We start from the raw sequence: 1,142,582 nt of genomic DNA on the forward strand, positions 1-1,142,582 counted from the left end.
AAGTAATTTTGAGTTGATAGCTGAGAAATAAGAAGGAACAGCCATGTGGTAGTCCAGGGGAACAGCATCCCAGGTAGAGGGAACAGCCAAAGGAATGGCTTGGTTGAGAATTCAGTAGCTCTAGTTCTTTGGTTTATTCTCACTTGGTTAACCAACCAAAATGGGAGAGAAGGCACTATTTCATCTTTATGTATTTAGATACTAACCAAAGACTTTGTACCTGGCACTGTGCCAGATGCTGATACAAAGCTGAGCAAGAATGGTCCTCTTTCTCACAGAGTCTGCAGTCCAATGAGGGAGACAGATAACAGAATCAGTATGGCTCCAGGAGAAGTGAGAGCATCCCAGATAATGAGTTCATATTCTGAGAAAGTCAAGCAGATGATTAATACTTTTGCTGCATTATGACGTGAGCAACTATTCTTGAAACTATGCACAATAAAATTACTTGTATTTCTCTGTGGCCCTGCCTGCTTAGAATATCTGGATTTTGGGTGACATATTTGCACAAAGGGATATTGGGTCTGAGGTACTGCATAATGACTCTTTTTGGGGAAATAGCTTCCTAATAAAAACTAACATGTATAGCACACTTAGATTCACCTGGTTTGACTTGCAATTTTATAGTGTTCACAACGTCCCTAATGGGACTCCTGTTATCCACTTTTTTCAGATGAAGGAATTGGAGTTCAGTGAGGTAAAAGGACTTTCCTGAGGTCATTCAACTCAAATGTGACAATTTCCCATCTATGTCTGAATTTGGAGTCTCAGTTCTCGTCGGTACCTCTCCCTTGAATTGCTTAGTGATGCAATTGCTATCCTCATCCTAGTTGCCAGAGTAGACCCCTCTCTCTTCTTCCCCATCCCAAATATCCACTTGGGTTGTCTAAACCAGCCAGATCTACCTGCTTCTCCCTCCAGGGCCCCTGCAGTTGGAAAAGTGGAAAAGAGAGGGTTTCTTGTTTGCACACTTGGGGAAAAGTGGATGGGATAGCATCCAGACTGGCCCTTACTGGGCTGTCCCCACTGGCTGTCTATACTCAGGTCCAGTCTCCAGCGGACCCCTGCCCAGTGCCTGAAGGGTGGGGCCCAAAGCTTAGCACCTTGTTCCCTGCCCACCTGTTGGGGAAGAGAAATTATTGGGGCTCAGTGTCCAAAGTCTGCTTACAATTAGGGATTGGACCGGGAAAAGCAAATTGTTAGGCAAAAGGAAGTAGTAAGTCTGTAGGCACCTGCAGAGAGTTGGGTTGCCTTCTTACACTTAACGTTTTCAAACTCACTGGCTTGAAAAGATGATGTCCGGAGCGCAGGCTAGCCCGTTTGCAACTTAAAGGGCTTTCGCTCTCGCCTGCCCCGGGCCTCCTTTTATTTCGGACTTAGAGTGAGTCTGTGCGTGCGCCCGTCTGATGGTCTCTGGGTGTGTCCTTCAAAGAGCGCCTTTCCCTTGTTTCTGGGGCCGGCTGGCACCCTCTCCTCCCCGCCGCCTCCCCTCACTCCCTGGTTCCCTCCCTCCCTCCTGTGCGGAGGCTCTTGGCCCAGGTCCCTCGGCCCGGGCGGGTGCAAGCGGAGGACGCAGGAGAAGTGAGGTCACGTCTCCCTTGAGCCCCGCGCCGCCGGCTTTTCAGCGCCTCGCGGCGAGCGGGCTGCCAGAGCTCCGGCCCGCGCCGACCGTGCGCTCCTCCGCCTGCCTGCGCCGCCGGCCTCGCCCATGTCTCAGTACGAGCCCAGCTCGGACTTCAAGAGGGCTTTGGACAGCAGTCCGGAGGCCAACACCGAGGATGACAAGACCGAGGAAGACGTGCCCATGCCCAAGAACTACTTGTGGCTCGCCATCGTCTCGTGTTTTTGCCCCGCGTACCCCATCAACATCGTGGCTTTTGTCTTCTCCATCATGGTGAGTGAATTAGGGCCTAGAGTAGCCAGGGAGGGAAGACCTGGGAGGCGTTGCCGGCGCTGGGCACCCAGCGCGCTTTCCGCTGCTCCCTTACGCACTGCCCCGCGCACCCCGGGTTCTTGGTCCTTTCGCCTCCTCCTCACCTTTCTCGAGCTCTCAGAACTCTGCGGCTAACCACCTGCGCCGCCTCCGCGCTGCCTGCGGCGCGCAGAGCCCTGATCCAGCCCCTCCCCGGCCGGCCGGCTTTCCACCTCCTTCCAGCACCCAAGGTGCGCAGTGTTCAACACGAGCAGTTCTTCCGTGGACTCCCCAGCTTCTTTCCCCGCCTGCCTCCTCTGACATTTGTGGGCATTGGTCCGGTTCTTCTCCACCTGTTTTTCTAGAACCTCAAAGTGTGCTGCCTTTGGAGGCAAAAGCACGCCCCAATCTCTGAGTTCTACGGCCCCTTTCCTGCTGCGCGCGGGGCGTCCCCTCTCCGGCGCGGAGCACTTTTACCATACAGTCTTTGCTGAGCCTGGGCGCCGCCTCGGCCCCATTCTGGGGGTCCCCAAGCGACTCCCGAAACCTTCTCCTTGACTCTGGTCCTATGGTTTCTTAAGCATCCCCTCTCCAGGGCAGCAACTTCTTTCTATGCCAGCTCGCTCGCCACGGCACTCTCCAGCACCCCTTTGGCCCCCTCTTTCCAGTGCGCTGGCTCGCTCTCCAGGCCTTTCTTGGGCGTCCCCTGTGCCCCTCTCACCAGCAATGACTGCCCTTGCCTCTCTTTTACTCTTTTCTGCCCCAGCATGTCGTAGTTTTTCCCTGATTTACTGCGCGCGGACCCTATCTCCGCCGCTCTCGGCGATCCCCAAGGCTCCCCAAGGCTCAGCTCCGCCACTCCGTCCCGCGCCCAGGGCGCTCTCGGTGGTGCACTGGGGACACCGCGCGCCCTTTGCGCGTCCGCCTCCAGAACCGTGGCCTCTCTGGAGTAGAGGTTGCCGATGTTCCGGTCTCCCCTCCCGGAGCTTGGCTCTGCGGCCCCCTTCTGTCCCGGTAGGAACTCCCGGGCGAACCCCACCAGGAGGGCGGCGAGCGCCCGCGAGGCCTTCGCCTTATTGACTGGAGCAGCTGGCCCGTGGGGGGGGGGGGGGCGGGGGGGCGGCCGGGTGAGGTTCCGACCCGCACTGTCCGGGGACAACCCTTGCAGTGATCTTCCTCCCCGCGGGCCCACCCCGGGCAGCTAGGTGACCGAACTCCCCAGTCACAGCCAGAGAAAGCCTGATTCAGGTCAGGGAAGATCCAGTGTCTCCGCCCCCTTGCCCCATTCAAGTCCGCCCACACTGGCCCACGGATGGCATCATATTCGCTTCCTGGGTACACACAAAGACCTCAATTGCACACGCAACCCTGTTTGTCTGCTCTCAGCACCAACATTCAAGCGTGCCGCTGCTTACGTTCCCAGTGCTTGTGGTTCGGACCACAGATCGGCTGTATGATCTCTGGAAATCACTGCATATCTCTCAACTTCAGCCTTTTTTGTCTGTAAAATGTAAATAATCCTAGCCATAATTTCTTGAGGTCGTTGCATTAATGAGATGTTTGTAAAATGCTTGGAACAGTGTTCAGCATGATGTTATTATTAGATCTTTACTCAAATGTCACTTCCTGAGGCCTTCTGTGATCACTCTTCAAAATCAAAATCCCCACAAGCTCTATGCCCCCTTTCCTTGCTGTTTTCTGTCCAGAGCACTCCTCTCCATCTGATACATTGTTTCATTATTATGCTTACCCTCTGTGTCCCCTCTTTAGGGTATAAGCCCTATGAGGGTAGGAGTATTTGTCTGTATTCTTTGTTGCTGTTATCTTCAGCACCTAGGAGAGAATCTGGCAGGTGGTAGATGCTCCACAAATACATGAAATGAACGCATGTATGAATGAATGAATGGTATCAATGGATCATGATATCTGCTTCACTCCTGCTGCCATTTCCCCCCATCCTGGAGCCAGGAAAACTGTGGTATCAGGTTCCTTAGGACCAGCCAGCCAGTTTCCTCTCTTCCTTCCTCACCAGAGATATCCGGTATTGGGTTTTCTGCAGCGAAACTGGGAAGGATGCTGCAGCCAAACTCTCCAGGCAGCAGCAGACATTCTGGCTGGAATTGGTGCCCACGCTCTATCCTGATTTATTAATGAATCAGCAGCCAGTTCACCCCTTTCCCAGTGCCAATTATAAAACTGCCTGCAAAGGCTTTTTCCTTCATTGATCTGAGATGAGCTAACACTCCAGCTGGTGGTGACAGGTTGGATACTAATGATGCCACTTGGTGTGTCCTGGGGGATAAGACTGGTACATGCTTTGAATGGAAACCTTTTTTTCTGACCCCCTCATCCCCATTTCCTCCTTCAAGACTTTTCCAGTAGTTTTCAGCAAGACACCACTCTCACGTCAGAACACAGACACTGGACTTGGAGAGGTGACTATGTGCAAGTTTCATATCTTCTTAAAGCCTTGGTTTCTTCATCTAGAAAATGGGAATGTGAAAATCGTTTTCGGTGGAGCAAATCTGTTATAAGGATGGAACAGGATAAAGCATGTCCAGCTCCCAGTATTGTGCTAGGTATGTGCAATAATTGTTGAGCAGATGGATAGGTTTGGAGCCTGGAAACAACATATGTCACATATGAAAACCAATAGAACATCAAATGAGTGAAATCCAAATTCTAAAGTTTCCCACACCCTCCTCATCACATAGCCTCTAAAATGCTTTCCCATTGAAACCATGCAGATCTGGGCTTTACAAATTTCATGATAAAGACTCCAAAATCCAAAGAATAAAGAAGAGGAATGGTGTGTAGCAAAAAGGAGGTGGATCAACTCTGCTAGCTGTGTGCTTTGCCTACGGTGTCTTGTGGGGTCTGTTTTTTTTTTTAAGTCTGACTTACCTATAATTTGTGGTAAAGTGAGGATTGGTACATGGCTTGTCGTATTGGAACTTCAGTGGATCAAGCATTGCCAGTCGCAGAAACATGGAAATCTTTGCTTCTCTGTGTATTGAAAGTGCACTTAACCTGTACTCAACTTTAGGGATACATATCTCAAGAACTTCTCCCCAGATTGGGCCTCTTCTAGCCCATATCACATATTCATGGGAATCTGAAAATGGCACCCCTTCTCCATGCAGATGCAGCCCTACACCAGGGCACATGGCTTAGAAAATAGAGCCTAGGCTGGCTTTCAAGCCTCATTCCCCCATGCTCCCATCCATCCTTGGTTATCTCTGTTTATTCCACCTGAAAGGAACTCCGTAATTTCCATACAGCTTTTGACTCCAGAGAAAGAATGTTCATTTTCCAGTGGCAGTTTGTCTCTTTTGATTAAGACCAGAAAATTCAATTAAGAACAAAAGCAATGACAAGAAAATATGTCACTGGAATAAATAATTGTTGTAGCCTAAAAGTAAATATTAATACTAAATTGGGATGCATACAAATAAACAAGAAAGACTTTTGGTTCAGCATGTAATATTGAATAAGACTTTTTCTCTACTCTCTTCTGAAACCACTGAAGACGACAGTAAGTGAAACTAAAAGTGTACAAACACCCAAGGACAAATTAGGAGAACAGGTAAAGAGATGAGAGAGGTGATAAAATCTTGGAACATGGAAAGCAGCTAGTTGAGCATTGACCAACTTTACACAGTAGATAGTACCGAAAACTGAATCCTGCAGAAGGAGCTGACAAGAATAAAATCCATTTACCCTGAGCAACTCTAGAAAGGCTCAGAAATTAGAGGTACCAACTGAAGATATCACTTTTGAAGGTAGAAGCAAAGAGTAGGGCTGAAGAATGGAGGAATCTTTGACAGTCCATTTAAGAAATCATAAAGAGGGATCCCTGGGTGGCTCAGAGGTTTAGCGCCTGCCTTAGGCCCAGGGTGTGATCCTGGAGACCCGGGATCAAGTCCCACATCAGGCAACCTGCATGGAGCCTGCTTCTCCCTCTGGCTGTGTCTCTGCCTCTCTCTCTCCCTATCATGAATAAATAAATAAAATCTTAAAAAAAAAAAAAAAGAAATCACAAAGATCATCCACCAGCCCAGGCAGTAGGTACCTGACAGAAAATAGAAGATTTGCTCTCTGGTTAGATGAAACAGAATGGCTCTAGATACAAGGCACGGCTGAGGGTAAAGTTAAGGCATCATTGAATGAGAAAGTCTCTAGCCCCTGTCCCTACTTTGTACCTCTACCCTGGCATCCAAGCAAGAGATTGGAGAATTTTCTCACCAAAAGAAAAAAACCTACAGATACAAACATGTAGAAGTTCTCCAGAGAAATGATGAAAGCCCCACCTAATCATAAGTGGCTGCCCATCTGTTGACATGCCCCATCCTCATACGCAAAACTTCCAAGAAGTTTTTCAGTGTCTCACTTTCAATATGAACAATCAGACATTGGAGCAATTCTTCTGAATTAAGAGACCTGTGGTTTACAGAAGAAATGAAGTGTATGGAAATAAATAATGCAAAATCAGAAGAAAATTTAAGGATAGATGATGAACATCCTGAGGGAAATATGAAACTATGTGGTGTCCACAAAACAAGAACAAATTGGGAAAAAAATTAATTAGACAAGCAAAACAGAGGACTTGGGAATTAAAATTTGAGAGTAGATTAAAAAAAACAGTGGAAGGGCTAGAAGTCAAAGTTGAAGGAATCTCAAGGAAGTAATACAAAAATAAAAAAGATGGAAAATGTGGAAGTAACTCAAATATCCATCAACACATAAATAGATAAATAAAATATGGCATATACATACAATGGAATATTATTCAGCCTTTCAAAGAAAGGAAATTCTGATGCATGCTACAACATACCCTTGAAGACATTACGCTAAGTTAAAGAAGCTAGCCACAAAAGGACAAATATTGTAAGATTCCACTTATATGAAGTACCTGGAGTAGTCACATCCATAGAAAAAGGAGATAGTGTTTGTTAGCAGCTGGAGACAGAGGAATGTGGAGTTGTTTAATGGGTATAAAGTCTCAATTTGGGAAGATGGGAAAGTTCTGGAGATAGATGGTGGTAATAGTTGTACAACAATGTGAATGTACTTAATGTCACCAAACTGTATCCTTAAAAAATAGTTAATTTTACGTTACATATATTTTATCACAATAAAAAAATGAGGAAGGAAATTCCCCCCCCAAAAAAATGAAAGTCATCAAGAAAATATAAGAAAATTTGATAATCATTCCCAGAAATCCAATATTTAATCAGAAAGTTAAAAAAAAAGACAAATTCAAGAGAGGAAATTATCAATAAATAATACAGGAATAAAATGTCTAGAACTGAGTATCTGAGTTTCCAGATTGCAAGCATCCCTTGATACCCAATAAAATGAATGAAATTATATGGGTACCAAAGTACATCATGGTGAAATTTCAGGTATTTAAGGGTAAAATTTCTCTCCAATCCTACAAACTTGTAAGAAAAAAAAAAAACAAAACAAAACATGCCATGTATGCATTCATAATGGCTTTGGAATTCTTACCAGTAATGCTGAAAGTCAAACAGTGGAACAATGACTTCAAAATCCAAAAGGAAAATTATTTCCAACCTCGATTTAGACCCATCCAACCAGTCAAGGGAGAGAAAAGAATAAAGACATTTTCAGACATTCAAGATCCCTCCCCCAAAAACTCCAAACAACAATGCAACAAAAAATTACCTGCCATACATCTTTTCTCAGAAAGCTATGGGATGATGTGCTCCCCCAAAACAAAGCAGTAAACCAAGAAAGAGAAAGACTTAGGATCCAGCAAAAAGAGATCTAAACAGAAAAGCGACAAAGAGAAATCCTCAAAACAAGGCAATGGGTCTCAAAAACCCACAGAGGATGGAGTTGATAATGGATGGGTAGTCTAAAAGCCATTGTTAAAATCCCATTATCCGGTCATGGGTTGGCACAGTAAGCTATAACCCTGCCCTGCACCTGACCACACCTGCTCCAGAAGACAAAGGCTGTGGTCAAAAAGAAAGTAAATACCCACAGGATGAAAGACAAACCAAACTGATTGTTCTTTCCATCTGATCCAGGCTCCACTGGGGACTGCTCATCCATCAAAGCTATGTTTCAAGTGGCCTTCAATTAAGTTTAGAGGGAGAGTTTTTTGGGATTTTGCGTGTGTGTGTGTGTGTGTGTGTGTGTGTGTGTGTTTATGTGTGTGACCAAGGCAGAACTTGGAAATAATAGGCCTCAGTCCAGGCAGCTGACCCAGGAGATATAACACTGCTCACAAGTTGGAGCTCTAAATATTTGTAACTCACTGGGTCTCTCAATGTGACTTCTCTCAACCCTCTCTAGTTTTTTCCACATGATTTTCAGCTGAGAAAGGGGGTATTAATATTATGGACCCTTGTGATTTATTTCTTATGAATTCCTGCACATGAAGCTCTGAAGAGCATTAAAATGGTTCCAGATGATAAAGACCTTACCTGGAGTGTGTCACTGTTAGGAATTTCTGTTATACATACCCACAGCTTTTCTAAATATGCATGTCATCCAAACAGTCCCAGCTTTGTTGGCTAATATGTGGCAGAGGGTGGCCACTGACATCTGTTACTTGTGAATCTAGAATTTAAACTGCTGTCGGGGCACCTGGGTGGCTCAGTCAGTTAGGTATTTACCTTCAGCTTAGGTCATGATCCCAGGGTCCTGGGATCAAGACCTTGTCGGGCTCCCTGCTTGCTGGGGAGCCTGTTTCTCCCTCTTCCTTTACTGCCACTCCCTCTGCTTGTGATCTCTCTCTCCTTCTCTCAAATGAATAAATGAAATAAAATTAAAAAATAAACTGCTGTTGGAGTCCTTTTAGTCCTAGGTATGGACTGCATCTACTTCAAGATGTTAATCTGTGTGTTCCTATAAAAGGAAGTTTCAGGTTTCTATTTAAATTCCAGTTAGTTAAGGCACAGGTGTAGAATTTAGTGATTCAACACTTCCATACAACACCTGGGGCTCATCACAAGTGCCCTCCTTAATCCCCATCACCTATTTCACCCATCCCCCCAACCACCTCCCTCCTGGTAACTGCCAGTTTGTTCTCTATTGGTTTGCCTCTCTGAAAGAATATACATTTTCTTTTATTTATTTTTTTATTTTCTAAGAGAGAGAAAGAGAGAAAGCAAGTGTGCACAGCATGGGGTGAGGGGAAAAGGAAGAGGGAGAAAGAATCTTAAGCAGGCTCCATGCTCAGTGCCTGAGCACAGACAGAGCCCAAAACGGGCTGGATCTCATGACCCTGGTATCATAACCTGAGCCGAAATTGAGGTTCAGAAGCTTAAAGGACAGAGCCAGCCAGGTACCCCAGAAAATACATTTTAAATACAACTTTAGAGTCACCAAGGTGGCTCAGTGGTTGAGCATCTGCCTTTGGCTCAGGTCATGGGTCCTGGAGTCCTGGGACTGAGTCCTGCATTGGGCTCCCCTCGGGGAGCCTGCTTCTCCCTCTGCCTATGTCTCTACCTCTCTCTGTGTCTCTCACGAATAAATTAATAAAATCTTTAAAAAAAATACCATTTTACCTTACTGATAAAATGATATAATGGCTGTGTCATAATATGGGAAATATAGATAAAACAAGATTGGCTGCTAATAGTGAAGCTGGGCTATGGGAACATGTGGATTCATCATATCATTTTGTTGATTTTTTTCATGTTTAAAAAATTCCATTACAGTTTAAAAAAAAAGTCCCGCCAGAACCTGTCTCTCAAAGTCATCAAACACTGCCCAGGTAACAACAGCAGCTATTTAATGAGTTGGCAAAATGGGGCCATGGTTGAGGAGCAGTTTGCCATTAATTAATAAGCAAATTATTTCTCACTTATAATGTATGAATTTTAATGATGACTTTGGAGGAAACCTGCAAATAATCACCAAGGGGAGACCAGGTAGGAGGATTCACTTCCTAGAACAGTTCTTCACAAACTTTAACCACTTGAGGATCTTTTTAAATGCCAATTTCACACCAATTCAGCTGGAAAATCAGTGAGGCCTTTCTTGATTGCCCTCTCTTCCTCACCCTGGCTTGTGCCCATTATACTCTGAACAGATTTTCCTCACAGCACTTTTACTTCTTCACATCAAGTTGTGTGAACCACTTGATATGGCATTGTCGGCACCAACACCTAGTGCAATGCTGAGCATATGATCCATAAGTAACATATGTTTGATGAATGAATGAATGGCCACAGAGGCCCAGGTTTGTTCCTACCTTTATCTCTGAGGATTCCCCTCCCCTTCTCACCTGAGTTCTGGATTTCTGCCAAAACTCTTTTGAAAAATATCCAGGAGACCCAAGCTAATGCCATGGGTCTCTGAGAGATTGGTCAAGGCTTGGTTCATGATAATGACTTTCCTGGCTGCTCTGGAGCTCACCAACATCCTCACAACCCAACCCAATGGGTCCATGTTTGGAAATTGGTCTCTCTTCTCAACACACTAGACCATGGGATGACACTCTTCAGTTCAGAGCCACTCATCCAAAAATGTGATGCCTTCAGAGTGTGAACCTGAACATACATGAAAACCTAAGCCAGAGTTTCCAAAACGATGCTTCTCAGACAACTGGTTTTGCCCTATGTTAAAAAGTTAAAAAAAAAAAAAAGTTTTGCCAGAAAAGGGATGAGGAGGGGGTGATGAAATTAAGAGGTCAAATGCTGGGATCCCTGGGTGGCTCAGCAGTTTAGCGCCTGCCTTTGGCCCAGGGCATGATTATGGAGTCCTGGTATCGAGTCCTACATCGGGCTCCCTGCATGGAGCCTGCTTCTCCCTCTGCCTGTGTCTCTACCTCTTTCTCTCTCTCTGTCTCTCATGAATAAATAAATAAAATCTTTAAAAAAAAAAAAAAGAAGAAGTCAAATGCTAAGGTAAGCAAAAGTAAACTGTTTCCTTTCCTTTGGGGTTTCTCAGAACCTTTGGCCAAACACTGTGCCTTGTGGCTCTTCAGTGGAACAATAACACAGAGAGCATTTACTAAGCATGTTCAGCCTTTGATCCTAAGGCTAATACACCACAAAGCACACTCTGGTTAATACTGTTCATAACGATCATGGTCCTCACTCTTAATGGATTGAGCCATGGTTGACATGGAAGTAAGGCCGGGTGCTCCATCCCTAACATTCTTGCCTTATAGACCAACCTTTCCCCACCTTTTTTCCAACAGAAGTATTTTTAATGGGTCTCCCTGGCCAAACTTTTGCTGCTGTTCTGCCTCCTTCATTCTCTTTTTCTATAGGTGAAATTCAGAAATTCATCTTTGTTTACTTTTTATAGTATATGTTCTATTCTGCCAAACTGAAGGAGACTTTCTATATTTAACTCCCTCTTCTGATAACTCCATTTGTTCTTTGTTCTGGACAATTCGGATAGTGTAGTATTACCATTATCAACATTGTCACCATCATCATCATCTTCTTCTCAAAGCACTTTCATATGGACACAATTTCACTTTTTCCTTGCAAAACCCCCAGCAAGGTATTCAGGAAAGTTGTTTGCCCCATTTATCCATGAGGAAGCGAGGCTCGGAAAGGTGACACTGAGCAATGTATAACATTGTTGAATCACTATATTGTACACCTGAAACTAATATAACACTGTATATTAATTATACTAGAATTTTTAAAAAATATATAAGAAAGGTGACACTTGTGGACAAAATCAAACACGATAGTGCTTGCCCCCATGCAGTTTACAGTCTAGCCTCTTGTAGGGTTATGATCAAGTGGCTATCCCTCAGCCTTTAATAGGAATACAGCTTCGATGTCCTGAAAGCTTTCCCTTTTAATAGACGTGCCCCAACAATAGAAGAAGCATCATGTAATACTCTCAATCAAGCCTGACAGAAGTCCTCTCTAGCTTTCTGGTTTTAATGATAGACTGGCAAAGGGACAGTTTTCACTTGTCCTTGAAGATATTTATGGAGAGAAACGACCCAGATGTATAAGGAGATAGATAAGCATGAATGAATGAATGAATGAATGAATGAATGAACGAATGAAGAGCAATAGCACAGAAACATGCCTTGTGATCTGCAAGCCCCATCTCTAAATTCTCAGAACTACATTTAGGAAGAGAAACTTAGGATCAAGCAAAACCTAAATGAAAAATCCCAGTCATCTGAAAACCCAGACACTACTTCCTGAGTGCCCACATATATCAAGCTATTTTGATGGAGCCTTGCCATCGAGGAGTTGGAGATCTAAGACAATGCTGATCTATATAAAAAGAGTTCTTACACCTGAACAAAAGTATCTAAGGCTATGTTCAGGCATCAGTGCAAGTCTAGATAAATATGTGAGTCTGTGTGTGAGAGAAAGAGACAGAGAGATCGAGACAGAAACAGAGAGGCAGAGAGAGATAACACATGTAGAGAGAGACAGAGAGAGAGAGAGATAACCTCACTTCCCACTGGCCAAATATATCCTAGAGATAGGAATAATGAAGAGGAGGATGGCTTTGAAAGAGAGAAGAGTGTTTTGTGTTTTGTTTTGTTTTTTTAAAGAGAGAGCATGAATAGGGAGCAGGGGCAAAGAAAGAGGGAGAAGCAGACTTCCCACTGAGCAGGGAGCCTGACGTGGGGCTCGAGCCCAGGACCCTGAGATCATGACCTGAGCCAAAGGCAGACACTTAACTGACTGAGCCACCCAGGTGCCTCAAGAGAAGAGGTGTCTTAAGGAAAAGGCAACAGGTTCTAGAATTAGGATTTCAGGGGATCCCTGGGTGGCTCAGCGGTTTGGCACCTGCCTTTGGCCCAGGGCGTGATCCTGGAGTCCTGGGATCGAGTCCCACGTCGGGCTCCTGGCATGGAGCCTGCTTCTCCCTCCTCCTGTGTCTCTGCCTCTCTCTCTCTCTCTGTAATTGCAACTCAGTACATCAAACAATAGCAAACAAAAACTCAAAATACCATACTGTTTTCCATAGCAAAGCCTGCTTTTTGTGTTCTCTCAACCACACTGAGGGCACCTGATCCTCCTGAGGTACGTTCATCATGCTTTTGAAGGACATGTGGCTCATAATATCTCCTTGAGCAACACTATCTCCTAGGTTATCTACCCACAAAAAGAAATGGACTCTGAAGAAAATGTTCCAATATTTCAACATCCCATGAGCCCCTAAAAAAGTCCCTTCGACACTGGTGCTTGATTGTGACCAAGTCCAAAACCCATTTTCAACCAGAAGGAAAACAGAAGAGGCAGGAGGTGGGCATGGCAAATAGACATCTGTATGGCCAAAGACAGAGAAAGCCTGGGTCACCAGCCTTTTCTTCCAATTATGGCACCCATGGCCTCTACTACCATGGTAGGAAGCTAGTTGGGGGGCACTTAGCTTTGAGCTTCAAAGAGAAAGGCCGAGAAAAGGAATTCAGATAAGGGAAGAAAGTGTTAAGCCAACACAAAAAAACATCACTTGAGTATGCCTGGTTCCCTCAAAGAAGATGCCACAGCACTTGGGAAACCATTGGCCGCTTTTCAAGGGTAGGAAGTAAGGAGGGGGGTTCTCACATTCATTCACTCATTCAACAATTTTTGAACACTTACTATGTGTCAGACAATATGGTAACCCTTTATATCGCTGACATTTGGGGCATTTGTGAGCTGGCTGGTTCTCTAACTAGAAGAGTCCTACATGTTGGATCAGTGAATTAACCTCTCTTCTTCCCCTCAAGATTTCTGAACTGGTTAAGAAATAAGACACAGGGGGGCAGCCCTGGTGGCTCAGTGGTTTAGTGCCACCTTCAGCCCAGGGCATGATCCTGGAGATCCTGGGAGATCCCTGGAGATCCCTCCCTGCATGGAGCCTGCTTCTCCCTCTGCCTGTGTCTCTGCCTCTCTCTCTCTCTCTCTCTCTCTCTCTCTCTCTCTCTCTCTGTGTGTCTCTCATGAATAAATAAATAAAATCCTTAAAAAGAAAGAAAGAAAGAAAGAAAGAAAGAAAGAAAGAAAGAAAGAAAGAGAAAGAAAGAAAGAAAGAAAGAAAGAAAGAAAGAAAGAAAGAAAGAAAGAAAGAAAGAAAGAAAGACAGAAGACACAGGAAACAAACAGATCACCTGTTTGTTTCCACAACCAAAGGGATCCACTCTGCCCCCAAACTAGGTAGACTTTCCCAATGCTTCGTGGGCAGCACAGGACAACTACAGCCTTCCCCTGCTTGTTGAATGAGACAGTCAAGGTTTTGGCTCTCTAGAAACTTGTCTTAGTGGGAGAAGACAGACCATCCACAGGTTAGCACATAAACAAGATCATTTCAAAGAGTGGTAGGTGCTGTGAAGAAAATAAACAGGGGAAGTATGAGAAAGAAGGACTACTGGGGGCAGGTGGTAGAGAAGAGATTCTACTTTAGAAAGGATGGTTGGCAAAGGCTGAAGGATGAAAACAAGCTAGTCATGGGAAGATCTGGCCAGAGCCAGGAAATGCAAAGCCCCTGGGGTAGACTAAGTATAGTGTAATCCAGGGACACATAGGATGATTTTTTTTTTTTAAAGTTAGATTTGCTATGCACCCCTCAGCATGAATGTTCTGGTTTTCTTGTTTTGTGTACACTCCAGGGTCTGGCTTTATTTTTTATTTTTTATTTTTATTTTTTTTAAAGATTTTATTTATTTAGTCATAGACAAAGAGAGAGAGAGGCAGAGACATCTACTTAAAATGGACCTAACTCCCCCAGGAAGGAATCCCAGAATAGGCCACAAAATAGAGAGCTAGGGCTTCTGTTATCCAGTGGGGTATCACACAAGAGTTCTTCACAGATCATTACTTTGTCCTGGCCCCAAGCCAAACAGTTCCCACATTTAGGACCAATTCTTGTTTTACTTTTACTTCAACCTTCATTCCAAACTAGAACAATCACTCAGAACTGATTTGGTCACTGAAGAAGCAATATCCATTTTTACCTGGGTCCCAGTGACCTGTGAGTGCAAATATAACTGACATTAATAAATAGTAGCCCAGTTCTTGGCCCTCCCTGCTAAGTCAACTCCTGTAAAATTCCTCTCTATATTTCTAAGATGTGTTTCCCATGCACTAATACAAAGCCATAATGCACTATTAACACCCGCAGGGCCTGGCTGTTGCTTCTAGTGGACACTGGGGTAACCGTCAAATATCCCCGGGGCTGCTTCTAAGCCCTGGCATCATCTCTTGCCTGATACTGTCAACTTCTCTGGCCTCGGCCATTGATCTACTGGAGTCCTCAAGGTGTGTCACCAGGCCTTGCTTCTTTAAAAAAAAAAAAGTATACAACTCAAGTGATTGTTAGTATACTCACAAGGTTGTGCCATCATTACCAGTATTTAATTTCCATCACCCTAGAAAGAAATTCCATACCCATTAGTAATCATTTGCCATGCCTCTTTTCCCCAGCCCCTGGCAATCACTTATCTACTTTCTGTATCTATGGATTTGCCTATTCTAGACATTTCATATAAATGGAATCATACATTATATGATCTTTTTTATGTCTAGCTTCTTTCACTTAGCATAATGTTTTCAAGGTTCATCCATGTTCACGCATGGGTCAGTACCTCTTTTTTAAAGCTAAATAATATTCCATCATATGAAAAGACCACATTTTATTTTTCCATTCACTTGTTGAGCATTTGGGTTGATTCCATTTTTTGGCTGTCATCAGTAATGCTCTATGAACGTTCAGAGACAAGTTCTTGTGTGTTTATATTTTCGCTTTTCTTGGGTATATGCTTAGGAGTGGAATTGCTGAGTCACACTGTAACTCTGTGTTAACTTTTTTAGTAACTGCCAGACTGTTTCCAAAGCAGGTATACTGTTTTACAGTTTTATGCAGGGTTCCTGTGTTTCCACTTCCTCAATGAAACTTGTCTTTTTTTTTTTTTAAATATTCTTTAAAGATTCTTTTAAAGATTCTTATTTTGGAAAGAAAGAGTGTGTGCAAGCAGGGGAGAGGGGCAGAAAAAATGAGAGGGAGAGGGACAAGCAGACTTCCCGCTGAGCGCAGAGCCTGATGGGGGGCTCACCCCAGGACCCTGAGATCATGACTTGAGCCAAAATCGAGAGTCTGATGCTTAACCAACTAAGCCCCCCAGGCATCCCTTATCTGTCTTTTCTATTCTAGCCATCTTAGTGGGGATCTTGTGGTTTAAATTTGCAACTCCTTCATGACTAATGATATTGAGCATCTTCTCATGTGCTTATTGGCCACTTGTATATCTTGTTTGGAGAAATGTGTATTCAGATCCTTTGTCATTTATATTGAGTTGTTTGTCTTTTTGTTGTTGAGCTGTAAGATATCTATATATTCTAGATATAAGTCCCTTATATGATATGTAATCAGCAAATACTGTCTCCTCTGTAGTAGGCTTTCTGGCCCTTGTTTCTTTCACTTGCTTTGTGACCCTTGTTGAGGGGTCTATGTGTTGCAGAGTTTCCAATGAAACAACTCTTTTTTTTTTTTTTTTTTTTTGCTTGTAGCCTCTCTTCCTTCAGCCCCTAATAAGAACTGGCAACAGAGTCAAAGGCAGATACTGATGGTTCAGACTCTGCACTCAACTCAAGTTTGAATCCCAGCCCCACCCCTTCACCTAACTTCTCTGAGACTTGGTTTTCCCTCCTATACAATGGGAACTTTAGTGCAGATCTCTCTGCATTGTTTTCAAGATTAAGTGAGGTAATGCTGGGCCCTTCATGTGCATTACCTCAATTAAGCCTCACAAACTGCCTGTGCTGTAGACATTATTACCCTCATTTCACAAATGAGGAAAACAGACTCAGAGCCATCCCTACAAGGCCACATTTTTCTTTGAGGCCAGCTACTATCATATTAAAGATCCAAATGTCTATTGCATAATACTGTCTGTAATAAAATGAGTCATTGCACAATTCCCATACACATAGACAAGTATTGGGGTGGTGGGTTCCATTTAAGTGAAAAACTGTTGGTGACTCTGGCTTATGAAGTTAAAGTGGCTGAAATTCCTTCCTGAGCTCTTGACCTCAAGCCAAAAATTCCTTATTCTGGTCATCCACATGGCAAACCCGTGTCTGCCATTCTAAGGCAAAAGCCCATCCTTCAGAACTCTGACAAAGAAGTTAGATGACTAGGTTTACTCTTTGTTCTGCCAGTAGAAAAAGGACTGGTCACCTTGGTAGGAAAACTAAGTTGGCCAACTGCTTCATTTCAGTGTTTATTTGCATTGCTTGTGTTATTGGTTTGCTTTTCCATCAATTCAACGTCATCTAAAGGAACTAAAGGGAGACTAAGTGAATCAGACCCTCCATCAGGCCCTGGAAAGAGGGTAATGAGTAAAAAGAGACATGGTGCCCACCTTCATGGAGTCACAGTCAGGTCATGGAGTCAAACACTCAGTGAGTCAGTAAGCAACAGAATAAAATAACTGAGTTGCATCAAGAGGATGCCATGAAGGAAACAGCCCAAGACTGAATCAGCACATAGGTCAGGGGATTGACTGAAGATGGGGTGACCTGAGAAAGTAGACATGAAAGCTGAGACCGGAAGAATGACCAGGCACCGGTCACATAAGACATCAAGAGAGGAAGGCTCCCAGCAAAGGAAATGACCAAGACAAAGACCAGGGGGCCAAAAAGAGGGAAGGAGGGAGCCGGAAAGAAGGCTCCAAATGAGGCTGGAGAGGCAGGCAGAGGTCAGACCCTGCAGGGCTTGAAAGGCCACAATTAAGAACATGGGTCTCTTTCTAAGGGCAATGGGGAGCCAAGGACAGGTTTCCAGCCAAGGCCACTCAGGGCTCCCATCCCATCCCCTCCCCTCATACAAGTGACTTATGCTCTCTGATGGCATTATCAGACATCACGAGCTTTCCAGAAAAGCTTGACACTGTGGTATCCCTGGCTGCTAAGGCTTTACTTGACACTGTGGTGTCACTGGCTGCTAAGGCTTTACTGCTTACCTGTCCTAGGTAACAGAAATGTGCCTTCTACGCCCTACACAGCGGGAAGAGGACTTTTAGTTCTTACCCAGGTCTTTTTTTTTTCTTAACAATAGATGTAATCCTAAGGAAGGGCAACTGAGCAAGGGCAATGTGGAGCATACCAAAATATATTTAATAGCTCATTTGTTTTCATATTCATCAATCAGCATATGGCATAATAATAATATTGATGTAATAGCTACTGGCGCTATTTTGCAAACGCTGCTCAAAGCACTTTACGCGTATTAACTCATTTAATCTATAATGACCAGGAAACCAAAATATAAAACAACAACAGCAACAACAACTGACAATGTCTTCCATTGTTATTATTTTGTGTTTAGGGGCTAATTTTGTTTGCGGGTGAATGTGGGATTTCTGAGCACATTTGGTGGTAGACAAGAACAAAGAAAATGCACAACTTTCCGACAGGAAGATCAATAGCACAGATTAGAGACATGTTTGCCCTATTTTTAATATCAGTGGCCAAGTATTTATGAAACTGGGTTATCAACACTGTATTAAAGCTAGCTCTTAGGTTCTTGTGGACATAATGACGGAGTTATCGCTAAGAGCTTTGTCAATCAACTTATTATCATTTGCTAGCATTTGTAGCCCCCTTAAAAAGTTGCCTTTGAAAGCAGACACATTATTTGCTTCCCTGTACCTGAGTCTCGGGTTTTCTCACTGGATACAATTTTATACCACATGAGAGTCATGGTAAAGATTCAGTTATATGATGGTGTGAATGGTTATTCCAGGACCTGGCATAGAATAGGTACCTCATGAATATTAACTATTATTTTGCCATAATTCATTATAATTATAACTAACATAGCTCCTGCTTTACCTCCAGCCTCTTCTCATCTCTCTCTCTCTCTCTCTCTCCCCTCTTCCTTCTTCACTCCTACATTTCCTCCTCAGTTTTCTTAAGTACCTTCAATAAGAAAATTATTTCCTATCCCCAGACCTTTGCACATGCTGTTTTTCCCTCCAGCCTTCCTCTTCCTCCCCTCCCCCACTCTTTGCAGGTCTGGTGCCTTCTCCTCACGTGTCAGTCTACCTGCCCCCATCTCAGTGAGAGTTCTCTCCCTGTACCCCATTTTTCTTGCCTTAATAATTTTTTCTGTAATCATCTTGTTTATTAGCATGTTTTTTTAATTTTCAGTCTTCACCAGAATGTAAGCTCCATGATGTTGGGGAGCATTGTCTGGTGCATAGTTGGTGCTCAACAAATAATTTTTGGATGGATGGATGGATGGATGGATGGATGGATGTCCATCTAGGACGATAGCTCTTGCCTCTTCTTAAAATAAACTAGGAAGCTTACAAAAATGTACTAATGCTGGAATCCCAGCGCCAGAGATCTTGATTTGACTGCTCTTGGAGGGGGCTTGGGTATAGGAATTTGTAAAGTCCCTCCAGCTAATTCTAAGGTCAGCTGGGGCTGGGAACCACCAACATAGGGGAACATAAAAAGTATAACTTGGAAGAGTTGCATCTCAGTCCTGCACCTGGTAGCCACTCCTCAGGTGATGCTGTATTATCTGGTATCGTGTGGGATGTGACAAGAGTTCTGCTCTAAGACCAGAAGGAAAGGACAAAGTACTTTCCATATTTTTCTGGCTTAGGAAAGTGGTGCAGCTTTACCATTTGATGTACAGTGTCACAGATTTCTAGAACATTGGATCCCCTGGTATTCAACTCCAGTTAGCAACGTTTATGGAATTATACTGAGTCTCTCCTTCTTAGAAATGTGGATGCTGGGAGATTTCTGTACCTCTGACATGAAGCAAGGAGTCCTGGCTGCATAGCCTCATGACACACAGTCGTGCTGCTCCCTGCTGCAGGTTGGGCTTAACTTTTTTTTTTTTTAAGGTTCAGCATAGAAACAGTCACCCTCATTTCTGGTTCCTGACCAACTTTCCTTCTGCGGGTATTTGAGTATCATATGTCCATCCAGGGAGGAGATGTATAAATAAGCTTGAAATAACTTGATGCAGTGACCATGACATCATTAGTATTCACTACAGGAGAAAGGAACTTGCTCAATTTCTGTCAAACTGTGACCTTTGCTGGCTCAAAACCAGGTGACCAAGACCTGGATGCTCTCCTTAAGTTTTGTAATGACTCTAACATTTTGCTGGCATAAGCCAAGCTTGGAGAAAAGAGAAAAGGCACTCCGAGGGATTTGTTTGAGTGCCTTACAAAATGTGTGATAAGGCCTCATTTGTGCTATATACTGAGAAAGGTTCATTTGCCTCACAGAGGAAAAGAAAAACTAGAAGGAAATTAAAGGTCCTTCTTTTTATCACACTTTGCATAGTGCATATCACACTTAGCACCTTAAAATAAGGGTCATTGGGTTGGGAAGAGGAATACAGCTCAGAAAGGAACTCTAGGCAATATTCAAGCACCACGTACATGATGAGTTAGAAGACAGTAAACACAGACACAGGGGAAGGATGTAACACAGGAGGATTTCTGTGTGTGTGGACACTCCAATCTACATGAGACAAAATTTCATAGAACTATACATATACCAAAAAAAGAAAAAGAGTATATGTAAAAACTGGTGAAATAAGAATAAGATCTATACCCAAGTTAATAGTGTCATACCAATGATACTATTTCCTAGTTTTGACAAAGTACTATGGTTATGTAAAAGATCATCGGGGAACACTTTGTGAAGTGTTCATGAGAATTTTTGGTACTATCTATAGTTTGAAACTTCTCATGAACCTCAATCTGTATCAAAATAGAAGTTATACTTGGGGCAAAAAATGGATGGGGAGAAACTAGGAGAAAATTTTGTAATATATGTAACGGATTAAGGTATATTATCTACTACGCTATTCAGTAGTTGCCACTACCTATATGTGGCTATAGAGTATTTGAAATGTGGGTAGTACCACAGGTTTTAATATTATTTTGGACACATTGGGTTAAATCAAATTTATATTATTAATTTCTTCTATTTATTTTTACTTTTTTAATGGGCTACTGGAAAATTTAAAATTATATATGTGGCTTCTGTCATATTTCTCTTGCAACAGTGGTGATCTACAATACATTAAAAGTTCTCACAAATTAATAAGAAAAAGGACAAACTGATAGAAAACTGGACAAAGAATATAAATACAAAATTCATCAAGAAGAAATATAGTTGACAAATAAACATTTATCCATATAACAAATATTTATTGATTTCCTGTTTCAGGTACTATATTGGTCATCAGAGAGAGTTTTAAATTCATTCTTCTTAGAAAGTTTCTCTAAGAAGGTGGACATCTGAGCAGAGGGCCAAAGAACATAAAAATAGCTCAATCTCACCATTGAATCAAAGAAATGTCATTCTGAGATTCTTTGACACCTATCAGAATGGCAAAAAAAAAATAGATTGATAATACACAGTTTTGGCAAGGATATGGGGAAAACAGCACTAAAATACTTTTAGCAGCAGTGTAAATCTGTCTAGCTTTTTTGCAGGGCAATTTGTCTCTCTAAATGTAACCACATCTACCTTTCAATTATTTGATTGAGCAGTTCCACTCCTAGGAATCCATCCTAAGGAGAGGCTTAACCATGTACAAAAATATATGAATAAGGATGTCTACTGAAGCATATTATGTAATTGCAACAAACTTTAAATGACTGAAATGTCTACTGTTGAGGTGCAGCCATGGATGTGACTACTACTAAGCCACTAAAAAGAATAAGACAACTATGCTCACAACTTTTCTGTAAGTTTGAAGCTTACAAAAAGAAAACAAAAAGTTACCTAAAAAACAAAAACAAGCATCATGACAATCTACGATTTCCCCCCAAGGATGCAAAGATAATGCAACATTAGGAACTCTATATTTTAAATAACTCATTATTTTAAATCCTGCCTGGAGGGAAAAAAACAAGAATGAGACAGACCTAGAAACACTAGCTTGAAAAGGTGCACACCCTGTATTAGTGGAAAAATGCAAGTTGCAGAATAGGTATAATACTATCCATATTTTTTAAATAAAAGAAAACAAACAAAAATCTCTAAGTGTGTATATGCATGTGTGTATAAACACATACACTTTACATATAGTATTAAAATTAATTTCGCCTATTTTTTTATTTTTTTAATGTGGCAACTAGAAAATTTAAAATCACATACATGCCTCCCATTATATTTCTATTGCATAATGCTGATCTATAATATACAAAAAGTTCCCACAAATCAATATGAAAAAGACAAATAGAAAACTGGACAAAGGAAATAAGTACATCAAGAAGAACTACACTTAACCAATAAACATCACGTGTATACATACGTACCTTACAAAACTAGCTATGTGACTCTGAGCACTTTAACTTCTCTGTGCTTCAATATTCCCATCAGGAATATGGAAACAATAAAGCATCTATCTCATAGGCTTGTTATAAGGGCTAATAAAGTAATCCTTGAAAAGTGTCTAACACTGTGCCTGGCACACATAAAAACTCAATAAATGTTACCTGCTATCTTTATTAATTTTTCAAAGAAAAACTCAGAGACCAATACATTTAGAAAAAAAAAATTCACTTGGAAAGAAATGCAAGGAAGTCCAACTTCAAAAGGACCAGCTAACAAATAAAAAGCACAACACAAGTATTTAAAGGAAACAAATGCAAAATTGCCAAAGTTACCAAGTTTAACAGTAGTTTGTTCATGATTTTAAAAAAATTAACAAAGCAAAACAGTATCTTTCTCAAGGGATTACAATATCCACAAAGGAAGTGACCTGTGTTTGGGTACCAACATCGCATAAGCCGAGATGAAGTTGTCATTGCCAAGACTTATGGGAAATACTCAAGGTTTTAATATTAGAAGGATTTGGGCTCAACAGACTGACTCTGTATTCTTGGTTTATCTCAAGGTGCAAATTGCTGTTTCTTTATCTTGACTGAGATACATAATGTGCTTAGCCATAACAGAAGAAAGAGAAAGTATCAGTTTTCCTTTCATAGTATTCGTGGGGAGGGGGGAGAGGGAGGATCTAGAAGCAAGTGCACTAAACTGTGAACAATGGTTATCTCTGGGAAATAGGATGGGGAGAAGAGCTTAGTATTTACTGGATGTTTCTGTAGCATTTGAATGCTTTACATGTTCACAAGTTACATTTGTAATCTGTAAAAGAACTAAATAAGATCATGTAAATGTTAAATATCTAAGCCATCTCATGTTTCTTTTTAGTTCTTCCACAGCAGATGGGATAGTTTGCTTTCTAAGCTCTTCAGGAAAAGATTTATAAACCATGCATTTTCTCTACAACCCATTTCCACCACTTCAGTCTGTAGCATTTGCCAGGAGAGCCTTAGTATGCAGTTCCAATCGGGAAGGGAAAAGAATGGCAGGCAATGAATGGGGGAGGGAAGATTAATACCTTCTCTCTTCATTATTAGATCTCCACCCTAAACCCTGAGACTCCCAATCAGGGAAGTCCTTTAGAGTAAAATCTGGGAGTTCTAAAGTCTTTCATCTTCATCTTTCCATATCCTTATATTTACCCAGCAGATTTGCCCATGGGCAGCCCCTTCTTCAAGGACCAGAGGAGGAAATGGATTCATAAAAGAACTCATGGGAGGGAGGAGAGTCCACAGTAGATACTGCAAGAAGCTTTCATCTGTTTTTCAAGCAAATCATGGAGTCCTAAATGACTCCACATCTCCCTTATGAGCCCCAGCAAGATGGTCGTTTGCAGAGAAGAGGTTCACATACAAGATGCCAGACTGGCAGCAAGTGATAAAGGTTGAGCAAGACTCACTCATGGCTTGCACCCAAATCCCCCTCAGCCAGGTCACCAGCATGGTTCTGCTGATCTGTAGCAAACAAGTGGCTTAAGAAGCCTCCATCTCACCTGTGCTCATGGGCAGAGATGTGCCCCTCAGTATGCACAGACTCACTGTTCTTCCCACTTGAGAACATGAAACTGGCCTTTCATCCAAACAGCCAGGAGTTAACAATATTTGGGAAGGGGAAGGACCTCATCATTTCTCCTCTGGTTACAGCAACACAAGTGCATTGCCTTGACAAAGTGCATCTCGTAACTGGGTTTTCCAAAGTAGCACAATAGGATAATGATCACCTTAGGAGCATCTGAATAGACATAATTTTAAACTGGATTGCGAAAAATATAAAAATGTAAAAAAATAGTAAACTAGATTGTGAGCTCAGAATTTGAGGGTCTAAGATTCTACGCAGTGACTTAGATCATGAAGACTCTAAAACAAGGTTTCTCAAACTTGGGTCCTCAAAGATGCTGCTCCAGCAAGGGGCAGAGCCTGATCATCTATAATTCTGATAAGGAGCCCAGGTGATTCTACTGTACCCCAAAGACCTCAGTGTTGGAGGAAGAACAAGACAAACAGTGCCAATTCACAAGAAAAGCTAACATTTATTGAGCATATGCTATGGGCTGGGGCAATGCTAACCACTCTGTAAGCCTTAACTCGTTGGCTCCTCCCATTGTGAAGGAGGTGCTATTACCATTGCCCTCAATTTACAGATGAGGACACCAAGGCTTAGAAAACTTATAACTTGTTCTAATTCTCTTGATGGCTAACACATGGAGTTTGAACTCAGCTCTCTCTTTCAGCTTAGAGCCCATGCTCTGTTGCACACTTCCTCACAATAAATCTTAAGGTGATGGGCACCTTGACTTTGCAGGCATTAAATATAGCTGTCTAGACCAAAGGTTTTCAATCCTAAGAAGCTTTAAAAAATACTTTGGCAACAACCCAAGTGTCCTTGGACAGATGAATGGATAAACAAAATGTGACATTATACACACAGTAGAATGTTACCTAGCCTTAAAAAGGAAAGAGATTCTGACCCATGCTACAACAGGGATGAACCCTGAGGACACCGCAAAATGAAAAAAGCCAGAGACAAAGGGACAAATATTGCATGACTCTACTTACATGAGGTACCTAAAATGGTCCAGTCCATAAAGAGCTAGGGTTTAATGCGGACTGAGTTTCAGTTTGGGATGACAGATGGTGGGGATGGGTATGCAACAATGTGAATGTCACTTAATGCCACTGAACTATACACGTAAAAATAGTTTTTAAAAGGTAAATTTTATGTATATTTTACCACTTTTTTTTTTTTTTTTTTTTAAGGAAGTTAGTGTCTGGTCCCCACACCAGTATCTCTCCAGGACAACTATCTGTATTTAAAACAAACAAACAAAACACTAGTCAGGTGTTTCTAATAAATACTCAGGGTTGAGAACTCCAGAATTCAGGACTCAGAATTCTGAGACTGATCCTGCCAGAAGCTCTGGATGTCCTTGCAGATTCCTGCCTTCCCATTCACACCAGATGCCTGCACACAACCCCCCTTCACTGCCTAGGTCCACATCTCGTTGCAAAGGTGGCCAGAATCCAAGAATTCATGGAAGATTATGGAAGTGGAGAGTTCAGTGGTATATTGGGTGTTTCCATGGTTTGTAATTGTTTGCAGTGCCTAATCCCCCTTAATAACCTGGGAAGAGGAGGACTCTTACTGACATTCTGTGATTTCAGGATCAAGAATAGAGTTTCCCCACTGAAATCTTAAATTCACCTGCACTGATCAACCTCTGTCCGTAACTCACAAATGCGTATTTCCAGTCTTCTTTCAGCAGCAGCAGAACTTTTGAGGGATCCTCATCAGTGGGAATTATGATAAAGAGGGCTTATTATAAGATTTTTCAGCTGCCCTGGCCATCAGCTCAGCATCAAATATTCTCTGAGCACCTCCACTTTGCCCCCAAACAAACTCACATCCTGTAGGGAGGTGGATAGCTTCATTCACCTACTCAGCCAATACCTACCTCTTGAGCTCCTACAATGTACCAGACACTGCTCAACGTACAAGCAACAAAGGCAATATTTAAAATATTCAACAAGTATTCAAATATTCAATAAAGTATTCCATCAGAGAGGATGTTCTGCTGGGCCAAGTGGTAACTCTTAAGTTGCTGGATCATGGGGAAGTCTGCGGGTATTCAGAAGTTGGGGGGCAGGATGGCTGGGATATTGGGGAGGTGTTGCTGCTCTTTACCTGCCAATACAGAAGTAGTTCAGGATTTTAGCAGCTGGCAAAGTCACAAGAGTAGATACCAGTTGAATGACAACTTGGCTTGGGGACAGAGGTGAACAGTTCAGCCAAGGTCCCTAATCTTGTGGACTGAACTTCTAGTGCAGGAGAGGTGAACTTTTTCTGTTAATGGACCAAACAGTAAATATATCAGGCCTTGAGGACCATATGGTCTCCGATCCAGCTACACAACTCTGTTGTAGCATAAAAGTAGCCACAGACTATAGTAAATAGAGGAGTGTGGCTGTGTTCCAAATAAAGTTCATTTATAAAAATAACAGGCTGGATTTGGCTGATGGGCCAGAGTTTGCAAACCCCATTCTGCTGGATGAGACATGCATACCTGTTCATTATACAAATATTTATCAAGCATCTTCTACATGACAAATATGGCCCTAGGCACTGGTATACTGTACAGAAAAAAAGATAAATGGCCCCACATAGAACTTATTCTCTAATGGGAGAGGCCAAAACAATCCTTTAAATGTGCTATGGTAAATACTAAGATGAAGGTAATCGGGAAATCCAGAAGGGGAAGTAAGTCAGCCCAGGAGTCCAAGGAAGGCTTCCTGGAGAAGGTGATAACCATGTTTGCCTGCTCAGATCAGCTTAAGAAGCACGTGTCTTTCCCTAGGGGGTGCCTGTCATCACCAGCTCTTCCCTTGTATCCCCCCAGTCTCTGAACAGCTACAACGATGGTGACATTGAAGGATCCAAGCGACTTGGGAGGAATGCCAAGTGGGTGGCCATCGCCTCCATCATTATTGGCCTTCTCATCATCGGTATTTCTTGTGCAGTTCACTTCACAAGGAAGTAAGTAGGCTTCTTGAATCCCTCCCCATGTAAAATGCCTTCTCCCGAATGCCTGTTGGGATCTGTGAGGACAGGTTAGGTTATGTTCTAGTAGTAAACAATCCCAAACAAAAGAGTTTTCATTTTCATTTTCATTTCCACAAGCCATGGGGCTTTGTGGAGCCTCTCTCCTCCACCCAATCACTCAGGGTCCAGGCTATCTGAAGCCCCACTGTCCTGTAGCTGCTCTGTCTAGAACAGGGGTCAACAGACTCTTTCCACTAAGGGCCAAATGGTAACTATGATAGGCCTCTATTACCATCTCTGCTGTGACTACTTAACCTCTGCCATTTTAGCATACAGGCAGCCATATACAACATGCAAATGAGTGAGTATGGCTGTGTTCAATAAAACTTTATTGACAAAAATAGGCGTCTGGTCTAGGGGCCATAGTTTTCCAATCTCTGAGAGAGGAAAGAGGAAGACCAGAGATTCCCACATAGATTTTTACTGCCTCAGCCCTGAAGTGACAAATGTCACTTAGGCTCACAATTTATTAGCCAAAGCCAGTCACACAGTGCCACCTTGTTGTAAGACAGTGGGAAATGTGGGGGAATGAATGGGTATTAGGATCATTACTTGCTCTGCCTTACCATCCAATCTGCTCAATGATTTCATGATTTTGACTCAACTGGGCCTACCTGTTCTTAGCGTAAGGGCAGAAGGGTGACCACATATTTTTGGTATTGCCAACAGGCTCTCATCTCATTAAAGAGATAAATGCTGTTGCTATTTCTCTCTGGATTTGGACAAATTTATCCTGATTTCTCGAACCAGCTGAGATGCGCTGAATCTGCTAGAATCGCTGACATTGCCCATCGGAGACTTGGCAGAGGGCAAGGTCGTGTGACGGATGACTGAGACCCAGAAACGACAAGCTCAGATCCATCTCTGTCTCACTAACTCCTGGCAGGGCAGATAAGAATTCTGAGAAATCCTTTAGCTCTTCTGCCAGAGCAGCGCAGTTAGCCCTACACCGTTTCCCTCAAGCTGAGAAGGTCAGCCCCTCTGGCTTGGTTTCAGGAAAGGCTCACCTGGTGGGTGGGGGAGGAAGGGGACACCCTTGAGCCTGCCAGATGGGCCAACGCAACCTTGGCAGCCAAGAGGGGTAGTACATGTCACAGGAGGTCAACTTCCTATCAGACAAGCCAGACCCAGGAGCAATCGGGGCAGCTGGACAGAGGAGATGTGAAGACAGGAAGTGGCACAAAGGGAAAAAAAAATAGGTGGTTTCAACCAAAGAAAGGAGAAAAGGACACTAAAACATCCTAGGAAGCTCAAGGTTTCTTGTCTACAAGATGGAAAATGGATGATGTTGGCCTATAAAGAAGATGGTCAGAAAACAGATATAAACACAGACCCAACTTTATTCTTTAAGGAAGACATAGAGTGCTTGTGTGTAAGCATGGGGCTGTGGAGTGTAGAGGTAATGGTGCAGGTTTAGCACCAGATTTCTTGGGTGCAGCTTTCCCCCTCTGCCACTTACTGCCTGGGAGACTCTCAGCTAAGCGCTTTGCCTTAGTTTCTTCTTCTGTAAAAATGGGAATTATAGTTGCACCCATCGAATAAAGCTACAGTGAAGGTTAATTAGATGACCTGCATGCATATAACATGGTGTCTGTTCCTTAGTTGGTACTGAAAAAAATGCAAACCATTTACTAATCCTAGTATTACTACTGTTGCCAATTATCAACATGACTGGGAGAGGACCTCAGAATTTAAGATGCTACCAAACACAGTTCAAGCCTTTGTAGTCATGAGCTAAATTCAAAGGACGGTGTTCCAGGGAAATGAGGCTAAGTCTTGGCCTAACTCCTGGAGACTTGTGAAAATACATACTGCCCAGATCAGTGTTGAACTGGGTTATAATAATAGTAGCTGACACTGACAGAGAACTTAGCATAGACCAGCTCCTGTCTAAGCTCTTACATGAATGAATCCCCATGGCAACCTCATGATGTAGGTATTATAATCCTCACTTTGCAAATAAGGAAACTGAGACTTGGAGAGGAGAAATAACTTGAATAGCAAACCCCATGAATCCCCACAGCAACCCCATGATGTAGGTATTATCATCCCCACTTTGCAAATAAGGAAACTGAGACTTGGAGAAGAAAAATAACTTGTCTGATGCCTCACAGCTAATTAGTGATAAAGTCAGGGTTTAACCTGAGATCATCTGGCATTGAAAGCTGTGTTCTTAACCACAATGCCATACTGCCTCTAAGCCAGTAACTAGTATACTACATAACAAAAACCAGTAGATAGCACTCGCCTTGTGTCTACCTCTAGAACTGATTTATATGGGGGTGGTATGGTGGGGTTTCAACGTAAAAAAAGGGGGGATGCCTGGATGGCTCAGGGATTAAGCATCTGCTTTCGGCTCAGGGAAATTTCAGCATCTGCTTTCGGCTTTTGGGTCCAGGTCCAGGGATCAAGTCTCATATTGGGCTCCCTGCGGGGAGCCTGCTTCCCCTTCTATGTCTCTGCCTTTCTCTCTCTCTCATAAATAAATAAAAATCTTAAAAAAAAAAGTGATGAGACAGCATCAGGATAACAAAATCAAAACACTGCAGAAGGTAAGCAAGGAACATGAATGAAGCAGCCTGGCTGTGGAACAATAGGAGGTGGTGGGGACTGTGATGTTCAAGAGCATAGTCCAGCTGATGGTGACCACTTAGAATGCAGACCTCATGGAGCCTTTTTCAAAAGACATTGGAAAGCTAGGTTTTCATGTCAAATCTCCTTTAGATGTTGGCAACTCTTTTAGGTGTTGGCAACTAATTCACAGTTTCTAAGCACATAGTGAGAACCAGAACCAAAATGAAAACAAACAAACAAACAAAAACCACATCTCCAGCATGGACATTATCTACTTTGTAGTCTCTGGTGGACATTCAGCTTTCAAAAATCATGTTCGCCCATTAGACACCATCCAAGAAGTTTTACAAGGGACCCAAAAGTCTACATATGTGAGGACTTTCTCCATTTTTAATATCAATGTTTCTATCTGGAGATGAAGCATCGATGTGGATAGGCTTGTGATTAAGGTTTTGTTCGCAGTGATAAAAGATATGACAGGGAGTCACCCCTTCACCCCTTCTTCCTAAGGAGCAGTGTTTCACAGTGGTGAGAGCCTGGACTCCAGCACTGGCTTTCCAGGATTCAAATCCTAGCTCTACCACACAGATCACCCTGACAAGTTACTAAATTCTCTCAGCCATCAGTTTTCCTATCCATAAAATAAGAAGAGAACTACTTCCCCACCTGCCTGGCCAGGTTCCTTTTAGATACCCTTCCCACCAGGTTATCAAAGAAAGCAAAAATAATGTTTTCCAGTGTTAGAATCCCATGGAGAAACTCAAATGTAAAGGCTTTGTCATGTGTTGTGTGTGTGCGTGTATATATATATATAAGACAGAGCAAGAAACTAGCCCTTGGAGAATGAAATCAATTCTATCTTCCATTAAGACCAATAACAGGCCAATTTCTCAGTAATCCTTGGAAATAAAATTTCCCAGTCCTGGGAGGAATTGAACAGCAATATGGAATTACTAAGGCAGAGGTTCCCTAACTTGGAGCTGCATGCAAGTTACCTGGAAGGTTTAAAATAAGTTGACATCGGAGCCCGATCTCAAAAGATTCCAAGTCGTAAAATCAAAAGTGGGGCCCAAGATTCTGCATTTCCCAGCTCCCCGTTCCCGCCCTGGGGTTTAGATGCAGGTGGCTACGATAATACTCTTTGCCAAACGTCCTCCCTCCCAAACCCGCAAGGAAGAATGCACTCAACGAAGCTAGGCTTTAACAGAGTGACCAGTTTTCATTCCCACTAGCAAACTCATCACCCTAACTGTGTTAGGGCTCACTCAATGCCAAGGAGGGGAGTCAGGTTACCACCAAGGAGACAGACCCATTCACAGGGGAGGATCTTTTGTAACAATCCTCAAGGCAGCCAGGGCTTCCATAGGGGGGGCGGGGGGGGGGGGGCGGCGGCGTGTGTAGGGGGGGGGAGATGGGGAAGTCTGACTTTAGAGGAGCCCAAGTCTGGACATGAGACAAAAATCCTTGAATATGTGACTTCTCTGAATTTCAATCAAAAACCGTCTGAAGTAAACAACTGCCTTTTAAAAACTCATGAGGTCCTGCCTTTTTAAAGAAAAGTATTCTTTATCCTTATCAACAACACTGTAACGAATCCTGAAGTCCCTGCCTTTAAAAAAAAATTACTCTGTATCCTTATCAAGAGAACTGTAACCAATCTCTTCTCCCTCAGATGATGGAAATCCCAGGTGGACAGACTGGGGTCATGAGAGTATCCCAAATCAGAAAAAATGTCTCATTCATCCTAATTTTGCAGGATATCTCTGTAAGCCATGTGGTGGTTGGAGCAAAGAGTTTTGTGACACCAAATCCACAAGGACTGGGAATCACTAACAATGAAACATTCAACAGCTTGGTACAGAATGTAGGGCTCCCAGAAGAGAAGTATTCTGGTGCAGATGGAATCAGAAACTCACAGACTCTCCAGGCCAGAAAATTCGCTGCCCTCCAGCTTCTAGGAAAAGTAGAGAAATGAATCGCACAGAGCTCAAACATTTAAATATTGCTGCAGTCTATTTATTGATCGAAACATTCAAGTCCCCAGCCTAAATCAAACTATCTGAAGGCTTTTACTTTCTGCTGGTGCCTTGAGGATTCGAATAAAGTGAGGTTATTCCCATCGTATTTCTCAAAGTCTTGGAGCCACCTATGACAGTTTCAGCTGGGATGTTTGTAAAAATGCAGATTCCTGGCCTCGAATCAAGAACCCAAGTGACCCTGAAATATGCATTATCACAAGCAACACCCACCCAAGATAGTTCTAGGTATTCTGAAATTGTAGAACCACTGTTCTAGGGCTTCGCATTTAATGGAGAACATTCTTGCATGCATGAACATATGCCACAAAATAGGTCTTTTTTACATCCTAAGATACCAGGTAGAAGTTTCAGCTACTGCTGTTTCTTCCCTACTCCCTAGAAACTTGACATGCCTTCCAAATTTGTTCTTCCCTCTCTCCTCATGATCAAGCTGATGGTAACATATCTGATGCCTTGAAGAATTCAGGGGGAGTTCCTTAGCAGCAAAAACAGTTGACAAAGCTTGGATGTAAGACAGATGAGAGTTGTCAACCACAAATATGACAAATGACATTCAATGCACTTTCATCTTACTCGGGGGTGAGGTTCTAATGTCAGGACATCATGTGAACTTTGAGGGTAATCAAAATTCATCTTGGAAGCATCCATACAGGGATGCCCTATTAGAGATTCACAGCCTGTATCCTGGTCAGCTGAAGAGAGCCAGTGTTCCCACCAGTTTTGGAAGAGATGATGTTCCTTGGGTTGAGTAGAAGCTGAAATAGACACTGGAACCATGCTCCAAGTTCACACAGAAGGAATAGGAATCATATGCCCATCCATGCTCATGAGCATGGAACGTGGCGATGGCCAGAATCTCCAGCTCCATTTAAATGGTTGCTTTTCCTCTTGTTGAGAAACACCAATGTTTCATTCATCATAAGTTAAATGCACATGCAATGTAACTCCATTGAACTGACATCTCTGGATGGCCTTGTAGGCATCTAAATAGCCAGGCACACCCCTCCCATGTATTCAAAATGCTGTTTGTCATTCTTGCAATAAAATCCTCATGCTCTGAAGTTTCCATCAAGGAAGAACTTGACCTCCTAACTGGATTAAGGATCCCACGGTAGTCTACCACAAGCAGACACAAAGTTAGCAGATATTAACCCATTATGCAATGGTAAGGCTTATGTCTTACAACAACCTGGCATGAATCCTGTCCTGGCCTCAAAATATCCTTCAGTTGCATTAGGATTAGAAGTGAGCATATGTATCATGGAGGGCAAGAAGCAAGAAACTGGCCTCTTTGCAGAAACGTACAAGCAAATCCATCTTCTTCCCTACAAGATTTGGTTAGAGTAAAACTTCCTGGGGTTTGTTCTGCATAGATATGTCTTCAGAGAATTCTTGTGATTCCATGATGAAAAATGGGGAACACTACCTACTTCCAGAAGGTCAGAGGGCTTTTCTTTGTTGGTTCTGATAAGCTGGAGTCAAGCCAAGTCACACCTAAGTCATCAGTAACAATGGAAAGATTTCAGCTTTGTAAAGGATATAAACTGGCAGACTTTGACAAAGAAATCAAAATAACCGAAAAAGATGTTCAACCTTACCAGTAACTAGGCCAACACAAATGAAAGCAACAATGATATGTTTTTTTTTTTTTTGTCTGCCAGATTGAAACAATTAAAAAGATGGATAGTATCAAGGTTGGTGAGAGTGTGAAGAATTAGATACAACACTGTTAGTAGAAGAGTAAATTGGGACAGTCTGTGGGAGGTCAATTTGGAAACATCTATTAAACTTTAAAATCCATGTGTCCACCCACTCAGCAATTCTACCTCAGGGTATCCTCCCTAGATACAGGTGCACAAAAAGGATATAAAATGGTGCCTCTCTTCCCTAGCTACACATTAGAATCACCTGGGGAATTTAAAAAAAATGCCCAGGGCCCACCTTGGATCAGTTAAATTAGAATCTCCAGTGATAGGGCCAGGCATTGGTAGATTTTAAGGCTCTCCAGAGGATTCTAATGAAGCCAGGGTGGAGAACCAAGGATGTGCAGTGATTTTCATTCCAGCTCTGTCTGAAATAGGGGAAACTGTGAAACAACCTAAATGGCCATCAGCTGGAAAATGATTAAATATGCAGTTGTTTATTCATAGGATGGAATGCCACACTGCAGTTTAAACACAGGTAATTTCCCATACTATGGCTTTACAAGGCCCCACATGATCTGGTTGCTGCCTTTTTGTCTTCATCTCCCAGCGCACATCTCCCCTCACTCCTCCACTTTAGCTACACTGAATTCCTCTCTCTTCTTTGATCAATACAAGTATGCTCCTGCCACAGGGCCTTTGCACTTGCTGGTCCCTCTACCTAGAGTTTTCTTCCTCCTAATATCCACATGGCTTCTTCTCATCTCTCCTTTAAATGCTTGCTTCTATGTTAGCAGAGGCTACCTCTGAGCAACTTCTCTAAAATAGCAGCCCACCTTCCTTCCCTTGGTCCCCTTATCCCAACTTTATGTTTCTTCCTAATATTTGCCACTCCCTGAGAAACTATATATATATTTATATATAACTTACATAATATATTGATTCATAATTATACATTTTATAGATTAATGTACATATAATCACGTATATTTTTATGGTCTATCTCCTCCTACTGGGATGAAAACTCCAAAAACATTTTCATTTCTGTCATTGCCCATACTAATAGAGCACAACACCTAAGGGAGCACCCTTAGCTTCACTTTGAAGCTAAACTGGTGGGGTTTAAATGCAGGTTCTACCCCTAAGTAGCTTGTGTGCTCTTGGGCATGTCTTTTAACCAGTCTGTACCTTAGTCTTCCCATCTGTAAAATGAGAATAAAATAGTACCTAGCCCACAGGACTGTGAAGATTAAATTGTATAAAGCACAGTGTCTGACACATGGTACTTACCATGTAGCTGTGGGGCACTGTGTCATTACCAGCATCTAGAGCACTGCCTGGCATGTAAATATTTATTGAATAAATGAATGAATGAATATATATATATGTCATATATATCATATATATATGATATATGCACACCATATATAGGTATATCATTATCTCATTTATATAAACACACACAAGATGAATTTCTAAGTGCATAGTTATGGATTTAACTACAGAGAAAAACAACTGGAGGATGCACACACCAAATCCTAATGGTGCTGCTAGCTTTTGAGGAGAACAAGGTTCAGAAATGCTCATGAAGCATTTTGCTGCATCTGTATCATTTGTGGGTTGTTGGTTTTTTGTATGCACCAAGTGTAAAATCAAATGTTTCCAGATAAACGTTTCTCAAAAGGAAACCCACACTTAGTCTCAAAAGTATGCAGATGTGCTGGTCCAGACCCGGGCTTGTTTAATCAGAGTGATCCTATAGAGAATGGAAACCCTTGGGCCAAGAAAGCTTAGGCCTGCTCTCTCTCTCTCTTTCTTACTGTCTGTTTGTCCCACACAGCGCCTGAGCGGGCCAGCAGTCAGCCGCAAGCACGGAGGATGGACCTCATCCACACACAGGAGTTTCTGAGGAATGGGCCCTTGACTTCAGACTGTGAGATCTCTTCCTCCAGGACTCTCCAGAGGCAGGTCCCTGGCAAATGAACTTAAAACAAAAAAAGAAAGAAAGAAAGGCTAAAAAAAAGGAAAGAAAAGTGAAAAAAAATCCAAAATTAAGGAAAACCAAGCAGCAGAGCCAGATCAGCCAGTCGTTGACTTAAAAAAGAAAAGAAAAACTCAAATCTCGCTGTCTGAGTTTAGGGAAAGCCTCTGTGTCCATTCCTCTTCTGCTGAGATGAGCCTCAGGAAATCTCATTTCTTCTAATGGGGGGGAGGGGGATCCTAGGAAGAGCAATGGATGCTGTTGTCTGCAAAGCTGGGCACAAACATTTGCAGCATGTTTAAAGTTGTCCGACAGAGTGTAATTTGCACAGGGTTTTTTTTTTTCCCCCATGTATTTTACATGTTGTAGCTAGTGAGTCCTCCTCCATCCCCGCCACAACCCCCAAAATTCCATCAGTCACTAAAGAAACAAATGAAGGGGCTTTCTGGCCTTTTGTCTTCCGATGATCCCCTCCCTTGCTTGCATCCACCACTGGTCACTTCACTCCCCACTTAAAGACTCCGAGAATGTACTTAATGGCCAATTCTAGGTACAGAAGCACCTTCCCCATCCCAGTTTCGGAAATAAACTGGCTGTGTTTATGGAATGTGCTTTATTCCAAACTCTCCCTCTCTCTTTTTAGTAAGTCTCAGGCATGATCTTTGATCTTCCTGGATGCCAACCTAGAAGATGCTACCCACTGTATTTCTTTTCTGGCAAATGCAACCCCTTCAGGTGTGATTGTACTGGTTTAATGATGCTATAATTCTGCCCACCAGAACACGCCAACCCAGTGTCTCACAGAATGCAAGGTGTGTACCACTGGTGGTACACAAGGACATTTTTAAGTCCTTTATAGGCACAACATTAAGTGACGCCAGTCACAAAATATGTTTCCCCTTTTCTAGTCTTTTCCAATGCTGATTACAGCAAAGAGAAAGTCTCTGGTTAGTGCTCATGGGTCCTTAACACACTTGTGTTACTTTAGCTCTTTTCCCATCTTCTTAAAGAAAGAGCAGGCCTCATGTTCAAAGTCTTCTGTCTAGATAGAACTTTAGTAGCACAGTCCTGTTTTTGTTGTATTTCTTATATTAATTACCTTCCATTTACAGTTTCCCCTTAGGCATGTGATATATTGCTTCTATTCAAATAAATTTACTCAAGAAAAATAAGTGGACTCAAAGAAAATATCCAGGGATTAACACATCAGAGGATATGTATATATGGCAAAAATAACTTCAAGAACTCATTAGAAACACAGTGATAATGAACTTTCCTAAGCAAGAGAAAAGGCAGCTTATTCTAAGTGAATAAACATGAGGCTGAGAATCAAAATACCTGAGTCCCAATGCCTCTTTTGCCACTAACTAGCTATGCAAGCTGATTTTAGGCAAGTTTCTTAGCCTCTGAGTGCCTCGGATTTCTTCATCTAGAAAATGGACATAAGAACACCTACCTGCTACATACCTCAGAGCGTTGTTATGAGAATTAATCGCCGTAATAGATGGGAATGCCCCTGGGGGGAGATTCTAAGTGCTATACAAAGACAAAGCATTGTTCTTAGATTACTATGAATCTCAGGAGGTTGTTAAAATCCTGGACCCTAGCAAAAAAATAAACGTTGAGATGAACGTCAGATTCCACCTGTCATTTCACTTGGATGCCTGCCATGAGCCAGCACTTGTCCCAGGAGAAAACTGAAACAGGGCCATGAATTCTCAGCACGCAGAGATCCTAGCGTCATTCCAGTGTATTAGGTCCTGATTTCTGTTTCAGACATCTCGTTTCTTCTTTGTTTGTGTTTGGGTCCCCAATCTTTTTCCTAAATTAAATGAGAAGGGTTGCTGAGAGGCTGAATAAAAATGGTTTTAAGTAAGCCTGTTTATCATGGTGTGCAAGTTGTGTTTTCTTGGGGCTCCTAAATTTCTCCTAGAGACTCTCATAACCAGAGTGGGCTCCTGGATCCCAGCCTAAGCCTATAGGGAAGAACAAAGAGAGGCTGGAGGTGGGGCTAGAGAGGTATCAACTCAGAACCCATGGCCTGAGTTGCCCTCCCAAGAGGCACTGAAAATGTTCTTCCCACTGAAGTCACTAAATGAGATCCCTGGGATCCAGAGCAGGTCTGATTCTTACTGGGTCCTCAGGACCTGGCAGAGAACTTTCATAATGATAAAGTGGAATTATGGGCTACTCCAGGGCTTCCTGCAAGGCTGAGATCATCCTTGCTCTACTCCAAGAAGCAGTTAGAAAAAGGATTGACCAAGGGCATCAGCCAGGGGATACTTTCAGCAGCCAGTGACAAAAAAATTTTTTTAAATGTTTTTAAAGGCTAGAACAAAACATAAGAGTTTGCTGGTTCCTCTAACTGAAAAGTTCCAGAGATTGTTTCAGGTGTGGCTGCATCTTGGTGCTCAGCATTAAGAACTTCTTCCTATTTCTCAGCTTCAACTTCCTGAGTTCATTTCGGTTTCATGATGACATGATGGCTGCCAGCAGCTTCCAGCTTCTCCCACCAGCTTAGCAATGCCAAGCAGAAATGAAGTGTCTTCTCTAACAGCTATGGGAGCTGGCAAGGAGAGAGGGTTGATTTGAAATAATACAAAATTGATTCAGAACCAGGACTAATCTATCAGCATGGATACCAGCAGGTGTGGCTTCCCTTCTAACACAAATTGAATCTGTGGCCAGGGGTGTGTGGCACCCTCATTGGCCAGGCCTGGCTCACGATTCAGCCAGTGGAACTGAGGGGGAGGTCAGCTCCACCCAAACATTATGGATTGAGGGAGTGGGAAGGATGGTTTCCCAAAGGAAAACCAAAGTGCTTTTACCAGAAGAGGGAGAGACAGAAGCTAAACAGAAGAAATAACTATCATCTGCATTAGGCATGCTGCTTCTTACTATGCCTGCCACAAGCAGGGCAAAAGTAATGTAAAAGCTTTTCAAACAATTTCCCCAGCCTGTTGTCACTCTCATCCACTCCCTCATTCAATCGTTCTTTACAAAGCACCTATTCAACCATGGGCTAGGCTTTGGAAATTCCAATATGATAAAGAGAGACCCTGGGAAGAGTTCACAGTGAGGAACAGGCACATACACAACAATTACAAGAAAACGTGAGGATACTGAGACAGTCATGAATAGCGTTACACAGTCACGTTGCAGGAGGCGCCACTGGCTGTATCAGGGACTGATAGACTCAGGGAGCAAACGTCCCTGTCCCACCGCTCTGTGAATTGCTAAGGCTGATAGGGCTATAGTCCTTGAAGTTGCCCTATCTTTACCCAAGTGTTATGGGCAGAAGCAGATGCAGACATAAATTCGCTGGCCTCAGCTCCTGGATCAGCAAATTATCTTTGGCCTACACCAGGACAGCTGCATTCAGCAAAACAGCATTATGCATGTATCTTGATATGTAATCCTAGATCCAGGTTTCTAAATATAAGAGACAGTTTTGGGCCACTGATTAAAAAAAAAAAAATTCTAAGACAGCATCCAGATTCTTTGGCTACTACTAATCCTTAAAAAATACTCGTGGATATTGAATATTTGAGCTTGAGGAGTGCCCTATAAAAACAGGTCCCTGAACCAATACATTATGAATTCTGGTTTCAACATATGCAAAAAGAGGCATAAAGACTACCCAGGCATCCACCCATCATTCCTGGAGAAGCCACAGAAAGAAGAAATTCCCTTTCTATTACAGATTTATTTATGATTTGTTCCAATAGAGATTTCTTTATCAGGGGTCAGGAGAGGGAAGTACAGAGTTGCCCTTGGGTGTTCTTCTGGGTCAGGCATTTGAGTTTCATTTGTGTAGCTGGTTGCAAACCTCGGATGGGCAGCCAGGTCAAATCTGTGATGGTGACGACTCTCAATCCTTCTTCCTTCTTCCGGTCTGAATGTTCATTTGCCTGGTTCACTGTCATAAGCTGGTTCACTGAGGTACCCTGCCATTTTAATTTTCCAAAGCTGTCTGCTCCTGGCACCGCCACCACGTGTCGATTCCTCCAGGCAATGTGGAATCTCATGTATGAGGACTGGGTGTACTTCAGAGTGAATATATTGAGAGGAGCTCAGGAAAGGCCAAATCCTGCCTCTGCAGAGGTAACAAGTGGCCTGACGACCAGCATGACAGAGGGCCTAGCACAGTTCTCAACAACTAATATGGATGGTAAATAGATGTTTCTCGAGCCATTACCAAAGTTCATCCAAACAATTTCAGCAGTCTTCTCATAGGTCTTGCTTGTGTGTTTGTTGCTGATTGGTGCTATAACAAATACTATAAACTTAGTGACCTGAAAACAACCCACGTTTATTGCCTTACAGTTTTAAAGGTCCAAAGTCCAAATCAGGTCTCACTGGGCCAAAACCAAGATGCTTGCAGGGTTGTATTCCTTCCCACAGCTTCTCAGGGAGAATCCATTCTCTTGCCTTTTCCACCTTGTAGAAAATGCCCACGTTCCTTGGCTCCTGGCCTCCTTCCATCTTCAAAGTCAGCAATGGCCACTGGACTCTCTCTCACTTGGCATCTTTGTGGTTCTGAATTCTCAGCCTTCCTCCTCTCCATGTAAAGACCCTTGTGGTCACACTGGGCCCACCCAAGTAATCCAGGCTAATCAATCTCCTTATTTCGAACGCAGCAGATTAGTAAGCTTAATTCCTCTTGCTGTGTACCCTCACATACTCACAGGTTCCAGAGATTAGTATAGGGACATTTTGGGGAAGATTGTTATTCGGCCCACCACACCTGCTTTCAGAGCTGATCCTCCTCCAGCACTCATGGCAGCCTGGCACCAATCTCAAAACCTCAACTGAACCACATCATTGCTCGGCTGAAACAGCCCACCCACCTACACAATGGCTTCCCATGCAACTAAAACTCAAACTTTTAACCATGGCCCACAGAGCTCCACATGATTAGACCTTTGTCTGCCTCTCAGATCTCATCTCCTACCACTCCTGCTCACTCCTTCTGCTGCAGCCCCACGCCAGCCTTCTCACTACTTCCCAAACATGCCAAGATCGTTCCTACCTCAGGGCCTTCGTCTATGCTGCTTTCTCTGCCCATAATACCAAGTCCTGCCCATAACCTGAGTCCTGGATTCTCTCTCCCTCATCCTGCAGGTCTCAGCTTCTTGGAGAGGGCTGCCCTAACCTGCCCTGTCTAAGGCAGCCACGCCACCCCCAGGGTCTTCAATTTGCATGATCACATAGCCCCAGAGCTTTACTTCAAGGTCTATCACAATGGAGATAGATACAGTCATCAGTTGTATAATTATCCCATGTCTGTCTTTCCCAGCAGACTATCATCAGCCCCTATGAAAGCAGGAACGCTGTTTACCTTTCTTACCTCTGCATTCCCATGCCTGGCATAGAGAAGGTTTCCGGTAAGAATGAATAAATAAATAATAAATGAGAATGAGGGTATAGAGCAGGGAGAAATGGAAAAAGAGAACAGAACCAAAAGTTGCTCCATCAGCTTGGCCTTATTTTTACATTATCCGGCAGATTTAAACCTTATTTTTGAAGGAAGTGACTGACCAAGGAACTGGTTCAAAGTGCTGTCCCCAAACACCCTCGTTTATTCCTTTGTCACTCATCATGACGGTTTGGAAAGAGGAGGTTATGAAAATTCACATACACCCAAAAGTTATTTCAAGAAGATAGGGACCCCAATGAAGAACACCAGCTTGTGGGGGTGACCTCTCCCCCAGACTCCCTTTGGGGCTGGGCTGCCCTCTACTGGAAGCAATGGACAAAAGGCACTTCAGGATGTTCCTTTGATGGATGGCATATTCCTTTTTGCCTTTTCTTCTCTTTTCTTTTTTTAAGATTTTATTTATTTTATTTGAGAGAGAGAGAGAGCACAAACATGGGAAGGGGCAGAGGAGAAGCAGGCTCCCCACTGAGCAGGGAGCCTGACGCCAGGCTCAATCCCAGGACCCCTAGATCACAACCTGAGCCAAAGACAGACACACTTATCTGACTGAGCCACTCAGGCACCCCTCCTTTTGCCTTTTCTAACCCTCTGCATTTCTGTAAGGAAATCCAGAAATGAGCTGGAGGGAAATCACACAACTGTGATAGAGAAAAAAAGCAACAAGCTCCCGAGTAGCCACCTTTCAATAAAGTGGAAACAGAGCTAAGGCTTTTTAAGATCTTCCATCAGGCCAGGAACTGTTCTAAGTACTTCATGCCAGGTAATCTTGGCAAGACCCACCCGAGGAAGTCACTGTTTATTGTCCACTTCAATAAACAAGGAAACTGAAGCATGGAAAGGTTAAGTAACTGATTTGCCCAAGGGCCCATGACTAGAGAGTGGTAGAACTAGGGTGTGAACCTGGGCGGACTGGCCCCAGAGCCTGGGATCCCAACCATGATGGTACCTGCCAGCAATCACTGGTTCAAAGCACTAAACTATAGTCTGTTGCTATTAAGCTATATATTTTTTTTTAACTGATTTCTAGGATAATTTTCAGGCTAGCTCACTCTAAAATTTAGTGGTGGCCACAAAATTCTCAAAAGCAATGTAGATGCCAATATGCACATCTCTGTTCCTTAAAAACACCAAAGGTAGGTAAAATGCCTGATGACAAAAGAAGGCAAAGGTTGGCTCAGTAGGGCTTGCTCTTCAGTCTCTACATTCTGCAATTCTAAAATTGGCTCTTTTTCTCCCAAGATATAGTTTAACCATTCTTTAAAAAGTGTAACTATGATAACATTGAGGCAAATTTCATGGCTTGCTAGCTACCAAGGACTGTGCAAAGCCCTTAAATGGACTTTCACAAAATTGCTGTTAGTTACAACTACCCAGATATAAATACTATGATTAAGTCATCTTTGCCTCCAAGGAAACTGAGGCACAGAGAGGTTAAATAATTCGTTCAAGGTCACATTCGTTCAAGTCTGAGGATTTGAGCCCAGGCAATTCAATTCTAAAATCCATGTTCTTTTTTTTTTTTTTTTAAGATTTTATTTATTTATTCATGAGAGACACAGACAGAGAGGCAGAGACATAGGCAGATGGAGGAGCAGGCTCCATGCAGGGAGCCCAGTGCGGGACTCCATTGCAGGACCCCGGCATCACACAATGAGTCGAAGGCAGACGCTCAACCACTGAGCCACCCAGGCGTCCCCTAAAATCCATGTTCCTAATCACAATACCTGACTAACTCCCTTAAATCATAAACCAGCTCTCAGAGTTTAGTTCAGAGCTAGGAAACAACAAACAAAATGACTTTTTATACGCAACAGAACGAAATGACCTCGTTTGTCTATTCCCCACTTTCCCTAAACAATTAAGCTCAACATATATTTGTGCAGACTGAACTTCTGCAACAGGTTTACATTACTTATGACACATGGTCTTCTTAGAATTTTATCAGATGTTAAGGAAACTCTGAGGTCTCACCTCTGTCTAAAATTAGTTTTCTATGTGTAGTAATTGACATCAGTGGAAGACAAAACAACCACATGCCTACTGCTGAAGACTAGGAGCTCCTCTGATTGGCTGGTGTGTGATCTGGAATGCTGTTGGTTGCAAGCAATGAAAAATTCAACTAAAACAGTAAGAGAAGTTACTAGTTCTCAAAATGGAAAATTTCAGACGGAGGGCAAACTTCAAGGTTGATTTGATCCAGCAAATCACAAAGCTAGCAGACTATGACTCTGTTTCTCTTATTCTGTTCTCTTTTGCATATAATTCTTCATTGTTGTCAACTGACTTCCCTTATTGGAGGAGCTCCTCAGGCTATAAACTTCCTCATGGATGAGATGGAAGGCCTCTCCGCCCCAAATCATCTGACGAAAACCCCACACTTGTATTGTAGGGCCATGCCTGAATCCAGGCTAGCACAGGCCCAGGTTACATGCCCAGCCCTGAAACAAGTACCAAGAAGGGCGAGGTTGTCCAGTCAGGACCTGCCCTTGGAGCCACTCAGGAAATACAGGCTTTTATTGATTTTATTATTACAAGAAATGAGGTATTTCCATACCCAGGTATAAAGTATAAGTAGAATGACCAATAATGAAAAGTTGGTCTGGGTCAGTCATAAATCAACAAATACACAGTTGAACAATGAGATATAATTTTTACTAGTCAGACTGCTGAACAAAATTTTAAATGTATAATGCTCAGTTTTGAAGAAGGCGTGATAAATAGTCATCCCAAACAGAAATGCTACCACATTTTAAAGATAAATTTGGCCATTTCTAGCAAATGTTTTAAAGTATGTATTCTTAGATCTAGAGATCCTATCATTAGTAACTATTCCCACTATTTTACTCATAAAACTACACTAGGATTTATAGATTGTTTGGGTTATATGGGTATACAAAGGCCATATTATTTGTGAAAGGGCAAAATGAAAAACAAAATGTCCACCAGTGAAGACTGATTAGACTTCTGGCTTCCAGTTATAGCAAAATAACTTATGTTGGACTAATTGTCCTGTGTATGGCAGCTACCAGTGCTGGATAAGACATTTTTTAAAATGAGAGGCTATTGAAAACAACCAACAGCAGGCAAAAACTGTAAGGAACAGAACCCTTAAAAGAAGGGAATCATCCACATTTACCTGGATTTTCCTTTGAGGAGTCTTCAAGTCTGCATAACTCACAGAGAATAAATGTCAAGCAGAAACCAATACTCTCGCTGGGCTAAGGAATCACAGGTTAGTGTTTGGGGCTCCTAGGGGTACTTGGGAATTGAGGGGGAAAATCCCAAAAAGATAAGAGCACAGAGAAGGGACCCAAAAATCTGAATATAGACTCCTCTTAAATCCTTGGCTGACTCCTGAACTGCATATGTGGAGCCCAGCAGGAAAGACAAAAAAAAAAAAAAAAAGCGGAATGGAAAGGAAAGAAAACAGCTGGAAAGCTTAAGGAGCTAAGCAGAGATTTTAGCACATCCTCAGTGCTGGGAGACAGTTTGGGAATTAAGTTCCACCAAATTAGAGAAGCTGGTAGCCCCGCAGTCCTTCTGTTGAAACTCCAGAGGAATCATACATTGGTAGTAAAGACCATATCTAATTAAGGACTAAAATCTAGAATGGACAAAATAGACCCGCCCAAAAGAAACCTAAAACCACACCTCCGCTGGCTAAAGAAGAGTCACCAGTAATTTAACTGCCAGATAAATCAAAATCCAACACTTTTCTAAGGAAGATAACAGAATCCAAGTTCTCTGCAATATATCATACACAATGTCCAAGATAAAGTTTAAAGATCATTGAACACATTAAGAAGTAGTAAAGTATTATCATCAAGAGAACAAATAGCTTATTGAAACAAACCCAAAGATAAAGCAGATGTTAAAATAAGTAGGGCAAATGCATTAAAATAAGTAAAAGGATCTAGAAGAAAAGATTAATGAGTGGAAGATATGGTGAATTTCAGGAGAGATATGGAAAACAAGAAAAACTAGAAATTCTAGGTGAGAAAATTACAAATTCTAAAAAAAATTCCTTGTGTGATATTAACATATTGGACAACACAGAAGAAAAGATCAGTGAACTTGAGGACAGTCCATAAAAATTATCCAAACTGAAACAGCAAGAAAAACAACTTAAAAACAAAATAGAGCTTCAGTGACTTGTAGAAAAGATATCAGGCATCCTACCACATATGTAATTGGATTTCCAAAATAAGAGGAGAACGAGAGAGAATAGAACAGTAAAAATTTTTTAAAGAAATACTGACTTAAATTTTTCCAAATGTTATTTAAAATATCAGCCCATATAGTCAAGAAGCTCAAAAAACTCTAATGTGGGGATCCCTGGGTGGTGCAGCGGTTTGGCGCCTGCCTTTGGCCCAGGGCGCGATCCTGGAGACCCGGGATCGAATCCCACGTCGGGCTCCCGGTGCATGGAGCCTGCTTCTCCCTCTGCCTGTGTCTCTGCCTCTCTCTCTCTCTCTCTGTGTCACTATCATAAATAAATAAAAATTAAAAAAAAAACCTATTTAAAAAAAAACTCTAATGTGGAAATATTCAAAGAAAACCAAATTGCTGGAAACCAAAGTTAAAGAATAAAATCTAGAAAGCAGCAGGGGGTAAAATAGATTATATACATGGAAACAATGGTAAAAATAACTGACTTCTCATCAGGAACAATGGAATACATAATGCAGTGGAATGACAACTATAAAATAAAGAACTGTCAAGCTCTAGTGAAAATATCCTTTAAATACAAAATGAAATAAAGACATTTTCAGCCAAGAGTTAGTTTCCAGCAGATCTGAAGCACAAGAAATGCTAAAGGAAGTCCTTTAGGATGAAGGAAAGGAAAACCAGATGGAAATTAATGTCTATGGGGACAAAATTAAAAGTTCTGGAAACGTTAAATGTGTGAATAAATAGAAAAGACCATAATCTTCATCTGAATCTCAACAGGGCTTTTTGCAGAAACTGATAGGTTGAGTCTAAAATTTAGATGCCACAGCTCAAGACTAGCATAGCTGAAACAATTTTGAAAAAGAAGAACTGGGGCAACTGGGTGGCTCAGTGGTTGAGCATCTGCCTTCAGTTCAGGTCATGATCCTGAGGTCCTGGGATCGAGTCCCACATCAGGCCCCACATGGGGAACCTTCTTCTCCCTCTGGCCTGTCTCTGCTTCTCTGTGTCTCTCATGAATAAATAAAATCTTTTTTAAAAAAAGAAAGAAAAAGAGTAACTAAGTTATAGGACTCATACTGCCTGATTTCACAACTTATTATAAAGCTACAGTTATCAAAAAAGTGTGATATTGGTGATAAGATAGACATGGAGATGAATGGAATGAAATAGGGTCCCAACACAGACCTGTACATATATGATCAATGGATTTTTCACAAAAGCAATTCAATAAGGAGCAAACAAATGTTTTCAACAGATGATATTAGAACAATTGGATGTCCATATGCCAAAAAAATGAATCTCAACCCAAACCTCACATGGTAATATAAATTGACTCAAAATAGATCATAGATCTAAATGTAAAACCTGAAATGACAAAACTTCTGGAGAAAACATAGGAGAATGTGGAGAAACTGGAACCATTGGGCTCTGCTGGTACAAATACAAAATGGTCCAGCTGTGAAGAAAACAGTATGGCAGTTCCTCAAAGACCTAAAAATAGAATTAGGATCCAGCAATGCCACTTGGGGGTATACACCAAAAAGAACCGGAAGCAGGGACTCAAAAAGGTATTTGCACACCCATGTTCACAGCAGCAATATTCCTAAGAGCCAGAAGGTGGAAGCAACCCAAGTTAACAGACAAATGGATACACAATGTAGTATATATACACACATCAGAGGATATTATTCAGCCTTAATCAAAATGGAAATTCTGAGATAACTTACAACCTAGATGAACCTTGAAAACATTATGCTAAGTGCAATAAGCCAATCACAAAAGGACAAATGCTGTGATTCACTTGTAGGAACTAGTCAAATTCATTGAGATAGAAAACAGAATGGTAGTTGTGGGAGGGTGAGGGGAAAGAGGGAGAAGGAGATTATGGTTTAATTGGTGTAAAATTTCAGCTTTGCAAGAGAAAAGAGGTCCAGAGATAAATGGTGGCAATAGTTTTGCAACAATGTGAATTCACTTAATGCCACTGAACTGTACACCTAAAAATGATTAAGGGGGCGCCTGAGTGACTCAGTGCACTAAGCATCCAACTCTTGATTTTTGCTCAGGTCATGATCTCACAATCATGAGACTGAGCCGAGTCAGGCTCTGCACTCAGAGTCTGCTTATCCCTCTCCCACTGCTCCTACCCCTACTCTTGCTCACACTATTTCTCTCTCAATCTCTCAAATAAATAAATTTTAAAAATTTTTAACAAAAAAATAAAAATAAAAGAATGACTAAGATGGTAAATTTTATTTTATTTATATGTATTCATCATTTTTTTTCTTTTTTTAAACTAATTTATTTTTTTAGTAATCTCTACACCCAATGTGAGACTCCAACTCACGACCTTAATTTAACTAAGATCAAGAGTCACATGGTCAGGATCCCTGGGTGGCTCAGCGGTTGACCAGCTGATTTTGGCCCAGGGCATGATCCTGGGGTACTGGGATCAGGTCCCACATCGGGCTCCCCACATGGAGCCTGCTTCTCCCTCTGCCTAGGTCTCTGCCTCTCTCTCTCTCTCTCTCTCTCTCTGTGTGTGTGTGTGTGTCTCATGAATAAATAAGTAAAATCTTAAAAAAAAAAAAAAAGAGTCACATGCTCTACCGACTGAACCATCCAGGCACCCCATGTTTTTTCTTTTTTATATTCTACGATGCTTTGACATCTTGGGCCCTCAGTGACTAGGAAGAGTCTCCACCTCTAAAGATTAACTAATTTCTACTGGTAGCAAATGACTTGCCTGGAATATGCAAACCAATGAGTCTGGAGCCCATACTCTGAACCACATCCTCTATCTGTTTTTTACAATCCAGAAGGCAAAATTCTTCTACCCTAAACACCTGAGTGCCCAGTACCAGACCATCAGGGACCATCCCTATCTATAGTCTAAGGCCCACTGAAACCACGATAATGACTTTTTCCATATGCTTTCCCCTCACCTTCTCTACCTGAGGCCAACTTGAGTGGTGTGGCATATCCCCTCTTCTTGGGAACTGAGAGTAATATTTCAATGGCCATCATCTCCTGATCTGTTGGCCTAACCATATATGAATACAGAAGATCTGTATGTGCTGACATGGAAAGAGACACTGATGGGGGAGGGGGGAGTCCCCATTGTGTCAAAAATTTTTTTAGATTTTATTTATTTATTCATGAGAGACACAGAGAAAGGCAGAGACATAGGCAGAGGGAGAAACAGACTCCTCATAGGGAGCCTGATGCGGGACTTGATCCTAGGACCCCAGGATCATGACCTGAGCAAAAGGCAGACGCTCAAACCCTGAGCCACCCAGGTGTCCCCCACTGTGTCAATTTTTTAAAGAGTGATATAAGCAAATACTTCTTCTAGAAAAAGTTACACAATTATAACAAAATATGTACCCCCAAAAAGTATACCAGAAACTCTCAATAGGTTATTTTGGGGAGAAGGAAGTAGAACTATAGAAGAAGGTGTGAGGGGAACTTTTGTTTTTTTATTCAATATTTCCTATACTACTTGACATTTTTATCATGTTCGTCATACTTTAAAATACAGACATTTAGGGATCCCTGGGTGGCGCAGTGGTTTAGCGCCTGCCTTTGGCCCAGGGCGCGATCCTGGAGACCCGGGATCGAATCCCACGTCGGGCTCCCGGTGCATGGAGCCTGCTTCTCCCTCTGCCTGTGTCTCTGCCTCTGTCTCTCTCTCTCTGTGACTATCATAAATAAATAAAAAAAAAATTAAAAATAAATACAGACATTTAATTCTTTGGAAGATATTTCTCAGTGTTCTTTACTTCCACCTAGTGGATGCTTGGGATATTGTCTGCCATAATCACTGTCCTGAGGTTAAACTTACTCAACTATTTAATATGATACCACCTTCTTGACTTAGTATCTTACATCAAACAATTAAAAACCTCCAACTTTCAGATAATAATGAGTTTTGTGACAATAACAAACACAGATCCATATTTATATAAGTCAATAGATGCTAAAAATAAAAAAGAAAACCAAAAAAATACCTTGTTTGATTTTCACTGAATGATCATTCTGGCTTTATGATTATAATCTTGATTAACCAGTTCCATTGGCCTGAACCAAATGATACCTGTACCAAATTATCTGTCCACAATGATAAATTTCTATATCAGTATGATTGCCTGAGTTTGAATACTGGTCCCATGACTTCCTAGCTATGTGACCTTGAGCGAGTCACTTCACCTCTCTGAGCTTCAATTTCTTCTGTAAAATACAAGTGATAATAGTAGATCCCTCGAAGGACTCTTGGGGTCATTATGAGTTGATACATCAAGCACAATGCCAGCCACATGATAAGACTTGATAAACAATTTTCACTCGTACCACCTACAGGTTTCAAATTTCAACCCAATTGAAGCCTTCCCTGACTAGGTCACATTCCTCTCACTAGGTCACATTTCTCCTTCCTAGAAATTATCACAGATGCCTGTTGGATGATTATTTGATTAATGTTCATCTTTTCTAAGAGGATCATAAGCACAGGGCCTAGGTCTGATTTCACTCGTCATCCTATCCCCATCCTCTACCACAGTGCCTGGCAGATAGTTGTGCCATCCATAATTATTGATAAAGAAATGAATTAATGAAGTTAGAAAACTGAAGGCCTCTAAAATAGTAAATGTTAACTAGAACAGGTATAATGGACTGGTTAGATTCTGATGGGCAGGACAGGAGGCCTGGACTAGAGGGTTCATCCTGCAAGACAGTATACATAAAAATAAATCGGAAATAGGATAAGCTATATACCTCTAACATTTGTCCTAGGACCAGCCCTGTTTTTTCAGTTGAGGTGAAATTTATATAATATCTAATTAACCATTTTAAAGTGTACAATTCAGTGGTATTCAGTACAGTCAGTATCCTATAACCACCATCTATATTGTCCTAAAACACTTTCATCACTCCCAAGGGACACCCTGTAACCATTAAGCAGACATTTCCCTCCTCCCTCCAGCCTTAGGCAACCACTAGCCTGCTTTCTGTTTCTATGGATTTACCATTCCAGATATTTCATACGAATGAAATATGTGGCCTTTTGTGGCTGCCTTCTTTCACTTAGCGCATTTTCTTTTCTTTTCTTTTTAAGATTTTATCTATCTAAGAGAGAGAGAGAAAAAGAGAGAGCATGCAGGTGCAAGGGGGAGGGGCAAAGGGAAAGGGAGAAGCAGGCTCCCTACTAAGCAGGAAACCCAAGCTCTGGCCCTAGCGCAAGGGAAAGGTTTAACTCCCTAAGCCACCCAGGCGCCCGTACTTAGCATAATATTTTCAAAGTTCATCCACCTTGTAGCTAACCCCTGAGTTAACAGCAAAAGCCACAAGGCATTTATCTACAACCGCCCACCTTAATCTCCAGCTACTGAATCCAAGGCCACTGGCACAGAGGCTGCACCTGCTGCTCTCTGAGTCCCCAGGAAGGCCCTCCAAGGCCCTCAGCAGCCCCGGGGTCAGGACCCCTGAACAGGCAGGACTGCAGGTCACCCTTGCACTGATGATGGAGCTGGGGATGATCGGAGGGAGCCCCTTGGGCCGCAGGAAGGAGTCTGGGCTGAAGCAGAGGGACATGCCCAGAGCCCAGGGATGGGGCTGGGCAGGGAGCCTCACACCCTGGCCGCCCATTCTCCTCCTGGCGCTGGGGCTCTAGCTGCACCAGGCGAGGTCCCCTCCCTGATGTGGTCCCAACCCCGCGGCCTCACCAAGGCCAAGCACTCATGTGTCGCCACACCTGTCCAAGGCCACCAGCTGGTGTTGCACCTCCAAGCAGAGGGAGACAGCTGTACTGTGCCTCCAGGTGACTGTCGCCACCCCTAGACCCACCGGGTAGCTGCTGTCAGCAAACCAAGGCCAACAGGCTGCAGCCAGATGCCACCAAAGCCCCAATTGAGTCCAAGCGTTTATTTAGGAGCTGATCCCAAGACGTAACAAAGGAAAGAGAAGGAAGCCAACAAATTTAGTGCACCTTTATGATCAAGTCACTGCATTGGGCAACAGGGTTCCACTGGGGACCTCTGTAGGGACACGAGATGGAACATATCTTAGAGCTGTCCCACCCAGTGGGCAAGGGAGCTGAGGTATCTATTCACTAACTTCTGTGTGTCACTGGTGAGCATGGCTCACAAGATTTCCAATCTGTGGCCTGTCTGGCCTCCCCCTTGCACATGCCAAGAATGCTCTAGAAGGACCTCAGGCAGAGTCACACATTCTTACAGTAGGAAACCTTGGGCTTATACAAAGGATGCATGCAGTTTGCAGATGAAGGGCAGTGATCATCACAATGCATGTTAGAGGAATTATCAAACTCTGATCCTCAAATCCCTGGGAATTCACACTTAATTTTTTTCTTTCAGGAGCTCACATTTTAACGAGACAAATACAGACTTCTTTTTTTTTTTCCACCTTAGTTGAATCTTTGCCCAAAAATTGCATTAGTTTGCTTCAATCATCATCTCAGGAAAGGGAAGAGGTATACATCCTTTTCTCCTTCATTCCTTCAAAACTTCTTGAAAAAGAGCGGACTCAGGCTGAACTTTACTAAGACAGATGTATTACCTTGAACTGGGCACTATTCCCTGCTAGGTCTCAGTTTAGCCTATATGTGAAGCTATTTCTTTAAAAAAAATTTTTTTTTCTTGAAAAGAAAACAAAGATACAAATACAAAATTAATATGTGGCTTAGTGAATTATTATAAGATGAATGCTTTAATAACCATCACCCAGGACAAGAAATAGAATTTTGTCAGACACCTTGCAAGTCATAAAATGAGGCTATTTGCCAATTAAGGTTTCTTCCCTGGGAGTCTATGCTTTCAAAATTTCAACTCTGTATTTTTATGATCGGCTTATTTTTTTTTAAGATTCAGCCCTACCCCCAAATTCTATGATATTATAAAATGTATATAAATCATTATGTCAATCAGATAACATGACTCCCATACATAAACTCTCCCATGAATTCCCACTGACTTGGGAGTAAAATTCAGAAAGTTCACTGTGACCACCAAGGCCCAAAAGGATCAAGCCTTTCCTCCCATTTCCCAGTATACTCCAGCCACCATACAAATCACCTCTATATTTCTTCAGCATGTAAAACTCATACCCACTCAGGGCCTTTCCATTTTCCCTCTGCCTGAAATGCTTCTCCTGAATTCTTCTCCCATCTCTTTCTTGTCATTATGGTCTCAACTGAACTGTTACCCCCTAAAGAGGGTCCTCCATGAACACCTCATCTAAAGTAGTACCCCAGTCACTCTCTCACATAATTTCATTTGTTTTTTTCATAATAGTAATCATTCCAGAATTATCCAGCTTATTTATGTTTGTGTATTTGTTTGTGTATCTATCTGCCACACAGGGCCCTTCAGCTTTGCAAAAAGATTAACATTGTCCTCTTATTCCTTTATCCCCAGCACCCAAAACAAAGCCTGGTATAAATTGGCTCTCCACAAATATTTGTGGACCAAATACCATGGAATGAACTCATTTTACTTCTGTGTCAGTGACTACCTCTCTGTCACAATGACATTTGCATCTCAGAGGGGAGAGAACACAGGAATGTCTACCAAGAAAAGATGGACAAGTCTGGCCAACATTGTCAGTGTTATTTATGTTGGCTAGGCGAATTTCAGAAGGCCTGGTAGAAATCCAGGTAGGCCAACTAAAAAGTAAGCTTACAACTCTATCCCAACAGCTTTAAGGCACTGCAGTCTGTCTTCTTTGGCCAGGGTTACTATAAAAAAGTATCACAGACTGAATGGTTTAAACAACAGAAGTCTACTTTTCCATAATTCTGGACACTGGAAAGTCCAAGATCAAAGTTCAGGCAGGTTTTGCGCTCTAGTGAGAGCTCTCTTCTTGGTTTTCAGATGGCTACTTTGTCCTCACATGCCCTTTCTTCTGAATGTGCATGGAGAGAGAGAATGGGGAAGTGGGGAGATCTGGGGCCCACGCTGTCACAGGGCAATCTTATCCAAGCCAGAGCAGGAGTCTTAAAACTTTCTTCATGCATAAAAACATCTGCATAGCTCAGATAAAGTGTCCATAGTTCATGTGTTCTTTATTACCTCTCAAGTTGTTTGGAGAAGAACCCAAAGCTCAATATCCTCGCATCCATGGCTTCCTCACTGCCTAATGTGAGCAACAAAAAACAGCTCAAAGGATGTATTCTGGACTATCCACCAGCCTGTCTTAAGTCCCCCCTGGGCACCACTAGAACCGCTTGCCTACCTGAATTATTGCTTTCTGTGAGTCTGTTTCTACCTTTACTCTGTAGATTCTTTTGGGGTTGATATCACATCTTATTTATTTTTGTCTTTGAAAACATTTTTTTAATTGCAAAAGTAGTACATCCTCACAGTAGAAAAAATTTCAAACAATAAACAAAAAAGAGAAAGTCCCCTTTCAATCTGCTTCTGTTTCCAATCTCACTCCTCTCCCCAGACGGGACAACTATTAACAGTTTGTTGTATATATTTTCAGAACTTTCCATTCACAAAAATAATAATGCCAATAAAAGTGCTAACCTCTGTTCAATGTTTACTGAATCAGGTGCTATGCTAAGCACTTTCCATGCATGTTCTCAGTTAACTCTCAAAACAAGCCTATAAGGTCGATGTTATTTTATTTCCTATTTCACAAAAGAGGAAAGGTAGGTGACAGTTACAAACAAGGTAAAGCCAGAACTTAAATCCAGGTAAGCTGACTTTAGGGCTCATGCTCTTAAACTCTATTGTTCTGCCACTTGCTTTGGGATTTGGAATGCCATAGACATTTCTCCCCAGTTACTCACAGAATTCTATTTCCTCCTTTTTCAAAGTTGTTCAGTATTCTATAAAATGAATGTATTTAGTTCATTTTGTTATTCTATTGACACACTTTTTTAAATGTTGCAGTCTTTCATTGCCTTATTTTATCAAATCTAAGAGCCCATTGATTTTAAGAAGCACCCAGTTTCAAAGCGATTAAAAAGTGAAATAAAATATGCATCTTGAAAAAAAGTGCATCTTAGAATCAATGTAAAGTGGCATCAGACACCTTGCTGCAAATGAACACGCATCCATATAACTTGCATGTGTATATTTCTGAAGTTCCCTGGAAGTAAAATTGTGCACTAAGATGAAGGTGCATTTTAAAAATTTTGATAGCCACTACCAAATCCCCTCCAGGAGACCATTTCTCAGTCATATCTCTCCCATTTTCTTAGCACAGTGCCTGGCACTTTGGAGGTATCAAATAGATGGTTGCTGGCCCAGCAAGTACAAAGTATTTTTGAGATACTCACATGCAAAACAAAAAGCAAAAACAAGAACAAAAAACCCCCTCCACCCCCGAAAAAAAGCCATGACAGTGGCTGACAGCAAGATTAGAATATTTTAGGACCACAATGTGTGCTAAAGCACTGGCCACAATAAGTGACAAACGCTAGTAAGTTAATTTTATGCAGAATTATGTGACCAAAGTGGTTATAAAATATCTTCCAATATTATCTACCAAAAGGCTGTGCACTCAATTTTTTAAAAATATACTACTAAGGGCACCTGGGTAGCTCAGTGGTTGAGCATCTATCTGCCTTTGGCTCAGGTGGCGATCCCAGTTCCTGGGATCCAGCCCCCATGGGGCTCCCCACAAGGAGCCTACTTTTCCCTCTGCCTCTCTCTGTGCGTCTCTCATGGATAAATAAATAAACAAACAAATAAATTTTTTTTTTCAAATAAATATTTTTTAAATTAAAAAATAAAAATACACTAATAACTCCAGAGTTTTATGACCCTTCAGTTGCGAGAAATTTCCAAAACTCTTATGGTCTGTCATTTTCTCAAACACCTGCAAGGCTACTTGCCTCAGAATCACCTGGAGTGCTTATTAAAATGCAGAACCCACTCCAGAGCTTTGGAATCATAATTTCTGGGGCTTCGAGCCGGGGAATCTGCATTTTATGCAGGCAGCGAGTCTAAGGCACTCACAGCCCTGGGAGCTAGCGCATTAACGGGCTTTAATACGATGAGTCTCTTAATTAGATTAGCACCTTAACAACATTTTTGGCTGCTGAGTACAGAGTCAGCTGGAAGTGGGCAAAGATGGCTAAAATAGTTAATAGTAGGGTGCCTGAGTGGCTCAGTCCCTTAAGCCTCTGCTTTTGGCTCAGGTCATGATCCCGGAGTCATGGGATCGAGCCCCGCCTCCGGCTCCCTGCTCCTCAGGAGTCTGCATCTCCCTCTCCCTCTCCCTCTCCCTCTGTGAGCTCTGTCTCTCAAATAAATAAATAAATCTTTAAAAAAAAATAAAAAATATATATAAAAATAAAATAGTGAATGGCATCACTCACTTCTTCGCAGAGACACCCCGCGCTGGCACGCCCCCTGCCGGCCTTCAGCAGGCTGGTCCTGGGTCTGGCCCTAGCGGCCGACTGCGCCTGCGCGCTCCGAGGCGGGCGGAGGCCTCCTCAGAGCGCGGCGACCGAGCCAAGCCGGACCGGAAGCGGAACTGAGGTCGAGTTAGCCCCGTGCGCTTCGCCGGCCGCCACCGCCCCCACTCCGGATCCCCGGGGACTCGCAGACGCGCCGGAAGCGGAAGTTGCTAAGAGGTGGGGGGAGTTGTCGGGGAAGTGCCGAGGTATTTTCGGGAGATTTGGGTTCAGCGAGGTAGGGAAGCGTCGCCGTCCTTCTCACCCGCCTCGAGCCGGCTGCCGGCCCGGAACCCTCGCCTGAGGGGTGTGGCACTTGGGGCTCCGACTCCTTCCGCGGGGGGCGGGGAGGAGCGACCTGCTTGTGACCCGCTGGTTGCCGGAGTCCCCGGCCCCTTCCCTGGAGTGAGGCCCGGTCCGGCTTCCCGGTGTCCCCGGAGACCCCGCCATGGGCAACACGAGCAGCGAGCGGGCCGCGCTGGAGCGGCAGGGCGGCCACAAGACGCCGCGAAGGGACAGCTCGGGGGGCGCCAAGGACGGGGACAGGCCCAAGATCCTGATGGACAGCCCCGAGGACGCCGACCTCTTCCACTCCGAGGAAATCAAGGTGGGGGCGGCGGGGATCCGGCCCTCGTTGACTAATACTGAGGGGGAGGAGCCCTCTGCTAGAGTCCCCGCCACGTCCCCTCTTAATTAAAACCCATCGCAGGTGGGACGGAGGTGATGCTTCACTCCGTGCGCTTAAAAGCCAGATGGCCCTGTAAGAGCCCTCTTAGCAGTCCAGGAACCTGTGTCTAATTACCGATGAGACAGTCACCCCGAGGGAGGAGGCACTAACTTCGTTTAACATCATTAAGGAGAAAGCAGCGCTGGGACAGGCGTTTCAGATCCTTAATTAATTAAGATCGTTGAGCTAGCAGCAGGTGAGCCCCAGTCTCTGCTTTCCTCTTAGGTATAATTAGTTTCACAGCTTTGAGAAATCTTTCCTCACCTTTATTAGAAAAAAAAAAAAAAAGCCTGGCACTTTTTTTCTGGTAGCTGGTTTTGCAGTTTATTGTCGATTTCGGAGACAACCCAGAGCCCGTGTATAAGCTGAAAGTCGAGTTGCACAGCCCCCTGCGGGTGCCGGAGGTGTTTTGTTTTTCCCGGAACTTTTGGTTCAGGGAGCTACTTGAGAGCGGTCCCTATAAAAGGAATTCCACTTTGGGAGGTCAGTGGGTGAGGGCAGTGTAAGCCTGGAAAGGGGGCAGCCAGCTGCTGCTCACCTTCTCTCTCCTGGTGTGTAAGTAGGACTTCATATTTTAAACAGACCAAAGCAAATATTTTTGCAGGCCAGATTTGGACATCCTACCCTAATCTGCTTTAATTCATCAAAACTTTGAAGATGAGTCTTGACTCCTGCTTCAGCCACATCTCTCTTAACCACCTGATGGGGTCTTGTGTTTCCAGCTGCAGGGCCCAGGCCTGGTCACCAAAGCCAAGGACACCTAGTGGTTTTGGCAGCTGATAACCATGTGGTATATCCTAAGAAGGGAAGAACTGATCCCGTAAGGACAATGCCACAGAGTAGTTTTAGGAAGAATCAAGGTGTCTCCCCAGCCCAGTATATTCTCTGTTAGTACATTAATCATCAATCATGCATATTAGTCATCATTGCCCATTTGGCTAATTGCCTGGCAACTCATTCCACCTTTACTCATATTTTTTTTTTCTCAGATGTTGGGCTTGGTGATCACATTACTATCTTAAATCCTCACTTGGATTTTTGGCTTTGAGTCTCACTCTAGGGAGTCTGCTTTTACTGGGCCGTCTGTCCTGTGATTTGCACCTGCTTTGTGATTTTCATTGCATTCCTGAGGAGCTCCGTACGAAGTGAACTTTGGAATCTTGTTTCTCCAGTGATTGACATCCTTTCCCCTAGAAATAATTGTGGCCTAAGGACAGCTATTGAAGACACCTTAAGAACCAAACTACTTTCTTCGAGAAGTAGCTGTTGTTGCTCTTCCAAAATTCCTACGAGAAACGTTTAGCATACAGAGGATCTCTGGATAATTTCTTGATTTTAGATAGTGTCCATTATCACTTTTTCCAAAGTTACTAAAATGATGCAGCAGACTCACTGGATTGAATGCCTGAAACTCCCCAAAAAAGTTGTGGATTATTTTAGCTACACTACTTCACCATTTTGGCTGTGGTTAGTTATCACCTTCTCAGTGGCAGGGGACTCCAGTCCTTATTCTTTAATCTGTAGATCTTGTTCAATCTTTAAAGAATGCAAGTGTCATTTAAGATAAGCTCCAGTCAGTATTTGAAGTGAAGGTCTTAAAAGCTCGCTCAGCAACACCTTTAAGTGTCTCTCCCAGCCTGGAATTCCTGCTCTTTTAATGTCTTTGGCTTCTGACTAGGAAATATGTAAAAGATCCATAAGCACATATATTTCACCCAGAGTTGGGTGTGTTTATTTCTCTCTTATTTCGCAATACCTCAGTTACATAGCACTTTCTGCTCTAGAAGTTTCTGTTTGCCATACAGAGGGTCAGAGACTATGGTCTTACCTTTTTTTCCCAGTGTCTTGGACGTCACTTTAAATATTTTTTCCCTTAGAATCTAGATTTATGAGTTTTCCAGTTGACAGCTCTGGAATTGTCCCTGATAAATTTTCATGTACTTCAAATCTTGTTAATTAAGGGAAGAAAAATGAATGACATTTACCAATCTGGTCTTGAATTCATTGCACCCTCCTCCAAGTGAGTTCTGCAATTTCTCCTAATGTTTTGGTGTAGATCTCTTTAGTAACAGTATTGACAGCTCATAATTATTAAGTACTTACTGTGTGTCAGACACTACGCAGAGCGTTTTATATGGACCCTCTCATTCAGTCTTTCCCAACTGTAAGAAACGATTGCTTTTGTTAGGTCCGTTTTGCAAGTGGGGAGAGCAAGGCACAGCTATCAAGTTAATGAGCTTAAATATGAACCTAAGTAGTAATTGCTGCCTCTTTAGAATGAATTGTCCACATTAGAGTACCTATCTATTGTAGGGAGCTCACTAGTGGCTTCCTGTCCCTCAGCAAACTGTTCTGTTTCTAGGCTCCAGAGAAGGAGGAATTCCTGGCCTGGCAGCACGATCTGGAAGTGAATGATAAAGCCCCGGCCCAGGCTCGGCCAACAGTATTTCGATGGACGGGAGGCGGAAAGGAAGTTTACTTATCTGGGTCCTTCAACAACTGGAGTAAACTTCCTCTCACAAGAAGGTAATTGCCTGGGCAGTATTCACGTATTTGTCTTAATTCAGGGATACTCTGGTTTCTAAATGGGGAATAGAAAAGGATAGTTTTATAAAATAGATGCTGAATGGAAAATAATTTTGCTTAGTAATTCACAAGGTTCACACCCCACACCCAGTTAGTCTCTAGGTTTAGAGCACGCTTAGAAGAAAACATCTCTCAGTTATGAGTATTTCACAGACGTCTTTGACTTCAGATATGCAGCTGTGTGTTTGCTTAGGCAAGACTTCTGCTGTAGAAAGAGAGAAATCTGTTCCTAGTGCAGTGGAGAGAGAGCATTGAGCTGTGAATCTTCAAGACTGGGATTTGAGTCCACTATTGGCTGAGCTAACCTCTCAGTGACACCTGAGTCCCAGGGTTCCTATCTGTAGGAAGGAAATACCGAACAGATAATCTCTGAGGTTCCTTCTAACGTTGATTCTCTGTGTATTACTTTTGTTTGGAAGGGACCTGTTATATACGTATCATTAATAAAATAGTTGATCAGGAATCCTAGCATGGAACTTGTGTCTCAAGTTGTCACTATAAAAGGGTCTTCACTCATGAGTACTCTTGATGAAACAGAGGGAGAAATTGTGCCCTGCTAGGTCAGGCCTGATACTGTCACAGCCCACATGCTTTGCCAGAGGTGAGGTCAGTATAGGAGGGAGACACTCAGCAGTTACAAGTCATTGTAAGTCAGCAAAACAAAGCTTTCCTGGAACCTTATTCTAGTAGTGAAGCAAGTTTCTTTAGAGACCTATTTGTGGATCCTGTGAAATCGATCCAATCTCCTGCCCAAGGCAGACTGACAAAGAATAAAACTTTGCAGCATGCAGTTTATCTTGACTTGCTGTCCTCCTCTGGCATCCACGTTGCTAGGTGGTATTTTGCCTGCAAGTTGAAAAGGACACATGCCTGTTTGTTGACCTTTTGATGATAGGAATGGGGATTATTCCTGCATTTGAGCAAAGTGAATCCTCAAGGCACCCTCTTGCACTGCTGCTTCCTTACAGCTTTTCTAGAAAGAGATCATTCTACTGAATTGTCTTTAGTGGTTAAAAGTGTTTATTCTTCTGCAGCTGAACTCTTGGCTTTACATAGAAAGTTTTGGTTTTGTTCGATGGCTGATTTTGTAAGTAAGCTTAAGAGGGCAGCTCACCCAGCTAAAATCCTCTGCTTCCTTTTCCCTTGCAGCCACAATAACTTTGTAGCCATCCTGGACCTGCCTGAAGGAGAGCATCAGTACAAGTTCTTTGTGGATGGTCAGTGGACACATGACCCTTCTGAGGTACTCTACCTCCTGCCTTTGGTCCTCTGACTGCCTACACAATCCAAACAAATCATTTTCCCTTATCGAGTGTGCCAGGTCCCTTTGTCCTGCTGGTAAAAAGTCCCTGTGTGTGGCTCAGCTAGTTAGCAGTGCTGATGGTCAGACTTACGGGCAGACTTGATGGAGAGGAGCAGATTGGCTAGCCAGGAGGTGAGACCTTCCAGCCAGGAATTCAAAATCCTCAAAAGAATAACTCCAGAGACCTTCCATGTTATGATTTCTGCCTGTCTGTCTCTTCCCAGCCAATAGTAACCAGCCAGCTTGGCACAGTTAACAACATCATTCAAGTGAAGAAAACTGACTTTGAAGTATTTGATGCTTTAATGGTGGATTCCCAAAAGTGCTCCGATGTGTCTGGTATGAACAGTTATTTTATACCACGTGTGTGCAGGTGGGGGCTATGCAATCTAGAAATACTCTTATTTCTCTTGCCTCTCACTCTTGAGCTCAAGCTGCCCAGTCGGGTGGATGTTTGTAGCTCCCTGATGAGCCACAAAAGTAATTCCTAACTCTGTCAGGTCAGGTTGTTGAAATCTAGCTCCAAGGGAGCTGTAAGTCATTTTTTTTCCCCCGCGCTCATCTCCGGTATTTGGTAGGTCTGCTTAGCCACCGAGAGCAGACAGTGGAAACAGAACCAGAGCTTGATCTCGTGCCAGGGGCAGGGCCCAAGAGGCCCTGGAACATTGTACTGGGTTGGTGATGAGCCAGTTCAGGGGAAGCCTGCCAGCTCCCGGCCCACGACCCTCTGGGGGTGCCTCCCTAAAGAGTTTCAGCCTGACAGATGGTAAATGGACCCCTCAGTTTCCTCATGTGGTATGTTAGCACCTTCTTAGACTCCCTTTGGGGGAGAAGGAGGCTCACCACAGGAAATAGGCTAACTGTGCAGCCTGCTTGGTACCAGCCTGGTAAAACTTTCCCATCTTCCAGGAGTCAGCCAGTCATCAAGCTCTGAGTAAATTGCTTTCCATCCAGATCCACAGGAGGAAACAATACATACGATTCAGGGGCAATGATGTGTTGTAATCTAAAATGTCAATGCTGACTTTACTGCCTCTTGTAGGGATTTAAATAACTTCTGGACCCCTGTGGGAGGCAGCAAAAAAGATTGCCCAGGACTGTACCTGCTAATCTAACAAGATGGGTTCAGTTGTTTACAGAATAATTCTTTGTTGTCACCTGGGTGGGCCTGGAGTTTCTGCCACCAGGATCTCTTATTCTTACCAGTTCAGGAACCAGAGTGGTAAATTGACCATGGTGGATTTGCTGTGGCTGAAAAGCCAGCTTGTTGAGCAGGAATGGGAAATCCAAAAATGGTGTTCTCTCTGGATAGCTAATGTTTTAGAGAAGTCATTTGTTTCTTTCTCAGATAGGTGGGAATTGGGGTTGGAGGAAATGCCCAAATATCCCCTACTTACTGGTACATGTGATTTTAGGCCACATACCGTAGCTTTTAGTCAAGTTTCTGCAGCTTAGACCACCTGGGGAAAGAAAATTGGCCCCTCACTGCCGGTAAGCCAACATCCGGCTCTGCATAGACTTCATATTTAGGTACTCACTTTCTCAAAATATATATTTACTCCTAATGGCTCAGTTTTCTGCACTTAATGCTTTTCTCAGTTTCCTGCTGTCATATGGTTGGGTCGTGTGAAGGGAGCCTGCACCCTAGAAAATGACGTCAAGGGAATTGGCAGAACCCAAGCGTATCAGATTTATTCTGGAGAGTCCCAAGGATCAGGTGACCAGAACCCCTCCCAGGTGTCCATTGAAAAACAGCTCAGTCCCTTCCAGCTGGCCATACATCGCTAAGTGAGTTGCCTCTAGCCTTGTGGAACACTGCCTTCTAGAAGCTTCTTAATATATCTGTATAATCAAGACACTCAAGCAAGAGTTTGAAAAGAACCTAAGATGGTAGAGTCAAAGAGCCTATAGAGATCAGGTTTTCAAATTTTTTATTTTTGGTTTTAGTTTTGAAATGTCCTTTTGCCTCAAATAACCTGTTCTTTGTCACTCTGTATAAACAGTCTGCTTTATATTCTGTTTTATTCTGGCCAGTGGTGCTCAGACTTTGGACTTGGCTGCTTAAGCCTCACTTGAAGCCCTGAGCTTCTTTGTGGTATTTGCCAGCCCAGCCCAAGGCGAGGAGCATTATTCTGCAGGGGCCTGTCTGGTTAGGTTACTATGAGCAGCCTCCTTGTTAGCCTGACCCAGAATCACCAGCTTCGCCACCACTGCTGTCTGCCGCCAGGGCATCCGAGCTCACTGCTGGATTTTATGCCAGTCACCCAAATCCCAGAGAGTTTTCTCATTGCCTCTCCTCTTCACCCTTGGGGCCTGTATAGTCTCCAAGGGAGTATAACTCTACATTGAGGGGATAAGGAAAACTAGATGATGCCACAAATTCAACAAGACTGCTCCTAAAACACCTAATTTTCAAAGTAAATATCCTGTCACCATCTCCCAACAGAGCTGTCCAGCTCCCCACCAGGACCCTATCATCAGGAGCCCTATGTCTCAAAACCAGAAGAACGGTTTAAAGCACCACCCATTCTCCCTCCGCATCTGCTCCAGGTCATCCTGAACAAGGACACAGGGATTTCTGTGAGTACAGGCATCTGCCAGGACCATTCTCTGTGGCCCTGTGCTGCTGCTCCCCTTTCTGACCACACCTGAGAAAGCAGTTGGTAAAAAGGTTTCCTTGTTGCCCCTCGGTGTTAACTGCTGGGGTCCCCCTCCACTGTGGGGATGGGCACAGCCAGCAAGATGTTCCCCAAGTGTGGCTCTTGCTTTCCCATCACACAGAGCTTTTCTGAACTTGTCTTCCTTACGTTTCACTCCTGCCTCAGCACCTTCCTTGTAAATCGTAATGAAACACATAACCACCCCTTCTTGGTAAGCTACCAAATGGAACTCCTCCTCGGGCCCCCACATTTTAGCATTGAATCTTAATCACTTGCTTTCAAAAACGTCAGTGCTCCTGGTTCCAAATGTGAGGTATCTGGGTAACACACATTTTCTCAAGGAGATTGATAGTCCTCATAAAAAGAAGTGTATATCCTCCTAGATCCTGAGGAGCACCGCATTATTACCTTGTTAATTTCCCATTTCATTTAAGTAGATAAGCACAGCATGGCTCTAATTCTTGGGAATCTGGATGTTCTCGTGTTTTATCAAGCCACCTCCTAAAATTCACGTTTATGAGGTAATAAAGCACCCATGCTGCTCTGGGCTCCACATACAAGTGTGTACAGGTGTGCTAAGATAAAGAGCTGAATGCATACATGTGCAGGTGTTTCCCCCCCCCTCCCCAGCCCCCACGGCAGTCATGGCTTGTTCCCCGGGGATTCACTGTTCTCCACGCACCAGGTGCCATGTGCCCCTACCCCCCACCCCGATTATCCACTTCATCCCTTATGCTCCCCGAGTCTTAACAGACATGAGCTTGCAGTCCACTGCTCGGGAATGTTTAATATAGATTTATCTTGCTGCTTTCTCTAAAAGTGCATTCATTGGACAACTCTTTCTTCCTGTTTCCCTTTCGATCAGGACAGAGCCATGGCCCCCTCTATAGAGGCTAAGCCTGCCCAAGACGCATATTGGGAAATGCATCCAGCAAGCCCACAGGGAGCTCCCCTTAGTTGGAGCATGAGGCACGATCCCCCATCACCTCACCTCTCACCTTAGACGAGCCACTCACTGCCCAGCTTAAACAGAAAGGGGCATGAGAGCCTGCCTCCTTTCTGTTGGTACCCAGTGCTCTGAGATAAAGGGAGAACCTTCTTCATTGCCAAATCCTAAATGTTCACCGTCTGCTTTTGTGCTTCTCACAGTGTGATCCAGCTTTGCTCCCTGAGCCCAACCATGTCATGTTGAACCACCTCTACGCACTCTCTATCAAGGTAATGACACGTTTGTTGCTGTTAGAGCTGTGTTTCTCAAAGTGTGCTCTGAGGCCCCCCCCAGCAACAGAATTACCTGGAGTACTTCACTAAAGGGCAGCTTCGGGGACCTCATCCAGACCCACAGGTTCCGGTTCTGAAGACAGAACAGGACTCTGTTTTTATTCAGCCCCCTTGATGATTCACACACAGACTAAAGTTTGAGCCCTTGACTTAGTCCTGCCTTTGATCATTTCCACCCTCTTCCTCAGGATGGAGTGATGGTGCTCAGCGCGACCCACCGGTACAAGAAAAAGTATGTCACCACGTTGTTATACAAGCCCATATGAAGAGCTGGGAGCCAGCGGTGGGCCCCAGAGAACAGTGCCACCGGGCCCCACACGTGCATGTGCTCGACTAGAGGGAACAGACTGTATATTTCTCATTTCACACCCTTAATAAGACATTTCACCCCCGCCATAGTCCTGCTCATAGGTTTGTTCCAGGCCTGGCAGCTCCCAAAGCGCCTCCGTCTGTAACAGTCCTCTTAGCACCCAGTGACAGTGAGCCCCGGCGCTCACCAGAGCTGAGAACAGAGCGAGGGAAAGTGGAAAGTCTGCAGCCCCCACACTACAGTGCATGAGGACAGGTGCAGCTCTGAAGATACATCCTCTGAATTGGTTGTGGAGATTCTTCTTAAGCCAAAAATGAACACCAGCCACTTTGCTGGTAAAATCCAGGAAGCAGGGAGTGAGGCTACACAACTCTTAATCATACATGCATTTTTAAGGCCATCAGCTTGTCCCTCCCTGTTGAGGCCTGGCTTTGGAGCTAAGAGTAAGTGCCGGTCCTCTGAAATCAAAGCAATAGATTGTTTCTGGTACTTTGCTCCAGGGAGGTATGATTTCTATAGAAATTAGAACCTGTCTGATTTCCAGGTGAAGATTTACAGTTGTTTCTTATGCTTACGTGCACTGTGTACTTTTGTTTTCAACCAGAGGTGGCTGACTCTATGGCCTTCGGGCAATTTTAAAATCACCCCACCTAGAATATAGATCATGTGAACTGTATTCAGCAATAATCTGTTTTTAGAACAGACTTTGAAAACCGCTGCCGGATTTCTCCATTTAGCCAGATGATCCTGAGGACTGACCACTGTTCGCTGGAGGGTTGTCCAGCTTTTTATTCTAATCGAAATGAGGTGGCAGTGTTACCATGAAAACTTTGGAGAAGCACCCTATGCTAGCCTGTGCTGCCTTGCTCAGGACCTCTGTCTCTACCTAGCAGTGAAGGCTGTCGCAGTTGCTGTTGCTTACTCTGGAAGGAACTTAGAACTTAACAGCAGCCTTCTAAATTTGTGTTGGGAAGACATCCTTTGGACCAAAGCAAACCTCTTTATGCTGGGCATGGTTTCTGGGAAGATGCTGCAGATGTGCCCATTAGCACAGGTTCCTGTCCCCAGGTCAGCAGAAGCTATTGTCAGGCCCTGTGTTCCTGCCCAGAGATGGAGGAACACGCTCCCTGGTTTCCAGTATTTATTTGGTAAACCTGAGTCTGGGATACCCTTTTTTTGTTACTGTTTTCCAAACACTGAATTATTGTCACCTTGATGTACAGGTTTCAATAAAGCTTTGTAAAGATAACAGAACATGTGCTTGGAGGAAGTTTTGATTTTACTCCGTCATTTGGAGAAGAGACTGGAACTCTTCCAAGGTTTACTCAGTTTGGTGCTTTTCAGTCTTTATCACATATTGGCACTCACTGAAATGGTACCATCCTTGTAGTACTCTAGGGTGAGTGACAGGGCAGCTCCAGCTGCCCCCATGGCTGAGGAACATCCCCTTGACCTACCCATTCTGCGCACAGAATTTGGAAGGCTGTTAAGGAGCCTGTAAAACTGAGCTTTGAACCACTGAGTCATGAGGGAAGCCGAGGAGAGGCTCCCAGTTTGGGCAGGTTGGTGGCATCCCCAGGTCAGAGGTTCTGCTGCCTCTTGCTCATCTGGGAGCACCATGGGATCCTGAGATCTTGATACCTGCTTGGAAGACACCAGAGTTGTTCCCATCAGCTGAAAGGAGCTCTGTTTGTTTTACCAAAAAGATGAAAGATTACATATGTTCTTTTAATTAAAGCCTTTCCTTCCCGGGCATCAGGAAACATACATTTATGAGAGAAAGGGAACCTCTGGGTCATTTGGTCCACTTGAGGTAGCAAGTAGCCTAGAAAGCTTTCCTACCTCAGTAATTAGCTGTCTCACTCTGGGAACCCTAGATTTTAAGGACTTTAGAGATTCTTTGGTAGATGGAAATAGGCAAGAATCCTCTTTCCAAAACTGGGGAAAGTATTTTTTAAATGCAATTAAAAACACCTACCTAAGCTCGAAAGTATAAAAGGGGTCTCTTCAAGCACCAGAAATGTAGAGACCATGGCCATGTTAGTCATCTGTGAGCACAGCCCCTAGATCTGCAGTGGGGACTGAGGGTGCCTGGTGTGGGACCCCTGCAGGAGTTGGACCAGAACAGCTCTGCCCTGGATGTGAGGGGGATTAGAAAATATGGCTGCTAGCCTGCGTCAGCTCAGAGGAAGCGAGAGGCTCCAGGTTGTGGGGGAAACAGCATGAACTTGGAAATCAATGTAAAAACTAATTGGAAGCCAGTAAACCCTGTAAGAGCCCTCTGTAGCCCGGTAGCCGGAGGACTCTTGAGGGAGACAGCCACCACCTGGGATCATGGTATCTGCATTCTCTTCAGCTGTTTGTGCGTCTAGAAGACTTTCCTTTAAAAGGCAACACAAAGCAACTCTCCTATGGTTCAGAAGATTGCTCACAAACCCAAATGAAAAAAGCCTCAACACCCAAGAAGCTAAAGGTAATGGAAATGATTTCACGGATGTGGAAAAGGAGACCCAAATCACAGGGGCAAAGCCAAATGTAGAAGTGAAGTGTCCTATGACCCAGGCAATGCTTTCTCTATTTGCATTCCCATTATGGGTAAGGACTGGTCACATGGTTAAAGCTTAACCCAAATTGCTTTTGAATAAAGATGTATTTTTCCCTCTGGAAATGTACACACGAATAAATTTATAGAACCAAAGGAAAGGCCTTCCTTTACATTACTAACATGTAAAATGGTATTGGGTCAATAGAACCATATGTCGAAATACTGAAACCAGAGATCAAAGGACCCAGGCAAAGCTCTTTCCTACCTCAGGCTTCACTTAACGGTATAAATGTGAGAGAAGTCAATGGTGCTCTGAAGTCAGGTCAAGCCTAACTTCATGTTGGAGTCGGCTGTTCCCCCCACCATTCCCTCCCAGAGTGTGGATGCTGGAATGAGATTAGGGATATTGATCCAGTTCAGGTGATGATTAGCTGTGTGACCTTGGGCAGGTCTACATGGCCTCTCTTAATTTGACTTCCTCCCCTGAAAAATGAGAGGGGTTAGACTAGGACTGGATGATCTTCAGACTCTTTTCATGTTGGGAGCCACAAAGCCTTTCCAACATGGATGGGATACGGCCACAAACAGGAAGTCAAGAGGCCAGAAAAGAAAGACATGGCCCTTCACTCAAGTAGGAAACTTCCAAACTCCAGAAACCAAGATTGAAAACCCAGAACATTACAGTGATCTCATCTATGGCTGAGGTCAGAGACAACCACTTCAGGGAAGAGTAAAATGTCATTTGGTTCTCAACTCCCATTATTTCTAGATGAGCACAATTTTATTGCTGAACATTCGTTTGGTTCTCTGAATACCTGATTCTTCACCAGTGTTTACAGTTTGAATGAATGAACAAGGATTAGTTGTGAGCCACTCACCTCGCCACCCAGCTTCCGAAGAATCCCTCCTTAGCACCTCTCTCAATCAGCATATTAGTGGAGGAACAAGCCAGAGCCTTCTGACCCAAACACCAATGATAATTGTCTTGAGAAAATAAGTTATGAGTGTGCACACACATTTCTTCTAAAGCCCAGGTCATCCCTACTGTTGTAATGACATCTGCAGGGCCTTCCTGAGAGCCGTCCCTGCTGTGAGCGAGACCCTTGGAGAAGATGCTGAAAGCTGCAGGAGCCAGAGCCCCCGTGTGTGGGGCCCACCCTGTCTCTGGGTCAGCTCCACTCCTAGGCTTTTTTGTCCTCGGTACAGTGAAAGGCTTTTGCCTGGGTGAAGATGTCAGCCCTCACTGCTACCTTCTCTGCCAGCCCTGGAGTGAATTCACCCATCTCCTCTGGAAAATTGTGTGGACCCTGGGTCAACTTTCATTTTCCTTTGTGGAGTGCCCTGAAAGACAGCCTGAGTTGCATGTAGTAGTAAATTGTTTTCGAAGTTCTTTCCTTTACCTTCAGTAAGACCTTCGGGGCAAACAATTCCATTAATCATTGACAGACTCAACGGAAAGCCAAGTGAACGACACTGTACTAGATTTCCACTAGCCTCACCCTCCGCAGCTTTGGAAAATAAAGCAATATTTGGTTAGGCAAGTGATAAAACATTTGTTTCATATAAACATTGTGTGCCTAGAACCAGTCTCCATGCTGTAGACATCATAAGCAATATTTAAACCGCCCAGAGAGAAATCTGACTAGAACAGGCCAAGGTTGGCACTACTGACTCTTGGACCTGATAGAAGTTCTGTGGGGGCATGGGGGCTGCCCTGTACATTGTAGGACCTACTAGATGCCAGTTGTGACAGTCAAAAATGTCTGCAGACGTCAGACGTCCTTGGGAGGGGAGCAAAGTCCCATGATATAGAACCACTGGAACAGGCCTATCCAACTGCTGTATTATGAGTAGAAGCTTAGCTGCTCCCACTCTTGCAGGCCTAGTCTTAAAGCTTTAGACTTAAATCTGCATGGATGTTTTCTAAAGCAGATCAGATTCAAGAGGCCCAGTTCTGAAGAAAAACTTGAGCTCCATTAAGCAGGTTATCTCTTTTTGGCCTAGGTCTCCAAATCCTAGTTTCATGATTATGGACTTTGCTGTGCAATCAGCATCTTTAGTCTCATGAAAATTAAGTTGAAAGCACAGAAAATGTGATGTCTGATTCTGTTTAAGAAAAAGGAAGGGTGGGGCTCCTGGCTGGCTTAGTTGGTTGTGTCTGCCTTTAGCTCAAGTCATTCTGGGGTCCTGGGTTCAGGGCCCCACATGGGGCTCCCTGCTCAGGGGGGAGTCTGCTGCTCCTACTCCGTCTGCCCTCACTTGTGCTTTCTCTTTCCAAACAAAATCTTAAAAAAAAAAAAAAAAAAAAGTGGTGGCACCATGGGAGGTTGGGCCTCATTTTATGGTGTGGCTAAGTAATCTGTCGGTTGTTTCTTTGAGGTCATTCCTTAGGGTCCAGAGAAGCTTTCTGGCACATTCCTTTTGGAACAGTTTACTTACGCTTTTTGAAGTATTCCTTGGCTGCCAAGAATTCTCATTAACTGAGATGGTTGTTGGTATTTAATGGACTTTTCCAGTATTATAAGGAAAGAAAGGTTCCAATGTTTTACTTGTTCATCTTCTGGATTATTCCCCTTCTTATAATTATGACCTTTGGCAGATTTTTCTCTCCAATAGTAAAGTAGAACAGAATTGCAACTATGGTTCCTATAACAAGCCATGTCAGCTACAACTCTGAAAATAAGATTGTGACTGTGGTCAGATTACTTCATTGGAAATGAAGCATGAAAGAAACTGGAACTATGAAAGAAACCACCATTTGCCAAAACTGATACTTGTCTGGATCAAGCAGAGTTTATACTAAAAAAAAAAATCACAAAAAAAATTTACCTCGCAGACTCTAAAAATCCATCTAGTTAAAAATAGAAGTATTTACATTTTAAATTACCTTGATCCGAACTCTTCCAAGGAAATCTACATCATTAAATCCCCATGGCCTTCTAGTGGATGAGAGAAATTTTAAGGTGACTGGTTTTCCTGGTTAGCTGCATTATACGAGGACAAGGTAATCCATTCTCAAGTAAGTCTTTCAAAATGGCCTGTTTGCCTTAGGAGTCCCCCCAGTTCCGCAGTCCTATACAGCGACGTAACAGCCAGCTCACGGTTCACTGGAAATAACGACCAAACTTCAACAGTGTCTCCACTCTTGGAGAGAATGCTGCCAAACTTCTTGACGCCAGGAGAGCAGCATGCTCTGAGCCGTGTCATTCCCCGACCCCAGAGAAAAAGCCCTCCCTTGACCCCCCACAAAAAAGGAAGCAAGGTCCCGTGTCATGATAACAAACCTTGCTGACACTGGCGCAACACTTAGGATTTTTTATGGTCTCTCAAGAAAAGAGGAGGTCGTTGCACGAAAGCAAACATTTTAGATCATTGCTTTATTTCACTATTGTTTAACAACAAAGTTCATTCCTCTCCAGGTGGATCTTGAATTGTTCCTTGTGTTCTTTTCCTCATCCTGAATAAAAAAGGTAATGAAGAAAAAGCCTGTACTTTTGGAGACCTAGAATCTTAACTTATGCTAATAAGCTTTTGACTGCAATTTCGTGGTCCGATATTTCCTGCTGGCGTCTTGGTGGTCCTACGGAGCTCCCCACCCTCAATGAAGATGGCTGTCCACAAATACCACCATTGAAACCAAAAGTAAGTGTTGAAAAATGCACCTTTTACAATAAAAAAGTAGAAACCAATTCAATTTCCTTTTTTTTTTTTTTTACGAATATAAAGTTTCTTGTAAATATGTACAGTCTTTTGAGCTAGTTCTATAGCAGGAAGCATTTCACAAATGAGACACACAATATACACTTTCAGGGCTCAAGAAGCCCATTTCTCATGGAGATCCTAAATGAAATGCCAAGACTGAAAGACCAATTTTCAGTGACCTTTCCAAATACTTGTGGACCAAGAGACAAAAACTTCAGCAAACATTCAGTCTGATCTGCCCTGGGGGAGGGAGGGGATGCAGTATGACCCCAAAGACTCCAAGCAACACATAAAACACAACAGCATGACACCTGCCAAGGGTGCAACAACATGGAGGGAGGGACGTAGGCGTTTCAAACAAGAAAGCACTTAGGTTAAGAGACGAGCAGGAAGGAGCTGGGATTTGGGCCAGGTTGCAATCTGGAAAGTGATCTGAACCGGGGACGATGCGGGCTGAAATGTGGTCATGTTCACCTGCAGTGGTGGAAACAGGTCTACCTTCCAGCCTACCTAGGATGTGACTTGGTTGTTCGAGGCGTGCCTAAGAGTCATGGAGAATCTGAAGCAAGAGATGCCTTGTGGGAGATTAAAGGCAGAAATAAGGCCGCTAGTTAGCTTGCCAACTGCAAAGCCTCTAGGTTGGTTCTTTACCGGTTGCCAGGAATTTCGCATTCTGGTAGCGGGTAGAGAGAAACCGTGTGAGCCGCGCTGCACCTAAGGAGGACCTCCCGACCCCAGCAGAGGTGGAGGAGGGGCTGCGGCTCTCTCAAACTTCCTGGTCTTAGTCTAGCCCTAGGGAAAGGCTCACTTGGGAAGTCACAGTTTCATGGGGTAGAACCGTGCTGGATTTTGTGTGAACACAGAGTCATCCACAAGGGAGTTGGCAGGGAAGCGTGAAAGGGTGAGGTGGTGGTTTGCTGAAATCCTTCTCTGGTCGTAAGGCTTGAGCGTTTGGTTTGTTTGTTCAGTGCTACAGACTGCAGCTTGTTGTGGCCAGTGAGTTGGCAAGTGGTCAGAGGGTCTCAATTCAGCGGGAGCTATGGTATGGTACTAGTACATTGGCAGAGCAACCCAAGGGGGGCAGCCAGGTCGGGGGGCAGCACATGCAGTGAACCGCCATGCAGAACTCCCGGACGGGTCTCTACCCATCCCAGGGTGGAGAACAACGCACTGTCGTGAACAGGGGGTGGGTGCCCCCGGTCCCCTCCCGGACCTAGAGACTCATTAATGCTGGGCTCCGAGCAAGTCTATTGCATGCTTTCCTGGCCAAAGCTACATGGAAAGCAGGGACAGCAGGCTGGGGAGATGATGCTGAGGGGCAGGGAGGGAGAGGTCCTCGAGGTCCCTTGGCCCCAAGTCACTGCCTCCGAGCTGAGGCCCGATGACCTCCGTACATTCTCAGCTGGTGGGAGGGGAAGTCGTCAAGGCCATAAAAGGCAATGAGAACAGTAAACATTTGGCTAAGATGTCACCCTGGGTAAAACAGGGCCATCTGTGAGGATGGACTGGAACAAGAATGAACCTACATGAGTGCAGGAGGTTAGCCAACTGGTGGGGACTCTTCTACAATACGTTTCCGTAGCAAAGACCTGATGGTGTGTTCTAGCTAAAAATGACTACAACAGGAAATACATTGCTATTCAAATCTATTAAGAATTCTGTTGTCTTAAAAAAAAAAAAAAAAAAAAAAAGGAAAACCAACCAATCCTAGGATCTTAAAGTAGCTATTAAATAGGATTCTAACCACGCTGTAGTTAGTGCAGGTTGGTTTTCTTTGATGAACTGGTACAGGCTCGAGCTAGGTATAAAAGTTTATGAATGCTCTGAAAGAGTAACAAAGTGCACAGAGAATGACCGCAGGAAGGCGCCGGCGGCCCCTAAGAGCCTTGGCCCCTGCACCACCTGGATGCAGGGTGTCCACACTGAGGCGGGTCTGGGCCCAGCTGTGCCTTGGGGTGGCTGAGCAGATGGGTGCCGGGGGCCCCTTCAGCAGAGTTCCTTAGAGTGTTTGGTGTTTTCCTGCAGATTAAGATGAGGAGTTGGTTTTCCTGGCTGAGATTTACACTGAAGACTGGTCCCAGACCTAGGAACAAAACAAGGAAGGGTTTCAACTGAGGCGGCCAGGAGTCCCTGGGCTCACCCTGTACCAGCCCGGAAGGAAGCGTACCACACCTGGTCTCCGTGCAGCCAGGTGTGACACCAGAGAGCAGAGCCAAGCTGCTGAGCTTGGAGTTTATCAGGGAATGAAATTCACGGAAAATTCTCCAAAGCTATAGATATATCTCTGTTACACACACACTGGCCCCCATTTTATCAGTGAATCAGAGGCGATAAGAAGAAACATTGGCTATTCCTCTCTCTATTGGCAGGAATCCCCACAGTGACCTGCAGGTGATATTAGGAGAATGTGACCTAGGAAACCAGCCCTACTCTCCATCCCTGGGACAGCACGGTGGCTGTGCTGCCCAGAGGGGGCCCCTGGAACTGGCTAGCCTGCCTGAGGAGGCACCAAGCACTCAGACCTTCCCCCATGTGGGGGCCCCCTTATCTTCAACACCTCCCTCCATCTCTTCATTCACTAACTTAAAAACTACATAGATAATACATGCATACGATTTAAACATTTCAAAGGGCTCAAAGTTCTAGAAAGCAACCACTGTTAACAGTTCCTATGTAGCCTTTTGAAAAAATTCTTGATGTATGTATTTGTATATGTGTATCAATAAGGCCTAAATATTCTGGGTAGTATCCTATCATTCGTGTTTAAGAGGGGAACATATACATACATATTTGCTTCTATGTATAGAATATCTCTAGAAACTGCTAATGCTGGTTGTCTCTGGGGAACGATATACTCCTTGGGTAGCTATTACATTTTAAGGTACACATGTACTCATGATCCATTTGCCTAGAAAGGCCTCTTCTTTTTTTGAAAGGCCTCTTCTTAAATACGTTTTCTTCCTAAACTGGCTATATGTCCTGAAAAATCTGAATTATAATAAATCCCCCCACCCTTTTTTAACCACAGTGGCCCTGAAGGGCCCTCAGCAACCCTGGTCACTCCTTGGGCCTCAAGATGGTGCCTCACCTTGTTGACCTGGGACAGTGGGGTCCTGACGGCTCCCACAGGCAGGCGGCCCCGGCTGCTGTCTTCAAACAGCCTCCCAGGGGAGCGCTCCCTCCGCGTGCTGAGCATCCGCCCTGGGGACTTCTCCCGCTCCAGGGGGCGGCCCGGAGACTTGTCCCTGCGCAGCTCTGTCCGCCCCTCTCGGTAGCGGTGGGGTGTGCTTGGCTCTCGAGGGTGGCCAGGGCCTTCGGGTGGCGCTGGGCTGGAGGCCACACGCTTGGTGATGTGCTCGTTGTACGTTGGCGGGCCTCGCTTGTTGGGGCTGTGGGGCAACAGGAAAGGGAGGTGTGGAGCTGAGAAGTCACAACCCCACAAGGTCCCTTTCCTCCTGAGCCACGCCCACACCCCAATCTTTAGTAGAAAAGATCCCACCTGAAGCTCTTCAGGCTTTTTGTTTTCTTTTGGTAGTGAGGACAGAGAAAGAGGACAAAAGAAAATCAAGCTTCCTGGTTTTGGTGTAGGCTTTTCCTGAGCACCTACTGTGTGCCAGACCCTGTGCTAAGCAATTCATGTGCTCTGACTCATTAAATCATCATAACAGCTCCACAAGCTGGGAACCAGAATGACCCTCATTGTTCAGACAAGAACATGGAAACAGGCTGGGGGCCTGGCCTGGGCTAGGGGGCCACAAAGCCGGGACTCTGAACCGCGTCAGTCTGATGTCTTAAGGCCCACCCTGTATCCTACTGACCTAGTATTCTGCAGAGCCTAGAAAGCACAGAAGGAAGTCTTCATTTAGGGGTTGAGGCTGCCATAAGGCCTTTGATGCAAAGGGAGCAATTTTGAGAAAGCCTGTAGTTGGCACTGTCAGCTGCTGTATCTGTCCCACTCTTCGACCTGGTGTTCAGTCACCCCTCCTTCCAGGTGGCTTTCCAAGCCTCTTTGGCACCCAATACTGATATGAGAGGTGTAGAGATCAGGCCTGAGTTAGAAAACCGAGCAGGACAGATAAAAAACGGTACAGTTGGCTCAAAACATGTCCCTGGCCCCAAAGGTTGACGGTGACTGACCAAACAATTAAAAACATCAGGGCTTTTTTGTACAGCCAATCCAACTCTCCACTCAGCCTCTGTCTAGATATTTCAAATGAAGATTTCAGCAGATACAGCCCTAGCCACCTCTCTGAAGAAGTGAGATCCAGAAACAGAATGGAGAGTCAATTCCTTCCCACTCCGATGAGCAGAAAAAGTACTCAGTCTTCATCATCTCAGCATAATTAGAGCTAGGAAAAGGGAACCTACTTAAAATGGGCACATTTGATAGAGAATATTACTTGGAGAACATATTTTGATTGATTGGGGCTTTATCTCAGAAAATAAAAGTAGAAATCAGGAAAGTAAATTTATCCTCGTTATTTTTAAAACCTAAATTACAATTGGAATTACATGCTGATTCTAAGAATGAGCCAAGGATGAATCACATACTGATTTATCTTGCTCTAATTTTTGCAACAAAATTGTATGCTAATATGCTCGATGACATATTTTTCGTCCATGTCGGACTTCTGCATTAAAGTCAAAGTCATTTCTTCAAAAATGTTTGAGAGTGTTGCTGATTTTCCCAGAGGCCTATCTTAACCCTTGATGTTTAAATCCTTCTCTTTGAAAAGGGCCAAATTTGTTGATTTTTTTCCCCTTTGGTTATTGGTTTAATTGCCAGAATCACTTTTGTCAATGCCCATAATTAAAAGCAAATGAAAAGCAAAGATATCTACTGGGGAGGAGTGACTCTAGAGCAAGCTTGAAGGCCAAATCTGGACAGATAACCTATTTTTATAAATAAAGTTTTATTGGAAGATAGCCATGCCCATCTATATGCACTATCAATAGCTGCTCTCACACAATAATAGTTGAATAATTGAGACAGGCCATATGGCCCACAAGGCCAAAAATATTTACTATCTGGGCCTTTACAGAAAACGTTTGCCAATTCCTACACTATCATGAAGCAGAAAAGTAGAGATAATTTGATAAGTGATCAGTTCATTGTGAATATTTTCATGTGATTCTCTAGTTTCCCTGTGCAACTCAAACTGTAAAGATTCCAGATAACATGCCCAGAAAGCCAGAACCCCCTGGTGTTCCATGTACAGTGGAAAAGTTGGAGATAACTCAGATTTCAACATCTTGAAATAAAGGTTTATATTCCTCTCTAGTCATGTGGCTTTAAGATATGGAAGACAACAAATAAATAAATTCTAAGTAGGAGAATTACATTAAACCTATTTTTAATGGAAGAGAAATTATAAAATATGTCCACAGGGGCCCATCATAAAGCAAGTAAGAAGGTACTCAATGCCCAGGGGAAGAAGGATGGCTCCAGGAAGACCATTTGGAATGTCAGCTTAGATTAATGCAATGAAAGAAAATACCTATCATTCTAGGCCAAATGGGCAATCTCTCATCTCTGTATCCATTAATGACCAATAATCTACCATGCCAATTTTATGGGATTTTTTTTTTTTTTTTTTTTTTTTTGCATAGAGTTATAATTCCTGCTCTGCTAAACAGACCAGGGCAGTAAGGCCTGAGGTGAATCACACTCAGCCAAGCTGGCCTTCTACATTCTGACCTGCCAAAGCAGTCTGCATAACAAGACCATTTTAAAGCCAAGAGACAGGCAAAGACTGCTGATATTCCGACATGCCTGGCAACAGCATGAAAGCAACAGCATTGTTTCTGCCGCTCGTTCACAGGAACCAGCCACTTTCAACCACAGCATAAGTAACTTCTTACAGAGACACTATATAGTCTCAAAAGGAAGTTGCCTGCCATCTAATTAGTAAGGCAGTCGAGGAAAAAAAAAAAAATCTAATGACAGTACTTTGATTTGTTCTTGGCATGACTTGGAAACTACTTCAGAAAATCTGGACATTTTCAGGAGAGAACTATAGCCCTTTGAGCATTTACTCTTGAGGCAAGGTCAAGCCAAAAGTGTTTCTCAAACCTACACATCAACCTGGATCTGGCTCATAGACCTCTGTGTCAAGACAAGGTCCATCCCACTTCCATGTACTGCTGGTAGGATTACAAATGGATATAGCCTTTAGGGAGGAATACTCAGCAACATCTATCAAAATTAGAAATGGACATCTGATGTCACTCATCAATTTTTCTTCTAGGAATTTATCCTACAGATAGGTTCCTAATCCTGCAAAATGCCATAAGCACAGTCATTTAATTTCCTATAGCAACAGTCTGTGAACAACCCAAACATCCACTGATAAAGGAGCAGTGGATTTAAAGGACCTTTAAATAGATTAAGGTCACATGAAGGAATGCTATGTAGGCATAAAAAATAAAAATGAAGAAATACTTCTGAAACTGACATGAAGCAAGCTCCAAGATACATTAAGGTACAGAAGAATGTGCAGTGTGCTATCACTGGTCTTAAAAAGGGGGAAAGCACTTCCAGAATGGCACAGTAGGGACCACCAAAAACTTGTTCCTCCATAAAAGTAGCAAGTACACTGGCAACAACTGTCAAAATCAACTTTTCAGAGCTCTGGATATTAACCAAAGACTCGCAACAACTCAAACAGCAAGAGCATTCATGTAAGAAAAATAGCTGAATCTCAGTAAGAACAATAAGCTTTGTGACACATTAATATGACCTATTACCAACCCTTTTCTCCCAAGATCTGCAGGGGTTTTGAAACCAACAGCCCTGTAACCACAGTAGCCACTGGAGGGAGATCAGGATTGAAGCTCCCCAAAAAGCCCCAGCCCAGTCCCAAAAAATAGTCCTTCTCTCCCCTGTCCCCTGGGTATCATTCTCAGGACTTTTTATCTGACCTGGCTCAGGGTTTGCTCATGAGAAAGCCCTATTCCCAGATGTTTATCAAAAATAATCAGCGGCAAGTGTTTAACCTGGCAAATACCTGAGGCAGTGATACCAGCTGGGGAAGAGGCTAGCTAAAACACTCAAAAGGAAATCTGGGAATAAGAGGTCTATGAGGCATTCTGAAATAGTTCCATATATTTGTCAGAACCTAGAAAGCCACGCACAGAGGCAGGGCTCTGCAAATGCCCAGGAAAAATCTGAGAAGGCCTCAGTGTCTCAACTCTGGCTAACTTTGAGCATTGTGAGCCCATACACACACACACACACACACACACACACACACACACACACACACACACACACGGAAGCCCTCAGCAAAGGGTGAGAGACTTACTGGTTCGGTGCATTAAAGGAAATCTCTGCCCAATCATTAGCTGATGACTAACCTAACCAAGCAGAAACTTGAATGGCTACACATAACATAGAATATAGACTTTACAAGATTTAATCCAGGAGACTCAATAAATAGCAACAACAAACACAAGGGAGGGGAGGGACCTGAATTCCAGAGTTGCCACATTATATTATTTGAAATGTTCAGTCTCCAACAAAAAATCAGAAGACATGCAAAGAAAGAGGAAAGCATAGCATGGCCCCTATAGAAGGCCTTATTTCTTCTGGGAAATCTTCCCTGGCCCCCACGTGCAGGCTGAGAACCCTCCCCCGGGCTCCCAAGGTGTCTAACACTACCCCAGTGAGAGCCCCCATCCTTCTAGGCTGTGCTATAATTGCCTGATTGCTCATGTCTCTCTCCCACTGGGCTCTATCAGGGAGGGACTGCATCTGGTTTGTTCAGCACTATACCTCCCACAGCAAGCCCAACTAGCATGGCACAATATCTGCTAAAGCAATGAATGCATAATTCATGATCCATTCTGGTGCCACTGAAAATACCCAACAGAGAAAGACTAGACATTTCCTTCCACCTTTTCCAAGGGGGCATTTAAAAACTCCCCAGATACTTGTAAAGGACTGAGTCATTTTAATGCTATATCTCAAAGAATTGAGTGCCTGGAGCTTGAAGACTGGGAAACCTTTGATCAGTTTAGCAAAACTTCCTTCTATGTTACAGAAAAGCAGTCTGCCTCCTGCAGTGAAGAAGAGAAGTATGGTACCTGCGGGAGGTGGAGGGGCCCCGGTGGTGGTCAGTGCCGGACTCCTTCACGAGGTTTCCTTTGCAGCAAATGACCCTTAATTTATCCTGGTATGAGGACGCCAGGTAAATTGCTCCTGAGGATATTGCAGGGCCCAAGTAGCGTGGGTTTGGAATTTCCAAATATGCTCGGGCAGGAGTCCTGTGGAGTTCCAGATCAGAGTTTACCTCTGGTACGAGGTAGGATGGGAAGAAAACAGACACTTGGCCCCAACACCCAACCCCAACAGCTGAGCTTTTCAAAGCCTGAAGGGGCAATGCTTACCCCAGAGAGGAGCGTGCCTGGATCTCAATTACTTCAAGTGAGTTGAAGTGGGTCACAAAGAGATAGGGTTCTCTGTAGGCTGCATGGTCACCATGGAAGAGGAGCATGGAACAAGGAAGGGTTAAAAGAGAAAATCAAACCCAGGCTGTGATGTAACCTTGGAAAAAGGAATCCCACCTAAAAGAATTTATCCCACACACACATCCATGTGCAGACGTAATGAGGCATGTTCAAGTTTACTCACTGCCATGTTGTCAGAGCAGAAGATGGGAACCAAAGCAAGGGTACATTATAGGTTAAATAAATTATGGTATATCTGTGCAATTCTGCACAGCTGTAAAAATGCATGAAGCTCTCTATATACTGATACATAAGGTGTGCGGTTTTACTTAGTGTGTAAAACAAGATTTAGAGTAATGTGTGGTGTGGCACCACACTGATTTGTAATAAAGTGTGTGTGGTGGGGGGATAAGACTATATTTTCTTATGCATCTGTATTTGCACAAAACACTGGAACAGAACAGGTAGAAACAGAAGTTGTTCTCCCCCACTTGGGGGAATGGGGATGGAGAATTGGAGAGACCGGTTATATGGATGAGACTTTTCATTGGATACCTTTTTAAACTGTTTAATTCTGTTAAACTGTTGAAAATGTTGTACATTTTCAAAAAAAAAATTAGAGACTGGGTTCATAGATAATTAAATATTTCTAGTTTTAATACTAGGTGTCTATATCACAGTGTCAATTAAACTTTAGGATATGATGGGAGTTTTTCTGTCTTAAAAGGTAAAGGAGATTATCACTATTATCCCTTGTGGTAAACCAGGACTTTGGTATTAGACTGTTTGTCTGTCATGCCTCCTGTTACTCAGACCCTGGTGGAGCCTCCTTGCCGTGAATCTAGGCTGACCCCATGGCTGCTTGAACCAGTAGGATGTGGTGGAAGAAGGCCTGCCGACTTCCACTTTTGCACTCTTGGAAGAAGCCCACTTGAAGAGGAACTGAAGCCTCTAGCCACCAGCCCCAGCTGAGTTCTCACAAATTCTACCGATTGGCCGCCATTTTGCGAGGCCATTTTGCACTTTGTAGTTAATCCCACTGCCCCCATGGTACCACATGAAGCAGAACTGTCCAGTCAAACCTCAGCATCTTGGGCAATAATAAATTGTTGTTAGAACATGTTATGCAGCAAATGATTAACTAAATAGCCTTGACGGGTATTTTAGCCATAACAGTGTTTCAGAACATTCACATCAATATGTGTGTACATATTTGTATATATGTGTGGGTTTATGTATATGGGTATTTATGCTTTGACCCAGCAGCTCTGCTTTTAGGGCTTATGAGCAGCAGATACTACTTGACAAGTGTGCAAAGCTTAATGCAAGATATTCATCACAGCAATGATTACACTTACAAAAAGAATGAGCATGACCTATGTGCTCTGCCTAATTAGAACTAGTTTAATTGACAGGTGTTCAGCTATGCCATGGGATACTCTGCAGCCTTTGAAATGATTTAAATAAAAGGAGTGCTCTCCTTTCTTATCATAAGAGCCTAACAAATACTTCACAAGGCTGGTGGGTTTGGCTTATGCAGTTTTTCATCAAGCATCGGAATCTTTGCCCTGAACACTCTTCAGGTGACTGTGATCTGTGGCACTTGGTGTCTAATGTAATACACATAGATTCCAAGCACAGTGCTTAAACAATAAAGGATTCCACCTGCAATGCCTTCCCAGGACTCCAGCTGCTGGCAGAGTAGAGACCTCCATACCTCGCATCACTTACCAAAGGCCAAAGGTAAGCGACTCCACTTGAGATCGTCTGTGCGGCTACGTCTTCCGTAAGAGTCCACGAACACCCCAAATTCTGCAAGGAGTTGGAGCCCAGGGGCAGCAGCAAAGTCAGAGGGAGCAGTATCAATGACACACACTTTGACAGAAGAATAAGGGATTGAACCCAGGGGACCACCAGCCAGATTCAGCTGAACCTTTAAACCTGAGGACCTTTGCTGACCCACATCTCTGAGAGATGTGTTAAAGGAAGGAGACAGGGAAGAAGGAGCAAAGGAAGAAGGAAGAGAGAGGAGACAGGGAGGAAGGGAAGAAATAGAGACGCAGACACAGGGAAGAAGAAGACACTGGAGGACCCAGAGATTGGGCAGGGGTTGGAGGAGCAGGAGGAGGAATAAAAAGAATGAAGAGAAACATCAAAAGAAAGTCCAAGAAAGAAGGAAAGGAAAGGAGAGAGGAGAGGGAGAGAAAGAAGAGGGCAGAGAAAGAAGGAAGCGGCTGCTCTCAGGAGAGACTAGGAGAGAGTGGGCCCCAGTGAGAGCCCCAGTGGAGGTCCGGGGCTCCTAGTGCCTGCAAGCCCTCAGAGCAGTGGCAGGCGGTAGGCCCCAACTCACCGTGGAAGCAGAGCAGGTATTCCTCCCGCTGCCCTGCACTGTTCACCTGCACGATCGAGACAGGGAAACTGTTGGAAGAAGAGGCAAACACAGCAGGCGCCAAGGAATGGTCATTCTTATCCAGGAATTCTGTAAAGGCGGGTGAGAAGTGGGGTGTCAGGGATTGGCTCGAGTTGGCAGCCAGACCAGAGCAGAGTTTGGCCAGGGGGTTGGGTAGGGGGACACTTGAGGCCTACCCTCGAGCGTGTACTGCTTCATGTCAATTTCGTAGAATTTATTGGTTCCAATGAGGATACTGTAATTGGTGAAGTGAATGCAGCTGCAGGGCTCTGAAGTCTCTATCTCCTGAGACAGAGGGTAGAAGAAAACAATGTGAGTTAACACAGGGCAGCACCTCTCTACTGCTATTCTGTTTCCACCTCAGGCATCTAACCAAGCCTTGGAGACGGTCGCCTCTGGACCTGTTCACATTCTTGGCCACAGAAAACACACTCAATCCTTTCGCATCCCCCCATGAGGACCAATAATCCCTTTGCTACCTCTGGGTGCTTTGCAACCCCAGACTAATAAGGTCAGATAGCAGCCAAAAAAAAAAGTCAGAGACACCATTTCAATGAGAAGTTTACAGTCAAAGGCAGATCTTTAAAAATACAAATTCTTATCTGAGGAAAAAGACTGGAAAACACAGGGCTTATTAGAGGGAGTGGTTTTACTTTCTTCTTTTTGTGAGCTGTTTCTAACATGCATCTATATTACTTATATAATTATTCTCATCATCATTGTTGTAATCTCTATTAGTGATCAGCTTTCTAATTTCTTCTTGTTTTCAGGCCAATCCTAGTATTTTCAAAAACCTAGGCATGCTTATTCAAATGGTGGCCAAGAGTAATAAAGAAGCAATGATTTCTGAGAATTTTCCTAGAGCTAACAGTTGAAATCTAATCCACACTATCACCATTGAATATTTACTGATCACCTGCTAAGTATGAGGAAACTTTTAGGCAGCATGACACAGCGAAAGCAGGAAAAAAATCAAACTTCAGTTTTGGTTTCAACTTTGTAACAGGACCTCAGCCGGCCTCAATTGTCTTACCTAAAAATTGGGGATTACCACCCCTAAATTTAAGAACTGTTGTGAAAAGTGTTGGTAAAGTAGCCACTCAGTGTCTGGTACCATCTCAATAAAATAAAACAAACAGCCCGCGCAGAATGAAACTGTTTCCCTAACACATAATGACCCTTACATACCCCTTATTTCACTTCTGAGACTAATCATGAAGCACCGAAAATGAATTAGGCTTACAACAGGGGGAGCTTTCTTAGTCTAGGGACAACAGCCAGCCTCTAGGAGCAAGGCAAATGATCTAATGCACACCCTGTCCACACTGCAGTCACCATCACCACCACTCTGCTCCAAGGAGAATCAGCTTCCTCATTACACACAGGAACACAGCTAGCACTGGCTTTTCCAAAAGTTATTAATAGAAACATCTAGGATCTGACAAAGATTCTGATAAGTGTCGCCAGGGACGGCTGGCTTCTCAGAGAGAGCTCCGTCCTTTTTTACACTAATTTAAAGGAAGTGTCTCCTCCATCAGCCTGCTTCCCTTCTCCTTTAACAAAGGGCTGAATTCCCTGGGCTGGCTGGAGAGGCAGCTCACCAATAGGAGAAAGAAATCAAGAGGGCAAACTACAGCTACTCAGGGCTCTGGCACTTCCTCCAGGAAGGAAGGGTGTGTCTGCCCATCTGTCTCTCTGGAGGTCACCCTGGCACACACTGTTCCCTGAGAGGGCACACTTCCCAGGCCAGGTGGTGGGGACGGCAGGATGCATGAGGCCCAGGACTTACTTTCCGAATGCAGTACTTGCTGAGGTTTTCGTTGTAGCGGAGAATGACAACTTTGCTGGGCATGGCTGCACAAATGCAAAGCCCATTCTCAATCTGAAAGGCAACCAGGGAAACAGAAAGAAAGAAAAAGAGGGTCACTAGTGTGTATACTGGCTCCATAGCAAAACTGGGAACACAAAACCAATTTAGAGCAGGGTCTCTCCACCTCAGCACTACTGACACTAGCCCAGATAATTCTCTGTGGCAGGAGGCTGATCTGTGCATTGTAGGATGTTTAGCAGCAACCCTATGCTCTACTCTCTAGATGCCAATGGCACTGCCACCAGCTGTGATGACCAAAAATGTCTCCAGACACTGCCCAGTGTCCCCCATGGGATAGAAATGCCCCTAGATAAGAATCACTGACTTAACAAAGACCTCGCAAAGACCTCTGGAAATCACCTGACACCACACACTTTTGGTACATGTGCACCTTCTGCAGAGACAGGGTCTTTGGACGATCTTACCCCGAGGGAGGAGAAAGGCAGGAGACATTACCCCAAGAATTTAGGGGTTGTGGTTCAAAGAGAAAAGCTCTTAGCTAAGATTTGTGTATGTAGAGTTCTTTTTCTAGAATAGTCGAATCACTCTAATTTCACCTCCCAGTACCAGGTCTTTGTCATTTCATCAAGGGCGAAAATATGCTTCTCAAATCAGTGCTGACAAGGTCAGTGGTTGGCAGGGTGGGTGGGGTAAGATGGGATGAGAGAGGAAGAGATACACAGGATATGGAAAGTTTTAGTAATGTTCTAGTTCTTGGGGTGGGTAGTGAGTCTGGGAATGTTTCTGTAATCATGTGTTAGGATTTTATAATGTGCCTAGTTTTTCATATTTCCAACATTGTATAATGCCCATTTCTAAGTAACTTATCATTCAAGGAAATCATAAGAAATTTTAAAATCTGTGGAATGATAAAAATTTACAGGATGTGACTAAATTGTAGTTAGAGGGAAAATGTATAGCCTTAAAATGCTTATCTTCGGAAAAATGGCCTGAAAATTAATTAGCTAAACAAGAGATTAGAAAGAGAACAATGGAAGAAAGCCAGAGAAACCAAAGGAAGGAAAAATAAAGATTAAGGAAAATGCAAAACTTAATGATAAGTAAGATAACTATCATGGCAAGAAACAGCCCAAAGCTGCTTCCTTGTAAAGATGAGTAAAATCAGTATAACACTGATGAAAGTAAGACAAATAAGAGATCCAGCATGGGTTATATTAGAGATAAAAACATGCAGCAGCTAAAAGAGAATATACAACAAAGAACAAAAAGCAGGAAAAAAGGAGAGAGAGAGAAAAAAATGTTCTCTTCAAAAAGAAGAATTGAGGGACACCTGGGTAGCTCAGTGGCTGAATGTCTGCCTTCAGCTCAGGGCCTGATCCTGGGATCTGGGATCTAGTCCCACATCAGGCGCCTTGCGGGGAGCCTGCTTCTCCCTCTCCCTGTATTTCTGCCTCTCTGTGTATGTCTCTCATGAATAAATTTTTAAAAACCTTAAAAAAAAAAAAAAAGATAAAACTGAAAAGGTACAGCATTCCTTGCTGGATCCTTATCTAGAAATCCTGGGTCCCTATCTGGAAATCTGCAATGTCCTTCATCAGTCCCTGAAGATTCACCTCCTCTGAGAAACCTTTGCAAATCCATACCTTTCCAGGCCAGTATCCTCTTCCTTTATACTCTGTCCTCTTTTTATTGTTGCCACAGTTAATCCCAACCGTTGTGTAAGTGACTAAGAAAAGAATCCCAGCAGCCCCATGGCCAGAGTATTTCAGAAACCAAAAGTCCTCAAGAACAGTGGCCAAGGCCACGGTCAAGGCCCCCTCAGGAGGTTCCTGCGGCCCACAGCAGCCCTCCCTGCACTGGTCCTCCATCCCTCAGTGCGGATCTCCTGTGAAGGCTTGGTCAAGTACACAGGATGCACTAGGTAAACCCTGACCAAGTGACTAAATGGCAAATACCCAGTGAGCAGTCTTCTGAGAAGGGAAAGGCAGTGGTTTGGGAGAACTCCAGTAGCCTCAGGGAGTCTACAGATGCTTGATTCAGATTTCATTAGTTATATATGTTCATCTGCATGCATTCATAAATACTCTTAATTTATTTTAATAAAAATGTTTCCTTAAAGCAGGCAAGCAAATGTATTTACTTGCCAAAATATACCTGCCCTACGACCCAGCAATTGCACTGTTGGGGATTTACCCCAAAGATACAAATGCAATGAAACGCCGGGACACCTGCACCCCGATGTTTATAGCAGCAATGGCCATGATAGCCAAACTGTGGAAGGAGCCTCGGTGTCCAATGAAAGATGAATGGATAAAGAAGATGTGGTTTATGTATACAATGGAATATTACTCAGCTATTAGAAATGACAAATACCCACCATTTGCTTCAACGTGGATGGAACTGGAGGGTATTATGCTGAGTGAAGTAAGTCAGTCGGAGAAGGACAAACATTATATGTTCTCATTCATTTGGGGAATATAAATAATAGTGAAAGGGAATATAAGGGAAGGGAGAAGAAATGTGTGGGAAATATCAGAAAGGGAGGCAGAACGTAAAGACTGCTAACTCTGGGAAACGAACTAGGGGTGGTAGAAGGGGAGGAGGGCGGGGGGTGGGAGTGAATGGGTGACGGGCACTGGGGGTTATTCTGTATGTTAGTAAATTGAACACCAACAAAAAATAAATTTAAAAAAAAATCAGTATGCTATTAGTTATAAAGTCAGGAACTGACTTTATTATATAAATTTCATAAATCATAAATTTGTAAATTTTTAGTAATATAACTTTTTTCCTAGTTTGGTTCCATGTTAGATTAAAAAAAAAAAAAAAGACTAGGGGCTTTTGTGGGGCTCAGTCAGTTAAGCATGTGTCCCTTGATCTCAACTCAGGTCTTGGTCTCAGGGGTCATGAGTTCAAGCCCCATGTTGGGCTCCATGCTGGGTGTGGATCCTACTTTAAAAAAAAAAAGACTCCATCATATACACTCACATGCACACTCACACATACACACTTTTTTAAAACCATGGATCATCCTTTCAGTTTTGCTAATTTTATTCTCATTTTACTCTCTGATGTTCCCTCTAGACTGAAAGCCCATGCAAATTTCATGGCTCCACCAATTATTTCCTGTGCCTAAAGGAAGCAACAGAAATTTAACCCAAAGGACATCCAAGTTTCAAGGTTAAATCAATAAGCCCTGTTGAAGGAGGGCAGAACTGATTTCAAGAACATTCCACCCGCTGAGGCCCTGAGGAGACCTTACCTTGCCAGCAGCAAACAAGTGGCAGCCCTTCACGGCTTCGAAAATGTTGGGTGAGATGTCAGGCTGGGCAGGAAGGTGAGCCTGTGCTAGGGACTGCTTAACTTTCTTCACGTCAATGAGACACAGAGCCCGCTCTTCTCCTGAGGGGAAAGAAAGAGCCTCATGGTCAGTGTGAGGCAGGGAAGCAAAGGTGCAGGATGGCAATCCTATTTCTCTTCACAAACAGCCATGCAAGGCCATGCAAACAAACAGTTTTCCATGGATTCCTATGTGCACAGTTCAGGTCCAAGTTTTAGAACTACAGTGAAAAACATCTGGCTTCTTGGTCAAGATTCCAGAATGAAAAAAAAAAAAAATCCTGCAGACATAAAACCAGAGAACATGAACTGGTCTTTTAAACATGTTCCCCACCAAAGTAAAGATAAGAACACCAAGGACACGTTTATAAAACAACAGGCTTGGACTATTCCAATAGGTCAATGTCATGGAGGACAAAAGAAAGGCTGAGGATCCATTTCATATTACAGGAGACTAATGGAACAGGATCACGAATCGGGGAGGAATCCTAGAAAGGACATTATGGAGCCACAGGTAAAATCTGACTATAGGAAGTGTATCAGACTAGTGCATTACAGCAAGTATTAAGAATTCAAAAGCTGTGCCATGTGAAACTGGTGTGATACTCCAATGGCGGATCCATGCCATTACAGGTTCATCCAAACACAGAGAATGGACGACACCACGGGTGAACTTTAATGGAAACCATGGCCCCTGGGTGATGATGCGTCACTGCAGGTTCATCAGTCATGTCAAATGTCCCCCTCTGGCGGGGGTATTGACAGTGGGGACAAGGGACATACAGGAACTCTCTGCCCTTTCCATTTGATTTCGCTGTGAACCTAAAACTACTCTAAAGATTAAAGTGAAGAAGGGAGGGAGGTGGGGATGGAGAGGAAAGAAAGAAAGGAAGAACAGGAAAGGAAGCAAGCAAAGCAGAAAGAAAAAAAGAGGCAAAGAGAGGGAGAGTTAAAGAGACCACGAAAGGCCAGTTCCTGACTATTATTTCAGCCCCCAGCTCCATCCAGCCACACATGAAACAAGACCTGGCTGTGGATATTTTTGAACACTGAGCCAACAAATTACTGTTTTCTCTTAAAAAAAAAAAAAAAAAGACAGCCTATAAAGAGAGAAAACATTTCTTTGCCATGGTTGTGTAAGAGAACGCTCTTGTTGTCAGGTAATATGCTAAAGAATTTGGGGTCATAAGTCCCTGCAAGGGACTCTCAGATGGTCCAAAACTTAGTGTGTGTGCATATGCGTTTGTATAGGAAGAGAGTAAAAATATGGCAAGATGTTAACCAGTGGTGAACAGACAAAGGGTCTCCGAGAGGTCACAGAAATAAGAGGCAATGTGCTAACAGCAAGCAAGCTCTCAGGCCACAGCCCGCAGTGGCGCTGACGTCACCATGACGTTGGCATCAAAGGGTCTGATGTTAATGAGACTCTGGGGCTCACGACTCTTCACTTGGCATGACGGTGAAGTGTTCTTTGGGGGTCAGACTGTGCTATGCAGACCACCAGGGAATGGATGTGTGCAGAGAGCGCTGTCAGCTTGGGCAGCGACAGGAACCCAAGGGAAAGAGTTGCTTTGGCTCCCATCTGCCACCAGGAGGGCCTGCCTTTCTGTTTCACAAGCATGACACTCGACTCTCAAATCATCTCCCTTGACAGTGAAAAGAGAGCACCACATCCTTGGTCTACCACCTGCTATCATGAGGAGCTTCTCCAGGTCCTTGATGATATAAATTTGGAAGACCGCTCCAATTCCTGGGACATGGGTGAGAGAGTTTTTCAGGACATTCAGCGCGTAGAGCCCTTCCTCAGTGCCCACCAGCACCACCTGCAAGTACAGATCCACAGGTGACGGAACCATAATCACATCCTCATGACAAAGTCAAAGAGTAAAAGCAAGAGCCCCTTCTCTCGTGGCTGCAGGGGGCCACAGCCAGTGTCCAGAGAATAGCATTACCTGGTCGCTGAAGGGCAGTGTGCAGTTCATGTCTAGACGGTCATCACCTTCCAGTTTCAGCAGGGAGTTTCCAAGCAATTTCTTTACATATTGGGACAAAAAGAAAGAGAGAAAGAAAAGGACACAGTAAGATTGAAGTGTTCACGATCAAACCATCCAGAGAGACAAAAGCAAGAACAGGGAGAAGTTTGGTGCCAGGAAGAAAGGAAGGTTACTCCTGAAAATGCCAGAAACATACATTTGCTCTTGGCTTGCCCCATGTTTTGATCTGAGCTCAAAAGGCCAAACATGAATGTTACTGGTATCTCCAGGGCAGTTGTTAATTAGCATCAGAGTTACAGTTCAGCTTGGACGCAGAAATAAATGAGCAAGTAGACACTGAGAGATTTTCTGTGCTGGGAAATAAACTGATGCTAAAGGGATTTCACCTGCAGAGGGTTAATAAGCCACATGGAAGGTTCCTTCCCCTCCAGGCTGCAGCAAAAGTACAAAGCACAGTGTCAGCAGTGAAGCAGCTTCTGAATCTCTTTACCTGAACCCACGCAGACAGAAACTCGTAGGAAATACAGTCACAGTCCTATTGTACACATATTAATGTGGATTTCAATAAAAGCCTCACACAGGTAACAACACAACAAATCATCAAAACAGGTCCACCCAGTGAGTCAAGCTCCTCTCAGGAGGCTCATGCGTAAGAAGTTGGCCATTGCAAACACTGAACGTGTTTACTAGGAGCCCGGTGTTTGGCCTTTGGTTGAGAAAGTGCCAATGAGCAAGGAGCCCTGTTTATATCCTGGAACTTTCCAGGAGGAGTGATGCCAATCAAGGCACACCTACGACTCTAACGTCTTAAGGATAAGTAGGATCCTGAACCTGCCTACAGAAGAGCAGATCATGTGGAAGCTACGGAGAAGGTTATGAAAAACCTTCCCGGAGTTGGCATGGTTTCGGCAGACTTTTGTGCTGCTTCATGGCCAAGTGCTTGCAACTCAAGTCTTCAAATAAACTCATCAGGGTAAACAAGAGAGAGGATCTCCTTACGAGTACGTTTGCTGCCATGACCAAGAGCTGGCTAACGGCGCTGACACCCCCACGCTAAAGTGCTGCAGAAGGAGGGCTTGTGATGCCAGACAAGCCAGTGAAGAGCCCGTGTCTTGGTCACACAAGAGTCCCCGTCATGACAGTGCCAGGCCAATGCTCCTTGGGGAGGCAGCAACAGGGCTCCCACCACTCTGGTCAGCTCCCACGTCAGCCCACTTAACAAAGACAAGCTCCAGTGCCCGTCTTCATACTCACAGCATCGGCTTCTGCTTTTTCCCTAGAAACTCTCCCACCTGCGACAACGGACTCTAAGGCGGTGACCCAGCGCTGTTTGTCAGGGAAGCTGGGAGCCAGCAAATAGAGCGTTCTCCCAGGCCAGCAGGTGGTGTGTGGGTGAGACTCCATCTTCAGCACGTAAGGGACATCTAGGGCATCGGACAAAGAGCAGGGGTTGGCTGTGGCTTTCTTTCACTCCCACGCAGTGGGCGGGGGGGGGGGGCGCCTGGAGGTGTCAGCGATCTGCTCCCCCCCCCGCCCGCGCTGCCCCTGCCAGCCCCCTATGACAGGGGAGCCGGGGACAGCCCCTTCCACCCCAGCTGATTTACCAAGCCCAGCGTGCCCCTGGGGTGGGCTCTCCCACTCCCCCTCACCTGCTTTGGCTGTATTTGCAAGCTCAGAAGCACCAACGGCGCCATGAATAGATACATCCCCGTCGGGAAGGCACAGCTCAAATTCTTCCACCGGCCTCTGTCCAGCTTGGTGCAAAGAGGAAGGGCAGAAAGAAAACCAAAAGAACAGGAACAAAGAACAACGGAAGGAAAGAAGAAAAGAGAGAGACAGAGACAGAGACAGGGCAAGAGAGACAGAGTATGCGTGGAAAGAGAGGCGCACGAGAACAGAGGAGGGAAAAAGGTGTGCAGAGAAGGCGGAGAGGGAAGATAAAAACAAAATAAAGTGTGTCAGATGAGTAGCACAGTCAAATTTCTGATGCCGATGCGGATTTATGGGTTAGTTGACTGAGGCAGAAGTTCTCTGAAGGTGTATTAGCAGGTAGACTCTTCAGGGCAGCACCCTGCAGGTTCTTCAGAGGGGAGACCTATAGACGTGAGTATCGTACCAATAACCTTTAGCGAAGTCATTTGGCTTTGAATTTTCAAAAATGGAAAATCGTAGAAGGCTCGCAACGCAGTCTGAAAAACCAAAGCCTTCACGCCAAGACTGGGAGACCTGGGTCAACCACGTGCACAGAAACATCCCCCTGAATTATTAATTTACCTTCTCTGGCTTCATTGTCATAAATGAGGACTTTGGATCCCTCCAGGACAATGTACTTCCTGTCCCAACCTTGCTGTCCTCGTTTGTTATTCCTGGGGAAATAGGGATGAACAAGAACGAGGCTGTGGAGCTGGAAGATCCTCGGGGAGGAGGAGGGGGAGAGGGGACCATAGCCGAGATGCTTCTCTAGAAAGCATCCTGGGGAACGGGAGCAGTCGGGGCCTTCGTGTCAGGGGCGGCAAAGCTCCCTTCTACCCTTGGAGGGTCTGTTGCTGGCCCAGGAATTCCACTGGTGGCAGACAGAGCAACAGAAGGACGGCGTACACATTTTATTTTACATATATCTGGGTGTCTCCACCAGACAATAAAGGCCCAGAAAGTGGACAGACCTAAGTGTTGGTACACTGGCTTCAACAAAGACTAGTGATTATGAAAAGGCAACGAACACGTCGTGGGGAGGTGGAAAGAAGATAAGGGGTTACTTTAACAAGGTTTCTTTGCAAAGAGTTCTCTCTGCAGGCCTTGACTCCCTATCTCTGGTGATAATATTTCTTTCCTCCTGGATAAGGGAGGGCTGCTTTTATCTCCTACTTTTAGAAGAGAAAGAGGAGGTCAGAGTGTCCTTCTGAGATCTGCTGTTTGTCAAGTCCCTTTGGCTCAAAATAACCCTTATTCCAGAGTGGCATATTTCAGGGGTGGCGCCTTCACCAGCACCTGGCACCCAGCCCAAGGCACCCTGCCACAATACCTGGGCACTTTCATCCACCCTTCCAGGTGTAAGCCGCTGCTGGGCTCCTTGGTCTGAAGCCCCGGGGAGTTCATTTTGTCACGACAGAAGGCCTCAGTGAAGTGTGTGGCATACTCGGCTGGCAGGCCACAGGTGGCTGGCAAGCACGTGGAGCACTTGGGATGACACATCACCTGACATTCTGGGGAAAAGCAGCGAACAAGCTGAAAACACCTTGGCTGACCCTGGCCCGTTATTTCCTCTGCCAGCCAAGCCCCAGCCGGGCCCCATCACCCGGGGAATCCCTAAGCTTTCCCAGAAGCCAGGCCCCTACAGAGAGCCAAGTGCTCTCAACACGATGTTCCTGGATTCTCCCCAAGCTGCTACAAACAAGTGTGTAAGGGACCTGTTTGCACAGTTCAGTTGGAGCCAGCACACAGCCTAAAAGTAGGGAGAGAGCAACCTGGCAAAAAAGGGAGTGGGGAGGAAGGGAGGCTAGAAATCAGCAAAGCACAGGCATTTTGCAAACGGAGGGGGAGACATGAGCTGGAAACATGGATAAGCTCATTCCTTTAACAGGGGAAAAATAGAGGCCTCCCACTGAAACTAAAAGCTTGAAAATGAATGCACTATAGGATAAAAAATAAAAAAAATAAAAAAAAAAACAGGGGTGCCTGGGTAGCACAGTTGGTTGAGTGTCCAACTCTTGGTTTCGGCTCAGGTTGTGATCTCAGGGTTGTGAGATCAAGTCCTGCCTGCATCGGGCTCTCTGCTCAGTGCAGACATTGCTTAAAATTATCTCTCCCTCTCTTTCTACCCCTCCCATTCCTGCTGTAACATAAATAAATAAATCTTGAAAAAAGAAAGAAAAAAGAAAAAAAAAAAAAAAAAAACCCACCCCCATCAGATAGATCTGTTTAGGTAGAGACATGCAAGTGCCCACTGCAAATGCACAACTGCTCTTACCAAGACATTTGGATGCCTGGCGCCCAAAGTGCACAGTATCCAGACACACAGCACACTTTGTGGCTCGCATGTTCAATCCTACATTAAATCGGTGAGGAATATTGTGGTGCATGCGCTCCTTAAGACGCCGACTGAATTCTGAAGGAAAATTGTTTTTAAAAAATCATTAGGTGCTACAAATAGTTCCATCAAGAAAGTAAAAACATAACAAAACAAAACAGAATGGGAAAGAATATTTGTAAATCATATCTCTGACAAAGGATTTGTTGCTAGGATATATAAAAAGCTCTTACAACTCAGTAATAAAAAGACAAATAACCCAACTTTAAAATAGGCAAAGGATCTGACTAGACATCTCTCCAAAGAAAATAAATAAATGACCGAAAAGCACATGAAAAGATGGTCAACATTATTAGTTATTAGAAAAACACAAATCAAAAGCACAATGAGATTCTACTTCACACCCACTTCACTCCCATCTAGTGAAGGAAACAAGTGTTGGTGAAGATGTGGAGAAATTAGAACCCTCATACACTGCTGATGGGAACATCAAATGATATACCCACTACACTCTGGAAGACAGTTTGGCAGTCCCTCGAAAAGTTAAATTTAGGATTACCCGGCGATTCCATTCCTAGGTATATCCCCAAGAGAACTGGAAATATACATAGCCACAACATACAATGTTCACAGCAACATTATTTATAATGGCCTAAAAGTGGAAACAACCCAAATGATTACTAGTGGATTAACTGACAAGATGTGCTATCATACAACAGAATATAACTCAACCAGAAAAGGTGAAGAACTAATAAATGCTACAACATGGGTGAATCTGAAAAGCATTATGCTCAATGAAAGCCAGATACAAAAAAAAGATGATATAATTTCATTTATATGAAATGTCTAGAATAGTAAATCTATTTGGCTTAGTGGCTGCCAGAGGTCAGGGCAGAGGGGAGAATCCAGAGGGTCTGCTAACCAGAAGGGTGCTATAAAGGAGAGGGAAAGGTTGAGGCCAAAAATGTCAACATTACAATGTGATGACTGTACAAGCTTGTGCACTTGATAAAAAACATCATATGCTTCAAAAGTGTGAACTGTATGGTGTGTTAATTCATCTCAATAAAGTTGCTAAAAAACCATTACAGCGGATTAGGTAGACTATGAAACTATCTTAACACGAACAGATCCATCTAGATTTATATGAATCAAGTTAAAATCTCCATTATCCAGCTATTGGAAATTGAGTATTTTTAAAGAATGTATTACTGGCATAAGATAGGCTATATGATAGCAAAGATGTTTGTGAGCATAAAGAAACATGCTTTTGAGTTAAATGTTTGTAAATATTTTAATCAATCATCAAAGCTTTGTTTTCCAGATGAACTTTCGTATGTAGAAGTTTTCAAAATTCGGTTTCAAAATCAATTCTGAATTACAACATTTCTAGTTATTAGATATATAAACTGACTGAAGATTTCTCCCTTTGTGTCCTATTCTTTCATGAATAACCTCCTTTTAAGCCTTAAAAATCTAATTCTTACATTTATATTCCAGTCTTTAAAAGAACTAGGTTGCTCCCCCTCCCATTTTATGGCCTCTCTCTCCATAGTGACCTTATTAAAGACAGCTTTGAACAGAAAAGCTCAGAATCCAAATTTCTGAATCCAAATCAGGTTCTCCACAGAACACTGCCTCCCATCCTTTACCAGAAAGTTGTAAGGAATAAATGGCGTGAAAGCACTCTGACACCATGAACATGTGGCACATGGGAAGGAGGTGCCTGGGGTCTGAGGAAGCTCGCAGGCTGCTGCTCTATGAAGCCCTGTCAATGGATACTACGGTCGGAAACAATTTTCTTCCCCTTGCGTTACCATCACTATCACCATGATTCTAAGGGTAAACCTTTTGATTCAAAGTGTTATGGAAACATAGGAAACAAGAGCACATCATCACCAAAGAAAAACCATGGACACACCAAAATGCCATCGAGATTTGCAACTAAAATCAGTTATACTGTGGTGCTATGACACTAACCCACAGCTCTGCTCTACAATCCCCTAAGACCTTGCAAAACCACCTTCCTTGGCCTTTTTTTTTTTTTTCTTAAAGGCAGACTGCCATACACAGTGTCTCATTTGGATGTATCTGGAATCTTAGAAACTTGACCACCTGATGTTCTCCTACAAAGGGACCTTGAGAGCTTGTTTGGAGGTTCCAGCAGGGGAGCGTAGCTACTCATATACCCTTGACGGAAGAACAGCCCTCCTCTATCAGGGAAGGGCATCCCCTTTAACCGAGCGTGCACATAGAGCACTGTGGGAGGAAGGGGACACCTGCCTAGCTAGCCAGATCAGCCGAATCCACCCTGGTGATCACTGGGGTGACGAATGTCCCAGCCAGATCACCCTCACAACCTGGCCTTTTTTTTTTTTTTTTAAGTCTTTTTCCTCTCTAGGTGAACAGAGTACTTTTAAGAACACAAAGAAAACTTCCTATGCTGTTGGTAAGAATATAAAGTGGAAGACTACCAAAACTCGAAACGCAAATAATCTTTAACGCAGTGAGTCATTTCGCAAGAATTGATCCTACGACTGTAGCAGCCACAGAGGTGCAGGATTTCACTACAGGGTGCTCCTGGTAAGGAGAGACTGGAAACAACCTAAATCCCTGACAACAGGCATCTGCTTTCATAGGTTAACCATGTAACCACACCAGTGAATACCATGCAGCCCTCTCAAAGGACGAACTTGATTCATATGTATTTATAAACACTCTAATATTTTAAGGAAAAGAAAGAGCAGGGTACAGCATAGTGTGCTATGGTATTTGTAACAGAAAAAAAGGCTGAGGAAAATATACCTATTTTCTCATACTTTTTAAACATAATTAGATAAGATACATGAATAACATGACGTGTGTTTACATGCATGAACTATTGCTGGAAGAATATAGTGGTGGTCTCTGGCTAAGGGAACTGGCATTGGGATGGGGAAGAAGATGGACTTCTTACTCTTGAGTATTCTTATCCTTAATATTATTACTTGTCACTTTTACCACAGGTCTGCATTTTCTTAGTCAATTAAGTCAATTAAAAACAGTTTTCAACAAAACCCCAGTGGCTCCTTGAGAACATACCCTCTGGAGTTGATGACTCCTTTCTGCGGCTGGATGGTGGGGCAAGCAGGCTCATGGCACTGGGCTGGTGCTCAGGTGACCGCACGATGGCAGACATGGCAATCTGCTGCCTCGCGGTGGCTGGCGTAGATGGGTGCGGATGGTCTGTGGCCTTCCGGTGGGCAGCTGGAGAAAGACCAGTCCGATGCCTTCTGGTTAGCTGGGTCACCAAGAGGCCAAAACCAAGTGGACTGCCCCTGGGCTGTCTTTCAAGGACCCGAGACCAAAGGAACACGCATTGTGCCAAATGGGAAATGCCAAGGACGCTTTGAACTTTTCAGACTTGGGTCATCTGGACTGAGAGCTTCTGGGCCATAAGTACAGATGCTAAACTAGTACAACCTATCTGCTTGAGATGGGTCCTCTGCCTTTTCCACAGATGTGGCATAGAGAGTGCCCCTACCTTCCTCCCGGGCAGACCGGAGCTCGATGCGGGTCTTCTGGAGGGCTTCCTCTAGCTCTGCACAGCGAGCTTTCTCCTTCTCCAGAGCCACCTTCAGCTCATTGTACTGCAGAGGAACCTGTGTGGGCAAAGCAGGGTCCTCTTTCCGTCGACTAAATAAACCCTAGCAATGGAAACAGAGATATCTCCTAACTCCTGGAAACTGGCACTTTAAACTAGCTAAAGGAACTCTGTCTCAAGAGGAGCAAACCACGAAAGCCAGGAGCATACTCACTGTAAGTGGATTTAGTAAAAATGGCATGTGAAGGGGGGGAAGGGGGACTGAGCCACAGCCCATCCCAGCCGGCTGGAAAAAAATAGGGTTTCGGAAACTTTCAACAAGAGGGTTCAAGATGCTTGAACTGCCACCACCTCTTCCTTTAGCACTTCCCAAGAAGGAGAGCCATTTCCTGAGTCTTTACCCTCAAAAAGTGGAAGTGGAGGATGGAGTCAGGAGGGATGGTTCAGAAATCACTCTTGCTTTGCGTTTGTCTCATGACACTTGGTTACAAGACACAGAGGTGAATGTTTAAAAAAAAAAAAAAAAAAAAAGACCAAATACCTGAATACAGAAATGATATCAAAACAAGGGGCTTACTCAAAAAAAAAAAAAAAAAAAGGCAAATGGAAACATGGACTGCACATGAAGGGCAAAAGATAAACAGGGAATAATGTGACCAGGGGAAAAAAAAATCCAAAAATAAATGGAAACACCCTAACTACATCACATGACATAATCAGATAACAATTTGCTGCTAAGATAAAAAGATTCAAAATCATAAATAAAGATTCAATAATCATAAATACAAACAATCACATGGTGTACCAGAACATCCCTCCCCTGCAGCCACCACAGGAGACTGCTCTCACCCCTAATGGTCAAGACAGCGCAGGGAACACGGCCCACTCCAGCCCTCTCTCGGGTACTCCAAGTCACAGGAGGGCTGCCCTGTTCCCCCGGGGCAGGAATGCCTTTAGAAGGCAACTGCAAGCTCCTTAGAGACCTTTTCCAACTGAGAACACTTGGCCAAACCTATTAAGAGGGGCTTCAGTGGTTTAGGGAAGCATGTTTTCGAGGTAGTAAAAAGTCTTCCCAAGTGCATCTACATATGACCCTACCCATAGTTCCTTTTTGGTCATAGTTTTTAATTGGTCTACCATGATTTTAAAGGGATGGAGCAGCACTCAGTGGAGGGCAGAACTATCTAGTCAGGTACTTCTGGTGAGTCAGTCACCTCAACTCCCTGGTTGCTGGTCTCTTTCTAGGCCTTTGCCAATCAAAAGGACTGGGCCAGGTAATTTTAAATCTTTTCTAAAATCCTGTACATGTGCCCTAAGAATCCTTCTACAGAACTGAGAACACCTCTCTGTTGTGAATCCCACACACATGACCTATAATCTATCTCCAGCACTGTACCTGTGACCTGCTAATCCCTCTGGAGTCTTGTATAATGACCTCCATGTAAACCTTTCTCTGTGCTATCACCCTCACCCCAGCTGCTTAGAAAATGAAAAAGGAAAAAAAAATCACTTTCTTATCAGAGACAGGCACTACAATTTTAAAGGCCATGAACACAAAGTCATGAGTTACAGACTTGATAATGACATCCTTTCTAAGTAAGGACTATTCTATCTCAAGACCTATTTTCCACCCAATATAAAACAATAAAACCTGTATTTTGTTTTTTGATGTTTCTATAATTATCTATCACAACAGTATTTAATGAATCATGATCCTTGAGCAAAAACTCCCTGCTTTTCAAACACTAGGACTCACCTTTTTCTTCTTAGCGGGCTGGTCCATTTTGGCTTGCAGAAAGTCAATGAGTTTGGTTTGTTGAGAAATAGTACCTTCCATTTTCACCTTTTCATGAGAGTAGAGAACCTAAAAATCCATAAGAAAAAAATAAGCTCAGCCAAAGAAGGAAGGATGCTTTTAAATTTGGTACTTTATGAAAATAAAAAAAATGTCATGAGGATACTAGCATATGAAAATTCAACACAAACTCCCTGAGCCACTATTTACTTACTAGGTCCTATCCTTACAGCCAACAAAAAAAAAAAAAAAAAAAAAAAAAAACCACTAAAAAACAAACAGAGATGGATAAGTATATGGAAAAGTAAAAATAGCCAGGGGTTCATACTAGAATCTCTGAGCTAGTCATTATAGGGATTTTCAACCTCCCTGAAGGTTTGGAAATTTTCATAATGAAATATTGGGAGAAATACACAATAGTATACAATATAAAGATAGTGGCCATTTCACCAGGTGGCTTTTAGCCATCATGCTTTGTCTCCACAGACAATTTTTAAGTAAATTCCCTTTGCTGGTTCTCACCTGAATGTTTTCTAGCTGGTATTCTAGATCGCTCCTTTCTGTCTTCAGCAGATCAGCCCGGTCCAGAGCTTCTTGCAGCCCTTGAGTCAAACGGAAGATGTGATTCTTCTGCAGGTCCATCTGCTGCTGTAATTTGGCTTGCTAGTGGGGAGAAAGGCCAGACAGAGTCTCGATACTATGGACAATACAACTCATTCCCCCACTGTTCTTGTTACCAAACTAACTTCTGGCATGGTGTCAAATCTTGGCTTCTGAAATCATCTCGTTCCAGAATTACTGATTGTCTTCTGTCCTAAATGGATGCATGGCATGGTGAAAAAGAATTTGCCCAGAAGTCTCTCTGATGGCCAGCAGGTTACAGGATCCCCACTGTGAGAGGAAGGCTGGCGTGTCTGGCTTTCCAGTCAGTTACAGTTAAGGACATTTGGCCCATCTGACTGGACATCGAAGATGCTGTGACTTACTGCCATGACAACTAAGCTCCAATTTGTCCTTAGCTTTGCTTTGCTATTGTGAGACATCACCTGGTCAGCAGTGTGGATGCACAAAGGGGAATCATGTCATCTCTAACATAAGGAGTGCCTTGTCAGGGCAAGGGACTCCCAACCAGTACACAGATAGCCACAGTCACAGGAGATACTGTTGCAGTATGGGGAGGGAGGAGGAGGAAGGGCCCAGACTCTGCACATGAGTCAGTAAAACCTGGGGGCAGGGGGATCACTTTACGGTTTTAGAGAAATAGTTTTGTGCTGGAAATCTCTCTCCAATTTTTACAATGGAAGTCAACCAGAAAATAAGGCAAGCTATAAAGATGCTCTCTCTTTATGGCTCTCTTTCCTAAAATGCTTCTGTTTCCCAAAAAAAGTAGCAAAGAGCAGCTATTCTGATAAGACACTGCCTGATGTTGTCCGACCCCTGGGTGACAATCTAACCACCTTAGTGGTGGCCCTAATACTCCCTCCCCTGTTGGCCTAGACTCTCTGCAGACTCAAGGACACAGCTCCTAAAGAGCAGTAAACACCACGGGCATTTCCCAAGAGGCAATGGCAAATCTCTGTGCTCTCAGCCCCAAAAGGCTGAGTGCCACTGCCAACTCCAGAATTTGCTGACCCTCTACATCCCATCTCGCTTCCCTCCACCTATGTTTTGTTTCTCTTTCCATCTCCATTCCTCCATGGCCCTTCTTCTTCAGGGGAAGTGGATTCCTTGAGGCATCATGGTGTGATGAGATGAACATGGGCTTTGCAATGCTGCAGACTCTAGGATAAATGCTGGTTCTAACACTCAGCAGTCATAGGACCACATGGGCAGCTCATCTTGTCTCTAAAAGCCTCAGTGTCTTCATCTGAAAGTGGGGATAATCCCTCCCCAACTGGGTAACATACTGAGCACCATGCCCCAACCTACCAGATATATTCATTCATTCATTCTCTCTTTTTCTTTCTCTCTCTCTCTCTTTCCTTCCCGCCATCTAGTTCAGGCTTTCCTTTCTGTTCCCCACCTGTCCTCCCCTGCTCACCTCCTCCACCAGTCTCCCATCAGTCCTCTATAAAGCAAGAGATACTGTCAGCCACCAGCAACCAGAGATCATCTGGCCTATATGCCAACCTGGAATTTCTGAATCAAACCACAGAAATCTGGAGCACCGGGGGTCTCAGTGGTTGATCATCTGCCTTGGGCTTAGGTGGTAGTCCCAGGGTCCTGGGATCAAGTCCAGCATCAGGCCCTCCACAGGGAGCCTGCTTCTCCCTCTGTCTCTGTGTGTCTCTCAGGAATAAATAAATAAAATCTTAAAAAAAAACCACACAGAAACCCCTAAAATATGGGGGTGGGAGGGCGGCAGAGAAAACAGCTAAGATTATGTCTTAAAGGGAGCGATCAGCCCCCTACAGCGCAAGTGATTTCCGCAAATTACCCTCTTTAGTTTCTTCCCACTATTTTAGAACAACATTAATTACTAGGCAGGAAGCAGAGAAACAGGAGCTGGGACAAGAATTGGTTTGGTGACAGCCGAGCCCAAAATATTTCTCTAGAAGAAATGCATCAACTGTCCGTTAGCTTTCCAAGAAACAGGCTGCTTGTTTACTATAATAAAACAAGAGTGGCAGGTTGCTCAGTGGAATATTTTTCAAAGCCATTTACCTGCTTCCCAGAGAGACGCAAATGGGGGCTATTCACAGGTCAGTGTTAGACTGGAAGGAGAGCATTACCTCTGTGCTTTCAGCTGTCCAACAGTTTTACATGAGTGACAGGAGACTGGCAGGAAGGAGCTGGATCACAGAACCAGAGCACCAAACAACCCTGGTGGCTGAAAGGATGGACCAAAACCAACCAGAGAAAGTTCGAAAGGACAGTATTTTTAAAAACACCAACTGCTAGGGGTGCCTGGGTGGCTCAGTGTTAAGCGTCTGCCTTCAGCTCAGGTCATGATCTTGGAGTCCTGGGATCAAGACCCATGTGGGGCTCTCTGATCAGTGGAGAGACTGCTTCTCCCACTGCTTCTCCCCTGTCCTGCTCATGCTCGCTCTCTCTCAAATAAATAAAAACTTATGTGTGTGTACACATACACACCGACTGATAAACACAGAATATAAAGACATTTATTTTAAAAACCTATGGAAGGGTTGGTGGCGATGTAACAGGTCAGTGAGTGTCAGTGGTGTGATAAAACTACCCAAAGAGCCCAGGGTAATTGGCAGAGACTTACAGTCATAATAGAGCTGGTGATATCCCACTCTACTCCATGTTGTTCAGACCATGTGGACTTCTAGAAACTCTCTTTGGAAAGATAAATCTACCAGAAAAGAACATTTCAAATTTGGAGGGACTTGAAATGTTTCTCTTAGGAAAGAGAAGGTGGTATAGAATGGGAGAGCTACTTAGGTATCTAGCTGACTATCCAAGAGATAATAAAAGTAGTTATCTCATAGAACTGTTGCAAGAAATGTATGGGCCAATTCATGGAAAATATTCAAAAGGGCACCTGGCACTTGCTAATTAAACATTAGTTTTAAAATTATTAATCAAGTAATTTGATTATTAATCAGTATTAATCCCCTAGTTTGGTTGTAAATATCAGACTGCTCTATTTTCAAGTGTTTCAATGAAACAGAACCAATGGTTGGAAGTTACAGGCTTTAATTCAAAATGAGACAGGACTTTCTGAGAATTAAAGTTGCTGGAAAAAATGGGTTGGGATGTCCAAAGGCACTGTGCACTCAGGCTGAGGTTCAACCAGGCCCACTGGTGGGGAATGTTAGGCCTTAGGCAGCAGGTTAATTTGACCAGAATTTGCAAATGGGCTTTCATCTTTGGCATCACCTCCAATGGACTGATGATGGCTGTCAAGTGACATGTCAAAAAAGCTTCTGAAGCCATTTCAGGACCAAGAGGAAAGATTTCAGAGAAATATCCATTAGCAAAGTCTGCCTGGGGCAGGGATGAAGAGATCAATGGAACAAAGGCTGGGAATTTGGGCTCCATGACATAAAAAACTTCCCAACTCTGAGACTGTGATTCTGGCCGCATTTACAAGTCTCTATACCTAATGAAGAGGACACTTGAGTTAATTTCAGAAAGAAAACAAATGAGCAAATACAAAAAAATAAAGAAAGAAAAACCAAGAAATAGACATATAGAAGTCTCCATAGACTTCTCTATGGAGAACAAATTGATGGTTACCAGAGAGGAGGTGAATGGGAGAAATAGGGGATGGTGATTAAAGAGTACACTTATGATAAAACATACACACTATATCTTGACTTCAAGATGTGTTATAATCAGATGATCTGGTAATGAAATAAGCATAGACATGCAGATGGCTTTGTGACAAAGGTGTCAAGAAAATCTAATGAAAAAAATAGTCTTTTCAACATGGCACTGGAATAACAGGATAGCTCTGAAAAATAGTGAACCTCTACTCTCACACCATACATAAAAAGTAATTCAAAATACATCCTAGGCCTACATATAAAAGCTCAAACTATAAAACTTCTAGGAGTGCAAAGAGAAGAAAATATCTTCAACTTTAGGATAAGCATAGATTTCTTAAATAGGACACAGAAAATACAAACCATTTTTTAAAACTGATAAATTTGACTTCATAAAAAGGAAAAACATTTGCTCTTTGAAAAATACTGTTTTAAAAGACAAGGCAAACTACAGACTGGGTGAAAGATTCACCATACATACATCTGGCAAAATGTTATTATGAAGAAATCTTTAAAAACTTTACTCAGAAGTAACTACCCAAAAGATTTGAACTTACACTTCCCAAAAGAAGATAAATGAATGACAAACACATGAAAAGATGTTTATCCTTCATTATTAAAGAAATGCAAATTAAAGTCACAATGTGATACTGTAATACACACACTAGAAAGGGCAATCAATACAAACAAAGCATTGTGGGGTTGAAACTGCTGTTGGGCATAGCAAAATGGAGCCATTTTGCTACACTCAACCATTTTGTTGGGTGTAGCATTTTGTTACAAACATACATGTGACCCAGCAATTCTCCTCCTGAAGGAATGAAAATATTATCCACACAAAGATTTACACACAAGTTTTCAGAGCAGAATTGTTTATAATAACTAAAAACTAGAAACTATTTAAAGGTTCATCAACAGGTGAATAGATAAATTATGGAATATCCATACAACAAATTACTGCTTAGCAATAAAAAGGAATGAGCTGCTAGTACATTCACCAGCATGGATAGTTCACAAAAGCATACTTAACCAAAGAATCCATGGGTGCCTGGGTGGCTCAGTTGGTTAAACATTGGGCTCCATGCTCGACTCGGAGTCTGCTTGAGATTCTCTCTCTCCTTCTCTCTCTCCTCCTTCCCCTCCCCCCATTCGCACACTCTCTCTCTAAATCTTTTTAAAAATTTTTTAAAAAAATAAAGAATCCAGATACAAGAGTATATATAGTATGACTCCACTTCTAGGAAATTCTAGAAAAGAAAGTTATCAGTAGTGACAAAGAGCAGATCGGTGGGTACCTGGGGCCAGGGTCAGAAGGTATCAGCTAGAAGGGAACTTTTTTAGATGATAAAAATGTTTTACATTTTCACTGTGATGATGATTAATCAGGTGTTTACATCAAAAATCATTTTAAAAAAAGAGAACACTCAGGTTAAGTCTTGGTCACATGCTTATAAAGTGTACACCACAACCAAGGATCCTAACCACATTCTGGACAATAAGTATCATTCTCTGTTTCATAATGGTTTCAGCTGTCAGCAAAATCTGCCTCAAACTCAGTGTCAGCCAGATGTCTGTGCTCAAAAATCTATCTGTGAGGTGCAGACTGAGAAGCTAGAAATGTTCTTATGTCGTTTAGAAGTGAGAAAGAGGGGACTGAATCAGGATCCCAGCGTGCTATTCCAAGCCTTGTCACTGACTCACCATGTAACCTTGGACCAAAGTATTGAGCTGTCAGAACCAACTCTCTTTCCTCAGAAGGAAAATAGGACAGGCAAGATCATTGATTATTTCTGTTCTGTTTCCAACATGTGCCTAAAGCGGGGACATTGCCTATTCATTCCAGATAAAAGACCATCATTCTCTACTTGACCACCAAGTAGATTTAAAAAATTTTTATTACAGTGTTCTTAATGCTGCCTTTCGTGAACTTCCCGTGTAGATACAATTAATTTTATTTTTAAAATCTTTACCGTGATACAACATACATAAAGTTTACCTTTCTAACCATTTTTCAGTGTACAGTTCACTAGCAGTAAAGACCATCACATTGTTAGGCAACCATCACCACCATCCATTTCCAGAACTCCCAGCCATTTTTTTCAAAGTATCATTCTGTAAAATATTTCATAATCACCTGCAAAATTTTCATCACACTTTTCAAAGTCAATAACTTAGCACTATTCTTTCTATCAGCAGAGCTTCTTTGGAAGGGATCATATAATAAAACCTCAACTAACCAGAACAGGTTATCCAGTTAACTGAACTATCAGGCTCCCCATGGTTAAATAGAACACTCTTGAGATTTGTTTCTCATTAAATACCTCTATAAAGTATATTTGTCCTAGTTGGTCAATTCTAATGAACAAAGCAGAATCATTAGTGATTCACCATGTAGGGAGGGAGTTGGTTGGGAGCGGGAAATAGTCATCAACTTAAAGAGAGATTTTCAGAATTCTGTTAAAAGGGCCAGGAAATAATATGAGGGATGGGTTCGGAGATCAATTTGAGCTGTTCATTCTATATCTCAAAGGCAGGGCAAAGTTTTTGTAATTGAATTAAATGAATGTTCAAAGTCTTCATGAAGTTTAGTCCTCAGCATAAATCTGATCAAGTCCCTGCCCTGTGCATGAAGTTAATTTGTGTAGATATACTATCAGCCTGAAAACTTAATGTACTTTAGATATTAACTCTAAAAGAACAATTTAATGCAATATTCAGTCACCCGTATATTTAATAAACTTCCATTTGGCACATATTCATCTGTGCTCAACATTCTTTTAAGCATCTTGTGAGAGGATACAAGTGACAAAGACCCCCTGGGCTTCACGACACATTCCTTGGACATGTTAAATACCTTCAAAAAAGTAATAAGTGACCACCTTACTGTTCCTCGGAAATTCAAACTTTGAAATTTGAATGTCTAATCTGGATCTAACCACCCAAACACAACAAATTTTCACCTTCAGAATCCCCCCTGGCTCTATTTCTTAGATATCTTACACTCACCTCTTCCAGAAGCCTCTGTTTGAGCTCTCGTTCAGTCTCCAGTTTCTGCTGTAAACTTCGGGCGTTCATTTCAAGCATGGCATGTTTCTTCTCCAGGTCATTGAGCTGGGCATTTGGAAAAATTGGCCATGACATCATATTTAGGAATGTTAGATGCTAATGACTTATGAAAATACCCACAAACCTTCACATTAAAAAAATCAAGGTCTGAAGATCAGAATATAATTTTTTTTTTCAAAAAAACAAAACAAATAAATACTGTTTTCTAGGGGTGCTTGGGTTGGCTCAGTCAGTGGAGCATCTGCCTTTGGCTTGGTCCTGGAATAGGGCCCTACATTCAGCAAGAAGTCTGCTTCTCCCTCTCCCTCTGCTCCTCCCCAACTTGTACTCACTCTTACACGGCGTGCTCACTCTCTCGAATAAATAAAATCTTTCAATAAATAAATAAATATTGTTTTCTAAAAGTATATCACAAAGGACCATGTCACTGGTAAGACATATAGGAATATGATTACTTCTAAGGCATGGGTCACATAAAAAGTTATGACAAGTTCTTTTTTTTTTTTTTTTTTTTTTTTTTAGTTATGACAAGTTCTAAGACAAGGATGATCACTTTGGCCAAATTTAATTAAATAATCAAATGCTGAATGCTTACTATTTACACAGTAATATATTGGAGCTCTTAGGATGAAAGAATGGACAAACTCTCTTAAGAATCTTACTAAAGTCACAAACGCAGAGAATAGCCCATAACTATACATATACACAAACAATGATTGCTTTGTCACATAATATTTTTGATAAGGGGATAGGAGAAGAGAAATTCTTCCTGAATTTACCAGTTGTGAAGAAAAGATTATGTCAATGTCTGGAGTCCAGAGGTTTTTGTTTTATTTTTTTTTTAGTAAGCTCCACCCCAGCGTGGAGCCCACAATGGGGCTTAAACTCACCACTAGGAGATCAAGACCTGAGCTAAGATCAAGAGTTGGATGCTTTAACCAACTGAGCCAACCAGATGCCCCAATGTCTGGAGTCTTAAAGGATGAGCATAACTTTACTACAGAATAAGAACAATCAAATAAAAAAAAATATTCAAGTTAAACACAAAAGGATTCATTTACTTCTATATAATATATTCAGTTTCCTCATGAGTAAAAAGAAAAGAAATAGTAAGCCAGTATCAAAGAATTCCAGAGTGTTCCTGAGTGGCAAACTCTAGCCTTAAATCCAATAATTTTGGGCAGCCCCGATGGCCCAGCGGTTTGGCACTGCCTTCAGTCCAGGATTTGATCCTGGGGACCCAGGGTTAAGTCCCACATCAGGCTTCCTGCGTGGAACCTGCTTCTCCCTCTGCCAGTGTCTCCGCCTCTCTCTCTCTCTCTCTATCTCTCTCTGTGTCTGTCTTGAATAAATAAAATCTTTTTTAAAAATCCAATAATTTTATTTCTATAAGAAAATAATCATGGATATCCATAAAGATTTCTATTTATCACAGTGTTATTTATAACACCATGGCAAAAAACTGAAAGAAGCTCAAAGTTCCAACACAAGTAGAATGATTAAAATAGGTCCCTCTGTGTTGTTTGGGGTTTTTTTTTTAGAACTATATGTTCAAAAAACATTCAGTAACTGAGGAAAAGCCCTTAGTTCTATGTAGTTTTTTTTTAAAGACTGAAAGCTGTTTACATAGTAAGAATCTAAATTTATAAAAATGTGGGGTGCCTGGGTGGCTCAGTTGGCTAAGCATCTGCCTTCAGCTCAGGTTTGATCTCAGGGTCCTGGGATCAAACCCCATATCAGGTTCCCTTCTCAGCAGGGACTTTGTTTTCTCCCTCTCCCTCTGTGATCTCTCTTGCTCTTGCTCTCTCTCAAGTAAATAAGAGTCTAAAATATAATAATAAATTTATAAAATTGTGTGTGTGTATGCACAAACATATCATGCAAAGAAAATATCACAAATTCACTACTAGAACAGAGATAGATTGCCAGTCATCTTTTCCTTTTCTATAGCTTCTAGATCTGCCACTATGACCCCATATAATTACTTTTATAATTATGAAATAACAAAGAATTATACAAAATATGAAATTCAGATTCTTGCTTTATTTTATATGTGTGTTTTTGTGTGCGTAAAGAAGTGCATCCGTGTGTGTGTGTGTGTGTGTGTGTGTGTGTGTGTATGAGCCTGGGTATATACATGAAATTTCTTTGATCTTCATTCTTGTTTTTTGTAACACTTGGGGCATCTATTTGAAATCTCTTTCCAGACTTAGATAAATCTCCAGAACACGGGTACATCATTCTGCAAACATAACATGGCATGCCACAGGACAGGACATGTATATTTCCAATGTAAATAAAATATTGAGGACTCAAGTGGCCATCAGACTCTCTTGTGCCCTTGGCCTTGGAGAGAGGCTGAGCTGCCTATGAGTGCAGCAATGGAAGGAGCATTAGTCCTTGCCACTGAATACATCCCAAGAATGCTAGACATTAAATCTAGCAACCAATCCAGAAATTAAGTCTAGAAATCAGGTGCCAGAAAACCAGAGAGCTGTGTGCTGAGACCAAAATCCAGACCTCAGAGCCCCGGACAGGCAGATATTAAGAAGTTACCAGCAGACGGTGACACACCAGTCCCTACCACAACTCCCACACTATCGCCAACCAAGGGTGTCCCATTGCAGAGCCTAATCCTATGGCTTTACAGGACTGAGTAAATACATGTTCATGAAATATGCTGACCATGGATTGCACCTGAATTTGGGTTGAGCATGCCTTCTAAAAGAAGATAAAGATGTTCTCCTAAAAGGCAGAAGGAATGGGCACTGACCTTATCAGAGAGGCTCTCAGCTTTCAGCTTCTGTTCTTTGAGGGCCTGCTGCAGAGCAAGAATCTCAGCCTTGTGCTCCTTCACCGCCAGCTCTACCACCTGGCGTGATTCTGTGATCCGCTGGTCGGCCCTCGCTCTGTGGGAAAAGCACAGGCCCATTTCAAAAGCCCCACCATCACCAATCTAGGAAAAGTAAGTGGGCCCATCTCTAACTCCCATAAGCAACCAAACAGGCTACAGGGTGGAGAGATGCCCAACCTGGATTCCTACTTTCAAATTATGTCTTGCTTTCTGATTGCTTACAGAGCAAAGATTTGACCCACTTTAGACCATGGGTAAAAATACTCTTAATAGGTAATGTTCCTGTGAGTACTCACTTGGAAAGGCTGAAGGGGAAAAGGCAATTTTCCAAAAGCAACTAGATTGAATAGGATATAGCAAGACTGTCACTGCCTCCCATGGGACTGGAAATGGAAATGGGTCCCCCTGAAGGACCACAGGTGTAGAGGACCACAAGAGGCTCCAATCAAACAAACATTTCCTCTCCTTAAAGTATATGCAGTAAGTTAAGTGCTGGGGATGCTCATTTGGAAACTGAAACCCGAATCTGATGAATTTATCTATAAATAAGGTTAGAGAATAGAAAAAACTAGAAGCAAGATAGAAAAATTGCTGCCCTTCCCCATTTAGGTCTTTTGCTACTTCCATACCTGGGCTTATAGTCTCCTCTACTGGCTGCTGCTCTCCTCCCCCTATCTTACTCGGCCTTCAAGGATAAACTCAAAAGGCCATGCCCTCCATAAAAACTTGGTCAATTTCTCCTTTTACAAGGAAGCTCTCCTTGCTCTGTATCCAAAGCATACATATACTCCTCTCCTGGCACACCCCACTCACTATTTAAGGTGGTAAATACCCGAATGCATAATTCATCATCTCCATGTGACTTGCCTCTTGAGCACAAGAATTAAGAATTATATTTTACTCATCTTGGTATCCCACGTAACACCAAAATAGGGGGTTGGTGGGTAAGAAAGGAAAAGCCAAGATCTTTCACAACTGTCCCTGAAAGTATACATGAAATGTCTTCCTAAGCACAGCCCATAATTATACCTTCCATGTGTAGTTGTGTGTTTCTTGATGCTGAAGCTAGCTTCCGACCCTCAAATTGGTCTCTGAGGGATTCTAGAAACAGCTCAGATAGGAGCTGTACTCAAGGGCAGAAGGGAAGGGGATTGTGTGAAAGCAACCAGAATATACCATGAGGACTCAGGAGAAAGAAGAACAGGAGGTCTTAAACCAGCAGCCCCTCACATCAGCAAATACCCTGAGTGGGAGGATATCCAAAAAATGAGTATTTCTACCAGTGTCTTTTGAAATTTAAGGATTCTCATCTTTTGCCTCCAATCTTTTCTCATTTAACTGACTTAGCACACATTAAACACCCAACACATATGGTTGAGTCTACTGTGGTCAAGTAAATGTGGGAACATACCAAAATGAGTCTGACAGTGTCCAACTAAATGAGACACATTTCTATGTACAGTTTATCTCACTGAAGGAGTTCTGAGTATCCCAGGAAGGTCAATTTCAGAGGAAGGTGGTATAAGTGAGGTGACAAAGGATGGATATAACTCAGCTGTACACACATGAAGCCATGGGCTAACTCTGGCATGCAAGGTACCTTTGGGCACACTCAAAAACAGGACCCATTCTTCAAGACCAGTTATCTCTATCTGTTGGTAAACTGTCATAATATACCCATTTTGTTAGAAAAAAAACACTTGCCCACAAGAGCGATAGAACTGTCATAATCAATCTTTGCATCTACCATGTCTTCAGTGTGAACGGCACCCCCTAGAGGTAGGAAGTATACTAGGATGACCAACCCATTCTAGTTTGCCCAAAAGTCTCCCAGTCTTAGCACCAAATGTATTGTATTCTAGAGATTCCTCTCAGCCCTGGGCAAGCTGGGACCATTGGTCACTCCGTTCATAATGCTCAGGTGACCCTGGTGAAGACACCTATCACTGGCTTTCTACAAACAGAAAGTCCCACCTGCTCTGCTTCTCAGTGTCCAGCATTCTCTGTAACTCTCGAACCCGACACTCAAATTGGGACTTCTCGTCACCAAGGACACTCCTCCATGCCTCCCACTGCCGCTCTTTTTCCAGCAGCTCATCATTCAGGGCCTCCAGGTCCATGACCTGTTCTTCCAGCATCGTGCAAGTAGTCTTCAGCGCCTCCATCGTCTGCAAATCAGTACCACTGAGTTGTGCCTTGTATCAAATGAGGATTTCCTAGATGTTACTTTTGTTGGATCAGTGTCAGAAAAGCACAAGTTTCTAACTACAATCTGAAATATGGTATATCTTCTTCTACAGACCCAGGGAACCAGACAAAAATGGATAAAGGGCAATTTCTGCCACCATCTTAAAGGCAGAACCCAAAGCAAGGCAGGGGGAAGAGACTACACTTAAAAATGGCTCACACTAGACTTCCAGACCATTCTATTTTACTTTCACACTTTTTAAAATCAAAATTAAGAGAACACACTTTGAAAAGTTACTTTTCCAAACCCCCAAGCCCTCAAAACATAGACATGGTAATGAAACAGAGCCCATTTAATGGATCCCTTAGGAGAGGTATACCAGGTACTTGCTCTAAAATCTAAAGGAATCAAAGTGTACCAGGGATCTCTGACACTGTTTACTATCCTTACTTGCTTCTGGCTGGTGAGCTGCATCTCCCTCTCCGTAATCTCACGGCGGAGATGGTCCACTTCACTCCGTAGCTGTACTATCTCATCGTTGGCACCGGAAGCCTCGTCGAGTTGTTTGGACAAATAGAAATTTTGGTTGTTGAGCTCAGCGTTGTCCTCAGTCAGCTGGTTTAGCTGCTCCTCCAGGTCTGTGATTACCTAAAAGAGGAAAGGGACCTCGCTCTATATCAAGCAAGTCATTTTGAAATAAGACACTGCTTCTAGAGCCATTGATTTTAGAACCTACGTGACACTGGCAATCGATGTGCCACTCACTTTTGCTTATCCAACCCTGGCATCCAAAGCCAAGCTCCCATGCCTGTCCACTTAGCACTAACACACACATACTATGATGGAAAAAGAAAAGTCTCTGATTTTTTCTAACTTGGGGTCCATCTAGAAGATATGGCAAAAGCAAATCAATCAAAAGTGATGTCATGTGGAAGGGGCCACTTTAAATGAGATCAAGTTAACGGACAATTATATGATGTGGAAAATGCAAGCCGAGGAAAGGCATCTAACAGACCAGTGTCACAATCAGCTAATGAAGCTACTAAGCCCATGGCACCATTCACAGGACATCAGAAGCAGAGATAGTCTTAGAAAGCGAAATAAAGTTCTTATCAAGAAGGACTGACTGCGAAGGACACTAAGAGTTATTTTAACATCTCAGCAATAAATTTAATTTCATGCAACAAAAGAAAAAAATTTAAAGGAAGCTTAGAATAACCCTGAAAATACTGTACTGTGGCATCACTTTAATGGTTTTTATTATACCATTAGCTCTCAAAAAATGAAAGGGCATGTATATGAAATTGTCATTTTATTGAGAGAGATTTAATCTGGCTTTGCTACATTATTTCCCTTATTTCCCTGCTCAGTGGCAGAATGACTTCGATTTCAGTGCATTTAGCTTCCCTATTCTCTTTGCTGAGGTTCAGTATCAGCACTTGCAGAGAGCTTTTGTATATAATACTTTCGAAGTTTAAGGGAAATTTTCTAATAATAGTTGGAATGAGGCACACAGGCAGTATATTAAATTTTATGTAACAAAAAGAAGTATATTAAAAGGAAATGCCTTGAAGCCTACGGTTTATTAATTGATTCCAACTTCCAAACCTAGAGTAGACTTAGTTTATGAAATGTTGCCACTGTTTCCATGACTAATTCCCTATTTTAGCCCCCTTTGATTATCAATTTAAAAAAATCTTCCCAGGCACACAGAATTAAAGAACATCAATTTAGCACATTTGTTCAGTGTGGCTCAGAAAACAGAGCTCTTTGTTTTGTTAACTGAGCTGATAAGCTTTTAATGTATTAAGTGGTCTAGTAATTTGTATTTTAATGTCAAAAACCCCGTTAATTCCTAACATATTGGTTTGGGGTGCACTGTCAGCTATAAGATGGAGAATAAAGGTAGTGTGGTTAGGTCCTTAGCCAGATCTCTTCTTTATCAGGGAAAAGTGGGGAAATGGGAAAAAAAAAAAAAAAAAAAAAAAAACCTGCAAATTTGTTGTTCTACTGGGCAGTTACACCTCAAAAGGATCCCTGGATCACCCTTCTGGTGACATGGTTAAATCTCCTAAAACCAGAAACAATGAAAAAACAATGCCCAGTAGTTCAACTGGTCTCTGTCTTCTATGTAGTAAACCCATTCCTTAAGATGGCTCTCATCCTAGACTGTAAATGCCTCCATTTAACTATGATGCTTCCTTCCAATTTCTCTGCACCACTCCTCCTCCAAAAAAAACAGAGGCAAGCCAGCCTGGTAACTATACTCTCAAATGGAGTCTGTAACCCCAAATAAAGCCATCTTGAACTTTGCAGGGTTGGGCTCACCATCCGTGATACAGAGGTTAATAATATATTTACTACTTCCTCTGTTTCTATTTTTTTTTTTGTTTTGAATTTTCTTGCATACTTCTCTACCTTCATGTAGCCTGTGAAATACAAGGAAAAAAATTATTGACCAAGACAATGCTTCATTTTAAAGATTATAATGATGCCTCTTGCAGAGCAAAGAGACTACAGAAAATCTGCTCACATAAGAATATACACGTTGCCAAAATAATTTGCTCACCACTTGAAGATGTACCTAAGTCCTTGGGCTCCCACTCCCTTTCTCCGATTTGTGGGAAAACTGCAATTTATTTTTTTTAAACTGCAATTTATTATTAACCCATTTCTGCTAACTCTTCTCCTTTCAAAATAGATGATAAAATGCTAAGGAAGAAATATTTGAAAAGCTCAATGAAGTGCCAAGTTTATGACTCTCATTTCAGTTGAGATGGGCCCACTGGAGTGGGAAGCATTCTTCTATTTCCCTATTCTCATCCAATTTTAAAGGGGTCTCACATCTCTGATTTCTACTTACAGTTTATGATTGTTAGTTCTATATTTTATCCTATTTTGCCCAATTGTCAAGAGGAGGTTTATGTGTTTGTGTGAAGCACCCAAACACTCATTAGAGCATTTTAACTCATTCAGACCTTTTATACATTCTTTCTGCCCAAGTCATAACATATATTTAACTTGTGACTCTATTTTAAGGGGCTGGAGTTGTGGTGGTTAGTATTAGACACATCCACATACACATTATTGAGTTTACAGATACTGAACTGACTTGGGACATAGGCAGAAAATCAGTGGTCTCCAAGGTTTAAAAAAAAAAAATTTTTTTTTTAAGTATTTTGATAGGCAATCTGTGATTTTGAACCAGGTAATGTGCAAGGAGAATTCTTAGTTCTTCCATGAGTCCATGAGTGTATTCTCTCTATATCAAGAGCAAATGATCTGTTTACTATATTATAAGTCTGTTAACCTTTCAACCCTGAGGATATAAGTTAAAAAAGAGAAACTGAAAGGCTGACTCCATCTTAGCAGTGAGAAGAGGAGAGAGACAGCTTCCTGACACAGGGCCAAGAGTCTTCTTATAATGCTGTTTTTGCAGATAAGAGATCATGATGCAGTTCTAAGAGAAAATAAGGATATAAAAAGTGATCTACACTCAGTGTCCAAGAAGAAAAAGAGAGAGAGCAAGAGAGAGGTCTCTATTTGGAGTTATCTGTTGCCTTTCAAGCAAACCTCATAGTTCTGAGCAAGAACTGTTTACCTCTCATACTTAATGAGAAGACCAGAAGAGAGAATGCTACTAGGTAAATGTTCAATAGCATGCTGAGGGTGAAGAAACCAGTCAGATAATGAGCATCAGGCTAAAAAGACACAGGGCTAAAGTCCTACTGGAATGTCTGGTTCCGTTTTGAAGGCTGAAGTCCTACTGGAATGTCTGGTTCCTTCTTGAAGGTAGTTATTTGCATATTATTTATTTTTAATCTTATAGCTGACAGATTGATTCATAATTAAAACTGTGTCATATGTTTGCCCACCAACTCCCCTCCAAAACAGACTTAGGTAGAGTTTTAAGTGCCAGATTGGATCAAATACTTTTTTTAAATCTCATCAAAATATAGAAATGGTCTGAGCTGGAAAATCTTACTGTTCATAAGCTTTTGAAAAGCTGCTAACTGGGAGCTCCTATCAGCTGAGTTATTACAGGAGTTCCCACCAGTAATAAAGATGACATTTCCTTGCAGAGACAATCTCAGCACCAGTAAGAGAGAAGCATCCATCATGTCCTTCTGAAGTGTCTTTAAAGCAGCCTTTGAACTTGAAAAAGTGTAACGGAGATCTATTGCTGCCAAATGTGCTACAAGCAGTGATTTTCAAACTTTTTAAAGGGGCAGACCATTTTCTAAACAAAAGATGATCTCATAAAGCCAATATACTATGAATAGTAGCCAATACTGTTTAGCACTTTCTATGGACCAGGCCCTGTATAATCACTTGGATGTAGCATCTACTTCTTGCAGGACACCCATGATGTAGGCATTAGCACCAAATTTCTGATTCTGTGACTTAGTGTTTCTTAAGTTTTACTGTTTCCGAAATGTGAATGTGTATTACAACTAAGCAGCTGTCTCTCTGCCCTCACCAAGCCCCCAAAGAGCAGCTATTAAATGAATTATGCATCTTATAATTGACAATATACTGGAATGGGGAATATACAATGTCAGTGCCACTTTACGGGTAAACTGTTGAGGCTTGAGAGTTTAACATAACACAGGTTACAGAGGCTACTTTCGAATCAGAACCCAGTCTGATTCCAGAACACATGGTTGGACACTAGCAACCCAGCTGTTATAGATGAAGTGTGTGTGTGTGTGTGGGGGGGGGGGGGGGGTGTCACTCTTTCAGGTTCCCCCTCCCATTGGGAGAGTTCCCAAGGCTTCTCCACAGATACCAGAAGTAAAAAGCTAGGATTAGAAGTCACTGCTCCAGAAAAAAAGCAAATGTGAGGGATCAAGAGAATATAAAATTTACTTTACTTTAATATCTATTAAAAAAAAATTCCTTGGGGTGCCTGGGTGGCTCAGTTAAGTGTCTGCTTCAGCTCAGGTCAGCTCAGGTCGTGATCCCAGGGTCCTGAGATGGAGCTCCACATTCGGCTCCCTGCTCAGAAGGGAGTCTGCTTCTCCCTCTCCCTCTGCCCCTCCCCCTGCACATGCTCTGCTCTCTCTTGCTCACTCTCTCAAATAAATAAATAAAATCTATTTTAAAAAAACAAAACAATCCTCTAATTTTTAAAATCTGGGTGAGGGAGGATTACAAAGGGGCACATGGAAACATTTGAGAGTAACAGATACACTCATTCGTTAACTTGATTGTCTTGCTGGCTTCACAGCTGTGTACACTTTCAAAACTCTTGAAGTTACCATACTCCAAACGTACTTCAATAAAACGATAAAAAAGTTTTTTTTTTAAAGTTCTTAGGAATATATCATGCATGCGTGCACGCACACACACACACACACATACACACATATATTCTCAATGGAATATTATTCAGCCGTGTACAAAGGAGGAGATTTGTGCCATTTGCGACAACATGGATGGACCTAGAAGATATTAGGCTAAGTGAAATAAGTCAGATAGAGATAGACAAGCACCATATGATTTCACTTAGATGTGGAATCTAAAAAACAAAACAGGGCAGCCCAGGTGGCTCAGCGGTTTAGCGTCACCTTCAGTCCAGGACCTGATCCTGGAGACCCAGGATCAAGTCCCACATCAGGCTCCCTGTATGGAGCCTGCTTCTCCCTCTGCCTGCCTCTGCCTGTGTCTCTGCCTCGCTCTCTGTCTCTCATGGATAAATAAATAAAATCTAATATATATATATATACACACACACACACACACACACACACACACAGCAGACCCATAAATATAGAGACCTGATGGTTGCCAGAAGGGAGAGGGGTGGAAGGCTGGGTAAAGTAGAGGAAAGAGAGTGGGAGATACAGACTTCCAGTTCTGAGATGAATAAGTCACAGGGATGAAAAGCACAGCATAGGGAATATAGTCAATGATATTATAATAGCATTGTATGGTGACAGATGGTAACTATACTTGTGGTGAGCCTCGCATAATATATAGAGTTGTTGAATCACTATGCTATAGACCAAAAACTAATGTAATATTGTGTGTCAACTATACTTCAATTAAAAAAAAAAAAACCTGTTATGCCAAAAGACTAAAAAAAGAGAAAACTCCAGATGAAGGATTAACGATGTACACACTTAAAACATATCCAAGTTTATTTTAGGAAAAAATAGTAATATAAAAAAATCACCATCATAAAATGATCTATGTTTTATTCAGTGATCACTTATGAGCATGCATGTAACATAAGCAAATAACTCGTGCGTAAAATAAGAAACTGAGACAGTAAGAAACTTAAAAAGTAGGGGCACAAGAATATAGGAACAGAATGCATCAACTCCTCAAGGAATAGAGGCAGAACGAAGAAATAAGGAGATATTTGTGAGGCAGGCCTACCCCTGATGCAGCCATCAGCAATGGGAAATACCAAAATCTATCTGCCAGGTACCCACTAGAATCAAACAGAGGCATATTTCGTGACCTACTAGCTACTCCACTGTTGGGTATATGCTCTTCAGAAACAGGTGCTTAGAGCCACCAAAGGACTTGTGCAACAGTGCTTCCTGACAGCTGTGTTCCTAATGGCAGCAATTCAAATTCCATCAGCAGGAGAATAGATAAATGAACTCCAGTTCTACATGTCCACTGGCAACGCTACACCATAATTAATGAAAAGGAACACATTCTTGATGTTTTCAACCACACAGATGAACCCCATGGACAATTTAAGTTAAAAAAAAAAAAAAAAAAAAAAGCTAAGCTCAAGAGAGCACATCCTCTGTGATTCCATTTGTCTGAAGTTCAAGAACAGGCCAAACTGATTTCTGGTATTAGAACTGTGGCCACCCTTTGGGCAAAGGATGATGAAAAGAAGGGGACATGAGAGAGCCTGTTGGAGGCTAAAAAAAAAATGTTCTGGATCTTGAACTATGTTGTGGCTACACCATTGTCTATATGGTGTAAAAATTTCATTGGACTGTACCCATAAGATTAGTGCACTGTATGCATTTTACAGTGTGTTTTATACCTAAAATGGGGGGGGGAGGCACACACTCTTAAGACAACATCCCATTTATAGTAGGTAAAGAGTAAAGAAAGAGTTCATTATAAGACAATAAAATATGTATGTGGGGAGTACAGTGTGGTTGTTTCCAGAAATTCACAGATGCAAATAATACAAATGGAGACAAGTTCACTGAAGATCAAGAAGGTAATAAAGTGATGAAAGTACCAAAGAAAGGAGGTAGACCCACAAATAAGGACAACATCCTATCTCCTGAAGGAGCCTATTTCAATCCTTTGCTCCAATAGGAAACAGAATGAGCTTCTGCTGACCCTACCCTGTTACATAGCCCATGCATAATGCTTCTCTGCTCACCATTTACTTCTCTCCATATAAATGACATCTCCCAAAGAGCCACAGAGTTTTATTCTTCCCAGTAGTAAGTTAAAATTTCTAGGTCCACAGAACTTGCTGGACTTTCCTCTGCACAGCACCTGACTGGGACTAACATCTGGTTGGCACTAGCCTTGGAATCTTTACATTGGGGTGGGAGCTGCCCTGGCACTTGTGTTGCAGCTACTGAAGCCTATGCAGTGAGAATTATTTCCCCCACTCCAACTATCCTACCTCAAACATAAAGAATGGTTTAGAATTTTTAAAACTGATGAGAACCTAAGAAACTGGAGTTATCTGGGGCTCAGAAACTCCATGTCAGTTTGGCCACTGATTACTGCTTCAAGATGAAAGTTTATAATAACAAATCAGTCAGTTGATATTATAAGAGATGCTCTCTCTTCCCTCTCAGTTTTTAGTCTCATGTTATTTTAAGCAGCTTTAGGTTTAATACTCACAGTACAGCTGTTACGAAGGGCATCAAATTTGCGCTGGATTTCATCTCTATGTGCCTAAAAAGTAAGAAGTCGATTGTAAATTTTTCATAGTGTAGGATACAACTCTACATGCTATGGGTCAAATAAAGAAAAGAGCAATTGACCTAGAAAGCCAAGAATGCTGCTGAAGCCTCTCAAATATCTGGTTTTCAAAGAACTATTAAGTCATGTCCAACATCAGAAATTAAAGTTACAGAAATACATGATACTGTGTTAATAACACTTGACTACTTAGACCACACATGCATGTACAGACACTTAACATTTGTATTAATGCCCAGGGGGGCTTTGGAAGAAAAGAAAATTAAAGGAGGAAGTTTTTACTCTCGTTACTTTGTTTACTCCCCTTCTTAACCTTTGCCTCTTCCTTCCAGTTGACCCCTCCTTAGTCTACTCCCTGAGAGACACACACATGCAGGCAGATACACACACACACACACACACACACACACACACACAAAGGACAACAGCCAAGACAAACTAGAGACTTTTTTTTGTCGTTAATCAAAAGCTGCTGAGATTCAGAAACCCCACATTGACCTTGAAATAAGCAGAAAGCCTTTCTCCAAGGTAGAATTACTCTGAAACAGCAGCATTTGTTTAGCTGGCACTCAAGGACTTTCTGAACACACGCAATACACCATACACTGTGGCGCAATATGGCATATGTGGAGTTACCACCATTCAGTGAGGGAGTCTAAAAAGTTGATGAGTGCATGATTACCAACAGTGACAAATGCTATGAAAGAAACAAACGAGGTGCAGGAAAAAAGGATAAGGGGGATAGAAAGGAACTTACTTAGATGGGGTAACCGAGGGCTTCTCTGAGGAGGTGACTTACATTGACACCTGTAAGATGATAAGGAACCAGCCATGCAAAGAACAGGAAAAGGCAGAGGGCAAAAGTCTTGAAGCAAGAAAGGGTTTGATACATTTGATAAACAAAAAAAGGCCTGAGTGGCTATTTAAACTTCAAGTTGTGACCCAAGAGCAAGCGTGACAAGTGGACTTCTTTTCTGTTTTTTGTTTTGTTTTGGTTTATTCCATGAAATGGAATAAACAGAATGGAACAGAAAACAATGGGATGTACTGTGGATAGTGAGGCACTGTCACTATCTTCTATTTCAAATACCGTAATTCATCAAATTTAGGATGCTATCAAGACATTGCCATTTTATGTGACATTAGGGAAAACAGGGTGCTATTGACTAAACTATGACATGTCCACATGTTTATATGTCCACATGACTGAAGAGTCATATACCAACTATAAGATGCCTCCTGATTTGAAATACCTTAGAATCAATGAAGAGGTGTGTGTGTGCACACGATTGTAAGGTAAATGTATTTTTGCTGGGTAGTAGTCAAATAATTTTTGGCTAAAGGAAAAAGTGGCCCAAGATTATGGTAGAGAGGCAGGCAGGGATCAAAAATCTTAAAGGGCCAGAATGGAGTTTGAGTTTCATTCAAAATACATTAACTGGAAGCCAATGGAGATTTTAAGAAGTAGAGTGAAATGACTCGACTGTCATTTTGTGGATGTTGTGAGGAAGAGCAGATAAAAATAGGATGAAGGTTGAAAGGAGTAGGGAAACTACTGAGGAGGTTGTTGCTGTCCTTCAATGAGGAGAAGATGGTGGCTTGGAGGAGGATGGTGGCAAAAGACTGAAAGAAGTGGACTGAAGTGAGATCTCCTTTGGAAGTACAGGTAGTAAGACTTGCTGATAGACATTGGGAAAGGAAAGGAAAAGGATGTCCTCACAGACCTTTACTTGAGGGACAGGGTAGACTGTAGCACCACAGCTTAGCTATGAAAGCCCAGAGAAGAATCTAATTTGAGGTAGAAATAAAAGTGGTCCTCTTAAAGAAAAACAAAAAACAAAAATAGTCTCCATCATGTCTATAAGACAGTTAAGTCAAAGATTTTAGAGCTGTGATATATTCCTTAGTACACCTATCTTGCCATAAATATTATAAATTTATAACAGCAGATAGACACTGCAGGAAAAAAATGAGCTTGAATATACAGCAATAGAAATTACCCAAAATGAAATACACAAAGAAAAACTTTTTAAAAAAATGAATGGAGTATCAATGTGCTATCAGACAACTTTGAACAGCCTAATATACATGTAATTGGAGACCCTAGAAGAGGGCAGGGGTCAGACAGAAATAAAAACATTTGAAGAAATATGGCCACAGATTTTCCAAAGGTGATGAAAACCATAAACCCACAGATGCAAAAAGTTCAAAGAACCCCAAGCACAAGAAACACTAATTATGCTATCGCATAATTATCAAACTGCTTCAAACCAGTAATAAAGAGAAAAAGCTTAAAGCCAGTCAGAGAAAAAAAGACAAGTTACATATAGAGAAACAAAGAGAAGACCAATTCCTTACCAGGGGGTAGGTGAAAAAAGGGGAGCAGAGGTGAAGCAAGGTAGAAGACAGTAGAGTAGTATCTTTAAAGAACTGAATTTTAAAAAAAAAAAAATCTGGCAACTTAAATTCTATACCCAGCACAAATATCCTTCAAAAATGAAGGGGAAATAAAAGACTTTTTCAAGTATAAAAAAGCTGAAGGAATTTGTCACTTACAGTCTAAGAAATGGTAAAGAAAGTCCTTCAGTCAGGCAGAAGGAAAGTGACAACCAGAAATATAAATCCACACAAAAGAATGAAAAGCACTGGGGAAAAGGTTTTTTTAAAAAGTTGCATAAAAGAGATTCATAAACAAAAATTTATTGAGAATCAACTCCCCACATAATTAGCTCATATTTTTTATGGACTAATCTATCAGGACATTATTTTTCCCCAAGATCAATCTGCTTTTATGCCCAGCAATAATACAAGAGATTTACTGATTTAATGGGGCATGAATAACACTTATCCAAAGTAGGACAATGGCATTATCACTGAAGTCAGATGGCAATCCTCTTTGAAGGTAAAATGCAATGAAGTGCCATCATTATGGCTTTTATTACTGACTGTGAATTATACACACAAAATGTAGAACTAATCCTGTTATGATGGCTGGAGCATCTATAAGCATTTAACAATTACTCAACTGATCTCCGCAAGAAAACGTCAAGAAATATGTTTTTTTTTATCTGCATTAAGAAATATGCTTTATGTTTCTTTCAAATAAGTTGTGAAATAAATGCACAAAAAAGCAAAAGGTCACATAATAGTGTGTATAAAGATAGTAAAATGCATAAGACAGTCTTTAGATTCTCTCAATGAAATACCTGAGTGTTAATTAGGTGTCAGGTGCTACAGGAATAAATATTTACACTCTTCAAAGGACTTTACGAGCTTTTACGAGCTTTTGTTCATGTGGATTATATTTATCTATCTTTACCACTTAAGAAAGGAAAATGGAGGGATTTTTTCCCCAAGTATTTATTCTTTCTTTTAAAATATTGCTCTTGCACCATCAGTGCAAATGTTCACACAATTAAAAATGCCAAATGACATCTTAGCATTATTATGAAAATAATTTGAATTTGGGGAACCCCCTAGGAATCCACCAATCCCACTTTGAGAACCCCTGACCTAAGGGTTAGGTGCCAATCAGGGAGAATGCACAGGCTGCAACCTGAAGCAGCACTCTTTTTGGGGATTACTCATGTCTTCATTAGTTTTAAAGCCAGTTATAAGAGGAAGAAAGAAAAGAGACTTATAATGCAGTCTTGATGAGAGAGAAGTATCTGCATAACTAGAGAAAGGAACCCAGTGTTTAGACGTCTGACCATCTTCTGGAATCTATGGTCAGGGTTCTAGAACACTCAGGCTTCCACACATCCATTCTTTTCCCTGTGAAGACAGGCACCAAGCAAGACTGTCACCTCACAGGTCCCAATTTTAGATCTTGCTTATCGTACCAATGGCTTGCTTATTAAATACAGAGATTGATATTTATGTAAAACAAATGAAAAGTATGCATTGACCCATGATTTTAACAAATTGAAGAGGATGACCTTGGGATCCCATGGTCACACTATGCTGGGAGAGCTCCTTTCATTGGTGTCTCTAGTTTTAGACTTTTGATTATTCAGCATTAGTCATTTAACCAAATCAGTAAAGAGTGTGATGACAGGGATATGAAGAGTGTGTCGTGGGGCCATGCTCGTGTATACAGAGCCTATGCTATGCTTCTACGCTGTGGCCCCCATTCGGAGTGAAACTTATATCTGCCTAAAGTATGTAGACTCAAATTCTCTTCCTTAGGTAAAGGGATGGAGTCTTAAATATCAAGTCAGGTGGAAAATTCTTTCTCCAAAAAGCATTGAAGCACCTTAAAAGCATGGCTTTTTGTTTCAGTATGACTCCTGTGGGCCTCCAGCTTGACTCATTCTTAGCTTTTGAAGGCCAGTGAATCTCCATGCAAACACAACTGATGGGAGTGGGTAGCAAGAAAACATCATGGAGACCAACAAGTGGTTTCCCAAGGGACCCAGCCACGCTTCTTCAATGGAGAGTGTCAAATGAACTGTGCTTCATCTAATTTGCTCCAGTGGCAGAGGCCAGAGTAATTTCTCCCTTCCCTGGTTAGGAGGTGGTGGCCCCTGAAAATGAAGCAGTAATAGCCCATTTGACTATTCCCTTTTACTGATAAATCAGCCTGCTATGAAGTTCACAGACCTCCTAGGAGATCATTTTAGATCCAGCTGATTTAATGTGGCTGCTGCTTATGTGGGGCCTGAGCAATGAGACAAAGTCTGGGTACCACCCCTGTGGCCATTTCCTCTTTCTCTTGGAAAACAGTCTTCAGAACAAAGCCACTCAGGCAACAGCCACATACGGTCCAAAACCAGGGATATAATCCAAGGAAGGAGAGAGGAAAACCCACAGCCTCAAAACTGGACGAGGCAAGGTGATAGAGGATTTGGTTGCTGCATGATAGGCTACAAACAGCTGTGAGGTTTTTTTTCCTGCCATCACTTTGAAAAAGCCCTATTTTCCAAGGCATCTTCATCTGCAAGAGTGCTAGAGCCCTAGTTTCTAGACTTAGGGAGGTTTGTTTCTTTATTTTTTTCATAAGATGCTCTGAGGCAGTGATCTCATCTGACTAAATTAAGTCGTGACTTGCTGCTGTGAAGGCTTCCAGCAGCCATTAGACACAGCACATTCCAACAGGCAGCAATACAGGATTTAAAGACTAATTTCCCCACAGATAAACAGCAGTGACACATGCTCTATTTTATATCCTTCTCCTTCTGAATGGCCAGGATAAGATGCATAGCTACCACCACCCCTCCCAATTCCAACAGAGCAGTGAGATAAATGTGTCCTTCTCTCACGCTCCAAAGTAAAAGGATTTGAGGAAATAACAGGCCAATCTCCTGGGGAGAAATGGCTAAAGACACAATACTAGGCACATGGCAAGGACTCATTGAGTATACATTAGATCACTGATGTCTCCTTCTCCTTCTTTCAGAGTGTGGATGGTCTGGATGGTCTGGGGGTGGGGAAGATATTAATATACAAGGCATCCAATATAATAGTGGCTGAATTAGGTGCGTCCTTTAGCAGCTAAGAAATGTTATCTGGCTGGCTCTCGCCCCATCCACCCAATTCCAGAAAGCACATAGCCTTCTGGACATGCATTCTTTTATATTAATTTCATTCCTACCTCCATATTTTTCTTTTGTAGACTTATTTTCTCTTGCCCTTTTCTTTTTTTATCTTGTTGTACTGTTTTGTTTCAAAATGGATTCAGAGCAATTTGGAAGGATATAAGGCAGAGGATAAATAAAGAGATATCGTGACTGTTTCTTTTCCAAACCAAGTATTGGGGGCCCATGGTATATCACACAGTAAGTGTTCTCATTGAGACAATAGAAATTAAGGTTGCAATCAATATCTGACCTTGGCATAAGTCCTGGAAAATCTTGGATGCGCTTGCCCCATCTATATAGGAGTTACTCTATCCCCAGAGTCATGGAAGCTCCTGTGTCCTAGACTGGTCCATAAGGACCCTGGCACTAACAGATCATGTTCCCAATCTGTTTCAGATAATAGGCTTCCCAAAACCAACAATGGGAGGTAACTTCTAAGAATGAGATCAGTTGTTTTTTTTTAAACACATATATACTATTTTTGAGATGGGTAAATCATAAACAATGAATGTGTGTGGCCATCTGTGGAAGTAACCCCACACCAAAGACATACTTAGAGATGTTCCCTAGTGGAAATGAGAAGCATATTCAAGATGAATCAGAGTGAATAAGGTACCCACCAAGGTACCTTATTTTAGAAAACATGAAACCCAATCAGCTGCATTGTGCCCTGCCCATGAAGAGGGTACCCTGACCAGCAGGCATGACTGTGCCTGTCCATTTGGCAAGTACACTGTGTTACTATTAGCAATGTATTTGCTTGGCTGATATTAGTCATTAAACTCATTTGGCTTTCTGTGCCAAGTCCAGGTCCACCGAGCAGTCTTCCAAGAGAAATGAGGTCTTTAAGTAGACTTCTCTGAAGGAGAAAAAAATGGGAAGATTAGTCACCCAGGGGATCCTAGTCAACTTGGTGCTTGTAATCTCTACTCTAAGTTGATAAGTTGGCATTTTATATGTAAGATTCTTGTCAGATTTGTTAGCCTGGGTCAGTCCCCATGAGAAGGATCAACGATGGGAAACTGATCCAAAAAGTCATATTTTTAGAGTTCCAGAAAGAACGAGGATCTAAATCCAGTGACACCCTGGCCTACCCGCCCCAAGTTCTACTTTCTGAGAACATTCTTCGGTTGAGTGAACTACTGTCTCAGAAAGAGCAGAGAAGCCATATCCCTCTTAGAGAAAAGAATCTCTCACTTAGAAGAATCTTTTCTATCCAGAACATACTAAATGCATACATAAGACTTGAAGCAGAATTTACAGCTTAAAAGAAAAAAAAAGTAACACCAACAAAGCTAACCAATACAAAAATAGAAATGTGGTAGAAAGACTAAATATAAGATTATTATTTCTTTTAATGATCACTGAAATAAGGTTATTATTTCTTTTAATGATCACTGAAAACTAAGTAGAAGATTCAGGTAAATGGACCTGGCTCAAATTTTAAATACACTGATGATTATTTTTGAAAGAGGGAAGATATATAAATAAAGGAGAGACTTTTTCAAGACTCAGGAAAGGTCAGATGTTAAACCAGCTGATCTAGTACACTAATTCTCATGAAGGAGAAGCTTATGTAAGTCAGTTCTCTGGCCATTAAGTATTTCTAGGGATTGCTTTTTCTCTCTTGGGATTTCTATGAGTGAGCAGATCTCAGTGCCACACTCTTCCTGGCTGAGCCCTGGACCAGCCTGAAGGTACCTGTTGCCCAGACCCACCGTGAGCGCCTGGATCTCTTCTTCTGCCTCTGCCGTCGTCTCTTCTAGTTCCGTCTTGGCCTGGCGAAGCTGGCTCTCCAGGGCTGCCCGGGCAGCCTGCAGGGCTGTCAGCTGGGACTCACGCTCTTGCAGGGAGAGCTGTAGCTCTGTGAGCTGGCGCTTCAGCTCTAGTTTCTGCTCCTCGTGCTCTAGACTGACCTAGGAGGGGCAAAGAGAAAGAGAGACACACACACACACATACACACCAATGCTCAGTTGACCCTAACTGCAGAGGATGCAACTTACTAGTCTAATTAACTGACCCTAACCAGCCAAGGTGCAACCTGCCATTCAACCTGCATCATAAACATGGTCATGAATTCAAATTCCCAGCACTCAACTGAGAAGGAGAAAACAGGTCTGCTATAAAACAGATCTGACTTTAGGAGTCTCAAAAATGACCAGGAGCAAGAACATGCAAGAGAATCTCTGTACAAACCAATCCACACTTACAAATATCCAAAGGCCTGGGGAAGCTTCAAAAGAAAAACCACACGAGAATCGCAAATGAAAATTAACACAATTACTCTTATTAGAAAAGCAGTTTGAAAGTAAATGGCTGTAAGTAACATTATATTGGTAACAAGGACTTCTTTACAATCAGGATAAAAGGACTTCTTTACAATCAGGATAAAAATAGAACAACAGAACTTAATTCTATTTATTTTTAAATATTCCTGCTCTGGAGCACCTGGGTGGCTCAGCTGGTCAAACAGACTCTTGGTTTCAGCTCAAGTCATAATTTCATGGGTCATGGGATCTAGCCCCTGGTCCAGCTCTGTGTTCAATGGGGAGTCTGCTTGAAGATTCTCTCCTTCTTCCCCTCTCCTCATGCTCACTCTTAAATAAATAAATAAATCTTTAAAAAAAATAATAATAAATACTCCTGCTCTGATTTGTTCTAATTAGGTAACCCACATCAATGTCACATAATGAAGTAATCATTCTTCTCTCCCCCTGCCCCTCTATCCTTCTATCCACTCAATGTTTCATTCATTCAAGAAAAACTTGGGATCCCGGGGTGGCGCAGCAGTTTGGCGCCTGCCTTTGGCCCAGGGCGCGATCCTGGAGACCCGGGATCGAATCCCACGTCGGGCTCCCGGTGCATGGAGCCTGCTTCTCCCTCTGCCTGTGTCTCTGCCTCCCTCTCTCTCTCTCTCTCTCTCTATGTGTGTGACTATTATAAATAAATAAAAATTTTAAAAAAAGAAAAACTTAGCAACTTCCATATAAAAAGGAATATGAAGATGAAAGATAGTTTCTGCCCTTGAGTTGAAGGAAAAATGAAAACCAACCATTACCATATACGTGGTCAAGTATAATGGTCAGAATACATAGGGATACAGAGGGAACACAATGGAGGGTAAAGGAGGGTAAAACAACTCTGCATGTGTTTACTGAAGAATTTATAGGAGTCAAACCAGCAAATGGGAAAGAAAATTCAAAGTGGAGGAACCAAGACATCCAAAGGCATGGAGATGAGGGAGACCATGGCCTATCTACTGGCCTAACAAACACAGACAAGGTTGTCCTAGCAACCAGACCCTGTGCCAGTCATTGGAGATGTCAACCAAACAAAAGGTGCCTACTGCCCTCAGAAAGCCCACTAACAGGTACTGTCAACAGGTACACGTGATGACCTCAACATAGAAGGCTATGTGGACACAAAGGTGATGTTCCATCCAGCTTAGGAGGGTCAGAGAAGGGTCTCTGGAAAAGGTGACACCCAAGTCCCAAAAGCTGTAAGGGTGAAGAAAAGACTTATAAAAGATTAAACCTAGAGAAACAACAGGACTTGGTGGTTAATTTGAGGTGGGGGAAGAGATAAGGGACAGAAGATAATGCCCGAGCTTCGAGCCAGCTGAATTGCACAGGGACACCTCTGCAATTGCTATGCCAGGGAACACTAGGAAGTGCGAGAGGAAGAGACAGCTTAAGGAAAAAGATAAAAAGTTCAATGCTGAGGTGTTGATCTTGAGCAGTAAAGGAGACATACAGGCAGAGGTGTCTCAAGTCTACTGGGACAATGGGTCAGAGACTGATGAGAAAGGTCTAGATCTGTGGGCCCTTAGCCAGTCAGGAGCAGCTGAAGCCAAGGCTGTGCTCTCCCGCCAGCAAGGATGGTGGTCACATGACAGCAGCAAATGTAGTACTCACTTATAAGGTGCCAGGCACTCTTAGCTCATTCCATCTTCGTAACATTCCAGAGAGGGAGGCACCACAATCAACTCCACTGCACACACCAGCATGCTGTGGCACTGACAGACTCAGTGACCGAACAGATGCCACACAGCTGAACAGTGGCAGGGCTGGTTTCGAACCCAGGAAGTCCGGCTCGAGAGTCAACTACCTGCTGTTCGTCTTATTAAAAAGCCAGCAGTCAGAGCAGGCTGCCACTCTGCCAGCCAGCCCAAAAGCTCCCCTGAGGCCACTTGGCAGAACCAGGGGAGGCAGGTGACAGCAAGTCATGCGGGGGTGGGCAAGCAGGATGTCGTGCAACAACAGGGGGCCCCCAGAGCCCCGCACCTTTGCAACTCTGCACGCTTTGCTAGGAAAGAGCCTACAACTGCACATGCAGGGCACAGGAAGCCCAGGGGCCTCGAAGGTGAATCAAACCAGAGGCTGAGACGCCTCTGTCCCCAATCTCGGTAGCAGTAGGCAGCAAAGAGAGGTGGACCCACCTTGTTATATTTAAAGCTAAGCTCCAGAACTCCTGGGGAGTGTGACAGCCCTGAGCCTCTTACAAGCATTCTAACTTTCTCCTACCTTCCTTGACGGGCTAGCTGTACAGATTCAAGACAAAAAAGCAACTCTCTTTCCCCAGGGCATTTTAACTGCCCAGATGAGCAACAGATGCAGGGCAGGTGCCACGCTAAGAGAGACATTTGTGAGAAGGGAAGGCAAAACAGCCAGTCACAGTGTTCCCACGCTCAAAGAATCGGGAGTTATTTACACTCACACTCTTAAGGCTGACACTACAGGGAAATGTTGTTAAACTTACTGAACAGTAAAAATATAGCCTGGATAATAAAACTGAAACCACCACCTCAAGCTTTTGGACAATACAGAACCACTGTTCGGAGAGTATAAGAATCACCTGAAGATGGTCAAAAATGCAAATCCCTGTTCCTCTTTTTAACCCCCCAAAATCCTGTTTCATTTAAAAATGCTAAGAGAAGAAGATGCCCAGGAATCTGAATTTCAACAGACACACCAGATGATCCTAATGGAGGGGTCTACACCTGGGCCACCCCTGAAAAACACAAGATAATACATTTTCTGTTGTTTGCAGGACTGGCCTTATTTTTCACATTCCAGGACAAGAACCACGAGTATCCTCAAAGTTTAGTCCTCAGGCTATATCTGCTTCACAGTCTTTGCTGTTAAGAGAGATCACGTGCTCTTTGAAGAATTCCATCACAAATACCTGAGCACCTGCCTACAAGGCTCCAGGCACTGTGTCTTCTTGCCCCACCAGGATGTCACGCTTCCAGCAACCATTCTCTGAACATCTCTGTTCAACCAGCCTAACCCTGCCTGCTAGGTGACAGCCCCCAAGATCAAGGATGCAGAACCAGGCTACTCCCTGGCACACAGCAGGATTTAACGAATACACATGGAGTACATGTGACATCACAGCCTCACGTGTCTGTGACCAAATGTGTTGCATTTTCCTCCCAAAACCTTGGCTACCCTTTCCAGCTTCCTTACATCCCCAAAGCAACCACATCCCATTAAAATTTAGATTTGTCTCTTACTCTTCCACCGTCACTATGAGACCGCTGCTGCCACTGTCAACAAGCCACATGGTGGATCCAGGTGCTAAAGCCCAAGCATGGACTCAGGCATGTGACCCTCACTAAATCAGGATAAGGGAGGAATCACTCTGCCCCCCAATCTGAAAAATGCACCAATGTACCTAAGCCTCATGTGACCCTAGGAGGGAGATCTATCATCACAGTCATTCGTCCAATGAGGAAACAGAAGCATAGAGAGAAGGTAGGCTGCCCAAAGAGACAGCACTTGCAAGAAATAGAAGTAGAACCCCAACCTAGATCACACTGGCCGGGTCTGTACTCGTCACCACCATGCACAGTGTCTCTTGGGTATACACTGGCAGATACTTGACACCTGGCTGGTTTCAGAGCCCACAACCCCCAGCACATCCTCCTGGGAGAGAGCCCCTCCTGCTTACCTCCCTCAACCTCGTCTCCAGCTCCAGCAGCCGATTCTTGTCACTGTGGTCTTGGTGGCTTATTTTCTCCAGCTGCTCCTCCAGCTTTCGGTTCTGAGCCTCCAATTTCCCAGCCTGTGTCTCCAGGTAGAACTTCTGTTGCCTGAGTTCTGAAATCATCTCTTCCTGGGCCTTCCTGGTGGGGGTGGTAGAAGGAGCCAAACAAAATCACAGTCTCATTAGAGGGGAGCATGTTCCCCTAGATGGCCAGAAAGAAACAGACTGAGAGGTGTGTCTTTGAAATTGGGCATGGTCATTTCCAGGTTGGCTCTCCCTTGACCCAGCCTCATGTGCAAGACCCCAGCATGGAGACCCAGGACCGACTTAGCCCTCGCTGTTCAGAGGTCCTGGTCTCTGCAATTCAGTCAAGGGGAATGCAAGAGACCTGAACACATTTCCCTCCTAAGGTAGACCCTTTTTTCTGTATAATAGCAGAAAGGAGCCTCTGAAAAGTACAAGAGTGCCCTCAACAACTCACAGAATTGGGCCCTGGAGAAGAAAAGTCAATGAGGATAAGGAAGGAATGTTATTCCTTCCACTTCTTCATAGACCTCGCTCACCTCCCCACCAGACAGCTCACAAGCATCAGAAACTAGAATGACTCAAAGACCAAAAAGTGGCTCACTGAGCTGGTTTAAGTGAAAATGGGAATGTTTTAGAAGATCTCTGAAGAGAGGTACCTAAGCAGGGGAGGAATCCCAGAGATGTTCATTCTTTGGGGGAGATGATTAAGACCAAAGTGCCCCTGGAAGATGGGGAGTCCTTGCAAACCTCATGCCCCTGGACCTTACTTCACAACAGCAGGGTAGGTGGCCCAGCCAGGCACACACAAGATCACCTCTGGCTCATCATGGGAGGCAAGTCTGGGGAATAAGGACCACAGCTTCTCAAAAGCCAACTATAAATAGGCCTCATTAGAGAGAGCAAGAGTGCTCTGTAATCTGATGGCAATTTGAAGCTGTTAAGAAAACTCAGCTCCAAAGAAAGGGCATGGCAGAAGGAGACCGCTTAAGAGAGGGCAAAATTACACATGTATTACAGGGTCTGGAACAAACGACAGAAGTAATTAAATCTGCTCTGGCTTCATCGACAGGATGAAGTTTACGCCCCAGGAGAGAAGACCAATCTGTGATCACGCACACAGGTGGAATCTGAATACTTACATGTTCCTCTGAGTAAAAAGACTGCTGTTTGCCGCCAGTTTGTTGGCTTCTGAGAGTTCCACGATCCTCTGTTCCAGGGATCTGATCTTGGAATCCATAGCATTGATCATCTGAAACACAGGGGGAGCCTGGAAACCTCACACATGGACAGCTCAACCGGAGCAAGAAAAACTGGGGCTGTGGGGCCAAAGGCTCCCCTTGAGATAAATGGAGGCTCTCTGACCAGAAGTAACAGGGGAGTTAACTGGTCTATACCCCAAGGGGCCCAAGTCTTCCTGCCTAGACAGCAGCACATAGTTGTTTTCTCAGACAGAGATGACACATCCCCACACTACCTAAGTGGCCTGTGTTGAAACCACATAGGAACCCAACATTCTGTGAGTAAGCAGGCCCCATGAGCCCCCCGCATCATCTGCATGGGACTTGGGCCTGCCGAAGCCTGACTTGAATCTGCAAACTGGTGTGTCTCATCACCCATGGGTCTGTCATTTCTCTATCATCCTAGATTCTCTACACCAAAGTTTTCCCAACTTAATAAATCATAAAAATCAGGGAGGAGGGGGGAAGTTGCTGGTTAAAAATATAACTTCCCAGGCCCTTCCATTGGGGATTCTGGGGTCCAAAGACCCTGTTGGATTTGGGATCATAGGTGGATTAACAAGCACCACAGGTGAACCTCACAAGCAGAAAGTTTCTGAAACCCATGCCTCTATGGATGAGAAAGGCAAGAAGCAAGTGCATAGAAAGGAAGCACATAAGGAAGACTTTGGGCCACTGGTTGTTTTGTCAGGTGGCCTTGTGAAGGACAATGTTGATGGCAGCCCAGGATGAAACCCTCAAAGGAGAGCACAAAAGGCAAAAGTGGCCACCCTGAGCCACTCCCCCACTCCCCCTCCCCACTGCTTTTAGGAGACGAATTTGTTGCAGAGAGCCTGCTGTAGGCAACAAACTCCACAGGATCAAACAGGAAGAATTCATCGGCTGGAATGGGCTCTCCTTGCATGTGATTCCAGGCACATTTCATAAACCCTCCTTGGGAAACTGGCTTTGTAATTCCTTATACCTACCGCCTTCTGCTCGCTGAGAATTTTGCCCTTCTCATGGGCCTCCTCTTCGTGTCTCTGCATCAGATTCTCCAGAGTCTCTTTATCGGCCAGGTCTTTCTTTATCTGGCTGTCCAACACCTATGAGAAAAAAAGAAGTTAGTGTCCCAAGTAGCAAAGCTGAGCAGGGAAGACTGATCAGGGGCTCTTGGGAAAAGCACAGGCCAAGAAAACTCTGGGACAAAAAGACAGAATGGGAATCTGTTTATGAGCCGGGATGGGGGTAAGAAGTCAAGCATGACCATCAGAGATGGCAAATAACCAGTGGACTTCAACTAAGAACTTATTTTAAGATTGGCAGCCAGAAACACTCAAGAAGTATAGATCCTCAGTGGACGTAGACTCCAAAAGGAGAGAAATAAAAGATCTGTCCCCAGATCTTACAATGTGCAGCTGTTACCTAGGGACCACTTTATCGTAGTCAATGCACCAGTTTTCAGAACCTTGTTTGCTCTTAATTGGTTCAGAATTAATCTAGGTATCTCCAAGGCTGTGCACAGAGGGACAGAGAGCTAAAGACCAAGGATGTCTGTGTGACCAAGGCTGATGTTGGGAAACAGACAGGGGACAAGAGGGTTCTGCCCGCCAATAAAGTAGGCGGAGAGTCAATATTTTGAAAAGACAACATAAAAGAGAAAGGGGAAAAAAAGTGCCTCTTTCCTCTGATCTAGCTGGGGAAAAAAAAAAACAAAAAACCCACTGGAAAGAGATAACTTGCCAGAGCAACCTTTTCCCAGGGGAAGAGAAATCATGTGTTCTCAGTGCTGAGAACACCACTGCAAGCACCCTCTGTTCCCAAGGGGAAAAAATAAAATGGTAATGGTGTCACCATCACCAGCTTGATCTAATGTTCTGCAAGGCACACACAGCCCTACCAGTTGCCAAAACAACAAATGAGAAAGAAAGAAAGATAGAAAGAGGGGGTGCCAGGGGAAGACAACATCATAACTTGCCAGAGCCCTTGACTACAACCCTCCATTTCTCATCACAGAGAATCCACTCTACCTTTTCTGAATGACACCAACTGCTTCCAATACTGGGAAGAATCTGAAAGAACTGGGGTCACAGAGGGGGCTGAGATCTGCCCTTCCCATAATGTCTATTGTGAAGGGACCTTCATGGCTCCTGGGGACATCCTCCCTAAAAGGAGCCAGTCAGCAGGCAGGGGGGTTCACATGATAAAGAGAGGAAAGAACAGATTTCAAAGACGGCTTTAAACTAGAACTGACTGCTGAAAAAAAATAGATTGAGAGTTTGTGGAGAAGAACAAAAGGTGGTGGACAGGTCAAGGGAGGAAGGGAGAAGCTCAACAGGATAAGTGGCCCGTTCTCTAGGATGCTGGGGCGTGATTCTAAAATTACAAATGAGAAAAGAACAGAATCTAGGGTACGACCATGATTATTACTAAAATGGCCTTAGAGAGGCTGGAATGGAAGCACAAAGCAGAATGGGCTAAAAAGAAATGGTTTCATAAAGATTCCAGGAGGGAAGAAAGAAGAAAACAAGTCTTTTCATAACAATCCCTAGGATCTATAAAACAAAGTTCTTTCCATCTAGATGGCTGTGGAGACCACAGAGTATCTGGACCAGGCATGCTCCTTTTTATGGGGTGCTAAAGCAACGAAGTACATTTTCAGGGTGACTCATTCTCAAAATAAAACCTTGACTTTGGGACGTGATGATACCAACAAAAGGTAGAGAGGGACGGCCTCTATCAAAAACAGACACACCTCAGCTTCACCAGAGTTAAACTGGCAGAAGCACAAATGAGGAGATGCATGGGAGGGAAGCAAGGAACTTGAAATGAGAGAGCCACTGTAGACATTTATATCAATTTAAGACAGAACACAGCTTTTGGACAGGAAAGTCAATATACTCACCCAAATTATAGAATGAGTTTTATGAATGGCTATTTTCATTGTGCCATTTGCATCATAATTTTCTGGAAGTTGATTTATTCTGAAGATAAAAGTTGGGAAGTCAGTAAGATTTCAAATCAAAAGGATTAGCATATAATGTTTATGCTGAGTAGGGGGTCATGCTACAACACTTTGAAGTCACTTCTGGGTTATTTTTCTTTTTTTTTTTTTAAATGAAAAATGACCAAAAGTAACTCCAGGGGTTACAAAAAAAAAAAAAAAAAAAAAAGGTACCAGGATGGTGATGATGATGATGATGTTGTCTGTGGGGGCATGTACATGCTTGGTTCTCCAAAAAAGGAACACAGAATACCAAAATCTACAACAGGATCAACACGAAAATTAAAAGCCTCCTTCATTGTCTGATTTGGAATGGGAAAACATAATATTTAAGATGTAATGGCCAATGTCTGATTCTCAGGAACACAAGAATTGAGTTAAAGGCTTGGTCCAAAATCATAAGGAAAATGTGATGTGATTTTAAAAGAAAATAGATAAGCTGGCATTTTTTCTGATCACTGAATTTATTAAGAATAATTGAGCTGAAATAATAATTCTAATAATTGAAATAATAATTGAATTTAATATCTTATACATTGGGCTAGATTATTTAGTACAGCTCTCCTATGGAAAATGATTTAAAATGTTAGATAAAGTATAGAAAACATTCCCCCCAAAATTGGCAAGAGAGTAAGAAATTAGAGACTAAAATTCTAAATGAAAGCAGAAACCTAGACAGTTAAGATGGGCACAAAGTTGTTTTTAACTTGAGGCATTTGCTGAACCAAATAAACTGGAACTTCATTTTTAATAGCCTCAAAGGATAAGAAGACAGAGAAGTCTAGGCCCAGGGTCACCCCCAAAGGAGGAACACATTTCTATTCAGAGTTTCAAAGAATTCCCATTAATAATTTTCTAAGGAAGATGAGCAGCTGACCAAGCACACAAGAAGATAGGCACCATGAAAAAAAACAAAGAGAAATAAAAGAGCAGAAACGGACCTTCAGATTATAAATAAAGAACATAAAACAACTATTCCAATGTATTTAAAGAAATAAAAGACAAGCTGAAAATGAATGCTAGGAATAGAAAATTATTGTCTTAAATAACCTAGTAAACTTGGGAAGGAGCCAAATAAAATGTCTAGAAACCAAAAATACAGGAACTGAAATTTAAAATTCACTGGATGGACTTAACTGCAGATTTTACAGGTCAGAACTAGTAAACTGGGAAAATCAGAACTCACCCTCAGTGTGCACTGAGAGATAAAGAAATGGAAAATATGAAAAAAAAAATGCACACGATGCCTACTCAAACTCTCAAAAAGGAAGAAGGAAGGAAGGAAGGGACAATCTTGAGATACAGTAACCAATGATTTTCCAAAATTGATAAAAGATACCAAGATATTTTAAAGTCCTACATATCTGAAGCAAGAGAAATATATCTCCATTTAGACACATCACAGTAAAACTTAGAAAATTAAAGACCGAGCAAAATTTTAAAAGCAGCCAAATAACAAAAAAGAGCAATTACTTTCAAAGAAAACAATGGTTAGACTGACAGCTGACTTCCCATTGGCAACAATAAGTCAAAAGTCAATGGAATGATACCTTCAAAGGGTGTTCAAAGAACTGCCAACCCAAAACTCTATCCCCACGTAAAACACCTTTCAAGAATGACTGTGAAATAAAGACGCTTTCAGACACCCAGAACCGAGAACTTGTCACCAGCAGGTCTTCATTAAAGTAAGTCCTCAGGGATATACTTTAAACCAATGGAAAAATGTTCTGATCTGAGATGCAGGAAGGAAATTAGAGCCAAGAATGAGGAGTCTGTGGCTAAATCTAAATTATCATGGATATATATATATAAATTTATATATATATATATATATAAATTTATATAATATATAAATATATATACATATATATTTTTTGACATCACATATCAAAACCCCCACATGGTTTAACATCCCAAAACCTCCCACCATGGCCTGAGGACAGCATTTACCCCCAATAGGCCTTTGGTCTAGCAAGAAGTGGTCCAAAGTACCCAGGACAAGAGAGACGCTGTGTCGTGCCATAGGAAGAATGCCAGGGAAAATCAGAAAGTGTGTTTACTTTAATTTTTTCCTCGTAGTGCTGTTCTTTCTGCTTCAGGTGCACCTCTAGGTGCTGGGCTGAGACCTGGGCCTCGCGGTGCTTCTCTTCCAGCTCCTGGACACAAAGGAACAGACAGTCAGGTGTGCAAAGGGAAAGACAGAGCTCATGTGTGTTAGACATTCACGGGAAATGTGACTTTGGCACCACAAGCAACAGGCACACGTTCCTTCATGACTAGCCCCTGAGGCTCTTGGGAAGGAAACCACCACCGATCCTTGGCCCTGGGGTTTCCAGGTCCAAGTAGTCACAAACATACACATGCAGCCGGTAGGCTGGGATCAGAATGCTGTCAGTGTGACAGGTCAGACAAAAGCAGCTCTTCATCTGTGCACAGGGAAATGACAGTCACAAGGCAACATTTGAAAGTTTAGTGCAGCACAAAGCCCCTGACCACCACTGTCTTGAACCTTAGGCCATTGTCACTCTCATTATGGCCTTAAATGAGAAACGTGGTTTTAATTTCTTTCAAAACTCAAGTTATTTTATTATCCTAAAAAATGATTTTGTCTTTCTGATTATCAACGTGATTGCTCACCCTAGCCATGGGAAAAAAATTAATGTTACAATTCAAACACTTTGAGGTTTGAAGGATTTTATTTTTTAAGCTGGCTGGTGGGTGGAGAATGCAAGTATCTGGAGATGTTCATGTATCTTGTTTATAGGCTACAATGCTAATGGGAACAAAGTAGCACATAAAATACACTGATAATAATGACCAAAATATGTATGCAGATATATTAAAGATGGAAAGAGAGTTTGGAGTGATATAAATAGTTCAGATTTAATGTTCCCTCCATTCTAAGATTTCTGCTTTTAAACAAAATCGTTATTCATTTGAAAATTATATCAATTCATTTGCCAATGTATTATAAACTGATCTAATAAAAGGCAGCATCAATCCACTGAAACATTCTCTAAATGCAGATATCTGCATCCACATTAATTCTTATGAATCTGGACCCATTAGTTAATTACTAATATCAAAAGTCATTACCCCAAGTTTTCATCTCTTCACAGTTATGAAATTTTTCCTTGAAGTAGAAGTAATTATGAGAATTTTGAAGAATGAGGAAATTATACAGGATATGTCCATAAAGTGGGGAAAAAAGACTCTCAGATTCATATGCACATAAAATGTTACTGATTAAGCTTTTGAATTTCTAAAGCCTACAAGCACTGACTTTGCTTTGGGGGCCAGTAAAGTGTTCAATATTAAGACCAGGTGCACAAGATCTATTGCAGTCTAACAGATGTGATCTTGAAAAGTTGAATGTAAACAGGATTTTAATTAATAAAAACATACTTTAAGGGCTTTATGTGCACTAAAAGATCTCCTGCAATGAATTCTTTCATTAAAGCAAAAGACTTTGCTATAATGAGAACCCCAATTACCTGTTTTGAAAAGGTCTTATCAGAATAGCAAATATTTTAAAGCAAATGACATTTTGGGATCTGTTTCCAAGCATCATCATTATATGACAGGATTAAGGACCACCTCTGCCCACGTCCTGGGTATTTCATAGTCTACGCACAGGTTTCTTTAGCAAAAGGCACTTTCTGATAAATGAAGTCACAACCACAAAGGTAGGCAGGTGGCAAGATACCCTTGAACAAAGAAATCTGTTTTTCTTTATGTTAGAAATCACTTGATAATCATCTTTTCTGAGTTTCTGTCCTCCTAAGATAGCATAGGAATGGAAAGGAGGGTCTAAAACCAGGTCAAAACTCAGATACCTGAACCTAATGACTTTAAGACCCAATTTCTATATATGAATGGGAGTTTAGAATACTGAATCCCAGAACGCAGAACTCTATATCCCTAACATTTTAATTTCAAGTGTATCTTTGGAAAAGCAAATATTCTAAATCTGACTTCTTGGTGGTTTGCCATTTTTTGTTGTTGTTGTCATTTTTGTAAAACGTTATCTTTTCTCTATGTATTAGATCAAACTCTTCAGTCCTGTTATGCAAACATTGTTGTTCGCTGCTACGTTTCCAGCTCCTAGAACAGTGCTTGGCACATAGTAGAAGCTCATTAAATATTTGTTGAATGAATGAATGAACACATCACCATTAAACAGAGAAACAGTTTGCAACCACAAGAGACTTAACCACTTCGTTTGCACCAAGCAAGGGACAGCGGTGGTGGAATCTTGGTAGGATCTAATTTTACTCACGATAAAATTCACACACTTGACAATCGCCAAGAGAAACTTTGATGATGGAACAAGAGAACAGAAAGGGTAGACTAACAGTCACATTTGCCTTTGTGTGCAGACGTATATACGAAGACTGTGTGTGAAAGCAAAACAATTCAACCAGTTTCTCTTTCACCTGTTCTCCCAAGAGCATCCATATCTTCATGAATATATGCAAACACCGGTAATGTTTTGAAGGGTTTGGGGTGTTTTGTTTTTTGTTTTTGTTTGTTTGTTTGTTTGTTTGAAGTACTAAGGACAGGCCTATAAATTGGCCATTCTTGAGTTCATATAGTTGCAAGTGACCCACTTCCCAGAAGTGATACAGAGAGACAGAGAGAGAGACAGAGAGAGAGATGCCCTGCCCTGCTCACCACCTCTACTCCTTAGGGTGGAAAGGAATGGTCGACCACTGCAGGGTCTCTCCTAGGGGCAGGGAGGAGGGGGCTAGGAACAGACTCCATGTCATCGCTAAGACTCCCAGACGTGGCACACATTTCAGCTTTGGAACTGAGATCCAAGGACAGTTCTTTAAAAGTTCACCTGCCTGGGACAAAATTTCACCACATCCACAAGTACCACCCGAGCCAGCCTTCCCTGATGAAGTTAATTTGGTCACCGGAGCCAAAAACAGAATCATGATGATTTACGAATCTAAAAAAAGACCTGCTACATCTAAGGAAATTAAGGGGGGGGGGATAATACTAATAACCAACTGTAGCAGAGAGAGTGAGTGGGTGAATACGGATCTGTGACAAATACTACTCTGCAGAAAACAACCCTGCATGACTAATTTCTCTCTTCTCCAAAAAGCAAAAATCTGAGTTTTGATCTTAAAGGTCTAAATCCCCACTGTAATTGCCATCGCAAAGTTAACAGCCATACAAAACTCTGCTGATAGAAGTACGTAAATGCTCCTGTAGAAATGTATTGGAAATGACAGAGGATGCAAGTTCATATTTTAAAATGTCAGGCAGTAGCAAACAGAGCAGAAAAATAGTATTTACGGATCTGTTACCGGTGCTGAGACGTCCAACATTTGGTGATGGGTGCTATCCTAGCATGTGGCAGACACTGAAGCCACCTCTCTCCATTCACCTACTTGGTGACACCTCCCCTGGTGGCGGCGCTCCATTCCGCTTTTCACCCCCTTCCCTCTGCAACCTCTAACCTGTTGTCTTTTAACTTTTCAGCTTTTGTTCCTGCTCACCAGAATTTTATCAGCCATCTGCTGGATCTGTTGGGATTTTGTCTGGATGTCATCCTTCAGTCTGTTTTCTCTACGCTCCATGGTCTCTAGCCTCTTTACCTTGTTCTCCAGAGAATGGCGGCGTTCCTGTAGATCGTGAATCAATCAGAGAGTTTTAATGGAGTAACCGCTACGGGCACAGCGCCTGCACCGAGGGAGAGCACCCTCGAGAAGCATACGCACAAGGCAGGAAGAGAAGTCTCGGGCACCTGAAGCAACGGTGAGGCAAAGAAGATTCTAGAATCCAAGTACTTGGTTGTGTGGGTTATAAGAGTGCATTCATTCATTCAAATATTTACCAAGCACCTACTATCTGCAAAGTATCACACTAGGCATCACGGAAAATACGGAGAGGAAGCCGACAGAATTCCTGCCCTTGGAAAAGATAAGACAAACATAAAGAAACATAATATAGGTTAAGACGGGGAAGGGCCATACAGAAAATCAGTGCAGAGGGCAGTGGAAGTGAGGTCTTTTCACTGAACGAGCTAAGGGGAGAAGTCACAGAGATGTGAGCTTTGGAGGACGCTGGGATACCCAGGCTGGAGTGGGGAGGGTAGGAGGGGAGGTGGAAGGCCTTCAGTCAAGGCAGACACATTAGCAGAAATACGGAGTGGGGTGGGAGCGAGTGCAGCCCCAGGTGAAGCCTCCAGGGGCTATAGCATAAGATGCCTTAGGGGACAGAATAGGAGAGAAGGTAAAAGGGAGCTCTAGTGGGTTAAGTGGGTCAAATGGCTCAGAATTTCACGTACCAAGCTCAGGGGTGCACACAGGATACAGGGAAGCTCTGAAAGCTCTGGGATGGGCCAGGGGGGTGCCAACGAGCCTTGTGTTGAGGCCCGTGAGTCCTACATGGTATAAGCCAGAGAGGAGGAAGGGAAGATGGAAATCAGGGTGGGGGGCAGCCAAGAAATGAGCAAGTGCGCTCAGCTAAGGGAAAGAAGGCTTGGACCATGAGGAGGCCCACAGAAATGGCAAACAAGGGGTGAACGGGGGAAACAGTGGGGCTGGACTTTATAGGACTGAGCAGTTCACTGAATGGCAGGAAACGAGGAGAAGCAGATGATGTCAAGGTTTCAAGCCTGGGGTGACCAGATGGATGACGGTGGCCTGGATTGGCATGAGGAGATTAAGAAGGGAGCCCCGCTCATGGGGAAAGATACCGAGTTTGTTCTAGATTTGATGCACCAGCCACAGCACTGTGGCAGGGGAAGGCAGAGGGCCCAGCAATAGGGGGAGGTAGGGTGTGATGGTTAAATCAACTACGATATGTTGCTCTCTGGGACAATCACCAAGGCGGTGGGGGAGGCAGAGGGGAATAAGGGGAAGTATTATTTTTTATTCTGCGTTCTTCAGTACTGTTCAAGTTTGTCACAACGAGAAGACACTCATGTGTTTCCTGTATAATTGTATCAAATGTTTCAGCAACAACAACAACAACAAAGAATTCGAGGGAGAGGAGGGGGCCAAAATATAGGCCCAGGGGGCCATCGACACACGGGTAATAGCTGACGCCTTGAAGGTAACGTTATTCACTCTGCAGGGAGGAGGCAAGGAAAAACAAGGGTGCGGAGGGAGGAAAAAGAGAAATTGAGGGACAGCGTTATGATTCACCTATTAGAACATAAAGCCTCCCAGGTTAGTGAGGCCAGAGGAAAACAAACAGAAAAGCAAGGCTTTCCTCAGGACACCTTTCTACTGGCCACCACTGTGACCGGTCTTTTCTTCCCCTTTGGGGAAAACGTTGCCAGGCCTCCCAGGTTTCAAAGGGGTTTGCAGAAGGCAAAGTGGTTCTCTGGGGCCTTCTTGCTGGCATGGCCTCAAGCTGGTCGGCTGCTCATGGGTGGCCACGCTGGGACCTAGGCTCCGTCCACCACAGCCTGAGGACCCCTGCTCACCTCAGCCTCCACCAGCTTCTTTTTTATGCCTTCAGAGGAGTCCTCCCGGTTCTGCAGCTTCTCCAGCTCACGCTCGGCTCTCTCCTTTGCCTGGCGGATATTCTGCAGCAGTTCAGTGGCCTCCGTACTGGCTTTTACAGCCTACCAGGGGAGAAGGAGCAGGACACAGATGGCCAAAGTTATTCACAGAAAAAGATGGTGACAGTCTCCTCCATAAAAGGCAGGCAATACTAAGTATACTGTAGCAGATCCATTTTCAAAACCTATAAACATTCACTTTATTCTGTATTTCCTCCACGCTAAGACACACTTATATATATTTCAATGTCACTGAATTTGGAATGCATCTCACAGTTAAAATGGATGGCAATTTTTCCTTCTTGAGGTGCACAGATAAAGGTGTATCTGCTGATCATTAGTATCTTAGGTTCAACGCAACCTAGTAAATGCAAACCAAACGGTCTAGCAGGACTTATCCACCAGGTGTGAATGTATTTACCCTCAGAGCACTGTTTCTTCTTATTTAATTATCTCATTTGCTAATTTTCCTACAGGCAATCTGTACTACTTTTATTTCAAAATAGGATAAAAACTGTAAGCTTTTCTTCAACCTATCAAAGGCTACAGCAACCATAGAGTTCACTGGTAATTCACAATCTGTGCTTTAAACACACACACACACACACACACACACACACACACACAGCTAAACCTTTTGAAGTTAATTTTCATTTGGGTCTCAACTACACTGCAGCTCTTACAGCATCATATAGCAAAGATCTAAGTGTAAGAAACCAAAAAGCTCACACTTCTTTCCTTTGAATTATAATTTTAAAGAGTAAAAACTTCAAGAAAGCTTCGAGACTAGCACTGTCCAACACAGGAGCCACGGGACATGGGCAGCCCTTGAACATCCCCAGTGTGGCTGGTGTGACCGGAAAATTAATTTCTAATGTAGCTTATGTTTGATTCATCTAAAAACTGAAACCATGTAAATGTTTTAATATTGATAGACAATGCAATTTTGGCTCTATCAGATGAAGTAAACTGTGTCATTTTGGCTCTATCAGATTAAGTAAACGTATCATTCAAACAACTTCACCTGTTTCTTTTTGCTTGTTTAATGTGGCTACTAGAAAATTTTAAATTACCCCAGTAGCTGTGACATTTATGGTTTGTGTCACACTCCTGGTGGAGAAAAGAGTTCTAGATAGAAACATGAATCCTCATACAAATGGGTAGCTAAAACAGGGCAGGAGAGGCTTTCATTAGCAATCTCCAGGATAGGTGAGAAGGGGATGGATGAATGGATAAACAAAATGTGGTCTATCTACACAATGGAATATCATGTAGCCTTTAAAAAGAAGGAACCGCTATCCCATGCTACTACATGAAAGAACCTCAAGGACATTATGCTAAGCAAAGTAAGCCAGTCATGAAAGAACAATTACTATACGATGCTACTCATATGAAGTCTCGAAAGGAGTCCAAATCACAGAGACAGAATGTAAAAAGGTTAGTTTTACCAACGGCTAGGGGTAGGAAGGAAGGAGAATTAGCAGATAAAGAGTTCTGGTTTTGCAAGATAAAAAAGTTCTAGAGATCCACTGCGATGTGAATATATTTAACACTACCAAACTCCATACTTAAAATGGTTAAGATGGTAGAGGCGCCTGGGTGGCTTAGCCAGTTAAGCATCCAACTCTTGGTTTCGGCTCAGGTCATGAGATCAAGCCCGGCAGAATCAGGCTCCAGGCTCAGCAGAAGTCAGCTTGAAGATTCTCTCCCTCTGCCCCTCCCCCAACTTATCCACACAAATGCTTTTTCTTTTTCAAGTAAATAAATAAATTTTTTTTAAAAAAATAAAAGGGTAAAAGGGTAAATTCAACGTTATGTATTTTTCACCACAACTTAAAAACAACAACAAAAGAGTAAGTAAGAAGAGGCTCTACTAAACCAGGCCAGGACACACATTGACACTCTTGTTGTGACAGGCATGTCTCAAAACCACATCAATTCTGGACCTTTCATTAGCATTTCCAGCGTTCAGCTAAAGGGAGGGTCATTAGCACCCCCTGCATAGGACGCTATAAACCAGAGACCCCAGGGATCCCTGGGTGGCTCAGTGGTTAAGCGCCTGCCTTTGGCCCGATCCTGGAGTCCCGGGATCGAGTCCCACATCAGGCTCCCGGCATGGAGCCTGCTTCTCCCTCCTCCTGTGTCTCTGCCTCTCTCTCTCTCTCTCTAGGTCTATCATAAATAAATAAATAAATAAATAAATAAACAAACAAACAAACAAACAAACAAACAAATCTTTAAAAAAAAAAAAAACAAACAGAGACTCCTCCCTATCCCCACCAAGAAATGATGCCCCGGCTCCCCCAGACTTCCCACGGGCCCATAGTTTCTCATTGAAAGCAGTCTGGATCGTGCATAACACCTGATTCTCATACAAATGTGCAAAACGGGGAGCCTGGCCCCCTGAAGAGAGAGAAGCTAGCCTCTTGGCCTCTTGGGTCCTGTTGTAGTATAATTAGAACTTTTACTTGAGAGTCTCACACAGCTTGGGTTTTTAAAAATAAACACGGCTGACATGTCTCCAAAGGAAAAACTATATTCAGAGCTCTGATATTTTCAGGTAATAGCTCACTCCCCCCTTCATTCTCCTCAGTGCTGGCTAACTAAGTCTGTCTCTGTCATTTCTCAGGCTCCAGGACAAGGCAAAGAAAAGTATCTGGAAATGAGGGAAAAGTTCCCACAAAATCACCTCAGGCTTACCTTTTCCAGCTTCTCCTGGAGCTCCTGGATTTTGAGCTGTTGCTCAGCATTGATCTATAATTAAAGTCCCAGGAAATAAAGCAAAAGGTAAATTGGCATTAATGTATTACTACATTTAGTGCAGTGCTATTTTCTGAAGGTTCCTATGGGGTCTTTTTGTTCTGTTTTCCAGCCCCTCCTAATGGAGAGGAGGAACAGAGGCCTATCAGAGAAGTCTCTGAATGTCCTAATGAAAAGCTGCATGCTAATCCCCTAGAACCAGCAAAACACAAATACCAAGAGAAGCAAAGTCGCCCAGTGCCTTAAGACTACAGGAATTTTCACCTACGTTTTCCTAAGTGTCTCAGTTTACATGTTACTGTGTTCAGACATAATTAAAAAAAAAAAAAAATCAGAGTCTTTTACCCCTTTCAGAACCACAGCTAAAGCTAAATGTGGTTGCCCAGACATTAACCATCAAAATAAACCTGGAAGAGAGTTCTCTATCCATTGTAAGAGTATTCTTAACCAACGGCTGGCTGGCATGTTATTCGTGAAGGGTAACATTTAAAAGATTATCAGGGCACCTGGGTAGTTCAGTCTGTTGAGTATCCAACTCTTGATTTTGGCTTAGATCATGATCTCAGGGTTGTGAGACTGAGTCCCGCATCGGGCTCTGCACTCAGCTCAGGTTTGCTTGTCCCTCTCCCTCTGCTCCTCCCCCAGCTCCCACACACGTGCACTCTCTCTCTCAAATAAACAAGATTATCTACCAAAAATACAATAAAATAGCAATACCAAAAATGGAAAATACCTTCTCCAGTTTGGAATATTCTCCCACTTCAGGCTTCCCTTGATCCTTAGCCTGTAATTTAAGAGATAAAACATACTGGAAAATATCAAGAACCTAAAAGTCTTGCAGAGACAACACTGCCTACTATAATTTCTTGGTCTCTATGGCCAAATGATGATGATAAATAAGTTATCTTCTATTAAAAAAAAAAGATAGGGATCCCTGGGTGGCGCAGCGGTTTGGCGCCTGCCTTTGGCCTAGGGCGCGATCCTGGAGACCCAGGATCGATTCCCACGTCGGGCTCCCGGTGCATGGAGCCTGCTTCTCTCTGCCTGTGTCTCTGCCTCTCTTTCTCTCTCTATGACTATCATAAATAAATAAAAAAAAAAAATTAAAAAAAAAAAAAGATAGAAAGACCAGGACCTTGCAGAGTATTCCATGATACCCCAAACATATACTCATTAAGCTAGTATTCCCTTTTCCTTGCTAAGATCACCCAGGAGTCTATCCCCGAAACAGCCTTCTGGCAGGTGGCAGGTGGCTGGCTACCTTCATTAGTTTATGCTGACATTCTGTTGCTTTCCGCTTGAATTCTTCAGCAGCGAGCCGAGACTCTCTCAACTCCGATTCATAGAGATCACTCCGTCTCCTTGCTGAAACAAGGTCCTCTTCCAACTGATTCATCATCAACCTCATTTCTTCCACTTGAGCCTGGTACTCCTAAAGAGCATGCAAGGGAAGAAAGGCGAACTTTAGAACTCTTAAAAGAAACACAGGCAGTGAAGACAGAAGACCATGGACCACAGAGGAAAGATGCATGCTGAAGACAGATCAGCAGGTAACAGTCCTAGAGAAAAGATGGATAAAAATGGGCTGTAGGGTGGGCGAAGAGGAAGAAAAGAATATTAAATCCTCGAGGTATTTCAATGTAGGAGCACCTGGGTGGCTCAGTGGGTTGAGTGTCTGATTCTTGGTTTCAGCTCAGGTCATCCCCTCAGAGTTGTGAGGTCGAGCCCCATGTTGGGCTCTATGCTCAGCAGGGAGTCAGCTTGGGACTCTCTCCCTCTCTTTCCCTCCCCCCTCTGTCCCTCTCCTCTCTCTCAAATAAATAAATAAAAATCTTCCAACTGTTTTAATGTAGATCATGTATCATTAATAACACCAGTTAGAACATGTGTGCCTGTATCTAGTAAGATCCTTTGAGCAAATAATACTGTACAAGTAGCACAGAACCTTAAGGTATCTGCAACACAAAAGAGCTGAAAGTAATGCTCTTTGAACAACCAGGATAAACTGCTTACGTGCAGCTTTCTTCCAAGGGTAATCATTTATATAGATTTGTCCTTTAGAAGTCATGTGCTCCTAACACAATTAGGTATGGTACTAGTTTTAAAATTAACCTTTCAGACGACACAAGGGGGTAATTGGAAATCTCGGTGGAAAGAATCTTGGAAGGTGAAACTCATCATGTCGGTTTCTCACCATTAATTTCTCTGAGCCAAAACTGAATGATGAACTTAACATTGCTCTTGAAATGCAAGTCACCCTGAAATTTGGAAGAGTCAGAAACACTAGCTCTGGTCAAAATAACTTGGGAGCAAAACTCTGGAGAAAGAATTATCTTGTTCCTCTGAGCAAACCTTTAAAGTGATCCAAACAGCCTGACCTTTTCCAAAATGAATTTCTAAAATCAAAACAGAACATTTGAATTGGTTTTTCAAAATTGGATTTACCAGGAGAAATGGGCAATGATTTTGAAAACTTTGGGGCAAAGTATGAAAATATTCTGTTTGAAAAATCAAAGCATATAGGGATTATGAACGAGCATGTATCCAATCCGAGGTGACTGGAGGTGGGTGAGAGGGGGGCCAGGGGAGGATATAAAATGAAAAGAATAAGGAATGGAATCAAGATCATCTTTGATATTCACAATACACAGTGAACATCTCTAAGATCACTTCTCTCAAGAAATCACTGAAGACGTATCATTGAGCAAGGACATGTTTTTAACCAGTAAAAACAATAATTGATTTTTTTTAAGCAACAGGGTATAAAGCAAACCTTTCATCCCATTGTGGCAGGCAATCCCCCCAGATGCACACTAAAGCAGAGGTGATGTTCTAAAGAAAACTGGATACATTTCTTTTTTTTTGTACCCCCACCGCCCCACCCCACCGCCAGCGGCCCCCCCCCCCCCGAAAACTGGTTCGTTTTCATACAAGCACACCTCTCTGGATAATTGGGAAAGGAAAATAATGAGCCCAGAGTGAAGCACGGTCTCATTTTACTTCCTCCCACCAGTAAGCATACTATTATTGAAGATCAATCCCAGAAGTCATGGGGTACCAGGCTGTCTGGGTGGTGCACACAAAGTGGGTGATGCTGGGTTATATAACGAAAGGTCTTCACAACCTACGCACAATTATCTGAACGGACAGAGAGGAACTTGAGCTGAATTATGTGAAGTGATATATCCTTTTCTTGCATCCCTTTTTTTCTAGCCCCATTGGCCACAGTTGTTTTATGACTTTCATGGCTCTGGGCACTATGCCTCCCTGGGCCCCTTCTGCCATTTAAAAATACATATATATATTATATATATTTACACGTATAGTAAAAATCATATTTTACAGGGCACCTGAGTGGCTCAGTTGGTTAAGCGTCTGCCTTTGCTGAGGTCATGATTCCAGAGCCCTGGGATCAAGCCCCTCATCAGGTTCCCTACTCAGGGGAGAGTCTGCTTTTCTCTCTCTCTCTCTCTCAAATAAATATAATCTTTTAAAAATATATATTTTAGGGACGCCTGGGTGGCTCAGTGGTTGGGCACCTGCCTTTGGCTCAGGTCGTGATCCTGGGGTCCTGGGATCAAGTCCCACATCGGGCTCCCCACAGGGAGTCTGCTCTCCCCTCTGCCTATGTCTCTGCCTCTCTCTCTGTATCTCTCATGAATAAATAAAACCTTTAAAAAATAAAAATAGGGCTTCCCGGGTAGCTCGGAGGTTTAGCGCTGCCTTGGGCCCAGGGCCTGATCCTGGAGCCCCAGAATCGAGTCCCACGTCAGGCTCCTTGCATGGACCCTGCTTCTCCCTCTGCCTGCATCTCTGCCTCTGTGTGTGTGTGTGTGTGTGTGTGTGTCTCATGAATAAATAAAATCTTTAAAAAAATAAAAATAAATAAAAATAAAAAATAAAATAATAAGTAAATTATATTTTACAACAGCATTCATATAAAGACAAAAGCATTAGAATTATCTATAAAAACAGTTTCTTTGACCTAAAAGCTCAGTATTTTTCTTCTGATTAAAACAACAAACAAATGTGTAAACATTTTATGGGTCCCTAAAAGTACTGCTGGCCCTGCTCACAGGCACAAATACCAAGCTCTAGAGGAAGCAGAGAGCGGAGAGAAAATCTTGGGCAGCTTTTATCCTCAAGCTCCTTTTTCTGTCTGGAACTTCTGTCAGCAAGAAGGGTAAGTAATTTTTGTGTTTTGTCAAGAGCAAGGACAGAGCGTTGATCCTTCTCCTCAACATTTCTTTTTCCTGAGCTGTTGGTGCCCAGGGGGAAGAAGGCAAGGAATCAGGCAACATCTCTATCAGCAATTTGAGTTCTTGGGGTACCCAGCTTGCTACAAGCATCAAAAGGAATTCACATTCATCTGTTGAGCTGCTGTTATTATACTGCGTCCTTCAAGGAAATCCTATAAGTCCAACAGCTAACCAAATCCCTGCTTCGGGAAAAATCTGAGAAGATAATCAGGTCTGTTTCCAGGGAGAGATGAGAAACAGTGGCTATATCTCAGCATGGGATGGACTGTCAGTCAGTGTTGAGTGGGATCAAGATGGGGAATCGTGGACAACTTTCAACATCTCCCCTAAAGTAAGCCTTCTGAACAGAGCCTTGGAGTTTTGTGGGAAGAAAATAGCAGACATACTCCTATTCAAATAGAAATCCCAGGGACACCTGGGTGGCTCAGTGGTTGAGTATCTGCCTTTGGCTCAGGGCACGATCCCCGGATCCTGGAATCGAGGCCCACATCGGGCTTCCCACAGGGAGCCTGCTTCTCCCTCTGCCTATGTCTCTGCCTCTCTCTCTGTGTCTCTCATGAATAAATAAGTAAAATCTTTAACAACAACAACAACAACAAAAATAGAAATCCCAAAACAACAATGCCTTCTGTGTTTCTCAAACTTTCATTCCCTTTCCTGAGGAAGGGATGACGGGCATTAGCAATCTCTTGTAAGGGTGCAGGAATCAAGTTTTCATGTGAGACTCTTTGGTGTTTTTATTGTAAACTAAATGCAAACACTCTATAGGGGGTGGCTAAGCAGAAGCAAAATTTTGAGAAAATAAAAAGATGAATAGCTGTACAGAAATTAGCTTTTGAGTGAAAAAGTGGGGAATAAATGCCAAATCTGGGAGGAATCAACAAGCTGTAAACCAAACACGAGTTGTCTGCTGAAAATCAAGAAATGCTGTTTTCCTGGATTGCAGACATCCTGGTCTCCCAAAACTCACTAAAAGCCAATTTAACAAATCTATCTTATGATGAGAAAGAAAATCTGAAACTGAGAAGTTTTCTGCCCCCCAGTGGAACTTTTAGCAGTCATTAAATCTAAAACTCCACATGTATGCCAACTGTGGTATGAATCATCAGAGACATTTCTTTGAACTCAACCACCAGCATGTACCTTTTCAAAATGTCCTGATAATTCAGTTTCTATGGAAGTCATGGCCACCAGCTGCTCCCTCTGGTGGCCAAATGCGGCTTTCATTTCCCCAGGATGTCACCAAAAGCAAATCTCCAAAACACATTGAACTAATGGGAGAAAAAAAAATCCTATCTCTTGAAACTTTTAGGAAGAAAACCTATGTTGATAAAAGGCGCAATGAGTCAACTGTCAGAGCAGATTTTTCAAACTCTGTGTGTAACCTTCAAAATCTCTAAGATTAGTATCAGTGTTCAGAACAGATTGCAACATTACCTTTGCAGGTTTATTTATAACATCTTTATCAAGCAAGAGGATATTAACTAATCACTTTAAAATATTAAGGTGATAATCAGATTGAGCCAACAAAAAACCCCCATCCATTCTTTCTTTAAAGAATACTTAATGGATCAAATGATTTGCAGGAGTCTCTTGCCTTAGCACCACCCAGATGGCTAAGTTTGTGCTACCCAGAGACAAAAATGTTCATTCCCAACACTGCTTCCATTAGATTTTCTGAAATGAATGAGAGTTGCCTGGCAGCTGATAATTCAGCTCTCCCAATTGCTCACAGCCATCTCTTCATTAAAGTTTCTATTTACAGTTTCTTCAAAAGACAGAAAAATCCATGCTAAAAAGGAAACAATGAAGCAAAATAAAAATGAACCATCTAGAAAGAAACTCCTTTTAGAAAGGAGAAAAAAAAAGAGGGAGAGAGTAGGCTTTTTAAACATATTGATTCTCTTCTCTGAACATTCAAGTGATGGCTTTCTGCACTTAGAATCCCTGGGATAATTCTGACGTAGCCTTTGCTGCTCACACTCTTCTTCTCTATCTTTATAGCAGTTAAACTTTGAAATATCCTGCTTCTCTCAAAAACTTAAGAGTGCATCAGAAAAGCTATCAAAATATTAAAATTTTTTTTGATGGTCGAAAGCAGAGATTGGCAAACTTTCTCTGTAAAAAGCTAGATAGCAAGTAATTTCTGCTTTGTTGGCCATATGGTCTTTGTCACAACTACCCACCCCTGCCACTGTAGCACCATAAGCAGCCACGGACACTACAGAAATGAATGGGCATGGCTGTGTTCCAATAAAACTTTATTTATGGATGCTGAAATTTGAATTACATGATTTTCACATGTCATGAAATATTCTTCACTTTTTTCCCCCAACCAGTTAAAAACACGAAAGCCATTCTTAGCTCGAAGCCATGGAAAACAGGTGGTGAGTCAGATTCACCCCACAGGCCACTGGTTGGCCACCTTTGTTCTAAACCTACAGCTTTAATTGAAAAGAGTAGCCATGATGTGGTACACACTTCAAAAGGAGCAAGAACAAGCACTCCATCGTTTATATAAATCGTGGAGAATCTACAGTTTCCAAATGACCTACATACCTCCCTCTCTCTCTCCCTCTCTTTCTCTCTCCTCCCCCACCTCCTTTCTCTCTCTCTGCCCGTCCTGAAACACACCTCTGAAATCAGAGGTTCAAAGTGCAGCCCTGCTCCCAAGCAGCGGTCATACCTGCTCTTTGATTTCCTGGAGCTTCCGGCTCTGCTCTCTGATATCATGGAGAAGCTGCAGTGCTTTGTCATCCTCCTGGGACACCTCCATCCGTGCTTGCTCCAAACTTCGCTTTAAGCTCTGAGGAAAGCAAAAATTTTAATAGGGATGCCCTGTGGTTCCTGCTGTGTTTGAAAAGATTCATTAAGGGAGCTGCAAGCTGCTTCACAGACACCAAGACGGTTTCAGGTGACGGAGCAAAGTTGACAACTTCCAGTTGGTTGCTGGCTCCAGTTTTCTCATCCTGTAAAAACCCCTGGTTCGAGAAACATCTCAACCTTGTGTCCTTGTGGGTCCGGCCTGAAACTGCAAACTGATATCACACCCTGCCTCCTACCACCATCTACCTGTCCTAGCAGATACTTACTTGTACATTCAGGACTGAAAACCAATGAGATCCCTTAGCCTTTCATTAATGGGATGGCTACAAGGTCTTTTCTGGAATATCGGTACGGAATATCGGTATCCTCAAATTATCGGTAATTAGAGGACTCTCCAGTCTAGATCCCTCTTGCAAAGTAGCAATGACTTCCTTCTTGCCTAATTGCCATTTAAGACTCCAAGAAGTCTAATTCCACCTCCTGGCTTACGTTTTCTGGCCACCTTTCATCCATAAGGCTCCCTCAATGCTTCAGTGGCACTGAGATACAGATCTGAAATACATATCTGAATAACTTCACCCACCACTGAAAGGCAGCCAAATCTGGAATGGAAACATAGCAGTTATTCTTCATCAGCCACGTTCTATAGATTTCCTTTCCCTTGTGAAAAAAAACTTGAAAAATGTGTGATTCAACTTCTGAAGACTGTTTAATCGGCCACATTAAAAAACACCTGAATGAAAAATTTAACGAGACAATGGAGAAGACAGTCTACTCTCGTGAAGGAAAGGAAAAATTTTAAAAAAGAAAAGAAAAGAAAAAGACATCACATGGTAAATAATGACAGAGGGTCTGTTTGGTTTTGTTTTGTTTTGTTTTGTTTTGTTTTTTTAACAGGCTGAGTCTTCTTGTTGCTACACTGGTTCTAAATAATGGAAAACAGACCTCAGGCAGATTTAAAATACATGTTCCTGGGCTTATTCAGGAGTTGGGCTGCCGAGACTGCTGGTAGTGAACAAGATATAGACCAGAGAGGTGGGGATGGGAGGCGTTCAGACCCTGGGCCGCTCGTTGCAGCGATGTCTGTGCCTGTGTCCAGGCTCCTTAGCCTACCTGGACTCCTGGAGCCCAGTCTCACTGTTCTGGGACCTCCCGCCTGGCTCAGGCTACCCTGCCAATCACATATCTTGCCTCTGAACACTCCCTCTCTCTCTCTCTCTCTGCCATTGGCTGTGATGTGCCTCATGAAGCCATCATGAAACAGGATGAGACACACACAACAGGAAGTGCCGCCTCCAAGGGAAGGGGACTTTGGGGAAGGCTCACACTGCATTCTGTGATGTAGGTAGCAAGGTCCTGCTCCAGGAGGGATCTCTGAGTCTCAGAGGCCTTCAGCTCCACCTCCTTCTGACTAAGCACAGCCTCCACCTCTGATACTCTCCGATGTAACCGGGTCATTTCCTGCTCCATCTGAAACAGACACATCGACAGGTTAAAAGGGCCCGTGGAGGTTCGTTAGGAGCAATCAAATCTCAAGCAGCCTCCGAAACCACCTGGTGGTCTGGGCTGGCACTAATTCACCAAAGGTTGGGAAGGAAATACCATTGCTTCTTCGCCTGGGAGTGCACAGTTCTTCGTAAAGACAGTCACCAATGCTAAGTCACTCCTCTCATCCAAGACTTGGTTCACACTTGGTCACTTCTCTAGCCCAGGGAGCAAGGAAGCCACAATCATCATTTTTCACCTGTATGCTTTTTTGGGTTTAGTTTGGTTTTTGGCACACGTCACTTTAATTTTATCCCAAATCCATCTTGATCCCCCCCATCTCCTTGCAAAGATCTAGAGGACCAATCCAGGACAGGGCAAGGAGATATGTATTCGTCTGCACTCTTAGAGGAGTCCCAGGCAAGTAGTGGGTTTTATGAGCTTCCAGAGAGCTGTGCCTGGGCAGGAACAGTGAGTGTTAAGAGACGTTGAGCATAGTCAACACAGTGGCCGCAGTTACATAAGCAGGAGTTTTAAAGGACTAAGAAGAGAGACTTCGCATCACTCAAAGCAGATGGGATGCATCTCGGCCACAGGTGAGGACCCACGCCACCTGCCGGAAGAAGCAGACATCTGGCTGGGTCATGCCGAGGAACAGGCCGTTTTAAATCCAGGGCCTCCTCTGGTTAAGATTTAAAGGATTTACGGCAACGTCAAGGCCCGAATTCATCTCCCTCTGAGCTGCTGGAGGCGAGACTTCAGCGAGGGAGGGAGCGCCTCGCCCGCTCGGTATGGATCAGGTGGCTCAGCGCCAGCAGCGGCCCCAGGCGGATCCCTTGGCATAGATTGACGGGAGGATCCTGGAGCAAGGAGGGAGGCCGGCTGCGGAAATAAATACCTTGTGACACTTGTCCTGGGAGTCTTGCAGCTCTTTGCTTTTGATGAGAAGTTTCTTTTCCATGGAGCTAGTCTTGGCAGGGGAGTCCAGACTTGACACGATAGACCTGGATAAGAAGAAAGCCAGCGTCAAGGTGGCCAGTGGGTAGTTCTGAAAAACTGCTTTCAGGACCCACAGCAAAGATGACCGACCTGCCAGAGTTCTGTGGCTATCAACAGAGCTGGCTCAAGAAGCTTCTGATGACATCGAGGCCACAAAGCAGAGAGACAGAAGCGAGAGCTCTGGCAGACCTGGGCGTACACTCAGGCATTACTGACCAGAGGCAAGGTCTCAGCCCCTCTGGGCCTTTGGCTGCCATATCTATGAGGTGGGATGACGCAGGGACCTCCCACAAAGGGGAGCATGAGCATTAAATGCACACTATTGTACCTATTGTGCCTTCTTTCACTTTCTCACTGAATAGATATGCACATGAACAAGACAGACGGAGCCCCTGCCTATCCAGAGCTAACGTTCACGGAGGGCAGACAAAATGCATCAGGGAGACACAGAAACCAAAGGGTTGCTGATGATAGCAAAGGAGAAAACAGGGTGCTATGATGTGTGAGAGGAAATGGATCCAAGGCCTGGTATAAGCCAGGGGGACCAGGAAAGGCCTGAGTGTTGTCATTTGAGCTGGGACCTAAAGGGTAAGAAGGTGCTAGCCATCCAAAGCTCTGGAAGGAAACAAGCTCCAGAAAAGGGGAATGGGATGCAAAGGCCCTGAGGCAGGAGTGAGCTAGCCCAGCAAGTGCCTAACAAACATTAGTAACTATATCAATTGCATTACTGGTTCTTCCATCCCCAAGCTAGCCAATTTGCTTCTGTTTCGTTTTATCAAAACAGTTAATGCTCATTGTGGGGGCCAAATAATGTCCCCCACTCCCAACCTGTCCACATCCTGATCTCTGGAATCTGTGAATCTGTTATGTGAGGTTGAGGCAAGGGACTCAAAAGGGACTCTGTGGCTGGGACTCTGAACAATTCTGAGATGGAGAGATTATCTTGGATAATCTGGGCAGATCCCATGTTATCACAAGGGTCCTTTGGAGACAGATGTAGAGGAGGAGAGGGGATATGACAGCAGAAGTAAGGTCAAAGTCAGAGAGAGAGAGAGTTGAAGACGCTACACTGCTAGCTTTGAAGGTGGAAGAAGGGGTCTCAAGCCAGAGAATCTGAGTGGCTTCTAGAAGCTGGGAAAGGCAAGAAACCGATTCTCTCATAGAGGGTCCACCGAGTGCAGCCTTGTCTACACTGATTTCAGCCCAGCAAAATCCATCTAAGAGTCCTGACCTCCAGAACTCCAAGGTGATACATTTGTGCTGTTTTAAGCCACTTATTTGTACTTGTTACAGCAGCAACAGGAAACTAGTACACTTCCTGGGACTATACACGCACACACACGCATGCATGCACACACACACAGCTCGGGGCTAGAGCTAGATAGGTCTTAACTCTTTATTCTCTATAATTCTAGGAGGCAAATACAATTTGTTATCCCCATCTTATAGATGATGAGGTTGCCAATTATTTTTTTTTAATTTTTTATTTATTTATGATAGTCACAGAGAGAGAGAGAGAGGCAGAGACATAGGCAGAGGGAGAAGCAGGCTCCATGCACCGGGAGCCTGATGTGGGATTCGATCCCGGGTCTCCAGGATCGCGCCCTGGGCCAAAGGCAGGCGCCAAACCGCTGCGCCACCCAGGGATCCCTAGGTTGCCAATTAATAAGTGCTTTCTGCTGGTCTCAACAGAGAGCTGGAAGCACAGAGAGTGAGATACACCTGAGAGTGCACCCAGGATAGAAACATAAAGACAATGCAGCATGGCCTCCCGAGAGTGGGCTAAGGGAGAGGCACTCTCCACAAAACGGAGGCACTTACCCATACATGTATATATAATTCACACACTCTGCCTCATCCCTGGGAGCAGTGCCTTATGGGTGGAGAGGACACTTCTCACCCAGGGCACCTGCCCTCGGTGTTTGGCACCCTGGGCATGAACACCGGGATTGGTGAAGGGTAGGGCCGGAGAACTGCTGGCAAAGGTTCTGATGCCCCAAACTACTTTTCTGGCCTAAATGAGGTCCATTTCCTGTAGCAACTTAGACCTCTCTCCCTGGCCCAGTGACAAGGGCCGGCACAGCAGTGCTGGCTCACTGTTCTAGTGACAGCTCCCTACATACAACACTGCAGGGCAGCCAAGTGAGTTGACACTGGAATCATGTTGCTCTGTTCAAGATCTGACTCTGCCACTCACTGAGCCTCGGTCTTCTCATCTGTAAAATGGGGATAATTCTCAACCTACTTCAAAGAGTTCTTCCAAGGGTTAAACGAGATGAGCCGGTTATCGCCCTTGGCAGAGTGCCTGGCACATTATGAGGGTTCAATAAACGTCAACCACTACTATTATCATTGTCATCTCTATCAACACAGCCCATGCAATAGTGTAAATAAATAGCACATGCCTCGCAAGCCTAAAACAGTTGCTTGAAATAGTAAAACTCGGGGAGCTGAATGTGTTCTGTGCTATTATCTGCATTAAAACAAATGCTGATTATTCACAGAAATGGGCAAGAGGGATTGAAATCCAGAAACAAATCTTTCATATCACTTTTGGCAAAAAATTTTTAGTCAGGTTCTACAGCTCTACTAGCCTATTGTCTAAAATCTAGGCAGAACACACTTTTTCTTTTTAATCTGAGATGAAATGGGTTGCTTGGCATGACCTTGGGTTGCCTTTGCTACTTCCTTTATTCCTGACTTCACTCTGGGGGGTAGGCTCTAGAGAAGGAGACCCAAACCCCCCACAGAGGGAGGGATGATCCACAGATGGGGTCCCTGGTCCTTTAGTAATCAGGAGGCACCCACATATCTCTAAGTTACACAATGACCTAGGTCAGGGATGACAGCAGAGGCCATAGCTCTCTGTGCCAGAATACAGAACTATCCCCTTCTAAAAGAACGATTACAGGGGGTACATGATGTTGGGGTGGGAGGTGGCCCCAAAACTTGATGACACATGGAGGACAGGATCCAGCAGCATTTACTGTTTAAAGTGTGCTGCTTGGGTACACTTTAAGATGATTGCTTATTCATAAAAAAATAAATAAGTGTTTCTAGGTCACTCATTAATGGGGCCCAGAATCAAGGGGATGTGTGCCCCCCACCCATTCACCTGCACTCATGGGAGTCTGTGAGATAGCTGTCCTCATCACTGGAGATCCAACTCCCTCTTTCTATTTTGATAGCCATTTTGATGCTTGACAAATGTTCACTGTTTAGGTGTTCTAAGTACAGCAATTAAAAGCTCTTCAGAATAAAGGTGCTAAATAAATCTTTTTTTTTTTTTTTTTTTTTTTTTTTTAGAATAAATAAAAATCACATCTAAAAAAAGCTGTGGTAAGAATGCTGGTCCTGAACCCAGCTTGTACCTAAGGCTGGAGGAATGGAGGGGGGAGAAGGTCCTCACTGCTTTCTGGAACTTCCCTGGTCTTCAGCTGGGCTGCACATTAGAATCACCTGGAAAGCTTTTATAAAATACTGACATAAGGCAGCGAAAATACTCCATGTGATACTACGATGGTGGATCCGTACCATTATACATTTGTCCAAACCCATGAAATGCACACCACTAAGAGTGAACTCTAAGGTAAACCATGGACTTGGGGGTGATGATGACGTGTCAGTGCAGGTTCATCAACTGTAACAAGAATACCCCTCTTGATGGGGGACGTTGATGATGGGGGAGGCTGCGCACATTTGGGGATAAATGGGAAATCTCTGCACCTCTTGCTAATATTGTTGCGAGCCTAAAACTGCTCTTAAAAATATACTGTCTTTTAAAAAAAATAAAATAAAACAAAACCCTAATGTCCAGGGCCCAACTAGACCAATTAAACCAGAGACAGAATAGGAGGGCAGCCTGGGCAGCACCATTTTTATTAAGCTCTCAGGTGATTCTAACATACAGAGAGAATTGAGAACCAGGATGCTAAATAGAAGAAAACACTTATGATTTTGGGTCTAGGCATTTAAAACTCAGAGGATGATTGTCCCTAGCATTTGGTTTGAGATGGCATTTTGGCCAGGCCATTTGGTGCTGGTGCCTTTTGGTCACTCTGAGTAGGGACACAATTTTGAAGTTCATCATGGTGGGCTATGAATTTCAAGACAATGTACAGATTTCAGGCAGTGATTAAAGACTATTCTTACACCTATTTTTAATAAGTCAACTGCAATATGCCATTTCCATGAATTATTTCCGTAAGAGAAAAATATGGGAAACAGGTATGGCTCAACATATTTGTATTCTATTTGTTTTTCATGTAGACACCTTGTTAAGAAAGTCAGACTTCCTGTCCCCCAACAAGTAGCAATGAGGGAGAGAGAGTTAATGCCACTACCTTTGTCATCAATAATAGGGTTCATTTATTGAGCACTTAACTACACATCCGACACCGTGCTTGATACTTTACAAGTTACTTCACTGAACTCACCCATCAATCCTTTGAGGTGGGGTATTGTTATCTCATGGCACTAAAGCTAAGGGAATAGCTTACATGCTTTACATGCTCCTACCCCATTATGATGATGTGGGTGCAGGTATAGGGCAGTAGAACTGGGTTTGGTTCAAAGTTGAGCTCTGCAAACCAACAGCCATTGGTTCAAACCCCAACTCTGCTACTTTTTGGCTGGTCGATCTTGGACAAACCCAAGAAAGGCAACCCCAAAAAAGTGCTGCAGAGACCCACAGGAGCAAACTCATAAAAGAAAGGGAAATGGATCACTCAAGGGAAGGGAACTTGTATCCATGACTGGCTATGTACAATGCTGAGAGGGCAGCTCCAAAGCTGAGCCTAGAACGGCCCAGATGCCCAAGAATATCCATTCAGGTCAGTCCACAGTCACCCCTAGAAACAGCTCAATGCACACACAAGAACAACTCTTCCTCCTTCCTTTGGCAGCTCAGGGGGGTAATTAAATAGGAAACAGTACAGACTTTAGAGGCCCAGGCTGGTTCATGCTCCGGGCTCGATGAGATGCAGTACAATGAGGATGCTAATAAAAGAACATGCAGCCTGCCCACACATTGCTTGCCTACTCTTCTTGGCCACATCTCTGATACACAGCCAGTTATACCCATGGAGAGAAAAGGCACTTCTGAGCAGCGGGTGCATGCAGCCACCCACCCACACACAGCAGTGCTGTCTCTTCAAGCACGAAGCCAAGTTTGGGTTTTCCTCTTTTTCCCAGCTTCTATTTTCTAGAAAAATTTACTCTGAAATCAACGTCTCTTCCTGATATACACATCTGCTTTATAATTATAGGAGCCCAAAGAGTATTAATAGAGGTAATGGTATATGACACACAGAGGGAAGGTTAGGCTTAGTTGGTTCTGCTGTAGCAGAAAGAATATTTTCTTAAAATGTGTTAGATGTGACCTAAAAATTACTTTCCATGTAACTTCAACATTTAAGTACAAATGATAAAATGCAGTTTTCCCGGCATCTATAATAATCCACATGACTCAAAAAAAAATTCCTTAATAAAGCTACCAAGAGAACACTTCAGATCAAAAGAGAATACAATCTGTACTTCCATCCTAAAGAAAGTATATGTGTTGAGTACTCTCTCGTCACTATTATAATAATTAAGATCATGCTTAAGCACCAAGCCATCCATTTATTCCCTTAGGAAGATGATCCTAAGACTTCGGAAGATGCCACCAGATCACAGAGAACACAGATCACAAATCACAGATATTCTTGAAATAACCAAGAATGGATACTTGAGTCTAAACCCAGGGAATCAAAATTAGCTCAGCTGAGGGCCCTACCTTAATTGTGGCCAACAGCACTAAAAATACATGCAACTGCAAGATGTAATATGGTGCAAAAAATAAAACGCTCATCAGCATTCTGTTCCAAAAATATATTGGCTTTTAAGATTGAGCATTCTGAAATTTATGAACTAACTTTATAAGCCCATTTTAAAATACACAAGTGGTGTCCATCATGAACACTTAAATATTAAAAATACAGCTCTACTAAAATTTCAGAGTCTAGCTAACTTTGGGGCACCCTTAGCCACCCATACATACTACATATCCTTTCTCTTTCTCTCTCTCTCTCTCTCTCTCTCACACACACACACACACACACAGAGCAGTGGTCTCCAGCTGAATTAGAACATTTGCTTTGGAATGGTTAATATGTAACTCAAGAATCATTTACTTAAAATCACATTATTAATGAAAATGTAGCTACTCGTGTGATTTCTCACACAGTCCCCCCTCTAAGCTAGTGCCTCGCTCTGTGAGTTACCTCCATTGACACACTTCCACCTCCTACCTGGATGACTGTGGTGACCTAACTGATCTCCTTGAGTCCAACTCTTGTCGCCTTTCCATCCAGCACACACAGTCAATGAGAACCATGTATACCACATCCCCACTCAAAAGCCAAACCAGAAGGCCCATCCTACCTCAAAACTCAGACTATGCCCCCAGGCATCCAGAAGCTCCAACTACCCTACTGGGCTTTGTGCTCACTGGACACCCACAGGCTAATCCCTGCCTCAGGGATCTATTTGGTCATTCCCCATCCCAGGTTCTAATTTCTTCACAGCCCTCACCATCATCTGAAAATCTCTTCTTTATAAACATATTTATCCTCTGTCTCCCCCAACGGAATGCTAGCTTCTTGAGGGCAAGGACCTTGTCCGTCTTGTTCAGTTATGCCATGAGGAGGCCTAGAACAGTATATTTGTGGAGTGAATGAATGAGTGAATGAATGGGATGCCAAATATTTCTGTGGCCCAGCAGCCTCAATTTAAAGGTCACAGTGGACAAAGGAATCCAAAACAAGAAGCACACTGAATCAATGCTGGCACAATAAAGCTTTCTGGCCCTTGCCTGAGAGATGCCCAGATACATTGGTTCTAGGACAGCAGTGTCATGATGACACACACACTGTCCTCTCCAGGGGACACTCAAGCACTGGGAGGGTGGGGGTGTGGGAGTGCACGACATCCAGGTCAGGCACAGCACATTTTCCCAGCACCAAATTCCAGACCCCACTGGAACTAGATCCTACCAGAAGCCTCAAGCATGTTTTATGGAAAGAACCGGTTTAGCCAACATAGCATGGTCTCCATTCAGAATAAAAAATTGGATGGAGATATTAGGACATCTGTCAGGCACCCCACGTGGAGCATGATTCTCTCAATGGGCAGAAACTAGCAAGATGTCTTTATAAACTCAAGCAGGGAAGAAGAGAGAATTGAAAGCATCCCCAGGCCCATCCTTACCCCAAAATAACAAGAGCAAATATAAAATGGACACTCACTCCCCTTCAGGAGCTAACACTAAATGCTCTGTGTGTTCCCCCAACAAACTGCAAGTAGGCACTGTAACAACTCCAACTTCATTCATAATGGAATTGATGCTGGGAGAAGTTAAATGCCTCATTCACACAGGTGGTGAGTGGCAGACCCTAGAATAGAACCCACATCTACCTGATTCCAAAGCTTGGGCTTTTAATGAATATACCACGGTTTGTCCCCCAAAATAAAGAATACTCATGTCAACTCTAAAGTTAAAAGTCGGGGAGTGCCTGGGTGGCTCAGTTGGTTAAGCGTCTGCCTTTGGCTCAGGTCATGATCCCGGGGTCATGGGATTGAGCCCCATGTCTTGGGCTCCCTGCTCAGCAGGGAGTTTGCCTCTCCCTCTCACTCTCTCTCCCCTTCCCCGCTGATGACTGTGCACACGCTCATGCTCTCTCACAAATAAATAAATCCTTTTTAAAAATACATAAATAAAATAAAGTTAAAAGTTGGAAAAGTTGGGGGTGTCTGGATGGCTCAGTTGGTTAAGCATCTGCCTTTGGTTCAGGTCATGATCCCGGGGTCCTGGGATGGAGCCCCACATTGGGATCCTTGCTTAGCAAGGACTTCTCTTCCTCTCCCTCTCCCTTTCCCTCTCCCTCTGCTGTTGCCCCTGGTTGTGCTTGCTCTCCTTCTGTGTCAAATAACTAAATAAATAATCTTAAAAAAAAAATGTTGGAAAAGTTGGCCATTCTCTGCCACATGCAAGGTGCATGAACTTTAAGGAACTCAAACTTTGAGGTACCTGGGTGGCTCGGTTGGTTGAGCATCTGACTCTTGATTTTGGTTCAGGTTGTGATCTCAGGATTGTGAGATCCAGTCCTGCACTGGGCTTTGCACTCAGAGCACAGTCTGTTTGGAATTCTCTCTCTCTCTGCCTCTGCCCCTCCCCTAGCTCATGCACACACATGTGTGCTCTCTCACCCTCAGATAATAAATTTAAAAATCTTAAAAAAGAAAAGGTAACCCAAGCCTCATAATCAGTTTTCTTATCTATAAAACAATGGGTGCTACTGGGATTAAGCAAGAATGTTCGTCAAGCCCTTGGAACAGTGTCTGGTAGTGAATTCTCAGTAAGAGTCATTCTTTTACCTTTATTATTAGGCTAGCCCGTAGGTCTTGCACAATCCAGCGAAGTCCCAACAGTTAGAAGCAGGACATCATAGTGCTCCTGGACGCAGACAGCTATGGGCCTAAGTCTCAGATGTGTTACTATCTGCAAGACCCCAGGAAAAGCACCCAACCTGACTGAGGCTCAGTGTCCTCATCTGTAAATGGAGGTAATACCTACTACCTCACAGAGTCATGGCAAGACTGAGAAGACCCAGAGACATAAAGACCCAGATAGATAATGCACGTAATGCACTCAGCACAGCTCTAGGCACACAAGATTTGTAGAGGCCAGCTTACATTAGCACTTGTGCAGAAGGAAATGACATAATCCCTGGCCACTTCAGTGTAATTCAATTTGACAAATGTTCTTTGAAGACCTGCCAAGGGCAATGCGCTATTTCAGAAGAGAAGTAGAAGGCATGGTCCTTGTCCTCAACGAGCGTTGAGAAGCGTGCCCAGACACAGGGGAGAAGGAGGAGGTACGACTGAAAAGGCAGGCTGCGGTCTTGGCCTACCAGGCTTGAATACCAAGTTCAGGAGTGGCCATTAATTCTGTGCACACTGTGATGCTACTGAAGGTCTGAGCAGGAGAATGACATCATCTAACTTGTGCTTTGGAAGAATTCCACCCTCTGTGGAGAACACATCAGAGCTAGGAAAACTGGAGGCAGGGAAATCGGTTAGGAGGCTACTCCAACAGTCCAAGGAAAACTCCATGAGGGATGGCACTAAGGACAGAAAGATGGGTGTGGATGCAAGTGTCATCCTAGAGGTACAACTTAGAGAAAGGACCTAGCAAATGATAGGCTGGTGGGGGAGATGGGAAATAGCTTAAGATGACTCAGTTTTCTTGTCTAGATGAGTACGGAAAGTGGTAGTGTCTTAAATGAAACAAGGAAATCAAAACTGGCACCTATTAGCTCACTGAGTGAGCAGTAAGTCTGTCTGTGTTGCAAGGGAACAGAGGACAGGGGCGGACAGAAATTGGTAGAACATCCGGCAAGAACAAACACAGGGCACATGGGGAGGAAAGCCATGAGGAAACTAGCATGTAAGTCAAGGAACTGAATGAGATCAGCAAGACCAGGCTAAAAAGGCAACCAATGGAACTTGAGACAGTGCAACATTTCAAGGACCTGGAACAGAAGAGGACAGCCAAGAAGCAGTGAGACTAGCAGTCAGAGAGGTAGGAGGGAAAACAGAGTTTCCACAACATGGAAGAGAAGCAAGCAGAAAGTTTCAAGGCACACGTGGTAAGTGACGATATCATCTGGCAAGGTGAGGAATCACTGGCTTTGGTGGTCGGGTGGAATCAGTAGCTGCTTAGACAGCAATTTCCAGGGGGTTGGAGAGACTGGAAAAAAAAGGCTTGGAGCGTAGGCTACTCTTTCACAAAGCTGTTCAGAGAAAGGAGGGTGACAGAGGTCAGGAGACAAAAGACACGTAAAACAGAGAGAGAAGGGAAATTCACTTAGGCAAAGGAAGAGGTGCCAAACTGGCGCAGAGCTTGGGAACACATAGCACCATTTAGTCAATTACTGTCTTCTTAAGGGATCCGAGGCAACCATGCAAATTAGCATGTGTAGGCCAGCAAAAAACACACTTGACAGATCTTTTGGAGCCTAATCTTCAGGATTGGGCTAGGCTTGTTTGGATTATATTTCCTAAAGGTATCTTTAAGACAAACAAGAGGGCGGCAGAATGGTCCTGCCAGGCCCGCGAGGCAAGCACGCACGGTCTAAATAGAGAACAGAATAAGGCAAGTAGAACAAGATGTGCTTTGACTAAGGGAAAGAAGATATTGAATGAGAGGAGAGAACTCAACACACAACAAACAAAGGCAAATGTCCGCTATCTAGTCTGGATGATGGTGGAATGGAAGCAAAACAGAACCATCAGAGGGCAGGAACTGCGGGCAGCAGCTAATCATGTTTTTGGGTTTTGGTTTTTTTTAACTTATTTGAGAAGTTCATTTGAGGATGAACACCTTTGCGTACCAGAACACATTCTGTTGTTCCTGACTGTTTTGTTTTGTTTTTTAAACTCCAAAGAGAGAGATGAGGCTCGTTGCAGTAGGGATCTGGAGGTAGCATGCCCAATGACAAAGAGCCCTGGGCTGGATGAGGAAAAGACGACAGTTTTTAAGAGAAGACTCCCCACCCTCCCAAGTATTTCAGTAAAAGGGAAATAGGACTGATTAGAAAATTCAGGCCAAAAAAAAAAAAAAAAAAAAAAAAGAAAATTCAGGCCATCACCCGCTGGAGTAAGTAAGCCATCCCCAAGATAAATGACAGAAGGCATCTGGATGTATAAAACATAGATTTGCATAGACACTTTGTCATCAACAAATTGAAAGATGCAGCCATAAAAATGACTTGGGCCAACTCACCAAATGCTTATTGAGCGCCTTGTATATGATTGGCCTGAAGTCACAGTGGAGGGCAAGGTCAACACAATTCCCCATGCTCATCAAGCTTACACTCAAGCAAAGAATTTTCCGGAGAGAGAGTATATATGCATGTGTTTATGTACACACACACACACATACATACACACACACACACACACACACACACCAGGGAATAGTTTCTGAGAGGAGGAATTAAAAAAAAAAAATCTAAGACCACATAGTCTACCTACTCAAAAAACTTGCAGAGATTGAAAACAAAACCTAGCTATTAGACACCTGTCAGTTCTCATCTCATCCTGCCCCAACCCCACTGCTCATCATTCGCCAGAATGGGCCACTACTTTTGACAAGCATGTGAACCTGAGGACCCCACAACAAATCTCCTAATTTCTCCTGTCAGCAGCATTTATACCTGGCAGCACAGTGGCTAAGAAACTCTTGAGCTGCCACATTGTCTCGGTTCAACTTCCAGCTGAGCTGGATGACCTTGGGGCAAGTTGCTTAATCACTCCATGCCTTGGTTTCCATGCACATAAAATGGGAATAATGACAGTACCCTCCTTGTGAGCCATCATGCAGTTTAAATGAGCTAATCTGTGTAAAGTGCTTAGGACAGAGCCTGGTAGAGAGTTGGTGCCCTATATGGATGAGCTGTTGTTACTACTTGGATGCACCTGAAATGCTCTTTTCTCTCTCATCCAAATCCACTGTCTTCTGAAAAGTCAAATATCTTATCTGCCATTAGTGTGCCAACACACTCAGCCTCCAGCACAAATATTTACTGAGGGTCTACCATGCCCTGCACTCCAGGAGAACCAGGATGAATCAGACCCAGCCCTGCTCTTGAGACCACAGCTGACGGGGAAATGGACAGACATTCCAACAAAGATCATCACTGTAATTTGGCAAGAATCATGAGTTGGCATTACCCATTAAGTGCCCCCACGAGGGAGGCTGCCTTCCTCTGCTAACTCCTGGAGCAGTCAGATATCCCATTTGTACCATGATATTCTACAGGAAAGGTGTTTGCTCTCTGTCCCCTGGATGGTTTCAGACATATATGCCTGGACTTGTTCAACTTGATGGGAAGGAATTCATTCTGGGACTGGGCCTTCTAATTCTGCCCCCCAGGCCATTCCATCCCCACAACCACCTTTTACCTGCAGGTATCTGGCAACTCCATATTAACTTGTGGTTGGTCAGGACCTTTAAGCTTCTCTAGTAGAAAACTCTCAGGGTCTGGGAGGCTGGGTTTCTGCTCTGGCACAACTGGTCTACTTCATTATTGCTGAGTGCCTTCCATATCCTCTCGGTATAAACAGAGGACCGCTGTGCATATACAGACTAGCAAACTGGTGATAACAAAAATAATAACAGTGAACGTGTACTGAGACTTTTCCATGTGCCAAGTACAAGATCAAGCGCTTTATGTGTTTCATATAATCCTCCCAAAAGCCCTAAGAGGAAGGAATCATTACCCACCCCCCACCCCACTTTGCAGTTGAGGAAACTGGCATCTGACAGAGCAAGGAAGAGGTACCAAAATCTGGTTCCCTAAAATCCAGGAAGGCAATGGTGGAAGCCATTTTTCATTGCTCCACAGTATTTAGATAGCTGACTCCAAAATGAAACTTCTGATCACCCAGAAGGGAAGAAAAGAGCCCTGAGCCAAAAGGAAGACAGAGCCCCCCTTCCTAAAAACAGCCTATTCAGACACTGGCATCCCACAGATTCCAGCCTCAGCGAGATCTCTTTGCTCCTCCAAGATTTCCAAGTTCTCCAAAAGCATCAAACCAGCATGTGTAAAACTCATGCAAAATATAAAACCAACTGGCTTTTTCCTTCTAGAGTTTATACGAAGGTTTGCAGAAATGCACTGTTTCAGCCAGAGCTTAAATGAGGCAGTGTCTCAGATCTAGGAGGAAAAAGGGACCTAAAGAAATGTACCCCTGCTGACAGGGGAAGGAAAAGAGCTGGGATCCATTTTATTTTTAAACCTCTAACATACAGCTTTAACATATTGTAAAATTCAAGCAAACAGAGGCTCAGAGAAACAACCAGGCATCCAGAGCTTAGGGATGTGGCCTGGGTTATTGTCAGTTAAAAAGAAAAAGGGCTGTGAGCCAGACACTCCCTCACCCTCCAGCACCAGCTTCTCCAGAATCCCACCCCAAAGACAACCAAAACTGGTTGGGTAGAATGTCTCCTGCTCCCTCCAACTCAAGCTGCAAGGAACGCCCACGATACTTCAGATACAGAATGCTGAGATCAAGATTCTTGCTGAGCCTAAAATAATGATGCACTCCATGGCGGGCTGAAAAATTGTCTGGGGTCCCAAAAAAGGATCCTAAAAAGCAACCAACAATCACAACAATTAAAATCATTCTCACTACCAGAGTCGCCTGAAAACTCTCATTCATTCAGCTCCACCTCTGAACGTTTCATTCAATTCACGGGTAACAGATCTGGGGTCAATTTCCCCAGTGCAGCACGGCAGCATCTGCAATCTCCTCGGTGGTGTGAAGAGTGAGTAAAAGCAGAGGTAATCCCTGTGTGTAAATAAAAACCTGGGATGCTGAGAACAGGGAAGTGAGAAGGAGATGCTCAGGAAGAAAAACAGCAGGTCCCTGGTGGCAGTGGTGGGACCCCCAGAAAATGCCTCTTCCCACCTCTAAATGAATTTTGTATCTATGTCCGCAGAACTGCAGGGGCTATTAATCTCATCGCTGCATCTTTTATTGAATTTCTAAATAATAATAATGTGATCTGTCCAGGGTCACCAACATCCAACAGGTGGAGTGGATTTCTACAATGATGCTGTAGGTTTTACCTGTGGGGCTGCCCATGGCAGAAGAGCCAAATCCGACAGCAAGATCACATTAAAAGACACGAGATGAAAGAGTAGCTTTCTGATTCCAACCCCAAACTGCCATGGCAAAGACATTAAAGTCCCCCAAAGGCAGGTATACTCCAATCCCACCTTCCAGATAAGAAATACACAGTTCTGTTGGCATGGACTTGGGTTTTTTTCCTTTTTATGAGAATCTTATTAAGCATTCTGTTGGGGCATGAACAGATGCTCGTGTTATGCTCCAAAGATGTATTGTGAACTATCAAAGGTGAAATACCCTATCTTCAAATACAATGAGCAATACAAACACAATCTGGGGGGGGGGGGGGGGGATCAGGAGCAAATTAAATCAACAAATATTTATCGAGTGTCTGGGCCTTAAGACTGAGATGCATCCTCCCCCGCCCCCCCTAACCCCCCCACCATCAGAGAGCTCTCTTAACTGAGCTTTCTGTGAAGAGCAGAGGCAATTCAGGCTTCCTGAATGATAAGCCATTAATCCCACACTGCTTTAGATTAATTGCAATGCCTAAGAGCCCCCCACATCATTCTGCCTTTGCCCCCCAAAAATTGAATTCCCTCAAGTACTCCCTAAATTTCCAGATCACTGGTATCCCACGCAAGCTTTCATTCTGGGCCAGCCAGCCCACTGCTGACCAGAACTAGAACTCTCCACATCTCCCTCCAGTCCGATGTGTGACCTTCAGTATGCTGCGTTTGTCCATGGTAAGCTAGCTGCCCGCCAACCACGCATCCTTCGGCGTCAGGCCTCCACTTCTGCCCTGCTCTTCAAATGCCCTGCTGGGCCATTTCATATCCATCTGATGGCACATTCAACAGCTAGTTAGCTCTCTGCCTGTTCTCCTACCATCCAGCTTGTTTTGGAGTTGCAGAGAAAATTAGCCAGCAAGGCACTGCCAACGCGACCAAAATGCAACCCCAGATATTAAATCCAGACTCCAGGGAAGAAGGAAAATAGGACCACCTCCTATTTCAGCTTTTAACATAAAAATCTCTCTCTGATTCAATCACAGCCCACAATCCTATTTCATACCAAGTGCCCAATTCCCCATGATGGTCTGAAATCTTTTGAGGAACATCAGTGTCAAAATAGCACCCATGGGGAGACACCATCCAAGAACCAACACATGCCTTCAAATTGATCTCTAAACTACAAGCGCAACAAATCAGGAATGGATGCTACCAAGGAGAAAATCCAGTTCTGCTGTCTCCTAAGTAGGCAGCAACTAATTACCTAACGTTACCCCCAAGAGCCTCCAGGTGGGAAAGCCAAGGCACTGGGGGAATAACACAACCTGCTCCAAGACCTTCCCGGTGAACTCATGCCTCTGAACGCAGAATGTCACGGGATCGCAGAACGAAGCAAGACACCAAGCTCCTACATCCACAGAAGCTACTGCATTATCTACAGAAATTCCAGGAGGCTGGAAGCCAGGACCCTCTAGTCCCAAGTGCCATGTTCATGCATTTTTCGTGAGCTTTTTCAAGAATGGAGAAAAGACCTGTCGTGTCAAGAGGTTTATAGTGATGTTTATACTTCCATTTTCTAGTCTCCTGGTTTGTTGGTTTGTTTTCCATGTGAAGCCCAGTTTCTGTGAATCAGTGACTCGGCTACATCATACTCCCTCCTGGTGGCTCACAGTAACGGGGCTCTCTCTGGCTGCCAGTGCTCCGCCAGCTCAGAGAAGCTCAGCGGCCAGATCCCTGATCTTGCAGCAGACTTCTAGCGAGCTGAGCACCATCTATCTGTTAGAGCTCTGGTAGAGCCACTTGCAGCTCAGCTAAGCCGATCAGGAAACCTTTTGCTTATGAGATCTCGTTCAGTACAGCCAAGATAGCAACCTCCATCCACCCACCTGAGAGATGGATACACAGATGGATAAATAGATGGATGGCTCATCTGAACCCTGCATGTTTCTCCTTCCACCAAAGATCTGCACTGCTAGATATCCCCCACTATTTCCTCCCCCCTAAAGAAGCCCAAACACTGAAAAACTAACCCAAAGTACCCGACTGACAATTATGAGGCTAGGGACAGAAAGAGAAACCTTAAACACAGCAAAATGAGAATACTAACAGTCTACCCCAACAAAGTCCAGACAGGTAAACTGCTTCCCAAATGCAGGCTGATTAACAGCTTCCCTTCGCCGCACTCCCCCAACCCTACCCCCCAACCCCCCACCATCACCACCTTTGGGCTCTGTATGCCTCACATCAGTGCAGGTCCTTAGAAAGTCAAATTTTCACTTACTCAGATCTACCAAGAATCCCCAGTGCCTTGCTATACGAAAACCCCACAAACGGCAGTTCTTCGCCCGAGAAACCTGAGAGGTTCAGCTGGCGCGGAGAGGATGAAACCCACGAATTCTTCTCTGGTTCATCAAAATTGGAGGTGTCATCATCAGACTTGAGGGTGGGAACGAAGGGGGGAGGAGCTGGTTAAAGAAAAACAAGAAGAAGAGGGAGAGAAAAATTCAACCAGATTCAACACTGTTGCGGAGAAAATCATCTTACTCCCTCAGCGTTCGCGATGGCACTGCAGCGCCTGCTTTCAATCTAGCTCACACAGGCAGACCCAGCCTTGGCTCTTCCAGCAACAAGAGATTAACCCCTTCTCTGCCAACATGGCCACCAACCGGCAGACAGGCTGCCTTCCCCACTGGGGGAAACTGAAGGAGAAACTCAAACAGGTCACTTGGTGGAACAAAAGCACTTTGGGGAACTCATGGGAGCCAGCTGCTCATTCCTGATATTTCCAGAAGGCTTCGACAGAGCATCAGGCTGGCTGGTGCCAGCATGCCAGCTGACCCACACCTATTTATTTCCTCTTCTGGACAGCTCTAAATCATTAATATTTAATGTTAATCACTGAAATAAGATGGAATTTCTACATTTCATGGATTAACTGGAATGAGAGGAAGGAGCAGGAAAGAGGACCTGGGAGGTATGTAACTCGTGTTAGGATAGCACTGCAGTCTAGCTCATTCATAGCCAGATGAGTGTGCTCAGAGCTCTTATCAACCACTTTTTTTTTTTTTTAGTTCATTATCCCTCCTCCCCACCTCAATCATGCTGCCCAAATCCACCGCAGTTTAATCAGCATAATGAAACACCAGCCAAATAAAGTTCTTCCCAATGATTTACAGCACCCCTGTGCGCTGATGGTGTAAATGCACCGATGGACATCTGCGTCCTACCTCGTTAAGGCATGACTCCCGGCTAAGGGCATCTTACATCTTCTCCACTTTCTGCAGACCTACTAAGTTCTCTTGGTCAGGGAGGGGGACACTGGTCCATCAGTCACCGGGAGGCTGCTCATTGTGGTGGGCTCCGGGGGGTGTAGCGCGCCAGAAGCGTTACCATGGCTGCAGGCTGAGGTGTCTGTGACAAGCCGGCCGGTTGAGTTGGCGAGCCCGGCATCACGGCCCCCGCAGTGCAGGCTTCATGCTCCCCACTCTGTGCGTGCTCTGGCTGTAACCCCACCTGGCCGCCTGCGTGGCAGGGGCCAATGCTGATCCAAGTGACAGAGCAGCATGAGTCACTGCCAGAGCTTGCTACAGCGCCCCCTAGGACAGTTGTCACAGCCGGTCACAGTCCAGGTTTCTTTTTAACTCCTTGTTTTCTGAGGCAAGCTGTGCACCAGATAGGAGCAGCAGTCTGTTTTCGGCTTACAGACTCCAAAGAATCTGGCTGTTTCCAAAGTACCCCAATGACAACAATATTGAAGGAGCAGCTGGGGAATGAATGGAGTGGTGAAGGGATGGTATTGGGGGTGGGGGAGAGGGGGAAGGAAGCCACAAGGAGGAGGTGTGGCTGCTCCCGGAAAATGCAAAGGAGCATTCCCAGAGCTTCAGGTACCCTGAGATGAGAGGAGATTAAAAACGTGAAATGCACTACCAGAAAATTATTTAAGACCAAGCTCTCAAGAGAATTTAAATCTTCCCTGTTAGTATCAGAATCTACTTGCTTAATACTTTAAAAATTAGCTGATGGAAAGAAAAATTACACTGAATGCTTCAGCCCACATCTCATGTGTACTTCCATCAACACAGCCTCAAATCCAATCTGATTTCAATTACCCAATACTTTTTTTAAGGGGAAAAAAAAAATCAATGGAAAGTACATTTCGTAAGAATCAGAGAGTGAAGTTCTCCACCTCAAAAAACTTGGATGAAGACTGAGAGAATGTATGGAGATTCATAGATGATACGAATATGAAGCATTACGCCTGATGGCAATTCCTTTGGAATCTGAGTGGGTTCCGATCTCAGCTTCACCACATACCAGCTCTGTGACTTCAGGAAAGTCACTTAACCTCTCTGAGACTCATTTTCAACATGAAGATAACTTCCTCAAGGGGCTGTTGGGAGGTTTAAATGAAAAAAAAAAATCTATACAAAGTGCTTAGCATATTCCTTAGCATACAGTAAACATTCCATAAAGATCACCTACTATTGTTCCTGCTCACATGAGATCCATGTTTATGACAGGTCCTGCAGTTAATGAAGGCTAGTGAAATACAGCAAAATCTGTGTTGAATATTCTTCTTTCCTGTGCAAATCATGCACATACTTGTGTGGATGTTTGTGTTTATCGTATCAGTTCATTCCTAGCAGAAGCTTAATTCCCTTTCCACTATATACTAATTTATCTTTGGGAGATTAAAATAGAATCCCATTTCTGAGTGAAAAGTATGATTAATATAAGGGTAGGAGCAACCCTCTGTGAAATAATTATGATTTAGAAATTCTGTACAATAAAATAAGAGTTCTCTTGAAAACTCCATTATGCTCAAAAGCTAGTCCATATGGTCGAAATTAGAAAAAGGGCCAGACAATCTTCAATAAAAGGAAGAAGAAATCAACATGAAATACACCAGCTGGTAACAGGTGAGATAGTCACAGGATAGATTAAAAAAGCCAGGGATATAAACCTCCAGGTAGGTAGTCAGTTGAATATAACAGGAAAGTCTGAAAAGAAGGGCTTAGAGGGGCGCCTGGGTGGCTCAGTTGGTTAAGTGTCCAACTCTTCATTTCGGCTCAGGTTATGGTCTCAGGGTCCTGAGATTAAGCTCAGTATCTGGTTCTGCACTCAGCCAGGAATCTACTTGAGATTCTTTCCCTCTGCCCTGCCTCCTACTCATGTGCTCTAAAATAAATAAATCGAAGGAAGGAAGGAAGGAAGGAAGGAAGGAAGGAAGGAAGGAAGGAAGGAAGGAAGGAAGGGGAAAAGGAAAAGGAAAAGGAAAAGGAAAAGGAAAAGGAAAAGGAAAAGGAAAAGGAAAAGGAAAAGGAGGAGGAAGAGTACTTATAAGAGCCACACTTGGGGAGTAAGGAGCCATAGCTTCAAACTGGCAATTCTCTATCCACCAGAAAGTGACAAGGATGCTTACCCTTGGCCAGGACCCTTCAGGGGGAAAGAAATAGGCCAGTGATTATAATCCCAGCTAGGGTGTCTGCACGTACAGGATCCTGCATAGAGGGGAAACTACAAAGCCAGAAATTAACATTGGCACTGACCCAGGATCACCGAGTCCTTAGGGCACTCACAGATACAAAAGGAGAACTTGTGGAGGCACTTCCACAATCCAGTACAGACAGACACACACACACACACACACACACACACACACACACACACAGAGGCAGTCCCTACTAAGAAAGGAGTTGACAAAAAAAAAAGTAAAAACCAACAACTACACAAAACGAGGGAAAAGAGACCACCCAAACTACCACAAAGGACCATCATTACACACAAGAAATGAAAAAATTAGCCCTCCAAAAACCACAGATGAAAGAACAATCTAGGGGGACCTGAGTAGCTCAGTCTGCTAAGCATGTGCCTTCAGCTCAGGCCATGATCTCTGGGTCCTGGGATCAAGCCCTGTGTCAGGCTCTCTGCTCAGTGAGAAGTCTGCTTCTCTCTTCCCCTGCTTAAGCTCTCTCTCTCTCCCCTCTCAAATAAATAAAATCTTAAAAAAAAAAAAACCATAAATTTATTATTAAGATAAATGAGTATTTTTATTCTAATAAAAGAATAGAATACTCTGAAAAAAGAACCACACACACTTGAAAGAAACCAAACAACCTTAAAAAAATGAAAAGTATTGTTGTTGAATTTGAATTTTAAAACTCACTGAATGGGGTAGCCCCGGTGGCGCAGTGGTTTAGTGCCGCCTGCAGCCCAGGGCGTGATCCTGGAGACCCTGGATCGAGTCCCACGTCAGGCTCTCTGCATGGAGCCTGTTTCTCCCTCTGCCTGTGTCTCTGCCTCTCTTTCTCTCCCTGCATCTCTATGAATAAATAAATAAAATCTTTAAAAAATAATAAAATAAAATAAAACTCACTGAATGAATTAAATAGAAGATTAGACAGAGCCAAAGAGAAAATTAGTGAAGTAGCAGTTACATCTGAAGCAATCACATAGAACCATACTTCTCAAAGTGTGATCTACACTGGCAGCATCAGCATTGCCTGAGAGTTGGTTAGAAATACAGATTCTCTGGAGCACCTGGGTGGCTCAGTAGGTTAAGTGTCTGCCTTCAGTTCAGGTCATGATCTCAGGGTCCCAGGATCCAGCCCCACGTTGGACTTCCTGCTCAGTAAGAAGCCTGCTTCTCCCTCTCCCTCTGCCCCTCCCTGGCTCATGCTCTTGCTCTCTAATAAATAAATAAAATCTTAAAAAAAAAAAAAAGAAAAGAAAAGAAATACAGAATCTCTGGCTCTGCCCCACATCCACTGAATCAGAACCTGCATTCTAATGAGATCTGCGGTTGGAGAAGTGCTCACAGAGAATGCAGCACAGAGACAAAGAGACAAGACAGTAAGAAGTCAGGAGACAAAGAATGAGAAGGTTCAATGCATATCTTAACAGGTGTACTAGAAAAAGAGAGTGAACTAGCTCAAAATCTGGATCTCACATTTTGAAAGGATTATGTGATACTTGGTCAAATAAATCTAAAGACTACCAAGTATGTGACCTCATCTATCTTTGGGGCTAATTCTCCTCTTTCTTATGTCTTATGGAAAATGTTCCTTTTCTGATCCTCATAAAATGTAATTTTTCTGGGGCAGCCTGGAGGCTTAGTTAGTTGAGCATCTGACTCTTGGGTTTGGCTCAGGTCAGCCTGTAGTAGTAGTCCCAAGGCGGGCTCTGTGCTCCAAATGGAGTTTGCTTCAGATTCTCTCTCACCTCCTTTTCCCTCCCACTCACTCACTCTCTCTCTCAAATGAATAAATAAAATCTTTTAAAAAATGTAATTTTTCTCCTTTACAAAACGTTATTAATAGGCTGTTGGATTTGAGTCTATGTTGATAAAGACAGATGTTACATCTGAGAACACAGCAGAGTGCCAGGCACACTACAGGTGCACAATAAATATTTGCTGAACAGATGTATAGAAAATGACTCCTGAAAAGAGAGCACCTAGCATAATAACGGCCACGAAGAAAATTACTTGATGTTTGAGTTAAATGAAGAGGCTTTAAAAGTGGAGATTGTTCTGTCTGAAAAATATGTTAATGAGTACCTATATTAATATTTTCTAATACATGATTATGAAATCATCTCACCCCCCCATACCTACCACATTCAATAATGACAAATCAGAAGTCATGTATTAAGATCTACTGTTCATTGGCAAAAAATATCAAGAAAAACAAGAAAATCTTTTCCTATGTATTTTTAAAAATAAATCAGCCTGTGCTTGAGGTCATATTAGGGCACATTCCCCATAGTGGCAAGGTCTATGCAAGCAAGTGCTGGAGTGTTTTCTTCTCCTCCCCATCCCCAATTATAAGAGAGATGCAGAACAAGGTTTTCAGAGACAAAAAGCTATTTTAAGAGCTTAATCTCTCTCCCATAAATTCTCTTTCTTTTCTGTAATCCTGACATTCATTAGAAGCTTTTGAGGGGGGGAAATGTATTGCCTTCAAATTAAAAAACAAAAACAAAAAAACAAGGCAAACAAACAAGGAAAGGAGAACCAAATGGATTCATCCTCTTGGCCCTACTCATCTCTAACATGTTCCTCTGAGCTCCATTTAACCCCTTCCCACCCTTAATTTTTCAGCATATCACACAAACATTAATATTACAAATATAAAAGATTTTCTGATTTTGGTATAGTGTTTATTGCCTGCTTTCCCCACTGAAACATGAGCTCCATGAGGGGGAAGTCTGTGTTGTGTTCACCATCACACATCTAACACCTGGCTATCCTTATTCAATGTTTAATATCCATTCTGTTAAAGGAATGAATGAATAACAAGAACCTTGGATGTATGATAATTTCTTAAACCTAATGGGCTATTTCATGCAATGTGCTGCTTTAGGAAACCTAGAGTACCCGATTTAGTCATGAAGAATTGGCACATTAAAAAACAAGTATGACAACAAAAATCTGAGACTAGATATAGCTCATAAAACTCCTATGACTTTTAATCATCACTATGAGTTGCAGACACTGGTGCTGAGTTGCGTGTGGCAAAGCACAAGATGAGTAACAGCCAACACACACACACAAAAAAAAGAATAACAGCCAACACAGCGTCATAAAGGACAAAGGCACATAAATAAATATTGTGTAAGGATATAATGAATCGGGACTGTGCCTGGAACACAGTGGGCATTCAATATTAAATCAAAAACATTTTCAACTTCATTCTATCTACCATGATGTCCCATACCTTCAAAAAAAAAAGTAATTAATCAGATAGTACATTCAAACCTAAAAGGAAGAGCAACAGAAAATTAGCCATCTTCCAGTTCTTTAAAATCTGAAGCAACTAATGTGATCGCACTCATCCACAGTACAAAGGCAGAACTGCAAAGTAGGTGAAGAGGCTATTCATGTCATTTAGAGGTCAAGGTGTGAGTGTCAAAAGCAGAGATGCATGAACGGAGTGCTGGCACGTTCTGCCAAAGGGGATACAGTGAGTTTTGTGTGTTCCTGCAGGAAAGTGTCATGGAGGTGATTGAATGTCAAGAGTTGGTTAAAAGGTATCTTGGCAGGCTAGAGTGGGGAAGAGTACCACTTTAGAAAAACCACAGAGCAGCAGCCAGAGACAGCCATGGGTAATGAGGCTGGGATGGAAGTGAGTGTGAAATCTTGGCTAGACCTTGAAGCAGGGGGTCCCTGGATTGGATTGACAGAAGGGATTATTAGAGTTTTAGAGTACCAGGTTGATGTCAGTGCCAGAGACTGATACCATCACTGCACGAGCAATGGTTGGAAGAAGTCGATGCCAGAAACCTCTAACGGACAAGTCTACAATAGTCAACATGACAAATTCTACACTAAGGAAGTGATAACAGAAACAGAGACGATGTGGATTAACAGGAGACAGGCTAAGAAAGAAGTGGCAAAATGTGACAACTGACACAAGAGCAGAGCTTTTAGGAATGTCACCAACCAACTCTTAGGATGGGAAAACTCTGAGACAAAGAGGTTGTAATTTTTTTTTAAGATTTTATTTATTTATTCATGAGAGACAGAGAGAGCGAGAGGCACAGACACAGGCAGAGGGAGAAGCAGGCTCCATGTAGGGAGCCTGATGTGGGACTCGATCCCGGGTCTCCAGAATTACGCCCTGGGCCGAAGGCAGGCGCTAAACCGCTGAGCCACCCAGGGATCCCCAAGAGGTTGTAATTGTAAGAAGGGCAAGATATCCAGTATCAGAGAGATCATGGGAACCAACAGAATAAGTTAGGGGATAGGCAAATACAGCTCCTTATTAAATATATGTAACTAATTCAGCCCATCAGAACATATTCCTTCCCCCAGAGCCTCAGGCAAGTCCCCTACCCTCTCCCCTCTAGGCAGGAAGTGGTTAGGTGTAGCTCCTCCAGACAATGTGTTGTGTAAGAAATACAAGATGATGACAAACTAGATCCGTTTCCAATAGACCTAGGTAAATAAAATATTCTCCCATGTCTTCGCTTCTCAAAAGAGTCACAAAGAGACTTTAAGGTAATGCTGATGTGGCCTGTGATCAATTTTTACAATGGTGTCATCAAAGGAGACAAATAAGGAAGTTAGCATTATTCTAGTATGCTTCAGTCAATCAATCTGAAGGATTCTAGGGTCTGGCTGCCAACAGCTAAGCAGAGTCCCTCTCTGATGGCAGATCTGAGATCTTGATGGAGTTGTGTGCTCTGCCTGAATCTCGCCATTCTCAAAAGCCATGTTCCTACGAGGCACTTTAACATCAAGTTTTTGATAAACGGCTTACATTTTCCCACAGGATTACACTTGAGAGATGCGTTCTCTCAATTCTGCATCATACGTGAGCCAGATTTCTAATACTGTAACTTTACTTTGTTTGCCCCCCTCCCTCTGGGTCTAGGTACTCAGCAAACCTGCCAAATACCTACACAGGCTGGAACTGCTCCAAAGAGAACCCTTTCAAACTGCAACTGGCCATGACTGCATTTCCATGCCAGGTTAGGTCTGGATATAGCCATTGTGGGGCCCAGGTGGAAGCCCCCAGAACATACTTAAACAATAGTGAAGGAGCTAGTTCCTTGGCTTCCATTCCCTAGGACCAGATCGCTCTAGCACCCAACAACATTCTCTTTGGAGCACCTTCTCCCTTGAATTACCTACACCCAAGAACACATCACATTACACACCTTCTTTGCTGCCCTCAGAACACTACAGTATCCTTTCCTCCAACATTTTCAAATTTATTTGTAAATATATCTTCACACGCACAAAAGCAGTAAGGTATAAAATGAACTCCCACATGCCCTTCACCCAGCTTCAGCAATGAGCAACTCCCATCCCATTCCATTCATCCTTGTCTTGTTTCTGCATTTGTTGATTATTAAAAGCAAACCCCAGACATCATACCATTTCACCCATAACTACTGCAGTACATATCTCTAAACAGGATTTCTCAACTGTGGCCCTAGTGACATGTGGGAATGGACAGTGCTTTGTTGTAGGAGCTGCCAAGTATATTGTAGAGCATTTAGCAGTATCCCTGACCTCTCCCACCAGATGCCAACATTATCAAGTCATGACAACCAAAGAGGTCTCCAGACATTACTAAATGTCCTGTAGGGGGCAAAATCACCCCGACTTGAGAACCAATCCTCTAACAGATAAGGACTTCCAAAACACTGTTACCATAATACCTTCATCACACCCAACAAAATTAATAGTAACTCTGTAACATTATTTAATACCATATTGTGTTCGATTTCTCCAGTTGTCCCAAAAATGTCTCTTTACAGTCGGTTTCATTTGAATCAGGATCCAACCAAGGTTTACAAACTGATTTGGCAGGTCTCTTAATCTGTAATACTGACCTTTTTTTTTTTTTTTAATGCCATTTATTGGTCTAAGAAACTGGATCACATGTCTCTATAGAATATTCCACATACTAGACTTGGTTGAGTGTATCTCTGTGACATCATTTAATGTTTCCCTGTCCTCCATGTTTCCTATTAACTGGTAGTTCAGCTGAGGGCCTTCTGTTCATTCATATTCAATTCTTTTGGCAAGAATACTTCCCAGTATTCTGAATGTGCTGTCTAGTTAATGCATGAAATTAGAGGGCATACAATGTCTGCTTGTCTCTCATCCTGTGATGTTCAGAATGATCCATGGGTTCTGATGACATCAGCCTGATCCTTCCAGGATAAAGTCCCCCCTCCTTTCACTTAAAGGTTTCAGCAGACATTGATGAGCATTGCCTACAGCCATTACTTCATTAAGGGCTGCAAAATGGTGGTTTTCTAATTTCCTTCTACATTTATTAGCACATCAACAAACCCTGAAATATAATTCAAATAGGAAGGCAAGAGAAATGCTTGGTTCTTTCCCTATATTTAGTAACATTCAGAGTAATGACTTAGCAATTGCCAGAAGTGACCAGTGAGATTTCTTTTCAAATTATCATTTAGAACTCATAAACTGTTATGTATTTGTTGTGTTTCAAGCCACTGCAGTCTTTTTGGTGCTCATATTGTCCCATCTTAGGCCAGGAGAAACCCCTCTACAAGATATTCTTGCCAGAAAAGTCAAATTGGAATCTATTTTTAGCTTCTGGATATAACTTCTAGTTTACAAGGACCAGAAGAGCAAGTACCATCATCATCCCCTACTGAGGAAGTAAAGAGACAAATGTGGGGGTATTCTGTAAGCCAACAACCTGACTCCTTCATCAAGTCGATGGCATAGAAAAAAATAGTATTCATAGACATATGCGTGTATACCTGTGTTTGTGTGTGTATATATATACATACATAGAGATAGATTTTTAATTTAAAAAAATTAAGCCTATCTCCATAGCTGACTATATCCCAAGATATGAGTGACTTTGAATCTAACTATTGGGAGCATTGACAAGACATGGGGGAACTGGATCTCTCATTCATTATTGGTGAAAATATAAAATGGTACAACCACTCTGAAAAAGTTTGGCAATCTCTTAAAAAGTTAAGCATATACATCTATCATACAATCCAGACTTTCCACTCCTAGATATTTACCCAAGAGAAATGAATGTGTCAGTCTGTAGACTTGCACACAAATGTTCATAGAAGCTTTATGTCAAATAGCCAAATGTCTATCAGCAGAGGACTGGACTACCAAACTGTGGTATACCCATAAATGAACTACTACTCAGCAATGAAAAGGAATGGACTGTGACACATGCCAAAACATGGAAAGAATCTCGGAATGAATATGTTGAATGAAAGAAGGCACATGCCTTGCATGACTCAATTTATATCAAGTTTAGAAAATACAAGCTTAACTATGGTGACAAAAGGCAGATCGGTCATTGCCAAGGAACAAAGGAAGGAATGGGGAGGGGTGTCAGGAAAGGGTTTCAAAGGGGCATGAAGAAACTTCTGGGGTTGATGGATATGTTCTTGCTCTTGAGCATGGTGATGAATTCACAGGTATGTACATATATCAACACAAACTGTACATTTAAAATACATGCAATTACATGTTTATTATTCCTCAATAAACCATTGGGCAGTGAGAATATTTTGTCTCCAATCCTTCCTGGGCTAAGGAGCTTCCAGTCAGGCTCCTTCACCACATGAGGTGGACGTGCTGAACAAACACATCAAGCCTCACCCCTCTGCTCACTCCTCCCCCAAGAAGGAGCTAATGTGACTCATCAAAGCTGGACAACATCAGGCTATGTTTTATTGGAAGGCAGGGTTACCATGCCTGGAAAGCAAAGAACAAAGCTTAACACTTCCTGTTCCACCACCTACGTCCAGCCGTGGCAGTCACTCAGCCAACTTGTCCTCCTGGTTTCCCTCACTCCCACCGTGACAAGGCTGCTCCATCCCTGAGGGAAGGTCGTCCATTCTTCTCTGGGAGGGTGGTAAATGTCCTGGAGCCCTGCATCAAAGGGTATTGAGCACTTGCCTTGCCAAGAACAAAGTGGATGCTTCCATCCCTCCCTGGCTATCAGTTCCTTGCCTGTGTCTTTGGTTTGTCAGAAGTTTGAAGGACAGGAAGGTCTTAGACCCCAAATTGCTAATGCTGTGCAATGAATGCAATCCTTTTCTTTCCATCACCAGGGAGCAACTGGGTTGGTCACATTTATTTTCTCTGAAATGAGATGCTGAAAATCACTTCCAAACCATTGGTTGTGGATCACCTGAACCTTCTACTCTTTGTCCTTTGGCTTTTTAGCCTGTTTCAACTCCTGCCAGCCACTCTCCTTAGTTCTATCCAAACTTCACACTCAGAAAATGAGCATAAATGCAATCACCACACTTCACAGAACTGACTCAAAAGTTGGCTGCTGAATACAGTCCCAGATGTTTAATATAATTTTGAATCTTTGGCCAAATCATTTCCGTGTTTGCTTGGTTGTAAAAGGTTTTTGGGCAAGTGAGAATTTAAGGGTTGAAGACTCCAATTTATGGGTTTTCCAGAAAAACCTGTTCCCTACCTTCCCCGGGGGAAAGGCATTAATTTACCTTATTTAGAAAATGATTTTACTAAACTGAAATTCAGCATTGTACCATTGGTTTACCCTGAGAGGCACTATAAGAAGCAGCCATAGTGGGACACTTGGGTGGCTCAGCAGTTGAGTGCCTGTCTTTGACTCAGGGCATGATCCTGGGTCCTGGGATCGAGTCCCACACAGGGCTCCCTGCATGGAGCCTGCTCTGCCTCTGCCTATGTCTCTGCCTCTCTCTGTATCTCTCATGAATAAATAAAATCTTAAAAAAAAAAAAAAAAGGCAGCCATAGCGCAGTGCAGGGGTGGCTCACTCAATTGAGCATCTGTCTCATGACTCCTGCTCAGGTCATGATCTGAGTTGTGGAATCGAGCCTCATATCAGGCTCTGCATTCAGCAGGGCGTCTGCTTGAGATTCTCTCTCCCTCTCCCTCTACCCTTCCTTCTGCTCATGCTCTCTCACTCTCTAAAATAAATAAATAAATCTTTTTTAAAAAGCAGCAGCAGCTGTAGGGAAATCTTCAGAGCACATTTGGGAGGGATGAGGTTCACCATGCCACAAGGAGGTCTCATTTATGTGGAACCCAGTGATGAAATTCCTCAGGGCTTGGTATCCAGAAAATCAAGTCTTTCCTGAGCAAACCATTCTGGATTTTTCTGTCATGAGACTGCGGCTCTCATACAGTTGACCACTGAACAACATGGGTTTGAACTGCAGGGGTCTACTTACACACGATTTTTTTTTTTTTTATCAGAGTTCAATTTGCCAACATATAGCATAACACCCAGTGCTCATGCCATCAAGTGCCCCCCTCAGTGCCCATCACCCAGTCACCCCCACCCCCCACTCACCTCCCTTTCCACCACCCGTTCATTTCCCAGAGTTAGGAGTCTCTTATGTTCTGTCTCCCTTTCTGATATTTCCTACTCATTTTTTCTCCTTTCCCTTTTATTCGCTTTCACTATTTTTTTTTTAATTTTTATTTATTTATGATAGTCACACACAGAGAGAGAGAGAGGCAGAGACACAGGCAGAGGGAGAAGCAGGCTCCATGCACCGGGAGCCCGACGTGGGATTCGATCCCGGGTCTCCAGGATCACGCCCTGGGCCAAAGGCAGGCGCCAAACCACTGCGCCACCCAGGGATCCCTCGCTTTCACTATTTTTTATATTCCCCAAGTGAATGGGACCATATAATGTTTGTCCTTCTCCAATTGACTTATTTCAATCAGCATAATACCCTCCTCCAGTTCCAAATAAATAAATAAATAAATGAATAACCCTCTAGTTCCATCCACATCGAAGCAAATGGTGGGTATTTGTCATTTCTAATGGCTGAGTAATATTCCATTGTATACATAGACCACAGCTTCTTTATCCATTCATCTTTCGATGGACACCAAGGCTCCTTCCACAGTTTGGCTATTGTGGACATTGCTGCTATAAACATCGGGGTGCAGGTGTCCCGGCGTTTCACTGCATCTGTATCTTTGGGGTAAATCCCCAGCAGTGCAGTTGCTGGGTCGTAGGGCAGGTCTATTTTTAACTCTTTGAGGAACCTCCACACAGTTTTCCAGAGTGGCTGCACCAGTTCACATTCCCACCAACAGTGCAAGAGGGTTCCCCTTTCTCCACATCCTCTCCAACATTTGTTGTTTCCTGCCTTGTTAATTTTCCCCATTCTCACTGGTGTGAGGTGGTATCTCATTGTGGTTTTGATTTGTATTTCCCTGATGGCAAGTGATGCGGAGCATGTTCTCATGTGCTTGTTGGCCATGTCTATGTCTTCCTCTGTGAGATTTCTGTTCATGTCTTTTGCCCATTTCATGATTGGATTGTTTTTTTCTTTGGTGTTGAGTTTAATAAGTTCTTTATAGATCTTGGATACTAGCCCTTTATCTGATACATCATTTGCAAATATCTTCTCCCATTTTGTAGGTTGTCTTTTAGTTTCAATAAATCAGCACAGTACTATAAATCTATTTTCCCTCCCTTATAATTCTTTTTTTAAATTTTATTTATTTATTCCTGAGAGACAGAGACATAGGCAGAGGGAGAAGCAGGCTCCGTGCAGGGAGCCCAACGTAGGACTCGATCCCGGGTCTCCAGGATCACGCCCTGGGCCGAAGGCGGCGCTAAACCGCTGAACCACCGGGGCTGCCCATAACATTCTTAATAACATTTTCTCTAGCTTATTTTATTGTAAGAATATAGTGTGTAATACATATAACACACAAAATACATGTTATATGGCTATTTACATCATCAGTAAAGTTTCTGGTCAACAGTAGGCTGTTAAAAGCTTTGGGGGAGTCAAAAGTTATATGCCGATTTTTGACTATGCAGGAGTCAGCACCCCTAACCCTCATATTGTTCAAAAGAAACTGTAACTGTTCTATTTTCCTTTTTGCTTTGGCCACTAGGAGGCTAGGAGTCCCAAACTGGTCCTCGTCCAGCAACTTGACTAGAACTTTTTAGTTTTAACCCTGATTTTATTTCTTTACTGGGATACTTAGTCTCTTCAACCAGATTCCCACACTTATTTATTTTTAATCCTTTTGATATTGCAATTACCTCTAAAATAAGCCATCTCAATTTATCTTGGAATAAAATGAAATACTGCATATTTTTAACATCTCTGGATATAGCTTCTAAATTCAGAATGGAGCAGGGAAATCCCATAATCCTAATTTATAAGCATTTAGCTCTTCTTAGCCTATTTGCTCCTATCATAACTTACTTTCTAAAAAGCGAACAATCCCCAAGAGACACATAAATACTCGCCTGTATAGCCCATAAGCCTGTAAGACCTACTGACTACGTATCTTCATTACTCCTTGTTTATGTTGGAGGGTGGGGTGCCCAGATCCTCCTAGTCTAGTAAGCTGAATTCCTGCCATCACTACTATAGCATCCCTCCCACTTTCTTACCCCTCCCTCTGTCGTGCTGATCTCCCAACAGCCCAGCTCCCCTTCCTCATTTCCTCATGCCCCTGAAGTGACTAGGTGGCTGTCTGACAGGGAGATATATTTAAGGGCCAACCAGGGCAAACAAAGCACATCTACCAACCCCCAAAAACTAGCTTAGGAAACAAAGCGTGGACAGATATCTACCCAAATGATAGGAATCCAAAACAAACAGACCTGAAAAAGGCCCAAAATAAACCAACACCTATATGCTTCACAAGCCACTGCGATAATGCTATTCTAAACACAGAATGCTAAAACAAATAAGTGAAATATTCATGTTAAAACCATAAGGGGTGGGACGCCTGGGAGACTCAGTGGTTGAGCATCCACCTTTGGCTCAGGTCATGATCCCAGGGTCCTGGGATGGAGTCCTGCATCGGGCTCCCCACAGGGAGCCTACTTCTCCCTCTGCCTATGTCTGTGCCTCTCTCTCTGTGTCTCTCATGAACAAATAAATAAAATCTTTAAAAAAATAATTAAAAAAAAACATAAGGGGTTTTCATTTGTAAGGAAGAGAATGCTGCTCATCAGAAATCAATGCCAGAATAGTCCATTCAAAGGACAAATATGGTAGGGTTTACAAAGATCTCTTCATTTATATCAATGATGCAGGAAAATCACCTGACAATAAAAACTCCTGATTTCTTAGAAGGCAATATAATGAGGTTGTTAAGAGTATAGGCCATACTGGTGTTTATGTTAGAATATTCCGGAAAGTTATATAAGAAACTAACAATAGTGGTTCACTTTAGAGAGAGGCCCTGCGCATAGAGTGAGAAGGAGACTAGTTTCACTGTTTAACCTTCTGGGTCACTTGAATTTTTTTTTTTTTTTTTTAAATCAAGGACTGTATAAACTTTTCAAATAAATAAAAGCAAAGAGAACTTGGAGTCCTAGAGACCTGAATTTGCTTCGGCCACTGCCAACCACAGGCTCTGGGACCTTCGTCAAGCGGCTTCATCTACTTAGGCCTCAATATCCTTACATGTACTGTGAGACTAATCATAGCACCCGTCTCACAGAGGTACAGTGAGTTAATGGGACAATAATACATATAATGTGCTTTGCAGAGCCCCTGGTACATAGGAGGTACTCAATAGAAGGATGGCAATAAAATACACACCAAAAAAGTTAATGAAGAAAACTTTGAATCCATCCTTAATTAAAAGTAAATATGAGACAATAGTTAGCTGAGGAGGGATGGGGAGTGCAAGGCATAAAAATGCCTTCTTTACAACCACCTATTTGCTATCAGCAGGTGGAGATTAAGTGAAGCCACCATCTTGAAAGATATGAAAGCTGTAAAGTCTGGGGGAAAAAAAGCTTTCAATTCCTCAAAAGCAGAGCCTAAAATCCAGCATTTCTAAGCAGTTCATCAGCCAATGGAAGTCCTCAGCCAAAAAGCAGTCTCCCCTTATCCTGAGCCCAGAGAATACAATGAGGAAGCAGGATCCTGCAAAGATGAGAAAGAAATTCTAAGGCTCATCTTGCACGGCTTTGCAAATGCTAATATTCACAGGAATCTTATTTCTGGGGACCTTATTAAAGTGCCATTTCTGACTCAGCAGGTCTAGGGGGGCCCGAGTATCTGCATCCCTAACAAGCTCCCAGGTGATGTCAGGGATGCCGATGCTGTTGGTCCATGGACCACACTCTACACAACAAGATCCTACTGGCCCCAAACTATACTTCCATCATTTGTCAGCAATGACAGTCTTGAGTGATTCTGATCACTGCAATACTTTCTCTCCTAGTAACCACCAGGCCAATTCTCAATCACTGGTTCTCCATCAGAGGCAGATACAGCCCCCAAAGGACACTGGGCAAGGTCTGGAGATATATTTGGTTGGCACAAACTGCAGGGGGGAGGGTGCTGCTGGCATCCATGGCTAGAGGCCAAGGTGCTGCTAAATATTCTGCAATTCACACATCAGCTCCCACCACAAAGAGTGATCTGGTCCCATAGGTCAATAGTGCCAAGGTTGAGAAACGCTGTTCTAATAAACAGAAAATATAAATCAAATCCTGTCATTCATCCCAAGATGACATAAACCCCAATTTTGGAAATGAGTCTTCAATGCAACATTGTTCTTTCTCATGGCTAGGTCTGAGGCTGGGGAGGGTAACAGATCAGAGGAAAGAACAGGATGGTGTATGTGCAGAAGGAGTCACCAGGTCATAGTCCATATTTTGTTTAAAATCAAGCCTATGAGGGATGCCTGGGTGGCTCAGTGGTTGAGTGTCTGCCTTTGGCTCAGGGTGTGATCCCAGGGTCCTGGGATCAAGTCCTGTATCATGTTCCCAGCAGGGAGTCTTCTTCTCCCTCTGCCTATGTCTCTCCCTCTCTTTGTGTGTCTTTCATGACTAAATAAATAAAATCTTAAATAAATAAATAAATAAATAAATAAATAAATAAATAAATAAATAAATAAATAAATAAAATCTTAAAAAAAAAAAATCAAGCCTATGTGAGGGCATGGGGGTGACTCAGTTGGTTAAGTGTCTGACTCTTGATTTCGGCTCAGGTCATGATCTTAGGGTCCTGAGATTGAGGCCCAGGACATGATGGTTTTGGATGAAAGGGACTAGCATGCTGGTTCCTGTGACATCACTATGCCTGTTCTGGGTAGATATTTTAACAGATGGGACTAGAAAAGCACACCAGGCAGCAAAACTTCCCCATTGACAGGAACAGGTACGTAATACCAGGAAATGGAGGTATAACCACAAAGGCACAAATGAAAGAGGTGTTCCAATTGGCCTCAGCTCTCCAGCAGCACAAAAATCAGGCTGGGTACACCCAGACTCTTGCCCAATATAGGAAACATCATTGGGACTGCAGAGCCCAGGGCAGCCAATATCCTTAAGAAGCCTCCTACTAGAACCTGGAAAGCAGCCTTGAAATAATGATGATAATAATAAGCAGCTGAAAAACGCACACTGACATCTGATCATGTGAAGCTGGGAATGGAATATCAGGGTAATGGGTGTCTAGTGACCTTCATGGGGCAATAACTCATCACAAAGCTTTTGACTTGCTGGGAGAATCAGCATTCTAGAACTGGGTCAGGTTCCTGGTTCGCATAGCGTTGCCCAGAGCAACCCAAAGAGGCTGGACCCAGGAGGACACAGATGTTTCATCTGACTTTGGAATCAAAACCAAGGCATGTCCTAGTTCCCCCCTCAGCAGCCACTCCCAATTCTATCATTCATAAATTTGCCCAGACCCCTCTTAAACTGCATTTATATATCCTGCCAGGGCCACCTCTGGAGATAATGAGTTTTAGAAGATTCTTACCTGCTGTGTTAAGCAGTACTTCCTTTCTTTGGTTACAACAAGAAAAAGAAGAATTAGGGGTGAGGCAGCAGAGAGGCTAATGTTGCTTTCATCAAGGAACAATCTTGGGTGTGGAGGGTAGAAATATTTAATATGCTGGAACCATAAGGCATTTAAGTAGCAACCATAAACTCAAGAAATCCAATGGCTTCAAGTGTTTTGGTTGATCAAAATCACTCAATGCTTATTTATGAAAAATAGGACTGGACAAAGGCATAATTTCTGTTAGAGTTATGTAGTTAGGAAGTAACTCAAATAGCATGGAGTCCAGCAATGTTTAAATCACACAACCCTGAATTGATTGCAAATATGCAGGGAATGGAGGTTGGTGAAAAACAGGGAAATCTGCTAGGAGAAACAATAAATACCACGGCTCTCTGCATAGCAAGGGATGCCACAGAACCTTCAGGAAAAGTTGCTACCAGTCCTCAGTGGACATGAAGAGCCAACCCACCCTGGTGTAGTCCCATCCACCACAAACACTCTCATTGCAATATGGCACACCCTGGACTGATCCTGGAACAGAAGAGAGACATAAAGGAAGAAACTGGTGAAATCAGAATAAAGTCTCAAGTTTAATTAATAGTAATGTGCAAATATTAATCTCAGTTTTGACAAATGTGGCATAGTTATGTAAGATGTTATAACAGTAGGGGAAACTGGGAGAAGGGTATTGGGAACTCTCTGTGCCATCTTTGCAACTTCTCTATAAATCTATTCCAAAGTAAAAGGTTTATTAAAACTAAGAGAAATGTTTTAAGGCAAACATATTTCACAACACTTCAGAGCCACTATACTGAGAGTTAGAAGTCCATAAAAATCATTGAGATTTTTGAGAATCAAGACTTAAGGCAAAGTACATGAAAAGATATTTTTCTAAAGAAGACATACAGACAGCCAACAGGTATATGAAAAGGTGCTGAACATCGCTCATCATCAGGGAAATGCAAATCAAAACCACAATAAGATAGCACTACACCTGTTAGGATGACTAGTATCCAAAAGACAAAAGAGGGGCACCTGAGTGGCTCAGCTGGTTGAGTATCTGACTCTTGATCTCACTCCGGTCTTAATCTCAGGGTCATGGGTTTGGGTCCCACACTGGGCTCCACACCCAGCATGGAGCCTATTTGGAGGGAAAAAAAAAAAAAGACAAGTGTTGGCAAGAACGTGGAGTAAAGGGAATCCTTGTATGGTGTTGGTAGGAATGTTGTTACAACCACTATGCAAAACAGTATAAAGGTTGCTCAAAAACTAAAAATAGAACTACCACATGACCCAATAATCCCTCTTCTGGTTGTATACCCCAAAAAAAATAAATCAGCACCTCAAAGAGATATCTGTGCTCTCATGTTTATAGCAGCATTATTCACAATCAAGATACAGAAACAATCTAAGTGCCAATCAATGGATGACTGGATAAAGTTGTGGTATATAAACCACACAAGGTAATATCTTTCAGCCTTAAAACAAAACAAAACAAAACAAAAACAAAAACAATAAAAGATGGAAATCCTGCCATTTGCAGCAACATGGATGAACCTGGAGGACATTATGCTAAGGGAAATAATATAGGCACAGAGAGAGAAAAAACTACATGAGCTCACTTTTCTGTGAAATCTGAGAGTTAAAAGCATGGAAGCAGAGAATAGGATGGCTACCAGACAGGGAGGCAGGGGAAATGGAGAAATAGTGGTCAAAGGGTGTGAAGTTGGAGTTATAGAGGATAAATAAGTAGATCCAATACGCAGCATGATGACTATGGTTAATAACACTATATTGAACACAGGCAATTTGCTAAGAGAGTAGATTACAGGTGCTCTCAACACAGAAAAGGAAAAAATGGTAACTGTGAGAAGATGGATATGATCATTAGCTTGACTACAGTAATCACTTCACCATGTATATGTACATCAAATCATCATGTTGTACACCTTAAATATATACAATTTTTACTTAAAAAAATAACCTCAAAAAAAAAAATCAGGATGCAGATGGACGAGAATTCCATGATACAAAATGGTGGGGGTGGAGGTGGGAGTGGAGGGTGACACATGCACATGTGTTAAAAAATAAGGAAAAACTGGGCATCTCTCTGGCTCAGTTAGTGGAGTGTGCAGCTAGCTCCTGGCTCTTGGTCTCAGGGTTGTGTGTTCAAGCCCCATGTTGGGTATAGAGATTGCTTAAAAATAAAACCTTTAAAAAAATAAGAAGAAAAAAAAAGTGGATATGTATTAGGACATGGAAAATTCTAAGTAGATAGCCACAGGAGGCAGGGTAAGTATGAAAGCAGCAAGTGTGAAGATGACCAAGACTGCAGTGACCCATTACAATGTCATCTCACCCCAAAGAAAACCGGGACCTTCTAAAATATGGGCCTTGTTTTGTTTGTTTAAAGATTTTATGTATTTTATTTTAGAGAGAGATAGCAGGAGGAGAGACCCAGTGAGGGGGGAGAAAAACCCAAGCAGACTCTGCACGGAGCACAGAGCCCAACGTAGGGCTCAATCGCATGACCCTGAGATCAGACCTGAGCCAAAACCAAGAGTTAGATGCTTAATCAACAGCGCCACTCTGGCACCCCTAAAAGATGGGCCTTGTGATAGACAGCATGAGCCACAATCCACACTGACATGTATCCTCTACAGGCACTGTGTAATTTACAGAACAGGAGTTACACTTGTTAAACCCAATAAGCCTAGAGCCTATAAAACAGCCTGGAAGAAAAAGACTAGGACAAAACCTGGGAATTCGGACACAATATCAAAAACAACATCAAGGTGTACCAAAACTCAAAGTTACTGGGGTAATTCATCACCACTCACTGGCTCACTTGAATGGAGACAGGTTTTTTATTTTTTGTTTTTTGTTTTGAGACAGGTTTTTAAGACATAATCGGTAAGTTCATGCATAGAAACATTAACTGCTCATTTAAGAAGACTATAGAAATACAAAGGCAAGGCAAGAAAAGACTGAGTATATGAATTGTATCTATTGGAAACTGTATCAAATCTTTCTAAAGGCAGAAAAAGAAGACAGGCTTGAAAATATACTGTTGATTAAAAGCCCTGAACCTTGGAAATTTGGGGGCTGATGCCTAAAGATTAGAAAAATTAAGTAACATCCAGAAAGAAAAAGAATTGCTAAGATTTATAAAAATGTAGTCTATTTAAATATTTGCGCACATTAGAGAAACCATCAAAATTACTTTTAACTGGACAACACTGGATCTTAACCCAACTCATACATTATGACAATATGCCTCCAACTAGAAGCCTAGTTTTGACACCTTAGAAATGGATTCCACTCCCCACGTCCCCTCATCACCAAAGATAAAACACAGACCAACTGCTTTCCTACTGGTTCTACTGTGCTAATCACTGGGTCACATTCAATCAACAACACATCCAAAAATAAAAAAGGTTTAACAACAAATTACCAATTTGTAAAACAAACAAACAAAAAAAGCATTTGGGTTTTGTTGATAATAAATCAGGTCTCTGTTTTTAATGAATTTCGTTTGCACTAAATAACCCCAAAGAGACACGTATATGAATGACTCCACTGTGCGTCTACATTATAGATTTTATAAGCCTGTGAGCAAAGACAAATATTCTCGAGGAAAACAAATGAACACAGAGAGACATTTATGGTTCTGCTGCAGGCTTGGCCATTCGCAGAGCAACCTCACACTATGCCTCATTTTTGAGTCTTTTTTCCTAACCTGTGAAGGATATACCTACGCTTATTTTTCCTCTGAGAAGAAACTGTCAAAGCGAGTGACAACACTTGAACTCCATCAGTCTGCCCTTTTAACTCACTGAGGGATGATGTTCTGAAGGCCATGTAAGCAGAGAGTTTGATAAATAACCCCGGTCTGTGCAAACAATTTTGGAAAAGAATTATCACTTACCGACAGCTCCATCATTAGCCTTTTCTATCCCCTGTAGATAATTAAGGCCCTTATTTCTATAATTTATACCACCTTCTGTGGGACAGAACAATTGCAGATCATTCCTAAGTGTTTACACTCAATTCCAACACCGGAAGTGAAGGACTATGGCTCTACTTACAGTTACGAATGTTATTCCAGTCAATTTTAGAGAAGAAAGGGTGGCAGCACAGGCCTTCAAACTTCAGTCTCTCTCTCTGGCCACACAGCAAACTCTGAATCAGATCAAGTAATTCACCACTAACTTTGGGGTCATCTGGAAACTTCAAAAACCGCTATTCCAAAAAATAAAATACAATAAAATAGAATAAGCACCCTCTTAGCAGATTCCACTTCTCATGTTCCAAAGTTAAAAAAGTATTTCTCATATATGCAAGTTCCCCCCCCCCTTTTTTTTTTTGTTTGTTTAAAAGAAGGAAGTTTTGTGCCCTCTTAACTTTGGACCAAAGGCATGTTCCCAAAATAAATGGCCTGTTCACATCAATAGGCCTTGTTCCTTTGCAAGGGTTCAATATCCTTCATGATTTGACCCCGCTCCTCTCTGTCTCTTGTAGCTACACTCCCCATCTCGCTCTTTGCTGTCCAACAATGATGAGCTATTTAAAGCTGCCTGAACAAATCATGCTGTTCTCTCTGCCTAGAACGCCCTCCCCAGCCCGCACCCCTCTTCCACCCTATCACTGCCCCCACCATGCTCCCTCTGCAATCTACTCTGCACAAACACAGAGCACTGTGATTTCTGTGTGATAACAGGGAAAGAAGGCAGAGAGCCTTTTCCTTGCTCATCACTGCAAACCCAGTTTACTAACCATGCCTAGTGCAACTCACTCATTACTGAATAGCAGACTGAAATGAAGGAGATAAATTGGCCCCAAGAATCATGCAAAGGAAAACTTTAACCCCAGAGGAGACTCGAGAATAACAAGTAATATTATATGTATGTATTAAGCATATAAAATATGTATTATACACACGAAAATATGTATTAAGTATTCCAGAAAGATGAGATTGAGTTAGAAAAACCTATGAAGTTTCCCTTTTGCCTAAAACATACATATTTAATCATATCCTTAAGAAATGGGCTTAGTATACTGGAACATACAATTATTAGAAAAGAGTTTTAATTCCACTTCATATATATTCCTATAATTCTAATCCCTATACCCATATGATTTTACTAACATATTCAACAGCTAAGAGTACTGAGAAAGAACACAGCATAATATTAAAGGAAGACTGCCTGTCACTCTAGGTAAGTTAGTTACTTAACCATTTTGGCCTTGGTTCCTCATCTGTGAAATGAAAAGAATATCTACCTCTTACATTGTTTGAGGATTAGCCAAGTTAATGAACTATATTTCAAGTCTAAGACCCAGTTATTACCTTAACAGCACTAAAATCAAAATGCATTTTATAATCAATGAAATGATAGATTAATTGGCAACAGTTCTTTTTTAATAGTACCTAAAATAATGGCATAGGCTTACAATGACTGGCAGCTGAGAGTCAATAAAATACAATTACTAAAGCGTTTAGAGCAGCTTTTAGCCCAAAGTGCTTTATAGGTATTTGCTATTGTTATTATCTGGCACTGCTGATTTACATTACAAATGTTCACTCATACATTTTTAAATGACAGTTCTTGATATTACTTCAAAATCTCCTAATAGCTCTTTACCTGGAAATTCATGATGTTACTGAAGGTTCTGGCCGAAGTTCCCTCTGTGAATGGGGACCTTCCATAAACCATTTCATATGCAATCACTCCCACTGACCACCAATCACAGTCTAGACTATAGATGCCTTTCCCGTCCCCATTCATCACGGTCAACACTTCAGGGGCCATGTAATCTGGAGTCCCAATCGGGAGTTTGGCGCTCACCTGGAAATCCATAAATAAAATGAACATGGCAAACTTTCAATTATTCTCAAATAGATTGCCAACAACCACATTTCAGACACAAGCTGATTTGCTACTGATTACTATTCTCCCAGGTACTTAAGCCTTCTGTCAAGTGGCATGCTGTCAGAAAATGCAAACGATTTACTAATTAAAAAAAAAAAAAAAAAGCACATAATATAATCCAAAGGCAAAAGGGCAAGAGTTGATGATACATGCCCTTTGGTTGCACAAATAACAGTTGGATATATAACTAGAACAGAAGAGGTCTTTCCTGATATACATTCCACAAAGCTTCTCTTACTTATGAAAACAGCAAAATGATTAATAAATCCTAAAGATGAATCTATAAGATCAATCTACCCATTACTGAAAACCTGGCAGCTATAACTGGGGCAAAACAATATGGCAAACTCCTTGTATCTCAAGTTTAAATATCTGGAATCACCATTCCTACTTTGAGCCACCCACAGGGAAAAACATGATAAATTTCCACCAGAGGTCCAAGGTGAATGAGCTCATTTTCCTCACCCCCAACTCCTATTCCTGTGGTTCCCTCCCCACTGTTCAGAAATCCAGAGCCCTCCAACCCAAGGACACTCAGGCACCTGACCTTGGCAGAGAAAGGTTAGGGCAGTGTACTAGGTCTTTTTCTAAGCTAAATATATCCCATTTAAAGAACTGTCCTAAAAAAATAAAAGAGAAAAAAGAACTGTCCTTTTTTTCTGAGAATTTGTCCTTCTGTCGGGGGGGGCGGGGGTTAGATTTATTTATTTATTTATTTATTCATGAGAGACACACAGAGAGAGACAAGGACATAGGCAGAGGGAGAAGCAGGCTCTCTGCAAGGAGCCAGATGCAGGACTCAACCCAGGACCCCGGGATCACAACCTGAGCCAAAGGCAGATGTTCAACCACTGAGCCACCCAGGCATCCCGGTCTTTCTGTTTGTGTTTATAAGCCCTTTGTTTCTGAAATGATGCTGATGAAAGGTTTTCTGCCCCCACCCCAACCCCATCCCTTCCTAGACAACAGAGGAAGCCAGCAACCTTTTCAGCCTTGAAAATTGTTTTGAAGTCTTAATGACTCATGAAATTTGAAGGCTAAGGATCACCTCTCTGACTTCTCTATCAAAACAGACAGGGCCTGATGTTAGTCATATACTGTATTGACCAATAATCCTACGGCTGCCCAATAACCCTGCCTTTAAAAAGGCTTCTCTTGCATGAGCAGTTACATGGGCACTAAAGAACCTTCTCCCCATTAAAGAATGTTGAGTGCCCCCTGAGCGACCTTAGAGATTTTATAGGGATGGCCACACATTTCTAAGGCTGGGTTTTATATCCCTTCCCTAGAGACGGAGACTCAAGCTCTTCCAGACTGTAACTTTAATCTTGTCTATCCCTCTGCCCCAAAGACCCACAGTTATAGGAAACAGACCCATTCTCCCTACTGCTTCTCTTTTCACCCCTTCTTTCAAGCCCACTAGGCGTTTTTCCAAACCCTAATTCCAGATAGCAGTGTGATACTGGTGTTCTTGACACTAGTCATCCATTGCTTTGGGCAACAGAATCTCCACTGAGGGGCAACTGGCCAACTCAGTCAATGGAGTATGCAATTCTTAATCTTGGAGTTGTGAGTTCAAGCCCCACACTGGGTGTAGAGATTAGTTTTTAAAAAGAAAAATCTTTATTGAAGAAGAAGAAGAAGGAGGAGGAGGAGGAGGAGGAGGAGGAGGAGGAGGAGGAGGAGGAGAATTATTTTCATTGCAAGTACCTACTGGGAAAAGCTAGATGGTCACACTACCCAAGAAAGCCACAAGCCATTGCTGATGGACAAAAGAGGGGAGAAAGGAGACAATATCTGTTCTAAGACAGGGCACCTTAAGCTTGAGGAGCTGAAAGCAGCTTAAGTCAAGGGAAAACCTTGATGCTGGGGAGCCTATCCTAAGACTTCTTTTTATATGTGTGTAAATGTTAATGAGCTCAGAACAGGATTAGGATTAAACTACAGGGATTTGGTAAAAATCCTCAATACTGACAATGAGAAATAAAAATATTTTTTAAATATGAAAACAAGAGAAGAAAAACTAATGTCATCATTAAATGCTTATCCTTTTTAATTACCTTGCAGAACTATTACTACGCAATCCTTAAATATGCATCGTTTGCACTTGTTGGGTTTTATCATCACACTGGACTGAGAATATTCAGTTCTCCTTGTTTGCAGCACACAGGGCTTGGTCACTTGTTCATGAGCAAACAGTCAAAAGGAACTTGACTGGGTCGAGTTTATCAGCATGACCCAGCAAGGGGTGTTAAGCCATCAATGCCTCATTTTCAAACTCATGATGAGATTTATCCAAGAAAAGTCAGATAACTCCCTAATTCCTGCCCCACAACAGGTATGCGATTATACACATTTATCTAGTCATATTTCAGGAGATAGAGAGGTTAAGAAAAGAAACAATAAAGGATTAACTTAGATTTCTTTACAAGCAGAGAGAAGAAAACCACTGTCTGCGGCCTCCCAGTCTTCTTTCCATTAAATGCTTAAACATAAAACTATTTCAACCTAACTTTCCCCATGTGGCTACACAGGACAGAAACATCCACCTGCAGAAGCGGGGGTGAGATGAGGGGTTGGGGACCAGGAATGGTATCACTATGTTGTTCCTCTTGGGGAAAAAGGATAAAATCTTTTCACTCCTACATAAATCTCACTAAAGGCTATCGCCCATGGATTTTCAACTGCTCAATGAGGCTGATTAACACTTAATACACTATACTGCTCTTTATTTATAATCTCCTTACAAGTATTTGTGTGGGAGCTGAATGAGAAGGGTTGAAAGAAAAAAAAAGAGAAAGGTTGAAAGAGTTCCGTAGTTGCCACTCTGAGATTCTAATAAGATAAAGTGGGTACCCTAAGGGCAGACAGCACATAGCAGCAGGTAAATGGTATATCTCAGCTCAACACCCAAACCTCTAAGCAGTATGGTCCCCTTTATTAGTAAGAATACTTCAAAGCAACATGCTAAGAAGCTTAACATAATGACAATGGAAGATGTAAAAACCAACAGATCCAAGTGTCACAAATATCTAACATTCACAAATAATATTTAAGAGTGGTAGGGGAAAGGACTGATTTTGAGTGAGTCACATACGTGAATTTCAGTAAATGTAGATTATATTGTATATATTTTGAGTACAAAAAATATTCAGAACCTCCTTTAGGCCTATAAAACATTCTGTTTAAAAGAAACACATGTTGGGATGCCTTGGTGGCTCAGTGGGTTGAGCATCCAACTCTTGGTTTCAACTCACATCATGATCTCAGAGTCATGAGACTAAGCCCTGTCAACGGGCTAAATAAGCTCCATGCTCAGTGCAGTCTGCTTGAGATTCTTTCCCCCTCCTACCTCCCTCTCCCCTCCTCCTTTTGTGCACTCTCTCTCAAATAAATAAAATCTTTATAAATAGATCTTAATTAAAATCTTAATAAATAAAATCTTAAATATGTTTAACCCACTTCCATTGATCAAAAATACAAATAAAAAGTATGATTCTATATCCATATTTGACTTCATCCAGATTGTAGATTACTAATCTTCTATAATTAAAGGGCCTTTTCACTTAAAACAATACTAAAAATTCCTTCCTACTTATGTGCTTATCACATTCTGGCCCTAAAAACACAAAGTTCTGGAGGGGCAATTCTTTATCCGAGAAAAGAGGAGATGCAGTACTCTCAAGTATGCAGAACTCAATGCCCTATCTCCTTCACCAGAATAATCAGGGGATGAGTGCTAAGCTGCAAATAAACCTGGGTGACTCCGGAGGCTCTGTGCCTGAAGTGAAGGTTGTTCCAATTAGAAAAACTGAAAGGATTAGTCTAAAGCACTGAAAAGCAGAAATTTGAAATGAAAGTCCAGTCTCCCTAAGTCAGGACTCAAAAAGAGTGATTCCAGATGCAGAGATAGGGCCTTACTCTTTATTTCCATTTGTTTCTCAAGCAATGACTTTGGATCATAATCTAGTTTTCCAAGGAGGTTTTCCTGTTGCAAATATATAGTCCTGGCTCTCATTAACAAGCTTTCTAACGTTCCTCAACTGACATGCAATGGTTCTCAACCAGGGGTGATTTTGTCCCCCATGGAATACTTAGCAAAGCCTGGAGACATTTTTGGTTTTCACAACTGGAGGGGAGGGTGTTATTGGCATCTAGTAGAGAAAGGCCAAGAATATAGCTAAATATCCTATAATACACAGGATAGTCCCCCACAATAAAGAATTATCCTGGGGTCCCGGGATCAAGTCCCACGTCGAGCTCCTGGCATGGAGCCTGCTTCTCCTTCCTCCTGTGTCTCTGCCTCTCTGTCTCTCATAAATAAATAAATAAATAAATAAATAAATAAGTAAGTAAGTAAGTAAGTAAGTAAGTAAGTAAGTAAATCTAAAAAAAAAAAAAAAAAGAATTATCCAGAGCAAAATGTCAATGTAGATGGTATCCAGAGCTATGTACTTACACTTCAATTATCAGACAATGTATCTATGCTTCAGTTTATTTCTAGATGCATGAGGTTATTAAGGTCATTCATGCAAAGTACAAGTTTTTGAATACTAAATGATAAAACTTTGCAGAACTTAACTTTTTCCTGTGCTTTATTCCACTAAATTCGACAACTAGGTTTTTCATGACTATTTCTGAATTGCCTATAATTTTTAAAACATGAAATGCTCTGATCTTATAATCTAATTCTCATTGTAATGATCAAGTGGAATCAATTATAAGAACATAATTTGGAGTGGGGGGGAAAACAATGCATAGACAGACTTTTTCCAAGGATCTGAACACCAAGTAAAGTGAGCCTCAGGTCTACGGGCCTCAGTCTAGTTAACTCTAGAGTACAAGGAGTTAACATAACCCCAAACCTTTTCCTAATATCAACCTAACATCCACCTTTCCTCCAAGGAACTTGAGGGAAAAAAAGGCAATTTTACACATTTCCCTTTATAAGGACTTAACTCTCAGAAGTTGAGAAGGAGGGCATTTTCAAGAGTAACCTTTGTAACCTCTTAATTTGTGCATTTTAACTAGAATCAGTATTTTACTGAGAATGAATAAAAGGCCAAGTTCCTAAAACTTTGCCCAGGTCACCAAATGGTTCTGTTATAATAGAAGTCTTAAAATCTAACTTGATTTTCTCTTAGATCTTTTTTTTTTTCCCGCATAGTTGACATGAAAATTCCATTTTAATATATACCAATTTTATTAGGATTTTTAAATCTACATACATATTTTTACTTTGTCATCTTTTTCAAGTATTCTTGCTCTTAATCTCAGCAGATACCCTGTTGCCTTCCTATTTAGCATGTGGAATACAGCTTAATTTTTACCAAAGGTCCAGGACTTCGAAATGACATTCTGAGCAGTTGGTTCTTAATGCTTAAGGATATTTGGTTCAAATATGCCAGTGATTTGTTTCAATTTTGCTGAATAGAAAACAGAGATGTGAGATAAATAAGATTATAGAAGATAATCTATAATAAGCAAGGAAAATGAAAAGAAAAACAAAATAAGGGATCCCTGGGTGGCACAGCGGTTTAGCGCCTGCCTTTGGCCCAGGGCGCGATCCTGGAGACCCGGGATCGAATCCCACGTCGGGCTCCCGGTGCATGGAGCCTGCTCTCCCTCTGCCTATGTCTCTGCCTCTCTCTCTCTCTCTCTCTCTGTGTGACCATCATAAATAAATAAAAATTAAAAAAAAAAAAGAAAAACAAAATAAGCATTTTCCCTTTATGTTTTAACCAAATTATAAGGATGCTCCTAAAAATGTTTTGTACAGTGTTAACAGATAGGATGCCACAGTCAAGCAAGTCTGGGAAACAGCTCTATGTCTCCATCCCCACTTCCACCCTCAGAAAAACCATGTCATACACTGACAGTTGAAGATTCCAAAATGTCACTCAAAGCTAGCCCTTATTTTCCAAACTTATGAGGACCACAGAACACCTTGTAGCATAATCTCTACTAAGTTATTTTATTCCATTTTGTTACCATCTTATTTGAGTTCATTTTAGCCGCTGATCCAAAATCCACAAGCTTGATGTGTCCTGTTCGGTCAATGAGAATGTTCTCAGGCTTGATGTCTCTAAGAAAATCAGGGCCACAAATTAGTGTTGTCTTCTTCATGCCAATCAGCAAGCAACTGCTAACCTTGGATACTGATTCAGCCAAGAAACTCAGTGTCTAAATTCTGCTATACAGGAGTGCCTGGGTGGCTCAGGCAGTTAAGGGTCTGCCTTCGGCTCAGGTCATGATCCCAGGGTCCTGGGATAGAGCTCCATTTCCCTCTTCCCCCCACCCCTGCTCATGCTCTCTCTCTCTCAAATAAAGAAATAAATAAAACCTTTCTAAATAAGTAAATAGATTCTACCAAATAACCCTCCCTATTCATGGATATAAACAATAAGCAAACATTCTGCAAAACAAATTTAAGTAAGAAAAAGAAGGGGAAGAAGGAAAAGGAAAGGGGAGGAGAAAGGGATAGAGAAGGAGGCAAGAAGAGGAAGGGAACAAATATAAACTATTTAAAAATAAATAAATAAACTATTTAGATGGATTATCTCTCCTAGAGACACACATTTTACAACAGGAAAACTATCAAAAGCAACAAGGGGACTTCCCCAAGGTCATGTAGCTAGTGGAACCATAGTTCCATTCCCACAACATCCTCCAATGTATATAAAACATCACATGAGTGAGGATGTTAAAGAGATACTTTTCAACTGAGAACTTGCTAGAACACCTTTGTAAATTACCAATGGGTGAGGGCAGAAGTACAACTCCATGGTCTTTTGCTCCTATGTGGTATGCCAGTTCCTTCTGAAAATTGAATTCGGTTTTTCTACCATATAACTCAAAGAACCCATGCAAGAGTTCTCAGTCTCATCAGCTACATTAACAGGTCTTATTAGCAAACTTGAGAACATTGTAATTCTAGATCTATTTCACTGTTGAATGAGTAAGCTGAAATGTCTGCCACTTTGGAAAACAGACTTTCAGCCAGTTGCAGTTAAGACTGGTTAAAATTTGGATGGAGCATCATTTTGATGCTAAAATTCTTCATCTAGTCACTCTATTGGGGGAATTCTTAGATGATACAAATTCTTAGTATACTATCAGAGTCTCACTTACCGATGTACATATCCCATCTGATGAATGCTGTGAACAGCCAAAATCAGTTCGGCTAGGTAAAACTGAATCATATTTTCATCTAATTGGTCCTCATACCTATTCAAAAGTGACAGCAAGTCCCCTCCAGGCTGATACTCCATGACCTGTATAGAATGCCAAAGTTATTAATTCTTCATACACCCCAAAAAAGGGAATGTCTCAATTAGAGTCTCAAATACTGCCTGACGTGTTATAATTACAATGTCTCCACAAAGCAAATAAGATGTGTGAGACATATTGTAAGTCACGTAGGATGAGGTCCCTGCCCTAAGGAAATTACATCCAATACCCAAGAGAATCAATATAATGAAAGACTAGTCCCAGACACCATGCACAATGTTTGCAAGGCAAGCTTGAAAAGTTGGAATTAAATCCACCCACTCACCTGCCCACCAACCCAAGTCCACATCCCAGACATTCCCTAGGATTAGGTACACAATGTAGATAGAAATTGCTAGAGGGCAACAAACCCTCCGGCATCCTTTTTGCATGTCTCTCAGCACCCAGCAGACTACAAGAGGTGTGCAATAAATATGCTACAATCTTTTCCTACAAGAGTCATCTGGCCATCTCTATCAAAAATTTAAATGTGAACATATGCTCTCTGACCTCATAGTTCTGCTTCTGACAATTTATTTTACAGGAACTGATAGTAGTTTGTAGATCAATAGATACACAGATTCACTGTAGCATCATTTGTAACACAGGGGAGGAAAAGCCTAGAAATCACCCAAACATCCAACATTAAGAAACTACTGAAATGTGATATATCTAACTAATGGGATTAGATGTAGATATTAAAAATGAACAGACTCAGCCTATTCATACTGCTGTGGAAAGCTGCCCTTGGTAATACAAAGTGACATGCTATACAGAATAAAGTACAACCTCTTTTTTGTGATTAAAAAAAAATTATTACATTTGTTAATATATACATAGTGAAAAAATCTGGAAAAAAATATAGGGGTGCCTGGGTGCCCCAGTCAGTTGAGTGTCCAACTCTTGATTTCAGCTCAAGTCATGATCTCAGGGTCTTGAGATCGAGCCCCATGTTGGGCTCTGCACTCTGTGCAGTCCCTGCTTGTCCCTCTCCCTCTGCTCCTCCACCCCTCCCATGCTCTAATAAATAAATAAAATCTTAAATTAAAAAAATTTTTTTTAATTTTTAAAAAAGAATAGAAAGTACAGCCTCAGAAAAAAATGTTTGAATAGCAAAGGATTTCTTCCACTTCAGGAACTGAAATCCTTCTTCCTTCTGATGATAACTAAGTGTGATATTCTGAGTCAACATGCAGCTTTCAGGCCAATTGGCCCAGGTGGCTTCAAACTGCAGCCTAGTGACTTCAGCTCTCTGCTTTTCAGTTTCACCTGCTGTAAACTGGGGTGAGACCAACTGCCTCACAATACTGCGCCTGGCACCAATGAGGTCTTCCACTGCCAGTCAAGTGCCTTCCTTCCCTGCCCTTTCACTGCATGGTCCTTCCCTCTCTGGCTGGGAGAAGCAGGGACACACTTCGACCATCTTTGTAGTCATGTCAACTCTTACTCGGTTCCCTTCCTGTCCTTTGCTCTGATTTCCCATTTGGGGAACCAGGCTATAATTAACTTTTGTTTTAAGTTGTCTCAAATCCTTTCTGGAAAGAGGCAAGATCCAAATAAACATCTTAAAAAATACTAAATCTCTCCAACTACTGCATTCCAGAAGCCAATTTGGGATGTGAATTCTCTCCATCCTCCTCCAAACTCCTGTTTGCTTTTCGTCCAGAATTAGAAGAAAGCTCTAGTCAAGTGAGACATTGAGCATCTGCACATCCCGCAGAGGCCACAAGCTGGCCCAGTAAAGATCCTGCCCGGCATCAAGTTAACCCCACAAGAGAGACTCCTGGGGAAGCCAGTGACTAGCATGTCCTCCCCAAGGGCTCTGCATCCTCTGGGAGTCTCCCCCATTCACATGGCATCTCACACGGAGTAGAGAGTCAACCAGATGCTGGACAATTTGAGAAGTTAGGTTCCATTTGCCCTGCAATCACTGGAAAAAGACTTATGAACCTTCAAGAAGGCCAACATTAGAAGGGGTGGCAGCTAACATTCAGACTTTATTTCCCCCAACTTCACAACAGATTGAAAGCTACCAGTCTCAGTCCTAGAAGAGCCCACAGGAGCCACCTGGCTGCCTAAAGCTCACCCACTCATCCCAACCTGGTTCTCCACAGGCCCTGGATATGTGGGTGAATGCTAATTTTTATGTCTGTTTTAAATATATATTGCCATTAAAAAGGTCTTAAATATCAAAAAAAAAAAAAAAAAACAATTCACCGATAACAACAGAAGTACTCAGGCTTTTTAGAATCTTAAAATAAGAACATTGCATATTTATGATGACACATCGCAGTTAGAAACGTTCTAACCTGGCTTCAGTAGAGATGTGAAAAACAGAATGGCTTGTTAGTTTGAGAATGACAAAGTCAAACATATAGCATCAGCTGGCGACTTTTAAAAGCTCACAAACTGACCACCATTTAATATTTTGCAACTATTCCTGAAGATTCTATTTTTGAATGACCAGGAAAATAGTTCAGAAAAAGAAGAACCATCTCTTAAAAGGCAAAAAGATGTGTATTCTTTGCTCCTATTCAGAAGATCCAATTTCCTGAGCTGAAAACCCCCGCCAAAAGTAGATTAGTCTTTTCTGAGTCAAACAACTTTTCATTTCTTCAAAACCAGGGTTGATTGAGAAGACAAGTGACAAAAATTACAACAGCTGCTAGCCAGCAGCCTCTAGAACATGGGATAAAATAGATACGAAATGACAAACCTCTAAATAGACTGGGTCCTTATCAAAGAAACTAATCAAACTTGACCCAACAACATGATTCCACATTACCATACTAAAAATTCCAAGCATCTACCACTGAGAGAACTTGGAAATTTGCTGACCAAATTTAAATTTGGCTGTCCCAAGATGATATCCCGATCCCAAAACCATCCCACTGAGGTCAAGTCACTCATTCTGTTATGAATGGAGCCCACAGGAAATATGGATTGCATATAGAAACGCAAGCTGAATCGATCATCTTGCTGTTGAGCTTAGACATACAGTAAAGAATAGGACTTAGGCACTTTCAGAAAACACTTCTGGACTTTTAAAAATGGTACCAAGTCAAGAGGTTCCAAAAGCAAGAGGTTCAAAGGTCAAAAACTAAGAGTCTTGGGGCAGCCCGGGTGGCTCAGAGGTTTAGAGCCTGCCTTCGGCCCAGGGCCTGATCCTGGAGACCCGGGATTGAGTCCCATGTCAGGCTCCCTGCATGGAGCCTGCTTCTCCCTCTGCCTGGGTCTCTGCCTCTCTCTCTCTCTCTCTGTGTCTCTCATGAATAAATAAATAAAATCTTAAAAACAAAAAAGAAAAGAAAGAAAAGAAAGAAAAGAAAAGAAAGGAAAGAAAGGAAAGAAAGGAAAGAAAGGAAGGAAGAAAGGAAGAAAGGAAGAAAGGAAGAAAGGAAGAAAGGAAGAAAGGAAGAAAGGAAGAAAGGAAGAAAGGAAGAAAGGAAGAAAGGAAGAAAGGAAGAAAGGAAGAAAGGAAGAAAGGAAGAAAGGAAGAAAGAAAGAAAGAAAGAAAGAAAGAAAGAAAGAAAGAAAGAAAAAGGAAAGGGAAAAGGAAAAGGAAAGGGAAAGGGAAAGGGAAAGGGAAGGAAAGGAGAAAAAAGAAACGAAACAGGTCACAAGGCCAGCCCAGATCCAAGGGCAGGAAAAAAAAAAAGAAAACTAAGAGTCTTCAAGTCTCCATACCAGATGACTTGCTACAATAAACACAAGGGTCAGCAGAACACTACAAACAATTGAAGGCCAAAGTTACCACTGAGGCTATGCCAGACAATCCATTCATAGCATCTGATTTTGTCCAAAAGTACAAATCTGTCCTGAACTTTTACTATTCAGATAGATGCCCAGTAAGATACTGATCACCCAAAATGTAGTTTTTATATATATGTATATATAAACTTTTTTTATTGGTGTTCGATTTGCCAAAATATAGAATAACACCCAGTGCTCATCCCATCAAATGCCCCCCTCAGTGCCCGTCACCCCCACCTCCCACCCACCCACTGACCTCCCTTTCTACCACCCCTAGTACGTTTCCCAGAGTTAGGAGTCTCTCATGTTTTGTCTCCCTTTCTGATATTTCCTACTCATTTTTTTCTCCTTTCCCCTTTATTCCCTTTCACTATTTTTTATATTCCCCAAATGAATGAGACCATATAATGTTTGTCCTTCTCCGATTGACTTATTTCACTCAGCATAATACCCTCCAGTTCCATCCACGTCGAAGCAAATGCTGGGTATTTGTCATTTCTAATGGCTGAGTAATATTCCATTGTATACATAGACCACAGCTTCTTTATCCATTCATCTTTCGATGGACACCAAGGCTCCTTCCACAGTTTGGTATTGTGGACATTGCTGCTAGAAATATCGGGGTGCAGATGTCCCAGCGTTTCACTGCATCTGTATCTTTGGGGTAAATCCTCAGCAGTGCAGTTGCTGGGTCATAGGGCAGACCTATTTTTAACTCTTTGAGGAACCTCCACACAGTTTTCCAGAGTGGCTGCACCAGTTCACATTCCCACCAACAGTGCAAGAGGGTTCCCCTTTCTCCACATCCTCTCCAACATTTGTTGTTTCCTGCCTTGTTAATTTTCCCCATTCTCACTGTCCTTTGCTCTGATTCTCACTGGTGTGAGGTGGTATCTCATTGTGGTTTTGATTTGTATTTCCCTGATGGCAAGTGATGCGGAGCATTTTCTCATGTGCTTGTTGGCCACGTCTATGTCTTCCTCTGTGAGATTTCTGTTCATGTCTTTTGCCCATTTCATGATTGGATTGTTTGTTTCTTTGCTGTTGAGTTTAATAAGTTCTTTATAGATCTTGGACACTAGCCCTTTATCTGTACGTCATTTGCAAATATCTTCTCCCATTCTGTAGGTTGTCATTTAGTTTTGTTGACTGTTTCTTTTGCTGTGCAAAAGCTTCTTATCTTGATGAAGTCTCAATAGCTCATTTTTGCTTTTGTTTCTCTTGCCTTCATGGATGTATCTTGCAAGAAGTTACTGTGGCCAAGTTCAAAAAGGGTGTTGCCTGTGTTCACCTCTAGGATTTGGATGGAATCTTGTCTCACATTCAGATCTTTCATCCATTTTGAGTTTATCTTTGTGTGTGGTGTAAGAGAATGGTCTAGTTTCCTTCTTCTGCATGTGGATGTCCAATTTTCCCAGCAGCATCTATTGAAGAGACCGTCTTTTTTCCAGTGGATAGTCTTTCCTCCTTTATCGAATATTAGTTGACCATAAAGTTCAGGGTCCACTTCTGGATTCTCTATTCTGTTCCATTGATCTATGTATCTGTTTTTGTGCCAGTACCACACAGTCTTGATGACCACGGCTTTGTAGTACAACCTGAAATCTGGCATTGTGATGCCCCCAGCTATGGTTTTCTTTTTTAATATTCCCCTGGCTATTCGGGGTCTTTTCTGATTCCACACAAATCTTAAAATAATTTGTTCCAACTCTCTGAAGAAAGTCCATGGTATTTTGATAGGGATTGCATTAAACGTGTAAATTTCCCTGGGTAACATTGACATTTTCACAATATTAATTCTTCCAATCCATGAGCATGGAATATTTTTCCATTTCTTTGTGTCTTCCTCAATTTCTTTCAGAAGTGTTCCGTAGTTTTTAGGGTATAGATCCTTTACGTCTTTGGTTAGGTTTATTCCTAGGTATCTTATGCTTTTGGGTGCAATTATAAATGGGATTGACTCCTTAATTTCTCTTTCTTCAGTCTCATTGTTAGTGTATAGAAATGCCACTGACTTCTGGGCATTGATTTTGTATCCTGCCACACTGCCAAACTGCTGTCTGAGTTCTAGCAATAAATCATGAATGAGAAAGGAGAGATCACTACCAACACCAAGGAAATACAAACGATTTTAAAAACATATTATGAGCAGCTATACGCCAATAAATTAGGCAATCTAGAAGAAATGGACGCATTTCTGGAAAACCACAAACTACCAAAACTGGAACAGGAAGAAATAGAAAACCTGAACAGGCCAATAACCAGGGAGGAAATTGAAGCAGTCATCAAAAACCTCCCAAGACACAAAAGTCCAGGGCCAGATGGCTTCCCTGGGGAATTCTATCAAACGTTTAAAGAAGAAACCATACCTATTCTACTAAAGCTGTTCAGAAAGATAGAAAGAGATGGAATACTTCCAAACTCGTTCTATGAGGTCAGCATCACCTTAATTCCAAAACCAGACAAAGACCCCACCAAAAAGGAGAATTATAGATCAATATCCCTGATGAACATGGATGCAAAAATTCTCAACAAGATACTAGCCAATAGGATACAACAATACATTAAGAAGATTCACCATGACCAAGTGGGATTTATTCCCGAGATGCAAGGCTGGTTTAACACTCATAAAAAAATCAATGTGATTCATCATATCAGCAAGGGAAAAAACAAGAACCATATGATCCTCTCAATAGATACAGAGAAAGCATTTGACAAAATACAGCATCCATTCCTGATCAAAGCTCTTCAGAGTGTAGGGATACAGGGAACATTCCTCAACATCTTAAAAGCCATCTACCAAAAGCCCACAGCAAATATCATTCTCAATGGGGAAACACTGGGAGCCTTTCCCCTAAGATCAGGAACAAGACAGGGATGTCCACTCTCACCACTGCTATTCAACATAGTACTGGAAGTCCTAGCCTCAGCAATCAGACAACAAAAAGAAATAAAAGGCATTCCAATGGGCAAAGAAGAAGTCAAACTCTCCCTCTTCGCAGATGACATGATACTCTACATAGAAAACCCAAAAGACTCCACCCCAAGATTGTAGCTTTTTTTTTTAAGATTTTATTTATTTGGGGCAGCCTGGGTGGCTCAGCGGTTTAGTGTCACCTTCAGCCCAGGGCGTGATCCTGGAGACCCTGGATCGAGTCCCACATCAGGCTCCCTGTGTGGAGCCTGCCTCTCCCTCTGCCTGTGTCTCTTCCTCTCTCTCTCTCTCTCTCTCTCTCTAGTCTCTCGTGAAAAAAATAAATAAAATTTTAAAAATATATATTTTATTTATTTGAAAAAGAGAGAGACAGAGAAACAGAGATAGTAACAAAGAGCAAGAAAGAGCACAAGTAGGGAGGAAAGGAAGACACAGGGCTTGATCCAGGACCCGGGGATCATGAACTAAGCCGAAGGCAGACATTTAACCAACTAAGCCAGCCAGGTACCCCAAAAATGTGGCTTCTAACCTAATTAACCTGGTAAATCCTCCAGGGCAGGGCTTCTCAAATCTGCCTGCCCATCAGAATCAGAATTACCTAAGGAGGTGCTTTTTTAAAATAGATAAAACACATTCACTAACAAAAAAAAGAAAAAAAAGAGTACCTACTATGTGTCAGGCACTGCTCTAGATACTAGGAAAACAACAGAGACTGTAACAGACAAAAATCCCTTGCTTCTTGGAGCTGGAATTCTACTGGAATGAAAAAGAGTAAACATTAAGCACTATGACAGGGTAAAGGGCATCTCACTCCCAACCCAACCATTCAGGGAGCTTGTTAAAAATTCCAGGGACCCTGGGTGAGGTACAGAAATCTGCATTTTTAAGGAGCTACCCAGGTGATTCTGATGCAGCCAGCCCAGCACAGCACTGAGACCCAGTACAGATGAAGTTGTAGAGACAAAGTGGCTCCCTGCATCAGGCAGATGAAAAGTTTCTACAGCAAAGGTACCCTCAATACAGCCAACACTCCTGCTGCTTGACATGTTTTTCAGTGACTAACTGGACAGGACAGGATCTGCCTACCATGACAAGATCATGGGCAACAAAGGGCCAGCAACTACCCAGCCACTCCATCAGAATGGAGGCAACAATCCAGCATGGGTGGACACGAGATGTCCCTGCCCACAATGACCAGCTGCAGGTCGCCCAAATGGCAATCACCAAGGGACAGTAATCAAAAGCTGGGGAGACAGGAGGAGGAAAGAGCCCTACAGTGAAACAGTCCTCTAAACAATGTGATCACCCTGCAGATGGCAGAGAAAGCACAGCAGCTGACAGACAAGTCTGGCTTGGAGCTATAACGGACTTGCTCTTTTAAAGCAAAGACATTCAGGCCAACAGAGACAAACCCTTCTAATGGCACAGCTGCAGATGCTAATTAAAGGGCAAATCTTACATGTGTTCAGTTTGGAAGGAGCGGCAGCTTCTCTGCTGGTGTTCATATCTACACCCCAAGTACAGAGATGGCAATGCCCATCACTTGTATTGCAATCAAAACAAAGGACGTGTGTGTGTATGCATGCATATGCATACACGTGCACATACATGCAAGCTTGCACATATATCCCTATGTGGGAAGGGATTGAGTATTTAATAGTTCTTGTACTCTGTTCCAATTTGCACAGGGTATCATTAGAGGCACACTGTGCTGGCCACCCCTTTAGCAGCATGCCCTTGAAATGCTTGCACTACAATCAGCATGCCTGGAAGTACCATGGAAATACAACGATGGTACTGGCATCGTTATCTACCCTGGCCAGTGTTCCTAATCTTTGGCATCAGGGAAGAAGGAAAGGATCCTCTAAGCAGGATGGCCCCTGTTGGAAACACTCAATTATTCCTCTTGACAGCCAAGGTCACTAAAAGAGAAAGAGCAAAGACCCTTTATTTCAGAAAACATGAATCCCATCCATCTATTCAAGGATCCTCATTGAGCAACAAATCATCCAGAGTCTTGGCAAGACGCAGATAGCACATTCAAACTAGGTAACTGAGGGCATGTGTTAATGGAGCACCCTGCATTGATGAAGAACCCCAGAGCCAGTTAACAGCAAGGGGTAGGCACCACTCCTTGACCTGAAAGAGCAAAGTGCAAGGAATGGGGATCTCAGGATGGATCTTCACTATGGCTGAAGGAACAAAAGGAATAAACAATACCCAGAAATTAACTGGAGCCATAGCCACAACAGGCCTCTGGTTTTCAAAGTGGGGTCTCCAGACCAGCAGCAGCATCTGGGATCTGCTTGCAAATTCTTGGGCCCCATCCTAGACTACAAAACCAGAAACTGTGGCAGTGGAATGAGGTAAACTGGAACAATGGGACAAAACTATGACTCTTATTTTTTTTTTTAAACTATGACTCTTAAAACTCTAAATGCATTCACTTGAAATATGCCTCAAAAGATAAGGACACAAAACAACTGTTTTGAAGGCACAAAAGATCCCCCCAGGGCAATAACACACTCCGCAATCAAATTGGGAGTCAATAAGAGGTATTAATATCTCATTTCACCAATGAGAACATTGAAACTGAAAAGGCCAATGATTCCAGAGAGACCAACCAAGAAACAGTAATAAAACAAGAACCTAGATTCTAAAAAAAATTTTTTAAATAAATAAAAAAATAAAAAGAAAAAAAAAAAAGAACCTAGATTCTAGTAACAGCTTTCTTCCAACGGGCAGCCAGCTTCCAAACCCTGGCTTCCCAAGCGGCAACATGCGAACATGCTGGTGAGTTTTGAGACATGCCTCAAAACTGGATAATCTTATCCAAGAGATCAAAACAGCACATGTCTTGCTGTCAAAACTATCATAAGCTGCCACATTTCACTAAAATAAACAATGAAGTTATATTTGTTATCTCTCTCCAGATTCTCACTGACAACATGGGCTGGTGTTTATACAGGCCACAGGGTCACTGCCTAGAACCTGCTAACCTCCAAATTGTTCCTACACAGGAAGGAAATACTCCCCATGCAATTGCACAGCCTTCAGTGGAAAGTGAGACAGGAGAAATAAAAAAACTAATCCAAAGTAGGACCTCCGAACCAGGGTCAGACTAGCAGTGCTCTGGGATAGAACAGTGTAACATAACAGGTAAGAGTATGAAAGGTGAATCTAAGGAGTCTGGCTTCATAAGCCAGATCTATCTTTTATTGTCTATAAATAGACTATAACTTGTCCCCTAAATCCACTCTTCCATTACCTAGATATTGGCCATGCAGGTAGATGGTACAGATGTGAGATCATGTGATGAGTTCTGGTCAACAAAATAGGAAAGGAAATGTGTCCCTCTTCCATGTCATACTACATAAAAGGAATTTGCTTGTTCTGCTCTCTACTCCTTCCTCCTGCCAGCCAGGGGAAGCAAGAACATGAAAATGCTCAATTTTAACCATGTCAAGAGGACAGCATCCTAAGTGATAAGGACTTGTAAAACAGAAGGAACCTGGATCCCTGAATTATCACATACAACAGACCTGCTCCATCAGTCTGGACTGTATTTTGGTATCTTTTTGTTACAATGGCTTAGCCTGGACCTTTAACTAGTACATCCTATGTGCAACTGGAGAAGAAGAATTTGGAATGAACACAGGGAAGTTAATGTGAGGCCACCATAAGGACAAAAGATTCATGGGTAAGTTACAGGCTCAGAGCAAGGGCAGCCCCAAAGACCCATGGTATGAAAAACATCAGTACAAAGCCAGCAACTTTTAAGAAATCTCACAAAGCATTTAGATGCAACAACACTACAAGTAGTGAGCTGCAAAACAATGTTTTCTTTGTAAAGATCAGCTCCTTCCTGAAAGGACACTGGTGAAGGCATCTGTTATACAGAACTGAACAGATTTCATCATGAACCAGATTAACAAAGCACGGTTTCCATGGGCTGCCTGCCAGCATACAGAACTAGCCTTGTTATATAGAACCAGACATTAACAATACAATAGACCTCATTACAATTTTCTATATACCAGAAAATGGCAAGCTACATTCATTGGTATGTAATGACAAATAGGAAATTTTTAGCCACCAAATTTCCAAAGGATTCAAGTTCAACTTCCTTGTACCGCACTCCAAATTTTGAAAATCCTACTGGATCCAACTTGAATTATGTATGCTAGAGAATAAAACTCACACTCCTAATGTGTGATTTCCATAACACAATAAATAAATCTGTATGTAAATCAATTTGTATGAAATTAATCATACGTTCTTCCAATAAACGCTTCTTAAGCATTTACTTGGGAAAACACTACTAGAAGCAAGGGAGACATAATCCCTCCCTTGGTAGAGGGAGTACCTGGTGGGGGAGCCCAACACCCACTCACAAAGAGGAGGTACAGGGTGCTATGAGTACACACCCAGAAGAGCACCCTTCCCAGAAGTAGAGGGATGAGGAAGAGTTTCTGGAAGAAGTGATACCTGGTCCAAGCCTAGAAAGAGACATAAGAGTTAGCCAGGGAAAGAGGAAATGGCATGGAGAAAGGTCAGAAGCCAGTTCAAAGACCCAAAGGAAGTTCAGGACAAATGTAAAGTGAAAGGAGAAGGAGAGGGGTGCCTGGGTGGCTCATTCGGTTAAGTGTCCGGCTTTTGGTTTCAGCTCAAATCACAATCTCAGGGTAGTAAGATCTAGCCAAGCATCAAGTACCCCACTGAACACAGAGCCTGCTTAAGATTCACTCTTCCTTGGGGCACCTGGGTGGCTTAGCCAGTTGGACATCCAACTTTTGGTTTTGGCTCAGGTCATGATCTCAGGGTTGTGGGATCAAAGCCCACAATGGGCTCTGAGCTCAGCAGGGAGTCTGCTTGAAATTCTCTCTCTCCTCTCCTTCCCCCTCTGCCCCTCCTCCTCTAAAATAAATAAATAAATCTTTTTAAAAAATGCTCTATTCCTTCCTCTTCCCTCCCCTGCCTCTTATTCTCTCTCTTAAAAAAAAGGTGGGGGGGAGGTGGTGTCTGGGTGGTTCAACACCTGCCTTTGACCCAGGGCATGATCCTGGAGACCCGGTATCAAGTCCTATGTCAGGTTCCCGGCATGGAGCCTGCTTCTCCTTCTGCCTGTGTCTCTGCCTCTCTCTCTCTCTCTCTCTCTCTCTCTATGTCTGTCATGAATAAATAAATAAAATATTTTTTAAAAATTAATTAAAGTGAAAGGAGAGAAAAGGTAAGCAACAAGCCTAGAGATATATGTGAAAAAGGTCTTATAAACCACATACAAGAGTATGGACTTCATCCAGAGGGCAGCAGGGAGTCTTAAAGGGTTTTAACAGCAGGATGACTTGGCTGAAGTGTGTAGAAGACCTGGGGGAAAGGCAAGACAGATGGCAGGGAGAACTCTTAGGAGGTTACTGCAATAATGCAGGTAAGAAGAAGATGGCGGCCAGAACTCACCCAGTAGAAGCAGGAATGGAGAAAAGAGATAGCTTTGAGAAACATAGGACGACAATCCTACTTCTTTTATTCATTGATTTTTAAATCTATCTTCAATTACACTTCATTTGTATTACAAATGAACAATCAACTGCCAGGTAGCTTAGGATGATTTGTATGTTTTCCCAAACTTCAAAGGTTTAGAGATCTATAAGTAGTCAATAGGTATAATGGAATTCTGGAACTTCATAATCCCAATATAGATCTACGGTACTCTTATCTTGCGGCAGAATTTATTTCCAGACTTAGAAATGTTGAGATTTTAGAAAGATAAAATGGTGTGTATACTTTATATTATGTAACACCCTAAGGTAGGCCTTGGGATATCACCCTGTAATCAAATGCATTCACATTTTGAGGCAAAATATCTGAAAAGTCACACTAAAAGGATGGAAGAGGAGATTCAGGTCAGGTTTTGCTGCCAAGTAAGTAACAAAAGAACCTGAGGTTATTCAGAGCTTCTGGTTATTTCAGATTTGAAGATAAGGGATGGTAGATCTATAATCATATCTTAGTTCCTATGCTAAGTTTGGATATTTATAAGGAAAGTGTACCCTTAGCAAGCATTTTACTCCAAATTACCAACATACTTGAGAAGAGAATGCAGACAAGGAAATAATTACAAGATCCCATCAGCAATACCCAACTGAGCTACAAAGATGGGTGTAAAAATGTTGTTGCAGCCAGATATCAATGTGCTGAGGCAACTAGAACTCTGTACCAGGAACTAAAACTGCTTCTGGGATACTTTTTTTTTTTTTTTTTACTTTAGGAATCTAAATCCCCCAGAACCTAAACAGAACGAATTTTAACCTTGTATAAGTCATGCTACATGTATATCAGAAATAAATGGCACTGTTCAAAAGAATGAGGCAGCTTTGTATGGTATGTGCTGACATGGAAAGATGTCTGGGGTAAATTGCCAAAAGGAAAAAACAAGTTGAAGAGCAAAGAGTAATATATCAAAAAAAAAAAAAAGAGTAATATATCAATTTCATAAGACAAACTATATACATGTGTTCTAAATACAAACATAGAAATTTTTTTCCCATGAGGGTCAGGAAGAACATGCATAACAATTTATTAGGGAAAAGGATTAGAAAGAAAGGTAGGGAACCTTCCCTTCTATTTCATGCTGTTCTGCAGTGTTTGCCTTTTCTTAAAATCACAATGCATTATCACAATTTTTAAAAATTAAAAAATGTTCTCTAGACTTAGTGGTGATCATCTCACAACACAAATACTAACTCATTATGTTGTACACCTGAAACTAACATAATGTATGTCAATTATGACTCAAAAAAAAAAATTTAAAGCAAGATTCAACTCTATTAAAGGTCATATCAGACTACTCCCAAATAAACAACTTCTCATTATTGCCCTTTAAGCCATGGCTACAATACCCAACAGCAGATGGGGCAGTTTCTAAATGGACTGGCTCTTACTCTTTAGGACAAGGAGAACAGGAAGACACCTGAAAGTAAGGAAAGCAACTCGATGGATCATATGAGCAAGAAGCACATCTAGTTCTACGTCTGTGCTGAGTGTCAGCATTGGACTAATTGCAGAGAGAGAGAGAGAGAGAGAAAGACTCACCAGATAAAGGTTATTTTTGTCCTGAAAGGCATACTGTAGCTGGGGGATCCAAGGGCTCATGCTCTGAGATAATATGTTCCGTTCTTCCTCAAAAAATGAAACCTAGGGGAAAAAGAAACTCTTTAGACAATTGTAATAGCATTGGGGTAGGGTGGGGAGAATGTTCTATCCTCTCCCTGTGAGCCTAAACTGCTGTCCCTAGTTGAAAGAAAAGAAAAGAAAGAAAAGAAAAGAAAAGAGAGAAAGAAAGAAAGAAAGACCATCCTTTAGCCCAGCACTCCACAAATTTCACTCATTTGCCTACTTTGCTCACCATTTTTTGCCAGATCTGTATGTTATCTATCCAATTATTAACTCCTCTCCTTAAAGTCAATTCACTTCTTTTAAATCTAAATATCTTTCTCTTTCTTTCCTTCTTCACCTCCTCTCCCTGAACCATTCAGGCCTAAAGCCATTAGGTGGAGCAGAACAAGGTAGGCATCCAGGACAGGTGGTAGGGAGAGAGGGCCACAGTAGCCCAGAACAAGATGCCAGGCCCACGCAGGGTGGGGAGAGCACTGATCATGTGTGGGAGCAGTCCAATACCAGATATCAAGGGCCCACTAGGGTGAGGAAGGCATCTACACACAGGGATGGCCTGGAACTGGGCATTGGAGCCCACCCATGGGAGCAGTGGCAACAAAGACAGTACACTGGATGCACACAGATGTATAAAATAAGCTAAAATATTGAGGGAAGAGAAGAGAGCTATAAGCACAGGAAGGGTGGACACTAGAATAAACTCAGTGAAGTTGGATTGGACTTGACGGTATTGATGTGGACACATGGTTTTTCAATATACAGAGATAGAGAAATAAATATAGATGTAAATGGGTGTGTGTGTGTGTATGTGTGTGCAAGCATACTCGTGCACAGACAGGTGTATTTAATACCTGTATGTGTATTTCCTGGCTCTGTTCACTGAAAGGGGGGTCTGGAAGCAGTGATACCCCAACAGCACCAAGGGCACCTAGTACCTAGATCTCGGCGTCTAAATACCATCTTACACTGAAAGTTATTTTTCAAAGAGGAGATTATGAGGATCCCTAGGGGGCGCAGCAGTTTGGCGCCTGCCTTTGGCCCAGGGCGCGATCCTGGAGACCCGGGATCGAATCGCACACGAATCCCACATCGGGCTCCCGGTGCATGGAGCCTGCTTCTCCCTCTGCCTGTGTCTCTGCCTCTCTCTCTCTCTCTCTCTCTGACTATCATAAATAAATAAAAATTTATAAAAAAAAAAAAAAAACAAAGAGGAGATTATAGGTGTGGGGCAGACAAGAGCCTGAACATCTTGTACCATAAAAAGGGACAACTCAAGATAGGGAAGTGTCAAAAGACGCAAAAAACAACCCGAAGACACTATCATGGCCCAACATATGGGACAATTTGAGTAAAAATCCATAATGACAATAATGGCTTGTGACTCACTGACTTAAGCAGGAAAATGCAAGTCTACACAGCTATAAATTAATAAATTGGAAATTTTATGAGAAACAGGTGCTTCCACAGCTTGAAAACACTTCCCTACAGAATACTTATGAAATGGCAAAGCAGAAAGGGGCACCCCATGATGAGGCATGGCAGATACCTAAGTGAATGTCGATGTGAATGTGACAAATGGAAACAAAGTCACCCGTTGGGATGCAATGAGAAGAGCAGAGTGTCTTGTCTGTGATTTTCCTGCCAAAGATCTAGCACTTGAACCTAAACATGAGCAACATTAGATATATCTATATTATACAAAATAACTGGCCTGTAATCTTCAGAATCAGAATCACCAAGGTCATGAGAGTCCAGGGAAAACTGAGAAGCTGTTCCAGGTTGAAAAAGGCTAAAAAGACAAGACAACTAAAAATGCTATGTGTGATCCTGAGCTGGACTGTTTTGTTCTAAATGGCCATGAAACGACCAGTGCAACATGACTGGGTCTGAAGATTAGACAGCACTAATACAGCACGGTTTCTTTCTAATTTTGATGGTTGTATTGTGGTCCACCGGACAGCATCCCTATTGTAGGAAATGCACACCGGACATCTTCAGAGGGATGGGGAATCAAGTTGGCAACAGATTTTCAAATGGCTCAGGAAGAAAACAATGGTTCATACTTTGAGATAGTTTTCCATGACAAGTTGGCTAGGCTATAGCACCCAGCTATTCAATCACACACTCATCTAGGTGTTTCTGCGAAAGTATTTTGTAGCTACGCTCTATATGGTCAACATCTTCAATCCACTGACTTTAGTAAAGGAGATGATCTGGGTGAGCCACAGCCGTTCAGTTGAAAGAACAAAAGTGAGGCTTCCCTGAGAAAGAAGAAATTCTGCGTCGAGATTCCATTATCAGGTCTTGCCCAAGAGTTTCCAGTTCATTGGCCTGCCCTCCAGATTTCAGACTTCCCAGTCTTACAATCAGGTAGGTCATACATGTACACATTATCTATGTATTTCAAGATGTATAGGTACATATATTCAATGGGTATACATATATAATACATATATACAAAATATATATTATAGAACCTTATATAATTGCATAGAATTACATTCTATGATATATATACTGTACTTGCAACTTTTCTATAGATTTGTGACTTTCAAAATAAAAATAATGTAGCTTTAAATATACCTTCTTCCATTTAGTTCTGACAATAACACCTGTACAACTCCCAGGCATTGATATGCTACTTAATATTAAACCAGTAAACATTTCAAAATAGTTTTGTCCAGGTACTACCTAAAATCATCTTGCATACCACCAGTGATGTATGTAACACATCTGGGGAATAACCACACAGCTCCCATAATCTCCTGCACCTGATCTATGATCGCTCTGCTTTCCTTGCTCATAAAATGTATTCCATGAAGGTTGGCTGAACTGAAAAACCTACGCCTTTACTTGCTCGCCCGGGATTCTTCATCTGACCCCTGAAGCTTCCATTAAAATAAACAGTCTCTGAGGACTCATCTGGTTCTCAGCAGAGCCCAGGCAGGTGTGCTGACCTCTCCTAGTGTTGCTTACAGGATGTTGCCTCTCCTGTCTCCTTCTCCGGCATTTCCTTCCATTCACTCCTGGTGCTAGTTTTTCTCTTTTCATGCCCTTAAATCCCAAAGCCTTGCCATGGCTCAATTAAAGACTCTACTTTCCTTCCTGTTCACTCTCTTAAGGAATGGTTAGGTAGCTTTCATTAGCTCCTTGTGTGTCTGATTTTTAAAAGCCCCAAGCCCACACAGCACACCTGTGTGGCTCCATCGGTTAAGCCTCTGCCTTCAGCTCAGGTCATGATCCCAGACTCCTGGGATCAAGTCCTGCATCAGGCTCCCTGCTCAGCAGGGAGTCTGCTTCTCCCTCTGCCTCTTGCCCTGATCATTCTCGCTCTCTCTTGCTCTCTCTCAAAAAAAAAAATAAATTTTTAAAAATAAATAAATAATTTTTGTAAATAGAAAAATAGAAATCCCCAGCCCACACCTCACACAAGGTCATTGTAAGTCATTCACCTGAAGGAAAGCATACCTATGTGAGCATCTCTTTTGCTTGCCTAAGGTATAGTACATTAGATTGTTTTCTTTTCACATGCACTATTTCTCATCTAGAACATAAACACTGCAAGGTCAGGACTACATTTAATGCCTCTTCTCAAGGACCTAGAAGCACACCACACAGAATAGCTGCTCAGTAAGTACGTACTGATGATAGGTAGTTGCTTAGGTATTGGGAGGTTGAGTGAGCATCTCCCATTCCTCCCTTTCAAATGATTTGCAACAGCCTGTCATTTCTCCTTTCTGCGAAGTTGCTCGCATTTCACTGCTAAACACAGGCTACATCATTCTTGGGACTCTGACAAGCAGCTTCCTGCATTCTACTGCTCCTTTGACTGAAGGCCACTCAAAGACACTAAGTCCTTAGACTCTGATGCCAACCTCCTCATTCCAAAAGTATAAATGATCCCCAGCCACCTCACCAAGTAAACTGCCATTCCAAAAAACAGTTCTTGGAGGAATGGAGAGTTACCATTTCATAAGTACAGAGTTTCTATTTGGGATGATGAGAAAGTTCTAGAAATAGATAGTGGTTATGGTTGCACATCACACTGTAAATGCACTTAAGACCAGTGAATTGTACCCAGTGGCACCTGGGTGGCTCAATTGGTTAAGCATCTGCCTTCAGCTCAGGTCCTGATCCCAGAGTCCTAGGATCAAGCCCCACTTAGGCTCCCTGCTCAACGTGGAGTCTGCTTCTCCCTCTGCCTCTGAACCTCCCCCTAACTTGGGCACACACTCTCTCTCTCAAGTAAATAAATAGAATCATTTTTTTTAAAGGATTAAAACAGGGCAGCCCTGGTGGCGCAGCGGTTTAGCGCCGTCTGCAGCCCGCGGTGTGATCCTGGAGACCCGGGATCGAGTCCCACATCAGGCTCCCTGCATGGCGCCTGCTTCTCCCTCTGCCTGTGTCTCTGCCTCTCTCTGTGTGTCTCTATGAATGAATAAATAAAAGATTTTAAATAAATAAATAAGTAAATAGGATTAAAACAGTAAATGTTGGGCAGCCTGGGTGGCTCAGTGGTTTAGCGCCGCCTTCAGCTCAGGGCGTGATCCTGGAGACCCGGGATCGAGTCCCGCATCGACTCCCTACATGGAGCCTGCTTCTCCCTCTGCCTGTCTGCCTGCCCCTCTCTCTCTCTCTCTCTCTCTCTCTCTCTGTGTGTCTCTCATGAATAAATAAAATATTTTTTTAAAAAACAGTAAATGTTATGTATATTTTGCCACAATCAAAAAAAGGTTCTTCATATTTCCCATATTACCCCCTCCCCAGCCAAATGCCTTATTTCTCCCCATTTCCTAGTCCATCTGTTCTAAACTACTCAGAAGAAGAAAAAAAACCACACACATCTGTATAGCATTCTAGTACTCAAACCTCCAGAACATCACATACACACTTCCACCTGCCACGCTCCTGTCACGCCTCTCTGCCCAGAATCTACATTCCCTCTCAGCGGTGTGAACCTCCCCTGGCTGTCCCTGGCTCACCCACATCTCTCCTCACTCCATAGTTGGTGAATTTGCTAACTGCTCTCCCTTCTGTGATGCTTTAGCTGCTAAGCGCCTGCTTTATACATTTGCATTTTTCCTCCACTTTCCAAAGTTGTTTTTAAACCCTGTAACTAACAGCCATAGAGCTTCAATTCCTTCTGTGGGCTTCCCACAGAGCCGGGTACATTATCGGACACATGATGTGCGCTCGGACATCTGTAACTAATAAATTGCTCTGAACACCAAGGCTGATGACCGTCTCTCTAGAAACTCAGCAAATGAATCGATATGTCTGGAGCAGCAGCCTTGTTTAAAAGAAAGAAAAATACCACAACCAAAAAGAGAAGTTCCTACCTCTCTTAAACAAGCAATACCCTAGCCATACACCAATGTTATTTAATTTCTTCAAAAGCCTGTTTTAAAATCAAATGCATATGCCCACAACGCAAATAAAGAAAATGTGCTCAAAAGCAAATACTGCCTAACTCCACGATATGCATATCTTGAAATCCCCAGCTAACGATCATCAAAGGTCATCTTAAATTCATTAGTTAAAAGGCCACGTTGATTCTGAATAAAATACAACTATGAAAACATGATAAATAAATCAAGGGGAGCTTGTGAGCCTTCAAAATGAGTCAGTATCAGTTCAAGAAGAAAAGCTGAGAACCTGAGAGATCTTTCTGCAACCATAATTAACCAGAGCCACCAAGGAAAACTTGTGGGATCCCAGATGTCAATTCAGCAGATTACTGCCTCTGCAGTAAACATTCCGGCACAGAAAGGGGAAAGGGCATGGTGTTAAAATGCTCCTACCTGCTCTTGGGCCAACAAGGTCTTCTTCTTCATGACTTTCATGGCATAGATATCTCCGGTGGCTCGCTCTCTTACCACCTGCACTTCAGCAAAGTGACCACAACCCACAAGACTTCGGACTTCAAAGTCCTTTGCTGAAGGCTGGAGCTCCTGTAATTCAGCTATGGTGTCGGAATCTGCAAGAGATGGAAGAGTTGCTCCCAGGTAAGTAAAGCATTTCAAATACATGCATCTTTATGAAAGCAAAAAAAAAAAAAAAAGAAGAAGAAGAAAAAGTGTTCCTATGTGTTCCCTCACTGTCAAAAGACATTTAGTCACTTTCTCATCCGTCATGAATAATTATAAAATCAGCACAAAAGTGTTTTTATATGTTAAAATTAAGGGCTCCAGAAATTCCAAAGCAGTTTCCATGGTAGCTATAATTTGAATCCTGTAGACTCAGAAAATAGGAGGAGAACACAAATCATGCTTTTCCTCCTCCTCTCCGAAGGCTGTAGGGCAGTGTTTGGTCAAACATGTTTATCAGCATTTAGATTGGTTTATAATGTGATGTAAGCAACATGATTCCCATCTCAATCAACTTTGGAGCTGACTGCAAGATCATTCCATGCTAAGTGTGTTCTGCACAGTTTTATCCCACTAACCCATCTCCCTTGGACTGTGTGGGTAATACCTCCTCTTTCTCTTAATACATAGAGGTTCCACAAAACAAACAAACAAAAATGGAGCCCTGACATTTGCAATGTGGAGTTGACAGGGCACATGTCTAGAAGGGTTTACAACTAACTTTTTCTTAGCATATAGTCTTCTTTTTCAAGTGCAGTTTCTCAGTACCTTACTCCACTCAGGCTGTTACATCAAAACACCATAGATGAGGTGGCTTCAACAACAGTTATTTATTTCTTACAGTTCTGGAGGCTGGGGAGCCCAAGATTAAGGTACTGGTAGATTAAGTTCCTGGTGGGAACCCACTTTCTGGCTTACAGACAGCTACCTTCTCACTATATACTCACAAGATGGAGAGAGAGGGGACCCTGGTCTCGCTTCTTCAAAGGCCAACAGTTCACTCTGGGAGGCCCCACCTTCATGACTTCATCTAAATATAATTACTTCCCCAAAGGCTCTCCCTTCAAATAACCACCATATTGGAAATTAGAGCCTCAACATTTGAATATGTACGGGGACACGAACATTCAGTCCATAATAGGCGGAGATCCTCAATGTATGATGTGTGGATTTGGAATCTACCGTATATTTATTGACACTATTCTGGGACATCACTGGATATGCAATGACTCTAAGGATCTGAAAGAATAGAGCACAAGAGCTGTATCTGACTAAAAAATTCAATCCTTCACATTATAGAGAAACAGGGGTTACATGCCAAAGGAAGACAAGAGGAACGCATAATCAAAATTAACTTGGAGGGCAGCCCCAGTGGCGCAGCGGTTTAGCGCCGCCTGCAGCCCGGGGTGTGATCCTGGAGACCCAGGATCGAATCCCGCATCAGGCTGCCTGCATGGAGCCTGCTTCTCCCTCTGCCTGTGTCTCCGCCTCTCTCTCTCTCTCTCTCTCTCTCTCACTCTCTCTCTCGCTCGTTCTGTGTGTCTCTATGAATAAATAAATAAAATCTTTAAAAAATAATTAAAAAAACAAAATTAACTTGGAGAATCCCTCAGAAAGGTCCCACGATGAAGACCAAGAGACTCTTGAATTCCCATGTGGACACTAAAGCCCTCGGAGCCCTAGAGCGGGTTGCCATTTCTACAGTTGCACACGAGATAAAGCTGGGAGCTACATTCTAGAGTTACAGGGGCACCTGGGTGGCTCAGTGGTTGAGCATCTGCCTTTGGCTCAGATCATGATCCTGGGGTCCTGGGGTCCTGGGATCGAGTCCCACATAGGGCTCCCCATGGGGAGCCTGCTTCTCCCTCTGCCTCTCTCTCTGTGTCTCTCTCTCTGTTTCTCATGAATAAATAAATAAAATCTTTAAAAGAAATAAAATTTTTAAAAAATAGAGCTACAGTCAGCTTGGCAAGTTAGTCACACAATCAGAGGAAATGGGGGAAAGCCATTTCATACCTAGAGTTGCTGAGCAGCCTATTGATAAATTAGTAAATGCAATTTTAATTGCTACCCACCCTCTTTCTTTGAGGCATGGGTGGAGCTGAATTCACTTGGATCAAAGGCACACATGATGAACTCCACCGCACTAACTACCTTCCCACCCACAGACCATACCTCTCTCTTCAGCCAGTCACCCTGAGAAACACCTCCCTTTGGTCCCTGGGGGAATGAGGCAAAAGTGATGGGTAGATCTGGATAAATTCACCATGACCATTGTAAAAGATACATCTAAAGTGCCTTCATGGAGAATTCCATGCAGAAGGAAAGTTGAAAGCTGCACAATATTTTCCTTTTGCCCTGACATCCCTATGCCCTATCCTGTCTTTCTTTCCTGCCCTTCTTCCAAGTTTCTTTCAGATCAAGTACTTGAGTTTTGAATTATAATACCCCAAATACACTGGCTTGCAACTTTCTGGGTTGAATCTGATTTTATTATTGCTTGCAGACAAAGCCTCTCTCGATCCCCTGCTGGGCCTTAGGTCCCTAGGTAGTTTCTAGCATTTGTCCAACTTAACTATGGATCTGCGGCTGGTAACCACTAGGCATTTCAATCACACAAGTAAACAAACATCGATAGGCAAAGACTCCCACAACTTCCCTCCATACCGGTAGCATCTGTGACTGCAAAACCAAAGCACACTTCAGCCCTGCACACTGTTAGTTACAGCATGTAAGGACTGAATATTGAGGTGGAAACAAAGACCCAAAGCACTATAATGAAAATGCAGTCAAAGCACAGCCTTGTCAGATAAACATTTGGACCGAGGGGCAAAAGCCAACACAGCTGAGTATATCCCTTCCTCTTCTGAAATTCAGTCAATTCAACATCTCAATTTCTAGGAATTTGTCCTTCACAGAAACATGAACAGATGTGCTTGAAAAAGACACACACAGCAAGATACCCATCATGAGCACTGCTTGTAGGAGAAAAATAACCAGAAATGACCTAATGGTCCATGGGCACCTCGGTGGCTCAGTTAAATGTCTGCCTTCAGCTCCAGGATCCTAGGATCCTGGGGTCCTGGGATTGAGCCCCAGGTTGAGCCGACCTCCCTGCTCAGCAGGGAGTCTGCTTCTCCCTCTCTGCCTCTCCTCATCCCTGTTTGTGCTCTCCCCTATTCTCACCATCTCTCTCTCTCAAATAAATAAAATCTTAAAAAAAAAAAAAAAAAAAGATGACCTAAAGCTCCATCAACAGGAAAATGGCATCGACCTAAAGTTCATTCACATAAAAGAATATTAGGCACAGGGAGTAGCTCAATCTCCACTAGAATATACAATCTTTAAGAGCAGGGATTTGGGGGACGCCTGGGTGGCTCAGCAGTTGAGCATCTGCTTTCAGCTTAGAGCGTGATTCTGGTCCAGGAATCAAGTCCCACATCAGGCTCCCTATGAGGAGCCTGCTTCTCTCTCTGCCTTTCTCTCTGTGTCTCTCATGAATCAATAAATAAAATCTTTAAAAAAAGAGCAGGGATTTTTGTGCATTTTGATCATTACTGTAAACTCAGTACCCAAAACGGAACCTGGCACATAGCAAATGCTCCATAAATATTTGTTGAGTAAATATATTGCTATGTGAGCAAAGCTAGTAGCAAAATATTACATCTATCAAAAGAGTGATGTTAGAACATACATGGAAAAGGTTAATTGCTAGAGCTGGTTGACTGACACACAGGAGTTCATTACACTATTCTCTTTCCCTTGAGACATGCTTGAAAATTTCCATAATAAATATTTTATAAAGACAAAAAAAGCTGCAATATTATGCACTGAACTGGTAACAGTAGTTATCTCAAATAGAGGAGATTTTGAGGGATATTCTCTCATTTTGACCTTTTATATATAACTTTGTACTCTATTTACAATTAGGAAGAAAAAATTTTTAAATATATAATTCACCTATAAGCACTACAGTTGTGAACACACAGAAGCTTTTGCTTACAGTAAACATAGCTAAAAGAGCATAAGACTGCAGCTACTGTCAAATCACCAAAAATAGTCCAATTTCAACAATTATCAACACTTTGTGTGTTTAATATCAGTTTATTTTTTAGACAAATTCTATAATACAATGTTTAAGATTTTGCCACTTTGTTCACTTAGCAATGTAGTCATTTGACCAATATTTACTCAATATCTACCAAGTGCCAAACATTGTTTTAGGCACTGGGAATAGAACAGTAATTAAGAAACAAAAATCTTGAAGCACCTAGGTGGCTCACTCAGTGAAATGTCTGCCTACAGCTCAGATCATGATCTCAGGGTCCTGGGATCAAGCCCCACATCAGGTTCCCAGCTCAGTAGAGCGTCTGCTTCTCCCTCTCTCTCTCTGCCCCTCCTACTGCTCATGCTCATACTGTGTGTCTCTCTCTCAAATCAATAAAGTCTTCATTTATTGGAAAGGAAGAAAGAATCTAAATCTTTAGAAAGAGGGAGAGGGAGAAAAGGAGAAAGAGAGAGAGAGAGAAAGAGAGAAAGAGAAAAGAGAGAAAGAAAGAAAGATCTCTCAAAATGCAGGTTCCCTGCTCCCTGCCCTCCTCTAGCTGGGACCCCACTACAGGGCTATACCCTCCATCTCATTCCTCCAACAGTCCCCAAAGAAAATCTCCATCTCTATGACAAGATTCAAGAAACTTATGCAGTAGCAGCTGTTGGGGCCTTCTTCCCATGTGAAATCAAAATTCACATTCCAAAACAGAAACTCAAAAGAAGAAAGAAAAAAAATAAATAAATAAACAGCCATACTAATGTAATCACCCTTTTTTAATCCACAGCCTCTCAGCCATACCCTCCAGGAAGCCTCTCCAAAACTACAAAATAGTTCCTTACAAGAGAATTCTATTAGAAAAAGCTACATTTCTCTAAGCCTAAGCCCCTGATTACTGAATGAGTCTGGAAGATCTACTACTTGAAAGTAACCAGGGGGCAGGGCACCTGGGTGGCTCAGTTGGTTGAGCATCCAACTCATGCTTTTGGCTCAGGTCATGATCTCAGGGTCATGGGCTGGAGCCCTGTGTCAGGCTCTGTGCTCAGCGGGGAATCTACTTAAGGATTCTCACTGTCCCTCTCCCCTGTTCATGCTCTCACTCTATTTTTTTTAATATTTATTTATTTATTTATTATTTATGATAGACTTAGAGAGAGAGAGAGAGAGAGAGAGAGATGCAGAGACACAGGAGGAGGGAGAAGCAGGCTCCATGCCAGGAGCCCGATGCAGACCCGATCCCAGGACTCCAGGATCGCGCCCTGGACCAAAGGCAGGCGCCAAACCACTGAGCCATCCAGGGATCCCCTCTCACTCTAAATAAATAAATAAATAAATCTTTTTTAAAATAAATAAAGTAACCAGAGGGGCAGATCCCAGATTGATGAAAGTGCCTGTAGATGGCTTGATAAATTAGTTTCATAATTTCCCCTCCCCTCCCACTCCCTACTTGAAAATTTAAATACTCAAGAAAGGTAGGAGTTTATTCAAACAAATAGGGAATAATGAAAAGTATCCAAAATACATTTTAAAATTAAAGATACAAAAAAAATAAATAAAAATCAAATTAAATTAAAGATACACAATGTATTAAATGTACGTTGAGGTTGATGGCTATGTGGTGAACATTTATTATCTCTTATGTGTCAGGCCACATAAGCCTGGTCTGTGCACTAGTTCATTCAATCCCCAAACAACCTTATGAGATAAGCATTTTCCTCATTTTGCAGATCAGGAAACAGAAGAGACAAGGTACACATAAACCCCAAAGCTCACTGTGGTGGATCTACACTGATTTTTATCTACTCAAAACTCCCAGCTCCTTTGGGCCCTTGCAATTTCTCTCATTTCATCAGACCCTGGTAATCAGGGTGCACTGAACCCCTGAGCACCCAGATGAGATCATCAACTTCATATCCTAGCCCAGTACCTGATCAAGGGATAGACAGATGGTTTAGAGCAGAGCCAATTAGAATCTTTCCTGGGGATTGTATTAATATAGACAGTGGAAGATAAACCTTGCACAGGGTGTGGTAGCCAATCTCCAAAGATGGTGCCCAATGAATCACACACCTCCTAGAATTCACGCCCTTGTATAGTTCCCTGACACATGGAATCTGGGCGGCCCTATGACTCACTTCAAACAACAGAATGCAGCCCAAGAGATCCTAATGTCCCTTCCATGCCTAAGCCCTAAGAAGTCCTGGCAACTTCCACTTTGGTGCTTTTGGAAACCCTGAGCTGGGGATCCCTGGGTGGCGCAGCGGTTTAGCGCCTGCCTTTGGCCCAGGGCGCCATCCTGGAGACCTGGGATCGAATCCCACGTCGCACTCCCGGTGCAAGGAGCCTGCTTCTCCCTCTGCCTGTGTCTCTGCCTCTCTCTCACTGTGTGCCTATCATAAATAAATAAAAATTAAAAAAAGAAAAAAAAAAAAAAAGAAACCCTGAGCTGCCACGTGAGTCAACATCTCTGCTAGAGACCATGTAGATCAGAGGTCAGTGAGTTTTTTCTTGAAGGGCAAGAGAGTAAATATTTTAGGCTTTGTGGGCCATATAGTCTCCATCACCACGACTCAAACGCCTCATAATGAGTATATAAACACGTAGGCAAGGCTAACAACATTCCAGTAAAACTTTGTTTACAAAACAGGTCTCCCAGGCTATGGTTGGCTGACCCTTGACAGAGAGACCACATGGAGAAGCCACGTAGAGAGCAAGAGGCCGAGACTTCCCAGAAACAGAGAAAGGCCCAATCACCCCCCGAGTCCCAGCTGAGTCTAGCCTTCTGGGCAACTTGCCAGACACTGAGCAAGTCATCTGGGACGTTCTAGACTAGGAGAGTCCTGGGTGCCTACAATCTTAGCCCAAGTCACATGGAGTGGAAAAATCCTAGCTGTGCCCAGTCAATCCCCAGATTCATGAGAGGTAAGACAATGATTACTGTTTTAGGCCACAATAGTTCAGGGTGCCCGGTTACACAGCAAAGTTGTATAAGGGAAGGTTTCTCATACTTGGCACTACTGAAATTTTGGATCAGATAATTTTATGCTGTGGTGGCTATTGTCATTGCAAGAAGGTTAGCATTATCTCTGGCTTCACCCATTAGATGCCGGTAGCACCCTTCCCCTGCTAAGCTGTGACAACAAATAATACCTCCAGACATTGCCAAGAGTCTAGAGAAGGCGAAATCACCACTGGTTGGAAAACACTGATGTAAGGTAATCGAATACAAAACTAGGACTCAGACAGCGGCAGCCAACTCCTCCACCTCAAGGAAGACAAGAACAGGGTGTGGGCACAGCCAATTTATGCCTTTCATAGGGCCGGACACCTTTCCCTTCCTCAGCCCCCTCTTCCATTAAAAAAAAAAGTCAAGGGGCGCCTGGGTGGCTCAGTTAGTTAAGCATCCAAATCTTCATCTCAACTCAGGTCTTGATTTCAGGGTCAAGCCCCTTGATTTCATGAGTTCAAGCCCCATGTCAGGCTCCATGCTAGGTATGGAGCCTACTTAAAAAAAAAAAAAAGAAACTATGAAAAAAGTCAAAATTATATTTTATGATGACATTGTCATAAAGATGAATAAAATCCCAAATCATTATTATTATAACCATATTTTTCGTATTATTTCAAAATTAATTTAACTAGTGAAAAGAGGTTCAATTTATTAAAATTAAATATTGTGGGCTCTAAGCACTGTGCTTGCTATGCCTGTTAGATTATCAGCCCTGAGTGGGTATAAGGATGGAGCCAGTGGACACTGCTTAACAGCTGGAACCAGCTATACCAAAAGTTTAACCCAACCCTAGATTTCTCAGTTTCATGAGCCCTAAATTCACTTTTTGGCCTCAGCTAGTTTGAGTTAAGTTTCTGTCACCTGCAACCATGAGACCTAACTTATCTGGCCTCCTAACTGCAGCAGATAGAAACTGACCTTGAAACTGGGTCTGAAAAAAAAAAGAAAAAAGAAAGAAACTGGGTCTCTCTTCCTCCAAGCAGAGTTCTTACCCACTACCACCAACCACTAACTCATTTGGCTTCCAGCATCTTTGCAGTTTTCTCTGGCAGAATGGTTTTCAAGAAAAATTTCTCCAAACTTACACTTCCGGACAAAGTTGCTCACGTGCTTGATCTTCATCAGAGCAGGCTGACTGCATTCTCCAAAGAGAACGAAGAGGGCATCTAATATCCCTTCTCGGGAAAGAGGAGACATCTGCTGTTGAGTCAGAAAGGGTGGTTTCCCCTAAAAACAGCAAACAGCAGATGGAGACACTGTCAATAATGAAAAGCTTTGATCAATAACATCCACACAGAGTAAATTACAAGCCACCAACTCTAACTGCTCACGACACACGCTAACAGCACAATTCTGGGGCTTCATTCTTTAAAGCAACATCAATTGAGAGTCATTACGTTATCACTTGTACGATTCCATTACCGTGGATTTCTTCCACCAGCACCTGGGAAGAAAAGCTTCACAAGCATGCCATTAACAAGAAAAGGCTCTTCTTTCTTAACAGTCTGAGGCTCATGGGAACATTTACTCTGGACCCTGCTGGTTACGACATGCATGTTTCCATGTCTCTACAATAGGACACAATGATTGCTACTTCTTTTGAGTGTGCCTGGAGGCTTGCTAATATAACTGCAGTTCCTTTTTTTCTTTTTTTTTAAACGACAATGACCTCCCTTTTTTTTTTTTTTTAAAGACTTTATTTATTTATTCATGAGAGACACAGAGAGAGAAGGCAGAGACATAGGCAAAGGGAGAAGCAGGCTCCATGCAGGGAGCCTGATGCAGGACTCAATCCCAGGACCCCGGGATCACACCCTGAGCCAAAGGCAGACACTCAACCACTGAGCCACCCAGCGTCCCAACTGCAGTTTCTTTAATGCTCTCAAACAATCTAGAGTAGTATGGACAGAGTGACCATTCTAAAGCTGAATTTCTTCATAATCCAGACCAACAGTTGCAAACTGGCAGACTGCATCTAACCCACACAGACATGTTTTGTTGGGCCTGCAGCATTTAAAATAATTTGAATTATCTGCCAATATTGAAAAATAAGGAAATTTTACCCAAAAGAAGGGGTAGGATCTGGGGGTTCTCCTGAAACACTGGAGGATAGAGCCACATTGCCCCACATTCTTTTTTTTTTTTTTTTAAGATTTTATTTACTTATTTGTGAGAGACAGAGAGAGAGAGAGGCAGAGGCACAGGTAGAGGGAGAAGCAGGCCCCATGCAAGGAGCCCGATGTGATTGTCCCACATTCTTGTCTGGTGATAAACAGTGGCTCTCGGGTAGCCCTGGTGGCGCAGCGGTTTAGCGCCGCCTGCAGCCCAGGGTGTGATCCTGGAGACCCGGGATCGAGTCCCCCACATCGAGCTTCCTGCATGGAGCCTGCTTCTCCCTCCGCCTGTGTCTCTGCCTCTCTCTCGCTCTCTCTTAATGAATAAATAAATAAATCTTTACAAAAAAAAAAAAAAACAGTGGCTCTCGAGTGATGCTGCCCCTCTGTGTAGAGAATGTGTTCTGCAGTTCACCGTAGATCTGACTGCCAGTCTTCTATCGGGCCCATGTGACTCACTCATACTCACTGCCTAGCCCCCAAAGACATGAGTTTGCAACCTTTGGTCTAGAGCAATGATCTCCATGTGCATGGGGATCCCTGGGTGGCTCAGTGGTTTAGCACCTGCCTTAGGCCCAGGGCGTGATCCTGGAGTCCCAGGATCGAGTTCCACATCAGGCTCCCTGCATGGAGCCTGCTTCTCCCTGTCTCTGCCTCTGACACTCTCTCTCTCTCTCTCATGAATAAATAAAATCTTAAAAAAAAAAAAAAAAATGATCTGGGATGCCCGGGTGGCTCAGAGGTTGGGCGCCTGCCTTTGGCCCAGGGCGTGATCCTGGAGTCCCAGGATTGAGTCCCACATCAGGCTCCCTGCATGGAGCCTGCTTCTCCCTCTGCCTACGTCTCTGCCTCTCTCTCTCTGTCTCTCATGAATAAATAAATAAAAATTGTTTTTAAAAAATGATCTCTATGTGCCAGGCTATGGATTGTGTGGTGATATCTCTGCAAAGATGGCCCCCTACAGGCCCTTTATCTCTACATGTGCTTGCCACCACTCCATTAACAATCTATTTCCCCTCCCCTTGAATCTGTCTCTGTGACTTGCTTCAAGCAACAGGTGACACAAGTGACACTGCCCCAGTTCAGGGCAGAGCTCTCAAGGAGGCTAGCAGCTTCTGCTTTTGCTCTTTTGGGAAGCCAGTCGCCATGTAAAAAAGCTTAGGCTAGACCAGGGGTCAGCAAACTATGGTCCATAGGCCAATCTGGCCCCACTGTGTTTTTATAAATAGTTTTATTGGAACACAGCCAGACCCACTCATTTACATATTGTCTGTGGCTGCTTTTGTGCTACAGTGGCAGAGGTGAACAGTTGCAGCTACCCCAAAGCCTAAAATATTTATTATTTAGAAAAGAAAGTTACAAGGCCTGGGTCAGACTACTGGCTAATGAAAGGCCTCATAGAGAAGTCAGCTGGAGGGACACTGAGATGCACCAGCCAGCAGGCAGTGCCCAGATGTTCCAGCCCCAGCCAAGCTCCCAACACAATATGGCCCCTTGAGTGACCCCAGCTGATAACACGGGGTAGAACAGGAAGACTGCCTAGCTGATTCCAAACAACCCACAGAATCAGAAGAAAAAATAAATCGTTACTGCTTTAAACTTTGAGAGTGTTTTCTTACACTGGATAATAGAAACAGGCTGGCTACATTTGAATCACCTGAAGAATTTAGCTACAAAACAACAATAACAAAATACTCTGGTGCTATCCCTGACCTACTGAACAAGAATTTCCCAGTTAGTAGCTTAGAACATGTTTTATCAACAAGCTCACCAAGAGATTCAAGCTTCGGCCAAGTATGAGAAGCCCTGGGCCACAAGCCACCATACCTGTCACTTTAGTTATACTTCTGCCACAAACTCCCAAAAATACCACCATGCTGATGTTTAACAAAGTTCTCCAGTCTGCCACGAAATGAGAAAACATGACCAGCACATGATGACTTATCTATAAGGCTAACTATATTCATATTTTAAAGTGCTCTTTTATTCTGAAATAATGTCTCCTTTCTCTGCTGTTTCTTAAAATGTCCCTTCTTTATAATGAAAGGACCAGAACGTAATAGGCTTTTCTCTATATCTGTTTTTTTATATCCTTTTTACATCTCTTACTTGACAAAATAAAAAGTTGGTTAACCTATGTCAGCCTAGCAAATCTGTGAAATTGCGCTGGCTCAAAAATCTAGAAGTCTCTGACCGCTGACGCAGAACTCCTTGGCAGGTTAAGTATAATGTTAAGTAGAAACTAAGACCCAGTCTAAAGTCCTTACCTAGATGGAAAACAAAATCATTATCCTACCTAAACCTTGTTAAAATTACATTACATGGGAAAAGAACAGTATCCATACCAGGTTAGGCAAATGTTAGGTGTATGGTACGCTTGTGAATAATTGCTTTCCCAGGGACAGGGAAGAACTCATCATGAAAAAAAGATAAACCGGGGATTTACCCCCAACCCTTACTGTTATAATGACATTTAAATATAATACACACTTAATAAACTCTGACATATGCTGGCAGCGTTGCCAGTGGTTACATGCCCAGCCTCTGTTGTCAGAATAAAAATGGAACCTGGCTCTGTCACTTACAAGCTGCGTGATCCTGGGCAAGTCCTTGCCTCCTTCAGTATCTGTCTCTTCCTACTTAAAATGTAAATAAGAATAGTCCTTACGTCCGTTATGAAGCTGAAGTAAGATAATCAGGAGCATGCTGGTTCTGTACCCACACATTGGAAGCCACAATTATTATATATGGAGCACAGTATAATGCCTTTAGTCAATTTTGTAATAAATTGGAAAAGTTTTGGAGTTAAATGTAAAGAAACTAAAGCACAGCAGCACTCCAGTCACCTACAGTTAGGGACAAACTATTCATTTTTGAAAAATATCTCATGACTTAAAACCGTAACAGGAATGGTCCTAACACCACAACCTAAGCTTTCGATCTGTCTCCATTCTGAGCTGTTTGGACATTCCCCAATACCAATATTTTTGGGGGAAATGTCATCAAGAAAGTATCAGTATTTATCATTGTACAGGTATCCTTGCATAAACACCTTCCTAAATATAATTATTGCTAAGTAAACATAAATTGATCAGTATTATAACTAATAAGCGCTTAATATAAATTATCTCATTTAATCCTCATGATAACCTTGTGAATTTGGTGCTATAACCTCTATTTGACAGAGTGGCAAATGGATGCAGAGAAGGCAACGGAGTCACCCCAGGTAACACAGCTAACAAGCGCTGGGGCCAGGATTCAAACCCAGCTCGACACCACTACCTATGCTGACCGCCTGACTTGTGAATACATAAATCGAACAAGGATTTCTACATCAACGATGTTTCACCTACGTCAAAAACAAAAGAATTAAAAATCTACTGGGAATTATTTCCTGATATTAAGCTTTAACACTAGTGGGGGGATTGAAAGGCTCTATATCTTGAGCAGACTATGGAGTTTCACAAGTCTGGGTTGTTTTGGTTTTTTTCTTAAATAAAGATCTCTTAGGGGCACCTGGGTAGCTCAGCCAGTTAAGCATCTGCTTTCGGCTCAGATCATGATCTCAGGGTCCTGGGATAGAGCTCCACATCGGGCTCTCGGCTAAGCAGGGAGTCTGTTTCTCCCTCTGCCCCCTCCCCCCTGCTCATGTTCTCCCTCTCTCAAATAAATAAAATATTTTTAAAAAAACAAAGATCTCTTGAATGAAAAGAAATTCTACAGTAATTTTGGCCAAAAGACTGCCTGTGTTTTTCTTTCTTTAACAAAAGGACAAACCTTAATACGATGTGTAACATGTGAGAAATGATAAAAATTATCTCACTTTTTTTCTTAAGGATTTTTTTTTAAGATTTTAAGATTTTTTTTTTTTTTTAATTCATGAGAAACACAGAGAGGAGAGAGAGGCAGAGACACAGGCAGAGGGAGAAGCAGGCTCTATGCAGGGAGCCCGACGTGGGATTCAATCCCAGGTCTCCAAGATCATGCCCTGGGCCGAAGGCGGCACTAAACCGCTGAGCCATCCGGTCTACCCAAATTATCTCCCTTTAAGGCCAAGTTCAGCTACCCACTCCTAGATTAGCCTCAGCCCTATAATAAGAATAAAAGTGACAAGAAGGTTCCAAGGAAACAAACACAGATGAACAGAGTTGGCAGACTGTTACCTGGAAGAAATGATTCAGCCTGGAGGCCCGGCTGGCAATGGGTTCAGCAGCACCAGCGTCCATTTGATTCCGTGCTCCATACTTGAACTTCAACATCTCCCTAACAGGGAAGAGACATAGAAGGTCAAGTGTTTACTGCCAATTTGAGGACGAACAGCTTGAAAGATCCTATCTTCCTCAAGATGTCAAGGATAGGAAGGTGAAAACCAACCACTATGAAACAAGTCTTGGAAAGTTCAGTCTGGCAATGGACATTACAAAGCGGATTATTTGCCCACTGTAACAAGAGGTAATACACTCATCTGACATATTCTCTTACTTACAAATAAATTTATTATTCTGCTCCGTGGATAATGTAAGCTCCACAAGAGCAGAAACACAGAGCCTGGCAAGTAGCAGGTGCTAATGAAGACTTATTGAAATGAATGATTGAAATAAGCAAATTACACAGTATGTTAGATAGTAATAGGCGCTACAGAGTTCTAAAAAAGAGAGAGGGAAATAAGGGTAATTGGTGTGTGCCCGCATTTTTTTAACAGTGTAGCCACAGTAGACTACACTGAGAAGGTAACATTTGAAGCAAGTGGGTAAGCAGTGAGCCTTGCTGATGGGCGGGGGAGGCAAGCAAAGGGTGCGGCGCCCAGGAACAGCGGAACAGCCGGGGCCCAAGCTCCGAGGCAGGACCTGGGCTTCCCCGACCCCGCCGCGGAGGGGAGAGAGGCTGCAGCACCGGGAAAGGGGCGGGACGCAGGTGACTGCGGATACCGAGAGCGTGAGGGAGGACACTCCAGCAGACGGAACAGCGCAGGAGCACACAAGGGACCCCACCCGGCTTAAGACGGGTGCAATTCCTTCTGCCCCGGGCACCACCTGCAGACCCTTCGGCTCCCTAGGAGGGGGGCGCGCATCGCCAGCCGAGGGCCACCCCGCGCCCCCGCCCCGGCAGCCCTGGGGGCGGCACCGCCACCCACCCCGCCCACCCCACAGCGGGAAGGAAAGCCGGGACTCGTGTGACTGGAAGCGGCCCTCCCCCCCCCGCCTCGCAGAGTGGGGTGGGGGGAAATGGGCGTGCGGGATTCGGACTCACGCTCCGCCGACCCCGCCAGTCCGCGTTCTGCTCCGCCCCGCGCCTCCCGCCGCCGCGTTTGAACCTAGCGAACGGCATGGGCGGGTCTCAGCCGTGCCCCAGCCAATCAGAGTGCCCGCTCCTAGGACGACCCTCTGCGTCCCAGCCAGGCCCCACCCAAAGTCCTTAAAAGGAAAGAGGAAGTGGAAGGGAGAACCAATCAGATTGTGTCTTCCTCCGACTCGTGACCAATGGGAAACGGGGAAGGAGAAACCCTGCGGGGCAGCTCCTGGGAGTTTGAAATTGGCGGTTAAGGGATCCCTGGGTGGCGCAGCGGTTTAGCGCCTGCCTTTGGCCCAGGGCGCGATCCTGGAGACGCAGGATCGAGTACCACGTCGGGCTCCCGGTGCATGGAGCCTGCTTCTCCCTCTGCCTCTCTCTCTCTCTCTGTCTCTCTGTTACTATCATGAATAAATTAAAAAAAAAAAGAAGACTATCATTTAAAAAAAAAAAGAAATTGGCGGTTAAGCAGCATGCTGCGTTTAAGGATGTGTCTGTTTGGGTGTCCAGGATCCCTGGGGAGGTTACGGGGGGGGCCTCTGTCCTCTGCTTCCATAGCCACCCGCGAGAAGGAAGGCAGCCAGGCTGCTCTGGTCTTCTTTGTTCCTTAAAGTGGCCTAAAGTTGAAGTACTTGTTATTTCGGGAAATCAGGGAGCTGAATGCAGGACTCGATTCCAGGACCCCAGTGGGATCATGACCTGAGCCAAAGACAGATGCTCAACCACTGGGCCACCCAGGTGCCCTGAAAGGACATTTTAAAATCAGTTAAACGCAGGAGATGGAACTATAAATTAGCACAGTCTCTTAAAAAAGTTTGGTTCTATTGGATAAAGTTGAAGATAAACACATTCCATGTCTCATATGCACAGGAATGTACAAATAGTATTGTATGACATAATGGCAAAAAAAAAAAAAAAAAACCTGGAAACAACGCTAATGTCTATCAGCAGCACAAAGTATAATTTTTATATGGTGGTGTTTTCATACATTAATGAAAAGGAATAAATACAGCTAAACATAATGATATAATGAGTTTTGAAACAATGCCGAATGAAATGACAAGAGAACAAAGTATGACTTCATTAATATAAATTTCAAAAGCACACCAAAAAAAAAAAAAAAAAGAAAGTGAAGAGAGTGAGGTATGTGCAGGTGGTAAAACCATAAAGCAAAAATCAAGGTGCTTGGGTGGCTCAGTCAATTAAGCGTCTGCCTTCCTCTCAGGTCATGATCTCAGGGTCCTTGGGATCCAGGTCCACATCATAGGGCTCTCTTCTCAGCAGGGAGCCTGCTTCTCCTCTCCCTCTGCTGCTCCTCCTGCTTATGCTTGCTCTTTCTCTCTCTCCCTCAAATAAAATCTTTTTTAAAAAGCAAAAGTCAGGAGAGTAGTTCCTTGAAGCTAAAATGGAGGCCATTCAAGGTGTCAGGGTGCTGCTGTGATCTATTTCTTAACCTAGATGGTAATACTATGGATATTTGTTTTATAATTATTAAATGGGGGATCCCTGGGTGGCGCAGCGGTTTGGCACCTGCCTTTGGCCTAGGGCGCGATCCTGGAGACCCGGGATCGAATCCCACGTCGGGCTCCCGGTGCATGGAACCTGCTTCTCCCACTGCTTGTGTCTCTGCCTCCCTCTCTCTCTCTCTGTGTGTGACTATCATAAATAAATAAACATTTTTTAAAAAATTTATAATTATTAAATTGGGTGTGCATGTGTATGTTCTATTTATGTATATAAAATGTTCTATTTATGTATATAAAAAATTTAAAGAAAGAGTCTTGTTCCCTTCTAATTCCTACACTACATAGACCTAGAGATGTGTTATCACATGCACGTATATACACATACACCTGTGTACATCAATACAAAACCATAGCTACAGACTTGCTGAATACACTTTTTTTTTTCCCAAATCTAACTTGCTCTTCCTCCTTGGGACAATAATGATAGCTACTATTTATCAAGCCCCGTCCCCTACCAAACACTTTATCTCATTTAATCCTTACCACAACGCTAAGAGAGAGGAACTATAATCCACATTTTATAGATGGAAAAACTGAAACTGAGAGAAGTGGGGTGGCTAATTTTGGGACATTCAACTTTAGGAGGTGGAATGGAGTTTGGAACTCCTGGACTAACTGACTCCAAACCCTTTTGTCTATACAAAACCCGCTTCTCAGAAAACATTGGAAATTCTCCCAGCCTCTGCTTTTGTCATATTGTAAGGGCTGACCCAGTATAGAAAGATGTAAAGCAAAATTAAATGCTTTTAAATGGCATGTTGGGGGTGGCAAGGTGAGAGGAGATGCAAAGTGGGTTATAGCCAGCTGTTGACTTGATAAAAAGAATCTCAGGTCTGAATGTGGATCTAGTCAATGCTTCTGATTTTTCTAGTCCAGCCAAACCTGTTAGTTTCCTGGCATCAGAAATAGAAGCCTTTACCAGAATCTTGGGACTTGTTCATCCTAAATTAGACTGCAGTGTTAGCAGCACTGTTTTGCACTGCCCTGAATCTTGCCTAGATATCCTAATTTCCCGTTAGAACAATTACTGGCCTCTGCAAATCCTTTGTGAAACAAGACAGAGAATAAAAAACAAATAAAATGAATACAGAAATATATAGTCAAAAAAAACACATTAACTCCAATTTTCTTTCAGAAGTAGTGGCTAGCTGCACAGAACATGTATGGGGAGAGCAAATAAGAAGGGACCAAGAGTGGATATGAAGGTACTATAAAGGATAAGACATTGCCAAATAGAGCTGTTGTTAGAACTAGGCAGGGGCACCTGGGTGGCTCAGTCCATTAAGCGGCCAACTCTTGATTTAGGCTCAGGTCATGACCTCAGGTCCTAGGATAGAGCCCCACATCAGGCTCTGTGCTCAGTGAGGAGTCTGCTTGAGGATTCTCTCTCCCTCTCCCTCTGTTCCTCCTCCCTCCTCCACCTCCTCTCCTCTCTCTCTCTTTCAAATAAATAAATATTAAAAAAGAAAACTAGACAGGAAACCTAAGACTATGTGTTTGTTCTTACACAAAATGAAACAATGACCAGTCCTATCCTTACATGAATCCATGATGATTATCATAATGAAGATTCCCGAAGAACACCATCATAACTGAGCCATAATGAAGGAATTTATGACATTCCTGCATTCAACCATTCATTTATCCAAAAAAACATTTATGGTGCCAAGCACTGGGGGTACCAAAACAGAAAAGACCCTTCTTGTCTGGTTTTCAAAGCCTGAGTATGGTGGGGAAATGGAGCTGGTAGCAAACAATTGTGAAACACTGTGACAAGTTCTTGTAGCAGTGGAAAGTATAGAATGCTGGGGCAACCCAGATGGCAGAGGGCAGGTGGTATGTGGCAGCAAATAGCCAAAACTTGAATGTGGAAGGAGAGTGATTGCCTTTGGAGTGTTCAACTAGGAGATAACACAATCCAAGGCACCTGGAAGACTCAAGCCAGACCTAGTGGAACCTTAAGAATGATGATACATAACCATCCCCCAAAGGACAAAAAAATGTATCTGAGAAATTAACCCCATTCTAGATACAAAGAGATAAATCTATTCTGGCCCCTTTGGCAAGGAAGACTTCCTCAATCTATTTTAGCTGCAGGTAACTTCTAAATCATGAAACCAACCACTATTAACGAGTGTTTTCTAACAGCAAGCCATAGCCAACGTATTACCTGTTTCCCACCACTGATATGAGGGATGCTTTCAAGTCACAGACAAATATCACTTATTTTTAAAGTTCTACATTTTACTGTATTAGGAACAACTGTAACTAGTTCATCAAACCAGGTCTTGTAGGATGTTTAGCAGTATCTTGGCTCTCACCCACTAGCATCCACTCTTAGTGGTGACAACCAAAAATGTCTCCAGACATTGCCAAATGTCCCCTGGTAGGGGGAGGAATATTGTCCTGGATAGAGAACCACCCGTTATAACTAGATGATGTGAAATTTTCCAAATAATACATTAAATATACTTTACTTAAACCAACTGAACTCACAAACATAACAAAATATGTTTTCCAGATTTTAAATATTATGAAAATATTAACTGACTTAGAAATTTCATTCTGATAGTGTTGCTATCCAAATGTTTTCTCTGAATTTGAATTTTTTTGAGTGAGTGATTTTCAGTGTTTCCCTTCTTTGACCTTAGACAAAGTTTCTAACAAGGAAAGATAAATTTTCAAAGATCCATTAAATGTCATTTAGAATTCCTGCCATTTGATTCTAGATCATTTTTTACGATGCTTTGGCATGTCAGTTCATTGTGTTTCTTCAAAAATGAAATAAACTGTTAAATATACCTCTAATGCCTCAGAGCACTGGTTTCAGGAGTGTCTTATAATCTCCAGTCCAGGGATCCCTGGGTGGCGCAGCGGTTTGGCGCCTGCCTTTGGCCCGGGGCGCGATCCTGGAGACCCGGGATCGAATCCCACGTCGGGCTCCCTGCATGGAGCCTGCTTCTCCCTCTGCCTGTGTCTCTGCCTCTCTGTCTCTCTCTGTGTGACTATCATGAATAAATAAATAAAATCTTTAAAAATAATAATAATAATAATCTCCAGTCCACTTATAATGCAAGAAATACAGGCACCTGATAAACAACTGTTTCCTAAAAACAGCTAGGGGAAAAATGTCATCAAGTCCCTACAGAGTTCAAGAGAATAAAAAGAGTAGCCACAGACTGGGAGAAAATATTTGCAAAATACAGATCTGATAAAGATCCAAAATATACAAAGAACACTTAAAACAACAATCAGAAAAGAGCCAGATGTAAAAATGAGCCTAAGACCTTAAAGGAAACCCCACTAAAGAAGATACACAGATGGCAAAAAACAGCAAATGAAAAGATACTCCACATCCTATGTCATTGGGGAAGTGCAAATCAAAACAACAGTGAGCCATCACTACACACCCATTAGAATGACCAAAATTCAGAACACAGACAACACCAAACACTGGTGATGATGTAGAGCCACAGGAACTCCTGTTCATACCTGGTGAAAATGAAAAGCAGTACAACCACTTTGGGAGATGGTTTGGCAGTTGCTTACAAAACTAACCACCCTTACCGTACAATCTAGCAGTTACTCTCCTCGGCATTTATCCAAAGGAGTTGAAAACTGCAAGTCCACACAAAAACTGTACATGAATATTTGTAGCAGCTTCATTCATAATTGTCAAAACCTGAAAGCATCCAAGATGTCCTTCAATAAGTGAGAGGATAAATAAACCATGAAACATTCCAGACAATGGAATATTATTCAGTGCTGAAAAGAAATGAGCTGTGAAGCCATGAAAAGACATGGAGGAAACTTAAATGCATATCGTTAAGTCAAAGAAGCCAATCTGAAAAAGGCTGCACCTTATAATTCCAACTATGTAATATTCTGGAAAAGGAAGAACTATGGAGACAGTAAAAAAAAAATTAGTGGTTGCCAGGGGTTGGGAGAGAGAGATGAATTGGTGGAACTCAGAGCATTTTTAGGGGAGCACAGCTGTTTTTTGATACCATAATAATGGACACATGTCACTGTACATTTGTCCAAACCCATAGAATATACTATCCCCAGGATGAGCAGTGATGTAAATTGTGAACTTTAGATGCTGATGACGTGTCCATTCCATATAGGTTCATCAATTGTAACAAATGTGCCACTCTGGTGGGGGATGTTGATGGTGAGGGAAGTTTAGGATGTGGGCATCTTTGTGGGGGAGGGACCCCTACTGGGTCTACCATAACCAGCAAGGTTGAAGAAGAGTTGACGTGGACAAGAATAGCGTGAGATAAGGTCAAAGATACTCCTTTTTAATGACTAAAAACATACTCATTAAAAGAATTATCTTTGCAATTTCATTCTTTGAAACTAACAGGGTTGGCCCTTTCCACAATAAATTACATTAAGTTGCACTTTTCTGCTGTTCTGCTCTCAGCCTGCCTTTGTAATGTTCTCGTTCTTACTCAACGTCTAATAAAGTTAAAACACTTGGAGAGACTACAGCAGGAATTACTTTAGCTTCATGTACGTGGATGTTGAGAGAGGCTGTCCGATTCCCAAAAACAAACATAGCTGAGAGAAGCTGGGGAAGAACTGGGGAAGAAAGGAAACACAAAACATGGAGTGAGTGGAAGTGTGCATTCTGTTGTTCATTAGCATCACTTTGTAGAAAAACTCAAGATCTCTACTTGGGGGCTTGTGTACATCGAGGAAGACCCTGGCCAGTCTTGCATAGCTTTTTATTTTTTTCATTTTTTTTAAATTATGATAAAATACATAGAACATAAAACTTACCATCTTCACCATTTTTAAGGATACAGTTCAACGATATTAAGTACATTCATATTGTTGGGCAACCATCATCACCATCCATCTCTAGAACCCTTCATCTTGCAAAAGCAAAACTCTACAACCATGAAACACTTTCTATTCTCTACTTCTCCAAGTTCTCTGTTCTTTCTGCTTCTATGTTCTTTCTGCTTCTATGAATTTGCCTATTCTAGGTAACTCATGCAAGTGGGATCATACAGTATTTATTTTGCGTGTGTCTGGTTTATTTCAGGGAGCATAATGTTTTCAGGGCTCATCCGCATCATAGAATGTATCAGAACTCCATTACTTTTTATGACTGATATTCCATTGTATGTATATTTTGTTTATCAATGCACCTGTGGGTGGACCCTTGGGTTCTTTCCACCTTTTGGCTATTATGGAATAATGCTGCTATGAACATTGGCATCCAAGCATCTGTTCGAGTCCCTGATTTCCAATCTTTGGGGCACCTTAGGAGTGGAATGGAATTGCTGGCAATGCCACATTTAACTTTTTGAAGAACTGCCAAACCTGCCAAACTGCTGTTTTCCGCAGCAGCTACACCATTTTACACTCTCGCTAGCAAGGCATTGGGACTCCAATTTCTCCACATCTTCACCAATGCTTGTTATTTTCTGTGCTTGTTTGTTTTTTGTTGTTGTTATTGTTGTTTTAATAATAGCCATCCTCATGGGTATCAAGCAGTATCTCACTGTGCCTATTTTTTATTTTCCTTGCTTAGTAAAGGAATCTTTTATATGAGATGCAGGCATTTCTCCAGATCACATTCATTGCACATTGTCTAATAAACACCTCTACTTCACTTCCAATAGACGTTAGGTTCCCGACTTCAAAATTACTGGAGTCACTGGCTTCCTTATCTTTAAAGCACCTAAAGCACCAGGGCTCAGTTTGCATTTTGCCTCACCGAAGCCGAGGCGCCATCTAGTGGCCCAATCGGGTAACTGCAGACGCAGCCCCCTTTCCATTCCTGCCTGTGCGAACGTGGATAGCATCTTTGCTTATATTTTATTTTCCTGGTGATGCCCATCTGATAGCACCATGAAAGGTAAAAGCCAAATCCGATTCAGAAAACGATGTTTTTACAAAGATTATATAGATAGCCTTTCACCCCAAATGACAACCCCTTCTCCAGTGTCCACTTAATTGTACCCCTTCCTAAAATCGGAATCATAGAAATGCAGCTGACGTCTTAAATACAACTGGTTTGTTGAACAAGCATTCCAAAAAAGAAGTAATTTAATTTTCTTCCAATCTCTTCCTTCAATCATTCTATAGCAAACTTCCCTCTCGCACCCTTCAAAGATGTACCTAGCAAACCAGGTTTCTTCCAGTTCCCACAGTTTCTTGTAGCTCCATCTGATACTTCACCTTCCCCTCCCCACAATAAGCCAGAGTGAAGAGGGTGGTCTTTGGAGGTGGGCTTCTCTTTCATGCTCTTTCCTCTCTCCCTTCTTCCTTTAAAACTCCTTTGAATTGGGGGTGCCCGGCCGACTTGGTCAGTAGAGCACGGGACTCTCGATCATGAGATTGTGAGTTCAAGCCTGATACTTGTCAGGTTTAATCCGGTTGGTAGTGAAATGGAATAGACAGGCCAGGCAAAAAAGTTGGTGGAAACAGGCTTTAATGGGACGTGCTCTACGGCGAGGTTCCGTGTCCCCACAAGGGAGTGAGGCCAGGGAAGTCATACCCAAAGGAAGTACATGCGAGCTTTTTAAGGGGGGAGGGGGAAAGGGTTGTGTCTGTATGGGGTGATAGGTATTAGGGCATACTACTGGTAGAATCAGTATGGGGCAATAACTGCCCATGGCCTTATATGGGGGTTGGGTAAGGTGCGGTTCAGGTTTCCTGCATAGGTCCTGTCTCCCCCTGATGATGTGTCCCCAGGTGGTCTGCTGGTGGTGGGAAAGTTCTGAGGTGGGGGCCATAAGGTGAAGTGTCCACTGCCACTTTGTTGGTACCTCCCGATCCCCCTTGATCCCACCGGCCCAACAATACTGGGTGTAGAGGCTACTGAAAAATAAGATCTTTAAACTCCTCTGAATGGACAAAATGAATGAAGGGGATGAAGAGGTACAAATTTCCAGTTATAAAGTAAAAGCCCACAGAGATGACAATCGTGGTGAGCAGTTCATAATGTATATAATTGTTGAGTCACTATGCAGTACACCTGACACTAACTTAGTATTACATGTTGACTATTTTTTAAATTTATTTTAATATGCTAGGAAAAAAAATTTTTTTAACTTCTCTAGGGGTGACCTGGGTGGTTCAGTGGTTGAGCATCTGCCCTTGGCTCAGGTCATGATCCGGGGTTCTAGGATCAAGTACCACACCAAGCTCCCCAGGGAGTCTTCTTCTCTGTCTGCCTATGTCTCTGCCTCTCTCTGTGTGTCTCTCATGAATAAATAAATAAAATCTTTTAAAAATAAAAGAATTATTAGGACCAACAAAAGTTACAAAAGGTAGTCCAATAAGATGAATGCAGAGAAAAAATCAATAGCTTTCCATTATACCGGCAGCAGTCGTTGGGCTAATGTGACGGAGAAAAGATTCTCTTCCAGTAATAGCAAAATATCAAGTTCCTAGAAATAAATTCAACAGGAAAGGACCAGAGGCCACATACAGAAAACTATAAAGCTTGGCTACAGACATAAACACAAGACTTGAGTAAGAAAATGGAGAGGCTTGGCTTGCTCCTAAATAGGAAACATCAGCATTGTAAGAAGTCCTTTTCTTCCCAAATTAACATGAGAATGAAGGATAAAGAAATGGTGGTCTACCTACACAATGGAATTCTACTCCCGCAGTAAGAAAGAATATGCTGTTGATGTACGCAACAACATGGATAAATCTCAAGACCATTATGCTGAGTGAAAGAAGCTAGACACAAAAGAGTACACACTGTAGGATTGCATTTATATAACATTCTAGAAAGGGGAAAAAATGAAAGCAGCTGGGGTTGGGGGTGGAGAAGAGGATTAATTGCAAAAGGACATGAGGGACCTCTTGGAGGCTGATGAGAACATTCTATATCTTGATTGTACTGGTAGTTATATAGTGTATACACTTGTCACAACTCCTCTAAGTGTACCCGGGAAATGGTGCATCTATTGTATGTAAATTATACCTCCATGAAGTTGAAAGAAAGGAATGCAAGTCCAATAGAAATGCAATTCAAAAAAACCCCAACTTTAAGGTTTGGGGGAGAGGTGTGGCAGAGACTTAAGAAACTAAAATAAAATTCTTTGGCAAGGAGAAAGGCAAGAGATCAGCCAAGAAAAAAAGCATAAGCTTAGAGAGCACATCAACAAGTTTCCTGCCCAGATAGATGGCCACCCTGGTCACCCTGGGAAATGAGATGCTTCTGGGTCCTCCTTTCTGGCAGGGACTCTACGTCCCTTCATCTCTGAGGAAGGCTCTCCACAAAGAGGGTAGGGAACAATGCCAGACCTTCCCCTACCTCCACTCCCCAAGCAGCCTGGGGTGGAAGTCTGAGCGAGGCTGCAGATAGCAAAGAAGTTTGGTCCCTTCTTACAGAAGAGGGGCACCCCAATTTTTCCTTCTCTCTTTTAAAAATAGAGTCCATGAAGCTTTTGTTGTTATTGTTGTTGTTGTTGTTGTTGTTCTCAACTTTGAATCCCAGCTGCCTCCTCTGGAGTCACTCTATTACCAAAGGTAAGCAAGAGGTTCAAACTCCTTTACGATGCTCCTTATGTCATAGATGTCTCCAAAAGTATGTTGTTTCATACATAAAAAGAAGGCCCATCTCTAAGCCAAAATAAGTTCTAGGGATTTAAGAGGGGAAATATGCAAACATTGGGTAGTAGATTCCAGTGCACATTAAGCAGGAAAGACGAAAGTAGGAATAAATTGATTTTGTAAACTCCCACAGGTTTACTGTTATTAGCATGAAATGCTTGAAAAGGAAGAACAACGGATGGATTCATCAACATACTTTGTGTTCACTGCAGACAAAAGCAAGACAGCGCCTTAATGTGACCAATTTTTCTGGGCCTAAAGATTCTCCACAACCATTAAGACACTTCTCTTTCAATCGGTGCACTTAGTGGTATATTTTTAGTATTGAAATTTCTTATTAAGGGGTGATGTGGTTTGAAGATGATCACTCTTCTGAGTTAGTTTTTCTCTCCATTCCCCATTAGCGGGTCTAAAAAGAAGACTTTGAAAATAAAGACTTTGTGACTTCAGGAACATAATCCCCAGCTCACTTTCCTTTGCCAAGTAAAAACCATTTCTAACACTAACACAAAGGCATTACATCTGAGATTCTCTACCAGTTTTTCACTCTGCGGAGCTAAGATTGTTCAAGGAACAAGGAATCGTTAAGATTTGAAATTTATTAGAAATATTCATGGCAGCCATCCAATGACAGAAATTGGGACCTAGCTCACCATGGTAACTTATGGAGATACTCTTTTGTCTTCTGAGCCATTGGAGTGTCTTTCTATTCACAGCTACTCAATAAAATGAGAACAGCCCTATAAGGTACTTCTGAATACTTGCTGGAAATTAAATGGAGCACATCATTCAGGTCTCTCTGTATTAGTTATCTAATGCTGTGTATAAATATTGCCACAAACCTACCGGCTTAAAACAACACACATTTATTATCTCACAGTTTCTCTGAGTCTAGGCACAGCTGAGCCAGATCCTCTGTAAAGATGCAATCAAGGTTTCAGCCAGGGTAGCAGTCTCATATCAAGGTTTGACTGGGGAAGAATCTGCTTTTAAGCACATGTGGCTGCCAGTACATCCAGTTCCTTAAAAGCTGAAGCAGTAGTTTTTTGCTGGTTTACAGGAGAGGTCGCCCTCCGTTTCTTGCCTTGTGGCCCCATCCATAAAGAAGCTCACAAGACAGTAGTTTGCTTCCTCAAATCAAGCAAGGGAGAGTGTTACAGCAAGACAACTTACAATCATAAGTAACTTAATCACAGACGTGATAGCCAGTTACTTTTGCTATATTCTCTCAGTTAGAACCAAGTCACTGGTCCCACACATGCTTAAGGGGAGGGGATCACCCTAAGACATGAACATCAGGACACAAGGATCATGGCAGTCACCTGAGGGTCTGTCTTCCATGTTGTCTAAACTGACCACCAACATCACTGTGGTATAGATGGTGATGGCTTGGTTTAAATGAGGATGATTTCATCCCTCTGATTGACAGATGGACTATCCTCTGTCATGAATCCTCTAATTCAAGAATAGCATTTATCACACAATTGAAGGCAATCTTGGATGATTATCTTATCTGCTCCTTCTTTTTCCTTTTCACATCTACCTCCCTTCCAAATACTGAGAATCCACACTGCTACTCTACAGAGCACATCTCCCTGAGTGCACCACTCAGACACCCCCCAGTGGGGACACACCTGTGTACACAGAGGTCTCTACCATCACCACTATCACTGGCTCAGCTGCTAGTGCCTCTGCCAGGCAAAGCACAGTGTTAACCATAAATTGATGATGCGAAGAATAATGAGGCACAATCTTAAGATGTTTATGACCCAGATGAAAACTGCTCCACAGTCTCACCCAAGAGAGGGTAAAAGGATCATAAACATCAAGGACATAACAGACAGCTTTTGTCCACCTTGCTTGAATTTTTAAATAATGTGCATGCAGGAATTGAGAGTACCCACTTCTTATTCTACCTTCTGGAACCAAAATCCCAAATATCCTTTGTAAGAGCCCCCTCCTTGCTACGCTTCTCAGTCAGAAGCCTTGCCTGGGGATTAATCCAACCCCTCCTCCAGAGATTGGCTTCTACCTAGCATCAGCCAATCAGTTTACCTTTCCCTACATGCCTTTCCCTACAGCAAGTGGTTGGTTCATAATTGAGGCAGCAACCCCACCGAAGCCAATGAGAGGTAAATTTACTGCTGCCCCTGGAGAAGAAAATCCCCTCACTTGTGGAAGTCTTCAGAAGAGTCTCTGCCCCTGCACCAGTGCTAGCCAGTAGAAATAAAATGTGAACTTCATGTGCTATTTTCAATTTTCCGGGAGCCACATTTTAAAATGAAAAAAGAAAAAAGGGAAATTAATATTAATATATTCTATATGACCAATATATCTAAAATATTATCATTTCAATATGTAATCAGTATGAAAATTATTAATAGACATTTTACTTTTTTTTCATACTAAGGTCTTTAAAATCTCAAGTATGTATTTTACAATTATAGCACATCTCAATTCAGACTAGACACATTTCTCAAGAGCTACATGTGGCTAGTGGCTACTGTACTGCCAGTGCACCCTGGGCAATAGGACATGAAGATGCAAAACTAGATCTGTACTCATGAGAGCAAGCTTAAGATGACACTGACCACATCTAAGGAAAAGAACTGGAAATAAACTGGGTTCTTGGTGACATCATTTGAGTCACCGGATTAAGCATCACTTGAAATTAGCATAACCTCAGAACATTTCAGTTATGTAAGCCAATAAGTTCCCTTTACTATTTAAATTAATTCAAATCAAAAGTTCTGCCACTTTCCAAACAAAAGAACTGATACAGAGGGTAATTGATAAAGTAAAACAATCTATTATGTGCCCAAACCGAAGAAAGGACAGTAAGTGTATAGTGTTCTGAGAAGGGAAAAATCAACCTAGTGATAGTAGGGCTTCTCAGTCTTGGCACTTTTGACATTTGGGGCTAGATAATTCTTTATTGTGAGAGGATGCTCTCATGATAATCTTAACATTATCTCTTATCTCTGGCCTCTACCCACTAGATACCCTCCACCCTCCACCTCTAGTTGTGGCAAACAAAAATATCTCTAGATATTGCCAACTGTCCCCAGTTGGAAGCCAGTGAGCTAGAGGGGGGATCTGTAATAAATCTGGAAGAATGGGTCGGATGTTTTTATGTGGGAAAGGCATTTCTAGTGGGTACAATGAGACGAATAAAGGAACCAGGAAGAGAGAACAGAAGGCTCATGAGGAAATCAATCAAATTATCACTGCTAAGTCCCAGCTGTGGCTGCCAACAACAATCAGAGCATTAAATTTTGTCCAAAAAATTTTTTTCAAAAATTCTATCATACACTGTTAGTGGAAACCTAAATCAACACAACCTTTTCAGAGGGCAACTTGACAGTATCTATAAAAATGGAAAATGTTTTTTACCCTTTGTCTCCACAATTCTTCCTCTGGCAATTTACAGGAAAAAAAAAAAAAAAGAAAAGAAAAAAAAAACTTTTACTTAACAGAAAATAATGATAATAACTGAAAAAGACAAAAGGCCATTTGTAAGGGCTTGGTTGAATTAATTACAGCAGAACCACACCATTAAATACTACATATCCATTTTTTAACAATGACTTTTTGTGTACACAAAGGAAAATATCAGAGATACCTTGTTAGATTTAAAAAACAAGTAAGAGGGACGCCTGGGTGGCTCAGCGGTTGAACATCTGCCTTCGGCCCACGGCTTGATCCTGGGATCCGGGATCGAGTCCCAGTCGGGCTCCCTGCGTGGAGCCTGCTTCTCCCTCCCCCTGTGTTTCTGCCTCTCTCTCTGTGTTTCTCATGAATAAATAAATAAATCTTAAAAAAAAAAAAAGAGTAAGATACAGAGAAGATGTGTCATATAATCTCATGCAAATAACATGAGTATCTGTTATCTATTTGGAGAAAATGAGGGATACATATATTCAACTAAATGATGGTTATCTTGGGGAGAATGCATGCTGTGAGGGGATAAAGAAATGAGTCAGTTAAGCATCTGACTCTTGATTTTAGCTCAGGGCATGATGTCAGGGTTGTGAGATCAAGCCCAAACAAAAATTAGGCTCACGGCTCAGTGCAGAGTCTGCTTAGGATTCTCTCTCCTTCTCCCTCTGCCCCTCCTGCTCGTGCTCTCTTTCTCTCTCTTTCAAAATAAGTAAATAAATCTTAAAAAGAAAAAAAGAAGTTAGAGTTACACTTTCTATATACATTATATATGTAACAATTTGGAGAAAAGCTCTTATTTTCTTGGCGTCAGAAGTTATCTTCCACCCCCAACCCAGCCTCTGGCACTGCCTCCTGCAGAAGAAAACCTATTTTTGTTTGGTAAAACTTTTATATGCGTGTTGCAGGGTGGATCCAGTTGTGTGCTGGTAAATGTTTAGGAACTAGCTCTTTGGGGGTGGGGACCCTGATTTATAGTGTTTGCCAATTTCTGTGATGTAAATACTCCAACTGTAACCCATTTCAGGCTACCAATGTGATTTCGCTGAATGCAGAACTGAGAAGAGAAACACACCATCAGTTCTTCCAAGCCTGAGAGTGCCGGCTCCAGCCTCCACTCCCAACCATTCTTGACAAATAATTGATGGATATTGAGCCACCTTCTTCAAAAAAGGATCAGAGTAAGATGAGCCATCTACTGAGCTTTTTTGTCTTTTTTTGAGTGGAATAGGCAAGTAGAGAGCCAGAAGTGAGTGTTCTAAAAATTAAGGAGGATTTCAAGCTGTAAGAGGGACCAAAGACAGAGAGACAGGGAAGGAGGAAGGGGAGGAAAGAGAGGAGGCTGACATTTAGAAAGGAAACTTTAGCAGAACAAAGGTGTTTACAGGAAATTACTGTAAAGTTTTGCCATGTGATATGTGCGGTAACCCTTCTTCCCCCACCTTCTCAAAACATCTTCAGCCAAGCTCTATCATTTAGTGATGTGTTACCAGCTGGAACTGGTTTCCTAGGATTGCACTTAAGTGCTGAATGCGGCCCCAGAGTGGATGCAAGTCAAGAGCTGGGGCTCTCTTGGGAGATCATTACATCTGGGTCACACATATTTTGGTCATGTTTGATTTTTTTCAGTAATGAGCATGCATTATTTGAGTTATCAGCAAAAAATACTTTTTTAAAGCTACTTGTACATAAGAGCATGGAGTTGAGAGTTATTTTCTTACCTTACTCAGCAGAACATGGCATAAAGAACTTTGCACTTAGGGGAGGCAATCGAGTCCCGCCATGGATTATAAACCAGTTGGGTCAGTTTAGAAAAGTGATCTCTTACAGGAAATAAGCTCCCCAAAACTGCCTGTCTCCCCCATTGTTTTGATTACAAACTTTTGATAGAACTTTTTCGCATTTGTTCAGAAATCTCAAACATACTGATAAGCCTCCCCAAACCGGCTGTGTAAAGAGAAGACACCAGTGCACACTTGCCCTGTGGCTCAAGACCCTGAGATAGTACTGATCCTGTAGACTAGGAAGCTGGAAGGAAGACATTCAGGTGTCTGGTGTGTTCCTCCAATGGGATGTAAATATGGTTTCCTGTTACAGCTCAAGTGGGAAAAGTCAAGGTCCATGCCTGGACCTTTGAACAGCAAGGTTTTATTGAGGTATGATTCACAGATCATAAAATTCACGCATTCTGAGTACTTTCTGGTGAGTTTATTGAGATGTGTGACCATCACCATAACCCAGTTTGTGAACATTTTCCCTCCCTCAATAAGCTCTCTTGTGCCCATTTACAATTAATCCCCAATCCTACCGCCAGCCCCCAGCAACCGTTAATCTACTTCTATCTTTATAATTTGCTCTCTCTGGGCATTTCCCATAACTGGAATCATATAGTTTGTGGTTTTCTTATTGGCTTCTTTCAGTAAGCATAATGTTTTGGGGTCCATCCACATGTAGCATATGTCATCACTCCATTCCTTTTTATTACTGAGTAGCATGGATAGAACATATTTTGTTTATCTGTTTGCCAGTTGATAGATTTTGAGTTGCTTCCATGCGGTGGCTATCACGAATACTGCTGCTGCTGCTGAACATTCACACGTGTTTCTTTGCGTGGAGGTATGTTTTCATTTCTCTTGGGTAAATACAAGGAGCAGGATTGCTGGTGAGGAGTAAGGTTTTAATGCATGGTGAAATGTTAGACGTAATGTTATTTAAATTGCAGGGCTTTGTTGTCATACATGACTCTTCTAAAGGCCAGGGATGTAGTTATGACTCCTGTTCTATCCGGCAATGCTAGTTCCATGAAATCAGGGTTTCTTGACCTCAGAGCTATGGATATTTTAAGCCAGATAATTCTTTGTTGTTTGGGGGAAAGGGGGAAGTACTGTGCTCTGAAGAATGTTGAACAGCATCCCTGACCATCACCCAGTGGATGCCCCTAGCATGCTCCCCACCCCTGCCCCAGTTGTGATAATCAGAATTGCCTCCAGACATTGTCAAGGGTTCCCTGGGGAGCCCAATCACCCCCTGGATAAAAAAAACACTGTATTAGATTTTACTTAATAAATGGAAGGTGTTCCAATCCTGATTCTGACCTGAGGGTACTCAGTGGCTGAGCACATGGCCAGTTCTGGCTTCCACACCCAGAGTAGGTGTGTGGGTCCTGTCTTGGAATGCTCAGCGTTGACATCCTACATGTTGCTTTATTTAATTTGTTCTAAATCAGTAGTTCTCTTGTGGTTCGGTGTGTATGTGTTTGTTCTCAAATTGGGCCAAGAGAAGAAGTAGAGGATCGCAGATGGCACAGCCTGTAGTCTCTGTCTATTTAATTCAGATGAGTCTGTCCTGATGGAATTTATTCCAAAAAGTATGAGTTTAAGACAACATTTAATAGGTACTCAGAGTGTTTACACAGTTCTGCTTACAAGAAGCACAATACAAAATGAAGTGGATATTTGTTGGGTTTTTTGTGGGTTGTTGTTGTTGTTGCTGTTGTTGTTTTCTGGCAGGTATATACTTCTCTCTTAACACACAGCACTCTGCTTGCATTTTGAAGAACTTCTCCGTGACAGTGGGCAGCTGGCAGAGCAGAAAATCCAGGATGCATTGTGGAAGCCCAAAGCAGTTCCTGCAGCCGATGCTGGCAGATTCCTCTTCTCCAGCTCCAGGGTATGGGCAGTTTCATTTAGCTATTGCTGTGCAACAAATAATCCCAAGGTTAGAAGCTTAAAACAACAACAATCTATAATTTCTCATGACTCTGTAGATTAACCATCTGACAGATCTGGTCTCACCTGGGCCCATCCACATGGCTGCCCTCAGTTGGCTGGGCTGGACTGGGCTAGATGATCCAACGTGGTCTCATTCAATAATTGGCAGTGGGTGCTATCATCTGGAGAACTTCAGATCTTTTGCCTGTGGCTGTTCATTGTTCAAATAGGCTAGCCCTACAGCATGGTAGCTTTAAAGTTTGAGGAGTATAAGGGCAAAAGTTGCCAGGTTTCTTTTTTAAAATTTATTTATTTATTTGTGGAGGTGGGGGAGAACACAGAGAAAGAGTGAGAGAGAAAAGCAGACTCCCTGCTGAGCAAAGAGCCTAACATGGGACTCAATCCCAAGACCCTGAGATCATGGCCTGAGCTGAAGGCAGATGCTTAACTAACTGAGCTACCCAGGTGACCGGTTGCAAAGTTTCTTAAGACCTAAGCTCTGTAGCTCACACTGTCATGTCTGCTGCATTTTGTTGGTCAAGGGAAGTCATAAGGCCAACTTCAATTCAAGAGGGCAGAAAAATAGACTCCTCCTCTTGAAGGGAGGAGCAGTAGCATCACATTACAAAGAGGGGTGAACAGAAGAAAGTGTGATTCATTTGAGGGCCAAAATTATAATGATCTACACAACAAGTGACCCAGCCCACTCCAATTAGACACTCTCTCCTAGGACTTCAGAGCAAGTTTGCAGCCTGTCTTGGCACTTTAAAGAATATTCACAAAAAAAAAAAAAAAAAAAAAAAGAATATTCACAGACCTTCCTCAAGCCCCCTCAGATTGTGTGTGTGTTTGTGTGTGTGTGTGTGTGTGTGTGTGCATGTGTGTATTTGGCTTGGGTTGGCCAGCATTGATTTCTGTCACTTGCTGCCAAAGACTTCTAGTAAAACATGTATCAAGTCTATTGAGTTGAAGACCATTCTTAGATATTGGCATATAATGGCATATGTTCATTTTTCTGTAGGTTATAGGGGGCTAACACCACATTCTGGAGAATGTCTTGTCCCCATTCTCAAGTCCAGTGGTGATCCCCTTTGCCTATGTCTGCACAATGTGATCCCAACTCCTTGATCGTATTTGTTGGGACCAGGAGTAGAAACTGACCCTGCTGAGCCCAATTGGATTATTTCTCCCAGCACTAGAAATCAGGACTTGAAAGTCCATCAAGCTCTAACCTTGAATAAAGCCATATAAACTTAAAGACTAAAGATGGTTACCTTCCTCTCTATGCAGAAAAAGAGAGAGCAAGAAAGAGATAGTTGACATGCAGAAAGGAAAAAGCAGAAGTACTGACAGGAGAGAGTTGAGAGACCACGTCGCATCTGAAAAAAAGGAGCCTGAGAGATGTTTGACTCCTGAGAGCTTTCTAGTCCCTGGTTCTAGCCTTCTGGCCATAGTGGTTGGTTCAGAAATCAGCAAAGGCTAGATTCTGGTCAATAAGAGAGAGTGAATTCCAAGATTCATGTAAGAGACATCAGAAGGTACATTCTTTCTTCTCCTGGATTGTGTGCCATGAAGATGTGAAATGCACTAAAAAATAGCAGAATCTGGAGCAGTCCTAGGACCACTTGGTAAACTCTGAAGATGACGCCAACACTACAGAAGTTAGAATGAAGTGAGAAGAAAGCGTGTGCTTGGTGACATCCTAGAAGCCATCGAATCGAGCCTTATCTAAAGGCAGCCCTGCATATAAGCTTTCAGTTCTATGAGCAAATAGGTAACAAATTCCCTGTATTGTTCAAGCCATCTGGAGTTAGGCTGAAGCCAAAAGCATCCTCATTGACAACTTGCTACTTTTTCAGGGAGTAACAAATGGGGGAAATTCAGGCCATGTGCCACTGAAGAGGACCTAACTCCCAAAGCAAGCTCTGCAGGTTCTCTTGGTACTTTAAGGGTGCTACAGATCCTCCTTGAGCCTCTTCAGTTACAGAAACCACATGTGTGAGTCCTCCAACAGACCCTATTAGATTGTACCACATACGCAAAAACTCAGTAAATTTGCTGATTGATTGGAAATTTTCATTTTGATTTAGTCTTTGAAAATCACTCCTATGGTTTGGGTCTTTAAGTTTGAAAAAGTAGGTGAGAACAAACAGAGCAAGGATCTTAGGGCTCATTCTGGGCTCTCACAACTCACATAAAGCTCAGAAACTCATTTATTTTGCATTTCTGGCCATTGATAAACTCTCCTTGCACAATGTTGACCTAAGGGCAGGATTCAGAAATGATTTGGGACCTCCAAATATGATCGGAAGAGTGGCTGCCCTTGTGGGAACTGATCAGATAATTCATTTTAATCTCTTCCTGTTGCTAACTTATGATAAGGAAGTGTGAGCTCCATTTTGTGGATAAGGCAAATTGAGGCCTATGGTGGTAATAGACTCAGCTATGGCGTGTCAGGCACTAGCAAGGGTACTCACATTTCATGCTGTGCTGAGCTCTTAGATCACTTCTGTCACATATTATCTACCTGCCTAGACACCTAAAAATAGAACTAGAGACTCCTGAGGGCTTAGGAGGGGCAGGCCAAAAAAAGAGAAGGAAAAAAAAAAGGTCAGGGTTTTAAAATTATAAATCTAGTTTAAATGATCAGGACATGCATTATAGTGACACAGTGCAGGCGCTCAATGGTGACTGACTTTTAAAGAATTATTAGAGTGGTCCAAAACAAATACTGATCCTTCCACAATTTTATGGGTAGAAATCAAATATCATGAGTAAGTATCCAAATTAACAGGTGCTCACATGCCAAAGGTCTAAAAAAAATAAGTCAAGAAGTTATTCTAAGATAACCTGCAATAGATTTTGCTTTCTCCTTTATTAGCATTTGGTTCAGTTTAGTTTAATAAATATTTATTGAGTACCTTCTCCATGCACAGCACTGGGCATCATGTTTCCATTTGTATGATGGTCAGCTGTCACCTCAATTTTCTCACTAAGCCCTTCCAAGTAGAATACTGTCTTTGTATCCTAAGGCTGCCATCACAAAGTACCACAGACTGAGCAGTTTTAACAATAGAATTTTATTCTCTCATAGCTCTGGGGGCTAACAGTCCAAAGAGAGGTGCCTACAGAGCCATGCTCCTTCCAAAGGCTCCAAAGGAAGAATCTTTCTTGGCCTCTCTCAGCTCTGGTGGCCCTGGTGTTCCTTGGTTTGTGAGTACTTCCCTCCAGTCGCTGCCTCTGTCTTCATGTGGCCTTCTCTGTATCCATGTCTCTATGTGTCCCCTCCTCCTCTTCTAAAGATCACCAGTCATTGGACTTAGGACCTGCCTAAGTCCAGGATAATTTCCTCTTGAGATCCTTAAAGAGTTATATCCGCAAAGACCCTATTTCCAAATAATGCCACATTCTGAGGTTGTAGGTAGATATGAATCTTTGCAGGGGAGGGGGTACTATTCAATCCACCATAAATGCTATCTCACAGAAGTGTGAGTGAACAATGCCAATTTCACCAAAGCTTTTGGAAGACAGGAGGAGGAGATTTAGATTACTCACTCAACCCACGGCAGATACCTTGAAATCTCATTGGGTTCCCAGGAAGCAGACTCTAAGATGGAGATTAATATAGAGGATGTTTATCAAAGAATGCTCTTGGGGTCTCAACCCTTGCAAATGAGGGGAAGGACACAGGGGTTGGGTGGTGATACAGGCACATCAAAGGCCTGAGTCTGTCACCAGCTAGATCCCAAGACCTGACCATTATTGCTCTTGTGCTTATACCCCAGTGACCGTTGATCTACATTTTCCCTCAAGCTCTTCTTTCCAGCTTAACTCTTTTTTTCTTTAAATATTTTACTTGTTTATTCATGAGAGTCACAAAGAGAGAGGCAGAGACATAGGCAGAGGGAGAAGCAGGCTCCCTGTGGGGACCCTGATGCAAGACTCGAGCCAAACGCAAATGCTTTAGCACCAAGCTACCCAGGCATCCCTCCAGCTTGACTTTTAACTCAGGCAAAAGACCTGATGGACACAGCATCTATAATGGAAACCAAAACTACCCCTCAAGAAATAATGACTGCCTGGACAAAGAGCTCTAGTGGCCCAGACCACCCAAACCAGTTTGCGCTTAACCCCTGACTCAAGCCTGTGTGGATGGACCATGGAGTAAGCCACAACATGACCAATGGCTACCTTTTCCTCATTATAATATAAACATCTCAGCCCAAAGAGGAGCACAAGCCTTATTTACATAATCTACAATGTATGTATAGGTATGTTTCCTTAAGGTACATGCACACACCTTATGCCTGCCTCTACCTATGATGATAAGGCTCCCCTCCCTAAATAGTCCTCCTAAACTGAAATGAAAGGAACCCATTCACCCTTGCTCAGGGAGCTATGGCTTCGGACCTCCTTCCCCATGATCTCTTTACTTACTGCAAATAAAGTTTTCTTGTGTGACCACTCCAGCTGGTGTAGTTTCTATCACCAGGCACAAACTCATGGTTCAGTTACACATTGACCCCATGAAGAGCCTGGGATGAAGGGTTACTTCAGAGCCTTGGTGTCCCCCACTGATTTTTGGATGTAGGATTCCGTGGAAAGGGGCGTGAGTAAATCCTTCAGCCTTAAAGAAGATCCAGGTAGCACATCACAGTGCCTACCAAACCTCCACTGTCATTTTTCTCTCCCCAAGGCCACTAGCAGGCAGGGCTCTATTTTTCTCCTGTTTTTTTCACAATGCTGAGAGGAAGAGCCACTCACATTTCTCACCCCCACAGAAGCTTCTTTCGCCAAACGTGCAGATGCAAGCCCATCCACAAAGAAACTGTCTGTGTTACTGTTAGCTACAATGCAAAAGAACTACTCCAGTAAGAAGGCTGAAAGCTATCAGCAGAAGGGAGGAAGGAGACAAAAGCAGGGAATGGATATGTTTTGTTTTGTGGAATCATCAGTTCCAGCCAAGGAGACAACCAAGTAGGCATTTTACCTGATGGCCTCTTGGTAGGTGTGTCTCTCCTGATAGACCCCTCACCTAAGCCAGTTTGAGCTGGAGTGGAGCTGAGAACCTGCACAGAAGCCTCCCTGGGTTGTCCCAAAATTACCTTTAGCTCGTGATACTAAGATCTCTATAGATGACTACTATAATACTACGATTTTTCCATCATTGTTTGAACATATGAAGTAGGCACGAGCATGTTGACATGCTAGGCTATGCAATTGAACCAAAATGGATGGGTGGATGGATGGATGGGGTGGATGGATGGAGAAAGGGAGGAAAGGGAATATATGACAGAAGAGGGAAGGATATTAATGAACTCACTCTAGTTACGTTTTGCTAAAGGGTCTGATTGCATATATTTTTGTGGTAAAGGATTTCAAAATATTGAGTTAGGTTTGGATTCTTTAAAGAAAATAAGCTATAGAAATCACTATATTAAAATCCTAATGAGGAGGAAAGATAACCAAGTATATTTTTCAACATATCATCAGAATGAATGAGCTTTGCTTTGTTGAATATACTGTAACTTTCAGAGCTTAGTAAGTTTATGGGAAGTCTTTTGCAATTGATATAGTTTCACAATATCATTAATTTCCACTCTAAACATCTAATACATGTTGAGCACTTGATGTAAAAAAAAAAAAAGTTTGCCATGCAAACTCCCTGCCCCTGCCTCCTCATACACTGAATGAAAGCTTCCTGTACTAACCCCATGCGGAGATAGTGCTTTGAGAGCTAGCTCCCTGTCTCCTTACTTATGACAAGTAATAAAACGGTCTTTGCTTTCAACACTTCCTTCCACTGTATTCAATATGATGCACCTCAAGTGGCAAACCTCTTGCGTTCAGTTACATTACCACTATTGCTACCTCCCTAAAAGATACTGAAGGGAGTAATAAATAGCAACCACGGTGTTTGTTAATGTTGTTTATTGCATAATGAAATGAGTGCTGGGTTTTGAGGAAGACAGAGTCTATGTGCTAGCTCCAGCACTAGCTGTGTAACCTTAGGAAAATCACTAGTCTACAAGACTTGAGGACATGGACTGTGTCTCTTCTGATTATCACTGATTATGCACCACCCAGGATAGTGAACTCGCATATAGCAGGTTTTTAGTAAATATTCCCTGAGTGTGTGAAGGAATACCAGTTGTGCCTAAGGATAGATTTCCTTGGAGTAATACTGAATTAGTAAGGATAGGCAATGTAATGATTCCCAGAATGTGATCCAGGCACCAGGAGCAGCAGGATCCTCCAGGAACTTGTTAGAAATGCAAATTATTGGGCTCCACCCTAGATCTGCTGAATCAGAAACTTTATAGGAGCAGTCCAACATTTCCCCTTTTATTTTTTTTAAGATTTTTTATTTATTTATTCATGAGAGACACACAGAGAGAGAAGCAGAGACACAGGTAGAAGGAGAAGCAGGATCTACGCAGGGAGCCTGATGCCGGATTGGATCCCGGAGCTCCAGGATCATGTCCTGGGCCGAAGGCAGGCACTAAACCACTGAGCCACCCAGGGATCCCCATATTATGTTAGTTTTTAAATTAGAGTAAAATCTCTACCGATAATCTGCAGACCCTGCTAGAACATTTCCCACCACTTACTAACTTTCCACTCGAAAGCTACGCTGATCTTTTTTTTTTTTTTTTTTTTTTTTTTTTTTTTTTTTTTTTTTTTTTTTAGAGAAAGAGGGAATCCTAAGGAGGCTTCATACCAGCTCAGAGCCCCAGCTCAGGGCTCAATCTCACAACCCTGAGATCATGACTTAAGCTGAAATCAAAAGCCAGATACTCAACTGACTGAGCCACCCAGGCATCCCTGAGCTTCTTTTTCTTAAGATTTTTTTATTTATTAGAGACACACAGAGAGAAAGGAGGGAGGGATCCCTGGGTGGCGCAGCGGTTTGGCGCCTGCCTTTGGCCCAGGGCGTGATCCTGGAGACCCGGGATCGAATCCCACATCAGGCTCCCGGTGCATGGAGCCTGCTTCTCCCTCTGCCTGTGTCTCTGCCTCTCTCTCTCTCTGTGACTATCATAAATAAAAAAAAAATAAATAAAAAAAAAAAAAAAGAAAGGAGGGAGAGAGAGAAACAGGCAGAGGGAGAAGCATGGAGCCTGCATGGAGCCTGACGCGGGACTCGATCCCAGGTCTCCAGGATCAGGCCCTGGGCGGAAGGCGGTGCTAAACTGCTAAGCCACCGGAGCTGCCCTGAGCTGCTTTTAAAGAGACCAAGCTTATTCCTGCCTCAGGGCTTTTGCACCTGCCATTCCCTCTCCCTGGGCTCTTCTACCAGCCCCACAGATGGCTAGCTATCTTGCAGCTTATTTATTGGTTCAAATATCCCCTCACTATATAAAGATCATCATGTTGTACACCTGAAACTAATATGATGCTATATGTCAATTATATGTCAATTTTAAATTGTGCCCTCCTATATGGGTGGCCACACAATCCAAAATTAGCCATCTTAAATCATTTAGTTCTTTCCTACCACCACAGCATTTTTTACTTTCTATAACCATCTTGTTCATCTGTTTACCAGTTTATCTTTCTCATCATTTATATATATTTATGTCATATCATTTTCTTAAGAACAGGGACCTCAAGTATTTCCTTTACCTTTGGAACCCAAACCCCAAAACAATACCCAAAGCGTTAAGTCAGTACTCTCTAAATGTACGCTGAATGAAGGATTCAGGACTCTGCTTCCCTTTTGAGATACTGGCACTCTGCTCTGTGAGGATATCCTCTCTATAAACTTGAGATGACAATGAATTTCTGCAGCAGAAACATTTTTCACATTAAATAGATGGATCCCAAAATGAAGTGTATCTGGGAGCCATGTGTCAAGGAAGTGCCATTTTTAACAAAGGGCTTGCAGGGTCACCGTTCCAGCTGATCCACTTCACAGCCTCTCCACAGATGCCCAGCAAAATATTGTACTCACAGCCAAATTATTTTTGCACATTACTATACAAGAGCTATGCACAATGTCCTAACAACTGTGTATAGATTTGTGTAGAGAAAAATAACATTTCTTGTAAGTTTTTAAATTTTCTAATCTCAGAAGAATCTCAAGCTCATTGCAGAAAATTTGGAGGATAGAGAAAAGCACAGAGAAAACACCAATCTTCCAAACAGTAGAATATTTTGATGTATGTACTTACCAGTCTTTTTTCTATGAATGTTTTATTTTTTTAATTTTTATTTATTTATGATAGTCACACAGAGAGAGAGAGAGGCAGAGACACAGGCAGAGGGAGAAGCAGGCTCCATGCACCGGGAGCCCGACGTGGGATTTGATCCCGGGTCTCCAGGATCGTGCCCTGGGCCAAAGGCAGGCGCCAAACCGCTGCGCCATCCAGGGATCCCTCTATGAATGTTTTAAAAACAAGTCTACACTGGGGCGCCTGGGTGGCTCAGTCTATTAAGCATCTGACTCTTGATCTCAGTGCAGGTCTTGCTCTCAGGTTCATGAGTTGGTGAGTTCAAGCCCATAGCTCCACAATGGGCATAGAGCCTACTCAAAAATACATACATACATATACACATATATACATACATACATAAAAACAAGTCTGTACCATCTAAACTGTCTTGGAGTCAAATTTTTCCCTTAGTAGTATATCATGGATATTAGTATTTATTTAATATACTTCTACGAAAATGTTTATATATTATAATCTATTTAAATAATTTTAAATTGTATAAAAATACATGCCCATGGTAAAAAAAAATCTCAAAGGTAGAGAAGAGTAGAAAAGAAAAAAAAAAAAAACTTCATGCTACTCCTGTTGCTGAAGGTTTCTTCTGAATCCTTCCAGAATACATGCAAATGACACCACTGTATTATTGTTCCACAAGTTATTATTTAATGTAACAATATATTTTAGACCTATTTCTATGGCTACATGGTGTTCTGTTGCATAAATAGGCCATAATTTTTTAACTAGTCTCCACTTGGACACTTTTGTAATTCTTAGTTCTTTTATACACACAATGATGAAATATTCTTTATTGCTTTGCGTCTCTCTCATAGATAGAGGTGCATGTAAGATTATCTATCTATCTATCTATCTATCTATCTATCTATCTATCTGTCTATCTATCTATCCCTCTTGTAAATTGCTTAGAATAGTGCCCACATAGAGTATTTGGTGTGGTGTGGTTTCTTAACCTCAGCACTACGGACATCTTGGACCAAACAAAGCTTTGTTGCTGGGAGATTTTCTGTGCTTTGTAGAATGTTTAGTAGCATCCCTGGCCTCTACCCATTAGATCCAGTAGCATCTTCCTTCCCAGTTGTGACAACCAAGAAATGTCTCCAGACATTGCCAAACGTCCCCTGGGTACAAAATGCTCCCTTACCTTCCCAATCCCCAACCTCAGTGGAGAACCACCAATATACTGTCTTTAAGTCCCCAAGTGAATCTGCTATGTAAGCAGAGGTGAGAACCACTGATGTAAATAATCCAACAGTCAATGTTTGGGGGTTTCTTTATTTAAGATTTTATTTATTTATTTATGAGAGACACAGAGAGAGAGGCAGAGAATAGGCAGAGAGAGAAGCAGGCTCCCTCAGGAGAGCCTGATGTAGGCCTGGATCCCAGGACCCCAGGATCATGACCTGAGCCAAAGGCAGATGCTCAGACACTGAGCCACCCAGGTGCCCTGTTTTGGGGTTTCTTGTTTTTTTTACTTTATTTTTTTAGATTCGTTTAGGTATAATTGACATAACAATATATTAGTTTCAGGTATATAATATAATGATTAGATATTTGTACATATTGTGAAATGATCTGTCACCATATCTAGTTACAGAATTGTTTCTTGTGATGAGAACTTTTAAGATCTTCTCTTTTAGTAACTTTAAAATATATGATATGGTATTATTACTTAACATCGCTGTGCTGTACATTGCATTCCCAGGACTTACTTTATACCTGGAGGTTTGTACCTTCTTCACCAATTTTGCCCATCCCTCCACCCCTTGTCTCTGGCAGCCACCAATCTGTTCTCTGTATCTAGGAGCTTTTCTTTCTTTGACATATAAATGATCACATGGTATTTGTCTTTCTTTGCCTGACTTATTTCAATTAGCACTCAAAGTCCATCCATGTTGTAGCAAAAGGCAAGATATCCTTTTTTATGGCTGAATAATATTCCATATAATAAACACACACCCCACTTTCTTTATCCATTCATTCATTGATAGACATCTAGGTTGTTACCATAACTTAGCTATTGTAAATCATGCTGTAGTGAACATAGGGATGTGTATATCTTTCTGAGTTAGTGTTTTCATTTTCTTCATATAAATACCCAGAAGTGGAATTGTTGGATCATATGGTAGTCCTATTTTTAATTTTTTGTGGAATCTCCATGGTGGCTGCACTAATTTATATTGCCACTCACAGTGGGCAAGAGTTCCCTTTTCTTTAATCCCCACCAGTACTTGTTATTTCTTTTCTTTTTGATAATAGCCATTCTGACAGCTATGAGGTGATACCTTTTTTTGTTTAAGATTTTACTTATTTATTCATGAGAGACACTCAGAGAGAGGCAGAGACATAGGCAAAGGGAAAATCAGGCTCCACACTGGGAGCCTGATGTAGGACTCAATCTCAGGACCCCAGGATCATGACCTGAGCCAAAGGCAGATGCTCAACCCCTGAGCCACCAAGCGTCCCACGGTGATACCTCATTGTGACTTTGATTTGCATTTTTCTGATGTGTTATGATGTTAGGCATCTTTTCATGTCCCTGTTCGCTGTCTGTATGTCTTCTTTGGAAAAATATCAATTCAGATCTTCTGCTCATCTTTAAATGAGATCGTTTGGGGTTTTTTGCTATTGAGTTGTAGGAGTTTGTTATTATATATTTTGAATAGTAACCCCTTATTGGAATATGATCTACAAATATCTCCCATTTGATACATTGCCCTTTTGTTGATGGTTTCCTTTTCTGTAAAGTGAACAATTTTAAGCAAATAATGTTGCATACATCTCTAATTATTTCCTAAGGATAAACTCAGAAAGTTTGCACCTCTTAAGACTTTTGACACAGTTTTGTCAATCACCCTTCAGAAATTATACTAGTTACTCTCTCATCAACACTGCTTGAGAATGTCCTCTTCCACTCACCTTTGCCAATTCTGAATATTATTTTGTACCAACATGATCGGTGAGAAATAATATCGCATTTAGAAGTTGACATTTCAGGGGCACCTGGGTGGCTCAGTCAGTTACACGTCTACCTTCGGGTTAGGTCATGATCCTGAAGTCCTGGGATCAAGCCCTGCATCAGGCTCCCTGCTCAGCTAGGATCCTGCTTCCTCCTCTCCCTCTCCTTCTCCCTCTCCCTGGTCCTCTGCCTGCCATGCAGTCTCTCAATCTCTCTCTCTGTCAAATAAATATATATATATTTTAAAAAGAAGTTGACATTTCATAGACCACATTAAAAAGAAAATCTAGCAGAGAATATACCAAAGGTGACATTCAGACCAATCTTTTTCATCATATTTCCTAATTGGTTCTATCACTTGTGAAAGCCTGAAGGGTTCAGATAAATTTCTATGCTGATCCAGCACCAGTCATGTGCTGGTAAATGTTTAACAACTGGCTCTTTGTGAGCTTAAGAAAAAAACATCACAAGAAACAAAAACCTAATTTGTTATGTTTGCCAATTTCTGTGGTATAAATAGGCCTATTGTAGACAATTTCAAGTTATTGATGTGATGTCACTGAACTTGGAAGTAGGAAGAGATGTACACAGCAGTTTCTTGGTGGCTACTCAGAGGGTCTGGCTCTAGCCCACTACAGCCTTGTACAAATGTTTGAAATGATTATATAATTCAGGTCAAGGTTCTACATCTGAGAGTGAGAACTTAACCTATTCCCATTAGACTAGGTCTATGTTAGCAAAGTAGACAACAAGCAATTAAGTGATGAATTTGGCCAATGAGTTAAGCTTGTTTATACAAGCTTATTGTATAAAGCTTTATTGTATAAATTATGAAAATTTGGAAAAAGTATAAGAATGGCAAGTGACAATGAGAGCTTATGTCATCCAAGATGCTTATCTGAATGTCTAATGACCTAGAGTATTACCAGCTCACCATTTTGTATAGTATAACCTGTCTTCAGGGGCTCTAGATTTGACATTGACACTTGCAAGATATCCAACCTTGAGCAGCTCCCTTAAATTTCTGTGCCTTATTTTCTCCTTTGAATTGGGGAGAAAAGGAGGTATATTTTTTCACAACTGTGGAAAGCAGTTGACAGGCACCAGGTACTGCAGAAAGGCCATCTGCCCCGCTGATTAACACAAAGCCCCAGAATGACAAGTCAGCCGACTCCAGCTCTGCCCACACTCAAGATAATTTCAAGACTTTAATAATCATCGTGCCCAGCACAGAAGAGAATTGCATGACTTGACTTGCTAAGCAATTTCCCACTGACAGCAGTCAAAACAAGAATGAGTTTTCCTCCTTCCCAACATAAAAAAAGCAACATATAAGATCAGATTCCAGAGAGAAAATCACCTCCTAACTGCAGAAAACATTCAATTCCATTATTCAGGGATTGTTTAACTAGTTTAAGAATTTCCTAAACCAGTAGTTCTCGATCCTGCCTGCAAAACAGAATCACCTTGGGGAAGTTTTAAAACAATATAGGGTCCCACTTGCAGGGATTTTGGCTCAGGTGGTCTAAGGTTGGGTCTGAGAGTCTTTTTTTTTTTTTTTTTTACCATCCAGGTAATTCTCATGTGCAACCAGGTCTGAAAACTCCTGACCTAAACCAGTAGTTCCTAAACTTGAACCTAAACTTGAACATGCAGCAGGATCTCTTGGGGAAAACTTATCAAGTGTGCAGGACCTTTGTCCTTGCCCAGAAATTATGATTGGGTGGGCTTAGTCTAGAGACCTGGAATCTGCAGGTATCCTGATGCTCTCTTCCTCTTCTTTTTTTGTTTTTTGTTTGTTTTGTTTTTTGTTTTTTAACCTGCCCAGTCATATTTGCAACAGAAATAGAAAAAGAAAAGAAAGGAGTTGATATTTGAATCCATCGGTTTTGCAGATGCCCCAGAGCCCTTTGAGGAAGCTGGGTGAAGCTCTTCACTGTAAAAAGGTTTGGAATAAGCAGTCAAATTCACTATTCTGTGCTCTTAACCTGGCAGGAGACACACACACACACACACGTACACACATGTATACACAGGTACACAGGCTTCCACACAAGTCCCTACTATGCAGCCAGTATGTCCACACTGATTGCTAAAATGTTGAAACACTTCTATCCCCATTAGTAAATAGCTGTTACCTTCAAAGTTTTCTTCCTGCCCTCCACCATGCTACTATTGAGATGATCTGGGGAAAGCAAGAGGGACTTGACTCCTTTGAAGCTGCTGGTCTAAGGCAAGAGTTAAGTTTGCACATGCTGGGGCATTTTGGTGGATCAGCTGGTTAACGTCAACTCTTGATCTAGGCCCAGGTTGTGATCTTGGGGTCCTGAGATTGAGCCCTGAGTCAGGTGCCCTGTTCAGTGGGGAATCTGCTTCTTGCTTTCCCTCTGCCCCTAGTTTCTCTTCTCTCTGATGGATAAATAAATATTTAAAAAATAAAATAAAATAGGGATCCCTGGGTGGCGCAGCAGTTTAGTGCCTGCCTTTGGCCCAGGGCGCGATCCTGGAGACCCGGGATTGAGTCCGTTGGGCTCCCGGTGCATGGAGCCTGCTTCTCCCTCTGCCTGTGTCTCTGCCTCTCTCTCTCTCTCTCGGTCTCTCTGTGTGACTATCATAAATAAATAAATAAATAAAATTTAAAAAATAAAAAAAAATAAAATAAATAAAAAATAATAAAAAAATAAAATAAAATAAAAAAGTTTCCATATGTTTAGAGACAAATACTTCCTTCAGGGAAAGAGAACAAATGAGAGATAACAGCCTTCAGGGAGTAATGATTGTCTGGGCAAAATTAGAAGTAACAGTTTAAAGCCTGCTTGCACAAGTATTTCTATTTTACAGGAGCCCAGAAAAAATGTCGACCCTGTAGAAAGACAACCTGTGACTATCTCATGTCCAGCAAAAAGTAACAACCAGATGATAATGACCAAGAAACTAGAAGATGCTTCACCACTGCCAGCCCCTCACCTTTTGCAAAAGTGCCCTTATAAGCCTTGCCCACCACCCCTTCAGGGAATGACATTCTTCTTTCTTGTCAGCTCCCTGGTACCAAACTATCTCTAATAAACTGTGCCTGTTTTCTTTCTCTCAAGTTAAGTGTTCATTTCTATGACATTGAAACTCAAGAATCTGGTCTTGGGGATCCAGGAACACTACTACCCAGTCCTTCCTGGGGTGATTCTCCCCACAAATCAAACACAAGAATGTCTCAATCTTCAGAGTTCTTATTGACCTGGTCAACATGCCATACTGTTGTTGAATATTTTAAACATCCCACCCACCCCTCTCTACAATAAAAATGTGATACTGGAAGTGTGTCCAGAGGGGTATGAAGGTATAGCGAAGGGAGTGATTAATTTCCACCAAGAAGAGTCAAAGAAAGACTTGGAAATAAGTAGCTTTTGAAATAGACCCCAAAAGATGTGGAGGTTTTTCAGCAGGTAAGAAGAAGAAAGTATTTTAGACAATGAGCAAAGGTACACAAATGTAAACTGTAGTTTGAATGGGAGGGTAGCTGACATCACTAGAGTATGGAACAAGAAAAGCATAGGTTGGTGCCAGGTCAGGATGAAAATTGAATGCTATGTTTTATTTCTCTGATATTGCAGTGTTTCTTCAAAGTATGGTCTTAAAAAATAAAACAAAGTATTGTCTTAAGAACTGCCCCACAGAGAATTACCTATATGTTCATTGTTTAAAATGCATATTCCAGATCTCCATCGAATAGTAAGTTAATTGGAAGCTCATCTCTACAGCACAATCTGTACTTTTAACAAACTCCTCTGTTCAGGACTCACTGTTAATTTAGACAGTGGGGAATGGTCCAAGAATGGAGCAGTGATGGGGTTTGATCATACTGGGATTGTAGTAAGATGACTCTGGAGAGGAGAAAGCCAGGAGTAGTCATCAGGGAGCCCTGGGAGAGTTGATGGTGAGTTAACTCATCCATTAACTCAGGTTCATGGATGCCTGAATACTATCCACATCCTCCCCAAGGATCTGTGGATCCTGGTTAGGAACTCCTAGTCTAGTGAGTGTTGGGGAAGAGGTGACATGGAGAGACCAGAGGAATAGGAACAGAATCAAGAAAGTCATGACCAAAGTGTGGAAATGTTTCCTATGAGCTACTCTGGAAATGTTGAGGCAAAAAGTGTGGGGGAGGAGGGCAACCAGTGTCCCAACTAAACTATCAGCCCTTTGAGGACAAGGATGGTGTCCTGTGCCATCCAGGGGTGAAGGGTCATAGAGTTATCAAAGAACTCTGTGAAGTCAATTCAATCCATCACCAGCTATAGACTAAAGAAATGTTGCCTTCAGAGCACATACACAATGAGGAATTTTCAGTTATGTATAGATGATGTCGTAATAAATAAAATAAATAAAATGGAAATCTATTGAATGTCCTTGAATCCTCATAGCCTTTGATCACTGTACATTTTCCCCATTGGAGTACACTAAATTTCTATGGAAGTCTTCGGGCCATCCAGTACACTATAGCCTCTATGTAGAGGGCTCTTACACACTCTTTCCTCCCTCCCTGTTCCTTCGTCTAGCCAGATCTTACCCATCCCTGGATCTCAGCTTAAGTATCACTTACCCAGGGAAGCCCATCCTGACCCCTCCCAAAATTAAATCACATTATTATGCATCTCCATGGTTCCCTAGGTGGGTCATGTCACACATGTAATTAATTACCTGTCCAATATCTGTCTCTCTTCTCTCCATGAGGATTGGAACTGCACCTGTATTCCCAAGCCAGGAGTAAATGTTGAATGGATGATGGGTGGATGGATGGCCCTGGGATAGGAGCTTAGAGAACACGTAATCTGTTTAAGTACTTCATTGCTTCATTGATTTTCACTGATTTTGCCCTAAATTTAGTTCATAAACCCCCTAGGTTGAATCCCTATTACCAAGTCATATTAACTTCAGGCTCTGAACAGAAAGATTGCTGTCACTCCCAATCTATCCTTCAGTGCTTCCTTGCTTGCTTCTTGCTTGCTTTTGTAGCTTTATCATGGTAGGACATATGGGTGGGTTTGGAGTAGGGAAGAGTTGGGGAGGGGCTAGTGAGTGAAGGGGAATCAGCTTACCGGGGATCAAGGAGAACCCTGTTTATTCCCCTTCTAAAGCCCTCATGGACGGACCAGAGGGAGCCTCTGAGGGGAAACTTGCTCTTTGCTGCCATCTGGTGGCTTTTATTGGAGCAGTTCCCATAGGGAAAAAAAAATCCAACAGTTATGAGGCGCGTACGGTGTTCAAGGCTCTGTGCCAGACAATCTAGAGCTAATTCCTTACGTTGTTGTTTCTTTACCAATGAACCATTTTCACATACAATATTTCAACTCATTTTTATAGCCTTGAGCAGGTAAAATTATTCCCATTTTGCAAATGAGTAAACCAAGACTCAGCTTGCATAGAGCATTGCAGCTGGTGAAGAGTAGGGTTTATTTATTTATTTATTTATTTATTTATTTATTTATTTATTTATTTATTTATTTTAGGATTTTATCTGATTTATTCATAAGAGACACACAGAAGGAGGCAGAGACATAGGTAGAGGGAGAAGCAGGCTCTCTGTGGGGAGTCCTGATGCAGGACTCAATCCCAGGAACCCAGGATCACGACCTGAGCCCAAGGCAGTCCATCCCTGAGCCACCCAGGCATCCCAAGAGCAGAGTTTAGACGAGACTAGAACTCGGGTTCTCTGACTCCCAGTTCACTGACTACAGCAAAATGAGTGTCACTTCTTTGACTTTATCCAGGGCAGAAGACAAAATATATATATATATTCTAAGTTCTCCAACAGTGAAGACACGTAGATCCTGGAAAGTGACAAAGAAAAGGAAAACAGATGAAGAAGAGAGAGAAGGAAGAAATGGCATCTCTACTTTTTTTCCCAGTTCTAAATTTATTGATTCCATGTAATATCCCCAAATGTTAATATTTCAGATCAGTGAGAGACAAATAAGAATCAATGAAGATAGTAAGTCCTGAGGATAACTTAGAGAATGGTGACTATAGTTAACAATACTGTAGTGTATATTTGAACGTTGTTAAGAGAGTAGATCTTAAAAGTTCTCATCATAAGAAAAAAAATTGTAATCTTGAGATGGTGGATGTTAACTAAACGCGTGGTAATCATTTTGCAATATATAAATATATCAAACCATTATGTTTTATACGTAAAACTAACACAATGTTATATATCAATTATATCTCATGAAAATAAATAAATTTTTAAAAGAAAAAAAAGAGGGCAGCCCCGGTGGTGCAGCGCTTTAGCGCCGCCTGCAGCCCAGGGTGTGATCCTGGAGGCCCCGGGATCGAGTCCCACATTGGGCTCCTTGCATGGAGCCTGCTTCTCCCTCTGCCTGTGTCTCTGCCTCTCTGTGTGTGTGTGTGTCTCTCATGAATAAATAATAAAATCTTAAAAAAAAAAAAAAAGAAAAGAAAAAAGAGATCAACCAGTGCTTGACTTGAGGCTCAACATTAGAAGGAACCCAGAAAAAACTCTTCCTTCTAAAGCAAGTGTCTTCTACACAATGGTCTCCAACCTCACTGTGCACACAAACTCCCTGGAGGTTGTGTTAAAATGCAGCTTCCAATGAATTTCAGTCTGGGGTAGGGTTTGTGTTTCCACCCATCCTCTAGGTGATGCTGATGATGCTGGACCAGGGATCATACTTTGGGTAGCAAAGGTCTGGAGAAGGGTCTGCAAACTTTTCTGAAAAGGACCAACTGTTTAAGGCTTTGAAAGTCATACAGTCCCTGTGTGACTACTCGACTCCATCATTGTGAGTTCTCGACTCTGCCATTATAATGCAAAAGCAATCTTAGATAACACATGAAAAATGGTTATGGCTAGGTTTCAATAAAACTTTATTTACAAAAATGAAAAGCTAACTCAATTTGGCCCACAGGCCATAGTTTGCTAACCCCTACTCCAGATACTTCTATTCCTGGATGAAATTCATGTATATATTGAAAATGTGTTGGCTGAGTTGTGTGTGGAGTACTGTCCTGGTTGAGATCACATGTTCTTAAACTCAAAGACCCTTATCACCACTCCATACTAAGCCATTACCATTCATTTAAACCTTTATATTGTGTTTGTGTATCAGTCTGACACCAAATGTCAATAAAGAAGTAGAGAATTGAAAATAATCTTATTAAAAAAAGAAAGAAAATAATTTTATTCACACATAGTATTTGTTATGTTCCAGGCACCATTCTAACTTCTTTATATATATTAACTACTTAACTCACAACAACCTGAAAATGAGGTACTATCATCATGTCCATTTTAGAGATGAGAAAAATAAGATTAATTAAGCCATTTGCCCAAAGTCATATCAATAGTAATTAGTAGGGTCAGGATTTGAATCAAAGCAGGCTGAAGCCAGAGTTTCTGCCTTTTTTTGCCTGGTTATATTACTTCTGAAAATAAGAAGAGTTGGTAATATTAGTTGTTAAAACTATTGTCTGTTGTATAATTTGCTGAGACCAGACCTGTTAGTGGGGTTTTCTTACATTCTATTTTGTCATTCACTAAGTTCCCTTAATGATAGTATATGAATATCATTTTCCAAGGGTCAGAAGAGAAATAAACCAAACACTGGAAATTCTCATGTTTATTTGTAATCTGAGCTATCCTTCTTTTACTAAAGTGCTTTAAACACCACTCTTAAAGCAAAGAGTCCCGCAGAGCTTGGAAGATTGAGTTTTCTAAGCAGTGTAGCACTTAGAAAGCACTAAGCACTGGGCACCTTGAAAGCTTTTACTTGTCATATTCAGTGCCCTCCTTCCAAAATTGGAAAACAGGACCTCCAATGTATCTCAATACACCAAAGTCAGCCATAGAGTATGCTGCCAAAGTTTTTCTGTAGAGGCAAGCCTTCTTATTGAGACCATATCCAAAACCAAAGACTATATCTATTTGTATAGATCAGGGATTCTCAACCTCAACACTATTGAGATTTGAGCAAGATAATTTTTGGTTGTGGAGAGCTGCTATTCATAACATCATAGAATGTCTAGCAGCATCCTGTCCTCCTATTCACTAGAAGCCAGTAGCATTGCCCGAGTTGTGGACTGTCAAAAATGTCTCCAGATATTGCCATTATCCTCTGGGAAAGCAAAATCACCCTCGATCAAGAACCACCAGTATAGATCAACGACAGTTTACAATTCAAGAATGCCCACCACCATCTGTTTGTGGGAGTATACGTTAGCACAAACCCTTTGAAGAGTGATTTTGGAAGTAGTCTTTGGAAAGCAATCATTAAAATATTCAAAATATTTGCATTTGGAAGGAAAGGGCTACTATTTATAGCCCTGAAAATGTAATAGATTCATGAGGAGTAAAGGTTTGACAAAGTATAAAACTGTATTTTTACTGAATAATAGGCACAGATCCAGTGGCTGCTAGCTCCCCACGATCCCTAGAGACCCTGGATAATTGATCTGAGGTGTGAGCATCTGGTTTAACTGATTTAGTCTACACATTATTCCTTGAACTACAGTGGTCAGCCCAAGGGTGAGCCAATCAGAATATTTCCCTAGGGTTCTTCTGGGGGACATTGTTGGGGAAGAGGGTGTCTTACCACTCTGGTCACAAGGCTATAAAGATGAGAGCCCAGCATCTAATAGCCATGTACCACTCTCACCTAGTAAAGAAGTTGTTCTGAGAAAATGAAGCCCATATGCAGAGAGCAGCATAGGTGAGAGGCATGGAGAGTCCTTATATGTTCAAGTGTCAAGTTCTTCCCATCCCTGTAGCCAATGCCAACCAGGACATTCCTATAATTTTATTATGTAAGCCAATTTATTCAATCTAATTCATGTTGAATTTTTGTGTCTTGCAACCATTAGGTTTTGACTAATACACTCTAGCAAAGATGTAAAGAGAATTCACATAATGACCAAGAATACTGACAAAATTCTGACTTGTAAATGTCCTGAGGAAAGAATTTTTGTGCAAACTGGGGTGTGGAGGGGTGCAAATTCTCCTATAGTCCTATTTTGTAAATCTTGTGATGGCTCTTGAAAACTCTCAGCCCATCTGGCTACCTCTTTCCATATACAGAGAGCCTCCACAACGGCTCCCATTTGTTCAAAGGTTCTACACTTTTCCAGAGCTTTTGTACTCATTACCTCATTCACCTTCCACCATAATTCAACCAGACAGGAAAGGAGAGTCTACCATCCCTGTTTCCAGGTGAGAAAATGGGGACACCATGTGGCTAAATGACTCTTTTATGTAATGCAGGGATTTGGAACAAGATCAGCAGTTCTCAAATTCGATCAGTCATGAACTGTGTCATGCGTGATTTGATGCTAATGGTTAAAGTACTGAAGCTTGAGAATGATTCATCTTTTTTTAAATAATACATTATCTCTATAACAACCTAATTCTCGCCAGCATTCACTATGCTGTCCCAAGTGGAAGAAAAAGGAGTACAGTTACAGCTGGTATATTGGGAATTCCCATAGGGATGTTAGGCTTGTGAATGCCCAACCATGTGCATCGTAATAGAAAAAGGTTAAGAGTCAATGGATTAGCCAGGCCTGGAAGTTGCTTCCAGTGATAAAACTTGATGATTCACCCTTAATAAGCAATGGATTGATGGCATTCAAGATCAAAACCAACAACTTTCCTGTCCATGTATCTTATTAAGGATTACTCAATTTAAATAGTGGTAGAATGATCATTGAGTATGTCATCCAAACCAAGATTTTTTTCCCCAAACATTCTCTTTATTAAACCAAGATATTTTTAAGAGAGAAAGGGCATCAATAGAATGGAACATCAGGCCACCAGATAAAACAGGAATTGTGTTGAGAAAACCAGAATTTGAGTCACTTTAAGTATATGTAAGTCAAGAAAAGTAAATGTATATAACCAGAAACCAACAGACCTGCCCCTAGGAACATCTCTCTAAAGAAGTTGAATATGTTTTGGTTTCATTTTCCCAGAAGCAGACCCTGAGACAAGGATTTAGGTACAAGTATGCAGTTTATTGGAGTGGTGAAGGAAGTATCTATAGGAGAGTGGGAAAGTAAAATGAGAGAAGAAAGGCAGCCCACTCGGATGCCTGGGTGGCTCAGTGGTTGAGTGTCTGCCTTTGGCTCAGGATGTGATCCCAGGATCCAGGGATCAAATCATGCATTGGGCTCCCCGCAGGGATCCTTCTTCTCCCTCTGCCTGTCTCTCCTTCTCTCTCTCTGTCTCTCATGAATAAATAAAATAAAATCCTTAAAAAAAAAAAAAAGCAGCCTATTACAGCATGCTGTCAAGCCAGATACTACTGTGGCAACTGGAATATGCTCCCTATTAGTTGTCATGGAGTGTGCTACCCAAATCCCCCTTCAAGAAAAACTTGATGTTTAGCAGGTGGCCCCCAGTTGTCGGCTTCTTCAGGGTCTGCCTCACTCAAGGTTATGCCCTTCCCAGAATAGCCTGTACCTGCTAACCAAGCAAGATGAGGCTGTAAAGGCTGGCCATTTCCACCTGCGGCAGGACCTTTCAATGGGCGATCCTCACTCCAGAGCTTTCCTCTGGGTTGGCCAAGCCTTTGTCAATCCCATATTGCAACTAGACTTTTCCTCCCCTTTGAGAGGGGTTGACCCCAAATAAGCATCTTTATCCCAAACTCCCTATAAACATCTGCTTGCAGGGAACTTATCCCTAAAACCAACCCTCTAGGGAAACTCTGTGTATTGATCACATTTTCTCTTTTCTGTATCTTATGATGTTTTGACTTTGGGGGGCCAGGGAAAGACTGCCTCTACCAGGCTAGCTAATTCCTAGGACTGGCAGACAGCTTGCCTGGAGCATGCCCAATCATGAGCAAACCACATGATTCAGTGTCATGCTCCCACGTGCCTGCTTATCTAACTTTCACACACCAAGCTAATATGTCCCCTGCCCTGAATCAACCCAGAACCAGAAACCAAAGCCCACTGGATTTATTCAAACTAGCCAATCCTAAAGTGTTTAACCTGGCTCACCTTTTCTGTCAAACCAGGAAAGCTCTGGCTTAGGCTTTCCCCTCATTCCTGCTTCTGCCTTCTGATCGAAACCTGATGCCTCTTCTATGGACCTGTATGGCATGGCATACCCCTCTTCTTTTGGGAACGTAACTAATAAAAAAGCTTTCAATGTCATTGGCCTCTCCGTGTCATCACTCAATCACTGAATGTCTGTAGCAGCTTTACTCATAATTGCCAAAAACTGAAAGCAACCAAGTTGTTCTTCAAAAGGTGGACAAACAAGTGAACGAAGCCAAACTGAAAAGGCTAAATATGGCATGATTCTAAGTACGTGACATTCGGAAAAGACAAAACTATAGAAAAAAGTCAAAGAGTATTACAGTAGAAAGAGACAGTAAGAGAACAGTGCTTGCCAGCAGTTTGGGGATAGGTGGGAGAGAAGAAGAAGTGAAGCACAGACAATCTTTAAGGCAATGAAACTATTCCATATGGTTCTATAATGGTGGGAATATGTCGTTATGTATTTGTCAAAACCCATACAATCACAGAGCACCAGAAATGAACTCAAATGTAAAGCTAGGGACTTCAGAGGCGCCTGGGTGGCTTAGTCAGTTAAGCACCTGTCTTCGGTTCAGGTCATGATCTCGGGGTCCTGGGATCTAGCTCCACCTCAGGCTCAGTGGGGAGTCTGCTTCTCTCTCTGCCCCTGCCCCACCTCCACTCTACCCCCCCCACACACACACAAACACATACTCATGCTCTCTCTTACTCTTTCTCTCTCAAATATATAAATTTTAAAAAAATATTTTATTTATTTATTCATGAGAGACACAGAGAGAGAGAGAGGCAGAGACACAGGCAGAGGGAGAAGCAGGCTCCATGTAGGAAGCCCCACGTGGGACTCAATCCCCAGTCTCCAGGATCACACCCCGGGCTGAAGGCAGCACCAAACCACTGAACCACCCGGGCTGCCCTCAAATAAATACATTTTTTAAAGATTTTATTTATTTATTCTTGAGAGACACAGAGAGAAGCAAAGACATAGAGGGAGAAGCAGGCTTCCCACAGGGACCGCCTATCTGGGACTTGATCCCCTGACTGGGATCACGCCTTGAGCCAAAGGCAGACACCCAACCGCTGAGCCACCCAGACATTCCAATAATCTTAAACAAACAAACAAACAAACAAAAACTAGGGACTTCAGTTAAAAATGTATCACGGGCACCTGGGTGGCTCAGTGGTTGAGTGTCTGCCTTCGGCTCAGGTCGTGATCCCTGTGTCCTGAGATAGAGTCCCGCATGGGGCTCCCCAGAGGGAGCCTGCTTTTCCTCTGCCTATATCTGTGTCTCTCATGAATAAATAAATAAAATATTTAAAAATAAAAAATAAAAATGTATCACTATTGGTTCATCAATTGTAACAAATGCATCACACTAACATATGACCTTACCAAGAAGGCAACCTGAGCAGAGAAGGTGCATATGTCAACTCTATACTATCTGCTAAATGTTCTGTAAACATAAAACGGTGCAAAAGACAAAACAAAACAAAATTTGAAAGCATGTGAAAGAAGGAAGATGGAAAACAACACTGGAGGGAATGTTCCAGAACAGGTGTCCCTGGGCTTGGACAGGACAGAGGAAAATTAAAGCTTTTCCAAAAAGTAACAGAAGTAACCCATAAGACACTGCTTCACATCCATTAGAACAGTTATAATTTAAACAGCCACAAGAATGAATGAATGAGGGGCAACTGGGTGGCTCAGCGGTTGAGCATCTGCCTTTAGCTCAGGTCATGATCCCGGGGTCCTGGGATTGAATCCCGCATTAGGCTTCTGAAAAGAAGCCTGCTTCTCCCTCTACCTATGTCTCTGCCTCTCTCTGTGTGTCTCTCATGAATAAACAAATAAAATCTTTTTTTAAAAATGTGGTATATCCATTTACCAATGGAATATCCACCAGCCATAAAAAAGGAAGTACAGATATGTGTTATAAACAGATGAATCTTGAAGTCATCATGGTAAGTGAAAGAAGCCAGACATGAAAGGTCACATATGGTATGGTTCCATTTATATGAAGTATCTATAAGAGGCAAACGCATTGAGACAGAAAATAGATTAGTGGTTTCCAGGAGCTAGAAAGAGGAAAGTGAGTGCTAATGGGTACAGGGTTTCTTTTTGGAGAAATGGAACTGTTCTGGAATTGGATATTGTTGATGGTTACATAACATAGTGATTATACTAAAAACCATGGATTATTCACTTTCAAGGGATGAATCTTATTTTATGTAGATTATGTCTTAATTAAAAAAACCCATAAATAACAGAAGTGCCAAACCATCTCTCTCCTCCTTTGCTAAGATCTACATGAAAAATGAAGCTTCCTAGAATAACCTACTTGTGGATAATTGAATGGCAAGGATTCCTCTTTCAAAGGCTAGACTTTTTTATTTTAAGATTTTATTTACTTATTTTAGAGAGCGGGCATGCAAGTTGGGGGAGGGGCAGAGGGTGAGAAATCTCAAGCAGGTGCTCTGCTAAGTGGGCAGAGACCCGGCTTGATCCGAGGATCCTGAAATCACGACCTGAGCTGAAACCAAGAGTCAGGTGCCTAACTGAGGGAGTCACTCAGGTGCCCCTCAAAGCCTATACTTTATAGTTTCTAGTGAGTGCTTTATTAAGTAAAACTACTGTGCTGGCCTCTTTTTTTTTTTTTTAAGGTTTTATTTATTTATTCATGAGAGTTGTGCTGGCCTCTTAAAGGAAAAATGTTACAGCCTCAAACTACAGACAATGACATGCCTGTGACCCATGACTTAAACAATTTTATCTGATTCATGGGATAGAAAGCAGTTACTCAATTTTTAGTATCTGAGAATCCTAGGGATCCCGGTTTCCAGCACTGCTGGTAATTCCTTTCTCAATAGGGATGTTATTGAGAACAGTTTGCCAGGACACCTACAAGCAAAGATTAGGTGCATAAACAAGCTGTACTTGAATTACCATTGGGTGTGTTTAGACACACATAACCTGCTGTGTATACATTTTAAAATACCATCTCTAGATCTATCTTTAGTGCCTACTTTCAAGCTTGTGCCCACAAAAATAAGTGCACCCACATGATAGTAATTTCAAGGGCAACCTTGACCCTTCTGAAACACGCAATTCCAGTATGTTGGTGGAGCTGTAAGTGGTGTGGTGTGTAGGAAGCCTTATTGTACATAAGTCCTAAAAATATCAGCTGCTCATTTTACAAGTTATTTACTGGGCACCTACTGTGTGGCAGGCACTGTTATAATCATTGGGTTCAAGAAGGAAGAGGCCAGAGACTCCTCTGACTCTGTATCTGCATCTGGTCACAGAGCTGGGTTTATAAACAGTCTGTGTATCTTTGTGCTGTGTGCCATTCTGCAGAACAATAATGAAATGCTTTCAATGCTAAGCACAAGTGAAAAAGGCTCTGTTCCAAGAAGTTCAAAGAAGCGGGGAAAAGGGTCAATAAATAAAGGAGAAAATGTTAGACCTCAGTAGTATTTATTTATTTATTTGCAATAAATAAATTCTGCTGTGTTCCAGAAAAGATTTAAGGCAGCTTACTAGGATATGTAAAACATAATCAGTTCCCATGATAAGAAGAAAGGAACAGGGCCAGAAATGAGAGTAATACAGAGATCAACATGATAAATTCCTCTATGCTCATAGCCATTAGTATAGTAAATGCTGTGCGGGCCCCACCCCACCCCTCAACACTCATCTCTATACACCAAAGCATACTCATTGTTATACCTCAGACTTTCTGAATAAGGGCTCTGTTCTGGCTTCTAGGATAACCCAGAGTCTCAGGGAGTTCGTGTTCCTAGAAACAGCCCCACATGATGATGGATGGGAGCTGGTAGATGAATATCCCAGCTTTCTCTCTCTCTCCACTGAGATTACATGAGACTTGTTCTCCACAGTCTCCCAGAGTTCCCAGGGGCACTAAGCTCCAATCCCAACTCTGACCAAATATTGAGTAGGTTCCACACCCAACGTGGGACTTGAATTCATGACCTTGAGATCAAGAATCACATACTCTACTGACTGAGCCAGCCATGTGCTCCTTTTTTTAAATTTTGAACTTTGTTTTGAGTCAAATTTGTCTCTCCTTTTGATGCATTACCTCCTGGGAGGTCCCTAGGTCCCTTGTGCAAACAGGATCCATGTAAAATACACAAGGTTTCTTAGAATATGAGATTATTGACTAAAATACTGTTGAATATTGGAGGGCATCTACCAAAATTAGTTCTTAGTTCTTCTTCCAGCATTAAAGAACAGAGCTATTCTTTGAAGCTACTACTAGATCATCTGTATGAAAAATGCTTCTGATTACTCTTGTGCTCTAAAATTATCAATGGCTCCCCATTACCCTTAAAATAAAACTTAGATATCTTAATACAGCCTACCGGCTCCTGCTTGCCAACCCCATCTGCTAACCCTTTCCTTTCTGCTCATCACATTCTAGCCATATGACTTTCCTTTCCTGTTCCTTAAACACATCAAACTCTTTCCAACCTCTAGGTCTTGACTTCTGTTGTACCTTCTGCCTGAAGTATTCTTCCCATGGCTCTTCTGTACGTTTTTTTTCTTTAACTGTTGTCTTCTCCACGAGATTGCCCAGCTACCTTGTGTAAAATAGAGAGGACTCCACCTCAACTTCCCATCATTGGATAAAATTACTTTTTTATCAAATCAATATATTAATTTTTTTCATAGACCTTATCACAATCTATGATTATCTTACTCATTTGTTTTCTGTCTTCTTTCCCTGGAATGTAAATTCTATGAGGGCAGGGACTTGGCATTTTTGCAGTGAAATTCCCAGCATCTACCGCAGTATATAGCAAACAATATCCCGCTAATATACTGTTAGTGAATGAATGTGTATAAGAAAGTGCTTATCTGGGACCCCTGGAAGGGCTCAGCAATTGAGCATTTGCCTTCTGCTCAGGGCATGATCCTGGGGTCCGGGGATGGAGTTCTGCATCAGACTCCCTGCAAGGAGTCTGCTTCTCCCTCTATGTCTCTGCCTCTCTCTCTGTGTGTCTCTCGTGAATAAACAAATTAAAATCTTTAAAAAAAAAAAAAGAAAGAAAAAGTGCTTATCTTTCTGTTCTTAAGAGCAGAAAGGCATATACTTTTGATTTATCCCAAACAGATAGTAATATTGTTAAGTTATGGGTTAAAAAGCAGGAAGACCAGTACATAATGCTTGTTTTCCCTCATTTAAAACATTTTGATGATTGTGTTATAAGACCTTCTCTAGCGATTCTGTCTCTCTTTGAGCATCAGTAGCTAGTAGAAGAGGAGGAAAGCTTTGTCAAACTCTTGCAACTTAATTCATAGACAATTTCTGGTCCAGGCCAAAGTCTAAGGAAAGGTCAATAAGATTGGCAAACATGTTATTCCTAACTAGTTTGTTCCACATGTAGCAAAAAACTATACAAGTCCACAGCAGGTACTCAAAATGATTTTTTCAAAAAAATACTGTCTAGCTCAAGTTAGATCTTTGACCAAACCAGTACCATTCAATATGTGAATCATATTCCATAATTTTGAATTTTCTAGTAGCTACAATGTAAAAAAGAAAAAGAAAATAGTTGAAATTAATTTATTTAAAGACTTAATTCATTTATTTATTTGAGAGAGAGAGAGAGCAAACACAAGGGGCTGGTTAGGAGCAGAGGGAGAGAGAGAAGCAGACTTCCCGCTGAGCAGGAAGCCCTAACTCTCCACACTAGGCTGGATCCCAGGACCCTGGGGTCATGACCCAAACCGAAGGCAGACACTTAACCAACTGAGCCACTCAGATACTGCCAAAATTAATTTTAATAATACATTTTATTAAACCCAATATATCTAAAATATTATTGTTTCAACATGTAATCAATATATTTTTAAAAAGAGATAATTTACTTTTTTTCTTACTAAGTCTTTGAAATCTGGAGTGTTATTTTATACTTACAGCACATCTCCATTGGGATGATAAAATTTGGGAAGGGGGATGATAAATTTGAATTGGAAATAATTGCTCTGCATTTTAATTTCAAAAATTTATACTGGAAAAAGTAGATTCATTTACCCAAGTAATTCCAAACATAAATTTTTCAATAGCAGAACCAAGTACCAGTTTTTATTTTTATTTTTTCAGTTTTTAAATTTAACATGACAACTAATTACATTATGTTAAGTAGGAGAAGCCAGACACAGAAGGTCACATATTGTATGATTCTATCTATATGAAATGTCCAGAATAGGGAAATCCATAGGGACAGAACATAGATCAGTGGTTGTAAGAGGTTTGCAGGGAGAGGAGAATGAAGAGCAATTGTTTAATGGGTTTGGGGTCAGCTTTTGGGGTGATAAAAATGTTTTGGAACTAGAGAGAGGTGGTGGCTATACAACACTGTGAATGTGCTAAATGCCATAAAATCGGTAATTTTAAAATAGTTAATTTGGGGGCATCTGGCTAGCTCAGTTGGTGGAGCATCCAATTCTTGACCTCAGGGTTGTAAGTTTGAACCCTACATGTCAAGACTACTTAAAAATAAAATCTTGGGATCCCTGGGTGGCGCCGCGGTTTGGCGCCTGCCTTTGGCCCAGGGCGCGATCCTGGAGACCCGGGATCGAATCCCACGTCGGGCTCCTGGTGCATGGAGCCTGCTTCTCCCTCTGCCTGTGTCTCTGCCTCTCTCTTTCTCTCTCTGTGACTATCATAAATAAATAAAAATTTAAAAAAATAAAATAAATAAAATAAGCAGGGATCCCCAGGAGGCTCAGCGGTTTAGCGCCTGCCTTTGGGCCAGAGCGTGGTCCTGGAGTCCGTGATCGAGTCCTGCGTCCAGCTCCTGGCATGGAGCCTGCTTCTCCCTGTCTCTGCCTGTGTCTCTGACTCTCTCTCTCTCTATCATGAATATATAAATTTAAAAATCTTTAAATAAAATAAAATCTTGGGACATCGGTTGGCTCAGTGGCTGAGCATCTGCCTTTGGTTCGAGTCGTGATCCTGGGGTCCTGTGATCCTGGGGTCCTGGGATGGAGTCTAGCATCGGGTTCCTCCTGGGGAGCCCACTTCTCCCTCTGCCTATGTCTCTGCCCCCCCTGTGTGTCTCTCGTGAATAAATAAATAATCTTAAAAATAAAATCTTTAAAAAATAAATTAAAATAAAAAGGTTAATTTTATGTGAATGTCGCTGTGATTAAATATTTGAAATTAATGGAATTCAAGTAGAAGAACAACTTGACCTCTTCCAACACACGGCCTCAATCCAAGTGCTTAACAGCACCAGACTATGACATTGTACGACACAAGACCAGGTAATTCATTCCAAGCAGAGGCTGCAGCTTTTTTAAACATGTATTTCTGTTTTTACAGGACCTGGCTTCCCAGCACTCACGGAAAGCTTTCAAGGTGAAGTGTCCCAGTTTATTTAAGCACCACCTGGCAGCCACTGAAGTGTCACATTTCTATTTCACGAGAGGTAGCCATGAATCTGATTGCTACTGTTCCACATGATTAGCACGCTTTGGGTGACAGATTGTTAGGTTCGCCACACTTTTGAGCATGTTGTGATTCTTTCATAGTTTTTCTGAAGGGCATGAGGCATCCAGAAGTTCGCAGTCTGTGCTTCAAGAACTGACTTTCCAGCAGCCCCCACCCCTCACCACCACCAGGGAGTTAGAGAGACATAGACAGGGAATGAACTCACGGACAGTGAGCATGTGCCGGTAGTGACACATATTAAAAGAATAATTTAAATGATGAGGGGCAAAAACTTTAAGAACCCCCAAGGATGATTCATAGGACTTAGAAGGATCTGCTGAGCTCACCTAGTCCATCCCTGATGAATAAGAGCAACTCGCCCATTTCTTTCAACTCTCCAGAGATAAAGATCCACAAGTACTCTTGTTTGCTCATTGCACTGAAATGTACCTCTTGGGTATCAAGAAGTGTTTTTCTAAGTCTTCCTTATGAAAACCTCTCTTATTAGTGTATCTTTAAACCTCTTAGCTAAGTCTGATATCATTCCATGATGACTGTCCCCTGAAGGTCATGACATTTTACCTGGAAATTAATTACCTCTTTAGCATTTTCTCACCTTTTTTTTTTTTTTTTTTATAGATAGAGAATGGCAGGGGTGGTACAGTGAGAACCTTTTTTTTTTTTTTTTTAGATTTTATTTATTTTTTTATTTTTTATTTTTTTAAATTTTTATTTATTTATGATAGTTACAGAGAGAGAGAGAGGCAGAGACACAGGCAGAGGGAGAAGCAGGCTCCATGCACCGGGAGCCCGACCTGGGATTCGCTCCTAGGTCTCCAGGATCACGCCCTGGGCCAAAGGCAGGCGCCAAACCGCTGCGCCACCCAGGGATCCCAGATTTTATTTATTTATTTATTTATTTATTTATTTATTTATTTATTTATTTGAGAGAGAGGGCATAATTAAGATGAGGGGCAGAGGGAGAAGCAGACTCCCCGCTGAGCAGGGAGCCCTGATGCGGGCTCAATCCCGGGACTGGGGGATCCTGACCTGAGCCGAAGGCAGATGCTTAAGGGTCTGAGCCACCCACGCGTCCGGGAAAGAGAGAATCTTATGCAGGCTCCACGCCCAGCAGAGAACCTGACTCAGGAACTGGATCCCACCCCCCTGAGATCATGACCTGAGCCGACACCAAGATTCAGTTAACCAATTGAGCCACCCAGGCACGCCTAGAATTCTCTCACTTTTGATACTTCATTCACTTTTGATGCTTCTGCATCTCAATATGATTATTCAGTTTGTAGATTGCCTGGACTATTTTTCCCCTCTCTTGCTGCCCATTGCCTTTTTTATGTTCCTCCTCATCAAATTAAAGGGAAGAGTAAATAAAATTTCTACCTGCTCTTTTTTTTTTTTTTTTTTTTTTGGCCAGTGCAATAGTGGAAATGTGTTCAAATTTTATCTAATATTGAAGTGATAGCTATTGCCATAAATCTATACCTCTCTCATTTATTTGTAACACAAGCCTTGGGTAGTTTCTTTAGAAAACAACAACAACAACAATAAAATATAAACCGTGGTGGCACATTCAATCCTGTTGCTGACAAAAGTGATGGCTTTTATGGATGCCTCTAAAGAAATGACAAATATTCTCCAGAGACTTGCTGTCATTTATACCTCTTTCAAGGTTAAACTTGGCTGTATGCAATGTTTTGTTTCTAAAAGTTTGATTCCAAGTAACAGAAATGTCCTATGGCTAGGATAAACCAAACAAGAAAAAAGGGCGAGGCAGATGAGAAAGTTAATAAAGGGATGCTAGAGATAATTTTGTAGCATCAAAGGAAAAGTTAAATAACTAAAATTTAGAAAAGGAAGAAACTAGGGTCAGTTTTTTGAATTCAGTAAAACGTAGAGTTTATTATTTTTCAGGTATAAGGAGGCCAACAGTTCAGTAGATGGTTGCCATTGAAAACAGAATTTGTTACTCAAGATGCCAGAAAGGAAGGTGTGCACCATGCGAAGCAGGGCCACACAAGGAGCAATAGGTCAGTCAGGTGATATGAACAGCCAGAGTGTGGGGTGTGGAGGGAAAGTGGGGAGGGAAGAAGGAGCCTTTATTGTGGTTTCCATAGGAAGGAACATAGAAGGCAGGGTAAGTAGGTTTAAGATTGGCTATTTGAATAATTTCACTAGGCTCTAGGGTGTAGGGGCTGTCTGCAGGTGTGTGGTACCTGGCCCTGAAATAGGGCAGGTAAACAATGGCCCAAAAGTATAAGAGCCCAATAGACAAGGTGGAAGGGCATATGGGCTCTGGGTTGGTTGGTTTTGCAAATGAAAGACATGCTCACAGGCAAGTCATCTACTGTCTCTAAGAATTGGCTAGTTGTGGGTTGGGGGGGAAGCAATCTTTCCAGGGTAAGCAAGGCCCCAGATGTCAAAACATCAGAAACACATAGTTACTACAATAGGCTGTTCTATCATTCTATCAGACCAGCCATTTTGGGGTGATGGGGTACTTAGTAAGAGCAGTAAAGTCCATGGTCACATGCCCATTACCATCTTCCTTTGCTGTGAAATGGGTCCTTTGATACTCAAGTGAAAACTTGAGGATATAATGCCATTACATGCCATCTGCAAGCCACCAGATGGTGATACTAGTAGAGGCACTTAGAAAGGAAGGGAAACCTATATCTGGAGTATATAATAACTTGAAAGGGTGAATTTTTAACTTCTCCAAAGTGCAGGTCTCTGACTGATGTCTTGGACCTGCCACCTGGTAGCTATGGCTGATTTCCCATGAAGATTGGTGCCACACTGATCTCTACTTGCTAGCAAGTGGATATTTGGCAATGACGTTGCTAGAGATCCTTGGGAGGGTTTGTGGTGTTGTTGGGTCCATACATGAGCTCCATCCCTGTTGCCATTCACTTTGTTTATGAGCCATTGTAAAAGTTATGAGGGCATTGGACAATTAACCACACTGAAGATACAATTTTTTTATAACCAGCATAATAATGCCTTTTACATAGTAGTTAATAGATGTCATTGTAGTTGATTTAACAAACATTTAATGAAGACCTATAGTGTGGTAGAAAATGAAATCGGTTAAGAATTATCAGCTACAAGTTTCTGGAAGCAAACACTAAGTTTTGGGCTGGGGTCGGGGTCACTCAGTGAGCAGGATATTTAAAGAATGTGAAAAGGCAGAAATCAGTTTCTACTACAAGTCTAACAGGGCCTTGGTCAACCCTTATCTTAGTCCATCTGGGATGCTATAACAAAATATGATAGATTTGGTGGCTTAAAAATAACAAATTTATCTCTCACAGTTCTAGAGGCTGGGAAGTGCAAGATCAAGGCATTGGTAGATTCAGTGTCTGGTAAGAGCCTTGGTTCATAGTATTTTCCTGCTCTAACCCCACATAGCAGAAAGGAGAAGGAAGTTCTCTGGGATCTGTTTTGTAAGGGCACTAATCACATCCTGAAGGCTCTATCTCCAAACAATATCACATTGAGGATTACGTTTCAGCCTATGAATTTTTGCAGGGATCCAAAAATTGGGTCAACCCAGCAGAAAACTCTTAGGACAAAACAGTCATCCCTTTATATGCCCTCATCTCTTTTAGCCCAGATGCAGGCTGCTCTGGGAAGGGTGGAATCTTCCCAGAGTGTTGCCAAACTCTGAAGGAGCTGATTACTGGAAGCCATCTGCTGACCACCGTCCTCACAACTGGACAGGAAGCCCTTTCCTGAAGAGGAAATGGCATATTTCCATGTCTCCCAGAGTCCACCTCTTGCTCTGTTTGAATTCACGTCTCCATGTACCCTCAAGAACCAGCTCCTCCATGGCCCCAGTGGGCTTCTCTTCCTGAGGGAGGACTCAGAGAGGAAAGGATTAGTTGGATGAGCCACAGCCCCCACCACAGCAGTTGATCTCAAGGATGCAACTGAGACCCATCCTCTTCCTCCTCCACCACCTCTTCAGGATTCACCTTGGCCTCAGCTACCATCTAAGCTGGTTTTGATGTCTTACCCAGTGATATGATTCAGACTCTCATCACTAGAGGTTAGCAAGCAGGAAGTTTATTAGAGAAAGCTGTTGGCATGAACAGCTAGGTGGCAGGGCAGTGAGGGAATGGAGGAAGCAAGGTTAGACAGAGGGAGATGTTATGGTATGGTCACACAACAAGATTTCATCTCATCCCATAGGGAGATCTGAAGGTGGGCTCAACCTTCAGAGGTGTCCCCAATGGGGGCGAGAAGACCAGGACTTTTTGGCTCCTGCATGGACATCTCATTGGATGCAGGCTGCACGGGGGGGGGGGGGGGGGGGGGGGGGGGTAGGGGTGGGGGGTGTGAGACTGGGAGAGATGGCTTTCTTTGGCAGAAGGCAATTCCCACAAAGGGCTGACAGCTGAGGGCTAGTATATGTGGTGTGTCAACCAGCAGCACTCACAGCAGCTGGGGCAGGTATCCTTCAGTCCTGGGGGGAAGCTGGGGTGCTGCCAAACACAATAACCCTGTCTGTGTTCAGGACCTAATGCTTGTCTCTCCCTGTCACGGGCTCCAACTCATCATCAACGTTGTTTCTCAATGACTCCTCTTCCCAGGACTTTTCTTTTAATTGTGGTAAAATAGACATCATATAAAACCATCTTAATCACTTTAAAAATTATTTTTAAAGATTTACTTTTTTTTAAGATTTTATTTATTTATTCATGAGAGACACAGAGAGAGAGAGAGAGGTAAAGACACAGGGAGAGGGAGAAGCAGACTCCATGCAAGGAGCCTGACATGGGACTCCATCCTGGGTCTCCAGGATCACACCCTGGGCTGTAGGTGGCACTAAACCGCTAAACCACCTGGGCTGCCCGAATTTACTTATTTTTTGAGAGAGATTGAGAGTGAGCACAAGTGAGGAGAAGTGCAGAGGGAAGAGTCTCAAGCAGACTCTCCATTGAGCGTGGAGCCTAATCTGATGCTTGATATGGGGCTCGAGGCAAGGCTCGATCTCATGACCAATGAGATCATGACCTGAGCAGAAACCAAGAGTCAGACATTTAATTGAGCCACTCAGGCACTCCCCACATCTTAACCATTTTTAAGTTGTACAGTTTGATATTGTTCAGTATATTCACAATGTTGTGCATCAGATTTCCAGAACTTGTTCATCTTTCAAGATGAACTCTACAGCCACTCATTAAACAACTAACTTCTGGGCAGCCCGGATGGCTCAGTGGTTTAGCACTGCCTTCAGCCCAGGGCGTGATCCTGGAGACCCTGCATGGAACCTGCTTCTCCCTCTTCCTGTGTCTCTGCCTCTCTCTGTGTGTCTCTCATAAATGAATACATAAATAAAATCTTAAACAAACAAACAAACAAACAAACAACTAACTTCTTGTTTTACCTTTTCCCAGACCCTGGCAATCACCATTTGACCATTAGGAATTTTACCACCCTAGGTACCTCATATAAGTGGAATCACAGATAGTATTTGTCTTTTGGGGACTTTTTCACTTCGCATAATGTCCTCAAGGTTCATCTACTTTATAGAATATGTCAACATTTCCTTCTTTTGTACGGCTGGATAATGCTCCACTGTGTGAATATACCACATTGTGTGTATTCATTCATCCATCAATGGATACTTGGGTTGCTTCCACTTTTGGCCATTGTAAATCATGCTGCTAGGAGCATGAATATACAAACATCTCTTTAAGATTCTAAGATGTTTTTGTCCAAGATGGGTTTATTTCTCATTAGCTGAATTCTTTCTAGGCCCCAAAAGAGGCAAGAATGAATGACCTTCCGTCTTCCTAGGGAGGCAAATCTTACAAGTCGGAACACTCTGGTAGGGTCAAGTTGATGGATATTAAACCTGGCTCATGATTAATTATGAGCCAATATATGCCATGAAATAGTTTCTGCTTTTTCTACCAAAGGGAAAGAAACCATCTGTAAAGGAAATTTCCCACATGCTGCTTGAACTGCTTCACCTTTTGTTACCCTAACTGCCAAGGTTAGTTAATCACAAACAGGACTTTGAGAAATAGTTTCTGTGATGAAAGAAATTCATGCCTTCAGGGGGCCAGCTCATTACCATACTGAAGTGGATGAGGATATCTTTGGAATGATAAGGGGAAAGCTGGGGCTGACAGGGGAGAGGAAGACACAGGGAGGGGAAGTTAGGTGGAATTGAAAAAAAAAAAAACTTTGTTAAGAATATAACAGTTACATCATTTTGTGGGCCTCGTTGTATTAGGCTGAGCAATACAGGTTTCTGCTCCCCACTCCACCCCTGCTCCAAAAGTAGAGCCACATTGATACAAAGCAAATAAACAATTACCATTTTGTGAAAGCAAAAATCCTCTTCAGATTTCTTTCAGTTGAAATAGGTACTGTTGTTAAGTCTTTCATAAAAGCGAGGTAGCATAAAGCAAACTTTCAGATAGCAGGGGTAAACCATTCCTGAGATTTCCAATAACAGGAATGAAAAGTGCCTTCCTTATGAATTTTTTTAAAAAACTCGGGCTTCTTGTCTAGAACCTATAAATTTGGAAGAACACATACACTTCAGGGTTTATTTCTTCTGTTCCTATTAAAGTTAAATCCAAACTGCATGACTCAAACCAAAAGTTAAAAGCAGCAGCAGATGTCTTTTGAGCTTTTCTTCATCCCAGGTAGCCAGATGAAACGGGAAAGTGATAAAAGTAAACTTAAAATTCAGAATTCATTTTCTTAAGGAAATTCTCAACTCTGCAACTCACCCACACAGAGCTGTGTGCAAGTGGATAATTGATACTGAATATATTAATAGCGAAATCATAAGCATGCTTCCTAAAATAAGCAGAACTGTAGCACAGTGGTTGGGAAGCAGCCTTCAAAAATAAATAACAGAACTTTCTACCATAGACAACTCATTTTTAAAAAAGATTTATTTATTTATTTGAGAGAGAGAGAGAGAACATAAGCAGGGAGAGGGAGAGAGAATCCTCAAGCAGACTCCTGCCAAGCTTGTAGCCCGACATAGGGCTTAGTCCCAGGACCCCAAGATCATGACCTGAGGCAAAATCAAAAGCTGGACACTCAGCCAACTGAACCCCCAAGTGCCCCTAGATGACTCAATTTTAATGATCATTTTAAATAATATTAGATGACTGTGCTAGACACTCCCAAGAATGTGTTCTGAAAAGATCAATCAACCCTAAAGGTTACATTGTTATGGTTCAATGGTCAGTTAGCTGTAAGACAATTAAAGCTGGTAGAGCAGTTGTGTGTGATACTGTATATGTTTTCAGTTTGGTACAAGAATTCTTTATCTAAAATGACTTGCCTTTTTTTCATTGAAAAAAATTGACAAAAAACAGTACAAAACAAACAAAAAACTCCAGGGCACCTCTGACTTTCTCCATAGTTCTCCCTTTAATTGGTAGAAACAGAGACAAATTTAAAACCTCCTTTCCTTTGTTCCCTTTGGCAAAGATGAGATCATCTATAATTTTCAAAAGAGGCTTCACTAGTAAACACAGGAAGTACCAAAAACAAGAAAAGAAAAAAAGCCAGTTGAAAAATATAGGTTCCCAAGTTTCTGATTCTATAAAAGCTTGCTAGCTTACTGAGACAGCTGGTTCTGATCTGACACCTTGCTCAAACAATTTCCGCTTTAATTTCTCTGTTCTTTCTCCTCTGGCTCCTATATTTGCACCCACCCAGAAGAGGGTTCCACTCACTCAAAATTTCAAGGGAAAAGTTAATGGAAGGTAAGTGAGGTTAGGGACCTGAACTTGTATGAGCAATGAACTTTTTTTCACTCTTTTCCAGGTAGTTTCAACATAGAAAGGCTTCCCCAGCCCTAGGAAATGGTCTAGGTAGGGTTCATTCCTTAAAATAACAGTTTGAGGTCATATGTAATTTGTAATACCTATTACACAAAAATCTAGTGAGCTTCTACAACCCAACTAAAGTCCTGGAGACTTACTCTTAGCTTTAAAGTCAAATACCATTTATGTGACAAGGAAACTAGTTTTTATCATGGCAGTTGTGACTGTCTTTGATATAGAATTGTACCCTTCACTTTTTACTTTCAAAACTTCCTGCAGCTGAAATCAACCATCCTGATCTGTTTTTCAACAATTCAAAGAAGCCCAATTACCCTAATAACCTAAGTGCTAAATTAAGGGCAAAACTTTCTGAGAATGTTATTACTACATGTTGATATAAATGTCCAATATAGTGAATCAGCTTAGGTTGACACAGACTAACTTCTGTTTTTATGGTTGATTATAATAAAGTGCTACGGCGGAAGAGATTAATAAAAAGCTCATTTGTGTATTACTCATTCATATTTGGATGTTCACCATGGCCATACCCTTCGTAAGCAAGCCATACTATATAAACTAGGTCCTAGCTCACATTCCAACTTCTTTTTTTTTCTTTTTAAAGATTTTATTTGGGGATCCCTGGGTGGCGCAGCGGTTTGGCGCCTGCCTTTGGCCCAGGGCGTGATCCTGGAGACCCGGGATCGAATCCCACGTCGGGCTCCCGGTGCATGGAGCCTGCTTCTCCCTCTGCCTGTCTCTCTGCCTCTCTCTCTCTCTCTCTGTGTGTGACTATCATAAATTAAAAAATAAATAAATTAAAAAATAAAGATTTTATTTATTTATTAATGAGAGACACACAGAGAGAGGCAGAGACTTAGACAGAGGGAGAGGCAGGCTCCCTGCCGGGAGCATGAGGCAGGACTCACCAGGACCCCAGGATCACGACCTGAGCCAAAGGCAGATGCTCAACCACTGAGCCACCCAGGTGCCCCCCATTCCAACTTCTTAAGCAGTCCAGAGTCAGTAAGCTAAGTGAATGATTCCAGAGTCAGGCAATGAGCATTTTCAGAAAGTTTTATTTGATTTGAATTAACATCCTCAGTGCAAATGGAGAGTAATTGATCATTGCTATGAAGGTTAATTTTATATGTTAACCAGACTGGGCTAAGGGAAGCCCAGAGAGCCGGAGAAGCATTAATTCTGGAGCATCTGTGAGAGTGTTTCTTGAAGAGATTAACATTTGAATCAGTAAACTGATAAAGAAGATTGCCCTCACCAGAGCAGGTGGGCATCACCTAATTTGTTGAAGGCACAAACCGAACAAAAAAGCAGAGGTGGGGTGTATTACTTTTTTGGCTTGAACTGGATCATACACCTTCTCCTGCCCTCGGATACTGGTGCTCCTGGTTCTCAGGCCTTTGGAGTCAGACTGAAATACATCAGCTTTCCTGGCTCTCAGCTTGCAGATGGTAGATCGTGGGACTTCTCTGCCTCCATAATCACGTGAGCCAATTCCTACAATAAATATCCTCTTATATATGTATCTTATTCATCCTTTTTCTCTGGAGAACCCTAATACAACCACTTCCAGTAAAATAACACAGGGTATGTTATTACCAACTCAGGTTAAATAATTCTATTCATTCACATTTTCTTTAAGTTCTATTTACCAATTGTTTAACCATATTTCATGACTCTCTGAACCATCTGTAGTTTGGGCTTCATATATGGACTCATAATTAGAAAGTAGCCAAATGGATAGTGGCTAGTCTCTCTCCTCACATCAGGCCCTCCGGACCAAGCCTAGTTTCCCCCAGAAGAAATAGCCTGTGCTTGTCCTAGACTCAGATCAGCTTCTGTTCATATTACTCTTCTGCCTCCCATCCCAAAGTACGTCATACTTATTATTCAGCAGCTTACTTGCTCCTGAAACTAGTAGTTTAGCCCAAGAATTTCCCTAGTCTCACCCAAAGTCCTGCAAATCTCATAAAATCCAGTTCACGCAAGAACAGAAGTTCTTTTTCTGTAATGGCTCAGAATTTTTTAAAGGGACGATGGAGAGGGAGGCCTGGGTGGCTCAGCAGTTGAGCATCTGCCTTTGGCTCAGGGCATGATCCTGGGGTCCAGGGATCGAGTCCTGTATCGGGCTCTCTGCGAGGAGTCTGCTTCTCCCTCTGCCTATGTCTCTGCCTCTCTCTATGTGTCTCTCATGAATAAATAAATTTTTTTAAAAAGAGGGACAATGGAAAGAAAACAGTACACCTGAGAGGTGGCACTGAATAGGCCTCATATGACTCCAAAGGTTTTTCCCCCTAAACTAATCTCAGTCAGTTAAATTCTATAATTTGAAAGCATTCATTAGGATGTTGGCAATAAATTTCTGGGAAGGTTAAAACATACACATACATATAATCATTATCAGTCATGACTTCATTGGCATCAATAAATTTCTCATACTGGTCACAGTAACCCTGCCAAATCCAAGTAACTTGCAAGATGGTTATGTGAAGGCCAGTGCTAGGGGTACTGCTTGGGGGGGCACTGGCTTCATCTTGCTATGGCAGAAAATCCTGCAGGTGTGAGGTGCTTAGAAGCAGAGGGATGGGCACCAAAAAAAAAAAAAAAAAAAAAGAAGTTAAAAATAGGCAACCAAAATAAGTCTCACAACTTTGCTTGCACTTTGCATATGAACTATGCAGAAAAGAAGAGTGTGAGCTCTGTGAGGTCAGACTGTTTCTATCAAGAAATATCATAATGTAAGAACATCTTGGAGAATTTCCTATTAATAACAGGATTCAACCTTTATGTGGTACTTATTATGTACCTGGCACTGTTCTGAACATTGTATATAAAGCTACTTATTTAATCATTACAACAACTCTAAAAGGTAGGCACTATTTTAATCTCCACTGTCATATAAGGAACCTGATGTTCAGAGACATCTGTGACTTGGCCCTGGTCTATGATCTGAAGGATTAAAAAGCTAAAAGGATTGATTTTGCCAGGACATCAAGAATTGGTCTATATTTTTTAATTGAACTCACATTAATTAGAGCTTACTAAGTGCGACATTCAACACTGGGAGGCTAAATTATTAATTTATGATGAGAAATTTAAACTCTCTAATATCACAATGCTGAGACTGGCATGACTAAAGCATCCCCCCCTTTTTAAGGCAGAGAAGCCAAATTGCAATCAGAACACAGTTTAAGGGGACACCTGGCTGGCTTAGTCGGTAGAGCATGTGACTCTTGATCTTGGCCTTGTGAGTTCCAGCCTCACACTGGGTGTAGAGATTATTTAAACACACACACACACACACACACACACACACACACACACACACATGCACGCACACACACATACACACAAAGCTTAAGGAACATATCATTAGAATGAAGAGAATTAGATAAATGAGCTAAACAAGCATCCCTCAGCTTCCTTTTTTAGATACATTCTGCCCTTCTTGGGATGACTCTGTAATACTAGGAGTCCATTACTGAGCCATATTTTAATAGGATTCCTCTCCTGATATTTACCCCTGTATGTCCTTATTCTATGCTTTCATATAAACCAACTTCTCTTCTGGTAGACAATGTTCTTAAAAATTGTGTTGAACCCCTGAATTCAAGCCTTGCTCTGGCTGAGGAGTGACTGTATCTCTCTATCCTGAGACGTTGTATATTAGTTTATAGATCTTTATTGTACTGTCAAACTAGTCATATTTGTAAACTTCTCAGAGCCTGGCACAGTCAGGCAAGTCCTCAGTAATGTTTGTTGAAAGAATGAGCATGAAGGAAGGAAAGAATAAATGCACCTGATGTCCAATGACTTAAAAATAGCTCTCCCATCACTATGGAAAACAGAATGGTACTTCCTCAAAACATTAAAAATAGAATTACCATATGATCTGACAATTCCTCTTCTCGGTACATACTCAAAGAATTGAAAGCAATTTGAAAGGACTCAGAGATATTTGTACACCCGTGTTCATGGTGGTGTTTTTCAAAATAGCCAAATGGCAGAAGCAACCCAGAAGTCCATCAACCGATAAATGGAAAAACAAAATGTGGTCTATATGTACGATGGAATCTTATTCAGTCTTAAAAGGGAAGGAAATTCCAGTAGATGCTACAACATGGATGAGTCTTGTTGACATTATGCTAAGTGAAAGAAGCCAATCACAAAAAGGACAAATACTGCATGATCCCACTCATGTGAGGTACCTAGAGTAGTCACATTTGTACAGGCAGAAAGGACAATAGTGATGGCCAGGGGCAGGGGAGAGAAGGGAATGGAGCTTTAGTGTCTAATGGGAACAGAGTTTTAGTTTTGTGAGACAAAAAGAGTTCTTCAGCTGGATGGTGGTGATGGTTGCTTGACAATATGAATGTACTTAATGCCACTGAACTGTACACCTTAAAATGGTTAAAATGGTAAATTTTATGTTGTGTGTATTTTACCACAACTGAAACAAAAGCAAAAACAGAAACACAACAGGGGCACCTGAGTTGGTTGAGCATCTGACTCTTGATTTCAGCTCAGGTCATGATTCAGGGTCTCGAGATTGAGTCCTGCATCATCTCCAAGGGCCTCTAAGTTTGCAGGGGAGTCTGCTTGAGAGTGTCTCCCTCTGCCCCTCCCTGGCCTCAAATAAATAAATCTTAAAAATAACACACACACACAAAACCAATCAAACGAAAACCTCCTCCATGCTGACTCATGGCTTGTGTTTTTAAATCTGAGCTCTGTTTCCACAAAACCAATATGTCAACTCCTATATTTGTCCTCATTTAGAGCAATGGCTTGTCTTGTTGGATTTAATCTGTTTAAGACTCCCTACTCTGTGATGTCAGGTATCAGTTATACCACAGAGTTGTACAACAAAGAACAGAACATTTCAAGTAAAACCACATGCCATATTGTCCTTACTTGCCTATTAAAAGGACAGACTTTCAATCAAGAAAATAAATATAGGGGCACCTGGGTGGCTCAGTGGTCGAGCGTCTGTGTTTGGCTCAGGTCATGATCCTGGAGTCCTGGGATCAAGTTCCATGTCAGGCTCCTCACAGGGAGCCTGCTTCTCCCTCTGCCCATGTCTCTGCCTCTTTCTCTGTGTCTCTCATGAATAAATAAATAAAGTCATTTAAAAAAAAAGAAATGAAAAAGAAAATGAATGCATTATTCATGGTTGATAAACAAAGCAATTTGATAGGGTTGACATCTACTTTTGCCATCTTAACATACTTGGTTTTTTTAGATCTGCAAGGAACAATCTACCAGCTGAGTGCTGTTGAACAAAATCATTATAGGATTAGCAGTTTTCTGACCCACTTACTAAAAAAAGCTGACTCACTCAGTTGAGACCCCCGGGAAATGCAGATTTATACCTTTGACGTATTGCTTAGTTTTTTTTTTTCTTCAAGTAAATTAAATTCTGTAACCAGTTTTCAAGTCCTGGCCATCTTCTCTTCTTTTAATTGGGTAATTTCATACGTCTTCGTGAATATAAGCCTTTGTAGACTCTTGATATTTTACCTTTTTTTTAGACTCTTGATTTTTTTTAATGCAAATATATAATAAAACATGCATATAGCTTTCTTCTATGCAATTATTATCTAAACCCATCAGGAAGGCCTGCTTTTCTTCCTAATCCTTTCTTTTATTAGATGGGGGTGGGGGGGAGGCTGGGTGGAGTGGGCTGTTGGGAAGAGAAGCCCCATGGGCTTTGCTGCAGATGGAGCTCTGGGAAGATGGGAAAAGTGGTCACTCTGCCCACGGTTACACAGACCTGGTGAAGGAGAGGGGCTTGCATTCCCAAGGCAAGGAGCCATGGTTACCTCTTTATTTCCTACCCCCAGGTCTCCACAAGTATTTTTCTAAACACAGAGAACTTTTCTCTTCCTGTCAAATATTCTAGTCCTTCTCCACCCAGTGTAACTTCCTTTAAGAAGCTTCCTTCCAGATGAAAAATTCTTCATTTACAAGCCCACTGATACAATTCCAAACCCAATATCTCATCAACAACTCACTCATAATTGCTATATTTATACTGATTACATACTTGTCTTATTTCTCTGCCTAGGCCAGATGTCCCTGGCCATAACCAAATAAAAGGACCTAATTCTGTAATTATCTCTCTTTTTCTGGCTTTCCTGTTTCTGGCAATAGCACCATCATTCTGTTGCCCAGGTTAGTAACCTCAGAGGCATCTCTGCATCCCCCTTCTTCCTCACTCCCACTCCCAAATATCCAATCAGTCTCTAAATCCCAGCAATTCTTTCTTTATTCTGACATCTTTTTTCATTTCCATTGTATCTTCCACCTAGACTGTTCCAGCCTCAGCCCAGCTGGTCTTCCAGATTCCCAACCTCCACCTTGAGTTCATCCTTAACAACAGTGCCACATTAATCCTCCTGAACTACTTATTCAGATCACTTTCCAGTTTTAACATGTCAATGGCTCCTTGTTATCTTTAACATTCAACACTAGATAGATGGAGAGACTACAGGTTACATAAGCAACTCCCAATGTTCCCCTTAACTGGTTGCAAGATTTGGGGTAAGACCCTCACCCTCTCAATACCTCAGCTTCCTCATCTATAGTGTGTGGGTAAAAATACTCATCTGAAATGGTTGTTGTAAGGTTCAAGCAAGACAATGTAAGCCAATCCTTTTTTTTTTTTTTTTAAGATTTATTTATTCATGAGAGACACAGAGAAAGAGAGAGAAGGCAGAAACACAGGCAGAGGGAGAAGCAGGCTCCATGCAGGTAGCCTGACGTGGGACTCGATCCCGGGACTCCAGGATCGCGCCCTGGGCCAAAGGCAGGAGCTAAACCGCTGAGCCACCCAGGGATCCCCCCAATCCTTGGGTGCCTAGAGTAGACACTCAATAAATGGCATCTTTCCTTCTTCCTCAAGCTAGGACCAGCCTACCTTTTTTCCAACTTATTCTTCCCCTCCTTTGCTCTTCTCCAAGACAACTTCCTGGCCTGTTTCTTCGGAAAAGCTATTCCATCTACTTGCCTTGCCTTCCATATTTGTCTATGGAAGCTTCTATGTCTTTTAAGGGCCAATCTCATGAACCATTCATGACAATATTTGGCATGCCATTGTCAAACATTGTCAATGGCATGCCAAGGGGAGGTGAGAGCTTGCTACCATTAACACTGTTTAGAATTGCCAGCTCACAGTGATAACAAAAAAGCACACTTTTACTTTTATGCCACTGTTATCTATCAATCTCTTCCTTCTCTGAATTCCAAAAACTATATAGTATAACTTATAATGTGTTTCATATACTGTTTACTATTACTCAATACTACTTACAATTGACCCTTGAACAACACAGGGGCTAGGGGTGCCAACCCCCACAGCAGTAAAAAAATCTGTGTATAGCTTTTGACTCCCTCAAAATGGAACTACTAATAGCCTGCCAGTGAGCAGAAGCCTTACATAAACAGTCACATTAACATATGTGACTGTTAACACATATGTTGTGTGTTATTTATATTATAGACTTTTTAAAAATATTTTATTTATTTATTTTGAGGGTGCACGTGCAAGTGGGGGGAGGGGCAGAGGGAGAGGGAGAGAGAATAACTCAAATAGACTCCATTCACACTGAGCACAGAGCCTAATCCAGGGCTGGATCCCATGACCCTGAGATCATGACCTGAGCCAAAACCAAGAGTCAGATGCTTAACCGACTGAGCCACCTGGGAACCCCTAGACTGTATTCTTATAATAAAGTAAGCTAGAGAAGAGAAATGTTATTAAATCAAAAGGAAAAGAAGATATATTTACACTACTGTACTGCAGTTATCAAAAAAAATCCACGTATAAGTGGACCCACACAATTCAAACTCAAACTTGTTGACACATCAACTGTATATTTATAGTTACTTCTTTTTTTTTTTAAGTTTTATTTATTTGAGAGAGCAATGAGAGGGAGGGAGAGAAAGAATCTCAAGGAGACTCCCTGCTGAGCATAGAGCCCAATGCAGGGCTTGATCTCACGATCCTGAGATCATGACCTGAGCTGAAATCAAGAGTCTGATGCCTGACTTACTGAGCCACCCAGGTGCCCCTATAGTTGTTTCTGTTCCTGTTTTCTATCCTTTATTAAATTTTAAATCTTTTGAGTACAAGTACCATAGCATATATGCCTCTGTTTTACCTGTATAAAAACCAACCAAACACCACAGAACAATAAATGTTCTAAGTAAATGAAGAGCTTACTACAAACTATATAGACCATGTTAATCTGTGATAAATCTGGCATTCTGAGATCAGGATCCTTTTTCAACATCTTATCTATGAAGAAGTAATCTCTTAGTGTTTTACATGCATATTCATTCATCATAAAAATTTATCTAGTTCCTACTATATGTTAGGCACTGTACTAGGTCTTAAAAACATTAGTGAATAAAAATATTAGTGAACAAAATTATTTACTACACAATACCTGGTTACACAGAGGTTAGCTAATTTGCCCAGGGTTATTCAGCTATTAACTAGTGAAGCCTTAGCTTGAAACTGGGTCTTCCCCTGGAAGTTATGTTCTTAACCACTATATATGTATTTCCTCTGATGTAAGCTATAGACAAGCCACAGTGACTGGTGGATGCCCAGCCTGACCACACTCTCTTACACAAGCAATGATAGAATCCTCCTTAAGGATAGGGATCATATTTTCATAAATCCTATGGTCTCATATTTTAATACCAAGTCCATAACAATTTCTGATGGTTATTCAGTAAATACTCACTGCCCACTGTCTTGATAAACTATACAACTCACTGACTTTTCTTATAATTTGGGAATTTTATTATTATTTTTTAAAGACTTATTTTATTTGAGAGAGACAGAGTGTGAGCACGAGTGGGAGGAATAGAAGGAGAGGGAGGGAGAATCTCAAGAAGACTTCATGCCAAGCACAAATCCCAATGCAGGGCTTAATTTCATAGCCCCAAGATCATGACCTGAGCCAAAACCAAGAGTCAGGTGCTTAACAAACTGCACCACCCAAGCACTCCTATAATTTATGAATTTAAAAAAATTAAATTCACCCATAAAAATATTTAATCACCAACAAAAACATAGTTCTTCTAGTTGCTGTTAATTAGAAATTAAATTATATTAGCTGGTGTGTTATTCCAGCTATCTTCCAGGAACACCTAACATGCCTACATATCTCACATCTACACATACACTCCAGAAGACACAAACATAGCTACGTTCTATAGGACATGCAGTGAAACCTTGACCCTTCAGAAAATGACAATTTTTCTTCTGATAACAGGAAAATATCAAGAGGCCCACAAAGACTTTTTACTAAAAGCAAGGACAATAGTAGCAATGATAACACAAACTACGAAAAATAGATTAAAGTTATATTACCTACCCACCAGTGGAAGTTTTCAGTTGGCCTGGCAACTGGATGATAAACCATTTCTACAATCAGTTTCCTTTAAATGGACAAGGAAAAATGGTGGAAATTCACTGTAGAAATTATTTTTTTAACATGTTTTTTTAAAAGATTTTATTTATTTATACATTCATGAAAGACACACACAGAGAGAGGCAGAGACACAGGCAGAGGGAGAAGGAGGCTCCATGCCCGGAGCCTGATTTGGGACTCGATCCTGGGTCTCCAGGATCTCACCCTAGGCCAAAGTCAGGCGCTAAACCTCTGAGCCACCCAGGGATCCCTAAGAAATTGTTATTATGAGCAGTATCAATAGATATAAATAACTTGCCTGCCAAACAGATTAAGCCAGAACCTGATGCAGAAAGGACAACATGCAACAAATGTTTGGCAAATTCTTAAAATGAAATAAAAGGAGGAAATGTCTAAAAATAGCATCAGATGAATGATATATATGCAGCAAAACACATCAGCAGTATGTTTAGGCCAAGATTGCTAAAAAGAAGCAGGAAAACATGAACAGCAAGAAAATTAAATCACAAATCTTTCTAGGTGTGGGCTTTGGAAGAACCAAAAATAGCCAACCCTTGAACATAAAGCAGTCATTTTCTGATGAGTTTGGGCAGTGAAGACAGTCACATCATTAGAAGAGGGAGGGGAGAATAGGGAGTAAGTCAGCCCCAAACAGAAGAGTTTTGTTGTTGTTTATCTATTTGTTTACCTAAGTGTATGGCTCTAGCCGGGCTGGTTTCCTGGTAGGAATTCCTGAAACCAGCCAAAAATACCCTTGGGCTCACATACATCATGTCCTCTCTTGTGCAGAGCCAGCCCATTTATAACTTTCTCAGGCAACAGCATGGTCAAATTTAGCAACCTGTTGTTTTATTTTATTTTATTATTTAATTTTACTTAAAGTAGGCTCATACTCAGTGTGGAGCCCAATGCAGGGTTCAAACTCATGACCGTGAGTTCAAGACCTGAGTGAGATCAAGGGTCTGATGCTTAACTGACTAAGCCGTCCAGGCACGGACCCCCCCACACCCGCCCCCAAGAAGCTAGTTTTATCAGTTTCTCAACTTCTGCACTATTGACAGCTAGGGACAGATAATTCTTATTGTGGGGCTGTCCTATACATTGTAGAGTGTTTAGCAGCATATCTGGACTCTACCCACTGGATACCGAGTAGCCACCACCGTTCCCAGCTATGACAACCAAAAATATCTCGTCCAATGTCCCCAGGGAGAAAAAAAAATTACCCCCAATTGAGAACTACTGGTTTATAGGATGAAGAGAAGGTCATCCAGCCCAACCTTGTACCATACAGATGAGGAAACCAAAGCCCTAGCATGTTGAATGCCTTGTTCCAATGTACTTAGCTGGTTAATGGCAGATCTCAGCCAGGAACCCCAGATTGTCACTTTCAATAATTCTACTATACCTCAACTTTAATCATTTGCATGGCACTATGGTTTTGCCATACCTGCTGCCACCTATATTATAATTTTTAATTTAATGCATTTATTTTATTTAAGATTTTATTTATTTGAGAGAGAGTGTGTGCACATAAGCAGAGGGAAGGTCAGAGGAAGAGAGAGAAGCAGACTCCCTGTTAAGCTGGGAGCCCAATGTGGGCCTTGATCTCAAGACCCTGATATCAGGATCTGAGCCAAAGGCAGACACTTAACCAACTGAGTCACCCAGGCACCCCATAATTTTTTTGGCACCCCATAATTTAATGCATTTATTTTAAAAGGAAATATGTATATGGGGGAAAAGAAAACAAACATAAAAGTTAAGAAAGATCATGGTGTCAGAGGGAAAGATCTGTTCTCGGTTGTCTTACACATTCGTTTCTTTATCAAGCACCTACATTGTGCTACCATGTGCCTAGAACCATTTTAAGTGCTTTACAGGTGTGAAATCTTTTTGTCTTTATAACAACCTTATTAGATAAGAACAATTAAATGAGGATACTGAGGCATATAGGTCCCAGATCAATCACCCAACTCTTAAGTCAGGGAAGCCTGGCTCAGGAGTCCAAGCTCTTAATCATCGAGGGGAAAGATGGAAATGCCTGATGAGAAGGAACAGAGAGGAGTCTGAGGCTGAAAATAACTGTAACCAGGGTATAATGGGCAGAGGTAAAAGGACAGGGGACCTGAAGTGTTAAAACAAATCTTTGGGGGCATCTGGGTGGCTCAGTGGTTGAGTGTCTGCTTTTGGCTCAGATCATGATCCCAGGGTCCTGGGATGGAGTCCCACGTCGTGCTCCCCACAGGGAACCTGTTTCTTTCTCTGCCTATGTCTCTGCCTCTATCTCTCTGTGTCTCTCGTGAACAAATAAATAAAATCATAAAAAAAAAATCCTTGGGAGAGGGGAATTCTCACCTGAAAAAGTGGACAGGAATAGTGGTGGGAGGGGATAGAAGCTCAGAGGAGAGGGCATCAGGGCAGGGGCAAGATGAGAATTCAAATAAGTAAAGTAGCTGGTACTGAGAGAAACTAGTGGCTAGCAGGATGGGGGATGGGTAGGTTGGAAGTGGAAATTTAGGCAGAATGTTAATCTGGGAATAGGGTTACAAGAAGTGTGGGCTGAGGATCCAGGAGAGGACCCTGGGAGGGGTAAGGGGGAAGATGTGAGGGGGCGATCAAAGGTGAAAACCTATTGATGAGAGGGCAGCTGGGATTTAGGTGGGGCTTGGGAGGGGTCCATGCAGGGAAAGGGAGGCACTGTAATGGGGAGCAGAGGAAACACACTCCCACACCAGGCAAGGCTGATGCTAGTGAACGCCAGCCATGGAAGTTAATGTTTTACCCTTAAAAATCAAATTGAGAATCACTAGGGGTGTACACACTACATTTTGCAAAATGTTGAACCAATTCGTCTCCAAAAAATATAAAAAGCTTTTGGGTAACATTTGAGGAATTTTTGAGACTTTTATGTTCCCACGACGAGTTCATAAATAAAATATACAACTGAAAAAGCGCGTGCGTGCGCACACACACACACACACACACACACACTTGTAATTGCTGAATGAGAATACCAAGCTCAGAACTGCTTTATCACATGGTTTGCCAGTTTTTCATGCTTCTTCAACACCTGACTTTTCAAAAACAAATTTTCTGGAAAAGATTTTGTCTTTTACACTTTTTGCAGATCAAGATGTTAATAAAAAGTAAACAACTGGGAGGAAATTTGATGAGTGTTGTCATATTTGGAAATATCAGGATCTCTAAAGAAAGACAATTTCACATTTGCCCTTAGTGATGTAACAGCGCTCATGCAGAAATCCATCCATGGTATGTTAAGATGGGTTGTACCCAGGTTTAACCAGAATATCGAGTTACCAAAAGCAATGCTAATGCACGTATATCTAAAGTAACATGTAAATGATTAAAATGTAAAGTGAAGCATAGTAACTCAGGCAAGCACTTTAGGGTCCAATGGGCCTAAACTACTAGCATCATATATTGGTGTTCCATACTAGCATTATGGAGTGATTATGAGGATTAAATCAGATGTCATATAAAGGATGTAAGGAATATAATGCTAAATATATTTTGGATATTATCATTCTAGTATAAAGCAGAATAGGCTAAACAATAAGCTTCTCAGAAGCCTGAGGGTTTTCATAACTTTGCTTTGACGAATTTTGATTCCTGGCACTAATTTCCATGTAGGCAGGTACTTGTTCATTCTTCTATGTCAAGGCCAACCAGAGGATTTTATTTTTTATTTTTTATTTTTATTTTATTTTTTATTTATTTTTATTTATTTTTTTGTTTTTTTTCCAACCAGAGGATTTTAAATGGCTCTAAGCCAACAGTTCTCTAAGTGTGATTCACAAACTCCAGGATTCACAAACTCCAGGAAGTCCCGAAGACTCCTTCAGGGAATCTATGAAATAAACACTATTTTCATAATAATTCCAATGCTAGTAATTCTAACTTTGTTAATAATAGCAAAACTGATTTCTTAATGATATTAATTGTCTAGGGAGGGCTTAGGTGGCTGTCAGTTAGGCGTCTGTCTTCGGCTCAGGTCATGCATGATCTCAGGGTCCGGGGATTGAGCCCCACATCATCAGGCTCCCTGCTTAGTGGGGAGTCTGCTTCTCCTTGTCCCTCTGCTCCCCCACCCTCACTGGTGCTCTCTTTCTCTCTTTCAAATAAATAAAATCTTAAAAAAATAAATACCTGAGTGGCTCAGTCAGTTGGATGTCTGCCTTTGGCTCAGGCCATGCTCCCAGGGTCCTGGGATTGAGCCCCATATGGGGCTTCCTCCTCAGCAAGGAGCCTGCTTCTCCCTCTCCCTCTTCCTCTCCCCCATGCTTGTACTCTCTCTTGCGCACTCTCTCTCTTTCTTAAATAAATAAATAAATAAATAAATAAATAAATAAATAAATAATAAAATCTTTTTTAAAAAAAGATTGGAGGGCACCCCCAGTGGCCCAGCGGTTTAGGACCGCCTTCAGCCCGGGGTGTGATCCAGGAGACCTGGGATGGAGTCCCATGTCAGGCTCCCTGCATGGAGCCTGCTTCTCCCTCTGCCTGTGTCTCTGCCTCTCTCTCTCTCTCCCTCTCTCTCTCTCTGTCATGAATAAATAAAATCTTTAAAAAAAAAAAAAGATTGGAGCTTTTCTTTATTAATTAATTTGAGGTGGGGGGAGAGCACAGAGGGAGAGGGGGAGGGAGAAGCAGACTCCCCACCAAGCAGAGAGCCAGACATGGGCTTGATCCCAGGACCCTGAGATCATGACCTGAGCCAAAGGCAAATGCTTAATGAAGGACGCCACCTAGGCGTCCCAAGACTGGATTTTAGGTGGAAGTTAGAATTTTGAAAAATTCATATTCGCCTCAATGAGCTTGATAGCTTGCCAATACTTGAAGACTTTTCTGATGAGATTAGTGGTGATATTAATGACACTGATTTTTAAAATATGGTATAATGACATGTTACAATATTTGGAAGATCTGTACAGTTTAGTGAACTGATATTTTCCAAATGACCAGTATGTGCTGTTACAGAATCAATCATACATGTTGTGAAACATAGATTAGTGTATTTCCTTGATAAAGTTTTAGATTCTACATAGCAAATAATCTTTAAGAAGCTATTATTTGCCGAGTTTTGATGTAATATCAAGGAAAAATATCTACAGAGATCTGTAAAAGCTATTAAAATATTCCTTCTTTTCCTAACTATATCTTTGTGAGACCAGATTTTCTTCATATATTTCAATCTAAATAAAATGTCACTAATTGAAAGGAGAAGCAGATATAAAAATCCAGTTTTCTATTACGAAGTCAAACAAAGAATCGTGTAAGTGAAAAATGCTGCTACTTTTCTCACTTTTTTTTAAAAATTTGGGAATATATATTTATTTTCAATTTTTTTTTAATTTTTATTTATTTATGATAGTCACAGAGAGAGAGAGAGAGGCAGAGACACAGGCAGAGGGAGAAGCAGGCTCCATGCACTGGGAGCCTGACGTGGGATTCGATCCCGGGTCTCCAGGATCGCGCCCTGGGCCAAAGGCAGGCGCTAAACCACTGCGCCACCCAGGGATCCCAATTTTCATAAAAATACATTATAGTAACATGTAACACGTTTAAGTGTTTTTATTTTTATCTATTTATTTATTTATGTATGTATTTATTTATTTACTTATTTTAAGCAGGCTCCATGCCCAGAGTGGAGCTCAATGTGGGGCTTAAATTCATGAGCTGAAATCAAGAGTCAGATGCTTAACTATCTGAGCCACCCAGGTGCCCCATAACCATGATCCTAAATAGTTCTCCAAACTTGAGCTGGTCTTTGTTTACAGAAAGATAGTGCTTAGGGCAAATATACAATAGCAAATCATCACCTCCTCGTCCGTTTAGGTGAGTGAACATTGTTTAGAAGAATATTTAGGGGATCCCTGGGTGGCGCAGCGGTTTAGCGCCTGCCTTTGGCCCAGGGCGCGATCCTGGAGACCCGGGATCGAATCCCACGTCGGGCTCCCGGTGCATGGAGCCTGCTTCTCCCTCTGCCTGTGTCTCTGCCTCTCTCTCTCTCTCTCTCTGTGACTATCATAAATAAATAAAAAAAAAAAAAGAAGAATATTTAGGACGTAGAGTTATTTGTAGTTCGTTTTCACATTAACAGGTATGTCTGGTAGAGTAGGGCCATTGAATTCAAGAAAGGCAAGTCAAAGACCTTTCAGGAAAAATAGGCTGCCAAGTCTGCATCAAGGAAAAAATAAAGAGCTGACCCCCTTTTTTTTGTACATCTACATGCCTACACACTATTACTATTGGTGTAGATATTAAAGTTATATGCTTCATTAAAAGCATTTGAAAGATTCCCACCCCCCCCGAAACTTTTTCTTGATAAGGATTTCTATTTGCTCTTGAGATTTGTGTCTCTATAAATAGATTATGGAGAAATGCATCTTTTTTTTTTGTGATCCAAAAAGACCAAAGGGGGTTGCAGTTGGATCTCACCGCGGGCCTGCGATTTCCGCTCAAGGGGGCATAATAAAAAGGGTTAGAACAGTCCACTGTTGCTAGAACAGTACTGTGATCAACTTCCCGAATTTAGCTCTAAGATCGATGAGGGAATCCCTCAGTTGTCTGTCTCCTTTCCAATCAACAAGCAAACAAAACCAGACCCGCGGTTCAGTCTAAGGGTAGAAAGTCATGTCTGCACTAGAATATTGATAGTCTCTGAATTTAATAGAGAATAAAAATCAGGAGAAGCCATTTGACCCATTTCAGCCTCTTGGTGTCCTGAAATTTCCACCTCACTGTGATGAAAAGAATCCAGGTATGACCTAACTCAAAAGTGGGTTGTTATTCAAGAGGAAAAGAATAGGGACCAATTCTAGCTTCAGATGGGATTGTTTCTGAAAATAGGAGACAGAGCATCACCTGTCTGGTTAAAGCAAGAACTGCCTGGAATCTCCCGGGAGGCTCTTCGATTCTCGTTTTGACCATCGCAGGAAGCTTCCTGATAGCCACCTTCTATATCCAGCCGGGCCACCTTGGTCACAAATTACTATTTCTCTTCCTCGAGACTTCTCACGAGTGAGGAAAGGAAGGAAGAATGATTTACGGGAACTCTGCAGTCAGCCCGCCTGGATATGCTCCCTTGTAATGACCTGGGCCGCTGACTCGACCTCTTGAGGCCTCAATTTTCCTGCCTGTAGAATGCAAAGAGCGACAGCACCCACTTGATAGGTTCTCGTGAGGATTATCTAAGATAACGCGTGCAAAGCACGCAACACAAGGCACGGCCCATACGAAGTACCTAATAGACAAGATCATGATCACGGCGATTCTTTGCTTCAGATTCCCATCTGTGAACAGTTTCCGTTATTTCTCAACATAATCGTTTCTTTCGGGGCTGTGGATCTCCAAGGCATCTGGTCCCTCATATCCCTGAGTCATCATCATCAAGATGCCGGGGTTCTGAAGTCATCCCTCCCCCGCTCCTGCTCTCTAGGGCTCCCTCTCCTGACTGCCGAGCTCCGGTGGGGGCCCAGGCCGAAATCCCGTGACCACGAGTCTCTCTCGGCCTTGGAAGAATGTCCGCAGTCCTCTCGGAGGCCACCTAAGGCGCGACAAAACTGACGTCCACCTGCCCGGAGAGACGCCCAGCCCCGAGTGGGCGCGAGCCCGGAGGCGGGGCCGCGCTCGTAGGTGGGAACGCGGCGGGGGGCGGGGCCGCGCTGCGAGGTGAGCGCGAGGCCACACCCCGAGGTGAACGTGCCGGGGGCGGGCCCACACCCGACGCGGGCGCAAGGCGGGGGGCGTGGCCGCGCCGGGGAGCCGCCCGGACCGTTAGGGATGCGCCAGCCGCCTCCGCAGGCGGCGCGCGCAGCCGCCCTCAGGCTTGAGGCGGCGCAGGGGTTAAGGCTGCCGGCGCCACCTGGGCGCTGCTGAGGAGACCCGCGAGCCGGCGAATCCCGCGCGGGCGCGGCGAACAGGTGCCCGCGCGCGTCAGGCGCCGGCAAGGGGCGGGGACAGGGGGCGCGGCCGGAAGCCCGGGGCGGGGTGCGGCCGGCCCGGTAAGCGGGAGGCGCTGAGGGAGGCAGGAAGGAGCCCGCCCGGCTGCGCGGCGCGCGATGTGGAGCCGCCGCCTCGGCGCCTGCAGCAGCCGCCGCCGCCGCCGCTGCTGCTGGAGCTGCCGCCGAGCCGAGGGACATGGAGCGCGGCTGCAGAGAGCGGCCGCCGGCAGCAGCAGCAGCAGCAGCGAGCGTCGCAGCGACAGCGGAGCGCAGCCCGCCCCGTGAGGCGCTGCCCGGCCGGCGGCGGCAGCGGCAGCAGCAGCAGCAACAGGGCGGCTGAAAACTCGGCGGCGGCGGCGGCGTTCCTCGCAGCCTCCCCTCCCGCTTCGCCGCTCCTCGGTCTTCCTTTCCTCAGCCTTTCCCCTTTGCCACCCCCTCCTCTTCCCCAGCGCGCGCCGAGCGGCTGAGCTGAGCCCCGGGGCGGGGGGAGGGGGCGCGTGCCGCCGGCGCGGGGGAGGGGCGGGCCGGCGCGCGCCGCGCCCAGGGCTCGCGGGGACTCGGGGGGCGCGTGCCGCGGCGCGGGGCGAGGCGCGGGGCGCGGGGCGCGGGGCGGCGCGGCGGGGCCCCTCCCCCCTGCAGCCTGGCGCGCGCCGGCCGGGCCGCACCGCTGCGGGCTCCGCGCGCGCGGGCCATGTCCGCCTTCTGCCTGGGCTTGGCCGGCCGCGCTTCAGCACCCGCCGAGCCGGACAGCGCCTGCTGCATGGAGCTGCCCGCCGCGGCCGCGGACGCAGTCGGGAGTCCAGCCGCCGCCGCCCTCATCTCCTTTCCCGGGGGCCCCGGGGAGCTGGAACTGGCGTTAGAGGAGGAGCTGGCGCTGCTGGCGGCCGGGGAACGGCCGTCAGACCCGGGGGAGCATTCTCAGGCCGAGGTCGGGCCTCCGGCCGAGGGGTCCGAACTGCAGCCACCGCCCGCCCAGGATCCCGAGCTGCTGTCGGTGATCCGGCAGAAGGAGAAGGATCTCGTGTTGGCGGCCCGGCTGGGCAAGGCACTGCTCGAGCGGAACCAGGACATGAGCCGGCAGTACGAGCAGATGCACAAGGAGCTGACAGACAAGCTGGAGGTGAGGACGTCCCTCGTGGTGGGCTGGGTAGGAAGCGTGGGGAGCCACTCACCCACCCCATTCCTTCCTTGCTCACGCTGCCTCTACGGGAAACCACCCGGACGGAGGGGTAGGATGGAGGTTTTCAGTGATCAGGCCGGGACAACATTGAATCCACCTGACTTCAGCAAATGAGTCCAGGCACAGCCCCAGACCCGCTGTGGGCCGTTCTATATATGTGCTGTACACTGCTTCTAAAATAGAGCTTACAGTATGGCTAATTTATACAGCGCTGAGGTGATGTCTACACACAGAAATGAGAAAGTCGGGAAGCATTTAAAATATGCCCCAGGTTTCCAGAGTAGTTAATCTCTAATCAGGGTGTTAGCCTAAAGCTTTCCAGTTTTGGCGTTAAGGCCTCCAGATGCCCTTGTCTTAACTTCTCGGCAGCTCAGAGTTGTGGGAAACAACTGCCCCTAAAGGAGCTTTATATAGCCTTCAAATACTCAGGGATTAGGAAATGTGGTCCTATTGCAGAAATCAGGCAAGCCTGGGCTCAGCATGTGACTGTTGGTAGTGGATTTAATTTGGACCTCGGTATTTATGTGTATTTTGTATTTAAACAGTACCCTTCTGTGTTCTGGGCCTCATGCATGCAATTCAATGGCCAGAGCAATTTATGAGAACCATATTACTTTAGCTGTTATAAATACCTCTTAAAGTGTCTAAGATTTCTACCAGTTTTCTGGACCAAAGTCTTTCAGAGCTATGCCTGTTTGTTTTCTTGCCCCTTCCTGGAAAAGGGCCTTGAAAGTGGTATGGAATGCCAGCTTTTCTAAAAATCAAAGAGATTTTTTTCAAAAGGGGGTGGGGGGCATCTGTGGCGGTAGAGAGGAGCTTATTTTTTTCTGCCTGTGCATTTACTAATGTTACCCAGTATGGTTGCAACCAGTTCTTTTTCTTAGCTACAAGAATACAGTCCTGAATAAGGTGTGAAATTGACCCTAGTCGGCTTCTGTATCTATGCTACTGGTTGAACAGTCAGAATGTAGATTCAGAAACTTTTCTGTAATAAGATTTAAGCCTGTGTTTGTAGTCTAGTGACCTATCAATCACAAATTAGGAAGGAAAACAGGAAACCGGTGAAGGCCCTGTAGTTCAGTTGGCCTCTTAACTAGGTCTGCCAGTCGATGAACTCCGGAGATATCTCTCTGAAAAGTGGTTTGTGAAACCTATAGGTAGACTGCCAAAAAAGCAACCCAATGAATTGAATTGCTTAATTTTCACTTGAAATAGAGGTCTAAAATAAAAGGGTGTCTTTTTTTTTTAAATGGGATTCGGTTACATGACTCTATATAGAAGGACTACTGCAGAGATTTATACTTGTGATTTTAAATTCCTTCAGTGAGGGACTTGATTGAAGAGACAGCTAACTTGAAAGGAACATATCAGTTTGATTACTGATAGATTTCAGAGTAATTCTTAGTGTGCAATTACACACATCCTGGGTTCCATGCAGAGCCTTTGTACATTTCTTCAACAAAAGAAAAATATGTAAAAATTCTGTAACAAGAAGGGTTCCTTTGTAAAAGAATAATCTTTGACTTTTTGCTATTGACAAATAGACAGTAATAGAATAGTTTAAAGCTCTTAAACTAGTTTTTAAAATCTTCATTCAAAAAAAAAAATAAAATAAAATAAAATCTTCATTCCTCTACAGGTTACCATGTGAACTCTAGTGTTAAACATTTATTCTAATTTATGGAAGTTGTGGTTGCACAAGAGTGTGAAAGTACTTAACACTATTCAACTGTATACGTAAAATGGTTACGATGGCAAATTTTGTTATGTATACTCACATTTTTTAAATGTTTATTTATTTTTTATTTTTTTAATTTTATTTATTTATGATAGTCACAGAGAGAGAGAGAGGCGCAGAGACAGGCAGAGGGAGAAGCAGGCTCCATGCACCGGGAGCCCGATGTGGGATTCGATCCCGGGTCTCCAGGATCGCGCCCTGGGCCAAAGGCAGGCGCCAAACCGCTGCGCCACCCAGGGATCCCTAAATGTTTATTTTTTTAAAAGTGTGAGTATACATAACAAAATTGATCATTCCTGCAGATGAGTATTGAAAGGTTCAGTTATACTATTTCTTCAAGGTATATCTCAAGATGATCATTAAAAATTTTTAGTTTTTTTAAAAGTACATTTAGAAATCTCTCGTAAAGATATTGTCATTGTTCCCTTGTTAATTCTTTTATTTCTTGTTAGTTGACAGAAACCGAGTAGAGAATGATTTCATTTGATACCTGCAAGTGAATTTTCCTCCCAGTATATTTTTTTAGGCAGCCTAGATTTTAGATTTTTAGATAAAATACTATCTGAAGTTTAACGCTGCCACTTTGCTATATTTTCAATTAAATTAGATATTTAAGAGTAGGGGACTGGCCCTTACTTTAAAAAGCATTTGTAATTTTCCACAAAATGTCAGTGGAGTCAAACACATTTTCTCATAGATTTGGTTTGAAAAATTAACACGAGTGGACTCCTAGAGAATGTTGGCTTAACTGTTAAATAATGAGACTTTTTTTCTTAGTCCCCTTTGTTCTCTTACTATTTCAAAATTGGCACCTTTCTAATTTGAGGACCAACAAGCCACTGTCAAGGTTTTTTTCTACCTATTCATTAGTTAATATTTGAATACCTTTCCAGTTCTGTATGCCAAACCTAAGATCTTATTTTGTCATTTAAAACATAAAGTCTTGGGGATCCCTGGGTGGCTTAGCAGTTTAGTGCCTGCCTTCGGCCCGGGGCGTGGTCCTGGAGTCCTGGGATTGAGTCCCACCTTGGGCTCCCCGCATGGAGCCTGCTTCTCCCTCTGCCTGTGTCTCTGCCCCCCCCCCCCCGTCTCTCTGTCTCTCGTGAATAAATAAATAAAACCTTAAAAAAATAAATAAAACATAAAGTCTTGATTTTATACTGCTCTCTCATTGAGGGCACGTTTTTTAAAGTCTTTAATGGTTTAAAGATTAACAGAATATTTTTTAGCTGTGTATCTCTTAGGGTTAAAATGAAGGTTAAATTCCATTTGAAAGACTGGAAGATTTTGATTATTTTTTCCCACCCTTAAATTGACTATATTGTATTCATTCACAGAATTATATTCTCACATGCTTAAAAGTTCTAAAGTAATTTTTTAAAAGATTTTATTTATTTAAAGATTTATTTATTTGTGGGGTGGGTGAAGGAGAGAGAATCCTGAAGCAGATTCTCCACCGAGCACAGAGTCCCAAGTAGGGCTTAATCCCAGGACTCTGAGATTATGACCTGAGTCCAAATCAAGAGTCTGGGGCTTAACTGACTGAGCCACCCAGGCACCCCTTAAGATTTTATTTTTTAGGTAATCTCTAGCCCACAGTGGGGCTCAGACTCACAACTGAAGACCAAGAGTCTCACACTCCACCAACCGAGCCAACCAGGTGCCCCCTAAAGTTTTCTTTTTTTAAGATTTATTTATTTATTTGAGAGAGAGAGAGAGAGAGAGAGAGAGAGAGAATGTGGGGGGAGGGGCAAGGGAGGAGAGAGCTCCACACCTGGCTCCCATCATCTCAGGGCCCTGAGATCAGACCCCAGTTGAAATCAAGAGTCCCACACTTAACGGACTGTGCCATATAGGTGCCCCACTCTTAAAGTTATTTATTAAGATGTATTTCTTCTGGGGACACCTGGGTGACTCAGTCTGTTGAGTGCTGGACTCTTGATCTCATCTCAGGTCTTGATCTCTGGGGGGTGAGTCCATCCCCCTCCACTGGCTCCACACTCAGCATGTGGAGTTGTTTGTTTGTTTGTTTTTTATAGATTTAAAAAAAAAATCTGCATCTACAGTGAGCCATTTTGCTTTTAAGTCTTTTTTTTTTTTTTTGCTTTTAAGTCTTATATCCACCCAAGTCCTTAGTTTTTTCCCCCAAAATGTGAACTAAGACATTAACTTGCATTTAAACACTTTTCTTCAAAAATTAGATATTTTGGTTTTTAACATGCAAGATCCCCCTTTTTCCTATTCCAGCTGAGAGTGAATTATCTCTTACTGCAGAGGTAGTCTTTTTCCTCAACTACATTTTCTTCTCTCTTCCCTAGGCTAGTTCTTAATGATTCTAGTATAGTTTTTAAACGGCAAAACAAGTAAAATGAAAGTTATCACATAATGACAGTCACTAGTAGAGTTGGGGAGGCAAACCCAGAGGCCCTTATTTGTATTCAATACTTGGTCCACTTAAAAAATGGTACTTTTTCATTGTATTTTTCAAGAACCATATCCTGGACTTAGGAGAATGGTGTTGCTTTTTTGATTCTTTGCAGAAATCCACTTTTTGTAACAACCAATGTTAGATGGACTGATGATATTTTTTCAGAGTTTTCAGTAAACCTTATTTTTTTTTATTTTTTATTTTATTTTATTTTATTTTATTTTTTTAAGAATGGTTTCAGATTTACAGAAAACATGGAAAGATGGTACAGTAGGTCTCCATATGCTCTGCACCCAATATCCCCTTTTATTAACGTATTGTTATGGTACACTTGCCATAATGAAAAAAATCAACACTGATAAATTGTTAACTATATACTCCTTAGTTTTTCCTTAGCCTTTACCTATTGTGTTTTCTATTCCAGGATCCCATCCTGAATACATTGCATTTAGTTTTCCTATCTTAATCTCCTCTTTGCTGTAACACTTTCTTACACTTTCCTTGTTTTTGATGACCTTGACAGTCTTGGTGTTAACTTTCCTTCTTTTGTTTATTGAAAAATAATTAATATATAATGTAACATTATTATTCGTTTCAGGTGTAGATATTAACTTTAAAATAGCATATAAACTAAAAACATATACAATGACACATAATATAAAACAAAATGACATATGACCCCTGACTGTCATACTTCTAATATGCTGTCTAGAGTTTCCTGGTTAATTTAACACTTAGTTGAAAATACAATTTTAGGAAACCTTTTTTTTCTCTGAGTAAACAAAAGGCTAGATTCTGTATATTCATTAATAGGAAAGTCTTGATTGTTTTTTTTTTTCAGTGTTCAGGGAAACCTGAATTAGGAAGTTTGTCACATGACCAAAGAACTATAAGGACAGACTACACTGATCAGCACCACCTGTATCAACCCCTCCCCCAACTCCAAGTGGATTGGATTGTTTGAGTTGCTTGGTTGGGCTGTTCACTAACAGCTGTTTGCTGAATATTTTTAAGTCTCTCTGTTCTTTTAGAACACAAGCCTAATTTATCTGGCCTCTCAGTAACACTGTGATTACTGAGTTCTTGCTGTTGCCTTCTGCTCAGTCTTTCTCATTTTGGAAAAACTGAATAAAACCAAGTATCACAATTTTAGGATTGCAATTAGCATTTGTTTTTGCATTTCATCTTTCTGAAGTCTCTACAGTGACTAAAACATTCTCGTTTTTGGAGTTTAGCAATGTGAGGGAAGTATAAAGCAGAAAGTTCTCATGCTGTTGAGTAGAAGTCCCTCCCTTGTCCTTCCTTTCCCTTACATGCTCCAAACTGAAGCTGTATAAAGTATAACTATAATGTAATTTTTTTTATTTTTTTTATGATAGTCACACACAGAGAGAGAGAGGCAGAGACACAGGCAGAGGGAGAAGCAGGCTCCATGCACCAGGAGCCCGACGTGGGACTCGATCCCGGGTCTCCAGGATCGCGCCCTGGGCCAAAGGCAGGCGCCAAACCGCTGTGCCACCCAGGGATCCCCTATAATGTAATTTTTAAACAAATACGGTAGAGACACTGTATCCAAGTGAGTTATCTCCCAGAAACTGTCAACCTGGGAGACCATACATTTATTTTTGTAAAAACTGCCTTTACTAACGTGATCAGAATTTTCATTTTGGATCACTGGTTTTATCTTTTGGCACGTTATTTTGACTGCTTTGTCATGATATATTTTCATCTTTGGGGGATAAATTTGACTTTTAGATACATCAACAAGTCACTCAGCAAAAGAGGAGAATAAGATGACAGGATGAAATGGAGTGATCTCTTTTTTAGACACATCTTAGATGTGAAGTAAGGGGACTGGTTTTCATTTTCTTGTATAACTATAAACTGGCCCTTAAGGCTTTCCGAAAGAAGCATTCCAAAAAATATTCAATGAGTGAGAACTTGGGTAGAATAAGAGCATAGCTTCCCAAGTAGAAGAGATGACTGACTACCTTGAAGAAGATGATTCCTGTGCTCATCTTAGCTTGTTGAAACAATAGCAGTGCTTGTTATCAACCTTCACTGCATCAGAATTTCCTGTAGAGCCAATATAGATAGGCAGATAGATGGATAGATAGACGCACGTCTAGGTTTCATCCCATTCCTAACTAATCACAATCTTTAGGATTGGGGTCCAGGTGGATATATGAGCTTTTCTGAGAGCTCCCCTTAATTGAGGACCATTGCTTTAACAACTTTTTAATATACTCCTTGGGGTATAGACTTTGCTTTCTTGTACATAATGTGCTTTTTTTTTAAATAAATATTTAATTTATTTATTCATGAGAGACACACACAGAGAAGCAGGCTCCATGCAAGGAGCCCGATGTGGGACCCGACCCCAGGACTCCAGGATCATGCCTTGGGCCAAAGGAAGGCACCAAACCACCGAGCCACTCAGGGATCCCCCATAATATGCTTTTTAAGTAGAGCATACTTGCCTCTGTAAAGAGACATCCATATTTATCTCACAGAAACAAACAGATATTTCCTTCAAAAACATCCTTTTTTATTGAGCTGCTGCTTTAAGACATCTATACTTTTACTGCATACCATTTGTCACACACAACTTACTCCTTTTATCAGTCTTTTCCACTAGAATGAAAGCTCCATAAATCCAAGGACCAGGTCTGTTTTACTCTTCACTGTATCCCCAGCACAGTGGCTGACCCATTGGCACTTAGAATGGTATTTAAGGTACTTAAGAAAGAATGGATGGACCAGAAATAAATATACAAGGCTAATGATTTAAAGTAGACCTGAAGCTGAACTTACTTGATATCGAAATACAATGCTGTATATCACAAAAAATATTTATTGAATTGTGATTTAGAGCACTAAACAGAGTCAGATGATTTAAACACAATCCTAGCTCTGCCGTTTACTAGTATTGACCTTGAGCTTGTTACTTGACCTCTTACCTTCTGTTACCTCATTTGTAAGAAAAGATGGTTAATCTGAAGGATCTCTGGAGTTCTTTCCATTCTCTGAAAATTCTTTGAATCTAAGTGCCTGGTATTATGCCAGGCATAATAGATGATTCCAAAAGAAGCCTTAAGCACTCATCTTAAGTTGTTTAAATGTATAGTTCACCAGTTAATTGGATGACTTGCTGAATTTCAAGTGAATTCCTAAGTCCACAATCCCATTTTCAAGGACAAGAATAAACATAGTAATATTAAGCATTTTAAATAGGAATGACATTCTCTTTGTGAAACCAACTCCTTCTCTACTGTGAAAGAAGGGAATATTTTCATAGCTGTGAAATGGGCAGCTTTTCCTATGTGGCAGGTGTTTTGTTGTGCTGACTGACTGGGAAAGAGAAGTTAGGAAAGTGTGAGAAGAGAAAAAAGGAAAAGGCTGCGAATTTTGAACAATTTTAAAATCTCTTTGCTTCTCACCCAGCACTTAGAACAAGAGAAACATGAACTAAGAAGACGATTTGAGAACCGAGAAGGGGAATGGGAAGGACGTGTGTCAGAACTGGAGAGTGATGTGAAACAACTTCAGGATGAGTTGGAGAGGCAGCAAGTTCACCTACGGGAAGCAGATAGAGAAAAAACACGAGCTGTCCAGGAATTATCAGAACAGAACCAGAGGTTATTGGATCAACTCAGCAGGGTAAGTCACAAGTTAAGAATTTATGGTATCAAATATTGAAAGTGGAAGCCAGAGTGACTGTGTGATGTCAGTCATACATACGGTAAGGGTAGTTCTGATTTTTGTCGCCTTTGGCGTTGACATCAACAAGTTAAATATTTTTCACCTGAGAACTTTAGCTATACAAACTAGGAGTCAGGAGCTAAAACCCCTATCTGTCATTAGCTATGAGACTTTGACAATCACTTAACTTGGGAGTTTTTTCGTTTTTAAAGTGAAAGAGCTGTGCCTAATGATTTCTGGTGTTCAGAAAGCTCTAAAGGTCTGATTCCTTACTTAGAGTAATTAAGTCTATCATAGACAAAATTATGTTAATGCATTTAGTTCAAATATTAAATGGTGCCTTCTTTAAACTGAAAAGCTTGGGGAAAATTACTAGAGCAAATGATTTTCATTGATGTTACATTTGTGAATGTACCTTTCTTCATATTATTTAAATGTGAAAGGAGATATGTGTGTCTGTATTTAAAATTTGTTCTTTTTATTTCATATTAAGTAAAAATTGTTTACTTGTACCTGTATAGGGTGACATGATAAAAGTATTAATTAACCAAGGTCAAAATTACAAAATCATTGCAAAGAAGTTTGAGGGCTGAATAGGTAGAAATCTAATTTAAATACAGAACATACCTTTATAACAAATGCAGGAATGTTGTTAATGCTCTGGTCTCCAAATCCACCTACTTTTGAAAATTAAAAGCTGAATTTACTATGGTACCTCAGTCCTTCTTATGTGTTGAAAAATAGAACTGTTAACTCTTTAGTCATCAGAGGAATAAAGAACTTCTAGTCTGGTGTCATTCCATAGGTCATGCTTAGATCTTCGGAAAAGGAGAGCAACACATGGTAAATTCTTGGCATTCCCACTAATTCAGTGGGTAGTAATGTGTGACCTTATTTCATTAGTTTGTCATAGTTGCTTCCCATGGATACTCTGAGACTGGTCAAAACCTTCATGCCTCACTAGGAAGTGTGAGGTAAATGCTACTACTAGAGAAAGGGGAGAAGAGGTTGAGGAGAGACTGGGAGTGGGGAGGAGGGGGAGGGAGACAAGGAAGGAAGGGGAAAAAAAGATGCCTAATACCTTGGAAAATAGCTACTTGCAGGAAATATCAACACATGTGAAAGGTGAGAATCCAGATGATAGGTAGAAATAAAGATCTTACCTGCACACCGCCCCTCTAGGGGATTAAATCATCATTTGATTATCTGGAAAGGAAGAATTGGACAGTTCTTCAAGAAGTTATTTCAAGGCCAGGTTAGTAGCAACATTTCTGATTCAGTTCTAAAACCTTTTGCAACAACTGGGAAGGGATTTTGTAAGATTTTTTAGGTTTTGAGTCGTCATTCATTATTTATGAAAGATTAAACTAACTGGATACACCTAGCCAGATTTATTTGTTCAGCAGCATTGACTTAATACTTAATTCTGCACAAGTGTTTCTTATGGACACCTATGCAAGGAATACAGCAAACCAGAATGATTAAAGGGGAAATGAACATAAACAGTCTCAACTTCGCTTTTCGACCTGGTGAAAGATAGATGGCCAAGAGAGATAAAGGGACAAAGCAAATATTAACATGACACAGCAAAAGAGCAGAGAACTTGGGATTTACATGGATGTTGAATCTTGGCTCTGCTTCTCCTTGACTGGATGACTTTGTGCCTCACTTATCCATAAAATGGGGATAAAAATCTGTACCTTATATAAATACCATTGAAATGAAAGTATGATAATGTGTTTATGTTATGCTGAAGCATATGAAGGTAAGGATTTTAATGTTGACAACTGTTTTAATGAAGCAGTGTCTTCGTAGTTGAGGTTCCTTTGCCTAATTTCTCTGTAGAAAATCCTGGTAAGCTGTTCCCAAAAGGATATACAGGGATAGCATTTCTACTAGATATAGATTCTTGTTATCCTTTCTGGCCTTGAATGTAGGCCCTTGGTGAGTATTGAGGCTTTTTTTTTCCCTTTCTCTTTTTAAGCAGGACAAGCCCCGGGGGTTTCCATCATCAGCCAGTTTAGATTGTATTTTATCATTTTATTAACTGGGTATTCAGGACCTAGAGGAGTTGAGTACTTTGAAGTGAATTAAGATTCTCCTTGAACAAGATAACAACCAGCAGAGGTAGTAGAACAGGATTTTTTTTTTTTACAATGTATTTAACATGTCTTTATAAGCATGAAATGTATAATATATAAAGTATAGTACAATATTTCTTTTTTTTTTAATTTTTTAAAAATTTATCTATGATAGTCACACACAGAGAGAGAGAGAGGCAGAGACACAGGCAGAGGGAGAAGCAGGCTCCATGCACCGGGAGCCAGACGTGGGAATCGATTCCGGGTCTCCAGGATCGCGCCCTGGGCCAAAGGCAGGCGCCAAACCACTGCGCCACCCAGGGATCCCTAGTACAATATTTCTGTGATGCTTTTGTCCAAAGTATTTTTTTTATTTTAAAGTTCATTTTTTTTAGTAACTTCTGTACCCAAAGTGGGGCTTGAACTCATGACTTCGAGATCAAGAGCTGCATGCTCTTCACACTGAGCCAGTCAAGCATCCCCAAAGTATCTTTAAGTATATTTCTTTTGCCACAGTGGCCTCCAAAGTTTTGTTTTTTTTTTTAAATAACAGCTTTATTGATATGTAATTTATAGACTATAACATTCACTTTTTGAAGGTATAAAATTTACTGGGTTTTAATATATTCAGAGTTGTGCAACCATCACCACGATTTAATTATAGAACATTTCACCCCCTGAAAGAAAGAAATCTTATACCCATTAGTAGTCACTGTTCATTGCTCCTAACCTGCTACTCCATTCCCTGACTTCCTAGTAACCACTAATCTGCTTTCTGTTTCTATGGATTTGCCTATTCTGGACATTTCATATAAATGAAATCATATATATGTGATTCTTTTGTCTGGCCTCTTTCCCTTAATATGTTTCAAGGTTCATCTGCATTGTAGCGTATATCAATACCTAATTTTTATGGCTGAAAAATATTCCATTGTATGGACATAACACATTTTGTTTCTTCATTAGTTGATGGACATTTGGGTTGTTTCCATTTTTTTGGCTATTATGAATAAGGTTACCATAAACATTCATGTACAAGTTTTTATGTGACCAAGCTTCTTTTCAGCTCTAACATAGGATGCTGAGAGCATATGTATCGCATAAACTTCTGGATCCTCATTATCATGAAGGAAGAGATAGGTATTCTAATCTTATAGCTGGGAAAACTTGAGAGACAGAAAAGCATGTGGCTTTTTTAAGGCTTTTCTAATTTAAGACTCAGGGTTTCTGTGCCTCAGTTTCACATTTCTGAGGCAGCAATTAAGATCACAGTTGGAGCCAGATGGCCCTGGGCCAAACACCAACTCCTATTACTAGCTGGGTGAACATGGGAAAGGTTTTTCGCCTTTTTTCACCTTAGTTTCCTTCCTCGTAACATAGAAACAATTATTACTATTTCCTGGTAGTGTTTGGAGGACTGAGATAACATATGTAAAACTCCAACTATAGTGTCTAGCATATTGTAAGTACTTAGTTGATAGTAGCCATGATTTATAATTATCGTTTCTTCTTTGCGTAGAAGGGATTTTTGTATCTAGTCAAACATGGATTCTCTAACCTGATGACAGAAAAATCTGAAATGTCCCCAGCATATATTAGTGCCTGAAAATGTTTTGTCTCACAGTTAAATCTCTATTCAGAAATATTTGAGTAAAAATGATCCTTCTAGGAGTTGAGTCAGGTTCATTCTATGGCATCTTGTATCCTCTAGAGTATCCTTCATATACTCTGGGGATACCATTTTTTTGAGTTTATTTGTTCATTTTGGGTAAAATGCCCTCTAAATTCTTTCCTAGTGTCTAAGATTCTGTGAGTCTTATCTTTATGAAACTCAGGCTGACGTATTTGGAAAACGTGTAGTTCAGTTTTGGAGTTATAAAGTAACACCATGATGGCATTGACAGTGGGGTTTAATAGGACGTGTTAGACACTTATAATCCTATCTCAGAAGTAGAAAGAATACAATGGGTCTTGCTTTTGGGAAGAGAATAGGAGAGACATGGGCTATGCTTGTCGCTTAAGAAGAGTATTTCATGTAGAACTTAAAGTGGAGGTTTTTTGAAAATCCCTCTGATACATGTCTAATACAATACTTTTCGTTAGCATTATAGCAGAATCCTCCAGAGAGCCCCTAGATGATTTTCTCCCCAGCAGTAGCAGCAAAACAGAGTGTTCTGATCAGTGTGAAAGTGTTCTGAAGTGATCTTTCACTAATTTAACCTGCTACAGCTTATACCACAGTTTAGGACCTGTGGAAACTTCTTACAGTTTGTGTGTAGGGCAGCAAGCCAAAATAGGGATTTCAACAGTATAGACACAGTCTTGTTCATAATGTCAGTAGCCTTTTCAGCCTTCAGAAGCAGTTGATGTTAAGATATTTTCAAAATGAATCTCCATAGTATTAGAAACTTCAGTAAGAGTTAAGTCATTTTCACAGTTTGTACTAATTAAAACATTGCTCACGCAACTTTGTAAATGCTAAGGTCAGACTTGTTGACCAAAGAATAGAAAAAATTGGGATCCCTGGGTGGCGCAGCGGTTTAGCGCCTGCCTTTGGCCCAGGGCGTGATCCTGGAGACCCGGGATCGAATCCCATATCAGGCTCCCGGTGCATGGAGCCTGCTTCTCCCTCTGCCTGTGTCTCTGCCTCTCTCTCTCTCTCTCTGTGACTATCATACATAAATAAATAAATATTAAAAAAAAATTAAAAAAAAAAAAAAGAATAGAAAAAATTATTGATTTCTTCTTAAAAAAAAAAAAAGAGGGGGAGGATTTAAAATTGCTTAGGGACTTCTAAAGTTTTCCTTCCCCGAAATAGATAGTTCTAGAGTTTGTAGAAACTGACTAGGAAATTTTCTTATACTTTTCCCCTACAGTTTTATACATGAAATATCATCTGTACCTTTTACCCCCCCTCCTTCCCTTGCTTCTCATCCTGCCAACAGCAGAACCATATGTTTAATCCTAATCGCATTTTCTCTACTAGGGGTCAGAGCTTCATACTGCAGGACTGAATATATACAGACTTAATGACTGTTGAGTATGTACTGGGCTATAATACAGATTTTTGCTTTTTCCATTTAAAAAAACATAACAGGGCAGCCCCGGTGGCGCAGCGGTTTAGCGCTGCCTGCAGCCCAGGGTGTGATCCTGGAGACCCTGGATCGAGTCCCATGTCAGACTCTCTGCATAGAGCCTGCTTCTCTCTCTACTTCTCTCTCTCTCTCTCTCTCTCTCTCTGCATCTGTAATGAATAAATAAATAAAAATCTTAAAAAAAAAAAAAAAACATAACAGGGCAGCCCAGGTGGCTCAGCGGTTTAGCGATACCTTCAGCCCAGGGCGTGATCCTGGAGACCCAGGATTGAGTCCCATGTCGGGCTCCCTGTGAGCCTGCTTCTCCCTCTCCCTGTGTCTCTGCCTCTCTCTCTCTCTCTCTCTCTGTCTCTCATGAGTAAATAAATAAAATCTTTAAAAAAATTTAAAAAACCATAACATACTTCAAACAGAAAACTGCAGAGAATGATATAAATCCAGCTTCATAAAATCTTAATATTTTGTTGTATTCGTTTTTTTTTTTTAATTTTAATTTTTTAAAGATTTAATTTATTCATGAGAGACATGGAGGGAGAGAGAGACATAGGCAGAGGGAGAAGCAGGCTCCATGCAGGGAGCCTGATGCGGGACTCGATCCCAGGACCCCAGGATCACACCCTGGGCTGAAGGCAGTCACTAAACCGCTGAGCCACCCAGGCATCCCTGTATTCAGGTTTTTTTAAAGAGATAAAACTTAATTGATACATTTGAAGGTCTTATGTCCTCTCCATTTTTCCATTTATTCTTCTTATTCATGTGTTTGTACTACATACATGTACACGTGTGCATGCATGTGAACATATATATCCTATTATATATTCTATATCCACTAAAAATGTATAATAATATTCCCATGTTTCAAACATAATAAATGGCAGCATCATATTCACATCATTCTACACTTCATTCTTTTTGCTCAAGGTTACGTTTTAGGGATTGACCTATATTAATAAATACAGTTCTAGTTCACTTATTTCAAATGTTATTTGTGCAATAACACAAATATATTTGTACAATATATTTCCATTCTTTTTTTGATAAACATTTTTTTGATAAACATTTAAGTTCCCAATTTTTCATTATTATACACTTTCCTATAGTGACTGTTCTTGTGGTTTTGAGTTACTGTGGTTAACCTAGGAGTGGAATTGCTTGGTTCTAGAGTAAAGACCTCTTCAGCCTCATGAGATATTGCCAAATGACTCCAAAATTGTTGTACAAATTTACATCTTCACATCTTCAGCAATGTTTGTGAGAGCCAGTATGTGTGATTGTTCACATCTTCACCGACACTTGGTTACTTGTCCAGTCTTAAAAATTAGTCTAAAAAAAAAACAAAAAAAAATCAGTCTCCCAGGGATCCCTGGGTGGCGCAGCGGTTTGGCGCCTGCCTTTGGCCCAGGGCGCGATCCTGGAGACCTGGGATCAAATCCCACATCGGGCTCCCGGTGCATGGAGCCTGCTTCTCCCTCTGCCTGTGTCTCTGCCTCTCTCTCTCTCTCCCTGTGTGACTATCATAAATAAATAAAAATTTAAAAAAAATCAGTCTCCTGTATGTGATACGGAATTTTTATTCTTAGGGGTTTCAAAATTTTTTATTGTTTTAATTTTTATTTCATGAATTGCTAGTGAGGTTGGACATCTTTTGTTTTTGTTTATTGTGAATTGCCTGTTTATATCCTTCACTTGTTTTCTTATTGGTGTATAAGTATGTTTTTACAAGTTCTTGGTACTATTCTATTTTCTCTTTGTTTCTGGAATCTTTTACTAAACAGAAGTGTGTCCTTTCAGTGAAGTTAAATTTATTAATTATTTCCTTTATGATTTATCCTTTTGTGTTTTGTTTTATCCTGTTTTCCAAGTCTTAAATGTATTTTCCCATATTAATTACTTAAAAACTTAAGGCATTTTACATTTAGATCTTTAATCTGTCTAGAACTTTGTAGTGTGAGATGACATAGGAATCCAGTTATGTTTTCTATATGGATTACATCTCAACACTGTTTATTTCTCCATGGATTTCCAATGCTATATGGATTTTTTTTTTTAGCGAAAAAAAATCCTAACATTTATTCATGACTGAAGAGCCAAGATAACAAAATAAAGATTTCAGAAGGTTTTAGAAAACTATAGTGTGCTAGGGCTGCTGTGCTACGAAGTACCGCAGACTGGGTAGCTTAAACAACAGAAATGTATTGTCTCACAGTTCTGGAGGCTGGAGGTTCAAAATCAAGGCATTATAAGGGTTGATTTCTCTCTAGGACTATGAAGGAAGGATCTGTTCAGATCTTGCTCCTTGGCTTATAGATGGCTATCTTCTCCTTATGTCTCTTCCTTTGTATATAACTCTGTTTCCAAATTTCCTCTCTTTATAAGAATAACATATTGGATTGGGGCCCAGCCTAATAACTGCTTTTTAATTGGATTGCCACTGTAAAAAAACTTTGTCTCCAAAAAGGTCATTTTCTGAGGTACTGGAGTTTGGACTTTAACATAATGAATCTCAACCCATAGCAACCATTTTGAGGTGTTTCTTGCCAATAGGTCCGACTCTTGGATGGATGTTAGTGCTATGTGTGGTAGGTGTTCACAGGGATGCCACTTTCCTTGGAGGTTCCATACATTCAATAATATATGGTCACACCAAAGATACATATGCCTGTGACCATATGACTGAGGGCTACTATGACCAGTGGGGAGAGATTTCAGATGCTTTTTGTACTCTTAATTGTAGTCTTTGAAAATGTTCTAGATCCACCTCTTTCTCCTTTAATGACTAACTGGCTTTCCATTCTTTTGAATAAAAGTGAGATATTTATTTATTTCTCCTTTAATTCAACATTCAGTAAATATTTATTGAATAAGGCACAGGGGATACAGTGGAGAACATAAGACGTCTGATATGCGAAGCTTGTAAGAAGAAGTATATAAATAACTAAACAAATCCACCAGATAATTATAGGTTGTAGTAGGTCCTATGAATGGTGATGTGATGGCAAAAGGCCAGAAAGAAGAGAGCAACTTTAGAAAGGGCAGGTAGCGGGATCCCTGGGTGGTGCAGCGGTTTGGCGCCTGCCTTTGGCCCAGGGCGCGATCCTGGAGACCCAGGATCGAGTCCCACATCGGGCTCCCGGTGCATGGAGCCTGCTTCTCCCTCTGCCTGTGTCTCTGCCCCTCTCTCTCTCTCTCTCTCTCTGACTATAATAAATAAATAAAAATTAAAAAAAAAAAAAAGAAAGAAAGGGCAGGTAGGGATGGGTTCTCTCTGAGGAGATAAAATTTGAGGTGAGACCTGCAAGGGTGAAGAAGCAGCCATAGAAGAGATGGAAGAATAGCATTCTTTGACGGATGCTATTAGACTGCAGAGTGTTTGGGATCAGGGACTATGGTCTGGATATACACATCTGGCTTGTTTATTGTTTGTTATAAACAGGTATCCAGTGGAGTGAGCATTAAATAAATGCTGGTTGTTTTTTTGTTAAATGACAAGGAAAGATACTTAATAAAGGAATGTTTAGAACTATATTATCTTTCTGAAAAATATTCTACCCTTTCATGCACTCTCTTGAGTACTCTGGACTGTTTCAAATGCATTCTTAGGCTTATGTGTGCTGTTTGGAAACCAGTGATCCAAGAGACTGGATGTCAACACTGTGACAGACAAGGTACAGATAATGGTGACTCAGTTGCCTAGACATCTAGTGTTGTCTTCATAGATACTCCTGGAATTGCATAAAAACTCAGCCTTCCTGGGCAGTCCTGATGGCCCAGCGGTTTGGTGCCACCTTCAGCCCGGGGTATGATCCTGGAGACCCGGGATCGAGTCCCACATCAGGCTCCCTGCATGGAGCCTGCTTCTCCCTCTGCCTGTGTCTCTGCCTCTCTCTCTCTCTGTGTGTCTGTCATGAATAAATAAAATCTTAAAAAAAAAAAAAAAACTCAGCCTTCCTTGAATTGAGAAGAGTGACTACAAAATGAACAGAGTTTTTGTGTATTTTTTTAAAAGATTTTATTTATTTATTTGACAGGGAGAGAAAGAAAGCACAAGCAGTGGGGCAGCAGAGGGAGAGGGAGAAGCAGGCTCTCCATTGAGCAGGGAGCCTGACCGGGGGGGATCCCAGAACCCTGGGATCATGACTTGAGCCAAAGGTACATATCTAACTGATTGAGTCACCCCCAGAGCTTTTGTGTATTGACTTAAAGCCTGCAAGTACTTTTGTGTTGTGCTGTGGTTTCTCCAGTAACCTTTATGTTGGTCAGTTTCTGAGTGACTGGCCCTGTGGTCTTCTGACCTTGCTAATGGAGATAGAAATCAGCATTTTAGGTTTTACGAAAAAACTTTGTTGTCTCATAGGAGGATTGGCTGTTATTTGAGTTTGGATGTCATTATGGCTCCCTCGCTCCCTTGCTGGGTGTATACACTCTAGACAAAAGACCTCTCTACCTCCAACTGTCTTGTCATCTTACCTATCTTAGGATCCAAAATGGCCTTTAGTGTGGAGACTGTCAAAGGTTTCCCTTTGGAAATCTTTTTTTTTTTTTTTTTTTTTTAAAGATTTTATTTATTTATTCATGATAGTCATACAGAGAGAGACAGAGAGGCAGAAACACAGGTAGAGGGAGGAGCAGGCTCCATGCAGGAAGCCTGACGTGGGATTCGATCCCCGGTCTCCAGGATCGCGCCCCGGGCCAAAGGCAGGCGCCAAACCGCTGCGCCACCCAGGGATCCCTCCCTTTGGAAATCTGATAGTGACTGCTTTTGAACAGTCTCACGAGGATGTATAGTTGTTCTGTGTGCAGCCCTGGGTGCTAAACTCTTGAGAATTCACCTTAGAAGTCATTATCTTCTGGCACCTGGGTGGCTCAGACAGTTAAGTGTCTGACTTGATTTTGGCTCAGATCATGATCTCAGGGTCATGAGATTAAACCCTGCATTGAACTCTGCAGTGAGTAGAGTCTGCTTGAGATTTTCTACTTCTCTGCCTCTTCCCTCTGCTCTCATGTACTTTCTCTCTCTCGCACTCTCTTAAAAAAAAATCGTTATTTTTCTCCTTTTTTTTTTTTTTGTTAAATTGTATTTATTAATGATAGACACAGAGAGAGAGAGAGAGGCAGAGACACAGGCAGAGGGAGAAGCAGGCTCCATGCAGGGAGCCTGACACAGACTCGATCCCAGGTCTCCAGGATTAGGCCCTGGGCCAAAGGCAGGCGCTAAACCGCTGAGCCACCCAGGCATCCCAGTTCTTTTCCCTGTCATTGCAGTTCTGTAAGTGTCTCTAACAAATCTCTCCCTCCTTCCTCGCAACCAGAATTTGATCATGTGCCTAGTCACTGTGGCTTTGGGTATTACTAATTGTGCCAAAGGGAGAACCTGTATTGGGGGCAGTATACAAAAAGACCTGTTCCAAAAGGTGTGTGAAACCATAAAAGATTGTTACTATAGAATCACAGATAGGGAGGGGGACAGAAAGAATTTAACAGGAAGTCAGGCGTAGGTCCAAGGCCAGGAGACATCAAAGCCTACATTTTAAACTGGAAGGGTTTAGACCAAGAGATGCCTGGAGGGATAATCTGGAGATGAGTAATGAAGAGCTTGAAATGAAGGAACAAAGATTCACTTGTGGTTAGGTGAAGCCAGGCAGTTTGAAATCTATTAAAATTTTGCACCCAGTGAAACTTAGCTTATCTAGCTAAGATAGGAGTAGCTTCTTTTTTTTTTTAAAGATTTTATTTATTTATTAATGATAATCACACACACAGAGAGAGAGGCAGAGACATGGGCAGAGGGAGAAGCAGGCTCCATGCAGGGAGCCCGACGTGGGATCCAATCACAGGTCTCCAAGATCACAGGTCTCCAGGATCACGCCCCGGGCCAAAGACAGGTGCTAAACCGCTGTGCTACCCAGGGATCCCGATAGGAGTAGCTTCTTAAGGAACTAAGCCTCGCTGAATATTTTTTACAAGATATCAAGGATTCTAAGTTTGCCTCTGCCCTAAGTTTCCACTCAGGTTTTTCATTTAAAAATGTATACAGTGCGGGATCCCTGGGTGGCGCAGCGGTTTGGCGCCTGCCTTTGGCCCAGGGCACGATCCTGGAGACCCGGGATCGAATCCCACATCGGGCTCCCGGTGCATGGAGCCTGCTTCTCCCTCTGCCTGTGTCTCTGCGCCTCTCTCTCTCTCTGTGACTATCATAAATAAATAAAAGTTAAAAAAAAAAAATTAAAAAAAAAAAAATGTATACAGTGCTTTTCCCCCCCAATGGCAAAAAGAACTCATGTTTCATTGTTAAGTAAATTTAGACAGTAACAGAAATATTTGATATAAATGGTGAAAATCCCCCATGATCCTGTCAAAATACTAATAACCGTTTGATGTTAATATATTTGTATTTTTCCATGTCTCTCTTACACACTTTTCTGTTTTCGCTTTGTTCTTTATAAACAAAAATGTCTTGTTAACTTTTTTACTTACAGTATCTTGGAGTTTTTTTCATATTTTTTTTTAAAGATTTTATTTATTTATTCATAGAGACAGAGAGAGAGAGGGGCAGAGGCACAGGCAGAGGGAGAAGCAGGCTCCACGCAGGGAGCCCAACGTGGGACTCCATCCAAGGTCCCCAGGATCACACCCCCGGCCGCAGGCGGCGCTAAACCACTGTGCCACCGGGGCTGCCCTGTTCATATTTTTAATGATTGTATATAGTTTCTTACATTTAAAAGGGTATACATTAAGAAAAAAAAAAAAAGGGTATACCATAGTTAGTGTAACCATTTCCTATTGAAAACCATGTGCATTGGTTACAACATTTTAGTTATAAATGCTGCAGTGAACATCCTTGTTTACATTTTTGAACTCTTATATCAGCCTTTCTCTGGGATGGATTCCTAGAAGTGAGGTATGTAGGTCAAAAGATATATACATTTAAATTTTTAATAGATATTGTCATGCCCCCCCCAAGTGTTTTCATATTTTTATTCCCCCTAGCACTTACCTTTATTTTTTTAAAAGATTTTATTCATGAGGGACACAGAGAGGCAGAGACATAGGCAGAGGGAGAAGCAGGTTCCCTGCAGGGAGCCCAGTGCTACACTTGATCTGAGGACCCCAGGATCACGACCTGAGCCCAAGGCAGATGCTCAACCACTGAGCCACCCGGGTGCCCTGCATTTATCTTTAAGCTGAATAGCTTATCATTCTTCATGCATAAGCAGTAAAACTATAAAGAATGCTGAAGTAATTTTTATCACAAAATTAAGGATAATGATTACCTGAGGAGTGTGAAGGGGAGAGAGTTGTCATCATGGAAAGGTGCTTGGGGAGGAGGATATTCTGCTTCTTGGCATTGGTGGTAATTAAATGGATATTTGCTTGACAATTATTTATTAAACAGTACATATGTGTTTTATGTAATTGTCTTTATATATGTTTGGTAATAAAAAGGAAAAGTCATTCAACAAATATTTATGGTGTGTACCAGCTATGTATGAAAGCACTGTTCTGTGTAATAGAGTTACTGTGGCGAACAAGATAAATTCCTGTGAAAAATAATGTAGGAGGTTGACAGTAAAGAAAGAAATACATAAATAATATAAATGAGGAAGTGGTAAGTGCTAGACATAAGGTATAGCCAGGTAAAAGGGAGAAAGTGGTAGCCATAGGGACAACTTAATTTTGGATAGGGTTGTCAAGTAGGAACCTTTAAAGAGATGAGGTTTGAGCAGACATCTGATAGATAAAAAGGAGTGCAAGAATATTCCAGGCATTTAAAAGCCTAGGAATAAATGGAAAGCAGGTTGATGTGACTGGAGCATAGTCAGCTTGGGAAGGGTGTAGGTGATGAGGTCAGAGGGAGTCTATAGCCATATTCTGTAGGGCCTTACTAAGCTATGACACAGATTTGGGATTTTATTCAGTGTGCTGAGAAGCCAGTGATCTGTTTCTGGCAGGGGAGCATCATGACCTAACTGATAACTGTTTTTAAAAGATTATGTTAGCTACTTTGGGAGAATGGATTGTGGGGGCCTGTAGTAAACGCATGGAGATCATTGAAGGACTCTCCAAGGGGACAGTTGATGGTAGGTCATGGAGGTGGTGAGAAGGGTTAGATTGGGTGTATGTTTTGAAGGTAGAACCAATAAGACTTGTTAATGGGATGGATAAATGTGAGAAAGGGAATAAGGAAAGAAATAAAAAATGGTTCCTAGATGTTTGTCACAAGCTACTAAGTTAAGAGACCAAAGACTAGATGAGAGGTAGGTTGGAATATAAAATCGAATAATTGTTTTTAGACTATTAAATTTGAGCTATCCTTTAAACATCCATGTTAGGGGCAGCCCCAGTGGTGCAGTGGTTTAGCGCTGCCTGCAGCCCAGGGCGTGATCCTGGAGACCCTGGATCGAGTCCCACGTCAGGCTCTCTCCATGGAGCCTGCTTCTCCCTCTGCCTGTGTCTCTGCCTCTCTCTCTCTCTCTCTCTGCATCTCTATGAATAAATAAATAAAATCTTAAAAAAAAATAAAATAAACATCCATGTTTCACATTAGTAGAAAAATGAGAATTCTCTCATACTGAGGTGAAATTTTGAGTGAAATCTCCCATCTGAGCTCTCTGAGTACCTGAGATAATATTCTGGTGCTTTTTGTTAGGTTGTCACCTGAGTATTTACTCATTCAGAGCTTCTGGAGCTGTATTCTGATGAGTGCCCACTTTCCCTCCCTGACCTTGCCCTGTGATGCCCCATCTCCTCACCCACTCCCACACTCTAAGCTCCCAGAAAAGCTACTTAGTGAGTTGGTATCTGAGGTGTGACACATGTGGGAGGAAGTTGTGCAAACAGGTGCTTTGTCTGTTTCCTGCCTTTGGGGAGCTGTATTCCTCAGTCTGCCTCTGACAGTCTTCCCCACACACAAAGGATACAGTGTGCATACTAGCTGGAGCTAATCTTCCCTGAAAAGACTAATTTTCCTCTGAAGAGTAAACAGATCCCTCTTCTTTAAACAGCTCATTTGAGATTTGCAGCTCTGCATCTGGCACACTTCGTGAAGCAAATTTCTCCTGGGTTTCCTTCTCTGGGTTAAAGGCGTTTAAATAGTTGCCATTGGTGTCACAGTTGCTCTGCCACTGGTGGGTGACATGTAGCCATCCTTGCTTCTAGAGCCCTTTACAGTGAACAGCTGCTCATCAAAAGTAGTTTTAATTACTGAATGCACTTTTGTACCTTTTGGGGTAGGGGCTGTATTACTATTTTCTTTTTCAAATCTGCCTTATTTATAGGTCTTTGTGGAAAAAGACGAGGAGTTTTTAGTCAGCCTATCCCTGAAAGAAGTTGTGAAAAAAAGATTACTTCCCAACCAAATAACAGTTTAAATTTCCAAAGGACATCATACATGGTACCTACTCAAATAGAAAGTAATGCTAGTTATTCTTTATTTGGCAAATAAGGAAACTGAAGATCAGAAGTTTAGTGACATTGCCCAAGGCCTTACACTGGTTACAGATTAACCACTGGTTTAAAGATTGGTTTTTGTACATTTTCAAGAATGGGTAATTGATCAGAAATAAAAACCTCCCCAACAAATTGTATTTCCATCTCGTTGAATTACTTTTTAGTTGATATTTGCTGGGTATTATGGTCTGGGATGCCCCTTAACTTCAGAGTCCCTGAATAAAATGAATCCAAAGGTTGGGATCCACTTTTTAGTAATTTCTGTTTGTAATGTCAAACGTGTGCTAAAAGAATTGAAAATGATTTCTTGAGAGTATCACTTCAGCTAGAGCAGAAAAGGGGCTTTTGCATCTAGGAGCTCTCCTTTCTGAAGACAGTATTTCCAGCTTTTTCCAGATCGGTAGTACTGCTAATTAGTAGGTTAAACACATTAGGGTGGTAATTGCTTATTCTTTCAGCATATGTGTGTTTTTATTAGTGGAGTCATGCCTTGATTATTTGAACCTGTTCTTAATTATTTACAAAAGAGAGAGCCATGCCTGATTCCAGAATCTTCAGTTTGATAGTATTTACAACTGTATCTAGTTCTGATGATCTTTTTCAAAGAGGAGAGTCTCAGTTCTAGCATATTGTCTAAATTTGGGGAGTTGCAAGGCTCACAATTCAGATAAATCACTCTAAGAGTAGATCTTAATGCTTCTAGATTTGACATAATGGCAATCAGCCTTTTTTTTTTTTTTGGACATTGACTCTAGATTCCCTCCTCCCCTATAGACAGCTTAGTGTTGGAAGTAGAGTTAAATGAGCTGACTCTGCCTGATGTGAGATGGGGCCTTTAGATTTTATACCTGGCAAATGGGTTGCAGATGGTAGCAAGATTGGACTTTATTGGCAGCAAACAATGCACTATTTTGTTATCTATGCTGGTTAACTGATGGTTCTGGCCTCTAATTAATGTTGCCATGGGGCACCGAGTGGCTCAGTCTGTTAAGCATTTGCCTTTGGCTCAGGTCATGAACCCAAGTCCTGGGATCGAGCATCACATTGGGCTCCCTGCTCAGCGGAGAGCCTGCTTCTCCCTCTGTTGCTCCCCCTGCTTGTGCTCTCACACGCTGTCAAATAAACAGTCTTTTAAATAAATAGTCTTGCCTTAAAAAAATGAAATATGAGTATTCAATGAGTAAACACAATCAGCAGAAAAGCAGGTGGTATTTTGACTCTTGTAGCATCTTCTCCATTGCTCTTCATTGGAGTCCAGGACAATAATCCAACTCTAATTGTAATTTTCAGAACTGAAAAAGAACTTCTAGTCTAGCTGGACTAGTGGTTTATAAAATGTTTGCTTTTCAGAGATTCTGCAAATTTGATTGTTTTTAAGAACTTGTAACACTTTTAGACACCATTACCAAAACAAATATCATGTATTCTCTTGAAATACACGATGCCACATTTAACATATGAAAGGTATTTGGTACCTCAGTTTGTGCTGCCAGCTTACGTTGTCTTTGTGGAGACATTGGCATACTGCCTTCCTGTTGTCCATCTCTCATATGCTGTGTAAGATGAGCTGTGTAAAAATTGGTGGCATTTATACCTACTTCACTGAGTGAATAAAAAATGTGTTTCCAGTACTTTATTTTTTTTTTTTTAAGATTTTATTTGAGAGCGAGAGAATGAGAGAGAGCAGGAGCACGGGGCAGAGAGGACAAGCAAATTCCCCACTGAGCAGGGAGCCCAACTTGGGGCTTGATCCCAGGACCCTGGGTTCATGACCCAAGTCAAAGGCAGACACTTAATGGCCTGAGCCACCCAAGTGCCCCTGTGGATTTCAGTTTGACATTAAAGTACTGAAAACAGGGGCACCTGGGTGGCTCAGTTGGTTAAGAGTCTGCCTTCAGCTTGTTTCAGGGTACCATGAGCCCAGCATCACAATGGGCTTTCCGCTCAGTGGGGGTCTGCTTCTTCCACTGCCTCCTTTCTGCCTTGTGCTCATGTGCACACTCTCTCTCAAATAAACAAAAAATTTTAAAAACATAGTAAAATCCACAGATACATTATATAGTCTAATTTCAGATTTTTTAAAAGCCTCATTGTTTTTACGGAGTTTAAAAATTTTATGCACTTAAATTTATAAGATATTTAATATTAATAAAAGATTAGCTTTATCTGTTTATTGAGGCTTCAAATAAGATTTCATATGGAAAAGAGTTCTGAAAAAAAAAAAATCAAAAACCCAAAACAAAACCTCCACATAATTTGGAAAACTACTGGCTTAGGTTTTTGAGGGTTTTTTTTTAAAGATTTATTTTTTTATTTTACTTTATTTTAAATATTTTTATTTATTTATTCATGAGAAACACAGAGAGATAGGCAGAGGGAGAAGCAGGCTCCCCTCAGGGAGCTTGATGCGGGACTCAATCCTGGGATCCCAGGATTATGACCTGAGCCAAAGGCAGATGCTCAACCACTGAGCCACCCACATGCCCCTATTTATTTATTTTAGAGAAGGAGGAAGGGAGAGGGAGAGAGAAACTTAAGCAGATTCCACACTGAGCATGGAGCCCAATGTGGAGCTTGATCTCACAACCCTGAGATCATGACCTAAGCTGAAATCAAGAGTCAGACACTTAACTCATTGAGCCACCAGGTGCCTCAACATGTTCATCATTTTGTTCCAAACAGAACTTGTTGTGTTTTTTGTACTAAGGTAAGATCTCTGGTAATCACAGATTTGGGTAAATTTCTGTGATGCTGTAACTAATCCAGAATCAACAAAAATTTTTAAAGTCGGTGTATTGTTTAGATTGTCTTGGGGTAGGATAGACCCATTCATGGTTATATTAGGTAGGATAACACTATTATAAAAGATAAACCCCAAGGTCTCAATGGCTTTACATAATAGAAATGTATCCCTCATTCCTATAAGTCCAAACAATGTTCCTGTTAACATAAGGAAAAAATACAGCAGCATGTTTTAATGGAAAGACTTGGCCTGGAAAACAGAAGACCTTCTTCTAGCCTGTACTCTGTCACTTTCTGATCTTAAATATGTCTTTAGACTGGGTGTGAGTCAGTAAAACAAGGGGATTGAACTAAATGGTTCTTTCACTCTCTAAATATATACATATACATATATATGTCTCTACATACACATATATATGTATGTGATCTCTTTTAAACACAAGATTCTTAAGGGGCATTCTCACATTATGTGGTATGTTATGAGTCTGGTAGCTTTGTAATGCTGTGTTCTTTACATGCAGAACCTATCCATCCTTCCCTAGAACCAAAGGCAGTACCCCTCTCACCAAAATTCAGTGCCTCTATATAGTGAGACCCAGAGAGGTTGAGATGTTTGGTGCCACAATGAAATTTATTTTCCATTTCAGTCATGACACATAAGGTACTTTCCCTGCACACGACTGCTGTTGTGGGCAGTGAGGAAGTGTTTGCTTGCTTTTCCTGTTTAAGATTATGCAGCATAGTACTAAGGTTTTATGAGGCTGACATTCCCAGCCCTCTACAAGTAAGTCAGATTTTCCACATTGCCCTGGTATTACCAGTCACATTCAGTACTGCATGTTTGGCATTTGCAGAACTGGAGGAATTCCCCCCACACACATCTCACGTCATCAGTTGCTAGGTTACAGCTTTTTGCATTGTCCCAGTCTGGTGATGCTGCCATGGATACCAGTTATTCCTCTGCTTATGACATTGTTCTGGTCAAGCTCAGAGCATAGGCAAGACGCAACTGTGATGTCAGAGATGTTTTAGCATATGGCTTTCCCTCTACGTTAGTGATAAGGTCTAAGTAATAGATACCAATTCCATGTCGTCTAACATTATATAAATTAAAGAAAGGAGGTATTAGCTGAATCCAAGACATGCTCCATCATATAGGACCTTTATTCCATTATTATTTTACAGAAGTAAAACTAACATTGTGAACTATGAATGAGAAACCTGCCACACTGTGTCCAATTCATGTCCCACACCAGCGTGCTGCCTCCTCTAAGGGAGGGTTAGCCATAGAATATAATCATTATTTTTGATGTTGCCCTCAAATGTTAGGGGCATTTGGGGATGATATTTGTCTTAATTTTTTTTTAAGATTTTATTTATTCACTCATGAGAGACACAGAGAGAGAGAAGCAGAGACACAGGCAGAGGGAGAAGCAGGCTCCATGCAGGGAGCCTGACGTGGGACTGGATCCTGGGTCTCCAGGATCCCGCCCTGGGCTGAAGGCAGCGCTAAACCACTGGGCCACCAGGGTTGCTCTATTTGTCTTAATTTATTAAATTATAAAGCCTGCAGTCTAAATTTTATTGCCATTTAATATCATACATGGTTATGTTTGTCTATCTTCAGTGTTTTAGACCGCACGAAGGCAGGGACTATCTTTAACTGATTTATACCCCCAGTAATGATTAGTATAGTGCCATACACATGGCAGCAATGGGTAAAAGGCTTATTGATGTGTTCTAAAGACCAAAATAATAGGCAGTTACTAATTTGACTTTAGACTTCTAGCATAATGTTTTAAGTTAGTGACAACTGTTTCATATTATAGTAGTTGAAGGTCAGCTTAACCCATGTTACTTAGCTTCTACCTGGTCTGTTTGATCTCACAGTTGAAGAAACAACTAAGGCCTTAAGAGGATGTGACTCATCTAAGGTCACAGAGCAAATAAAGCTGTGGCTTAGGCAAACGTGTTATAAAAAAATCTGTAAAAAGCAGATTTTAAAATCTTTACAGTAAAAATAATTGTTTACTTAAACAGTAGTTTGTTTTATGCCATTAGTTTACCTAAAAAGCTGGTAAACATTATTAAAGAGGAACTTCAGTGTTTAACAGGAGCTTTGTGAAGAGCATACCAATTTTTATTTTATGTCAACTCAAAGCCTTGTAGTCTACCTATTTTACTTATTCCTCAAAACCAGGTTGAAATTGAACATAGCATAGGATTGAGGACAGTCTTTCAAAATTAAGATACTATTTTAAAACTTGCAGAATTTGAATTAAAAAGTCATCCCTTGGGGTGCCTGGCTGGCACAGTTGGTTAGGTGTCCAACTCTTGATTTCAGCTCAGCTCATGATCTCAGGGTCATGAGATCAATCCCTGGGTGGCTCTATGCTCATTGCGGAGTCTGCTTAAGACTCTCTGTCCCTCCCCTCCCTGTACGCATGCTTGCGTTCTCTCTTTCAGATAAATAAGTAAATCTTAAACAAACAAACAAAAAGGGTCCTGGGGTGGCTCAGTTAGTTAAGCATCTGACTCTTGATTTCAGCTCAGGTCATAATCTCAGGATTGTGGGATCACCCCTCCCCACCCCCACCATGTGCTCAGTGTGGAGTCTGCTTGACTCTCTCCCTCTGCTCCTCCCCCCTGTTTATGGTCTCTGTCTCTTAAAATAAATAAATAAAATCTTACCAAAAAAAAAGTCATCCCTTGAATGTGGTGGCGCTTCCCTAAGTGAAAGGAATTTATTTACCAAATACAATCCTTTTGTTTGAGGAAAAAAACCAAAATGAATATAAATGTGTCTTCTGAAACACATACTGCCAAAGATATCGGTTATGGACTTTAACTATCAGCAGGACACACAGACAAATCCCTGAGAGTCAGAGAAAGCAATAAGGCAGGAGCTCTCAAAAGATGAAGTGTAGGGCAGCCCTGATGGCTTAGCGGTTTAGCGCCGCCTTCAGCCCAGGGCATGATCCTGGAGACCCAGGATCGAGTCCCACATCGGGCTCCCTACATGGAGCCTGCTTCTCCCTCTGCCTGTGTCTGTGTCTCTCTCTCTCTCTCTCTCTGTCTCAAATAAATATAAAAAAAATCTTTAAAAAATAAAAATAAAAAAAGGAAGTTCAGCCACTTTCTGATTAAAAAAAAAAAGCTTCCTATTCTAAAAAAAAAAAAAAAAAGATGAAGTATAATTCAAGATGAATGTCCCCTCCTTCCTAGGACTAGAGAATCAGAGTCTGCCCCCTCCTTTCTCTTCTATTGCCATATCCCCTGTTGAGGCTCTCTGAACTTCATGCAGTAATCTGCCATGTATCTCCCTGCCGTGATGCTCTGCCCCTCCATTTTCTCCCATTGTCAGATGACCAGGGAGACGTGATCCATGGATGTGTCAGACAGCTCATGCTTCAGGAGCTTTTTCTTTGCTTACTAAATAAAGTTGGAGCTCCATGATATGGCTGTCAAAGACCTGTACCATCTGGACCTAGCCTAGCACATATTTTGAGCCTTTACCTTTCTTTTTGGAGCTCCATGCTTCAACCAAATTGGCCTATTTCCTGTGAATGTCCTGTGCTTTCCCACCTCATATTGTCTCCTCACCTGTTAGAATTTTACCCAGTCCTTAAGGTCGAGCGTACTTGCCATGTCCTTCATAACACCTTTGCTCTCCTTCCCCCACCAGTTGTCATTTCTCCTTCTACTAACCAGCAAGAGCACTTTAGTACCTTTCTTTTGTCACTTACATTCTACCATCTATGATGGTTGATTCATGTACTTGACTCTGTTGCACCAAAGGCTGTATACTCAGGGTACTACCCACAGAGGGCAGAGCCTTGCATGAAATATGGATGCTTAGTTAGTATTAAAACTACATTCACAGTCAAGCAAATATATATTATGTAGTTCTGTGATTCAAGTGTGTAACAAATTTGAGTGTTTACTGAAAGATTTTACACACCTAGATAATTAATATTTTACTTCCTTTAATGTACACTCTTTTTTTTTCCTTAGGAAATACTTATTAACTTTTTTTAAAGATTTTATTTATTCATGAGAGACACAGAGAGAGAGAGAGAGAGGCAGAGACACAGGCAGAGGGAGAACGAGGCTCCATGCAGGGAGCCCGGCATGGAACTCGATCCCGGGTCCCCAGGATCACACCCTGGGCTGAAGGCGGCGCTAAACTGCTAAGCCACCGGGGCTACCCACTTACTAACTTTTTAAAAACTTTTTTTTTTTTTTTTTTTAAGATAGACAGAGAGAGAGAGAGAGAGAGGCAGAGACACAGGCAGAGGGAGAAGCAGGCTCCATGCACCAGGAGCCCGACGTGGGATTCAATCCCGGGTCTCCAGGATCGCGCCCTTGGCCAAAGGCAGGCACTAAACCGCTGCGCCACCCAGGGATCCCACTTTTTAAAAACTTTTGAGATAATATTGACATGTAACATGTTAGTTTCCAGTGTATAACAATGATTTGATATTTGTATGTATTGCAAAATGATCACCAAATGTACACTCACCCTTGTTGATTTCCTTCACCATTGTCTACATCACTGGCTTCCGGTCTTTCAGCATGAGGACTCTTGCCTTTTAAAAATCTAATCAGGGGTGCCTGGGTGCCTCATTTGGTTCGGTGACCAGCCCTTGGTTTTGGCTTAGGTCGTGATCTTGAGCTCCTGGAATCCAGCCCCACATCAGGCTCCCTGCTCAGCAGAGAGTCTGCTTGTCTTCCTCTCCTGCCTCTCTCCCTGCTCATGTGCAGGCTCAGGCTTGTGTTCTCTCTCTCTGAAATAGGTAAATCTTTTAAAAAATTAAAAATAAAAATCTAATTGAATACCCTTTATAGTATTTTTGGATACCCTTATAAAAGCCTTATAAAAAACCTTATAAAATTTACCCATTGGAAGTGTTACAACTGAGTTATTTTTAGCAAGTGTATAATAGAGTTGTGCAGCCATCACCACAATCAGTTTCAGAACATTTCTGTAATTCCACCCCCTACCCCTGCCCAGAAAGGTCCTTCATGTCCTTTTGTTTTTTTGTTTTTTTGTTGTTTTTTTTTTAATTTATTTATGATAGTCACAGAGAGAGAGAGAGAGAGGCAGAGACACAGGCAGAGGGAGAAGCAGGCTCCATGCACCGGGAGCCTGATGTGGGATTCGATCCCAGGTCTCCAGGATCGCGCCCTGGGCCAAAGGCAGGCGCCAAACCGCTGCGCCACCCAGGGATCCCCTTCATGTCCTTTTGTAGTCAGTCCCCATCCCACCCTCAGCTCCGGGCAAACAATCTACTGTATTGTCTGTATTGACTTACCTTCTCTGGATATTTCATATAATTGGAATCAGAAAGCATATAGTTTTCTTGTGTCTGGTTTCTTTCACTTAGCATAATGTTTGTGAGGTTCATTTGTGTTCTTGCACATATTAGTAGTTCCTTTTTATTGTTGAATAGTATTCTCTTTTATAGCTATACTGCGTTTCACTTACCCATTGATGGACATTTGGATTATTTCTAGTTTTCGACTATTATGAATAGTGCTGCTATGAATATTCATGTATAAGCCTTTGTGTAGACATATGTTTTTGTTTCTCTTAGGTAGATAGCTAGCAGTGAAATTGCTGTATGGTATGTTTAAGAAACTGCCAAACTATGAGGATGTGGAGGAAAAAGCCTTCGTGCACTGTTGGTGGGAATATAAACTGGTGCAGGCACTGTTCGAAACAGTCTGGAGGTTCCTCAAAAAATTAAAAATAGAACTACCCTAGGTATTTACTCAAAGAATTTTATTTTTTTAAGATTTTATTTAGGGATCCCTGGGTGGCGCAGCGGTTTGGCGCCTGCCTTTGGCCCAGGGCGCGATCCTGGAGACCCGGGATCGAGTCCCACATCGGGCTCCCGGTGCATGGAGCCTGCTTCTCCCTCTGCCTGTGTCTCTGCCTCCTCTCTCTCTCTCTCTCTGTGGCTATCATAAATAAAAAAAAAAAAAAAAAAAGAAACTGCTTTAAAAAAAAAAATAATAAGATTTTATTTATTCATGAGAGAGACAGAGAGAGAGGCAGAGACACAGGCAGAGGGAGAAGCAGGCTCCATGCAGGGAGCCTGATGTGGGACTTGATCCCGGGTCTCCAGGATCACACCCTGGGCCGAAGGCAGGCGCTAAACCAGTGAGCCCCCCAGGCATCCCCAGATTTTATTTCCTAAATAGCTTTCTCCACTAAAAAGAACCAAGGCTCGGAATAACAACTAATTCCAAGTAAAGTAGGAACTTAACAGAGTGAGCTTGAGACATTATCTTGTGCTAAACACATGAAAGCTTTCAAAATCTAATGGATATATACTTCAATTAGAAATGGAGTTGTGTCAGAAGGACAGAGACATCTGTTTGAAGGAATTCCCACTGGCAAAAGTTGGAAGTACTGGAGCATTAGGGAGAAAAATGGCTGCAATTAACTTATACGCATGAATTTGTAAAAATCTGAGTCCACAATACTCAGAAAAAATAGTCCCCCACACAAACACAATTGTCAGCATTAAAAATTCCTCTAATGTTATTAGCTCATTACTCTAAATACTGATAAAAGGAAATAACTGAGTATTTTTCCAGGAGCTCTTTATTTTTTAAGGTAATTGAATAACTCTAAGTGATGATGGAATGTTCTTTCACAAGAATGCCAGCTAATATTTTTAGAAGGAATGATATAATTAGAGAATCACCATTTCAACTCCTAAGAAAATAACGGATTCAGGCAAAAATAGCTATAGATGGTAAAAATAATTAGGTAAAAGAGAGCTGGACATATCACCCCACAGATTACTTGATTATTTCTTTTCTTTCTTTTTTTTTTTTTTTTTTTTTTTTGATTATTTCAACTTTACCATAGAGGAATCGTCTTAACCTAGTGATCTGTCTTGGCATCATGAATCATGGGACAACAGACATTATGTGCTTCTTGTTGAGATGCAGCATAAAGGAAACCGCTTCACCTATGATGGATTTGTGTGAACTTGTTTAACTTGATTTAAGGCTTTTAGAGTGACTTTGAGTTTACGGAAAATACTGAGATGAGAGCAGGAGTCAGCAAAATATGACCCTCAGGCCAAACCAGCCTAAGCCTTGTTTTTCTATAACCCTTGAGCTAAGAGTGGTTTTTACATTTTTTTTAATTTTTATTTATTTATGATAGTCACACAGAGAGAGAGAGAGGCAGAGACATAAGGCAGAGGGAGAAGCAGGCTCCATGCACCGGGAGCCCGACGTGGGATTCGATCCCGGGTCTCCAGGATCGTGCCCTGGGCCAAAGGCAGGCGCTAAACCGCTGCGCCACCCAGGGATCCCATGGTTTTTACATTTTTAAATGATCATAACAACAGCAACAAAACATGCAAAAAAGGGTATGACAGAGATATTATGTGGCCCACAAAGCCTAAAATATTTACTTTCTAGATCTTTAAAGAGAATTTGCCAGCCCTGAGTTAGAGGAACAAGTTAATTGATTTATAATTATAAGGGTGCAATCAGACAGATACAGAAAGTGGACATCCTACAAGAAAACTGGCTAGGTCACAGAAAAACTAAAGAGAATTATTAGCTTTAAGAGATACATTGGTAACTGCCATTTCAACTGAGCTGGAATAATAGGAGCCAGATTTACCTTCCTGCTTAAAAATACCAAACTGGGGCTCCTGGCTGACTCAGTCAGTAAAACATGTGACTCTGATCTTGGGATTGCAAGTTCAAGCCCCATGTTGGGCACAGAGCCTACTTAAAAAACAAAAATTAAAAAACCCAGCAAAGTATGAAACAATGGTTTTCAAGACACTGGGAATCAGGAAATGAAGGACAGTGATCCCTGAGAGATGGCAAACAAAAGAAGTGAGCCCTACAATTCCCCATTCTGCCTTGAGTTTCCAGGCTCTGGCATCAGGAGCAGGAACTGAAGGAGAGCCCAAGAGACTGCCTGAGTTGACAAGGAGCTGTGAGTCCAGGAGATCAGTGCAACTATAGTTCATAGGACAGAGCACCAGAATGAAGAGAGATAACAGAACCACAGAGATCTATAGAAGGTCTCCCTTGAATACTCAGAAGAGACTGATCAACGCAAGCATTTGAGCAAACTACTCCAGACTAGAGTTTCAGAGTTTAGAAGGAATGGAATCCAGTGTTCACACAGTGGTAGCAATAGGAACTGTTACTACCAGCCAAATTAGAGAATTTCATAATTCATGAGGCATTAGGTAGAGTACTTGGGACAGTCTTGAGTTAATAGTAGGGAATAATTCACTCTAGACTGAGTACTGCTCTGTACTTGCCTAACACAAATATTAAAGCAAGATTCAAAAGGATCAAATTGTGCCTAAGTAATTTTACTATATCCCAGAAAAAAACTCAAGCAGAGTTGCAGGAATACAAAAATACTCAACACCTTACAAGATAAAAATTATAATGTCTGGCATCTAATAAAAGATTATCAGGAATGGAGGGAAGCAAGAAAACATGATCCATAATAATCAGTCAATTGAAATCAGTCAATTGAAACCCATCCAGAGCTGACAAAGATACTAGAACTAGCAGAGAAGAACATTAGGGTTCTTATAACTTGCACTCTGTTCAAAAGATAAGTAGAGACATGGAAGGTATAAAACAGACCCAAATAGAATTTCTAGAAATGAAAATTATGTCTTAGATGAAAAATAGAGTAGATTAATGGCAGATTAGACATTGCAAATGAAAAAATTAGGGAAATTGAAGGCATAGTAATAGAAATTATCCACAGTAAAATACAGAAAGAGCATCAGTGAGCTCTAGGATAACATTAAATGGCCTATAATATATGTGTAACTAGAGTTCTTTAAGAGGAGGAGGTGGTACAGAAAAGATATTTGAAGAAATAATGGCTGAAAATTGTCCAAACTTGAAGAAAAGTATAAACATACAGATCTAAGAAGTTCAGTCAAGCCTAAACACAAGAAACATGATGAAAACCATAATTTATCTGTTTATTACCTTTCAACTCCAGATGCATCCTTCAATATTATCTGAGAAAAAGGAATTCTTTTAAGTCTGTTGTCTTTGAAGTTGAGTGCATGATGTTAAGCTTTCTTATATAGGGCATTGGTGTTGGAAGGAATTATAGGAGACGAGCTCTCTTGTTTCTGGTGCAGGTTGTGAGTTGGAGGAATGGGTGTGAGGATATCCAGTGAGCCTCACTGGAATGTGGTCTCTGCAGTGTTTACACCTCAGTCCTTTTTCCAGTGTTCACAATGTATAAACTGGAACTTCCTTGTGACCTTGTGCTCTGAAGGCTTCCTGTCCCCCCACCCCCACCCCTGCTGACATTCATAACCCCACTCCACCACATGTCATTTCTTCTGATTACCTGCTTCCAATTTACTCCAGAGAATAGCTTATTGTTTGCCCAGGAACTCAGGACTACCTCTGGTCTGGCCAAACGAGCAAACTTCTCTGCTGTCCAGGGAGCTAAATTGTATCTTCCAACTTTGTCCTTTATGGGTACTTTCAGTCAGCTATGGGTACCATATAGGGTTTTCTTATTTCTTTTAGTTACTCTTTTGTTATAGTTAGAATCCTTTGTTTTAAATTTTTCCTTTTAACCTACTGTGTGCTTTCTGTTTCCTGATTTGACCCAATTTCTACAGACACCAAGGCATATAATAATCAAACTGTTAATAAAGAGAAAATATTAAAAATAGCCAGAGAAAGACTCTACCTAAAGAGGAACAAAAATATGAATGACATCAGATTTCTCATAAAAAACAATGCAAGTGAGAGTATAATGGAGCAATATCCTTAAAGTTCTGAAGGAAAAAAACCTGTCAATCTAGAATGCTATACCCAATAAAAATATATTTCAAAATGAAGTTTAAATAAAGACATTTTTCAGATGTAAAAAATTCCAAAAAACTTCATCAGACCCACACTACCACAAATGTTAAAAGAACTCATTCAGGTAAAAGGAAAATGATATCAGTTGGAAATCTAATTCTGTGTAAAGGAATGAAGAATACTAGAAATAGAAACTGTATGGATATTTTTTCTTATTATGTAAATCTGTTTAAAAGATAATGACTCTTCAATAAAAAATGACAGTGTTTTATAGGATTTATAACATAAGTGAAAGTAAAATGCATGACAATAGCTTAAAGGCCAGAAGGGAGAAATGGAAGTATACTATTGTAGAGTTCTTTTTTTTTTTTAAGATTTTATTTATTTATTCATAGAGACAGAGAGAGAGAGGCAGAGACACAGGCAGAGGGAGAAGCAGGCACCATACAGAGAGCCTGATGTGGAACTCGATCCCTGGTCTCCAGGATCACGCCCTGGGCTGCAGGCGGCGCTAAACTGCTGCGCCACCGGGGCTGCCCATAAAGTTCTTGTATTATATGTGAAGAGTTGTGATATGTTAAAGATAAATATTATACACTTTAAACCAACCACTTAAATTACAAAGAATTACAGCTTATAAGCCAACAAACAAGATAAAATGGAATCATAAAAATACTCCATTAGTGATGCCTGGGTGGCTCAGTGGTTGAGTGTCTGCCTTTGGCTCAGGTTATGATCCCAGGGTCCTGGGATTGAGTCCTGCATCGGACTCCCTGCAAGGAGTCTGCTTCTCCCTCTATGTCTTTGCAACTCTGTGTCTCTTATGGATAAATAAATAAAATCTTAAAAAAATACTCCATTAATTTTTCTAAAGGCAGTAAAAGAAGTCAAAGAACAGATCGCTCAAATAGAATACAAATACAAGATGACAGACTTGAACTTTAACATAATAAAGCACATTAAATATAAATGATCAAAATGTCAATTAAAAAGCAGAGACCATTTGAATAAAAAAGCAAGAGACTAATAAGTTAAAAATTAAAGGGTGAAAAATTATACTTTGTTAACACTAGTGAAGGGATGCCTGGGTGGTTCAGGTGACTAAGTATCTGCCTTTGGCTCAGGTCATGATTCTGGGGTCCTAGGATCAAGCCCCAAGTCAGGCTCCTGCTCATCAGGGAGTCTGCTTCTCCCTCTGCCCCTCCTCCACTCATGTTTTCTCTCTCTCTCTCTCTCATAAACAAATACAATCTTTTTAAAAAGCTGTAGTAATGACATTGTTTAATGTAAAATACAGTACATTTCAGAACAAAGAATATTAGAGAAGATAATTTCAGGATGATGAAAAAGGTCAGTCAAGAGGACATCATGATTGTAAATGTATATGCTGTAAATAACAGTTTTAAAATACATGAAACAAAAAATGGTAGAACTATAAGCAAAACAAAATAAATTCACAATTCAGTACAACTCTCCCACCTGATAGAACAAGTAAACAGAAAATAAACAAGGATATAGAAGATTTGAACCAACTGTTAATCAACTTAATCTAATTAGAGCTAGACCTGATAGAACACTCCACCTAACAATAGCAGAATGTACATTATTTTCAAGTGTACATCCTACCAAGATAAACCATATTATGGGCCAATAAAAAAAAGTCTCAGTAAATTTAAAAGGATTCAAGTCCCAGAAAGTATGTTCTGTGACCATGATGGATTTAATTAGGAATCAGCAGCAGAAAGATCACTGGAAAATCCAAAAACATTCAGAAAGTAATACTTTTTTTAAGTGGGCTTCCTGCCCAATGTGGGGCTGAACTCACGACCCTGAGATCAAGACCTGAGCTGAGATCAAGAGTCAGACACTTAATCCACTAAGCTACTCAGATGCCCCTGGAAAGTAAATAGTACTTCTGCATAACCCATAGATAAAAGGATAAATCAAAATGGAAATTAGAAAGTTTTGGGAACTGGATGAAAATGAAAACATATCATAATTGGTGGAATGTTACTAAAGCAGTATTTGGGGTACTTTATAGCACTAAATGCTTATACAGATAAGACAGTCCCCGACTTACGATGATTCTCTAACTTAATGATTGAAAAACTTCATGACGGTGTGAAAGCAATACACTTTTAGTAGAAACGACACTTCGGGTTTTGGAAGTTGAGATTTTGAAAGTTGAGATCTTCCCTAGTGATATGTGATATAGTACTCTTTTGTGATACTGGACAATGGCAACAAGCCACAGCTCCCAGCCAACCATGTAATTATGAGGGTAAACAACCGATACGCTCAGAACCATTCCATACTCATACAGCCATTGCAATCATTCTCTTTTTTGCTTTCAGTACAGTAGTCAATAAATTACATGAGATATTCAACACTTTATTATAAAAGAAGCTTATGTTTTTAGATGATTTTGTTGTTAGATGATGTTGTTAGGCCAACCTAAGTGTTCTGAGTACATTTAAGGCTAGACCAAGCTATAATATTTGGTAGGTTAGGTGTATTAAGTGGATTTTCAATATTTCCAATTTACAGTGGGTTTGGGGGGATATAATCACATCATAAGTTGAGAAAGATCTGTATTAAAAAAGGAGAAAAAGGATGCCCGGGTGGCTGTGTTTAAGCAGCTGCCTTCAGCTCAGGTTGTGATCCCGGAGTCCAAGGATCGAGTCCCACATCGGGCTCCCGGCCTGGAGCCTCCTTCTCCCTCTCCCTCTACCTGTCGCTGCCTTTCTCTCTGTGTGTCTCTCATGAATAAATAAATAAAATCTTTAAAAAATGAGAGAGAGAAAAGTTTTAGCTTCCACCTTAAGAAACTAGGAAAAGAATAGATGAAACTTGAAGTAAGCAGAAGAAAGGAAATAAGACTAAAGCAGAAATCAGTGAAATCGAAAACAAAAACAGCAAATAAAATCAGTAAAACCCAGAGCTGGTTCTTTGAGAAGATCAATATAATTGATAGACCTTTAGCTAGAGTGAGCAGGGAAAAAAAGAGAAAAAAACCACATTATTGATGTCAGGAATGAGAAAGGCAACATCACAGATTCTACAGATATTAAAAGGAAGATAAGGAATTTTTTTTTAAAGATTTGTTTGTTTTTAGAGAGAGCACAGGTGAGAGGGGCAGGAGACAGAATCTTAAGCAGACTCTGCTGAGCATGGGGCCCAATGCAGAGCTTGATCTTAGGACCCTGAGATCATGACCTGAGCTGAAACCAAGAGTTGGATACTTAACCTGCTGTGCCACCCAGGCCCTAGAAAATAAGGAATGTTATGCCAACATATTTAATAACTTAAGTGAAACAGAAAAATTCCTTGAAAGACAAACTACCAAATCTCACTCAGGAGCAGTCTTAACTCTTTATCTATTACAGAAATTGGAATTATAGGGTAGCCCCAGTGGCTCAGCAGTTTAGCGCCACCTTCAGCCCAGGGTGTGATCCTGGAGACCCAGGATCGAGTCCCATGTCAGGCTACCTGCATGGAGCCTGCTTCTCTCTCTGCCTGTGTTTCTGCCTTCTCTCTCTTTCTCTGTGTCTCTCATGAATATATAAATAAAATCTTAAAAAATAAATAAGAAATTAGAATTATAGTTAAACTTTTCCCCAAAGAAAAGTCCAGGTTCAAACATTTAAGGAAGAAATAATTGTTCTATACAAATTCTTCCAAAAACTTGAGGAGAAGGGGATATCCCTAACTCATTGTATGAGACCAGCATTACCCTGATACCAAAAAAAAAAACAAAAACAAAAACAAAAAAAAAACAAAAAAAAAATGCAGACATTACAAGAAAACCACAAACCAGTATCCTTCATGAATATAAATGCAAACACTTTAAACAGTATTTTAGTTCATTGAAACCAACAATATATTAAAAAGATAAAAGCCACGGGCAAGTGAGATTTGCCCCAAATATTTAGGGCTGCTGTAATGTTCAAAAATTAATATAATTCACCATTTTAATAAACTAAAAATCAAAGATTACATAATTATCTCATGGACACAAAGCACTGAACAAAATCTAATCTCCATTCCTAAAACTCTCAGAAGACGAGAAACAGAAGAGAACTTTTTTAGCCTTATAAGAAACATTTGCAAAGAAAACTCCAGCTAACATTAAATTTAAATGGTAAAAGACCTCTCTCTAAGGTCAGGAATGAGACAGGGATGTCTGTTCTCACCACTTGTATTTATTTATTTTTTTAAATTTTTTATTTATTTATGATAGTCACACAAAGAGAGAGAGAGAGGCAGAGACATAGGCAGAGGGAGAAGCAGGCTCCATGCACCGGGAGCCCGACGTGGGATTCGATCCCGGGTCTCCAGGATTGCGCCCTGGGTCAAAGGCAGGCGCCAAGCCGCTGCACCACCCAGGGATCCCTCACCACTTGTATTTAGCATCATCCTGGAGGTTCTAGCCAGTACAGTCAGGAAAGAAAAAGAAATAAAAGGCATCCAGAAAAGAAGAAGTAAAGATGTCTTTTTCACAGATAATATGATTGTCCATGTAAGAAACTGTGATGGTACTACACACAAAAAAGCTACTAATGACTCAAAAGTTGTTTTAGGAAGGTTGCAGGATTCAAGATGAATATACAAATAGTAATTGTATTTGCATACCACAAGTACCAATAAGAAATTGAATTTTTAGAATGCTACTTAGAACAGCATCAAAAAATAGGAAATGCGGGGCAGCTCTGGTGGCGCAGCAGTTTAGTGCTGCCTGCAGCCCGGGGTGTGATCCTGGAGACCTGGGATCGAGTCCCATGTCAGGCTCCCTGCATGGAGCCTGCTTCTCCCTCAGCCTGTGTCTCTGCCTCTCTCTCTCTCTGAATAAGTAAATAAATAAATCTTTAAAAAAAAAAAATGAAATGTGGGACACCTGGGTGGCTCAGTGGTTGAGCATCTGCCTTTGGCTCAGGATGTGATCCCAGAGTCCTGGGATCAAGTCCCACATCAGGCTTCCTGCATAGAGCCTGTTTCTCCCTCTGCCTTTGTCTCTGCCTCTCTCTGTGTGTCTCTCATGAATAAGTAAATAAAATCTTTTTTAAAAAAAAGTGAGATGCTGGGGCACGTGGGTGGCTCAGGCAGTTGAGCCATCTGCCTTCAATTCAGGTCATGATCCCTGTGTCCTGGGATTGAGCCCCACATTGGGCTCCCTGTTCAGTGGGGGTGTCTGCTTCTCCCTCTCCTTTTGTCCCTTCCCTTGCTTGTCTCTCTCTCTCTCTCTCTCTCATAGTCTTTTTTTTTTTTTTTTTTTTTAGTGAAATACTTAGGTAATCTGATGAAAGATGTGGAAGACCTGTATATCACAAAGTACAAGAGGCACCAGTCTGGTTCAGTTGGTAGATCATGACTATTGATCGTGACTATTGATCTCAGGAGTTGTAAGCCCTACATTGGATGTAGAGATTGGTTAAAAATAAAATCTTTAAGAAAAAAGTAGAAAACACTAATGAGTGAACTTAAAAAACTAAATAAATGGCATTATATGCCTTCAGAATGTCTTAAAGGGGAAAAAATTATAAGGGTGGCAACAGTAGAAATGTGAAGCACCTATAACAAGGAAATACACTAATAACAGAGGCAAGGGGGCTACTTCACCTTGGAATTTTATGGCTTTCTGTAGAAGCAAGGAGTAGTAACCAATGGGACTTCCAGTACTGCTTTGGACTAGGGTTTGAGAAGGTGGTTTGTGCTGGTTTGTCACTAGGCTTTAGCTTACTACTCAGCTTTCTTGCTTTACTTGCTGTCTTTGGATGTGCTCATTAGTATGAAATCTCTATGCTATGGCCTCACAAGAGCCTTGGGGCTACAAAAAGTTGTTTTCCTCATATCCAACTCAGTTAGAGTTGGTATTAAATTGTTGTGGGAATTCCATGAGGAAATTGAGATCGTATAAAGAATATGAATTACTGTGTTTCAGTGCTTGAGATGAGATGAGAATGATGGATCACATGCCTTTGAAATAAAGGTTGATTCTCCTCCTATTCCCTTTTAGGTACCAATTGCTAAGCAATTTAAATGGTACCTCAAATTGCTTAGAAATTGCTTAGCAATAATATTTTTGTGCTTTAAAGCTTGGTCTGTTTTCATGCTAATTTGAGACTCACAACTGTATTGTTAGTTTCCTTATTGTAGGAAAGAATGATAATATCTGAATTAGTTATGTATTATCCCCCTATTTTGCAGTTAAGGAAACTGAGACCCAGACAGTTGTTGATCAGCTAGATCCTGCACACATTGTCATATTATTATCACTTTCTGTGTTCTATCATGGCTATTTTTCCTCCGACTTCTTTGAGATCTTTAAAAATCTGATTGTACTCCCCAGGTGTTGTTGAAAATATGACTTTCCTTGTTTGTGCCCCAGAATTTTCTCTTGGGTATAATGTAGCTAGTATCCAAAATATCTTTGGTCCTAGTAGGACTAGTTTAGCTATTTTCATCCAAGACCAAGGCTAACCTCTCTTAACACCACTATTTCTAATTAACAGGTTTGTTTACTCTAAATTTGCAATTATAATACAAGGTAGACAAACAGCAAGAAGATTCAGATTCAGAAGCACTAAAATGCTGATTTTCGTGTTTGTAAATGGATGTTTTAAGACAGAGTTTTAATGGAGGCAGCGGTGGTTATTAATCTCACTCTGCTTTACAATAACCCTGAGCTATTAACTCAGAATTCATCCAGGAAATTGGCTCTTTTGGAAGACTAGCTGTTAAATGGCTTTTTCTCTTAATATGGGATCACTGGGTCATGACTTTTAATTTGGTTAAGACTCTGGAATTGGAATGTAGCTCTAACATTATCTGGGACTACAGGCTTTGTTAGGAATATTACTTTAGAAATCTTTCCCACTGTCATTCTTTTTTTTTTCTTTTTAAGATTTTATTTATTTATTCATGACAGACACAGAGAAAGAGAGAGAGAGAGAGAGAGAGAGAGAGGTAGAGACACAGAGGGAGAAGCAGGCTCCATGCAGGGAACCCGACATGGGACTCGATCCTGGGTCTTCAGGATCACACCCTGGGCTGAAGGCAGCGCTAAACTGCTGAGCCACCCAGGCTGTCCCCAGTCTCATTCTTACTAGAGTTTTAATTGATAAAATATCTCTAATTCTGGGTTTTGCTTTCTACTTTCTGACACTCCTATTTCATTGGCTTCACCAAATGTTTCAAAGGCCCATTGTGAGCCAACCTATTTGAGAACTGGTTCCCCCCAGAATGATGAATATTTAAAATAAAATGTGCTGTTTTACGAAATAGGCAGCAATGGGACAGGAGTGGCCAGGAGCCTAGCTATTGAGGCAGAGTGTGCAGATTCCGTAGTCACAGGTAGGCAAGGAATCAAGTCAAAGGGCAGCCAGCTAATTTAGGAAAAAGCAGCCTTCATTTAAAAAAAAAAAAAAAAAAAAAAAAGATAGCTGAGGTGGTCTCAATCCAAGAAGCCAGTGAGGAGACTCTAGTAAAGCCTGCTGAGAAAAGGCAGGCCCTGATCTGAGAATGTGGGGCCTTAGAACCATGGCTCTTAATGCCTGTGGTCAGAGGCCCAGAGTGGCTCTGCTCTAAGGCATACAAGGTAGACATGCTAAGTTCACAAGAGGTACAGAACAGAGTGTACTATGGAACCCCAGAGCAATACTCTCTGTGCTGTGAATTACATAGCTGTAATTTTACCTAAAGGTTAGCAGCATTTTTCTTCTCAATAGGTAGAACAAAGTTTGCTCAGCTTTATTCTATAAAACAGTCTCTGACATTGTCATTATTATAATTGAGTGGGGTTTTTTGGTTTTGTTTTTAACTTGGCTGCAATCAGTAGAGCCCTGAATTGAAATGTAAATCTGTTTAGAATTTTCCAGTATTTACAGCAACTTTCCCCAGTGTGCCATTATAGCATCCATCGTGAGAAAATAAAAAAGATTGGAATAAAAAAGATTCCATAGTCAAATGAGTCCAGGAAACACGAAATACTGTGTCCTTCTTTTGGAGATTTGCAGTGCATATTAGTAAACTAAAGGACTTTTGTGAGTCTTAACAGTAAAGAAATGTTTGATCCAATGTTTCTCAAAATTTTTTTGGCTTTGGAATTTTGTTTTTTTGTGACTAATATCTGCCAGTCTTCTTTTGAACTAGTATCTCTTCAACACTTGGGAAACATACTCTTGGAAGTAATAGCCATATGCCTAGTGGATTGAGCTTGAAACAAGTAAAAGATCTAGATTATCATAAAGGTAGTCATATGATTTAGATTTTATTTATTTACTCATGAAAGACAGAGAGAGAGGCAGAGACATAGGTAGAGGGAGAAGCAGGCTCCTCGCAGGGAGCCTGATGTGGGGCTCAATCCCAGAACCCTGGGATCACGCTCAGAGCCAAAGGCAAACGCTCAACTGCTGAGCCACCCAGGCGTCCCTAGAGAAAATTTCAAACCCTCATTAAAGGAACAGATAAAACCCAGGAAAGGGGCTGTACTGACGATCCACTCTATTTTCCCAATGAGGTAGGCATATTATGGAAAATGGGACAGGCTTGGGTCACTTAGACCTAACAATGATAAGGATACCTCACATTTGTACTGTGCTTAAGGTTGGGACACGTAGGTGGCTCAGTCAGTTGAGCCTCCAACTCTTTTTTTTTTTTGAGTCTCCAACTCTTAATCTCAGCTCAGGTCTTGATCTCAGGGTTGTGAGTTCAGCCCCACATTGGGCTCCATGCGGGCATAGAGCCTATTTAAAAAAAAAAAAAAAAGTATTAAGCTTTAAGACTCAGAAAACTTAAATTTTCATGATCAGAACTCTGTGTGGTAGAAAGGTGGATATATATTGTCCCCATTTTACATACTAGTATATAGGAAAGCTAGTATGTCTAGAACTCTGAGCTTTCATCTCCACATCCAGAGTTTTTGCCCACATCCAGAGTAGTTGCCCACATTTATGATAATGAGTGTACTTTTAAGAAGGGTACACTTTCACTTACTTATTTTTCCCCTTAAGTACTTCTTATTGCATTTCTGTCCTGAGGTTCCTTTTGCCTTTGCTAACTGCCCATAGCATCTGAGTGATGAGCCCAGTCTGGGCAAAACAAATACCCAGGTTGTCTCAAGGCAGACAAAAAGATCAGAGGATCAAAAACTGAGCAAAATTTCAGATTTCTCTTCTAGAACATGTTTTCAGATACAAATTTAAAGCCTACTGTGTTTAACCTTTTTTTTTTTTGGTTTCATAAGTTAGGCAAACATTTATTCAGAACTGCCTACCAGCTGTAGGCAAGGCATTAAGCTGTATATATTTTTCCCCAACGTTTCATTTTAAAATAATTTTTTGGTAAGGCTGTATTTTTTAGAGCAGTTTAAGATTCATAGCAAAATTTGAGAAGGTATAGAGAATCCCCATACACCTCCTCCCCCATACTAAAAATTTCCAAATATGCAGAAAGTTGAAAGAATTATTCAGTTAAAAACTATATATCCAACACCTAGATTTTACAGTTAACCTCTTACTTTGTTACTTTTTTTTAACCACGCATCTATCCATCTTTCTATCCACCATTGGTATTATTTTCTGATACATTTCATTTTTTTTTTTTAAATTCTTTTTTTTCAAATTTTTTTTTTTTAATTTATTTGTGATAGTCACAGAGAGAGAGAGAGAATGAGGCAGAGACACAGGCAGAGGGAGAAGCAGGCTCCATGCACCAGGGGCCCGACGTGGGAATCGATCCCAGGTCTCCAGGATCACGCCCTGGGCCAAAGGCAGGCGCCAAACCGCTGCGCCACCCAGGGATCCCTATTTTCTGATACATTTCAAAGTAAGTTGGACACATCAGTACACTTTATTCCTTAATACTTCAGAATGTGGGGGTGCCTGGGTGGCTCAGTGGTTGAGCGTCTGCCTTTGGCTCAGGTCGTGATCCGGAAGTCCTGGGATTGAGTCCCACATCAGGCTCTCCGCAGGGAGCCTGCTTCTCCCTCTGCCTATGTCTCTGCCTCTATGTGTCTCTTAGGAATAAATAAATAAAATCTTAAAAAAAAAAAAAAAAAAAAAAAAACCTTAGGGCAGCCCGGGTGGCTTAGGGGTTTAGCACCGCCTTCAGCCCAGGGCGTGATCCTGGAGACCCGGGATTGAGTCCCACATCAGGCTTCCTGCATGGAGCCTGCTTCTCCCTCTGCCTGTGTCTCTGCCCGTTTCTCTCTCTCTCTCTCTCTCATGAATAAATAAATGAAATCTTAAAAAAATAATAAAATACTTGAATTAAAAAAAAACTTAATGTAAAAAAAAAAAAACTTAATGTATATCATTAACTAGAGGTCAACATTTGTTTACTGTTCCTTTTGTGTTTGTGTATGTAACCTTTTGTGTGCCAGGCACGATAGGTGCTTCTCAAATGTCAATTGAATGTGTAAGTGACTCAGGTCAACTCACAGAGAAGGGAAAGAAGACTGGAAGGTACACATTCACAAAGTGGTATAACCGTATACATTTCAACAAGGCCACATTAATGTCGCCATCTTGACAGTCTCAAAATAAAATTCTTTCTACCATATCTTCTCTTTACCCCCGTGCATGTATACAGAGCCCCACACATACCTGTGTTAGAACATTCCATTCTCAGAGGCGAAACATTCCATTCTCAGAAGTCAAAAGAGGCATCTTTTAGGAAAATGAGGCCAGAATAAATCAGTGCTTATTTCTTGGTAGTGGCTTTTAGATCATGAGCAATGACAGAAATGAGAAGCAGCTGACTAGAATTTGAAGGGAGAGGGCTTTTTGCTCTAAGTGTCTCCTGGCCTACCTAGCCAAGCTGTCCTCTATATAGCCCTTTCACTTTTAGGCCAACTGATGGGATTAAAGAAGTAATAGTTTTTACCTGTCCAAATAATGCCTATTTTTCCAGGACCAGATCATAATTCATCTCTACCATGAAGGAATCATCTTGTTGGCATAGTGATTGCTTCATTTTCTGAACCCACTATCATTTATTATTCACTGCCTTGGAGACTTTATTTTTTTAACCTTTTATTTTTTTTGACTTTTTATTATTGCAAAAGCAGTACATGTGCACTGAAGAAAGAATATAGAAACAAGTCAAATAATTAAAACATTTTTACCTTCTAGAGATGACCATTGGAGCAGTTTAGTACAAATCTTGAGGGACCTTTTCCTAGACATATATAAATGCAACTATAATTTTTAGACATAAATCATATCATATACTGCACATACTATTTTGTAACCTACTTTTTTTTGTTTTATTTTTTTAAGATTTTATTTATTTATTCATAAGAGACACACAAAGAGAAGCAGAGACATAGGGAGAGAGAGAAGCAGGCTCCCTGGTGAGAGCCCTATGTGGGACTGGATCCCAGAACTGCGGGATCACGCTCTGAACTGAAGGCAGATGCTCAACTGCTGAGCCACCTAGGTGTCCCTGTAACCTGCTTTTTAAATCCATGATCTCCACCTTTCCCCTCCAGTAACTTGTCATTATTCTACTCTAAGTCCATATTCAAATTTCCCCAGTTGACCTCAAAAAAAGTCCTTTACATTTAGTTTGCAAATCAGAATGCATGCGGTCAAGGACCATGCATTTTATCTATTGCGTTATGTCTGGTCCCTCAAGTATACTCATTTTAGTACAATTCCTCTTTCTGTTGACATGTGGACAAACTGGGCCAGTTGCCCTGAAGAAAGTTCCAGCTTCTGAATTTGTCTGGTTGCTCCCTCCTAGTGACATTTAGCTCACTCTTCTATTCCCTGGCATTTCCTATAACTGGAAGCTATATATTAAAAGCTTGATGGGTTCAAGTCAAACATTTTGGCTAGAAGATGTGTATTTATGATGTGTTGCATCAAATATGTTACAATATAGCGGTTGTCCTTTCATCGGTGATACTGACATTGACACCTGGACTGTGGTAGTGACATGAGATTGATTCTCCATTGTTCAGTTATGTTTTCCCCCTTTTTGTAAAGAAAACTACTTGGTTTATTCATGCATTGATTCTTCTTCCAACACCACCAAATACTGGAATATAAGGTCTCCTCCTTTGTGGTCATTGAGCACCTTAATAAAAATAGCATATTACCAACTAACTTTGTAACTTTCCTGCATGCTTTTGGTCCATATAATTTAACTGTTCTTATTTCAAAAAATGAGCCAGTATTAGTTGCAGACTAACAGAAGTTATACTTTATCTAAAATAATGAAATTAGGAAGATGAAATGTGCCCCCTTAAGAAATAAATAAGAATTATCTCTTATTGAAGATAGGTTTAGGAACATAGAAAGTTCAGACAAGACTACTTGAGTATAATCTCAGGAAGACATGACTGGACTATATTTTTAACTAAAATTATATTAAAATTAACTAAATACGAAGGGGTTTGAGAGCTTCAGTCTGATAGTGGGTCTCCTTCCCTGAATTGGGAGTGCTGGGCTTAAAGAAGCATCTGGTCCTGAGCAGTCGATCCCTGGAGAGAGCATGACATATGACTTTATGACCATTTGGGACTTCAGATCATCCAATTGGCTTCATATGCCAATTTCTTTCGAGGGATACCAGGGATCAGCAAACTTTTAATTTATTATACCATTATTACTGGTGATTAGAAATTGGGCACAGCTTAACTGAGTCCTCTGCATGGTCTCACAAGCCCAACCCCCTTCTTCCTAGATAGAGGAGTCACTATCCAGACTTTTATGATAATCAGTCCTTTCCTTTACTTTAGAGTGATTTTCACTAGCTAAGTATGTACCTATAAATAATACTGTTTTGTTTTGCCTGTTTTGGAGTTGAGCAGAAGGGGAATCATATAGTGTGGATTACTGTGTCTGATTCCTTTTGCTTAATATTTTGTTTTTATAGTTATCTTTGTTGATATGTATAGTTTAGATAATTCATTTGCTCTGGTGTGTTATATTCCATTGAGGGAATATGTAACACACCTAGTTTACTGGGTTGTAGCTATTAGCAAATAATGCTATTATAATAAACCATCTTGAACATATATTCCGGTGAAAATAAGTACACAGTTCTGTAGGATATATCCCTAGGAAATTGCTGGGTACGTAAATCTTTGACAGCTTCTTTGATTATTCCTGAGGATAGATTCCTAGCAGTGAAATTAACAGATCAGAAAGTGGAAGGTGGTTTCAGGACTTCTGTGAATTTACTCCAAAATAATAGGATAACCTTTTTGCCAGTCTAATTCTTTCTACTGCAGTGTAAACCAGCTACACTTTGTTCATTCTGTGGAAACAAACTCTAGAATCAGTAAGCAATTTCCTTGTACTTGAGAGCATCAGACTTGCTTTTCTCTTAAGGTTATTTGAAAATGTATCTCATGAGGCATGTGGGTGGCTCAGTCAGTTGAGTGTCCAGCTCTGGATTTTGGCTCAGATCATGATCTCAGGGTCCTGAGATGGAGCCCTGAAAGGGGCTCTCTGCCCACGGAAGAATCTGCTTGAGATTCTCTTTCCCTCTCTGCCTCTCACCCTGCTCACGGGCTTGCTCTCTTTCTTTTTTTCTTTCTCTCAAAAAAAAAAAAATCTCTTTTAAAAAGAGTTGAGGTATTTCATGCTGTGTTATAGCCTATTCTTATGGCTGATTGGCTGGAAGCTTAAAACTGTTAGTGAGTCTTATTGTATAAAATTAGCATATATCAAAATTCACAATACTCAAATGTATAAAGACATTGATTCAGTATGCTTTGAGGATCCACTATCCATAACTTAAGTTCTGCCAGTTGAATGTTTTAATATATGTACTTCTATGTTGTTGCTTTTACTTTAGCAAATGTGATCCTTAGTGTTTCATGACTTTTCTGCATCTTATTTAGTGCCTAACATAATTGCCTTGCCTGTGTTGTTCAGTAATTGTATGTTGAAATGGTATTGGATTAACACAGTATTTTGAATTGTTGTATTTTTGTTCCTCCTTAATGATCATTTTGATTTATAGAGTACCTTCTGTCCCGCTAGGAACTCTGAGGTGACAGGTTATTTGAGTTCTCTTTGCCTTGGAATAATCATTCTGACATTTAAATGAGCCTCTGTCTGAATGTGCCCCAAATTTTCATTTCTATCTTTTTAAGCCTCCCTGCTTCTGAGAATTTTCAAGCTTATTTGACTGAAACTAATTAATAATCTCCTTCATGGCATCCCAGATAGACATGGTAGTTGACTGAGAGAAAGGAAGCAGAAACAAGTTTAAATAGAATAATGTTTAGCTGCAAGATAGCACTGTATACCACCTGAAAGCCTTCACAGACATTAACTAATCAATTTTCCAATACCTTGGAGAAGTAGAAAATGGGTTTTTCTTATGTATTTAAAAGCTGAAGAAGTGAGATATGCCTTTAATTTCTTAACTCTTCCTGAGAAGTTAATGTTCACTTGGGAACAACTTGCTTTGTTTAAAATCATTAAGACACTTTTTTTGTAGCCTGGTTCACATAATATATTCTATTTTTTTAATCTGACTTTTTTTTTTTTTTTTAACAAACTCATCCTTTGACCCTCCATTTTTCTCAGAAAGAGACAACTGAGTCAGCTTCAAAACTTACTGGTTTCATTTTTACAAAGACAATCCGCTAGGCAATTTCTACAGTTGCCCCCTTACCATTCAGAAAAACAAGAAAATAGAAAATACGCCAACTAAGAACACTAAGTAATGTGTCTAATTGCCCCTAAAGGATAGTCTGGCAGTAGGTGGAGTTGGTTTGTCCCATGTTTTTGAAGTCCTGAGAAGATAGAGGCCACATGGCTTATCTGAATTGCTTATGTTCACCCAGTGAGCCAGAAACAGTTAGGAATGGGGTCCAGTGACAGGTGATCCATTCCTGTCACAATACTTTTTTTTACTAGTGGTTCATAAACTTTTTTTCCATCAAGACATACTTTCAAAATGCTTCTGCAGTGTTTGCTTTGCCAAGAAGGCTAGCTCTAACTATAGCTTTCCTCTCCTACTGGAGAAAATGTAGTAAGTGAACATTTTGAATTTGCTGCTATTGTTATTTTTTGAAGTATTTACTTCATTACTTTATTAGTAATAACAAATGAATTGCAACATATCTCACAGCTAATCATGACCAAACACCAGTATGTTCGTAGCTATAGCTTTATATAAGATAAAAAATTTTTTTTTCAAAATAGTACATGGACTTTGTTAGAAGTCTCTTACTACTTTTGATTTTTTTTTTTTTTTTTAAGATTTTACTTTATTCATGAGAGACACAGAGAGAGAGAGAGGCAGAGACACAGGCAGAGGGAGAAGCAGGCTCCGTGCAGGGAGCCCGACATGGGACTCAATCCCGGGTCTCCAGGATCACGTCCCCCTCCCCCCCCTCCACCAGCCAAAAGCAGCACCAAACCGCTGAGCCACCGGGGCTGCCCTACTTTTGATTTCTTAAGAACACACACACAACATACAAATAGCAGTCTCTGGCCCTCTTAGCTATTCACATAAAATTTAGTTCTTTATATTTTTTTCATTGTTGATTTTCTTTAAATCATTTTTTGTTCTTTGATCACCTGTTGTGAGCCACCCTTTCTGAATACTGGAGAACTGGCAAGAGATGGTGAGCCACCCTTTCCTTTGAGGAACCTATAGTCTGATGCTAGTGATAAAACTTGTTTTAGGAAATAAATTGTTTTGGGAAAGCCATTTGATCTCTCCAAACTTCAGTTTCCTCATTTATATAGTGGGTTCATAATACCTGTCTAATAGGCATTATGAGGACTTAGTGAAATAATTCACGTGACAACACTTGGCACTGGTGCCTGGCTCTGGGTAGGCACTTAGTAACTGTTCATTCATCTTGGATGTAAGGAACCATTCAGGGCAGGGCACTATCATTGGATTCTTAAATTATGATATGAAGGCCATTTTTTATTTTGTGGGTTTTTTAAAAGATTTTTATTTAATTGAGGGAGGTGAGGGGTAAGAGGAAGGGAGAGGGAAGAACAGATTCTTTACTCAGCATGAGGATTCCCCAACCCCAAGATCATGACCTGAGTCCAAACCAAAAGTCAGATAATCAGCTGACTGAGCCACCCAGGTGCCCCTGAGGCCATTTTTAAAAGTGTGAATTGAGAGACAGCAAGAACTGATAGCTAGAGTTTATTAGGATAGGCTTCATGGAGGATGGAGGATTGAAAGAGGCTCGGAACTTAGAGGATGTGGCTATATTAGGGTGAGGAATGGAGGTGCTGATTTGGAGGAGGAGCTAAGGGACCCTATCCTCCCCCACTTATAGGGGGTTCTCACCAGCTCTTTGTCCCTACATGATATCTGTGTTGCTTCCCTAGTGACCTCACAGAAAGTAATTCTGCACCCAGTGGTAAAACCCTGTGGGGCTAATCCTTGTTAGCATTACTACTATTTCCATGGCAACCATCAGAGGATATATAATGTTACTAAGGCAAGATGTGAGAAGTATTTTCATCAACAAATACCCAAATTTACTCGTAAAATGTCCCACTGGGAGATTGCCCAACTATTTAGCTGCTGTCTCCAGAATCCTTAAGCCCTGCTTTTCCACATTTTCATGTTTAAACATTTTATAGGAGATATTTTTCAGAAAAAAATCTTGCCATGAATTTTTTCTCTAAGGAAATAGCATTTTGCAAAATAGACATAACAGATAAGGTAAATCTCAGTAGTTTTATATCTAATTTATATAGAATCTTTGTGACTGTTGATAATGAGAGGCAAAGATAAAAATTGGCATTAATCATTTTCTGTCTATTTTACTTAAATAAAAGGAAAGATTTTTAAATGAAATTTTTAATATTTAAAAATAAAAATTTCCTGCTGAACCTGAACTCATTCTGTAATATGCAGATTTTAAAGAATTTGTTTTGCTCCCTGTGACATTCAGGAGTATGTTCTAGACAACCCTAAGGTTGAATGTGAGTGAATACATGCATGTTTTACCTGTCCTCAACAAATAAGTCAACTGTGTTCCTGGTACGGTTCTCAGTAGTGGGGTTGTGAGCGGCAAATGAAACAGAGGCCCTGCCCTTTTGGAATTTGACATCAAGGGCGGAGAGAGAGGCAGTAACTCAATTAACAAAGAGCTATATGTCAGCTAAGTGCTACAGAGAAAAATTAAACAAAGAATAGAAATAGAGACTGACGCATGTAGGGTAAGGTAAACAAAGCAGACCTTTCTGATGAGATGACATTTGAAAAGAGACCTGTGTGCGTGACTGAACAGCCTACGAAGAGCTAAGGGAAAAGAGTTCCAGGCAGAGGAATAGCAAACACGGACATCGTGATGTAAGAGAATGCTCAACAGGGCTGACTTCAACAAGGAAGCCAGTATGAGTGGAACAGAGAGAATACAGTGGGTAAGAGTAGATGAGAGATGAGGTTGATGTTGGGAGGGAATCTTGTGGAATCTTTTAAGCCATGTTAAGAACTTTCTCATATTTTATTCTGAGTAAGATGATAGCTTCTAGACCATTTTGAGCAGGGACATGATCTGACTTGGGTTTTTAAAAAATTACTCTGCTGCTTGGAGAATGAGCTGTAGGGGAAAAGGCTGAATGCAGGGAGACCAGTTAGGTGATTACGGTGGTCAGTAGTCTAGGTGAGCAATTATTCTCGCTGGAAGTAGGGTGGAATAATGGAAACAGAAGTGGTAAGATGCTGAATATTTATTTTTACTCAGTAAGTACTCATTCAGTGCTTGTTATAAGCCAGGCAGTGTTCTAACAGCTTTTTAGATACCAGCTCATTCATGCTCCTAACAGTCCTTTGTGGTAAATTTCAAAAGTATAGACCACAGGATTTGTAGATGGACTAGAGGTGGGTGTTGGGGGGAGAAGGGAGTCAACGATGCCTCCTGTGTTTGGGCCTGAAACTCCTCTAAGAATGGAGTTACCATCTCCTGAAAAAGGGAGGACTCAGGAGAAGCATGTTTTGGTGGAAGTCCTATAATCAGGAGTTTGGTTTTTGTACATGTTGAGTTTAAGGTGCACATTAGCTTTCCCAGTGGATGTATTGAGTAGGTAGTTGGATATCTGAACTTAAAGTCAGAGAAGAGATCAGGCTGGAGATAAATTACGAAAGTAGTCCCAAAGCATTCAGGAAGAAGTGTAAACTGAATGTCTGGATTTTGCTGCTAAACCTAACCAGTAGATTTGAGGACAGTCTTTTTTACCTCAGGTGTGGTCATGTGGTGGCATTTTTGTTGTCTTTGGGGTCAGACCTGCATTTGAATACTAGCTCTGTTTACTAATTAAGTGACCTCAATTATGTGACTTAATCTCTTCTAGTTTCAGTTTCTTCATCTATAAAATGGGTTAATTGGACTCATCCCATAGTGTTGTTGAAATTAAATGAAATAAGAGCAATGCTTGGACATAGGAAGTACTTAATAAATATTTATCTACCCCTTTTTTAGGTTTAGTTTCTTGCATTCAACCCAAACTAAGAGAACATGAGCTTCTCTTCCAAGATAAAAGAAATCTGAATTTAAAGCCTACTCCCGCATACACTTTTTTGGTGATGCCTACTTAATAACAAGCCCCAAAAGGGATCTCAAGTCTATTTCCTATCAAATGATAACAATCTTTTAAAAGAAAGAACTCCAGTGAAGTTTATAGAAGGGACAGGGAAAGAAGTTGTAGATTCTAACTATTTTTTAAAATATTTTACTTATTTATTCATGAGAGACACACAGAAAGGCAGAGACTTAGGCAGAGGGAGAAGCAGGCTCCTTGCAGGGAGCCCAATATGGGACTCAGTCCCAAGACTCCGAGATCACGACCTGAGCCGAAGGCAGACGCTCAACTGCTGAGCCACCCAGGCGTGCTGTAGGTTCTAGTATTAAAAGGTTTCACATACAAAAGCAGAGTGAAGGTTCAGGTAGAAGCACCAAGCAGCAAATCCACCAATCAGTCGTGGGTAATTTACATCAAAGCCTAAGTAAATCCACATGAGCCATGATGATGACCTATAGAAAAAAATAGTGCCCTTTGCAGGCTGGACTATTTAAATCAAAGGGAATTATCTCATTAATTCCCTGATGATCCTGGTGGAGCTTTGCTAATGGGACACTCCTGGGATTTAGCTAAATCCCACATCTATTTTCTATAATCATAGCTTGACTGTCTCAAAAAGTACCCACTTAAGGTGTTCACATTTCATTCATTTCATACAGTGAATATTTGAGCACCTACTATGGGCCATGTACTTCTTGAGGGAAAGAATGATAAATAGGTATAATTCCTGTCCTTAAATTCTTCACAGTAAATAAGAAAGAAAACAATACATGTAAACAAATAGAGTGTATGCTAAATGCTGGAATAGAGTATTACAGCACTGAAAGTAATGTAGTCATTTTACCCTGGGAGATTATAAAAGCAATATAGAAGTTACCTCTAGACTGAGCTGTTAAGATTTAGAATTGCTCACGTGAAAAATTTCAGGTAAAGTCATTTTAAAAAGAGCACACCATAAGCAGAATCATGGAGGCATGTTCAGGGAAAAAAGAAAAAGGCATAATTTGATTAATAGAATAGTTTTGTTTTTATGGTGGTGGGAAGGAGAAAGTGACCACTAGTTTGGAAAGCAATTTTTTCCCTAACCCTTCTCCAGCTCCAGACAAGAACATTTTAACTTTCTAACCATCTTTTGATGAGTTCCCTAGTGAGCCATGTGACCAAAAGACCAAAAACAACCAAAAAACATTAAAAATACTAGAATTTTCTTTCTTCATTAGGATTAGACATGACATTTATTTTCTAGGGGAATCCTGAACTGGTCTCTGTAACATCATTTGTCTTCCAGTGAAGGACACCTAAGAGATTACCCCCAGCATATTCCCATCACTGTCCTAAATTAAAATTTATTAAGTAAAACATCATTCAGAGTAGCTGCCTTCTCCTCAGCCTTCCTGTTTGTTATGAAAAGGTTCTCAGTTTCTCCTCCAAGCATCTTCCAGCAGTCTTCTTTTGAAAGCATAAATATTTCACATTGCAGGAAATCCATGGTACTCAGTATTTTCAGCCCTGAGGGAACAAGAAAGCCTGTTCACAGTGCCTTGGTTTAGCTAGATAGTAATTCCTTTAGCTTGGTTCCCTTCTCATATCTACTCCTCCCTCTACCCCTAAGAACTTTCAAGTTTTCTCTACTATTACCACCAACCATGGATGAAAGAGAGTGCCTACATTTTCTGCAACTTTCCCCACCCTCCATCAATCCCTGTGCCAAATTTTCTCGGTCGCTTTCTTTTTTTTTTTTTTTTTAAAGATTTTATTTATTTATTTATTCATAGAGATGCAGAGAGAGAGAGAGAGAGAGAGAGGCAGACACAGGCAGAGGGAGAAGCAGACTCCATGCAGAGAGCCTGACGTGGGACTCGATCCAGGGTCTCCAGGATCACGCCCTGGGCTGCAGGCGACACTAAACCGCTGTGCCACTGGGGCTGCCCCTCGGTCGCTTTCTTTGGGCTTTTTAAGATCTGCCCTCATTTACTTTTTTGTGCCAGTAACTTAAACACCAGATCTTCAGTTAGCATTGATCTTTGAGATTAGAGCTAATGATGATGACGATGATGGCAGTAGTGACAAGTGCTACCACATGGAGTATTTACTGTGTACCAGACACTGTCCTAAGCACTTTGCCTCTAATACTTTATTTCATCCTCACAGCAGCCTTTTGAGATAGCTACCACTTTATCCTCACTTCACAGGTAAAGAAATGAAAGCATGGAGAGTTAAGCAGTCTGCCTGAGGTCACACAGTATAGTATCTGGTAGAGGAGTACCCCATTCTGTTTCAGACCCTGAGTTAGCAAGGCAGTTTTCCTGCAAGAACTGAGTCTTATTCATTTCTGCATCCTCAATTCAAAGCATAGAAAGCAAGTGCTCCATCCCTGTTGGAATTAGTGCAAAGTGCCAGACCATCAAGTTAATACAGAGGATTGTGTCATCTGGGGTAAAAAAAAAAAAAAAAAATGTACAGAGAGTGATTCAAAACTCTGGTTGAGAATACAGTATATTGGGACCATCTGGACCTGTTTTATTATGAGTCCTCAGAGTCCTCATAGAACATTTAAAAATAAAATCTTTTTAGTCTCTTCTCTCTGGCTTCTGAAATATTTTTTATTAACTAGCAATAGGGATCTGACATTGAGTAATGGCCCTCTTTCAGAAACAAAAGTGGATTGACATTTGTCCTTTTTTATTTTTCTATTAAAGCCTGTGCTGCCAGAGGTGCTGGTCTTTGATGTTAAGGTATTATATTTGTGACCATGATTAAAAGGATGATAATAAAACCATTAGAGTGTTCTAATTTTAATATTAGTTCAAATACAACAAAATTAGGCATGGCCTCTATCTCATGGGAGTACTCCATCTAAATGTTAAAGAGCACATAGTTGATATAAATAGGACCAACAGTCATGCATTGACTATAATATCAAGCATTCCCTAAGTATAAATGCTGTTAATAGCATCCAACTTGCCTCATTCCAGGGGATGAATTCAGCATCCCTGAAACTTGTTCACTATGTGATTATTAAATTTTCGTCTTTTAAAAAAATAATAAAATGGAAAGAAACTGGAACAGGAGTCGAGGGTAATTCACTCTGTGATCTAAGGGAAGTCCCTTGCCATCACTTACTCCCATCATGTCCTGTAGACCTGACTTTGTTGACTCACGCCCCATTCCATCACGTGCTGTATTCAGGGTTTAAAAAATACGGTCTCGGGTAGCCCCAAGTGGCTCAGCGGTTTAGTGCCGCCTTCAGCCCAGGGCCGGATCTTGGAGACCCAGGATTGAGTCCCACGTCAGGCTCCCTGCATGGAGCCTGCTTCTCCCTCTGCCTGTGTCTCTGCCTCTCTATGTCTCTCATGCATAAATAAAAGTCTTTAAAAAATAAATAAATAAATAAATAAATAAATAAATAAATAAATAAATAAATAATAAAATAAAATAAAAAAGATGGTCTCTGAGGTTTTAACTTTAAAATTACATGTTTCCTGGAGATCCCTGGGTGGCGCAGTGGTTTGGCGCCTGCCTTTGGCCCAGGGCGCGATCCTGGAGACCCTGGATCGAATCCCACATCAGGCTCCTGGTGCATGGAGCCTGCTTCTCCCTCTGCCTATGTCTCTGCCTCTCTCTCTCTCTCTGTGACTATCATAAAAAAAAAAATAAAAAAAATAAATAAATAAATAAAATTACATGTTTCCTTTTGAATGAATGCACGCTCTATTTGGGGTTTTTACTTTGTCAGAAATAATAATAGCTCAATATATTACATATTTAATCTGTGTTAAATGTGTTGTCCACATTATTGCATTTTAATACTGGCATAACTTGAAAGATCTTTTAATTACCATTTTTCAGACAATAAAACTGAGATATTGTGGTTGTATAATTTCTCAAGGTCACCCAGATGTTTACTTTGTTCTTCCTCCTCTCAAGACTTACTGTATTTTGTCTCAAGTTACTTGTGCATTTCTCATACCATCTGCCATATGTACAATATTTACTCTGTGATTTATATTGGCTGTTTCATGAGTATTCATCTCATCTCCTTCAGCTATTTGAGGATGGAGATTTTGTCATATTTCTTTATATTCCTCGTAGGGGTTTGAAACTTTGTCAATTTTCAAACTTAAAAAGTAAGAAATAAGTGAGTAACTTCTCTCACCCCCTCAACCTTTCTAAGTTCATGCTGTTTGAGATTCCTTGTGACTATTGTATCACTCTCCCCAGCCTCATATTACTGAAGATCCTGGTCTTTAATTCAATGTTTACAATATTATTTTCTTTCTTTCACTTTTCTCCCTAGGTTGATGTCTTATAAATTTACTTATTTTTTAAAAATAAAAATATCTTTACTTTTCTTTTTTTTTTTTTTAAAGATTTTATTTATTCATGAGAGACACAGAAGAGAGAGAGAGGCAGAGACACAGGCATAGGGAGAAGCAGGCTCCATGTAGGGAGCCTGATGTGGGACTCAATCCTAGGACTCCAGGATCACACCCTGAGCCGAAGACAGGTGCTTAACTGCTGAGCCACTCAGGCATCTCTAGCTTTACTTTTTTTTATATCAAGATAATACATACTTCTGTAGACTATTCAAAAATTACAGAAAAATAATTTTTCCAAAGTAAAAATCTTTAGGAATCTTATTCCCCAGAGGTACAGATATAACATTTTAATCCTTCCAGACATTCGTACAGAAGTGTGCATTCTTATATGCATGTGTGCATATAAATATGTCATAACTTTGATAGAGTGAAATGTGCTATTTTTTTCTTTATATTATGAAATCTTTCCATATTAATACAGGTAGATGGGCAGCCCCGGTGGCGCAGCAGTTTAGCACTGCCTGCAGCCTGGGGTGTGATCCTAGAGACCCGGGATCGAGTCCCACCTCAGGTTTCCTGCATGGAGACTGCTTCTCCCTCTGTCTGTGTTTCTGCCTCTCTCTCTCTCTCTCTCTCTCTCTGTGTGTGTGTCTCTATGAATAAATGAACAAAATCTTAAAAAATAATAATAATATAGGTAGATGCATATAGCATTCCATGGCATTGATTGACATTTTATATCCAGTCTGCTAACTGCAAACATTTAGGTGGCTTCCAGCTTTTCACTATTAAAAACAATGCTGTGGTGAATATCATTGTATAGCCATACCTCATTTTATCGTGCTTTTGCTTTATTGCAATTTGAAGTTAATGCATTTTTTTCCGCATTGGAGGTTTGTGGCAACCCGCATCCAGCAAGTCTGCCAATGTCATTTTACCAACAGCATTTGCTCACTTCATGTCTCATGTATTGCATTTTGCTAATTCTTGCAGTATTTTAAACTTTTTCATAATTATTGTATTTCTTGCGCAGATCTGTGACCCGTGATCTTTGATGTTATTATGGTAATTGTCTTGGGGGTGCCACAAAATATGCCCATATAACGTGGAGAATTTAATCAGTAAACACGGAGTATGTTCTGACTGTTTCACTGCTCTTCTGACAGCCATTCCCCCGTCTCTCCTCAGACTTCCCCATTCCATGAGACACGACAATGGTGACATTAGGCCAGTTACTAACCCTACAGTGGCCTGTAAATGCTCAAGTAAGAGGAAGAGTTGTACATCTCCTCACTTTAAATCAAAAGCTACGGGGATCCCTGAGTGGCTCAGCGGTTTAGGGCCTGCTTTCGGCCCAGGGTGTGATCCTGGAGTCCCGGGATTGAGTCCCACATCAGGCTCCCTGCATGTGTCTCCCTCTGCCTGTGTCTCTACCTCTCTCTCTGTGTCTGTCATGAATAAATAAATAAAATCTTTCAATCAATCAATCAATCAAAAGCTAGAAATGATTCAGCTTAGTGAGGAAAGCACATCAAGAGCTGAAAGAGGCCAAAAGCTAGGCCTCTTGTGCCAACCGTTAACCAAGTGGTGGATGCGAAAGAAGAGATCTTGAAGGGCGTGACAAGTGCTACTCCAGGGAACACACAAATGATAAGGAAAGAAAACAGCCTAATTGCTGATCTGGAGAAAGTGTGAGTGATCTGTAGGGAAGCTCAAACCTGGTGCAACACTACCCTAATCCAAAGCCTAACCCAGAGCAAGGCCCTAACTCCCTTCAGTTCTGTGGAGGCTGAAAGAGGTGAGGAGGCTGCAGAAGAAACATTTGAAGCTAGCAGAGGTTGGCTCATGAGGTTTAAGGAAAGAAACCATCTCCATAACACAGAAGTGCAAGGCGAAGCAGCAGGTGCTCATGGAGTAGCTGCAGCAAGTTCCACAGAAGATCCAGTTAAGATCATTCATGAAGGTGGCCACACTAAACAACTAATCAGATTTCCAGTGTAGATGTAAAAGAGTCCACTACCAGAGGAAGATACCACATAGAACTTTGGTAGCTAGAGAGGAGAAGTCAATACCTGGCTTCAGAGCTCCAAAGGACAGGCTGACTCTCTTGTGAGCTGCTTATGCAGCTGGTATCTCTGAGTGGAAGCCAGTGGCTCACTTACCATTCTGAAAGTCCCAGGGCCCTAAAGCAGTATGCTAACTCTACTCTGCCCATGCTCTGTAAATGGAACAACAAAGCCCGGATGTCAGCACATTTATTTACAACAAGACTGCCTGAATATTTCAAGCCAGCTGTTGAGACCTGCTGGTCAGAAAAAAAAAAAGAAAGAGAGAGAGAGAGAGAGAGAGAGATTCCTTTTGGAATCTTGCTGCTCACTGGCAGAGCACCTGGTCCCCCACAAGCTCTGATGGAGTGGAGATGTAGGAGATTCATGTTGTTTCCACGCCTGCTAACACAGCATCCTTTCTGCAGCCCATGGACCAAGGAGTCATTTCAATTCTCAAGTCTTACTATTTAAGAAATACATTTGAAGGGCTAGAGCTGTTGGAGATTGTGCGTCCTCTGGTGGGTCTGGGCAAAGTAAATTGGAAACTTTCTGGAAAGGGTTCAACATTCTAGAGAACATCGAGAACATTCCTGATTCACAGGAGGGGTCAAAACAGCAACATTAACGGGAGTGTGGAAGAGGTTGATTCCAACCTTCATGGAGGACTTGGAGGGGTTCAAGACTTCAGTGGAGGAAGTAGCTGCAGATGGGGTACAAACAGCGAGAGAACTGGAATTAGAAGTGGAGCCTGAAGATGGAACTGAATTGCTAGAAACTCATCATAAAACTTGAACCAATGAGAAGAGTTGCTTCTCGTGGATGAGCAAAGAAGGTGGTGTCTGGAGATGGGAGTCTACTTCTGGTGAGGATGCTGTGAAGACTGTTGACACGACAACAAAGCATTCAGAACGTTCCATACACTCTGTCAATAAAGCAGCTGCAAGGTTTGAGAGGACAGACTCAGTTTTTTTTTAAATTTTTATTTATTTATGATAGTCACAGAGAGAGAGAGAGGCAGAGACACAGGCAGAGGGAGAAGCAGGCTCCATGCACCGGGAGCCTGACGTGGGATTCGATCCCGGTTCTCCAGGATCGCGCCCTGGGCCAAAGGCAGGCGCCAAACCGCTGCGCCACCCAGGGATCCCCAGACTCAGTTTTGAAAGAAGTTCTGCTGTGGGTAAAATGCTATCAAATACTACTGCCTGCTACAGAGAAGCGGTTCGTGAAAGGGAGAGTCCATTGATGTGGCAAACATTTTGTTGTCTTAAGAAACTGCTGCAGCCTCCCCAGCCTTCATTGACCAGCACCCTGATCAGTCAGCAGCCATCAACAGGGAAGCAAGACCCTCCAACCAGCAAAAGGAGTCTATCTGGGGACACCTGGGTGGCTCAGGGGTTGAGCGTCTGCCTTTTACTCAGGGCATGATCCTGGGGTCCTAGGATCAAGTTCTGCATCGTGCTCCCTGCAAGGAGCCTGCTTCTCCTTCTGCCTGTGTCTCTGCCTCTCTCTGTGTGTCTCTCTTGAATAAATAAATAAAATGCTTTAAGAAAAAAAGAAAAGGACTATCTGAACGCTCAGATGATGGTTAGCATTTTTTAGCAATAAAGTTTTGGTTTTGTTTTTTTTTTAAGATTTTATCTTAAAATTTCACAGACTTAGGTCAGCATATGCTCTGTAAGTATAAACCCTATCTCTTCTGTTTTCCATCCCTGTCTCTGTGTACTATTGTCTGGATAATACCTCTGACTAGTCTTCTTACTCCTTCTGACTTAGGTCACAGACTTAGGTCAGCATATGCTCTGTAAGTATAAACCCTATCTCTTCTGTTTTCCATCCCTGTCTCTGTGTACTATTGTCTGGATAATACCTCTGACTAGTCTTCTTACTCCTTCTGATTAGTCTTTAAATTGGTAATTTGCTCTTAAATTGTTTCATGCCTTCTTAAACTCTGTTTATAAAAAATGTAAGGCTTTTGGGACGCCTGGGTAGCTCAGCTGTTGGGCATCTGCCTTTGGCTCAGGGTGTGATCCTGGTCCCAGGACTGAGTTCCGCATCGGGCTCCCTGTGAGGAGCCTGCCTCTGTCTCTCATGAATAAATAAATAAAATCTTTAAAAAATTAATATCAAAAAAATGCAGGGCTTTTTCCCAAAGTAGATTTTGCCATTTTACATTCCCATCAACAATGTATGAGAATTCTAGTTGCTCCACAATTGCCAGGATTTTGTGTTGTCAGTCTTTTTAAATACAGCCTTCTTAAAGATGTGTAAGGTTATCTCATGATTTCAGTTGACATTTTCCTGGTGACCAGTGATGTTGGGCATTTTTTCATGTGCTTATTGGCCATTCGTAAGTCTTCTGTGACATGTCTGTTCTACTTCTTTGCCCATTAAAAAAATCAGGTTGTCTTTTTTTTATTGAGTTAGGGATTTTTATATATTCTGATACAGGTCCTTTGTCAGATATACTTTCTCTCAAACTGAACCTTACAGACTTATTCTTTTAATGATGTCTTAGAAGTCTTCAATTTTGATACTATCCATTGGGTTTTAATTTCAAATATTTTTTCTTTCTAGACATTTTGGGTTTTAATCTTTTATGTATCTAAACATTATGGTCAAAGTCATCTTATGATTTATATTTAATGTAGGATTTGAAGTCTTTTGTGGATCTCTCTGCTGGTTCTTGCTCATGAGTCCTTTTTTTTCACGGGTATGTTTGGCTTTGTTTTTATTTTACTATAATCTGACTTTTTTTTTTATTAAAGATTTTATTTATTCGAGAAGGAGAGATAAAGAGCATGAGCAGGGAGAGGAGCAGAGGGAGAAGCAGACTCCCTGCTGAGTAGGGAGCCCGATGTGGTGGGACTCAATCCCAAGACCCTGAGATCATGACCTGAGCCAAAGGCAGACACACTTAACCAACTGAGCCACCCAGGTACCCCAATCTGATTGTTTTTATTAGAAAATTGTGGAGGTAATTTGAACTTTGGGTGGAGGTACTATCCTCCAGAGAGGATTTATTTTCTTCTGCTGTGTGTCTGGGGGCACTACCATTCTGACTTTTAAAAAAATGATGTTAATCATACAGAGAAGTTAGAAAAACAACATAGAAATTCTCATGGGGGGCAGTCCGGGTGGCTCAGCGGTTTAGCGCCACCTTCAGCCCAGGGTGTGATCCTGGAGACCCGGGATCGAGTCCCAGGTCGGGCTCCATGTATGGAGCCTGCTTCTCTCTGTCTCTCTTCTCTGTGTTTTTCATGAATAAATAAAATCTTAAAAAAAGTATATTCTCATGGGCATCTTGGTGACTCAGTTGAGTGTCTGACTCTTGGTTTCGGCTCAGATCATAATCGCAGGGTCGTGTGATCAAGTCCTGTGTGGGGCTCAGCATTCAGCTTGGGATTCTCCCTTTCCCTCTCCCTCTCCTTCCCCCTTTGACCCTCCCCCCATACGTACACTCATGTTCTCTGTCTCACTCTCTCAAATAAATAAATAGATAAAATCTTTTAAAAATTCTCAAAGACCCTTCATCCAGCTTCCCTTAATGTCAACATCTTATATTCATATTACAGTACAGTGGTACAGTACAGATTAACACTTAGACAGTTATGTTAACTAATCTCCATACCTACTGGGATGTTGCCAGTTTTCCCACCAATGTTTTATTTTCTTACCCGATCCAGTTCAGGCTCCTATACTGCATTTAGTTGTTATGATGTCTTGTTGTTTTGTTTTGTCTCTTCCAGTCTCTGACAAATCCTGTTTGTCTTTGTTTTTCTTGAACTCGATATATTTTAAGAGTAGTGACCAATTATTTTGTAAAAAGTTCCTCAATTTGCATTTGTCTAATATTTTGTCGTGATTAGATTGAGGTTGTACAATTTTTTAAAAAGATTTTATTTACTTATTCACAAAAGACAGGGGGGGGGCAGAGACAGGCAAAGGGAGAAGCAGGCTCCATGCAGGGAGCCCGATGTGGGACTCGATCCTGGGACTCCAGGATCATGCCCTGGTCTGAAGGCAGGCGCTAAACCACTGAGCCACCCAGGGATCCCCTGAGGTTGTACAATTTTACAGCAATAGCACAGAAGTGTAGTTGTGCGCTTCTCAGTGCAGCCTATTGAGGACATGTGTTGTTGTTCCTTTTACTAATGATACTAACTTTTATCACTTGTTTAAAGTAATGTCTGCTTGGCTTCCCCACTATGAGGTTACCATTTTTTACTTCATAATTAATCAATCTTATGGGGAGATACTTTGAGACTGTGCAAATATTCTGTTTCTCATCAAACTTTTGCATTCATCCTCTAGTTCTTGCCTGCAGTGGTTATTACTGTGACACTTGCCTAATGGTGATTTTCTGTTGTCATCATTCTTTCTACATTTATTAATTGGGATTCTTCTGTAAGAGAGAAGGCCTTTCCCCCTGTTTATTGGTTTATTCATTTATTTATCAGTGTGAAGTCATGAATATTTCTCTTATTCTACATGTTATAATCTATCCCTGTCATTATTTTATTGACCAGATGGTCCAGCCTTAGCCATTGGGAGTTCCTTCAAGTTAGCACCTATGTCTATTCAATATGCCTCCATCATTTTTTGAACACTTCCTTTCTTTCTGGCATCACAAAATGTTCCAGGCTCATCTTGTATTTTTCCTGCACTAACCCCAGAGTCAGCCATTTCTCCAAGGAGCTTTGGTTTATTTATTGGAGAATGGCAATTAGAAACCAAGATCTAGGGACACCTGGGTGGCTCAGTGGTTTGGCGTCTGCCTTCAGCCCAGGGCATGATCCTGGAGTCCTGGGATTGAGTCCCACATCAGGCTCCCTGTGTAGAGCCTGCTTCTCCCTCTGCCTCTCTCTGTGTCTCTCATGAATAAATAAATAAATAAAATCTTTAAAAAGGGATGCCTGGGTGGCTCAGCGGTTGAGCGCCTGCCTTCGGCCCGGGATGTGATCCCACAGTCCCGGGATCGAGTCCCACATCGAGCTCCCTGCATGGAGTCTGCTTCTCCCTCTGCCTGTGTCTCTGCCTCTCTCTCTCTCTGTGTCTCTCGTAGATAAATAAATAAATCTTAAAAAAAATAAATGTTTCATAATACCCAGTAGTGGCAAGGTATTGAGAAACAGACATCTGTATACTCTTTTTGGTGGGATGTAAACTGGTGTGATGTTTTTGGGGATTGGTTTGGTGATACTTTTCAAAGTGAATATGCATACTCTTTTACCTAGCAATGCCACTTTTAGGAATTTATTCACTTATAGGATATTTTCCCATAAGCACAAAGATTGTTAAGCTAGGATTTTTTTTGCAGTGATGTTTATAATAGCAAAGAATTGGAACATTCTAAATGCTCATAAGCAGGGATTAGTTAAATTTATATTCACATAACTAAATACAGGCAATTGTTAAAAAGGGTAAGGTAGGGATCCCTGGGTGGCGCAGCGGTTTGGCGCCTGCCTTTGGCCCAGGGTGCGATCCTAGAGACCCGGGATCGAATCCCATATCGGGCTTCTGGTGCATGGAGCCTGCTTCTCCCTCTGCCTGTGTCTCTGCTTCTCTCTCTCTCTCTCTCTCTCTCTCTCTGTGACTATCATAAATAAATAAATTTTTTAAAAAAGGGTAAGGTAGATCTATATATTGACATGGAGGGATGCTGGGGTAGCTCTGCAGTTGAGCGTCTGCCTTTGGCTCAGGGTGTGATGGAGTCCCAGGATCAAGTCCTACATTGGGCTTCCTGCATGGAGCCTGCTTCTTTCTCTGCCTATGTCTCTGCCTCTCTCTGTGTGTCTCTCATGAATAAATAAAATCTTTAAAATATATACATATATTGACATGGAAAGGTGTTAAAATTACATATATATATATTTATATATATATATATTTTTTATGTATGTATGTATGTATGTATTTTTTAAGTAGGCTCCATACCCAGCATGGAACCCAGCACGGGACTTAAACTCACAACACTGAGATCAAGACCTTAGCTGAAATCAAGCTGGATGCTGAACTGACTAAGCCATCCACATGCTCTATATGTATTTTTAAAGGCTAAACTTTTGGGATGCCTAGGTGGCTCAGTGGTTGAGCATCTGCCTTCAGCTCAGGGTATGATCTCCGGGTCCTGGGATTGAGTCCCACATCGGGCTCCCTGCAAAGATCCTGCTTCTGGGGATCCCTGGGTGGCTCAGCAGTTTAGCACCTGCCTTCGGCCCAGGATGTGATCTTGGAGACCTGGGATCGAGTCCCATGTCGGGCTCCCTGCATGGAGCCTACTTCTCCCTCTGCCTGTGTCTCTGCCTCTCTCTCTCTCTCTCTGAATAATAAATAAGTAAATCTTAAAAAAAAAAAAAAAAAAAAAAAGATCCTGCTTCCCCCTCTATTTCTCTGCCTCTGTGTCTCTCATGAATAAATAAAATCATTTTTAAAAGCTAAACTTTGGGCAGCCTGGATGGCTCAGTGGTTTAGCGCCGCCTTCCGCCCAGGGCGTGATCCTGGAGACCCGGGATCGAGTCTGCGTTGGGCTCCCTGCATGGAGCCTGCTTCTCCCTCTGCATGTGTCTCTGCCTCTCTATCTCTCTCTAATAAATAAATAAATAATCTTTAAAAAAAAAAAAAAGGCTGAACTTTTTGTAATGTTTTAAATATGGATAAACAATTTCTAGGATTCACATAAAATATCTGTAATATAAACGATATTAAAGATCTCACTGGAGAGTGGCACTGATGACTAGGGATAAGTATGGACTGTAACTCATTTCAGTCCTTTAACTTTCAGTTATATACTCTATTTTTACTCTGAACATTTGTTACTCTTTTTATGGAAAAAATTTTGATTTCAAAAAGCAAAGAACAAATACCTGAACTAAAATTATACTATCTTTCTTATATTCGCCTATGATTACAGATATCATACTTTGCCACAGTTTTGCACAGCTATTCCTGGCCACTTAATTAGGCATAGTAGCCAAAATTCATTTTGAGAAGTCCACTGTGCTAGTCCCTGCCATTTTCTACTATATGATTGAATTAGGGGCACCTAAGTGGCTCCATTGGTTGAGCATCTGCCTGAGGCTCAAGGTCATGATCCAAGGTCTGGGGATTGATCCTTGTATTGGGCTTCCTGCCCAGCAGGGAGTCTGCTTCTCCCTCTTCCTCTGCCCCTACTCCCCCTGCAAGCTTATGTGTGCATGTGTTCTCTCTCAAATAAATACTTTAAAAAAAAAGACTGAAAAAAATAAATAAAAATTTTAAAAAGACTGAATTAGGGGCACATGGGTGGCTGAGTTGGTTAAGCATTTGGCTCAGGTCATGATCTCATCAGTCAAGGGATGGAGCCCTATACCACATTCAACACTCAGTGGGTAGTGTGCTTGAGATACTCTCCCTCTGCCTTTCTGCCCATGTGTGTGTGCTCCCTTGTTCTCAAATAATCATTAAAAAAAAAACAACAACCCTGAATTATCCTAATATTACCCCCTCCCCATTACCAAAAAAGGTCTCAGGGCCATGACTGCTGTCCCAAAACTAGAAGTAGGAAAATTTGTATCTCCAAGAGGGATGTGGCTCCCGAATACTGGCTATCGACCTTTGAAAGGCCACCAGTAGATCATTACTGAAAGATATGGCTGCCATATATTTGTTTCTCCATATTTTTTTTAGCTTGACCCACCACCTCCATGATGTTGGCCAAGTCACTTAACAGGCTGTTCTCAATGCAAGTGCCAGAAGTGGACTGTGCTTATGACAGCACCCTATAACATACACATGGTGTTCTCAGTAGTATTTTGTTTTCAAACAAACCAACCGGAAAAACAACTGATCCTTAGGTCCTTTAAAATTTCCCAGAATTGTCCTAAATTTGTACACATTGTGATATTTCTTTCCTTCATTTCCCTAAACTTCAGTGATTCAACTCAATCTCACAAAGTCCTGAATTAGAAATAGGAAAAGGACATCCCTTTAGACCTGCCCTTTTGTGGTAGTATGGAAAAGAGGAGTAAGGCTATAATTTCGCAAAATGAGACTCAGATTAAATGACTCCTGTAACTTGTACACACACATGTATGGTAGGAGAGGAGCTCTAATCCTTATCATTTGACTCAACTTTTTCCCTTCCATTATACCATTCCGCTTCTCAACGGCAAAGCAAGTCCCTCTTCAGAGACCACTTTTGTCCTGGCTTACTCTGCTACTTGAGGAACTTCAAAGATGGTCTGAAATTCATTATGGTACTAAGACTGGCTTTGCAGGCTTCCCCATATTTTGATCAGGAAGCATCTAGAACATTAGCATTATGTACAAACTTAAGAGATTATTATTTCATTTATGTGTATAAATAGCTAATATTCATTCTTTTAGGTCTAAAGATCTGAGCCAGGGTCATCTCTGAAGAAGAAGAAAATAATTTACTTACAGCAGTGCATTAGCTCTTGCACAGTAGGTTTATTGTTCTGAGTGATGCAACCCCTCCATCATTATAACAAGCAAATGACTGGCCATGTGGCTAGAGGTGGCTGGCTGTATGTGGTAGGAGAGAGCAGAACTAGGAGACCAAAGAACAAGGTGTTGCCACATTTTTTCAGCCTCTACCTTCTTGTCTGCAAAACAAGGCCACTGATTCTTGCTTCTTAGGACTTTTGGAGATTCAAGTGTAGTAGGTTAAACCCTTTGTGAATATTACATCCCTGGGCACATCTGAGGAGTCAGACTTTTAAAGGAGATACATGGGATGCCTGGGTGGCTCAGCGGTTGAGTGTCAGCCTTCGGCTCAGGGCCTGATCCTGGAGACTCAGGATTGAGTTTCATGTGGGGCTTCCTGCATGGAGCTTGCTTCTCCCTCTTTCTGTGTCTCTGCCTCTCTCTGTGTGTCTTTCATGAATAAATAAATATTAAAAAAAATAAAGGAGATACATTATAGCTTAGTGGTTAGTAGCTCAGACTCTGGAGTCAGGCTACCTGATGGGAAGAGACTATTTTTATGTCTAGGAAGATCACTTGAAGAAAGACCAGTGTCCAAGAGCATCCTCACTATAGCTTGAGCTACACTGATGGCATTCAGTGCACCTTGGTGCCTTGGTTGTCTCACAATTCCAGTCAGGCTGTGATATTCAGAATAAGGTCGGCTGCCTAAAGTACTCAGTGCTTTTTGCAAATCGAAACCTATTTGAAACCTTGGTAGTTAACTGAACTCAGTACAGGCAATCAAACTGCAGCATTTATTAGAGGGACTTTTCCTTTTTTTATGAGCCCTAAACTCTATTAGAAGAAATTTCAAGAGGCTAAAATAAAATTTCTTATTGGAGAAGGAGAAAACAAAGAAAAAGTCTTGCTAACTTGAACTGGTTAAACTGCTAAAGTTTTGGTTTTAATAGTGGGACACACAATTAGGAAAAACTGTTTACAAGATACAAAAATCCTACCTCAGAGATACTGCCCAGTTCGGTTCCAGGTCACCACAAAGAAAGCCAGTCAAATGTATTTTTGGTTTTCTAGTGCACATAAAAGTTGTATTTACACTATACATAGTCTATTAAGTGTGCAATAGCATTGTGTCTGAAGATATTTACAGATCGGGCAGCCCCGGTGGTGAAGCGGTTTGGTGCCGCCTGTGGCCTGGGGTGTGATCCTGGAGACCCGGGATCGAGTTCCACATCGGGCTCTCTGCATGGAGGCTGCTTCCCCCTCTGCCTGTGACTGTGCCTCTGTGTGTCTCTCATGAATAAATAAAATCTTAAAAAAAAAAAACAAAACCAAAACTTTATTGCTAAAAAATGCTAACCATCATCTGAGCGTTCAGATAGTCCTTTTCTTTTTTTCTTAAAGCATTTTATTTATTTATTCAAGAGAGACACACAGAGAGAGGCAGAGACACAGGCAGAAGGAGAAGCAGGCTCCTTGCAGGGAGCACGATGCAGAACTTGATCCTAGGACCCCAGGATCATGCCCTGAGTAAAAGGCAGACGCTCAACCCCTGAGCCACCCAGGTGTCCCCAGATAGACTCCTTTTGCTGGTTGGAGGGTCTTGCTTCCCTGTTGATGGCTGCTGACTGATCAGGGTGCTGGTCAATGAAGGCTGGGGAGGCTGCGGCAGTTTCTTAAGACAACAAAATGTTTGCCACATCAATGGACTCTCCCTTTCACGAACCGCTTCTCTGTAGCAGGCAGTAGTATTTGATAGCATTTTACCCACAGCAGAACTTCTTTCAAAACTGAGTCTGGGGATCCCTGGGTGGCGCAGCGGTTTGGCGCCTGCCTTTGGCCCAGGGCGCGATCCTGGAGAACCAGGATCGAATCCCACGTCAGGCTCCCGGTGCATGGAGCCTGCTTCTCCCTCTGCCTGTGTCTCTGCCTCTCTCTCTCTCTGTGACTATCATAAATAAATAAAAATTTTAAAAAAAAACTGAGTCTGTCCTCTCAAACCTTGCAGCTGCTTTATTGACAGAGTGTATGGAACGTTCTGAATGCTTTGTTGTCGTGTCAACAGTCTTCACAGCATCCTCACCAGAAGTAGACTCCCATCTCCAGACACCACCTTCTTTGCTCATCCACGAGAAGCAACTCTTCTCATTGGTTCAAGTTTTATGATGAGTTTCTAGCAATTCAGTTCCATCTTCAGGCTCCACTTCTAATTCCAGTTCTCTCGCTGTTTGTACCCCATCTGCAGCTACTTCCTCCACTGAAGTCTTGAACCCCTCCAAGTCCTCCATGAAGGTTGGAATCAACCTCTTCCACACTCCCGTTAATGTTGCTGTTTTGACCCCTCCTGTGAATCAGGAATGTTCTCGATGTTCTCTAGAATGTTGAACCCTTTCCAGAAAGTTTCCAATTTACTTTGCCCAGACCCACCAGAGGACGCACAATCTCCAACAGCTCTAGCCCTTCAAATGTATTTCTTAAATAGTAAGACTTGAGAATTGAAATGACTCCTTGGTCCATGGGCTGCAGAAAGGATGCTGTGTTAGCAGGCGTGGAAACAACATGAATCTCCTACATCTCCACTCCATCAGAGCTTGTGGGGGACCAGGTGCTCTGCCAGTGAGCAGCAAGATTCCAAAAGGAATCTCTCTCTCTCTCTCTCTCTCTCTCTTTCTTTTTTTTTTTCTGACCAGCAGGTCTCAACAGCTGGCTTGAAATATTCAGGCAGTCTTGTTGTAAATAAATGTGCTGACATCCGGGCTTTGTTGTTCCATTTACAGAGCATGGGCAGAGTAGAGTTAGCATACTGCTTTAGGGCCCTGGGACTTTCAGAATGGTAAGTGAGCCACTGGCTTCCACTCAGAGATACCAGCCGCATAAGCAGCTCACAAGAGAGTCAGCCTGTCCTTTGGAGCTCTGAAGCCAGGTATTGACTTCTCCTCTCTAGCTACCAAAGTTCTATGTGGTATCTTCCTCTGGTAGTGGACTCTTTTACATCTACACTGGAAATCTGATTAGTTGTTTAGTGTGGCCACCTTCATGAATGATCTTAACTGGATCTTCTGTGGAACTTGCTGCAGCTACTCCATGAGCACCTGCTGCTTCGCCTTGCACTTCTGTGTTATGGAGATGGTTTCTTTCCTTAAACCTCATGAGCCAACCTCTGCTAGCTTCAAATGTTTCTTCTGCAGCCTCCTCACCTCTTTCAGCCTCCACAGAACTGAAGGGAGTTAGGGCCTTGCTCTGGGTTAGGCTTTGGATTAGGGTAGTGTTGCACCAGGTTTGAGCTTCCCTACAGATCACTCACACTTTCTCCAGATCAGCAATTAGGCTGTTTTCTTTCCTTATCATTTGTGTGTTCCCTGGAGTAGCACTTGTCACGCCCTTCAAGATCTCTTCTTTCGCATCCACCACTTGGTTAACGGTTGGCACAAGAGGCCTAGCTTTTGGCCTCTTTCAGCTCTTGATGTGCTTTCCTCACTAAGCTGAATCATTTCTAGCTTTTGATTGATTGATTGATTGAAAGATTTTATTTATTTATTCATGACAGACACAGAGAGAGAGGTAGAGACACAGGCAGAGGGAGACACATGCAGGGAGCCTGATGTGGGACTCAATCCCGGGACTCCAGGATCACACCCTGGGCCGAAAGCAGGCCCTAAACCGCTGAGCCACTCAGGGATCCCCGTAGCTTTTGATTTAAAGTGAGGAGATGTACAACTCTTCCTCTTACTTGAGCATTTACAGGCCACTGTAGGGTTAGTAACTGGCCTAATGTCACCATTGTCGTGTCTCATGGAATGGGGAAGTCTGAGGAGAGACGGGGGAATGGCTGTCAGAAGAGCAGTGAAACAGTCAGAACATACTCCGTGTTTACTGATTAAATTCTCCACGTTATATGGGCATATTTTGTGGCACCCCCAAGACAATTACCATAATAACATCAAAGATCACGGGTCACAGATCTGCGCAAGAAATACAATAATTATGAAAAAGTTTAAAATACTGCAAGAATTAGCAAAATGCAATACATGAGACATGAAGTGAGCAAATGCTGTTGGTAAAATGACATTGGCAGACTTGCTGGATGCGGGTTGCCAATTTGGAAAAACAGTATTTGCAAAGTACAATAAAGCAAAGTGCAGCAAAACAGGGTATGCCTGTATTGAATTATGAATTTGGAAACAAGACAAACCCAAAGTTTACCATTTTAATGCTGTTACTTAGAAGTTGGCAAGTTCTTTCATTTCCCTGAACCTGTTCCCTCATTAGTAGATTGAGGGAGGGTGATAGGCCCTACTCTGGTTATGACAATTGAGATAATGCATTTAAAGCATTTAGCACAGTTCTTGGCTCACTATTCAGTACTGAGTACTCAGTACATATTACTAATGTTAGTTTAGGCCAAGGATGACTAACATTGTGTTTCTGACTGATTAAGAAAACTGAAACAAGGGGTGCTTGGGTGGCTTGGTTGGGCATCTGCCTTTGGCTCCAGTCATGATCCCCCCACGTCCAGATCTCTGTTTGGCAGGGAGCCTGCTTCTCCCTCTTCCTCTGTGTGCAGCTCTGCCTGCTTGTGAGCACCTGCTCACTCTCTCCCTCTCTGTCAAACAAACAAATAAAATCTTTAAAAAAAACAAAACAAAACAAGTTGATGGTGTCTGAAATTAAATTTAGAATAAGGGGCAGCCCCGGTAGCGCAGCGGTTTAGCGCCGCCTGCAGCCCAGGGTGTGATCCTGGAGACCCGGGATTGAGTCCCACATCGGGCTCTCTGCATGGATCCTGCTTCTCCTTCTGCCTGTGTCTCTGCCTCTCTCTCTCTCTGTGTCTCTCATGAATAAATAAATAAAATATTAAAAAAATAAATAAATTTAGAATAAGGAAAAAAAAGTGATTTTGTTGTGTATTTTTTTTTTTAAGATTTTATTTATTCATGAGAGAGACAGAGACAGAGACACAGGCAGAGGGAGAAGCAGGCTCCATGCAGGAAGCCTGACATGGGACTCAATCCCCGGTCTCCAGGATCAGGCCCTGGGCCGAAGGCGGCGCTAAACCGCTGAGCCACCTGGGCTGCCCTTTTGCATGTTTTATAACTGTTTAAAAATTAGAACTATAGCCCGAGATTCTTATAAAGCTTTCTTGTGCAGGGGAGCAACATTTGTTGAATCTGTGGGACCAAAACAACGATGAGCAATTGCTTATATAGCACTTGAAGATAAAAACAACCATGGAGGGGCACCCAAGTGACTCAGTCCATTGAGTGTCCGACTCTTGGTTTTGACTCAGGTTGTATCTAAGAGTCATGGGATTGAGCCCCACATGGGTTCTGTGCTCGACAGGGAGTTTGCCTGGGTATTGTCTCTCCCTCTGTCATCCCCCACCCCTGTACTAAATAAATACTTTTTTTTAAGTTAAAAAAAGGGACGCCTGGGTGGCTCAGCGGTTGAGCGTCTGTCTTCGGCTCAGGACGTGATCCCGGGATCCAGGATCGAGTCCCACATCGGGCTCTCTGCATGGAGCCTGCTTCTCCCTCCGCCTGTGTCTCTTCCCCCACCCCCTCTCTGTGTGTCTCTCATGAATAAATATATAAAATCTTAAAAAAAAAAAAAACTATCAAACATGTATCTATTAATGGGAGAGCCTCACTGAACAGCTAGCCTACCATATCAACATTATTACCATCCCACCTCCTCCAGAAGCCTTTCCTAACCATTTCAGCACACGGTGATCTTTCCCAAGAACTCTTAAAGCTTACTGACCCCTTTTAGCCTCAAAAAAGCACTGAGGCAGTTACTTAAACTATCCTGTGGCTATCTTCTCTCAACTGGGCAGCGTTCAGGGCCAGTGCACACAGGAAGCTGGGGTGGGCCTTCAGGAGAAAGACGAGAGTTCAAATCTTATCAAGAAAGCATTCTTTCAAAATACTCTCCTGCGTATTCAAGAGAAGGTGCTGATATACTAAATGTCTTTGTTGTTCTGTGATGGAGCATTGGAGAATAGATGGATTAGGGTGGAAAATAACTGCCTTAGCCAACACTCCCCAGAGAATTAAAAATTGCAAAATATATCCTTGAGGAATAAATGGCAAAAATCTTTTTTTTTTTTTAAGATTTTATTTATTCATGAGAGAGAGAGAGAGGCAGAGACACAGGCAGAGCAAGAAACAGGCTCCATGCAGGGAGCCTGACGTGGGACTCGATCCCAGGTCTCCAGGATCAGGCCCTGGGCTGAAGGCGGTGCTAAACCGCTGAGCCACCCGGGCTGCCCAATGGCAAAAATCTTAACAGATATTGGTGCCTGACTGGCTCAGTTGAGGGAGTGTGCAACTCTTGATGCCAGGGTTGTGAATTTGAACCCCAAGCTAGATGTAGAAAAATTCTTTAAAAATAAAAACTTAAAAAAAAAATCTTAACAGACAAGACAGAGAACTTCAAATAGTGCCCGTGTTGAATGGAAATAAGAAATGTAGACAGAGATGATTTACCTGGGCTCTGCTAAGGAAATGAAAATAAAAGAATGAGAGAATATAAATACAGAAATTTCTAAGAAATAAAGGGATTTCTAAGGTAGTAGGTTTATCTGTCATACTCTTACATAAAACACTGAAACCTTCTCTCAATTTAGTAGATGTTTGCTGAGGTTCTGCTGTGTACCAAGTAATTATAATTCTATCGAACATTTGAGAGCTTACCATTCCTAGGCCTGTTTCTTCTGACTAGTAAAGTGGTCTTTACCAAGACAGACTCATCCATAGTGAAAGCAGGGATGGGAGTTTGTCTTGTTGGAGCACTAGGGAACACATGAACTGGGGTGGGAAGCCAATATTTCATCCTATTCTCTTTACGGAGTAGGAAATTGGAAAGGGATCCTTGGGAAACAAAAGGCTGAAATCTTAACAGACTTCCTTTGCACAGCCTCTGAATCCACCCTGAAGGTCTCCTCTGCTTGCAGGCATCAGAAGTTGAGAGACAACTCTCCATGCAAGTCCATGCCCTCAGAGAAGACTTTCGGGAGAAAAACTCATCAACCAACCAGCACATCATCAGGCTTGAAAGCCTTCAGGCTGAGGTGAGCCTTCCCATGTGGCAGTGCTTGAAGATGGAAGTGCTTTTCTCAGTGGAGGCGCTGTGCTAGATGTTTTGGATAAGGAGTCTTCTGAACTGGGAAACAAAACCCTGCTATATGTAAATTCTCTAAAGAGAGATGTATCTGTAGAAACTAAATGAGAAACATTCGATTCATGTTGCAGTGGGTAGCCTGTTGTCTGGAAGAATAATGTTGCTCAGAGTTACTGCTGAGTGTGTTGAAATCATGAATGACCTACTTTTACTGAATGTGTTGATTGGTCCAAAAACATTCTTGCCAATCCTAAATAGAAGATGGGAAAGAGCATTTTCCCTTTCTCCGTTCCATTTAGGTCCAGTTCAGTCTACTTTGATGGGATCTCTTATATTCTCACATATAAAATGAGAGAAACACAAGTAGCTACTTCATCGGGTTGTTGTATTTGATGAATTAATACATGAAAAGCACTCAATGTGGAGTGTTTGAGAGGCCAGAGCATGGCAGTCAGGGTCTGTGGCCCTCAGTGGGCCAGAGGGAAAGAAAAAGTAGCACTTAAGGGCCAACTCAGTGAGAACCCAGTTGTGGGAGGTGAGGAGAGGGGAGTCTTATCACCAACCCAAATGGGCTCTTCCCCCCCCCCAGAGGCTTGCACCTAATCTGATCCTAAGGGCCCTTAAGCTAGTTTGTCTGGACAGCAACCCTTTGGCTAAGTTACACTTAAAGGGATGGTCTAGAGCCAAATGAACGCACACACCCCCTGTGGTTAAGGAATCAGTAGGTGTAGTCAGGCCCAGAGAAACCCAGATGGCTGCTCCCTTTTTTTGGAAATGACCTGAAGATGTTTTTCCTAAAGTCTGTCAATATCTTCTCTTTTCTCCTGCCTGTCATTCCCTTCCCTTCTCCCTTCCCTTGGAAATACTACTGGTATTGAGCAGCAGGTTCTTGAAGTAAGTAGTTGGTTCTGGTGGGGTTTGGCATGCCTGTCTGTGACCACTTGTGTGCATGACTTGCCGTTCAACTGCCTTTACCAAGGTCTGACTCCTTCGAGTTGCCTGTTTTCCTCTTCCCTCTGCTTACTCTTTCAAGACCTTCGTGACTCAGAGTCATTCCCAAGAATGTTAATTGGCAGATTTGGTCACAAGTCTCAGGGTGTATAGGGTGGAGTTAGGCAGTGCCGATGCCTTACTTCATCCAGTAACACTGCTACTTTAAAAAGCCAACCTATGAAATTATTTAAGCATGTTTCCTCATGGAGCTCTGAACTTCTACGTTTTTTTAAAAGGGCTAGGATTGCCTGTTGGAACTGTATTATCTCATTATTTCACTGAGTGGAACTTGAGAAACAAAGATTATTCATGGAAGGAAAATATAAAGGTCAGAGGGTATTTAAATGAAAATCAACTAGAGTAAGAATTTCTTCATGTGGGTAAAATGCTTCAGTGTGGGGAATAGTGGCCGCATTCAGAAAGAGCTCTATTCCTTTTTGTCCCTTACCCAGGTGCACACTTGAGACAGTATTTCTTTGTTTGGCCAGATACCTGATCTCTCTGAACAAAGGCCACATACTTCATTTCCCCAGGACAGCATCCTATCTGATTGATTGGTGGCCAGGGAAGATCTCTGCCCTCTGAACAGAATTCTAGTGTGGCAAGTGAGAAGAGGCAAAAAGCAGAAGGAAAGGTGGATTTCAGAGAACTTCAGACATGTTAGACATTCATTTCCAGATCTCCCAGGAAAGAAATGGACTGTTCTCCAAGCCAAACTGGAATGCATGGAGAACATCTTAGCCATGTTGGGAGCAAGAAGCTGGTTAAGGGATGAGCCCAGCAGGGAACTGATAGTCAGGAGGAGCCAGTGGGACCTGCCTGCAGGACTTGGGAAGGCTTCCATAGCCCCTGAGTGGGGCAGTGTTCTTGGGGTGAAGCATCACTGACCTTGTGGAATGCTGGCACAGCTCCTGAGCCTATAGACTGTGAGGCCAAAAGGCTTGGCATATCTTTTCTCCTTTCCTTTGTTTTCTCACAGACATTGAAGAGACTAGACAGGCCTTACTAAAAGAAGATTTATATCTCTTGAGACTGGATAGCTATGCAGTGTACAGACATACCAACCTGTTTAATAAAAGGAGTGCAATTGCTCCTATTCATAGATTACTTGCTCAGGCAAAAAGACACTTTGAGTAAAATCAGTTACTATGTCCATGTCCTGTTCCTTCCAGGACACAGGCTGATGCAGGCACTACTTTGTTTTCTATACCCTGCTGGCTCCCACATTAACGTGGCGCACCAGGTCTGTACTGCCTGGTGATCCAGACCTGTTAGCAGTAGGGGAAAGTACAGAAGAGAGCCATCAAAGTGTATGACAAGATAGCAGCTCAAGAGGCTGTCTCAGGCATTTTCCTGAAAAGGAAGAATGGAATGGAGGGTGGGTTCCACTCCCCCATAAATTGTGGGATTGAGGTGAAGTCACGGGCAGGCAAGGTGGAGCCCTTCGCTGTCTTATCTGTGGAATTTCCAGAACACTGACCTTCCCTTCCTCTGCCTGGCATCCCACATTCCAGCTTCCCCAAAGCTCATCTCCCACCCCTTCCCAGACAGGTTTCTAGCAGGGAGGGGCTTTCTCTTCAGCTCAGGAGTTTGCAGCTGTTCTTTCAGGGATGGGGGCCCCTGGACAGACACTTGCCTTCATGTTTGAGGCTAGTGCCTCTTTTCCTCCTCCTCAGCCTGGGTGTGACTGCCCACCACTCCTGTGACTCTCCACCCTTTCAGATCAAGATGCTGTCAGATCGGAAACGGGAGCTTGAGCATCGTCTCAGTGCCACCTTACAGGAGAACGACCTGCTGCAGGGGACCGTGGAGGAGCTACAGGACCGGGTGCTTGTCCTGGAGAGACAAGGCCATGACAAAGACCTCCAGGTACTGCGGCAAAGAAGCTGTCCTGTAGGGCCAGGGCCAGATGAAAGGCTTATCTGCCTAACCAGCACCCCATCAGGGGTCAGGACAGGATAAAGGCAAGGCCCCTCTGTTGGCCTTGTCATTGTTCTCCTTGGGCACTCACCAGCTAGGCCAGTCTGGCTCTGCCGAAAACAAACGCATTGCTACCCACGGGTCATCTTTCCAATTTGTTCTGAGCCAATGGCCCCTGGAGCAATTTCTGAGAGTTCTTTCTGGGCTGTTAACATGACTGGAACATGGGGCGTGTCATTCTGCCTCCTAGGGTTTGTGAAATCTGCTAGAGATTTCAGAGGGAGCCTATGACTTTCTGTGCTTGGCTCACGATGCTCTCTGCGGCTGCTTTCCCAGGCTCATGCACTTAGCTTGCACTGAGCAGAATTCAAGAAGCTGCCTGCTGAACACAGCAAGACTTACATCCTGCTTCTAACAGTTACTAGAAAAGGCATAGGTTGACCCCTTTGTGAACCTAATTGGCCTCTTTTTCCTTCCTAAAGGAAAGTGCTTCGTGGCCATATTTGTCCTTATTTGGGACCTGCCATTAGTCCTCAGCTGAATCCCCAGGCTCACACTTGACAACCCCCTAAACAAAGATAACCGCTCCTAGCCTCCTCAGAAATAGTGTGTGACATCTGCTACAAAGGCAGCTTTGCCATAGTGGCCTAGGAGCACCTGGGGCCAGTGGCTAAGAGTGTACTGCTCCCCCTTGGGTACCCTCTGAGCATGCCAGCCAGTGGGGGAGATTGCAACAATGTCATTCATGTGGAGGCGGTCAGCCAAGCCCCAGATGAATCTCTCCCCAAAGACCAAGCCACGGCAGACCCCACTGGGCTCAGTGGTCAGCCATTGAGGAGAGCTGTAGGATGTGGGATAAGGTAACATCTTAAGCTAACATCACTTGTTATTGACACCATCAGCTAAGCTGCCATCTGAGTAATTAATGTCTTTCAGGGCAAATGAGCAGTATTACACCTTCCATGGTTTTTTTGTTTTTTTTTTTTGGTTTTTTTTTTTTTTGGTACCTTCAGCTTAGAACTTTGCATACAGTAGGGCCTCTATAAATGTTGAAAAGAGAATGATGCTTGCCAAAGCCTCATAGCTATTCTCAAGGTGGAAAAGAGTTGGCTCATACTCTAAGCTGATGATGATAATAGTGGTGAACATTTGTATACTTCTTTACAGGGAACAGGGTGCTTTTGTATACATTCTAAAATTGAGGCTTAGAAAAAAGTGGATCATTTACCAAAGTATTATAGTTAAGTCCTGGTAGAATTGAAATTAGAGCCCTCCCACCTGCTTCACGTGGTGCTCAATGATAACATCTAGTGCATCCCTTGCTTCTGCCAGTCAGTGTCTCACCAGAATTTCTTACACCATCAGGCATTCTTCTGAGGTTGAGTATGAAGAAGGAAGAGAAATACAGGAAAACGGGGAAATGACCCCTGCCTAAAAGAGCCTTTCAGTCTAGCTTGAATTCACAAATGAGAAATCCTTATATCAAACCAAGAATTGGGGACCGAAGGATGGGGAAGAGCAGGACCAGCGTGCACCATCCAGTCCCTGGCTAGCACTGTGGGTTGTATGCTCTCTGGCAGAAGGAGCTCCAGGTCACACCACATTTACATTCTCACTGTCCGCACATCCACTGTCTTCTGGCTACGTTCTTCAAGGATGAGAGTCAGTGCCCCCACATCCTTTTTTTTTTTTTTTTTAAGATTTTATTTATTTATTCATGACAGACAGAGACAGAGGCAGAGGGAAAGAGGGAGAGAAGCAGGCTCCATGCAGGAGCCTGACGTGGGACTCGATCCGTGGTCTCCAGGATCACGCCCCGAGCTGCAGGCAGCGCTAAACCGCTAGGCCACCGGGGCTGTCCAGTGCCCCCACATCCTATATCAAGTCAGGCAGTGTACGCTTTGATTGGTAGAATCTGGGTTTGTGGGCTGAATTCTTATCTTTCCCACCTTTTTGTGATTCTTTTCCTTCAGCTCATACGAAACTTTCCTTAAGCTGCTGCTAATTAACAGTGTCCTCCAGAAAGCCCTTTCTGTTGCTGACATGGCCTGTACTGAATACAGAAATAAAAATGCCAACTTGTCCAGGTAGTAATTGAGGGGTCTAAATCAGACTTGTGGAAGGTAGAGCTGGTGGCTTTGGAATATATATAATAATTCCATGATTTTAATCCTTTGTTTCAGATAAAGGACGAGAAGAAGGCTGAATAGGCAGGGCATCAGGCCTACATGACCAGGGTAGCCCCTGTCTTTAGTTCACTCTCTCCAGTTCACTATGTAGTTGGGGTTCTACTATCTAATGTGGATTTTTAAACCACCAATCAACTCCAGCTCTAGTTATTTTTCAGACTGACAATAGGTATAACAATTATTATTTGTTGAATACCCAATAAATTAAAAAACTGGACATTTTTCTGAACTCTTAATACCCAGTAAAGCGGGATCCCTGGGTGGCGCAGTGGTTTGGCGCCTGCCTTTGGCCCAGGGCGTGATTCTGGAGACCCAGGATCAAATCCCACATCGGGCTCCCGGTGCATGGAGCCTGCTTCTCCCTCTGCCTATGTCTCTGCCTCTCTCTCTCTCTCTCTGTGTGACTATCATAAATAAATAAAAATTTAAAAAAATTAAAAAAAAATACCCAGTAAAGGATTTTGTCCCTCTAAGGACCACTTAAATGCCATATATGACTCGATTCATATCCACGTGGGCATCTTACAGATATGTGCAGGAGCCTTGTCCCAGGATTTCATCAGCAGAAAACATAGCCCCCACTCTGTGGGGTGACCCAGGAAGCAGGTGGCCTGCAATATAGACTGCTTTGACACTTAACATCATACCATAGTCTTAGTTCCCTCAGTGTGAAATGGGAGGGGGCTCCCACTTGCACCCACTCTAGGGGCATGAGCATTGTAAGCTTAAGCCTAGTGTACTACACCAACACAGGAATTTGGTGTCTTTCTTATTTGTACATATATAAATACATTTAGTGTCATCTTTGTTATACAAAATATGGTATTTCTTATTTTAGAGATTTCTTATATTTAATAGACTCCTCTGGTTCAGTTTTTCTGCATATGCTTGTGGATCAGTTATTGACCAGAGAGGGCAGACCTGTTCTGGTCTTTTGCTCTCTCACTGTTATAATTAATTAAGCATCCTCTAGTGTGCATGAGTAATTGAACTAATCTTGTCCAGTGCATAAGAACTTGTACTTGTCTGTGCTGAGCTTCTCCTGCTGAGATGTACGTGGAGTTGCTTAGAAAATAATTGTAAAGCATTTTGCTTATTAGTATGCCATTTGTAATTGTGCCAAATGCTTCCTAGGAATGTCCTTTTTTTTTTTTTTTTTTTTTAACCCTACTTTCTTCTTTCTGAGTTTTCTCAAAACTGGGGCTGGAGGAGTTCCCACTGACCAGCAGGTATTGCTGATCCATGGGAACTCTGTAGAAAGAGCAAGCTTGCCAGTTCCATTTTCATTCTCTGAGCAGCCAGGCTCCAGACTCTTCCTAGTTAAGGTACATCCGGATCACTGGTGCCATTAGGCAACTGTTGTCTGATGCTGATCAGCAGAGGCAAGGCCCTAGGACACCTAAAGTATTGGCTAGAGGCTCTGCAAGGCAGCTTGCCTCATTCATGAGAATGACAGAGCTCTGAGTTGCTACCCACTGCTGCTCAGTGTCTGCATTGCTGCAGGAGCCACAAGCCGATCTGGCCAGTAGTCTGGAACAGGCAGTAACATGTCTGCTCTATTTTTAATGAACAGGGGTAACCCCAGAAATCCTTTGTTATAAAAGAATAAATTAGTTAAAATTAAATCCCAGGAAACTCTTTTCTCCTGCCCCCCCCCCCCACTGCCCCACCCCAAAATCTCTTAAAAAGGGGTGGGTGGGCAGTCCACAAATACGGGAGTGGAAACATTGCTCTTGTGTAGGTGTATGTGCATAATGGTTAGCAAGCAGATGAAAATTCTGCAGTTAGGATCTGTTGTGTTAAAAGCAAGTGTAGTGATGGAGTGCACTAATAGAGTACAATGTTTAGCAGCCATGGTGGAGTCAACATTGAGCAGTTCTAATCTTAGCAGGTAGCAGGGCCCTGTTTGGACTCCACAGGAAAGAGGCCACAGAGCATGCAGAGAGGAGTGAAGTAGCAGTAGCAGGAGAGAGGGAAGGAGCCCAGGCCTGTAAGTCACGATGGCTGCACTGCTGTCCCTTCTATCACTGGCATCCCTCTCCTCCTCTGAGCCACACGTGCTGCATAAGACCCCTCCCAGGCCTGGCCTTATCTGTAAACTGAGATACGACACAGACAGTAGGCAGAGACCACTTTTCTCATGGGTTTGGGAGTTCTTGGTGTTTCTACCCAGATGTTATTCCAAATCCTACCCCTAACTTCATTACAGACAGCCCTTTTCCCCTTAAATTTTTTCACTAAAATACAACATACATACAGTAAAGCATACAAATCTTAAGTGGACATCCCAGTGAATTTTTACAAATATATACCCCTGTGTAACCACCTCCCAGAGCAAGATAAAGCCCATTATCAGCACCCTGCAGACTTCCCTTTTGTGCCTCCCAGTCAGTACCCTGGTAGTTCTCAAAGGCAGACTTCTCTTCCACTTTTATCTCTTCTATCTCAATGAAGTTTCAGAATTTTTTATGGAACACCTGGGTGGCTCGGTTGAATAAGCTTCTGCCTTTGGCTCAGGTCATGCTCCTGGGTTCCTGGGACTGAGCCCTACATTGGGCCCCCTGCTCAGCAGGGAGTCTGCTTCTCCCTCTACCCCTACTCCTGCTCACTTTCTCTCTCTCAAATAAATAAATAAATCTTTTTAAAAAGAGAACTTTTTAATATTATAAATGAATTCTATATTACATATTGTTTTATGTCTGGCTTTTCCTTGACATTATGTCTATGAAATCCATCCATGTTATGGCATATAGTAGCAGTGTGTTCTTCCATTTTTCACTGCTGTATAGTATTCCAGTTTGACTATATCTCTCCATTCTATATTGGCATTTGGATGATTTCCCATTTGTGGCTCTTAAGAATAATGCTGCTGTAGACATCCTTTCTATCTTACGGGCACATACACAGCCATTTGTGTTGGGTCTGCACCTACAAATGAACTTCTGGGCCATGAGATAGCTGTGTATTCCACCCAGTAGAAAAGCCAGTTACCCCAGAGTGGTTGTACATCTTCACTCTCAACAGCGGGGAGACTCTCGGGTGTTCCACGTCCTCATCAACACTTGGTATCATTATTTTATTATTTATTTTAGTCATTCTGGTGAGAATTGTACCTTACTCTGTGTGCCTTTATATGTGGTGTGTTCGTTTTTTTAGTATGGAGAATTTTATACAAATTCAAAAGTAAAATAGTGTGATGATGCCCCATGTACCCCATTGCCAGCTGTACAAATCATTGAGTCCCAGCCAGTCCTGCTCCAAGTTCATTACATCTACCTGTTTCTCTTTTGTATTATTCTGAAGTAAATCCCAGAATTTTTATACTTTATCTATAAATAAAGAATACCTCTAAGTGATAAGAACTTGAAAAAAAAAAAAAACATAGCCATGAGGGGCACTGGGGTGGCTCAGTCAGTTAAGCCTCTGCCTTCAGCTCAGGTTGTGATCCTGGGGTCCTAGGATCGAGCCCCATGTTGAGCCCCTTGCTCAGTGGGGAATGTGCTTCTCCCCCCACCCCCCGTCCTCCTCTCTCTCTCTCTCTCACACACACAAATGAATAAAATCTTAGAAAAAAATAGCCATAGGACTATTATATCTAAGGAATAAAAACAATATTTTCCCTGTTTTTTTCTACTTTTTATTTTTCTAAGTAGGCTCCACGTCCAACATGGGGCTCGAAATCACAACCCCAAGATCAAGAGTCACATGTTCTACAAACTGAGCCAGCCAGGTGCCCCTGCAATATATTCTTAATATTAAATAGCCAGTGCTCAAATTTTTAAACTGAATTATAAATGTCATAATTGGTTTTCACATTTATTCCTTGAATCAAGATACAAATTAAAATAAGACTACACATTGCAGTTATTATGTCTCTTAAGTCTCTTTTAATCTATAGATTCTCCCTTTATCCTTTCTTTTTTTCTTAAAATGTGTATGTCGAAGAAGCTGAGCTGTTGGTCCTGTAGAATTTCCCAAATCTGAAGTTTACTGCCCGCACACACACCCCTAGCGTAATCTAGCACGTTCTCTCGGTATTTTTCTATAAATTGGTGGTTGGACCTAGAATCATGATCAGATTCAGGGTCATGTTTTCTTGTTTGTTTTTGGCTTGGGAAAGCCTCACTACCGTTTGTTGTCTCTTTGACAGCTACATCAAAGCCAGCTGGAGCTTCAGGAGGTACGACTGTCCTATCGGCAGCTGCAGGTGAAAGTGGAAGAACTGGCTGAGGAGAGGAGTCTGCAGAGCTCTGCTGCCACCAGCACGTCCCTCCTGTCTGAGATAGAGCAGAGCATGGAGGCTGAGGAGCTGGAGCAAGAGAGGGAGCAGGTACTGATACCCTGTCACTCTGGCATGAGAGGTTGCCCAGGGATCCCCTAGGGGCAGGCCCCAGACTTCAGGAGCCAGTCTGCGTCGTCACCTGGTGCCTCCTGTTTCTACTTTATCCCAGCCAGGGCCCTGGCCCTATACCTGCCTAAGCCTTGGCCTGCTGGCTAGAGGCATCAGGAAGCAAGCCCTGACCAAAGCATGTCCCAGGCTCACTGTTGCCCCAGCGCCTCTTAGGAAATGCTTTTTGGCTAATCCTCAGCCTGCTACCTCCTACTAACTGGGTTCTAGAACATTCATGATCCATTCAGTTGGCTATTTTTTCATGCTACTCCTAACCACTCACTTCCCTAATCATGACTTCTAGCAAAGGAACCAACAATAAAAGAAGGGCTTTTTATGACAAATGATAGGGGAGTAGAGGGCTGGGGTGTTAATAATTGGGAGTCTGGATAGATGTACTGGGCTCAGAATAAGTATCAGTATTTCTTGGGACAGAGGATTTAAAAAAGAAAAACTCCTTTTCTTGGAACTAGTCTCTTGGGTGCCAGTATGCTAGGTTCCTACACTAGAAAATGATGAGCAGCCAGCAGTCTTCTCTAGAGTCTGTAATCAGGAACGATTCTTTGTGGAGCAGCTAAGACTGCAGCTCTGGGAGGCCTACTGCCAGGTTCGCTATCTCTGCTCCCACCTCCGAGGGAATGACAGTGCCGACTCGGCCGTCTCTACGGACTCCTCGATGGATGAGTCTTCCGAAACCTCGTCTGCCAAGGATGTGCCAGCCGGCAGCTTGCGCACTGCCCTGAGCGAGCTCAAGAGGCTGATACAGAGCATCGTGGATGGCATGGAGCCCACGGTAAGTGGCCGGGCCAAGAAGCCCCTCACCCTACACGACCTGGCTGGTCGGAGGCTGAAGGCAAGTGCGGGGGATGAGGTTAACCCTGGAAGCAGAACCTTACAAAATCTGCAAGAATTTCTTGTCTGAGCCCGTATTGCCTGAGAGCACTGAACACTGGTGATGGGGCAGAGTGTCAGGGAATGGAAGTTCCTTGGTCATCTTCCTGAAGACACTGGCATGTGTGTGGAGCCCCTTCTCCATGTGTTTAAGTCCAGGCCATAGTGGCCTCGAGTTCAAGGGCTTTCCTTAGAAGCTTTGAGTAGAGGAATTTGGATCCAGCTGCAAACTGCAAATTTCTTTTCATTGGTCCTAGTGGTGGAGTTAGCTGTGAATAGGCAAACTTAAAAGATCTTAAACTTCTCAAAAGATATAGGGGAGCACAGAAAGTTGAGAAGATCAACAATGGCCTTTTAGAATTCCAGGTGCGGCTCCTCTTAAGGAGAGGAAAGTTCCTGTGGGCCTCCTGGGCAGGCTGGCGTTTCTTCCAGCTTCGTGACAGATTTCTGCCGTACTTACTCTGCATTCACACCCCCGGCTCTCAGGCAGTTGTTTCTCTGCAGGGCCCACCCTTCTACAGAATAGTTAACGTCTTTCTGCCCCTATCAGATGAAATCCTGTGAAAGGGTGGTTGTCTTTACCTGAACATGCCATGTGGATTTGTGGAATGTGCTGTGGGTGTGGAGGCCGGGACATTGTGGGGCAAGGGAGAAGTCAGAGTGAGATGTGCTCTTCATGTGACTTCCCTCCCCTGAAGCCTGAAACAAAAATAAGTGTCTAGCTAATGTTTGCAGATCAAAATTGGGCAAGAGAGTCTCTCTTCTCTAACCCTTTCTTTCTTCCCTCCTGTGTCTCTCCTCTTTCCTCCCTCCACCTTCCCACCCCATCTCCTCTCTCCTGCTTTCCTCCACACCCACCCATCTCTGCCTCCTCCCCGTACCTCCCCCCTCTCTCTCTCCCACTAATTGTCTCACCACACCCACCCCCACTTGCACCATCTCTCTGGTTTGGTGGCTTTCTCTTTTGCTGTCAGAGCTCCCGGAGAATTGATGATGACTCCTTAGAAGAACAGATAAGGCAGACCAGTGAGGACTCGAGAGCCCTCAGGGAACTCATGGAGGGAGAGAGGGGTAAACTGAGGCAAAGCCTAGAGGAGCTGCAGCAACTGCACAGTCAGGTGAGCACCTCCAGGCTCTCTGGGCCCCTCATGAGTTTCCCTCTCTCACATCTATTTGAGAAGTGGCTCTCCTCTGACGAATCCTCAGAGGATGGTGACCTGATGTTGAGGTGAGCTGGGAGTCTTCAAGAGAAGAAGCCAGCCTTCTAGTTTAGCCCAAAGTAAAATTGTTAGAGGTAAGAATAGCTGACCTTCCATTTCCTCCAGTGACATGCTGCCTTCCACAGAGCCCAAATTATCTGGCGGATTCTGGCAGTTTAAAGTGCTGTAGCTCTCAGGATATTCATGGTTGTTTTTCCAGCAGCTTCTAAGCAGGGAAGTTTGCAAACCAAGAAGTAATTGATCTTTACAGGCCTGTTCTCTCTCTAATGCCATCACCTCTGCCAGCCTGTTTTTAAGCTTTAGAAGCACTTACTGCTGGTCTTGCTGTTCCATTCCTGTTTGATCATGATTTCATCTTTCTCGAGAATCTGGGAGAAGGGCATCTGTATTCCAATCTGAGAAGTTCTAAAGGGCTTAGGAGCACCCCCACCCAGAAAGGAGCTTTTAACACAAGCTAAGGAGATGGATAAGGCTTTTCCTCTTGACAAGGGTAATGTGTGGTATTCTGTCCCATTTGTGGGGAACACCAGACAGGTAGCGTTTTAAACCGTGCCCCCACCCAGCCTGCTCCCTTTCTTCTTCAACCAAAGCTAGTCATCCCTTCCTGCTGCACCAGAGTGCTGAGAGAGGGAAGTTCAGCCTGGCTTTTGCTTCAGTCAGTATTTCTTAAATTTAAAGGACCTTAGAGAAATAAACTCCTTTTGGGAGTCATAGTTTTTGGACATCCTAATATAATTCTCTTGTAAGATACTGGGAGGCCTTCCCGCAGCTGTTGCTATAATCTTGCATCTTGCTGGGAGTGACCAGATAGTGAGGAGAGATGTTGTTGAGAGCTGTCGCTGGTCTCTGGCCAAGCCCCAAAGAATGGCATTGTCATGCCTAGAACCTAAGTCCTTCAGGTGGTCGTTCAGCCAGACTTAGCACAGGTCTTCAAACTGTAAGAATAAAAACTGGAAAAAGTGGTTCTAAAAGTTCTTTGGGTTAATAAAAGTGTTATTTACTTTAAAGCCTATTTAAATTTTTGTGGGGGTGCTTCTGCTTATCAGCTCCTTGAGGTCGGCTGGTTTGTTTGCTTCTCAGAGTAGCAGAACTAGAAATAGCAGGGTCGTTACTCAGAAACACGAGCAAGGCACAGGTTGCTGAGGGCCTGGACCCAGCTCTTTCGGAGCCTTTCTCCACCAGGGGATGCTCCTTAAAAGTTCAACTGATAAGTGGTTTCTGCCATTTCCTGTGGATTCCCCCTCCAATAGCTCATCAGGCAGATAGTTATGCTCAGTCCCATGGGGGATAGGACTGTGCCTCTTCAGCAGGTCCTCTCTGCCCAGAAGCTTTGTCAAAGCAACAGCTCTCTCAGCCAAACTCCATCCATCCAAAAGCATCCCGTGACAGGAACACACTGACCTCCCAGGGCAGGGGTTAGGATGCAGATTGAATCGCAGAATGCCAGTGGAGACGTGGTGGCTGTCAGAGCGGGCACAGCACTCCTTGTGCAATTAGTATGGCAGCTCTTGAGCACTGCCCTCCACTGCCCTAGACCCTGAGATGCTCAGGAGTGGCTTGACTATGCCCTGTGCTCCCCAGCTTCTAGAATTGTGAGGAGGGGGCTCACACCAGCTCTGTATCCTGGTGGGGCTGGGGATGAGGTGGACAGAGCCCAGACAAGGTTATGTGAAACCAAAGTCCCAGCAGACAGCTCCAAGACTAAGAGGAAACCTCATCCAAGGGATGATCCTCCAAGCCCACTGCTTTCCTACCCAAGAGTGTTATTTTTTCTCCTGGAAACTGAGCCAGAAGTAAAAGGTGGGGGACCTAGAACGTGAAGTGACCAGACCCTCAGAAACCTATCCAGATTTTTATTTTATTTTTTTTTTATTTTTTAAAAAGATTTTATTTATTTATTCATGAGAGACACAGAGAGAGAGAGGCAGAGACACAGGCAGAGCGAGAAGTAGGCTCTATGCAGGGAGCCCGACGCGGGACTCGACACCGGGTCTCCAGGATCACGCCCTGAGCCAAAGGTGGCGCTAAACCACTGAGCCACCTGGGCTGCCCTATCCAGATTTTTAAATAAAAGAGCACTCAGGTTTAATTTTAACTGATAATTATTTTGAGACAAGAATCTGTAACTAGACCTGAGGACTACCCCACACCCTTGTACCATGGAGAGCTCCCTACCCCCTCTCTGCATTCTCCACAGCTTTGCAGGCTCCTGTTCCCTCCTGATCAGGGTTTACTGGGATCTGGAGCAACAGCTGGGAGGCAAGGAGGATGTTCAGAGCAATCGGAAAACCAGTTATCTATGGAGCCTCTCCACCAGTTCCCAAGCCAGCAAGCCAGGCTGTGGGAGATGCAGTGAGAAACAGTCCCAGGCCTGGGACTCCTGGGTGGCTCAGTTGATTAAGTGGCTGACTCTTGATTTTGCCTCAGGTCATTATCTCAGGGTCCTGGAATCGAGCCCTACATCGGGCTCTTTGCTCAGCAGGGAGTCAGCTTGAGATTCTCTCCCCTCACCCTCCCTGCTGCTGCGTATATGCTGGCTCTTTCTCTCTCTCTCTTTTTTTTTTTCAAATCAACCAATCAGTCTTAAAAAACAGTCCCAGTCCTGTGTTGGGCTCCTTGATAGGGCTTGACTGGAGCACTAGCCAGTTATTCCAGAGGAGCATGAAAACACAGTGGAGCATGTACTGGGGACATGGAAGGCCTTGGCTGATGACCTCTTGGTGACCCCTCCTGTGTGAAACTCACTGTATTTTTTTTCCTTGCATCTTAGCCACTGCCCTACTTCAGACCTTCATTCTATCACACCATGGCTTTGGTCATCACGTCCCCCACCCACTTACCCTCCACATGATTTGGGTTGATTTTCATGAAGCACAGCTTGAGCTCTCTTACAAATTCTGGACTGACTTCCTATCAGCAAGTGGTGGGAAGCCGCCAGCTCCCATGGCCCCACAGTCTGACTGCATACTGACCATGTAGCCTTCTTCCTTATTGTTTGCATCTCCCCTTCTTGGCTTTCACCAACTGAAAGGGTTGCATCTCCCCTCCTTGCCTATGAAAGGGCATGACACACACACCCTGTGCTTCCCCCCATCTGGGCCTTTTCTCCAGCCCTTCGCCTCTACCCAGAAGACTTTCCCTGGCCACCTGCACATATCAGCCCTACTCATCCTTCAGGTTTCACTTCCTCCTTCCAACTCCTGATCCCCTTCCTCCTGGAGCCCCTGGCCCTGCTGGGTCATGGTTACTATCCTCACTCACATCTCATCTTCTCAGTTAACACTTAGACCGCGCCCCCCCATGAGGACAGGCTCGAGGTTTGGCTTCTCTTTGCCTTTTCCTATAGCATCTGGCACAGGCCTTACCAAGTAGGCACAAAAATAATTACCAAACAAAAGGGCAGATAAAGCCCTAGATATATGACTTCAGCATGTTTTCTTAGATCCTATTCATTCTCAAGAACACCTACTTTGTGTAGGAAAAGTGGATTTAGGGGTGGCTGCAACCTAAGTCCCTGTATAAACAAGCCAGGTCAGTCCTCATGATAGCCATCAGTAGGTCCACACAGGTTCAGAGAAAAGAGAGGAGTAGAGCTTGCCACCAAGTGCCAGGCATTGAGCTAGGTCCTTCGAGTCATCTGCCTCATTTGATCCTCACAACAACTTGATGGTGGAAACTAGTTATTTTGATTCCTGCTTTCTATGAAAAGTTTGTGCAGCTCAAAGAAGGTAAGTTCCCTGCTACTTCTAAGGCAGATAGCTGATGGTCTCTACCTTGACCACATTTTCCAGACTAAAGCACAAAATTCTTGTTGAGTTTTTTCGGGAGCATATTAAATGTCGGCATTTCCTCTATTGCATGTAGTTTTCTCTATAGCTTACTCAGCTGGCAAAACCCTTGTCTGGAGCATAGCCAGCCCAACGTCACATTAGGGCTTACTTGGTTGGAGGAGGTCTGGTTTTCTGATATTTCCTGGGTCTTGAGTTTCTGGCCTACCAGGCTCCAGAACCTACTAGTAAGTAGGGTGAGGCTGGGTTTCTCACCTGCTGCCTGCTTGCCTCAGGACCAGCTCCACCCTGTGGCCTCTGCAGGCACCCCAGCATGCTCTTCCCTATAGCTTGTAGCCCTGCTCACCGCAGCTGTCGCCACCATGAAAGCACAGAGCACTGGGTCCTAATGTTTCCTACAAGGCACCTAAGTGTTCTAAGATACAAAGAATATCAGTCCCAGGAGGCACGTAATGTTTCCTACGAGGCGCCAAAATCCATGGCCCACAGTAAGAACATACTGTCCTGTACACCTCTTCATTGCTGGGTGTCCCCTGATTTCTTCCCGAGCGCCTCTTCCCCAGGAGCTGGCAACTCTGCCATCTCAGTCCAAGGAGTCCAAAGCATCTTCAGGGAAGCTCGATCTTCAGCCTTGTTCCTGGGGTTTTTGTACCATTTCAATCCATCTGAAGATGTTTAAGCCTGGGACTTGAGAAGGGGGCGGGGAGTACACTGGAGGGTGGTATCTGTCTCCTTGTGGGAGGGCTGGACCGGTATAGATGAATCCTCTCTTGGAAAAATGTCCAAGTATGTGTAATATTTAACAAGAGGGCAGAGCCAGTCTGACTCCCAGTCTGAGCCTATTGACTGAGAGCTCCCACCCTTCCATTCATTCAAATATTTACTGAAAGTTCTACCAAGCTGGGTTTCTGGTTACAAACAAAAACTCTCTCTGCTTAACTTAAGAAGACAGAGACTATATTGAAATTAAATCTGATACCTGACAGAATCAATAGGAAGGCTGGGGAACTGAACTCTAAAACAGGAAGGAGCCATAGGAAGTGGGGGCCACAGAAACAATATGCTGTCACTGTAATAATTTCCCCCTGGCCTGTGGCTTTGCTGAATCCTCAAGAATATCAGTCCCAGGTAGGGGTGTGTGACTGGCACATCTAGGTTACCTGTCCATGCCTGTGTGCCTAGGAAAGGACATGTCTCTCCCCTTTGGACTTCCTTAGTGAGAGAGCATCCCCTATCTCCCACCAAAATTCCTGAAACCAAGAATGTCCTCCAAATAGGAAAGGATTTGGGATGATGACTGGCCAAAAGAAGACCACTGTCTACTGCATAAGCGTTTGGGGATTAAGCATTATACAGTCAGGCTCTGAGATGCACAGATGAATAGAGCATGCTTCCTGCCATTGCAGAACTCTAGGTGTACAGAGGGTAAGTTGTGGTCACTGAGGGAGCCACTAGGAAGGGCACCTTACCACCAAAGGATGACTCCCAATGAATGGGCTGTGGGACCACTCACGAGGCGTGGACCACAGAAAAGTGAAAGATGATGTCTCATAGGTGTCTAAATTTCATATGGCTTTGACCAGGGAAGCTGAATTACAGGTTGCATCATGTACTGCTACAGAAATGGGAGCCAGGTCCCAGGCTTTGCTTTGGGGTCCAGCCAGGGCCCTGTGGATAGCAGTATTCCAGGTTGAGTGGAAGGTGGCTGGAAACAAAACTTGAGTCCCTACCCTTAAACGTGTGTTTCAGAGCCCTGATGCATGTGGGGTCTTCATTAGCTCCCTGGGAATGCCTTGAAGTGGAAGCAGTGGTGTGGCGTGCCACATACAAGGGGGACCAGCCCCCGTGGCTGCTGTCCAGGGCTGACTTTCATCCCCTACCCTCACCCCTACCTGACCCCTGGCCAGTGGGCTCCAGCCCAGCATGTGGCATCTTTTCTCCAGAAGAGGTGGATGTCTTTCAGAGCCAGGGGCCCCAGGAAGCTACAAGCACCCATCTGGAGCTGCTTGTTTCTTTCTGCCTCTTCGAGAGCAACACCCCAGGCCAGCAGCAGTGGTGTCCCCACATTCATCCCTGTGGTCCCCTGTCAGGTAACACTGCTGAGTGTGGAGATGACTGCACTGAAGGAGGAGAGAGACCGACTCAGAGTGACATCTGAGGACCAGGAGCCAAAGGAGCAGCTTCAGAAGGCCATCCGGGACCGCGATGAGGCCATTGCAAAGTGAGTGGGCATAGCTTGCTAAATTTTACTTTAATCACAAGCAACAGGAGTATATGCTCAGTTTTAAAAGTAAGATTATACAGAAGAAGACAAAAGTGAAAGGGTTTCCCTGCTACCCATACCCACCCTCACCCCCAGTCTCATTCTTCTCCCCATACAGATACTACTGTGGAAAGTCGTGTGTGTCTCTTGCAGATCTTTTTCCTATGCGTGTGCAGGTGTGCATGCAATAGTTTCAGCTTTTTAAGTATCAATAGTACGTATCCTGTACATGTAGCTTTGTATCTTAGCTTTTCAATTTCATTATATAGATCGACCTCAACCTCTTTATTTTTAGTGTTTTTTAGGGGAGTTGTTATTTTTATTATGGGCATATTCAAGCATACACAAAAGTAGAAAAAAAATAAGATTAATCCCTACCTACCTGTGTTTTAGTTCTATCCCTAATCAGCATATGGCCTACTGTTTCATCTGTATCCCACCTGCTTTGTCCCCCTCCCCACTGGATTCTATGGAAGCAAATCATAAGATACCTCCTCATCTCATCTGGTATAGATTCTACTAGAAAAAGACTCTTTCTGGAAAACACGCAAGCACAATACAGTGGTCACACTTGAAAAAACTTACACTAATTTCTTAATATCATCTAGTAACCAACTGGCCCATAAATGTGTTTTTATGATTGATTAGAATCAGACTCCAAAATCCACATACCCCATTTAGTTAATATGTATGTAAATCCCCCTCCATCTTTTTTTCATACTGCATTTATTTATTGAAGAAACTGATCATTCATCTTCTAGAATTTTCCTGCATTCTGGGTTTGATGCATCCTTAGAGAGTCATTCAGCAGTTTTTCTCTATCACCTTATATTCCCAACAAACTGGGTCATATCTTAATGTTTTGGGTTTTCTTCAGAGAAGAAATGCATTCTCTCACATTAAAAAAAATTTGGACATGCGTAGGCAAAAATATACTTCCATATTCCCCATCCCCCTCTAAATGATTTCTTTATCTTTCTTTATCTAAATGATTTCTAAATGCATCCAATCTACCCTCTTCACTGTGAGGAGATAAAATGTACTGCAAATGTGTCTGCTCATTGCACTTTGCAACACATTTATAACGTCTGTGTCACTTCACTGCTGACAAAACATTTCATCTTTTAATCCTTCCATCCACAACAAGAAGTAAAAAATTTTTAATCCCAATTTTTACAGATGAGGAAACTGAGGTACTTTCCCCCATTCCACAGCTAGTGGTGATCACTGGCCTCCACCTTTCAGGTCTCTTGACCCGGTCCCCACATCCTTTCCTCTTACCACACAGGCTGCTTGTGAGCAAACTAAAAGCCCACTTGAAACAAATTGTAAATAGATACTATATACCTTTTTAAAAAGTAATAGGACACATTTTAATTTCTGACTTTAAAAATTCCTCACTCCTTCCCCCTCCTCACCTGCACACATACTTGTCTGCTCCCTTCTGTTCTCTCTAATCATTTCATCATCTGCACTACTTAGTTTTACCTTTGGGTCCCTTTTCCAGTCTGGCCAGGACCTTCTGTGAGGCTGGCTGACAATTTCCAGTTCATTTAGGAAGTATACACTGAGGTTCACAAACCTGTGTGTCTCTGCCACTGGATTCCTGGTGAATATTTGATTCAGTAGCAAATACATGAATAGCAGTATAATATTTTGGAGTGGGAGCATACTTTCATGAATAACAAAGGGTGAAATTGTGTCATACAATTAGGGAATAAGATAATAAAATTAAGGTGCTAATTGTGGAAGCCTGTTGGGAATAAAAAGAATGAAGTTAGAAGTAGGGAATGGCTAGTCCCCTTCTCTTGGCTGGACAAGCATAAAAGAGTTGAACATCAAGCTCTGACTGTAATCTGCCATCAGCATGGGAGGTGGGAGATACAACCAGAGAAGTACCAGGGTGCAGGAGAGAAGAAACAAGTTGTCTAGTCCCTTCCCTTAAAATAAGTGGAACCTAGCTCTGACATGTAAGCCAGCAAGTCTCCATGAAACCTTGAAATGCATGCTGTCAGCTTCTGCCAGAGGAGGCCCAGTGAACCTCCTGGCGTCTGACCCAGCTGATGAGCAGATTCACCTGCCCAACTGGAGTACCCAGGGAGGATTCTGCAGTGAGGCCCTGTCCTTCATGGACCCTACATAAGGCTGGCCCTGAGGGAGGGCATTAGATCACTCCAGGAGGAGAGCTCTTACTCTGTCCCTTAGAAATTAAACTGGTGGTATAAAGAATTGAGACCGCAGTCCTAAAGAATCACTTAAATTGTGTAGGACCTTATGAGTTTTACAAGATGCTTTCATAGCCATCATCTCTGATTCTCCATCCTGACTGCACTTTAGAATCATCTGGGGAATGCCCTAGATGCCAGGGCCCTCTCCAGAACAATTCAATCTGAATCTCCTCGTTTGGGGCTACTTTTAAAAAGTGTCCCCCTGGCAGGGCAGCCCAGGTGGCTCAGCGGTTTAGTGCCGCCTTCAGCCTAGGGTGTAATCCTGGCAACCTGGCATCAAGTCCCACGTCCGGCTCCCTGCATGGAGCCTGCTTCTCCCTCTACCTGTGTCTCTGCCTGTGTGTGTGTGTCTCATGCATAAATAAATAACATCTTTAAAAAAATAAAAATAAAAAGTGTCCCCCTACCCCACTCCCTGATTCTAGTGTGCAGTCAGTAGTGAGAACCCTCAAAAATAACTTCTCTCTGTCCCTGGGCTGCAAAAACCTTAAGGTGTTTTTATCTGACACAGTAGTGAGTTCCAGAGAACTTAAGTAAAAATTTTATATCCTTGCAGGTACAGGGCCCTCACCGAAAATATCTGGGGCTAGCAGTCTGCCTCACAAAAACAAAAAGGCAGTTACTAGCGGTTTCATTTTAATAAGGAATTCTTCAAAAAAAATACATATATATATAAGGAATTCTACTAGCCCTTTGAGACATTACTTTTTAAAATTACGATTAATAGATCGATCAGCGGCCTCTGCGGCTTAGCTCTCCTGGTCCAGGGTTTCCCATGAATTAAGCACCGAGATTCCCCGGTGAGCAGCCTTTCTCTGGGGTACAGTCCGAGGCTGGGAAACGGAGGTCGCCAAGACCGCCCCGCTTCGGGGGTTTCCGGAAGGAAGGGGACCCCCTGCGAGCCCAGCCACGCCCCTGCGCCCGGAGGCCTCCGTCACCACATCCCGGGCTCTCCCAGCTTCTGTGGCGCCACCTGCCGGGAGACGCCCAGCTGCTCCCGAGGCCGAGGCCGCCGCCGTCGTCTCCAGCGTGGGGGGGGGGGGGGGGGGCTGCGTTCGCCGGACCGCGGGGGTGGCGGCCGGGCGTCCATGGCAACCGGCGCTGCGCGAGGGGTTCCGCGGTGCGCCGCCAGCCAATGGCAGCGGGCGTGACAGGCAGCCTGGGGCGTGTGAGACGCCGGCGCCCATTGGGTGGCCTCTGCTCCTGTGCCCCAGCCGCAGTGCGGCGGGCTGAGCCGGTGCTGCGAGCCGTCCGGGCGCCGTCCGGAGGCCCCGAGGTGTCAGGGGAGGGGACTCCCTGACCCCCGGACGTGAGGCCGGAGAGGAAGCGCCGGCCCGGCCGCGGCCCGACTGCTTTAACCAGCTGCCCCGCCTCCCGGCCGCGCTTAGCGCTTAGCTCGCTGCAGCCGAGGCCTCTGTGGGCGGGGCCCCGCCGCCCGTGGATGCGCCCGCGGGCCGCCGCCGGGCTTGAGGCGTGCGTGCCCTGCCCTTGCAGACGCAAAAGGTGGTCGCTGAGGGGGACTAAGTAATGCCCATTTTGGCATTTGGGCAACCAGTGCCGCCTTGACAGAAGCTGCTCAGTCTCTCACACTTTTTATTCCCATTCCCCCACTCCTGAAAAAAAATTAATTTTCTTTTGCATTGAAGGACCGTGATTTATCAATGTTGGAAAAGGCAAACCCAGTAGTATATGAAACATTAAAATGTGAAAATACAAAATGCAAAAGTAGGGATCCCTGGGTGGCGCAGCGGTTTAGCGCCTGCCTTCGGCCCAGGGCGTGATCCTGGAGACCCGGGATCGAATCCCACGTTGGGCTCCCGGTGCATGGAGCCTGCTTCTCCCTCTGCCTGTGTCTCTGCCTCTCTCTCTCTCTCTCTCTGTGACTATCATTAAAAAAAAAAAAAAAGGGGGCAAAAGTATGGGGGAATCCCATCAACGATCATCATCCAGAGATAGCCAAGCAGAGCTTGTTGTGTATGACCTTTAAATACCCTCCGGCAGTTTGTCTTTTACAGAGCTGGTGTCCTACCAGACCTTGTCTTGTGATGCGTTCCCCACTCAGCAATACATAATATCTCCCCGTTGTGAGTGACTATTCAGTGTCATGGTTGTTACTGGAGACTGTGCCCCATCACATAATTTACCACCAGTGTCCTAAATTGTGGGCGACTATGATTAGCTAAGCTTTGATCATCACCTCTGTGTGGCTACTTTGCACACCTGTGTACCATTAGGACAGATCCCCGATCCCTTTAGAGGGGGGTTGCTAGTGAAAAGAAGGGGACCAGGAGGACATGGTCCCTACCTCCCGTGGGAACTGGCGTGTTGGGAAAGGAATAGCAGCTCTTTAGTGCCTTGTGAGGCCTTTGAGGTCCTCTGGGTTCCAGTCCTCCTCTATCCTTGTTTCTGAGCCCCCTCTTCGTCTGGAACATGGGGAGGACAGATAGTCCCTTCACTACACGTTGTTAACACCGGTTAAGGAAATGGATGTGAGCCCATGCTGTGGACTTTCCAGCTCTCTGCAAGTAACATCCTAGTTACTGTCACAGTTCCTATTTGTTTTGAGTTTGGTCAGAGCCTGTTTCCTCATCCTGTGGACTCCAGGTGCCCCAGGTAGAGAATCACATGCCTCTGGCACGAGGCATCCACGCTCACCCTGACCGGTCTATTTTCAGGAAGAATGCTGTGGAGCTGGAACTCGCCAAGTGCAAGATGGATATGATGTCTCTGAACAGCCAGTTGCTGGATGCCATTCAGCAGAAACTGAACCTCTCGCAGCAGCTTGAGGCTTGGCAGGTAAGGAGAGCTCTGAGACCCAGGGTGAGGGAAGACAAGACTGTGGCAGCAGTCTCTGAACCCAGGCAGAGTGTAAAGAGAGTTTATTACGAGAGGGTCCCATGCCAGTGGGTGAGTAGTAACCCGCCTTCACCTGGTGAAATTCAGAGGTTGTGCTCCCTCAGCCCCCAGGGAAGAATGCCTGAGGGTGCTGTCCAGAGCGGTGAGCCCCGGGCTCTGCCGCTTAGAGCTGCAGTGCCCTCCAGGTTTGGAGCAGGCGCTGCCTTCAGCTGGTCATCTCAGCTTTGTTTCAATTAGCTGGAAAGAAACATCTGTTAACACAAAGGGCCCAGGAAGCCCTATATGGCAGGACAAAAATTTGCAGCTGGGGGTGTCTGTAGTTCCACAGTCCCTGGGTTGCCAGCAGCTACTGCCCTTCCCATTCTCGAAGGCCAGCTTCCTTTCTCCAAAGAGCACTACCCGGGGGAAAATGAGTCAATGTGTCCTCTCTAGGACCACCATTTTCAAAATCCCTCTGCCTAGGCCGCCCCATCCCCAGCACAGCTCCCCACTGGGCCAGGGCTGTACTTTTTGTTAGTGAAGTTCACATCGTACAATTTCAGGATATGGGTGTAGCCATTCATGTCTCTCCCCACGCAATCCTAAGCAGACAGATGAAAAGCCCTCCACTGGCGGGCAGGTTAGCGGTGACCGTTCCTCCAAGGGCCCTGCCGGCCTGGCTGCAGGAGCACTTGTGTGTGTCGTCCCCTCAGCCTCAGGGAGATGGTTCCTGGCTCCTCAGCTCCTGCCCTACCACCAGCTGGTCAATCCCTGGCTTACCGCCCGTTCTTCTCTCTTCTCTCCCGGCTACAGTTTGCTTCCTCAGGGCTTTTTACTATCTGGCTCCTTTGGTTTCTGATCTAGTGGCCTTTCTCAGTTCCCGTATCAACAGCTTTAGTTGTACACCCCTCCTGCCTTTGAGGTGAGATCGAGCCCCTATTCCACCTACCCTGTCCCCTGCTGCCATCACCCCCGCCTTCCTGTGGCCCACCACGTTGTGTGTGCCGGCGTCCGGCGTCATCTCTGTGCAGTGTGCCATGCCATCACCCGCAGCCCCCCTCCCGTCACCGCCACGTCCAGTGGGCGTGCAGCACGGAGGCCAGGGCTTGATAGGCCGACCCGTTTCTGACTGGCTAAGCCCTGGTCTCTTGGTGCTGTCTTCTCATGAATGGGCTGTTTTGCCCACAGAAGTACTGGCTGGTGTAGAATTATAAGCGGTTCACGTGTGTGTGTGTCTGAAGTTCTAAGGTGATCTAGTTTGTGGGATTGCCTTAATGAATTTTAAAGTATAAAAAGGTACAGTTTGCAATGTGCCAGAAAAAGCATGGGTGCTCTGAAAGGGTTTCTTTCTGAAGGACCCTATAACATTCCTAGTGTTCCATGTAACTGATGTTATTGAGCATGTCCTGAGTGCGGGGTGCTGTGCCCAGAATTTGCCACTGGGACACCAGAGGTAGAGAGCATGTCTCCCATTTCTGTGAGTAGGAGGAAGGCACTGGAAAGAAGTGGAGTGTGAGGAAAGAGGAGAGGAAGCCAGGAGAGCAGGACATGAACGAGGGGAGGAGCAAGAGGCCCATACTCGCTTCTTGCTACCTGGTGCAGGGTAAGGAAAGTCCCTTTGTTTCACACTGAAACCTACAGAGTGGCAGGAGCGTGGGTGTGAGTGCAAGAGGTGATGGACGGGGGGCGGGCGCCAGCCCCACTTCCTGCCTTGTCAAGCATGCGGCTGCCCAGAGCTCAGCCACTGTCCCGCACTCAAGCAGGACACGATCAGCTGACACACCCCAGGGTTCAGCCAAGGTTTGGTATCTTCACCAGGGCATCCAGAGCCCACTGAGTTTAGGGGTAAAGGAATCCGGCAGATGCGTGTTCCGTTCCTGCTGATGTTAACTAGACAGGGCCGTTTCTATTTCTACAGCAGTAGCTTTCATCCTTTGTCAGCGGCAGAAGGCCTTTGCCGAGTGGAGTCTTGTGCAGAATTGGAATCTAACAACTAGAAGGGAGAGTGGGTGGAGCTGCTGTCTAGAAGCCCCTCTGTGGGGTAAAAGCTGCTGTGCTGTAAGGCAGTCGGGGTGAGGGAGGCATTTTCTAGGCAACTTTAACAAATTGGGGAAAAGTGCTACCCCAGTGAGGAAGGCAAGGATATGGGCCTAAGCAGGAGGAAGGCAGACCCTTAGCTAGTGACGCCCGTGGCCTGTGCCACAGGTGGGACCATGCCCGGGGAGGCCTGCAGCGTGTGGTTGGTTGTGGGCAAGGGCCGCACCAAGGGAACCGTGTCCTGGCCACGTGGGGCTGCTGGTGGTACCTGGGCATCAGCGGTGCAGCCTGGTAGAACTTCAAGGGGGCAAGGAGGCCGGAAAGGCCCCCTGAGGCTGACCCTTTGGACTAGAGAGCTGGCAAGCAGAGGTGGCCCTGGGGCCTGGGGAGGGACGCGAGGGAAAGGCACACCCAGCCCCAAGGGATGGAGGAGGCAGGACGGAGGAGGCCAGTCACAAGCAAGGCCCGAGTAGAGACAGGGAATTATCAGCTTCGGCCCCAAGCCTGCCCCTCTCTGGGCAGGGATAGGGATAGACCACTGGCAGGGTCAGCCAAGGAGCTCATGCTAGTAAGGAGAAGCCCCATGCCCTGAGGATACGGAGGTGTCGGTGGCTCCTGTGTGGCTCCCTTGTGTCCGGGCATCGTGTCTACACTCGCTTTCTCGCTCGGGCTGACCTGGCTGCAGCCATTCAGTCATCTCATCCCATCCCATCCTCATCTGGCATCCCCCTGACATTTGCTGCCCTTGGCACCAGGTCAGAGCCCTGCTCAGCCCCTCTGCTCTGCCCCCCGCAGGATGACATGCACAGGGTCATTGACCGGCAGCTGATGGACACCCACCTGAAGGAACAGAGCCGGCCTGCTGCCCTCTCCGGGGCCCAGGGCATGGGACGCGGGGACGAGCCCAGCACCACTGAAGGCAAGAGGCTCTTCTCATTCTTCAGGAAAATTTAGGTCGGGAGGAGTCAGGCCAGCAAGGATGGGTGGACTAGAGGTGACTGAAGCAGGGTGCGTGCAAGGGCTCATCGCGCCATGCTGGCACACGAGGGCTCCCCTGGGCCGGCTCAGCGGCCGCACTGCCCACCCACACCAGAGCCGAGTCGTCCGGAAGGGCCCACTCAGCCTCTGAAGGTTGCCCTTGACAGAGGGACGGGCAGGAGCCCTGTCCCCACTGCCAGGCCATGCCTAGCCCGGGCTCCCCGACGGATCGCTGTTGAGTGGGGCTCAGGCTGCCTCCAGCGCGGCCCCTCGGTTGGGCTCTGCAGCTCAGACGCGGTGGATCGCAGCCCACCCCGCCCACGCCTCAGCGGCTCCCGCGTCCAGTCCCAGGCACTGCTGCCCTCCTGTTTTGGAATACGGGGAACAGAAGGAATGGAGGCCGTTCTCTGCATGCCTCAGGAGGCTGTCGCGGCCCCCAGCTAGCCTGAGCTGCGGGGGCCTGGTCCTCTGGGACACCGGCCCGAGGCTGAGCCTCTAACTCTCCCCCAGGCTCTGGCCCAGGGAGTAAGGCGAGGCAGCTCCTCACCCTTGTGCATGCACCTCTGCCCGGAGCGCCTGTGCGGCAGGAGGCCCAGCCTGCAGGGGCCTGATGGCTAGGGCCGTTCTCTTGCATTTAACCACGACGGGCTCTACCGGGGCTTGGCTGTCGCCGTCCCAAGCTCAGGAGGAAGAAGGGCCCTGCCCTGGCCGCCCCTGTTCTCCCTCCCTGGCCTTCAGGCCAGCCGGTGTTTTCATGGGCCCTCTGCAGGCTTTAGCCATCTAGTCCTTTCCCCTTCATGGGGCCAGAGCTGGGAGGGGGGTCTCCTCCTCTTCCCACCGCCCCCTGCTCCCCTCCACATACAAGTTCTTGGCTCAGCCAAGCAAGTCCAGGCCACAGAACAGCCCCAGAGGGGTCTGCAGTTGGCCACCTCCACCTCAAGGGCAGCATTGGCACCAGAGGGCGGATGCCACCAGATACTGCCCACCAGGCCTGCAGAAGGATGAATCCTGCAACCTGCTGCTTCTGCTCCTTCCTCAGCAGCCATTCCACCCTCTCTGCTGAGGCCCCAACTCAGAGGCACCCCCGGGCTGAGCCAGCCCGAAAGCTGCTTTACAAAGGATCATCTCCCTCCCTCCCAAGGGAAAAAGCACAGCAGGGATGAGCGGAAAGAATGTACCTATAGATATGTACATACCACAGTGCTGTAATTTTGTATGTAGCAATCATGTAAATACGTGTATGGATTTTATAATATACATATTATATATAAATCTATAAAGGCATATTTTTAGAAAAACAGCGCACCACTGCTTCTTTTGAAAATAGTCTAAGAATAAAATGAATTTCTACAGAGCCTCCCGCCTCAATCATTGGGTACCCAGAGGGCTCGTATGGGCAGAATGCAGCGCACATCTCTGAGCCACCACCAGCTGGCTACGAAGCGGCAGCAGTAGTAAGGCCTCCATGCGTTGGGAGGTCACTCCTATCTTGGTACCAGTGAGTGGACTCCGCCAGGAAGGGGCACCTCCCCTGGACGGTGCAGGCATCCTGTCCAGGACAGCTCTTAGGGGACGGCCTCCACACCCACCCTGGCCCTGGGCGCCCTGCCAGGGCCACAGCTGCCCAGCTACAGGCCAGCCCTGCCAGTGCCGCTCCCCAAGCTTGAGCAGGCCCCACAGCTTGGCAGACTTTGAGCCAGAAAGAAATCACTGCAGGCAAAGCTTCCACTGCATCCTTCCGGGCATGCAGAGAATAAACACGGCGCTTCCCCCTGGCATCTTCCCACGCGTGCTCCCAACCTATGCATCCAACCAGGGGCGGGGTTGCGGGGGCCTCAACCTGGGCCAGCCTTCTGTGGAGAAAACACGTTTGGCTTCTCCAAGTGTCCCTGGGCTTCAACAGGCACCTGTGCTGGACTCAGACCAGAACAAACAAGTGCTGGACACAGTGGGTGGGAGGAAGGCAGGCCCACCCAGAGCACAGCTGGAGGAAACAGACCCTGGAAGAAAATTTGGCAGCTTGAACCTTTATTTTTAGTATTTTTTTAAAAAGCATAATTAGAAACTTTCAATACAGAAATAATCCTAGCAAACCATTTAAAAGTTTTGTTGTTCGACAGGAATTTCACATCAGGTCCACCAGGACGTCAGCCCAGCCCTGTGAGTCCCCCACCCCCACCCCCACCCTTCATGCGTGTAACACTCAGTGGGACAGACACTGTCGTCACCAAAATCACCCCACCACCTGGGTCTGGACATCCAGTTGCCAGACCCATAGTGTCTTCTAGCCTGGGCTGGAAACTTCCAGGACCCCTTCTCCCCTTATTGCTTGAATTTGCAAGCACTGCCACACTGATGTCACGTGAATGCTGAGTTGAGTACGCCGCCCACCCCAGGAGTCTCGAGCTCTCTGCGTCCTACACAGGCCTACGGTCACCCAGCACAGCCCTGAGGATGGAGAAACCACACTTTTGCTCCTGGCCCCCAACCAGTCAGAAAATGCCTGTCGGCTGGCCCCATGGCCACCCTCCACAGCACTGCTTCCCAGGCTCAGAGCTCCCCCACCTCTCCAGGTGGCTCTAGTGAAGGCCGGCTCACAGAGAACCACAGGCTTTTGGCAGTCTGGGGAAGTGGAGAGACAGGTCAGAAGAAACCCCCAGTTTTTATTGATTAAAAACCCATCAACAATGTTAACAGGGAAAATCTGCAGTGTGAACTGTAACGTGATTGTCCAATCAGGGCTTTGCCTGGAAATCGCCTAGGAAAGGAAATCTAAAACATCATGGTGTTGAAATAAATTATTCCCAGGTTACATGATCCTTTTAGGGGAAAGGTGAATGGTGGAAGTGTCCCGAGGGGGGACAGTAATCCAGTACAGATGACCCTGGTTTCTTCCCCCAGGGGACCAGGGATAGAGCTGGCTGGCTCCTGGCCCCGGCCACCATTCCTTCCCACCCCCTAAGAAATCCTCCTGCTGCCTTTGTACTAAAAAAGTTCTGTCGGTGATCCAAAGCTGCTTGCCGTCCAACTCCGAGGTGGCGTCCCCATGGTCCAGCACCAGCACCCACTCCTCACATTCAGAGGGGCCTGGTGCCACAACGGAGACCCAGGAACTCCGGGGAAAGCCCTCTGCTGACACAGATGAGGGTGGGAGGCCCGCTCTCCTTCCCCACCAAGAAATGGCCAGGAGAAGGCAGGGCTGCTCTGCCAAGAGCCCAGCCCCACAATGGCAGGAAGCCATTCGATTTTTCTAAAAACACGGACCCAAAGTGAGGAGGCCACAACTTTTGCTGCTGTGCCAACCAAACCTCAGGAAGAGAAAGTGTAAGGAACTTAATTCATTTGATTTGGCTTCATTTTATGTTAAAATAATGTTCCTCAGTGCCCCTACAAGCCCCATCCCTACACAAACACACCCCTACCTTTCTGTGGGAACTGAAACAGGTTGGTATAAATTAAAAGCCAAGGTTTCCCTGGGTTGTAGTTCAGAGGCATCTAGAAGGCAGGACAAGAAATCTGGTGACCAGAAGGCAGGAGCAAGTCTTTCTGCAAGCCAAAAGGCTAGACCTCTAATGGGAAGCCCCAGGCCTACCTCAAGGCCAGGTTTCCCCCAGCTGCCAGGATGGTGACGTGGGCAGGGGACAGGGAAGGGTGGGGAGGGAAGGGAGCTGGACTCGGAAGACACACAGCACAGGCCCCGGAGAGAGGCGAGACCCTACGTGCCAGGAGAGGAAGCCGACAGCCTGTAGGAGAGAACAAGGAACGTGGAAGGCCCACTCCACCAGCCCAGGTTGACAAAAGATGTGGCTAGAACTCGATCCTGTCTCCTCAGGAAGCTGCTGGCAGTAAGATGGGGCGGGGTGGGGAGGGTCTACTGCAGCAGGCTGGCATTAAGGAGGCAAAAGCCAGAGCAGGACGAGGGTGATGCGGCTGGTTAAAGCAATATACATTATGTACAAACTCTGGTTAATCAGTCCGCTCGGCTGGCAGCGTCCTCGCCGGGCCCGGGTGCCTTGGCCGGGGGCAGGGGCACCAGAAGGGAAGGGCAGGTCGTCCAACACCTTCTTGGCACTCAAAGGGGGAGGGGAGGAAGTGCCGATGGCGCCTCCCGATACAAAAACGTGGAGAGAATTCTTTAAATAACGGCACGAAACTGAGACTGTCCCCGAGGAGCCCCGCGGGCCTCGGGCCGGGGAGTGGCCGCAGTGCAGTCTCTGCAGTGGGCTGGGGGGCATTAGCAGCAGCGTTTCTTTCGTTTACTGTTCTTCGTGAGCTTCACCACGTCGTTCTGTTGTTGCTGCTGCTGTTTGGCTAAGTTGTCTTTCTTTGCTCGGAGGACCAGCTCTGTGATGCAGTTGAACATCTGTGAGGACGAAGGAGGTGAGGTGGCCTCAGACCCAGCTCAGAGTCTCTGCTGGCCGCCACGGCCGCCTCCCCGGGCCCCGTGTCCCATTTGCTATTTCTACTCGTGAGAGGGTTTTGCATGTATGTTCTCAAACCCTTTCCAAAAAAAAGTCAAAAATGAACATCAAAGCTCCATGAGCTGTGTCTTAGAGAAATCAATCTCAGGGATTTTCCAGTCTTTCTTTTAAAAAGAGAAAAAGAACCTCTCCAGCTGGAATCTTCAGACAAGATAAAGGTGCCCCTGATCTGGTGACAGGCCAGAGGGACCCCACAGCCTGCCCACTTCATGCCATGTCACCACATGTCCTGCGTAGAACATGGGTCCCCAGACCCTACCCCAAGATGTCCTTGTGGTGCCAGGATCCAATGGGACTCCACCTGCCAACCCACAGGCCTCTCCTCCACTGTGCCAGGAAAGGTGTCAAGCACTTGACGTAATTTGCTCCACTTACCCCTCACGACCCAGGAGGCAGGGGTGCTCACCCTACCCCGATCTAAGGAAGGAACAGGTGCAACCTAGAGAGGTTAAGTCACCACCTCAGGTCACACAGAAAGGCCTGTACTGTGATCCCAACCTGACTCTGAGGCACCCGGGCTCCCTGCCATGATGCAGTCGGGTGTCCAGGACACACGAGGGGGATCCTGGCTTCCCTGGGTCTCCAGATTCCACACACTGTGGGACAGGACTCGCCCAAAGCTACGAGCATGGCCGCCTGGGCTTGTGGCCAAAAGTCCCACTTTTCTCCCACAGACTCCCAGCTATTTTCCAGCAGGCCGAGTGGAAGGGAAGCTGCCCCTGGCCGGAGGCTCAGCTGCTCCACGGGGGACGGGTCTCCCCAAGAGCCTCTGGGGCCTCGCAGCAAGTGCCCACCTGAACTCTTGAGGCCACAGGAAAGCAACCAGCTGTCTGCAGGGGCCCCAAGGAAAGCCCAGAGAGCAGGAAGGCCTGGGGCCGGGGTGGGCAGTGTGGCTGAAGGCTGAGCGGGAACCCTGCATAGCTGGGCTACAGAGTCTCCATTTGACCTGGCTTCTTACAAGCTGGGTGATAGTCCTCACTCCAGAACCTCAATTTCCCATATAAAACATGGAGGTGACTTAGAGGACGGCTGAGATGTGAGCTAGCGCCCGTTAAGGGCCTAGCACGATGCCTGGCTCTCAACAGGCACCGAGAAATGGCAGTTACTAAGAGGTTTCCTGTCAGCCCTCTGGGCACTCTGGGCAGGCTAGAGGCGGGGAGAGGGGGGCTGTGGTGGTTGCACGGAGTGGGCCCCGCTCCCTCCCTGCCCCCACTCTGGGCCCTCACCTCACCTCTTCCACATTGACGTTTTCCTTGGCGCTGGTCTCAAACAGCTGAATCCCCATCTGCCCTGCGAATTTGTAGGCATCTTCTGTTTCCACCACCTTTCGCTCGGGGTCATCATTCTTGTTCCCCACTTAAAGGCAAAAAGCAAAGTCAGCCCAGCCCTGCGGGAGCACCCCCCTCCCACCCTCCAGGCCAGCGTCCCCACAGGGGGTCCAGCCTCACCTAATATTCGGCACACATCATCACAGTTTTGGTTGATTTCATGAAGCCACCGCTTGACGTTGACAAAGGACTCGGCACTGGTGACATCATAAACCACGATGACCCCGTGGGTCCCCCGATAATACCTGGAGGGTCAGGATCTGTGTCAGAGCTTCAGCCTGGACAAGAGTAGCCCCTTCACTAAGACACAGCCTGCCCACATCCGGACAGCAGCCAGGGAAATGGTGATGGGGCGAAAGCTCTCCTGCAAGACACCCAGCATCTGTCCACCTGACCCCGGCTGGACATACCGGAACCAGGCCCCAGCCCAGCACTCAACAGCACTGCTGCTCACGCTCATGCCCAAGGCACCAGTGAACGAGGAGCCGCCTTTGAGGCGGTCAGTCAAGTTGTTCAAGTCTGCCACTAACTCAAAACTTCTTTGAAGTTCTTGTTTTGTTTAAAATGCAAGTAATTTTTGTATTTGATGCTATATTCTCACTGTCTTTGTTTTACCATTCAAAGATTTTTCTCTCCTCCAGCCAGGCTTTATAAAATGCCATTCCAAGAAGACACACCATTTGAGAAGCCCCACCAACGTCTCATTCACTCCTCTGGGGGCAGGTGGACACCTCCCTTCCGCCACTCTGGGCTCATCCACGCCGGTGGCAGAGAGAGCATGAAAATGGTGTGGGGCATCCAGTCCCAGCCAGGAAGGTGTCCCAGATGTGCCACCGTCCAAACGTGCAGACCCTATGGCGTGAGGTCAGCCAGAAGGTCTGGAAGGCAGGAAGATGTAAACGTTCCCCTCCAGACACCGTGACCCCACTCATTTACAGTTCAGAGGGACAGCTGGAGGACATCGACCCCACGCACCCCGCCCGCCCCTTAGGTTTAGCAGGGCTGAGCACTACTGGGCCCTCAAGCCTGTGGGGGAACAGCCCCTCCGCACCAGAGCCTTAGTGAGGATGGAGCCGGGGAGGCCATGGGTGCAGCCGTCTTCTCACCACTAGCTCGTCGGCGCTCTGGCCACTCTTGCTTTCTACACCCAGTCACAGGACAAAGGCTACCGGGCACCATCTCTGCAAGGCGGTGGGAGCCCAGGAAGGTTACTGCAACGCACCTCAGCGCATCTCCTTCCTCAGCTATTAAACGGATGTATCAGTCCTAGCTTTGGGGACAGTTGCGAGGAATAAAGAAGATAACTTATGTTTTCACAAGGGCCAGGGGGTTGTCAACCGTCAAGGAATGGTGGCTCTCTACCGTTATTAATATTCCTTCAGTGACAAGCCGGGGCCTCTGACACCAGTGGAAGAAAACCAAGGGACGGCATCAAGGCAGCTTTCCCAAGCCGGCTGTCAGGGCTGCGGGCAGAAGCAGCCCGTGCCGTGCCCAGGGGCCTAGCCCAGCTGGTGTCCCCTACCCCGTCTCTCCGCCCCTCAGAAGCCCGCTGGGGTCCCAGGGGCTTCATTCTGCCCTGGCTCTGCCTGCCGGGGACATGGTGTCCCTGCCCTGGGAGCCCAGACTGTCAAGCTGTGCAGGTGCCAGGCCCTCAGAACCAGCTGCTGCCCAGAGCACCAGGTCATCACCCAACTGGGCAGGAGTGCACACCAGGACCAGGACAAGTGACTGTCCCCTGCTGGCAAAGGTAGTGCAGGCAGAGGCACACATCACCAAGCTCTCCTATGTTGAAGACCATTGAGAATGCCAAGAAGTGCTGAAAGGGACTTCACCAGAGAGCGAGAATAGTTTGAGGACAAGACCGGGGGCTCAGAGCTCTGACAAGGGGGTCACTGGTGCTTCTGGGCCTCCTGTCACCGCCGCCACCAGTAATCACACACACTCACCTGTGCTCAGCTCTGTGCCCGGCACAGCGCCCAGCACTTCATATCCACTGCCTGTTCATCTGAAGCAACCTGCTATGACGGACACGAAGGTCGCCATTTCACCAGTGAGGACATGAGGCTGAAGGGAGTGACTGTGCTGAAGTCACAATGTCTGGGTCTGACTCCCAGGCCAGGGCCAAGGCTCCAAGGGGCTTCCCTTGCCCACCATCTGGCACCTCGTTCCTCCCTCTTCCCCAACCTGCACCCCAGCCACGCCTCTCAGGGGCAGCAAACCCCAGCTACAGAGAAGAAACAGGGTGACAACAGGGCAGGATGCAGTTTTAGTTTCTCTTTTAATGCCCTGAATCACAAAAGGCCATACTACTCCACCCCGACTGCCCCAACCCCTGAGAACAACTCCTAAACTCTTTCAAGACTCCCTTCCTCACCAGCCGCCCACACAGGACGTCAAGTCTTTCCATGGCCCCTCGCATGGCGTGTGCAGTGCCTCCTGCCTCATGAAGCACAGAGCGGGGACCCACAAGATGGAGCTTCCTCAGCTTCCCCAAGACAGGCAAGATGGCCAGCAAAGGCTGAGCCGGTGCCCACAGACCCCCACTGTGCAGCATGCCCCCTCCTCGAGCACCCCAAACACACACATATTGCCCTCAGGTAGCTGAGCTGTTCCAGTGTCCCCAAAAGAATGAAGGAGGTGCTTCACCCTCTTCCCACCCTGCTCCTAAAGGAGCTGACCTCAAGGTGGCCACGGGCTCCTCTGCACCCCAACAAACCGCCCTGCAAAAAGCCCTTTTCATGGCCATGGACCCAGTATGCTCAGCCACCCTGAATGCCCTGAGTGGTTTTAGGCCACAGGAGACACCAGAGCATCAGCCTCGGCCCCAGTCTCTCAAGGTGGGGACTACAGAGAGCAGAAGGCTGAACCAGAAGGCAAGAGCTTTGGCATCAAACGAACCTGAATTCAACATGTAACTTACAGACCAAACTAAGTCACTTTACCCTCTCTCCATAATTTTCTCCTCAATTTTCTCATCCATAAAATGGAAATAATCACAGGACTCTTTATCTGGGATTCAGTGAAACAAACAGGTAAAATCGTCAGTGACAGTCGCAGCTCAGAGGAAGGACGTCTGGGGTCAGTGTCCAGACCTGACACAGATGAGAGGTCTTGTTCAGGTCTGGATGCTTGCGCTGCCCGTGACGTCCGTCCTCCCGCAAGGAGCCTCTGAGCAGCTGCCCTCCCCAAGGACTTGCTGGCAGCTGCTAAGACACAAAAGGACTCAGGGAGCTCATCAGCAAGAAGCCACGGAGAGCTGCACTGGGCAGCCCCCAAGCGTGGGGACCCACAGAGTTCAGGGAAGCACAGGCCACGGCACAAACGTGCTCCCCACAGCTGACCCAGTGACAGAAGTCTCTCCCGCTCAGGGGCTGCTCAGGCTCCAGCCGCTTGAACCAGGGCAGCTCTGGCCTCACCCCTCTCCTTGCACGGCAGCACCCCCAATAACATCCCCCAATACTCCCAGCCACCACTGTAGGGGCTTCTCACCCCTCAGCAGATCCTCACAAGCCACAGGATGGGCAGCCAGCCTGGGGTCTGTCCCATTTCCATGCCGAAATTTCCACGCCACTTCCCCAAGAGCCTCCAGTCACACAGGAACTTCTGGGGGGAGGCAAAGGAGAGGCCTACCAAAGCAGCAACTACTGCAGGCCAGACACTGACTCCTAGTCTGCACCCGCCACAGTGTGGAGCTCAGGCTTTGCTACTTACTGGGAGGACCCCTCTCAGAAGTCCCCCCCACCTGTAAAATGGGGAAAATAATAGTTCCAACTGCAGAGCTTAATGAGATCATCTGTGTGAAGCACCTGGCACAGAGGACTGAGCATTAAAGCAAATCCTAAGGAGAAACCCTCTGGAAAACCGAAGCACAGAGAATTTAGGCAACCGCCCAAGGTCACACAGTAGAACAGACATATAAATTCTAAGCTGTCTGCCTTCAAAGCCCTCCTCTTTCCTGGAAGCTTCTCTATTAACAGCACAGGAACCAAGAGCCCCTCCCCAGGACTCCTGCTCTCTGGGGCTCCAGCGGGGCTCCCCCATTTACAGCTGAAGACCACAAAGATGCTGGAACAGCAAAGGAGGGCAGCCCACTGGGTGAGCCAGGTTCTGGGTAAATGGCTTTGGGGAGGCAGAGGAGAGGCCTCCCAATGGCCTCCTATGTACCAGTACTCCTTCCTAGCCTCTCAAAGGAGAGAAGCCGCCTCCAGGTGACAGGAGCCTGCACGCCAACCCTGGCTGTCGCAGCTGGCCCCTAACAAGAAGCACTCACCAAGTATGTGACCATCTAGGTAGGCAGCATCACCATGCTCCCATTTGCCTACAAAGGAACTGAAGGCTAGAGGGGAACTGAAGACTGACTCGTACTCTCCTGCCAGGCACCCCGCCACTGGCCCCTGTGGGCTGCAGCCTACCTCATCACCTCCTCCTCTCACACAACACCAGCTACTGTGGCAAGGAGTGCCTCTCCTGACGGCTCAGGGGCCCACCCCAGGGACATTGCTATGACTTGGGACCCCCGACACTGCATCCAAATGTAGGTGGCAAGGGGTCAGAATGGGAGTGGGCCAGCCTGACTCACGTGGAAGTGATGGTGCGGAAGCGCTCCTGCCCGGCCGTGTCCCAGATCTGCAGCTTCACTTTCTCCCCATTGATCTCCACAGTCCGAATCTTGAAATCCACTCCGATTGTGGTGATGTAGCTGCCTGCGCGCACACACACACGCACACACATGCACGCACACACACATGCACACACATACATACACACATTAGCAAGGCCGCCAGGGCGCCCCGATCGGACGCATCTGCACCCGCACAGGTGACCCCAGCCTCTGCCATCCCTCCCCACTCACTCTTTGCACCCAGCAAGTTCGAGGTCCCAGGGACACAGTCCTGAGCAAGAAAGACAAGGTCCACACCCCAGTGGTGCCCGCAGTGGAGGTGAGGGTGAGACAGGACACAATGACACAAAGTGATAAAGACCACAATTTCAGGAGTGAGATGCACCACAAAGGAAATTAAACCAGGTTGAGACAGGGGAGGGGACAGGCTCCTTTCGTTAGAAGGGCCAGGGCAGATGTGTCAGCAGTGGCCTGAGTCCTGGGGTCCCCCAGCACACAGTGTGGGGGTTTGCTTCCTGGGCTACACCCAACACTGTAATGACCCACAACGTTTACTTCCTAACACACAGGTCACAACTTGTATTTTGGAAAACACTGCTCCGGGAAGAGGAGATGATAGCAAAAATAGCAATGGGGGAGGCTGAGGGGGGTGGGGGGTGGCGGTCATGTGAGGTCAAGCATGCGGTGGGAGGCAGATGGGGGGGCCCGAGGCCAGGTCTCAGGGCCTTTGTACCATTTTGGCAAGCTTGTTTCTCTGGTTGTGGCAGAGTGGCAGTGAAGGGTCTGAATCAGAGCCTGAGCTGTGCTGTAAACAGTTCGCTCGGGCATCTGTGTGAAAGACGGAAGAGAAGATCTAGCCGATGTCCTAGTCCTGCCCAGGCTGACCAACAACTCCTGTTCCCGCTGTTTGGGGCTTACTGTGTAACGAGAACACAGTGCTGCAGAAACACACAGCCCTCCTGACCATACGGAGTGTATGGAGGGCTCAAAGTTCACAGAAGGGTGGAGATCCAGGAAGGCTCTGGGGAGGAAGTCACACGTGGGCCTCACTTGAAAGAACAGGTACCGTTTCCAAGGCCGAGAGAAGGCAGGGGGCGCAGAGCTACCAGCCTCTAGTAGGTGGGGCCCCGGGCTGCAGCTCAACATCCTTACATGCACAGCAGCCCCTTCCACAAGGAAGCATGGGGCCCCAGCGTCCGTGATGACCACATGGAGAAACTCTGATATAAACTCCACTCACGTGAGGAGGCCTTGGAGGTCTGTACTGACAAGGTGAACCGAGCTTCAGGTACAGGGTGGGCAGAAGCTGCCATGACGTGTCAGGCCAGAACCTACGACGGTCTCCACTAAGACACTGGCGGTAGGGACGGAAAGGAGAGAGAGCACATGGGGAGACCAGAGCTGGAAGCCACTGGGGCGGGGAACACGAGGGACACCAGGAGGAAGAGCGGGGATCCCGAGTCTGAGGAAGCTGCCCAGTAGTTACCACCCCTGAACAGAACAGAATAGCAACAAGCCCTAGCTGCCACTTCTGACCTGGGCCGGTTCACTCCTCCTTAGGCAACCTGGTGGTCCCCCGCTCCCAGGAAGTCACCATATTGATGCCGAATTTAGGGCGGACACCCAATTGGCATAGCGCACTACAGCCCAGAACTCTTGGGCCCATCGATCCTCCTGCCTCAGCCTCCCGAGTAGCTGGAACTACAGGCGCGCGCCACTGCGCCCAGCTGGCTGCCACTTCTGAAGGGACTCCTTCGCCCAGGCAAGAGAACACGGGCATCTCCGGTAATGCTCGCAATAACCCTACGCTGAGTGGTCCCATTTTCCAAATAGGCTGAGGCTTAGCCATGCTCAGGGGCACAGGGGACAGACAATTCTTTCCGCCATCACACCACCAGTGGCCCACTTCACCAAGAGGGAAGTGTTCGCCCTGTAACTGCTTCCTAACTCTAGCTCGATGGTCAAGCATAGCACACAGAATCCCGATGACAGAGTCACATTTGGTCCTTGATCAGAGAGGCCAAGCCAACTCAAAGCCTCTACTATGAACCTGATGTATTCAACAAACAAAAACAGGTCCAACTTTACCGGGGATCAGGAAAATGCAAATTTATATGATAGCACTTTCTGCCTATCGGCTTAGCAAACGTGAAGACTAAGACACAGCATGGATCAGAGTTGACAAGGAGCACTTCTGAGCCCTTCAGTGGGAGTGTCACTTAGCACAGCTTCTTTGAAAGGCAAGTCGGCAGTTTCAAATGCATTTACCCCCTGACCTAGTAACTCCACTTCTATACAAAGATAAACATAAGACGCATCCCAAATAATGCATAACTTAAAATAGAAGCAGCCAGAAAGCACGCACATATCGAGAGCAATGCTGGTAAATGATGCAGATCAGAACCAGAGGTCTGCTAGAGATGGGGAAGGATGGTCCGTGATGTGCTGAGGGGAAGGCCAGTTGCCAACCCACTGCATGTGGAGTTGAAAAAACCAGGAGCCACGCACTGCGCCGAACAGTGGCCACAAAGGCACCAGAGTAGGAGCAGGTGAAGGGACAGGTTTCTCTCTCCACCTCGGAGTCTGCCTGTCTGAAATTCTACCCAGGCATGTACTAACTCGTAATATTTTAAGGAAGGGAAAAAAAGTTAACAATGGGGCACAGAAAGTCTCCGGGTAGAAAAAGGGATGGGCCTACAAAAGGATTTTTTAAATAAGACAGACATCAGGCAAAGGCACCAGGTAAAGGGATCTCAAACCCAAGAGCCCAGCAGCACCCCCGGGGCACACTCACCTGAGAAAGTGTTGTCTGCAAAACGTAACAGTAAGCTGCTCTTGCCCACACCTGCAGGAAAGAAAGCAGGAGATGAGAGGGGCCACGGGTCCCTCCCTCTCACCCTGTCCTCCAGGGAGATGGCACCCAAATGCTAACTCTTAAGAAGCTCAGCAGACCCATCTCCCACCTCAATGCTGCTTATCTCCCCGACCGGCCATATGCTGAGAGCATCTCTCCAACCCAGTGTCTGACCTTTGCCTCTGTCCCGAAGGGAGAGAAGTTGCCCCCGAGTCCTGCATGATGAGATGAGAAAGGGGCTCGTGGCCCTATGCTGAGGAGACCCAGAGGGAGACACCAGATGACAGAAAAAAAAGCAGGGGGAAGGTAAACCAAATGATATGGATTCCAAAGCATGTCTAAAACACACAGTCCTGGGGATCCCTGGGTGGCTCAGCAGTTTGACACCTGCCTTCGGCCCAGGGCGTGATCCTAGAGTCCTGGGACCAAGTCCCATGTCAGGCTCCCTGCGTGGGGCCTGCCTTCTGCCTGTGTCTCTGCCTGTGTCTCTGCCCCCGCCCCCCTCCTCTGTGTCTCTCATGAATAAAAATCTTTAAAAAAAAAATAAATAAATAAATAATAAAACACACAGTTCCTAGAAAAGTGTACACCATGTGTGGAGCTGCAGTCTGTGTACAGCATCACACGAGGAACTGTGGACCTGGAAGAGACTCTTGATCAAGGCCATTTTGCAGGTGAGAAAACTGAGGCCCAGACAACACAAACCAACTGACAGCCATCTTCCCCCTGCCAATGTCACTGCCAGCTGGGTTGGTGAGGAGGGGCTGTCTGCCTTACATCTGTCAGCCCAACAGCTCACATGTGCTCAGACGACTTCACTTACCACGGCACCCCCTGACACAACCTGACCCAAGGATGAGCAGAACCCTATAAGCTTGGCTTCTCTTTACCTCCAGACTAGCAGCTTCAGCCGGGGCCCCTGCCTGGTTTCCCCCGTCCCATCCCCTATCCTTGCCAGCCCTAAGGCCAACTGGGTGACCCAACCACAGAAGAAAAGAATCTGTACACACAGAGCTGTGTGTGTGGCAGGCACCTGAGCTCTATGGGAGGCTGAGCAGCTGGCCTTCGGGCCCTCGGCAGGGAAGCGTGGGGCTGAGCTGTGAATCCAGGGCGGTCTACCCCAGGGCTCTACAGCTCTCTCCAGTACATACTGCGAGGGGAGTCTTCCTGTGTCTGTTTCAGGAAGTGGAATAAAAAGATGCCGAAAGGGCTCCTCATCTCACTCCTGTTAGATTCAGAGCAGCAGTGCTACCACTGCTAGACGTGAGATCTTAAACTGGGGTCTCAAGAGCCTCCAAGCTAAGTGCAAATTTGTGGGGAGAAGCCCACAAGGTACATGAGCTCCTGAAAGGGCGCTATGACCGCCCCCTTCCCCTGCTGTTTCTCTAAACCTGACCAATCCCAGACACCCTCTCTGGCCAGTCCTCTCTGAGAATCTCTTCCGGGGACTTCTCCAATGAGTGAGCTGTGTGGGGATAACCCAGAAGAACTTGCTTCATGGAGTGAACCTGGGGCTTACTCCCCCAACACAGGCTGGGGTGCGGCTCTGGGCAGACGGGTGCTGCGCCCACAGTACCTGCAAGCTCTTGCTCAGAGGCACTTCCTCATTGCCGCCTCTGCGAGGCTTCCTGCCGAGTGAAGGAGAGCCCAGGCCCTGGGCTGGGTCCCTCACAGCGCTCTGCCCAGTGCCAACACCCCATCGGGCCTACCGGCTCCTTGGCTTCCTCCTGGAGCCTTCTGGGTCCGCTTACTCAGCTAAAAGCTGTGTCTGGGCCACTAGTTGGGAGTTCCCCTAGGAAGGAGATCGCGCCTTCCTCACCCTGGACATTTACAGTGCTGGGAGCTGGGCCCGGCACTTAGGAGACACCAGCAAAACACGGTTTAATGAATTTAGGACAACACAAATCACATTGACAGCTATGCCATCTAATGCTATGACCGCGGCATTCACAGAAGCCAAAACAGTAGTTTTCAAACTTTCAGGGAGCAGCACAGTCCTTCTTTAAAATTAAATTTTATCTGAATCCCATAGATCTAAAACAGGTAAGGGGGGTGCGCCTGGGTCAGTTAAGTGTCTAACTCTTGATTTCAGCTCAGGTCATGATCTCAGGATGAGACTGAGCCCTGTATTGCTGGGTGTGGAACCTACTTAGGATTCTCTCTCTCCCTCTGCCCCCTCCCTCCCCGACTGCTCTCTCTCACTCTAAAAATACATAAAATAAAAAATAAGAGGTAAGGGGTTTTCTCTGCACGAAGCAATGAAGCAGCAGTGTGCCCTCCAACCTGGCCTCTCCGAGTCCCCTCCCTCACCCCGCTGCTCTGCAGAGCTGCTGAAAACCACCAGGCTGCAGAGAGACCACTACAGCCACCACAGTAACTGTTGCTCTGACCTGACACCAACCCCCGGCACTGCTCTTTCCTTTGAAAGGAAGAGAAGCCCACCCTGAGACATGACATCTCCCAAATATCCTTGGAAGAGGCCTCCTCAGGAAAACAAGCTGCTTCCATTTATCCCACAGCACTGGCCTAAGAGAGGAAGTGATAGGTACCAATCTACCTTTACCACAGCTGAAGTCAAAGGCTTTGCAAGGGCCATACGTAGCATGAAACCCAACTAGTCCAGCCCCGTCACGTTCTACCCAGCAAAGAGTATAGGCCCCAGCACCCAAGGCCTCCTGGCAGCCAGGAGACAGATTTACCCACAAACACCACGCATGCCCCTCTCAGCCATCACCGCTCTCCCCTGCTCCCTGCTTCTTGGCCTACACAGGTGCTCTGGTCCTCAAAAAGCCCCCACAAAAGTCCCCACCCCGGCCCGGCTCCTCCCCTGGGCTATAGTTAGTCCCTCACTCATCTGGACTTCAGTTCTAGACTGCTGAAGACCCTTAGACCTTTGAGTAAAGCATTTGCAATTTTAATCCTGGCTCAGCCACCCATTCACTGTACAACCTCAGACAAGTCACTTCCTCTCTCAGAGCCTCAGCTCACTCATCGGTAAAGTGAAAGGCTTTAACTAGTTCTCTGATGGCCACTCCAATCTCCAGGTTCTAAGAATAAGGATGGCTGGCCCCAGAGATCAGATGAAATGCTGTTATAACCGAGCTAATGTCAGAAGAGCACAGGAGAAAGTAGAGAACTTTAGCCATAAGGAAGAGCTGCAAAAGCTGAGGGAACGTGTTCCAGAAGCTTGTACAATGTGGCAGAGTGGGAAGAACTCTAGATTCATAAAGAAAGAAACGAATATTCATTGAGGGCCCCCCTTCGCCAGGCCTGACACCAGCTGCTCACGCATAGCACCAATGTGCATTAACCCCAAGCTTTACCTGGGATGAGCTGTATGACTTTGGGCAAGTCAGTCAGCTCCTCTGAGCCTCAGTTTCCTTTTTGACAAAATGCACAGGCAGCAGGTGAGAATCAGAGGAGAGCGTCTGTGAAATTATTTGAAAAACCTTCAGAAAGCCTCCACGTAAGGAGCCAGTCCAGGGCAGTGTCCGACGTTCGCCTCCTCGCTCAGCTGCCAAGTTTGGTCTGAGCTTCCTGGCTACCATCTCCCAGTCTCACGAGGGTCCAGCTGACTCCTGCACCCGATGTGGTTCTACAAGTGCAGACTGAACTAGGAGCCAGCCACGGAACTTAACAAGTCTTCTCCCACACCTGACTTCCCAGTGAGAAATCAATATACCAGGCAAAACAGACTTTGAGAAGGCGGGGGCGGGGGGGTGGGGGTGGGGGTGGGGGGGTGGACCAGAACCATCCCCTGGGTTTTACAGAGGAGAAAAGCCAACAAGCTGCATCTCCTTGCAGAGTTTATGCTTTTCAGTTTTGGATATCAACACACAAAGCCCTAGATGTCTTGCAGAGGGCTAAGGACCCTGACCTTGGTGGGCTTACTTTAACTCCAAAAGGAGAGAAACTACCCTAATGTCAAGTCCTTGGGAACCATGGCCGGGGCTAAAATCAAATCCTATAAAGGCCTAAGTCTTGGGACACTGAGGAATGCCAGAGTCCACCCTCCAAGGGTCCACCACCTCCACCAAACACAGCTTGTCTGGTTTTCTTTCATTCAAACCACAACGAATCCACCCTCCACCCATCTAACTCCTTCCTTGACCACAGCTACTCTGCATCTCCCTCGTCGGCCCCTAACTTTTCCCCTTACCTCTCCCTTCTACCAGGAACCGCAGAAACCTCAGCCGTCCTTCACCGGATCCAAACCACCAACCACATCCCAATCTAGCTTCACAGTTGAGACCAAAACCCACTCACTTCCATGGCCATCACCCAACACTCCATCAGGGTCTTACAACCCCTGTGATTGGTCCCTTCTTTCCTTAACAATCCATGGGCTCCACCACCAACCTGGCCTTCAGTCCTGTGACTGCCTTGCCCATACTCAACTCAGGTCTGGTCTATAAACGTGGCATGCTCCCAAGCCTCCTTCCCCATCATATAATCCCAGCACCTCAGCTATGCTCCCATAAACCTCCCAGAGCCTGCCTCCCTGACCTCTTGATCACCTCATAAACCAGCTTACCTGCCACAAACACCTCTAAAACCCTCCACCCTCTCCCAGAAACCAACCTATCTTTTCTAGGGATACTTAACATTCATTCACTCATTCATTCATTAGATGTGTTTTAGGTGCCTACTGGGTGCAGGACACTGCACCAGGCCGTGGAGAAGGTGCAGTGCACTCAGCTAGGAGCTCTCCCAGGGTGTATATATGGTCAAAGCCCTTTTGTGTTACTGGCTGACCCACCTCCAATACCCGTCTAGGATACCGTAGAGCGAGCACGTACTGAGCACTCACTACGTGTGGGCATGGTCCCAACACTATGTGTGCATTATCTCACTGAATACTCCGTCAGCCCCATAAGGCAGATCCTGCCTACTATTATTCCACTTTGCGGATAGGGAAACAGAACGATACAGATGATAATTCAGCAGGAATGTGCCAGGCCCTGTGCGAGGTAATCCCATGAGACAGGTTCTGGGATTATCTCCATTTGACAGAGGAAGAAACTGAGGTTTACAACGAGCACTAACCACCACATCAATAGCTAGCATCTACCTACGGCTGACTTTACGCCAGGCTGGGCGCTGAACACTTTCCCAGCTTTATCTCATCACAGAGTCATACCACCCAGCCAGGCACGTCCCCACTTCGCAGACGAGGGAACCGAGGCTCAGAAAGGCTAAACAATTTGCCCAAGGTCACGGAGTGAGGAAGCTGGTAGTCCCAGAACTCGAACCCGGGTCTGTCCAACTCCAGACATCGCGGGACTTGACCAAGGTCACACGTGAGGCAGCGGCAGGCGCGGCAGGAGGACCGGGCGCCCCGGCCCGACCCCTGCGCGCCCCGCGCGCCCTGCCCTGCGCTCCGACGCCGGGCGCCCCAACCTCAGCCCCTCGGCGCGCCCCTCGGGCCAGCGGCCGCCCGGCAGCCCCGCCCCGCGCGGGCCGGCACCTCCCCGCCCGCCTGCCCGCCCCGAGGCCCCCGCGGGCCGCGCCCGGCAGGGCCCACGCCGCCTCCGGCCGCCGCGGCCCTCACCGCTGTCGCCGATGATGAGCAGCTTGAAGAGGTGGTCGTAGTCCCGGGCCATGGCGGGCGGGGGAGGCGCGCGCGGGCGGGCGGGGTCGGTGCTGGCCTCGCGATCCGCAGCTCCCTCCCGGCTGCTTCGGCAGCGGCGGATCCACTTCCCGAACAAACAGCCGGAACTGACAGAAACACCTCCCTCCGCTCCCCCCCCTCCTCCTCCTCCTCCTCCTCCTCCTCAACAGCCGCCGCCGCTGCCACCGCCTCCCTCCTTCCCGCCCCGCCCCGCTAGTGCGCAGGCGCAGCGCTTGACACCGCCTCTGCGCAGCCGCAGCCGCGGACGGCCGCGCCCTCTCCGCGCTCGCCCGGCGCGCAGGCGCCCAGGAGGATCCCCGCGGGCGCGGGCTCGCCTCGCCTGCGTCTGCCCGGGGGACCTGGGCGCAGCCGCTGGCGGCCGCGGGCGTCGGAGGACGGGGAGGCCGGGAGCGCCGGAGGACGCCGAGAGCGCCGGAGGAGCTCGGCCGTGGCCCGCGACAGCCTGGCTGCCTCATCTTCGAGAGCTGCAGGCGCCGCGGAGACGGAGAGACCGGCGCCCAGTGACCGAGGAGGCGGGGCTACGCCGGGCCCCGGGCCCCGGACTCTCCGCCGCCTCCGGGGCGCTGGTCGCGGGCCGCGGACTGAGCGCCGGGGGCCCCTCGCCGGCCGGCTTGGCAGGGCGGAGTCGCCTGCGGAGCGGAGCGGAGCGAGAGAGGAGTGTGGCCTTTGACCCACACCTCGTGCCGGTGACCGGCGCGGCCCGAGCTGCCTCGGTGGAGGAGCGCGGAGGGCAGCTCCAGAAGCCAGCCGGGGCGAGCGGCGCCCGGAGCCCGGAGCCCGGAGCAGCAGCCCCCTCGGCTGCGGTGTCACACCGCCCGCGCAGCCACATCCCGAAAGCGTGTGGTTAGGAAGACCTGGGCTGCCAAGAACTAAACGGGATTGGGCTTCTCATCAGCTCGTTTTTTCCCCGTTTTAAATTCCCACCTGCCCTAAAAGTGCGACGCTCCCGCTGCCGTTCTGATTAGAGAATTGCAGAGATTTCGAAGTTCCTTATGGCCCCTATCCCTTGCCAGACAAGTACCTGTTGAATATTTCTACTCCTTTCATCATTTTTATTTTGATGTTCTAAAAAGTAATGCTCGTGGCTAAAGAAACCAAATATGCAGAAGCTTACCCAAAAGTACAAGTTACTGTTTTTCCTTCAGACTCACTCCTCACAGGTAACCCTTGTTATTAATTAAGGTCCTTGGACACGTTAAGAGGCTCAAAAATATTTGATGAATGAATTAATTGGTGTCTTTCAATGAATTTCTGTGCCTGTGCAAGCACATATATGTATGAACGTTGGCCTTTTTTACAACATGCCTGAACGTTCTGTCTTTTAACAGTTGCGTGGTATCGTGCGTTGTCATAAGGTTATACTGCAATTTAACCACTCTGCTGTTGGTAAGTCTTCGTGTTATGATTTTTCGTTATAAACAAGGCCGCAGGGAAGATCCCTGAACAGCTCATGGAATATTCAACTCAAGTTTTGAGTTGTTTTTCCAGGAGCTAAGAATTAAGTGTGGTGATGTCAAAAGAACATGGACTTGATGACCCTGAGGTCAGGAGTTGCATACTGTACGAACTGAGGCAGCCAGGCGCCTCAAATGCTAGCTTTGAAATCCTGGCTCTATCCCTAAAAGCTTTGAGATTTAGGGTAAGTCACAGCACATCTCAGAGCCCATTTCTTCACAGAATAGTTGTGAGGATTAGAGAGGTTTGTAAATTGTCTGGCACATACAAGCATGAGATAAACAGCAACATGCTGTTAGCCACAACCATTTTGCACTGACTCATTCATACTTTCAGCCGTTTGCTATTGTAGATACCTGTTGCACACATTTCCAAGGCAGCCTCCTGATATCTGGCTGCAGGATACTTTTACTCAAGTAGAACAGAGGGGCACCTGGGCAGCGCTGTGGTTAAACATCTGACTCTTGATTTTGGCTCAGGTCGCAATCTCAAGGTCATGAGATGGAGCCCAGTGTTGAGCGGGGGTGGGGAGGGGGCCTTACCACAGAGTCTGCTTAACTTTCTCCCTCTTCCTCTGCCCCTCCCTCCCTTGAGCACATTCGCTCACACTCACTCTCTCTCCCCAGAATAGGAACCAATCTTTAAAAAAAAAGGTAGGGCAGAATTGGCCATTGTGAAGACCAGATTCCTGACGTGCCTGTACCTGTCTTCTGGAAAGCAATAGGCATTAATCATTTATTCAGTAACTGTTTATTCTATGCCACAGGTTGTAGAATAGAGCCTGTTCCCTCTAGGAGCCAATAGTCTTGTCAGAGGTGAGACATGCTTGTAAGGAATTAAAAATACAAGACAATGCAGTAGATAAAACAGCTGTCAAATAAAGGAGTCTAGACTTCAGAGGAAAGAGAGCTATCACTTTTAGCTCAAATGATGGGGAAGATTTCATCATAAAGACTTCATGATGGAATTGGAACTTAACAGCCTGGAATGACAGGTGTATTTAGACAGCTGCTGTCACATTCTGTAAGAATCCAATTTTGGTTTTGAGGGGGAATTCCCTATAGGCCAGGATATGTGCCTGGTGTCCCCCAAATGAAATGGAGTGTATTTCCTCTAGAAACATTGGTCGGGTTTTTTATTTAGCTAATTTTTTTAGGAGGGTGAGAGTGGGTAGAAAGAATCTCAAGTAGACTCGAAGCCCTGCATGGAACCCAGCGTGGGGCTCAATCTCACAACCCTGAAATCACGACCCTAGCCAAAATCAGGAGTCTGACACTAAACTGACAGTCACCCAGGCGCTGCTAGAAACGTACGTAGTTTTGCATTTATTTAAACAATTCAGGGATCCCTGGGTGGCGCAGTGGTTTAGCGCCTGCCTTTGGCCCAGGGCGCGATCCTGGAGACCCGGGATCGAGTCCCACGTCGGGCTCCCGGTGCATGGAGCCTGCTTCTCCCTCTGCCTGTGTCTCTGTCTCTCTGTCTCTCATGAATAAATAAATAAAATCTTAAAAAAAAAAATTCAGTGGTGTGCTATGTTCTGGTAGGTGCGTAGGTAGATAGGTAGATAGAGATAAAGAGACGGAGAAAGAAACTGTAAATGTACAAAGACATGAACTGCAGGGACCTGAAGTAGACATCCGTATGCGCCACTGATAGGAAACTTGTCCTGCTGTTCTGAACAGCCAGTTTATGGATGAGATTCTGCGGCGCCACCTGCTTGCATGGCAGAAACTCTAAAGGGGAGGCGATGAAAGTTTCTGAGCAAAGGAGCAATATCAACATACTATTTTAGGAAAGCAGTCTAATGCAAGCACGCAGAGTGGATTTCTGCTGCTGAGCTTTCAAGGAGGTTACCGCTGAAGCCCAGATGTGAGGGTAGCAGCAGGGACAGATGCAAAGGACAATATGCAAACAACAGTCCACTAGAGAAAGCAGCATTGCAAAAAACAATCACAGAACATACCTGGCAACTGGATTCGTTTGCTAATTCAAAAAATACTTGTGCGCCTACTAAGGTGCCAGGCACTGAAGACCTAACATGAGCCAAATAAGGCCCATCCATCCTCATGGAGCTTTTGAATATCGGGGGCATCTGGGTGGCTCAATCAGTTAAGTGTCCAACTCTGGATCTCAGCTTGGGTCTGGATCTCAGTGTCGTGAGACCTGGTGTGGAGCCCACTTAAAATATGTGTCTGAAGAGAAAGGAAGAGTGAGGGCAGCAGCGTGCAGGGGTTCATAGGAACAGACAGTGACACCATGGAGCAGGACGGTTTGCTCCTTGTTCTGGAAGTTGGGTGGTGAAGGAAGAGAGAAATGGAGTGGTGGTGATGAGAACAGCGGGGCCGAGTCATGTATATTTCAGGATCACAGAAGCAGAGGATGAGCACCCGGTGGGGAGTGAGGGTTGAGTAGTAAGGGTTGGACATGGGCTAAGGGCACTTTATTTTTTTAAAGATGTATTTATTTAGACAGAGCATGAGAGGGGACCTCAAGCCTGAGGCCTTGTGACAGCCAGCAGTCTCTCCAGGGAACGGTAGGAGAGATGAAGGGTGGTGCAGCAGAGGCCTGCAGAAGAACCTGTGAAATCTGGATTTCAGGCTGGCCAGCAGTGAAATCTGCAGTTGCGAGAGAGGCAGACGTGCTGCGATCCTAAGTAGGCACAAGTGGGTGGCAAACAAGAATTTAGAGCAGGCAGGTAACCTGAAGACAGGGACTTCCAAGAGGAGCCACAATGGGACGTGCCCAACATGCTGGCCCAAGAGAGAGAAAATAAAGGAAATGTTGATGGAACTGGAAATTGGCTTGATCCCAGCCCTGCGTACCTGGTCGCACAGAGAGACTTCCAGTGGCCTTGCCCTGCCCTCAGGTAGCCCCCAGAACCAAGTGAGCACGAAGTCCCTTGATTGCAGGGACCATCATGGTGTTCTCCAGGACCCAGCACATGCATGGCAGGCACTAGGGTCTGTTGCATTAAAGTGAAGCCACACACAACTGGCAGAGTTTGAAGGAACATCAGAAATAATGCATTTGAACTCTCTCGAGTTTGCGTTATATGGGGCTTGGGCCAAGTATGGGGCCTGGCACCAGACCACAGGGTCAGCCCCTCACCCTCTGAACCAAACACTTCAGTAGGATTTCTCTCCCCTCGTCTTTTGGATTAGATCAGTGGGGGACGCCTGAGTGGCTCAGCGGTTGGATGTCTACCTTTGGCTCAGGGCAGGATCCTGGAGACCCAGGATTGAGTCCCACATCAGGCTCCTTGCAGGGAGCCTGCTTCTTCCTCTGCCTCTCTCTGCCTCTCTCTGTGTGTCTCTCATGAATAAAGAAAGATTAACGACAACAACAAAAAAAGATTAGATCAGTGGTTTTCAAAGTATGGCCTGGGGAGCCCAGGACTCCGTAAGACCCTCTCAGAGGACCTGTGAAGTGAAAACATTTCCATAATAGTGAGATGTCCCTTGCCTTTTCCACTCTCACCTGCTTACGAGTGTATAGTGAAGGCTTCAAAGAACCCATGTGCTGTGGTATTGCAACAGATTTAATGCAGAAGCACACATGAAAATCCAGACATTAAAGATAGATGTGAAAAATGTAAAACAATGCCAGTCTCCTCACTAAAATAACTTTAGTTTTGGAAGACTTAGTTCTATCTCTTATGGTTACTTATGGTAACATGTAACGGGCTTATTTTTTAAAGGGTACAATTTATAAAAGCTAACCAGTTTTGATGTCTGCAGTGTAAGTATCAATAAGAGATGTATAAGCAAGAGCTCTTTGCAGTTTTCAATACTTTTTCAAAGTGTAAAGAGGTCCTGAGGCCAATGTGTTTAAGAAATGCTGGATTAGATACTGCTGTACCCCAGCTTCCCACCTCCCTTTTGGATGGGAGTCCAAATGGTGAGAAGGATCTAATGTAACTTCTGACTGGCTTATGCCATCTCAACCAGAGAAATCAGTCTCAGAGAAGGTGACAGGGGCGTGTGTTCCATGCGGGGCCCACACAGGAGTGTTGCACAGACACCCCACTGAGGGAGTAATCCTTGGACCAGTTCTTCCAGTTCCCTGAGCTTCATTAATATCAACACTATCTTTCCAGCCACACAGGCTGCGGGGAACCCTCCTGACCCAACTGAGTGGCCACTCAGAAAACCCAGTACAATAACTGGGCTCCATCTCTTATAAAAAGTGAAACCCAGTCACTCCACAGAACCACATGCCAACAACTTGGCTAGTGTCTCTTGTTGAATTCACCTCAGATTATTTTTACAGAATGACCCTGGGGCCTGGTGACCAGTCTATCAAGAAATAGAGGTTTTTCCCAGTTCTGCAAGCCAGCTGGCTACATGATCTTAGAGACACTCCTTTCCATCTGTCTCTCAACTTCCTTCCTCCTAAAATAAGGACCAGCTCCTTCTGGCCTCCCAGGCTCTGCTCGAACAATGATGTTAAAGGGCTTTCCTGCCCGGGGAACAGTGAAGACTCATCCTGGTGCTTAGTGCACTTCTCACGCAGTGTCTTATGTATCCAAACACAGTAGTTCATCACTTCTCAGAAAGAATCTGATTTTAAGTTCAGAACTCTTTAACTTTCAGGCTCAAAAAGTTACCAAGGCATCTGCAGATTCTGGGTCTGACAGGAACTCCTGAACAAGAGCCCGGGACTTGTGACACGCTGTCGTGGTAACAGTACTATGGCTCAGTCTCATCCCACTGACATGGCTTGTTTCAATGCTCATCATCCACCAAGTGAGCACCTCCTGTGTGCTGGGCCTCGTGGGGGGTGTCATCTCACTCCCTGCAGAAAAGCCAGTGACTGTCCTGTCACTGTACAATGAGGACACGTGGTGTCCCAGGTGAAGGAACATGCTCCAGATCACCTGGCTTAACATCAAGTGGTGAAGCTAAGGTTCCAACCTCCTGAGAGTTCACACGGCTCTGCAACAGTATGCCATGTGAACAGAGCAAAAGCGTGCTCTGCGTTTCCTTAAAAACTTCTCAGAACCTAGACCTTGTGGGGAGGCTTTTCCTGTTTCTCCCTATTGTTCTAATTTAGAAGGCTTGAAGCAATTTACCACACGTTCATACAGATTCATACCTAGAAAAACATTCCTAACTCCTGATCTTGTTTCAGAATCTGCTCTCAAGTAAAATGATGTCTCCAAACCCCTATAAACAGAAGAATCAGTTCTGCAGGTCCCCTGCCCCTCTCCCAAGTGGGCAGGAACCTCCCAGTAGGTTTGATTCCTAGAAGGATGGGAAGCATGTCACAGTCTCCCATATTTTATTTTATTTGCTTATTTGTTTTAGTCTCCCATATTTTAAAATAATCTTGATACTCGTGATTCCAGAGGCTCCCAGGGTTAGGTGGAGTGAGAGTTTAGTTTTCCCTGGGTTAGCTAAGGGCACGTCATTTTGTCGCTGCCTTTTGGCTACGTGAAGAGAAAAATGGGGGTGTCTTCCCTTGAGGACCACTGGAAGTCATAGAGAGTAACTGTCTTATAAAGCAAGTCTCCTGTGAATGGGGTGAGTGAGGTATTGATCAGCCAGGACGGCGTCTGGGTAGAGGCCTGGGCCCGCCACTCAGAGCCGCTCGGCCACATACTCAGCGTGCTGCACCAGGGCGGGAAAGCGCTGGAGGCCTGGCTACAAAGAATGGAAAATGCTCAGGCCTCACTAGCAAGCACCGAAGAGCAAAGCCAAGGATATGTGCTCTGGGGACAGACTGCCATTGATTAGCCCTATGACCGCAGGCGGATGCTCACTCTCTCCAATTCCCTCCTCTGGAAAACAATAACCACATAGAACCTACTTCATAGGTTGAGAGGATTAAATGAATAAAATGCCAAATGTCATCGATTATAATCACTATTTTAACTTTGAGAACAAGAGATTCTTAGAGCTTCGATGCCAAATCCCTCATTTTACAGATGAGAAAACTGGCTCAGAGAGGTCGGGTGGCTTGCCAGGGGCAAAACAGCTCTACCAATCACCAGGGCAAAGAGCTTTGCTTCTCCGCTGTGGAGTGCCACTTCCTCCAGTGTTCAGACAGGGCTGCTGTTCCTAGGACTGCCAGGCCTCCTCCCTCTGGGCCCACAGGGACCTTTGGGCTTGCTCCACTGTCAGGCCTAGGACAGCCCCTCGAGCCCACTTCCCAGGAGCCCACGGCACCCCACCCCCCCTGAAGATTCAGGGAATGCTCTGGGAGACTTTGAGTCATCTCTGAATCAAACTCCATCTTCCATTCTGAACAGAGATTCCCTTCCTCCTCGTTTCTGGAACTGGAACCTGGTGTTTTTCCTTTGGATCTTGCTGAAGGTCTTCTACTTCTCAGCACATCAGGCTTCCCTCCTGATTTCACAGTGGGGGCTAAATGCCAGAGATGGACAAAGCATCTGTTCTGAGATCCTGGAGGACATGCTGAAGACGACAGCCCTGAGCTTCCGGAGCTTTCTCTGCCTGCCCAAGGCCCCCTCACACACAAATTGCATGTACCTCCCCATGGCTGACTGGCAGAGGCAACCACAGCTTGCTGGACATATGCCCCTGGCAGCTGAGGAGACGCTGATGACCATCTGAATCCCAGAAGCAGGGAACAGTTGCCATAGCTACCAAAAGCTGCGCCACCCATTGGTTGCTCTAGCTCTGGGGACTGACTCGGCTGGTCTCAAGGCTCCCCGCAGTCCTGGGAGAGTCTGCAGTTACGCTGAGCCAGCTGAGCCCATGCCTGCTGCAAGAAAATAGGAAGTCCTGTGACACAGAAGGTTCGGGCATAGAAAGCAGGGATTTCATCAGAAGTATCTTGGAGGTCACCTTGTCTGACTCCTCAGAATTGCTGAGTCACGGAGCTACTTTCTATCTCTGCTGCATTAATAAGCCTCGTCTTGCTTTTTTTTGATACATTTTAGACCTTTTACATACTGAGTTTGCTACCACCACACTGAATTTTCTTTCCTTCTACAGCTCTGGCCAGTCATTTCAATGGAGGTTTATTCTATATTGTGACTAAGGAACAGCCCAGAAAACCTTGCGTCACTGGGGCCAGAGGGGTGTGCTCCATCAGACAGGACATGTGGATCACGAGCCTTCTAAGAACCAAGAGGAAGGAAGTCATTCATAAAGGAGGCAGATGCTGAGCTGGAACTTTGCTTCCCCCCCGCCCCCCGCAAGTCCTCTGACTACAGGAATGTGGTTCTTTCTTACTGCATGGAGGGGATGGACTTCTCTTTAAAATTTGACTGTCAGAAGCAGCCCACCTTTCTGAGTCAGGACAAAACAGGCAAGTGGCTTATTTGACCCCTGCATGCTCCATACTCGGTGAGATCACTGGCCTGGCTGCACACTGCCCGAGGCCCAACATCAGGACAGAGAAGTGTGTAGATTTCTGCAAGACTTGCTAGAACAGGAGAGACGCCCAGAAGCCAGAGCACAGCCGACATTCACAAGAACAGTTGTGAGCCTTGCCTTATTCCTGATGCAGAAAGCTTCATGTTTAATGGATGCTTGGAGATTTTTTTAAAAATCTGCTTATGTTAAGATTAAATCAAAGCCTTTATTAAACATTCCTCCTTCAAACAACCTGCATTTAAACCAGTACCCCTCCCCGACTTGTGAACTGCCAGGGCGCTGTGAGTGTCATGTTCACCCGACAGGGGTCAGATCCATTCAGGCCACACATTGTAAAGCCAGCCACGCCAAGACACAGCACCCGGGCCGACCTCCATGGTTCAGTGCCCCACTCAGGATCTAGGCAAAGGCTAGTAGCACTGGCTCCCAAAGCAGAGCTCAAGCACAGGGGAAGGGGAACCAGAAGTCTGACCCCTCGTGTTCCAGACCTAGCCATGCTTAGCTGGATTATCAGCTCCTGGCTACCATTTGGTGAGGCTCACACATGTGCTTTTTCGTCTCTTCTCCAAAGAAAAAGGTGAGAGATGAAGGAGGCAATTTTGAGTTGTGTGTGGGTTTGATTTAAGGCTTTGGCTGTGGTCTGTTGAAATATTAAAATATTTTCTGGGAACTTTCTGCCATCTTCTAAGCTCCTCATCAGAACAAACGTATTTTCAAAAATGAAAACATTGAACAAAGAGGTGGAGCCCAGCGGGCGGGGCCCAGTCCCATCAGGTCAGAATGGTGTCATCCACCTGCTCCATGGAGTCGGCCTGGCTGGCCAGCTTCTTCAGGGACCGGCGGTTGCACTCATTCAGCACCTCCAAACTGGCCACATCCAGGATCTTAGAGAGGGCCTATGGGGAAGACGGAAAGGAGATGTAGTCAGAAAATTTGGCTTCGGGTTTCTCCAAGCCAAGGCAAAAACCAGTTAACCTCAGAACTAGATGCGTTCTGATGGAATCTGACAAAATAAAGGAGTTTGATAGATCCCTGGGAAGCCAAGACAACTGTGCCTCATGCTTTTCCTGTGCTGAGATGGGGTGCACCTGGGGGCAGGGAGGGTCTTCAGTGCTTTAAAGGTGACTGGGGAACAGGGGGTGCCTGGCTGGCTCGATTGGTGGAGCATGCGACTCTTGATCTTGACGTGAATTCAAGCCCCATGTTGAGTGTAGAGATCACTTAAAAAAATTTTGGGGGGCAGCCCGGGTGGTTTAGCGCCACCTTCGGTCTACGGCGTGATCCTGGAAACTCAGGATCGAGTCCCACGTCGGGCTCCCTGCATGGAGCCTGCTTCTCCCTCTGCCTGTGTCTCTGCCTCTCTCTCTGTATCTCATGAATAAATAAGTAAAATCTTTAAAAAAAAAATTTTTTTTTTGTAGGATGCCTGAGTGGCTCAGTGGTTGAGTGTGTCCCCTGGCTTAGGACCCTGGGATCCAGTCCCATATCAGGCTCCCCACAGGGAGCCTGCTTCTCCATCTGCCTATGTCTCTGCCTCTCTCTCTTATGAATGAATAAATCTTAATTTTAATTTTAGTTTTTTGTTAAAAGGTGCCTGGGGGTGGAGGAGCGCATGAGCAGGGCTCTGGGTTTCACCAGGCAGTCTTCCTGGGATTGGTTTCATAGGTTTGGGTGCCATGTAAGACTTTATTTGGAGAAAGGGCTCTGTTGCTGAAAGAAGCCTGAACGCCACAAGAACAGAGGATTGTTTTTAGGTACTAGACTAGTCACCTGACCACAATCTGCCCCTAACATTCAGCATAGGGGGTGGCTGAGCAAAGTGTGATACTTGAAGATGCCTCACAGAAGGAGCCATTAGCCAAGTGCCCACAGCAGGCTCTGGGGAGGCTGCCAGCCTAGGTGCCCACCTGAAACACTTCTTCACCCTGCCGCATCTTGAGGAGGTTGACAATTGCCTGGTCGCTGTAGGCCCTCACGACAGTGTTTTTATCCTTGGTGTTGTCCAGAAGAGCCTTTAGGATGGGTTTGATGGCCTGAGGGTCCAGAGGAGGCAGTGGGTCCTTGTTTGCCCACCAGATCATCTTCTCGGCTACCAGCCTGATGTCACTGGATGGGTTCTGCAGACACTGTGGAGAGAGCCAGAAGCTTTTAGTCAGGTACATCCAGTCTGTTTCTCAAGGAAGCCCAAATTTCCACCCTGACACTCCCTCCTCGTCTGGAAACTGACCCCACGGCTCCTTCCCGATGCCTTCCGTCCCCCTCGTGGGTGATAGACAGGCTGTGACTGGATGCCTCTCTCCCACCTTCTCTCATGCCACTTTTGCTCACTACTCCCTTTTGCTCACTACTTTTGGCCCACATGGGGCTTTCACTTCCTCAGACACACATGCTCCTTCCTACCCTCGGGGCTCTGTGCTGATTGATCCTACCGCTTGGGATATGCCTGCCCCGCTTGGGATATGCCTGCCCCGAGGCCTCCCGTACTTGGCTCCTCCTCCTCCTTCAGGCCTCAGTTCAAGTGTCTGCCCTTGGAGGTTTCTCCTGATGACCCCTCTCTAAATCAGGAGCCTCCCCACCCCCACAAGTTTTCTGTTGCTCTCCAACTCTGCAGATCTGGTCTGCCCTGTGCACCTCTATGCCCTGAGGGTCCAGCCCAGCTGGGCACACAGAGGAGCCTCACTTGATAAACACGGAAGTAGAGCTGTGTGCAAGGTGAAGCCGTCACACAGGCTCAGTCTAATGGGAGCCCTGAGAACTTTCAGCAGGGCTCTGGGGGTCTCCAGGAACCTCACCACTCAGATCAAGGTCTGTACACCAGCAGCACTGACTTCACCTGGGAGCTGGTTACAAAGGCAGAGTCTCATAGGTGGCTCCGCCTCTTAATGCAGACTCTGGTTCTGAGGGTGTGCCTGCTGGTGTTTGAGAAGCATGCAGTAGGGGCCCCACTGGCTCCTGGGCTTCCGTAATTGGGGCCCTGCAGCCACCACAATAACCATAATAAGTGCCATACAAGCAAAAAGAAGGCAGGGAAGAAAAGATTTATCAAGATTTGAACCCAAGTCTATCCCAAAGCTTACTAAATCCAGATGCCTAGAGAAAATGCCTAAGATAGTGGTTCTCAAAGTTCTTATGTGCAGAATACATAAATAGCTCTTAATACTTCAGTATCAGAAAAGAAAGAATGCAATTTTAGGAACCGTAGAAGATTTCAATAAACACTCCATCGAGTGAATGTGGGAATGGCTACTAAGCACATAAAAATTGTTCTACAGGGGCACCTGGATAGCTTAGTCGGTAAAGCAGCCAACTTGACTCTTGGTTTTAGCTCAGCTGGCAATCTCAGGGTAGTGATATTGAGCCCTGCAATGGCCTCTGCACTCAGGTGTGGAGTCTGCTTGAGATTCCCTCCCCACTCTACCCCTCCCCTCAATCATGTGTGCACTCTCCTCCACTCTCCACCGAGGAGGAAGCCCAGTGTGGAGCTCCTGGGATCATTACCTGAGCCGAAGGCAGATGCTTAATTGAATGAGCCACCGAGGTGCCCCAAATAAAATCTTCAAAAAAAAAAATCTGTTCTACATCATTAGCCATAGACAAATGCAAATTACGATGTGATACAACAGAACACATTTGAGAAAGGATAAAATTAAAACATGTCTTTTAAAAAATATAAAATAGTGGTTCTTGATTTGCAGTCGTAGGTCTACTTGAGAATTTGGCAAGAAGTCAGGCACTCTTCCAGAGAAAAAAAGCAAACCGAGCCACTCTTGTGTTCCACGCCCAAGGGTTCAGAGATGTCCTGTAGGTTATGTGCAGAGAACTCCTGAAACACATGCCAGTCTGACAGCACACTCCTAGTGTTCTTCGGTCATGGGTCCTCTCACAAGCCAGCCTGCCCCCACTCACCTTAACGAACAGGCTGGAGAGTTTGGCTGGCAACTGTCCTCCTCCTGTCTCAATGTGATGCTTCATTAGGAAGCCCATGCCCCGGATCCCGCTTACCGCAATGGGGATCTGTGGGGAGAGGAGATAGTTAGACGGGGCGGCACCCTGCTCCTTCCTCGGAGCAGCAGGGACAGGCTCTTTCCCATTCCCAGGAACCTCCAGGACCCTGGCCCCTCACACAAGCAACCCTTCCACACATACAACTTCACATCCAAGACTCCTTGACAGCTCTCTTGCAGACAGGCTGCCCTGGCTATAAGGCAGACAGAGCCCGTGTCTCTGCTTCCCAGGAATGAGGTTCAGAGACCTTCTGACCCAGAAGGGACCTCTAGATGCTCCCACCCAAACTCCTTATTCTTTACAGATGATAGAACTGAGGCCCAAGGGCACAGAAGGTTATTGGCAAAGGCAAAATTCGAGCCCAGGCCTCTCACCGCCCCAACCTATGTTGCATCAGCCAGCCTATGGTAGTGGATTTTGGGCTAGGGAAGGGGGAAGACAGGTCTGGTGGCCCCTAAGCCTTACCCTGTCTGCCATGGCATTGCTGAGGATCATGTCCTGAACTTCACTGCTATATCTGCCCACACAGAGTCTGCTGGGAGCCACGTTCACAGCCACGGACAGTGCCAGGCTCCGCCCATGCCGAACCATCCAGTCAATGCCAGACACATCCGCTGAGTGGAAGGACACAACTGGGTCAACGTGCACTTTACTGTAGGCCCCTACCACCCATGACACCCCCAGACCTACCCCACCTAAGCCTAGCAGAAATCCCTGTGAACACTGCCCATGGAAAACCCTCCCCCCCCCGCCCCCCGCCCACCCAACGTGGCAAGTTAAGGAGAGGTCTCTCTCAAGCTGCTCCAGACTTGCAGCTGTGTTCTCTGAGCAGAGACACAAGGGGCTACAGGACCCACTGGAGACTCCATTTTGTTTCAAGGGCTCAATTCCCTAGGAGAAGCTAGCTGCTAGACAACCCCTCAAGGCAAAAGGGAGACAGGCCCTGCAGGGGGTCCCCCAGGGGACCTACCCAGCAAGCACTGCTGAAGAACAGCGCTGAGCTCCTCTTCAGTCAAAAAGGCACACAGCTCACCCAGGCAGCCGGCTGAGGAGACGCGAGTATTGTCCTGACAGAGCACAGAAGCGAATGAGGCAGCATGAGCCGCTCCACCAGCTCCAAGGTCAGCGGGGCCAGCCGCTGTGCCCAGGATGGAGGGCCGGGGAGGTGGCAGACCAAGGCAACTCGGGAGCTCTACGTCCTGTCCTCACTCCAGGCACTTTGTGCTCCTGCTGCCAGAGCAGGACTGCCATTCATGGCAGCCGCCGCTGGGTGTGGAGTGAACCACCACACGCCCAGCACTTTGCTCAATTATAGAAAACTCCAGTGTGTGCATATGGTAATTGTCATCATAACAGCAGTAATAACCGTACTGACGTAGCACCTTCCTTCTTGAAAAGTCGGCATGTTTTCTGTGTATTATCTCAATCACTATCAACAGCCCCGGGAGGCTGAGAGGGGCACAGAGAGGGGAGGCCCCTGCCCACGACACTGGACATCAGCTAGAGAACCGCTCTGGGCTCCTTTCCCTCCCAGCACTCCTCCCAGCCACATTGTGTGTCATCCTATGTCCAGAGCGACACCCTGTTATCTCTCTACTGTGTTGGTCCCCTAGTTCCACCTTCATTATTTTGGGTTTGTCCTAGGAAGTCAGAATGAAGCCAGCCACTCATCAACCCAAGGAAAATAAGTGAAAACTGAGCACTTTCTGTCAAAATCAGCCAGACAGCAACCTGCTCCTTGCTGCTCCTCCATAGCCAGCTAACTATGGGAGAGTGAGGAGGTGGGTTTTAAGTTATGAGTTATTACTAATATGCACCAACCTGATGTGTCTCCCCCCAAACCAACCAACCAACCAAGCAGGAACTAATGACCTGCTGAGAGGCTAATGCCAGGATGGCACCCTGGCTACCACTGATCCATGGGACGTTCTGAGTAGGGAGAGAACAGTCTGACCACAGTTTGGGCCTCTGAGCTCCAAGCAGAAGCCCAGGTGCCAAGCAAGGCTAAAGCTGGCTCTCTCTGACACCCACTCTCTCCAACAGGATCTATTTTAAGCTTCACTGTGGTGAAATGCAAATTGGCCTAAATACTAACTTTTGCTTACACTGGGCACGGCTGTGTAAAAACCCTGACAGGCTGTGACCAAAGGAAAGCAGAGTCTCCCATCTGTACCCTGAGAGAAGGTGGGGGCTCCAGTTGGAGAGCATCAGCTGGGGACTAGGCTGGACTTCCTGAGCAGGGTTAAGCCCAAGAGCAATCAGGGCCAGGCCCCTATGGGCACATACCAACGTGCAGACTATGTGAACCCCAAGGCTCACTCCAGACGTTAGCCCCACAGATGTAAAGTAGGTCGCACCACAGGGGGCTAGCTGTCAGAGGAGAAAGAAAATTCTTATCCATAGACTGACTCAACCCACAGTTGGACCTGCCACAGCGCTGAGCTGCCAACAAGTACTTAACAGATGCTTCTAGGCTGGAGAAGGAAGGAACTAAGACCACAGGAGAGGTCACAGAGCTTGGACTCGGGCTTTGGTCCCACCTCTTGCTAGAGGGCAGCCCTGAGGGAGTCTTGCCCTCTCCAACAGGGCCAAGACCTCCCACCTGGTGTCCCAGACCCCAAACTCCGAGTTTCTTAAGGGCTGCAACAACACTTGCCCCACCTCTGTGCTAGGCTCTTTGTCTCAGCAAGTGTTTCCTGAACCAATACACGAACTTCTTCGTTTTACACGTGGGGAAATGAGGGGCAGAGACAGAAAAAGTGGCTTAAGGTTAGACGGCAAGTTCATGAGAGGCCTTTACTTTCCTTACTGTGAAAACCTGACCTTTCTGTGAATCAGAACCATCAACACTACCCGCCCCCGTGTCCCTCACAACTGAACGCTTGGCAAACCATAAGGGGCAACAGGAACATCAGGAATGACTATTGGGATCCCTGGGTGGCGCAGTGGTTTAGCGCCTGCCTTTGGCCCAGGGCGCGATCCTGGAGACCCGGGATCGAATCCCACGTCAGGCTCCTGGTGCATGGAGCCTGCTTCTCCCTCTGCCTATGTCTCTGCCTCTCTCTCTCTCTCTGTGACTATCATAAATAAATTAAAAAAAAAAGAATGACTATTACCATCGAGTGGGTGGCAGCTGTACCAAGTTCTTCTAACACAAACCAGAGACACCAACCAAAGCAAAGAGAAGGGGAACCAATGGAGCCCACCAGCCCTGCTATCCACCTGCAGTCATACCTCATCGTGTCCCAGCATGCTTAGCAGGAGTGAAACAATGTTCTTCCGAATGACCACGTCCACTTTGGCCCCTGCTCCCTGAATCACAAACCTCAGCGCCTGCAGCATGGTGTCCCTACAGAACCAATGCACTCAACTTAAACCCTTCCTCTCCTTTACCACTGCTCCCACCCACATAGGCCACCCCGGCCCTGGGAGGCGTCAGCAGCTGCCTGGCCTCCTCATGGCCATAGCATTGCCCCAGCAGCACCTCACCTGACACCCGGGTCTTCCATGACACGGATTCCATTTAGGAGCTCTGTGAAGAGGGGGTCCACCTTGATATGGATGGAGATGAGCTTCCCTAGCGCGTCAGCAGCCTTCAGACGTACCCCCCGATTGGAGTCCTGCAAGGCTTTGGTAAAAGTGGTCTGTAGCTGGGGCAGAAAGGGCTTCAGGGCAATCCCAACCTGTTTGAGAGACCCACACATGAAAGCACAGCTGTGGTAGAATCCAAGGCCACAGCAACTACAGGCACGAAAACAATCATAAACCACCATGGGCGGAACCAGCTCCTTCATGAAGGCTAGAAATAGATATTCCACAAGAGAGGACAGCCAGCATGGACAGGTTCTGCTCAGTTCCATTTTCAGCATCCTTCCCTAAACTGGGAGGAGCAGGAAGAGGACCACCAGCACCGCCACCACCACCACCACCACCACCTCCAAGGGAGCCATCAGTTGGCTTTAGTGGAGACCAGTCCACATGGACTAATGACATGAAACCTCCATCTCCATATATATGAAAGAGCAGGGCAGGGACACCTGGATGGCTCAGCTGGTTAAGCAACTGACTTAGTTTTGGCTCAGGTCGTGATCCAGGGTCTTGGGATCGAGCCCCACGTTGGGCTCCCTGCTCAGTGGGGAGTCTGCTTGTCCCTCTCACTCTGTCCCTCCCCGGGGAGGGGAGGGGAGGGGAGGGGAGGGGAGGGAAGGGAAGGGAAGGGAAGGGAAGGGAAGGGAAGGGAAGAGCAGGGCCGGGCCGGACAGGACAACGGCTGTCAGCCCTACTGAAGGCCTTTTATAGCACCAAGACAGGGCAATGGACTAGATGCATAAAGGCAGATGCATCTTCTGAACAATCGATATACAGGATAAGCGGCTAAGCACTAATATGAAGCCCTCAGAACAATCCTATGAAACAAATGATCTCAGAAAGAGATCCCCTCCCAAGACTGAAGATTTATCCACTGCTAAATGGGATAATCAAAGTAGCTACTTGAAGGTGGGGAAATACTGGGGTCAGGGGTTACAGGCTGCTGGGAGGCACACTATGGAATGAATCCAGTCTATCGGAGGTAGGAACCATCCAGCCATGGATGACATTGAATTATGGCCCAAGAGACAAATTGTGTGAGGGAAGGGCTCCATTTGGTTTTTTTGTTTTGTTTTGATTTATTTATTTATTTTTAATGATAGTCACAGAGAGAGAGAGAGAGAGAGAGAGAGAGAGGCAGAGACACAGGCAGAGGGAGAAGCAGGCTCCATGCACCGGGAGCCCGATGTGGGATTCGATCCCAGGCCTCCAGGATTGCGCCCTGGGCCAAAGGCAGGCGCCAAACCGCTGCGCCACCCAGGGATCCTAGAAGGGCTCCATTTGTATACCAAGCTATAGAACACCATAGAAAAGAACAATACAGAAGTGCCTGGGTGGCTCAGTTGATTAAGCATCTAACTCATGATTTGGGCTCAGGTCATAATCTCGGGGTCATGGGGTTGAGCCCTGCATCAAGGCTCAGTGCTCAGCAGGGAGTCTGCTTCAGTTTCCTTCTGCCCTCCCTCTGCTCATGCTCACACACGCATGTTCTCTCTCAAATAAATAAAGAGAACCTTTTTTTTTCTTTTTAAAGAGAACAGCACAGGGCAGCCCGGGTGGCTCAGTGGTTTAGCACCGCCTGATTGATCCTGGAGACCCCGGATCAAGTCCCATGTCAGGCTCCCCGCATGGAGCCTGCTTCTCCCTCTGCCTGTGTCTCTGCCTCTCTCTCTCTCTCTCTGTGTGTGTCTCATGAATAAATATATTTTAAAAATTAAAAAAAAAAAAAGGGATCCCTGGGTGGCGCAGCGGTTTGGCACCTGCCTTTGGCCCAGGGCGCGATCCTGGAGACCCGGGATCAAATCCCATATCGGGCTCCCGGTGCATGGAGCCTGCTTCTCCCTCTGCCTGTGTCTCTGCCTGTCTCTCTCTCTCTCTCTCTCTCTGTGTGTGTGACTGTCATAAATAAATTTAAAAAAATTTAAAAAAAAAGAGAGAGAACAGCACAGAACGCAGATGAAAATGATACTTAACTTTTTAAAAAAGACCCCATCTTCTATAGAGTAAGACTGATGCTCATAAGACCATGTTTTATCTGGGAAGTTGCTCCCCACACCTTTCCCTCAACAGGGGAAAATAAAGCTACAAATTTCAAGCTTGCTTTAGTTTCCAAACTGCAAGTAAGAATTAAAAAAAAAGTTTTTGTAACAACAAATATTAGCTCTGTTTATAATTTTTTAAATTGAAAGGGCTTAATAATTGCCCCATAAAATGTTAGAAATGGTTAATATGCTGGCTCTTTGCTTCTTACACTTTTGGCAGACTGAAGTTATTCCCAGCTGCTCTAAAACTTCTTTTCATCCCTGATCAGACCCTCTGCATCCCTCTTTATAAGATAGCAGTAAGGAACAGAAGCATATCTAAACAATGTGCAATTGCATTTATGTAGCCCAGGATTTCTTCCTTTGAACCAACAGTTCTTCAAAAACCAGCAATGTAAAAAAAAAAAAAAAAAAAACAAAAACCAGCAATGTGCATTAGTCTGGAGTGCTCAGGATGTCAGGCAATGTGCCCAGTGGCACCTCTTCTGGCTGGGCACCACTCCCAATCATAGGAGACAGGCTCAGAGATCACTGGACTTTCCCAAGGTCATTCCAGCCACATAGGTACTAAATGGTAGACTGGAATTGACCACTGGGTAGAGAGCATCCAATGTCACAACTGCCTCTACCATGCTGCTTCTCCATCATAAGCTGTCACTTTGCTGCCACGTGACACCAACGGGCACACAGATCTAAGACCCAAACGGACTGAGAGATGAACGCATAAGTGGCTCACCTTAGCCAGCAAGAGACTGAGTGTTTCAAGCAGGGCTGCCTTCACGTTCCAGCTGAACCGGTCCCCCAGGATGCGGATCAGAGGACCAGTGATGCTGACCACAGAGGGCCTCAGGGCATCAGCAGAGGTCAGGCGGATCACCAAACCTAGAGCTTTAGCCGCTTCCTCTTTCTGTTCTGGGCTGCCAGTCAGGACACCCTCCCGCAACACTGGAAGGATGGAGGTTACTCCCTGACAAGAGAACCACACGTGAGAGTCCAATCTCAAAGGCACTGGGCTCAGCAGTCTCCTGTGCAAAGCACAGCCCTCCTGTCAGCTATCCTCTCTGTGACTCCACAAGAGAGACTGGTTCAGGTGCCACAGTCACAGCCTAAGAGGGTGCTGGCTGGGGAACAGTCCTGACTGGGCAGTCACGAGAAGCGAAGAGCTCTGGCAGGCCCATCACACATAGGTTCACAAGTTGTCCCCTCTGTGACTGGCTTCCTCTGGCTAAGATGGCCTCCGCAGTTTAAACTGAAAGTGGCACAGGCCCTGTCCTCATGTGGCCACCACAGGGAAGAAACAAACTTCTGTGAGGGTGCAGAACAGCACTAAGAACTAAGTCCTCTGCCCTGCCACAGAGCTGGGACTGAGGGTGGCAGCAAAGGAAGGCCGCGTGCCTGTAGCACCGCCCCTTGTGGGGCCCTGGCTTACCTTCTTAGGGAGGCAGAACCCTGGCACATGCTCGCCTTTGCTCTCGTTCCCTATGAGTCGGATTTCTTTGTGCAGTTCTTCAATTAGTGCCAGTTGGTTGCCAGCATCAAGCTTCTGTAGGAAGCCAGGAAAAAGCAGAGAGGATATCAGTGCTCTAAGTACAGCCCTCCCAAGACTGCTTCAAAATAATACAGCAGGGGGAAGGGTGTGGGTGGGAGTATGAGAAAGATTGGCCATGGACTGATGAACACTGAAGCTTCCCGATAGGTACGTCATGGTTTATTTTAAGAGTCTAATTTTCCAAGCATCTGGGCTGGTCTATAATCAAAAGCTGGTTATGCAGTCAGTAACCCCCTCACCTTGGTGATGGCATTCAGGGCATCCCAACTCTCTTCCAGAACCACTGAGCTGGAGTCATTGAAGAGGCGGATCAGGCCAGAGACCAGGCTCCGCAGGTGGCTGGTGTAGTCAGCCTTTGAGCGTGAACAGTAAATGTTGAGGATGATGGCGGCAGCCTGCCTCATGCCCACCTCAGGGCTGCGAGTGGCTTCCAGCAGATCCTCGATGATGATCCGATGCCCAGTATCATCCTCCACTGAGAGGATCACGGCCTGACAGTTGGCCATCTCCTGAAACCACAGGGGACACCCAGGCTGAGCACAGCTCTTCCAGGGCAGATCAGGATGGCTGTTAGAAAGCTGCCAGGAATAATCGTGACACTCACCAGCTGCTCATCTGGAGTCCCAAGCTTCTCCTTCAGGGCCAACATGACCGCCGGGAGGATCACTCCAAGATGACGGGTCAAAGCATCACCGGCCACAGATGAAAGGAAAGCCAGCACCCGGGTGTTGACAGGTGGAGTCGTCAGCTGTAGGACGATGAAAGTCAGTAGAGTGACCGTTGCCCCGTGCTGGCAGCTTTGCTAGGCTCTGGGAGATCCCATCGCCGCTGTTCCAGGCAGTGTCTGCTCCAGGGCACCCTGCGCCCACCACCAGCCTCCCCCAACGTCTGAGCTCAGAAGAGGGTCTCCACAGCAGGCCTGGGAATGATCACATGGCTGTGGTTTCTGGGCCAGCGGGGATTTGCCACGGGGTGGGATTTACCTTGGGCACGAGGTAGGGGAGCACCACACGACTCTTGATAGCCATAACTTGCTTCAAACCATCCAAGGCAAATTCTGACACTTCCTCATCATCCTGCAGAGGGGCATCAGGGGGTAACGCTCAGGAGCTGGCTCCTGTCCCCACCTGTGCTGTCTAGACCAGCCACCAACTTCCTTCACTACTTTCCTCCCTCCCTGCCTGCTGCACCCACATTTACTGACTGTTGAAGGAGAAGCACAGAGCCAAGTCTGAGCCTGCTGCACCCACTCTCTCAGGGGCCCACACTGTGGCTGCCTTGGCAGAATAAGTCCCCTGCATTTTGCTTCTACAGAGACAGCAAAAGCCAAACTGGTAGGTGTGTGGCAGATCCACTCACCAGCTGCTTCAGTAAAAATGGAAGGATGTCCTCCAGAGCCTGATGGCCGATGGTGGAGTGCAGCTGCTCAAAGGTCTTGGCCGCGGCCTCTCTGACCTCCTCCAGTGGGTCACACAGAGCCTTCCTCGCCGTGGGTACGAGGGACTCAGAGAAATACAGCACCTATGAGAACACCCGTGCACTGTACCTGAGGTGGCAGAGGTGGTGAAGGAGCACACGCAGGTGGGGGGTGTAGTGAGGGGGGTGATGAGGACCTCTGGCCCAGCCTGGCTGCCACCACCCCTAGGCCTGACTTTTCTTTTAACTTACTGGTTTAGTGAAAATGGGCAAGTAGAAAGAAGCAGTGAGGATATGCAGCCTACACTTAAGGAGCCTGATTTTTTAGATGAGTTCTCCAGATCCTGTCCATCTCCCACAGGAGCTCCTTCCCACAGCAGGACCTTGCATGGCGTGGCTCCTCTCCTGATTCTCTCTCTTGCTCATCTCTTGGAAAACTCCAAGTCCTTTAAGACTCAACTCAAACACTTGCTCCTCGGTGACATCTTTGGGGTGACTGCAGGACTGAAGATAGCTCTGCTCCCTTTAGAACCAGTCCCCAACAAAGTAAAGCCCACTATGAATCAGAGGGCTGATTATGCATCAACCTCATCAATAGAGAGGTCTCAGCCTTTGAAGGGACTCAGTAACTATTTGATGAATCACAACTTTAGATGGTGACAATTTGTATTTTTTGCCAAATGCAAAGGTGAACCCCCAAATGTAATACCTATACTGATACACATAGGAGAAAGGGCCAGTAGCTCAAAGGAGGACGCTCACTCAGGCTAAACAATTGGCCACATGCTTACATTTCTTTTTTTTTTTTTTTTTTTTTTTTTTTAATTTTTATTTATTTATGATAGTCACAGAGAGAGAGAGAGGCAGAGACATAGGCAGAGGGAGAAGCAGGCTCCATGCACCGGGAGCCTGACGTGGGATTCGATCCCGGGTCTCCAGGATCGCGCCCTGGGCCAAAGGCAGGCGCCAAACCACTGCGCCACCCAGGGATCCCACATGCTTACATTTCTAACCAGCCACTTCACAGCTTTTATGCCAACTGAGAGTCCTATGCCTGCTCCATCTATTTCCCAGGAATGTTTCGAGGATCACTCTCAGAAAGTAAGCTAAGGGCAAGGATCACCGGCCTCCTGAATGTGGCTGCTACAGGACAGCATCACTGGCAGAAATGACACATTTCCACCAATAGGGTACTTACACTCATCTGCTCTACTCTATAAGAATGCGCACACCCCACCCCCCTCGGCTTTTGCAGCCCTAGCATACCCATGCGTGTATGCCCTCCCCTCTCCACCAAGGATAGCACACATTTAAATGAACTGCAGTAGAGGCACAAAAGGGAATAATCTGGAGCAGCCTCAGTAGTGGTTAGAAAAAGATCATCTCCAATTTCCACAGGCCACTCAAGGCTTCCAAAGTGTTTCATTCTTAGCCTGTGAAACTGACGAGGAAACTCTAGTCCAGCTGGTTGCCAGCAACACCCTCCAGCAACACCCTCTGGAGTAAGGCTTGCATGTCCTGAGGGTGAAGTATTCCTAGCTTCTACTGTAACCTGCCCACAGCCCTGCACATTGGGTCACCTGTGGAGCCCTTAGAAGACACTCACGGCGGGACACCTGGGTGGCTCAATGGTTGAGTGTCTGCCTTCGGCTCAGGGTGTGATCCTGGGCTTCCCACAGGGAGCCTGCTTCTCCCTCTGTCTCTGCCTCTCTGTGTGTCTCTCATAAATAAATAAATAAAATCCTTAAAAAAAAAAAAAAAAAGGAAAAGAAAAAAAACACTCACGGCATCCCGGCTGGTGGACTTCATAATCTCGCTCAGCCCAATGCACACGCCCTGCCTCTCGTCGCTCTTCTGAGACCGCAGGCCTTCCTCGAGGATGGGGATGATCTCGGGCAGGATTTTCTCCCCTAACTTCCGGACGAGATCACCCAATGTCCTTGCTGCAATCTGTCAGGAGAGACAAGCCAGAACATCAACGCCTTACAAACGCCAGGGTACCTGGAAAGCAACTCCAGAGTGAGGGCCCTGGACCTCCTAGATTTTATCTGAGTCACTCACAACTTCCCCAAATGCTCTTGGCCCTGAAGAGCCACCAGAGTGCTTGCAAAACATTAAAAAAACACAATTATTTCTTTGTGTCACACATACCTACACAACCTAACGCAAGAGCCAGCACCTTATATATGAACAGAAAACTCATCATATGATGCCTGATCAAGAGCCAGCTTCCCTAAACTGATAACCACAGCCTAGAAGTCACTTCATTCTGCACTGTTGCCCAAGGGGAAATGAACTGGACACAAATGCTTTTAAGGAAAAAACAAATCCATCTCCTCTGAGGCCTTATGCAAACCCTTCTTTAGAGCCAATGCGTAGTTTGCTTGCCAGGGATGGGGCTGGAAGTGGGTCAGAGGGGATTGGGAGAAGCAATCACGAGCCCAGGCTGGGCCTGTCTTCCCAACCATAGAATATGCTTGGCCCCACCCCCACCTAGGTCAGCCCCAGCTCATACACTTGCCTCAGTTTCTCACTCTAGACCCAGCAGCCCCTGTCCAGCCTCTACTGATGGCTTCTGCACATCCTACCCTTACATCTAAAGCCTTCTCCCCCTGGTGTGGAATTGACTTTCACACGACCTCACCAGGTTAGTGCTTACCCATTTTCTATCCTTACGAATCATTTCTCCTGAGCAGTTTCTCCTGTCCCCCAGCTGGTCAGAGGCCCATTATATGCATCTGTGGCACTCATGCATTTGCTATAGCTGCATTTACATCTGTTTGTGTGATGAGCTGATTAACATCTACCTCCTCTATCAGAGTATAGCTCATGAGGCTAAGTCTGCCTTTCTTCCCCATCATATCCCCAAGTTTTAGGCCCCTGCTTAGCACAGAGTAGGTGCTTAATAAATATTTGTTGTGGGAAAATTAATAAAAGGAAACCTCCTTCAGAATGGAGTCAGGAGGGGTGCCTTGGTAGCACAGTCAGGCATCTGACTCTTGGTTTCAGCTCAGGTCCTGATCTCAGGGTCATGATATCAAGCCTGGCACTGGAACCCTGATGAGCTAAGCACTGAGTGCAAAGTCTGAAGTTTCTCTCTCCCTCCCCCTCTGCCATCCCTCCATGCGCTCATGCATGCATGTATGTATGTGCGCACTCTCTACCAAATGAATAAATCTTTATTTAAAAAAGTGGGAGCCAGGAACCCAGAATGGGACACTCCCACACCCTACCGCTCTTCATCAACTCAGACACAACAGGAAAAGATGAACCTTGCAGACTGAACAGGAAGAAACATACTTTACTGGGCCAGCAGGACGAAGGAAGATTTTCTCCTCTGCCAGCAAGAGCCCAGCCAATGAGAGACTATCACAACTCAGCCAATGAACAGCCACTAATCTTCAATCTCCCAGTTTCCGCCAACAGACCTTTTTGTTTACAACAGCCCTCCTGACGGCCCCTTTCCCTCTATAAGAGAATGTATCACTCCTTTGTTCAGCAGAGTTGCCTATAGTTTTGCCAAGGCTTACATTTCCCAAACTGCAATTCTCTGCTATTCCTGAATAAATCCATCTTGCAGGCAAAATATCTGGCTGTTTCTTTTTTTTTTTTTTTTTTTTTTTATGATAGTCACACACAGAGAGAGAGAGAGAGAGAGGCAGAGACACAGGCAGAAGGAGAAGCAGGCTCCATGCACCGGGAGCCCGACATGGGATTCGATCCCAGGTCTCCAGGATCGCGCCCTGGGCCAAAGGCAGGCGCTAAACCGCTGCGCCACCCAGGGATCCCTGGCTGTTTCATTTTTAAGAGTAACCATTGAATGACTACGTAAATAAATAAATGCTCTCCTCTTAGATATGGGGTGGCCCTAGGCACCCTAGCCTCTGATGCTGGTTCAGAAGCAATGTCCAGAAACTTACAGTTCTCTTATCTGCACACGTGCTAGCCAAGAAACCCAGCAGCAGCCCAAAGAGGGTGGGAAGGATCTCACGCAAGGTACGGGGGGTATTAGAGACCACAATCTTCCAGACGTGCAAGGATGCCTGCCGTACAACCAGCTGGGTGTCTGAGCGGCCCATGTATAGCCCTGCCAGCACTCGGTTCCGTCGATCTACACCCAGGGCAGTAATGATAGCCTGCAGCAATAGAAAAGAAGGGAGAACACAGGGCAGTGAACCTCCACAGCATGAGTGCCAGAGCACATCCCTACCATCACCAAAAGCAGAAAACCAACCCAAGGTACACACCTTGTTGGACTGGGCAGTTCCAAAGTTATCATCTTCAGAAGCAGTTTCTGTGGTCATCTTCCCAGTGACCCCGGAGATATGGAACAGCAGATCCCCCAGAAGCTGAACAGAGCTGAACCTGAGGAGGATGCCAAGAACAGAGTCACAGCACCACAATGGGCAGTCTCAGAGGAACAATGGAACCCTGGCCAAAAAAGGCGCTGGAAAGAAGCGCACCCAAAATATTCCTGGTCATTATCTTGGAATGAGGGAAGTTACAGATAATTTTCATCTCTTTGCACTTTCCCACTTTATTTTCTTCCTAAGTTTACTACTAATGAACATATTTTAATAATGGGAAAAACATTTTTAGAAAACATATGTGAACATTTCTGTAATAAAGTTAGAAAGAAGAGAGATGGAGGGTACATAAGAAAGCATTAACAGGAAACCAGGAGTGCTGGTCATTAGAACTGGACATGTAAGGGGAGGCCTAGAAGGATAAACTACATTTCTCTTCAAATTACATTAGGTTTATTGTTTTTAATAACTGCAAAAATAATAGTGCTATTCAAAGCAAAGAATCAAAAACCACAGAAAAACACAAAGAAAGTGAGTGTAAACAACCACCCATGGAATGCCTGAGTGGCTCAGCAGTTGAGCATCTGCCTGTGGCTCAGGGAGTGATCCCGGAGTCCTAGAATCGAATCCCACATCGAGCTTCCTGCATGGAGCCTGCTTCTCCCTCTGCCTATCTATGTCTCTGTCTCTCTCTGTGTGTCTCTCATGAATAAATAAAATTTAAAAAATAATAATAATAACCAACCACCCAAACTCCCCCTACCAAGGCAGCCACCCCGACACTCTGGTGACACTCCATACAAGTCACTATCTAAGAGACATGCACAGTCCCTCCCATCCAATGTGGGAAGTGGGCCTGCACCACAGGCACTGGGCTGTGGCCCACACTTCCTGCGTCAGCTAATGTGGTCTTCTTATACCATTTCTTGTAGTGGCTGAATAAAAGCTCACCATGTGAATAGGCTGGCTTTTTTAAAACCAACTTTCAATTTTTTGAATGATAAAGTATACTGCAACAAGCATCCTTCTACATAAATCTTTACGTGCCTGACCAAATCTGTCCTTAGAATCAATGTCTAAGAATCAACTTCTAAGTTAAATTTTCAGATTAAAGAGCATTCATGTTTAAGGTTCTAATACAAACTGAAGCACTAAGTAGAGCAAACTTTTCAAAAGAGAATCAGGATAGAGACACTGTTACACAGAACTGGAGAGTTACTGAATGGCTAAGAGCAAGAATCTAGAGAAGTTGAGAGTTCCTGGCAACATTTTCCTCCTCATTTCTTAATCAGAATTCCCAAAACACAAAGCTAGAGCCGCTGGATCTTTCTGCTCGAGGCCTTACCTTATTCTCCAGAGATCGTCAAAGAGGCCTTGCTCCAGCTGGGGCAGCAGCAGGGCGATGGCCGTCTCGGCATACATGGAGATGACCCTCTGGCCTGCACGCAGGGCGGTGTCACGCACAAATTCATTCTCATCAGCAAGAGCCTGTACACACAGAGGGTGGGTCAGCCATGGCTGCCTCCCCCAAGGCACCAGACCCAAAGGAAATGGGACCTCCTGAAGAGTAGGATGAGGATTCTGGCCACCCAGTCCCAGCTGGCAGGGAGCCCTGACTCCAAGGAGAGCACGTGCATCCTGCCCCATTCAGTAATGCTACCCTTGGCCTAGTCCCTGGTGCCTACTTTGAGGATACAGGGGATGATGGGCCCCACGTAAGGAGTGAACTTGTCCCCGAAGGTGATAGGCAGGTAGTTGAACATCATGATATAGCCATCTCGGACGTGGGGTGCAATGTCGACTTTGCTGGCTGTAGCCACAATTTCTGGCATCAGCTTCTCCAACTTCTCCACCCCCAAGCCAGCCATGACCTCGGCCAACCCTGCAACAAAAGGAGGAGTGACCCACTGGATCTGAGGGCCCCTAGATGGCATTCCCAATTTGGTCCCTGGGCCTGCCCTGGCCTCACCTTGTGCAGCGCCTGAGCGATCCACGGAGCTCTGCTCATAGGTCAGCGTCTCCATCAGCCACGGTAGCAAGTCCTCAAAGCACGACTCCCCCATGCCCTTCACCATAGCCCCAAGGGCCTTTGCAGACACTGTCCGTACCTGTCAGGGAGCCAAGAGCCAGGGCCATAGGAGTTGCAGCATTTCAAAACGAGGGGCTCATGCAGGAGTAGGGAGAGGCCCCTCGGTCTCTTTCCTTCTACCAGACAGGCACAAAAGCACCTTATTGGGAATTCTCAGGAATCAATCTTCTGAGGAGTAGACTAAAATACCCCCAGCCTCACCTCAGGTACAGGGTCCAAAAGGGAGGCTTTCAGGCCAGGCGTCACGCTTGGTAGGTAAGGAGCCAAGTCCTGCAACAATACGAAAGGTGACCTGGTAGAAGCCTGGCTCCTGCTTCCTCTGGAACTGGTTCCACCATGGACCCTGACCTCCTCACTCTGCTGACAAGGAAAGCTCAGTAGGGCCGCTCACAGGGCCAGCAGGGAAGAGCACCTGGTGAGGAACCCCCCCTGACTGGTTCCCTGGAGGCCCCCGTGACTGCCTGGGAAACGACAAGGGACCTGAGGCCCACCCTTCATATGCTGAAAAAAAACCCTCAGCTAGAGATCAGTGCTCTTCCTCCTCTTGCCCTTGTCTCAGAACCAAGGCCCACCTCACCTCTGGAATCTAGGAAATCATTTCTGGCACTTCCCTTTCAGAACAATGTTATCATCTTCCCATTCTCACCCTAAAAGGTTTATGTCTCTTGGTATAGCATTTGGGTTTAGGCAACAGTTTTAAATATAGAAAAAACCTTATGTTCCCTGAAGCATCATTTAAAATAGCAGAAAACCTTGGACGGTATATGACCAACAAAAGGATTATGTAAGTTATGGTAGATAAACTTGTTAGAATATTAAAGAACTATTAAAAACCATTTTTGTGAATAAATCATTGTAACTTAAAAATAAGCTTATGTTCAGGAATATAATTTTTATATGCAATAAAAAACGTGAGTAATAATTGTTTTAGTGTTGGAACTATGTATACAATCATTTGTTTTAGCAATTTTCCCATTTCCTAAATTCTCCAGGATTGACATCACTTGCCTACTTTACCTCTTATGCCCATAGCCTCAGCAAGCAAAGCATGGCTGTGGGAGACCGTGAGCTCACACATGTAAACCCTTGGGATAGAGTAAACAAAGTAAACGTCCCAAACTAGCCTAATTTCCTCTAATTTGGAGGCTTATAGAAGCAAATGCTTGTGACAAGAGAACTGCAAGCAGTCAAAACAGCAGCCATGTTGCCAACATAGGGCACGGCTGGGCCTTTCCTCCTCCTCAATCTGTAAAAGAGCCCAAGGATGGCCTCATCTGGTGGCTGAGCTAGTAAGAACTTCAACCACAGTGCTCTATAAGATGCCCAGAGAGCCTAGTTTTCTACCCTCTACCCCAAAATGGTCTTCTTCCTCTAAACATAATCAGGGACCAAAAGCCTATAGCCCTGTGTCTGCTGTGGGCAGAGATTCTGTGCCCTGAACCAGCATCTACTGGTCTGTCCTACACCAGCCCCAGTTGGGCCGCTACCTTCTGGTCTGTCAGGGAGTACATGTTGCCAATAATCTGGGCTGCCATCTTCCGCGTGTCCGTGGAACGGTCCTGGAAGGCTCTCTGGACAATGGGCATGATGAGGGCCAGGGATGGGGCATCAATGAAGTGGACAAACTTGGTATCCAGCAGAGTCTGCAAGCATTTCTGGGTCTTCCTGGAGGGGTCCGTCAGGGCATCCAGCAGGACTGGGGCAATGGCTGCATGTCCAAACAAGAGGGAGGCTAGTTTACACAAGTCTCAGGTGTGGCAAAGCTGCCAGGTCCCCAGAACTACAGGCAGTCAGAAGAGAAGGGAATCTGGGGACACCCCTCCTTGGAGCCCCCCAAGTCACCAGCTGTGGAAGCCAGTCTGCTATGCTTGCTTCGGTAGCACATATACTAAAACTGGAAGCCAATCTGCTTGCAAAGAGCAATCCTTGCTCAACTAGGAAGAAGGTATAGCCATTACCCCTTTGCACTGTGCAGCCTGATCTTGCAAGACAACTGGGGGGTGACCTTCAGTGGGCACCGAGCCACAGCCACAGTACTGAGCCTCCATGGGAACACTGCTCAGATACCACGTGCCTCCTCATGGAAATGGCAGCACAAAGTGGTTTTGCAAAAATACTGTTTTGAGACACCAAAGGCTGCTGGGCCAGTGGTAGCAATGAAGCACACGATGCTCAGAGCAGTTAAACCCACATAAAACAAGCTCTCCAAGTCAGCACCATCAGCCTAGCAAAATAATTGCCAAGAGAAATACATGGCTTCTCTTTTCCACAAGCCCAGGGAATTCAGCCACTATAAAGACCCATGCTAGTCAATAACTAAAAAAAAAAACTAATAACTCAAGTAAAAAATGGACAAAAGATTTTAACAGTTCTCCAAAGAAGATATGCAAATGGCCAATAAGCCCACAAAAAAACAAAAGACATTCAACATCATTAGTCATTAGGGAAATGCAAATCAAAACAACACTGAGATGCCACTTCACACCCACTAGGGTGGCTATAACCAAAAAGACAGACAGTAACAGTGCCAGCCTTGGGAACTCTCACACATTGCTACTGGGAATGTCAAATGATCCAGTTGCTTTGGAAAACAGTCTAGCAGCTCCTCAGAAAGGCAGGCAGTTACCATACCAGGACCCAGCAATTTCCATTCCTAGGGGTCCAACCAAGAGACCTAAACACATTTAAAAAACCACTCAGGGCAGCCCGGGTGGCTCAGCGGTTTAGCACTGCCATCAGCCCAGGGCCTGATCCTGGAGATCCGGGATCAAGTCCCACATTGGACTCCCTGCATGGAGCCTGCCTCTCCCTCTCCCTGTGTCTCTGCCTCTCCCTCCCTCTCTCTCTCTCTCTCATGAATAAAAAATACAATAAAATAAAATAAAAAAATAAATAAAATAAAATAATGAAATAAAATAAAATAAATAAATAATAAAACAAAATAAAATAAAATAACCACTCATATACAAATGTTCACAGCAGCATTATTCTGAGCAACCAATAAGTGGAAACAACCCAAATGTCCATCAACAGATGACTTGATAAACAAAATGTGGTCTATCTATATGATGGATTATTGGGCCATAAAAAGAAATAAAGAAATGACCCATGCTACAATATGGATGAACCCTGAAAACATGATGCTAAAGCTCAAGAAACTAGCCAAAAATGATCCTACCACATGAAGTATCTGCAACAGGCAAGCCCAAACAGAAAGCAGATTAGTGATTGTCAGGGCCCAGAGGAAGGGAAGGGAAAGAAGAGGTATGGGGTTTCTTTCTGGGGTGAAGAAAATGCCCCAGAACTAGACAGTGGTGACATTTATGTAATTTTGTGAATATACAAAAAAACCCATTGAATTGTATAAATTTTTTAAAAGTGTCTTTAACACTATGCAAATCATATCTCAGTTAAAAAAAAAAAAAGACCCATGCTGGATTTCCAAAAATGCAAGCACTTCCCCTCATCTGATAGAGACTGAGACTGCATTAAGCCCTAGGAATCCCCCAGGCTGCTGGACATTGCGGAAAAACAAAACCCAAGGATACCTATTCATCTCTTGCAAAACAAAAACACACAAATCACAAATACTGTTTTCTGAATGAAAATAAGTCTGGTAACATCCTAAGTACAGTGAACAATCACCTATGTCCCACCCTGATGTTTAACATTTAACAAGTGATATGCTGGGTGAGATAGTAGCTGGGTTTTGTTTCTAGAAATCAAGTCTCCTGCCATCACTCCATCAGAAACCACACTACAGAGCATAGAGGACTAACCCTTCCCTAAGCTTCTCCTCTATCACGTCTTCTGGAATGAGACAGAATAGAAAGTTCTCAAAAAACATTTGATACTGATGTGGTCCAGAGCATGTCACTCATTTCTCTTGACCTCAGGGCTCAGCTGAGTGCGCAGGGTTCCCTGGGAGCCAAGCTCAGCTGAGCTGATGACTCAGTTTCCCTATCTGTACAGTCAATGATGAATGCTCCAGGGACCAGCGGCAAAACTGCTTCCAAACTACTTCCCACTAATTATCTTAGAAATTAGAGGTTATTATCCCAGAATTTCAAGGTTATTTCAATGTGAATCTATCTTTAGAGGGCAAAAATCTTTGCTGAATGCACACATTTCCTGCAGTGTCCAGGAATGGGAGAAGAAGCCATAGCCAGTGTGCTCATGGGAGAAGCATACCTAGGATCTCTGGGTTCCTGATGACGGAACCAATCTGCCTTAATGCCTGCTGTCCAGCCTTCTGCACTTTGACGTGGGAGTCAGTGAGTACCTCCGTGAGCTTGGGCACGATGTTGGGCAGGCAGGATGACAGCTGCTTGGGAGCACAGTACGCCATTGCCCCAAGCAGCTCCACTGACCCTGGAGACAAGAGACACAGGCCCAGCATGAGATCACTAAGCATAGGCCAGGGAGCCACTTGTGCTGGCTGCCAGGCCAAGGGACAACCAGCCGGCTCCTCTGCAGACTGTGCTGAAACAGGCCCCAGTAAGTAAGTAAGTAGGGGTGGGTGCCCTCCAGCAGAGTGAGCACAATGCTCCCAAGGCCTGCTGAGCCATGAGATTCTGGGTGTGATGCAAGGTGATGTAGGGGAGTAGGGGAAAGAGGTAAGACCAGGATCAGGGAAGACCTGGCTGAGTCCTGGCAATGACCCAAGGCCAATGCACTGAATTACTCTAGTCTAGTTTCTTTATACATATATGAAGAAACTCATTTAGAGCTGTGATTTTTCAAACTGCAGGGTGGAGCCTGAAGGCCTGAGGGGGAGGAAGGACCAAGTGGGAGGGCCCCGATGTTGACCCTGACCAAACCAAAACAGCTCCACTTGTATCTGTTTTGCATATTAGGATGCCAGAGAAGATTCTATTTTTAAAAAGGGACTTGGGGGGGGGGGCTTTAAAGTCACAGAAGTTGCCACAAACTAACTTTAAAGCTCTAGGACCTCCTCACTTAGGGCTACAGTTCCCACGAGAGGCCTGTTCTTTGTATGAAAGCACACAAGCTATTGAAGCTGCCTGATTACTCTGAGGGTCTCAGCCTTGTCTGTGGGCTGGGGAGCACACATACACGGGACAAGATCCCTGGATGGCTCTCTTGATCCCTGCAAGGGCAGTCTTCAGAAAAGGAGGTTGGGACACAGACACCAAAGGGGAGCAGCCTTACCAGCTTTGGTTCTCCAGGATTCCTCCTCCAAGGCAGCCAGTAAGGAGGGGAGCACCAGCTTCACCCCGTGAGCACTCAGGTTGCTCATCACAGCTTTGGCACAATCATCTGCAGCCTCAAGGGAGGAGAAAAGGTGTTCAGGGGCCTCCTTGCCCAAGAAACGGTCAAGGCTGATTTAGATCGAATGTTCCTCCTGGCAACCAACACTGACTAGAGGTCTCCTGTGTCAGACCCTGTGTACAGACATAGCTGAGGAGAGTTCCTCATCTTACAAAGCTTCAATACTTTACTGGAAATTGGAGGAGTCCATACCAGTAACTGACGTCTGGGGGGGAGGGGGGGTTCCCAGCAGTGGGCCCTCCCATCTCCTCAGACCTTGGGCGGAGACTCACAGGCACTGGCGGCCCCAGCTGGCAGCAGGTCTCACATGCAGCCTCAGGACTTACCTCACGCACATACTGGTTCCCATCTCCGAAGCACAGCAGCAGATGGGGCAGCACATGAACCACATACGGCTCGAAGAGCTTCCCCAGCATGGTGCACAGCATCTCAAAGGCAAAGAGGGCTCCTGGGGGTGGAGGAACAGGTGGAAACAGATTGTGCTCTGGAGGCAGCCACAGGATAAACTCCCTGCCATCTCCTCCTCTCAAGGCAGTTGTGGGACTACAGCACCCTCTACCTCCCCAAGAGCATGGATGTGGCTGAGCAGGAAGGAGGAGAGAACAGGGCAGTGTCTGTCACTTCGTGGCACTAACAGCTAGTAAGGCCAATTCTGTCTCAGCGGATGGTCTCAAAGCTGAGTAAGAAATAAAGTCCAGGCTACAGGAGCAAGGACGGGATGAAATGGGTTACACAAACTGCCCCCTCGACAGGACACACACAAACACCAGGCCTTCAGTGGGGAAGGAAAGGCCAGATTCCTTCCTCTGGAAGCTGTGGGGACTGACTTCCCAACCTGGGCAGCCCCAAGCTCAGAGACACTCACCTTCTCGCCGGCGGAAGTTCTTCTTATCCTGGATGGCATCAGTCAGCGCTGCCATCATCTCCTGCTGCTTTAGCGAGAGGATGCCCAGGCCTTTCACCAGGCCTGCCAGTCCGTAGGCGGCCCCTTTGCGCTCTGCGTACTTGTCTGACTCCAGCAGCTGCTGCATCAGCCTCTGGATCATCCCTCCTGCGTCCTCTTTGATGGCTGGCACGAGAGGTGGTAAGCAGCTGGCCACGGATTCCTGGACCTATGGGAGGGGCCTGCCTTGTTGCAGCTCAACCACAGCCACTCCTGGGGGCTGCCACAGTCCTATGCAGTGCCTCACCACTAGATGTCCCCAAGCCCCATCTCAGCCACTGCCTGTCAGACAACACAAGGCATCAGACAAGCAAACAGTGTTAGGTGCCCGTGGATGACACGGGCTCCATCAGGGGGCACACTTGATCTGTGAGGCCTAGTCAGATGACAGAAAACTCCAGGAAGGCACACTCACATAGAAAGATCTAGAGAGAAGTGCGTGACTGCGCCTTCTTAAAAATGGCCTGAGTCTCTCAGTGTTCTTGTCAAAGGCACAGGGAATTCAGCCTTGCCTTACAGGGCGAGGCCCAAACTGAGTGGTATCCAAAGGCTGCACCAGTTCTGCCTTCCAACCACAGTTCATTAAGCTCAACAAGAGAGTATACAGCAAAGCATTGTGCTGCCAGAGGCCCAGGCAGATCCTTTGCAGGTGAGTTTTCAAATTTACTTGACCACAGTTTTGTGAACCTACATTTGAAATACTATGGGTGACCCAAAATGCAAGTCACTTTAGGGGGGAAAAATACACACACACACACGCACACACACACGTTTTTCAAAAAAGAAAACAACAATCCTTGCACTATGCTTACAGTCCACATTAGAAAGCCCCTGAAATGTGTAAGGAACACACAGAGAGGGACACCTGGGTGGCTTAGAGGTTTAGCGCCTGCCTTCCGCCCAGGGCGTGATTCTGGAGTCCCAAAATCAAGTCCCACATCGGGCTCCCTGCATGGAGCCTGCTTCTCCCTCTGCCTGTGTCTCTGCCTCTCTCTCTCTCTGTGTCTCTCATAAATAAATAAATAAAACCTTAAAAGAAAAAAAAAAGGAACACACAGAGGGTCAGAGAAAGCTCAGCAGAGGGAGCTGTCTTTTTTTTTTAATCTTGCTATCCCTAGTGCTGGGTTTATTCTAAGTGCAAAAAGAGATTATTAGTAAATAAGTAGGAAAAAAATCAAAGTACTTAGGAAATCTACTAGAGCAAAGTAACTCCTTCTCCAGGGGTGCTCTTCAGTATAAACCAGGCTGCCCCAAGAAAGAGGATGACTCCTTGCTGAGAACTAGGCCTCCGGGGCCCTGATACCCAACTGGGCCCTAGTATCCCACTACACACATGCAGTCTGTCTCAATTCCCCAACTGGCTTGTGGGCCCCAGGCCAGGAGGCAGGTACCTGTTGGGAGGGGGTAGAGAGAGCAGCGATGAGCTTGGCAACGATGGGCTTCACTTTGGGGTCACTCTTGTCCAGATGCTTAGCCAGAGAGCCCATGAGGACCACTACACTCTGCCTCACAGCATCATAGCTGGCATCGTTGGGCGCATTCTTCAGAAACTCCTCAAACACTGGCAGCAACGAGTTGACATTCTCCTGAAAAGCCAAGCCCACCCAAAGCCTCATGTCAACTCTACACGCTGCATCAGGGATGACAGTTTCTGCCTGAGGATGAACCCCAAGTCTGGCTTGGGACTGGCAGCCCAACAATGCCAGCGGGTTTCCCAATTTTCTGGCAGCAACGCAGCAGACTTACAAGAATTTAACAGCCTTTTGGGTCTTTCTGGCTCAAAAAAAAAGAAATGAAATTTTCCATGGGGGCCAGTACCCAGCCAGGCCTCCTGGCACTCAACCTCACTAAGTCCCACCACTCAGTCCCGCCTCCTATCCTGGCCCAGCCTGCTGAACCCACCCCTCGACTGGCTGAGATCTCTCACCTTCCCATGGGTGTTGAGTGTCGAAAGGGCTGCATCTAACATACACTTCCGGACATCTGGGTTTCGGTCATTGAGAGCATCAGGGACAAAAAACTGGAAGAGAGGCTTCACCTGAGAGCTGTCCAAACACTGGGAGAGCTTGTTGAGGGCCAGAGCCAAGCCACACCTGGGAAGAAGGGGGGATATGTCAGGCGGTGAGAGCTGACCAGGGGCCTCCTCTGCTGATGGAATCTATCCCAGTATGCCACAAGGAAAGGGAGTTTGCACCAGCTCCCTCTGAGGTACAGAACCAGTACAGAGCCCATTGCCTCGTGTTTACCCACCAATCTACACCATGGCCTCAAACACCCATTTGTCAAATAGAGACCTGCCATCTGCCCAGAGTTTACCTCCTACAAGGGTGACTTTGGGCAAGGACCAGCTCTGCCTCTGTTTCCCCACATGTGAGTGTAATGCTTACCCTTCTACCTCCAGGGCAGGCTCAGGAGGGTAAAGAGGTAAAAGAATCAAATGTGAAGTCACTTGACTGTGAGCATACTCTACAAAGACAAAGTACTACTATCTTTTTCAGCTACAGAACAGTAAAAAGGTCCCCAAGGATCTCTGAGGAACCAGGCCCAAGAAAAAGAAGAAACACACCCAATATCACTTGGCTAGCCCAAGAGGAGCCAGGACTTGAATTCAGGTCTCTCTGACTCAGAGGGAGGTCTTGCCCTTTCCTTCCACTGTCCCATGACTCCACACTATCTCCTCTCAGCACCCAGCCCAGCCAATCTGTGGTATCTGAGAAAGCTCTGAGTGGAACAAGACTGCAACAGCTGTTACTGTACCTGGCTTCCCACTGATCTGGAGGAGATTCGGAGATAACTCGTCCCAAGGCATCCAGCACTGGGGGAGGCCGCTGCAACAGACAGGTTGATAAATGCACTGCAGTGCTCTCCCCAGCCGAGCTATGTGAGCTAGTACTTTGCTTGTTATGTGAGGTAGGAGATCAGTCACAGCCACCCTAGGCCACAGTGAGTTCTAACAAAGCATGTTGGAGGCCAAGCAGAGTCCAACCTACCCTCCCGTAGCCCAGCCTGCAGCAGGGTGCGCAGGCCACTCACATAGAGCTTCTCCTGGTAAATCTCCATAAGTCTGCCCATGACCTCTGCCGCCTGCCGCTGGTACCGGGCCACAGCTTGGGAGAGGGCTTCGGCTCCGGCCTGCCTCACAGCTGCCTCATGATAGATGACATCATCGATTAGCAAGGAGCAGAGGTCTGGCTGCAGATCTAAGCCCATTGTCGACCAGAGCCTATAGGAGACCAGAGGCAGGGACTAGTCAGAAAAGGATCTGTGGCACCCACCCTGCCAAACCCAGCCATCTGGTCCTTCTCTTATTGTTGGCTAAGCACTCTGGGGCCAGTTTTTCATAAGTGGAGAGAGGATAGAACTGGAAAAAAAAAACAAAATCTTCTAGTGGCTCCCACCTCTCGGCCAGCTTCCGGATCTCCTCCTCCTTATCAAACTTGACCACCCAGAGCCTCCGCAAAAGATTCAGGCCATTCTTCTCATCAGTATCAGGCGCTGGCAATACCATGTGGAGTTCCATCAGCCCCTGAAAGGGGGTGAGATGGAACTCAGTGAGGTCTGACTTTTTGTAAGAGCCTCTGACCTGTCTCTTCACCTTCCTCTAACGCTGTACTAGCCAAGACATAGCCACCAGCCACACGTAGGTCTTAATTAACTCTAAGTTCCTCAGTCACACCAGCCACATTTTAAGTTCTCGACAGCCATACATTGGCTAGTGGCTACCACACTGATCAGCACAGATATTAAATATTCCCATCATTACAGAAAGCATCATTGGACAGCACTACCAGTACCACGCATCAATTCAACTCATTAGCTGCTCTGGCTTCTCCCACAGCTTTTCCTTTGTGAGATGATGGTGGTAGAATCTTTTTTAACATAAAATTTAAAACCTCTCAATGTGGGGTGGCTGGGTGGCTCAGTCGGTTAAGCATCTGCCTTTGGCTCAGGTCATGGTCCCAGAGTCCTAGGATCAAGCCCTACATCAGGCTCCTCCTCCCCTCCCCCCCGCTCATGCTCTCTCAAATAAAATCTTTAAAAGAAAAATAATAAAAACTTTCAATGTGTAAGACAAAACCTCAGAAAAAGGACATTCCCTTGGTCTTCAAGAAAAATTCACATTGCTATTGTTTTCCACATTTTGCCAAGAGCCAGTGAAAACTCTGTCACAGATCAATAGCATGGGGCTGAAGACAGGCATTTGGGAAGCCCTGTCTCATACTTCAAGGAGAGTATGCTTTTTTGATCCAAAAGCACTAAGAAAAGCCAAGTATAAGGTGATAGGTTGAAAAAACAAACTAATCCTCTTAGTTGATCATTGATCTATCTATAAAAGAACCAAGAGACCACATTCATTTTAGAAAACTAGTGAAGCCAGGGCACCTGCGTGACTCAGTTGGTTAAATAGCCAACTCCTGATTTTGGCTCAGGCCATGATCTCAGGGTGGTGAGATCGAGCCTTGTGTTCGACTCTGGGCTGAGCATGGAGACTGCTTAAGATTCTCTCTCCCCCTCTCCCTCGGCCTCCACCCCACCCACTCCCTCTCAAAAAAAAAAAAAAATCACATAAAGTCTTCCAAGGTAAATTCAAAAATAGCCAGTGATACATTGTGACAACTGCTTCATCATCCCCCTTCCTAGAATGATCCTGACCCACTCCATGACTTTTTCCCTTTGTCTCCAGGATACACAAGTGCAAATGTGAGACATCTCCTCTATCATTTGAAGGAATGTCTCATACAGTTCAAACACCTGCACTGAGGGAAGAGGAATACCACAGTGGTCCTGCAAGAGAGGGGGAACGCACCCGGAGCGCAGTGTCCCGCACGCTGGCACAAGGGGACTGCAAGGCACAGAGCAGCACATCTACCTCCTCCTGCTCTGCGAAGGCACAGCCATCCTCGCCACTGCTGCTGGCACACAGGGTGGTCAGGGTGTCTGAAGCCAGAACCTAAGGAGGACATTGATGCACTAAGCTCAGTTCACCAAATTATTGACTTTTATGGGGCCAGACATGGGGCTGGGTGATGGATGGAAGAACCCAGAGAGGGATCTGAACTGAGAATGCCTACCCTGAAGCCCTAGTGGAGACAAGCCCCCTGCTCCAGCCCAGGACAGTGGCAGGTCCCAAGCAAAACCCCTCACTACCTGAGAATGTCCAGGCTGGCTCTCTCAAAAGCAGCCCTTTAGCTCAAATAGAAAAGTGAGGGCTGAGAAAGATAACAAGGACTCAACACCACCAAGTGCTAGGACCAGAGATCAAGCTCACAAACTCAGGTGCAGCAATAGCCAGCTGAAAACCAGATCACCTGCAGGCGGGGAGAGCCCGTCCCGATCACCCAAGTCAGAAGGCGCAGCATGGCCACTCGAGGCAGCAGCTCCGGGCCATTCTAAAAGAGAACAGCACATAAGTCAGGGTGAGGCTCTGGGAGGTATGTAACAACGCCTGGCAGCATGAGCAGCAGCATCCTCTCCCCGCAGGGAACCCTGTCAGGCTAACCACTAACTCCATGGGAGCCAATTCCAGTTAGCCACACCAGCTTCAGGGATTCTGAACAAGTACATTCTGAAACATATTTGAAACTCACAGACAGTGAAATACAGATGGCCCCTAAACACAGGGATGCTTACCTTGAAAGTAGGAGAGAAACAAAATAAAACGGGATACTATCTTTTTCCCTTTTGTTGGCAAGATTAATTACTATCTGAGGCTGCATTAGGTATGGAGAGACAGGAACTCTTGGTGAGTTCAGAACATGCTCCATAATCTAGTAACTCCACACCCAAGAATGTGTCCTGTAGAGTGCTCACATGGGTGCACAGTGGGGCATGTGTGGACAAGGACGCACACCACAGTGCTGTTCAAATTAGGGAGAAGTTGGAAACAATCTTAAAATACCTATCAATAGGTAAAAACTTATTAAATAAAACATGGTGTACTCAGAGCATAGAGCCCTACACAGTCCATGAAGCATGAGAGGAAACCAGAATATACAGTCATATGAAAGAAGCAGGGCAATCCACCTATGCCTTACTGTGTGGAGCAATATTTCCTTTTTTTCCCCCTGCTTTCGTGTTCATGGAATTTTTAAACACATGCACGAATTTGGCACGTTTTCAGAATACAATCTATGAAGGAAATCCTTCAGTGAATGAGGTCCAATCCCATAACCACAAGCAAGTCAAAGGAAGAGTGATCACTATTATCTTCTGAGTTATATAAAAAAAAAAAAAAAAAACTAACACAATAAATTGATTTAAAATCCTTCAATGTCTCTAGGTCAGAAACTTTCAGGAAACCTGTAAGCTGCTTTGAGGCTGTGAGTGCTACACTAAAGAGAACATCTGGGTTCTCCTTACCAATGACTGCTGCTATAAATACATGCACACACTCCACTACCCTGCCAGAAATGCTGATGGTCCAGGACATATGGAGGGCCCCTGCCTCCCTGACCCCACTCAAACCAAGGGTGGAGCCGAGCTCCTCTGCCAACCTCGTCCACACGCCCAGGGGGATGGCTGGGTGAGGCCCTCAGCTGGGCATGGATGGTGAGGATCTGAAGAATCTGGGCCATGCGCTCCTCCTCTTCCTCGCTATTGTGGGGCAGCTCAGTCAGCACCATCTTTAAAAATGGGAACACTAAGGAGAAGGCTGGCGCAGACAGGGGCGCAGCATCTGTGAGGGCAAGAAGCAGACACAATCTTGCAGGCATCTACAGAAGCTGCGGCCTGAGTTTCCATCCTCCAGGTGAGTGGGGTCAGGGGTGAAGGAGGCTGGAGACCCTTTCTGATGCCCAGGAACACAAAGTATGATAACAGGGACAATAGCCAGCAGCCCAGCTCTGAATCTTACTCCTACCCCAAACACTGCTCAGTTCCAGGAGGAGAGAATTAAAAGACACAGGTAGATCCCAGTGAGGAGAAGCAAACTCTCAGTGGGGGTCACAGTGACTCAGAATACCAGGACTCAGAAATTCCACCATCCTCCCAACCCTTTTCAGAGGAGGAAATGAAGGCCAGGAACAGAAGTGACTTGCCCAAGGCCACAGCCTCAGAAAGCCTTGGAGGGACACTGAGACTCACAGGCTTGAATGAGCACACACACTGCCTTTACTTGCCCTGTTCCTTACCTGGCTCACCCTTGCCCACCCTGCTGGTGATGGTGTGGCTATGCAGCAGGGTCACCGCCCTCTTCACAGCCACCGACAGCTCTTCCTGGCACCATGACTTATCCAGGGCACACTCTGGCTTCAGCAAGCGTAGAGTCACATGGCTCACCAAAGTGCCTGTGTCCAAGAGAAGGAACCCAAAGGGGATGACCAATGCAAGGACACGGACTCTGGCCTGGGCACAAACCAGGGACCCCCAAGCAGAGATGCCTCATCTCTCTGACTTAAAGGAATTAATTCTGCTATGCCAAAACGTCCTCAACCTGATATCTCATTTCATCTTCATGACAGCACTGGGCGGGGAACAGTGCAGGTAGGCAGGCAGGAACTGTCCTTATGCTAAGAAATTAAAAGTATGAGCCACCCAGGGTTGTTTAGCTAAGGGTATAAGCTCTACTTGTCACCTGGAGCTCCCATCTTCCATGTAATAAACCCAGCCAGTCAGTAACAGTTTCAGGAGGCTCCATTAAGTACCAACTAATTTTTCCACTCTGAACTAGATTCTAGCCTCATACCTAGGAACATACCCTTCAAGCTATGAAGTCTGCTTAATGCCATTACCCCACCAAAGTGAGGCCATCGCAGTGCCCGGCTGCCCCACCTAGTCTGTGTATCTCCGTAGTTAACCAAACGCTAAGGGCCACAGGGACCTCCCATCACTGAGATGGGGCTGCACCAGGAGCTCTGGGCTGCACCAACTGGCCACATGGTACCAAACCAACCCCGTTACCACTTAATTTCTGACTCCTTAGTTTGAAAACTTACAGACAGATCACACTGATTAGTATCTAAAACTTCGTACTCAGAGTGAAGGCACAGCAGATGTGAAACATGAGGGAGGAGGCAGCTCTATGTGGCTCCTAGGGATCTGCAGCCTGGGGTTCCAAGACTGTTTCCAGATGGGCACAGAAGTCGATGCCTAGACCACTCCCTACTCCCCATAAGCACTCAGGTGCACCTCCTGCCCCCCCTCCCAACCTGCCCAGGGCCATGCCCAAAACCAGCAAACAAGAACTGACCCAAAGCCTTGAGCCTAGGGGGCATGACGCAGGCAGCCAAGGACAGGAAAGGGTTCTTGATCCTGGGAGCAGCCAGGGGAGATTTCAACAAAGGCAGGAAAGAGTCGACCAAAACTGGGATATACTGGGTCAGGCCAGATGGGTTCTTGGCCAGGATGGTGTCCAGCAGGCCCAACGCCGCCTCCAGCTCACCGTCCAGCTGCAAGCAGAGTTGGCCCGGTAGGCAGGTCAGCAGGGCCTGCTCCAGACAGTGAGGAGCAAGCTCAGCCTGTGGTGGCAGCAGCCCCTCACCTCTTGCAGCCGCCTCCGGATCTGCGCCTCCTTGTCCAGCTGGGCCTGCAGCATCTCCTTCTGCTTACTGGTCAGCTGCACTTCCTCTTTTATGCCTTTCTTCTTCTTTATCTCCTAAAGGCAATGAGCAAACCAATTCCATCTCCTGGAATAGACCTCCCTGCCTACCACAAAGCAGGGCAAGATCAGTCCAATTGGCACCAAGCCGGCTGTAAGTCTATGACCTGGGCCTACAAACCACCATATGGCCTCCCTGACCTCCCACAGAGTCCACAGCCACCTGGTTTCCAGAGGATGGAGACAGCAGTAGAGAAGTAATTTCTTACTGGATTCTCAATTGACAAAGGCAAGAAGAGCCTTTTATATGTGAGAAAAATGAGAAGTCCCTCAATGTGCTGGAAATGGTATGCTAATCATGCGGCTTCAGAATCTAAACCTTAGCCTCCCTCCAACAGATGCTCTCCCCCAGTATAAGCTGCAGCCTGGAAAAGGCCAAGAAATCACTCATTCATTCAACAAGCATTTACTGAGCACCTCCATTGGTAGGGGAACCCAGGACTGGTGGAGGGTTCAAAAGAGTGTGCATGGACCTCAGGATGACCCCAGGGAACTGTATACACGAAGCACAGAAAGTCGCCAGGCTGAGGCCACCAAGCTCAGCAGCTACCCTTCTTTGCACTCACCTCCTTGAGCTCCAGCTCGATGATCTGCTCCTTGAAGGAATAAGCTTTATTCTCTCGCTTCATGTTGGCCTTCTTTATACTGTCCTGCTGGGCACTGAAACATCAAAGCAGGTGATCAGCCAGCTCCAAACAGCCAATAGGTCCTCCTGTCTCCTGCCAGCAGTGAAACCTCAGCTGGCTTTGAAGTTGCATGCACCAGCAAAGTGCTAGATACTTGACGTGCTCTTGTATCCCAGGCTTAAGCATGTGCCTGGAACAGAGCAATACTTGTCCAATAACGAATAAGCGATCTGATTTATTCCTTAAAACATTTATTCCTTAACCCTATAAAAGACACCTCTTTCTCTTACAGGTAAGAAAACCAAGGCTTAGGGCAACTGAATCCACAAATGGGGACTCACCTCTGGATAATAGATTTGTCATACAGCTCCCCGGCAGGGGTCTGCATAATGGCAAACTCTTCCCGTGTCACCTGGCAGAGCGCAGGGTTCTGGACAGAAGCAGTGATGGTGCTAATGAGCTGTGGGAGGACCCGGTCCGGGGACAGGATGGAGAGGGAGCCCATGGCATTCATGGAAGACTGTCAGACAAACACCAACTCAGTCAGGGTGTGCCATAGGCTGGCACTGGAGAGGGGTCCTACCATGCCTAATGCTCCCAGCTACAGGCTCCTCTTCTTGCCCCTGCCTATTCTGAGCACTGCCCGCCACAGTAGACAGCTGCAGTGTGTGCCTGCCTTCTCCCCAAGCATTTCCCAGCTTGTGGCACCAGCATCCTGACTGGGTTTCATACTACCCCTCTACCCTCAATCTCTGTGGTGCAGGTGGAACTGCTCCTACCTTTTCCGGAGGTGGGCATGTGACTTTGACCAAAAGGACAGGCTCAGAAATAGCACAGGGCCCAAGCCAGGTCAATGAGGGTAGTGAGCCCCCATGCCAGTTGAAATGACTGGAAAATGCAAGCTTTTTCCACTGCAGGTGATGGGGTACGAGCTATAAGCCTGGAAGTGTCAGCTGTCCCACTACCAGAGAGGAGGAGACTGCTGGAGAATAGAGCCCCCCTCATGGAGAGCAGAGAGGAGACACAAATGCCAGAGACAAAGAGAAGGAAAGCAAGAAAGACACCACCTATAGCGTTCTATAGCCAGCACCATGGGGGCCAGTCATACCCTGTGACTCAGCAGTCAGAAGCAGCAGGAAGCCCCTCCTTATGCTTAAACCACTTTGCATTTTCTGTCACTTGCAACCCAAGAATTCCAAGACCACATTTTACAACACCTGCACCTATTTCAATTTCATTGAAGCCTCCCTCTGACACACTGAACCTGAGGCCAAAATTAGTCCACATGCCAGTCACCTGGTTCAGGGGACTCTGTGTGGTGATCCTAGGGATGATCTGATCCAGGTGCCTGGTGATGAAAGCTTCCAGGTCAATCTTCATCCTGGTAAGGAGCGCCGGCCAGAGTCCTGACTGCACTGCCACTGCAGGGAAGTGGAGCAATTTGAGGCCTCTTGCCTGGCCTGCCCTTATCTCCTGCCCAATAGAGTCCCTGGCCCTCCTGCAAGTGTCCCTGGCACAAACCTAATGACGGGTGGTGTGAGATGATCAGCATCTCCTGGGCCAGCTGCTCGGTGTTGGTGACGTCACCCTCCAGTCCTGGCACCCCGGAGATGACACAAAGAGCTTCCTGCAGGACCCTCGGGGGTATGTAGGCCCTGCCTGCCTCAGTTACCTCCCCAGCATCTGTCACCAGAGCCTCTAAGGGTAGCACCTATAAGGAAACAACTCATGAGACTGCTGCGCAGAGCCCTGTGCTAACTGGGGACACAAGGGACACAGATGCCAGGAACACAGCTGCCTTTCACACATGCTGTTCTCGGGAGCTCCCACTAGAGTGGAGGCTGATGCCTGGCTCCCCACAGGCTGGGAGATGTGCCTGGAAGGAGGAAATACATGTGACTTGGTACCTAAGAAGCCCATAGGGGGAAAAGCAGCCACAGAAGCTGGTCCAGGAGACCCAGTCAGAGACCACAAGTCTGTCACTGGCCCACATCCCTCAAGAGCGATTAGGGAACAATGAAAAGGGACCAGGTCTTTGGGGTCATTTCTGCCACCCACTGACTGGGAGCCCTGCCAAGTCATTTCAGCTGCCAGAACCCTGGACAACTCATATAGAATAAGTGTATTTAGTCTATCTGCCTTTTAATAGCAAGGTGAAAAAAAAAAACAAAGGAAAGAATGGGTAGCAAATGCTCTAAAAATCATTAAGTGCTTCAAAAACAAAGTGTTATTTCATCACTCAAGAATAAAAAGGTTGAACTACATGTCACAACACATGGGAAGAAAGAAAAGCACCTCAGGGGAAAAAAAAAAAAGGAATTCTGTGAAACAAGATGTTATCAGAGCTCAAGGGCAGGGCAGAAGATTCTGGCATCACATGATATCTGAGTGAGAATAGCCCAGGAAGAGACCAGCCAAACTCCCTCAATAACTGGGGTGATTAGCTAACCGTGTCAGCAAGCCCTAGTTCTGGACCCCAGATACCCTCACCTTATGAGAACTGAGGACAGCCTTCAGCTCCTCCAGAAGCCCAAACGCCAGTTTAAAGCCCCCAAGAGAGGACAGCAGCTTCCGGACTGTGTGCTGGGCTTGCCTGCGCACGCGCCAGGTGCGGCTCAGGAGCACGGCCACCAGAGCCCGGTGGTACTGCCTGCAAGCACAAGAATACAGCATCCTGGGGAGGGTGAGCGTGGGGCTCTCCACAGCCAGCCCTCCCACCCTGCACACACCACTATTTCGCAGGCTTTTGCCACGGTTTGCCCCACTTGACCCAAAAGGAAAGGTAAACAAATTTCACGTACTGAACTTTGTTGCCTGTGAATCTATGTGGGTGGTCAAGGAAAAGCCTCTCCGTCAACTGTAACACGGTACACAGGGCTGGGAAGGGAGACAAACAGTGGAAGTGTTTTTATTTATTTTTTTAAAAGATTTTTATTTATTTATTCATGAGAGACACAGAGAGAGAGAGGCAGAGACACAGGCAGAGGAAGAAGCAGGCTCCATGCAGGGAGCCTACATGGGACTCAATCCCGGGTCCCCAGGATCACACCCCAGACTGAAGGCGGTGCTAAACCGCTAAGCCACAAGGGCTGCCCTGGAAGTGTTTTTGTTTTTTTTTAAAGACTTATTTATTTCATTTTATTTATTTATAATAGACATAGAGAGAGAGGCAGAGACACAGGAGGAGGGAGAAGCAGGCTCCATGCCGGGAGCCTGACGTGGGACTCAATCCCAGGACTCCAGGATCGTGCCCTGGGCCAAAGGCAGGCACTAAACTGCTGAGCCACCCAGGGATCCCCCTGGAAGGGTTTCTAAATCATAGAACACATCTAGAGCACCTGTGTGGCTCAGCTGGTTAAGCGTTTGGCTCAGATCGTGATCTCAGGGTCATGAGGTCAAGCCCCATCTAGAGCTCCGCACCCAGCAGGGAGTCTGCTGGAGCTTCTCTCTCTCTCTCTCTCTCTCTCCCTCTCCCTCTGCTCTCACCCCATGCGTGCACACTCCTTCTCAAATAAATAAGTAAAATCTTAAAAAACATATATAGAATACATCCAAAAAGAACTGGAAAGTCCTGAAGAATTAACACTAAAATGTACATGTGATTAACACTGCATGTAAAATTACAGCTCATCTGAAGTTCCTTTTTTGCGGACAATGTATTTTGTACTAATGAAAAAGATACATTTTATTCTAATTAATTTAAAATTACTATGCAGTTCCAAAAAAAAATGAGGACACATGCATACTGAAGTAGAATGACTACCAAGTCTACAATGCATATAGCAGGCATATTACCATTTGTGTAAAAAAAAGGTAAAGAACTAACACAAAAAGTTATCTGCTGGTATGAATTATAAAATACTAAGGATATACAGAAGCTAATACAACTGGTTATCCATGGCCAGGGATACTAGGTGGCCAGAGATCAAAGCGGGGGTATGATTTTCAACATAGGCCTTCTTGGATCTTTTATTCTTTGAATTATGTGACTGTATTTCCTATACAAGAACTAATTTTTTTTCCTAAATCAGGAAGTGACTAACAGTTTTAGTTCATTAATAGGATGTTGTGATTTGTGAGTCAAAAGACTTTTCAAATCACCGATTAGCAGCAGACACCCCTAAGGCAACCTAGAATTTTAAACATACACTTAAAGATCAACTGTTCCTTCTCTGCCAGGAGAGAAACCAGTAGTTTTGTGTCTCCTAGTGGGGGAGTGCAGCCAGCCACACTCCACCAGAGCTTTTCAGCTGTCTTGTAATATAAGAAAACCTCCAAGACAGCACCAATTACCCAATCAGCTATAATTACACCTAACATCGCAGCCCCGCAACCATTAGTGCTCTGTTTCCACAAATCTACCCACTCCCCCACTTCTCAGCTTCCATGCCACACAATGCGTGTGTGTTCCATGTGTGTTCATTCCCACAGCAGCCTATGACACAGTAGCTGACCACAGCACTCTGACCCGGGTTTTTGCAGAGCTGACTGCTAAGGTTACAGGCACTCAGGAAGGGTCCTCTCTGAAGACCCACCAGAGGGACACAGGCCCAATCTCAAGTTCAAGTACGTTCAACTAAGTAACTCACCATCCTCTGAAGCCATGAGCAAAAATTTCTCAGAAGTGAAAATCTGCTTCTTTTCATCTACAATCAGCTGCCAGAAACCACCGAGTTTGGCCTCTGCAAGAAACAAAAGGTCACTCCCTGATATAGCTCACTCCGCCCATCACGGTTGGTCCCCTCCTGCCTGAAGATACTGGGGCCAGCTACATTGACAGACCCTCTTCTGCAGTAGGCAGTAGGGCTCCCCCAGCATGTATACATCACTCCTAGGCTAACTGTCTCCCCTCCCAGTCCTGCAAACTAACCCATCCTTCCGGTATCATTGCCTATATGTAAACTTTCAGTGGTTCTCTGCTGCCTACAGGAGACCAGGCAAGCATTTCCCACCTGGAATTCCCACCTACTCCAGGTGGCGGGCTGCGATACTTGATGTTCACACATGGTGCCTTCCCTGCTGGAGGCTAGTCTGAACGCATCCTGGGCTGTTCCCTTCCAGTTGGTGAAATCCTTCCTAGCCTTCAGGGCCCTCGTCCAAATGCTCCCTCCATGAAGCCTTTCTTGATAGCCAACACCTAAACTAAGAGCAATCCCTCCTTCAAAACTGCCCTAAGGAGGTATATTGTCTTATAACTACAGAAATATTTTTGCATCTCCTCTCTCCCACTGGAGTAAAGCAGCTTAAAATTAAAGCCTGGTCATGTTCATCTTTGCCTCCCTGCCAAGGCACCTGATGAAACATGACCAGAGCTGAACTCCACTTCCAACCATGGAAGTAAGTTCACGTCCATGTGCAGGCAGAGTATGACTAAAGCAGACATAGAATACCAGGTGGCCACAGAAAGAAAGAGAAAGCTCTTTGGGTTGCACTGACTAGGACTCTTGTCCAAGGAGTGTTCAGTACTTAATATGGCATATACACAGAACACTACCTGGTGTTGGTCGATTACATATTGACTGTTTCTGGACAGTAAATGGTAATACTAGCCAGAGATGGGAACTTAGGGCTAGAAGATTAGCTAAGGGGAAGCTTTTCAAGTTACTCCCTAGAAAGGTATAATCAATTAAAAAATGCCCCACTATACTAAACCCAGGCCAGTCTGGGCATTATATACAAACCCCCATCCTAGAGCACTAGAGCAACAGAGCAAAGGAGGACAGTGACAAGAGTCCCCTGGCTATATTCCCACGTCCAAGTGTGACCCTGAGGCTCATCCCTGCAGATGACAAGGGGCACCATGGCCGAGGCAGTGTGGTAGTGACCACACCAATCCTGTCAAATTCTAAACATCAAAACACTCCTCCCGGGGACTCTGAATGAAGCCTCATCTGCTACCACGGGGAACAAGTCCAGACCCTTACCAGCCTGTGAGTCAGCCACAGAAAGCTTTGAGAGCAGCAAGGCTGCAGCGGCCCCTTCGGTGACAGTGGGAACCTGAGTGCTTTGGGAGGCTGCCTTCTCCACTGTCTGGATGAGCAGAGGCAGCAAGTCCAAGGCCTGCAATAGTGTGTCACCTGTGGAGAGAGGACTAGCACCTTACAAAACACTATCAGGGGTGACAAGCTTACTCAAGAAAGGAGTTATCCATTCACATCTGAATTGGTTGACTAAAATGCTTCACCTTGTCAAATGCTGTGAAGTAGGAGAAAGAGAACCAACCATGTTACAGCTAGAAGGATCCTTACAAATCCAACAGTCCAGCTGTTCATTTGATGCGTAAGAAAACAGACCAAGAGAAGTTAAAAAAGATGCCCAAGGCCAAACAGCTGGTTCAGGGAGAGCCAGGGGCACTGCACACCTACCAATTTCTGTCTGGGGCTCTTCCCCAGTACCAGACAAGTTCCCGATCCAAATTCCAAAACCAGAACCAATCTGCTGACCTACAAACTAAACCCACTTAATAACTGAAAAAATAAAAAAATTAAAAAAATTAAAAAACAACTGAAAAAATATTTTGGAAATCTATTAAAACTATAGCTAAATCCATGTTTTCTTAACTACTAAACATATTTCATTTGGAAGAGGTCATGGATTTGAAACCAAAAAATATTTAAAGGCTTATTTTATATCATGTATATTTTAAAAGCATCAAGCAGAAACATCTCAAACTGAAGAGCCTAGTTTAAACCAAGTCTCTGCTATCTAGAACTCAATCTAAAAATCAAGATTGATCAATGCAGCAGAACTGCAAATTGACAAACAGGCACTGTAGAGAAGGGATACCCTTCTGTGGAATCAGCAGTTCTGGACTCTCTTAGATGTTTCTTTAAACACAGTTCATCAGAAGTGTACTTTCTTTTCTTTTCTCTTTTTTTTAAAGAAGTACAAGCCTATCTCAAAGGTGGAGATCAAGTTCCTAAGCAGATTGGAAAGTTTCCTCTAGCTTTGCTTAGGAAAGAGGTGGATGCCCACACTCAAATGACAGGTTTGTCAACCTGAAGAAAGGGCAGTGGTTGGTTTTTAGTAAGTCAAAAGTCAAGTTTCTATGAAGCTGGTCCTTTTGAATCAGGCCTCTTGCAATCAATCACTTCCCCATGACCCCAGATAATATAGTGACACAATCTAGTTCCAGACCCTCTCCAAATAAAGCTTTGTGACTTAAAGGTCTGATAAAGGGGAGAAGCTGGAGTCGGTTGTGAAGATTGGGCACTGATTCCAGGCTTTATGGATGACTAAGCCCGATGCTGCCCGAAACTCAAAGAGAAGTGATGCCAAGTAAGCTGGGCCACCAAGGGAAGGCCTGGGATGGTGAGGATGCCCAGAAGACGCAGTCACCCCTGCAGGGAAGGCATCTCACCTCGGAAGCAGGCCAACATGCACTGCAAGTAGGCATGCCTCACTGCAGAGGTGGAGGTCTTAAGGCTGAAGGCTTTCTTAAACCATTCGGTGAGCTTCTTGGGCACTTCTGTGGTAAACCGGTTACACCAGAGAGCCAGGACAGAGACGGCATGCACCAAGGTGCCTTCGTGAACTAAGGCAAGAAGTAGAAGTCTGGTCAGTTCAGCATCTCAGGCCCACGTCCAATTGCTGCCAGCAGAGCCCCATAGCAAGCAGGAGTACAAGGGGGAAGAAGCAGTAATGCTTCAGGGGAGTTTTGCTGTGAGAAGGGGTTCATGGCTGCTCTGAATGTGAAAATGAGTTGGAGCAGGTCTAAACTGCATCCTCCCCATGCTGCACAGTTACCTTCTTGCTGGAGGAATGGGATGAACAGCTCAGTCACAGTCCCATTCAAGACTTGACTAGAAGGCCCAGACACCACATGATGACTGACACTCCCGATCCCTGGAAGGCAGGGGATTTCCTGCTCAGCACAAAATCACAAACACGAGATTCTTCTTGCCGAGGCCCACTTCCCTAGCAGCCATGCCTCTCCTCTGGCCATCAGTGTCTTTTCCTCAATCCGTCCTCAAGATGATCCTGACTTTTATAAAAACCAGGCCTCCCGCTGGACTCAAACAAGTCCCACCTGCCCACAGATAGGCAGCAGAGTCCTAGGAGCCATGCTGGGCTGTCTATCAAGAGTCCAAATCCAATGAAGGACCTGCCTTACCTAACAGTTACGTTACACCTCATCTACTTCTTCACTTACCGCTACCCCCAGGAGAGATTCTATACCTGAGAGGACGCTGATCTTCTGGGCTACAATAGTCAGTTTTCCCTCCGAGCCTGAGAGGAGAGATGGTAAAGATACAAAATTCATATCTACCACATTTACCAAGGGGGTGATGATTAATCATGTGTGTGACACCAAGACACAGTTTCTGATTCCAGAAGTAGCCTTTCTTTAATGAAGCTGGATTTAAAATAACATTCACTAGATTTTTTTCTGACTAAAACAGCAGTAAATTCTTACAGAAAATCTGAGAAACAAAAAACATAAAAATATTTAAAAATCACCCACGTGCCCACTACCCAAAGACACTATGAACAATTTGATGTATTTCCCTCTAGCTTTTCCCTTCATACATACAATAACGTCCACACTTAAATTAAAAACAAAACAAAACAAAACCCTGAGATCACCCCTGTCTTCACTGCCCAGCACATGCTTCTGTTCACTTCACATGTCCACATCCTAATGCAAGTGTTCCCTTGGCCACACGGCTTCAACACACACAGACTTGGAGCCCCGAGTCCCAGGCAGGTCCCGGCACCCACACCTCAGTCATCCCCATAGCCAGGAAGGCTTACTCACCGCCAAGGATAGCAAACAGGTGCCTGGTCAGGGCTTCTGTCGCCGAAGAGTCACTGCACTGGCGGGCCAGGTTCCGCAGCGCCAACACGGCTTCATCCATCAGGCGGGGACTGTTGGACTTCAGCTGACCTGGACACAGAGAGCTGCAGCTCAGAAGCTGCCGAGAACTGAGCATCCAGGCTTTCATTTCTGTCTTTTCCACGTTCCCCATTCTCCCACCCCAGCAAAGTGTTCTTATAAGGATCTCGAGAAACTGTGCAAATGTAGTTTCTTTCTAAACTGAGCTATCCCCTGCCCTTTTTCCTAAAATAATTAGGAAAATACAACCAAAACCCAAGGTGCCACTCTAGGAGCTGGAGAGGGGTCACAGTACTCACTAGCCAGTCCTTTCACAATGTCCAAGGCATACTGGCTGAGATCCAGAGTCACTGATGCCAGCAGACTGGAAATAGCTAAGGAGGACAGAAAGTACACAACATGTCTGTCTCAGATATAAATGCCCATTTCTGCCCTACACTCCTATGCTGTAAGGCCTGCTGTCTGGTCACAAAGAACCCAGACCCCTCTTTATCTCCATATGGTCATGTGAATGGTCACACCTTTGTTCCTACAGTTTCTTTCTTTTTTTTTTTTTTAAGGTTTTATTTATTCATGAGAGACACAGAGAGAAAGAGAGAAAGAGAGAGAGACAGAGACACAGGCAGAGGGAGAAACAGAAACAGGCTCCATGCAGGGAGCCTGATGTAGGACTCGATCCTGGGACTCCAGAATCACGCCCTGGACTGCAGGCAGCACTAAATCGCTGAGCCACCTGGGCTGCCCATTCCTACAGTTTCAAGTGCCACCTCCACACCAAGTTCAAATTGTGTAGAGCAGAGGTTCTTAACCTGGTTTCCAGAAAGTTCTTGGATCTCTAAAATTGTTTGCAGTATATACTTTTGTGCATCCTTTTAGCAAAAGGGCCCATGACTTTCAACATATTCTCAAAAGGGTCCCTGATCTCTCTCCCAAGGTCCCAATGAGGAACAAAGTGAATACATACTTCACCCCACCCACACCACTTCTGCTGCCAAGTATCAGAGAAGCAGCTCATCAGTCAACGCATCTCCCTTCCACCAACCTGTCTGGCAGTGACCTACTTTCAATAACATTCTCTGGACTCCTAAGTAAGGACTTCTGTATGGTAGGCAGTATCAGATCCTTAAATTCCGAGTGGGACATGTATCGGAGCAGAGGGGCACAGTTATCCTACAAAGAGAAAGGAGTCAGGCATCCAGACCTCATGGGAACAAAGAATAAAGGATAGCTTTGAAGCAGAATTTAAACTGGATTTAGCTTGTCCAGCTAAGGTCCACTTCTCACTCACCAACAGATATTTCGGAGGCTTTACTTTGCTCATCAGGATGTTCTTCATATAAAAATCCAGCAGGGCACTCTAGAGAATACAAAGACTATTTAGACCAACATTCTGAGCATCTCATCGCTGGCCTAAAAGATCCTTTTTGTGGGAGTGCCTCTGAAAATTACAAATCAGTAAAAAATAAATAAAATACATACATACAGAAACAAAATACAAATCAATGCCCAAATTTCAGTGTCACACACAGAGGGCCCACTGATCATGCCACTCATCATTTTAAAACCTTCCACAGCTTTCCAGAGCTGCTTGGATTCAGTCCAAAGTCCTTGGCCTGGCTGCCAGGCTGCCTCTCACATCTCTCCAGCCCCAATCGCCTCCCCTGCCTAGCTTCTCATGGGCTGCTTTCTCTGCCCAAAATACCCCTCCTCACATACTGACCTTGCTAATACTATTCACCTTTTAAGTTCCTTCATAAGAGCTATGCCCCCAACACATGGCCTCTGTCAGGTCCCCCAATACACAGTATTACTGCTTCCTGCCCTTTTTCTTTGTAGCACTTATCACATTTGTAATTAGATGACTATCTGTCTGATGGCAGACTCCTCATATGCAACTCCCCGAGGGCAGGGATCACAGCTCCCTGGATCCCTGCTGCAACCCAAACAGCTAGCATAGTGCTTGGCACACGGCAGCTGCTCAGCTGCAGGAGAATAAATCACTGCATGAACAGGCAAATTATCATCCCAATAATTGCCAGGATTCTCCCCAAGCCAGAGCTGGAGGGAAAACTTTCTGGCTCCAAAAACTTCAGATATCATGGAGAAAAGGCCAGGGTTTCATATGAGAAAACCAATGAGCTCCAGATGAGGACAGGAGCTGGGGCCACCAGAGCAAAGCAAGCTCCCCCTCTTTGCCCCCAGCAATCCACCTGCCTTGTATCTGTTGACCACATCCATCTCCTTGTGGCTCGTGCAGAACTGCACCAGCAGCCCCAGCATGCCTGCATAGTTCTGGTTGGGTTCTAGGCTGAGAATGGCTGACAAGTACTGTTCCACCAGTCCAGGGTTCTGAAGAGGAAAGTATAAAACAGGTGTTATTATCACATGGCAGCGGGGGTGGCACAAAAGAAGCGATGCCCACCACCCTCTATGCCTCCTGTCACCTCTTTCCACAGCTTGCTGAGCTTCTTCACAGCACCATCCACGGCGTGCCTGTGGGAGCCACCCAGCACCTCCACCAGGAGCAGGCACTGCACCTCCACCTGTCAGGACAGGGAGAGGCTCGAGTCAGGACATGAAATGCAAATGGAGGTCCCGTGGCCCTCACAAGGGAGAAAAAGATACCACAAAATAAAACACACAAATGAATATATAATTCCAGTGAAGTAAGTGCCATTCAGGAAAAGGATACGCACCCTGTTTCATACCTGCCTTAACTCTTCCTTTATTAATTCCACAAATACTTGCTGAATATTGACTAAATGGCAGGCACTACACTAGGCACTTGAAATATAGAAGTGAAGGGATCCAATAGGATGATCCTAGCCTGTGTGGAGAGATCACTATTCGATCCAGAGTGAAACACATCATCGGTGCTCAATTTAAAAATCCTAGAGATGGGCAGCCCGGGTGGCTCAGCGGTTTAGCAACGCCTTCAGGCCAGGGCCTGATCCTGGAGACCCGGGATCGAGTCCCATGTCGAGTTCTCTGCATGTAGCCTGCTTCTCCCTCTGCCTGTGTCTCTACCTCCCTCTCTCTCTCTCTCTCTGTGTCTCTCATGAATAAATAAATAAAATCTTAAAAAAAAAAAATCCTAGAGACTTTCTATATCACAAACACCCACGGTGACTGGCGAGCAATGTGACTGGCCACCCTGAGACAAAGGGTATGCTTAGGAAGTCTGCTGTGCTCCATTTGCATGTATACAAAATGATACATGTACAAGTTTTTTCACTGTAGCATTGCTTACAGTAAAAAATTGTAGATAACATAAATAGTCATCAGCAGGGTACTTGTTACATATACTGCAGGACAACCACTCAGGATCATAAATCAAGAATGAGAAACTCTGGGGCACAAGGGTGGCTCAGTCGGCTGAATACCCAACTCTTGGTTTCACCTCAGGTCACAATCTCAGGGTCTTGAGATCAAGCCCCACCTTGGGTTCCACACTCAGCAGAGTCTACTTGTCCCTTTCTTTCCCCATCTGCTCCTCCCCACATGTGTGCACACTCTCTCTGTCTCACTCACAAATAAATAAGTAAATCTTACAAAAAATTCTTTAAAAAAGAGGTGTAAAGGGGCGCCTGGGTATTCAGTGGTTGAGCATCTGCCTTTGGCTGAGGTAGTGATCCCGGGGTCCTGAGATTGAGTCCTACATCAGGCTCCCTGCAGGGAACCTGCTTCTCCCTCTGGCTGTGTCTCTGCCTCTCTCTGTGTCTCTCATGAATAAATAAACTCTTTAAAAAAGAAGAAGAAGAAGGTGTAAGCTCCAAGAGGGCAAGGTCCTCTTTCTTGTTCCCAGCTTTGCCCCAGCTCCTAGAACAGGGGCCAGCACATAGAGGCCCTCAACAGATACTTGAGTAACTGAATGCATTTCAACCTATGTGTATAGTTGAAGTCAACGCTGGCAACAAGTAAAGGAAAAACCCAGATTCAAGACACAGGAAAAACAAACATGGTCTCATGCCCCTGATGTGTTTTGTACCATAAACACAACACTCCAGGGATGATCCCTGCCCCTCACTAACCCACAAGCATACTTACTTACCTGGGATAATGGCTTTAAGAGATCACTGGAGATATCTTCAATGAGGGAACCATGATAAAACATCTTACAAAGAGGCCTTGGCAGCAATGAAACCCACACTCTGAAGGGGGTCCAGTTCCAATATCTATTACCTGCCAGGTTTCAGTGTTCTTATCCTTCAGTCATCACTGATGGCCACTCCATGGTCATCCCCAGAGGCGTGCTAGGTAAGCTCCCAGGGACAGGACCGTCACTGTTTCCTACTAGTAGGCTACTTCGGGAGAGGCGTTACAGTTTTCTAGTGCCACTCCTCATTCACCTGTACAGCCCTCTGTACATTTCCATGGCCCTTTCACACTTCGTCTTGAGCCCCTCTTCATAACAACTCGTGGAGGTAGATGGGGTAGGTAGCACTTTTTCCCACTTTGCAGACACGGGAAGCAGGCTCAGAAGTTACATATACAGCCAAATATAATGACTGAGAATCAGAGCCATACCTCAGGCTCCTTTTTAATGAACCGTAAGACCATTCCTCTTGCCCTCCACTAAGCACATCTAGATATTCAAAACAACCTCCTGACCTGGCCTATTGGACCATCTCTGATTAGCAGATATGTAGATAGGCAAGGCAGGGAATGTGGAAGAAGGAGGCACAGAACAAGAGGAGAGAATTAAAGGACCAAAACACATGGCAAGAATTCCATTCCATTAGCCAGTTCAACACTGAAATCCAAATACAGGGAAAGGAATGATAAACCAGGAAAAAAAAATTATTTACATTATTATATTTTCTGATTGACTTGCTGTCTTTCTTGCTCTCTTCCCTGCTCTGGCCTGTCAAGTCTTCCACATATGCCATGAAGGCAGGAATTGCCTTTCTTTTGCTCATCAGTGGACTCCCAGAACCCAGTACCATGCTTGACAGAAGCTCAACATATGTGATAACCAGATGGGTGTAATGATGTTACATGCTCAATCCACTGAAGTCACATACCTCGGGACAATTCACAGTGCTAAGTCACCCAGCACCAAGAAGAGCCATTGGCCAAAAAAGGTGCTTAAACAAGTCCTAACTCTATGCAGAGAGCCGACCGTCACTACTCCAAAGACCTAGGGAACCTACCAGTTTGTTCCAGATGTCTCCTTGCCGCTTGGCTCTTGAGGGAAAGACAATGTGCACCAGTAGGCAGGTCCAGGACAGGGCCAGCAAGGCAGCAGAGCCACTACTCTTACTATAGAGAGAGGGGAGGCAGAAGGTAAGTGCAGGGCAGCACCCTCCATCTTGAGGACAAATGCTCAACACAAGGCTCTGCCTGGTATATAGGACTCTCCCTTGACCTACAACTGGACAGAACTTGAAACTGGCTCCTGATAAGTCATCTGTAACAACTCATGACAAGGCATGCAAGCCTCATTAGCCAAACTCCCACCTCTTAGAGCTCACAACTATAGAAACAAAAAGATGGTTTCCCATATTGTGTCCAACGGGTATACGGTTCCCCTCAAAATGGCCTCACTTCCACTGGTTTCTCAACCCTGTTCCTTGGGAAAGTGGTTTGCGCACTGGGCCTGACATCCTGGCTCCTCCTATCGCAATGGGTGGACTGCTGGCGTCACTCAAAGTTTCAGAGAGGAAAGAGAGACATGCTCACACCTGCTCGGCGCAGCTCATCTGCACCAGCTTCTCCTGAACAGGACTCCAGCAAGCCCCAGTAGGCCGTACCTTTCTCTCTTACCTGGGGGCACCAGCTTTGGAGCCAATGCCTGAAGACTGCAGAGAATGCAGAAGATTCTTAGCAGTGGCTTCTGGCTGGGCCTCTGCCAACTGCTGGATGGCTGCCTGCAGGGCCCGGCGGGAGGCTGCATCTCTAAGGAAAAGAAAGAAAGGAAAAGGTGAACACTGGGGGCAGGGACAAGGTGGCTTAGGCTGAGTGCTGATCTTTCTCTGGAAGACTGGATTGTACTGTATTCCAGTGGATCACAGAGGATGGGATTAAGAAATAACTAGAGAAATCTACCTCCTTCTGGAGTTCTGGAGGCAGCTAATAAGGGCAAAGGAGCCATCAAGGCTGTGAGGGCAACACATTTATGGAACACTGACTTATGGACCTCAAAACTGGGCCAAGTGCATGCATGCCTGTTGACAGCATACAGACTCATGACGTAGCAGACACTGTTCTGGAAGCTCTACACTTACCAACTACCACCTGAGGGGTGGGTAACAGTACCACCCCCATTCTGCAGATGAGGAAAAGAGAGGCACAGGGAAGCTGAGTAACTTGCCCAGGATCCAACAGCTAAGATGTGACACAGCTCCAAAACCTGGACTCTTAACAGCTCTCCTGCACCACCTCTTTGCACAAAGGGCTGTGGGCACAGGGCCTTCAATTGAGACTCACCTGTACCGGTGCAGAGTCAAGCAGAATAATTTGCAGAGCCCTTTCACTGCTCCCTCTGGCAGATCTGAAACCAAAGATCACACACAGAGTAGTCAATACAAGCTACTTCGTGAACACCTGCTTGAGCCAGGCATTCTACCAGACATGAGCTCCTACCCATCAGACACTTCCTGTAGGTTAGAGATGGAATTCCCTGGAGGAAAAATCCACAGCAAAATCGGACTCCAGGAAAAGACTCTCGGGGGTGCCTAAGTGGCACAGCCGGTTAAGTGTCTCTTGGTTTCAGCTCAGGTAGTAATCTCAGGGTTGTGAGATCAAGCACCATGCCAGGCTCCCTACTCAGTAAAGAGTCTGCTTGTTCCTCTCTCTCTGCTCCTACCCTCACTTGCTCCCCCACGCCCTCACTCTCTCTAATAAATAAATTAAAAATTTAAAAAGGCTCTCAGGTAGATACCCATTACACGAACGAAACTAAGGTGATACAGTGGCCTCAAAAACCTAACATCTGGGCAAGTGGCACTTCTGGGGCACAAGGAGTATTCTGCTGCTTAGACCTGGGTGCTGGTTACACAGGTTTGTCTAGTTTGTGAAGACTCAGTTGGCTGTTTGCTTATGGTATGTGAACTCCTTGTGTTTCTTCTAACAAAATTTTCTAAAAATAGGACAAAATTAAAGTGCTCTGAGGGATCAGAGAAGGGCAGAGCACCTCTAACTGGAGTGGCTTCTGAAGGTTCTAAGAACATAAGTTTAGCCTAATAGATCCGTAAGCTATAGAAAAATGGCAAGAAAAAAATGTACACCCTGAGTGATGCTAACCACAGGAGCACAAGTGCAGAGGCAAGATGCATGATGGCCATCAGGACACATGAGGAGGAAGAGAAGGAAGACTTAATTAGTACTCCCAAAGTGCAAAGTGCCAGATCCTGCCCTAAGCATTGACACATGGTTCCTCACCTAATCCCTCTATGATGGGTATATGATATATGACTGAGGCACCTCAAGATGAAGAATGGAGGCCTAGGAACCCGAGCAGGCCAGCCACATGAAAAGAGATACTCTGGCTGGAACGACAGGGGTCAGTAATGGAAAACCAACCTGTGGCCATTTCTGCCTGTCAGACGCTATTCCCCTGGACTCGTGGCTACTTCAGTGACCAAGGAAAAGAGAGATGGGGACCAGAAACCGGTGTGGCCAAGGGCTAACATACACTGGGTGCTCACCAGAGCCAGGCACAGTGTTAAGTGCCATCCACACGTCTTCTCATTTACTCCTCACACTAACCCTGCGGGGGACGTACTATTGCAATCTCCATGCTCAAACCAAGGAGACAGGCTCAGACAAGTTAAGGAACTTGAACCGGGTCACACGGACTCACTTCGTTATCTACTATTCCAAATGAAGGAGAGGCCAGAATGATTATCACTGTGCAATACCTCCTCATTAGACTCAGAAAATTAGAAAATTGAGAACTAAAGATTTCATGTGGGGTAGTTAACTTTCCACCATCAACGTGCACATCAAAGGTGACTAAACATCTTACATGGGATGCCTGGGTGGCTCAGTGGCTGAGCATCTGCCTGGGGCTCCGGGCATGATCCCAGGATCGAGTCCCACATGAGGCTCCCCATAGGGAGCCTGCTTCTCCCTCTGCCTATGTCTCTGCCTCTCTTTCTCTCTGTCTCTCATGAATAAATAAAAAAAAGTTTAAATAAATAAATAGATAGATAGATAGATAGAATGTTTAAAAAATAAACAACTTACAAGTATTATTCACCCTGAACGGCAGAACTTCAGGGTGGCTAATGAGTAAAATCACCCTGAAAAAGTCTTGAATGGTTCATAAACTTCACCTGTGTGTCAAATGCCTTCCTCCAGAAGATGGGAAAAATGTAGTATTCAGCAGTTACATAGCAGGAGGGTCAACCACTAAGGCTTGGAAGGTGTGTACAGCCAGTAAGTACCTTGTCACATAGCAGCCTCTTCTAAGTACAACTCTGTTACGAAAGGTGACGAGAGAAACTTTTGAAGGTGCCATAAAACTCATATATTAAAGTGTTAATGCAGAGGAGACTCTCTTTGAAGCTGACAAACAGGAATGTACAAAATTTACATGCAACTTGAAAAGGCTTGGGTATGGGACGCCTGGGTGGCTCAGCAGTTTAGCGTCTGCCTTTGGCCCAGAGCGTGATTCTGGAGTCCTGGGATCAAGTCCCACATCGGGCTCCCTGCATGGAGCCTACTTTTCCCTCTGCCCCCGCCCCTCTCTCTCTGGGTCTCTCATGAATAAATAATAAATAAAATAAAATAAAATGCTTGGGTATGTAACCAGGCAAAAGTGAATCAGAAGCAGCAAATGAGCGATTGGGTGAAGCAGGCTCTTTACTAACAAGAAGTGAAAGCTGGGGGACAGGGAGACCCAACTCTACAAGGCCATGATGCTCAGACTTCAGCAAACACAGGAATCACTTAGAGGGCTTGCTGAAACACAGATGCTGGGCGCTGCCCCCATGGTTTCTAAATCTGAGTTTCTGGGATAGAGCCAAGAATCCGGATCTCAAACAAGTTCTGACGTGATGGTGATGCTGCTAGTCCAGGGACCACGCTTTGATAATCAATGCTATACAGTAAAAACACACCAAAGGTAATTCAAAAGCTAATTAGGATTTATTGGATGAAAGCAAACTAGTCTTTTTTTTTCAGTTCCAGTATAGTTAACAGTGTTATATGAAGGCAAACTAGTCTTACACATCCCAACTGAATGTAGGGATAGACCTCAGTTGCGGAACAGTCATGATAACCACATGTGCTCAGAATTTCTCAAAATGTGTTCCCCCAACCCTGAACAGGCTTTCAGGAAAAAAAAAAAAAAAAAAAGAGGTTGGTTCAAGGAAAGCACTGGATTAAAAAAAGCTTAATGAAATTAGAATATCTTCCTGGAATATGCTGTGAAATCTCCCAGAGGGAAGTAGAAAATGTTGACATTTCCCAAACTTATCTGAACTTGAAATCTTTTTTTTTTTAAGATTTTATTTATTTATTCATAAGAGACAGAGAAAGGCAGAAACATAGGCAGAAGGAGAAACATGCTACCCCCATGTGGGACTTGATCCCAGAATTCTGGGATCATGAATCCTGGGAGCCAAAGGCAGACACTCAACCACTGAGCCACCCAAGCATCCCTGACCTTGTAATCTTTACTGGTCAATCCCCTGTTACCATCTTGCTGACTTCCATGGAACACAGCCTGGGAAAAATGGTGCCCCAAGTCATAAAGAAAATGTTTTTGCTTCTAGTAAATTACTTAAGATTCCTAGTATCTTTTAGAAATATTTCCAATCAAAATGGTGAAAACTGTAAAAAAAACCTTTGGTACCTAAATGGATCAACTCTCTGCTAAGCCAACTGTTTGTTTCTTTCTTTCTTTCTTTCTTTCTTTCTTTCTTTCTTTCTTCTTTCTTTTTCTTTCTTTCTTCTTTCTTTCTTTCTTTCTTTCTTTCTTTCTTTCTTTCTTTCTTTCTTTCTTTCTTTCAAGATTTTATTTATTCATGAGAGACACAGAGAGAGAGAGAGGCAGAGACACAGGCAGAGGGAGAAGCAGGCTCCCTACAGGGAGCCCAATGTGGGACTCGATCCTAGACCCTGGGATCATACCCTGAGCCAAAAGCAGATGCTCAACTGCTGAGCCACCCAGGCATCCCAAGCTAACTGTTTCAATGCGCAGGACAACAAGCAAATATGGCAAGGGAAGCAGCAGCCATGGTTCTACACAGAGAGCACAATTTACTTTGAAATGGAATTGTCTCTTGGCCACATGGATAGAAAACAAATACCTTTTCTGGCAACACATTTCCCCAGTTCACTGAGGATTTCTCTCCGTTCCTTCACACTGGCTGTTGTCACCTTCCCCGCAAAACGTTTTAGTGTCTCGGAAACCTGTGAAGACCAAGCCCACAAAGAAAATTTCAGCAAACTACAAAACAATGAGTGTGTATGCTGGGGAAGTGGGTACAGAATTCAAGGTGGTTCTCTTTGACCCAAGGTCTCTCAACCTCCACACTACAGACATTTGGGGCTAGATAATTCTTGCTGTGAGGCTGTCTTCCTATATTGTAGGATTCTGAATGGCATTCCTGGTCTCTACCCTCTAAATGCCAGTAACAGTACTCCACTCCTCCTGCCTCAGTTGACAATCCCAACTGTCTCCAGACATTGTGAAATATCTCCTGGTGGGCAAAATCACCCCCAATTGACATGTACTACTTTAACCCAGTCAACCGGCCAATACACCTTACTCAAATTTACACAAAAAAAGGCAAGGCAGAAGGCCAAACCCTCACCACAGAAAATATCCTTCCAGAATTATGTAAAATCCAGTGAGGACCCACTATATGCCAGTGTGTTTCCTTTATTCAGCTCTTGTTAGCCTCCCACATGGGGAATATCCACATCCTGGCAGGTCATTAGCAGAACGGAAGTACAGTGGCTGAAAGATGGAGAGCAAAGAGATTGAATCCTAGCTCTGCCTCTTACCAGCTGTAGACACTCCGTCAAATTATGTCATTTCCCTAGGGCACCTGGGTGGCTCAGGAGGTTAAGCGACTTGATTTTCGCTTAGGTCATGATCTCAGGGTCTTGGTATTAGGCCCTGCACTGGACTCTGTGCTTAATGAGGAGTCCACTTAAGATTCTTTCTCTTGGGCACCTGGGTGGCTCAGTGGTTGACTGTCTGCCTTTGGTTCAGGGTGTGATCCCGGGGTCTTGGGATCAAGTCCTGCATCAGGCTCCCCACAGGGAGCTGCTTCTCCCTCTGCATCTGCCTCTCTCTGTATCTCTCATGAATAAATAAGTAAAATCTTTAAAAAAAAAAAAATTATTTCTCTGCCTCTCTCCAAGCAGGCTCTCTAATAAATAAATCTTAATATATATATATCTCCTCTCCTTGACCATCAGTTCCCCATCTATACCATGCAGGTAATAGCACCTATCTCATAGGACAGTTAGTGGCTAAGCGAGAGAACCTATGTAGAGCATTTACTCTTCTCTTGGCACAGGTCAGCTACTAAACTAGCAACGCTCGAGCCTCTGAGGTAGGCATCAGTATCCCCACTTTACAGGTGATGAAAGAGCAGATTCCCAGTCACTGCTCAGACTGGGTTGAAAGCCACAGCACCTGTATTTTTGAAACTAAGCCTGAAACCGATAGGTCTATAAACCACTGCCAACTGGCCCTTAGTTTTCAACCACCAACCATGTTAGCACAGCTGCACGGCAGGGGGGGTCACGGGGGACGGGTCGGGACAGGACAGATTTCAAATACTCCTGAAAATCTGCTCCTGAGCAATATTCCAATATTCTCTAAGCTAGAGAACAGAAAGTCATGGATACATGAGCACTAGGAGAGGCCATGGTAAGCCCCAAGTAACTAACACACTGGTGCCCTCATCTTTTTCTTCTAAGGCTATTTCAGAGACAGGCCTTATAGTAAAGTCAGATTCAAGGGTTTATAGAGAAACAAAATTATGCTAAGGTTTTTTTTTTTTAATATTTAATTCCCTGATATAATTCTACCAGCAGTGAGTAAACTCATGTCAAAACTCTTTCATATAAGTGATTGTTTTAATACTGTCTTTTCTTTTTATAGTCATACATACAGATAATTAAGGAGTCAACATCATGTCAACTATACTTGAAAAAAAAAAAAGTCAAAGCTGAAGAGTTCTGGAAACTCTGCCAGAAAAATCAGTCTCTTGTCTTCACTCCCCAAGGGCACCCTCTTTTACCAATTCTGGCTCATGATTTTGGGAGCTACCTCCATAATCTCTATAACTTGTCTGTGCTACTACTACTTGTTTTTCAGTTGTATTGCCTTCTATAGTAGCTCTTTCTCCAACCCCACCTCCTACCCTCCCCATTTCCCCAACATAATTCCTCAGTTTCATAATATGGGCTAGCTTACTATTCAGTGTTTACACTGTATGTAAATGGAAGGCATTTAACCACTAATTTTTTTTTAAGATTTTATTTATTTATTCATGAGAGACACACACACACACACACACACACAGAGGCAGAGACACAGGCAGAGGGAGAAGCAGGCTCCACGCAAGGAGCTCAATGTGGGGCTCGATCCCTGGTCTCCAGGATCACACCCTAGACTGTAGGCGGCGCCAAACCGCTGCGCCACCCGGGCTGCCCAACCACTAATTATTTTGTTAAGATTTTATTTACTTAGAGAGTACACGCATGTGCATGCACCCAAGCATGAGGAGGGACAGAGGTACAGAGAGAATCTCAAGCTGGCTCCCTGCTGAGCTTGAAGCCTGACCCTACCACTCTGAGATCATGACCCAGAGATCACGACCCGAGCCAAAAATCAGGAATCTGACACCCAACGGAACCCAGGCGCCCCACTTGACCTCCATTTAATACATTATGTTTACTATCCTACACAGCTTTATTAACCCTGGAGTTAATAAATGCACTTTTCCATCTGCCCTCAGTTTGCTTTATCTGTTCTAATTTGCACTTTGATCCCAAACTTTTTACCACTTGTACATTTGGGCAGACCAGGTATTCTACCAAATTCCAGCTTCCTAAAGAAGTCTCTCCCAGAACTTGATGACCTGGCCCGATTTGGTAGGTGACCCTCTATAGCTGCAACACAGTGTATCACCCTAAAAATGTACTTTTTCTTGTGTTTAGATGGAGCACGTTCTCCATTTTGTGAAGTCCTTGCAAATCTGAAAATGTTCTAGCTTCACATTTAAGTTTGTTTGGATACAGAATATTAGGTTGAAATCATTTTCCCTCAGACTACTGGAGACATTCTCACTGAGCTCCAGCTTTTAGTGTTACAAAGTTCAATGCTGTTAATTTTTTTTTAATATTTTATTTATTTGAGTGAGAGAGAGAGAGAGAGAGAGGCAGGCAGAGGGAGAGGGAGAAGCAGGCTCCCTGCTAGAAGCCTGACTCCAGGCTCAATCCCAAGACCCTGGGACCGTGACCTGAGCCGAAGGCAGGCCCTTAACCAGCTGAGCCACCCAGGCACCCCTGCCATGCTGATTTTTGATTCTTTGTCTAAGACCTGACTTTTGCCCTGCAAAGTTCTAGGATCTTCTCTTTGTGTCCAAGGTTCTAAAACTTCACACAGGGCACCTATGTGGCTCAGTTTTTTGGGCATCTGCTTCGGCTCAGGTCATGACCTCCAGGTCCTGGGATTGAGCCCCATGTCTGGCTTTCTGCTCAGTGGGGAGTCTGCTTCTCCCTTTCCCTCTGTCCTCATCACCCCCACCCAGCTCGTGTTCTCTCTCAAATAAATAAAATCTTTTTTAAAAATTAAAAAATAAAATTTCACACTAATGTGCTTTGTTGTGAGTCTATCTTCATCCACTGTGCTGAGTATTTGTGATCTGGAAACACACCCTCCAGTTGAGGACAAGTTTCCTGAATTACTCTGCAGATGATTTCCTTGGATATTGGACCTCCTACACTAGTCCTCACAGTGATCCTGTTTTACACTTTCCAGAGAGAAAAGTTCAGGCTTTTGCCAAGGTGGAGAAAGACAGCCAGCGGGGATCTGACTGCATCAGAAAAGGGCTTTCCACCAATCTCCTAAATTAGCCCCGCCCAGTCACCCTCACTTCCAGAGGGTAGCTGATCCCCCCAGCTCCCATCTGTCAGAGATTCTGCCATGTGAACCAGCTGGCTTCTCAGCTTTCCCAACCGCTGGCTTAGGATTCATTTTCCTTAGGTCTGCTAAATCCTTCCCAGTCATCCCTTTCTAGTTTCCAAAAGTTTGCTGCTGTTGTCTGCTCTCTACTCTCCCAATCTCTGTGGGAATCCTTTTAAAAACCTTTTATTACTTTTAGTGAGGGTTGAGGAGACAGCAAAAATAGATGCATGAATACAACCCACTCTCTACCTAGAATTCCCACAGAGCTGCCTTTCCTGGATAATATTAAATTCTTGGCTATAGTTTCTCTCAAAAAGTTGAAAGAACTTTTTAGGTTCAGGGCTCTTCTTTCTCTTCATCAGAAAATGAATTGAGACCCCGTCAGAAAACTAAAGAAATGCATACCATGATCTTTCAGAGAAGTCTTTTGTTGGTGTGACCAGATGCAAACAGCTTTAAAGTTCACGTTTCTCTCTAGAGTGGCACTGTCCAACTCTGTGATGATGCAAATTGTTCTTTTGCACTGTCCAGTACAGTGGCTACCAGCCACATGTGGCTATCCACATGCTGAAAAGTGGCTAGTGCAACTGAAGAACTAAATTTTTCATTTCATTTACTTTTCACTAACTAGCCATTTAATACCCACATGGCTAGTGGCTACCATCCTGAATAACACAGCTCTAGAGAAAGGTTTCTGCACTTGAGTATTAATGTTAAACATTATGTGTCCCCCTAACTCCTTCCAAAATACCCAACAGACTAAGCTTTTCTTTCCAGGATTCAGTATACCTGAACTGAAACAAATTACCAGCTCCTTGCACAGGAAGTTCTCAAATACACAACTTCCCAATGTTCCTTAAGTGCTCACTCTCCGGCCTCAGAACCTCCCCATCAAAATCAAATTTAGTCTCTTCTCCCTGTTGATCCAAGGAAGCCAAGCTGGCCCTTAGACACCGGTTCCTTTTTCCATATGATTGTCTTTTCACTCTAAAACACTCACAACTACAAGCAAGGCTAAGGTGGAGGAAAAAGTTTTTCCCCAAATATTTTCCTGAATTACAAGGAGTGATAACACTCGAGGGTCATAAGGCCCTTCGAAGGTAGTAAAGCTTCTTTTATTTTTAAGCAGGCTTTAATAACAACCAGCAACGTATAAAGTGCCCTACTTTATCTCCCTGAATCCTCACAGCAAACCTCTACCGTAGGTACTACCTTAGCCCCATTTTATAGACGGAAAGAGGCTTGGCGGGACTAAGTAACTTGCCCGGCATCTCGTGGAAATCAACGAGCTGAGACTCAAACTCGGCTCTGTAGAAATCCAAAGGCTGTGCTCTAAGTCTCTGCACATAGCCGGTACTACAGAAACCTCTGCTGAACGTAAAGTTTAAGGAAAAGTCGGTGTTGGCCGGGGCTTCGCTGCCGGGGGACTCGGGGAAACGCAGCAGAGACTCGTAAAGGCGAACTTCTGCAACTCCAGGGTGAGGGAGGGCCCCGCCGGGCGCCGCTGCGGAAGCCGCGGCCGGAGTCCCGGACTCCTCCAGCCCGGGGACGGTCTGCGCCGCGCGGGCCGGGCCGGACCAAGACCCGCGAGGAGCCCGGCCGACGCGGCCCCAGGGTCGCCCCCTCCGCAGCCACTGACCCCCGCCCCCCCGGCCCCTCCCGCCCCTAGGCCAGCGGCAGGAGCGGTCTGGCTCGGCGGCCGCCGTCCACACCCAGTCGCTGGCCGCGTTGGCCCCGCAGCCGCCCGCCTCACCTGCGTGTCCGCCGCCATCCTGCCGGCGCTGACTCCGGAACCGCTTCCGGAGCGCTTCCGGGTCACAGCGCGGGCCCACGCGGCAGGGCGAGGCCGGGAGCCCGCTGGGGACGGGCCTGGCGCCCCCGGGCGGGACGGCGGCCGCGGCAGCCCCGCGGGGAGGCGGGCAGCGGGATCGGGTGCCTGGGCCGGCGCTGGGAACGGTCGAGGCCCCCCTCCCCGGGGCCCCCTCCTCAGCTCGGGGGCCCCTCTCAGCCTGGCGTCGTGGGGGACGAAGGTCTTTGAGAATTTGTAATGCGGGGAGACCGCCCCGTAGCCTCCGACCCGCCTTCCCGGACTCCCCCACGTGGACCTGTACTGAGTGAAGACCACATCCTTTAGAGCAGAGTTTTAGATGGCAGAACTGACCCAGTAAAAGGGACACCTCCATCTACCATCTTCTCCCGAGCTGGTAACCCAGGGGTGGACGACCCAGCAGCTAGGGACCAAGGGGCGGTCTGGCTGCCAGCGGAGGATCCGGATGAAGAGGGGCCTGTCCAGGCAGAAGCCTGCCGGGCTGGGGAGTTGAAGGCAAGGCCATAGAGTGGGAGGCGGACATTGGGAAAGGGCCTCACCGTCCACAGGGCACGGTCTGAATTTTCAGTGTATGGATGGGCCAACTACATACTAATGTAGGGAAGGGGGTCTGGGGATCCCTGGGTGGCGCCGCGGTTTGGCATCTGCCTTCGGCCCAGAGCACGGTTCTGGAGTCCCAGGATGGAGTCCCGCGTCGGGCTCCCTGCATGGAGCCTGCTTCTCCCTCTGCCTGTGTCTCTGCCTCTCTCTCTCATAAATAGATGAATAAAATCTTAAAAAAAAAAAAAAAAAAAGGGAAGGGGGTCTGCACAGCTTAGCTCTTGGCCCTCTTAGCAGTGGCCTCCAAACCATAGTCAGAAACCCAGTTACAACAAATACCTTTACATCAGGACCCAGGTACATATTTCTAATCAGAAGGAAAACACCTACCCATGCAGCAATCACGTTTTATCTTAGTCACCACCTCTCAAGAATTGGATCTCCATGGTTAGATAATGCACTGGCATCATCTCAACGGACACTACACCTACTCAAAAGTATCTTAGAGGGACGTAGGCTAGTAGCCGGATGGCCATGGAAATAAGAAATCTGGTATCATAGAAAGAGTTAGGGGCACTGGCTGCTCTGTCAGTGGAGCATGCACCTCTTAATCTCTGGGTTGTGAGTTTGATCTGAGTTGGGATTAAGAGATTAAAAATAAAATCCTTAGAAAATAGTTAAAGCTGGGTGGTACTGAATGCTGGGAAAGCAGCACCTCACTTAATTACAAAAAGAACACTGGAAAGAAAAAAAAAAGGAAAGAAACATCCACTTCAAATAAAGCTCTACTGCTCTACCATGGCTCTAATGTCTAGTATACAGCACTGTAAACCTCAACAAGTACAAAATGAAAAGTTCAGAGACTTTTAAGAGAAGTAAGCCTTTATTTCCTTGTTTCACAAATAAACTTGGCTGAATTGGTTGCTTTTTGGTGATTAGTCAAAGAGACCAAATCCCATATCCTCGTCCGATTCCTCCGACTCTTCCTTTGCTTCAACCTTGGCTGGGGCTGCGGCAGCAGCAGGTGCAGCAGTGGTGGCAGCAGCCACAGGAGCAGCAGCCACAAATGCAGATGGATCAGCCAAGAAGGCCTTGACCTGAAGCAAGCAGAAAAGTTCATGATCAAAATGGTCACCCACAACCCCTACTAACCACAACCCCTCAGCTCTAGCTCAATGGCCAACAACTTCTAAGCCACTGAAGCCTTCCCCAGAAATGATCAGGCAAGACAGCTTGAGTATGGCCTGGTAAGTCTTAAGCCCCACTCTTATCCATCAACTAACCTCTTCCAGTCTCCTGTCATTTTTAAAGTCCAGGACACACCTCCCTGCTCCCAGCTTAAGTATACTCTTAAAAACGTATCTGCTTTGTAAAATACGATTAAAGCACAACTCCACACACTGCCATCCATTTATCCCATTTAAGGCCACTGTGGTCCTAGTGGGTTTTTACCTTTTCAGCAAGTGGAAAGGTGTAATCAGTTTCCACAGACAAAGCCAGGACCCGCTTGTATCCATTGATGATAGAATGGGGCACTGATGCAACAGTCGGGTAACCTATCTGCAGACATACGCTGGCAACGTTGCGGACACCCTAGAGAGAGGAAGAAATTACATTTCATTTTAAAAAAAAAATTTTTAAAGACTATTTATTAAAGAGAAGACACAGAGAGAGAGAGAGAGAGAGAGAGAGACGGAGACACAGAGGGAGAAGCAGGTTCCATGCAGGGAGCCCAATGTGGGACTCGATCCCAGGTCTCCAGGATCAGGCCCTGGGCTGAAGGTGGCGCTAAACCGCTTAGCCACCTGGGCCGCCCAGAAATTACATTTCAATTGAGGTATCTATCTTACAGACAAGACCGTGAAGCTCAAGCAAAGTTCAACAGCAGATAAGACTTCAAGACTGACTTGCTGTGTCTCACACCAAATGCTCCTGGCAAGGCAATTCAGACCCAGTAATTCATAAACATTTTTTGCCCTTACTCTAAACAGGAGTATTTCATACACCACAATGATGGCATTTACTTCAACAGTCCCCATTCTGTCATCATTCAGTTCCATGAGAAAAAAAAAGTTAAGCTAATTCCGATGAGAATTTCATCCACCATGAAATTTCCAAAAACAGCAGTATACATAACTGCAAATTTTTCATTTGTCCAAGAAAAGGAATTACATCTTTCATCACCTTACTTATCCATTTAAAAAATTTTTAATGGGGATCCCTGGGTGGCGCAGCGGTTTGGCGCCTGCCTTTGGCCCAGGGCGCGATCCTGGAGACCCGGGATCGAGTCCCACATCAGGCTCCTGGTGCATGGAGCCTGCTTCTCCCTCTGCCTGTGTCTCTGCGCCTCTCTCTCTCTGTGACTATCATAAATAAATAAAAAATTAAAAAAAAAAATTTTAATGCCGATGCCTGGGTGGCTCAGCAGTTGAGCGTCTGCCTTCAGCTCAGGATATGATCTCAGTTCTGGGATCGAGTCCCGCATCGGGATCCTGTATGGAGGCTGTTTCTCCTCCAGCTGCCTATGTCTCTGCCTCTCTGTCTCTCATTAATAAACAAAACCTTAAAAAAATTTTAATGGTAAAATTTTTTTTTTATTTTAAAGATTTATTTATTTACTCATGAAGACAGAGAAAGAGGCACAGACACAAGCAGAGGGAGAAGCAGGCTCCCTACAGGGAGCCCAATTCGGGACTCAATCCCGGATCCCGGGATCACGCCCTGAGCTGAAGGCGGACTCTCAACCGCTGAGCCATCCAGGTGTCCCTAATGGCAAAATCTAAGCAAACTAATCTCAGGTAAAGTCAGTTCTCCCCAGAGTGCTTGGCAACAACATTTATGTATCACACAGTCCTCACTTTTCTTTCTTCTTTACCTCAGGATACTACTCAAAAATTCCATGTTTTATTGCAGTCGCTAGAATAACAACGGCCCTCACTTCGTGCCCAGAGCTGCTAGAAAGCTTTCTATTCGTTATTTCTTTAAATCCGGGACGCCTGGGTGGCTCAGTGATTGAGCATCTGCCTTTGGCTCAGGGTGTGATCCTGGGATCATGGATGAGTCCCACACTGGGCTCCCTATGGGGAACCTGTTTCTCCCACTGCCTATTTCCCTGCCTAGGTCTCTCAGGAATAAATAAATCTTTTTTAAAAAAAAAAAAACAACAAACCAAACTCTTTAAAACTTCAACAACCTTATATTATTTTTATATTATTGCTGTTCTACAGATGAGGTAACTAAACAGATTAAATAACCATCTTGATTATGCGGCTGATTTCAGCTGCACAGCCGGAATCCAGTCTGAAGCTAGCCATACTCTCAACCATTAATGTACCAAGGGCCTGAAATGGACAGCTTGTACCTCCAAGAAGCGAGAATGCAGAGTTTCCTCTGTGATGTCAAGCACTTCAGGGTTGTAGATGCTGCCATTATCAAACACCTGCTGGATGATCAGCCCAAAGGAGAAGGGGGAGATGTTCAGCATGTTGAGCAGTGTGGCTTCGCTGGCTCCCACTTTGTCTCCGGTCTTAATCAGCTGCACATCACTCTGAAGAACAAGTAACAGTGGGCGGTCAACACCTGAACAGCCAGCAGGTCCACAGCAACCAAGCCCCCACCACTTGCCTGGCTAGCACTGGCCAGCCAAGTCCACTCACCAAGATTTCAATGGTGCCCCTAGAGATCTTAGTGGTAATGCCTAAAGCCTGGAAGAAAGAGGTCTTCTCGGGCCCCAGACCTGTGTTCTGGGCTGGCACAGTGACTTCACATGGAGCTATGGCACCAGCACGGGCAGCAGCAGGAACCTGAAGGGAAACAATATTAATTAGTCTCCTCTCCACAAATACAAGCTGAAAATGGTCAATTTTCCTTGTAAGAAGCAAAATTAATTACGAGACTCTAGCCAACCTGATTATCTTCTTACCTTATTGGCCAGCAGCATGTCCCTGATCTCAGTGAGGTCCTCCTTGGTGAATACAAAGCCCACATTCCCCCGGATATGAGGCAACAGTCTGCAAAGAAAGTTTGCAAGAGAGTGTCACCATTCAGTACTGATTCTTCTCTGGGAAAGGGGAGAAGGGTACCGAGAAAGGAGGACAAAGATGCCCAGGAGAATGAACTGACTTCTCCAGGGCTGGGTTGTTCTCCAGATGCCCTCGGATGGCCTTGCGCATCATGGTGTTCTTGCCCATCAGCACGACAGCCTTCCCGCGGAGGGACATGCGGATCTGCTGCATCTGCTTTGAACCCACATTGTCTGCTCCCACAATGAAGCATTTTGGATAATCATCCAAAAGTTGCTACAAAGACAAGCCAGAAACAATGTTTAGCAGGAGGAAAGAGAAACATCAAGAAAAACCAAACCCCATAATCACCGGCTTCCATCTCACTCCCTTCCTTCTAGGCTTTTTAAGTGACTCAGAAATTGGGACAAGTCCTCCCACTGGGAGCTATGAGTTGTAAAACTGTCAAATTTATCAAAGATTTGTACACTGAGTACGAATAGTGAAAATGAAGTTTCTAATTCAATCCCCCAATTTTTTTTTTTTTATCGTAACATTCATTTTTGCGGCACCTGCATGGCTCAGTTAAGCGTCTGCCTTTGCCTCAGGTCATGATCCCAGGGTCCCTGCATTGGGCTTCCTGTTCATGCTCTCTCACTCACCCTCAAATTTTTTTTAGACTTTATTTATTCATGAGAGAGAAACAGGCAGAGACAGAAGCAGAGGGAGCAGCAGCCTCCATGCATGAAGCCCGATGTGGGACTGGATCCCGGGATCTCACTCTGAGCCAAAAGGGCGAGATCCTGGGATCTCAAGATAATCTTCCCCAATTTTTAGGGATTCATTAAATGGCTGCATCAACAACAACAACAACAAAAAAGCCATTCCAAAAAAGGTAGGCTTACTGCAATAAACAAATACCAATAAAACAAACAACAAAACGCTACCTGCAGGATCTAGATTGTGGATATGGGACTACTGGACAATTCTTTTAAGTTTTCTGTGTCTGAAAACTTTCATGATAAATAGGGTAGAAGAGACTAAGCTCCACAAGGCAGCCTAATGCCTGCAAAACAGGATGGTCTGCATTTCTGGGCAGGGAGGATTCCCCCACCCTCAAGACCATCCGTGAAAACACATTAACGGGATTTTTTTTTTTTTTTTTTTAAGATTTGAGGATCCCTGGGTGGTGCAGCAGTTTGGCGCCTGCCTTTGGCCCAGGGCGGGATCCTGGAGACCCGGGACCGAATCCCACGTCGGGCTCCCGGTGCATGGAGCCTGCTTCTCCCTCTGCCTATGTCGCTGCCTCTCTCTCTCTCTCTCTCTCTCTCTAGGACTATCATAAATTAAATAAATAAATAAATAAATAGGATTTGAGAAAAAGGTGCACTCAGGAGCAGGGAGGGGCTGAGGGCCAAGCAAACCCCCCACTGAGCAGGGAGCCCCAAGCTGGGCTAGTACCCAGGACCCTGGGATCATGATCCCAGCGGAAGAAGGCAGATGCTTAACTGTCTGAGCCACCCAAGTACCCATGAGGTGTTTGGTATCGTGATAAGACCTAATATGCAACAAGTTACCACTTTATAATGAGTCACTCATTGGCTCAGGCGTTCCCAAAACGGGGGCAGAGGAGCATTTAGTATAAATGCTATTTGGAAGCCAGACAGACCACAGTATGAATGCTGTCATCTTAGGAGCCACTCAACCTGCCTGAGCCCATTTACCTGCAACAAGGAGGGGAGAAGGCGCAGATCTCCGCACACTGCGAAAATTAAACGAGATTTGCCTAAAATGGTCATTTAGTAGCCGGTACCCAGGAGATGCTCAACACCCGACAGCTCACGGTCCCTGTCAGTGCCCAAGGCCCAAGCAGCAAAACGGGTTACCGCGACCCATCTCCGCACTTACGATGATCTTAAGGAAGTAGTTGGATTTCCAGGTCGCCCTGTCTTCCCTGGGCATCACGGCGGTGCGTCAGGGATTGCCACGCAGGGTTTAAAGACGATGTCACTGCGGGGAGAGAGGGAGCTCAGACAGCCCTCGACACCCGTCACCTCGGCCCCACCGGGCTCCAAGCCCGAGGCCTATGCGGGGCGGGCCACACGTGAGCGCGCGCCCGCCCGCCCGGCTCGGGGTTGCCGCCGCCGCCGCCACTCGGGGAGCGCAAGCCCCCGCCGAGGCCCCAGGCCCAAGAGCCCTGGGCCCGGCCCCTCCCGTGATCTCACAAAGAGCCCCCCCCATCTCCCCGCGGCCCGGGCCCGGACCGACGGCAGCGGCCACACGAACCTCCCACGAGGACGCCTGGAGAGAGGAGGGCCGCGCGCCGGCGCACACCTTTTATATGTGAGCGGAGCGGCCAATCAAAAGACCCAGACAGTCTCCCCACCCCTTAGCTGGCGCCGACGTCTGCCTGGTGACGCCACCCTGAGGTCGGCAGCCATTGGACGATGGTGCTGCCACTCTAGACAACGGGAAGCCGCCTTTAAACCAAGCGGTTAAGGAAGACGCTGTTTCCTGTTGGAGGAGCCGGCTCCAAGCTGCTGCCCTCTGCTGGGCTGGAGGTGCTCGGGTGCAAGGGCTAGAGCTCGCGAGCTGAGCGCTGTTTCCGCCTGCCCCCTGGCCAAACCGCAAACTGAAAAGAATACTATGTGGAACTGAGGAATAATTGCACATGCTTTTTAGAAACAGCATGGTCTCTTGTCTACTTGACAATTTGTTCTTCTCCCTACCAAAACGGAGGAACCCTTTAAAACCTAAGTCACGGGCCGCCCGGGTGGCTCAGCGGTTTAGCGCCTGCCTTGGGCCCAGGGCGTGACCCTGGAGACCTGGGATCGAGTCCCACGTCGGGCTCCCTGCATGGAGCCTGCTCCTCCCTCTGCCTGTGTCTCTGCCTCTCTCTCTGTCTCCCATGAATAAATAAATTATTTAACAACAACAACAACAATAATAACAACAACAAAAAAAAGCCAAGTCAGGGGCACCTGGGTAGCTCAGTCGGTTAAGTGCTTTAGGCTCTAGTCATGATCCTGGGGTCCTGGGATCCAGCTGCGCATGGAGCTCCCTGCTCAGCGGGGAGCCTGCTTCTGCCGCTCCTTCCTGTTTCTGCTCTCTAATAAATAAATAAAATCTTTACAAAATAAATAAAACCTAAGTCAGATCATTACCTCATCTGCTCAAAATTCCTCAAAGGTTTCCCATTTCCTCAGTATAAAAGCCTAAAACTTAAACTGCGTACGATCTGCTCTGGACCTCCCCCTCTGTAATCTCGACTCTTTTCCTCCTGACTCATTCCCTTCCAGCCTGTCGAGGCTCTTTGCGTTTTTCCAAAGCATGCTCCCACTTGAGGGGTCTTGCACTAGCTAGTGCCTCTTCCTGGAAGGCTTGCTGACATTCATAAAAGTAACTCAACTTCATCAAGTCTTGGCTCAAATATCATGTGTTCAAAGGAGCCCTACCCTAATTGCCCTGTTTAAAATTACCCAAAAAATCCACTACCACTCCTCCCTTAACTCTGCTCTATTTTTAAGGTAGCACTTACACCTTTTTCTTCTTTTTTTTTAGCACTTACATCTTGTAACAGTGTATAATTTACTATGTTGTTAGTTGTCTGTCTCTCACTGCGGGAATGCAGGCTTCCCAAAGCAGAGCCATTTGTCTTGTGCCTGGCACATAGCAGGCATATAACAAATATTTATTGAGTGAATGAATGCAAGGTTTGCAGTCAGAAGACCTAGATCCTTCTTCTACCACTTGCTAACTGTGTAACTGTGTCCATCCTAGGAAGCGATTGATTGATTTTTAAGATTTTATTTATTTATTTATTCATGAGAGACACACAGAGAGAGGCAGAGACAAGCAGCCTCCTCACAGGGAGCCTGATGCAGGACAATCCTTGGACTGGGATCACTCCCTGAGCCAAAGGCAGACACTCAACCACCAAGCCACTCAGGTGTCCCTTAGGAAGTAATTTCATCTTGCTGACCCTCCGTTTCCCTTTCCTTAACTGTAAAAATGGGAGTAATGAAGTATCCCCATTCTAGAGTTGCTATGAGGATTAAATGAGATATGTGTTAAGACTTAATATAGTCCCTGGAATGTAGGCAGAAATCACTAAATTCTTGTTTCTTTTATTATACATTCATTCAACACTTATTTGAATATTTGTGCTATATCTATATATCTATATCTATATGTTTTTTTGGTAATGATTGAGGTAGATTCTAGGCCTGAAGGAGTGTTTCTATCTTCACCCTTTCAAGTTAGAAATTTCTGTGTTTTTCAAAGCTTCTGATGTTGCTTCTGGTGACCAGCTGTTTAGAGAACTGTTAGAGTCAATTACTGCTAAGATCTTTTTTTTTTAAGATCTCTTTTTAATGACAATATATTACTGCATGCTCAGCATTGCACTAAGTACTTTGTCCACATTACTGCTGTGAATCCTTGCAACAATTCCCTGAGGAGGTACAGTATTAGCATTTCCGTTCATCAATGATAAAATTCACAGAGAGGTTAAACAACTTGCTCAAGCCCCAATAAACACTGACTTGGGAAATGAAATCTAGGAGCAAGTTCAAAGCCCATGGGCTTCATGATGCTATACATTGCCTTCTAAATTCTGAGGCTGTCTCTCCCTAAATGCCCTTTTTCAACTATATACATACTCACATGGTACCTTTCCAAGGACATCCTGGCTCTGATGATATAAATATCTCTAATTGTAGTACATCAATATAATGGAACATCATGAAGCCATTAAAAAATGATGCAGGTCTCTATTTATTGACATGGGAAAATACTCACAAAGTACAGTTGAGTGAAAAAGCAAATTACAGTGAAACGTGCCATATCCATTTCTATAAATAAAATGAATTCAACATGGTCCAGAAGAATAAACCATCAGCACTTTCAGTGATGGTCGAAGGTACTTTCCACTTGAGTGCACCGTGAAATGGCCAAGATTCCAACTAAAATTCAACATGCTGCTTTTGTTTTTTTTTTTGTTTTTTTTAATATTTTATTTATTTATTCATGAGAGACACAGAGAAAGAGAGAGAGGCAGAGACACAGGCAGAGGGAGAAGCAGGCTCCATGCAGGGAGCCCGATGTGGGACTCGATCCCGGGTCTCCAGGATCACGCCCTGGGCTGAAGGCAGACGCTCAACTGCTGAGCCACCCAGGCGTCCCAATCAACATGCTGCTTTTGGAAAACCATTCTAGAGAACGGAGAAATTATGAAGCATCTCAAAGGGGAACAATGCTATCCAGGAAGCTCCTGAGGCTCAGGACTATAGCATGCAAATATGGATACGACCACCAGGGGGCAGAAAAGACCCACCCTCAAATGTAAATTTGCCAACTTCCGCTGGGAAGGTTCCACACCCAAGGTGTGGTGCCAGCACGTAGGGTGGGGGGTGTCTGGCCAAAGCAGGAACACAGGCAGAGGCAAGCCCCGGGTTCACATCCTGCCTCTGTGCTCACTCAGGACCGTTTTGTGCATGTCAGTTCTCTTCTCTGAACCTCTTTCCGGAGCTGTAAATAAGGGTGAGGCCACCCACAAGCCCACCTGAGGGTGCCCTCAGCAAGTCTACAAGCAAAGCACTAGGGCAGGGCCTGAGCCACACAAGGCCCAACAACACTGTTCCCCCTGCTTTTCCTCACCAGCTGCTGGAGAAATGCAAAGCTCACACAGGAATCCCATCCCCCAGGGCTGTCTGCCTCAAAGAAGGGAACATCACTGAGTTACCTTCAATATGGTCCCCCTGAGTCTGGGGAGGGTTTGGTCTCTCTTCTGGTACTAAGTTGCTACCTCGGACTGCCAAGAAAAGGAACTAGGCATGGGTGAAAATAATGGCAAACTTTATTGGCATAAATCACAGGAATTGACATGGGGAAAAGCCAGGTTAGAAGTTTACAGAGAAAAAAATAAAATCAAATCAAATAACCATTGACCCAGAGGGTGGACCCCAGACACCCCAGTCCCCCTAGGGGAGGGGCCTGGGGCAGGTCACTGTAAACAGAGCAATAAGGCTTATGGGTAGAGTGGAGTTATCAGACCTTTGGAGGGGCCTGGCTGACCTCCTCAGACCGGGGCTGCTTCCAGTCCTGCCTCAAAGGAGGGGACCCTCTTCTGAGACCCCCACATGCTCAGCCTCTGCTGTGAAGCTAGTGAAGTGGTCTGGACCTTCCTCACTTTAGACCCCACGGGGGCCCCTTTCTGCTGACTCAGAAGCCCAGGCCTACCTGTTCCTGTTTCATCCTTGAGGGACAGAGCTCTGGGGGCTTCCTGCTACTTTAGCAGGATCCTGTCCCGCTGCCCAGAGTCCTATCGGGCTCTGTTGCCACATCCTGGGCCCTTTCCCCTAGACCTCCAGTCTCCAGGGAGGGCAGGAAATTTGGGGAAACGGTGGGCCCAGTGGAACCAACAAAACTAATGGTCAAAACAACACACCAGCTTTCTTGACAAGGCAGAAAAGCGGTGTGGAGGCCAAGAATGTTCAATGGGTTCTCTTGTTGCCAAAAAGTTCACAGGGGAGCAAGGCTCCTGATGCCTTACTCGGGCAGGAATCAGCACCCCTAAAGTATACTTTCCCCTTTTCCTCCCTCAGGAACAGGACAGATGAGGTTCAGAGTTCTAGGCCCCAAAGGGCAAGACATCCTGAGGCCAGTGTCATTAAGAGCTTGCTGGCCCAGGTAGTATCCAGGAAGGGGTTTTAAAATACAGCAGTTTATAAAACAGTCCTGGTGAGCTGTGAAGTTAAGGAAGGGGAGTCAGAAAGCTGCTCCCAATTCACCTGCTTGTGCTAAGAAAAAATAAAATACAAATTGCTTCCCCACCCCAAGCCCTCAGTACAAGGCAAACCCCATACCACAGCCATCATCACCAACAGGACCAGTGGCCATGGATGAGAAGAGTACAAAAAGGGACAGCTTTAAAATCTCTTCAAAATCATTTTGTATAGAGAAGTAAAAGCAACTCAGACAATATGAATTCAAACCTCAGTGTAGAAATCTATCAAAGTCGATACAGTGTCCAGGCACGGGGTGAAACTCCCCACCTCACACCACCCCAGAGATGGAGGAAGTGACTATAAAACATTATTGCTGGAGAGAGGCCTTTCTCAGTAGAACCAGAGCAGTTGTGGGGGTTTGGGGGGCAGCTGCCCAGGCCTGGGGAGACTGGAAGGGCAAGAGGAGCCCGAGAAACCCTCTGCGGCCCCTCGAACACTTCCACCCTTGGACAGATGGATTTATGCTGGCATTGTCTGAAGGGAGTGGGTATCCCCCATTACTCTCAGGACAAGGATAATTAGGTTGGGACTGGGTGGGGGAGAAGGATAAAAAAAGACCCCATCTGACCCTGCCTGCCCTTCCCCTGGCTCCACTGCCAAAATATGAGTAAGAGATGGCTCCAGTGTGGGGTGCTGGCCTGGCCAGGCGGGTGCAAGGGGACAGACGCAGTGGAGGCTGGGGCCCTCCAGCCTCCACCTCCAGGGAGGATGAAGAGCTGACAGCCTGGGGAGGGCTGCAGGAGAACAAAGGCCCAGAGGCTCCGGCAGGGGAAAGAAGAGCAGGCCCTCTTGCCATCCTGCACCAGCCAAAGACATGCGTTCCAGTTGCAATTGGGTTTGTCCCTTCACCCCTGGGCAAGGCCTCTGGGTCACAGTAGCAGTTGGGGAGGCTGGGCCAGGGCAGGGGGGCCATGGAGGGTGCCTAGCAAAAGAGTTTGAGGAAGCAGTTCTGACAGTAAGGCTTGTCGTTCTGCTCCTTGAAGGTGCCCTTGTTGAGCTGCTTGAGGCAGAAGGCACAGACGAAGTGCTCCGGGTGGAACTTCTTGGCCATGGCGGTGATGCAGCGGCCCGTGATGGGTTTCTGGCAGCCAGAGCAGAGTGAGCCTCGCCGCTCATGATAGTGCACCTCACAGTAGGGCTGCCCATCGTGCTCGAAGAAGCTGCCATTGACGAAGGGCGTGAAGCACTCCTGCCAGGCAGAAGGGGGTGAAGGGGGCTCAGGCCGGGGCTAGGGGCTGAGGCCTCTGCCACTGGGATGGGCAGAAGACAGTCATGGTCATGACTCTCACTTGCAGAGCACTTCATACATGCCAAGCGCTGCACTAAACTCTGACTAGATTCTCCCAACAGAGGAGGCAACTGAGGCTTAGAAGTTCAGTAACTTGCCTAAGATCACACAGCTAGCTACTAAGTTGCACAGCCTGGACTCTAGCATAGGTCTGACTCCTGGGCAAGTGGCTGCAACACTGTGCCCAGAAACCAAGCTGCATACTTGGGTATAAAAGGCACTGAGAAGGAACGCCTCAGTGGCTGAGTGGCTGAGTGTCTGCCTTCAGCTCGGGGCATGATCCCGGGGTCCTGGGATCAAGTCCTGCATTGGGCTCCACCCAGGAAGCCTGCTTCTCTCCCTTCTCTCTGCCTATGTCTCTGCCTCTCTTTGTGTGTCTCTCATGAATAAATAAATGAAATATTAGGGGGCCGGGGGAAGGCACTGAGAAGTCCTGCAGTGAGTAGGGTTTCCCAAACTTATCTGGTCTGAGAGCCCTTGTCAGACCCCTAACATCTGTGGACTCCCATTACCACCAGAACACAGTTTAGAGACCAGTGCCTATTTCCACTGTAGCTTGTCCACACAGCACAAAGCTGGGGGATGTGTCTAGCTTCCTCTTGGTTTCTCCCAGTCTCACTCTGAGCCTTGGCCCAGGACCCACTGTACCCCCTATCTGCTCACCCCTTTAAGAATCCCCAAGTTAGATCCAGAGAGCATAAGGGGGTGAGGATAGGGGGGACCTTTTCTCCCAGCTGCCCACTCCCAGCTCCCTCCAGACAAGGGGGCTCCTTACCCGGCACACAAAGCATTCAGGATGCCAGAGAGTGTTTAGGGCCGAGATGTAGTTCTCCAGGATGGCCCGGGCACAGCCGCCACACTTGGGTGCGAACATGTCAAAGTAATCCTTCCGGCAGTAAGCCTTGCCATCTTTCTCATGGAACCCTGAGAAGTAGGGGTTTCGGGGGCTGAGTGAGGGTCTCTAGAGATGGAGCCATCCTGACTCAAACAACAGCAGTCTCCTGCCCCTGCTTCACAGGAGCAGCAGGGGCGGGGGCAGGGGAGGGGCAGCGGGGTAGTCTGCCTGTGGGTCATAGTCATACCTTCAGGACCAAAGAAAGCCCCACACTGGGCGCAGAAGAAGTGCTCAGGGTGCCACGTCCGGTCAAGGGCTGTCACCACTTTCTGTGAAAGCAAGGTGTGGGATCAGAGCTCAGGTCCCACAGCAGAGACTCCCAGGCAGGACTGTCTTTCCTGCCCCCACCCTACCCAGAGATCAAGTCTCTCCTCACTGTGCTCTCATTACCACCAGGAATTCCAATTTAGTGAAGGGCTGTGACATGCCAGCCACACTCTCTCCTCCTGGATCTTCACATGCAGTTAATGTCACAGGTTCTATTGTGACTCCCATTGTATAAATGGAGGTATCAACCGCAGGAGAGTGAGGGAGCCAGCACTCCATTCCATTTATCGGGGCAGGACTCCTAACCCCTGGAGTGTCAGCAGAAAGGAATCTGGTGTGGGAGGTGGAAGGGCGGCAGAAGGGGCCTGCACCCAGCCCGGGTGTGAATTCCAGTCCCATTTCCTAGCTGTGTGAGCTCGAGCATGAGTGACCTCTCTGAGCATCAGATGGCACAGACAACAGTGAAGAAGGAATGTGCCAGCACGGCTGGCCTCCTGCCATGCCACAGGGACTCACATCCAGGATGGGACCGTTGCAGTAGTAGCAGCGTGGAGAGAAGAGGTTGTGATAGTCCTTTTCACAGTAGGGCTGTCCATCCCGCTCAAAGAAGTTCCGGGATCCAATCTCCTCTTGGCAGTGGGTGCAGACGAAGTGCTCCGGGTGCCACGTCTTTCCCATAGCAGTCACGACCTGACAAAGGAGGCAGAACGTGGCTCGGGGTCCTGCCTACTGTGGAGCACCCTCCCCAGAGGAGCAAAACTCCCTGTGCCGCTGCAGCTCCCACCCCCACCCCCACCCCCATCCCCATCCCCTTCCCCCTCCCTCCACCCACTCCACTGCCACCTTCATCACCTGCCCGGCAATGGGCTTCTTGCAGGCCCCGCAGACCCCTTTGGCAACTGTGGCAACCCCCAGTTTGTTCAGGTCAGACTGTAGGCTCCCCAGCATACTATCCAGCTGGCTCCCAGGCTTTGGGGGCCCCCCGGGGGGAGAGCTGCTCCCCGTCTTCCCCTGCGCCATGAACTGTGGAGAGAGAGAGAGGGGCAGTCAGGACTTCCAGGCCTGGGATGATGCCTTGTGGCACCGTGGCACCGCGGCACCGGGGGCTCGTCTCCCTCCTGGACAGATGGGTCAATAGGGGCAAGCAGTACAACCTCTTTCAGGGCCTCTAGAGCCCAGAGGGAGGGAGTGGCCTCCACAAGACATCCTGGTGGTCAGAGGGCTCGAGGCACCCCACTGGCCTGACCAAGGCCCAGAAAACAGGCAAGCAGGACCCTAAGCCCCCAACCTCAGCACTGACCCCTCCCTCGTCCTGCCCTTCGGGACTGCTCTGCCTGTCGTTCGGAGGCCAGCCGGCCGCCCACGCTTCTCCATCCGCAATTTGTTCCAGGCCCTGGATCTTGGATAGGGGAGGAAACGAGGACAAGAAAATGTTTTTTAATTAAGGAAAAAAAAAGACCTCAGTATCGGACCATTTCACAAAAGGGAATCTAGGATGAGATAAGAGGTTTCCACCACTGCCCTCCCACCCCCACCACCACTGGCAGTACCAGAATCAGGAGGAAACGTCAAGGGAAAAATGACCCAGAAAGAGAGGCCCAGGGAGGGATGAAGGAGGGGAACAAGGTAAGCCAACTAAAGGCATGGACCCAGGAAAGGAAGGCAACAGGCGCTGAGAGCAAAGAGGCCTTCCAGGTACTGGCCCGGGGGCTGGAGGGGAGGAGCAGGCTTGGTTTCCCTTTTGGGAATGGTCTCCTCATTGGAGCCTGGGGCAGGGCCAAGGGGCATGGGGAAGGGGCAGCAGAGAGAAGCCCCACTGGGAAGCAAGACATCAAGGGGCTGGGAGAGTGAAGAGCAGGTTAAGAGAGGGTCCAGGGTCAAGGCATGGTCTACGGAAGGGCTGTGGTACTATCCTGACTTGTGGACAGAGGGCCAGAGGGTGTGTGCATGTCAATGTGCCCGCAGGTGTGCACAGTGGGGATATAGCCTGGGCAGCAGGACGGGGACAGGGAGGCCTGCCTGCATCAGGGGGAAGAGCGGGTCCTCGTCAGTCTGGCAGCCCACGGACCTCGAGGTGAGGGGTGCAGGAGGGGGAGGGGCAGGGCCCTGCACACCCTCCTCCCGAAGCCCAGCTGCAGCGCTCGGGACCCCAGGGGAACCTCGGGCGACAGCAGAAGGCCCCAGGGGGGAGGGGGCACGCAGGCTGGGCGAGCAAGAAGAGTCTTTGCACTGCTGGAGCAAAGGGACAGGAGGAGAAGAAGCCAGAACAGAGAAGGTTCTTCTTAGGGGAACGGGGGAGCCAGGAGGGAAGACGACCTGGGAAGAAAGGAGGGAGAGATGAAGCAGAGCGGAGGAGAAGGCAGTGGTGCCATCCCCAGGCTCCCCCCTGGGCCTTCCCACCCTGGCACCAAGAGTGAGGCCAGGCTCACCAGGCACACGGTGCAGGACTCCTCCCCACCTCCTTCCCCCACAGAGTACATCTCCCTTCCTGGGGAGGATCAAGATGCCTGCTGGCCCTGGCCCAGCCCCGGGCACTGCTCGCTACCTTCTCTACAAGCTGCCCCCCAGCCCGCCTCCCACGAGGCTGCACGGTGATGACGACGCCCTCTGTCCGCCAGTCCTCGGCAGAGGCCCCCGCCACCCCCGTGGCCTCCTCTGCCTCCAGCTGGATGCCCAGCCGCCCCTGCAGCTCTGCGATGAGCCGCTCCTGGGAGGGGGTCCTGCTCAGGGTGGCGGGATCCAGCCGGCGGCGAGGGGAGGGCTCCCGGGACATGGGGTGCGCGTGGCCAGTCTCCCGGCTCCTCCTGATCACAGAGCGGATCTGAGGGGGGAGGGGGAAGCCGTCACAGTCCCACTCGGGACTCAGCCAAGGCTGCTCAGTCCACACAAGGTGCCGCGGGTGGGAGAGAGCAGAACAAACCCCCAAGAGCCAAGCTGAGGTGAGGTGGAGGCAGGGGGCAGAGCAGACACCCAGTGCTCACCTCCAAGTCACCAATGACCTTGGGCAAGACTTCACTTTCAGGGGCGTCAGCTTCCCTAAGCCTTGAAATGGGGTTAGAGTATTTTCTTGGCTGCCTAAAGGGGTTATGGCAAGATTAACTGAAAGGATGTAAGTGGACATTCCTGAAAAGGCATAAGGCTCTTTCTTTTTTTGGTCTGTAATAGAAAAAACGTGATCTTTCCTCTCAGTAAATCTTTTAATTGTTTTTTTTTTCCTTCGGTGTATTAGAACCTGCTTGTTTGTAGTGGTTTTGGTTTTGTTTGTTGTTGCTTCACTTTGCTTTTGAAAAGGACATAAAATTTTAATCAACCAAGAAGCAAATAAGAATAGTAACGTCAGCCATGGCTTATTGAGGACCAAGAGCTGAGTTCTCAGCAGTTTCCAGGCATTACTTCATTAACCCTTGGACATGACAGGGGAAAATGGTCTATTATAACTTCCCTTCTCTTCTCTTCTTTTTTTTTTTTTTTTTTAAGTAGGCTCCACATCCAACATGGGGCTGGAACTCACGGTCCTGAGATCGAGAGTTATATGTTCTACTAACTGAGCTAGCCAGGCCCCCTTACTATCACCCCCATTTTAAAGATGAGAAAGCTGAGGCTGGTGGGGGATTGCCCAAGGTCACACAGGGTGGCAAGTACTGGAAGCGTGGCTTGAATTCAGTACTATCTGGTTCCAAAGCCCATGCTTTTAACCATTTTGCACACATCACCTCAGGAGGTCAGGGACAGCCCATCTAGAGGAAAGAGCCTTAAAACAAGCAAGAGGCAGGTTGTCACTAAGAGAATTTCCAGGGCCCAGAGGTTCCCTGCCCCACAGAACCCACTGCTGGTCAGTAGGGTCACAGGCCACGCAATCTTGGGATTTGCTGCCCAAGCAGACATGCACAGAGTGGGAGGCTACATGCAGTTAGCCAGGAGTGGCCCACACTCAGGCCTGCCAAGGGCCATGCCTAGCAGCCGTGCGAGCTTGCGCCTGCCTGGCCAGAGGTGGAAATCCTCTCAGTGGTGTTGGGTGTGTCCATGACCATGGCAGGTGGAAGCTCCGGCTGTTCCCTCTTGGCCTCAGCAGCAGCTTCGGTGGTGGCCCCTGGCCGCTTGGGGGTCTCAGGTCCCTGGGTTGGCCTAACCAGGCTTCCCCTCACGGGATTCTGTCCACCTAACTGCTCCTTGTCAACTGGGGCCAGACAGCTGCTTTCTGGCTCCCCTGGCTCTGGCTTTGCCCTCTGCTTCCACTGTCCACATTCCTTTGTGAGACTCCAGGTATCTGGGAAGATAGCCTGACGGTCCACGGCCACGACAGCTGGCTCAGTTACTTCCTGGAAGCTGGGTGTGGCTCCGTGGGGGATCTCAGGCCTGAGTGCCTCCAAAACCCACAGCTGCTCCCGAGTGACAGCCATGGCTTCCTCTGGGTACAAAGTGTTGGCCAGCAGCCCATGGGAGTCTCCAGGCTCCTGGGGACCTGCATACCCAGCTTGGCAGGGTGGCGTGTGGCAGGGGGGAGCCCTGGAAAGCTCACTAGTAATGTTTGGTAGGTCTTTCCAAACCTGAGCCTGGCTCTCTGCACCACATGGCCCCAGAAAACCCTCCACAGAGGGAGACCTTGAGTTGAGAGTGTCAGGTGTTGCCTGGAGACCAGCCAAATCTAGCCAGCTGGGAGCCATAGGAGGCAGAAGGCCCTGCCTGTTATCAGGGTCTTCAAAGCAGAGGATCTCCTGGGTGGGAGCATGGCCTCCAGAGGAGAGCTTAGCAGTGGATGGCAAGAATCCAGAGGGCCCAGAAGGAGGAGGAGAAGGAAAAGGTATGTGGTGTGGGGATGGAGCTGGTTTGGGCAGCAGCCCCGGGGAGTTCAAGGCCACAGCAGAGGAACTGGTCTGGAGAAGGAGAAAGACAAAAGGCAGAAGAAGGGAGAGGTGAGGAAGGGTGCTCACTGCATGGGGTGGGCTTGGCCTGAGGTTTCTGAGAGGCCATCTACACTTACACTAGACTGACGTGGCTGAGAAGCTGAAGCATGGGGACTGGTCTTCGAAAAAGGCCCAGACCCCAAAAAAAGGTTTGCCTGGGATCCACATCCTAGCAGAAAGCAGCCACTGAGCCCTGCCTGCAGGGCCACCCCAGTCGGAGTAGGAACAAGGGAGAAAAGGCTACAGAGAGTGGACCATGAGAAACAGGTGACCAGGAAGGGCAGCCCAAGCACCAATCAAGGGAGAGTCGGCCACAGGCAGCTGCTCTGCTTCTTCCAAACTTGGCTCAACTTGGCTGTCTCCCCCTGACAATCCCAGCCTTCCTGTGTCCCCCAAAACTTCCTCTCAAGACATGGCTAGAACAAGCACAGCTTCTTGTGGGGCACGACAATACTGGCTGTCTCAGAAAGTAAAAACAGGGGCACCTGGGTGGCTCAGTCGGTTAAGCGTCCAACTCTTGATTTTGGCTCAGGTCATGATCTCAGGGTCCTGGGATTGAGCCCTACATTGGGGGCTCCGAGCTCAGTGGGAAGTCTACTTGAGATTCTTTCCCTGTCCCTCTGTCCCTTTCCTGCTCATACTCTCCCTTTCAAATAAGTAAACAAATCTTAAACAAAAAAAGTAAAAACAGCCTCAAGGGTGATAGCGCAGGGCTTCTCCAAGGCCAACACCAAAGTCCAAGGAACTTATTTCTGATGGTGGCCACTCACCACCCAGAACAGTGGCACAGAAGGGTCATAGGGCCAGGCAGCTCCCATCCCCCACTGTGAAACCCCAGCTGGAGGGACTCTTGGAGACACCCTTAGAGCCAAGAGCACTCAGACTGCTTGCTCCCCTTCTCATGTTCCCTCCTTCATGTCCCAAAGGTCCTGGGCAGACCCACATGGAAGGGTGAAGTCAGCAATTGCCAGAGAACAGTCAGTATCAATCCCCACAGAGGCATAGCATCTTCTAAATAAAACATCTTGGGTCTAGCAGGTCTGGGAGGCCCAGGAAGGAGGGGAAGGGATGCCTCATGCAGGACAGGCCCAGAGCCCTGTGGTTAGGTTTCCCACAGACATAATCTGTGGGGACTCAGGCCTGTGGAGGGTGGTGGGAAAGATGGGGGGAGGCTGGCAGCAGAGACCTGTGTATTCAGGAGCCAGAGGCAGAAAGAAAAGGGATGTGTTGAGGACAGCCAGCCAGTGTAGGAGATGGGGCTCCAGGGCAAATGACCTCTCAGGCACAGGATCCCAGTCCCACACGGTCCAGCAGAGAACACCCTCCCCCACCAAAAGCAGCCATTAACACAGAGGCCTTTGTCTCAGCCTCCTGATCCCCTTGCTTGGTGGTTGGGAGCTGGGAGCAACCCAGGAGGAAGGAATTTCCCTGCTAAGTGCCTCTCTGCCTTCATAGGCTGTGGGGCAGCCCAGTTCCCATGAAGCCTAGACTGACCCTCCTTCCCTGGCATCCTGGCAAACCAGAGTACAGTAGGGTCCCAAACACTGAGGGCCCGAGTTCCCGCTACTCACACTGAGGTACAGAGGAAGAAGGAGGGGGCAGGGAAGAGGAGAGGTCTTGGGGCACCTTGAAATCCGATAGGGAGGCCATCAGCTCGTCCAGCTCCCTGGTGGCAGAGGAGGCTGAGATGCGTGTCTGCTGCTGGCTGGAGGTGACTCGTTGAGGGCTGCTCATCTCACCCTGGTTCACAGTGATGGCAGGGCTATAGGGCAGGCACGGCATCAGCAGGGACCCCAGAGTCCAGCTCTGGGTTCCCCCAGAATAGCAGCATCTTAGCTTTCACATTGGAGTCCCCCCACCCCTGACTCCAGAGAAGCCCAGCAGCATTCCTGAGAGGGAGGGGACAGCCCTCAACTACTGGGTGAGGTGAACAAGCTGGCATGGGAGAAGAGGGCAGCTCAACCAGCACCCTTCTCAGGAGGACACCTTGGCCCTCCTAGCCCGAGTTCAAGCTCATCTATGAAACAAGTCCGAGCCTGTGTGCGTCCCCCCACAACATGGTACACATCCATGTGAGATGCTTCCAACAACACGGTAACATGGGGAAGAAATAACATTAGTAACCACCAACCACGTGTGAGCCCGAAACCATTCCAGGTATATTACGTGTACTATTGGGTCTCATCCCATCAAGGTAGGTGGTCTTATCGCCATTACCCTATATCCCTTTATCCCATTTTATAGACAGGAAAACTAAGGCTTGATAAACAACAGAAAAGACAGAGGCAAAGTCTGAACCCTTACAGTGTGGCTCCGAAACCCCTGCAGACAGCCACTGGCACCCTCGGCGTGCACCGTGTCATCTTTTCTGATGGGTGGTGGCTCACCAAAGGCAGGCAGGGTGTCCATGGGACTCCACTAACCCCCCAGGGCCTGGTCCGGGGCCTGGCAAACAGCAGGCCCTTGTGGAGGGAATCGGTGACAACTGGGCCAAGTGGATGGACACAGATGCAAGGGTACTGCTGGGCAAGACGTTCCCCACCCAGGAGAGCCCGGTGATACTCACACGGGGCTGGGCACGGAGCTCTCCAGTTCGTCCAAGAGACTCTCCACACTGGGCCGCACGTCCTCCAGACCCCGGCCCCCATTCCGCTTGGGCTTCTCTTTCGTTAGGGGCCCGGCTTTGCCCCCCACTGGGCTGTTATTTTCTGGGATGCCATAGTGGGGGCTCAGAGCCCCGGGTAGCGGGGGGCTTGAGTTGGCCTCATCTTGGAAGAGCAAGAGAGAAAGGCTGCTCAGTCCTGCCCCCCTGGGGATCCAGAGCCCAGCAGGTGGGCCCCGAAGGCTCCCAGGAACCAGTCCTACCTGTAGGGAAGCCTGGGGGGTTATGCTGCACCGCGTTCAGTTCCAGCAGCAGGCGGTCAAGTTCAGAAAGATTGCTGCCGAGGGAGGAGCTCATCACCGTGGGTGAAGGCTCGGCCGACTTCTGCTTGTTGGGGAAACTGAGAGGCAGAGGGGAGGCCACAGTGAGAGGCGCCTCTAAAGTCCTCAGGGAGAAAAAGGGAGGAGGACTGTGAAGTCTCCCCCAGCAAGAGATGGGAGAATGGGGAAGGGATGTGGTGAGAAGAGGGGAGGAAGTCTTGCCTCAGCTCCTCAACGACACAGGGTGACGTGACAACCCCGCCACTCCATTGAGATGGCAGTGCTGAGGCAACTGGGCCAGTTCAGAGGCAGTGGGAGCTGGCCAGGAGCCTCGGGGCCTTCTGCGGGCTGTCACCAGGCCTGATCCCTGGCCTCAGGCCTTCCAAGCAGGAGGGGGAGGAGCGCACAGAGGGCTGCACCAGTACCTGTAGACGTGCTCTTCCTCACCAGCTCGGGGACACGGAGGGCCGGAACTGTCCTGGGGGACAGGGGCACTGGAAGTTTTGGTACTGGAGCTGTACACAGGTGACGGGGGCTGAGGCTGCAGGGAAGAGAATGCTCAGGGCCTCCCCCAAGGGGAGGAAAAGGAACAGCCCGAGTCACCCCCAGGAGGCTCCTGCTCACAGTCAGTCTCACCAGGGAATTTCCACACTCTGGCCAGGAGACAGGTGATTAACACTTGGTCACTTGCCCCTTCACGTGGCATCTGGGAGACCCAGCTGCTTCCTGGCCCCTCTCCCCATCCCCCTGATCCCATTCCTCCCCCAGCTCCCCAAGCTGCTGCCAGACAAGCTCCTACTACCCCAAAGCCTCTGTTCCCTGTCTTCCCAGCCCCTGTCCCCACCTTACCTGCTGGTGGGTGAATCGGGAGGCGCTGGGCTGCCACTGGTCTAAGGGGTCAAGGATCGTCCCATTGAGGGCCTCACTGGATGGGGGTGGGGGGACGGGGGGTGGCACAGCGATCTCCTGGTATGTGTGGTTTCCAGTTGGGTATGAGTAGGGGGTCTCCTCAGACAAGAACACGGGCCGTTTGGAGATGTGGGAGGTGGTGGACTCCAAGTCTGCCAGCAGGGCGTCTGCAGAAAGAACACGCTGAGAGCTAGTAGAAACCAGGGATCCTGGGAACACACTGTCCAGTGGCAGTGCCCTCCCTGCCTGCTGCACCCAAGAGTCAATGACTTCTGAGCACCTGCCCCACCCCTGGGAGAAATAACCAGCCTCAGGGCAGGAAGCAATCAGCCCAGACCAGCCTGGGTAAGACCAGCTTCTAAAACTAACCTATTCTCCCCAGCCCAAGACCCAAGATGCTGTGGAAGCTCCTGGGCTGCCCTTGGGGCTCTCCTACCTCTGGCAGTCGGGCACCTGCATTCCCTCCCAACAGGGCTGTACAGCTGGCTGGCTGGAAGTCAGAAATGCCTGCCTGGAACTCCGCACTCTGACTTCACAGGGCAAGGCGGGGAGAATGGGCGGGAGGGGCCCCACGTCACAGGGGAGGGGCCCAGGCAGTGCCAGGTCCCACTTAAATTCCAGGAGCTTAGGCTTTCTCAGCAACATCCCTCCCACCCCAAACTGGAGTGGTCCCTGGCGAATAGTACCTGCCTTTCTGACCAGGTAGAAGCAAAACCCCAGGCTCCATTCTCCTTCCAAGGCCCTGGGCTACAGGGTGAGGTACGTGGGGAGGTGGGGGCTGGGTGGAAGCTGGTGCAGTATTCCCCACCCCCTCAGCAAAGCAGGGGGCAGGACTGCTCTGTAGGCTGTTTCTGCGGAAGCCTGGCAAGCAGCCTGGGCCCAGAGGCTCCGGGGCCCCGCTACTCTGCTTTTAACAGCAGAAGGGAGCCGAATCGAGTACAAGCTTCCATTACCCGGGCACTGGGCAGACAACAGGAGGGCCCTGGATCTTCCCAGTCTCCAGACATAAGAATAGCGGGAAGGGCAAGAGGAGGAACTGCTGACAACCCCTCAGCTTCAATCCTCCCCTCCTGAGACCCTCAACAGCCCCCACAGCCCAGAGGGCCTGGCCCCAACACCACACCCTCATTCCTATCATATTCAAGGACTTGCTCACTCTCATTTCCCTGCCGACCTGCTGGGGGTCAGGAATGCTCAGTCCCTGGCCCTCAGGATATTACTTATCAGAAAGTAATGGCTGTATCTATTGTGAATCACTAGTAACAAGCACTACTCTGTGCACTGTGCTCTGCAGTGTGTGTATGTGATCTCTCCATTAATCCTAATACTGGATAAAGCTGAAATTCTGATCCTCCCTTCATAGATGGGGAAAGGGGCTTCAAGAGGTGGTGGAACCTGCCCAGATAACAGAGCCAGTGAGAAAGGACTGTCTGGCTCTTCAGTAGCCCCAAACCCCAAAAATCTGACCTACAAGAGTATGCTATGATCACAACATGATGTAATATTTAAACGGTACAAGCTTTGCGCAGTGGCAGAATCGTAGCCAATGAGGATTATCCGAGGCGCGATTATTGCTAATTGAAAACTTAAACGGTACAACTTCCTGAATATCTGGGCCGAGGCTTCCTTCCTTACAGCCCTGTCCTCAAGCCTACCCCTGCTAGGTAGAGAGAAGCAAGACCTCCCAGCTGTCTGCCCTGCCCTCCTACCCCCAAGGCTGACCACATCTACCCCCAGCTCCTACCCAGCTGGTTGGACGGGGAGCCTGTCACAAGGCTGAGGTCCCTGGCGCCAGCAGCCCAGCACAAGGGTCTCCTGACTTCCAAGCAAGGTCAGTTCCTATAGCCTCCTCCCCCTACAGATCTGCTAGAAGAGTCTGGCTTCCTGTCTCTAACAAAGCAGAACTAGAGGCAGTCAGTGTATGCCTAGGTAATGACAGACCAAGAACCGGTGTCGAGGGCCAATCTTACTGGCCTCTGAACGACTGCACCTGCTGCCTTGGCTTCATACATTTCCCCCGCGCCCAATTCAGTAGGGGCAGGGGCTCCCCTTCTCCATTAAAGGCAGTTTGGAAAACCCCACAGGGTTCCCCAGTGCAGGCACCATGTGCAACCCCACCAGGAATAGCAGGAGCAGCTGCTATGCTTGACCACCCACCAGGACCTTCACTTGTGTTGTTTCCCTTCCTCCTCACAGCAACACCAGCATGGAGGGTAAAAGTGAGGCACAGAGAGGTGAAGTATGTGCCCATGCTGCCAATGCTGGCTGACGGGATACAGCCAGGATCTGAACTCAAGTCTCTCATGTTTCACACACTCAGTAGAAGATAAATGGTTCCCCTCTCCCATCAGACTCTCTGCATGAGGCCTTCTATCTCCAATACCCTCCCCTAACTTGCCTGACTCTAAGTCTAGTTTACAATTTCACCAGGCTCTTTTGAACACAGATACATGCCTGTTGGTCAGAAGGAGCAGTCCTGGGGGTACGGAAACCAAAGATCCCAGGAGTTCAAGTCCTAGCTCCTCTTTTTACTCTCTGCAGCCACACAGAAAAATCCCTCTGCTCCACTGAGCCTCAGCTGGTGGGGTAAGCCGAGGTTCCTAACTCCTACCTCCCAGTATTGGTGTGAGGTTCTGGGACAGCAGATGCTACAGCGCATTGGAAGCTGCAAACATCAGATCTTGTTTGTTTTGTGAAATTCTGAAAAACATCGTCCTCCAAGGAGATCAGAGTAGGAAGCAAAGTACTGACAGCTCCTACATCTTCTATGGGTAGAATCTGGACAAGACATGACCAGGGCAACCTTCGTGAGAAAAGTGAAATACAGTAACATTCAAAGTGAAGTGTGTGTGGATGCCGGGGGAAAAGCCATCAAACTTATGTCTATCTGAGTGAGAGAGCATATGCACAACCCAGAGGACCTCTGGGGTAGCTTCCTTCTCTCTATGCACCCCTTATTACTTTGCTCAGTGACTGCACAGGACTTGGTATCACTGTCTCCCAAAGCCCCCCACAAATGCTTCAGGGGAGGCAGCCAGGAATATAGGAAGCAGGAAAGGAGGCCTCTGGCCTCTACTTCAGATTCCTATGGGGGCAGAAGGCTGCCATGTCTCCAAAGCCTGCAAAGTGGTTACAGGCCAAAGTCTCCTTGCCAGCTCAGCAAACTCCTCCCCTGCTTGAGTAAATAACAGACGGCGAAGGAAGGCTGCTCCAGGGAGTCCACTCACAAGAAGTAGCCCATAGGTGGGTCCTCCAGTTTTCAGCTACACCTACTACCTGGTACCTAACTCTAAATACCTGGCTCAGAGTCCTTCTAAACCCAGACCCCAAAGGAGGTGGGATATCATCCCTCTCCCAGTGTTTGTAGGATATGCTCCAGATACACAGAGGCAGTACCGGAAGCAGGCTAAGGAAAGCTCCTTACTTCCTGAGGATTTCTCCACTAAGTTTCTGGATCTAATGCTGAAACCGTGCAGACAAGTCAGAGCCACTGGGACCACCCAAGCCATCCTGCACAAGGAAGCTCTCCCTGGGGCTTCCCTTCCCTCTTCTGGAAGAAACCACCCAAAGTGCTACTGGCTTTTTGCCTCTCTGGGCCAGCTGATGCACGTCCTGGCACTTCCACCCACACAAGAGGGAAAGCGGAAGTCTCTGGGTGAGACAATCTGACGTGTTGGGGGGAGGGGTACTCCTCTCCAGGTACGTGGGGGAGGGGATGGCAGGCTGGGTGCAAAGTCTCCAGCCCACCAGGGGCAAAGGACACCCAGCTCCGCCCCCGGCGAGGAAGGGGTGCGGCCCGTCCGCCGCTTCCCGCCAGAGGGCGCTGTTGGCCCGCCTGCTCCCAGCCGCCGGCACAGTAACCGAAGGTAAACTCGCGCAACCACGGAATTTCGAGCCGGGGAAGACCTGGGAGCCCCTGGCCATGGGCTCCCTGGGGAAGTTTCTATCCCGAGATAGAAACTCGGCCGACGGGAGGGAGGGTGCAGCTACGGGAGGAGCACGAGGAGGCCTGGGTGCCAGACCTCCCACCTGGGGGCCCGGAGCACACGAACATGAAAGGCTCCACCGAGGGGTGACGCAGCCCCGCGGGGGCCCCGAGACCCCCAGGGACGCACGCCCCCTCCGCAGGCGCAGCGCCCGCGGGCGTCCCCGTCCCCAGTCCGTCCCCGTCCCCGTCCCCAGTCCGTCCCCGTCCCCAGTCCGTGGCCCCGCTGGGCCCAAGCAGCCGCTCAGATCAGGAGCGCCTTCGGGCCCGCAGGCCGCTCGCTGGGCAGGCGGCCTGGGCGGCGGGGGGCCGGCGTTTACCGGACAGGCCCAGGCGAAGAGGCCCCTTTCCCGGGCCCCACGTAATCCTGAGGGTGGGGGTGGGGGTGGAGGTGGGAGCGGGGGAGCCTCGGGGTCTGCAGCCCCGAAGGGGTTGAGGGGGTTAAGACGCAGACGTCCCCAGCTGGCTGCCCAGGGAGGGAGGGGATAGAGGGGCCGGTCTGCCTGCATTCCGGGATGCGAGCCACAGCTGCGCCCCTCACATTCCCAAACCAGCCCAGCGACGCAGGACAAGGGCCGCCAGGACTAGGGCAGCCGGGGCCCTTTTCATGGCCTGCAGACTGTGGCTCTGGGGACCCAGGCTGACCCAATGACACATGACACCCTATAATAAGTTAAAGAGACACAATGGACCCCTTCCACCTCCACCCCCAATGAAGTATTAAAAACAAGTTAGACTCACAAGCCTGGCTTCCTCCTACCCAAGCCCTGGCCACTTATGAGTGTGTGATAAAGACTGTCAAGACCAGAGCTGGACAGAAGCCAAGAGATAAAAGTCTATCCAACAGGATCCCTCAAGTATGGGGGGGTGGGGGGGCATTAGTGTGGGTGAGGGAGGACCCAGGCTACTCCATCCTCTCCTCCCAGGATTTAGACACTAGATGTGGGACACCTGGGTGGCTCAGTGGCTAAACGCTCTGCCTTTGGCTTGGGGAATGATCCTGGAGTTCCAGGATTGAGTCCCACATCGGGCTCCCTGCATGGAGCCTGCTTCTCTCTCTGCCTATGTCTCTGCCTCTCTCTTTCTGTATCTCTCATGAATAAATGAATAAATTCTTTAAAAAAAAAAAAAAGACACTAGATGTTAAACTTGCACAGGGGGATTCTCAGCCACACAAACTCTGCTCAGTGACCAAACTGCTTCGCTGGGCTGCTTAATGGTTCTTGTGTCTCAGTTTCCTTGTCTGTCTGATAGGAATTCCACCATTTGACTCACAGGAGCAAGGATCAACATGAGAAAATGGATACACAGTGCTTGCTTAGCACTGTCCCTGGAATAGAGCACACTCAGTAAATTGCTAACCTGAGGAGATCTGGTTCTCAGAGAGATGATTAGCCCTGGAGGGGCAAGAGAATGTACCTCTCCTTCTTTTTTTTTTTTTTTTTTAAAGATTTTATTTATTTATTCATGATAGTCACAGAGAGAGAGAGAGAGGCAGAGACACAGGCAGAGAGAGAAGCGGGCTCCATGCAGGGAGCCCGATGGGATTCGATCCCGGGTCTCCAGGATCGCGCCCTGGGCCAAAGGCAGACGCCAAACCGCTGCGCCACCCAGGGATCCCGTGTACCTCTCCTTCTTATCCCAGGCCTGAGGCTAAGGATGCTGCAATCCTGGATGAGTGGTTAGAGGTATAGTTCTGGGGAAAAGAAAGCCACCCTGGAGAAGTGTCTCCACAAGGTCTTCACAGTTGGGGCAGGTACATGGGGTAGAGGGTGGGGGAGTTGTCATCCCTTTCCAGAGGCCACAGGATCCCCTGCCACACTAGCCCAAGTGCTGGGCCCCTCACCACTCTTCCACTGGCAGCCCTAGGCTGAACAAGAAGAGGTGGGGTCCTTTAGCCTTCAGGAAGACCCCACCTCAAAATGCCTTGTATTCTTAAGGCCTGGCCTAGGAGAGTCCAGTCACCCACCTCCTTTCCACAGGCCTTAACTCAACTTTTGTCACCCCAGGGCAGGGGTTGGCATGGCAGCTCCTTAGGAGCTAACGAGCAGAAGGAAGGAGCAGCAAGCACCACCCTGAGAGCTCCAGCACAGGAGGCAAGGGGCTGCCATTGCACAAGAGACCTCCCAACAGTCCAGGGCCAGCTGTCCACCCCTGCCATTTAATATGATATCGAACACCGGCTCAGCAATTCTCTTTCTCACAAGTCCTAGAGAGGCCCAGTCTTGGGCCTGTCTACACTGCTGGGTTCAGAACTCTGGGCAAGGGAAGTTTCAGCTCCTTGCTGACCAGCTGCTCAGTCCAGTGGCCTCAAGTGTCAGAGGAGAAGCTGCCCAAGCTCAGGGGTACAAGCAGTGAGTGGGCTGGGGTTCAGCCCTTCCTAAGGTAGGAGCTATGTAAACAGCGGGACAAGTTATTCAGGGATGGTCTCATCTCAGCCCCTTTGCCGAGAGACTCTTCCAGATTAGGAAGGAAGCAGGACAAGAAGGAGGGTTCCCCCTTCCCCCAGCCCTGAGCACATGAGCAGTTAGAGTAGAGGTAATCTAATCCACAGCTGGGTACTTTTACTCTGTGAGTAACTCCCCAGGAATGGGGAGCTGGGTATATTTATCCTGATAACTGTCCTCGGAGGAAAAGGCAGATCTGTGACCATAAGGGCCAATCCACAATTAGGCCAGATCAACTCTGCCCCTACTGGGCCCAGGCACCCAGGGCCTGGACACTGTCTAGGAGGTCAATATCCTGGAGGGGCCTTCCCTGCCAATTTGGGTCTTTGTCCACTCCAATAATTAAGCACTAGAGAGCAGGCGCCTTGTCTATCTTGCTTGATGCCTCTCCCCAGAAGCTGGGATGGCAGGGGCTGTGAGGCTGAGGAAGACGGGGAGGGAGCTGTGAGCAGAGCAAAGCCAGTGCAGAGTAGGAGCCGGGATGCAAGGATTCCAGGGCCAGCCTGCTGGGTGCCTGGCAGCAGGTCGAACCACCTGCATGGGTCATCCTCTCTTCTGTCTATAAAATGGGCAGAACCCAATCTGTCCCCATTCCTGGGAGCAAGCTCTAGGGAGGAGAGAATACAATTTCAGGTAAGATTTATAGGGCATGTCTGAGCTCTTTGGAGTTGTCTAAATCCAAGACATTGCAGTTATCTGAATCCCAGACAGGAACTGCTCTCCCTAAGGGGATGGATGAGAAAACAATCAATACTGTAGTGTCATTTAAATATTTCATAGCCATGCCTGGAGGTTATGAAGACTTAGCCACCATTCTCCTTCGCTGACTCATGCCTCACTTAACAGGAACTGCCATTTCACTGTCTCAGCCCTAGAGGAAGTGTGGGCTGGGGGTGACACACGGGAAACCAGGGGGGCAGGCCGGAGTCCTCCAATCTGCTGCCAAGAAAGCTGGGAGGTGGCCCTCTGGCTAAGGCATTTCTTCCCTGGGCTTTCCACATGCCATAAGAGGGTGGTTTCCTGTCTGCCAAGGAGCCCTTCCTTGCAGGCGCTGACACAACATGAATATGCCAGCTGGGTCACCTTTACTGGGTGCCTGGCTTGTGCCCAAGGTCACAGAGCTCAGGTAACCCCAGAACTCGAGAGAATAGAGGCAGAAAGGCAATTCCAGAGGTCACCCTGAGCTGTAGGCAGAAGCCCCAACTGATCAGGCCCCTGGCTGCTACTGAGGCTTCCCCAGGCAGCAGCAAGTGGGAGGAGGCTGCTCCTCCTGTCCAAGTTTACCTGCACACCTCCCTGTGGGAGGGAGGCAGGTCCAGGCTGGCCAGACAGCAAGTCTCTTCTATTGTAAGGAACTCATCTCCCGTCTGGGATCAGTAGGCCCTGCCCTCCCTGAGGTCCCAGAACTGCTTGTGGACGCATCCCATTGGTCAGATTTCATTTACCTCTTGGGGGCATCCAGAGACTGCTGTTCAAGGTCAAGCTAGGGCCCAACCCCAGGCCCATCCCACAGTTCCTTCAACATAGATTTACATACAAAAAGAACCACAAACCCAGGAGGCTCAGGTGCTAGAAATCTCGGCTATTTCACACTCACTCCAATCCACTCCTGCAATCAGACTCTTGCAGTCTAGTCGGTCCATTTCTGTTGCAGGACAGGGTGGCTCCTTGGGCCTCTTAGCCTGGCTAATCACTACCAGAGGTTAGGAGGAGCTCAGAAGTGAGTCATCTGCCCTACAGAGACCCAAACTGAAAGTTCAAAAGTTTGCCTATTGCAGGTCTGAGCTACGCTCTTCCCAAGTTTGTGGATTTGACAGCAGTAGTTACCCAACTCTTTGCCCATCAAGTTCTGCTCAACAAACACAGCTCGAGATGGCTGGAGAAGGGGCCAGTGTTTCCTGATCTTGGGCAATTGGGTCATTTCCCTAATTCAGCTCTCTCCCTCCTGCCTTTCGAGTTTTCTGACAGCAACCCTAAGAGCTTCGGCCCTCCCCAGCTCCCACACTTCCTGTCACGTTAATTCTTCCTTCCCAGGTGCTTCTCCCATTACTGGCTTCCTTTCTTTTCATCGACAGCTTAGACCAGCACCCAAAGCCACACTCAGCCCCTTCTCAGCTTTGCCTGCAGCCCCCTGCCCCGATTCCCCAACTCTGATCCTTTCAGCAGACACTAGCAGTGTGAACTTCTTGGAACTCCCTTTTTGGTGTATGTTATTTTGCCCAAGAGACCACACACCCCATGTTCCCAGGGCAAGAACTCCCTTCCCTCTCACTAGATCCATAGCACAGATACCCTCATAAGCCTCTCCTACAGTGAGTGGATGTGTGCCAAGCAAGGAGGAGTCACAATGTTCAGCCACAGATGGCCCTCTCTACCGGCAGGATAAGATCAGAAACCTTGGGGTTAGCACTTCCTAGTCTTGAACTTAGAATATGGCCTCAAACTAGCTTTTATCTCCTCCTGGAGCACACTCACTGCAACCTGCCCCTCTAGACAAAGTGGACCCCCTCTTACCTTTCCCCAGCTGTGTGCCAATATTCACAATGCTAAACATGCCCCCTCAATCTTCTGTTGGGCTATAAATAACCCCAGGGGACACATGGAGGCCCGGGGCACAGGATAAATACATTCTGAGGATCACATTTGCCCAGGAGAAAGAAATTTAAATCATTGCTTTAATACAAGCAAGGCTACCTTATGGAGCCAAACACAAAATGCGAATGAATTGTAGGACAAAAAGTGAGGCTTCAAAGAGACTCTTTGCACGTGCACTTGGGGACTTTGGCAAACAATTTTAAGCAGGACCACAAAGCTACCACTGTCCACACATAAAGCCACCCCTGTCCATACCACAAATTTGGCTGCTCTAGGGGCATTGGGAGTGTGGGGACAGTCACATAGCTCTTTGTATGCTCTCAGCATCCCAACCCCCAGGGTAGTGTGGCAGGAGGGAAAGAATGCTCCCCCACTCCCCCGCCACCCCAGAGGAGCAAGGCAGATGGGTCTGAGTCCACCACTCACCAGCCTGGGTGGCGATTTAACTAGATCATTCCAGGCTGCACTTACTCAGACAACCCATAGAACACATGGTAAGGAAGCAATGACAAAGTATGCAAAAGCCACGGTGGTGGCTGGGGAGAACCTCCTCTGCCCTCCCACTGTGACACAGAGGGGACACTCAGATAAACCCACATCACTGGTTTTCATCTCCCTTAAGGGTGGGAGGGGTGGAGGTGGAGCCAGGGACAGCAGCCAGGAATCTTGGGAGCTATGACAGGCCCGTCCCTAACTCTGGCCTCCTTGCTGAGTAAACCACTGACCTCACCCCTCCGTGCCTGGGGTTCCTTCCAAGTCCTCCTCAGAGTACATCATCTGAGCCCAGAAGCCTCAGACTCACTCCCTAGCAAGGACAGAGGCAAGAGAGAAGCTGCAGGGCTCCAGCACAGCACCCCCCCCCCCCCCACACACACACCCGCCCAACACCAGCACTACTGCCTGCTGAGAGCCCTGTGGCTCTGAACCTGGAAGAGTGACAATAGAAGGAGCTGCCCAAGCTTCACAGAAGCTGTCAGCCTCTGAACTCCCAGAGGAGCAAGCCCAGGACAGGGCAGCCTCAGCTCCTGCCACTGAGGCTCCAAACCCAGCAGAGTGCCACAAAGGAACCCAAAGACAAGGAAGACCACAGGGCCAGGAAGAAGCTCAGACAGGGTGGGGGGGAGAGGAGTAATCCTTACTGAGCATCTACTAGGAGCCTGGCCTCACAACCTCATCTTACAGGTAAGGACAAAGAGGCTCAAAGATGTCCACTGAGGTACTCTATAGGCAAGAGGAGTCCCTGTAAGGGCAGCTCTGCCTGACTCCAAGAGCTTATCCTATCCTTTCCACAGGTCCACAGGGAGAGGACCAATCACCTCCTGTAACCATCTCTTGTTCCACCTGTCCCCAACGTCCTGCTTCTAAAGCAGTCTCCGGAGCACCTCTTGCAACCCAGAAAGGTTGGCCATGGGGCTGCTCCACCACTGCCTCCTCCAGGCCCCTTGTTCTTGGTCTCTCCTGTTCTCTCTCCCCTCCTTCCCCGCCTCCTCAGTCTCCAGCAGGGTCCTGAGCCCCTGCTGGGCCCCTAGTAATGGCCCCCGGAGCCCAAGAACTCCGAGAAGGCCGGAGTGCCACGGTCTAGGCTAAAGCGTTTTTCCCTCTTGTGCCGCATGGACAGCTGCCAGATCCCAGCGGCATGATGCAGGATGGGGCTGCCCCAAGCACTGACCTCTGACCTGCTGCCAAGCAGCCTTCTTACTGCATGACAAGGAAGAGCCTGGGCCACTATTTTGAGGGGACAGACAGACCAGTGGCTCCACAGCCTCCACCAGAAACTGGCAAAGGCAGCATGAGAATCATCAGGAGACAGATGCTCGGGACTTCACTGAACTCACTAAACAGCCAACTGAGGGACAGGCAGACAGCTGGCCTAGACTCTGCAACCCAGTCAACCTAGATCCTTCAAGATTTTTTTTCTTTCTTTTTTTTTTTTTTAAGATTTTATTTCTTTAGTTGAGAGAGAGAGAGAAAGCAAGTGGGGGGAGGGGTGAAGGGAGAGGGAGTAAATCTCAAGCACTCTGCACTAAGTGCGGAGCCCCACTTGGGGTCCAATCCCATAACCCTTAGATCACAACCTGAGCTGAAACCAAGAATTGGACACCTAACCGACTGAGCCATCCAGGTGCCTGTAGGTCTTCCTTTAATAGATACCCACACGTCTCACCCAGGCACTTACTCTTCCCAGCAAAAATGTGGCAGGCTCTGGCTTCCTTTCTCTGTAAATGCTGTTCCCACCTCCCACCAGGGGCAAGAGGGTGTGGAGTGCACTAGCACACCAGGGAAACACAAGCTCCAGTCAAGAGGCGAGAGGCATCCTCACACTGGTTCTCACACTAGCTCTTAGGTGGGAGGGGGACAACTAGCCCTCCTCGGCTAACCTTCATAAACTACTGACACTTGCAACTGATTTACTTTTAGTTTTAGAAAATAAGCTGAAGTGGGATCCCTGGGTGGCTCAGTGGTTTGGCGCCTTCCTTCGGCCCAGGGCGTGATCCTGGAAGTCCCAGGATTGAGTCCCACATCGGGCTCCCTGCATGGAGCCTGCTTCTCCCTCTGCCTGTGTCTCTGCCCCCCCCTCTCTCTCTCTGTGTCTCTCATGAATAAATAAATAAAATCTTTAAAAAAAGAGAAGAAGCTGAAGTGGGTTTAAGACTGCTCCCTGACTGTCAGTCCCACCCACATGTGGTTTAAACTGCTTTCTTAAGAGAAAGAGCTGGGAAGGGCACAGAGCCCCAGGCATGCCCTCGGGAAAAAGGATGGGCAGCATGTGATCTTTATGTGCCTGAAGTGTCACCTGTAGGATACATCCTGGTGGAACAAAAGTTGGAACCACTGTGAGACGGTCAAGAGCTCTGAAAAGAAGGGGCAGGTGGGAGAGAGAGAGAGACAGGGCCAGCTGCCCTGGATTCCCAAGTTGACCCCCAATGACACTTTCACTTCCCTAGAGGCATCATTTCATCTAGCTGTAGCCTTCTTTGGTCTCACATATTTTGGAAGCCTCCTGCTTCATTCTGGGCAAGACAAAGCTCTCCAAAAACCATTTGGCAGCCAGTGCCACAACTGACAGCTGGCACCTCCTAAGTAAGAGGATGGAAGGTCTAGGGAGGGCCCATCACACCCACAGGAGCCATAAGTCTTATTTTCATCCCTCTAGTGCTCCCCACACTCGCAGGTGGTGGGCCTGGGTGGGATGGTGTCACTAATCTTTGAAGGAAGGATGCCTCCAGCCATTGTCCTGAGGAGGGCAAGACGAACTTCTCTGACAGCCCAGATCCTTGCCAACTCTCCGCATTGGGAAATCAGCCTCAACCTGGACAGGAAGGGAGCAGATGCGGGCCACAGTCCTCTGGGCTTGGGCTAACCAGAGTCACACTGGTAAACCACAAAAGAAAAGAAGGTGGGAAAGACAGACTTCCCAGAAACAAAGACCATCCAAGGAGACCTCTGGGCTATCGGCCCTGCTGGCAGGGCTCACACATAGGGCTACGAAGGTGCAGAAGAGTAGGACAGGGTGGGAGAACGGAACCAAAGTAAGACCCTGCAGTCGGCCTGCAAGAAGCCCACCAACCCCAGAGCTGAGGCAGTGACCAAGCAGATACCAAGCATCTGTGGTCCAGGGCTCATGCAGCACAGAGGGGTCCAATGCTCCAACTTGACCTATCATGGCTAGCCTCCCTACACCCCCATCTGCTGGGCCCAGCTGGTTACAGGAGATGGAGGCAGGGGAGGGGAAAGTATCCTCCTCAGTGCTGATTTGGATTTTATTGCAAGAGACATGCTGAGGCCCTGGGAATCCAACCCAGCAGAGCCAGGACAGATGGCAACAGCAGTGCCCAGCCATAGTGCCCAAAAAGCATCACACAGGAAGTCTACAGTGTACATACACAGAATGTTCCAAAGGTTTGCTTGGAGTTGGATCTGAACCACAGGGAATGTCTTCTAAAAGAAACAACGTTCTGAGGGGAAGATTTGGGGGGTGATGCTTGAAAAGACCATTTCTATCACTGACACCACTGGACACTAGACTCTACAATATTGACAAGGATTGCCTTCTCACTCTGAGGGGCCACGGGAGAGGCCCACCTGGGGTGGCGGGGGGGACAGGCCAGCATGACTCAGGAGCATTGAACCCCATCATTCTTCACTCACAGCGCCTGCTCCGTGCCTGGCAGTGTGCTGTGCACCAGGGGGTACTGCTGCCCTGGATGCTCCTGGTCTCAAATTCCCAAGGATGGACTGGGCAAGAAATCCTATGCTTCTGCACCTGAACAACTGTCTGGAAAACCAGGGAGCCACATGGTTAACCTGACAACCTCTGATTTGAACAAGCCTGCCACTGAAGCTGCTGCTTCTCCTCCTGTCTACCTCTACATCCAGAGAGGAAGTGGTCATGACGCAAGTCAGCCAGCTGATCAGATACCACCCACTAACTGCCCTCTTTCACATCAGTTTCTCTTCCAAAAGTGGAAACCTCAGTCTCCACCTGCCCCAGACCCCACTCTGTTGTGCCCCAAACTGCAGTGTCTTCCTCCATGGTCACTGACCCTTGGTCGAGGTGGGGGCTGTATGCAAGCAAACAGGGTGCCTGGCCCCATTCCACATCCTTAGTCCAAACCAAGCTGAGGTAGGAGAGAGGAGTCAAATCTCACAGACTAGGAACAATAGCTCCAGTTTCCACGTGACAGGGAAAAATCTGAGAACCCAGGCACAAAGAGTAGCCACAGCACTCTCCCCTGGTGTCCAGATCCTCTGAGGGATCTGGGGCTGTGCCACCCTTAGAGCCGTGGGCAGCTCAGCATGGAGTAGCAGACAACCAGAAGTGCCAGTGGCCTCTAGAAGTGAGAAACAGGCTCCCCAGGAATCAGAAGGTCAAGTCCAAACTGCTCTGGCCCATGAGCAAGGGCTCCCGAGTGTAGATTTCCCTGTTCCTCACCTTTCCACACCTCCTTATCTTTCTGGTGAAACAGGCATCATAAATGGCTAAGGGTTGGCCCAGATAAATCTTCCAAGATCCCTTTCAACAATAAACTCTGATTCTTCTTCCGGGATGAGGGGGAGGGGGGCTGAGGGAGGCAACAGAGAATATAGCAAAAGGCCATCAGCCCGAGCCTGAAAGCCTGTGCCCCACTCCCCGGTGAACGTCATTATGCTTTCTAAGAAATCTGAGGTGGTCCTAAGAAATGGAGAGATTGGGCACCTGGGTGGCTCAGTGGTTGGGCATCTGCCTTCAGCTCAGACCATGATCCCAGGGTCCTGAGATTGAGTCCTGCATCAGGCTCCCCATAGGGAGCCTGCTTTTCCCTCTGCCTATGTCTCCACCTCTGTCTCTGTGTCTCTCATGAAAGGATAAATAAAATCTTAAAAAAAAAAAAAAAGGAAAGAAAGAAAGAAAGAAAGAAAGAGAAGAAAAGAAAAGAAAAGAAAAGAAAAGAAAAAAGAAAAGAAAAGAAAGAAAAGAAAAGAAAAAGAAAAAGAAAAGAAAAGGAGAAATGTCACTTGAAAGCCAGGATTACTAGCTTTCTGGGAGCAGCCCGAAAGCTAGCAATAACAGTCTACTTCCCTGCAGAGCAACCACCAGCTGCAGCAATGAAATCTAGCTTTCTCCTTTGGCCCGCTTCATCTGTGCATAGCACCTACCTGGTCTCAGCAGCTATGTGAGTTTGCCACACAATGCAGTGTGGGTTTGCAGCTCAACAACTTTGGTTCAAGTCCGAGCTCTGCCCCTTGCTAGCACTGCACCTCTCTGAGCCCGGTTCCCTCAGCTCAGAAGAGGCGTAACAATAGCCCCTCTGTCATGTGGACTGTGGAATCCCCAAGCCTCCCTCAAGCCATTTGGAGGAACAACTCAGATAATGAATAGAAAGTCTATCTGGCGAGTCACAAGCACACAGTCCGTACATATCCTTCATGCCAACCTCACCAGGTGACAGCAGATGACAGATGGGGGCTGAGTGGCTATCCCACCCATACAGCTAACATCCCTGACTGCCCCACCTGAGCAGGTGCGAGACAGCAGCCAGCACTATAAGCCATGAGCAATTGTAGAGAAGGTGCTCTGAAAGGTCAGGCGGGCAGCCCAACCCCACCACACAGCCCCCTCTAGGTCCAGTTAATACACCAGAACCCATCTCTGGTCTTTCCCAACAAGGAGATCTTGGCTGAAAAGCTGACAGGCTTCTGCAGAACCCAACCAAAACTGTGATCTCTCTCCCTGGCTTCAAAGACATCCCCAAGCTCAAAGGCATGCCAACTGGAAGCATCTGGAGTGCCCCATGCTCAGGCATGGGGAGCTCAGTGTACAAAGCCAACAGGAGGAAGGGTACTCACTGCTGGTCCTCCCGGGAATCTGGTCCAAAACCCAACCTTCCAGCCCCACAGTACCATCTGCTCCCAACACTCCAAGTTCTGAGGAGTAAGCCCGGGATGGGCCGAGGTAGTCCCTGCTGCACATGCCCATCTAAGGGCTCTAACTTCTAACTCGGCCAGAGCTCAGCCTTTGCAGCAGCACTGACACGAGCCTGCCCTGGACTTACTCTGAGGGCCCCCAAGCATCAGGCATGACAAGTACTTGCCTGCAGCCTGCACCTGGCCCGCATTCCCCCTTGTCCTGCTGACTTAGTTCACCTCCCCACCTATGGGGTTCCCCCTTCCAGGTGGAGAGAGCCAGAGAGCCCCCACAGCAAAGGAACTTAACCTTACTCCAGAGGTATGAACCTGACACCCACAGATAACCCTCCAGGGGATGCACACCCACCTAAAATTATACACAGAACATCTTGCGCGCATCCCCCCACAGCATTACTCAAGGGAGATGGTTCATAATATTCATGGTCCAAAGGGGCTGGGAATCCACAAGGTGAAACCATGGTGGGAACCGAGGGCTGACAGTGGCCACTCTGCACCTGTAACTCACTGTCAGGTCCTTTGAAGACAAGTCTGACTGCCTGGGGCTGAAGCAGCTGCAGCTCCAGCTCAATCCCAGGTGACCAGAATTTCTTCCGAAATGACCCTCACTGGTCAGTGACCCAGGCAGCACACAATCTCCTCTCCAGCGAAGCTGCTGCCAGTCAGAAGGCACGAAACGTGGAAAGCCCTATTTGGGTATCCAAGGCTAGCCCTGAAAATGGATGAATTCTGCTTACATGTCCCACCTGCCCCTGCCAGTGCTTCCACTCCTCTCCCTGGGGGCCACCTCATCTTTACCAGTGGTGGCCCAAGTCACATCCATGAACAGGTACTATGCACAGGTGCCGTGCTGGGCAAGGGGGAGACAAAGGTACAGTATCTATCCCCAGGGAGAGCTCACTAGTGGGAGACCATCACAATCCGGGCTGGCGGGAGAAGGAAGGAGGGGCTTTCCAGGCAGACAGAGGAGTAGAGGTAGAAGTAAGAAAGAGCCTGCTAGACAGAGGTGGAGCTCCGAGTACAAGTCTCAGCTTGGTGGAAGAGGAGTCAAGGACCCAGGGCCTGTTAAGGAGTCTGGACTTAGAAGCGCAAGCCATCCAAGACTGTTGGCAGGGGATAGGGAAGGCAGGACCAGGCTTGTGTTTTAGATCACTCAGGCAGTGTGTGCACGAGAAGGGGGGGCTCAACTGGCGGAATGCTCTAGATATAACTAGGTAAAAGCAACGAGACCTAGTAATTGAGTGGCTATGGAGAAATAGGGAGGAACAGAGGCATCCCACATTTGTTTCCTGTGGGAGTACGGAACATCCAACAGATGAGATTGTAGGATGGGAGAAGGAGCAGCGTGAGGGCAAGAAGGAGCATGGAAGGGTCAGCAATTGAGGACAAGCAGGACACGGGGCCATGGAGCCAGGCCTGAGGGACTTTCTTTTCCCTTGGCCACATCACCTATGAATCTCTTAGGGGCCCAGAAGGTAGCTATTTGGGAAATGATCAGTAATGCCATTTAGTTTGCTCTTCCTTTGAAAACCAATAGTTCTCCCAGCAGGGCCTGGCAGGAGCTGTAAACTACAGGCAGTCTGTTCTGGGGGTCCTCAGAGTGTCTGGTAATACTAGGGGCTCCCTTTCTTGGCCAAGTCTTTTGGTGAAGCCTGTCCTGAAATCCAAATACAAAGGTATCTCCATCCCCCAACAGCCCCCGTCCGGAAGAGGGACCAGGCCAAGCGTGTTATCACAGGAACCAGGTCCTTCCTGCCACATGGACTCACCACTGGGGCCAGTGAGCCCAGGATGAAATCTCAGGCCCCAAACTCTCAGAGAAATGCCCTTCCGAACTGGCCCAGAACCCCACCCCAGCTAAGCCTAGGCAGTTTACACACACACACACAGAGCTCAACATCTGACCAGAGGATAAAAGAAGCCCCAGAGATGGCCCTATATCAGCTGTCATACCAAGGCCACCCCAAAAGATCATTCCACTGAGGAAGCAAAGGCTGGTGACTGTCCTGGGCCTTGCAGCTCAGGCTGTCTTATTAGTTTGTAAGATCAACTAAAAGGGCACAGGATGTGAAATCACAGCCAACAAATTTAGCGCACGTGCATAAAAGCCTCCTCCCTCCTGCCCTCCACATGTGTTGTTTCTGTGCCTAGACGACCCTCTATTTTCTTTACTAGGATAAATCCTTTCATATCCCTGATACTCATCACAATTCAGTTTCCTCTTCTACAGCATGAAGATAAAGACTTTGCTTTGCCTACCTTAAAAAAAAAAAAAAAAAAAAAAAGGTATGTGTAGTTTTTATGATGGGGGCCTCTTCTGTAAGAAATTCCCAAATCTTTTTACGGAATAGTATTAAAGGATGAAGGTTTGGGGCTCATATAAATGTCAACATTCCTTTTTTTTTTTTTTTTTTTTGAAGATATTTATTTATTTATGAGAGACAGAGAGAGAGAGAGAGAGGCAGAGACACAGGCAGAGGGAGAAGCAGGCTCCACGCAGGTTGCCCGATGTGGGACTCGATCCCGGGACTGCAGGATCAGGCCCTGGGCCGAAGCCAGGCACCAAACCACTGAGCCACCAGGGATCCCAAATGTCAACATTCCAATTAAAATAAACACACAATGAAGAGTCAGCTTAGGATACCATTTCTTCCAGGAAGCCCTCCCTGATCAGATTCCCTGCACAGGGTTCAAGGCCCCCCTCCTTTGAGTTCCAAAGCAGCATGCACTTCCACTACAAGAGCATGTATCCAACTGGTAAGAACCAGTCTGCCTAAGTGTCTGTGTCCCACCAGCCTGTGAGAGCTTGGTGAGGACAGGAAGTGTGTCTTTATCCATCTTCACCTCCCCACATTAAGCAGAGCCTAGAACACTTGGAGCTCCAGGGACAAGTGCTAAATGAAGGAATGACCCTGCCAAGCCCATTTGGAGCAGAGATCTACCTCACCACCTCAGTCTGTGCTGCTTCCAGGCCCTCCATGAGCACTCACTACATGCAAAGCACGGGAAGGGTGAGCAACACATGCACACAGGGCCCAGGCCCCTCTAGTCCTCTAACCCAGGACATTTCCCTCTACAGTGATCTAGTCACCACCACCTTGCCGAATAGCACCACTTCCACCCTTCAAAAAAAAAAAATTAAAAAAGGAACACTCCACAAGACTTTGTGGCCAGAGCACAGCAACCCTTTGTGGGTACTTAAGGTTTAAACTCCCTGTGTGGCCTTGTCTAGCTTCCTCTGTGGATGGGTGAGGGCGAGTCAGTGAGGTGGGCGAGGCGGGCCGGCTCCCAGGAGGCCAGCACCTGGAGGGCGTCTGCATAACCCAGGCAGAGTCGAGACCTGGGACTGGGAAGCACTTTCACTTGGTGTTGGAGGAAGAGGATGATGGGCGGGCAGTAGCAAGTGACAGGGCAAGAAAGAACAGGGAGAATGGCAGCCCTAGAGCCCAGCAGATCTCATCTTATCACACCTCTCCCTGTGGGGGTAGGGGAAGCAGGAGAGGCAGGAGAGGCAGGAGATGGAAGCTGGAGTGTGAGGATTTTCTGAACTGTGTGCCACTGGAACGTGTTAGCAACACCAGCCATGGGCTCTGCAGCCTGGAGTGGCAGAGAGCATCGATTATCATGGCAGAGCCACAGAGGAGCCGAACCACAAAAGCACACACAAGAGATACTGATGCTGAGGGAAGTTCCATGGGCAGGGAAAGCTAGCTAGAGAACGACAAAGTTTTTTGAAAAGGGAAAGGAAGTGGGGAAACACTGTTTTGCAAACATTCTTGTTAATTTCTTTTGATTTTAAAAGGCCCTTTTTGGGACACCTGGGTGGCTCAGGGGTTGGGCGCCTGCCTTTGGCCCAGGGCATGATCCTGGAGACCTGGGATTGAGTCCCACATCGGGCTCCCTGCAGGGAGACTGCTTCTCCCTCTGCCTGTGTCTCTGCTCTCTCTGTGTCTCTCATGAATAAATAAAATCTTTAAAAATAATAATAATAAAAAAATAAAAGGCCCTTTTTACCAAGGAAGAGAGTGTACTAGAAAGAGTAAATTTGCCTATCAACATAGCATGAGTTTTATAATATGTGTAGAAATAAAATTTAGGACTACAGTAACACAAAAGACAGGAAGAGAAAATGGAAATATATTGTTGCCAGTCTTACGTTATGTGTGAAATGGTATAACATGACCTGACAGCAGACTGTGATGAGTGATACGTGTAAACCATATAGCAACCACTTAAAAAGATAAACCAAAGAAGTATGGCTAAATAAGCCAATAGTACAGAGTCGATGGAATCCTAAAAAAAAATACTCCATGAATCCAAAAGAAGGCAGGAAAAGAAGATTAAAGAACAGATGGTATAGGGGCACCTGGCTGGCTCAATAGATAGAGCATCTATCTGACTCTTGATCTTGAAGTTGTGAGTTCAAGCCCCTATAGGGAAAATAATGTAAGTAAGGCACTTAGAGCAATGTCTAGCACAGGGTAAACATGGTAATGGTGGAAATTATTCCATTATGTAAGTATAAATGCACTGAGAAGATTTTACAGAAATGCACTAAAATATTGTGGTTCTGATTATTTTTTTTTAAGATTTTATTTATTTATTCACGAGAGGCACACACACTCACACACACACAGAGGCAGAGACACAAGCAGAGGGAGAAGCAGGCTCCATGCAGGGAGCCTGACGTGGGACTCGATCCCGGGTCTCCAGGATCACACCCTGGGCTGAAGGTGGTGCTAAGCCGCTGAGCCGCTGAGCCACTGGGGCTGCCCCTCTCTGATTATTTCTGTGAGTTTTCATCATTTCCTTCTTTGTGCATTTCTGCAGCTTTTTTTTTAAGTAGGCTCCCCACCCAAGGTAGGGCTCAAACTCACAACCCTGAGATCAAGGGTCACAAGCTATACCCACTGAACCAGCCAGGCACCCTTGTAGTTTTCAAATTTTCCACAATGAATATGTAGGACATTGATAATCAGTAAAAACATATTTTTTGAAGATTTATTTATTTGAGAGAGTAAGCAAGAGAACACAAGAATAGGGGGGAAGGGCAGAGCGAGAGGGAGAAACAGACACCCCCACTGAGCAGAGAAGCCCAACTTGAGGCTTGATCCCAGGACCCTGAGATCATGACCTGAGCTAAAGGCAGACACTTAACCAAAAACACAGTTAAATATTAAAAGTAACATGGGGTGCCTGGGTGGTTCAGTGAGTTAAGAGTTTGACTCTTGATTTCCACTCAGGTCATGATCTCAGAGGTCGTAAGATCAAGCCAGATGGGTTTCTGCCCTGGGTGTGGAGCCTGCTTAAGATTCTCTCTCTCCCTCTGACCACACACACCCCCGGCTCCGCTACCCACCACACACTCTCAGTCTCTCTAAAAAAAAAAAAAAAAAGATTCTCTCTCCCCCTCCCTCTGCCTCTTCCCCCTCAAAAAGGTAATATGAATATGATTAGTCCTTTTATTGGGCATTTACAACAATATAGAAAAATAAACTTTAAAAGCAGTGAAGAGATGTAAACCAAAAAGAACTGAAAACAGGTATGCAAATAAAAACTTGAACATGGGGGATCCCTGGGTGGCGCAGCGGTTTGGCGCCTGCCTTTGGCCCAGGGCGCGATCCTGGAGACCCGGGATCGAGTCCCACATCAGGCTCCCGGTGCATGGAGCCTGCTTCTCCCTCTGCCTGTGTCTCTGCCTCTTTCTCTCTCTCTCTGTGACTATCATAAATAAATAAAAATTAAAAAAAAAAAAACTTGAACACGAACACAAATGGTCAGAGCAGCATAGCCAAATGCAGAAATCACCCAAATGTCTACCTATGGACAAATGAATAAACAAAATGTTGCATATATCCATACAATGTAATATTATTCAGCCACAAAAAGGAACGAAGTATTGATTCATGCTACAATGTGGATGAACCTCAAAATCAGCATGCTGAATGAAAGAAGCCAATTACTAAAGGCCACATACCCTAAGATTCCACTTATATGAAACATCCAGGAGTGCCTGGATGGCTCAGCAGTTGAGTGTCTGCCTTTGGCTCAGGGCGTGATCCAAGGGTCCAGGATCGAGTTCCACAACGGACTCCTTATGGGGAGCCCACTTTTCCTTCTGCCTATGTCTCTGCCTCTCTCTCTCTCTGTGTCTCTTGTGAATAAATAAATAAAATATTTAAAAGAAAAAAGAAAGAAAGAAAGAAAGAAAGAAAGAAAGAAAGAAAGAAAGAAAGAAAGAAAGAAAGAAAGAAAGAAAGAAAGAAAGAAAGAAAGAGAAAGACAGATCCAGAACAGGCAAATCCATAGAGACAGAAAGTAGAGTAGTGCTTGCCAGAGGCTGGGGGAGGTGATAAGGGGGAAAGACTGCTGAATGGGTATGGGGACTCCTCTGCAGTTGATGAAAATTGTTCTAGGGGACCTGGGTGAATCAGTCAATTGGGCATCCAACTCTTGATCTCAGGTCTTAATCTCAGGGTCGTGAGTTCAAGCCTCCACACTGGGCATGAAGCCTACAAGAAAGAAACACAGAGAGACAGAAAGAAAGAAAGAAAAAGAGAAGGAGAAAGAAAAGAGAAAAGGGGATCCCTGGGTGGTGCAGCGGTTTGGCGCCTGCCTTTGGCCCAGGGCATGATCCTGGAGACCCGGGATAGAATCCCACATCAGGCTTCCGGTGCATGGAGCCTGCTTCTCCCTCTGCCTATGTCTCTGCCTCTCTCTCTTTCTCTCTCTGTGATTATCATAAATAAATAAAAATTAAAAAAAAAAAAAAAAGAAAAGAGAAAAGAAAACGATAAAGAGTTCTGGAACTAGATAGAGGTAATATTTACACAAACTGTAAATGCACTAAATGCCACTGAATTAATTGTACACTTTAAAATGGTTAATTGTGAGGGCACTTGGGTGCTTCAGTCGGTTAAGTGTGACTCTCTTGATTTTGGCTCAGGTCATGATCTCAGGGTCCTGGGATTGAGCCCCTAGTTGAGTCAGGCTCCGCACTCAGCAAGGAGCTGCTTCTCCCTCTGCCTCTGCCCTGCCCCTTGTTTGTGCTCTCTCTCTCTCTCTAAATAAAAATTTTTTAATATTTAATTAAAAAATAAAGTAAAATGGTTAATCACATATGAATTTCACCTTAGTTAAAAAAAAACACAGTGAAGGGTATGTATATCATACGAGTGCTTACATAATTACAAATGTACAGAAAATGGTTGGGAAAGATAGACACCGAACTATTAATAGTTACTAGTTATCCCTGGTGGGAAAAGGTCAAAGGACTTTCTGTTTTGTACCTTTTTAAATTTTTTGTAATAAGCATGTATCTTTTTCTTTGACATAAAAACTTTTTACAGGGACACTTGGGTGGCTCAGTGGTTGAGCATCTGCCTTTGGCTCAGGTCGTGATGCGGATCCTGGGATCAGTCCCACATCTGGCTCCCCACAAGGAGCCTGTGTCTCCCTCTGGATACGTCTCTACCTCTCTCTGTGTGTCTCTCATGAATAGATAAATAAAATCTTTAAAAAACTAAACAAAACAAAAACAACTTTTTACAAAAGTAAGTAACACTACAGATACAAAATGACATGAGAGGGCAGCCTGGGAGGCTCAGCAGTATAGCGCACCGCCTTCCGCCCAGGGCGTGATCCTGGAGACCCAGGACTGAGTCCCACGTCGGGCTCCCTGCATGGAGCCTGCTTCTCCCTCTGCCTGTGTCTCTGTCTCTCTCTCCTCTGTGTCTTTCATGAATAAATAAATAAAATCTTTAAAAAAAAATGACATGAGAAAGGTCCCTTGAGGACGCCTGGGTGGCTCAGCAGGTGGGTGCCTGCCTTTGGCTCGGGGCGTGATCCTGGAGTCCCGGAATCGAGTCCCACGTCGGGCTCCCTGCATGGAGCCTGCTTCTCCCTCTGCCTGTGTCTCTGCCTCTCTCTCTCTCTGTGTCTCTCATGAATAAATAAATAAAATTTAAAAAAGAGAGAGAGAGAAAGGTCCCTTGAGAAAAGCAAGCTTGAGGCTACACTGTGGCAGGTGTGTAGTAATGAAGAAAACCAGGACCCCCACATATCTCCCAAAAAGGGGAAGAATGAGAAAAAAAGCACAGTTCTGCTCTCCTACTAAGTGTTGTGGGCAAGTACTTTCTCCTCAGTGGCCTCAGTTTGTCCATCTATAACACACATGGATTGAATCTTGTAAGTGATTTTCAAATGTTTTCACACTGTTATTTTCAATGTCTTAAAAAGCCACAAAACTCCTTATGTAATTGCATTCTTGGATAAAAGTCCAATACATAAACTGCTAAAAAAAAGTGAGTCACCCTGGTTGAGGAAGATGATGGGCTGGAGACCCCCACACACACGTGTACCCAGAGTGGATTATCCTAAGACTTCTTCCAGCTCTGGAAGCGTAGGGAGGCATCTAAGGAAGATTGGATGGGTCCAGGACCACAGAAAGAGGAGTGTTGACTCATCACACCCAACAGAACATTCAGAGGACAAATCTCACAGGCAGAAGAAGCAAGGGAGAAGAGGAAGGGCAGAGGAGAGATGACATCCAAGCCAGAGATGCCAAAAGGAGCTACTACCAGCAACACCATCAACAGCCAGTGACCAGCAAACCAAAGGTTCCCAGGGACAGATGGACTGTGACACCCTGGCCCGCATGCCGCTGAACAAGGTCAGGCAGAGAACAGCTGTCTCCAGGTCAGTGTTCCTGCTGCTCTCGGGGTGCAAACAGGATGTTTGGAAGCAGATGACCACAAGTGACCACAGGAAGCTGTGACAACCACCTCCAGGTGACATTTCTCTTCTTTCCCCAGCTTGTTTCCGGCATGACTGCCTCAGGCCAGCAAAAAGACATCAAGTGCTAACTTCCGATGAGGGAGAAGGGGCAGAAATTCTTGGAAAGTTCAGGATACAGGAGAAAAGGCATCTGAGATGGTGAAGGGGAGAGGAAAAGAGGCCACTCCACTATCCCCCCAGGGTACAGCTAGGCTGACTCTACTAAGAAAGGGGGAGGAAGTCACACATCCACTCACAAGCCAAGACAGGCAACACATGACCAAGCAAGAACTTTTCCAAGACAGGCACCACGTGACCAAGCAAGTCCAGGAGGGTAACCACTTCTGGTCTCTCTCCTTTAAGCCCACCCTAGAAGAACCAGCCCAACTTGGCTGTCCTGGACTTCAGCAGTGATGAGAAACCACCCCAGTGGGTCAGCCAGGCCAGGAATCCAGGGGCGGGGGATGGCAAGTCCAGAGGAAACCAAGTGCAGGCTGTGGGACACTCCCATTTCCACCTAAGGAAGAGGAATGTTCCTGGAAACAGAGAGCGAGAAAAAGCCTGGCCAAGACTCTCTGAGCCATTTCTACCTTCCCATAGGCCCCAGGGCTGACCTAACAGATCAACTACCCCTAAAAGGCACAGAGGCAAGCAGGGCAGCCTAGCCACTGGGACAGCTTCTTGCTTTAGCTGGACTCATTCACTGACAAAGACCTCAGCTTATGGTCCAAAAACCAAACTCTCCCTTTCTTTACTGATACTTGGAGCCTCATTGGCCCAGACCCATCCTATGAGGCTTTAGAGATGTCACAGAGCATCCTTCACAGCCTTCCTTGACAGAGGAAGGCCTGTGGATTCTGGGACAAGCCCAGTGCTGAACTGGAAGTGGATCCTAGGGCCAGTCTCTGTGGCAGCTCTCCAATGTTAGTGTTAGATGAGCAGTTAGTATAAACCAAGCCACGGAACGACCTCCTTCCCCAGCCACTTCCTCTCCAAAGCCACCAAAGAGGCTCTGGGGAAATGCAATGTCTTATAACCAAAACCAAACCTAATACCACCAGCACTAGGGGACAACTATCTTATCTGTAGAGCTGTGCCCCCAAGCTCTCTACCCCACAGGGCCATAAGAGTCCCAAATCACATCCTCCCAGGAGATAACCCAGGTCAGATTCAGCTGAATGCTCAACCAGGCTCATATGCACTACATGTTTGCCACCTATCCTCTTTACCCACTACTATTCAACACTGTAAAAAAGTAACAAAATTTTAAAATTAAAAATAAATAAATGTTTTCCACCAAGACCACAGGCAGCTGACTAGCAAAGTGAAGAGGTGACAGAGAAAACCAAGACCCCAAAGCAACGGCTAGAGTTTTACAAGGAGGAGGTGCCTGGGTGGCTCATTTGGTAGAGCATCTCCCTTCAGTTCAGATAGGTCCTGAGATCGAGCCCCTACATCTGGATCCCTGCTCAGTGGGGAATCTGCTTCTCCCTCTGCCACTCCTCCTGCTTGTGCTCCTCTGTGTGTTCTCTCTCTCAAATAAATAAAATATCTAAAAAAGAAAAGAAGCCCAATTTACATTAGATCTGTGAAGTTATATTGAAGTGGGAAGGTCAAGAGGTTGGGTGGTTGGAACCAGAAAAGAGCCTTCTCAAGGACCAGCTGCACAGATATAAAAGGAGGAAGGGGAGGGGAGACAGGTAAGGAGGCAATTTCCTGCAACTTGGACAAAGATCCAGACTCTAGGCAAAGCTAAGTGCTTGGAGTGGTCAGAAGTGATATCTAATGCAGAAAATGAAGCTTAAGAAAGTCCCTAGATGGGGGCAGCCTGGGTGGCTCAGCAGTTTAGTGCCACCTTCAGTCCAGGGCATGATCCTGGGGACCCGGGATTGAGTCCTGCATCGGGCTCCCTGCATGAAGCCTGCTTCTCCCTCTGCCCGTGTCTCTGCCTCTCTGTGTGTGTCTCTCATGAATAAATAAATAAAATCTTTAAAAAAAAAAAAAAAAGAAAGCCCCTAGATGGGATGCCGGGCTGGCTCAGCCAGTGGAGTATGCAACTCTTGGGTCTCAGGGTTGAGTTCGAGCTCCATGTTGGGTGTTGAGATTACTTTTTTATAAGTAAATTAATTAAATCTTTTAAAAATCTTAAAAAAAAAAGAAAAAAGAAACCCCCTAGATTTAGCACATGTGTATATGCCATAAACATGAGGCAGAAAGAGAGCATTCTTAGAACTTCCCCTGGCAGGGTCAGGCAGGAATATGTACAAAGGAGCTCAGCCTACTGTAGGCAACAGAAGAGGACCGACAAGAGGGCTGGAGCTGTAGAGGCCAACCCAGTGGTGCCTTGGAAGACGGGCATCCAGTGCAGCCAACTGATTCTTCAAAAGAGACAACATATGGATTTTTATGTGTAACTCCTAATGTTTTAAATGTTGGCAACCATAGTTGACAGTTGAACAACATGTGGGTTAAGGACACTGACTCCCTGAGAAGCTGAAAATTCACATAGAACTTTTTTTTTTTTAATAACATCAAAACTTTAATAAGCAGCTTATGTCAGTCAATAATGAAAATCCACATATAACTTTTGAGTCCCCCATATTTTAACTGCTAATAGCTTACTAGTGACCAGAAGCCTTACTAATAATACAAAGAAAACATACTTTGTATGTATATCTTATGTACATATTTTGTATGTTACATACTGTATGCTTACAATACAGTAAGCTATAGAAAAGCAAATGTTAAGGAAATCATAAGGAAGAGAAAATGCATTGACAGAACCATACTGTATTTACTTTTTTAAAAAACCATGTATAGGAATGCCTGGGTGGCTCGGCAGTTGAGCATCTGCCTTTGTCTCAGGGCGTGATCCCAGAGTTCCGAGATTGAGTCCATCAGACTTCCTGCATGGAGCCTGTGTCTCTGTCTCTCTCTCTGTGTGTCTCTCATGAAAAAATAATAAAAAAATAAAACAAAACCTTTTTAAAAAACCACGTATAAATAGACTCACACAGTTTAAAACCATGTTGTTTAAGAATCAAACTGTAAGGACGCCTGGGTGGCTCAGTGGTTGAGCATCTGCCTTTGGCTCAGGGTATGATCCCGGGGTCCTGGGATCGAGTCCCACATCGGGCTTCCTGCATGGAGCCTGCTTCTCCCTCTGCCTGTGTCTCTGCCTCTCTCTGTGTCTTTCATGAATAAATAAATAAAATCTGTTAAAAAAAAAAAAAGAAACTGTAATTTGGAATATTTTTAAATACTAGGAAGGCCAAGTAACACAGGTCTTCAGGTCAAATACAACCTATGGTTCCAGTACGAAGAACCAAAAAGAGAATGAGTTTGGTGCCAGAAGACCTAAGGTCACACACTCAGGTCAAGCTCTTGCATCAGGATCTGGGTGACACTGGGTGTGTCCCTAAGTCCCTTGAGCTGCAGTTTAGCTTCCTCATCTTCAAAATGCGGAAAACTAGGGATGCCTGGGTGGCTCAGCAGTTGGGCAGCTGCTTTCGGCTCCAGTTGTGATCCCCGGATCTGGGATTGAGTCCCACATAGGGCTCCTGTGAGGAGCCTGCTTTTCCCTCTGCCTATGTCTCGGCCTCTCTCTCTGTGTCTCTGATGAATAAATAAATAAATCTTTTTAAAAAAGGGGTGGGGTGGGGAACAAGCATCCACCTCAAAGGACTGCAGTCAGAGTCACATCAACAGTGATGAGGCACACAAAAAATGTTGCCTAAATCTCAAAGTGTTGAGCAAAGGCCTGTGATGTCACATAGGCCAAGAGAAGAAAAGGGGACAATAACAAAGAGAGCAGACAATGCCTGAGGCCATGAAGAGACAGTGAGGAGGAAATGAGCTGAGTCTTTGCTGGTGCGCAGGCTGGCCGGAAGAATCTGGACAATAGAATCCACGTCAGGGGTGGAAATATAAATTTAGGGAGTCGCCAGCACGTAAGTAAAAAAAAGAGGTCACGCAAGTAGATAAACTGACCTAGGTACCTAGGAGCAAAACAGGGAGCCAGCAAAAGCCTCTGGAATAACACAGAGGTAGACCCCCATGAAGGGATTAGAGAAGGAAGTGGGGAAGGAAGTAGGGGGGAGTGTGTCTGTAGAAAAGAGATCTCAAGGGAGAGAGGGGGAAATAAGGCCACTAAAGAGTAGGATGCATTCTTAGCAAAAGAGAAAATGTGAAAGAATGGCCCAGGCTGTGCTAAAAACAAAAAAAAGGAGCAAAGTAAAGACATGATGAAGAAGTTAGAAGAGGTAGATGGGTAAAGAGAGAGAACCAGAAGAAAAAGGGACCTACGGATGGCCACATCAGGTCTACACTGATGGGATATAAGGGGAAGAGGGCTACTGAGGCTTATAAAAGGTGGTGAGGTGGAGAGACATGTGGGGTGAATGAACAGACAGCCATGGAGGATCTATCTATTGTGTGCCAGTCCCACACCCCTCATCTCCTGCAGACTCCCAACACTGCAAGAGGCAGGCTGTAGGCCCATTTTCAACAAGATTTTTCTGTTGTCGAGAGTGGGGCCCAGGTCTCCATGGCTTATTCAAAAGGATACACAGAATGTTGTCCAGAGGTGTCTCAAGCAGCATGAGGATCCATGAGCTAAACTGAAAAGGGCTCCCCAGAGGCTTCCACCCACCTTCATGCTTATCCAGGGCTCTACTATTCAAAACAGCTGGAAATGTGCACCCTGCTCTCCCCAACAAGAAAACAGAACAGAACATGGCTGTCTCTGCCAAGTGAGTTCTGAATAAGCTGCATTCCATTTCATTAAAACAATTACCTGAGTCCCAGCCAAGAATTACATACGGCTTCCTCACGGCACCGCCCCTCCCCCCCATAAAACACACATCGTGCTGTGTTTCAAACAGGCAGAGAAAGGCCATGACACACCACTCTGAGACCTCACTAGGAAGATCCCTCCTTCATCCCTACCAAGTGGCCAGCCTCTGCATCCTTGCATGCTGACAGACAGGCGTGAGTCTCAAAGAAGACCCTCGAGTGAAGTGCTCCCCTTACAAGAGCCTGCTGGCTTCCCAAAAGGTTTCTAGTAGGCATCAGGCCCTCAAAGCCAAGGGGCCACTGGCTATTTCTCCCAAACAGATGGGAGGCCAAGGTGGCCCATCTTTGAGTTAGACAAGAGGGACCTGGGAGTGGGGATTCCAGGACTGGGGATTCCAGGACTGGGAGCCTAAATTTGGAGGATTGAATGGCCAGATCTGAGCTGCAGGGAAGAGCCCAGGGCCACTCTGGCCCACACTGCCCACAGGCTAGTGGTGTTCTTTGGGCCACAGATAAGAGGTTCATGATGTGAAGCAAATGGCATTTCACCCCCTCCCCCAGGCTCCAGCTGCCCAGAGGCTATTCTTTTGTAAAGCCTCGCTCTGCATCCCACCCAAGCAACCCTCTCCAAACTCTGACCGGAGCCCAATATCTCCCTTGTCCTGACCCTGGTCTGATTAATGTCACCACACCCAAAATAACCCCAGAGGCTGCCTCCACACTATGGAAGTTCACTGTCTCTGGCTGGCCCCATGCTTTTTACTGCATGGGTCATTGTGGCTGTGTGCCCCCACCAGAGCTGAGGGTTACCAGTCTTGATCATCCCGGGCCTGCCTGGCTCCTGTCTGCCCACCCAGCCTTTCCACCACTGGCACAGTATCACAGGAGGCCGAGACACTATGTACACTCCTGGCTGAATAACCCTGAGCCCACTATGGAATAAGCAATGTTTTCTTAACTTTTTCCCAACTTTTGATCATGACAGTGTCTAAACATACAGAGAGAGAGAAGTTGGAAGACCATTTCAATGAGCACCCATATACTCTCTATCTAGATTCAGTCATTAACAGTTTGCCATTTTATAAAAACACATGCACGCATGCTTGCAGGCTGTGTGTATACACACACACACATATATATATGTATGTATGTATATACACACACACACGTATATATACCCCTCCTTTCTACTGTATCATTTAAAACTCAGTTGCAGGGACACCTGGGTGGCTCAGTGGTTGAGCATCTGCTTTCAGCTCAGGTCATGATCCCAGGGTCCTGGGATCAGGCCCATATCAGGCTCCCCATAGGGAGCCTGCTTCTCCCTCTGCCTATGTCTCTACCTCTCTCTGTGTCTCTCATGAATAAATAAAATCTTTAAAAAAAAAATGGGGGGCAGCCCAGGTGGCTCATTGGTTTAGCACTGCCTTCAGCCCAGGGCCTGATCCTGGAGACCCAGGACCGAGTACCAAGTCAGGCTCCCTGCATGGAGCCTGTGTCTCTGCCTCTCTCTCTCTCTCTCTCTCTCTCTATGTCTCTCATGAATAAATAAATAAAATCTTTAAAAAATTAAAATTAAAAAAAATTTTTTAAATGGGGATGCCTGGCTGGCTCTGGTTTAGTGCCTGCCTTTGGCCTAGGGCATCATCCTGGAATCCCAGGATCAAGCCCCATATCGTGCTCCCTGCATGGAGCTTGCTTCTTCCTCTGCCTATGTCTCTGCCTCTCTCTCTCTCTCTGTGTCTCTCATGAATAAATAAATAAAATCTTAAAAAAGAAAAAAAAATGAGTTGGGACGCCTGGGTGGCTCAGCGGTTGAGCATGATCCCAGTTTGGGGATTGAATCCCACATCGGGCTCCCTGTGAGGAGCCTGCTTCTTCCTCTGCCTGTGTCTCTGCCTCTCTCTGTGTCTCTCATGAATAAATAAATAAAATCTTAAAAAAAAAAAAACGAGTTGCAGACATCATGACACTTCACTCCTAAATACTTTTAACATGCACCTAACAATGACAATATCCACCCATAAAACCACAATACCACAATCACACAAGAAATAAGCATTAAAAAGCCGTTTTTAAGGGAAAACTTGGCCACCAGGGGCTCTGCTGGGCCCGGCCAACCACACGTTCTGCCTGCCACTGGCCCAGCATCCAAGGCCTCCCTGGAGAGGCCAGCCCTGAGTCCCACTGGTTAGGCAATCAAGTCTTTAGCTGGAAGACTTAACAGGACGTGAATGCACACTTCAGGCCAGATGTGAGACTCCTAACAGGACCCCAACTGAAAAGGCAAAGTGGGGGCTGGGGAGGCTATGGGCCTATCCCGGGTAAGGAGATAATTCCTGGACACCTATTTTAATCAGGTGATTTGTCAAGGTTTCTGGGAAAACTCAGCCCCCTAACTGTCTGTCTCCCTCTCTCCCTCCCAGAAGACACCCTCAATTCTCCACCTTAAACATTTTCATCGACTTCCTCCTCTGGAAATGGGCTGGCTCCAACTGACAGCAATGTACAAACACCTGAATGAAGACAGGAGCATGTCTGTATGGGCCAGGGGCACAGAGGGCTTTATTCCAACCAGGAGTAGAAGAGGGACCTCAAAGGACAACCCTCTGTCCTGAGGAGAACAGGTGACTGGGGATGGGAGGGCACTGAGAGGGAGACTCTGCCACAAGTGCCTAGCAGCCCATCCCAAGAAAGAACAAATGAGTAAAAGATAGGGAAGAAGCCCAAAAGCAGGAAGAAGATGGATGTGGGAGACCGAACAGAGAATGGGGGCTGTGCGGAGAGGGCAGGAAAGATTTTTAGCATATGGAAAACCACCAAACCAATAGGCAAGCAAGATCCGATCCAGTTTCACGAACAGAGGTGTAAACACGGTTACAAGCCTGACTCTGCATTTAAACCCCAGCCCTGCCAGTCACTAGTTAACAGAATCTGGGCAAGGGAGCTAACCCTCTCTGTACCTCAGTTTTATCATTTGTAAAATGGATAGCAGTAATAATAATTGAACCCATGACTCCTACAGCCAACATGAGTCAGTGAAACAATGCATGTAAGGTGCCCAGTACAGTGCCTGTACATAGTAAGTGCTCAATAAACATTATGGGAAAGAGTTCTACAAATGTTTGTTATTGAGACCAGGCCAACCCAGGGAAGAACTGCAATGAGCGTGAAAGTTTTCAACTTTCTGGCCTTGGGCCAAGGCAGAGGCCCAGGGAAGCTGTAGAGGGCCAGCACACTCCATGCAAGAAGAGTTATATGGGGGAGCGGTGCTGCTCGGTGCCTCAGCGGTAACTCTGGCCTTCTGTGGGCCCCTCCAGCCAAGGACCCACCCAGCTTCCCAGTGCATGGCTGTCACTAGGGAAGCTGGAGGGAATACTGCGATGCTCCCTTGGAAGGTCTCCAACCCACAGCAGCAGGGCTGTGGCCCCAGCAACCCAAACCTCTCTACACTGAGCTGGGGCTGCCCAGGAAGCAGACAGCTTAGCACAATGGAAAGGGCACCTGCTTAAGAATCAAATACCCGGGGGTTCAGAGCCCAGGAGTATTTGGGCTCACCAGTGTACAGCCCCGAACAAGATCAGTGCTGACGCAGAACACACCATCACTCCCCGGACTGCCTCTGCTGCAGGCCCAGCAGCTGGGTGCCCTGACCCTGGCCTAACACACAGAGCCACCACAGACAGGCAAGCCCAAAGTCCAGACTTTCCATGGAAACAGGGAGGCTCCATAGCCCGGAATGCCCCAGGCAACTCCCCTGCCCCCCTAGCACTCCCCCTAAGGACAATGAGGCACTGTTTTTCAGGGGGTCAAGACTGCTGAGAAGCTGAAAGAAGACATGTCCAGATTCTAGCAGCAACTGGGCATGGCCAACAGCTGGCTGCTCCCCCTCTAAGAGATGGGAAGGCAAAGCTATCAAGGTCTCAACTGGACCCACCCTTTTCGAGAGGCCATTTATACAGGATGGCCCCCAGGGCACAAATTTTGAAGGTAACAAGCAATTACTCAGCAGACCCATGGCTCACCCCCCAGTTAGTCACCTCACCAAGCACTTAATCTTATGATGATTTAGATGACCAGATCTGGAATTGGATCAGTCTGGGTTCCAATCCCAGCTTCCCCCCAGTGAACCTCCCAGAGCTTGTTTCTCCATCTGTAAAGTGGAGATAAAACACCTCCCAATTGGAACGGCAGTGATCAGACCCCTAAAGTGCTGAGTCCGATGCCTGTCTCTCATCAAGCACACGTGACCATTACTGGGCCGCAGCTGTGATCACAGCCCCCCAAGAGCAGGAGCAACATGAGCAAGGGGAGAGCGAGGAGTTGGGTCCGAAACCGTAATCAGAGTACATCTCAGTGTTGTGGGAACTCTGTCCAGGAAACTCTAGCCAGAACTCAACAGAGCAAACTCCAGGCCAAACCAGCATCTAAACAGTAATGGGAAAAGCCACCAGCAGCCACCCCACAGCACAAAGAGGAGAGAACACACAGGGAAGGGCAGTGTTTATGCTTTCCTGCCCAAAGAGCTATAAATTTGTAACTTATTAAACAGCACATGGTGAGTCTGTCACTAGCAGCTATAAGGAGGGAGGAGTTCCCCAATTTTTAAGACCAAAAAAAACTAAAGTCGCAACAGAGACTGCCCCCTCCAGCCTTGCCATAAGACAGACCATAAACTCTGTTTCAGGGACCAGGAGGCTCACAGCTGAGAGCACTCTCAGGAGAAAAATAAAAACAAGAGGCCTGGCCTTTGTGTCCACCCTAACTAAGGAAAACAGCTGACAGGCAGTGTGTTGAGCAGCCATCCAGACAGCTGATGGGGCCTGAGCACAGAGGCAAATTCCTCTCCCCTTCCTGATCGCCCCACTGCTCCCACCCTGGGGCTGCAGTGCAGCCAGGCATGGCTGGCCTCCTGGGAGCTTAGGCCAAGGAAGTCAGGCAGCCCTGACAACTGGGGAGTCTGTGCTGGAAGGCAGCAGAAATTACAGGTGGCAGCCGTCACCCCTGCGACCCCTCCTTCACCCCCTCCTCAGGAAGAAAGGCCTCTTGATACACAAGAGCTGCAGATCTAGGAGCTAAGGACTCGGTTTAGTCATGTTTTTTTCATTCTGTGGTGGTGCAGCCTTGGGCAAGTCTGTCTCTGTTAGTCTGTTTTCTCCAGTTGTAAAAGGCAGGTACTAATGACAGCAGTGGCCCTAATAAGGGGCTCTTATAAAGGGCTGCTGGAAGGGAGAACGGGACAAGTTGAGGTATGGGGAAATACTCCATAAGCAGCAAATTTCAATTCCTGCAGTCTCCTTCTGCCAGTATACTCTTTCCTTGAGATTAACTCCGTTTCCTGGCCCTAAATGGAAGACTGTCAGAGGACAGGAATTCTGGACTCCAGCAGCAAACTCTACAAAACTTTCTCAGACCTTCAAACAGTACCGTGTGGAAGGGACCGTATAAAAGCAACAGAAACACATCAGCATTTTAGAAACTCTAACTCTGCTACCCGGTTCCTGCTGGGAAAGCCTAGAGACTTTCAGATCCTGATTCAAAAACTATGCCCCAGTCTCCTTTCAGCTTATTTTTTATGTGAAAAAAAATACCTGCCTGCAAGCTATGCCAACCTTGAGCGTGTTGGAAAAATGGGTGCCAATCCTGACCCAAAGGCAGAAGTATGCTTGGCAGCCATCACGCTCTGCAAAACAGGCAGGACTATACACCATCCCCATCACCAGGTTCTTTCAGCGGCACCCTGATCTTTTTCAAAAGGAAGCTGGCGGTCCTCCTCCCTGTCCCCTTGGAAGTCCAGGGCCTACGAACAGCCAGTCTTCACTCAGTGCCCTGTGTGCTTGGGGGAGGCCAGTCAGTGCTGTCTGATGAATCTACTTCTCAGAGCCTGGGACACAGAAAGAATCAGTGGTCACACAAGCCACCCACAGTCCAGAGTGGGAAGACAAGGCTCCTACAGAGAAGAAACTACCCCCACCCCTTACCTCCCCAGCTCAGAGGCCCTCTGGCTACAGGCATGAAGGGCAGGGAGACAGAGGGAAGAGTGAATCCTCTCACTCTAGGGTTCAGGCCATTCAAGGCATTCCTAGAACCCTGGCATCAACCCCCTTGGGTTTAGTGTCAGGTTCCAGGAGATACCTTTCCCTGTCCTAACACCAATCAAGACTGGACTGAAAGGAGTAGTTTTGGAGCTCTGATAACATGAAAACAGTAAAACTCTGTTCTGGGCATCCTGTCCTCCTTACCTGTGTGGCCTCCAGCAAGGAGGCCGATGCTGGGGGGTGGGAGGAACCCTGCCAGCCGGGGCAAGTCCAGAGATGGCCATACCCTGGGGCCCGCTTCCCACCTCACTCCCCTGGCGCTGCCCCAGAATCTGGGAGTGGGGGGGGGGGGGGGATCATGTCTCCCCGGCTTACTCTTCTAGGATTAGGCTGATCTGTGATAGGAAAGGGGAGGGGCTGGTCCAGACTGGACAAGGCACCCGGCGAAATGCAGTGACCGGAGACGAAACAGGGCGCCCAGACCTGGGGTGGGGGGTGGTTAATGGGGACAGATGAGAAACTTGTCTTTGTGGGGCTGTGGTCAGCGGAGGCTCTGCTCTAACTTGCGAAATGAAAGGGGTGGGCGTGGAGGGGCTACCCCTGAAGTCGGGGCCCTTGAAGGGGTGGGCGCAGGTCCACCGGGAGTGCAGGCAGCTGCTCCCCCGAGCTGGGCGGTCGATCCGGGAGGTGGGGGCTGGGGGAGCCGGCTATGAAGGGAGGGTCCCACGGAGGGGGGGGCGGGGCGGGGCGGGCGGCAGGTCCCTAAGGTGCAAGCTGACCCCGGCTGACCCTGGGTCTCCGGGGTCCGGGGTCCGGGGTCCGGAGGCGCGGCCGTACCCGAGGCGGGGGCTGGCGGCTGTGAGGACCGCGGCGGGGCCGGCCCGGCCCGGGACCCCCGCCCCGCGGCCCCCCGCCGCTCGCTCGCGCCCGCCAGGCCCGGGGCCGCGCGCCCCTCGCAGCCTCCTCCCTCGGCCTCCCGCTCACTCACCGAGGTCGTCCATGGCGGGGCCGCGGGCGCCGGGGGCCGGCTCGGCGTCGCGCTCTCTGCCCGTCCCGGGGCCGCTGCTCGCCGCCCCGCAACTTTTCCGCCGCGAGCCTCGGCCCGGAACGGAACGCGCCGCCGCCGCGCGCGCCCCGCCCCCGCGAGCACGCGCGCCCCGCGCCCCGCCCCCCGCCCCCCGCCCGCGGGCGCCCCCGGGAGCCGCCGGCCCCGCCCCGTGCGGACGCTGGCCCCGCCCCGCCTCCGGCCGCGAGCGCGCGCCCAGCCTGCAGTGGGCCGGGCTGGGCCGGGCGGGGCGGCGGCGCCCCCTCGCGGCCGAGCCTGCAGGCGGGAGGCTCCCAGACCTGCGGGCCCTGCGGTCAGTCTCGGCCTCAGTCACATGCTTGACTGTCTGGCTGACAGACCCATCGGCTTCGACATCTCACAGTCTGACCGGTGTCTGTCCATCCACCAGTCACCCACGCATCCGCTGGAGACTCAGGCTTGTCCGCCAGTTTGTCCGTCTCTCTCCCAGTAGGTCATCTCCCAGGAGGACCCCAAATCAGTACCGAGCAAAACAAGGAACCTTTGGAGGACCTTTCTTGGGGTCGCTCTCTGGTGCAGCCTGCAATCCAGCCTTTGAAGCCAGATTCAGTACTTTCAAGGTTGTATATCCCTTAATGTTCCACATGTCCACCCTCCCTAAAGGGAGGCTTTTCCAAAACTCTGCATGGAGCAGAGGGGAACCCACCTTAGTAAGGCATTCAAGGAAAAACTTCAAGGCGATTACACCCAGTGCCAGGCACAGTTTCCTGAAACACCCACTGCTACCCCAGAGCCCAGAGGGGCTCTGCTCCTGTGCACTCGAAAATCAGGTAATAATAACAGCTGCCATTCATGGAGTGCCAGATACTTCATAGCTACTATCAAAATTAATTCTCGGGATCCCTGGGTGGCGCAATGGTTTGGCGCCTGCCTTTGGCCCAGGGCGCGATCCTGGAGACCCGGGATCGAATCCCACGTCAGGCTCCCGGTGCATGGAGCCTGCTTCTCCCTCTGCCTGTGTCTCTGCCTCTCTTTCTCTCACTGTGAGCCTATCATAAATAAATAAAAAATAAAAATTAATTCTCAGGGCAGTCCAGGTGGCTCAGCGGTTTCACACTGCCTTCAGCCCAGGGTGTGATCCTGGAGACCCAGGATCAAGTCCCACGTCGGGCTTCCTGCATGGAGCCTGCTTCTCCCTCTGCCTGTGTCTCTGCCTCTCTCTCTGTCTTTGTCTCTCATGAATAAATAAGTTAAATCTTTAAAAAACAAAATTAATTCTCATAGAGGCATTTATTACTATCAGCCCTTCCCCACTCTTTGCAAAGGATGATGATAGTTTGTCCATTCTACATAAAAATGCTCTGTAAGTACAACTTCAAGTCTCCTTGCCCAAAAGAATCCAGCTCCCAAGATCCCAAGACCCTCTAGGTCAAGTCTTGGAGGACCCTTCCAGTCCTCCAGAAAGCAGATATTGAGTTAGAGGGGGTGGAGGGTGGGGCAGTTAACGCCCATGAAAGAGAAAGGGGAAGAAGTAGGATTGGGCAAGGACTCTGATCTGACAAAAATAAATAACCTAACAGGGGGTGCCAGAACAAAAACTCATTGGAGGAGGCCCACTGGGCAGAAGTGTTCAAGCCCCAGTACCCCCATTGTGTTCAGCCACAGGCTGGGGATGCCCTGGAAGTGTAGCCTTGCCCTGAAAACCCTGTATCTGGAAGCCACTATTCCTTGATCTGGGTAACAAGATCATTGAAGGCAGAATCAAGTGGTTCACCTCTGACTGCCACATCCTCTTGTATTAAAATTCAAGAGCCAAGATTGCTCCCCATCTGGGCAGTCACGATATCTCATGCCATCCAACACCTTTAATGTATCTCTGTTTTGTAGGCACTTCTCATTACTGCAATTTACATGTAGTGGTGGGATTATTTGATAAATGTCTCTCATCCTATTAGACTAAAAGCACGTGGGGCAGAAACCGTGTCCATTAGTATGTGTGTGGCATAGAGGAGGTGCTGCTCAATATATATTTGCTGAATGACTGGTGCATTATGCCGACAGTTGGAACAGAGCAAACCATAGTGCCTTTCCTCAGAAAGTTCAGTTTAATTGAAGACACAGAAGATCAGTTGTGAAGTCACTCATTAATTCACTCAGTGGTGAGATATTTAACAGTGTCTTCACTGTACCAAGAGCTGTACTCAGGCTGGAGATACAGTGATGAATAAAATTGATATGATGCCTGCCTTCTTCGGGTTTCCAGACCAAAAAGGCAGGCAGAAGAGCAAATAGGCGTGTATGAAGGATAAATAGCCTTCCACCATTCCCAGCTGCCTAAAGCAGCATATGCAAAGCCTGTGGAAAAGACAGAGGCCATGGTGCCTTAGAAGGAATTTGCAGCATGAAATATGAGGTGGGAAGTAAAAATGGGGAGACAGAAGGGTCAGCAGAGCCATATTTTTTTTATATTGATTACAAGTTGATACAGTAACATTTAGGATATACTGGGAAGGTTTAACATTAATTTTACTTGTTTCTTTTTATCTTTTAAAATATGGCTACTAGGAAATTGTAAATTACACACATGGCTTGCATTTTGTTTGTAGTGGATAGGGCTGAGTTAGTGCTTAGTGGACCTTTATAAGTATGCTTCCTGGGGGCAGCCCCGGTGGCGCAGCGGTTTGGCGCTGCCTGCAACCTGGGGCATGATCCTGGAGACCCAGGATAGAGTCCCACATCAGGCTCTCTGTATGATGCCTGCTTCTGCCTGTGTCTCTGCCTCTCTCTGTCTCTATGAATAAATAAATAAAATCTTTAAAAAAAAATAAGCATGCTTCCTGGGATTCCTGGGTGGCTCAGTGGTTGAATATCTGCCTTTGGCTCAGGACGTGATCCTGGAGTCCCAGGATCAATTCCCACATTGGGCTCCCTGCCTGCATGGAGCCTGCTTCTCCCTCTGCCTGTGTCTCTGCCTTTCTCTCTGTGTCTCTCATGAACAAATAAGTAAAATCTTTTAAAAAACCCAATAATCATAGATTTTTTTAAAAGAAGATTAACTTGCATTGACAAGGCAGACAGACACCGCTGCTAAAACTGAATTCAGAGTTTCCAGGATAAGGAAACAGCCACCAAGAAAGCAGAGGTCCATCTAGTCCATGGAATGTCCCTGTGCTGCTCCTTCCACTCTGATGGCTATGGATGTCCCAGCACAGTAGAGTTAGGTAGAGGTTAAGTGCACATTGGTTAGGCAGAGGGACTCCTACCCAGGTTCAAACCCCCACTATACTCCTTGCTGGTGATGAATCTCTGGCCATTTACTCCCTGCACCTCAGATTTCCACCTCTGCAGAAAGATGAATACTAGCCACCTCTCAGAGTCAGTGTAGGATTAAATGAGATACTACATATTTAGTACTCAGAACAATCCTTGCTGTCAGTAAGTGCTCTCTGGCTCAGCCCTATCCACTAGAAAGAAAAAAAAAAAAAAAAAAACGCAAGCCACATAGGTAATTTAAAACTTTCTAGGGGCACCTGGGTGGTTTGGATGGTTGAGCATCTGCCTTCAGCTCAGGTCATGACCTCCAAGTCCTGGGATCCAGCCCCACATTGGGCTCCCAGCTTGGTAGGGAGTCTGCTTCTCCCTCTCCCTCTGCCTCTCCCCTGCTTGTTCTCCCTCTCTCTCTCTCTAAATAAGTATAGAAAGAAATAAAATATTTTTAAAAAATAAATAAAAAGGTAGAAAGCAACAAGTAAAATGAATCTTAATATATTTTATCTAATCCAATATATCCTAAATGTTCTCATTTCATCTTTATTTCTTTACTTTTTTTTTTTTTTTAATTTCTTTACTTACTTAGGATAGAGAGAAGCTTTGCAGGGGGAGGGGCAGAGGGAGAGAGAGTGTTAGGGAGACTACAGCAGAGTACCAAGCCCACACAGGGCTGGATTCGTGACCCTGTGATCTCAACTTGAGCAGAGACCCAGAATCAGATGCCCAACTGCCTGCACCACCAGGTGCCCCTCTCATTTCAAAAAAAATTATTTTAAGATTTTGTTTATTTATTCATGAGAGACACAGAAAGAGGCAGACATAGGCAGAGGGAGAAGCAGGCTCCCACGGGGATCCCTGGGTCACTCAGCGGTTTAGTGCCTGCCTTTGGCCCAGGGTGCAATCCTGGAGTCCCGGGATCAAGTCCCGCGTCGGGCTCCTGACATGGGGCCTGCCTCTCCCTCTGCCTGTGTCTCTGCCTCTCTCTCTTCCTCTCTATGTCTATCATAATTTTTTTTTTTAATTCTCATTTAAAAAAAGAAAAAAAGAAGCAGACTCCCTGCGTGGAGCCCTATGCAGGACTTGATCCCAGAACCCCAGGATCATGCTCTGAACTGAAGGCAGATGGTCAATGACTGAGCCGCCCAGGTGCCCCTCTTTTATTTTATTTATTTCAGAGGAAAGAGAAGAAAGTGCAAACATGAGATGGGGGAAGAGCAGAGGGAAAGGAAGAAGTAGAGTTCTGGGTGAGCAGGAAATCCAAGCCACCGACTGAGCCACTCAAGCATCCCTTTCATTTCAACATTTATTTATTTGTTTCTTATTTATTTATTTATTTATTTGGACATCTGCCTTTGGCTCAGGTCATGGAATGGGGTCTTGGGATCAAGCCCCATGTTGGGGCTCTGCACTTAGCCAGGAGTCTGCTTCTCCCTCTCTCCCACTGTCCCTCCCCCTGCTCATGCTCTCTCTCTCTCTCTCTCAAATAAATAAATAAAATCTTTTTTTTAAAATTTTTTTTTTTATTTATTTATGATAGTCACACAGAGAGAGAGAGAGAGAAAGGCAGAGACACAGGCAGAGGGAGAAGCAGGCTCCATGCACCGGGAGCCCGATGTGGGATTCGATCCCGGGTCTCCAGGATCGTGCCCTGGGCCAAAGGCAGGTGCCAAACTGCTGCGCCACCCAGGGATCCCCAATAAATAAAATCTTTAATAAAAAAAAGTAAAGATCCAAGTAGAAAAAAAAAAGTATCAGAAATTTCTCACTCTTTTTGCATGTGAAGTCTTCAAAATCCATTGTATATTTTGCATTTAGAGCACATCTCAGTTTAACTAGCCACATTCCAAGTGCTCAGTAGCCATATGTGGCCAGTGGCTACCCTATGGGACAGTGCAGCTTTAAATGTGAGCTGGCATCATTATTTTTGGGGATTTTGACCCAAAAGCCATTTCCTTAGAAAACCATGCCCTGACCTGCAGTGCCCCTGTTATTAAGATCTTTTTTTAGCACCAGGAAGGCACTCCTGACAATTATAATTAAACAGTTCCTGTGCACTCGTTTGCAGCTCTGTCTCATACTTGACTCTAGACTTCAGAAAGCTAGAGACCATGTCTTAACTGTGAACTGACTGACGTTGGGAAGACAGAAGGGATTAAGGGGAGGGGGAAAGATTTAGAAAAGTAAATTCCAGGGCTTGCTATATAGACGTGGAAGTTTTCTTTATAGTAGTTGTTCATGGTAGGAAGACATTTAGAAAAAAAACAGATCAACTAAAAGATTAAAATCAAGTGTCCAGGGATCCCTGGGTGGCGCAGCGGTTTAGCACCTGCCTTTGGCCCAGGGCGCGATCCTGGAGACCCAGGATCAAATCCCACGTCTGGCTCCCGGTGCATGGAGCCTGCTTCTCCCTCTGCCTATGTCTCTACCTCTCTCTCTCTCTCTGTGACTATCATAAAAAAAAAAAAAAAAAAAAAATCAAGTGTCCAGGAATGCCTGGGTGGCTCAGCGGTTGAGCGTCTGCCTTCAGCTCAGGGAGTGATTCCCAAGGTCCTAGGATTGAGTCCTGCATTTGGCTCCCTGCATGGAGCCTGCTTCTCCCTCTGCCTGTGCCTCTGCCTCTCCCATGAATAAATAAATGAAATCTTTTTTTTTAAATACATGAAATCTTAAAAAAAAAAATGTCCATAATTCCCTCCCCTTGGGCAGCCCCGGTGGTGCAGCGGTTTAGCGCCGCCTGCAGCCCAGGGCATGATCCTGGAGACCCTGGATGGCGTCCCACATAGGGCTCCCTGCATGGAGCCTGCTTCTCCCTCTGCCTGTGTCTCTGCCTCTCTCTGTGTCTCTATGAATAAATAAATAAAATCTTAAAAAATATATATAAATAAAATCTTAAAAATAATTCCCTCCCCTCAAAAAAAAAAAATCTTGAAGTACATCCTTAATTATTTTCTGGAGATCAGTTTCTAGGTGTGGAAGCGCTGTTTCAGAGGTTAAGTGTACTGTTGCTGTTGGTTCTTTTGCTGGGTGTTGACAAAGTCCTGTGCAAACCAGCTGTGTCCAGAGAAATGTATAACCGATTATTTCATACACATTGACCTGCACACAATACTTTAGGGTGACCTCATGAAGAAATCCCCCCAGATGTGGTACAAGGACCACCAGGGGAATGAGAGATGTATAAATGGTATATAAGTGGAGATTTCTTATTTTAATAATTATATATTCACATATGTTAGAAAAATACCTAAGTAACCCATAAAACCAATAAAGCTATCCCTTGAATAACACAGGTTGGAAGTGTGCAGGTCCACTTATATGGGGATGTTTTTAAATAAATTCAATATTAAAGAAGTGACTGGATTGCTCAGTTGGTTAAATGCCTGCCTTCGGCTCAGGTCATGATCCCAGGGTCCTGGGATTGAGCCCCACATCGGCTCCCTGCTCAGCGGGGAGCCTGTTTCTCCTTCTCCCTTTGCCCCTTCACTCCTGCTCTCTCTCTCTCTCACTCACACTTGCTTCCATTCTCAAATAAATAAATAAATAAAATCTTTAAAAAATACAATATTATAGTTTAGGAAGAGGCTAAGTTAAATAAAAAAGTGAGTCATTTACAGAGAAATATATAGTAAGTTACAGCACAGTGGGTTTTCAGTGACAGCAACACTCATGGAGTTTGGGACACTTCCTGATGTGCAGCCACTCCTCAAAAGCACAGGTTAGTTGAAGGAGTCTAGCTGGGGCAGAGGAGCACTCCGGAAAAACTGGACAATAGAACAGAAAGTGAGACCTCAGCTGGAATCCCGACCTCCTGTTACCAGTCTCCGCCATAAGGTGGGGCAATGGTGAGGATTCTGCTCAGTAACTGACACTCCGTATCTGCCTGGGAAGGGAGGGATTTTACACCAAGAATTGTAGGGGCAGGAGGGATCCCAAGAGACTATCAGTCCTTCTGTGGGTGAAACGGGCTGGATTCCCTCCAAAGCTGCTCCACATTCAGTGTCCCCATGGCAGCTAAGATCCCCACATGTTGACAGGTGCACACTGAGAAGTCATTCCCAATCCTCTCTGTCCTCCTTTATACATAAGACACACCTAATCAAGTGTACTAGTTCAATGGGCTTTGACAGATGGATATACCCATGTAACCACCAACTCAATCAAGACACAGAACATTCCATTGCTCTTTCTTGTCCTTGGTTTTTGATCCCCTGTCCCCTGACTGCTGGCCCCAGGTAACCACTGATTTGTTTTCTGTGACTATAGATTATCTTTGCATTTTCATTTTCATTTTCTTTTTTTTTTTTTCACGATTGTATTTATTTGAAAGAGAAAGCACGAGTGTGGGGGTGGGACAGGGAGAGGGAGAAACAGACTCCCCGCTGAGCAGGGAGTCCCTGGGATCATGACCTGAGCAAAGGTAGAGCTTAATTGCTTAACTGTTTGAGCCACCCAGGCGCCCCTGCATTAACTTTATAATGCTTTTATGTAAATGGAATCATACAATATGTATTCTTTCGCTCTTTTTTTTTTAAAGATTAATTTATTTATTTGTGAGAGACACAGAGAGACAGGCAGAGACACAAGCAGAGGGAGAAGGAGGCTCCATACAGGGAGCCCAGTGTGGGACTCGATCTTAGTACTCCAGGATCACACCCTGAGCCAAAGGCAGACGCTCAACTGCTGAGCCACCCAGGCGTCCCTCTTGCTCTCTTTTTTTGCAGGGTGTGTGGACGCCTGGCTTCTTAGGCCTCAGCATGTTCACAGGATTCATCCATGTCATGTGTATCAAGAGTTTGCTCCTTTTTATTGCTGAGTAGAACTCCTGTGTATAGGTTCTCCACTGTCCTGTTGATGGATATTTGGGTTATTTCACCAGTTTTGGCCTCTGTGAATAAAGCTGCTATGAATATTCATAGAGAAATCTTTGAGCGGACATATGTTGTCATCTCTCTCAGGTAGTCACCTAGGAGTGGAATGCCCAGGTCTCAAAGTAATGTCTAAAAAATGTACATGGTCCAGGGTAGCCCGGGTGGCTCAGCGGTTTAGTGCTGCCTTCAGCCCAGGGCATGGTCCTGGGGACCCGGGATCGAGTCCCACGTCGGGCTCCCTCCATGGAGCCTGCTTCTCCCTCTGCCTGTGTCTCTGCCTCTCTCTCTCTCTCTCTCTCTGTGTCTCTCATGAATAAATAAATAAAATCACAGCTATGAGTCTCTTTCTAGAACGTTCTTCCCAGTTCTTGTTCCTGCTCATCATTGAGATCTCACTTCACAAGTCACTTCTGTGGATCCTGGACATGCTATCTACAACCCCTCAACCTCCATGTCAGACCCTATATCCCTTTATGCCAGCTTATTTTATTTACTTTCACCTTTTGACATTGTGTTCTGTGTTTATTTGCTTATCTGTTGATTATTTGTCTCTCCCTCCCCCAATAAAATGTCAGTGCTATGAGAAGAGAGGCCAGGCTTATCTTCTCCACCAGTGTCTAGAATGGCAGGTGTTCAGTAAATATCATTTGAAAGAAGGAAAGGGGGGATCCCTGGGTGGCTCAGCGGTTTGGCACCTGCCTTGGGCCCAGGGCACAATCCTGGAGTCCCGGGATTCAGTCCCATGTTGGGCTCCCAGCATGGAGCCTGCTTCTCCCTCTGCCTGTATCTCTGCCTCTCTCTCTCTCTCTCTCTATCATGAATAAATAAATAAAATCTGGGATCCCTGGGTGGCTCAGCGGTTTGGCACCTGCCTTGGGCCCAGGGCACAATCCTGGAGTCCCGGGATTCAGTCCCATGTCGGGCTCCCGGCATGGAGCCTGCTTCTCCCTCTGCCTATGTCTCTGCCTCTCTCTCTCTCTGTGACTATCATAAATAAATAAAAAAAAATTTTAAAAAATTAAAAAAAAGGATGTTGTTTTAAAAAATAAATAAATAAATAAATAAAATCTTAAAAAAAAAAAAAAAAAAAGAAGGAAAGGCTGGGACACTGAGGCATAAAGAAATATATTGCCTGGGCTGTGGGGTTAGTTGCATCTGGATGAGAACCCCAGCCCCAGTCTCTCTGCTCAATCACACACCATGCACAGAGTTTCCCAGGATTGACAACAACCTCTCAAGTAGAGGGGTCTTAGCTACAGTGCTGTTTTGTTTTAAGATTTTATTTTTAAGTAATCTCTATACCCAACATGGGGTTCAAATTCACAACCTCAAGATCAAGAGTCACACACTCTACTGACTAAGCCAGCCAGATGCCCCTGCAGTGCTGTTTTTAAGAGCAAAAGACTGGAAACAACCCAAATGTCCATCCACAGGGGAATGGTTAAATAAACTACATAAGGTCCTACAACGGGAAACTGTGCAGCCACAAAAGAGATCTGGGAAGATTATTATGTACTAATATGAAACAGTTTCCAAGATCTAAAAAAGAAAAAAAGAGAGAAAGAAAGAAAGAAAGAAAGAAAGAAAGAAAGAAAGAAAGAAAGAAAGAAAGAAAGAAAGAAAGAAAGAAAGAAAGATGAACAGTGTGTGTAACATGTGCATCATTTGTGGGGGAAAATGGGAAAAATATATTTGTTTATAAGCTGCTGCTATATGCTGGAGATACCTGTAAGAATACATAAACACTCCTGTTAACTGGCAGGCCATCGGGGTAGGAAGGCGATTTCACTAAATACCTTTTTGAGTCTTTTGAACTTTTTTTTTTTTAAGATTTTATTTACTTATTTGAGAAAGAGAGCTAGCATGAGCTGTGAGAGGCAGAGGGAGAAGCAGACTCCCTGCTGAGCAGGGAGCTGGACAGTGGGCTTGATCTCAGGACCCTGGGATCATGACCTGAGTCAAAGGAAGGGGCTCAAATGACTGAGCCACCCAGGTGCCCCTTGAATCTTTTGAATTTTGAGCCATATATGGGATTTTATGTATTCCCATAATGAGTTGATATTTTATTTTTTTATTTTTATTTTTTAAAAGATTTTATTTATTTATTCATAGACACAGAGAAAGAGAGGCAGAGACACAGACAGAGGGAGCAGCAGGCTCCATGCAGGGAGCCTGACGTGGGACTCGATCCTGGGTCTCCAGGATCACACCCCACGCTGCAGGCAGCGCCAAACCGCCGCGCCACTGGGGCTGCTCTGAGTTGATATTTTAAAAATAAAATTACAATTGCATTGTAAAAATGACACTGCAGACATGAACATGAAGGGGAATCAGCTGCTTAAGAGTAATTCAAGGGAAGCTTGGAAATATTTTCTGGAAAAGAATGAACACTGACCTGGTTTTTGGTGAATGGGAGGCAAGCGGTGAGAAGGGCATTCCAGAAGAAGGGGCTGGTGTTTCCAATATATGAGAGCCCCAGAGTAAGGGCAGCAAAAATGAAAGCTTCCAGCCTCCCCTGCTTATATCCCCAGAGAGTTCAGAGGGTGGATCTTCGCAGGAGCATCAGCCCTCTGGGGGAAACCCTTAGGGTCCAGGAGTCGCAGGACAGACAAAAGTTTAAACCCTGCCCTGCCACCTGCCAACTGTACAACCTTGGGCATGAGACTTCATATTTCTGAGCCTCAGTTTCCTTATCAATGAATGTGTGTGAGGTTGCAGGTCTGATATTTACTTAGCTGGGTGGTTTGAGGCAAGTGCCTTGACCACTCTGAGGCTTTGTTGCTGTAACTGTAAAATCTAGATAATAAAACATATGTTTCCCAAGGTTGTTATGCCATTTCAACAGCCAGAAACATGCAAGAAAAGGGCTGAGAAACTGAAGCCCTAATTATCATGGGAGTGGGATTTTAGGGCTGGGAAAGAAAAACACAGATTTAGGGGTATCTATCTAGTCACCAAAGAGTTGCAGAATCAAGACTGTGAATATTATTAATCATATTAATAGCTATCATTATATGATCATTATTATATTAGAATAATTATTATTGGGAACATTTATTGGTTGAAATGTGGGATGCACCATGTTAAGTCTTTTACATTATCTCATTTAATCCTTGCAAGGGATCCCTGGGTGGCGCAGCAGTTTGGCGAAAAATCTGGGGCACCTGGTTCAGTGGTTGAGCATCTGTCTTTGGCTCAGGTTGTGATCCCAAGGTCCTGGGATCAAGTTCCACATCAGGCTCTCTGCAGGGAGCCTGCTTCTCTCTCTGCCTGTCTCTGCCTCTCTTTCTGTATCTCTCATGAATAAATAAATAATTCTTTAAAAAAAATCCTTGCAAAAATCCAAGGAGGGGTTGGTTCATGCCTATTTTATAGGTAGGAAACCAAGGTTCATAAAGTTACCTGCTGGTGGCCACATGGGTACAAAGTGGTCAAGTCAGGATTCAAAGCCAGAACTTGAGAGTCCATGGGCTGGTTCATGAATGGGAGTACGAGGGTTGCATTGATGCTTTTTGGAAGGTTGGAGCTTCCCATCTGGCTTGGACACACAGCCTTAGGAAGGCCCCTATCTCTGAATTAGGAGGGAAGGCATGGTCTGGGTCTCTCACCAACCTGCTGAAATCCTTCAGGACACCAGAATAAAACCCAGTGGCTTTCCATGACCTCTAATCCCATGAGAAGACCCAGTGTAGGGGCACCTGGGTGGCTCAGTGGCTAAGCATCTGCCTTTGACTCAGGTCGTGATCTTGGGGTCCTCGGATTGAGTCCTGCATCGGGCTCCTCAGAGGGAGCCTGCCTCTCTCTGTGTGTCTATGATGAATAAATAACTAAAATCTTTTTTTTTTAATATTTATTTATTTATTCATGAGAGACAGAGAGAGAGAGAGAGAGAGAGAGAGAGAAGCAGAGACACAGGCAGAGGGAGAAGCAGGCTCCATGCAGGGAGCCCGATGTGGGACTCGATCCTGGGACTCCAGGACCACGCCCTGGGCCAAAGGCAAGCGCCAAACCGCTGAGCCACCAAGGGATCCCCTAAATAAATAAAATTAAAAAAAAAAAAAAAAAGGAATAGAATAATTTGGAAGAATAGTCTCACCTACCTGTGGCTTTCTCCTCTAGTAGTGAAAGTGGGCTTATGGTGGGGGGGATCTTTGACAGTCTTTTCATATATATAATGCTTGGATATTATATGCAAAATTACATGCAGTGATTTTATAATCAGAAAAATTAAGTGGTGAAATAGAAAACAATATGTTATTTTTATTTTTTTTAAGATTTCATTTATTTATTCATGAAAGACACAGAAAGAAAGAGGCAGAGACATATGCAAAGGGAGAAGCAGGCTCCCTGCAGGAAGCCTGATGTGGGACTCAATCCCGGGTCCCCAGGGTCACACCGTGAGCCAAAGGCAGACGCCCAACCACTCAGCCACCCAGGCGTCCCAGAAAACAATATGTTAAAATCACACAGATTCGCCTTCAAACAGCTAATTTTATGGGTTTTTTTTTAAAGATTTTATTTATTTATTCATGAGACACACACACACAGAGGCAGAGACACAGAGGGAGAAGCAGGCTCCATGCAGGTAGCCCAATGTGGGACTCGATCCCGGGACTCCAGGATCATGCCCTGGGCCGAAGGCAGACACTCAACCACTGAGCCACACAGGTGTCATCCCTATTTTTTACTGTTTTACATCATATTTTACTCCAATTAAAAAAAAAAAGTCATCACAACTCAAATTATCCAGCCAAAAGAAGATTCCAGTAGACTTGAGAGCAAAATATCATATGGATATTCTAAAACTTTTCCCTTTTAAAAAATAAAAACATTATTTTGTTTTCCTTAAGCTATTTGTTCATCTCTTCTGTGGTCTTTCTTTCTTTCTTTCTTTCTTTCTTTCTTTCTTTCTTTCTTTCTTTCTTTCTAAGGTTTTATTTATTTATTTATGAGAGACAGAGAGAGAGGCAGAGACATGGGCAGAGGGAGAAGCAGGCTCCCCGGGGTTGGGGGTAGGGTGGGGCGGGAGAGCTGGATGTGGGACTTGATCCCAGGACCTCCGGATATCGACCTGAACTGAAAGCAGACATTCAACCACTGAGCCACCCAGGTGTCCTTATTTATTTATTTATTTAAATTTTCTTTTCATGCTTTTCTTTCTTGTGTTTGCCCACAAATTAGTCACCATTTTACTTACTTGCTGTTATAATTTCTAAGGAAATCACTCACACACACACACACACGCATGTACATCACATCATATGGGTCAGTATTTACCAGAGCATCAGCTGACATTCTGATCAATACAGAATTTGCCAGGGAAGCACTATCTAGTTTCCTCCAGACCCGGTTCAATACCCTGATTAGCCATCTTGGCAATCAGCGAAGGTGGAAAGAAATGGTTGGGGTGAATTTCTAAACCACATTATCAAGGGTATTTATTTATTTATCTATTTATTTTTAAAAGATTTTATCCATTCATTTGACAGAGAGAGCATAAGCAGGGGGAGTAGCAGGCAGAGGCAGAGGGAGGAGCAGGCTTCCTCCCTGAGTAGGACCATGACCCAGGTGAAGGCAGACACTCAACCAACTGAGCCACCCAGGCAGGCCCCCACCAAGGATATTTATATTGGGACACCTGGGTAGCTCAGCGGTTGAGCCTCTGCCTTTGGCTCAGGGTGTGATCCAGGGGTTCTGGGATCAAGTCCCACATCGGGCTCCCCCACAGGGAGCCTGCTTCTCCCTCTGCCTGTGTTTCTGCCTCTCTCTGTGTCTCTCATGAATAAATAAATAATCTTTTAAAAAAGGATATTTATATTGAAATTTCAGCCTCTGGGTAGCACTTCTGGCTCCTCTTGAAGTTTTTTTCAAGATTTTATTCATTTATTCATGAGAGACACACAGAGAGAGGAAGAGACATAGGGAGAGGGAGAAGCAGCCTGCACGCGGGGAGCCTGATGCAGGACTGGATGGATCCGGGACCCCAGGATCAGGCCCTGGGCCAAAGGCAGGCACTAAACCGCTGAGCCACCCAGGGATCCCTCCTCTTGAAGTTCTTAATCAATGTGGAGTCTCTAGGATGCCCCCCATTTTGCTTCCCAGGATCCTCCTTTAAGCAATTTTCACCCCCCTCTTTTTTCCATCATGTTCGCTCAGTTCTGATACATTAGCTTATCAGGGGACTCTTATCAACTTCCTGCGACCACAGGTCCTGAATGCAGGACATCCCCCAACCCCTATTCTGGGTTCCAGAGAAGGAGTGACATTAATTTATCTTACTCAGCCAGATGTGATGACTGATCAGGAAGTAGTTTAAGAAGGTGGTCATGGAAAGCAAAGGGCTTTTAGTATCAAATGGTTCCTAGGGCAAGTGTTCATTCCACAGATTACTGATGACTTTTACAGTAGAGACAGAGCAGTTACTGTCTTAACCAGGCGATTAAATTCAGCATCACAGACAGTGGAAGATGTGGTACAAAGTTCACAGAATCACCCTTCAACTTCTCTTGAATCTAATCAAGCCAGGAAGTCTTGGTTACAGGAAATATATGGTGATAAAGGAATATGTTAATCAACACCTCCCGGGGATAGGATCAGATGAAGTCAGAATGTGGAACTTCTACAAGATATCTGTCTTGGGCTTTTCAAAAAAAATATATCAGTATAATGAAGGAAAGAAAAAAGGCAGACAGACTTTGTCTAGATTTTAAAAGACCACACATGGAAAGTAAAATGATGCAGCCACTCTGCCAAATAATCTGGCAATTTGTTACAAAACTAAACATGTTATTTCCCATATGGCCCAGATAATCAAAACTTTATGCTCACACAAAACTTGGAATTGTTTTTTATTTTTTCTTCTTCTTTAGTAAGCTCTATGCCCAGTTTGGGGCTTGAACTCATGACCCCAAGATCAAGAGTCACATGCTCTACTGACTGAGCCAGCCAGGGGCCCTTGCTCACATGGAACTTGTACACAAATGTTCTTAGGAGCTTTACTGGTGACAGTAAAGTACTGGAAGCAACCCACATGTCCTTCAGTGGGTGAATGGTTGAACACTCTGGTACTTCCATAAACAGAATACTACTCAATGAGAGAAAGGAATGAACAAAATATTGATACATGCAACAACCTGGATGGACCTCAAGGATGTTATATTTGGTGAAAAAAGTTAATCTCAAAAAATCACATACCCTGGGACGCTTGGGTGGCTCAGCGGTTGAGTGTCTGCCTTCAGCTCAGGGCGATTCCCCCTCCTTCCCAGGATCAAGTCCCTCATCAGGCTCCCTGGGAGCCTGCTTTTCCCTCTGCTGTGTCTCTCATGAAGAAATAAATAAACCTTAAAAAAAAAAATCACATACCCTATGATTCCATTTATATAGAACTCTGGAAAATACAAAGTCTAGTGACAGAAGAGAGTGGGGGGAGAGATGGGAGGTGGGGATAGTTTACAAAGGAACATGAAATTTTGGAGGAGCGATGAATGTGTTCACTATCTGGATCACAGTAATGGTGTCATGAGTGCACAAGTTTCAAAACTTAGAAAATTGGGTGCTTTAAATATGTGTAGTTTATTGAATGTCAATTATAACCCAATAGAGTTATTATTATTATTTTTTAAATGGAATGGGGGGAAATCCCTGGGTGGCGCAGCGGTTTGGCGCCTGCCTTTGGCCCAGGGTGTGATCCTGGAGACCTGGGATGGAGTCCCCTGTTGGGCTCCCTGCGTGGAGCCTGCTTCTCGCTCTGCCTGTGTCTCTGCCTCTCTCTCTGTCTACTGTGAATAAATAAATAAAATCTTTTTTTTTTAATTTTTATTTATTTGTGATAGTCACAGAGAGAGAGAGAGAGGCAGAGACAGAGGCAGAGGGAGAAGCAGGCTCCATGCACCGGGAGCCTGATGTGGGATCCGATCCCAGGTCTCCAGGATCGCGCCCTGGGCCAAAGACAGGCACTAAACCGCTGCGCCACCCAGGGATCCCAATAAATAAAATCTTAAAAAAAAAAAAAAAATTGGAATGGGAGGGCAGCCCCACAGGCCCAGCGGTTTGGCGCCATCTTCGGCCCAGGGTGTGATCCTGGAGACCCGGGTTGGAGTCCCACATCGGGTTCCCTTCATGGGGCCTGCTTCTCCCTCTGCCTGTGTCTCTGCCTCTCCCTCTCTATCTGTCATGAATAAATAAATAAAATCTTTATTTTTTTAAGATTTTATTTATTTATTCATGATAGTCACACAGAGAGAGACAGAGAGGCAGAGACACAGGCAGAGGGAGAAGCAGGCTCCATGCACTGGGAGCCCGACGTGGGATTCGATCCCGGATCTCCAGGATCGCGCCCTTGGCCAAAGGCAGGTGCCAAACCACTGCGCCACCCAGGGATCCCTAAATAAAATCTTTAAAAAAATGGAATGGGAGAACGGTTTCTGTGAGAATTAAATGAAATGAAGCATATTATGCACTTTTTGTGTAGTCTGGCATATGGTAAGTGCTCAATAGTGGCTGTCGGAATTTGCCTGGTGTTCTGAATGGCTCCATCACATTTTCCTGCTTATTTTCTTCAGAGCACTGAAATAATCTGTAATTTTCCTAGCTTATCTCTTCATTTACTTATTTATGGTCTGTCTCAAGACTGAGCTCCAGGGAGCAGGACTGCGTCTAATTTACTGCTGGGGCAGTTTTCCCCAGGGCCGCCCGGAACCAACAGATGCCCTTTCACTACCTTCGCCCTTAACCACATCCTTTTGCTTACAGACCAGAGAAGTGTTTGATGGGTGTTGGCCCACGCGTGTCCAGCTGGATCTGCTATGCACAAGGGTAGGCCTCTCGGAGGCTTCTGTCCCGGGACACCCCTGGCCTCCCTCCAGGCAGCTGGGGTAGTGGAATCCAGCACACCACTGGAGGTGAGGTGACTTGGTTTCAAGAACAGCTCCTGGAACTCCACAATGGAACCTGAGTAAGTGTGCTAGGTCCATTTTCCCGGATTGCTTTAAAAAGCATTTGGATAAGAGAATTGCGCATTCTCCTATTTTTTGCAAATCTTTCAGAACAGGATGAGTAAGTGTATCGTGTCCATTTTCCCCAAATGCTTTAAAAAGTGTTTGGGTAGGGATTGCCTGGGTAGCTCAGCGGTTGAGTGTCTCTCAGGGTGTAATCTCAGGGTCTGGGACCCCGGATCGAGTCCCGCATGGGGCTCCTTGCGGAGAGCCTGGTTCTCCCTCTGCCTCTCGTGAATAAATGAAATCTTAAAAAAAAAAAAAAAAAAAGGCGGGGGGGGGGGGGGGGCAGCCCGGGTGGCTCAGAAGTTTAGCGCCGCCTTCAGCCCGGGGCGTGATCCTGGAGATCCAGGATCGAGTCCCACGTCAGGCTCCCCGTGTGGAGCTTGCTACTCCCTTTGCCTGTCTCTGCCTCTCTCACTCATGAATAAATAAATAAAATCTTAAAAAAAAAAAAAATGGGTAAGAGAATTGCACATTCTCCCACTTTCTCGCAAATCACAGCTTCACAATGGTATTGTTCATCTCATATCAACAACAAAATAGCCAACTTACTTCTTTATTCTGCGTTGACAGTCCGCACGATGTGTAGCCAAATAAGCTGAACTTTCCCGGCGCAAACACAGCCAGGAGGAAAAGTAAAAGGCGAAAAAGCCACCAAACTACCTAGTTCATTCTCAACGCCTAAAGCTTCCAAACTTTCTTTTCAGACAAAAATATTCAGTCTCCGTAGAGACTGTCAAAAATTGCCAATGCCGACTATATTTCAAGTCGTCATGGCGGGGTATTGGGAAAAGTTTTCAATTAGCAATAATCGCGCCTCGGATAAACCTCATTGGCTACGATACTGCCACTGCGCAAAGCTGGGGAACGTGAGCACGCACCCTGCTCCCCCACGGATGACAACGGCCTTTTCACTGAGGGTGAGCGACTGCCGGCGAGTTCGTGGATATGACGCGTTCTGCTTCCAGCAATTACATTCGAGGTCTGTCTGCACGGGAGGCTTCCTGTTGTTCGATCATCTCGTGTCGAACATTCAGATTTTGGAAACGGGAGTGCATCCGCTGCGAATGCTGGGTAATATTATGCAAATCTTCATGACATCACAGAGACGGCCAGGTTAGTTGAATTTTGAGTAAAAACAAAAAACAAAAAAATACCCTGAGCAGCCGGAAGGCAGGGAAAGGGCGAGTGAACCAACCTAAGAAAGAGCAGCTGCGGGCGTAGGTGCAGACGGACCGGCGGGCAAAAGTTGCAGGAAGCATTTGTACAACCTCGAAGGCTAACGGAACAAACGAGGTAAAAACAAAATGTAACTAACGTGACGCAGGAAACCCCTAATCCGACTAACACGGACCATACGCACAGAAAAACCTCACGGTAGCATCACTAAGAGCTCGGAACTCTTCTTACGCTGAACCGCCGAATATATGACCTCAAGGTAGTATTGTCTTTTTTGAAAACATCATAAATCAGTCTCCGTAGAGACTGTCAAAAATTGCCAATGCCGACTATATTTCAAGTCGTCACGGCGGGGTATTGGGAAAAGTTTTCAATTAGCAATAATCGCGCCTCGGATAAACCTCATTGGCTACGATACTGCCACTGCGCAAAGCTAAAGAGCAACGCCCCCCGCTCATCATCCCCAATAGGCAAGGTTCCTATTACAGAAAGGCGAGTTTGAGTCTCATGGAAAAAATCACTAATTATTGCCTGGTTGGAAATTAAACAATCATATGAAGATCTTCCAAAAATGCATAAGCTGTTTCCAAAGGTTTCTTTTCTTGGTATCACGTAACTAAGTTCTGATGGAGCATAAAGCAAAGCATTATGGGACGGAACATGCTAATCGCTTCATTCATAGAGTGAATTGGGACGGATGAAAAATGCGCTGCGTCAGCATGCTGCTCGCTTCTCTACAGATTCACAACGTAACTATCATCTCCAAAATTGTTTATTTTTTTTAATAAATTGTGGTAACCGATATATAACAAAATTTACCACTTTTACCGTTTTAAAATATACAGTTCAGTAGCAGTAAGTACATTTGTTCTTTGCTACCCTCATCACTCTACCTCTCCAAAATTTTTTCATCATCCCAAATTGAAACTCTGTACCCATTAAACACTAACGCCCTCCCCATTCCACCCTTTCCCAGCACCTGGCAACTTCTGTTTTCTGACTCTACAAATCTGATTCCTCTAACTACCTCATATAAGTAGAATCATACAATATTTTATTTTTTGTGTCTGTTTTTGTGGGAAGTTTTTAGGTTTATTTCTTTAATCTCTATACACAATGTGAAGCTGGAACTCAGGATCTCTGGATCAAAGAATTGCATGTTCTTCCCATGGAGCCAGACACCTGTCTGGCTTCTCTCACAGCATTTTTTTTTTTTTAAATTTATTATTTTTTTTAAATTTACTCACGATAGGCACACAGTGAGAGAGAGAGAGAGGCAGAGACACAGGCAGAGGGAGAAGCAGGCTCCATGCACCGGGAGCCCGACGTGGGATTCGATCCCGGGTCTCCAGGATCCCGCCCCGGGCCAAAGGCAGGCGCCAAACCGCTGCGCCACCCAGGGATCCCTCATAGCATGTTTTAAGGTCTATCCATGTTGTAGTATATATCAGAATTTCATTCCTTTTTATGGCTGACTAATATTCTACTTATGGAATTTTATTATCCATCCATTATTCTATGAATTCACATTGCTTCCACCTTTGGCTATCGTGAATAATCCTTCTACATGACAGTGGCATACTAGTATCTGTTTGAGTCCTTGTTATCAACTCTTTTCTGTGTATAGTTGGAAGTGGAATTTCTGGATTATATGGTAATTCTTTATTATTGTTATTATTGTAACTAAGATGTAAACAGAAGTCTCCAAGAAAGTGACATTTTCCCATTTTATTACATTTTTACAGGTTTTATTTACTTATTTTAAAATATGTTATTTATTTGAGAGAAAGAAGGAAAGCACAAGAGGAGGGAAGGGGCAGCAGGAGGGGGAGAAGCAGATTCCCCCCTGCCCTGGAAGCTGGAAGTGGGGCTTGATCCCAGGATTCAGATCATGATCTGAGCCAAATGAAGACACTTAACCGATGACCCACCCAGGGGCCCCCTCCCAACATTTTATTTTATTTTTAAAGGTTTTATATAGGGCAGCCCCGGTGGCGTATCGGGCTCCCTGCATGGAGCCTGCTTCTATTTATTCATGAGAGAGAGAGGCAGAGACATAGGCGGAGGGAGAAGCAGGCTGCCTGTGGGTAACTCTGTAGAACTCGATCCTAGCCCGGGATCTTGACCTGAACCGAAGGCAAACACTCAACCACTCCCCCAAACATCTTACTATAAAAAATTTCAAACATGAGGGGTGTCTGGCTGGCTCAGTTGCTAAACCAAGAGACTCATGATCTCAGGGTTGTAAGTTTGAGCTCCACTTTGGGTGTAGAGGTTACTTCCAAATAAACTATAGTTGTTGTTTTTTTAAGTGTTGTTTTTTAACATGGGCTCGAATTCACAACTCTGAGGTCAAGACCTGAACTGAGGGCACTTGGGTGGCTCAGGTCATGATCCCAGGGTCCTGGGATCAAGCTTGGCATCCGGCTCCCTGTAGAGCCCATTTCTCCTTCTCCCTCTACCTGCCACTCCCATTGCTTGTGCTGTCAAATGGATAAATAAAATCTTTTTTTTTCTTTAAGTAAAAAACAAAACAAAATAAATGCCCAAACCTGAACTGAGATCAGGACTCGGCCAAGTAGGGCAGCCCAGGTAGCTCAGCGGTTTAGTGCTGCCTTCAGCTCAGGTGTGATCCTGGAGACCCGGGATCCAGTCCCACATCAGGCTTCCTGCATGGAGCCTGCTTCTCCCTCTGCCTGTGTCTCTGCCTGTCTCTCTCTCCTCTCTGTGTATTCTCATGAATAAATAAATTAAATCTTAAAAAAAAAAAAAAGACTTGGCCAACTAACCGACCGAGTCACCTAGATGTTCCTAAAATCTTTAAAAAATTTCAAACATGAAATATTCAAAGTATTGCTCAGTGAACATTCATACAGTCATCATCTAGTTGCAAAAATGATATCTTTAAAAGTCCTGTTTGGGAGTGCCTGGGTGGCTTTGTCGGTTAAGCATCCATCTTTGGTTCAGGTGTGATCCCAGAATTCTGGGATAGAGGCCCCCTCTCCATCTGGCTCCCTGATCAGCAGGGGAGTCTCCTTCTCTCTCTCCCTCTGCTCCTCCCCCTGCTTGTACTCTCTCCCTCTCAAATAAATAAATAAAATCTTTTTAAAAAGTTCTGTTGGATGCTGATGTGTAACCAATGTTTTTTTCCACAGGGTAGGAAAAATTAGTGGAAAAAAGGACTAGCAACTTGATTGATTTTAGATTATTTTACTTGATCCAATCAATGACTTAGTCATTAATTCCTGGTGTGGTGAAATTGTGTGTTTGACCAGCTGCCTTGGATGACTTCATCCTCCATGGAATGAGTTTCCAGCACTAAGAGAAATGGAAAAGTCAGCTCATTTCTCCCCAAAACCTGAGATTCTTTGGGACCTAAAAGCACAATAGCTCTGTATTAGCAGTCTCTCAATTAATGGTGCTCAGTCCACTTGGCAAGCTGAAAAACAATATGGGTTGGAATTTTTTTTTTTTTTTGGGTTGGAAATTTTTTATAACAAAATTTGGCTGGGGGAACATCAGTGTTTTGGCATTTCAATAGGTTTTGGTGAAACACCCATAGATGCAGAAAATATTCCTGATTACAATTTTTTTTTGACTTAGTAAAAATTTTCAGTCTACATTTTGGTCCTTTCTTTTAGCCAGTGTGGTCAGGTTAAGTAAGACACAAAAAGCTGTCATGTCAAGTGATTAGCAAGGTGACCTATCTGAGCTGTTGCTGGAGGTACTTCTCCCAAACTACTGAACTGGGTGACTTTACCAATATTTACCTCCACACATTCAACGAGAGGACCAGGAGTCAAACTCGGACTCCAGCTTTTACAATACTCTTCTGGGCTTCAGTTCATCTTAAAATGGGGGAAGTGGGGTGCCTTGGTGGGTCAGCGGTTGTGTGGCTGCCTTCTGCTCAGGGGTGTGATCCCGAGTAGGGAATCTAGTCCCGCAACAGGCTCCCTACGAGGAGCCTGCTTCTTTCGGTCTCTGCTTCTCTCTGTGTGTCTCTCATAAATAAATAAAATCTTTATAAAAATAAAATAAAATAAAATAAAATAAAATAAAATAAAATAAAATAAAATAGGGGAAGCTATTTCTTAGGTGGTCTTCAAGGTCCTAGTTAGCTGGCCTTTGATTATGTTCTAAATGCAAATTGATTGGTATCTTAATTTAGGTTATGCAAGAGCACAAAGGTTCTCATCGGCTGCATATTAGAAACAACTAAGAAGTTTGTAAACCAACTTGATGCCTAGACCAATTAAGTCAGAATCTCTGTAAATGAGACGTAGGCATTAGTTTTTTTTTTTTTTTTTTTAAAAAAGATTTTATTTATTTATTCATGAGAGACACACACAGAGAGAGGCAGAGATATAGAGGGAGAAGCCGGCTCCTCACAGGGAGCCGCATGCGGGACTCGATTCCCAGACCTCGGATCACGCCCTGAGCTGAAGGCAGATGCTCCGCCGCTGAGCCACCCAGGCGTCCCTAATCTAGATCCATTATTAAAGCTTCTACCTTAACAATGAATTCCTAACTTAGTGCTTTTTGGATGTACTATTTTGCACCGAGCACACTGTTATGGAAACTAACCACTTCTCTTAAAGGGATGCTGAATGTTAGTTTAGGAGACAGCGATCTATCTCCAACCAAAGTTCAAAACCTCTGGCCACGAAAACCAGACAGGAGGCAGTACTAGACAATCTGGGCTCCTGAACAGTGAAGCCCAGAGGATTGTGGGACTTGTAGTTTATCAAGCATCACTTCCGCCTCGTGAACTACATTTCCCCAAATGCAAAAGTAGCCAGGCAGCTGCGTCGTCAGTCGTAAAGTGTCGCTTCAACTGAGAGAGGTGAGTGTGTTCTGCGTGGGCTGCGGGTTTCTAGACGTAGGGGGGTTGTTGTAAGGGGTACCGTATTAACTCCTTGACTTTGGTGGTACCTGGCGGAGAGCTGCTGTTCTCAAAGAGCGTGTTTTCGGCAGGGTTTCCCGAGCCCTTTGGCTCAGGGATCCAGACTAGCTATGGAATGTTGAGAGAAATCGGCGTCCTGGATCTAGGTCTGGAAAGCCAAGCATATATGATAATGTTTACTTAGGGGGTGCGTATCACTACAGAATTTCTGCATTATGTTAAGGAATATGTCAGAGCCTTGTTTTTACAGCTACAAAGCTGGGGTAGAATGGCGTTCCAGGTGTCACTATTGTGCTGTGTCCCAAGTAGCAGTGTTTGCAATTAAGGGTAAACTGAAAGAATATGGGGGAAATAGAATAAAAGATATGCATGTGCTTCGTTACGTTAATGAATAAAAAATCATAAAAATCATACATCTGAAAAATGAGTAACGACTTCGTCAGCACCTGGCACACTAGAATTCACATGTGCTCTTTAGTTTTTGTTTTCTATTTTTATTTATTTATTTTTAAATAATTTATTTATTCATGAGAAACACAGAGAAAGAGAGAGAGGCGGAGACACAGGCAGAGGGAGAAGCAGGCTCCATGCAGGGAGCCCGACATGGGACTCGATCCCGGTCTCCAGGATCACGCCCTGAGCTGAAGGCGGCGCTAAACCGCTGAGCCACCAGGGCCGCCCTGTTTTTGTTTTTTAAAGATTATATTTATTTATTAATGAGAGACACAGAGAGAGGCAAAGCAGAGACACAGGCAGAGGGAGGAGAAGCAGGCTCCATGCAGGAGCCCCATGTGGGACTCCATCCCGGGACTCCAGGACCACATCCTGAGCCGAAAGCAGACGCTCAACCGCTGAGCCACCCAGACGTCCCTGCTCTTTAGTTTCTCAAGAAATACTTCTGATTTATAAAATGGGAAGTAGGTTTATGGAACACATGGTCTCCCAAGGGATGGGAGTAACCGCATTTATAAAGGTAGTCCTCAGATGGAGACGTCTTTAGATGTAGTCATAGATGGAATAACAATGAGTTATTAAAGGATTTAAAAAATATTGGTAGTAGGCCATTAATCTTTTGAGATTTATAAGAAACAATTTCTGACCAGCGAGATTTTGCTGGGAAAAGCAGAAGAGGCCTCACGTTATGCTAGAATCCTGCTTCACCAACTTTTATTTTACACTCCCTTATTATTATTAATTATTATTATTATTTATTTATTTTGAGAGAGAGTTTGTGCTCAGGGGAGGGGCAGGGAAAAGGAGAGGGAGAGAGAGAATTTTTAAAAAGATTTTATTTATTTGACAGAGAACACAAGCAGGGGGAGCAGCAGGCAGAGGGAAAGGGAGAAGCAGGCTCCCCACTGAGCAGGGAGCCTGATGTGTTTGGCTCCATCCTGGGACCCTGGGATCAAGACCTGAGCAGAAGATGGACGCTTAACTAACTATACCGAAGCACTGGGAGAGAGAATCTTTTTTTTTTTTTTTTTTAAGATTTTATTTATTTATTCATGAGAGACACAGAGACTGAGAGAGAGGCAGAGACACAGGCAGAGGGAGAAGCAGGCTCCATGCAGGGAGCCCGATGTGGGACTGGATCCCGGGTCTTCAGGATCATGCCCTGGGCTGAAGGCGGTGCTAAACCGCTGAGCCACCCGGGCTGCCCTGGGAGAGAGAATCTTAAGCAGGCTTCACACTGTGCAGAGCCTGACTTGGGGTTCAGTCTCACCATCTGGAGATCAGCCCTGAGCTGAAACCATGAATCTGCCACTTAACTGACAGTGCCACTCAGGGGCCTCCACTCCCTTTTAAAAATAGACATTATTATTTTTAGAGTCCCTTGCGCCATTTTTTAAAATAAAAAATGTACAGCTTTTCTTGGATGCAGAAATCCTTGGCAGATTCAGCAACCATTTTAAGTTCATTTCCATCTGATGGCCATGGCACAGGAGAGCTCTGGTTGTAGGGATTTTTTTGTTTGTTTGTTTTTATTTTTTATTTTTTTAAATTTTTTATTTATTTATGATAGTCACAGAGAGAGAGAGAAAGAGAGAGAGAGAGAGAGAGAGGCAGAAACATAGGCAGAGGGAGAAGCAGGCTCCATGCACCGGGAGCCCGACGTGGGATCCCGGGTCTCCAGGATCGCGCCCTGGGCCAAAGGCAGGCGCCAAACCGCTGCGCCACCCAGGGATCCCGTTTTTATTTTTTTTTTAAGATTTTATTTATTTATTCATAGAGACAGAGAGAGGGGGAGGCAGAGACACAGGCAGAGGAAGAAGCAGGCATCATACAGAGAGCCTGACGTGGGACTCTATCCAGGGTCTCCAGGATCACGTCCTGAGCTGCAGGCGGCGCCAAACCGCTGCGCCACCGGGGCTGCCCTTTTTGTTTGTTTTTAAAAAAGATTTTATTTATTTATTCATGAGAGACACAGAGAGAGAGGCAGAGACAGAAGCAGGCTCCATGCAGGGAGCTGGACATGGGACTCGATCCTGATTGTAGGTTCTTAAGAGGTCAAAAGGACAAGTTTGACTTGGGCTGTTATGAAATAGTCCAGTGTGGAGATTTTATTTTGTGAAAGGTATTAGAAATTCTTGACCAAAAAAATTATTAAAAAGATAATAAAAAGATAGCCTTGTTGTTTTGGGTTAGACTCAAGAAGGTGTGTTGGAATTAGTTTTTACTGGTGAGGGCCAGTTGTTAAATATTCAGGGACTTGCTAGCCAATTGCTAAACCATTGGTAGCCTGAAATTGGCCTTGATGGCATTATTTTCTTGTACCTTTTTGGGGGGGTGGGAGACAGTGGTGGGAGAAGGTAGTTTACCAGCACAAGCCTGGCAAGAGTTAGTTTTCCTATAAGCCTGGAGCCCCAGTGTTCACTACATTCTTAAGTTCTCAGATCCTGAGCTAGCTCACTGTCTCCCAAATTATACAAAAGATTGACTTGAATTACAAAGTAAAATTATAAATATACTCTAGATGTGTGTGTGTGTGTGGGGGGGTGGAAGGTGTACATTTCCAGTGAAAGATACTCTTCTTTTAAAGATATTTATTTGAGGGATCCCTGGGTGACGCAGCAGTTTAGCGCCTGCCTTTGGCCCAGGGCGGGATCTTGGAGATTTGGGATCGAATCCCACGTCGGGCTCCCGGTGCATGGAGCCTGCTTCTCCCTCTGCCTATGTCTCTGCCTCTCTCTCTCTCTGTGACTATCATAAATAAAAAATAAATAAAAATAAAGATATTTATTTGACAGAGTGTGAGTGCATGAGCAGGGGGAGGGGCAGAAGGAGAGGGAGAAGCAGACTCCCTGCTCTCAGGACCCTGGAATCATGACCTGAGCCAAAGCAGACACTTAACTAACTGAGCCACCCAGGCACTCAGTGAAAGATGTTTATTTGGGTGCCATCCTTCAAGATACCGAAGTCACTAATTCATTATCAGTAGGTTGTTCATAAAAGCATACAGTCTGCCACCAGAAATAGTATGATCTGGATTATCTACCTTATTTTTTTTTTTTAAGATTTTATTTATGTATTCTTGAGAGAGAGTCAGAGACACAGGCAGAGGGAGAAGCAGGCTCCATGCTGGGAGTCTGACGCAGGACTCAATCAGGGGTCTCCAGGATCATGCCCCGGGCTGAAGGCAGGCCCTAAACCGCTGAGCTACCAGGGCTACCCGATTATCTACTTTTAAAGTGAAACATTCCACATTTTAGCTTCTCTTCAAACTGTTTTCTTTTTTTTTTTCCCCTCACTTAAAAAAAAAAAGGTTTTTTTTATTTATTCATTTGAGAGAGAGTGTGCATGTGCACCTGACTAGGGGGGAAGTTCAGAAGGAAAGGGAGATGCAGATTCCCTGCTGAGCAGGGTGCCCAACTCAGGGCACAATCCCAGGAACCTGAGATCACGACCTGAGTCAAAAGCAGATGCCCAACCAACAGAGCCAGGCAGGCGCCCCTTTCTCTTCACTTTTCTGATCATATCTTTTAAGTCTTTAAAATATTCAAAAGAGCCCCCCCCCCCAATATACACTCTTTATATATATAGGAGCAAAAAAGATTAACTGCCAATAGGGAGGACCAGACTCTCTTTTTTGTGATGTTGAAAGTGGAGGAAGCTATTGATGGTTAATGCCTAGGTGCTCCTTTACTTTTCAGCTATAAATAAGATATCACCTTATACCTGGCAGAATGGCTAAAATCAAAGACACAAGAAATAACTAGTGTGGGCGAGGATGTGGAGAAAAAGGAACTCTCATGCACTGTTTGTGGGGATGCAAGCTGGTGCAGCTAATGTGGAAAACAGAATGGAGGTTCCTAAAAAAATTAAGAATAGAATTATTATATGATCCAGTAATTCCACTACTGAGTATTTACCCAAAGAAAACAAAAACATTAATTTGAAAAGATACATGCTCCTCTATGTTTATTGCAGCATTATTTACAATAGCCAAGATATAGAAGCAATCCAAGGATGGAAGCAATACATTCGTAGATGAGTGGATAAAGAAAATGTCAATACATGCACAGAAATATTATTCATCCAAAAAAAGAAGGAAATCTTGCTATTTGCAATCAACATGGATAGATCTAGAGGATATAATGCTAAGTGAAATAAGTCCAAGAAAGACAAATACCACATGATTTCACTTATGTATGGAATTTAAGAAACGAAACAAATGAACAAAAAAGAGACATTGACCACTACATTTGAAACTAAGGATGTACTACATGTCGGCTAATTAAAAAAAAAAAAAAAAAAGAGACACAGACTCTTAAATATAGGGAAAAAACTAGTGGTTGCCACAGGGGAGAAGGGATGAAAAGGTTGGTGAAATAGGTGCAGGAGAGGGGTGCCTGGGTGCCTCAGTTGGTTAAACGTCTGCCTTCAGCTCAGGTCATGATCCCAGGGTCCTGGGGTTGATCCCTGTGTCAGGGTCCCTGCTCAGCAGGGAGTCTTCCTCTCCCCTTAACTCCCTACACCCCACCCCACCCCCGCTAATGCTCTCTCTTGCTTTCTCAAATAAACAAATAAAATCTTTGAAACAAATAGGTGAAGGAGGGACGCCTGGGTGGCTCAGAGGTTGGGCATCTGCCTTTGGCTCAGGGCGTGATCCTGGAGTCCCAGGATCGAGTCCCACATTGGGCTTCCTGCACCCAGGTGTCACCTTAACGTAATGTTTTTAATGTTTATCTACATTGTAGCATAGATCAGAACTTCATGCTTATAGGTAAATAACATTTCATTGTATAGATAAGCCCCATTTTGTTTATCCATTTATCATCTGATGGTTGCCTCAGTTTTTTGTTGTTGTTGTTGTTGTTGCTTTAGTTTTTAAAACCGAGTTTCTCACATCAGGTTTCTTTCTCTGTAGAACGAGGATGAATTTGGGTTTGACTTTAAAGGCACCAAAAGGCCTCTTGATGGTGAACATCAGCAGGCAGTACTCACGCAGATCCATTGGGTTCTTTGTGCCATCAAGTCCTCCTCTGGACCCTGAGAAGGTCAAAGAGTTACAGCGCTTCGTCACTCTTTCCAAGAGACTCCTAGTGATGACAGGGGCAGGAATCTCCACTGAGTCGGGGATCCCAGACTACAGGTCAGAAAAAGTGGGACTTTATGCTCGCACTAAGCAGAAACCCATCCAGCATGGGGATTTTCTACGGAGTGCTCCAATCCGCCAGCAGTACTGGGCAAGAAACTTTGTAGGCTGGCCTCGGTTCTCCTCCCTGCAGCCTAACCCTGCACATTGGGCTTTGAGCAACTGGGAAAGGCTCGGAAAGCTGTACTGGCTGGTGACCCAAAATGTGGATGCCTTGCACACGAAAGCCGGGAGTCAGCGCCTGACGGAACTCCATGGCTGCATGCACAGGTGCAGGAAGGTCTAAATGGTTTGAATGCAGAAATGTGGGCTCCATTAGAGCAGGGACCATGGCTATCTTGATCGCTGTTGTTTTCATTAGGCCTTGAGAAAAGGATTTGGAGCAAGTTGTTTTATTTATTTCTTTAAAAAGATATTTCATTTATTTATTTGCACCTGCTCGAGAGAGCAAAAGAGAGCCCAAGAAGGGGGGAGGAGAGGGAGAAGCAGGCTCCCCGCTGAGCAGAGAGCCTGATGTGGGGCTCGATTCCAGGACTCCGGGAGATCATGACCTGAGCTGAGGGCAGATGCTTAACTGACAGAGCCACCCAGGTGCCCCTGCAAGTTGTTTATTGTGGAGTCGATCTCAGCAAACTCACTGAGGAACAAACTCAGTGGGGAAATGAAAAGCCAAGAAAAGGGTAAATTAATGAATGGGTTACTGCTTTGGTAAGCTAAAGCTCGATCCTTTGAGGAGCCCTCTGACCGTTTAGAGCATGCTTCAGAATTGTCTCACTAAAGGTTGAGGAAACTGGGGTATTTGTCCATCATGTCTCATCCCTCATTGGTTGAGGGTAAGTCTAGGGGAATTAATTCCCTAACACTGACTCTGCAGCTCTGGAAAAGGCTTCCTTGGCCAGTGAACACACTAAGAGAGATGCAGGAAGTTGCTTATAAGAGAACTGTGTGCTAGCCTGAAGGGTATTTTGAGGGGACTATGTGCAAAGTGTCAACAGCATAGGCTATAAGCTGGTGGATATCTGGTCCTAGACACGCAGAACACAGTACAGTCTGGCATATAGTCAGAAACCAGTAAATATTGATGGAATGAACACATGTAGCCCTGGCAATAACTTGAAGCTAATTGGAAACCATTTCCTTATTTTTAAGCCCCAGAGATCCTCCTGCCAATCTAGAATATATCTTGGGTGCCTACAACATGTGGTGTGCTACCTGGTGGTGTGGAGGGGTCAAACCAATATATACAATGTGAGAATTTTATTTTATTTTATTTTATTATTTTATTTTATTTATTTTATTTTATTTTTAAATTTTATTTTATTTTATTTTTATTTATTTATTTTTTATTTTATGACTAATGAGAGACAGAGAGAGAGGGAGAGGCCAAGACACAGGCAGAGGGAGAAGCAGGTTCCATGCAGGGAGCCCGATGGGGGACTCGATCCTGGGTCTCCAGGATCACGCCCCAGGCCGAAGGCAGTGCCAAACCGCTGAGCCACCCAGGCTGCCCCAATGTAAGAATTTTATATGTGAGAACTTTGTGATCTCTTTGAAGTGGGGGAGGGATCTAAAAATAATAATGTTTAACAATAAACAACTTCACACAATTGTTAAATTATGAGGTCTTTAAATTTTTTTTTTTCTTTTTTAAGATTTTATTTATTTACTCATGAGAGACACACGGAGGGAGAAGCAGGCTCCATGCAGGGAGCCCAACGCGGAACTCGATCCTGGGTCTCCAGGATCATGCCCTAGGCTGTAGGCGGCGCTAAACCGCTGGGCCACCGGGGTTGCCCAAATTATGAGGTCTTCCATAGACATGTTTTGCAAGTTCAGAGAAAGTTTTGTAAAGCTTGGAGTAATTGGTCAAGCTTTTATAGGAAAGGTGGGGCTTAAATCTAGCTCAGGTCTGACTAGCAAAAGAAGGGAGAGGGCTTTCTAAATGAAGAGGACTGGCAGCTCAGTGGTTTAGCGCCTGCCTTCATCCCAGGGCGTGATCCTGGAGACCTGGGATCAAGTCCCATGTCAGGCTCCCTGCATGGAGCCTGCTTCTCCCTCTGCCTGTGTCTCTGCCTCTCTCTCTGTGTGTCTCTCATGAATAAATAAATAAAATCTTTAAAAAAAAAAAAATGAAGAGAACTTGTAGAGCCCAGAGGAGTCTGGCCTGGCATCTGTGGGGACTACTATGAAATCAGATTGTCTGGGAAGTCTAGACCCAGATCATGGGTACGTCTGAAAATAGTGCAGTGCAATTTGGGTCTGTCTTTAGAGACCAAAGGGGAATATTAGTGGTTTCTGAGCAAGAAAGCAACATGATAAAAATAGCATTTGAGGAAAGTCACACAGGATTAGAGAGAGTGGCTCAGGGAGGTCAGCCTGAAGGACCTAGATCTAGGTGGTACCAGGGGAATTCAAGAGTTAATGATGGCCGTGGGTCCATTAAAACTTTCTTTTCATGATGAAAATTTCAAATGTTCCTAAAAGGAAAGTAGTATAATGAACTCCCATATACCATCACTCAGATACAAAGATTTTATGATGTCTGATTTATCCCCTTTTCATGTCTCTTAAAATATTTTATTTTTTTTTAAGATTATTTATTTATTTATTCATGAGAGAGAGAGAGAGAGGGGCAGGCAGAGACACAGGCAGAGGGAGAAGCAGGCTCCATGCAGGGAGCCCGACAGGGGACTTTATCCCAGGTCTCCAGGATCACACCCTGGGCTGAAGGCGGTGCTAAACCACTGAGCCACCCGGGCTGCCCTCTTAAAATATTTTAAAATAAATCTAAGACTTTTCATTTCATAGGGGGCTGGGTTTCCAAGATAGAATTAATTAATTAATTAATTAATTAATTATTATTTTAGAGGAGGAGAGCACACACACACACACACACACACACAGGTGGGAGGGACAGAGGGAGAGGGAATCTTGAGCAAACTTCCTACTGAGTGGGGAGCCCAATGAGGGTCTTGATCTCATGACCCTGAGATCATAACCTGAGCCAAAACCAAGAGTCAGATGCTAAACTGACTGCACTACCCAGGTACCCTCCATTTTTTAAAAAAGATTTTCTTAAGTAATCTCTCTACCTAACGTGGGGCTCAAATTCACAACCCTGAGGCCAAGAGTCACATGTTCCACCAACTGAGCCAGCCAGGCACCCCTTGTTAGGGGGCCTAATAAGTAAAATAATCAACATAATCTGATACTGACTAGATAAAAAGGAGCAAATGAGTAACAAGCTTTCCCAAGGGTTCCAACCCAAGTAACTGGAGAAAGGATGGTGATGGAGAAGTTGGGGAGGGGCAGGTGAAGACAGAGACAGAGGGAAGCTGGACGGGACAGTCAAGAGGACTTGGGAGTTTGGGAGGTAGAGTAGCAGTGGAGTTGTTTTTTTTTTTTTTTTTTTTTAAGATTTTATTTATTCAAGAGAGAGAGAGAGGCAGAGACACAGGCAGAGGGAGAAGCAGGCTCCATGCAGGGAGCCCGATGTGGGACTTGATCCTGGGTCCCCAGAATCATGTCCTGGGCTGAAGGCAGCGCTAAACCGCTGAGCCACCCAGGCTGCCCCAAGCAGTGGAGTTTTGTACAGGGGAGGGGACCATTAGCACAGAGGCATTGCAGCAGTGAAAATGGAGCATCCCCAGGGTGGAGAAGATAGAAAACTGGCCGGAAGACTGAGGAGTAGAGAAGAAATCAACTAAACCACCTTTTGTTCTTTCTTTTAGCAGCTATTTAGTGAACATCCACTGTCTGTGGGCACTGTTCGAGGTGGTGGGCATAGCACAGTGGTCAAAGGACTGAGAGTTCTTGCCCTCTTGGAGCTCATGATTAGAGAGGTAAGAAGAGACACAGAAGACACTGGGTAAGGACACCAAGGGGGAAGAGAGTTTTAAAGAGATGATGGTGATGGACAGCAACAGTCACCCCAGAGGGAAGGAGAGGGAAAGAGGGAAAAGCACTGGTTTGGCCACTAAGGAAGTCATTTGCAGTTTTATTAAGGATAAAAATGAGCCACGAGGATAAGCAGGGAGTAGTGTAAGTAAGGAAAACAGATGTACACTACTTGTTCTATAAGGCTGGCAGTAGAAGGAAGGTGAGAAGTGGTAAAAAGGTCATGAGAAGGGATTCCTAACGTGGGGGAAAGAATGGCTGTTAGGAATGGCAAGGACGGGCAGCCCGGGTGGCTCAGCGGTTTAGCGCCACCTTCAGCCCAGGGCCTGATCCTGGAGACCTGGGATCGAGTCCCGCGTCAGGCTTCCTGCATGGAGCCTGCTTTTCCCTCTGCCTGTGTCTCTACCTCCCTCTCTCTCTCTCTCTGTGTGTCTCTCATGAATGAATAAATAAAATCTTAAAAAAAAAAAAAGGAATGGCAAGGAATGTTGGAGGAGTTAAAAACCTCAGGGATGAGACGTCTTTGGCAGCTTCAGGCCTCCCCAGACCAACCATTCAGTCAGCCTCTTCTTTGGTTTCAGGGTCCTTTGCTTGGACTGTGGTGCACAGATTCCTCGGGGGGTGTTGCAAGAGCGTTTTGAAGCCCTGAACCCCACCTGGAGTGCTGAGGCCCATGGCCTGGCTCCTGATGGTGACGTATTTCTCACAGAGGAGCAGGTACAGAGCTTTCAGGTCCCGTCCTGTGCTCAATGTGGAGGCCCCCTGAAACCAGATGTCGTTTTCTTCGGGGACACAGTGAACCCTGACAGGGTTGACTTTGTGCGCAGGCGTGTAAAAGAAGCCGACTCCCTCTTGGTAGTGGGATCATCCTTGCAGGTATCTGCCTTGGTCAGGGTGGTAACTGCCCCTTTTGTGGGATAGAGAGCCCCGGGGTGGCTCCCTATTTGGTTTCTCTCTTCCTGCATTGAGACCTGTGTCTTCTTCTTGTAAGGTATACTCCGGTTACAGGTTTATCCTCACTGCTCGAGAGAAGCAGCTCCCAATTGCAATACTTAACATTGGGCCCACACGGTCGGATGACTTGGCATGTCTGAAATTGGATTCTCCTTGTGGAGAACTGCTGCCTTTGATAGACCCACACTGACCACAACCTGATGTTTCTGAGCCAGAAACTGGGACTTTCACTTTAATCCTATTAAAGGTAAGTTAAAGGCTTTCTTAGATACCAGTTTCCAGTTTGCATTCAACTGAGAGCACTGACAAAATATAGAAAGTTCTAGGCTTTTTAATGTATGGCCATTCTTTTTTTTTTTTCTTAAAGATTTTGTTAATTCACGAGAGACACAGAGACAGAGAGAGGCAGAGACTCAGGCAGAGGGAGAAGCTGGCTCTCTGCAAGGAGCCCAAGGTGGGACTTGATTCCCAGACCCCAGGATCATGGCCTGAGCCCAAGGCAGACACTCAACCACTGAGCCACGCAGGCGTCCCTGTATGGCCATTCTTTTTTTTTTTTTTTTTTTAATTTTTATTTATTTATGATAGTCACACAGAGAGAGAGAGAGAGGCAGAGACACAGGCAGAGGGAGAAGCAGGCTCCATGCACCGGGAGCCCGACGTGGGATTCGATCCCGGGTCTCCAGGATCGCGCCCCGGGCCAAAGGCAGGCGCTAAACCGCTGTGCCACCCAGGGTTCCCATGTATGGCCATTCTTAATTAAAACTAAGTTTGTTATTCTTTTATTATTTTTATTCATTTATTTTATTTTATTTATTTGAGAGAGAGCATGAGTGGGAGGGAAGGGCAGAGGGAGAAGCAGACTTCCCCCACTGAGCCTGGAACCTGACACAGGGCTTGATCCCAGGACCCCAACAACCTGAGTGGAAGGCAGCCACTTAACTGAGCCACCCAGGTACCCCACTTATTTTTAAAATATTTTTATTTTTAAAAAATATTTTATTTATTTATTCATGAGAGACACAGACTGAGAGGCAGAGACACAGGTAGAGGGAGAAGCAGGCTCCATGCAGGGAGCCCGATGTGGGACTCAATCCCGGGACCCCAGGATCACACCCTGGGCGGAAGGCAGGCACTAACCCACTGAGCTACCCAGGGATCCCCTATTTTTAAAATATTTTTATTTATTTGAGAGAAGAGTGTGAGCATGTGAGCAGGGAGAGAGGCAAAAGGGGAGGGAGAGGGGAAAAATCTCAAGCAGACTACTCACTGAGGGCACAGTTGAACTTGGGGCTCAATCTCATAAACCTGAGATCATGACCGAGCCAAAAGCAAGAGTCAGCACCCAATGGACTATTATTTTTTAAGATTTTATTTATTCATGAGACACACACACACACAGGCAGAGGGAGAAGCAGGCTCCACGCAGGGAGGCGCTAAACCACTGAGCCACCCAGGGATCCCCTGGACTATTATTTATTTATTTATTTATTTTAGACTTTTGTTTATTTATGATAGTCACATAGAGAGAGAGAGAGAGAGAGAGGCAGAGACACAGGCAGAGGGAGAAGCAGGCTCCATGCACCGGGAGCCTGATGTGGGATTCGATCCCGGGTCTCCAGGATCGCGCCCTGGGCCAAAGGCAGGCGCTAAACCGCTGCGCAACCCAGGGATCCCGACTATTATTTTTTTAAAACATTTATTTACGGGCAGCCCAGGTGGCTCAGCGGTTTAGCGCCGCCTTCAGCCCAGGGCCTGATCCTGAAGACCCAGGATCGAATCCCATGTCAGGCTCCCTTCGTGGAGCCTGCTTCTCCCTCTGCCTGTGTCTCTGCCTCTCTCTCCCTCTCTCTCATGAATAAATAAAATCTTTAAAAAAAATTTTATTTGGGATCCCTGGGTGGCGCAGCGGTTTAGTGCCTGCCTTGGGCCCAGGGCGCGATCCTGGAGACCCAGGATCGAATCCCACATTGGGCTCCCGGTGCATGGAGCCTGCTTCTCCCTCTGCCTGTGTCTCTGCCTCTCTCTCTCTCTCTCTGTGACTATCATAAATAAATTAATTAATTTAAAAAAAGAAAAACAATTTACGTATTTGAGAGAGAGTGTGCACACGCATGTGTGTGTGAGTGGGGGCGGGGCAAATGGAGGAGAGGGAGATGGAGGGGGGGGGGGGAGAGAGAGAGAGAGAGAAAAGCAGACTCCTCACTGAGTGTGGAGCTCCACTCTGGCTTGATCCCACAACCCAAGTCAAAATTAACAGTTGGATGCTTAATCAACTGAGCCCCCCAGATACCCCTTAATTAAAATTAATTTTTAAGTATGCATTAAGCTATAATGTTCCAGATCTAGGCACGTGCCATTCATTCACTCATTCATGAGGGAGGGAGGAGAGAGGGACAAAGGGAGAAGGAGAGCAAGAATCTTTAAGTAGGCTCCACACTCAGCTTTATTGAGACATAACTCCACCCTTTTGAAGTATACAATTAAGTTGCTTTATAGTACACTCAGAAAATTGTACATTTTCACCACTAATTCCAGAATATTTTCATCATCCCAAGAAGAAACCTTATACCCATTAGCAGTCACTCCCCATTCCCCATCCCCACCACCACTCCCCAGTCCCTGCCAACAACTACTCTATTTCTGCCTATTCTAGACATTTCATGTAATATGTGGCCTTTTGTGCCTGGCTGCTCCACTTGGTGTAATTTCAAGATTCATCCATATTGTAGCATGTGTTGGTACTTTTTATCTACTTTATGAATATAACCACTTAAAAAGCTTTATTGAGATATAGAGTTCACAAACCATACAGTTTACTTATTTAATATGTACAATTCAATAGTTTTTAGTATATTCCAAGAGACGTACAACCAGTTTTTAAAAAGAGACTTTAATTTTTAGAAGAGTTTTAGGTTCACACTAAAACTGAGCAGAAAGTACAGAGTGTTCCCATAGTCTCCTTTGCCCTGTACACTCACACAGTATTTATCATTCACCTCCTGACATCTTGGTTGTTTCCAAGTCTTTGGCAATTATTAAGTTGCTGTAAACGTGTGTGTGTTTTTGAGGAGTAGAGAACTTATGTGGGCCTAAGTTTTCAATTCATTTGGGTAGGTACCAAAGAGCAAGATGGATGAATTGCACGATAAAACTATGTTTAGTTTTGTATGCAGCTGCTAAACTGCCTTCCAAAGTGGCTGTATCATTTTGGATTCCCACCAATGAATGAAAGTTCCTGTACAACCACTCTTTAAGAACAATTTTAAATTGAAGTATACTATACATGCAGAGAAGTGCATGTACTATAAGTGGACAGCTTGATGAAGACACATAGCATCTTGATGAAGGAACAGAATACTACTAGACTAGCACCAAAGAAGCCCCCTTTGCACACACTTTTTTTAAAGTAGTAGGCTCCATGCCTAGCGTGCCCACAACCTTGAGATAAGACCTGAGCCAAGATCAATTGTTGGAGGCTCAACCAACTGAGCCACTTAGGTGCCCCAACATACACACTTTTTAAACTAGGTTATTACTAGAATAATACATATTTATTGTAGAATGTTTAGATGATACAGATAAGTAAAAAGAATATAATACAAATTACCCGTTATTTCACCACCAGGATAACCGAAACTTAACATTCTGGTATAACTAAATGTTTTTACAAAAATCAAATCAAGCTATGCATATTTTAGCGCATCCCATTTTCATTTAACAAGATACGTTGACCATCCTTACATGCCCTAAATGCTGTGGTTTTTTCAGTGGTTGGCTGATGTTCACCATCATTACCCACTCTCGGCTTACTCAGCATTAACCTGTTTCATTTCTTTTCAGATACTTAAGGACTCCTCCATTCTTCCTCTAAACAATCGAAGCTCACTGAGTGCAGCCTGTAGAGGGCAGCAAACTGACTCTTTCTCCCAGACCCTCTCTGAACTGGGCAGGCTTCAGAGTCAGGTTGCCAGAGATTTGACCCTAAGGACTTTTTCAAAGCAGCAACCGCTCTTGATAGGGAAACTGCCTTTACTTGCTTTTTATCTCACCAGGTAGAAGAAATGGCCCAGGAAATATGTAGGCCAGAACGGTCTTTGGAGTGCCAACCCAGAATCTCACTAATGTAGAGGGTGAGGGGAAAAGAAAATGACTTAATTTATAATTACAAATGGTTAAATGTCTCTGAAACGTTCTGATATATATTTTTTAAAGATGAGCAATAGTATGAATGAATTTTTTATTGACTAAGGAATAAAGGGATCATAACACACCAGGTATGTGGGCTGTACATTTATATTCTTTGTTTTGTTTTAAAGATTTTATTTATTCATGAGAGACACACAGAGAGAGGTGGAGACACAGGCAGAGGGAGAAGCAGGCTTTCCACAGTAGCTGGATGTGGGACTCGATCCCGTGACTCCAGTATCACACCCTGGGCCGAAGGCAGGCTCTCAACCACTGAGCTACCAAGGCATCCCTTCTTTTTTTAATCAGCTAAAAGAGAATGAGGCTTTATGATATGGTTCTCTAAGGATTTCTGCTGGATTTCAGCTGCCAGAATGAGACACTTGCCTCCAACCTGGTTTGTAGAAAGGAAACAAGTGGGCTCTTAAACTGGTTTCTTGCCAAGTAAGGCAGCAAGACCTGTTTGATAATTGTATTAGCCAGAAGGAATCACCGTACCAGGCTAAAGGTTTCAGGACAGTCTCATCACAAAGTAAAGCGGATGAAAGAATCACAGTCTATTCTAGATGGTTTTTGTCTAAGATTAGGGCAAGCAATACATGTTCATCCTGCATCTGCCTAAGAAGTGAGTTTTAGTGAACTGGGATAATCCAGGATCTTGAAACCAACACAGTTCTTTAGTCTGCACAACTGGATGTTTTCCCATAGTCATTAATTCTGAAGAGGTGTAAGGTTGTTGTAAATCTCCTTCTAGGTTTTTTGCAGAGGAGGATCTGAAGGTGCTTTGAATCCGATTTGCTCAGTTACCAAAAGTCAGTACCAGTAACTGTATTCAAATCTGGGTCTTTGGGATCCCAACCACAAATTTCATCAGTGGTTACTGATAGACATTGTAATAAAGTACTAAGGCTACAAAGATATAACTTCTTGGTTTAAAGTGGCTCACAGAGAATGTACCATTTCCTTCTTATGCTCTACCAGAAAACATCACAGATTCATGCATGTAATGACAGAACGAGAGCAAATTTAATGCATCCCCTCTCATTTTATTTTGGAGGAAACTAAGATACAGACTTACCAAAGACCATAAAACGTTGTTTCAGAGCCAGAACTAGAATCCAATACTTTGCTCCCAGGTCTTTTCTTTTTAAACAACTGCTTCGTATTTGTCCGAGGATTATGCTTACAAAGAAGTCAGCCTGAAACAGAAGTAGAAGCCAGCAGTACAACTGGCCAAGGAGACCAGGAATGGTTAAGATGCAGGAGACAGTGGAGAGCATGTTAGGTTGCTAGGGAGGAAGGCAGGCTCTATCACCTAATGCTGGCACAATTCATGCAACCAAGTCTTCAGGACCTCAGGAATGTTCACATTGTTCAGTTCTTCCTGAGGTGGAATTCCTCCCCAAAGATTTGTCCCAAAAGGAACTTGGCATTTCCTGAAGTTGATGTTCCTCATGTCTCACCTTACATTTTTTGCTTTCTACCAGCATGGCAGTTCCTAACCCACTATAAGTGCCCTTTGTTGTAATAACAAACTGACTAGTGGCCGCTATCAGTTTGTCATTGCCCTGGTTTCAAGCTTTTAACTGCATAAGCCCAGCTTTGGGCATGACTTTCCTCAACTGCTATGGCTCTGCTATCACAGTTTTAGTAAGTAGAAGTTACAAAGGCAAACAAGTACATAACACTCAAAACCAATTTTCTACTAACTCATATTCCTTCTTTTATGCTGTCATAAATTGAGTATCTCTCACCTCTCCCTTAAATAATAGCATTCTTTGAGCACACTGTATCCAAAACACTATTTTATAACACATTATTAGCTCACTTAATGAGTTAACCCCACAAGAAATGCTTGGCCATGCATAAGTCAGTTTCAGTGAATGCCAAACTTTTCCTGAGAGGATCAATTTAAGGACCAACAGGAAATTCAACACTCCTAAGGGTGACCAGCTGTCCCAGATTGCCCAGTACTGAGGGGGTTTCCTGGCTTGCAAGACTTTCAGTGCTAAAACCAGGGTGAGTTGGTTACCCCTGTTCCTAGGAACAGGGTATAATAGTTAATTGGAATAGTTAATCTGGAATAGTTCATTCCAGATACTCTATCCTTGTTGGACTGACGGTGCTCTGAGATCCAGATTTTTAATTTAATTTTTACGTCACAAAAACACTTTGTGAAGAAAAAAAAAAAAATCGTCTGAGAAAGGAGTGTTTTTTGTTTTTTTCTCTACTAGAAAAGGGATATAACATGGCATCGAAAGCACTGAGATATACACAGACCTGGGTTTCCATCCCTGTCTTGCCACTTACTAATTACGTGAATTTGGGCAAGTGGTTAATCTTCAATCTCTTTATAGATGAGGATACTAGTAGCTACCTCACTGGGTTGTTAGGGAAGATTAAAAAAAGGTAGTGATGCATCTGAAGCTCATAGCACAGTGGCTGGCACACAGTAAGCAAATATCAGCCATTATCACTAGGCCAAACCTTTCTCTTCTCTTGAGTACTCCTTTAACTAGACTCGGGTGGATCTCCTCCAGAGCCACATTCCCTTTTTGTATACCTGTCTTTTTAAAAAGATTACAAAAGCTAAGTCTTGCTTGATATAATAAAGCCTTTCTAAAGTAAAGAGTATCCTTCTCTCTCATTCCCCATGGGAAAGTAGTATTTATGGAACATTTACTATAAAACAAGCACTGCAGGAAGCCTTTTACAAGGCGTTGACTCACCTAATTCCCACAACCCCATGATCTGCACACTATTAATTCTTTTGACAGATGAGGATCCTGAAGCTTGGAGATTTTATGTAACCAGCCCAAGTTCACCTGGGGTGACCAGGCCAGAAATCAAAGCCAGTCTATCCAGTTCCTAACTGTCTTTAATGATCCAGAAGCCCGGAGGGGAACTGCGCAATGGCACTTTGGGAGGGAAGAAGGGCAAGACTCCAGGCACTTCCCGAGGTGACCCCCCCCCCCTCCACTAAGTCCTGAGAAATGAACAGGCAAGCACCAGGCGGGAAAGGGAAGAGCATTCCAAATGGAGGTCAGAACTGCAAATCCCTCCACCTTCCCCTCTTGAAACTGGGGACTTGGGGCGTAGAGGCCCTCGGCTCGCCCAGCGTCCACCTGCCTACCTCCTCGCCCCAGTCTGGCTCCCGGCAAACCAGCTTCTCCGCCCCCTCGTCCCTTTCCGGATGGAGGCCCCGGAGGAGCATCAACCAGAAACTGGCAGGGGGCTGGGAGAGGAGGGCCGTGGGGGGGGCCGAGACGCCCAGACAGGCACGCGCACCGCAGGAAGGTGGGCCCCAACGTCATACCCACGTGAGCTCGCCCTTTTTTCGCACTTGGCCCGCCCCTTCTTTTCTTCCTGCCGAATTCTGACCCTGGAGAACAGCGCACGGAAGACCCAGGAAGCCGCATCCGAAGCCCTGACCGCCACCTCACCCTGACGCCGCCTGGAGCAACCGGCACCAGCCACTGCGCCTGCGCCAGCTCGGGCCGACGCGAGAGGGGGCGGGGTCAGAGCCTGGGGGCGGAGCTTTACACTTTTTTTTTTTAAGGAACCCGGACCACGTGTCCAAGAGATACCCAATCACATTTCTTACTCGGAAGTCCCGGCGGGGCCGGGGAAATGATTGGGTTGAGCTCAGGATCACGTGATCTGAAAAGGTAAATAGAGCCACGTGGTTTTTTCCTCGAGTGCCGCAAGCCTTGGCGCCAAGATGTACCTTTGTTGAACAATTATTTAATGAGCGTATGAGGTGTGCTAAGCACTGCGAAGGTACTGTGGCTGCTGGGATATGACTGCTACCTTAGAATACCCAAAATTCAGTTCATTAAATTATTTATTTATTTAAATCTCAGCCACTGTACTAGTGTTTCCCATATCCATTTCCCTTAATGAGCACCCAGCGGATACTCATTAAAAGATTGTTAAAGGGGTTTGTTTTCTCTCTCCCCCCAGCCCTTGGGATAATGAAAAAGAGGTAGGGTTGTTTTTTCTTTTTAAAAATATTTTATTTATTTATTTATTTGAGAGAGAGAGCCTGAGTAGAGGGAGAGGAAGAAGCTGACTCCCTGCTGAGCAGGGAGCCCAGGTTAGGGCTCAATCCCAGGACTCTGGGATCATGGCCTGAGCCAAAGGCAGAGAGGCTTAATCCGCTGAACCGCCTAGGTGCCCCAAGAGGTAAGTTTTTACCTCAGAAGATATATATTTTTTCCATCTAGCACAGAGTAAATAATCAGTGATTATTAATCATTATTCAGGTCTTATGGTGTTCACTTCCTAGAAGTATGCCTCTAATTCCACTTCCAAGCCTCGAAGGCATGATGCTCACAAAGAACTAGAAGAGACTTAGTCATGTTCCACAAACAGAATAAAAGTCTCCAAACATGAGGCCTTTCAACAAAGTGCTTTATTGGAGGACACAGGGTAGGGTGAAGGCCACGAGGCATGTAGGAATGATGCTTTCCAGAGAGGAGACTCAATTCTAGCAGTACTTCTTAGTGTCCAGGTTCTTGTGCTCCTTGTTATACGGAGCCTTTGAAAAGCAGATGGCAGCACTGCGGTCACAGTTGCAGATAAAGGCCTGGCAGTCTTTGTTTTTGCCTGGAAAAGAGCAAGAGGAGAGGATTGAGCCAAGGAGATCCTGCTTTGTTCAATCCGGAGGCAGGAATAATTAACTGAAATAATCTGGTGGCCATTCCACTGATACAAATTTAGTGTTGACAGATTTAGCAAATAAAAATACCAGAATATCAAATAAACAATAAGTGCAGTGTTTGTAAGGTAGAATAAAAAATGTTAATTGTCTAGCTGAAAGGTGAATTTAACTGGGCAACATGTGTTTAATCTGGCAATCTTAGGTGTGATGGGTGCCTTTTGGAAGGTCCTATTTGACTTAAAATGAGCTTGAAAAACCCATATAGTTATAGATCTTGGATAATATAAGCAAGCAATTTATAAACAATATGAAAAAAACAATATGGAAAACACTAAAACATATACTCAAGGCAGCAAAGTATTGTATATTTCAATTTAGTGAAGTTTAGCAAGGCAATTTCTCTATTTTTTTTTTTTTTTTATTTAAATTATTTTTAATTTTTATTTATTTATGATAGTCACAGAGAGAGAGAGAGAGGCAGAGACACAGGCAGAGGGAGAAGCAGGCTCCATGCACCCGGAGCCCGATGTGGGATTTGATCCCGGGTCTCCAGGATCGCGCCCTGGGCCAAAGGCAGGCGCCAAACCACTGCGCCACCCAGGGATCCCTTTTTTTTTTTTTTTTTTTTTTTTTTTTTTTATTTATCTATTTTATTTTTTTAAAGATTTTATTTATTAATCATGAGAGACACAGAGAGAGGCAGAGACAGGCAGAGGGAGAAGCAGGCTCCATGCAGGGAGCCCAATGTGGGACTTGATCCCGGGACTGCAGGATCACGCCTTGAGCCAAAGGCCGATGCTCAACTGCTGAGCCACCTGGGCGTCCCTCTATTTTTATTTTTTAAAGATTTTATTTGAGAAAGAGTGAGCACAAGCAGTAGGGACAGCAGAGGGAGAAGGAAAAGTAGGCTCCCCGCTGAGCAGGGAGTCCCACGCAGATTCCAGAACCCTGGGATCATGAACTGAGCTGAACCCAAGACTCAGATGCTTAACTGACTGAGCTACCTAGGTGCCCCATTAAAAAAATATTTTATTTACTTATTTATTTTAGAGAGGATGGAGAGATACTCTCCAGTAGACTCAAAGCTGAGTGTGGAACCCCACAGGGGAGTCAACTCCAGGACCCTGTGATCATAACCTGAGCCAAAACCAAGACTCAGACACTTAACTGACTGAGCCACCCAGGAGCCCAGGCAATTTCTCAACTTTAAAGCACATGTTCTAAAAATTACAGATTGTTCTTACAGTAGAGTATTATATAGATATTTAAAATAATTAAGTATGTTTATATGTGGAAATGTTTCCAAGATATTTTATTAAAGGAAAATGAAGAGCAATATATACAACTGGTTATTTGGGGAGGTAGTATTATAGGCACCTTCCACTTTCTATGATACATTTCTGAAGAGTTTAAAATTACATTACTTTGGCCTTGTTTACTTTTTTAACCAAAAGAAACAATAACAATAAATTTTAAGATACATTTCAACTTTGTTAACCATAATTTCATTATGTACCTCTGCTTACACTCAATAATTTTATTTAAGTTTTGTTTCTCTCTGATCCTTTCAAAAATAACAAATGTGGGATGCTTGGCTGGCTCAATTGTGGGAACATGCAACTCTTGATCTTGGGTTGTGAGTTTGAGCCCCACATTTGGTATAGAAATTACTTAAAAATAAAATCTTTGAAAAAACATCAATCACAAATGCTTTTCTGGCCCAGTCCAGTGAAGCATAATTAGCACTTAATTAGATTATAAAGTGTGCATAATGAGATATTTATATATCGAGTTGTTAATATAAATGCCCTTTGATGCAGGCTTCTTTTAAGATTTTATTTATTTATTTGAGGGAGAGAGACCGAGCAGAGGGGAGGGGCAGACTCCCCACTAAGCAGGAGCCCTACACGGAGCTCAATCCCAGGACGCTGGGATCATGACCTGAGCCGAAGGCACTTAACCGACTGAGCGACCCAGGCACCCTTTGATGTAGGCTTCTTAACTTGCCTTTGGGTGGCAGCTGTATTAATAAGTTATTTGCAAAATGTGTGTGTGTGTGTATGTGTGTGTATTTGTGTGTGTGTGTTTTCTGGGGAGAGGGTCCATAGCTTTTATCAGATTTGTAAAGGAATCTAGAATCCATAGAAAGGAACCCTGCTGATCATGTGGTAGTGCAAAAATATGATTTCCCATTATATTTGTCTTTCTAAATTGGAGCACAACCAAAATAGCTGGGACCAGGGGACTATGAAAGCAAATTAAACCATGCCTTGCAGAGATTAAAGGAGTAACAAGAAAGACTATGAGGCAACATGGAAAAATAGAACATGGTGATAAGTGAGAAAAAGCAGAACACAAGATTGCATCTAGACTGTGGATTCAACAGATGTTTTCTGAGCACCTACAATATACCAGCCGCTGCTCTAGATTCTGGGCATAGAGTAGTGAAGAAAACAGAAAAGAATCTCTGTTCCTATGGATCCTGCTTTCTAGTGGAGAGATAGAAAAAGAAATAACATAAACCTATTAGCTGCTGAGAAATTCCATGGAAAAAACAATGCAGACAAGGAACATAAAGGATGCTGGAGAGATGGAGGGAGTGTGTATGTGATTTAAAAGAAAGATTCAGAAGGGAAGACAGTATCGAGAAAGAGACACGCAAAGTCCTGGACCGAGACTTCAGGTGGCAAGTGTTTCATGCAGAAGGAACAAAGGATTTGAGGTGGGCACATACATGCCTAGCTATGATTATGATGATATACAGCTTATTCCAAGGATAAGCACAAATGAACACAGAGCTATGAAATCGTTTATTCCTCAGGACGATGGGATTCCTGATAATTTTTTTCTCATCCTTCTGGATTTGGATTGTGGTTATTCCAACACCCTATGTACAGTTTTGAAAAGTGGGACCCATATATGGGTGCATAGTAAAGAGCAGTGCAAATCCAGAAAGTACCCTTCACCTCTCTAAATTGTCTGCTTTTCAGACAATTAGAAGGACATGCTTCACCATGAGTTCTGCATAACTTAATGGTTAAGACCGGAACCTTTGAAATCAGACACAGCTGAGTTCAAATGTCAGCCCTACCACTTAGAAGCTATGTGATTTGGGGCAGGTAGCTATTTTGAGTCTCTGCTTCTTCACCTGTAAAATGGGGCTAATAAAACCTATCTCATATATTGCTTGGCCTAGTATCTGGTATGTAATAAGAAACTCATAAATGGTAGTTCTAAGCTCTTTTTATGAAATAACGAAGCTGTATAGCATGGCAGTTAAGAGCAGAGACTTTGGAGTCTATAGATCTGTGTCCAAAACCAAACACCACCATTTACGAGCTGTGTGCCCCATGGCAATTGGCTCAACCTTCTGAGGCTGTTTTGTCATCTGTAAAATGGGTATAATAATAATTCCGATCACCTAGGGCTGTTGCCAAGATTCAAGGAGACACAGCCTAGCACCAAGGATGTGATTGATCAATGGTGGATGTCATTATTATTCTTTCCTCCCATGTCTACTGAGGGCTGACAAGCCAACAAGGGGCTAAACCTACTGCTGCAGGTGATCTCAGAGCCGGAGCATGAGTATGAGTAGATTTTGGTGTAGGGGTTGTCCAGGAGGAATTTACAGCTGTCCAGTTTCTTGGCTTCTGAGTAGCAGTGGTCATGCGTCTGGCAACACCTGGAGAGGGAGAAGAACAGGGCTGAGGAAGGGGTAGGGAAGCAGCTCAGCCTCAGGAATAGGTAGGGAGGGATGATTTAGTGGACATGCTCCAGAAGTTATTGGTCCTGTGGCTCAAAAAAAACTTAAATCCTTTGATCAGGTTTATTTATTTATATTTTGTATTTTTAAAAAAGATTTTCAAAGATTCATTCATAAGAGATACAGAGAGGCAGAGACACAGGCCGAGGGAGAAGCAGGTTCCCTGAGGAGAGCCTAATGTGGGACTCGATCCTGGGACTCCAGGATCACACCCTGAGCCAAACGCAGATGCCCAACCATTGAGCCACCCAGACGTCCCTGATCATGTTTATCGAAGGCGATGTGACAGTGGTTGCAGGCATAGAGTACAATATATTCTGAAGATGCAGCGGGAGTCTTCCCCAGCACGGGGAGAGGACAATTGAATCGTTGCGGTGGTGTCTTGTGTTGCGACATTCTGCCACTAGAGGGCAGCCGCCGCCGCGACTACTAGACCTCTCCACCTCTCGCTTTTCCTCCTAAGAGAGCATTGGATTCAGGGGCCTCTTGGAGCCTGTTTGTTTATACGATAAGAGGTGAAGCTGTGTTATCTTTATCAAATATGCAAATCCCCCTTCTGTGTCTCCTCGTGAGGTCGTTGGCTTGTGCCCTCCCCCCACTCCAAGAGCACCCTGCTTTCCCTGCAGATCCATCACTCACTTGTCCAACTCATCCACAGGGGTGCCGGATCCACCCAGGCCACAGTAGCAGCCGTAGTCGTTGTAGTCCTTCAAGGGGTCACTCTCGGGGATCGTGCACTTGATCATGTTGCGGAACTGCCAAACTGCCCGCGGGCTGATGCCCCCCTCGGCAGCGGCCACTGCAAGAAGACAGGGCCAATATGTTAAAAATAAAGTCTGTTCTTGAGAAAAAAGAAGAAGAAGAAGACAGGGCCAGAGTTTACATCGGTCCTGATCAGCTCTGCCAGTGCCCAGGGGCCCCGCTGACTGCCTGTGCTCTCTGGCCCAACGCAGCCTCTGGGAAGACAGCTGGATGCAGGAACCTGGTAACTGGGTAAGGATCCTTTCTGTAACACTTTTTTAAAAAAATAAGTTTTTATTGAGGAAAAATTCACATAACTGTAAAATTCACCATTTAACCACTTAAAATGTACATTTCAGCAGATTTCAGCAGATATTCACAGAGTTGTGGAACCATCACCACTAATTCCAGAACATTTTCATCATCCCTAAAAGAACTCCCTCTACCCACTAGAAATTGTTCCCCCTTTCTCTTCTGGCAATCACCAAACTGCTTTCTCTCTATAGATTTGCTTATTCTGAACACTTCATGTAAATGGAATCATAGAGTATGTGGCCTTTTGTGATTGGATTCTTTCACTTAGCATAATGTTTTGGGTTTTTAAAAAGATTTTATTTATTTATTCATGAGAAACACACAGAGAGAGGCAGAGACACAGGCAGAGGGAGAAGCAGGCTCCCTGCTGGGAGCCCAATGCAGGACTGAACCCCAGGACTCCAGAATCATGCCCTGAGCCAAAGGCAGATGCTCAAACACTGAGCCACCCAAATGCCCCATAATGTTTTTGAGGTTCATCCACATTATGCCATATAACAGTACTTCATTCATTTCATAACTGAATAGTATTCCACTCTATGGATAGACCACATTTTGTTTATCTGTTTATCACATGATGGACATTTGGGTTTATAAATTTGACTCTTGTGAATAGTATGTTATTAATATATAATATAATATAATATAATATTAGTATATAATATTAGTATATAATATTAGTATATAATATTAGTATATAATATTAATAGTATGCCCTATTAATAGTTGCATACTAGTTTTTGTGTGAACATATGTTTTCAATGGGTTCCCCATTTTTAAAAAGATATTTTATTTGAAAGAGAGCAAGAGAGAGCACAAGCAAGGTGAGGGGCAGAGGGAGAAAGAGACTCCCCACTGAGCAGAGAGCCTGACGCAGGGCTTGATCCCAGGACCCTGGGGTCATGACTTGAGCAGAAAGCAGATGTTTAACTGACTGAGCCACCCAGGCACCCCAAGGGTCCCCATTATTTATCCAACAAGTATTTACTAAGCACCTATTATGGGCCAGTCACTATCCTAGGAACCAGAGATACATCAGCAAGCAAAGAGAAAATCTATAACCTCATTGAGCGTACGTCTTACTAGGGGAGAAAAACACCAAGCAATAAATGAAATAAATAAGGAAATCAGATATTGTTTTAGGAGATGGAAAAATTGGAACATGGTAAGGGGAATCTAAAATGGGTTAAGTGGGATGCCTGGGTGGCTCAGCGGTTGAGTACCTGCCTTCAGCCCAGGGCTGATCCCCTGGAGTCCTGGGATCAAGTCCCACATCGGGCTCCCTGCATGGAGCCTGCTATTCCCTCTGCCTATGTCTCTGCCTCTCTCTGTGTCGCCCATGAATAAATAAATAAAATCTTAAAAAAAAAATAAAATGGGTTAAGTGGGGGTGGTGGTGGTGGTGGTGCCTTTGGCTCAGGTCATGATGCCCCAGATTGAGCCTCGTGTGGGGCTTCCTGCTCAGCCAGGAGCCTGCTTCTTTCTCTCCCTCTGCTCCTCCCCCACTAGTGCTCTCTCTTGCTCACTCTCTTGCTCATTCTCTCTCTCAAATAAATACATTAAATCTTAAAAAAAAAAAATGAGTTAGGCGAGAAGCGAGGGGAATGGCGAGGTTGAGATAGGGCAGGAGTATAAGGAGTGGTGAGGAGGCCTGTGTGTCCTGCCATCCTCAACAGGACATGCTCTCTTCTGCTTCAAAGCCTATGTACCTGTTGTTTCCTCTGCCTGGCACACTTGTCATCTCACTTTTCAAAAAGCTGGAGGATCTTGGTTTAAATCCCACCTCCTCAGGGCACCTGGATGGTGCAGTCAATTAAGCATTTGACTCTTGGTTTTGGCTCAGGTTGTGACTTCAGGGTCATGGGATCAAGCCCTGCATGGGGCCCCACACTCGGCAAAAACAGACCAGCCTGTTTGGAATTATCTCTCCCTCTCTTTCTGCACATAAATAAATAAATAAATAAATAAATAAATAAATCTTTAAAAAAAGCCACTTCCTTTTTCTTGACCACCCAAGCTATGTGGCTTCTCTACTATCACCTTTCTTTATGTTCTTTGCTTCCTCATACCTCTAGCAGTATGTATCCGTCTATTTATTTAATGCCTCCCTCTCACTGGACCATAAACTCAAGGACAGGCCTCAGGGCTTTTATTCCCCCAGGGCCTGACACATGGTAGGCACTCAGTAAGTGTATGAGGAGTTATATAAATGAAATAATCAACATACCAATTAAAGAAAGTACCTGGCACATAGTAGATGCTCAATAAATATCTAACAAATAAGTTTTTATTTTATTATTTATTTATTTAAATAAAGGGTTTATAGTTTTCTTTTTTTAAGATTTTATTTATTTATTCATAGAGACAGAGAGAGTGAGAGGCAGAGACACAGGCAGAGGGAGAAGCCTGACGTGGGACTCGATCCAGGGTCTCCAGGATCATGCCCTGGGCACAGGTGGCGCTAAACTGCTGCGCCACCAGGGCTGCCCACAAATAAGTTTTTAAAAAGTCTGCTTGTAGCTGAACACTTGCCCAACCAAGCAGTGTTTCACACAGCAGACTCAGGAAGCAGGACCCCTTTACCTCATTTTCAGAGCCATATGCTGTGAGATTTGGTGCCCTAAAGAGAAGAGGCACTATATGATTTTGGGGGCCCCATTCAATCAGCCACCAGTATCATCTGTTTGCCCCACACCTTGCTTTTTCTTCCCTTGATCTGCTGTGCACACTCGAGCTGCTGCATATGTTTAAACCCCAGGGCAGGGGTGCCTGGGTGGCTCAGTTGGTTAAGCATCCAACTCTTGGTTTTGGCTCAGGTCATGATCTTGGGATTGTGGGATCAGGTTCTGTGCCGGGCTTATGCTAAGTGTGGGGTCTGCTTAGGTTTCTCTCCCCTATTCCCCCTCACCCTCCTCAAATAAATAAATAAATCTTAAAAATAATTAAACCCCAGGGCAAAGAAAGGGTGGCAGCTGGACACTGTCCCCTGTGAGCAGCCTCCACACTAGCAGCAGACAGGAGTAGCCTGGCTACATTGGTCCATCTCTAGACCTCCCTCCTGGTTCCCTGGTTTTCTCTGTCTCTGATCCAGCCAGCTCTGCTCTTTGCACAGGCCAGACCTGCACAAAGCTGCTTCTCATGTGTGTGTGCACGCACGTGCGTGTGTTCCTTAGGGAGCATGACTCGTTCATCTGTGAGTCCTTAGTCGCAACCCAGAGCTGGATCTTAGAGCCTCTGATACATCAATGTTGAATAAATGAAAGAATGATAAATGAATGAGGTGGGATCTGAATTCTAATGCATCTTATTTCATTCAGTCAGTCAATAAATGGTACAAATAGCTCTATCACTGCTCTCATGGAGCCCACGCTTTGGTGTACGTGGAGAAGAAAAAGGAACTAGCTCAGTTGGTAGAGCATACAGCTCTTAATCTCAGGGTCTTGAGTTCAAGCCCCACTTTGGGAGTAGAGTTTACGTAAAAATTAATTAAAGCTTTAAAAAAAGGAAATCTTGTTGATACAAGAAACAAGATACAAATTGCAGGCAAAGGTGGGTAATTGAAGACACCATGCCAAGGCCATATGGTAGAGAGAAAGGAGAGAGGTCTCTCTTTTCTCAGGTGGGCAGGTGGGCCCTTCTGAGAGGGGTCATCTGACCCCTAAAGGTTGTAAAGGTGCCAGCTATGGGGGGAATTTGAAGGAACCCCAGGATGGGAGCTGTTAAGCCCAATAGAGAGCCCAGAGTAAAGGCTTCAGGTCCAGCCAACCCTGTGACCCACGGCCCCCATTCCTGTGGAGTGAGATCTTAGCACCAAAGGGGTGGGACTGGGGGATACTCGCCTACCTGTGAGCAGAGCAGCCAGTACGAGGAATTTCATTTTGTGGTCAAGTTGCTGAGCAAGAGAAAGGACTAAAATCACTCATGGCCTCCCTCTTTATACCCATGCTATGTCCCCAAGATAAGGCTGTAGTGTTTGCTTTGCTCGGAACCTGTTCTCAGTTGGCCTTGAATCTGTCTGTCGCAGAAATAACTTTTACAAACAAGCAAGCCCTGTCAGCAAGAGATCATTGGAAGTGGTGTATGTATTTTCATTGGCACCTTTTAATGGAAGGGATTGTTTTGGGGGTTTGCATGGCTTGGAACCTTAACCCTCACCCCATCCCTTTGCACTCAACCTAATTCTATCATTGCCTGCATGTCTTCTCTTGGGCCTAGGTCTCAGCTGTGGGTCTCAGTGAATAGTCCCTACCAATCATGCATTTGGCAGATGAGTAAACAGGTTTAGAGAGGTGAAGTAACTTTCCTGAGGTCATAGAGCCAGCAAATGGCAGAGCAGGGGCCCAAAGATAGGCATGTCTGATTCTAAGGCACATGTTTTATTTTTCCCCACTACATTAATATCCCCCATCCCCCATTCCCCAGTGTAGGTTTGCAAGGAAATCCCTGGCTTTGAAGTTTCAAAAGCTTGGATGTGATTGTAGAAGAAAGAAAAAAGATCATATCGAATGCTTTTTTAAAAAAATCATTTTATTTATTTTAGAAAGAGTGAGCGAGCAAGCAAGAGAAGGAACATGAACAGAGGGTGGGGGAGGGGCAGCGGGAGAGGAAGAAACAGATGGGGTGGGGGGGCAAAGTGTTGGGGGGTGAGCAGGGAGCCTGACAACAGGCCTGATCCTGGAACTCCAGGATCATGATCTCATCTGAAGGCAGACGCTCAACTGACTGAGCCACCCAGATGCCCTCAAATGTTTGTATAACATTTTTTAGGGGAAATTCACATAGCATAAAACTAACCATTTTATTTTTATTTTTATTTTTTTAAGATTTTATTTATTTATTCATGAGAGACACAGAAAGAGGCAGAGACATAGGCAGAGGGAGAAGGAGGCTCCCTGCAGAAACCCCAGTGAGGGACAGGACCCCAGAACCCCAGGATCACAACCTAAGCCAAAGGCAGATGCTCAACCACTGAGCCACCCAGGTACCCCCCATTTTATTTTTAAAGTGAACAATTCAGGGGCACCAGTTGGCTCAGTTGAAAAAGCATATGACTCTTGATCTCAGGGTTGTGAGTTCAAGCCCCATGTTGGGTTTAGAGATTGCTAAAAAAAAAAAAAAAAAAAAAAAAAAAAGCAACAACAACCAAAAAACAAAAAACCCAAGACTTTTTTAAAAAGTAAAGTGAAGGGATCCCTGGGTGGCACAGCGGTTTGGCACCGGCCTTTGGCCTAGGGCGTGATCCTCGAGACCCGGGATCAAATCCCACATCGGGCTCCTGGTGCATGGAGCCTGCTTCTCCCTCTGCCTATGTCTCTGCCTCTCTCTCTCTGTATGACTATCATAAGTAAATAAAATTTAAAAAAATAAAGTGAACAATATAATGGCATTTATTACATTCACTGTTGTGCCACCATCTCCAGTTCCAGAACATTTTCATCCCCTAAAGCCTGCAAAGGCAACCCTCTACACATTAGCAGTCATTTTCCCCCAGCCCCTGGCAACCACTAATCTGCTTTCTGTCTCTATAGATTTACTTATTCTGGATGTTTCACATAATATGTTCTATTTTGTAATTGGTGCCTATCTTTTTTTTTTAAATTGATTTATTTATTCATGAGAGACACAGAGAGAAAGAGATAGAGGCAGAGGGAGAAGCAGGCTCCCCTGCGGGGAGCCTGATGTGGGACTTGATCCCAGGACCCCAGGGTCATGCCCTGAGCCAAAGGCAGATACTCAGCCACTGAGCCACCCAGGCACCTCGAGGCCCTCTTATTTTTATTTTATGTATTTATCTACTCATTCACTTATCTTTCCAGAGCAAAGAGTTCCCACTTAACCTCCTCCGCCACCACACCCTATCCCATAGTTTCCACCTGTTATTTTTTTTAAGGTTTTATTTATTTATTCATGCGAGACACAGAGAGAGAGGCAGAGACACAGGAAAAGGGAGAAGCAGGCTCCCCGCAAGGTGCCTGATGTGGGACGTGATCCCTGACCCCAGGATCCTGCCCTGAGCCGAAGGCAGATGCTCAATTGCTGAGCCACCCAGGCGTCCCAGTTTCACCTTTTATTAATATCTTAAATTACTAACATATCTAACATTAATAAATGGTACTTTTGTTATAATTAGCGAACCAACATTGATATAGGATTACTATCGGAAATAATAGGGATCCCTGGGTGGCTCGGCGGTTTAGTGCCTGCCTTTGGCCCAGGGCACGATCCTGGAGTCCTGGGATCGAGTCCCACATTGGGGTCCCGGCATGGAGCCTGTGTCTCTGCCTCTCTCTCTCTCTCTGTCTATCATAAATAACTAAATAAATCTTTAAAAAAAAAAAAGAAAGGAAATAGTAATAAACTCAAGCCCATAGTTTATTCAGATTCTCCTAGTTCTCACCAAATGTCCTTTATTTTGTTCCAGGATTCCATCCAAGATAGCACCTTATATTAAATTGTCATGTCTCCATAGGCCCCTCTTGGCTGTGATAGTTTCTCAGACTCACTTATTGTTGATGACCCTGACAGTTGTGAAGAAAGCAGTCAAGTGTATCACAGGATGTCTCTCTGTTAGAATTTCTGTGATGTTTTTCTCATGATTACAGTAGGGGTTGGTTATAGGTTTGAGGGAGGGGGATCACAGAGGTAGAGTGCTATTTTCATCACAAGGCCATGTTATGTTTAATCATCTTTTGTCTTGGGGCAGCCCCGGTGGTGCAGCAGTTTAGCGCCTCCTACAGCCCGGGGTGTGATCCTGGAGACCCGGGATGGAGTCCCACATCGGGCTCCCTGCATGGAGCCTGCTTCTCCCTCTGCCTGTGTCTCTGCCTCTCTCTAGCTCTCTCTGAATGAATATATAAATAAATCTTTTTAAAAAATCATCTTTTGTCTTGAGATGCTTCCTGGCCACTTTCCGGATGAGGGCACTGAGGCTCAGCCTGATGTGGAGCTGGAAGTGGCTGCACCTCTATGTGAACCCATACCTGCCTCTTCCCACTGAACCATTTCCCTGCACTCTGACATGATCATGCTGTGTCTGAAACAGTACAGAGTCCATTGGCTTAATCCTAACCCTGTGGACTCTGCTGAAGCACTCCAGGATTCTAGCTCCTCTCTACTTTTCTCTTGAGCATGCACCAGGGCCAAAAAAGAAGAAATCCATCTGAAAGAGCTCCCCTGTTTTGTCCCAAACCAGAGTCCCAGGAAAACTCCTTCAGCAAATGAGATAACACTGAAACAGCATTTAGTGAGTAGGCGGGGAAACTGAGGCCCAGAAAGTGCAAGTGGTTTATTTACTTGGGCCTGACCCTGTCTCCATTCACCATTCAAGTCATCCTACTCTTCATATGTGTCTGAGGTTTCTACATATGTCCAAAATGGTAGCCGTTAGCCACATGTGGCTACTTAAATCCATTACAATTAAATAATATTAAAAATTAGTTTCTCTGGGAGCACCTGGATGGCTCAGTCGGTTAAGTCTTGCGTTCTTGATTTCGGTTCAGGTCATGATCTCAGGGTCGGGCTCTGTGCTCAGCAGGAAGTCTGTTTCTCTCCATCTCTCACTGCTCATAGCTTCTGTCTCTCTCAAATAAATAAATGCATCTTTAAAAAAATTAGTTTCTTGGGGCACCTGGGTGGTTCAGTGGTTGAATGTCTGCCTTTGGCTCAGGTCATGATCCTGGGGTCCTAGGATCGAGTCCTGAGTCAGGCTCCCCAAGGGGAGTCTGGTTTTTCCCTCTGCCTATGCCTCTGCCTCTTTCTGTGTGTCTCTCATAAATAAATAAATAAATAAATAAATAAATAAATAAATAAATAAATAAATAAATAAAACATTTTTTAAAAATTAGTTTCTTCGGGTGCCTGAGTGGCTCAGTTGGTTAAGTGTTTGACTTCATCTTGGGTCATTATCTCAGGGTCCGGGGATCAAGCCCTATGTGGGGCTCCCTGCTCAGTGGGGAGCCTGCTTCTCCCTCTGCCTGCTGCTCCCCATGCTTGTTCTCTCTCTCTCTCTCTCTCTCAAATAAACAAAATCTTTTTTTAAAAAAGAAAAAAATTAGTTTCTCAGTCCCACTAACCATTTTTCAAGTGTTCAGTAGCTACATGTGGCTAGTGGCTGCTGTGCTGGACACAGAGATGTAGAATGTTTCCAGAGTTACGGAAGATTCTATTGGACAGTGCTGCTCAGGCTGACACAGAGATTCAGTGCCTGCCAAGAGGTGAGTGGGGGCTGGGAGAGCCTCTGGGGGGGGAAGAGTAAGGTTAGCTCAGGACCCCACATCAGCCTGATAAACGAGTCTGCCTGTTTAGCCTCCAGAATAGGTGACAGCTGTCCAAGGAAAGGGAAAAGTTGGCCAGCAAAATGCTAAGTCCCTCTTGTGTGGGTTCCCTGGGGTCGGAATGAAACAGAGGAACAGACACTGCTCCTGTCGGTCTGAGGAAGGAGGGGAAGCTGCTGCTATGAAATCCTCTAAGGCTAGTAGTATTAATCACCATTTACTGAGCACTAACCCTACTCCAGGGCGCATGCTCAGAACCCGGGCATAAACCTCTGAGGTGGGTCCAATCACAAAACTCCATTTTGCAGAGAAGACGATTGAGGCTCAGAGAGGCTAAGGGGCTGCCCCAGTGTCACATAGCAGGCCCAAGATGTGAGCTGGGTGTCACCTTGTGACAGGGAATTGTAGCAGCAAGTGGGAGTGCTAGAGGCCCCCTTGAGGCCAGAAAGAGGGTAAGTTCTACTTCTCTCCTTTTTTCCTCCTTCCTCCACCAACTGGAGGCCTTCTACAAAGGCAGGCTGAACAAAGTCCCATGTGCATTTGGTGCAGGGGCATAGGCGAAGCCCCTGGTGGGCGAGGTGCCAGGCTACTACCAGACCCTCTCCCTCTGGAAAGAGATATGCTAAATGCAACAATGCACACCTCTGCAGAGGACATCAAGATGGCAGAGGAGGGACCCTGCAGGCACCAAGTACCCTGCCAGGCCACTACACTCTGTACCATGACCTCATGCTGCCCCAGACTCCTGCACAGGTGTGTGCCACACAGCTTCTCCCAGCCTGGGAAAAGCACACTATCCAGTGGAAAGAACAACTAAGGATAGCTTCTTGGCTCCTTCAGGTGACGGTGTACCCACACTCCAGCAAGGTCACCCCTGCCGGGCCCCTGAAGGACAAGGCTCTTGATTTCAGGAAATGCTTAAAGGGAAGTATCAGCTACCACGTGCTGAGTGCTTCTGTTTGCTTGGCACTGTGCGGAGAGCTTTGCATACATAGTACTCTGGCCTAGCAACAATCTTCTGACATAGTTATTATTGTTTTCACCATCTCCTTTTTACAATTGGTGAAACAGGTTCAGAGAGGTTAAGTCACGGGCTCAAAGTCACACAGCCAGAAAGTGGTAGGGCTAGGATGTAAACCTGAACGGACCTGCCTCTTAGTCCAGAGCTCTCTTCAACAACAACAACGCAACAGCAACAGCGGCAAATGCTCCTTGAGTGCTGAGCCAGGAAAGATGCTAAGAGCTTTACACAGGTGACCCTACGATCAAGTGCTATTCCAGTTGAGCCAATTGAGGCAGTACATCAAAGTATCTAAATCTTTTTTTTCCCCACACTCTAGCCATCCAGACAGAAGAGGAGCTCTTCGTGTATTCCGGATACTAACTTCTTACCTGATAGATCATTTGCAAATCTTGTCTATTCTGTAGGTCACTTTTCACTCTGTTGTGTGCACAAACATTTTTCAATTTGATATAGTCCTATTTGTCTAGTTTTGCCTATGCTTTTGGCGTCATATCTAAGAAATCATTACCAACTCCAATGCTTACATGAAGCTTTTTCTATATGCTTTTTTCCTAGGAGTTTTGTAGTTTTGGGTCTTACGTTTAGGTCTTTAATCCATTTTGAACTTTTTTTTTTTTTTTTAAGTTAACTCTATTCCCAACGTGGGGCTTGAACTCACAACCTCAAGATCAAGAGTCACATGCTCTAGGGACCCATGGCTTGCTCGGTTGGTAGAGCTCAGGCCCCATGTTGGGTGTAGAGATTACTTAAATTTTAAAAGAGAGAGAGAGAGAGAGAGATAGAAAGAGTCACATGCTCTACCAACTGAGCCAATCAGGTGCCCCTGAGCTAATTTTTGTAGGTGGCATAGGTTAAGGGTCCAATTTCATTCTTTTGCATGTGGGTATCTGATTTTTCCATCACCATTTGTTGAAGACATTGCCCTTTCTACAATGAGTGGCCTTGGCATGCTTGTTGGAGATCATTTGCCCATGTAAGTGGGGTTTATTTCTGGGCTCTCTAGCTCTCTATTCTATTCCATTGGTCTGTATCTGTCTGTATGCCAGTACCTCAATGTTTTGATTACTATAGCTTTGTAATATGCTTTTGGTTTTGTTTTAGTTTTTTGTTTTCCTTTGTAATATGTTTTGAAACCAGGAAGTATGAATCCTCCAACTTTTTCAAAATTATTTGGACTATTTGGGGTCTCTTGAGATTCTATACGAATTTTTCTATTTCTGCTAAGAATGCCATTTTAATAGGTATTGCACTGAGTCTGCAGATCGCTTTGGTAGTATTGGAAGTAGACTTCCAATGCACGAACATGAGATGTCTTTCCATTTATTTCTGTCTAAATTCTTCAATTTTTTTCAGCTATGTTCTGCAGTTTTCATAGTACAAGTGTTTTACCTCCTTGGTTAAGTTTATTGAGTAACTATTTTATTAGTAGTATTATTTTAAAGATTTTATTTTTAAGTGATCTCTATATCCAATGTGGGGGTTGAATTTACAACCCCAAGACCAAGACTCACATGCTCCACCTACTAAGTCTGCTAGGCACCCAGTGTTTTTATTATATTTGATGCTACCATAAGTGGAAATGTTTTCTTACTTACCTTTTCCAATTGTTCATTGTTAGTGTGTAGGAACATACTTGGTTTTTGAGTGTTGATTTTATATCTTTCAATTTTACTGAAATTGTTTATTAAAAATATTTATTCATGAGAGACAAACAAAGAGAGGCAGATACATAGGGAGAGGGAGGAGCAGACTCCCTGTGGGGAACTTGTTGTGGGACTCAATTCCAGGACCCCAGGTCACAACCTGAACCGAGGGCAGATGCTCAGCCACTGAGCTAACCCAGATGCCCCTAAGTCTGGCTTCTTTATCCTTTTCCTTTGACACATGAGAAAATTGAGGCTCAGAGAGGTTGGGGAGCTTGTTCAATGTCCTTCTGCTAGGAAGGGGAAGAGCTCAATGTTAGAACCCCTATGTCTCACCATTTAGCTACACCCATACCCCAACTTCAGCCAGTTTCCCCACCTTATCCTGTTAAGATACTCTGAGTTAAAGGAAAACTGGAGCAAAAGGTCCAGTGTTCAGTTTTTGCTGGTTTTAGATATTGGACTATAGCAAGAGATAACTAATATTTATGTATTTATTTATATTTTTTTAGACAGCAAGAGAGCACAGGCAGGAGGAGGGGCAGAGGGAGAGGGAGAGAGGAGCTCAATTTCATAACCCTGAGATCACAACCTGAGCCAAAATCAAGATTATGCTTACATGACTGAGCCACACACGCGCCCCTGTTTGTTTTGCCATCTCTACACCCAAGATGGGGCTTAAAACCACAACCCCAAGATCAAGAGTGGCATGTTCTTCCAACTGAACCAGCCAGGTGCCCTAGTTTTTTTAAAAATTGTGGTAGAATGTACATAACAAAATCTACCATTTTTACCATTGTAAGTGTACAATTCTGTGGCATTAATTATATTCACAATGTTGTGCAACGTTCTGTTCCCTCTATTCTACATTGTCCCAATGAATTTGCCTATTCTAGGTACCTTATAAAAGTGGAATCACACAACATTTGTCCTTTTCTCTCTGGTTTCTTTCATTTAATATAATGTCTTTCTAAAAAAGACTTTATTTTTAAGTAATCTCTACACCCAACATGGGGCTTGAACCTACAACCTCGAGATTAAGAGTTGCATGCTTTACCTACTGAGCCAGCCAGGTGCCCCTCATTTAGTGTAATGTCTTTAAGGCTCATCCATGTTGCAGCACATATGAACACTTCATTCCTTTTTATGACTCAATAATATTCCACTGTATGGAGAGAGCACATTTTTGTTTATCTATTCATCTATTGATGGATACTTGGATTGTGTCCACTTTTTTTTTAAGATTTATTTATTCATGAGAGAGACACACACACACACACAGAGAGGCAGAGACACAGGCAGAGGGAGAAGCAGGCTCCATGCAGGGAGCCTGGTGTGGGACTCGATCCCGGGACTCCAGGATCACGCCCTGGGCTGAAGGCAGGTGTTAAATCGCTGGGCCACCCAGGGATCCCTGATTGTGTCCACTTTTTAGCTATGGTGGATAATGCTGTTATGAACATTGGTGTGTAGGTATCTGAGTCCCTGCTTTCAGTTCCTTGGGATATATGCCTAGGAGTGGAATTGTTGGATCATATGGTAATTCAATCTTTAGCTTTTTGAGAGACCACTAGACTGCTTCTCATTGTAGCTGCAACATTTTATCTTCCCACCAGCTATGCATGGGGTTTCCAATTTCTCCACATCCTCATCAACACTATCCCCCGCCCCCACATATATTTTTTTAAATAATAGCCATCCTTTTTAAAAACATTTTTTTTAAGATTTTTTTTTTTTTTAATTCATGAGACAGAGGCAGAGACATAGGCAGAGGGAGGAGGAGCAGGCTCTCTGTGGGGAGCCTGATATGGGATGTGATCCCAGGACCCCGGGATCATGACCTGAGCCAAAGGCAGACCCTCAGCCACTCAGCCACCCAGGCGCGTCCCTATAATGGACATCCTAATAGGTGTGAAGTGGTATCTCATCATCAATGCTAAGCTTTAAAGCTGGTCAAGAAGTTGTAAATGGAAGCTGGGTCAAGTGGGAAGTGCAGACTTTCAGGAAAAGACAGAAGGTAAGAGAAAACAAAGTGTCATGAGCGTACCTTGACTTGAATGTACACAGAAATGCAAGAGACTCACAAAGCCAGCACCGTTTTCAAATAATTTATTAGGAATTTAAAACTGAAAATAAAACCTGGAAAAAGAAGTTACAGATGTGGAGAGAAGAGACACCGGAGGGTGGTAACTTGCTGGCTTGGAAACACCGTGTAACATCTTTTTAAAAAAAAAAAATTCCCCAAACAAATCAGAAAACGGAATTCTGGGGTCCTGAGCCCATGGGTGGGCCCAGTGGGGTTGGGATGGGGTCACAAGAAGGGGAGGAGAAGGAAGCTGAGTCTCTCATGACTCAGCTCAAACGTGTAGAAAATTAAAAATAAAAACCAATAAAATGCAGCTTCTCTTTTATTAGGAAACATTAAAAAAACAAAACAAAACAAAAACAAAAACAAAAAAACAAAACAAAAAAAAAAAAACACGAACAGCCGCGCATCTCAGTAACAAAGATTATTGCTTTGTGTTCTCAGGGCTAATAGGTTAAGCACCTCACACAGACAATTAACTCTCCAAAGGGTGTTTTCAGGGATGGGAACTTTGATGGGGAAGAGAGCTTGGGTCCCCAGCCTCAGACCTGGGGTTTGGGGGACACGGAGAAGGGGACAACAGGTAGGTGGGCCTCTGCCCTGCCGTGCCGTGCCGTGCCAGCCAGGTCACTTGCTATTCATGAAGAGTCAGACCCTGAGCCTCTTTTTCCTTTGAAGGGGGCTTGGGGACTCGGGGCTGCCAAGGGGCCCTGGCCGTGGGACCATCCTGGTGCGAAACTTCAGTGAGAGAATGTGGGGGTTCCCTGAGAAGCCTTTTGCTTTCCCCTGGGGTCCACCCCTTCCCAAAGTACCCCCTCGATGCCCACTCCTGGGGGCTCAGAGCAGAAACCATGAAGTCCTGACCTAGGTAGGGGGCAAGGGGAGACCTTTGGAGAGTTAATTCCTTTCCAGCAGTGGCTCTGGGCGAGCCCTTCTCTTTCCTCACCCCTTGTCCCCACGCTGGGTTTTTGGGGTGAGCAGGCCCAAGGCCTTGACCCCTAGGGCCTGAACGAGCGGGCTTGCCTTGGCCACAGTTGAGACCTGCAAGCTTACAGTAACGGTGTCTGAGGAGGAGACAGAAACACAGGGGGAGACCTTTGCCAGGTGGGGCGAGGCAATGCCCTCACCTCCAAGGAGTAGTAGAGAGGGGTAGGGGCTTCACCTCACAGTATTTACATATGATACAGGACGGGATGGTTCCAGGGGCTTGGCCTGGCCTACGCAACCCTGTCCTCCTTTCCAGGGCTGGAGGGAGGTGGCCAGGGGCCCACACCCACATAGACATTTTGTTCTCAGCTGGTGGGGGGCACCTGGCCCCTTGCCCCCTGCGGCCTGGGGCTTCACATTCACAAACCTAGAAATAGTTTAAAAAACGGTTTCTTTAAAAAAAAAAAAAAAAAAAAGAAAGAAAGAAAGAAAAGAAAAAAAAGTTAAGAGAAAAGGAGGGGGAAATCAGAATAAAAAACAAGCATAGGGCTTTCGGCCTGTAGCAGACCCCCTCCGCCCTCACTCTAGCTATGAACAAATACAAAAGCCTTCGGGGTGGGGGGGGTCCTAAGGGGGCGCGGCGGGGAGAGAGGGGCACAGACCTGAGAGGGCAGAACCAGGAGGGTGGAGGGCAACCGGCTAATCCAAAATAAATAAAAGCGGGCAGGAGAGGGGTGGTGGTGGGGTTTGGAGCCAAGGACGTAAGAGGGGGAGGTTAGTAGGGGAGCCAGACGCGGGCGGTCCGGGGGCTGCAGGGCAGGGGCCGAGCCCTGGGAGTTGGGGTCAGGCAGTGGCGGTCCGAGTCGCTGCGGGGGAGGGGGCGGCGGCTGCGGCTGAGGTGTCCCCGCCCCCTCGCTGGCTCACTGTGGTCCTCAGTCAGCTGCAGGCCGGGGCGCTGCAACACAGCGGGCGGTTAGGGCCCCCCCTGCAGCAACCTGTCGTCCCCCCCCCCCCCACCTCGGGACTCCCAGAACGCAGGCAGCCTCTCCTGGAAGAGCTCTGCTCGCACACTCCGCAGGCTCTGTTCCCTCTTTGCTTCTTCCCTAAGATTTTCAAGGAGTGGATTTATTCGGTTGCCACCATAGCAGAGGCACCTTCTCTGAACCTCTGAAGTGGCCCCTTCACACATGATTTGGAAGTCCCTCACATCCCTCCTTCCAGAAGCAGTGCTCCATACATACTGGCTGGAGTGTAGGAAGGAAGGAACAGACGAAATGTCGCAGCTTCACATAGAACCCCCGTGTGACCACGTGTACAGAGATGCCACTCTCGGGACATGCCTGTATGTTGACAGACTCCTGTTTCAATGGCTGCGTGGTATGCCGACGCATGCATACACTCTGATGTATTTAACCACTCTCCTTTTGATGGGCATTTCAGTGTTTTGCAGTTTTTAATTTTTTTTCATGTTATACTTATTTAAGTAATCTCTCCACCCAACGTGGGGCTTGAAAACTCAAGATCCTGAGATCAAGAGTCACACGCTCTTCTGACTGAGCCAGCCAGGCCCCCCCAGGTTTTTCGCAGTTTTTAAAAATAAATGCCTTGAAGTGGAATGGTGGGGTCCAGGGCCTGAATGTTTAAAATCTGGAGAAACAGTGCCAGTCTGCCCTTTGGAAACCCTGAGACAATTTACATGTTGTTTCTCCTATACTCTCATCAATGTTGGGCATTAGCAATCATAAAAAATCTCTGTCTGACAGGTGGTATGTACGGCCTTATTGTGGTTTTCATTTACATTTTTTTATGTAGCAGGTTGAGCAGCTTTTCAGGTTCTCTGGCCACTGCTGTTCTGAAGTTGTCTCCTCCCTGGCCTGCAGGCTCCATGAAGATGGAGACAAGGTCTGTGGCCCACACGGGGCGGCCCTCCCCCGTGCCAACCCCCGCCCCAGGCCCCTGCCCACCTCCTCACCTCCTGCTACCTGTCTCCTGCTTCAGTGGTACCCATTGGTGAAAGCTGTGGCAATCAAAGGGCCCTGGGGAGAAAAGAATTTGACTTCTAGGTTCCTGGGGGAAGCAGAGAAGGCATAGGGTCTCCTTTCTTCTGGGGAACACCGAGTGTGAGGCACAGACCCTTCTGGAGCCCTGTCCATTATCACCCCCACTGCACACCCACTAAAGGACTCTCTGGGGTAGGGCTTGGACTCTGCATGTTACCAGTACCCTGGGTCAAATGAGGGCACCCCTGAGCTAGAATCTAGCCTCTGAAGAGGCTAGAATCTGGCGGGCAGAGATGGTGAATCTGCGCCACATCCCCGGTGCCCACCTCATGCCTGGCAGACGGAATGAATGATGAGCCTCACTGTTACCCCCTGGTGACAATCTTTCTCCATCCTTCCTCCCTCGGTCCCCTTCTGCTCCTGCAGAGACAAAACCTCTCCCTCCTCCAACTTCTGAGTCTTCCAGGACTGGCCACTCACCCCAAGACTGTGGCCAAAGCCGGTGCTGGGGGCGGGGCTGGCAGCGCTGATGTAACTGCTAACCCCCGAGTCCTGGTTAGCTGCCCCATAGAGCTCAGCCATGGGGCCAGGGCTTGTGGTCCCCAGGAAGCCCCCTGTGCGGCTGGGAGTTGAACCTGGAGGGGGAGCCATCGTCCAGGGGTGAGAGCCTGGCAACCCAGAAAGAAGATGGTGAAAGCCCCGGCGCCCACTGTTGCCCCATTACACCTGTTCTACCCACCCTGACGTTGACCCCTCCCTTTCCCTCAACCCTCCATCCCGCGGGGCCCTGTGGGTCTACCTCCTGGAGGCCTTCATGAGCCCATCCGCCGCCACCACCTGGTCTGACCACTTAGTAGCTTCCTCACTGACTTCCAGGCCTCCCCTCCTGATCCCCTGCAAACCTCTCCCCATCCTGCTGCCAAGTGCATTTTCCAAAATCGACATCACTCCACTGCTTACATGTTTGGTGTCTCCCCAGGACCCGGTTCCTCCTGCCTCCTCTTCTCCACTCCCCATTCTCATACTCCCCCCATGCTAACTGGCCTCTACTGGGGACACTTCTCTTCCTCTTTGCCTTCAAATTGAAAGTTAAGAGGCCTCTCCTCCTGGAAGCCCTCCTGAGAGGCTCCAGCTGTGGGATCCTCTGGTACCTGACTTCCCCCAACAGATCAGGGTCATCCTTCGGAAGGACTGCCTTTGTCACACCTGACACCCACCCATCAGCCTGCAAGCTCTGGGTGACAGGGAGTCTTTCTTCCTGGCTGGCTTGCCAGCTGCTCAGTAAATACTTGTGGAGCAAAGAATAGATAAGTCCCTCTGGTAAAGGGTGGCCGTGGCTACCTCCTCTCCCCTCTAGACTTCTCTGCCCCCTACACCCCTCCTGCTTCCTACACCCCAGAAGTCCTCACCTGTCCCTCGAACCACAGCTGCTGCTGCCGCTGCTGCTGCCATTGGTCCATAAGCAGTGAGAGGAATGGCTGAAAGGAAAGGTATGGGCAGTTCAGTGTGGTGGGTGAGGGCACAGAGGTAGACAGCGGAGGCCCCCTCTGGGCAGAGTCTCTCCAGCCTTACCCCACCTCAGAGGGTCAGGGCAGTGCCAGCACTGGGGCAGAGTACTCCCTTGGGCCACCTCCTATGCCTTGACCCAGGCAACGGATGGAGAAAGGTAGGAGAGTGGATGGCTTTCTGGCAATGGACTCAACCTCAGTTTTCCCCCCTGGACTCAATGGACATGCTTGAACAACACAAAACTCAGTGGTGGGGGAGCGGGGCATCCCACTCTGAGCAATGCCCCTTTCTCTGGAGAGTGCCCTTGGCCGGTTGGGCCCACCCTCCCCAGGAGGTTATGGCCCTCATCTCAACCCCAGCTGTCTGGAGCCAGACAGGAGGTACAAGAAGCCAGGCCTGTTGCCTCGAGGTGGGACCAACTCAGAGGGGCAGGGCCTGCCCCAGAGCTCCCTGGGGGGGTCAGGGGAAGCCAGACTCCAGGCAAGGCCACAGTCCGGCTCCAGTGCTGACTGTCCTGTTTCTCTCACTGTCCTTCTCCTGAGACCACACCCTTGGTAAACTATGTGCACCCAGTTCCCTGCTTCAGGGTTCCCCTGACTGCCACCCAATCAGAAATGGCCACTATCTCCCCCAAATTCCCCTACCCCCTTTTCTGATCCCCTCTTCAGACAGAGACTGCCCGGCACCCTGTCTTAATTTATACACAGTAGATGTTTAATAAGTGTCTGCTGAAGGAGTAGACACTCCTTTTTTTTCCTTCAAGATTTTAAGTAATCTGTACACCCAACGTGGTGCTTAAACTCACAACCTCAAGGTCAAGTCGCATGCTTTAGGGACTGAACCAGCCAGGCACCCCTAAAAGGAACCTCTTCCTAAAATAGTGGTTGGTTTGAACCTGGAGCTCCCTCGGGCTAGGGTAGTGGGGTGAGCGCCCCCTACTGCTTGGCTCTGCCACTGCAGCCCCTGAGGCCACAACCCCACCCAGAGCCAGAGTCTTCTGAGTTGGCATTCGCCCTCAGGAGTACCAGTCTCCCACCCCAAAAGGCATCCTTTTGGGGGCTGTTTTGATGACCTTTGCCCTGAACTGCTACTGGACTTGGGGCTAGGGACTCCGGAAACGGCCCCTGAAAATTCTTGGCAGGCCCTTTGGTCTGGGGGATTCCCACACTGCAGAGGAGCCTTGTCTAAGAGCCATGCAAGCGGCTCCTCACCCAGACATCCCCCTCCTTCACCACCCTTGTTGAGGCAGCCCCTTGCCCCTGGTCCTAAGGCCTTAGAACATCTCCCTGTTTTATTTTCCTTGGGGAACTTCTCACCCTCTGCAATTATTTTGTTCGTGTGTTTGTTCCCTTGTTTACTGCTGTCTCCACTGAAATATCAGCTCCAGGAGGGCAGGGACCTTGTGCATCTCATTCATTGCTCTACCCCCACCTGGAACAGTGCCTGGCCCAGTAAGTATCTACCGAATGCACGAAGGAAATACCTACATCTCCTGAAGGCAAGAGAAAAAGTTTAGATCTCAGACCTCCAGGGAAAACCTCTTCCTCTATACAAAGCTATCTGCTGAGGGGGACATTTCTTCTCTCACTTCTTTTAAGGGCAGGGGCTGGGCTCTGAGGTCTGGTTCTTGGTCTGGTTAGGCACATCCACAAAGCAAAGTCAGCGTGGCCAACCTACATAAGTGCTTATCACAACTGTAAAGGATCACTCATTTATATAATAAGTATTTGTTTTCCTCTCTAGACTGCAAGTCCTGTGAGAGCAGGGCCTGGCCCCGTCTTGTCCCTGTTCTAACCCCAGGACCTGGCAGAGTGTCCCACAGAGTAGGTCCTCAATACAAAGTTCTAAATGAGTAGAAAAGAACCCCCATTTCAATACCCACACAGTGGGTCAAAGCCAGCTCTGCTCAGGTAAGGGCCCCCTACCACCCACATCTACAGGACTCTTTACTCCCTCCCTTCTCCTCACCCCTCCCCCATTTTGGGGGGTCCCTGAACACCCCTTGGAAGGAAGGTCTCATCTAAAGCAGCATCCATGCTCGCGTCCTCCACACACGGCCAGGTTGAGGGGGAGAGTCTGGGGTGGGGTGGGGGGAAAGCAGGTTGAATAGAGAAACCCCTCCCCTCGCACTTGGCCGCGCCCCCCCAGCTCCAGAGCAGAGCTGATGGGCCCAAGCGGAAAGCTTCAGCTGGACAAATGGCTCCCGACAGCCAAGCGCCTTCATCCCCTCTTGCTCAGAAGTTGCAAATGGGCAGCCTGAGGGCTGGATTTGGCCCTCCAATAGGTTTCATTTGGCCTGCAGTGGTTTAACAGTTTGGAATTTGTTGCCAACATTTGAAAACGATTGAAAATCCCATTCAAAAGCAAAAGCTGGGTTTCTGGCTTCTCTTAGAAACCAAGATCTGAAGGTACAAGGTGTGCATCCCCTCTGGGCAAGGGTCAGCTGGCACAGCGTGGAGGCATGCATGCTCCAGTCTGTCAAACACCCCACCTGGCCCATGCTACTCAGAGTTTGAGACCCTGGCTTCTTCACTGCTGGATCCCAAAGTCTACTCGGTGCCTGGCACATGGGAGGCGCTAGATAAATATTTGCCAAATAGATGAATGAGTGATTTCTCCTCCATCTGCTGGGCTTGGCCCCATGCCCCACCCTTAAGGGCCGTGTAGCTACACAGACTGGCCAGGGCCTGGGCAGAGTCTGCGGTGTCCCCACAGCCAGAGGGCTGGTGGGCAGGGGGAAAGGGTCCCACTAGCTTTCCCCAGCGAAGACCCCTGGGTCCTTCTCTTTCTCCCCGTGTGGCCTGTGAGGTGTAGGAAATCCGAGCGACTGACCTGTAAGCTCGGGGAGGACTGGGGCGCTCGGGAGAGGGGTCCGCTCTACACGGAATTCTAAAATGAAACGTAAAACAGCTTAGGAAGATACAGGGGAGGCCCCTGGGGCACGGCCCAGGGAGGACAATGCACCCACAGGGACACTGGGCGGGGGACAGGCCATGCACAGGACCCAAGAGCTGGGATGGGGAGAGCACGGTGCCCAGCAGGCAAGGTGGAAAAGACACAGGCAGAGAGACAGGGAGAGAAAGAGCAGGCCAAGTTGCCACCTACACCATGGGCAAGGGGCAATGCTGGAGTGACCATTCTGGTGTTTCTTAAAAGATTTGAGATTGCACCAAAACACCTTTCAGAATCCTCATCTTTATCTGTTTGTTTTGGGGGAGGAGCTGGTGAGGCAGCACTGATGAAAAACCAGTGACCCCAGAGCAGGTCAGACTCAGGTTGGGTTCCCAGATCTACTACTTTCTAAATGGGTCGTCTTAGCAAGTCACTGCACTCTGAGACCATTTCCTCACCTATAAAATGAGGATGAGTGTTATCAGGATTAAGACAACATAATGTATAGAAAAGGACTCCCAAGCCGAACAGACTGAGAGGCACAGGATGCAAGTGCTTAGGGACCCTCTTAAAAAAAAAAAATGAGGCCACAAAAAAAAAAAAAAAAAAAAAAAAAAAGCTTGCAAAAATTTGATATCTGATATTTCAAAGAAAACAACACTGAATAGCCATCACGGCAAAATTCAGAACTTTGTTGGGCTTCCTGCCACTTATTCTAAGGTCTAGTGTTATTTTTATTTTGAATTACAAATCAGGGTGGTGATCATCAGGCTCTTAGATTGTTTTTCAGCAGTCAGGGCCACAAAAGGTCTGTCGGCCTTGAAAGGGCTCAGCGTAGCACGTGGTCATTATAAGTGTGTCTATAAAGACACAGCTGGCGGTGGCCCTCTGGGACGCTTCCACCACAAGTCTGATGCCTTCTTTGGGTGGAAGTGGCAACTCAGAATGGCGTGAGGAGGGAGAAAGGGAGGAGGCAGGCAGAGATCAGCCTGAGAGAGAACCGTGCCATGCAGGACCACGCAGGGGTGGGGATGGGGGTGTCCCCAACTTCTGGGGAGGAGGGGAAGAGGGGATGGGTGGGGAGAGGTGCTCCTTCCTCAGACATGCCCTTCCTTCCAAGCCTCCAGCAGGCAGACCACCCCCGCCCCCCCAGCCATGCACCCTCAGACACCGCCCTGAGGAGTCAGACTGCCTGGGAACCGGGGACATGCTGGCAGCAGAGGGACACCAAGCAGGACTTACCGGGGAACTGGTAGGTGTAGCCAGGGGCGAGGCCTGTATAACTCCGGCTGGCATAGGTTGTGGCCTGGAAACCGGGGTAACCTGATAGGGCAAGGGAGGCAGTGTCAGAGGCCTCACCTCCTGCTCAGATCCTGCTCGGCAGGGAAGATCCGAGCCCCTGAGCCCGAGCAGGGAAGGTTTCCCTCCCCACCTTGTAGCGCAGATAATGATCACATTTACCAAACACCTTCTGCATGCCAAGCCCTGTGCTAAGCGCCCTGCACATAGTTCATTCTCTCCTTAAGCCTCACAAGAATCCTAAGAGGCAGATACTCTTGGGAGCCCCATTTTACAGACAGGGAAAACTGAGGCTCAAAGAGGTGACACATTGGCTGAGGATAATCCAAACCCTTACCAAGACCCTTGGTGCTCTGGATTCTGCCTCCGTCTTGTCCTCATCTACGCTCTCCTCCAGTCACATGGCCTCTCTGCTGTTTCTCAAGGCCACCAAGCTCCTTCCCACCTCAGGGCCTTTGCACAGGCTATTTCCTCTGCCTGGAAGGCTCTTTCCACCCCCCCACCCCCAGGGTTTTCCCATGACTGTGTCCTTGTCATTGTGTAAGTTGCAACTCAAATGTCACCTCCTTGGAGAGGTCATTACAAGAGTCCTCCCTCCCATTGCTTACAATGTTTAGCAATTTCCCCACAGCACCAATGATCATCATCTGAACTTCTCCTGGGTTGTTGTTAATTTTTTATTTATTTATTTTAAGTAACCTCCACACCCAGAGTAGGGCTCAAGCTCACAGCCCCAAGATCAAGAGTCACATGTTCCTCCCACTGAGCCAGCCAGGTGTCCCTCCCAGGGTTTTTAAAAATAGCTGATCTTCTGTTTCCCCCATCTTTTATTTCTGTATCTCCAGGACAAGCTCCCAGTGCCTGCGACTTGTGTGTATCTAATAAATGTGTGCAGCTTTGCCTGAAAAATCAGATAGTAACAATGGGTAGCAAGAGTAATAAATGTGTAACTGGGATTTGCATTCAGAGCTAACTGGTTCCAGGCCTCTAAACCATCAGTGTCACTCTTTCCCTCTTCGTCATTTTTTTTTTAATATTTTATTTATTTATTCATGAGAGACACAGAGAAAGAGAGAGAGGCAGAGACACAGGCAGAGGGAGAAGCAGGCTCCATGCAGGGAGCCTGACGTGGGACTCGATCCTGGGACTCCAGGATCAGGCCCTGGGCCAAAGGCGGCACTAAACCACTGAGCCACCAGTGTCGCCCCTCTTCGTCATTTTTAACATGGACTGAAACCAGTTAATGAATCATCCTGACAAGAAAACAGGTCTCAATGTTCCAGACCAAAGGAGGCTAAAGACATGGGACAACTAAATGCATTACTTGATTCTAGCCTGGATCTTATTTGAAGGGCAAAAATATGCTAATGATCAAACTAGAAAATAGATTGAAATACTGGATCAATATAAATGTATCCGGTGGATTATTATCGTGTGGCTTCATGAGAAAAATACTGCTAATCTTAGGAAATACACACTGAAGTATTTAAGGGGTGAAGGCCATAATGCATGTAACTTGAGCTCAAGTGATTCAGTGGAGTATCACAACTGTAGTGTGTATGTGTGTGTGTGTGTGTGTGAACATCTATATGTATATGTACGTACATATATATGCATACAGAGACAAAGTAAAAGATAAAGTGAATGGGGTATAATATTAACAGGTGAGTCTGGTAAAAGGTATGTGGATATTCTTGGTATTGTGATATTTTTGCAACTCTTCTGAAAGTCTGGAATTACTTAACAAGAGAAAGTTAAAAGAAAGCTTCAAGAGATGACAGTGCTGTTTGGAGGGTGCTCTCCTCACCCACTCTACTTGTGGTCCCCATCTTGACCCTCTGGGCCATGCCATGTACCCCGCCTGAGTTTCCAGAGCAGTCCTCCCTCTGTACCTAATAAAAAGGTACTGTTCTCTTTCTGTGTGGATATATCTTGTCTCTCCAGGGAGACTAGGAGCTTCCTAGGGAGCCCAGCTCAGATTTTCCCCCTCACACTTGTGGGCCTCAAGCCGTGCTGACTCCTGCTTACCTTTCAAGACTCATGGTGACCTGCACTTACCCCAGGGACCCTCTATGGGTTTAGGTGCCTCCTTGGGCCTCCCACAGCCTCCCTACGCTATGTGTTATCATTACCTATTGATTCTTGCCTCCCACTTAATGGGGAAGCCCATGAGGGCAGGTCCTGCCTCTCTAGAAACTGCTCTTTGTAAATGCTGTTCCCTCTGGCTGCAATACTTTACCCTTCTCTTCTCCCCTGATCTCCTGTAACTAGCACCTCTTCAACCCGCAGCCTCAGCTTAAATGTGACTTCCTTTCTGGCTTCTCCAAATCTTGGTCCAGTTCTCTATGCCTGTGTTCTCTGGGCACCCTATAATTCTCCATCCTAACCCTATTTATTTATACTCTTACTTCTTTTCCCTACCAGACCATAAAGCTCCCAGGAAAGTCACTGTTGTATTTGTTGGCATAGTTCCTAGCATTTACAGTTGCTCAATAACTACTGGATGGATGGATGGATGGATGGATGGATGGATGGATGGATGGAAGGATGGATGAACAAATGGACAGATGGACAGAAGGATTGATGAATAAGGAGCAGCTGGGCCATTTTCTGGCTACCGCCAGAGGGCAGCACCCCGCAACCAAATCGCCCCACCCTAGGTTGGCTTGGAGGCTTGAGATCCTTGGTCCCCACTCCTGCCCAGTGATTCAGGCAGGAGGGCAGACCACAGAGAGGCAACACCTACACAGCCGCTGGTACTCCTGGGAGCAGTTCCGGGCAGGGAAGGAAGTACCCACAGGTGTAGGCCTAGCACATACCCAGCATGCCGATGCCCAGCATGAAGGCGTCCATCCCATAGGGCATGACTCGAGACCTCCCCCGGGCTGAGCCTGTCGGTGACATCACCTCTTTTGGCTGAGCTTTCTTACATTCCACCTGCAATGAGACCTGATGGTCAGTCTCTCCTCCAGACATAGGGTCACAGATCTTCTGGTTCCCTAACAGGCCTCCTTTAGTTTCATAGATACCATTTATGGAGTGCTCGCTAGTGATAGAGATTATGTAAACGGCTTTGCAGGCAGTAGTGGTTTACACCAACCCCACGATGGAAGCAGTATTGCCAGCTCTCATTTTACAGATGCATAAAAGGGCTCAACTGGGGAAGTCATCTGCCTAATGAATAGACTAGCAAGTGGTAGAGTGAGGATGTTAATCCAGGTATCTCTGACTCCACCAGCCATGCTTTTTAACCACCATGAGACACTGGCTTCCTGTCCAGATCTTCAGGAGGTAGGAGAACTGGCTCTGCCCCACTGACTGGGTGGTCCTTCTGCCTGCCTCCAGAACCTCCAAGCATCCCCTATCTCTCCTTCTCTGCACCTCCACCTGTCCAGTCCCCCCTCACCATTTTGTTGTTGATTTCATGGAAGTGGATTTCACACACTTTCTCCACGATGTCCTCGCTCTCAAACGTGACAAACCCGAACCCTAGAGGGCAAAAAGGCAGGGACAAAGCCAGGGTTTATGGTCAAAACCCAGCCCTGAGTTATAATACACCACCACTCCTCTCTCATGGGCGAATGCCCGAGAATTAAGGAAAGCCTCTGCCCGCAGCCTAGGAATCTCTCAACTCCTCGCCCACTGAGACAGGGTTTCTAGCACCCAAATTACAGATGTGAAAGCCAAGGCTCAGAGAAGTGAAGTGACTTGCCCAAGGCCACACAGCAAATTAGAAAGCTTTAGAGCAGTCATGAAAATACGCTCAACATGCCTTTTCTCTTAGATGCTTTCCAAAAAGAAAGAACACACACACTTACTTATTTACACAAAAGTATAGACACCCAAACATGTGTTTGTACGTGGTCACATATATACAGGACATAGAGATACATGCACATGTGCACCCCGCCCCCACACACACATATACCTAGGGACCAACATATCATACAGATACTTGGGAGTGCTCACAAAGGCCTCCCTACATATGAATAGTTACCATGACACACCAGACCCTACAAATATTCAGACACAGACCCTCTCACATGCACAGATACAAATATACACATACACATACATGCACACACACACCTCCCAGCATATATCCCAATCCTCAAACAGGCTAATATGCCCAAAGCCCTGAAGCAACTGGAGAAACAACCCCATCTCCTCTGGGTGTGCCCCAGGGGTTGGAATGGGATTTCTCAGAAGGCAAGGCCCTTGGGAGAAAAACATCCAGGCAATGCACACTGTGGCCCAGATGCTCACAGGTTCAGGGGCAAGGGGGGTGGGGGCTGGGTTCAGTCGGGGGCGGGGGGGGGGGGGGGGGTTGCGGAGGGCAGGAGCAGGAGCAGACTGCCCGGGGCTGTGGAGTCAGCCTGACCCTGGGGCGGCCTGGCCTAAGCTCTGGTTACCAGGGACAAGGTAAGCCCCAGCAGACACAGGCTGGGCAGACACAGGCTGGGATGGGGGCGGGTGGAGGGCTCAGTTTGGAAGGGGGAGGTTGCTCCTCTGCTCCTCTCGGGTGTCTGCAATTGGGCAAGTTTCTAGCACAGGAAATGGCGGGACAAAAGCCTTCTGTAAGGCCAGGCTGGGGAGAGGATGCAGATCCTTGGGGATAGGATGTCAGGAGGCAAGATGAAAGGGCAGCTGTGACCTGCAGCCCCCTGGCTGACCACAGGCCCCCAGCCTGGCCTGGGAAGGGGGAGGGGGCCACACTCACCTCGGTGCCGGTTGGTGGTTTTGTCGAACATCAACATGGCATCATCCACCTGAAATAGAGCCTGCCATGGTGGACCAGATACGGGGGACCTGCCACAACCTAGCAGCGGCAGCTCCCACACCTATGCCCCTCTTGCCCAGGCCAGGTTTTATCTTAAACTTGCTCCCTGTACAGGGGATGACTTTCCATCCACAACCCCAGCCCGGTTGCCATGGCACCTCTCATCCAACCACCAGATTCTCAGTGGACCAGCCTGCAAATATGAAGCACCAAGTATTTGCCTGGCACTTTGCCCTGTCATCCTCTCTACGGTCCCTGCAATGTAAGAGCCCCATTTTGTAGATAAGGAGATGGACTCAGAGAAGGGAAGTCACCTGCCCAAGGTCACACAGCAAATCCTAGACCAAGCTTGGGAGGAGGAGAAGGCATGGAGTGGGTGCCAAAGAAGGAAACAGGGGAATAAGATAGAAACAGGGAAATGAAAGCCTGTTCTCTTTCTGCAAAAGGCCAGAAGGACAGCAGCCACTCCAGCCAGTCTTGACTCCCCTCTCCTGGTTCCTCTAATTGAGGTTTCCTTTTGCTAGAGGCTGTAATTAAAGCAAGTAGAGTTCAGTGCCTGGGCTGCTTGCCTCCCACTGACTGGGGGGAGGGGCAGGGGGCTGAGGAAGGGGGGTGGTCTACATGCTTCCCCCTCTCCTCCCTTGCACCCCAGTCTTCTCTTCTTGCTGCTCCCTCAAGGCATCCCCTTGGATACACAGACAGCCAAAGGCCTTAGCTCCCTCCTGCAGTCCCATCTCCCTCCCTTTGCCTGCAGCTGGTGCTTCCTCCTTGTCCTCTTAATTCTTCAGCCAATGTCAGCCACCTCATGGGGTTAAGCTAAGGTCTGATTTGTCCTTGGTGAAAATCCTCCCCCCACCCCACTGCAACACACACATCCCACTTCAGCTGCTGACCCTCCCCTAAATGGTCAGACACCCAAGGGATGAAGGAAGACTTCCTGAGGCCATGGGGTACGCCTTTCCTCCACTCTCCTTGGCTCTCTTTCCAGCCTGTCATCTGCCTCATTAAAGTGACGAGGGCAGCCTCTGAACAGGGTGGTCCTCCAGCTCTCCTTAGGTGCCTACAGCACCAGGTCTCTGGTGCCACCCACCCCTGGGAGAACCAGGACCCCACAAAGCCAGGAAGCAGCTGGGTCCCTGGAGGATCTCAGAGGGACATGACACCTCCCTCCCCGAGGAGCTTCCTGCTCCAGGGGTCTGCAGGAGAATGCCACTGCCACTCCTATCCATATGGACCTCTTCTGAGTCCCAATCCCAAATCAGCTAAATGGCCCAAACTGGGCAGACACTGCAGGCTCAGCTCATCTCCCCCCACCCCCTTGCTTAAACAATGGAAAAGAGAAATCTAGAAAAGAGAGTTGTAATAAAAATACAGGCTTTAAGTAGGGCAGACTGGAATTGGAATCCAAGGTCCTGCATTTGCTGGGTGGGTAACCCTGGGCTAGGTTTCCTCATGTGTAAAATGGCAATGGGCATCACAGTGTCTATGAATTGTATAGAGGGGGTAAATGACATAGCACCTGTAACACTAATTCACAGCACCTGCGATACAGTAAGCGTTTAAGAAACAACAGCTAGTATTACGGAGGGGCTTGCCCAGGGTCCCATGGAGAAGCAAAGCAAGAGAGCAAGCAGCCCAACACCCTTGCTTTAAAGGTTCCATGAGGACAGTCCCTGTGTCAGTTACGGTGACAACGACGGCATCCTATGGACCATCTTGGCTTGTGCTCAGGAGTTATTTTTTGACTTAATGAATGAATAAAAGCCACACCCTCTTCCCTAATCCTATAGCTGAGTTCCTGCCTGACCCAACAAAGTGATTCAGCCCAAGGCCCTTCCGGCCTTGCCTCACCAGCTCCGCCATCCCTGGCCCCTGGGACCCTTCAACCTAGGCCTCGGAGGGACAGACCCCTAGCGGGCCAGCCGGGTGGAGGCCAGGGCAAGGAGCAGGGAGCAAGGCAAGTGGCTGGGGGTCCCGGGGACCCCCACTGGTGTCCCCTCCTGGGGCCAGCGGAGAGGAGGGAGCCTCCCAGCCGGGTGTCCTTAATAGGCTTTGGTCTCCATGGGAACCCGGGGGCAGGGGGGCTCCGGCAGGGGGAGGGGAGGCGGCCGGGGCCTGCTGACCAGTGGGAGCCGCCAAGTTCGGCGGCCGCTAAGCCTGAGTGGCAGCCATGGCGGCTGACCATTGTTCCCCCCTCGGCGGCGGCCCCTCGATCCGGGCGGGGGGCCCCCCGCCGCGGGGCCCTTGGCATTCCCGGCTGTCCCCCTCGCTCCCTGGCAGCCTATTCTCCGGCTCCCCCTGGCCTCCCCGGGCCGGTTTCACATGCCAACGCCGATTTAGGCCCGAACAAAAGACGCGGCCGCTGACGGCTTCTCCTGGGGCCCGGTTGCCATGGCAACGCCGGCCCCGGGGGCAGGCGGCCTCCAATCACAGCTGCTGGATCAGATTAGTGCGAGCTCTAATGCTCGGCGCTCAGACACAAAGACACCCCGCCGGAGCCGAGCGGGCCTGCGCTTCCCAGGAGCGCCCTTCCCTCTGGGGCCCAGGCCACCGACCTGCCCTCAGTCCTGTACCCGGGTCCCCGTGGGCGCGCCTGAGCCCGGGCCTCTGGCCCCCACGCCGCCAGCATCCGCTGGCCAGGGGACCTCCCATCCTCTCCCCTTCTACCCTAGAGACGGGGCCCTGGAAACCCACCCAGTCCCCAGCTCATGTCCCATTCCCAAGGCCTCTGCCCTTTGCCTACCCAGGCCACTGAAAATACCTCGCTGGGCAGGTAGAGAGACCCGGCTCTAGCCTGTCTCCTCTGACAGGGACCCCAGCACTAAGCACAGCAGCCCTACTTCGCCGCCAGTCTTAAAATTCGGCCCCCTCTTTGCCATATCCCCATGGGACCTCAACGTTCACAATACTCACCTTACTGGGGACACCCTATTGTCTGATGATGCCACATCTCCTCTGTAAGCTAAATGGTCCAGCTCAATGCACCTCAGAGCTGAGGGCCAATCTGTTGGGCCTGATCAGGAATTTAGGGTGCTCTCCTTCACCCCTCCCAAAACAGCTAGGGGATCAGTGCCTCCCCCAGCTCCCACTTGTACAAGCAGGGTGCTGAGTGCAATTGGGAATCATATTTATTGCCTCCTTATCATCCTCACCAGGAAGGAGTGGGGGAAGGTGCAACCGCCCATGGCCTGGACAGGTGCAAACTCCCAGGAGGCCAAGGGGTGACTGGATTGAACTGGCGAGGGGGAGAGCAGCCTCCCAAGGGAGAATCACGATAAGCGAGAGAGAAAAACACAGGGGAAGGGCAACAACAGGGACAGCCACTGTATGGCTTCCGTCCCTGGGGATGTGTCCAGAGGCTGAGGCCCACAGATAGGACAGGATCCTGAACTGTGAGGAGCCGGGCCTCGCCCACAAAAGGAGCCGCCTCCGCCCGCCCTCCCCCCCCCGCCCCCCGTCTTTTCCCCTCTTTTGCAGGAACTGGAAGGACCTCGTTGGACTCTGCTTAATACTAACCAATTCTACAGGGCTTCCACAGTCCCCGAGAGCACCCCAGCAAGCACCCCCAGTTCTGACCCACCTTCCCAAACTGCTCAAAATATTGCTTCACGTCCTCCACCGTGGTGTTCACTGACAGCCCCCCCACAAAGATCTTCTTCGTTCGAGTCACCATCTGTTAGGGGGAGGGAATGAGAAAGTGGGCATCTGAGTCCTGTGGCCTACTGCCACCAGCAGGGGCTCGAGCCCTCCTGCCAGGGTGCCAGCTGACAAGCTCTCTGTGGCCCTAGCTACTCGGAAGCCCCCCCGCCCCCCGCAAGCTCCCCTTTGGACCCCCGCCTCCAGGCCTGTCATAGGCAGCTGTGCACCCCACACACTGGCTGGCTTGAGTGTGCCTCCCGCCTGGCCACCAGCCTCCATCACTGGGGTCTGTGTAAGGGGAAATGCCTTCCATGAGGACCAACACAAGGAAGGGGGCAGGTTAGTGATCCACACTTACAGTGCAACTCAGAGACCCCACCAGCACTCCTGGGAGAGACCAAGGCCCACCGCAGGGTTCCCCTGAACTCAATGCCGACATTTTCCTCATCAACCTTCTCCCAACCCAACCTCTGGCAGCCCTGTGGCCCCAGCCCTGTTTTAGGAAGAACACATGGTCCTAATTACCCCAGGAGCGCATGGCTAATCCACAGCAATTCCCAGCCCCATCCTAACACTAAAGCACCTTCTGTCACCAACGTGCTTAATGGAATTAACCCAATTCCGACCATGTGCTCCCTGGTGCGGCTTCCTTCGAATACCTGCTTCATAATTGCTTTCAGGCCCTCTGCTGGATCCTTCTAGAGATGTCCCCTTCCTGTGTCCTAAAACTTGTCCCTCTCCCTTGGCTGTGGCAGGAGCTGGGCACCATGGTGGAAGCCACCTGCTCAATACATTAAAGCATCCTGGTTCCTGCCAAACCCCCTGCGAAGGGGGAAACAGAGCTCCTGGAGGGGACCTAGTCCTAGGACACAAGTTAAGTCAGCAGCCTCAGAGGTCTTCAGCTCCCTGTACTGTAATCGGCCTTCCTTCCTGTTCCCTGTATTTAACCATTTTAAAAAATAAGGTCCAGCTAGTTACCTTGAGGCCAGGAATGAGATCTCAGGCCCCTGCCCTGCACCAAAAGTTTCGAATGCTATATAGCTCAACTGCTCAGAATTCACCCACACCCAGAAAAACCCACCACAGCACAAGGGAAAAGAGAGCCTTGGGAAAGCAACCACTTGCCCAAGTTGAAAGACAACAGGTGACCAACTCCATGGTCCCCTCCCTCTCTGCAAGCTGAATACAGTGAACCCCAGAGGTAGGAAGGTGACTGGGGCGGGGGTGGTCAGAGATAGCTCCCTGGCCTGATCGAGCTCGGCCTCAGGGGGTGTCTATCCTGGGTTTGACCTCCCCAGGAGCATTGGGTTTAGAAGCTGTGATCTATGAGGTCAGAATTCGACTCAGAGTCCAAAGAGTAGTGGCTTCCAATACAGGACAATGAATCCCCTAAGGGGCTCCTCCTTCACCCAACACATGCAGTCCCTCCCAGTCCATCCCAGAGCAGAGCACAGATGAAAAGATGAAGGATGTCTTCAATCCACAGAGCAAATACATTAAGAATCCTCCCTCTTCCCATCCCAGTCTATTCCAGACACACTCCAGAGGTTCCAGAAGCATTTCCCATAGAAGGGAATGCTGGGAAGATTGTTGCCTGAAGTAACACAGCTCCTCTCAGACACACACATACCCACCTTAGGCTGTGCTCGCCGAGGAAAGGCCACCTTGGGATCAATCTGAAAGAGAAGGGAGAGGTAAAGGGGCCTTGGTTATCACACTTCAGATGGGTGACCACACAACTTTCAGCCCTGAGGACTTCTCTCATCCCATGACACAGAGGTGACACAGAAGTGACACAGAGGGGAACAGAAATCACCACAGCCTTTGGCAGAAAAGTGTAATGGCTAAGCATTTAGGCCCTCATGCCAGGCTGCTGGGTCCAAATCCCACTTATACCGTTTCCCAGCTGTGAGACTCTGGGAGAGTTACTTAACCTCTCTGAGCCTCAGGGCCAGGCTCACCTGCAAATATGGGCAAACGGTAAGATCTATCTCCAATGGGTCGTCCACAGACTATTTGAGATGATGCTTACAAAGCACTTGGCAAGGTGTCTGGCTCACAGCAGGAACCCCCACAAAGTAAGCAAAGTCTTCTTCCTTCAAGCACTTGAGGTCTCTGCTCACCTAACTGACTTCACACAGGTAGATATCTGTCTAGGGGAGGCATTCAATCCACACTTTGGAAGCCTTGTGGATGGAAATACTCTTTGCTTCAAGATAAGAGTTCATAAGTCACCAGGAATGGACTCAGTTCTGTTCCCCCAATACTACTGACATCTAACAGCCCTCTTGGAGGCTGCAAGCAAACAGCTCCCTGATAATGCATCCAGCCTTTGGTAATGTGCAAGGGCATGGGACTTGGACTCTGTGAGAAACTTTGGGCCCCAGGCCAAATCTCTGATCTTGATCATTTGCTCAACCATCTGAGCCTCAGTTCCCTCGTCTGCAAAGTGGGGATGATCACAAACATTTTTCCCAGGGGCAGCCTCAAGGAATCAAATGAGATAACATGGGTGAAAGCAACCCTTTGTGAACTGCCCTTCATTGCGCAAACAAAGGTGCTATTACCAGCGGGCCACCTTTGCCCTTGGCTGTGAACAACCAAAGGAGAAAAGCAAGATGCACCTGGGTGCTCCTGGGTATATACTCATACTGATAAACAGCAAAAGCCAGGGCACTGAGACATCGTGATCAATGCCAGGACCTAGGGGGCCTGGTCATTCCAGAGTTTCTTGCCACCCACATGGGTAGATACCACTCAGAAGTTCACCAGCCAATCGCAGGGAAGATCTATCTTTTCCCAAAGTTCCTTTCATTCACAACTCAGCCTCGTTCTAGACAACTGGCTCTGGCTCCTCTCTGCCTAAGTGGCATGAACCAGGAACCAGCCTCCTCTGGGCTCCCCTACTGGATCTGCCCACAGAGCTGAGGCAATGTCTCCTCTCTCCCAAAGTCCCACCGGGCTCCAGGGAAAATCACGACTGCCCATTTCCCCTGTCTGAATGGGTGATTTCATACCTCTACGGACATTTTCATCCTTCTCTTTCTCCTGGAAGCAGCCTCCCCAGCCACCAGAGCACCTCAGACAGTCCCCCTGCGCAGACCCTGATGGGGAGACGGTACCCAAGCCACGTCCCACAGACCCACGCAACCCGATCCCTGACACACCCCACCTCCACTCTGACTCACAGCTGGTAACATAAATAAAACCCAACAAGTAAATAAAAGGTGAAAGTCAGAACCCAAAATAGATTCCCCACAATAAACTGCCCTCCCACCCCCCCCACCAGGCCAGCGAATGCCAAACACAAAAGCCCAAACCTCAGAAGAATGCCCACTGTGCCCTCCTTCCCCTCTTCTCCTTATCAATCTTCTATGACCCCGCCCCGCCTCCAGCCCCAGTCCCTAAATCTCAGCTTCCTGAGCGCTGCTGAAGCCATCAGTGCATTCTGAGGACAGGGGATGGTAGGAGAACTGGCAGCTAGATGGTAGATAATCACCAAAAACAATAGGCCACTGTCTCTCCATTCCCAGCCTGGGTCACTCAGTCTGCGCCAAGAAGATCCTTTCAGAGCCGGCAAAGTTGAGGCCTGGCCTCATTTGCTCATTACTGCGAGCAGGAGTGGGAGCCACTGGGCAGAGATAACAGGAGCTGGGGACAGGCGGTAATTTAGCAAATTCTTGGGCACAACCAGCTATTGTTGCAGGTAAACAGGAGCCAGTGACTGACCCAAGCAGGGAGGCCCAGGGCTGGGGAAGAGAGTGGGGGAGTGTGGAGAGAGATCATACTGTCCCAGCCCCTTGGCCTCCCGTCACCCCATCACAGAGTGACCCCTCCTCTGACTTTCTCCTCTTCCTTCTCCCCTAGAGCAGGGGCCTGGGCCAGCGCCCCCTGGAGGGCCCAAGACACTGGGGAGCAGTGGGACAGCAGGAAAATGTTTTAGGAGTTTGAATGCTAGAAAAGCAGCGTCTCCTCGGATCCAGCCCTCAGAAGGTTTGTTTCCAGCAGGCCAGTTCCCTTCTCATAAATCCCTTCCTGGGCAAAGCAGGTTCATGTCTTCCACACAAAGCAGGGAGCTCATAGACCAAAAGGGTGGGGGGGGGGGGGGGGAGTGGGGAGAGGGAGGGGGATTCAGTAGTGCTTTGCCATTGGTTTGGAATGGTGGCGGTGGGGAGCCAAATACTAGAGTCCAGAGAAGCCACGGGGTGGGTCACTGCAACCCTGACTCACCCAGTTTGGGCTAGGGGAGGGACCCAGCCCCACCCCAAGCTGCTCCGAGAGGCATCAAGATTACTAGGTATAGGGAGGGGCTGGGGGATGTAGCATCTCACCGCAGGCCTGGGATTTTTCTCCTCCCTCTGCCCCCGGACTCTAGTGACAAAGTTTCAGAGCTTGGCAGCCGTTCTGCTGCGAAAACTCCCTCCTTCCTTGAGGACCCCGTCCCTTCAGGGCTGTCCTCTGGGGAGAGTCCTGACCCTCTCCTCCGGCGGCCTCCCTCTCCCAAAGGACCCCCGAAGCCCGGGGGGCCACTCACTGTTTTGGAGTCGAGCTCGTGCCGCGACTGCGCCAGCACTTTATCCACCCCCGCCTGGTCCATGAAAGTGACGAAGCCGAAACCCCTGCGCGCGGTAGTGAGGGAGAGGCAGATGGTTACAAGGCAGCGAGTGGCGGTGGAGGGGGGCTAGCCGGGAGCAGGGGAGGGGGTGAGGGGCTCACCTGGATCTCTTGGTTAGAGGGTCCCGCATCACCAGACACTCCTTCACTTCCCCGAACTGGCCGAAGTACTCGCGCAGCCCTTCTGTAACCACACACTCGCCTTCGGACCAGCTCGGGCCCCGCGCCCTTCCCCCCTCCCCCGTCCTTTGCCCCCGGTGACCCCGCCGCGGCCCGGCCGCCCCCGCGCCGAGCAGCCTGCGCGCTCTCCACTGCCCCCCCCGCCCGTAGCCCTCACCCAGCTCCGGTGGAGCCTTCTGGCGCCCACGGGGGCTCCAGGAAGCCAAGGGCCGAGCTGGGCTGGAGGGGGGACGGCTCCGGCCGGGTTCCCGCCGCTCCCGGAGCCGCCTCACAAAAGTTTGAGCCGCAGGTGCGAGCGGAGTTGGCGCTGCCGCCGGCGGGTCCCGGGGGCCCAGCCCACCCCCCGATGCCCCCTGAACCCCTCATCGCCTCCCCTCCACCCGCTGGGCCGTGCGCGCTCGCCGGTCGCCCTGCGCTCTCGGGGTCCCCGGGCGGGGCGCGAAAGAGGGCGCGGGGGCGCCCGGGGTCAGCAGGGCGCGGGGCCGGGCGGGGGTGTCCGGTTCCGGGGCGCCGGGGGGTCCCGGGTGCCCTGCCTGGCCGGCGGGCGCTCCCGGGCTCGCTCACCCTGCGTGGTCTGCCAACTGAGTCCCCCGATGAACATCTTGCTGCGGGAGGAGGAGAGACACAAAGGGCCCGCGTGAGCGCCGGGCGCCAGGGCGCAGGGGGCGCGGGCCCGGGCCCCGGGGAGGCCCGGCCCGACCCGGATCGGCCATGTTGGCGGGGTCGGGGCGGGCGCGGGCCGGGCAGGCCGGGCCGGGCCGGGCCGGGCCGTACCAGGGGTCGTGCGGGGAGTCCGGGGAGGCGAGGCCGGGCTGGGGCGCGTCAGTCTCCATCGGGAGCCGCGGGCGGCGCGGGCAGCGGAGCGGCGGCGGCGGCGGCGGCGGCAGCGCTCGGCGCGGGGCAGATGAGGAGCGCGGCGAAGGGGGCCGGACGGACAGGCCATGCTGCCCCCTCCCCCGACCCCGCTCGGGCGGGCGGGCGGGGACGGCCGAGGGGAGGGCCCGCCGGGGGCCGACCTGCCGGCTCCTCCCCCCGCCGCCCTGCGCGCATAAAGCCCCGCGCTCGCCCGCGCGCCCGGGCGCCCGCGGAGGCGGCGGCGTCCGGACCCCGCTCCCGCCGGGCTCCTGGGTCCCCGAGGGCGAGAGAGACCCCGAATCCCGAGGCGGGCCGGGACCAGGGCGCGGCCGCACCCCCCACCCGCCCCGGCGCGGGGCCGGGCCGTGGGAACGCCCTCCCGGAATGAAGCGCTTCCCGGTGCCTTCAAGGTAGCTCGGTTCCGGATCGGGGACCCCCTAGTCCTCCCTCTCAGGTCCCCGCCACCAGAATCTAAGAGCTCCCCAATCTCCCTGGGTCGGGGGGGAGATGGCCCCAGCGCCCCCCAACTCCATGCCCCCCGCGCTCCAACTGGTGGAGAAGCCTTCCGCGCCCCCAGTGGGAACGAGAAGCTGCCCCCAGTTTCCTCCGACCTGATTCTGGGCTCCCCCTCAGCAGCCCTCAGTCCACTCCCAGTGTCCCATATCCTTTATAACCGGTCTGAGGAACCCTTGCAAAGCCTCGCGTCTCGAGTGGGGAGACTCCAGCAGCACCCCAGGAGAAACCGTATCAGGTTCCCGAATCCCTTCTCGGCTCCTGCTTCCCCTTCAACTCCCCCAGATCCCTTCCGTGCGGTCTGTCGAGGAACACTCCCTCCCACCCCCGTTCCAAGCCCGGGGTCCCAGTTTGCTGTCACCCGCACCCCCCAGTGTGGAGTCTTCACTGTTTCTCTCGCTCCTGGCTCACTCGTCAGCCCCACTCAGACTTGTGTTTGGATTTGGGAAAGCCGGTTCCGGACGCTCACCGGCCCTCCCCACCGAGGCTGGGGGAGAGGTCAGTGCCGCCTAGAACCTCCCGTTTCCAGTTTAGGAGGCCTCCGGCTCAGCTGTCCACCTTCCCCTCCCACCCCACCCCCCTTCTTTGGCAGAGTTCTAAGTCCAGCCGGGTCGGATCGGAGGACCCTCAGCTCCCTACCTACCACGTTTGGAGTTGATTCTCTCAGTCCGTTTCGGTCTGAGACCCACTCCCCATGAAGGCAAACTCCTTCACTTCTCCTTCCTCCTCCCTCCGCCTCCACCTCCTGGGTCTCTGAGATCTCTTCCCGTATTTTCACCCAAGACACTTAGGAGTCCCCCTCGCCCTGCCCCCAAACTCCTTCCCTCCCTCTTGGGAACCCTAACTTCCATTCCAGATCACCTCTGGAGCCAGGGGCCACCCTCCCTGTCCCCACCTCGCCACATCCGTCTCCTCTCCTCAATTTCCTGGCTGAGACCAGCCAAGAAAGGGTCAAAGCTGGAGGCTCAGACAGCCACTCCCCCCCACACACACACCCCCATCCCTGCTGGGGATCTCGGTGCCACACGAGCCCCTCCCTCCCAATTCACCTCCCACCCTTTCCCCCTTCCCCACCTTAAATCCACCCTGCATAAGCCATTGACGACACTTGACGACCAGCCCCTTGTTGCTCACCTTGACATCCATCCTGCAGTCATCCACCTTTTATTCATGTGTGCTGCAGCTCTGGGCGATATAACCCTGACCTCTGGAACGGTGCCCAGCCCCCTGTTCTCAGTACACCTTCCCTCCCCTCCCCTAACCACCACACATGTAAGAACTGAGAGACTCAAGTTAATGGTTTCCTTGGGGACCTTCTGAGAACACCCAGCAGGTATATCCTGCCACCCTAGGCGCTTAACACTAGAAGCAAACTTGCTTTTTCCTGTTTGTATTGTCCCACTCACCCCACAGTTTCTCAGCATCCCCTGGACTGGGGGTGGGGGTGGGGCACCTCACCCTGCGTATTTCTCACCACCTTGGTACAAACTGGAGTATCAGATGTGTCCTGGGAGTGACACGGATGAGGGTCAGCAACTAGCAAATCTGGTGTTAGGGAACTGGCTATTGGGAGATCTAAACCTCAGGTTCTTTGTGTGTGAATTGGGGTCGATGGGGGGAGTGCAGGGGGGGCAAGTGAGCATTGATTTCTGTGCTGGTGGTGTTGGACAGGTGGCTTGGAGGGTAGGAAATGGGGAAGGATCATTTATTTAGAGCCAGCCAAGGCTGTGTGTATGGTACATCAAGATAGGATCCATTTATTAGCATTCTCCTTCAGGTCCTCAGAGGAGACAGCATCTCATTTATTTGTCACTACCTGGTTTGAGGCACGGTCGACTTACAGAAGTCTCCTCCTACCATAGGTTCATCTCAGCCTAGCTACTTCAGTCCACTTTGTTCACAGTAGGGGTAGCCCTCACAGGACAATGCAGCTGTAAATGCATGATCCTTGTAGTAAATTGAGGATCTCAGTGGTATTAGGAAAAAAATGATCTTTAGAGCAACTGGCCCAGACTCCAGAATTAGGAGATTAGAGGATGCCATTCCAGCTCTTTCTCTCTGCTACAACACACACCGAGCATCACTCAGAGAATGAAAGAATAATTTGCTTTACAGTTAAAAAAAACAATCCTTTCCAGAAAGCCAAGGGACAAATGACATTATGCCCAAGCACTAAGTTACAACTTGGCATGCTCATTCATTCTACAAGTATTTATTGAACACCTGCTACCTGCCAGACACTACTTTGAGTGCTATATTCCTAGCACTACCTTTGTGAAACTTGCTTTCCAGAGAAAGGAGTCAGATGAGAAAGAAAGAAATAGATAGATAGATAGATAAATAAATAAATAAAATGTCTGATGTTGATAAGTGCTGTGGAGAAAGGAAGGGGGATAGGGAGGGTGGGAAGCATGGAGGAGAGGGTGATAAGCAACTTTAAATCAGTAAATTTATATTGAGGAGTCATGTTTTATCAAAGACTTGAAAGAAATGAGGTACATTAATCTATTGTATGATCTAGAACCCTCATTTAAGCAGAATGCATCTCCTGAGTGCAATAATAATTGATATTCATAATTTGACTTTTATCGCTCTAAAACAGTGGTTCCCAAACCCTAATGTGCATTAAAAAATCACCCAGTGATTTTCAGTAGACACAGAGTGGGATGGGAGTTCTGAAGAATGCATTTTTTAAAAGATTTATTTATCTATTCGTGAGAGATACAGAGAGAGAGAAAGAGACAGAGACACAGGCAAAGGGAGAAGCAGACTCCTCACAGGGAGCCCAATGAGGGACTCGATCCCAGACCCTGGGATCATGCCCTGAGCCAAAGGGATACGTTCAACCACCGAACCACCCAAGCATTCCTGGAGAATGTATTTTTTAACAAGTGCATCTATCAGATGAGGCTGATAGCTGAGGTTTTCTTCAGAACACTCTTGAAGAAACATTGCTCTAAAATATACTGAAGAGCCTTCTAGAATGACAACAACAAAATTAAAGATTAAATTACAGTCCATGTGGTTTTAGTGTTGAGAGTATTTCACTGTGTTTTCATTCTTTGAAAATGCAAAGACCAAAGCAAAACCCTGGATTACTCAGAACATTCCATTTCTTGCCCATACAGAGAAGGAAAATTTTATCGTAAGCTGATTAGGAACCAAATATTTATAGTCAGTGTAAATATTCCCATCATATAGTCAGTCACCCTTCCCATCATTTTTGCCCCAATTTTTCTTTATGTTTTTTTCCTTCTCCCAAATTTCTGAACTCAACCTGGAGTCAATGGACCAGGATAATGAGAGTACTTGACAGGTTGGTTCTGGAACTGCCACTGTTTCTGGTTGAGTAAGTCTAGGGATATACCACTTAGCCTTCTGAGCTTCCACATATTCTCTGAGTTGCTGCAAGATTTGGGTGAGCTCATGTGTATCAAAGTACCTTAAAAATTCTAGAACACTATGGAAAGATAAGGAAGTTCTGTGACTCTGCCTTCCCAGGTCAGTTAATTTGGCCCACGTCAAATTGAGTTACCTTCAAGATGGTATGGTACAGATCAACAGAATAGAATTGTGAGTCCAGAGATACACTCACATGTTCACAATCAACTGATTTTTTATTAAGATACCAACACAATGTAATAGGGAAAAACAGCCTCTTTAAGAATGCCAGGACAATTCGATGTCCACATGCGAAAGAATTAAATTGCACTGCTACCTCACACCATATACAAAAATCAACTCAAAATGAATTAAAAACCTAAATGTAAGATCTAAAGTTATTTTTTAAAGATTTTATTAAAAAAATAAAGATTTTATTTATTTGAAAAAGAACAAGCGAGAGCACAAGCAGGCAGAGGGGCAGAGGGAGAGGGAGAAATAGACCACTGCTGAGCAAGGAGCCCCAACGCTGGGCTTGATCCCAGGACCCTGGAATCATGACCTGAGCTGAAGGGAGACACTTAACCAACTGAGCCACCCAGGTACTCATAAGATCTAAAATTATTTAGAAAGAGCAATCAGACATCATTAAAATTAAAAACTTTGGTGCTTCAAAGAACACCATCAAGAAAGTGGAAAAACAACACACAGAATAAAATTTTTTTTGCAAGTTGTATATTTGATAAGGGGCTTATATCTAGAATATACAAAGAAGCCAAACAACTCAAAAATGAAAAAATAAGTCAATTAAAATGAGCAGAGGAGGAGCACCAGCCTGACTCAGTCAGAACAGCATGTGACTCTTCATCTCAGGGTCATGAGCCCCACATCAGCTGTAGATGGGACTTAAATAAATAAGTAAATAAACTTTTAAAAAATGGGTAAAGGATCTGAATAGACATTGCTCCAAAGAAGATCTATAAATTGCTGATAAGCACTTGAAAAGATGCTTAATATCATTAGCCATCAGGGAAGTACAAATCAAAGCTATGATGAGATACCACCACACAACCACTAGGATCATTTATAATCAAAATGATAGATGATAAGAAGTGTTGGCATGGATTTGGAGAAATTGGAACCTTTGTACATTGCTGGTGGGAATGTAAAATGGTACAGGATATGAAAGCAGTCTGAAAAAGCAGATCCTCAAACAGTTAAATATAAACTTAGCATATAATCCAGCAATTCCACTCCTAGGTATATGCCCTCAAAGAAACGGAAACATTATCCATGCAAATCTGGTACATGAAAGTTCACAGCAGCATTATTTTGTAATGGCCAAAAAAGTAGAAGCAACCCAAATGTCTATCAAATCTATGCAATGGAATATTGCTCAACCATAAAAAAGAGTGCAGTACTGATCCATACTACAACATGAATGAACATCTAACACATTATGCCAAGTGAAAGAAGCCAGAAACAAAAGTTCACAAATTGTGTGGTTCCATTTACACAAGGTGTCTTCAATAGGCAAATCCACAGAAATGGGAAGTAAATTGGTGGTTGCCCACAGCTTAGGAAGGTCAGGGGGACTCTGGGGGCAAATGGAGAATGAATGAGTTACGATGAATGAGTGGGTGAGTGAATGAATGAGTTACGATGAATGAGTGGGTTTGGGGGTGATGAAAACATTCTAAAATTGATTATGGTGATAGTTGTGCAATTCTATGGATATGCTAAAAACTTGAAATATACACTTTAAATGGATAAATTATATTTTATGTGAATTAATCTTTTTTAAAAAAGATTTTATTTATTTATTCATGAGAGACACACACAGAGAAAGGCAGAGACACAGGCAGAGGCAGAAGCAGGCTCCCTACTGGGAGCCTGATGCAGGACTTGACTGGACTCCAGGACCAGTCCGCAGCCGGAGGCAGGTGCTCAACTGCTGACCCACCCAGGGATCCCCTATGTGAATTAATCTTAATAAAATTGTTACTCCCCTATCACTTACCTATTATGAACCTTTCTCTTATCCCAGTGCCTATCCATCAAAACAGGTTCACTCGTCTCTCCCATAGCACCTTGTTTTTATCATTATCACCATCATCTAGAAATTATTAAGTACTTTCTATACACCAGACACCACGCTAAGCACATTTCAAGGATTTTCTTATTTCATTCTCCCATCAATTCTTCAAGGTAGGAACTATGGTATTTTTATTTTACTGACCAGGAAAGCAAGTCTTAGAGAAGTTATTTGTCCAAAGTCACATAGTAAATGGGAAAAGTAACAGTTAAGATTTGTTGAGCAGTTATTATGTTTTAGGCATGGTAGTAGTACTTCAGGAAACTCCTTCAATTCTTACAATAACCCTATATGGCAGGCTCCTATTTTACAAATCCAGAAACAGGCATTGACAGGTAAAGTCGCCAATAAAGATCAGAATGGTGGCAAGCGGGGGAGCTGAAACTTGAATTCAAGTCTGATGTCAGAATCTCCACCATGCACTACTACATTGTATTATCTACGTATTCAATGCATAACAATCCACTTACTAGTATAGATGATTCTGGACTGTTATGCCGGAACAAGAGCTATATAAGGGCAGAGCCCCTGTGCTAAGCCTTTTTGCAATCTCTTTCACCACCATCCCCATCCTCAAGATCATACCTTACATTGGGGGCTTAAGAGTTGCTTCTTAAGTATTTGCCTAGGACCAGTCACCACACTAGGAATGAAGGACTCAACGGTGAAGAAGACAGACAGCTATCCCCACTCTCATAGAGCTTACAATCTAGAGACATATACTCACAAGAATTTTCCATGCATCTTTTTTTTTTTTTTAAGATTGTATTTATTTATTTGACAGAGAGAGCCAGGGAGCACAAGTAGGGGGAATGGCAGAGGTAGAGAAAGAAGCAGGCTCCCTGCCAAGCAGGCCCAATGGAGAGCTTGATCCCAGGACTCCAGGACCAGGACCCAAGCCAAAGGCAGATGCTTGAACCGACTGAGCCACCCAGGAGCCCCTGAATACATCTTTTTAACCGAATCATTTTCATCAGTGCAATAATCCAGTATAGCAGGTTCTATTAATATGCTTGTTTTACAGACAGAGAAACAGATTCAAACACCTGAAGGGACATGCTCAAGGTCACACAGCTAGCAAGTGGGGGTGGTTGCAGAACCCAGCTTAAAAAAAAAAAAAAAAGACGGATCCCTGGGTGGCACAGCAGTTTGGCGCCTGCCTTTGGCCCAGGGCGCCATCCTGGAGACCCGGGATCGAATCCCATGTCGGGCTCCCATGTCGGGCTCCCGGTGCATGGGGCCTGCTTCTCCCTCTGCCTGTGTCTCTGCCTCTTTCTCTCTCTCTCTCTGTGTGACTATCATAAATAAAATAAAATTAAATAAATTAAAAAAAAAAAAAGAACCCAGCTCTATCTGACTCAAACATTATGCTACCTTCTGTCCTCATTTTTCCCCTCTGACTTTTCCCCCTTGCCCAGGCAGGGAGAGCATTAAATAAACTATTCTGCTCACCCAGCTGAGAACACCCACAGTCTGTCCAGACCTGCTGACTCTCCCACTTTCTCACTGTCGCTTCCAATGACAGCCAGAGTCGGTTTGATGTGTTGGTGAAAGGGGGATGCTTTCGGAGTTTTATGGTTTCAGCATCTGAAGTCGTCTCTCAGCTGTAATTAACTATTTGATTTCACCTGGTCAGTTAATAATTCCACAACTCTGGGGCTGAAGGCAAAGAGCATGCCTCCTTTATTTTTTATTTTTTTAAATGTTTATTTTGGGAAACTAAACTGCAGACCTGGAGAACAGAAACCGCAGGTCTGTCCGTTGTGACTGTGGGGAGGGGATGCCAATCTGTTGCCAGGGGCTTCCAATTATACTCAGGGCGTAAAGGTGAGGGGCTGGCTAGGGGAAGGTTCCATCTAGGAGTCCTGTCCAGGGAACAAAATGTCCTCTCCCTAGAGGGAGAGGTTTTCAGGATCCCGGGGAATTGGTTTTTGGAGTCCATGAATGTAGTAGAAAAAAAAACATAAGACAGGGAGTTAGGAAGCTGGGGCTCCTTTTTGACCTTGATGCAGGCTCTTTCTCTAAGTCCTACCTAGTTTATTTATCAGCAAAATGGAAGGTGGCCAGATTATTTCAGAGATGGGAAATTGGTTTCAGTTTTTCTATTGATTAGTAGTGGCTGTGGCTGGGCAAAGATAGAAAACTATGATTGATTAGCAATGTCTGCCATGGGTACAGGTGATCAGGGAATAGTGGAAAGAGTGCCATATTTTTGCCTTCCCTACGCTATTCCTATATCTTTTCCAGTTTTGCTCTTCTATAAACTTTAGAGCAAGAAGTGCAAAGATCAAGGGCTATGCAGCCATCCCCAAGGGTGAGGCAGCCAAGACAGGAACCACCAAAATGACAACTTCATTAATGGCAATAGTACATGATTCTAAATGTGGAGGGAAAGGTCTGAAAGGATTTACACCAAACTGTAAACCGTTAATATCAAATTGTTAACAAGGGGGTGGTGTATGTTGTGTGTTGCTATGTGTATGGATTTTTTTGAGTATGAATTTATTTTAATGATAAAAAACATAGTAAAAATAATTTGAAAGAGAATATGAAAGATTTTTTTAAAAGATTTTATTTATTCATGAGAGAGAGAGAGAAGCAGAGACAGGCAGAGGGAGAAGCGGGTTCCACGCAGGGAGCCCAACGTGGGACTCGATCCCGGGACTCCAGGATCACGCCCTGGGCCAAAGGCAGACGCCAAACCGTTGAGCCACCCAGGGATCCCCTAAAGATTTTTTCAAGAACAATAATAGCAGCATTATTCATCATAGTCAAAATTTGGAAACAATTCAAATGTCCATCAACAGGAGAATTAAAAAACCATGATATACTCATACAGTGGAATACTACACAAAAATTAAAAGGGACAAAAAAAAAAAAAAAAAAAAAAAAAAAATTAAAAGGGACAAATAAATAGTATATGGATGATTTCAAAAACATTGTGTTAGCCAAAAGAAGCCGGACACACACAGAATACATACTGTATGATTCCATCCACATAAAGTTCTAGAACAGGCAAAACTAATCTATGAGGGAGAGAAGGCAGAATAGTGTTTATCTTTGGGGGAAAGGGAGCAGATACGGACTGGCAATTAAAAGAGAATTTTCTGGAGGATAAAAATGTTCTATACTAGTATTGTCCAATAGAAATAAGATGCAGAATGCTCAGTCAATTGAGTATTTGGCTCTTGATTTCAACTCAGGTCATGATCTCAGGGTCAGCAGATTCAGCCCATCAGGCTCTGTGCTCAGTGCAGTCTGCTTGAGATTCTTAATTTCCCTCTTCCTCTGCCCTGCCCCCTGTTATGTTCTTGCTATAAATAAATAAATAAATAAATAAATAAATAAATAAATAAAATGCAATCCACAGCTGTGAACCACATATGCAATTTTATTTTATTTTAATATTTTATTTATTTATTTGACACACAGAGAGAGCACAAGCAGGGGGAGCAGGGGGCAGAGAGAGAGAAAGAAGCAGACTCCCCAGTGAGCAAGAAGCCTGGTGCGCAGCTCAATCCCAAGACTCCGAGAACATGACACCAGCCAAAGGCAGACATGTAACAGACTGAACCACTCAGGTAACCTCCACATATGTAATTTTAAATTTTCAGTAGTCACATTTAAAAAGTAAAAGAGAATAGGTAAAATTAATTTTATAATATATTCCAAGCATTACATTTCAGCATGTAATTAATATAAAATTATTAATGATATATTTTACATTCATTTAAAAAAATATATTTTATTTATTTACTTTGAGAGAAATAGAGAGCAGGAAAGAAAGAGAGCATGAGCAGCGCAGAGAGGCAGAGGGAGAAGCAGACTCCCCGCTGAGCAGGGAGCCTGATGCGAACTCCATCCCAGGACCCTGGGATCATGACCTGAGCTGAAGGCAAATGTTTAACCAACTGAGCCACCCAGGCACCCTAGATTTATTTCTTAAATAATCTTTTATATCTAATGTATATTTTGTGCTTATGGTACTTCTTAGGTCAGACCAGCTACATTTCAAGTGTTGAGTGCTAAATGGTCACTGTAGTAGATGACATAGCTCTGTATCTTAGTCTGAGTTGTGGTTATATATAAAAAATGATCAGATTATAAACTTAAAATTTGTGCATTTTACTCTGTGTAATTATAGCTCAAAAAAAGAGAGAATAAAGCTTTACTAAAACAGTACAATTTTTAAATTTAAAAGGGGGCTAAGATTGGGATGTCTGGCTGGCTCAGTCTGTAGAACATGCAGCTCTTGATCTAGGGGCCATGAGTTCAAGTCTCACGTTGGGTATAGAGCTTACTTTAAAAAAATAATAATAATGATAATAATAACAGGTTGCTAAAATGAGAGAGTGGGGATAGAGTAACCAGGCAAAGAAAAAATGGATTACATCCATCCATAAATCTGTTTCTCATCTTAGCAGGAAAATCCACCAGCACTCAGGATCCCTAAGACTGGGTTAGAAAACCACAAAAGATCAGTTGGTGGAATCTAATCAAGAGTTTAGTCTTCAGGGGTGCCTGGGTAGCTTAGTTAAGCATCCAGCTCTTGATTTAGGCTCAGGTCATGATTTCAGGGTTGTGAGATCTAGCTCCATGCTGGGCATGGAACTTGCTTGAGATTCTTTCTCTTCTTTCTCTCCCTCTCACTCTGCCCATTGTCTTCAGTATTATATCCTAATTTTCTAGTGTATTACATGAGAAATACACTATTTGTTACTAGTAACAAAAGTAGATACTGACAACTTTACTGAGCACTTGCCAAATGTTTAGGATGGTGCTAAGAATTTTCCATCATGATCTCATTATTTAATCCTCTCCACAGACCTCTGAGGTTAATTTCCCTTATGATCCTCCCATTTTGCGACTGGGAAACCAAGGCTCAGTAACTTGCCCAAGGTCACTCTACTCAGGAGTAGCAAAGAGGGGATTTCAACACAGATCTCCTAGCTTCTGTTCTGGTATTTTTACCACTTCCTCTACTGAAGGCTGAAAATGCTTTACTTGGTTTACAACAGATCAATAAGTAAATCAGGGGGCAACTGTGGCTCAGTGGTTGAGTGTCTACCTTCAGCTCAAGTCATGATCCCAGGGTCCTGGCATAGAGTCCCACATCAGACATAGAGCGGCATCATCAGATAGAGTCCCGCAGAGCAGGGAGTCGGCTTCTCCCTCTGCCTATGTCTCTGCCTCTCTCTGTGTGTCACTCATGAATAAATCAATAAAATCTTAAAAAAGAAAAGAAAAGAAAAAAGTTAATCAAGAAGGAAAAGAAATAAGCAGATGAGGAAGAGTGGACTCAAGATTATGTCTATAAATAATATCATCTTTGCTCTCTGGCCTTCAGACATGTTCTTCTGAGACAAAGAGGAAGAGTTGGGTTATGTAGAGCTTCAGGCATTCTTATCTGAATGCCCATGGAAGCATGCATCACACGGGAATGCCATTCATCAGGAATGTCCCAATTTCAAAAGGTTGAGAACAGCTACCATGGAGAGCCTCTAATGTCCCTTTCTTGCTCTACTGATAGAGAAACTTAGAGATCAGATAGTGGTGTCTTGCCCAAGGTCAAACAGGTAGTACTTAGTGGTTCCATCTTTCCAACTTCTCTTCCCTTGAATGAATTAAATATGCTTTCTCCACGGTGTCACTTATTTTAGAAGTATTTTCTTCTTCTTCTTTTTAATCTTTTTCAAAATTTTTATTTATTTATTCATGAGAGACACAGAAAAAGAGGCAGAGACACAGGCAGAGGGAGGAGAAGCAGGCTCCATGCAGGGAGCCCGATGCAGGACTTCATCCCAGGACTCCAGAACCACGCCCTGGGTCGAAGGTGGCGCCAGACCGCTGAGCCACCCAGGGATCCCCTCTTCTTCTTTTTTTAAGTTTTATTTGTTTAAGTAATCTCTACACTCCACAAGGGGCTGGAATTATGATCTTAACAAGAGTCACATGCTCCTCTTACTGAACCAGCTAGGTGCCCCATTATTTTAGAAGTATCTAGGGTTCCCTGGGTGGCGCAGCGGTTTGGCGCCTGCCTTTGGCCCAGGGCGCGATCCTGGAGACCCAGAATCGAATCCCACATCGGGCTCCCGGTGCATGGAGCCTGCCTCTCCCTCTGCCTATGTTTCTGCCTCTCTCTCTCTCTCTCTCTCTCTGTGACTATCATAAATAAATAAAAATTAGAAAAAATGTTTTAATAAAAAAAAAAAGAAGTATCTAAATACTCCTGGGTGCCTGGCTGGTTCAGTTGGTAGGGCATGCAACTCTTGATTTTGGGGTCATGAGTTCAAGTCCCATGTTAAGTATAGATGATAGATAGATGATAGATAGATAAATAGATAGATAGATAGATAGATAGATAGATAGATAAAAATAAACATTCCTGAATGAGACTTGCTGCCATCCTAAAGGGACATATTATATCAAACAAAATATGAGGAACTCAAGAGAGCTTTGGAGGCGCGGGGAAGGGAGAGAGTATAACAGGTTGGAGAAGAAAGGGAAAATTGGCATTCGAGCTAGATCAGGAAGGTAGGAGTGGTTAATCCCCAAAAGAGAGCCAGTGGGTACCTGTGTTGGGTGAATTGTGTACTTCTCATCTGCCCAACTATTGCCCTGCCTCTACTGTCCAGCATGGTGCTGGGTCTACAATAAGGCTCAGTTAGGGAACGCCTGGGTGGCAAAGTTGGTTAAGCGTCTGCCTTCTGCTCAGGTCATGATCCCGGGGTCTTGGGATAGAGCCCTGGGTTGGCCTCCTTGCTTAGGGAGGAGAGTCCTTCTCCTTCTCCCTCTGCCCCTCCCCCCTGCTCATTCCCTCTTTCTCTCTCTCTCTCTCTTAAATGAATAAATAAAATCTTGGGGGAAAAAGGCTCAATCAGTGTTAGAGGCAAGATGGAGCTCATCAGAAATGTAGAGAGAAGGGTACATTCATTCATTCATTCAACACTTACTAAATGTCTATTATGTTCCACCCATAAAGCTAAGTGCTTTACCTGGGACTTAAGTCAAATATCCTAACTGTCCCCAGGTCCATGTCTCTCTGTCTGACATAATAGAACAACAACAGTAGGAGTAGGAGTTATAATTACCATCTATCACATGCTTACAATGTGCCATGTGCTTTGCTAAACAAGTTACATTAATTGACTCATTTAGTATCGCTCTCCCCCCCCCACCCCGCGCCTCAAACTGAGGTATACACAACAAAGATATAAGATGGTGGAATTTGAATACAGGCAGAATCTAAACTACTCTTTTTTAAATGTATTTATTTTAGAGAGAGAGATCATTAGCAAGGGGAGGAACAGAGAGCGAGGGACAAGCAGACTCTGTGCTGAGTGCAGAGTCAGTCTCGAGGCTTGATCTCACAATCCAGAGATCCTGACCTGAGCCAAAATCAACCGATGGAGCTACCCAGGGGCACCCCCACACACACACTTGTCAAAGATTTTATTTATTTGAGAGACAGGGGGCACGTGCACGCACATATAGTGGGGGGATGAGCAGAGGGAAAGGGACAAGCAGACTTTGCGCTATATGCTGAGCCTGATGAGCCAGACTCTGAGCTCAGTTTCACGACCCCGAGATCATGACCTGAGCTGAAATCAAGAGTCAGCTGCTTAACCAACTGAGCCATCCAGGAGCCCCACTTTTTTTAAAAAGTAAACTCTCGCACTAATGTGAGGCCTGATCTCATGACCCCAAGATCACAAGTCTCGCGCTCTACTGACTGAGCCAGTCAAACACCCCTAAACCATTCTTGAATTCAATCACTTCTTCCCATCTTCTTGTTCACCATGCAAGTCCGGGCACCACGTCCTCAGCAAGATGTCTGTAATAGCATATCTGATCATACAGAAACTACTGTTATCCTCTGTTCGAGCTCCGGTGACTTCCCTGCACTGCTGGAACACAATCCAAACTTTCATAGTGGCCTACAAAGCCCTGCACAATCTGGCCCCTGCCTCTCTTCAGTTTCATGTCCCCCACACCCTAACTCCCTTCCACTCCACTGGCCTTTCAGAGCCTGACATCACCAAGCTCTTTCTCAACTGGGGGCCTGTGAACAGCCTTCCTCCAGCCTGGAACATCCATCCTTCAGCCTGGAGCACTCTTCTGCTACAGCACCCTGCCCTCTGCCTGGAGCAGCCTGCCCTTAATCCAGCCTGCAGTACTTGCTTATCCTAGAGCACTTTCATCTTAGCCTAGACCTCCTCCCCCAACCTGATCACATTTGCCCCAGACTGGAACACCCCCCTCTCCCTTCTGTGCTTGGTTATTTCCTTTCCATCTTTCAGATTTTAGCATAAATGTCTGTTTCTCAAAAAGAAAAGAAAAAAGAAAAGATGTCACTTTCTCGGGAGACTTCCCTGATCACTTCTCTGATCCCTTATTCTTTCCTTTCCCCCATGTTTTTCCCCTGTAACACTTGCCACTGTGTGTGTGTGTGCGCGTGTGTGTGTACTGCTTATCTGTGACAATGTCTGTGAATTCCTAGGTCATAAGCTGCTTGAAATTAAGGATTGTTTTCTTCTTATTCCCTATTGTTTGGCTGGCACACAGAGTAGGCACTCTATAAATCTTGGTGAAATGAACAAATAGGTAAATACTGTGGTAGACATATTACCCTCCTTAGACATGAAGTGTAATAGTCTCCATGCCCCCTTATCCCTGGTTTCCCTTTGCATGGTTTCAGTTATCCCCACTGTCAAATGTGGGTCCAGAAACAGATAATTATCCTTCCAACTATCCTCAGATGGTCAGTCGTAGCCTACGCTATGTCACAATGCCTACAATCATGTACCTCACTTCATCCCATCACGTGTAGGCATTTTATCATCTCGCATCATCACAAGAAGCAAGGAGTTCAGGACTTGGGTGGCTCAGTGGTTGAGCAGCCTTTGGTTCAGGTCATGATCCCGAGGTTCTGGGATCCAGTCCCACACCGAGCTCCTTGTGAGGAGCCTGCTTCTCCCTCTGCTTATATCTCTGCCTCTCTCTGTGTGTTTCTCATGAATAAATAAACAAAATCTTAAAAAAAAAAAAGAAGGAGGAGTTTAATACAATAAGACATTTTGGGAGACAGAGAGACCATATTCTCACAACTTTAATTTCAGTAAATGGGTATAGTTGTTCTATTTTATGATCAGTTCTTTTTTTTTTTTTTTTAATTTTTATTTATTTATGATAGTCACACAGAGAGAGAAAGAGAGAGAGGGGCAGAGACACAGGCAGAGGGAGAAGCAGGCTCCATGCACCAGGAGCCCGACGTGGGATTCGATCCCGGGTCTCCAGGATCGCGCCCTGGGCCAAAGGCAGGCGCCAAACCGCTGCGCCACCCAGGGATCCCTATTTTATGATCAGTTCTTGTTGTTAATCTCTCACTGTGCCTAATTTATAAATGAAACTTTATCAAAGGTATGGCTGTATAGGAAAAAACACAGTATACCTAGTGTTTGGTACTAGCTTCAGTTTCAGGCATCCCCTGAGGTTCTTGGAATGCATCCCCTGAGGATAAGGAGTGAGGGGACTACTGTGATCATAGTAATCACTGTTGTTTATCGATCTCTTATTGCAGAACAAGCACTTTCACATGCTATTTCATGTACTCAGATAAATATTATACATATATAAATATTATTATCTCTATGTTATAGATAAGGACACTGAGGTTCAGAGAAGTGTCACCACTTGGCCAAGGTCACATGGCTTCAAACCAGGCCTCTCCTCTCCAGATAGGACTCGCCCACCATGCCACATTGCCTCCCAGAGAGCAGATCCAGGCCTTTATCCCTGCTTCCCTCTCCTGTCTCTGCCTTCAGTTCCTTCATTGAGGGCTTCCTGTCTTGAACTCTTTAGCTGAAAGAAGAGGATCTGAGGTCTGTCAGGATCTGGCTCCTTGATACAGTCAGTAATGATCATTGTTATTGTTAACTGAGAGGTGACCAGGTGCAGACCCTGCATTCCTTCATATACCTTCACAGGGCCCTCATGGCCATGCTATGAAGTGAGGACTATTATCCGAGGGTCAGGAAGGCAAAGCTGCTTTCCTGAGGTTAGACAACGAGGAAATAGAGCCAGGGTTCCAACACTTGTCCTTCTGTTATCAGACTTTGTGACCCATAAGAGGGAAGACAGATCCACTCTGGAGGATTCACTCCCACACCACGCCACAGCAGTTCCAGCTGTCTCTTTAGAAGGACTGCTGATATCACTCTGTCATCAGGACCAGCAGGTGCCAGAGAGGGTTGAGAGCCTTGGGAACAGTCAGGATGATCTACCAAGAAAACACCAGGCCTTCTATGTGTATTTTTTCTATTTCATCTTTTAAAAATTTCTTTTGTGTATGTTTTATAACACAGTTATTATAACAGCATAATTGTACACCTATATATGAATAGGTAAATCTACATTTATAAGTAACATGGGCTCAAAGATTGTTTCCTCTTAGGGGTGTATAATCACAAAAATTTGGAGGTCATTGGTTAACACAGTAAAGACAAGGATTGAAATAATTATATAGAATATCTACATTTAAAAGAATGATGTTGGGCAGCCCGGGTGGCTCAGCGGTTTAGTGCCGCCTTCAGCCCAGGGCATGATCCTGGAAACCTGGGATCAAGTCCCACGTCAGGCTCCCTGCATGGAGCCTGCTTCTCGCTCTGACTGAGTCTCTGCCTCTCTCTCTGTATGTGTGTCTCTCATAAATAAATAAACAAAATCTTAAAAAAAAAATAGAAGAAAAGAACGATGTTAGGGGGCACCTGGGTGGCTCAGTTAAGCATTTGACTTCAACTCAGGTCATGATCTTGGGGTCCTGAGATCAAGCCCTGAGGGGGGCTCCCCACTCAGCAGGGAGTCTACTTCTCCTTCTCCCTTTTTCCCTACACCCATTCTTGCTCTCTCTGTCTCTCTCTCTCAAATAAACAAAATATTAAAAAAAAAAAAAATGATGTTTGGCCCCTACCTCTTTTTTTAAGACTTTATTTATCTATGCATGAGAGAAACAGAGAGGCAGAGACATAGTCAGAGGGAGAAGCGGGCTCCATCTGGGGAGCCCAATGCAGGACTCGATTCCAGGACCCCAGGATTACAACCTGAGCCAAAGGCAGACGCTCAACCACTGAGCCATCCAGGTGCTCCAACCTCACATCATATTTAAAAATTAATGCAAAATGGATCAAAAGTCTAAAACTATAAAACTCTGAGCAGAAAACAAAGGTAAATCTTCATGACTTTGGATTTATCAATGGATTCTTAGTTATGTCCCCAAAGCAGAAGCAACAAAAGAAAAATTGAACCTCATCAAAATTAAACACTTTTGTGCTTCAAAGGACACAATCAAGAAAGTGAAGAGACAACCTATAGAATGGGAAGAAATACTTGCAAGTTTTATAACTGATAGGGGTCTAGTATCCAGAATATATATTAAGAACTCTTATGGGCAGCCCCCGTGGCTCAGCGGTTTAGTGCCGCCTTCAGCCCAGGCAATGATCCTGGAGACCTGGGATTGAGTTCCACATCGGGTTCCCTGCATGGAGCCTGCTTCTCCCTCTGCTTCTCCCTCTGCTTGTGTCTCTGCCTATCTCTCTCTCTCTTTCTCTGGTCTCTCGGGAAAAAATAATTAAAATCTTGGGGAAAAAAAAAAAGAAACTCTTACAACTCAATAATAAAAAGACAACTAACTAACTAATTAATTAATTAATTAATTAATTTCAATAGTGATCTCAACACCCAACGTGGGGCTTGAGCTCAATGACCCTGAGATCAAGAGTCACATGCTCTACTGACCAAGCAATCCAGGCACCCTGGAAAATAACTCATTTTAAAATGAGCAAAAGAGGGGCAACTCTTGATTGCCTGATGGGAGATAGGGTCGGCGATGGACAAAATGGGTGAAAGGGATTAAGAAGTACAATCTTCCAGTTATAAAATAAATAAGACACCTGATATAATGCACAGCATAGGGAATATAGTTGACAATATTGTAATAACTTTGGGGTTTTTTAAAGATTTATTTATTCTAGAGAGAGAGTGTGTCTGTGTGCCAGGGGAAGGGGCACAGGGAGAGGGAGAGAAACTCAGGAAGAGTCCACACCCAGTATGGAACCCCATGCAGAGCTCCATCTCTGACCCTGAGATCATGACATGAGCACAAATCAAGATTCAGACATGCTTAACCAACTGAGCCATCCAAGTGTTCTATGTTTTTTTCTTTTGTAAGATTTTATTTTTAGGGGTACCTGGGTGGTACAGACAGTTAGTCATTCAACTCTTGTTGAATCATGAATCTAGATCATGACTAGAATCATGATCTTGGTGTCGTGGGATTAAGCTCTGAGTTGGGCTCTGCGTCCAGCAGAGAGTCTGCCTCAGATTCTTTCCTCCTCTTCTTCTGCCCCTCCCACTCATGTTCTCTCTCTCTCTCTCTCTCATTAAAATAGACAAATAAGTCCTTTTCTTTAAAAAATATATTTTATTTATTTATTCTGAGAGACACAGAGAGAGAGGCAGAGACATAGGCAGAGGGAGAAGCAGACTCTCCACATGGAGCCTGATGTGAGACTTGATCCTGGAACCTCGAGATCACGCCCTGAGCCAAAGGCAGACGGTCAACCAGTGAGCCACCGAGGCATCCCTAAATAAGTCATTTTTTAAAAAGATTTTATTTTTAAGTAATCTCTACACCTAACGTGGGTCTCAAACTCACAACCCCAAGATCAAGCATACTGTGCCCCACTGACTGGGTCAGTCAGGCACCCTTGTAACAACTTTATATGATGACAGATGATAATAAGAGTTACTGTGGTGGCTATTTTGTAATGTATATAAATATTGAATCACAGTGTTGTACACCTGAAATAAATACAATATTATATGTCATTTATTCTTCAATTAAAAAAAATAATGGGGCACCTGGCTGGCTCAGTCAGTAGAGCATGGACCCTTGATCTCAGGGGTTGTGAGTTCAAGCCCCACATGGGAGGGTAGATATTACATTAAAAAAACACAATATAATCTTTAAAATAAATAAATGAGATCTTTAAAACAATAGAAATAAGGAAGGAAAAATGCTCAGCATCATTGACCATAAGGGAAACAAAAATCAAAGCCACAATGAGATACCACTTCATACCCACTAGGATGGCCATAATTTTTTTTTTTTTTTAATTTGAGAGAAAGAGATAGTCAGAAAGAACATGAGCAGTGTGGGCAGAGAGAGGGAGAAGTAGATTCCCCACCGAGCAGGAAGCCCCATGCAGTTCCATTCCAGGACCCCAGGATCATGACCTGAGCCAAAGGCAGGCGCTTAACCAACTGAGCCAGCCAGGTACCCCAGGATGGCTATAATAATAGTAATAATAATAATAATAATAATAATAATAATAATAATGAAACAAGTTAAGGAAAATTACAAGAGTTGGCAAGAATGTGGAAAAGTTGAAATCTTCTGCACATTACTAGTAGGTATGTAAAATGGTGTGGTGCTATGGAAAACACTTTGGTGTATCCTCAAAATATTAAACATGGAATTACCAGGACACGTGGGTGGCTCAGCGGTTGGTCTCAGGGTGTGATCCTGGAGTCCTGGGATCAGGTCCTGCATCAGGCTCCCTTGCATGGAACCTGCTTCTCCCTCTGCCTGTGTCTCTGTCTCGGTCTCTCTGTGTGTGTGTGTGTGTGTGTGTGTGTGTGTGTCTCATGAATAGATAAATAAAACCTTTAAAGATAGATCTTATCTATCTATCTAAAGATAAACAAAGAATTATCTATGACCCATCTACTAGCCATCTATCTGAAAGAATTGAAAACAGGTATTCAAACAAAAACTTGTACTTGAATGATCCTACCAGCATTCTTCACAGTAGCCAAAAGGTGGAAACTACCCAAATGCCCATCAAGTGATGAATGAATAAATGAAATGTGGCATATCCATACAATGGAATATAATTCAAGCATAAAAAGGAACAAAGTGCTGACACCTGCTATGACGTGGCTGAACCTCAAAAATATTATTCTAAGTGAAAAAAGCCAGACACAGAAGGTCACATATTTTATGATTCCATTTATATGAAATATCCAGAATAGATAAATCCATAGAGATAGAAAATAGATCAGTGGTTGTTGGGGGTAGGGGTGGTGGCAGAATGGGGGTGACTAGTTCAGGAGTATGGGCTTTGACTCTGGGGTGACAAAATGTTCGGGAACTAGACAGGAGTGATGGTTGCACAACATTGTAAATGTACTAAATGCAACTGAATTGTACACCTTAAAATACTTAAGTTAACCTCAATAAAACAAAAATAATGAAAGAAATTCATGATCGTGATAAGAAAATATATCTTTTTAAACAACACAGAATGGCACCACGTGACCTGTTTCACTTCCCTTTTGTACTCTCCAAAGGAAATGAACAGATGCCACAATTTAGTATGTACTCTTCTTCAAAGGTTTTCTATATAGAGATGCACAGTATGTGTATATGGGTATTTATGTGCAGATATTTCCTTTCTCTTTTACACAAGTGGGATTATGTTACTCTCAGCATATCGCCTTTTTTCCCTTGGCAATATATCAATGACCATTCCATATCAATACGTTTTTCTTAATGACTCCATTGTCTGGAAGTACCATACTCTCCCCACCTCTCCATCCTCAGAGTCCTGAATTCCAACTCCCCTCCTGCCACACACTCCTCTGTGACTTTGACCTCCATTGTTGCTTCTTCCCATGGCATTGTGAGGAGTCGCTAATATTCAGCAGGTGCCTGGCCCCAGGGGCTTTGTGAAAATGACAGCTCTCTTCTCCCTCACTCTGCTACCCTAGGACCAGCTGAGGGTACTGAAGCATAATGCTGGAGAGTCTAGACTCCCCCTCTCGCTAGCTGTGTGACCTCGGGCAAGTTCCCCAGCCCCTCTGCGCCTCAGTTCCCTCCCCTGCGTTAAAGATAGTATCAGTCCTACAGGGTGGAGCTGGTGAATCTGAGCACAGGGTCCAGCTCAGAGCTGGCTGCCCTCATCTGATCCTTCAGGAGGAAAAGGTGGGCCAAGCCCCGGGTCTGTGGCCACCTGCCTTTGGGTAGGGCCCTAATGCGGGGTGCTGAGGCGGGAAGGTGAGGCCGAGCTGGGCGGCCCTGGGAACCCGCGAAGGAGGCTAGGCTGAAGTGGAAACGATTAGAATGAGAACAAACTGGCTCCTGAATAGAAGCTTTTATTCCTGCCGGAGAGGGCTTTGTTCCGTAAACACGTGACACACAAAAGCCTCTACTTGAATTCGGGAACCCTAATTGGTTCTCAGGTGGGGGAGGAGAGGGGTGTCCGGATTTAGGGATTCCTTAAAGGGACGATACTATGGAGAGCTGGGCTCAGGGTTCGTTCTCATTGTCAGGGGGAGGGGAGGAGGGAGGGAGGAGAGCTGGACCAGTGGGGGTGGGGCAGCTGTTCAGAAGAGGAGGGGGAAGGGAGAGGAGGAGAGATGGGGAGAGAGGGAGAAGGGTGGAGAAACTCACAGGCCCTCAGCCCCTGGCCCAGTGCCTAGAAAATAGGCTGGGAGGGAAGGGAAGGGAAGGGAAGAAAAGAGAAGGGAAGGGAAGTGTTGGAGGGAGGGAGAGAGGGAGGAAGGGAATCCTCATTTCTTATGGAGTCCCAGAAGCCCAGCCTGGTTAGGGCCCTTCCTCTCACCTCACTCTTACCTTCTCTTACGCTGCTCCAACTCCAGGGCTGCCTTTCAGCGCCTCAACACTTCAAACCCCACCCTGCCCCAGGATCTTTGCACTTGCTCCTCTGCTACACTCTCCTGCCCCATCTTTGAAGGTTTAGCCTAAAGTTCAAGTAGCACTTCCCCAAGAGAAGCCTTCTTGGACACCCATGACTCTAGCACATCATCTCATTTTACTCTCTTCAAGGCCCTCATCAGTCACAGAAATTACGTGATTGCTGTCAGGTGCCAACTCCAGGATAGCAGAATAACTGAATATGTCTATCTCACACTCAGTTCTGTCCTCAGTTGTCAGCACAAAGCTCAACACACAGTACATGATCAGAAGAACCGAGACTTGGCTAGCTGGTTGAATGGGAAAGGGGTAGTGGCCACAGTAACTGCCATCCCTTCCTGCCCCCTGAACCATTGTTGTTAGGAGTAGCTGAGCTTAGGCCTCCTTTTGAAACCTTCTAGCTGGGTGGCCTTGGGCAAGTCACTTTGCCTCTCTGAGTTCATTTTGCTCTTCTTTGAACAGTGTAGATAGAACTCACCTCACATAGGTGTTTCAAGGGTCGGAGAGAGAATTTAAGTGCTGAATGCAGACTGGCATATTATGGGCATTTAATAAATGGGGTGGCCCTGGGAACCCACAAAGGAGGCTAGGCTGAAGTGGAAACAATTAGAATAAGAACAAACTGGCTCTTGAATGGCTACATTGGTAGTAAATAACACAGTGGATGTTTCTATAGAAGGCAGAGAAAGGATGCCCATTTCCTGAGCCCCAATCATGTGACATGCACTCCCAAGTGGTATTTTAGTGAATGCTCATAAAACATGTTTGAAGCGAGTTTTGATTATTGTCCCCATTTTATGAATGAGAAAACTGAGCCTCAGAGGTTAAGAGGCATGCCTAAGATTATATAGTTGATAAGTGGCAGAGTTAGGACCAAACCCAGCTTTATCTCTGTGCTCTGCCCAGTCTAACTCAGGTGCTCTGTTTGACTCCTGTTGCCAGGAGGCTGGAGGGGCAAGGGGCAGGAAGGGGGGGGAGGGTTGTTTAGTACCCTGAGAGTGGGAATGGGCCGAAGGAAGACCCTTACGGACCTGCAAAGGTGGGGCTCTCTCAGTGCTCTCCATTAGCACCCAGCATGGGGCCTCATTATATCAGTAGGTAGAGACTTGAGCACCCACAGGCTCTGTGCTTGTGACTTATTTGAGCACCTACTCTGTGCCAAGCACCAAGATACAGCTCTGAATAGGATATATCCTGTAGTTGTGCACTAATGAGGCCAAGAAGGGTTGAAGCAGGAAGCTCTTTGAAATCGCTAGTGAGGATAGTCATTTTTCCGTATGGCCCAGGGTGCTTGGCACCCACACTTTGCCAGAGCTGGAGGTACTGTTGGGACCTTTCCCTGCTCCCAGCCCCAGGCTGGGTCCTGGGTGATGGGGCCCTTTAAGAAGATCGTGTCTCCCCTATTTACCCCCCCTCCCCATAATTAGCCAGCTAAAGAAAGAGCGGGCTTGAAATGGGATTGTGCAGACCCAGCTTTGGGCCCCAGGACGCTAGATCGGGATTGTTATGCTAATCGCCTGAGATCAGCAGTTCCCGTGCCCTTCAGATGGCAGGTAGCTGATGCCGGGCTCTGCCCAGCGGCTGTGACTGCAGTTCTGCAAGAGGGTTGGGCTTTTCCTCCTGCTTCCTGCTTCCTCTGCCCGCCCCCCCCCAACCCTGTCAGACTCGCCCTGCCTGTCCTCCCACTTGCCCGGTGGCTGGGAGGCTTGGCCTCTCCTAGAAATGTCCAACCCAGCTCTTTCCATTCTCCAAAGAGAAACCAGGCCCCACAGCCACCTGCTTGCCTTTAGCTTGGGTGCTATTGGAGGACACAGAGACGGGAAGGGGAAGGTGCCCAGTTCTCTTTTCCAGGCTGAGCCTCATCCTTCCTGGGTCATTCCTGTTTCCCCAGCTCTGGAAACCACACTGGGTGATTGGCTTTGTATCTTGCTAACTGGCCATCACAAGCAAGTGACTGCCTCCCAGAGCCTCAGTTTCCTCATCTGTAAAATGGGCTGATAATCACAGCACCTGCCTCAAAAGTTTGAAATGAGGATGCAGTGAGGGCAGGCATCAATCCAGAGCTTGATAGGGGCCCTGATGTAGACCACCCACTACATGCTCAGCCTTTTTAGATGGCATTATCCCATTTTGCCTTTCAACCATCCTGTGAGGCAATTAGCATTATCACAGATGAAGAAACTAAGGCTCAAAGGAGCTAACTCACTTGCCTAGGACCCACTCTGAGCCTGCCTGTTCTCTTAACTTTTTTCTGCAGTTTGGCATGTGGCCATTGACCCTGCAGAAGGTGAGCTTGGTTGGCATAAAAATACTCACATAAACATGTGGAATAGTTATATATTGCATGTGTAGGGGGGAAAAATGAAACAAGCATTCCAAGCCTATGAATTCACAAATAGTATCGCTTAGGTTAAATATATTTAAGTCTGTACAATGACTAGTACAAGTCTGATCATAGCAGCTTTATTCATAGTAGCCAAAGACTGGAAACAGCCGAGACATCTATCAACGAGAGAACGGAGAACCAACCTTGGTACAGCCATCCAATGGAATACTCCTCAGCGGGCAGTGAAAGAGAACAAGCATACGGATCCAGGCCCCAACATGGACCAATCTCACAAACATAATGTTGAGTGAAAGAAGCCAGACTCAAGAGACTACATTCTATATGACTCCATTCATACGAAGTTCAAGAACTAAAACTAATCTATGGTGAGGGAAGTCAGAATAGCGGCTGCCAACACGGGATGTTCTGGACAGGAAGCAATATCCAAGGAAGCCTTCTGGGGTGATGGGGTTCATGATATTCTGGTCACATGGGTGTCTGCATCGGTAAAAAAAAAAAAAAAAAAAAGTACCCAGAGACATATTAATATTTGTTCAAATTAATGTATGTAATCTATGCATCAGGAAATCATTGTTAATAATTTTTAAATTAAAAAATTCATTTAAAGGAAGATATAGTCTCTACCTGGTGGTTCAGGGGTTACGACGACATGGTCAAAAAGCAAAAGCAAACAAACTGCCAGACAGGAGAGGTACCAGCGTAAGTGCCGCGCAGTGCGGTTGTATTAGGCTTCCCCTTTGATAGGTGCCAGATGACACACAGGATGGTTAGTTAAATTGGAATTTCGGACAAATAAATACTTTTTTTAGTATAAGTATGTCCCACGCCATATTTGGGACATACTTACACTAAAAAAGTATTTGGTGTTTTTGTTTTTGTTTTGTTTTGTTTTGCTCTTCCTCGTTGTTTATCAGAAATTCAAATTTAATCGGGCGTCCTGTGTTTGTATTTGCTAAATCTGGCAAGCCAGCCCCCTGGGGACCCCGCCCCGTCTCGCAGCCCGGTGCCCACCGCGAGCGGGAGCGCCCAGCGCGGTGCAGTCACGCCGGGCGCAGCCTGGCAACGCGGCCACAAAGGGAGCCCGGGAGGCGGAATCTTTCCACATGCCTGATCAATGGGGGCGCGGAGACGGCGGTGCAAACAGGCCTGAGACAGCCGCACAAAGAGAAGGCCCCTCGGCCGCTCCCGCCTTCCATTGATCCGGGCCCTTTGTGGCTCGGACAACGGGGGCGCGGGAGGCGCCTCGCAGGGACTTGGCCATTCTCGCTGGGGGGGGGGGGGGGTGAAGGCCCCGGAGGACCCCCGCCCCGCCAGCCCACCGCACCCCGGTTCCCCCTCCCGCGGGCTCCAGGTCTGAAGTCTGGCGGTGTCCATGCCCCTCCCTGGAGCACGGGGCAGGGCACAGGGCGGTGCTGGGCCAGGCCAAGGAGGGCCCTGTATTCCAGAAAAGTCTGGAGCCTGACAGCGGGGCCAGCCACCCAGATCCGGCTTCCCCAGGACCCCCCAGTCTGCCCTGGCAGGCTTTTCTATCCCCCTGGTTACAGGCGGGACTTGCGCAGTCTTTATTTTGTTTTATTTTTTGTTTATTGAGCAAATATTTATTGAGCATTTGCTCCAAGCGATTCCCACTCTCTTCTGCCCCTGTGGCCACTTAAACTGGCCAACTCCTCCTCAAGCATCACCTCTCTGGGAAAGCATCCCTGACCCCTCTCCCACCCTCAGGTTGGGTAGGGAGTACCCCCTTCTCTGTATGCCCTCCAGCTCCCTGCTTTTCATTCATGATAGGAACAGCTAACAATTACTGGTCATTTACTGTGCACAGTGTGTCAGACATGGGATGTCCCCTGCCTTCCTTCATTTTCACATAGCCCTTCAGGGCTACTTTGCTACATATTTTCCAGAGGTGGACACTGAAGCATGCTGTGTTCCCAAGGTCACAGCACTAGCCAGAAGCAGGGTGGGGATTTGAATCCAGGCATTCCTGGGGCCCTCACTACCCTCAGCCACCACCCCCCGCCCCTCCTCAGGGCTTGGGCTTGGTGCAGTATCTGTTACTACAACCCGGTGGGCACACGCTTGATGTCTCACTTACCCTGTCAGAACATAAACTGCACTGCATTGTGCCTATTTGCCCGTTTTCTCCTGTTTCCCCCCCTAGGCTGATTGCTCTGTGACCTCAGCACCCAGCACAAGGGAGGTGCCCAAGATGTATTTGTTGATCTGAACTAGTAGGTTTGAGAACGTTTTTGTAAGGCCCAGAATCTGATCCAGTTTCTGCCCACAAACGAACTTGAAATCAGACACTCAAATGATATAAGAAAGGTTGCAGGGCTCTGAGGTCTGGGGCAGTTTTCCCGTCTTCTTTTTAAAAATCAGATTCATTGAGATAGAATTTAGATGCAGTGAGATGCACCCATTTTCAGTGTCCGGTTCAGTGAGCACTGACAAATGATTACATCCATGTAACTAGTGTTACTGTCAGATATAAAACATTTCCGTCTCCCCAAAAAGTTCCCCCACGCCCCTTTGCCATCAATGCCTGCCCTCCTCCCCTCACCCCCTGTTCCCAGGCAACCACTGATCTGCTTTCCGTCATTATAGGTTAGTTTGCATTTTTCTAGAATTTCATGTAAATGAAATCCTACAATGTATACTCTTTCACGTCTGGCTTTTTTCCCTTAACATGCAGTTTGGAGATTCATTCATGCTGTTGAGTGATGCCCACCTTAGTTTCAAACCCCTTCTCGGTTCCTGACCTCTGAGCTGAATTCAGCCTCTTCATATATAAAATGGGGGTGAATGCTGTGAGGTTGAGTGAAGGTCTGCAGAGCGCACAGGACCCATACACAGTAGACACACAGTAATATGTTCTAGATTAGTGTGGGTTTTCTAGTAGACTGCGAGTTCTTTGATGTGGCAGGCACAGATTGCCGCATGCAGTAGGCATTCAGTAAATGCTCTTGATTAGCATAACCTTTCTAGCAGTAAGTTCCTTGTGGACTGAGACTTTATCCATCCACCCTCCACTAATGGCAATGGTCACCATTTATTACAGATGGTGAATCCAGAGGCTCAAAGAAGTACAACAACTTGGCCAAGATCACACAGCCATGAAGAGGCAGAGTTGGAACTGAACCCATGCAGCCTATTCCTGGGGTCCTTATTGTTGTTTTTTTAAATGAAAATATATGGGGCTCTGGGGCACCTGGGTGGCTCAGTGGTTGAGCGTCTGCCTTTGGCTCAGGTTGTGATCCCAGGGTCCTGGGATTGAATTCTACATCAGGTTCCCCACAGGGAGCCTGCTTCTCTCTCTGCCTGTGTCTCTGCCTCTCTCTGTGTGTGTCTCATGAATAAATAAATAAAATCTTTTTTAAGAAAAAGAAAAAAGAAAGAAAGAGAAAGAAATATATGGGGTCCTTACTCTAAATCACTGTACTAAACTCCCTGACAAATAATTTTTCTTTCCTCTCATGATCTCCCTGAACCTTCTCTAACATCCTTGTCCTTTCCTGAGCTCCCCTTGGAGGCAGCATAATGTAAAAAAGAACAACCCCACTACTCTTATATATTTGTTGAGTTCTGTGCCAGTATGCTAAGCACGTCACAGGTACCTGCTCCTGTAGCTCCCTGACCACTCTGTGAGGTAGGTTCTGTGTTTCTCCCCATTTTACAGGTGAGGAAACCAGAGGGTGGCTGAGAGGCTGTGGTTTTGCATCAGGATATCCTCCTTTTGAAGTCCAGCTTGGCTAGACACTCCCTGGGACTTGGGCAAGTGTATTCCCCTTGCCTTGGTCTCCCCCAGAGCCCCTCCTTGACCTGCCGTTTTTTTCTGGACACATCACTCTGATCCCTCAGCAGGGTTTCCCCTTCCTGCTGATCCTAAGGTTTTCTTTTCTTTTCTTTATTTTCCCCCCTTAGTCTATCCCTAGGCCTTAGCAAGCCCAGGCTGCAATTTCAAAAGGAGTTGAGTTCCTTCTTGAAAGGGGCTGGGACCGAGCCCCTCCCCTCCCTCTCTTCCCATAAATACCCCCTGTGTGCAGCGCCCAGGGGCGCGGGGAGGGGGGAGGCAGGCGGCTGACCTGTAATTAGAAACTTTTCTCCCTCCCCAGCCCAGGAGGAGGGAGGGCCCGGGTCTGGGCCAGCCATTTTGTTTGTCATGAATTATTCAGGAGATGGGAAGAGGAGTTGAGAGGGCCCGTCTGCTGACCAGACATCTCAGGCCCTGCCCCAAGCAGAAGCAGCCGAAACCACCCGGCTCTGTCCCCTTTCACCGTTTCAGACTCAGCGTCAACAAGCCAAGTGCTAGGCAACTTTTCCAAGGGGGTTTTCATGAGGGAGATGTGTTCTTCAGCTGAGGAGGGGGCGGTGATGGGGACTTACCCAAGGTCACAAAGCTGGGAAGAGGACAACTGAGCTGGGATTCAAACCCAGGAGGAGGAGAGGATGAGAGCACGGCAGCTGGCCAGGAGAGAGGGTGCTTCTCCTTTCTTTCCCTGCTGTGCCCTTTGCTAAATCTCTAGGATGGGAAGAGGGATAATGCAGAGAGAAGGAACTTCATGGGACACCAATGGGGTGATAGGCAGGCAGGACTTCACATGCAATGTAATCCTCACATCCCTTTGAGAAGGTGTTATTGCGCTCATTTTATGGATTTGGAAACCGAGGCTCAGAGAGATTAATGGAGTTTATTCGAGGACACATACGGCTTGTTAGTGGCAGAACAGAGGATCGAACATCAAACCTAACACAATCCCTCCATGGCACATTCTTTATCCACCACTCCTGGTGGGTGGGAAGATGAGGGGAGGGCACCTAGGATTCTAGGCCCTTAAACCCACAATGATCCTTGGGTTGGACTTCTCTTGTCACAACTTGCGGTATTCATGGCACTAGGTCCATGGTGCTGCTCTGGGACAAGCCCTCTGAGAGTCATGAATGACTCTAAGTGAGCATCAGTATGCTATCTGCCATCCCACACCAGGTAGCCTTTGCAACATAGCACTTTAGAAGGCTTGGAACTTCCTCTTTGGAAGATGCTGGCAATTCTGAGAGACCAGTTCTAAGCGTAGTTTGTAGAGAAGCTAAGAGCACAGGTTTGGGAAAAGGACTACCTGTTTCCACTCCTTAAGATCCTTATGAACTGGGCAGCCTGGATAGCTCAGAGGTTTAGTGCCACCTTCGGCCCAGGGCATGATCCTAGAGACCCAGGATCAGTCCCACGTTGGGCTCCCTGCATGGAGCGTACTTCTCCCTCTGCCTGTGTCTCTACCTCTCTGTCTCTCTGTTTCTCATGAGTAAATAAATAAAATCTTAAAGCAAAAAAAAAAATCCTTATGAACTTGGAACAATTCCTAAAATCTTCTAAGCATCAGTTGGCCCATTGGGGAAGTTAGATTATGATAAGGAATAAACATTACGAGTAACTATGATAATGTGAGGAATGAATATGATAATGTCAATAAAGGATTTAGTATTATACCTGGCACATTGTGAGGGCTCATAAGAGCTCGCTATTATTATTATTATTATTAATTATTATTATTATTCCTGATGACAGCCTCTCCTTAAGCTTGGTTAACAGAGAGGCAGGAACTACCAGATGGTGAACGTGTGTTGTCTTTTGGAAAAAGCACCCCAATTTCCCTGGGGAATTCTCCCTGCCAATATCAGCCTCTGTACCTGGGGTGGGACTTATTTTGCCTTGGTGATCCTGCCTGACCAAAGGATTGGTTCAAAGATGAGCATGTGACCCAATTGACAGCGAATCAGGGGGAACCCTGAGATTTTTAGCAGGAGACAGGCAATCTCTCTTCCAGCAGGGGAAGAAAGCAAGCCTGGAGCTTCTGAGGGCCATCTTGTCACCCTGGAGAAGAGCTTGTGTGCCTGAGAACAGAGCCATAGAAGAAAGCAGAGCCAAGATATGGCAAGGACACTAAATGAAATCCTTGAATGACTAGATCTAGTTGTGAGCCACTAATAATAATTATTATTGGAAAAAAATAATTATTATTGGGACACCTGGGTGGCTTGGTATTTGAGCATCTGCCTTTGGCTCAGGTCATGATCCTGGGGTCCTGAGATGGAGTCCCACATGGGGCTCCCTGCAGGGAGCCTGCTTCTCCTTCTGCCTATGTCTCTGCCTCTCTCTCTGTGTCACTTATGAATATATCAATAAAATATTTTAAAAAATAATTATTATTAACTATTTTTTTGCATCCGTTTGAGTTCTCTGTTGCTTACAACCACAAGTTCTGACTAAATATGCCAATGATTCTCTCTCCCTCTCCCTCTCCCCCTCCCTCCCTCTCCATATATATATGTGTGTGTGTATATATATATATGTGTATATATATATGTGTGTGTATATATATATGATTAAAATGACAGTGTGTGTTGAAGACTCACTTTTAATTATTACTTTTGTTTTACAAACTTAGGTCAAGAGAGAATGTCTAGTAAGACTTTAAGATTCACAACACCTAGGTACAAATTATAGGCCTTTAACTCACTAAACTTATACTGCCATGGAGTCACAGACTTAGAGTCATGGCTTGGCTTTAACCATGGTTTTCCTTTCTGCTTCAGAAAAACATTTAATTTCCACTCTGGGCGTAGTCTATCCCAGCTTCCTTGTGGTGCGCTGTTTCTGTCTGCCTTTTGTCTGCGTGCTGGTGGTGTCAGAGCCGGTAACTATCTGTTTACAGTTTCAGACAGAAGCATTAATTGCCTTTTGAACCTCCCATTTTCCTCTAAGAGCTCCCTACTCGACTGTCTCAACCGTCTTGTTTGTATTTCTTTCTGTACAAAGAGAAATGTCTACTTTTTTTTTCATAAAATCTGACCACCTGCAAATCCCTCCATATTCCCTTTTGAGTAGGCAACATGAGAAAAAAACATGTAGGCAGCAAAATATCTGTGTTGAACAGAGTTTACAGGACAAGTTGTCACAACCCAGAAGCTTCTAGGCCAAACAAGAAGGCAGCTGTGGTGTGGTTAAGAACATTGGAACTGAGTGAGATCAACATTTGAAATCTGGTTTTGCGGCACCTGGGTGGCTCAGTGGTTGAGCATCTGCTTTTGACTTGGGTTGTGATCCTGGGGTCCTGAGATCAAGTCCTGCATCAGGCTCTCCGTGGGGGGCCTACTTCTCTATGTCTCTGCCTCTCTCTCTGAGTATCTCATGAATAAACGAGCAAAATCTTTTTTTAAAAAATGAAATCTGGGATGCCTGGGTGGTTCAGTGGCTGAGCGTCTGCCTTTGGCTCAGGGAGTGATCCCAGGATCCAGGACTGAGTCCCGCATCAGGCTCCCCTCGAGGAGCCTGGTTCTCCCTCTGCCTATGTCTCTGCCTCTCTCTCTCTCTCTCTGTCTCTCTCTCTGTCTCTCATGAATAAATAAATAAAATCTTTTAAATAAAATAAAATCTGGTTTTGTCACTTATTGACTGTGTGACCAGGGGCAAGTTACTTCATTTGCAAAGCCTCAGTTTCCTCATCTATAAAATGGGCATGAGGGACACTTGGGTGGCTCAGGCTGTTACGTGTCTGCTTTTGGCTCAGATTATGATCCCAGGGTCCTGGGATCAAGCCCTGCATTGGGCTCCCTGCTCTGAGGGGAGTCTGCTTCTCCCTCTCCTCCCTGCTTGTGCTCTCTCACACGCTCTCTCTCAAATAAATAAAATTTTATTTTATTTTAAAAAATATTTCATTTATTATTCATGACAGACACACAGAGAGAGAGAGAGAGAGGCAGAGACACAGGCAGAGGGAGAAGCAGGCTCCATGCAGGGAGCCCAATGCGGGACTCAATCCCGGGTCTCCAGGATCACACCTTGGGCCGAAGGTGGCACCAAACCGCTGAGCCACCCGGGCTGCTCAATAAACAGAATTTTAAAATAAATACATAAAACAGGCATGAGAGTACTGGCTTTACAAGGTTGGATAACGTAGCTGCTGACAAAAGCATCTTCCTCTGCCCTTTACTTGCCTGGTGTGGTTCAAAATAATAATAAAACTAGCATTTATTGAAGACTTACTAGCGGCTCAGCTTTATTTCAAGAGGTATTCAGCCTTACCATAAACCTTATGAGGTAGTTACTACTATTAGACTCCCATTTTACAGGAGAGAAAGTGGAGGGTCAGAGAGGGTAGGTAAGTTGCTGAAGTCACACAGCTACAAGACAAAGCTGGGATTCAAACCCAACATTTTCACTCCACAGCCTTATCCCTGCTCATTGCTATACGGCCCCAACAGAGGTAAAAGATACCAATCACCCTCACTGGAGGCCCGGCAGGACCAAAGGCTGGACTTGCTGCCTTTGATGCAAATCGCATCATTCTCTTACTTCCTTGTCTCACTTGTCAACTCTACTCCACAGAAAGCTTGATGTTCCAACAGTCTAGACCTTACCTAATCTTGAGAGGCATGATGGGAATACGGAAATGGCAATTTGGCTTTGGAATCCAAATCCTGTCCTCCCACCACTACCACTGCCACCATCCGCACACACTCCTGCCTTCTGCGTACCAACAGAAAAGAGGAGGAGCCGGGGAGATGGATCCTGTGGGAACCTGAATGCGGGACTCCATGTGCACATACCTCCCTATACGCCTTGCTCAGTCACCCTCATGCCAGCTGAGCAAGCTTGTGAGAACAGGAGCATGCACCCATGCAATCACACTCATAGTGAACACACAGGTACACGTGCAAGTACATGCATCCCCCCATTCACACACGTGCACCTCCACCCATCCCACCCGTGTTGAATTCCTGCACTTGGTCAGAAGTTCATTAAGAAGTGTAGTAGTAGTGGTTAAGTGCATACATTCTAGCTCCTGACTGCTGGGTTTGAATGCTGCTTCTACCATACACCAGCTGTGTGACTCTAGGCAAATCCTCTCTCCTTTGTGTGCCTCAATTTCCCCATCTGCAAATGGGAGTAACAAATAATACCCATTCCCTGAGAGCGTTGTCAGGAATTTTGTATACATTACACATGGTGAACAGCCTTTAAGTGATGTTGTGTTCTTTATCCAATAGGGCAGGTTCCTGAGAAGCAGACTCAGAGATGGAGATTTGCATGCAGAACTTTATTAGGATGTGCTTTTGGGCCAACACCCATGGAAAAGCAGAGAAGGAAGCAGTTATAGGGAGAGTCTGTGAGGCAGTCTTCATGGACGCTTCAGCCACCCCAACGGAGGCTCTGAAGCTCAGATGGTCCACTAGAGTTACCCTGAGCTGACGAGAGGGGGCTGAATATTTATACCTGTGTTGAGCAGTCCAAGGATATGAGCTGCCCTGAGAAGCTGGCATGACCTCAGTGCGACAGGTCCCCTTAACTATGGGCAAGTTGCAGAGAGGGACTTGGCTGTGAGCCATCAGTTACCTCCTCCTGCAGCTAGGGACATACATGTCTCTGTCCTAAAGGTGGGGACCAGGGCAATGCACCACAGCATCTGCTACATGGTTTCCCAAACCATGGCCGAGGGAGTCCAGTCTCCCCTCTGCTCATCACTGGATTCCAAACGAGGACCCTGAAAACAGTGAATTGAGGAACAGGAACCTCAGCTTTCCCAGAGTTGGCCCTCAAACCAAACTGTTTGCTTTTGCCTCTGTATTCCACCACATTGTATTCAAATTTTTAGAGATTTTATGTATTGAGAGAGAGACAGAGACAGAGACAGAGACAGAGACAGAGAGCATGTGATCACAAGCGGGTAGAGGGGCAGAGGCAGAAGCAGACTCCACACTGAGCAGGGAGCCCAATGTGGGGCTCGATTCCAGGACTCCGGGATCATGACAAAGCTGAAGGCAGATGCTTAACCGACTGAGCCATCCAGACCCTCCTCATTGCACTTTTTTCAAATTCAGGATCCCATTTAGCACATCCTTAAATAGTAATAAGTGGCGTGATGAACCAGTTCTAAGTACTTTAAGTGGATTAACTCATTTAACACAACAGCCCTGTGAGGTTGATATGATATTGTTATCTGCATTTTATAGAGGAGAAAACGAAGACACAGAGAGGCTAGGTAATTTGCCTAAGGTCACATGGTTTATATGCAGTGGAGCCAGGAATCAGGGAGTCTGGTTCCAGAATTCAGTCTTAACCAGGACACTCCTGTGATTATCAATTAGTGTTAACATGGATGATGGATACCCATGGATGTCCCTGGGATGGATAGATGGATAAAGAGAAGGACTGGAAGATGAATAGACAAATCAATGGATATATGAATGCATGCGTGAATGCATGGAGAGATGGATGGATGGATGGATGGATGGATGGATGGATGGATGGATGGATGGATAAGTGGATGGATGGATGGATGGATGGATGGATGGATGGATGCCTACTGTCCTGGCCTTCCTGGAATTTTCCATCCCACCAGTTGCCTCTCCATCCTTGGCATCAGAGCATCTGGATCCACACAAGCAGGGAGCACAGCACAGCCTTGAGCAGGGAAGACAGATCTAGATCTTCACTTCCTGGGGCTCTGACCTCCAGTCAACAGATGATGGGACAATGTGACAGAAGGCAATGTCAGAGGCAACTGCAGAATCCCAGGCTTACCAGGTCTGTGGCCCAGAAAGAGTTTCTCTCTCTCTCTCTGCCATAGAGGCTTTGTCTGTAAAATTCAGTTTCTGGAACTTCTAGGCCAGACTCCCTACAATTCTTTGAAGCGGGAACTCAGACTAGGATATTAAGTTTTTGCTTACCTGAGGGGATCAGCTGATTCCAATTCACTTCTTCCAGACATCATCTCCTTCTCCACTGTCTCTTTTCGGGGTCCTTCTCAGAATGCACTCCTTCTTTGGGCATTTTCCTTCTTCTCTTCACTCATCTCTTTTATGTTCATCTTAATACTTCATACTTCTAACCATGGAATGGCCATGGCTGAACATGCATTGGGGCTGCCTGATTTCCTCCCTGCCTGGGCATGTGGGTGCTTAACTATTTTCTTTCTTTCCTTCTTTCTTTTCTTCTTCTCCTTCTACTCGTCCTTGTCCTCGTCCTCCTCATCCTCCTCGTCCTCCTCATCCTCCTCGGCCTCCTCGTCCTCGTCCTCCTCCTTCTTCTTCTTCTGATGGACAGGCAGCACCCAGCCCTGGAGGGGAGACACACAGCTGGAGCTGTGGTTCTGAGAGACTGAGTTTTTTTGGAACCCACAAGCCCCACAGGAAGATTTTTCTAAGACAAAGAATTTTGGAGCGCCTTCAGTCCCAACTCCCTGGATTAGCGCCCTGTGAGCAGACAATGGAGCATAGTGGGAAAAGGTCCAGCAATCTGAGCGAGGCTACTTCTCGGGGCAATTCACATCCCCTCTTTTGCTTCAGTTTTTCTATCTAGAAAATGGGAGTTTGATCGGTCTATAAATTTATGCAAAAGAAATCCGTTTGCTTGATTCAAATCTCAGCCACCCCACTTCCCAGCTACATCATCTTGGGAGTACAGTTGCCTCCGTAAACCTCAGTCTCTTCATCTGTAAATTGGGGATGAGAGACCACCCACCTTTTAGGGTTCTTGTGGAAATTAAATTGATAATGTATGTCAAGTGCGAAGCACAGAGCAAATGCTCAGCAGTTGGGGATAGTTGCTGAAATGTTAGGAGAGAAAGGGGAAAGCCACAGCAGACAGGCAGAGAAATATAAATTCAGGTGTTCCCACCCAATCTTGTCAAGCTGAACTCTCTCCTTCCCATCTTTTCTCCTCCTCCAGAATGCCTCTGTTCATTGTACACTCAAGGAATGATTGAATGATGCTTGTTAAGAGCCTGAAAAAGGAGAGCTTGACTGGCTTAGTTCTTAGAGCACGTGACTCTTGATGGGAGGGGGGGTTGTGAGTTCGAGCCCCACACTGGGTGGAGAGATTACTGAAAAATAAAATCTTAAGAAAAAAAGAGAGCCTGAAAAACAGACATACCCTTTAGCCTAGTAACTCTGCTGCTGAGATATGAAGATACTATTTGACATAGAGGAAAAAATGTAAGTATAACCTGTTCATCTGAGTTGTTTATAATCACAAAAACTTGGAAACAACTTAGCTATCACTAAGAGGGAAATGTTTGAGTGAAGGACTTTTTGTTTACGGCTGTGATATTTTGTAACTATTAAAATTATATTTGTGAATCGTTTATAATAACAGAAGAGCATATAAAAATGCATGAATGAATAAAAGGAAAACAAATTTACATATATAGAAGGAATGGTGTAAGAAAAAAAAAAAGCAAAAACAAAATCAACTCCCCAAAGAAAACGCTGCAGGGAAGCATTCAAAGTTTATACACGAAAATGTAAACAGTGGTTATTTCTGAATAGCAGGGTTTGAGTGGTATTTATTTTCTAACTTTTGTACAAATGCATCGTTTGTGTATATTTTCCATTAGTATATTTTTTTAAGTTAACAAAATATATTTAGAAGTAAAACTAGAAAGAAATAAACCAAAATGTTAATAATGCTTGTCTTCAGATGGTAATAGGGAATTGTATTTTTTAAAATCAATGCTGCATTTCTTTAATGAACTTTGTGTTTATTCTGTGAACATCATATTTTCCTTAATAAACATATATTAGAACTGTATATAGCTAGAGTACTTTTATTAGTTTTTTTTTTTAATTTTTATTTATTTATGATAGTCACAGAGAGAGAAAGAGAGAGAGGCAGAGACATAGGCAGAGGGAGAAGCAGGCTCCATGCACCAGAAGCCTGATGTGGGATTCGATCCGGGGTCTCCAGGATCGCGCCCTGGGCCAAAGGCAGGCGCCAAACCACTGCGCCACCCAGGGATCCTTATTAGTTTTTTAAATTACAAATATATGCTCACATTAAGAAAAATTCAATTGATACACAAAGGTGTGAGGTGAAAAGTAAAAGTTCTTGACTCCTTTATACCCCTTAGTCTCCTTCCTCAAAAGTAACCATTACCAGTTTCATGTGTGTTCTTCCAGAAAATTTCAATTTTTTGTGCATATACATTTAGGTATAATCATATATATATATATATATGGAGAGGGAGAGATTCACACAATATAAATTATTCTGAAACTTGCTTTGTTATTCAAGGCAGCATAAATTTTGGGGTATCTTGACATGTGTGATATTCTCTTATAATGCCTACAAAACATTCTACTGTAACGGCACATGATAATTTCTTTAATTAAGCCCCTACTGATGATCATCGAGGTTGCTGGTGAGCATCAATATTATTGCTAGCTTACGCTTTTATAAACACTGCTACAATGAACGTATTTGCTTATATTATTTACCTTTTCCCACCCCGTGAGCACATCTGTAGAATAGATGTGGAACTGTTGGGGATCCAAGGGTTTGTGTATTTTTAAATTTCAAGATACTGCCATGCATTAACATAAATACATAGAAGACACATGAAAAGACAAATGGGGAAAAAAACCTCAACGTGTTAAGGTTGTGCCAAAAGTGCGCAGTGCAAGTGCGCAAAACAAACACACAGAAGTAAACCCGAAAAGCTTGGCGTAGAAATAAATCATCAAAGGCCTTTTACTTAAATATTAAAAGTGACTTTCTTTGGAGGGGATCGTGGATGGTTTTTATACTTTATTTTCTCAACGTTTTACACTATGAATTTCTTTACTCCTCAGAAAACCGTATCGCAGATATTATGAAAAGTATCTCTCTTTTAATTATGAAAGACAACACACAGTCATTGTAACAAGTCAAAAAGAAATGAGTTACAAAAAGTGTTAATAATGTCCCTCTCCTTGTCTCCGAATTCATTCCCCGAGGTAAACAACGTTCAGGGCCCCGTGAGAATACCTCCTTACTTTTTTTTTTTTTTTTTTCTAGAGCATGTTATTTTTACACAGGAAAAGAAAGAAGGAATAAAAGACCTTGGAGGGGGGAATCTTTTTTTTTTTTTTAATGTAAGGCCTCCCCTGGGCCTTTCGCAGACCATCGCTCCCTACCTCCCACTCTGCCAAAGCTGTTTGCCCTCTTTCCACGTCCAAACGTCTTGGCGTCAAAGAAACCCCCTTGGGGCCCTGCTCCCCGGAGGCACCTGCGCCTCCTCCCTGGCCCGAGCGCAGCCGAAATCAAGGCCAGGCCAGGACGCGCGCGCCCCGGGCCGACCCGGGACCCGGGGCCCGCGGAGAGCCGCCGCTCCCCAGCCCGCGGAGCGAGGGGCCCAGGCCGGGCCTCCCTGGCCGAGGGTGGAGTCTGCGCCGGCCCCGCTCCCGCCCGCTTTCTCCAGGAGTAATTAAGAGTGAAATCCTCCTCCCGGTGACCCCGGTGCTCCGGGCCCGGGCTGATTTACACATGAAAGGTCTACGGAGGGCCTGGGCTTTCTCCTTTTCACATTCACAATGAGGCGCGGCCTATAAATAAAACCTCTCGGAGAAACAAGAGGCTTCAAAAAATGTCTTTGTGTGTGTGTGTGTGTGTGTGTGTGCGCGCGCGTGTGTTTTAGAGACAGAGACAGAGAGACCCAGAGGGCGAGGGAGAGCTGGAAAGAGCTAGAACCGGGAAGAGGGAGAGGGACATCCCAGTAACAACGACTGTTTATTGAGCGCTTACTGTGTGCCCGGCATCCGCACATCATCCCCGTAAGAAAGACCTGATGGTCCCTATTTTACAGGTGGTGAAACTGAGGGTCAGGGAGGGGAGGACCCGCCCAGGTTCCGCGGTGAATCGGGAGGTAAGCTTGGACCCGGGGGTGGGGTGGGGGCGATGAGCCGCGGAAGATGTTCTCTTTCTTTTTCTCTTTCTTTCTTTTTCTCTTCTTTCTTTCCTTCCTTCTTTCTTTCTTTCTTTCTTTCTTTCTTTCTTTCTTTCTTTCTTTCTTTCTTTCTTTCTTTCTTTCTTTCTTTCTTTCTTTCCTTTTCTTCTTTTCTTTCTTTCTTCTTTTTTTTTTTTTTTAGATTTTATTTATTTATTCATTTTGAGAGAGACAGAGAGAGGCAGAGACACAGGCAGAGGGAGAAGCAGGCTCCATACAGGGAGCCCGACGTGGGACTCGATCCCGGGACTCCAGGGTCACGTCCTGGGCCAAAGGCAGGCGCCAAACTGCGGAGCCACCCAGGGATCCCCGAGGTTCTCTTTCTTTATCACGACAGTGGTCACAGCTCTGTGGATATTTGTCAAAAGTCACAGAGCTCTACATCTGAAAAGGGAGAATTTGACTCTACGTAAAGTGTACTGCAATAACCTGACCCTTAAATGATCGAATAAAAATAAACCACAAGAGTACAAGACCCCCGCCCCAAAGACGCTAATGGGCTTTAATTGATGAGGTCCCCTGGGTATTTGAGGGCCTCTCTCTATACCTTTTCCGCCTCTAAGCAGGGCTGTTTTCCTCATTTCCTCTGTATCTTCAGGCTCAGGGCCCCATACTGGGGAAATGTAGACACTGGGGAAATATTTGCTTGCTTAATGAATGAATGAGCCAAATCATTCTCTCTGGACTCATTTCTCCAGCTACAAAATGAGAAATTGATGAAACGCTAAGATGGACACCTTTCAATCAACTTAGAGGTCACCTCCTCCAGGAAGCCTTCCAGGTTTCCTCTCCCACTCCTGAACTGGATCAAGTGCCTCTTCTGGGCTCTCGTGGAGCCAGGTTGTATTTCCATGTCTGCACTGACCCTACTGTACGGTATTTATCTGCTTCTGTGTGTCGTTTATTTGAATATTCAGGTTTTCTGCAGTAGGGTCCATGTCTGTTTTGCTCTTCTCTGTACATTGCCTGGCACATCACAGGTGGAATATCTGATGAACTAATGATTTGATGCATTATTAGTTCTGGTCGGAGGTCCGAAACTGAATCATGCTAGTGTTGGCTGAAGCTGGGGGAGGGTCCAAAGCAGCAGAAATGGCCAGGGTATAGAACTAGGAAATCCTGGTGCAGCAGGGATTAGTTGAAAGGCCTGACTTCTGGAGCACCTAGAAAACAATCCTGCCATGACTTCTGCAGGAAATTCAAGTCTTCTCCCACATGAGGCAAGGGAGTTGGGAGAACAGCCAGACTCTGGAAGACAGGTTGGGGGTGGGGGCAGGGCCAGCCCTGGGAGCCGCCAATCTGCCTACATTTGTTTGGGGCAGAGGATGGATTGGGACACATGGGACACATGGAATTGGTCAGCTTTCAGATCTTCTTAGCTGTCATTCAGCCTCATCAAGCCTCAGTCTCTGCATCTGGGTAGTGGGGAGAGTATAATTGTACCTAGTTGAACACATTTGTTAGGAAGGCAAAGGGTCATAATGAGGTCAAAGTGCATGCTATTGTGTAGGTGCTCAGAAATATTTTATTTATTTATTTATTTTTTAATTTTTTTATTTATTTATGATAGTCAGAGAGAGAGAGAGAGAGAGAGGGGCAGAGACAAAGGCAGAGGGAGAAGCAGGCTCCATGCCCCGGGAGCCCGACGTGGGATTCGATCCCGGGTCTCCAGGATCGCGCCCTGGGCCAAAGGCAGGCGCCAAACCGCTGCGCCACCCAGGGATCCCTATTGTGTAGGTGCTCAGAAATATTTTAAAACATCTCACATCTTTTCCCATTTCTCTCACATGTTTTTAGCCCTAATTAGAGCCACCACTTGTGAGTCTCTGATAATAATATCAACTCTTCCCTGCCGTGGGTCAGGCACTGTACTATGCGTTTTACAGGCATTATCTCATTTAATCTTCGCAATCTCCTTGTAAGGAAGGTTTGTTACCATTCTTATTTTCCAGAGAGGAAATAGACTCAGAGAATACAATGACTTGTCTGACACAGCCCCTAAGTGATAAACCTGGGATGTGAAACATCTGTTCATTTAAGGGAGCACCCCAATCCCCTGGAGGGCTTGTTCAAACACAGATTGCTGGGCCACACCCCTAAATTTCTGATGCAGCAGGTCGGGGGTGGAGCTTGAGAATTTACATTTCTAACAAGTTCCCAGGTGATATTGCTGCTGCGGGTCCTGGAGTGCACTTTGAGAACCACTGCCTAATACCAGGATTTCTCCACTGTCATTATCCCACTTAGGCATGTTATGTCACGTCCAGCCTATCCTATTACAATAGGCTCAATTCAAAGAATTTGAAGTCTAGTATATTCATCTAGCACTTGGCATATGTGACCGTATATTAATTAACTGAAAAAAAAAAAAAACCTTTCACCAATTTTAAAGGTGCAAAAAAAAAAAAACCCTAAAAAATATAAAATATAAGAGGGAAGGACAGAATCTGCTTTAGTCTTGCAAATTACTCAGAGAATGACTTTTTGTTATACGCAGTGGTATAGTAGAAGCTTTCTGGATTAACTAACTCACTGGATTAAGAACTCACTGAAGCTGGCTCACCGGATTAACCAACACTCATCTTGCCTACTGTAAAATCCGGAACGATGCCATGCCCACAGCAGCTGGAGGACTCATTTCTAGTATGACCAGTAACTAACTCCTCTTGCTGACTTAATGATGTGGCTGTGTGCTTACCAAGAGTCAGCTGGATTGGTTCTTCCATCAATTACTCTTGTAATTAAATCATGTAATTGTATGCGACAAATTGATAACATGGAAGTTGGAAAAGAAAACTGATGTTTCTATAAACACAGTTGAATGTTCTGGAAAGATTCTTTCAAAGTTGGTTGGTACAGGTCATTACATAATTGTCCAAACCCATAGAATGCACTGTGTTGAGAATGAAGCCTAATGTAAACTATGGACTTTGGGTGATCTTGATGTGTCAGTGTGGGTTCATCAATTCTAACAAAGGTACTTCTCTGGTGGAGGATGTTGATAGTGGGAACGGCTATCCATGGAGTGGGGCAGGGAGTGTATGAGAAATCTCTGTATCTTTGGCTAATCATTGTTGTGAATCTAAAACTTCTCTAAAAAACAAAATCAATAAGAAAGAAAGAAGGAAAGCCCCAGCTTGACCCACTATGGTCACACAGTATGAGCAAAAAATAAACTTTTGTCATAAGCCACTGACTGTGGGGGGAGTTAATTGGGTTAGGTGTAGTTTAGACAACGAAAGACTTTTGGATGGGGATAGAGGTGGAATTCTAAAAATCTGGACAACCAGGGCCTTCAGATCTACATCAACTTTTAAGAAGCTCAGGGGAGTGGTTCCTGTAAGAAGCATGTGGGGAAACTCCAACCAGCTGGCTCAGATCAGCCTCAAAGACAAGGCTTTGGCCCAACATCAAAAGACTGGTGAATGAATATATAGCAATAGGTTTTTACATTAAAATAGGATATTTAAGGGTTGTAAGTATTATTTTTATCATTTCCTGTTTCAGTGGACTTTTTCAATAAACTTACCAACCACTCATTTGAGCAGGTTGCATAAAAGCTCCTACTACAGAATAATATTTTGTTTTTTTTCTTTTTTTTAAAGGAAAGGGGTGGTATGGTTCTTAATTATTAACTGATTTCTATTTCATCTCTCTCCAGCCAGTAATGTCTAATATTGGCATAGCACTTTACAGTTTGTAAAACACTTCCAAGTCTATTTATTTCTCACAACTACTCTGGGCTGCAGGCATTATTATCCTCTTTCTAGAGGCTGGGGAAAACGAGGTTTGGGGAAGGGAAATAAAGGCTTCCAGTAAGTAGGGCATTCAAACTGGGGCAAGAATTTAGACTTAATCGAAGAGCCTAATTTATCCCCAGGACACTGTGTTAACAAAGGAATCAGAATACAGGCCCTAAACTTTTATCAGTGGTGGCCAAGAGTCTTAGAGTGTGAGGGAGGGGTTAAGGGATAGAGACTATGTCTGGTTCACTTCTGGATCCTGGCACAGAGTAGGCCCTTGGGAAATATTCAATGCTTGGTTGAAGACATGAGAGCACAGGTAAGTTTTCTATACAGATTGTGAGGGTTGCCAGAGAAGGCTTCTTGGAGGAGGTGGCCTTTAAGATGAAATCTGAAGAATGAGCAGGAGTGAACAGGGCAAGAAGAGGGGGAAGAGATACAACAATGAAGAAGCTGGTCTCTGCCCTTAGGGAGATCACAGTCAGGGGAACCGGGAATGGAAGGTACAACCTAATGGAATGATGAAGCCAGGGGCCTGAGGAAAGGTGGAAGAGATGCCTGACTCAGCCTGAGGTGTCAGAAAGACTTTGCAGAGGAAGTGACTGTTTTCCAAAGCTTTCTTAGATAGAAGCATCTGCTTCATTACATTTTGGGTGAAGAAAATGGGCGTGGAAGAGAATTCGGGCTGGCTGGGAGGTGTGGTCTCCCAGGACGTTAGAGGCCTCTCTTATCAGCCTAATGGTGGGTGGAAGCTGATCATCCTCTAATCTGGATGCTGTTTTCACCTCCATTGTCAATGCTAAGCCTTTGTTTGTTTGAACTAAGGCCTTCTATCTAGAGTTCTTAGCACCCAGCAGCAAATGGTGACATCTGAATAAGTGGAAGAGAATTCCTTTGTAAAGGGTTCCCAGAGAACACCTGCTCCTTAGATCTACCCTATTACAGAGCAATTGCAGGATCTCTTCCCAGTTGGAATAACCCTCATGGTCCCCATTGATAACTTATCTTGAAATGGGTAGTAGGATTCTGGCCCTGGCTAACCCGGATTTAAATCTGCCCTTGGCCACTTTCTAGGTACCTGTTCTTTGACATCTGTTACTTGACCTTCCAATGCTTCAGTTTCCTCTCTGGCAAAGGAGGCTAGTAATAATACCTACAATCTCCAATGAGGTTTGTTTTTTGTTTTTGTTTTGGTGGGCTTTTTTTTTTTTTTTTTTTTGGTTGGCTTTTTTTAGGTTTTGCTTTTTAAGAATAAAATGAATTTTTCTATGAAATACTTAGAAGAGTACTTAGCACACAGTAGGACCACAGAAAATGTTGGATGTTAGCATTCAGGCCCAGGAACAGTGCAAAGTGTTGGGGATACAGCAACAAAAGACAAATCAAATTCCTTCATAGAACCTACACTCTAGGGGAGCCTAGGTGGCTCAGTCAGTTGAGCCTCTGCCTTCAGCTCTGGTTGTGATCTTGAGGACCAGGCATCCAGCCCCACATAGGGGGGGCTCCATGCTCAGCGGGGAACCTATTTTTCCCTTTCCCTCTGTCCTCCCTGCCCCCCCTGCTTGTGTGCTCTTTCTTTCTCTGTGTGTCAAATAAATAGAATCTTTCTTTTTTAAAGATCCTATTTATTTATTCATGAGAGACACACACACACACAGAGGCAGAGACACAGGCAGAGGGAGAAGCAGGCTCCATGCAGGGAGCCCGACGTGGGACCCGATCCCAGGACTCCAGGATCACGCCTAAACCACTGAGCCACCCAGGGATCGCCAAATAAATAGAATCTTAAAAAAAAAAAAAAAAAAAAAAAAAAAAAAAACCTACACGAAGAACAAACCAAACTAGAAAATAAAACAAAAAACAGGTTATGACTTGTGCTACTGAAAAAATGATGCTTGGGACACGTGGGTAGCACAGTTGGTTGAGCCTCCAACTCTTGACTTTCGGCTCAAGTCATGATCTCAGAGTCGTGAGATCAACCCCTGTGTCAGGCTCCGCACTCAGCAGAGTCTGCTGGGAACTCTCTCCCTCTGCCTTTGTCCCCTCTCTTCTCTCGCTCCATGCAGGGAGCCCGACGTGGGACTCGATCCCGGGTCTCCAGGATCAGGTCCTGGGCTGAAGATGGCGCTAAACCGCTGAGCCACCCGGGCTGCCCTGTAAATAAATCTTTAAAAAAAAATACTTTCGTGGTGCCTGGTTGGCCTAGTCAGAGAAGCATGTGGCTCTTGATCTCGGGATCGTGAGTTTGAGCCTCATGTTGAGAGTAGAGGTTATTTAATAAATAAACTTTAAAAAATTTTATTTAAAAAATACTTGTGGGGCCTGGGTGCCTCAGTTGGTTAAGCAGCTGCCTTCAGCTCAGATTGTGATTCTGGGGTCCTCAGATTGATCCTGGGGTCCTGCACTGGGCTCCCTGCTCTGCAGGGAACCTGCTTATCCCTTTGCCTATCTCTGCCTCTCTCTCTTTCTCTCATGAATAAATAAAAGTCTTAAAAAAATAAATACATGATACTTGTGATAAAGACAGGGGGCTTCCTTTTGAGAAAGTGACCAGGTAAGATCTCTCCTGGAAGGCTGATATTTAAGGGGAGGCACACCACGTGACAGGTGGAGGAAGAGGGTTCCAGGCAGAGGGCCCAGTAACTGCAAAGGCCCTCAGGTGAGAACAAGATTGGCTTCTTCCAGGAACAGAAAGCCAAACTGCTGGAGTGTGACACATTTAGTGATGAAGGCAAGATTCAAACTTGGGTTCAGTTTGACCGGGAATTTCATTAAGTGTTTCAATTTCACCACTTCACATCAGGGTTCAAGTTCATTTGACGTTCGCAAAGTTGAATGGAGACCTAGAGTCTGACTGAAGTGTGAGAGTGGTCTTCATCACAGGTAAGGTTTATTTATTTATTTATTTATTTTTATGATAGTCACAGAATGAGAGAGAGAGAGAGGCGCAGAGACACAGGCAGAGGGAGAAGCAGGCTCCATGCACGGGGAGCCCGATGTGGGATTCGATCCCGGGTCTCCAGGATCGCGCCCTGGGCCAAAGGCAGGCGCCAAACCGCTGCGCCACCCAGGGATCCCTAAGTGCCATTTAAATCAAACAATAGATCTATAGGGAGGACCCACTGGGGACTTTTACCTTCTGATTTATTTCTGTCTGAAATTTTTACGACAGGCATATTTTCTTTTGTCATTAGAACAACAGCAAAATAATAATAAAAATTTTCAAGGTAAAAAAAAATTTAGGGGCGCCTGGGTGGCTCAGTCAATTCAACATTTGCATTCGGCTCAGGTCATGAGGTCCTGGGATCGAGCTCCACATTGAGTTCTCTGCTTGGAGAGGGCCTGCTTCTCCTTCTCTCCGTGCCTGCCATTCTGCCTACTTGTGCTCTCTCTGTCAAACAAATAGATAAAATCTTCAAAAAATAAATAAAATAAATTTTTTTAGAATGATTAATATTTGTTACTGTGCTGCCCATCATGGGAAATGCAGACCTAGGGGTATGGTGATTTCCTGAGTGGAGTTTGGGCTATAGCAGTAGAGTTAGAGTGCATAATGCTATCAGATGAAAACAGAAGATATGACATTATATTGCATGGTAGACTCTAAAAGTTGTGTCAAAATTTAAAGAAGTAGAATTTTGGGGTGCCTGGGTGGCTCAGTTGATTGAATGTCTGACTCTTGATTTCAGCTCAGGGTCATGATCTCAGGGTCCTGGAATGGAGCTCCGCATGGGGCTCCTCACTCAGTAGTGAGTCTGTTTCTCCCTCTGCCCCTCCCATGCTTATGTTTTCTCTCTCTCTCTCAAATAAATACATACATATATATATATTTTTTTATTTTTATTATTATTATTTTTTTAATAAGGAAGCTGGGATGCCTTGGTGGCTCAGTGGTTGAATGTCTGCCTTTGGCTCAGGTCATGATCCCAGGGTCCTGGAATAGAGTTCGACATTACACTCCCCATGGGGGTGCTTCTCCCTCTCCTTGTGTCTCTGCCTCTCTCTCTCTGTGTCTCTCATGAATAAATAAATAAAAGCTTAAAAAAAATAAAGATGCACAATCACCTTGTTTAAAAAATATTAAGCAGGGGATCCCCAGGTGGCTCAGGGGTTTGGCCCCTGCTTTTGGCCCAGGGCATGATTCTGGAATCCCGGGATCGAGTCCCGCATCGCGCTCCCTGCATGGAGCCTGCTTCTCCTCTGTCTGTGTCTCTGCCTCTCTCTCTATCTGTGTCTCTCATGAATAAATAAATAAAAATTTAAAAAATATTAAGCACTGTGTATGGTGTTGGGGATATAGAAGTAAGCAAGGCAGACAAGGGTCCCTGCTCTCATGGAGCTCCCAGGGTATTAAGACATTAGGGAGATAAGTGGTGGAAAGAGCACTCCTAACAGAGGGAACAGCATGACTAAAACCCCTGAAGTTGGAAATAAAAACAGAGAGAAACAGAAAGAAGGCTAGCTCAGAGGACGAATGAGTGTCCTTAGTAAAAATAGTGGGGATAAGCAGTGATTGTAGCTTTCAGGATGGTGGAGGTCAGAATAAGGGTTTTATCTTAGGGGAACAGAAACCCATTGAAGGGGTGCAAAGTGGAGTGGTCATATGGTCAGAGCTGGGCTTCAGAAGGGACACCCTGGCTGCTATATGGAGAATAGACAGAGGGCAGTGAGCTACAAGGAGAGAGATCAGTCTGGAGACGACTGTAATAGTCCAGGGGAGAGTGAACAGTGCCCATAACTAAAGGGGGAATGGAGAGGATGAAAGAGACATTTCTTAAAAAAAAAAAAAAAGATTTTATTTACTTATTCATGAGAGGCACAGAGAGGCAGAGACATGGGCAGAAGGAGAAGCAGGCTCCCTGTGGGAAGCCTGATGCAGGATTGATCCCAGGACCCCAAGATCACGACCTGAGCCAAAGGCAGATGCTCAACCACTGAGCCACCCAGGTGCCCAAGACATTTTTTAAAAGATTTTATTTATTAATTCATGAGAGACACAGAGAGAAGCAGAGACACAGACAGGGGGAGAAGCAGGATCCCTGCAAGGAGCCCAATGTGGGACTCAATTCTGGATCTCGGGATCATGCCCAGAGCCAAAGGCAGACACTCAACCGCTGAGCTACCCAGGTATCCCTTCACACTCAGTTCTAAAGAAGACTCAGTCCTTCCTGTGTTTTAGAAAATCAGTGGTGACTGTATAAAAGGCAGTAAAACAAGTGCTCGTCTATGCACAGAATATCTCTAGAAGATTTATTTTAAGTCTCTAGTATGGTGGCTTTCTTTGCAATGAAACGGTGTGGCTGGGGGACAGGGATAGGAGGTGACTTTTCCTTCTTTAATTTTTATTTTTTGGTAATTTGAACCATAGAGATGTATTACCTAGTCAATACTCCAATACTTAAATAGTTAAGAAAAAAACATATACTGGGGGCGCTTAGCTGGCTCACTCAGTGGGCATGTGACTCTTTAAAAAAAAAAAACAACATTTATTTGGGGCACCTGGGTGGGTCAGTGGTTAAGGTCTGCCTTTGGCTCAGGTCATGATCTTGGGGTCCTGGGATCAATCCTGCATAGGACTTCCCAAAGGAAGCCTGCTTTTCCTTCTGCCCATGTCTCTGCCTGTCTCTCTGTGCCTCTCATGAATGAGTAAATAAAATCTTAAAACATAATAAAAATTTAAAAACTTAAAAATACACTTAGTTTTTAAAAACTTTTTTAAAAATGTATTCATTTGAGAGAGAGAGAACAAGAGCATGAGCAGAGGGAGAAGGAGGCTCCCTATTGAGCAGGAAGCCTGACCTGGGACTCAGTTCCAGGACCCCAGGACCCCAGGACCCCAGGATCATGACCTGAGCCAAAGACAGATGCTTAAGGAACTGAGCCCCCCAGGCACCCTGGAGCATGTGACTTTTGATCTCAGGGTCATGAGTTCAAGCCCCACATTGGACTAGAGTCTACTTAAAAAAAAAAAAAAAAGAGCATGTACTGGTTGAATGCAGAGTGGGGTCAGCTGTGTCTTTGAATCTTGCCTCAGTCAACTTGTCTCTACTTGTGTCCATTTTTGCTTCTCTGAGGTCCAGTTTCCTCATCTGTAACATGGCGGTAACAGTACTTCTTCATGGGTTGCTGGAAGAATTAAATGAGATAGTATATGTCGAGTGCCAACCCTACAGTAAGGATAGGCTAAATAGATGCGATTACTATTAATAATTTAATGGTGAGTTAGATGCACACATGCCCCCACCAAGGGTAATCTCAGCCTGACACATAGGCATCGATCAAGGGAAGGGATTTGGAATCAAACACAGCTGAGGTCTGTCTCTCTAAGCGATCACTACCTCTCTAAACCACAGTAGCCTAGCAAGAGGGGGATGCTAACACACCTCCCTCCTAAGATCAAAGAGCTACTGGGTGGGGATAGTCAATGCCAAGCGCAGCGCCCTGTGAGTTATGAGTTACAGAGATGAAGATTTTTCTTTCTTTTTAAAAATTTTTATTTATTTATTCACGAGAGACACACAGAGAGAGGCAGAGACAGGCAGAGGGAGAAGCAGGCTCCTCACAGGGAGCCCAGTTTGGGACTTGATCCCAGGACCCAAGGATCACACGCCGAGCCCAACGCAGACGCTCAACCACCGAGCCATATAGGTGCCCCAAAGATGAAGATTTTCAGAATGATCTCGATCTCTCTTTCCCGCCCACCCCGCCCCCCGGCCCCAGGGGGCTTTTCAGTCTCTCCTGTCTGCCATCCACTAAGGCGCGAGTTGGAAGAGCTGGGGAACATTCTCTAGGAAGTGAAGATTTTCACAGGAAAAATTTCAGAGGCAAGGCCTTAAGAAGGAGCCCCGAGGGAGGGACGCCTGGGTGGCTCAGCGTTTGAGCGTCTGCCTTTGGGTCAGGGCGTGATCCCGGTCCCCAAATTGAGACCCACGTTACGCTCCCTTCGAGGAGCCTACCTCTCCCTCTATGTCTCTGCCTCTCATAAATAAAATCTTAAAAAGAAAGAAAGAAAAAAAGAGCCCCGAGGCAAGGGCCAGGCTTCTTTTATCCCTCTCGCAAGTTCCACCTCCTCCCTTCCTTCAAGGATCCCGAGACCCGACAGCCAAGTTGAAGGTCGCAGGCTCTGATCCTGCGGGTGCAGACCCGTGGGCGGTGCCCGCACATGCGGAGCCTGCCACCCACAGGGAGAGAGCGGTACTGCAGGCGCGGGTGCCGGAGAAGCTCCTCGTCCAGTGACCTTTGTGTCAATATTTGTTCAGGGCCCTTCTGCGCCAGGCAAAGTGGGTTCCCTGTCCTCATGGGGTTTCCACTCTCATGGGAAGAATACCAGCAACAGAAGTGCTAATCTGCTTTTTTGGTGAAAGCCTTTGTTTGTTTTGTTGTTGTTTTGTTTTGTTTTTAAAAATTTCTTTTAGAGAGAAAGAGCAGGAGCTGGTGGGGCAGATGGACAGGGAGAAAAAATCTCAAGCAAGCTCCACCTGTGTGAGGGGAGCCTGATGTAGAGACTCGATCTCATGACCATGGGATCACCACGTGAGCTTAAACCAAGTCCAGCTATTAACTGACTGTGTCAATCAGGTGCCCCTGAAAGCCTTTGTTCTTATAACATAAGAAATATATACTCATTGTAGCAAATTTTAAAAGAAAATTAATATCCAGATGTTACTTCTGTTAACATGTGAGTATAGTCCTTCTGGCATTTTGCAAAAAATTGGAAACATACATTTTGTAACATTTTGTAGCCTGCTCTGTTGTGTTTAACAGCTTTATTGAGATATATTCCACATAACATACACAGGCTTTGCTTTTAACTTAATAGTGAAAGGTTAATCATAATTTAATGCAAATTTCTATTTGTTGAGCAAGGTGCTGAGATCTTTCATACACATCACCCCATTCAGTCCTCCCTAAAACCGTAGTAGGTAGGTACTAATATATTCTTTGTTCTGAGATGAAGAAACTGAGGCACAGAAAAGGAAACTAAGAGGTACCTGGCTTGCTGAGAAAGTGGAGCATGCAACTCTTGATCTTGACTTTATGTGTTTGAGCCCCATGTTGGACGTAGAAATTACATGAATAAAAAGGTGGGCAGGGGAAGCGATTTGTCCAGTAAAAGTAGCAGAACCAGGATTTTAATTAGGCCTTGTCTGAGAACATAAGTTCTTTTTTAAATTAAAAATTTTTTTTTAGAAATCTCTGTATCCGGGCAGCCCCGGTGGCGCAGCGGTTTAGCGCCGCCTGCAGCCCAGGGCGTGATCCTGGAGACCCGAGATCGAGTCCCACGTCAGGCTCTTTGTATGATGCCTGCTTCTCCCTCTGCCTGTGTCTCTGCCTCTCTCTCTCTCTCTCTCTCTCTCTCTCTCTCTCTGTGTGTGTCTATCATGAATAAATAAATAAAATCTTAAAAAAAAAGAAATCTCTGTATCCAATATGGGGCTCAAGCTCACAATCCTAAGGTCAAGAGTTGCATGCTTTTCTGACTGAGCCAGCCAGGTGCCCTGAGAACATGACTTCTTAACCATTTTGTTATTACTGCTCTGTGCCCAGCTGTGTGGGAATTCAGAAGAGTGAAGAAGAAAAGGGGAGAGGCTCTCCTGGAGCTCAGAGTGGAAACAAGGACATAGAATGGTCGTTACACATGGTACAGTGAGCTTAAACATCACCGAGGCTCCAGAGTAAGGGGGAATGATGTAATTAGGAAAGGCTGCCTGTAGGAGTGAGGACTGGGTGGGGGACGTGTAGACATAGATGGGCAACAGGGTGGGAAGGGCACTTCCAGCCGGGAGGGGCCAGCCTGAGCAAAGTCTTAGGTGCAGGTATGTGTATGACAACAAACAGGGCCCAGTAAGGGAAAATAATTGAGCACCAAGTTCTATGGGGATAAAGAGATGGATGACACCTGCAGCCTGCCTACCAAAAACTGCCCAGGGTGTTGGGGGAACCAAAGAAATAAATAATAGTTACCCTTCACTGTGCACACCCCACATTCCAGGTTCTCTACCTACGCTATCACATTTAAGTTCACAACAGTTCTGGAAGATTGGCAGTTTATACATTTTTTCAATAAATAGAGAAAGGAAGCCTGAAAGAGATAAGTGCCTTGCTGTAGGTCCTCTGAAGTAGGGAGGACAAGGGCCAAGAAAGTCAACCAAGGAGGCTCAGGGTCCAAATCCAGTGCTCTAACCTGCAAGCTACACTATCTGCCTGCTCTAACTGCCCCCAAAGAGACAGAATTTCACATCCATCCCCCTGCAAACCTCTAGCTGCACTACAACCAGAGATCTTTCTAGATTACGAAGCTAATCATCTCTATCCTAACTTTCAGATAAAATCTTAACTCAGCATGACCTGCAGGACCTTTTAAGTTCTTGCTCCCTCCACGCCTTCACACCTCCAGCCTTAAAGGCACCATTTGGAATTCCAGATCCAGTACCCTTATCTTTTCTCTGTGGTGATGTCTGCTGGGAAAACTCTTCTTATCTCCCTCCTCATCCAAATTTGTCCCTGACTTAGTCATATTTATTGGAAGGAACCATGACTTAGATGTCATCTCCTACAGAAAGACTTCTCAGATTGCCCCTCTATAATCCAGGCCCTTCTGCTCTGCTTCCATGACCCTATACCCTTTCTCCTAATCAGGGCAATAATAATAGTTAACAATTTTTGAGCGTTCACTTTGTGTTAAGGTTACTTGAGTTATTGAAGCAGTATCACATAGTAATTAAACATGCAAACGTTAAGGCTAGACTTTCTGGATTTTAATCCTGGCTCAATCAATCACTTAGAGGGCTGTGAAACTTAGGCAAATGACTTAACCTTTGTACCTCAGTTTCCTCATCTGCAAAACAGGAATAAGAATAGCACCTATCTCATAGGACTGTTGTACATGTGAAGGGCCCAGTACATGGTAAGTGCTTAATAAATGTTAGCTAATAACTATTATTCTGTTAATAACTCTGATTCACAGGTGGAGAATCTAAGGCGTAATATGACTTCCCCTTGATTACATAGGTGAGTAGCAGAAGTGAGACTTGAACTTGACACCAAGATCCATGCTGCACTGCCTCCCATTGTAGAACCCAGCGTGCTGGTTGTAATAACTGCCTACTTTTCAGTCTTTCCCTCTAGACTGGGTGTTCCATGAGGGTCAGTTCTGTCACCCTCGTCCAAGGACATAGTTGAGACCCTAATTAAATGAACTAATGATGCTGAACAGCTCAGATAAGTTATTCAGAAGATGGAGGTGGTAGTCATAACACCCTGGCTTCCCCTGCAGTGTGCTTGGAAAAATGTTTCAGTGCTTTCTCGTAGGATTAGTCTCTTAGCAGACAAATATTTATTGGTTCCTGGAGGTGCTCTTATTGGGAAAAACCATGTTAGGAATAGCAGGCAGGATACCCCCAGATAAGCTTTTCCCTAAGCAAGCCCTGTCCTTGGCTAGGCAGCCTCCCCCAGTCTGACAACAATGCCTCCCCTCATCAGCCGCCCCCAGGATTGGGATGTCCACCTGCCAGCTCCCTGCTTCAAGGAAATAGAGCATCAGAGACCTTAGTGGCTTCAACATGAGAATAAACATCAACAGCTGCCAGGGAGGATGACGTCAAATCCAGGCCTGGCTGGCCATGGCCTTGGGGAGGCTCCCTGCACAGAGAGGCCTGGTGCCCTGGGGGTCACTGTGAGAGGCAGCACAAGCTGAGAACTGCCAGTTCAGTACCCTGAGGACACATTTGATGGTTCTGTCCATTCTCAAGGACCCCATAACTTGAAAGATTTTTCTTTCCAAACCCACTGATGTCAGAAATCAAACAGTTATTCCTTTTCTTTTCAGAGCCTCAGATCAGCATGAACTCTTGGGCTTGATATCATTTCACCTAAAGCAAAGCCTCTATGCCTTTGAGGTTAAAAGAACTGGCTTGAGTCCCAAACTGCCTGGGTCCACCACTTGTCTAAATTAGTTCTGACTCTGGTCAATTTCCTACACCTCCCAGAGTCTCAGTTTCCTTCTGTGAAAAGTGGGTAGAATAGTATCTAATTCACAGGATCTTGGTTGGGATTAATGTGTATTCAGTGAATACCTATCATGGGCCAAGTACTGAGGTCATACTGGTGAACAAAACATAGTCCTTGCTCCATGGTGTTTGGTGAAGGAAAACAGACAATAAAGCAATTAATATTTAATACAGCAGATGGTGGTAAGTGCCATGAAGATAGATAAGGCACAGCAGGAGGATAAAGTGTCAGAGTGGGATGGAGTCATTTCACTTCTGGGTGGTCTGGGAAGGCCTTTCTGCTGAGATGACTTCTGAGTAGACCCCTGAGTGAAATGAAGAAGTAATTCATGGGGCCATCAGGGAGAAAACTCTTCTACGCAGAGAAATGAGCATGTGCAGCAGTCCTGAGGCAGAGGCATGCATGGCATGTCCAAGGAAAGGCAAGAAAGCCAATGTAGCTGGAGTGAAATGGGCAAGAGGTAGGGAGAAAGTATGGTGTGAGAGAGGTGGCCGGGGGTAGGGTGTATAGGACTAGCCTATTCTAAGGACTTGGGTATTTACTCTGAATGAGATGGAAGCCATGGAAGGATTTCGAGCCAGAGAGGAAGATGATCTGACAGACTTTAAAGAATCCCTCTAGGGGGCACCTGGGTGGCTCAGCGGTTGGGTGTCGCTTCGGCTCAGGGCGCGATCCTAGAGTCCTGGGATGGGGTCCCACATCAGGCTCCCCGCATGGAGCCTGCTTCTCCCTCGGCCTGTGTCTCTGCCTCTCTCTCTGTGTGTGTCTCTCATGAATAAATAAATAAAATCTTTTTTTTTTTTTTTTTTTTTTTTTTTTAAGAATCCTTCTGATTGCCATTTAGGCAATAGACTGTAGGGGGACCAGGTGGCAGGAAGACAAGTCAGGGAGGCCATGGTGGTTGTCTAGGTGAGAGGTGAGGACATCTTTGATCAGACTGGTAACAATGGGGAGTAGGAAATGGTCAGATTCTGGATGTGCCTGAAGGAAGAGCTGGCAGGATTTGTTGATGGACTGGATATAAAGTGTGTGTGTGTGTGTGTGTGTGTGTGTGAAAGAGAGAGAGAGAGAAGAATCAAAGATGACTCCCAAGTGTTTAACTTGAAGAATGGAGTGATCAGTTAGTGAGGTGGAGAGGGCAATTTGTGTAAAGTCCTTACCATGGATATGGGCACAAAATAAATGCCCAATAAATATTAGCTATTCTTTTTATTGATGATTTTGGGTTCCTGGGTTGTCCAAACTCAAACACCTGAGGCTTCAGAAATGTTGAGCATACCTGGCAATAACATCATAAGCATCATGCTCAAGTATGTGCTGTGAGCCAAGCACATGATAGAATCTTTACTTAGCAGTACCACACTGCGAAGTGTACAAAAGCCCTATGAGAAAATGAATATTTGTTGAATCTTTAATATATTTCAGACATTTTTCTTTTTAAAAAAGATTTTATTTATTTATTCATGAGAGACACAGAGTAGGAGAGAGGCAGAGACACAGGCAGAGAGAGAAGTAGGCTCCATGCAAGGAACACGATGTGGAACTTGATACCGGGACTCCAGGATGATGCCCTGGGTCGAAGGCAGGTGCCAAACTGCTGAGCCACCCAGGCATCCCAGACATTTTTCATTTAATCCTTTCTCCACCACTAGAATGTAAGTTAAATGAGAGAGATCTTACACCTGGAGTTCCTACCACCCATGGCTGGCACATAGTAGGCACCTTAGTTAATATTTATTAAATGAAATCTCATTATTATATTATAGGTGGAGGCTGAGTAACTTCCCAAAGTAGAGCTGGGTTCTGATAAATATTTATTAGATAAAGGGATGAATAAATGGGTATTACATTCCCATTTTAGAGAAGAGTAAACAGTTGGTGGCAAACCGAAGATTTGAACCTAGGATTTCCTGATCCTTGAGCTTGGACCCTTTCCATGGCCATACTATGGAGCCTCATGTACCATTTGGCTGTGTTTGAGGATGTCTAGGGATTTGACAATCTTGATGTATCACATGGCGTACCATAATATGTAAAAACCCAGCCTAAGCCCGGGTGGCTCAGGGGTTGAGCGCTGCCTTTGGCCCAGGGCCTGATCCTGGAGACCCGGGATCGAGTCCCACGTCCGGCTCCCTGCATGGAGCCTGCTTCTCCCTCTGCCTGTGTCTCTGCCTCTCTCTCTCTCTCTCTCTCTCTCTGTGTCTCTCATGAATAAATGAAATCTTAAAAAAAAAAAAAAAAAAACCCGGCCTACTCAGAGAAAGGGAGATCTAATGCGACATCAGATTGTAACTCTCTGGTAGCATGACCCTAAATTTTTGTCTTCGTGAAACTGCATAGCCTTACAACATTTATTTTACCTTATTTGCCCAAAGTCACAGGGTGTAAGGAATGGAAACAAAATGTGAATCTAGTCTTCCCACACTGGAGTTCTTGTTTGTTCCCCTACTCTGGGTTCGTTTGTTTGTTTTTTAGATTTTATTTATTCATGACACACAGAGAAAGGCAGAGACACAGGCAGAGGGAGAAGCGGGCTCTATGCGGGGAGCCTGATGAAGGACTCATCCCAGGACCCCAGGGATCATGACCTGAGCCAAAGGCAGATGTTCAACCACTGAGCCACCCAGGTGCCCCTAATTTTAATTTTTAAAACTGTCTTTAGAGGAGTAGAAGGGAGAAAAAGGAAGAAGTGGGGGAAGGGGGCTTGAAGAGACAAAACAGATGTTAATTTTTGCTTCGAGTTTCAATGGAGAGAAGGCTAACATGACTAAAGAAGCCAAAAGTTAAGGATGTTGAGGCGGAATTAAAATCCAGATTTTCGGGCAGCGGTTTAGCGCCAGCGGTTTAGCGCCGCCTGGAGCCCGGGGTGTTATCCTGGAGACCCGGGATCGAGTCCCGCGTCGGGCTTCCTGCATGGAGCCTGCTTCCCCCTCTGCCCTGTGTCTCTGCCTCTGTCTTGCTCTCTCTGAATAAATAAATAAATCTTTAAAAAATAAAATAAAATCCAGATTTTCTGGATTCCAAGGGCTCCTCCTGGTTCCCGTTGCTACTCATTCATTCACTCACTCATTCATTTGTATTGAGTCCCTGCAATTCCAGGCTCTGGGAAGGCTGCTATGGAAAACTCTGGTATCACAGAGTTCATATTCTAGTAGGAGAGACAAACATAATAACGATGACGATTGTGTCAAGTGCGATGAAAAATGACGTCACAGGAGGGGGAGGAACGGGGTGGTCTGAGCTCGGAACCTCCAGCTGCTGTCCGCAGACTCCAACTAAGACACAGCTTCCGGACGCCGGAGCGCCCTCCATAAATCCCCCTTTCGTACTTATCCTCGCCTCGCCTCACCAGGGTGGGAACAGTAGGAGGAGGAGGTGCAGAGCGCATGCTCCCTCAAAACTGGTGGCTCTGAGGATTTTAACTGGGACTCCGACAGCCGGGAGGATAGTACGCAGGCTACTTGCGTTAAGGCTCCGCCCAATAGGAGCTTGCTTTTGGGTTGTGGTCCCACCCCCAGCCCATTTTCCACTTCCGCTTCCGGCGTTGAGGCTGTCCAGGTCGATAATGGCGTCGGCGGCGGCTGTGTTCCGGCTCTCTGGGCTGCTAGGTCGGTCCGGAGCACCCCTGGGGCGGTCCATGTCGAGCGGCGCCCACGGCGAGGAGGGCTCAGGTACTGGAGCTGCGGTTGGCGGGGCGGGCCTCAGCCCCACTCGAGCGAGGCAGGGCAGGACTGTGACCTTGGCTTGAGGACTTGGAGTGGGGGAGGCGAGCCTCGGGCTGGGTCCCCACACCAGGCCTAAGAGTCGTGCCCCCTCCACAGCTCGCATGTGGAAGGCCCTCACCTACTTCGTAGCGCTCCCTGGCGTGGGAGTGAGCATGCTGAACGTCTTCCTGAAGTCGCATCACGGAGAGCACGAGAGACCTGAGTTCATCGCCTACCCCCATCTCCGCATCAGGTCCAAGGTACGCCTTTGTAGGCTTTCGAGTATCCGTTCTCCTTTTATTACAAATGCCTAGTCCAAGTTCTTAATTCTCTATGATCGTGTACAATTTATCATATAATTCTTACAAATTTTTATTTTCTCCGGTTTTATGGGAAAGTAACAGCCTTGGGGGGGGTCACATCTGTTTTCTTTTTCAAGGTCATACAATAAGAGTCCTTCAGTTTTCCTTTTCTGATCCATCCCATCTCTGCTTTCTGATACTGTCCCGAAACGGTTGTCGGTTGTATGAGACTTGGATGTTTGGGAATCTCCCTTAAAGTGGCAAAATGGGAACGTGGTTTACCCTTCTACGACCTGGGCATCTGGCAGGTACTAGCTGCATAATGAGGAAACTAACAGCTTTTCCTATTCCGACCTCTGCTAGTTATTTTCTCAAGTGTTTTATCCTTGCTGTTGATGTAGATGCAATGCATTTGTTTTCCATTGCTTGTTGTAAGTATTCTTAACAAGAGGCCCGTCTGGCTCTTTAATAATTATTACATGACTTAGAGGAGATGGGACTGGCCTTATAACAACTTAAGCTAGATTCTTAGATTCTGAAAGAATTTTTTGAGTCTGAGCCCCACTCCCACCTTTGTACAATAGATGTAAAAACCATATAGCAGGGTTATCAGTCTCAGTACTATTGACATTTGGGGCTGGATAATTCTTGTTGGGGCAAGGGGCTATCCTGTGAGTCCTGGGATATTTAACAGCATCCTCAACCTTTGCCCACTGGATGTGCTGTCTCAGATGTCTCCAGATACTGCCCAATGTCCTTGGAGGAGCAAAATCCACGGTTGGAAACCACTGCCCTATAGCATTGTTTTTCAAAGACAGTGAGCAAAAACATTGAGGGTGAGGTGCCTGGGTGGCTCAGTGGGTTAAGTTAGATACAATTCAGGTGATTCCCTGCTCAGTAGGAAATCTGCTTCTTCTCCTCCCTTTGCCCCTCCCCTCTGCTCATGCTCTCTCGTTTTCTGTCTCAAATCTTTAAAAAAAAAAAAAAAAATTGAGGAGGGTAGGTTGCAGTTTCCAATCCAGAGGTTTATTTTAGGTCTGGAATAAAGCCCAGAAGTCTGCATTTAAGTAAGCATCTCCTCTCATTTACCTACCTCTACCATTCTGATACAGATCATGTGTGGATTATACTTTCATAAACATTGCACTGATAGGCTAATTGCCAGGGAGAGGCTTATGAATAATGAACTTGAGGTTGCTTTTCCTACTGTCTACTTTAAAGGCTCTCCTGGAAGTTATAAGAGAGCTCCATTAAATTACAGGAAGGCTGAAATACGCCAGTAGTTAAAGGACTAATTACCATTTTGTTGTTATGTATTGTCTGTCACTTCCCCTTTATCTTAAGCAGTTCATGGCAGTGCTGTTTATGAATTCTTTTCTGGAATTGCTAATTGACATCTTCACTCCACAGCCCTTTCCCTGGGGAGATGGTAATCATACTCTATTCCATAACTCTCACGTGAATCCACTTCCAACTGGCTATGAAGATGAATAAACAGAACCTGGACCACCACCCAGTGGGGACCACAGGACTGGTTTGGACCATGACTGCACACGGACCAGAAAAGTATATGGGACCTTAAGCTTACCTTCCTTACTTTGATGACCAGTATACTGATCCTCCATCCTTTTGCTTATGGCAGGAGATGGCTTAAATAAATAACTTAGATTGGTCCATGATCTGAGAGTTGTATTCTTTGTTTTTCCCTCCAAAATCAGCATTAAGGTTATTTTTATGTAATGAAGGTTTATGGCTGCTGCATACAGGCCTCTGGATAACATTGTTTATAACAGGCTTGTCCTTGGTTTCTTATGTCTGGGGGTGGGTAAAGCAAAGGGACCGTAAGTGGAGCTAATTTAAGTATCAAGATTGGGTCCTGACAGACTTTGGATGGCAAAAATATTGAGTGGCCGCCAGTAGAATATGTGCAATTTACAGAAAAGGGTATCTTGGATTTTCCAGAGGAAATACTTTCTGTGTCCTAGCTTTCTCTTGTCCCATTATACCAGCATTTGCTGAAGAATACTCCCTATAGTCAGGTAATTGTCTCCAAAAGTGTCAAGTTCTCATCTTGGAGTCTTCTCTCAGCACCCTGAAGGGTGAAAGGATTAGGAACTCTTGGAGAAATAAAGGCAGTATGACACATTTCTCCATATAGCATTAGCTTTATTTGTTTCTGGATTTAAAACCTTCCTGTAGCATTAAGAATTAGGGAGAAACAATAGTAACAGTAACAAAATCACCCTTAAAAGAGCACTTAATTTCTCTTCAAAATTAATCTTGAAGTAGCTGAGATAGTTGGAGTCACTTTACGGGCAGGATGAAGTCAAAATAGAACGAAGAACAATTGGGCTCCTGGGTGGCTCAGTAGGTTAAGCGTCCAACTCTTGATTGCAGCTCAGGTCATGATCTAAGATTTGTGAGATTGAGCCCTGCACTGGACTCCATGCTATGTGAAGCCTGCTTTTAAGATTCTCTTCTCTCCCTCTCCTTAAGAAAAAGAACAATCAGAAAAAATTACTCCTTCAGTAGCAATTACAATGAAAGAACATGGTTGGCTTGGAGTGTTTTATTCTTGAAGCTCAACTGGTTTTATACTAAGATTCAAGAAGCTACCAGGTTTTGGTATTGCATAGTACATATAGTAAACTAGTACCACAAAGGTGAGACATATAGAAACACAGGGTGTGAAAGCCTTTTATAGTAAGAAAAAAAGGATCCCTGCCATCTTTACCATTTTGTGATCTAACCACAGGAGAGAGGATAATACAATTTCCACCTTCTGTAAATTGTTTTATACCATATTGGGTGGATATCATTGAACCAAATTACTCAAGACCTGCAATTTTGGTGGCTACCTAACTTTCCAAAGTGTGTAAATGCTCACCTGATCCTGACATCTTTTGTGCAGTTATAGAAGCATATTTACGTCGCTTGCTCTAGGAATAAATTTTAGAAATCAATGATGTTTCTAATTGTTTTAGCACACTACCTTAGATAAATCTTCACTTTTTCTTCACCTTTAAGTTATAACACCCCCCCCCCCAATATATGGGATATATAGGGTTACAGTGTAATACTTGTTCTGTAAAGTGCAGAGTTCTCCAGGGGCAAATAATGAAACTAAATGTTACAATTTATTCCGTCTTCATGATTACAGACATTGGAGGGCAGGGTGGGTACACAAGGCAAATAAAACAAACTCTTGTCCCATTTAATCAGATGCAGCATTTTGGCAGTTTTATGGTAATATAGGTAGACCTAATTAATTGACTTGGGCTGAAAGCTGGGAACAGTAAATCTCTGCAATTTAGGATCTTCTTCCATTGTTACTCCAAGGATCTTAATTCCTAAACTATACTATGAGCTCTGAAATGGTGTGTGTACTGCAACATTCTTCAAGCTTTCACACCTTAATCAGAAATCTGACACCTTTTCTTAAGGCAAGGAACTCTTAAGGCTGTCTTCCTCTTGGCTAACCCAGTCCACCAGCAATTTTAAAAGTTGTTAAATAAAAATAAAACCGTTCCCCAGTTTAAAACCGTTGTGCTGGAATCCCTTTTCAGAGCCTTGGCTCCCTGAGAGAAGAGAGATCCTAACCAGTTGCTTCCATGAATAATAATCCTAGTACAATCTACCTAATGTCCTTTGAAGCAAACTCAAGAGGTCAGGCAACCCTGATCATCCTGACAAGTTTATCAGTATTTACACACAAAGGATATTTAAAGCTGATCCTAGACCAAGTATTGCAACCATAATCCCAAGAAATCATTCAGTTTTAGCAGGTGAGGTTCCTGCAAGATGCCACAGCACGAGTGAGAAATCATCTCAAAGCAAAGAGTGATGGTTCATCATCTTTTACAAGTGAGAGGAAATCAAGGAGAAAAGAAAACTTCCTCCTAAACTCCTCATCAAATCAATGGCTATTTTTCACGGCCTTAATTGATGAGATCCAGTGTCCTCAATTTCCTGATTGGAGGAGTCTATTTTCAAGGTGACTGTCAAGTTCAAGAAGAGCTTTCAGGCTTTTCTTTGCCATGGCCCATGAATTCCAGTCCTTCAATGGGAATCTCCTTCTCCTTTATTGCTTTCTGACGGGAGAAGAAAACACATGATACAGGTCTATACGAAGCCTGAGGACCAAACTTTGTAAATATGATGGTACAGAAGTAAATCAGATCACACCAAAAGGCCACCCAACCATGATTCAACACTTGTACTCTTTTTAACCCAAGTACCATTACAGAGAAATTAAATGTAAGGCCAAAGAAGAGATTGGAAAGGAATTGTGATGAGGGGCTCCTGGATGGCTCAGTCAGTTAAGTGTCTGCCTTCAGCTTAGGTCATGATCTCAGGGTCCTGGGATTGAGCCCCACATTGGGCTCCCTGCTCAGTGGGGAGCCTGCTTCTTCTCCCTCTGTTGCTCCCCCTGCTTGTGTGCAGGCTCTCTCTCTCTGCCAAATAAATAAATAAAATCTTAAAAAAAAAAAAAAGGAATTGTGATGAGTCGTCCATGTTTCATACGTGGAATTTAAACAGTTTTCTACTGTTATGACAGACACAAATTTAAACCTGAGTTCCAGGACTTTCTGGCTAAGTGAACCTGAGCAAGTCTCACTTTCCTATCTGTAAATGGGATACAGATACCAACTTGTAATGACCCTGAAGATGTTTTAAGTTAACTAATTGGGAGTGCTGTGCTCAGTGCGGTTCTTAAAATCCAAAGCAGTTTCACATTCATTGAGCTGGAATGAAAATTTCCTAGCGGGTTGAGAGAGAGAACAGGACAAAGGAATTACAACAAAATGAGACCCTCAGGTCTAACAGCTCAGGCCAACACACCGCTTCGCCCCCCCCCCCCCCCCAACAATAGTGGAACAGTGCACCACCTCAAAAATCAAGGAAATGATTCTGGTGAACTTGAACTAATCACTTCCTATTTGGGGGCATAAACGTTCCATGTATAAAAATATGAACAACTATGCCCACTTTATGAGTTTGAGCACCAAATGAACCAAAGGATGTTCCTGTGCTCCGTAAAACGTAAAGCATTGTAAAAACATTTGTCATTCAGAGAGATACCGGGTGGCCTTAGTGCTGATGGTGGGGAGAAAGCCCCTGCCACTGCCCTCACTGAGGCTTTTCTTCAAATCCTTCCCACCCCAACTTCCGCCAGGTACTGCGCGTGTGGCCGGGGACACCGCAGGAGAACCAGGAGCCAGGGGATAGAGACGAAAGGGCCCTGGCCGCCTAAGGGCTCACCTGAACACACTGCTGATAGCGCTTGAAGAGGTCGGTGCACGGGTCTCCGGAGCCGTCCCCTTTAAGGAACTTCTCGGCAAACCAGCGATTGAAGCACTGGTCGTACTCGCGCTTCATGTCGGTGCAGGCCTCCCCTACGCTATTCATGGCGGCGGAGGCAGTAGCGGCGCACTTTGATGTCGTCACTCAAAAGTGCGTCGCTCGGCTTTACGTGAGGACGCCCTACGGCGACCGAAGAGAGAAATGTGGGCGCGGGCGGTGAGGTTTGGCCTTCGGTCCTGGGTGGCCTGGCGCCGGGGTTTCACCTCTAAGGCAGATCCTCAGGTAAAGGCCGGGGGCGTTTAAATGGGTGGCGAAGCAAGTCAGGACTCGATACCCTCATTCTCCACCTCATTCCCCCCAGGGTAACGGCCGGGTCTCGGCCCAGGTGATCGAGCACCTGGAGCGTCTGGCGCTTGTGGACTTTGGCAGCCAAGAGGCCGTGGCACGGCTGGAGAAAGCCATCGCCTTTGCCGACCGGCTCCGCGCCGTGGACACGGGTGGGGTGGAGCCCATGGAATCTGTACTGGAGGACAGGTAAATACTCGCGGCTGCGCACCCCGAAGCTTTGCCGGTGGCGCCTTCGCAGGCATTTGAGGTGGCGATTATTAGTGTCTATTCACAGAAGAGAAAAGAGCTTTAGCGAGATGCACGAACTTGCCACGGTCACCCCACGGGTTAAGTGGTTTCATGCTTTCCTTTGTTCATTTTGGATCCTGTCACTCCCGTTTGAAGTCCTCGAGGCCTCCCAGTATGATGAGGAACCGTAACCATCGCTTTTGAGGCCTTTACAGAGTCCCCACCTTCCACTCAGACACACTGCTCTTTTACTCCAGCTACATTAGCTTCGTTACTGTTTCTCCAACGTGCCCATTTGTTTCTTCTAGGATCTTTGCGTTTGCTATTCCCCTTTTCTTGGACAGCCTGTTTCCTTGGCAGGTCTTAGTTCATCTCCTCCGGAAGGCTTCTCCTCCAAATATCCTCTCCCTTAACAGTCACCGCTCTTGATCCTGTTGGATTTTCTTCCATTTCTTATTTTTGTTGATTTGTCTCTTGTGCTTATATTTGACTTGCTCGTTGGATTCCTGTCTCAAAATATGGCTTATACATATTTTCTGACCTAGTGGTTCCCTATGGAAACATATGTAAAAGTACATCAAGATGTATGCACTGGTGTTCAGGTTTTTGTTTATAATACAAAACAAAAAACAACAAAACACTCCCAAGAAGGAGCAACTTCAGTTGGTAGAGCATGCAGTGATCTCCAGGGTATGATTTGGAGCCCCACTTGGGGTAAAGTTTACTTAAATTAATTTAAAAAAATATAACCCCTCAAACAGAAACAGTTTAGGTGTTCTTCATGGTTAAATACATCGTATTTGACAATTTTTTAAAAAGATTTTATTTATTTGTTCATGAGACACACAGAGAGAGAGAGGCAGAGACACAGGCAGAGGGAGAAGCAGGCTCCATGCAGGGAGCCCAATGTGGGACTCAATCCCAGGTGTCCAGGATCACCCCCTGGGCCAAAGGCAGCGCTAAACTGCTGAGCCACCCGGGCTGCCCCAACAATACTTTTATACATAATCTATTCGATATATTCTGGTGTATGCATTAAGTTTTGTTCCCTCAGAGCATGCAAGAAACTGTTAACAATGATTAGAGAAAGTGGAATGCAGAGGGAAGTTCTTACTTTTCACTTTATACTGAGGGGCAAAACACAAATACCTAAAGGACCAGAGTAATAACACAAGAAGTGAGGTGGTTAGTGCAATAGGGAGGGGCAGGTCTTTGACAAAGTAGTTTGTGAATGTTATACCAAAAGGGTGCAGCCTCTCCCCACTTCTACCAATTTTTGCCAAATCTTAATACATTTTTAAAGAAAATGCTCTTTTTTTGAAAAGCAGAGTTTTTGCTGTTTGGGGACTACAGTTTCTTGGGAAGGATGGGTATGTACTTCATAAGACCAGCAGTCTACAGCTCTGTCCAACCCCCCCCCCCTTTTTTTTTTTAAGATTTTATGTATTCATTCATGAGAGACACGGAGAGAGGCAGAGAGAAACAGACTCCTCATGGGCAGCCCAATGTGGAACTTGATTCCAGGACCCCGGGATCACGACCTGAGCCAAAGGCAGATGCTCAACCACCGAGCCACCCAGATGCCCCTGTCTTACCCTTTTCTTGGTGGGGTATTTTTTAAAAGATTTATTTATTTTAGAGTGTGGCACATGGCATGGTGTGGGGAGGAACAGAGAGAGAAGGGAACAAGCTGACTTCCCACTCAAGAGGGAGCCTGATTTGGGGCTTATTCCCAGGACCCCAAGATCATAACCTGAGCTGAAAACCAAGAGTCAGAGGTTCAACCTTTCCACCCATGTGCCCCCTTGATAGGATTAAAAAACATTCTTGGGGAACCTGCGTGGCTTATTGAGGTGTCCAACTCTTAACTTTAGCTCAGGTTTTTTTTTTTTTTTTAAGATTTTATTTATTTATTCATGATAGACATAGAGAGAGAGAGAGGCAGAGACACAGGCAGAGGGAGAAGCAGGCTCCATGCAGGGAGCCCGACGTGGGACTCAATCCTGGGACCCCAGAATCACACCCTGGGCCAAAGGCAGGTACCAAACCGCTGAGCCACCCAGGGATCCCTTTAGCTCAGGTTTTGATCATGGGGTATGAGTTTGAGCCCCAGTGGGCTCCATGCTGGGCATGGAACCTAGTTTAAAAAAAAAAAAAAAAAAAGACACTCAATATAGATGGTATAGATGGGAACAAAAGAGATTAGCTGCCATTAGCACCAATAAGGAGAGCCAGACCTATCTGTAATCATAACCTCTTTGTAAAGTGCTTGCTAGCCTCCCATCCTCACCTCCAGTCTTTGGTTCCTTTATATTCTTTATTTTGTAATCTGATGCTCAGATCTACAGAAGTCCAACAGTTTCTCAAAATTACATAGCACTTCAAAATAGAAATCTGAGGTCATCTCCTACCCAAGCTCTTTGGGTACCTCTCCAGTGTTCTTTAGGATGAAGACAAAAGCTCCACCTGGGTGGCTCAATGGTTTAGCATCTGCCTTTGGCTCTGGTCATGATCCAGGGGTTGTGGGATAGAGTCCTGCATTGGGCTCCCCAGAGGAAGCCTGCTTCTCCCTCTGCCTATGTTTCTGCCTCTCTCTCTCATGAATAAATAAAATCTAAAAAAAAAAAAAAAAAAAGCTCCACCATATTTGAGTAATATTTGACTCTCCCCCTCTCTTACTGCTCATCCAAATTCCAGGGAGCAATACTATCTGTTATTACTCATCATATTCTCAGTATCTAACACTGAGCACTCAGTAAATGTTTGTTGAATGTTCTTTAAAGATATTACTTATTAGGGAGAGAGAGAAGGGAGGGCGGAGCAAGTAGTAGTAAGAGTCTCAAGCAGACTGCACACTGAGTGTAGAGCCCAGTGTGGGGCTCAGTCTCACAACTCTGAGATCACCACCTGAGCCAAAATCAAAAGTCCGATGCTTAACCAACTGTGCCACCCAGGCACCCCATTGAATGTTCTTTATTAGTATCCTTGGGAAAGGAGGGAATAGAAGCACAAAGAGGAGACAGAATTTCCGAGATCATGTAGAGGGAAGCCATAAAGGAACTCCACTATTGCTCAGAGGAGAGTTTGAAAAAGATGAAGAGGGATTTGGATCTGGTAGCTGGAATAGTGACTTCATATTCAGTGATCTGCAGTCTTCCCATAAACTTGGAAAACAGTTTGAGTTAACTATTCCATTTTAGAGATGTAGCACTTATAGGACTGTTGTTTTTAAAAATATTTTATTTATTCATGAGAGAAACATAGAGGGAGAAGCAGGCACCTCACAGGGAGCCCCATGTGGTACTCGATCCCTGGACCCGGGATCACGCCCTGAGCCAAAGGCAGATGCTCTACTGCTGAGCTACCCAGGCGTCCCAGGACTGTTGTTTTTTTATTAACATATTGCCTCACTAATGTTTGAAATGGAACCCAGTTAAGACAAGTGTTAAACCATTTTAGGACACACTAGGTGTAAAAGCACTGACTGGCTATTAGAAATCTCTTGGCCCATTAAAACCCTATCTGTTGGTTTTAGCTAAAAAACCATTTAGTGCCCTTAGTGTCAGGTGCTAAGATTTTATATGCATTGTCTCAATTATCACATACAACTCTGGAAGGTAAATACTAGTATCTCATTTATTATTTTTTTATTTTTAAAAAGATTTTATTTATTTAGGCTCCATTCCATGCAGGGAACCTGACGTGGGACTCGATCCTGGGTCTCCAGGACCACACCCTGGGCTGAAGGCGGCGCTAAACCGCTGAGCCACTGGGGCTGCCCTAGTATCTCCTTTGTAAATGAAACTGAGGCTCAGAAAGTTTATCTAATATGCCCCAAAGTTTCACAGGTGTAGTGTGTAGTAAAGGAACCCAGAACTTGAAATATATATATTTTACTTATTCAGAGAGACACAAGAGAAAGAGAGGCAGAGACACAGGAAGAGGGAGAAGCAGGCTCCATGCAGGAAGCCCCATGTGGGTGGGACTCGATTTGGGTCTCCGAGATCAGGCCCTGAGCCAAAGATAGATGCCCAACCACTGAGCCACCTAGGAGTCCCACAAATACTGTTCTAGATATGCTGTGTAAAAGTCAACCCTAGGGCTTCCTGTATGGAGCCTGCTTCTCCTTCTGCCTGTGTCTCTGCCCCTCTCTCCCTCTGTCTCTATGAATAAATAAAATCCTAAAAAAAAAAAAAGTCAACCCTAGAACCTTTATTTTCTCCCATTTCAACTCTGACTCAGATGAGGACCTATGGCCAAATATTTCAGTATTTAGGGTGTCCCTCAGAATCTTATATGAACCAAATCATCTTTTTTTAAAAAAAGATTTTATTAAAAAAATATTTTATTTATTCATAAGAGACACAGATAGAGGGAGAGGGAGAAGCAGGCTCCCTATGGGGAACCTGATGTGGGACTCTGATCCCAGGATCATGACCCGAGCCAAAGGCAGACGCTGAACCACTGAGCCACCTAGGTGCCCCTGAACCAAAAATTCTTAGCCTCTTAACTCTCTTTCCAGTCTGCATAAAACTAGAAATTCATTAGGAGGGAGGGAAGAAGCTTGTAGATAGAAATAGAGTGGTGCCCAGAGAAAGGACTCCTGGCAGCCCGACACCAGCAGCAGAGCTGTCCTATCTGGTCAGTCCAAGGGTCAATAAGCACTTCTTTAGTGCTGCCATAATGCTCTCCATTAAATTGCTTTTTATTAGAATTTCCTGCAGTTACTGGTTAAAGTGCTTTGCTAGCTTTAGAGGACAGGGATTCCTAGTTCACAGAAGCCTTCCTCAACCAGGAATTTTCATCTGAACCAGAACACATAAAAACTCAAGTGATTTTTTTTCAGTACTTCCCAGGATAGTACATAATTAATATTAGCCCATAGTTGATTTATTATCAGAATGGGTGTCCTATAGTATTTGAGCCAAATTCTCTTGTAGAACTCTGTGAAAGATGAGGTGAGATTCAGTGTAATTGATCAGCACCTAAAGGGTTCATCTGGTCCTGTTTGGAGTTTTTTTTGCATGATTCTGAGTTAAGCAATTTTCCAAGTGAACCACTGATGTGCCACCCTCAGAGACCCTGGGTTCAATAGCCCATGATTATGAAAATAGGAAGGTGTGGGTTTCTTCTGGAAACAGCTCCATCAAAAACAGCAATTAAGTGAAAATGTGTGGTATTTCAAGGAGTTTCTTCTGGAAACATTACTTATATAGGAAATCTGATTATCAAATGAGTGAATTAATCAACTGCTATTACATCTACTGTGAGGAAGCAGTACCTTTTAAGCACCTGTTGGTGGTAGTAGAGTCTCACTTCATCAAACTCTAAGAGCCCAGGAACCATGAGCAGCCTCCACTATGTAGGGACTAGGCAGGAAGTTCATGGTGACAGCAGGTTAAGTGCTTAGGTATACTCTGAATGAGGAGTGGGGACTGAGGTGTGCCCAGGTTCACTAACTTTCTGAAAGGAGCAGGTGCTATTTAGCACCCACCTCTTATTGCAGTGAGAATATAGGCCCTGGATTATCAGTTCTTTAACATTTAACATTCCCAGCAGTTCTATGAAGCAGTCCACAAATAAGGAAACAGATACATGGAGAGTATAATTTGCACAGTGCCATGTGTGGCACCAAGATTTGAATTCACCTGTGACTCAGGAGCCCAAGTGTTAGCCATTTTGTTAGACCGCCCAGCAGAAATATAAACTCCAGAAGGTCCAATGGTCACCTTTACAGATGATTTTTATTTTGTTCTCCAAGTTTTCATAAGCTCCCATATGGTTTAAAAAAAAAAAAAATCAAGCACAACCTTCACTTTTTTGGCAAGGAAGTCAAGGTCTGGAAAGATCCATACTTGTTCAAGGCCAGAGTTAAAAGTGCCAGATCCTGGAACTGACTGCAGTTTTCTACAGTCCATACCATGAGTGCTTATTGTGTCTAGCCCTAGGGTGGGTGCCACAAAAGAAACAGAACTAGTCCTTTCCTAAAAGAATCATCATGACAACTTAACCCTCTGCAGCCTTTGCCTGGATGTTCATGTCATGTCCTTGCCCTTCTGTCCTGTTAGGTTTAAGCCCTCAGTCTATGTCTAGCTCAAAGCAGAAAGACCATGGCTGCTTCCCTATCAGTGACTGAGCAGAATACTTATTTTTCAGCCCATATATCTGGAAGCAGGCTCTGACATATTGCCATGCACTTTTAAACCTTGAAACAGCAGTAAAGCCCCATAGGTTATGTTCAACTCCTGTTTGGTTTCACTAATTCACCATCTGGACACTTTAATGAAGCCACTAAGCCCAGAGCAGAATGGAAGATTCTTGAGCTGTCAAGGGCAGGCCCTCCATGTCCACAAAAGTGGCTGCAGTGAAAAAACAGCCCATCTTAGGGGTATGAAACTGTGCTAATTCCAGTCCTGACACTGAGGACCTAATATCCTTAAGTCATTTATAACCACTCTTGAGCAAGTTTCTTCACCTGCTGGAAGTCCATTTCCCATCCCAATCCAGAGGTTTCTTGCCCACCCTTTAGCAATGACACCACCTATTTTAAATACCTATTCCTCATCCAGGCTGGTTTAGGTGCCCCTTCTTACTCCCTTGGCAAGCTTTGCTTACCTGTTAGACTTAACACATTGTGCTGTAATTGCCTTACCTGTCTCCTCCAGAAGCAGCTTACCCATTGTAATCATGCAAAAATATTTATTGAACATATTGGTCCTGAGGAATAATTACCACTTACCTGAGTGGTTGAGAATCTATGGAGATTTGGTCAACTGCTGACCATAGCTCCTCCATCATTGAGCAGTGACCATAACTCATTTTCTCTCATTCTTGACCCTCCACCCAATGCCCCAGAAGCTTGTTTTCTGAGAAGGTAACCTTGAGCTTCTGGTTTTGTAGATGTCTGTATTTGAGATCTGACAATGTGGTAGAAGGCAACTGTGCTGAAGAACTACTACAAAATGCCCATCGAGTTGTGGAGGAATATTTTGTGGCACCCCCAGGTATGTGTTGCCCAAAATAGTTTAATAGATTGTACCTAAGTGAACCAAGAATATAAAGTATAGGTCCAAATTTGCAACATGAAAGTACTTTAAGATGTATAATGTGTGAATTAGGTGAAGGTGGTCAAAATTTACAAACTTCAATGTATAGCAGAATGACTATAGTTAATACTGTATTCTGTATTTGAAAGGTGCTCAGAGGTAATCTTAAAAGTTCTTATCACAAGGAAAAAACTGCATATGAGATGATGGATGTTAACTAATCTTGTTCTGGCAATCATTTTGCTATATATATTTAACTCTGTACAACTTAAACAATGTTGCATGTCAATTATCTCAATAAAAGTGGAATGAAAAAACCCACATATATTAAGTGGAAAAAAAAAAAAAAAGGTGGTGGCAGTAGAGTCAAAGGGTCACACTCACCTTTAGGAACCAATCTGTAATAGGAATGAGCAAAACAGGACCGGGGTGGGGAGGCATGTGTAGTGTACCAAATCCTGAGCTCGAGCTCTGCCTAAAGGGACAGTTAGTACTCACTGCTGCTCATTCAGTGCCAGGCAGTAATATGAGCCCATTCTCCCTGAGAACCTGGACATCTGGCATTTTTATGTGCATATGGTATTTCCAAATTTTAAGTATGGGAACTAATTCAAAGATTTTTTAAAAAATAAAATACCATGTAAATAAAACATACCTGCAAGCCAGATGCATCCTGTGAGCCATCAGCTTAAAACCTTGGTGTTGAGATTTGCATCTTTAAAATTTACTGTGACTATTTTAAATGAAAACTTAAAAGTAACTCTGGGCTAATACTAAAATCCAGAATCTTGGGTGGGTTGAACTGTTTATCGCCTCTGCAGAGAGATGTATTTTCCGAACTGCTGGACCCTTCTGGATATTTGGGAATGGGACTAGCTTGAGCACTCAGGTAGATGGTTTTCCAAGTACCACCTTCAGGTTCAGGAGATCACCTCAGAAAACCATTTTAACTAGCCTCGGAAACAAACATGAGCCCCTCGGCTCAGGGGTTGTTACCTCTTTGATCAAGACCAGCCAATTAAAGGAAAGCTTTTGCTTGAAGCAAGGATGGGAAAGAAAGCTTAAAAATTGTGCGCTCAACTCTTAATCATGCTTCTGATTCACTAAAGCACCTCAAATTAACTGTGAAAGAGATAAAAAGATTTTATAATCTCTCAGAGTCTGACAGTTGTCGCTATTTTAGCAGACATATCCATTGATCACATATGCTATTTCTCAAAAAGAACTCTATGTCAGACTTTGCTTCTGGAGACAAAGTGAATTCATAATCATTAGTTTTTCCTTCCACTCCTATATGCATATAACTGTCTCTGCTCCTTATTGAAAAGTGTGCATTTATTAGGCTTCACTCACAACTGTTATTCTTCCAGGTAAGTCAGAAAAACAATAACTACACTTACTTGCATTGCTTATTTTTCATGACAAACCAAGTGATAAGTTAGCTCAGTAGAACCAGTTGGAAAGCAGGCTCAGCTATAACATTCTTTTTTGTTACTGTTTTCAAACAGGTAATATCTCTTTGCCAAAGCAGGATGAGCAAGAGCCTTTTTCATACAACTGAGTAGCTATTCTGGGAAGGGGTACCCTGTGAACATGTGGAAGCCCAAAGATAGTATTTTTGTTACTGTGAACAGGAATATGCCCACTTTCTTCAGTCACCTGAAAAAAACTGTTAAGTATTTTTTAATAACTAACTCTCTGAAGACAGAATTGGGAAATATCTAGCCAAAACAAGGCAATGAGTTCCTGCTGCTACTGGATTTAAGAGGTATTGTTACTTTCCGAGGAAGTGGATCAAGTATTTTATTCACAGACTGTTCAGTGTATAAGATGTTCTCCTTCTTTATCTCTTCCCAGACTACCAAACTGCACTTAAATGAATTTTTCTATTGATGTAACTATAGACAATGCATCTGATCACTATGTGAAAATCTGTGTTGTACTTTTTAGTTGCTATTTCTATCAATCCAAGAAACCTTGTATCTTTACTAAACAAACTCGAATTTGTTCCTGGGTGCCCACTTTGTTCCCAGCAGAAGGCTAACTTTCTCCTAATATCTGAAGAGTATTCAAAGTAGACTCTACAGCTTGGCAACTCCTAACCTACAATCATCCACTATCCCACAAAATGATTACATGCGAAAGGGATACTAGCCACAGCTACAGTTTTTCTGAAAAGAACTTATGACAAAAACAGCCCTGGGGTAGCTAACAGTGCTATGTTGTACACTAAAAATTTGCCAAGAGAGTAGATCTTATATTAAATGTTCTTAACACAAATCTTAAAGAAGTAAGGAGGAAAGTTTGGGAGGTGATGGATATGTTTATAGCCTTGATGGTGGTGATGCTTTCATGGGTATACACTTAACCCCAAACTCACTAAATCGTATACATAAAATAAGTACAACGTTTTACATGTTAATCATAATTCAATAAAGTGGCTTTTTAAAAAAGCCCCAGGGCCTGGAACACAGTAGCTTCCCCATCTCCGCCACGATTACTAATGGAGTAGAATCTAAGAGTTTTTTGGTTTGTTTTGTGTTTTAAGAAAGCTCAAATACCAAGGATAAGTGAAACAGATTTAGGGGTAAAAGTGACAGAACCAAAATTTAAGCATATTTTTTCCCCTCCAAACTGCCACAGTGGGTTTTAAGAGTCTTCCAATGATCTTTATGCTACTGGTGACTTTACAGTCTATTTTATTCTTATATTCCTTTACCCTATCTTAAATGCTCCCTCTTCTTTAAGGCAGCTTCATTTATAAGCTTGGCTTTGCATTCTAAGATAACCCTGAGTGACTCTTGGGATTGAGATTCTCAAATTACTGTCACAGCAACTGTCTTTGTTCCCAAATAAAGTTATCCATTCCTGCTCCTTACCAATTGGGTACAAGCTGCCGCTACAACTCAATGACTTTTTTTCTTTTTAATCAGTGTGCCTGTTTGGTGAAATCTATTAACTTAATCAAGGACAACCACACATATCAATTACTAAACGTTTAAAATATATTTCTAAACAGAATGGGCCGACTCAGTCACAGTAACTGCTGATCTCCATAGTAGAGCAACCCACAAAGACACAGCACTGATTTTTTTTTCCCATAATCCAGGGTGAAAAATATACAACTTATTTCTGAACCAAAACCACAATTTCTGCAGTTTAAAACGCTTCACTGCCAATATGGCCCTGGTAGAAATTATGTATTTCCTTAAAAAAAAAATTAAAAAAATTTCCTAGGACACTAAATCATCAATCTGGAATGTAGATTCTGAGCACAAAGCAGCTCAGTTCACCTAAAAAATAAAGAAAAATTTCCCATCACCTGTCTCAGTAGGGCCTGAAAGGAGAGAAGTAGTGTGGGGAACCCCTGCTTTGGTATGGAGAGTCACGGCCCCTTGACCCAGACCGAGACCGTGAGTAGCCATAGCTGGTGCTTCTCTCTGGATAAACTCGGATGTAGGAAGTTTCACCCTGAAATTCAAGCAAAAAGAGTAAAGGAAAAAATAAGACCCAGAGAAATAAAGCGCACTAAAACTTAACACGACTGCCTAACAATAATAGTTAAGTACTGAGCACTCACTGTTTGGCATCATGTTCTCATTAAACCCTCATAATAATGCTATAAGGTAGGTATGCTTACCAGCTTATTTCAAGAATGAGGAAAACAATGCTCTTATCTCTTCCAGGGTGATACCAATAATAGCAACTTCACATGTATTAAATGCTCAAATACTAGCCATTACTGTTAACATATCTGAATTATTGCCACTGACCCCTGAAACTAAGAACTAACTAGAAAGGATCTCAGAGGTCATACACTGCAATCCCCTGCCACCGCATATGTGCATCTTTGGATGGCTACCTATGGAAAAAGCTAACCTGTATTCATCACCTCTCAGGTGTCAGGACCTGGGTTAGTTACTCAGTTATCTTAAGTTAGCTTCCCAGCAAGTCTTATGAGACAATGCTATTGTTCTTATTTTGCAAAATGAGGAACCAGCATTCAGAGAATAGCTCAGCTAAGAAATTATTAAGTGGCACAGGAGTCATGTCCAGGCTGGCCTCTCTTCAGGCCCTTTGCCCTCAGCCAACACTCTCAGAGAATCTAAAGATATTAAAAGGAAAGAAGTCTGATGCAGAATTCCCTAGGTGAAGTCAGTTAATTGTATTTATCCTTACTGAGGCCCTACTTTGCAGTTTTACAGGACCCGATCCTGTTTTGTTTCTGCTCCAAATTCAGTCTGAGCAAAAGTACTGTTAAGCCATGCACTTTCCAAGCCATAAAATCGGGGAATTATATGAACCCTTAGAAAAGGAAATGGACCCCAGATGAATCTAGACCTCATGGTAAGTTAGGACGAGATAACCAGAAAAAAATAATGTCCAGTCGGTCTGCTGGCTAGTCTCGGTAACATGTGAATCAGACTGAAAGATCTAAAGCAGCAGCTGCCTTCTCCAAAGGAAAGACATCAAGAATTAAGTCCTGAGGATAAGGTGATTACAAGAAAATGCCAAAGTGACTAATGTTGCAAAGAGGATCCTGCATTACTCTGGGAAAGGAAGAATGAAGTGACCTCTTGGCCCAACAGCAGTATCTGGAAGAGCTGAGATGATGAGGTTGGGTTGAAGGGCTCAGACTAGATCCAGAGAAAGGACAACCATAATAATTAGGTTCACAGAGGTACATTGCAGATCAAGCCAGTTGTGAAAGGGATGGTATCACAGAATAGCTCACCACATTATGACAGACTGCACCAGTATTCTCTCTGGGTTAAAAATACTATAACTGCAGACTTCTCTGTTATGACCCTGCAGGGTTTAGGCATGATGAATTTCTTGGCTTTGTCCATTTAAGATAGATCTTTAATGGTACTGTGAGGTCATCAAATGGTAAACACATGGCCTATTACTACTTCTGCTAGGTCAGCTTCAGATGGAGTGGCCTAGGTGAAAGCTCAACAGAAGGTGGGAACCCACCTCATGAGAGCGGAATTTGGTGTCATCCAGTTTACGCAGGGCGTATTCCATGTCTTCTTTTCTGAGATACTCAACCATCCCCATTCCATCCTTCTGCACATCTGCATAACAGACGTCCCCAGCTTCTCGCATATGATCCTTCAGGTCCTGCCAGCTGCCTGATGGTGGAAGTCCTAGGCATAGACAACATAAGAGAAGAGGCCATATCCTTCAGCCATGTTAACTGACCTGTTAAGAGCCAGCAATACCTAGGGTTCCTTTTCCATCACTACTTTCAGATCCTGAGGATCCACAAATCACAAATCATAAAGGGCATAAAACCAGACAAGAGTACTAAAGTATGTGTGGTAAACCATTATAAGACACTAGTCCTAGGCTAATCTTCCAGAGACCAAGTCCTTGCAACAGAGCAAAGAGTCCACTCCATTACAGGTGTAGCATTTGTGAGAATTCACAGCCTTTCTTTATCCTTCACATTTAATATCAAATTCCCAAGAACGTTTCATAATGTTTTCCATTATGAAATTTATCAGTACCAATTATCTCTTGCTTGACTAGGTTCTCAGAACATGGGAATTTTGAAACTATCCAATGAAGGAACCAAGGCATAGCTGAAGGTGACAACACAACAAAAATCTAGTTTGTTTTCCTGTAGGTGTGAATGACTGACAAACCAGACAAAGTACCTTTTAAAAGATCACCAACATTCTTCAATACAATGGGGGAAAAGGTAAGACTCAGACGCTACAACTAGTTGGGAATTATACAACCCTACCTGATGTCATGAAAGGGAAATGTGCTCCTGCTCTCAAAGGCTGTGTTTACCGCTCACAGCTCAGGACTGCAGCCATTTCCTAATAGTTTTCTAAGCAGGATTTCAGAGCAGCATGGAGAGAAAAAAAGATATGTATGACATCCTGAAGGAGGGAATAGAGTTCTGGGGTTAAAAAATTACAAAGGGACACAAGATAGGCAGATACTGAGAGGATCACTGTTAAGTACCAAGGGAATCTGCTGTAACTGTGTGACATTCCTATCTAAGAAAGTGCCAGGTTTCTCAATACATTTCAATCCATCATGGTCCTAAAATGCCCATGCAATGTGCAGAAGGCCCCAGGTCTTTACCATTGTATTAATCTTTTGAAAAGATGCATAAACCTGAGCTTGGCATTTCACTGCTTGTCAACATTAGACATTTCATTCTATATTCTGCAATAGAAGCCCTAAAACTCCAAGTTGTTTTGTTTTTTTTCTATAATTCCAAAGCCACTACCTAAATCTGACCATTTTCAGGATCCAATGCTTGGCAGTAAATCTGGTTCCTGGAATGTCTAGCAAGTCTGATACTGAGTATATTCCAAAAGGAAACATCTCTATAGAATTCTAGCTCACAGGGTTTTGCCACCATCTTCCCTCTCAACACTAGAAAACTCCTTCATAAGAAGCAAGTTTATGTTCTACCAAGGCTGCATGACTGATGCAATTTCATTTGCAAGATGCCTACCTCAGTGGCAACATAGCAGGACCACAGACTGTGCACAGGCTATTGAAAGGAAAGCCGCACATGTCCCATGTACTGAAGGGTAACAGCTAAATTTCTTGGAGACCAGACTGTGTGCTGAGTATTTTACATGCATCAGCTCATTCAGTTTGAAAGGAACATACCTGAAACAAGAACTCGGAAATCAGATCTTCTTGTAGGAGGCCCATTCCTCCCACCGCGGGGCCACCCACCCCGACTGCCATAAGTCCTGGGGAACTCCACACGAAGTCGACACTGGCCATAATCATAACCATTCCTCCCATAAATTGCATCTTCAGCATCTCTGCAAAGAAAAGTTTGGAGTTAGTGCTGACTGACCAGTAAGAGCCCTGAGTAACAAGTATAAAAGGGAAACCTGGAGTGAGAAAAACAAAATAGAATCTTGATGCACTACTGCTTTCGTGTGAAGACCTTTCATGATATTAGAATTAAGCTTTATAGCTATCACACACAAGGTTTTCTAGGTATGAAATGATTAATAAAGGTGTAAACAAATGACTTATAAGAGGACTAATTCAGGAAAAAAAAATTGTTGACAGGTGATTGATTTCACCAGTATATTTCTTTAACCCTGTGAGCAGTTAATCAAAATGCTCACCACACATTCATCCTTTAATATTCTTTAGCAAAGCCTAGTACCACCAAGTCTGTAAAAGAAAATTCATTAAAAAAAAAAATCAGGCTCGAAATACACACTTTGTGTTTTGTGAGGAATATGGAACTCTCTCATGGGTACTTTTTCAGCATCATTTGGAAAACTAAGTTGTGAAGACCACTCTCTAGGTACAGTATTGTCAAAAGAGGTAAATAATTCGAGGAAGTTATTTTCAGTCTTCCCTAGGGCTCTAGGAGAACCAAGCTGATTGTCAGGTATTGGACTGGAGAAGGAATGGCCTCAGAGCTTGGATGGACAAGCAAAGCCAAAGATGTACTAATGAAAGCATCATTCAGTTGTCACAGGCACATAATTGCTTATCTGATTCTAGTCACAAAGTTAAAAGCAACGAGGACTACAACCAGTGCAATCCTGGCTATATTTATAATGAAGTGAAGGAGAGGCAGAACCACTAGGGTTGAAGAGCAGATTTTGAATACTGATTTATGAGTTCAAATCACTCTTCAGCTACTTACTAGTAGCTATCTTTGGGTAAATACATCAAGTTTTCACATCTCTTAAATGTAATATGCCTATCTCACAGGGTTATTTGTAAGGATTAAATAAGATACTATGTGTGCAGTGCTTTGCTAGAAATTTGGCATTTAGTGACATCAAAAGACAGCTTTTCTATTATGGAAGAGATGAAAATGTAGTGTATCATACAGTAAGTTTGTGTTTTAAAGGGCAGTACAGGGGGTTCAAATCCTACCTTGATCCCTCATAGCATTCTCTTTTAACAGCAACTCTAAATCCTCAGTTTCTTCATTTATAAAATGTGGCTAACACTACCTCTTTTATAGGTTGTTGAAAATGCTAGTGATACTTGACACAGTTCAAAAGCCACACTGAAACTGTTACAGAGGTGCAACCTTCTCCAGTTTAGGTGTGAAAATGCGTACTTCCGTTTCTGAGACAAATGACAAGACACTAAGAATGAGCTCTGTCAGAGTCCTCAAAGCCTCAGAGTGCTTCCTACCTCCCTGTCCTCAGATGCCCTCCTTGCCCCATACCAGCACACCAGGTAGGCAAGACACCCTATGGACAGTCCCTGTAGTGAAGCCTGCCGGTGCAGACTAGGTAAAGCATTCCCTGGGTCAACGCTGGAAAACAGAGTGGGCCCTCTATTTACTCCAAATGGAGTAACCTGTCCAATGAGGTGGCTTCTAAGAACGACCAACTGCAGTTTTTAAAGTTCCCAGGCCTTTTCTGGCCATCAGGCGGACAAAGTTTGCAAAATCACAAAGACCCCTTTGAGCCAGTTTAGGGATCGAGAAGCTTCCAAATGCTTGGGGCCCTAAGCATCTGGCGGTGCCTCCCTCATGAGAGGAGTGAAGTGAAACCAGAGATCCCCCTCAGACCATTTTAGAAACTTTTTCAAATCCCTGGTGCTTTCAGAAGGACGAGGCCGTAGCCCTGCGGGGTGCGGCGCGCGCGGATGGAGATCTGTTCCATCACAGAGACCCTTTACGACTTCCAAAGGCAACCACGTCCCCACAGTCTGTTACCCTCTAACGGCGAGTTCTGGCTGGGGGGAGGGGTGCGCAGGGAGAGCGACTGGCCACTTCTCCTCACGGAGTCCTATCCCAACTGGTTCCGGGCCCAAGGTTCCGAGGCCCCGGGGCGGCTTCCCCTGAAGGGTGCCTCTCCACTCTGAGAGAGAATGGTCATGTGTACCGTCCCCTAGGCCGGTCTGGGCGGGCCTGGGCCCTCCAAACGCCCAGCTTTTGTGTTTTTAAGTACCCAAAAAAAAAAAAAAAAAAAAAAAAAAACCCTAGAGGAAGTGACGACGGAGCAAAGGACGGCCTGAGCCTGCGGTGAGGAGGCCTCATCCTCCACCCGGGGGCGCCTTGAGGGGTCTGCGCGGAGGGGGGAGGGGAGGCCTTCGAGGGGAGGGGGAGGAGGGAAGGCGGGGGCCTGGGGCCTCAGACCGCGGGCGGGCGGAGCGGGGCCTCACCGGGGGTCCTCGAAGCGCACGAAGGCGAAGGGCACGAGGCCGTGCCGGTTCTTGAGCTCGATCTCGCGGATGCGGCCGTACTTGTAGAACAGGTCTTCCAGGTCCTTCTCGCGCACGTCGGTCGGAAGGTTCCCCACGTAGATGCGCCCGTCTCCCTCGCCGCCGCGTTCGTCCGCCCAGCCCGACATCCGCACCGCCCGACGCCGCGGGCCCGCCGCAGCCCACGTCGCCGCCGCCGCCTCAGCCGGGGTCCCCCCGCAGCGTCCCCGCGGGCTCGGAGACGCTCAGCCGCACTGCATTGTGGGAACGGCGGAGCGGAAGCGAAGGGGTCGGTGGAAGCAAAAAAGGAATCGTCTTAAAGGGGACGCTGCTGCGATGACTGCGCGTGCGCGCAGGCTGGCGCCCCCTGTAGGTACTGGCGCGCCCCGGGGCAAAGAAAGGGAGAGCTTGGAGTCGGGCGTATTGGGCTTGATTCCTGGAATTCCCTGAAAGCAGTTCACTCGCCAGCTTCATGGTCTTGGGCAAGTGACTCAAGTTTCTTGGGCCTCAGTTTTCTGCTTCCGTAGCGCTGCCTACCTCACAGGCTTTTGTGAGCACTCTCTGAGGTGATGCGAGCTGCGGCGGAGAGGACCCCGCGCGGGCTGTCACTCTGCGTGCGGGGCGCCGGAGGGAGGGAGCCAGGCCCGGGCCGCAGGCTGACCCCGCTGCGGCCTGAAGGAGTCCCGGACGGTGGGCTGGGTGGGGCTGTCTCGGCCCTCAGACTCAGGTCAGTAGCCCTCTGGGCGACCCTGCCCCCATTTTACCGTTGCTCAGAACTGAGGGCCTGAGATGGACAAGAGCTGGGTGTGAGGGGCCTGAGATGGCTTCGGGGACTTGGGCTTGACATTCAGGGGACACTAAGAGGGAAAAAGAGTCTCAGTTATCTCAGCTGTCGCTACAGAGGGCCTCCCATTATTTGTGCTTTTAATCCTCACCAGAGATGGTGGGATTCCGGTATTACAGGTGAGAGAATATTGGTGTCTCCTGGTGGGGTCAGGATTGGGGCCCGAAGCCGCGCTCCCAGCCTGTGGGCCGAGCCTCTGAGGAGCGCTGGTAGACTCCCACCATGGCACTCTTTCACACTTACTTCCCATAGTTCAGGGGACGCCGCAAAAATAGAGGTCTAAAAAGAGCTTGCATATTAAAAATGAATCTTCTGTGGACTGATGCACGGCGGGTAAGCAAAGGAAAATAACACACTGGAATGTTAACTGTAGAATCTAGACGGTGCGTGCGTTCAGTGTGTTCAGTGTACCATTCTTTTTTTCTTTTTTTTTTTAAGATTTTATTTATTTATTCATGGGGGGTGGGGAGCAGAGACATAGGCAGAGGGAGAAGCAGGCTCCATGCAGGGAGACCCATGTGGGACTCCATCCCAGGATTCCAGGATCACACCCTGGGCTGAAGGCGGTGCTAAACCGCCGAGCCACTTGGGCTGCCCAGTGTACCATTCTTTCAACCTTTTTTATGTCTGAAAATTTATATAATGAATGTTAGGGCGCAGGTATGAAACTTGTTGAAAACAAACCCTAGGGCTGCCTGGTTGGCTCAGTCACTGTGACTCTTTATCTCCGGGTTCTGAGTTTGGGCTCCACGGTTCGTTGGCATAGTCATTACTAAAACAAATAAACTTTTTTTTTTTTTTTTTTAAGATTTTATTTATTTGAGAGAGTGAGCGGGAGAGGAGAGAGCACAAGCCAGGGAAGAGGCAGAGAGAGAGGGAGGAGCAGACTTCCTACTGCACAGGGACTCACTCCAGGACTCCAGGATCATGACCTGAGCCAAGGGCAGATGCTTAACCCACTGAGTTACCCAGGCGCCCCACAAATAAACTTTATAAAAACTAAAAACTCCATTAATGTTATCAATAGCAAGCGAATAAAACCAAACATTTAGGGGCGCTTGGTGGCTCAGTGGTTAAACATCTGCCTTTGGTCCAGGTTGTGATCCCGGGGTCCTGGGATGGGGTCCTGCCTCTCACAGTGTCTCTCATTAATAACTAAATAAAATATTTTAAAATAAATAAAACCAAACATTTAATCTGAAGGTACAGTAGTTGATTTGTAGTTATACCCCCTCTGAGCCCTTTTTTATTACAGTAGACTCCAGCCCAGGGGGGAGCCCAAGGTGGGGCTTGCACTCAGGATCCTGAGATCAAGACCTGAGCTGAGACCAAAAGTCTCAGGCTCAACCCACTGAGCCACCCAAGCTTCCCCACCTCTGAGCCTTTTAAAATAAAAACAAACAAACAAAAAAATAAATAAAATAAAATAAAAACAAATACAAATTAGGCACCCACGTGTTAACTACTGAGTGTATAACCTTTTTGGAAGGTTAATTGATGGTATACATCAGGCCGTGATAATACACATATACCTCTTGGTCCAGTAATTTTACTTGGAGAATTTTATCATCAGGAAATAACTCCTTACAATAAGTTATGTATGTTCATTGCATTCTGTTCAATTAAAAAAAATTGAACCCCTGATAATAATGGAGTGGTTCAACATAATAATGTTGAATGTTACACAATTTTTATTTATTTATTTTTTTAAAGATTTTATTTATTTCTTCATAGAGACAGAGAAAGAGAGAGAGAGAAGCAGAGACACAGGCAGAGGGAGAAGCAGGCTCCATGCAGGGAGCCCGACATGGGACTCAATCCTGGGTCTCAGGGATCACACCCTGGACTGAAGGCGGCACTAAACTGCTGAGCCACCCGGGCTGCCCTTGTTACACAATTTTTAAACAATATTTTGAAGGATATTAAGGTCTTGCTAATTTAGTTATAATTAAAATGAATTTAGAATGTTGTTTGAGGGGCACCTGGGTGGTTTCAGTTGGTTGAGTGGCCAAATCTTGATCTTGGCTCAGGTGTTGATCTCACAATTGTGAGTTCGAGTCTGGGTTGGGCTCCATGCTGGGTATGGAGTCTACTTAAAAAAAAAAAAAAAGTGTTGTTTAATATATACATTAAACACATATAATTATATATTCTCAAGGAATCTATTGAATTGGTTGACACAGTTACCTGTAAAGAATACAGTTGTGGAAACTTTCACTTTAGGCTTCATACATTACTGTAAAGTTGAAAATAGTTATTGTAACTATGTTTCATTTTTATATTTTTTTTAAATTATTTATTTATTTATTCATGAGAGAGAGAGGCAGAGACATAGGCAGAGGGAGAAGCAGGCTCCATGCAGGGAGCTGAATGCAGGACTCAATTCCAGGACCCCAGGATCATGCCCTGAGCCAAAGGCAGACGCTCAACCACTGAGCCACCCAGGCATCCCCATTTTTATATTCTGGAAAGAAAAAGGGAAATAAGCAAAAATTTAAGTAGTATTATCCAGTTCTATTCAAGGGAATACACATACATGCACACATACGTACATATTGGAGGTTCTTCAAAAATAATGTATATATGTACATATATTCATTGCTTGTAACAAAAAAAGCATAGAAAATAACTTTCCAAATGTTTGTAGAGATATCTCTTGTGGAAATGATTTCTATATTTTTATTTATGTTTTTCTGTATATATCAAATTGTCTGTAATTAGCATGTACTACTTTTATAATTGGAATAAAACACAATAAATTATTTCTAAAATAAAACAGAACCATCTGTTGTATTCTGAATTATGTAAAGCTTTTAGCTGTTCCTTGCTAGCCAGAAGTCAAGCAGGAAAGAGTCCTGGCCAAATATGATTTTGAGTCTTAAGTACAAAGCCTTATAGAAGCTTACATATCCCAAAGGCATTGAGAAGTCCAGATGCCTCTCCATTTTTGTGGTGTGTTTAAGTGTGTTAATACCACTATCTGACTCCTACCACTCCTACATGATTGTTGCTTGGAAAGATTGCCTCCCCCCCAAAAAAAATGCTAGTTGGACAATGCTAGACAATTTCGTCTCTTAGGGAGAGAAGTGGAATCAGCTAAGTAGTCTACTAGGACTCTAGGTAGAAGATTGCTTATAAATAGTAATGATTCAGCTTATATTATGCAAAACCTCACAGCATGCAATCACCAGAGGGGTTCATGCCTAGCTTAGAAAATGTTGTGTCCTGATGTGGGGATAGGGCAAGTACAGCCTTCCAGAATTAAAAGGAACACAGCAAAATTGCCAGAAGGTATTCATGATCATCCATGAAACCCCAAATGTGTTTTGTTTTTTTTTTCCTGTGAACTCAGGTACTAACCTTTGCAGGTTAGAACACAAACAAGGCCTGAATTATAGCTTAATGCTTTAGAGTCTCATGGGTTCCATTCTCTACTAAGGCCACAGAATCTAGACAGAGACATGCTTTTGGGTTTTTGCTTATCTAGTTATTCAGCATCATGAGCACAACACTATAATTTAGGCCCTGTAAGAAGCCATGTCATGCAGTAATGCAATTCTGTCCTCAAGGTGCTATTCAAACAGCCATTGAGAGCACAGCTATGGTTAAGGATAAACTGCTGCAAGATCATCTAACACAGTCTTTTTTTTTTTTTTTTTTAACACCTAACACAGTCTTAAAGATTATAAGGAAGGCTTCCAGGAGATGTTTAGGTGGAGCCCTGGAAGACCAGTCAGAATTAATCATAGGGAAAAAGGGGAGCATGACAGACTGCCCACAAAGAAGAGACAGCAGAGCAGGGGTGATCCCCAATGCCCTGCAGTATGTCTGGGGCAGAAGGGGAAGGAGCTGGGGCCGGGGCTTGCAAAGCCTAGTAGAACATGTTAGGGAATGTGGACTCTACTGAGAGCAGTGAGTAGCCATGAAGGCTTTAAGGAGTTATGTTGGGATGAGATCTTCTCAGAAGGAAGTGGCAGCTGAAAGGATTAGAAATGTGGAGGAGGCAACCAAGAACTAATTTAACTAGAGGGCAGCTGCAGGATAGTAGGGAAAGGAAAGGGAGTGAGAGAGAGAGGTGTGGCAATACCTGCCATAATGAAATGGGAGTGGAGGTGAGCAGAATCTTGGAGAGAAGAGACAAGGGGTCTGTGTAGGAACTATTGCTGTGTAATTGCAGTGTAAGCTCCCACTGGGACTTCATAGATTCCTTCATTTAAAATTTTTTAAAAATTTTATTTATTTATTCATGAGAGACAGAGATAGAAATAGAGGCAGAGGGAGAAGCAGGCTCCATGCAGGGACACTCGATCCCGGGACTCCAGGATCAGGCCCCTGGCTGAAGGTGGCGCTAAACAGCTGAGCCACCTGGGCTGCCTGATTCCTTCATTTAAAACTACATATTCCATTAGTGATTTTGTAGTTGGATTCTTACTCTTCTGGGAACTTATGACACTGTAGTCAGATTAGCCTAAAGGTGAGTATAGGTAAGAACAGGGATAGCCCCAAATGGCCCATGGACTAGCAGGTTACATGGGGAAGCAACATGGGAGCCAATGCAGGGAGACACCTACTGGGAGACCTCTGCAGTCCTTAAAATAAGAAATGCCGCTGGCCTGATGTAAGAGGACAGAGATAGATACTAAGGAGGTGAGTTATCTCAAGGAGACGATATCATAGGACATGGTGATAGACTGGCTGTGGGGGCTGAGTGAGGAGGAGTCCAGGTTGATTTACAAGTTCTTGGCTTAGGGAACTGGTTATGCAGTCATAGCATTCTGAGATGGGGAGTAAAGCAGAGGGAAGTGATCTATAGGGGGTGGACAACAATGAGTTTAGATGCATGTGGGTAACACAGGAAGGATAAGAAACGTGATGGTTCTAGGCTCTATGTGCCCTCTTCACTAAAAACAATTCAAGGATGGGACGCCTAGGTGACTCAGAGGTTGGGCGTCTGCTGTCAGCTCAGGGCATGATCCTGGAGTTCTAGGATTGAGTCCTGCATCGGGCTTCCTGTGTGGAGCCTCCTTCTCCCTCTGCCTGTGTCTCTGCCTCTCTGTGTGTCTCTCATGAATAAAAAATAAAATCTTTAAAAATAATAATAAAAGATAAAAATAAAAGCAATTCAAGGAGCATGACCAAATGATGGTGGATGAGGATCAGAGTTCTCTAATACAAGGGATAGAACTGCCCTTCCTACAGGGTTAAGTTTTCACCTAAAATACAGGGGAGCTGAATAACACCGATCACTTCTAATATGAAGATAAGAATGGCACTGTTGGACTTCTCTTCAGATTGAAAAGAAGTCTTTGACCTTGGCAGAGTGTTAAGAGTTAATGTATTTCCCACAGCAAGCCATTCACTCCCTGCTAGGGAGTAGGGCAGTGCCCAATAAAAAGTAATAATAAAACAATTATCAGTAGGGATAAAAGATTCTATGAACCAGACCATCTGGTTTTCTTCCTTTCCCTATGACATCAGTTCCCTCTAGCATCCCAGCAATATGTTTTCTTCTGGGTCAGGCTCAGTCATGAATTTCTCTCAGACTCTGGTCCTTGGGAGCAGTGGATAGAAGAGGAAGTGATGCGGGGAGTAAATCATTGGTGGGAAAATGAGTCACCTCAAAGAAACTGGTCCAGGCTGCCAGGGAGAGCTGTGGGTTGGGTCACCGGAATGTGTGCCTAGTCACATCACCCCGAGAGCTTTCTCTTTGTTATTCTTTGCCACTGTATTTGTGTGACAGAGTAAAATAAAACATATTCTGCAGAGCTACATAATAGAGAACTTTGCTGAGCAGGGGAGGAAAGGGAGAAGCAGTGGCAGACTAGGTTTGAGGGGGTTTGGATGGGAGTGCAGAGAGCTTTCAGGAAGCAAGTGCCATGTGTGGGAGGATGAGAAGAGGAAAAAGATAGGAAAGATAATTCAAGAAGATTTGCAGTGTGTTGTGAATATTATTCCCCTCTGGTGTCTCTTTAAGAGATTACAGAAAATCCTTAACATTGGTTTTCAGTTATTTTTGACTAATAAGCTGATGTTTCTTTGAATATGGCCAGATAGGTAGGATTCCTGGTTTTACATGAGGAGGTACAATTAAAGCAGTGAGCATACTGGATTTGTAGCAGCTTTATTGCTTTATTTTTGTCAGCTTGCTATATTCTGAGATGGAATTCTCCAAAAGCTTGTCATATCAGGGCTTCTGTTTCTTGGATTCTGGGGCTCAGGGACCAGTGAATGACTGACTGCCTCCGCACCCAACCCCTACTCCAACCCTGAAAAACTGTAAAACTTGTAAATTTGGATAAAAAGTATTGCAAATTGAACAGAGAAGTTGTAATTCCGGGGAGAATATCCATGCAGTGCTGTCCAATAGAACTTTGTATAATGATGGATATGTTCTATATCTGAGTTCTGTGGAGTAGCCATTAGAATCATGTGGTTATTGAGCTCTTGAAATAACTCAATGACTAGTGCAAGTGAGATACTGAACTTTTCATTGTATTTAATTGTAACTAGTTCTTATTATTTTATAAAGATTTATTTACCTTAGCAAGAGAGAGGGAGAGAGAGAGAACACACACACACACACACACACACACATATACCCCTGAGGAGTTGGGGGAGGGGCAGAGGGAGATAGGGAGAGAGAATCTCAGACTCTGCTGAACACGGAGCCCCATGACAAGGGGCTCAGTCTCACAACCCGTGAGATCATGACATGAGCCAAAATCATGAAATCAAGAGTCAGATGGCTAGCTGACTGAGCCACCCAGGCACTCCAGTTAATAAATAGCCAAATGTGGCTAGTGGCTACCATAAAGATCTGTAAATCTGCATCCCCCCAGAAAAGGTTAAGAACCACTGCAACCAGTCAGCCATGCTATGCTGGCACATGGTAGGTGCTGTTAAATAACAATAATAAAAGATACCATGGAACACCTGGGTGGCTCAGCCGTTGAGTGTCTGCTTTTGGCTCAGGGCATGATCCTGGGTTCAGGGATCAAGTTCCACATCAGGCTCCCTGTGAGGAGCCTGTTTCTCCCTCTGCCTGTGTCTCTGCCTCTCTCTGTGTGTCTCTCATGAATAAAAAAATAAAATCTTAAGAAAAACCTTAAATTTTAAAGATCTAATTGGCCTTATTTTTTAAAGCTTATTTATTTATTTTTTAGTAATCTCTACACTATTGTGGGTTGAACTCATGACACATGCTTGTCCAGAGTCACATGCTCCTCTGACTGAGCCAGCCAGGTGCCCCCTAATTGGCTTTATTAATTGATTCATGAATCAGGCAGCATCCAGTCTAGCAAGTAAACAAGAGTTCCAAAGGGCTATGGAAAAGGAAAGGTTTTTAAAGCTAGAGAAGGAATGGAAAAAAAGCAAATGGTTAGCAAAGAGTTCATTGTTTTAGGCAGTCACCCTCCTTAGGGGCACTGAAGAGGCCTATCAGTAAATTTCCTAGTGTTAACCCAAGAGTTCCCATGTTGACTGGTTAAAGATTACATTTGGGGGGGGAGGTTGAAACTGCTGTTAGGTTAAGTATTAAGTCCTGGTTAATTGACTTGGGGCTTTAATCTCAGTGACACCATTTTGGGCCAGTGGTTTTCTAACAGTGCTTAATAAACACCTGTTGACTTTATTAACTAGTATTTAAAAAAAGAGCTATTCTAGCTCCAGAAAAGGGGAACTGAGGCACAAAATGATAGATGGGCTCCTCAAGTTCAACAAGTTTTACTTTCTCAGCCCCAAATTCCTTACCCTCAACCTAGAACTGTTCCTTAAACATGCTCCACCTTATCACATACCTTCAGAAACTTCTTTTATGGCAGAGTAACTCAGGGACACAAGCAAAGGGTTGAAGGGGTGTGAAATGATTAATGACGGTGCTAATGAGTTTTTTTTTGGGTGCGGCAAGAAGAAGCATTTATTTAATAGAATCCTAATACTTTTGGACTCAAATCAATTCTGTACTATGGTTTTTAATGAACTGAGTCAATATAATTTGGTAACAGTACCTCAAAAATAAAAACGTTCCTTAAAGATTATATATATATATATATATATATATATATGAAATTGGGAAATATCTGGAGTTTTTTGTTGTTGTTGTTAAAAAAAAAGAAGAAAGAAAAGAAACTCAGAGCCAAGAAGCTTCTAAGCCACACATCACTCAGTGCTAACATATGCACAGTAGCTGAACTCCCTCCTGTCTGGCTGAGGCTGGCTCTCCCCCTCAGCACATGTGCAAGGCTTCTGTGAATGTCACACTGACAAACATTCCCTGGAGCTAGGCAGCTGGAGACTATTTTCTTTTGTGATCCTATCCTTTCCCTTGGATTGCCAGTTTGTCTTATGACATACTCCTTGAAGGTACCTACAAGAAGTCAGGTTTTTGTTCCTTAAGGAATGCTTCGTCTCCAGCTTTAAGAGCCTCTGGTTGTGTATGTGGCTTCTGGGACTTTGGTGGCTTCCCCACTCCTCGTGCACTTGACGTTTGTGCATTCATTCAACTGATATTTATTGAGCCACAAAACCGCCTGGCTCTGTGGTAGGCGCCAAGGACAAAACAGTGAACAAGACCCAAATTGTGCCCTCACACTGTTCACAGACAACTGTGAACAGGGAATTACAACAAAGTGTGGGATACGTGCTACAAGAAATAACGGGGTGCTTCTGTAGCTCTTAACCCAGGCTGGAGTGGGGTATTCAGGAAAGGCTTCCTGGAAGGAGTAGCTTCTGAGACCTGAAGAACCAGCTGGTATTAGTTAGCCAGGCACTGAGAAGAGGAGAAGGAAAAGCATGTGCAGAGAAAGCTGGGAGGGTCCCAAAAAGAGCTTGGTGTTTTGGGGGAAGCTTAGTAGCACAATAATGCCATGAGTTGGGAGTGAGGGGTGTTCTTTCTCCGTCTATAATCACAAGGGACTCATGGGAAGCCCTAATATAAATCAGAGGCTGGGGGCAGCCCAGGTGGCTCAGTGGTTTAGCGCCGCTTTCTGCCCAGGGTGTGATCCTGGAGACTTAGGGTCGAGTCTTGCATCAGGCTCCCTGCATGGAGCCCGCTTCTCCCTCTGCCTCTCTCTCTGTGTCTCTCATGAATAAGTAAATAAAACCTTATATATATAAAAAAAAAAAAAAAAAAAACAGAGGCTGGCTGAGTCAGGGTATTTCAGCTGCTCCATAGAAATCCATGTCAGTTGCCTTTACCATACAAATGTTTATTGTATATCCCTGAATAGGATGATTGTAAAGGGGCATAGGCTGGGGGGAGGGAAAAGCCTGAGGGGACTATATTGCACAGTCTCTGAAGGGACCATGACTAGCAAAAGGGTGCTTGTTTAGTTCCCAGAACAGGACCAATCAAAAAATCCAGGAGATCCCTGGGATCTTGAGAAGACAGACCACAGGGGGCCTGTATTTGAAACGCTAGGATGTTTATTAATAATGATTCCCTAATACTAACTGGAAGCAACCTCAAGGTCCATCCAGTGGGACCTGTCACAGGGATTGGAATGTGGAAGCCTGAAGACTATGCAGACATTACAAAAACCAAGTCCATATATGTAGGTATGAAAAGATCTCTGGGGCACGTGGGTGGCTCAGTGGCTGAGTGTCTGTCTTTGGCTCAGCTCGTGATCCCGGGGTCCTGTGATCAAGTCCCACGTTGGGCTCCCTGCAGGGAGGCTGCTTCTCCCTTTGCCTATGTCTCTGCCTCTTTCTCTCTGTCTCTCATGAAATAAATAAAATCTTTAAAAAAAAAAAGATCTCCGAGATGTTTATAGAACATCTACTGTGTGGCTAGATGCTAGGGACTCAGCAGCAGCAGAAGAGACAAAGCATCAGCCCCCTGGAGAAAAACCTGTTTCCACACCCTTATCTTGGCTCTTCCTCATGTGCCTCCCCCAGCTTCTCCTCGTCTCCCACTACTACTCAGCCTCCTTCTCTGGGATCTGCTGTGTCTGAAAGCCTGCATTTCATCTTTGCAGAGGCTACTTCTTGGAACATTGATTTCTCCACTTCTGCCTCCCCAGTCTTTTGCTTGGCCAAACCCTCCATGGCCTTCAGGTCCCTGACTTGGTGAGTTGGTGTTCAGTGGTAGCAAGAACTGTGGGACCGTGGTCTAGAACTTTCCTCCAAATATGTACTTCTGAAAGGCTTAGTTGTGTTGCCGATTTACAAAGTCTTTTGGGGGGTGGGGTCAGAGGGAGAAGGAGAAAGAGAATCTTTTTTTTCTTAAAGATGTTATTTATTTATTTATTTATTTATTTATTTATTTATTTATTGAGAGTGTGGGTGGGGGAGAGGCAGGAGGAGAGGGAGAGAGAGAATTTCAAGGAGACTCGCTGCTGAGCACAGAGCCCCACACAGGGCAGGGGCCTGATCTCAGGACCCATGAGATCATAATCTGAGCCAAAGTAATGAGTCAGACACCTAACCGACTGAGCCACTCAGATGCCTCAGGACAGAGATAATCTTTTTTTTTAAGATTTTATTTATTTATTTGAAAGAGAGCATACAAGACTGGGTTGAGGAGGAGCAGAGAGAGAGCAGGAGAAGCAGACTCCCCACTGAGCAGGGAGCCTGATGTGGGACTGGATCCTGGGACGCTGGGATCACGACCTGAGCCACAGGCAGACGCTTAACCAACTTAGCCACCCAGGCACCCCAGACAGAGAGAATCTTAAGCAAGCTCCACACCCAGCCTTCCCCAGGGCTCAGTCTCATAACCCTGAGATCATGACCTGAACTGAAATCAAGAGTCAGACACTTAGCCAACTGAGCCATCTAGGCACCCTGTGATTTGTCTAAGCATAATCTGCCATCCTTCTATCAACTTCTGTACAACATCTTGTTGGTATTTTAATTGGAATGGTATTAAACCTATAAATTTACATGTGGAAAATTTTGTCATTATTGCTATATTTGGCCTTCCCACCCAGAAGAACCTTGATGTCACTTTCCATTTATTCACACCTTTTTTTCTTTTCTTTTTTCTATTTGTGGCTTATAATTTTTATATCTGTTGAAGTCTGTATCTAGCACTGTGCTAATAACCAATGACTTCCTCTGATGTCTCTCTCTCTCTCTCTTTCGTTTTGGACAGTGTCATTTTTCCTTATCAATTCTCCAATTTTTTTTTTCAATTCTCCAACACCAACTCTCTGTCCAACAATTCAATTCTTTTTTAAAAAAGATTTTGGGACGCCTGGGTGGCTCAGAGGTTGGGCGTCTGCCTTCAGCTCAGGGCATGATCCTGGAGACCTGGGATTGAGTCCTGCATCGGGCTCCCTGCATGGAGCCTGCTTCTCCCTCTGCCTGTGTCTCTGCCTCTCTCTCTGTGTGTCTCTCATGAATAAATAAAATATTCTTTAAAAATAAAGATTTTATTTCTTTATTTGAGAGAGAGAGAGAGCGCACGCACAAGTACAGGGAGAGACAAAGGGAGAGGGAAAGGGACAAGCAGGGTCCCTGCTGAGTGCAGAGCCTGATCCCAAGATCATGACTTGACCAAAGTCAGATGCTTACCTGATTGAGCCACCCAGGCACCCCAATTCAATTCTTCTGATGCTACCCAGAGTTAGTGCAGTACCCTACAGGTTAAGGACTCAATCCTGCAAGATATCCTTACTTCAGCCAAGGGCCACAAATGGAGTTCCCATTGTACCCACAGTTGTTTTCTGGCTGACTACAAATTTGGGTTTTCCAGCAGATCTAATGTTTATGTACCCCCAAAATTCATATGTTGAAATCTGCCTGCCCCCAAGTCTGTTAGATTGGGAGTATTGAGGGGACACCTGGGTGGCTTAGCAGTTTAGCACCTGCCATTGGCCCAGGGCATGATCCTGGAGTCCTGGGATTGAGTCCCGTGTCAGGCTCCCTGTATGGAAACTGTTTCTCCCTCTGCCTGTGTCTCTGCCTCCCTCTGTATGTGTGTGTATGTGTGTGTGTGTGTGTGTGTGTGTGTGTGTGTGTCATGAATAAATAAAATCTTTAAAAAGTATTGGGGAAGTATTAGGCCATAAGAGTAGAACTCTTATGAATAGAAATAGAGCTCTTATAAAAAAGAGACCTCAGAGGGCAGCCCAGGTGGCTCAGTGGTTTAGCGTTGCCTTCAGCCCAGGGTGTAGTCCTGGAGACCTGGGATAGAGTCCCACGTCAGGCTCCCTGCATGGAATGGAGCCTGCCTCTTCCTGTGTCTGTGCCTCTCTCTTTCTCTCTCTCTCTCTCTCTCTCTCTGTCTCTCAGGAATAAATAAATTAAATCTTAAAAAAAAGAGAGAGAGAGAGACCTCAGAAAGCTCCCCTGCTCCTTCTGTCATGTGAGGACACAGAGAGAAGACAGCCAGGTATAAACCAGGAAGTGGACCCTGCCTTAATCTTTGCAGGGGCTACTTGTCAGAACCCAACCATGTCAGCATCCTGATCTCGGACCTCCAGAACTGTGGAAAGGAATTTTGGTTGTTTACAAACCACCTGATCTATGGTGTTCTGTTATAGCAGCCCAAGCAGACTCAAACAGGAGTCCTGAGAATGGAGATGGTTTTTAGAGCCAGAAAACAGGGACTATGAGAAGTGGCCAAAAGTGAGGCCTGGACACTCCTTCTTCAGAGATAGAGGAGAAGAGGTGGAACAAGCAGATGAAGTTAAGGAGGAGGACCCAGGGAGATAGGAGAACTGTGAGAGTCCTGGGTGTCCTGGAACCCCAGCAAAGAATGAGTTTCAGAAGGGAAGAAAGCAAATTGTGACAAGCGTATCAATGAAAGTCACTGGATTGAGCACACAGCAGTCATTGGTCACCTTGATAAGCTGTTTTGGTGCTCTGAATTGAGAAGACAATGGATAATGGGCTGTGTCTCTGTCCTTTCGGGCTGCTATATCAAAATACCACTGACTGGGTGGCTTATAAACAACCAAAATTCATTTCTCATAGTTCTGAATCACAGATATTGAGATAGTGGTCCTCTCCTTTATCAACAGTTTCACTTTCCCCAGTTCCAGCTTCAGTCTCGAAGCAGATGATCCTCCTTCTGACTATCCTCGGAAGGTCAATAGTAACCTAATATTATGTCACAATGCCTGCTATTCACCTCACTTAATCTCATCACATAGGCATTTTCTCATCTCATATCATCACAAGAAGGGGGAGTTCAGTACAATAAGATATTTTGAGAGAGAGATCATATTCACACGACTTTTACAACAGTTCTGTAATTGTTCTACAGTCATAATTGTTCTATCATAAATTATTAATTGTTAATTACTGATTGTTAGTATAGTTACTGTTGTTAATCTCATACTGTGCCTGATTCATAAACTTTACCATAGGTATCTCTGTATGGGAAAACCAGTATATATCTAGGATTCTGTATTACCTGTGGTTTCAGACATCCATTGGGCATCTTGGGACACATCCTCCACGGATAAGGGGGGCATTAACCATATAGACAACTCTTTGGAGGAAAGCTGAATGGGGTGATAGCTGGAGGACAGTGTATAGTTAAGGAAAGCATTTTTTAAAATGCTTTTTATTTATTATTTATTTTATTTATTTATTTATTTATTTATTCATGAGAGACACAGAGAGGCAGAGACATAGAGGAAGAGGCAGGCTCCTCCCAGGGAGCCTGATGTGGGACTTGATCCCAAGACCGGGACCACGCCCTGAACCAAAGGCAGACGCTCAACCGCTGAGCCACCCAGGCATCCCAGGAAAGCATTTGTTAAAGATGAAGAGCATGGCAAGATGTTTGTACGCTAATGGGAATAATCCAGTAGATGGGGGAAATTAATGATGCAGGATTTGGCATACTGGCAATCACAGAAGTGAGAGGAGATGGACTCAGGGCCAAGGAAGATGGCCTTAGGTAGGAGAACTCATGGTTCATGCCTGGTACCTGGAGAGGAGGCTGTGTGCATATACATGTGCGTGGGTGGGTAGCGGTGGTGGTAGGAATGTAAGGAAGCTTATTAAAAGAATGAAGCAAATTTATATGTCGTGACATGGAAAACTCAGAATCATCCCATTTTGGTAAAAAGAAAGAAAAAAAACTGTTTTATGCATTTAAAAAATCTAATTTTAACAGTTGTTATCTTTGAGTTGTAAGATTACCAGGAACGTTCTTTTCCAGATTCTAAATTGCTGCAGTGTTTGACTTTTATACAATGAGTACCTATTACTTCTGAAAGTAGAATAAAACAGATTATTTTTAACTTTGAAGGGTGTTCATCAGAACAAAACGTTGTTAGAATACTGAAGAATTGGAAACAACCCAAGTGTCCAATGATAAGGGATTGTTTCAAAAAGTTATGGATGGAAAATAGTTACGGATGGACTATTAAGAAGCTATTGAAAAATTATGTGGGAGGCGCCTGGGTGGCTCAGTCAGTTAAGTGTTTCCCTTTGGCTCAGGTCATGATCCTGGGATCCTGGGGTGAAGCACCGTGTCTGGCTCCCTGCTCAGTGGGGAGTCTGCTTCTCCCTCTCCCTCTGCCCCTTCCCCCCTTGTGTGTGCTCTCTCTCTCAAATAAGTAAATAAAATCTTAAAAAAAAGAAAAATTATGTTGCAGAAGGCTTTTAAGGACATGTAGGGATCCCTGGGTGGCGCAGCGGATTAGCGCCTGCCTTTGGCCCAGGGCGTGATCCTGGAGACCCGGGATCGAATCCCACATCGGGCTCTCGGTGCATGGAGCCTGCTTCTCCCTCTGCCTGTGTCTCTGCCTCTCTCTCTCTCTCTCTCTCTCTGTGACTATCATAAATAAATTTAAAAAAAAAAGGACATGTAAAAGCATGTAACAAAAATAATTACAGTGTGATAGATATCATATGAATATTGATACATATACATATGCATAGAAAAATGATGGTGTTACAATGGTCCTTTCTATACAGTTAATAGTTATAATTTAATTCTTAGTGTTCTTCTGTATCTTTTACTTTGCCCATTTATTATTTTTATAATTTTTAACAAAAAATGGAAAGAAAACTGGTTAAAAATTCTATATTTCACACCTGTGATGGCTGTGACATTGAGACTGAGAACAGTCTGAGTGCAGCTAGCTGCACTAATTAATTATTGTACTTTATAGCTTGGTGGTAAAAGGCCGTAAATCTAGGATTCCTAATTTATATGAACTCCTATAGAAAATAGTCATAGTCACAGAAGCTCTGCCAGAACAACCAGGCACCTCTGCTTAATGAAATACAGATCTTCTTTGACTTTTGATGGGTTTGATTCCATTAAACCCATCATAAGTTGAAAATATACTAAGTCAGAAATGTATTTAATATGCCTAACCTACTGAAAATCATAGCTTGGCCTCGCCTATCTTAAAAGTACTCAGAACACTTACATTAGCTTATCGTTGGGTAAAATCATCTAACACAAACCCTATTTTATAATAAAGTGTTGACTAGCTCATGTAATTTATTGAACACTGTACTGAAAGTGAGAGGCAGAATGGCTGTAAATGTATCAGATTTTTACCCTTGCGATTGCATGGCTGACTGTGAGCTGTGGCTGGCTGCCACTGCCCAGCAGCACAAGAGTATATAGTACCACATATTGCCAGCCCAGGAAAAGATCCAAAATCAAAATTCAAAGTTGGTTTCAACTGAATGTGTATCACTTTTGCACCACCATAAAATAGACTAGAAGATTAGAAGAAATAGATTTTTATGTCCAGCTTTAAGCTCTGGCTTTGAGATCCCCAGATGTCAAGTTTGGGGGCACCTAAAATTCTTCTTTCTTTCTTTCTTTCTTTCTATGATAGTCACAGAGAGAGAGAGAGAGAGAGGCAGAGACATAGGCAGAGGGAGAAGCAGGCTCCACGCACTGGGAGCCCGACGTGGGATTCGATCCCGGGTCTCCAGGATCGCACCCTGGGCCAAAGGCAGGCGCCAAACTGCTGCGCCACCCAGGGATCCCAAATTCTACTTTTCTGAGACAGGACATCCTTCCCTGCCCTGGAGAGAACTGGAGCTTTGCAAACTGATGTCTAAAATGGAGTAAACAAGAGACTGAGGCAAAGGAGCAACAAATACTTCCTCAGTGGTGATCTGGCTGCCTCATTGGTCCCCCTGCCCTGGTCTTCTCAGTGACCCTCTGATCACGTGTGCCCCCACCTACAGCCTTTCAGGGCCAATGGTGGCCTCAGGACAGAGTCCATATATCTTAGCGAGGCTTACAAGACCTTGAAGGTCTGGCTGTTGCCTCCCCACCCAATTCTAGCTTCATTTCTCCCACTCCCCTAGATCACTTCTCTGTAGCCAAGTTGGCCTTCCTTCAGCTGTCAACCTCCTTCAAGCCTTGAGAACTTTGTGCTATTCCTTTCACCTGAGAATCTTCTGCCTATCCCCTTCTGCAAGATCCTGTTCCTTTAGATTGCTCCCCAAATGTGACTTCCAAGGAAAGCCAGCCTAGGGCACTGCCCTCATTAACAGCTCTTATACTGGCCTACATTCTCTATCATTGGATTTGTCACAACTGTAATCACATCATCATATGCATCTTGTTCAGTCCCCACCTCCTCCACATACAAAATGTAAACATCATTACAATGGAGCTATATCTCACTTACTTCCTTTCATGACCCTAGTGCCTAGATGGGAACCTTGTACAACTAGGTGCTCAATAGGTATCTGCTGAAAAAAAAACAAAAACAAAAAACAAGTGACTAAGAGGTAGGGCAGGAACTCCCAATGTCTATCCTCTAAGTGGCCAAAGCACTTAGACAGGAAAAATTAAATAAGTAATGGAGCATCTCTTGGGCAGGTGCTAGGGATACACATCTCTGTACCTTGCACCTACCTTAGGGCCTGGCCCATGTTAAAAGCTCAGAGAATTGCTAGCTGAATAAGCATTACCTCTTCCATCTTCACGTACTCCTCCCTCCATGGTGATCTCATCCAGTATCATGGCTTCAAATGTCACTTATAAGCTGATGACTCCCCAGATTATAGCACTAGCCTGGACCTCGTCCCAGAACTCATATATCCAACTACTTATTTGATACCTCCACTTGGAATGTTTCTAATAGGCATCTTAAAGTTAAAATGGCCAAAACAACTTTTTATTTCTGTTTTGGCCAGCCTTCCCCAGCCCAACCTATTCTTCTCATTGTTCAGGCCACAAGTTTTGAAGTCATGCTCGACAACTCTCTTCTCTCACACCTTTCACACAATTAATAAACAAATCTGTCAGCTCCACCCTCAGAATATATCTAATATCCAACCACCTCTCTTCCTACCTCTGCCTGGTTCAAGCCATCTGATGCAATAGCCTCTACCTGGCCTCTCTGCCTCCAATGGCTTCTCCATACTCTATCCTCCACCCAGTAGTCAGGTCATCAAATCTTGGCTCAAATGTCACCTCCTCAGACAGTCCTTCCCAGAAATCTCTATTTAGAACAATACTCATCCTATCACCATGGGTTCTCTTTTTCTATTTTATTTTTATCCATTGCACTTATCAGAGTATGACATATTTTTGCTTATTTATTATCTTTATTCTCCTGTTAGAATGTAGGTTCCATGAAGAAGGCATTTTGCTCATTTTGTTCTCTTGTACATTCCTTTTTAAAAATGTATTTTATTAGAGAGAGAGAACACACATGTGTGCATAAGCATGAGCAGGATTGAGGGGGGGGAGTGGCAGAAGCAAAGGAAGAGAAAGACTCTTAAGCAGGTGCCACACCCAGCATGGAGCCTGATTTGGAGGCTCCATTTAGTGACCCTGAGATCATGACCTGAGCTGAAATCAAGAGTCAGATACTTGGGCAGCCCTGGTGGCGCAGCGGTTTGGCGCCGCCTGCGGCCCGGGGTGTGATCCTGGAGGCCCAGGATAGAGTCCCACGTCGGGCTCCTTGCATGGAGCCTGCTTCTCCCTCTGCCTGTGTCTCTGCGCCTCTCTGTGTCTCTCATGAATAAATGAATAAAATCTTTAAAAAAAAAAAAAAGAGAGAGTCAGATACTTAACTGATTGGGCCACCCAGGCAACCCTCTTGTACATTCCTACTAGAGTTCCGGTCACCAATTACTATATATACTATATCACACCAACAAGCAGTTCTCTGAACACCAGCTGGGTGTCCTACAATTCAATTAAATTCTGAAACTATCTACTGGAAGATAGCATTAGAATCCACAGGTTAAGGGCTTGGTCCTGTAAGACTGCCCCACCCATCCCACAGCAGAAGCCAGTCACAAGCCCACGTTACCTGTGCTACTACTACTTCATCATTGTCTTCTCTCTCTCTCTCTTTTTTTTTTTTGTTACCTGTGCTTCTAACTAACTGGCTATAAATCAGAGGTTTCCATGACCCTCTCCTTGGGTTTGATTAATTTGCTACAGCAACTCACAGAACTCAGAAAAACATTTATGGAATCACCAGTTTATTAGGAAAGGATATAACTCAGGTACAGCCAGATGAAAGAGACACAAAGGGCAAAGTATGAAGAGAGGGGTCAGAGCTTCCATGCCCTTTCCCAGCATGCCAGCCTTTCTGCATCTCCACATGTTCACCAACCCAGAAGCTCTCCAAACCCTCTCTTTTTAGTTTTTAGGAGGCCTCAAAATGTAGGAATGATTGATTAAATCATTGGCATTATTGAACTCAACCTCCAGCCCCTCATCCCTCCCTTGGAGGTCAGAGGTTGGGCTGAAAGTTCCAACCCTCTAATGGTTGGCTCAACTGGCAATCAACTCCTATCCTTAGGTACTTTCCAAAAGTCACTTTATTAACATAAACCTTAACATAAATGTAGTAGAGAAGGACCTGTTATGATATAAGACACCCAATTCACCCATTTTACCCATTTGAGGAACTGAAACTAAAGACCAAATGTTATGACAAAAGATGCTGCCCTGAGACACAAACATTTACAAATAAAATGATACAATAGCTGAGATGTACTTAAAGAGAAAAAAGAGATGTTGCCATTTTCAGGTAATTCCAAGTTTTAGGGAGCTCTGAGCCAGGAACCTGGATGAAGATCAGATATATCTATTTCTCATTATAAGTCACAATATCATAAACCTTCACCCAGAACAATGACGGACGCCTAGTTTTCTCTCAAAAATCAGCAGTCAGGGATCCCTGGGTGGCGCAGCGGTTTGGCGCCTGCCTTTGGCCCAGGGCGCGATCCTGGAGACCTGGGATCGAATCCCATGTCGGGCTCCCGGTGCATGGAGCCTGCTTCTCCCTCTGCCTGTGTCTCTGCCTCTCTCTCTCTCTGTGACTATCATAAATAAAAAAATAAAAATAAAATATTAAAAAAAATCAGCAGTCAGGAAGTTCCAAATGAACTCTTTGTTCTAGAGAGTCGAGTTTTCTCCCTGTCAATGAAAAAGAATGCAGATGCCAGAAATCAAATACCCACTACTTGTCCTTCTGTCTGGGCCTTAAAATAATTGAGATTTAACTGGGGGGCACTTTTGCATATAATTAAAGAGTGACACTGAAGTCACTGGCGAGTCAGAGGGGGCTGTTCTCTCCCAGAGCAAATATAGGTCCTACTTCTTACTACATGCTGGAGGGAACCTGTTCTGTAATTATTGGATGTCCCATCCTTTCATCCATAGTAGGCCTTCCTGCTTTGTGGTCTTTTCATGGGGCTGTGACGTGGCATTTGTGACACTTGGACTCAGTCTAGATTGTTTACAGAAGTAGTTCTCAATTGGGGCCATTTTACCCTTCAGAGGACATTTGGTGCTGTCTGCAGACATTTTAGGTTGACAGTTGAGAATGAAATGCAATTGGCGTCTAGTAGGTAGAGACTGTAGATGCTGAGAACATCCTTCAATGCACAGAATAGCCCCCCCAACAAAAAACTTTCTGGTCCAAAATGTTAGTGCCAAGGTGGAAAAATCCTGGTTTAGTGTAACATTAATAATAATTGGTAGCTGGCATCATTGACTTTTGCTATGTGCCAACTCTTGCAGTATATACTTTACAAGCACCATCTCAATTTCCAAATTGTCCCCGAGAAATGAGGGCTATTACAATCCCCATTTTACAAATAAGAAAACTGAGGCTCAGAGAGGTGGGTTCAATTATCTATGGTTACACATCTTAGTAGGGATAGAGTCAGGATGCATACCCAAGTCCACCTGGCCTCAAAGTCTGTACTTTTAGCCTCTGCTCTGTGTTGGAAGTTGCTCTGCCCACCAGTTGGAAGTTGAGGGGGTGTAACTAGGCCTCTCTGGGTGTGCCTAAATTTATCTGCTGCCTCCATGGACAGGAGGCTGAGCGGTGAGCCTTCAGAGGGGTCTGTCCACTCAGTCAAGGCTTGGCTATTGGCCAGAGAGGAGATTTTTCTTCCCTGAGTTGTCCTAGCCTGTCTGGTCTCATGCTCTCTGCACTGCAGTACAGTACTTGGCTCTAAGGCTCAGGTTCCCCTGCCAGCCCCAGGCTGGTGCCAGCCCTTCTCCATGGGGAGGAAGCTTCTGGATTCAGACTCAGGCCTTATGCACTCTTCCATGGAGCCCATCCTTTCTGGGCAGCAGTCCTTGAATCAATTATGGGAGCTTCAAGGTCACATCTCACATATCCTTTCAGGTAAGGGAGACTAGGGCTGCTAGGTTGGTGACAGAACTGGTCCAAGAAAGGGCTGGAGATCCCAGAAAAGCCTTGAAAAGTGATTGGTGGACAGGGCTGGGAACAGTGTAATCTTAGACCAGTGGCAAGTAAAGGTGGAGCAGGCTGTGGTCTTTCTAGCCTGTTTGTAGGAGGGTGGAGCTCCAAGCTCTGCAAGGAATCCCTCCGCCTGTTTATGAACAATCTCAACGGGCTTTCTGAAGGCTCTGGGAAAGTGTAGTGGCTTAAATACAAAGGTAGTTTGTCCAGGGAAGATCAAGACGGTCAAGGACCGGTTTAGGGTCAAGTGTGAGAGGAAGCAATATTGAATTTGTTTGAAATATCCATCCATCCATTCATCCAACATATTTGTAGGGAGCTTCTGCCAGGAGCCAGGGATACTTACAGTTTCCAGGAACATGCATCATCTGTCTTTGTCTGGGGAAACGGGCAGTTCAGAGGTTCCATCTACTTTATGTGACTGCGGAGTCAGCCCAGCTTTGTCATTTCTGAACAGTATAACTTTAGGCAAGGGACTTCACATCTCTGAACCTTATTTTCCTCATCTGTGTAATGGAGAGAACAGCAGTTCTTGATATCCACCCCATAGAATTGCGAGAAGTCAATGAGGCAATGAGACAATGTGTCCCAAATGCCTGGTATATAATAAGTTCTCAATACATAACAGCAATAGTTACAATCTTTTTGGACCTTGGTTAGGTCTTTAGATGCATTATTTAATATAATCCATTCCACCATCTTATGATGAAGGTATTATCTCCATTTAAAAGTCAGGAACCGGGATCCCTGGGTGGCGCAGCGGTTTGGCGCCTGCCTTTGGCCCAGGGCGCGATCCTGGAGACCCGGGATCGAATCCCACGTTGGGCTTCTGGTGCATGGAGCCTGCTTCTCCCTCTGCCTATGTCTCTGCCTCTCTCCTCTCTCTCTGTGTGTGACTATCATAAATAAAAATTAAAAAAAAAAAGTCAGGAACCTGGGGCACCTGGGTGGCTCAATTGAGCATCCAACTCTTATGTCAGCCTAGGTCATGAAATTGAGCCCCTCTCGACCACACAGGGTCCGTGCTTGGTGAGGAGTCTGTGCCTCTTCTTCTCTCTCTCCTTCTGCCCCTCCCCCAGCACACATGCTCTCTAAAATAAATGGATGAATCTTAAAAAAAAAAAAAGAAAGAAAATGCATATTTTTCAGGCTTAGAAGATTTTTCAAGCAAATTTAGTAGCTTGAGTGGAATAAAGTGAGTTGCCCAGATACATGAGGCTATGGAACTCCAGGTGGGCCAATTCAAGTGGGCTTGGGCTCTTCATTCCAGGAGTTTGGGTTATTCTAGGGCAATTGTTCTTTATGTATGTTGAGTTAAAGTCCTTTGTACATCTGATGGAAGCTATAGATCCTCTCCTTGGAAAAATGCCTGTGAGCCAACACACATTTTATGCATAATTCTAGGGGGCTTGTAAAACTCATCCATGGACCCCCTTAAAAAACCCTCCTCTTAGGGTGGCATTTCCCAAATTGCGGACCATATCACTAATGGTCTCCAAGATTGGTTTAGCAATATGAGGACAAAATGTTTTATATTCTAATATATCTATTCATGTTTTATAATTACCTTCCATTTATGATAAATGAGACTGGCTTCTCATTTATGCATTTGCCTTTTTTTTTTTTTTTTTAGATTTTATTTATTTATTCATGAGAGACACAGAGAGAGAGTCAGAGACATGGGCAGAGGGAGAAGCAGGCTCCTCACGGGGAGACTGATGCTGGACTCAGTGCCCATACATTTGCCTTTTTAAAAAATACTTATTTTTGGGTGCCTGGGTGGCTCAGTGGTTGAGCGTCTGTCTTTGGCTCAGAGCGTGATCCCAGAGTCCTGGGATAGAGTCCTCTATTGGGCTCCTTGCATGGAGCCTGCTTCTCGTCCTTCTGCCTGTGTCTCTGCCTCTCTTTCTCTGTGTCTCTCATGAATAAACAAATAAAATATTTTAAAAATATATACTTATTTTTTAAAAATAGAGTGTAATTAAAGAAAAACATTGAATAGTAGTAGAGGTAGGGTGCCGGTATAGCAAAAATCATGAAGATGATTTAGGAAACTTCTCGGGGGTTTCTACTTGGTGAAGTCATACTGCATTTGGTCCAGTGTCATCTGAGCTTCCAGAGGACCCTGAAAATGACCTATTCTGGGGTTTTCTAAATCTGATTAGATGGTTCTCATCAACCAAGAATGAGGTTGAGTCCCCAGTTTCTCCCCTTCCCAGGGAAATCCCCTGGTGTCTATGATGAGTTGTCCCCTCCTTGCTGCCAATCAGAACTACACCAGATATTGTCTTTCTACAGCTTGAAGTGTAGGCATTTTGGTGCTATATCCATTCATTTATTCAGCATTCATTCAGCAAACATTATGTGCCAATTAGCAAGCACAGACCACACTCTATTTCACTCCTAGAAAGTATAAAATCCCTGGCACCTGACGATAAGCCAGTCTGTCTAATGTGATAGAGTACCAGATTTGGAGTCAGACCAGGCTCCATAACTAACTCGCTGTGTATTCATGAGGTCCTTTTCCTTCTGTAGTGTTATTTTACTGATAACATTTCCATCACTATTTTCCCCCCAATAGCAAATACTTATTTTTCCATACAAATTCTTCAATTCTCCCAGCATCAACTGGGTGTCCAACAATTCTTTTTTTTTTTAAGATTTTATTTATTTTATTTATTCATAGAGACACGGGGGGGGGGGGCAGAGGCACAGGCAGAAGCAGGCTCCATGCAGGGAGCATGACGTGGGACTCGATCCAGGGTCCCCAGGATCAAACCCCGGGCTGCAGGCAGTGCTAAACCGCTGTGCCATCAGGGCTGCCCGGGTGTCCAACAATTCAATTCAATGCTATCACTGATTCCCAGCATTAGCACAGACCCCAGTGGCTATGGGCTCAGTCTCATAAGATTGCCTCCACTTTAGGACCACCTGGGTGGCACAGCGGGTTGAGTTGCCAGCTCTTGTTTTTGGCTCAGGTTGTGATCGTGGGGTTGTGAGATCAAGCCCCATGTTAGGCTCTAAACTCAGAGTGGCATCTGCTTGGGATTCTCTCTGCCCCTCCCCCCATAAATAAATATATATATTCTAAAGACTGCCCCCACTTCAGATGTCCCTGCAAATGAGGTTCCCAGGCTGCCTTCACTTTGCCCAGCTGACTAAAAATTTGAGGGTTCCCATGTTGGCCTCCTGAGGTTTGATAATTGTATAGAACAACTCACAGAATTCAAGAAATACTCTACTTACAATTATAGATTTATTATAAAGGACAACTGAGGAACAGCCAAATGGAAGAGATGCAAAAGGGGGTGGTGGTACAGAGTTCCCACTCCCTCCCACCACCACCAGGGGTGCCACCCTCACAACACTTCATGGTTTGGGAGTTTTTATGGCGATCTCATTACATAGGCATGGCCACTGGAGATTGGATTTAATCTCCAGTCCTTCTCACCTCCCAAAAGGTGAGGAGGTAGGGAGGGTCAAGGAGGGAGAGATGTCTGGGAAAGGGAGTGGAAAGTTTTAAACTTCTAATCACAAGGTTGGTTCCTCTGGTGACTAGCTACCTAGATATGTCAAGCTATCCAGCCCCCCTCCCGCAAAACAGTCACCTCATTGGCATAAACTGTGGTATCAGTGGTTAATAGAAGCTCATTATGAATAACAAAAGATGCTCTTATCACTCAGAAAATTCCAAGGCTATTTAGAACTCTGTGTCAGGAAACTCTAGACAAAGATCAAATGTATATGTATATATATATATATATATATATATATATATATATATATATGTATAATATATTTTTTTATACTAGATCTTCTCTGAGTATGTCTTCTGGTTGCGAAAAGAGAGTATTCAGCTGGATGAGAGTACCATAGGCCATATCTAGACTACACTGTATTTTATTTTAAATATTTTATTCATTTCACTAAGAGAGAGAGCAGAAGCAGGAGGTAGTGGCAAAGGGAGAGGGAGAGCAGGCTCCCCACCGAGTAGGGAGCCCTGATCCAGAATCAGGACCCGAGCCAAAGGCAGATGCCCAACTGACTGAGCTACCCAGGCACTCTGCACTGTATTTTTAAAAATCAATTTATGACTAACATTTAAAAGTGCTATTTCTCTCAAAAAGAATCCAGATGTCTCATCCCTCTTGAAAATCAGAAGATTTAGCAACATTGGCTCAGCATTCCCAAATGGCAACATCTGCATGGCACCTTTAAAGGGGCTTTTCTAGTGCACCTGGGTTGCACAGTCGGTTAAGTGTCCAACTCTTGGTTTTGGCTCAGGTGGTGATCTCAGGGTACTGGTATCAAGCCCTGTGTCAGGCTCAGTGTGGAGTCTGCTTGAGATTCTCTTCTCTCCCTCTGCCCCTCCCCCTGCTCATGCTCTCTCTCAAAATAAAAAAAATAAAATCTTAAATTTTAAAAAAATTTTTATTTTTTTAAAGATTTTATTTATTTGAGAGAGCATGAGTAGGGGGAGAGGAGCAGAGGGAAAAGGAGAGACAGTCCCAAGCGGACTCTGCACAAGCACAGAGATCTCATGATTGTAGCCGAAACCGAGTCCATATTTAACCGACCACACCACCCGGAATCCCAACATCATCCCATTTCAAACTCCTTTTCTCCAAAGTTATAAATAAGAAAAAGGCAGACTGTCAACTTAGCTAAATATGTTAATACTGAAGTTAAGAGGATGGATTTTAGGGGCACTTGGATGATTCAGTTGGTTAAGCATCTGCCTTTGGCTCAGGTCATGATCCTTTTTTTTTTTTTTAAGATTTTATTTATTTATTCATGAGAATACACAGAGAGGAGAGAGAGAGAGAGAGAGGCAGAGACACAGGCAGAGGGAGAAGCAGGCTCCATGCAGGGAGCCTGACATGGGACTCGATCCCAGGTCTCCAGGATCACGCCCTGGGCTGAAGGCGGTGCTAAACCGCTGAGCCACCCGGGCTCCCCCCCCCCCTTTTTTTTTAAGATTTTATTCAGGTCATGATCCTGGAGTCCCATGATTGAGCCTAAGTTGGGCTCACTGCTCAGCGGGAAGTCTGCCTCTCCTTCTTCCTCTGGCCTTACCCTCTTCTTATGCTCTCACATGCGCTCTCTCTCAAATGAATTTTAAAAAACGGATTTTTAAATCATCCAGACCTGGAACTTATTATTTATTAACAATGTAACTGGGATCCCTGGGTGGCGCAGCGGTTTGGCGCCTGCCTTTGGCCCAGGGCGCGATCCTGGAGACCCGGGATCGAATCCCACATCAGGCTCCCGGTGCATGGAGCCTGCTTCTCCCTCTGCCTGTGTCTCTGCCTCTCTCTCTCTCTCTGTGACTATCATAAATAAATAAAAATTTAAAAAAAAAATTTAAAAAACAAAAACAAAAAAAAAAAAAACAATGTAACTTTGAGGGGCACCTGGGTGGCTCAGCGGTTGAGCTTCTGCCTTCGACTCAGGGCGTGACCCTGGGGTCCCCGGTCAAGTCCCAAATTGGGCGCCCTGCAGGGAGCCTGCTTCTCCCTTTGCCTGTGTCTCTGCCTCTCTCTCTGTGTCTCTCATGAATAAATAAATAAAATCTTAAAAAAAAAAAACAATGTGACCTTGAGAAAGTCAATTTCCTAATCTGTTAAATGGGGATATAAGACCTGGTAATTTTTTTTATTTATGATAGTCACACAGAGAGAGAGAGAGGCAGAGACACAGGCAGAGGGAGAAGCAGGCTCCATGCACCGGGAGCCCGACGTGGGATTCAATCCCGGGTCTCCAGGATCACGCCCTGGGCCAAAGGCAGGCGCCAAACCGCTGCGCCACCCAGGGATCCCAAGACCTGGTAATTTTAATTCAATGCATAATACAGATTCAATGCAGACACTGAATTAGATGTTGAAAGTCGCAGTAGTGAACAAGATAGGGACAGAGAGACAATAACCAAGCAAATAAATATATGAGAGAATTCTTCTGAAGGAATAAATGAAGCAAGTACAGTGGAAATATAAATGTTGCAGAAAGTCACTGAAGGATGGCGGTAGTGACAAATAGAAATGGGAGGTCAGGGAAGGTGGCATTTGAGCTGAAATCTAAATAAGCACACAGCTATGCCAAAAGGAAGACGGGAGGAAAGCGTCCCAGGCCCAGCTGTTGTGAGGAGTAACTGAGTGAATAAAAGCACTTGGTGGTAAACAACCACTCAATAAACAGCTGCTATTCTTTTTTTTTTTAAAGATTTTTTATTTATTTATTCATGATAGTCACAGAGAGAGAGAGAGGCAGAGACACAGGCAGAGGGAGAAGCAGGCTCCATGCACCGGGAGCCCGATGTGGGATTCGATCCCGGGTCTCCAGGATCGCGCCCTGGGCCAAAGGCAGGCGCCAAACCGCTGCGCCACCCAGGGATCCCTACAGCTGCTATTCTTATTAAGGCATATACTTTCTTCATTCCTTCTGTTCAAACAAGGAGAAGCTGGGCAAGCCATAGATCTATTTATTCATGAGAGACACAGAGAGAGAGAGAAAGAGAGAGAGAGAGGCAGAGACACAGGCAGAGGGAGAAGTAGGCTCTATGCAGGGAGCCCGATGTGGGACTTGATCCTGGAACTCCGGGATCACGCCCTGAGCCAAAGGCAGTCGCTCAATCGCTGAGCTACCCAGGCATCCCAATTATATATATATATATAATTGAATATATATATATATATAATTGAAAAAAATATATATGAAAAGTAAATGTAGGGGCATCTGGGTAGCTCAGTCAGTTGAGCGTCTGACTCAGTTTTGGCTCAGGTCAACATCTCAGGGTTATGAGATAGAGATTTCCTCTTCCTCCCTGCCCCCATCCCTCCTACTTCAGAACCCTGGGCTCTTTCTCTCTCAAATAAATACATCTTTTCTGAAAAAAGTAAATATATAAATATATTCATGAAAAGTAAAGGCCCCCAAGAAAAATTCAGGCTCTGGCCTTGTAAGGAGATTCCACAGCTCTGAATCATACACCCAAGTCAGGTAGAAGCACTAACCCAGCCTCACCCCTGTCACCAACCCAAGTTCTTCCTCCATACATCATACAGAACTGTTTTAACTCCTGAAACTTGTAATCCCTGCACTGGAAACCTGGAACTGGGAAAAGCTTCTTCATTTTATTTAATTGATGTGCATATGTTGTACCCGAGGTTCTTCTTATTATTCCCTTCTGTTTCTCTTTGGAGTTGTGTGCCTGTCTGGTCCCATCGTTGTAAGGAGCTCTGGGTTAATGAGAGTAAGTGGTCAAGAAGGAAAATGCAGAAAAGTAAACAGAAGGCTTCTATTTGCATGATGAATTTGGTAGTTTGCTATTAAAGTGCAAACATACATTATAGGCATTTTAGAGTTGGTCAAAATCTTGCTGTGACTCTTAGGACAGTTCCATAAGCTGATAGTTTTCCATAAAATGCATTGAGCACTTAACTACATGTCACACATTGCGCTGAGGAACTTCAAAAGCATCTGTTCCCTTCATATCCCCTTCACGGATAAGTAAACTGAGATTCAAAGTGCTATGCTAGTAAATGACACTGCTGGGATTTAAATCCTGTTCTGACCCTGCTCCCCAACTTTCCAAGACCTAGCTTTTTAAAAGATTTTATTTATTCATGAGAGACACACAGAGAGAGGCAGAGACATGGGCAGAGGGAGAAGCAGGCTCCTCACGGGGAGACTGATGCTGGACCCAATCCCGGGGCCCCAGGATCACACCCTGAGCCAAAGGCAGACGCTCAACCAAGAGCTACCGAGGGGTCCCCAAGACCTAGTTTTTTTAACTGCTTAGTGGTAAGTCTCCTAAAGCTAGAGGAAAATACTTCTGAGGGATGCCTTTCTATCCATTAGGGTACTTCCACCCTAGAGATAAATCCCCAACCAAGAAACTCCCACATTGGAAAGACTGCCTCATCGTGCAGCAAGAAGCCCCACCCTGGACACATACACACACACCCGGGATCAGAACTCCCAAATCCACCCAGATGTAACCCTGGCCCCTTAAAGAAGTCTTAGTTGCCCAGCAGGGTAAGGACAAGCCCCCCCACTCCATTCCCTCCCCACAAGAAGACCGGCTACATAATTTGCGGGACCCAATGCAAAATGAAAATGTGGGGTCTTTTGTTTAAAAAAAAAAATTAAGAATTTCAAGAATGAGAGTGCTGAGCATTAAACCAAGCCCTGGGGCCCCTCTTCTACGAAGGCCCTGGTCACTCGACGATAAGGCCGGCCCTGCTTCAGAGATAACCCTTCCAGGGAAGCGATTGGCTACCTCAGTCAGAATCCCTAAATCCTTTGGACCCGGGGTGCAGGTGGGGAGTACGTAGAGCACCCAACTCCCCAATATATTCGAGAACACACCCTGGGATAACTTTCGAAAATTGGGGAGGCACTTCTCTTGGCGTGGGCACAAAGTAGCCTCCAACCCCTCCAGTCTCTGGGTGGTCCTCGCGACCCCGCCCAGCTCCACCTTCGGGGTATGTGGGCCTCACCGCGTGCTGCCCATTGCCGGGGCAACCGACGCCGCGAGAAATGCATTGTGGTCTGCAACAAAATGCAGGAGAAAGATCCTGAGGGAGCCATTGAGTCCATGGACCAATGGGAGAGTCGTGGGGGCTGCGTCAAGCCAATGGGGACATGCCGCGGGGGGCGGGGTTGGCAGGAGCAGGGCGGGGCCTAGGCACTAGGCGGCGGCGGCTGGCGTGGGGCTCCTTAGATGCGCCACGGCTTCGGTAGCGACCGTAGCTTCAGCCGGGTCTGAGCGTCGCCAGCCCCTCCCCCAGGAGACCGTTGCAGTTGGCCGCCCCGTGCTCCTCGGTGAGAGACTCGGGGGCTGCGGGGGCCCTCGCTGCCTGGTTACTTCCCCCGCTGGACTTGTCCCGCCGTTCGGTCCGCGCGGCCCGCGCTTTCTGAGAAGTGGGGCGGGGGGCGGGAGGAGCGGGAGGAGCGGGCTGGGGGAGCTGGCACCTTGCGGGCGCAGCTTACACCACAACTCCTCACACCTTGCCCGGGCCTCGCCCCCCAGGTAACCATGTGCGACCGAAAGGCGGTGATCAAAAACGCCGATATGTCGGAGGAGATGCAACAGGACTCGGTGGAGTGTGCGACTCAGGCGTTGGAGAAATATAACATAGAGAAGGACATTGCGGCCCATATTAAGAAGGTGAGAACAGGGCGAGGGTGGGGGGGCTCGGGCCGTTTGCGCACAGCCGGGGCGAGTCACAACTTAGCCCTTCTTTCCGATCCTGCGTCCCCAGAGCGTTTGGCAGACATCCTTGGAAGCACGCAGGGCAGCTCTCGTGTAGAGGTTTCCAGAAAGGACGCAGATGAATTTTGCGCTCCTGATGAGAAGACCAGACCCTCTGCGCCTGAAGTTTTTTTATTACCTAGCTCCGCAGGGGGAAAGCGCCACCTAGCAACGGTTTCTAGGATCAGGGAGCAGCGGTTCCCCCTTCTTCTGCATGATTCCTGCGCGGAGGATCCATCTGGGTGTTGGGGGTGGGGGTGGGGGCTGCGTAGGTGTTTCCAGCCGGGCCAGAGAGAGATCTTGCCAGCCTTCGTTAGTCGGCAGTTGAGGGAAAGTGGGTGGTAGTGGTGGTTAGGGGGCTGGGGTGAGGGCTTGGTAAATGGCAGTCTGTAGAAAGCTGGCAGGACTGCCAATTTCTCCGAGCTGTGTTTTCTGGAAGGGAAGGAAGCTGGCAGCCTAAGCCGTGGGAGGGTTCCCAGTTGAGAATGGGGAGATGAGACTTCAGATGGAACAGAAACACCTTTTTTGACAAATGCAGCAGTGGGTTTCTCTAGCTTGTAAGAATGTTATTCCAATTCCAGTAGATGTAAAAGATGTTCGCGCTGCATACAATATGAGAGCTGACTTTTGTGTAACTCCTCACAGAGAATTTTAAGAATTACATGAAGATTAGCTTTAGCCCCTGCCCTAGTCACCTAGTGAAGAAATTATCACAGGTGTTCTAGTTCTCAGAGTGCCTTTGGCTGAGGAAATAGGGAAAGTTCCTGCAATTTGCTATGCTTGTGTACCAGGTGATAGATTAGCACCATTAGGTTAGATGTGGAAGAGAGGGCTATTGAAATTATAATTAAGGATAGAATCTGACCTGGTGGCTCTCAGATTCTGCTTCTAGCATTCTTTTTGTAGGAACAGTGGATTCCAGGGTATCTTGTGCCGTTTAAATTTTGATCCACAGTGGTTTAGATGCTGATTGAGGCTTTGCCCTTTTGTTTTTAGTGATATTGGCATGCAGTTAAGGAATGGGGTATTTTGGGCTAAATATTTACCATTTGGATTTTGTGGTGTGCGACCTACAGTAGGATAATTTTCTGTTTACACATAATGTGATAAACTAAACCTATTATCACCTACTGTCAATTATTGAGCTACCATAGGAGCTATGAAGGTGAAATTACCATGTTAACAAAGTGCCCTGTCTTTGAGGCTGCCCTTTCTGCCTTTTACCTCCCCAGCCCCCATTCTCAGCTTAGCTCAGACTGCAAGTATGTGTGCATTAATGCACTATGTAGGCGACTTGGAGCTGGGGAACATTCTTTCATGCTAAGAATTTGCAGATGCTAACGTTCCTCCTTTCTTACCCCTACAGGCTCTGCTTATCTAGGAGGCAAACTCTGACCTCTGGTTTAGCACTGAAATTCTAGTATTCTCTTTTTCTTTCCCCTTCTCTCCCCCAACCAGGAGTTTGACAAGAAGTACAACCCCACCTGGCACTGCATCGTGGGGAGGAACTTCGGTAGTTATGTGACACATGAAACCAAACACTTCATCTACTTCTACCTGGGCCAAGTGGCCATTCTTCTGTTCAAATCTGGTTAAAAGCATGGACTGTGTCACACACCCAGTGATCCATCCAAAACCAAGGACTGCAGCCTAAATTCCAAATACCAGAGACTGAAATCTTCAGCCTTGCCTAGGGGAACACCTCGATCTTTGAACCTTTATTGTGTTGTTTTGTACAGGGCATTCTCTGTACGAATTTGTTGTGGTTATAAAACAATTAGAAAAACAGCTTACATTTGTATTTATTTTCTATTCCATACCTCTGCCCCATGTTTTTTCTCCTCAAAATCCATTCCTTTCCAAATAAATCTGTTGGAGAAGTGTGTGTTAGTTACGATTTGTTCACATCTAGGGTTGAAAATGGCCTATCACTTGATCTTGAGCAGGTTACTGGGTTTCAGGCCTTGCAGTGTGAGTTTCCGTGGGATATAATAGACTAGCCTATTCATAGTGCTCTTGAGTCCTTAATCTCCCCTCCTGCAGCTGTCCGTGCATGGAAGCATACTGCTTAGAAGTGCATGTTGAGAAATGCATGGCAGAGAAACCTTTGGATTAAATCTTATTACTAATCTGATAAATACTATCCTTAAGTGCTTGTTTTGTTAAAAGATGCTGTAGAATGTTCTGGACTTTTGGGCCTCAGGTAGTACTGATGAATATGTAGAACTTTATGAAAGCTTTTTATGGCTATAAAATAAGCCAAAACAAAGTTGAGCTAATGAGAAGTTTGCTGGGCTCTAGGTTGTTTGCACCTGCCCCCTTTTCCTGCTTTTCCCAAAAGGACAAAGATTAAAAGTGGTCTTAAAAGGGAAAATGAAAGTTTTTGAGCAGCAGCCCTCCATGTGATTCCAATAAAGTCTTTGCAGGAATTTAAACGTGTAAGCCTGCTGTGCCGTGCTTTAACTAGCTGTGCTTAGAAACACCCATTAACAATGAAGTGTGAATTGAACCTTTCATTAAAAGACCCAATTAAAGCTGTGGATAAGTAATCTTCGTTAAAGGTTTCCTGCTATCAATTTTAAGAAGACTTAAGTCTTCTCTATGAAGAAAAGCAAATATAGCAGACTTGGCTTTTGTAGGCATAAAGGAAACCTGCCAGAGGCTGAAACAACCCACACTTCTCTTGGGAAGTTGTAAGGAAAGCCCTGGCTTTCTAGTTCTAGGTTTTCAGTGTTCACGTGAGATAAGGCTTTTTGTTTCAAACTTTGGATCTGTGAGATGCAATCAGGATTTCTGAGCAGCCAAACTGCTACACAGAAGGGGAGGATGAAATGACTCCCATCTTAAGAACAGCGTTAGGTTGTAACATCTTGGGGAGATTATAATTACCAGGTTTGGGATATTAGGAATTGTAGTGAAGTTGAGCTAGGTTAGGACTGGGAAAGTTTCAGGGTAGAAAGGCAAAAATGTCTTCTTGTTTATTGTGGCAGTTAAAAATGAGAGAAAAATTCGCCCCCTGCTTTTTGTAGGAGAGGATGAAGTTCTGTGGAATAGAAATAAAACTGAGGTGATTTAGGTTTCTATTTATATAAACAGACTAAAGATGTTCCCAAAATTCATTTCTAACTCCTTTCCCTCTTTAGTGACCTGGCTGTATTTCTATTTGAAGTCCCCAAAGCTGTATCATTCTTGTTCGATTAGTCCTATTTTCAAATAGTCTTCTGGCAATAGACCCTAGAATTGATTTAAGTCTACAGGTGGCTGGACATTGCGGGGTTAAATTTGATCAGGCCTATATCTACTGCCTGGAAGTGGCAGCTTTTAATATTTTATCTTTAGATTTAGCTGTGAGAAAACCACTCAGCTAGGGAGATTGGATTGGGCTGGTGGTTTATGAAATTCCTTGCGGCGTCTGTTCCTCATTACTTGTAATTTCAAAGGCCAATGGGCTCCAGCTGGCTGAAAAAAATGTAAACTAAAAGTTTAAGGTTTAGCACTTTGTCAAATGCTCTTTGCTGTTGTTTGAGATACAAGCTGTTGTATATGGATAGCTATGTCTGAAATATTTACAATGACAAGGCAAGATCTTGTGAGTGAAGGTCCATAAATGACCTCTACTGTGCTGGGCCTAGAAGCAGCATCTCTCTAAAGCTTTTGAAATAGCCTTGAACTAAGTTATCCACAATTAAATAGCCAGCCAAGTCACAGGTTGCTTTCTGCAATGTCTTAGCAAAGCTCCTTAAAAACCATACGCTTAGTCCACATTCAAAATATTTTTGGCCTCATTTTAACATCAAACAAGGGACTGTATTAAGGAGACAAGAGCTCTGCCCAGCTCTGCCCCTTAGTACTAGAGGGGGTTAGGCTAGATAGTTTTCTTTTTTGGCTATAAAACCTCTCAAATGTGTTCTAATAAACTCTCCATAGAAAACACAAAAGCCAGGAGTTTGCTGGAACATTCTTTCATCAAGAGTTTGTTTTCTTCATGACAGGCACTGATAATCTGATCCAATAGTAGTTTTGGTAGAAGAGGACTGAGTGATGATAATGTATTTCCCTCACCACTCCTTTCCCCAAGAAGCAATCATGAATACCACACAAATTGTAAACTCATTTAGTGATTCAGTTCATAATCCTAGTTGTGATTGTTTGCCCTCTGACTTAGTCCTAGGCTGAGAGATTGACTCAGGTTGAGCTAGGACATTTTCTGGTTCAAATCATTGAGTTCAGATGATTCATTATCCCTCTGGAAGGCAGCACCAGTCCAGAAGCTACAAATGCACTTCAAAAATGAAAAGTAGTATTGGTTTTACCTTAACCACACACACGCTGCACAGCCAAGAAAAATTAGCAGGAGTTGAGCAAAAAGTACAAACCAAATACTTCTGGGAGAAGCCCTGAAACAGTTCCTAATGAAAGCTGCCAGAGAATGACAGGGATCTGTTTCTTCCACTTTGAGATTGGTCACATCAGAACATGAGTCCAAGGCACACGTCTTTAAGAGGAGATGTTCTGCTGCTGGTCTCATTACCAGGTTATTCTTCAGTTCCAGGCTTTCAACAGGATGTGACTGGTTCACACTCCAGAATGGTAAAGGAGTTACAGTTTGAAGCCAGAATGAATAGCCACAATGCCTGATGTGAGACTTTCATAAGTCACCTTCTCAAAACCTGCATCTTCTATCATCTCTCTGAATTCCTCCTAAAACACAAAGATATAGCAAAGATATACATGGATTTAAGCTCTAGGGCCTTTGTTGTAAAATACAAGTTTTGTACCTGAGATGGGAACTGTCGGATACTTTCTACAAGATATTGGTAGGACTTCCAATCTCCTGCAATGACCTCTCCCAGGACAGGAATGACCTGGAAGCTATATAGATCATAAAGCCTAAACAAAAAAGGCAAAAGATTACAATTAGAACATATCCCCTGATAAGGAGCAAGAAGGTATAAGCCTAGAGTTATAAATTCAAATGCCTTTAGGGGGCAAGTACCTGAAAGTAATGTGGGCCAAGCGCAAGACCAGTAGGGAGTGGTGAGGATGTGGTGACAGGTACCATTAGGAAGTAGCATAAAATGGAGAAGGGGCAGGTACGATTCCATTCTTGACTCCTGCCATGTAGGAATGTGTGCTTGCTAAGCGTTGTCTTATATGATTTCTCAAGTGAAGCTGGAAACTCAGATTTTTATGTGAAACTTAACTGATTTTTAAATATGAACATCTAAGTCAATTTTTAAAAGTACGATGATTCAAACCAAATACATCTGTGGGCCAACTTAGCCCCTGGTTGCTGGTTTGAAACTCTTCTGGCTTCGATGTCATTCAGAACTGGCTGATCTCTGAGGTGGCACTGTCCCTTCGAGACTCTGAACTATGAGGTTCTTGCTTATTGCTTACTGGTTACTTTCTGTCTGTTGTGGAACAGGAAACCCGTGGCCAGACAATGAGAATAAAGCCCTGTTAACAGTGCCAACCTGGATATGAGGGGGTTGTTCACTTGACTGAACTCCAGACAGAGAAACCGTCCTCCTGGCTTCAGGACTCGATGGGCTTCCTGGAGTGCCTGAGCAAGGCAAGGAACAAAAGAACACACTCAATTCTATTAGGCCAAAACAGCTTTACCTTTGATGGGCATTATAAAAGTTAGCATTTCCCATAGATCCCTTGTGCATTCTCAGTGGGAAAGCTGTAGTAGCAGAGATAACCCCACAGTAGCCTAAATTTTATAAGCATTCTGCTGCCCGCAAAGAGAAGGCCACTTGGAGTACTCTGATTGGTACAACCACATGGTGGCCAATTTCACATGCATCTCTTTATTATTTACTTGTTAAAAGCGTCTTTCAGGATTTTTTTTTCTCTTTATTTTTTAAAGTAAATGCTTTGACCAACATGGAGTTTGAACCTAAAACTCCGAGATCAAGAGTTGCATGTTCTACCGACAGAGTCAGCCAAGTGCCCCTACAATTACTTAAATTACAATGGCTATCCTCTTTAATCTAGGAATTTTACGTCAAGGAATCTAGCTTATAGAAATGCATCTATTGTAGGGGCACCTGGCTGGCTCAGACGGTTAAGCATCTGACTCTTGATTTTGGCTCAGGTCAAGATCTCAGGGTTGTGAGATCAGTCTCCATGCTGGGCATTGATCCTGCTTGTAATTCTTCCTCCCCATCCTCCAAACAAAACAAAACAAAACAAAACAAAAACCAATGCATCTTTGTAGAGATGACATGCATATAGATGTTATTCCCTGTAGCACCATTTGAACAGCACAAGATTAGAAACATCTTAATTATCAACGAGAGACTGGTTAAATGATGGAATGTCTGTGTATATGGAATTGATGCAGCTATTTAAAAAAAGGAAGAGCCAGGTCTCTCCATGTACTGACAGGAAAGATCTCCCAAGATACATTTTTAAGGGGAAAAAAGCAATGGGCAGAATATTTGTGTGTTTTTCATATGCTAATATTTGTATTAAAGGAAAAAACAAAACAATATTTATAAAACATCTTTGCAAAGGTACACAAGAAATTGATGTTTGGAGGCAGGGAGAGGAGGCACTGAATGGTCAGGACACACGGGTGAGAGGCATACTTTGCCTGATATGCCCTTTTGTACTTTGAACCTATTAAAAAATTTTTTTTAATTAAAAGAAATAATAAACTGGCTACATACAGGGCAGGCCATATGAACCAAGCTAAAGTACACCATAAAGATGTCCCACTAGAAGCAGAGGAACCAGGTAACTGGAGGCCCCTCCCCCCCCAATAATAGAAACAGAATATGGTTTGCACATTGTCTTCAAATGCTCTGGGGTAGTACTGAAGTAGAAATAAAGAAGAGCTGCATTAGGGGTGCCTGGCTGGCTCAGTCGGTACACTCTTGATCTCGGGGTTGTGAGTTGGAGCCCCACATTGGGTGCAGAGATGACTTAAAAATAAAATCTTAAAAAAAAAGCTGCATCAGATTAAGAGCTGAATGTTCCCTTCTCCCTATAGAGGAACCCATGACTCTAGGTACCTTCTGCCAAAATAAGTGTTTGAATGCCTTCTGTTGACCTTGGAAATGTCTCTGATCTGCAAACTCACAGGGTCAGACTTCACAAGTGAGCAGAAACAGATGGAATGCCAGCTCAAAGATGTAAAGACCAACTCAAGCATCAAAGGCTTCTATGGGGATCTGCTCCATGGTTTCAGTCTTTTTTAATTTCATGACTAGGAAAATTGGCAACTTCAAGGATTGAAGCCCCTAAACCTGAAACAGTCATTCCATTCAAGAGCTGGGCAGAGAGCAGAATCTCTCCCTCTTTCTTTGTTTCCTGTAGGGCCGCTCTGGAAGATCTAATAGCACAAGAGTCACACAAGCTGAGGATGCAGCCATACACACCTGATCGATGTGTGTGACATTCCGGATCCCAAAGGCAATAGTGTAAACATCAAACTTGTCATCATCAAAGGGCAGTTCTTCAGCATCTCCCAATACCCAAGCAAGTCCTGAAAGAGAAAATCATTCCTGGTCTCAGTGTGGATCTTTTCTGCACCTAGCAAACTGCCAAACCTGAGGTGGGCATTGTGGGAATCCTCTGATTTGTAGTCAGCCAAGCAGAAGTGTGGGTAGCCTGTGCACACCATTGGTGGCTAACTTCTGAGGGCAGTCTGTGGAATCTGAGACAAGCTCTGGGAGTCAGTGTCAGAAATGAACTGAATTGCTGGACACCTATTTGGTGTGGGAGAACTGGAGAACAGTTTGGTGCTGGGTAAATACCATAAGTGTAGTATCAGAAACCATCACACACCTGCCTTCATTGCTGGGTTCCTGGCCACTGTCTTCATGGTTTTGCCTTGGCTTGAGAATCTGAATTTCTTTTTTTTTTCTTTTTTTTAATTTTTATTTACTTATGATAGTCACAGAGAGAAAGAGAGAGAGAGAGAGAGAGAGAGAGAGGCAGAGACACAGGCAGAGGGAGAAGCAGGCTCCATGCAGGGAGCCCGACACGGGACTCCATCCCAGGTCTTCAGGATCGCGCCCTGGGCCAAAGGCAGGCGCCAAACTGCTGTGCCACCCAGGGATCCGGAGAATCTGAATTTCTTGAAGTTCAGCAGGAAACTCTTTCCCCAAGAGTTTTAGAATAGAACCTGATGAATACTTAGTTATGCCCACCCTGAAGCAATTTTTACCCAATTAAGTGTTTTGTGTAAAGCACCGTGGTTAAGATACCAGGTCTGGGGTTTAGACTGCCTGGTTTTTTGTTTTTTAAGATTTTATTTATTTATTCATGAGAAACACACAGAGAGAGGCAGAGACTAGAGAGGGAAGCAGGCTCCCCATGGGGAGCCCGATGTGGGACTCGATCCTGGGACTCTGGGACCACATCCTGAGCCAAAGGCAGGCGCTCAACCATTGAGCCATCCTGGCGTCCCCAGACTGTCTGGGTTTTATTTTTTATTTTTTATTTTTTTTTCTGTCTGGGTTTTAATTCCAGGAATTAAATAATCAGCTTCACCGATTATTAGCTGTATAATCTTGAATAAACTACTTTGCCTTAGTTTCCTTATCTGTAAGATGGAGTTAATAGTACCAACTTCAGAGGATCATTGGAAGTATTCTAAGTATGGAATTCAGCCTAGTTATATTGGTTCTTTTTTTAAAAAAATATTTTATTTATTTATTCATGAGAGACACACAGAAAGAGAGGCAGAGACACAGGCAGAGGGCAAAGCAGGCTCCATGCAGGGAGCCTGACGTGGGACTCAATCCTGGGTCTCTAGGATCAGGCCCTGGACAGCTCCCCGCCCCGGGCTGCCCTAGTTATATTGGTTCTATTGGAGAATCAAAGTATCTAGACCCCAAGTCTGGTCACAAATTCAGAAAACACCTCAGGGAAACCCTTAACAGGGTAGATATGTCCACTAAAAGATCCTGATTCGGCTCTAACATTATTCAACTTGCAGCAAACTAGACATAAAATACAATATAGAAGGAAGGCTCTATAGACGAAAGTAAATGAAAATCTTGGAGGGCAGCCCTGGTGGCTCACCGGTTTAGCACCGCCTTCAGCCCGGGGTGTGATCCTGGAGATCCGGGATCGAGTCCCACTTTAGGCTCCCTGTATGGAGCCTGCTTCTCCCTCTGCCTGTGTCTCTGCCTCTCCCTCTCTCTGTGTCTGTCATGAATAAATTAAAAAAAAAAAAAATCTTAAAAGAAAAAAAAAGAAAATCTTCTTGGAAAGCAAAGTAGCAGTATTTGACAAAATCCTTAAAAATAACCATACCCTGGGATCCCTGGGTGGCGCAGCGGTTTGGCGCCTGCCTTTGGCCCAGGGCGCAATCCTGGAGACCCAGGATCGAATCCCACGTCAGGCTCCTGGTGCATGGAGCCTGCTTCTCCCTCTGCCTATGTCTCTGCCTCTCTCTCTGTGACTATCATGGATAAAAAAAAAAAAAAGAAAAAAAAAAACATACCCTGGGGCGCCTGGGTGGCTCAGTTAGTTAGGCGTCAGACTCTTAGTTTCTGCTCAGGTCATGATCTGGAGATCCAGCCCCAGGTGGATCTGTGCTCAGTGGGGTGTCTGCTTTCCCTCTCTTCTTCCTTTGTCCCTCCCCCAGTTCCCACACTCTCTCAAATAAATGAATCTTTAAAAAAAAGTAACCATATTCTTTGAACCAGCTATTTGATTTTAGCAGGATGACACTGATAACATCATTATCATCATCATCATCGCAACTGCCCTGCCCTTGATGGCAGGGTTTGTATTATCACTTTACATACATTATTTTATCACGTTCTCATACTGACTCCATGGGATAGCTCTTACCATCATCTTCATGTTTTAGGTGAGTGGAGTATCAGAAAGGTTAAAGCAGCTAGTATCAGAAAGGTTAAAGCAGCTTGCCCAAGGTCACCCAGGTGGATTGGAACTCAGGTTTTTTTATCCCAGAGCTTCTGTTTTCAATAGCGATGGTACATAACCTCCACTACAAGGTGATTTTTATTCTGCTCTTTTACAGATGAGGTAATTGAGATCTAGAGAGTTTAAACACTTGTCCACAGTTATACAGTAGGTAGAAAAGTTAACAAGTACATGCAAAAATTTACAAATAAGGATATCATAATGTTGTGCCCTATGCAAAAGCATTAGAAAAAATGACAGATCAATTGGTTACTGATTATATAAATTGGTTATGTGAATCTTCATGACTCACATCCATACAGGAGAATATTGTAAATAATGATTTTAAGGAATTTTTAATGACGGAAAAATCTCATAATATAATGCTAATTTAGGGTAGGATAATAAATTGTATAAACAGGAAGTCTTTAATTTTATAAAAAGGAAACGATTAGGGAAAGCTAGGAAGGAAATAAAATACTGGGAGCATCTCTTGATGTTGGAATTATAGGTAAATCTCAATACTTTTCCAAAATCCAAAGTTCTCAAATATATCAATTTTTATAACCTACCAAATAATTTTTAAAAGATTTATTTATTTGACAGAGAGAGAGAGAGAGAGAGAGAGTGAGTGAAAGAGCAGAGGGAGCGGCACAGGGAGCAGGAGCCTGACTCAATCCCAGGACCCCGGGATCATGACCTGAGCCGAAGGCAGATGCTTAACTGTCTGAGCCACCTAGGCGCCTCCCTCTCAAATAAATTTTTTAAAGCTCCTGCCAACAGAGTTTCCATTTGGGGAGGAAGTGCTCCACATAAAATGTAAATAAAACACACAACAGTGCTACACACAAATACATCTTTCACACATCACCTTACTATTACAAAATAATTTCTAGGATCCTCCTTAGTTTCAACTCTTTTTGCAGGATATGTTTGACAAAGGCATCATTGTTGGGCATTGCTAGAGCAAGGAGGAAAGGTAAGGAAAACTGTCTTCTGCAGCACTTGGTAATTCCTATGTCAGTGGGTTTGTCTTGGCAGTGAGAAGAGGTTGAAAGGCAAGCTATGCTATGGAAGGGATGATTCCAGAAATGGAACATCGCCTATCATTTCTCTCTTCATTCTCCACTCTCTATGGCTGAGCACCAGAGGGAAGGGGAACACGTTTTTCAGTAGGAGTAAGGAAACATAGTGCCTTTGTCTAAAAACACTAGGGACTGTCTGCTTTTTGATCAGCATTGATGGTTAACAAAAGAGCCCTTCATCTTGGAGGCCAAGTGGGTTGTGGTCTGTCTAGGCAGCTCAGTCCGGGGGTGGGGGGGCGGGGAGGAAGAAGAATTGAACTACAATAACCATAGACACTCCCGGTGGGGGAGGGAGAGGACAGGACCCCTGATGCTGACCTGAGGGACTTTTATTTTCTGTCCCAGACCACTGTCTCTGCTGGTGGCTGCCTGCAGTGCTTAGCCATCTGGGGAGAGGGCAGTGCAGTGGCTCTGGGAAGCTGGGTGAATGTGGTACAGCTGCCCCATTGTGACTTCTACTGGATAAAGTTCGGTGAAAAGTATTTTAAAAGATGAAGATGGACAGCGAAATGGGAAATCTACATCTTTAAGCTAGGGCACAAATTGTCCAGTTTCAGGGTGTAGTGAGTTCCCAGAGACATGTAGTCACTCTCCTTTTTTTTTTTTTTTTTTTTTTTTTGTAGTCACTCTCCTATCTGCTGCTGAGAGTAGTACTGTTTCCAGGTGTTTAACTCTACCAGTTGGGCCCTCTGAGGAACAGATGCCCAGAGGAGGGAAGCATGCAAAAGGGATTTGGGGGGAGGATGTAAGGGAGAACACCTTGGGAAGATAAAAGGAAGAGGAGGCAGGACTGAGCTGGGGGAAGCCTGGAGACCCTAGTATAGATCTGATAAAGCCTTTGCCAACCCATAGGGAGCTCGGGAGCACAGCCAGGAAAGAGCCTCATAGGGAAGCTGAGGCAGAGCTAAAAGGCTGTAAAAGCTGGTGGCTGCCCGCTGCCTGCATTCCCGTGTCTAAAGGGCATGTTCCTGCTATAAGTGCAGAGCCCCTTCTCAGCTTCCACATCAGTCAAACTCTGAGCACCCATGAGGAACGGGATGGCTCCCAACAACCAGGGCACTGGGATCAGCAGGGGGTTGCTGGCAACTGAAGGCAAAACTTCCATCTCACAGTCCAAGAGCTGAGATCCTAGACTCAAGCTCTGAGCCTGGGTCTGCCATTGAAAAGTTGTGTTACTCAGGGCGCCTGGGGGGCTCAGTCGGTTAAGCGTATGCCTTTGGCTCGGGTCATGATCTCAGGGTCCTGGGGTCAAGCCCTGCATCATCCAGCTCCCTGCTCGGTGGGGAGTCTGCTTCTCCCTCTGCCTCCTGCTCCCCCTGCTTGTGCTCTCCAGCTCTGTCTCTCTCAAATGAATAAATAAAATATTTAAAAATAAACAAATAAAAGTTGTGCTCCTTGGGTAAGGGCCCTTCAGCTCTTTGGGCTGTGATTATCAGCTCTGTCACATGGGGCGGATAATCAGACTGCCTCCCTGGGTTGCCAGAATAACACATGTAACAGCACTCAAACTGGCTTCAGCCACACCAATCATCTTTGACTTCTGCCTATTGGTTCATTTTTTAAAATAAAGCACTTTAACATTTTATATATCCCATCTTATTTCATAAATACACAAACATTTCTGCCATGTCCACCCTCCCTAGTACTTGCCAGCTTTGTAGCCCTGGGCACGGGCTTTCTGCTTTCCAATCTTTAGCATCTCCTTGTTGATGTCGCAGACCACGACCCGGGAACCGCCCAAGGGGTCCTCTTCATTTTGGTACTTTTTGGCAATTTCTTCCCAGGATAAATTTTGCTGGGCCCGTAACTGCCTCTTCTGCTTTCCCTTATGCTGGGCCTGGACATAATTAAGGAACCGGAAGGCAATGTCACCTGTGGGAAGCCAAAAGGAGGAAAGATGCAAACACAAACACAAATGCGAACCCAACATTTCCAAAACCCAAACAGAGCAACAAAGGTACAGGATTTGAGGAGTGTACAAAAATTGAAGTTTCTCTTTATTTCAATGGTAACTTAAAAAAATAATTTAACTTCTAGTACTTTTTTTAAGATTTTATTTTAAAGTAATCTCTCTACCCAACATGGGGCTCAAACCTATGACCTCAGCATCAAGAGTGGCATGCTCTATTGACTGAGCCAGCCAGGTGCGCGGGTAACTTCTAATATTCTTAAAAACTTTTTAAAAAATTGCCTAAGTAATACATGGACACATTATCACTATAAAAGACTCACCCAAATATTTAGGAAAAAACATAAAAGTTGCATTTTCTCTCCACACCCTCTCCAGACCTAACCTGTGCTAACTCCTTAGTGTAGAACCCTATTAGTCTAATAATTGTTACCAAAGCAACATGAGGGTATAGTTACCAGCAAGGATCCCCTGCTCCACCACTTCCTATGCCTAGTTCAGCTCCCCAGGAACCATCTTTCTTAACCCTTTCAGCTGGGCTTTCTGTTGGTTCCAGCTCTTTCTTTACTTACCAAATTTATAATGATATATTGTTCCTCATCTCTGGATGCCTCTACTTCCCAATATATTTAGATCACATTTTTTTTTAAAGATTTTATTTACTTATTCATGAGAGACACAGAGAAGGAGGCAAAGACATAGGCAGAGGGAGAAGCAGGCTCCCAGTGGAGAGCCTGATGCAGGACTTGATCCCAGGACTCCGGGATCATGACCTAAGCCAAAGGCAGATGCTCAACTGCTGAGCCACCCAAGTGCCCCTAGATCACATTTCATAGTCCATCATAGATTCCTTTGGGAACTAGAATAACAGACTAATATTATATTTCTATGTCATCAATTACAGATGGTACCTCTTAAATCCCTTCAACCTTCTACTGTGTGTACTTTTACTGTCAAGACTGATAACATAGTTTGTTCTTTTTTAAAAAAAATTTTTGTTCATGAGAGATACAGGCAGAGAGGCAGAGACATAGGCAGAGGGAGAAGCAGGCTCCCACTGGGGAGCCTGATGCAGGACTTGATCCCACGGTTCCTGGATCACAACCTGAGCCAAAGGCAGACGCTCAACCACTGAGCCACCCAGGTGCCCCGACATATTGTTTGTTCTACAGCTATAGGTATGTCTTCTGTGCTTTGTTGTTTGGAGTTTAAAAGCTAAAAATCAAAAGTGTTTATGTTATTGTGACCAGGTAAATACTGTTTGGGCCAAGCCAATGTTTTCTAGGATCCCACTTCCTTTCTTATAGTGCTGTTTGTCTTTTTCTTATACTAGTTGACAGAAATATATCCTCAAGTTTTTCTAGTTTCTCCAACTAATTAGGTATTCTCTAGTTACTTTTCTATATGTTTAAATATTGTATATATATACTCCTATGAAACAACTTAAAAACATACATGGGGATATTATACGCATAGTCATACAACTCATTTTCTTTCTCCTCCTACAGAATATGTCTTTGAGAACTTTCCATCAGTATTTATAGGTTTTCCACATTCTTTTAAATAGCTACATGGTATTTCATAGAATGGGTGTATCTTAATTTAAAACAATTTCTTTACTGAGGCAGAAATAGGTTATTTCCAAGTTTTCACTACTACTAAAAATGATGCAGTGAGCATATCTATACTATATATTCTTAAAATGTCTTTTTTAATATAAGGGATTACCTTCTAACTACAGCGTACAGTAGTGCTATGGGTTAAGGCATAGATATAGGCAGCTCAATAGCTGTAGCTGTATCTTTGTGCAAACTTAAAAAAATTTTTTTTTTAGACTAGGCATGTAGAATTGGAACTGTGGGATCCTAGACTAAAGATTTTAGATTTTAATAGATTCTGTTAAATTGTCCTCCACTGAGCAAGGTATCTTTTTTTTAAATTTAATTTTATTTATGATAGTCAGAGAGAGAGAGAGAGAGAGAGAGAGGCAGAGACACAGGCAGAGGGAGGAGCAGGCTCCATGCACCGGGAGCCCGATGTGGGATTCGATCCCGGGTCTCCAGGATCATGCCCTGGGCCAAAGGCAGGCGCCAAACCGTTGCGCCACCCAGGGATCCCCTTTTTTTTTTTTTTTAATTAGAAAAATTATTTATTTCTGCTCCTTTCATACATCTTATTGTGCAGAAACAGTCTCACACATATCTGAATAATGTACTGTCACACTGTTTAAAGGCAAAGCACCATAGGTAAAGCTGATCAGAGTTCTCAGCTTATGGGATCTCGCTTCCTGATTTTACATTAATTTTTGAAAGTCAGAAATGTCATCTCCACAAAATGTTAAGGGGGCTGTAAGAAATAATCACTGTATTCAATATTATAGTTGTGGAGATGGGAGTATATTTTCTTTAAGAAATGAAAAACTAAGAAGAAAATGCCACTAAACATCATTGGTGTATCAGTACAAGCCAGCAGGAGAAATACTGTGAGAAATTTGTCTCTTTGATACCAAGAAGACATTCTAGTTCAAGCTTTAATATGATTCCTATTTCTCACGAGATGCTTCTTTTCTGCTGCTTCACTCTTTTTCCATATTTCACATCAGAGGATTGGTACAGCCTTAAAGCTTCATTAACAGGAGCAAATCCAATATCCACGGATTTCTTGTCAAAAGGCATTTTTTAACCCATCAGGTAGCCCGGCAGTTTCATTCTCATGAATACTCTAGCCATGAAAAAACTCAATAGGACACAGACGAATCCAATGAATAGAAGAAATCTATTGAGTTTTGGAATGTTTGGTGCATTCGATCGGTCCAGGATTATGAAGCCTAAACCTCCCATTGTAAACAGGAAGCTGGATGCAAGTCCTTCCATAATATACTGTCCATTTACTCTGTAGGCCAAGAAAGCTACTGGTCTCTGATGTCCATGTTCATCAGTCATAGAACCAACACTTGGAGGTTCAACAATAACATCATAAATTATTCCTCCGGTGATGAGGAAGACACCACCACCAGAGCGTACACCGTCATGGCCGACGGCATGTGCACCCAGGGCGGCTTCTTCAGCTTCAGGTTGGGGCATTCGAGCACTAAGAACGGTACACGGTACAAGGTCTCCATGTTGGTGGCGGCAGGGGTTTCTCTCCCGACCTGAGCAAGGTATCTTACTACCTTCTGAGCTTCCACTGGGGAGAGGACCACACCAGCAAAGCCAAACATAAACGTGTTTCACACAGAGAGATTGTCCTACTGTAATTTGTTATATTATTCTGTTGGTATAGATTATCACATCATTACATTATATGACACATTTTTCTGTGATTTAGCATATACATTAACCATGTAATAACATCACCAAAATGCATTTTAGAAACCCATGACATTTTTCTTCCTAAATATCTAGTGTGCAAAGGACCATGCATAAACTGAGCTTTTGAATTCTGATATGATAGTGGATTAGGCATAAAAGGTTGTCTAGGGGAGCCTGGGTCGCTCAGTCAGTTAAGCATCTGCCTTCAGCTCAGGTCATGATCCTGGGGTCCTGGGTCCCCGCATGTGGCTCCCTGCTCAGTGGGGAGTGTGCTTCTCTCTCTCCCTCTGCCACCTCCACCCCATTTGTGCTGTCTGGCTCTATTGCTCTGTCAAATAAAAAAAAAAGAAAGAAAGAAAAGGTTGTCTAGAAAGTTTATAGAATATGATAAAGGGCATCCCCCCAAAGAACGGGAAAGCGAATTAAAGGTTAAACAGAAAATAAAACAGTCATTCACATCGTAAGATGTCACTGGAGCAAAAAAGTAATCTTTTTACTTTGGAACCTTGTGCATTTTAGAAAAAATGACAGGCATAAACCTGATACTTTGTGCTTTCTGAGTGACATTTACTTAAAAAGAGTAAAGCTTTCTTAGAAGTGTATTGATTTCCAATGACCATCTTCAGCCTAATGGTAGGTAAGCTAGCTCATCCCAACAAAAGACACTAATTTCTATAAAAGGTGCTCAGTAATCCTCAAGGATACTCTAGACATTACCTGTGCCTCCAGCAACATCGAGCAGCTGGGTTCCAGGAAACGGGCGCATCTTGCAGAGCAGCAAATCCTTCCAAATACGATGGATACCAAGACTCATCATATCATTCATTACATCATACTTCTTGGCCACACTTTCAAACACATGATAGACTGACAGGAGAAATACAACACAATTGTGCTATTAACAAAATTAACTTGAGGAAGTCCTAAATGAAAGAAGTTGAAGCTTTTCTTCTCTAAATTTGCCTTTTTCAGGTGAAGTTAAGTTATACTGCTTGATGCCCATATCTACCCCTTAACCTCCTTTTGAAAAAGGCTTAAGTTATTTCATGTAAGAAGCCAACCTCTTTTCTGCCATCCTAGTTACCTTTAGTGGTCCTTTAGTGGACCTAGGACCATGACCCCATAACAACGCATTCACCTACATGGTACTAAGTAGGTTCCATTTCTTAGAGAATAGAGGGCATAGAATTTTTCTAATGGTTATTATAATAGAAAACAACAAAATCATTAGAAATCCATGACTAATGGATGGAGAGGCCTCAGTTCGTCCCTGCCTGGATCACAGAGAAAAACCTCAGGTACAATTGGGTGGGTAGATGAATGGCCAGATGTAAATCAGGGCCAAGCCACACTGCATAGGGTCCTCATAAATCTTCTCATAAATCTGATAGGATCAAGGGAGAATGTGGAATCTGGGCTAGTGGGAGAAGGAATTTACGATCTAAGGCACTTTAAAGTGGGGTGCCTGGATGGCTCAGTGGTGGAGTCTTTGGCTCAGGTCGTGATCCCCCTGTTATGGAGTCTTGCCGGCATCAGGCTCCCTGCAGGGAGCCTGCTTCTCTCTCTGCCTCTCACTCTGTGTCTCTCATAAATAAATAATTTTTTTTTTTTTTTAAATAAGGCACTTTAAAGCACAGGCTACATTTTAACTTCTTTACACCTGTTTTTCTGCCCATAAGATGAAAAAATCAGTGTCCGTTCCCTATCACCCTGTCATAAGGCAGAATTAGGTAATGAATGAAGGGGAGATGCTTTGAGTTTATCAGATGAAAGTGCTGCATAGATTCAAAACATCACATCTTCTGCTGAATTAGCTGAGTATAGAGCTCCCCCGAACTCAATCTTGAATGCCTTTCTTAACCCCAGGGTCTGCTTTTTTTGTTTTGGGGGTATTCACGGGCACTAAAGATCAACCCACCAAATATAAGCAATCTTTGCTTTGCATGGTTCTGATATACGTGAATTTCAGTGACTGTGGCTTAGTTAAATAACAACAGTCCCCCAGCAACATCATTCAAGTGCAATGGTGTATTAACTGTGAGTAACTGCATAAAGTACAAACTTCGCAGGTAGTCTTCAGCCCATAAATCACTCTGTAAATGACAGACATGCATCATGATCAGTAGCCAATCATGTCACTTCTTTCAGTTCGAAGTTGGTAGGTCATTACACATCAGTCATTCAGGTCACACACAAACAGCAAAGCATGTAGTTGTGTCACCTCCTTATCTCTTAGTTGTAAACACATGTGGTATTTTACAAAACTACATCATTGAAAGAAGAAATTGGCCATGAAAATGAAAGCACCACAAAGAAATTAAAAATAGTAATACTGGAAGTGAAATGTCCATGGGATTATAGACCAACAGCTGACTGTGCGAATGTCAATACTCAAGAGACTCTAGATATGCAGCTGGAAGAACTATGTGAAGATGAACTTATGGACATAAATGAGAATGTGGTTGTGATGAAAAGGTAGATGTCCCAGAGGAAATGATGCCAGCAAAAAATCTCACACTAAAGGAATTCTTGGAGATATTTCATGACACTGACAGTGAAAGGATAAAATGTTACAAGCTGACTAAAATTTAGAAAAGAGTATGGCAATTTGCCAAGGCATAGAGAAGATGCTTGCTCCCTTCTGTAAATCATATGACCAGAAGGTAGCAAACACTGTTCAAACTACTCTTGGCATATTTTTTTATGAAGCATAAAACAGCTTAATGTTTCTAATTTTTTTATTAGAATTTTAACTTAATTAAAAACAAGCTTAAAATTTAAAAAAATCTAATTACATTAGGTTAAAATTAAACCTAATTTTAAATTATAGTTTGCTAAATGTTAATTTTACTATTTATTTCTTTTCTCTATACATTTATAACTAACAGTAAGAGAGTTTTTGATGTTCAATCGTTTTTTAATATTTTTTAAAGTAAACTCTGTGCCCAATGTGGGGCTTAAACTCACAACCCTGAGATCAAGTGTCTCTTGCTTCACTGACAGAGCCAGCCAGGCACCCCTGATGTTCAATAATTTTTAGAAGTCATAGAACAGTTGTAATTTTTCCCATTAACTGTTAATATCATACTGCATGATTTCAGCATGCATGGTCATTTTTACAGTCCTGTGCTATTGTGCAAAGGGAAGATTGCCTGTACTTTTTTAAAGATTTTATTTATTTATTCATGAGAGTCACAGAGAGAGGGGCAGAGACATAGACAGAGGGAGAAGCAGGCTCCATGCAGGGAGCGTGATGTGGGACTTGATCCCAGGACCCTGGGATCAGGCCCTGAGCCAAAGGCAGACACTCAACTGCTGAGCCATCCAGGTGTCCCAGTTGTCAGGCTTTTAATGTGCACCAGGCACTGAAGATATAGACATGAATGAGCCACTATCCTAGCTTTCTGGGGATTCACAGTCCAGTGAAATAAATGTTAATTTAAGGAGGCCCCTGGGTGGCTTAGCGGTTGACTCCCCTGCAGGGAGTCTGCTACTTCCTATGCCTGTCTCTCTGTGTCTCTCATGAATAAATAAAATCTTTAAAAAATAAAATAAATATTCAAAGAGTTACAGTAGAGCTATGTATTTAGTAAGGCTGAGTTGAGAAGAAAGATAACGTAGTAGTCCTTAAGAGGGTGGGCTATTCCATTGTGAATTCCTTCTGTTTATTTCCTGGATGACCACAGGCCTAGTGAAGGAAACTGTCTGAGCCTCAACATACCCACCTGTTAAATGGGCATAATACCTCCCCATTATAAATGGTACAGTTGGAGTTATATAACAGTCCTTTTCCTTTCCCATGCCTGTAGCACAATGCTGGACACAAAGAAACTGTTCAACAGTACCTAACCCTTATTGGGCAATTAGGAAGTGCCAGGCATTGTTCATAATACTTTAATGTATGAAGTAATCTAACCCTCATTGTAACTCTAAGAGAAAGGTTACTATTATTTCTACTTATACAATTTGAAAGCTGAGGCACAGCGAAGATAGTTTCCTCCTTCCTTTCTTTTAAAAAATGGTCCATCTTGGCATCCCGGGTGGCTCACCGGTTTAGCGCTGCCTTAGGCCCAGGGCGTGATCCTGGAGACTCGGGATCGAGCCCACATCAGGCTCCCTGCATGGAGCCTGCTTCTCTCTCTGCCTGTGTCTCTGCCTCTCTCTCTGCATCTCTCTGTGTCTCTCATGGATAAATAAATAAAATCTTAAAAAAAAAAAAATGGTCCATCTCTTTAGCAAGTGAAGAACATGAACTCTGCAGTCATACCAAAGTGGGTTGGAATACTGGTTCGGCCACTTACTACATTAAATTGGGCAAGTTCTTGTTTAATTTCTAAGTCTCAATTTCCTCATGTGTAGCTTGGGGATAACGATAGCATCGTCAGGAGGTTGAAATGAGAATTGGGAACAATATCTGCATGGTGCCTGGCACGTCATAAACACCCAATTTGGGGGATTTAGTGATAATTACTGTGTTTAACAAGAGGAGGCATCTAAGCTCTGCGATGTCAGGCCGGGGGCGGAGGATTCCTCGGAGGTCAGGCTACCGCATACGAGTCAAAACGACGTCAAAATCAATTCCCAGCTGAGCAGAAGAAACTAGATCGCAGATCCCTCCATCCGCCCTCTCGCCCCTTTCACCTTTGCCCCTCTTCTCCTCCTCCGAAACAGTCTCAAACCCGAAATGTGTTTCCGTTGCCGGCTTCTCTTGGGACAAGTGCCGGGCACCCAGCGGACCGCTGGGCCAGGAGCTACAAAGCCCGGAAAGCCGGCAGCATCGCATCACCCGCGACCACCTACGACCGCAGTAGCTCCATAGAGCGCAACTCCTGTGGGTCGCCATCTTGGCAATGGGAGGGCAGAACAGATCGCACGTAGAATTGCGCCACTAGAGGGCCAACGGCGGCCGGTAGGAGACATTATTAGCCGAACGCGTCCTGAAAACCTTTGCTAGGGAATTAAGTGTGATTCCTGGGATTCAAAGGCTACTTAGTTTTTGAGTACCGGAAATCCCTTCTTCTCTCTTCCCACTTGAATATAGAATTGACCAGAAAGGAAGGGACCTTAGGATGAGCCCACAATCACCTCTCCGCGACCATGTCTCTGAATCTTGTCAGCCAGCAGTTATGAATGCTAACTCGAAAGACACCCAATAACTCTCGTTTTCTGGTACAGAAGTAGGAAACTAAAGTATGGTGTGGTTACAAGGAAGAGATTACAAGATCAGTTCTCTTATATTTTGATGTGCCTAAGGATCACCTGGTTTGATCTTTAAAACGCAAATTCCTGCGGGCATCTGGGTGGCTCAGTAGGTTAAGCCTCTGACTTTTTATTTTGCTCGGGTCATGATCTCAGGGTCGTGATATTGAGCCCAGATAGGGCTCTGTGCTGGGCATGGAGACTGCTTGGGATTCTCTCTCTCCCTTTGCCCCTGCTGTCTCTTTCCTTTTTTTTTTTTTTTTTTTTTTTTTGTCTCTTTCCAAAAAAAAAAAAAAAAAAAGTCAGATTCCTGGGCCCAAATACCAGAGTTTTTGAATCTGTATATTTGGAATGGAATGGACATTGGGAATCTTTATTGAACAAAAGTCTATGGTGATTCTTTTTTTTTTTTTAAGATGTATTTATTGGAGGGGGAGGGGCATAGAGAGAGAGAGAGAGAATCCAAAGTAGGCTCCACACCCAGTGCAGAGCCCCATGTAGGGCTTGATCTCACTACCCTGAGATGAACTGAGTCAAAACTAAGAGTTGATCACTCAACCCACTGAGCCACCCAGGCAACTCACAAACATGTGATTCTGATGCAAGGAATTTGCAGACCATTCTTGAGAAACATGTGCTAGACTACTCTGAAAAATAAACGTACAAAAGATTGTTCTTTGGTCTTTACATTTTATGTACCTGAGAAGTTCATAAATGGGAAGGAAAGCTCTGGTGTCTATTTAGTGAGTCAGACCCAATCATCACTTACCCTCGTTCTGTCACAAAGCTACACTTCTAGAGCCAACTGGCGTATCATGGATGTTTACTTCAACCCCAGATTTTCCTGTATTTTTTTATGGAAAGGGTAATGTAGACCATCTTGTGCAAAAGAGGATGGAGGTGGTGAGTTTTGCTTGGATTTCTATATGTTTCTGCTTTGATTCTCTTTTTAAACGTATGTTTCCTGTAAATACTTCACAAGGAGAAAGTGCCAAGGACCCTAAGAAACTATTTTGAAAATGAAAAATCTCTTCCTGGTTTAATGTGTAGCCTGACAGATGGACACCTACTGCTTTCTTTTGGAAGAGCTGCATGGATTTTTCTTCTTTCCCTCTCTTTTATTTTTAAAAGTGATAGAAAGAATGATTCATCCATGTAATTAGAGTTCTCACATCATTGTTAAAAAAAATTAAAATTCATCAAGGAAAGTTAGTTTATCTTCCATATCTAGTCATACATAAGAATGGACCTCAGGATTTGGGGTTGTTCCTTCTCGATATTAAAGTAACCAGACTGAGACACCTGAGTGTCTCAGCGATTGTCTGTCTTCGGCTCAGGGCATGATCCCAAGGTCCAGGATCGAGTCCTGCATCGGGCTCCCTGCGAGGAGCCTGCTTCTTCCTCTGCTTCTCCCTCTGCCTTTGTCTCTGCCTCTGTGTGTGTGTCTGTCATGAATAAATAAAATCTAAAAAAAAAAAAAAAAACCAGACCAACATTATGTATTTGTTCTCATTTTGATATGACATGTGGGGAAAAAACTGCAAAAGGTGAAGCAGGACAAGGACTGATGAAGGCTGTTTTAAGGAAATTTAAAAATATGAGATTAGGGGCACCTGGGTGGCTCAGTTGGTTAAGTGTCCGCCTTTGGCTCCGGTCATGATCTCAGGGTGCTGGGATCAAGCCCCATGTTGGTCTCCCTGCTGAGGCAGGGAGTCTGCTTCTCCCTCTCTCTGCTCGTGCTCTCGCTCTCTGTCCCTCTCAAAATAAATAAATAAAATCTTTAAAATAAAAATATGAGGGGATCCCTGGGTGGCGCAGCGGTTTGGTGCCTGCCTTTGGCCCAGGGCGCGATCCTGGAGACCCGGGATTGAATCCCACATTGGGCTCCCGGTGCATGGAGCCTGCTTCTCCCTCTGCCTATATCTCTGCCTCTCTCTCTCTCTCTCTCTCTGTGACTATCATTAATAAATAAAAGAAATTAAAAAAAATATGAGGGACGCCTGGGTCGCTCAGTGGTTGAGCATCTGCCTTCAGCTCAGGGCATGATCCTGAAGTCCTAGGGTCGAGTTCTAAGTCCCACATTGGACTCGCTGCTGAGAGCCTGCTTCTCCCTCTGCCTGTGTCTCTGCTTCTCTCTCTGTGTCTCTAATGAATAAATAAATAAAATCTTTTAAAAATATAAAAATAAAAAATAAAAATATGAGATTAGTATCTCATTTTCTTTATTCGAGTTAAAACTATTAATTTCAAGAAATTAATTGACTTATATATACATACTTATTGTTTTATATCCCATATGGTGATGCTGCAAAAGAAGCCAAGAAGGACCCAATGAGGGGAATTCTAGGATTTTATCTATTTACTTGTTCAGATATGACTGCTGAAATTCCACTGATCCTTCTATGCTCAACTCAAGTGACACCTCTCTGAGAAGCCCTCCTCTACCTCCTCAACTGTTTGTACATCTCCTTGGAGCCTTTGCTATAGTCAGCATTTTGTGTTAACTTTATGATAGTTCTTGTTACCATCTTTCCTTATAGTTTTTCTTCCTTACTCCCTCCCTTTCTTCCTTTCTTTTGGGTGAATGATATGTTATTTAGTCAGTTTTGTTTACAAGTGAATTCTGGGAATTTAAAGTTAACATCCTTGCTAGTGAACTTGTTATAGACAGCAGGAAAAGCTTCACCTTTGTGTTCCACATTGTTCTGCTATGTTTTATCCAAATGAACTATTACAAGCTGGCTGCCATCCAGTTTTGTGTGGATTCTCTTGCTCATAATTTCACTTAGGAAGACTAAGCCCTTCAGGATTGTATCATGCACAGCTATCAGAGTGTGGAACACTTGCTTATTTTTTTGTATAGTTTTTTTTGAGTTGGCTCAGGCAACTTGGCAATAAAAACATCATACTTCCAACTGAACTTTTTCTCCAGTGTACAAAATAGCTGGACTTGGATTTTATGGAGAGATTTCAGTTGAGGAATGGGAACAAAGATTATAATAGTTTTTTAAAAAGATTTTATTTATTTATTCATGAGAGACACACAGAGAGAGGCAGAGACAGCAGACTACTCGCTGGGAGCCTGATGTAGGACTGGATCTTGGGACTCCAGGATCACAACCTGAGCTAAAGGCATACACTCAACCACTGAGCCACCCAGGTGCTTCTGATCTAAGCTTTTTGAACCATTTTCCTTGTCTTTAAGTTTGAGTTGATGTATTAAGTGTGATAATCCATATAATCCACAGTGCAATGCCTGCTAATGATAAGCTCTCAAAGATAATACTATTAACAATGAAATACATATATTTTCTTGAGAGAAAGCATACACACGCGAGCAGGGGAGGTGAGGGGCAGAGGGAGAGGAAGAGAGAGAATCTTAAGCAGACTTTGAAAGCCAGGAGCCTGACTCAGGGCTCCATCTCAGGACCCACCCTGAGATCATGATCTGGGCTGCAACCAAGCGTTGGATGCTTAGGGATCCCTGGGTGGCGCAGCGGTTTGGTGCCTGCCTTTGGACCAGGGCGCGATCCTGGAGACCTGGGATTGAATCCCACGTCGGGCTCCCGGTGCATGGAGCCTGCTTCTCCCTCTGCCTGTGTCTCTGCCTCTCTCTCTCTGTGTGTGACTATCATAAATTAAAAAAAAATTTTAAAAAAGAGTTGAATGCTTAACCAACTGGGCCACCCAGGCACCCTGACAATGGCTTCTATTAATAAATGACTTGTTAACAATGAAATGAAGTTTTGTATGAGGAAGTGCTGTGCAGTGATATTAAATGTAGGGTTTTGTCATTATTTTTGCCCTTATTAATATTGGGGGATAGCTGAGTGAAGTAAGTCAGTTGGAGAAGGACAAACATTATATGTTCTCATTCATGTGGGGAATATAAATAATAGTGAAAGGGAATATAAGGGAAGGGAGAAGAAATGTGTGGGAAATATCAGAAAGGGAGACATAACGTAAAGACTGCTAACTCTGGGAAACGAACTAGGGGTGGTTGAAGGGGAGGAGGGCGGGGGGTGGGAGTGATTGGGTGACGGGTACTGGGGGTTATTCTGTATGTTGGTAAATTGAACATCAATAAAAAAAATTTAAAAAATATTGGGGGATAGAGCCATAAATAAATTGATATTCATACTAGATTAAGAACCATAACCAATAAATAAACAAAAGGATTCCACAGATATTCCAATGTTTGGGTTATTAGTAGTGGTGCATATTATTGTGCACATTATTAGCCTACTTAAACTAAAACCTGAACTATAAGTCCCATCATCCTTTCAAACGGAGGGGTGGGAGGGTGGAACTCACTGGGCCCGGATGTAGGTAGAAAACTACATTTCCCAGAGGGCGTCACTCCTACATTGCCACTATATATAGTCCATCCGGGTTCTTCGAGATGCTGTTTGGCGACTCGTCGCCATTGCCGGAGCACCTCGGCCTCGGCCCAGAGGCGAGTGTCGGTCGCTGTGTCGGAGACACCCGTCCCCGACACCAAGACAGCCAGCCCTCTCCCCTGCCCCGCGGCGGGAGAGCGTGTCCGGCCGGCCGGCGGGGCTCGCGCACCCTCCCTCGCCTCCCCTTCCCCCGCAGCCTCCGCCCCGCCAGGCCCGGCCCGGACCTCCGAGCCCCGGCCTCCTCCTCCTTCTCTGTCGCCACCACCGCCGCCGCCGCCGCCGCCGGGCTCGACAGCCCCGCCCGCCGCTTCTCTTTCCAGTTTGAGAAGCCGAGGAAGGAAACAGGGAAAAATGTCGCCATGAAGGCCGAGAACCGCTGCCGCCGCCGACCCCCGCCGGCCCCGAACGCCATGAGCCTGGGTCCCCGCCGCGCCCGCTCCGCTCCGACCGCCGCCGCCGCCGAGGCCCCCGTTGATGCCGCAGAGCTCCCCCAGCGCCGCCGCCACCGCTTCCGACATGGACAAGAACAGCGGCTCCAGCAGCTCCTCCGCCTCTTCGGGCAGCAGCAAAGGGCAACAGCCGCCCCGCTCCGCCTCGGCGGGGCCGGCCGGCGAGTCTAAACCCAAGAGCGGTAAGGGCGTGCTCCCCGGACGGGGGGCGGGGAGCGGGGGGCGACTGCCCCCGAGGCTGGGGAGGATCCTCGCTCTGTTGTCCGCTGGGTCACCCAGGGACAGCTCCGCTTTCTACCATCATTTCTACCTTTCTCCCCTTTTCCGTGGCTCCCGTTATTTATACACTAACACTTCACGAACACGGTGCAGCGTGGTTTAGGTGAATGCTTGCATTAACCTTGCATTAATACTCGAAACAGATTGGTGAAGTAGGTGCTATTCTTATCCCCATTTTGTGGATGAGGAAACTGAGGTTCAGAAAAGGTAGGGTATGTGCCTCACGGCAGGCCTTAAGACCTGCTGGTTTGTCTGACTCACCAGTCCACGCTTCTAAACCACCGAGTTGTTCTACCCTTTAATGTTGAATTAGCATTGGAGAGTGTTCAAGTTTAAACAGGGGAGGGTGGGGCCCAAGGACTTTTCACACTCAAATTTCCTAGTCATCTGGTTCCGGATCCATTCCTCTGTTGAGGAAGACTGGTCCTCTAATGGCTTTGTTCATTGTGGAGGAGTAGTTAAGATCGAGGGCTCTGATTCAGCCTTTTTAGATCTGCCAAACCTTGAGCTTCCAAATTTCCTTTTCCGTGAAGGTAGAGATAATAATTAATTAAATTAACTTAGAAAACAAACGGAACTAAGAGCTTAGAAGAATACCTGACAGCTAGTCGCCACATACACATCATGCTTGTTTTCCTGTAGTAGGTTAGAGTCCTTTTGCAGGAAAAATTTTATTTTTGTAGTCAGGCCTTTCGATGTTATGACCATCTTGGTGATGATAGCTACTGCTTATTGAGGGCTTAACCATGCACCAGGGCCTAGGCTAGGTTTATACCTCTGTTATCTATACTCTGATTGTTAGCTTGTCCAGCAAGGTGGAATTGTTCATTTCTGAAGAAGGAAAAAGCTGAGAGGCCAGGAGTTTAGGAGTTGGCAGAGTCTGGAGTTGAATGTTCTCTATAGTACTTAAAAGCCTGTGTACAAATCTCTGCTATTTTCTGCTGTGATTATATGAGCAGTAACAGGAAGATGTTTGCAGTGGAAGTGAGGATGTGTGGCAGACAGGGAACATTTGAAGTCCCCAAATGTGGATGTCCGATTTAACACTTTTTAAGATTTAAAAACTGTCAGGCTTAAAAACAAAGAGAAAAAACAATCTTAAGACTGACTTGTTCAGAGTTGATCTTTTGGGTATAGCAAACTTGTTTACCTGGTATGCTGAAGACTTCTAGAAATTGTTTATAGGAGTTCCAGGTGGAGGCCAATTGTATCAATAATAAATGCTTTAAATAACTAAGCAGGGATTAGTGTGGACTTTCGGGCAGTATTATGTAGATTAATTTGGGGGTTTTGCCCATGTGTAGCTTTATCACATATCCCTCTAGAATTAGAGGGTAGCCACCCCTCTTGGCTAGTGTTAGAACTGCTGGTTTGGTTTAGTCTAAAAGTTTTTGGTGTAATTGATAAATAACTACTTTTAGTAGGTTAGAGTCCTTTTGCAGGGAAAATTTTATTCACACTCTATTCCTAGGTGTGAAGTTAAAGATGATGATTTTCTAGCTGTCTGAATTGTCAACTAATTTTTCTGGGCTTCCTTTTAAACCACTGACATAAAATAATGAGTCTATTGCAATAATTGTCTTTGGTTTATTCTGTAGTGAGGCAGTAGTGAATGTTTGTGACAATAATAAATCCAATAAGAAAACCGATATTTTAAGGCATTTTACTTATTTTGTTCCTAACTTTGAATATGTTGGTTAGACCTAACTCTGATTACCCATCAGGATGATAGAGAATTGTTGTAGTTTGACCAAGAAAATATTTGTTAGTGTTTCAGATAGACTTGTATAGAATACTTATTGTTGGTTTTCTGAGTAAGGTGATTTTTTAATAACAGTTGAATAGTATAAAATGCTCTTAAAACACTTGTTCACCTTCTTAATTGAAAGCTTTTAAGGAAGGAAGGAGTTTTTGCCAAGTTTTATAAAATATGCAGTGTGCCATCTGGTAGCATTAGTTTTTAATATGTTAGCAAGCTTGTGCATGTTTGCCATTGCCAATGCCTACTTTTCTGGCTACTGCCATGTACCCTTAACAAATAGGAAGGATAGGTTTGTAGCTAAATACAGAGTTTATTAGGCATAATCCACTGCATGCATTTAGAAACAGATCAAAGGCAGAGTAGGTAGAAATTAAAAATGGCTTAGGAAAAGCTGGATATCGGCTAACTTTTAAGGTTGAACTGAAGGGCAGCAAATGCTGCCCTAAGAACGTTATAGCTGGGGATCCCTGAGTGGCTTAGAGATTTAGCGCCTGCCTTCTGCCTGGGGCGTGATCCTAGGGTTCCGGGATCGAGTCCCACGTTGGGCTCCCTGCATGGAGCCTGTTTCTCCCTCTGCCTCTCTCTCTCTCTGTCTCTCATGAATAAATAAATAAAATCTTAAAAAAAAAACCCAAAAACGTTATAGTTAGGGGCACCTGGGTAGGTCAGTGGTTGAGCATCTGCCTTTGGCTCAGGCCGTGATCCCAGGGTCCTAGGATCGAGTCCCGCATCAGCCTCCCTGCAGGGAGCCTGCTTTTTCCTCTGCCTATGCCTCTGCTTCTCTCTCACGAATGAATAAATAAAATCTTAAAAAGAAAAAAATTTAAAATAGAACATAGCTAAGACCAATGCTGTTATGGCACATATCATTCAGGACCTCTTATACACTGATTCTAGAGGGTTCTAACAAAACGGTAGGCTCATATTCAGCATAATTCCATAGGTTTCTTTTTTTTTTTAATTTTTTATTTATGATAGGCACACAGTGAGAGAGAGAGAGGCAGAGACACAGGCAGAGGGAGAAGCAGGCTCCATGCACCGGGAGCCTGACGTGGGATTTGATCCCAGATCTCCAGGATCGCGCCCTGGGCCAAAGGCAGGCGCTAAACCGCTGCGCCACCCAGGGATCCCAATTCCATAGGTTTCTGTAGTATTTTAGCAGCTGACTCAATACTTCATGTACTTGATTCTGCTGGAAACTTGACCTCTTGAGTTTCAGAGCTCTGAGTTGAAGAAAGAAAAGGGAGGGTGAGGTGAAAATACATAACTTACCTTTCTTTGTTAAAGTAACAGGAACAGGGGTTGTTCAGATTTTAAATATTTAATTCTCCTTTCTTCTTTCCCTACCTCAGGTGAGGAAAAAAACCCTCTGTTCTGTTTTCTAAACTGCATGTCAGAAATGGTCATTTGCTTCCTAGCTACATGTTTAATATACTTGAGTCTTTGTTTCTGCAGTTGGCTTAAGTTCACACACTCAGGAAATAGGTAAATTTGGCTCCTGGGATTTAACTTGGTCTTTTCTGCCATAGTGGCATACCACAGTTTCTTTCCTTTGGCTAATTACTTTAGACATTCACAGAACATTCCTTTTCTTGGATTTATTCCTACAGCTTTGTTCAGTAGGCCTAAGATGTAATTCTAAGAATGTTTAACAGTGAATAGCCCAAGAATATAGCCCAGAGGAGAAAAGTGGTTTAAAGTTTGGGGAAAGTCATTTAGAAAGAGCAAAGAAAGTAAAAAGAGGCAAGAGAGGTTAAGCAGTTTATGGACAAACAATGGAACCTGGCCCAGAACCAGGCTCTTGCCCCATTCCCCTAGGCGGGGGATGGTACTACCATGGAGGTTAAGGGAAGGTCAGGTATTATGAAGTAGTTATTTTGAGGTTGATGATATGAAGCACTATCCTGACACACTTCCTCCTATTCCGGTACCAGGAGCCAGGTTACTAGTGGTAATCTGCCTTGAAGACTTGCTTCTAAGCTGTAAATGGACCAGGAGGTTTTGATGGCTTTGAAAATTGAGGTGACTTGAAGCTTTTAATAACCATTTAAGAGAAGTTACAAGAATTTCCGGGCCTGTTGGCTGGAGTCTTTGGTTTATATGGCTTTGTTGGAAGTCTAGTGGGTGCTCTTGACAGGAATTATTTAGATTTATTAATTATAATAGTCTTCCAAATAATAATGGAAACTTTGTGCCAACCACTGTTGTAGGCATTTTACAGAAGTTTTAATCTTCATGACCCTATGAGGAGGTATAGTAGAGGATAAACCTTATTTCATGGACAAGAAAACTGAGGCTTTAGAGGGGATTGAGAGGATTTGTTCAAGTGAATTCTTTTATTTATTTAGGAGAGGGATGGGGGGAGAGAGAGAATCTTAAGCAGGCTCCATGCCCTGTGTGGAGCTCAACATGGGGCTCCATCCTGACTCTGAGATCATGGCCTGAGCTGAAATCAGGAGTTGGATGCCTAACCAACTGAGCCACACAGGTGCCCCTCAAGTGAATTCTTAAGAAGTCCTGGGCATTATTTATAAACTAACCTTTGTATAAATTCCCTTAGCAGGTGAGAAACTTGACATGTGTCATTCTTGATACTACTTCTCCCTTTTGTTCAGAGTGAGAATTTCAGCTGGATTCAATTTGTTGTCAGTTGTTTCTGTAGTAAGGCCATATGTTGCCCCTCCGGAGGTGCTTGTCAGCCACTCTGAGTGATGGGTTAGGAACTTGCTTGTGATTATAGCATGAATCAGCAGTAGAAATTTCCTGGCTGCTATTCTGACCTCTAGGTTGTGCCACCTGTTAGAACTAGAGCTAGAAATGTTGATGATGCCAATTTATTTAACTGTGAAAAATTGATGGTCTTTAATTTGGTAATGAGGGGAAGGACTGAGATGTGTTATTTAGTAGAGACCTTTCTGTTAGGGAAATGTGGAAGAACTGAGACACTGGATTAAATTTTCAAGTCTCTTGTTGATTCTGTGATCCTGAGTTCTGGATTTGAGCCATTTAACTAATGGTCTTGTCCATTTTGGAATGTGTCTTGACAGTAGTTCTCAGCAGTTGTTCTCAGCTCTGGCTTGTGCATCAGAATTTCCCGGGGATCTTTTTTTAAAAATAGGGTTGTGTGGAGCTCTTTCTTAGGGATTCTTTTTTTTTTTTTTTTTTAAACTTACTTGATGGAGAGTGTGTGCGCATAAGCAGGCAGAGGGAGAGGGAGAAGCAGGCTTCCTGCTGAGCAGAGAGCCCCACTCGGCGGGGACTTGATCTCAGGACCCTGGATCAAGACCCATGCCGAAGAAAGCAGCTTAACCAACTGAGCTACCCAGGCACCCCACTTAGGGATTCTTTCTGATTGTTTAGATCTGGGTTAGATCCTTGGGCCCTGGCATCCATGGTTTTATTTTTTTTATTTTTAAAGATTTACTTATTTATTTATGATAGAGAGAGAGAGAGGCAGAGACACAGGAGGAGGAAGAAGCAGGCTCCATGTCGGGAGCCCAACACGGGACTCAATCCTGGGACTCCAGGATCACGCCCTGGGCCAAAGGCAGGTGCTAAACCACCTGGGATTTAGGCTGAGCCACCCAGGGATTCCCCCTTGGCATCCATAGTTTTAAAAGTCTCTATAAGTGATTCTTCTGCGTAGCCAGGATTGAGAACCACCACTTTGAAATTTAAAACTTGCAGCAGAGAATAAGTTTCTGCTAGGAACTTGACTTTTTTTTTTTTTTTTTTTTTTTCTTTCCAAAATCTGAAGCAGATCATCTTCATTGCTATCTCCTTTCAGAGAAAGGAGGACAGATTCCACCCCCATGTTATTGACATGTGTGTCCTGGCAAGTTGTCTACAAAACATCCCAAAAACAGTACTCTGAACTTTATCTCTGGGTCACAGGCCTGACTGCACCTTCAATTTTTAGCTATCTGTTGCCTGGGTCTAGAGATAAGAATTGGCCTCTCACTTCAGATATCTGACTGCATACCCTAGGAAAATGGAAAACAAGATGAAGGAGTTGATTTTAGCAACTAAAATCGTGGATCCGTATGTGGTCAGTTTTGTAATCTGTTTTAGAAATGAGCAGTTCTGTAAAGATGATGAAACTGCTTCCTTGCCTGTGTAGTAATAAGTGAAGAAATGAAAAGAGTGCGCCTGCTGAGTACCAGCTTAACTTTCTTGAGCACTCAAAATGTAGAATGTGGCTTTACCTAAATCTTTGCAACTGGTAGGTGTTTGTCTTGAAAGTATTAGGGTCAAATGTAGTATCATCTGAGATGGTCTTGGGCAATGAGATTTGGGAAACTTAACGTTTTCTGTATATGCCTATTTTCATGAGATCTCATTTGTTCTCATGGTAAACTTGCACTCTCCCTCTGAATTTCCACTTATTTGAAATCTTATCAACTCCATAGGTAAGACAACATTTAAGAGATCTGGAGCTTCGCTTTATGTTACCAGTGATGCTGTGTTGGACAATAACTATGGCTGACTGAAGTAGTAGGTAAAAGTGTAGTTCTTAAGTTTATAGCTTCAGATTAAACTGTAGTCACTTTCTCTAACTGGGATTTAAGGTGACTGGTAGGAGTAAACCTTGTCTGGCAGAGTTTCTGTGACCATCTGTTCTCTGTTTACATTGCTGCCATCTCCTGTGCCTGTTAGCTTGATTCCCAGGTTGTGGTTTGGTCAGGTTTGGAGAGGATGGCATACCTCTTATTTGTCCCATGGTGGTGATAAAAGTAGTGTGAAGCTATTGCTTTCAAAATTCGGACTCTGATTTTATTAGCTGTTTCCTTTTTTTCTTTGAGGATATGCTTCACCTTGGATTTTTAAAATCTGCTATAAAATAAACTGGTCATCTTATCTAGAAATAATTTTTTCTAGGTACTTAATAGTTTTAAAAATTACCCAAATGGTAAGTATACAGAACTTGTTTTATATACATAAGTCAGCCTGCTGTGTTGCCTTTGCAGACCTGTTTCTGTGAGATATATATACACATATATATGTTTGTGTGTTTATAAGTCTTACTGAGAATAAATTATATTAATATGCTTCATAACTGTCAATGCTTATTGAAAAATATCTGATAAAAAGAAAGCTTAATATTTTTACATATCTGGGGGGCATTATTGACCTTTTTGTGATATAGTAACAAATATATCCAATTTTTCATAATGAAAATTAATTTTCATTATGTTATCAAACCTAATAATGTTAAATTTTTTTTTTGAGGGATCCCTGGGTGGCGCAGCGGTTTGGCGCCTGCCTTTGGCCCAGGGCGCGATCCTGGAGACCCGGGATCGAATCCCACGTCGGGCTCCCGGTGCATGGAGCCTGCTTCTCCCTCTGCCTGTGTCTCTGCCTCTCTCTCTCTGTGTGTGACTATCATAAATAAATAAATAAAAAATATTAAAAAAAAAAAATTTTTTTTGAAATGTTAAAATTTTGGGATCCCTGGGTGGCGCAGTGGTTTAGCGCCTGCCTTTGGCCCAGAGCGTGATCCTGGAGACCCGGGATCGAATCCCACGTCGGACTCCCGGTGCATGGAGCCTGCTTCTCCCTCTGCCTATGTCTCTGCCTCTCTCTCTCTCTCTCTGTGTGGCTATCATAAATAAATATTAAAAAAAAAGAAATGTTAAAATTTTTTTTTTTTTAATTTTTATTTATTTATGATAGTGAGAGAGAGAGAGAGAGGCAGAGACACAGGCAGAGGGAGAAGCAGGCTCCATGCAGGGAGCCCGACGTGGGATTCGATCCCGGGTCTCCAGGATCGCGCCCTGGGCCAAAGGCAGGCGCCAAACCACTGCGCCACCCAGGGATCCCGAAATGTTAAAATTTTAAACAGTTCCCACACAAATTTTTTTTAAAGATTTATTTATTTATTTATTTATTTATTTATTTATTTATTTATTTATTTATTTATTTATTTATGATAGACATAGAGAGAGAGAGAGAGAGAGGCAGAGACACAGGAAGAGGGAGAAGCAGGCTCCATGCCAGGAGCTCGACGTGGGACTCGATCCTGGGACTCCAGGATCGCGCCCTGGGCCGAAGGCAGGCACTAAACCGCTGGGCCACCCAGGGATCCCCCCAAAATTTTTTTAAATTACGTTTTAAATTTTAATTCCAGTATAGTTAACATACAGTGGTAAATTAGTTTCCAGTGTACAATATAGTGATTCAGTAGTAGTGCTCATTGTAAGTGTACTCTTTTAATCCCCCTCACCTATTTCACTCATCCCCTCACCCACCTCCCTCTGATAACCATCATTTTGCTCTCCTTAGTTAAGTTTGTTTCTTAATGTGTCTTTTTATTTTTCTATGGATTACATATATATATATTTTTTAAGATTTTATTTATTTACCCATGAGAGACACAGAGAGGGAGAGGCAGAGACATTGGCAGAGGGAGAAGCCGGCTCTATGCAGGGATCCCAATGTGGGACTCGATCTCGGGACTCTAGGACCACAGCCTGAGCCAAAGGCAGGCACTCAACTGCTGAGCCACCCAGGCATCCCTGGATTATATGTTTTTAACGTAAACAGGATTAAGCTGTATTTTGGGGGAAAAACTTTGTAGTATCTGAGGGTCTTGGTGGAATCCTCTTAGCTTTGTAAACTACCACCTCCTTAAAGTTTTGAGAGTAAGCCTGATGGATTTTTTCATTAAAAGTCCCCCAACTTCCATTCTAAGTTTCTGCATAAATGAAAGTCATTAAATTAGTATGTAGGCTTGATTTGATTAGATTTCTGTGTTGAAATAAGACAACATGGAGTGAAGATAGACAAATTTAAGACAGGACAGAAATCTTTTTAAAATAAATTTTATTCTGAGATTAAAATAAAAAATTATTCTGAATGGGCAAAGGGACAAGATAAAGTTGTCTTTTTTGTCCAAAGACTGATTTGGGGAGTTTTTCCACCTTTAGTTATTTAGGTATATATGGTTCTCAGATCGCATTTTACCTTTTTTTTTTTTTTTTTTTTTTTCCCAGCCAGTAAACTTTGGCATATGTTAAATGTGTTGTTGGGATTCTTTGTTCAGTTTGGGACAAACTAATCTGTGCCATTCAGCACCTGAGTAGAAAAAATGGGGCAAAGAATATGAACAAGTGCTCTTTACACAAAATGCAAATGGTCAATAGATTGAAAAAGTATTTGTTGCTACTCTTCAGAAAAAATCAAATTTAAAGCAAGAAATTATTTTGACCCTTCAGTTTAATAAAGTTTATTCACCTCTATGTTGTCAACTATGTAGTGACATAGACTTTTTCCGTTATAGTATTGTTAGGATATAAATAAATAGGTATAATGGTTCTAGAAAGCAATGTGAGGATGCATAAAAAGCCTTAGTGATCATATTTAATCTGCTTTTACTTTGAGAGTTTGACATAATCATATACACACAGGCTCCCAATGCTAACTAGCAAAAAACTAGAAACCTTCTAAATATATAGCAATAGAAGATTGATTATATTGTAAACATATGGTAGTGTAGCCATTAATCATGCTTTGAAGACTAGAGATGCATGAAAATGCTCATGGAGTAATAGAAGACAGTATATCTTATATGTCTGTCATTTTGTGGAAGATATGTGGCAAGTGTATAAAATGGAGAGTTAGGGGGCAGCCAGGGTGGCTCAGCACTTTAGCGCCACCTTCGGCCCAGGGCATGATCCTGGAGACCCTGGATCAAGTCCCACGTCGGGCTCCCTGCATGGAGCCTGTTTCTCCCTCTGCCTATCTCTTTACTTCTCTCTCTGTGTGTGTCTCTCATGAATAAATAAATCTTTAAAAAAAAAAATGGAGAGTGAAAGGAAATTATGTACTGTAAGTTGCTGTTCTGTGGATAGTGGCAAATTTAAATTATTTCAGATTTCAGAATTAAACATATATTCTTAAAACTGGAGGAAAAAAATATATTTATAAAAAGATTTTTTGAGGGAGTTTTAGAGGTAGAGAGTGCGAGCAGAGAGAGGGGCAAAGGGAGAGGGAGAGAGCATCTCAGGCAGACTCTACTGAATGCAGAGTCCCGTGTGGCACTCCATCTCACAACCCTGAGCCAGAACCAAGAGTCAGACACTTAACTGGCTGAGCCACCCAGGTGCTCCAAGAAATACTGTTTAAAAGCTTATGACTCATGCTGATCTAATATGTTCTTAGAACTCCATTTCTTCTGTTTTGTCAATTTAATGGCTTCTCAGTTTGATGTCTAGTGTATATGTAAGTATTTTATTGTTATGTTTCTTGAATGTACCTGCTGGGGCCTAGGCCAAGCCATTTCGTTATGTTGTTGTAATTTAAGGAGAATAATGTCCTCTACCCTGCTTCCAGATAAAATACTTTCCCTGTTAGGCTGTTCCCTTTTTCTTATTTTTTTTAATTAAAAAAATTTTTTTGAAGTAGGGTCCACGCCCATTGTGGGGCTCCTGAAATCAGGACCCCAAGATCAAGAGTTGTATGCTGAGCTGACGGAGCCAGCCAGTTGCCCCAGGCTGTTCCCTTTCCTATCACTTCATCTAAATTGGCTTTTATAAGAGCAGTGGTTAAGCTCTGTAAAAAAGACATTATGAACTGAGAATCTGTGGTTTGATCTACATTTTTTTTTATTTATTTATTTATTTTTATTTTTTATTTTTTTTTAAAGATTTTATTTATTTATGCATGAGAGACACACAGAGAGAGAGAGAGGCAGAGACACAGGCAGAGGGAGAAGCAGGCTCCATGTAGGGAGCCCGATGTGGGACTCGATCCCCGGTCTCCAGGATCAGGCCCTGGGCCAAAGGCAGGCACCAAACCGCTGAGCCACCGGGGCTGCCCCTGATCTATATTTGTATCCCTTCTGAAGGGAGGGATCCTTTAGTCTTTGTCTTTTTTTTTTTTTTAAGATATTATCCATTTATTTATGAGAGACACAGAGCAAGAGGCAGAGACATAGGCAGAGGGAGAAGCAGGCGCCATGCAGGGAGCCCAATGTGGGACTTGATCCTGGGATTCCAGAATCGTGCCCTGTGCTGAAGGCAGGTACCAAACCTTTGAGCCACCCAGGTGTCCCAAGTCTTTATCATTTAAAAAACAAAAATCCACTTTACTAAGAGATGTCTTGCCCAAAGCTCTGGTCCAAACCTAGATTTCGTAGAGTTTGTAGAAGGGCCCTACAAGGCCTTTTTTAAAGATTTTATTTCCTTAAAACCCTGAGATAAGAAATCACAGGCTCTTCTTACTGAGCCAGCCAGGCACCCCTGTTTGTTTATTTTTAAAGATTTTTCTTTTTTAGGTAATGTCCACACCTGATGGGGGTCTTGAACCTACAACCCCAAGATCAAATATTGCATGCTCTTCGGACTGATCCAGCCAGGAGCTCTGTATTATTTCTTAACTAATTCTTTGCCTTTCTTTGCTTTCAGATGGAAAGAACTCAAATGGATCCAAGCGTTTTAATCGCAAACGTGAACCTTCCTATCCCAAAAATGAAAATTTTAGCAACCAGTCCCGTCGCTCCAATTCACAGAAAAGCAAAACTTTTAACAAGATGCCTCCACAGAGGGGCGGCGGCAGCAGCAAAGTCTTTAGCTCTTCTTTTAATGGTGGAAGACGAGATGAGGTATGGAATTTAAGAATGTTCTTTCTAGAATAAGGAGGAGCATAAGCTCTGATCCACTTCCCCACCCTGTCCCAGTAGTTGGGGAGGAGGGGAGAAAGAGGTGGAAGAGTAAATAACCAAAGCAGTCTTAAATAGTTTAGGGATTAACGAGGTTTGGAACTTTGCCTCCTTTCTTCCCTTGCAAGTTAAGAAAATTTCCTTGGAGGAAGAAGATAGTCATAATCACGGGTTGTGATAAATTATAGCAAATTTGTGGTACCTTACTTTGTATAGTCCTTCTATTATCACTCCTGAATTAGAGGTACCTATTGGATATTTAGGTAATAAAGTGACTTTAATTAATGACTTTTGCCTTGTGGTATCTAGCAAAATGTAAGATGCTATATCCTAGTCTCAGGTAGTCTGATTTTTGGAGTTTCTTAGTTTCTTTCTTTGTTTCTTTCTTTTCTTTCTTTTCTTGATTTAATTTATTCATGAGAGAGACAGAGAGGCAGAGACACAGGCAGAGGGAGAAGCAGGTTCCCTGTGGAGCCTGATGCAGGACTCGATCCCAGGACCCCAGGATCATGACCTGAGCCAAAGGCAGATGCTCAAACCATTGAAACCACCCAGGCATCCCTGATTTTAGGAGTTTCTTAGGTATCCTTTTGTAAGTGCATAAAGACTTCTGTACAAGGGAATTCATTATAGCATTGATGGTAGTTGCAAAATCTCAGAAACAACCTAAATTAGTAAGGGACTGGTTAAATTATCTTCCTGTTTGAATGTTCTGTACTCTGAAACCATTATAGAATAAGACAGAGTTAATGTATTCATGGAAAAATTCATTCATTCACCAAAAATTTAGTCTTGTACTGTGTATCAGATAACATTCAGTTTGGAATACAATACTGAGTGGAACATTGTCCCTCAGGAGCTTATATTCTAGTTTAGGGAGATAAACACAGTTGACACAGTTTGACCCTTGAACAACACAGGTTTGAACTGCATGGGTACCCTTATGTGGTTGTTTTTTTGTTTTTTTATAGAGTACTGTAAATATATTTTGATTTTCCTTTTTTTTTTTTTTAATTTTATTTATTGAGAGAATGAGCAGGGGGAGGGGCAGAGGGAGAGAGAATCTCATCTCACACAGACCCCATGCTGAGCACAGAGCCTGACTCGGGGCTTGATCCCATGACCCTGAGATCATGACCTGAGCTGAAAGCAAGAGTTGACACTTAACCAACTGAGCCACTAGGTGCCCCTGTTTTTTTTTTTTTTTTTTTATTAAAAGATTTTATTTATTCATAGAGACACACACAGAGAGAGAGAGAGAGAGAGAGAGAGGCAGAGACACAGGCAGAGGGAGAAGCAGGCTCCATGCAGAGAGCCTGATGTGGGACTCGATCCAGGTCTCCAGGATCACGCCCTGGGCTGCAGGCAGTGCTAAACCGATGCGCCACCGGGGCTGCCCGGTGCCCCTGTTTTGATTTTCTTAATACACTTCCTTTTCTCTAGCTTTACTGTAAAAATACAGTGATAATACCTATAACATAAAACACGTGTTGTTATCGGTAAGGCTTCCAGTCAACAGTAGGTTTTTAGCAGTTAACTTTTTTGGGGAGTCAAAAGTTACACATGGGTTTTTCTTTTTCTTTTTTTTTTTTTTTTTAAAGATTTTATTTATTTATTCATGATAGTCACAGAGAGAGAGAGGAGAGAGAGAGAGAGAGAGAGAGAGGGGCAGAGACACAGGCAGAGGGAGAAGCAGGCTCCATGCACCGGGAGCCCGACGTGGGATCTGATCCCGGGTCTCCAGGATCGCGCCCTGGGCCAAAGGCAGGCGCCAAACCGCTGTGCCACCCAGGGATCCCGGGTTTTTCTTTTTAATTTATTTTTAATTTTTATTTTTTTTTTTTAAGATTTTATTTATTCATAGACACACAGAGAGAGAGAGAGGCAGAGACACAGGAAGAGGGAGAAGCAGGCTCCATGCAGGGAACCTGATGTGGGACTTGATCCCGGGTCTCCAGGATCACACCCCAGGCTGCAGGCGGCGCCAAACCGCTGCGCCACCAGGGCTGCCCGTACACATGGGTTTTTAATTGTGCAGGGGGTCAGTTTTCCTAATGCCTGCATTGTTCAAGGATCTTCTGTATAATAAATCCAAAGGTAAGTGCTGATCGAATTAACAAGAAGTAGACTGAAAGAGAGGGAGAGAGAGTAATAAAGAGTACAGTTTTTATTTTTATTTTTTTTTAATTTTTATTTTTTTTAAGATTTTATTCATTTATTAGAAACAGGCAGAGACACAGGCAGAGGGAGAAGCAGGCTCCACGTAGGGAGCCCGATGTGGGACTCCATCCCAGGCCTCAGGATCAAGCCCTGGGCTGAAGGCGGCGCTAAACCGCTAAGCCATTGGGGATGCCCTGGTTTTTATTTTTTTTAAGATTTTATTTATTTGAGAGGGAGAGAGCACACACTAGTCGGGTGGAGGTGGCAGTGGCAGAGGGAGAAGCAGACCTCCACTAAGCAGGGAGCCTGATGCAGGGCTTGATACCAGGACCCTGGGATCATGACCTAAGCTGAAGGCAGATGCTTAACCTACTGAGCCACCCAGGTGCCCCAAGAGAACAGTTTTAGAAGGTGCCTAAGGAAAGCTGCTCTGAGGAGGTGAAGTTTGAGTAGAGTCTTGAATGTAGCAAGGGAGCATACTGTATAAATTTGAGGAAGAGCATCTTAGCTGGAAGGAATAAGTGCACAAATAGCAGGGGATCAGAGATGGTAATGTTTGGTTTGTTTGAGGTAAAACAGGCTACCTTGAGTGGAGCAAGAGAAGTAGGGAATGAAGCTTAAGATTGGGAAAGAAGGGTCAGATCATGTGGGGCCTTATGAGACTTTTGCTTTTTGTTCACAGAGATGGGAAGCTATTGGGGGTTTAAGAAGAGAAGTACTATAATCTGACTTGGAGTTTTAAAGGGGAGAGTGGAACCAGGGAGGCTCTTAAGATATTTCTGAAGAGAGTGATGGAAGCTTTGAAACAGTGATAACTGGTGAGAAGCATGCCTATTGGGGTGACATCTGAAGGTAGAACCAACAGAGTTTTTTTGTTTTTTTGTTTTACCAACAGGATTTTTAAAAATATGTTAGATATGGGGTCTGAGCAGAGAAATGAATAACTTTGAATAAATGAATGTTTTTGGCAGGAGCCCAAAGTGTGGAAGATTTCCAGGAAGTACCAGGTTTTGGGCGGGGGGTGGTTGGAAGAGAAGAGGGAGGAGTTGCGATAAAGAACTTCATTTTAGGAATATGTTTGTGTTGAGATGGTTACTGGATTTCTAAGTAGAGAGAGGTAGTAAATGGAATCTGGAGTTCAGGGAGGAGACCCAGGCTAGAGAGGTATCTGCATGCATTTGGTGTTTGCAGCTGTGGAATTAGGTGGGATTGTTAAGGAGTGCTGCAGAAAGGCAATTTAAGGACTGAGGCCTGAGTATGGATCATAAGGCATGAGCAAAAAGGGAGGAAAGATGGGCAGCCTGGGTGGCTCAGCGGTTTAGTGTTGCTTCAGCCCAGGGCCTGATCCTGGAGACCCAGGATTGAGTCCCATGTCAGGCTCCCTACATGGAGCCTGCTTCTCCCTCTGCCTCTCTTTCTCTGTGTCTCTCATGAATGAATAAATAAAATCTTTAAAGGGGGGGGGGGGGAGAACCAAAAGGCTTTTGGAGAAAGTGACCAGTTTTGCCCTCTGCTGATAGGTTATGGAATATTAGGACAGAGTGAATCACTAGATTTGATAATATGAAGGTAGGTTGTTGGCCTTGAGCTGCTTTGGTAGAGCAGTGAGGACAAAAACTTGATTGGCATAGATTTAGAGAAAATGGAAGGATAGGAGGAAGAAACAGCAAGTTCAGACAGTACTTTCTAGTGGCTTTGCTCTAAAGGGGCGAAGAGAGGTGAGGGAGTGTGAAGTTGAGAGGTTTTAAATTTAGAGAAATTACAGCATCTGTCCGGTAATGGGATTGTCCTGTGAGGGGGCAAATATGCAGAGGAAAGGGGGAGAATTGCTATAACCTTGTCCTTGAGTCCTTGAGGAGTTGGGATTTTGTATACAAGTGGAGGAATCGGCTTAGATAGGCGCTTTGCCAGTTCATCTTCAGTAACAAGAGGAAGGCAGAAGTATTGGTAGGAGGATGTAGGAATTCTTTTCTGATCTTCTTGTCTCAGTAAAATAAGGAAGGTGATCTAAGAGAGGAGCCTTGGAAGTCCTGAGGAATGGAGTTGTCTGGGTGACTGGGGAATTTAGCGAGTACAGAAATGCCATCAGGTTGTAGTATTGCCAGATGGCCTAAGGGTCTACTTAAGTGAGACTGATTGGTGTGATGTGGTTGTGTTCTTGTGTGTAACTGTCTGGTGCTGGAGTGGAAATATATAGGCAGAGAGTTGGATTAATCAAGGGAAGGTTTTGCCAGGTAAGTATAGATGACAAAGAGAAGGGGGCAGTTGACCATAGGATCTAGGCCAAGTAAGAAAAGAAATTGTGAGGGTGAATTGGATCACTAGTTTGGAGATCTCAGAGGGGCTAAAGAATTGGAATCAAGACTAACGGGAGCAAGCTAAGAAAGGAGGAAGTTGCTGCTTGGATGTTGGTGCTCAGAGTTAAGATGGTGTGAGAAGTGTTGATTGTTACCCTATGGTCTAGATGTAGAGCAGTGCTGTCCAGTAGAAATGTCCATATATAATTTAAACTTTTCTAGTTGCTAAATTAAAAAGGTAAAGAAATGGTGAAATTAATTTTAATGTTTTTACCAAGTATAGCTAAAATGGTATTTCATTACATGATACTGGTCACATTTCAAGTGCTCAGTGGCTACATCTGGCTAGTAGTGGTTGCTGTATAGGATGGTGCAGCTCTAGATGGTATGTCCTTGGGAATTGGGTGCCTGAGGTAGAGTTGAGAGCCAGCTAACTGGATGAAGTGGGGGTCAAGGAACTGTGAGAGGGTCAGTGTGTTCGAAGGATAATTAGGAATTGTGATGGCCAGTTTTGGAAAAGGTTGCAGTGGGCCAGCTAGGATAACAAGGTGATGATAAAAGGTTGAGGGTGTGGAGGATTTTGTTGACTAAGCATAAGCTCTTACCTAAGGTTGGGTCATTGGGGGTGGAAGACTGATGAAGGGGATAGCAGAGCCACATGGAAATGAGCATCCAGGGAATGAGAGGCCAGGGGATGACCTGGAAGTCATGAGCTTCCTTGTGATGAGTTACATAAACAGTGGGGGAGAGGAGGGTGTTGTCTCCCAGGATCTATTGAAATAGAAGGAAATTGTTTATGGTCAAATTGTTTATGGTTTGCCACTGTACTTAATATATACTGTCATATACTGTGGTCTATATGCATAAGCTATCTTAGGCCATATTGGTTGCCTCTGCAATGTAAGGTATTTTTCACCATGTTCCTTTTTGTACTCTTTAGATTCTTTTTTTTTTTTTTTTAGATTTATTTTATTTAGAGAGAGCATGAACAAGGGAAGGGGCAGAGGGAGAGAAGAGTCTTAAGTGGACTCTGTGCCAAGCATGGACCCCGATGGGGGGCTCCATCTAACTACCCTGAGATCATAACCTGAGCTGAAATCAAGAGTTGGATGCTTAACTAACTGAGCCATCCAGGTGCCCCTGTACTCTTTATGATGTCTGTGCAGATGTTGCTTACTAATCTCTAAATTTTTAGACTAAATAGCAAAAGCCTTGAATTTGTATTTCCTTTGACCCAGTAATTCCTGCTATACAATAAGAAGAAATAATTGTATGTGGCCAAATATTTGTGCACAAAGATCTATCCAAAAATAGGTTTATCATAACATTATTTTGTTTTGGTGGAGAAGCTACGAACAATCTGTGTCCTATAGTATACCTACCTATCTGATGTAGCGGTATATAGCCATTTAAAGGGACTATATGCTAATACGACTGACGTGACACAGTGCTTATGACATTAAGTGAGAAATTGGTATTAGGAAATGGCACTAGCTTACTTATAACCGGTATCTACCACTTCAATTTGGGAATGTTAAGAAAGCCCCAACATGATTTCTTCCATCTTTGCAGTGGTATTTCTCCTGTGTGGTTTCTTGCCACTTTCTAAACTCTTTCAATTCTGCTGATTGGGTTTATTTCTGGACACTGAAATTGTCTGCCTACGTGTTCTAATTCTGTCAGTTTTAATTAACAGTGAATAGCAGTGTGTGTCTTCGATGGGAGGTCTCTGGCAGGATCCTGAAGCCCATGGCAGTTAGCAGCTGCCTGCAAGTCGCCTCCAGACTCTAGTTCCACAAACTCACTTTTGTCAGTAACAGACCAAAGAACAAATAGGTAATAAGAGTGAAGGTGTAGGAGTCCTATGGGACTGTCAAAAGATTAATCCAGTAAGTAAATCTTTGTATTTCCAAGATAGCTAGAGGAGTTTGTGTTGGGTTTTGTCATTTAATAATTAATTGCCTTTTAGCAGGGCAGCCTGAACAGTGTAAGTGATTGTATGTTAAGAGGTTTTGTCCTCAACTTTGCTCCCACCTGGATCTTAGGTACACTTTTGTGTTAACCCTCTCCTAAGAAGATTGTTTACTTTAAGCCTATGTTTCATTTAGTTAGTATTTTAAACCATGTGGAAGGAGGGGTTATTCTAGTTTCTACTATAAATCAGGAGGTGTCATCCTAATCAGAAATATTTGATTCATTCTTGTTCTAGGTAGCAGAGGCTCAACGGGCAGAGTTTAGCCCTGCCCAGTTCTCTGGTCCGAAGAAGATCAATCTGAACCACTTGTTGAATTTCACTTTTGAACCGCGTGGCCAGGCGGGTCACTTTGAAGGCAGTGGACATGGCAGCTGGGGAAAAAGGAACAAGTGGGGACATAAGCCTTTTAACAAGGAACTCTTTTTACAGGCCAAGTGAGTATGCCTCCTTTTAGGTGGGAAGTGCGGTTGAGCCTCTGGGCAGTTGTTGGAGCTGAGAAGCAGCTTTTATTTTATTTTTATTTTTTAGAAGAAGCTTCTTTTAAACTGCTGTGGGAGAGAGACAGAAAGGGAATTGGTCCAGTTCTTTTTCTCCTCTCTCTCTCTCTCTCTCTCTCTTTCTCTTTGTGTGTGGGGGCAACTTGAAAAACTTTTCAAATGGATGTTCCTGGTTCTTAAAATAATGCTTAAATAAGTATATAAATTAATGATAAAATTAAAATAATGCTTTAGTGTCATTATGAGGTAGTAAAAGTGTTTACTTTGAAATTGGACCTAGATTTGAATTTTATTTTGTCCTTCAACCTTGGGTAATTTAGCCACTTTGAGACTCAGCTTCTCCCCTATAAAGGAGGAGAATTACCTAAGGGAGAATTGGATGACAGGTTGGAGTGTTTGGCATACATTTGCTCAAATACTGATTCCCTTTTGTTTCCTTTTGTGTGTCATAATTATAATGTAAGATTTGACCTTGAATCTAGACTGAAGTATCTGGTTAGTACTTTATATAAATTGGTAATCAAATGATTGAGTGAGAAGAGTCTTTGTACTGCCTTGAGGACTAGCTATATGCCAGGATTTCTCAGGGGGAGGGAGGAAATCTGGCTTCCTGCTGAATGATGGGGCCATAGTCTGGGTTAATTTTAGTTCAAGGGAGGCTTACAGCAGCTTGACTGGGCTTGAAAGCAGAAGAAACAGAATTCATAGATTTAGACTCCTACTTGCCAAGTCTTTGGATTTCCTCAAGCCAGGGCTGAGAACTGAGGCTAAAGTCCTAGTTCAGTACTTCACAAACCATGGCTGCTAATGGCCTGTATTTGATTTTTAAGTCAAGGAGTCATGGTTTTTTGCTGATGGCATGTTGGTGGATTCTGAGAGTCTGCCTTTTCCTTGTCTTTTCCCCTGTTTCTAGCTGCCAATTTGTAGTGTCTGAAGACCAAGACTACACAGTTCATTTTGCTGATCCTGATACTTTAGTCAATTGGGACTTTGTGGAACAAGTGGTGAGTAGCCCAGCTAAACTTGTTAGCTGTTAGTGGGAGAAAGAACTAAAGAAAGGGACCCTGGTGACACAGCAGCTGTGGGGTGGTTTCACTGTTAATACCTTTTTCTGCATGGCCACACTGTAGACATTCCCCAGAGATCAGTCCTGGTTTCTCCTGGAGTTTGTTTTGTGCTAATTGCACTGGCCTACAGGATTGGGGAATTGGAAGACTCCTATCTAAAATGAAGGTATAAAAACAGTTCTATCTACAGCTTCCTCTCCTGGTAAGAAGTAACCAGGGAAATATTGAGGTTCTATCTACAGCTTCCTCTCCTGGGAAGAAGTAACCAGGGAAATATATGAGAAATGCTGGATACCCTCCTGACCTCAGATGGGCTCACTGCATAGACATGGCTTCACTAGTAGCCATTTGTAGTAATCAGTATCAAATTAGGCCTCAGTCTTATGGCAGGTAAATGGGTCACCAGCTGCACTGCAGTCTCAGCCACTGGCACGTTTTGTTTTCTGTTGATGTTTGGAGCTCTGGGTATTTCCTTGCTGCTCTTAGCTTTTAGGGATATGGAATCATTTCAAAGCTAAAGGCTTCAAACCCTGGCTTCCCAACAACTGTGAAAATTCATAAAATGATCATAGAATGGCAAAGAAGTCCCATGAAACCTGTTTTATATTCACTGGTTAAAAAAAAATAGATGCATGTGAAGTGAAAATCTGTTGGAAAATTACTGGTACATTACTTCTTGACCCTTTTCATGCCTTTCTGTATGTGTACATACAAATTTTTTTAATTAATTGGATCATATATTGATTTGTCACTTTTCCTCTTTGATATAGAACCCCTAAAATACCTGTTATGTAGTTATTATATTTGTGTATAGATACATTTTAAAGATTTACTTATTTGAGAGAGAGTGCACATGTGCAGGTGAGTGGGGGAAGGGGCATAGGGAGAGGGGTACATGCAGATTCAGTGTGGAGCAGGGAGCCTGATGTGGGGCTCAGTCATAGGATCCTGAAATCATGACTTGAGCTGAAATCAAGAGTCAGATGCTTAACTGACCAAACCATCCAAGTGCCCCTTGGTATATATTAAACTGTTACTGTGGTTTCCTTAGCAATTTAAAGTGTTATTATATATCTGCATTTTTGAACAATTTTGTGAAGATGTATTGAGATGTACCAGGGATGGGGATAGCAGAGGAGAGACTAACTTTGACAGTCCCATGTCAGCTTGAAAGTGTGACTTGTGCTGTTTTGTTTCAGCGCATTTGTAGCCATGAAGTGCCATCTTGCCCAATATGCCTATATCCACCTACTGCAGCCAAAATAACCCGTTGTGGACACATCTTCTGCTGGGCATGCATTCTGCACTACCTTTCACTGAGTGAGAAGACCTGGAGTAAATGTCCCATCTGTTATAGTTCAGTACATAAGAAGGATCTCAAAAGGTGAGATGGAGACCTTTACTAGATTAGACCCCCACCTGCTAACTCCTTGCTTTTTTCCCGTCTAAATGTCCATGTTATAGTGTTGTTGCCACAGAGTCGCGTCAGTATGTTGTTGGCGATACCATTACGATGCAGCTGATGAAGAGGGAGAAAGGGGTATTGTTGGCTTTGCCCAAATCCAAATGGATGAATGTAGACCATCCTATTCATCTAGGAGGTGAGTTCTGTTAATTTAGGGGTAAATAATCCTGTGGTACATCCTTTAAGGCCACTGGTTATATCTTTCTACTATCAGAAATTGAGCCTTTGGGCAAGCCATTTCTAGCATTTCCAGAACAATTTTAGGATTCTGGTAGGTTAGAGGGGAGTTTGCAGAGTAGTTTAACTCTTGGTTTCAGGTATGGTTTAGTTAGATACATTTTAAATTTTCATTTTATTGAAAATAGTGCCTGGCATCGTGCCTGGTCTTGAGGAAATTATTTGCACCAAGGATCAAGTATAAGGATTTTTTTTGTTATTACAGTGTCATAGAAATTGGCAGTAAGTTAAGTGTTCCATAAGGAACTTAAAGTAGGGTGTATCCTATTGTGGAACACAATACAGAAGGTAAAAATAGAATAGATCTCTGTATTAACATTTTTTTAAAGAGTTTATTTATTCATGAGAGACATAGGCGGAGACATAGGCAGAAGAGAAGCAGGCTCCTTGAGGGGAGCCTGATGCAGGACTTGATCCCAGGACCCCAGGATCATGACCTGAGCCAAAGGCTCAACCACTAAACCACCCAGGTGCCCCTGTATTAACATTTTGAGGGACATCTGGGTGGCTCAGCAGTTGAGCCTCTGGCTTTGGCTCAGGGCATGATCCCAGAGTCCTGGGATTAGGTCCCACATTGGGCTCCCTGCATGGATCCTGCTTCTCTGCCCGTGTCTCTGCCTCTCTCTCTCTCTCTCTCTCTCTCTGTGTGTGTGTGTGTGTGTGTGTGTGTGTCTCATGAATGAGTAAAATCTGTAAAAAAAAAAAAAAAAAAAAAGTTTTGAAAGATTTTAGCACACGGATGAAAAATGTAGAACAAAACTTAAAAAAGAGTTTATCATTTATGGAAAAACCTTTATTTCTTTAAGTGAACATGAGTATATAAATGTATAGAAAATGTATAGGACGGGGGGGTGGGAAAATAGCATCTCGAGGGCTTTTTTTTCTTTTTCTTTTTTCTTTTTTTAAGATTTTATTCATAAGAGACACAAGAGATAGAGGCAGAGACATACGCAGAGGGAGAAGCAGGCTCCCTGTGGGGGAGGGCATGATCCTGAAGTCCTGGGATCGATCCTACATCGGGATCCCTGCTTGGAGCCTGCTTCTCCCTCTGCCTGTGTCTCTGGCTCTCTGTGTGTCTCTTATGAATAAATAAAATCTTTAAAAAATTATTTTTAGAAAATTATGCTAAATTCATCTTCACAACGTAGGAAAAAAAAACTGTAAATGTTGTGTAGCATGTGGACACAGAGCTCTGAGTGTTGGGTTTCTCTGATTTTGCTGGTCCCCCTGTAGATGAACAGCACAGCCAGTACTCCAAGCTGTTGCTGGCCTCTAAGGAGCAGGTGCTGCACCGGGTGGTTCGGGAAGAGAGAGTAGCTCTAGAGCAGCAGCTGGCAGAGGAGAAGCACACTCCCGAGTCCTGCTTTATTGAGGCAGCTATCCAGGAGCTCAAGGTAAGACACACTGCAAACACAATAGGATGGTGAGGATAAGTTACCTTGGTCCCACATTTAAGATGACCCAATAGGGAGCAGCTGAAAAAGCATTTGCCCTGGGATTTGGTGTTAGGAGAGAAGGGCAGACCTATTGATTTTTAAAGTGTTGAAAGGAAGAAGTTAAAATGAACTTTAACTGAGTCAGTGAAGTCTCTTAGATGAGCTTAGTTAAGTAAGGTAGGTTTTTTTTGTTTTTGTTTTTTAAGAAAACACTTGGATTTAATTTTGGGGGGTTTTTTGTTTTGTTTTTTGTTTTTTAGATTTTATTTATTTATGAGACACACACACACACACACACACACACACACAGAGGCAGAGACAACAGGCAGAGGGAGAAACAGGCTCCATGCAGGGAGCCTGACACAGGACTCAATCTCGGGTCCCCAGGATCAGGCCCCGGGCCAAAGGCAGGTGCCAAACCGCTGAGCCACCCGGGCTGCCCCAGATTTAATTTTTATTTGAGATGTTTTATTTGAGAGACATTTTGAAGAGAGTAATATGGCTTGTCCAGCAGGCCCTAGCAGTGCCTGCTGAAGATTTGGAATAGCAGGAATTCCCCAAATACAGGATTTCCTAAGCTCTCTACCCTTTAGCAGACATCAGAATCCTTGGGTGTTGGACTCCACCCTGTGAGGTGGATTCGTCTGAGCTTAGTAGGCTTAATAATTTGCATTATAATGAGTTCCAAGGTGATTTAGATATTGTTCATCCTCATATCATATTTTGAGAATTACCAATCTGAATTAGAACAGTGAAAGCCTTTGTGTATTGAGTAATTGGCATATGATAGGCCCTGTGCGAAGGTACTATATTTATGTTTATCTCGCTTAAGTTTCATATCCTGGTGTGATAGATAACAACTCCCCTACCACGGCTGAGGAAATGGAGTTATGAGTTAGATAAGGTAATTTGCTTGAGGATGTAGTACTAACAAGAGGTGAAGCTGTTACTTGAATTCTTTTCTTTCTGAGTCCTCCTTTAGCAGAGTCCTGTATATTTATTTTTTTTCCCCCTATAATGCAGAGCATTTGTTCAAATGCATTTCAGAGAAGAAAAGCTCTTTGGAAATAGAGCTCTTCAGATTGAGGTGGGGGTTGACCAGACCCCTGCCTCTTGCATTGGGGCTCTCTCTCAGCATAGCTGATAAAAACTAGAGGACTAGTTCTGTGTTCTTGGATTTTTTGTTCAGAAAGATTCTGTATTAGTGTTATCATTGTCACTGACAGATTCTAAGCAGAATACCATCCTATTTGAGTCCCAAGTGCTTTTTGTTTCCTTTTTCCTTAAAGATTGAGGATTTTAAGTACTTAAACTCCTCCCATTGGGTTTTGTTGCCTTTTCTGCTCCTGTTGAGAGTCCATTGTAAGCCATTGCCCAAATTGTGTTTCTGGAAGCTTAGCTTTCTCTGGTTTTTTGGTGATCTAGACTCGGGAAGAGGCTCTGTCAGGATTGCCTGGAAGCAGAGGGGAGGCCGCTGGTGTTATGCCTGCTCTGGAACAACTGGTGCTGATGGCTCCCTTGGCCAAGGAGTCTGTGCTTCAACCCAGGAAGGTTAGTGCGTCCTGGTTATAGACTAAACGGCTGCCATTCCTCAGTGCTGCTGTTGAAGTGGTGGGCGCTGTGGGCTGTGGGGAGAAGAGGGGGCTCTGAACATTTCCTCTGTGCTCCTTAGTTCTTTACCTGGGGATGTTAAATCAGTGAATGTGGCAACTAAGGAAAACAGCCCAGAGCTTGGTTCCTGTGCCTACTTTTGCCACAGGTACTTTGTTTTGATGTAGAGTTGTCTCAACAGGGTGTGCTAGAGTATCTGTCTGCTTTTGATGAAGAGACCACCGAAGTTTGTTCTCTGGGATCTCCTCGTCCTCTTGCTCTCCCTCTGGTAGAGGAAGAGGAAGCAGTGTCTGAACCAGAGCCTGAGGCCTGTGATGACGCAGAGTTAGCAGATGACAGTCTTGGAGAGGGGACCATTTGTACTGAGTCCAGCCAGCAGGAACCCATCAGCAAGCCAGGCTTCACACATCTGAGCAGCTCTCCTTGTTACTACTTTTACCAAGGTGAGTGTCCCTGAGAGGAGGGCTGGGTTGCTGTAGAGATGTATCAGCGAGATGACCTGGCCTCCTAGCAAGAGGAGGTATTACCACTAGACATGGGTGCTTGGGTCTGTTGTGCCTTTGGCCTCGGGGAGGGAGAGGTAGGCCTAGCTGTCTGGGGGGCACTGTCTTGAGGACTGGCCAAGACTGTTGTATGAGAGAGCCGCTTGTCTTCAGCGGAGGACGGGCAGCACATGTTCCTGCACCCTGTGAATGTGCGCTGCCTTGTGAGGGAATACGGCAGCCTGGAGCAGAGCCCGGAGAAGATCTCGGCGGTAGTGGTGGAGATCGCTGGCTACTCCATGTCCGAGGTAAGGTCCTGCCTGCCCCAAAGGGCGCATGGCTCCAGAGTGCCATCAGCTTGATCTCTTTGACGTGGCCTATCCAGGCCCTGCTCATAATCCTTCAAGGATCTTAGCTTTTGTATTTCTAAGTCTATTTTTTTTTTAAGATTTTATTTATTCATAACAGAGAAGGAGAGGGAGAGAAGCAGGCTGTATGCAGGGAGCTTGACGTGGGACTCGATCCCAGGTCTCCAGGATCCGGCCGAAGGCGGCGCCAAACCACTGGGCCACTGGGGCTACCCTCTAAGTATTTTGTCACCGATGATATGCACAAAGTTTTTAGGGATTGAATGGTACTCCCTTTCTTTGCTGGAGTTCTATTAGTCACCACTGCTAGGTTCATTTCTTGTGGCTTGGGAATATAGATGTCTCGACCCACTTTCATTCAAGATGAGTTTGTTCTCCTTTTTCCTTTTGGCTTGGGAGAAACGTCCAAGGGAATCCAAAAGCTCTTAGAGGCTCTATACTAATTATACAAGCTTGAAACACATTTTTGGTTTAGCAGATACCAAATTAATTATTAATAATAAATTGTCTGTTAATTTTTGTTAATTATTGTCTGATAATTTACATATGTGAGTTTTTGCCCTTTGAGAGTTATCCTTATATTAATCACAAATTTGTTAACAGCCTCAAAATTAGAGACTGTTTGAGTACCATAAACTTTCCATCAAACATGGAGAAAATGAATGGAAAAGAAAATTAAATTGATGGGCCTTTTTTTTTTTTTTTTTTTAACTGTTTCAGACCAAACTTTATTTGTAGGTAAATCTGCTTTACCTACCTTCCTAGTTATCATTAATTCTGTCAATGGATCCCAGGTTTTTTTGCCACCAACTAGTTTTTTTACCTTTCCTTGTTCTCCCCCCTCAATTGTGGACTCCAGAAAATCAAACAGCTGATCAGCTTTAGATTATTTATTACCAGGCTTAGTTCATTTGTAGCACAAAGCTAAAAACTGCTTTTGGTTGCTCGTTCTACCTTATTGTATGTTAATTGACATTTCTGTTTGGCTTTGCAAAAATGGTGATAACTTGAGTACTGCTGTTTGAGCTGGGGTGCTCTTTGTGAGTTTGTGTACTGTTGGCTGTCTGGGATGGGGACCTCTGTCCTCAGAGTTCAGCCCAGTGTTGAGTTTTGGTCCCTTTTCCATGGTAGGACGTTCGACAGCGCCATAGATACCTCTCTCACCTGCCACTTACCTGTGAGTTCAGCATCTGTGAACTAGCTCTGCAGCCTCCTGTGGTCTCTAAGGAAACCCTAGAGATATTCTCAGGTAAGATTGCACCCACTCTGTTTCTCTTCATAGTGGAGCTCAGGGGTTCTGACTGGAAACCTGGTGTGGGAGAAAATAAGGAGCTCCATCATGAGCCTCCATACTTCCAAAAACATTCCATCCATTCATCCAATCTGGGTGCCTTCTTATGTGACCTTAGTTACTAGTCACCTGGGAGGAGTTCATGGCCAGATTGTCCTGAGTCTGCCTCCTCACCATCTGACCAATCCACAGATGACATTGAAAAGAGGAAGCGTCAGCGCCAGAAGAAGGCTCGGGAGGAACGCCGCCGGGAACGCAGGATTGAGATGGAGGAGAACAAGAAACAGGGCAAGTGTAAGTTCAGAAGCTCCCAGAATTGACGAGTACAGCTGTGCATCATCATAGAGAGGCTCAGTGCTTGAGCCCAGGGGCCAGAATGCTTGGTTCACATTTTAGCTCTGTCACTTAATTTCTTCAGCTCTTAAATGTGAATCATAAGGGTACCTCCTTCATAGGCTTATTTGAGAATTAAGTGGGTTAATGCAAGTCAAAGCTCATAGCTCTTAATAAGGGATGAGATTAAATTCATCTTGCATAGTGGATGAAAAAACATGTTCTGGGAAGAGAATTGGAGATTTGCTGAATTTAGGGGATAATTGTCTCCTGTGTACTCTAGATGGAACATTGATCCCACCTTTAACTGTATTAAAGGGGGACACCTCGGGGTGCCTGGGTGGCTCAGTTGGTTAAGAGTCTGCCTTGGGTCATGATCCTGGAGTCCTGGGAATGAGCCCTACATTGGGCTCTCTGCTCAGAGGGCAGTCTGCTTCTCCGTCTCTCACTTCAGTTGTGTGTGAGCGTGCACACAATCTCTCTCTCTCTCTCTCTCTCTCTCTCAAATAAAAATCTTAAATTATTTATAAAAGGGACATCTGTACCCAGGATGTCTGCCAAGGGGATCTGATATAGTAGAAACCTTGACAAACTAGGAAATATACAGAAGGTTAGATTCAAGAGCTCTCTTGTACCAATAAATACAGAGTCCTTTGATCTACTCCAATGTAAGCTTCTTTGAACCCAGATTAGTGTGACATGAGGACCTACCTGTCCTCCAGAAAACAAAGTACTGAGTACTCAGCTAGGGAAAAGAAAAGATTTCATTGTTCTTGACTACATAGAGTATGGTAAATATAAGTTTTATTTTTATACAAAACCGGAATAAGTATATAACTGGGGCCCCAATGCTGTGTAGCTGTTTGGCACATATCCCAAATGTTTGGAAAAAAAAAAAAAAGGATGTCGGGCAGCTCAGATGGCTCAGTGGTTTAGCACCGCTTTTAGCCCAGGGTGCAATCCTAGAAACCTGGGATCGAGTTCTGCGTTGGGCTCCCTGTGTGGAGCCTGCTTCTCCCTCTGCCTGTGTCTCTGCCTCTCTTTCTCTCTGTGTCTCTCATGAATAAATAAGTAAAATCTTAAAAAAAAAAAAAGAAAGAAAGAAAGAAAGAAAAGAAATGGATGTTTCATGAGCAGGGGATTTTTTTTTACCCTTTTTATTTTGGAAATATTCATAGTATATAGAATAACCCCCCGTTTATCTTCTGGCTTCAGTTATGAATAGTAAGAGCAAGGGTTTTATTTATTTAATTTTTAAAATTTTAAGATTTCTGTATTTCAGAGAGAGTACATACGTGCATGGGCAAGTGGGGTAGGAGTATGGTAAGGGGATACGGGCAGAGGAAGAGAAATTCCTAAGCAAACTCCCCTCTGAATGCAGAACCCAATGCCAGCAGGCTCCATCTCACGACCCATGAGATCAAGATCTGAGCTGAACCCAAGAGTCGGATGCTTAATCTACTGAGCCACCCAGGTGCCCCTAAATCTGGGGTTTAAAGCTTCTATGTACATCCTTTGGACTCTTGGGAGATTCATATTGACTGTCCTCAACTGTTGGAAAAGATTTGAGGGATATTCTAAATTGGCCTACCATTCTCATCTTTTCTTTGCAGACCCAGAAGTCCACATTCCCCTAGAGAATCTACAGCAGTTTCCTGCCTTCAATTCCTATACCTGCACCTCCAATTCTGCTTTGGGTCCCACCAGCACCGAGGGCCATGGTGCCCTCTCCCTGTCTCCTCTTAGCAGAAGTCCAGGTTCCCAAGCAGGTAAATGAGTTGAGATTTAAAGAATGAAATTGGCCACCAGTTACAGAGCTTAGTCAAAGCCCTAATAATGTCTGAATTTACAACTCTGACCTACTCAGCATGGTGGGATCTTTAGATGACTAACATTACTTTGGATGGTTAATATATTCCTGAGATACATCAAATTTTGCCCATTTGATTCACCTTGCCCATTGGCTGTACTACTTTATACCCTGCTGTCTTACAAAAATCTCAAAACCTCAAGGCAGGTCATATGGCAGGATAGTAAAACTTAGATTCTTCCTTGTGACCCAGCTATTTCTAGTTTGTGCCTGTGATATAATCCCTTTGTATGCATAAGCATCTTTGTACATGTTTCCTTATCGTAGCATTGTTTATAATAGCGGGAGGTGGGGTGGGAGGAGCCTATGAAATCTGGTGGTAAGGCAATGGCTGAACTAAATAGTTATTTATACTGTGAAATACTTTACACTTGTTGAAGAGGGTAATAGCCGTCTTCAGGAACTAATAGGTGGACCTTTAAGATAAGGTGGTAGAACGAGACAAAAGATACCATTTGTGGTTTTATTTATTTTTTAAATGTACTCCACGCCTGATATGGGGTTTGAACTCATGATCCTGAGATTGAGTTCCATGCATTACCACATTTGTGGTTTTCAAAAGAAAAATGCAAAAATAGCATTTCGTTATGGGTTTATAATATCTAAATGTATAGGAAAATACTGATATGATTTTTTCCAAACTGGTGTTTTACTCTAGGAAGTGAGATCAGGATTCAGGTTGTTCAAAGAGGCTTTAGACATTTTTTTATATATGGAGAGAATGTATTAATGTGTTATGAGATTAAACATTCAAGTGTTAATTATTATTTCAGAGAGCTGCCTTTTCTGATCTTCATCCTCCTGGCAGATAGTATTTGATAATTAAAATTTATTTCTCTGCCAGCCATTTTAATAAAATGTCCAAGAGCAGAATATTTAAAACTCTTGGAAACCCTTTTGTGATCATATGCCTGCCACTTTGCAGATTAGGAGCCTGAGGCTAAGATAGGGGTTTAGTGATGGGAGGGGCTGTGACCGGAACCTGTATCTTGAGGGCTGTGTGCATGGCCATCGTGCTCTTGAAAAGTTTCAGGAGAGAGCTACAGGGAGGAATGTGGCAGAACACCAGCTGCATCCTCCCTGAGCAGAATTGTGTGTATGTGCTTTCACATACTAGCTTTTGTAAGGAATGGGCTTCCATGTATTTAGGGAGGAGAAGCTGGATGGTGCTAGGAATGGAAGTACTGAACAACCCTGCTGACAGTGGGCAGTGACTAGGCCTTCCCTCCCAGCAGTGATCAGGACAGTGGGTAGACCGGTGGGAAATACTCCGTTCTGGGGCACAAAGGATGGAGAAGACTATTACCTAGGGAGCACCAGGGAAAGGCTTGTGTCGTTGTATTGATTTGGTTTGTGTGTCTTGGATTCTAACTGAATATTTCCAGGTCTTTGACATCCAGCCAGAACATAAAAGCTGACGACCTTTTTTTTTCTTGGGACTTTTTCATTCACATAAAACCAGTCCATGGTAGTCCAGTACCCAGGCCTGGAAAGTCGGCTGCTACGGAAAGGGTTTTCTTAGTGTGGCAGGGGATTCTGCCCTGTTTTCTAGTGTTGCTGTGACTATGAAAGTTTTCTCCGTAGGTCACTAATGCGAAGAGTAGGCCATGTTCTTGACTTTGAAAGAACATGGCAGAGTTAGGGCGCCTGGGTCCTGGGTGGACCAGAAGGGTCTGCCTTTGGCTCAAGTCATGAACCCGGGGTCCTGGTATCAAGCCTCCATTTCCCTCGCCCTCTGCTTATACACATACACACACACACACACACACACACTCACACTCTCTCTCTCTCAAATTTTCTCAAATAAGGTTTTAGAACAAAAACCTTGGCAGAGTTGATAGTGGATCAAATTTACTTTTTGAGGTGGGACTGGTAATTATCCAGACCTGATTCAGGGGTCATCTTTTCTCTCTTGTTAAGAGTAGACCAGCTCTTTGGAGCTTGACTTACATAATCAGGTCTCTGGTTTCCTTTCAGACTTTATGCTGACCCCTCTGTCACCCACTGCCAGTCAGGGCAGTCCTTCATTCTGCGTTGGGAGTCTGGAAGAAGACTCTCCCTTCCCTTCCTTTGCTCAGGTAAATCTTTTGTTTGTAAAACAGCCTGAGGGTATATAACATGAACTCTGCTGCTTGTTCTTTCCGGAAATCTTTCCATTGGAGGAGAGACTTACAGGCTAATGTTGCATAGATGGTGCTAATCATGGAAAGCTTTTTTAAGAGGAAATTTCATGAAAAAAAAAAAAAAAAGAGGAAATTTCATGGATTTAGTCTGTTATTGTAGAGTTACTACCAAGGAAAGAGGCCAGGAGTAGCTGAAGGAGAATCAGAGCTTTAATTAACAAATCATTATATACTTAAGGACTGAGCACTGCTCTAGGGGCTGGGGAGACATCATTCAATTTCAGCCCTAGTTCTAGGACCTTGGATTCAAATAGTCTGTATCTGTTACATATAATAAATCATTCCTCTTCACTTTGGGAAGGGAAGCATGGTATTGGTTGTCCTAGAATCAGCTAAACCAGCTTTCTTGAGCAGCAGGTTAGAGGAATGCTAGGCTAGTGACCCTTGATGTCAATTTTTTTTTCAATAATTGAGATATTTTTATTTTATGCACATTGAGTTAGCATTAAGGTAGGTCTCTTGGATGACCCTTGAGGAAGTTCACTTAGTCCAACTTACTGAAGTCTGTTATCCTTCACATACTGATGGAAACACTGGTGGCACATACTGAGGCCCTGTTTCTGGATCAGACTATATAGGTCTGAGCAGAACAGCAAGAATGAGAACCCTGGCCAGATTTCCTCAGATGGCTCCAGTAGAGTTGCTGATGATCCATCTTGCTTTCATGCCACGAGGCAAACGGGTGTTAGATCACTTTATTAATCTTTAAAACAACAAACCTGGGATGTCTGGGTGGCTCAGCGGTTGAGTGCCTGTCTTCAGCCCAGGGCGTGATCCTGGAGTCCTGGGATTGAGTCCCATATCAGGCTCCTTGCATGAAGCCTGCCTCTGTGTCTCATGAATAAATAAATCTCTTAAAAAAAAAAAAAAAAAAAAAACTCAGCCTTTCTGCGCTGAGATTACTAAGGAGGATGGATGGACAGCTTGCCAAGGACACCCATTATAAATGAGTATTAATTTTTTGGGGCTAGTTTGGAATCATTAGCTTAACAGTTCTTTAGAGCAGGTGATAATGGATGTTTCTCACAACAAATGTCAGCAGATGCTGAGAAATAAGCAGAAATTGGACTTCGGTAAGGAGGACTTTATTTATTTATCTATCTATCTATTTATTTATTTATCGATTTGCCAACGTATAGCATAACACCCAGTGCTCATCCCATCAAGTGCCCCCCCCCAGTGCCCGTCACCCAGTCACCCCCACCCCCCACCCTTTCCACCACCCCGTTTGTTTCCCAGAGTAAGGAGTCTCTCATGTTCTGTCTCCCTTTCTGATATTTCCCACTCATTTTTTCGGTAAGGAGGACTTTGATAAGGAGAATCCTGAAGTCAAGGAGGAAGAAATAATTGAGAACAATCCCAAATATTAACTGGTAGGCTTTAGAGGTGATTATGCAAGTGGCTCCCAGGAGTTATGTCAAATGCTTAAGTGTTTTAAAACTAGGTTTTGGGGCAGCCCGGGTGGTGCAACAGTTTGGCGCCGCCTGCAACCTGGAGTGTGATCCTGGAGACCCAGGATCGAGTCCCACATGGGGCTCCCTGCATGGAGCCTGCTTCTCCCTCTGTGTCTCTGCCTCTCTTTTTTTTTTTTTTTTTAATTTTTATTTATGATAGTCCCACAGAGAGAGAGAGGCAGAGACATAGGCAGAGGGAGAAGCAGGCTCCATGCACCGGGAGCCCGATGTGGGATTCGATCCCGGGTCTCCAGGGTCACGCCCTGGGCCAAAGGCAGGCGCTAAACCGCTGCGCCACCCAGGGTTCCCTCTGCCTCTCTTTCTCTGTGTCTATGAATAAATGAATCTTTAAAAAAAAAAAAAAAAGCTACAGACCTCATGATTGACAGTTGACCACCAAGTACAATATAAGTGTCCCCCCCATGACATTCTTCTGTGTAAGAACAGTTGTTAATGACCACATCAAAGAAATTCAGCTAATTGAATACCTAATATATGTATTTCTGTTTCTCCATTTGTCTTAAGGGTCCAGTATTATTTTCAGTCAGGTCCCATCAGATTGCTCATTCCCTTGTCTTTAGTCTCCTTTGATCCATAATAGTTTCTCTAACCTCTTTTTTTTTTTGGTTTTGTTTTCTTCCTATGGCATCCATGCCAGTTGTACCATAATAGTGTCCTATAGTTTGGATTGGATTGGTCTGTTTTTTTCATGAGTGGGTTCAGGTTAAACATTTAAACAACTGGCAAGAATAAAACACAGGTGATACATATTTTATTGACCTTTTAGGAGTAAAACGATTCAGATGCCATATTACTTGGCCCTAACTCCCAGGGACCAAGGGAAAAGATCATCAAAGTGGTACATGATGAAGAAAAGTTATTCAATGAAACCAACCTCTGCCAGCCCAACTCCATTCTTAACCTTACCTCACTTTAGAACACATACTTTAGGACTTTCCTATTTGAATCTTACGGAGTTTATCTCTTGGTATTTTTCCAGAGCGGGAAAACTTACCAGAAGGGAATGACACAAAATCAGGACTCCCAACTTGAGAGTCTGAGTAAGAACCTCTTGTGCTGTCTATGCACTATTCTTTACCTGTTTGCTGAGAAACAACGGCTTTGATCCTCCACCTTGGGAGTTTGACTGCTAGTTCTACTGGTCAGGATATAGCGAACATGACTGGAATAGGGTGTTAAGGAAAGAAGTACCTGGAAAATCCCTTTTTTCCAGAGGCGATAGTTCTTTGTCCTCCCTAGCCAGTTAGTGTTAAGACACAAGTCTAGAAAATAAATTAGACTGCTTACTTAAATCCTTTTCTGTCCTCTCCCACTCCCGACAGATGCTGAGGGTTGGAAAAGCAAAAGCAGATGTGTGGCCCAAGACTACTTCAAAAAAAGGTGAGAATGGCCCTTCGGTGGAGAAGGAATTTGGTCTCTTTCAGAAATTAAAAGTTTCTATAGGGTCATCTCTAAAATTATGACACTGGTTATTTTATAGATGAAAACAGCTTAGTTCCTCCTGCTCCTGTGGACAGCGATGGGGAGAGTGATAACTCAGACCGTGTTCCTGTGCCCAGTTTCCAAAATTCCTTCAGCCAAGCTATTGAAGCAGCCTTCATGAAACTGGACACACCAGCTACTTCAGATCCCCTCTCTGGTAAAGGCAAAGAATCTGAGTGCTCAGTCCAGGGTTGTCATTCCCAAGTGCATCCATTGGCAGATCCCACTAATGAGTCAGGCACTGTTTTTCCTGAGCCTGTAGGTTCATATGCTAGTGTCAGCTAATAGTCCATCTGGAATGTCAGGACCTTTTGGCCACCCCACATGAATTCTTGAGGCCTGGGGGTGAAATTCTGAGGAACTCTTTACTTTTTTCCCTAATACATAGTAGCGGAGAGTAGATTTTAGAATGGCCAAGTTTGGTAGGGTGGCTAATAGATGAAAAAGTCCGGCTGGAAGCCCATACCATTCTGTGGGTATTGAGTTAGAGAAGAACACCAGCATTTAAGGTATGCCCTCTCTGTGCCTAGCATTGTGCTCATTTTATTCTCCCAACCACCGTATTAAATAGGTAGAACTATCATGGGTTGAACAGACGAGGAAATGGGTCGGACGTACAGTGACTTGCCCAGACCAATACCTGGAGCATGCAAGGACTGGTATTTGGATCCAGGCTGTCTTCACCCCAGAACCTAGCTGCCACCCTGGGACTCTCAGGAATGAAAACTGGCTGGGGGCAAGGGGATGGCATTTAAAGCTAAACTTTCTCTGTTTCCATTCAGAAGAGAAAGGAGGAAAGAAAAGGAAAAAACAGAAACAAAAGCTCCTGTTCAGCACTTCAGTCGTCCACACCAAGTGACACTACTGGCTACCTTCTCCATCTGGTTTTCTTTTTTCTGTGCTTTTGTTTTGCTGCTGTAATTTTTAAGTATTTGAGTTTGAACAGATTAGCTCTGGGGGGAGGGGGTTTCCACAGCGTGAGGGGGAACCAAAATTTTAAATACAGTGTATTTTCCAGCTTCCCGTCTTTACACCAAAATAAAGTATTGACACAAGAGCTCTCTTCCTGCCAAGATTTTTAGTTTGGTACCAGGGTTAGTCTTTTTGACCCATGTAGAATTAGTTTTTCTCAACTCGCGTAAGTTTGAGTCCCTTCAACAACCCTTGGAGCAGCCCAAACCCCAGAGTGTTCTAGTACTGCTCTACCGACATGTCAAGGCATCATGGTTTCAACACACTGCTCAGCGTCTTTTAAAAATAGTTGAGCCTTTCCTGTTTAGTTTTCCTCTTGTTAAAGAAACAGAGGATGGGGAATAAAATGGATTTAGGACACCCAGCCTGAATTGCAGTTTTTCTTTGAAAAATGGCCAGGCTGTGGTGCCAGACCTGGACTGCTTACATACGTGCTCAAGGGTTTTACTTCTTGAGTGTGGCTTGTTTGGCAAGGAAAGCTATAATCATTAAAGAAGCCCTGAAACCTGCCCACTTTTAGGTGAAGCTTGTTTTAAGTGACAGTAGCCTGAGTTGTAGGAGCAGAGGAGTCTGACACACCTAGAGACAGCAGGGCAGGTTTGAAAGCAGTGGTATTACCCACTGCCTCCTTGTTGTCTAGAGCAGTCTGTGCCTTGGTTTGAGCTGAATTTGAGTGATGTTAATTATCTTGCTGCTTTAATAAAGTGACCTTCAGGTATAATAGAGTGTGAAGGCAAATAGTTGCAATAAATCACCTGCACAAGCACTGTGAGCTTTCTGGTTTTTTAAAGTTCATTACAGCTTAGCTAGACATGCTTCTTAAATAAAGTAACAGTTACCATGAGCTTGAGCACTCTGCTGTTATGGGGCAGTATCTTTCCCAGTGTCAGGCCTAAAAGGTTCCTGAGTTGGGCTTAACTTCATTTAACCTGTCATTCTTAAAAGGAAAAGGCTCGGAAATCCTGGGACAAGAACTGCCCTGGGTGCATGAGGGTGGTGCAGCCCTGAAAATGAGGGTACATGTTAGAGCAAATATTATGAATCTGTTAAATGCATAAGGGACATTAACATCTGTTTCGTTATACAAGAAGACAGACCCTAGAAAGGTCATCAGCAGGTAGTGGACCCAAACCCTCCTAACCTCTGTGAGTGTGGCAGTGTCACTTGTCTTCACGTGGCTCTACAGGCATAAGACAATAGGGAAGGGTCCAACTGCAGAAAATGACTGGAAGCTGGCAGCTGCTGCTTTGCTGCTTGGCTTTGTAATGTCTGGCAAGGCCAGATTTTGTTGCTAGGCCCAGCCCCTCCCGCCTTTCCCTAAAAAGTAGTGCAAGAATCATGTTTGTTATTATCTGATTAAGTACTAGTAAGGAATCTGGTTATTTTTAAGGCCCTGTGGGTCAGTACTGAGACCAGCTATAAATTTGTGCCAGTTCAGTGGCTGTGTCTCACTAATACTTTTACTCTAAATAACTTGGGTTGCTTAGGGTTCATCCTAGGGCCTCAGGTGGTAGGCCAGGCATCTAGTATCATAGGGAGCCAGTCTTCCCACTGAGGCCAGGGATAGAGCGGGAAGGAGACCTAGCCAAGCTTGAACTTAAGTATACTAAATGCTGCAGAAGTCAAGTACATTTATTAAACCTACCCTCAGCCAGGTAGTTACAGAGACTGTATAACTACTGGGGGGTTCACCACCTGCAGAACCATTTAGCCAGGCAGCACTAAGTAAAGGTAACTTCAATTGAAGTGAGTAAGTCCTCCATTTTGAGCAGATACCTTGGCCTCTGGTCAGCAGTCTTCCAGTTTGGCAAACTAGCAGATGCTGCTGCCTCCCAGAATGTCCTGTGCCAACAAGCAGGCTCTGAATCTCGGGCCCAGCACAGCCTGCAGGGAGGGTCACTCCATTGCCTCAGCAGCCTCCTCACCGCCACTGTCTGAAAGCTCTTCCTCATCTGACCTCTCCTCTAGTAAACAGCTTTTGGTGACAGACTTCTGGATAGCTTCCCGTTCTCCTGGAAAAGGGAGGCAGCAGGGATGAGAGAGGTCTTTGGGAGTGCTCTCTTACTTAGCCAGGCCATATACCATTCATTGGGCACTGGGGGAATGTTGCTTACCTTCATCAGTGCAGTTCTGCAGTAAGATTAACAGCTGTCTCCTGTTATAACGAATCAGGAACTTCTGACATGTTCTAATTGTACCTGGCACATGAAAGAGCTCTGTGGTCAACAGCCTGTGAAAGGTGGCCTGCCTCAGAGACTTCGGGAGCTAGGTGAAAGCCTCCTGTTCTTGGCAGGATAGCAAGAAGACCCACCCACCCGTCAAGACAACCCTAAGCCTGCTACTATTGAAAATTAGCCATACCACATGCACTCCTACCTCCCACGTGTAAGGTGTTGAGGAAACACGGGTAACGGTGTCCTTTGTTTTCCAAGTATGTGATGAAAGGAAGGGCTGAGCACACAAGTTGGTAGAATTCCTTCCGACACCGAAGTAGCACTATTCCAGTATAGGCATTGAGGTATCGCACTACGGCAGAAGGGGAAAATCACTTGGGAAACTTTGGATTCACTTAATCTTAGGGTAACATGAAAGTCTACTATGGGCCAGGCAGTGAGTAAAAAATTCCTGAAGGGGGGATCCCTGGGTGGCTCAGCGGTTTAGCGCCTGCCTTCGACCCAGGGCGTGATGCTGGAGTCCTGGGATTGGGATGAGTCCCACATCAGCTCCCCACAGGGAGTCTACTGCTCTCTCTGCCTGCCTCTCTCTCTCTCTCTGTCATGAATAAATAAAATATTTTAAATTCCTGAAGGAAAAAAGTCTTAGGGACAGACCTTCATTTACAGGAAAGGGATAGACCATACACCCAGGACTTTGCACACCACTCAAAACTGGTGAATGAATTTGTAATTTTAAATGCTCTTCTAATTCACCGATTAGCTGAAAAGTGGGGTTGGAGCTGGCAGAGGAAATCCGTGTCTGAAACGCAAGATTCTCTTCTAACTGGACTCTCTGGGTTCCTGAAGCAGTGGAGAATGACCCGATTTAAGTGAATTGTACCTATGTGTATGCAATTCTCCAGTACTCAATTTTAAGCAGAGGGTAAAAGGGAATTATTTCAGTATTAGTGTGGCTGGGACGCCTGGGTGGCTCAGCTGTTGGAGGCTGCCTTCGACTCCGGTCGTGGTCCCAGGGTCCGGGATCGAGTCCTGCATCCGGCTCCTGCGAAGAGCCTGCCTCTCCCTCTGCCTGTGTCTCTCATGAATAAATCAATCTAGAAGTCGGGGATCCCTGGGTGGCTCAGCGGTTCAGCGCCTGCCTTTAGCCTGGGGCATGATCCTGGAGTCCCGCGTCGGGCTCCCTGCATGGAGCCTGCTTCTCCCTCTGCCTTGGTCTCTGCCTCTGTGTGTGTGTCTCTCATGAATAAATAAGAAAATCTTTTAAAAACAAAAGGACGATACCATAAAGGGGGGCTGTATCGGACCTGGAAGCTCCTGCGGTCGCTCGGACCCCTTCTCTCTCCCCCTTCAGGGCCCGTTCCCTTGTAATCCCGCCGACCGCCCAATTCCCCCGCACCCTCGCACCCGCGAAGCCAATGGAGCAGGAGGCCGCGCCGAAAGTCCCGTGCACGCGGGCGATCGTGTCCCGTATGAGGCCGCCCAGCGCTCGGTCCTCCAGACTCAGGCGGCAGCGGGGGTCATCGGACACCACTTCGCAGAGCAGGTACCTGCGGCGGGCGGCAGGGAAGTGAGGGCGGGGCGAGACCGCGAGGACTCGACGCCGCAGCGAACGCCGGGCAGCAGCCACTTACCTGTGCTTGAACCGCACCATGGCGGCCTCCGCGCCCCGCGGCCCAGCGCACAAGCCGGAAGTCGGCCGTCTTGCTGGTGGCCAATGGGAAATTACCTTCCGCAGTCTCGCAACCACTCAGAGAGGGAAGCAGGGTGAGAGGGCGGGGCTACGGGGTTGGCGGAACCCAGCGTCAGTTTCCTTTAGCCCCACCTCCCCCCGCTTCTGTGGAGCGCCTGCCCCCCGCTGACAGCCACGCGGAGCTGTTTGGCTGCGGAGGAGCGCGGACCCGTGGCGCGTGGCTGCGATGGGGGTTTCTGTTCCCTGCCTGAGTTTGCTTTCTATTCCCGTGCGGTAAAGTTGTGTATGCGCTTATGTTCGCTCCCGCAGCTTAGACGGCAGAACTTTTGAGGGCAAGACCCTGCGCTTCTACACCTGGGACGGACACAGGAAATCGGACCCTGGTTAGAGCTCGGTTTAATTTTTTGTCCAGCCAACTGTATTGCCACTGTTTGGGTCTTTCAACAATCTTACGGAGACGAGTGTATTGCCCCGGGTTTTGTTTGCAGAAACAGTCCGTGGTCGTTATATTTAACTTAAGAAAAAAAAAAGTACAAAGAAGGAAATAAAAATAAATGGTAATCTCAGCACCGAGAGAGAATAATTTATCATGTAATGAAGGTATTTTCTTCCTTTTCTTTCCCGCTGTGCCAGCGGGTCTCAAAGTGAGGTCCAGGGACCACTGGATCTTCTTAGACTCTTTCCAAGTGTCCCTAAGGTCAAATTAATTTCATAATAATACTAAGATCTTTGCCTTTTTCACTTTCTCAGAATGGACAGTAAAGTTTTCCAGAAACTATGTGACATGTGCTGACATTATCACTCTGATGGCTAATGGGATTTTGTATTGTGTTTTAAACACTTCTCAGTTTTATTTTGTTATATTTACTTGGAATCCTCGCATTTCTCAGTTTTAATATACATAAGTATCAATATATCCTATAAAAACAAAAGCTTCTTGAGATGCTCAATAATTTAAGAATGTAAAGGTGTCCTGAAACAAAAAACTTAGAACTGCTGCCGTATGGTAATATATTTTCTTTTTATTATTAAGAATAGGATCAAACTGTTTATTGCACTTATTTTTGCTTGAATATCTTTTTTTGCAACCGAATTATTGAGGTGCACCATGCATAAAGTTTATATTAAGTGTAAGGCTCAATGCATTTTTACATACATGTGTAGACTCTTATTTAAGTATTAAATTACTTAAATTATTTAAGTACTTATTATTAAGTACTTATTATTAAGTACTTAAATTATTTAATACTTATTTAAGTATTAAATTACTTAAATTATTTAAGTATTAACTACCACCCAGGTTAAGAGGGAGCATTTCCACACGCAAGAAGGTTCCTTGCCATCTTCCCAGTCAAAACCTTCCCAGAAGTAGCTCTGTTCTGATTTCTATCATAAGATTAGCTTTGCTTGTTCTTGAACTTTATTTAAAAACCCAACAATATGTTTCTGTGTGTGTGGCTCCTTTTGTTCACTGTTAGGATATAACACTGCTAAATTGGTCAATATTCCCATGATAGACATTCAAGTTAGTTCTAGATTTTAAAAATTATACCCAGCATTCTGGTGCACAGCTTTGTAACTTGATCTTGATACCCATCCCTATTTGTAGAATTGTGGAATTGACTGGCCTGGTGAGGTCCATGAAGGGAGGCTAGGTATTTGCATAATCTGGAATGAATCCCCAATTTTACCACCTCTCAACTCTTTGCCACTTTTTTTTTTTTTTTTTTTTTTTAGATTTTATTTATTTATGAGAGAGAGGCAGAGACAGGCAGAGGGAGAAGCAGGCTCCATGCAGGGAGCCCGACGTGGGGCTCGATCCTGGGTCTCCTGGGCTGAAGGCGGCGCTAAACCGCTGAGCCACCCGAGCTGCCCAACCCTTTGCCACCTTAAAGAAGGGATGTTGAGGAAGAGAGGGGAAGAGGGTAAGGGAGGAGGCCGAGTGCACAGTTGTCCAGGCTATTTTTCTCCTCATCCCCAGCCGGTTTACCAAAACACGGTCTCGCCAGCTACCCCCTTCTGCCAGCAGGGGGCGTTAGAGGCCCGTTGTGCGCAGAGCAGAGACCCTCAGAGCACCCCTTCCGCAGCCTCGCATCCCTAAAATAATTCCGACACTTCCTCGCTCTCAACTCACTTAGTCCCAACACCGCGCCCATTTTATTGATGCGTTTGGGGCTCACACCAAAGTCCCATCCGGTAAGGAACTGGATTCGAATTCGGACCCAAGGCCATGAGACTCGAGTCCTTACCCTGGCTTACGCGGCTGCGGGCCTGCGCACGGTTTTGCCTGTCCGCTATTTTCCAGCCACTTGCTGCGGGGAGGTTAATTCACGTCCCTGGCGCTCATTTCCTCATCTGTGCAGCGGACTGACGGGGGTGCCTCGCTCACCCGGGAATAGGAGCTCAACGAGATCGCGTGGGCGAAACGGGTGGTGGCGCGGGGAGTGCACAGCACGCCCCCCCACCCCGGCGTAGCCCCCGGAGCAAGCACCCGGGGCGGGCCTGCGCTTCCCCTCCTCGGGACCCGGTCCGCTCCCGGGGGCGCAGACAGCGGCGGGGGCCCGGCGGCCGGGGCGGCGGCGCGGGCGGCGCAGCCCGCTCCCCGCGGTAATTAGCCGGTGCCGGCTCCGCCAGCCGCTAATTACACGTCTCCTAATGAGGCCGGCGGCTGTTTGCAATCACTCGGGTCCCCGCGGCGCGGCGCGGGAGGCCGCGGGGGAGTCCGCCCGTGGAGGCGTGGAGGGCGGCGGCGGGGCGCGCGTGCAGGGCCGTCTCTCCCGGAATCCTCCCCGACGCCGGGCCAGGACCGTCCCCGCCTTGCAGGGAGCCAGGCCGCGGAGGCCCCGCTCACGGCGCACAACTCAGGCCACCCGGCATCTGAGCCGGAAACCGTGCACTTACCGACCCGATTCGGGTTCTTCCTGGGTTGGCGGGGGTACTGGCTGTTGTTACTCCTGGGACTTCTCTGCAGGGTAGATCCCAGATCAGATAAATAAGGGAAGGTGGGGGTGCTTGGGAAACTTCCTTCCAGTGCCTTCCTTTCTTCTCATTTGAGAGTTGGCATTTGCTCTTTTGGATCAGACACAAAATGGAATATTAGCTTTGACAGGGTTTTTTAGACTTACTGGAAACATAAGTCACACATCCCATTTCACAGACGGGAACATCTGGAACATTCCGTAGGATGCAGTTGGGCAACTGCTAAATTGGGCCCTGGATGGGGATGGGAAGATGGAAATGGGAAGCTACGGCTGTGTACCTTGTTCCTGGGCCTTTCTGCGGTGGGGTCCAGAGTAGCTGCCTTTATTCATCTGTATCTTCAGGGCTTCCTTGTATTAGGCTCTCACTGTGTGCCAGGCACTGTATAAGCACTGGCTTCATTTAACCTTCAGGACAACCCCTGGGAAGGTGGGTCCCATTCTTCTCAGAGATAGGGAGCAAATGGCTTGCCCAAGGTCACATGGTAATTTCAGCAGACAAAAAATTTCAGAACCTTTTGTTCCCCTCACACCTGTGCTCTTACCCTCTTGCTCTCGACCTCTTCTGGGATGTCTGGGACCTAGAGGGATATTGAGAGGAGATGGACCTGATTGGGGTGCCATTCTGAGGTGACTTTGGCATCCCAGGGTTCCCTACCAGGGCTCGGATGCTGTCATGGTGGATGATGGTACAGGAACATTGTATCTGCATCAACGTTTTGTTAAGCAGCTGCTGCTCATTAAGGGCTCTTGCTCCTCTAATCCAATCAACCAATTCCCTGTAAAACCTTTATGGGAACAATCTGGATAAAATTCAACCTTCCATCTGCCTGGCCAGGGGCTTAGGGAGCTGCTGTGTCCTTCAGGTTCCTGGGACAAACAAACAGGTTCCTTCAGGTCTCTGGACCTCAGAGATAGGACACTGCATCTCACTCCTCACTCATCCTCACTGCCTTGTGGACCTCTTTCCCTCTTCCCTGCCTGCTGAGAGGGTTCACTCATCCAAAAATTAATTGAAATTACAAGGGCACTACAGTTTGACCCAGCAATTTCTCTGCCAGGGATTTATCCCACAGAGATTCTTGTGCTTGTGCCAAATGACAGGTGAATGAGGATGCGTCTTGCAGTATTGTGTGTGATAGCAAAAGGCTATCTCAATGTCTATCTGAAAGGATCCACCGTATGTGTATATTTATAGGACGACCATGTGCCAGAGAATGTTCTAAACACTTGACATAGATTGACTCATTTAATCCTCACAACTACCCCTTAAATTAGGTATTTAGGGACGCCTGGGTGGCTCAGTGGTCAAGCATCTGCCTTCGGTTCAGGATGTGATCCCAGGATTCTGGGATCGAGTCCCACATCGGTCTCCCCGCAGGGAGCCTGCTTCTCCCTCCTCCTATGTCTCTGCCTCTCTCTCTGTCTCTCTTGTGAATAAATCAATAAATAAAATCTTTTAAAAATTAGGTATTTGGGGATCCCTGGGTGGCGCAGCGGTTTGGCGCCTGCCTTTGGCCCAGGGCGCGATCCTGGAGCCCCGGGATCGAGTCCCACATCGGGCTCCCGGTGCATGGAGCCTGCTTCTCCCTCTGCCTGTGTCTCTGCCTCTCTCTCTCTCTCTGTGACTATCATAAATATATAAAAATTAAAAAAAAATTAGGTATTTAATTTTATTAACTCATTTATAGGTGAGGAAGCAGAGGACCACAGAGAACAAGTAACTTGCCTGAACTTCACAGAGATAGTAAACAGCAGTGCCACACAGTCCATTATCGTTTTTTTTTCTTGTAAAGGTTTTATTTATTTATTTGACAGAAAGTGAGAGAGAGCACAAGCTGCGGGAGCTGCAGGCAGAGGGAGAGGGAGAAGCAGAGGCAGGGCAGGCAGCATGATGTGGGGCTGCATCCCAGGACCCCAGGACCATGACCTGAGCCGAAGGCAGACGCTCAACCATCCGAGCCACCCAGGTGCCCTGGCAGTCCATATTCTACATCATATCACTGTGCGAATATAACTTCTCTTTATAAAAAAAAAAAAAAAAAAAAAAAAAAAAAAAAAAAAACTTCTCTTTATGTGCATGGAGAATTTCCAAAAAAGTGACACAAAAGAAGAAAATGAAGAATTAAAGGTGTGGAGTAGGAGGGCAACTCCCTTTTTACTGGGTTCCCCCCCCTTTTTTTTTTTTTTTTACCATGTGCACATGTTAGTTTCATAATTTAGAGGACTTTCTGAGCCCCAGGCTCCAAAGCATGTTATTGCTAACCCTTACCTCAACCCTGGGGGTGGGTAATATCCTCATTTTACAGGTGAGGAGGCTGACCTCACTGCATGGCTGGCCAGCCACATGACTGGGAAATGACAAGAGGGGGTGGCTCTCAAGCCAGTGCGCATTCCCCTAATTTATATTAGCCTCTTGGGCTTGCAAGTTTCAGAAGGAGGAAAAGCAAGGTTCAGAGGGTTAAAAGCCTGGACTCTGGGGCCAGCTTGCCTATGTTCAAGTCCTGACTCAGCCACTCACCATCTGCGTGACCTTGGGCAAGTTACTTACTCTCTCTGAACCTCAGAGAGGTTTTCCTCTCTGGGAGGAGTAAATGACTTACCTCCACATCAAGTGCTTAGAACAGGGCCTTTCTCATAAGCGCTCAAGGAACGTTAGGTATTTTTACATTATTGCCCGAATGTTGTCTTCCCTGATTTCAAGCTCAGAGCAGTTTCTCCTCCCAGCTGGTGTGTCCAGCTGCGGCCGCTCTGGTCCTCTCCCCGGAGGGCAAGGCCCAGCCGCCCTGTGCTCCAGCTTCTAGCAAAAGTCCTTGGGAATCGTTTCTCCTGGGTTAACCCGCTGTGGTGGCTGTGATCAGAACCGATCACATCGGCAGAGCCGTGGGGCTGGTGTGGCCCAGATCCAGGGCGAGGCTGCGACGGGCGGTCTCCTGGTTCGGGATGTTCCCAGCGCCTTCCCACCGCTTATGCTTGGAGGGAGAAGGGCCTCAAAATAGCTGTTGCTTCCCCAGCACGGCGCTAGGCCAGGGACAGGAATAGACATCTGGGGGTGGCCGCCTCAGCTTCCCTCAGGGGCCCTGGGGAGGGGGGCAGGAATAAGTGGAGGCCAGACTCCTCCCAACATGGGGACATTGTGCAGCTGTCAGTACGCAGTGACCTCCTGTGACGGTCCAGCCCATGGAAAATGTTGCCCTGGATGGGGCTGGCTGGTCAGCCAGGTCCCCAGCACTGACCAGATGATGGCTAGGGCCTGGGTTCCTAGACCAATAGGAAGTGTCCTTCAACACTGGCTCCTACAATTCTTTCTCGGCAGGTGGGGAAACTGAGGCTCGGGGAGACATTCACAAGCTTGAGACCACAAAGCAGGTTAGAAGCCAAGCTGACAGGAGAAGCAGGACTTGGGTGTTAAGAGGCAGTCTGTGTGGTGGTTAAAGGGTGAAAGGACTCAGATTGTCTAGGTCCAAATCTAGCCTCCAGTACCTAATGCCTACATGCTCTTGGGCCTCCGTCTCATTACCTGTAAAATGCACATCATAAGTGCCCGCCTCCTTTAGCGGTAGCAAAGATCGGACGAGTTAATACTTGCATGCTGTTATGATTATTATTGTTTTATCACCAGATTCCTTTTTTTTTTTTTTTTAATTTTTGTTTATTTATTCATGATAGAGAGACAGAGAGAGAGAGGCAGAGACACAGGCAGAAGGAGAAGCAGGCTCCATGCACCGGGAGCCCGATGTGGGATTCGATCCCGGGTCTCCAGGACCGCGCCCTGGGCCAAAGGCAGGCGCCAAACCCTGCGCCACCCAGGGATCCCCTATCACCAGATTCCTATTCATTCCTAAGGCATTGGCTGAACGCCCGCCAGGTGCCAGGCACAGTGCTAGGCCTAGGTCCTGTAGCTCACAGCGCGGCAAGAAGAGACCAGTTAACATATCAGGGAGCCTGCCATGTGCCACTTACTGTGCTAGGCATTTTTACCGATGTCATCTCTATAGGTATTTCTCTATGAGAAGCCACTATCATGTTCTATTTTACAGATAAGGGGAGTGTGCTCAGAGAGGCAAAGTCACTTCTTCAGGGTCACATAGCCAGGAGGTAGCAGAGCCACGCTCTGAAACCCGAGATGCCAGCCCGCATAACGCATACAAGTAGCCATGGCCAGTCACTGTCTCTTTACTGGGGAGACAGACAAGTCAGACAGGTCGTTTTGTTGAGTGTTGGGCACATGGGGGGGCTCCACTCTCCCAGCCTTGACAGTCCCGTATGACATGTGAGGTGGTCCCCAGCCCGCACTACCGAATTCCCTAGGGTTTCCATGGGTACTTGGTATATGCCAGACCTGTGCTAGGCTCTGAGAACATGAAGACTTTGTTCCTGCCCTGGAATTGCTCATGGTGCGGTGAAAGACAGGTTGCTAAAATGTCAACAGTAATTCAGAGGCAGCTACTGAGATGAGGGTAAGACGAGGTACCTAGAGGAGGTACTTAACTTAGTCTGGGAAGTCAGGGAAGGCTTCCTGGAGGAGGTGATGTCTGAGCTGAGGCCCAAAGGCCAAAAAGAGCCAGGACAAGAGAAAGGGAGTAGGAAAGAGTGTTCTAGATAGATGGACAGCTTGTGGTAGTGCTGGGTTAGAGGAAATGTGAGTCGCGGGGGGGTGCTGGAGGTGTGGGTAAGGGACACCAGAGCTCTAGGGAGAGATGGGGTCGGGTCATGCAGGGCCTTGCTGCCCACGCTAATGGGCTTGGCTGCTATCTGGAAAGCTGAGAGAATGTGCTTGGGGGCTAAAAGTTTCCCTCTGACTTTGGAGGAGGGTGATCCTCAAGAGGCTGCACTGAAGGAGGAGAGCCGGTGAGGAGGTGGCTGCCTGGAAGGAGAAGAGAGACTTGGCCTAGGGTGCTGGAGGTGGGTGTGGACAGCAACGGGTGGCTTCGTGAAGTTTTTAGATGTAGAATTGGTTATGGATTGCTGTGTAATGAATCACTCCCCCAAACTTGGTGGCTTAAAACAACTTATTTTTTTTATGATTCTGTGGGGGTGACAGGGCAGTTCTGCTTCATGTGGTGTCAGCTGGGGGCGCCGGGATGGCAGAGGGCTCCCAAATGGCCTTACCCGCATGGCTGGCAGAGGCTGGGAGTTCAGCTGGGGCTGCTGGCTGGGGGCGAGGGGCCTCAGCTCACCTCCAGGCAGCCTCTCCATGGGGCTCGCACTTCTCCCAGAGTAGCAGGTGGCTTCTGACAAGCAGACTTTGCCAGGCTTTTTAAGGGCTGGGCTCAAAGTCTCAGATTGTTACTTCTGCTGCGTCCTGTTGGTGAAAACCAGCCCTAAGACCCGCCTGATTCAAGGGTTGGGGGAAACATCGCTTCTTTCTCTCTCCCTCCACCTCCTCCTCCTCCTCTTTCCTTCACCTCCTCCTCTCTTCCTGCTCTTGCTCCTCCTCCTCGTTCTTCTGTACAATTTAGTGGGATTTAGTGCATTCACAATGTTTTGCAACCAACCTCTCTCCTTAATTTCAACTTTTTAATCACCTCATGAGAACCCTACATACCTATTACGCCATCACTACTCCCCATCTCCCTCTCCCCAGTCTCTGGCAACCTGTTTTCTCTCCCTATGGATTTACCTATTCTGGATATGTCATACAAAAGGAATCCTATAAATGAGACCTTTTGTGTCCGGCTTCTTTCACTTAGCATCATGTTTTTAAGGTTCATCCAAGTTGTATGCATGGGTACTTCTTCCTTTTTATGGCTAAATAATATTCCATTGTATGGATAGAGCGTAATTTGTTTATTCATTCACCAGTTGATAGACATTTGGGTTGTTCCTACCATATCACAAATCATGGTGCTATGAACATCTAAATAAGTATCCGTTTGAGTTTTTTGTTTTATATTCTTTTGGGTATTCTTTTTATTAAAGCCATTCTAGGGTGTCTGCATGGCTCAGTCAGTTAAGTGTCTGTCTCCAGCTCAGGTCATGATTCCAGGGTCCTGGGATTGAGCCCTGCATTACATCCGGCTCCCTGCACAGTGGGAAGCCTGCCTGCTTCTCCCTCCTCCTCTCCCTGCTGCTCCCCCTGCTTGTGATCTCTCTCTGTCAAATAAATAAATAAAATCTTAAAAAAAAAATCCTAGAAGATGTGAGGTAGTATCTCATTATGGTTTTGATTTTGAGGTGTCCTTCACTTTTTCTTTTTTAAAAATCTATTTTAGGATGCTGGGTGGCTCAGCGGTTGAGCGTCTGCTTTTGGCTCAGGGCATGATCCCGGGTCTGGGGATTGATTCCCACATCTGGCTACCTGTGGGGGAGCTTGCTTCTCCCTCTGCCTATGTCTCTGCCTCCATCTCTCTGTGTCTCTCATGAATAATTTTTTAAAAATTTTATTTCTTTAAGTAAGCTTCATGTCTAATATGGGGCTTGAACTCACGACCCTGAGATTGAGAGTCACATTCCGTGCCAACTAAGCCAGTCAGGTGCCCCTTTTGACTTTCTTGATAATGTTCTTTGATGGACAGATTTTTTTTTTAATTTTTATTTATTTATGATAGTCATACAGAGAGAGAGAGAGAGAGAGAGGCAGAGACACAGGCAGAGGGAGAAGCAGGCTCCATGCACTGGGAGCCCGATGTGGGATTCGATCCCGGGTCTCCAGGATCGCGCCCTGGGCCAAAGGCAGGCGCTAAACCGCTGCGCCACCCAGGGATCCCGATGGACAGATTTTTACTTTTCATCCTATTTATCTATTTTTCTTTTGTTCCTTGTGCTTTTGGTGTCAAGTCTAAGAATCTGTTGCCAACTCTAAGGTCATAAATATTTTTTTTACTTGAAAAATTTTTTAAAGATTTTACTTATTTATTCATGGAGACACACACAGAGAGAGGCAGAGACACAGGCAGAGGGAGAAGCAGGCTCCTTGCAGGGAGCCCGACGCTGGACTGGATCCCGGGTCTCCAGGATCACGCCCCGGGCTGAAGGCGGCGCTAAACCTCTGAGCCACCCGGGCTGCTCTAAGGTCATAAATATTTACCCTTATGTTTTCTTCTACTTGTTTTGTAGTTTTAGCTCTTTCATTTAGGTCTTTGATCCATTGAGTTAATTTTTGTCTATGAAGGGAGGTAGGAGTCTAACTTCATTCTTTTGCATGTGGTTCATTCAGCTCCATCTCTTGACTAGAGGTCAGCATGCCCTTTCAGCCAGGGGAAGGGATTGTTAGGGTTTATCTTTGGAGACAGTTTTGGTGATGAGGCATTATTCCCATTTTTTTTGGATGAGGACACTAGAGCTTACAGAGGTGAAGCCTCTTGCCCAAGATCACATGAGATGGAATTTGGATCCTAACTCTGGCTTATAGGAAGAGAGCAGGCTGAGGAATGGACCACTCTTTCACTTGGCTTGGCCTAGACTCAGGTCTGGTGATCCCTGAGGGCAGGGGCAAGGCAGTCCAGCCTGTGCCGGAGGACAGGAGGACCTTATTTGTGGGTGTGTGGGAGCCCAAGGCCAAGGAAGTTATGGATTTAGGAATGGGGGTGAGGAATGAGAGGAGTCCCTGGTCTCCACCAGTCATGGAGGCAACTGCCTAGGGGAGGTACAGCAGCAGATTAACAGCAGGCAGGCAGCCCAGCTGGAGCCCTTTCCCAGCGACAGACCCAGAGAGAAAAACACAGTTCTGCTCGGACCAAACTAGTCTGAAGGGAGAAGAGGAGGGGCCACACCTGTCAGAACCGCTTTAGAACATGCTTCTCGGCGTCCCAGCTGGGAAGATCCTGGGAGGACCTCCTGCGTCTCCTCCCTACCTCCACGTGTCCGCCCCACATCCCTCTGACCTGTTCTGTCCTTCTGCTCCATCTGAAACTGGCCTCTTTGCTCTTCTTCCACTGTTAAGCAACCTAGTTGCCTCAGGGCCTTTGCACTCATTGCTCCCTCCATCTGGAACCTTCTGCCTCCTGCACTTCCCATGGCTGGTGTCTTATCGTGTTTCAGCTCAAATTTTACCTCTCTAGAGTGTTCTTCCCTGAATGGATTGCCCTATTTCATGCTGTCCTCATGAGCCAGCACAGTGGAGCCAGATGGCTTGGGTTTGAATCTCAGTCCCACTGCCTCCTAGCTGTGCAGCGTTGGGCAGGTTAAGTGCCGGTTTCCACAGCTGTAAAATGGGGGTGGTGATAATCTCCCTGACCTCATAGGATTGTGACAAAGATGACATTTATTTAACACCTGCTAACAATGCTTGGCCCCTATTAGGTGCTTTACAAATGTTCACTATTGTGCCTAGAGCACTGGTCCCATCTGGAAATTATCCTGATGAGGTGTTTATTCGGGTTTTTCATTTCCCCCTGTTGGAATGCAAGTTCCCTAAAGATGGTGGGTTCATCCTTGTTGTTCACTGGCGTGTCCCCCAGGGCCTAGAACAATGTCTGGCTCACAGGAATAAACACTGGCTGAATAATCAAGTGAATGAATTAACGGGGCTCCTAGATTATCCTGCTTGCAGCCCTCCAGACATGCCATGCTTGCCCTTATTTCCTGACGTTTGCATTTGCTATTCCCTCTGCCCAGATCCATTCCCTAGAGGGAGGAAAGGGAAAATGAAGGAAGGATTGCCCCGTGGCAGCTCTCTTTTTTTAAAAAAAGATTTTCTTGGGGCACCTGGGTGGCTCAGTTGGTTGAGTGTCTGCCTTAAGCTGGGATCATGATCCTAGGGTCTGGGTTCAAGCCCGTGTCGGGTTTTCTGCTTAGTGGGGAGCTTGCTTCTCCCTCTCCCTCTGCCCCTCCTCTTGCTTATGTTCTGTGTGTGTGTGTGTGTGTGTGTGTGTGTGTGTGTGTCTGGCAAATAAAGAAAATCTTTTTTTTTTAAGATTTTATTTATTCATGAGAGAGAGAGACAGAGAGAAAGAGAGAGAGAGAGAGAAGCAGAGACATAGGGATAGAGGAATAAGCAGACTCCATGGGAGCCTGATGTGGGACTCAATCCCCTGATTCCAGGATCACGCCCTGAGTCAAAGGCAGACGCTCAACCACTGAGCCACCCAGGCATCCCTAAATAAAGAAAATCTTAAAAAAAAAAAAAAAAGATTTTCTTTATTTATAAGAGAGAGTGCAAGTGGGGAGAGGGGCAGAGGAGAGAGAGAATCTCAAGCCGACTGTGGGCTGTCGGGGAGTCCAATGAGCGGCTTGGCCTCACAACTGAGGTCATGACTTGAGCTGAAATCAAGAGTTAGACACTTAATCAACTGAGCCATCCAGGCACCCCTGCCCAGGTCTCTTTCTTACTCCCTTCCTCACTGCCTCTTGCACCAGGCACTGGGAGAGAACAACGAGGGAGAATCTAGACTCTCTAGGACTATGATCACCTGTTAGCACCCCCTTGTCTGCAACTGAGGAGTCAGAGGCCCAGAGAGGAGAAAAGATACAGCCAAGATCATATAATGAGTCAAAGGCAATGTTCTCCCCAGTAGACCTGACATGTCTCATCTGGAGGCTGTCTCCAATGTCCACGCTGGCTGTGCCTCCCTGCGTGGGGCCTGGAGGGAGGCAGTGGGTGAGGGGCTGAGCCCTGCCTGGGATGACTGCCCTCCATCCGGCCCAGCTGAGGCAGGGCCAGGGCAGCTGGACCTTCTGAATGCACATGCTTCTGCCTTAGACTGACTTGAACCAGGCTCCTGACACTTCTACTTATTCACCAAGTAGCTTTGGGCTCTTTGAGCCTCAGTTTACCCCCTTGTAAGATAAGGAGATGGAAGCCTACCACCTCACCCCTCCTCAGGGTTGCTGGGAAGATTCCTATTAAAAGTTCTCATGCATTGGGATGCCTGGATGGCTCAGCGGTTGAGCTCTGCCTTCAGCTCAGGGTTCTGGGATCGAGTCCCACGTCAGGCTCCCTCATGGAGCCTGCTTCTCCCTCTGCCTCTCTCTGTGTGTCTCTCATGAATAAATAATATCTTTAAAAAATTTTCATGCACTGAGTTCTTATTCTCACCTATCCTGTGGGGGCAGGTATGAGTTTTAGCCCCGTTTTCCAGGTAAGGAAACAGGCTCGAGTGGGGGAAAAAGTGACTGGCCCGAGATTGCACAGCCAGCATGAGGTAGAGGAGGGATTGAAACCCAGGCAGGCTGACTTCGGAACTCACATTCTTAGCCATATGCTGCAGCACCGGGCACGCAGTAGGCGCTCAACAGATGGGAACCCTAGGAAGACCTTGCTTTCCTGTCAGCACCGGCAGCATCGTCTAGGACAACAGCTCCTCGCTGCAAACCACATCTTTTGTTGGTTTCCTTCCCCTCCAATCCCTGCTTGGAGACACAAGCCCTCTCAGCAACCTCTGTCTGATGGATTTTCGGATTATCCCCACCTTGATTAGTTCCAGAGCCTCGCAGCAGAAACAGGAGTTATTTTGGGGGCCTGATGGCTGCCTCTGACCTCCCACCACCCTCCCCCAGTTGCAGACACCTCTCCTGCCAACTGCAGGGTTCATTAGGTACTGTTTGGCTGCTCGCTGTCCGCCCTCCCCTGCCACCCCCACCACCACCACAGCTCAGCTCTCATCTCTGACTCCAGCCCCGACACCTGTTCCCCTCTCCTTTCCTCCCCTGCCCCACAGCCCTCCCTGCCTTCCCACTATTTTGTGTGTGGTGAGGGATGCTGACTCTTTCCTAATCCTTGGCCCCTGACTCTGCCTCATAGCAGTGACCCTCCCTACAGTTTTAGGATTTTTCCAGACTTGAGCAAAATATCACACAACATTTGGACACAAATATTTTTGGCTGGTGATCTGACTCCCTGTTCCTGTTGGAATTCATTCCCCAGTGTCATTTAGCTTGGGTGGGAGTGGCTCAAACATTCCCAAGGGTAAAATATCTGGGATGCATGTCTTGCCACAACTAATAAAAAATTCCCAAGGGAATGCAAGACACCCCCTCCCCGCCGCCACCGTGTTATGTCACAGTGCGTGGGGCTGACGTCACAGGACGGGGCGTGGGCTCTGCTGTATCTGTCTGTTCTCTCTGCTTCTGGCTCTCTCTTCTAGCTCTGCGCTCTGCCAGGGCCGCCCGCAGGCCTTGCTTGCTTTTCAAAAATAACTCTTGAGTCTCGCTGAGGTGGGGGGCTGCTTCCTTGGTGTCCCAGGCTGTGTGTTAATCCTTCCAACGCAAGACTTCCTGAAGCCAACTCTGGGCTGGGCTGGGGAGCTGGGTATCAGTTGTCTGACTGAAGTAGTTCAGCTGCTGACATCTTGTTTTAGCACCCATAGCCTTCAAGGAAGTAGGGGAAATGAGTCCTTCCTGGTGCCCACCAAGCCATTCATTCATTCATTCATTCATTCATTCAACAAGCATCCGTCTGTACCCATTGCCTGCAGAACACACCTCTGGGTGGCCTCTGTTGCTTTTCCATGTGTTTCTGAGTGATATCCTTGGTCCTCTTTGAATTTCTATGTCCTTCTGTAAAGTAGGGGGATTTTAATTAGGGTGGCCAGTTAGTCCCAGAAGGAAACAGATGGCATGCTCAAATTGGATAACTTGAGGGAGGCTGAATAAAGGGACCATTGCGGTGTCAGCAAGGTATTGGGGAATCACAAGGGATAGTGCGTTCCCAGGCTAGTTACAGTGGGAGAGCTCTTAACCTGCCTAAGCCTGGCTGCCAAGGGAGTAGTTTCACTGCTCCAAAGGGGTTGTATGTAGAGAACCACCTTGAGGGAGAAGCTGTGACCTTCTGTTGAAGAACGGAGTCAGCCTGAGGTGCCCTGTGTGGAGGGAGCCGACAAAGGACTCTCCTGACCTCACTCTTCCTACTCCCGTATGTCCCCAGGAGCTCACCACTGGCCAAACCCGATTAAAAGCCAAAGGATAGGGATCCCTGGGTGGCACAGCAGTTTGGCGCCTGCCTTTGGCCCAGGGCGCGATCCTGGAGACCTGGGATTGAATCCCACGTCGGGCTCCCGGTGCATGGAGCCTGCTTCTCCCTCTGCCTCTCTTTCTCTTTTTCTCTCTCTGTGACTATCATAAATAAATAAAAATTTAAAAAAAAAAGCCAAAGGATAGAGAAGACTGTTGAGTCTGAACAGATCAGTCTCCTTGGGCACAGAGCCAGGTGGAAAAGGGTGGAAGTAGTTCCAGACAGATAAATGGAAGATATTCAGTTTCTCACCTAGCAGCAGTCCTATTAGGTCACATGGATAAATGCTCAGAAATGTTAGCTCTTAACATTAGTGCTTGTATTGTTCATTGATGCATGACAAATTACCCCAAAACTCAGTGTTTTAAAACTTTATGAACAGGTCACCTGGGTGGTTCAGAGCATCTGCCTTTGGCTCAGGTCGTGATCCTGAGGTCCTGGGATCGAGTCCTGCATCGGGCTCCCTAGAGGGAGCCTGCTTCTCCCTCTGCCTACGTCTCTGCCTTTCTCTCTCATGAATAAATACATAAGATCTTTTTAAAAAAATAAATAAAACCTTATGAACATGTCTTACCTCACACAGTTGCTGTGGGTCAAGAATTAGGAGCAGCTCAGCTGGGTGGTTTTGACTCATGGTCCCCCCTGAGGTTGCAGTCAAGCTGTTGGCCAGCCATCTGAAGGCTGGACTGGGAATGAAAGATCCAGCTGGCTCACTTCCATGGCTGGCACGCTGGTGCTGGCTGTTGGCAGAAACCCTCAGTTCCTCGCCGTCCAGACCTCTCCATAGGGCTGCTTGAAAATCCTCATGACTTGGTGGCTGGCTTCCCCTAAAAAGAGTGATCCAAGAGCAGAAGGCTCAATGAGTTTTCTGACCTAGTCTCAAAAACTACAGACCATCATTTGGACAATATCCTGTGGATTACACAGGTTGGCCTATTATTCAATGTGAAGGGGACTCCATGGGGGCAGGAATCATTGGAGTCCTTCTTAGAGGTTGGCTACCACAGTTCATTAATACTCATTTAATCCTTCCAAAAATCCTTTAAGCTTATCTGACAAAACAAAACAAAACCCCAACAAACATGGGGTGCCTGGCTGGCTCAGGTGGTGGAGCATGAGACTCTTGATCTCAGGATCATGTTTGAGCCCTGCATCCGATGTGAGGCCTACTTAAAAAAGAAACAAACAAGAAACAAAAAAAACCCAAAAATCCTATGAGGGAAGTATTATTGTTATTACTATTGTCACTTTTTTGTTGGGGAAACAGAAGCATAGAAAAGTGAAATAATGTGCCCAGGATTATGCAGCTAGTCAGTAGCAAAGCCAGGAATTCAACCCAGGTGGTCTTTTCTTTTAAGATTTATTTTATTTATTTATTTTTAAAGATTTTATTTATTTATTCATGAGAGACACACAGAGAGAGGCAGACATAGGCTCCCTGAGGGAAGCCCAATGTGGGACCAGATCCCAGGTCTCTGGAACCATGCCCTGAGCCGAAGGCAGCTGCTCAACCACTGAGCCACCCAGGTGTCCCTAAAGATTTGTTTATTTTAGAGAGAGAAGGAGGGCAGTGGGGAAGGGTGGAGGGAGAGGGAGAGAGAGAGTCTGAAGCTGACTCTGTGCTGAGCGCAGGGCATGACCTGGGACCACAGCCTGAGCCAAAACCCACAGTTGGATGCTTAACCAACTGCACCATCCACATGCCCCGACCCAGGTGGTCTTAAAAAAAAAATCAATTTTATTGGGGTATAATTTACACACAATTAAAAACACTAATGGAGCTATAGAACATTTTTCTTCCCCTCTAAATTTTCCCTTGTGCCCCTTTGCTATTGTTCTTCCTGGGCTGTGCTCCAGGCAATCACTCATCTGCTGTCACTATAGACAGTTTTGTCTCTTTAGAACTTCATATAAGTGAAACCATACCGGGCCCCTGGGTGGCTCAGTCAGTTGGGCATCTGCCTTTGGCTCAGGTCATGACTTCAGGGTCCTGGGATTTAGTCCCGTGTTGGGCTCCTGGCTTGGCAGGGAGCCTGCTTCTGTCTGCCTCTGCCCCTCCCCCTGCTCATGCTCTCTCTCTCTCTCTCTCTCTCAAATAAATAAATAAAATATTTAAAGAAAAATGAAACCATACATTATGTTCCCTTTTATGACTGGCTACTTTTGTTGCACAAAAATGTTTGCAAGTTTTATCTATATTGTTAATGCATTGGCAATTTTTCTTTCTTTTTTTTTAAGATTTTATTTATTTATTCATGAGAGACACACACAGAGAGAGAGAGGCAGAGACACAGGCAGAGGGAGAAGCAGGCTCCATGCAGGGAGCCTGACGTGGGATTCGATCCCAGGTCTCTAGGACCAGGCCCTGGGCCGAAGGCGGTGCTAAACCGCTGAGCCACCAGGGCTGCCCCAATTTTTTTCTTTTTTATTGCTGAGTAGTATTCTGCATAGATATACAGCAGAAGTCCCTGATCCATTTCTCCTGTTCAGTGACATTTGGGTTGTTTCCAGTTTGGAGCTATTATGAAGAAAGCTGGTATGAACTGCATGTAAAAGTCTCTGTGTGGACGTGTTTCATATATCTCAGGTAAAAAGCTAGTGGAATTGCTAGATCAAATGGTAAGTGTATATTTACCTTCATAAGAAATTGCCAAACTTTTCTAATGTAATTGTACCATTTTACATTCCCACTAGGAGAGGATGTGAGTTCCAGCTATTCCATATCCCCACCAACATTTTGTATCAGCAGTCTTATTAATTTTGTTAATGTGTATATCTTGTGGTTTCAATTTGTACTTCCCTGTCAACTAAAGATATTGAGCATCTTTTTAGTGCATATTGGCCATTTGTCCTTTTTGGGATGTATTTGTTTGATTCTTTTGCCTTTGTTTTATTGGGTTATTTGTCTTCTCATTATTTAGTTGTAAGAGTCCTTTATTTTGGATATAATTTCTTTGCGAGACACACATACACAACACACATACATATACATAAAATGAATATTTTCTGTAAGCTTGTGGCTTACAGTTTCATTTTGTAATAGTATGTTTTGAAGAACAGAAGTTTAAAATTTTGATGAAATCTTATCAATTAATTGCTTCTATTAGTTGTGCTTTTGTGTGTCCTAAGAAATTTTGCCTACCCTTAGGCCATAAAGGTTTTCTCTTATGCTTTTTTCTACAAGTTTCATAGTTTTGGTCTTTGCATTTAGGTCTCTGATCCATTTGGAATGAGTTTTTGATATGGTGTGGGGTAGGGGGTCACAGTTCATTTCTTCTTCTGCACAGACATGTTCTAGTGCCAGTTTCCTTTCTTCACTGAATCATCTTGGCACCTTTCACAAAATCAATTGATTGGATGCACATGGATTTTTGAACTTTATTCTGTTTTATTGGTCTATATGTCTATCCTTAAGCTAATACCACACTGTCTTCTTTTTAAATATTTATTTATTTATGATAGTCACACAGAGAGAGAGAGAGGCGCAAAGACATAGGCAGAGGGAGAAGCAGGCTCCATGCACCGGGAGCCCGATGTGGGATTCGATCCCGGGTCTCCAGGATTGCGCCCTGGGCCAAAGACAGGCACTAAACCGCTGCGCCACCCAGGGATCCCCCACACTGTCTTAATTACTGCAGATTTATACTAATTCTTGAAATCAAGTAGCATTAAGTGCTGCAACTTAGTTCCTGTTTTTCTTTATTTGTTGTTTAAAGGTTTTTTTTATTTATTTACTGAGATATACATATAGAGAGAGTGAGAGCATGAACGGGGGAAGAGGGAGAGGGAGAAGCAGGCTCCCCACTAAGCAGGGAGCCCGATGTGGGGCTCGATCCAGGACCCTGGGATCGTGACCTGAACCAAAGGCAAATGCTTAACCAACTGAACCACCCACGTGCCCCTGTTCCTGTTTTTCAAAATTGTTTTGTCCCTTCTAGTTTGTTTGCATTTCCACGTACATTTTAGAATCTATTTAATAATTTCTACAATAGAAAAAAAAACTGCTGAAATTTTGATTAGGATTGCACTGAATCTATAGAATCAGTATGGGGGAAAAAAAAGAATCAGTATGAGGAGAAGGGACATTTTATACATGAATGTGGTATATCTCTCCATTTTTTTAGGTTTTTCATTTCTCTCAGTAAGATTTTACAGTTTTCAGTGTACAAATCTTGCACGTGTTTTATTAACTGTATCCCTAAATATGTTACATTTTTTGATGCTATTGGAAATGTTTTCATACATTTAACTTCCCAATTATTCATTGCTAGTATAGAGAAATGCATTTTTATATATTGACCTTGTATCCTTCTATCTTGTTAAATGAGATTTTAATAGTTTTGTTTTGTAAATTCCTAGGATGTTTTACATGCATAATCATGCCATCTGCAAATAAACACAATTTAACTTCAACCTTCCCCATTTTTTTTCTTCCTTTGTCCTGGCTAGGACTTCCAGTCCAATGTTGCATAGAAGTAGTGAGAGCAGATATTTTTGCCTTGTTCCTAATCTTAGGGGTAAGAGTATTTAGATTTACAGCATATGTTAGCTGTAGGTATTTTGTCTTAAAGATTTTTTTAAATTTAAATTTCTTTTATTTATTTTTAAAAGATTTTATTTACCCATTTTATTTTTATTTATTTTTTAAAGGATTGATTTATTTATTCATGAGAGAGGCAGAGAGAGGCAAAGGGAGAAGGAGGCTCCCCGCGGGGAGATTGATGCAGGGCTCCATCCTAAGATCCCGGGATCATGACCTGAGCCAAAGGCAGACGCTCAACCACTGAGCCACCCAGGCATATCTTATCCATTTTAGAGAGACAGAGAAAGAGAGAGTGTGAGCAGAGGGAGGGGCAGAGGGAGAGAATCTTTAACCCAACTTGTCGCTGAGTGTGGAGCCCGACGTGGGGCCCAATCCCATGACCAATGAGATAATGACCCAAGCTGAGACCAAGAATCAGACACCCAACCAACTGAGCCACCCAGGCTCTGGCTTCATGGCTTGAACTCATGACCCAAAGATCAAGAGTCGCATGTTCTACTGACTGAGCCAGTCAGGTGCCCCAGCTATAGGTATTTTGAAGCTGCCCTTCAAAAGGTTGAAGAAATTTTCTTTATTTTGGCGCTGCTCTAGTTTGTTTTTGTTTTTAAACCATTCATGGGTATTAATTTTATCAAATGTTTTCTCGCATCAATTGACATGATCATGAAGAGAACCAAGATATATCCTTTATAAAAAAATTGGGGTGAGATTCACATAACATACATTTTTAAAGTGAGCAGTTCAGTGGCGTTGCCCAACCACCACCTCTATCCAGCTCCAAAATCTTTATCACCCCAAAAGGAAACCCTCTACCCATTAAGAGGTTACTTCCCATTCTCCATCCTCACAGCTCCTGGCAACCATCAATTTGCATTCCATCTCTATGGATTTACCTATTCTGAACACTTTGTATAAATGGGATTGTGACCTTTCATGTCTAGCTTCTTTTACTTAGCATAACATTTTTGAGGTCGATTGACACTGCAGCATGTATATGTATTTTATTCCTTTTTATGGCTGAATAATATTTCATTGTATGGAAAGACCACAATTCCTTAACCCAGATATATTCTGAACCGCTATTCTATGCTGTCCTATGTTCCAGGTGCTGTCTTTAGATCTACAGATACAGCACAGAACAGAGGAGAACTGGCTTTGCCCAAGTGGAACTAAAGTCTCTTCTGGAACTTAGTATGCTCTCTGGTGATTGTCTACATCCATTTCTGATCCCACTGGAGGCCCTGTATGTTCTGGCTCATTCATCTCCATAGCCCCAGTGTTTAGCCCACTGCTCTTAGCTGACTAGATAGGTATTAATCTGGGAAGGCTTCATAGAGGAAGCAGCTTTTGAACGGAGCCTGGAAGTTTGAGGAAGTGAGCAGTTTCCTTTAGTCCACAGTGATTAACAATAATAACCATCACTTGTCAAGCCCATATTATGTGCCACATACCAATGTGCCACATACCATAATGAACATGTTAACTCCCCAGGGGCAGCCAGCTAGTGAGGGGCAGAGGAAAGTCTGGATTTGAACCAAGACCCATACCCATAATGACTGCTTTGTACTGACTACCCTGAGACCTGGTTCCAGATTGGGGTTGGGGTTTTTTCTTCTCGGTATTCTCTCTCCCCTTTCTTCTGGGGACATCTGGATACGACTAGTGAATGACGGGCAAAGCCTGGATTTGGGGCAACCCATGACCTGGGAAGGACTCTTCAGCTCCTACCTTTCTGGGTCCTTTGGACTTAGCTGAGACCCAGGCCTCTATGGGACCCTCTGTCCTTTGCAGCACCCTTGCCTCCTTCATCCTCCCTATTCCTCCTCCCTTAGCCCCTCTAGCTCATTGGGCTGTGCTGGAGTCTGTGGGGAAAGGAGAAGGATTTCGGCTAAATATAAACCAGGCTGTTCCAGTTTCCAAATAGAACAAAGGAGCAGGGTGTTAAGTTGATTTTTATAAATAAAGAGAGAGGGAGTGAGAGAATATTTTTTCGAGATGTTTAATAAAATCGCCTGTGAGAGGCAGGAAAATCACTGGGCTGCAGTGGGAGGGTTTGGAGGAGGAAGGGGGTGAGAGAGAGGGTGGGAAGTGCTTCCTCCTTCCTGCTGTGATCCTTGTCAGTGTCCTTGTCCTTTTCCTGGGACCAGGGAGAGATGGTGGGGCAGAGGAGGCCGAGAGGCAGGGGCGGGACATGAGGGTCCCTGGGAGGAGGAGGAGGAGGAGAAGAAGGCTCATAATCCTAACAGCTCCTGCATATGGAGCACCCACTGTATTCCAGGTCCTGGGCTAGATGTATGCATCATCTCACCAAATGCGCACAAGCGCACAGGGAGCTAGGATTCTCGTCATTGGGCGCTCTGTGATCTAGCCCCTGCCTACCTCTCTGACCTCATCTCCTTGCTCTCTCCCCCTGGCTCACTTCACCCCCACCATGCCAGCTCCAATGCCAAACTCATTCCTTTCTAAGGCCATGTGCTGATGCTTCCGTCTGCTTCAAGGAGCCAGCTCCTTCCCATCATTCAGAAGAAGCACCACTTTTTCCTGACCACCTTATCTAAGGGAGAGCTCACCCTGGCCCCCACGCCACTGGGGTGCACGTTGCCTGGTTTCATTTGCTTTATTCACATACCACTTCTGAAATTATTTGCTTATGTCTCTGCTCCACCTCTACCGAAATGAAAATAGGGCTCGCAGAGAGGGAGTTGACTCCACGAAGGCAGAGGTTCTGCTCTCTCATCCACTGCTACAGCACCAGGGGCTTCCGCAGAGCCTGGCACAGGGCGCACATTGCTGAATATGCGTTCCCTAAATAAATGGCTATGTGAATGAGGCTCAGAGAGGTAAAGTGACTAGCTCAAGGTCACACAGCTAGGAATGACCAAGCCAGAAGGGAGCCCAGATTTATCCGACCCCCACATGCATACCCTTTCTACTATTTTATAAGGCTTCCAACATGGTGGAAGAATGGACTTAAGGGGTTGTCTCTGGAACCTAGGGGCTTGGGGTTATAACCAGACACAACCCTGGAGGATAAAAGTGAATGGGGATGTCAATGAAGCCAAATTGTCATCATTACCTGCATCTTTAAACAATGTGTGTGACATATAGAAATTATCAGATCTTTTGGGGAGCCATTAGGTAGAGAGTTTTACTCTATATCACCCAAAGGAGAGCTCATCTGTGCTTTGGGGAATGGCAGAGAGCTTCTCCTCTCAGGAAGTGGAAGGGATGCCAAAGGAAGCAGAGATATTTTGCACCCCACCCACCTGCTCCCCTTCTCCCTCCCTACCCCCCCTCCACTCACAGTGCTTGTCAGATGGGGCGGGGAGGGGGGGCAGGCGCTAGGAACAAGCGGCTGCACATGCCCCACGGCCTGAGGGGAGCTGGTTCTGCCTTTCTGCTGACATCAGGGTCTACCCCCCAGGACAAGTGACACAGCTCTGAGTCTCAGTTTCTTCCTCTGTAAGATAGAGATGGTGACATTTGCTTGGTTGTGAAGATTAGAGATACTGCATTATATGTCAGAAACCTGTACTTCCAAACATAGTAGATGCTCATCAGAACAGATGAAAGCTGCATTTTCTTATTTATTTTTACCTTTCTCTGGATTATAATCTAATTGTGCACAGGGACTATCACTCCATTAATTGAACAGCTATTATATGTCAGGTTCTAGGCTAAGCACTCCAGGTGGGGTATCTTTTGCATCCCCGTACCACTTCCATGAAGTAGGTACTGTTATCATTATCATCATAATATTGTCATAATATCATATTATTATCATAATACTATTATAATTTTGAATGAGGAAAATGGAGTTCGCAGAAGGGGAAATGACTTGTGCAAGGTCACACAGCCAGAAAGGAGTAGCCCTGGGTCTGAAATCCAGGTAGGCTCAAATACAGATCTTGGGCTTTTCAATATCATGCAATCTTGTCACTCAGAACTAAGGAATCAGTGGGCTTTCTGGAGCTACAGGAGGTAGAGCCTGGGATAAATGGGGAGTGACAGAACCCGACAGGGTCATGGTGAGAAGCAGAGGCCTGGCCTTGATTAAGAGGTCAGTGAGGGAGCGGGGGGGGGGGGGGGGGGGGTGGTGGGAATGGTGGGGTTAGGGAGTGATGCTGCAGTTTGAGGGGCTGTGGCTCCAAGCCTCTGACTCACTCAGACGGAGCAGCTCGATTCCCAGCCACAGGAGATGCTATTTATAACCTGCAGGTTCTAGCAGCCTCCGGAGCACGGAGCCTTGTAGCCACCTGGGGCCCTTCTCCCTGGGCTATAGGGCAAGGAAGGAAACGCAAGTGGTGAGGGAAGGCCACCAGTGGAGCTTCCTTTCTCCTTGCTCTGAACTCTCTGATCAGCACAAAGTGCACACCCAGGTGCTCCATGGCTCACTCTGGGGCTGTCTAGCTTGTCATCGGCAGAGTGCCTGCCACCTAAGACACTTGAATGACTGAATGAGTGAGTGAATAAATGTGGGTCAGATTTATCTTTATCTTTAAAAAGATTTTAATCTTTTATCTAAAAGATAAAAAGATTTCTCTTTTTTTAGTGGGTCAGATCACGTCATTTCTCTGCCCCAAAGTGTCTCTCCAGTGCTTTTTCATCTCATTTGGAGTAAAAACCAAAGTCCTCATAGTGGTCTACAAAGCTCATACACGATCTGGATCCTACTTCTTCTGCCTTCCTACCCTCCCTCCTGCTCCAGAGACCTCTTTGCTGCTCTTGGGAACACACTAGGGCAGGAGCCTTGGGGCCACTGCTCTGTTTCCTCCTCCTGGGACACTCTTCCCCTGGATACTGGCATATCTTCCTCCTTCACCTCCTTCAGGTCTTTGCTTAAACACCAACTTCTCATGAAGCCTTCCCTCACCATTCTATTTAAAACTGCAGCCATGCAGGGGCACCTGGGTGGCCCAGTCGGTTAAGTGTCTGACTCATGATTTTGGCTCAGGTCCTGACCTCGGGGTCATGAGATTGAATCCTGCATCAGGCTCCATGCTTAGCATGGAACCTGCTTAAGATTCTCTCTCTCCTTCTCCCTCTGCCCTCTACCACCCCCTGCACATGCACGAGCTCCCGCACACGCTCCCTCTCTCTCTCAAAACAACCAGAGCAACAAAAGACTCCGCACCTATGCCATACACTCCTTATTCTGTTTCCCTGCTCAATGTTTTTTCCATGACAGTTGCCATTATTTAATATACTACATATATTACTAATTTATCCTTTTATTGTCTGTCTTTTTCTATTAGAACGTCGGTTCTGGAGGACAGGGGGTGGTGTCTCTTTTGGTCACTGCTGCATCCCTAGTTCCAAGAACAGTGCCTGGCACATATATAGTGCTCAAAACATTTGTTGACTGCATGAGTTCACTGAGATTTTCATGCCCTTGCTGTGTAAGCTTGGACAGATAACTTCACCTCTCTGGGCCTCAATCTGCTGGACTCCATGGCCTCTGAGCCTGGACAGTCTAATGGATCTCTTCCTTCAGCCTGGCTCCTGAGATTTTTTTTTTTTTTTCCAGAATACTTGCTAAAAAGGAGAGCTGGCCAAGGCCTGGCTTGATATTTTTCTCCCAGACTAGAGTTCTCTGTGCAAAGTGTTCAAGCCTGTGAGCGAGCATGTGCCAGCACTCTCGTGTCTGTTAGGGGCTTTGAGCAGATGCATTTGTGTGAAGGAGCCTCAACATGTATTTGGGAACCTGGTTGAGATAGGACATTCCAGCAAAATGTCAGCACAGGTCCTAATTCTGTCTTCCTGTTTCTTTTTTTTTTTTTTCCCCCAACGGAAATTGCACTCCCGGCATCCAAGGGCATGGTCGACCCTTCTTAAATTAACTGATGGAAACCCTCACTTCTCTGGAGATGCAAGGAAAAAGCTTGTTGGCTGTGAATCCCCATACCTGTAACAGGCTGTTTCCACTTCCTCAGGACCAGCTGTGAGAATCCCACAGCAGAGCTGCCCACCTTCCAATAAGGGAAGCCCGCAGAACTGCGAGCTTCAATGGGGATGCCAGGCCCATTTTTAGAGCTCATCTGTTCTTAATGGGAGATGGGTCCAAACTTTCCCAGGTTTCTAGAAAAATCCCTGGCAGGTCTTCCTCCCTCATCTCCTCGGGTCTCTGGTCAAATGCCAACTTCTCAGGAGTTGACATTGTACTGACCGTTCCACTTAAAACTGCACCCATGCAAGTACGTTGCTTACTCCCTTTCTCTGCTCAATTTTTCTTCATTACAGTTGCCATTATCTAGCATACGATATAAATGGTGGGCTTAGGAATTTATCAGTATGTTCACACGTTATCTCATAATTACATGAACTCTTCTGCTTTGGTGCACCCCAGGCCTACCTAGCACACATAGTACCTGGCATCTGGTAGGCATCACTACATTTTTGTTAGAAAAGTTAATTTTGGGGATGCCTGGGTGGCTCAGCGGTTGCGCATCTGCCTTCTGCTCAGGGCATGATCCTAGGGACTGGGATCGAGTCCCGCATCTGGCTCCTTGCAGGGAGACTGCTTCTCCCTCTGCCTATGTCTCTGCCTCTCTCTGTCTTTCTCATGAATAAATAAATAAAATCTCAAAAAAAAAAGTTAATTTTCATAAGTAATGGGTAGAGGGCAAAACTGTCATCTTACAGATGATGAAACGGAGGTTCCGCGGTAACATGATTTGCCCAAAGTCACACAGCCAGGACATGAGTCCCGGCAGGCAGCTGGCGCGGGTTTAACAGCGAAGGAGAGAGGGCACTCCCTCCCAATGGCCACCGCACTTTGGGAAAACAGACTTGACTCTGGAAGGAGGAGCAAGGGCCTAAGAAGACATGGGTGTTTGGGAGACAGATAAAATTGAGTTCAAATCCCAGGACTATCATTACCTGTACCTTTGGATAAGTCTCGGGTTTTTACTACATGAGCCTCAGTTTCTCCATCTGTAAAAGGGACACATCAACCCCTAGACTACACAGGGCCATTGGGACTATTCGTTGAGATATATATCAGCCCAGTACCTGCCACCAGGCTCTGCTAAGTACATCCCAGGCGCACCCTGACCTCCTAAGTGACCTCGCAATCCCGTCTCCCAGCTCTTCCAGGCCTCCAAGGGGGGCCGATCGAAACGCCCGGACATCCGGTTTAGGGAGGAGAGACCACGTGACGAACAGTTCTTCTGCGCACGCGCAGCCTCCACATCACGTGGCTGGTGCCAGACAAGCGCGCAGGTGCGAAGCGAGAGGGCCCTCGTGCTGTGTTGGGGCCAGAAGGACTGTTACGCTCTCACCTCTAGGAAGCTCCGGGTTCTGGAGCTTCTGGATGTGCGCTCGATTGGGAGAGAGAAAGTGAGATCCTTCTAGAACCTCAAACGAACTTCTTTCGGCCTTTCTGTTTTTGAGGGAGGCTCTGGCAGGCCCGGGAAGTGGTAGATAGGACACCGTGGGGCGGCGCAGCCCTTCTCCGGCGTCCGGCACTGGGGGTGCAGTGACATGGGCCCAGCTGGGGAGACAGACATTCCCTGGGAAGTGTAAACCGAGCGGCGAGCAGAGGGATGAGTCTGAGTTAGTCTGGAAAAGAAGAGAGAAGAGGTTGCAGACCAGTCTGGGGACCAAGAAGGCGAAGAGCCTGCCTTCTCAGGTGGAAGCCTGGCTGGTTGAGGTCCTGGGGGACGGTGGCCGTGCGAAGAATTTTGGACTTGATCCTAAACAGCGGGAAGCCACTGAAGCTGGGGAATAATGTGATCTTTATAGTCCTGCATTGAATATTTTTGCCTTGCCTTCTTGTTCAAAAAAGATGGATTTTGAATTCCACACCTGCCATTCTAATCTATTCATTTATCTTTTTTTTTTTTTTTTGAGAATTAGAAAATAAGAGAACAATGGAATGCATATATACCTTCAGGATTAAATGTGCTAACAGATGCAAACTGCCTAGCATTCTATATGTGGTCTATAAATGGTAGCTCCCTTATCTTTCCTCTAAATTCCACTCCACAATTTCTCCTATTCCAGAAGCACGGAAGAAGACCAACCCTCCCTGCAGACCAAAGATAAATTTCATTTGAACTACTCTGGATGGAGGAAAAAATAGGGATTGGTTGAAAAGATCAAAGGGTAATTGTTTTTACCAAATTATTCAAATAGTAAGCTCGCCCCAATCATACAACCTATTTTTTGATTTATGGAAATACAATTTGTATTCAACATTTTAGGAGCATGTTTAGTATGAGAACCCACATCTATGTCGTTACTTACTAAGATGACCACCTTTCTGGCCACATAGTAGGCTTTTGAATATTTGTGGGATTGATTTAAATACTGGGATATGTTTTCTGCCAAATCTCAAGTCAGGGGCATCAGTTCTGCAGTTCTCTCTTTATAGTTGTTAACATGAATTTTGATGACATGAAAAAGCTTGTTCTCCGAATTATATTTAGCTCATACAAACTCTACTGCACAATTATGTTGTAAAGAGGAATTAGGTTTTATCTTTAAGTTGTTATTATAGCCTTGTGAGAAGGTGAACATTGCGGGTAAGTATAAAGTAGTAGGATATCATATTATTAATTTTGCTACTTTTTAAAAACACTGCGGGCAGGGCCTAGAGCAGACTGACACATGTGGTAGGTGTATCAGTGAGGGTCTGTAGGAAACAGATGGCACACTCAAATTAGATAATTAGGGGAGGATTTAATAGAGAGACAGTCTACAAAGGTCAGTAGGGTGTAGGGAAACCATAAAGATAGTGCAGTACCCAAGAGGCTCATCATAGTTGTGGTCTTTATCATTTCTAGATCTGAAAGTTGAAAGGAGGGAGAAATTACAGAACCCAGAAAGAGAAGGCCCCCTTGAGAAGGATCAATGACCTGTTCCCACTAGGCATGACCAACTCAACCCAGCCCTGAGGTTATCTGGCAGAGAGGGAACTGTAGAAATAAATACATCGACCTCACCCTCCTTCTGCCCTCCAGTCTTCTGTTGTGCCCAAATGGAAGAGGACAAAGGAATGGAGTTGATGTAGTTTAGACAGGTGAGCACCCCGGGGCAAACAGCAGGATGGGTAGAAAAATGAATCTGAAGGGGCAAATGGAAAATACTAGTAGAGAAGACTTCATTTCCTTGTTGAGTAAAGACTTGACATTTAAATCTTGATATTTTAGTAAGAAAACAAAATCTTTAGGAACGGCACTATGGCAGTAGGTTCAGGGTTATTGTTTATTCATTTATTCTTCTACTGAACGTGACCATAAAAATTATTCTGCTTAGCATTTTGAGAGAGGCCCAGCAATGGCAAAAGAATCCCAGACATGCGATGAATTCTCCTTCTTGCCCCATGTAAGTGAAAAAAATTAATTATCAAAGTATAGTTGATATACAATATTCTCTTAGTTTCAGGTGCACAACACTGATTCAACAACTCTATACATTACTCAGGGCTCACCAAGATGAGCGTAGTTACCATCTGTCACCATACAATGTTACTGATGCATGTATTTTTAAGAATACATCCCCACTCTATCAAAGCACCTGTTTAGAGCTCTGAATAGTAAACATGACCCCACTGGTCTCAAAATTGGCTACTGCTCCCGCAGAAGCAAGTGAGGTCAGTTCAGGAAAGCACTCAGGTTCTGAATCTTGTGACAGGCGACTGGCAGTTACGTTCCTTGCCATGTCAGTACCTAGTAGGTAGTAGGGAATAGTCATTTTTCTGGCAAGGGGACAGAGCAGGATTTATCAGTGCAACTCTGGAAATTGGACTTGTTCTTATGAATGGAGCTGATTGTGGTCTCACATGTTGTGAATCTGTGCAATCATTTCCCCCTTTAATGAGGTCCTCTTGGAGAAGGAGGGAACGGGTCTCTGACAGTGACATGACTCTGACAAACAAATCAATTTGTTCCATTTGTTTCCTCTTTGAAAACAGCAATCCTCGAGCGTTACATAATCTAATCTTCATGCCTCGCTGGTTTGTTCTGTCCTCCTGAGGAATTGGCAGATGGTGCCAATGCGGAGACCCGCGCACACGCCTCGCAAGCCTCATGGTAACAGGAGAGTTGCTCACAGTGTCTGTCTCTTTGCTGTGGGGTCCCTTGCTGGCATTTGTTTCCCTGGATCGGTTTGCTCTTTAGCATTCCTCAGGCACCACTGGCTTCTTGCCTTGGGCTCTCATTCCAAGATTAATTGGAAATGCTGAAAGCAGATAAAAAGAGAACAGAAAGTGAAGTCGAAAGGGCAGAGAATTTGTCGGATCTTTTCTGAAAGCCCTCCATTAAAGGCTGAGTATCTTTGGGGTTTTTGCTCCAGACCTTCGACTTCCTGATCCAGCCCCATCTTCATATCCGTCATTGTTGCTGGGTTACACATAGCCCAGGGACAGAGCTGGCTGTGTCAGTGCTGGGGGAGCAGAGATCTGCTTCAGAAGGTCTCTGAATTTTCTCTCTCTCTCTCTCTCTCTCTCTCTCTTTCTCTCTCTCTCTCTCTCTCAGTGACTCACATACCAGCAGGAATGATTGTTCTCCAGATAGGGCAGTTGCGTAGAATCTACCTTCAGGCCAGTGATGTCAGCCCTGCTAAAGGAAAATGATCTCAAACTCTGTAAGGTGAGGAGCCTCCCATCAAGATCCTGTCAGCCAGAGCCACAATGTTTAGATGTCCAGGCAAACACACTGCTTATACATCTCATCTGAAAACTGGGACGTTGCAGTTTCTGAGGAAGCAGGGGCTTCCTGGATAGTTCTACTGATACTCAGGACCAGAAATCCGACAATACACACTGGTATTGCCTTTCGATTGTGAAAATACTGAAATACTTCCACGTGAGTTGGTAAACGGCTACGTCTTTGAGCTCCCAGTGCCTCCCAGTCTACTTAAGTTCACTGCCAAGAGGGTCTAACTCTAGGTGACGTCCTGAGTAGCTCTACCATTCTATGCAGCACTGTGAGCTTCCTTTGCTGAACCCACTTTGTTTCCAACCTCTTGGTACTAGGAGGTCTGGTTGGTGTAGGGCCAGGCGCATTTCCAAGTGCCACAGATGTAACCACCCTGCTCACAGTCTGCACTGTTGGCTGACTTTGATTTTGGTTGAGACCTCCAGGCAATTAAAAGACATAGAACCCTCCAGCCTGTGGCAAAAACAGGCCTGGTCCGTAAAGATCACATGTACTTTTATGCTGGCGGGTCACTGGGGATCCAGGTTGTATATACATACAAAGGAAATGATCTATCTGAAGGGGAAAACCAGACCAAACCATGTCGAATCATCTTTCAATTGTATTTCCCCTCATTGAGTCCAAACATAGGGGACTGTTGCCATAAAAACAGGAATGCTTGGCTTCTTTTGATTTGTTAGCCACTCACTAGGTATTAGGTGACCCACCTATAATGTGCCAGTTACCGTGCTAGGTGCTGGATATCCTGTAGTGACTAAAACAGGCCTGTGTTTGCTTTCATGGAACATACTGTCTTTTGGGGGAGGGGCATATAATAAAGGAGGCCACTGTGGTTGGAGTGTCATTAGGTCACCAGAACATGGGTTGCATTTCAGCTAATGGAAACTGCACGGTTATAATGGTGACTTCCAGTGTGTTGTACGCTGATGGTATATATCTCCTCCAATGGAATACAGGGGTGTGTGGTATCGTATTAAGAGTAAGGCATGAGGGTGTGGGGATGATCACTCCTGCACCCAGTTAAGATCTCAGAGAGGCTGAGAACTGCTCTGGATTAAGGAAGGAAAGGGAGAACTATTCTGAAGGAGACCAGTGGTCATGATATGTTCTAACATTTGGAGATCAGACATGCTGTTCTTAGAAGATGGTAACCAGTTCTGGAATGAATTGAGTCACAAGGAGGAAAGGTACAGCACAGGGCATATAGTCAGTGGTACCATAATGGCATTGTCTGGTGGCAGCTGGTAACTACACTTGTGGTGAGCACAGCATAATGTATAGAGTTGTTGAGTTATTCTGTTGTACACCTGAAACTAAAGTCACATTGGGTGTCAATTGTACTTCAGTAATATAATAATAATAATTAATAATAATAATAATAATAAAAGTAACTTCTGACGAGTCATCTATAGGGGACAGAATTTCCCTCATCTGTGCTTTCTTTCACCTTTGTCTTTGGAACCAGGAAACAAGTAAATACAGAATTTGCTAGCTAAGATGAATGGTACAAATTGCACCCACAAAACCGTGGAGAGCTAGTGGCCTACATAGGAATCAGCTCATGACAACCTTGGCCTCACTGTCAGAGACTCTTACCAACAGAGTTCAATTGCTACTATTTTGAAAAATCATAATTCACATCCCTAAGACAGTCCAAGTTGGTTCTACTTGGCAGTATTAATTATTTTTGCTCTATCTGTCCTGCCTGTTTGATCTTTTTATTGAGTTATAATTTATACACGGTGAGATGTGTAGTCTTATGTGTACAGTTTAATTTTGACACACACGTATTCCTGTGACCCACATCCCTTTTCACTTTATTTTAAAAATCTTGGAATCCTCTTAAGTGATGAATATTTGGGTCCAGAGGCAGATTTCTGGAAAGGGATCCCCTATCTAGTCCACTGGCTGCCCTCTCCCCACCAAAAACAAAAACTCATCCAATCCTTTCCTGAGTTCCCCAATCACCACAGAGGACTTAAAGCCATAAGAACATTTTGTAATCCCAGCTTTCTGAAACCTAACAGAGATTTTGTCATCTGAAAACAAGGGAGAGATTAAGTACGGAATTTGATTCTGACAACAGGCAGAAAGGAACGAGCTAGACAAGAAACGTCATGGAGAATTAATTCAAGCACCACTGTGCAAATGCTCCACCACCTTTTTCTAGACTCTAAATATGATGCACAGTCCTGGTCAGGGAAGAACAGTTCTTTTAGAGGGATTCGCTACAGAGAGATGACATTATCAGGGTGAGAAGTGAAGACCCTTGTACGTTTTTCAGAATTTTGCCTTCAGCCCTGCCTTACTCCTTGTGAATGGATTTTTTTTAGAAGTAAGACATACAGACAGCTAAGCACACTGTTCTCTTGACACTGCTGCCAAGGTCTCAGACCCATCTTCTCTAACTGCCCTCATATGCTGGAATGTCTTTTCCAGGCCTCCAAAGCAGCTCTTCTTTTGCATCACTTTGACCGAGGGTTATACAGTCAGATAATATTGCAACATATAATTATTTAATAATTACAGCTTGTGTAACACTTAAGGAAAAGTGAGAAGTTTTATGTGAAAATGCTCTCAGAGCTCTAAAGTATATATAATTCATATGGATTATTTAAAAATTATTTCTCCGAGGCAGGATACTTTGTAGTAACTGTATTCCCATTGTATCTCACAATCAGAAAGGCAAGCCCTCCTCATTTTCCACATCCCCAACTTTCCCTGTTTTAATGATGGTATTTCTGAAATATTTCCTGAATCTGACCCTGCCTCTATATATAGTCCCCGTTACCTCCCCACCAGACTGAACATCCACAAAGAAAGGCACGATGGCTATTCATTTACCACTCTCTTAATGGTGCACACGGTGCACGTGGTGAGCACTCACTTGTTTTTGTGAAATCAATGGGACCTACTTCCCTAAGGTCCGTCTTGTCCACTCCATCAGAATGCAGCTCTGCCTGTGTCCTGTACATCCTTGTAAAACCTTCAAGAATTCTCTGTTGTTGGGCAGCCCACGTGGCTCAGCCGTTTAGTGCCGCCTTCAGCCCAGGGTCTGATCCTTGGGACCTGGGATCGAGTCCCACGTTGGGCTCCCTGCATGGAGCCTGCTTCTCCCTCTGCCTGTGTCCCTCTCTCTCTCTCTCTCTCTCTCTCTCTGTGTGTGTGTGTGTGTGTGTCTCTCATGAATAAATAAATAAAATCTTAAAAAAAAAAAAAAGAATTCTCTGTTGTTGAACGAATAAAGGATGTGCTCCTGAGTGTCAAATTCATATTCCTTCAGAGGCTAGTTCCAATCACCTTTCCAGGTTGGTCTTCTCTACTGCCCACCCCCCTCCCCCCAAGTCCCCAAAGGATTCCCAAACACACTGTGCAGGCTAGGCTCATGCTCCCAAACCTTCACTTAAGCTGTTTCCTCTGCCTGGAATGACCTTCCTTTTACCTTCCTTAATTATCTGGTGAAATTTCACTTCTTCAAACACAGCTCAAATGTCACCTTCTCCAATGCCTTCCCCATAAGGGTTTCTGTTTTGGTACTCTCGTGCCCAGTTTATCATTCCCTTATTGCCTATTTCCTATTACATTATAGTGGCTTTGCTCCTCTTTTGGTTTTTTTCTGTAAATTCCTTGAGAGAAGGGGCTGAATCTCACCATCATTCTTTAAATATCTCTCGAATCTGACCACTTCTCGCCACCTCCCCCACCAATCATTCTAGTTAAGCTGCCATCCTCTCCCACCTGTTCCATGTGACAGCACCTGACCGGATCCACGTTGCCACACTGCTGTCCAACAGAGGACCTGCTGCAAAGCAGCCAATGATCCTTTAACAACGTAAACAACCATCTGCCGCTCCTCTACCACAAACCCACTAACGCTAACGGCTTCCCTTCACATTTAGAAAAAAACCCAAAGCCCTCAGCTGTCTGGCCCCTGCCTTCCCCTCTAATTTCATCTGTACCACTCTCCCCCCTTGCTCATTCCAGCCCCATTTGTCTCTTTGCTTCTCCTTGAATATGCCAAGCTGTTTTCTCCTCAGGATTTAGGAACCATCTCTCCTCTGCCAGGGAAAGCTCTTCCCCTGGATATGTGCATGGCTTGCTCCCTTGCTTCGCTGTGGTCCCTCCCTAGAGAGGCCCTCTCTAATCACTGTCTAAAAGAGCACCCTCCATTAAGCCCTCCTCTCTTAGCTGCTTTATTTCTCCTCATGGCAGTAAGCACCATCAGCTTATCACCATTAATTTTCCCATGCATTTACAGAGTTGTTCATTTGTCACCAAGAAGAGAGACTGTTTTGTTTATCACCATGTCTCTGGTACCTAGAAGAGTGCCTGGCAAATAACAGGGACTCAAGTGTTTGTTGAAGGAATGGATGAATCTTTGTATCCCAGGTGTTTAACATGGTGCCTGGTTCTAGGAATCCTTAAGTCAATGAATTAGCAAATTGTACAAATGAAATGGAATCTTGGCATGTATTCAGGAATTATCCAGAATCTGAGTGCAAGAGTTTCATCCATTTGCGCCACAAACATAATCTTGATTGCTTTTATTTATTCTAATATCATAGGTGACACAACCAGGTTCCTCACTGTTTTCAGAAATTGGTTGTTAACAGAGGTCTGGCCCAGGAATACTTGGCGAATTTCAGAAAGACAATCAAGAGTGGCACAGCAGGGATTTAGAACACCTTTCTGCGCACTGCCTCTGATCAGCTCCTGAGGGACTCTGATAAGGTATTTGATCTCCTGTGATTTATACAGAATGTACACCTGCTATTAACCCTGCTGAACACACATTGTTCTGAGGGCTGGGATAAGTAAGATATTGGTTGACCCCAAACTCGGAGAAGGTAGGCCCTTCACACCCTTTACATCTGAGTGCAATGAGGCTTTTGGGCTGCACCCCAGCCTGCCTTAGTGTTTATGCTTTAGGAACCTGAGTGACTTTGGTATGGTAGCTCGGTCCCTTATAGGTGAGCTAGGGAACAGTTTGCCGCACTCTTCTTGTTCCCTTTGGCCTCTGGCAGTTGCTTTTACTGCCCACGTCATTTGTTTTTCTTAATTCTCTGCATTTGGAGATGCAAAAGAATCAGGCAGTGCAGAAGAAGGTGAACCCTTGGCATGAATGAGGTGTAGCATTTGGCAATCTGTCCATCTGTCCTCTTGAGGCTAGGCGGTGACTAAACTTGCCTGATTCTCACACATGGATGGCATCAGGGCAGAGACCAGAATAGGGAGAGAGCCTGGGAAGCTCACACCCCATCCCCCCTTCGAATTTCAAGTATCCCATTACTAGACAAGAATGGTAGATGGAGCCTCATAAGGTGCAGAGGGAAAGGAACTAACTGGGTGAACTGCCGGTGGGCCCTGTTTCAAGTACAGGGCCAGATCTTTAATGTGCATGGTGTTATTAGATGTTACCAAGGAATTGGTTAGGATTGTTACCTGAATTTTAGAGAAGAGAAAAACAAGATTCAAAGAGGTTGATGACACTTGCCCAAGTTGGGGAATTTCAGAAAGTGGCAGAGCTAGGATCTGAGATTCAAATCAGGCCTTTGTGATTCCCTGGCTGCCCAAAGGAGCAAGAATTTCTCTAACATCTAAAAGGATGTGAAGGGGAAGGGAGGGCCAACAGCTGGAGGAGCAGCAAATGGGTCCTACCTGAAACGTGATCATCATCAGGCCCTGCAAAGTCCAGGTTATACAGATGCCACCTGGCTTCTCTTCTGTTTTGACAACTGAAAACGTTCTCTGGCTGAGGTACCAGGGTCATGCTGGTGGCACTCCGCGGTACTGGAGTGGATGAAATACCCCACAGACACTCCTTCCAGCAGTGTCCTTCCTCGCCATTCTGACTCTGGTGTCTGCCCAAAGTGCTGTCACAGAGTGCCTCTATCCTCCTAAGGTCGCCAGTTTACTGCACCTTTCTCCTCATTTCCAAAGTTGTACCCCCTGGGAGAGCATCCCGCCCGCATCTCCGGAGGTTCCGGCGGCTCCGGGTCACTGTGGGAGCCGCCAGGCGTGTTAAGAGTCCCTGCGGGCCACCAAGGTCGGGGCATCTTTGGGGCCATCCGCCAAGCCCCTTTCCTAGCGCTCCCGGCGCCACGCCGCAGTGTCCCCTCCGCCACCAGGGGCCGCCCGGAAGCGGGGCTCCTCGAGCGCGGGGCGGGGCAAGGGGCGGGGCGCGGCGGTACCTGGGCCGCCGAGGAGCCGGGGGTGGGCTCTCCGGGGACAGCCGGCGGCCCCCCCAGATCCGCACCGCCAGCCGCCGGGAAGCTCGGGGCTCCGGGCGTAGAGGCTGCGCTGTCACATGGGCGGCGGCGACGGGGCCGCATTTAAGCGGCCGGGGGACGGCGCCCGCCTCCAGCGCGTCCTCGGGCTTGGCTCCCGCCGGGCGCCCCGCTCTCTGCCCGCCGGGGGCCCCGCGCAGCGCCGCACCGCGCCGCCCCCGCCGGGCCATGCGAGCGCGGGCCCCGCCGCGATGAGCTCGCACATCGCCAAAAGCGAGTCCAAGACGTCGCTGCTGAAGGCGGCGGCGAGCGGGGGCAGCCGGGTTCCCCGCCACGGCCCTGCCCGGGAGCCAGGGTTGCCTGGCCGCCGGCTGCCTGGCACCAGCCCAGGCACGCCGCCGCCGTCCGGGGACCCCAGTTCGCGGAGGCCCCTGTGCCGGCCGGCGCCGCGAGAGGAGGGCGCGCGCGGGAGCAGGCGCGGGCTCCCCCAGGCGCACTGCAGGCCCCGGGAGGCGCTGCCGGCCGCGGCGTCCCGACCTTCGCCGCCGTCGCCGCTGCCGCCGGCCCGCGGGCGGGATGGGGAGGAACGGGGGCTGTCCCCGGCGCTCGGCCTCCGGGGCTCGCTGCGAGCCCCGGGTCGCGGCGACTCCGCTCCAGCCGCCGCGTCCGAGGCAGACCCGTTCCTCCACCAGCTGCGCCCCATGCTCAGCTCCGCCTTCGGCCAGGTAAGGGCCGCGCCTCCCGCCCGCGCTCCCGGGAAAGGCGCTCGGGACCCTGCACGGCTGCGCGCCCACAGCCCTCCTGCCGCTGCCCGCGGCCCCCGGTCTCGCTCCCCGTAGTCCTCCCGCAGCCCTGCGCCCTGGCCGGCACTCCTCCTCCCCCGTGCCTGATTCAGCACCCTGAGCGCTGTCCACGCTCCGGGCCTCTTCTGGGCGAGGTACCCGCGCCTCGCCGCCCTCCACCTGCCGAATAGGCCAGCCCTGGAGGGGAACGACCGCCGCAAACCGTCTGGAGATCTGCAGGGGTCGGGAGGGGTGCTCCGAGCAGGTGGCGCCAAATTCACTCCTCTGGTCTCTAGCCAAGACTGCCAGTGAGCGACCTAAAGGAGCAAGGGGGTTGGGGTCTGAGACTCAAGAATGGCCACCTCGGGGCACACAGCCTTGCTTGGGGATGGGGGACGCTAGTCGTGGGCTGTGGTGGCCCCGGAGACCTGGGAAAAGTTAGGAGAGCCGAATGGAGACTCAAAAATACAAGAAAAGAGAAGTGTCTGGGTAGGCATGGAGGGGCTACACAGAGCTATAGCTCAAATGGGAACTTTGGGGTGTTTTAAGGAGATTGTCATTCCAGGGATGGATACCATTAGGATGGCAGTTGGGCAGTTGTCAGGTCGTAGGACATGGAATAACACCCCAGCCTAAGTTGATGTGCCTTCTAAGGTTAGAAAGGTCACTAAGGAGTCACTAGTGGCTACTCTTGTTTCCTGTAGGCTTTTCTCTCAAGGGTCCTGGGCAGCTGAGCAGCTGTCCTCGAGTGCAGGTCTACAGTTTGGGCCGTGCTGCCGGGGAGAGAGGTTCGCAGAGAGGAACCTGTGAACTCCCAAGCAAAGCCAGGGTTTCCTCTAGTCTGAGCCCATAATTAATTCAAACTTATTGGCACAGCGTTGAGACTGTTCTGCGGCAGCCAGAGAGGGATGTGATGCAGAGGTCTGGTGGGAGAGTTTTCGTTGTGTGTGGAGGAAGAAGGGGCCCTGGGTGTTTCTGTGTTAGGATGTAGTGGAGAGAAGCCGTTTTAAGCTTCTGACTTGCCATGCTGGATCAGAATTCCAAGGAGGCCGTGTGTGTTCTGCTTCAGATCTGCACATTCTTTTTCAAAATACTACTCCGTGGCAGCTGAGGCCAGGGGAGGTCTGACATGAAGGTAGCTGCACGTGGATTTGGGTTGCACGGGGCTGCTGTGTGGTGTGATAGGGCAGCAGTGTGTGGCTTTGTTCCTGTGGGGAGCCCTCGTTAGCCGCGTTAGCTGAAAGCAGTTCTCCAGAGTAGAGATTTGGATGCAGAGCTTTGAGAATTAGTGCAGCGACATATTGAGGTGGAAGTTCACTGCGGTGGCTTATGTATTAGGTGGGAGACATAGAGTGTCCCAGGCAGTGGTCAATGGAGTGAGTCTGGGTTGTGGAATCAGTGACATCTAGTCAAACATTTATCAAATATTTGGGGGCACCTACTTTACCCAGGCATTTATGGGTACTGCGGAGACACCAGTGGACAAGATAGCTGGAGTTCTGGCTGTTTGGGAGCTTACAATGTAGTAATTTGTAAGGGTAGTTCACTGGCCCAGAATCACTCACTTTCTGGCTATTTATTTTGTTGCTAATATGACTTCACTAGAAAAAGAGTCTCTTCTTTTTCCAGTCTCACAGAATTTGCCTGCATGGGCCTTTGTGAGCTCAGAGCATTTCAGCTACCTCCTTTTCTTCCTTCTCCCTTCTCCTACTTTCTTAGTCATTAATGAGGACTATCCTCCAGCCCAATGTTCTGAAATGTCACCAGGGTCACTTGAGTCAGGAAGAGCTGGAAGGTCCCATCAAATATTTACTACCTCCCTCTGGAAGCTCTTGCTTCTGGAGATGCAGACTTTTTCTGTAAAGCTCAGCACATTCAGTTTGGGCTTCCTGCTGACAGCTCTAGGCATCTGCTTGAACAGCAACAGCAATGACAACCGAACCCAGCCTCGGACTTTTGGGTCAGAGTCTCCAGTCTCCTGAGACAGTGGAGAATTAGTCTTTCCATCCTTTCTCTTTGCAATGAGATTTCTGTCCTTAGATTCAGGACCAGGACCAAGAGAAGAGACATGGAATTCTGAATACAGAAACATTCAGATAGAATCTATTTAGGACAAAATATAGTCCTGGGAAGGTCTATTTCTCATGTCTCCCAAGTTCTATATATATTTTTAACCTTAACTGAATTGCTTAACCTCATTAAGCCTCTGTTTCTTTATCTATGAAATAAAGAAAATCATAGTACCTCACTGGGCTTGGGGGGGGATTAAATGGGACATGAAGATATGTACAGATTTTGGCCAGTGCATGGTGCAGAGCAAGGGCTTCATCCGTAATAGTTATTCTTGTTGCTGTCAATTAACTACCAAGTGCTGTCCTGAATCTTCTTTTCATTTGTAATAGAGTCAAGGAGAGCTAGGGCTCAAAGTGACACTGAAGGGTCCAAGATAGGTCCTACATTAGGGGAACAGGAATCAGGATTCTTTTTTTTTAAAGGTTTTATGTATTTATTCATGAGAGACACATAGAGAGAGGCAGAGACATAGGCAGAGGGAGAAGCAGGCTCCCCACGAGGAGCCCAATGTGGTACTTGATCCTAGGACCCTGGGATCACGACCTGAGCTGAAAGCAGATCCTCAACCACTGAGCCACCCAAGCATCCCCTTATAAAACTATTTTAAGAACAGTTTTTCTGCTCCTTACTCTAAGTTCCTTACTCTAAGACCCCTTGTAGAGAAGTCAGATGTGTATAAAGCCTGCATCTCTGTTCCATCCTTCCCCTTTTTCTAGCTCTAAAGACATCTCTTCTAACTTGAATAAATTAGCCCAATTCCCAAACTGCTTTGCACATAACAAGAACACAGTATCTAATGGGCGAATGACCAGTATCTCCAGCCTCTGCTCTGCAGAGTTTCTTTAGTTCCTATAGTTTAGATGAGGGCGTGAGACCATGAAGTTTTGGGTCATAATGGATTCAATCAGACTAGGCCTGTTTTTCTAGGATGAGGGCTATGTATATCATTCACTCCTGTCAAGTCTCTCCCTACTGCTCTCTGAGAGAGTGGGAGCCCTCATTGCCTTTCCCCTGGCGCCTGGGGAAAAGGAAAGAGAAGGTCAGCTTGGGGTTGATATCAATCCTGTAGAGTCCTCCAAGACAGCTGCGTTTGCCTTTGCTGTTTGGGGGAAGGAACAAGGGGCTTGAGACCTCAGCCAAGAGCTCACTAAACAATTGCCTAAGTATCTTCTCAACAACCAGTAAAGGTTGGCATTATCACCCCCCATTTTAGAGATGAGGAAACAGTCTTGAGAGAGGGGAAGTGGCTTGTCCAAGGGCCACAGAGTAAGTAAGTGGCAGGACTATGATCTCTAAAGAATGAGTTGAGTGGGAAGTCACATAAAAGTGGTTTTTTTTAAAGATTTTATTTATTCATGAGAGACACAGAGAGGCAGGCAGAGACACAGGCAGAGGGAGAAGCAGGCTCCATGCAGGGAGCCTGATGTGGGACTTGATCCTGGGGCCCTGGGATCACACCCTGAGCTAAAGGCAAACACTCAACCACTGAGCCACCCAGGCATCCCCATAAGAATGTTTCCAATTTGTCAGAAGCATCCACAAAGCACCTCTCAGGTTATGACCCAGCTTTCCCTGAGCCTGTTCACACTGGGCTGTCATCCAAGTTCAAATGCTGGTGATAGAACCGATCAGGGCTGGAGGCCAGCCTCCCTCTTAATCAGGAATAATCAGCAGTGGGTTTATCCTTCTCATCCCTCTGATCTTGTTACTGCATTCCAGAACTCATAGTGTAGGCTTCTGGAAGTCCAAGGGTTGTGGCCACAGGGGTGAAGAGGGAAGGTGGGGCTGGGCAATGTGCTTTGCTCCTTAGAGAAGCCCCTACCTGTTGGCCCTTAAAAAAAAAAAAAAAAAGTTCAAAAATCAAAAAAAAAAAAAAAGTATATATGTGTGTGTGTGTATATATATATATATATATATATATATATACATATATACATATGCAAAAGGAAATTTCTTCTAAAGGTCAAGCCACCTGCCTCCTATAGATCACCAGTTATTCCAGTCACCCAGGAGCACCACGGCCTAACCTGCCCAGCCCCAAATAGCTCTAGCAAAGCTCTGAGTTTTTTTTTTTTTTAAAGCTCTGAGTTTGAATCCCTGGATCCCTTGCTGCTTCAAGCTAGGGTCAGCATCCTGTCCTGTAAAAAAGGATGAGATTTATTGACTTTTCCACAGGGGCCTGGTCTTGCTGTCTCCTCTCCTGCCTCCAAGGACAGGCATATTCCAAGGTCGGCAAGCGGGTGCTGTGCTCTGGGCTGGCCTGCAGGGGGCAGGAGTCACCAGGTCTGACTGAGTGGGTGTTCTGCTGAGTCTGGCAAGGCCGGCACAGCTGGCCCTTTAAGACTAATGCTGGGCCAGGGAAGGGGGCACCTTCTAGGTGCCTGGCACTGTGCCAAACCCTTTACATATATTATCTCATTAACTCCTCACAACAGCCCTAGGAGGAAAGGGTTATTAGTGTACCCATTTTAATATTTTTTTTTCAATTTTTATTTATTTATGATAGTCACAGAGAGAGAGAGAGAGAGAGGCAGAGACACAGGCAGAGTGAGAAGCAGGCTCCATGCACCGGGAGCCCGATGTGGGACTCGATCCTGGGTCTCCAGGATCGCGCCCTGGGCCAAAGGCAGGCGCCAAACCGCTGCGCCACCCAGGGATCCCTAGTGTACCCATTTTAAAAGAAACTGAGGTTCAGAAGGATTCACAAGTCCTCAAGGTCATAGAGTTTGCTAGGCAGCAGGGCAACATTGGAACCCAGGTCTGTCTGCCCCTGCATTCTAAGCTCTTAGCGTCTGTGTCAGTGGTCCTCAACGCTGACTGCAGATTAGAATTCCTGGAGCACTAAACACCACCAGTGCCTGGAGCTCATCTACACCTATTAAATCAGAACCATCTGCAGCTAGCATTGAGACTCTCACTTGACACTGTGCTGCCTTTCCCTATATCTGCCCAGGTAGTTAATATAAATTGGGTTTGTACCTGGAACCTAACCCAGCTCCCCTCTGGGGTCCCTGGTGAGCCCCAGCTTGTCAAGAGTCTGCAGATAGTTGATTTACTAGATTTCATCTTCCAACTCTTTTCTCATCCCCCCAGACTAAGTCAGATTCCTCTGTCTCACATTCTCAGAGGTTTTGTGTTTTCCCTTTTGTAGCATTTACCTGAAACGTGATTCAGTAAGTGCATTCATAGCTCTTTAATAGCTCTTGCCTGCCTGCTAGAACATGAACTCCCTGAAAGCAGGTACCATGCTTTATCTTGTTCCCCACAGCATTCCCAGAGCCAGGCACAGTGCCTGGCACACAAACCCTGGACAAATGATACTATTTCTTACTCATTAAGTATCTATTATGTGTCGGGTACTTGCCCACATCTGCTTTATAAGCAAGATACGGGGAAACCCCCTTTTTCCAGGCAAGGAAACAGAAGCTCTAGAATGTGAGAAGTCAGAAGCTGGCAGCAGAGGCACGACTCAACCCCAGGCCTGTAGACCCTTCTCATGCACCTGAGTCTCATAACCCTGACTCCCCGCCCCACAGAAAGGCTGCTTGATGCTTTCCTGTGGAGGAACGAACGTGTCTTTGGAGAAGGCACTTATGTTGGCTGCTCACTCTTCGGTTTTATCTCCCTGGTGTCTTTCCTGCCCTTTGAGCATCAACACCTCCCCAGGCTCCTCCCTTTGCCCTCAGGGGCTGCCCCCCCTTCTCATACCCCCTTTGGAGGTTTGGCCCAAACAAGGCTGCTGAGTAACTTCCCTGATTAAACTGTTCCGTCGTCAGCAGCAGCACAGACGTCAAGAGCTATCCAGGGACTTCCTCCCCCGGCTCCCTGGGAGCCAGCCTGTGGCACCTCCTGGGCAGTGCCCCGCCCACTCCCCTAATGGGACTTCTGACCAGCCACTCTAGCTGGATCAAACGTCCCTGGGAAAGCAGCCTCTCTGGACTGAAAACTCTTCCAGTGCCTCGTGCAAGGGTTGTTGCATCAGGGGCGGGGAGAGTTAGGCTTCCCATCCTCTCTGGTGCCCCCTGCTGGGAGAAGCTGGCGGCAAGGATTCGGGGACACTTCCGCTCTTGGGTCCTCTGGCTCCGTCTGTAGGTCTTGAATGTGACATCTGAAGCTCCAGATGAGTCCACATCAAACCTGGAACCCACCAGGACGAGGAAGAGCCGCTCACCTAAAAAGTTCCAGTCGTGGGACCGTGAAGACCACTTAGCAAAGGGTGGCCTCTCTGCTTTGCACCCCAAGGAAACCTTGAAAGATCCTCGCTCAGGATTAGGCAGAGGATTGTTAGAGGGTTGGCAGCCCTCCATCACAGCCTGTGCGCCAGCACTGCCTCCATCATGCTCCCCTCACCGCGGTCTCTTGGGTCGGAGAGACTCCACATAGCAAAGGGAGCAGAAGGATCCGCTCGCTGCTGTTGGCTCAGCTTGCGCTTCCAGCCCTGGAGCCTCATCCCATTTCAGTGACGAAGCAAGTGTGAAAAATGGAGCGTGATGGGGACGTCACAAGATCTTCCAGGCCCTCAACTGGAACTGCCTGCTCTCAATCCAGCTGGGATTGCCAGGGGGCAATTAGGATGTGTGTCTGTCTCTGAGTGCTTGCATATGTATGTGTGTGCAGATGTGTGTGTGTGTGTGTGTGTGTGTGTGTGTGTGTGTGTGTGAATGCATGCACATGGCTGGAGCTGGGAGGCAACCTGGCTTTGGTGGCCCAAACTAGCCTGCTTCCCCTTCTGGGTCTGCTGGCCTAATTCCCAGCTGCAGCTGCCATTCTGGGCCCCCCTCCCCGAAGCAATCTCCCTGCAGATTTGGCAGCGGGAGAGGAGGGGCTGAGGGAAGGGAAATGAACCGGAGAGAGGACTGAGCTCTAATCTGATGTAGATGATCGGAGCCTTCCCTAGCTTGCTACCCTCTGCCATCAGCTCTCCAGGCGATTTTCTCTGTACCCTGCACTCTCCTCTCCCCTTCTGCCTTCATCTCCTTAAGAAAGTGTCCAGAAAGTTAAACCCACACACACAAACACACACACAATCCACCAAAAAAAAAAAAATCAGAGAGCAGGAGCAGGCAGACGAGTAAGAGAGCACGCGCGCAAGAGAGCGGGCTCAGAACGGGCCAGGAGGAAGAACTGCGCAGGCAGAGGGAGGCTGGGGTTTGGCCGTGACAGGGACTAAGGTCTCTTAGGCCCCAGAAGCCTCCTTCATGGACCCGGGGATCCTGAGAGGGGCTGCCTCAGCTTAGGATGGGCAACTGTGTCAAGTCTCCACTGAGAAATCTCTCAAGGAAGGTATGTTTCTGGAGTTTCCAAGTCCTGGGGAAGGGGAGGGGGGCATCTTGCCATGTGTCCCAGAGTTGGGGATGGAGGCGGTGGGCATCTGAAGCTTGCTACCCTTTCCATGGGTTCTGTCTAGAGCTGCTTCCCTGTTCCTCCCTCCAGATTCCCTCTGATCCCCGTTTTCTGTGTCTCAGGCTCTGAGCTGAAGTTGGGACTTACAGCTGCATGGGGACCGGGGGCTGTGTTTGGGAATTAGCATAAGATTCGGGAAAGAAACCACGTAGTTCCTGAGCCATAAAATGAAAAGCACAGGTCCATAGAATGTGAGTGGATGGACCCCCTTGGGGGCTGCTGGATCGGAAGAAGGTTGAGCTGGGCTTTTGAGCCTGCTGCTACTGAGGCTCCTTCCCAGCTGTGGAGCTGGGGGCTCATTCATCTCTTTGAGTCTCTGGCCCTCTCTCTGCTGGTCTCTAAGCCTTCAGACTTGTGGGTTTTGAAGTAGATCCCATTGCTAATGGGGTATGCCTTGCTCCCCTCAATAATTCTTGAATCGGGTCAGAGAATCTCAATTAGGACCAGGCTGGTTCGGGGCCCTGAATTGTTTTCACTGAGAAATAGGATGTTGAGCAAAGGTGTCTGTAAGTAGCTTTTTGTCGTGGATTTATTGCTTATACACCAGGATAATATCCTTTTGCAAGAATTCCTTTTGGAAAGCAAATCATCACCTCCAAAACATTTTTTTATGCAAAGCTGGGCTTACATCTATAGGGTTTTGCTGCACGTGGGCTCTGCCTGTATTTCTGGCCCTCTGTAGTCAGGCCAGAAAAGAAACTCGTGGATATTATTTAAAGGAAGAAGGAATGATAGGGATGTTTTCCTCCAGTTCTGTCTTTTTCCAGACAAGGAACTTGATTACCATTCAGGGTAAAGTGACTTACCCAAGGTCTTGGGGTAACTAATGGCATGTCTGTCCCTAACCCCGTACTACCTCCTGGGTCGGTTCAATCGTCTCTTAATTTAGGACATTTTAGGCTTTTCTGCTCATCGTCTTCCTCATTTAGTTAAGCTGCTCATATCAAATTCCCTTTAATCTTCACTGGTCCCTTGGATCCTTCCCAGGGTTGACTGTTTCTTCTTTGCATACAGCCCACATCATCTGTCATCTTAGGGGAGTCTTTGGCATCAGAGGTGGCCTCTGTGCTGTTGCAGAGAAGCAGAAATTGACCCGAATTAGTCTAGAGAACCACAGGGTGAAAGCTTCCCTCCCCCCTCCCTGGGGTTCTGTCCAGAACCTAAAGAGGTGAATTTAAGAGCAAGCATTATCCCTCTGCCCCACCTCACCCATCTCCCCAACAGCAGAGTGCTTACGAACCACACTTCTCATATCTTTTCTTTCCAGCTATGTGACCTTGGGTGAGTTACTTGACCTCTCTGGGCCTGAGTTCCCCTGTCCACCAAGTGGGAATACTAGTATTTACCTCCTAAAGTGATTGTTAAAAGCAAATAAAGTGCTGCGCACACTGCCTGGAACAAAGTCCTCAATAAATGGCAGCTAGTATTACTGTCATCATGATCCTAATTTTTCCACTCTGGGTGTCCAGAGAAAGGGGGGTAAAGGAAAATAGGAGAGGTTTTGTTTTGAGTCCATGGAATAAGGTAAAAGACAATAAAACTTACCGCATTTAATTTCATGTTTTTTTGTAATAGTAATAATTGCTTTCTTCTAAACAGCTCCAACATACCCATCCTCTTTGATTTCATTTGCTCTTTTCCACCAAGTAGTTCTCTTGGCTATTTTGTAGAGAAAGGAGCTGGATTTAAGAGCTAAGAGCTTTCCTAAAGTCATACAGCCGAGTGGAAGCGGAGTTGAGATTTTTGCAATGCCGGTCCATAGTTTGGTATTTTATTTTATTTTATTTTATTTTATTTTATTTTATTTTATTTTATTTTATTTTTTATTTTATTTTATTTTATTTTATTTTATTTTATTTTATTTTATTTTATTTTTTATTTTATTTAATTTTTTGCCTCCATGAGAGGCTGCCTTTCTTTCCCCTGCTGTCAGGAGTGTTATTCAGAGATTCCCACATATGACCTTACAGGGTGCCTGGGTCCCCACTCACTGCAGTGATTCTGGCCCCCACCTTGCCAAGCCCTCACTGAATACCTTCAAGGAGAGAGAGCTTTGACTTGCCTTCTCTTGGATAGCTTGCCTTGTTAGAAAGCTGTTAGGTCATGAGGCCAGCTGACCCTGTTGCCATGCTACACTTGGGAGCTGTCCCTTTGGTGCCAGGAGATATTGTGAGCCTATGGGCCACTGCCCACTTGGCTTCCCAAGTGTGGTAGCCAGGGAGCCAGGAAGGGGGAGAGGCAGCCTGCTCCGGGCTCTGTGCAGGACAGGACTAGGCTGTCAGGTGCTATCATTGGCCAGGGAAGAACAGCAGCCTCCTGGCAACTTGGTGCCAGGCAGTATTATGATAAAGAGATGGAGTGGAAATTCCCCAGCCACCACTGGTGCCTCCTTTGTGGGAACGCGTTCTTCTCCATCCCTTCTCAGTTCTTCCCTGATTGGCAAATATGCTCCCACTTCCTCTGGAGCCAGAAGTAAATGCCTTCTGGCTCCCTGCATCTCTTATGTTGCATCTCCACCATCGTCATCATCGTCATCACCGTCATTCTCATCCCCATGGCAACTCCATGTATTCGGCTCTTACCATGCTCCAGGCACTATGCAATAGCTCATTTATTTCTCACAAGGATCCTGAGTTTATTCCCGCTGGACAGAGAAGGAAACTAGAGCACAGAGGAGTGAAGTCACCTGCCCAAGGTCACATAGCAAGCAAGCGGCAGAGACAGAATGTGTCCCCAAGACTGTTTGAGCCCAGAGCCAGTGTACTAAATTGCCTCTCAGAGTTCTGTGCTGCCTGCTGCCTCCTCCCTCCTGGCTTGTGCTCACTGTGAGCCAAGTGTGCGAGGCTCAGCCAGAAACAAAAAGGCTGATTCTCTACACATAGCTCGGGAGATTATTTCTTGGGGTCCAGCCGCTCTCTACTCTTGGGCTTCCTCTGGGCTAGCCTCCCAGTGAGGAAAGTCTCCCGGGTTCCGCCCTTGCAGAACCTGCAAGCCTTCTAGCCTGGGTCCTAGAAGCCTGTGCAAGTATGGCTGAGGCTCTGACCTCTTTTAGTCATCAAACCAGAATGGCCCTTGGACTGTTAAACATTTGTCAAGTTCCGAGACAACCAAAGACCCACCCTTATTGCAGTCACTGAACTTGGGCCTTGTGCTGAGGACCTTCACTCCGGGTCTGAACCAGGATACTGCTCCTCCCTCTCAGACTAGAAGAGGCTTAGGAAGTTGGAAGGGAGTCTAGTCTGTAGCCCCAGAGTGTGGGGCTTTGGGGAGAAGACACACAAGAGGAGAGGGAGGGTGAGGTAAGCCTGGGGGAACTTGTTCTGCTTCTCAGCCTGGCAGGACAAGCTGCCCCCTGGGTCACAGGATCTTCTGGCCATGTCCTTCTGCGAGCTGGAGGAGTCTGGCAGAAGTGTAGTACAGCAGGATACAAGAGTAGGGTATGCAGCTCTGGGGTTCTAGGGCAAAGACAGCCCTGCAAGTTATAGCTGCTCTGTTTCTCCTTGGGAAGATTTGCCTCCAAATCCTCACACTGAGAGGAGGCATCCAAGCTCAGGACTGAAGGCAGAGTGCCCTGTCCTGGATCCTGGGGGGCCTTGGGCATCCTGGGGAGGCCAGGGTGGAATAGAATGTTGTGACTAGATGCTGCTGTTGTCCTAAGGGGATGGTCTGTGGGCAGTGCTGACTTTTTATAGCTGCATGGGAACCATCGGGGAGGAGGAGGGGAGGGCCAGGGCCTGGGAGCACAGCTATATTCGGTAAGCAGAGAGGGCCCCTGCCTCAGCCTCTAGAGGTCGGGCAAGCTGGGCTGGGCAGGGAGCCAGAGACGGGAGGGGGAAGAAGGAGAGCTGCTGGGGGGCAGAGAGTGTCTAGTCTTGAGGCTGCAAATTGGGAAGAATCTGATCCACAGATGGGCTTTGCTTGGCCCAGGCAGAGCATAAAATCAGAAGATCTGGAAACATTAGGCTGAATTAAGTAATACTGCCCCTTCAGAGGGAATCTATAGTCTCCATTTTGCCCTAGGCTTCCCTCCTACCCTACCTGCTCAGCTGTGTTAGCTAGGCCTCTGTGTGTGCACTTGCTGGTCCAGCAGCCTATCTGAACCTGTTCTGTGTGTTCCCAGCTCTGACGGTCCCCACTGCCTTCTGGTGGGGTCCAGCAGGGGGGCAGGGCCGGAAGTCCATTTGGGAGCAAGTGGCAAGGCCAGTACTCATTAGTCTCTGAGTGAGTGCTTCCCATTGGTTGGAGCAGAAGCCTCTGTCCGCCTCCTTGTCTCTAAGCTCCCACATTCACGTGAGTGTGTGATTCTGTACATGTGGATGTGTCGTGAGCATGTGTGTGCACACGTCCCACACAATGGGTGTCATCCCCAGCTCTCCCTGGAGCATCCGTTTCAATCAAGGATCAGAGACTCCATCTGTTGAGCCAATTTGGCTCCTGCCTCCCATCATCCTGAGAGCTCTCCGAATCCCACTGTTTGACTCTCAGGGGTCTCCTCCTTGAGGAGAGCCCCTTCTAGGACCAGGAGCTGGGCTGAGGCCAGGAGGGCCAATGGGGCAGGGAGATGACAGCCTGCCTCTCTTTTGTATTTGCTTGGTGCTGGCTGAAGATGCGCCAGGAGGAGAAGAGCAGCTACACGGTGGTGCAGACAGTGGTGCAGACAAGCGAGGAGGGGCTGGCAGCCAGCGGTGAGCTCCCGGGACCGCTCTTGATGCTGGCCCAGAACTGTGCCGTCATGCACAACCTGCTGGGCCCTGCCTGCATTTTCCTGCGCAAGGGCTTCGCTGAGAACAGGCAGCCTGTACGTAAGTTGGCCCCAGTGGAGCCGCACTTGACTTGGCTTCAGAGGGCATGAGGAGGTGCTGGGAAGAAGAGGGGCTCTGTATGAAGCAAGCCATGTCCCCTCATGGATACACCCCAACCCCTCAATGTGTGATTCTGACCCTCCATATTTCCCACCCATGGCTGCAAAGCACTGGTGAGTCCACCTCCACCAGCAAGAAGTAACATAGCAGCTAATGTTTTTTTGTTTGCTTTCTTATCTTCTTGAGCACTTACTCTGTGTGAGGCTCTGTGCTAAGTGCTTTGGTGCATTGTCTCATGTCAGGCTCAGAGCAGCTCTGAGAGGTAAGTCCTATTATCATCTCTCATTTACAGATAAGGAAACTGAGTTGGAGAGATAAACATGTTCAAGATCACAGCTAGTGGGTGTAGAGGTTGGATTCAAACCCGGGAAGTCTGATGCAAAGGCTCCCTGTTCTCTTAACAGCAGTTCTGAATACACAGGCCTGTCCGGGAGAACTTCCTATAGTGATGGAAATATTCTACAAGCCATGCTGCCCGATATAGTAGCCATCAGCCACATGTGGCTATTGAGCACTTGAGAGTGGCTAGTACAACTGAGGACCTGAATTGTTCATTTCATTTGCTTCCTATTCCAATTTAAATAGCCGCAAGCAGCTACTATATCCCGGCAGCCTCCTTCAGATATCTGAACAGTCACAGGAGGAGGGTGATGATGTTACAGATACAAACATTTGAGGGTTCCACTTGTTGAATGCCACATGCTAAATACTTTACAGATATTGTCTCATGGGATGCTCGCAAAGGCCCGGTAACATGGGTGCTGGTATTAACCTATTTTATGATGAGGACACCATGGCTCAGAATGCTGAAGTGACCTGCCTGTGGTCCCACAGCTAGGAAGGAGCAACTCTGGGCTTTGCACTTGAGTTTGTCTGGCTCTGGAGGCTGAGCTCTTCTTCCAAACCGCATACGTTGGGGAGACAGTATGTGCTAGTATGTGCATGTACTCTCCTCCCGTCTGACCCCTGGGGATGGTGCTCACGGTTTCCCTAACACATTGGTGTGCACCTGTGGCTCTTCTACACATACCCCCAAATGCTCCACAAGGGGAGCATGTGATCCAAGGGCTGGCCACCTGGACTTTGCCAGAGGCACACCGAGAAGGGGTACCTGGCTTGCCTGCTCCCTGGTTCCAGCTATGCAAGAAGGGGAGGAGGCTGCAGTAGGGTAGCACCCTGTTCCTCTCCAATCCTGTAGAGCTGGGTCCTGGAGAAAGAGAGGCTGCTTGAGGCTTGAAGAGTGGGAAAGGACTCATATCTGAGTGATTTGTCCTAGCGAATACACTCTGCACGGGTATGTACACACATACACTCACCTATTTACTCACTTCACTTATTGGGGGTACAGGGTTTTGCAAAAATCATTATTTTTGGCCACCCAAGATCCAAGTGTGACTAGGAATGGAGTGACAACACTCGCAGTGTACACGGTGACAGGTTTTATGGTGGAAGTCCATACCATCATCTTGCGGAGACATACACATACCTTCAGTGAATCCTGCCCTCACCTAGAAATGCCACATGCTGAACGGGGTAGTGTGTAGCCTGCTCATTCACAGCTCATGTACACTGTCAACACTGTCCTGTCACATTTAGCCACTTCTGAGCCTGAGGTCCTGTGCACCTGGTTGTCTCACGAGATGTTGCTCAGCAGCCCCTTTCTAGAAAATTCTGAGTTTCATAGCTAGGGTCTCTTGCGATGGGGCCAGCTTGCAGTGGGTGGGCAAAAGCTGTCTCTTGCTGCCTTGACCCCTTGGCTAGAACAGCCAGCGTGCCCAGCTGAGATGCTTCATGCTCACTGGGGCCCGCCTGCGTGTCTGTGTTCAGGAGGGGTGTGCCCGCATCTGGTATGTGCTCACTCAGGGTGGGCACACCCTGCCACATTCTACCTGCCAGAAGTCAGAGAGCTGCGATACGTGGGGAGGATGTGCTGTGGGTGCCAGCTTTGGGGCCTACTGAACAGGTCCGGCTGGGCATCCATTTCATGCTGATCTGTCTGCCTCCTGGGAAGGCCTGGGGTGACTGGCACCTCACTAGCCAGAGTCTACCCCATGTATCCTCTGGGCCTGCTCTCTGGAGACTTCTCTGCCATCTGTCCAGATGCCTAGACCCAGAGTTTCCTTGAGTCCCCAAGGAGACCTGGGCTCTGCGCGAAGCTGGAGATGTGTGCTTTGGACCCTGGCAGCAGCCAGCAGCACCGGCAGCCCCCAGGGTCCTAGGCCGTGTCCCATTACAGGCAAGAGGTAGGATGAGGGTCTGGTGGGAGAAGGTGGGCGATGCCCTACTTCTGCCTCCACACCCTTGGCTCCTCCTCCTCCTCCTCTCCCTCCCTCTCTGGCAGCCTGTCCAGTTCTGGCTTTCTGTCCCTCCAGCCCTTTCCCCATTGCCTTGCAGGCCTTCCTTCTGTTGTAACCCACAGCAACCCGTCCACTCCACTTTATTTACAGGGTTTTGCCTCCAGAACAACTCTGTCCTCTGACACATTCTGGTGTCTGGAATGGGGACACAGAGTTTCTGTACGCAGGTTGAATGGGGCTCTGGGGTCCCTGGGCATCTTCTGTGTCTATGAGAGATGTGGGCTGCACCTTTCCCCCTCAAAGATGTGTGCTGGCCCTCCCTCCACCCAGTGTGCTCGTTGTCCCTCGTATAGTCCCCAGCCTGGGCATTTTGTGACCTCTAGGCCCCTTACAGCTGCTAATAGGACACATTCTTTTGTTTCAGGACAGATCACTGCGGCCAGAGGAGATTGAAGGTAAGACCCAGCCCCTTAGGGGAAAGGGTTGCTCAGCTGTCCAGGAAGGTGAGGGAAGGGATACTGGTGTGAAGAGAGGCAGAGACATCTTGGCCTTCTGGGAATGTGGCCTGGTACAGGGCTGGGCATTGTCTGTGGGGCGCTGAGGATCAGGGGAGTGTAGTCCTGGCAGTTCTAGGCTCTGGCTCAGGGACAGGGGTGGGGGTGGGGCTTGGGCTGCCTCTGCCCAGAGGCTTCACAAGTCCCACTTTTATCCTTTTGTCTAGCTGTGTCCACTTTTGTTCTTTCTCTCAGAGCTCCGAGAGGCCTTCCGAGAATTTGATAAGGACAAGGACGGCTACATCAACTGCCGGGACCTGGGCAACTGCATGCGCACCATGGGTTACATGCCTACTGAGATGGAGCTCATTGAGCTGTCCCAACAGATCAACATGAACCGTGAGTCCCTCCCCTGGGCACCACCTGCCCTTCCCATTCCTACCCTCGCAGTCCTCTGCAGTCACACAGGCTGATTTCAGCTCTGGGCCAGCTTCTATAACCTGGAGCAAACTGCTTAGAGTCTCTGGGCCTGTTTCCTCTGCTGTAATCTGTGAAATGAGAGGAGCACAGAAAGTCAGCGAGGGAGTACCTGCCACACAGCCCTGCATGTGGCCTACAGGGGCTGTTGAACAGAAGGGAAGCCATTACTCCTTTGTTATTCTCTGGCTTAGTTTGGGTTCTCCTAGAAGCAGACCGCAGAGACAAGGATTTGGGTACAAGCAGTTTCTCTGGAAGGTGAAGAGAAGGGTCAACAGGGAATAGGGAAGTGAGGCCACAAAGAGAAGGAGCCCACAGGGGGTGAACTCTCAAGCCAGCTAGCACCACTAGTATTGAGAATCTCATTCCTCCAGGCAGCTCTGGGAGTTAGTGTACTGTGCCCATCTTGAGGTTAGAGCCCTGGCCTCTCCAAGCCAGGTGTTTTGTCAGTCAGTGGCTGAAAGGTGTTGTGAGCAAGGGGTGGGGTGTGTGTCACTGCTCCAGCACTCCTACCTGCTTTGGGATCTTATTGGAGTGAGCCTCCTTTTGCAGGACAAGAGTAAGCCCTGGGGCATATGGGCCAGATGCTCCTAACTTCTGCTTTCTCTACCTTTCTGCTTGTTTGTCTTTGTCTCTCTGTCTCTGAAAAAAAAAATTTTTTTTTAAAGATTTTATTTATTTATTCATGATATACACAGAGAGAGAGGCAGAGACATAGGCAAAGGGAGAAGCAAGCTCCTGATCATCAAGGAGCCTGATGTGGGACTCAATCCCAGGACCCTGGGATCATGACCTGAGCCAAAGGCAGACAGACACTCAACCACTGAGCCACCCAGGCATCCCTTCCCTGAGCCATTCTTTGATAAACCACCTGTCCATGGTCACTTCTCTGTCCTCATTTGGCCTTTGGTTGTACCCTCGACCTGGCACTGAATAGGTCAAGGAGAGGTTCACAGTGCCTTCCTTTGCCTAATTAGAGATGAGGGAGTAGTTGGATGAATGACCTAGCCCTTTCCTCTGTCTCCAGTGGGTGGCCATGTGGATTTTGATGACTTTGTAGAGCTAATGGGACCTAAACTCCTGGCGGAAACAGCAGATATGATTGGAGTGAAGGAACTTCGAGATGCTTTCCGAGAAGTGAGTAATGGGCCCTGGACAGACAGAGGTGGTGGTGGGGTGATTGTTAGGATTCCAACTCCAGGATGGTTACTTGAAGAGAAACCTGAGCCCTGGATCACGTACCAGGGGAAGGAGCTTGGAAAGAGAAGGGTTTCTGGAGCTGGGGGACAATGAGGCTGGAAAAAGAGCCCAACCTTGGGATCTGCTTCTACATTCCCGGCATTGGAGCTACCCCTCTCTGCTCCCTGCCCTCTCTAGTTTGACACCAATGGTGACGGAGAGATAAGCACCAGTGAGTTGCGAGAGGCCATGAGGAAACTCCTGGGCCATCAGGTGGGACATCGAGACATAGAGGAAATTATCCGAGATGTGGATCTCAATGGGGATGGACGAGTAGACTTTGAAGGTAGGTGGGGTTTGAATGTACAAGAGAAGCCAAGCCAGGCCAACTGTGTATCCATCAAAATTCCAACTTTCCATGCTCCCACCCTTCCATCTCTTACCCCTCCATCCATGCACCCCTGTAATCCACCTTCCAAATCCACCTTCCCATTCATTCCTACCCCATCCATCCATCAATCCATCTTGCCAAATCTCTCTCTCCATCTGTTCATTCATTCATGCATCTCTTTATGTGTCAGGTGTCTAACCACTCATTCATCTCTAAACAATTATCCATCCTGGCATTTATTCATCCACTTACATATCTATCCACGTATCTATTCATTTTTCTGTACATTCACCCATGCATCCATTTACTCATGTACCTCTATCTATCCATACATCTATACCTCTATGTTCATACATTCATATATCTCCATCCATCTTCCTATACATTTACCCACACTTCCATTGATCTGTTTGTGGGATCCTTTCCCATCTATATCCACCTACCCATCCATCCAACCATCCATCCATCTCTACCCATTTATCTGTCCACCTACTCCTGCATCCATCCATGGTAGATATTTTTGGAGCACCCCATTGCTCAATCTATACTCAGGTCCCTGGAGATCAGACCACAGATCACCTCCCCATTTGCAGCTCCTGCTGTTCTTTTACTCACACTCCACCTTAAAGCCATACCCCTGTACTTGTGGTCCATGATCCTGCCAAGCTCTGGTTTGAATGCACTGTTCTTTTTGTCAAGATGCCTTTTATTCTGTTCTTTAGCTGGATTAAATTCTCTTCATCCTTCAAGACTCAGCAGTGGGGCCACTTCCTCTGGCACTTCCTCGCTGGTTCCTAGGCCAAATTCCTCTTTTCTGGGCTTTCATGGCACCTCAGGCTTACCCTCCCTCATTCTTCACACTGTCCCTCGGGTGCTAGTTGTAGCTCTGCTTGTTGGAACTTTTGGAGAAGAACATTTTATCTCTACATTTCCTCATAATTCAGCACCTGGCACATAACTAATGCTCAGTAAAAGTGTTTTTTTTTTTAAGGAATCAGTAATAATTATAATAGTTACCATTTATTATACATGTATTGTATACCAGCCACTGTACTAAGTATACTTACATATGTTATCCCATTTGATTCTCACTCTCTGGATTGCACTATTATTGTGTCACATTACAGATGACGACACGGAGGCTCAGAGAATTCATATGACTTACTTGAGATTGCCTAACTATTAAGATGCAGAGCCGGGTCATACACCAGATCTGGAATCTCAGCCACTACATACATAAGACTGTATGATACCATTCAAGACAACTAGGGGAGACAGGGCAAAAATACAGTAAAACATTGACTTCGTACTCTATGAGCTTGCATTCTAAGCAGAAAGTCAAGATAAACATGTGCCAGAGTGTGATTGAATCCAGAATACGAAGGTTGGGAGGTCTTTTCTGGGGAGCAAGTAGACTCCAAGTTTGAAGTGATTGTGGGTGGCTACAAGGAAAGAAGGCTTTGCTGCCACCAGATCTGAAATTTTTAGGTCGTTCTATGTCCTGGTATCACCCCCACTCTCCCAGATGACAGCCCTTCCCTTTAAGCCAAGCACCCCCCATTTATTCTGCCAGCATACGTTGTACACCTACTGTGTGTCAAGATCTGCCTCGAGAAGCCCGAGACCAGCAAGGAAAGCAGAAGCCAACAGTATAGTCCATGTTGTTTTGGGGGAAATACAGCAAGCTGTGGGGTACAGAAAGGGCATCTGTGCCAAGCTAGAGGGGGGATTAGGGAAGGCTTCCTGGAGGAGGCTATAAATAAGTAGAGCCCTAATAGATGAGTAGGAGCCACCAGGTGAACAAGGAGGAAGAGGTATTTCCCCAAATGAATTAAAATTTCCAACCACATAGAAACCTGCACACAGATGTTTATAGCAGCTTTATTTATTACAATTGCTAAAACCTGGAAGCAAACAAGATGTCCTTCAGTTGGTGAGTGGATTAAACTGTGACAATGGAATATTATTCACACTATAAAGAAATGAGCTATCAAACCATGAAGAGACATGGAGAAATCTTCCGTGCATATCACTAAGTGAAAGAAGCCAATCTGAAAAGGCTACATAGTGTGTGATTCCAACCGTATAACATTCTTGAAAAGACAAAACTAAGGAGATGTAAAAAGATCAGTGGTTGCCAGGAGTTTAGGGGGAGAGAGGGATGAGCCGGTGGAGCACAGGGGATTTTTAGGGCAGTGAGACCATTCTGAATGATATGATAGCGGCAGATACATATCATTATACATTTGCCCCAACCCATAGAATGAACAGCACCAAGGATGAACCTGAATGTTACTGTGGCCTCTGGGTGATAATGACACATCAGTGTAGGTTCATCGATTGTAACAAAAGTCCCACTCTGGGTGCGGGATGTTGATGGTGGAGGAGGCTGTGCAGGTGTGGGGCAGGGTCTAAATGGAACTCCGGACTTCCTGCATAATTTTGCTGTGAACCTAAAACTGCTCCAAATAGTCAAATCTAGTTAAAAGAAAGAGAAGAGAGAGGAGACAGGTTGCAGACCAAGCTGAGAGGCGGAGGGAGGGGGAGGGTGCCAGCTGCACTGAAAGGGTGATCCGATCTGGTGGCTGGAGCTCAGGGATGGGGGTGAGCAGTGAGAAAGACGTCAGCTGGGGCCATGGCAGGGAGGCCTCATCAGGATATTGGATATTTTCTGGCAGGGAGCCCTAAGAGGTTTTGGAGGGGTCAGCTGTGTAGCTGAGACAGCGCCCCCGCCAGCTGCGGGGCCCAAGATGGATGGAAAGAGGCCAAAGGGCTGGAGACGGCCACCTGGGGAGGGGGGGGGCGTGGGAGGAGGGGGCGCGGCCTCGGATCCGGGAGGGAGATTTGGAGGCGCCGCCTGAGCTCCCGGGCCTGACGGGCCTGACGGTGCTCCTGTGCCCTCCCAGAGTTTGTCCGGATGATGTCCCGCTGAGGCCACGGGGGCCCTTCCAGGACTGCCAAGCTCCCGGGCGGGAGAAGAGGAGCCGGAGCTCGCGTCGCCCCGCCGCAGCCGCCGAGAGCCCAGGATGGACTGGCGGACGGGGCCTGCCTGCACCCCGGACCCCCACCCCTCCGCACTGTGAAAGACTCACAACTCCTGCAACTGGAAAGGGGGGCGCCCGCCACCGAGGAGGCCCCAGTGCCAAGCCGGCAGAGGTGCGCCGGGCGCCAAGTGCCAAGGACCCAGCTGCTGCTGGCGGGGTGGGCCAGGGAGCCGCCAGCAGCCCCCGCACAGCATGTCCGCCCCGGGGCAAAGCCTCTCGCCGCCTCCTTCGCTCTCTGCCCGTCCCAGCTCGCCACAGCCCTGTTCTCTCGGAACCAATAAAAGCATTTCCAAGGCAAGGGCAGCTGTGGCCGGGCGGTCTTTGCTTCTTGGGCCTGGTCAGATGGTGCGCACTCCCCAAGGACCAACTGCACACCCAGAGCTGGCCCGACAGTCCTGCATTCAACGTGCATTTATTGCACCCCATTAGGTACCCACCGTCATCTCAGAAGCCAGAACCCCATATCTCTAGCTGGAGGGGACCCTGGGGGTGGTAGTGACCTGGCTGGGTACCCAACTGTCCCACACAAACGCAGGCTCTGTACAAAAAGGAGAATAGATGTTGGGTGAGCATCCAGCAGGGTCTGCCCACTTCCTGTCCTCCCGGAGTTTTCCAGCCTGGCGGGAAGACAGACACAAAGTCCTTCAATAACATGGTTACAAATTGTGATGCTTTTAGGAGGGAAAAATGCAGGGACCTGTGGTAGGCTCTAAGGAGGCCTGGTGGACTCCGGGGAGGTCAGGAGAGGCTTTCCTGAGGATAACGCATTTGCCATGGAGGAAATCTCAGGGTGTGTGTGTGTGGAACAGATGTCCAGACAGCTACCGCCTGCTCTGCAGAGTGAGGAGCGGGATAGTATAGTTGTTAGGTCCTGGGTTTACTTGCTGTGTGACTTGGGGCCAGTCCTGTCCCCTCACTGAGCCCCGTATGTAATAGGGGAACAATAAAAGATAATAAAGCCCCAGGAAGTGCTCTCAGAGCATCATGTTACTCCCTTCCTAGGGCTGCCATTCACATAAAGGAGATGTTAGTGGGTAGAAGTTGCCCAGAATTTTTGATGGGGTTAGGGAATAACCAGACAGGTGTGCAGGAGGGACCTGTGCACTTTGAGCCTGTGGTTCTCAAACATTAGCATGTAAGAATCACCTGGAGATTTTGTTAAACCACATATCCGGGCCCCACCCTAGTGATACTGATTCAGGCTCTGAGGTGGGGTCCATGAATTTGCATCTCTAACAAGCTCCCAGGGGATGTTCTTGCTGTCAGTCAGGGACCACAGTTTGGTTTCTAAAAGCCTCAACAAATCAAGAGTGCCCATGACAGAAGAGTATTCTTGCCAGAGAACAGAATAGAAACTTCACCAAAGCATTGAATTCCCCCAGTCAAGGCTATAGAGACAAGCAGTAGATTCTGGGGGAAGCAAAAGGTTTATCCCCAAGAAAGGGCACTGAAAAGAGCCCTCCTACCTAATGGGCCACAATTTGAATAACACTGCTGTAAGTCCCAGACATGTGGGAAGCAGGTGTGCTCCAGGCAGCAGGGGGCTGTGAGCCAAAGGCTGGAAGTGGGTGGTGAGTGGAGAAATCCCTGCCCTTATGCTGCAGCAGAGACAGGATCCTTGTTCTCAGATTTGGCAGGGAATGTGGGAAGACCTGAGGGCCCCGGGCCAGAGGCCTGGGTAATCCCCATGTCCGTGAGGCCAGAGGGGGTGCTGGGAGTTCCAAATTCATTCTCATAATCCAATTCTGAGACTAAGCCCTTGGCTCTGTGCCCCATGAGGCAGGCCTGCGGCCCTGCCCGCTCCTGTATTGGCTTGGCTCAGCCTAGAGCCCTCAGATCTACACGGTTACAGAAACACAATGGCCTGGAGGGCCAGAGGAACAGTTCATAGAAAGAGGGCTTCTGTGGGCATCTCTGTCAGCTGATAGGATGAGCCCCTGATGGCACCACAGGGAGGGGGCGGAGTTAGGGTGTCAGCTAGGACACTTTCTTTCCCCAGTGTGGTGGCCTCCTAATCACAGACATAGTGGCTAGGATAAAGCGACTTGAGAATATAGCCAGGCCACTGTTCAGAGAAACTCTAGTGCTCAGGACAAGGGGAAACCCAGGGGCTGGGCTTCTGCCTCCACCGATGCTGAAACTCAAACTTCTCCTCTGGAACCTGTCTTATATTTAGTGGTTCCTAGTAAGATCATTTGAAGAGAAGGTTCTGCTATGTTCCAAGAACCAAGACTCATTTTTCTAGATGGACCCTATCCCAGGTGGGAATTCTTTCTTGATCTGAACCACACAACTGCTTAACTACCTCCCTTGGGGAGGAGCTAGGTGTGAGTCATCTTAGAAGGGTTCTCACTATCTGCAAGGTCCTTAAATCTGAGCCTGGATTTGCCTCTGTATAACTCGTAAAGTCCATTCAGTCATGCATGCGTGCACCAGACAGACATTTCCTGTGCACCTACTGTGTACCAGGTCCTGTGCCAGGCTCCCTGTCTCTACTAGCAGGGAAAACAGTTAAGAAAACAAGCATAATGTGGTGGCATCAGTGTTGCTTCCTAGGCTACCTATGAGGTTAGCCTAGGAGAAGTGAGGATATGTAAAAGATAATCTGGCAGGGTGGGGGTGATGTGGAGGGACAATTTGCTAGGACCTGAAGGATCAGCCAGGCTCAGTCAGGGAAGGTGAGAGGAATAGAGTTTCTAGTTGAGGCAACAGCACAAGCAAAGGCCCAGTGGTAAGGGAGAGCATGGGTATTTGGGAAACGAAGCAGAATTCCATCTGCCTGGTGAACTGGGCTGGAGAGAGGAGCAGACAGAGATGACGCTCACTGGGGAGGCAGGGCCCCATCCACTGCAGCCCCTGGAGTGTGGAGAAGCTCAGGTGGGACCTCTGAAGGACTGCCTTCAAGTGTCAGCCAGCCCCATGGCAGCAGAAATCATGCTGCCTATAAAAGGCTCGCTTTTGGAGACAGATGCGTCCAGTGGGTGGAGCAAATCACGGAGCAACTAAGGACACCCGGGAAGCATCTCTATAGCAATGTGGTTAACAGCATGGGCTCTGATCAAAGGACTGAGGGAAACAGACATTCCAGGCCCCCGCCCCCATCCCACCTCCCCGGGCCTTTCCAGAAGGATAGAACCTGAGTCTGAGCATGCCTCTAGATCCAGCGGCTAGTTGGCATGAAATTCAGAGGACAGAGTAACATGCTGAGTTGTACCGTGAGTATTCCACTGGCAAAATCCAGGCTGGGAAAGTCCGCAGGTCAAACAACTAAAGCTCTTCCATAAATAAATTACAGAAAAAGAAAAGAATGGAGGGAGAACTTACAGATTGAAAGAGATTTAGGGGACGCCTGGGTGGCTCAGCGGTTAAGCGTCTGCCTTCTGCTCAGGGCGTGATCCATTCCCGGGATGGAATCCCACATCGGGAACTTTTCTGTGTGTTTTTTTGTTTGTCGTATTTTGCAATAAAAAGGCTAAAAGAAGTGTGAGCTCAGGAGTCAGCTACCTGGGTTCAAATCCCTGCTCTGCCATTTGTTAGCTGTGTCCTCTTGATTAAGTTATACGACCCTTTGGGCCTCAGTTTTCTGATCTGTAAAATGTGGATGCTGTTCTAGGGTTGTTTGGAAGATGAAGCAAGTTAGCGTCATGGGAGCCCTTGGAGCAGGACCTAGCATAGTAAGCATTATAAAAGTCTCTGAGGTTATTATTGTGTTGTTATTCCCCATTTACCTACTATTCTCTCCCATATGTCCTCATGCTTCCATAATCCTCTCTCAAGGAAAGGGGAAGAGAGAGCCAGCTATGGTATTCTTTAATGGCTGTAGTGGAGTCTCTCATTGACAGTGACAAGATATCAGCTGAAACCTGGGATCTGGTTCTCTGACGAGGGAGGGACTGTCAGCACAGCACGGTCCTGGCGAGTGGCCCTGGTGCTGCTGGCTGTGCCTGCGGCATAGGTTGCAGGGCCAGAATATCCCTCCATCCCTCTGGAGGTGCCTGCCACCTGCTCCCATTCTCCACAGATGCCCGTCTTTCTTAGAGAGAGGTCAAAGGGGCTGAGCATTGCTACTGAGGCATGGGCTTCAGTGGTAACATGAACCTGGGTTCAAATCCCAGCTCTGCCACTAAAGGGAGTCAAGGCATGTAGGAGTTCAAGGAGTCTGTCTTCTTATTTCAGCCTTATTATTCTTTTTTTAAAATATTTTTATTTATTTATTCATGAGAGACATATATATATATATATATATATATATATAGAGAGAGAGAGAGAGAGAGAGAGAGAGAGAGAGAGAGAGAGAGGCAGAGACACAGGCAGAGGGAGAAGCAGGCTCCATGCAGGGAGCCCAATGTGGGACTCATCCTGGGTCTCCAGGATCCCGCCCTGGGCTGAAGGTGGCGCTAAACCGCCGAGCCACCGGGGCTGCCCTCATTATTTATTCTTAATGATGATAATTGCATCTGCCTGGTGGGGTGGTGGTGAAGAGATGATCCATGCACAGTGCTTAGTGGGGGCCAGGTTCAAGGCCCTCACATATGCTGTTCTTTGTGCTTAAAGTGCTTTTCCCTGCACTTCTTCCAATAGCTGGATCCTTCTCATGGTGAGGGCGGTTGAGGACTGTGCTTAAATACCTCCTGGTATTCCCTGTGGACTTCCCTATGGAAGGAAGGTAGGAAGCCATGGCCACATCCCATTTATACTATTTAGAGATTCATGAAATTCATGGCCTGATTTGTTTATTTTATTACAATACTTTTTTGGGGGCAGCCCCAGTGGCTCAGCGGTTTAAGCGTCGCCTTCAGTCCAGGGTGTGATCCTGCAGACCCGGGATCAAGTCCCACATCAGGCTCCCTGCATGGAGCCTGCTTCTCCCTCTGCCTGTGTCTCTGCCTCTCTCTCTCTGTGTCTCTCATGAATAAACAAATAAAATCTTTAAAAAAAATACTTTTTTGGTTATCTGTTTATTTTTTTTTTTTAAATTTTTATTTATTTATGATAGTCACAGAGAGAGAGAGAGGCAGAGACATAGGCAGAGGGAGAAGCAGGCTCCATGCACCGGGAGCCCGATGTGGGACTCGATCCCGGGTCTCCAGGATCGCGCCCTGGGCCAAAGGCAGGCGCCAAACCGCTGCGCCACCCAGGGATCCCTGGTTATCTGTTTATTATGTGACATCCCCAACCCCTCCTGAGAATGGATGCTCCATGTTGGCAGAGACCACCTGTTCCTTGTTCACTTTAATATCTCCAGTGTCCAATAGGTAATCAGCAATTATTTATTGAATAAATGAACAAAATCCATGAATAGATAAATATATATGTTTGCTCCTCTATCATCTGTCTTCCCTGACTGGTTTTGAGAAGCATATCTGACCTCTTCTCCCATGGGGGTGCAGAGGGTGGCAGCCATTTGTGACTGCCACCCTCAGATGCAGGAAGGGCTCCAGGCCTCATCCCCAGTGATTCTCCTGACCTCAGATGTCCCTCTACTTCAGTGTCAGGTCTTTTTTTTTTTAATTTTTTAGAAAAATATTTTATTTATTTATTCATGAGAGACACACAGAGAGAGGCAGAGACACAGAGGGAGAAGCAGGGAGCCTGATGTGGGACTCGATCCTACCCTGGGATCATGACCTGAGCCAAAGGCAGACACTCAACCACTGAGCCACCCAGGTGCCCCACTGTTGGATCTTTTTGGATCATTTCCTTGTGCTTTGGGAGCCATGAAGTCACAGGCAGTGCCATGGAGTGGGAAAACAGACCAAGGAGTAAGAGCTAGACAGACTAGATTCTATTCCCTGATCCATCACGTAGTCTCTGGAACCTTGAGCTAGTTACTGAACTTCCATTTTCTCATCTGTTCAAGAGGAAACAGTAACCATAACAACAATAACGACATATGTGCCTGGAAGGGTTTTAGTGGTCAGATCAGACAGCAGACAGGAGAGCCCAGTGTGGGTTGAAGAGTCCCATATACACATGCATTGTTACTAGTATTAGTAGCTACAAAGGCTTGAAAACCAAACCCTAGGGTGAAACTTGAATTCTGGGGAGACACTGCTAGTTGTCCACCAATACTATCTCTTCATCTTCCTTGGTAATAAAACCCTCCATTAATAGGATATTCAGAATCAAGATACATTTCTCAGCCTCCTTTGGAGCTCACTGTGGCCTTGTGCCCAAGTTCTGACTGATGGAATAGAAGCATGTGCAGTTTCTGGGAAGTGTCCTTAAAAGGAAGACCTGGGTTCCTTTGCCTTTCTTCCTCCTTCTTACTAGCTGGAATGTGGCTTTGAGGCTTGGAGCTTGAGCAGCCATCTTGGACCATGAGGAAGAAGTCAGTGCTGAGGTGGAGTCAATGGAAAACCAAATAGAGGGTCCCTGACACCCTCTAGGAACCAGCCCCCTCCTGTCCCCCCACAAAAGCCCTGGAGTTCCTCACTCCAGAGTCCTTCACAAGTCAGAGAAAAAAACCTGTGTCTTCAGAGCCATTATAACTTTGATTTTCTTTCACTTGCAACCAAATTTTTTTAAAAAAAGATTTTATTTATTCATTCATTCATGAAAGACACACACAGAGAGAGGCAGAGACACAGGCAGAGGGAGAAGCAGGCTCCATGCAGGGAGCCGGATATGGGACTCTATCCCAGGTCTCCAGGATCATGCCCTGGGCTGAAGGCAGCGCTAAACCGCTGAGCCACCTGAGATCCGCCCCCCCCGCCCCCCCCCCCAAATTTAAATACAACAGATACACTCTCTGAAAAAGACAAATTCATCTGGGCTAATTTTTTTTTTTTTAAGATTTATTTATTTAGAGGGCACTTGGATGGCCCAGTGGTTGAGTGTCTGCCTTCAGCTCAGGTCATGATTTCAGGGTCCTAGGATAGAGTCCCACATTAGGCTCCCCTGCAGGGAGCCTGTCTCCCTCTGCCTATGTCTCTGCCTCTCTCTCTCCGTGTCTTTCATGAATAAATAAAATCTTTTAAAAAAGATTTATTTATTTATTTATTTATTTATTTATTTATTTATTTATTTATTTATTTTTGAGAGAAAGAGGGAGAGAGAGAACATGAGCAGGGGGAGGGCAGAGGCAGAGGGAGAAAAAGAGAAGCCTACTGATTACCCGCCGAGGGTGAAGCCTGGGGCTTGATCTTGCCACCTGAGATTAGGACCTGAGCCGAAAAAAAGAAAAAAGAAGAAAAAAAAAAAAAAAAAAAAAGGACCTGAGCCAAAATCAAGAGTCAGAGGCTTAACCAACTGAGCCACCCAGGCACCCCTAGATGGGTTATATTTTAATTAACAAACACTTGAACAACACCAGCTACCTTGCTGGCATTCTATCAAGCACTTTACAAATATTAACTTGTGAATTATCATTATAACTCTAGGAGAGAGAGACCACTATTCTCCCATTTTACCGGATAAGTCTTGGAAACTTTGAGGGAAGAGGGACACAGTTCTTGGAATGTTTTCTTTTCACTTCCCTGCTTCTGGTAATTCTTTCTGTCAACAAATATACACTGAACACGTATTATGTGCCAGGTCCTCTGCTGGGTGTTTGGGATATAAGGACAAAAAGACAGAGTTGATGACTAGTCTCTTGGAGTTTAACAGCCCAACCTGTACAGTCCAGTATGGTAGCCATTAGCTATATGTGGCTATTTAAATTTAAATCAATTAAAATGAAATAAAAATTTAGTTCCCCAGACCAACCGGCCACATTTCAGATGTTCCATAACCACAGGAGGCTAGTGGCTACTGTACTAGACAGGACAGACGTAGTACATTTCCATCACGAGAGAAAGCTCTGATCTAAAGGGATAGCTGATAAGTAAACTAGCCATTTACAATCCAATCGTGCTGGCTATCGTATTTCTTATTGCTTTCCTAATTTGCCCAGCTCTGGGGGAGAGAACAGAAAGGAGAAGGCAGTGGCTTTATATTGTTAGGTATAGGTTTTTTTGTTTTAAAGATTTTTTTATTTATTTATGAAAGACACACAGAGAGAGGCAGAGCCATAGGCAGAAGGAGAAGTGAGCTCCCCATGGGGAGCCTGATGAGGGATTTGATACTAGGATCCCGGGATTATGACCTGAGCAGAAGGCTGACTCTCAACCACTGAGCCAACCAGGCATCCCTAGGTCAAGTTTTTTTATTCATCAATTCACTCCATCTTTACAATCACTTCATTTTAAAGGTGAGGGAACTGAGGTGCAGGGAGGGGATGTGACTTGCCAAGCTTACACCTGGAATAGACAATAGACACACTTCCTGACTCCATAAACTGTACCGTCAACACAATGAAAATAATCTGGGAGATAATAAGAAGTCAGTTTATTTGGAGAGTTTACGACGATGGCCATGGCAGGCACTCTCTCAAAGTCGGCTTCCTATAATCTTCATTCCAATCCTAGGGGCTCATTTACAGAGGAGGAAACCCAGATGCCGAAGGGAAGCGACTTGCCCAAGGCCACCCAGATGGGAAGGCGCTTGCTTTTTCTGTTACATCCTAGGCAACTCCAGTGCTGCCTGGCTTCTTCTCTATGACTCATATCCTCCTGGGGGAAGTAAGGAAAAGCGACTCCATTCTCCCTCCTCTGAAGTTCAGTTCTAGTTGCTCGCTGGGGACCAGGACCAGGAGACACCCTGGGCTGGTTCCCAGGCTCTCTGAGTCTATCTGGACCCCCTGCTGTCTGACTGCTACAGACCCTGGATGAGGAAACTTGGCTTTGGGACCAGACCACCCAGCTCCTAGTCCAGGGGCTGGCAAGGGGTGCTGAGCAGAGAGCGGGGACTGGCCCCACCCCCTTTCTGTGTTTACCTTTTGAACTTTAATTGTGAGCTTATCTTTAAGGGAAAGAATATTCCATAAACTTAAAATAGGCAAGACTTAATTAATAGCATGCTTTGTTCTTCTGATCCTTATCTATTCAGGAAGACACACCCCTTTTCAGTGTTGTGGGTCAAGGTGAAACTGCCTCCGGGGGGCTTACCAGCAGCTGCTCCATTTTCCACTTTTGAACTCTGATTCCCTTTGGTTCTTCCCTCCTCCTGTGTGTGGGAAGGTTTTTCCCAACTTTTTGGCCAAGATCTTCTCTATTTATTCAATTGCCAGTCTTATATAATTACTATATAAGCTATAATTACTCCTTCTTATATGGTTAATAGCTACTGGGCAATGAGGACCTACTATGAGCCAGACATTCTGCTAAGCGCTCCTATCACCCTAGTTATGGTGGATCTTTTAATTATTTCCATTGTACAGATGAGGCAATCAAGGCTTAGAAAGTCACTTAGAAAAGTGATTCTCCTGGATCCATGTAGCTCTAAAAAAAAAAAAAGTAGAGCTAGGCTTTGAATCCAGGGCTCTATGCCCCCAAACACTCTTGACTAATATTGTGTACTTAGCTACAGGCTTCAGGGTCCCACCATGCTAGCTTATAAAACATGTCCATTTTCCTTGTTTAAAATATGTCTTTTTCTTGTTTCACAATTCTACAAGGTATGTACGATTATTCTCTCCATTTCACAGATGAGGAAACAGGTTTAGAGAGATGAATTCATTTACCCAAAGTCACATAGTAATTAATGGTGGAGCTGTGATTCGCACGACACAGTGTCTGAGAGGTAGCCTGGTTCCAAGGCAAAGTATTAGATTAGAAGCCAGAAAACCAGATTTTGAGTCTCATTGTGTGGGCAAATCACTTAACCCTACTGAACTTCAGCTGCTCATCTGCAAAATGCTGGACATTATTTTCCCAACTTCTTGTGGTGGTTGTGAGAATTAGTGGGTGGGAATTAATGGTTATTGAGAAACTATCCATCAGGGCCTGGATTTACAGGCCTTTTTTCAGTTTTGGATGGAATTATAGTGAATTTTACCTTTTTTGACATTCTCTTCTGAGTTGTCTATATTTTCCACAAAAAGCGTATCTTTCCTCTGCAAACAAAAAACCAGTTGTCTATTAAATTTTTTCTTATTTTTCCAATTTCAGTGAGAAATAACTGATGGACACCAACTTTTTTTTTTAATTAAAAAAAATTTATTTATGATATTCACACACACAGAGAGAGAGAGAGAGAGAGAGAGAGAGAGAGGCAGAGATATAGGCAGAGGGAGAAGGAGGCTCCTTGTACCGGGAGCCCGACGTGGGATTCAATCCCGGGTCTCCAGGATCACGCCCTGGGCCAAAGGCAGGTGCCAAACCGCTGCACCACCCAGGGATCCCAACACCAACTTTTTAAACTAACTACAGTTTTATAGGATAGCTTGAAATCAGGAATTGTGATGCCTCCTGTTTTGTTTTTCTTTCTCAGGATTTCTTTGGCTATTTGGGATCTTTTGTGGTTTTAGGAGTTTTTTGTTTTTTTCCTACTTCTGGAAAGAAATGCCATTGGAATCTTAACAGAGATTGAATTGAGTCTATAGATGGCTTTTGGTCGTATTGACATTTTAATAATATTAGTTTTTCCAATCCGTGATCATAGAGTATCTTTCTATTTATTTTGTGTCTTCAATTTCTTTCACTGATGTCTTACAGTTTTTGGAGTAGTGATCTTTTACTTCCTTAGTTAAGATTATCTCCAAGCACTTTATTTTTTTTTCAAGATTTATTTATTTATATTCTTTATTTGAGAGGGAGAGAGAGAGCATGATGGAAAGGGGCAGAGAAAGAGAGGGAGAGAAAGAATACCAAGCAGATTCCTCACTGAGTGTGGAGTCAGAAGTGGGGCTGGATCTCAGGACTCTGAGATCATGATCTGAGTCGAAACCAAGAGTCAGATGCTTAATGACTGAGCCACCCAGGCCCCCTTTATTGTTTTTGATGCTGTTGTGAATGGAATCGATTTATTTCTCTTTCAGAAAATTCATTGTTTGGTGTCTATTTTAAAATATCTCATTTGTGGGATGCCTGGGTGGCTAGGTGGTTAAGCATCTGCCTTCAGCTCAGGGCATCATCCTGGAGTCCTGGGATCTCGAGTCCCACATCGGGCTCCCCGCATGGAGCCTGCTTCTTTCTCTGCCTATGTCTCTTCCCCGTCTCTCTGTGTCTTTCATGAATAAATAAAATCTTAAAAAAATATATCTTGTTTGACCCTTACAACAACTGTAAGGTGGATGATCTTATTTGCATTTTAGGAGAGAGGTGATTACAGAGAAAAGGAATAATGGATGTAGCTGGGAAGCCACTGAGAAAGGAACTGAACCCCGTTCAGTCTGACCCCTAAATCTCAGTTCCTATCACTCCACAGAAGGCGAGTTCTCTGTCCCAAGAGGATGCTGGTGGGCTTCAAGTAAATTAAAATACTTTAGCTATCATCCCCCCACCTCCCTTCCTCCAGCCCCAGACAACCCCTAATCTACTTTCTGTCTCTATAGATTTACCTGTTCTGAACATTTTATGTAAATCAGTAATACAACGTGTGGCCTTTTATGTCTAGCTTCTTTCACTTAGGATAATGTTTTCAAGGCTCATCCGCGTCATAGTGTACATCAGTACTTTATTACTTTTTCTGGCTCAACAATAGTTTATCCTATAGGTACACCACATTGTGTTTATCCTCAGCTGATGGACTTTTGGGTTGCTTCCACTCTTGCTGCTGTGAACATTTGAGTACGAGTTTTTGCGTGAACATGTGTTTTCATTTCTTGGGTAAAAGGGAGTGAAATTGCTAAGGTCAAATGGTTGCATTATCTTCTGTAAAACCTCAGATCTAGCTCTTCAAAGCAGGAACTACTACTTACACAGTTGAGGAAACTGAAACTCAGAGAGTATATCACTTGCCCAAGGCCACACAGTAAGTAAATGGTGGAGCAGGGCTGAGAAGCCAGGCAATCTAGTTCAGATTCCATGCTCATCATGCCTCCAAGTCTCAGAACTTTTGTTTTACCTAAGAGGTAGTCTAATCCACCAGCTACTGAATCTCAAAACACCAGGCCAGGCTGTACAAAGGAAGCCCAGCCAGGAACAGAATCTGAGGAGCCCACTGGGGGTTAGCCAAGTATCTTTTTCATCTCATGGGGTGAAGAAGGATCTGGGGAACTGAAAGGAGGCTTAAGGTTAGGTCTTTTGAGGCCTCCCTAGAGATTTAATCCATTTTTGTGATAGTTTCTCCTGGCCTAGAGTGGCTTAAGGATAAAATAAATATGAGCTCTGGAGGTCATGTCATATGTGGCTAGAACATGGGCTCTGCAGGTCAACTACCTGGGAGGGAGGAAGCCCCCCATCACGTCTTTGTACCTGTGATCCCCATTTGCACCATATCCTTGCTCTGAGGGCTATTCAAGTGCTGACTTAGCAGGTTCCTCCAAAGATGAGTTTTCAGAGAGTAGAGAGTAGGATAAGACAGCCTAGTGCAGGACTCCAGAGGTGCCTTGAGACAGGAAAAATATCTGTGGGATCAAGCTCATCCTGATCCTTGCAAAACATGGGGGGGGGGGGGGAGTAGGACCAGGAGGGTATACTTTAAAAGTTACCCCTATAGGGTCTGATCCTAGGGCCAGAGAAGGATTCATGGGGCATTTAAATCGCCCCTGATATTCTCCATTTTGGTTATCTCATTTTGTTCCTTTCTCTCTGTTCTAACTAAACAATTAAAATTCAGAGTCTGCAATTCTCACTCAGGACCCTGGGCGTATTTTTGTTCAAGGCTGAGTGAACCTCAGTGCCTGGCACGCAGTAGGTAGGGCTGTTGGGTAAAATGCAAAGAGCCCAGTTAAATTTGGATTTTTGAACAAAACATGAATTATTTTTTCGTATAAGTATGTCCCATTTGTTTATCTGAAATTCAAGTTGAACTGGGCTTCCTGTATTTTATCTGCTAAATCTGCCAACCATAGTAAGGATGGTCTCAAAAAAATACTCGTGGAATTTGCCTTGGCTGTGCCCTAAACTTGCGGTGTGACCGTTTGGCCAACACTAAGACCGTCTCTGGGCCTCAGTTTCTGTCTGAAAAGTGGGAGTTGGGACAGCGACCACAGAGCAGGGATCGCTAGTGTAGGGAGGTGCTGGGTGATCTACTAAAGAGCAGAGAAGCAGCTCGGTCGCGCGGGAACCTCCAGACGAACTCCTAACGGAGCGCCGAGCTGGACTCCTAACGCTAGCGCGGGGGAAACCCCAATCCCGCCCCGAACTGGTAGGGGCGGCCGCAGGTCGTCGCCATGGATACACGGGTAGCCTGGAGCCCCTCCCCCACAAGGCCACGCATTTCCGCTGCGCTGGAGCCTTCTGATTGGACGGCTGCCTGGACGCTACCACAGGCTCTGAGCCCGCTAAGGGGTGGGGGCGGGGTGCCGTCCTCGTGGGACTCGTGCCCTGAAGACCCGTGCTTGTGGCCTCTGTAGGGGAGGGGGGGGTTCTCTGCCTCACGAGGAGAAAAAGACTGAGACTCAGGTCGGGAGAATGTGCGCTGCTTCTCCTACTAGAGCTTATTATATTCACGCCTCTCCCTGAGAGAGGAAGAGGGGGCGGGAAAGTCGGCAACGCCCCCTCCGGAGCCTATTCGGTCCCAAGATCTGGAGCACCGGAAGTGTTGGCGACGTGTCAGTGCGCCCTACTCTAAACCTTCCCTCCTAGGCCACCTTTCCTATTCAGCCGCGGGATTCCGGGGCCGCCTGGGCGCTGCACCCCTCCACTTCCGCATTGAACCGCCGCTTCAACCGAACTCCCAGCCTCTGCGCGCGCTCCCTCTCAAGCCTGATGGTTGGGCCGGCGCCTGGGAGTAGCCACGCCCTTTCCCTCGCCTGGCAGCCAATGGACGGGCGTCTCCTGGCGGGGTGATGGGTAATTAATGAGGATTGGGCGCTGATTGGCTGCGGGGTCGTGGCCGGGGGCTGGGCGGCGGGGTAGGTTGTTCCTGAGGTGGGAGGCGGCACCCGTGGCTGAGAAGGAGGCCCGAGAGCGACATGTCCCCGGCGGCTGAAGCACAGCGGCCCGTGGCGCTGTCGTTCTGAGTCCGGGGCGGCCTGGCGGCCGGCTGAGGACGAGGATCGGCGGAGGCTGCCCCCGCTGTGGTGGCCACCATGCTGGGGGCCTGGGCGGTTGAGGGAGCCGCCGTGGCGCTCCTGCGACTGCTGCTGTTGCTGCTGCTGCTGCCGGCGCTCCGGGGGCCGGGGCTCGGCGTGGTCGGCTCGGCGGGGGCCGGGCTGCCGGAGAGCGTCATTTGGGCGGTCAACGCGGGCGGCGAGGCTCATGTGGACGTGCACGGGATCCACTTCCGCAAGGACCCTTTGGAAGGCCGGGTGGGCCGAGGTGAGAGCCCCTCAGCCGAACCGCGGGATCCAGGGCCTGCCGTGCTGGGCTCAGCCGGGCTAGGCTTGCGGGCCCTGAGCCCCCTCCTCGATCCTGGGGCCACGTCTCTGGAGCCAAGTCTCTCTCTGCAGTTTCCTCAGGGACCCGGTCCGAGCTCAGAGCCTAGCGCTGGCTCCAAGCTGAGAAGAGCGATTGAGGCAGAGTTGGCGAGAAGTTATATTTGGACCTCACATCCTGCGTTTCTTAACCCCTGGCTTCCACCCGATGGGGTAATGTGAAGACGAGGGCGGCCTGTTGCCATCTCGAGGCCTCACGGGTTGTAGGTTAACAACAGTGTCCCAGGCCTGGGTGGTTTTGCCCTCCTACCAAGACAGTCCCTGGTAGATGCCTGCCAGCCCAGAAACCAGCCGTCTTCCTTACCCCTTCTTCAGGAGCGGGGCTTGATTCTTAGCCAGAATAGAAAGGAATCTTTGAAGAGGATGGGCCAGAAAAGTTTGATTGTAGCCTCCTCCTGCCCTCCTCCCCACCTCCCTCTAGAGCTAGGGATATGTGTGCAAAAAGGTGGAAGCTGAGGCCGCCCCAGAGGGTGGTTATACTGAAGCCATCCTGCACGTGAGGCTGATAGAGTGTCAACTGGATCAACTAGTGTAAGATCTGGGTATTCTGTCCAAGAATGTGTAGAGCCTACCTTAAGTGGCCTTGAGAGGTCGGATCCCCAGTGTATGGGAAAAATGATTTTGACTTAACTGACAGAGCAACAGCAGTTTTTACAGAGCCACACAGTTGTCAAAAGCTAGTGTAAGAATTGCTGTGGGAGCTGGTTAAAAAAATGCAAATTCCAGACCCAATAGATTAAGCCCACGTTTCTACATCAGAGGCTTCACCCCAGACCAGACGTGGGGTGAATCTGCTCTAGACTCTGTTTCTTTTGTAAGTGGGATTGGACAACAGGTTTAAGAGGGAAGTTCCTTGCTTCATGTGTTAGAAGGAGATTTATGTTGTATGCTGGGTTCAGAAGCTGCCAAATTGGCAGTATGCCATCTCCAGAAAACCAAGAAACAGACTTTCTCTCATTCTTTCCACAATGCCCAGATTTGGCTCTTGCCTTTAGGAAAGAGTTTAACTTAGTTCTTCTAAGTTAATTGCAGTGTCCTGGAGTTTGTTACATTAGCAAGTTTATTGCTTCCATACATGTGAGGGTGTTGGGACACAGGACTGTTTTCTGAAGTTCTATGTTTGTCTTGGAATTTAGTTAGCCCTGGCATGTAGGTCTCAGTAGCCTGGGTTCAGCTGAGTCAGGGCTCCGTGCTTTAGCAGCTTGTAACAGCAGCCAAAGCTCGGCTTAACATGAGCGGGAGGTCATTGCTATCTCCATCCTGGACCCTTCCTCTTTCTTCATGGGTGTGGGCAGGGAGGAAGGATCCCTTGAGGAAACTAGAGACCGTTTGTGGACTTTGCCTCTTGAGATAGTAGTGGTAAGGACAGTGTGCAGATGGTTTCTTTCACTTAACAGACACCAGGCTTCACATAGGTTACATTATCCTATTAGGTTCATTATGTAGAGGAAAAAGCTAAGATCATACAGGTTTAGTCCCCAGCTTCTCTTCTTATACAGAAATCCTGGTTTTAATCTGCCGGGGCAGGTGATTTTGAAGGGGGGCGGGGGGGACGCTGCTGTTGCTGGTCAGTAGTCAGCCAGTCTTGGTGTCCTTGGGTTATTGGTTCATGGTTGCCGTTCCTTTGGAGGAGATTATTGTAGCAGGTAAAATTTCATGAGACCTACCTACCAAAGCTTATGTGTACTGGACCCCTATCTTGGACCCCGGTCTTTAGGATACTCTATAAACCGTTTCCCTGCTCCACTCTTGTCAGAGTATGACCAGCATGGACCATGAATTGGAGCAGTGGGGAGGGGTAGATGAAGAGTGAAGGTTGGTTGTCAGCTGCAGCTTGGACCAGCTTGTTGCAACATTACACTTACTGGGTTCCTAGAGTAGCTTTTGGTGGCCTTAGATCTGGGGCTGAGATGTGATTCAGCTTCCACTCTCAGGAGGCAACTCTCTAGTTTCTTTCTGTACTAAGGAGTCGGCACCACCTAGAGAAGTTTAGCTGTTCACTCTGCCCGCCCTTCTCTGGTAGGCAGAGAAGGTAGGTTGTGCCAGGTATTTGGAGACCCTTGCTTCATGCAGCTATTTACAGTAATTGCAGTAGGAGCTGTATGTCTTATTTCTTTTGCGACATGCCTGTGCTACTGTTTGCAGCATGCTGAAGAAAGTTCATTTTATGTTGACTGAATTCAGGTATTTGTTGCCAAGTTAATCCAGATAAGCGTTTGGCCTGCTTTTGAACTTGGTGTTTCTCTATAGTGTCTTTGTAGTTCAGCATTCTTGTAACTGTGAGTGGCCTAGGGCACCTTGTGGCTTTTGCTTTCAAAGGCACTTTATAATATTTATTGAATTTCATTTCTGCCTTGAGAATAGCTGGTGCTTATAGGAGATACTTATAGCCTGGGAAAGGCATTTTCAACTTGTGTGCCTCACCAGATGGAAGTACCACTATAGAAAGTGTTTAGCAGTGCTCAACTTGGGATTTTGGCATGCTGAACATTCCAGGTTCTTTTTAACTTGCTCATTCTGGGTTCCTCCTGGCTCAGGAGGAAAAGACCTGGTTATTTGGCCTGAGGGCATAGAACTTGGCTTGGTTTTAGGAGAATTTCCTCTTCATAGAAAGATACCTGGTGATCATTTGTATGACTTTGAAGAACATGCTTTACTTCTTTGGGTCTTGTTTTCCTTATTAGTATAACTTATCATGCTTTAGAAATCAGTGGCCCTGAGTCTGAAAACTGTCATGTCCAGAGTGGGTTAAAGTGTCTCTACTTTTTCTGTGCTCAGTGACCTTTTACATGAAGTTACAACCAGGGCAGAACATGGCTCCAGAGGGGCAAAAAGGTGGCTAAGAGCCTGAGCCTATCAGATTACTAATTCTGCAAGCCTAAGGAAGACCCTTTTCTGGGCAGACTTCTTTTTGCCTGGGGAAGGATTTGACTTTGTGGACACAAGAGCTTAAAAGAGGATGAGAGTCACTGCTCCCTCTGATTTGCTTAAGGCCATGGGATTTGTTTAGAATTCTCTTCCTATACTGTCACCTAAGAGGCAGGCTTCATTTACAGGCCCTCCAAGTAGCAGAAGTTCACAGGTAGAGAATTTAGGTAAGTGGTATTCCCATTCTACAGGTGAGAAAGTACCTGGAGAGAATAATTTGTTCCAAATCACACAGTAGGTGGCAGAGCCAGGATTCAAATCCAGGCTTGTCTTACTGTAAAGCTGGGACTGAATTTTCCAAGCAGCCTGGCTCCTCCATTGTCCCTGAGGTAAGAAGCAGCAGACATAATGTAGGCCCTTTGGCCCCCTTCCTTTCTGGTTAACTGTCTGACCTATATTGTGCCAACTTCAGCAGTGTGCTGATTGTGTACACTTCACTGTACTCAGAGAAATCTGTTTAGCTGTGAATATGTAAACTCTAAGGGGGAAAGAAAAAAATCCTTTTTGCTGCTGAGTCTCTTGGGGCTTGGGCAAATGCAACTTTGTATGTGGCAAACCTCCTGGGAAAGCCACTTGGGCTTTAAAGGAAAAATATTTAAAGGTAATTCCAAGGTTGTTAAGTAGTTTTTATTCACATGGCTGAGTTTTGTTAGTTGTGAGACTAAGGCTGTTACAGATTACATTTCTGTCAGCTTCTCGCTTTTTCCACTCTGCAAGAAAAAAGATTCCCCACACATACACAAAATTTTCTGTGTATCTAAAAAGCAAATCTAGTTATGTTTCAGAGTTGTAAAGATCATGGTCCTCATGGAAGAAGGAAATTCTTAGAAATCAAGTGGAAGAGAAATAGCAGTCTTTTAATCTTTATGGGTTTGTGCTCTGGTGTAATGGTTTGAGCCTGGGAAAGAGCTGAGGCATGTTGGCAGTACATCCTTTGTTAATGTTACTTAGGCACCCTTCTTTGATTTCTTGAGAAGAAACAAGAAGAAAAAAATCTGAAGACAAAAGTGCAGTGAGTTTCCTGTTGCATTGTCTCATCAGGTCCATCTGATGTCATGGCTAACTGTTCACTTACAGGAACTGTTAACCGTTATGTCTATTGGCTTGACCTTAGCCACTGGCTCTTTTAGTTACTCTTTTAACCTCCCTTGGAGATAAAGATTCCCTTGGAGTTTTGGTGATTCAGAAGATAAGGCTCCAGGGATGACTGCTTTGGACATCTCCCAAAGGATCCAGGTGCCAAATATCTTCAGAGTCACTGTGTGAGATTGGAAGGTGGTCTTGAAATCTTAATTCCAGGCTAGAGGAGAGAGTGGGCCTGTGTACCAAAATCATTGCTAAGTCTGTAGTTTGGAGAGTAGATTTATGGAGCACTGGAAAGCCTCATTGTGTTTACATGATAAAGGAGTCAGAGAAGCTACTCTGTCTTGGAAGGAGGAAGCATAGCTATTCATCTCTGGGGCTGGAGTGTGGTGTCTTATGTTTGAGGAAAGCCCCCAGTTTAGTTTGTTATTGGGGGGGTGGGGTTGAAAAATATAGGTAGTCTTGTCTCCTGTCAAGGTTGGGGGAGGAAGCTGGGGGCAATAGTGGTTTTTGGCTCTTCTGATGCTGACTCAAGGTATGTAACTTTTCACCTTTTTTTTTTTTTTTTTAACGTAAGCTCTATGCCCAATGTGGGGCTTGAATATTCATGTCTCTGAGATTAATAGTTGCATGCCCTACCAACTGAGCCACTCAGGCACCTCTAACTTTTTAATTTTACCCTGCCTTATTCCTTCTCAGTCTGTGAAATGAGAAAGGTGGCTCCCCAAGGACGTGGGCATCTTAGGCCAGAGGTGCCAGTAGGACCTTGGCAAATTTTTTCTTGCTAGGATGGCCCTAGCTATCTGGAGAGAATAGCAGGGCTTTACTGCTCTGCAGGCACCTCCTTTGTTGCTGTTGTTCAGCAAATCATATTGAGTGCCAGGGACCTTGTTAGGTGCTGGGGACAAAGTAGGAACTTTTTTTCTTCTTTTAGTTTAACTGGGGGAATGTGCAAAAGAGAATAGGTGAAATTGAATTTTGTGAGTTTGTGGGAAGTAAGATGTTTACATGTAAAGGAAATCAGAAAGCATCACACCTTTCTTTTTATGAGCTTGTTTCTCTTTACCAGCCTTGGAACTTTGTGAATGAAAATTATAAAAAGCAACTAAGCTGGTATCTTACTTGCAGTAAAGACAATGCAGAAATGACTTTCCTAACATATCCTGTTTGTTTTAGACTCGAGCTTTTCTGAATGAAAAAAAAAAAAAAACAACCAACACATTCTTTGAACTTAATCATCTTGCAGAGTTCTTGGCCAACCCCCCTGTTTTATGAGGTTTCTTTGAAGCTCCCTTCTTAGGGAGCCAGGAGCTGTAGCTATCGCCTGTTTTCTTCTGTCACGCTCTGAGCAGTTGAGGAAAGGCATTTTTTTTTTAAAGATTTATTTATTTATTCATGATAGACATAGAGAGAGAGAGGCAGAGACACAGGCAGAGGAAGAAGCAGGCTCCATGTTGGGAGCCCCATACGGGACTCGATCCTGGGACTTCAGGATCACGCCCTGGGCCAAAGGCAGGTGCCAAACCGCTGAGCCACCCAGGGATTCCTGAGGAAAGGCATTTTAACAGGCTTTTTAAAAGTTCCACTCTGAGGGTTTGAGAGCTGTTGGGGTGATTATTGTTTGGTTTCTTTTACTTTACTCTTCCTTGGTAATAGGTCTCTGATTCTTTTTTTTTTTTTTAAGATTTTATTTATTTATTCATAGAGACACACACACACACAGAGAGAGAGGGAGAGAGAGAGAGAGAGGCAGAGACACAGGCAGAGGGAGAAGCAGGTTCCATGCAGGGAGCCTGATGTGGGACTCGATCCCAGGTCTCTGATTCTTGAATGTCTTTGTGTCTGGTCTCTTTAGAACCAGGCACAGAGAGAGTGGCCCCTTCTGGGCGTGTTACTAGCATTGTCCTGGAAATGGCTCTGTCAGTTCTGGGGTCTTTGCTCTTTTTGTGTGTCTTGCCTCTGATGTGGTTTCTCCTTGTCTTTTGTCCCCAGCCTCCGACTATGGTATGAAACTGCCAATCCTGCGTTCCAACCCTGAGGACCAGATCCTGTATCAAACAGAGCGGTACAATGAGGAGACTTTTGGCTACGAAGTGCCCATCAAGGAGGAGGGGGACTACGTGCTGGTGTTGAAATTTGCTGAGGTCTACTTTGCACAGTCCCAGCAGAAGGTGAGGCCTGATCAGTGGGACATTGCCACTCTTGGATAGTCCCCTGCTATGGGCCAGAGAATGTAAGAGCCTCCCCAGAAGGGAGGAACAGGTGAGCTTTAAGGAAAAGCTGGATTCCTTCTGCCCCTAGAGAAGCAATGTCCCATTGCTCACTAAGCTGCACTTGGCTCTGGGGGTTGGTGACAGAAGGCAATGCCAGAATCTTCATTCTTGACAACTAAATGATCCTGGTTGTCAGTGCCTTCTTGTTTTTAGTTTTATTCTTTTCCTGCCTCTTTTTGCAAATTTTCTTCTATCCACGTTGAGCTTTTTGTTTCTGTTCTCTGTTCCCTAAGACCAGTATGAGACCTCGACAGTGAAGGAACATGGCTTTGATTTGGTTCATGTAAAGAACTTTGTACCCTTGACTATACCCAGCCCTGTCATCTTAAACATTATTTCTGAATTTGAAACCCAGGCAGGTACATGATCTCACACTGCTAAAGGGGTATGACGCTGATGGTTTTGACATTGTCTCTTTTTTTTAATCGTGGAAGGTATTTGATGTGCGATTGAATGGCCATGTCGTGGTGAAGGACTTGGATATCTTTGATCGTGTTGGGCACAGCACAGCTCATGATGAAATCATCCCTATGAGCATCAGAAAGGGGAAGCTGAGTGTCCAAGGGGAGGTGTCCACCTTCACAGGGAAACTCTATATCGAGTTTGTTAAGGTAACGCTCTCCCTCTGCCCTCCCAGTTGAGAAAATGTTAAAAAGAATGGATTTGGGGGAATGTTTACTGCTGTGTGGTACTGACCGTGGTTTCCCATTTCCTAGGGGTACTATGACAATCCCAAAGTTTGTGCACTCTACATCATGGCTGGGACAGTGGATGGTAAGTGGTGTCTTTTTTGCCTTGGGCTGAAGGATATGGTTGAGGAAACCCTTGGGGGAGTACTTTAGCTGATCAGTATTGTGAAAACATTTAAAGCCAAATTGTTTATATTCCCCAAATGAATGAGAACATATAATGTTTGTCCTTCTCCGACTGACTTACTTCACTCAGCATAATACCCTCCAGTTCCATCCACGTTGAAGCAAATGGTGGGTATTTGTCATTTCTAATAGCTGAGTAATATTCCATTGTATACATAAACCACATCTTCTTTATCCATTCATCTTTCGTATGTTCTCATTCATTTGGGGAATATAAATAATAGTGAAAGGGAATATAAGGGAAGGGAGAAGAAATGTGTGGGAAATATCAGAAAGGGAGACAGAACATAAAGACTGCTAACTCTGGGAAACGAACTAGGGGTGGTAGAAGGGGAGGAGGGCGGGGGGTGGGAGTGAGTGGGTGACGGGCACTGGGGGTTATTCTGTATGTTAGTAAATTGAACACCAATAAAAAATAAATTTAAAAAAAAAAAGGAAAAAAAAAAAAAAAAGCCAAATTGTGAGGAATCCAGAGCCAGATGAATGGGGATGAAGTGTAGCATGGTGTTGGCCCTAAGCTTTGGAATAAGGTCTGGATTCAAATTTTGCTGTTGCCACTTAATCAGCTCTTTGGTTTTGGACAAATTCCTTGAACTTTATTGTAAATTTGGCTTAATAATGGTACCTCCTGGTGTGCCCTGAACCTTGCGGTCTTTTGGAATTGCCTAAAACTTGTTCTTACTCTCTTTCTCTGACATCTATTTCTTGGGGGCAAAAAGGGAAAAAGCAAAAGAAGGAGTCCTTTAGCGCTTTGGTCTGCTCTGAGAGAGTCCAGAATTGCTGGACTGCACTGGCCAAAAGTTCACTTACTAATGTCTCCTTGTTTTGGGGATCTAACCTTAGGGTGTATTGCTTTCTCAGCATTGAGATGATCCTGGGCACCAGCTTCCCAGGCTGATTTATTGCAGAGAAAGCTTATGTCTTAGTGACTTTTCTCCTCTATTCTATCTCTGTACCTTTTCCTAACTCATCCTGAATGCACCAAGGAGCTCATCTTCTTGTCTTGATGTGTCCCCAGATACTGGTATTCTGACATTTAGGTAAATGTCTTGCCACAAAAACAGATTTGTAGCTTGAGTCCCTAAGGAGGAGGCAGAGCAGAGGGGTAGTGTGTGCTGACAGGCAACCCAAGGTTCTGTGGCTCAGCTTTTCCTCAGTTGCTGTGTGGATCAGAAGGGAACATGGGAGGCCAAAGGAGGGATTGGAAAAGGTTAAGTTTTGGGTGTTAGGTCACTGCCTCTGTTCAATATGGTCTTCGCATGGTTCTGAAGAAATAGGACAGGAAGGGAAGAGAGTGAGCCTCCCTGGGCACAGGGCTTTTACTGTGTTTTAGTTAAATCTAAAGAAGACTAGTGTTTGCAGCAATTGCTGTTCTCTAGGCCAGGAGCTATTTCCACTACTCTTTTTTTTCCCATGGACCCTGCTGAGGTCATAGCGTCTCTTGATTGTGGCTCATTTATGGTTCTTAAGGGTCTCAGTTAAAGGCTGTGGGTCTGACTTAAAAGGTGTCTGCTTTATTGTGTCAGATGTACCAAAGCTGCAGCCTCATCCAGGCCTGGAGAAGAAAGAGGAGGAAGAAGAAGAAGAAGAATACGATGAAGGGTCTAATCTCAAAAGACAGACCAACAAGAACCGGGTGCAGTCGGGCCCACGCACGCCCAACCCCTATGCCTCGGACAACAGCAGCCTCATGTTTCCCATCCTGGTGGCCTTCGGAGTCTTCATTCCAACCCTCTTCTGCCTCTGCCGGTTGTGAGAACACATACCATCCTGAACTGGGTGGAGGGTGTGGGAAGGAAACCAAACATGTTGGTTTTGGTTTCTGTATTTTTCACAATGATTAACAAACAAACAAAAAACAAAAACCACACACAAAAAATTAAAGGAGAAAAAAAGAGGCAGAGTGGGTAGAGAGCAGCCCCCATTCCCCACTGGTCCCAGCCCTGCTTTATTCCCTGTGCTCTCTTTGTGGCTGGCCCCAGCCATCTCTTTCCTCTCCAGGGTACTTAGGGTAAAGCGGATCCTACACAGTCACGGATCCTCATCTGCACATCTAGTGGAAAGGACTCTGAACCCAGAGCAGACATGGTTCCTTTTTTTAGGTTTGAAATTAACAGCAGGGAAATGTCATCTTATTACCTGAGAAGACCAGTGCTGGGAGTTGGGTATGTTCTGAAGTTATGTCCAGATAAGTTTTCAGATGTCCTCGGATTGAAAGTGTGTGTGTGTGCTTTGTGTATATGTGAAGGTGTATAATTTGTATGATAAAGATGAAAACAGAAGGGGGATTAAAAAAAAAGAAAAGAAAAGTAGATACTTCCTTACTTGGAAGCCTTTCTGGTTTCAGCCTAATGATGGTTCCACCTTAAGTGTTTGCGCTTTGTCATTGCTTGTCTCCCTGACATGTGCCAGTTAGAGGACTGTCTGGTATCCAAGACGATTAGTTTATTTCAGGTCCTCAAGTTGCCTCTGACTTGTTACCACAACAAATCATTTTGATTTCAGTGCCTGTTGGGGACTTGATTTCCTCTCATTTCCCCCCCCCTTAATCTGGCTCATTTGAAATCTCTTCTGTCTCTCTGTCTCTCTCTCTCTTTCTCTCTTTCAATCATCCCACTAAATTATTGCCAAGAAGGGAAGGAGACATGGGGATTTGGGGTTCCCTTTGCTTGAATGTCTTATCCTCTACCACCTCACCTTGTTGGTACCTCCCTCCCTGGATCTCTGAGCCAGCAGCCAGGAGGACCTGACCCAGCAGTTCTTTTACTGGCCCCTTTGTAGGGTCTTGCTGCCAGGGGACAGGGATGCTTTCCAGCCTGCAGCAACAGAACACTTGACCTTAAAAGTCTCTTCTGGTCTTTGGATTGGAAAAGGCTTATGTTAGCATAATTTAAGAGCCACCTCAAGAGACTTGAGCCCTACTAAGTGACTGACCACTGTTTAGAGTATCTATCTAGTATCTGATGTTCATTTAGTCCCATATCCTTCTGTGGCACAAGCCAACCAGTTTTGGTTTATGCCCAGAGTTGCCCCCGCAGAACTAGACTGATTGTATCTGGCCCAGTGGCTCCTCTCACTGATTTTAACAGTATGCCCCTCTGTCCTTTCATCTCCGTATCCAAGTTACAGTTGGGTTCTTGGCATGACGGGGCTGAAAGATTTCCAGTCAGCCATAGTCCTGGCAGCTCTGAAGCCAACCTTAGCATCTAAGCATCTGTCTTAAATTCCCTGGAAAAACTTCTGCAGGAAATGAAGCTTACCCCTTCCCTTCCTTTCTGGTCACTGTTATCCTTTTCCCAGTTAAAGCAGCAATGAGGGAGGACCTAACCAAACTACAAGGAATTTTGTGGATGGAAGACAGCAGGATTAGCTTCTGCTTGGGCTGGAGCAGCACAGAATCTCAGACAAGGCCCATCTTTTCAGAATGTGTTTAATTTTGTCTCCCCCCCCCCCCCCCAATGTTTTTAAAGAGCTTCCATATATTTGAACTGTTCATTTTGTGACAAAGTAAGTAGCTTTGGGCTCATGTCCTGGGTTTTGACTCTTAATGAGTTACTCTGGGCCAACGTTGAGTCCTTTGAGAGTTGGAGCCCTTTATTTTAGCTGTGACTTAGGCCTCAGTAGTAGGGTATTGAGTCGGGCATCTGGATGGCTCTGGCCTGAGGCTGCAATAAGAGGACCACTTCCTGGAGTGCTTCACAAAGCTCCCTGCTTTAAAAGATGACATCCCTTAGCCTTGGTCCTGGGGACCCCCTGCCTGGGGCAGCCAATATCCTGACTATTAATCGAGCTTCTGACAGTGGCTTTGGTTCCTCTTCCATCACAACTCCCCACAGCTGTCAGCCACTGCCAGTGGAGTAGACAAGATGAGGAAGGAGGACTTGCTGCCTCCATTTTGCCTTGTTTGTTAGTTTGCCTGGGTCTCTGAGGAAGGGGAGGGTCCCGCCTCCTTACCTCAACCCATCCTTTCAGTGACTCAGAGTCTCAGAAGGAAACCCTGGCTCCTGGGGCCATTTCCTAATGGTACTGTAAGCCAAGCAGCTTTGCTTCCAAGCTTACCCCTGTTTCCAAGCCCACTCCTTTCCCCTGAGTTCAGGGATAAGGGATGGGCATTTTCCTCTGCTTGTGTCCGAAAGGAAGGAACATCTTTCTATGGCTCACAAAAACTAAAGGAGAAGTGAGGAAACAGGAAGAAGTATGGTGGGGGCTGGGGTAGAGTCCCCTGGAGCCAAGCCCACCCAGCTAACAGAGCTGCCCAGGGCTGGTTATAGCTGGCCCGTGATGCTGAACTTGAAAGCTTTTTTTTTTGTTTTGTTTTTTGTTTTTTGGCTCCTCCAAGATGATATAGGTACATGAAGTTTAGGTTAAAGGGGTAGGGTGGGGCACTCTTTATTTGTATTTTTGTATTGTGTGTGTCACGGATTACTCTGTTCATCGTTTGCTTTTTGCACTGTTTGTTCCCCTGCCTAAATTTTGAGCTCATGCTAGGCCCAGGCGGCTGTGCCGTAGGGAGTCTGTCTGGGGTTGGGGAAGTGATGAGGGAGGCCACTTAGGCCTGGGGAAAGGGAGATCTGGCTCTTCTACTGGATCCATGCTCTCCTAGGCTTTTCGATTTCCCTGACCCCAAAGCCAAGAGCATATGGCCAAGATGAAACTCCTTTTGCCAGGAGTGTGGCTTTGGTTCAGTTTTTGGGTGGACCACACAAAGATGTCTACTCTCAGCCCAGAGAGTCTGCAGCGTCGTAGCTCTGATTTGGGTCAGAGGCCGGCTGGCTGTTTTGGGTTTTACTCATCTGACTAAAACATTGTGGGTCCCACAGGAAACAATCTGTGGGATCCATGTCCCCTAAACCAGATCCCATTTTTCTGTAAAGTCTCCGCTATGGAGGAGAAGCTGCTCAGTGAATATCTTGAATTTTGGTGACTTGAAAGATGGTTATCTTCAAGTGTCAGCGGTGTTAGACTCCCAGGGGGGCCACAGGGCCTGCAGGGCTACTGGCTGGTTTGAGAGTGTGACCTTGTTCTCTTTTTTTCCACAGTTTGCCTAAGAGATACTGGCCGGAAATTGGGGGATCACATTAGGGGTCAATTAGGCTTTGAAGAGATGAGGTGAAATTTAAGTTTACCTCCCCTTTCTGTGCCTGGAAACTTTAATCCAGTTTCAGAATTGTGTTTTGACTTCTTTATCTTTTTGGAGAAGCTTCTGTTTTAAGGAATTTCTCTTCCTTCTTATCCTGCCTCTACTTTCTCCTGAGAAGGCCTGGCCATGGCTTCTAGAATCTCAGTTGAACTTCAGAAAACAGCAGCAGTATTTTCCCTTTCCTAGCAAGTATACTCCTTTCTCTAGAAATTGGCTCACCTTGGGAAGCCCAGGGAGAGTCCATAGGTTCTCTACCCTCCCTGGAGATTGGGGCAGGACCCACCCCGGTCAGCACAGTGCCTTTTCCTCTCCTGCTCTGAGCCAGGGTGGGCATTCCCTCTAGATTCAGGTCTGGGCGGGGTCTTACAGTCCTTGCCATGGGGCTGATTCCCCATCCCTTTCTCCCTTTCCTCTTTGCTGGCCGGCTCTGACCTAATTCAAGTGTCTTCTTGCCTCAAGGAGCCTTAATGGCATCAAGTGGCAACATGTAATATTGTCCTCTATGCCTCTCTAAAGGACCTAGGAGAACAGGTGAGCTTTCCAAAGTGAGAGATTAACAGATGCTCCTGTTCAAAAAAAAAAAAAAAAGGGAAGGAGGAGGAGATGCTTTGGGCCTCCTTCTGCTGTGGGGAAGGCTGAGTGATAGTGCAGAAGCAGAACCAGAAATACCTGGGATCTGTTCAGAAATCTTAGAAGAAGTTTGCTTCTCTTCTATGGAAAGATCTAATTAGGGTCCAAAGAGCTCTAAGAAAATTGCAAAGAAGCCTTAATGTTCAAGCTTCAGAGAGATCAGTGTAATTTCTCCTTATCCGTCCGAGCTTGGACTCCTTCTGTATTTAGACCTCTCTTGGGGCAAGAGGGCTAGATTTCTTCATTTTATTATGAGCCCAGATTGGCACCAGTGGGTCAGCTGCCCAGCTAGGGCGGGTTTCTTTGTATGTGGGTGGCTTGCTGCCGATCTAGTTTGTCCTTCCCCCGCTGCCTTTTGGCTAGCCTGCCTTCAGTTGCCAAATCATTTTGATAAGAGCATATGATTTGGGGACTGGCTGGGTTGGCAGGAAAAGAGCAGGATGGATCTCTTGGGATGGTCCCCTCCCACCCCCCCCACCCCCACCCCCCAGGAGTATAAAAACAAGAAGCCAGGATTGTGCTGGCAGCCAGGGAAACAGTAGTCCTGTTAGAGTTGGCAGGGAGGGCCCTGGCACCTCTCACATCCAGGCAGTCTTGTGAGATGGGGGCACATAGCACCAGGAGAAGCAGAACTTCATTCTCACCTCTATTTTGAGCTTCAGTGCTTTATTTCAGTATGAGGGAAAACAACAACAAACTGAAGTGTGCTTTCCGTCCTTTCAAAGGACAACTGTCGGGAAAGGAGAGCCGAGTTGCCAGGTGGGAGGGGAGAATTGGCAGGGAGAGTCTTAACGGCAAACCAGGAATGAGGCGTTCTTGACTCTTCTCTTCCCTGGTGTGTCATGATCCAGGGAATGAAAAGAAAATTTGACCCTGGATTAGTCCCTTCCTTGGATTTTCCTTCTACTATATTCTCACACGCTAGGACCAGCTGCCCATTCTGAGCTCAGAGCAGCCCCTTCAACCATTATTGGCCTAACCTGGCTCGTCAGGAAACCCACCCCGCCCTCCAGATTGGGCCTGGCTGCTCTATTCTGTACCAAGTCCTGGAGAATAGTGTCAAGTTCTTCATAGCCCTGGTAGCTCCTAGATTCCCATCCTCTCCCTGTGGAGGCCAAACTGACTCTGTCTGTAGCCACAACCTGCATCTCCAGCAGCACAGTGAGATATGACTGAGGGGCTTTGCACCTGGCTGGCCCGGGAAAGCAGTAGGGGTGGATAGAGCTGTCTTTCCTTCTGGGCTGTCTCCATCTGTCCCTACCCTTTACATGCCCCACCTTACTCCCACCAAAAAGTAAAAAAATCAGGATGTTTTTCACTGTCCATTGCTTTGTGTTTTAATAAACAATTTGCAGTGACACTTGTTGAGATTGAGTTTGAACTTGATTGCAAAGAGGTCAAAAGGTGACGCGGGGGGGCGGGTCACTTGGCAGCAAAGGGCTCTCCTGTGACAAGCCCAGGGGCTTTTGTCCATTTTCGCCGGGATGTTTGGTTAAAGGATTGAAGTTGTGTAAAATTCTGCCTGGCCATTTCAGCCAGCAGTGCATTCAAGGAAAAATAAACAGTTGTTTTGTTTTGTTTCTACTTTCACTGGAAGACCAGGCCATGACTGACTCCCTCCAATGCACATCTTCCCCTCAGCTTCCGTCACAGCCTGTGGACAGACCAAGCCCTGGGACAGTTTGCTCTGCTCTGTCTGTCTGTCTGTCTGTCTTTCTCTTTTTTTTTTTTTGAGAGCGCGCAGCAGGGGCAAAGGGGGAGCAAGGGGAGGGAAGAGAGAATCCTAAGCAGGCTCAACACAGGGCTCAACACACAGCTCAGTGTGGGGCTCAATTTCACAGCCCTGAGATGAGCTGAGCCACCCAGATTCCCTAACTGCTTTTTCCTTTTCTACTGTGTTGTCAGTGTTGAGTATATGTGGGGAAGGGGCAGAAAGGCCAAAGGATGTTTTTCCTGTCATTTATCCACCTTGTTTTCCCACTGAGGAACATGAAACTAAAAAAACAACTTAAGTATTATTTATTCCAGGCTAGTCTGTAAATGGTCAAGGCAGGCTTCAAACTTAGTCTATCTGCCTGCAAAGCAAAGCCCCTGTTCTTTCTAAGGCTCTAAGGATAATTGTAGACCTCCCTTATGGAGCCCTTAAGTGGGCAAGGCATAATGCCAAGCACTTTCCCAGATGTTACTTCTGTTTAATCTTCAACAAACCAGTTGGTATTAGCCTTTTGTAGGTGAAGTGACTTGCCCAAGGCCATACAGCCAGCAAAAGACAGACAGAGCTGGGATTTTGCACCTGGGCTCTGACTCTTGAGTGTTACTCTCTGTTACTCTTAATTAGCTTTCCTTTTTCCACGATGCTATGTGCCTGGCTCCAGACTCCAGAACCTACCTGCTATATTTCTCCAGCAGGAATGAAGGTTGCTGGTATGAGGAGAGGGAGGGAGAGTTTGGCCTACCTCCCTCAGTTATCCCTTGAAGGACAGAATTCAGTGCTCAGTTCCAAGAATGAGGCCAGTGTTGATGGAGTCTGTTCTCAGGGCCCAAATAAACCAGGAGGCCCACAGAGCCTCTTTCTTAGCTCAAGCCCACCCGTAACGGGAGTTCTTTACTAATTCAGACCTAGCTGTTACTATTTCAAGCAGCTTTCCATGAGTTGCCAAATGGGGGAAGAGCCCTGAAGAAGCCTTGCTCTAGGGAGTTGCAGGGAGGAAAAGTGTCTGACAGAAGTTCTTGGGCCAAGGGCTGGGGGTTGGGTTAAACCACTCCTTGGGTCCAGATCTTAATCTTGCTAAGGAAATCAGGCTCCCGGTTGGCTGGAGCCACTGTGCTGGACCTTTCTCCATACTTAGGACCCCATCCCCCTCCACCCCTTATAGAGGAAGAGAGGAGTTTTCCCCACACATACTGGAAAACTTGGTGCTGTTAGCAGTGGTAAGGGGTCAAGGCAGAGGAGGTGGAGCAGGGAGGTTCTGGAGCCTCTGCCCCCTAGCAACCTGAGATGGCAGGCACCTCACTGCAGGACTCTGGCCCCAGAGTCATAGTTTTGTTTGTTGCTACCCACATGTATGTTAGTAAAAAATAACCACACTTGCTTTCTGGCTTAGCTTTGTGCTAAGACTTGCTCTCCTGGGTTTCCTTGCTGCTGCCACCAGAGTCCATGTGTTGCTTCCTCAAAGCCTGGTCCCCAGCTCGTTTCTCCTCAGCTCTTCCCAGTCAGCACCCTCTCCTGTCCAGCTCCACGTCTTCTCCCTGTCCGGCATGCCTGCCCATGGCAGAGGGGTCCTGGGGAAAGGCCACCAAAACAGATTGGCATAGTGACTGTTCATGAGACGCCCTGGCACCAGCATCATGCTTTTTGTTGCTGTTTTTCATCTCCTCTTTGCTACGGCCCTAGGGAAGACAGACGTGTGACTAGCTTGACTTACAAAGAAGGAAACAAAGATTCAGAGGGGATAGATGACCCATGCAAAGTCCCATAGCTGGTAAGTGGCAGAGTGAGGACTGGGACTGTCTAACCACACGCTTGTGCTCTGAATGCCGTCATGTGCTAGTCTCTAAAAAGAACTGTTTGAATGAAGGTAACAGGATGCTTGGTGATGGTTACATGGAGGTTTATTCTATCATTTCTTCTCTGGAAAAGTAACCTTCTAAGGCTTAGTGATACAGGAAATGCATAGACATATTTTTTTTTAAGTTATATGGGGTGCAGAATGTGAAAACTTAATCATTCTCATACCTACCCAATTTATCCCTAGAGGACAATACAGGTGACAGTCTGGTGTGTATCTTTCCTTTTGTATGTATTTTATATGCTCATATGTGCATATTTCCACATATTTATTATGCACACGTGCAAGTTTTTCTTCTGAATCCATTACGGAGTTACTGGGTCAAACAGTATATGCATTCACAAATTTGAAAGTACTGCCCTCCACAAGGCTCCATGAATTTTTCACTCACCAATCTTGTACTGTATGACTTGGGAATATGCCAGAAACCCTTTTTTGGAAACAGGTGGGATATAAATAATAAATGAAATGAATGCTTTGTAAAAACAAAAACAATCCTCATTCCGGAGAGTGGTGACTTGGGTACTAGGGAAATGACCAGCTCTCAGTCCCAGACCACGAGGCATGCCTGCAGCCCCAGCCTTGACTGGTGGATTCAAGGCATGCCACCTTTAGGAGGCAGTAGGAAGGAGGACTGAACTTCCTGGTCTTTGCAGAAATAAAGCCTTCTGATGTCTTGCTTACCTTGGCTGCATGAGCTCCAGGCCCCACCTGCCTGGCCTGATTTGAGGCAGACTGCCTGGCTACCCTGGGGCTGCCCTGGAAAACCGCCACCGTCACACCTCTTACAGTGAGGAAAACAACCAGCTGAAGGAGAGACACAGAGCTTGGAGCTGGGGTGAAAGGAAGGCCAGCCTTTCCACACTGGTCTCCATGCATCTAGCCCAGGGAGATCTTGTGCTTACTATTTAATGCAGTGCATCTCTGTTGTCCTCTTTCCCCCAAACACGGTGTTAGTTTATGTACTTTCCAAAAAACATTTTTTATTTTTTTTCTTTTTATTTATTTATGATAGAGAGAGAGAGAGGCAGAGACACAGGCAGAGGGAGAAGCAGGCTCCATGCACCGGGAGCCCGATGTGGGATTCGATCCGGGGTCTCCAGGATCGCGCCCTGGGCCAAAGGCAGGCGCCAAACCGCTGCGCCACCCAGGGATCCCCAAAAAACATTTTTTAAAAGAGCTTTTTGATATACCTTAGGAAGATCTGGTGAAGAGAAGCAGAGGCAGATTGGTTTATAAGCCTTTATTTTTCCTACTCCATCTATATATAATATATATATATAATATATGTAGATTATTATTCTATATATAATATATATTATATATATATAAATATTATTTATTTATTTATTCATGAGAGATAGAGGCAGAGACATAGGCAGAGGGAGAAGATGTGGGACTCCATCCCAGGACCCCGGGATCATGCCCTGAGCTGAAGGCAGACACTCAACTGCTGAGCCACCCAGGCATCCCCAGCTTTTAATCACAACTCACAGGTGGTGTGACCCAAGGGAGAATAGGCCCCAACTCCCTTATATGGCAGTTTTTATGTAATTTTCTTTTGAACAGAAAAAAGTGATCAAATGTGAAGTTGCTTTTCAATTTTAAGAGAAGATAAGGCTACTTTGGCTTAGCGTTTTCTTTCAGAGATCCTGAAATATATATTTTTTAAATATACAAGCAACCGATGATAGTATACTTGCTGTGATAAAATAATACATAAGTAGCTCTTGTGTCAAAAGTGATTATATTCCCTTTTTAGTTCCTTCCGATACTGTACTCCTCAGGGGGAACTGTGGTTAAAACTTTAGTGCATTTCCAGACCTCTTCCTTTGCAGTTACAAATATAAAACCATATATTCATGTCCTTTTTATTTATTTATTTATTTATTTATTTATTTATTTATTTATTTTTCATGTCCTTTTTAAACAATTGGGATTCCTGTGCCTTGCCCCCCCCCCCCCCCCCCCCCCAGATCTTTAGGCTCTCTCTATACTGGTGCATATAGATAGATCTCATTATTTTTAACAGCCACATAACCTGAATGGATGCAATTTTTCAGTGTTACAAATGGTCCTGTGGTAAACATCTTTGTGCTAAAGGATCTGAAGTTGCAGATTAAGGGGGTAATATATTTGTTATTGTCCCTAGAAAAAGTGGGGATCCAGGTAACTAGTCCTGATGTTCTGAGAACAAAGTTTTAATGAGCAAGTGAGTGTGGGAAATGGCTGCATGCTAAGCCTCCCTCCTGGTGATTCACAATTAAGTAGCATATTAAAAGCTCTGGAAATTCTTCAGTAACCACTCACTACTGAGTGGTTTAAAAAGGGTTGTTTGCGAAGGGAAGGACTTTAATTCTTTGTACACATCTATTAAAATTTTCCTGAACAGTTTGGTAAATGCCACCCAGTGGTGATCTCTGGGCAACATTTAGATAGGAAATTGGCCACATACTGTTCTACCAGGTTGGGCAGCTGGGGTGGAGTCAGGTTTAGATTTTGTCCAGGAACCAAGTGAGGCCTGTCAGCCCCGCCCAAGCCCCTTACATAAGGTGAGAGGGACCCAGCAAGGCCTGCCATAAATCAAGTTTTGAGGCTGATCAAGGGGAGAAGGGTGGAGTTTCACTGTGGCCTAAGTCTGGCTGAGAGGTGATCTCAGACCTAGCAGACACAGGACAACAGTTGGGTCCAGGCTTCTAACATAGAAGATGTTGACCTTAGAGAAGGAGCCACTTGGGATGTGAGAGGGCAGCCTTAACCCACCCTCCACCCACTGGCCCAACTCCCTGGCTCACCTCCTCCACATAGCGAAATCATGATGAACTTCCATGCAGATGTTAACCTCTGTGAAGCCTCTTCTGGATGGGCCAGACCGCTCTTGTGTATTCTGGTAGCACCATTGCTGTACCTCTGTTTGAGCAGTTAGCAGTCTGGCTCAACTTCTAGTTCATTCACACTTATTGGGCCAGTCAAGAGGAAGGGCCACATAATGAATCCTGTACTTCAGTCCTCCCCAACAAAAGGGGAGCTCCTACATAGTGGGGCATTCCTTCACCCACTCATTCAGTCATTGATGAGCACCTACTGTGTCAGGCATTAGCTATCCTGCCAGAATACAGTAGTGAATAGGGTGGACCCAATCCCTGTCCTGGTTCATGTTCTTACATTTCCTGTAGTCTAGCCCGATGTCTAGCTCAAAGGTTGGCACAGTTGGGTTTAAAAACGGTAATCTAATTGGAGAGCAAGTGCTGTTTTAATGTCTATGCTACAGATTAATTTCCTTATGACAGAAAGTATGAACTATTTTAAAGACATTTGGTGTGACCTTGGGGGTCCGATGGAGAGTCCGGGGGGTGGGCACCCCCCGGGGAACCCCCCTCTCGAGCCCCCGAGCCCCCCCTCCCCCCGCCCCCGCCAGCCCTAGGGCTGGGACCAAGCTGGCGAGCAGGCGGCTGCCCCCCGCCCCGCCCCCAGGCGCCACCCCGGGCCCCGCCCCCGCTCTCCATAGTTACGGCGCTGCGGAGGCGGCGGCCATCTTGGCGGCGGAGCGATGAGCGGGTCAAACCCGAAGGCTGCGGCCGCGGGGTCGGCGGCTGGGCCCGGCGGGCTGGTGGCCCCCAAGGAGGAGAAGAAGAAGGCGGGCGGCGGCGTCCTGAACCGCCTCAAGGCGCGGCGGCAGGCGCCCCACCACGCGGCGGAGGACGGCATCGGGGCGGCCGTCACGGAGCAAGAGCTGCTGGCCCTGGACACCATCCGGCCCGAGCACGTCCTGCGCCTCAGCCGGGTCACCGAGAGTGAGTGCCGGCCGGGCCGCGCCCTGCCCTGGGCCCCTAACCGCCTTCAGCGGAGCCGGCCGCTCGCCGCCTGACCTGCCCGGGGGTCCACCCAGGCCTCCCTCGGCCGGCCAGGCCGCGTCGCCCGCCGCTCCCCGGGCAGCTCTGCGCCCCCCACCGTCGCCCAGACCTGGTTGGGAAGGGGTACTCCTTGAGCTGGACCGCGCTCCCCTGTGCCCGGCCATGCCAGGCTTCTGGGCGGGCCCCAGCTGGGCCTCCAGGCCGGGCCGCCCCCCGCAGCCGGATCCGTTTGGTTAGGGAGCCCCCCCAGCGTAACCGGACCCTCCTGTCCCTGGTTAAGTGGGACCGCTGCCCCCTCGCCCGGGAAGGCCCAAAGGTATCCGTGAAGCTCCTGCTCAGCCAGGCTCCTCAGCCGGCCCCTCCCAACCTCTGCAGTCTCTGCCCGCCGAGACCCCTACCTGCTTTTCTCTGTCTGCTTTCCCTGCACCCCGCCCCCTGACACCCCCTTCTCCCGCCTGCCTTGGCCCCCTTACTCCTTTGGTCCCAAGCCTTGCCCCTTTGTGTGCGGGGGGGGGGGGGGGGGGGAGGGAGGGGCTCCTTCCTCAAACATATTGCCGTGGCACTTCACGCAGATTTAAACTGCCACACTAGAAAACATGTTAATAAAGTTTCAGTTTATGTACACAGTTCAAAATGTGAATCCTGCCTTTGACATTTGTTCTAGTGAATTAATGTGTCAGGGTTTAAGAAACGCATTTCTTGTGTAAAATGCAACCACCCTACACCGTTTTGTTGATAATAAGGAGGGGTGGGAGGAAACACATTGCCCACCCCCTGTCCTGGCTCTCCTCCCTTTTTATGTTCTCTGCCAAGCCAAGCCCTGACTTGTCTTTTTCTCCTGCTGCTATTCCCCCCACACTACCCCCGTTTAGATCCTGCTTGCCCTACTCATCCCTGCTCTCCTCCAGCTTTCTAACCCTGTGGCACCAGCACTCCCTCCATGGATCTAAGGCTGCCACTTGTTACCTGCTGAATGGCTGTCAGCCTGGGGCTCTCTCAGGTGTACCTCGGGTAGCTGGTGGCAGCTGCAGTGATTTGGGGGTAGGAGTTTACACAATGGGCCTTGGTCCACCCTGTATGAAAAGGAATTCCCATCTCCTGATAGGTTTAACTTGATTCTGGGTATTTCGATGTCCCCACTTTCCATCACCGTTTGGGTTGGGCCTGTCCTTTGCATGCCTGAGTATATCTTTAGAAGATCTTGCTATTCAGTTTATTGAAATGCTGTGAAAACACTGCTTCTCTTCTGACCCCGTTTTCATTCGAGACTCTGAAGGTCCAGAAGTCCTCATCACCTGAACTTTCTAGCCTCCTGCTTTCTCCTGATACCAAGAGTGAATCAGGCCGTTTTAATGCCTGGCCCTAAGCAGCGTTCTCAGTGGGCACTCAGGTCGTGTGTAGGAACTTGGGATTGGTGCTCTTGCTCAAACTCATCCCAGCATCCTACTGGAGAAAGCCCCAGGTCAGAGCTTGGTGATCTCTGGATTTTGTTCAAGTCTGTTTCGTTCACCTAGTTACCTATTGAGTACCCTCTAAAGGTATAGAACCCATTCTCAGTCTTTTGAGGATTTACAAAGTAATCAGCAGCTCTCAAGTTTGCCATATTACTGGAGAGACAGCTTGTGAAAAACATGGAACAACTAACACAAGCAGCCAATGTAAGAAAAAGTGCTCAAGTGAGTTGTGGAGAAGATGCTGTTAGGAGTCATCGTAGAAAGAAATCAGGGAGGTTTTCTGTGATCAGTACTAGATTGACTAGCTGCTCAGGTTGTCATGGCTTCCACTTCCCTTTGGCCCAGTGCCCTCTCAGCAGTTCTGCCCTGTCACCTCTGCAGGTATGGCCTACTGCCTGATTTTGTTCAGTCCACAAACTAAGAATGATTTTTACATTTTTAAAAAAGTTGGGGAAAAAAAGAAATCCTGCCACACATGGTTATATGCAATTCATATTTCAGTGTCTGTAAATTGTCTTATTGAACTATAGCCATACTCATTTATTTACAGGTTGTCTGTGGCTGCTTTTGCTACAGTGACAGAGTTGAGCAGTTGTGACAGACCGTGTGGCCCCAACATCTAAATTATTTATGATGTGGCCCTTTACAGAAAACATTTGCTGATCTCTGCTGTACAATACTCATGGCTGGCAAACAAGCAATATATTAGCCTTTAGATCAGCATAAATGTTTTATTTTATTTTATTTATTTATATATATATTTTAATAATTTTTAAAAAGATTTTATTTATTTTTTCATGAGAAATACACACATACACAGAGGCAGAGACACAGGCAGAGAGAGAAGCAGGCTCCATGCAGGGAGCCTGATGTGGGACTTGATCCCGGGACTCCAGGATCACGCCCTGGGCTGAAGGCAGGCGCTAAACCACTGAGCCACCCAGGGATCCCCTATTTATTTATATTTTTAAAAGATTTTATTTATTTATTCATGAGAGATAGAGAGAGAGAGAGACAGAGACACAGGCAGAGGGAGAAGCAGGCTCCATGCAGGGAGCCCGACGTGGGACTTGATCCAGATCTCCAGGAACAGGCCCTGGGCTGAAGGCGGCACTAAACCGCTGAGCCACCAGGGCTGCCCAGCATAAATGTTTTAAAATGGATTTATAAAAAAAAAATTCTGTCCTGTTGTGACATCCAAGTTAATAGATCATGGAAGTTATATAGGCCATTTTGGGGGTATTTCCAAAGGAAGCCCCTTACATTATCCCTGTTTCTAAAAGTGTTATGATAATCTTTCATCCAAACCAAATCCATGCACTTTTTTTCTTTCTTCCATCCCCTTATTTGCTTCACACAACTTTTGCTTATAAGAGGAAGTTTTGGGGTCTCTTTTAAGTAAATCGTGTAAGAAAAAACCCCTGCATTTGCTTTAAAACTTCAGAAAGAAAGAACTGTTTTGGAGGATTGTTTAATAGCATCTGTGTGTGTGTCTCTCTCATTTTTCAGATTATTTATGTAAACCCGAAGATAACATCTACAGTATTGATTTCACTCGCTTCAAAATCCGAGACTTGGAGACAGGGACAGTGCTCTTTGAGATTGCCAAACCTTGTGTTTCAGGTAGGCCTCAGTATTGTAGCAGCCACTTGAGAAGATCTCTGAAGCTCATTTGTGTGTACCATCACATCCTGCGGCCCGGACTCCAGCATGTCCACTTTTGTACCTCCTGGAGCCTGGCAAGCCGGGTGTGCTGATCCAAAGCACGTTTGTTGAGCGTCTACCATATGTTGTTTGTACACATGTTTCTGTTGGCATCTGGTCATCTAATCCTCAACATTTCTGTGAGGAGCTTTACTCTCATTTTTCAGATGAGAAAACTGAAGCCCAGAATTTCCAGTTGACTTTCCTAAGGTCCTATGCTCCTTCTTATGTTGCCTCCACTCAGGAAAGGAAGCTTTAGAATTAAAGTAGAAGGATGAAAGCTCCCTTTTCTTCTCCCTCACTTCCCTTTAAACAGTGCCTCATATTTCCCTGTAAGTCCCAGTTTGGATTTTAATCTTTGCCATTTGCGGGATGAACAGAAAGCCCAGACCTATGAACTACTTAGGATTCCTTAAATTAGCTTTGAATAGGCGCTTCCGGTGCTTGTGATGCAGCCCCTGGGTGACTCACTACTGGGTAGGAGACCACAAGTGAGTCTTGGAGCTCAGCACCAGAGACAGAGCGCCCCCTGGCGTTAGTTGGTAGACTACCAGCACAGATGACTAGAGTATTCACCATGATCTTTATTAATAATTCTTTTTGCAAAGCTCTTCCCACCTGATTTGCTGCTCAGAAGGAACCTGTCAGGGCAGCCCGGGTGCCTCAGTGGTTTAGCGCCACCTTTGGCCTGGGGTGTGATCCTGGAGACCTGGGATCGAGTTCCGTGACGGGCTCCTTGCATGGAGCCTGCTTCTCCCTCTGCTTCTGTCTCTGTGTCTCTCATGACTAAATAAATAAAATCTTAAAAAATAAAAAGACGGAACCTGTAAATTTGATAAGGCAGGTATTAGTACCCCGGGTAGGTAAAAGTTTTCTGAGAAGGTCTCAGCTCAGGTTCATTGTACAGCCAAGACTGGAGCCCTGGTCTTCTCACCCCACCTGGTATCCTTTATGCTCTCATAATTTAGTGCTGCCAAGGCACCTAATGGCTCCAACTTGTGGGTACTTAGCTGGTATTGGGAGGATCAGGGCCAGATAGCCTCCTGGGTCTGTGGGATTCACATCCCTAAGCAACATGTCTCGGTACTTTGGGTGTTTCGAGGACCCCAGGGCTGCTTCAGATATGTGGGTTTGGATTAGGCTGGGCCTATAATAGTCATTTCAGTACAAAATTGAACTGTATCAAGAAGCTTGGCTGCAGATCTTGTAAAAGTACCTTGATGTACAACTTCTCCAGGCTTTACCTTTAAGGATTTGATTGGCTTAGAATATGCTCCACTGAATCAGCACCCTCCTGCAGCACTTGTTCTGCTGAATTTGAATCCTTGAGATTTGGTCTGATTCTCTCTGAATCACATTGTTGGAGTGAGGGCTCTAGAGTGGCTGGCTCTGAACCCCTGCTCAGTCTGGTTGCCCATATTATCTTGGGGTTGTCATAGGCAGAGAGGTTTGGGGCTAAAAGAGATGTAAGTTGCACCCACATTTAGCCTATATCTGGAGAAAATATTTTTGCTGGACACTGGATAGCTACTAGGAACTATCTCCTTTTTCACATTAGAGTGGTTCTCTGAATTATTTTACAAACTTCCACTCTCTGGGTTCAGGAATAGACTAGACTCGCCCTCATTCAGGTCCTGCACATTGGTCCATTGCCCATCTACCTCACTGTTTCCAGGTGGCCTGGAATAGGCATTACGGTACCCTAAAACAGTAGGAGTTTAAATTTTTTTTTTAAGATTTTATTTATTTATTCACGAGAGACACACAAAGAGAGGCAGAGACACAGGCAGGGGGAGAAGCAGGCTCCATGCAAGGAGCCGGATGTGGGACTTGATCCCGGGTCTCCAGGATCACATCCCAGGCTGAAGGCGGCGCTAAACTGCTGGGCCACTGGGGCTGCCCAGGAGTTTAAATAACAAGATTATTCTCAGGGGTTTGTCTTTGCTGCCTCAGAAATTTTTGCATTCTTTGAACTTGCCTTTTGACTAGTTTTCAACCTTTGTAGTCTCATTCTTTTGGTTGCTGGCTAATGCTGCAACCTCATCGCCAGGGGCCTAGTACCAGGCTTGTGTTTCAGGCTTCACTCTTAGGATATGCCCACACCCCTAGACCACATGAAAGGTAATTAACTTAGTGTTTGAGAATAAGCTTTGAGTCAGATGGACCTGGTTCAAATCTCTGCTCCCTCCGTTTACTATTTGGGGGACTTGGACATGTGACTTAACGTCTCTGAGCTTTTGCATCCTGATCTGTAACATGGAGATGATGATGACACCCTATAGGGTCGCTCTGAGGATTCTGGGAAGTGATTAGCCCAAAGCCTGGCATGTAGTGAGTGCGCAGTCAATATTGGCCATCCTGCCATGGGTGTTAGTACAGTTAATTGGTTGTACTGTTTGGACTGGTGGGGCCAAGACAGTACACTCAAGATTCTGTGTGTTCTTTCAGACCAAGAGGAGGAGGACGACGACGAAGGTGGAGATGTGGATATCAGTGCAGGACGTTTTGTCCGCTATCAATTCACACCAGCATTTCTCCGCCTCCGGACAGTCGGGGCCACGTGAGTACCAGTATTTCTAGAGAGGAGAACACTTGCTTGTCCACAAAGAATATTCTCCGTTGTGTTCTGGGTTGGCTTTAGAGGAGGGAGGAGGCAAAGTTGGGCTCACAGAGATTTGTTTTGCAGAGTGGAGTTCACGGTGGGAGACAAACCTGTGTCAAACTTCCGGATGATTGAGCGGCACTATTTCCGGGAACGCTTGCTGAAAAACTTTGACTTCGATTTTGGCTTCTGCATCCCCAGCAGTAGGAACACTTGTGAACATATCTATGAGTTTCCCCAGCTTTCTGAGGATGTCAGTATGTATCCCCTGACTTCTATACCATTCTAGATTTTTAGGGCTAGAAGGAACAAACCTTGGAGTCCATCTGGTCCAACACCCTCGTTTGGCAGAGGAGGGAGGTAGTGACAGGACACCACCTCTCTAGGCATTTGACTTCAGGCTTCTCATTTCCTAGTGCCACTGTCTAGGGTTTCAAACTCTGCCTGTATGAGAGCATTGAAGGTTTTAATAATGCAGGCCATCCGCTTTAAGCTGCGGGAAAGGGGGTGACTCAGGGAGATGAGGGGAGGCCCATGAAAATCCCTGGGCCTAGAGTTAGCTGGAGCTCCTCTCTGAGCCACTCTTAGGCTTTGTTTTCCACTGTGTTCTAGTCATTGGCTCCTGCCCAGCACTCCTTGTTCACCCACTACTTTCTTCTTAGAGGGAAAAGTGAAGCTGGGGGCTAACTAGAATCAGAGATCTTTCTCATTCTGTGCTGTTAGAATAGATCCACAGGAAATAGGGAGCCATCACATGGCTGGATGGAAGCCATGTCTTAGAAACAGTAATCCTATAGTTCTCTGGAGGAAAAACTGGGGAGGCACCTGAGGGAGAAGCAGGGGAAGAGATGGACTCATCGAGAGAAAGATCAGGCTTTATCAGTTCCTGTGACTCTGGTGGAACTCTCTGGGGTTAGCATTCTCTGTTAGTAATCAGGGAAAATGGCTCCAGAACAATGAGAATATGAGTGGGGATCCTGTGAACTGTGAATATGAGTGGGGGGAGTTTGGCTGAGTTGTAGAAAAGATCTACATATACTGATTGATATTCTCAGAATCCCAGGTATTTAAAACTGTTACATTCCGAAAACCAGAATATTCTCCACCCATGTTGACAGTGCTGTTTCCAGGTAATATGAGGATTGCTGATGTGGATTAGGCTATTTATGATAGCATCTGATCCTGTTTTGAGGTCTGCTCCCCCGCTGGGCCAGAATATATAGGTACTTGCAAGAAAAGATTATGTATAGTATTTCAAGTTCTTCCCCAAGGCAATAGAACTTTTCTTCTTGAAACTAAATAAGCTGGAAGAGTGTGGAGGTCAATATTCTGGATAAAACCAAATAACTTAGGTTCAAAGGACTTTAAATAATCCGTTTCATCTTTTGAGAACTGTGGTAAACAAGCATGTTGCCTCTAGAGGAACCAAAATAGCATGTGATCATTAACTCCAAATTGATCAGAGGTATTGACTGTTAATTATCTTTACTCTCTAGTATGGCTAAAGAGGTCTGGGCAATTGCTTGAACAAACAGAAGATTTAAATCTGGATCCCAAGACAAGCAGACCATTTTTGCTGGATCATTTGCGACTTAATACCCTGAGTCATCCATGGAAAAGTTTCCTTGCTCTTTCCCCCGCCACACACACTCATGCACACCTCTGGTTCTTTTGGTTGTCAGGGGTGCCCATGGAAAGTGGGCACAGGGAGGCACAGCTTTTGGAATTTGGACTGGAGTCTAGAAGTGGGGAACAGACCAGAAGTCCTGAAAAAACAGTGCGGTGGTCCACGTTGGCAAAGGCATAATCCTGTTTCCCTGGGGTTCTGAGTAAGCGTCCAGGCTGGAGATGCACAAGAAGTGCCATGTCAGTTGATTGCATCCTTATATTGAAGTGGGTATCGTGTTTAATTTGGGGGCCTCTGTAGTTCTCTCCAAGCCTGGCTGCCTCTGTTCTGACCTCATTGTCCTGACAGAGTATACTCATATGTTCTCGAATTACAGAGGGCATATATGTTTTTTTCCCACCTGGCCAGTGGGGCAGACTCACATAAGTCTTTGCTGTTTCTGTTTCTCTGACTTGCAGTTCGTCTGATGATTGAAAATCCCTATGAGACCCGTTCCGACAGCTTCTACTTTGTTGACAACAAGCTGATAATGCACAACAAGGCTGATTATGCCTATAATGGAGGCCAGTGACTGCTGCAGGCATGGACGGGGAGCTGCTTTGCTGTGGTCCAAGGCCCTGGCACATGGAGATGGTTGAACCTGTTGGTCAACACACATCTAGATCCTGGTTCTAGGAAGCCAAGGCTGGCGTGGTAGTTTCCTGTGCTCAAGAGAGGTGCCAAGCAGTGCTGTGTTTTCTTCCCCAGTATTTTTTCTTCCCTTTTCCCTGCCCTGTAGGTCACAGAGGTACTAGAGTAAAGTGAAGGATTAGGGTAAGGCTCCTGGAGTCCAGAGGAAAAAGAAAATTTATTTTCCTGTAGTCCTAGATGCCTGCTGGCTGTGCTGATGAGCCTGGGTCTCTGCAGGCACAGCCATGTCGGGCTGAGGAGGCTCTGGCCGGTCAGTTTGCAGGTCAGCTGCTTCTCCCTGGCTTCCTGGGCACTGTGAGAAACTGAAAGGTAGGCCTCTTCTAGGTGATTCCTCCTCTCACAGTGTTGTTCTCAGCATAGTCTGACCTCAGTTTGTGTGTAGTTCTAAAGCAACTGGAAAGTAAGGGGATGATGGAGGGGTGCCAAGGCGGGGAGGCACTGGGGGCCAGTAGGGCTGCATGTCATGGAGAGGCCAGCTTCTCTGCCTGACTTCCAGGATCCTCTGCCAGCCCTCCTGGGGATACAGCAAGGTTTCAGCCTGGCAGTGCCTTCCTGATCCCATTTTGGAGGAAAGATGAGCTTGCTCTGCTTGTCCTGACTCCTAACTTTTGAGTATCTCCTGAAATAGACTATCAGTTTTTGTGTTCTTGGAACAGTAGGCTCTCTTGAGGCCATAGCAGGCTTCGTATTTTGTGGGGGTTTTTTTTGTTTTTGTTTTTTTTTTTTTTCCTCTAGTCTTCTTTCAGGGATGTTTTATAAGATGTCAGTCGTGTACCCAGCATATGTGATGGTGGTTAGACTTCTGATAGTATTAAACAGGCTCCCGGGGCTAATCTGGCTCATGTTGGGGCCGGGTATAGTTACAAATCAGCAGCTACTTAAAGGAGGGATTGGATTTTCTCTACACAGGAGAGCCTGCAGGATTGGCTTTTGATGGGGATTTGCCTCTAAAACTCTTTGTAGATTTCTTATTTAGGAGGATTTTCCTGTCTGCCTTTCTCTGAAGTAGTTTCTGGAACCATCCTGGGGGGTCAGACCTGTTATGCATATTCTGATCCTTCATACTGCTAGTTGGAATGCTTTCAGTTGTTTGGAAAGGATGAATGAACTAGGCTGAGGTGGCTCTTGAAAGGTGTTTTCAGATAACCTTCCCTGCACATGCTTGGGGGCTACTTTCATCCTCAGGCTCTCACTGGATAGTCTGTCACTTCCTCAGCTCTGGCCGGTTGTTTAACTGGCCATGGCTGACCCTCTGATAGGACTGTTGCTGTGGCCAGGGTTTAGCACTGATCAAAAGGGAGCAGGAGGAAGGGCCCGGGTATGCGGGAATAGTCACTGTGAAGCATCATAGTAACTGAAGGAGAGCAGTCTCCCAAGATGCTTGGGACAAAGGCCCCACAGGGCCCAGGCTGGAAGGGCCAGCACTCTACCACAGAAGCCCCCTGCACCTTTGCTAATCAGTATTGCTCCCTGTTTGGACTCTAGAGTGTGAGCGGCCTTGAACCTTGGCCCAGTGCTCTGTGCCAGGCCAGAGTTTGGGCTCTGCCAGATGCTGGCAGCTTTCTCACTGGGAAAACTCTTCCTCCTCTGTGCTGGCACGGATGCAACCACTGAGGGAGGGAAGAGACCAGGCACCCTGCAGATGAGTTACTCATCACCAGACCAAGTGAATCTCAGAACTGGAGTCAACTACAAATCCAGGTGCCTTATGTGTGGCTCTGTCCCACATGCTGATGGGGAAAGCTGCATTGCCATCCTTCCCTCCTCATCTGTGGACAGACATCAGCACTGCCTCCTGACCCTCTGTTTCTCCTCGTGGCCCCTCTGGCATATTTGTGTGTGCAATATCAAGCCTCATAATCACTGTTTCTCTATGGGACAGCAGCATAACTGGGAGATTTTCAACTATTTGATATTATTATCTAGGATGTGGTTTCTGGAACTGTTGAGTTCTGCTCAATAGAGTGTGTCTTGGAATGTGTCCCAGGGCAGCCACATCTTATGGACTAGTGGGCTGTCTCTTCTAATATGCAGTGTTAGCCTTTGCTAGGTGGGAGGGTATAGGTGGCAGACATTTTGGCTTGAATAGTGCTGTATCCTCTTCCCCCTTAGCTTGCCTTAGTCTCATTGGAGACCATTTGAGGCCATGTGCTCAGTATGTGCCCAGGAGGACAGGGCTATGCTATCTGCTCCAGAAAGTCTGGTGTTCTGTACCTGGGAGTCTGGATTCTTGCATCTCTCTACTCAGGAAATCTTGAGAAGCATTATCACTCCGGGGTGTTAACCAGGGTGTATTTGGAATTCAAGCTTTTGTACCTGAACTGGGGAGAGAATTGGAAGGTCCTGCTTTCTCTGAAAGTAGCTGAAGCAATCAGAAGTTGAATCGGGAGGCCGTGTTATTAAGGAATCTGGACTGTTGATAGCAGTTGTCTTGACGGTGCTACAGTGGGAGGGAAAAAAATGACCTGCGCAGGAGAGCCCGCCTACTGTTCAGAGCCAGCATCTAAGTGGCAGCTCCTGGAGGGACACGAGCACATTCCAGCAGACTGGCAGGCCCACCAGTGCCACAGGGCCTGATGCCTGCGCCTCTTCCTCTCCTGTCCTTCTGCCTTGGAATCTCCAGGAAGAGCAGCTCTCTCTTCCTGTGTAGCCTTTGGGCTAAAGTGCCCTTCTTGCTTATCCAAAGAAGATAGATGCCTGTTGATTTCGTTCTGTCCAACAGAGCAAACAGAAGAAATAACCAGTAAAAGTAGTCATAGGCCACCCTCTCTGTAAGTGTTGGCTCAAAGATACCTTGCAGAGAAAGCAGTTTGCAGAGGCATGCAGAACTCCCTGAAGACACCTTCAGCCTTTGGGCCATCTGATTCTCAGATGGGGGCAGTGATTGAAGGGAAGTTGGGGCTAACCATGGACTGGCGATTCTTGAAATGGCAGTGACCGGGAATCGTTGACCTGGTTTTTCCAGGTGAAGTGGATTTCATTTCTGGAGTGGATTCACTAGGCTGTGTGTAATGGGCAAGTTGGGCGAGTCTTGCCTTAGTGTGTGTCCTGCCACCCCCAGTAGGCTCCCAGAGTATTTTTTTTTTTCCCTCTGTCAAGTCACTTTCTTTTGGTGGCTGTTGTCACCATGATAGCCGTGAGGTTTGGGGACTGGAGACAGTTTGTCCCCAGAACCACAGCATAGAGTCCTTGCCAGGACACGAGGATTTCTGATACAGAGGTGCTGGTGTACCTAGTGCAAGAGCCTGATCGTCAATTCATTTCCTCACATTCCACGTTACAGAATATCTTCACCACAAGAAGGGTGTGGTGGAGGCGAATTTACCCCTTGTTTTAAAAAGGATCATGTAAAGTCATTGAAGTTGTGAAAGTCTATTTTTTCCCCTGTAAATCTATTTTTCACAGAATATAAGAAACGTCAGTGACCTGATTTGTTCTTCCAAAGTCCTCTTTCCCTTTCACCTAAGATCCTCATTCCAGTTTGTATTGTCTTTGTGTCCAAAGTAAACTAGGTGACTTATTTGTATAAAATGTTATTTTGCCACAAGAGACAGTAATAAAAGATTTTTCACAGTACATGTGTCCCCTCTTGTCCCTGGACTGGGCCCCGTGGGTTGCTGGGGGGAGCCAGGGGTGGGGTAGGGGTGGGCTCCAAGTTTCTTTTCTTTTTTTTTTTTTTTTCATTCACTCATTCATGAGAGACACACTGAGTCAGAGACACAGGCAGAAGAAGAAGTATGCCCCATGGGGAGCCTGATTTGGGACTCGATCCCAGGACCCCGGGATGACGCCGTGAGCCGAAGGCAGACCCCTGAGCCACCCAGGCGTCCTGGCTCTGAGTTTCTTTACCTTTCTCTAGATAATGAGTATAGCTGGTTTTTAGGGTGAGCAGGGGACAGTATTGGGCTCTAAGGTTTAATATTTTTGCTTTGTTTTGCTGGGAGGCTTTGGAAATTAAAAATTTTTGTAGTATTTTAACATCAGAGTTACTGAGGTGTGCCTCAACTGTGGTGGAATTCACCTGGATGAGCAGACAGCTTTATTACCCTGTCACAGTCCTGGTACTGGGCTTCTGCCTCCCCCACCCCCTCCAGAGTTCCTTCAGCTTCTTGGTGCTGGCAAAGATCAGTTCCCTTGAAACCCTTGAATGGTTTCTGTCTCCAACAGGGAAATTGGTCTACTTTTAATATAACACTAACCTCCTTAAGGCGACCGTACAATAGAATTTTTAAGTCTGGTTGAGATGGTCTGTGGCAGCCAAAGCAATCATTGGCCTGTGCCTGCTCACTGATATCCCCCTCCCCTGCTTTTTTCCTTTCTTCTTTCCCCCAGGGCTGGCACCCAGGTGGGCAGTGGAAAGGTTAAGGAAGGCCCGGGAGCATTGGCCAACCACAACCACTTGTTTGGGTTTAAAGTACTGAGGATGTAGAGGCTCTCTTTTAGATGAGAGGTAACATATTAAGGATTCTGCTGCATCTTTTCATTGATCTCTGGGAAGGAGAGCAAGGTCTTGGTGGAAGACAAATTTTGGCATGTGCGTCAGTGCTGGGGATGCAAGCCTGGCTGAGTTACAGCGGTTTAAGTTAGGGATAGAGGGATGTGTGGGGCCCTGGAAAGTTGTGGAAGTCTGACTCCTGCTTGTTCTGAGGGAAGACCCTGGTCAGGGCAGTGGAATCGCCAGTTTCCTGGGGAGGGTGATGTCCTGACAAGGAGGCTTAGGACCAAATGCATGGCATTGGGGGTCCTGCCCCACAACTGGGGGTGAGACAGATGGGACTACAGTGGAATACGGGGTGGGGGCGGGGACAGCTTCTGGAGGAACAGATCTCCCTCCCAGGCAACCCAATTCCCTGGGCCTGAATACTGAGCAACAGAGCAAGACAAGACCCTTGTACCTTTCGGAGCTCACAGATCAAAGAGAGGAGTGGAGAAAATGTCAGATGCCGAGTGCCAGGAATAAAGAATGTGTGGGGCAGGGCAGGGCAGGCCTCAGTGTGAGACCTGGGGGGCGGGGGGGCATTCCAGGTAGAGGAACAGGGACTGCGAAATCGCAGAGGCAGGAACAAGCCGGGGTGTTGGGGCCTCCTCGCGCGGCCGGAGCCGCGAGGGCACAGTAGGCACCGGGCGGGAGAGGTAGCCGCCGGTTGGTCCTAGGGAGCATTTTCGGCCGCGGGACTGGACTTCAGGCGAGACGGGCCACGGTCCGAGGGTTTGGAGAACCGACCGCGGAGACGCGGCGAACAGAGAGCGTAGCCCGCGCTCCCGGCAGGGAGGGGGGCCGGGAGGAGCCCGCCCCGGGGCTAGAGGGCCTGAGGGCCGCCCCGGCCCCGCCCCGGCCCCGCCCCTCCCCCGCCCCGGCCCCGCCCCGCCCGGGCCCCGCCCCTCCCCCGCCTCCGCCCCGCCCCCGGCCCGGAACCCGTGCGCTCACCGCGCGAGGTCGGCGAGGGGAAGCCCCGCGCCCTGTCCGCGTCCATGGCCGCCGCGCTGCTCGCTCGGGCCTGGGGCCCCAGCCGCCGAGGTGAGTGCGCTCCCGCTGCCGCACAGCGGGGCGGCGGCCCGGGCGGGCCAGCGGGCGCGAGTCCCGGCGGCCGGGCCCTCCCCTGCGGCGCCGGCGGGGGGCCGGCTGCACCCCCTCCGGGCACGCGCGCGGCCTTTGGCCCACTTGGGCCGCTGCTGGCGCGTGCGCGTCCCCGGGTCCCGCCCGGATCCCCGCCCTCGCTCGGCAGCCGCCTGCTGAGGACTTGGGGCGCCCCTCCTCCCGAGCCAGGCCTGGAGCTGCACCCGGACTCAGGGTCCGTGACCTTGGGCGAGACGCTCGGCCGGCCGGCCTCATTTGGCCTGTGTGTAAAGTGGTCCCAGCGACGCGTCACTATCCTCACGGAGTCACCGGGAGGAGATCGCCGGAGTGGGCTGTGTGAAACACTCCGCCCGGCGCCTGTCAAATGGCGCTCAGTGAATGTCAGGGCTTGTGGATGATTTCGTATTGCACGTTTCCAGCGTACTTCTCTCCCACTGTAGCAGCAGTGACACATGTGGCCAGGGCTTCCTTTGCCTGCAGGACAGCAGTAGGGGGACCCCCACGGAGGGCTGTCTCTGCGAGGCCCTGTGCTGAGTGCGCAGTCAGCATCTCTTTAACCCTCGAACCCTAAGGAGCTGAATACTGCTGGCCTCCACATTTTCTAGGAACGGAGGCTCAGTGAACTTAAGATCCTTGAACTTAAGATCCTTGGTCTTTTTTTTTTTTTTTAATTTTTTTTTTTTGGTCTTTTTTTTTTTTTTTTTTTTATTTATGATAGTCACAGAGAGAGAGAGAGAGAGAGAGAGAGAGGCAGAGACACAGGCAGAGGGAGAAGCAGGCTCCATGCACTGGGAGCCCGATGTGGGATTCGATCCTGGGTCTCCAGGATCGCGCCCTAGGCCAAAGGCAGGCGCCAAACCGCTGCGCCACCCAGGGATCCCAAAACTGTGGTCTTAATATGGTGTCATACTGAAGATTGAGTGGGATAGTTGTGTGCAAAGTGCACAGCAAGTGGAGTAAGCATTCAGTTGGTGGGTTTCTAAACAGCAGTGCTATTGGCATTTTGGGCCAATAATTCTTTGTTGTGGAGTCTGTCCTGGACATTGTAGAGTGTTAGGCAGTATTCCTGGCCTCTATTCACTCCATAGCAACAACTGGAAATGTTTCGGATCATGCCTGGGGAAGGCCCACTCAGTCTGTTATGATGGTGATCATGCAGCAGGACCTTCTGCATTCGCCTTCCTCTAACACCTGTTCTTGCGGGCAGCTCTGCGTCCTCGGGACTGGCGTCAGTTCCATACTGTCTACCAGTCTGTGGAACTGCCTGAGACACACCAGATGCTGCGTCAGACATGCCGGGAATTTGCTGAAAAGGAGCTGGTTCCCATTGCAGCCCAGGTAGACAAGGAGCATCGCTTCCCGAAGGCCCAGGTGAGAGTTCCAACTTCAGCAGCCCCCGATAGTGGTCTGCCAGCTGCTCCTGGATATGCAGTGACAGTGATAGCCAGAGGTACTGAGATTCCAAACCAGGAACTCCCGGGCAGGTCCTGGAACCCAGAAAATGCTCTGGAGGTATCTTTCATCCAGCATGAGGCCTACCGTGCAGATTTAACTCCTAGAATAACAGTAACGGTGGTAGATGGGTGTCATGCTTCCTGCAGGCCAGACATTGTGCTAGTAGTTATAGTCAGTGCTTGCAGGATGCTTACCGTGTGCAAGGCCATCTGCATCTCACAGTAAACCTGGGAGGTGAGGGTACTAGAATTATAGACCCTTTTGTATAGTTGGTAAACTCACATTGACTAGGGGGAGTTAAATAATATGACCCAGGTCATGGAGCTAATGAGTTGCAGAGTGAGGGCTGGGGCCCAGCTCTTCTGCTGGACCCTGAGGTCCCAGTGAGTATGCTCTTTCTTTCTTGAGCCTTTGTGTTCATCTCTTGACATCAGCTGACATCTGTAATTTCATGGTTATTTATTTATTTATTTATAATAATAATTTAAAAAAGATTTTAATTATTTGAGGAAGGGAGTGTGAGAGTGTGAGTGCATGAGCAGGGGGGAGGGGCAGAGGAAGAGGGAGAAGCAGGCTCCCAGATGAGCAGGGATCCCCAATGAGGGGCTTGGTCCCAGAATTCCAGGATCATGACCCTAGCCAAAGGCCAACGCTTAACTGACTGAGGCACCCAGGCACCCTGTAATTTCATGTTTAAGATGTTCCTGCTCTATCCTTGGGGCCTGGCAAGCCCTGTGGCACATGGTATAAATATCCAATAGATTATTTGTTCAGTAAAGAACTTGTGGAAGAGTAAACCTTTCTGGCTTTTTTTCCTAGCCTGTTTTTCATCCTAAGGAAGTCAAGCGTTCTGGTTGCCATTTCATATCTCCTGAGCTCTGGGGCTACTTTTCCAGCTTAGAAAATACTGTGCTGTTCACAGCATCTTGGGTACTGTGCCTGGGCTGTGGCAATATGCAGGGAACTCAAGATGAAGTGGGTGAGTGGCGCTCTGGGCATGGAAATTTGTTGCGTGTTATTTGCCTTCAGGTGTTATTTGCCACTTGTCAGCCCTTCTAGCCCTGAGGACATCTTCACCTGCAAATCTGACCCCATTTTGCTTCTAGAATGCTTGCAAGATTTAGGTGAGGTAGTATATGTCAAATTCTGGAGCCTTGGGCAGCCCTGGTGGCTCAGCGGTTTAGCGCCACCTTCAGCCCAGGGCGTAATCCTGGAGTCCTGGGATCAAGTCCCACATGGGGCTCCCTGCATGGAGCCTGTTTCTCCCTCTGCCTATGTCTCTGCCTCTCTCTCTCTTTCTCTCTCTCTCTCTGTGTGTCTCTCATGAATAAATAAATAAGTAAAATCTTAAAAAAAAATTCTGGTGCCTCCTTGTCCTGGAGAAATGATAGTTATCAACACCGGTGTCATTTTTATTACAGTCAAGAAATTTGAGGCAGAGAGAGGTTAAGTGATTTTCCAGGAGTACTGATCTATGCACTAGAATTCATGTCCCAAGTCTGGCTGGCTCCAGATCCCTTCTCCCTCCGCCCTCCACGCAGTTGTTCTTGGAGCCCAGCTGGCAAGCAAGGAAGCCCTGTTCTGGTTGGGAATACTGCTGTTGAGGACCTAAACTACCCTTCTGCCCTGCGCACCCACACACACTGCTCTCAGGGACCTCATCTGGCACTCTCCCTTCAGCTTTCAGTACCATTCATGTAGATGTGAACAAACTCCTCTCTTTGAGGAGATAGGTTGGAAATAAGCAAAGGGCAGGAAGAGTTTAGAGGTGCTGCCCTCAGAACAGTTGTCCTGAGATGTGGCTGTGTGCTGGGGCTTCTCCTGCCCAAAGACAGACGGCATAATTTGCTTTTCCTGTTATATTCCCTCAAAATCTTACTAATATGACAGACACAGATTTACTCTGGGCAAGACAGCTGGCAGTAGAAACAGACTTTTCCCCAAGCTCCTCTGAATTAGTCCTCCTGCTCTATAATCTCCTCCTGTGTTTCATGGGGCCAGGGGATTTGCAAGCCACCCCTCCGGAATCGTGGCAGATGAGGTATGGAGAGAGGAGGCCCATGGCCGTGGGGTGGCAGGAGGGCTGGCTCAGGAGGACTCGCCGAATTCAGGGCCGTAGCTCAGAGTCCCCATAGCATCTCTGTCTGGGGTTACGCTGGCAGGTGTTTTCACATCTGTGATGTCATTCAGTATCCCGAGTACTGCTTTTGTTTTTCCAACGGAGGCCCAGTCACTGAATTGCCCTTGGGGCTGTAGAGTTAGGGAGAATTTGTGCTGCATCTTCTGATCTTGCCACCATCCCACATGAACGGGACTCTTGTCTGGGTGGCTAATGGGGTACGGAGGTTAATCAAGGCTTGCTTCCCTTGAAGATTCCCAAGATTGAAGCCCGCTGGATCTGTGCGTCTATCCCTGGCTCTGTTACTCTGGATGGTGCTCCGTTTCCAGGTCTAGAAGGGAATCCAGGGCTTACATGGGCAGAGAGATCAGAGAAGTAGATGTACACATTATATGCAGGTTGTGAAATTCAAAATAATAGTATCAACTAACGTTTCCAAATAAAATGGTGATAAGAACAGGGATGACTCATTTGGGGATTACTGACTTCCAGTTGCTTATATGTCACATTTTCCACACAACACTCTGAGGTAGTTACTTAAATTCTTTTCAGTTTTTATTTTATTTTATTTTTTTTAAAGATTTATTTATTTATTCATTCAGAGAGAGCGTGATAGAGGCAGAGACACAGGCAGAGGGAGAAGCAGGCTCCATGCAGGAAGCCCGATGTGGGACTCGATCCTGGGTCTCCAGGATCACACCCCGGGCTGCAGGCGACGCTAAACCGCTGCGCCACCGGAGCTGCCCTCTTTTCAGTTTTTAGATGAAGAATCTGAAGCCAGAGGTTAAGTTTCTTGCTTAACAGCCACACAGGTGGAGTGGGAGGGGCCAGGTAGACTCCTGAGCCCCAATCTGGCTTAGAGTGAGTGCTTAGTAATTTCTAATATTTTTTTTCCTGAAGAATTTTTTGCCCACCCCCCAAAAAAGTGGGTTTATGGGGGAAGGTTCAAGGGGAGAAGAATTGAGGGAGGCAGGCCAAGAATTAGGTAGAAGGGCTAGTGCCAGTTTCTGTTCGCTTGGCTGGTTTGGGAACCTAAATTGAGCTTCAATTTTCCTGTATCCTAAACCAAAAAGAAAGGAGAGAGAAAGAAAGAAAAATTTACAATGTTCTTTTATTATAAAGGGAAATAAGATGTAAAATGGTGTTTCAACTGATTATGGACTCACCAGGCTTCCAGCACGTGGGGGCTGTATATTTATTGTCTAAAACAGTCCCCCGGCCAGCTGGCTCAGTTGGTAGAGCATGCGACTCTTGATCTCAGGGTCGTGAGTTCAAGCCGCACGTTGGGTGTGGAGCCTACTTTCAAAACAAAGCAAAAAACAGCCCCATTTCTTCTCCTTCACTCAGTGACTGTTTATTGAATAACTTTACCAGCCCAGGTTTGAGACCTGCTCTTCCTCATGTCCTCTCTCTGGTGATGCTGCTTTGCTGACCTAGTTAGCCACATAGAAACTTCTAGAACCAAAAAAAACAAACAAACAAACAAACAAAAAAGAAACTTCTAGAACCATACCCCGTTTTCTTCTTCCTCTTATCCACTGAGTCTAGTTAATTCCTTTTTTAAAAAAATATTTTATTTATTTATTCATGAGAGACACAGAGAGAGGCAGAGGGAGAAGCAAGCTCCATGCAAGGAGCCTGACATGGGACTCGATCCCAGGTCTCCAAATTCACATCCTGGACTGAAGGTGGCACTAAACCACTGAGCCACCAGGGCTGCCCTAGTTAATTCCACCCTGGAAATGTGTCCTGAATGCCCCCTCCCACTTGTCCCAAGCAAGTTCGTCGATCTGTGTCCCAGGAGCATCCCTGTGTCCCAGGAGCATCCCGTTCACCACCTGTGTCGTGCTCAGCATGTCACTGCATGCCGTCAAGAATAGTCAGCTTCCTGTTCACACCCGCACATCTCTGTCCACATGACACCTTGCTCTGAGGAGGTGCCCAACATTCAACAGATGGTTGCTGAATTGAATGGGATGGTGAGGTGACCCTGCATGTCCGGAGTGGCCCAGCATGTAGCACCCACCAGCCACCGGCGGACACCAGAGGAGGCAGCACACGGGGCTTCTTTCCCTTGAATAAGCAGCGATAACTCCAGCAAGTTAAGAGCTTTGATTCTTTCAAGGAAGTTAGTTTTGGTTCTGTTGAGCAAATGCAAACTCAGGGTAAATTTGATTCTGTGAAAATGTAAGCTCTCAAGGCACCCTGTGGTGTTGTTTCTGTATGAAATGCCTGCTAAACATTTCCCAGAGATGAAGGCTGCTGGTGCTGCAGGCTCACTGTGTCACAGCCAGGAAAGGGGGCTTGGGGGCTTACTTTTTCTCGCATTTTCTCTTGGGAGCTTGGAGACTGCTGGGCTGGGCCTCGTCGGTGATGGAGCCTCTTTCTGGGATGTGAGCCTGGGTTCCTGGCTCACAGACACAAGGGACCTCAAGTGGCCATGCGAGCAGCTCCAGGACGTTCCCCTGGAGCTGGGTCTGAAGCCCAAGTCTGTCTGCTGGAGCCAGCGGCCATCTGTGCTCTCAGAAACCATCTCTACCGCCAGACACACACGTTCTTTGTTTCCGCTTTCTTTCTTTCTTTATTTTTTTTAAGATTTTATTTATTCATGAGAGACACAGAGAGAGGCAGAGACATAGGCAGAGGGAGAAGCAGGCTCCCTGCGGGGAGCCTGATGCGGGACTTGATCCCAGCACCCTGGGATCACAGCCTGAGTCAAAGGCAGACACTCAACCACTGAGCCACTCAGGTGCCCCTGTTTTTGCTACTTCGCATCTTGTCCCAGTTTCTTTCTCTTTTCAGTTGTCATTTCCCAGTGAGTCCATGCTGGCTCTCCCTCCCCCGCTGCCCACATCTTTCCCCAGAGGACACTTTGGGCAAGCGTGTGTCACCACCAGCATTGCTTCTGCCTCTGTGTTTTTCCTGGAACGTTCCTGTGGGCTGGCTGTAGCATCTTGCCAGGGATCTGGTGACCTGTTTCTGAGTAGAAAGGTTGGAAACAGCAAAGCCAGGCATCGCTGATGAAATTGGGTGAGCTGGATTGTGTAAGGCCCTGGTTTGGGCCAGGGGTAGGGGAGCTATTTTCAAAGGTGCTGGAGCTGGAGGCCTTTTAAGCAAACAGAGCAGGTAGCAGGGAGGATGGGACCTGGGTGAGACTTGAGGGGAGACTGGTCACGGCTGTCCTGAGAACTGGCAGGATAGCCCATGGGAGGAGGTGCCTGCTAGGGCAGAGCGCCTGGAGCCTTGGCTTCCTTGTGGCCCAAAGTGTCACCTCTCTGGGAGCTCCCCCACCTGCAGAAGGAAGGCAGGTCCCCCTCATTCTGCCCACAACCCCTCCCCCTCGGGAATTTGGGTTCCCTTTTTGTTTCTTGGGATGAAGTGGAGTCGAGGGGTGCTGGACTAATCTGTCCTTTATTCCAGGGCTGGATCTGTAGGGCTCTGGGATGAAGAGGAGGTTGGGTGGCGCTAGTAGTGTGGGGCAGTTGGCTGGTAGGCCAGAGAGAGCCTTCCGGCGAGGTACCTGCCGAGGCCTGCGCGTTTCCAGCACCTGGTAGAGTGTGGCCCTGGCTCCCGACCCAGCTCTGCACTCCCTGACCAAATGCCGGATCCCCCCGGCCTGGGTGTGTTGGTTGCCTTACAGTATGGGTCTGACGGTTTCTGTTTCTGTCTTAAGGTTGCGCTCGTACTGGCACAGGGCCCTGTGAATCCCCACATGGATTGAGATGCAGTGCAGTGTAGACTGCTCTCTTGCACCCTGGGTGCTTCCTGCCTGCTGCAGTGGTGCAGTAACTGAGCAGGCCCGGGTCCTCTGGCTGTAGGCGTATGGTCCCCACAGAATGTTTGTTTTTTTTAAGAGATTCTCAAAATGACACAGCTGGAGTACCTCTTAGTCTTTTTTTTCTTTTTAGAGAGGGAACATGGTGGTGGGGACGGGGATGGGTGGGGGTTGGGGGAATCCATGAATCCATGCCCAGCGCCGGGCCCGATCCCACGACCCTGAGATCATGACCCCCCCCCCCGAAATCAAGAATAGGATGCTCAGCCAACCAAGCCCCCCAGGTGCCCCATCTAAGTCCCTTTTATCACCATCTGTTGGTTTCTTTTTGCTATTGTGACAAACGACCACAGACTAGTGGCTTAAAATGACACCCAGTTACAATCTGACAGTTCCTAAAGGTTGGAAATCCACCTGGGTCCCACTGGGCTGAACTCAGTGCACTGGCAGCTCTGGAGAAGGGTGCGTGTCCTCGCCCTTCCAGCACCGGCTCCTGACCCCCTTCCAGCCCCCCTTTGGGTCACTTGGACCCCTGCTTTCATCGTCACCTCTCCTCTTGCCAGGACCCCGTGAATAATCCAGGGTGATCCCCATCTCCTGATCCTTAACTTAATCTCACCTGCAGTGGTCCCCATGTCTGCCTGGTGGCCGTGGAGTGCTGTCAGTGCCTATGGGTTCAGCAGTTTGTGCCACTCGGGTGGACAAGAAGTGTCTGCCCACCCCCACCCCCGCCTCCCCTGTGCTTTCTGGAGACGCTGAGGGGCATGAGGCCACCCCAGGTGCAGAGGCTTACAGGAGGGGTTCCCATGGGAACAGTTCAAGGCAGCATCAGGTGAGAATTTCCTAGAGGGGAAGGCACATCATTATGGAAGCGGCCCTCATCCCAAGCTGTCCAGGTGACAGCTTGTCAGCCACCTCGGGACGGTGAGCGCATTCACCCATCGTCCCACTTGTGCCTGGTGCTGTGCTCAGCATCCTGGACATATTGTCTCCAAACTTCAATGGTTCTGTGACACGGCTGCTACTTGGGGAGGGAGTATAACACAATCTCAGAGGTAACATTCATTATAGAAAAATGAGAACATATCACAGACATTCTTACGTTTGCTTCTTTGAAGTCAAAATAGGGTAAGGACATGGGCACAGGAATCAGAATGACACGGGGGGGGGGACTCATGAAAGCCATGCTGCTCCTCCTCCCCTGCCCCCCCACCCCCACCCCCACCCCCACCCCCACCCCCACCCCCACCCTCGCCCTGGGCCCTCCATTTTATTTTATTTTATTTTATTTTATTTTATTTTATTTATTTATTTTTTAATTTATTTTAAAGATTTTATTTATTTATTCATGAGAAACACAGGAGAGAGAGAGGCAGAGACACAGGCAGAGGGAGAAGCAGGCTCCATGCAGGGAGGACATGGGAGCCTGACATGGGACTCGATCCCAGGTCTCCAGGATCACACCCTGGGCTGAAGGTGGCGCCAAACCGCTGAGCCACCCGGGCTGCCCTGGGCCCTCCATTTTTGTCACTTCCTTTCGAAGCCCAGTGTGGTCTGCATTGGTCCCCAGAAGGCAGGCTTATGGAGGAGACCCTGGAGCCACTACCGGGGTGCGGTTGGCCACAGTGCTCATGAGCGCTGGCCCCGAGCACATACTCCCCGTGTGTGAGCTCCGGAGAGCCTCAGGTGGGGTTGGGCCCACAGTAGGCACTTGGTGGATGACCATTACTGTCATTGTGGTTCCAAAGCAGAAACTCCAAGCTCTTAGCCTTCAGGCAGCGGGAATAACGCAGTGAGCAAAAACCAGCTCCCCCCTTTGTGGTCAAGGAGCAGGACCCCAACCCAAATTGGCAGAATAATAGGTGTGAACTTCAGCTGCATGAGCCCTGCGTTAGAGAGCATGTGGTTTGAGGACAGAGATAGCAGCTGCAAGAAGTGAGGCTTGCACTGGGATTTGAAGGGCATTAGTGACCGGAAACAGCATGTGCAAAGGCCCGGTGGTGGGGAGGCAGGGGTATGTGCTAGAGCTGAGAGGTGAGTATGGCACTGTGCTGACCTTCTCCTTACCTTGGGAAGCCCCCAAAGGGGAGCTTTCCTGTGCCTTCTGCGTGCTCACTGGTTCTGGCTGAGGACACACAGGTGAGCCAGTGGGGATGTGGGGGCAAGAACAGCTTGAGTGCACAGTGCTATCATGCAGACCTCAGCTCAGGCTGGGTCTTCGGCTTAACCAAAGGAGCGGTGGATCAGGGATCGTGGGGAGGGGGAGGGGGCCACATGGCCTGAGTTTCTGCAGGCGCCGGCTCAGGAGCAGGACGGAGGGTTTGGAATCGGGGGAGGTGAGCACTGGCCCCCAACTGCCCTTGCCGTGACTTCCTTCCTTCGGCCAGGTGAAGAAGATGGGTGAGCTTGGGCTTTTGGCCATGGATGTGCCTGAGGAGTTCAGCGGCGCCGGCCTGGATTACCTGGCCTACGCCATTGCCATGGAGGAGATCAGCCGGGGCTGCGCCTCAACAGGAGTCATCATGAGTGTCAACAACGTGAGTCCCCCCTCCTGGGCCCCTGGGACACACAGGTGGGAGGGAGGCTCCCTGTGGGCAGGTGAGCACTCTGGCTGTGTCTTCCCGGCATCCTGGGCACAGCCACACTTTGGCCCCCAGCCCCCGACCAGCTCTGGGCTCGGTCCTTTCAGGTGGGGCCCTGGGGAGAACAGGTCTTGGAGTGGGGTCCCCAGGCAGTCAGGTGAACCTGGACTTGAAGGCCTCTGACCACCTTCCCCTGCTGCCCCCACCCCTATAGTCCCTCTACTTGGGGCCTATCCTGAAGTTCGGCTCCAAGGAGCAGAAGCAACAGTGGATCACCCCTTTTACCAGTGGCGACAAAATTGGCTGCTTTGCACTCAGTGAACCAGGTACCAGGGTGGGACAGTGAGTGGTTGGCCCCCGTCCCCTTGCCTGGAATCAGGGTGATAGACACGAGTCGGACCTGGGTTGCCCCAGGTCAGAGGCAGGAGCGGGGCCATGAGAGGAAAGGGCACAGGCCTTCGGTGCAGGCAGTGGGGCTGAGCTCTGGCTGCGTGGAATCGGCCTATGAGGACACAGTCGCCCCAGCTGGGCCAGGAGGGATGCCTGGCTCTGGGGTTCCTTCAGTGTGCAGATGCCCTGCTGTGCCCCCTCCCCCACGTTCATGCCCTTGGGCTCCTTTCCACAGCTCTGGGGGCTGGTGTGGCTTTCTCCTGGGAGCCAGCACTGGGATTCTTTGGAGGCCAGGTCAGGGATCTTCCTCCTGGAGCTGGGGCGAGGCCAGGTCCCCTTGGAGGGGGGTTGCGGAGGGCAGTGGATCCTGAATCTGTGTGTGGGGCAGGGAACGGCAGCGACGCGGGAGCCGCCTCCACCACCGCCCAAGCAGATGGTGACGCGTGGATCCTGAACGGCACCAAGGCCTGGATCACCAATTCCTGGGAGGCTTCCGCCGCCGTGGTCTTTGCCAGCACGGACAGGTCCTTGCAGAACAAGGTGGGGACCCCGGGGAGGGGGCTGGTGGGACCTCTGGGCGGGCTGCTCCTGCTGTCCCGCACCTTGGGGCCGCCCCTTCCCCTCCCGCCCGCGGTGCCTGAGCGGGAGTCCGCGCCTTCCCCCGAGGGGCCAGCAGAGGGCGCCCCGGGGCGAGGTCCGAGAGAGGAGCGTTTAGGGGCTGGTTTGAGCCTGGGGCGCTGGAGTAGGGGGTGTGGCCGAGGCCGGTCTCAGAACCTCATTGCCTGCCTCTGGGCATTTCAGGGCATCAGTGCCTTCCTGGTCCCCATGCCGACATCTGGGCTCACGCTGGGGAAGAAGGAAGACAAGCTGGGTATCCGGGCCTCATCCACAGCCAACCTCATCTTTGAGGACTGTCGCATCCCCAAGGACAGCCTGCTGGGGGAGCCGGGCATGGGCTTCAAGATCGCCATGGTGAGCCTGGCACCGGGGCCCGGACCATGGGGCCACGCTGGCCAGCCACTGACCAGGGCCTTCCCCACAGCAAACCCTGGACATGGGGCGCATTGGCATTGCCGCACAGGCCCTGGGCATCGCCCAGGCCGCTCTTGATTGTGCTGTCAACTACGCCGAGAATCGCAGGGCCTTTGGGGCGCCCCTCACCAAGCTCCAGAGCATCCAGGTAAGGAGCGGAGCCTAGCCGGGATGCTGGAGGGAGGGCAGCTTGGCTTTTCTTTCCGGCTCCAGGTGAGCTTTAACCGGCTCCCACGCTCTGCTCCTCCTGCCTCCTGTCCTCGGAGGGAGGGGCAGCCACTGACTGCCACGGTGGGGCTGGCTTGTTGCAGTTCAAGTTGGCGGACATGGCCCTGGCGCTGGAGAGTGCCCGGCTGCTGACCTGGCGTGCAGCCATGCTGAAGGATAAGAAGCAGCCTTTCACCAAGGTGCCTGTGGGGAAGGGGTCTCCCTAGGGCATGTAGGCATGGCCCACAGCCTTGGTGCGCCGAGGGACACGTCTGGGTGGGCTTCCAGTTCCTTGGGCCTGTGGGGTTATTACTGCAGGGGGAGGCTCCCCAGGCCCACCCCTGCTGAGGGCCATGTGCTGGGGTCTCCTCCCCAGAGTAAAGTTTCTGACCCCACCGCCCCCATGTTTAGGAAGCAGCAATGGCCAAGCTGGCTGCGTCAGAAGCTGCAACTGCCATCAGCCACCAGGTGAGTGTCTCCAGCGCAGGAAGGGGTGCCTGGGCGACGAGCCCCCTACCCCTGGTCCCTCAGTGTGGCCGGTCCCGCCCCTGACGCAGCTTTTCCCTCCCGCCGCCTGCTTTCCCTGGTAGGCCATCCAGATCCTGGGTGGCATGGGTTACGTGACAGAGATGCCGGCCGAGCGGCACTATCGCGATGCGCGCATCACCGAGATTTATGAAGGCACCAGTGAGATCCAGAGGCTGGTGATTGCCGGGCACCTGCTCAAGAGTTACCGGAACTGAGCCCCGAGGAAGGGCTAAGGAGCACCGCACATGGGGGCCAGGCTGGCCTGAGGACAGTGGGAAACGGGGGCAGGAGCCAGGAGGCCTTCACCCTGACGCTCAGGAATGCTGCGGGGTGCCCAGCTGGGGGGGCTGTGCCTCTTCTTGCCAGGACCGCCCAGGGCCCAGCCCTCTGGTGTGGACTCTTCTGCTGCCCTCACCTCCACGCACCCCAGACCAGACTGCCCAGGCTAAGCCTGAGAGAAAGGAAAGGTGAGGGAAGGAGACCTACTCGGATGATCCCTATCTTCAGCTCCGTTTTTAGACGCTGCTTCCTCTTCACACCTGTGCCTTCTTTTCTTCATCAGAGTGGACCTGGCCTCCTGGAGGCGGGGCCTTGGGAAGGGCTGAATTACCACCTTGGGACCCCCCCCCTTTCCTTGCTCAGCGGGAGACCCAGGTGGGGAGACTCAGGTGGGACAGGCTCTTGGCAGCATCTGCTCTTCCCTGAGGTCAGGGGTCAGGAGGAGGAATGGGGTGGGTGCCGAAATGCCAGGGCTCAGAGTAGCAGAGGTTGTGTTTCCTCTGGCTCCCAGGGCTGCCTTGGGAAAGCTGTGTGCCTGGCTCATCGTGAAGCACCTGGAACCCCATAAGCCTGTTCTTTATAACTTATAAATGAGCGGGAAGGGGTTTGAATCCTCCTTCAGGACAATCAGTTGTGGAAACAGTAATAAAGCGTACCTGTGCCTGGGTGGTCTGTCCTTGCCTGAGCGCTGCTGGGAAGGGGAGATGGTCCGTCTGCTAGTGAGCTCTCGGACAGCTGCCATCTCTGAGTGTGTGTGTGTGCATGCGTGTGTGTAAGGCTGACTGCAGGGGCATTCATCTGCCAGGGAGAGCTCCAGCAGGGTTGACCTGCTTCAGGAAGGTACCACCTGGGTCCCTGGGCTGGCTGAGGGTCTGGGACAGCGATGCTGCGCAGGGAGGGCAGGTCTGGGCCTCTAGGCCAGAGGGCCTTGTCCCGCGGACTGTGCACGGTGGGTCTAGGCCCTGAGTAGGAGGAAGGGAGGGTGCCGCACAGGTGGGGAGGGGACAGGGTGGGGGGACAGGGACACTCAAGGGACAGGCCTGAAAGCCCGGCTGTGGACATGGGGCACCGCAGCATCCTCTGCGTGCTACCTGGCTGCTCCCAGCGGCCGCAGAACCTGCTGGGGACGGGGGTCTGGTGCCCCTGGAGCGGGAGCCCAGCTTTTAACGACTGCCACTCCGTGCGCTGGGGCAGCGGGAAGAGAAACGGAGCAGAGGTTTCTTCAGGGGAGCCCGGGTCAGCCCTCCCGGAGTGGGGAGGCGTGGGGACGCGAAGGGACCCATTTGGAGCTCCCATCACGGGGTGGCCGACCTGGAGCCGCGCGCCTAGCATGGGGTCCTGCCTCGGACCCCTTGACCCGGCTCCGCGTCCCCCCCCAGGGGCTCGCCGGTGCGTGGAGGCGTGGAGGTGGGGTCTCCCAGCGCGGCGGGGTGGCGCCCACAGGCCGCGGGGCCGGCGCCAGGTGCAGCGTCCCGCCAGCAGGTTGCACCCGCGGCCGCAGGCGGCTGCTCCCCGCGCTCCCCAGCCCCGGGGGCAGGCGGACGTCCGGGGGTTGTGCGCCCCGCCCTGCTCCCAGCGCACCCTCTGCGGGGTCCCGGACCCGCCGCTGTGGCGTCCCTGGGCTCGGGTGCAAGCGGGAGGTGCGGGGCGCGGGGTGGGATTCGGAGCTTCACCCCAGTTTGACCTCTGCACCTGGGAGGCGGAGGAGTCTGCCCCCGCCCAAGTCACTGACCCTGCGAGCAGCCATCGGAGGGTGGGGTGTTCAGGTGGCTCGGTGACCCTGTCAGCCACGGAGCACCGGCGCCCTGGCCCAGCAGAGAAGCGGGGACGGCAAGTGGTCCATGCGGTCTGGGCCCTTAGCCTAGCGTGCGGGGGTGGGGGGAGGCTGGGCTCAGAGCTGGGCTTCCAGTGGGCCGCCCTGCCGGGCTCACGTCTTCTTTACCTATCTGTTGACGGACATCTGGGCTCTTCCCACAAGTTTGGCTGTTGTGGGCATTGCTACTATAAACACTGGGGTGCAGGTGCCCCTTCAGATCACTGCATTTTATTTTATTTTTATTTATTTATTTTTTAAGATTTTATTTATTTGTTCATGAGAAACACAGAGATGTGTGAGAGAGAGGCGGAGACACAGGCAGAGGGAGAAGCGGGCTCCATGCAGGGAGCCCGATGTGGGACTCGATCCTGGGACTCCAGGATCACGCCCTGGGCCGAAGGTAGGGGCTAAACCGCTGAGCCACCCAGAGATCCCCCAGATCACTGTATTTTATATTTGGGGTAAATACCCAGTAGCGTAATTGCTGGGTCATAGGGTAGCTCTATTTTCAACTTTTTGAGGAAACTCCACACTGTTTTCCAGAGCGGCTGCATTCCCACCAACAGCGTAAAAGGGTTCCCCTTTCTCCACATCCTCACCGACATCTGTCATTCCCTGTGTGGTTAATTTTCCCCATTCTCACTGGTGTGAGGTGGTATCTCTTTCTTTCTTTCTTTTTTTTAAAGATTTTATTTATTTTATTCATGAGAGACACAGAGAGAGAGGCAGAGACACAGGCAGAGGGAGAAGCAGGCTCCACACTGGCAGCCTGATGTGGGACTCGATCCCGGGTCTCCAGGATCACACCCTGGGTGAAAGGCGGCGCTAAACCGCTGAGCCACCTGGGCTGCCCATGAGGTGGTATCTCATTGTGGTTTTGATTTGTGTTTCCGGGATCCCTGGGTGGCGCAGCGGTTTGGCGCCTGCCTTTGGCCCAGGGCGCGATCCTGGAGACCCAGGATTGAATCCCACGTCGGGCTCCCGGTGCATGGAGCCTGCTTCTCCCTCTGCCTGTGTCTCTGCCTCTCTCTCTCTCTCTCTGTGTGTGTGACTATCATAAATAAATAAAAAATTAAAAAAAAAAGTTGGTTTGTGTTTCCCTGATGCCGAGTGATGTGGAGCATTTTTTCATGTGTCTGTTGGCCATGTGTATGTCTTCTCTGGAGAAATGTCTGTGTCTTCTGCCCATTTCTTGATTGGATTATTCGTTTTGGGTGTTGAGTTTGATACAGTCGATACAGTCTTTATAGATTTGGGTACTAGCCCTTTATCTGATAAGATGTTTGCAGATATCTTCTCCCATTGTGTCTGCTGTCTTTTGGTTTTGTCGACTGTTTCCTTTGCTGTGCAGAAGCTTTTTATCTTGAAGTCCCAATGGTTCATTTTTGCTCTTGTTTCCCTTGCCTTTGGAGATGTGTCTTCCTTTGGAGGAAGTTGCTGTGGCCGAGGTGATAAAGATTGCTGCCTGTGTTCTCCTGTAGGATTTTGATAGATTCCTGTCTCACATTTAGGTCTTTCATCCATTTTGAGTTTATCTTTGTGTGTGGAATAAGAGAATGGTCCAGTTTCCTTCTTCTGCATGTGGATGTCCAATTTCCCCAGCACCATTTGCTGAAGAGACTGTCTCTTTTCTGTTGGATATTCTTTCTGCTTTTTCAAAGATTAGTCGACCATAGTGGTGGTGTGTTTTTAAATTTTATCTTGTTTGACACTTTGTTTCCTTCTACTATTTTTAGATTCAATATGCTGTTCTTTTTCCAGCTTCCTGGGCTGAATGTTCATGGATTTTTCAGTCTTTTTTCTAATAAATGAAAGTTATACAATTCTCTCTAGGCATAGCTTTAGCTTCACTTCCTAAAACTCGATATGTTGTATTTTCATTATTTCAGTATTCTGAGTTCCATTGCACCTTCTCCTTTGACTTATCAGTTATTGAGAAGAGTACTATTTTATTAACATGGGATTTTCCTTGGTAATTTTTGTTATTGATTTTTTTAATTGTAAAATACACATAATGTAAAATTTACCATTTTCTTAAAAAATGTACAACTCTGGCATTTAGCACATATACAGTGTGTGTAACCATCTGCACTATCTCATCCCAGAACAATTTCGTCATCCCAAAAGCAAACTCCGTTCCCATTGGTATTGATTTTTGCCTTAATTGCATTGTGATCTCAGAACATTTTCTGATTATTTAAATTCTCTGAAATGTATTGGGATTTACTTCATGATCCCTAAGTCACTTTTTAAAAAAAAAAAAAACAATCTTTTTTCCACTTTGATACATTAACTCTAGTTCATTTATTTTGATTGCTGCATGATGTCCAATTGTATAAATATACTTAGGAAGTTTTCAGTTTTTCCACAGACACAAGCTGTGGTGCAGAGAACATTCTGGAATGTGTCTCCTTATTCACAGATGATAACTTTGAGGTATGTAAGTAGAAGTGATCTTTGCTGAGCTTTGCACTGTTTGTTTCTTCAGCCTTACCAGATATTGCCAGGCTGCCTTCCACAGCAGCTGGATCAGTATGTAGCCTTCCAGCAGGGCAGGAACACATCCATCCCCTGGTACCACCAACTTAACATCTTTTCTTTAACCTGATTGTCATTTTAACTTGCATTTCCTTGGTTATTATTGCATATCTTTTTCACGTGTTTAATGCCCATTGTGGTTTTTGCTGTGAATGGCCAGTCATGTCCTTTGTTCACTCCTTCCCTTGTTGATTTGTAATTGTCTCATGGGTGATATATCAGATGCTAATCATTTATCAGCTGTATAGTTGCAGAAAGGCTCATACAGGGCGTGGCTTCCACTTTTAAAAAATGGTTTTGCAGGGGAACATGGGTGGTTCGGTTGGCTGAACATCAGACTTTTGATTTTTGGCTCAGGTCATGATCTCAGGATCATGAGATCAAGCCCCACATCGGGCTCTGTGCTCAGTGTGGAGTCCGCTTGCAATTCTCTCTCTCTCTCTCTCTCTCTCCTTTGCCCCTCCCCCCACTCGTGCTGTCTCTAAATAAACAAAATCTTTAAAAAAAAATGGTTTTGCATTTTAATGTCTATTCTTTAAAAGAAATTTGTTTTAGAAGTTTTGTCTTCTGCAAACATTTCAAATACATATTTTGTGGTAAAAAGTGACAGTCCCTTCTGGGGAATAGTTCGGGTGTTCCCCTCCAGACCTTTTCCTGGGCATCTAGGACACACATCTCATGTGTCCCCTCCTCTCTGCCCCCCTGTGAGATGAATACTCCACACATTATTTCATTTACATCACTTCACATTTCTTTGGGTCAGTATATTTGGACAGTTCATTCTTTGTAACAAATCTGAACATCCAGTTGTATGGTTTTGCCCCCATCCTGCCTGGTTGGTCTCCTCTTCCACTGTCCAGCACACGGGGCGGTACCTGTTTCCCCACATCTTCCCAATGCTAGAAATTCCCAGGTGTCTGGGGCACCTGCCTGACTCAGTCGGAGGAGTGTGCTACTCGTAATCTTGGGGTCATGAGTTTGAGGCCCATGTTGGGTGTAGAGATTACTTCCATAAGTAAATAAATAACCTTTAAAAGATTATCAGGCATCTAACTTGTAACCATCTGACAATTGGAAAATGTGACTTGATTTTGCAGTTTTTAAGGGAGCTTGAGCATATTTTCAGCTATTAATTGGTCATTTTCCTATTGTCTGTGAATTTCTTTTGCGCATCCGTGATCCGTTTTTCCTTCCTATTTTTCTCTTTTCCGTTGTTGGAAGATCATTATAGTCTAGATAGGAGTAATCCCTGCTGGCTTTAGACCTTGCAGGTGCCTTCTTCTGATCCATGATGTCTCTGCTAGCTTTACTCCGAAGCCACCCCCCAACATGTTAGGCAGCTTCTCCCCATTCCTTCCTACCTCCCACCCCAGAGCCTCTGGTGACCATGTCTGTAGACTTACTGATTCTGGTTATGTTCTATAAACAGAATCACACAAATGTGGCCTTTTGTGTCTGGCTTCTTGCACTCAGGAAGTGTTGTGTTGTAGGTTTGTCCATGTTGCATCCTGTGTCAGTATTTCAATCCTTTTTATGGCTAAATAATCTTTCATTTACTCATTTGGGTTGTTTCTTTGTTGTTTTGGCTCTTACAAATAATGCTGCTGGGGACATTCAAGTACAAGTTTTTGTGTGAACCTATGTTTTCACTTCTGCATATTCCAGAATGCTGGGTCATATGGTAACTGTGTTTATCTTTTTGAGGAACCCTTGTGTTTTTTGGTTCATATTTTCCTAATATATAAAATTTCGGTTTTGTTTTGTTTTTGTTTTTGTTTTTTTGGCCTTATCTTGCTGTTGAAGCATGTCTCCCTGGAAAAACATTATTGGACCTCCTCTCTCCACCTCCTTCCTTTCCCCTTAACCAAATCTGAGTCTCAATTTTGCTTGATGAGTTTAACCCATTTATATCTGTTATTATTTCATATTTGGATCTACTTCTGCTATTTTATATTTTCCCCTCTCCATTTTATTTTGGCTTCATTTTTCTCTGTCTCTGCCTTTGATTGCAGACATTGAATTTTCTTAGTTTTAAAATTCATGCTTTCTAGTTTTATTCTTCTGCCGACTGAGGTAACTTAGACCAATAGTTATGTTTAATTTTTCCTACCAATTTATTTAACTTATATCTACATCCTTTCCTAAGACAGGGAAAGAACTTGAGCATTCTCTCATTGTCTGATCTCCTCCTTTCTCTTCTGTCCAACCCCCCCCCCCCCCAATTTGCTTCCCGTGTTTTGGTTCAGGTTTGTTGGAGACTTTCCCTTCCTTCCCTCCCTCCCAGTCACTGTGAACGACCACAGTGTTTTCTTACTCTAATTTCCGTGCATCTCCACGCTCTCCTGGATCTATTTATATTCTTCTTGAAGGACTTTAATCCAAGATTTGATTCATTGAGGTCTTTTGTATAGAGACTGTTCTGAGAGCTCAGAATATCTTCTTGCTTCTGGTGTCATGCTTTAAAAGTCTGACCCTATGTTTTTCTCCTCTGAGTGTAAATTATCTGCCCTTTATCTCTAGTAGGAGCCTTTCCATTGTTTTTCTTTTTATCTTTGAGGTTCTTACGTTAAACCATAAGGTGCTTGGAGATGGGAGGGGGGGCTTGAACTCATGACCCTGAGATCAAGACCCGAGCTGAGATCAAGAGTCTGGATGCTTCCCCGAGCCACTCAGTCACCCCTTGGAGGTGGGTTTTTTGTCATTTGCATTGTATGGCATCAATGAGCCTTTGTCTTTATCTGTCTCTAATTTTGCAACATTCTTGGGTGGCACATCGTGACTGAGATAACTATGTACTCTACAATCACTGAGTCTTGGGGTATGATGTTGCAGATTATCAGATGTTAGAATATTTAACATAAACAGTCGGGCTTACGTTGTGCATCTGGAATCTGTTTTGGAGTTACCACAGCTAGTCACGTAGCAAGAATGTGCTTATGTGAACCTCTTCTAAGAGCTCGGGTTCCAGGACCTGAGTGGCTTTCCCTGGGCAGAGCCCTCTCACATCTCTGTGCTACACAGAGGGCCCCTGGAGGACTCTGTTCCCTAGGGGACAGTCCATGGGATGCGGAGGAACGATGGTTGACTCTCCTGTCAGTCACAGCGAACCCTTAAACTCCCCCCACCCCTTACCTCCTGACTGGATCTAGCTTTCCCCAGAGGGTGCCACAGTGGGGAGATGACATGTCCGAGGGGCCTGGCTCTGCTCAGCCTTTCTCAGCCTTTCTCAGGGGTGGCATTAGGACCTCTCAGCCTCTGGCTGCCTTGATCTGCTAAGGCCTCAGGCTCTCAAGGGCCACAGAGTGACTGCAGGCAAGGGAGGCAGGAGGGACCCAGACTTCCTGCCACACCCCATTCCCTTACAGCTCTGTGGATGCTGTTGTGATTATAGTTTGCATATTAAAGGGCTTTTATATTAAGTATGTTTGGTCTGAAAATAAGTTCATCTGAAAAACAAACAAACCAACCAACCTGGGGGTCCTGAGTGGCTCAGTCAGTGTAGCATTTGCCTTCAGCTCAGGTCCTGATCCCAGGGTCCTGGGATTAAGCCCCATGTCTGGCTCCCTGTTCATCGGGGAGTCTGCTTCTCCCTCTCTGTCCCCTCACCCCCACTCCACACTCATGCTCTCTCTCTCTCAAAAAAAAAAAAAAAAAAAAATCTGTGCAACCCTTGCAGAAGGTCTGCTCGTGACCGCTCTGGCCTTTACCTATGCATAGCTGTCTCCTGCTGCCTCCATATTGTATTCTTTGCTTAAGAAACCTTAGCTGTGATGTAACCTGATATCAGATTGGCCAAGTCCTTCTAGTGAATCACTGGAATCCAGATCGTCCTAGGACCCCTGTCACATCTGTTGTGCCTCCTGACTCTGCTCTGGGCTGCTGTGGTTCCCTCTACATCTGGTGTCAACCACTGTCACTCCTGTGAATTTTCTGGCAATCTTCACTTGAGTTCCTTCCTTAATGCTGTATGTTTGCCTTCAATGTCCGTGGTGCTTAGAGTTTGGCTGAGGAGGGGCCAGCAGCCTACCCCAGTTCAGCATCTTGTGAAAAACCAGAAGTCATCTATATTTTTTAAAAAATTGTTTATTGCTGATGTAGTTCATGTTCTTTTATTTCTATGTGTTTATCTGGTTATGTTGAAGAGCTTTCTTGTCAGTTCTTTCAATAGATTGCCTATTCAGAAAATAAGTCATCACTGCCAATAATCCTTTCTACATGATCTCCCTCATTTCTTTTTCTTGTCACGTTGCATTGACATGGCACAGCCACCCCTGCTTTACTGAGAATGCCTCAGATGCTTCCCTGGTAGGTATGACATCTCTTTGTAATACATTTCTGGGGTATAAACCTTTAGTGAATTAAGAAAATTTCCATCGCTTTCTAGTTTATGAACAGTTTTTTCATTTTAATGAGGAATGGGTTGCAAATTTTTAAAATGTGTTTTGAGAGGCTCCTGGGTGGCTCAGTTGGTTAAATGTCTGAATCTTGATTTTGATTCAGGTTGTGACCTCAGGATCTTGGGATGGAGCCCCAGAGTCAGGCTCCTCACTTGGAGGGGAGTCTGTTGGAGATTCTCCATCCCTCCACGACCCCCGCCCCCCTCCCCTGCAGCTGTGTGTCTGCTCTGTCTCTCTCAAATAAATCTTAAAGAAAAAGATATACCAAAAAAAATGTTAAAGAAAAAGATACACCAAAAAAAAATGTGTTTTAAATTTTGAAGATGGCTTTTCTCTAATCTAAAAATGTATGGAGTTACATTAATACTTTTTCTTCTGTTTAGTATGAGTGTTATGAGGATGAGATTTAATTGCTCATGGTTTATTGTTTTAATATAATGCAAGATTTGGTTTGTTAATATTTGATTAGCATTTTTGCATATATATTCATAAGTAAGATTGATCTATAAAGCTTTTTACAAAAAAAAAACAAATATTAAAAAAATAAAGCTTTTTACTTTTTATATTCTGCTCTGATATCAGGGTTATCCCAAACCTGAAGAAGAATTAGGTTGTTTCCAACTTTTTATGTGCTCTGGGATAGCTTAATTATCAATAAAAGTTTTCTTAGAACTCTCAGTAAAACCATCTGGGCCAAATACCTTATTTTTCTATTTCAAAGAGAGAAGGTTCCACAGTTTTCAGTGTACCACTTTGTGAGTTTTCCTGCATGACTGTGCTCAAATAACCATCACCCAGGTAAGGATCTAGAACATTCCCCACGCCCTACAGGTTCCCTTGTGCCTCCTGATCAGTGAGTGGCTCCCACGGTAACCTGTAGTCTAATTTCTATCACTATAGATTAGTTTTGTCTATATTTCAACTTCATATAGTACAGTGATACAGCAGGAACTCTTTTGATATTTAACTTTTTCACTCAACATTATGTCTGTGAGATTTGTCCATGTTATTACTGAATTATGGTCAGTAATTCATTTTTTAAAAATAGCTGTATATTCACTGTATGAATATGCTTTGATTTATTTACCCATTCATTCTACTCCTGGGTTGTTGGGTGGTTTCCAGTTTTTGTCTATTACAAATCAAGCTGATATGAATATTCTTGTCCATATCTTTTGGGACATGAGCACTCGGTTCTGTTGGCTGTAAGTGCAGGGGTGGAATTGTGCTGGTCATAGGGTATGTGTGGGTTAATGAGGGGGAGTTCCAGTTGCTCCATACCCTCACTGACACCTGTTAGGAGATGCCTTTTTAAGGGCAGGGGACGGATTATTTTTTCTCAGTTTTAAGACTATTTTTTTCAGAGCAGTTCTAGGTTCACAGCCAAATGGGGAGGAGAGTACAGACATTTCCCATATATCCTGCCCCCACACATGCACAGCCTCCTCAATTATCAACTACCACACCCACCCCTCCACCCCACTGAGCAGAACATTTCTTATAATTGACAAACCTACATTGACATGTCATTATTATCAGGAGTCCATAGTTTATATCAGAGTTCCTTCACTCTGGGTTATACATTCCGTGGGGATTTGGATAAATGTGTAATGATCGGTATCCACCATCCAAGTATCATACAGAGTATTCACACTCAGGACAGATGTTTAACTGCTTTTTCAATTTGGTCTAGACTTACTGGTCTATTCTGATTTTTGTCTGTCTTCTCTAGGATCAATTTTGCTAATTTGTGTTTTCTTAGACAACAGACTATGTAGATTTTAAATTTCATCAGCATCAGTATGGGTTGTGATATGTAATATTTTCATTTTATATTAAATTCTTTTTCTTAAAATAAATAAATTCTTTTTCTTAAAGTAAAATGTACAAAGATTGAGTAGTATTACAAGGCTGTAACAAACCCGTCAGTGCCTTGCCTTTCCCTTTTTACTTCCTGGCTCTTTCAGTATTTACATATTTATGCTATTCATCCTATTTCTTGACTTATAATTTGGGATTCTATAAGTTCATGTACCAGTTTAACTTTTTGCCCCACCTGTCCTCCCATTTCCCCCCCAATCCACATTCTCAGTCTAGTTATGTCCCAGTTTTTGGCATAGTCAGTATTCAGTGTTTAACACTTTATTATGACCACATTACTTACTTTTACAGCTGAGCCAAGTTGTGATTTCTTTTTCTTACAATGTTTTTTCCTGGAGTTAGTACTTGCCTCATTTTTCTATTTGCTTATTTCTGTGTATCTGTCATTAATTTTTCCAATCTTTCCATCAGAGTGAAAAACCCTTCTGATGAGGTTTTCTACATGTTGACCCACATCATATGTCTTTCAAGTTCCATGTTTTTCTTGGTGCCATCCCTTCAGGGGGCTTCCTGTGTTGGTTGGTTTGGGACCTTTAAGAAGTGGGGCCAAGAGGGGATTAAATATGCAAGTTTTTTTTTTTTTTTTTCAAGGAAATACCTGTGTGAGAGAAAATGAGGGAGCCAGCCGTGGGTAGGAGAGCCATGAGATTGAGATGTAATTACACCAAGTGGAGGAGAGCAGAAGAGAAAGTTGGGTGGAAGCACTCCGGATTGCTGTGCATCCTAAGGAAGTTTCTGAAAAGCTTTCAGGGAATCCTGAAGTTAAAATTGACTGTTACAGGAACCCTAGGTCCCCTGGAAACCACTTGCCTCAGTATCCGTGTTGTCCTGTGTCCTAGAGTGGGAGCGGCCCATGGCAGGAGAGGCCTCAGCAAAACCTGGAGGGTAGGGTTCAAAAATTAGCAGCTGGGGCTGTCGGTCAGCTATGCTCCCTGAGTTTGGAGGTCTGTGAGGCACATTTGCGATTTTGTTTCTCTACATAGGTGTGGGCAGCAGCAATTCTGTGGTTTCCATGGGCCTTTCTTTCTCTGGGGGAATTGAGAAGGAGGAAGTCTGTGAGCTGAATGACAGCTCCCTTTGCTGCAGTTGACCTTGGGTTTGCAAATTATACTCATCCTTATTCTCCTCCACTATCTGTTCTACCCTCCTCTTACCCCCAGCAATCACTTTGGCAGGTGTTGGTGGTTCTGTCTGGTGGAGGAGCCCAAGCCCTCACATCTGAGCAGTCTGAACACTTACTGGTAGTCAGATCTTTTTCAGCCTGGGCTTGCTGAACACATCTGTCCACAGTTGGCGTGAGGCAAGAGAATACCAGGAGGTGTCCGAGAGTGTCACTTGGATTCTGTACAGTTTCCTGTCTTTCTTGTGTAAAAACGACCTCCTCCTGCTGATCAGTCACCTCTGCCAACACGGTGATTCTCTTTTTTCTCCTGCTGCTCTCCTGCAGAACATCCACTGTGCCTTGGCAGGAGCTAGAACTTGTAGTGCATCAGGATTCTTGCTGGTCACCCCTTTGGTGATGAGGAGTTCCAACACTGCACAGCCCAGAGCTGTGGGATGAAGAACACAAAATGGCAAGTGGCGCAACTGCTCCCACTCTTTGTTTTGAGAGCCACGTGCCCTTCCTATGAAGACTCAGAACTAGATTCAAGGCTCTGGTTTAATAAAAACATAGTGTCCTGATGGATAGTACCTATCCCTTGAGAATGCTTTCTGAGCTGGCATTTTGGCTGTGCCTTTAGGCCACTGAAGCTTTCTGTGAGTCCACTTCTGGAATGTGACACACTCTGGTGGCTCCCAGGATTTTGGGGGCACTCCTGCACCTCCTTCCTGGCTGTGTGCTTTGCTTGCTGTGTGGGACTGCAGGCCTGGGCATCAGGCACACTGTAAGCCCCTGGGTAGTGGTGCTGCCTGAACCCTATAGTCTTCTGTCCCCATGAGGATGAACCACTGGCCCTTCCAGGATGGAGAAGGATCAATGTTGACTTGTTACTGTGAGGTCTTCTCAGGGAATTATGCCATAATGGGAGCTCAGTGTTGGTCTCTGTTGCTGACCAGCTGGACATTTGGAGGCAGGAACAGCGACATCAGTCTTGACAAGTGTGAGTCCATGCTGTTGGGGGCATATGTGGCCTCTGCCATTGTAGCCTCTCCATTCATGAACCTGTTGTGCCAGTTCTAGGGTGACTGGTGGTGAACACGGGCTAATGTTGACCCACTGAGTCATTTCTGTCTACTTGGTCATTTAGTGCCTCTTCCTTGGTAGGTAGCTGGGATGTTTGTGTGTATATATATCTGAGTTTCAGAGGTTTCCATGTGGCTTCCCTACTATGACAGCCCTTCTTCCACACCCAGGGACCTAATATGGGCATCACTTCAACAGCCAAGTTCATCGATGCCAATTATACATGCAGGGACTAGAACAATGATTTTTAGGTCAATCTACAGACCCACCGTACCCACTGTGAGATGGACTTTAGCTAGGACTCCATTTGGGACCTGACCTTATGAGCCCCACTCTAAGGAGGGAGACTGTGATGAAACATTGGCCTCTGGACATCAGTGTCCACTAAGGTCCTATGTCCAGTAGTCCTTGAAATATCTGACTGGTCCCTATGCCCCCCGGGTCCAGTCACCAGAGTAAATGACCACACTTCCTTTGGGGGATGAGTGAAGGGAATGCTCATGGATTACATGCTTGCTGTGATGTTACAGGGTCTGTGGTTGATGGCTCAGGTGTCCTTCCTTCTAGGGACCTAGGCACTTTTTGGGTCTCAGACGGTCTCTTTGAAGAGATGAAATGTGTGACTCAGATCTCTTGAGTCACCTCAGAAGCCAGAAATAGAGATATGGTCATCTAGGAAAGATCTGTGGATGAACTTCTTGTCTACTGGTGTGAACCTTTGTGACATACATCGGTGACCCACAAAGTTCTTGAGAATTATGTACTACTGCTAGCTTGGAGTAAAAGGGACAGGGGGAAGAAAAAATGAAAGAAGCCTGCTTTCAAAATTCTACAGGCAGGAAACAGACTGATAAAACTGTTCAGCTGTAAACATGTCCTGTATTTCATGAAAAAGAAAGGATGGAGGGTAGAGCTTCAGGCCACAGAGGATTATTCCCAGGCCTTGAAACCTAATGGAGTTTGCCCATCTGGATTTCAGAATTGCTTTGGACCATGATTCCTCTTTTCCTTCCATTTTTTAAAAAAAGATTTTCTTTATTCATGAGAGATACAGAGAAGGAGGCAGAGACACAGGCAGAGGAAGAAGCAGGCTCCTGCAGGGTGCCCAATGCAGGACTTGATCTCAGGACCGCGGGATTATGACCTGAGCCAAAGGCAGATGCTCAACCACTGAGCCACCGAGGCATCCCTAGAATAGCTTTCTAACCACCAACTTAGGGAAACCCTAAGGTTGTAGCAGAAATAGAAAAAATAAAGGGGACATCATATCCTCTTAACCACCTCATAACTCCAAGCTCCCCCACCTGCCTTACCAACCTGGCTGGCCTTCCAGTGATTGTGTCTCTGGGCTTCTTGAAGTTGGTGCCACCCCTGGATGACGTGACTGGTAACAAGGCCAACTGTGTGACCACCTCTCCTACTGTCAGCCCTGGCCAGCAGGAGAGCTGTTTCTGAACCTCTTAGCAATGCTTGTTCCCCTCTCTAGTGCATTCCTGATGGCTACCTTCTGGCCCCACATAAAATATCTATTTTAGCTTGCCCACTCCACTTAGCCTCTTTATTCTTCTGCTCAGTCATTTCTAGTTTTTCCAGGATTCTAAGAGTTAACTATGCAATAAGTTCACTCCAGATGCTGGGTCCTGGCTTGGTTGTTAAGCCTCATGTCCCAAAGAAGTCCCCCTAAGTCAATGAATTATTGCATGTCTGACCTTATATTCCAGTTTCCTTGATTAAACACCTTCAAAATCCAACTCCGGACCACTGCCCCAGCTCCTGCTGGTACATGCCAGCTCTTTCCTTAGTCGTTGGGGTAGGCATAGTCTAAAATGGGCCCCAAGATTCCTGCCCCCATACACATGCTCTGTATAACCCCTTAGTGTGGGCTGGACCAGTGACTATGACGGCATAGCACTCCGTAATTAGGTTTAGTTATAATGGAAAAGTGAGAGGATTATGCAGATGCAATTAGGATCCCAGATCAGTTTATTATGAATTAATCAAAAGGGAGTTGATCCTGGGTGGGTCAGACCTAATCAGGTGAGCTTTTTAAAGTTCATAGATACTTTCTTGCTGGCTTTGAGGAAGCATGCTGCCACATTGTGAGAGAGGAGGACCTGTGCGAGCACAGTATGTCTGGAATTGCTCCGGACCTAGGAGCTGAGGGGAGTCCCAATTGACAGCCAGAAAGAAAGCAGAGACCTCAGTCCTATAACCACCAGGAACTGAATTCTGCCAACAAGTCTCAAATGAGATGCAGGCCTGCCTTCCATCTTGATCACAGCTTTGTGAGGCCCTGAGCAGAGGATCCAGCTCAGCTGTGCCCAGAGCCCTGAACTATGGGAACTGAGAGAGAATAAATGGGCACTTTTTTTTTTTTTTTTTTTTTTTTTTTTAGAGAGAGGGAGAGAGTGGGTGAGGGGGAGAGTAACTTTTAAAAGATTTGTTATCTTAGAGAGTGAGTGGGGAAAGGAACAGAGGGAGAGAATCTCAAGCAGACTCCCTCTTGAACTTGAAGCATACGCAGGTCTCAATCTTATGCCCCTGAGATCACAAGAGTCTGACACTCAGCTGAGTCACCCAGATGCCCCTAAACACACTTTTTTTTTTTTAAAGATTTTATTTATTTGACAGAGAGAGAGCGCGCCAGAGAGCACAAACAGGAGGAATGGCAAAGGGAGAGGAGGAGAAGCAGGCTCCCCACTGAGCAAGGAGCCTGATGTAGGACTCGGTCCCAGGACCCTGAGATCATGACCTGAGCCAAAGACAGACGCTTAACTGACTGAGCCACCAGGTGCCCCTAAATGGGCACTTTTAAAGCCACTGAGTCTGGGGTAGTTTTGTTCACTGCAGTAGGAAACTAGTCTCTTAGCTCTCTTAGCAGGGCCAGCATATCCCCACTGGGTTATGCTGGTGTTTAACCACATTTAGCGGCCTGGCAGCTAGGAGGGGTGAGGGCAGCTCCTCAGGGGGGCATCTGTTTCCTTGTTGGGGAGAGGTATCTACAGCATCTTTCAGTACAGTGCTGGCCTCCCGTGACAGGGAGCACCTCTGCAAGCCCAGAGAGTCTGGGCTGGAGGGAGTAGCATCTGCATCCTTGGGGTACCATCCCCATGTCTCCAGGTTCTCCCCACTGTGCTCTCAGTGTTGCAGAGCAGACCTGCCTCGGCTGAGCGTTAGGTCTCTGGAGCTCTGACTCCTGCACTTTCGCTTATCACTCAACTGTCTGCCCTTCTGCTGCAGGTGATAAGAGTGTCTTTAGAAAGAACCGAAAGTGACAGAGGTGTTAGCATACGTTGGGGGGTAATCCCTGTAATATGTAAATGTATCAAGTCTGTGCGTTGTATACCTTAGACCTACACAGTGTTCTACGTTAAGTATATCTCAGTAAAGAGGGCCTCTTTACACACTACTCTGGATCGAGGCCCTCTGGTGCTCATACTCGGCCATTAACTATTAACTGCTCTGTTTCTCACTATCTTTCTACAGGGCATCAATACAATTAATAATATTAATAGCCAACTCTGATTCTTTTTTTGTGGACATTGTCCCCCATACATGTTCTCTTGATATTTTTCAAATGACAGTTATCATGACTTCTGCCACAGCATCCCCTTCTCCCCAGCCACGACATGCCTCCAGTCACTGCTGGTGAGATCTTTAGCCACCACCTGTGCCAGGATCTATCCATGTCACCTACCAGCCAGGACCACATCCTCTTCCCTTGCTGCTGGTGGTGAGACCCTGTCTCACTATCAAATCCCCTGTCTTACAGCCTGTTTTCTTAGACCACTCCTGGTTTCACTTGTGTTCGGCTGAGTCCTCTGAGAAGCAGACATCAAGGTGGGACTAAACACATGAGAACTTATTAACAGGAATGCCTCTGTCAGGGCAAATGGGGGCGGGGCTAGACAGAGAAGGCTGGGTGAGCCATTGGGCTCCAAGTGAAGGAGAGAAGTTTGGGTAGAAGCATCCAAACTTTTGTGCAGTGTCAGGAAAGTTCAGCAAAGCCTTCAGGGCATCTTCCTGCCCAACGGAGCCATCAGAGGAGTCCCATGTCTCCCAGGAATGAGTCTGCCTTAGAATCCCTATGGCACTCAGTCACTGACTGGAAGTAGCCTGTGGGAGGTGGCCTTGGTGCAAACGCCAGCACAGATTTTAAAGGAGAGCGGTTGAGGCCCTTGGTCAGCTGTTTCCTCTACTTAGGGTCTGACAGGTACATTTTCATGGCTCCTCAACCCCCATTTTCCTTTTAATTTGAGCCCACTACCCCACAGTATCATTCTGGAACTTTCCTTGACATCTTTCTTGTCTTAGATTCCTTATTTCTTAGATCTTGGGTGTTTTTTGTTTTATTACCTAGTTTTGGTAGAATTTGGTAGAGTATTTCCTCCAGTAGTTTCCTGAGAAAAACTGAAGGAGAGGCAATTTTTTTAAAGACCTTGCCTATCTTAAATATTTTTAAAGACTTTTATTTATTCATTTGAGTGAGAGAGTGAGCATGAACGAGGAGAGCAGAGGGAGAGGGACAAGCAGATTCCCCACCAAGCGGAGAACCAGACAAGGGGCTCAATCCCAGGACCTTGAGACCGTGACCTGAGCTGAAGTCAGATGCTTAACCAGCTGAGCCACCCGGGCACCCCACATATCTTAAATATTTTTATCCTATCCGTTATTAAAGCCTTGGTAGTTTGACAGGGTATAGAATTCTAGTTTGGAATTATGGTTCTTCAGAATTTTTTTTATATTTTTATTTATTTATGATAGTCACACGGGGAGAGAGAGAGAGAGGCAGAGACATAGGCAGAGGGAGAAGCAGGCTCCATGCACCGGGAGCCCGACGTGGGATTCGATCCCAGGTCTCCAGGATCACGCCCTGGGCCAAAGGCAGGTGCTAAACTGCTGCGCCACCCAGGGTTCCCAGTTCTTCAGAATTTTGAAGGTACTGTCTTTTAGCTTCCAATGTTATCATTTAGAAGTCCAGAGCCATTCTGCTCTTGCATCTTTGTAGGCAACCTGTATTTTCTTTTTTATTTTTTTAAAGATTTTATTTATTTATTCATGGGAGACACACGGAGAGAGGCAGAGACATAGGCAGAGGGAGAAGCAGGCTCCACACAGGGAGCCCAATGAGGGACTCAATCCCTGGACCCCAGGATCATAGCCTGAGCCGAAGGCAAGACGCTCAACTGCTGAGCCACCCAGGCACCCCTTGCAGCCTGTATTTTCTGAGTCTTGTAGCATCTTTTCCTTTTCCTTCCGTCTCCAGTGTTCTGAGATTTTTAAGGTAATGTGCCTTGATGTGGGTCATTTTTCATCCATGTAGCTGAATGCTTGGCTGGTGTTCCCAGTCTAGAGATTCATGTTCGGAGCTTCTTGGAAATATTATATTCTTTGATCATTTTATTCTCTTTTTGTATTATTTTATTTCTGAAATTCCTATGAATCTGATATTGACTCTTCTTGATTGAACCTCTAATTTTCTTTTCTTCCCTTTTTTCCTTCTTTGTCTCTCTGTCCTACTTTTTGGGAGAGTTCAATTTTATCTTTACATTCTTATTTGACAAATATGTATTGAGCACCTGGAATAGATACTGGAGACACAGCAGTAAATGAGACAGCGCTTACTAGGTTTTTTTTTTTTTTCATATTTACTTCTGTGCAGTAGTCAGAGAAAGTGGTCAGCTGTCTCCACTTTCAGATTATGAGGTTTTGTGAGGATTGCAATTTTCATCAACATTCCATAAGAACTAAAAGGGTTATGATTTCTATGACAGCAAATAGGTATTAATGAGATTTTTAAAAAGATTTTATTTGTTCACGAGAGATACAGAGAGAAGGCAGAGACATAGGCAGAGGGAGAAGCAGGCTCCTGGCAGGGAGCCTGATATGGAACTTGATCCTGGAACTCCAGGATCATGCCCTGAGCTAAAGGCAGACGCTTAACCACTGAGCCACCCAGGCAACTTGGTATTAATAAGATCTAATAAATGTTAATCATTTGATTCAGATTTGTTTTACTAGTGTTTATTCTAGCACCTAGTATATTTGAGATACAGTGCAAGTCATTGGGGAAAATAGGAAAAAACCCAGAATTTCCTTTTCTTACAGTCTCTTCTAGGAATACAGTGGTGGTGGATGACGGACAATCAAATAATAGCCTAAATGGGATAAATACAGCCCAAGAAAGAAACAGAGTTCTATGAGAGCATAATACAGAGGAATCCAAGCTAGAATGGTAGGTTCCAGGAGGCTTCCCTGGCGAGGTGACAGGTGCGTTGAGATCTGAAGTATAAGCTGGCATCAATGAGACAGAGAGCCTAGAAGTGAACGGTTCTGGTCTAGTGAATGGCTTGTGCAAATGCCCTGTGTTGGGAGAGGAGCATGGTTTTTAAGGAATGGAAGGATGTCTAAAGGATGGAGTTAGGGAACACTGTGTGAAAGGAGCCTGAGAGGCAGGCAGGGCCATGTGGCCCTGGCCCTATGGGTCACATTACAGATTTCTGCCTTACTTTGAGAGCAATAGGAACCCTTTGGCTAACTTGACTCAGGGGAGTGGTATGAGAATATTTCCATTTTGGAAAGATCACTCTGGCTTTGGTGTACAAAGCAGGTGATGGGAGACGGAGGGGGAGGTTGGTCAGAGTGAGTTAGATGGCTCCTGTAATAATTTAGGGCAAGAGAGTAGAATCTTGGACCAGGGTGGAGACAGAGAGGGAATGGAGAGAAATGGATGGGTCCAAAGGGCTATTTAGGAGGATGAATGGACAGGAGTCAGTGATGGATTGACTGATCATGGGAGCGAGGGGATTTAACCAGCTGGATGGATAGTGATGTCTTTCACGTAGTAAAGGGACACCAGTGGTGATGTTGGGGAGAGCAGAAGAGCTGTCTCAGGCATGATGAGCCTTTCTATACACTAATTCTTTAGAAAAATTCTTATTTCTTGTGTTGCATTTTTGCTTATATAGTTTGATACGTTTGGCAGTAAAAGTTTCTTTTTTTAAAAAAAAGATTCTAATGGTGTCAAATTTTAAGATTTTTATTTTTGAATATTGATATTATAGCTGAAAACATTGTCATGAAGCATTCAAATTGTGGACAGTCCCTATTTGTGGTTGCCTCTGTTCCCTTCTCTAAAAGGAACCCTTGGCTCACAGTTTGGGTTGGATAAATATTCTGTGTAGATGAGGGTCCTCACCTTTATGAAATGTTTAATGCTTTGTTGGATTCAAAGCATCCAGCTTTGTTCAGCTCTGTTGGATCTGAATCCATTCAGATTTGTTGGATCTAAATATCATGCCCTTTCTTTTCACGTGTATTTGCTTGGTACACATCTTTGCTTGAACTTTGACTTTAGAAATTTTGAGTCATTTCGCAGTGGGTAGATTTCTTTTTGGTTTGATATGAATTTTTTTCTTCTAATGAGTAACTTTATCCCACTTACATGAGTACCAGATTCCTGATCTTAGCTTTCACCTTTTTCACATTATTGCCCTTTTTTATGCTTCCTTATTGTTTTCTTTGCTTTGCATCTTTTGCTGCAATGTCTTTTCCTGAGTAATTTGGAAAATTGACATTTTTAGTTCTAGTTGCTATCTTTAAATAATATATTTAGGTCTGTACTTCTAGTTTCTCCTATTCATTCAGAAATGGGTCAGGATACTGACTTCTCCCAGGAAAAAGAAATAAGCATACATTTCTGCTTTCTTCCCTGCCTGTTACCTCATGCATTTGTTGGTGCATTCCTGGGTTCTTGTTTCAGTAGATTATTACTTCATCATGTATCATCTGCTTTAGAAATGATGACAAGTGACACCGACTTTCTGATCTCTCTTTTAAACATTTTTTTTTGTTTGTTTGAGAGAGAGAAAAAGCACAGAGAACAAGCAGAGGGGAGGGGCAGCAGGAAAGGGAAAAGCAGACTCTCTGCGGAGCAGGGTAGCCCCATGCAGGGCTCAATCCAAGGACCTGGAGATCATGACCTGAGCTGAAGGCAGACAACCAACCAACTGAGCCACCCAGATGCCCCCATTTTATGATCTTAATTCCCTTCCTGGGAAAGAGGAGGAGGAAGGTCTGTCTTGATCTTTTTCACCATGGGGCATGGGACTGGCCTGAGGGAACTTCACCCCAAGAGGAGTGTTTGTGCTGGGGATGGCGTGTGCAGCCTTGTCTAGCCAAGAGCCTGGCCTCTGTGGCCTGAGTCTGTGGTTAATGGCAGGGGCTTTCCTGGGGACATGGACACTCACCTAGTATACACTTGGTGACCCACTGGCTCTTTCCTGCCTCCAGGCCATGCACTGGTGATTCCTGCTGTCTGGCAAAAGTTTCTTCCAATGAAGTATTTTTTTTATTACTTAATATAGGCACAAGTCTAAAAAAAAAAAAAAATACAAAAGTGCCTGTAGTGAAGTCACTCTCCTTCTCATCCCACTTCCCCACAGAGCAGCCACTATTACCCATCCTTATAACTTCCCAAAAATGTCTGTGTGTGGATGATGCTATCCATCCACATTTCCTTTGTGTGAACAGACCCACACTGTTCTGCATCGGTTTTTTCCAGTTAAAGATGTGTCTTGAAGATCACCGGATCTTAGTACTTGATCTGCCTTGTGCTTTTTAATAACTTCATGGTATTCGCTATTGTGGATAAATCATGATTTAAATCTCTTTTGAGGGATCCCTGGGTGCCTCAGAGGTTTAGTGCCTGCCTTCAGCCCAGGGCATGATCCTGGGGTCCCGGGATCGGGTCCCACATCGGGCTCCCTGCGGGGAGCCTGCTTCTCCCTCTGCCTGTGTCTCTGCCCCTCTCTCTCTGTGTCTCTGATGAGTAAATAATTAAAATCTTAAAAAAAAACTCTTTTGAGGATATTTTTGCCAGATCTTCTTAACCACAGTGATTACTGTGCAGAATGTCATTGGCACATTGTAAAATACTGTACGTGTAAAGCTTTGTTGATTGTTTTCATTCTCAGAACAAACTTTGGTGGCAGGCACTGTTAGTTCCACCTGGGATTCTTGGTAGAGGCAATGCAGACCTTCTCATCCTAGTGTCTATGTTTTGTAACCGCTTTTTCATGTTGCCCTCCCTGTCTCTGTGTGCTGCTTTCTGCATGATTTCCTCAGCTCTCTTGGGGTTTTAGTATTCAGTCTCCATATTTCAGTCCATCCATTAAATTCTGCTGTTGTTTTAGAATTTAGGAATTTATTTTGGGGTGCCTGGGTGGTTCGGTTGGTTAAACATCTGATTCTTGATTTCAGCTCAGGTCATGATCTCAGGGTCATGAGAGCGAGCCCTGTATCAAGCTCCATGCTCTGTGCAGAGTCTGCCTGAGAGTCTCTCTCCCCTTATCCTTCTCCCCTTTCCCCTACTCGTGCATGCACTCTCTCTCTAAATAAGAATAAAATCTTTAGAAGCTCATTTTCATACCCAAAAGATTTTAAAGATACAAACATATAAAGGAGAAAAATGTGATGTCAGTTGTACAGTTGATTAAAGCAGCATGCTTGGAAGAATCATAAGCAGAGTTCATAACTGATACCTCAAAACAGGGATTTCTAAATTGTTTTTTTTTTTTCTCACACCTCTATTTTCTGCTTATTTCTTTCAACTTAAGTATGATGCTTTATTTTTTTGTAGGTGCCTTTAATCCAATTGAGGAAGTTCCTTTCTTTTGCTAGTTTGAAAGTTTTATGATGAATGGGTGTTGGATTTTGTTACATGCTTTTTCTGCATCCGTTTTTTTTTTTAAGTCTGTTGATATGAGTGACATTGATTAATCTTTGAATCTTTTTTTTTAAATGCACGAGTTCAGTTTCTCCACATCCTCACCAGCACTTGTTTTCTGTGTGTGTTTTAACATAATAGCCATCCTAATGAGAGCATATGAAGCAGTATCACATTATAGTTTTGATGTGTGGTTTCTCTAGTGTGATTGGGCATCATTTCATGTGTTTATTGGCTATTTGTACATCTTCTTTGGAGAAATGTCAATTCAAATCCTTCACTAAGTTTTTAGATTAGCCTGTAGTTGAGTGGAAGAGTTCTTCATATTTAACCTCTTATCAGATACATGATTTGAAAATATCTTCTCCCATTTAGTTGTTTTCAATTTTTTATAGTATCCTTTGATGCAATCTTAATTTTGATGACATCTAATTCATCTATTTTCTTTTTATTGTTGCCTATGTTTTTTGGTATCATATCCATGAAGTTGTCAAATCCAATGTCATGAAGATTTTCTTCAGTGCTTACTTCTAAGAGTTTTATAATTTCAGTTTTTTTTTTTTTTAAGATTTTATTTATTGGGCAGCCTGGGTGAATCAGTGGTTTAGCGCCACCTTTAGCCCAGGGTGGAATCCTGGAGACCCGGGATGGAGTCCCACGTCCGGCTCCCTGCATGGAGCCTGCTTCTCCCTCTGCCTGCCCCTCCCCTTCATGAATAAATAAATAAAATATTTTTTTAAAAAAAGATTTTATTTACTCATGTGCGACACACACATACACACACACACACAGAGGCAGAGACACAGGCAGAGGGAGAAGCAGCCTCCACGCAGGGAACCCGATGCAGGATTCGATCCCGGGGCTCCAGGATCACGCCCTGGGCCGAAGGCAAGTGCTAAACCACTGAGCCACCCAGGGACCCCCTATAGTTTCAGTTCTTAAGTTTAGGACTTTGATCCATTTTCAGCTAATTTTATAAATGGTATAAGGTGTAAGGGTCCAATTTTACTCTTTTGCATGTGGATATTTAGTTTTCCCAGCATACTTTGTTGAAAACTATTCTTTTTCCATTGAATGGCCTTCTGTGTGAAGTTTTATTCCTAGACTCTCTATACTATTCCATTGGTCTATATTTATCCAGATGCCATTATCATACTGTTTTAACTTTGGTAGCTTTGTAGAAAAATTTCAAAGTTGATTAGTGTAACTCTTCCAACTTTCTTCTTTTTCAGGATTGTTTTGATTATTTGGGCCCTTGCAATTCCATATAAATTTAGGATTGGCTTCTCTATTTCTGCAAAGACTACTGGAATTTTGATACAGCTTACATTGAATTTGTAGATTCCTTTGGGAATGTTGGTGTCAACATTTAACATTTAACATTAAGCAATTTTTTTTTTTTTTAAAGAGTGTGAGTGCAGGTGGGGGAGGAGCAGAGAGAGAGACAATCTTAAGCAGACTCCATGCTCAGTGCAGAGCCCAACACAATGTTTGATCTCACAACCCTGAGATCATGGCCTGAGCCAAAATCAAGTCAGACATTTAACCGGCCGAGCCACCTAGGTGACCCAGCAATATTAAGTATTGTTATTCATGAACATGGGATATCTATTTCTGTTTTTTCTTTCAGCAATATTTCATAGCTTCAGTGTATATCTTTCATCTCTTTGGTTAAATAACTTTTGTTTTTTTTTAAGGTTTTACTTATTTTTTCATGGGAGACAGAGGCAGAGACACTGGCAGAGGGATGTGGGACTTGATCCCAGGACTCCAGGATCATGCCCTGAGCTGGAAGGTATACACTTAACTGCTGAGCCACCCAGGTGTCCCACTTTTATTCTTTTTAATGCATTTATAAATGGAATGGCTGTTCTAATTTCCTTTGCAGATTGTATCTGGTATGTAGTAATACAATAGATATTTATGTGTTGATCTTATACCCTGCAACTTTGCTGAATTATTAGCTGTAATAGCTTTCTTGTGGATTTTTTTTTTTTTTTTTACATTTTCTCTATATACGACCATGTCATCTGTGACTAGATATAAGTTTTATCTGTTCCTTTCTAATTTGGATGCCTCTTTTTTCTTATCTCATAGGTCTGGCTAAAACTTCTAGTACAAATTTGATAACACCAGCGAAAGTGGGCATCCTTGTTTCACTCTTCATCCTAAAGCTTTCAGGCTTTGATCATTGCATGTGAGGTTAACTGTGGGATTTTCATAAGTACCATTTATCATGTTGAGAAATTTTCTCCCTGTTTCTAATTTTCTGAGAGTTTTTATCATGAAAGAGTATTGGATTGTCAAATGCCTTTTCTACACTAAGGAAGATCATGTGGATTTTTTTCCACCTTTCATTCTGGTAATGGTATTACATTTATTGATTTTCTTATGTTCAACCACTTTTGCATTCCTGGTATGAGTCCCATTTGGTCATTGTGAATAAATATTTTAATGTGCTGTTGGGTTTGGTTTGTTCATATTTTGTTGAGAATTTTTGCACCTATATTCATAAGGAATATTGGTCTGCAAATTTTTTTTTTCTTGTGATGTCTTTAATTGGCTTTGGTATCAGAGTAATGCTGGCCTCATAGAATGAGATAGGAAGTGTTCCTTTCTCTTCTATTTCTGGAAAAATTTGAGGATTAGTGTTAATTCTTTGTTTAATAGATTCAGCGGGGAAGCCATCCGGCCCAGACTTTTTCTTTTTTGGGAGCTTTATCATTACTCATTTAATCTCTTTACTTGCTAGAGATCTGTTGAAATTTTCTATTTCTTGAGCCAGTTTAAGTAATTTGTGTATTTTAAGGCATTTGTCCATTTTTTCCAGATTATATAATTTATTGGCATGTAGTTCTTGATAGTATTCACTTAAAATCGTTTTTATTTCTGTAAGGTTATTATTGAATGTCTTTAGTTTTAATTATTCTCTGTCAAAGGTTTTGTCACTTTTGCTAATCTTTTCAAAGAACCAACTTTTGGTTTTATTGATTTTCTATTTTTCCATTTTCTACTTTGTCTCCTCTTATCTTTTTCTATATGCTAGTTCTGTGTTTAGCTTGTTTTTTTTTTCTAGTTCCTTAAGGTGTTATTATTGATTTGAGATCTTTCTTAATTTTTTTTTAAAGTAGGCTTCATGTTCAATGTGGAGCCCAACATGGGCTCAAACTCATGACCTTGAGACCAAGACCTGAGCTGAGCTCAAAAGTCAAATATGTAACTGACTGAACCATCCAGGTACCCCAAGATCTTTCTTCATTTTTATTTTAAGATTTTTATTCATTTGTTCATGAGAGACACACAGAGAGACAGACACACAGGCAGAGGAAGAAGCAGGCTTCATGCGGGGAGCCTGATGTGGGACTCAATCCCTGGACTCCAGGATCATGCCCTGAGCCAAAGGCAGATGCTCAACCACTGAGCCACTCAGGCATCCCTCTCCTGACACTCTAATTACACATTACAACATTATATGTTAAACTAATTAATGTTGTCTTATAATTCACTGATGCTGTTTTTTTCCTAGTCTTTTTTTTTTTTTTTCTATATTTTGTTTGTTGATAGTTTCTATTGCACGGTCACTAATCTTCTGTAGTGTCCAATGTGCTTGTTCATCCAAACCAGTGTATTGTGTCTCAGACACCATAATGTTTATAATTTTGACTTAGGTCTTCTTTATATCTTCTATTTTTTCTCTCAATCTGCTCATGATTTCCTTTACTTTTTTGGATATATAGAATGTATGCACTTATTCTAAATAATAAATAATTCTTGGGTCTGTTCCTATTTATGGGTTTTTCTCCTTTATGGGCCATATTTTCCTGCTCCTTCACATGTCTGGTAATTTTTTTATTGGGTTCCAGACACTGTGTATTTTACACTGTTGGATGTTTTCATTTGTATTCCTTAAATATTCTTGAATTTTGTTCTGTGACAGTTACATGGAAATATTTGGGATCTTTTCAAGGATTACTTTTATGCTTTATTAGATATATCCAGAACGTCTTTTCATCTATGGCTAATTTTCCCCTACTGTTGAGTCAATACCTTTCTGAGAACTCTAATTGATGCCTCGTGTGTTAGGTCTTTTTATTCTGGTGTTGAGAGTATGAAGTATTCCTAGCTATGTGTGAACTCCTGGATTGTTTTGCGAGTTCTTCCCTTGGCCTTGATAGTTTCTCATACACATGTACTAAAGTCAAAGGTGAATGTTTGCAGATCTTCAGTGATCTCTTTCTCTTTGAAATTCTCTTCTTTTACTCTGTCCCACAATTCTAGGCATTCCAGAATGCCTAGGCATCCCAAGGAAAGTTCTGTTTTGATATGTTCTCTCTGGTCCATGGTTTGGAAACTCTCTCCACATTGTAAATTGGGGGGAGTTGTGCAGCTTACTTCATTAGTTTTCCTTCTCTTAAAGACCACTGTGCTGCCTATTGTCTGAGACCTGTTGTTTCATATATTTTGTTTTAATTGTTTAAGGTGGGAGGGGTAATCTTTTTTTGCCCATTAATACTTAATGTAATTACTGATATGGTAGGATTTAGGTTGGTTATTTTGCTATTTGTTTCCTATTTGTCCATCTGTATCTCGTTTCTCTTTTCCTGATTTCTTTTTAGGTAATCAAATAGTTTTTAGTATCCTATTTTAATTCCTATTATTGGCTTTTTTAGTTATACCTTTTGCATTTTATTTTAAGTATTTGCTTTGGGGATTATAATATATACATCCTTAATTTTTCACAACCTACCTAGTTATTAATATTTTACCAGTTCACAAAAATATAAAAATATTGCAACCATATAGGCCCATTTACCCATCACCCATGTTTTATGCAATAGTTGTTATAGGTATTATAACTTCATATATTGCAAACCCACTATACCATGTTGAGTTTTCCACTCAGTTATAGGTATGTTAATGAAATTTAGAAAGGCTTTTATATTTAATCCATTGATATACTAATTGTATTAGTTACCTATTGCTTCATAGTAAGTTTCCTCATATCTTGGTGACTGAAAACAATAAACATTTATTCCATAGTTTCTGCAAGGCAGGAATCAGAATTGGCTTAGCTGGGTGATTCTGGCTTGTGGTTTCTTATGAGATTATAGTCAAAATATTGGCGGGCTGCAGTCTTTTGAAGGCTTGACTCAAGATGGAGGATCTGCTTCCAAGTTGTCACATCACAGCATATTGATGTGTCCCTTACCATATAGGCTTCTCCATATAGCTGCTTGAGTGACATTATGACATAGCATCTGACTTCCCCGTGTGAATGATCTGAGAGAGAAAGATGGAAGTCAGAGGTTTGTATTTTTGTTTTTGTTTTGTAAATTGAGATATAATTCTCATCCTGTAAAATTCACACTTTTAAAGTACATATAGTTCAGTGGACTTTTAGTATACTCACAAGCTATGAAATCACCAGTTCAGTTTAATTCCAGAATATTTTCATCACCCCAAAAGGAACCTTGCATCTAGTAACTGTTATTCCCATTTCACTCTTCCTCTGGCCAGTCTCCTTTCTGTCCCTATGGATTTGTCTGTTTTTGACATTTGAAATAATATTTTAGGGGATCCCTGGATGGCTCAGCAGTTTAGTGCCTGCCTTCGGCCCAGGGCATGGTCCTGGAGTCCCGGGATCCAGTCCCACATCAGGCTCCCTGCATGGACCCTGCTTCTCTCTCTGCCTATGTCTCTGCCTCTCTCTCTCTCATGAATAAATCTTTTAAAATAATATTTTATGTGGCTTTTTGTGTCGGGCTTCTTTTATTTAGCATAATGTTTTCAAGGCTTATCTATGTTGTATTATGTATCAGCATTGCATTCTTTTAAAACGTATATTTTTATTTGGTTCATCACTTTTTCTCTTCTGACAATTCCTATGTGTGCATTCATTGTAAGCATATTTTCCTTTATATTCTTTGACACCATTATAATCATTGATTTAAAAATCTTGATGTTAATCCTAACATCTGGGTATCTCCAAGTCAGTTTCCATTAATTACCTTTCTCTTCGGTATGGATCACATTTTCCCATTTTTCATTATGTGTAGTAATTTTGAATTATGTCCTGGATTTTGTAAATAATACATTGTAGAAATTCTCCTAAAGAATATTTTTATTTTTTAAAAAGATTTATTTATTTTATGATAGAGAGAGAGAGAGAGAGGGGGGCAGAGAAATAGGAGGAGGGAGAAGCAGGCTGTGCCGGGAGCCCGATGTGGGACTCAATCCCAGGACTCCAGGATCACGCCCTGGGCCAAAGGCAGGCGCTAAACCGCTGAGCCACCCAGGGATGCCCCTCTCCTAAAGAATATTTTAAAAGCAGACACTTAATTTGGCTGAACTCAGACTTAAAACTTTGATTCCCCTGTGGGAATCAGTGGGCAGCAGCTGGTATTTCTCCTTAGTTTTTGTAGCTGGCTACTTGGAGTCTGCTCTATAAGGGTGTATATTTGGAGATTAAAGATTTAGGCAGAGTTAATGCACAGAACATGGGGTGCTCTCTCTTTTCCGGGATTTACTCCCTCACTTTTTAAGGTACTGGGATCATCCTAAACCATTTCCTTTGGTTATTGAAGCTAAGATTGAAGGTTTCCTTCCAAGTTTTAACTACCCCACATGGTGGCAATTGGGGCCTGTCCTCAGGCAAAAGCCGTAAAAATGGTAACTCAGTGACATTTCCGTCAACTCCCCTCCAGTTTCTAATTTGGCTGCTCTTCACTGCCTTAAAGTAGTTGTTTTCATTTGGTTGAGAATTTATGGTTGTGGGTTGGATAAATAGAAGCTCTTCCACCATTAGCAGAAGCAGAACTTTCTTCACTGCTTTGTAAAAGACACTTTATTTTAAAGTTATTTTTAGCAGGAGGATTAGTTTGAATTACAGCCTATCATTGCTGGAGATCAGAACAGCAGCTGCCAGTTGTTTTCATTTATTTTTATGGTTTATTGTTTTAATGACAGCAATGGGGGAATTCATAATTTTAACATTAAAATCTGGTTGCTTCAGCTGCCTCAGAGATTTTTCTTTTGGTCCTGGCTCCTCCTTCCTAGGGACTCCTGATTTGCATAAGACTGTACTCTTGTTAGTAGTTGCCCACATTGTCACATTACAACATTAATATCTCTGCATATACCTCTGGATAGGAGTTGAGTCAGAAAAGTCCAGGCAGACCAAACTTTGACTCTTCCCTAATCAGGCTGGTGGTCCCTCACCTCCAACAGGACACTCTTGTTTAAGCCATCGGTCACATCTACAAAATCTGGGCGTGATTTCTGATAAACTGGGCAAGGAGGTAGGAAGAGCTAGGCAAATTAACCTTGACATTCCTTTTTCTTGTATATAAAATGGATAATAAAATCTGCCTTCACTGTATCATGGGGTTTTATTAAAAATATGAGGTGATGACCAGTTTGATTTACAAAGGTGGAATATGCATTGAATTTGGGAAGACTAGAGCAGAGGTGGTTGCAACAATCATTACTCGCTTTGGGCAGTAAAGTTTTGGAGCCAGTAGGCCAGTCAGTCATCAGAGTGTCTAATGACTCAGCTGTATTTTTCTTAAGTTAATTTTAAAAAAAATTTATTTTTTCATGAGACACACAGAATGGCAGAGACACAGGCAGAGGGAGAAGCAGGTTCCTCACAGGAGCCCGATGTGGGACTCAATCCCGAATCCTGGGATCATGACCTGAGCCAAAGGCAGACGCTCAACTGCTGAGCCACCCAGGTGTCCCTCAGCTGTATCTTTGGAGGGTGGGGGCTATCTGTAATTCTGTGCTGGGGAATAAGTACAAGTGGGTGAGGTCACAGGCCAGTGCTTAGAGCTAATTCTGCCACTTATCAGTTGGTCATCTTGGGGGGCTTGCTTGGTGAGTTCCTCTGTAATACTTGTGACAGTAGCGGCACACACCTCAGAGGACTCTTGTGTGGTGGTCCTGCTGTCTGGTGTGTGGCTATCATTTGCCAAGGCTCTCACTATCAAAATTCTCCATGTTGCATTTAACTAACTGTCCTAGTACTCTGAGCCCTTGGATCATGGTTGTTTCTCTCCTTGCTCCAGGTCCTCCTCTAATTGCTAAGCCTGGCAGTCATGTTCTCAGCCATACTATCAAGAGAAATGTTGGGCAGGGCTGAAGGCAAAGTCCAGGACTCCTCCTCTATTGCCAGGGCATTCCTTTGCTCAGCTGGAAACAGGGTCATTTAACCAGTTATTAATCTACACTGTCAATGATACCTCAGGCCTGACTTCCTCACCTTGTCCTGAGGATAATTTTCAAGTGCTTTGCTGAATCTTTCTATCTACTCTGGCTCCTGACCCTCTTCTATATCTCGTGGACTGACTTCAGCCAAGTGGCTTTGAATGACACTGCTCTTTATTTTAAAATAGACTGGAAGTTTGACCCACTGAATCTTTTGTTCCAAAGGTATTCAAGAAAAGCCTACAGATTTGGGAACTAGTACAAGCCCACAATGACTGACAGGGTGGCTTCACAGTGCAGTGGTTAACTTTTCCCTTAAAACAAGTAGCAGGACTCTAAAGCACACGAATGTATAAGAGGGCATAGGTAGCATTTATTACAGAAAAGAAAATAAACACACACAAAAAGAGAAAACATCACCATTGGTTTGTTTGCAGAATCTGGTTAGAGGTTGATATCCTTGGCCTTAGGCAGCCAAAATGTTAAGGACCTATTAGGCAGAACCTATCCCAGTTATTGCAAAGAATAAGAGGCCTCTTGTAAGCACCGCTGTTTGTTTTCTGTGCTCGGGACACATCATGTTTCTGTCGTGAGTATTCTGCTCAGTCTCAGCTGCAAAAAAAATTTAGGCCTAAACTGACTAAGAATGGCTTAAGGAAGGCCCTACAGGCTTTGAGAGGCCACTCCTTAAACTTAACAAGGGTGAGGCTCACCCCTGGTCCCGCCAGACATCCTAGGACTTGCAGGGGTGGGAAACTGCTACACTCACTCACCCAATATCCCTGCTTTGTACCAAGTCCTTCAGTGTGTACAGGTAAATGTCAAGACCCTGAACTGGCCTAGTTTTATGGTAAAGATCCTATTATCTATGGAGAATCCAGTTTTGAAAGCCCAGACTAGGATTCAACTGCCAGGCCTCCATTCACCCATCAAGAGTGGAAAAGATCACCAGTTTTCTCAGTGATCAGCTGGAAGCATTTACAGAAGCTGTAGTTGTTTCAATAATCAAAGCTTGTGTATCTGTTTGAATCTGATTATTTTAATTGCATTCTAACACCATGAAGACCGGTAAATTGTGTAGAGTACATGAAAACAGGCCAGAAAAGTGCCTAGTATTTGTTCAGTACTTTAAATAAGGCACCTTCATCCCCAAGGCCCAGAAGGGCTTTCTCACTAACCCCAGGCCACATGTGGCTGTGTGAGGACAACTCTGACAGATGCCTAACCACACAGAATGTCGTGGGAGTCATTTTCCTACCTTTCACTATTGAGAAGATCTCAGTATTGAAAGCCTTGGGTAATGTACATTTCTACCTTTAAGACATACCAAGTTCTTTAGTTTTAGCTGCTCTACTGGCTAAACCAGAACTCTTCTCCTCCTCTTTCCTCTCAGTTTTGGCGATTAATTGTTCAGGTCAAAAGCTGTGGAGTCACCTTCCAGTCCCCACCCTGCAGTGTGGCAGCAGGTTCTTCCTACCTCCTAGTTCCAGCCACCTTGTACTGGACTGCCTAGCAGGAGGCCTACTGGCAGAAGAGCTCCGTGAAAACCATGGTGAAAGCTGGACAGGATGGCAGCAGGGAGACCCACTAGGTGACATCTAGTGGCACAGGTCCCGATTGCACCTGTGGCTGTTGAAAGGCACGGGCACTGGAGTAGCAGAAAAGTGTCTCTCCATTCCCCAAGCTTCTGGGTAGGCCTGGGGTTCTTGGCCCAAGTGAGCTGGCCCATCAACTCTGGCCAAACCTGCCAACAGCCTTACGGAGGGCAGCACTCTTTCCACCACTGTCAAGTTAGCAAGACCATAATTTATCATACAGTGCTTTGTCATCTTAGAAGTCAGGGGTATTCCTTCCCATACTACCAAGTCCTTTACCTCTCTCTTGAAATTAGGTGTCTGCCTTCCCCAGGAAGCCTGTAAAGCAAGGCATAGCTGTCCCAGGATGTGTTACTATATACCTGCAGAAATGCAAGCGCTAGAAAGTCCAGGTGGGTTGAATGAACGGTATCATTAGAAGGTGGATAGGTAACTTGCACCTAACTTTTAGCCTTTGTGGATGAACCTTTTTCCATTGAAGACTGTGGATTTCTTCATTCTTCCAGTTGGTGGTGTAGCTTGTTTGGGGTGTTTTCTGCAGGTATACAGAGTGTTTGGCAGGCAGAGGAACTGGCATTCAAAATCTTGAGGCTGGAATGCTGGCACATGGCCACCTTACTGCCCCTTCTCCATCTCTTTGTTCTGTGGACACCCACTTCCTGTCTTTCATTCCTCACAAGGCAAAAGCCCACTGCCTGGCAGATTTCCCAGCTTCCCGTCTCAAGCTTTGTTTCCTCCAGTCCCTACTGGTTCCCATTCCTCTGTCGTTTTGGGATCCAGTGAGAATCTTGGGACTTCATGGGGGCTGGAGCATGCTCATGGAGTTCTCTATTTAAGGACCTCTCAGGAACACTGTTCACTTGCAAACCAGGAGCAAGTTACACAGTTTCTACCCAACAGGGGATAGACTTCTTGGAACTTAACTGATAGGGCAGCATCCAAATTGGAGGAGCCATAAACCAAGTCTGAGTCTGCTGTATGAATCTTTAATCACTCAAATATGTAAGAGCTCTATATAGCACACCAAAGTGATCACTATGAGAAAGCACTGCATAAAGTTAGAATTTCCACAACTGAACTGCTGGCTCTTACTTAGTAAGATTTCTAAACCATGCTGCATAGAGATAATGTGCTCAGTGCTTCTTTCAGTTGTAGTTTATACATGTGGTCAGGAGCACTGGACTTCTCCTGTACCACAGTGCAGGAAAAAGGGGTTAGCTATTTTTATAGCCTTGCTTTCAACTTTGTTGGGGGCATCCAGTCCTGTGTGTAAACATTCCCAGCTATGTGCCTTTGCTGTTTATAGGAAAGCCCAGAGTCATGGGTTGAAAGCTCTAGATTCCATTTGCCAAGGGTGAAATAAAATGGAGTCACTTAAGGAGTTTTAAAAGGATCTGGGAGGCCATTAAGGAGGTGGGCCTTATGCATGTCCTCACCAGATGGAACCATGAACTTTTGAACTGAGCTAAACCGCAGATCCTCCCAAGGACTCTGCATGGATCTGCAACTGGCTACAGTAACAGACTTTTGTTTTGGGGGACAGTCTTAGCAACCAATTATGTTCAGCCAAGATTAGGCTTCTGCCACCACCAATCAGAATGCTTTGTAAGCAATATTGATGGCCTTTTTGTTTTAAAATAGCTTCTGGTTTTTGTTCCAGTGGGACATTATTTGAATTGCTACTGAAATGTGTGCACCCCAAATTGCAACTCTGATCCCAAATAAATGTGCTTCACTAAATGCCTCCTGACAATTTCAGGTTGACACACTCTCTTGAACTCAGTGCTGCGTTGCTGAGTGAATCTGTGTATTGGGACAATGCTCCCCATATGTGGTAAAGCACCCCCTGCAGTAAGGATCGGCTGTTTGGTTTTGTTTGCCGGAGCACCCAGTGCCTGACACAGCTTAAGTTGAAACAACTCTGAATTACCTCCAGTGGATGGGAAAAGGCTTTGAATTCCAAGGGAAATGTTGAGGAGGAAACAAATTATGGCTGACATGGCTGCAAGGAGAGGAGTGGGCAAAGTACTGTTCTGGGAGAGGCTCCATACACATGAGGAGTTAAGAGTCCAAACTTGAAATCATGAAAAGTTCATTCAGTCTTGCAAACAGAAAGTGGTCCATAAATTGCATAGGAATAGAAATAATTTCTGGATAAAATACTTACCTGGCTTATCCCTCCCGGAACAGTGAAGAAGCCTGAGTTCTACGGCCAGATCTGTAGGACTTTATACAAACTCCGGGGCAAGGCTGTCACCTATAAGAGCCATCATTCTTGAAGTGATTTCATTGTTGGAAATTGCGAAGGCAATGTGACAGAGTGAAGGGAGGAGGCTGTCCAGGCCAGTATGCACTGGAAGACCAGAAGTAGGATGGGCTGCTTTTCTTCAGAGCCCGTACTGTCTACCCTGCTTCTATGGAGAAGAATCGCAGTTGACGTTCTTGATGAGTGCGCTTCATGTATATACAAAACGGCTACATTCCGAGCCTCTGACGTAAATGTTGGCCTTTACCAAGCACAAATGTCTACATACAACACTGGATCAGTTAGCAGTAATGTGAGAGCTGCTATGCAGACATGGCAGATTCTATTTTTGACACTTTATTGACAAAACAGAACTCCCTTCCCTCCACCCTCACAGAGAACTAACCTTTTGTTTTTCTTGTCCTTAACAGAACTTACCTGTTTAACCAAGGCCTGTGCTGGCATGCTACAAAGTAATTTAGATAGAAGCTTACCCTCCCACCACCCCCCAGCTCTGGCTTGAACTATGCCTACACAAGGAGTTGTGTAGCTGTCTTACTCAGAAGAGCAGAAGCTGTAATAACAGTAATGGAACATGCTAGGCTTTGGATAAACTTTGCTGTCTATTTTCATCAGCTCCAATTAGAAGAAAGTTACTATGAGTGAGAGTCCCCACATGCAGTCTCTTTGGAGGAAGAAGAACCTCAGACTAGTGAAGAAGGAATAGGGTCTGTGCCAAACTTTTGTCAACATGCCTTGCCTAATGGAAGACTTCCTAGAAGACCCTAGAACTCAGAGCATCTGAGAAACCACAAAAAAAAAAAAAAAAAAAAAAAAAAGACATAAATATGTATTGGCCAAGGGATGGGAGAAGACTATAAGGAAAGACTGAAATTGTGTGCTGTAACTGCAGCCTCCCATTCCCCACCTCCTCTTGCCCAAAGAGCACTACTTTCAGAACAGGGGAAATTCTAATGTGTCTTCTGTGGTTAAAACAAAAGGAGTATTTGTGGTTCCTCTGCTCAAGTTTTAAGGGCTTTGAGGACTAGCAGCTGGAATCCAAATTACATTCAGGGACACGTGTGGGTATTTTTCCCCTTAAACCTGCACAGGAGCAGAGATAACAAAAAATTGTATTTTCTGTCTGGAATTTAGTTTTTTTACAAAAATAAAAATAAAAATGACCAACTGCCAGGATAATACTTCTAACCATTACTGGCACTTACCCTTAACTGGAGTCATTTTGGAAGAGTCCCCCAACCCATTCCCCATTTAGCCATTAACATTCTCAAAGGGTAAGAAAGAAGTATAGCCGATAAACAGCGAGCACACAAGTGTACCTGTGGCCTTCACCAAATTCAGAGGCTGTTTTGAGTTCTGTGGACAATGGAAGCTTCAGCTCTTTGACATCTGTAAGAATGAACCAGAGCCACAGGTGACCTTGTCTGGAGATAGACAGGGTCCTCCTATCTTCTGGAATAGGCAGAGCAGGTAGGAGGTGATGGTAGCTCTGTGTGGTACCAACAACCAAAAGTGAAGATGAGGTGACAAAGGCTAGAAAGGAATCATTTATTAAAAAACAAAAACAAAAACAAAACAACAAAAAACAAAACAGCCCTCAGCAGGATTTGAAGACACAACAGAAGAAGGCACCATCCTGATCGCTTTATGCCCCCATGACTGCGCGACATGTATCTGCTTATGAGTTCTGTCCACCGGGAAGCACAGCACACTGGTTCATTGTACAGGTCAAGGTAGAGGCAGGTCACCTGCTGAAGGGAGAAACCAGGACACGTGGGCCCTTTTCACCTCTGCTGTCAGGTAGCCAGAGAGGCAGGCTTCTCTCTGCCTCTACAATGGGCCATTTCTTATGAGGCCAGGGCTGCTGAGACAAAAGCAAGCTGACACGATCACACTAGGTACTACCAGAATGCCTGCTTTCCAGCAAGGACCATAGCATGTGGTTGGATTCTAAGAGGAAAGAGCAGCTTGCTCCTTCTGCAGTGCCTGGAATGTAGGGCCCAGCTCAGAGAGGCATCTGATATTTGTCCCCAATACCCAGTTGTCACCACAGGTAAACCAACACTATAATCACAACAGCAAGGACAGGATCGTGTTGCTTTTTTCCTTTTTTTTCTTCAAGGAGTGAGGGCATGGAAAATACAGCACACCAATGAAACAAAATGCCAAAAAAAAAAAAAATACAAAAACAATAGAAAATAGAAAAATGTATTTACAAGTAGTACATTACTATGATCAGAAAGCACAAAGACACCTGCTGCTATATTACATGCATTGGTTCAAGAAGAAACTACTAAAAATCCTGCAAGGGAGAAGCCTGTAAAAACAAAACAAAAAAAGGGCCAAAAAGTTTGAACTTTTCATCCCTAATTGGCTACACTGATCAAAACCAAACGAGAGCCCCCGAAAGTCCATGAGTATATCAGTACGAATACTATACTGGTTTTTAACTGCACGTTCAGTTGTGGAAGGGAGAGACAGCAGCGTATCCATATACAAGGAAGCCAGAGTAAACTGCTCTACATGCTAAAAATTACAGCAAGTCCCTGTCTGCTACACAGCATGATCTTAGCAGGTTTTAATTTTTGTTTATTCATATATATCTATGTGCGCATGTGTGTATGTATAAAAACCGTGCCCTCGTTCACTGTCAACACAACATCTGGGTGGACATGAACTCATTACAACAAATTCTTATGTGTATTGTTGTAAGAAGTCACTCAATGTCTGTGGATTTAATAAGTCACTTCACACCACAGAAAATATTTAATAAATCCAAAAAAAGGAAAGAATATAACGACAGAAGAGCTTCTGTCTCAGTTCTCTGAAACTGAGTCCCCCATAGGAAACTGGTCCCAAAGTTCTTGAGGGTTCACTGAAGAAACTTCGGTTTGCTAATATTTTTCATCCTTTTAGTGTTCAAAAGGTATAGAACGACTCTTCGCCCTTGTCAGTTTTAATCAGTCATATCTCCATCCCCCACAGGTAACAGTCTGGTGCAGATTCATAAAAATGGGGGAAGAAGGAGCGCTGGGGAGGGCCTGTCACTTCAAGAGGGGCTCCACCTCTACAACAGCAGGAAGAGAAAGAACCAAGCAGGGCTCCAGCACCTCGCTCCTGCAAACAAGCTCCCTGCAAATGCAAAATCCAGTCACACGTCAGTTTTCTATGCAGGTACATCTCCGAGTACCAGGCCAGCTCTAAGAGGAAACAAAACCACGCGTTGACAGAAAAGGACTCAGAAGGCCATTCTGGTCACTCTCTGGGACCCATCATACTTCCAGGAATCGGGAACTGCTGGACTTGGAGTGGAATGGCTCAGACCACATCCGCCGAAGGTCACCCTGGGGAAGAAGGAACTTTACTAAGTAATGAATTTAAAAATGAGTCACGCGCATCTACAAGTCCTTTCTGATTCTTGATCTTAGATCAGACTGCTTCTGTGGAGAATCAAAGAACATTCTAATCTTACTCACTGAAAAGTAACCCACCATTCTTTGAAGAACTCACTAGAAGAGCTCTTAGGCTCCTCAAGCAAAGAAAGGTGTAAGTTCTATCATTTATGAGTGAGATGCTGAGGCCAAGTTAGTTTACCTCTCTGCCTCCTTCTCTGTAAAATGGGTATTATACAAATCTTGTAAATCAGGTAATGCTCCAAAGTCTAGCTGTAACCATACATTTCTTAAGTATTTCCAAACTTTAATGCAGAATATTAAAAAAGCTGGTAGGTGACAAATACGGTGCTGCTTTTAAGGGAAATAGGAAGTCTCTGTAGCTGAACTCTAGGGATTTCAGTTAGTTCATCCATGACCAGGTGGCACAGTAGTCTAACTCACTAGCATTTTCTGCCAGTGACTGCAATAGGTTGGAAGATACCTAATACCAGGTGAGCAAAGTCCACCGACCCACCGTCAAGATCAAGAGCTCCAAGGCTCAAGCAGACCCACCTCCGGCAAGGAGAATACATACCCCAGTCCAAGGTCAGTGCCAAGTTACTGCTTTCACAGGTTTCTAACTGCTTCTCTCACCTTTAAATAGGCCATCGTGAGGAGCGGCAATAAGGTGAATGGCACCAAATAGAGAAGGGCGGGCTGAGCCGCTCGGTGAATGCGGGATGCCACGGTCGCAGTGAGCAGACCTATTAGGGAAGAAACATCCATGAGCAATACCGAGGGACCAGCCGTCAAAGAGGAGAGCCTGCTACCTGGTTGCTACCTGCTGGGGCCCTGACAGGACAGCTTTCCTGTGGCACATGCTGTCCAGTGGCAAGGGCGTGAGAAGCTCAGCAATGGCAGCAAAAGCAGTGTGCAGCAGTGCAGCTTGAAAGTCCTACAATTCCAAGGACCTGTGAGTGGCCCATGCCCCCCTCAGTGCTTAGGTTCCTGGCCCAAGCCTTCACTTCTGCCCTGAGTGTGCCTGGTCCTCCTGTCTCGGGTGGTATGTAATCCCAGACTTGGAGGAAAAAGCCCTGGGGTCAAATCTTGACCAGTCTGCAACTTTTGTTACTTTGGTCATGCATTTCACCTCTGAGCTTCAGCCTCCTCTACTGTGCAATAGGGCTAACACCACTCATCCTAGCAGTCTCTGAGCCCGTGTGCTGAAATGAACCACTCTGCTGTAACCACTGTAGGTACAGACAGGTTCCCGCTATTCCTATAGCCCAATTATGTGGGTCTCTCCCTGTCTGTGTACAAATGAGTTGTCTATGGAAAAACTGGCCCACGGAGAATCTGAGGTTAGAGGTGATAGACATGTTAGGACCAATGAAGGGAAATACCTATTAAATGATGCAGGAAATAAACATGACATTGGTTAACCTCAAGCTGAAGATTTAATTAAGCACACAGACTGATCCACAATCATTGTGTGGTAGATGTTCCTGACTCTGAGGCCTGACCATAGTCTTCCCACAATGTTCTTCAGACATGCTGTTGGATAGAGAAGCTGGGCGGGCCAGTATACACAGCACCTGTCATTTCATGGGCCACTGTTATTCTTTCTCTGTGGTTGACTATAAGAGCAATGAGAGTTGCTACTCTCCTTCCATCTAGCGTCTGCAGCTAAAAAAAACCTGATTTAACTCCAGGGCTTGGAGGATAGTCAGAAGGGATCACAAGCAGGCTCTCTGGCTCTCTCTCTCTTTTTTTTTTTAATTTTTTTAAATTTTTTTTTAACTTTTATTTATGATAGTCACAGAGAGAGAGAGAGAGAGAGAGAGAGAGAGAGAGAGGCAGAGACATAGGCAGAGGGAGAAGCAGGCTCCATGCACCGGGAGCCCGATGTGGGATTCGATCCCAGGTCTCCAGGATCGCGCCCTGGGCCAAAGGCAGGCGCCAAACCGCTGCGCCACCCAGGGATCCCTCTCTGGCTCTCTCTTACCTACAAAGTATCCAATGAGGGTGCAGTGAAAGTAGGAGACCTTCTGCATGCGTCCAGAGATATTGGCAGGTCCAGAGGCACCACAGGAGTCACCATTGGCTTGTTTTTTGTAGTTGTCATAACGCAGGACAAAGCACAAGAGGAGTCCAGGCATCACGATGTCCCCAATGCCCAACATAGAGAAGTGACTGCCAGTGGAGCTGGAATGTAGTGTCACATGTCAGGGATGCCACCCTCAACAATCCCATTTCTCCTCCTCCTGTGCAGAGTTGTCTGTCAGCTGTTTAAGAGGTTGGACTTATCTGAATGGGAAATGGAAATCTCTAGAGGTGGAACAACGCTAGTTTGTAAAAGTTTAGAGATTACAAGCCATAAGAGCATTGGCAACAGATGTCTTTTTTTTTTTTTTTCCAACAGATGTCTTCAACCAGGCTCCTCCCTGCTTCCGGAGAGCACCTCTAAAGTGACTGCTAAAGTCAGCTAAGTAGTGCTTCCTCGAGAAATGTCAAGCAATTCAGTATTTGTCACACATTTGCTTCTGTGACTTTAAACAAGCACCTGACTACTACCAGAAACGGATATTAAAGCAACACAGTATTTTTCCAAGACTATATCACCAGCAACTGTAGAATTTTAGCATTAGTACATATTTTTACAAATATTTTAGAAGTAAAAAAGATCCAGATTCTTCTGTTGATTTCCTCCAGCCAACTCTAAAATATGGTAACAGAAGTAACATATGGTTGTTTGATAACATTAATAATAAAAAGCAGCACCTGTATCATTTAATGATAAATCTTTACAAGTCAAATCAACGTTCTTCTCATTTGTAAAATGGAGAAAATAACTCACAACGCTTTTCCACTCTAGGAGAAGAATACTGATAATAAAGACTAATTGAGGGACACTGAGGCACAGGGAGACAGTGTGTTCACTGCCTCATCACAACAGGAGGCCCGACGTGCCAGTCCTACCTTGGGAAGACCAGTTTTCCAGGCAGAGACAGGCGAGGAACATCACGCCCAACATTGGGCCCTAGGTGGAGCTTCCGGGATAGAACATCAAGGGGATTGTCAGCTGGTTGCGTGGCCACCTTCACCATGACATTGCTATTGAAGATGTAGGCAGAGAAAAACACCTGCCGAATGCCAAATGGAGAGACATCTATAACAGAGGAAGCTGGAAGCAACCTAATTTCAGCATCAGCCTTCTTTGTTCTTAAGAGCAAAGTCTCAAAATACTGCAACATCAAGCTATTTTGATGGCATGCTTGGAGGAGAAAGAAAATCTCTGCTCCCAGGGCAGAGAACCTTGTCTGTCTGCTCTCTCCCCTACCCCTAGAGATACACATGCACTAACTGGTTAACACGTCTCAACAAACAAAGGCGTGGACAGATGCCTGCTCACATGTACAGTTCAGGACTGGAGAGAGTGATCTTAACAGTTCACTGTTAACAACAGTTAACAACTGTCAGGAGTGAGTGCTCCAATTAAACACCAAAGAGAGCAGTGGCTTCAGGGAAACAGACTCTTACCCAAAAGACATCGTAGATTAGAAGCCCTGAGAGAAGCAGGCAGGACACCTTGAGGCTGGGCAGGCGGACAAAGGCGATCATGGCGACACAGAGACCCATGGCCAGGGCTGGGGAGGAGACCACAGACATTGGTCAATGCAGAGTATGGGCTCACCCTCCTCACCCTCCTTCCTCAAGGTATTCTGCTTAGAAACCTAACAGTTTGTAAGTCCCCTAAACAATCATGCAGCTCAGTTTAAGATGTTTATATCCTACTTGTGCTAAGTGCCCACTTTAGCTCATTTTGACTTGCTGGTCTTTGGGGATATCCCTTTTTTCATGTTCTTGGATAGTGCTCAACTGTGTAAGTCCCAGGAGATTCTGTTTTTGAATGATAAAGGTCTTGGCCAGGCCCAGTTCAGGACTTATCTGTTTCCTGCTTCCCCCATCCCAGCGAGGACTCGCTGCTCCTAAATGTACAGTCTGCCACACCCGAGGTCATGCACCCTCCCTTTTACTCAGCAATTCATTCTTATATCCTTGCCTTATTTTTTTCTTACACCTCTCAAGATCCGACATATACTATATGCATATATATTTAAAGTCTCTTTCCTCTCAACTAAAATGCCAGGTCCTTGAGGGCACGGTTCCTTGCTGCATCCTGGGAGTCCAGAATGGGTCAGGCAGGTGAATGGGCTCTCCCTGCCTTCCGCTCTCCTCCATTGTTCTGAAACATAGGTCTGACTAGATCACACAGCCATTTACATACTTCCCATGGGTTCTCGTAGTGGGATGAAGGTCCAACAACTTGGCAATGACAGGGACTTAAGGGAAGGCGCCCTTCATTGTGCAAGTCCCCACCCTCAGTGTGCAATGCTGTGGCTCTGTTCTCTAGCCACCTAAATATGATCATACCTCTCAACATCACTATGTTCCTTCCTATTCTCCACAGAAGGCCCTCTTCAAGAAGTCTTTCCTTATCTAATCAGATTCACTACCCAACCCCTTGTGATGCCAAAGAACTCTGAATCTCTCTCAACTTGTTCATCCATTCTGTAATAGTGCAAGTATTTATATACAAGTGAGTTTATTCTCTTCACTGGGTTCTCCTGGTAGACAGAAACCATGGTTTATTCTTTCTGTGAAGCCCCAGCACTTGACAGAATAGGCAATCAATAAATATTTGCTGAATGAATGGAAAATTATGTTCTGTCAAGTTTAAATTTCAAATTATTCTAAGGAAGGTAAGAAAAGCAAGTAAGGCCATATTACAGATGGATATCATTTTAATAGAACTGGTGGTAAACTGGGGCAGCCCAAGTGGCTCAGCGGTTTAGCGCCACCTTCAGCCCAGGGCTTGATCCTGGAGACCCGGGATTGAGTCCCATGTCGGGCTCCCTGTGTGGAGCCTGCTATTCCCTCTGCCTGTGTCTGCGTCTTTCTCTCTGTTTCTCATAAATAAATAAAATCTTAAAAAAAAAAAAAAAAAAAAGGAACATCCAAGCATGAAAAAAATCTCAAAAAACAAAACAAAACAAAAAAACAACTGGTGGTAAACTGTCAATACATGTAGCTAAGTGGGTAAATATAGCAATTTGGTGGACCCCGGACACATCAATTCAACTAATATTTGATGAGTTACTACTGTGGGGATAGTGTTGTACACACACAAGAAGAGATGGATTGCTATTCCCATCCCTGGAAGATAGCACTAAAACTGGGAAGAAGAACAAACGATCTCTATTCCCTGTCATTATTGTTCTCAAGTATTTGCTGGTCTCCATGGTGTGCACTGTAGTATGTGTTTTGGAGAGATGTGGTCAAACATAATTTCTGATTTTTATAATAATCTAGGATATGCTCCTTTTACTAGGATCTCCTTTAATTTTTTAGAAATTTATGAAAACAGAACCAAGGTCCCTAATACAATCAACCCATACTCATTTTTTTAATAATGAGATTTTCCATTATAATTATCTTTGGAAATAAATATTTGGCTGTGCTGTGAATCAATAGACAGGACATGGGCAGGGATGAGCTCAGCTGGCTTGAGGAACACAGTGGTCAGTGGGGGGAAGCCCCTGGGGCAGGGGCAGGGGTGATGGTGGTAGGGGAACAAGAAGTGATCTGTTCAGGAACTTACAAGTGCATATGTGGAGTGCAAAGCACATCAAGAGAACAAAGTAAGAAATCAAGGCCTGAGATGGACAGACAAGGGACAGGCTGTGGCCAGTGAAGGTCAAGGAACTGATAACTGAAAGAGGGATATGGTAACCAAAGGGACAGACAAGCAAAAGGATAGGTTCCCAAGATTAAATGTAATTGCCTCTGTGACACATACAGGTGACTGGTCCATTCTAGAACTTTTCAATTACATTCAGTCACTTAATCCTAAATTGGCAGTAGCTTTTACAGGCCATATGGTCTAAGCATCCACTGCTGCTTTGCCACTCATTTGCTGATCCTACCCCACCTGAGAGGAAACCACCCATGGACAAGACAGAACTGCTCAGTGACAGGATTTCCCATGACTCAGACAATGCCATTAGATCTCTCATCTTCCAAACAAGAAACTCTGGGTCTGTTTTCAATTTATCACAGTCTTTCATCACATAGCCACTCACTCTGCAGCCATTCTGGGTGCCACCCTTTGTGGTCACAGCACAATTTGTCCATGCTTCCCTACGCCTCCCTAGTTTGAAGTGCGTCCTTTCCCACTCTGTGTCTTTCCTGCTTACTCTTCACCGCCATTGGAAATTATCACTTTGCATTGTTTCCTGAATATGGTACTAGGTTCCTTACTCTGTGATGGATCTAGTCTAATTATAAGTCCTATAGCCTCGGGCACAACTCACAGGATGGTAAGGCCTCAGAGTCTGTCTTCCTTTGCTCCCATTCCTACTCCTTCCTCTTCAGCTAAGCTGAGCGATATACCCTATTGCAGTCATACCAAGCGTCCCCACTGTGCTGTGAGTCCCACATGTGAGAAGGCAGAATGCACCCTTTCTGACTCCTTCAGAGAGTTAAATATCACTCCTACCCCCAAACGGATAGTGCCACAATCTGTCACATCCCTGAAACACACCCTCAAATATTCATTCCAGTTTGCCTCTCTTTTTCTTCATGCTTTCGTTAAATAACTCTTCAGAAAATCTTACATCCTCCTCAGGACTTTTCCAAGCCAAAATGAAGAAGTGTGATAACTTTCCCTCATTCCATGCTGCTTGAGAAAACTCAAGACTCTCTCAAATAGTTTTACCAACAATCTTTTGGTTAAATGTAAATTAACCAAAAGTGTTAAGTAAATTATTATATTTTTTAAATTAATTAATTATTTATTCATGAGAGACACACACACACAGAGGCAGAGACACAGGTAGAGGGAGAAGCAGGCCCCATGCAGGGAGCCCAACGTGGGGTGGGACTCGATCCCGGATCTCCAGGATCACGCCCCGGGCCAAAGGTGGCACCAAACCACTGAGCCACCCGGGCTGCCCGAGAAATAAATTATTAATCTTAGCCAGTGATCTAGAATTACTTTCAACGTATTATTGATATAATCTGTCACTCTGCCTCCACAACCAGTAGGGCCAGGGACAAAGACGATGACCCCATCCAAGCCAAAATGTTCATGAAAAGGAACAGGTAACCTGTAAGATCTTAAGTAGCCTGCACTCCATTCTGTAGGATCTGTAGATCCTCTTTTTTTTTTATTTATGATAGTCACACAGAGAGAGAGAGAGAGAGGCAGAGACACAGGCTGAGGGAGAAGCAGGCTCCATGCACTGAGAGCCCGATGTGGGACTCGATCCTGGGTCTCCAGGATCGCACCCTGGGCCAAAGGCAGGCGCTAAACCGCTGCGCCACCCAGGGATCCCCTGGTAGATCCTTTATCTTAGCCCTATGTGGATGAAATGCCACATTCTAGCATTTTATTTTATTATTATTTTTAAAGATTTTATTTATTCATCAGAGACACAGAGAGAGAGGCAGAGACACAGGCAGAGGGAGAAGCAGGCTTCATGCAGGGAGCCCGACATGGGACTCGATCCCGGGTCTCCAGGACTACACCCTGGGCTGAAGGCCGCGTTAAACCGCTGAGCCACCTGGGCTGCCCCACATTCTAGCATTTTAAAACAAGAAAATAAATCAATTACTAGATTTTTGGCACTGCGTGTTTTCTAACCATAGATTAGTAACAAGTGTATTAAATGAGAGCACTGGACTAGATATCTGTTCAAGACTCTTCTGGTCCCTGAACTGGTCAGTGGATGTATACTGTGGATCTGGTTTTACAATCCTTGAATGGTAAATGTGTGTGTAAAAGATTCATCAGCTTTTAGCTAATGTACCAAACCACCCATTGGCCAAATTCTTTCAAGGCTTCCCAAATTTAAAAGGTTAATTTGCCAGATGAAAGTGAAAGTAGATAAAGAACTCTATATTTAGTTCAAGAACATGCTGATGTCTCTTCTTACTGTTAATACTTTTTAGTATATAAGCTTGAAAACATACTTCATGCCTTGCCTTAAAACAACCACATTCATCATTCTGTTTTCACTCTCAATTAACTTCAAAGAACAGGCTTTCATTAAGAAACATTCATTTAAAAAATTCTACTACCAAATTATCACTGCCTACGATGATTTCTGATTCTGTAGAGAAGTCTATAAAGATAATTTCCATGTCAGAGAAGAACAAATTTCAAAACATTAAAAGACTGTGGCTAGAAAGCTACATTTTCTGTAATAGCAGAAAACAAGTCACACACACTTCAAACATTAGAGTCTGAGAAACAAAGAAAGCTCAAAGGTTCTCCTTTTTGGTGGGGGCAGGGAGGAGGAACAACTCTACTCTGGGTCACAAGGGCAGTTTAACCAGTGCAAACTGGTAGGGAGAAGAGACTCTTAGATAAGTAAGGTTTGGGGACCAGCAATAATGACAGAAGGTTATGTAAACACCTACATGCTAGGGTTAAGTGGGGTTTGGAGAGCCTCACGGAACCCTCAGAGAATTTTAGCTGTATTAGCTGAATTTCAGGATGGAAATTTATTTCTGATATTGGTCACTGGGAAAAGTGGGCAGCTTGTATGGGCAGCTCTTTATTAACTCTATAGTCTAGAGGAAATCTTATAGGGCAATGGACTCTAGTCCATCTTACGGGAGAGCTGCTTTATCCCATTCTTCTGTTAGTCTAGTAAGCCTGTCCCTGGCCCTGCCTGTAGAAGTACAAGGAAAATCCTGCTGACTTGTTCTAAAGTATGTGTTTCAGATGGCTGTGTAAATCAGTGTATCCTGAAGAGAATGTCACCTTCCATTGCCAACCTTTTCTTTTTTAGTGACATACTACTAGAAAATAGGTATTTTTCTGTTCCATATGCAATGCTTGGGAGAGTAGAGATGAAAAGTATAAACACACTGCTTGCTGCTTTGAGAGGTATCTAATCTTTTTGGGTCAGCAGCTTGGTAAACTTAAAACCCTTAGCAAAACCTGTAAATAGTATCATGTGTATCTGAACACATGCATAAAGAGTTCCACGAAAGCAGAGCCACAAAAAGTTAGTGGAGTTACAGAGAAACTCAGAGAGGGTCGAGAGACTTCAAGGTAGTTTAAATACCATCTGTCATCATCTGGACTTTGAGTCTGCCAGCATTGAGAGACTGACTAATCAGTCTGGTAAGATGATGACTGTCTTCTACTACTCTAGTTAAAACAGTAGTACCTGAAGCTTTTGTCCTCTCATTACACATAATATTTGTATAATGAGATCATTTATGTGTAACACTTATGGGAATGGACTCTTTAAGGACATCAGCACAGAACAGTTTCTCTTAAGAGTATATAGCTAACAGTCATCCAAACAGTCATTTTAATGGACTGAAATAATCTGATTTAGATATTAACCAACTAACCAGCATTTCTAAATAGTTTTTGTTCAGAAGTAATAGAGGGAAAAAAAAAAAGAAGTAATAGAGAAGAAATGTCTGTGCTGCTTGTTTTCTCATCAGGCACTAGTTTAGGTGAGACTGAAGAATATAATCATAAAAACAGCTATGAGATTTGGACTAATATTTACTCTCTCTAATCATTATCATGACTAAGACTCCTTAATTTTCTGTAACACAGATTTTTAAAAGAGATTAGGCTCTATTCGTCTTTCAAAATCACCCACATGCTTTTAGGGTAAGTCATTCTGCAGAAATCAAGAGTTAATCTCAGGAAAACTCAAATACACAAACCTGGTACTTTTTCATTACTCTTATTGCCTAATATACAAAAATAGGCATTCACTCTTCTACTATAAGCTGGGCAAGCAACCTGTGTGACTTCAGATGCAATTTCTTTTTAAGTTATTCTTCATCAACCTCTACAAGCACTTAAGTATCAAATACCAATCTGTACGAATACCGAAAGAACTGATACTTGATTTGGGAAATTGAATAGTTCTGGTAACCACTTAAAAACCTTAAACATTTTACTTCAGGATGCTTATACACATTCCAAAGCATGATCACAGAAATGTTTTTTTTACAAGGCAATTTAAGAAGCTAAAACAAGAGATCAAACCTGTCAGACATCAGCAAATGTGAATTACTGCACAGTCAGGGCACTGGTGATTTTGACTCTACTTTCTATTCTGACTCATTAAAGGTCTGTATATAAATCTAAGGGGTAACTTGATTTGCAACCTCACTGAGTGACAGTTCTACTGTAGTTGAGCCATCATCAGAGCTGTGGGAGCACCGTGCCTTAGTGGACAGGAGCCTCCAAAAAGCTGTTTTTAAGGTCTTGATTAGTCTTGTGCTTGCTTGGAATGGATAACAGGAGTAATAAGTGCAATCCATACCCATAATATCTGATTTTCAAATTTCCCTTTTAAAAATTCTTTAGATAGTATTACAGATCGTATAAAATAGTCTTTTGTATTTTAATTTCCTTCTCTTCTGGAGAAAATCAACCAGACCTTGTAGGGCAGAGCAGTTAGATAAGCTCCTTGAGAAAAAAAAAAAAAAAAAAAAAGATAAGCTCCTTGAGATACGGAAAAGTGAACTGTGAAAGTGAGACTAAGGACTGAATGAAAAAGGAGGAGGAGATGCTTATGGGGTCTTTTTTTTTTTTTTTTTAAAGATTTTATTTATTTATTCATGAGAGAGACACACGAGAGAGAGAGAGAGAGAGAGAGAGAGAGAGAGAGAGAGAGAGGCAGAGACACAGGCAGAGGGAGAAGCAGGCTCCATGGAGGGAGCCCGACGTGGGACTCGATCCCATGTCCCCAAGATCGCGCCCTGGGCTGAAGGCGGCGCTAAACCGCTGAGCCACCTGGGCTGCCCGCTTACAGGGTCTTTTAAGAAAAGTTTTTAAATGTCTTACGGGAGAGAAAAGAATGAGGTATTTTTGGAAATGTCCCTCCCAAGATATTCTGATGAGAAGTATGAAGTATACACAAGAGTTCTGGGACTGGATAAGTGACTTCACTGAACCTGTTTCCTCTTCTGTCAAGTGGGAATAAGTATCTCCTTCAAAGAGTTTTTCAGGACTAAATGAGATAATCCATGTAAACACCCAGGAAAGCACCCAATGCAGATCATTCAATAAATGTTAGCTCTTACTGCCATTCTTAGTTCATCCTTATCATCACCCATCAAGGGGGAGTCTCATGTGCCACAGATAGAAATGTACACTGCTACTGCCTTTCTGAAAGGCAGTACAGTAATAAAGAAAAAAGAATTTTTAACAAAAATCCTTTGATCTAGGAATTTCATATCTAGGAACTCATCCATAGAAACAATCTTATTAAGTAATCTGACATGTGTACCCAGAGGTGAGACAAGAATGTTTATCTCAGGGTTATTTATAACAGAAGGTTAAAAACAATCTAAGGGGGGACTCCTGGGTGGCTCAGCGGTTAAGCGTCTGCCTCTGGCTCAGGGTGTGATCCTTGGGTCCTGGGATCGAGTTCTGCATTGGGCTCCTTGCCTTCTCCCTCTGCCTATGTCTCTGCCTCTCTTTCTCTCATGAATAAATAAATAAAAATCTTAAAAAAAAAAAAAATCTAAAGGTCCAGAAACAGTTAAGTAACACAATGGAATGCTCTGGAATTTTTTTTTTTAATTTTTTTTTTTTAAATTTATTTATGATAGTCACAGAGAGAGAGAGAGAGAGGCAGAGACACAGGCAGAGGGAGAAGCAGGCTCCATGCACCGGGAGCCCGACGTGGGATTCGATCCCGGGTCTCCAGGATCGTGCCCCGGGCCAAAGGCAGGCGCCAAACCGCTGCGCCACCCAGGGATCCCTGCTCTGGAATTTTTAAAAAGGATATGCTTCACCTTTATGTTAACGATACAGACATATCATTACATAAAAAGTCTATTGTATATAACATATATATAATATATTCCACACATATATTTGTATGTAATATATGTAACAGTATTATTCCATTTATGTAACAGTAAAATCTACATAAAAACATGTACATGAATGTTCATAGCAGCATTATTCATAATAGCCAAAAAAGTGGCAACAACTGATGAATGGGTAAATAAAACTGGCATATCTATGCAAACAAACAGTAATTGGCCAGAAAAGAAATGAAGTACCAATTGAGGTTACAGCGTGAATGAACCTTGAAAATATCATGCTAAGTGAAAGGAGACAGCCACACAGCCACATAATGTATATTTTATTTATGTGCAATGTCCAGAAGAGGCAGATCCACAGAGAGAGAAAGGAGACTAGTGGATGCTTGGGGCTCAGGTGGGTAATGAGGAGTGACTGCTGGGTATGGGGTTTGGAGGGTAGATGATGACAATGCTCCAAAATTGACTGTAGTGATGGCTGCACAACTCTCTCACTGAATTTTACACTTTAAGTAGGTAAATTATATGGTATACCGTGAATCATACCTCAAAAAGCTGTTATTCAAAAATATCTTAAAAATGTGGGTAAAAATAATAAAAAACTCAACAATATTAACACCACCTAAGAATATCTAATATTCATGGTAATCAGAGTATATGTATATATACATATACATATATTTTAAAGATTTTATTTATTCATGAGAGACAGAGAGAGAGACAGACAGACAGAGACACAGGCAGAGGAAGAAGCAGGCTCCATGCAGGGAGCCCAACATGGGACTCGATCCTGGGTCTCCAGGATCATGCCCTGGGCTGAAGGCGGTGCTAAACCATTGAGCCACCCAGGCTGCCCAACCAGAGGAAATATTACTAAAACACAGAAAGCAAAGGAAGGAAGGACAAATTTAATTATATAAACTATATTAAAACTTCAACTTTTCATATGTTACTCACCATCCATGAGAAGCCAATGGCCAGTGAGAACCCAGATAAGGACGAGCATGACAGACAGAGAGAATGATAATAATTCAGCAGCAGTGAAACGCCCACAGCAACCAAAGGAAATCCTGGAAAACACACATTTATTGGACTAATATAGCAATATATCATATTTCAATAACCAAAATCTCCCTTGGTCCTTCATGCCCAGAGCTCATGATGGTCAGATTAGAAAAGCAGGCTATACCCAGACATCTGGAATTTGAAAATATCCAAACCTCCTTTGAGTAAGCTACAGATATGCAGAGGAATTAATTATACTTCTGCACCCATCTGATACTATACTTTTTTATCCAAAATTATCAACATGGGTGTTTAGAAGTTTAAAGTTACAACACACACACACACAAAAAAGTTACAATGCCAATCTTTGGAGAGTTAAAGTACATGATACAGGAAATTCTGTTCTTATGAGGAAAACAAAATGAAGTATTGACCTTCAATCCACTGGGCAATGATGAATACATATTTATAAAATGACAGTAACTATCTGGTTATCACGAATTCTTGGGAAAATCAGCTGCCCCAAGTACCTGGTTTCCTAAGTGCATATGGCATCTCTGTTAGCACAGCATTTTGTTTCCATGGAGCAGTGGCTTTAGGAGTTAAGTTGTAAAAAGTGTATACACGGGGTTTAGACCATAGTGGCTAGTATATACTCTAGGTCACCAAAGATGAAAGGCAAAAATGTTTCAGTCAACCACTATTTTCATATCCCATTAGCTCCCTAGTAAAGGAATGAAAGCAGTGCTTCAAAACAAAACTGTTTATCTTTCAATAATCTAAGCAGGAAGCATATTTCAACAACTCAGACTGCCTAAGTTTGTTTACATTTCCTCTGCTATGAAAAGGTGCAAAAAGAAATACCATCTTCCAGTCTTAAAGATCAAACATCTCCCTTCCCAGTCTTCTGGTATTTGTGTGCTCAGTCAATACCAGAAATTTAGACTTCTAACAATGCTATCAAGTATAAGATAAAAACATACACAAATTCATAATTTAGAGGAAAATCCCAAGTCCTTACTTATTCTGAGGTGAACAGGGTCTTGTTAAATACTGGCACATCGGGAGGAGGAGGAAAGCAAAAGCTATTGTTGCAAGAACTAGAGAAAGAAAATATATAGTTAACTTTTGTTTAGTTTGAACTATAGGAAAAATGGCATGACTTATGGAAACACTTACTGCCCAGAAAACTTTTCTCAACAGATACAATTAGTTAACCAGAGAAGAAAAATGTCTTCTGTCAGCATTGTACAGATAAAGTCTTGAGAAGAAGTACCTGATTTGAAGTAGGGGAAAGCAGAGACATCTAGGGGTTCTCATTCTCTTCTATCTTAACACGAAAAGAGAAACAGCAGGCCAGGGTATGATCTGACATGTCCAGCATTTTGCTGACGTTTTATACACTCTATTACCTCTTGACTTAAAAACTGATCAGAGGGCTGACCGTTCAATTACTGATTATCACTGTGTCTATCTACAGAAACATCAGTGGGGGTTGCCAATGACTGCTCTCTGCCACATTGGACCTTCTGGTAATCTTCCAGACAAGGAGCCACAGTCAAAATGGTCCTACTATGGTGTCATAAAGCTCACAAGTTTTCAAACCCCTGGCCTTTTATTCAGGCTATGCTGGCAGTCCCAAACTGATGATATGTGTATCATCCAGTGGTTCAAAGAGAAGTGTAGGGAGTAAAAATCAGACTTAAGAAGAAAAACTTGCATAGCAGGGTATATAAATATTAAGTTTTGAATGATGATTAAGAAGAGGTGAAAAAATTTCCTGTAAGGTTAATGTTTAAGAATAGAGAAGAAACTCACTTACCTGCTGTACATATTGTAAAAACTACTTGAACTGAGTCAAAGAAGAAGAACATTACTAGGAGAGAGACAGATGCTCCAATTGGAAGGAACAGCGCCTGGGTAGAGTCAATAGTTTGGATACCTGAAAGAGAAAAAGGGACCTATTAATGACTTAAATAACAGGTGCTATGTCCCTACTTCAGAGACATTAACAGTTGCAGGGGTTAGTACATAAGACATAGATCATCTAGGTCCTTTGATTCTTTCCTTCCCACTGAGATTATGAACTTCTTGCTCTCTTCATGGTGCTTTCATTATAGCAGGTGCTCAAGAAATACTTTTGAACTGAACTACCACTTCCTGCTGCTAACAATCTGGTTGACAAGGCACCAAAAAAAAAAAAAGACCATCAAAAATAAACAAAAACAGAAAACCTGGAACAACAACCGGTAGTAAAAATTCACATTAGTCAATTTGAGTACATTTGCAGTCTCATGTGCAGGTTTGGTAAAAGAGGTGGTTTAAATATACTAAGTAAAATAACTTATCATCATCTACAGATTTATTCATGTTCACTCTTCTCCACTGTCACTGAGGATCACACCTCTGGGCTGGGGAGTGGAGGGAACAAGACACCTGAAAACCAAAAATCAGAAAAATTATTTTATGGGAACCAATAAGAGATAAATGGGAGAAAACAATTACTTGGGATACAGTAATATTTAGCACAGTGGTTTTCAGTTCGTGGTTATTCATCAGAATCACCTGGAGAGCTTTAACAATTACAATGCCCAGGCCCAACCCCAGATCAATGAAACTGAAATCTCTGGGGGTTAGTAGGGCCCGTTAAAAACTCCTGAAATTTTCTTGTACATACAGAGTTGAGAAGCATTAATAATAAAGTATCTGGTAGAGAAGAGAAACATGGCACAATCTGATAACCACTGAATTAAAAGAAAAAATTACTAATCTGTGTACGATCTACTTCCACAAGAACCTGCTGAGATACAAAGTTCTTGAGAGGAATCAAAGAAAAAACATTCATATGAGCTATTATAAAGAAATGCCAGAAGTAAATGTTTCTTTTCAGTAAATTAAGGCTATGAATAAGATATAATGTGACCAGGATGAACATAACTAGGCAGAAAAGGTTGCAATCATCAACTAATGCTTAAAAACTGCTCTTTGGGGCGGGGGGGGGGGGGGGGACTTGGTGGGAGGAGCAACATATGCTATATGTTGGCAAATTGAACTCCAGTAAAAAAAAAAAAATAATAATAATAATAATAAAAACTGCTCTTTGGTATTTAAATTTACCTGTCCCAAGAAAGCTATTTAGGTATTTTTGTTAAATATTAAATATTTCTACAAAACAAAATTGCTTCTCACTGGCTAGGCAGAAAAGTCAAATAATTCACCCAAGGAATAGGGCATTTCAATTTAGGAAGAGTGACCTATGTTTCAAGATAGACATGTTCTCTAAGATGGCTGACCAGAACTGCAGTTAAACTTGGCCCCTGGATCCTGTGCACGCATACAATCTTAAAGTGTATTATGGACATTTATGAGACAAAACTCTATATGAAATTCACCTAGTTGTTTTATCTGAGTACTCTACACTTGGTCAAAGAACTACTAGAGGAAACTACATTTCAGGTGCCTTTCCCAACAGAAAATAATGGTTTCTCAAATAATTTTTATATGAGGAAAAACAAATCTTAAAACACACACTTGTACCCTCCTCTTTTGTAAAACAAAACATCATATAGTCTACAGATTAATTATATTGGTTTAAAATATGGACAGAAAATTTAAATGGCTGGCTAGAACAAAGACTGATTAGTAAGTCAGGTATGAAAGAAGTATTTGTTTATAAAAATCTAAATTTTAGAAGTTCAATCTGCAATCAAAACTGAATACAAAGAGCTTTTCTAGAAAGACAATGTACAGATTTTTTTTTTTTTGAAAGCACAGATTTTTTTTTTTTTTTAAATTTTATTTATTTATTTATGATAGTCACACAGTGAGAGAGAGAGGGGCAGAGACACAGGCAGAGAGAGAAGCAGGCTCCACGCACCGGGAGCCCGATGTGGGATTCGATCCCGGGTCTCCAGGATCGCGCCCTGGGCCAAAGGCAGGCACCAAACCGCTGCGCCACCCAGGGATCCCGAAAGCACAGATTTTAAACTGTGGAGGTATGAGACACTGCTTCCATTAGTTTTATAAAAGAATGCCCCAAGGGAGTTTACCAAACATCAGCGTCAGAGGGCAAGGGAAGTTCCTTTAGTTGCTGACAGTATGTTAACTAAAAAAATGTATACAATTTCAATACTGTACTTTCTAAAGGTCTGGAGATAATGGTTCTGAAGGGGATGGAGCTGATTAGTCAGAAATTTCAGCCACATTTCAGTGACTTCAAAACAAAACAGAGCATAGCAAAACAGAGCCCTCATAATTGAGGAGTTACTCCAATGCAACTGGCATTACCTTTAAAGCTAAAATTAACATAAGAAATAGGGATGAGGGACGCCTGGGTGGCTCAGCGGTTTGGTGCCTGCCTTCAGCCCAGGGTGTGATCCTGGAGTCCGGGACTGAGTCCCATGACGGGCTCCCTGCATGGAGCCTGCTTCTCCCTCTGCCTGTGTCTATGCCTTTCTCTCTCTCTGTGTTTCTCATGGATAAATAAAATCTTAAAAAAAAAAAAAGAAAGAAAAAAGAAAAAGAAAAAAGAAATAGGATGATTTTCTCTTCAAGGCAGACCTAGGGATAAGGCAGGCACTTTTGAACAGTGGCAAGAAGCTAGTGGAACACAGAGATCGAGGGCAGTCTCAAAAAAAGAAAAAAAAGAAAAAAAAAGAAAAAGGAAGAAAAAGAAAAAAAGAGAGAAAGAGGCATGGTGACGGAAAAAATTAGTACAGAGAAATTATTTTTAGCAATTAGTGAACAAGGCTATAGGCTAAATATATGGTCATGAAATAGATACTGAACAATACACTACCATATTATTGATAATTAAGAAATTTACTGATTTTGCACCTCCATTAAAGAAGCAGGCTTTTCACTATTTACTAGCACCTATTACACAGTAGGTAACATGACGGCTTGAAAAAAACTGTATACTCTTCACAGTTCAGATAAATTCCACAGGAAGCTTGGTAAAGGACTTCAAGGTGTCAGATAATGGGGGTAAGGAAGGGAGTTGTCCTTTTTTAACCTACTTAATACTGATTAAATAAAGACTGGTGTACCAGGAGGAAAAGTCTCTATGCAAGTTTCTTGGGGCAGATGTAGGCATGAGACTGGATTTAGAATAAGGTTAGGGAAAATCAGAGAGGACCTGGAGGACATTCCCTCTTTCCCACTTTCTTTCTAGCCCTTTTCATTGTAAAACATAACACGCATATAGCAAAGTTCATAAAACAAAAATGTAGAGTTCAATCATCACATGGCTAATACCATCCAGTCAGGAAACAGAAGCTTGCCAAGCCCACAAGTCATTCTTGTGACCCTCTCAGTCCCTAGTCTTTTCCACAAAGGGAACTACTATCCTGGCTTTTATGATACTTTCTTCTTTGCTTGCTCTATTTTATCTTCTTTGCTCTATTTTATAGGTTTTCTACCCAAGTGCACATCATAAAATACTAATATTTATTTTGCCTATTTTTTGAGCTTATTACATACACTGAATTAAGTAGCACATATTTTTTGTGTGTCTGGGTTCTTTTGTTCAACATTGTGAGCAACATTCACACTGTTTAGGTAACCATATGTCACTCATTTTTGTGTATATTTCACAAATTCCTTGATTCTTATTTATTTTGTGAGTAAGCAACTGCAAGCTTTATTTTTTAATTTTTTAAAAAATTTTGCAGGGTGCTGGGGTGGCTCAGTTGGTTAAGCATCTGCCTTTGGTTCAAGTCATGATCTTAGGGCCCTGGGATCAAGCCTCACCATCAGCAGGGAGTCTGCTTCTCCCTCTTCCTCGGCTTGTGTGCCTATGTATGCGCATACATTCCCTCTCAAAAAAAATCTTTAAAAAATTTTTTAAAAAAAATTTTGCAACCTTTAAGAGCAACCTCTACCTATCTACACTTTCTTCTATAGTCAATTCGTAACACTCTTCCCAAAATCTGAACACTAAATTCATACCTTCCTTTCCTGAGAGCTTCTCCCTAATTCTTCTACATCGTTAACATTCAGGTCTTCAAGCTCTTTAGCACTTACACAATCTCTTGTGTTTCTCTGTTCATCTTTCTGGTTATTATTTCCTTAATTTTGAAAAATATACCCTGTTGTCCATGCTGTCCCTTCAATATGGAATGGTGTTGTGCTCTATGATCAAGTACTGGCCTTCCACGCTGCAACAGCCATTTCTTTCATTGTGTTTTTCCTGATTATGTGGAAGTGGACTGCATTCTCTCCTAATCTGTGTCTATCCTTTCTGGTATTCATGGCCCAGATGAGGCACTGAGAAAATATTTCTGTGAAGATAATTCAGCACAACATGGGAGGCAGATTTAGGAAAACCACCATTTAAATAAGCATCTAGGGGCGCCTGGGTGACTCAGTGGTTGAGCTTTTGACTTCTGCTCAGGGAGTGATCCTAGGATCCTGGGATCAAGTCCCTCATTCGGCTCCCCTCGGGGAGCGTGCTTCTCCCTCTGCCTATGTCTTCTGCCTCTCTCTGTGTGTCTCTCATGAATAAATAAATAAAATCTTAAAAAAAAAAACAAAAACATCTACTACTCCTTAGATGTTAGTGGTAAGAAATGAAAATTGATGTCACCAGGTAACTTCCGTCCACTGTGTGGAATGATCTAACCATTTATTTGAAGATAAAATCGTACTCAGACACATTTTGTCTATTTCTTTTAGATTTCTGTGATTCAATGTACAATGGATTTATAATATGGTTTAAATACATCATCTGCATATATGCTATGTAACACAGGACTTGTAAAAGAGTTTCAATTGTATAAAATGATTTGGCTTAAAAAGTTGATAGAAGATAAGTGCTATGTAATCATTTAACCTGAAGATCGGGTATTGACACTGGGTTTTACCTGGTTCCTCACAAGTTACTGGTATGGTATTTATCCTCATACAAGGATCTGTGTTGTAAGTTTAAGGAAAAACTCATATTTAAATGATTCTACTTACTGTATTTGTAATGCCTACTTTACACTCCTGTGAACAACAAACACATTTAATTCGGTGAAAATTAGGCAAGTAGAATTTGGCTGATGGGGACTGAAAGTAATCTCTTTTTGATTTAACTTCTAAAATTCTCCCATCAGTATTCTGACTTTATATTGGATCCTCAGTATTTCCTCTCTGGTAGGTGGTGACTTGACACTTCCTATAAGTCATGCTCATTCTCTCCTCAGTGCCTAATATCATATGCTCTTACCACCCAGAATGACTTCTCCAGCAATACGAGAGTTCACGGTTTAACTCACCTTCTCTGGGACAGAAGTCCCTTATTAAATTGGCCCATGAAGGCTCACCCTGAACTGCCTCTCTCTTTATTCTCTTTGTACATGGATGATGACAAATGAATTAATCTCTAGTGCTTACTCTGACCTATGGATAGCAGATGCTTTTTCAGAAGGACTCTGAGGCTATGTTAAAGGTCTGTGAGAAAAAGTTCCTGTTCCAGGGACAGGAAGTGGTATTTGGTATCTCTGTCTTAGGACTTTATTAACCCCTTACAAAGTGTTTTGGCCACACTGCCTAGTAACAGCTTGGGTACCAGCTCTCATGCTTTTGCAGCTTTCAAAATATCGAAAAGATTATCTAAAAAATATATATCTAATAAATTGCATGGCAGGAACCTAGTATCATGCTCTTGATTATCAAATCAAGTCTCCTTATTTATAATTCAATTCCCTTTATAATAAGCATCATCAATTTTCTATAACTATAACTGAAGCACAATTTACATATCGCAAAATTCACCCATCTTTTTTTTTTTTTATTTATTTTTATTTTTTTTTAATTCACCCATCTTAAGTGTCCCACACTTGCCAGGCAACTAAAACTCCACTGTATGTCTCTCCATATTTGCCGTTTTGGAAATTTCATATAAGTGGACTCATACAATATGTAGTCTTTCCTGTCTGGCTTCTTAACATTATGTTTTGAGGTTCATACATGTTGTAGCATGTACATGTATCAGTACTTCATTCTCTTTATTTATTTTTTTAATTTATTTTTTTTTCATTCTCTTTAATGCTGAATAGTATTCCGTTGTATGGATATGCCATATTTTGTTTATCCATCAACTAATTTATTGATTTCTTTCTTTTTTTTTAATTTATTGATTTCTGAGTTGTGTTTCTACTTTTTGGCCATTATAAGCAATGTTGTGAAACATTTGCCATTTAGCACACTTCTATTTCTTATAAAGCAAGTACTCTTATAAAATCTTTAATATCAGAAGAGGTTGTCATAATAGTTTTACAAGTACTTCATGTAACTCTCTTCAAGAGTCCCTGAATGGGGACGCCTGGGTGGCTCAGCTGTTGAGCACCTGCCTGTGGCCCAGGGCATGTTCCTGGAGTCCCAGGATCAAGTCCCATATCACATGGAGCCTGCTTCTCTCTCTGCCTATGTCTCTGCCTCTCATGAATAAATAAATAAAATCTTAAAAAAAAAAAAAGTCCCTGAATGAATTTGTGATCAATGATTATTACAAAATAATCAACATCAAAGAATTTAAATGAAGTCATAAGCAGGCAGACACCTGCAGTACACAAGAAATCAGTGGTTTAGATTCAGAACATTAAGAATTTTTACAAATTATACCATATAGATTAGATTTTATTATTATAACCAAGCATAAATCCTTAAACCCAGTAAATTAACTGGGGTTATAGAAAGAATCTAATTAAGACCACTACATGTATGAAGGTTAATTGACATAAAATGTCTTACTATTATTGGTGCTGTTGCCATTGAAAGACCCAGAAGAACTGCTATTGTCTTTTTCCTTATCTTGATTTTCAAAGTCCATATTAAGGGACCTGTGGAAAAAATTGTATAGGCAAGTTTAATTCTGCTTAAGAAAGAAGTATGTTTGAAAAGTCAGTAATGAGACAATATTTTAACATGCTAAGGCATTACAAAAGATTGGAAAGGCTCTTTAAACAGTTCTTGTTGCCACATTTTGAAAAACAATCTACATTCCTTCTAATATGTCAGTTCAAGAGTTCTCCTGACTGCAGATAAAAGCATTCCATTGTGGCTGAATCTAACAACCATATCTCTGTGCACATCCTTAATTACTTCCATATGATAAATACCTAGAAAGAGAAGTGTTGGGTCACAAGGCAAGCACAATTTTTGAGACTTTAACATACTACATAACTGCTTTCAACAAAGTTATACCAATTTACTCTCTCATAGCAGTGTATGAGAGCATTTTTTCTCTATACCTTATCAGGTTTCATTTAACATATTCTTGAGTTTCTGCTATATATAGGGCTGTTCTACATAGTGGAGATTACAACAAATAGTGCATAAAACAGGCTTTCATGGATTGTACATTCAAAGAGGGCGGATACCAACAATAGACAAGTAAGTTAAATGTATATTAATGGTTACAGCTAATGAGAAAATGTAGGAAATGAAAAGACTAAGTTTGAAATTTTAAATAGGGTGGGTTGGAATAGCCACACTGGCATGATTTCTAAGTCAAGACCTGAAGGAAGTAGTCCATTGTCCATCTGAGGAACTAACAATCCCATCTCTTTTCTAATTTTGCTTCTTTAACTACTAAACAATTTTGTGTACATTGAGTTCTCATTTCTTTCTTTTTTTGTTAACTAACTGTTCAAGTTCTTAGCTCATCTTCAACTATGTTAAAGTGTTTGTGTCCCAAAGAACTTCCTGCAATGATGGAAACATTCTGTATCTGCACTGGGTAGAGATTAGCCACATGAGCATTTAATATGTGAGAGTATAATGAGGAACTGAATTCTACATTTAATTTTAATTAATTTGAATAATTTGAATAAACTATAAAATTCTTAGATGAAACACAGGAATAAATCTTCACAATCTTGGATTTGAAAGTGGATTCTTATATGTGATGCCAAAAACACAAGCCAAAAAAACGATAAATTGGACTTCAACATAAAAACCTCGTGCTTCAAAGGACATAATCAAAAAGCCCCAACTCATAGGATGAGAGAAAAATATCTATTATATATGTCTGATAAGGGCCTTGCATTAAGAACATAAAACAACTCCTACAATTCAATAATAAAAAGACAACTCTATTAAACAATAAGCAAAGGATCTGAATAAATACTTCTCCAAAGAAGATATGCAAATGAAAGATATGCAAAAGACCAATAAGTACACAAAAAGATGTTTCACATCATTAGTCATCAGGAAAATACAAATCCAAACAGAATGAGATAAGCACCTTCTTCATATTCATGAGGATGGCTGTAACTAGAAAATCAGATAATAATCAAGGACATTGCTGGAGGGAATGTAAAGTGGTGCAAACACTTTGGAAAACAGTCTGACAGTCTTAAATTCCTTTAATAAATATAGGGCTATTCAGGCTATTGATTTCTTCTTTAGTGAGCTTTACCAGATCGTGTCTTTCAGATTGTGTCTTTCAAAGAATTGGTCCATTTCATCTAAGTCACCAAATTTACTGGTATAAAGTTGTTGATAGGGGTCGTTTATTATCCTTTTAGTATCTGTAAGCTCTAGTAATATCACCTCTCTCATTCCTGATACTGGTTTTATGTCTTCTCTTTTTTCTGATTAGTCTGGCCAGAGGTTTACTACTTTTACTGGTCTTTAAAAATCAGCTTTTAGTTTCACTCATTTTTCTCTACCCCTAGAGAAAATATTTCACTTATTTTGGCTTTGATCATTCTTCTTACCTTTTGCCTGTTTATTAAATTGGATTTAATTTGCTCTCCTCCCAGGTTGTTTATTAAGGTTAAAGTTTAGATTGTTGATACCTTTTTTCTTCTATTCCAACCTAGGCATTTAGAGAAGTTAATTCCCCCCAAGCATTGCTTTTGTTGCATCTCATAAATTGAGTGTTTTCACTTTCTTTTAATTCAAAGTGCTTTATTTTCCTACTTGACTTCTTTTTGGATGTATGGTAGTGTTATTTTTGTTTCCACATATCTGGGAATCTTCTGCATCTCTTTCTGTTATTGATTTCTAATTTGATTCAATTGTGATCTGTTAGGGACTGAATGTGTCTGCTACCCTCCCCCCCAACCTCCCCCAAAAGTTCATTGGTTGAAGCCCTACTCCCAGTATGATGGTATTTGGTGACTGGGTCTTTGGGATGGACCCAAAACCCAACCTTGCTGGTACCCTGACCTTGGATTTCCAGCCTCCTGAACTGTGAAAAAATAAATTTCTATTATTTAAGACATCCAAAATGTGCTATTTTGTTACTGTATCCCCAGCTAACCAACAGAGATCATACTTTTTATGCCTTATATACACTTATTGAGACTTGTTTTATATCCCCAAATACACTCTATCTTGGTAAATATTCCATGTGCACTTGAGAAGAATGCATATTCTCCTGTTGAATGACGTGTTCTATGAATGTCAATCAGGTCAAGTCGGTTGAGAATATTATTCAACCCACTATATCTTATAGTTTTTTTTTTTTTTTTAAGATTTCATTATCTACTCATGAGAGACACAGAGAGATGCAGAGATACAGGCAGAGGAAGAAGCAGGCTCCATGCAAGGAGCCTGATGCGGGACTCGATCCCGGGACCCTAGGATCATGCCCTGGGCCGAAGGCAGGCGCTAAACTGCTGAGCCACCCAGGTGTCCCCAACCCACTATATCTTTACTGATTATCTGACAATTTGTTTTATCAAGTACTAAGAGAAGGGTTAGAAATCTTCAGCTATATTTGTGAATTTGTTTTATTTCTTTTTTTTTTTTTTTGTTTTATTTCTCCTTGAAGTCTGTATCAGTTTTTGCCCCATGTATTTTGAAGATCTGAGATGCATAAACATTTAGGATTATTATGTCTTGTTGATTAATCGACCCCTTTATCATTATGAAATAACCTTGTGTAATAATGTTCCTTGCTCTGAAAGCTGCTTTGTCTAGTATTAATATAGTTACTCCAGCTTTCTTTTGATGAATATAGTATAATATAATCTTTTCCCAATCTTTTAAATCTTTTTCTGGCTTTGTGTCTATAATGTGCTCCTTGTAAGTTGCATGTAATTGGATCTTGCTTTTTAATTCAATCTGACAATTGCTGCCTTTTGATTGCAGTGTTTAGACCAATTTCATTCAATTGTTATGATCAGGTCTGAGACTATCATATTGCTATTTGTCCTATCTTTGTTGTTCCCCTTTACCTGACTTCTTGTGGACTAACAGAATTGCTTTTTTTAAAGGTTAATTTATTAATTTTAGAGAGAAAGAGAACACAATCGGGAGGAGGGGATGGGGGAGAAGGTGGGAAATCCTCAAGCAGACTCTGCTGAGCACGGAGCCTGACACAGGGCTCAATCCCATGACCTTGAAATCATGACCTGAGCTGAAATCAAGAGTCAGCCACTTAACTGACTGAGCCATCCAGGTGCCCTAGGATTAATATTTTTAATGATTCTCTTTTATCTCTTTTGTTGTCTTATTATCTGTAACTCATTCTTTTATTTTAGTGGTCATTGTAGCTTTTATATTAATCATCTTTAATGTTTACATTAAATTACCAATACAGTATAACTTAAAGTTACATTATATAGTACTTCATGTATAGTATAAACACCTGACAACAGTTTACATTTATTGCTCTGTACCTCTATACTATTACCATGCATTCTGCTTTTACATGTTATGCTATAAACTCCACAATATGCTGTTATTTTTGTATACATGGTCAATTATATTCTAAAATTTTTTAAATAATAAGAAAATAATCCTTTTATACTTAGCAATATTGTTACTTTCCTGGTGATCTTTATTTCTTTGTGTAGATCCAGATTTCTAGCTGGTACCATTTTTAATCTGCTTGAAGTACTTCCTTTCACATTTCTTATAGGGCAAAATGGTTTTGTGTATCTAAAAACATCTTAATTTGCCTTCATTTTTGAAAGATTTTTTGCCAAAAGAATTTGTCAACACAGAATTTTATGTTGATGGTTTTTTCCTTTCTGTACTTTAAAGCGCTTGTTCCACTGTCTTCTCACTTATATTATTTTTGATGAGAAATCTGGTGTTTATCCTTATTCTTTGTTCCTATATAACATGTTCTTCTGCCCACCCACAGCCTGGCTCCTTTTTGGATTTTCTCTTTTATGACTGGTTTTGAGTGACTTGGTTATTGATGTGCCTCAGAGTAGTTTTCTTCATGTTTTATGTGCTATGGGTTTAAAGTTTCTTAAATCTGTGGGTTACAGTTTTCTTCAATTTTGGAAAAATTTTGGCCTACTAATTCAAGAATTTTTCTTTCCTTCTCTTTCTTCTCTCTTGCAGAGATTCTGATTGCCCATATTATTAGCCCACGGGGGTTGTTCTTTGATATTCACAGGTCAAAGACACTCTATTAAAAACTTTTTATTCCTCTCTTTCCTCTATTTCATTTTGGATTATTTTCTGTCACTGTGCTTTCAAAGTTCATTAGTCTTTTCTTCTATAATATCTAATTGCTGTTAACCCCAACCAGTGTACTTTTTTCAAGTTTTGAAACTTTTTATTTACATATTAAAAAGACACTCCATTCCAATAATTAATATCATTTAACAACAACAAAAAAATAACACTCTGATTAAGCAGCATTTTACAGCACCTTAGAACAGCTTGGATTTTACTCTAGATTTCATTGTTGTCCTACCCAACTTCTTCACCAGCATGCAAGTTCTCTTCCTTTTCTGCCAGCCAGACAGGCAGATGGGAGGATACGTATGTGGCCTTTGTTGTCAGTAGTCCTCAATACTTTGATGTAAAAGGAGCAGCAGTCATTTAAACTTATTCCAAACTCTCCGCTTCTTATAAAGTTAAATAGCTAAAGGCAGTAAAATTAAACACACAATGCTTGGGGAATGTATAGTGCATACTGGCAGTATATACTTCATTACGTTTTGTCTGCTTGCTTCCTATGTTCAGTTGTTTCTTTTGAAGGCAGATTTTTCTCTTGCGTTTCTATCTTCTTCAATTTTGACTTACTAAATTTCTCAATTTCAGCCATATCAGGTTTGTTAGACATGGTTACGGAGGAAGCAGAGTGAGATGCATGAGGAAGCAGTATCGGGTCTGAGCAGAGACTGCCACTGAGTGCCCATTCAGTGTATGTTTGTTTTTGTTTTCACTTCCAGAGGCTTGATTTTGGCTATTTTGGAATATCTTCCATGTATTTACCTAACTTTTTGTACAGTTGGAATTTATAATATCAGTTTTGATGTACTTCTCTGTTAATTCCAACATATGTGTCAGTCCTGGATTGGTTCTGGTTATTTTCCTCGTCATTGGTCATGTTTTCCTTTTTTGCTGCCTGTCACCTCTGCATGTATGCGAGATATTGTGAGTTTTACTTTGTTTCTATATTTTTATATTCCCATTGGTTGTCTGACATTTTAAAATTCCTATAAATCATCTTGAGCTTTGTTTTGGAATATTGTTAGTTACTTAGGTGTAGTATTTGTTCAGGTATTGCTTTTACAATTTATTAGGCAGTGCTGAATTTAGGGTACTCTCTACCAACTGAGGCAAGACCTTTCTGAGTACTCTACCCAATGCCATGTGAACCACAAGGCTTTCCAATTTGGCTGATAGGAGCAGGTACTCTTCTTCTAATCCGTTCACATTATTCTTTCCTTAGCTTTATGTAATTTCCTCACATGCATGCACTGATCAATACTCTGATGAATGCTCAAGGGATATACCTGCAGATCTCGGGTTTTTTGTTTTTGTCTTTTATACTCTGTCCTATTAACTCTAGCACCTCAGACTTCCTGGGCTCTCAGCTCCGTCTCCTTGAGGCAGGGGATGTTTCTCCCTGCACCATGACCTAGAAATTGTCTTTAACATTTTCCCTTTTTCTTAAATTTATTTTTTATTTTAAAAAGATTTTATTTATTTATTCATGAGAGACACACACAGAGAAAGAGAGAGACAGAGAGGCAGAGACACAGGCAGAGGGAGAAGCAGACTCCATGCAGGGAGCCTGATGTGGGACTCGATCCCAGGACTCCAGGATCACGCCCTGGGCAGACGCTAAACCGCTGAGTCACCCAGGGATCCCCTTAAATTTATTTTTGACTAATAAAAATTGTACAAATTTACGGTATACAACATGATGTTTTGATATATGTATATACTGTGAAATGCTTACCACAATAAAACTAATTAGCATATCCATTGCCTCCCATAATTATCCTTTTTTCTCATGGTCAGAACACCTGATATCTACTCTCTAAACAAATTTTAAGTACACAAATACATTAACTATACACACACAATGTACATTAACTTATACCTCGGAGTTTGTACCCTTTGATCAATCTCCCCAACCCTCCAGCCTTTGGTACTACCATTCTACTCTCTGTTATTATCAATTCAATTTTTGAGGAGTGGTGATTGGAGGCAGAGAGTACTACCTTAAGAAAGCTAGAAAAAGTTTATCATCTCTCAGGATTACTACCTTTGTTGTCTGATGAACAGTGTTCCTGAAATCATTATTTCAGGTGGGATGGTAAGTCCAGTTCCTGTTACTCCATCTCAATTGGAAGTAGAAGTGCTTCTAGGTAGTTCTTTTAAATATTCAGGTCCCAACTGAGCAGATTTTGAAGTGAAGGAGAGGCCTCCTTTCATTTCTTATTCATGCTGTTTATAAGTCCTTGGGGGTACTGGAACATTGTAGAATTTTAGCCCTTTCTTCAGGAAAGCAAAGGATGCTATCCTGGAGAGGTCAGAATTTTTCCTGGAAAGGACTCAACCAAACTATGAAGCTCAGGTCCTACTGATAATGCTCTTTACTTCATAATTTCCTACCTTTATGACTCAAAATCTGCTAGCCCCAATAAATTTAACCCTCTACTGTAATGGCTTGACTCTAGGTGCTGGAGAAGCCTCAATTGGTTATGTCTTCAGTTAGAATTGGTGACCTGCTTAGAAAAGCCTATGGAGTATTGACTGGTTAGGTACCCTTCACCCTGGTCCCCTATGAACTTGGCTAATTAGTTGTTTAACAAACTGTTGCACTGGAAGGGCAACCCTAATGGTTGACAAATTCTTCAGTAAGACCAAAGGATGGGTATTTATACAAATGTGGTAGACGCATGCCCGTTAAAACATGGCTAACATTCCTCTTCTGAATGGTCAGGATTCTGATATGTTGGCCTCCCTGGGAGTTTATAATTAAGAGAGAGAGAGAGAGAGAGAAAAAAAAAACCCTGTATTTTAGAACATCCAACTTCTCATATCTAATAGTGGGGACTTCTATTTCTCCAGTAATCAGAGGAAGACACTTTAACAGAGATTAGAATGTATACTAGTTATTCTCACACTCAGTCCTAGTCATTGCTTTAGTGACTGGCTTCTGGGACAAATTCTACTCTGTCAACTTTGAATAGTTCCACAACAAACTAGATACAACATTTTGCAAATATTTCTCTTGCTAAGACATCTGTCCTAGTTTTCAGTATATGGTTTATAACATTTCTATGGTTTTTAAACTTTAATTCACATTTCTTGTGGAAGAGCTAATCATTTGTGGAAAATTAAACTCTAAGACTTGTGATTTAATTCATGAGAACCTATTTGGAGCCATGGGGATATGAAGACCACTTCTTCCCTGTGGGCATGTTTTGGAAAAGACCTGTATTAATTTAAATCACATTTTTCAAGTTCACTTACAAATGGAGCAACAACAACAACAAACATTTGTTATGCTTACTCTGCTTCTCAGAATCTTGGAGATAGCATGGTACATTTACAGAAATTATTAACCCACATCTCAACCATTGGGGCTGGTTATTTACACACTGTTAGCTTTTCCTATACTTTCTGCAGGCATTATATTGATGTCTGGACTGCAAAGTTCCGGTCAGCTCTGCTTTGACCCGAGGCACAACTGTTACAGAGCCTTTGTCTCTTTAACACTCTTTAACAGAGTGTTAAACTGGGTAAATGAAACTGGTTGCTGAGAGTACTGTCAGATAGACTTACAGGTGATATCTAACTCCAGTTCAATATATTAACTAAGGACTATTTAAAGCTCTATCCTGGCTGTTTTAAGCCAAGGATTCATCATCTTTTCAAATACCAGTAGATTGTGATTAACTTAAAGCCAGTTTTAGCTGTAATGTTTTTCTTAGAACCTAGTTTGATAAGAACTGTTGCAGGAACATGAAAGCTTTAGATAGGCTAATGAGGTACTGAGTGGGGTGGAGTGGAGAGAGTAAGCAAGCATGTTATATAATTTGAAGCTAACTTTGAATTTCTTACTGTCTCAAATAAGCTTAAAATCAAGCACTGCCTGATTATCAGAACATAGGTCACTACTACACAAAACAGAAATCTGGTTAAATGAGGTTGTGGGGCCCCACATGTTTACTCAAACAGGAAAATTCTTTACAAAACAAGATCAATGGACAACCCAGGTTTAGCAGATTCCAGGCCACTGCTACTGAGGTCCAGTAACAGTTATCCACTCTGCACAAATAACAGCTAACTTAAGCTGTTTAAATAATGTCTTTGCTGAAGACTCTGTCTCCTGAGCAGAATTATGGGCCTTTATCCCGCCTGCCTTGGTAATCTTATATTAACTCTACAGAAATTGCTTGGCTGGACTTAGAAGAGTTTGTTCCACCTTCATGAAAGACACTTTCACCTCCCCCTCCCCCTCCCATCACAATCTCATCATTATTACTATACAATAACACACATCAATTCATCATAATGTTATTACTAGACATTCCAGCCAAATTTTATCTTGGCTATTTCCTTAACAGCAAGTCTGGGTTACTGAAATCAATGTTTAAACACACTCATAAAAAGACTTTAGCTGTGGCTATTTCATCACAGACAACCACCTACCATCGTGGGAAAAGCCATCTAAATTACAGCATATTATTTGCTATTTTTAGTTGCCTTGTCATCAACTATGACTGAAGAGGAAATAGTTATGGGTCAAGCTGTAGGAGGCATACAAATTTCTAATTATAAATGCTTGAGAAGAACATGAAGAATCTACTACTGGGCAGCCCGGGTGGCTCAGCGGTTTAGTGCTGCCTTCAGCCTGGGCTGTGATCCTGGAGACCTGGGATCTAGTCCCACATCGGGCTCCCTGTGGGGAGCCTGCTTCTCCCTCTGCCTGTGTCTCTGCCTCTCTCTCTCATGCTGTGTCTCTCATGAATAAATAAATAAATAAATTATATATATATATATATATATAAAAGAATTTACTACTAAGAATCCAGGTAAGAGATGGTTTTCTGACTAAGCAACTGAAAACTTCCTAAGGGTTAAAATAATGGTAATAGTTAACCTTTATTGGGCTTATCCTGTCAGGCATTATGCTAGCTGCTTTACAGGCAAGACTTCTTTTTATTCACAGAATGACTATAATTAGAATGTTGACTGTATTTGAGACAGAGCATTTAAAGAGGTAATTAAATTAAAATGGAGTAGATAGGGTGGGCCCTAATCCAATTTGACTGGTATCTTTATAAGAGGAGGTAATTAGGACAGAGACAGATAGCCACCCCAGGCACATGCATACATGTGAGAAGTCTATGTGAAGGGTACCATCTATATGTGAAGACAGCAATCTATAAGCTATTTCAGCATGAAACCAACTATCTTTTGTTTAACCATTGATCTTGGAGTTCTGGCCTCCCAAAATAAATTCCTGTTTTTTAAGTTAGCCAGACTATGTTACTTTGTTATGGCAGTTATAGCAAACTAATATGAAGATGCTCTATTATTATCCCCATACGGTTAGGAAATGAAGGTTCTCACTATAAACCCTGCCTTGGTTATAACAGCTCCCCTTCCAAAACAAACTACTATTTTTTTTGAAAAAAGGAATATATCTACTATGAAAAAACTCAAACAGTAAGAAAAGATACGAAATAACAGACTTCCATAATCCCTATCTCCAGAGATAAATGCATTTGGTATACAACTGCCTTTTTCAAAAAATGAGGATTAATATATTATTTCACAAATTAATTTTTCATTGAGTAATATGCCAATGACACCTTTTTATATCAATACATACTATTTCTTATTAAAAAAATAACTATACAGCATTTCTCCTTGAGTTAACTTAATCTGGTAACATTTTTGGATGAATTGCACATATCTCATCTTATTACAGAGAAATATTAAGATAAGCAACCTTTTATAAGTAGATGGCATTTTAAAAAAATATTTTATTTATGAGAGACACACAGAGAGAGGCAGAGACATAGGCAGAGGGAGAAGCAGGCTCCCCGTGGGGAGTCTGATGCAGAACTCGATCCCAGGACCCCAGGATCATGACCTGAGCTAAAGGCAGATGCTCAATCACTTAGCCATCCAGGTGTCCCATGATGGTATGGCTTATCTTGAGCTGCGTAGGGTTCAACTGACAACTGAGTCTGCCAGTTAATTATAGTGTCAGAACAACAACTGATCAACATTCTTCAAATTTAAATTAGTAAGTGAAAATCCTAAATGTGCTTTTTTTGGGTCATTTTGATGTGCATTTCATAAGTAATATATCAGACATTATATGAGGAAATGGTTTAACATTCTCTGAGTGCTTCAATAGTATTTTATTTTGGCTGAGGTGGAAATCTGGTTATATTTGCCCTAAATTTTTTTACACTAAAACTGATTTCAGCTGCAAGGAACAGAACTTTAGGAAATCAATTACTCATGTCTTTATGTACTGGACTAGATTAAAAATGATTTTCTGAGGAAAATCCTAGGTCTGTGGGAATTTCTACTACTTGCCCAGAACAAGGGGAAATATGCACTTATCATTAGGCCTTTTTAAATTCCTTAGTTCTGATGAAAATACAAATGTGCTCTGAGCACTATAAGACAAAGAGTTCTGTATTCAGCTGGCAACAGCGTACATGTCTGGATTGTTGCCAACATTTATCAAGAGATCAATATTCAGGAATAATCACTTGAAGAATGAACAATCCATATACTTCTCTAGATATTCCAAAATATAATGTTAGACCAGAATAAGGTAGCAATCTGGACCACAACTTTCTGCTGCTGGCAGTGTACCTCTAATTTTGGCCAAATTACTTTTGCTGAAATGTATTTTCACGAGATGTTCTTCAACATCTGATTTTGAAGGGGGTCTTCAGGATAAAGGTCTGTATGATCTTAAGACCAGGAACAGTTGTAAGTGATCTGAACAGCTGGCTTTTTTATTTCTTTTTTTCTTCTGAAAGTTGGCGGCTAGAAAGCTTATTGTGTGATTTGTGGACCATCAGTAGTAAAGGTGTTGGCCAATATGGTTTGCATTTTTAGAATTACTTTTGGCTGTCTCCACCCATACTTTTTCTTTTCTTTGGCCCCATTTTAATTTACCTCATCTTATCACAAGTTGGAAAACTTTAGCAAATGGCCTGAAATCCTTTTGAACAGGGCAGAGCAAAAATAAAGCATTTCAGGAAGCAAAATGGAGCTGAGGACATTTTTACTAAGTTACACTTTTTCACTCATTTGAATTCTGATAATGGAGTGCACTAGGAGAACTGGAGAAGAAAGGTAAATTGGAATTTTTAATCTTAATTTATCTTAGTATTTTAAGAATACCATGTTTTTGATCATCCTAATATTAGAAGCAGATGCAATGAAGAGGGGAACTGAAGATGGTTGAACTGGATCTAAGCTAAATATTTATAAGTAGAACACTTTTTAAAAATTTTATTTATTTATTCATGAGAAAGAGAGAGAGAGGCAGAGCCATAGGCAGACGGAGAAGCAGGCTCCTCACAGGGAGCCCAATGAGGGATCTGATCCCTAGACCTCAGGATCAGGTCCTGAGCCAAAGGCAGAGGCTCAACTGTTGAACCACCCTAAATGAAACATTTTAGGGTCATCCGGGTGGCTCAGCGGTTGAGCGCCGCCTTCAGCCCAGGGTGTGATCCTGGAGACCGGGGATTGACCCACGTCGGGCTCCCTGCGTGGAGCCTGCTTCTCCCTCTGCCTGTGTCTCTGCCTCTCTCATGAAGAAATAAACAAAATGTTAAAAAAATAAAATGTTTCATTTATTATTTTTTAAAATAGCTTTGTTTTTTTTTTTAAGATTTTATTTATTCATGAGAGAGACAGAGAGAGAGAGGCAGAGACAGAGGCAGAGGGAGAAGCAGGCTCCACGTAGGGAGTCCGACCCGGCACTCGACCCAGGGTCTCTAGGATCACGCCCTGGGCTGAAGGTGGCGCTAAACCGCTGAGCCACCCGGAGTGCCCTAAATGGAACATTTTAAAAAGAGTTGATGAAACGGTTAAATATTATCAAGGAACCTGTCCATATATATTACAATGTACATAACCATGCCCTATATTTGGTTCCTGTATATGCTGTTTTCTGAAGGTAGGACAGGTTATGAGATGGCAGCAAGAACAGCTCAAAGGATAACATGTTGCATGCCACACCACTGTGTGATCAACACGCATCATGATGCATCATGACACTGTGGACCAGCATGGAACTTGTTTCTACTCGACTAGTCTGACTTTACAATGATACAGCTTTAGTGTGAAGGGCAACACAATCATAGAAAGTGCATTTCTTATTCTCTCTGCAGTCTCATTAACTTGATGACATTGTCTTCCTAGAGTAGGATGGGGTATAAGCAAACAAATTGCCTTTGCCATTGAAGAAAACACAGGAAAGCACCTATCTTAAAAAAGATAGTAGTTACCCTACAGTTATAGAAGTTCCATTCTTCCTTCATATACCAACTTTATATAGGGATTATAGATAAATATATATTAAATAATTATCGGGCCACCTGGGTGGCTCAGCGGTTGGGCGTCTGCCTTTGGCTCAGGGTGTGATCCCGGATTCCTGGGATCAGGATCAGGTCCTGCATGGGGCTACCTACATGGAGCCTGCTTCTCCTCCCTCTGCCTGTGTCTCTGCCTCTCTTTCTATATCTCTCATGAAGAAATAAATAAAATATTTTTAAAAAGTTATCTTTCTATTTAGAGAGAGAGGATATAAAATAAATCTTCCTTTTGATTTTCTTTTAGATCTATTTCAAACCTGTTATACGTTTGTTTGTCTATGATTCCTGACAGGAAAGAACTCAAGTATCTTGCCAGTAATGAGCTGCAGTTGGAAGTTTGTTCTCTCTCTGCCCCTTTTTTAAAGATTTTATTTGAGAGAGAGAATGAACAAGAGAGCACACATGCACAAGCAGGAAGTAAGGGGCAGAGGGAAGGGGAGAAGCAGACTCTCCCGCTGAGCAGAGAGCCTGACTCAAGGCTCAACCCCAGGACCTTGGAATCAAGACCTGAGCCCGAGAGGTAGACCCTTAACCAACTGAGCCACCCAGGTGCCCCTTTCTCTCACTGTTAATGCTCTTCTATAGTTTGTCAAACTCTTCAGGGACATACTTATTAGATGAGTGAGTATACTGTTTTTTTTCTGAGCAATGGAAAGACTAAGGGAGACAGGTGTCAATTTAAGTAATATAGGAAATCCAGCAAAGCTCAGCCAAGGGATGGCAAACATAAGGGTTCCTAAATTGAGAATTTGTTTTGACTTTTATTTTTATTTATTTTTTTTAAAAGATTTTATTTATTTATTCATGAGAAACAGAGAGAGAGAGAGAGAGAGAGAGAGAGAGCGAGCGCAGAGACACAGGCAGAGGGAGAAGCAGGATCCCTGCAAGGAGCCCGATGTGGGACTTGATCCTGGATCCCGGGATCACACCCTGAGCCAAAGGCTCAACTGCTGAGCCACCCAGGTGTCCCTTGTTTTGGCTTTTAGAATCTAGTTTTACACAGCATAGTTATTCTTTATTCTTTCTTAACATGAAAGACTGGTGGGAAATAACCAGCACAATTCACAAATCTTTAATCCTGTATTTTATTATATTCTCCATGTCTTCACAGCTTCAAATAAATAAAATGTGATAATTAAATAAGCAAATAATATATTCTTATGGTCTCAGAGGAGATATGAACATACTTGGTTGGGTAGCTGGCAGGCAGGCAACACAAACAGTTCTACTCAAATTCAAGAAACGTTTTATTGTGTATGTTCTTTATGCAGGGTAGCATAAAAATGAATCATGGAAGCAAATGGAGAAAATTTAAGTAGTAGGTAGTGGTAAACCATCAAGGACAGCACAAGATTAAACATTGGAGGGGAATTTTTTTTCTTTTTAGCAAAAGGGAATAACTCTGAGAACTTTAGGAGAGTTTCAAATAGATCTGTAAAAGGTAAACAACATATCAATGAATGAGCCCTGAAAATGCTACTAGCAATTAAGAACTAATGACCTATGGGCAGCCCTGGTGGCGCAGCGGTTTGGCGCTGCCTGCAGCCAGGGGCGTGATCCTGGAGACCCTGGATCGAGTCCCACATCGGGCTCCCCGCGTGGAGCCTGCTTCTCCCTCTGCCTGTGTCTCTGCCTCTCTCTCTCTCTGTGTCTCTATGAATAAAAAAAAAAAAAAGAACTAATGACCTAGAAAGCCAGGAACAGGGGCATCTGGGTGGCTCAGTGGTTGAATATCTGCCTTTGGCTCAGGTAGTGATCCTGGGGTCCTAGGATCGAGTCCCACATCAGGCTCAGGGAGTCTGCTTCTCCCTCTACCTATGTGTCTGCCTCTCTGTGTCTCTCATGAAGAAAGAAAATCTTAAAAAAAAAAAAAAAAGGTCAGGAAAGAGTCTGTTCAAAGTGTATCATGCAGGCCACTTGAATAGGCTTGGGTATTGGGCCCTATCCTAACTAAACCTAGAGAACCAATCTTTTCCAGGTGAGTTTTATGCACAATAAAAGGCCTGAAGACCACTGCTGAAGAAAAGAAATTCCAAGAACAGGTTTATAAGAACCAAGAACAGGTTTATAAGAAAGCTTCTCATTCCCTCTGACTTCACTACCAGATCAATTTATTTGGTTCAGATTTGAAATTTTGTTATTGTTCTCAACAGCCAGCAGTAGTAAAGTACTTGAATCCCAGCTCCATCACTTATTACACTTGACTACTTAACATTTCTGGGCCCAGTTCCATCACTCGTAAAATGAGAAAAACAACATCTATCTTGTCAAATTAATATAAGGATTCAATGAGACTTTATGTAAAGCACTTAGCACCATACCTGTCACATAAATGCTCAGTAAAATATTAGCTGTTTTCTTCATCTTTGACACGTTTTAAAATTCAATGTCACAGTAATAGCCAACAAAAATCATACATCTTCACCCAACCCTCTTACAGTAATAGAAATCAACTCACAACAATTAAAAAGCATCTGAACTGTTAAAAAACCCAAATTGTAGGAATCAGACAGCATGTAGACTGGAAAGCATCATTCAGAACCCACAGGAAACCCAACTGGCTATGCCTCAATGAAGAACACTGTATTTTCATCAAGGAATCTATGTCCAAATAAGAGTCCAGTTCTTCATCCAGCTATCCCACATTTAGGTGAAAGCAAGAATTAAGGAAATTAGTTTGCTACTAGTTTTACTTCACTACTTCAATTTTCACTTCTTTTATCACAAAGATACATTTCTGAGGGGCACCTTGGGTGGCTCAGTAGTTGAGCATCTGCCTTTGGCTCAGGTCGTGATCCCAGGGTCCTAGGATGGAGTCCTGCGTCAGGTTCCCCTCAGGGAGCCTGCTTCTCCCTTCTGCCTATGTCTCTGCCTTTCTCTTTCTAGGTCTCTCATGAGTAAATAAAATCTTTAAAAAACAAAAACAAAAACAAAACCCAAAGAGATATTTCTGAGAAGAGGCATAAATAAAAACCCCTATATGATCTTAGGTCGATGAGTAAAAAGAATCCATCAGGTTGAGCTACATAAAACTGCCAATATTTGAAATGTAACAAGCAGTAAATGCAGGATTGCTTGTTTACTAAATACTGAGAAAGAAAAAGATGTGAAACTTTGTTGTAAAAATATATTTGCTTAAGCACTACTAAAATATACTTACAACTCTCTCTGGAAAGCTTAGAGAGAGAGAGAGTGCGTAACAAGTCAGAATAAATGACACTACTATCATAAATCATAGTAATACTCATAATCAAGTAACAATTTACCAGACAGGGGTCTACAAAGGTTAAGTTTCTTGTCCCAAATTAAACAGCAGGGAGAGAAAGAGAACCAATAGCAGTCTCTTGACAAACTGTATCTGCTTTGTATATCATGTTTCCATGAAAAGTCTGCTTCTTTATGGAGCTTTCCATCTCAGAAATGGCATCATCACTGGATTCAGTTGTTTAGGCCATAAACCTTGGATTCTTCCTTGACTCCTCTCTCTCACACACACTATCCATTTTATCAGCAATCTTGTCCTAAATCCACTGACATTTCACTCCACCATTAGCATAATTAAAGCTATCATCATTTCTTGCGTGTAGGAGAACACTCTCCACTTCCCTTGTTTCACTCTTTCTTCTTACTCAACAAGCTATTTCTCATATAGAACTCAGAACAATTTTTCCAAAACACAAACCAGATTATGTCACTTTCTCCTCTCAACCCTCTGTTGAAGACTGATTTTTCTAATTGCACACATGGAACATTCTTCAGGACAGATCATATGCTGGGCCATAAAACAAGTCTCAATAAATCTAAAAGGGCTGAAATCATAAAAACTATGGCTCTAACCACAAAGGAATTGAATTAGGTTTTTAAAATTCCTTTCAACAGGGAAAATTTAAAAATATCACCAAATAGTAGGAAAGTAAGCAACACACTTAAAATGAACCCCTGAGTCAAAGAAAAAAATCACCAGGGAAGTTAGAAAATATCTTAAATTCAATGAAATGAAAATGTAATTTTTGGGATGCAACTGAAGCAATGCTTAGAGAGAAATCTGCAGCTTTAGTTGCCTGTGTTAAAAAAGAAGAAAGGTTTCAAATCAATTAACTCCAGCTTTCACTTTAAGGAACTATGAAAAGAAGCACAAACTAAACCCAAAGTAAGCAAAGGGAAAGGAATAATAAAAATCAGAGTGGAGATCAATGAAAACAGAAAATAGAAAAAATAAAGAAAAATTAATGAAGCCAAAAGTTGTTCTTTGAAAAGATCAACAAAATTAATAAGCCCTTAGCTAGACTGACCAAGGGAAAAATAAGAAGATACAAATGACAATAAAAAATTAAAGAGGGAACACACCACTACCGATCAATAAAAATTAAATGAGTTATACATCGACAATTTGAACAAACTGATGCCAACAAATGAGATCATTTAGAAAAGATGCACAAATCCTAGAAAGACACAAATTATCAAAACTGACTCAAGAAAAAATAGAAAATCCAAGTAGACTTAGAAGAAGAAATAAAATTGGTAATCAAAAATCCTCCCACCTAAGAGAACTGGAAAGATTATACTAACAGACAATATAAGACTTTTATGCCAGAGATTTTTGCTAGAGAGTGACATTTTATCTCAATCTATTAGGAAAAAATAAATATAGTTTTTTTTTTAAATAAATATTGTAACCAAACAGAAAGTGAAAGACAAACCCACAGACTAAGAGAAACTCTTTGAAAGCATTTATCTGATAAAGGATGTGTACCCATAATATATAAAGAACTCTCAGAACAATAAGAAGGTAATATAATTTTAAAATGAGCAAAAGCTCTGAACAGACATTTCACTAAAGATGACACACATATGGTAAATAAGTACATGAAAAGATGCTGATCAACATCATTAGTCACTAAGGAAATGCAAATCAAAACCACACTGAGATACCACTTCGTATCCACCAAAACAGCAGAATACAGTATCTATAATCAAAAGACAGATAATACCAGAAATTGGAACCCTCATACATTGACAGTAGGAATGTAAAATGAAGCAGCTGCTTTGAAAAACAGTGACGGTTTCTTAAAATGTTAAAGACAGAATTGCCATATGACCAGCAATTTCAGTCCTAGGTATATATCTAAGAGAAATGAAAACTTATGTCTCCACACAAACTTGTACATGAATGTTCACAGCAGCCCAAATGTGGAAACAACCTAAATGTCTATCAATTGATGCACGGATAAACAAGATATTGGACAATAAAAAGGAATGAAATACTGACACACACTACAACATGAATAAACTTTTAAAAAATTATGCAACCACTGAAGTTCCTCTCTTTCAAGTAAGGAGTGAAAAGAAGAAGCCAAGTATCTAGCTTCTGGATTTTCCTTTGTATTCTATTCCTATGGCTACCTTGGTAGGACAGGGATTTCAAGAGGATCTGATCTCGGCATTGCCAAGGTCAGTAGAGAGAATAACTTGGTAAATGATCTTGGGCACAATCCTAGTAATAGTAGGTGAACCATATGAAATCATTTCTGTAAGTCAAAAGAGCAGACCATCAGTAACTGCATATGGCTCAACCTATGTCAATACCTCTGTATTAAGAAAAACATTCTTTGTCCCCTTTGAGACTATAGAATCACTGTCAAGGATTCTCTTCTTGACCTTTTCAATGAGTACACTTAATGTGAGTCATTATTTTCAGAGCCAGAATTAAAGCAATTTAAAATTTTAATCTTTAAACAATTTTTACATGTTTGCACTAAAATGAAGTGTTTTAACAGCAGCCAACCAAAGAATAAATATCAGAATTATCCCACTCTAACTCAATTCTTTTCTTTTTCTAACTCAATTCTTATTAGTCATGTTTCTCTTCACAGAGCAGTAAGTTTTCACACTTTCAGAGCAATTGAAATCCATCCCATATTGAGAGCAACTTACCTGAAACTACCATAGACTATAAGTAGAATGGAAATCAGAAATGTAGACACTTGACTGGAATCCACCAGGGAATATGCCCTAGAGAAATAAGAGGGGGGATAAAGTTAAATCACATAGCACAAGTCCTCCCGGAGTTGACAGTTTGGTGGAGTTCTACCCCACAAAGTTTCATTTAAGTTAAAAAAAAAAAAGGGGGGGGATATAAATTAGCAAAAACAAAACAGCATAATTAAAATGAGATCTGCTAGTTTAATATAAAGAATACATGTGTAGGTTCACAGCCATTATTAGTTAACACTCTCAGGATGTTAAATGATATCAATGCAAAAATCCCACCTCTGTATACCACATATGCTTACAGCATCCACTCCAAATTTAAGTACCACCAAAATATCTACCATCACTGTGCCAAAGACAAAAAGTGTCAGTGATTAAACTGTTACCAGTTTACATTTGAACTGTCAATAATATTTTACTGCTTTTCCTCAGTGATGAGGTGAAGCCTGTGTCTCTCCTGAATTCCATTTCCATTTTTATAATTGCCCACTGGTTCTCTCCATCTGGGTGTCTTACACCACTTCTTCCAAGACAACAAGGTCCAAAATTAAGGTGTTTTTCCCATCATACTTGAGGGAATGGAATCATGCTTCCCTCAGTTCAAAGCTAAGAATCTGCTGCATCCTTAACACCCCTTCTCTTACTTTACACACATAATGACAAGTCCTGCAACTGCTACATCCCCAAACACCCCACTTCTCTAAATACTACTGGCAATTCTTTAGCTCCCTTTTACAGCTTGACTAACAGAAGTCTGTGTCTAAGTTTGTCTCTAGGAGTTAACGCTTTACACTAATTCTTGTTAGGGATTTTCCTAAAACAAATTCCTCTTTATTTTTTAACAAATATTTAACGATGCCTCTGTGTCAGGCACTCTGCTAGTGACTGGGGATACAATAACAAAGAAGAATGTCTTGGTCCCTCACTGAATGTTCTAAAAGAATAAAAAAATTAAACTCCATTCTTTCTAAAGGAATGAAAACAAAAAGTTAACATAAGTCAGTGAATATAATCATAGAAAATATTATAAAGGGGAGACAGACAGACAAGTAGAGGGTCCTCTGATAATATATAATAGGTGGATCCTATCGAAGATCTGGGCAGAAAGGGTGAGCTTTCCTTTGGGGAACAGATGAACGTGCGAGATACAAGACACAATAATGGACGTGGTGATTGTTTATGGGAGCTAAGAGAGCATTCCCACTTTTCTGGTGAGCAGCTGGTGGATGGCTATACCATTAAGCAAAAAATGCAACATATGGAAGCAGATTCCTTGTATGTTGGGTTTTGGATTGTTAAGGAGACAGGTGGATATGTGGATCTACAGCTCAGAAGCAGCTCTAAGCCAAAGATATATATTGGGAGCTCATCACTTTCAACACGGTAACTGAAACCCTAGGTGTGCGTGAGACTGCCTAGCAGCAGTGAGAAGAGGACCCAGGAGAAAGGCCTGAGAAACTTCTAAAATTTAAAGGTCAGGAAGAAGGAGAAGCTGCAAAAACACATAGACACACACCCCAAAATGAAAGGCAAAGAAAACCCAGGATAGCATGGTAAGTGACCAGAGTGTTTTACAGAGGCAGCAGGATTAGATGGTGCCTGAAATTAAACCCTTGCTCTACCGCTTACCAGAAGTTACTCAACCTCTCTAAGGGCAGCTTCTTCACCTACAAAATGGGAATGACAACACCTACCTTAAATAGCTAATAAAGAATCAAATAAGGTAATTCCTATAATAAGCTGAACATGAGAACTACTGTTAATATTAGGAGGGAGAGGTCACCTGTGCTGAAGGCTACAGAGACAGTAAGATAAAAACTGAAGTGTCCTTTGGATTTCTTTAGTAAGTCACCTGTTACCTTAGCAAGAACACTTAGGCATGGCAGTGATGGGGGTCAGGTTGGAACTGGCTGAGAAGTTAGAATTAGGTGAATGGAAACAGAAATCTTTTTGAAAGGCACAAGGAAGGGAACAGTAGTGGGAGGGAACATAAGGATAAGGGAGGCCTGAAAAAAAAATTTTGTTTTAAAGATTTACTTATTTTAGAGAGAGACAGAGCAAGAGCACATGCACGTGCAGGGGGCGGGAGGGATAGAAGAAGGAAGAAAGAGTTTTAAGCAGACTCCACACTAAGTGTGGAGCCCCATGCAGGGCTCAATCCCATGACCCTGAGATCACCACCTGAATCAAAACCTAGAGTAGATGCTCAGCTGACTATGCCACCCAGGCCTGAAATTTTTTTAAGATAGGAAATACTCAACCGTTTGTGTATGCTGACTGGAAATAATCCCAATGAGGAGGGAAAGACTAGTGAATACAGAGAAGTTTCCTTTAATCTTTCTAAAAAATAGGACACACTGTGAAATTTCATAAGATATTGTGATCTGTAGTGTCATTTTTTTGGATCTTTAGTTATTAGAGGCATATACTGAATGAACTCTGGGTAAAATGACAGGATTTAAGGTTTGCTTTAAAACATCCCAGGAAAGGGGATGCCTGGGTGGCTCAGTGGCTGAGTGTCTGTCTTTGGCTCAGGATGTGATCCAGGGGTCCTGGGATCGAATCCTGCATTCAAGCTCCCCATGGGGAGCCTGCTTCTCCCTCTCCCCGTGTCTCTCATGAATGAATAAATAAAATCTTTAAAAAATGTCCCAGGAAGGGGCGCCCAGGTGGCTCAGTCAGTTAAGCATCTTCCTTCTTCTCTGCTGGCTCTCACTCTCGCAAATAAATAAAATCTTTTTTTAAATGTCCCAGAAGAAAAAAAGGTAAGAGGGATAGATTTTTTAAAGGCAAAATTATTTTTAATTATTGAAGCTAGAAGGATAGGTTCATGGGAATTCATTATAAAAGCTTACCCTTCAACAACATAGGGGTCAGGGATGCTAACCCCCTTCACGGTCAAAAATACATGTGCAACTTTTGATTCCCCAGATACTTAACTCTTAATAAACTACTGTTGACCAAAAGCCTCACCAATAACATCAACAGTGGGCTAATATACTTGGTATGTTAAACTACATATTACATTCTTTTAATAAAGCTAGAGAAAAGGAAATGTTAAGAAACCATAAGGAAAATACATTTATAGTCCTGTAATGTATGTACCAAAAAAAAAAAATCTATGTATAAGTGGACCTATTCAGTTCAAACCCATGTTATTCAAGAATCAATTCTTTTCTCTCTACTTTTGTGTATTTTGAAAACTTCCACAATAAAAAGTTAAAAAAAAAAACACCTTTTTTCACAGTAACAGGAAAATTGGTCAGTTAGCAGTGTGAGGGGCAGATGAATACAGGAACATCTGTTCTGGGTCATGAGTTCTGAACTACAGCACCCCACAGTAGGCAACCAACCCTTCACAATGTGGGACCCAGGAAATTTAACAAAAATCCCCTACCCCTGGACAAGCAGAGCAGGACTGATTCCATTTTGTGCTACACCTGCCACCTCCTGTATGACCCCCACATAACCTGCTTATTGCTAAGGCGATGCCCCACCCTAGTCAAGTCGCTGGGCACACCCTAATAGGAAATCGGCTCATAACAATGTAACCTGCTTTTGCGTGCCAATTCTGACCAAAGTAATAGGCCAGCTCAAATGGATACTATAGGGTAAGATGTAATTCAATTGGCCACCTGCGTGTGAACCGACATGACTGTGTAACTTTCTGCATATCCCATTGGCCACTGGCCCCTCCCTATAAAGCTGCTACGCCTCTTAGTCTCCTCTTAGTCTCGGGGTCCAAGTCCCTGCTCCGCTGTGTCGGGTATACTTGGACCCTAGCTCGAGCTTGTAAATAAACCCTCGTGTGTTTGCATCGGCGTCGGCTCCTTGGTGGTTTCTCGGATTTGCAATCTTGGGCACAACAACAAAATTTCAGTCAGCAAAGGGAATGGTAATGCAGGAGACAGGACAACCACCCTAGCCTCTCTGCTAGCCTGTGTTAAGCAATATAGTTATGGTTGGCCAACGTGTTCTCTTTCAGACAGACAACCAGATGACGCAGACAGGGCTTAACTACCACAAGACATTTCATATATTAGGAAAACCAATTCAATCAATTTCTCTTTATTTTAGAATTATGTTTCTTGCTTTGACATTATGTTTTTTGTACATATCTCTTCTTATTATTCTGAAAACACATGACCTCTGTTGAGAAGGTACATTTTCTTAAAATTAAAAAAAAATTTTTTTTGGAAAACCTAATCTATTCATATAGTACAAAAATTAAAACTATGTATATTAAAAGGTACACACCAGAAAGTCTCACTCCCACTTAGTTTTCCCCAGGTCCTCTTTATCGGTTTTTTAAAAATATTTTATTTATTTGAGAGAGATAGCCAACTGAGCAGCCATCCATCCACAGGCACCCCCTGCCTGGTCCTCTTTAGTTAACTATTTTTATTAGTTTCTTATAGGGTCTTCTAGAATATATAACAAATACATATTATTTCTCAACTTTTTTTAAAATTTTTATTTATTTTATGATAGTCACAGAGAGAGAGAGAGAGAGAGGCAGAGACACAGGCAGAGGGAGAAGCAGGCTCCATGCACCGGGAGCCCGATGTGGGATTTGATCCCGGGTCTCCAGGATCACGCCCTGGCCCAAAGGCAGGCGCCAAACCGCTGCGCCACCCAGGGATCCCTATTTCTCAACATTTCTTACACAAAAGATGAGACTATGCATTCCTCTCAAGCTCTTTTTACAATATAGCCTAGAGATCTTCCTATATATCAATATGTGCAGATTTTTAAAATTTTCTTTAAGCATCTATACAGTATTCTATTCATCTAATTCTATTACAGATACACTAAAAAGATTTTTTTAAAACAAATCCCCTTTTGATGTGGATATTGTGGTTGTCCCAAAAATTCTGTTACCCATACTTCTGCAATAAAGAGCTGTGTAAATTATACCTGCAATGCACACATGAAATGACCCGTCTGTGTAGAACAAAAGAAAGGTCTTAAAAATGAAACTGCTGGATCCCAGAGGAAATGTACATGTAATTTGATAGATGTTGCCAAACTGCCTTCTAGAGACCTTATATCATTTTGCATTCTCACCAGCAGCAGATTACATAGAGTTCCACTTTCCAAAGCCTTGCCAAAAGTGACTCTTTTAATTTTGGAATTTTTACCAATCTGAAACATGAAAATTGGTATCTTAATATGGCTTTCATTTGCATTAATTTTCTGGTGTAATTAAAATTTAAAATTGATTAAAAGTGAATGTAAGCAGCTTTTCACATGATTAAAGGCTAGCAGGCATTTTTAAAAGAATATCAAATTTTTTCCAGACTTGGAGTCTATAAAAATAAAGGCAGATTTTCTTTTTTCCTTTTTAAAGGAATTTTTCTTTTGTTAGTGTTTTACTTGGATTGGATGGCTTGGCTTTTTTGTACCCTTTGTATTCTGAAGCATATTGTCATTATGTAAAAGGTAGATTAGAGCCTAAACTTCCCAAATCGGTATCTTAAGATTTCATATTATTGTTTATTCCTTTTGCTACATCTCTCAAATCTGTGGAGACTCTCCAGAGACTCATCATTGAAGACTTCTAGACGTCTGAGGTTGAACTGTTAATTAAAACCAGCTCTTGGTCTTCCATGGATCCTCTGGATTGTGCTCTGGTCTCTGTGGCTGACCATCTTGTAGTCACTGATTTTCTTCAGTCTTTTTCAAGGCAAGGATTTGACCATGTGCAAAATACCTTCTAAAGAGGCTGACCAGGGCTACCATCAGCCTAAGCGTGTTACCCACTATAGAACTAAACACATAATTTCAGAAAGTGGTTTCTTCTGGACTGAATAGTTTTATTTTTCTAATTTATACATGAAAATCTGGAGAAAAGCTCACTCTTGATATATCCATGGTATTTTATAACAAAACTTAAAAAACTTATTACATTGCAAACTGTACCAAGTATCACATAATTGGAAATTATAAATTATTTCATGGACATTATTTGAAATGTCATAGATTTTCTTTTTATTGTTATAGATTTTTCAACTCAAACTACTGTCATAGAAATTTTACAAAAAGCTTTTTAACATGAAGGATTTATTATACAGAATACGATTAAAAATAATGTTAGCCAATTTGTATTTTTAAAACAGTATCAATATTCTTTTTAAAAAATTAAAAAATTGGGGCACCTGAGTGGCTCAGTCAATTTAGTGTCCGACTCTTGATTTCAGTGGTCATAATCTCAGTCATGAGCTCAAGCCCCATGTCGGGCTCTGTACTGAGCACAGAGTCGGCTTGTCCCTCTGTACTCTTCCTCCTGTTCACACTCTTGTCTCAAATAAATAAAAATCATTTTAAAAATTACAAAAGTAATCCATGTTCATTGTAAAAACCCAAATAATAGGTAATAAACAAAAGTATAAGTGCCTCTCTCCCCCTTCTCTGCACTCCCATTCCCTAGGAGGAGACATTTGCTTACAATTTGGTGTGTGTACCCTTCCATATAAATGGTGTATGCAAAATGTAAAAATACCATAAAAACGACACATACATATTCTTCTATAACTTACTCTTTCTACATACCAGAAACTATTATTTTCTATCGCCTTACCTTTTGGTATAAAATTAAGACATGGAAAACCTGACAATAGAGAAGGCATTCTTTTTTTTTCTTTTCTTCGAGAGAAATCTTCTAGGTTCAATGGACATAACTTTTAGCATACACACTGTCTAAAATTCTCATTTCAGGGATCCCTGGGTGGCGCAGCGGTTTGGCACCTGCCTTTGGCCCAGGGCGCGATCCTGGAGACCCGGGATCGAGTCCCACATCGGGCTCCCGGTGCATGGAACCTGCTTCTCCCTCTGCCTATGTCTCTGCCTCTCTCTCTCTCTCTCTTTCTCTGTGTGACTATCATAGATAAATAAAAATTAAAAAAAAATAAAATTCTCATTTCAGAGGTATTAACAACAGCAGGATCTCCCAATGCTTCACACTTTTTCTCTTAACTTGACTTTCTAAATTAGGAGAGTAGACTGTTCTTTCTAACCTCAACAGAAACAAATGGACACCTGTGCCTACATTTCTGTTGCACTTTTTTCAAAGGCAAACTATGGAGTCCCACAGGTAAAGATAATGTCCATGTCCTGACACTGAAGAGTCAAATCTTGTGTGAAAAACATGAGGAAGCATTGCATCTTCTGTTCTGGCAGATGTGCTCTAACAACCCCTGTCAGGCCTAGAGCCTATCAAAAACACTGGTATTATACATATTACATTTCAAACATGTACAGAAATCATTTTTGGAAAACATCTGCTTATGAAATGTGAACATGCTAGCACATTTTGTCACTGACACTGAACATGTTAAAACATTCTGATATTCTAAAACAACTTGACTACGAAGTTTTTCTTTTTCCACATTTACCAGAAAACTTTCTGCCTCTTACATTCTCTTAAGTGTAGGGACTTCTTTGCAGAGATGTATTGTTTTATGAATCACTTAAGTTTATTTCATTAGCGGTCACTTGTGCCAAGTTTAAGTAGAAATAGGTAACACTTTACTATTAATACTAAGTCTTTAAAAAGCCCTAAGGACAGAAGACACTTGCTGATGATAAGCCTAGGATGTGGTCGGAAACACAAGTTCTCCCCCTCACACCAGTTGTCTTAGCCAACAGTCTGCTGGGTCATCTTGTATTTTATACAAAAATATAATTACAAAAACAGCAGAAGTAAAGACTGAATGGAACATCAACGTAAATATCAAACTGCACTGTTCAATATAGCAGCCACTAGCCCTAAAATGGCTACTAACTACAATTAAATTTTTAAATTTAATTAAGATTTTGTTTCATTGGTTATACTAGTCAACTTTTAAGTGTCCAATAGCTGGTGGCTACTGTACTAAATGGCCAGATAAAGAACATTTCCATTGAGGCAAAAAACTGTCACATCTGACATTTTACTGAGCGCTTAATTCTCACAGCCATTCTATAAGGTTAGGTCCTACATGTCCACAACCCCTTACCCAAAACAATATCTGTGGAAAGAGGTGTTGCAGAATTCAGAATTTTTTGGATCTTATACGGAAACACCCTCAATGAGGTCTAGTGTAGTACCCTTCAATCAAATATTAATGTTTCTGTAGTGAAACATGGATAACTGCACTAAAGAAGATAAAGATTAGAAACTGCTTCGTATCAACTTAGGTCAGGTTTTGCTTCCAAATGAATTACAGAAAAACTCTGGGTTTTCAGAATTTGGGATTTGGGAATTGTGGGCCTGTGTGATTATCACCATTCCAAGGTGAGGAGTCAGGTGCAGTTCTGAATATAGGCAGCCTTACTCCAGAGTCTCTCAAATTGACTTGACCATCTGATTACAAACTTTAGAGGAGTCAGGAAGCTCTAGTTTCTATCTTTAATTATACTATAACTAGCCGTTTGCTCTTCCCTGGTTAAGCCTTTACATTTTTCTCGTCTCTATAAAATCCTCTTTTTGCCTAGATAAACTTGAAGGTCCAAGTAATTTTTATTTTCAAGATTCTAGGTATTCATTTTGTGTTTCCTCAAAAAAAATTAAGTATTACCTCTTACGTTTGGCTGATCACTGGCATGTTATAGGTATATTAGCACTGTTTCCAGGCACTAAAGACCGGTATTTACTTTTTTAAAATTTGAGGATAGTTGACATACAATGTTACATTAAAAGTTTCAGGTGTATAACATAGTGAGATTCACCAAATATATACACTATGCTAAGTTCAACACAAGCTACCATACAACTGGTACCTACAACTATTATAATATCATTGCTTATATTCCTTATGCTGTGCCTTTAATACCCATGACTTACTAATTCCATAACTGGTTGGTTTAATCAACCCAAAGAAAATTCCTCTTCAGTCACTTTCTAAAAAAACTGGCCAGCCCAGAGTCTAACCTACAGCTCTTTTGTTCCTTTGTCAAACAGACTGATTAATAAAGGGGTTTCCACTGCTGATAATGATGGGGAGAAGAGGGCCTCATCCATACCTCTCTCTTCTTTTTGTCCACAAAAAGTGGTGAAGAAAGATTCATCAGCACTTCAGAAGTACGCAGAGATTCTAGAACGTTACATACAGGAGTTGGGGTCTGGGTTTAGGGGGTACAACCAGAGTAGGGTATGCAAGGAGGGAAAAGGATTCCAAGGAAAAAGGGTAGGTAGTCTGGACAATTCTAGGAAATCAAAGCCCTGCAATCTTATCTATTTCATAGCCTCCACACTTCAGACTCTCCCAAAGCCATCAGCAGAAATGTGGCATCTCTCAAGACCTCCTAGTGAGGTGCTTTTTCCAGAGACTGAATGCACATTAAAGACAGGAACATACTCTACGCTCAAACAAAAGAATTCCTATTGAAATGCAAAAAGAAACGAAATACATGCATTTTAGACATGCCAAAATCAAAAAAAAAAAAAAAAAAAAAAAAAAAGACATGCCAAAATCAGGTTAGCCAAATGTATTGCAGACAGACTTGGGAGACTTTGCCAAGTGATGTATTAGTACAGGTTTGCTGTTGAGATATTTTATATGGTCACTATGAAAAGCTCTAGTTCTTTCATTACATTCCCCCCAAGTCATAATAGACAATGACAAAAAGCTACCAGAAAGTTGTCTCATATACAGTAAGATTATATTCTGCACCCTAAGATTTTTAGAGCCACACTAGATTTTATTTAGTAATTGCTCTACAGTCAAATATTTCTAGCTGCTTTACCAGCAAGTGCTTATTATAACACATATCCTGCTAAAAATCATGCCAAACTGAGACACAGAGAGTACTGTCCTATAATGTGTTCTATGTGTCAGCCTTCCAGCTATACAATGAAAGCATTCTTGTTCATCCAACAAACCAAGCAACTAATATTCCAACCTGGCACAGACAGTGCCCTAGACTAGCACTTTGCAAACGTTATCATCTTGAAATTATTTACACACTTGAAATGAAGACCCCTTAACACTTTTGTTCCCGTGGGTAGTAACTATTAGAACTAAATTAAAACAAAAATTAAAAACATTTACTAACTCATTTAAATATAATAAAAATATTGCATACTAGTATAATTTTATTATTATTTATTTGAAAAGGTTTTATTATTTGAGAGAGAGAGAGTCACAGCTAAAGAGCACCAGCAGGAGTTGCAAAGGGAGAAACAGGCTCCCCGCTGAGGAGGGAGCTCCACCTGGGCTCAATCCTAGGAACCAGGGATGATGACCTGAGCCAAAGGCAGACACTTAACGGACTAAGCCACCCAAGTGCCTAGTGAGCATAATTCTTTTTAAGATTTATTTGTTTACTTTAGAGAGAGAAAGAAAGAGCAGAGGGATAGGGGTAGAGAGGGAGAGTGTCTCACGCAAACTCTGTGCTTGGTTGATATTGAGCTCGGAGTCTGATGCAGGGCTTGATCTCAAGAGCCTGAGATCATGACTTCAGCCAAAACCAAGAGGCCAATGCTTAACCAACTATACCACCCAAGCACCCTAAGCATACATTTTTTATTAAAGGAAAAGAACTGTTCTTCAATACAATTTGGAGAGACAAGGGGCATCCTCTTACATTTCTACACAACTCTTTAAATGTCTGGCTTAAAAGGAAGATATAACCAGATTCTCATACTTGCTTCTGCATTCAGTGGGTTGCCATATGTTACTTTAGTTGAATGCTATGGAGAATGAAATCTGGCCTTAAACAGATGGGCAATTAGAAAAGGAGTACTGTAGTAACATTTTTAGATAACTGAGGATACTCTTCTTTGATAGATACTATACATCAACAAGTGGTAATTTCTTAAAGGTTAGTTTCAATGTGAAATATGATACCATATCAGTGAATTTTGTTATTATTTTAAAATCCAATGGATTATGCTCTACTTTGAATGGATCCTTTACCCACGGATGATTTTGTAACATCACACAATGGCCATCTGGAAAACAAGCATTCATTAAGTTATGTAGCTTTTGGGATGCCTGAATGGCTCAGTGGTTGAGCATCTGCCTCCGACTCAGGAGGGTGTGATCCTGGAGTCCAGAATCAAGTCCCACATCTGGTTCCTTGCAGGAGGCCTGCTTCTCCCTCTGCCTGTGTCTCTGCCTCTCTTTGTGTCTCTCATGAATAAATAAAGTCTTAAAAAAAAAGGTTATGTAGCTTTTCCACACGTCACATTTTATTATACAATATCTGAAAAACCACATTTGTTAATATCATTCCTGAGGCTAATGATAACAGATATAAAATTTCCAAAATTTAAATTCTCACTAAAAAGTCAAATTTTATCACTGGCGAGATTATCTTTTTTTTAAAAAGACTTTTATGCATTTATTTGAGAGAGAAAACAAGAGACAGAGCACAAGTGGAGGAAGAGGGGCTGAGACAGAGGGAGAAGCTGACTAACCAATGAGCAGGGAGCCCAATGCGAGCTTGACTTTAGGACCCTGGGATCATGACCTCTACCAAAGGCAGACACTCAACTGACTGAGCCACCCGGAGGCCCTTGTTTTGTTTTGTTTTTTAAGTGACAGGATCACTTTATTCATTTTGGAGAAACTGTCAAGGTGTAAATAACTCTAGTTGTCCACTAGTCATTCTTTAAGTAAAAATAAATGTTCCAAGAAAAAAGTGGCCAGTTCATCAGCTAGCATCTCACATGACTGTACAAGTGTTTTTTCAAGAAAACCAATGGTACTTTAGTATACAGAAGTGCTTAATCAGAATTTTCCATTTCATTATCTAAAAATGTGTTCTAAAAAAAATTAAAAAATAAAAAAAAAATAAAAATGTGTTCTTGGGCACCTGGGTGGCTCAGTGGTTGAGTGCCTGCCTTTGGCTCAGGTTGTAGTCCTGGAGTCCTGGGATTAAGTCCTGCATCAGGCTCAGCACAAAGAGCCTGCCTCTCCCTCTGCCTATGTCTCTGCCTCTCATGAATAAATAAATAAAATCTTTAAAAAGTGGGAGCCCGGGTGGCTCAGCAGTTCAGCACTGCCTTCAGCCCAGGGCCTGATCCTGGAGACCCGGGATCGAGTCCCACGTCAGGCTCCCTGCATGGAGCCTGCTTCTCCCTCTCCCTGTGTCTTCTACCTCTCTCTCTCTGTGTCTCTCATGAATAAATAAATAATCTTAAAAAAAAAATAAAAGGTGTTCTCAAGGGCTGAGATTCATTAAAAGTAATTTTCACTGCTTCACCCTAAGTGAAACTGGTTTTATTTTTTAACGGTATATGCATGGAGGTGAAGAATATAGTTATTACTAGAATAGTTTGATGCCACTGCCTTGATTCCTGTTACAGCCCAGCAGTGGTTTTACTCATCACCACTTTTCACCATAAGAAAAAAAAGTCAAAACGAAAAAGACAAATAACTTTAATGGCATTATGCAGTTTGACCTCAGAGGCCCCCTGAAAGGGTCTGAGAAGGGATTCAAGGGTCACACTTTGAGAACCACTGCCTTACACATTTGCCCACAAGCCCTGGCTATACAGATTGCTAGCATTTTCTCATATGCAATTCTAAAATCACAAAACACCAAGAAGACTGAACACATTTTTTGCTATGTAAGATTTTTGGCTTTAAATATGATATGCAGAATGACTTATTTACCAGGCCTTAGAAATGCTACAGTCTTTCCCTTTAAGGTAGAGCATATTGAAAGAGGATTTAATTTGTATTTTTTTTACAAATTATTTATATGAGAGAGAGCGCGTGCATGCATGTGCAAGAGTAGGGAGGGGCAGAAGGAGAAGGAATTTGACGCTGACTTTGCATTGAGCATAGATCCAATGCAGGGCTTGGTCTTACAACCGCGAGATCATGACCTGAGCAAAAACCAAGAGTTGGAAGCTTAAATGACTGAGCCACCCAGATGCCCCTGGATTTGTATTTTTATCTGAAATATTTGTCTAACGTTATAATGTCTACAATCCTCTTCCATATTTTTTCACATTTTAAGAAAAGAAAACCAAATAAAGGGGATCCCTGGGTGGCTCAGCGGTTTAGCACCTGCCTTCGGCTTAGGGCGTGACCCTGGAGTCCTGAGATCAAGTCCCACACCGGGCTCCGTGCATGGGGGCCCGCTTCTCCCTCTGCCTGTGTCTCTGTCCCTCTCTCTGTGTGTGTCCCTCATGAATAAATAAATAAAACCTTAAAAAAAAAACCCTCCAAATATGTATCCTAAGCTTCATAATGGAATAGGTAATCTTAGTAAAATTTTAATAAATTAAATCTTTATGTGCAAGATACAAAGTAAGACAGTCAATTAAGAAAAAAGTGTGTAAAAAAGACACAAGGTGACAGAATGTAATGTTTTAATAGAGAAATAAAGTGTTATAGGAGGTGCTATGGGTTGCCACATACCAAGAGTGGACAAACTACGGCCTCCTGTTATTCCAGTAAACAGAGTCAAGCTCATTCATTCAGGTATTGTTTTTTGCTGCTCTAGTACTTCAATGGCAGTTATATAGTTGTAACAATTTCCAAAGGGCTCATAAAGCTCAAAATATTTACTACCTAGGGGATCCCTGGGTGGCTCAGCGGTTTAGCGCCTGCCTTTGGCCCAGGGCGCGGTCCTGCAGACCTGGGATGGAGTCCCGCATTGGGCTCCCGGCGTGCAGCCTGCTTCTCCCTCCTCCTGTGTCTCTGCCTCTCTCTCTCTCTCTCTATCATAAATAAATAAATAAATCTTTAAAAAAAATTTTACTACCTAGTCCCTTGTGGAAAAAGTTTACTCATCCTTGTATACTGCTGTTACTATACAAGGCCACCTGGGTAACAGGGCCAGCAAATGTGAAAATACAACCTACTCCTTTCCTCCTAGAAAATGCAGCTTGACATTGGGAACAAAACTTGATGAGCAAAACCTTGTGTCCTAATGGGTGGAAGCAACCACCTGGTGGGAGGGGCATCTTTTCCTTTCACAAAGGTGATTTATGAGCCTGAGCCCACTGGGGCCAGAGAGGCACTATTTCCTGCTTTGCACAGAGGGGTGTGTGTGTGTGTGTGTGTGTGTGTGTGTGTGTGTGTAGTCTAGTAAGAGTCACAAACATCTCTGAATCACACCATGAAGATGGGTGGATTTCCAATATCAAAATATTTTTGCATTAAAATGAAGAATTTTTATTCTTTCATATCCCTTCATTATCACCAAATACTTTACAAAAAGAACATATATGAGAGGTACCATATGTTAATATTTTACATTTTAGCAGCCAGTACAGTGAAAAATTATTTTCATTAGAGATGCAAAATCTGCAGACTGAGCAAATTCCTATGATAGAAAGGTACTAGTCTCCAAGGCATCAAAGATAATCGGTAGTCATTTTTATTTCAGATGGATTTTATTGTATAGGACAGATAAAGGGTTTACTGGGCTCCAGTGAAATAGAAAGAAGACCCCACACTGAAGGATTCCATGGCAATATGTTTCCATTCTTTCCTATGAGTTACTCTTTTAGACAGGTCCTCATATCACAATTTCAAAAGCATGTGCATTCTTTGGTGATTTGAGCATACACTCAACAACATAATTGTGACCTCTGTGTTAAAACATCAACAGCCAGAAATAGCCCTGTATTAGCTGTAACATATATTTTTAAGGCAAGGGGAAAATCTAGGCAGTTGGTTTTATTCCAGGTACAAGCTGGAATAGAATGGTTTATGTATTTTCTTTTGACCAAGGAACTCATTTTTAGAAAAGAAATTATAATGCAGCTTTCAAAGACATTTTTGTATCACTTATCCAAGACTGCTCTAGAACTTGAACTAAATAAAGTTTCTTACAAATTTACAAAACTTTGTGTTAACATACTGGCCAAGATTAATATTTCATAAAGGAACTATTCCTGCATGTCTGAGTACTCTCTCATGATATGTGCCCATAAAAATTAGTAAGGCCTATGTATATACCCAAAACACCTGAAAGCAAGGACTCAGATACTTGTATGCATGTTCACAGCAACATAATTCACAACAGCCTAACATGGAAGCAACCAAAGTGTCCATCAATGAAAGAATGGACAAAGCAAATGTGGTGTATACACACAACTGAATATTATGCAGCCTTGAAAAGGAAAGCAATTTCAAAACATGCTACCACATAGATGATCTCTGAAAACATGGCAAGTGAAATAAGCCAGACACAAAAGGACAAATAGTGTTTAATTTCACTTATGTGAGGGACCTAGACCAGGTAAATTCATAGAGAGAGAAAGTAGAAGTTGCCAGGACTGAGAGTCATTGTTTAATGGGTACAGAATTGTTTGGGATGATGAAAAAGCTCCAGAAATGGAGAGTGACGGTGGCTGCACAAAAGTGAATGGACTTAATGCCAATGATCTGTATACTCACAAATGGTTAAACTGGCAACTTTTATATTTATTTTACTACAATAAAATTTTCCAAAAAACAAGAGGGGATTTTTTTTAACATTGCTCTTTTTTTAAGATTTTATTTATTTATTCATGACAGACACACACACACACACACACACACAAAGGCAGAGACACAGGCAGAGGGAGAAGTAGGCTCCACGCAGGGAGCCCGATGTGGGACTCGATCCCGGGTCCCCAGGATCACACCCAGGCTGAAGGCAGCGCTAAACCACTGGGCCACCGGGGCTGCCCTAACACTGCTCTTAAAATCATGCAGCAAACTGATTTTTACTTCATGAGTCTCATTACAAGATTATTCTCTGCCATTTATCATGCTGATAATAGATACACATATAATTCTGTAAACAAAGTCTCGAAAGCATGCACACAATTCCAAACTCTGGACTTTAAGATGATTATTTTGCAAGACTTATAAAAGTCAGTGCTACAGGGGCATCTGGGTAGCTCAGTCAGTTAAGCATCTGACTCTTGATTTTGGCTCACATCATGATCTAAGGGTCTTGAGACGGAGCCCTGCTTTGGGCTCTGCACTCATCAGGGGAGTCTACTTGTGATTCTTTCCCTTTCCGCCCTCATGTGTGCACACTCTCTCCGAAATAAATCTTAAAAAAAAAAAAAAAAAAAAGGTGAATGCTACAGGTTGACATTTAGTCCTTTCTTGGCAGCTAATCTCTCCTAGTGATAAACCTATTTCTGTAAAGAAGCAAAAAGTCTCACAATTTAAGTCACAGTGCTTCCATTACTTCTGTGAAGAACCAGATTTAAAAGGAATGTCCCAGAACAAGAGGAATTTCTAAGACAGTCTGAATTTTGGTAAGAAATCGCCAATTCCTATGAAGGTATTTCCCACCTGTATATACTATAGTCACCTCAAATTCAACACATCTAAAACCCAAGAAATCTCCATCATCATCATCTTGCAAAATCTAACATCTGTTATACACTCCAACAGTAATAACTGCTTTTGTCACTGTCCTATCCTATCTAATGCATCACTCCATGTATGACTATTGAAATTAGTACTCTAATAAGTGCTGGCACTCCAAGATAAAGACCCAGCTCCCTATCACCCACCAAGTATTGTCTGATGAGGAAAGACAGAAGTAATCTGACAGAAGCTATCAAATTACGTGGAGAGGTGTAGAAGCTCAGCTTGGAGGCCGCTGTGAGAGTCTGGTATATTAGGAGGTTACCAACAGTCCAGTAGTTTAGCTGGGCTAGAGAAAAATGAGCAAGAGAAGCAACAGATGTGAGGGAGTAAGCATGGGTGGGAAAGACGGAGCAAGAGAATGAGCAAGAGCTAGAACGTACTCCCACAAGAGTATCTGTTGGGGGGATCCCTGGGTGGCGCAGCGGTTTGGCGCCTGCCTTTGGCCCAGGGCACGATCCTGGAGACCCGGGATCAAGTCCCGCATCGGGCTCCCGGTGCATGGAGCCTGCTTCTCCCTCTGCCTGTGTCTCTGCCTCTCTCTCTCTCTGTGACTATCATAAATCAATAAAAATTAAAAAAATAAATAAATAAAAAGAAAAAAACCACTCATTTAAAAAAAAAAAAAAGAGTATCTGTTGGGGGTTGCACCACTGTGTGGATGGGTGAAGTAGTGGGAGGGGGGAGGCCAGTAAGGTTAAACAGGCCAGGTTCAACCTTCTAGAGATTCAAGCTGGGTTGCCATCTCTGCCAGTATCTTCTTGACACACTCTAGCTCTTGCCCTCAGTACTCCATGGAATAAACTCTCCCTCTCCCCTAGATCAGCAACAATCTTGTTTCATCTAATAAACTTCAGTCAGTATCTTGACATGCTGCTCCCTCTGGCCCCTTGCTGATCTGACAATAATGACCGCCTCCTTTTTCTGAAACCATTTTGTCCCAGCTTCCACAATTTTCTTCTGGATTTGTTCCTATCCCTCTGGCTCCTAAACTTCTTAGTCTCCTTTTCTTCTGCCCATCAGAGTTCTGTCATTAGTTCCCTTCACTCCTTACTCCACACACTGTCTTTGAGTGACACTGTCCACTGTCACGTGTTCAGTTACCATGTCTATAAGCTGATGACTCCAAGTAACAATCTTCTATTGAGTACTGTGTCAAGCAGTGTATTAAATACTTTTGCAGATGAAGTAACTGAAACATAGTGAGGTTAATCAACCTTTTTCTTTTTACTATAGTCATTGTGTTTTGTATAATTCAATCTATGAAAAAATTTTAAAAGGATAGCATGGAAAACTATTACAGGAAGAAGCAGGCTAAAGCCAATATATCACATAATCCCACTTTTATTAAAAATGGGACTATTTCACATTTTTGTATTATGGGAGTTTTTAAAACAACATGAACATTTTTAAAAATTGTGTTTAGGATCTTAGAGGGCACATTAAGAAAAAGAAGTGCTTGTGATTTCTGATTTGGCTATATTTTTCATTTATTTTTAACCAAATGCTAAAAGCTTATGTTCTACAGTTAAATGTAACATCCCATCTATAGGAGAATTTATTTTTAAAAAGCCAAATTTAAAGATAAAGGTTTCCTTAAACTTTAAAAGCCCTGTTACAATTACCTGTATATTTTAAGATTTATTTATTTGGTCATATAATCACATCAATTGAGGTCTTGATTCAGCACTAAATGCTACTTGCAGGTAAATGTTATTTTTCTGGTTACTCACCCCTTTATTCACTCAGGAAATGGCAACAAACTCTTATACTCTAATGCATTTGAAAAGGCAGTTTAAAACATTTTAAGCAGGGACACGTGGGTGGCTCAGCAGTTGAGCATCTGCCTTTGGCTCAAGGCATGATCCTGGGTCCCAGGATCGAGTCCCATATAGGGCTCCCTGCATGGAGCCTGCTTCTCCCTCTGCCTATGTCTCTGCCTCTCTCTCTCTCTGTCTCTCATAAATAAACAAAATCAAATAAAAAATTATTTTAAAAAATTAAGCAGCTACAATTGCAGATTTTTAAAAAGATTTATTCACTTGAGAGAGAGAGAGAGAGACAACAAGTTGGGGGAGAGGGAGAGGAAGTAGGAGAAGCAGATTCCCCACTGAGCAGGAAGCCCAACACGAGGCTCAATCCCAGTTTAACAGATTTTTAAAAGATTTTATTTATTTATTCATTCATTCATTCATTCATTCATTCATTCATTAACAAGTACGAGAGCACAAGGGGGGGGAAGAGGCAGAAGGAGAGAGAATCTTAAGCAGACTCCCCACTGAATGAGGAGCCCACCTGGGGCTCAATCCCATAACCCTAAAACCACAACCTGAGCCAAAACCAAGATTCAGACACTCAACCAACTGAGCCATCCAGGCAACAGGATGCCCCTTTAACAGATTTTTAAAAACATTTTTGGACGTGTGCTTGGGTGGTTCAGTTGTATAAGCATCTGCCTTTGGCTCAGGTCATGATCTCAGAGTTCTGGGATCGAGACCCACACTGAGGGATCCCCGGGTGGCGCAGCGGTTTGGCGCCTGCCTTTGGCCCAGGGCGCGATCCTGGAGACCTGGGATCGAATCCCACGTCGGGCTCCCGGTGCATGGAGCCTGCTTCTCCCTCTGCCTGTGTCTCTGCGCCTCTCTCTCTCTCTCTGTGACTATCATAAATAAATAAAAATTAAAAAAAAAAAAAAAAAAGAGACCCACACTGGGCTCTCTGCTCAGTAAGGACCCTTATTCTCCCTCTCCTCCTGCCTGCTCCTCCTGCTTGTGCTCTCTAGTAAATAAATCTTTTTTTTTTTTTTTAAAGATTTTATTTATTTATTCATGATAGTCACAGAGAGAGAGAGAGAGAGGCAGAGACACAGGCAGAGGGAGAAGCAGGCTCCATGCAGGGAGCCCGACGTGGGATTCGATCCCGAGTCTCCAGGATCGCGCCCTGGGCCAAAGGCAGGCGCCAAACCACTGCGCCACCCAGGGATCCCTCTCTAGTAAATAAATCTTTAAAAAATATATATTTAGGAAGTTTATTTGCAGATGGGACTAAACAAACATTAAAGAGTAAACAGACCCTTTAGTCCTTTTCTCATAGTATGTTCTCCCCTATAGGACACTACCTTAAATCTACTGGGCAGTCATTATATTTAGTAACAAATGGAACATCTTTATTACTAAATTCTTAAAACTCTGGGAAGAGGACATAGGTACATGAGAAGAATAGTATCAATAGGACCAAGTCTCTCTTGTCTCACAAAAGAGTAGAATTCCAGAGAAACTAACTGAAAGATTAGCTTCTATTTAAGTAAGCAGGTTAAAATATGGTGTACTAGGATTCTGGGTTTGTCAGTAGGATTTTATCTGCTGGAGTTTTTGAGCTCACCTAGATATACTACTTTTGTCAATGGAATAAAACCATAAAAATAATACAATAATATTTTGGAAAAATCAATCAGGTAGAAATATCCAGTGTAGAAGGAAGAGGCAGAAGAGACGAGACTGGAATGAAGAAGACTAAATAAAGCTCTTACAGAATCCAGACCTTAAGTGAGAAAGCCCAGATAAGTAAGTAGAAACAGAAGGGGTAATACAATTACCAACTATATTTTGAAAGAAATACCAACACGACCTGGTGACAACACGGCAAAGGGAATGACAGAGAGACAAGAGTGAAAATTTCTACAGTGTGACAGTGCCCTGACCACTTAGCCTGACAGTGGGGACACCTGACTAAGGACCAATAATTTTGTTATATAATCCTCAATACCACCACAGGAAATAACTTTTATTATCCCTAATTTACGTATAAGGAAACTAAGGAATATGGAGGAACTATGGAATATCTTGCTTAGGTTACAAAGCATTAAGTGATAGAGTCCAGATTCAAATCCAGACAGCTTGGGTCCAGAAGTGCTAAAGTACCCTGTTTACTCTGAATAGCTGCCATTTTGGATTTCCCAAGTAAATGCTTCCCTCTATTCATGAAAATAATCAAGAACTGACTGCAAAAAAAACAAAACAAAACAAAACAAAACTGCAGATAAAATTGTCATTTTCCAGCAGACAAATCAAGATCAGCCCCAGAGCCTGATTTTTTCCAGAGATGCCCAAGCTATGCAGAGGGACTCTATAGTGACTTAGGGCTGCTTGCAGTAAGGATGTGGGGGAAGAAATGTTAAATGTTAAGAAATAATAAATGTTCAGGTTAGACTCTTTTCTATCTCCTACTAGGATATGTGATTCCATTTGGCTATGTAGTCCCTCCATTCTTTTTCACGTCTAGCTGTACCTACCACATTTTCAAGTGCTACTGTTCTATTTCATCTTTAACTCACCCAATTTATTCAACTGGATTTTACCTCAATTAGATATTACTACAGAGTATGAAGAAAAGGCATATCTACCCTTAACATACCAGATGACAGAACTGGCCATGGATGAAGGAAAACATCAGTAATTTATGTGACAACTAAATTGGAGGTAATTCATTAATTTGCCTCCAAATCAGTAATAACATATAAGATTTCCAAATAATACATTTAGAAGTAAAAGCTTATAAGATTCTGAAAGTTTTAACACTACCTTTTATTCTATTTCCAGTATTTTATAAGTAATCTAAGACCAGAGGTGCTGAAACTGACTTCAGAATCTGAATGCTCTTGGGACGCCTGGGTGGCTCAGCAGTTGAACATTTGCCTTTGGCTCAGGGCGTAATTCCAAGGTCCCAAGATTGAGTCCCACATCGGACTTCCTGCATGAAGCCTGCTTCTCCCTCTGCCTGTGTCTCTTCACCCTGCCCCCTCTCTGTCTCTCATGAATAAAATCTTAAAAAAAAAAAAAAAAAAGAATCTGAATGTTCTAGTTACAGCATGTTCAAAATGGCCAACATTCATCAACTCAATGTAAAAGGCAATTCACTGTGCAACATTCATGTAGGACACAAGTCTTCCAACTCTAATAAAAAAAAAGTTTTGTTGCTGTTTTTCCAACATTATAAACACGTTTTACTCTAAGGTCATACTTAAATTCCCCATTCCACCCTTACTTGGACAGAAGCCCAACTTCCACTCCTGAGTTTGTAGAGCATAGGCCCTTGCAGAAAGAGAAATACAGTTGTCTGCTTCACCATATCTTGATTATATCGAGGATTTAGTGAGTCAGAAGAAACAGGAATGGTAAGCATAAGCTTAATAAAATTGGTCACAGGTGAGCTAATGTCTTATGACAAATAAGGGTGATAATAGGAAAACATCTGGCAAACTTCAGTATCACTACACAACAACAAATCTATAATGTTTCCCAGATTTTATGGGACAAAAGTTTCTTAGGCAATTTAACTGATTTGATGACTAACAGCAGTAATTGACAAGTAGGTTTGTTAAATGATGAGCTATATAAACCCTACTACTGTGTTTTTTTTTTTTTTTAAGTAGAGAACTTCTTGAAGTTCATTATAATTTTCCAAAATGTACACGTCTTCTCCCCCTTTTTTCCTTTATTAAAGCAGCTTTTATATTCCATAGCACACTTTTGGGAGAAGCTCTGCTCTAAAAGAAATCTTTTTGCCAACACAAAACCAGGTAAAAACTTGATCTCTAACCCTTCGTTCAAAAACTGAACACAGGGATACCTGGGTGGCTCAGTAGTTAAGCATCTGCCTTAGACTCAGGGCATGGTCCTGGAGTTCAGGATCCAGTTCCAAACTGGGTTCCCTGAGGGGAGCCTGCTTCTCCTTCTGCCTAGGTCTCTGCCCCTCTGTGTCTCTAGTGAATAAATAAAATCTTAAAAAAAAAAAAAAAACTAAACACAAATAATAACCACAATAATAATAGCAAATAATATTTAAGCATTTATAGTGTGTCAAATATCATCCTTCAGTACTTCAATTTCATTATTTAACTCTCATTACCACCCTATGAAACACGTAACTTTCATTATCCCTAATTTAAGATGAGGAAACTGCTAACCAGAAAGGTATTCAAGAATTTGTTTGGGGCTCCTGGGTGGCTCAGTTGGTTAAGCATCCAACTCTTGGTTTCGGCTCACGTCACGATCCCAGGGTCCTGGGATTGTGTCCTGCATCAGGCTTCCTGCTCAGTGGGGAGTCTGCTTCTCCCTCTCCCTCCGTCCCTGCTCTCTTGCTCTCTCCTGTGTGTGTGCTCTCTCAAATAAATAAAAATCTTTTAAAAATAAAAATAAAAGTCACACTAAGAAAAGACTATTTTTAATTGGTAGTTATAATGGATATAGAGCCCTATTCTATGATTGGAGACTTCTGCCACTTCTGAAGATATTTTCAGAGGAAACATAAGAGTCACATTCTTTTTTTTTTAATATTTATTTATTATTCATGATAGACAGAGAGAGAGAGAGAGGCAGAGACACAGGAGGAGGGAGAAGCAGGCTCCATGCCAGGATCCCGACGTGGGACTTGATCCTGGGACTCCAGGATCGCGCCCTGGGCCAAAGGCAGGCGCTAAACCACTGAGCCACCCAGGGATCCCAAGGGTCACATTCTTGTTCAGAGTTTAAATTACAGTGTTTTGTTTATTTATTTATTTATTTATTTATTTATTTTATTTTATTTTATTTTATTTTATAATCTGAATTTTATTTTATTTTTTAAATTTTTTATGATAGTCACACACAGAGAGAGAGAGAGAGAGAGAGAGAGAGGCAGAGACATAGGCAGAGGGAGAAGCAGGCTCCATGCACCGGGAGCCCGACGTGAGATTTGATCCCGGGTCTCCAGGATCGCGCCCTGGGCCAAAGGCAGGCGCCAAACCGCTGCGCCACCCAGGGATCCCAAATTACAGTGTTTTAAGACTGGGTTATATAGATTTTCCAAACTTCCCGTTTTCCTCTACATACACATGACACAAACCCTCAAACAACTGTTATCTGGCTTCCCATAAATAATAAACATGAGAAAAACCTTTACAAAGGGAGTAATTCTCTAAAAAGTATCCAAGCAACCAAACAAGGCCCTATCTGAAATTCCTGTGAAACCAAGAAATTACCCCCCCTGTCATGTAATAACAGCTAACAATTATAAGAGCTAACATTTTGGGGGTTTTACTATGTGTTAGACATTGTACAAGCTGTTAACATCCAACTCATTTTACCTTCACAACATCCCTTTGAGGAAGGCACTATTATTATCAGCTCTAGAGATGAAGGGATTGAAGCACAGAGAGATGAACTACTTTGTCCAAGGAGACAGCAGAGCTACCAGTCTGGCTTCAGATGCAGAGGCTGTGCTCTAAACCACTTGCACAATCTTCCTCAGTTTCTCTTGTTCCCCAACCTCAGCCCCATATCATGAAGTTGTATGATGGATCAAAATGCACCTACTAAGTGCTAACAGTAAACAAAGCACACATGGACCATTTTCTAGGATAGGCTACATTCTAGGCCATAAACACAATTCAAAAGAACTGAAATCATACAAGGTATATTCTCTAATATTCACTACAATGGGACTAAATGAGAAATCACCCACAGGAAATCTGTGAAATCTCTAAATATCTGGAAATTAAACAATACACTTCTAAATAATCCACAGGTCAAAATAAGAGATCACATGGAATATTAGAAAATAGTTTGAACTAAACGAAGATGAAAACAAAATACACTAAACTATGTGAAATGCAGCTAAAGCAGCCTGTAGAGGGAAATCTACAGAATTAAATTATTATATAGGAAAAGAAAAAAGGTTTAAAGATCAATGACTTAAGCGTCTACCTCAGGAAACTAGAAAAAAACAGAGCAAATTAAAGCAAGTAAACGGGAGGAAATAGTACAGAGCATAAATCAATGAAACTGAAAACTAGAAAATTTCTATAGATATCAATAAACTAATCCCAAATGTTTATGGAGGCAAAGGAACCAGAATAGCCAAAACAATTTTGGGGGAAATGTCGGAAGATTAAGAGAACTAACTTCAAGATTTACTATAACACTATGGTATTCATTCCCAGTGTGAGAATGATGAAGAACATGCATACTGTTCTATAGAAAGAACAGAGAGACTCCAGAAATCCAAAAAGTCACAATCAACTGCTTATTTTTCCCATTTCTTCAAGCAGCCAGTTCCTCTGAAGTTCTATAGCTCCTGATCCTTTTAGCAGATGCTCCCTATTTTCTCCTTTACGCTATCATTTTATATTTTTTAAGATTTATTTATTTGGTGTGGGGGGGGCAAAGGGAGAGGGAGGAGAAAAGAGAATCTCAAACAGACTCCCCACTGAGTGTGGAGCCCTATATGGGGCTCAATCAACGTCATGACACTGAGACCATGACCTGAGCAAAATCAAGAGTTGGATGCTTAACCCGACTAAGCCACGGAGGTACCCTTCGTTGACTATCATTTTAATCTCAGAGTTGGGAAGAAAGAATCTGATAACAAAACAAAAAAGCCACTATGGATTCCCACTGAAAGCTTTTTTCTCTGAAGGGAGAGCCAGTTCTGTTTCCTAATGCAATACTGTCACCTAGAAACCAAAATTCTCAGCTGACATAACATTTCAGGGCTAATGTAATTCCTAGGAAACTACTCTGTGCATTTCAAAACATAAAAACCAGCAGCAGCACTTGCCTTTACACTACCACCAATTTAAAATCTCAAATTGTAAAATTCCTGATAGTAATTACAGCAGCTTGGTTTTACTGACCATTGAACATGTGTGAGGTGTTGTGCTAAGTGCTTTAAATAAATTAGCCCATTTGATACTTGGAATAACCCTGTGACAAAGTTACCATTATCATTATTCCTATTTTACTCATGTCAAGTTAGCATTTAAGGTAATGTTTATAAAAACAGGAGATATTACATTAATCTTAGAATAAGCAAGGACCAAGTACCTGCAGTTTGGTTTGAATGACCAATATTTTGGCAGTATACTAAGGAGCATGACATTTAATTAATCCCCAAAGGATTAGAGAAAATGGTTTTTGCCTTATACTGTTATTTTCTGGCTCTGACATTTAAAAAAAAAGTAGAAGAGGAGGAGGAAGAAAAATACAGGTGTGCCTGCTCTTAAAGAAAACAGGTTATTTGAAAACATCACATTTATGGAAATGAAAATTCTTTTTATTTTACTTGGAAATCCTCATAATCAAGGAGAGAACTCAAGGTTGCCCTCATAGCAATTTAGAGCTCACTATACTATATAGGCACTGTGTTTCTACACTGTAATTTAGTTTCAGAGATCTAAAGTGCACAGGAAGACTCTTAAAATACTGTATTGGACAGATGTTTCACTGAGTCATTCTAAGTATGAGGGATTACTTTAGGCACCACATCAGCACTATGGGAATATGGTCCTGACCTCAAGATTACAATCTAAGTGGGGTGATAAAAATGCACATAAATAACTAACTCTAAATAAGCCACAGAGAATTAAATTTCAACGAAAGGAACAGACAGCTACAAGAGATGAGAAAAGAGACTACTTCCAACTAGAGAGGTCAATTTAGCCTCTTTTGAAGAGGCAGTATTTGAGATTTTCTTGAAGGATAAGTAGGATCTGGATATGTAGAATCCAGCAGGGAGAAGAACATTCAGAAGCAAAGGATACAACAACGATGGCATAACAACAAAGAAGAGTGGATGGGGGGAGGTGGGGTGTTCAGTACTTGGAAATCACGTGGAGTATGGGGCCCTGCGAGGAAACAGAAAAACAAGGTTGGCCAGATAGGTTAAGTTGGGTCAAGACAGGCCTTAAAAAAGGAAGAAACCAGGAGAGAAAGCATAGAGGAGGAGCTATTAGAAAGAATACTATTGGAGAACACCTGAATCAAGGCTGATACCAGAACATTTTAAGACAGAACAGCTGGGCAGCCCAGGTGGCTCAGCGGTTTAGCGCAGCCTTCAGCCCAGGGTGTGGTCCTGGAGTCCCACATCAGGCTCCCTGTATGGAATGGAGCCTGCTTGTGTCTCTGCCTCTCTCTCTCTCCCCCCCCCCACCATGAATAAATAAATTAAATCTTAAAAAAAAAAAAAAAAAACAGACAGAACAGCTGACTTGGTATGGTGAAACAAGAGAGAAACAGGAATGAGGCTGGGTAAACGAGAGGATGGTAATACAGTGATAAAAATATGCAGCAAAGGGGGAGAAACAGATGCATGTGAATAGGGACAGGGAAAGGAGTGCTGTTTTTTTATATACTGAGCTTCAACTGATTTCAGTGGTGAGATCCACTTATATTTTACATAACTGCAGTGGGCTGCAAATGTGGGACTAGTGCTCAGGGCTGAGATTTCACCTTAACATATACATACGGAAAGTGCTGGCAAATTTGCATTGTGCTGATCTTTGAAGACTCAAAATAAACATATGTCAAAGATTAGACACTTTCACTTATATTCTCCTTTAATCCTAATAAAATAGTATTTATTTCACACAATTACTCATCATCACTTCCTGAAATGACAGTATTTGGCCTATAAATGCTGCCTAGCTAATGACTTCAAAGTTAGAACTAGTTTTATGTTAACCACAATCTGGAATGCAGAAACAAAGGAAATCTCCTACAGATAGAGTTTCAAAGTCTTCAGTTGGTAACAGGCAACCAAGCTAGTATGAAAATCTTTCTTACTCCTTGTAGCTCCCAGATCTCTTGAGCACAATTATGTGTGCTAAGCAGTTGGAAGCCAACTGTACCATGGTTAACAGGAAGCAACAGGGTGGTGAGAAGGCTTGGGGGTCCTTGAAGGCTGTGTGGTTGTCTCCAACAGGGGTTGATGTGGTAGAGGGGAAGGAGTTGTGAAAGCAATTCTGTCCTGTAAAGTACCCTTTGAGAGACTGCTGGGAAGATAGACGGACCGTGAACAGCTTCCATATGAACACCTAACATTCAGGAGGTGGGAAACAAAAGAGGACGACCATGGATGTTGCCAAAGAAGTAATGTCTACTAAAACAAAGGAAGATCTTTCTTCCCCACTGTCTAGGTAATACTACCTTCTGCAAATTTTTTTTCCTTCTGCAATTTTAAATTCATTCTCCTTTTCTATCAGACTTGAACAGGAATGAGCTGTGCCATTCTCATCCTAGTATCTGAGAAGCACTAAGTGAAACTATTGAACTACTGTAGTTTAAACAAAAATAAAAACCTTTTGTTTCCCTGTGTTTCATTAACTAATGTAATTCTTTGTTTCATTAACGAATATTAAAACAAGTGTCCATAACTGTGTACACACAGTGGGTAAAACATGCCAAAAATATGCAGCAATAAATCTTTCAGAACATCACATGGAATCTAATACATTTTATTAGAAACTATAAACCGGAGTGCCTGCATGGCTCAGCTGGTTGAGCGTCTGACTTTTGGTTTCAGCCTGGTCATGGGATCAGACCCAGTGCTGGGCTGTGTGCTCTGTGCAGTCTGCCTGGGATTCTCTCTCTCCCTCTCCTGCCCCTCCCCCTGTTCATGAATGCTCTCTCTCTCCCCCTAGATAAATAAAATGTAGAAAGAAAAGAAAAGAAAAAGAAAAAGAAAAAGAAAAAAGAAAAAAGAAAAGAAACTTAACTAATCATTAAAGCAGACATTTCAGAATGACAATACTTTAGAATACTGGAAGATAACCATCCACATTTGTTTCACAGGAGTGAAAATGAAAACTAAGGCTCAGGCAGCTTAGCTTGTTGCCTGTAATGTTCTCTCCTTGTTTTATTTTTATTTTTTTTAAATTTTTATTTATTTACTTATGATAGTCACAGAGAGAGAGAGAGGCAGAGACACAGGCAGAGGGAGAAGCAGGCTCCATGCAACGGGAGCCCGACGTGGGATTCGATCCTGGGTCTCCAGGATCGCGCCCTGGGCCAAAGGCAGGCGCTAAACCGCTGCGCCACCCAGGGATCCCTTCTCTCCTTGTTTTAAACGTCTACGTTATCACCATGGTATTACATATTAGCTATTTGTGTGCATCCTATTTGCCCTGTTAGACCACAATCTCCTGGAAAATAGGTACCCTGTTCTAACTTTCCTTTAATGATGTCTAACAAAGTGCCCCAAAAGAGATTGTATAGTAAATGTCTATGAAGTTGGTTATCACTCAAAAGAAGTCAGGAAGGAAATGCTCAATCAAACAACATACTGTTCTACAACTCAGAGTTGAAAAATTCATTTCTATATTTGAAACCACAACTATATACATCATCATGATTCACTGAAGGCTCTCTAAGCATGAGAGCCCTCACTGGGTAGCAAATCTTTAGTTACCTGTCATTCCAGAAATTCTATGAACACTTGTTCCTTACAGTGTAATAGATAAACAAGGATACTTCCAACAAAGACCAGGACCTAACTTTTGACCCATTCTACTGCTGCTCTCACAGTAAAACAAATCTCTCACAGTAACATTTAACAGTCCAAAAAAAATCTTAAGAAAATGCTTTTCTGGTTTCAAATTCTTAGCTGAAACAAGTGTTTCCTTCTACAACTTTACTCCTTACTAAGAAATCTTTTATATGAAATCAAAATATCTTTTTAAAAAAGATTTTATTTATTTGAGAGAGAGAGGGAATGAGCAGGGGTAGGGGCAAAGGGAGAAGGAGAAGCAGATCCCCTGCCAGATGCAGGGCTTCATCCCAGGACTCTGGGATCATGACCTGAGCTGAAGACAGATGCTTAACCGACTAAGCCACTCAGGCACCCCAAAGTCAAAATATCTTTTAAAAAACACAACACCCTTATACCTTATCTAAAAAGTTTAATTTTAAAAAAATCTGTATCAGTGGGGGTGAATGGGTGATGGGCACTGAGGGGGGCACTTGACGGGATGAGCACTGGGTGTTATTCTGTATGTTGGCAAATTGAACACCAATAAAAAATAAATTTATTATTTAAAAATAAATAAATAAATAAATAAATAAATAAATCTGTATGGTCTTTCAAAGTTAGCATTATAAACATTCAGAAGTATGTATACAAGATCCTGCTATTTTAAGATCACAAGAAAACAGCTAGCCTGGAAAAATAAGAAAGGCGAACCATTCCTAACATCTTAACAGCCACTTGTTCTGTAAATACTGCAGGTCCCTTGGGAATCCTTAGATTTGGTCAATAACTTGAATTCTGGCAACTTGCCCTGCAAATCAACTGTTCTATTTGAAACATGTTTTAAAAGTAGGAAATTATGAATCTTATATTCTTTGTACTTTTTATGGAATTCAAACAAATTCAAGTTTCAAGATGAAGTAAGGTAACATTTACAACAGATTCAAGATATATGCACCATCATTCCTATAACCTATCTTGTCAGGTACATGTAAGACTGTCTACAAAGCTGGCCACTAACAATCCCTGCACACACCTGCTGCTCCTCTCATCAAGAGGGAACACCTATTTCCCCTCCGCTTGAACCTGGGCTATCCCTGTGATTGTTCCAACCAACAGGCTGCTTACAGAAGGGAGGTTGTGCCAGTCCTGCACTTTGCCTGAGAGAGACCTGGCAGCTTCCAACTTTTGCTTTCTTAGAGTCCTCTCAGCTCCCATGTAAGGAAGTCTCAGCTCTACTGCTAGAAACAAAGAACTATGCAGAAAGAAGACCCCACAGGAGAGGAGACCACATGAGAGAGGCCATGAGAAGGAGCACTTAGACACCCAAACTGAAAGCCAGTATCAAGGCTACACGCATGTGACTGAGACTATTTTGGATTTTCCAGTGCTGGTAGAGTCTAGCAGATACCATGTGGAGCAAAGACAAACCATCCCAACTGAGCCCTACTCCAAAGGCAGAGCCACAGAATAATGAACAAATTATTTCTGAAAGACAAAACTTAGAAATGGCCAACAGTGGTTGTCAGGGGTCAGAGATGGGAGTTAGGGTGGCATGTCAACACTGAGAGGGAGGGGAGTATGGGGTATGGTTACAAAAGAGCAATATGAAAGACACTTTTAGTGTTAGTCCTGTTCAGTGCCTTGACTCTGGTGGTAGATATACAAACATACACAAGTATTAAAATTGTTCAGACCTAACCCACACACACTCTCAAGTAAAACCAGTGAAATCTGAATAAAATCAGTAGATTGAATCAATGCCAATATCCTGGCAGTGATATTACACTACAGTTTTGCAAAATTTACCACTGGGAGAAAATGGGCAAAGGATACAGGACATCTCTCTACATTTTTTTTTTTTAACAACTGCATGTGAATCACAATTATCTCAATGAAAAGGGTCAATTAAAAATGGTTACTTAAGCAGCCTGTTACATAGTAATAGATAACTGACACAGAGTAGTACTATTTTAATGTAATTTATTAGCTTAGCTTTATAAGAAAACAGTAACTAGATATATAACTGATACTAACAAGTGCTATTATTAGTATGGTACATTATTTTTGCCTAGTTTTTTTGCATCTGGCCAAACATTTCTCAATTGCATGCAATAAGTATTCCTTCAACTGGCTAGAAAGATGAGAGGAGACAAAAACCAGACATGAAAAAGGTTAATACTGTCACAGACACCCTTTTCTCCATGTTTTAACATCCCTGAAATTGCAGTGTATTTTACAACTGACAGCATTTTTTTTCTTAGTGATACAAAATAATGGTCCATTTTAAAGATTTTAATTATTTATTTGATAGTACGAGAGAGTGAGTACGAGGGGGGTGCGCTTGAGGGGCAAAGGGAGAGGGAAAAGCAAACTCCCCAATGAGCAGAGTCCGACAATGGTGGGGCTCTATCCCAGGACTCTGAGATCATGACCTGATCCGAGGGCAGATGCTTAGCTGACTGAGCCACCCAGGCGCTGCAATAATGGTCCATTTTAAATCAACCGTCTTAGATTCGCTGATACACATTACAATAAAATCCAAGCTCTTTTTAAGTCCAAATATATATTTGACTACATTTCAAAACACAAAAGATTTTTGTTTTCTACAGTTCTTTCCCATATAAGCCACTATTATCTTGAGTTATCACGTATAGTTAAACCTATTCCTAACTAATAAGTAACAGCCTACAACGTCATCCAAAATGTACCCCCACAGAATCTTAGTTTTTAAAAATATCCTTTTCTTGTCAAAGAGTTCCATATTTAAGTAAGATAAACACCATCTTACCCATTTAAACTTAGATCCCTCAAAGTCTACAAAACTCACTTTTCTAACAGCACTGGAAACTTTCAAAAACAAAAATAATTCTTTCTATGGGAATGTATACAGTGTTCCTGAAATGTTCCTTAGATGACCTAGATGCTTCTAAATGTAATTTTAGATGCCTCACCTTTTCACTAATTCTGTATTCTAGCTGTTATGAGATTCCTGTAACAGCTGATGTATAAATTGACTAATAAGTAGTCTGTTAAATTCTAGAGAAAGAATGAGAATAAGAGTTGGTAAATAATTTAAGACTGATCATGAGTAAGGATTTCAGCCCATTTTACAATTTATAAAAGAGACTAGTATTAAGAATCACTAAGCAATTTAGCAAATATCTTCAGACACTAAGCTGAAGAGCTGAGCATTGTACCAACCAGGATTGCTTTCTCAGAGGAGCGGCAAATAAAATATCATTAATTTAGTTTGAACATTTATGGGTGTGTGTGTGTGTGTGTTTAAAGATTTTATTTGAGAGAAAAAGAGATAGCAAGAGAAAGCACGTGGGAGGGGACTGGGAGAGGGAGAAGCAGGCTCCCCGCTGAGCAGGGAGTATGTATGATATGGCCCATTCCAGATCATGACCTGAGCTGAAGGCAGACACTAAACTAACTGAGCCACCCAGGTGCTCCTGAACATTATGGTTTTAATCAGATTATTAAAATGTACCCAATTATACTCTTACATAATCCTAATTTACTCATGCTAAGAAGTTTGCCTTTCTCACAGTTTCATGCACCTTTATTCCTAGGATAACAATGGCTAAGCAGATTATCATTCCCAATACTTTGCTCAATCCCTCATTAGAATTATACACTCATGTTCACTGCCGTGTGACTTTAAAATGCTTCCCACTTTGGGAGCAGTGTATGTCCTGGACCCATTAATTTTGGGCTTGGTGATACAATTTACTTTGGCTAATAAAACTGGGAGGAAGTATCAGTATTCCAATTCCCAGACATTAAGAGACACTGCATGTTTCTACTTACCCTTCTTATACTCTTGCGATACTGTATGACTAGAACATATAGTCATATACTGAAATAGCCACTGCCTCTCAGCCCAGGCCCCAGAATTAAAAACTTATGAAATAGGGCAGCCCGGGTTGGCTCAGCGGTTTAGCGCCGTCTTCTGCCCAGGGCCTGATCCTGGAGTCCCAGGATCGAGTCCCACGTCAGGCTCCCTGCATGGAGACTGCTTCTCCCTCTGCCTGTCTCTCTCTCTCTCTGTGTGTCTTTCATGAATAAAAAAATAAAAATCTTTAAAAAAAGAAAATAAAAACTTATGAAATAGAACTGAGCCTGGCCAGAGGTTTAAAGTTCAGCTTGGCCTAGATGAGCAAAGCAAAGCCTAGGTCAGAGGAACTGCACCAAATCAAAAACCCGTAAGAACAAAAATAAATGTTGTTGGTTGTAATTCACTGAGGTTTTGAGGTTATGCAGTAGCCAGAAAAAGAAATAAGAAAAAAAACAAAAGACTAACAGCTATACAAGGAAAATTATTAAACTGGATAAAATTCATATGATACATAGAATGCTTATCTGCATTCTTCTCACTGATGTCCAGAAGAGTATTTAACCCACTCAACTTACTGCCTTGCTCTGTTACTTATTAGAATGAGCTGGAAGAATCATATATGGATGTTGCTTCAGATAAAATTCAAGTTGCCCTGATCACTAAAAACTCAATTCCTGTATCAAGCAAGACTATCACTGAGCAAAATAAAACATTCGTCACAGTGACAGGTGTATCCTTATTATTAAAACTCAGGTGCAGTGATTTATGAATACAGCCCATATTTACCACTTAACAGATGAAGCAGTTTTGTTTAGCAGAGCTATAAAATAATCTAAAACAAATAAGAATAAAAAGGCTCAGACATTAAGGATCTGCAGGAAAGGCTAGAAAAAGAAAAGGGCCATTGGTCTCTTGAAGAAAGATGGGATTCCTGAATTTAGTAGGTTATCAGGTACAGGCTCAAGTGCAGTTATTTATTTTTTTTTCAAGTGCAGTTAAATGTGAATTTATTTTTTCCTTATCAGCTCTACAGAAAGGTGTGACTGCAGTGGACCTTTACTGGATACATCTCAAGCATACAGCCTTCTTTTCCTAACAGAACCTTAACCTGGAATGTACTCAGTCCCAGCTCTAGTTTATCCCAAATCCTGACCAAAGAAGAGCACAAAATTCCAGGCAGATCAATCAGGACCATAGGATTCAACTGGGACTTCTGTTTAAGCCATCAGGGAACTCTTAAAGTAGAAGAACAAGTCTTGCCTGAAGCCAGCACTACCTGGACTTTTCAGTCACTGCACTAGAGAAGCCTCACTACTACTTATACCAGTGGGCTTCCTGTTCTATTATTTGCATCCAAATATTCATTGATAAAAATTTTAAAGTAGTCAAGCAACAAATGTGAAATTATAATTAGAGGTATTATTAAAGTGCAGAGCCATCATTCCAAGAAAGGTAGACTCAAAAAACCCAATGAACTTTCCTCCATTCATCCTAAATGTAGGAGTTTCTGTTTTAAATAATCAAAGGTGGAAAACAGCATAATAATATGCTTAGCTCTGTGGCTAAATTATTTTTTCAATATGTAGATAGATCTAAAACATTCCATTCACTGGACTAGTCAACAACAACACTTATTTAAGAAACAACTGTAAATAACAATTGTTATTTACAAAACAAAACATACTGTAAAATGGAGCAATTCCATTCTTTGGTACATACTCAAGAGAACTGAAAACACAGGTTCACACACACAAACATATACACAGATGCTCCTATATCAGCATTATTCATAATAACTCAAACGTGGAAATAATGCAATGTTCCCCACTGAGGAGTGGGTAAACAAACTGTGTATAATCCATGAAAAGGACTAATTGGGGCCATAAAAAGGAATGAAGCACTGATACATGCTACAACATGGATGAACCTTGAAAACATTATGCTAAGTGAGAAAAGTCAGACACAAGGCCACATATTATAGAAGTACACTTATGAGACATCAGAAGAGGTGAATCAATAAAAAGCAGATTAGTGGCTGTTTAGGGTTGGGGTGGGGGATAAGGGAATGGAGAGTGACCGCCAGTACACATGGGTCTCTCATGGAGGGAATGAAAATGAGATGATGGCTGCACAACTAAAAACAGAACTGTATATTAGGAATGGACAAATTTTACAGTATGTGAATTATATCTCAATAAAGCTAGTATTTAAAAAAGAAAAAATAAAAGCTTTTAACTTCCAATCTTTATTATACACTGATTTTCTTTGCTATGCACTTTTAAGTGAAAGGAACAGATTACTTATATTCTGGAGTGTCTCCTTTCTCCAACTCAGTTTTTCATTATTACAGATTCCTGAGACCTTCATGTTGTAGAAAGATGAGAAATAAAGAGCCAAGTTACATATTTTCCTTAAAAGTATAAAGAGAGACTGCTTCAGTTTGCTCGTGCATGTGATTTAGGTTAAATTACTTGACTGTATAAGTCAGAAGTTTTGGAATATGAAACAAAATGTGTTAAATGGGCAAGTCCTAGTCTGGGCTTTATACAATTAGCCCAATGTTACAAAACAAGTGCCCCTTGTTGTCCAAATCTATTCAGTTTCTGAGTTTGAAAAGTGAAAGGTCAGACAGGGAGTGATAACTGAATTGTCCTTTAGTCAGAGAGTCTCAGTATTTCACTACCTAGCAATACAACTTCTTTATTCAAAGCAAAATAAGCCTTAACATAATATACTTTTCTTTCACTCATCAATAGTCTGAATCACAAAACTATTGGTTTGCACATTTAAGTGTGCACCAGTACTATCAGGCATTTAAGGCAAAGTATGACAATAACTATTTTTATGTCCTAAGCTTCTATCAAGCCCCAATACTATCTTACCATCTGAAACAGTAAATCTAAGGATCTGCAAGCTCAATTAATTCTGATCACCAACACAGACTATGTCTCTTCTGCTGTACTATCACAGTACAGATAGAAAATAAAGCTCAGCTACCTACTGTGCTGACAAAAAGAATAGAAGGGCTCAATTTTTGAAATGATGGGTCAGACTCACAGGAAGCTGATACTTTTTAGACAGAGTAAGAAGAGAGAAAACAATCATAAAAATCTGAATGGTCTACTTGACTGATACAAGTACTAATGCCAATAGGCACTGTAATGTTATAAACATGTACAAACAAATATCAGAAACTCTTGTTCCTCAACCTAAGATAGCGATAGAACATCACTAGACGTGACTAGATGTGTATTCTTAGATACACACTAAGAAGCTATAGGTGGTGGAGGAAGGGAGAGAGGAACCTTACCACAGCTTTTCAAATGTTCCTATAAAAATGTTCCTGAACAAATTATTTTTCAAAAATAATTAAAGGGGAAACTACAGTGCTGAAGACAGAGGTCTAGCAAACATTCAGTTAATGGAAAAAAACATTAAGAAGGGTTTTTGTTTGTTTTTTTAAAAAACACAGAGGGAGGGGATCCCTTGGTGGCTCAGCGGTTTGGTGCCTGCAGGGGCCCAGACCCCCGCGCCACCCCCGCGCCGCCCCCTCCTGAAGCGCCTTATTGAGCTTCCTTTTGTTAATATTTTTTCCCTCCTGATATTTGTTTTTACCTTTAGGTATTCTGCCGGCCGACGGTAGCAGTACCCAATAAATTGTACATATGAAACGCAAAGCTACACATAAATGCCAGATTAAAAACAATCAAGTTTTTCTGTCCGCTTTGACTTAACGAGTGGGATGTTGACTATAAAGTTTTTTTTCTTTAACCAAAACAGTAAACAATGGTTTCTAGTACCTTTCCCCCCATGCATTTGTGGCTTCATTGTGGCTCCTTTGTTCCACCCTCAAACTTGCTGTAATGTACAAATAATCTGAATAAAGCAATGGGCTTGGTCTTACTAGGAAAGAACTTAAAAAAAAAAAAAAAAGTCCCACATCAGGCTCCCGGCATGGAGCCTGCTTCTCCCTCTGCCTGTGTCTCTGCCTCTCTCTTCTCTCTCTCTTTCATGAATAAATAAATAAAATCTTTTTTTAAAAAAAGGATTAACTTCTAAAAATAAAAAAATAAAATAAAATAAAAAATAAAAACACAGAGGGACCTGTTGACTAATGACTTGGAAGCTGCAGGAGGCAATACACATACACACACACCCTTTTACTATGCATTTTACACTATTTCTAACTCAAAATATATTGAATTACAGCTTCAAACTAGTAAAGGTTCTCAACACGGCCTATGCCACTTTCAACAGCATTCACACAGTGACGGATTACAGTTCTACTAACAGATGTCTGGGTCCACAGAGGAGATAGAGGTGTGTGTGTGTGTGTATAAATTATATAGTGACATTTCTGTAGATTTACATTATGAACAAAGCGTGTTTGTTATCTCAGTTCTCTCTTACAAAACATAATTACCTGTTGTATCTATTTTTGACATAATCCTTTGTAATTTTAAGAGCTGTTGTGTAACTATCTCCATGTGTAAACTATCTCCTTCCTTGCTTCTATTCTCTTCTTGACCATTTATCAATTCCACTGAGAATGCTCTCATTAAAATTATGAATGGCTCTCAAAGCCAATATCCCTGCAGTTCTTATTTAACTTGACCTTTCACAAGTGTCTGGCAGTTTCTATCCCTCCTTCTTGAAACTTTCAACTTTTGGTTTCTCTGATGCCACAATCCACAACTTTTGGTTCCCCCCCACCTCAGTGGTTGTTCCTCTTCAGTCACTTTTGCTGGCTTTCTCCTGAGGTCCCAGGGTACTATCTCTCCTCTTCTCAATCTACACAATTTCCTCAGTGATCTTACAAGTCTAATGGTTTGAAATACTTGCTCTCTAATGCTTACTACCTCTTGGTTTGGTCTGTCCTTCTCCCTGGAACCCCAAAGTCATTTATTCAGTTGCTAATCTGAGACCGGCAGTTGGCTATCTAATAACAGGTATCTTACACTTAACATGGACAAGGGGTGCCTAAGCATCTGACTTCCACTTAGGTCATGATCTCAAGGTGGTGGGATCCAGCCATGCTCAACAGGGAATCTGTTTGTCCCTCTCCCTCTGCCCCTTCCCCTGCTCACACTTTCTCTGTCTCTCTCAAATGAATAAATAAAATATTTTAAAAAAATTAAAATGGACAAAACAAACTCTTGGTTTTTCTCAAAAAGCTCATCTTCCCCAGTTTTTACATCAGTAAAGGCATCACCCACCTGGGTACTCAAGTTAAAATCTACAACACAAGTAAATCAATCATATCCCCAAAACACACCCCCAAATCCTTCTACCTCTATTTCCATTATAAGCATCCTGATTCAACCCAACACCACCTCTACCCTGAACCATGGAAACAGTCTAACTGGTCTTCTTTCCATTTTCCTTTCCCCAACACACAAACCACCAATTCTTCATGTCTAAATAGTGCCTTTGTTTAAAATCCTCCAATGGCATCCCACCACAGGGATAAAATCCAAGCTCCTGTCTACCTATCTGATCACAATCATATTCTTTTTCCAATTCACCCCATGCCAGTGCCTCAAACCCAAGCCTTATCAATGTAAACACTATGATTCAGCCTCACTGGGCACCTTTCTGCTTTTGAATGCTCAACTCATTTCCACTTTAGGACTAATCTCTCTGTTTAGAGTATGTTTCCTCTGATCTTTGTATGGCTATTTGATTGCCCTTAGTACTGTGTACAGCAAGAAAAAAATTATTTAGAAATAATTCTCTGATAAATTTTTCAAAATTGAATTTAGTTGACTGAACAAATCAAATGGTTTTTTTTTTCCTTTGGTAAAAGGTGGCTTATCACTTAAAATTTGTTATATACACATTTGTTAAACATTTATTGAATCTTTCCTAGGTATTAAAGTTGAATGTGAAACATAAAATGTATTCTAATTACAGAATTTTAAAATAATTTCTTGTATGTTTCACAAAGGTGCCAAGTTTACATTTAAAATACTTCATTAAGGGATCCCTGGGTGGCGCAGCGGTTTGGTGCCTGCCTTTGGCCCAGGGCGCGATCCTGGAGACCCGGGATCGGATCCCACGTCGGGCTCCCGGTGCATGGAGCCTGCTTCTCCCTCTGCCTGTGTCTCTGCCTCTCTCTCTCTCTCTCTCTGTGACTATCATGAATAAATAAATAAAATCTTTAAAAAAAAAAAAAAAACTTCATTAAAAAAATAATAAAATAAAATAAAATAAAATAAAATAAAATACTTCATTAAAGCAATCATATGGGGATCCCTGGGTGGCGCTGCTGTTTGGCACTTGCCTTTGGCCCAGGGCGCGATCCTGGAGACCCGGGATCGAATCCCACGTCGGGTTCCCGGTGCATGGAGCCTGCTTCTCTGCCTATGTCTCTGCCTCTCTCTCTCTCTCTGTGACTATCATAAATAAATAAAAATTAAAAAAAAAATAAATAAATAAAGCAATCATATATTAGGGGGAAAAAAAAAAAGGTGGGGAAGACCTGAGGTTAGAGCCCAGGCTTCCTGGGTCCTGTCCATCTGCCCCCGCCTTCCGTGCCCTGGGATCATTATCTACTGACGAGACTCTTCCCTCACCCGCCCCCACCCTCAGCTGACCAAGGATTGGGGTTGGGTGCTCCCTCTGAGCCAGCACTGTGAAGGGAGAGATGCTGTGCCTGACCCCCCACAACCCCTCCAGCACCCAGGCCTGGTGCTGAGGCCTAGCTCTTCTCGGTATCTGAATACAATCTCCAAAACCGAAATGTATATTTTTGCTAGAAGCCCCAGCTTCCTGTGTTTTTAATATAAATAGTGTATACAGACTGACAGAACTTTAAATAAATGGGAATTAAATATTTAAAAAAAATATTGATGCTATTCTGATGCCATTCAGACACCTTAAATGTCACCTTCTCAGCTATTTCCTGCCTACCCAATTTCAGGATCGATTTCAATACCCAAATCGATCATTCTATATCAATTTTCTTGGAATTCATTGTTAGTATTTTCCTTGTTTGTTTATTGCTCCCTACTGGAGGGTAAGCAGCACTAAAGCAGGGGCTTGCCATCTTGTTCACTACTATACCCCCAGCACCTAGAACAGTGCCTGACATAACTAGAGTGCAGTAAATATTTCAAATGACTGAATAACTAAAAAGTAGGGACACTCTAGGAGGACTGATAAAATAATTTTCTTATTTCACAAATTCATTTCAAACACATACACAGTATGGCATATTTGTTTAGCATGTCACTTGATTTTATCAAAGATACATGTTGAGCTCTTCAAATACATTTTTAAAAAAGATTTTATTTATTTATTCACGAGAGACACGCAGAGAGAGAGGCACAGACACAGGCAGAAACAGGCTCCATGCAGAGAGCCCAATGCGGGACTCGATCCCAGGTCTCCAGGATCACACCCTAGGCCAAAACCAGGGCTAAACCACTGAACCACCTGGGCTGCCCTCTTCAGATACATTTTTTAAAATATTTTTTAAATTTATTTATGACAGTCACACAGAGAGAGAGAGAGAGAGGCAGAGACACAGGCAGAGGGAGAAGCAGGCTCCATGCACCGGGAGCCTGACGTGGGATTCGATCCCGGGTCTCCAGGATCGTGCCCTGGGCCAAAGGCAGGCGCCAAACCGCTGCACCACCCAGGGATCCCTTCAAATACATTTTTAATTGTATTGAAGGTAATGAAATGTTACTGGTTAAACTGATGAAAAACCCACAGTCTCTGGTTTACTTACATAGCTGCTATTTCTGTTTAAAATAGTTGTCTTAGAATTTTAAAGAATTTTTTTTTTATCCTATAAAGGCTCTAGAGAGTAAAATAGTGAGCCAGGGATATTTTCTGCTTATTCAGTATATGTTACTTAAAACTAGAAAGAGAAACGAGTCTTAAAATTGGAGTTTTTAAAACTTGGCCGCAAATTAAGTAAAATGTCTTAAGAATACAATGACAAAGTTTTCCCCCCAAAATAACCACTTTTTTTTTTAATTAAAAAAATGGCTTGGAGAAAGCTGGCAAAACAGAATAGTAGAGTCTTGAGCATTTAGTTGAACCATTTATAAAGTTTCTAAACCAATTCTACATTAACTCCTGGAACAGATTCCTTATTTTTGTTTGCCAGACAGAGGGCAGGAATAGAAAACCCAAGGGAGTTCACATGGGTGGAAGTGTGGAGGCTTCCTTCAGGCACTCTCATCTGGGTGTTTATATTGTGACAGCAAACTCTGTGGTTAAGCTTATGCAGTAATTAAGTAGTGTGTTTAAAACTTAAATCTCAATAGACTTTTCTATGATTTCCCCTCAGGCTCAGGAAGAAGTGAAACAGAATTCTGACTTATAAACACAAATAAATGAAGTTTTATGTTACTCAATGCCTGCACCAATAGCCTCAAGCTTCGATATGCACAGATCCAAACAGAAGGAAAAAGGAGAAAAGCAGACTCAACAAACAAACCAAAAGAAAAGAACATGTAACATCAATTTCAACGCTAACTAGAGAAAGGGGAAAAAAAGAGAGAAAAAGACAAATTTAGTTAGGCTCTCAAGAGAAGTTGGAAATATGGATTAGGTTTATTTTTTAAAGTAGCCATTTGAACTGGCTTTTAATCTAATAAAAAAAATAGTGCTGAGGAATGCCTGGGTGGCTCAGTGGTTGAGCATCTGCCTTTGACTCAGGGCGTTGATCCTGGAATCCCGGGATCGAGTCCCACATGGGGCTTTCTGCATGGAGCCTGCTTCTTTCCCTGCCTATGTCTCTGCCTCTCTCTCTCTCTCATGAATAAATAAATAAAATCTTAAAAAAAAAAATAGTGCTGATATTTATAATTCATGTTCCATAGCAGAGCACTGGTCTTCCTTGTTCTCCTGTAACTGCATGCCATAATCACCTTGGGTACATGCCCTTGCTTTTAAATTGCCACAGTAAACACTAACTGTGTCCTTTTTAACTGATGAGATAAAGAGGATAATCTGGTTTAGTCAAGAGTGATTTTTGGTAGAGTGATTGGTAGAGAATGTCTGGTGACAGAAGGCAGAAGGCATTATGTACACCCCCCACCCCAAAAACAAAACAAAAACCACAAAACAAACAAACAAACAAAACCCCTAAGAACTAGTCTTGTCCATGAACACTGTAGTGGGATGAGAAGGTGTTACATGTGTCCAAGAGCAGCTTCTGACCTAGACTATTTATCACCTCTTGATGAACAGAGCAGCCAGAACCTGTTAAAAGAATATTATTACTAGGGATCCCTGGGTGGCGCAGCAGTTTGGCGCCTGCCTTTGGCCCAGGGCACGATCCTGGAGACCCGGGATCGAATCCCACATCGGGCTCCCGGTGCATGGAGCCTGCTTCTCCCTCGGCCTGTGTCTCTGTCTCTCTCTCTCTCTCTCTGTGACTATCATAAATAAATAAAAATTGAAAAAAAAATACTAAAAAAAAAAAAAAAGAATATTATTACTAGCATTGCCTTGACAGAGAATCTCAAGTCTGCTCTACTTGGCACTGTAAACAAAGCTGTGTCTAACCTCATTTTCTCCAAAGGCCACTTTCTAATATACTAGGATCAGGATATAAATCTCTAGGAAAGGGTCTGAGAAAACAGGCCAAACCACAGGCATTAGATCCTAAAGCCCTGGAATGAAGCTAAGAACTATAGGGATATGTGTGGGTCTATAATTATTCTCATACTCACTCATGTTCTCATACTCACTAAGCCCTCAAATTAAAGTCCTTGAACGTGGGAAGGCCCAAGGCAGCCAGCATACGAGCACTGCTACTTCTTGTCCAGTCTGAATGACTGAGAACAGTGGTACCATTAAGAGAATGGTAAGAATTTAATTTACTTGTCCCCCATCCTGCCAAGTAAGCTAGTTTAACAAGTATTATTAACACAATTGCTATATTAATCATCCAACATATTTTACATGGACTTGCAGAATTAATCTATATATTTAATACTAAAGGAGGGCAGGTTTATAGTTTTCATAATTACTTTCTAATTGTTTCATTTCCAAAGTCACACAAACCCAGAAGATTACAAAGGGAAAGGCTAGGTTTCTTACATGTGCTTTAAGTTACTGTTCTTTTAGCATATCTCATTATATCTAAAGTATAAGCAAATAGTTAACTAAGCAAACAAAAATGGAAAAATTCTAAATAAATTTGTGCAGAAACTACTTCTTATCACCTCTATATGATAATAACACTGATAACCAAAAACTGAGCAAATTATAAATGATTTGTATGACATCTTATTTTTTTTTAAAAACCATCTTCTTGGGCTCAGGGCAGAATATAAACTTGATTACTGTGTGAATGTTTTTACAACAATAAAGTAAAATAAAAAGCAAAACTTATATATACCTCTGATACTCTCCATCCTCTAATGAAGTTACCAGAAATGGGATCATCAACTCTAAAAAAATTTTACAGTTTATCAAACCATCTAAGTCTTCTAAAGCTATAAACAAACAAACAAACAAATAAAATAATTTCACGTAATTAGTACCAACTTCTACAAAGTTGCAGCCAAACTGGCAGGGTAGTTTCCCGAGCTATTGTTTAAAAGTAGCTACTAAAGATTAGTGATCCATCACAGAGGCAGCTGAAATGGGTGATCTGTTCACAGTAGCAACTGCTTAAAAGATCTGGGGCAGTTTGCACCTAGGTGACTCAGTCATTTAAGTATCCGACTTGATTTTGGCTCAGGTCACAATCTCAGGGTACTGAGATCAAGCCTTGAGTCAGGCTCCCCACTCAGCCAGGAGTCTGCTTGAGATTCCCTCTCCTTATGCCCTTCCCCTCTGTACACATGCGCTCTCTCTCTCTAAAATAAAGAAATCTTAAAATATATATACATTTGGGGCAGTTAGATTACCAATATATAGCAAATACAAGTAAAATTATGAATTTTACTTAAAAAATCCAAATTGCTCAAAAACCAGTGGCTAACATATTCTGTATGATTTTTCCATATGGCACTGAGACAATGTCCAAGAAAATGTCTGGCCTGTACTAGGCATTCTAGTTAAGCTGTGAACTAGTCTGACTAGCAAATAATACATACGGTCTATACCTTTTGGGACTAGGAAAGCCTTATTTAGCTCAGACTTCTGAAAAACAACTCTGGGTTATATAGGCTCTAAATTTTCTTACCTGTACCACTCCCCTAAAGTTTTCATGTCCTCAAGCCCTACCACTTCTTTATGACAGCTGCTACTTTATAAATCCAGAAGTCTAGTGTGAAAATTTTTTATCTGAAAAATCTAAGACTGAAAAGCTGTTGACAAAAATTCAGTAAAAATAACTATTCCTAACAGTATAACAGATAAATACAAGCAGACACTGGTTAGATACTTCCCTCAGTTGAATCATTGGGTCATGGAAAACCCCAACTTTGCACTTCAGGAGGCTCTGAAATACTACCCTCTGGTGTGCAAACTTAAATTACATTAGGCTTGGAGAAACTGTTCTAAAAAGTAACTTGTCATGATGGATGATTGGTAAAGGACAGATTCAGGAGCTGCCAAGGAAACTCAGTTCCTGGAGCTCTTTCCACTCCGTGGTCTTTTGGAGACACTCTTATTTTAGATGCTCCAGAAGTTTAGGAATCCTCCCCACCATCCTTATCAAATCTCATTTCTTAGTTTCTAGAGCCATCTGAGTGTTAAAGCCAAAGGAAATCTTCTCAACATGTACACATGGTGGAAATTTATGCCACTGTGTAGAGAAGTCTGAAAAGTTAAGCACTGCTATTCCAGATTTCACATCAAAAAAAAAAAAAAGAGTCTTCTGACATTCCATTAATAGTTTCTTAAAGAAACTATCGCCTGTTCAACTTAAGTAACACCCTGTATTCATTTACTATTGCTCCTTTAACAAATTACCACAAACTCAGTGACTTAAAAACACACAGATTTATTCTTTTATCATTCTGGAGGTCATAAATCTGCAATGAGTTTTATGGGGCTAAAAATTAAGGTGGTGGCAGGGCTAGTTAGTTCCTTCTGGAGGCTCTGAGGGGAAAATTGGTTTCCTTGCCTTTTTCAACTTCTAAAGACCCTTCCGTACTCTGGCTCATGCCCCCCTAGCCACATCACCTCTATCTCTTGCTTCCATCATCAACTCTCCTGCCTCCTTCTCCTAAGGATCCACCTGGATAATAATCCAGGATAATTTCCCCATCTCAATATCCTTAACTTAATTACATCTACAAAGTCTCTTTTACCATATTTATGGTAACAGGAATTAGAATGTGGACATCTTGGGACACCTGAGTGGCTCAGCGGTTGGGCAGCTGCCGCTCAGGTCATGATCCCGGGATCCGGAATCAAGTCCCACATTGGGCTCCTGCGAAGAGCCTGCTTCTCCCTCTGCCTATGTCTCTGCCTCTCTCTCTCTCTCTCTCTTTCTCTCTCATGAATAAATAAATCTTTAAAAAAAAAAAAGATTAAAAAAAAAGAATGGGACATCTTTGAGGGGCCATTATTCAGCCTCACAAACCCGTCTAGAGATTTTAAATTCTATAAAGCATACTTAACCTAGAGTATCTCATTTAAACCTTGTGAAGAATATCATTCCTATTTTATGAATACTAAGGCAGGTCTAAAAAAGTTAATTTCTCAGCCACAGTCATATAGTTAACCAAAGAATCAAGACTCAAAACCAGAGTATATGGCCTTGAAGACAATACACCATCACCACATACTGCCTTCTCCTTGACTGTGCTGTTTACAGTTCTCTGGCCTTCCTCCTCTTTTCTTGTACAACTTTTTACCCTACCTAAAAAATCCAAACTGCAATTTATTTAAAAAATCTAACCCACACCGGAGGCTCCCATACTTTTTCAGGTCATTGGTCCCTTATTTAACCTTGATCATTTTCTCATGGTGTCCCCTGGGCCAAAAGAAATGCCAAGTAGTTCCGTTAGCTGCAAGCACATTATTTATGTCCTAACAACTTAGTACCTTTTGGGTACTTATTCCCCAACTCCTCAACTTTTGATTCTTAGAATCAGATTGGACACTGCTTCTCTTATTTCCTGTTTCACACTGATTTTCATACTACAGTACCTGCTTGGTTATAGCAATAGTCAAAATCCCAGCTTTGCAAAAATATGACATCATATCAAAAGGAATGCAGCAATTTAACACTGAATTGTGAACTACCCTGAGCTAGCAGCTTGTGTGATGTCTGATAGATGTTGCTGTGTTTCCCGGAAAATTAAAAATATCCTGTGATGCCCATGTGGGTTTGCTGGGGTATCCCACAGGTCTGGGTAAACTATTTGGACCTGTGGGCCTATGCTATTTGGTATGAAAAGTGACAGCTACATCTCTGGATAATGGGCTAAGATAAACAATACAGGGAACTCATAGTCTGCTACCATACATATTGGCATGCCAATCTGACATGTTCTTTTACAAGATTTTATTTATTTGAAACAGATTATGCATGAGTTCGGGGGAAGGAGACTCCTCACTGAGCAGGAACCCTGGGATCACAACCTAAGCCAAAGGCAGACTCCTAACCAACTGAGCCACCCAGGTGTCACCAATTTGACATTTTCTATTAAAGATACATTCTTTATCACCACCATATCTGCTCATCACAGTCTTCTGAGAGAATAGGCAAGCAACTCAAGGAAAATATCTGTATATAGTAAGGATTTTTATTTTTAAGTCTCCAGGAGTATGTTGGATCTAAAAGCAGAGAACTGTGTTAGACACATAAAATACACTGACTTTTTTTTTTAGGATTTTATTTATTAATTCATTAGAGACAGAGAGAGAGAGAGTGAGAGAGGAACAGATACTGGCAGAGGGAGAAGTAGGCTCCATGCAGGGAGCCCGACGTGGGACTCGATCCAGGGTCCCCAGGATCACACCCTGGGCTGAAGGAGGCGCTAAACCACTGAGCCACCTGGGTTGCCCTACACTGACTTTTTTTTTTTTTAAGATTTTTTTTCATTTATTCATGAAAGACACAGAGAGAGGCAGAGACACAGGCAAAGGGAGAAGCAGGCTCCATGCAGGGAGCCAGATGTGGGACTCGATCCCAGGACTCCAGGATCACGCCCTGAGCCAAAGGCAGACACTCAACCACTGAGCCACCCAGGCGTCCCTACACTGACATTTTTATCTGCCCAAAGGAACTGTACTTCCTTATTACGACATCACAAGAACAAATACCTGATATCAAACAATAAAAAAATTTTCATGAACTTCAAAAATGTTTACAATACTGGCAAACTAAAAAACTGTTAAATTGTCTTATTTCTTGATTCTCTGGTATTGTTTTATGACTGATGTTAAGGAAGATATGCAAATTGAAGCACATGGAGAGAAAGTTTCAGAGCTTGTCCCAAATTATGCAAATTCATGGATCTTCTAGATCAGAGTTCTCAAACCTGAGAGTGCATTAAAATCACGTGAAAGATTTGTTAAAACACAAACGACTGGGCCTCACCCCCAAGTTCCTGGTTCAGTAGATCTGAGGCAAGAATCTACATTTCTAAAAAGTTCCCAGGCAACACAGATGCTGCTAGTACAGGGACCAAACTTTAAAAGAAACACTGTTTTAGATAAAATTCATGTATTCATGGTAATTCAGAAAAGCTACTAAATGCATTATGAAAGCTGGTGAGGAAACGAAACTGCATTTGAAAGTGCAAAACAACAAAAACCCACCACAAACAACAACAAAACACCCAGAAAAAAAAAAATAATAAAACACAGTGACAGTACTTTCTCAAACAAGAAAACTGAGCCAATTCAAATTGTGCTCCTCATGGTATGTGCAAGTTATCAATTTACCCTTCACTGACTGCTCCAGTCTGCTCAATGAGACAATACATACATGCAACAGCCAGCTGGGAGATGGGCAGAGGAAATTAAAGTTCGGAAAAGTCCAGGGTTCACCATCAAGAATGAGAATAACCCTCAACTGCTTCAGAATGAAAAAAACAAGTAAGTTTTGGTGGTATTTGTCAAATTACACTTCATAGATGTAAGTAAATCTAGTTCTGCTGACAATAAAATGGAAAAATACGCAAGCAGGCAGCAGGATTTTTTGGTTCTGTTTTATTTTTTAATCAGGGGGAGACGTGCTGTATTGCTCACCTCTCTCTTACAGCTTCTACATCTAAAATCAGTAAAACAGGGATCCCTGGGTGGCGCAGCGGTTTGGTGCCTGCCTTTGGCCCAGGGCGCGATTCTGGAGACCCAGGATCGAATCCCACATCGGGCTCCCGGTGCATGGAGCCTGCTTCTCCCTCTGCCTATGTCTCTGCCTCTCTCTCTCTCTCTGTGACTATCATAAAAAAAATAAATAAATAAAATAAAATAAAATAAAATCAGTAAAACAGTAAATGATGGACAGGAGTAAGAGGTGTCATCAAATCCTTAACTAAATGTTAAAATGCTTTAATATGTTTTATTAAGGCAAGAAATCATCCTAATAACACTAAACAAAACTGGCCGTTAGATAAGTCAATCTAAAATTAGCCTAGGGGTGACTGAGTGGCTCAGCTGGTTAAGCATCCGATTCTTGATTTTGGCTCAGGTCATGATCTCAGGGTTGTGAGATGGAGCCCAGCACTGGGCTCTGCACTGAGTGTGGAGCCTGCTTAAGATTCTCTTTCCCTCTCTCTTTGCCCCTCCCCTGTCAAATAATAATAAATAATGAAGTCAGCCCAAATGCCCCAAAGCCTAAATATCATTAAATTACAGAACTTTACAAAGTTTATCGATAATGAAAAATGAAATTTCCTGTTATTCCTATTCCTTTTATTTTTTTTTTTAAAGATTTTATTTATTTGAAAGAGGAAGTGAGCACAAGTGAGGGGGAGGCAGGGGAATTCTACCAAACATTTAAAGGAGAATTAATACTTATTCTTCTGAAGCTGTCCCAAAAAGTAGAAATGGAAGGAAAACTTCCAAACTCATTCTATGAAGCAGCATTACCTTGACTTCAAAACTAGACAAAGACGCCACCAAGGAGAATTATAGACCAATATCCCTGATGAACATGTATTCTAAGATACTAGCCAAAAGGATCCAACAGTACATTAAAAGGATTATTCACCACGACCAAGTAGGATTTATTCCTGAGCTGCAAGGGTGGTTCAACATCCACAAATCAATCAATGTGATAAACCACATTAATAAAAGAAAGGACAAGAACCATCCAATCCTCTCAACAGATGCAGAAAAAGCATTTGACAAAATACAGCATCCATTCTTGATTAAAACTCTCCACAGTGCACGGATAGAAGGAACATACCTTAGTATCATAAAGGCCATCTTTGAAAAGCCCACAAAGAATATAATTCTCAACTAAGATCAGGATAGGTTTGTCTACTCTCACCACTGTTGTTCAACATAGTACTAGAAGTCCTCGCCTCAGCAATCAGACTACATAAAGAAATAAAAGGCATCTAAATTAGCAAAAAGGAAGTCAAACTCTCACTCTCTGCAGATGACAGGATACTCTATGTGGAAAACCCAAAAGACTCCACCCAAAAACTGCCTAGAGCTCATAAAAGAATTCAGCAAAGTGGAAGAATATAAAATAAATGCACAGAAATCAGTTGCATTTCTATACACTAACAATAAGAGAAAAGAAAGAGAAATTAAGGAATCAATCCCATTTATAATTACACCAAAACCCCTAAGATACCTAGGATCTGTACTCTGAAAACTACAAAACACTTATGAAAGAAATTGAGGAAGACACAAAGAAATGGAAAAACATTCCATGCTCATGGATTGAAGAACAAGTATTGCTAAAATGTCTGTGCTACCCAGAGCAATTACACATTCAATGCAATCCCCACCAAAATATCATTAATATTTTTCACAGAGCTGGAACAAATAATCCTAAAATTTGTATGGAACCAGAAAAGACCCTGAATAGCCCAGGAATGTTGAAAAGAAAATCAAAACTGATGGCATCATAATGCCAGACTTCAAGCTATATTATAAAGCTGTAATCAAGATGGTATGGTACTGGCACAAAAATAGCACATAGATCAATGGAACAGAATACAGAACCCAGAATTGAACCCTCAACGCTATGGTCAATTTTCAACAAAGCAGAAAAGAATAACCAATAGAAAAAAGACAGTCTCTTTAACAAATGGTGCTGGGAAAATTAGACAACCACATGTAGAAGAATGAAACTGGACCGTTTTCTTACACCATACACAAAAATAAACTCAAAATGGATGACAGATCTAAATAGGAGACAGGAATCCATCAAAATCCTAGAGAAGAACATAGGCAGCAACCTCTTTGACCTCAGCCACAGCAACTTCTTGCTAGATATGTCTTCAAAGGCAAGACAAAGGCAAAAATGAACTACTGGGACTTCATCAAGATAAAGTTTTTTTGCACAGCAAAGGAAACAGTCAACAAAACCAAAAGACAACTGACAGAACAGGAGAAGATATCTGCAAATGTCTTACAGATAAAGGGCTAGTATCCAAAATCTATAAAGAACTTATCAAACTCAACATCCAAAAAACAAATAATACAATCAAGAAATGAGCAGAAGATACGAACAGACATTTCTCCAAAGACAACATACAAATGGCCAATAGACACATGAAAAAATGTTCCACATCACTCGGCATCAGGGAAATACAAATCAAAACCACAATGAGATACCACCTCACACCAGTCAGAATGGCGAAAATTAACCACTCAGGAAACGACAGATGTTAGTGAGGATGTGGAGAAAGGAGAACCCTCTTACACTGTTGGTGGGAATGCAGCCACTCTGGAAAATAATGTGGAGGTTCCTCAAAAAGTTAAAAATAGAGCTACCCTATGACCCAGCAATTACACTACTGGGTATTTATTTACCCTAAGGATATAAACAAAGTGGTCCAAAGGGGCACCTTTACCCCAATGTTTATAGTAGCAATGCCCACAATAGCCAAACTATGGAAAGAGCCCAGATGTCCATCGACAGATGAATAGATAAAGATGTGGGGTGGGGTGTGTGTGTGTGTGTGTGTGTGTGTGTGTATGTATACATACATACATATATATTATTCAGCCGTCAAAAAAAGAAATCTTACCATTTGCAATGATGTGGATGAAAATAAAGTATTATGCTCAGAGTATTTCTCAAAGAAAGACAATTATCATATGAACTCACTCCTGTGGAATTTAAGAAACAAAACAAGGATCATAGGGGAAGGGAGGGAAAAATAAAACCAGACAAAATCAGAGAGGAAGACAAACCATAAGAGACTCTCTAACTACAGGAAACTGAGGGTTGCTGAAGGGTAGGTGAGTAGGGGAATGGAGTAACTGGGTAATGGGCTTTAATAAGCAGGCAAGTGATGTAATGAGTACTGGGTGTTCTACGTAAGTGATGAATTCCTGAACTCAACCTCTGAAATTAGTAATACACTGTTCATTAACTGAATTTAAATAACACTATATTTTAAAATACAAGTGCGGGGGTGGGGAGGGGAGGCAGAAGAAGAGGGAGAAGCAGGTTCCCGGTTGAACAAGGGGGCCAGACGCAGGACCCTGGGATCACGACCTGAGCCAAAGGCAGACATTTAACTGACTGAGCCACCTAGGTACCCCCTCTAATCTTTTTAAATAACAGCCACTATCAGCTGTTTCCAAAGCAGAGCATACATCTTTGGTACAATCTGGCTCCACTGAGAGAAACCGTGCAATAATGAGAACATTCTTATATCTATATATTCTTATATTTATGATATTCATGCTATTTATGTAGCATCCTAACAGCAAGTCAGGATTTTCAGTGCATGCACATAATTGGTGATGACACTCCATGTAGAAGGAAAGAAAGAAAGGAAAAAGCTTGTCTGACCCTATCTCTAATGTGGAGAAAAGAGGAGACTGAAATCAGTATCCTTCTGATCCTGGTATAATAGCTTCCTGAGAACACAATAAATGAACAGAAATAATACAGTATAATGTCACTTTTCAACTACTCAATTAGAAACTGACAAATGTATATAAACCAGGTTTTTGTCAAGTAAATCACAGCTCTCTGCTACTTAGCATTTGACTCCAAAGCTTAATTTTAAATAAAGTTACCAGTCTCAAATAAAACAATACTTGCTTCAGAAATGTGTAAGGTCCAGGCAGCCCCAGTGGCACAGCGGTTTAGCACCACCTGCAGCCCAGGGTGTGATCCTGGAGACCCGGGATCGAGTCCCCCGTCAGGCTCCCTGCATGGAGCCTGCTTCTCCATCTGCCTGTGTCTCTGCCTCTCTCTCTCATGAATAAATAAATAAAATCTTAAAAAAAAAAGAAAAGAAAAGAAAAGAAAAGAAAAGAAAAGAAAAGAAAAGAAAAGAAAAGAAAAGAAAAGAAAAAAATGTTTAAGGTCCTGAGACACCTGGGTGGCTCAGTTTAGCGCCTCCCTTCGGCCCAGGGTGTGATCCTGGAGTCCCCGGATTAAGTCCCACATCGGGCTCCCTGCATGAAGCCTGCTTCTCCCTCTGCCTGTGTCTCTGCCTCTCTCTCTCTGTGTCTCTTATGGAATAAATAAATTCTTAAAAAAAAAAAAAAAAAAAAAGAAAAGAAATGTATAAGGTCCTCTTTCAGGCAGTAAAAAAATCTTACTTTTTCTTAAATGGAAGAATTATGTCACCCTGCAAAGGAGTGGAGCTCTACCTGTAGTCTAAAAGCCACACCAGGGTGGAATCACTATCTGATACTGTGCCTATTCACCATGCAGATGTCCCTAGAAGGCTAGAAAGCTGCAGAGAGAATTCCAGTCTTAGGAGTGAATGTAATTCTAAAAGGCCTAGAGGATAAATCACATTAACATAAGCCAGTGCTGTCCAATGGAACTTTCTGTGATGATGAAACATTCTATGTCTGCAATGTCCAATTAAGTGAAATGTGAGTGCCACTGAGAAACTGAATCTATAATTTTATTTAATTTTAATGAATTTAAACAGCCACACGTGGCTAGAGGCTACTTTATTGGACAGCACAGATCTAAGCAAATTCTGGAGAGTCCAGTCCCTTTGACAATGATCTGGCTTAGGCTTATGATACAATTCTGGCCCAATGAGATAGAAGAAAAAGGTCTTCCCTGATCTAAAACAAAACAAAAAACAAACAAAAAATCAACACACGCACACACACACACACACACGGAAGAAAAGTTTTTTGTTTTTTTTTTAATCTCTTTGCCTCTAGATGTGTTCTCGATGAAGTGATGTCTAGGAAATATTGCAACCATCTTGCAAATAGTAGGGCAGCAAGCCTACAGACGAGGCACGTACACTGAAGAGAGCTGAGCAGAAGAATGAAAAGACTTTGGGCCCCGATATTATCACTGGAGCTGCCCAACCACTATTATGGAGACAATATTCTCATGTTTACTTACTCAGATATTTTGGATATTTTCATTTATTCAGACATTTCCTAAGCACTGACTAGAGATGCTGCAATAAGCACAACAGATAAACATTCCTTACAATATGAATTCAACAAGTTCTTACAATGTCAGTCAAGTCAGGATTATTCTTAATTGTAGCTGAAGATACAGCAATTCATAAGATAATATAAAAGTGGATGAAGTAAACTGTTTTCCTTGGTATAGCAGTGAAACAAACCTACGTAAAGACCAGACATTGATGTCAATTCCAAATCTGTACCTCAAAACAAATTATATCCTAAAAAATGGGCCACAATTACTCTGCTAAAAATGATTTTGTTAGCATGCATTAAGGCCACACTACTAAGACAGATAAATAAATATGGTTAATAGGAAACTAACCACCTGCACACTACCATCCAATGGCTCATTTAAAGTTGTCATTGTTAAGGTATTGGTACAAGCAGAACATTTTTCTAACTTAACTTCTCCTCCATGTATCTTCCTCTCTACCACTTTATATTAAAGTATATATATTATTTAAGTTACCTAACTGTTCTCAAAGAACAGAACAGTTACACATTTATTTTGCTAATCAGAAAACACGATTAAATCATGTTTCCAAAGTGAAATAATTTAAACTTGTTTGGTACTCCTAATAAATCAAGATAATATATCACACCAGAGCTTTTCCCCCACTAATATATCGTATTAAATAAACTATATGGGGATCCCTGGGTGGCTCAGCAGCTTAGCACCTGCCTTCGGCCCAGGGCGTGATTCTGGAGTCCCAGGATCAAGTTCCGCATCAGGCTCCCTGCATGTAGCCTGCTTCTCCCTCTGCCTGTGTCTCTGCCTCTCTCTGTGTGTCTCTCATGAATAAAATCTTTAATAAATAAACTATATGACATCTGAAATAAAAAGCAAATATGACATACTACTATTCTCAAATTTTGCACTCTTTTGCTCAAAAAAATGTATTTTTAAAATATTTAATTATAGCAGGATTCTAGAGTGATGGCAGTAGCCAGGGCATAGATGTTTTTGACTCCTCTTGAACTCTCTCAAAAACAAACTGAGCAATCTGGTTAGCAAAAGTGAAAATCTGCATTTACTGTAAAACTAAGAAATAAGGTCTGCTTATGAAACCCAAAATACAAGCAGGTAGGGGCCAACTACTGACTGCTGAAGACTGTGCAAATGCCATTTATGTGAGAAGCAGCAGAGGAAGCAACAAGGTATTTGGTGAATTTAGGAGAACTCCAAAAGAGAAGACAGGCACTGTGTGGAAAGTGCAGCCTGCCAATCGAGAACAGCAGCTGAAAATGAAAGTAGTTTTGCACATTTCAACTTGTCAGTGAGCTTCAGGAGACTGTGGAGGTCTGAAGGGGATGGACTACTCTGGCCCTACAAACTCCAAGCTAGCCCATCTGAAGCTCTCTTTCAGGGCAAAGCCTTGTACTGAGGAGCAACTGCTGGGAACAACAGAATCCAACTTAAGCATAAGAGACAAGGGAGGGAAAGGAAGAAAGTGGCCTGGATAAACAACTGGAAGGAGTAAGGGCCAAGAGAAGTGTGAAGCTTCCCTCTGCCCCCCACCCCCTACCAGAAAATTCAGAAGAGGGAGCTGGAACCATGAAGCTAGAAAAATTTTCATGACTCTCTATTTTTTCTAATAGTTCAGGAAATTAATTTCACTTACAAATGAGCAAGGAAGGGAAAGCACTGGGGTTGTATCTCAAAATTATAAGAAAAAAAAGGGAGAGGGAGGCAGATACCATCCTTAAGACAATGAAAGCATACCAGAAAAACATGCCTCTGTAAGAGATGAAAATTTTTTTTTTAATTTTTTTTTTTATTTATTTATGATAGTCACAGAGAGAGAGAGAGGCACAGAGACACAGGCAGAGGGAGAAGCAGGCTCCATGCACCGGGAGCCCGACGTGGGATTCGATCCCGGGTCTCCAGGATCGCGCCCTGGGCCAAAGGCAGGCGCCAAACCGCTGCGCCACCCAGGGATCCCGAGATGAAAATTATAACACAGTATTTCAAAATCAGCTTTAAAAATTTAATTAAATGACATCATTATGGCCCCCAAAACAAAAGCAAAGCAATGGAACATTAAAAAAATACTAAAACATAATTTAGGAAAATTTTTATGAAATAAAAAAGTCCAAACTATAGGGGCACCTGGGTGGCTCAGTGGTTAAGTGTCTGCCTTTGGCTCAGTGATCCCAGGGTCCTGGGACTGAGTTCTGCATCAGGCTCCCCAGAGGGAGCCTGCTTCTCCCTCTGCCTATGTGTCTCTCATGAATAAATAAATAAAATCCTTAAAAAAAATTTCAAACCATATATCAAATCTATCAATCTCTAATGACCAATCCTAGGACATAGTCTAGTGAAATTACTAGACTTTGAAAACAGCAAAAATTCTGGCATCCAGGCAAAAAGACCAAATCACTTATAAAAACTATCAGAATATCTTTAGTCTTTGACAGCAATACAGTATGGCAGAGGACAACAGAGAAAACTAAATGTGAGCCAAGAATTTACAGGCAGCCAAACTAGTAGGAGTGAAACTGCACGTCAGACAGTATATTTTTTAACTTTTTATGAACCAGTTTCTTTTTATAATCTATTAGTGTTTCCTTTATTTAGTCCTTAAACAATTATGCTTTCACTTTTTATTTTGTCTCATCATGCTTCCTGGAGGCACAGTAAAAAAAAATTTATAATGGGGAGATTTTATCTATAAAGAAAACTTACAGTGTGCTTTTTATAATATATAAAAATAAATGCTAACATATTTTCCTAAATAAGGAAAAGATTACTAAAGATTACTAAATCTAAATGTTTTCAAGCAATAACAGAGGTAAAAATTGTGATTATATATATATACACATAATACACATCAAATACAGTAGTGTCTGTGTATATATAGTTTATCTGATGCCCCAAAAAGTACCTGAAACAAAAATCCTTAAAAAACCACTAATTTAAAAGAATTATTTTTGAACATTTGTATCTATAAGACATATTGTCCCTAAAAGTAATGAAGCTATATTAAATTCAAACACAATATAAAACACACAGTCAAAAAGTCTGCTCATTCACTAAGCAAGGTCAAGTTGATAAAGAACAAGCAAAATTATCCAAGAAAGAACTCGGTCACCTGTGGAAGACACATCACTTTCCAGATACATCTTCAGTATATTTTGGCATATAAACTATATACCAAATAAATTATATAAATATTTTGTACTTATTAAATAAGTTACATAAATATAAAAGTTTGTAAGTAACAAATTGACTACTATAACAGGGCTATTTAAAATGTGATTCAGGGGGCAGCCCCGGTGGCTCAGCGGTTTGGCGCTGCCTGCAGCCTGGGGTGTGATCCTGGACACCCGGGATCGAGTCCCACGTTGGGCTCCCTGCATGGAGCCTGCTTCTCCCTCTGTCTGTGTCTCTGCTCCTCTCTCTGTGTTTATGAATAAATAAATAAAATCTTTAAAATAAAATAAAATAAAATGTGACTCAGGGGATGCCTGGGTGGCTCAGTGGTTGAGTGTCTGCCTTCAGCTCAGGGTGTGATCCCAGAGTCCAGGGATGGAGTCCCACGTCGGGCTCCCCACAGGGAGTCTGCTTCTCCCTCTGTCTATGTCTCTGCCCCTCTGTGTCTCTATGAATAAATAAACAAATAAAATTATTTTTAAAAATGTGATTCAGTACTGGTGTTGGTTCACAACTACTGGTAACTGACCCACTTCAAGTAAAGTACAAAAACAGAATGATTTTGAAATCTTTACAACAATTTGGTAATTTTATGTCTGTTGCCTCTAATAATAAAATTGGGGGGCATGCATTTCATAAGCTATTATTACTTTTTTCCCCTGGTAATTTATTTTAGTGTATTTTACCCCAAAATGTGCTCATGACAAATTGGGAGCAAGGAGGGAGGAGGAACTAGCACTTTGTCAGAAATAGTGTGAGAAGCAGAAGCCAACAAACTTTTCTGTAAATGGCTACAAAGTAAATACTTTAAACTTTGCAAACCAAAGGGTCTCTGCTCCAACTATTAACCTCTGCCATTACAGCATGAAAGCAGCCATAGATAATATATAAACAAATGGGCATGGCTGTTACAATAAAACTTTATTTACACAAACATTTGGTGGGTCAGATTTGGCCTGCAGGCCGTATGCACTGATTCCTGTACTATAACATTCAAGAAAAACAGAATAAGGGAGGAGACAAAGCATAAAATTCTCCCAAAGGACAAAACCTTGGAAAGGGTTTTGGCAACGATAGGCAGGGGAAAAGAATAAGAATTTTGGGGGACAGCTGGGTGGCTCAGGGTTGAGTGTCTTCCTTCAGCTCAGGGCACCGAGTAGGGTGGACTGAGTCCCCGCATTGGGCTCCCTCCAGGGGGCCTGCTTCTCCCTCTGCCTGTGTAGGTCTCTGCCTCTCTGTGTGTCTCTCATGAATAAATAAATAAAATCTTAAATAAAAAAAAAAAGAATAAGAAGTTTTGGAATCCAATCCTGAAGAGATTGTTATCAATGTAATCTAGATTTCATTTAGCTATGCCAGAAGCCACATTTTTAGTTAACCAGGCTGTGATGGACTCTTGCTTTATTACAGTAAATCACAGCATCTTCCAGTGATACTACATCAGTAAGATGTCTTCATTTGTATGTATCAGAGCAAAGGACTGAATCCTGGTTTATCTGGCAGGGGAGGACACTGCTATTACACTTAATACACAATCAAATCTCTAGTAGATTTTTAAAAATCACACCCTTAAGATTTTATTTATTTATTCATGAGAGACACACAGAGAGAGAGAGAGAGGCAGAGACACAGGCAGAGGGGAAAGCAGGCTCCATACAGGAAGCCCGACGTGGGACTCGACCCCGGGTCTCCAGGATCACACCCCGGGCTGCAGGCGGTGCTAAACCGCCACGCCACCAGGGCTGCCCAAAAAAATCACACCCTTAAAATCATAACATGTAATAAACAATCCAATCTCCTAACAGATTAGCCCTGTCCCTTATTTTTTGTGTTATGAAACAGTTCTTATATCTTAAAGGTACAAAGTTCTGCTGGTGGTATCCATTACTGAGGGTGTAAAAATGGGTTTGCCTTCAAAAAAGTTATAGTCTAATAATTAAAAAAAGATACATCTACAAATAACTAAAATGCAAAGTAAAAATGACATTGCTAAAATAAATAAATAAATAAAAATAAAATAAAAATGACATTGCTTTTCCTACTAGACCCTAAGTTACTTGAGAGCAGGATTCATGCCTGATTCTTCTTTGTATCTCTTCTACCAAGCACATTTAAAAAGTCAACTATCTGCTGAATAGGATGTAAGTAAGGGTGGGTAATTAGTATCTGCCTTTCACACATGAGCAAACCAAGGGAACAAAAAATTTCATAGCTGGTTAAAAGTGGATTCAAGACCACAATCCACATTTCCTAATCCCTATTATTCAGGCATTCCCATCAGACCAAGATTTCCTCCATATATATAAAGAACAAAATACCATCAACATTCAGACTTCCAACATCTGAAATAAAACCATAAAACTTTAAAAATATCTTTAATATCTCTCAAGAACAATCTCTCAAATTGAGGGATAACAACTACATTATAAGAATAAGAATAAGAGATGGGTGGTAGGGAAGGAAGCAGAACATAAAGTACCTTTCAAAATATGCTCTGGATCCCTGACCCTTAAGAGTTGAGATACTAAAAAGAAAGATACTATAAGGAAGCCTATAAGAGAGTTAGGGATAAAAGAGAACTGTCAAAGGATTTGGAACATGGCTTTGGATAGTGGTTCTCAATATTTTCATTTTCCACATGGTTTCAATCCTAGAATTTTGGGCTTAATCCTAGAATTCTAGGCTTAATCCCTTCAGGGATTAAGATTTTAAAACAACAATAAACAAGTCAATAATTAAAATATTGTACTGTACAATACTACTGTAAAATAATATCCAGTGTCTACAGAAGCTGTTCTCAAACTTTTTGATTCTGGGATTCCCACTGGGGACCCAAAAGGGTTTTGTTTATGCACATCATATCTATTGATGATTATATTAAAATTAGAACTAAGAACATTAAACATATAAATATTTATAAATATATTATTTTAAAACAATAAACCCATTACATACACACATAAATCACATGTTTTAATGAAATGTAACTTTTCTTTTAAAAAAGTTAGAAAATTGGGATCCCTGGGTGGCCCAGTGGTTTGGCCCCTGCCTTTGGCCCAGGGCGCGATCCTGGAGACCCGGGATCGAATCCCATGTCGGGCTCCTGGGGCATGGAGCCTGCTTCTCCCTCTGCCTGTGTCTCTGCCTCTCTCTGTGTGTGTGACTATCATAAATAAATAAAAATTAAAAACAAAAAACAAAAAACAAAAAAAATAAGTTAGAAAATAAATAAAAATAAAAAAGTTAGAACAGTGGCACTTTTTTTTACATTTTTGCAAGTATCTTTAACGTACGGTTTAACAGAAGTCAGATGCACTATATCTACTTCAGCATTTAATCTGTTGCAATAATTTGCTTTGGTTGAAATATATTTAAAAATATTTAGCCTCACACAAATCTGTAGTTTAAAAGGGAGTTTTTAAATAGCCTTTCAGAAAACTGTGGATATTCTTCTTCAATACTACAACAAAACTCAACAGATAATCGTTTTTTAAAGATTACATACAATAAGGAATCTGAAATCACATCAATGTTACACTAAAATCCACTGGTCTATCTTGCACTTTGGGTCTTTATTCACCAAATATTATTTCACCGTTACATAGCTCTTCAAAACATTCTTACATTTCTTCATTCAACATTAAAAATTCGTATTTCTTAACATTACCATCGATCTCTTCAGAGAAACCTTTAAATACTGGGAAGCTGTCAAGCTCAAATTTTACCATTGGCAACACATACTACTAGTTTTCTTATTTTTAAGATTGAATGTATTTATTTTAGAGAGGGAGAGAGGGAGCATGAATGTGTATAAGTGTAGGGGAGGGGCGGAGGGAGAATCTGAAGCAGACTCTGGCTCAGTGCAGAGCCCAACACAGTGCTTGATCTCACGACCCTGAGATCATGGCCTGAGCCAAAATCAAAGAGACGGATGCTTAGCCAACTGAGCCAGCCAGGCGCTCCTCAGTTATTTCATTCCCCACCACCACCACCACCACTCAGTTTCATATATTTACTAATCAGGGTAAATCTCAACACAAAACACCCAACACAATACACAATAAACCCAACACACAATACATTTAGAGGGGAAATATTTCTTAGATAACTGGAAAATTGTGCAGATGGCTTCTGAAAGACCTTCATTCTAAGCAGCTTTACAGTGAAACATTTCATTAGAAGTCTGGACTTTTTTTCTTGAACTTGCTATAATCTACATTCACTGAGTAGAATCTGTATTGATCACTTACATCCCGTTTGTTCCAGGGTTCTGGGCTATTCTCCCTAACCCAACTGAAAGAAGACAGGGATCAGGCTTAGATGCCTGAGGATCTGCCAGAACATAGCTATGGCAGAGGCCTCGGCTCCAGAAGAAAGAAAGATCTAATCTGCAAGGTCTGGCACTAGTAGTCCCTATAAAAGACATCACCCAGAACCTCCTACTTCTCAGTTCTTTCATTTTTTTTTAGAAAATGTCTGCTAATTACCCAATCATAATTTTTCTATCAACTAATCTTTCAAGTAAAAATGAGTGGCTCAGTTAGCCGACTCTTGATTTTGACTCCGGTCATAAACTCAGGGTTGTGGGATTGGCCATATGGGGCTCTGCACTCAAGCAGAGTCTGCTTGCCCCTCTTCCTCTCTGCCTGCTCCTCCCCCACATTCTCTCCCCCCCAAAATAAAGAAATAAAACCTTTTTTTTTTTTAAAGAGTGTTCCATGAAAAAAATCTGCTAAGTCAGCAGTACAGAACTCTAATCCTCCAAGTGCTTTTCCTTAAAACCACCTAGGTACTAAAATATGCAAAAGTGTCATCTATGTACTTCTGTATATTACATTATACAGACTAATCAAAGGATGTATACTCTTTTACTCTATTTTTTACTTCAACAAGGACGTTCTTAAATGAAACTAACTTTTTTTTTTCTTTTTTAACTGTAGAGTGAATGTATGGCAGTGAAGAGTACAATGGCTACTAAAATAATCTAGTGCCAATGTCCTGTTTCCTGCTTAGGCACCAACATTCTACCTCCCAATGCAGCTGTACCAGTAAGTACAAACGTTTACACAGTGAAAAAGTCACAATTTCTCAGTAATGTTACGAAACAGTTTGACCCTGAAGACCCCATGAAAGGGTCTCAGGGTTTCCAGGAGTATAGGGACCACATGTTGAAAACTGCTAATCTACAGAAGCATTAATAGTTATCTAATTGACTCCTATGTGGATCTCCAGGATTGGCTACTATTTTCTGCTCTAACTCTCACATATTTAGGAGGCAACACTCTGTTGAGCTTTCAACCTTACCTCATACACATAGCAAACTGTACACTATGATGTCCTGCACAACCAACTTAGCTTACCATCTGACTTGCAACAGCCAGTATAGTGTGCCTTAGAGCACTGGCTTTAAGCCCATTTGTTTGAGTTCCAATCCTGAGTCTACCACTTAATAGCTAAAGACCTTATACAATTATTTATTCTTATTTGCAAAATGAGAATAATAGTACCTATACCTCCAAGAATTGTGAGGATTCAACCCATTCAGTGTTTGGCGTGGGGCCTGATACAAAGGAAGTACTTGCAAGATATCAGCAATATTCGAAATATCACTATAACTAGAAGCAATATATCTTAAATAGTAGCAAAGAAATTCTGTATAGCAGCCAAAATGAGGCAGCACTCCCAGAAATGAGCTCAGGCTCTATAGTGGTATTTCCCAAACTATCCTGGAAGAATCACTTAGGGTGTCTACAAATTTAAATTCTGGGGCTCTAAAATAGACTTAGGAGATCAAAAATTTCAAGGAAGGAGCCTACGAATGCTATGTAACAACACATTAGAGATTCTTATTATCATGTGAAGGTGGGAAACATACCTCTAAAGTAAACACTATAATTGAGGTATTTAGAGCATGTCTACCATCACACAATGTATACATTTTATTTTATTATCTGAATAGTGTGAAGTTCATTACAAATATAATTACTAAAAGGTTATGTGGATGGCTCAATCAGTTGAGCATCAGACTCCTGATTTCAGTTCAGGTCAAGATCTCGCAGTCATGGGATCAAACCCCATGTTGGGCTCTGAGCTCAGTGTGGAGTCTGCTTCAGATTCTTTCTCACTCATTTCTTCCTCTCCCTTGCCCCTTCCCCGCTCATGCACACACACTCTCTCTAAAATAAAAAAGTATTTTTAAAATAAATAAATGGTTAATGTGTGAACTCAGGTTCTGAATAAACTGAAATGGTAAGTATAATCTGTCTAGCAAAAGAAATCTTTGAAAAGAGGAAAGATGGGCAGCCCCAGTGGCTTAGCAGTTTGGCGCCGCCTTCAGCCCAGGGTGTGATCCTGGAGACCCAGGATCGAGTCCCGCATCGGGCTCCCTGCATGGAGCCTGCTTCTCCCTCTGCCTGTGTATGTCTCTCTCTCCTGAGTAAACAAATAAATATTTTTTTTTAAAAGAGGAAAGATTTAAAAGGGAGAAATATAACTCACTTCTTCCATTCTATGATGCCATCCATCGTGAAATTATAGCAACACATTTCTCAAAAAATTATATACCACTTTCCTCTTCAAAATCTGATCAAAGTTTGAAATGAAACTTTCTTCAAAGTCAGAGTTTAACAATTTATCTGAACTTTTGGGAATCTGCAGTCATGTGTCGTATCAGGTTAACATGTCACTTTTTGAAAACTATAATTCTGTTCTTGGACATCTTCAGAATGCATGATTTTGAGGCAAATTGAGGAATATCTGGGAATCCTCTAAATTTTGATGTGGTTATACTCAGTTTCACTTTTTCTTAACTAAAAAGCAAGAGAAATTGAGCAATTTCTGTCAAAAATCTGAAGAATTTTTAAATATGTTAGCACTTGAAATATAATCCACAAGTCATGAATCAGTCACATTCAACTCCCTTACATTCAAATTCTAAGATGTGTTCTAATGAGTTAGGGACTTCTATCCCTTTTAAATGTATCATCTGTCCTGGTACAGGCTGTTTCCTACACATAAAACAATCTTTACATCATATTCCTTTCGAAGAAATATAAAACAAATTACTTACTTAAATTTAACTTAAAAATTCAGCCATATGGGGATGCCTGGGTGGTTCAGTGGTTGAGCGTCTGCCTTCAGCTCAGGGCGTGATCCCCAAAACCCAGGATCAAGTCCCAAATCGGGCTCCCTGTAGGGAGCCTGCTTCTCCTTCTGCCTATGTCTCTGCCTCTCTCTGTGTCTCTCATGAATAAATAAAATCCTTTTAAAAATTGTAATATGTAATGTCAGTGCAAACAGCTGAGATGGCAAGTGAGTGAAAAGACACCTTTATACATGGCTAAACTGATATGTAAGCAGGCAATGACATTTGCAATACAAAGTTATCCACTAGTAAATTGCAAATTTCATTTGCCATTAAGGACTGCAAAGGCACATCAAAAATGTTTAGAAGTGGGGATCCCTGGGTGGCGCAGTGGTTTAGCGCCAGCCTTTGGCCCAGGGCATGATCCTGGAGACCCAAGATCGAATCCCACATCGGGCCCCTGGTGCATGGAGCCTGCTTCTCCCTCTGCCTATGTCTCTGCCTCTCTCTCTCTCTCTCTGTGACTATCACAAATAAATAAAAAAAATTTAAAAAAATGTTTAGAAATGTTGAAAAGGTCCATCCTACAGTTGGGCTTATGGTATTAGATAATTTATATATATAAAAAATATACTGATAAATGAAAAGATCAGATTTTCTTATGAAAGTCATATCACAATGAATTAAAACCCAAATTCAATAACCGGCTCTTTAAAAGGGATAGACTAAAGGATAGAGTTCAATATTGAACTAAAATAAAAAGCATCCTAGAATACACCTGAAACTACTATGTTATATGTCAGTTATGCATTAATACATAAAACTTAAGACAAAACAAAAAGGCTTGAAGTAAAAATTATATATAGAATTCAGAACAAAAACAGTAATTGAGAAAAATAAGGTCAACATATAAAAGCGAGATAAGATATACAGAGCACTGTTTCTCGAAGTATCAATGGTACTTACTGCCCAGTCATTCATGAGACAGTGGTAACTTCTAAGGAATATTGATAAAAGAATATTTTCACACATTATCACATACTAGTGATAACTTTTCACAGAAATAGAAAAGCAATCTTAAAGGCTGTATATGTGCTGCAGGGACTATGCAGCTAGTTAGTCAATTCAGAGGCTCTAAGCTTATCAGACTCAAAACTTCCTATTTATAATAAACTTTTTTTGTTTTTAGATTTTATTTATTTATTCATGAGAGACACATAGAGAAAGAGAGAGAGAGGCAGAGACACAGGCAGAGGGAGAAGCAAGCTCCATGCAGGGAGCCTGACATGGGACTCGATCCCAGGTCTCCAGGATCAGGCCCTGGGCTGAAGGCGGAGCTAAACCACTGAGCCACCCGGACTGCCCTATAATAAACTTTTTAACAGTTACTCTATTACCCTGAAATTATATTAATTGATAACTTACCTAGGCACATAGCTTTAAAAAATCAATACAATGCCCTAACTGTAATATGAAGGAGAAAGAAAACTGATTCATAATAAAGAACTAATATGTAAAAACTTAAGCATCACTATACCTGAAGATATGATCTAGTAAGAGGTATGCGCCAATATGAAGAATCACCATGAATGTGACAGCTACAAATGCCAACTAAATTAGGTGGCTTAAATGGTAACCAAAATACTCTAAGGGGTACCACTAGAGTGATGCATTTTTCCAAAATGGTAAATAGCTCTTGGTAAAGCTCTATATGAACATATAGACATTATGAACGTATATGACATTACTCTTTGATATACATACTAGTTGCATTAACAGACTGCAGTATATATTAACATCATGTAAAAATGCCTTATGTATATATAGAGAGAATATTTTAGACTGAGGTAATCACAGGAGCTTCCAACCTCATATGAGACAGAACAGTTATGCACTGTACAGCATTGTCCTGCACAATGTAAAGTATCTAACAAATTTAGCCCCTTACTCACTAGCCTACAACAACCTCCAGTGTGGTAACTATCAAAAATGCACTCCCCCCCTCCAAAATAGCACTACCCTAGCTGAGAACTACTGAGCTAAGTAACGAGGCTATTTAAAAACCATTGGCATGCTACTGTTTACTTCTTAAATTAGCATTTTTGCTACTACACAGTATTATTTTGTAGCGAGAATTCACTTTAATGGATCAACATAAAAGTAGTTATAAAAATAGAAACAAATACTACATCTAAGCATATCACAAATATATGTAATCAAACATGATTCAAATACCAGAATGAAAATATATATCTTCTGGAACAAAATGAATTTCAAATGTAGTGATTTCAAATAGACAGCTGAGAATGCAAAAATAGGAATATTTAAAAACTGGATTTTACTGGATCAGCAATATACTCACTACCAGGAACTGTTCCTGAACATCTCAACATTCTCTCAGACATTTGTCCATAAAACTTAGTAAGACCTAGGTATATATCCAAAACTGAAAGCAGGGACTCCCAACAGGAATTTGTAAAGCCAGTTCGTAGCTGTACTATAGCCTGTACTATATACCTTTGGCTTCACAACAGCCAAAAGGTAGAAATAACCCATGTCTATCAATAGACAAATAGATATGCAAAATGTGATATATCCAAACAATATTCATCCTTAAAAAGAAAATTCTGACACATACTACAACATGGATGAATCTTGAAGACATCATGCTAAGTAAAATAAACCAGTCACAAAAGGAGAAATATTATATGACTCCATTTAATCCTAAGAGTAGTCAGAAAGAATGGTGGTTCCAAGGCCAGGGGAGAGGACACAATGGAGAGTTAAGTACTCAATGGGTACTGAGTTCAGTATGACAGGATGAAAAAGTTCTGGAGATGAACAATGTGGTGACAGTTGTACAACAATGTGAATGTACTTAATGCCAGGAACTGTACATTTACAAATAGTTAAAATGATATTTTTATGTGTTATATAAGTACATACTCAAAATATATACATATAAACTAATTTTAAAAATTAAATAGGGGGAAACTGGAAAATTAGAAAGTAGAATTGACAATGAATTTTTTGGCAAATAACAGATGAATCATTGAAAGTACTAAGACAATTTAAACAGGAAGACTTCCAATTATGAACATGAAGTTGTAACTACTACAGAAATTGCCCTACTCTTGTAAACAACTAGAAAATCTGAAAAAAATAATGTGAAATTGCAGTTTTTAGACACTGGGCAAAGAGCAGCACAAGATTGTGATCCTCATGAGAATGGAAATAAAGTAAATTCCTTGACTGACCAAACTTTGCTGCCTGAAGGCAATTTCCAGGCTTCGCCGAAGGGACAGAAATTTGAAACAGGATTTAGGGGGTCTGACTGTATTGAAGAGACAACAGAGGTGGGGGAGCTGAGAATTTGCAGTCAGAACTTGAGGGACAATGTACTGAAAAGCAAGGAGCTGCATGCATGTAAAGATCTGAGGATCTATAAAGGGGTTCCCTTTTATCTCAGAAACCTTTTCCTCAAGAGCAGGGAACAAACTACCAAAAAGCAATCAGCCCAACAATTCCCAGAGCTCACACAGAGAAACCTCAGAATCGCTAGAAGGATCACACTTCAGTAGTGGGGCCACAATCTAAGGAAAAAAGACTGCTGTGACCAGCCATATAAGTCTTAAAAGCAAGCTTCAGAAGGATCAAAAAGTTACTTAAAGTTACTTAAATGTGTGACAAGTCACATTCTTTAAAAGAATATAGTGAAATTCAAGGCCCAAAAAAGTAAAATGTAACATCCAAAATGTTCAGCCACACAAAGGAAAGAGGAAAAGATGATGCACATCCAGAAAAATTAATCAACTGAAAACAGAACCATAAAAAAAGAAAAATAAATAAAAAGAAAACAGAACCATAAACGGAACTAAAGACAAATTACATTATGGAATTAAAAGACAAAAATATTATAACGCATATTATTAATATGGTCATATAAATGTGATGTGGAAAGAAGAGAAATAGATTTAAAAACAAAACAAAACAAAACAAAAAACAAGAGGGACACCTGGGTGGCTCAGTGGTTGAGTATATGCCTTTGGCTCAGGGCGTGATCCCAGAGTTCCAGGAGTGAGTCCCTCTGAGGCTCCCCACAGGGAGCCTACTTCTCCCTCTGCCTATGTCTCTGACTCTCTGTCTCTCATGAATAAATAAGTAAAATCTTTTTAAAAGTTAAAACAAAAACAATAAACAACAGACCCAATGGAACATTGGGTAGAGTTTTTTAAAAATACACCATCTAAAAAGAAAACTATGGGGTACCTGGGTGGCTCAGTCAGGTGTCTGACTCTTGACTTTGGCCCAGGTCACAATCACAGGGTCATGGGATAGAGCCCTGAGTCAGGGTCCATGCTCAGCAGAGTCGGCTTAAGGTTCAGATTCTTTCTCTCTCTCCCAGAGCCCCTCCCCCCACTGTTCACATGGCTCTAAAAAAAAACTTAAAAATAAATATATAAAATGAAAAATACACTGACTAGGAAAAATACACTGGGAAGAAAAAAAAGTCTCATAATCGATTGGAGACTATCAAGTGTTCAAACAGAACTAAAGTCCAGAAACACTGAAGGGAGAAAGGAAAAAAAAAAAAAAAACCTTGAAGAAACAATGGCTGAAAATTTGATACATTTGATGAAAACTATAAGAGATTCAACTCTCTCCAAACTCAACAAGTCCCACACAGAAGAAACATAAAGGAGGGATGCCTGGGTGACTCAGTGGTTGTGCATCTCTTTTTGGCCCAGGTCATAATCCTGGGGTCCTGGGATTGAGTCTCACATCACCAGGGAGCCTGCTTCTCCCTCTACCTAGGTCTCTACCTCTCTCTGTCTCTCATGAATAAATAAATAAAATCTTTTTTTTTTTAATGAAAGAAACATAAAGGAAAAAACACCAAAGCACAGCAAATTGTAAAGTAAATAATAAATAAATTGATTAGTTAAAAAAAGAAAAATTTGAGCATCTGGGGAAAAAAGCCAGACTATTCAAATAGGTGCACAGATGAAAATGAAAGTAGACTTCTCACTAAAAATCACACAGGACAGAAAAATAAGATCCTACAGTGCTGAAGAAAAAAACTTTGTCAACATAAAATTCTAGAACAAGTGAAGTGTGTTTAAACATGAAGACACACACACACACACACACACACACAAATAAACATGAAGACAAAATAAAGGCTTTTTTAGACCAATAAAAGCTGAGAGGATTCATCAGGAGCAGATCCCTGCTATAACAAATGTTAAAGAAAGTTCTTCACATAGAAGAAGAGTATCAGATGTAAATTTGGACCTATAAAAAGGAATAAAGAGTGAAAGAAAAGGCAAATATGTGGGAAAACATGAAGACATTTTGAAAACAAAATAACATATTATGATGTTTACAACATACAAAAAAATAAAAATGTCTGATAACAGAGGCACAGAGATATGGGAGAGTGTAAGAGACTGCATTTTCCAAAGACTGCATTTTCCAAAGACTGCCTCCCATCTCAACCCATATGCTCTGCTTCCAATGTGACACTGATATTCTTCCAATAAGATGGGGACAGAGTAAAGTGGGAGAGTGGGGAGGAGGACATTTATGTTCCCTCTCCTTGAATCTGGGCAAATCTTTGTAACTGCCTCCACCTAGAGAATACAGCAGGAGAAACACTGCATGACTCAAGATCAAGGCTAGGTCATAAAAGGTAAAATAATTTCTATTTGTCTGTTTTTTGTTAGAAAATTTGTCTTGAAAAAAAAAATTTGTTTTGGAACTCAATCACCAGACTGTAAGAAAACTTAGGCCATATAAAGGGGTCATCTGTATGAGTTCTAGCCAACATACTACATAAGCTAAGGTCTCAGCCAGCCTCAACTGCTTAACATGTGAGTGAGCAAAATCTTCAAATAATAATTGTCCCCAGCTTTGAAGCCCTTCTCAAGAGGGCACAACACTGGACCATCCCTACTATGATCCATTCAAATGCCTTACCATTAGAATAGGTTTGTAAATTTAACAGTGTATAGTTTTAGGCACTAAGTTATTGGTAGCTTCTTATGCCATGAAAGGAACTGGACAGGAAAAATTACAGTATACCACTGTAAATCCTGGAAGTTATAGATGAAGTGGTATTAACATTATTTGAACATAGTAATAAATTAAAGATGTATACTATAAACCCTATATCAACCATTGAAAATATAAAACAAAGACATAAACCAAATAAACCAAGAAAGAAGACAAAATGGAATCATAAAAACTCTCAACAAAAGTTAAAAAAAACAAAACAAAACAGGAAAAACGGGAAAGGAAAGAACAGATGCAATAGAAAACAAACAGAAGGAAAATATGAAGGTGCCTGGCTGGCTCAGTCAGTGGAATGTGCAACTCTTGATCTTGGGGTCTTGAGTTCAAGCCCCATATTGGGCACGGAGCTTACTTAAAAAAAAGAAAAAGAAAAAGAAAAAGAAAAAGGAAAAGGAAAAGGAAAAGGAAAAGGAAAAGGAAAAGGAAAAGGAAAAGGAAAAGGAAGGAAAGGAAAGGAAAGGAAAGGAAAGGAAAGGAAAGGAAAGGAGAAAAAGAAAAGAAAAGAAAAGAAAAGAAAAGAAAAGAAAAGAAAAGAAAAGAAAAGAAAAGAAAAGAAAAGAAAAGAAAAGAAAAGAAAAAAAAGAAAAGAAAAGATGTTTAATATAAGCATATAATTACAGAAAATATAAACAGTCTACTCCAATTAAAAGGCAAAGGTTGTCAAATTGCATAAAAAAGCAAGCCCCAACCACACACTATAAGAAAAACAGTTTAAATATAAAAACATAGATTAAAAGGATGGAAAAATACAAATAAAGGCAGACACTAAGTTGAAGTGGTATAAATATCAACAAGTAGATTTTAGAACAATGAATATTAGGAGGGATATTAATAATGATAGAAGGAATAATTCACCAACAGGACATAACAATCCGAAGTATGTATTGCCTAATAACAGAGTTTCAACAATCACAGAACTGAAAGGAGAAATATACAAAGCAACTAAAGTTAGGAACTTTCAACATATCTTTCTCAGGAATTGACAGAATTTTAAAAATCAGCAAAGATTTGAACACTATAAGCCAACTTGACCTAATTCATATTTATATATCACCCCAAAATAGCAAAATACACATTATTTTCAAGTGTACCCGAAACATTCACCAACATGAACCACATTCTGGACCACTCAAAAAAAAAAAAAAAAAACCACTACTCGGGTATGAGGAAGGGGGGGAACTACTCAAATTGACTATATGCTATATGACTCCGGTTATATGAAATTTTTTAAAAAGCAGAATTATATATATATATATAATGACAAATGGCAAATCAGTGGTTGCTAATGGCCTAGAAAATGAGAGAGAAGCATAAAGGTTTATTTGGAGTGATGGGAAGAAATACATCTTAACTGTGCTGGCTATCCCACAATAGTATGTATTTGTCCAAGACTCATTGAATTATACATGTAAAATGGGTGAATTTTATTGTAGGCAATTATACCTCAGAAAGAAATTTTAAAAATTAAATGGACAAAGAAAAATCTCAGAGTTACAAATAACAGGAATCACGGGGCACCTGGGTGGCTCAGTTGGTTAAGCATCTGACTTTGGTTCGGGTCATGATCCAGGAGTCCTGGAATCGAGTCCCATGTCAGGCTCCCTGCTTGGCAGGGAATCTGCTTCTCCCTCTCTCTCCCTCTGCTCCTCTCCCACCCCACCCCCACTCATGCTGTCTCTCTTGCTCTTAAATAAATAAAATATTTTTTAAAAATTAAAAAAAAAGAAAGGAGAGACTCCTGACTCTGGGAAACAAACAAAAGGTTGCAGAAGGGGAGGTGGGTGGGAGGACAGGGTAACTGGGTGACGGGCATTAATGAGGGCACATGATGAGATGAGCATTGGGTATTATACTATATGCTGGCAAGCTGAATTTAAATAAAATTTAAAAATTAAAGAAAATATTTAAAAAAGAAATCACAAAGGGCAAAATAAAATTGAACAGTATTACTAGAGGATGCCATGCATATTTATATGCTAATAAATTTTACTTATTTTTTGCTAATAAATTTTAAAATTCAAGTTCAAAGGATGATATGCTATTAAAATATTAGATGCCAAAATTGATACAAAAAGATATGAGTAAATAAACCTGCAAGAGAAGACACTAAGATAACAAATTACCTAACCACTCCTTCTTTACCCCAGAAGAGCACTAAAATCCAAAACCCAGCTTTACACAGAAATTTTGAAATTTCTTACAAAATGTGGCATACTACTCTTAAGGTATTATGGAAAAAACATTACTCAGGTCCTAAAGCTGATAAAATTAAAACAGAAAACTACAGGACAATTTTATTTATGAATAATGATGTGAGAAATCTGAAATAAAATTCAAGCAATTAAAGAAATATCTCAAGAAATTTATTTTTAAACCTATTTAAATAGGTTTTGTTCCACAAATGCAAGGGTTTTTTTTTAACAAGTAAAACTATTGATATTGTACAAAAGATTCAAGCAAAATGTCATGATAGCAATAGACATTACATATTTTATAAAATTTAATACCATCCCTTTTTATAAAAAGCAATAAAGTATTTTTTAATATGATTAAAATAATCCATATCACAAATTTGATAAAAATTAGAGGTCTCCCACTTAAAAGATGTAAAAGCCCCTGATTCAGTTATTCATAATAGTATACATTACATATTCTTTATTCCAGAGTAATTTTTTTAAAAATATTTTATTTATTTATTCATGAGAGACAGAGAGAGAGCGAGAGGCAGAGACAAAGGCAGAGGGAGAAGCAGGCTCCACGCAGGGAGCCCAATACAGGACTCGATCCCAGGACTCCAGGATCACACCCTGGGCCAAAGGTAGGCGCCAAACCGCTGAGCTACCCAGGGATCCCCCTATTCCAAGTAATTTTTAAGGGCCAAATAAAACAAAAGAATTACAAAAATTATATATATATAAATATATATAAATATATATAAAAATATATATGAATATATATTTATCACCACTTGAATCTCTATAAAACTTAAGCAAAGAATTATTAGAATAATTTGTCTACTACAGTTGTTGGACATAAAACAAGTCTGCAAAAATCAATGTAATTCTATATACCAGTAGTAATGAGCTAGAAAAATTGGGAAGTATCTCCATTAAAACAGCAACAAAAAGTATAAAATACTTGGTAACTGGTGTGTTGAATGTATTAAAAAAAAAAACAACTAAACTTTAGTGGGAGAAAACTTGATTAGTTACAGAAAAGGAATATATCATAACATCATGAAGAAAACAATTCTTTCCAAGTTATAAAAATAAATGTAATGTATTTCCAATTAAAGCACTAACAAGATGTGTTGTACAACTTGAAAACTTGAAAAAATAAATGGGGAAAAAATCAAAGAATATTCTGTAAAATCATGAACATAGGATTAGCCCTATGGAATACTAAAGCAATGCCTAAGCAAGGGATTGAGTCTCAAACCAAAAAATGACTTTCTCTTGCAAAATAAATGCAAATAGACTGCTGATTCATTCATTTGCTGACCACCACGGACACTAGTTTCAGTTCAATGTTTAAATGACACACTTAGAGACAATCTTTCATTTCCTAAATCAGAGCTTATGTTATCTGTGGTACAGCTAAAATGAACAATGCATGACCAAGATAGAATCCTTAACTGAAAGCTTTCGTGTAAGAAGTACTGCAGGTCAAATGTTATTTTTTCTTAATTATTTCCTAAATTAATGTCTTAAATTCTTTTGCTGTTACTACCATTTTACCATATCATACACACTGAAATAAAGCTAGAACTTTTTACTTGGACAATAGAAGTTGCAGTCACATGCAATTCACCTCTGGAAAAACAGCTACCTTACAGATTTTATGATATAAACTGACCCTCACTCTCCAAAATGCAACATGCCTGGTCTGTGTTAGATAATTCGAGATAGGCTGTTTCTTTTCTTCACCAAGTTAAGATTTAATTTCCTGTCCTCAGCCTTTTATAAGATTTGATACAAGAAAGAGAACACAACTGTAAGAGCAGCACTTCCCACAACAGTGCTAAGGGAGAACTGTTCTAGGTAATTGTTAAGATGCCAAGCAAAATCCCTGAGCAAGTGTCTTTTAACATTTAAAACAAAATTAAACAGTTTTTTTTGTTATATCACCTGATTTATCAGACCTCATAATATGCTAGTTCAGACTATGAATTTCTAAGGGAAGGATCTAATATGCAGCCTTTCTCAATCTTATTTAATTAAAGGTTCCTTTTATTTTCAGAGAACCATTAATGGCAAAGAGCCTAGACTTTGGAGTTAAAAATTATCTGTGTTCAGATTCTAGCTCTGCCATTCATTAACTATATAATCTTGGGTGAGTTATCAGTTTTTCAACTGTAAAACTGTGTGTGGGGGGGGACAATACCCACACTTCAGAGGACTGATTTAAAGATAAATTATATACTCACAGAGTGTTATGAATATATAAACCTGATAAACTTTCACCAAAATTGCAATCTGAGAGCAAAAGCTAACAATCTTATGCCCATATACTCCCTCTGTCTTTCTCTCTTCCTTGCTTTTGTTTCCTTTCAGTTTTCATTTCTGGGTTTAACATTCCTATTTGATTCTTTTAATTTAACTGTTATTTAAGGTAGCCATACCATACTCAGCTCTCCTACATACTGACTTACACTGTTAACTAAATACTGGATAGAACAAAAAAGAAACAGATTAGTGGGGTTGAGATACACTACTAAGTGAAAAAAGCAAGAAATATGGTGTATATAGCAGACTACCATTTCATTAAAAAGGGATTACACAAAAGAATGAAGTTGAAGGCAGCCCAGGTGGGTGGCTCAGTGGTTTAGCGCCGCCTTCAGCCTAGTACCTGATCCCAGAGACCCGGGATGGAGTCCCATGTCGGGCTCCCTGCGTGGAGCCTGCTTCTCTCTCTGCCTGTGTCTGTCTGTCTGTCTCTCTCTCTCGGTCTCTCATGAATAAATAAATAAAATCTTTAAAAAAATGAAGTTGAATGCTTACCATATACAAAAATGGATCCCAAATAGATCAAAGTCCTAAGCATAAGAGCCAACACAATAAAACTTAAAGAAGAAAACAGAGGAAAAGCTTCATGACCTGGGATTTGGCCATGATTTCCTGGATATGACACCAAAAGCACAGGCAACAAAAGAAAAAATAAATTGGGACTTCAGCAAATTAAAAACTTTTGTGCACCAGAGGAAACTATTAACGAAGTGAAAAAGCAACCTACGAAATGGTAAAAAAATCATATGACTGATAAGGGACTTATTTCCAAAATATATAAAGAACACCTACAATTCAACAACAATATCAAACAACCTTAATAAAAAGTGGGCAAAGGACTCAAAGCAACATTTCTTCAAATATATACAAACAGCCAATAAACACATGAAAAGATGTTCAGCATCATTCATCATTAGGAAAATGGAAATCAAAACCACAATGATACCACTCCATACCCATTAGGATGGTAATCATCTAAAAAAAAAAAAATGACAAGTGTTGGAGAAGATGAGGAGAAATTGGAACCCTATGCACTGCTGGTGGGAATGTAAAATGGTGCAGCTACCATGAAAGTTCCTCAAAAAATTAAACAGAGAATTACTACATGATCTGCAGTCCCACTTCTGAGTATATATTCAAAAGATTTGAAAGCAGGGATTTGAACGATATTTGTATAACCATGTTCATAGCAGCATTATTCACAACAGCCATCTGATGGATAAATAAAAAAAGAATGTGGTATATACATAGAATTGAGTGTTACTTAGCCTCAAAAAGGAAGGAAATTCTAACTCACGCTAAACCTGTATGAAACCTGGAAGACATTACGCTAAGTGAAATAAGCTAGTCACAAGAGGAGAAATAGTTTATGATTTCATTTATATGAGATACTTAAATGTAGTCAAGTTCACTGAAACAGAGAGGAGAATGGTGGCTGTCAGGGAAACAGACAAAAATAGAATGAATTAGTGTTTAATGGGTATGGAGTTTCAATTTTGTAGGATGAAAAAGTTCTGGAGTTGGATGGTGGTCGTGGTTGCACAACAATGTGAATGTATTTATTAATACCACTGAACTGTACATTTAAGCTGGCTAAAATGGAAAATTTTATATTTTGTATATTTTACCACAATAAAAAAATAAGATTCCATAGGATTGTACTTATACATGTGCATTCATGCATATTCATGTATTTCTAGAAGAATGGAGAGAAAGCCAGTTATAAACTTTCCTGGAGAGGGAGACTGAAGGATCATGAATGAACAATGCATAACAAACAAGAACTGAATATAGTGATCTATACATACACTGAAAACTAATCTACAATATTTTTTAATAATAAATTTATTTTTTATTGGTGTTCAATTTGCCAACATACAGAATAACACCCAGTGCTCATCCCGTCAAGTGCCCCCCTCAGTGCCCATCATCCATTCACCCTCACCCCTCACCCTCCTCCCCTTCCACCACCCTAGTTCATTTCCCAGAGTTAGGAGTCTTCATGTTCTGTATCCCTTTCTGATATTTCCCACACATTTCTTCTCCCTTCCCTTCTATTCCCTTTCACTATTATTTATATTCCCCAAATGAATGAGAACATACACTGTTTGTCCTTCTCCCTTTGACTTACTTCACTCAGCATAATACCCTCCAGTTCCATCCACATTGAAGCAAATGGTGGGTATTTGTCGTTTCTAATGGCTGAGTAATATTCCATTGTATACATAAACCACATCTTCTTTATCCATTCATCTTTCGATGGACACGAAGGCTCCTTCCACAGTTTGGCTATTGGGAAATTGCTGCTATAAACATCGGGGTGTTTACCGATGTTTATACATGTTAAACATGCAGGTGTCCCGGCGTTTCATTGCATCTGTATCTTTGGGGTAAATCCCCAGCAGTGCAATCTGTATCTTTGGGGTAAATCCCCAGCAGTGCAATTGCAGTTGTCGTAGGGCAGGTCTATTTTTAACTCTTTGAGGAACCTCCACACAGTTTTCCAGAGTGGCTGCACCTAATCTACAATATTTAATGTTATGAAAAGATGTTCAAGGAATTTTAAAGAAAGGCAAATAACAAAATACTATTTGCCATTTAATAACAAAATACCATTTACCATCTAACATTACTTAAACATACAAACATACCAGAGGTGACATTAGAGATCAAATGAGAAAAGAAGGGAATATTCAATAAAATAGCTGTTACAGCTGGATTCCTATTATCCTCTACTAATAGGGAATACAATAATATAATTATTTAATCCAATGTTCTTATTATCCTATGTTTAAATAAAACAATTCTATATGTCTTGATTTAGTCTTACCTAAATCTCAATTTAGACTAAATTCTAAATTTAAGCTAGATTTTACATTAAAAACTTTTACATGAAAGGCAAAGTGTTCACACTAACCCACTCCTACTTGGAAGAAAATGTAGGAGAATACCTTTAAGACTTTGGGCCAGAGAAGGATTTCTTATGACACAAAAGCACTCACCTAAGAGAGATGGATAGAGTCTAGCTATAGGTATAAACTCTAGGAAAACCTTTAAACATGAACACCAGGAATATATTCAATATATATACATATACACATGAACACACAGAACTCTGAAACAGCTCCAACACAGAAATCTAAAGACCCATCAACAGGAAAATATATAATTTATGATATAATTCACAGAGTAGAACATTATACATTCATGAAAATAAGTGCAGTAAGTGAGACACATCTTGGAAACAATATTGATTGAAAAAAGTAAATTATAAGACCACATATTTTCTTTATCACACTCAATTATAAAAAAATTAAAATAAAAATAAACATTATGTTGTACAGTAAAACATTAAAACAGTAAATGTAAAACCAGTTTTTTAAGAAGCAAGGGAATGCTAAATACAAAGTTCATGACAGTGGTAGGGGGACGAGGACAGGTAGGAGAAGGGTACAGGAGCTTAAAGAGAGTACTAGTAATCCTTTAGGTGGTTCCTCAGGTTCATGAGTGTTTATTATGTCTCATAACTTACATACACAGAACACATATTCTTCTGCAGATATTAAATATGACATAGAAGGAAAATATAGTATGAATCTGTTTCTATTTCTGTATAAAAAGTGATCTATACTTCTAGGATACCCAGAAGAGTTGCATGAAATGTTGCAATAAATTTTCCAAGTAAGTTAAATTTTAGGTAATAATTTTTTAGTACCTCTTTTTTGAGATTCCTGGTTTTTGATGAACTTGAGTGTAATTAAACAACAATCACAAGCATATGCATTTTTTAAAAGACCTGAAAATATGCAACAAATTTCATGAGGGATTGACAGGGGAATAAGTGGTTTTCTTTTTCTGTTCATCTGCATTTTCCAAACTGTACCAATAATATATGCATTAGAGTTCTGTAAACTCTTATCTGATACACTTGCAACCAAAGATGTTTCAGAATCTGATTTTTTTTTTTTGCTTTTAGAAAGGCAACACAGAACATGTATTAACATACCCTAACATCAAGCAGTACCCCATAATCAAACACAAATATTTCTGCAGCAAAGTGAAGAGTCATACTAAGAGAGATAAATAGATAATATAAAGAATTTCTTTTTTTTTTTTTTTAAGATTTCATTTATTTATTCATGAGAGAGAGAGACACACACACACACACAGAAACTCAGGCAGAGGCAGAAGCAGGCTCCATGCAGGGAACCCGATGTGGGACTCGATCCCAGGACTCCAGGATCACGCCCTGTGCCAAAGGCAGGCACTAAACCACTGAGCCACCCAGGGATCTCCAATAATATAAAGAATTTCATGTCAACTTGTGTTTTTGTTTTTGTTTTTTTTTTTTGGTGGGGGGGTTTTGCCACCAAAGAAGTCTACATTAGGTTTTATCACCAAAAGAGTGGAATTATTTAGTGGAAAGGACTAGAGAAGAAGTAAGGATTCCAATTCTGTCCCCCCTGGGTCAGCCAGCTTGGCACTTAGTCACTGAAGGCTGTGCACTCAGTTGAGAACAGTTAAAATAGCTGTTAAATGAATACTTTATAATACCAATAAATCAAAGCATTTCAGATTCTAAACTAAAAAACATTTCTTAGTAAGGCTAAAGCTTTCAAGCATATTTCATTTTTTTCAAGCATATTTCAAAAGTGAAGTTAATGAACAAGTGTTAAATTAAAATATCTGGAAATTATCAAAACCATAATGTAATTCAAAAACTTGACATGGCCACCCAATAAACTGTAGACCAAAAGACAGTACCACTCATGGTATTCTTTAATTCCACAATTGTGCACTAAGGACCTATAATTCATAAAGATTTCATGTTGCCTTCAACAAATGGGCCCTGGGTCCACGCGATCGCAAATAACAAGAGCTCGAAAATGAGTGCAATAGGATATATCATGTAAATCAGGTAGTGGTCCCTGTTCTCTCAATCAGAATACCATTCGTAGAGACTATGATCCAAAATGTGGGATCCCTGGGTGGTGCAGTGGTTTAGCGCCTGCCTTTGGCCCAGGGCGCGATCCTGGAGACCCGGGATCGAATCCCACGTCAGGCTCCCGGTGCATGGAGCCTGCTTCTCCCTCTGCCTGTGTCTCTGCCTCTCTCTCTCTCTGGGACTATCATAAATAAATAAAAATTAAAAAAAAAAAAAAAAAAAGAACAAAATGAATTCCAAGTGAATTCCATTTAGAATAACTGCATGTCAGCTTTCAGAAAACCAGAACCATGGTTGATGGAACATTTGTTAGAACACTGAGATACCCAATAGTCAACAATACTTAATGCAATGGTCAAATATGGTGGAACTATTTGTGTCCAACGATGTAGGTACTCAAAAGATAAAAGTCTCTTTTTATCCATTGTCACTGGGGCACTTATCAGCTATCTCCTTATCCCTGACCCACCTTTGTGGTGATGACCTAGAACTGATCATAGACATCAGGAGGTCACCATTCAACTGCCTGCAGGGCCTAGGCAAATCATATCAACTAGTGATGTAGAGATAGAGATTGAATGTACAGCAACAGAAAGTGGCGGGCACCAAGGCAAACTAGAAAATATAAGCTATAGGTGAAGGCACTCAAATATTAAGACATTTGACCAAATTCAGTCCTCTAGCAATCAAATGATTGACAGACACACTGTCTATACAATGAATGCCCATTCTGAAATCTCCTCCTCTTATAGTTGTCTTAATTTTATTTGCTGGCATTGGACCCAGCAAATACCAGCAGTCTCTAACAACAGTGTAAACTCATGGAACAGAGAACCCTGTTTATTCTACCTTATCACTACAGTAAAGCCCCAGCAGGCATAAAGTCAGTCATTAATTACAGAGATCAAATCTACAGCCTTATTTTGTCTAACCAAGTGAGCTATGTCATCAAATAGTACAAGTGGTATATAACTGATAAAGAGAAGGCCAAAGGAGACTCTGAACATATAAGAACAATTAAAATAAGAACCAAAGAGAAACAGTTCTTTTATTTGCTACAGAACTTCGTACATCCTTCATGATAAGGGACCCCATTTTTCCCCTCCTGCTAACTAATTGCTACTCACAGCTAAAATTCTGAGCTTTAAGGAGCTTGTCTCTCTCTGTACCCTCTCTGAAGACCCTCTTCCACGTTTAAAAGAAAAAAAGAAAAAGGGCAGGAACAACATAAAATTGAAGAACCAGGAATACAGGCTGATCAAGAACTCATCTTTTCTAAAAATACAGATTATAATTGTGAGGAAAAATCCAGATCATAAGCTCTTAGACCTCTATGACAGTGTTGCTCAATATGGCAGACTGCTAGCTATATGCAGCCACTGAGCTTTGAAATGTGGCTGATCTGACTGAGAAGACTTTGTAATAAAAAGTGTAAAGTATTGTTAATTCTTTATTGATTACATATAACCAATGATATAAATATTTTTGATACACTGAATTAAATAAACTATATTATTAATATTAATTTAATGTGTTTCTTTTTACTTTTTAGTGCAGCTACTAGAATACCTCAAATTACATATGTGATTCATGTTATACTTCTATTGGACACTGCTACCCCAAAAAAGGTCATATTTTACAACGAACTCCTCCAATGATTATCTTCCTGGCAAAGAATAGATATCAAGGACCTCCTTCCTCCCCCAAAAAACCCAACAACTTCAGTCATTAAACCAGTCACAGTCCTCTCAGACTAGTGACAATGCAGCAGGCTGCCAGAATAATCTGGGCATTCACTTACCCAAAAGTTGAGAACTTGTTTAATAATGATCTGAGGTTAAAAAAAAATTTTTTTTAATTAAAAAATAAAAATTATCTGAGGTTAATTTCCTTTTTTTTTTTTTTTTTAAAGATTTTATTTATTTATGAGAGAGAGAGGCAGAGACACAGGCAGAGGGCAGAGGGAGAAGCAGGCTCCATGCAGGGAGCCCGACGTGGGACTCAATCCTGGTCTCCAGGATCAGGGCCTGGGCTGAAGGCAGCACTAAACCACTGAGCCTCCCAGGCTGCCTGGTTAATTTCTTCCTAAATGACTCTAGTATGTAAAACAAATAAGGAGTAGCCTGAAAGAAAATCTGTAAGCCAAAAGATTTTTTTTTCCGCTGAGTGAAGTCAATCGGAGAAGGACAAACATTATATGTTCTCATTCATTTGGGGAATATAAATAATAGTGAAAGGGAATATAAGGAAAGGGAGAAGAAATGTGTGGGAAATATCAGAAAGGGAGACAGAATGTAAAGACTGCTAACTCTGGGAAATGAACTAGGGGTGGTAGAAGGGGAGGAGGGCGGGGGTGGGAGTGAATGGGTGACGGGCACTGGGGGTTATTCTGTATGTTGGTAAATTGAACACCAATAAAAAATAAATTAAAAAAAAAAGATTTTTTTTTCCTTATGCTAGATTTTTTAGGTAACTAAACCTGAGGTGTGACTTTGGTACTACACTGTTAAGTACAAAGAGATTTAACAGTTTTTTTTTTTTTTTAATTTACAAACAGATTGAATATTTTAAACTACCACTTTTATCCTCTATAAACCCTTCAATACAAACATTACACAAGTAAAAACCACTTCACACATAGACAATGACAAGTGTTGATGAAGAGGGAGAAATTAGAACCTTCACACACTGCGGATGGGAATGTAAAATGGTACAGCTGTTTTGGACAACAATTTGACAGTTCCTCAAAATGTTAAATAGAAAAATTCTATGAGCCAGCAATTCCACTCCTAGGTATTTACCCAAGAGAAATGTAAACGTACATACAACTACACAAACACTTCTACATGAATGCTCATGGCAGCATTATTAATAGCCAAAAAAAATGAAAACAACTGTCATTTGATGAAAGGATAGTGAAATGTGATATATCGATACAATAGGCTATATTTGGCAATGGAAAGGAATGAAGCACTAATACTTGCCACAGCATGGATAACCTTGAAGACAGTGCTGAGTGAAAGAAATCAAAAGACCACATACTGTATTATCCCATTTATATGAAATAGGCAAATCCATAGAAACCAAAAGTAGAGTAGTGGCTGCCAGGGGCTGGAGAAAAGGGGAAAAGGGAGTAACTGCTAATGGGTACAGTTTCTTTTGAGATGAAAAAAAAAAAAAGAGTTCTAAAATTGTGGCAATGGTTGCAATAATTCTGTGAATGTACTAAAAACAACTGGATTGCACATTTTAAGTAAGTGAATTGTATCGTACATGAATTATATTTCAAAAACGCTTCTTTAAAAATATAAAACATTAACAAAAAATAAAAAACATTACAGTGAAAACCTGAATGCTACAGAAAGGGGCCTATATGAAATCTGACTATATGATATGCTTCATTTTAGAACAGAATGAAAATGTGAGGGCATCTGGGTGGCTCAGTCAGTTGAGTATCTGCCTTCCCAGGGTCCTGGGATCAAGTCCTGCATGACACTCCTTGCTCCGTAGGGAGCCTGCTTCTCCTTCTCCCTCTCCCTCTGTAGTTCCCCCTGCTCATGTGCTGTCAAATAAATAAATAACAATCTTTTAAAAATTAAAAAAAGGTGGGGGGCACCTAGGTGGCTCAGTGATTGAGCATCTGCCTTTGGCTCAGATCATGATCCCGGGGTCCTGGATCAAGTCCTGCATCAGGCTCCCTCCAGGGAGCCTGCTTCCCTCTCTGCCTATGTCTCTGTCTCTCTCATGAATGAATGAAAGAATGAATGAATGAATGAATAAATAAATAAATAAAATCTTTAAAAATAAATTAAAAAATTAAAATAAAAAAGAATGAAAATGTGACAACTAGTCATATGAAAGGGAAGAGGGAACTTCACCTGTGATTGACTACATTACTGGCCCTAATTCCTCACTCCTCCCTGAATCTACTCCTTAGCCCTGTAATAGTGCAGCTACTCCCACAAAAGGGGCAAGGTTTAGTTTTGTGGCTCCTTGTCTTCAGTTTCCATCACATGACTTGCTTTGGTTCAAAGAATGAAGCCGAAGTGGCAGTGTGCTAGTTCTGAGCATGAGCCTCAAGAAGTCTTGTAGTTTCCACCTGCCCTCCTATGCTTCTGCCACTGTCGTAAGAAGAACCTCCCCTGGGTGCTACCGCCCATTCAGTCTAAGCCCCAAAATAAACACACATGAAGCAGAGCCACCCAGCTGATGTATAGATCTGAAGCAAGAAGCAAAGTTGCCCAGCCAATCTGCAGATTGCTATTTTAAGCCATTTTAGGTGTGGAGATAATTTATTATGCAGTATTATTGGGGCAACAGCTAACTAATACAGTAACCAATTCTCCCACTGAATTCTGAAGAGGTTCCATAAATTAAACAGTAATAATCAGGATAGATCTCACCTAACAACCTGAACAATGATACTTTCAATTACTTAGTGTAATTGAGTGAGCTCTAGACCTCAAATGATACTTGATGTTTGTCCCTTTGATGCGGTCTCTTAAACTGAGAGTTGAGAGCAACATACTCTTCCATCTTACTAATTTTTCTTTTTTAAGGGTTATTTTAAAAAGTCAAATACTGAATGTTACTTATTAGAAAAAAAATTTTTTTGAGAGAGGGGTGTAGTGGGGAAGAGGGGAAAAGGGAGAGAGAGAGAATCGTAAGCAAGCTCCACGCCCAAAGCAGAACCTGACACAGGGCTCAATCTCATGATCCTGAGATCATGACCTGAGCCAAAATCAAGAGTCAGACATCAGACACTTAACCAACTGAGCCATCCAGGCGCCCTGGAATAATAATAAATAATAATAGTTTAAAAAAAAATAATAATAGTTTATTTAAATAAACTATGTGCCAAATAAACCACTGAGAATAAAGTCACAAACAAAATAGAGTCATGTCCTCAATACTTTATAGGGAAACAAACAACAACTGAAAGAGGTAAATACAATGTACTAAGTGAATACAAAGAAGGGTCATCCAGAAACCATGAAGAGATAAATTTTTTATTTTATATGTATAAAGTCAATAGGAGTTACTGGCTTATTTGATGAGGATTAAAAATGTCTCCAAGGTCTCCAGCTGTAACACCCAAGCCAGAAGCTCTCAAAAGCTATGGGACAGGCTAATAAGATTGCCTCATTACCACCTGTTAACTCATTATCAACCTGGTAAGTCAACAGTGAGGCACAAAGCTGGATTTGCAGAGCTCTTCAGGGCCATTTGCACCTCTGCCACATGATGACTCTCACTGAGTTGCCTATTCTGGTAGCTGGCTATCTTTTCTTTTTGGTCTCATTATTTGACCTTCCTGATGCTTGAATCTCTAACCTTCCCCCTTGTTTCTACTGTCCAATCACATCTGGTATTCACTGTTCTCTCCTACTTCTACTTGTTATTCCCTTTTGTTCTATAAGTTGGTTGATAACCTTTGGTGTTGGCTCTTAAAACCTTTGTTATCCATGGATAACAGCCTATTATATCACTCTTAAGTCTGTAGGTTATTTTCACCATTGCACAGCATGTGAAGGTACAAAACAAGAACTTCTAATCCCCCAAATTTCTGATTTATGCCTATACCAGATGACCAGTTTGTTTAATTCTGACCTAAAATTGAGGCACTGCTGTATCTATGCAATTTAAAATATGCACACACCAGGCCAAGAGTTTTTTGAACTGTCCTTTCTGAATTATAATTATTAAACAAGAGAAATGAGTTAAAGAGAAAAAATGAAGGCAAAATAAGGTTTTATTTTTAAAATATTTTTAGCTCTTTTTAAAAATATTTTAGCTCTTTAAACAGAAGCTTAAATACAAGAAATATGGATTTCTGAAATAGTAGCAAAAGAGATAGAAAATGTTAAATTGCTCAGAAGCTACTTTCCATATAGCTTATTGCTCCTCATATTTCAAAGGCAATCTCCTGCAAAATATTTGAGATGGCCAAAACTTGTTCCCTAATTACAAAAAAAAAGAGAGAGAGAGAGAGAGAGAGAGAAAGATTCTCCATTTAAAAAAAATAATGTATGTCACAAAGTGCTTATTTGGGAGATAAAGTAGAAATAAATTGGGAGCAGTAAGTTGAAGATGACATAAATGAAAAGCCTGTGGTCCTCTATAAATGTGTCCCTTAGGTGTTCAGTTCAGGGACTGAGCCACTTTCTCTTCTCAAGGTGCTGTATGGATATTAGCAAGTTAGGCATATCTGGCCACAACCCTTGATTCAGTATCAATTTTACTTTTCTTTAAAGAGCTGTGAGATGGGGGATCCCTGGGTGGCTCTGTGGTTTAGCACCGCCTTCGGCCCAGGGGCGTGATGCTAGAGACCTGGGATCAGGTCCCCATGTCAGGCTCCCTGCCTGGAGCCTGCTTCTCCCTCTGCCTCTGTCTCTCTCCCTCTCTGTGTCTATCATGAATAAATAAAATCTTAAAAAAAGCAAAAAAAAAAAAAAAATGAGCTGTGAGATGTTAGGTAAGTATCTCTTCTATGTGCCCTGTCATTATACTTTTTTAAAAATATTTATTTATTTATTCATTTATTTATTTATTTATTTATTTATTTATGAATGATAATCACACACACACACAGAGAGAGAGAGAGAGAGAGGCAGAGACACAGGCAGAGGGAGAAGCAGGCTCCATGCACCGGGAGCCCGATGTGGGATTCGATCCCGGGTCTCCAGGATCGCGCCCCGGGCCAAAGGCAGGTGCCAAACCGCTGCGCCACCCAGGGATCCCTGTCATTATACTTTTAAGGTGACATTCTCTTCTAAAATCTAGCTCTAAAATCTAGCAAATTTCACCTCTAAAATATTCATTCTTTAAAAAAAGGAAAATCTCAGCCTCTACTATGCATAAGGTCCTTATACCAGGAAATTAATTATTTTGATCCTATCCTTACAGAGTTCGTGCAAGGTGGGAAGATAGCTACATAATTCAATACAAAGCCAGAAAAATTGTAAAAGTGCTGCCACATGACAGGATCAGATAAAAAACTACAGGTATCAGAAGAATATTTCTCCTGGGCAAATCAGAAGGTTCTGTAGGAAGACAAAAGCTTTTCAGCTGGACTTTGAAAGATGCGTAGGACTCACATATTTAGAGACTTTGGAGAAAGCCTAACCAGGTATAGGAGTCAGTTTAAATAAAAGGGGAAAAACAGTAAGTAACCCAGTTAGGCAGAAATAACAAGCATTTTAAAGAAAATGCAGCCCAGGTGGTTCAGCGGTTTGGCGCCGCCTTTGGCCCCGGGCATGATCCTGGAGTCCCGGGATCGAGTCCCGGGCATGATCCTGGAGTCCCAGGATCGAGTCCCACGTCGGGCTCCCTGGGTGGAGCCTGCTTCTCCCTCTGCCTGTGTCTCTGCCTCTCTCTCTCTCTGTGTGTGTCTCTCATGAATAAATAAATATTTTTTAAAAAATAAGGAAAATACAGGGAAGCAAGGTTATAAGGCAAGATTGTTTTGGTGAGTCAGACCAAAGAGGCTGGACTTTATATTGATACAATTAAAAACAAAACAGAGGGCACCCCTGGTGGCGCAGCAGTTTAGCGCCGCCTGCAGCCTGGGGTCTGATCCTGGAGACCCAGGATCGAGTCCCGCGTCGGGCTCCCTGCATGGAGCCCGCTTCTCCCTCTGCCTGTGTCTCTGCCTCTCAGTTTCTCTCTCTCTCTGAATAAATAAAATTTTTTTAAAAACTTATTAAAAAAAACAAACAGAAAACAAGACCTCCAAAAGCAATACAATCCAAACTAGTGGCAATATAAAGACCAAAAGAAGCAAAGAATAAATGTACACATCAAGTGTTCATTTCCTATTAAGTTCCCTTCAAAACTAACTGAGGGATCCCTGGGTGGCTCAGTGGTTGAGCATGTCTGCCTTTGGCTCAGGTCCTGATCCCGGGATCTGGGATCGAGTCCCATATCAGGCTCCTTGTGGGGAGCCTGCTTCTCCCTCTGCATGTGTCTCTGCCCCTCTGTGTGTGTGTGTGTGTGTGTGTGTCTCATGAATAAAAAAATAAAATCTTTAAAAATAAAATAGACAAAAATCTCTAAATTTAAACTATAGTAAAAAAAAAAAAAAAAAGTCTTTCCAAAGGGGTGCTCAGATGGTTGGACGTCTGTCTTGGGTTCAGGTCATTTTCTCCAGGACCTGGGATCAAGCCCCACATCGGGCTTCCTGCTCAGCAGGGAGTCTGCCTCTATCTCTTCCCCTACCAGCGCTCGCTCTCTCTCTCAAATGAATAAATAAAAAATCTTTAAAAAAAAGTCTTCCCAAGATCAATTTATCCTTCTCTCTAGCTTCAAGTATAGAATTCTCACCCTTAACAAAAAAATGAAAATAAAACCAGAAGACTATGGCCCTGTCTACATCAAGAACCCCCCAGCTTTCCTTATGTCCTTCCCATCTTATCTTGCAAACAAATGGCCAGTACCCAAAGGATGCCTTTTATTTCTTCATTACCCTGCCTTAATTTGCCTTTCACCCTCTCTACTCTCATCTTTATTAGTGCACTTTCACTAATGACTTCCTTAGTAAATTCAACATCCTGTTTTTCTTCATTCTCTTTGAACCCTGTAGCCTTTTACACTCTTGCCCTCCAAAATTCTATGTGCTTTTTCTTTTATCACCATTAGGCTTTGCTAATTATCCTACTTCTGATGGAGCTTTTTTTGATTCCACCTCTTCAATTCCCAACTCTGAGTTTTCCAAGCCTCAACTTCCAGGCTTCTATTCTGCCCTCAGAGCTATACTCTCCAACTTGATTAACTGACCTCATCTTAAATCCTTAACTCTCACTAGCCTCACAGTGGCCCTAGGTAGCATTTCTATAATAAGACTAGACTGAATCCCTAAGATGAAAGTTATGTATGAAAATATTTTTAAGCTATTAGATCTTAATATTTTCTGAGGTATTTATTGGTGCTTGCACTAATCAATGCATAGGTAAGAGAAATCAATTTCTAAAACTAACTTTTTTAAAAAAAGATTCTATTTACTGGGGGGCGGGGAGATGCACAGAGGGAGAAACAGACTCCTCACTGAGCAGACAGCCCAACACGGGGCTCAATCCTGGGACCCACAGATCACGACCAGAACCAAAGGAAAACACTTAACTAACTGAACCACCTCAGGTGAACCTAAAATTAACTTTTACTTCTAACAGTATTTTTGCAAGCATTTTTGAGAATGAATGTAAATTTTGATGAGTTTATAAGTCAGTGGAGCATATAGTCAAAGGTTTAAAAGTTAAGGCTGTCAGACAAGACTGAAGATTTACAAGTTTGGAAAGTAAAGCTAGAGAACTCAGGCAAAATTAAGGAAACAACAAAGTCAAGTACCGTACTTAAAATGTCTGCATAACCAAGTTGAAAAAACAATTAAAACTTTACTGCATTCGTCCTATTTAGGTCAAGAGTGAAGCCGAAGTCTGAGGCCCTCAGACGAGGGGAAGTGGGTGTGCCTGACAAACATGGTATGGAACAGGGAAAACATAAGAAACTGCTAACAGCCCCTCTTCAAGCATTTTAGGGTATGAATGCCCTGTGCATTCCAAAGAAAACCAGAAAAAGCCTAGGATTATCCATACCACTGTACTCTTCCCTCATCTGAGTACATTATAGAGGAAACTGCCTTCCAAAACAAAGATCAAAATAAAACATTTTGTGAAAAAACTTAGCCTTTATTCAATTCATGATTTTTCTTCTTTATTTTTGGACCATAAAATGTGACTAGAAGAAAATGACCTTATAGCACATTTCAAAGGCAACAATATAAATCAATGACAATTTGAAAACTTTTCTTTCTTTTTATATGGAATTACCTGGATATCTCAAAAGAATCCTCACTAGAATGGACACCTCAAAGTTTAAATGCTACTTATATTATGAAACAAGAAAAATTATTTCCTGTAGTAAGGAACTCTGTATCTGGAACCTGTCTGGATCTAACAATGTAGAGCACAAATACCTTGCTTTTATATTTTACTTAGCAATTTACAAAGCATTTGCATGTGCATTATCTCATTAAATCCTTGCAACAACTCTTTGGAGTACGACATACCCATTCTACAGACTACAAAACTGGAACTAAAACAAGACTAGATCCCAGTTCATCAGAGCTGGAAATCACCCTCAAATAAAATTTTTCCCAATTTGAAGAAACCAGAATGGAATTAAAACCTCTTATTTTAGAATTTCAAACAAAAATGTAATGAGTGGCATTGACAGAATCAAATATTTTTTGAGCAATCACTTACATTCAGTAAAATTCAAAAATTCATTTAAAAAAAAGTGGGGCACATCTCTACTGTTTTTTATCCCTTAGTGGTTCTTCACTATCAATACCAGGACTCCAAAACAGAGATTATCAAGTCTTATCAAATTAGGGTGAAATCTACAAATCAAGAAATGGGATTTTCTATTAGATTTCTACTAATGTATATTCATAGACTGATTGGTCTAATACCTTAAAAACATTTTCAAACCTAACTTTTCATAGGTGCTCAATCTAGTCTAATCACAGCTAATGAGTAGGTCTGTTTTAAGCTTTGGCCTTAGTGAGACCTATTAATAAAATCTGACAGGTAAGAATTCATTGTGAGGATCATAGGGACTAATTGTAGATTTTCACTGTAAAATTGAATCCCTCTAGACACCTAAGAAGTTAAAATTACAGAAGAGGCACACTGTACCTCTAACTTTCCCAGTAAAGGTTGGAAAATGTTACAGAAACTTGTTGCAAAGTTGCAAAAATTTGACTTATACATACAACAAATTAAACCAACATTGTCTTTTTTAACTCCCAAGAAGCAACCATTAAACTCCAGAAAATATACTCTAGGATTTAACAAATCAAGTCATACTTAACGGCTCTATTGCCAGGGACAGCAATCACATCAAGTTCAGATGCCAAATGTAGCCAAGTAAAACAAGACTTGGCTAGATATTCTCCTCTTAAGACATCTCGATTTTCCATGAGATAGTTTGATGAAATGTGAGAATGATAAAAACTAAGTTATTAACGTTGAAGTAAAAAACAATTAGAATTCCGTAACACCTCAATTCAAGGGCGTTTGTCATCTCTAAAATAGATGGTCACACAGAAATCTATTTTTAGAAATGCATGGATAGGGTGCCTGCGTGGCTCAGTGGGCTAAACATCTGGCCCTCGGCTCAAGATCAAGCCCCACGTTGGGCTTTTTTGCTCAGCAGGGAACCTGATTCTCTCTCTCTCCCTCTGCCTTCCCCTTACTTGTGCTCTGTCAAATAAATAAGAAAGAAAAGAAAAGAAAAGAAAAGAAAAGAAGAAAAGAAAAGAAGAAAGGAAGAAAGGAAGAGAAAGGAAGAAAGGAAGAGAAAGAAAAGAAAAGAAAAGAAAAGAGAAAAGAAAGAAAAGAAAAGAAAAGGAAAAGAAAAGAAAAGAAAAGAAAAGAAAAGAAAAGAAAAGAAAAAAGAAAAGAAAAGAAAGAGGGATCCCTGGGTGGCGCAGCGGTTTAGCGCCTGCCTTTGGCCCAGGGCGCGATCCTGGAGACCTGGGATCGAATCCCACGTCAGGCTCCCAGTGCATGGAGCCTGCTTCTTCCTCTGCCTGTGTCTCTGCCTGTCTCTCTCACTGTGTGCCTATCATAAATAAATAAAAAAATGGAAAGAAAGAAAGAAAGAAAGGAAGAAAGGAAGGAAAGGAAAGGAAAGGAAAGGAAAGGAAAGGAAAGGAAAGGAAAGGAAAGGAAAGGAAAGGAAAGGAAAGGAAAGGAAAAGAAAGGAAAGGAAAGGAAAAGAAAAGAAAAGAAGAGAAGGAAATGCATGGACATTAGGCTCCTGAATTCATAATACCACTCGGTAAATTATAGGATGGTTACAGACTCTCCAGCTTCCCTCTCCTCTATCCCCAGGCAGGAAAATGATTTCAGTACAAATTCCTGGTCTTAGTTTTGGTTAATTTCAGTCTGAATCATGCATTGCCAAACCATTATTATAGCACCTTAACTAGAAGCAAGACATGTTTTAAAAATGAGCAAATCTAAAGCCTATAATGCTAGACACACATTTTCAACTAAATAATTTCTCTCTGAAAAATTTGCATAAAATGCAATGACCACAAGACACAAGAACAGATATGATCACAACAGATACAACAATACACAATAGTAATTGCATAGAAGTGACTTTCATGAGTTCTAGAGATCTGTGTTATTTCTCATTCTCAGGTATAACACTATTTGCCAATACCTAGTATCAGGTATAATACTATTTGCCCATTATATTCACAGTATATTACCTCAATATAATGCAATCTTTAGAGTAGACCTTAAGACACATAGCCCAGGGGGAAGTGTTCTCATTCACTTGTTCAGTAAATATTTACCAGCTATTATTACATACCAAGCACTGGAGAGAATACCAAAATAGAAAAGATTCTTACTCTTGTGTAACTTTTTAGTTTGTCTGTCATCCCTCAGAAACCCACACAAGATAAAACTGTGAAGAGCCTACTGAGGAACCTGGGTTTTATTCCAAGTGTGACCACTGAAGAGTTTTTTAAGCTGTCAGAAGGTCACTTAGGAGAACAGTCATCGTGTGGAGAATAGGGGAGGGGGGAGGTGTAACCAGTGAGGAGGCTAACAGGGAACTCAAGCAAAAATGGACTGGCTTACAGTAGTGATTATGGAAATGGAAGTAGATAGATTTAGCCACAGAATCATGTTAAACAGTCTTCACTTTGAGCCCTTTTACCATTTACGTGTTATTTGGCAAGTTACTTAAATTCTTTGAGCTTCAGTTTCCTTATTTAACAATGCTTTAAAGCCCTAGCACCCAGAAAACACACAATAAATTGTTATGATACTACTTTGGAAACAAAATTCATTTCGATGAGGTCCACATGTACTTATTTCCTTTTCCCCCTACATCAACATTAACGCTAACTTAAGTAATTTTTACCACCAAGATTCAAGTACTGCATTGACTCCATCGAGAAGTTCCTAAAAAAAGAGAGGGAAAGAGAGACAAATTCCTGTTTCCCACAGAACTTATGCTAAAGTAACTGCTCATAAATACACATCGAGCAAGGTGTTTTTTCCCAAATTAATAAAAAAATCTAGCTTCCACCTTCTATTTGTGTTTTCACATGCATTCTTTTACTTCCTGAGTATACAAGTAAGAAGGATACAAGCTGAGTCCTGTGGTTACATCATGATAAAGATTGCAGTATTACTACCAATTATTTTAATTTCATCTGTCAATAGCTTTTATTTAAAATTTTATTAAGGATGGCATTACTCATTCTTACAGCACTGTGATACCAAGAAACTAAGTTACCAAGAGCTTTTATTAAGTATAGTATATGGATTATAATAAACACCTATCTGTAGCTTTCCCTCACACTTAAAATATTCTTTCAACAAAGGATGAACAATCATCCTATTGAATCTATCCTATTCAATCAATGTGTTCTAAGCAGAAGCTACAGGCAAGACAATGTACTAAGTATGTGGGAGGTACTGTAAGAGCATCCTTACTCTCAAGGAGCTTACAATCTAATGAAGAGGCTAGGTATTCAAACACATAAAAGTAGCAAAAATGCAGACAGACTACAAATATCAAATATAAAGAGATCAGTTGGATATAGAAATGTTTCTCAGATATGTGGAATTTCGGGTGAACCCTTGGGTAATGAGATTTTGATAGACTTTGCTAGGAATAAAGTATGATAAGGAAAACAACTTTCGAGGACAACACTGCTTTTCTCAGTTGCTGCCATTTTACAGTATGATATTTGTAATCACAACTAGAGTCTGGATATTTAGATAAGGATTTGAGTTTAGGATGCACACTGTAAGTCCCTGCTTTGCTTTTCCCTGGGCACCTGTTAATAATAACCACTAGAGGTAAGCCCCCCAAATTACTGACCTGCACACCAATCACCTTGTAAGTAACAGGTGTTTGCTACCCTGCTCTGTATCTCCTGCTCATGACCTACCTGGGACAGAGAACTGCCCGTTCCCTGGCTCATTGGGCCCCATGGTTTCAGTTACCAGGGTCAATCACAGTCTGGAAGCAGATGATCCTCTTCCTCATCTATTATCATACGGTCAATAGCGGCCTAACGCTACGCCACAACCTCCATGTCATTCACCTCCCTTCATCTCATCACTTAAGCATTTTTTCATCTGTCATCACAAGGGTGAATACACTACAATAAGATACTTCAAGGAAGATTGCATTCACGTAATTTTTATTACAGTATGTTGCTATAATTGTTGTATTATTTGTTGTTAATCTATTACTAGGCCTAATTTATAACTTAATTTTATCATACATATGTATGTATAAAAAAACATAGTATATACAGGGTTCAGTACTACCCTTGGTCTCAGACATCCACTGGGTTCCTGGTATGTAAACCCCACAGATAATGGAGGACTACTGTACTTCCACTGTATGAGTGTACTGAAACTGCACCTTCAACTGAAATGACCCCTTGGATTTCATCTTCCCAAAGTGGGAGCTCAGATGCTGATGGAGGTATCTGCCAAATACCTGGATGGCTTGTGCCCCCTCATTCATCAGGTCATAACCTACATATTCTTAAGTCAATACACCCACTCTAGCTTCTCAACACAGAAAGCAAGCACAAGAAACCAGAAAACAGCATGAATAGCATGTATAGAAGTTTCTTTTTAAGTTAACTTTTTATTATGAAAAATGTAAACATGTCAAAATATACAGAATAGAATAATAAACCTTCAAGTACTCATCACTAAGCTTCAACAATTACCACATGACCAATCTTGCTTTATAATTTACCTATCTTATTACACTAAAATCCTGGGGCACCTGGCTAGCTCAGTCGGTGGAGCTTGTGACTCTTGATCTCAGGGTCATGGGTTCAAGCCCCATGTTGGGTGTAGAGATTGCTTGATAATAAAATCTTTAGGGGCTCCTGGGTGGCTCAGCAGTTGGACATCTGCCTTTGGCTCAGGGCGTGATCCTGGAGACCTGGATCGAGTCCCACATCAGGCTCCCTGCATGGAGCGTGCTTCTCCCTCTTCCTGTGTCTCTGCCTCTCTCTCTCTCTCGGTCTCTCATGAATAAATAAATAAAATCTTTAAAAATAAACAAATAAATAAATAAAATCTTTTTAAAAAAAGACAAGAAAAGAAAATCCTAAGGAAACTATTTTTAATCTTCTGACATCTATATTCTAGATTCTTCACTGACAAATGGTGAAAATTAACAAGACAGGAAACAACAAATGTTGGAGAGGATGTGGAGAAAGGGGAACCCTCTTGCACTGCTGGTGGGAATGTGAACTGCTACAGCCACTCTGGAAAATTGTGTGGAGGTTCCTCAAAGAGTTAAAAATAGAGCTACTCTATGACCCAGCAATTGCACTACTGGGGATACAGATGCAGTGAAAAACTGAGACACCTGCACCCCAATGTTTATAGCAGCAATGTCCAGAATAGCCAAACTGTGGAAGGAACCTTGGTGTCCATCGAAAGATGAATGGATAAAGAAGATATGGTCTATATATACAATGTTACTCAGCCATTAGACACAACAAATATCCACCATTTGCTTCGAAGTGGATGTAACGGGAGGGTATTATGCTGAGTGAAGTAAGTCAATTGGAGAAGGACAGACATATGGTTTCATTCATACGGGGAATACAAAAAATAGTGAAAGGGATTATAGGGGAAAGGAGAGAAAATGAGTGGGAAAAAATCAGAGAGGGTGACAGAACATGAGAGACTCCTAACTCTAGGGGAGGTGGGTGGGGAGATGGGTGACTGGGTGACGGGATGAGCACTGGGTGTTATACTATATGTTGGCAAATCAAACTCCAATAAAAAAAAAATTTTTTTTTTTAAAAAGATTCTTCACTGACTCCATCCTCAGACCAATTTATACTGCCACAATAGTCCCCACAAGGTTGATTTTCCTAATGGCCACATGCAAACATAGTACAAGTCCATAAAAAAGCAAAACAAAACAATCTCTTATTTGCACAAACCAAAAGAACAGTGACAAAGATACTGCAAAAAGATAATCCAAAACTCAGTTCATATGTACTCTTGGAATACCTTTTTCATACTTACAAGGAGAATGAATACAATGATGGGAGAATGTATCAAACAAAACAAAGCATCACAAGTGAAGTATCTCATCAAATCACTTGGCATCCTAAGCCTAAATTTCCTCTTCCATAAAACAGAGCATTCACCTACCTCAGAGATGGATATTACTTACAGTAACTATCAGAACCTAGAAAGCTGCCTGGTTTCCCAATCCTCTCTCCTCATACACCTCCCTCTCTCAAGATGATGTAAAAACTTTCTCCATCTCAAAACTCGCTAAAGGTGAGAGGCTAATAAACATTCTAATTTCAATGAGTTTCTTTGCCTATAAAGCAAAAGGAGCTGAGATGGAAGTATTTTAGTAAGATAAATATTGTAAACTATCAAACTTCACAAAACAGTCCCCCCCCCCCCCCAACTAGTAGAGCCATCCAACATCACATGGCCAACTATCTAGTAAAACACTTTCATTTTCTTCACTTCTTGGCCACTGTGTTTACTCCTTCAACCGACCATGGTCTCTATATGGCACAGTAAAAGCAGAAGGGCAGCCATCAGGACTCTCAGCTAAACCAGTTAGTGTTAAGAGCTCAAGATGAGTTAGTTAAGTTAGTTACAGAACTTAACTCTAACTCTGTCCGTAAGAAAGCTCAAACTGTAATCTTGTGTTCCATATTACCTGCTAAGGAGAGGCAGCTCACTGTTGCTCAAAACTATCCAATCAGTTAATGCTTTTAAAAATACATCTGCAGTCACAACTGTTCACCAACGTTTTAATTCTTCTTTTAGTGTGACTTTCTTTCAGACTCTGTTTTCTTCTTTTTGAGCACTGAAGTTCCCTTCTGAATTATCATCTTCCATCACCAATCCTCTTTCCCTATGTGAAGACACAATGAGTTCCTGACTTATCTATCATAACCTCAAGCACCACAAAGCATCCACTCCATTAAAGCCCTCTACCTAAAACCATTCTTTATTTTCATGTATTATCCATTTCTTTGTCGTTCCCCTAACGATAATATAATAAAATGTAACACTTTACAGTTTTCCATTGGCTTTCTAAAGTTATTCATTTAATCTTTACAATCTATGAAAAAGGCAAGGGAAAAGGAATGGAGAACTTACTATCTTGCCTACTTTTAAACCAAGTTAGCGGTGAAAGAGGGACTACCAAACCAAATCTTCCAACTCCAAACGCCATGCTTTTCCCACTCAATTGTGCTCTTTTCTAGCAAGGAAAAGCAGTACAATTCTGTCCCAAACCACATTTGCTTCAAAGAGTAAACCATCTTCAAACAATCTCTCTAGATTGCAACCAGATTTCCCATCCCCATACCTACCATCCCATTCCTTCCTTCTTCACCCTCGGTTATTACTTCCTCCTCACTATCCAATTTCCACTCTTCAAGGAAGCTACCATCATTCCTTCCACCCCTGCAAATACTCCACCTCTACATGCTAAAGGGAGGCCTCTCACCCCCATCTCCCCAAACACTGCATTCCCTTCTCAGGATAGGTTAAGTTCTCACTCCATAAACCACACAGTGCGCTTCTCATTCCTCAACAAAATATTTAATAGCGTTAGAAGTCCCATAAAACATGAACTTGCAGATCTTCCATCTCCATACTTGATCCAGGGCAGCAGGCCACTTTAAATTCCGAAGAACAGAGTACCAAACCTCACAAAGATTCTACTCATGCTCCACTTGCCACCAACGACTCCTTTTCCAGAATGTGGTTATCCAAACAGGATCCCCTTCCAACCTCCTCACAAGGGACTCCCTTCCATGGTTCCCAAGACGTTCCTTCCGTGGTTTTCCTTGATCACACCCGGGCCTCTGCCCACCTTACCAACTCTCCCTTCAGTCGCCACGCAGGTGCTAAGCAGCAGCCCCAGTCAGACGGCTCCTCCTCTCTTCCAACTTCCAAGTTCAGCCTCTTATCACCTGTTTTTCCTACCAGCTTCTTCGCAGCCCGGTGGCCCACCCTTGCCCTGGCCCGCCTCTGCCCACCCTTTCAATCCTCCTACCCAGCAGCTACCCCCTCAAGTCAGTTCCGGAGTGTCCACGGCATTCAACTTCCCATCCGTGGGCTTCCCACCTCTGGGGTCATGCTCCCCTTCTCCATCACCTGCTCCGCCCATGACCAGATGACATCCGCCGCGGCCACCACCGCCTCCATCCCCCTTCTCGGACTCCCGGGTCCCCGGCCGCTGACCACCTTCCACGAGCGCCAGCCGCCCCCTCCGGTGGGGACGAGGGGGGCGTGCACCCCCAACCCGCGCCCCCCCGCGACGCGCACCTGTTCCTCCTCCTCCTCTTCCCCCCACCCGGCCGCGTCGGCGCCCCGACCCCCACCTGCGCCGCGCCCCGGCCTCCCGAGCCCCGCACTCACCACGAGTAGGTCTGCTCCGCCATGGCGCTGACTCTCGTGAGCTCCGCTGCAGGCTCTGGCCGGGCCCGGCGGCGGCGGTGGAACGAACCGGCGGCGGGCTCGCTCGGGCCGGGAGCGGAAGGCGCGGCCGCGGCCCGGCGCTCGCTCGCTCGCTGGCTCGCACGGCGGGCGGGCCGGGAAGGCGGCTGGCGGGGAGAGGCCGGGCTCCGAGGCGGCCCCGCTCCCTGGGCCCCGGGGCGGGGCGGGCTCCGCTCTCGGCCTCCCTTACCGGCGGCGGCGGCGGCGGCTCCGCTGCGGCTCTAAACCCAACATGGCGGCGGCGGCGGCGGCGCTGAGAACAAGGGGGCCCCGGGGCGGGCGAGTAGCGAGAGGGCCCCGCGCTCACTGCGCGCTGGGCCGCTGGAGCGCCGCGCTCGAGCGGCGGCGGCGGCGGCCCGGGGACATGGCCGGCGGGCGGAGGCGGCGGCGGCGGCGGCGGCTGAGGGGGGCGCTAGGCGGTGAGGCGAGGCCGCTCGACTCACACCCGCTGAGGGGAGGAGAGGAGGGGGCGGGGGCCAGCCCTGGCCCCGCGCGGATCACGTGCCCAAAACACGCTCACGTGACGCGCGCGCCCCGCCCCTCGCGCCGGGCCCTTGCGCCGAGACGTCGGTTCGCCGGTTCGAGGCGACTGTTGCTCGCACAGCTTCTGGCGGTTGGGCCGCCTCCCGCCGCTTGGTGCCGCCTCCTCCCCACGCGGAGCTGTCGCCTCGGGCCCCCTCCCCTTCCCCTCTAAGGGGCTGCAGCCGCCAGCCAATCAGGAGCCCCGCTGCGCGTCCGCTGGCTGCCACTCAGCTGTCGGCGGTCGGTCAACAGTGTGCGGGCCGAGGGGCCCCCAGCTGTCACTCAACGCGTCCGTCTGCGGTCCGAGTGCTGCACCTCTGGTTCGCTCCTTCGTGTAGCGAATGTCCCATGAAGCCAACCTTTACTGCGCCGGGCTCTGAGCCAGGTCCTCAGGGTGCCAACTTGAATGCCCATAGTTGCCTTCATTTAATCAATAGATATTTTACTGGGAACCAACCACGTATCAACTGATCCTGCCGGATCTCTGCCCTCCAAGAGCTTACGTTCTAGAGGAAGAGACATAGTCCAGGCCGACAAATAGGTAAAGAAAATTTCAGAAGCTAAGTGTCATGAAGACGATGATCCCAAGTAATGAATGGGACAGAGTGTGTATGGATGGGGCCTGTCTTTAGATGGGGCGGTCAAGGAAGGACCAGCTGAGGAGATGGCATTGGAGTTGACACCTGAAGGATGAAGCGGAGCTGGTTGTGCAGGAGCAGAAAGTTCAGGGAACTGTCCATCGGCATGACTGGAGGCTGGCATGAAGTAAACATAACAGAGCCAGACCCGAGACCAACAGAGTAAATCTGGGGCATAAGAGGAGAGAGAGAGAGATGTATTGAGCCTCTGGCCATGGGGGGATGCTTCTCCAGAGTGGCTTACTAGGAGAAAAGCCATCCTAGGAAGAGAGAATGGCATGGGGCAAGGCCCAAAGATGTGAAGGCTTGGAGTGAGCTTGGATCCAGGAGTGGGATGGATGGTTTGTACTGGGGAGTGTTGAGAGAAGGGACTCATGATAAAGGCACACTGAGCCCAGACTCTGAAGGGCCGAGCTAAGCCTCCTTGCCAGTTAGTACGTTCATGAATGAAAACGATCAGCGCAGCTCCAGGTTTGAGAAGCACACTCCGGCAACAGACACACTAGCCCTCTGGACCCCAGTCTCCAAGGGAAGCAGAGATCGCACACCTGAAACTAGCATATTGCAGCTCCTGTGCAGCCTGCCCCATTTCAGGCCAGGATCTAGCTCTGCTCCAGTTTCCCAGGGCCTGCCCAGGCTTAGAGGGAACACCACACCCTGAATCTATCTACAAATGGATCAGTTGGCCATTGCCCATACATCTGCTGCTTGCCTGTTCCCAAGGAGAACCCATTAATGAGAAAGCCAAGTACACTTTTCCTTCAGGAGCAATCTCTCCTTCATCCTCCTTCCTCCACTGCCAGGTGCCAGGACGAGTCATGTTCAACATGTATCTTGAAGCTCCACCAGAGAGCCCTGGGAAAGGGCCAGCTGATAAGATCAAAGTCCCAAAGAGGGTTTGAGGCAGGGCCCCAAGAAAATAAGAGTCCACTGGGTGTCCTTCCTCTGACCATTGACAGAAAGATAACCAGCCTGCAAATACCTGCCCAGCCATAAATAGCACTGGATATGGGGATATGTGGGGAGATAGGAAGGCAGAGAGCCTAAATTCTTGATGATCATTTAGCTCTTATGGCTTTGCCTGGTGTTTTACAGATGCCAACTATCTCCTTAAATGTGACACACAGCCATTCTGTCTCAAAAGAGCATGAGTGAGGCTTCAGGCCCCATGGGAAGGAGCATGAATGAAGCTTCAGGCCCCAATGGGAAAGGCCAGAAATCATTGGTACAAGTGGCTTTGAGAGGCACAGAAGCTTGTCTGGAAAACTAAGAACAAAACAGACCAGACATGTTGCTAATGAGACAGAAAGAGACACAGAGCCTTTGGGCAATTCACTTGGATTTTAGTTCCCAGTGAGTTATTAAAGGCAATGCCAAGTGAAAAGTTGGTATTGGATGGATGGAAAATGAGGTGCAGAGAGGAAAGAAAATCAAGGCCTCCCCAGAAGCAACGGGATCATTCTTTGCACTGAGAAAAACCTGGTGGAAGAAAAGAGGGAGAAGAGTTTGGGGTGAAGGTATGGGCTTAGAAATAAAAAGAAAGGTTTTCGGGGCAGCCCGAGTGGCTCAGCGGTTTAGTGCCACTTTCAGCCCAGGGTCTGATCCTGGAGACCCAGGATTGAGTCCCACGTCAGGCTCCCTGCATGGAGCCTACTTCTCCCTCTGCCTGTGTCTCTGCCTCTCTCTCTCTCCCTCTCTCTCTCTCTGTGTGTGTGTTTCTCATGAATTAATAAATAAAATCTTTTTAAAAAAAGTTTTTTTTTTCTCTCCATCTAAACCAGAGGCCCTCGAGGTGTCTCTTGGATAAACATGTGAATGCAGATTTTATAAGAAGTCAAACAGCATTTGACAGGGCTAGGAGCATGTCCAGGCCACTGAGACCCCATGTATGTGGTCTTAGGAAGAAGAAATGTGAGCCCAGAGACCAGTGGCTTGAGCATCTCAGGCTAAGGTTGCCAAGATGTAAAAGGCACCTCCAGGTCCTGGGCAGGATCTCTGCAGGTTTGAAGGTCAGAATGAAATAAATCTGAAGCCTGTGGGTTGGCTAGAGTCTGCTCAGCCTGGGGAACCTGGGGAGTGGCTTTCAGTTCCCCCCACCCCCGCCAGCAGCACTCAGCTCCACACTGGAGCAGTCCCAGGTGTATCTATGGCACCTCTGGGCCTCAGCTGGGTAGTCAGGTGTGCTTGGCAAGAGATAGATACAGGCGTTGGCTTCCCCCACAAGGGATGCCTGGCTTCCCCATCCCTTGAACCCCACCCACGACATGAGAGGGCCACATTTTATGCAATGTTTGTTGAAAGAAGCAATGGAAGTTCCTCTAATTATCACCACCGTAATTATATGATCACTTCTTCTACCAAATGTGTTCAAAAAAAGACTTGGTGAGTCTCCCCAAGATGCATCATCTGCCTTAGGCACAGACTCTTGGGAGCAGGCTTTTCGGGTCTGGCTGGGCTGAGTAGGCATTACTGAGGTCAAAGGCTTGGGTCTGACCAGTCCCTGCCTGCCTCTCCAGCCATTTTCACCTCTATCCTCCACATCTCCCAACCCCAACACACACACACACACACACACACACACACACACACACACACACACACTATTTACATTCCACAGTGACCCGATTGCAGCTTTCCAATGGGCTCCGTTCTTTTTTGTGTCCAGATCCCTGACCAAGCCCAGGAGGCATTTCCATTTCTTAACTGCTGCTTATAATTTTGAGGCTTGGCTTCTATTTCACCTCCTCTGGGAGGGAGTCTAACTTGACCAAACCTAGGCAAGGTTGGATACTCCTTCCTGAGATCCTCCTCCCCAGACCCCTGAATCTACAATGTATGTAATGTAGATGTAACAGCACAGTGAACAGTCATGTCACTGCTTGTTTACTTGTCATTGTCTCCCTCTGGATCGTGACTGCCTTGTGGGAAGGAACTGTGGCTTGTTGCCATTTATGCCTTCCGTTCCCAGCGCAGAACTTTAGCTCAGAGTAGAAGCTCAAACACTGTGGAATGAACGTTTGAGCAAGCAAGAGGGCAAACCAGATTTCAAACCAGAACAACTGGTTTCACTGATATTCCCATGATTCTCTCCATGATCTTGTTCATGTTCAACATCTGCTCCTCTTCCCTGAAACCCCCTTCCTGACTGAGAAAGTTAATTCTTCAAGGCAGATAAACCTCTGTTAGAGACGTTATGGGATGACAGAAGATCAGAAGTATAGGTTTAGGTACATGGGGAACTTAGGAGGCATCAGTTCATCTACAACCTTTGGCCACAGGTGTTTTAAAAAAACTTAATTTTTTTAGAGCAGTTTTAGGTTTATAGGAAAATTGATGAGAAAGTACCAAGGGTTCCCTCCCCACCCCCAACACACAGTTTCCCTCATTATTTATATCTTGTGTTTGTGTGGCACATTTGTTACAATTGATGAGCCATAAAAACTAAGATCCATAGTTTACAATAGGTTTTACTTTTTTATTTTATTAAGGATTTTATTTTAAAAAGATTTTATTTATTTGAGAGAGTGAGAAAGCACAAGCAGGGGGAGCAGCAGAGGGAAAAGGCGGAACAGGCTCTCCGCCAAGCAGGGAGCCCAGTGTGGGGTTTGATCCCAGGAACCCAGGATCAAGACCTGAGCTGAAGGCAGATGCCTAACCAACTGAGCCACCCAGGTGCCCTGGTTTCACTTTTCAAAAATCTTTTCATAAAAACTAATCTCTACACCCAATGTGGGGCTCAAACTCACAACCCTGAGATCAAGATTTGGATGCTCTTACTGACTGAGCCTCCAGGCGCCCATAGGTTTTACTTTTTGTGTTGTACAATTCTATGGGTTTTGACAAAGGTATAACTTTATGTATCCACAATTACAGTATCATACAGAATAGTTTCCCTGCTCTAAAAATCTCCCATGCTTCACTTACTCATCTCTCTCTCCCTCCAAACTCCTGGTAAATTTACTGTCTCTGTAAATTTACCTTTTCCAAAAAAAAAAAAAAAAAAAAATTTACCTTTTCCAGAATGTCATCTAGTTGGAATCATGCAACCTTTTTTAGATTGGCTTTTTTCACTTAGTAATATGCTTTTAAGGTTTCTCCATGTCTTTTTGCGGCTTCATAGTTATTTTTGTCATTGAATAATATTCCATTGTATGAGTATACCAGTGCTTGTTTATCCACTCACGTATTGAAAGACATCTTGGATGCTTCCAGGTTTTGTCAAGTATGAATAAAGCAGCTATAAATATTTGTGTGCAGGTTTTTGTATGGACATGTTTTCAACCTATTTCAGAATATCATGAGTTTTTTAGAGGTGTGTTGTTTAATTTCCAAATATTTGGGGCTTTCCCAGATATCTTATTGCTATTGATTTCTAGTTTAATTCTGCTGTGGTCAAAGAATATATTCCATAAGGATTTAACCTTCCAAAATCTGTTAAAACTTGTTTATGGCCTAGGATATGGTTTATTTTGATGACTATTCACTGTGCATTGGAAAAGAATTTTTATTCTATTATTTGAAGTGTAATGTTCTGTATATGTCAATTAAGTCAAGGTAGCTGATAATGTTCAGATCTTTTATGTCCTTACTAGTTTTTTAATCAAGTAATTGACTTTTTGTATCAATTATTCAGAGGTATTAAAATCTCTACTTAAGGGGCACCTGGGTAACAGGGTCAGTTAAGTGTCCAACTCTTGGTTTTAGCTCATGTCGTGATCTCAGGTTGTAAGATTGAGCCCAGCATCTGGCTCCAAACTCAGCACTGAGCATGCTTGAGATTCTCTCTTCTTCTCCTTCTGCCCTCCTGCTCATGCTCTCGCTCTCTCTCAAATAAATAAATAAATAAATAAATAAATAAATCTTTAAAAAATAAATAAAATCTCTAATAATAATTGTGAGTTTGTTTACTTCTCCCTTTAATCCTATTTTTGCTTTGCGTATCTGACACTCCATGATTGGGATAATACACACTTAAAGTTGTCATATCTTTCTGATGAAGTGCGTCTTCTATCATTGTGAAATACCTTTTACAGTTTTGGGGTTTTGTTTTGTTTAGATTTTATTTATTTATTCATGAGATACCCAGAGAGAGAGGCAGAGACATAGGCAGAGGAAGAAGCAAACTCCCTGCAGAGAGCCTGATGTGGGACTTGATCCAAGGACCCCAGGATCACTACCCAATCCAAAGGCAGACACTCAGCCACCAAGCCACCCAGGTGCCCCTAAAGTCTTTGCTTTGAAGTATACTTTATCTGATGTTAATATTAATATAGTCATTGAAGCTCTCTTATGATTTGTGTTTTTATTTTGTATCTTTTACCATTCTTTTACGTCCAACCTATGTGTAGCTTTGTATTTAAAGAACGTGTCTTGTACAATACAATGGGAGAAGATATTTGCAAATGTCTAATCAGATAAAGAGCTAGTATCCAAAATCTTTTTTTTTTTTTTTAAGATTTCATTATTTATTTGACAGAGGGAGAGAGCACAAGCAGAGGGAGCAGCAGAGGGAAGAGGAAAAGTAAGCTCCCCACCAAGCAGGGTGCCCAATGCAGGGCTCAATGTGGGGCTCCATTCCAGAACCCAAGACTATGACCTGAGCTGAAGGCAGACATTTCACCAACTGGGCCACCCAGGCACTCTAGTATCCAAAATCTATAAAGACTGTATCAAACTCAACATCCAAAAGAAAATAACCCAATTAAGAAATGGGCAGAAGATATGAACAGACATTTCTCCAAAGAAGACATACAAATGACTAACAGACACATGAAAAAATGTTCCACATCACTCGGCATCAAGGAAATACAAATCAAAACCACAGTGAGATACCACGTCACACCAGTCCAAATGGCTAAAATTAACAAGTCAGGAAACAACAAATGTTGGTGAGAATGAGGAGAAAGGGGAACCCTCATACACTGTTGGTGAGAATGCAAGCTGGTACAGCCACTTTAGAAAACAGTATGTAAGTTCCTCAAAAGTTGAAAATAGAGCTCCTCTCTCCAGGTGTCTTCATGGGAGTGACATCGTCTTTAAACCCTGCATGGCAATCCCGATGCACTGCCGTGATGCCCAGGGAAGACAGGGCGACCTGGAAATCCAACTACTTCCTTAAGATCATCCAACTTTTGGATGATTATCCAAAATGCTTCATTGTGGGAGCAGACAATGTGGGTTCAAAGCAGATGCAGCAGATCCGCATGTCCCTCTGCAGGAATGCTGTTGTGCTGATGGGCAAGAACACCATGATGCGCAAGGCCATCCGAGGGCATCTGGAGAACAACCCAGCCCTGGAGAAACTGTTGCCTCATATCCGGGGGAATGTGGGCTTTGTATTCACCAAGGAGGACCTCAGTGAGATCAGGGACATGCTGCTGGCCAATAAGGTGCCTGCTGCTGCCCGTGCTGGTGCCATAGCTCCATGTGAAGTCACTGTGCCAGCCCTGAACACAGGTCTGGGGCCTGAGAAGACCTTTTTCTTCCAGGCTTTAGGCATTACCACTAAGATCTTTAGGGGCACCATTGAAATCCTGAGCTATGTGCAACTGATTAAGACCAGAGACAAAGCGGGAGCCAGCCAAGCCACACTGCTGAACATACTGAACATCTCCCCCTTCTCCTTTGGGCTGATCATCCAGCAGGTGTTTGATAATGGCAGCATCTACAACACTGAAGTGCTTGACATCACAGAAGAAACTCTGCATTCTCGCTTCCTGGAGGGTGTCCGCAACATTGCCAGCGTATGTCTGCAGATAGGTTACCCGACTGTTGCATCAGTGCCCCATTCTATCATCAATGGATACAAGTGGGTCCTGGCTTTGTCTGTGGAAACTGATTACACCTTCCCACTTGCTGAAAAGGTCAAGGCCTTCTTGGCTGATCCATCTGCATTTGTGGCTGCTGCTCCTGTGGCTGCTGCCACCACTGCTGCACCTGCTGCTGCCGCAGACCCAGCCAAGGTTGAAGCAAAGGAAGAGTTGGAATCGGACAAGGATATGGGATTTGGTCTCTTTAACTAATCACCAAAAAGCAACCAATTCAGCCAAGTTTATTTGTGAAACAAGGAAATAAAGGCTTACTTCTCTTTAAAAAAAAAAAAAAAAAAAAAGGCTTACTTCTCTTAAAAAAAAAAAAAAGTTGAAAATAGAGCTACCCTACAACCCAGCAATTGCACTACTGGGTATTTACCCCAAAGACACAAATGTAGTGGGATCCCTGGGTGGCTTAGCGGTGTAGTGCCTGCCTTTGGCCCAGGGCGTGATCCTGGAGTTCAGGGTCGAGTCCCGCGTCGGGCTCCCTGCATGGAGCCTGCTTCTCCCTCTGCCTGTGTCTGCCTCTCTGTGTCTCTCATGAATAAATAAATAAAATCTTAAAAAAAAAAAAAAAGACACAAATGTAGTGATCCAAAGAGGCACCTTCACCCCAATGTTTATAGAAGCAATGCCCACAGTAGCCACACTATGGAAAGAACCCAGATGTCCATCAATAGATGAATGGATAAAGAAGATGTGGTGTATACACACACACAGTGGAATACTACTCAGCCATCAAAAAAATGAAACCTTGCCATTTACAATGACATGGATGGAACTAAAGGGTATTATGCTAAGCAAAATAAGTCAATCAGAGAAAGACAATTATCATATAAGTTCACTTATATGTGGAATTTTTAAAAAATATTTATTTATTTAGTTAGTTATGATAGACATGGGGGGGGCAGAGACACAGGAGGAGGGAGCAGCAGGCTCCATGCTGGGAGCCCAATGCAGGACTCGATCCCAGGGCTCCAGGACCACGCCCTGGGCCAAAGGCAGTCACCAAACCGCTGAGCCACCCAGAGATCCCTTATATGTGGAATTTAAGGAAAAAAACAGAGAAACATAGGGGAAGGGAGGGAAAAATTAAACAAGACAAAATCAGAGAGGGAGATGAACTATAAGAGACTCTTAATCATAGGAAACAAACTGAGGGTGGCTGGAGAGAAGGGAGGTAGGGGAATAGGGTAACTGGGTGATGGACATCAAGGTGGGCACATGGTATAATGAGTATTGGGTGTTATGTAAGACTGATAAATCACTGAACTCTAATTCTGGATTTAACAATACACTCTATGTTAATTAATTTAATTTAAATTTTAAAAAACCAGAATGTGTATTGTAGATAGCATATTCATGGATCTTGCATCTCTGCTCTGTTTGGCATTTTGTGTTTTTAGTACATTTACATTTGGTGTAATTATTGATGTATTTAGGTTTAATTCTACAATTTTATTATTTGCTTTCTTCTGTTCCATTTGCTGTTGTTTCTGTTTCTCCTTCCCTTCCTTCTTTTGGTTTAACTGATTAATTTTTTGGGATCCCTGGGTGGCGCAGAAGTTTGGCGCCTGCCTTTGGCCCAGGGCACGATCCTGGAGACCCGGGATCGAATCCCACATCGGGCTCCCGGTGCATGGAGCCTGCTTCTCCCTCTGCCTATGTCTCTGCCTCTCTCTCTTTCTCTCTCTGTGACTATCATAAATAAATAAAAAAATTTTTTTAAAAATTGATTAATTTTTTGTATTCATTTAAAATCCTCTATTGGCCTTTTTAGCAATACCTTCTGTGAATTGTATTTGTGGTGGTTGCTGTGGTGATTACAACATAAATCTTTAACTTATCACAATCTATTTAAAATTAATATTAGTACTTCACATAAAATATAGAAAATTCACAATAATATACCTATACTTTTCCGTACTCTCAGCCTGTGTGCTGGTGTTGTTACATAAATTATATCTATATTATAAACTCCACAATAACAGCATAATTTTAGCTTTCAAACAGTGATGTCTCTTAAAGAAATCTAAAGAAGAAATGAAAAAAAAGTTTTTTATATTTCCATTTCAAGTGCTTTTCATTTCTTCCTATAGAGCTGAGTGTTTATCTAGTGTCATCTCCCTTCAGCCAGATAAACTTCCTTTCACATCTCTTATTATATAGATTTGCTGGTGACAAGTACAGTTTTTATCTGAAAATGTGTAATTTTGCCTTCATGTTTGAGGCATTTCTTCATTGGATATAGAAATCTGGTTCGATGGGGTGCCTGGGTGGCTCACTCAGTTATGCAGTTGATTCTTGATTTCAGCTCAGATTATGATCTCAGGGTCCTGGGATCAAGTCCTGACTGGAGCTCCACACTCACAGTGGGGGGAAGGGGATAGTCTGCTTGAGGATTCTCTCTCCTTCACCCTCTGCCCCTCTCCCTGCTGATGTGTGCACTCTTTCTTTCTCTAAAATAAATATTTTAAAAAAATGAACACACACAAAAAAATAAATTAATTAAATAAAATAAATTAAAAAATGAACACAATCTCCTGGTGATTGGTGTACACATTAAAATTCAAGAGGCACAGGGACGCCTGGGTGACTCAGTGGTTTGAGCATCTGCCTTTGGCCCAGGGCATGATCCTGGAGTCTCAGGATCGAGTCCCACATTGGGCTCCCTGCATGGAGCCTGCTTCTCCCTCTGCCTATGTCTCTGTCTCTTTTTGTGTCTCTCATGAATAAATGAATAAAATCTTTTTTAAAAAATAATAAAATAAAATTCAAGAGGCACAATCCTAGTGTCTATTCTGTTGGTCATTGGGGATTCAGTGCTGAAGAAAACAGATATTTTACAGCAGATGAGATATAATAAAGAATGTGCAGCATCAGGGCACCTGGGTGGCTCAGTCCATTGAGTCTGCTTCTTGATTTCAGCTCAGGTCATGATCTCAGGATCATGAGATAAAGACCTGTATGGGCTCCATGCTTAGTGCAGAGTCTGCTTGATATTCTCTCTCTCTCTCTCTCTCTCTCTCTCTCTCTCCTCTCTCTCTCTCTCCTCCCCTCCCTCTGCCCCTCTTCCTACTGTGCATTCTTTCTCTGAAATAAATAAATAAAATCTTTTTTAAAAAAGATGCTGGGGGCAGCCCCGGTGGCTCAGTGGTGTAGCACCACCTTCAGCCGAGGGCCTGGTCCTGGAGACCCAGGATCGAGTCCCACATCAGGCTCCCTGCATGGAGCCTGCTTCTCCCTCTGCCTGTGTCTCTGCCTCTCTCTCTCTCTGTATCTATCATGAATAAATAAAATAAATTAAAAATAAAATAAAATAAAATAAAAAAAGAATGCTGGTTCAAAAGGGGGTTTGCTTTGTTTTGTTTTGTTTTTCAGCACTTCAAAGATGTTGACCTATTAGGTTTCAGCTTCCATTATTTCTAGTGAGAAGTCAGCTGTCATTTGTATTACAGATCCCCTGTTTATGACCTGTCACTTTTCTCTGGCTATCTTCAAGATTTTTCTCATTCTTAGTCACTTGGGTAGCTGAATAGAAGTTCAGGTCATGATCCCTATGTTCTGGGATTGAGTCCTGCATTGAACCTGCTTCCTTTCCCACTCCCCCTGCTTGTGATCTCTTTCTTTCTGTCAAATAAATAAATAAAATATTTTTAAAAATAAAAATGAGTGGGGGATCCCTGGATGGCTCAGCGATTTAGTGCCTGCCTTCAGCCCAGGGAATGATCCTGAAGTCCCGGGATCCAGTCCTGCATTGGGCTCCCTGCATGGAGCCTGCTTCTCCCTCTGCCTGTGTCTTGGCCTCTGTGTGTGTGTGTGTGTGTCTCCTATGAATAAATAAATAAAATCTTAAAAAATGAAAAACATTAAAGAATCTGAAACATTATTTTAAAAAATAAACAAATAAAAGTAAAAAGTAAAATTTTTAAAAAAGATTTTTCTCATTCTGTTTGGATTTTGGTGATTTGACTATGCTGTGCTGGACATGGTTTTCTTTGTATTTATCTTGCTTGGGCTTCACTAAGCTTTTTAAATCTGTGAATTTATTTTTGATTAAATTTTGAGAAATCATCAGCAAATATTTCTTCAAATATTCTTATGACCCATTCTCCTTTCTTTTTTTTAAGATTTTATTTATTTATTCATGAGAGACCGAGAGAGAGAGAGAGAGAGAGAGAGAGAGAGAGGCAGAGGCAGAGACATTCTCTTCTCCTTCTTTTTTCCAAAAATTGAATTATATATGATTAGTAGATCTTTTCATGTTGTCTCACAGGTTCATGAAACCATTTAACTTTTTCCACTTTTCTTTTTCTCTCTGGTCTTCAGAATGGGTAATTTCTTTTTTTTAAAATATTTTATTTATTTATTCATGAGAGACAGAGAGAGAGAGAGAGAGAGAGAGAGGCAGAGACACAGGCAGATGGATAAGCAGGCTCCATGCAGGGAGCCCAACATGGGACCCAGTCCGGAGACTCCAGGATCATGCCCTGGGCAGAAGGCAGGCACTAAACCACTGAGCCACGCAGGGATCCCCAAGAATGGGTAATTTCTATTGATCTTCAAATTCACTCTTTTGTCATTTTCAAACTATTGAACATGTCAAAGTAATTTCTTATTTCAGTTATCACACATTTTAGTTCTCAGATTTCCATTTGGTCCTTTTTTATAGTTTCAATTTCTCTGGTGAGGTTCTTCATCTATTTCTTCACTATAATTTCTTTTAAGGCTTTGAAAATATTTATCAGTAAGGACTTGTTTTCAAGTCCTTGATGTTAAATCCAACATCTGGATTGTCACTTTTATCTTTGAGAATGAGTTCTGAGTGTAAGTCAGTTTTCTGTTTCTTCATATGTCTACCACAATTTACTTGCGTTTTGTGTGCTGGACATTGTCAGTGATCCAGTGTAAAGACCCTGGATTCTGTTATTTCCTCTCGAGAGTGTTTAACTTTGTTTTAGCTGGCAACTAACTTGGCTGGACTTAAAACTCCAAATTTTGCACCCATCTAGACGGTGGCCCCTGACATTTCCACACCATTCTTTCAGCTTACAGCTACGATTTCACTGAGATCTCTGGAGCCTCCTGTGCATGTGTGTATTCCAGTGGACAGCCAAGGATTTAGATGGAGTTTAAATACAGAATTTGGAACTCATCTCCTCTAGAGCTCATTTCTCTCTGGGATTCTCCCCCCACACACACACCTTAATTTTCCAGCAATTTTCATGGACTTCTTTACTCTTGACACCTGAAACCAGTAAGACCACAGCTCTCTACACATCCCTACCTCCCACACAGATTAGAGAGTGCCTCAGGCAAGAGGCCTTGAGAGTACAAATTTCAGCCTGTATCTCCTATCTTTCAAGAGTTGACTCCTTTCACATTTCTGCCCACTGTTGGATGCTCTACAGTGCCTTCAAATAACTGGAGGGTTTTGGTATGTATTTTGTTCAGATTTTATCATTGTTATCTGAGAGAGGGTTATTCTGACCAAGCCAATCTGCTATTACCACCCCCCACCCTTTATTCCTCAAAGCACCACCTCAGGTCAGCATAATCAGCTCTATTTTTAAGCTAAGGAAACCCAGGCTTTGAAAAGTGAAGCATTTTGCCCAAGGTCACATAGCTAGTTCATGACACAGCCAGGATTTGAGTCAAACCAGATGACACAACCCTATCCTTGGTCCAATGCACAACCCTTCCTATACATCTCTAAGGTGGTTTGGATCCTAGCCTAGAGCTCCCTGGAAAATATTCAAGGATGAGAAGAGGTGATATCTCTGAAAACTGCTATTCAGGCTAGGGTGGTAGTATTCAACCCACAATGTCAGAATCGTTTGAAAAACTATGAAAAATAGAGATGCTAGGCCCCATCTACTGGAGAGGTATCTCTAGCAGTGGAGACTTGAAGTCTACATTTTATACTGTTTCTTTATTCTAACGCCCAGTCGGGGTTAAAAACCCATCTGGTAAAGGTAAAGTACCTGCCACTAGTATTCTTCTGTCTGTTGTAGCTCAGGATTCTTAATTTTTCCATCATGCTTCATCCAAATAATAACACTGGTGGAGAGGCTAATGCTGCAGGCTCTGGAGTCACTCCACTTAGATTCACATCCTGGCTCTGTCACTTGTCAGCTGCATGGCCTTGGGCAGGCAGCCCCACCTCGCTAAGCCTCCTCTTTCTTTTATCTTAAATGCAGATCACAATGGCACCAACTTCACAAGGCTATTGTAAGGATTACAGGAAATAATTCAGCTGAAACATTTCGCAAAGTACCTGACACCCAATGAGCACTCAACCGATAGTAGCTATTATTATGAACACATCTCCTGTAGCCTTTTTGTTTGCATAAACTCTGTTCTATCTCTTACCTAAACCTAGCTTCTGGAGTTAAACTATACCTATGTCTTCTAAGGTATTTTAAAATCCCTCTGTCCCAAAAGTTAACACTACCTCTGTCCTCACAACTGATCCATCTCCACCTGAGCCCCTCTGCCCTAGAGCAGGAAGTGTTTTAAATAAAATGCCCTCAGCATCAGGCTGTGCCCCTTCTTGCCTGTGAGTTGGATCTTGTAGGCCACAACTTCAGTGAAGCTGAATGACAACTTTGAATACCAGAATAGGGTGGTAAAATCACAAAACCTCAATTTAATTGCTTCAATTGCTGAAATGAACCACCTCTGCTCCTGAGAGTCACACTTGAGTCAGAGCACCCTAAGGAAAATCCAGGCCTGACCAAGAATATCTGAAGAAGGCAATCTTCTAACACCCTATTTCTAGACACTGGCTGAGCAGCTGGGGATTATGAGAGGACTCGCCCACTGCCCTTGAAGCTTGCCCCATCTGGCAGACTCCTCCCCAGAGAAAACTTTCCCATGTGGCATATGCCACACCCTACCTAAGGTGACTAGTGCCAGGCACACTCCTAACTACCAGGACATTCACTCAACCTCCATCATGTGTCAGGTTTGTAGATTTCAGTGAGCACTGAGGACAGGCGTGGGGGGTTGGGGTGGGGGGAGTGTTCCCAGGGCTCCTTCCTGGGAAGCAAGGGCAGAGGACCACTCCCCTTTACTGGGGATCCTCTATGTGCCAGATGCTGCACATTCTTTTTTTTTTTTTTAAATATTTATTTGAGAGAGAGCACATGTGCTGGGGGGTAGGGCAGAGGGAGAGAGAGAATCTCAAGCAGATTCTGTGCTTCTGAGCATGGAGCCTGACACAGAGCCCAATCCCACAACCCTGAGATCATGATCTGAGCTGAAATCAAGAGTCAGATGCTCAACTGACAGCCACCCAGTTGCCCTAATACTGCCCCTTCTTTACTGTACCTTTGTCTACTGTAAGGTGTCTCTTTTCCCCAGCACTGAATCTCCAATGCCCAGCAGAACAGACACCAGGTAAATATTTAATCACGATAATAATAAAATAGAAACCATTTATGAAGTGGTTATTATATGCCAGGTACTGCTCAAAGTGCTTTATATCTCTTAACTCTTGCAGTATTTGCTAGATAAAAAATAACGACAACCCTATGAGGCTAGACTCTTTGTCCCAATTTTACATAAGAGGAAGCCAAAATGCAGAGAAGGTAAAGGGGTGGTGGAAGGGCAGACAGGTAATAAATGGACAGTGAGGCCAGGCTTTGAATCCAGGAAAAATGTGGCATCCTAAGAAGTCACACGGGGGGAGAGTCTGGGTTGAGTGAGTGAGATTGGATTTTGAAGGAGGTACTTCTGAGAGAGGAAGAGCACAGACTAGCAACAGTAGGGGCCATTGCCCACTGGCTGCCTCTTAGAGCAAGTGTTTCAGATGCAGCAACACAACCCTAGGCCAATCCCCTGAGAAATGCTGACATCATGACCTCGAGGTGTACCACACCCTTTGTTCACAGAAAGAGGTAGAAATGAACCTTAAATTTCATCATGGCCACTGTGGACAGTGCAAGGTGCAGCAAGGTAGGGTTGCTTCCCCAGTGATCATAAGCCCCTATTTCTATGAGTGTCTCTAATCAGATCCTCTCCCAGAGTCCTACAGCCAGGGCAGTTGAGGGGGGAATGTATAGCAGGCGGCTGTCCAGCGCCACCTGAAATGAGTCAGAGTGACACCCCCTCCCTGGACTCTGGGCGAATCTGGACAGGTAGGAGCACGTTGCAAAACCCTGCTGGTGGTTCAGAGGATACCCACCCTCTTGGCCTCATTCTTAGGTGAGATCTCTAGGGTTGGATTACTGAGGGGGCTACAGGGTTGGCCTGCCCTCCTGGGCAAGCATTCAGTGGGCCTGACTTCTTAGGTGAGACAGGGGCCCCACCAGGGCAAGGCAAAAGCCCCCGGCTCATCCCATGGTGACATAGATGACCAAGTCTGCTCTACTCACTCAGCCCCATCCACCTCAGCTACTCCAGTACATCACATTATCTTCTTCACAGCACATATCACCATAGAATTTTCTTTGACCCATACGATGTACTTGCTTGTTATCTCCCTACTGCTTTGAAGCTCCTACTTGCTGCTGTTCCCCGTATTCCTGGAATGGAGCTGGGCACAGAGCAGGCGCCAAATAGCCATGGATGAACCATGAGTATAATGGGCCTTGGTTACACCCAGGCCCCCACCTACAGCCTTGGTACTTAAGCCAAACCCCCACATCTCCAAAGCTGGGCCGACAGGAAGTCCCGCCTTGAACATGGGTCCCCTTCACCAAGTAGTTCAGTGACATGCTGGGTTCTACTAGGGGCTCTGGCTCTGGCTAAGGTCCAGAACAGGAGGAGCTGCTTTAGAGCTGCTTGAGGCCTCTCTGCCGGTTGTCTGTGGGGCTCAGGCCCTACCCTACTGCTGACCTCCCTTCAGGACCTGCCTGCCTGGGAGAGTCCATGCTCACCCCTCTCTCTGGCCAGTCCTCTGCAGTGTCTCCTAGTGAGCTCCTTCGGAGAGGGGGATCCCTTGGCAGAACTGTTTGGGCCCTTCTTGCCTTCATCCCACGGCCTTCTCTCATCACAGAGCAAACAAGAGCTATGTGGGGATGAAGGAGGGCAGAGCCTCAAGTGGTTCTTTGAACACCTGTTCCTGCCAATCTCTCAGCCTAGCCCTCGGTCAGGCCCTCTCTTCCTGGTGTCTCCCTCCTGTGATTTTCTCTCTCAGGTGCCTTTCCTCCCTCCACATAGTTATGTCCGGCCCCTGCCAAAGCTGTTGGGCTGGTCTGATCCTATCTGAATCCCAGGTTCAGATACCTGGACAGGTTGTCAGTTCTATTGCATGAAGCCCACGGGTCCCATGCAGATTGGGGTGAGGTGGGGGGTGTTACTAGCCATATTCCAGGAGGTGTCATGCCCACCCCCTCGCACCTAATGTTTCACAGCTATTTAGAAACCAGTCTATTTCTAACCCACAGGGCCCCTCTGTAGGGTACCGTGGCCTGATTGCTCTGCCCTGGCTCAGCCAAAACCTCCCTACCCAGGAACCCAGCAATCAAGAAGCTGGGGGAAGAGAATGTACATTTTCTAAGCACCCACTATGAGTCAAGCATCCCACTGGGCCCTTCCAAATGTAAGATTTCAGAATGCCAAATAGCATGGCTATAATGCTCTTTACTACACTTTTAGTGAACATCTACTCTGTGTCATGCTTTACCAACCTCATCTTTTTTACATTGTGGCACACAATTCCCATTTCAGAGTTGAGGAGACTGAAGGTCCAAGAGGTGAGGGGACCTTTCTAGGGTTACAAAGCTAGTAAATGATTCCAGAGTCAGTGCTCATCTCATCCTGCCACATCCTATCCCCAATTGTGGCTTTAAGAGGCATGCTTAAGGAAAACCAAGCACAAATCACAACATTCTACTTACCTAAACAAGGGGTGCAAATTCAAATGCCTCTGGGACCCAAACAGATCATTTAAATGAATGAAGCAGTCCAGGCATAAGACAATAGGGATTAGTAGAGACTGTAGATAACACTCCCTCCAAAGGCAGTAGGTGCAACTCATCTCCAACAAAATGTTACCGCATGCAACTGTGGGTCAGTGTGGCCAGATCTTCTGATTTTTCAAGAAAATCTGGAAATCTGAAACTTTTCTGTTAAATTTACAAACAAAACATTTCCACTTGAGGGCTGTATCAGGATAACAATTTGGTCCTCTGAATCAGAAGATGCTCCACAGTCTTTGAAAGGATCCTATATCTACAAACCAGCTGTTTGGAGTTTTGCACTGTTTGGGCTCTCCAGATACCCCCCTATCTGAGGAGGGAGGGTTGGAGATGGGAAGACATAAGACATACACATCCAAAAGGTATGCCACACTCAAAGAAGACACATAGTTTAAAAAAAAAAAAAAAAAAAAAAAGACCCATGTTATGACACAGGACCACTTGAAGCTCATCAGTTGCCAACAACAGAACCCAATTCTAGGTAACTTAGGCAGAGAGGAATTTGTTAAAAGGATACCTGGAAGCTTAGAGTATTGGTGAGAGAAACAGAAAACAGAAACCCAGGGGAGACAGATGGCTGGAACCATACCAAATAGCCCCCGACCACCACTGACAGCTGGAGGCCAGATCATCTCTCCTTGTAGGTAGCCCTCAGCCTATACTTCTAGAAGTTCCAGCCAAACAATCCAGCTTGGTGAGAATGAGTATTTGATACTTTCGCCCCAAACAAAATCTGATATTTGATCCAGAAGGTGGACCCCTCCCAACACAGGTATGAGGTTCAGTGCTGGGAAGTCCCCCGCCCCCGGGAAGTCCCCCGCCACACAGTCTGATTCCTAGTCTGAGCTGGAAGAGATTTTTTTTTTTAAGATTTTATTTATTTATTCATGAACAACACAGAGAAAGAGAGAGGCAGAGACACAGGCAGAGGGAGAAGCAGGCTCCATGCAGGGAGCCCGACCTGGGACTCGATCCCATGTCTCCAGGATCACACCCTGGGCTGCAGGTGGCGCTAAACCGCTGCACCACCGGGGTTGCCCGGGAAGAGATCTTGAATAGCCTGTTGTCTTTCACTTTCAGAATGGAGAAACTGAGGCACCGAGCAGGCCAATGAGTTGTTCAAAGCCACACATAGAGCTTGTGATCAAGCCATATGTGGACCTCCTGACTCAGGTTTTCTAACTGAGCTGCAAAGGGCTTCAGAGGTCATCAGAAAGGAGAGAAATGTGAAGGTGGAAGGCAAGAAGGCATCTTGGTGGAAATGAGAGAGGAAGGTGGAGGAGCATCTTGAGATGACAGCAAAAGCTAGGTTAGGCTGTAAGGGAGAAATAAAACTAATAATAGTAACAAGAGCCATAGCTTTGTAGTTGGAAATGCAGAGCCTCAGGCCTGGTCTGCATTTTCACCAGATCCCCCAGTGATCCCACTGCACATTCACATTTGAGAAGCAATAGCTCTATTCAATGAAGGGAAAGCCATGCCTACGAAATGCAACAAAACAAAAAACACAGCTTCAGGAGTGATCATATTCTAGCTCATAAATTAGGGAGCAGGTTCACAGATAATATTTATTTTGTGATCAGGTTTTATAACCTATTTCAGGGTTTTGTTCAAAAGTTACCTCCTCAATGAAGCTTTTATAGCTGTACTATTCAAAATTATATCTACCCTGTGCTCCTTTGCCTCTTTGCTGCTTTATATTTTTTCCAGAATGCTTATTACCATCTCAAAGATGAAAAGTGTCAGTTCTTCATTTTTTAAAAAAGATTTATTTATTTGAGAGAAATCAAGAGAGAGATCACAGAGGAAGAGGAAGGAACAGCTTCCCCGCTGAGCAGAGAGCCCAATGTGGGACTTGATCCCAGGACCCAGAGATCGTGACCTGAGCCAAAGGCAGACACTCAACTGACTGAGCCATCCAGGTGCTTTGAAAAGTGTCAGTTTTTTAAATTTATATCTTGTCTCTATGTATATATGTAAAGTACAAAAGCAGCATGTGAGTCTGTTTTAGTACCCACTATATCCCCAACATTCACAACAGGGCCTGGTGCCCAGTATCCGCAATACATGCTTTTGGAAGGAATATGTTCTATGGTATATATCAAATATTTTATCACCAAATAAATGGCTTTGAAAATTTTAAAACCATATTTAACAATTGTTGGGCATCACTCTGTGTCAAGTCCTGGGTTGAACACTCCATGTGCCATAAGATCTCACTGAGTCGTCATCATACAGATGAAGACATTGGCACTCAGGGAGCGTGCCATTTGCCCAAGGGCAGAGCTAGGACATGGCAGAAGCAGAATTTGAACTTAACAGAGACAAGAGGCTAGAATGACTTGGGAGATAAACAGGGGACAAGGTCGGGCTCAGGAAGCAGTGGTACTGGGGCAACTGGGTGGCTCTGGTTGAGGGTCTGCCTTTGCCTTTGGCTCAGGGTGGGATCCTGAAGCTTCATTGAGGAGGTAACTTTTGAACAAAACCCTGAAATAGGTTATAAAACCTGATCACAAAATAAATATTATCTGTGAACCTGCTCATTGAGGAGGTAAAAGCTTCATTGAGGAGGTAACTTTTGAACAAAACCCTGAAATAGGTTATAAAACCTGATCACAAAATAAATATTATCTGTGAACCTGCTCCCTAATTTATGAGCTAGAATATGATCACTCCTGAAGCTGTGTTTTTTTTTGTTTTGTTGCATTTCATAGGCATGGCTTTCCCTTCATTGAATAGAGCTATTGCTTCTCAAATGTGAATGTGCGGTGGGATCACTGGGGGATCTGGTGAAAATGCAGACCAGGCCTGAGGCTCTGCATTTCCAACTACAAAGCTATGGCTCTGTATCCGCCTCCTTGCAGGGAGCCTGCTTCTCCCTCTGCCTGTGTCTCTGCCTCTCTCTGGGTTTCTCATGAGCAAATAAACAAAATCTTAAAAAAAAAAAAAAAAAAAAGGCAGTGGTAGGGAGCTGAAGTCCCAGAGGGCCAACACTCCTCTAAGACCCAAAGGCAACGCTGTGTTGTTGTTTAAGAGTTAGGGTTGGCTGGGCGGGGTCGGATTTTACCCGGGGACTCTGAAGCCACGCGGAGAGGGCGACATGAGGGCTCTGGCAGTTAGTCAGTGGAGCGCAGAGCTTGTAATGATGCACTCAGATTACAGTGTGGTGCCAAGAAACGCTGGGAAGGCAATTCCGAGCCTTCTAGACTCACCTCACCCATCCAGAGGCCCCGGGGGGGGGGGGGGCGGGCTGGCGGGCGGGGGCAAGCTAATTGCAAGACAGGCAACCAAGAAGCCATTGAGTGGTGGGTTCAAAATCTAAGACTTTCTGGGGACTCCTAAGTGGCTCAGTGGTTGAGCATCTGCTTTCAGCTTAGGTCATGAACCCCCGGGGTCCTGGGATCGAGTCTCGCATTGGGCTCCACACGGGGAGCCTGCTTCTCCCTCTGCCTGTCTCTACCTCTCTCTCTATGTCTCTCATGAATAAATAATAAATAAAATCTTTAAAAAAAATATCTGAGACTTTCTGAATCCCTGCACTGCATGGTCTCCATTGTCGGAGTAGCTCTGACTAGAGAGCCAGCCACTCCCTGCCAAGGGCTCGCCGGTTGCTGCTGCTCCCACCTTCCTCCCAGTATTACATTTGAGGGAAGCAGGGACTCTTGTAAAGCCACTCTCTGCCCCACTCTTGTCCCCTGTAGTAACCCATCTTTAAAATACACCCCAGATTCAGCATTTGCCTCCACTGGGTCCAAGTCATCCTTCTCCCCCTGTCTCTCCCCTCCCTTCCTCTTCCTGGCTGAGATATAGTTCACATATGTATTAGCCAAGGCTCTCTAGAGAAACAAAACCAATAGGGGATAGGAATAAAGACAGAGATAAGGACAGGTGTCAGTATAGACACATATAAGAGATTTATGGGGCACCTGGCTGCCTCAGTCTGAAGAGCATGCAGCTCTTGATCTCAGATCCGCGAGTTCAAGCCCCATGTTGGGTATTTATTGCTTCAATAAATAGACTTTTAAAAAAAGAGATTTATAATAATTGACTCACATGGTTATGGAAGCTGAGAAGTAGCAGAATCTGCCATCTGCAGGAAAGTCTGTGGTATAATTCAACTGGAGTCTGAAGGCCCGAGAACCAGGGGGTGGTGATGGTATAGCTCTGATCTGAATCCAAAAGGCCCAGAACCAGGAGGACTGATGTCTGAGGGCAGGAGAAGATAGATATCCCAGCTCAAGTGGAGAAAGCAAATTCGTGTTTCCTTTACCTTTTTGTTCTCTTCAGGCCCTCAACAGATTGGATATTGCCCATCCACACTGGGGAAAGCCACTTGCTTTATTCTGTTCACCAATTCTCTTCCAGAAACACCCTCACAGACATACCCAGAAATAATGTTTCGCCTGCTATCCAGGCATCCCTTAGCGCAGTCCAGTTGACATGATACATAAGATCAATCATCACAATGTACCAAAAACTTCACCTTTTCAAAGTGTAAAATTCAGTGGATTTTAGGATAGTCACCAACGTGTTACCACAGTCTAATTCCCAAATTATTTTCATCACCCCTCATCTATTAGCAGTCACCTTCTCCCCCACCATTCTCTTCCCACCTGCCCTGGTTAACCTCTCATCTAAATTCTGCCTCTAGGATTCGCCTATTTTGGACACTTCATATAAATGGAATCACAGAATACATTGTCTTTTTGTGTCTGGCTCCTCTCACTTAGCATACTGTTTTCTTTCTTTCTTTCTTTCTTTCTTTCTTCTTCTTCTTCTTCTTCTTCTTCTTCTTCTTCTTCTTCTTCTTCTTCCTTTCTTTTAAAGATTTATTTATTTATTTATTCATAGACACAGAGGGAGAGAGGCAGAGACACAGGCAGAGGGAGAAGCAGGCTCCATGCAGGGAGCCCGATGTGGGACTCGATCCTGGGTCTCCAGGATCACACCCCAGGCTGCAGGTGGCGCCAAGCCGCTGTGCCACCAGGGCTGCCCCTTCTTCTTCTTTTTTAAAGACTTTATTTATTTGACAGAGAGAGAGAGAGAGAGAGAGAGAGAGAGAGAAAGAGCACCAATAGAGCAGCCGGGAGAGGGAGAGGGAGAAGCAGACTCCTCGCTGAGCAGAGATCTTAATGTGGACTCAATCCCAAGACCCTGGGATTGTGACCTGAGCCACAGTAAGATGCTTAACCCACTGAGCCCCTAGGCGCCCCAACATTTCAACGTTCATTCATGTCATAGCATGTGTCAGTGCTTCATTATTTTCAATGGTCAAATATTTCCACTATATAGTTAGACCACATTTTCTTTATCTATTCACTAGTGGATGGACATTTGTATGATTTCTAGTTTGGGACCATTATGAACAGTGCTACAATGCACATTTGTATGGTTACAGTTTTTGTGTGGAGACCATTACTTTTTAAAATTTATTAATTTTTTAGAGAGTGAGAGAAGGGGCAGGGGGAGAGGGAAAGAGAGAATTATATGCAGGCTCCAGACCCAGCATGGAGCCTGATCTTACATCCCTGAGATCATGACCCAGACTGAAATCGAGGGTTGGACACTTAACTGACTGAGCCACCCGGGCGCCTTGGACACCATTACATCTTGCCTGAACCAAACCACTAACCTCCTCACTAGAGTCCAAGCCTCTGCCCTTGGCCTCCAAGGGTCTGTTCTCACTGTAGCCAGATGGGTCCTTTGAAAATGGAAGTCATGTCTTGTCATTCCTTTGTTCTAAACCTCTAGTTGCTCCTCATTGCCCCAAGGATAAATAAAGTCGAAGACCCAGCACTCTCTCTATCCAGGCTCCAGCCCCATGGCCACCCTGGTCACCGCAGGTGTCTGCACCTCTGCTTTACTGGCCATGTCTCTGTTCCTCAAATGAACTATGCTCCTTCCCAACACCAAGCCTCTGCAAGTGCTCGCCCTTTGCTGGGAGCATTCTTCCTCTCCTTCCTCCCTCTGATCTGAAACTCCTCACCATCCCTCAGATCTCCAGGGAAAATCATCCATATTTGCAGAGAAGCCTTGTCTAACTTTTCCACCAGAGGGTAGGGCAATAGGATTTAGAAGGGCAAGGCTAGGGGGTTGGTCTTGAAGCTGCATTTTGGTAGCTGTAGAAGATGCTATTGGTACTCTGTCTGAATCTTTTTCCTCAGCATCCACTGTCCAGCCACTAGGAGTGTTGCTGCTCCTTTCTCCAGAGAACTGCCTTCATCTAAGGGATCCTGCCTCACCTAGGAGATTCTCACACCTCCTACTGCTCCCCCAATCCAGCAGCCTCCAGACAATGACTGATGTAGAGACACAGAAGCTTGGCCCTCTTGCCTCAATGTGGGACAAATCTATGGTGCAATGTAGACTCCAGAGCACTTTGCTCTTTGCCTCAGCTATGGTAGGTCCCAGACCAAGGGGAGACTTTAGCCCCTCCCTTGCCTCATCCTGCTTGCCCCACTCCTTCACTGGATCTCATACACCTGAGTTAGACTTAAGATAATATTTTACATGAGACTGAAAAATTATCCATATCAATATCCTGCATCTGCTGATGGAGATTATGGGGAAGAAGGCTAAGCCCTTCCCCAAGTCCACTTTGGCACTGACCGTGTGACTGGGCACATCTGTCCTCCCAAGGCATCCTGCAATTCCCTTTGTACTCTTACATACTTTATGTGTTTATTGTCAATTGTCTCCTCCTCACTTGATCTTAAGATCTCCAAGGGCACAAATCATATCTGTCTCATTTTCTATCTTATTGTCATATCCACTGGGCACCCCGGGAGAGAAACAAATATCTGGTGAAGGGTGTTCCTTGCTGCAGCATTTATGATATCAAGAGATGGGAAATAACCCAAACGTCCATGAAAGGGGAATACCTATTCTGTACAAGAACCCTCCCGAGCAGCTGGGCTTGCTTACCTAAGCAGGCTCCTTCATTGCTTGATTTCATAGATTCACACACAACCAGAAGCTGTGCACCCAGCTTTCTTGATGCCCTACATTGAGGCCACAGAAGTCAAAGGAATCTCAAGGCATCTCCCAATCATCAGCCACCCACCTGGGAGCCAGCCGACGACGGCAGAAGAAAGGGTGTGGGACTTATTTGGTTACCTATATTTCCAAAGCCTAAAACAATTTTTTAAAATAAAAATTAAAAAATATGTATATATATGTAAACACTATAACCTAGAAATTCTATCACTAAGAATTTATCCCAAAGGAACAATCAAGGATTATGCACAAAGGTTTAGCTAGAAGCATATTCACTGTAGGATTGCTTACGACAGCAGGAGAAAACTGCATTCACACAAAACACTGCATGCGTTCTTTCTGCAGCTTCTAAGAAGTTGTTTGAAAAGAGAAAGAAACTAGCAAATAAGAGAGATGTCAAACGCCAGGCAGAGCTGGATTCAAATTCTCACTGTCCTCTCTATGAGCAGTGTGGCCTGAATTTACTGAATCAGCTTCTCTGGATCTGTTTCCTCATCTATACAATGAGTATACTGCTATGAAATACCTTGTGTTAATCAGGGCCACTGCTGAAACAACCACTCAATCTCAAGGGCTTAACCCCACAAATGTTTCTCTCTTGCGCTAAGTCTGATGCAGATGTGCCTGGGTAGGTAGACAGCCTTCTGCCAACCCATAGATTCAGGGATCAGGTTCCTTTCCATCATAAGGCCCCACCCCCCCCCCCCCACCTTAAACTCCTTTGTTCCCTTCCACGTAGACAGGGGAGAGAACGTGAAAGATTGGATGGGATGCTTCATGGCCGGGCGTGGTGGTGGGTACACCTTCTGCCCATACTCTCTTGGCAGCACAAGGCACAGGCCCTCCCTAGATGCGAGGGCACTTGGGAATGTTGTCTAGTCCGAGCCTAGGAAGGGGAATTGGGTTCGGTGAACCCTTGGCTTTGTTTCTCATCCACACTTGATGCGGATCATGGGGGCTCCTGTAGATGAATGAAGTGGCACATAGTGGGCATTCAAATGTGCTTTTCCTCATTCCCTTTATGATCAGTTCTAGGGGTGACTGCCCTGACTTTTCAAAAATTGATGTCCTCCTGAAAAGTTTTGTGTAGATTGAGGCAAGATGTTTCTCTTTGGGGGTGGGAAGTGGAAGAGGGGGGGTAAACTGGGGGCAGGGCGTCCATTTAAAGGAGCCCGAGAGGGACGCCTGGGTGGCTTAGCAGTTTGGCTCCTGCCTTTGGCCCAGGGCACGATCCTGGAGTCCCGGGATTGAGTCCCACGTCAGGCTCCCTGCATGGAGCCTGCTTCTCCCTCCCCCTGTGTCTCTGCCTCTCTCTCTCTCTCTATGTCTATCATAAATAAATAAATAAATAAATCTTTTTTAAAAGATAAAATAAGTTAAAAGAGCCAGAGAGGGACTCCTGGGTGGCTTAGCGGTTGAGCATCTGCCTTCAGCTCAGGGTGTGATCCCTGGGTCCTGGGATCAAGTCTCACATCGGGCTCCCTGCAGGGAGCCTGCTTCTCCCTCTGCCAGTGTCTCTGCCTCTTTCTCTGTGTCTCTCATGAATAAATAAATTAAATCTTTAAACAAACAAACAAACAAATAAATAAATGAAGGAACCCCAGAGAAGAGGTCATCCCATCTACCACTCAACCCTCATCCCACTCAGATTACTTGCCAAAAAAAGGATGAGTCCTATGGTGTTTCTCTTCCTCTTAATGCCTTCAGTGCCTGCCCACTGTTTTAGGGGTCAAGTCTAATCCCCCTCTGCCCATCATGGGGTCTGGCCCCAGCTTATCTCTCCAGCCTCTGCATCTTTTGTGGCTTTCTTCATTCTGTCTACATTTCTTTGATTTCTAGAATGTGCCTTGTTCTACAACACCTTTCCATGCCACAAAGAAGCCTGCCCAGCACTTCCTCATCAAAGTCCCTTTCTCCAACTCCCTAGTCTAGACAGGGTGCCCCTGCTATACCCTCATATAACTCTCTGCTTTGCTTCCACAGTGATGAGTTAATTTTGCAATGTAATATTAGTCTCTCCTACCGGACTGTAAGCTCAGGAGGGTAAGAGTAGTGTTCATTTATATATACTGTATACTGTATGTGCCTAATCCATTATTTTCCTCATCTGTAAAATGGGACGATAACTGTTAAGGACTGAATGTTGCCCCTTCCACCACCACCACTCCCATTGAAATTTACAAATTCACAAGTCTACCCTTAATCCCCAATGAATGGTTTTGCAGACAGGGGTTTTACAGAAGTAAAGAAGCTTAAAGGAAATCATAAAGATGGGGCTTTGATCCAATAGGATTAGTGTCCTTATAAGAAGAGACACCAGAGAGATCACTCTCTCTCCCACAAAGAGGACACGTGAACACATGGTGAGAAAGTAGCCACCTTCAAGGTTAAGAAAGAGTCCTCAGAAAGAAACCTACCTTGGGGCACCTGGCTGGCTCAGGTGGTAAAGCCTGAGGCTCTTGATCTCAGTGTTGTGAGTTTGAGTTCCACATTGGGTGTAGAGAATACTTAAACATGAAATCTTAAGGAAGAAGAAAGAAAGAAAGAAAGGAAGAAAGAGAAAGGAAAGAAAGAAAATGAAACCTACCTTGCTGGCACCTCGATCTTGGATTTCCAGCCCCCAAAACTGTGAGAAATAACATTTCTGTTGCTTAAGCCACTCAGTTATGTCAGCTCAGATGGACCAAGACATAACAGAACTCATCTAAATTGTTGTTTTTTTTTTTTCTGGACTGATTGTCAATATCTGTAAAGCACTTATAAACTGTGCCTGGCATCTAGTTAGTCCTATTAACTGTTAAGCTGGTCACACACCAGATTTAAGTATTTGTGGAATGAATAAACAAATCCATTTTGCAAGGTTAGGTTCTTATGCAATGGTTTCCTTAGAGTGAACTTAACTGCATTATTTTCCCAGGGTATTCAGACACAGACGAACTCCTTAAAAAGAGAATTCATAAACAAAACTCTGGAGTTGTAAGAGGCTCTTTTGGTCTCAGAGAATGCCCACCAGAGGGCCCGCTGACCTCTTTCTCCTTCCAAATCGTGGTTGGTTGGCCCAGGAAGTGACCACTGTAGGAAAGCAGAGAAAAAAAAAAAAAAAAAAAGCAGAGAAAGCTGCATTTTCTTCTTGGGTTTACTCCACTGGGGGTAAACAAAGCTAATGCAATCCCAGGTGTAGCCAGGTGGGGAGAAAACTCTGGCGGGGGTTGAAAAGAAGCAAGGTGGAAGTCTCAGTTTCACTGGCCCTGGGCTAGTGTCTTGGGGACACCTCTGAACCTCAGTTTCCCCTTTGAGAAAACAGAGATAATCTTATCTAGCACACAGAATTGTAGGAGGGACCAAATAAAAAGCCTTCTGTAGAAATGTTAGTGGTTGCTATGGAATCACTAAGTTGCATGGACCTCATTTTACACAGTTACCTAGTCAAAGTGGTAGTGCGGTGGCCCCCACACCCCATGCCCAGAGACTTGCCCAGGGCACTGCTGACCAGTGTCTGTTGTTTAGCACTCGGAATTTGAATGCATTCAAACCAGACATAAATTCTTTTCCCTCTAGTCTCTGCCATTACGTATTGTAGATGCTTGTCTCACTTCGCTTGTTACCTACCTGGCCCCTAAAGACCTCTTTGAGTCTGCAAAGTCTGGTCTCAACAGAAAGTTCTGTGCCAGTCAGATGATATCTGGAATGCTACATTATTTTTTTTTAAGATTTTATTTATTCATTCATGAGAGACACACACACACACACAGAGAGGCAGAGACACAGGCAGAGGGAGAAGCAGGCTCCATGCAGGGAGCCTGACGTGGGACTCGATTCTGGGTCTCCAGGATCATGACCTGGGCCGAAGGTGGCGCTAAACCGCTGAGCCACCCAGGATGCCCAAGGAATGCTACATTATTAATCCTAATCACTGCTATTTATTGAGGTGGGCACCAAACTGTATGCATAATATATGTAAGCCAAATATAGCCAGGGCTTCTGGTTGCCTAGTCTGTGCAATGGTGACTTACTTTGGCAGAAAAAAAAAAAGTGATTGGAAGTAATTCAAATCTTTCCCCGATCCCTTGAAAAAATGCAAAGGGGTGAGTAGACTGAAAAAGATTTTTGTCCAGATCTTTATTGTCGTACAGTAAACTGCACATATTTAAAGTGTGTAATTTGATAAGTTTGGGCAGCCCGGGTGGCTCAGCAGTTTAGCATTGCCTTTGGCCCAGGGCATGATCCTGGAGTCCCAGGATCGAGTCCCACATCGGGCTCCTTGGATGTAGCCTGCTTCTCCCTCTGCCTGTGTCTCTGCCTCTCTCTCTCTCTCTCTCTCTCTGTGTGTGTGTGTGTCTCATGAATAAATAAATAAAATATTTAAAAAATAATTTGATAAGTTTTAGGAAGAAGGATACACCTGTGAAACCATCGCCACAATCAAGAAAATGAATATACCTAGAACCCTAGAACCCCGAAAGTTTCCTTGTGTGCTTTGTAATCCTTCCCTCCTCCCTATCCTGCCCTCCCTCCAAACCCAAGTAACCACTGCTCTGCTACCACGGGAGATTACTGTGGATTTTCTAGACTTTCATATAAGTGAAATTGTACAGCACATTCCCAGTTTTGCCTGGCTTCTTTCACTCCACATAATCCCTTGGAGATTCATTCATGTAGTTGTAGGTGAACGAATCATTCACTCTGCTGTTGCCAAGTTCATATTTGATTGTAGGGAGAGAACGCACTTTGTTTACCCTTTCGCTATTGATGGTCATTTAGTTTGTCTCCAAGCCATTCAAATAGGTGTGGTTTGGGAGTAAGCACCTTTTCTGTACAGAGTAAGACTTCTTTAAGACACAACTTCTCTCCTCACAGAGGTCTCCCTGGAGGAGGCAGTCCCTTAGACTTGTACTCAGGTCTCAAAACTCCCTGACCACTTTTCTCCAAAACTGTAAACCAATGGCTGAGATCCTGCATAATAAAGGACAGGTATGGAGCTGAGATGGCAAGGATTCTCTTCCCTTAGAAGGTGGGGACGGAGGGACCCCTGGCTGGCTCAGTCAGAGGAGCTTGCGACTCTTAATCGCCGGGTTGTGAGTTTGAGCCTCACATTGGGTGTAGGAATTGCTAAAAACAAATAAGCTTTAAAAAAGAAAAGGGTGGAAGGAAAGAGTATGAATAATCACATCTAGATCGTAATAAATTAGCTCAGGGCACCTGCGTGGCTCAGTAGGTTAAGCATCTGCCCTTAGCTCAGGTCATGATCTCAGAGTCCTGGGATCAAACTCCACCATGCGCTCCCTGCTCAGCGGGGAAGTCTGCTTCTCCCTCTTCCTCTGCCCCTCCCCTCACTCGTGTTCTCTCTCTCTCTCTCTCAAATAAATAAAATATCTAAAAAATAATAAATTAGCTCATCTAATCCTCCTATAAGCCCCAAAAGATTATAAAGATCTTTGACCAAATTGTAGTGATGAGGAAACAGGCTCAGAGAGAAAATGTCTTGTTTCAGGTCACACAATCAGACCTAGGATTTGAATCCAGGCCCATCAGTTCAAAAGCTTGTGCTTACTCTTTTCTGCAGATTCCACTGTTCCGGATGCTGCAATTGTAGAAGATCCCCACCAGGCTCTAGAGGTAAGAGAAGTGAGAAAAAAAAAAAGGGGGCCACTTAGCCAGGAAGAGAGAACTAGCAGTGGTGGTATGGAAATAGCCTTCAGATGTTTGGAAGACTGTATTTGACCCAGAACACATGATTTCTTTTTTTTTTTTTTTAAGATTTTATTTATTTATTCATGAGAGACACACAGAGAGAGAGGCAGAGGGAGAAGCAGGCTCCATGCAGGGAGTCCAATGTGGGACTTGACCCTGGGTCTCCAGGATCACGCCCTGGGCCAAAGGTGGTGCTAAACCGCTGAGCCACCCAGGGATGCCCAGAACACGGGATTTCTTAACGCTCCCTTCCTCCAGATGATAGAAGTGTTTTCAGTATTAATCATCTGATAACCAATAAAGATCATTATTTTCTCATTCATTCTTTTATTTCTTTTTTTTTTTTTTTTTTTTTTTAAAGATTTTAGTTGTTTATTCATGAGAGACACAAGGAGAGGCAGAGGGAGAAGCAGGTTTCCTGCAGGGAGCCCGATGTGGGACTCGATCCCAGGACTCCAGGATCATGCCCTGAGCCAAAGACAGACGCTCAACCACTGAGCCATCCAGGTGCCCCTATTTTATTTCTTTTTAAAAGATTTTTATTTATTTATTTGAGAGAGAGAAAGAACACGACTCAGGTAAGGGGCAGAGGGAGAACCAGAATCCCTGCTGATCAGGGAGCCAGATGCGAGGTTCAGTCCTGGATGAGTCTCCGGGATCATGACCTGCACTGAAGGCAGATGGTTAACAGACTGAGCACCCAGACGTTTTGTTTTAATTTACTGTTTAAATGAGGAATATGTAGTGCCACAGGGGTTGGAGTCATGACTATCCCTAATGATTTAAATTGTTACAAACTTACTCTTGAAACCAAGATAGCTGAGATCAGCTGTGCCAGGGACCAGCTGTATAACTGGGAATTCTCTGAAGTAACTTACCTACAAGTAGATTATGATGTTTATTTATTTTTTTAAGTGTTTTTTTTTTTTTTTTTTTTTTTTTTTATGATAGTCACAGAGAGAGAAAGAGAGACAGAGACATAGGCAGAGGGAGAAGCAGGCTCCATGCACTGGGAGCCCGACGTGGGATTCGATCCCGGGTCTCCAGGATCGCGCCCTGGGCCAAAGGCAGGCGCCAAACCGCTGCGCCACCCAGGGATCCCGATTATGATGTTTATTAAACAGAAACACCAAAAGTAAGTCATTAAAAAGTGCTAGTTTTACATTTATATTACCTGTGTTCCATTTTAATTTATATTATATACTCATTATATAATCATTGATATTACTAAAACCCAACAGTACAACAATTGTTTTAGAACTTGAACCAGGGATGCCTGGGTGGCTCAGCGATTGAGCACCTGCCTTTGGCTCACATTGTGATCCTGGGGTCCTGGGATCGAGTCCTGCATTGGGCTCCCCACAAGGAGCCTGCTTCTCCCTCTGCCTATGTTTCTGTATCTCTCATGAATAAATAAAATCTTTAAAAAAGGAAAGAAACCAACTGGGGTAGTATTTTATCACTACCATCGGTGAAAACTGCTATTGCGCTTTTTTTTTTTTTAATATTTTATTTATTTATGAGAGAGAGAGGCAGAGACACAGGCAGAGGGAGAAGCAGGCTCCATGCAGGGAGCCCGACGTGGGACTTGATCCCGGGTCTCCAGGATCACACCCTGGGCCAAAGGCAGGCACTGAACCACTGAGCCACCGGGGCTACCCTACTATTGCATTTTGATAAAAACTAACTTAGCTGGTTTTATCACTATGTTCAAATTCTCTACATGAAATGTTTCCCTTTGTTGCCAGTTGCCCCACCATTGGTACATCACTGGCCACATGGATGGGAGATTGACCGTCTCATGTGGCATAGAGCGTAGGACCCAGATGGGTGGCTGTGGATAGCTGTGTAGCTTTGACTTTTCTGAACCTCAATTTCATCATGGCTATAATGAGAATTTCACAACATCTTATTTATTTATTTATTTATTTATTTATTTATTTATTTATTATTATTTTTTATTTTTTACATCTCTTTTAAAGGATAGCTGTGAGATTCAATGACATACTGTATGTGAAGATGCTTGCTCTGTCCATTGGGTTGATCCCTTTCCTTTGGGGGTTGTAGCAGAAGAGGCTTCAGTCTTACTGTCTCCTTACTGCAGGTGGGGACTTCTAGGTCCACATTGTCCTTGTCATCTCATTGTGCACAGCATGACCTGTGGTGCCCACTGAGAAGGGCATTCTTTCCCTACCTGTCCTCCTGCCACCTCACCAACCCTCCTCCAAAGTCGCCCTCATGCCTGGACTTTGAGGGTGGTTTACAAAGGTGCCTTTTACTTAAGGCTATGGTTTGCCCTTGGTTGATTCAAAGCTAATGGGTGTGAGCAGCTCCTCTCTCTGCTTCCTCCCCCAGGAGGTCAAGATGCCTCAGAGAGAGGTGGCAGTCACTTTGTGACCCCAGGGGAGTCACCACTGGACGGCTGAGAAGGAAGATGGGGAGAACCTGGGCTCCTAATGACGCCACGGAGTTGTCCTTGGCTGCCCTGGGGAAGGCTGTAGGTGAAGGAAGTTTCTGGGGAGATGATGGAGAATTTTCATCAAGGCCAAAAATCACCCATTCTTTATAGCTTTCATTTTGCTTTCCTTGTTTGAAGAACTACACTTTTGACCAGCCCTGGCCTTTCCTTTTTTCCATTCCCTCACTCATTCCTGAAATACAAAAAGGGCAAAGCGAAGGTGGCCTGGAGACCCCCTAAATTTACAACTGGTGTCTGAGGTGAGGGCAGTCTTGTGGAACATCACATCCCTCTATTGAGTTTTGCCAACTCGTTGCAGAAGTGTCTGGCCATCTGCTTAAAATAACACTGCCATTTCCTTGCAGTTTGGGGGTGGTGGTGGGGGGGGAGAGGTATGCCTCTTCACCACAGATGCTTGGGAACAGCACTTTATTCATCTGAATATCCAATTATTCCTGACCCAAGACTTCCACATGTTCAGGGAGAGTAGCATTCGTGCTCTGTCATAACTTGGCTTCCTATTTTTAGTCTTGTACGAAAGTTGTGGGATTTCTCTACAGGCAAAAATGTTTGTTTGTTTGTTTTTTTGGTGGGGGGGGGGCTTTGGCCTGTTGTCTACACTGCTTACCCCGATACACCCTTAGTCCAAGCCTGTGGAAACCCCATGACTTGCAAGACTGCTATTTATTTTCTTTCTTTCTTTCTTTCTTTCTTTCTTTCTTTCTTTCTTTCTTTCTTTCTTTCTTTCTTTCTTTCTTTCTTCTTTCTTTCTTTCTTTCTTCTTTCTTCTTTTTAAGATTTTATTTCTTTATTCATGAGAGACACAGAGAGAGGCAGAGACACAGGCAGAGGGAGAAGCAGGCTCCCCGCAGGGAGCCTGATGCGGGACTTGATTCCAGGATCCCGGGATCATTCCCTGAGCCAAAGGCAGATGTTCAACCACTGAGCCACCCAGGTGCCCCTAGACCACTATTTTCTGTACCAAGCTTTGGTGCAGATGTCTTTGTTCAGACTGGCTGCTCCACCCCAGGATCCAGCCTCCCCAAGTTTGGCCTACATCACCGATCCTCAGGAACCCCAAACCATGTCTCCACTCTTGGGACAGCTTCCACTTCCTAGAGGATGGGCTCTGCCTCAGCCTCCACCTCTCCAAGCTCCTTCTTCCACCAGCCCTCCCGGAGGGTCCGGTCTTATCTCCTTTCCACAGGGCCTTTACAAACAGTGCTTGTCTCTCTTCTCTGTAGGTGGGCATGACACCGGAGTTGTGCAAAATGGCAGCCCTGTGATGTTCCCTTCCTCTCCGCACCGCCTACTTCTCTCGCCTACCTTTGTGCAACCTATGCCCTCCCTCCCTCCTGCCACTCCAGCCATCACCGATCTCTGTAAAAATGTCAGCATCCCCACCGAAGCCCCTTTTTGTAAATTGCTAAGTACACAGTTCCCAGAGTCTGCTGACTATCAAAAGCCTTTCTTCTCGGAGTTTCTGCTGACTCGCAGAGGGGAACAGAGGGACTTTGGTCTCACCATTTGTTGACTCCTCTGGGGGCAGGAGCGGGGAGGATGGGGTTGGCTGGAACAGTGGGGGTTTCCATGCCAGAGAGTGGCTGGTCTTAGCTCAGTGTGTGTAAAATCAAATGTATCTCAAACCACAAAGATTAATTTCCTTCTGAAAACATGCCCCCCATCTGCATGGAAAATTAATATTTCTCCAAGTCACAGCATTTTGATTTAATTTCGTGAGAACCAGTAATCCTGACCTTATTATGTTAAGGGAAGATTACCCCTCCCTGCTTGGGGTCACATTACAAAGACTTCTTACAGGAGCAGCTCACAGTAAAGGGGCCCTCCCCAAATGGCTCCTCTGTCTTTGAGTGTGTGTGTGTGTGTGTGTGTGTGTGTGTCCCTGGCTACAGAAGGGGCAGAGGTCAATCTTTTTTGACCAGGGCCACCCTTATGAAGCGCTTGGCACTGTGTCCGGCACGTAGTAAGTAAGTGCCGAATAACTGGAGGTGCTATTATCGTTTGTAGCTAGTTACACATCTAATATACGTTCTTCCCTTTTTTCCTTAGTA

General features: G+C 44.4%; 25 protein-coding genes, 12 long non-coding RNA genes, 3 other non-coding genes and 3 pseudogenes across 109 annotated transcripts; 20 read left to right on the top strand and 23 right to left on the bottom strand.

Moving 5' to 3' along the window:
• Positions 1 to 1,611: 1,611 nt before the first annotated feature.
• Positions 1,612 to 36,951, top strand: TMEM233 (transmembrane protein 233). 2 transcript variants are annotated; one of them, XM_072802737.1, is made up of 3 exons: positions 1,612 to 1,894; positions 26,627 to 26,763; positions 27,499 to 28,392. In XM_072802737.1, the coding sequence occupies exons 1-3, from the start codon at positions 1,709 to 1,711 to the stop codon at positions 27,512 to 27,514; spliced, it is 339 nt and encodes a 112-aa protein (XP_072658838.1). In that variant the 5' UTR covers positions 1,612 to 1,708; the 3' UTR covers positions 27,515 to 28,392. The 2 variants fall into 2 exon arrangements, with proteins under 2 accessions (XP_072658838.1, XP_072658839.1); XM_072802738.1 differs by lacking the exon at positions 27,499 to 28,392 and adding an exon at positions 34,926 to 36,951 and having other exon boundaries at positions 1,615 to 1,894.
• Positions 36,952 to 55,187: 18,236 nt separating this feature from the next.
• On the top strand, positions 55,188 to 65,223 carry PRKAB1 (protein kinase AMP-activated non-catalytic subunit beta 1). Its single transcript, XM_072802757.1, has 7 exons — positions 55,188 to 55,709; positions 58,192 to 58,355; positions 59,565 to 59,658; positions 59,943 to 60,057; positions 62,165 to 62,298; positions 63,528 to 63,596; positions 63,848 to 65,223. Exons 1-7 carry the CDS (start codon positions 55,551 to 55,553, stop codon positions 63,923 to 63,925), a joined length of 813 nt encoding a protein of 270 aa, XP_072658858.1. The 5' UTR covers positions 55,188 to 55,550; the 3' UTR covers positions 63,926 to 65,223.
• Positions 65,224 to 69,872: 4,649 nt separating this feature from the next.
• CIT (citron rho-interacting serine/threonine kinase) lies at positions 69,873 to 234,968 on the bottom strand. 13 transcript variants are annotated; one of them, XM_072802740.1, is made up of 49 exons: positions 234,878 to 234,968; positions 233,791 to 233,890; positions 228,599 to 228,740; positions 220,390 to 220,565; positions 214,508 to 214,609; positions 200,590 to 200,732; positions 199,450 to 199,543; positions 193,171 to 193,374; positions 191,614 to 191,767; positions 169,545 to 169,728; positions 153,475 to 153,580; positions 152,418 to 152,561; positions 150,952 to 151,071; positions 145,268 to 145,438; positions 144,740 to 144,790; positions 143,947 to 144,000; positions 141,169 to 141,309; positions 139,232 to 139,357; positions 135,782 to 135,877; positions 131,707 to 131,823; positions 130,640 to 130,749; positions 129,438 to 129,612; positions 125,204 to 125,401; positions 117,826 to 117,879; positions 110,434 to 110,631; positions 109,770 to 109,963; positions 107,715 to 107,850; positions 104,882 to 104,986; positions 98,166 to 98,306; positions 97,605 to 97,712; positions 95,789 to 95,951; positions 95,347 to 95,511; positions 92,206 to 92,343; positions 91,261 to 91,441; positions 90,513 to 90,604; positions 89,888 to 89,992; positions 89,493 to 89,662; positions 88,729 to 88,773; positions 88,197 to 88,277; positions 87,932 to 88,067; positions 86,168 to 86,307; positions 82,864 to 82,956; positions 81,251 to 81,359; positions 81,015 to 81,143; positions 80,396 to 80,476; positions 78,605 to 78,683; positions 78,302 to 78,481; positions 73,305 to 73,605; positions 69,873 to 72,299 (listed from the first exon to the last, which is right to left on the bottom strand). In XM_072802740.1, the coding sequence occupies exons 2-49, from the start codon at positions 233,884 to 233,886 to the stop codon at positions 72,276 to 72,278; spliced, it is 6,252 nt and encodes a 2,083-aa protein (XP_072658841.1). In that variant the 5' UTR covers positions 233,887 to 233,890; positions 234,878 to 234,968; the 3' UTR covers positions 69,873 to 72,275. The 13 variants fall into 13 exon arrangements, with proteins under 13 accessions (XP_072658841.1, XP_072658844.1, XP_072658840.1 ...); XM_072802743.1 differs by having other exon boundaries at positions 95,789 to 95,906; positions 109,770 to 109,990; XM_072802739.1 differs by having other exon boundaries at positions 109,770 to 109,990.
• A 55,789-nt stretch (positions 234,969 to 290,757) lies between these two features.
• LOC140619409 (uncharacterized) lies at positions 290,758 to 306,864 on the bottom strand. 2 transcript variants are annotated; one of them, XR_012019324.1, is made up of 3 exons: positions 306,051 to 306,845; positions 305,006 to 305,207; positions 290,758 to 291,216 (listed from the first exon to the last, which is right to left on the bottom strand). It is a non-coding gene; the product is annotated as an uncharacterized lncRNA (long non-coding RNA). The 2 variants fall into 2 exon arrangements; XR_012019323.1 differs by lacking the exon at positions 305,006 to 305,207 and having other exon boundaries at positions 306,051 to 306,864.
• Positions 306,865 to 307,792: 928 nt separating this feature from the next.
• On the top strand, positions 307,793 to 409,671 carry BICDL1 (BICD family like cargo adaptor 1). Of its 6 annotated transcripts, XR_012019325.1 has the most exons (11): positions 307,793 to 308,249; positions 315,920 to 316,135; positions 383,656 to 383,772; positions 386,538 to 386,684; positions 393,075 to 393,254; positions 393,889 to 394,107; positions 395,180 to 395,323; positions 401,304 to 401,434; positions 406,380 to 406,500; positions 407,353 to 407,461; positions 409,372 to 409,508. XR_012019325.1 is itself a non-coding variant. In XM_072802761.1 (10 exons), exons 1-10 carry the CDS (start codon positions 307,821 to 307,823, stop codon positions 409,528 to 409,530), a joined length of 1,863 nt encoding a protein of 620 aa, XP_072658862.1. In that variant the 5' UTR covers positions 307,793 to 307,820; the 3' UTR covers positions 409,531 to 409,671. The 6 variants fall into 6 exon arrangements, 4 of the variants coding, with proteins under 4 accessions (XP_072658862.1, XP_072658863.1, XP_072658864.1 ...); XM_072802761.1 differs by lacking the exon at positions 407,353 to 407,461 and having other exon boundaries at positions 409,372 to 409,671; XM_072802762.1 differs by lacking the exons at positions 407,353 to 407,461; positions 409,372 to 409,508 and adding an exon at positions 408,025 to 408,227.
• A 1,889-nt stretch (positions 409,672 to 411,560) lies between these two features.
• On the bottom strand, positions 411,561 to 428,651 carry RAB35 (RAB35, member RAS oncogene family). 3 transcript variants are annotated; one of them, XM_072802770.1, is made up of 7 exons: positions 428,390 to 428,439; positions 422,779 to 422,829; positions 421,225 to 421,338; positions 419,943 to 420,066; positions 415,484 to 415,608; positions 415,267 to 415,391; positions 411,561 to 413,917 (listed from the first exon to the last, which is right to left on the bottom strand). In XM_072802770.1, the coding sequence occupies exons 3-7, from the start codon at positions 421,295 to 421,297 to the stop codon at positions 413,789 to 413,791; spliced, it is 576 nt and encodes a 191-aa protein (XP_072658871.1). In that variant the 5' UTR covers positions 421,298 to 421,338; positions 422,779 to 422,829; positions 428,390 to 428,439; the 3' UTR covers positions 411,561 to 413,788. The 3 variants fall into 3 exon arrangements, with proteins under 3 accessions (XP_072658871.1, XP_072658870.1, XP_072658872.1); XM_072802769.1 differs by lacking the exon at positions 421,225 to 421,338 and having other exon boundaries at positions 428,390 to 428,651; XM_072802771.1 differs by lacking the exons at positions 415,267 to 415,391; positions 421,225 to 421,338 and having other exon boundaries at positions 413,801 to 413,917; positions 428,390 to 428,612.
• An 839-nt stretch (positions 428,652 to 429,490) lies between these two features.
• LOC140619414 (uncharacterized) lies at positions 429,491 to 429,860 on the top strand. Its single transcript, XR_012019327.1, has 2 exons — positions 429,491 to 429,630; positions 429,799 to 429,860. It is a non-coding gene; the product is annotated as an uncharacterized lncRNA (long non-coding RNA).
• Positions 429,861 to 437,448: 7,588 nt separating this feature from the next.
• Positions 437,449 to 496,466, bottom strand: GCN1 (GCN1 activator of EIF2AK4). Of its 2 annotated transcripts, XM_072802760.1 has the most exons (58): positions 496,412 to 496,466; positions 490,817 to 490,919; positions 486,987 to 487,050; positions 486,324 to 486,455; positions 485,711 to 485,819; positions 483,002 to 483,100; positions 482,772 to 482,906; positions 481,846 to 481,914; positions 481,619 to 481,727; positions 480,857 to 480,931; positions 480,480 to 480,608; positions 479,900 to 479,950; positions 479,468 to 479,566; positions 479,082 to 479,255; positions 477,646 to 477,798; positions 476,311 to 476,403; positions 474,523 to 474,598; positions 474,212 to 474,371; positions 473,243 to 473,432; positions 473,018 to 473,142; positions 472,063 to 472,241; positions 471,662 to 471,755; positions 470,979 to 471,092; positions 470,688 to 470,886; positions 469,630 to 469,785; positions 468,994 to 469,175; positions 467,809 to 467,889; positions 467,307 to 467,450; positions 465,898 to 466,025; positions 465,533 to 465,722; positions 465,257 to 465,327; positions 464,427 to 464,592; positions 463,891 to 464,085; positions 462,422 to 462,668; positions 461,883 to 462,004; positions 461,437 to 461,551; positions 460,456 to 460,635; positions 457,752 to 457,972; positions 456,466 to 456,534; positions 456,145 to 456,283; positions 455,861 to 456,057; positions 455,521 to 455,663; positions 454,116 to 454,233; positions 453,789 to 454,004; positions 451,654 to 451,818; positions 449,812 to 449,973; positions 449,436 to 449,528; positions 449,057 to 449,200; positions 448,692 to 448,961; positions 448,333 to 448,446; positions 447,640 to 447,870; positions 444,763 to 444,956; positions 444,508 to 444,622; positions 442,244 to 442,340; positions 441,739 to 441,887; positions 441,175 to 441,282; positions 439,176 to 439,394; positions 437,449 to 438,164 (listed from the first exon to the last, which is right to left on the bottom strand). In XM_072802760.1, the coding sequence occupies exons 1-58, from the start codon at positions 496,427 to 496,429 to the stop codon at positions 438,039 to 438,041; spliced, it is 8,016 nt and encodes a 2,671-aa protein (XP_072658861.1). In that variant the 5' UTR covers positions 496,430 to 496,466; the 3' UTR covers positions 437,449 to 438,038. The 2 variants fall into 2 exon arrangements, with proteins under 2 accessions (XP_072658861.1, XP_072658860.1); XM_072802759.1 differs by lacking the exons at positions 437,449 to 438,164; positions 439,176 to 439,394 and adding an exon at positions 440,767 to 441,067 and having other exon boundaries at positions 496,412 to 496,455.
• A 1,424-nt stretch (positions 496,467 to 497,890) lies between these two features.
• RPLP0 (ribosomal protein lateral stalk subunit P0) lies at positions 497,891 to 503,406 on the bottom strand. 3 transcript variants are annotated; one of them, XM_072802768.1, is made up of 9 exons: positions 503,314 to 503,337; positions 502,936 to 503,037; positions 502,752 to 502,789; positions 501,149 to 501,324; positions 500,949 to 501,036; positions 500,683 to 500,829; positions 500,388 to 500,573; positions 498,479 to 498,619; positions 497,891 to 498,123 (listed from the first exon to the last, which is right to left on the bottom strand). In XM_072802768.1, exons 4-9 carry the CDS (start codon positions 501,259 to 501,261, stop codon positions 497,962 to 497,964), a joined length of 837 nt encoding a protein of 278 aa, XP_072658869.1. In that variant the 5' UTR covers positions 501,262 to 501,324; positions 502,752 to 502,789; positions 502,936 to 503,037; positions 503,314 to 503,337; the 3' UTR covers positions 497,891 to 497,961. The 3 variants fall into 3 exon arrangements, with proteins under 3 accessions (XP_072658869.1, XP_072658866.1, XP_072658867.1); XM_072802765.1 differs by lacking the exon at positions 502,752 to 502,789 and having other exon boundaries at positions 503,314 to 503,406; XM_072802766.1 differs by lacking the exon at positions 502,752 to 502,789 and having other exon boundaries at positions 503,292 to 503,330.
• Positions 503,407 to 506,866: 3,460 nt separating this feature from the next.
• On the bottom strand, positions 506,867 to 573,233 carry PXN (paxillin). Of its 9 annotated transcripts, XM_072802777.1 has the most exons (16): positions 572,750 to 573,233; positions 570,396 to 570,541; positions 518,941 to 519,167; positions 518,517 to 518,632; positions 518,035 to 518,171; positions 517,736 to 517,937; positions 516,796 to 516,931; positions 514,246 to 515,139; positions 512,811 to 513,086; positions 512,285 to 512,581; positions 511,566 to 511,664; positions 511,118 to 511,288; positions 510,782 to 510,955; positions 510,186 to 510,267; positions 509,879 to 510,027; positions 506,867 to 509,004 (listed from the first exon to the last, which is right to left on the bottom strand). In XM_072802777.1, the coding sequence occupies exons 5-16, from the start codon at positions 518,126 to 518,128 to the stop codon at positions 508,738 to 508,740; spliced, it is 2,841 nt and encodes a 946-aa protein (XP_072658878.1). In that variant the 5' UTR covers positions 518,129 to 518,171; positions 518,517 to 518,632; positions 518,941 to 519,167; positions 570,396 to 570,541; positions 572,750 to 573,233; the 3' UTR covers positions 506,867 to 508,737. The 9 variants fall into 9 exon arrangements, with proteins under 9 accessions (XP_072658878.1, XP_072658875.1, XP_072658874.1 ...); XM_072802774.1 differs by lacking the exon at positions 570,396 to 570,541; XM_072802773.1 differs by lacking the exons at positions 570,396 to 570,541; positions 572,750 to 573,233 and adding an exon at positions 555,028 to 555,157.
• LOC140619847 (U4 spliceosomal RNA) lies at positions 520,518 to 520,630 on the top strand (annotated as a pseudogene).
• LOC140619878 (U4 spliceosomal RNA) lies at positions 572,919 to 573,059 on the bottom strand. Its single transcript, XR_012019683.1, has one exon. It is a non-coding gene; the product is annotated as a U4 spliceosomal RNA (small nuclear RNA).
• A 97-nt stretch (positions 573,234 to 573,330) lies between the features above and the next one.
• SIRT4 (sirtuin 4) lies at positions 573,331 to 593,004 on the top strand. 6 transcript variants are annotated; one of them, XM_072802784.1, is made up of 6 exons: positions 573,331 to 574,125; positions 583,648 to 584,145; positions 585,025 to 585,123; positions 588,354 to 588,648; positions 588,764 to 588,973; positions 592,570 to 593,004. In XM_072802784.1, the coding sequence occupies exons 2-5, from the start codon at positions 583,655 to 583,657 to the stop codon at positions 588,914 to 588,916; spliced, it is 1,038 nt and encodes a 345-aa protein (XP_072658885.1). In that variant the 5' UTR covers positions 573,331 to 574,125; positions 583,648 to 583,654; the 3' UTR covers positions 588,917 to 588,973; positions 592,570 to 593,004. The 6 variants fall into 6 exon arrangements, with proteins under 6 accessions (XP_072658885.1, XP_072658883.1, XP_072658886.1 ...); XM_072802782.1 differs by lacking the exon at positions 573,331 to 574,125 and adding an exon at positions 578,067 to 578,219; XM_072802785.1 differs by lacking the exons at positions 573,331 to 574,125; positions 592,570 to 593,004 and adding exons at positions 578,067 to 578,219; positions 589,094 to 589,301.
• On the bottom strand, positions 573,671 to 573,811 carry LOC140619846 (U4 spliceosomal RNA). The gene has a single exon (XR_012019654.1). It is a non-coding gene; the product is annotated as a U4 spliceosomal RNA (small nuclear RNA).
• Positions 591,149 to 596,418, bottom strand: LOC140619419 (uncharacterized). Of its 2 annotated transcripts, none has more exons than XR_012019329.1 (3): positions 596,231 to 596,418; positions 593,993 to 594,143; positions 591,149 to 593,308 (listed from the first exon to the last, which is right to left on the bottom strand). It is a non-coding gene; the product is annotated as an uncharacterized lncRNA (long non-coding RNA). The 2 variants fall into 2 exon arrangements; XR_012019328.1 differs by having other exon boundaries at positions 591,149 to 593,223; positions 596,231 to 596,415.
• An 892-nt stretch (positions 596,419 to 597,310) lies between these two features.
• On the bottom strand, positions 597,311 to 606,398 carry PLA2G1B (phospholipase A2 group IB). Its single transcript, XM_072802789.1, has 4 exons — positions 606,240 to 606,398; positions 601,980 to 602,139; positions 601,132 to 601,259; positions 597,311 to 597,522 (listed from the first exon to the last, which is right to left on the bottom strand). The coding sequence occupies exons 1-4, from the start codon at positions 606,271 to 606,273 to the stop codon at positions 597,404 to 597,406; spliced, it is 441 nt and encodes a 146-aa protein (XP_072658890.1). The 5' UTR covers positions 606,274 to 606,398; the 3' UTR covers positions 597,311 to 597,403.
• A 9,030-nt stretch (positions 606,399 to 615,428) lies between these two features.
• On the bottom strand, positions 615,429 to 638,162 carry MSI1 (musashi RNA binding protein 1). 6 transcript variants are annotated; one of them, XM_072802799.1, is made up of 15 exons: positions 638,037 to 638,159; positions 637,827 to 637,867; positions 637,185 to 637,266; positions 637,003 to 637,087; positions 634,103 to 634,144; positions 632,410 to 632,502; positions 628,770 to 628,818; positions 627,456 to 627,538; positions 626,869 to 626,986; positions 623,993 to 624,073; positions 622,691 to 622,747; positions 619,759 to 619,827; positions 618,830 to 618,984; positions 618,322 to 618,385; positions 615,429 to 617,304 (listed from the first exon to the last, which is right to left on the bottom strand). In XM_072802799.1, exons 1-14 carry the CDS (start codon positions 638,093 to 638,095, stop codon positions 618,344 to 618,346), a joined length of 1,056 nt encoding a protein of 351 aa, XP_072658900.1. In that variant the 5' UTR covers positions 638,096 to 638,159; the 3' UTR covers positions 615,429 to 617,304; positions 618,322 to 618,343. The 6 variants fall into 6 exon arrangements, with proteins under 6 accessions (XP_072658900.1, XP_072658897.1, XP_072658902.1 ...); XM_072802796.1 differs by having other exon boundaries at positions 618,830 to 619,017; positions 638,037 to 638,156; XM_072802797.1 differs by lacking the exon at positions 615,429 to 617,304 and adding an exon at positions 617,367 to 618,223 and having other exon boundaries at positions 618,830 to 619,017; positions 638,037 to 638,157.
• Positions 628,082 to 680,169, top strand: LOC140619433 (uncharacterized). Of its 6 annotated transcripts, XR_012019338.1 has the most exons (8): positions 628,082 to 628,317; positions 628,944 to 629,091; positions 633,993 to 634,162; positions 636,336 to 636,461; positions 647,539 to 647,687; positions 676,841 to 676,900; positions 677,680 to 678,491; positions 678,719 to 680,169. It is a non-coding gene; the product is annotated as an uncharacterized lncRNA (long non-coding RNA). The 6 variants fall into 6 exon arrangements; XR_012019336.1 differs by lacking the exons at positions 676,841 to 676,900; positions 677,680 to 678,491; positions 678,719 to 680,169 and adding an exon at positions 665,284 to 668,038; XR_012019334.1 differs by lacking the exons at positions 676,841 to 676,900; positions 677,680 to 678,491; positions 678,719 to 680,169 and adding an exon at positions 662,355 to 662,838.
• Positions 680,170 to 695,014: 14,845 nt separating this feature from the next.
• Positions 695,015 to 697,419, top strand: COX6A1 (cytochrome c oxidase subunit 6A1). The gene is made up of 3 exons (XM_072802807.1): positions 695,015 to 695,405; positions 695,556 to 695,698; positions 697,151 to 697,419. The coding sequence occupies exons 1-3, from the start codon at positions 695,300 to 695,302 to the stop codon at positions 697,232 to 697,234; spliced, it is 333 nt and encodes a 110-aa protein (XP_072658908.1). The 5' UTR covers positions 695,015 to 695,299; the 3' UTR covers positions 697,235 to 697,419.
• Positions 697,420 to 697,885: 466 nt separating this feature from the next.
• On the bottom strand, positions 697,886 to 701,550 carry TRIAP1 (TP53 regulated inhibitor of apoptosis 1). 2 transcript variants are annotated; one of them, XR_012019332.1, is made up of 3 exons: positions 701,003 to 701,187; positions 698,628 to 699,831; positions 697,886 to 698,230 (listed from the first exon to the last, which is right to left on the bottom strand). XR_012019332.1 is itself a non-coding variant. In XM_072802816.1 (2 exons), the coding sequence occupies exons 1-2, from the start codon at positions 701,147 to 701,149 to the stop codon at positions 699,748 to 699,750; spliced, it is 231 nt and encodes a 76-aa protein (XP_072658917.1). In that variant the 5' UTR covers positions 701,150 to 701,550; the 3' UTR covers positions 698,586 to 699,747. The 2 variants fall into 2 exon arrangements, 1 of the variants encoding a protein (XP_072658917.1); XM_072802816.1 differs by lacking the exon at positions 697,886 to 698,230 and having other exon boundaries at positions 698,586 to 699,831; positions 701,003 to 701,550.
• GATC (glutamyl-tRNA amidotransferase subunit C) lies at positions 701,169 to 711,544 on the top strand. The gene is made up of 4 exons (XM_072802811.1): positions 701,169 to 701,326; positions 701,406 to 701,578; positions 708,521 to 708,624; positions 710,175 to 711,544. The coding sequence occupies exons 1-4, from the start codon at positions 701,246 to 701,248 to the stop codon at positions 710,225 to 710,227; spliced, it is 411 nt and encodes a 136-aa protein (XP_072658912.1). The 5' UTR covers positions 701,169 to 701,245; the 3' UTR covers positions 710,228 to 711,544.
• Positions 711,545 to 711,649: 105 nt separating this feature from the next.
• SRSF9 (serine and arginine rich splicing factor 9) lies at positions 711,650 to 718,093 on the bottom strand. Its single transcript, XM_072802809.1, has 4 exons — positions 717,799 to 718,093; positions 715,309 to 715,469; positions 713,644 to 713,816; positions 711,650 to 712,137 (listed from the first exon to the last, which is right to left on the bottom strand). Exons 1-4 carry the CDS (start codon positions 717,984 to 717,986, stop codon positions 711,994 to 711,996), a joined length of 666 nt encoding a protein of 221 aa, XP_072658910.1. The 5' UTR covers positions 717,987 to 718,093; the 3' UTR covers positions 711,650 to 711,993.
• Positions 718,094 to 718,239: 146 nt separating this feature from the next.
• Positions 718,240 to 750,438, top strand: DYNLL1 (dynein light chain LC8-type 1). 3 transcript variants are annotated; one of them, XM_072802814.1, is made up of 4 exons: positions 718,240 to 718,564; positions 728,656 to 728,746; positions 748,334 to 748,471; positions 750,014 to 750,438. In XM_072802814.1, exons 3-4 carry the CDS (start codon positions 748,340 to 748,342, stop codon positions 750,149 to 750,151), a joined length of 270 nt encoding a protein of 89 aa, XP_072658915.1. In that variant the 5' UTR covers positions 718,240 to 718,564; positions 728,656 to 728,746; positions 748,334 to 748,339; the 3' UTR covers positions 750,152 to 750,438. The 3 variants fall into 3 exon arrangements, with proteins under 3 accessions (XP_072658915.1, XP_072658914.1, XP_072658913.1); XM_072802813.1 differs by lacking the exon at positions 728,656 to 728,746 and having other exon boundaries at positions 718,411 to 718,564; XM_072802812.1 differs by lacking the exons at positions 718,240 to 718,564; positions 728,656 to 728,746 and adding an exon at positions 747,966 to 748,125.
• On the bottom strand, positions 735,976 to 747,869 carry LOC140619436 (uncharacterized). Its single transcript, XR_012019342.1, has 3 exons — positions 747,670 to 747,869; positions 739,649 to 739,808; positions 735,976 to 736,605 (listed from the first exon to the last, which is right to left on the bottom strand). It is a non-coding gene; the product is annotated as an uncharacterized lncRNA (long non-coding RNA).
• Positions 750,439 to 752,501: 2,063 nt separating the features above from the next.
• COQ5 (coenzyme Q5, methyltransferase) lies at positions 752,502 to 769,639 on the bottom strand. Of its 4 annotated transcripts, none has more exons than XM_072802803.1 (7): positions 769,396 to 769,639; positions 765,472 to 765,621; positions 761,185 to 761,406; positions 755,947 to 756,053; positions 754,033 to 754,121; positions 753,334 to 753,445; positions 752,502 to 753,256 (listed from the first exon to the last, which is right to left on the bottom strand). In XM_072802803.1, the coding sequence occupies exons 1-7, from the start codon at positions 769,595 to 769,597 to the stop codon at positions 753,155 to 753,157; spliced, it is 984 nt and encodes a 327-aa protein (XP_072658904.1). In that variant the 5' UTR covers positions 769,598 to 769,639; the 3' UTR covers positions 752,502 to 753,154. The 4 variants fall into 4 exon arrangements, with proteins under 4 accessions (XP_072658904.1, XP_072658906.1, XP_072658905.1 ...); XM_072802805.1 differs by having other exon boundaries at positions 769,226 to 769,606; XM_072802804.1 differs by lacking the exon at positions 765,472 to 765,621 and having other exon boundaries at positions 769,396 to 769,630.
• On the top strand, positions 756,129 to 769,549 carry LOC140619437 (uncharacterized). The gene is made up of 2 exons (XR_012019343.1): positions 756,129 to 762,621; positions 764,342 to 769,549. It is a non-coding gene; the product is annotated as an uncharacterized lncRNA (long non-coding RNA).
• Positions 761,289 to 765,612, bottom strand: LOC140619427 (oligosaccharyltransferase complex subunit OSTC-like; annotated as a pseudogene).
• A 4,715-nt stretch (positions 769,640 to 774,354) lies between the features above and the next one.
• On the top strand, positions 774,355 to 809,787 carry RNF10 (ring finger protein 10). Of its 4 annotated transcripts, none has more exons than XR_012019330.1 (18): positions 774,355 to 774,984; positions 786,248 to 786,444; positions 793,168 to 793,367; positions 794,344 to 794,434; positions 795,697 to 795,881; positions 795,962 to 796,098; positions 797,433 to 797,593; positions 799,061 to 799,186; positions 799,428 to 799,689; positions 799,903 to 800,036; positions 801,228 to 801,345; positions 801,580 to 801,681; positions 803,334 to 803,489; positions 805,568 to 805,668; positions 808,228 to 808,288; positions 808,571 to 808,628; positions 808,729 to 808,887; positions 809,513 to 809,787. XR_012019330.1 is itself a non-coding variant. In XM_072802790.1 (17 exons), the coding sequence occupies exons 1-17, from the start codon at positions 774,828 to 774,830 to the stop codon at positions 809,587 to 809,589; spliced, it is 2,421 nt and encodes an 806-aa protein (XP_072658891.1). In that variant the 5' UTR covers positions 774,355 to 774,827; the 3' UTR covers positions 809,590 to 809,787. The 4 variants fall into 4 exon arrangements, 2 of the variants coding, with proteins under 2 accessions (XP_072658891.1, XP_072658892.1); XR_012019331.1 differs by having other exon boundaries at positions 809,516 to 809,787; XM_072802790.1 differs by lacking the exon at positions 808,228 to 808,288.
• Positions 809,788 to 811,316: 1,529 nt separating this feature from the next.
• POP5 (POP5 homolog, ribonuclease P/MRP subunit) lies at positions 811,317 to 813,651 on the bottom strand. The gene is made up of 5 exons (XM_072802810.1): positions 813,511 to 813,651; positions 813,284 to 813,426; positions 812,079 to 812,228; positions 811,817 to 811,900; positions 811,317 to 811,714 (listed from the first exon to the last, which is right to left on the bottom strand). The coding sequence occupies exons 1-5, from the start codon at positions 813,528 to 813,530 to the stop codon at positions 811,599 to 811,601; spliced, it is 513 nt and encodes a 170-aa protein (XP_072658911.1). The 5' UTR covers positions 813,531 to 813,651; the 3' UTR covers positions 811,317 to 811,598.
• A 13,497-nt stretch (positions 813,652 to 827,148) lies between these two features.
• LOC140619434 (uncharacterized) lies at positions 827,149 to 840,212 on the bottom strand. The gene is made up of 4 exons (XR_012019340.1): positions 839,995 to 840,212; positions 829,015 to 829,267; positions 827,912 to 827,986; positions 827,149 to 827,797 (listed from the first exon to the last, which is right to left on the bottom strand). It is a non-coding gene; the product is annotated as an uncharacterized lncRNA (long non-coding RNA).
• On the top strand, positions 840,150 to 846,822 carry LOC140619432 (uncharacterized). Its single transcript, XR_012019333.1, has 5 exons — positions 840,150 to 840,321; positions 840,988 to 841,089; positions 841,770 to 842,005; positions 842,900 to 843,017; positions 843,462 to 846,822. It is a non-coding gene; the product is annotated as an uncharacterized lncRNA (long non-coding RNA).
• Positions 842,173 to 849,812, bottom strand: LOC140619435 (uncharacterized). The gene is made up of 2 exons (XR_012019341.1): positions 849,303 to 849,812; positions 842,173 to 843,165 (listed from the first exon to the last, which is right to left on the bottom strand). It is a non-coding gene; the product is annotated as an uncharacterized lncRNA (long non-coding RNA).
• A 66-nt stretch (positions 849,813 to 849,878) lies between these two features.
• On the top strand, positions 849,879 to 871,171 carry CABP1 (calcium binding protein 1). Of its 4 annotated transcripts, none has more exons than XM_072802792.1 (7): positions 849,879 to 850,596; positions 862,736 to 862,927; positions 865,713 to 865,743; positions 866,038 to 866,181; positions 867,287 to 867,396; positions 867,637 to 867,784; positions 870,736 to 871,171. In XM_072802792.1, the coding sequence occupies exons 1-7, from the start codon at positions 849,952 to 849,954 to the stop codon at positions 870,759 to 870,761; spliced, it is 1,296 nt and encodes a 431-aa protein (XP_072658893.1). In that variant the 5' UTR covers positions 849,879 to 849,951; the 3' UTR covers positions 870,762 to 871,171. The 4 variants fall into 4 exon arrangements, with proteins under 4 accessions (XP_072658893.1, XP_072658894.1, XP_072658895.1 ...); XM_072802794.1 differs by lacking the exon at positions 849,879 to 850,596 and adding an exon at positions 856,450 to 858,009; XM_072802793.1 differs by lacking the exon at positions 862,736 to 862,927 and having other exon boundaries at positions 849,886 to 850,596.
• A 9,763-nt stretch (positions 871,172 to 880,934) lies between these two features.
• Positions 880,935 to 884,527, bottom strand: LOC140619439 (uncharacterized). 2 transcript variants are annotated; one of them, XR_012019346.1, is made up of 3 exons: positions 883,346 to 884,527; positions 883,110 to 883,242; positions 880,935 to 882,516 (listed from the first exon to the last, which is right to left on the bottom strand). It is a non-coding gene; the product is annotated as an uncharacterized lncRNA (long non-coding RNA). The 2 variants fall into 2 exon arrangements; XR_012019345.1 differs by having other exon boundaries at positions 883,890 to 884,514.
• MLEC (malectin) lies at positions 884,494 to 899,524 on the top strand. Of its 4 annotated transcripts, none has more exons than XM_072802819.1 (5): positions 884,494 to 884,651; positions 891,239 to 891,417; positions 891,954 to 892,130; positions 892,236 to 892,293; positions 893,921 to 899,524. In XM_072802819.1, exons 1-5 carry the CDS (start codon positions 884,648 to 884,650, stop codon positions 894,148 to 894,150), a joined length of 648 nt encoding a protein of 215 aa, XP_072658920.1. In that variant the 5' UTR covers positions 884,494 to 884,647; the 3' UTR covers positions 894,151 to 899,524. The 4 variants fall into 4 exon arrangements, with proteins under 4 accessions (XP_072658920.1, XP_072658922.1, XP_072658919.1 ...); XM_072802818.1 differs by lacking the exon at positions 884,494 to 884,651 and adding an exon at positions 884,726 to 885,119; XM_072802820.1 differs by lacking the exon at positions 884,494 to 884,651 and adding an exon at positions 885,268 to 885,388.
• LOC140619440 (uncharacterized) lies at positions 895,840 to 905,109 on the bottom strand. Its single transcript, XR_012019347.1, has 2 exons — positions 904,529 to 905,109; positions 895,840 to 901,446 (listed from the first exon to the last, which is right to left on the bottom strand). It is a non-coding gene; the product is annotated as an uncharacterized lncRNA (long non-coding RNA).
• Positions 905,110 to 905,250: 141 nt separating this feature from the next.
• Positions 905,251 to 917,240, top strand: UNC119B (unc-119 lipid binding chaperone B). 2 transcript variants are annotated; one of them, XM_072802822.1, is made up of 5 exons: positions 905,253 to 905,527; positions 908,551 to 908,664; positions 911,194 to 911,305; positions 911,432 to 911,604; positions 913,433 to 917,240. In XM_072802822.1, exons 1-5 carry the CDS (start codon positions 905,284 to 905,286, stop codon positions 913,543 to 913,545), a joined length of 756 nt encoding a protein of 251 aa, XP_072658923.1. In that variant the 5' UTR covers positions 905,253 to 905,283; the 3' UTR covers positions 913,546 to 917,240. The 2 variants fall into 2 exon arrangements, with proteins under 2 accessions (XP_072658924.1, XP_072658923.1); XM_072802823.1 differs by lacking the exon at positions 908,551 to 908,664 and having other exon boundaries at positions 905,251 to 905,527.
• A 1,815-nt stretch (positions 917,241 to 919,055) lies between these two features.
• Positions 919,056 to 955,929, top strand: ACADS (acyl-CoA dehydrogenase short chain). Of its 2 annotated transcripts, none has more exons than XM_072802824.1 (10): positions 919,056 to 919,182; positions 920,450 to 920,613; positions 928,979 to 929,128; positions 929,388 to 929,499; positions 929,952 to 930,103; positions 930,365 to 930,535; positions 930,606 to 930,743; positions 930,907 to 931,002; positions 931,214 to 931,270; positions 931,393 to 932,275. In XM_072802824.1, the coding sequence occupies exons 1-10, from the start codon at positions 919,137 to 919,139 to the stop codon at positions 931,543 to 931,545; spliced, it is 1,239 nt and encodes a 412-aa protein (XP_072658925.1). In that variant the 5' UTR covers positions 919,056 to 919,136; the 3' UTR covers positions 931,546 to 932,275. The 2 variants fall into 2 exon arrangements, with proteins under 2 accessions (XP_072658925.1, XP_072658926.1); XM_072802825.1 differs by lacking the exon at positions 931,393 to 932,275 and adding an exon at positions 955,851 to 955,929 and having other exon boundaries at positions 919,062 to 919,182.
• Positions 955,930 to 967,753: 11,824 nt separating this feature from the next.
• SPPL3 (signal peptide peptidase like 3) lies at positions 967,754 to 1,107,682 on the bottom strand. 4 transcript variants are annotated; one of them, XM_072802827.1, is made up of 12 exons: positions 1,107,390 to 1,107,533; positions 1,105,675 to 1,105,872; positions 1,010,192 to 1,010,269; positions 991,215 to 991,303; positions 984,301 to 984,420; positions 983,500 to 983,578; positions 982,431 to 982,543; positions 973,134 to 973,240; positions 972,573 to 972,736; positions 971,599 to 971,798; positions 970,248 to 970,357; positions 967,754 to 969,563 (listed from the first exon to the last, which is right to left on the bottom strand). In XM_072802827.1, exons 4-12 carry the CDS (start codon positions 991,291 to 991,293, stop codon positions 969,492 to 969,494), a joined length of 1,044 nt encoding a protein of 347 aa, XP_072658928.1. In that variant the 5' UTR covers positions 991,294 to 991,303; positions 1,010,192 to 1,010,269; positions 1,105,675 to 1,105,872; positions 1,107,390 to 1,107,533; the 3' UTR covers positions 967,754 to 969,491. The 4 variants fall into 4 exon arrangements, with proteins under 4 accessions (XP_072658928.1, XP_072658931.1, XP_072658927.1 ...); XM_072802830.1 differs by lacking the exon at positions 1,105,675 to 1,105,872 and having other exon boundaries at positions 1,107,390 to 1,107,682; XM_072802826.1 differs by lacking the exons at positions 1,010,192 to 1,010,269; positions 1,105,675 to 1,105,872; positions 1,107,390 to 1,107,533 and adding an exon at positions 997,936 to 998,188.
• LOC140619446 (uncharacterized) lies at positions 969,433 to 977,626 on the top strand. The gene is made up of 2 exons (XR_012019349.1): positions 969,433 to 970,566; positions 972,016 to 977,626. It is a non-coding gene; the product is annotated as an uncharacterized lncRNA (long non-coding RNA).
• LOC140619445 (thymosin beta-4-like) lies at positions 995,909 to 996,712 on the bottom strand. The gene has a single exon (XM_072802831.1). The coding sequence runs from the start codon at positions 996,499 to 996,501 to the stop codon at positions 996,370 to 996,372; it is 132 nt and encodes a 43-aa protein (XP_072658932.1). The 5' UTR covers positions 996,502 to 996,712; the 3' UTR covers positions 995,909 to 996,369.
• Positions 1,103,750 to 1,103,822, top strand: TRNAK-CUU (transfer RNA lysine (anticodon CUU)). Its single transcript has one exon. It is a non-coding gene; the product is annotated as a tRNA-Lys (tRNA).
• Positions 1,107,683 to 1,114,616: 6,934 nt separating the features above from the next.
• Positions 1,114,617 to 1,116,061, top strand: LOC140619444 (large ribosomal subunit protein uL10 pseudogene; annotated as a pseudogene).
• Positions 1,116,062 to 1,142,582: the final 26,521 nt, after the last annotated feature.

This window comes from Canis lupus, chromosome 27 (genome assembly GCF_048164855.1).
Source record: "Canis lupus baileyi chromosome 27, mCanLup2.hap1, whole genome shotgun sequence".
Taxonomy (NCBI): Eukaryota; Metazoa; Chordata; class Mammalia; order Carnivora; family Canidae; genus Canis; species Canis lupus.

What these genes read in the sequence shown, in the direction of transcription:
- DYNLL1 (XM_072802814.1), top strand. Translation starts at nt 748,340, where the DNA reads ATGTGCGACCGAAAGGCGGTGATCAAAAACGCCGATATGTCGGAGGAG. An exon ending in TTGCGGCCCATATTAAGAAG is followed by an intron (nt 748,472 to 750,013) that starts GTGAGAACAGGG and finishes TCCCCCAACCAG; the next exon opens with GAGTTTGACAAGAAGTACAA.
- SRSF9 (XM_072802809.1), bottom strand. Translation starts at nt 717,986, where the DNA reads ATGTCGGGCTGGGCGGACGAACGCGGCGGCGAGGGAGACGGGCGCATC. An exon ending in TTTCCGAGTTCTTGTTTCAG is followed by an intron (nt 713,817 to 715,308) that starts GTATGTTCCTTT and finishes GTCTATGCCTAG; the next exon opens with GACTTCCACCATCAGGCAGC. An exon ending in CCAAATTCCGCTCTCATGAG is followed by an intron (nt 712,138 to 713,643) that starts GTGGGTTCCCAC and finishes CTTGAATTTCAG; the next exon opens with GGTGAAACTTCCTACATCCG.
- ACADS (XM_072802824.1), top strand. Translation starts at nt 919,137, where the DNA reads ATGGCCGCCGCGCTGCTCGCTCGGGCCTGGGGCCCCAGCCGCCGAG. An exon ending in TCATCATGAGTGTCAACAAC is followed by an intron (nt 929,129 to 929,387) that starts GTGAGTCCCCCC and finishes CCACCCCTATAG; the next exon opens with TCCCTCTACTTGGGGCCTAT. An exon ending in CCAAGCTCCAGAGCATCCAG is followed by an intron (nt 930,744 to 930,906) that starts GTAAGGAGCGGA and finishes GGCTTGTTGCAG; the next exon opens with TTCAAGTTGGCGGACATGGC.
- POP5 (XM_072802810.1), bottom strand. Translation starts at nt 813,530, where the DNA reads ATGGTGCGGTTCAAGCACAG. An exon ending in ATGGTGCGGTTCAAGCACAG is followed by an intron (nt 813,427 to 813,510) that starts GTAAGTGGCTGC and finishes CGCCCGCCGCAG; the next exon opens with GTACCTGCTCTGCGAAGTGG. An exon ending in GCAGAACTGCACTGATGAAG is followed by an intron (nt 811,715 to 811,816) that starts GTAAGCAACATT and finishes TCCCTTTTCCAG; the next exon opens with GAGAACGGGAAGCTATCCAG.
- SIRT4 (XM_072802784.1), top strand. Translation starts at nt 583,655, where the DNA reads ATGAATTTGGGTTTGACTTTAAAGGCACCAAAAGGCCTCTTGATGGTG. An exon ending in CTCCATGGCTGCATGCACAG is followed by an intron (nt 584,146 to 585,024) that starts GTGCAGGAAGGT and finishes CTTATTTTTAAG; the next exon opens with CCCCAGAGATCCTCCTGCCA. An exon ending in GTCAAACCAATATATACAAT is followed by an intron (nt 585,124 to 588,353) that starts GTGAGAATTTTA and finishes CTTTGGTTTCAG; the next exon opens with GGTCCTTTGCTTGGACTGTG.
- CIT (XM_072802739.1), bottom strand. Translation starts at nt 233,886, where the DNA reads ATGTTGAAGTTCAAGTATGGAGCACGGAATCAAATGGACGCTGGTGCT. An exon ending in GAGCAACTTTGTCCGGAAGT is followed by an intron (nt 220,566 to 228,598) that starts GTAAGTTTGGAG and finishes CATCTCTTGCAG; the next exon opens with ATTCCGACACCATAGCTGAA. An exon ending in CCTACATCACAGAATGCAGT is followed by an intron (nt 151,072 to 152,417) that starts GTGAGCCTTCCC and finishes TGCTTTCCTCAG; the next exon opens with AGCTTAAAGCGAAGTTTGGA.
- CABP1 (XM_072802792.1), top strand. Translation starts at nt 849,952, where the DNA reads ATGGGCGGCGGCGACGGGGCCGCATTTAAGCGGCCGGGGGACGGCGCC. An exon ending in CCAACAGATCAACATGAACC is followed by an intron (nt 866,182 to 867,286) that starts GTGAGTCCCTCC and finishes CTCTGTCTCCAG; the next exon opens with TGGGTGGCCATGTGGATTTT. An exon ending in TTCGAGATGCTTTCCGAGAA is followed by an intron (nt 867,397 to 867,636) that starts GTGAGTAATGGG and finishes TGCCCTCTCTAG; the next exon opens with TTTGACACCAATGGTGACGG.
- UNC119B (XM_072802822.1), top strand. Translation starts at nt 905,284, where the DNA reads ATGAGCGGGTCAAACCCGAAGGCTGCGGCCGCGGGGTCGGCGGCTGGG. An exon ending in CCTCAGCCGGGTCACCGAGA is followed by an intron (nt 905,528 to 908,550) that starts GTGAGTGCCGGC and finishes CTCATTTTTCAG; the next exon opens with ATTATTTATGTAAACCCGAA. An exon ending in CCAGCTTTCTGAGGATGTCA is followed by an intron (nt 911,605 to 913,432) that starts GTATGTATCCCC and finishes TCTGACTTGCAG; the next exon opens with TTCGTCTGATGATTGAAAAT.
- RPLP0 (XM_072802765.1), bottom strand. Translation starts at nt 502,989, where the DNA reads ATGCCCAGGGAAGACAGGGCGACCTGGAAATCCAACTACTTCCTTAAG. An exon ending in GGGGCACCATTGAAATCTTG is followed by an intron (nt 500,574 to 500,682) that starts GTGAGTGGACTT and finishes CTTGTTCTTCAG; the next exon opens with AGTGATGTGCAGCTGATTAA. An exon ending in CCTTTCCACTTGCTGAAAAG is followed by an intron (nt 498,124 to 498,478) that starts GTAAAAACCCAC and finishes TGCTTGCTTCAG; the next exon opens with GTCAAGGCCTTCTTGGCTGA.
- TRIAP1 (XM_072802816.1), bottom strand. Translation starts at nt 701,149, where the DNA reads ATGAATAGCGTAGGGGAGGCCTGCACCGACATGAAGCGCGAGTACGAC. An exon ending in GCTATCAGCAGTGTGTTCAG is followed by an intron (nt 699,832 to 701,002) that starts GTGAGCCCTTAG and finishes TTCTCCCGTCAG; the next exon opens with AAAGCAATAAAGGAGAAGGA.
- BICDL1 (XM_072802761.1), top strand. Translation starts at nt 307,821, where the DNA reads ATGTCCGCCTTCTGCCTGGGCTTGGCCGGCCGCGCTTCAGCACCCGCC. An exon ending in CGCGATGAGGCCATTGCAAA is followed by an intron (nt 401,435 to 406,379) that starts GTGAGTGGGCAT and finishes GTCTATTTTCAG; the next exon opens with GAAGAATGCTGTGGAGCTGG. An exon ending in AGCAGCTTGAGGCTTGGCAG is followed by an intron (nt 406,501 to 409,371) that starts GTAAGGAGAGCT and finishes TGCCCCCCGCAG; the next exon opens with GATGACATGCACAGGGTCAT.
- RNF10 (XM_072802790.1), top strand. Translation starts at nt 774,828, where the DNA reads ATGCCGCAGAGCTCCCCCAGCGCCGCCGCCACCGCTTCCGACATGGAC. An exon ending in CCATCCTATTCATCTAGGAG is followed by an intron (nt 796,099 to 797,432) that starts GTGAGTTCTGTT and finishes GTCCCCCTGTAG; the next exon opens with ATGAACAGCACAGCCAGTAC. An exon ending in CTGGCTACTCCATGTCCGAG is followed by an intron (nt 800,037 to 801,227) that starts GTAAGGTCCTGC and finishes TTTCCATGGTAG; the next exon opens with GACGTTCGACAGCGCCATAG.
- TMEM233 (XM_072802737.1), top strand. Translation starts at nt 1,709, where the DNA reads ATGTCTCAGTACGAGCCCAGCTCGGACTTCAAGAGGGCTTTGGACAGC. An exon ending in CTTTTGTCTTCTCCATCATG is followed by an intron (nt 1,895 to 26,626) that starts GTGAGTGAATTA and finishes GTATCCCCCCAG; the next exon opens with TCTCTGAACAGCTACAACGA.
- PLA2G1B (XM_072802789.1), bottom strand. Translation starts at nt 606,273, where the DNA reads ATGAAATTCCTCGTACTGGCTGCTCTGCTCACAG. An exon ending in ACTGGCTGCTCTGCTCACAG is followed by an intron (nt 602,140 to 606,239) that starts GTAGGCGAGTAT and finishes GTCTTCTTGCAG; the next exon opens with TGGCCGCTGCCGAGGGGGGC. An exon ending in CCTGTGGATGAGTTGGACAA is followed by an intron (nt 601,260 to 601,979) that starts GTGAGTGATGGA and finishes CTCCCTCTCCAG; the next exon opens with GTGTTGCCAGACGCATGACC.
- SPPL3 (XM_072802830.1), bottom strand. Translation starts at nt 1,107,412, where the DNA reads ATGGCGGAGCAGACCTACTCGTG. An exon ending in ATAGTCTATGGTAGTTTCAG is followed by an intron (nt 991,304 to 1,010,191) that starts GTAAGTTGCTCT and finishes TTTTTTCCACAG; the next exon opens with GTCCCTTAATATGGACTTTG. An exon ending in TGGCAACAGCACCAATAATA is followed by an intron (nt 984,421 to 991,214) that starts GTAAGACATTTT and finishes TTTCTCTTTCAG; the next exon opens with GTATCCAAACTATTGACTCT.
- MLEC (XM_072802818.1), top strand. Translation starts at nt 884,891, where the DNA reads ATGCTGGGGGCCTGGGCGGTTGAGGGAGCCGCCGTGGCGCTCCTGCGA. An exon ending in GGAAGGCCGGGTGGGCCGAG is followed by an intron (nt 885,120 to 891,238) that starts GTGAGAGCCCCT and finishes TTTTGTCCCCAG; the next exon opens with CCTCCGACTATGGTATGAAA. An exon ending in CATGGCTGGGACAGTGGATG is followed by an intron (nt 892,294 to 893,920) that starts GTAAGTGGTGTC and finishes TTATTGTGTCAG; the next exon opens with ATGTACCAAAGCTGCAGCCT.
- LOC140619445 (XM_072802831.1), bottom strand. Translation starts at nt 996,501, where the DNA reads ATGTCTAACAAACCTGATATGGCTGAAATTGAGAAATTTAGTAAGTCA.
- PXN (XM_072802772.1), bottom strand. An exon ending in AGCTCCGTGCCCAGCCCCGT is followed by an intron (nt 516,932 to 517,735) that starts GTGAGTATCACC and finishes CCTGCCCTATAG; the next exon opens with CCCTGCCATCACTGTGAACC. An exon ending in CCTCCCTATCGGATTTCAAG is followed by an intron (nt 515,140 to 516,795) that starts GTGCCCCAAGAC and finishes CTCCTTCTCCAG; the next exon opens with ACCAGTTCCTCTGCTGTGGC.
- COQ5 (XM_072802803.1), bottom strand. Translation starts at nt 769,597, where the DNA reads ATGGCGACCCACAGGAGTTGCGCTCTATGGAGCTACTGCGGTCGTAGG. An exon ending in GGAGGAGAAGAGGGGCAAAG is followed by an intron (nt 765,622 to 769,395) that starts GTGAAAGGGGCG and finishes TTCTCCTGTCAG; the next exon opens with TCTATCATGTGTTTGAAAGT. An exon ending in TCCGACAGTTCCCATCTCAG is followed by an intron (nt 753,257 to 753,333) that starts GTACAAAACTTG and finishes TTTGTGTTTTAG; the next exon opens with GAGGAATTCAGAGAGATGAT.
- RAB35 (XM_072802769.1), bottom strand. Translation starts at nt 428,441, where the DNA reads ATGGCCCGGGACTACGACCACCTCTTCAAGCTGCTCATCATCGGCGAC. An exon ending in GCTCATCATCGGCGACAGCG is followed by an intron (nt 422,830 to 428,389) that starts GTGAGGGCCGCG and finishes TCTTTCCTGCAG; the next exon opens with GTGTGGGCAAGAGCAGCTTA. An exon ending in AAAACGTCAATGTGGAAGAG is followed by an intron (nt 413,918 to 415,266) that starts GTGAGGTGAGGG and finishes TCGTCCTCACAG; the next exon opens with ATGTTCAACTGCATCACAGA.
- GCN1 (XM_072802760.1), bottom strand. An exon ending in CTGTCCTCAGTTCTCATAAG is followed by an intron (nt 473,433 to 474,211) that starts GTGAGGGTATCT and finishes GTTTCCTTATAG; the next exon opens with GTGCTACCCTTAGAGGCTCT. An exon ending in CGGGCTCTCCCCGCCTGCAG is followed by an intron (nt 467,451 to 467,808) that starts GTGATCTGGTTT and finishes TGTCCTCCTTAG; the next exon opens with GTTCTGGCTTCAGACACCCT.
- COX6A1 (XM_072802807.1), top strand. Translation starts at nt 695,300, where the DNA reads ATGGCGTCGGCGGCGGCTGTGTTCCGGCTCTCTGGGCTGCTAGGTCGG. An exon ending in CCACGGCGAGGAGGGCTCAG is followed by an intron (nt 695,406 to 695,555) that starts GTACTGGAGCTG and finishes CCCCCTCCACAG; the next exon opens with CTCGCATGTGGAAGGCCCTC. An exon ending in ATCTCCGCATCAGGTCCAAG is followed by an intron (nt 695,699 to 697,150) that starts GTACGCCTTTGT and finishes TTCACTCCACAG; the next exon opens with CCCTTTCCCTGGGGAGATGG.
- PRKAB1 (XM_072802757.1), top strand. Translation starts at nt 55,551, where the DNA reads ATGGGCAACACGAGCAGCGAGCGGGCCGCGCTGGAGCGGCAGGGCGGC. An exon ending in GGACACATGACCCTTCTGAG is followed by an intron (nt 59,659 to 59,942) that starts GTACTCTACCTC and finishes GTCTCTTCCCAG; the next exon opens with CCAATAGTAACCAGCCAGCT. An exon ending in TCTACGCACTCTCTATCAAG is followed by an intron (nt 63,597 to 63,847) that starts GTAATGACACGT and finishes CCTCTTCCTCAG; the next exon opens with GATGGAGTGATGGTGCTCAG.
- MSI1 (XM_072802796.1), bottom strand. Translation starts at nt 638,095, where the DNA reads ATGGAGACTGACGCGCCCCAGCCCGGCCTCGCCTCCCCGGACTCCCCG. An exon ending in ACGAGCTCGACTCCAAAACA is followed by an intron (nt 634,145 to 637,002) that starts GTGAGTGGCCCC and finishes CTTCTCTTTCAG; the next exon opens with ATTGATCCCAAGGTGGCCTT. An exon ending in AGCTGTGGTTCGAGGGACAG is followed by an intron (nt 619,018 to 619,758) that starts GTGAGGACTTCT and finishes CTGGGTTGCCAG; the next exon opens with GCTCTCACCCCTGGACGATG.
- GATC (XM_072802811.1), top strand. Translation starts at nt 701,246, where the DNA reads ATGTGGGCGCGGGCGGTGAGGTTTGGCCTTCGGTCCTGGGTGGCCTGG. An exon ending in CCTCTAAGGCAGATCCTCAG is followed by an intron (nt 701,327 to 701,405) that starts GTAAAGGCCGGG and finishes CATTCCCCCCAG; the next exon opens with GGTAACGGCCGGGTCTCGGC. An exon ending in ATATTTTGTGGCACCCCCAG is followed by an intron (nt 708,625 to 710,174) that starts GTATGTGTTGCC and finishes GTTTTCAAACAG; the next exon opens with GTAATATCTCTTTGCCAAAG.